General features: G+C 39.4%; 1 protein-coding gene across 11 annotated transcripts; it reads left to right on the forward strand.

Moving 5' to 3' along the window:
• The first annotated feature begins 83,898 nt into the window (after positions 1–83,898).
• On the forward strand, positions 83,899–659,793 carry adgrb1a (adhesion G protein-coupled receptor B1a). Of its 11 annotated transcripts, none has more exons than XM_073048135.1 (36): positions 83,900–84,325; positions 88,002–89,061; positions 286,387–286,545; positions 302,444–302,551; positions 352,131–352,295; positions 360,114–360,278; positions 363,921–364,085; positions 367,382–367,546; positions 381,495–381,596; positions 383,895–384,001; positions 395,959–396,153; positions 397,143–397,211; positions 409,183–409,291; positions 412,557–412,703; positions 421,499–421,574; positions 426,767–426,869; positions 429,041–429,084; positions 525,708–525,834; positions 544,099–544,202; positions 550,549–550,651; positions 562,095–562,245; positions 572,250–572,319; positions 592,525–592,591; positions 592,728–592,813; positions 601,839–601,937; positions 617,953–618,124; positions 624,202–624,297; positions 627,959–627,998; positions 628,915–628,998; positions 629,958–630,601; positions 636,427–636,480; positions 637,118–637,189; positions 644,316–644,351; positions 644,448–644,552; positions 655,060–655,113; positions 658,865–659,793. In XM_073048135.1, the coding sequence occupies exons 2-36, from the start codon at positions 88,329–88,331 to the stop codon at positions 659,060–659,062; spliced, it is 4,974 nt and encodes a 1,657-aa protein (XP_072904236.1). In that variant the 5' UTR covers positions 83,900–84,325; positions 88,002–88,328; the 3' UTR covers positions 659,063–659,793. The 11 variants fall into 11 exon arrangements, with proteins under 11 accessions (XP_072904260.1, XP_072904306.1, XP_072904236.1 ...); XM_073048145.1 differs by having other exon boundaries at positions 658,868–659,793; XM_073048159.1 differs by lacking the exon at positions 628,915–628,998 and having other exon boundaries at positions 83,899–84,325.
• Positions 659,794–1,153,433: the final 493,640 nt, after the last annotated feature.

Consider the following 1,153,433-nt stretch of genomic DNA (forward strand, 5'->3'; position numbering starts at 1 on the left):
AAGATCTGAGAAATGAATATTGATTCACAAACTGAGAAGGGGCCCCAAGGTTTCAACAAATAGGACACGGGTCTTCAATAATATAGAACAAATAGGGAAAACGAGGCAATGATATGTGGGAAAATGGGGAAATTTGGACCTGCATCAAACTGTGATTAGTGTCTGAGTGAAATGGTCACTTGGCTTGAAATAAAGCTTTGAACTTATTAGTTGGTAGGAAGGCTTCAGATGAAAAAAAATTAAGAAAGTTAAACTGAGAAGTATGGGGCAGAATGAGGTACCAAATTCAACAGTAAATACCAGAGTGTGTCAGGAAGAGATATAGTATATTGAAAGGAGGAGAAAATGCTAATAAAGCCAATATTGATGGCTCAACATCTGACTTTGTAGAATTTGCAGCAAGATAGATAAACAGTACACAAATGGAAAAAAAAAACAAATATAATCAAATAGTCATTTTAGACATGGTTGGAAAGTGACAAATCTGGAAATTAAATGCTCCAAAATGTAAATAGACAAGCAAATTGGAAAAGGAGATGCAATAACCTGACAATTATGCATGGATAATAGCAGAATGAGAAATTATCTTACCTTGAAAAATCAAAAATTTTGAATTATCTTAACTGGATATAAGAAACAGCACAGGGCAGAAAGTATTGATGGGAGCTGTATATCGGTCCCAAACAGTCATAGTAATGAAGGGCATAATTAATACTTAAGATACTGTGCATAATTTTGGTTCCCTTATTACTGGAAGTGCTGTGGGAACAGTTCTGGATCCTTTATTAAAAAAAATTTATTAGTATTGGGATTCTGATTTCTTGGTGTCTTAAAATCCCTCAATGTCAATTTTGGATGTGTGTAACTTCTGTGCATCTGTAGCCTTCTGGATGAGAAAACTCTGAAAATATAGAGTTCTCCATGAGAGAAAATTCTCTCTCTTCAGTCATTCATGGTTGACATGATACCATGAGACTAATAGACCATAAGACCATAACATATAGGACAGAATTAGGCCATTTGGCCCATTGAGTCTGCTTTGCCATTTCTTTCCTCTCAGCCCCAATCTCCTGCCTTCTCCCCTAATCCCTTCATGTCCTGACCAATTAAGAATCTATCAACCAGTGCCTTAAATATACAGACAGACTTGGCCTTCACGGCTGCCTGTGGCAATGAATTCCATAAATTCACCACTCTCTGGCTAAAGAAATTCTTCCTAATCCCCGTTGTAAAAGGATGCCTCTCTATTCTGAGGCTGTGTCATCTGGTCTTAGACTCTCTCACCATAGGAATCATCCTCTTAATAACCAATCTATCAAGCCATTCCACCATTTGATAGATTTCAATGAGGTAACTACTCATTCTTCTGAATTCCAGTGAATAGAGTCCTAAAGTCATCAAATGCTCTTCATATGACAAGCTGTTCAAACCTGGAATCATTTTCGCGAACCTCCTTTGAGCCCTCTCAGGTTTTGACACATCCTTTGTAAGATAAGGCCCCAAACCTGCTCACAATACTCCAAGTGAGTCCTCACTAGTACTTTATGAAGTCTCAATGTTACTTTCTTGCTTATATATTCTAGTTGTCTTGAAATTAATATTAACATCATAATTATCTTCCTCATTGCAAACTCAGCCTAAAAATTAACCTTTAGCAAATCCTGCACAAGGACTCCCAAGTCCCTTTGCACCTCATTTTTTGTACTTTCCCTCCATTTAGAAAATAGTCAACTTTTTCATTTCTTCAAAGTGCATGACCATACATTTCCTGACACTGTATTCCATCTGCTACTTCTTTGCCCATTCTCATTTGTCGAACTCCTTCTGTAGCCTCTTTACTTCCTCAAAACTAACTGACCCTCCACCTATCTTCATATCATCTGCAAACTATGCAACAGTGCCATCAATTTCATCATCCAAAACATTAACATATAATGTAAAAAGAATTTGTCCCAATACTGACCCCTGTGGAACACCACTGGCCACCGGCAGCTAACCAGAAAAGGCTCCCTTTATTCCCCCTCTTTGTCTCCTTCCAATCAACCACTGATTAATCCATGCTAGAACATTTCCTGTAATGCCATGGTCTGTAGCTTGTTAAGAAGCTTCATGTGAGGCACCTTATCAAAGGCCTTCTGAATATACATACATCAACCAATTTTCTTTTGTCGGTCCTGCTTGTCATTTCTCCAAGGAAAGCCAACAGATTTGTCAGGCAAGATTTTCCCTTGAGGAAACCATGCTGACTGTGGCCTACTTTATCATGTGCCTCCTTGTACCCTGAGACCTCATCCTTGAAAACCAACTCCAACATCATCCCTACCACTGAGGTCAGACTAACTGGCCTATAATTTCCTTGCTTCTGCCTCTCTCCCTTCTTGAGGAGTTAAGTGACATTTGCAATTTTCCATTCTTCTGTAACTATTCCAGAATCTAGCAATTCTTGAAAGATCCTTACTCATCCCTCCACAATCTCTTCAACCACCTCCTTCAGAACCCAAGGGTGTATACCACCTGATTCAGGTGACTTATCTACCTTCAGACCTTTCAGTTTCCCGGAACTTTCACACTAGTAATGGTAACTTCACACACTTTATGACCCCTAACACCATACAGCTAGAATCTTCCACAGTGAAGAATGATGCAAAATACTTATTCAGTTCATCAGCCATTTCTTTGTCCTCCATTACTGCCTCTCCAGCATCATTTTCCAGTGGTCCGATATCCACTCTTACCTCTCTTCTACACTTCATGTATCTGAGGAAACTTTCGGTATTTTCTTTAATATGATTGGCTAGCACGCTTTTGTAACCAATCTTTACCATTTTAATGACATTTTCAGTTGCCTTCTGTTGGGATTCAAAAGCTTCCAAATCCTCAAACTTTCCACTAATTTTTGCCCTACTATAAGCCCTCTCTTTGGCTTTTATGCTGCTTTCACTTCTCTTGTTAGCCATGGTTGTGTCACCTTGCCTTTAGAACAAGTCTTCCTCTTTGGGAAGTATATGTCCTGTGCCAAAAATTCCAGCCTTTGCTGCTCCGCTGTCATCCCTGCCAGTGTTCTTTTCTGATCGATTCTTGCCAGCTCCTCTCTCATGCCTCTGTAATTCCCTTTACTCCACTGTAATACTGATACATCTGACGTTAGCTTCTCCTTCTCAAAATCCAGGGTGAATTCGATCATACTATGATCACTTTTCCCTTAAGGTTCTTTTATCTTAAGCTCTCTAATCAATTCTGGTCCATCGCACAACACCCAATCCAGAACAGGCAATCTCCTAGTGGGATCAACCATAGCTGCTCTAAAAAGCCATCTTGTAAGCATTCTAGAAATATCACTTCTTGGAATCCAGCACCAACCTACTTTTCCCAATCTACCTGCATATTGAAGTCCCCCATTAATCCCCTATGCCCCTTTGACATACATTTTCTATATTGTGTTGAAATTTGTAGATCACATCCTTATTACAGTTTGAGAGGCTGTATGTAATTCCCAACAGGGTTTTTTCACCCTTGCATTTCCTTAGTTTTATCCACAATGGTTCATATTCTTCTGATCCCATGTCGTCTCTTTCTAAATATATGACTTCAATTTTTACCAACAGAGAAATGCTGTCCTTCTGCCTGTCCTTTTGATACAATGTATATCCTTGGATATTAAGCTCCCAGGTATAATCTTCTTTCAGCCATGATTCAGTGATGCCTACCTGCCAATCTGCAACTGTGCTATAAATTCATCTACTTTTTGCCATATAATGCACACATTTAAATATAACAGCTTCAGTCCTGAATTCACCCTTTTCAGTTTTGTCCACTTTTTATGTTGCAGCTTATCCTGTTGACTGCAATTTTGCCCTAACATCAGCCTCACCTTACTAGGAGTCTCACTATACATTACCTCTGTTTATAAAACAACTACCTCATCTTCAGCTCTATTACTCTGGTTCCCACCCCCTTAACAAGTTAGTTCAACCCCACCTGAACAACTCTAGCCAAACTGCTGCAAGGATATTGGACCCCCTTAGGTTCAGATATAACCTGTCCCTTCTGTACAGGTCATATTTTCCCTAGAAGAGATCCCACTGATTCATAAATCTGTACCCCTGCCCACTGCACCAGTTCCTCAGCCACGTATTCACCTGCCAAACCATTCTATTCTTACCCTCACAGGAGACAATTGATCGAAACATTTGGAATGGGGTAGACATTTAGATGGTAGAGGAGAAAGTGTGGAGAGGATAAAATAGCATGAAGGTGATGATAATTACAAACTAAAAACAGAAAATCACATTGTCAGCTCATATTCTACCATGTATTGCATAACTCCAGAATGACTTTCCTACCAAGAAAGACTTCAGTGTAACCTGCTGCTATTCATATCACAAGAGTAATTTGTTTGTCACTATAAAATGTAGACATGGTTGAAGAAAGCCAGCGTCTTCATCTATAATGCCAGCAGTTACAATTCACCTGTAATAGCAAATGCTTTTCTCTTGGAGGATTTAAGTGTCCTGTCATCCACTGCTTTCCTTGCCAACACATTATAATTGTGCCCTGCTCCTTGAAAAACACACCCGATCTAAACAGTGGCATCTCATTAACAATGTCATCGTTCGAGCTAGGAACCACCGTGAGGTGACTATCACAAAGACCAAGATTGGGACAGCTGACTGCTGGGATAGATCATCACCTGATCCACTCCACCATGTCCATAAAACTCGTGAAAAGAGGAGAGTTCATATGAAGAAGACCAGGTTAAGACTAAAACTCAAGAGGCTGTTTGACACTGTCACCCTTTGGTGCCTGGTAGAATGACATCAGCAACAAAATGAAACTTACTGAAGAGCCAAGGCTAATGTCCAGTACAGGTTGAGGGAGCTAAAGGATCCCTGGTGGACTGAGAAAGCCATGGAAATCCAGAGACTAGCAAATTTTCATGACACGAGAAGCTTCTTCAGTGCCACTAAAACAGTATATGGTCCAAGTTATTTCAGATTAAAACTCAAAGGATAGGAAGAAATTGCTAAAGGATCAGAAGGATATCAATGATTGATAGAGAGATCACTTTCAAGAACCAAGAAATTCTTAACTATGACAGTACTACTGAACCACAGATTACTACTAAATCCCCCAGAGACCTGTGAATGAAGACATAGGGGAGCCTCCCAATATGAAAGAGGTCCAAGATGCCATCAGGAGCATTAGAAGCAATAAAGCCACAGGTCCTGATGGGATGCCAGCAGATATCCTTAAGGAAGGTGGTCCAGCACACTGCACCAAATACATGCCTTGCTGCTGAATGTCTGGGAAAAGGGACAACTGCCCTCAGAACTCAGGGATGCTCTAATAGTTACCATTTTTAAGAAAGGAGACAAAGCAGATTATGGTAATTATAGAGGTATCTCCCTTCAGTCAACAAGCAAAGTGCTCGCATGTACCTTTGTCAATGGACTCCTTCCACTATCTGAAGAAGTACTCCCTGAAACATAGCGTGATTTCTACCTGTCCACAGGTATTGCCGATATCATCTTCAAGGCTCATCAATTAAACTGCGACAACTAGACTCATCCTGGCCATTCATTGTCGAGGTGGATGCATCAGATATTGGTGCAGGAGCTGTACTCTCTCAGCACTCTTCTGCAAATAGCTAGCTGCACCCTTGTGCCTTTCTTTCCCATCACTTGACTCTGGCCGAAAGTAACTATTATGTTGGGAATCGAGAACTGACTCTCAAGAAGGCCCTGGAAAAATGGAGACACTGGCTGGAGGGAACAGAGCATCCCTTTTTGTTTTGGACAGATGACAAGAACTTCTCTTACATTCAGGACATTAAGAATCTCAACTCCTGTCAGTCCATTGGGCTTTCTTCATAACCTCGTTTAATTTCATCTTTTACTATCATCCTGGCAGCAAGAACACCAAGGCTGATGCTCTCCGCTGCCAGTTTGATGTATCTGAGCATAATGCCAATCCAGAGCCCATCCTTCCTCGCTTGTGCATTGCTGCTCCAGTGATTTGGAAAATCAGAATCAGGTTTATTATCACCGGCATGTGACGTGAAATTTGTTAACTTAGCAGCAGCAGTTCAATGCAATACATAATATAGAAGAACATAATATAACATAAAATATGTAATATAGAAGAAAAACAAAATAAAATAATAATAATGTCAAATAAATAACTAAATCAATTACAGTATACATATATTGAATAGATTAAATATTGTGCAAAATACGGAAATACTATACATTAAAAAAGTGAGCTAGTGTCCGAGGGTTCAATGTCCATTTAGGAATCAGATGGCAGAGGGGAAGAAGCTGTTCCTGAATCACTGAGTGTGTGCCTTTAGGCTTCTGTATCTCTTACTCGACGGCAACAGTGAGAAAAGGGCATGCCCTGGGTGCTGGAGATCCTTAATAATGGACACTGCCTTTCTGAGACACCACTCCCTGGGTACTTCGTAGGCTTTGTATCAACTGACTTTGTATCAGGCTGACTTTGTATCCAAGATTGCTCCAACTAAATTTACAATCCTCTGCAGCTTCTTTAGGTCCTGAGCAGTAGCCTAACCCCCCCACCACCCCCACATACCAAACAGTAATGCGGCCTGTCAGAATGCTCTCCACAGTACATCTATAGAAGTTTTTGAGTGTATTTGTTGACATACCAAATCTCTTCAAACTCGTAATGAAGTATAGTCGCTGTCTTGCCTTCTTTATAACTGCATCAATATGTTGGGACCACATTAGATCCCAACATGAAAGACCTCGACACCCAAGAACTTGAAGCTGCTCACTCTCTCCACTTCTGATCCCTCTATGAGGACTGGTATGTTTTCCTTCTTCTTACCCTTCCAGAAGTCCACAATCAGCTCTTTCATCCTACTGACGTTGAGTGCCAGGTTGTTGCTGCGATACCACTCCACTAGTTGGTCTATCTCGCTCCTGTACGCCCTCTTGTCACCACCTGAGATTCTACCAACAATGGTTGTATTGTCATCAAATCTATAGATGGTATTTGAGCTATGCCTAGCCACACAGTCATGGATACATAGAGAGTAAAGCAATGGGCTAAGCATATATCCCTGAGGTGCGCCAGTGTTGATCACCAGCGAGGAGGAGATGTTATTACCAATCTGCACAGATTGTGGTCTTCTGGTTAGGAAGTCGAGGATTGAATTGCAGAAGGAGGTACAGAGGCCCAGGTTCTGCAACTTTTCAATCAGGATTGTGGGAACGATGGTATTAAATGCTGAGCTATAGTTGATTAACAGCATCCTGACATAGGTGTTTGTATTGTCCAGGTGGTCTAAAGCTGTGTGAAGAGCCATTTAGATTGTGTCTGCTGTTGACCTATTGTGGTGATAGGCAATTTGCAATGGGTCCAGGTCCTTGCTGAGGCAGGAGTTCATTCTAGTCATGACCAACTTCTCAAAGCATTTCATCACTATAGATATGAGTACTACCGGGTGATAGTCATTAAGGCCGCTCACATTATTCTTCTTAGGCACTGGTATAATTGTTGCCTTTTTGAAGCAAGCGGAAACTTCTGCCTGTAGAAGTAAGAGGTTGAAACCAGTTAGTTGCACAGGTTTTCAGAGCCTTACCAGGTACTCCATTGGTACCTACCACCTTGTGAGGTTTAACTCTCTTTAAAGACAGCCTAACATCAGCGCTGGAATGTGGTCTCGGGTGAGGTCTCTCAATCTAGGAGATTGCTGGCATCGAGGAAATTTCCTTTGAAAGTTGAGAACTGCAAGTTAACCCCATGCTACTTGGGACCATTTGTAGTGGAAAAGGCTATCAAAAGGTCTCATGTAGATTACATCTACTATCATCAGCGAAGATCCACCCAGTGTTCCTTGCTTCTCAGCTCCAGCCGATTATTACCTCCCTGGCTCCAGTTACCCCACCTCCTCCTTCTCACTGCTTGGTGGATGGCTCCCTGGTCTATACTGTGCAGTTCCTCCTGGTGTATCACCAGGTATAGAGCAAGGTCCAGTACCTCATGGATTGGGAGGGGTATGGTCCTGAGGAATGTTCTTGGATTCTAGCTGATGACATCCTGGACAAATCGCTCTTCCAGGTCTTCCAGTAGGCACAGATCTGTGGGTGCTGTGCCTATGGAGGGGGGCCCTGTGACAACCATGGACTCTGCTGCAGGGTCTATGCACATGCGCAGATGGGATGCGGAATAGGTTTGACATGTCCACTTGTGAATATGCACATTCCAGGCAGTTACTGTTCATTATGATGGTATTTAATTCCCTTCTTTTCATTCTAGACTTGTCGAGACCTGACCAAAAGCACAACAACATTTATGTTCCCTACTTACCCTTGTCCTCAACTGAGAAAGGGGACTACTATTTCAACAGACACTGTAAAGGAGCAGTATTAATTTAGTATGTAGTTATTGCTTCCAGCCGCAGTGTTGGCATTAACTTTCAGTTTGGGAATTTTAGTTAATGGCCCTGTTGGCCTAGCATTTATTGTTCTTCTTTTCCTTTAAACTCTGCAACAGTTCTCATTAAAGTCAGTGAACTGTTGACCCTGAATCCTTCCCTCCACACTTGGGCCATATCCAAATGCTGTGTCAATCTGGCCCTTCATAAAAGTTGATGATATTGCCCTTGAAAATTTAGACCACTTTACTTACCCTGGCAGCATTCTCTCATCAAAAGCAGATATCAACTCAGAGATTAACCACTGGCTGACTCGTGCTAGCAGAACTTGTGCAAGATTAAGAAAAAGTGTCTTTGAAGAACATGACTTACGGGTCCAAACAAAGCTTTCGATCTATAGAGCAGTCACCCTTCCTACATTACTGTATGGAGTTGAAGCATGGACCACCTGCAGAAGATACCTGAAACCCCTGGAAAAATACCACTAAAGGACCTTACAAAAGATCTTGAGGATCAGTTGGAAGGACAGACACATTTACATCAGTGTACTGGAGGAGGCCAACGTAAGCAGCATCTACACTATGATAAAGCAACAGCAACTCCAATGGTTGGTCATGTCATTCAAATATCTAACTTACATCTCTCCCAAACACATCCCATAAACCCAGCATTTTATCTTCAGGTCAAGATGGCACCAGCGTACAATGCTTTTTTGGTCAACATCTTCCAGGTAGCTCATGAAAATGTCTATTTTACTTATTTTAAATCTGTTTTTCACCTTAACCATGCTTCTGGGACTGTTAGAGCCTGCAATTTATGATCCGAAGATTGATTGAGTGATCCAGACTTCACTGTCTTCAAGAAGATTCTGGGAAGCAAGTGCATTCTCGAACAGCTTTGAGGTGTGAAGACTTCGAAATAGGGTGCAAGATAATGTTCAATTGCACTTCGCCGGTTAAAGCATCTATTGAACATTGATTAAAGTGTCGAGGAAGATTGAGACATTAAGGTGAACGTGGAAGGTGAGTGAGAGTTCAGCACTGACAGCCTGCCATTTGACCGCTGATGGGGAAGGAATCCACAAGTGGCCTGTCACTATGTGGCTCACTGAGGCGGCAGGTAGGCCTCAGCTCTCACGTCGTCTCTCTTTCGATGATGAAAGAGGATGTTACTGTGGTTCTGCAACATGGGTTTGACTATTATGTTTATCGACTGTGATCTTTTTTTCAGACTTATGGTTTCTATATTCTGTGCTTTTCACCCGTTCCTCTCTGTTTTGTTGTGTGAGGGAAGTGGGTTTGGGGATTGATGTTCTTGTTGCATTTTGTGCAGGGGGAGGGGGTTAAGAACATAAGAACATAAGAAATAGGAACAGGAGTAGGCTATCCGGCCCATTGACCCTGCCCTGCCATTCAATAAGATCATGGCTGATCTGTCCGTAAACTCACCTCCATCTACCTGCCTTTTCCCCATAACCCTTAACTCCCCTACAATGTAAAAATCTAACTAACTCTATCTTAAATATGTTTTAGTGAAGAAGCCTCAACTGCTTCCCTGGGCAGAGAATTCCACAGATTCACCCCTCTCTGGGAAAAACAGTTTCTCCTCATCTCCATCCTAAATCTTCTCCCGTGAATCTTGAGGCAATGTCCCCTAGTTCTAGTCTCACCTACCAATGGTAATAACTTTCCTACTTCTATCTTATCTATCCGTTTCAAAATTTTGTATGCTTCTATAAGATCCCCTCTCATTCTTCTGAACTCCAGAGAGCATAGTCCCAGGCGACTCAATCTCTCCTCATAGGTTAACCCCTTCATCTCTGGAATCAACCTGGTTAACCTCCTCTGCACTGCCTCCAAAGCCAGTATATCCTTCCTCAAGTATGGAGACCAGAACTGCACACAATACTCCAGGTGAGGCCTCACCAGTATCCTGTGTAATTGCAGCGTGACCTCCCTGCTCTTGAATTCAATCCCTCTAGCAATGAAAGCCAACATTCCGTTTGCCTTCTTAATAACCTGTTGTACCTGAAGCCAACTTTTTGTGATTCATGAACCAGTACTCCCAAGTCCTTCTGCACAACAGCATGCTGCAATCTTTCACCATTTAAATAATAATCTGCTCTTCTATTTTCCTTCCAAGGTGAATGATCTCACATTTATCGACGTTGTATTCCATATGCCAGTCCTTGGCCCATTCACTTAACCTATTTATATCCCTCTGCAGATTCTCCACATCCTCTGTACAATTTGCTTTTCCACTCAATTTAGTGTCATCAGCAAATTTTGCTGCGCTACACACAGTCCCCTCTTCCAGATCATCAATGTAAGTGGTAAACAGCTGCGGGCCCAGAACCGACCCCTATGGCACCCCACTCACCACTGACTGCCAACCAGAGAAACAGCCATTTATACCAACTCTCTGCCTTCTATCAGTTAACCGATCCACTATCGATGCCATACACTTCCTCTGACTCCATGCATCCGTATCTTATTTATAAGTCCCTTGTGCGGTACCTTATCGAATGCCTTCTGGAAATCCAAGTATATGACATCCACCTGTTCCCTCTATCCACTGCACTCATTATGGCCTCAAAGAACTCCAGCAAGTTTGTCAAACAGGACCTGCCCTTTCTGAATCCATGCTGCGTCTGTCTAATGGAACCACTCCTTTTTAATTTTTTGGTTGGTTAATGTCCTTGTTGCATTTTGTGCAGAGGAGGAGGTCTGGGGACTGACATTCTTGTTTCATTTTGTGTAAGGGAGAGGGGTTTGGGGGGGGGGTTGATGATTGGAATGCCATTCTCTTTAGTACGGGGAGTGGGTATGATTCTCTCTGAATGACTTTCATATTCTTCCTTTTTCTTCTGGGCATATTCAACACATTTATAGATTAGTAACTATAACAGGATCAATGAAAGATCAACCCAGAGCGCAGAAGACAACAAACTGTGCAAATACAGATATAAATAAATAGCAACAAATAATGAGAACATGAGATGAAGAGTCCTTGAAAGTGAGTTCATTGGTTGAGGAACATTTCAAAGATGATGCGAGTGAAATTGAATGTAGTTATCTCCTTTTCTTCAAGAGCCTGATGGTTGAGGGCTAGGAATTGTTCTTGATGCCTGGTGGTGTGATTCTGGAGGCTCTTGTACCTTCTACCTGATGGCAGCAGTGAGAAGTATGATCTGGTTGGTGAGGATCCCTGACAATGGATGCTACTTTCCTGTGACAGCACTTCATGCAGATGTCCTTAATGGTGGAGAGAGGGCATTGCCCATGATGTACTGGGCCAAGTCCGGGACTTTCTGAAGCAATGTTTCCATACCAGGCTGTGATGCAGCCAGTCAATATACTCTCCACTACACATCCACAGACGTTCATCCAAAGTTCAGCATTAAATCTAAAAACTGGGAAAACCTTGCACTCAATAGATGCACCTGAAGGAAACCTGTTCAAGAGAGAGCGATACTACATAAGAGCCATCTCCACTGTGCCACAGCGAATAAGCGGCAGCTGCAAAAGTTGAGACTGAAGAACCAAAAGACCCAACCGCTAAACACAGCCACCACATACTCGTGTCCACACCGCACCAGAATATGTGGATAACAGATTGGCCTCTATGGCCACCTGAGGACCCAATGAGATTCAACCTCTTAAGAGAATATCTTACTGGACTCAAGTGATCACACTGCTACTACTACTGTGTGTTCATCTATCACGCCAGCACTTACATTTCTCCTGCAATAGCAACAGCTTTTGCTTAGAGGAGTGAGAAGTTCTGTCATTCACTACTTTCCTTGCCAGCACATTACAATTGCAGGTTGCCCATTTTCAGAATGTTTGTTGACTCCAAGACTAAGCTTGATCTTTGGAACCTGAAACTATATGATATGCTGTGCAATGTTTTATTTTAGTGACTGGGTTATTTGTTTCTCTATTACACATAAAAAAAACAGCTGCTTTTCAAAATTGAAATTGTTTTGCTGTTCCAGCGTTGGGCACCCTGACTTCTCAGATATATGCATCTTTGCATAAGGACCCTGTATTGAAACAATCAACAGGAGAGGTTTTAATCTTTGTAGTTTTGCGAGCTGACCACAAAAAGTCACATGTATTTCAGCGCCATTTTGTAACAAACAAGATGAAACTGGAGGTCCATGAGCCAGTTCTCATTAGGAGATTAGAGGTTGAGAGGGACAGTAACTTAAAAATTTCTTGGCGTTATAATTTCAGAGGATCTGTTCTGGAACCAGAACTTAAGTGCCATTACAAAGAAGGCACAACAGTACCTCTACTTCCTTAAAAGTCTGTGCAGATTTGGCATGTCTTCTAAAACTTTGACAAACTTCTGTTGATGTACAATGGAGAATATCCTGATTGTTTGCATCATGGTCTGGTATGGAAACACCAATGCTCAAGAATGGAGAAGTCTTAAAAAGTAGTGGATACAGCCCACTTCATTAAAGGAAAAGCCCTCCGCACTATCAAGCAAGTCTACGAGGAGCACTGCCAGAAGAAAACAGCGTCTATTATCAAGGATCCTGAAACCCCTGGAACAATACCACCAAAGAACCTTACAAAAGATTTTGAAGATCAGCTGGATCAGACACATTAACATCAGTGTACTGGAGGAGGCCAATATATTACAGCATCTGCACCATGACAAAGCAACACCAACTCCGATGGTTGGCCATGTCATTCAAATGTCTAACTGGCATCTCTTCCAAACAGATCCCATAATTCCAGTTTTCCATCTTCCGGTCAAAATGGTGGTGTACAATGTTCTCTTAGTCACTGCGTCATTGGGGAGTCGGTTCAGGAATCTTAGGTCCCATGACACCAGGTTTAGGAACTTTAACCATCAGGCTCCTGAACCAGTGTGGATAATGTCACTCATCTCAGTAGTGAACAAATCTAAACTGATCGCACAACCTACAGACACACGTTCAAGGTCTACAACTCATATTCTCAGTATGTGCGGATGCTTTATTTATTTATTTATTTATTTATTCATTCATTCTGTATTTGCACAGTTGGTCTTCTTTGCACATTGGTTGCTTGTAACTCTTTGTGTGTAGATTTTCATTGACCCTACTGTATTTTTTGTTTCACTGAGACTGCAAGGAAATGAACCCAGGGTAGTATATGGTGACATATACCAACTTTGATACTAAATTTACTTTGAACTTTCATCTCTGCATTATGTGGAAATGCAAAGAACAGTACTATTGCTTTCCTTCAATTTCTAAGATTGACAAGATAGTCAAAGGTTATTAAAATGAATATATGTAATTATAGAAAATAGAAAAGTAAAGCACAGGAAGGGGACCTTCCGCCTACAATGTGGTGCCGAGCCAATTAAACTAGTAATCAAGTGGCTAGCTAAACTAATGTCTTCTGCCTACACCGTGTACAGATCCTCCCATTTTTTCTCACATTTCTGTGCCCATCTAAACGTCTCTTAAAAAGTTTCTAACGTGCCTTTAGTGTCGCCACGGGCAGCGCGTTCCAGGTACCTCACATCTCTGAAATGACCCCGCCTCACCTTAAATGCATGTCCTCTGGTACAGTATTAAACATTTCACACTTCGAAAAAGATATTTTCTATTTTTCCGTACCTCTCGTGTTCAGCAGTTGCAACTTAAAAGATGGTAAAGCCAGACTTAACTGCTCAAACTCATTGGACAGTTTTGCATATTGCAGTAACTGCTCATACGATCGCCGTGGAGTATTTTAACAAGGGGAACTAATGTCGAGTCGATAATATATCCATAATTATGACTCAACGAAAACAACACCGTGGGTTTGCCATGGATTAGTAATTACGGGAAACAGATGTGTTTGCTTCACAACTCTCAGGCTGTAATGACCTTTACCGCTGAAATTCCACTCAACTCTTCTAATTATTCATTCCAAACCGTTACAATTCGTTTTTAAGACGAAGCAATCAATTGTACAAATTAAATGTGCAAGAGTCAATGTATACTGCAAAAAGCTATACTGTGCAGATTCAGCGACTGATCAGCACCTTAATTTAATAAAATATATCTTAAGTGTTCGTGTGTTTGGATCGGGTTGAAGACGGCGCAGCGCCTCCTACTGGTGAGATCTATCTCAGTTTAGCCAACATTTGCCGTTCGTTTCGTGAATGGTTCAAAATCCTCAATCTGCAGTGAACAATATATTTTAACCCATTTTTCCACTTTTCTCCCGAAATTAGGTCACACCATTCTACTTTGTAAATGTATAAACGTGCGCGCGTGTGTGTGTGTATGTCTGGATGTATGTGTATACGTCAAAATTCAAAATACATTTATTATCAAAGTATATATACAGTATTGAACCTTCAGATTCCTCTTCTTGCTAGCAGCCACAAAACCAAAGAAACACAATAGAATCTAGCGGGAAAAAAAAATTCAACAAGACCATCAAACACCCAATGTACTATATATACTTACAGCGCCTATAAAAAGTATTCACCCTCCTTGGAAGTGTTCATGTTATATTGTTTCACAACATTGAATCACAGCGGATTTAAATTGTTCTTTTTGACATTGATCAGCTGAAAAAGTGAGAACAGATCTCTACAAAGTGATCTAAATTAATTACAAATATAAAACACTGAATCGTTGATTGCAAAGATATTCCTCCCCCCCTTAAAATGGCACACCAAATCATCACTCTCTCTCTCTCTCTCTCTCTCTCACTCTCTCTCTCTCTCTCCTTCTTGTTTTACGGCGGTTGGCACCCAGCTTAATGGTGTATTACCGCCACCCAAATCATCACTGGTGCAGCTATGTCATTTTAGAAGTCACATGATCAGTTAAATGGTGATCACCTGTGTGCAGTCCAAGTGTTTCAATTGATTGTAGTACAAATGCACCTGTGTCTGGAAGGTCCCACTGCTGGTGATTGGGTATCCTCCTTGCAAAACTACACTATGAAGACAAAAGAACACTCCAAGCAACTCCATGAAAAGGTTATTGAGAAGTACAAGTCAGGAGATGGACACTAGAAAATGTTCAAGTCACTAAATATCTACTGGAGTACAGTCAAGTCAGTCATGAAGAAATGGAAAGAATATGGCACAGCTGTATATCTGCCTAGAGGAGGTCATCCTCAAAAACTGAGTGACTGTGTAAGACTGGTCTAATGGGGGGGGGGGGGCAGCAAGAGACCTATGACAACTCTGTAGGAGTTACAAACCTCAGTGGCTGAGTTGGGAGAGACTGTGCATACAGCAACTATTGCCTGGGAGCTACACCAGTCACAGCCTTATGGGACAGTGTCAAAGAGCCACGTTGGGGAAAAAAAATCTTGAATGAGTTAGAGTTTGCCAGAAGGCCTGTGGGAGACTCTGAAGTCAGCTGGAAAGTGGTTCTATGGTCTGATGAAACAAAAATTGAGATTTTTGGCCATCAGACTAAATTCTATATCTGTTGTAAGCCAAACACCACACATCATCAAAAACACACCATCCCTACCATGAAGCATGGTGGTGGCTGCATCATGCTGTGGGGGTGCTTCACTGCGCAGGTCCTGGAAGGCTTGTGAAGGTAGAGGGTAAAACGAATGCAGCAAAATACAGGGAAATCCTGGAAGAAAACCTGCTGCAGTCTGCAAGAGAACTGTGACTCTGGAGAAGATATGCTTTCCAACAAGATAATTACTCCAAGCGTAAGCTAAAGGTACATAGGACTGACAAAAATAACAAAGTTGATATTCTTGAGTGGCCAACATGGAGTTCAGATCTTAATCCATTAAGAATTTGTGGCTGGACTTGAAAAGGGCTGTTCACTTATGCTCCCCATGCAATCTGACAAAGCCTGAGCAGTTTTGTAAAGGAGAATGGGAATAATTGCTGTAAAGCTGATAAAGACCTATCTACAGAGATTCAAGGCTGTAATTGCTGCCAGATACTGACTTGAAGGGGGTGAGTACTTATGCAAGCAATTATTTTGTGTTATATATTTGTAATTAATTTTGATCACTTTACAGAGATCTGTTTTCATTTTGATATGGAAGAGTCTTTTGCTGTTGGTCAGTGTAAAAAAAAAAAAAAAAAAAAAAAAAAAAAAAGCCAAATTAAATCCACTGCAATTCAATATTGTAAAACAATAATACATGAAAACTTTTGGGGCAAATACTTTTTATAAGATATATATCCCTCTCTCCATGTAGCTAATCTAACGAAATGTCAGAGACCAATAGAGTTAGGCACAACAACGTCACAGGAATTGTTAGTCAGCATTGTGGCAGTGCCATAGGGACTAAACTCTGGATTTTTTTTCTCTCCGGATTTACTCCTGAAGCCTTCCGTATGAGTGGGTAGGAGTTTGAAATGAGTAATTTCCTTCTCCCAAATGAGCTTCCAACCACAGCTGACGAGCCCTATCTGCCTAAAGCAACCAGTTTGAATGCACCAGTAATCCACCTCTGTCCCTTCTCCTGTCAGTAGGAATGGTTCCGCTGGGCTTAATAGCTGTGTGTGTGCTGATAATATGACCATTATTGGCAGGTTCTCAAATGGAAAAAAGAGTGAGATATATCAGCTAGTTGAGTGGTGTTGCAGCAACAACCTTGCACTCAATGTCAGTAAGACCACAGAGCTGATTGTGGACTTCAGCAAGGATAAGACGAGGGAAAATGAAGCAATCTGCTTAGGGGAATCAAGTGGTGAGAGTGAGCAATTTCAAGTTCCTGAGGACCTAACCAGGTCCCAACATACTTTTTGCAGCTATAAATGAGGCAAGATATATTTCATTAGGAGTCCAAGGAGATTTGCTTTGTCACCTAAAACACTCAAAAGCTTCTACAGCTGAACCCTTGAGAGCATTCTGACAGGCTAAATGAATGTCTGATATGGGAGGGGGAGGGGGCTACTGCACAGGATTGAAATAAACTACAGAAAGTTATAAAATTAATCAGCTCCAACTTGAGTACAACCTCTGTAGTATCAAAGACCTCTTCAAGGAATGGTGCCTCAGAACAGTGATGTCCATTATTGAGGACCCCCATCACCCAGGACATCCCCTCTTCTCATTGTTACCTTCGGGTAGGAGGTACACAGTCAGTGATTCACGGATAGCTTCTTCCCCTCTGCCATCCAATTTCTAAATAGACATTGAACCCAAGAACGCTACCACACATTTTTATTATGTTTTTGTACTATTTTTAATTAAACTATTGAATATACATACTGTAATACATCTTTTCTATATCATTGTACTGCCACTGCTATATTAACAAATATACTGCTGTTATTAAACCAGATTCTGATTCTATATGTATATGTATGCCCAGGCAATTCATTTACTGTTGGAGCCATTGACCATTAATGTCTGCTGAAAACTGCTCTGCCTGGTCCTGCAATTAATTGTGTGTTTTTTTTTCCAGCTTTACTCAAATTACCCACTAAAGGTCTCAGATATATAACAAGGCCACCATAGTTTCAGACCCGCAGTAACCACTAATCCTTTGGGAAGTGAACTTTATTTTTTCTCTATGTATTATTCTCATTGTTAATTTAAATGAAGTCTTAACCTTCACTTTGTTAGAATTCAGGAGATCTTTTGGCTCAATTTGATTACATTCATTTAAAAATGTAACTTCACTTGCCTTTATATGCTACTGCATCATGAAGCTGACATCTTGGAGTTGATTTCAACTTTTGCCATCAGTCATGTTCACCATTGCACACCCTATCTGACTTTTCCTTTGAAGCAGGCAAACTTGTGGAAAGTTGTCCTCTGTAATCACTACAGTTCTTATGCTGATAATAATCCTGCTTGGATCTGCTGTGTCTCTCCTAATATCCAGACTGACTTAACTTGGGAACATGTTCTTTAACCAAATGGCATGACACAATTTTTTTTTTTGTGCTTTTTGCCCACTGTGGGGATTAACTTGCTCCACGGTCTTCACGGTTTCCAATATCCAAAACAGCATGATTCACTCTGCACTGTATGATTAGCGGATGTAAGGATCTTCCATCATGATTTTGGAAAAAAATCTGTTGCAAGAAGTAATTTACAAAAACATACAAAAGAAACCTAATTACATTTATTACATATTTATTTTCAATGCTTTTGATCATAATGTGAACTATTTAAATTTTTATGCAGCACCACTCTAGTTACAGAATAGATAAGTTATTGAACTTGAATCTAGATTTATGAACTTGATTCCTACTTAATTAAATTTGGTATAAAATCAGAATTGGTCAAAGAGTGGTGAATCTATGGAACTTGTTGCCATATGCAGCTGTGGAGGCCGGGTCATTGGGTGTATTTAAGATGGAGATTGATTCTTGATGTCGGGGCATGAAAAATTATGGGGAGTAGGTAGGAGAATTGGTCTGAGAAGGAAATGAATCAGCCAGGGTCAAATGGTGGAGCAGACTCGATGGGCCAAATGGCCTAACTTGCTCCTATGTCTTATGGCCTCATGGTTTCAAAAGCTAAAATCAGGTAGGATAGTTATGAAACAAACTGATGTAAAAAAAACTTTTTCAACAGTGTCATTTGGAGAAGGAAATCTATATCTTTAAGGTACACCAAATCAGTTGACAGGCAACTGCCTCCAAAAAATCCAAAGCTAACATCTTATGTAGAGGCTATTTTATTCAATTAATTGTTTAGAGAATTGTAGGTTTATTTTGCCATGGTGTAACAAATAGGTGACATTAATTGTTGGTGTCCATTCATGTTACTAATAGAAAAAGCTCTAAATGGGAAGTCAATTCATTAAAATATTCAGGTTTTGAATTAAGCTTTTTACTTGTTTCCACTTTTTCATTGCATGCACAAATTGTACACAGATTTATTTTTGTATTGTCATATTCCACCTTGGTGAGAGTGACTACCATTGATATTGTGACCTTTCCCGAGGCTCCTCATGCATTGATTCACTTTGAGGTAGGAAGATTTCTTAGGTGATTATTCTGAAAAGGCCTCCTTCACCATTTACTTGACAATCACACTGGGGCTTTGCTCCTTCTTCAGCTGTGCCTGTCTCAATTAAAATCCAGGTAATGTTCCCTTTTCTTCAGTTAAATAAAACTTGCCAATGTGAATTCTCTGAGCTTTTCATATTCAAACATTTCTTGAATCTAGTCAAAGCAAGCAAAATATGAGCACTCGGATTACCTCAATAGAACTGGGGATCCAATTAAACTTCACAATTGGAGTCTGATAAACATTTGCATTTTGCAAGAAAAATGCAATAAAAAAACAATTGAAAGCTTCCATGTACTAGTTTGCCAAAAGGGTTCTAACATGGATATGGAGAGCTGAGAGCTTAAACTAACATCATCATTTTTCCTTTCAGGTGGTTCCAAGCACTCTACTATGAGTGGAACGTAAGTGTTTTTACCCCCAGAAAGTGGGCTGACTGCTAGAAAGAAGCAGTTAATTCTTTGGAAAATAATGCTATGTTTGATGTATGGAACAATGTTTGACTCAAATTCTCAGACACTGACAGTGGGTCTTCTGAGATGAGACATTTGATATTGGCAACTTCAGTAAAATACATGTGATTATTTATTCTCCACCAGATTCTCAGACAAACTTCAACATTTCACCAATGATATCTGTGCCAAACACACTGCAAAATTAAACTTAATTTCTTCTGCCTGTACATGATCTATGTTCTTTCATCTGTTGCTATTCATGTGTCTACCTAAAATCCACTTCAATCCCTCTATCATTCCCGCTTCCAAAAAGCTCTTTAAAGAAGGCAGACAATCAGAAAAAAGTGTTAAAGCTAAAAGAAAATGAGAGCTAGGTTTTGGTTTGATCTGAGGATGCTAATTAAAGGAAGATATGTTATCTCAAATGGAACCAAGTGAATGTATGCAAACATTCCCAGAATCATTCCTGTTGAAAATAATATAAGTACACAAGATGGTCCCATTGTTAGCTTTTCCAAAACAGAATAAAATTCTTTGTCAGAGAAGTCACAATGTCAGCTGATATGGCTAATGAAAATGTTATGTTGCATGAGGAGCTATTCTGGAGCTGACAGATTGTACATTGTTGAAGAATATAAATCTGACTCTCTACTTAGCTCTGTTATTTCTGCCTGGGGCAAATATGAAGCAAAGACTATGTGCAAACAAAAGGAAGTGTTTTATTCTGAAGTATTAAACTTCCTTACCTAAAGTATAAAATTCCTGCCTGTTGACTTCTCTGTCAACTAGTGAACTGCGCTGTGATAATCAGTGAGCTGGAGATGGAACATGACTTGCAATGAACAATATTTTACATTAAAAGAACTTTATTGTTCAGTAATAGTGACAAAGCAGTACGGCAAGCAGTCTGTTGAGATTTAAGATAAAAATTGACTGAAATTGAACCAACGTTTGGCTGTAAGGTTAGATCTCATCAAGATGCAATTCGTGCTGTGTGGTTATATAATGCATATTGATTAATCTTCTGGCAGGCTGCAATGAGGGCAGGACAGTTACATAATATCTATTGATCTTTCTCCTTAAAGTTACAATGAGTGCTAGATCGTTGCATGAAAATTACATGCAAAAATCCACCCTAGTAATTTCCAGCATAGTGGGTATCAGCTGTGATTGACAGATGTATTATTTATTCATTTAGAGATACAACATGGTAAGAGGTGCTTCGCGCCAAATGAGCCTGCGCCACCCAATTACATCCATGTAACCAATTAACCTACTAATCCAAATTTCAAAGTAAGATTTATTATCAGAATACATACATGTCACCACATACAACCCCGAGATTCTTTTTCTGCGGGCATACTTAGCAAATCTATGGAACAGTAACTAGACTAGAAACATCATGAAATGTCAACTGTAAACAAATTGTGCAAAAGCAGATATAAATAAATTGCAATAAATAGCGAGCATGAAATAACAATATAACTATCCTTAAATGAGTGTAGCTATCCCCTTTTTTTTGTTCAAGAGCCTGATGGTTGAGGGGTAGTAACATTTCTTGAACTTGGTGGTACGAGTCCTGAGGCACCTGTACTTTCTACCTGATGACAGCAGTGAGAAAAGAGTACGATCTGGGTGGTGAGGATCTTTGATGGATGCTGCTTGCCTATGGCAATGTTTCATGTAGATGTACTCAAAGGTTGGGAGGGTTTTACCTGTGATGTACTGGGCTGAATCCACTACCTTTAGTAGGAATTTCTGCTCAAAGGTATTGGTGTTCTGATACCAGGCCATAATGCAGCCAGTCTGCACACTTTCTCCACATATCTATAGACGTTTGCCAAGGTCTTTGAAGATGAGCCGAACATCCGCAGACTCCTAAGGATGCAGAGGCACTGTTCTGCTTCCTTCACAATAACATTTATATGATGGGTCCAGGACAGGTCCTCTGAGATATAGATTCCCAGGAATTTAAAGTAACTGACCCTCTCCACCTTCGATTTCCCCCCCCCCCCCCCCGTGATTACTGGCTCATGGACTTCTGGTTTCCTACTCCTGAAGTCTACAGTCAGTTCCTTGTAGTTATTGCCATTGAGAGGTTGTTGTTATTACACCACTCAGCCAAGCTTTCAATCTTCCTCTTGTATACTGATTCATCACCCTCTTTAATACGGCCCATAACAGTGATATCATCAGCAAATTTGCATATGGTGTTGGAGCTGTACTTCGCCACACGGTCAGAGGTGTAAAGCGAGTAGAGCAGGGGTCTAAGTACACATCCCTGCAGTGCTCTTGTGCTGATAGACATTATGGAGGAGATGTTTTTGTCAATCTAAACTGTCTGGGATCTACAAGTGAGGAAACCCAGGATCCAATTGCACAAAGGGGTATTGAGGCCCAGGTCTTAGTGTTTACTGATTAGTTTGAGGGGATGATGGTGTTAAATGCTGAGCTGTAATCAATAAAGAACATCCTGATGTATGCATCTTTGTTGCTCAGAGGTTCCAGGGTTGTGTGAAGAGCCAACGAGATGCATCTGCTGTATACCTGTTGCTTTCATTGGCAAATTAGAGCTGAATGAAGCCAATTTGAGCTTATCTGCTTCAACACCAGCCTCTCAAAACACTTCATCACTGTGGATGTAAGTGCCACTAGGTAATAGTCATTGACACAGGTTACCTTTGAAGCCTGCTTGAAGCAGGTGGGTACCACACTCTGCAGAAGTGAGAGGTTGAAGATATCTGTGAATACACTAGCTATTTGGTCAGCACAGGTCGTCATTACTCGGCCAGGTAATCCATCTGGACCGGATCCTTTCCTTGGGTTCACTCTCTTGAAGGCAGCACACGTCATCCTCCGATACTGAGACCAAAGGATCATTGGGAGATATAGGGGTTTGAGGTGGTTCCTCCCTGTTCTGGTGGTAAAATTGAGCATAGAAGGCATTGAGCTCATCTGGAAGCGAACCTCTGTTGTCCCTATGTCACACAATTTAAATTTGTAGGAGGTTATGGCATTCAAGCCCTGCCACAATGGTTGAGCATCCCTTGTTGATTCCAGTCTAGAGAGGAATCTCCACTTCGCTTGAAAGATGGCTTTCTGGAGATCATGCCTGCACCTCTTGTGGCATTCTTGATCTCCAGAGTTGAACCCTCTGATCTGACTCAGCAGATTCTGGATTTAATTGACCACCCAAGGCTTTTGACGGGGGGTGGGGGGGGGGGGACCTGAATGATTTTGTGGGGGACACACTCATCCACAGCTATTTTAATAAAGTTGGTAATGACCCTGGTGTAGTCATTCAGGTCCTCAGATGAGTTCTTGAACACGGCCCAGTCCACCGAATCAAGGCAATCCTGTAACTATTCCTCAGCCTCCTGTGACCACCTCTTGGTTGACTTGATCTCTGGAGCCTTGCTGTATACAGGTAGCAGGAATACAACCAAATGATCTGACTTGCCAACAATGTGGTCTCTGGAAGGAGAGATAGGCATTCCTTATCATGGTCTAATGGGCTGGGACTTCAGGTGCAACAGGTTATGTGCTGGTGATAACTGGGCAGGGTTTTCTTCAGACAGGCCTGGTTAAAGTCGCTGACTATAACTTGAAAAGTTTTGGGATGGGCCGTTTCTTGTTTACAAACAGCATAGTGTGGTTTTGCGAGTGCTTGCTTATAACCAGCCACTGGTTTATTAAACTGCAGTCAAAATCATGGATGAGAACTCTTGAGGCAAGTAGAACATTTAACCATTAGTTGTTCTAAGTCAGGGGAACAAGGTCGATATAACCCCACTGTCCATGCAATAATGAGAATTGACTAAAAAGCATATGCTGCCACCTTTTTCCTTGCCAGAATTCAAGGTTCGATCTATTCTGAAAATTGTAAAACCTTCTGGTCGGGAAGATGCATTTGGCATGTTTGCTGTTAATGCAACTAAAAATTGAGATTGGCCTCATCTGTTTCTGATACAGCGGCCTAGCCCTGAGGTCGTCAATCTTATTTTCAAGTGATTGTACACTCGCTAATGTTATGACCTCAGCCCCCTCCTTTGTGAGAATCACAAGAGCCCTAGTAAAGGGGGGGGGGGTCAATGACCCAAGAGAGAGAGTGACGTGCTGAAATTGGACTCAGGAAAATAAGAGAGAAGCCTTAAGGTTTGGAATGTGGTCTGGCCTCTCAGCCAGACAAAAGCCACGGAAATGGCCATTGTCTCTTGGAGACACCTTTGTGCAATGGGGACTGGACTACGTGCAAACCCTCAGGGCAACGTGGGCTGGGAGATGAGGAGAGATTGCCTCACCCCACCCTGATTGAAAGCTACAACCCTGCAAGTCCCAATAAAAGGTGGGCTGCCGAGGCGGCCCCTCAGACGCACCATGGAGACACACTAAGAAGACACGATAGCGCTTCCAGTCGGAGCGGGAAGCCATTTTGAAGGAAGCCACGTGTGTTAGATTCCGGATCGGGAGTCTGTGGCTGAAACCAAAGGAAAAACCGTTTTTAACTAACAACAGGGATTTGCTTCGCAAAGACAACGGGCAAGTGTTCCTTTCTCTCACCAATCCCTCTCTCCAACACGTGAAATGCCAGCAGTTTCCAAACGGAAAAGCCTGCAGACTTCTGAGAGACTTTTATATTTTCCATTGGACTCAGTATTATCCCCTAGACAACGATAGAGCTTATTTCTGATTGATTATTACTATACCTGTGCTTTAGATTGAGTATTGATGACGTATATGATCTGAATGTTTTGTATTAACCATACGTTTGTGCCCCTTTATAAATAAAAAACGTTTGAAAATAGTACCATCAGACTTCAGCGGACCTCTCTATCTTTGCTGGTAAGTCACCCAGTTACGGGGAACGTAACACTAACAAGATGGTAAGCAGAAGAGGCCTCATTCCCCTGCACTTCAGCCTGGTTTGAATCCCAACTCTCGCTACGTTTTTGGCCTTGACCCTGGCACTGGCTCTTAAAGGCACTGCACTTAACTGCTCCACATTTAACAGTTGAACACGAGATCTGAAGATCATTGAATTAATTTTGTAGTCTGTTGTTAAGAGGAAATTTACATGCAGGAAAAGAAATTCAAAGGGAGTATGTTGAAAGGAAAGCTGGTACAAATTTCTGCAGCCCAATGTACACAGGTGCAATCTTGACCTCTGCCTTTGGAATAAGGGAGCAAACTTTAGTACCCAGAGGTAACCCTCATGGTCACGGGAGAAAATGTACAAAGTTCTTACAGACAGCAGCAGACTTGATCCTGGGTAGCTGGCACTGTAATCGTGATATCTTAATCACTACGCTACCAAACCATCCCATCATATCTAACAATCTCTTTTCTGTTTGGAAAAATGATTGTGCAATGTGTAGCCATTATCCTCTAAACACCTCAAGGCTAAACCTCACTTGTATGATATAACATGGTTTTTCAGACTGTAAGGAAATGTTCACTGGTATCCAATGAGTTGTTGTGAGAACACTTCTCTCATGTATATTAATGGCCCTAGATAAATAGAGAATAATTTTATAGCCTATAAATTGTATGAAATTCAAAAAAGCAGTGAATGGTACTTGAAGACAAGAATCAGGATATTGTGTGTATATGTGGTGGGTGAAATACAGTGCAGAGGCACCTTGGGTCAAACCAGTCTGCTAGCTGTCCTTTGGTAATAGACAAATGTCAGTCCACTCAGAAGCAGGGAACGCTCTGTCTCTGGACAACACTGAGTCCAAGTGTGATTTCAAATCTTCCTGATCTCAGCAGCAGGATACACTTCATATCTGGCCCCTCAGCTGTGTCATTAAATTCAGTGGGGAGCAATGATTTTCATTAAAATATTAAGTTAACTGTTTTTATTTCATTTTATATAATGTTTTCAAATAACCTACACAACTTGATTTAGAATACATTCTCAATGTTCTCGCTGATTATTCAGATGCACTTTCTTTGTTCCGTATGCCTCTGGTCATTAGACACTTGCAGACAATGGAAATGGCCTCTGACAGCCAAGCCATCAAAAGCTCACCAGATTTGTCTATGGAGAGGGCCTCAAGTGGTGTTATCTCAGGCCATCCCTCTACCTATGGACATCTCTACCTCACAGTGACTATGAATTAGGTGTTCTTTCTGAGCATGATAATATTTGAGATCCCTTCACCATCACTCCAGCCAGCCTGAACTGCAGTCATTAAATATAAGAAATTGCAATGAGAACCTGGACGTCTGATTTCATTCAGACTTCCATCTTCAGCCACTATGACATGCAGAAGGCAGGAGGTAAGAGTTGCAATGTGTAATTAGTTAATCATTGATTGTCTTGCATTAATTTATAGTTACATTTAGTAGATATACTTGTTTTGGCATTGTGGCCAAGCTGATGCTGTTGACTATCACTGCAAAGGGAAGGTAAAGTCAAGTTTGTTAGTGAAGCAATTATTAGCAGAACACTTGGCTGCAGTGGACACAGTTGGTCCAATTGGAATGGAGTTTTCAGGGTTGCCTGCACAATTCCGTTTCTTCTGCCTGCAGCCACTCCTGCTCAGCAGTTGTTTCGTGTACAGATGGTGTATTGAACGGAGCCCTCCTGATGATGGAGTGCATTTTCAGAATATTGTCAAGAACCTTGAGGCCAGTTCTACAAAATAAGTGCAGGGTTCTCCCAGAAAGGTCCGGGTCATGAAATCCTATGTGAAAGCAACAATGGTTCTGTTGATACACAAAATACATCGGATGCTGGAATATGGAGCAGCAAATAATCTGCAGGAGGAGCTCAGCAGGTCAAATAGTATCTGTGAGAAGAAAGGGATAACCATTGCTTGTGTTGAAACCCTGCATCAGGATTGAGAGTGGAAAGGGGAGATGGTCAGTATAAAGAGGAGGGGGTGCATGGTGAGACAGAAGCATAAGGTGATTAGTGGACAGTGGGGTAAAAGATGATGAGCTGGAGAGATGGTGGGGGGAGGGGGTTGGGGCTGGAAGATGGTAGCAGGAGGACAATAGATGGAGTGAGACAAACAATGAAAATCAGGGGCAGATGGAGTGATCGGGGGGAGGAGAGTGTAAAGACTGGATCAGAATCATAGCAGGAACACAGATCTACCAGTGCAGGAATATGGTAAATAAAGTAGGTGAGAATGGGAACCTTTCAGGGAGAGGTGAATAGCAGGTGGAATTGGAACCAGATAGAGAATGGAGGGAGGGGGGATATCTGTGGGTGAACTGTGTGTAGAGGGTGGAGGGAATTAGGAAAGAAAGAGGGACGAAAATGGGCAATGGGTGTCAAAGGGAGTGTTGGTAAAAATTGATTTAAAAAGTGAGGACTAGAAGGGGTTCAATATGAAAGGGGTGGTGGGAGGGGGGGAGAAAGGGGGCGAGAACTCACCAGAGGGGAGGGTTATATCCTAAAAGTGGAAAATTCAATGTTCATGCCATTGTTGGGTGGAGGAGAGGGTGGTTGCAGGCAGCCCTGGAGAAATATAAGGTGTTGTTCCTCCATTTTGTGTAGGATCTCACCCTGAAATGGTTTTGTTGACTATTTTTAGTATGCCATAATTTTTATTGGGAGTGACAATGGTATAGCTGTTAGAGCTGGGGCTCCACAGTCCCAGTGAGCTGCATTCAATTATGACCTTGCACATACTCCCTGTGACTGAATGGGTCTCTCTGGCTTTATCCCATATGCTGAAGAAAGGCAAATTGATAGGTTAATTGAGGGGCTCTTAACCTTTTTTACGCCATGGACCCCTTTAGCAGTCCAGTGAAGCCCATTTTTTAAGAAGCTAATTTGCAGTATGGTAATATATTTGCTTCTTTATTAACACATTAAAAAATAAGAGTATATATTTAAAATATAGGTGAGTTAAAACTAAATTTTAGTTTTAAAGACATATCAGTATGAAGGCTGTTGTTGCTTAGCTTGGTTAAGAACTTTACACCGTGGGGTAGCTTTATGACAAAGCAACATGCATGTCATATTGGACATCCGACTTAATTGGAGGAAATGCTAAATTTCACTTGGAGGTTAGTGAAAATAAAAATGTGAATTTTTTTCCCATCCAAGTTCACGGACCCCCTGGAATCTATCGGCAGAGCCTTGAGTGGTCTATGGACCTCAGGTTAAGAATGGCAGAGTATTTACAGAGATCACTGTAAATTAGAGTAGGATGGTGATGGAAGTGATGGAAATGTCAGGGGAATAAATCACAAGAAAAAATAGCGGGGCAATGGGTTTGTTCTATGAACAGCATATACTCTGGGCTGAATGTCCTCCTATGTCAGAAAGAAATATGGAAATTGAGCCCTTCATGTGGTTAGTGGATACTTTTGTCATCCTCAGCTTTGTTGATACCAATGCAAATTGCAAAGTGAGCTGGCATTGAAGAACTGCATCATGACTTCTGCCAGAATATTCAGCATGATTCCCAGTGCTGTCATTCTAGTCAGCTCCAGCAAACGGAATCCCATCAGATGGAGGCACATCTCTGTGATACAAGGCAGCACTGACAAAGCAATGTTTCTGAGTGCCACCTCGTATTTCTGGCATCAGAGGGAAACCTTCAGTCTTCATGAAGCAATGTGTTATCTCTTTTGCTGCTCTTTGGCAAGAGAGAATGTAATGAACTCTCTTGGAACAGAGAGTGCTTGTTTCTTTCATTCTGCTATAGGGGATGGTAACCTCCAGGATGTCTAATTCCAGTTTTGAAGGATTCCAGAGCAATGGGGTGGCACAGGAGCATTGTAGTTGCCATCACATTTTACAGTGCCAGCAATATCAGCGTTCAATTCCCGCTGATGTCTGTAAGGAGATTGTGCATTTCCCTGTGACTGTAGGATTCCTTGGGGTGCTGCAGTTTCCTCTCCTGTTTCAAATATGTATCGGTTAGGATTAGTAAGTTGTGCATAAGTGCTGGAAGTTGGTGACACTTTTAGGCTGCTCCCAGCACATCCTAACACTGTTGGTCATTGATGCAAATGATCATTTGTTTTGATGTACATCTGACAAATAAACTAATCTTGTATATTTAAAAAAATCATTGGCACAGTGACCTTGACAGCCATCAGAGAAGAGATCCAGACCCTGCTCTGATTGGACTTGTGTAGAAGCACCGAGACGTACCTCCTGAGACCACAATTCTAGCCCTTCTTTCTGCTCTCCTGACAACTTGTTCTGGGCAGTGGGGCTTCTGCAGTTTCCTATCATGGTAACCTCTGGGACAAACTATTTATTATTGAAGTCAAGACCCCTTCCACCTGCAACTGGCTCCTTGTTCAGCAGAGGCTTTATCTGGAAACAATCCAGATGAGATGTGAAACAGGAATTGTTCTGTATGTCATTAATGATTGGTTTCAACAGTGTTTAGTGGGGTTCCTTTTCAGCTGCTGAACAAGTGTCTGAGTGCCCGAGGTTAGAGAGGGCATTTGCTCTTGTCAGTTTCAATGTGATTATGTGATATGAAGTCAATTTTGCATACTGTCTGTTGTCCTTGCTTCTTAGAATTGTATGTGTTAAGGGTCTTCCTATCATGGCACGCCACTTCTCTCTCATAGGCAGTATGCATGCTCACATCAAGCCTATGTATTACAACCAGTAGAGCTGTCATGAAGTCCAGCAGCAGGCATCACTCAGCATAAATCTGTGCTCATATAGTGCAGAGTTAAGGAAATTATGTCAAACCTTCATAAATTACTGTCTTGGCCTGAGATGGAATATTATGTTCAGTTAATGGCAGTAAGATTTGGAGAGGGTACTGGAGAGATGTGCCAGAATGACACTGGGCATGAGGATCAAAGAAGCAAGACTGTACTACTTAGAACAGAGAAAACTAAGGTGAAGTTTGATGGATGTGTTCATGAAAATTATTAATAGAAAAAAGGCATTATTTCTCAAATGGTATGGTTGTAAGGTCATTGGAAGAACAAGGATCATTATGAGGACATCCTGCATTGAGTTGTAAAGGTGTTGAATGCAAATTTGTTCATAACGTCAAAAAGAATATTCTATCTATACCTGGAGGGAAAGCAATTACAGGAATATTGGGAAAGTGTAGAGGAGTGGTTTTAGAAAGATCATCCTACTAAAGAGCAGCATTGGCACAATAAGCTGAATTGCTTCTTCCCGTGTAATGCTATTACTTCCTATTGCTTCCTATTATTCTTTGATTTGTGTGTAATGATAATATTGTATGTATTTTTATAATGTATGTATTTTTATTTTTCACCTGCTTTAATATGCACCCCATTGAGAAAGGCAGTATAGTCACATTGTTACATTTTCTACTAAAATGAGATGAGAGAAGCTTCTGCAGACTATACAAGCTGTATATTCATTCTTTGGCTGCCGTTGTTAAGATTCTGAAATTACTGCCGGAAACAGTGAGTATCCTGTGTCTGACAAGGCACATGAACTACCAGGTACTTTCAAAAACAGCAAGAATTAATGAATGTGAATGGGTATACTGTATAACCTATCATCGTCAGAGTCCAGCTATTGGACGAGATCTTAAATAGAAAATGAAAATCAAGAAGGTGTATTTTCAGGATATCTTGGAATAAAATTTTTAAAAATATAACACTGCAGGCATTTAGCAGGTTGAATCAAGGAGTGAGAGAAGTAAAGTCAACATTTCAGGTTAAAGACCTTTCATCATTGCTTTTCAAAGGACAGCTCCATGAGTGACTTTCCTTGGCCAGTCACCAGACTCTCTTTAAACTCTCTTTTTATAGAATGACTATTGGAAAAGTAACATTGATTTTGTGATATGAGAGTTACCTTGTGAAGGGGAGTGTTGCAACATGGAAAGCACAACAGCTACAACAAACTCCCATGAACAGCAATATGATAATGATCAAATAATGTTGAGGGAGGCATAGTAATTAAATAAAAGTCCTGGTCTTCAGTGAAGAAGTGCTTTTGGTTTCTTTCATCAATATGAGAGAGTGATGGATCTCAGTTTAAGATTTCACTAAAATGGCAGAGCTTAGACATTGCAACCATAAGCACAAAAGATTTGGCAGATACTTGAAATCTTGAGCAAAACAAAATGCTGGAGGGACTCAGCAAGTCGGGGACCATGTATAGAAGGGTTATTTGTCAATATTTATTTATTGTGAATGACTTATAGACAATAGACAATAGGTGCAGAAGTAGACCATTCGGCCCTTCGAGCCTGCGAAGTCACGAGCACTTCAGCCCATTTTGAGATCATGGCTGATCAACTACTATCAATACCCGGTTCCTGCCTTGTCCCCATATGCCTTGATTCCCCTATCCATAAAATACCAATTGGGCTAAGACCTTTCACCAGCAATTGAAAGTAAAGGGGACATTGCTATATTGCTCTAGAATGCTAACCTATACTTTTTTGTCTTATTCCTGAATGAAACAAACTTGTAACCTTGGGACTGAGAGGTAAGAATGCTAACAAGTTCAAATGGATGCGATAGCCTTGTACCAATGGTACATTTGTGCTGGAGAAGGCATCCTATCAGGATACATCAGAGCTAACTATGGCAGCTGCTCTGCCAAACGCCGCAAGAAATGCAGAGTTGTGAATGTCCCCCGTGTCATGAACCCTTTGGACGAGTGAGGGGCGCCGGGTAGCAGGAGGTCTCGGCGCACTTGAATGACATTTATTTGAGTTTATTAGAATTGATTAATAACTAATTTGATCATTAAGCTGTGTCTGTGTTTTTGTGCCGCTCGTTACGTGAATATCGTTCCTTACGCTTGTTCTTAAGAGACAAACATGAGGAAAATCGGCAGAAGCTGGAAATCCAAGCCAAAACCCACAAAATGCTGAAGGAACTCAGCAGGTCAGGCAGCATCTGTGGAAATGAATAAACAGTTAACATTTTGGGCCAGGACCTAGTGCAGGTCTCACCCTGAAACGTCAACTGTTTATTCATTTCCATAGATGCTGCCTAACCTGCTGAGTTGCTCCAGCATTTTGCGTGTTTTGCCCTGTTCTTAAGTGATTAGTTTTTGATTTTGGCCTGCATGGGTTTCCTGTGTCTTGTGTTCTATTTAAGGTTATTCTGGAGCAGTGCTCATCATGGATTCCTGGATTCGAGTTCTGTGTGAACTACCGTTCTGTGCGCTCAAATACAGAGCAAGTTTGATTATTCCATGTATTATTCTCAAAATGGTTATTGTGATGCTCCTAGCATGGTCGTGTAGTTGGTAGCGCTTGTCACTCTCACTTTCAGCTTCCACCGCTGCCTAGCAGTCTTGCAAAAAGCAGAGCTAAATGGAGTGGCATTGTACTGGCGGGGAGAAACTTGCACATTGCTGGTGACACACAGAAACTGAACTCCTTTCAGACTCAGGCTGAACTACAGAGGATGGAAAGGAGGTCTGGCCACTCATGCGTATCTCACAGGCCCACTGGTGTGTGTACTCGCCCTGGTGCTGGTGAAGCAGATCCTCAGCTATGCTTAAATAGCCTCACTGCCTTGCAGGCACCCTTGTCTGCCTTTGCAGACAGCAAATCCAAAGTGGAGCCGCTAAGGCAGCTGGACGTCATGGAACATCCTTCCGGCAGCTCCTGCAGCCAAGCTGGTGGCAAGTGTATTGCTTCCTTTGGACTACACAGGTGAGGCTGAGAGGGGGTCTTGACAACAGGGAATCTCAGGATTTCCATACCTTTCACCCAGGCTTGTGATGAAGATGGTCATCACCTATTGTCCTTCGAGACAGATGAATGCCAACCATTCTCTGAATAAATCTTCATCATTAGTTTCTACTGAGTCTTGAGTTTACTCAGCACCTGGCTCCACTCGTCTGAAGGTCATTACACCTAGACCATCACACAAATCAGCTTCTCTTCATTGTCTCTGTTTGCACTTCCTGCTGCTTTGGGAAAGAGACCACATAATCAAGGTCTTCTCCATCCCGGTCATTCTCTCTTCTCCCTCTCTCATCAGCCAGAAAATACAAAAGCTTGAAAACACGTACCACCAGACTCGAGAATAGTTGCTGATTCACTGTTATCAATCGACTTCTCATATGCTAAACGATGAACTCTTAAGCTCTGATCTCCTAATCTACCTTATCATGTCCCTTGTTGACCTGTTTTGTTCACACTTGCTCTGTTACTGCAAATACTCTGTTCCATATTCAGTCTTTTTTAGCAATAGCAATTTATTTATGTATGGCATGATCTGTCTCAATAGCATGCAGACCAAAAGCTTTTCATTGTATCTTTGCGCTTGAGACGATAATAAATGAATACCAACATCTATACCATCATTCCATGTTAACACTGAGAAATGTGGATTCTGTGACCAGCTACATAGGGAAGTGTACTGAGGATGTTACCAATATGGAACACATACATGTAAGGGCAAATCAGAATGGCTTTTACTGCAGAGTGTACAGCTGAGGAGTCATGATGCTGCTTTTAGATTGGGGGAGATGACAGCTCTCAGGGAAGCAAGAGATGTGCTTGCCTGCTCCATCAGGAAGTCAAATCGGGAGCTTTCTCAGAGAACATACAACTACTTCTGCGATACCAGAGACATGACGTACAGGTGGCAGGGAATTCAGAGGATTACAGACTACACATCTACCCTGTGTGTCTGTGAGCAGGCACCTCACTCTCGGACAGGCTGAATCTTGTTTATGCTCGTTTGATGTACAGAACAAAGTGCTGACGAGGAAGGCACCCCTCCCCCGGGGGAGCAAACACTCAGTCTGGCTGAAGCTGAGGTGAGGAAGACCCTGGCCAGGATCAACACATGCAAAGCTGTGGGGCCCGATAACTTACCAGGTCGGTTCCGAAAGACTGTGCAGCCCAGCTAACTGAGGTGCTGATAGATATATCCAACATTGCTGTCTGGTGCAGTCCATTGACACCTTGGTTTTCAAGGTGGCACCCATTATTCCAGTGCCAAAGAAGGTCATAATAAGCTGCCTAATTTACTACCATCCGGTGGCATCAACATTGACCATTATGAAATGTTTTAAGTAGCATTAAAGCCTTTCTCCCAGCTACATTGGACCCTTTCCAGTTTGTTTATCGTTTGAATCGATCCACTGATGATGCCATAGCCTCCACCCTCCTCTCTGTCCAGTCCCACCTGAAAAATGGGGTCTCGTATGCCAGGCTGCTCTTTATAGACTTCAGTTTGGCATTTACAACCATCATACCCCAGAAATTGGTGGGGAAACTGATCTTGCTGGATCTCAAAGCCTACCTCTATAACTGGATCCTGGACTTCTTAACAGAAAGGCCACAATCAGTTGGTGTGGCCAGTAATGTCTCTAGTCCCCCAACACTGAGCACTGGCACTCCCCACTGCTGTGTGCTCAGCCCGCTGCTGATGCATGATTGTGTTCGTGATTCAGCTTAAATAGAGTCATCAGGTTTGTGGATGACTTAACAGTGGTTGGCCTCATCAACAGCAATGATGAGTTGGAGTACAAAGAGGAAGTGGAGTGGCTGCTGGACTGGTGTGAGAACACCCACCTAAGCCTGAATGTGGTGAAGACCAAGGAAATTACTGTGGGGTTTAGGAAGGTGCAGATGAACCACCCCCTTCTGCGTATACATGGCTCCTCCGAAAGCCAAGTGCACCGTTCCTGGGAATTCGTATCAGAGATGACCTCAATATCACCTCCCTGAATAAGAAGGCACAGCAGCACCTCCACTTCCCGAAGAGATTGAAGCAAGTGAGGCTCCCCAGCCACCATTTTAACTGAATTTTACAGGAGCACCATTGAGAGCATCCTGACGAGCTGCATTTCCATCTGGTATGGGAGCAGCTGAGCATTGGACCGGAAATCCTTACTTAAGGACTGAGAACAGCTGAGAGGATTATAAGGTTCTCCTTCCCTACATAGCGCCATGAGTATTATCAAGGATTCCATCCATCCATCCATCCTCTTTGCCTTCCTACGATGCATAAAGATAATAGTCTAGATGGGAAAAGCTTTTTCCATCAGGCAATTAGGCTTCTGAACTCCCCTGCTCCATCACCTTCGAAGTGTCACCAGATAATTTGTATTGTACCCTATAATTAATTTATGCACTTGTGTGTAATTCATTTGTAGATTTAATTCTTACTTTCCTAATTCATTGTGTGTCATATGTGTGTAACGCGTTCTTCTGTGCTTTACACCTTGGTCCAAAGAAACATTGTCACGTTTAGTGGTCTACATGTATATAATTAAATGACTTGACGTGATTCCCATTTTGTCCTGCAGTTATGAATTACCCATACTTGTATTAACCAACTGCTTTTTAATTTAAATCACATTATTGTGCTTATATTCAATATTAGTAATGTCATTACTTGGCTGATTTGAGAGAGATCTGGGTGTAGCTTTCAAATGTGTGCATTGGGACTTTTCTATTATCACACTTGCATCTGTTTCTAACCTCACACTTCCTGTACACTGGGTGATTGTCGATCTTTTTTTTAAGGGTTCTTTTTGGTTTCTTGTTTTATGGCTGTCTGAAAGAAGATGAATCTCAAGGTTGTATAATGTATACGTACTTTGATAATGTACTTTGAACTTTGCTAAAATTATGACAAATTAATAGATATTTAGAGAGTTCTTGATGATCAGATTTGAAGAATACCTCTACTTTAAAAACATATGATTCCATGAACCATGTGCAATCTGCAAACAAGAAACCAAATGTGGCTCTTTTGCCAATGAGTTTTGAAATATTTGGAGTCAGATCCCATTCTAAGGATGTGAGCTTTGAAACATTACCTAATATTCCAGTACAGTACCGAGAGAGTGCAGCTTTGTTAAAGCAGAATCAGAATTAAAATCAGGTTTATTACCACTGACAAAAGTGGTGATATTTCTTGTTTTGTGGTAAGAGTACAGTGCAAAACATTAAAAAACTATGAGTAAAAGAAAATAAATGAACTGCACAAAAGATGAATAGAGAGGTTGTGTTCATGACTTCATAGACTGTTCAGAAATCTGATGACAGATCTGAAATTATGGATTTTCTAAAGAGATGGTAAGTCAGCTCGATGTAAAATATTCTAGGGCACTATTTCAAGGAAGAGGTGGGAGTTAACCCAGTGTCCAATACTTTCAACTGACATTGTTAAATGAGCTAACCTGGTTATTATCACGTCTATATGTGGAAGCTAATTGTGTCTAATGTAGTTGCTACATTTCCTAAATTACAATCAATAAAGTACTTTTGAAGTGTGATCTCTGGTGTAAAGTGCTTTAGGACATCCACAGGTTGAGGAACAAGAGTATGGCTAGAAGTGTTTATCCTTTCATCACTGTAGTTGTTGTTTTTAGTGATAACTGGAATCTGAATCTGGAAATGTTGTTCATTTAGATTAGCTGCCAAAATATTGACGTGTAAATCTAATTTAACTTTTAACTACTGATGCTGTCCAATACAAATTAGCATGGACCTTTGTACTCCATATTAATTTGAAGGGCAACCACTGTGCTTCAGGATCAATGACTTTTGTAAGTCTTGTGTAGAATCATTAACAGGAAGCTTGTCATCTCTGCACAGCAGTCCATTCACACATTGCTGCAGGTTGAGCCTTTCCCATTGAGAGTATCTTGGTTGCAGTGGATCTCAAATAGTTTCTAGTTTAGTTCCACAAGTAAGTTAGTTACTTGGTTAGTTAGAGTGTTATTGTTACTGCTGAGGGCAGTGAAATTGGAGTGCTACTCTATTCAGTGCAAAACAGCATACTGGCAATTCAATTACTACAAACACAATGACTAAATTTAAAATGGCTGAGTTATTTGGAACGACATCTAAGTTACAAATGAATTAAAAGCAAACACCTCTAAAATGAAGAGGAACAGTTGCTGCCCTGTTCAAGTGATGCACTTGGCCATGTTATAAAATGCAATGATTAGATATAAAGTAGCATCAAAAAATTTGCCTGTCCATTACACTTAGAGATTGTTCATCATGTCTATGGACAATGGGTGGTGAGGACATTGCTCAGTTGCCTGACAGCCCTGGGTCAGTCTGGATATCCATGCAGAGAATAAGAAGGATGATAATGTGTTCAAAAGACACTCCAGAAATGGCCAAGAAATAGTTAGGCTGATACTCCAGTGCAGTACTGAGGGTGCACTGAATTGTTGAATTCAATAAGATTATAAATTGACTATTGGTTATTCAGTCATCTACTTCTATTGAGAGACCAATAGATTTTATGTAAGTTCAACACAATCTGATTGAATTAATGTTTATTTAATTTTAATAGTGATCCAAAGATTCAGTTTGTTTTGGTACAACCAGATACAATGGTGGGACAGTAGTTAAAGGCAAAGTACTTAAGGGGAACCTTGCGGGGGGAGGGGTACTTTACCAGAGTTTTGTGTGAATGTGGAATGGGCTGCCAGCAGAAGTGGTGGAAGTGGGTTTGGTTGCAAAATGCTGAAGATGTTCTATAGGTCAGTTGTGGAGAGCGCCCTCTTCTTTGTGGTGGCGTGTTGGGGAGGCAGCATTAAGAAGAGGGACGTCTCACATCTTAATAAGCTGGTAAGGAAGGCGGGCTCAGTCGTGGGCAAAGTACTGGAGCGTATAACATCGGTAGCAGAGCGAAGGGCGCTGAGTAGGCTACGGTCAATTATGGAAAACCCTGAACATCCTCTACATAGCACCATCCAGAGACAGAGAAGCCGTTTCAGTGACAGGTTGCTGTCGATGCAATGCTCCTCAGACAGGATGAAGAGATCAATACTCCCCAATGCCATTTGGCTTTACAATTCAACCGCCAGGAGTAAGATATGTTAAAGTGCCGGGGTTAGGACTCAATGTATTTAAGTAAACTACTTAAGAACTTTTTAAAAGCTATTATTAATGCTTTTTGAGAGGGTGATTTTAGATGCATATCATATTTTTACTGAGTTAAGTATTGTATGTAATTAGTTTTGCTACAATAAGTGTATGGGACATTGGAAAAAATGTTGAATTTCCCCATGCGGATGAATAAAGTATCTATCTATCTATCTACATGGGAGAGGTGTGGAGAGCTATAATCCATATGTGGGTCAATAGGGCTTGGCAGAATTGACTAGATGGGCCCAAGTGTGTGTTTCTGTGCTGTCGTGATCTATGACTCTGTCATGCTGAGTAAAATAAAGATTTAGGCTAACAATGCAGAGATTCAAATTCAAATCCCACCATGGCTGTTGTGAAATATAAATTCAATTAATAATCTAACATTTAAAGAAAGCTAGTCTTTAGTAATGATGACCATTGGATTGTTTTTAAAAAATAATTCAAAAATTATTCCCATGGAAGGAACTGTGCCAGTTTTACACAGTACACTATCCCAACACCACCAATGTGGTTGATTCTTATTTTGCCAAACAAGTTATTCAGTTGAAGGATGATATTGATGTGTACATTTGTTTTCAGCATCTAATGCAAGTTAGCATGGATCTTTTCTTGCTTCTCCTAAGTTAGGTCAAGCAATAAATCCCGGCCTTCTGGATAGCAAAGAAAAGTGAAGGTTTAAGTTTAAAAAGTTGAAAGACTTACGGTATTCAATGCTACAATGATAATTGTCAGGTCCACAGCTGAAAATTGCTGCAAAACTTCAATCATTTTATAAAACAGCTCTGGATGTCAGATTGAAGTAGAAACTTTGCCCATGAGGACTTTCAGTAGAGAGGTTGGTCTTTGTAGAGGTATGAAGGCCATTGAAGGAATCTTGTATATAGAACCATTTAAATTAAATGGGTTAGATACAAGAGTTCACAGCATGATTTTGTCAGTGTTTGTATAGAAAGCCACATTTACTTGCCACTTGAGAATTCTCCAATGCTCTAAGGTGGGATGATCAAACAAAAGTTGATGCCAAGCCAAAATATGAGAAAGGTATCTCCAAAGCTTACACTTACAGTGGAAAATTAATTTAAAGTAAGGGCTTATTTAAGAAAGGGAAAGTACAGGGGTGATCTCAAAACATATTATAAAATAGAAAGGAGAGATTTTATGCTTTATTTGAAAATAAGAATCAGAGTATGGGACTTAAATGTCAATAAGCATGCTACCAATAGTGGGATTGAGAATCAAATTTATTATCATTGACTTGTATGACATGAAATTTGTTGTTTCATGGAAGTAGTAAAATGCAAAATTATAAAATTACTATAAATTACAAAATCAGTAAATAGTGCAAAGGAGGAATAACTAGTTAGTATTCATGGGTTCATGGACTTTTGAGAAATCTGAGGGAGAGGAAGAAGCTGTTTTGGTATCATTGAGTTTGGGCCTTTGGGCTCCTGTACCTCCTTCCTGATGGTAGCAATAAGAGGAGGGCATGTCTTGGATGATGAGGGTCTTTGGGATGGTTGCTGGTTTCTTGATGCACAATATCTTGAAAATGCCCTCAGTGGTTGGAAGGGTTGTGCCCATGATGGAGATAACTGAGTCTACAATCCTCTGCTGCCTATTGAGGTCCTGTGTATTGGAGCCTCCAAACTAGGCAATGGCACAACCAGTCAAAGTGCTCTGCATGGCACATCTATAGAAATTAGAAAGATTCCTTGACATTCTTTCTGGAGATTCAATATGAATATCCTCAAACACCGAATGAAGTAGGTTGGCCTTTGTGATACATCTATCTATTGGGCCCAAGTTAGAAATGTTGATGCCCAGGAACCTGTAGGAACAGATTATGAGAGGGTGCAGCTGAAGGGGTGGAAATTAATGGTTGGGATAGACAGTAAATGATTCAGGGGGTACATGAGTACAAAGTGTATAATGAAGCTATACCCAGATCTTAGCAAGATTATGTGAAGCAAGATGAGTTCTTTGAATAATCCGGTGTCATGGATATACTAGATTAGTAAAGAGAATATTGGACTATCTTCTGTGAGATTAAAAAAAAAAAGTAAAAATAGTTTGCTGTGTGGGCTGGTGCAGTGCAAAAAGTGAAAGGTGCTATATAAGAATTTATTTTCTACTATCGAGGAGTTAGGATCCAGATCTGAGCCAAGGACTAGGAGCACACAGAAATTTAGTTATGTCTGAATGAATGGTGCAAAACCTGACAAATGGATCCATGCCTTCATGTTTGGTGATGGAAAACAGGGAAAATGAGTGAAGACAATGGCTTCAATGATTCTGCATAGTCATACAAACGTGTGACTTTAAGTTGCACTGCTTGCCCAACATCCAGCAAATGATGTGGCAGAGGTAGGACTGGGTTGTTGTACCATTCCATTGAAAGCTAATTTGATGACTGTGGATGTTGTCACCAAGGAAGAGGCATGTAGATAAGGATGTGCAGGAGCTCCATTGTTGTATATCATAGATGGGGGAAAGGCATTGTAGGATATTTTGCGGTACATTAGGGAAGCCAGGTGTGAAGTGCAAAGAAATGATTCCAGTGTTGAACAACAAAGTACAATAATTGGAAGAGAATATGGTAGTCTAAGAGAGGAAATACGTTGCAGTCAGAAGTTAAATTAATCAGGGCTTTGCAATTGGGGTATTGCTCTACTGAAAAACATAAGACCACAGATATAAGAGCAGAATTAGTCCACTTGGCCCATCCAGACTGCCTGCCATTCTGTCATGGCTGATTTGTTACTCCTTTCAACCCCATTCTTTGTCTTCTCCTTGTATCTTCTAAGATATAGGAGCAGAATTTATCCTTTTTATCTTTCATCCGCCTCTCACCCTTTGAATCATTAACCACTGGCCCTCTACTAAATACAAATATTCGAACAAAGAGACCTAGGATCTTAGATATGACTTTGGGGGGGAAATGAGTGTGAAGTACTTCAAAGAGACTTTGAATATGGAATAGTAGTTTGCAAGGACAGAGGAATTTCATTTATACACACACTGAAGGTGATAAAGACAGATTGTAAAGAAAATGGGACAAAGTGAAAGCATGTAGCTGCTTGGACATGAAACATGGGCATTGAAGGATGCAGCACCAAAACACAATGCCAGTGCCAAACATGATGCCAATTTAAATAATCCCACATGCTTGAACATGGACTATATCCCGCCAATCCTTGTCTGTTCATATGCCTTTTAAAGATTGCCATCTTATCTGCTTCCACCACCTCCCTTGGCAGCAATCTACCACTCTGTTTTTTTAAAAAAAATCATGAATTTCCTTTACTCTTTCTCCCTTTCGATCTAAATATATGTGCTCAAGCACTTATCACTCCTACTATAGGGAAAAGTCTTTGACTACCTACTCTGCCTATCCCTCTCATAGTTTTACATACCATATCAAAATGACCATTTGCTTCTGACACTTCAGAGAAAGTAATCCTCATTTGTCCAAACTTCCCTAATCACTGAAACTCTCTAAATCAGTCAACATTCTGCTGAATCTCTTCTGCATCCTCACTAATGTACTTGCTATTTCTATTGTTAATATTCAATGTTAGTAGTAAATTTGTCCATTTTAGTATTTCACATTTCAAGTGATTCATTCAAAAAGTTTGTACAAAAAAATAAGTAGTTACCAAATTATGATTAATTTTGCTCACCCACCATCTCCACCACAGCCAGACAATGGCTGCCTTTTTAATTGACAGTTAGTTATAAAAGCCACCAACTGGCATGATGAGCACATTTTGAAAGATGGGAGCTTGCCTGCTTTTATTAGATTGTAGAACATTTGTGAGTCATTTGGTCACAAAATGTTAGTGTTAGAATTTTGCTTTGTCTATGATTTCCTACCATGTCTTCCTGTGCACTCCTCACTATACCAGTAGCCACTCAAACCTAGGATGTTGGTAATGTCGAGATGCCAATCTTAATACACTGTGACTCTAACTAGTGAAGGATAATATTGTTCTGCAATTCTTCAAACCTTTCAGAGATTTATGTAATTTAAAGTTAATTGAGCCAGATAAAATGTGTGGGGGAAAAGGAACACAATGAAAATGAATTTTCTACAGATAAGTTTATTTCAGTTAACAAAGTTAGTTTGCTTCAAAAAAGAAAAATGCCTTGCATTGCTCTCTTGCAAACTATATAGACCATTAATCCGTATTTTTTAAAAGAACAAAAGTTCAATGCTCATCTGCAGATGATGCTGATGTTGTAATATATAGTGATAAGTTGACTCATCACATTAGTTCCTTAGTTTAATGGAATCCCAGCCAGGTAGCTGTATATGAAGAATATTTTCATATTTATCATGAATCACACTGTATTTATGTTTTTGATGGCAACATTCACCAAAGATATCCAATATAAGTGAATGTTATTATATGACATTAGTCGGGGCTCTGGATAACATTTGTCCGTACTGAGGAAAGGGTGAAAAATATGAATGACTTGATTTCCAGCATCATTCCTTAAACAGAAGATCCATTATTGAAATAAAATATATTACAACATCGGCATTATTTCTAGTTCAAATTCTTTTTTTGATTTTATGATCTGTGAGTTGTCAAAAAGAGAATAGAAAACTTTCCTTTAACTCTTCCATTTTCCAACTTTTTATGAGACAATGCACATAAAATACCAGAGGAACTCTGCAGGCTAGGCAGCATCTACAGAAAGGAGCAAACTGTCGGTGTTTTAGGCCAAGACCTTTCATCAGGACTGGAAAGGAAGAGGAGCGAGTCAGATCAAGACAGTGGGGAGGAAGAAGTACAAGGTGGCAGGTGATTGCTGAAATTGGGAGGGGGAGGGGGTAAAGTAGAGAGCTGTGAAGTTGATTGGTGAGAGGGAGAAGGTGGAATCTGATAGGAGAGGACAGAAGACCATGCAAGAAATGGAAGAGGAGGAGCACCAAAGGGAGGTGATAGGCAGGTAAGGAGATAAGGTGAGGGAGGGAAACAGGAATGGGGAATAATGAAGGGCGGGGGCAATTACTGAAAGTTCGAGAAATCGATGTTCATCCTATTAGGTTGGCGGCAACCCAGATGGAATACAAGATGTTATTCCTCCAACCTGTGTATGGCCTCGTCATGGCAGTAGAGGAGAACATGGACTGACATGTCGGAATGGGAAGTAGAATTGAAATGGATGGGAACTGAGAAATGCCACTTTTTGTGGTGGACAGAGTGAAGGTGCCTCAACGGAACAGTCTCCCAATCTGCATCAGGTCTCACCGATTATACAGGAGGCCACACCAGGAGCAGTGGCTACAGTAGATGACCACTACAGGCTTGCAGGTGACGTGTTGCCTCACTCGGAAGGACTGTTTGGGGCCCTGTGTGGTAGTGAGGGAGGAGGTGTAGGGGCAAGTATGGCACTTGTCTGTTTGTAAGGATAGGTACCAGGAGGGAGATATGTGGGGACAGAAGAGTGGATGAGGGAGTACTGCAGGAAGTGATCCCTGTGGAAAGTGGGGAGGGACAGATGTGCTTAGCAATGTGATCCCATTGGAGATGGCAGAAGTTACAGAGAACTTTTTAATTTTACATCTGAGTATTGAGGTAATAGTTTAGAATTCCTGGCCGATTTCTTCATGAGGACACTATGACACATTTTATTGCATCAGTAGAAAGAGAAAACAGGATTAACATTTCAGACTAAGACCCTGTTTCACTTTCCACCGATGCTGCCTGACTGCTGAGTATTTACAACATATTCTGTCTTGATTTCAGATTTACTGCATTGGCAATCTTTTGCATTGCATGTGTGGTGCCCTGGTTAGTCAGAATGTAGAACAGTACTGAATACTCACAGGCAGTTCAGACCACACCAATCATGTGGGAATAAGCATTTGAGAGATATTTGGAGAGGTACATGAAGAGGAAAATCTGAAAAGGATATGGGCCAAATGCAGGAAAACAGGACTAGTGCAGGTAGGCATCTTGTTCAGCATGGTTGAATAGGGTCAAGGAGCCTGTATGTGCTGTATGACCATGACTCTCTTGTACTCTGGACACAGACTTCTAGTCAGAATGACACCAACCACACCTATGACTATCTTCTATGACTAATCCAATTTTGAATTCAACCTACCAACTTTCTGTGGATTTCATATGACTTGATCTTTAGGATTTGCTTAGCAAAATATAGAATACAAGAGCAGGAATGTGATAGTGAGGTTTTGTAAGGCACTGGTGAGGCCTCACCTTGAGTATTGTGAACAGTTTTGGGCCCCTCATCTAAGAAAAGATGTGCTGGCATTGGAGAGGGTGATGCAGAGTAATTTCTTTAGCCAGAGGGTGGTGAATTTGTGGAATTTGTTACCACAGGCAGCTGTGGAAGCCAAGTCCTTGTGTGTATTTAAGTCAGAGCTTGAAAGGTTATTGATCGGACACGGCATCAAAGGTTACGGGGTGAAGGCTGGGGAGTGGGTCTTAAGAGCAGAAAAAAGGATCAGCTATGATTGAATGGCCTGTTTCCGCTCCTATGTCTTATGGTCTTATGATGGGCCTTGTCAAATATTTTATGCAAATTCAGCTGACAAGTGAGAACTGACCAAGAATCAATGAAGGGACATTTTCTAGCCTGTGAACCTCAGTGCCACAGAAGGAAAGAGATTGCGCTAAGTCTATGCTGGCACTTCATTTAATGTTTGTGTTTAGTTAGAGGTGTATGTCTGAATACAAGTATCACTGGAAACATAGAAACATAGAAAATAGGTGTAGGAGTAGGCCATTCGGCCCTTTGAGCCTGCACCGCCATTCAGTATGATCATGGCTGATCATCCAACTCAGAACCTTGTACCTGCTTTCTCTTCATACCCCCGATCCCTTTAGCCACAAGGGCCATATCTAACTTCCTCTTAAATATAGCCAATAAACCGGCCTCAACTGTTTCCTGTGGCAGAGAATTCCACAGATTCACCACTCACTGTGTGAAGAAGTTTTTCCTCATCTTGGTCCTAAAAGGCTTCCCCTTTATCCTTAAACTGTGACCTCTCGTTCTGGACTTCCCCAACGTCGGAAACAATCTTCTTGCATCTAGCCTGTCCAATCCCTTTAGAATTATATATGTTTCAATAAGATCCCCCCTCAATCTTCTGAATTCCAGCGAATATAAGCCTAGTCGATCCAGTCTTTCTTCATATGAAAGTCCTGCCAACACAGGAATCAATCTGGTGAACCTTCTTTGTTCACCTTCTATGGCAAGAATGTCTTTTTTCAGATTAGGGGACCAAAACTGCACACAATACTCCAGCTGTGGTATCACGAAGGCCAAAGAGGGCATCTGATTGCTAAGGGTTTAGCAGAAGTACCTGAAACTTTATATTTTGGCATGTAAGTTATGGTGAAAATTTAAAAAAAGAAAAAACAGTTTTTTGTCCTTGTCGAAGAAAAGAGATGGAACAAGGTAACCTCAAATTGTTTTCAAGGTTAGAAAAGAAATTGTCAAAGCTGATTGAAACGAATCTACATTGATGCTGAAATACTCAGTAACTAACAAATGAAAGATAAAAATCAGGATATCCATGAATAAAGATGAAAATCAGTTGGAAACACACAGGATATTGGTAACAAAGGTCATTGGAGCAAACATGACAGAAGTACTCAGGAAAGAATTTGATGCACCATAAGAGTAAAGGGATGAAAGAAAGAAATATTGTACCTTTTACCATCAAGATAACTCACAGTATTTCACTGTGAATAAAAGTGGCGTCTGAAGTTGTACAGCCAATTTGTATAGCAATGATCATGAGGAGAGGATTTGGGCTTTATGTTGCTAAAGGGTTATCAGTCATTGTGCCATGGTATGCTTGCTGCTCTTTAAATTTTGCCTGGCCACCTTTGCCCATTCAGTTGAAAAGAAGAACTACAGCTTAGCTGAACTTCTTATCTGAAATAGCATCTGAAACCCAGTCACCTCATCAATATTGTATCCTGTTTGACATTCAAGTCTCTGGAAAGAGGCTTGTGCCAGCATCCTTCTGACTGTGAAGTGAAAAAGTGGGTATGTCAGGTTATGAATAACCAAAAAAAGAGGGTAACTTTTTGTTTGAATATTTCCTTCAAGGTTCCTTTATGGGGAAAGAAAATAAATAAATAAATAAATAAATCTTCCATTCACATAAACTGGTGACAGCACATCTACCCCACTGAGTTAAAAGTTTATGCTTGAACTTTAATCACCATTCATCATGTCACTGAAAAGGGGTTCTGCAGAAAGTCTCCTCACCCTTGGCTGTATCTTTCCAGCAGTTCATTAAATACAGTGATAAAGCAAAGCTGAGTGAATTATGTGCACCTCTTTGTAACAAAGCACAGTATGCAACAATAATGAATGCAAGTATAACCATTGTGTGAATCAGCTTTGCAAATAAATTGAAACAGTGTTCATTTTAATTGGAGCACATTGTGTGATGGTTTTAATACTATATTTCTCTGGATCCAGAATTGATCACTTTTGTTATGAGTAATGATAGAGAAACTTCTGATAGAAGCCAAAAAAGTGCTGTCCAAGTTTCTTCATGTTCCCAGAACTATATCATAGAACTGCCTTGTCACACCACTGTGTAAACCTGGCTACCTCTCACTAATTCCAAGCCCTTCCATGTGGAGTATTTGCCAGTGTGGGATAGGTTGGTTGTGCTTTAGCTGCTGAGTCAGAAAATGTTGCTGGCTGCAGAACTTGAGCAAATGATGCAACTTTCCCTTTCAGTGCAAACTAAAATAGCAATGTTGAGGGTGCTATTCTTCAAATGAGAAGTTAAATCAATACTCTGTTGACTAATCAACACTGAAACACTTAGAAAGTTAAGTAGAATTTACAAGTCGATTTGCTCCATTCAACACAATAGGTCTTTTGAAACATTTATAATCCACTTTGAGTTTCTTCCTATTCTTCTCCTTTTGAAATCTGATTATCCTTTAAATATATCAGAAAAACTTAGGACATGATACTGACTAATTTAGAGAGTTACCTGATGTGGAAAGACCAAGCTTCACTGGAGGTTAGGAGGGTGAGTTGCAAACTCTTTGAAAAGGATGATATTAATAGAAGTTTTATTAGGTTGGATGTTGGAAGCTCTTGTTTAGGGCTGCGAAGTGTAGGCCTATGGGACATAATCTCAGGATAATGCCTTTATGGCAGGAATGAGGAGTTTTATTTCCAAGGGTTGTGAATCTTCAGAATTTTTGCCTCCTAACACTTTGACCACTGTAGTCAAAATTGAGAACAAGTAAGTGTTTCAGTATTGAGGAAGTTGGGATAAAAACAGTAAATCCTGAAGTACTCAGCAGGTCAAGCATCTATTAGTTTTACTTTGGATTTCCACTATCAGCGGTTGAATTATTTTCTTTTGATGAAGATGACAGGGAATTTGGAGGAGTAATGGAGGTGTTATGGAAAATGAAGGAGGTTAAAAATCAACAATGACCTCAATGAATTGCACAAAAAATTTGATGTACTTTATGATCCTCTCCTTCTTCTACAGCTTTAAATGTGAGTGAATTTTTAACAAGATGTGAAGTTTTAAATGATTGCCAACTAACTCCCTTGATGCTAAAAGTTTCCAACATCTTCAGAATCTCTTGTACCTAAGAAAAATCTAAATGTTTTATTTCTGTATTTTAATTAATACAAAACTTACTTTCTTTTTGTGTTATATTCTACATATACTTTAACATTGACATTAACAGTGTTCACTTTCTAAGTTAGATCTGTGGTGTGGAGAGGGAGAAATTTGTTTCAGTCACAAACACTGGTAGCAGGTATGGGTTTAAATTATACTTGCCTCAGCAGAACTGATTCCATTGACTTCATTTGATTCGAAGGTGCCTGATATTCTCAAACACATGTTTTATGACAATAAGCAAGGACAGGTTTCTTCACTCGTGTAAGATTGATTAGTCAGATTTTTCCCTAATTTTCCATGTTGCTTTCTGTGATCATGGGTGTGCTATCCACTAAGCCAGCCCTGTCCTGTTTCCTCTCACTTCTATTAATGTCTAGTTGCACTTTAATAAACCCACATTAAACAGAGTCAAATCTAAGTATAATGTATATTTGGAGTTGTCTTTTAGCTCCTGACAGCAAAATCCTAATCATTGCACAATCTTCCAGATGACATTTTCCAAATCGGAACCTGCAGAAAAGAAAGAGGATTTAACTTGCTCTTCTCCCCAGTTTCATTACATTATTTCTGCATAATATCTTATAAAATTATATACAACACAGGAAGAGGTAATTTGCTCTGTCATGCATATCCTAGCTTTGTTAGAAATCTTTCCAGTTAGCTTGACTTCACTGCTCTCTTCTCACAGCCTTAAAAGTGTTTCCTTTTTAAATAGATCAAATTCTCTTTCAAAATTTAAGACTGAATTTGACTCCACTAGCCTTTAAGACAATGCATTTCAGATCGTAATAACTTGCTGAAATAAAAAGTATACTTATATCCCCCATGGTTTTTTTGCCAATTATTTTAAAGCAATGATTCTCTAGTTATTGACCCTCCTGCCAGTCAAAACAGCTTCTCCCCATCAACTCTATCAGAATCCTTACTCTATCATACGGTAATTGAGCATGCTATCTGACAGGAGTGTTAACCCTTTTTCTCATATTTCAGCCTGGTGTCTTGATTTTACCTGTTATTTCTCTTTATTTTTATTTCATTCATGACAATTATTTCCATAAAAACATGTTGTGAGCATGACTCCAAATAGTTCAGGTTTATGTAGTCACTAAAATTACTAGATCACAAAATATCTGTCTCATTACAAATTATTGTTGCAGAAGCTTTGTTTGTGAAATGCAAACTGAGAAAGTTATCATGGGGTGAAACAGAGTAACAGTTCAACTGGTCTGAAGCACTGTAAAATAATTAGATTTTCCCTTATAGAATAGCTGTTAGTTTTCTTCAGCAATATGTATTCAACAGTCATTCATGACTATTAAATATTGGTTGATGAATCCTAGCTGGCACTGTGGGAGCTAACACCTTGTTCACCTTAAGTTGTATCCTATTCCTTTCTCCATGTTTTTTATTATTGTTTTCAATTTTCTTGTGATTAAATTCCTGCTGAAAGTAATTTTGCAAATGTAATCGGGGATACCCTCATTAAGCCATTTCTAACTACAATTCCAGACAGAAAGTACTTTCCCCCTTTGCTTCTCTTTTGGCCTCTTCCTCTCTCAGTTTTGGTCTAATTCTTTTTTCCCCACACCTTCATTAGTCTGTCTGCCATTTATTTATTTATGCCACTTTCAAGCTCTCCCATGTGCTGCGTTGACCAGTGCGGCTCAGATTGTGTCCCAGCTGTTGAGTTGGAGAGTGATGCCCGACTTCAGCTGCAGTACCAGCCAATTTCTGCTTCTCAGTGCTGTTCTGTTGACCCAGTGTTTTTTTTGTTCAACTATCACTAAGACATGTACTTAGTTCCAAGCTATTTACGATGTGGTAATAGGCCCTTCAGCTGAATAGACCCATCTATTGCTGCACTGGAATCTATATGAGATTCTTCCTATTCTTCTTCGTTGAACTCCCATTCAATCTATCCTTGTCTCTATTTACTTTCTCTCATTGAATGTTTATCTAGCTTCCACTTATTTGTGTCTGTGATATCCCGTTTGTGATACGATGTTTTACAATGCTCTCTGAATTGGATACAGTTCCCATTGATACTGTACTGATTAAAGACAACACCATAGTTATGTGCTTTCATTGTAGTCCTTTCCATTGAAAGAAACAAGCAAAAATGTTTAGTTTGCAAATCTTTCCATAATATTAAAGACTGTGTTTGTTTTCCAAAGAAAAGGCATTTAACTTGAGAGCCTTGACTTTTAGATTTTACTTCTCAGTTTTGGTATTGGTCCAGTAAATCTTTTCTGCAGTTACTTAAGGGACAATGCAGACCAAAACCATCAATAATTTGTCATTAATTTTATTGTGTGTTGTCCAGCAATACTTTGTGCACAACAGATATTGAATTTGTCTGCTTAACTGCAGACATTGTTCTTTAAATTAATTTATGGCATCTGAAGCACTTTCAAATATTATCTTTTAGATGATCTATTTTCTGTTTACTCTATTTTTAGTCTACGTTTTGGGCCATTGCTTTTGATTCCAGCAGCCTTCCTTTGCCTACTTCTATCTACCTGACCATTTTTATCCCTTTCAACTTTTTAAATTTTCTTCTGTCTGCAGTTTGCTTGTGTTCTTTCTTCCTTTTTTTTAACCCTGATCTATCATAATGAAAAGATGAACACAGGGGGGTGAAACTCCCAAAACAAATAGTTATAGAGTTGAACTGCACAGAAGCAGGCCCTTCAGCCCATAACATGCATGTTGACCTGTTGTCCCATCCACACCAATCACACGTCGGTCTGCCTAAGATGCCTCACTTTCTTATGTCTTATTTCTTATGACATAGAAGGAGACCATTCGGTTCATTAGGTCTATGCCAAAGATCTTCTGTAAAACTACTGGTCACAATACACCATAAGATATAGGAATAGAATTGGGCTATTTGAGGCAACAATGACTGCTATGCCATTTGATCATAGATGATTTATTTTCTCTGTTAATACCATTCTACTGCCTTTTCCCTATAACATATAATGTCCTTTCTAATTGAGAACCTATCAACCTGCTTTTAAATATACCCTATGACTTGGCCTCCACAGCTATCTCGGTCAATGAATTCCACAGATTCACCAGATTCATCTGTGCTAAAGGGAAGTCCTTCTATTTTGAAGCTGTTCCATCTGGTCCTAAACTCTCCCACTGTTGGAAATATCATCTCTGTAGCGGCCAAATGAAACCAAAACAACTGCTGCTGCAGTCGACCCTACGGATTTATTATACTTACATGATGCACCCCCTAGCTCCAATAATGATTGGCTCAAAAGTCAAATCCTTTATCCAATCCTTTATTGGTAATTAGCAAACATACAATCTTGAAATGATGAAAGTTGAGTGTACCCTAGTATAAGCTAAATATAATTAAGCATTACTGAGTATTCAGAAAAGGATACAGCCTCTGTCGGCCCCCATCTACAAACTGCCTAGAACACAGAATGAAGACATAAATTATTTCCTTTGCTTTTACCATGCCCCCACTCATGTGGCTAGTTACCATATTAAACCTAATAAATACGCAACACAAAATACAATGCGGGTAGAGAAAAGATGCATGGCTCCAACACTTTCCATGTCTGTTCTGTTTAGGTCTTTCAATAGGTTTCAAAGAGATTTGCCCTTCAGAAAGGATAAGGTGAAGGAATGCACATCAGTCCAGATCGAAGGATGAGAAGTGTAAAGAGTGAGAAATTTCAAGTTCCTGGTGTCAATGTTGGGTGTTTTGTAATGAACCAGAGGCGATTAGGGAGCTTAAGGTAAAGGGACCCTTAGGAGACAGTGATCACAATATGATTGAGCACAACTTGAACTTTGATGGGGAGAAAGTAAAGTCTGACATAGCAGTATTTCAGTGGAGTTAAACAAAATTACAGTGGTATCAGAAAGGAGTTGGCCCAAAGTAAAGTGGAAGGAGATGCTGGCAGGGATGATAGCACAGCAGTAATGGCTTGAGTTTCTGTGAAAAATGAGGAAAGTGCAGGAAAAATGTATTTCAGAAACAGAAATACTCAAAAGGCAAATTAGTAGAATTACTATTACAAGTGAGAAGGTTCTCAAAAAGCTGAAAAATCTAAAGGTACGTAATTGACCAGGACCAGATGAACTGCACCCTAGGGTTCTGAAAGAGGTAGAGTTAGAGATTGGTGAGGCATAAGCAATGAACTTTCAAGATTCATTGGACTCTGGCATGGTTCTGGAGGACTGGAAAATTGCAAATGTCACTCCATTCTTTAAGAAAGGAAGGAGGCAGCAGAAAGGAAATTATAGTTAGCCTGACCTCAGTGGTTGGGAAGATATTGGAGTCAATTGTTACAGATGAAGTTATTGAATACTTGATGACACAGGGCAAGATAAGACAAAGTCAGTGTGGTTTCCTTAAGGGAAAATCTTGCCTGATGAACCTGTTGTGAGTTCCTTGAAGAGATTACAAGTAGGATAGATAAAGGGGGTGTAGTTGATATTGCATATTTGGAATTTCAGAAGACCTTTGACAAAGTACCACTTGAGGCTGCTCACCAAGTTAAGAGCCCATGGTATTACAGGAAAGTTACTAACATGGTTAGGGCATTGGCTGATCAGTAGAAGGCAGTGAGTAGGAATAAAAGGATCCTTTTCTGGTTGGCTGCTGGTGACCAGTGGTGTTCCACAGGTGTCAGCATTCGAACTGCTTTTTATGTTGTGTATAAATGATTGAGGTGATGGAATAGATGGCTTTGTTATCAAGTTTTCAGATGATGCAAAGATTACTGGATGGGCAGGTAGTGTTGAGAAGACAAAGGTTGCAGAAGGACTTAGACAGATATGGGGAATGGGCAAGTATGTGACAAGTAAAATACAATGTTGGAAAATGCATGGTCATGCACTTTGGTAGAAGAAATAAATGTGCAGACAATTTTCTAAACAGGAAGAAAATCCAAATATCTGAGATGCAAAGGGACTTGGGAGTACTTGTGCAGAACATTCTACAGGTTAACTTTCAGGATTAGTCAGTGGTGAGGAAGGCAAATGCAATGTTAGCATTCATTTCAAGAGGTCCAGAAGATAAGTGCAGGGATGTGATGCTAAGGCTTTATAAGGCACTGGCGAGGCCTCACTTTGAGTATTGTGAACCGTTTTGGGCTCCCTATCTAAACAAAGTTGTGCTGGTATTGGAGAGGGTTTAGAGGAGGTTCACAAGGATGATTTTGGGAATGAAAGGGTTATCATATGAGGAATATTTGATGGCTCTGGGTCTGTACTCTCTGGGATTTAGGATGAGAGAGGATCTCATTGAAACCTTTCAAATGTTGAAAGGCCTAGACACAGTAGATTTGGAAAGGATATTTCCCATGGTAGGGGAATCCAGGACAAGAGGGCACAGCCTCAGGATAGAGGAACATCCATTTAAAGCAGAGATAAAGGAGAAATATCTTAAACCAGAGGGTGATAAATTTGTGGTATTTATTAACAAAGGCAGCTGTGGAGGCCAGGTCTTTGGAGGTATTTAAGGCGGAGATTGATAGGTTTTTGATTGGCTAAGGAATCAAAGGTTATCGGGAGAAGGCAGGGGAGCAGGGCTGAGGAGGGAAAAAAAAGGAGCAGCCATGATTGAATGATGGAGCAGGCTTGATAAACCAAATGTTTTAATTCTGCTCCTATGTCTTATGGTCTTAATACCTCTAAGGATCTATCCTGTGCTCAACATATCAATGCAGCAGCAAAGAAGATATGACTGCAGCTCTATTTCATTAGGAGTTTGAGGAGATTTGGTATGTCACTGAAGACATTCACAAATTTAGACAGATGTACCAGGAAGAGCATTGTAACTGGGTGTATCACCACCTGGTTATATAAGCTGCAGAATGTTGTAAATTTAGTCAGCTCCATCATGAGCTTTGTACAAGGACCCCCATCACCCAGGTCATGCCTTGTTTTCATTGCTACCTTCAGGAATGAAATACAGAAGCCAGAAGGCACACGTTCAATGATTCAGCCTCTTCTCCTCTTCTATCCGATTTCTGAATGGACATTAAATTTATGAACACTACCTCACTAATTATTAATTTTCTTTGCACTATTTATTTAATTTAACTATTTAATATATATACTTAACTGTAATTCACATTTTTTCTATGAATATGTATTACATTGTACTGATGCGGCAAAGACAACAAATTTCACGACACATACTGCTGATCTTAAAACTGATTCTGATCCCTTCTTCTAAACTCCAGTGAGTACAAGCCCAGACCAAAGAAATGTTCCTCATATGCTAATCCTTTAATTCCCTGGATCATCCTATGTACCTCCTCTGGACCCACTGCAATGGTAGCACAACCTTTCTTAGACACAGGCCCAAAGCTGATCACAATACTCCAAATGCAGTCTGACTGATGTGTAATAAAATCTTCAGCAATACTTCATTGCTCTTATATTCTAGTCCTCTTGAAATGAATGCAAACATTACATTTGTCTTCCTCACCTGCAAACTAACCTTCAGGAAATCCTGCTTGAGGACTCGCAAATCCTTTTGCACTTGAATTTTTGAATTTTCTCTCCATTTAGAAAATAGTACAACCTTTAACTTCTACTGTCTGCAATATTGTTCCTTTAACCAAAATGCATTATCATACATTTCCCAACACTATATTCCATCTGCCACTTCTTTGCCCATTCTCCTTACCTGCCTAATTTCTTCCGCTTCTCCCTGCTTCCTCTACACTACTTGCCTCTCCTCCCATATTTGTTTTGTCTGAAAGCTTGGCCAAACACCATCAATTCTGTCATCCAGTTCATTAACATATAGTGTGAAAGGTAGCAGACACAACGCCAACCCTTACGGGCACCACTGGTCACCAGCAGCCAAGAGAACAAGTCCCCTTTCTTTGCCTTTTGCCAGTCAGCTAATCTTTTTTGTCCATGCTACTATCTTTCCTGTAATACCATGGGCTCTTATCTTGTTTAGCAGCCGCATGTGTGGCACCTTGTCAAAGGCCTTCTGAAAATCCAAGTAAACAACATCCAGTGACTCTGCTTTGTTGATCCTGCCTGTTATTTCCTCAAAAAATTCCAACAAATTTGTTAGACAAGATACCCCCCTGAGAAAAGCATGCTGACTTTGGCCTATTTTTTGTGCCTGCAAGTTCTACGAAACCTCATCCTTAATAATGGATTAATTAGGTAAACCAGCATAAACTGAGCTCTCTTAACTATCTCTCTTCATTTATGGATAACATTACATTGTAATTATATGGCTGTAAAAATGCTGGTCCCAAACTGGAGATTGGAAGTCTGGCATAGAATTACATATTATTCTATGTCCAGTGATAGACAACTTTGTCGTGAGAGTTTTGAGAAGATTATTGGCTTCCAAACACTTAGTACCAAATATGGAATTTTCTTTTGCCATTTTATTGGTAGTCTGGGATATAGTTCCCTGACATTTTGTTTGCATAAAAAACATAAGAAACAGGAGATGGAGTACACTGCATGAGTCCTGTTGCTCCTCTGCCTCTCAGGCTGGGCCTCAGTGCCACTTTTGTTTATAATCCCAACATTCTTTGAGTACTCTAAACTCTAAAAACCTTCCTTAGTCAGTTTTCAATATAACTAGTTAATATACAGTATTGGTGATCATTTTGCATGAGTATGCTTTACATAATGGAAAATGACTGGTGACTATTTGAATACATATAATGTATACATATAATTCATCTGCACTACAAACATGAGAAATTCCATCCTCTTCTCTAGCCATAGCCCCTGATTCTTTTCATTATCAGTGCCATAAATCACCCTGAACTAAGCCTCTGACTCTATATTCTCTCCATCACAATCTTCCTACCATCAGCTCTTCATTATTGTATAATTTTCCTGCTTCAGCTTTTCTAATGCTGAAAGCCTTGTCCATGTTTGAAGTCCTGCCAGATTTTACCATTCCTGTTCTCTCCTGTTCAGCTCTTTGCCTTCCAATTTCCATAAAGTTGAGTTGATCCAACACTTCTTTATTACTTCTGCATTCGCCGTCCAATGATGGCTCATAGTCCAACCAAATAAAACTACTCCAATTTCTCCACTGCCCTTCTCTATTAATGTAATTTTCTCCTTTTCTAGAATCTTCTTAAGGCATTGCTTCGTTTAATTTTCAACATGGTAAGTTGGTTTAATATTGTCGTATGCAATGAGGAACAGTCTAAAACCTTGCTTTGTATGCCATTCATGCAGATCATTTCATCACATCAGAGCATGGAGATAGTACAAGGGAAATGCTGAATGAAGTGTAACTGTTACAGAGAGCAGAGCAAGTGCAGTGCAGGCAGACAATGAGGTAGATTGTGAGGTCAAGAGTCTATCTGATCATACTAGAAAACTATTCAATAGCCTTCTAGCAGCAGGATAGAACCTGTCCTTCAGCCAAGTGGTATTTACTTTCAGGGTTTTGTATGTTCTACCTGATTTGAGGGAAGAGAAGAGGGAGTCCAGGGTGGGCGGGGGGGGGGGGGGTAGCTGTCTTTGATAATGTTGGCTGCTCTACCAAGGTAGTGAGAAGTGTAAACAGAGTGCATGGTAGGGAGGCGGGTTTCTGTGACATGCTGATCTGCATCCACAACTCTCAGCAGTTTTGAGAGTTGACACTGTGATATTGCCCTGCCTACATTTGTGTTTCTCTGTTTCCTTTCCTTTCCTGTCCCTGTAGGCGTATGATACAGATAGAGTCCCGTCTCTCAACACCAGAGCTGCCCAAGAATACCACTTAAAATTTGCACCCAAACATTGAATTGGTATTGGAATGCACAATTCTCTGACACAAGGCAAGAATTCTACCTGTAAGTCATAGCTTATGCAAATCTGGAAAAGATCAGTGGGTGAAGTTACCATGGGGCAGCATGTAAGACCATAAGACATAGGAGCAGAATTAGGCCATTCAGCGCATCGAGTCTGCTTTGCCATTCTATCATGGGTGATCCCCGATCCCACTCAACCCCATACACCTGTCTTCTTGCCATATCCTTTGATGTCCTGACTGATCAGGAAACTACAAATTCCCCTTAAATATACCCATGGACTTGGCCTCCACCACAGTCTTTGGCAGAGCATTTCACAGATTCACTACACTCTGGCCTATAAAAAATACTATTTACCTCTGTTCTAAAAGGTCATCTTTCAATTCTGAGTCTGTGCCCTCTAGTTCTGGATACCCTCACCATAGGAAACATTCTCTCCACATCCACCCTGTCTAGTCCTTTCAACATTTGGTCAGTTTCAATGAGACCCCCCCTGCATTCTTCTAAATTCCAGTGAGTATAGGGCCAAACTGTCAATTGCTCCTCATATGTTAACCCCTTCATTCCTGGAATCATCTTCATGCACCTCTCTCCAAAGAGAACACATCCTTTCTGAGATATAGATAAGGATAGCAGCAAGGTTGGGTTCTTGGATGATAGACAGGAAGATGGAGAAGCCATTGATAACCGGAAAAGATAATATGGACGTTAGAGGTTGCTATTTCCCATGACATTAATTAGGTCAATATAAATCTTGTGGCAGGAGGGGAAGCCTGGGACTGGCAAACAAACCAATATTTTAATGCTGATGTTAAAGTGTGGCAAAACAGACCAGACAGCTACATTTTAATGAAAAGCTGAACATGAAGATTTTTTACACCACCTGGATATTTTCGTCACTTTGGGGTCATACAACCTTCTGTTATATGGTGGTTTATTCTGAGTAATTCTATTATTTTTGTGGCTATCTTGCATTTAATATTATTGCAAAGAATCAGCAAATCAGTTGTGCATTGACTTTCATCATTCACATCCAAGGAATAAATATCCTTTCTTGTCGCACCAGATAGTGTAAACAAGCTACTTCTGTAACCATGGAAACATGAACTGAAAGTAAATCTGCTTGTTAAGTGAATAAGGTTGCAAAAGAAGGTTTGTATTACAAGTCAATTATACATTCACAGGTTAGAAAGTGCATGCTGAAGATTTTGAATAATCCAGGGCTATTGGAAAAGTACATGTATTTCAGTTCAGAGACAAACTATTATATAAAAATCAAGAGCTTCAATTTTATCCCCATGACTCTTATAATATTAGTCCTTTGTGGTTTTCCACTCCAGGTTTATATAATGCTGCTGTAATTTATATTTCATTTTGTGCAATAAATTATGTTTGATTTTGTGGTTTGGTGATATGTCATGGAAGGCTGGAGAGATGGGTGAATATAGATTTCAGATTAGAAAACAGCTGCATCACCATAGTTGAGAGGGACAAATATTCCCACACAGTTGTACATATTTGTCCTAATATGGCAGCCATGTGGGATGGTGACCTTTCATTTTTGTTATGATTCATTTTCTGAGTTGATAATTATACTGAATTAGTGCAAAACCTCCTTATATTTATAATTCCTAAATATTAACCTGCAGCTAATTTCCTGATAAGGATGAGTTGATTGTATTAGGACGTTAATTGCACGTTCCTGTACCACGTCACACATCATCCTGAGTTGGAAATATGCTTTAATTGTTGTTCAACAGGGCCACGTACTACAATCATGCTGCAGCATTTTTTTCAACATCTCAAGGGCAATTAGGGACGAGCATTAAGTGCTGACTTTAGCAGGAATGTCCGCATTTCATGAATGAATAAAAGGAGGAGGAATATTGAAGGATCATGTTGTGTGTTACAACAGTGAGGTCTAGATGGAGGAGTGAATAATGATTTGATCAGTGATGTGACAACTTCACTATATTGTTCTGTTTACCCTCATTCATTCTGAAGTCAGCAGGAAAGTTAGGAGAAAGCAAAATATATCACACAAGTTTCAACTGTTTTTAATGCCCCGAATTCTACATAAATTATCCAATTGAAGTGACAATGTCCCTTCAAAAATGATATTAAAATAAACAATTTTTATGTTAAACCTGTCCAAACTTATCAATTAAAAATATAAATGGTAAAACCTTCCTACTTCCGTCATCCATTAACCTCAGGGGAAAAGTGTGCATCAATCAAATTGTTTCCTCTCATGGTACAAATGACCCCAGTTAGAAGAGACAATATCTTGACTTGAATCATTTAAAAGCAGTTTTAATTTTCAGCATTGCTTTATTTTTATTTTACTTTATTTCCAAATGCTGTGTGGCCCATCTGGTGAAGTCCGACAGCTTTTTTTTTCCATGGAGCTGCTTGTGCTCCAATAATTACAGGAATTCAGGAGACAGAGAGGAAGAAGTACCAATAAAATGCATGCCATGAATTTGACACAGTCCGATTTGCACTGAAACTACATTTGAACTTTGTGAAATGTTTGATCTTACAGCCTCGTTGATGTGCCAGTACATGCAAGGTTGCTCTTCACCACATGTCCCCTCAAGTTAATCTTGTAGCAACTCTCCACAGAAGGTAACATCTCTCCTTAACCCTGACATCCAGTCTCCTCTGAGATCTCAATTCCCAAGACTGTCCCAAGTATATCCTGGAAAACCATTTAGGAAAAATTCCTGGGTGTCGTGGGCAATATTTGTCTCTTAACAAAAATAGGTTACCTGGATTTAAATCAGTTACCACTGTAGAACTTTGTGTTATTAGGCAGCTGCCGTTGTTTATGAAACAATGAATACTTTGAAATCATTTGTAAAATAACTTGGAGGATCCTATGCTTAAGATGAGCTGCAGGTTCATTTTTTCTTAGGCGTTGGTAGTACTAAAACATTTTTGGACAAGTCAACCAGTCTGCATGGACCTCAGTTTTATCAAGGACAGATGATAAAATGTGAACTTGGGTGAGCAGTATCAGTGAGCTAATTGAGATAAAATTGTGAGTTCTAGTGAGCTACTGGCATGTTTGAGATAGTTAAGTAAGTTACATCTCTGATACATCCACAGATTTATTTATCAGAAACAGGCCTTTCCACCACTGTGTCTTCACTGACCATCAAAATCCCATTATACTTCCACTGTATGGTGCATGATGATATTTGAATAGCAAGGCACAGTTCCTGTCTTCAAAGCATTGTAGGACTGTTGTCACCTCCAGCCCATTTCCTTTTACATCGCATTGGTAATTCAATTACCATGGACTGTGATTTGTCCTGAGTAATGATTTTTAATAAGTGACAAAAACATTCATCATGTATTTACTTGAGTATGAGAAGGTACAATGATTTGCTGTAAGTACAACCATCCTGGGGGTTAATACAGTGAGATGTGCACTGTTGTCTTACCTCACTGCAGTCCCTGTCTCACTAGCCAACTTGTCAACATCTGCTAATGAAAGACCAATCCACCCTTCTTGACTGTAGAGGTTTTATTTTTAAGAAAAATCCTACTTTTCACAATGGAGTACATTCCCTATAAAGAAACAAAAGTTTTAAAAAGAGTTCTCAGGCCTTGCTCTCTGTTCATACACAGAAGTTCAACATATTCATTTTGTATGTTCATCTAATTAAAGTGATTTATTGTCATTTTATTAAGGTATTTTGAATATTATGGTAGATGATCAAAATCACTGGCAATGGCGGATGGGGTGCAAAGGGGTTAGTGTCAGATACATGGCTCTGTCTCTTTCCCTTTCACTCTGTTACTTTCTGCCAAAGTTTGTACAAATCAGAGTCTTTGATTCTCTTACAACTAAATGGGCTATTATATTTTGGTCAGTTTCTGGTTTTGTGGAATGCCAACCACCTGTGCTGCAAGCAGCCTTCACAACCCTGTCAATTCAAAAACAGCTAGCTATTCTTCCTGTGGGATTTGCAATAGCATTTGTTATTTTAGCCTAGCACTATCTATGATCTTCCATTAGTCTGTCCTGAGAGATCTTGCATCTTCCGCCACATTTTATTTCTGCAATCTGTCCCTCATTCTGTACTCTTTTCTTAGTCTTTCTCGGACTATTCTTATCTGATGATAGAAATATTATCTGTTTATTTTCAAACTTTTATAACAGCTGACTTCACAGTTATGTTTCTTCCTTTTCTTATCATTTGTCACTCAGTTTTTTTTCTCTTGTTTATAAGCATCCCTGATTCCTTGTGCTCACTTTTCAAGCATTCATTATGAAGCCGTAACATATGCAATTCTTGTTGTAAACCACATGCACAATGTTTAATTGGCACAGCATTTAAATCTACCCTGTAATGTCTGCACACACTTTTAGTCAAACATAACACAATGATTCACAATATACAAGTATAAATAATGATATACATTCGGAGGAGAGTGAGGGACAGCTGTCGTTGCTGATTAACAGGACTCTGACAACTTGCACGTATTGCTCAATCATGCTTTATTTACTTGTGCAGAGGAAGAAACAGCTTGGTCCCAACAGCAAACGGTTCTGAAGACTGAACAAAGAAATTACATTTTTAAACCGAAATGGACTGGTTGGATATATTGTAGATATTGATCTATTAGAAACTTTGTGCACTTCTGAACCCTATCATTTGCATATTTAAGTACCAATCACAATATATATTTCAGGTGTCTATAATGAATTAACTGTGTGCCAAAGGCCAATAATACTGGAAAATAGTAAAATAAATGTCCATAGTATATATTGCACTGGAATCTTTTGTTTGTACCTTTGTCTTGTCTTGGTATCCCAAGCTTGAATGGAAAGTCTGTACAAAAGAGAGTTAGTCTTTCAATGGCTGTGTTCAGCCCGGATGTCTGAACAGTGTCTCTGTCAGCTTATCATCTTGACTCTTACCTTATTGAACTTCCACACTTGGAGAAGGATGGACAGCAGAAAGTCCAGCTATAAAAGATTTGATTCAGTTTGAGACTGTACAGCGTCTGCAGTTTGTTCTGTCAGGACGCTATTTTAATATTTGCCTTGCTGCAACTTCCACACAGCAATCACCTTCGGGTCACCATCTCCAGCAGGGCAGGAAGACAGTGCACGTGGGGTTCATTTCCCAGTTCTTTCTATGTGTACTATAGGTACATATTATAACTTGCTACTGAATAAAATGAGGGAAATCTAAGTTTTTTTTATACAATATTTTTGAGGTCTTTTTTAATTTATCGCGCTGTTCTTGCTTTCCTTGCATTAAAAATAATCGCAACTCTGCGTCACACAGCAGAGTGGCACAGCTAATAGAAATGCTGCCTCATAGAACCAGAGATTTGTGTTTAATTCTGACCTTGTTTGCTGCCTGAATGGACTTCGCACATACTCAGTTTCCTCTCTACATCCCAAAGACATATCGGCTGGTAGGTTAATTGGCTGCTATCAATTATCTCTAGTGCGTAGATGAGGGATAGAAGCTAGGAGATTTCATGAGAATCTGGGGAGAATTTTTTAAAAATGTGACTGGCTGATGGTCAGTGCAGATTTGATGACCCAAATGTATCATTCTATGACAATATCTATAACTCAGTTCTCACTGCAAACAAGAGAAAATCTGCAGATGCTGGAAATCTAAGTGGTGGAGGAACTCAGCAGGCCAGGCAGCATCTATGGAAAAAACCCTTCAGCAGGACTTGTTCTTGAAAGGTTTCAGCCCAAAATGTCGTCTGTACTTTTTTCCATAGATACCGTCTGGCATGCTGAGTACCTCCAGTATTTTGTATGTGTTGCTAGTTCTCACTAGCTACTTAATTCTTTGCAATGTTATCATGTTTCTGCCTTTAAACATGAATTAACAAATAGTTTTTTTTAACAGTTTGAATTTGACTTTTTTGCCATAATATGATGGTTTAAAGCTTGTTATTTTCATTTGTTCTGCTTCTTGACGACATGTCTTAGTTTAGACAATCTTAATATAGTACGAGTGATTTTCATCTTCATTGAACAAATACACTCAAAAACTTCTATAGCTGTACCATGGAGAGCATTCTGACAGGCTGCATCACTGTCTGGTATGGAGGGGCTGCTGCACAGAACTGAAAGAAGCTGTAGAAGGTTGTAAATCTAGTCAGCTCCATCTTGGGTACTAGTCTACAAAGTATCCAGGACATCTTCAGGGAGTGGTGTCTCAGAAAGGCGGAGTCCATTATTAAGGACTTCCAGTACCCAGGACATCCCCTTTCCTCATTGTTGCCATCAGGTAGGAGATACAGAAGCCTGAAGGAACACACTCAGCGATTCAGGAACAGCTTCTTCCCCTCTACCATCCGATTCCTAAATGGACATTGAATCTTTGGACACTACCTCACTTTTTTAAAATATACAGCATTACTGTTTTTGCACTTTTTAAAAAATCTATTCAATATAAGTAATTGCTTTACTCGTTTACTTATTTATTATTTTTTCGCACTGCTAGATTATGTATTGCATTGAATTGCTGCTGCTGCTAAGTTAACAAATTTCATGTCACGTGTCGATGATAATAAACCTCATTCTGACTTCTGTTCTCTATTTGCTTATTGTGGTTTTTATGCAGTTCACGTGTGTAAGCCACACTGATAAGACCAACAGGGAAGAGGCTATGCAGCATCCGCATCAGAACCACTAGACTCAAAAACAGTTACTTTCCCCAAGATGATCAGCGCCTCTACCCATGAACCCACCCCCCATGCCACACCACCATTTCATCCACATCAAACACTCCTCTCCTCAGCCCCTTAGCACCCTTCATCATCGCATGCATTGTCATTTTACATTCACACTCCACACATCATACCTGCACTGACATAATCACTTTCCTACTGTGTTTTCATATGCCCAGCTACTACTTACAGTTGTCTTGCCAAGGGTCATTTTGTCACTTAAACTTTTACTGTCAGAGTCACTTTACAGATACACCTGCACCTAATGAAGGTGGGAGAGTTTGTCACCAAAACGTCAGTTAAAATCAATACTTGCACCCCGGCTGGAAGCAAGAGAAAAGTTTATTCGTCATGTATGCTGGGAAAGCAGTATATTATTTTTCTCTTACACCTAGCTTCACTTTGTGTACACACAATCAGTTCATGTAGATAAGCTAATCTCATGTATATATGGCCACATTTATCAGTTAATTGAACATAGTGTTTTCTAGGAATGTTTTTATATTTATGTTGTAGGCTTGCACAAGTAAAATGGCTGCAGAGGCAGCAGGGGAGATCATGGACTGACTTGTCAGAATTGGAAGTAGAATTGAAGTAGGTGGCCACCAGGAGATACCGCTTTTTCTGGTGGACTGAGCACAGATGCTTGGCAAAGTGATTTCCTGATCCATGTTGGCTCTCACCGATATACAGGAGTCCACACCGGGAGCACCGGATACAGTAGATGACTTCAACAGGCTCACAAGTGAAGAGTTGCCTCACTTGGAAGGACTGTTTGGGGTCCTGAATGGTAGTGAGAGAGGAGGCATAGGGGCAGGTATGGCACATGTTCTGCTTGCAGGAAGGAGATCAGTGGGGAGTGATGAATGGACAAGGGTGTTACATAGGGAGAGATCCCTGCGGAAAGTGGGGGTGGGGGGGGGAAGAGAAATGTGTGCTTGGTTGTGGGAACCCGTTGGGAATGGCGGAAGTTACAGAAAAATATGTGCTGAACATGGAAGCTACTGGGGTGGTAGGTGAGGACAAGAGGAACCCAATCCCTGGTGGGGTGGTGAGAGGATGAGGTGAGGGCAGATGTTATGAAATGCAAGAGATGCAAACGAGGGCAATGTTGATGACAAAGGAAAGAAAGCCCCTTTCTTTGAAGAAGGAGGGCATCTCATTGGTTCTGGAATGAAAAGCCTCATCCTGAGAGCAGATGTGGTGAAGATGGAGAAACGGAGAAGGGGATGGCATTTTTACAAATAACAGGATGGGAAGAAGTACAGTCCAGGTAACTGCAAGAATCAGTGGGTGTATAAATGGTATTAGTCGATAAACTGTCTCTAGAGACAGTTCCTAAATTGGAATATTATGTATTCTGAAAGGAAACCCATCTCTCAGTATTTATACATGTTTATTAAATCATGATATGATAATGGTGGGATGGATTGCTCCATCTATGAGTTTCAGGTAAATGTTGTTCCCACACTTAGTCTGTTTGGTGTGGCTTCTTTAGTTTGTCTTTTTGAGGAAAATGTAGTCTAGCTTACAAAATCATCTGCTTTTATGTGGAGATTTCATTGGAAAAGATATCCCAAAGTACTTTACTGCTGCACACTATGAATATTATAAATCTTCAGTGAACAACAGAAGTGAATATGAGAATAGAGAGTACTATATCAAGCTCACAGAAAATTGTCAATTGCAAAACAGACCCCAAGCACTGAGAAGGATATAACAGAAGAGGTGATTATAGGTCTGAGGTAATTGTTGACTTTTAGGAAGATAATGTCAAAGATAAATAACGTGTATATTGAGGAAGGGGAAGGAAAGTGGGATGAGGCATAAGAAAGACAGTGCCAATTGTACTCATTTAAAAGAGGTTGTGTGCAAATGGTGGGGAATAGGTTGGAGAGATTGGAAAATATTTTTTCTACAAATGGAGAGGCAAGGGAAGAATGTTGAACCAGAGGAGCTTGAAGAGGTAGGGCAGAGTGAAACCATGAGGAGAATGAGAGACAGCAATAAGAATTGAGTCAATGTAGAACAGTTGGACAAGAGTCAAGGCTGAATATGAGGTAATGTAGAGCAGAGGTATCGCAAAATTAGGTTTTATAGAGATGGGCAATGGAAACTCAGCAAGCTTTGATGTAATTTCAGATTTCATCATTTTAGTGGCAGGGAGGCAGTTCAGGGAGCTAACCAATCTTCTGGATGGAGAAACAAGTCATCCGCCAAAAAGATAGGGTTCTGAATGGAATTTCAAGGTGGTAAGTAATTTTAGAGAGGTGCCAGGCAAAATATTGTATTCCTTTTTAGAAATTGGCACTATGAATTGGCTGCAAGTCAATTTTTGCTTTTCAAATTCATTATGTTTTATTTTGTTTTGTTCATGTAAAGCTGTTGCTGTCCTCCGTAGATTACTTGGGAGCATAGTTAAATATCCTTTGAGGGCAGAATCTTTCCCTGAATGATTCAAATGTTTCACCACTGATGCCATTGAAATAGCTCATGAACTGCTTGAGAAGTAGCACTATAATTATAGATGGGTTAGGATTGGCTCATTTTCTTTCACTGCTGTTCAGGAAATTAAGCTGCACATGATAGCCCATGGCAAAATAATTCCACTGTTTTGAATGCAAGTTATAAATAACAAATTCAGCCTTTTTGAAATAAATAAGGGATATACAATCCAAACACTATAGAGAATTACTGATGGTAGTACTAATGCATGCTATATCACAAAAGCAGCACAAAATTTTAAAAAACTTAGTGATATAACAACAAAACAAACCATATCCTTTGGCTGGGAGTGAACAGTTAAAAATATTAGAGAAACGAGGAAATGTCAAAATTTCAAGAGTTAGTATCCAATGATAAGACTGTTTTTACGTTAGTGTCAAAAGGAAGGCTGAAGAATTTGTAATAATCTTCAGCCAGAGTTGCAGAAATCCGACCCACCTTCAGTCTGAGATTCCCACCATCACTGAAGCCAGTTTCTGTTTCACTCCCTGTAATATCAGGAATCAAAAGTGAAAGCACCACACATAATAAAGGGACTGAACAGTGTCTTAGCTCTAGAGTTTAAAGGCTTGCTCTCCAGAAGTAGCTGCTCTAGAACAAGTATGACATTAACATTTACCTGACAGTCTTAGTCATTGTCAAAATGATGGAGAGTGTTGTTGACAGTGTTTTCAAGCAGCAATTACTCAGCAATATCCTGCTAACCAAGTCATTGTGTGTTTTGCTGGACTTCTCAGCTCCGAGTTGCCTCAGTATGGGTCAAAGAACTGGATTCATCTGGTGAGGTGAGATTGGTTGCCCTTGATGCCAAGATCAATCTGATCTTGTAAAGAATATTAGTGACCCCAAGGAAAACAAATCAAAAGGTCCTGAGGTAAAATACAGTCAAGGGCTAGTCACAGGGTCAACGTAATACAGAATAGAAATGGTTCCTTCCACCCAACGAGTCTGCGCTGACCAGCAAACAGCCATTTACACTAATTCTACTTTATTCTTCCCACATTTCCATCATCCCGTGTAGATTCTGATTTTTCTTTTTACAAGCTAAGAGTAATTTACATGGGCTAATTAACCTACAGGCTTGCTGAACCATGGGATGTGGAAGGAAACCAACACATCTGGAGGAAACCCACACAGACGCAGATGCAATTCCACAAGGACAGCACTGGAGGTCGGAATTTAACGAAGATTGGTGGAGCGTGAGGCAGCACCTCTACCAGCTGTGCCATGCTGCCACCCTATTCTTTTACAAAGTGGATTCTGATTAACTGGGACGCATTGGGACCAGTACATTTTGGCCTAATTAAACGGCTACATTAATTAGCTTAAGTTTCATGGATATAGTTAAAAAGGTATGAAAAAGACTAACTGATGTTTAACTTAGTAACAAATTATGTATTAAATGAAATACAGAACAAATTATAACACTGCCAATTCTACTACAATACTGTAAACTATGTATTATTTCCTAATAGTTATCGATGGATGTATTTATTCAGTTTTTCCTGCAGCGTTCTTTTGATTGACTGTAAATGAACAAAATCAATGCAGACACCTCATGCAGGTACCTTCATCCTGCCTTCATACAATGCTTTCGACAATTGCATCCTCCAAATATTCACTATCATTTTGACATTCAAGATGATTGCCATTGCCTTCAAATTCTTCGTAGTTTTTAACTTGTTGAAGTCATGAAATTGTTTCGTTTTCATTCCCAGCCATTTCTGGCATCCCTAAGCCCCTAAGCTTGAAACTTTACTGAGTAAAACTGTTTTGAATTGTCCTCCTGTGTATTTCTTGCCAACGATCAGTGACAAAAATCATTGTGTTTTGAACAGAAATACACACAACTGATGCTATTTAAAAACTGTTCACTCAAGGTGCACACAACTGACTCTAGTTAGAAACTGTTCGGCAGCAGTCTCTTGTCCCAAGGAAATTCTGGTTATTTTATCAATTAGGTTTTGTTCTTTAAGGTTTGTCCCAAATAAGCGGCTGCCCCGATTAACCAATGGGCCAATTAACCAGAATCCACTGTATCACAGAAAAGGCTTGTGAAGATTAATTATGTTGGCGGCAGGACATCGCTGGATGACTTCCTCTGTGCAATCTCTTAAGCTCAGTTTTATTCAGCAGATTTACTGATGACCTTCCTTCCAACATAAGGTCAGAAGTGAAGATGTTTATTGATGCACAATGTTCAGTTCTATATGCAGAACCTTTGAAAATGCCTGCATGCAGCAAGACCTGAATAAGTTCCGACATGGGGTGATAAATAGAAAGTAATGTTTAAGTTGCATGTGAAAGGTATTGATCATCTTCCACAAAAGAGAAATAGAGCTTTGTACCACTGACTTTCAGCAGCATTGGCATTGTTGAGTTGCCCCATCCAATCAACATTCCGATTGGATATCCCTCGCGAGTTCCCCTCTGAGTCATACGACGTCTTCATATTTTTAAACATATTGCCAATTATTCATTGCCAAATCCACAATTTAATAACATTGTGGGATCGCCTTCATCAAAACTGCAGGAGTTCAAGTAGACAGGTCACACCACCTCTCTTAAAGTCTTGCAGTACTTTACAATGATACCCACATTCTTTAAATGAAGAAAAAAAAAATCAAAAGCATTTAACATTTATTTTATTTATGTGATCCATGGCCAATTTGTATCAAATTTTCCTTCAAAAGTTGATAACATGCAGACATAAACATTGTTTTAAAATATTAAGCTGTCTCCATTTTTGTATCCACTGAAGACACAGACATATTGAGGTACACTTCCACTGGCACCAGGAATTCTCTAATACTTTACATGAGCATTTTATTGCACCAAGCTAATTTTTCATATTCCATACAGCTGAAGGGAGGTTGCTTACCTTAAGCCATTATGTTCTTTATGAATGGCCATCTATCATCTTGAAAATGAACACATCAGAGTAAGTTTTGAAGTAAACTTGCATGTTCTGATCCATAAATATAGATCAAGATCCCAAGGTTGGTAATTCCAGACATCAGCGGTCCAGAGGCAGGTTGTCTGGTGTTGGGGGCTCTTCCATGTGTATGGGTGGGTAAGAAGGAAGTAAAAGGGATTTGCTTTGTTCTTGTAGTTTGTTATATGATGGCTGCGTGTTGTTCTGCAGTATATTTTTCGGCAGGTTGAGATCAGCATGAGAGGTCATTCATTGGTGAAGCAGCACTAAGTTTTAAAAGAACTTGGGGAGCTTTCAGCTTCTTTCTGGTGGGGAACAATCAGTGCGGGCCAATAAAAAAGGAGTAAGTAGAGCAGTATTGCTGGAGTGGCTATTTTGTGAGTGGGGCCTTGTGAGTGAGTCACCAGGCTTGGGCAAGAACAGGTGGAGTTTCTAAGTAAGAATGTTTCCAGTGAGTTGGTTTTCTCTGCTAGTACATAGCTAGTGTGCTGAGAATGGATCTGGAGGTAGTGCTATGCTCCTTATGTGGAATGTGGGAAATCTGAGAGACCTCCAGTCTCCCTGATAACTACGTTCATCTGCACGAAGTGCATTAAGTTGCAGCTCCTTAAGACCATGTTAAGGAACTGGAGCTGCAGCTTGGTGACCATTGGCTCATATGGGAGAATGAGGGGGTGATAGAAACTACAGGAAGGTAGTCACCCCTGAGTTGCAGGACACAGGTACCTAGGTGACTATCTGAAGAGGGAAAGGGAATAGGCAGACTGTGCAGATCACCCCTGTGGCCATTCCCCTCAATAATAAGTACACTGCTTTGGATACTGTTGAAGGGGATGACGTGCCGGGGAGAAGCCACAGTGAGTGGATCTCTGGCATGGAGTCTGGCTCTATGGCCGAGAAGGGAAGTGGGGAGAAGAGGAGTACAGTAGCGATAAAGGATTCAATCATCAGAGGAGCAAAAAGCAGATTCTGTGGATGTGAAAGAGACACCCAGATGGTATATTGCCTCCCATGTGCCAGGGTCAAGGATGTCTTGGATTGGGTTCAGACAGAATATAGGGAGTTAGGCAGAAAGCTGAAAAGCAGGACCTCCAGGGTAGTAATACCTGAATTGCTGTCTGTGCCATGTGCCAGTGAGGGTAAGAATAGGATTATTTGGTAGATGAATGCGTGGTTGAGGAATTGATGCAGGAGGCAGAGTTTCAGATTTCTGGATCATTGGGATCTTCATGGATTACACCTGAACCCGTGGGTGACCAATAATCTTGTGGGCAGGTTTTCTAAAGCTGTTAGGGAAGGCTTTTAACTAACTTGGCAGGGGTTAGGAAGATGGGGCAGTGAGTATACCCAGTAGATGCACTGTGAAGTGAGATTCTGAGGAAGGACAGGCAAATAGTTGAGAAAATTTGCAGTCAGTGGGATGAGTTAAAGTGTAGCTGGAGCCAAAATCAAAAAGAGTGATGAATGCAGGATAGAAGGTATTTGAACGTACACAGTATAAGGAATAAGGTAAAATATCTTGTAGCGCAGTTAGAGATTGGCAGGGAGGATATTGTGGGCATCACTTAATCGTAGCTGAAAGAAAATTAAAGTTGGGACCTCAACATCAAAGGAGGCACATTGTATTGAGAGGAAGGACAGGTAGGCAGAAGGAGTGAGGTGGCACTATTGGTTAAAAAAAACCAATCAGACAATGGGATACAGGTCTCTGAACAGTAGCCAGGATGTGGGCTACAAGTTACAACGAAAGATAGAAAAGAGCAACGCTGCAATAATCATGGCGGATTTCAATATGCAGGTAGTTTGGGAAATTCCAGTCGGTGCCGGATCCCAAGAAAATGATTTTGTAGAATGCCTAAGCAATAGTTTGAAGCAGTTTCTGGTTGAGTCCACTAGGGTAAAGGCAATTCTGGATTGGGTGTTAATAATGACTGAGATTTGATAAGGAACTCCTAGGAGGCAGTGATCATAGTATGGTAAAGATAAAATTAGATGTATCACTATTATATTGAGGCATAAGAGAGGAGCTGGCCAAAGTTGATTGGAAGGAGACACTAGCAAGGATGATTGCAGAACAACAGTGGATGGAGTTTCTGGGGACACTTTAGAAGGTGCAGGATAGATACCTCCGAAAGATGAAGAATTATTCTAAATGGAAGATAAGGCAGTTGTGGGGAATCAAATACACCATAAACTAAAGGAGAGGGCATATAATATAGCAAAAAATTAGTGGGAAGTCAGAGTTTTGGGAAGCTTTTAAAAACCAGCAGAAGATAACTAAAAAAGCCATAAGGAGAGAAAATATGAAATATGAAGGTAATAATATCACTGAGGATACAACAGTTTTTTCAGATATATAAAGAGTAAAAAAGAGACAAGAGAAGATATCAGATCACTGGAAAACAATGCTGGAGAAATTGTAATGGGGGACAAAGAAATGGCAGACAAACTTAATAAATATTTTGCAACAGTCTTCACTGTGGAAGACACTGGCAGAATGCCAGAAATGCAAGAGTGTCAGAGGGCAGAAGTAAGTGTCGTTGCCATTTCTATCGAGAATGTGCTTGGAAGCTGAGTGGTCTGAAGGTAGACGAGTCACCTAGACCAGATGGACTACACCCCAGTGTTCTGAAAGACATAGCCAAAAAGATTGTGGAAGCAGTACTAATGATTTTTCAGGTATCAATAGATTCTGGAACGGTTCTGAAGGACTAGAAAATTTCAATTTTCACTTCCCTCTTTAAAAAGGGAGAAAGGCAGAAGAAAGGATGTTATAGTCCAGTCAGTCTGATTTCAGTGGTTAGAAATGTTGAAATCTATTTTTAAAGATGAGATTTCGAAGTACTTGAAGGAAAATGATAAAATAGGCCAGTCAGCGTGGTTTCATAAAGGGGAAATCTTGCCTGACAAATCTGTTGAAATTCTTTGAAGAATTAACAAGGAGGATAGATGAAGAAGAGTCAGTGGATGTTGTTCATTTGAATTTTCAGAAGGCCTTTGATAAGGTGACACACATGAGGCTGCTTAACAAATAAAGTCTATTGTATTACAGGAAATGTACTAGCATGGATAGAAGATTGGCTGACTGGCAGGAGGAAAAGAATGGGTAAAAGGCAGCCTTTTCTGGTTGGCTGCAGGAGTTGGTGTTGGGATTGGTTTTTTTCACATTTTATGTCGATGATTTGGTGACAGAATTAATGGCTTTGTGACCAAGTTTGCAGATGATACAAAGGTAGGTGGAGGGACAGCTAGTGTTTGCAGAAGGACTTAGATTAGGGAAATGGGCAAAGAAGTGGCAAATGGAATATAGTGTAGGGAAGTGCACTTTGGCACAAGGAATAAAAGTAGTGACTATTTTCTAAATGGGGAAAAATTCAAAAATCAGAGTTTCAGAGGGACTTGGGAGTCCTTGTGCAGGATTCCCTAAAGATTAATTTGCAGCTGGAGCCGCTAGTAAGGAAGGCAAATGCAATGTTAGCATTCATTTCAAGAGGACTAGAATATTTAAACAAGGGTATAATGCTGAGGGTTTAGAAGGCATTGGTCAGACTGCACTTGGAATATTGTGAGCAGTTTTAGCCTCTTATCTAAGAAAAGATGTGTTGGCATTGGAGAGGGTCCAGAGGAGATTTTTCCAAAAATGATTCTGGGAATGAAAGAGTTAATGTATGAGGAGCGCATGATGGCTCTGGGCTTGTACTCGCTAGAGTCTAAAAGAACGAAGGGTATCTCATTGAAACCTATTGAATATTGAAAGATCTGGATAGAGTGGATGTGGAGAGGATGTTTCCTGTGGTGGGGAACTCTAGGACCAGAAGGCACAGCCTCAAAATAGAGGGACATCCACTTAGATCAGAGATGATGGAAAATTTCTTTAGCCAGAGAGTGGTGAATCTGTGGAATTCATTTGCACAGACATCTGTGCAGGCAAAATCATTGGGTATATTTAAGGTGGAGGTTACTAAGTTCTTGATTAATCAGGGTGTCAAAAGTTACAGGGAGAAGGCTGAAGAATAGTGGAGCAGACTCAATGGGTTGACTGGCCTAATTCTGCTCCTATGACTTATTATGGATATGCTGTGTTGTTGCCAGAATATATGGCAATAGATATGGGCTGCCCTAGCACATCTTCAGGTTATTTTGATTGTTAATGCAAGAGATATATGTCACTGGGTATTTTAATAGGCACGTGATTAATGAATTAATCCATTCTAATCTAGACAAAAGGAGGAAAAAAAGCTAAATTTAAAAAAACTTTAACTTTTCAATGAAGTTTGGAATTGCACTTTTGGTGAAAGAAACACAGGGTGGCAATGAAATATTATTTTTTAAATAATATATGAAGAATCCTTTCTAATTAAGTAGCACGCAGCAACATTAACCTATATCCATTTCAAAAGCAGAAAAAATGCTCTGCTGATGTAGGTTAGGTCTATTATTAGACCTCTGAAAATTTTTCAGTTGCCAAATGGCAATTAGTATACCTATCTGATATTATAGACTTAACTAAATTCATTCATACTGGAGACCATGAATAAAAGTTTGGTGCAGTTACTTACAATTCAACACTCTGCTTTCAAGAAATTGTATATTATTGCTTATTTCCAAAACACTAAAAATGTCAGAGTTAGTTCCCTACTATAATAAACTCCCAAAACTGGGCACAGAAATCTTTATGAACACTTAGGGCTTGAAATTACTATAATACACTGCTTGAATACTTCACAAGATTAGTTGGGTTTCCATAGCTAATTTAACATACAATGAAAACTTTGTTTTTTTTAAGTGGGATATTGGAAGGTAATTTCACATGTAAATTTTAAATATCTGCAGACTGCGAATTCATAGTGCAGTTTTAAGAGCATAAGAGTGCTAATGGCATTCTTGGCATTTACTATCCCATTGGCCCTTGTAAGTAATGAGACATTTACTTAAGCAGTCCACATCCAAATACAGCAATAAGATTCTACAATGCCTTCAGGTAGAGAGTTCCAAGACTTTGACTTGTGAGGATGGGAATTTGGTGATATAATTCTAAGACAGGGTGATATACCTTTAATGTTGAACTTGCCAGAGTGATGTTCCCTTACACATACTATCTTTCAAGATAGTAGCCAATGCAGTTTACAATATATTCATAAGCAAGCCTTGGTGCATTATTCCAATGCATTTTGCAGATGGTAGAATGTCAGTGACAGAGTAAGAAAGATTTTTTAAGGAGAATGAGGTATCTGTCATACAGTTGCTTTGACTTCGTTGATCTTCTTTAACACACACAAAATGCTGGTGGAACACAGCAGGCCAGGCAGCATCTATAGGGAGAATAGGTCCCCTTCATCAGGTCTCGGCCTGAAACGTCGACAGTGCTTCTCCCTATAGATGCCACCTGGCCTGCTGCGTTCCACCAGCATTTTGTGTGTGTTGCTTGAATTTCCAGCATCTGCAGATTTCCTCATGTTTGATCTTCTTTAATGTTGTTGGTGCTCTGTCATCTAAGCATGTGTGGATTAGTTCCTCCCACTCTTAATGTGGAAAAGCTTTGGGAATCAAATGATTCAGTGAGCAAATAATACACAGCCTCTGAGCTCTTCCTGTAGACACAGTGCTTATGCGTCTGGCCCACCCCAGCTTTGTGCCAAGCAATGACCCTGGAACGGTGAGAGATTCAGTACTTGCAATACCTTGGAAAGCTAAACTGGCATCGTTAGACTGTTGCAAAAGAAACCTATTGGCTTGGCATTTCTGTAAAGTAAATGTTATGTAGAATCCACCAAAATAAGTCTTAATGAAGTGTATACAAGCACGAACTGTGGAAATTAAAGAACTGAAATTGGAATTCAAGTAGGTTTATTATTGTCACATGTACAGAGATACTGTAAAAAGCTTGCATACTGTTCATATAGATCAAATTATTATATAGTGTAATGAAGTTGAACAAGGTAAAACATTAACAATGCAGTATAAAGTGTGTAACAGCTACAGAGAAAGTGCAGTGCGGGTAGACAATAAAGTATAAGATCTTAACACCTTATTATTAGAGTCCTGATGAATGGTCTTGGCCCGAAGTGTTGACTGTACTCTTTTCTATAAATGCTACCTAGCCTGCTGAGTTCTGCCAGCTTTGTGTGCGTATGCGTTGCTTGGCTTTCCAGCGTCTGCAGATTTTTTCTGGTTTAAGATCTTAACAAGGTAGACTGTGAGGTCAAGAGTCCATTTTATCATACTAGGAAACCATTTAATAATCATATAATGGTGGAGTAAAACCTATCCTTGAGCCTGGTGATACATGCTTTAAGGTTGTTGTATCTTCTCCCCAATGGAAGAAGAGTGAATTTGTTCCAGCCAGTGAAGGGTGGTACTTACAGTTACTTCAGTTTATGAGAGCAACTTCATGCTAAAGTTGGTCAAATTCTACTTCAGTGAAAAGTCCATTCCCTCTCAGCAAAATTCCTCTGGAATTCGGTTCTTTTGTCATGTTTGGACCAAGGCTATAAAGGGGACTAGAGCTGAGTAGCCCAGAAGAAATGTAGATAATTGTTATTTATTTTAGATTTGTTGTACTTTTAATGGCTATACTTTCTGAACTATAGGGCAGACGACAGTGCCATAACTCCTGGAACAGCTGGGCTTAAGGTCCTAGCTAGTTCAGCACCATAACTAGGAAGCTGTTGGGGCCCACAACCATTACAGCATCCATTACACTCAGTCTTGTAAGCACAGAGTTGGACAACATAGAAGGAAGTAATTAGGTTCATTGTGTGTCAATACTGTCCAGGAATATATAATTTATGTTGGTCTCCCTCCTCAGTTCTTGGTCTGTAGAGTTGGGGGTCATGTAGACTTGATTACCAATGGAGTGAATTGAATTGCCTTCTCACATTAAGTGAGCTACGTTGGCTGAATTCTGTGGATGGGTCCCTATCTTTGCATTTCTGGCTCAAAATGGTTCTATATTTGCCCTGTTCCGGTTAATTGAATTACACACGAGCATTACTGACAGGATATGAGAAAAACTGCAGAGCTCTGGTCTGATCCTTTACTAATGAGATTGCTTCACCAGGTTGCTGGCACCTGATGTTGGTATTTAGCATGCATGTAATTATATCTTCAACACTGGTGAGGCCTCACCTTGAGTATTGTGAACAGTTTTAGGCTCCTTATCTAAGAAGATTTGTGCTGACATTGGAGATGGTTCAGAGGAGGTTCACAAGGATGATTCCGGGAATGAAAGGGTTATCATACAAGGAATGTTTGATGACTCTGGGTCCATACTCGGTGGAATTTAGAAGGGGATCTCATTGAAACCTTTCAAATGTTGAAAGGCCTAGACAGAATAGATGTGGAAAGGATGTTTCCCATGATGGGGGAGTCTAGGACAAGGGCACCACTGTGATCATTCTACCTGTAGTATGATAGTCGCATCTCTGGTGTATGCATACTGGTGTGGACAAAAACAAGTAGGTTTTTTGTGTTTTGGATCTCTCAAAATCAGTTATTGCTCTAGTTTGGTAGTCATGGTTTTCAGAATTAAGCCATCTTGATGATTGCTCATGCTACTGACCCTCTCCAGGTGGTGATCTCAAAAACTGACAACCCAAGTGCATTCTATGCCCACAGTTCTCCCATTACTCCTTCCAACTGATGTTCAACATAGAGGAAAAATGATCAATTGCATGAGGGAAAACAATAGGTAGTAAACAGCAAAGATCTTTTTGTCCATACTTGATATCATTCCCAAGTCAATGCTGCGGATTTTCAGGGGCACTCCATCCTCGATATATAAATCCTCTGAGACTTATGTTGCCAATGGGGCAGTACGTGCCCAGGTTATTACAAAGACTGAGTTGTGGGCAAAATGTCATGATTTCATATGATTATATCAGCCTCTTGCTCGACTGTATGTTGGGATAACTCTCCCAATTATGGAATTCGTTCTCAGATAATAATGAGGGGGACTTTATGGATTTGACTGGACTTTGTGGTGTTCAGTATGAAAGTTTACAACAGGGTGGGATTCTCTTAATTGATTGTTTTTAGTCCAGTTGAATAGTTTGCTGAGCCCATTCAGAGGCAGTGAAAAAGTGAGGCAATCTGTTGGGTCTGGAGTCACATCATTAAGAGTGCAATCCATGAAGCAGTAGCAAACCACACGCGTTTTGTATGATAAATAGATAATGCACTAATCCAAAAGCCAAATACTGGAGATGCTGAACATAAGAAGTAAAAATAAGTGGAAATATTTTGTAGGTCAGTCAGTATCTGTGGAGCAGTGAACATGTTTAATATCTCAGGTCAATTCTGAAATGTTAACTTAGTTTGTTTATCTCTGCACAGATTTGGCTTATGGCTGATTGTTTCCAGCTTTTCATTTCCAGTGACACATTGAATGCCTGGAACCAAGATGTGTGTTGTGAAAATTGCGACTGGCAAGTCCTGTGCTGCATTGCCTACAAGGAGTTTACCGTAGAGAAAGGCAATGTATTTGTGTAGAATGTGCAAAGAAAATGTGCTTCTTAAAAGTAAATTCCTGAAATTTTGGATTGAAGATGACAAGATCCACTCCTTCAGAACATTAATAAAACCCTGCAGGAAATTTAAAAGCATGAAATCCAACACAGAGCTTAATTTTTGTTTCCAAACCTAGCTTCCATTCAGCTAAGCCAAACAGTATGAGGCCAGGTAGCGTGCGATAGGCCTCTAGTGAAGTGGATCACACGGCTACTTTCTAGCAAGAGATGATGAGTTTTGTTGTCATTTTCACAGCAAATGTAGTCAGGAGTCTCATGCATCAGTACTTTTTAAGAATGTCTCAATAACAAGGGCCTTTGATTCCGCATAAATTAGCAACCAAAGCTAGATAAATGGGGGGAAAAAGCTGCAAAGCTTTAGAAAATGAAAAAAAAAACAAAAACAAACTTGGCAAGTCAGTGGGTTTGAATTTTAAAATAGTTTCCATTTATACAGAACTTTTCACAATACTTCCACTATACCAGTACTAACCTAATGTCATCACGGTTGCAATGTAGGAAACCCAGCAGTCATATTGCGCACAGTATGCTCCCACAAATAGCAATGTGATAATGATTAGATAATTTCTTTTTAAGTGATGTTGATTTAAGAATAAATATTGCCCAGGATACCAGGGATAACACCCCTGTGAAATATCATCCTGGAATTTAATTGCCTGGATGTTTTAAGAAAATGTCAGCAGTTCTTTGAGCAACTGCTAACATAACTAGAAGCAATTTTGGATTACCTCGTGAACAGATTTCAAATTTATCGTGAGCTGTTTGCAGTATTTTTCACAGAAGTGTTCTCTATGATGGACTCTAAAAAGTTTTGTAAGAGAGCTTGAAGATGCAGCACTTACTCATTACTTACCCTAAGTTCATTCAAAGAACTTGCACCAGTCTGGATTGGATGCAGGGATCACTTCTATATCAATTTCAATAAAAGGAGTGTTGCAGATTATGTATAAATTAACTTAGTTTTTACAGTTGTTTGAAAGATATTTTATTTGTATTATTTAAAATTTTGTTTTTAATATTTCTAATATTCACAAATATTAAAGTTTTTTGCCAATTGGTCTGACATAGGAAGAAAAGATGAGAAAAGTGAACAACTTTAAACATTAACAATGAAAGAATAAAAATCAAAAAATAAGATGAATCAGAAAGGAAGAAGAACAGTTAACAGAAGATACACCATTCATCTGAGAATTTCAATAGGCAGAATTTTACCTTTGTGACTCAATATTCTAAGAGTATTCAAATCTGAAATGTTGACTCTATTGCTTTCTGCAAAGGTTTTGCTTGGATAGCTGAATATTTCCAGCATGTTTTGCTTGTACTCAGATTTCCAGTATGAGCTTCGCTTTGTGTATTAGGAAAATCTTAGCCAAGGAGAAATGGGCAACGAAGTAGGGGAGTCCTAGTGTAGGGTTTTGACCTGAAACACTAACAGTTCCTTTCCTCCCACAGATACTGCTTGACCCAACAAGTTCCTGCAGCAGATGGCTTGTTGCTCCAGATTTCAAGATCTTCAGTCACTTGAGTCATCAAGGATGGGAGGTGGTTGGATTGCTGTTTGGGAGAAGATATAATAAAGGATGGAGGATACAGATGGAGAGTGAAAACATAGAATTGTCAAGGTGTTAGATGGCCTCAGGTGAGGGAAACAGAGACTGAATAAATGGAAAGAGCAAACCCAAATGAGGAGATCAATTTGTTACTAGAACATGCTAATGTGAGCCAAACCTATTTATATATTCTGGGAAGAAGATAGACTCATTAAATAGGGATGACAAACTGACAAGTTAGAAGCAGTTGGGACTGCTTTCTACAGGATATGTAAAGTAGAATGGCCTGTGGAGGGGTGTGGGAAAGCTACAATTATGACTAGAACAGCCTGCAGTTAGCATCTTAAATCCATGGTACTTTGCTTTAGATCTATAAATAAATACATAGCTTTGAATGCATGGTATATTTTAAATACCATGCATTCAAAGAACACCTGATGTCATAATTGATATAAACATGTCTTTTTGGATCAATTATGACATAACTGACCCAGTTACCACCTCTTGCAGAAGCTCTGGGTGGAGCTGAAAATAAATATAATGGATTCTGGTTAATTGGGCAGCCATTTATTTGGGACATTATGCTGCTTAATTGGTGCAGGGGACTGTTGCCAGATAGATTCCTACCAGTGTCAATTGTGAGCACTTGTGTGGCTGTTAAACACTACTCCATACCTAGAGCAATCAGTTTTCAGTGTGTTTCTGTTCAAATAGCAGTGATCTTTGTCACTGATAGTTGTCGAGAAATAAGCAGTAAGACAATTCAGAACTGCTTCACTATTGCCGTTTCAAGCATTCAGGCTTGGAGATGCCAGAAACAGCAGTGAGTGAAAGTAAAATAATTTCACTACATGAACAAGTTAGTAATTACGAAGGTATCGACAATCATGAATGTTACAATGAAAATGAAAATTTGGAGGATGCATTCGTTTAAAATATTATATGAAGGCAGCCCATTATTGGTACTAGGTGTCTGTGCTGATTTTGTTCATTTACAGTCAATCAAGAAAACACAGCAGATGAATTCCTCTGACAATAACTATTAGGAACTAATACACCGTTTTATAGTACGACAGAGGTATTGGTAGTGTTCTAATTTGTTCTGTATTTCATTGAAATACAAATATTGTATTTCAGTTAAACAGTAATGTCTTTTTTTCCCTTTTAATTAATTCCATGAAGCTACAGCTAATTGGGACAGCCACCTAATAGGGCCAAAATATACTGGTCCAGATTTGCCCCAATTAACTGAAATCCATTGTATTCTGATAATCCCTTCCATTGTCCTCTCTGTCTTTCTCCATGAGGAGTAAATGAGTCACAAACCAGAAAGATTCAGTGCTATTCATTTACAAGGTTAAATGCTTGATACCTGAAGCGATAGAAAAAAGCAGAGAAACCATATCGAAGAGAGCTAATAGAAACACGAGATGGCAGAAACCATTCACTGTTTCTTTTTATATCTACAAGGGTGAAAACTACATAATATTGAAGCAAGTGTCTATAGGTGCTTTCCGGAGTGACCTACAGAAGGATTTCAATTTCAGGTCCTTTGCCGGTAATAACTTCTGCAGAAAGTATTGATTCAACAACCCAATAGACATAAGACCTTGTCTAGGAAAAGTTCAGAACATTCACTACATTTTTAAAGATATATACTTTAATAGACAGAAGTCTATTATAGACCAGATTCTTGATTTAAATTTAATATTCAGCTCCACAAAGTTTCTCCATCTATACTGGAAGCTCTGAGTGCTTGGAAAGATAATTTTTGAATAGCTATCTGAAATAGGCATATAGCAAATTTGAAATATGGTAGAGGAAGCGTGAGTGAATTCATCCAGTCCTCAGACAAGGAAGTCTTATTGGAGAGGGTGACTCATGTCCATAGGACTCTGCATAGGTCATAGTTGGTGCTGCCTGTAAATGGCTTTGCTTTTCACAGTTGAATAAAATAGAGCAGAGATCTTTTTATCAGGTAGGTGAAACTGCAGAATCTACATTAGAATGGAAACTAGAAACATGTAATTGTTAAGGAATAAACATGACATTTGTGTGGATATTCTATAACACTGGTGTACCATTTTGGAGTATGGTAATAGTAGATAGTATATCATGTCATTACCGCTTAAGTTAGCTTCTTCAAAATATGCCCTCTTCTTGGTGTCTTAGCTGCAGAAGAGATGCCAGGACAATGTGAATACCATGGTCCAGGTAATCTCAGAGTGGATGCAGGAAATATTTGTGTGGGGAGGGATGAATAGCTAGAGGTCATTGTACATGTTGATGCAAAGAATGTAGGCAGAACAGGGGATGACATCCAACAGAATGACTACAGGGAGTTAGATAAGATATTAAAGTATAGGACCTTGAGACTAGTGATCTTCAGATTATTCTTGTGCCATTTCTAGTGAGTCCAGGAAAAGAAAAATAGACTAGATGAATGTGTGGCTGAAGAGCTGATGCAGGGGGCAGGAATTCAGGTTCTTGGATCATTGGGATCATTTCTGGAGTAGAGGTGACCTGTACAAGAGGGACAGGTTGTACTTCAACCAGAGGGGGACCAATATCCTGGTGGTGAAATTTATTTTTTTCACCAGGATGAGTTTAGACTAGATTGGCAAGTGTACGGGAATCAAGAGAGAGTGATATCAGTGAAAAGATGGGAGTATCTGCTGGGGCACCCAGAATGCAACAGCCCTGGATGGGACAGAATTTGTATAGTGCCTGCAAGAGTTTCCTTGCACATTATTTAGAGGCATCTACTCAGGACGGAGCAACACTGGATTTCTTCTTCGGGAATGAGGCAGGCCTAGTAACTGAGGTGGCATTTGGAAAGCACTTTGGGTCCAGTGACCACGATTCTATTAGCTTTAAAATAGATATGGGAAAAGATAGAACAGGTCCACAGATTAATGTCCTGAACTGGAGCAGGGCAAAATCAGAAGTCATTAGGTAGGATCTAGCTGGGGTTGTTGTTGCAGTTATATAAGTCATTGGTGAGGCTGCACGTAGGATATTATGTACAGTTTTGGTTGTCCTGTTATAGGAAAGACATTGTGGGTGCAGAAGAGATTTATAAGGACGCTAACTGGACCAGAGGTCCAAGTTATAGGAAGAGGTTGGCCACACTGGATCTTAAATCCTTGGAGGCAGGAGAGTGAAGGATAACCTCACAGAAGTTTATAAAATCATGAGAGGTTTGAATAAGGTGGATAGTCATTGTCTTTTCCCAGGGTTCGGAGTCCAGGACTAGAGAGTAGTGAATATCTGCAATGAGGTGCCAGAGGAAGTCATTGAGGCAGGAACAATGGTGATATTGAAGTGACATTTCGAAAGGTACTTAGAGGGTTATGAGCCAAACTTGGACAACTAGAACTAGTAAGGAGGATGCCATTTGTGCTGAAAGACCAGTTTCCATGCTCTATTACTCTACGGTACTATGACTCTATTCATTCCTAAATATAACTAAAGCAGGTCATGATATCAATATTATTGTAGGGATGTACTATGTGGAAACAGGCTACAAACATCATTATGTTAGCTGCCACTCTTTAAAATGCACAAACAAAAAATAAACTGGTTGCTGGGAATTCAAAATAAACATTATCATTCCTGGAGATACTTAAACAGCTGGCATCTCTGGAAAGGAAGAGGCAAGTTAATATTTCTGATTGACAAACTTTGTCAATTCACAGAGTTTTTTGTTTTGTTCATTATATTGTAGTACTCAAAATTATCCTTGGTGATACAGGTAGAGGGTAACCCTGGAAGGATGCTTTAAAGATTAGAAATCTGTGACTGGTGGTGTGCGGGATATATATATTAATGAATTGAATGTTAATGTAGGTAGCATCATTTGTAAGTTTGCCAATGACACAAAAATCAGGGGTGTTATGGATAGTAAGGCAGCTTGGCAGATGGAATTTAATCCCGACAAGTGTGAGGTGGAGAATTTTGGGAAGTCAGAAGGGGGAGGACAGCCACAATATGCTAGTAAAGTACAGATACTTAGTTGTTTGACAAAGGAACCTTGGGATTCAAGTCCATAGCTCCCTAGAAGTATCAACACAATAAGGTAGTGAAGAAGGAACGTGGCATGCTTGCTTTTATTGTTTGGGTCATCAAGTAGAAATGTTGGAGCATTATGTTGCAACTTTACAAAACACAGGTAAGACAGGGCATGAGCACTGTGCGCAGTTTTTGTTGCCACATTTTGCGTTGGAGAGAGAAAAGGAAATTCATTCAGATGTTGTCTGAATTGGAGGGTATCAGATTCTTTCTTCTCCAGCCTTCTACCTTTCCCACCCACCTGGCTTCACCTATCAAACACCTTCTAGCTAATCCTCCTTCTCCTCCACCCGCCTCGCATCTTTTTATTCTGGCCTCTTCCCCTTCCTTTCCAGTCGTGAAGAGTGGTCTCTGCTGACTGTTTCACAGATGCTACCCTACCTGCTGAGTTCCTCCAGTATGTTGTTCCTGTTGCTCTGGAATTCCAGCACCTGCAGAATCTTTGTCTTTAAGATAAATCGGGTCGCGATGAGTCCGGACTCATTCAGTTTCAGGCAGTAACCTGGTCACTGGCGCACTTGCGTACTCCAAAACGATACTTAGACTAATAAAATAACAGATCCTGCCTGGTTTGTCCCACTCGAGACGAGCTGGTGCGGCTATAACTTCCCTTATAAGAGTGGATGGGGGACTTGCGCGCTCAGGATTGCTTTGCTGCGGGAGTTTCAGCGCCGGTAATCCGAGGGGCCAGTTTCACTGTGGAAATTCCACGCGACACTTGAGTGTTTCAATAGCGGTCGCCATTGGAATAGTTCCCCGGTTGGCAGGAGCAGGGGAGACTTGGAAGAGGAAAAATGGATGGGGTAGTTTAGGGATGAAGACCTTCCTTGACTGGGTGAACGCAACCAATTACTGTTGCCCTGAAAATGGATGATGTGCCCACAAACTGCAGGGTGCTTTGAGACATTAGATAACAAAACAATTCTGGAGGCCCCCACTTTGGAAATTCCGGCTGCGGTGATTTTTTTTATTAATAAAGGTGTTTGGATCAGCATTGGAACGTGGTTTTAAATGACCGTGGCATGAGTCTCCCTTTGCGTATCAATCTCAGACTGTAAATTCATTAAACACTAGAACCAGATGGAGAGCTGTAGAATCCAGATTCTAGTCCGGTAATGGAAAGCGAATCAGACATGTGTCTAAAGCAAATAGACTGCACAATATTCAGTTTGCATGCACTCGCTTATATTTTTAATGATAAACACGCTGGGTGAACAGCGATAATTGTCCTGTACTGCGCTGGAAATGGAGTCTCAGAATCTTGTTCGCATTTCCATTCCGCAAAATAGCAAAGATATATAGAGACGACGAAAGGAAAACAGACAGTTTAAAAGAAATCCCGGGTGGCGGTGTGCGGTTAACAAATGACGGGGGGTGGGTGGGGGGAGGTGGGCTTCCTCGGCTCTCGGCGGCTCAGGTCGGCTCCGCTTCCTAGTCGACCCAGTCGATTCCGCTGTTTTTTAATATATTGCCTTGGTAGAGTTTTCCTCCTCCAACGCGCGATTGGGAAAGCTGTGGGTGCCTGACGTAACTATTGCGCTCTTAGCTACAACGCTCTGCTTTCAGTAGGTGGGAAATCAGAAGGAGACCAGGACGCTTTGTCAGATCTTTTGCAACCTCACCGCCACTTCCACTTCCTACCCCAGCCGTCCCTTCCAACACCACTTTCCCACAAGGATACATCGATAGTCGCGGATCTTGGATCTAAACTCCGAGGCACTTGGGCTGTTGCATCTTTCGGATTAATCAAAGGAACGGTCCTTCCCCCATTCCTTTCTGTCTCCAGATACTACCCCCCCCCCCCACTCCCCGTTTCTTTTTTTTTCCTGAAACAAAATCTTCCTTTTACTCCAGCCTGTGTGTGGCTGTGTGCGTGTGGGGATCCCAGCCGCAAACCATGGTGGTCATCATCCTACTGTTTACGCGGAGCTTGCTGGTGAATGCACCAGGAGAGAAGGTGTAAATATTTGCTCAGAAACTTTGAGGTAAGGATGACACGGAAATACCTACAGGTTATGTATATTATTTTTAAAACGGGTCTTATGTACATCCACTTTATACAGCGTGCAGGGGTTTTCTGAGGGCGAGGGAGAAGCTCTGTCACCATTTAAGCAGACACCTTTAAAGGGGATTGTGCAGGTGACAATGTCTGGTAGAATCGGTGCAGCAAAACCATACAGCGTGTTCGTTTGAAAGTGGATATTAGACCGCCCTCGTTCCAGATCGTTACAGGATAACGGACTGATGTTTTTGGAGAGCGCGCATACATGTGAACGACGCCCCTATTATGGTCAGTGTATTTTAAGAACAGAACACTTCTCGAGTCCGAGCGGTCTAAGGATGTCTTGGGAATGTCACCTAAAGAATCTCTCGACTCTGCAAGTCTTTGCTGAATTAGCGTATCCCTCTAGCAATGGGCGACGCGGAGAGGTTCATGGTCAGCGCAACGTTCATTGGGGACTATTAGAATCAAACAGTAATCGTTAAAAGTGTGGACTATCAAACAGCTCAGCGAGCCGAACCGTTTTCTGAAATCTATCCAATTAGTAAACTGCAAAACTCGGGACGGCGGGATTGAACGGCGTCTTTACGTTATGCACTCTGGATGCTCATTAATCCCAGTTATTAAACATCCATGCCCCCCTCTAATTCCCTACCTGGGCCTATTTGATGGTCGTGTCACTTTGCACAATTTGGGTCGTCAGCCTGTTAAAAGACTGTTCCAAGATGAATTCAACAGAGTCAGGGGTTAATCACATATAGCTGATAGCAAGATCTAGTCTGCTTCACTTCTACCAGCTCCAGCGACACAGTGAGTAAAATGCGTCCCCCTTGTATAAAAAAAAAACACATTTATACTACACCATTTCAATAATCCCTAACCCACTGACAGCCAATTAATCTGACGCATTATCGTGTCATTGGATCAAAAAGCAGACTTTGTGATTCTTACTACTGGGATAAAACTGTGGTTCAGGGTGTAAACCTGTTAGACATTAGTTGTGATGCAGCAGGCGAGAGGGATCCCCAACTACATGTAACAACGCAGTCGTTTCTTAGTAACAGATAGGACCAACTAAGTTGGTCTGTATTGGAATAAAATAATTGGGGATAATTACACAGTAATTAGCAGCCACCAAGGCAGAACGTGACGCTAAGAATCCTTCACCGAGTTTGAGTCACTTCGGTTCTGTTAACTCCTTCGCCATGTATTGGATGTCACTTAATGGGAGCGAGCGGTAGCACCTTGGTACCAGAAGATATCGGGGGCGGATGCAGGGGCGATGTGCCCCGTCGGACCACAGCTTCATAATGGACTTCGCTTCTCATCGACGACACGCCGTCGTTCAGGAGCGAAGCCGCGCAGCTAATGGAATAAATTAAATCTAGCAAGCTCCTGATCATTAGGTTTCGCCGAAGCGAAACTGGCTGCTTGCATCCAACGCACCTCCTCAGCAAACAGCTCTCACCAAATCCGAGCAACGATCTGTATTCAGTCATTGCCCTGATGGCCACAATTAGTCCATTCTCCGCTAACACCTGCGTGCTATTAGTTTGAATCATCAAGAACAAAATAAAATGCCGGTTGCTATCTTCAATAAACGCAATGTTCTGCTTAAAATACGGGCAAACGGAAGAACGTGTTCTTCAGGAAACCACTCTACAGTCTTAATAATGCGCCCATCAAACACTCCAATGCTATGATTGCCGCCTCACACTGCCTCCTCTCTTCCAGTTCGTACAGATGGCTTTGTTATAACACAGTAACTTTTAACAATATGTTGATGCATTATGAGTCAGGATGCGATCTGTTTCCACACCTCGCTGTATACGTTGCAGATTTCACACCCTCCCTTGTGTTTTGCGTTTTTCAGCTCTAACGACCGTCAATCTCCCTCCCAGAAGCTCCAAATATCCCATCATGGACACCACTGGTCCTGTGTCCAGTAACCTCAATCACCAAAGCCCCCGTCCCATACACCCCCCCCCCCTAAACTACCGCTGCCCCACCGCGCGCAGATGGACGGAGATCGGCATAGGTATTGCTCAGGCACGTGTCGGGATTACGAGAGATGAAATGCAATCAGTCGTTAGAATGCTGAACGCCTGATAGACTCGTAGCGAACAATTCCCAGAGGGGGGAGAGCGTCTTGCTCTGAGCCCGGCAGCGATAAGAACAATGTGCTGTCAATGCATAGGTTAAACTGAGCAAATCGTAGACCACTCTCTCTCACGCAGGTACCAGTCACGATGTTTTATCCCTATTAGAAGGTTAAGGGACTACCTTGCTTTTCACGGGTTAATGTTTCCCTGATGCTCGTTTCGTTTTAAATCAGGGAATGACACAGCCACATGCGGGGGTGGTTAGAAGCGAAAGGGGGCACAGGTTTCTGTATCTGCCACAGTCCAGCAGGTTATTAGAGGAACAAAGTCAGTGCACGCAATCCAGAATGAGTCCAGATGAAACAAGAAGATAGCTTCTTTTCTGTGAAAGATACAATGTGGAAGTAATTCTAAGATCGAGCACTGTTAGTTGACACGACTCTTGTCCATCACAAGCATTAAAAAAAAAATCTGCGTGATTTTAAATTGGGCAAAATCTCGAAAGACTGTCTGATTTTAAAATTTACATATATCCACGAGACAAGACGGCAGTGGCAAAACAATTAATCTAAGCGAAATTCCAATTTTTGAATTCAAAAGATCAATGCGCTCAGTCAGCATGCAAGCCACAGAAGGCCGAGTCTGTGACTACTGACGGTATAGTACATATACCGTCAGTACTAGGCGCATACAAAATGCACCGTGTTGTCTATCATATTGCGAATGCTGCATTGTGGATTTTATAGTATAAAGCCCATTGGATAGAACTTTGTATTATTTCTAATTCAGTTGGTGAAGACACTGAATCAACTGCGGCTCACATAGCACCGGGGAGGGGTATTCCTTTTGGGACTAGGGGCTTTTCCTTAAAAGAAAATATATACGATTTCAGGGGATTTACCACAAGGGGGAGACTGAGGACAAAACTACAAAGATTGCATTTATCTCAGAATATTAAGAAATAATTGCAATCTGATCTTTAAAAAAATGCGTTTTGCTTAAACTGTTGGTTTTATCTATAAACTAGAATAACTATGGTGGCCTTGATAAATTAAATAGTTACATTTGAAAATGCTCTATTTATTGGAATGCTTTACGAGGGTTACTAAATGCCTTTTTTTAATAGTTTATAACTGCAGAGTGTAAGTCACTAAACGGCATTTAGTTTTTTTGGCTCTTTATCCGATAATAAGGAGAAAATAGCTGTACTTTGGTGTTATTATCAAACGTTTGAAAATATGCGAGGACGTATTTCAAGTGCAGTTCAACCTGGCCAGGGCATATGGTGCAGACTAATCTGTACCGAGACCAAGTTTATTGTAGGATGCATATTCTGAAGTGGCCACCACTAGACAGGGGCTAATCATCGGGAGAGGTTTCAGCTGATGGAACGCTCTGGTAGCATTCCCCCCCCCCCCACCCACGCGAAAAATGTTATGAGAAATAGTCAAAATCTGCTAACAAACCTCGTAAAGAACGACTCCAAATGATATTGCAAGAATTCGTAAAACCGAGAGCGTTAAAAGAAAGTGATACCTGTCTTTTTTATCATTTCAGATTCATTTCTGACTTTTGCACGGGCTGTCTGAAGTGTCGACGTCTGCAGAATTTTGTGTTTAATTTGTAAATTAGTTGGCGAATAAACTGTGGCCTCACACATCGCCGGGGAGGGGTATTCCTTTTGGGACTAGGGTTTTTTTTAAAAGAAAAGAAAATATATACGATTTCAAGGAATTTACCACAAGGGGGAGACCGAGGACAAAACTACAAAGATTGCAATGAAATCATCTGCTGGTGTCTTTCTGTAAAAGTCGGTCCTGTTATGTCCATGATCTGGGCTGTTGCTGCTATTTCTTTGGCGTTTCTTGGGATAACCGACCTAGGATGAGGATCACTGATTCCGCGGTGATTGTGATTTTAGCCGCCGCGCTGTGGACTGTCAGCGGGTTTGACGCCGGCCAAGCCCCTTGTACCACTCTGGTCCAGGGGAAACTATTCGGCTACTTCTCCTCTTCAATGGTCTTTGCTTCCAACAACTCTGCCTGCTCCTGGATTATCCAGAACCCCGACCCGAGGAGATACACGCTGTACATGAAGGTAGCCAAGACCAGTAACATATGTGAGAGACACCAGATACGCACCTACCAGTACGATTCTTTTCTGACAAGCACCCGCACCTATTTGGGCATGGAGAGCTTCGACGAAGTGCTGAGGCTCTGCGACTCCACGGTCCGTTATGCCTTCCTCCAGTCCAGCAAGCAGTACCTGCAAATGAAGCAGGTCGCAGGGGGTGTCATTGGCCGAGCAAAGGGGAGAGGCGGCAGGATCAAAGACAAGGAGTTCACGGCCGAATATTTAGTGGTAGGCAACAGAAACCCCAGCAAGGGGGCTTGTCAGATGCTGTGCAAGTGGCTGGAGACCTGTCTGGCCATCAGTACCAGCGCCCGACCCTGCGGCATCATGCAAACCCCCTGTCAGTGCTCTAGGGCCGACAGCATGGGTCAGTCCACTGAAATGCTGGGCTTGAATAAGAAGGGAGACAGCTGCTTGAAAGACGGCGTCTACTTGGAGCATTGCATCAAGACCCCTAAAGGCGGCATCGATGCAGATTCTCCCGGTAAGTGAACGTAACCGCCGCACTTTCCCCGAGGCTCGAATAGTAGTAAAAACAACAAGGACTCGCTTAGATTGATGTTTTTAGCTCGAAATGTCGGGATTTGTTTTAAAAATTTCCTGATGCAGTTTTTTTTACGCGTATTAACAAAGGAGCTTATCAATTGCCTTGAATTGCAGTGATTATTTCAATAAGCGGGATATTTATTGGCCCTGATTCTGAATTCTGAGCTGTATAGAGACCGAATGGTCAATTAGTTTGGAGGTGAAGACATTGAGGTGTTATTGATCAGCTGGGAAACCAGTTAGAGGCGGGCATACAAGCTTTAATTGAGCGTTATCAGCGGATCGCTCGCTGATTTATCCATTCAGTATGCAAGTTAAAGGTGCTATTTCAAACAATTAAATCAATCCGTTTCGGTTTTATTCTCACTGGACCCATAAATCCACCTGATTTCAATTAGAGTGATTCTATCATTCGAGTTTGGTATTTCTGTCAACTAGTTTGAAGTTAAACTTTACGACCGTTAGAATTGACCTGTTGATTCTTTTGCAGATGCGCCTTTCTCTTCCTGTAATAATTATTACTTGTTCTTTGGCTGGGGCTGTTGTAATCGTTTGAAATCAACTCAGATTTGCGGGGAAATCACGTATTTTGGTTTATCTTCTGCCTACTTCTCAACTAGTGTAAATGCTTAAAGGTCACTGGATTCAGAAAATAACGATACCTGTACACCTTTTTTTGTTTGGTATGTAAAACCTGATTTAGGAATGACGATTGTTGGCATTCAGCTCCTACCCAAGGGTGGCGTACAGACACAGTGCAGAACAGCATTCAGTGCGACTAAATATTACTGCCTGGCGTCACTCCCTTAATTAAGTCAACTTCCCTAAGTTATAAAATACAGTCATTAAGAATGCTGCAACTTTCTCATGATTAGCTCCTTCAAGTCGCTGCTTCTCTTCTACCGAAGCCCCTCGGATGTGTCTGTCTGTCACCACATTCCCGTGATGTTGTAGACGCAAAATGCCAAACTGCGTGACAAATGCACAACAAAGCTAGGTAGAATCTGACGGTGTCGGACACCTAGCTTAAATCACGCAGCGCACCGGGTTTCCCCTGTGGATAGCATAGGCAAAATTAACGAGGTAAACTTGGATCTTACCGCAGATCGGGAGGAAGGTGCAATAAATATATGTACGGAGAAGAAATATTAACAGACACAGAAGCAATTGAACGACTCAGTTTAGTGTTTTAAATAAATGTCGGTGTTGGATGGTAAACGTTAAAATAAGCCTCGAAGTCAATATTATAACAAAAATCTCGTGATATATGCATTTAACTTTTATTTTGAAGTGTGCTGTAATCTTAGATTATATCCTTCCGGTTTATTTGTTTAGTGCACCTGCAAAGGATTTCCATTACTTTAACAATACCTGCGGGAAAAAGACCAGGGCAGGTGGTACATTATATTACATTTGTTATAACGCCAACATGTCTTTTACTGTTTGTATTGTGGTGCAATAAAACGGTGACGTTTTAGGATTATATGAGAAGGATAATTATGAATTCGCGCTACATTTCAGCTTCGGTGTTAGCTTCCACCACATGTACACGATGTTGTCGAGAGAAACATCAGGATGTATAGCATATAAACTGTAGTAGATTAGGAATGCTTTAGATATCTCATAATATTGGTGTGGATAACAATATGGAAACAAGAGGTGTGAAAATTATTGAAAGTGCATGTCTACTACTTTGGATTCGTTCGTAATGTGCCGTGTTGTCTGACGTGGGCCTTGATGACCATAATTGTTCTTGGCAAATTTTTCTACAGAAGTGGTTTGCCATTGCCTTCATCTGGGCAGAGTCTTTACAAGACGGGTGACCCCAGCCATTATCAATACTCTTCAGAGGCTGTACGCCTGGAGTCAGCGGTCCAATAAAGAGGACTTGTGATGAGCACCAGCGCTCCCATGGCATCACATCAATCTGATGGGGGAGGGGTGCTAACCAGCTGTACACCTTGCCCAAGGGTGAACTACAGGCTAGCGGAGAAAAGGAGGGCCTTTCACCTCCTTTGGTGGAGACTTTACCTCCACTGCTTTGGATTGGCATCAGTAAATTGTGTTATTTGGCTTGTGTTGTTAGTGGCTGTTATTGGTCACCAAATTCTCCGGTAGCTTCAGGGCTGCGATTTGTGTTCTAGAGCAAAGGAGGAGGAGGCTCTTTGCACTTTTTCAAGCCCTCTTGTTAAATGATTGTTTTCCGTTGTCATCTTGCAACTAACGGTAGATTAAATCAAATCTGTACCTTGGCTGTGTGAAATTATTGCCACCTGAATTACCACAAGTGGAGATGAAGGGTCTAGACCTGAAACACTGACTCTCCATTTCCCTCCACAGATTTGCCTGGCCTATTGTCTTCCTCCAGCAGCTCTTCTTTCACAGCCCAATGATCAATTGGATGCTTTGTTCTTGGGTAATAAGTACTTCCAGCTGCAGCTAGATACTTTCATAAACATGCTTATTATAAAATGGAAGGAAATCATTTGACAAAAAGCTAAAAGATTGTGGACTTAGGACATCATGGAAGAGTGAGTGCAACATTACAATAAATGACTCTGAGATCCCTTGGGCTTTGTGAGCCCATCACCTGGTAAATGCTGAACTATGGCAGCTAGTGAGGAAGGTTTGACACTAAACAAAGTTATCAGTAGCACATAAATTAATTGTCCAATCAAATATTATTATAAATTACCCTTCGTGTTATGTTTGGATAATTGTAGAAAAATAATGCTGAAACTTGCATAGTCCCTTTTATCATGGAGATAATGCAATGTAGTCCTTGGCTCAGACAGGTGAGCACGATTCTAGGCAGGTCTTCATCTCATCATTCCCTCAGAGAGGCCACGTAGGGAACAAGTTGAATGATGCTGTCTTCCTTTCACTTGGAATTATTGCACACAGGATTGTTGGTATGAAACCAGAGTGAGAGAAAGAAAGATCAAGGAAGTGTTCTCATTCTGTTCTGCTCAAGCAGTTGCTGAATGTTATAGCTTCCGTCCATTTTAGTTTATAGGAATGTAGTCTCTGAAGTTGGCACCAGTCAGGATTGAATCGTGCACATTGCAGTTACATCTTTCATTCAATTGCTTTTGTAAGTTCACATGTCTGTATTCTCTTGTGGCCTTATCAAAAACAAAATTCTGGCATGTCAATCAATTATGAATTAACTGTTTTTTGATTAAAATAAGTAGTCACAGCTGACTGAACAGTTTCAGCTCTTTATGTAAAAGTAATTTGGTGGACAATATGAATTTTAATGTGGTAGGGTGGGGTGCCAAGTGAAATATTTAAATCCATCTGTATGATAGTCAATTATCTACTGCAACAAGTCAGCAGTCTTATGTATGACTTGCTAACTCTTTATAGGTGATGACGTCTAGGATTGAGTCACCTGGCAGGGAAAATATTATACAATGTGTTAAATGTGTTGGTAGACTGGCAGAAAATAGCATGTAAGGTGGGTCTTTGTATAAAGGCTGCAGTACAATTTACGCAGTTGTTCTGTGGAATAAATACGCAGTAAATGTTCAATTACATGAAACTTCTGCCATGAGATTTTGGTTCAGAGTTGATTTCATGTAATGCAAGGGTTCCAAAGGAGAAAGAAGCCATTCAAAGTAAATATATTATTGAAGTACATACAATCCTGAGATTCATTTTCTTGTGGACAATCACAGCAACTGATGAACACAACAAAATTCTGAAGATGCTGGAAATCCAAAGCAAAATGCTGGAGGAACTCAGCAGATCAGGCAGCCTCCATGGCAACGAATAAACAGTTGACATTTCAGGCAGAGACCCTTCTTCGAGACTGGAAAGGAAGGGGGCGATGCCAGAATAAAAAAGGCGGGGGAGGTGAAGCCAGGTGGGTGGAAAAGGTAAAGGGCTGAAGTAGGAGGAATCTGATTGGAGAGGAGAAAGGACCATAGGAGAAGGGGAAAGAGAAGGGGACCCAGGCAGGTGAGAAGAGGGGAATAGAAGAGAAATCGATATTCATGCCATTAGGTTGGAGGCTATTCAGATGGATATCAGATGTTGCTCTTCACCCTGAGGATGGCCTCACCTTGGCACGAGAGAAAGCCATGGACTGAGATGTTGGAATGGCAATTAAAATGTTTGTCAACTGGCAAATTACGCTTCTGGAGAATGGAGTGGAGGTCCTCGACAAAGTGGACTCTCAATTTATGACCTGCCTTACCAATATAGAGAAGGCTGCATCGGGAACACCAGACACAATAGATGACCCCAGCAGAGTCATAGGTGAATTTTTGCCTCACCTGGACTGTTGGGGCCCTGAATGGAGGTGAGGGAGGAGGTGAGTGGACAGGTGTAGCATTTTGGCCACTTGCAGGGTTAAGTGCTGGGAGTTGGGTTCAAATGGACAAGAGAATCACAGAGGGAGTGATCCCTGCAGAAAGCGGAGGTGTGGGAGGTAGATATGATTGGTGGTAGGATCCTTTTGGAGATAGTGGAATTTGTGGAGGATGATGCATGGATGCAGAATCTCATGAGTTGGTAGGCAAGGACAAGAGGAACTCCATCACTGTTAAGGCATCAAGAGGTTGTGGTGAGGGCGGATCTTTGGGGAAACAGAGGAGATACGGGTGAGGGCAGCATTAAAGTTGAAGGAAGGGAAATCCCGGCAGTATCAATGGTCGAGGAGGGGAATGCAAGAAATACAATAAATACACAGTAATTTCAAGAAACACAATAGAATCAATAGAACCCAACAGGATGGACAACCAATGTGCAATAAAAAAACACAAGATCTCATACAAAAAAAACCCAAATCATGCAAATTTAATGAATAGAAACTTTCTTTCCATGCATTATTGCAATTTTTTTTAAGAATGTGGAACTCATAATCATTCTTTTAGATATTAACAGTATCACCGGAAATGAAGATAAGGAAAAGAGAATGGAATTATTGTGTAAGATCAGCTATGAGCAGCTCAAATGCCCTTTTCCTCTGCTGCCTTTTAAATTCTAATTTTTTATGCTGCAGGAATGCAACAGTACTGATAACATGTTTGGTTTCATCACTGGTATTTCCAATTTGTGTGAAAATTGCCTCTTAGTTCTGGAATGCCCTTCTTAAATTCCTTTATCTCCCTTTCTTCCTTTTACAGTATTTCTTAAATTCTACCTTGTTCATAAGTTTGTGATCATCCATATTTGATTAATATTAATTTTGTTTGTCTTTCTTAGAAGACTTTGGGATATTTTCATTATGTCCTTAATGGGAAACTCTAACGCTAATGTAGCTAAATCAATTGATTATAATTTATTGAGATGACTTTATTGAAAAAACTATGATATAACAAATAATTGATAGTTAATATTGCCAGAAGATTTGTTTGGGATAATTGAATATTAAACCACTTCTGTACTGTCCTTCCCATTGTTCAGGATTTTTTTTTAACAGCAGTGAAACTCCCAGCTTTTTCCATCTGTCTGCAACTTCTGTCTTCCACACTCACATTTAAATGGGGAAAATCAGAAGTTGTTGTTGATACTTAGTTTGTATTGCACTGAGAAATATGTCACACATTCACCAACTTATTGTGAACAGCAAATTTTTTTTGCATTTGTCACACTATTAGTTAATTGAAAACTTTATGCATTGCTAAATGAGATGCAAATGAGATTCCAAATGCTTACTGAGCCACAAATAAACCCCACTGTTTCTGATACTCGGGTTGTGCATTTATTGAGCTGCATGCCTTCATAAACTATTATTTCAAAATCACAGATTTGAAAGTAATTAAAATGTTTTTTTAATTTTTGTTTTATTTAAGGTATATTTTATTACAAGTAATGCGCTAATTTTTGTTTTGCTCCCTAAATGCTTAAGAAGTTGTAAAAATTAGATTTTTCAAGTCAAGTCAAATTTCTTGTCATGTGCACAACTATGCTGAGGTCCAGGTACAATTAAAGAATTGCAGCAGCATCAAAGGCATGTAGGTACAGACAATTTCTTTTTAATTTTGCTTCCTGGTTTGCTGTCTCTTTGGAGTCTTCACTTTGACAGCTGCTTGGCCAGCAGTGATGTCATTAGTGCCGCTGCTATATACAAAGAATTCCCAACAGAAGATGGCAGATGACACCATTCTAACATTGGAAAAGGGCAATTCCACATCAAAGTCAAAGTAAATTTATTATCAAAGTATGTATAGGCTACCATATACTACACTAAGGTTCATTTTCTTGCAGGCTTTTATAGAAAAATAAATACAGTGGAATTTATGAAAAGTACACATAAAGATTAACAAACAACCAATGTGCCAAAGAAAACAAATTTTGCAAGTAAAAATTAGAAATATTGAGAACATGAGTTGTAGAGTCCTTGAATGTGAGTCTGTAGGCTGCGAATCAGTTCAGAGTTCTGATGAGTGAAGTTATCCTCACTGATTCAGTGGCCTAATGTAGGGTAGTAATGTTTTCTGAACTTGGCAGTGTGGGACCTCAGGCTTCTGTACCTCTGCCTAATCATAGCAATGAGAAGAGGGCATAGCCTGGATGGTGGAGTCCTTGATGGTAGATGTTGCCTTCTTGGTGCAGCACTCCATGTAAATGTGCTCAATGTTATGGAGAGCTTTTCTGTGATAGACAGGACTGTATCTACCACTTTCAATAGACTTTTCAATTCCTGGGCATTGGTATTTCCACACCAGGCTGTAATGCAACATTTTAGGATACTATTTACTGTGCATAGACAGAATTTTGTTAAGGTTTCGGTGCCATGCTGAATATATACAAACTTTTATGAAAGTACAGGCGTTGTTTCAAAGATACAATTTAATGTCAGAGAAATGTATACAGTATGCATCCTGAAAAGCTTTAACTTCACAACCATCCACGAAAACAGAGGAGTGCCCCAAAGAATGAATGACAGTTAGAACCGTAAAATCCCCGCCCCCCAGCTCCCCCCTCTGCACGTAAGCAGCAGCAAGCAATACCCTCCTCTCCCCTCCCCCCACCGGTAAGAAAAGGTGCGTCGGCACCCGCCACCGAGCACTCAAGTGTGAGCAAAGCAACAGTAAAGACACAGACTTGCAGTTATCCCAAAGGCTACATTGTTCACCCAGCATTCGATATACTGCAGGTACTCTCTCTCCCTAATAAAGGAGAAAGAGGTGTCTCCATTTTCACAGTGAGTGGGGAGACATACAAAGAATTTGGTGATTTACAACATTAAAAGTCCGCCATGTGGCTTTTTTCGAGCTCTGTGCCCAAGGGTCATGAGTCTCTGGGTACACAGCCGCAGATATTCCGAATCCCCCGACAACGCATGGGTCTCCTGTCGTGACACTGACCCTTGATCCGCCCACCTCCAGAGCCCCGAGATCCTAGGCTTCCAAAGACGAGCTGAATAGTTAGGCTGAGCCCTTGGCGTGCCAAACAACGACCAGTCCTGAAACTCGAAGAGCGAGTCCCATTCCCGCAAAGTACCATAGTCAGCGTGTAATTCCCGGTCAGGGTCTTCAAAAGAACCCTGAAAGGGAAAAATAAAGATATTAAAGATGGAAATAGAGCTGTTGCCAAAGAAGGAAGCAAAGGAGTAGCTGTTTAGCGCTATCATCACTCCACTCTGTCTTCAATCTTGCAAACCTTCTTTGTGATTGCCCCATGTGCCAGTTCTAGAACAGATTGTCTGATATGATAATGCCAAGGAATTTAAAGTTACTGACCCTCTCCACCTCCGAAGCCCTAATGAGGACTGGCTCATGGACCTTGGGCTTCTTCCTCCTGTAATCAATAATCAGCTCAGAAGCTGCAGAAGGTTGTAGACTAATCCAGCTCCATCATGGGCACCAACCTCCCTACCAGTGAGGACATCTTCTAAAAATGGTGCCTCAAGAATTTGGCATCCATCTTTAAGGACCATCAATATCCAAACTATGCCCCCTTCTCATAACTACCATCATGGAAGAGGTGCAGGAGACTGAGGACCATACTCTGATTCAGGGACAGCTTCTACCCCTCCGTCATCAGAGTGCTGAATAGATATTACCTAATTATTTCTGTTTTTTGCACTATTATGGTAATATATGTCAATTTTATGTGTCTGTACAGCTTCTGAAAAACAAGAGATTTCACATTGTATCTCAGTGATAATAAAACTGATTTGGGCTGAGACCCTTCATCAGTCCTGAAGAATGGTTGCAGCCCAAAACGCCAACTATTTACTCTTTTCTGAAGATGCTGCCTGGATTGCTGAGTTCCTCCAGCATTTTGTGTGTGTTTCTTATCTCCTCATGTGCCATTTCACTATTGACCTCAATTCTCCAATCTTTCAGAAATGTTTCCAGATTTTTTTTTTGAATATCTGCGAGTACCACAGAGTGGAGAATTCAAAGATTCGCCACTCCCTGAGAAGAAATTTCTCTGTAACTTATTTTTAAATGGCTAACAATTTATTTTGTAGTGATGCCCTAAATGGAAACAGCTCAACCCTGTCATGCTTTTTGGGATCTTGTATGTTTCAGTAAGGTCACCTCTCATTCTTCAAAATTCTAAAGAATATAGATCAAAGTTTGGCCTCCCATGATATGACAAAGCTTTCATCCCAGGAATTAGCCTAGTGAATTCTTTTGGACGAATGTGAATACTATTTAAAGAAGACTAAAAGTCTGCCCAGGACTCCAGATGGGTCTCTCCAATAGCATGCAAGGGTGTGACAATACTTCCCTCTGTCTAAGACTCCTTGTAATAAAAGCCTGTGTACCAACAACACACACAAAATGCTGGTAGAGCACAGCAGGTTCCTGTGTACCACTTGTTTTCTCAAGTACCTGCTACTCCTACCTGGTAAATTTTTGTGAACGCAGGTCAAGATCAAGTTTATTTTCATTTAACTGTATGCATATATACCAAAAGAAGCAAAGCTCCTCCGGGACAAGGTGAAAAGCACATTACGTATTACTCGCATCTAACACAAAGTAATATTACCATAAATAAGTTAACAAATAATATTACTGTAAGGTGCACTTTTGACACAATTTTAGAAAGTAAACCGTATTACGGTAGTAGTGCTTCATATGTAATGAGCACTAGGTGGTGGCAGGGAGTTCAGTAGTGTCGTAGCCCAGGGAAAGAAGCTGTTTTTCTTCCTTACAGTTCTTATCCTAATGCTATGGTATCTCCTGCCTGATGGGAGGGGTTCAAAGAGATTGTGGGATGGATAGAAGGTATCATTGACAATACTAAGGGCTCTGTGTATGTGGCGCTCCTGATAAATAGGAATTCTGTTGGTATTTCCTGTCAACATTATGAAATATATATAATAATTCTCAGATATATATATCTTAAATAAGTAGTGCAAAAACAGGAAATTTTAAAGAAGTAGTGAGGTAGTGTTCATGGGTTCAACGTCCATTCAGAAATCAGATGGCAGATGGAAGGAAACTGTTCCCGACTTGCTGAGTGTGTGTCTTCGGGCTTCTGTACCTCCTTCCTGACAGCAACAATGAGAAGAGGGCTTGTCCTGGGTGGTGGAGGTCCTTAATGATGGACGCCACCTTTCTGAGGCACCGCTCCTTGAAGATTACCTGGATACTACGGAGGCTAGTGCCCATGATGGAGCTGGCTAATTTTACAACTCTCTGCAGCTTGCTTTGATCCTGTGCAGTAGCCTCCAATCCCCATACCAGACGATGATGATGTCATTGTTCTCTACAGTACATCTGTAGAAATTTGCGAGTGTTTTTGGTGACTTACCAAATCTCCTCAACCTCCTAATGAGATATACGGTCGCTACTGTATTGCCTTCTTTATAGCTGCATTGATGTGTGGGTACAAATTAGGCTTAATACATGACTCACCTGGAAAACCACCAAAACAATTCTGCTGAATACTTTCAACTTTGCTGAAAGAGATGTATCTCCTTCACCTTCACATTTGAAATGTCTGACTTTTTGAATACACAGACAACCATCATCAATGTCATGTTGAATGAAAAGCTTAACTAGTGCCAGTCACTAAAAATGTAGTGTAGGAAGGGACAATCTCGACTTCTTTTGTCTCCTCTGATGCTAGCTTCAGGTCAGAGCCACCAATTCTAATCCTATTTGCATTGGCGTGCTTGGAATGCAGTGACTGACTCAGCTTTGGTACTTTAATGAAAGAAAATAACCCAGAATTGCATGATTCATTTCTTAACCGAAATAAGGAAGAGCTAAGGCTGCAAGAGAGACAGCAAATACTGGAAATCTAGAGCAACATATAAAATACTGGAGCAACTCAGTGAATCAGACAGCCTCTATGATGGGAAATGGACATTTGCTATATTAAGATGAAACCCCTAATTAGGGATTGGAAAGAAGGATGATTGTCAGTATAAAAGTGTGGGGGAGGGTGTGGAGCAAGTGCTGGGGGGTGATAACTGAATCCAGGTGAGAGGAGGAAGATCAGCAAGTGGGGGAGGCTGAGAGTTTTTTTGAAAAAAGGGAGATGGTAGGTGGAAATGAAGGATTGAAGAAGATGTATCTAAGAGTAGAGAACAGTGTACCATGGAATAAAGGGAAGGAGGTTGTGGTGAACTAGATATACTTGTCTGACTGCTCCTGTGGCTCCTCCCACAGACCCTGCTGACTGCTCCTGTGGCTCCTCCCACAGACCCCTGTATAAAGGCGACTGTGGTCTGCTGCTCTCCCTCATTTTCCCAGGATGTAGTGTTGTTCTTCAGTCAATAAAAGCCGATATCTCACTTCCTAAGTCTCAGCGTGAGTTATTGATGGTGCATCAGAGGTTGAGGAGGAGAACCAGAGGGAGAAAAACATGGCTGATGGCAGACCAAGAAGGCAGGGAAGGGAAAAGAAAGGATGATGGGGTCGATGGGATAAGGGAAAACAAAACCGGGGTGGGGTGAGGGCACAGAATGGAGTGGTTGCTGGAAGTTAAAAAAATTGATGTTTATGCTCTGAACGTTGCAGACTACCAAGGTGGAATATGAGGTGTAAGAGAAGAGACAATAAAATAAAATATTTTTTAAAAAACAGTAATACAGTTTATGATGCGGTATCCATTTAGCACATGGAGATTCCCACCCTGTGACAATGTCCATCAGCTGAACTCTTTTGGGGATGAGTACTAGCTAAGAACACCATAGATTAAGTAAAATCCCAAACATGAAGAGATCTGCAGATGCTGGAAATCGTGTTGCTATAGATAGTGTCATTTTTATTCCTATTCACATGAGAAAGCGGGTAGAGCTTTGCTTTAACATGTCGTCTGAAAGATGTATCCCTGCTGCAGTACTCTGTCACTACTCTACTGGAGCTTCAGCATAAGTTTAGTGTTTGAGAGGGTACTAAGTTGACATTTATTAGAGAGCAAGTGCAAACAATGTTTACTAGACTGATTCCTGAGGAGGAGGATCAGTTGTATGAGGAGATGTTGGGTTGATGAGACCTGGCTCACTAGAGTTTAGTGTAATTATAGGAGATCTCTCAAAAATGTATAAACTTCTGACACAGACTGTGGTACGATGCCTCCTGGCGAGAGTGGGGGTAGGGTGCGGTGCATGGGCAGAGCAGTGCTAGCTGGGAAAGTTGCAGCCTCAGGATATGGGTTAAGGCATTTTGAACTGAGCTGGGAAGAATTTTCTTCACTCTGAGAACCTGTGGAATTCTCTTCTACAGAAAGCTGTGGAGGCCACATCTTTGAGTATATTTAAGGAAATAAGTTTATTTCTGGATACAAAAGCTATCAAGCGAGGGGGGTAGGGGAGAATGGGAAAATGTTACAGAGATTAAGGATCAGCTGAGATCCAATTGAAAGGTGAATGGCTGACTCGCTCTGTTTTGAATTTTCAATAATTTTTACCTCTAAGGAGACAGTGCTGTCAACTGCATGATGGCAAAGTGGAACCACGAGATGTTGAAAAGTGCTACGTAAATTGAAGCAATTCTATTGATTCATCATTTTTGCAAAATATTCCAAATTTTAACCATCCCTTGCATGAACAATTTTTTCCAGTATCTGTTTTTATGTTTCATAACTTAATTCACTCCATGACCCCATAATTAATGCTATATTTTCTGTTCAAGTCAATACTGTCATGTTTTTCAAGAACATATCATTTCGTTTTAATACTATTGACATTTTAGACAATTGCTTATCATTGCCATGCTATTGATAAAAGCCTGAGTTGACAGCCATGAATTTCTATCACTTGCAACTGTTAAAACCAGCAGAGGCAGGAAGAGAAGACTTTAATTTTGTACCAAATACTGTAACTCTGCCAAGACAAAAGCTTTTAAATTCCCTGTGGTTCTTGAGTTATTTATAAAATAAACCCAGACATTAAAGTGAGTGAGAGTAGAGGAAAACACTTACACAATTGCAGAACTAAATTGAAAACACATACCAAAAAAAATTACTTTGAGTGTGCTAATCAGAGAGAATAATCTTTCAGATACTAAGCATGTTTAAAATGCAATCAGATATCAGAGTGAAAGAGAAAGGATATTATGCTTCCTTGAGGTAGACTATTTCCTTTCAATAGTCTACTAATTAGTGTGAAAGAAAATTACTTTGCTTTCATATTTTTTCTGATTTAAACAAAATGCTGATCTTGTATCCAGCTATCCAATACTCTAACACCAGTACTTTATATTTTCAGCACCAGTATATACTAATTTTCGATAGATGATCTTAATTTGCCAAGACTTATTCACTTTGATTTTGCAGTGGGATTTGCTGAATTGTATTTGCAGTTGTCTTCTGCTCATCATGGGAACTTCTTCCACTTGATATTGTGTTCTTAAATATTTGGAGTTAAACTCATGTTCTTTTCCTTGGGTCTCTCAGTCTTTAAATTAGTTCCCTGGAGACTCTGGTACAACATGAAGTGTAGTGTAGCATTCAGCAGAACTCCCAGTCACTGCTTAGTATCATCTTCCTGGGTTTAAAAGCATTAACCCTCTATAATAATGATCAGTTAGGCAAAGAAAGAATCGGTATTTGCTGACAAGTACCCTTATTGGCTCAGTTCACAAGCACACAAATTTACACTACTTGAATACCTGTGTGCACACTAATGAGGTTTCCCTGACCCTCAGTGAACAGTCAAAGAAGAGGGGGGAAAAAGGTAATGTTCATGAAAAGGAGTCTGTGCTGGCCAGATATTCTTCTTGATCACAGTGTCTTCACATTTCTGATGTGGTGTCATCCACTTCTGCAAATGTTGGTCTCCATAGAGTTGTTGCTGCCTGCTGTCAAAATTCTCTGTTCTTATCCCTTATCAGATCAACTTATGATGTCTCTGTTTCAATGGGTGAAGATTTGACCTGGGTTGGCTAGTTATTGGAAGTAGCCCAGGGCTACAAGTAGTATTGCTCTATGGCTCTTCCTTTAACCTTGTGTCATCAATGCAGCTTCCAATGACCCTGGACACCATCAAAGTGCCTAGTGCACAACCTCAAACTCTGACTCCAGCCTGGATCTTGACTGACAGCACCTCCAGGCCCTGACTTTATGTGTTGCACTGTAAACCCCCCCCCCCCCCACCCCTCCACCACCACTCTGCAATCCTGCGTCTCTCAGGTCCTCGGAGACTCCATCTTCCTCCCACTCCACCTTCTCTGAAAACCCTAACCCCCCTCTCTCTTCAGATGCTACCAACTCTCTTCCATGTCTGATCGATCCAGCTTTCATCTGTGCCGGGACTTCACTATTCCCTTTGACCTTCCCTCTCTGAGGTGAAGTATTTTGTCCTCAGTAACAGCCTCCTCACCTTTGTCCCACTGCGCCTGCACTTCAGTGAGTCCTGTGCCTGCCATGATGCTGAGATCTTTTTCTACCGCCTCTGTCTCCATGCCTATTTCTTTGGTAGGGACTGTCCAGCTCACACTGATGACCCCTTCTCCCATCCTCAACCCTCCTCCTATTCCTCGACACCCCGTTCTGGTTTTCTGCCTGCTCTGGATCTTTTCCTTACTAACTGTCTATGAGACATCAACCATCTTGATTTTACCAGTCCTCTCTCCAATACTAACCTCACCCCCTCCGAACATGCTGTCCTCCACTCTCTCCACACTAATCCTGACCTCACTCAAACCTGTAGATAAGGGAGGTGCTGTAATAGTTTGGCAGACTAACCTCCACCTTGCTGAGGTCAGGTGACAATTCTTAGACACTTCCCATTACTTACCCCTTGAACAGGACCCCACTAAGGAGCACCAAGCAATTGTCATCTGCACCATCACTGACCTTATTAGCTCTGGGGATCTCCGATCCATTGCCACCAACCTTGTAGTTCCCTTACCCAGCGCCTTCCGTTTCTACCTCCTACCGAAGATCCACAAACCTTCCTTTCCAGGTAGACCCATTGTTTCTGCTTGTTCCTGCCCCATTCAACTCAGTTTTATCCACCTGGTTTAGTCCCTTCCTACCTATATCCATGACATGCTCTGGATCTTTTCAATGACTTCAAGTTCTCTGGCTCCAGTCATCTCATTATTAACATGGATATGCTATCCCTATACACCTCCATCCCCCATCAGGAGGGCATTAAAGCTCTGCTTTTTAGGCAACAAATCCAATCAGTTCCTCTCCATAACCACTCTACTCTGTCTGACAGAACTGGTCCTCATTCTCAATAATTTCTCCTTCGGCTCCTCCCACTTATTTCAAACCAAAGGTGTGGCCATGGGCACTCACATGGGTCCCAGCTATGCTTTCCTTTTTGTCGATTATGTGGAACAGTCTATGTTCCAAACCTAGACCGGTATCGCTCGCCAACTTTTCCTGCACTACATGGATGACTGCATTGGTGCTGCTTCCTGCACCCATGCAGAGTTTGTCGACTTCATCAGATTTATCTCCAGCTTCCACCCTGCCCTCAAAGTTACCTGGTCTATTTCCCATTTCCGACATCTTTCTTCCCTTTCTTGATTTCCCTGTCTCCATCTCTGGAGACAGTTTATCTGCTGATATCTTTTAAAAACCACTGATCTTTCCAACTTGTTATTTGTAAAAATGCCATCCCCTTCTCTCAGTTCTTCCGTTTCCACTGCATCTGCTCTCAGGATGAGGCTTTTCATTCGAGAACTAATGAGATGTCCTCCTCCTCCAAAGAAATGTGGTTTTCTTCTTCCACTATCAATACTGCCCTCACCTGCCTCTTTCATTTCATGCATGTCTATCCTCACCCCATCTTTCTGCCACCCCACCAGGGAGAGGGTTCCTCTTGTCCTCAGCTACCACCCCACTAGTCTCCACATCCAGCACATAATTCTCTGTACTTTCTGCCATCTCCAACAGGATCCCACCACCAAGTATATCATTCCCCCCCTTCATTTTCCGCTTTCATATGTGACTCCCTTATCCATTTGTCCCTCCTCACTGATCTCCCTCCTGGTACTTTTCCTTGCAAGAGGAACAAATGCTACACCTGCCCCTACATCTCTGACCTCACTGCCATTTGTGGCCTCAAACAGTTCTTCCAGGAAAGGTGACACTTCACCTGTGAGTCTGTTGGGGTCATTTACTGTATCCGGTGCTCCCGGTGTGAGTCCCAATGTAGTTTGGGAAACTGCTTCGCTGAGCACCTACATGTTGTCTGCCAGAAAAAGTGAGATCTCCCAGAGGCTACATATTTCAATTCCACTTCCCATTCCCATTCCGACATATCAGTCCAGGGCCTCCCCTACTACCATGATGAGGCCACACTCAGGTTGGAAGAGCAACATGGCATGAACATAGATTTCTTGAATGTCTAGTAATTGTACCCCCCCCCCTTCACCATTCCCCTTCCTGTTTCCCTCTCTCACATTGTCTCCTTACCTGTCCACCACCTACCTCTGGTGCTCCACCCCCTTCCCTCTCTTCCATGGTCTTTGTCTTTCTCCTGTCAGATTTCCCCTTCTCTAACCCTTTATCTCCTTCACCATCAACTTCCCAGCTCTCTTCTTCACCCATCCCCTCTCCTGGTTTCACCTACCACCTTGTACTACTTCCTCTCCTCCCCCACCTGCTTGCTCTTTTTTCAGTCCTGATGAAGGGTCTCAGCCTGAAAGGTCGATTGTTCACTCTTTCTGCCTGGCCTGCTGAGTTCCTGTCCTCCAGCATTTTTTTGTGTGTTGCTTTTACCTTAGGTAATTTCTTTTGTTCTTTCCAATGCAGACTGTTTCAAACTGGTCTAACCAGGGCAGCCAAACGGTGGGCAGAGATGACCAGACAATAAGCTGTTCCTTCTGCAAGCCTGAATTTTGCATAATAAAGAGCTTCTTATTTGAAAATAGTCTCAGCAGAAAATTTATTGTGCTCATGTTCTTGCTGTGGGATTTAGTTTTCCAGGAGCAAGAATCAGTTCACCATACTAGTCACAAAATGGCGGCTACAAGGAAAGTCTTATAAAATGGCAGCCTCCATTCCTGCAACCATATGGCCAGAACAGGAGCTTTTGCTTTGTCTGTTTCCACTCACCCTGCCTCATTACTGATATGTAGATTGTAGTTCTTTCTGGCCAACATTGGAAATTAGATTCACATTGGTAAGGGGAACATGCAGTATTCTTACTCACATGGCTGCAAGTGGAAAATAATTCAAAGAATAACTTTAGCTGCTATTTTACCAAAGCTTTTCTATTTTGGATAATGCACATACATTTTCTAACAGAGCCAAACAAAGAAAGGAAAAGGAACAACTGAACTGTACTGCTTTTCAGGCAACCAGAAAACATTCAAAAACCATTTGTCTTCAATGATCTGCCTTTTGTAATTTTTGCGTGTTATTAGCTTCTGTGATGATTTAATAGAGAAAACCACTGTCTGCTGTTGTCCTGAATCTCACAAATCAGCTGATCCCAGCACCAGTTATTGCAGTATAATGATTTCCGGGTTATCAATCAATGTGCCTTTGATCTTTTTATTCTTGGGGAGAAGGATACATCTGACCATTCTGAAGTGTGTCACTGAATTGGAGGATGTCAGAATACTATATATTAGTTTATGTTTTAATGCTCTGCGTAGTTGCAAGTTGCCAAAGTTGTTAGGCCAAGCATTTGAAGAGTAGCTTCTTAAGTAAGCTGCTGAGATGTTCCTAATATGTAAAAGAAAAGTGGAGAAAGGGTGCCAGTACTATAGAGAAACCAATAAAAATGGTGTGTGAGAATATTTGTTTGCTCAGGCGTCAACTGCCTTTTGGGAGAGTACCTAGTTTCTCCAGGTCAAAAGTCCGTGCCTGGGTGTATACCTAAGGCAGACTGGCTCAAGTGAAAAAGAAAACTCGGCAGTGATCAGAAGCAGCGTGCATAATGGTCCAGCTCCTACTTTCATCCCAAGCATGATTGCTGGAGTCACACCAATCTTTTGCTGCTCCTTGCCTCTAATTAAACTTGAAACCTTGCTGCTGTGATTGTCACCTTAATTCAGAGTTGTCCACAAGAGCTAACCAGGTCCAGAGCTAGTACCATACTGCTCTGCTAGAGTCACAAAGAGATTCAGCACTGAAATGGGTCTTTTGGCACACCAAATACATGCTGGCCATCTGATGTTACACTGATCCACTTTATTCCCATAATTTTTCTATCAACTCCTTCCTACCTTCCACCGCCACCTAGGCCAACTAACCCACCAACCTGCTCGTTATTGGGATGGGAGAGGAAAATGGAATTTCAGGAGGAGATGCGCATGGTTTCTAATTTAATCCTAAAATTAAGATGATCAGGAAAGAGACACTGATTTTCTTGGGGATGGGAAATAACTGGTCAATGTTTGATCATATGAAGAAGGAGGAAAAAGAACAGCCAGGGCTAAAACAAAAAAAAAATCTAATCAGTCAGCAGCTTTGATGATCCGATAACACTTTTAGCAGCATTAGACAGAGATGCAAAGAATTGCACGCTATTTAGTGGTCAAAATTGATTTTGAGCTAATTAGATCAGAATATGAAAGGCAAGGAGCTTGAACTACTGTGGCTCATAGAGGTAAGTAGAATATTATCAGCATTGTCTAAGATAAAATATTTAGTGTTGTTTTATTTTTAAAATTTTGAAACCCTCACTTATTGCAGTAAAACTTATTAATTGTGTGCATTATTGGTGCGCAGACATTTTCAAGGAATATTTGCCAAAAATGTATGCACAGAAGTATAGCACAAGCAATTTAACCACATCTGTTAGGGATCATTCTGGAATTACATTATCATGGATAGCATAATTATGGATTAATGATAATTAGAGCCCGTGTTCAGGAAATAAAATGTGCAGAATTTAGGTTCCAACTGATGCTTTGTAGTTCATGAAAGCAATCATTCTGATTCTGTTCCACTGTAACGATATTGGGAAAGACAATGGGTGAATGTTTCTATTATTAGCATATTGTTAAAGGTGCATCACTGCCATTTACAGCATGGTTTAGCACAGATCCATCTTGTCACTTTTTGGTTAGTTGTCCATTCATGGCACCATTCTTCCAAAAAAGGGGTATATTTTGGGTGTCTGGCTTTTGGAACAGATGAAAGCATTGAATACTCAGTGGTTGGAATGTGCTGCTAATTAAATAGGTAATTCTATAAATTTACCCGATTATATTCCAAAAAGTAAGCAATCATAGCAATTGAAGCTGTAGTTAATTATTTATTGTTACCTTTGTATTGAAGGAGTAAAAAACATTGAGTCAGAAGAGTGAAATTCTATTGGATTACTGTCTCTGTCCCTTCTGGAGGTTCACTGTGTGAATTAAAACTTCTGTGTTTCCCAACTCCAACTTCAGGTTTAGTCAGTCACATCGACCTCTATGAAGTGGCTCCTGCTCTCGATTCGACTGTATGGATGTGTTGCTGCCTGCTTCAGAAAGGCATTGGGGTTAGTGGACAAAGGTGGTGTGCTGTCTAACAGCCAGTGATTGCCTTGGATACTTGTGATCACAAGGCCCTGTTGGAGATACTGCAGGATCGGTTCACTGATTTACCAGGGGAGCTGCATGGTCTCGGTTGTAGCGAGGACAAGGCCTCGTGCTGTGGGCTTGCCTATTGCAGCAGTCCAGTTAGGGGAGGTGGTGTGGCACGGCTTCCATGCTGGATTGGGGCTAGGTCTCCCATTGGTGCTGCTTTCCAGTGTTTGCTCAGTGGAAGACTAGCTGGATTGTGTGTGTATGTTTATTTGCATATTGCTGAGAACTGCTTGTTCTTGCCAACAACATCCATGCCCCAACAATATACAGGACATATCACTGGGACTTGGGCCAAATACACTTTTGACTGTGACTGTATCTTTACTGCTGTTGTATACATGCCTTGTGCTGTACAAATGAGGGTTGGTACTATGTTTTGCACCTTGGCTTAGAGGAACACTCTTTCATTTGCCTGTATTCATGGGTGTTCATATATGGTTGAATGATAATTCAACTTGCACTTGTACTTGAAATGAGTGAATGATAATATAGAACAGTATGGTGTAATAGTAGCCCAATGGCATCCAGCTTTCCAGGCTCCAAAACATCTTTTTTATTATTTTCATTTGGTTTTTTTTGAGTCTATTTTGAATCTAACTTTGGTTCACTTTTCCAATCAGAACCACTACGTGGGACATTTGAAACACTTATTCTCTATCAAACACATTCTATGTATCAATCCTCTGTTATCACCACCAAGAAAAATCAAGTTAGTCTTTCCCCTAACCTCTGACCTCCTAAATGATGAATATATTTTTGCATTGTATGAATCAAATTATGTAGTGTTTTAGACAGTATTGTTATTAAGTGAATCCAGGCAATGTCTTTGGAAATATTAACTCTTGTATCCCTAATTGATAATTATTTGGGCTTTGATTTACACTGATATTTTTGCACTATTTGCAAATGATACCTAAGGCTCATTCACTGGCTAGTCTCTGCTTCTGGCAGCTACAATCAGTGTTATAAATCCAAACAAAGCTATGGACAACCTTTATTACATTCCTCCATTCAGTGCTGTAAGTGGTGCAGTGTGTAGTCAGAAGCTTATCTGGTATTGTCCCTTTCAGCTTACTGTTTCCACAGTACAGATCGGAGGTCATTTTAGCCTAACCCTTAGTCAGGAGTTATTGTGATCTGGAATGTATTCTCTGAAAGGACGGTGGAAGCAAACTCAATGGTTCCTTTCAAAAGGGAATTGGAGAAATACATGAAAAGGAAACATGTAGAAGGCTATAGAGAAAGAGCAGAGGATTTTGTGAGCTTTTTCATAGGAACAGCAAAAGCATTCTGTAGAGTTAGGTTAAAATTACCATGTGTTTCAAGTAACTTATTGTTTCTGATACTAGCAGACAGGGAAACGCTGAAGGAAACAGTTTCCCGAATTAGATTGAATTGTATTGCGCTACCGCAAATAGGTTTGCTAATTAATAAACTGTAAGAAAAAAGCTGAACATTTCAGTACATGTTTTACAGAGCTTGGTAACTGAGGAATTATGTTGTATTTATGGTTTGCGTGACATTTGGAAATGTGTGGAAGGAGTGTTCTTTAATGAAGAGAAATCTCTGGATGCATTCTCAGTAGTTGTTTATTCAAGTACTTGTTCTATCCATGGCTAATGAAACAAAGAGATTCTGTACTATTGGCAAGGCTTTTTTTTGCTCTGGCTCAGGTTTCTACTGTGTGCTTTGTGTATTCTGAAAAACCTAAATTTCAACAACTCCCAAGGGCCTGTGCATTATAACCCCCATCATATGTAGGTACCTCAGCATATTACAAGACCCTGGAACCCAGTCAGTTGAATGAGGCAGTAGAAATACTCTGTGCTGTTCTTGTTGAGCAACCAAATAGCAGCTTTAAAAATGAGAGAACGCAAAATGAAAATATCAGGGACTATTAAAGGGACAGTGCATAAATTGGCCTGTTACACAGATGACATTTTGATCTATCTAGGGCAACCAACATACTCTTTACCTAAATTGATGCAATCCTTTGAACAATATGGTCAATTATCAGGATACAAGATCAACATAGATAGAACCCAATTATTTTCATATTACTATAGCCCACCAAGAGAAATTGAAAGTAGATATCCTTGGGGATGGCAAACAGAGTCTTTCAAATATTTAGGCATCATTATGCCAAAATATTTGGCAAAATTATCAGAATGCAATTATCAGCCTATATATAAAAATTAAGGAGGATATAACAAGATGGAACCTAATTCCTTTTTCTAGTTTCAGTTCAAGGATTGAATCTACTAAAATGAATATACTGCCCAGACTATAATATCTCTTTCAGACCCTACCAATAGAGATTAATCAAAATCAATTCAATGAATGGAACAAATTGTTCCATGTAATGACCATAATATGATATGTTTTAACCTACAATTTGAGAAGGAGAAGGGAAAATCGGATGTGTCAGTATTACAGTTGAACAAAGGGAACTATGGAGCTATGAGGGAGGAGCTGGCCAAAGTTCAATGGAACAATACCCTAGCAGGGAAGACAGTGGAACAAAAATGGCAGGTATTTCTGGGAATAATACAGAAGGTGCAGGATCAGTTCATTCTAAAGAGGACGAAAGATCCTAAGTGGAGTAAGGGGCAGCCGTGGCTGATGAGGGAAGTAAAGGGCAGTATAAAAATAAAAGAGAAAAATAAAAAATAAAATAGCAAAGATGAGCGGGAAACCAGAGGACTGGGTAGCTTTTAAAGAGCAACAGAAGATAACAAAAAAGGCAATAAGCCAAGAAAAAATGAGGTACGAAGGTAAACTAGCCAAGAATATAAAGGAGAATAGTAAAAGCTTCTTTAGGTATGTGAATAGCAAAAAAATAGTTACGACCAAAATTGGGCCATTGAAGACAGAAACGGGTGAATTAATTATGGGGAACAAGGAAATGGCAGATGAGTTGAACAGGTACTTTGGATCTGTCTTCACTAGGGAAGACACAAACAATCTCCCAGGTGTAATAGTGGCCAAAGGAACTAGGGTAAAGGATGAACTGAAGGAAATTTATATTAGGCAAAATAAACGGTGTTGGATAGACTGTTGAGTCTGAAGGCTGATAAGTCCCTGGGACCTGATGGTCTGCATCCCAGGGTACTTAAAGAGGTAGCTCTAGAAATTGTGGACGCATTGGTAATCATTTTCCAATGTTCTATAGATTCAGGAACAGTTCCTGCTGATTGGAGGGTGGCTAATGTTGTCCCACTTTTCAAGAAAGGAGGGAGAGAGAAAACAGGGAATTATAGACCGGTTAGCCTGATGTCAGTGGTGGGAAAGATCCTGGAGTCAATTATAAAGGAGGAAATTACGACACATTTGGATAGCAATAGAAGGATCAGTCCGAGTCAGCATGGATTTATGAAGGAAAATCATGCTTGACTAATCTTATGGAGTTTTTTGAGGATGTAACTATGAAAATGGACAAGGGAGAGCCAGTGGATGTAGTGTACCTGGACTTCCAGAAAGCTTTTGATAAAGTCCCACATAGGAGATTAGTGGGCACAATTAGGACACATGGTATTGGGGGCAGAGTACTGACATGGATTGAAAATTGGCTGGCTGACAGGAAACAAAGAGTAGTGATTAACGGGTCCCTTTCGAAATGGCAGACTGTGACCAGTGGGGTACTGCAAGGTTCGGTGCTGGGACCGCAGCTGTTTACAATATACATTAATGATTTAGATGAAGGGATTAAAAGTAACATTAGCAAATTTGCTGATGACACAATGCTGGGTGGCAGTGTGAAATGTCAGGAGGATGTTATGAGAATGCAGGGTGACTTGGACAGGTTGGGTGAGTGGGCAAATGTATGGCAGATGCAGTTTAATGTGGATAAATGTGATGTTATCCACTTTGGCAAGAACAGGAAGGCAGATTACTATCTAAATGGAGTCAAATTAGGAAAAGGGGAAGTACAACGAGATCTAGGTGTTCTTGTACATCAGTCAATGAAAGCAAGCATGCAGGTACAGCAGGCAGTGAAGAAAGCTATTGGCATGCTGGCTTTTATAACAAGAGGAATTGAGTATAGGAGTAAAGAGGTCCTTCTGCAGCTGTACAGGGCCCTGGTGAGACCCCACCTGGAGTATTGTGTGCAGTTTTGGTCTCCAAATTTGAGGAAGGACATTCTTGCTATTGAGGGAGTGCAGCGTAGGTTCACAAGGTTAATTCTTGGAATGGTGGGACTGTCATATGTTGAAAGATTGGAGCGACTGGGCTTGTATACACTGGAATTTAGAAGAATGAGAGGGGATCTGATTGAAACATGTAAGATTATTAAGGGATTGGACACACTGGAGGCAGGAAGCATGTTCCCGCTGATGGGTGAGTCCAGAACTAGAGGCCACAGTTTAAGAATAAAGGGTAGGCCATTTAAAAGAGATGCGGAAAAACTTTTTCACTCAGAGAGCGGTGGATATGTGGAATGCTCTGCCCCAGAAGGCAGTGGAGGCCAAGTCTCTGGATGCATTCAAGAGAGAGTTAGATAGAGCTCTTATAGATAGCGGGGTCAAGGGATATGGGGAGAGGGCAGGAACGGGGTACTGATTGTGTATGATCAGCCATGATCACAGTGAATGGCGGTGCTGGCTAGAAGGGCCAAATGGCCTACTCCTGCACCTACTGTCTATTGTTATCAAGATGTATTTGGCAAGGTAAAAGGCCTAGAGTTCATCTCAAAACTTTGCAATTAGTCAAGGAAAGGGGGGGGGGGTGGGGCCTACCTTTTAGAGATTATTATTTTGCAGCACAGTTGAGAGCTGTGATACGCTGGTGCAACCCATCATATGACGCTCAATGGAAAAACATTGAGGAGAGGATACTTCCCATCACCATACAGGCAATTTTGGCTGATAACAACCTGCAAAGTTACATAAATACTATTGATAACCCATGGGTGAAATGGACTCTTAAAATATGGAAAACTATTATAAAATAATATAATCTAGAGGGAGGTATTGCAATTTTTAAAATGGTGTGCATATGACTTGGATTTTACGCCAAATAAACTGGATGCTAGATTTAAGGACTGGACAGCTAAAGGTATAACAGTTCTTTGCAATATAATGAAAGAAGGAACACTGTTCAGTTTTGAAATGCTTAAAGAGAAACACTTATTAGAAAAACAAGACTTTTATTGGTATTTACAGATGCGACAATATGTTAATAGGATGGTTAAAAATATAACCAAGGCAAGTACATGTTTGATAGAGGTATTTAGAAAAGCATATAATTCAGATAACGGCAGTAGAATCATTTCAAGTGTGTATAAGGGTTTGTCAAATCTTAAAACACATTTGTCTTCATATATTGAAACAAAATGGGAGAAGGAAGGAGGGATAATTATATCTGAGGAAGAATGGACAATAATATGGAGGTATCAATGGAAGTGTACCAGTTCACAGAAATGGAGGGAGTTTGGATGGAAAAACTTGATAAGATATTTTATTACACCCTCTCAGAAATTCCATTATGATAGTAACCTCCCTGTTTGCTGGAGAATTTGCAGAAATCAAAATGAAAAACATTATTATATTTTCTGGGAATGCCCTGTTATCAAAGACTATTGGAGTGGGATACACAATACCCTACAAGATATCTTTAAATGTGAAATACCCTTAGAAAGTAAGACCATATATTTTGGGTATATACCTCAAGAATGGTTGAAAAGAGATAAATATTTAATGAATATATTGTTGGTGGCTGGTGAAAACACTCTTACTTAGGAAATGGTTATCACAGGAGAGCCCAACCTTAAATGCATAGATGGAAATTACAATGGAAATTTACAAAATGGAGAAGATAACAGCATCTGTTAATCATAAGTTGGAACAATTTGATTCATACTGTGGGGAAATGGTTTAACTGCATAACACCTCATAGGCCTGATTTTATTCTCACAAATTAATGAAAATGTTGTATAAAAATCATTCCCTACTTGTACATAGTTTTTTCCTTTCGCTTGTTCTTTCTTTCCTCTTTTTTTCTATAAGTGTATACCTCAGATAAATTTTATGTAGAGATTTGTGGCATATATGACTATATGATATATATGTACAATATCTGAAATACATCTTATGGAAATGCTTGTTTGATGATGAATTTCAATAAAAAATAAATTACAAAAAAAAAGAAAACGAGAGAACGCATATAGCATTCCCATCCATATAAATAGCCATTTCCTCTTGTAAACTAAAATACCCATATACACATCCCTTTCTGTAAGAAGTGACAGGTGACACTCTGACATAATTGCTGAAAGCATATCTGACAGGATGTCAACACCCTTTTTAATTTGACAGTTATATTATCATACCATCTCCAAAATGAGCCAATGGAAATCATTAGGATAACAGGTATTGATGTTGCTAATTGGAGAATGCTACAAGTAAGTTAACATATCACAAATGGAATTGACCTGGAACTTTTTTCCCAAGTCACTGAAGCCAAGATTCCCATGTGTGCAATTGTAAGTTAATAGAAATGAAATTTGATTAGATTCAACTGAAATTAATGTTCTTTTAATCTTATTTGGCTTTCCTGGTTTTATCAGATCATGAATAGACAAAGAATTTGTACTTATCAGTATTTATTTGCATTGATTCTGAATTTGGCTCTTTTTAAGTTATCTGGCCCAGGGGTATAATTGGAAGATGGGAATATATGGTAATAGGTAACACAATCAAGAGGAAAAATGTCACTCTTATCTGTGATTTCTTCCCATATCTTTGTCCTTGAAAATTATCAACACTAACTTTCAATTAATTCAAACAGGAATGACTTGGGAAAGGTGTAGTAAGATGGACATGAGGAGATGGACAATATTGTAAGAGAAAATAAAGATTTGAACTCTGAAAGTACACTGCCACTCTCAACTAATGTTTTATAGGCAACACATACAAAATGCTGGAGGTACTCAGCAGGTCAGGCAGCATCTATAGAGAGGGATGAAGAGCTGATGTTTCGGGCTAAGACCCTTCATTAGAACTGGAAATGAAGAAAGAGGAAGCCAGAATAAGCTTTGGTTGGGGAGGAGGATTGAAAATAGAAGGAGTGCAAGCTAGAAGGTGATATTAACTATGAATCATTTTCATTGGCTTTCCCTTCATGAAATTCCTTTGAGGTAAAAGGTTTTCTGAAAATCTGAGTAAAAGTTTCATGATTATTATTTCTTTTCTCTTGGACACAATTAATAAAATATCCTTAATTCTGCAGTAATTTGATGATTGAAAATGATATCCAAAGTGACTGGCAGTGTAAATCTGGCAAAAAGCCCAAATGTTGAAATACAAAAAGTATTTATCATTTTTTTTTTGTAAAATGAATGTTCTTGGGATAGTTCATGATAGGCAAGGCTGGTACTATGACTCAGATGGTGTTGGTTTTGGATTGCTATTTTGTTATGACAAAATGGCTGACTAGGCCACTTCAGAGTGTGGTTATTAGTCAATTGATGCATGAGCCATATCAAGTGAATGTCAGACTGGATGCTACTTTTAGTAGGCCTCTAAGGAATTTTTGGGTTTACCTTTGTAAGGCAGGTACTTCTAACATTACAAAAAGATGGCATTAATTGGATTAGGTTTTATCTGATGGCATATAAACATATAAAACATATGTTTTATCTGATGGCAAGTCAATTGAAAAAGATGGCGTGCAAGAATCAAAGGTTATAATATGACTTGCGGTTCTTTAACTGTCAATCTAATCCAAAGAAAAAGAGAGGTCTTTTTTTAGCAAGGGATTGATGAGCATTTGCCAAAACTTCCTCAACCACTCTTATCATAAATTTGAGCTTCCTGTTCAAATCACATACCAGCTTATCTTGGACAGATGGTAGGATAAGGAAATGGCAGAGAAATGAGACAAATATTTGTGTCTGTCCTTGTGGAAGAAGAAGAAGAAGCCAGAATTAACAGGTAAAGTTGAAAGGATGAACTTGAGGAAGTTAGTATAATGTGCTTTTTTTAAAGCACAAGCGATGTCGGGGGAAGAAACAGAATACAGGCTGGTATGGACTAGATGGACCCAAGGGCCAGTTTCTCTGCTGTATGCTTTATGACTAAATTGTGAGATGACAGTCAATAAATCCAAAGGATCTGATAATCTCTATACCGCAGTTTTGAAAAAGTTGGTTTTAGAGACTGTGGATGCATTGATTATCATCTTTTAGAACGACTTTCTGGAATGGTTCCCTCAGTTTGGAGAATAGTAAATGAGATCCCATGATTTATGGAAGGAAGGAGTGAAAACCGGGAACTGATCTATTGGCTTAATATCATGAATGGGGTTAAAGTCTGCAATAAGTTTGAAAAGAGTATGCATGTATTCAGAGAATGGAAGAATGAGAGATGATATTAGACATGCTCAGAGGATTTTGAGATTACGTTTCCCTGAAGTGAGATATCTAGAACACTGATCATAAGAACACAATTATAATAATGGTGCATCAATCCCATTTTATTCTTTAAACATTTCCATTAGATCCTCTTAGATTTTTGTATCTACCTACAGCCTTGGATGTTGGAGGAAACTGGAGGATATGGAGGAAATCCATGTGCTACCAGGGAGAACGTGCAAACTCCACACAGAGAACACTGGAGATCAGAATTGAATCAGGTTGTTGAGATGCGAGGGAGTAGTTTTGGCAGCTACATCATAGTGCCAGCTTAAAGTAGAGGGTATAATATGAGAATAAGGATCTGTGCTCAGATGGAGATGGAGAAAATACAGAATAAGTGATGGGCTGGTTAGGATTGAGATGAATCTTTGGCATTTTCTGCCTCAGTGTGTTAAGATTCGATCCCATTCTTAAGAGATATCTGTGGTTTTCAGTGATTCTGTGGATATATGAGTTGGATTTTAGGTGCCGGCAGAAGATTCCTGAATGAATTAAAGTTGGTTGGGTAACATCCAGGCGACAATTTAGAAGTGTGAATACTGGATGGAGTTTTGGTGTTTTTCTTCCTTGCAGAAATGTTGAGTTGTTCAGGAGCCTTAATGAAGGGCTGAAGGTGGGATAATTAACAAGCAAACCTGCAGGATATTTTTAGTTGTCCAGTCACTTTTGTTGTGCTCTACTTGTGGCTTCATCAAATTATGTTTGCAGGAGAAAAAAGAAATGCATTAGCTGTGCTGATGTTAAGTTGCAAGGAATTTTCACCAAAGTTGTTGCAAGAACATGAAACACATGATTAAGTGAGGGAAATGCTGATTGTATGCCTCTCTTTAAATAGCACTGTTAACTTTAAAGTTCCATTTTTTAATAGCTTTCTATGACTATATTTGAACAAACTGCCCGCAGGTCAGAATTAACCTATATTTAAGTTTGCTTTGCCATATTTTATTTTTCTGAACCGTTGATAAAATGTCACTGCTGTGCAGCAATCTAAGAACATCAGGTGGTCTGCAGAAAATTCCTTTCAGCAAAGGATATTAATATATGCAGTCAATTGTTGAGGAAAAGAGAACTGCACATGTGGTGTGGGAATATAAATATTGGTACTTGATAATGGTGTCAAATCCCGAGATGCCAAGCTCTCAAATCTGTTGGTTGCAGGCAGAGTATGTTTTGCAACCGAATAATAAATGGAGCATCAGTGATAGAGAATAAAAATTCATTTAATCTTAATTGCTGTTACTTAAAAGCCCCAAATGGTATTTTGAGCTTAAAATCCCATTGTGCTTCAATGGGTGAGTAAGTGGTTCAGTCTGGCACTGAAATGTATTGCAAGGGAAAGTGTCATAGTTAGCTCTGAATTTATTTGATTGGAACATAAATAATAGAAGGCGAATCAACCCCTCAAGCTTCCCCTGCCTTTCAGAATGTAAGATCGTGGCTAATTCAACTTTAGCTTAAACATTACTTTTCTGTGTGTTCCTCATGTCCATTGAATCCCTTGTCATTCAAATATCAATGAATTTCCATCTTGAATAGGTTGAATGATACAACTCCCAGAGCTGTCTGTGGTAGAGAATTTCAAAAAATCACAATTATCTGTGAGAAGAAATTCCTCCTTATTTCCATCACCATAACTCTGAGCTTAACTCTGTGAGCTACCAGTATATATCATTCCTTAAACATTGAAATCATAATTGTATGAAGTACTCTCGATATGGACAGATTAGCGTTCTGTAGAACTTCCCTACTTTTGTATTTCATATCCATTGCATGAGTGCTAACTATCTACTCTCCTTCCTAATTCCTATTACCTATAAACAATTTGTTTTGTTTCATATTCTGGGACTCCCAGATCCCTCTATACCATATTACCATATCAATTGGTGATTGTTAAATGCGTTTTTGAGTACACAAGTGTAAAGGAGAACAAAAGAACAAATTGTTACTCTGGATCCAATGCAGCACAAAAAAAACATAAGATCAAGAACACAATAATAAAAGACGTAATAAATATAAATGCTTAAGACAGCTTAAATACATTGATTATGTGTCCATACAATCCATAGCTGTCCATAGAATTTATTTTTTTATTGTATTTAGATAATGATTTGGCTTTTCATTCTTCTTCCAAAGTTGTCATCTCACATTTCCCTACACTATACTCCATTCTGGGCTATTCAGTTCACTTGTCAGTACCCCTCTGCAGGCTCTTTGTGCTTTTCTCCTAATAGGCTAATCTACCTACCTGAATATCATTATCAAATCTGGCTACAATACACTCAGTCCCTTCATCCAAGTCACTTACTTGGTTATAAATAGTTGAGATTCCAGCACAGCCCTCTATTACTGAAAGCCAAAATGACCGTTTTTCTTTTCCTGACTGTTCGTCTATCCACACCATTATGTTACTTCTAACCCTGTGCATCCTTATCCTGTGCAGTAATCTATTACATAGCATCTTATCAAAATACTCTGTAAGAATAGCAGTAGACTCCATCTATTGCTTCTCCTTTATCCACTTTGTTACATCTTTAAATGACTGGGAGCGCAGGGCAAATATAAAGCTTGAGTGTAGGTTTGGTGTAATTAGGTGCTTGATGTTTGTCATGGAATTGGTAGGTTCAAGGGCCCATTTCTATGCTACATGACTCTATGACTAACTCAAGCAAATTTGTCAAGCACTCCTGCTACGTAGGCGACTAGACCATTAAGCCTTCTCCACTATCTGTAAGCTCATGGTTGATTTGATGAGAACCTCAACTCAGCGTTCCCATTCAGTGCTGTGAAGTTTCACCCCCTTGCTTTAAAATGATTCAAGCACCCTGCTTCCAGCCATTCTTTGAAGAAGAGGGCTCCAAAGAGAACCCCATGAGAGAGAAAAGAAAATCATTTATCTTAAATTGACAGTCCTGGAATTAAATAGTGACTTCCAGTTCCCTGTTACCCTACCTGTTCCTTTTTCCCTCTTTCTTCCTTCCGCATGTTTTTGTCAGTTTTCCCTGTCACTACTGTACTCCATGTGCCCTTCGCTCTCTGACTCATTGCTATTCTCCCTCTCCCTCAGTGCAAATTCCTGTCTCTGTCATTGCTGCTCCGTTTCTTTCTTCGTGCCAAATACTGAAATATAATTTAGAAGGAGTTTGTGCTACTAAAGGGATCAAGGGACATGGAGGAAATAAAGGATCAGGAATATAGGGAGAAATCACAAACAGGATTCAGCCATAATCATATTGAATGGTGGACCAGACTTGAGGATTTGAATAGTCTTACTCCTGTTACTATTTTCAATCTTTCTATGACCTAATCCTGCTCCTTTGATCCTTCTCCCAGTTATATTCTACCTCCAACACATTCACCACAGCTCATCCACTCATTGACTCATCAGCCCACTTTCTCTGACATTTCATTAATCCCCCTACATATACTCTTGTACATTTTTTCCCGTAACTATTTCATACAATCATCTAAGAACGTATTTCCCACTCAGTAAACATTTGGGACTGTTTTCTATTGCAAAGGTTGCTAAGAACAGGCAGATGATGTTTCAGAGTGAAGGGGGCAACCTCAGAACAGTAACAACATGCACAAAATGCTGGAGGAACTCAGCAAATCAGGCAACACTTGTTGAGGGGAATAAACAGTTGACTCTTCATCAGGAGGTTGAATCTTTTGAAGTGCTAGTTCTGATAGACGCTGGTAGAGTTGAGCCGGCGGCCCCAGGAGAAGGGGAGCTTGTCTGAGATCAGCCAGATGTGGTTTCTCTACATCTAAGCACAGCCTTATTCATCAGAACAGATGTCTTAACCTGAAGTTCAGTGAAGGCGTACACTTTTGACCATTCTCAATTAATGGACTTTTCATATATCAGGAGGACATTAAACTAGGACAATAGTCAGGTGCTGTAAGTGGTCTGTAGCACACACTTTACTGAAGTCTGTTGTAGTCTTCTGGGATATCAACTTGCCAAAGTTTATGGATTGGAAAATATAGCCTTCATAAAGCAGCAGACCATATCAAGGTGACACTGCCACATTCCTGGCTCTTCGCCTGTCTCACATATTTGCAAGCATATAATACAAGCATTTGTTAACTGTATGAAGACACCAGTACTGCCCATTCCCAGACATTTCAGAGAACAAATATGAAGAGGTGTTGTAGTATGTAGCAATACACTACTCCGGCAGCAGAAGGTTTCTGAATTCTGAGTACACCTACCACTGCAACGTCATAGATCTGTGATCAGGACTCAATCTTAGTAGTCAGAGGTCAGGTAAGGCTTCATTAAAAATTCTTGCTGCTTGCAAACATGTTAGTAAATGACAGTTTATCTTGAGTTCCGTCTTCGGCATGAATTTGGCAATCTCATACACGTGCAAGATTATACCCTGAAACATATCCAGGAATGAATATTTGCCAAAAGGTGGAGGCTGCCATGCATGACAAGAGCTTGCATTATAGTTATGATGCATGCTTAGTGATGAAATGTAACATTTACACCTTAATGCTGCTGTGGGACCACCTAATATATCTTCATTTTCTCTTCCTTCTGATAATTGCACTCCCTCCATCTAAATGAATATTTGTGTGTTGACAATGGGAACTATAACTGCCATAAGCTTAGCTTCAGTTAGTGGCTGCACTTTAGAAAAGCCTGAAAAGGCAGCAAATATCTATAGATGTTCTTCCTTTTCCTCTGGGCTGAAGGTGAAGTATCTGGTTTGTGTAGCAGAGAGCGCTAATGACCTCCCTAATACAGTAGGGAGCAGCAACCCATGATGATGTGACTTTGCAGCTGCTGAGCAAAGTGAGCCTGAGGATATGAAACAAAGAGGGAGGGGGGCTACCTTGAGGTTAGTTGTGACTGCAATGCAGGCACCTGTATGAAGTTGTACTTGAAGTACACTATGGTCAGATGCAAGTGGGACCATCTTGTGGAAATATGGTCCATGTATATGTTGCTGCCCTGATAATGAGGTAAGGGAGTGGCTCCCAGAGAAGCCCAAGAAGATCAGATGTTGGGTTAATTACACTGTATTCACCTTGTGTTCTGACCCTCCCTCACGGGTGCCTCAGGTGTTTCAGAGGCATCTACTTTGCATACCTATGTCATCCATGAAAAGGAAATTAAGTATGAGGAAAATGGCACTGCTTTAGTTCTACTGAACTGCTTGAGATCATTGGAAGTGGTCAGATTTCAATGTGCACTGAACACAGCATAAGCTTTATGTGGTCAGAGCAGTGTACAGCAGCATGACTAAAAGTGAAAATTCAAAATGATAAGCTTTTGACTGCTCAGTGATGGTAAAACTTGGTCTGAGCAACTGTTATCTTTCAGTGCAACGTGGTTGAAGATCCTGTAGATGACAAACTTCAAATGCTGCATTACTTTTGACATCCATGTCAGTTTGACAATGGTAAAATTGTGCTACAGAATATAGAAATAATCAGACAATATTTGGAGCAAACACGAGGAAATCTGCAGATGCTGGAAATTCAAACAACACATACAAAATGCTGGTGGAACACAACAGGCCAGGCAGCATCTATAAGAAGAAGCACTGTCGACGTTTTGGGCCAAGACCCTTCGTCAGGACTAACTGAAAGAAGAGATACTAAGAGATTTGAAAGTAGTCGGGGGAGGGGGAAATGCGAAATGATAGGAGAAGACCGGAGGGGGTGGGATGTAGCTGAGAGCTGGAAAGGTGATTGGCAAAAGTGATACAGAGCTGGAGAAGGGAAAGGATCATGGGACGGGAGGCCTCGGGAGAAAGAAAGGTGGGGGGGGGGGAGAAGCACCAGAGGGAGATGGAGAACAGGCAGATTGATGGGCAGAGAGAGAGGGGAAAAAAAAACAACTAAATATGTCATGGATGGGGTAAGAAGGGGAGGAGGGACAATATCTGGAACCAGTATTAAAGATTAGTTTTATTTGCCATATGCCCATTGAACATCAAAACATAGAGTGAAATGCGTCATTTGCATTAGTGTTCAAGACATTCTGAAGATGTGCTGTGGACATAAGTGTCACCATGCTTGCAGTGCCAACGTAATACTAACCACACTTTATTAACCCTAACCTTAAAGATATCCAGAAAACTATATAAACTCGATAACTATTTTTATAATTTTGAATGTTTCAGTGATTTTGTATGTTGTCATTAGACAAATTTCTTGCAAAAAATATGCCATAGTCACATTTGATATTTCAGAAGTATGTGTCTCTTGGATTGGCTGTGATATTCCCTCCTTCAAATAATGTGATTTTTATTATTAACTCTGCTTCTGCTAGTATGTAGGAAATCGTCATCTGGTGAGGGATTGCTCTGTATTAGTGCACTCTGATGAAAAGAGATTGACATGAAGTTTTATCTCTCTACATTGTTGTTGCCTGAATGCTGAATACTTACAGAAATTTCCGCATTTATTTCAAGTTTCCAACATCTACAGTTTAAAAAAAAATCTTACATTGCCTGGATGTACACTCACTGGGCATTGTATTAGGTATAGAAGTACAACCTGGTGTGGTCTTCTGCTGCATTTCAAGGTTCAATGTGTTGTGCATTCAGAGATGTTCTTCTGTTCACCACTGTTGTAATGCATGGTTCTTTGAGTTACAGTTGCTTTCCTATCAGCTTGAGCCAGTCTAGCCATTCTCCTCTAATCTCTCTCATAAACATTTTCACCCGCAGAACTGCTTGCTGCTTACTGGATGACTTCTGTTTCTAGCACCATCTCTGTAAACTCTAAAGACTGTAGTGCATGAAAATTGCAGGAGACCAGTAGTTTTAAAAAATACTCAAAGCACATTGTCTGGCACCAACAATCATTCTACTGTCAAAGTCACTTGGATCACATCTCTTCCTCATTCGGATGTTTGGTTTGAACACCAACTGAACCTCTGAACCATGTCTTCATGCTTTTATGCATTGGATTGTTGCCATGTGATTGATTAGATATTTGGATTAATGAGCAGGTGTACCTACTAAAGTGGCCACTGAGTGCATGTTGGAATGAGTAAGGAACAAGATAAGAATTAGGGGAGAAGGGCAAGGGGAAGAATTGACAACAAATAGTGAGATCAAACAGCCAGAACTAAGTCACTAGGATCTGTATTGCAGCACCTTTGTTAAGATTGCACCTGTGGAGAGAGAAACAGAGTTAACATTTCATTAAGGCATTCATTCACTAAGTCTTCACAGGGAGTCTTGGCCATATTTCCCCCGATCAAAGAAACAACATCTACCAGGAAACTCAGTCATTAATTGTAGACTCTTGCTTCCACTCACCACTTCACACTTCGGATCCAAATTCGTCATATATGTCAATTATGAAGTTGAATAAATCTATCAGGTTCTCAACTCTTCCAAGTCTCTCTGCAGCAGAGTCAAACTTGCAGTTGTCAAAAAAAGTGGATTGACATGAGCTGTAGATTGTTTGAGATATTTATATAATATCCTGTTTTCATTGTTGAATCTGTCTGTGGTGTAATTTCTTCATTGATAATCAAACTAAATGTTCTTGTTTTTGTGGTGACACCATTTTATAGGAGTACAGGAGTTCTCTTTGCAGCCCTGGCCAAAAATTACTCCTGTAATTTGTCAATTCATGAGTATATTGCTGTTTCTGATAGTGAACTGTAGTAGGCAGCAGTTGTAGAAAGTGACTTTTGGTTGCATTGTGCTTATTCAAGTCAAGTGAAGTTTATTGTCATTTAACTACAAACACGTATATAATGTATATAGAAATGAGACAAGGTTTCTTCAAACCAGGGTGTACATAACACACGATAACTTCTGAAGGTAAGGGTAAAATCCACAGATGAATCACCCATAAATAACAAACTAAAGTGCATTAATATTAAATATTGTAAGGTATGAAAGAGATTAACCAGTGACACTTTGAATACGATGCGGCAGAGAGTTCAGGAGCTTAATGGCCTGGGGGAAGAAACTGCTTCTTATCCTGACCATTCTTGTTTTTATGCATCGTAGTCTCCTGCCTGATGGTAGAAAGTCAAAGAGGATGCTGGATGGATGGGTGGGATCCTTAATAATACTAAGGGCCTTGTGTATGCAAAGCTTCTGATTAATGTCCCCAGTGGATGGTAGGGAGACCACTATGATCCTCTCAGCTGTTCTCACAGACTTTTGTCGGGACCTTTAGCTCTATTGCTCCCATACCAGATGGAGATGCAACTTGTTACAATGTGCCCAGTGGTGCTCCTGTAAAATGCAGTTAAGATGGGAGGGGGGAGCTTTGCTTGCCCTGATCTTCTTCGGAAGTGGAGGCACTGCTGTGCCTTCTTGGTCAGGGAGGTGATATTAAGGGAACAGGTGAGATCATCCATGATGTGAACTCTCAGGAAGTTGATGCACTTAACTCTCTGTGTGGAGGAGTCGTGTATTTGCAGAGGGGGATGGTTTGTCTGCACCTGCCTGATGTCCACGATGAGTTTGTTTGTCTGCTCCATGTTCAGCCTTGGGCTGTTTAATTGGAATCCAAAATTCTTGGCTGTTGATCATAAAATCTAATCTCATTTCAGCAGCAGGTGGAAATTAAATTCAATTAATTAATTATGCCTGAAATTGAAAACTTAGTTTTTGTAAGGATGACTATGAAATTGCTGTGAGTATACAAAAAGCATTCTGTCCCTAAGGGAAGTAGATCTGCTGACCATTTACAATTTGAACCTTACATTCCCCCACCTGTTCAGCAAGGTGGTTGATTCTTAACTGTCCTGAAAAAGATGCTCAGTCGTGGGGCAATTTGGACTGGGCAATATCTAATGGCCTGACAATGTTCTGTGAAAGAATACTTTGGGTGTTGGTCAGGACGAGAGCTGATTTCACTCGCTCTCCGTGATGGTCACTCCTCTGTCCACGACACTGAGGCTATGAAGACTGCCCCGGCCACTGTGCTCCATGGCCACTAATATGATGAACTGATAAATGAGACTTTGGGTCGTCTCTGATCTGCACTGGGGTTCAGATCTGAGGACTCCGTTTTGGTTTGGAATGCTTTTGTTATTTGCTTCAATTGTTTGCATGATTTTTAGTCTTCTCTTGTGCATTGAGTGTTTTTTTTATTTTGATTCTTTGTTTTCTTTAATTGGGTTTTTTCAAGTTTCTTGCTTTGTGACTACCTGTGAGCAAGCAAATCTCAAGGTGTAATTTATACATACTTCGATAATAAATAAAAAAAGCAAATGCACTGATCAATATACTTGCAGCCATTGTAATCGATCAAAGATTTATTTGTGAGTAAACAAAACATCTAAAAGGAACCAGAAGTAATTTTTAATGTGCATAGTTTAAGATAGAAACTTTGTGCTAAAAGACATTGGGATACTATGTTGATGTAGAATTATAGATATTTTTGACTTGCATCAGGGGAATATTTGGCTGTGGATTCAGACCTGTAGCTTTAATACGTCTGTATCTATTATTACTTCTCTACTTTCTGTTGAAAGGGACAAGGAAAAATAAGATGAATAAAAAATGAAATTGCATATGAAAATGGAAATTTCTTGTGAATTAGAATTTAATGGTATATGCTCAGAGTTTTTCATTTAACTGATGCTCCAGCTAAAAGATTAATGGTATCTCCAACAAAAAAAAACTTGACCTCATAAATTAGAGAAGAAATCACAAAGGACTTTCAAAGTCCAAGACAAAGTAGAGAAAAATATTCACACTTTGTTAATATCCTTAACAGTTTGTACATAGCACCAACTGAAGATGAACTTAATTTCAATGGAGACTCGTGTGAAACAATTTAATTTTGCAGTGCTGGATATATTCCAATTGTAGCTTGATGATACAATGTCCTAGAAAAGACTTTTCATAAGTTTGCAAATCATTTGTGGTTTTGCCTATTAATTTACATTCTTTTTAGTGTCCCTGTGACACTATTTCAGCTAAAAGCATTTAATGTAAAAATGCCCAAGTAACGTTAGTAAAGCCCAGATTCTATCGTGATGTGGAACCAATTTGTCCCTCATCATGTTGCATCTCCGCCTGAAAAGATAATATATGCCATTGCCCCAATCCCCAATCAATCAATCAATAATGCCAGAGGATTGGAGGGTGGCAAATGTTACTCTTTAGAGCAACAAAAGTAATAGGGATAATGCTAGGAATTGTAGACAAGTGGCTCTTGCATCACTTGTAATCAGAAATGATTGAGAGACAGAACTTGCAAGTGTTTGGAGAAACATAGTCAGATTCAGGATAGTCAACATTGCTTTGTGAGGGGCAGGATGTGCCTCAAGAGCCTGATTGAATTAGTTAAGGAAGTTACAAAGCATATTGATGAAGGCAAAGCAGTGGATGTAATGTATATGGATTTTAATAAAGCATTTGATTAGAATCCCCACGGTGGACTCATTGAGAAAGTCACAAGGCATTGGATTTATGGAAACTTGGCTGTGTGGACTCAGAATTGGCTTGCCCACACAAGGCAGAGGGTGGTAGTAGATGGAGCGTATTCTGCCTGGAAGACAGTAACTAATGGTATTCCACAGGTATCTGTTCTGAGACCTCTGCTCTTCGTGACTTTTTAAAGAAATGACTTGGATGAGGAAGTGACACACGCACAAAATGCTGGGGGAACTCAGCAGTCCAGGCAGCATTTTGTGTGTGTTGCTCAGATTTCCAGCATCTGTGGATTTTCTCTTGTTTGTAGATGATGAAGTGGAAGGGTGGGCTGGTAAATTTGCAAATGATGTAGGTGTTGTGAATAGTGTAAAAGGTTGACGTTTAGTTACAATGGGATGCAGAGCTGGGCTGAGAAGTGGCGGATGAAGATTAATCGGAAAAATATGAAGAGATTCTGTTTGAAAGGCTGAACTTGAAGGCAGATTACAGGGTTAATGGCAGGATTTCTAATAGTGTGGAGGAACAAACGGATCATGGGTTCCACGTCCCGAGATCCTTCGAAGTTGCAGCAAAATTTGACAGGGTGGTGAAGAAGATGTATGGTGAGTTGGCCGTCATTAGTCCGAGGATTACCTCTCAAGTGCTGTGAGGTTATGTTGCAGCTCTACAAAACACTGGTTAGGCCATACTTGGGAAAATTGTTTTCATTATAGGAAGGATGTGCAAGTTTTAAAGGATGCAGAGGAGATTTACCAGGATGATGCCTGGATTAGAAAGCATGAAGAAAGTCTTATGATGGTAGGTTAAGCAAGTTCGGGCTTTTCTCTTTGGAGAGGAGGAGGGTGAGAGGTGACTTGACAGAGGTGTACATAGAGGCATAGATCAAGTGGACAGTCAGAAACCTTTTCCCAGGGTGGAAATGGCTAACACAAAAGGGGCATAACTTTAAGGTGCTGGGAAAGTATAGTGGGTTGTCAGAGGTAGGTTTTTTCCACAGAGAATGGTAGGTGCGTGGAATGCTCTGCTGGGGGGTGGGGGGGTGATAGAGGCAGTTGTATTTGGGACATTTAAGACGGTCTTAGGCACATGGATGAAAGAAAAATAGAGGGCTATATTGGAGGGAAGGGGTAGATTGATCTTGGCGTAGGTTAAAGGATTGGAACAATGTCATGGGCAAAAGGGCCTGTACTCTTCTATGTTTTTAAAAAAAAAATGTGGAAAAATGGAGTAAGTTTTCAACAGTAGTCAGATCGATTAAGTGGAACGTTACTGTTCCTGTGCTGACCATACATCCAGTTGAGGAGAGAAAATTTAAATACATTTGCCTAAATTCTGCTTTCTAAAGGGCAGTGTTTCTTTGGAAGGAAATGATGACCTTTCTCATTGCTTCTCCATTTCATTTTCTAGCTTATCATGATCCCTGGCCCTCCTTCTGCCTCATGGCCTTCAACAGTATCCATGATAATAATAATTACGATGAGAAAAGGATACATTTGATTTTTCAACGTAATCGCGAACACCACCACCAATATGAAAATTAACTGTCATGTATAATCAAAAACCTTTTATTTGGTTAAAAAACAAAAGTTCTTCTCCATTTTCCATCCAGAATTTGATTCTCACTGCTCCTTTGTTGCCCACAGCTTTTCAATAAATATAGACAGGAGCCAATCAATATAAAGGAGGAGGCAGAGGTAGACCTAGGAATTGACTATGGGATGTTGAAACCCATCAGTGCTTTCCAAGGAAGAATGACTGAAGGATCTTACATACTGACAGAGTTTGGGAACTGAAAAGAATAAAAGAGTTATGTATGAATTGACGGTGGTAGACATTGGATCTAATTTGTATGATACTTCAAAACATGACAAGTTGGAGCAGACAAGTGGACCCAATGTAAGAAATAGAGCGTATAGAATATCTAACATGTGCACAACATTCATAGGTCTTCATAATCTGTTTGTCTTTATGTCAGAAAGTGATGAAAGTAGCTCGTTAAAACCTACATGGAAGTCACGGTGCTATCACCTTTCAATTCATTGGCTTTCTCTCTTAGTAGGTAAAATGTGTCAATGAAAGCACTGCACTGGAAATGGAAGAATCCTATCCTAAAGCAAAAAAATTTAAACTGAAACAGGTCACTCATGAAACACAGTAAATAGGCTCATTAACAGTAATATATTCAAGGTTTTAAGACAGGAGAGTGTAACATGCTACATAAATGCAAGTCTTTGCTTATAACAATCAATTTAATTTTTATTCTACATTTTCTAATGTTGAAGGCAGAAATAAAATCAACTACAGCCTAATGATATAAAAATATACTTCTCTTGAAATGCAATTAATTAATTTGGGATGAGGACATAATGTATAATTGTCATGATTTGACAGCCATTGGCATAAAAATGGTATATTTCACCAATGTGGCTTGAGAGGGAAAACACTGATGCTTAAGAATAGATTGTGTACATTTGAGGTTGGGGTTAAGAAAGAGTATTCAAGGGTAGCATACAAGGATATTTATTCTGCAGCTAATGGCATGCCATTTTGTAATGTTGTAGTGCAGGCATAGGAGGACCAAAATACTGTATATAGATATTCTAGTCAGTGGTGAAATATTTCTCGTTAAAAAAACTGTCACCTCAAACATTTTCTAAAAGAGCTCATTGCTTTGACTGTCTGATTTCCCCCTAATTAGGTTGGAATGAAACAATTATTTCCCAGCCGTTAGGCTGCCTATCAGATGTGTGCTGCTGCTCACTGACCTAATTTGGATGTCAAATGCACAGTTGACAACTTTGATTTATATCCAAGGGAAGTAATGATTTTTCTAGGAACATTGAGATTGTACCAAGATGCATTTGATGTGTTCTGAGATGAGAAATATATCTTAAATCAATGAGTGGTTGAGCATTTGAATCCCATCTTAAATAGAATTACCTTTTCACCATGAAAATAATGTCTGATAGAAATCAATGAGAAGTCATTGAAGTAGGAATTCTTTGTTCATTTCTGTTTTACTTCCTCTTCTCCTTACCTCACACTAAGCTGTCGACTGTCATTCTGCAGGCGATGATAATTCTACAATGTTCAGTATTAGAAAAACAATTTGAAAAAGCTGACTTAATTTATCTATTTATTGAAACTAATTTAAATGCCTTAAGAGTGATGGTCAAACTCTTGATTATATTGGTGGCTCAGTTGAAAGAGATGAGATTTCCACTGAAACAGAAGCAGAATTCAGCCAATCTGACAGGCCAACTTCTTCCAGCATGTCTCTTTTTGCTTCAGATTCCAGCAACTGCAGTTTTATTTGCTTTTCATTGCCACTGACCTTGAATGGAACTTGCTACAATTGCTTACCTATCACTTTGTTCTGGATTTCTCAATTTCCAGTGTTAATACTGCCAGGTTTCAGCTCCAGAGTTTCTACCTATCTAACAGCACTGATATTATCAAACAGGTTGAGTAGACAATCACACTGGAAACATGGCTAACCAAGGACTGTATTTCTGAAGATTTTAAAATACATGGAATGAAGTTTGCATCATACCCATGACATTGAGGGAATATCATACACTTTTAATACTCAAGTAAAGTATTTTCATTGTGATATTTTGAAAAGAAAATAACTGAGGGATTGATAGGCCAAACATGATAATGTTTATAAGGCTGACTTTTTTATCGGCAATATTAATATATCTGCATTTATTTAAAATCTGGCTCCTATTTTATACAAGTAAAGCTTTTGAGGTTCTTACAACTGCAAAAATAATTAGTTTTTTTGGGGGTTTGTTGATGACACTTTTCCAGTTTATTGATGATATTTTTCCAGATGACTCTGCAGGAGGCGGCAAAACAGCAAAGCCTAAGGAGATCAGAACAGAAAATGCTGGAAATATTGAATAGAAATGCAACCTAGCCAATGGCTCAGTCTGACAGCCCTTTGTCAGAATAGGGAGAGTGGGGAAATCAGTTAGTTCTTGGGTGCAAGGAGGCGAAATGAGGAAATAGGTTGGACAACAAGAATATCTCTGATAGGCAAGGCCAGGGTTTCTGCAGAATATGGAGTATATGCAGTATAATAGATTAATGAGGCCTGTTAGTGGGAGAGAAAACAAAGAAACATGTTAAAGCTGTGAAGTGCAGGTCATTACTGCTGTAGAAAACCGCAACCAAAATGGGAACAGTATAAGTACCCTGCATATCCGACAGTGTCCAAGCACAATATATCATTGAGTTAATATTTCAGATGAGTAAGCAGCATCGGCCAGTTCTAATGCCATTGTTAAGGAATCATTTTCAACTTCTTTGGGAGAGGCAAAATACTTGACTGCAGCTTCCAAATTTCTGCACATCTCCATGTTTCAGAAACTGCTGTTATCATTTAAGCAGAGCTCCCATTACTCTCACTATTCACTACTCTTTCTGCAAAATATTAGTCCATTTACTCTTGCTGTGCATGGGTGATCTGAATACTGGGAGGTGCTTGCTCATGCTCCCTTCATACAGAGTTCAATGGAATAGATTTTTGCCTCAAAGTCAATCTCTGGTTGTTATTAATTTGTTTTTTTTGTAGTCATTTGCACATTGGCTGTTTGTCAATCTTTATTTGAGTGTTTGTTTTCATTGATTTTGTTGTATTTTTTTGTTTTACTTTGAATGCCTGCAGGAAAATAAGTATCAGAGTAGTTAGAATATGGTGACGTGTATGTACTTTGATAAAGTACATACATGTTACCATATAAATTATTGATAGCTTTGAACTTTGGTAACAACTGTTCAATATGCTACCAGAAATAGCAACATGAGTTTGATTGACTCTGTTTTGCACTTGATAAGAATCAGGGAGTAACTGCAGGACTTGCCTTTGTTTCTGGCTGGAATGTGTCTTGACTGGCATGGTGATTTGCTGATCATCTGGCTGGCCAACTTTGATGTGCACATCATACTGCTTGAGCTTAAATATTCTGGTCTTTTCTATCTGGTCTTTTCATTCAGTGATTCATCTCTGCTGGCATCTTTTGCAGCAAGTGAAAAGCTGAGTGGTGGACCATCACTGCTTGAAGAAGATCTCAGGCACTCCCAATGTCTCTGACTCATTTTGTAACATGGCATGTGGTGTGGGGTTGGTTGTGATAAGTGAATTCTGTAAAAGTGGTATGAATATGAAATTACTTGCTTAATACACCAGGCAATGTGATGGAGGTATATTGGCTAAAAGATTAAAGGAAGAGATAATTTGGCCCTAATGATTTATTAAATATTTACAATTTTGAATTCATCCAGTATTTTTCCCCCTGTGATGTAGAAGTACCAGGGATGTTTCTCAGCTGTCTGGGAGCAGGGCAAGTGGACCACTCTCCATTCTGAAAATGCAAACAGCTGAGAGACATTGCCAATGGTTCCTATAAACGTCATGGAAATAAAGGAAGCAATGGCATCAATGACTATAAAGGTTGGTTAGGCAACTTTTCCCCATGTGCTGATGAGCTAGACGATTCCCAGGTAGCAAATATTATGGCTGTAACTGTCAGGTTAGTGATGGGAAAACATTAGATCAGATGGTCAGAATTGAATTCAGCCAGAAAAGAAATGGCTAAAACTTGCAATGTTTACATCTTAATCTCAAGTAATAAATCAGGAGGCTGAACGTTTCTCTTCATGAATTGGTACAACCTCCTCTCAGGCTTGATTTAATGTTTATCCAATTTATTCAAATTGATGCATCTACCTCGTATATCATTCCATCATGATCTTTTACCAGAGTAGTCAGTTCCCTCTTTATTTGTAGCTTTTGTCTGTTAACATCTTATTGATTAAGCTAGTCTCTGGATCCTTCACTGTTAAACACTTCACCTCATCGATGCATATAAACATCAGATGTCCAGTAGTCACTAAATTGTGGAAATGCAATGTTGTTGCTGGAAGTGCGGAGACAATTGCAAGCTGCTCTGGGCACATTTTCAGACAGCTTTGGTCTTTGACACAAATGATGCATTTCACTGTTTTGATGCCTGTGTGACAAATAAAACTAATCTTTAATCTTTTGTAATCAGAGCAGGATATTTCTTTATGTATAGTCAGGCACAAATGAACTAGCTAAGATTAGAACTGATGTCAGAAGGACACCTTCATATGAGAGATCTAAATGTCAGTACAATATTTTGGTTAGAATGGGGCAAGCAAATTCCGATTGAAGATAATCAAAAAGGCGATTTATAATCATGTATTAAATCAGACTGTTCCTGGTTGTCTCAGCTTCTTGGAATTAAGATGCAAAGCCCCATTAATGAAATTCATTAACAGTTAGCTTCATTTTACAGAATTTTATCCTGATAACTGTCACTTTCCGGATAAACTTGTAATGAGAGAAGATGTACTGAAGGTTATAATGAGATTGTGAAGCTGGTCCAATGGGACAAACTGAATATAAGAGGCCAGTATTTTTGAGCTGTCTGCATTTGAAGTTCAACAATATGAAGCTGCCACTGGCTTTCATTGATTAGACTGGGGTCTGGTGAAATGGCAGATTCACCTTCTTTTGAAATGATATTTAGTGTGTACCCTGAGAACATCAGAGCTCACTTTATAGTCCCTGAACTTAGACATAATTGTTTCTATAAGCTGGCTTTGATTTTGAGTGTGGAAACTCACGTTGATGCATCAAGAGGTTATGCTGCAAAGTTGAATAAATCTAAATCAACTACAATCTGGTATATTTTACAAATATCTCTCTGATATGTTCCTCTCAGGCATCAGATCGGTCATGTGGGAGCCCATAGCATCTTAGAGCAGAGACACAGACCATTTTATAGCTGTGCTGTTTTTTTTTAATGAGCCATTAAATCGTGCTCTCTTCCCTACTTTCTGCAATTGTTATAGTAGATTCCCTTTAAGTATTTATCCATTCTTTAATTATTGTTGACCTTATTTCTGCTATCCTTCCAGGCAGTGGATTCTGGATGGTACCACTCATTATTAAATATATAATACTCTTGACTCTTTTGCCAATTAGATTTTTGTCCCTTCTAGTGGAAGCCATGAATTTTCATCAATCTGTTCTATGAAAAAAAGTTTAGCAGTCCTCCATCTTTAATGTTAAATGTAGTACAACAATTAATTTAATTGTAATTGTAAGAATATGCTGCCATTCCCAGCCAACAACCAGTTACACTGTAATGAGATGAGATTAGATTCTAATGAAGTGCCAGACTACGTAATAGAAATGGTGGTGCAGTGGTTCTCCATTAACACAACTTTGTCATTCCACTTAATCACTGAGTGCTAGACTGTTCTGAAAATAAATCCGGGATAACCCCAGCAGAGACTGTAATTAAGATCCATATAGCAAGCCACTGGGGAAATAAAAATGTTAATTTGATAAAACATGAAGTCTTGTGGTTAACAAACATCATGGAGACTGTGTACTAAGTATTTTCATGTCAGTTCCCCTACTGCTTCCTCTGTTGATACATAGACACTATATTTTGTGAGGTCTTGCTAGAGAATTTCTTAATAGTTAGTCTGTAACAAGAAGTTAGATGACCTGTTGCCTCATAGCACCAAAAAACCCAGATTTAATCTTGACCTCAGGTAGAGTCTGTGTGGAGTTTCCTGTCCATCTGTTTACTTCAGGTTCTCTGGATTTTTCACACATCCCAAAGACATGTAGTTGATTGTCTATAGAAAATTGTTACCAGTATGTCAGTCAGTGGTGGAAGTTGATGGGAATGTGGGGAGAATTTTTTTTAAAAAAAGTAAGATTAATGGAGGGTTACTGTGAGAAGGTGGTTGATAATTGGTGCAGCGATTCTGTAGGTTGCTAGGCTTGGCTAGTTCACCTGCTGTCTTTCTGTATGCTTGCTTTAGCAATGGGCAGTCTTGTGGTTGAGGATGCCTTTTTCCCGCTCCTTTTCAGTGTCTTCTGAGGTGGCTGCTGAGGTCAATGTAGTGCCTGCAGACCCTGTTACAGATGGGACAAGAGGTGCTTTGTGGGACTTTCAGGCAGTATGCTATTTTTGCTGATGTGCCTACGCTACTTAAGAAACTCGGGGTTAGAAGTATTTTCCTGATGCTGCTTCTCCATTTTAAGTTAGTCGACATAGTGAACATATTTCTTTTTGTTTTTACAAAATGCTTGGAAAACATCTTTGTTTTCTTTGTTAATCTCATGTGATGAAATTCAGAGTAGAGGAGTTCTTTGTCAAGTGTGCAAACTTTCTGGCCTGCCCTTTAGAGACAACTGAGAGCTTGACACCGGGAAAGCAGACCTCAGAGGCGATGCTGGTATCAGCTTGCTCCTTCCTGCAGCGGATTTGGAAGATTGTGCTAAGACTACGTTGGACGTGCTTATCCAATAAATCTCTATAAGGAAACATAAGTAGCCAGTGGGAGAGCTGACATTTCAAAAAAAAAGTATAAACACTAACTTCAGAGGCAGTAATTTCTGTAAAACATTAACTTTCTTTTTTTGTCCATCCAACCATGGGAGGTTGGTACAATTCTGCAGTGTTGGTACTGGCCACATGTTTATATTTCTGTTTCTGATACTATTTTCCACTAAAGAGAAAATGAAATTCACAGATTAAAGTAAATATAACTGTGTTCCCACTGCTGCTGGTATAAAGTAAATCAACTCCTTTATGTGGTTCCAATCACAGCCAATGTCATATAACCATACTTGGACTCAAACAAATTGCTGTAACATGAAGAACTTATCGTACATTGAACTTCCTAGAATTAATTACTGTTCATTAAAGTTAATCTTGTTTCTTCACACCATTGCTAGAACTCAGTGGTTGAACAGGAATGCTTATTCATTTGTGCCTTGCAATCAAAGATATGCATTTATTACTTTTTCATAATTCTGTTTGAATGAATGGCTACAAGGTCATTTCAGAAGGCAGATAAGTATGTCAGTTGGTCTGGAGTCACATATAAAAGAACTAAGGACTGCAAATTTCCTTCCAGTCAACCAGATAATTTCTATGACATTTCAGCAGTTTCATGTTTACTTATTTACATATAGCAAGGATTAGGCCCTTCTGGCCCTCTGAGCCATGCCACCCATTAATTCTCCGATTTAATCCTGGGATAATTCACAATGACCAATTAACCTACCAACCGGTACATCTTTGGAATGTGGGAGGATACCGGAGCACCCGGAGGAAACCCACGTGGTCACGGGGAGAATGTACAAACTTCTTACAGGCAGTGACAGGAATTGAACCTGGGTCACCTATACTGCAAAGCATTGTGCCAACCACTACGCTACCATGCCACCTAATCACCATTGGTCAGTCAAGTATTTATTTCAGAATTTACCAGTCAGGACTGTGATATGAGGACCGTGATATGCGGACACAGAAGCTACTCAACTTACTAAGTTTTCCAAACAGTTTGTTTTTGCTCCAGATTACAACATCTGCTATCTCTTGTATCTCAAATTTGAGCTCACCACCTGCCACATAGTTTTTGAAAACATGTCACTGTATCGTAAGTGGAGTCCATTGGATTTTAGTTTAATAATTTGGCCAAAATGCCATATTAGCCTTGGGGCATCAGAAATAGCTATGTTACAAATCTTCTGTAAGGATCAAGCAATGCAGTAGCATTTTTATAAATCAGTTTGATGCAGATTGTTCCATTGTGTCAACATTTGACAGAGGTTTAAATTTACTTGCAAAACCATTCCTGTAAATTTAGTGCCCCTTTTTGTGAAATGTCAGCTCATCACGCTATGCTCCATATGATGTGTAACTGAGGGCTCAGCAGCCTCAAGTATAATTGGATTTCCTTTGATTTAAGCTGCCCTACATGCACCACTGACACTCACTTTCTTCTTAACATGGACCTAGGTTCCCTCTTGATTTCACTCCTATCAGGTTTGTTGGCTGTGTGTGTGTTTCCACTGGCCACTACTTGGAGCCAGCAACTCACTGAGAGGACAGACTTGGTTTCTTCCTTCCTGTGTTTAATTTGTAAATTTTATGAGAAATAGTGCAACTGGAATAAAGCCGTCCATTTTAGTGCAGTTTGATCAAAGTCGTCATAGTTTGCTAAACTGACATGGTTAGAGTACTGACATTGGTTCGAGACCCGAATGGGCAAAGGGAAGTCATTGTTCTTGGCAAGGGCACATTTATTTCCCATTTCTAGCTTCCTTGAAGGATGGATATCAACCACTGACATCATTTATGGTCAATTCCTGGTGATAGACTATAACCTACTTTAAAATACATTGAAGTCTGCTTTATTCACCTGGGATTAAATTCAAAAAATTACCTTAAAGCCACTAGAGTTACAAATAGGCCCCTCATTTTTGGTTTTCATTCGGGAACTCAAAAGTACTGACTCTGTGGAAAAGAATAATAAAGTTCAAATTAAGTAGGTAATGGCTTGGAAATGATGCACCCACAGCTTTGGTTATGTCAAAGGTTGAGGTTATAAGAAAGGGTACTTCTGCAGTATTAAAAGGATGTGGAGACCGTTCACCTCATTAAGTGACCTGTTCTGTCCTCTGTTGCTGAGCTTCTTGCATCATCTTCACTGCACTCATTAATCTTGTTCACTGCACAGGATTAATCAGTCGTAGGTATTCTGTCCGAATTGAGAGTGACTTGGTTCCATTTCAGTTCAACTGCTTCTTAATGAATGACAATGCTCAAAGTTCAAATTAAGTTTATTATTTAAAAAAAATATATAAAATCCTGAGATTTATTTTCTAATGGGCATACTCAATAAATTTATAATAGAATTATAACCATAACAGAATCAATGAAAGACCATACCAACCGGGTGTTCAACCAGTGTGCAAAAGACAACAAGCTGTGCAAGTACAAAAAGAAAGAAATAATAATAAATAAATAAACTTTAAATATTGAGAACATGAGATGAAGAGTCCTTGAAAGTGAGCCCATAAAGAGTGGGAACATTTCAGTGAAGGGGCAAGTGAATTTATCCCCTTTGGTTCAAGAGCCTGATCATTGAAGGATGATCACTGTTCCTGAATGTGATGGTGTGAGTCCTGAAGCCCCTCTACCTTCTTCCTGATGGCAGCAGTGAAAAGAGAGCTTGACCTGGGTGGTGGGGGTCCCTGATGATGCTTTCATGCGATAGCACTCCGTGTAAATGTGCTCAATAGTGTGGAAGGCTTTACTCATGATGGACTGGGCCATATCCAGAACCTTTTGTAGGATTTCCCATTCAAAGACATTAGTGTTTCCATATCAGGCTGTGATGCAACCAGTCAATATACTCTCCACTACATATCTATAGAAGTTGGTCAAAGTTTTAGATGCCATGTCAAATATCTGCAAAATCCTAAGGATGTAGAGGCACTGTCATACTTCCTCGTAATTGCACTTGTCTGCTGAGTTGTTGACAGATCCTCTGAAATGATAACACCGAGAAATTTAAAGTTGTTGATCCTCTTCATCTTTGATCCTCTGATAAAGTCTGGGTCACTGTTTCCTTCTCCTTGGTTTTGCTGACATTGAGTAAGAGGTTGTTGTTGTGACAACACTCAGTCAGTCACATTTTCAATTGCCCTGATTCATCACTACCCTACCACAGTGGTGTTATCAGCAAACTCGAATATGGCATTGGAGTTCCTAGCCATACTGTCGTAAGTGTAAAGTGAGTAGGGCAGGGGTAAAGCACACAGCCTTGTGGTGTACCTGTGCTGATGGAAATTATAGAGGAGATGTTGCCAATTTAAACTGACTGAAGTCTTCAAGTGAGGGAATTGAGGATTGAATTGCACAAGGTCGTATTGAGGCCAATGTCCTGAAGCTTATTGATTTGATTTGAGGGGATTTATAGTGTTGAATGCTGAGCTGTAGTTGACAAAGAGCATCAAGATGTATGCATCTTTGCTGTTCAGATGATCCAGGGCTGAGTGAAGAGCCAAAGAGATGGCATCTGCTGTGGACCTGTTGCTCCGGTAGGCAAATTGGAAAAGATCCAAATCTCTTCTGAGGCAGGAGTTGACATGTTTAATCACCAACCGCTCAAAACATTTAATCATTATGGATGTAAGTGCATTGTGGATGATAGGCATTGAGGCAAGTTACCACGTTCTTCTAAGGCACTGGTATAATTAAAGCCTGTGTGAAGCAAGTGTGTACCTTATACTGCTGAAGTGAGGGGTTAAAGATCTCAGTGAACACTGGCCAGTTGATCAGCATAGAACAACCTACAGACTCCTTTGCAGTTGGCAAATGAAATGTCAGATGGGAATGATGGGTAGGTGGTTTGCAAGGTGGGCTTGGGATGCATGGACTTGAGATTTGAATGCCCTGAGAAATTCTCCTTCTTAACTTTCTGGATTTGTGTGCTAGGAATTCCCTGTATTTAACGTGAATATTCCATTTCTTTCAAGGGGACTTTGAGGACATTATTGAATTTTTCCCTTTGTCCATTTTCTAATCCTGTTATGTGGTCGATCTTGAAAATAGAAGACAGAACAGTACAACTCAGTACAGACCATTCAGCCCACGATGTTCTGCTGACTGGGAGAAATTCTGAAGGCGCAGTTTAGGTCAGTTAGTCTGACTTCAGTAGTTGAGTAGGTGTTTGTGGTGAACTATGTATACCTGTCTGGACACGCCCCCTGATGACTGCTCCTGTGGCTCCTCCCACAGACCCCTGTATAAAGATGATGGAGGTCTGAGCCCGGCCTTTCAGTCTCCAGGATGTAGTATGGTGGTCACTCACTGCTTGTTCCTTCTTCCAGTCAATAAAAGCCGATACCTCGTTTTTACGTCTCAGAGTGAGTTATTGATGGTGCATCAGTGTTGGATTCTATTATTAAGGATGAGATTTCAGGGTACTTGGAGGCACATGATAAAATAGGTCAAAGTCAGCCTGGTTTCCTTAAGTGGAAATCTTATCTGACAAATCTGTTGGAATTCTTTTCGTAATTAACGGTTAGCACAGACAAAGGAGAGATGCTGTTTACTTGGATTTTCAGAAGACCTTTCACAAGGTGCTACGCATGAGGCTGCGAAGCAAGGTAGGAGTCCATGGTATTGAGGCAAAGAGTGGGAATAAAGGGAGCCTTTTCCGGTTAGCAGCCGGTGACTAGTAGTGTTCCACATTAGTCGGTATTTGAACTGCTTCTTTTCAAATCATATGTCGATGATTTGGATGACAGAACTAATGGTTTTTGGTTTTTTGTGGATGATATAAATATAGGTGGAGGGGTAGTTAATGTTGAGGAAGCAGGAATTCTGCAGGAGACAGATTAGGAGAATGGGCAAAGAAATAGTAGATTGAATACAGTGTAGGGAAGTGTAGTCATGCACTTTGGTAGAAGGAAAAATGGTGTAGACTGCTTTCTAAACCAGAAGAAAATTCAGAAATCAGATGTGCCATGGATCTTGGATTCCTGAAAGGTTAATTTTCAGCGGTAAGGAAGGCAATTACAATGTTAGCGTTCATTTTGAGAGGACCAGAATATAAAAGCAAGAATGAAATCCTGAGACTTTATAGGGCATTTGTCAGACCGCTTTTGACTTTTTTTGAGAAGTTTTGGGCCCAGTATCTGAGGAAGGATGTGTTGATATTGTGCAGAGTCTATCCAGAGAATATATATGAGGATGATTCTGGGATGCGAGGGTTAATGTATGTGTAGTATTTGATGCAATTTAGAAAGTTGTGGTGTTGGGGTGGGGTAGAGTGGAGAATTTCATGGTGGAGGAGACTTGATGGGCCAAATGGCCTAATTCTACTCCTAGGTCATATGACCTTTAAAACTACTCTTAAAATCAATATAACCCTTCCCTTCTACATAGCCCTCCATTTTTCTTTCATCCACATGCTTATTTCTTAAATGTCCCTAAGGTATCTGCCTTTACCATCTCTACTGGCAGTGCATTCCATGCACCTGGCACACTATATGTACCCTTTTCTGACATCTCCTTCCCCACACTTTCCTCCAATCACCTTAAAATTAGCCATTTTAACCATTATCACTGGGGAAAAACTCTGGCTGTCCACTAGATTTATTCCTCTTTTTTATCTTGTACTCCTCTATCAAGCCATCTCTCATCCTCCTCTGCTCTACAGAAAGTCTGCAGTTCACTCACTGCGACAGTCCTGTCCAGAATCCCGTGCAAATGCTCCCTAAAGAACCTCCATGTTGCTGTTGTGCTTTTCCCTGAGAACATCTGTTTACAATTTACGCTCCCAAGTTTCTGCCTAATAGCACCATAAATGTTCCTCCCTCAGTTAAATGCTTTCTCATACCGTCTGCCCCTATCCCTCTGGAAGCCTATGGTAAAGTCAGGGAGTTGTGGTCACTGTCTCCAGCCTGAGCAGGCTCACTGCTTAGTGCAGATCCAGTACAGCCTCTCCTCTAGTCAGCCTGTTTACATAATTGTGTCAAGAATCCCTCCTGACATCTAACAAATTCTGTTCTATCTAAACTTTTTGTACTCAGGAGGTGTCAATCAATATTAGGGAGGTTGAAGTTACCCATGATGACATCACTGTTAGTTTTGTGTCTTTCCAAAGTCTGCCTCCTGATCTCCTGATCTACATCTCAATGTCTCTATTGCAGTGGGGGGGGGGGGTGTCTTATAGAATACCTCCGTTGGTGATTACTCCCTTCCTGTTTTTGACTTCCTCCTACGCTTACTCAGTAGATGATCCCTCCATGGTGTTTCCCCTTTCTGCAGCTATGATGCAATCCTTGATTAGCAATGGCACTCTTCCCCCCCCCCCCCATCTTCTTTACCTGCCTCTCTCTGCCTTGTGAAACATCTAAACCTGGAGATGCAGCAACTATTCCTGCAATTGTGAAAGCCAAGTCTCTGTAATGGCCTCAACATCGTAGCTTCATCTGATTCTAATATTGTAGCTTAGCATAGAGTATATGTTTTGAGTGTTTTGGTGTTGAGTATAAGAATGACCTGGCCTGCTCAATGTAGTTGATTAAGTGTAGCCAAGACCCCAATGCTGGAGTTATCCTTCGTGTGGATTTGGAGGCTATTGAGAGACAGTGTTGGCCATATTTTTCCAATGGTTTAAGATGGAGGTATGTCCAAGTCTCCCTGGTGTTCAGAAAAATGCAGGGTATTGTACTGATGCTTAACACAAGCTTATGGAGATGGAAATTTGAACTGTCAGCAGTTATGACTTCTATAATAAGAACACTCATTTTATGGTGTGAAGGGATGTCCAATGGCAGGTTGATGAAGGTGAGATCAACTAGATTCACTTGCCATCAAAAGCATATGTAGCCTGGTTAGTTTGTGCTTAAGAATTCAGGCAGTTCAGAAAATGCTGGTATCATTGAACTATTCTTCTGTGCTCTGCACTGGAATCCCTCAGACAACTAAGTGTCTGTGTTTCCCTCAGAGCCATTTTTGGACAATTTGATTAGTATGAAAAAGCACTGATTTCTGAATTAGATTGTGGACGGGATGGATTTGCATCTGTTGATAATGATTAGATTGCTTACTTGACATTATTTAATGTATTCCATGATGCTTCAGGAAGCTGATGTGGAAAACTCCAATAAAAGCTGATGGTATATAACTTTGCCCAGTCTTTGATGGATCCATCTTGTCATTAAGATGGCCAGTATGTACATTACGGAGAACGTATCACTCTGTGAATTGAGCAGTGCTGATTTACAATTTGTGGTAAAGTTTGTCTCGCTCATGTTGATGAGAAATGTGGAGGCTTCAGTATGCTGACATTATCGACCTATCACTAAACTGAGATTAAATATTCAGATTTATCCTAAAGTAGTAAACTGGAAGCAACACAATTTTATGAGTGGTATGATAAAAGTTACATTGGTACTGTGGACATTTCTCTTTCTAGAAGATTCAAACATATTGCCGGTGCATTTATTAATTGTTCTCAGTTTTCATGTATTTTGCTACACATGATTCATGCTTTAAATAGGAATTCATCTGCTTCAGCCTTATTCTTTGGTTTACGGCAAACCACCGTAAACGCTCTCCTACAGACATTACCAAGAAATATCCACATTACACAATTTGTACTAGCAGGCCAACCTCCAGAGCACCAAGTAACATCAAAGGATATACATTCTGCATGTTGCTCGGGATTGGAAAATGGACGTGGACTTGGAGGAAAAGTTGTGTTTCCCCCAGACATTGCAGCTACAACACTCCAGCCAGACATGGTCCTGTTGTCCACAACAGCCAAGCTGGCATATGTTGTGGAATTGACAGTACCATGGGAAGATGGTGTTGAAGAGGCTTATGAGAGAAAAAACACCAAGTACTCTGAACTGGCAACTGAAGCTGCTCAGAACAGCTGGAAGACTAAGATTTTCCCTGTAGAAGTGGGATGCAGGGGATTCGTTGCTACATCTACGACCAGACCATTAAAGAAGGTGGGGGTGAGGGGTGTCTCCCTCCAACAAGCAATCAAGTCCTTGTCAAAAGCAGCAGAGGAAAGCAGCAATTGGATTTGGATTAAAAAGAAAGACACAAACTGGGCTGCAAGATGAAGACAGGAGGGAACGGAACTGAGGGGGGTGTATATGGGACACCAGGTAGCACCGTTGAGCCCTCTGGAGACGTTGTGGGCTTATCAACGAAACGTCAAAGAAGGGTGCCCACCTGATGACCCTGATGATGTAGCTACCCTCCTCGTCACCACTCCAAGCTTACTGCCAACATCGAGAGTGCCGACTTTTATCATTGGGATTGAAACATCAAGTCCTAGTAGCTCTACTCTACTACTTTGAGATAATAAAGAAATCCTAGATTTTAAATGCAAAACATATAAAAACAATATTCATCTTGCCTTTCAAAGTATGGTCAGCAAAAACTAAACATTTGTGAAAATCGGTAGAGTATTACTTTGGCATTGAGTTATCTTGTGTTAGATTTGGGTGTGTAAACAATGACAGATGGAGAGTAAACAGTATATAATTCCCAACCATCTATTCTACAAAACTTCCAGAACTCGGATCATAATTTATTCATTAGTTTATCCTGTTTAATTCCGTGACTCCAAAGCCTTGGAAGTGGTTGCTCTTTGCTCATTAGATACAGTATAGGCCTCATTAGAAGATGAAGCTTAAATCAGAACACTAAGTTCTGTGGCTCCGCAGCACGAAATTCTGCAAGTCAATCACAATGTGGAGTCAAGCTTTGCATATGGCTGTGAGATATAATTATGCACATCTAAGCATTCCAGAGAAACAAAAAAAAACCTTGCATTGTCCTGCATTAGTGTATCAAGATTCAAGAAATTCTCTAATGTAATTCTGAAACCTGGCTCTTCACTATGCTAATTGCCAAATTTGTAGCAAATATAAAGGCAAATCACAGCAGGGACCACTTACCAGCGCCAGACTGATAATTTAGTTAAGTGAGGGAAGGGTAGTTCTGATATGTTTCATTGTCATTTTCCTCATTGTTATCACATAAAGCTTATTATTTATGAATGAATAAATACATATTACTGCTGATGTGTATCAAAATTTTATAGCACAACAGCAAGCCATTGGTCCCATTATGTCCTCACAAGTTTGTTGAAATAATTATTCATTTGATCCCTATTCCCTGCTCATTTCTCATACCTCAATAAATTTCATTTTCAGAAAATATGTCCAGGGGTTTTTGAAGGTAGCTTTCATCATGGTTTTTGCTAAGGAAACATGCACTAAATAATCCCAACATTTCACCAGCAGTCCACCCCACTGTCTTTGCTCTTTGGTCCTTATGTAATTCATACCCTCACACTTTCAACTAATAATAAATATCCACTATTTAGTTAATTGGTGTTTAAACAACTTGAACATTTGTGTCAGTTCTCCACTCAATCTGTCAGGAAATTTAGGAAATGCATTATAAAATCAACAGAAAAATTGAAATGGGGTAGTATCATGAAAAAAGTATGACCAGATAGCCATTATATTGCTAGGATCTAACTTGTTTGCTGATGGCAAACAGGGAGGAGATTTAATGCCTTTATTTAGACTTGTCCCTCATTTAATTCTTGAGCTTCAAATGGGTGGTTGACTATCAAGACCTCAAACCTGCATAATACTCATGGTCATTTGTCTTCCTGCATTCTTCCAAGACTTGAATTACTGACAACAGTCACATAAGAACACCTAAAAGGTGTGTGTCTCTATAAAATCCTCCTAATTCATTGTCAGGGTAAGTAAAACAATATTGTTTCCTAGGCCAAAATCTCTACGGATGAGATTCCAATCACAGTTTTTATGTTAAACATGGGACTTCTGGAACAGGCATTCTATTCCAAATTTTTCACAGGACCAGATAGATGGAAGAAATATTTTTTAAATGTTCTTAAAAGTCTCATTAGAAAACATTTAAGATCTGCACTGAGTACTGGAAATTCCTGTCTTGTAGCTGGTGAAAGCACAGGAGCTTGCAGGACAAAGGTAGGAACTGTAAGTGCATATGTTGCTACCACACAGAAGCCCAGCCTACTCTATAGAAAAAGAACACATCACTGCATTAAATACTTGCTTATTATCATGCTGGGTGTCTCTTGTTCTGTCTGTGGCAGAGTTTATGGATCTCACATTGGTTTCATGAACCATGTTAGAGCCCATTTCTGATGGAGAGATCTTGCCTGGCAAATCTTCTGAAATTCTTTGATTAACAAGCAAGTTAAGGGTGAGTGGATGTAATTTATTTGGATTTTCCGAAGCCCTTTGATAAGGTACTGCACATGAAACTGCGAAGCAAGGTAGGAACTCATGGTATTAGAGGAAATGTACCATTATAGGTAGAGGATAAGCTGATGGGCAGAGGACAGAAAGTGAGAATAAAGGTGGCCTTTTCTGGTTGCTACTTGTGATTCCTAGTGTTCCCCCAGGGGTCAGTGTTGGGTCAGCTGCTTTATGGACTACTTGTTACTAATCTGGATGTTGGAATTGATGGCTTTGTGGCCAGGTTTGTGTTGATACAAAGATAGTGGAGGGGCAGGTGGGATTGACGAAGCAGGACTTCTGCCGAAGTCATTCACTGAGCTGAATAGACTCACTGTTCCTCATCATTTAACCTTGGGCAAGTTCTGCAGTGTAGGGTTTAGGGAATTGCAGTCAGCTTAAGCTCTGTAACTGGATTCCATAAGGAGCAGAGAACAGATGGTGAAATTCCAGCAAAGAGCTGTCACTAAATTCAGAACGTCCACATTCTCCTAACAACACTACAGGTATGTTTTACTGTAGTAAATAAGTAGTTCCTGAGACTGTATTGTAAATTCTCCCTTCCCTTTTCCTAACTCTGTTTTTGATCACATTTACTTATTATTCAGGATTTCTAACTGTGATTAAAAGTATATGGGTACTTTGTACTGTAGACCAAATTGAAGATTTTTTTTCAAATTTTATTGAAATCTACAATTGGTTACCTGTGGCATACCCTGCCTACCTAACTTTGCAAGGGCTCAGTAATTGATTTAGTTGCTAGAAATCCTGACTTAGATATTTAGTAAATGCCACAATAAATCTTTATCCTTATTCTGAGGTGAAAAGCTTCTGAATATGATTGTGAATTTATAGTATCTGTAATGTGATAATAGACTCCAGGAAATCCTTTCTGTTTTTTCTGCCCACTCTGCCACAGCCTGAATTGTGCATCCACTCACTATTGTCCTTATGATCGATCTGCTGGTTTATTGAGGCACTATTTCCGGTGACTTCCCTATTGCAGTAGCTTTGAGACTTCCTACTTTGAATGTAAAATCCATGGCCATCAATAATTATTACCTTCCCTGCTGACCTAACACAGTTTATCACTCCTTCCTCTCCTTCTGGCCTGAGTGAACAAGGCTTCAGTTCTTTGCCCCTTCCTGTCTATTATCTGTGTCAGCTAGTTGCATGTTTTTAATATGTTATTAAGTCATAGAATTCTATCTCACATGGTCAGTCGCAATTTCAATAGGTATACAACAGAATACTTCAATATGATTCATGTAAGACAGTAGTTTCAATGGAGCTACACATCTGCAATAGGATTACATGTTAAATTGTGAAAAAAATTTCCAACATCTGCCGAGTCTTCAAGCTAAGCTATCTGTCTGTTGATTTTAAGTGCCACATGTAAACAATCAAATCATTCAGCCCACTTTGAAACTGGTATAAATATTTGTTGATTATTAGCATTTCTAAAGTTCCTGAACAGAATTCCAGAAAAGGACCATCCATTTGATGATACTGAAGTAAATATTTTTGCTCAACAGACAGTCAGGAACTATAGGAAGTGAAAAGAAATTCAATGGTTAAACTAGAAATATATTCTGTCCCCTCCCCCTCTTTCCACCTTTCTCTGTTATCCCTCCCCTATTCCCGCACTCCCAGCCTCCAGCACTCCCCTGCCGAAGTTCAAAGTAAATATATTTTCAATGTAGATGAAGAGTCCTTGAAAGTGAGTCCACAGGTTGTGTGAGTGTGAATTTGAGTGCCAAGATCCTGATGGTTCAGGAGTAATCATTGTTCCTGTACTCCTGTACTGTACTGGTGGTATGAGCCCTGGGTTCCTATATCTTCCTCCTGATGGCAGCAGCGAGAAGAGAGCTTGGCCTGTTCCACTGTCCATCCTCCTCATCCTCCCACTCCTCTGTCCTCCCCCCCCACCCGCCCGGTGTTCTCGCTGCCCCTCTCTCTTGCCTCACCGCTCGTTCCTCCCTGCTGTCCCTCTATCCCCTCCCCTCATCCTGCTTTTACCTTCAGAAGAATGGTACTCTGAATGATGTTGGCCAATTCCCGTTATATAACAAGCATTGTCTTATTGTATAACCATGTCCCTGGAATAGCTGGCTACTCTGTTTTTATGTAGTGTATGACTGCAAACTTAACAGGGTCACAGTATCTGGAGTAGTGAAGAGGAAGGAGCATTTTGTTTGTTGAGGCTGATAAACTCATCGAGTTCTGGCGTTGAAATAGGCTTTTTATTCCACTGCACTTTTCATTGATCATTCAGCGAGTCTCTTGTTGATGGGAGCTGATTCATTTAATTTCTGCAGGGGTAGCTGGCAGATTAGAATGGAGCAATTCCACTGGGATCTGAATACATGAAATGGAAAGAAAAGTCTGTCATTCAGACTTCACGAATGCAGGTTTTGACCTGAACTGGGAATTCAGATCCAGGAAGTATATAAGTTCTGCTGCTTGAGAAAGTGTGACATGTTTTGTGTAATTACATGAGGATTTTTGTAGAGCTTTGGAATAGTCCTTGTATTCTGACAATGAAACTAAGTTCTCCATTTGTCATTCAGCTGGTTATTCATTTCTGTTCTCTGCTAATATTTAGTATAAAGGTTCCTTGAATTCTTGAACAAGAATTGTTCCTTGAACAAGTGTTCCTTGAATTACAATCGACTTGTGGAAAACCCAAAGACTATTTAAAGCATTTTTCAAATTAGTAATAATATGTTTTATGGTATTTATTAATGACTGGATACAGTGTATATTCCATTAGTTTAATTATAGGTATTGTTGCCGTGACAATACAATGAAATGAAAAAATTATAGCAAGTGATTATAATGCGGGTTACTGCAGAAAGTAGACATTTCTGACCTCTCTCAAGAACAGAGCCCTTAAGCAACACAAGGGGTGCCTGTATTTGACAATGTTAAATAACTCATTAGTGCAAGAGACATGAAGCCTATACATGGAATAAATCTATCAGCTAATATCTGGAAGACAGACTTAAATATGTTTCAGATTTTCATTTATGGAACCTTGCACTCTTCCTGTTATAAATTGCATGCATGTTTGTGGAAAATTATCGACAATATTTTCTTAAATATGTGGAGAATATTGTGAGAGCAGGGAGCAAATATTTCTCTTAATTACATTTCACTCTGAAGATTTGTCTTAAATAGAGGTTTAATTAAAAGTGTTCCCAATTGAAAATTAAAGCCAAGTAACCTAAATTTTAAATGGAAGAACATACATTTGAGAATAGCAAAGAGATAGTATCAACAGTGATTTCAAAATAATAATTATTGACTGCCACACATATTTCACTATGGTTATTTGCAATAGTGAAATCAAGTTAACATTGAGGGTTTGGGAGATGTCCCAGAGGATTTTGATGCTTGTGTTTCCTGCTATTCTCAGCCAGTAATTTATATTGCTTGTTCTTCATAGGGCATTTGCCTTTCATGGTTATGATCTACCATGATTGAATGCATGCTCAGTATATTCACCTCCTGTACCTAATAAAGGGGCCACTGAGTGTATGTTCATGGTCTTCTGCTGCAGTGGCCCATCTCCTTCAAGGTTTGATGTCTTGTGCATTAAGAATTGTGCAACTATTTCAACATGTGGTTATTTGAGTTACTCTCATCTTGTCTACTTGAATCAGTTTAGCCAGTCTCCTCTGACCTCTCTCATTAACAAGGTATTTCCCCCAACGGAACTGCCGCTCACTCGGTGTTTTCTATTTTGCTCACCAATCTCTGTAAATTCTAGCAACTATAGTGCAATCTCAGTCCATTCTTTTCTGCCTTAGAGCTTAAGAGATCCCAGCAGATGAGCAGTTTCTGAGATACTCAAACCATCCTGTCTGGCACCAACAATTATTCCGTGGCCAAAGTCACTTAAATCACATTTCTTCCCCATTCTTTTGTTTGGTCGGAACAGCAATTGAACCTCTTGACCATGTCTGCATGCTTTCATGCATTGAGTTGCTGCCACGTGACTGCCTGATTAGATATTTACAGTAATGAGCAGGGTGCTGGATGAAGTGGGTATTGAGTGTATGGGCTGCACAAAGTTGAGCTTGTAGTACTAATTGACCTTTAAATTCACCCCAGAGAATGTTTCCAGGCAGTTTCTGATTCCGGTCCATTTATGTTCATATACCCTCCACACTTTGTGTGGACATTCATTGTGGTATATTTTGATAAATCATTTGATGAGGCTGTGGTGGTAGAGTATGAGTAACACCAAAGAAAAGTCTGGTGTTATTCTTTTCCCTGTTATGCATGAGAAGCTACATCAAGTATAATTTCCAAAATATTCATTAAAAGTTAAGAAATTATTTTTTAAAACTATAGGCCACTCCAAGTTACATTACAACTAGTTAAGTACTAGTTCAGAACATGCTCAGAAAGCCTTCTTCTGTGAACGTTAGTTAGGGAATAAAAATATTAGTCAGGGCTCTCAAACATATCCTTCACTCTTAGAAATTGTGTCATGGGATCTTTAACTCCACCTGTAGAGGGCAGGCTGAGTCTCTGCTCAATATCTCATCCAAATATTTTCTGTCATCTGGCTTTGCCAATTACCTTTGCCTGATTAGATTTGTGAAGAAATGAAAGTAGATGCCTTCAGAGGATGAACAAAATGTCAGTTTGACATGAAGTAGTTTCTACAATTCCAGGATGTACTGAGTGTTTTGTAGCCAATAAGTTATTTCTGAAATGTAGTCACTGTTTTAACATTGTATTTAATATTATGGCAAGAAGCCATAGTTGCATAGGAACAAGATCGCCAATGCAAAGGCTATCACAAGTTCTAAAATTAAAGCAAGTTTTCTGAAAACAGTTAAAGTCTTAAGGTTTTGTTAATTCTTCCAAATTAATTTCACTGATGTACTTAACACGGCCTGGCACATGCAGTACACATTGTTGCATGAAATCTGTATCTCCCTTCAGTTTCTACACAGAATCCTGAGTTACAGCCTCAAATGAAATATAGGGAGTTTCCAATAGTCAGGAAGGATGAAAGATCAAGTGGATGAATATTTCCTGTTGGCAAAACTCATGTGCAATTACTGATCATCTGGTTTGGATGGAAAATAGCATTTGGTACATGGAGATTTCTAGAACAAGATGGGAAATTGTATGTTAGAGTCTTACAAAAAAAAATTGACAATAGTCTTGGGATAAATTGCTGGCCATTAAGACTGAAGTGAGATGAAACTTCTTTATTCATCAGTTTAATCATCTGTGGCATACTACATACTAGAACATGAATGCTCAGTGTGTGCATGTATGAAGCGATTCATGGTTACTGACAATGAAAAGATTTGGGAATAAGCTGGTATAATGAGTGAGGAAAAAGTAATGGCTGTCGGCTGGTGGCGTAGTGGCATTAGTGCTAGACTTCGGGGCGAGAGGTCCCAAGTTCGAATCTGGCCAGCTCCCTTGCATGCTCTCCATCCGTGCCTGGGTTGAGTGTTGAGCTGGCAACTCGACCTCGTAAAAAAAACCTGGAGAGGGACGGGCTCCGCCAGGTTTCAGATGCCCAAGACACGCCGTATGATGAGCAATCACCAAAAAGATTGATTCAAAAAGCTTGTCATGACGGCGTCCCGACGACTCCACCAGGAGTTAAGGGCACACACACATAGCAATGGCCATAATATTCTCAAAGGCTTCTTATCCTTTCTGCTTCTCTTCCGTAATTGGTATTGCTTTGAAAGGATAAGTCATACACAGGAGTATTATTAAACTCAAAACTTTAATGATTTAGATTGTGTGCCAAAGTAGAGATCAACGTAAGACTTTCAGTCGCAATTGTCATTCCATTATGAAATAAGTTGTCATCTTAGAGTACATTGTGATCATAAGAGCACATCCATCACTTCATCACTAGATCATTATTCATACTTCCCATTCTTTTCTGCCTTAAGAGCTTAAGAAACTTTGTTCATGAAATTTGAAAAATGACCTTCAATCCAAAAAGAAAAGACCTGTATATTTTGGAAATGTGAAATTGAAAAGGAAAGTGCTGGGTACAGTCAATAGTCAGGCAGCATACAGTATATGAAAAGAGAAATAGAATTAAAGTTTCAAGTCAAGATTAAGTCCTGCATTTTTTTGCATTTCTTTGGGAGTATATCTGGTTCCAGCTTAGAACCTTTCCTCCTACTTCACCTTAAATCTATTATTACAATTTAATCACACATTCACTAATATGTTTCTAGTCTCAATTTACTTAGTCCCAGCCTTTCAAACTAAACATAAGTTTGGTTCCCATTTTCCTCATCATTGCATGAACTTGAATCTATTGAAAAATGGCTCCACCTTTTCTGGATCAATAGTATTTTCTCTAAATCAGGGATAAAGCCACAAGGGGAATGAAATACAGATCTCACTTTATAATTAACTTTGTTGTAGGTTATCCTGATGTATTAAATCCTGGAATTACATCAAACATTCCCTAGGTGTTACATATCCTTGTATCTCTGTACAAGCACTTCAGCTGATATTTTGCTGAAATCAAAGGACATCTAATCCTGGCTGTTTCTGTATTAATTGTAGTTAACAACATTTTAATATTATACGTTTATAAATTGTCTTGTCATAATTTCATTTTAATTATAAATTCCATAATTTTCCTTACCTAGGGAAAGTCAAAAGGCCAAAACTGAGGTTATGAAAGTTGCACTATCATTGGGTATCATAAATTGCAGAGTATTTGGTGTATAAGAACAAAATATTAACAATAAATTCTTTGAGCAAATTGAAGAACTTTGAATATTGGCACTCATTTGGAGATGCTAGTAGATTAGATTAATTGATATGTATGAGAGAAGGGGAAATAAAAGCTTGCATTTAAGAACATAAGAAACAGGAGCAGGAGAAGGCCATCAGGCCCTTCAAGCCTGTTCTGCCATTCATACAGATCCTGGCTGCCTTAATTTCTCTGCTATGGAAAAATCTATTAACTCTGTCTTAAATATATTTAATGAGCTAGCCTTTACTGCTTCACTGGGCAGAAGAATTCTGGAAAAAAGATTCTCATCTTTGTCCTAAATCTAGTCTCTGAATCTTGAGGCTATGTCTTCTAGTTCTAGTTTCACCTACCAATGGAAATAACTTTCCTGCCTCAGTCTTAAGTATCCCTTTCCTAATTGTGTTTGTTTCTATAAGATCCTCTCTCATTCTTTTGAATTCCCACAGGTATAGTCCCAAGCAACGCAGTCTCTAGGATTAGAATATCTATTTTGATAGATAATCTGCAGATGCTGGAAATCCAAGCAACACACATAAAATACTGGAGGAACTCAGCAGGCCAGGTAGCATCTATGGAAAAATGTACAGTTGACGTTTGGGCTGAGACGCTTCAGCAGGACTACTGAAGTGATCTGTTTGTATTAAAAATATTTAAGATATCAGTCAGGATATATAAGGAAATTGCCTATGAGTTGACAAGTGCCTAGGGAGCATGTATAGACTTTAAGCAAGATCTCATCTAAACAACTTTTTCAACTGTGTTCCCACATTATTCTATATGAATGCCAGCCTTTTGAATTCAAGACTCTAGAGTGGAACATGTACCCTTAGTGTTCTAATCCAAGAAGTGTATAACACATTGGCCTGGACCAAGAATCAAATAATGGAGAGGAAGCAGAGAATAGAAAAAAGCCAAGAGGTAGGTTAGGAGGCTGTGATTGGTGGAATACATTATGGATTGGTGCTTGAGTTTCAGCTTTTCACCATTTGATTGAGGTGAAAGAATTAATTGTGATGGATACAAGTCTGTTGATGGTACAAATTCAGGGGCCAGTGTAGACTGTCTAGGGTAACCGGGAATGTTCAAGGGAATATATAATTTAAGTGAATGGGCAAGGACATGGCAGATTGAATACAATTTTAAAAATTGTGTGATTAGCCGTTTTGGTACAAAACATGGCAAGGCAGCCTGTCTTTTAGATTGGTGTGTGGCTGTGTGTCTTCCTTCAGAAGGACCTGGATATCATTGCACACAGTTCACTTGATACAGCTTCCTCCACTCCACCATCAGATTTCTAAATGATCCATGAACACTCATTTATTATTCCTTCTTTAAGTCATAATAATAAATCTGATTCTGACTCACAGGTATATGACTTTGGCTAGACCTCATCTGGTCTTCCTAACTGAGGAAGGTTATAGGTTAAATCTCTAATGTAGGGATTGCAGCAAATGTTCACCAGACTGAGTTCTCAAATGGTGGGTTTGTTGTATGAGGAGAAAGTAATCAAATGAAGCTCTTCTCTCCAGTTTTAGGAAGGTTAATGTGATCTAATTCAAACATGGAATTCCAATAGGGCTTGACAATATAGATTCATGGTCAGTGTTTCCTTTGGTGGTTAAAACCAAGAGTCATTGTCCCAAATGAAGAGGATCAGTCATTGAGGGCAGAATAGAGGAGCATTTTTTTTTACCCAGAGGCTGAAGAAAGTAAGGAATAGAAACTCATTTCCCGAATAAATAGAAGATGCATATTGATAAAGTTTTGATACTAATAGAAATCAGTTAATGTGGGGCGTGTCTCAGAATGTTGTATTGAGGTAGAAGCCAGTTATTGCATAACAGAACAGGCACATGGCTACTTCTGCCTCTGTTCCTGATGTTCATATTATGTTGTGCATGTCTGCTGGCCTTCCAAGCTACTATCATATATTATAAACAGCACAGGTGTAATTGTCAGATCCTCAAGCAGATTACTTCCAACTTATGTTGAAGCATTTTGGTAATGCTCAACACTGTGCTGGTGTAGGAAACAATTGTGTGTCTTCTGCTGTGCATTTCAGCTTATTCTACGAGCTTTATCTTGGATACTCTACCTGTTTCATATTTTAGGCAGGAGCAATTATTTGTAAATTCTTTAATTCAGATGAAGTTTAGGACTTTATTGTGATTTTTGTGTCAGGGTTATGCATGCTAGAATTAATAAATGAAAAATTTTGAACAATGTGCTTGCCATCCTCTGATATGAACAGTTTTCAGGAGGTTTTCAACGAGGCTGCATATAAAATATTAATGTGCAAAATTAAAATGTGTGATTGGGGGTAATGTTCTCTCATGGATAAAGTGCCGGCTGTTCGTCAGGGAACAACAAATAAAATGGTCCTTTTTCCAAGTGGTTTAATGATTTAGCTGAGGGAATTAAATACAATTGCTCCAAACTGCCAGCTGGAAGAATGCTGATTGGAAATGTGATGATTCAGATAGGTTCTGGAGTGTCTTTGACTGTCAGAAAGGGGAATGTAGGCAGATTTTGTGGATAAATGTGTGATCTTGTGATAAATGTGAGATCATCTACTCTGGCAATAAAATCAGAAAGGCAGATTATTATGGTGAAAGATTTGAAGGGAGGGAGCTGCAGCGAAATCTGGATGCCATTGTGGAGCATCAATGAAATTAAGTATACAGGTGCAGTGGATATTTAAGAAGATGAATAGTATATTGGTCTTTATAGTGAGGGGAATTGAGCAAGGCTTTATTGCTGCTGTTATTATAGGGCCACACTGAGATCACACCTTGAGTATTGTGTGTAGATTTAGCTCCTGTGTGTGAGGGAGGATGTTCTTACTATGATGGGAGTATAGCAGAGGTTCACTGGGAGGACTTGTATAAAGAGAGTTTGGGGATGATTGAGTTCACATTGATTGGGATTTAGAAGAATGACAGGGGACTTCGTTGAAGCTTATGAATTCCTGACACAACTGGATAGACTAGATACAGGGAAAACGTATCAAAGTGCAAAATAATTTTATTATTGAAGATTGTATATGTTACCAGATACTAGTGTGGGATTAATTTTCCTGCAGGGATTTGCAGTAAAAATAAATATAATGGAAATTCACGAAAAGCTATGCATAAACATACAGTGACTTGACAAATCCAATATGCAAAAGAAGAAAAACTGTACAAATAAAAAAAACTGGAAAACAAGTGTTGTGAAGAATGCTTGAAAGTGAGTCTGAAGGCTGAAGAATCAGTTCAGAATAGTGGTGATTGTAGTTATTATTATGCTTTGTAACTCCAGAATCTAATTGAAAGAAAGACACAGGAGCCCGGGATAATGTGTTTACCAAGTTTTACTTGTCCTTTCTTTAGTGAGATGCTCACACATGATGTGTTGGCATAATGATGTATGCCATTTAAGTACTTTTACATATAACCCATAATGAATTATGTAAACTACAGAAATCAAACAATATTGCTTAATCAAGCAATAAATTTTCTAAGCAACACATACAAATTGCTGGAGGAATTCAGCAGGTCAGGCGGCATCTACAGAAATGAACAGACAGTTGGTGTAACACTCACAAAATGCTGGTGGAACGCAGCAGGCCAGGCAGCATCTATACAGTTGATGTTTCAGCCTGAGACCCTTCTTCAGGACTAGGAAGGAAGGGGGAAGATTCCAGAATAAAAAGATGGGTGGAAGGGAAGGAGACCAGCTGGAAGGTGATAGTTGAAGCCAGGGGGTGGGAAAAGACTAGGGCTGGAGAAGGAGGAATCTGATCGGAGAGAAGAGTCAACTACAGGAGGAAGGGACCTGGAGGAAGTAATAAGCAGCCAAGAAAAGGTAAAATTCCGAGTGCAGAATGGAGGAAGAGTAGGGGGGTGGGGATGGGAATTTGTTTACCGGAAAGAGAAATCGATATTCATGTTTGAGGGTGGAGGTCACCCAGATGTTATATAAGTTGTTGCTCCTCCACCGTGAGAGTGTCCTCATCTTGGCACAAGTGGAGGCCATTTACAGACACATCAGAACAGAAAAAGGAATTGGAATTAAAATGTTTGGCTACCAGGAAGTCCCGCTTCTGGCGGATGGAGCAGAGCTGCTCGATGAAACGGTCCCCCAATTTACAATGGGTCTCATCAATGTGGAGGAGGCCGCATCGGGAACACCAGACGCAATAGATGACCCCAGCGTGATTTGCAGGTGAAGTACTGCCTCACCTGGAAGGACTGCCAGGAGCTGTGAATGAAGGTGAGGGAGGAGGTGAATGGGCTACTTGCAGGGATAAGTAGTGGGAGGGGCGAACGGATAAAAGGGAGTCACGGAGGGAGCGATCCCTGCAGAAAGGGGGAGGGGTGTGAGGTAAAACGATGGTAAATATATTTACAATATATTATGGACAATCACTCTCACCCCCTCCCTGACATACTGAACAAACTGAGGAGCACCTTCAGTAACAGACTGATTCCACTGAGGTGCACCACTGACCACCACAGGAGATCCTGTCTCCCTGCAGCTATAAGACTCTACAACTCTTCCTCCTTAAGTATATAAGTATATGGGTTCATTGCACATCTGTATTTTGCACTATTACTTTTTAATGCACATTTTGTTTTTTTTTGTACCTTAATGCTTACATTTTGTATTTTAAAGTATATATTTTTAACTGGGCAACCTTGCAACAGTGATTTCCTTCAGGATAAATAAATTTTGTATCTTACCTTAATATTTATGATATTTCTGAAATATTATTGAAATATTAGATACACTACACTCCCAATTCCAACTCTATATAGAAAGCAAATATGTAATGCATTTCTCTCCAGTCATCTTACACAATATAACTAAACAGTTTATTATATAATTCAACCACTATATAGATATCCATAGCCTAGAAAACTTTAAATTGTCCATTCAGACCAAAAGATTTAATAACTGCAGAGGATTTCTTACTCTTGTGGGATAAAGTCTTTCCTGACAAGAGTGGGGGAGGTGTTCACTCTCTTTGGCAGATGAGATGTCTGGCTGTGAAACAATCTCAGGTTCAGGGGCTTCCTCCATAACGGTTGTAATAGTTGACTCTGGGACTGTAGGAAGTCAGTCTGACAAATCTGGCCACCTTTCCTCTCTAACAATTGACTATGCTCTCTTCAATTGATTAATGTACCATTTCCAGATGACATCAAGCACAATCTCCAATGTGTAGGAGAATGGTCTAGTTCTTTCCTTAATATCTCCAAGTACCCAATTTTGATCAGCTCTAGTCTTTCACGAGTGCTGCTTGTACAGGAGTGAAACATCAGACCTCCTTGTTGAAGGAGCCCTCAGTTTGTCTCAGCTGTTTGTTCTGCATCCTCCTCTTGGTACTGGATTTGAGGAGATATAAGCATAAGCACAAGAGATGACCAAGGAACAGCATAGTTGATGAGTTGTTGGTTGTGGACTGTGCTGCATTATTATATCAAGAAGGAAATTGGCCAGCTTCTGATTCAGTGTCAGGGTAGTGTGTTCGGCTGACAATGTTCGATATGCATTCTTTAGACTCTGGGATAAACCTTTCTGCTAAGCCATTTCTAGCTGGGTAGTACGAAGCAGGTGTAATGTCTTATTCCACTCATTTTCAGGAATGACTAAAACTGTTTCACAACAAATTGTCATCCATTGTTACTAAGTGTTCTAGAACACCAGTCCTTAAAAAGAGGCTTCTAAACACAACAACAGTGTGCAAGGCTATAGAGGAGGCTATTGGGAACTCTTCTGGGCACTTTGTAGTTGCATCCACTGCTACAAAGAAATTAGTGCCAATGAGTAGTCTGGCAAAATCCACATGAATCCTCTGCCAGAGCAAAGCAGGCCTTTCCTAGGGATGGAGAGGCACTGTTCTTGGAAGCTTCTGGGCATTATGGCATCACAAACAGTGCGTGGCAAGCTGCTCAATCTGCTTACCTATCCCAGGGCAGCAAACAAATCTTGGAGCCAACATTTTCATTTTGACCATGCCTAGATGATCGGCATATAGCTCTTCCAACATCTTAGCACTCAGTTTGGATGGTACAGCAACTCTCAACCCTCACATGACAAATTCTGTCAGGACAAGTTGATCCTGATGCTGGTAAAAATAAGGGAACTAGAATTTCTAGTGCACATTCCAGCTATTTTGGGTTGCCATGTTTACCTGAGACAGTGTTGGATCTTTTGTGGTTTCCCTTTGGATCATCTCTGATACAGTAGGGACACTTCCCATTTGTGTTAAGGAAAATGCATAAAGAGACGTGTCCTCTTTTGTAAGTTTCTTTTTCCAAGGGTAAATGGGGCAATTCATCAGCATTTCCATAATTAGTTATCCTCTTGAATTTGATCTTGTAATTGTGTCCTTCAAGAAACAGAGCCCATCTCTCATTCAAGCTATTGCAGTTAGTTGAACACCATTCTGTGGATTGAAAATGGACACTGGTTGCTGATGATCAATATTAAGAGTAAACTCTCTCCTATACTGGTACTAGCTGAATCCTTTTACACCTCAAACCAGATTCAAGGCCTCCCTATCATTCTGCATAAGTTTTCTCTACAGCGGTAAGAGAACATAATGCAAAGGACATGTGGCGTTAATTTCCATCACTCATAAATGTGACTTGACGGCCCCTGTAACATAAGGCAGCGCATCATAGGCAAGCTTCATTGGGTGATGTAGATCATAACGTGTGAGTATAGCTCTGATATCACCATTTCCTTTGAGTTTAGGAAAGCCACAGTACACTGCTTTGTCCAATGCCGATTCTTCCCAATCTGTAGTCAGGAGCTCAAGTGCTGGAGCAGGGTAGCTAGGTTTGGCAAGAACCTTTTATCATAATTGATAAATCCTTAAAAAAAGAACCACAATTATGACATGTCCTTTGCCCTTGGGGCATCTACCACTGGTTGAATTTTCTTAGCACAGTTGTGTTAGCTTTGTGCGTCAGTGGTACAACCACATAAGTGTTGCCTGGCTTGAAGAGTTCACTCTTACTCTATCATGCTCTGAGCCCATAATCTTATAATCTTTTTTAACACTGTCTTGATATTTTGGAGATGTTCTTTGTCATTCTCACCAGTAACAATTATGCTATCCAGGTAACACTGAGTACCTGGGCAGTCTTACAGCACCCAGTCCATAGCTTTCTGCCAAAGTACAGGTGCAGATGCTACACCAAAGTAAGCCTAATACTGCGATAAAACCCTTTGTGAACGTTTATGGTGAGAAACTTTCCTTCTATCACCATCTGTAGGTAAACTTCAGCTATGTCTACTTAAGTGTTTCCCAAACCTTAACTGAAAGGTTTGCAAAGACGTCCTCTATCCTGGGCAGAAGGTATTGATCTACTTTCAGTTTCCTTAAAATCACCACAAATCCTGATGAAATCTCCCTTTTTGGCTACTGGGACCACTGGTGTGGCCCATGGGCTTCAAACAACCTTGGAAAGAATTTCTTCAGTCTCCATGCTATCTAGCTCACTGGCTACTTTATCACAGATGGCATAAGGAACCAGATGGACTTTGTAAAATTTGCATGTGGCATTTTCATTTAACACTAGTTTACCCTTGATATGTTTGAGATTTCCAATGCCATCCTTGTACACTGCTGTGGTATCATCCAGTACTTTTCTTAATTTGTTTTCAGTTGACTGTAATGCGGGGATGTGACATGTAAATGGTGGATGTAACTCCAATTAAGTTGTAGTTGTACAAATGTCATTCCCACAAGAGTTGTATTTTCTCCAGAATAAATTCTTAACTAGATATTTGCATCCTTCAGTTCAGTATCTTTGAAATGTTGTTCTAACTCATTTTGTGGAATGACTGAAACAGCCAAGTGAGTGTCAATTCCATTTAAATTAGTTTGCTGTTCACTACTGGTGTAAGCCATATTGCATGTCTCCTTTTAGTTTTCACATTGGAAGTGTCAAGGCTACTCAGTCTTGTGTCACTCTCATCATTATCAGCTTTTTCAACAACAGTGTCAGATTCTTTTTGAAAACTGCAATTTGACTTTATATCTTTTCCTCTTTCCTGAGCAGTCCATTTGTTTTTGTGTGCCTGACATTCTGTTTGTGTGTGTCCCATTTTGTTTGATTTTCTGCAAGTTTTGCCTTTAAATTTGCATTGGTCTGGTGGATGTGAGCCCATGCCATAATGGTCACACAATTTGTTTGGCCAGGCAGATTCCTATTTAGACATTGCAATTTTGTTCATGTACACTTTTATTCCAGACTGCAACTCCATTGTTTCTCAGGCTACTGTTTCCAGTGATGCAGTGATTTGAACTGCTCTTTTAAGTGTGAGTTGTGCCTCAGCTGGGAGTCATTTTTGAATGCATTCTTGTAAGATTCCATAAACTAAACATTCTCTCAGTGTGTCATTAAGCTCATCACTGAATTGACAATGTTCAGACAATTTCTTCAGTTGATTATGTAAGTTGAAATCGACTCCCCATACTTCTGATTCAACTTATGAAAATTAAAGCATTTTGCAATCAACAATGGTTTTGTTTCTAAATATTCCTGTATTGCGTTCACAAAACCAGCAAAGCTCATTTCAGCTGGTTTGGTTGGAGCAGTTAAACTTCTTGGCAAATTGTAGGGTTTTTCCACATATTGTACTCAGCAAAACTGACACTCTTCTCTCATTGGCTACTTTATTTGCTTCGAAGCACTGCTTAAATAATTCAGTATACATTGCCCAGATATCTGTTTTGCATTTGAATATGTTTCTGTTTCTGATGTACACAGTAATTTCTACTTTTTAAAAATTTTATTATTATTACCAGTCACTGTTTAAGAACCTGTGAATTTTGTATTTTTTCTGCCTTTTTCTTTTAAGTTGACCGTCCCTCTCCTCTTGTGAGGAAAAAATGTGCTGTGCTTCATCAGGTAGGTAGTCATCTTGGGGTTGTTCCAAAATTTCCTTCTCATCACTGTTTTTGTTTGTAACTCCAGAAACGAATCAAAATGAAATTGCCTGAGCCTGGGTCTACTCAGTTTTACTTTCATTTCTTTAGTGAGTTGATCACATCTGATGTGGTGTTGTAATGATTTATGCCATTCATGTGCTTTTACATAATTCATGAATTTTCTAAGCAACAAAATATGCTTCATCAGGCAATAGATTTAACATATTACTCAACTATTACTGAAATATTAAATACACTACAGTTATCCACACTGCTTTAGGAGCCTGATGGCTATAGGGTAATAATTATTCCTGAACCTGATAGTGTAGGACCTCCTGCCCAGTAGTAGTGGGGAGAAGAGCGCATAGATAGATGATGGGGGTCTTTGATAGAACCAGGGAGCTCAAGAACCAAGGGTCACAGCTGAAGGAGATGAGAAAAACCATTTCATACAGAGACATGGAGAAATTTCTTCATTCAATAAGTGGTGGTGAACCTGTAGAATTCTTTACTACAGATGCAGTTAAAGCTAAATCTTTAAATATATTCAAGACAGATTTGGATGATTAGCCATAATCATGTTGAATGTGATGTGGACTTGAAAGGCTGAATGACTTATCCTTGCTTTGTGTTTCTACATTTATAAAGCCTGCTGGTCATTTGCATCATGATTTTTTTTAAATTTTCTATCTCTAACCAGAGATAAATATAAAAAGGAGCAGAAAATATAATATTCAGATTGCAAGCAGATTCCTAATGCCACAAGCCCTGGGATAGTCATTCTGTTCTGGGGTCTCCTTCAGCCAGATGCTTCTGTGGATTTATGACCCAGCTGTGCCAAGATTATGCGGGGCCTTGATTGTAGATGGTAGAGGATACTTGCCCAAGGAAAGGGAGGTTATAAGGAATGAAGTCAAATCAAAGTCCCAGTTGTATTATTATCTACTATAGCTACAAAGTACAGCTTTGAAAAAAAATGTGTGGGAGTTGTGCACTTGCAGCAGCTTGACAAGAGATTGGCTTCACAAGCATGTAATGATTAGAAGGTTGGTTGGTTGGTATTCCAGGGGCAACACTGCAGGGTCAACTACCTTCTGACTGAAAACAAAGGTAAGTACTCTGAGGGGTTACAGCAATAAGAGCTGCATGACAGATGTGGTGTTCCAGTCCAGTAACTTCTGTGTTGTGAGCTCAGTGCTTCAGTAAGCACTCTAGATTTGAGCTAAACATAAGCAAATAATAAAAAAAAGTGGGAGATCACTTGGGTCTTTGGAGCCTGCTTCACCATTCAAATGAATGAGGTTTGATTCTATGTCTCAATTCCCTTTTCCTATATGAATATCTGTAGATTATAATGTGCATTCCAGAATATATAGGGATCAGTTGTAGCTGTAGTGTTGCAAAACAGAGCAAACTAGAATGATATACGTCTGAGATGTTGTCACATTCTGTTTCCCTGGGAAACACAGCAAAATCCCATTTCATTACTGTCTTCTTTGCTGAAGTGCTAATGCTGAAATTCATTTGAAAATAAATCTGGGGCATTCCACAGGGACAAGTGAACTGTGGTGCTTTAAGATGAGTCAAACAGACCTCAATTCATATAGACAATACTAGATGTGCTGTCCCATTTAAAAAAAAAATACACTGGAGTCGCAATATGTCTTGGTGTTCTTGATTTTTGGACAGTAGAGTGCCTCTTAAAATGTATTCACCCTTCCCCCCCCCCCCAGAAATTTTCATGATTTATTGTTTTACAACATTGAATCACAGTGGATTTAATTTGGCTTTTTAACACTAATCAACAGAAAAAAAGACACTTTCATGTCAAAGTGAAAACAAACATCTACGAAGTGATCTTAAATTAATTACAGACATAAAGGACAAAATAATTGATTACATAAGTATTCACCCCCTTTAAGTCAGAATTTAGTAGGATCAATTGATTCACTAACGAAGAAAGAAGATTTTTCATTGACTACCAGAAAGCGGAGAAATTTGTGCAAGTATTACTTGAAGTCCACGAAGAGAAGTAAAGAATTATAGAAATGAAATGGACTAATGATGAAGACTGAAATAAGGTTGGACTTGATGGACATTTATAAAATAAAAAATAGTTGAGGTGTATTAATTGGGAGTAGAGATATCAATTATTTTCTTTTTTTTCTTCACTAACATATTTTCTTTTTTTCTTTTTGCGGGGAGCTGGAGGAGCTCCTGATCGATGGCTGCGAGTTTCACATGTACAATCATGGCGATTGCCATGACCCATAAAATGGGGGGGGGGGTAATGTTGTGTTCTTTTTATTCGCAACATTAGTGGGAGGGTACTTTGTTTTTTTTTTCTTATATATTAGTTATCTTTCTTCTATTTTTCCTCTTTTTTGCCTGGATGGTTGGGGAGAAACTATAGCAACATGGAGAATTTTAAAGAGTTCCCAAGGTATTATGAATGATTATTTTACTTAATTTTTTAAGTTTTAATGTTAATTGAATTAATGGACCTGTGAAAAGAGAGAGTTTTAACATATATTAAGAAAATGAAAGGAGATATAGCTTTTTTACAAGAAACACATTTAACAGAAACAGAACATACGAAATTAAGAGGGATTGGGTTGGAAATGTCATTGCAGCTTTATTTAATTCAAAATCGAGAGGAGTTGCAAGGAGCATATGGGGATCCTCCGATATCCAGGCAATCTTTCTTTCTTTTTTTTCTTTCTTTAGATAAGGGTTGGGGGGGAGGGTTAATATTATTTTTCTCACTATTTTATCATCACATTTATTCTTTGTAATTTTCTAAAATTTAATAAATAAATTTAAACCAGAATTTAGTAGGTGTACCTTCATCAGTAATTACAACCTTGAGTCTGTTTGGATAGGTTTCTATCAATTTTGCACATCTAGAAACCACAATTTTTCTCCATTCTTTACAAAACTGCTCAAGTTCTGTCAGATTGCATGGGATTCATGAGTGAACAACCATTTTTAAGTCCAGTGATAAATTCTCAGTTGGATTGAGGTCTGCACTCTGACTTGGCCACTCTAGGATATTAACTTTGTTGTTTTTAAGCCATTCCTGTGTAGCTTTGGCTTTATGCTTGGGGTCATTGTCTTGCTGGAAAACAAGTATTCTCCCAAGTCGCAGTTCTCTTGCAGACTGCACCAGGTTTTCCTCCAGGATTTCCATGTATTTTGCTGCATTAATTTTATCCTCTACCTTCACAAGCCTTCCAAGGCCCGCTGCAATGAAACATCCCCACAGCATGATGCAGCCACCAAGGAGCTTTGTGGTAGGGATGGTGTGTTTTTGATGATGTGTGGTGTTTGGCTTACACAAAACATAGCGTTTAGTCTGGTGGCCAGAAAGCTCAATTTTAGCTTCATCAGACCATTGAACATTCTTCCAGCTGACTTCAGAGTCTCCCACATGCCTTCTGGCAAACTCTAGCTGAGATTTCATGTGAGCTTTTTTTTCCCAATAGTGGCTTTCTCTTTGCCACTCTCCCATAAAGCTATGACTGGTGAAGCACCTGGGCAACAGTTGTTGTATGCACAGTCTCTCCCATCTCAGTTACTGAAACTTGTAACTCTTCAAGAGTTGTCATAGGTCTCCTGGTGGCCTCTTTCACTAGTATCCGTATTGTACGTCACTCCATTTTTGAGGACTGCCTGTTTGAGGCAGGCTTACAGCTGTGCCATATTCTTTCCATTTCTTGATGATTGACTTAACTATACTCCAAGAGATATTCAGTGATATGGAAATTTCCCTGTATCCATCTTCTGACTTGTGATTTTCAATAACTTTTTTTTGGAGTTGCTTGGAGTGCTCTTTTGTCTTCATGTAGTTTTTACCAGGATACTGACTCACCAGCAGTTGGACCTTCCAGATACAGGTGCATTTTTACTACAATTAATTGAAACATCTTGACTGCACACAGGTTTGTATATAGCTAGGACACCTTAACTGATTATGTGATTTCTAAAATCAATTGGCTGCACCAGTGATGATTTGTTGTGTCATATTAAAGGGGGTGAATATTTATGCAATCGATTATTTTGTGTTTTATATTTGTAATTGATTTAGATCACTTTGTACAAGAAAGTGTCTTTTTATGTTGATCAGTGTCAAAAAAGCCAAATTAAATCCATTATAATTCAATAAATAAAACATGGAAACTTCCAAGGGGGCTGAATCATTTTTATAGGCACTGTAAGAAAACAATGATCAAATCTGCATTGGGTCTCTCCATTGGAGGGGATTCCACATTATAACACTGAAAGCAGTATGCTGAATTGGAAGAAGGGTAAGTGATTCAACTAGAAAGAGTATTTATGTCCTTGAATGGTAGCAAGGGAAACAGCATGCAGTGTGATTTAACAAAGAGCTGTGGAAATTCAATGTCCATCTGAAGAAACTAAATTCATATCAGTTAAATAATTCAACAGTCTGAAAAACAGTATCTCCTCCCACTGGCAAATTGAAAATATATATCTGGTATTAATAACACTGGCAACTTACCAAGATGATTAAATATTTAGTTATGATTAACTTAAGCTTAAAAATATTGCCTCTGGTTTACATCTTAAATTTGCTCATTTGAATATTTGACTAGGAATTTGAAGCTTCAGTTTTGCTTCTGTTTATATTTGCCATCTCTATTGTGCATGGAAACGGTCACAAAACACCAAATTCATACATTGAAGGCAGTAAGATTAACAAATGGCCTGAATGATAAACACAAATTTACAACTCTCATATTGCTCAATCTAAACGGGTTTAATTTCCTTTACCGTGTCTTTTGTTCAGTATGCTTTCTTTAGTACAGCATTTGCCATCTGCACTGCTTACCATTTAAAAAAATATTTTTGGATGCTAGCTCATTTGAGACTGTTCTGCCATTTTCCTGATTGCATTATCCTGTTCCTTTCTCATTACCGGTCTTTGTGGCTCACTGTACAGCAGTGCTATGATGTTCAAGACTCAAATGAGAAAGTTCTGGATACTTAAAGCAATCAAGGAATGATGGGATTGAGCAGGACTAATCAAGGAATATTTGGATTAGGTATAACCTTAGTGAACAAAGGAACATGCTTGAGGGACCCTGCTCTTATTTATAGAGTCACAGAGTTACGCAGCATTGGAAAAGGCACTTGGGCTAGAATTGTCCATGCTGATGAAGATGAATACCTCAATTTCCCAGCATTACTCATATCCCTCTACACTCTTGTCATCCATATACTGTTACGTACCCCGTAACTGGGTCACTTACCAGCAAAGATAGAGAGGTCCGTTGGAGTCTGATGGTACTATTTTTAAAAGTATTTATTGATAAAGGGGCACAAAAATAAGATTAATGCAAACATACAGATAATGTACGTCATCAATACTAAATCTGAAAGTGCGGGTATAATAATAATCAATAAGAAATAGCTCTATCGTTGTCTAGGGGATAATGTATTGTCCGATGGAAATATAACAGTCACTGTTAGTTTGTTCAAGCTGCAGCGTTTTGGGTTTTAAGAGAGAGACGGTTTAAACTTGCCCAGGTCTTTTATGATGCCAATCCTTTGAGTCAGGGGAGTTGGTTTCCTCGTTGTTAGCTGAAAGCCGTTTTCCGTGGTACCAGCCACCAGTTCCAGGCAACGGAACTAAACGCACGTGGCCTCCTTCAAATAGCTTCCCGCTATTACGGGATCGCTAGTGTTTCTTCTGGTGCGTCTGAGGGGCTGTTCCTACAAACCCTCTTTTATCTTGACTTGCAGGGTCGTAGATGTCAATCAGGTTGGGGTGGTGCAATCTCTCCCTCAACCAGCCCACTTTGCCTGAGGGCGTTCAGGTAGCATAGTATCTCAATTCACAAATTTGTCTCCAAGAGACAATGGCCATGTCCCCGTAGCTTTACATCGCCGGGGATCAAGACATTCCGCATGTCTCTCTCTCATTTCCTGGGTCCCCTGACCCAACCCAATAGTGATCTTGCGATTCTCACAAAGGAGGGGGCTGCAGGCATAACAATACTTAACACTATCTAATGCACCTGCCTCAACCACTTACTTTGGCATTTTTTCTGATAGCAAGGAATATGTTTATGCATGATCACTTTAATTGAGTTAATGGAATACAACTAATAGAAGTGGAATCATTTTCTTTCAGCAATATCTATCTTTTGTTTGGCATCTCACTGTCTCAAATTCAACCCTGTAAGATAGATCAGTATGTTACAGATGCTCTGCAGGCCTCTGATGTCAAGATGGAAACACTTACAGTGAAGTTACTGCAGTAACTGAAATAGAAGGATTGTTTCCTGATTGATTCTGGCTTCTTACCCTTCCTTTCCAGTCTTGAAAAAGGGTCTCAGCCCAAAACATTGACTATTTATTCATTTCCATAGATGCTGCCTGACCTGCTGAGTTCCTCCAGCATTTTGTGTGTGTTTGTGGATTGAATTGGGCAGACAGCGTGTAGATGCAGCATCGTGAATCTACAAGATGTTCATTGAATTCTGGAAAGAAAGAGCAGCTATCATTTCCTGTAATATGATAGTGCAGGCAGATAGGAGAGAATTTTGTTGTGAACACAAAAGGGTGCTGATTTACAGTCATCTTGGTACAAGAGAAAGGAAGGCTTGGTCAGCAATTTGACAGCATTCTTTCTGAATTTTCATATGGCACTCAAGCTCAACTTACTTATGCTTTTCCTTTTGTGCTCACTGACAGCCTATCTGGGCTGCTGCTGGCAGGTAGAAAATAAATAAATCTGCTCACGTCTTAAATCAGATTTGTACAAACAATGCACTGAGTTTCAACACAATGATTGAAGAGGTTCATGTTCTCATTGTTTGTCTAATTATGGTGTGTCAGCACTGACTCATTTGATAGCATTCTCAGAGATTTATCGTTCAACTTCCACCAAAGAGGTTTAAGCACATGCCCATACAGAGTGCCACAGAATTGAATGTGCCTCCATTTGAGTAAAACTGAGGCCTTAACTGGTTTCTCAAGTGGATGTAAAACATTCCCTAGATACCTCAGCAGACAGAGGAACTGCTTTGGTGGGAAAAGTGATGACTGATGTTTTGATGTGTGATGCTCTTCAACCTAATGAGGTACTCCAGCAATTTGCTTTTTTTTGCTTCAGATTCCAGCATCTACAAACTCTGTTTCCAATCATTTTCAATATCTTGTCTGATATAAATTTCACTGAAATATACAGATAATCTAGTCAGTATTATTCTTTTCTCATTGGGGATTTTCTGTGTAAATTTGTTATCATGTTTCTTATGATAGATCTTTCATTTAGTGCACAAAATTGGAGCAGGTGAAGGCTACTTAGTCATTTGAGCTGCTCTGCCATTCTCTAAGAACACATCTGGTATTCTACCTCAATGTCATTTTCTTGTATATCCCCAAATCTTTTGATTCTCTCGATACATGGAAATGTATCAACCTCCATTCTGAGTGAATTCAATGACTGAACCTCCACAGTCTGCCGTGTACCTACTCTCTGAAGAGATTTTTCTTCATCTCAGACCTAAGTGGCCTACCTCTTATTCTGTGGAAGTGACCATTGGTTCTTGGTTCCTCAGCCAGGATAAAAATCCACCCTGCAGTTCTTGAAGGCTTTGTAAGTTTCAATTAGATCTCCTCTCTTCTAAGTATTGGACAGTATAGGCCTAGACTATTCACTCTGTGCTCAAAGTGCAGCCAGAATCTAGTGAAATTTTGTTTTCTAGGGAAAACAAATCATAAGGTGACCATAATTACACACAATACTCTAGGTACAGTCTCACCATGGCCCTCTATCATTACAGTAAGTTTCCAACATCTGCAGTCTTTTTTGTCTTCTATTTTCTCTTCCCTCCTTTTTAAATAATGGAAACAGTAATTATGGTCTCATATTTCTTATCCTCAATCCACAGAAACTTTCCCAGGATCTATAGAAATATAGAAGATGATAATCGGAGCATTCACATCTCTAGAGCAAGCACTTTCAACCATCTAATGTAGAGATAAGGGATATAGAACTTTGGGCCTCTTGGATTTATTAGCCTCGTGCCTCACCAACTTCTCTTGTAATTTTCTTTTGCTGGTACCTATGTCCTTACAGTTGCTAGACTCTTTATTTTCTAGTATTTCCAGCAGAATTTCTGTGTCATCTTCTTTGAGGTCAAAAGTCAACATAGTTGTTAAATTTCATAGCTATTTTCTTATTCCACATTATAACCTCTCCCTTTTCATTGAATGTGAACTGTTTAGGGGTATTTTGAATTTGTGAAAGACATTTTAAAATGTAATATTTTGTGAGGGAAGGAAGATTAGCAGTGAATTTAACAATGACCATATCAAGCCATGGTCCATGAATGAATACTCCTGAAACTATTTGTTGAGAAGCCAAACAAATTCAAAATAACTGTAGTTCCTTTATAAACCCTGAGGTATTCTGCTCAAAAGTTCCTTACATAATGACATGACCCCTTTGATGACAGTTTACTGTTTTCTACATTTCAACTGGGTTCATATTAATTTTCAAATTTTACTTGTTTCACTTATAGTCTTTAATGTGGAACTTTGTCAAAAGCTTATTGTGAGTGTAAGAAGGGCCAGTTGTGGGTCTTTTCATTGGTTCACTTTGGAAAAATCAAAAGAAATTGGCAAGGCAAGGTGCATTCATGCTCTTTGCTATTAATTAGTTTATTGTATAACTAATCAAGTTTATTCCTCAAAATGGATCACACTTTTTGACTTGAAGTAGTATTGAGATTAATTAGTTTGTTGTTGTCCATGTTTTTTTTACACTTTCTGAATGCTTTTCAGTGGCTACACAATGGGGTCTGATTGTCCCTTTTCAAGTTTTTAATAATTTGTTGGTTTTCTTGACCCTGTTCATGACTTTTGACTTATTAATATAGAAACATTGTGTTTGTTGTTGAGCAACCAAAATCATTTGTTAACTTAGTGTTTTAGTGTAATTGGCAGTAGCTAAACATTGACCTAATGCACATAGCTGTGAATCTATTGTGCTCCATTGTATTTTGTGAATGCCCACAAGAAAGGGAATCTCAGGGTAGCATATGATATATATGTACTTTAATTATTAATTCCCTTTGAACTTTGTACCTGCCAATCCAATTTGAGTTATTCCCATGTTTTTTTTATTTGGGAACTTCCCATGGACCACAACAGACAATTGATCTGGTTTCCCACCACCTATCCTAGAAGCTGACTAGCTTCTACTTAGGGAAGGAAACTCAATAATAGCTCAACTGAAATCAGAAATCGATGCTGAATGGGAAATTAAGGACATCATTTTTCCATTCGCCACTCATTAGTATCCAATTTAAAGGATTCTTTTTACACCAACTCATGTATTCAATTTTAATTAATCTCACTAATTCTTATTATTTCCCTTTCCATGCAATTCTTGATCCATGTCCAATCATTAAATATAAAGGTGTAACCAAGCATGAAATTTCCCAATTATTGGGGCTTATTGTCAGCCACAGTTACGATAGTCAGACTATTCAATTTTATCCAAAGGTAGCAGCTAAACATTTGATGTCTAATCAGTTGGGAGGAAAGCATCACATTTTGTTGAGTATTTTCTTTGAGATGTTCTAATTGATTGATTAGAGTTGCTGCTGTTCTGAAGATTTTCAAATTGGATGCGCTTCATTAGAACTCTGAGAGAAATCTTTACCCAAATACGAGATCATTCAGCAAGGAAGTCATCAGTTAACAGGAGGAAGAAAAGAACTATCAGTGAATTCTTTGATATTTGTTTTTTTATTTGCAATTTCAATTTTATTTCTACCAGTGTTACATTGAACATATAGAACATGGACATCTACAGCACATTACAGGCCCTTTGACCCACAATGTTCTGCCTACTCTACAATGTAACCTACTCTAGAAATTGCCTAGAACTTTCCTACCGTATAGCCCTCTATTTTTCTAAGCTCTATGTACCTATTTAAGAGTCTCTTAAAAGACCCTATTGTATCCACCTCTCCCACTGTCACTGGCAGTGCATTCCACACATTCATCACTCTCTGTGTGGAAAAACTTACCTCTGACATCCCCCTTATACCTACTGCTAAGCATTTTAAAACTATGCTCCCTCATGTTTGCTATTTCAGCCCTGGGAAAAAGCCTCTGGCGATCCACACGATCAATGCCTCTCATCATCTTGTACACCTCTATCAGGTCACCTCTCTGTCGCTCCAAGGAGAAGAGACCAAATTCACTTATCTATTCTCATAAGGCATGCTCTCTAATCTATGCAACATCCTTGTAAATCTCCTTTGCACTCTCTCTAAGGTATCCACATCCTTCCTGTAGGGAGGTGACCAGAAATGAACACGGTACTCCAAGTGGGGTCTAACTCAGGTCTTATATAGCTGTAACATTACCTCATGCCTCTTGAGCTCTATCCCACAGTTGATGAAGGCCAAGACACCATGTGCCTTCTTAATAACACTGTCAACCTGCACAGCAGCTTTGAATATCCTATGGACACGAACCCCAAGACCTTGCGGATCCTCCACACTGCCAAGAGTCTTACCATTAATATTATATTCTGTATTCAAATTTGAACTACTGAAATTAACCACCACACTTATCTGGGTTGAACTCCATCTGCAACTTCTCAGTCCAGTTCTGCATCCGGTCTCTTGTCCTACTGTAACCTTTTACAACCCTTCAGATTATCCACAACACCCTCAACTTTTGTGTCATCACCAAACTTGCTAACCCACCCTTCTACTTACTCATCCAGGTCATTTATAAAAATCACAAAGCGGAGGGGTCCCAGAACAGATCCCTGTGGAACATCACTGGTCACCGTCTTCCATGCAGAATACAAACCATGTACAGCCACCCTTTGCTTTCTATGGGCAAGCCGATTCTGGATCCACAAAGCAAGGTCTCCTTGGATCCCAATGCCTCATTACTTTCTGAATGAGCCTTACATGGGGAACCTTATCAAATGCCTTACAGAAATCCATATACAGTGCATCCACTGCCATACCTTCATTAATGCATTGTTACATCCTCAAAGAATTCAATCAGATTTGTAAGGCATGACCTGCCCCAGGCTGACTATCCCTAATCACATTATGTCTCTTCAAATGCTCATAAATCCTGCCTCTCAGGATCTTCTCCGACAACTCTCCCACCACTGAAGTAACACTCACTGGTCTGTAATTCCCTGGGTTATCTCTACATCCTTTCTTTAACAAGGGTACAACATTTGCAACCTTCCAATTCTCTGGTACTTCTTCCATCCCTATTGATGATGCAAAGATCATTGGCAGAAGCTCAGCAATCTCCTTCCTCACTTCCTACAGTAGCCTGGTGTATACCTTGTCCAGTCCTGGTGACTTATCTAACTTAATGCCTTTATCAAGGTATTAATAAATACATCCTCCAGCACATCCTCTTTCTCAATGTCTAAACACTCAAGCATTTCAGTCTGTGGTAAGTCATTCCCACAATTGCCAACATCCTTTTCAGTGGTGAATACTGAAGCAAAGTATTCATTAAGTATCTCTGGTACTTCCTCCGGCTCCATGCACAGGTTTCCATTTTTGCTCCTGATTAGTCTTATTCTCACACAGCTCATCCTCTTGCTCTTCACATACTATAGAATGACTTTGGGTTTTCCTTCATCCTGCTCGCCAAGGCCGCCTTATGGCCTCTTCTAGCTTCCCTAATTTATTCTTAAGCTCTTTCCTTGTAATTTTCTCGAGCTTTAACAGTACCTAATTTCCTGAACCTTTCGTAAGCTTTTCTTTCCTTCTTAACTGGATTTTCTACGTCCTTTGTACCCCGTGGTTCATTTTATCCTACCATTCTTTCGTTGTCTCAATGTTTTCAAGTTTTCTTAGTATTTCTCTTTCTACTTGAACCTTTTGGGTTGGTATATCTATCTGGAGAAAGTCCTATTTCTTTATAAATTTGTTCATGTAGTGACTTTTTTTTTGCTGTCAGTTTTCCACACATTCCAATCTATTTTAAAATACATTGCTAGTTTTCTAGTATCTTTGTTACTATCCTCTGACATTGTGTTTCTTCATAGATCCAGATTTTTGGTTAGAACCTCAATTATAAAACAAATTCTGTAAATAGCTGATACAATGTTATGTGTAATTATTCCTGCCTATACCATGAAGCTTTCTTGATTTACCATTGCTTCAAATATGTTATACATTCAGTTAATTACCATATCTGGCTTGGACTTACACACCACAAGATGTCACCATTGTGCTCTCTATAAACTAGCCCCTTCATTTTCTGATCACTAAAATATTCCATTAACTTTTGGCAATGCCCATTATTTCCTCCTTCAAAGTTAATTTCATGATTTAAGTCTTGATTGGCCATGTAGTCCTTTTGTAGCCAGGATCTCTGCCTTCACTCTCAGCCACTTATCACATGCTCTTTGCCCACCACATTCTTTGCATCATAAGATATCTCAAACACATCGAACATTGTTGTTGCTTATTTAACATTTCTTCATAATTATCACAGAATAAAACTTAAAATATTTTCACCATGGTCAGTTCCTCAGAAAAGGCAGAGTACCAATGAGAGAGCAGTGGTGTACATTTATTATGTCCCTTCAATGTCCAAGGTGGTGCTTTACAAAGAAAACCAAGAGTCTGAGCAATGGAAGGTGTAAGAGAAGTCATTGAAGATCTGATTTGAATAAAATCTTTGAGGAGGACTTTGAAAGTGGGGATAAATGTAGAGAGACAGAGAATTTAGGGCATTAAATAGCCAATGTCTGGGCTTCCAATGTTGCCTCGAATGAGAAAATATGTATTGGAGGAAGGATTTGAAAAACAAATCATGAAGCTGTGATGGGGGACGTTGGGGAGGCTGCAATTTTTTCCTGATGTAAAGTAACAAAAACAATTTATAGAAAGGCAAGCAAAGAGAAGGCCGTAAGTGGGGTTCATTTCGAAATGAGCTTATTCAAAGTGTTATATTTTTAGTGAGTGATGCCTGTAACCACAATAAGCTCCAAATATTCTTACTGCATTTGTTTGCATAAAAATCTTTTCACTCATCTACTTTCCAGCCTATGAAATTGGCCATGGTCCCAAAATTTAGAGAGCCATGTGTCCAGCAAATACACACCCTTGGAGGTTTCTTTAAAATTATAGCCAGATTTTCAGATGCAACAGAAAACAAATGTTCTTGTTATTATTGCTATCACCTTTGATTTTATTAACATCCTTAATGAGACAAGCCAGGTACTTTTTGTTTTTTTAAAAAAAAATTTGTTTGGAGCTTCCTGTCTGGATGCAGTTCCAAAGTTCACAATGAACTAAGAAATGAATGAAGGATCACAAATCCATTGAAGGAACATTATGAAAATTACATTAATGAATGAGGTAAAACTCAATGTGTAATTGGAAGTTAACATTAATAATGAATTAACACAATGGCTAATGATGGGGTGTTCATTTGGTAATGAGCTAAGAGGGAGGATGTAACGATGCGGTGACGATCATTAAGACAAAGGATAATGACAGAGAATCCAGGGATGAATTCATAATTACGTCAACGAGAGGGTGTAACCCAAATTTGTCCTTTAGCACTGATCTTCAACAGAAAGTAATTAATATGTGAGGTAATACAGTGAATAATTGTGTGTATGGAAGAGCGTGGGACTTGTGCTTTATAATGAACTAAGATAAATACTATTGATAGAATACCAAGTCATATGATTGAAGCCATTTTGAAATAATCAAAAAAAAAGTGCAACATGAGAGATCATCAGGTAGTCATAATGAGGGAGAAGGTCAAACAGTGATCATTTCAAAGTAAACTGAGGTGGAGGCCTAGAAATTGTGTGAACTTATAGATGTGCTATGTGCTTGGAGGGCAGAACACTACTGGGCATTTGAGATGAGGGCTTGTCCAAAAAGAAATTCAGTCATGCCTGACTCCGGAATGTTTACTTCATATGCTGTAGGCTCAATGAGGAATAATAAAGTGGATCTGGATTAGGAAGAAGTCCTTCTTGGGGTTTGGTGGAGGGAGAAGAGTGGGGAGAATGGGTAGTGAGTTGCGATTCCAGCTGGGCTGTGTGGAATCAAGTGTGGTGCCTAGCTAGATGTCGGTGCTGTATTATGGAGCGGAAGGTTGTGTTCAGTAGTTGCAGTGTCAAGCTGCTGAGGTCTAGGTGTTTGTAAGAGGTAGGAGCTCAAGTGTTTAGCAATTATGTTCTAGGGTAATCTTTTGGACCAGAAGATTGTTCAGGCTCAGAGGATTAGACTGGATATGTTGAGGGGACAGAGGTCAGGGGTTCACAGATAAGATTAGTTCAAGTGTTGAGGTGGGGTAGGGAGCAACTACGTGAAATGTGTAAGGATGAGAGTAGGCTTGTAATGAGAGATAAACCCAGAATGCTGCTGTTAAAAATCAGTTATACTATAACTGTCATGGGACAACATGTACTGTGTCCTCGGCTAAAGCTATATTAAGATATTTCGTAGATATTGACATGAATTAATGGACTTGTTTTACAGAAATTGTTTTTAACATGCAAGGGTCATTCTCAGCTTTGTTCAGTTTCTGGAATGGGACAAGTTGGCATGAAACAGGTTGCAACCACATTCCAATTTCAGAAAAAGGTCTGATATATAGTGCTGAATAAGATTAGCACAATGTATCTGAATGTCTGGACAAGGGAGGATAACTAAGGTGGCATTATTTAGAGTAGCTGAGAACTCAAGTGTAACGCAGGAAATATTTAGGTCCACTAATGGAACAGCTTTCAATGGTGTGGCCGTCACTTAGCAGTGAGCTAAATTACATGATTCAATTTAGGATTTATTTTGTAATTATCTCCAATAAGAATAACTTGCAGTGGGGCATTGTTCAGTTATGAACTAAGACAGTAGTTAGCCAAGTGGGATAGTAATGATGTAGGGAGAAAATGTTACTGTGGAATTAAGATATCAAAAAGGCTAAAACTATTCAATGGGGTTTTGAAATGCAGGAGATTAATTACAATAAAATTATCATCTAACAACAATAGATTTGTTTCAATTATTTTAAACGTGCGTAATAAATATTTAACAGAGGCAATGACTGTTGGAGCATTTAAATATTTTAGCCTGGTTTGTGAAGCACTCAGAAAAATAATTGCATGGTTTATAAACTACTAAATAATGTTTTCAGGTGATGAACATTGCTGAAATAGGACAACAGTCTTATCAACTTCTCTGTCCAATAATGAAGTTTGTCTTTGTAATTCACACCTTTTACAAACACCACTAATACTTTTATCACTATTACAAATTGATTAAGGTATTCTATTAAGAACTACTCAACTACTATATAATTTTGCATCATTCCACAAATGATCAGATTGGAGTCATTTAATGTCTTAAGTTTGACTTTCCAATCAGCTACCTGCTTCTGGGTGTTCATTCCTTCTGCTGTTTATTTTCATTGTGCACTGATTTGGGCACAAAATCTTCCACATAATTAAACCTTGATTATTCTCCTGACTGGTTACCTATCCCTGTTTTAATTATTGACAGCATATATATCATAGTTTCTTGTCATGTGGGTTCAGTTGCCAGCTTCCAATGTGTCTGAGATAGACAATCAACTATTCCCTTGCAAAATGTAAATTGCCCTTCAATTGTCACAATAAAGTACAGAGTAGTCCAAAGTGTTGTCTATAGTGCTACTTTTTACTTTATTACCAGTTTAACTATTAGTGGGTCCCCAGGATAATATCACAGTGGAAACCAAGGCACTAGTCCATTAATACTGGCGATATTTACATTGGAATTGAACCTAGTCATGGTAGAATTTTTAATTTCTAACACTATCTCATGAATATGTTTCCGGTGTAATGGTCCAGGCGCTCCACTGACCTCAGGTTTTGGAAATGAGAACAATAGACAGCCGATATGAAAGCAATTGTTTGGAGCCAACAACCAAGAACACATTCCAACCCCAAAGGTTCAACAGAACTACAGCAGTGAATAAAAAGGATGGATAACATTTCCTGTTCCACATTTTCTTATACTTAACGTTGTGGTGTAAATGTCAACACAGGTTTGATCAGGAATTTGTCCTTAATTCATGTACCTATTACTGAGAAGATCAGAATATCTGATCTGTATGTTCTACAACTCAATCCAAGAAACTTTCTGTATGCTCCCAAGTGCAAGATTTAGCATATATTCAATTTTTATCTTAATATAGTTCATATTTCTGTGAGGTTTCCTAACATACCAAATTTTAACTTCTAAAATTATATCATCACTAGCTTCTCAAAGATATTTCTGCTTACCAATCACATTTTTTCTCAAGCTAATAAGATAATTGATAATAAACAATCTTCAACTGAGAGATGAGAACATTTCAAGATGGTAATCTTAAAAACAAGAGATTCTTCACATGCTGGAAATCTAGAGCAACGCACACAAAATGCTGAAGAAACTCAGCAGGTCAGGCAGCAACTGAATAAGCATCAACATTTCAGGCTGAGACTGGAAGGGAAGGGGGATTAAAAGATGGGGGGAGGGGGAAGGAGGACTAGCTGGAAGGTGATAGGTAAAGCATGTTGGGTGGGAAAGGTAAAGGGCTAGAGAAGAAGGAATCTGGTAGAAGAGGACAATGGGCTATGAGAGAACGGGAAGAAGGAAGGGTACTAGGAAGAGGTGATAGGTGGGTGAGGAGAAAGAGATAAGAGGCCAGATAGGGGAGAAGAAAAAGAAGAATCATGGAGGGGAGTGATCACTGCAGAAAGCGAAGAGTGGGGGAGGTAAAGATGTGGGTGTTTGGTGTAGGATCCTGTTGAAGATGGAGGAAGTTGTAGAGACTCATGAGTTAGATGCAGAGGCTTGTGGGGTGGTAGGTGAGGACAAGGAAAACTCTATCCCTGTTAAGGAGGTGAAAAGATGGGGTGAGCATGGATGAAGGAGATGTAGGTGAGGGCAGTATCAATGGTGGAGGAAGGGAAATTCTGTTCATTGAAGAACTGGAAAGGAACTGAGAAAAGGGAAGAACATTTTTACAAAAGTCAGAGTGGGAAGAGATGTAGTCAAGCTAAGTGTGGGAATCAGTAGGTTTATAAATGCTGTCAGTAGACAGTTTGTCTCCAGAGATGAAGACAGAGAGATCGAGAATGGGGAGAGAGGTGCTTGAAATGAACCAAGTGAATTTAGGGGCAGGGAGGAAGTTGGAGGCAAAGATGATATTGAAGAAATCAGCATGGATGCATGAAGCTGCACCAATGCAGTCATCAATGTAGTGCAGAAAGAGCTGGGGAGCGTTACTGGAGAAGGCTTCGAAAATGAACTGTTCCACATCTCCATCAAAAAGGCAGGCATAGCAAGGGTTCATGTTGGTGCTGTGGCTACCCTTTATTTTAAGCCAGAACTGCTCTGTTTTAATATTAAATGGGTGAATTGATGTCTTCACTTATATGACTAGCCGAGTAATGTACTGTAACACAATTTGGGATCAATCAATCAACACAATGAATATGAAACTTCAGTTAAGATAAAACATTTCCATTAGCACTGATATCAAATGTCAAAGATTGTGATCTACTCTGAACTCATATCCTATGTATCATTATTTCTGAATGATGTAACCTCAGGTCCTGAGCCTTCTGCAATGCCAAGAATCTCTTACTGACAAAGGTTTTATATGCAAGGTGCAGAGAGGTGCAGTTCCATGCAGAGAATATAAAAGAAGGACTAGTATAACAGATCAAATTAAACAAGAATGAATTAGGCAGCTATTATGCTCAGGTCTTTGTGTAGCTCCTCTCCTTGAATCTTTTAAATGCAGAGTACAGTACAGGTGTAATATGTCAAGTGCACAGTCGAGGTGGAACATGACAAGAGAACAGTAGATGTGGAACACGTTTCAAAATGCTTCAATGGATGATGTGATAAAGCAAACTGAAGCTGTGAAGCATATCAATAGTTATTTGTTTTTGGCTTTAAGCTGTCAGCTTGTTGCCTCACCTCTCGTACTGGATCAGTTGGAATTTCTTCTGAAAGTATTAGAAAAAGTCAAAATCATTGCCATTGATCCTTGCAATAATCTCGATTATCATACCACTGGCTCTTTATTTCTTTGTGACATTGGTGAAGGGTGAACAACACACATTGCATCTTTGATGAAATGTTTTAACCCCAAGACAATTTAATTACAGATGCCCACCAGTCTTAGTGTTTGTCTCTCCATGTTGTCTCTGATTCACCTACTAAGCTAATATATCAATGTCCATGCTTCTGCTATGATTACATATGTTTATTTCATTACTGATCTAAGCTATCTCCATCTCTGCACCCTCCAGATTGTTGTTAACCGAAGCTCTGCTGCCTAACTGAACTTGCAGCAAGTTGCTTTCACCTGTCACCCAAATGCTAATTGACCTATACTGTAGTGGCTATTGCTTAAACAACATCTTGACATTTAAGTCTAGTAGGTAGCTGTCGATCCCAGGGAATCATGGGTTTTCACCTCTGACGGATTGTGTCCTTTCCAGGGCGCAAGCCTGGGTGGGAAGATTTGAAGAACTGGCTGTTGCCCATGCAGTGTGTTTTCCCCTCTGCAGGTCACTGGTGTAGGCCAAGGGAAAGGCAAGTGTCGATACAGCTTGGCATCAGTGTCGTTGCAGAGGTTGCCAGAGTGAAGTTGTAAACAACATCAAACTGCCTTCGAGATCCCAGCCCTGGATTTCTTCCTCGGGGTTTACTCTCGAAGTCTTTCCCAAGAGTGGGTATGGCCACAAGGAAGTGGAGGTTTAAAATCAGAGTTTTCCTTCTCCAAGGTGGGTTGTCATCCAAGGCTGATGAGCCCTACCTGCCCGAGGCAGTTGGTTTTGAGGCGGCTGTGGTTTGCCTCTGCCCCCTTCTCTTGTCAATAGAAACAGTACCGCTGGGCCTAGTAGCTAAGCCACACGTGAAAGCCAAGAGTTGGACTTGGTTGTCAGAGGCTGTTAGTGACTCTTGCCATTTGGAGCACTACCACCCCCACCTTTGAGAACCTTAGGAACCACATTAAATCACATTTAATTTCAAATGCATCATGCCTTTGTTGCCCTAGTCTGTTAATCATCTCCTGTGGTCATATATTTCTATAACCTTCCTATTCTGACTCTTCAACATCCGTGACTTCAGTCACTCCAGCTGTGATTTCAGCTTTGACACTAATCTGTTCAACTCCTTCCCTCGAACTTTTCTGCTTTCTATTTTGACTTTCTCTTTCAAGACTCTCCTTAGAGCCTATTCCCTAGACAATGCCTTGGTAAGCTGCACAATTATTTCATGTGTGGTTACGTGCATTTTGGTAATTTTTCTGTGAAGCATTGGGCATTTTTTTTTGACATTTTAGGAGAAAAATAATATTTTATTATCACAATTTTAGTTGTTAATGTTAATATGAAAACTACCAAATGTATGCATGGAGATTTGGGCATTAGCAATGGAATATTAAGGGAATGTTACATAATTTTTTCAGTTGCAATTTTAAACAACACCTCATCTATTCTCTCAGACTCGGTAGTGATCATAATGTTATTTGAATATATTCATGGATTATTTTTTTTCTCTTTGTCCTGTTCAATATCAACTTCAGAATCAATGCCTAAAACAGATAGCATGATCATTAAAACTGGGGGGAAAAGTCATTGCAGATACTGACGGCTTGAAATAAAAACAGAAATACTGAAGATTTTCAACAAGTAGGTAGTAGCATTTGTGGAAAGGCAACCAGAACAAATGTTTCAGATCAGAGACCCTTCATCAGAATCCTGGTCATTATAGGGTCAGAATGTAAGCTGGTGTAATTAGAGTCTTGGTCATTTAATATTTTTGTTGATTCTGCTGTTTTGCTCTGCATAAATCGGATGCCATGTTACTTATTTCGAACATCATTGATTGAAAAGTGTTTTGAAATGTAGTCAGATTATAAATGGAGCTAAATAAGTATAAGGCTTTGTCGTTTCAGTAGCGAGGAATTACTGTTGTTTGGAATCATGGAACGTTTCTGTGTGCTTGAGGAAACAATTAAACATGAGATAACGGATAATTTGATTACTTCGATGTGAAAATGACATTTCTCAAAACAGCAAAATCAATTTCAATGATTTTTATTTCAATTCTTTCATTTTTATAGCAATACAAGCTATAAAATAGGAAGATGAAATGAAAAAGTATGGGAAATGTATTGCTTCAGATTAGTAAAAAAAATTACTAGGGTTATATGAGATCTGAAAATGCAAAGGAAAATAAATTTTGAAGATGGAAAAACAATGCTCGAATATTGCTGAAGCAAAAAGAAAAGTCTGGAAATGCCTTATTAGTTGTCTTTTTGGCTCAATTTTGCTCACAAATTAATGAACATTATAAAATAAATCACTATCAGAACATGTTTCGACTGATCACATGCTAACTACTTTGTAAGCAGCTGTTCCCAATTAATTTTATTGTCACACTTATACAGATTTTTTTTTACTCTTTCTTATGTAACCTTTATAAAACACTGCTTCAGCCACTACCAGTGTTTTACAGGTAGCTATGGTCAGCACATAGTGAGAAGATCTGGAGTCATAGACATACTAGAGGCATTCTAAAAATTCGATGCTGGGGAGGAAAAACTGGGGTTGTTCTCCTTGAGCAAACACGAGGAAATCTGCAGATGCTGGAAATTCAAACAACACACACAAAATGCTGGTGGAACACAGCAGGCCAGGCAGCATCTATAAGGAGAAGCACTGTCGATGTTTTGGGCCGAGACCCTTCATCAGGACTAACTGAAAGGAAAGATACTAAGAGATTTGAAAGTAGTGGGGGGAAGGGGAAATGCGAAATGATAGGAGAAGACTGGAGGGGGTGGGATGACCTAAGAGGTGGAAAGGTAATTGGCGAAAGTGATACAGAGCTGGAGAAGGGAAAGGATCATGGGATGGGAGGCCTCGGGAGAAAGAAAGGGGGAGGGGAGCACCAGAGAGAGATGGAGAACAGGCAGAGTGATGGGCAGAGAGAGAGAAAAAAAACCTAAATATTGTCAGGGATGGGGTAAGAAGGGGAGTAGGGGCATTAACAGAGGTTAGAGAAGTCAATGTTCATGCCATCAGGTTGAAGGCTACCCAGCCGGTATATAAGGTGTTGTTCCTCCAACCTGAGTGTGGCTTCATCTTGACAGTAGAGGAGGCCATGGATAGACATATCAGAATGGGAATGGGATGTGGAATTAAAATGTGTGGCCACCGAGAGATCCTGCTTTCTCTGGCAGACCGAGCGTAGGTGTTTAGCGAAAAGGTCTTCCAGTCTGCGTCGGGTCTCACCAATATATAAAAGGCTACACCAGGAGCACCGGACGCAGTATACCACACCAGCCAAATCACAGGTGAAGTGTCACCTCACCTGGAACGACTGTCTGGGGCCCTGAATGGTGGTGAGGGAGGAAGTGTAAGGGTAGGTGTACTACGTGTTCCGCTTACAAGGATAAGTGCCAGGAGGGAGATCGGTAGGAAGGGATGGGGGTGGGGGACGAGTGGACAAGGGAGTCGCATAGGGAGCGATCCCTGCAGAAAGCAGAAAGGGGGGGGGAAGGGAAAGATGTGCTTGGTAGTGGGATAGGGTTTGTTCTCCTTGAGACAGAGGAAGCTGGTTAGGATCTAATAGAGGTATGAGAATCCAGAGGGGGGGAAGAACAAGAGGTAATAAAATGAAACTGATTAGCAATGGAACCCATTATGCTATGAGGGTAAAAATGTTTAATTCTGTGAATGGTGAGAATTGAGAATGTGCTTTCATAGATAACAGATTCAATTGTGGTGTTCAGGGTCACCAGGAGACGTTCATGGAGTGAGCACTAGTTTAGATTCGCTCCATAACCTTTACTTTTTTAACCTATGATCACCCTTATTTAACTTATTTTTACCTACACCAGAAGATTCTTGTTACTTTCTTGGACTTAACTTTAAGAGTGTACTGTGAATTTTGAAGAAATGAGTACAGAAATGGCTTTAAGATCTAAAGGGCGAGACCCTGGCAAAGATTCTAACGGCAATGGAAAGAAAAAAAAGACTGATCCTAAACATACTGAATTGACTTGTGATACGTTATTGGAGCTCTTAAATGAAAAATTTGAAGAACAATGACAAACTTTCAAAGAAGATTTAAAGGCTTTCCAAGATTCTCTGGATAAGATTGGTCATGAAGTTAAACAGCATCAAACTTCAATCGCAACTCTGCAAGAGGACGCTCGGAAGCGAGACTTGAAAATCGAGAATCTGGAGCAGAAATTATCTTTGACGATTAAACAGTTGGAAATACTTAAAGCCAAGAGTGTCGATTTTGAAAATCGATCTAGAAGACAGAACTTACGCATACTTGGTGTCTCGGAAGGTATCGAACAAGGAGACCCCTCAAAGTATTTCGCTCAACTTTTAAAGGATGCATTCCCTTCTGTTTTCCCAGATAGTCCTCCGTTACTTGATCGTGCCCATAGAATTATGCGCCAATCACCAAGTTCTTCATCTAAACCACCTGTTGTAATTGTTCGATTTCACTATGTGCATGTTAAAGAGCACCTTATTCGTTTGGCTCGGCGTTTAGGGATGGTTAAATTGCGAGAGTTCCAGTTCCGGCTTGTGGAGGATTTTAGCCCAGAAGTGATGAAGGCGCGACTCGCTTTTAAACCTTTGATGTCTGAATGTTACGAGAAAAACCTAAAACCAGCACTTTTATACCCTGCGAAACTTAGAATCTCGCCTTCGAATGCACCATGACATGTTTTTCTCTCCACATCTGATGCTCGAAGCTTTCTGGATGAGAATTACCCTACTGCTTCGGTTCCTCGTCTCTAATAAATGTTTGGTTTTGATCGTTACAAGATAATTTTTGTTTCCAAAACCAGATTTTGTTTCTGGTTATTGGTGTAGGTTTATTTTACATTTTATATTCCTATTAAAACTTTTCTTTATTGATGTACTAATTTTTAAAATTTACTTACTTTAACCATTGTATTATTTTTGGTCATTATTATTAATTCTCTGAAGGTGAATTTTTTTAACGTTTTGATATATTTTCATTTTTTGTGTAACTAAGATGGCGGTTTCTCTTTTAAAAATACTTCTTTTTTTTTATTTTGCCATTTTTTTTTGTCTTCTTCCTATAATGCCTTTCTTATCACATCCTAACTTTAATTTGTTTGGGTTTTAACCTGATTTATAAGTTACCAGTGTTCATATTCTTTTTGTTTTCTTTTTACTAGCAATTGTATTAAGAAGTCTGTTTTAGTATAGTGTTAATTACGTTTTAGGATTTTGGGTGGATTTTTTTTTCTCCTTTATATATTTGGAGTCGCCTTCTGGAGATATGGGGGTAGATTTAGTGTCATGCTTTTTTTCCCGGCCTCCTTTAGGCTCAGGAGGGTCTCTTTTTGGTGGGTGGGGGGTTTCTTTCTAATTCTATTGGTCTTTTTATTAGTTTTTCTAGTTTTTTCATTTGGGCTGATTTCAAACTACTAAAATGTCGGATGTGTTGTCATTTCCGGTTCCTCCACTTATTTTTGTTCCTCTTCCGGGTGCATAAGTTCATACTTTGGTTAACTCTTTATATACCAAAGGGTTGATTTTAGAAATATGGCTCAGACCATTAATTTTGTCTCTTGGAATACTAATGGCTTAAACCATCCAATTAAATGGAAAAAGATTTTTAAAGTATTCCGAAGACTGAAAGTGCATATTATTTTTGCACAAGAAACTCATGTGAGGAAAGAGGACAATCAATGTTTTTCTAGGTTTTGGAGGGGTCAACAGTACCATTCGAATTTGAATGCCAAAGTAAAAGGAGTTTCAATTTTTATTGACTTCTCTATTACATTTGTTCAACACAATATTATTTCAGATCCGAATGGTAGATTTTTGTTAATTATTAGGTTACTTTTTAATAAGAAGGTTGCTATGGTTGATGTTTACGCTCCAAACATGGATTATCCTGATTTCTTTAAGTCTTTATTTACTTCTCTACCTAATCTAAATGAATATATTTTAATAATGGGTGGTGACTTCAATTGTTGCTTAAATCCTTTGCTGGATAGATCTATATGCATTCAGACTTTACCAAATAAGTCGGCCACTTATATCAATTCTTTTTTGACTGATACTGGAATTTCCGATATTTGGAGATTTCTACATCCTAAGGACAAAGAGTTTTCATTTTTCTCACCTGTCTATCATTCTTACTCGAGAATTGACTACTTTTTCATTGACTCTCATTTTATTCCATCTGTAATTGGTTGTAATTATGATGTTATAGCCATCTCTGATCATGCTCCAATGAAACTTTCTATTAAATTAATGGACACAGCTCCTAGAACTAAGCAATGGCGATTTGATTCTACCTTACTACAAGATCCGGATTTCATTAAATTTATGAAGGAACAGATTGATTTCTTCTTTTCAACTAATTCCATGGATGAAATCTCCTGCGGAACACTTTGGGACACTTTTAAAGCATATATATGTGGACAGATTATCTCTTATTCTGTTGGTTTGAGAAAATGTATTAAGAAGAAAACTCTTTTATTGGTTGATAAGATTAAAGAAATTGACAAGAAATATTCGATTGCTCCTAGTTAAGGAGCTTTACAAACAAAGGGTTGAGCTTCAAATGGAACACAGTTTGTTACTTACATCTTCGATTGAAAATCAATTAATGAAAACCAGAAGTGATTTTTATATACATAGTGATAAATCGGGTAAACTGTTAGCTAACCAATTGAAGAATGCTTTGGTTAAACGTCAAATTATTAAGATTCGCCAACAGAATGGTGAACTGACAGTTAATCATGATGAGATAAATAAATCTTTTCAAGATTTTTATACCTCCCTGTATCATTCTGAATTTCCTCATAATCATAATACCATGCATGATTTTTTAGGGAAATTGAATTTTCCAAAATTATCATCTGAAGAACTTTTAATATTAGAAACTCCTATTACGGATGCAGAAATTAAAGGTGTTATTTCCTCTATGAATTCCGGGAAAGCACCAGGTCCAGATGGGTATACAGTGGAATTTTTAAAGTTTTTTTTCCTCTACTCTTTCTCCTTGGTTACGCAGGGTTTTTGAAGAAGCAATTAGACTAGGTAAACTACCACAATCTTTTTATAGAGCTTCCATTTCTTTAATATTGAAAAAAGATAAAGATCCTACTGACTGTGCATCCTATAGACCAATATCTCTATTGAATGTAGATTCCAAGATCTTTTCCAAGTTATTGGCGACCAGGCTGGAGAAGGTATTACCTCAAATTATCTCGGAGGATCAAACTTGTTTTATTAAAAATCATTATTTTTTCAATATTAGGAGATTATTGAATATTGTTTATACTCCTTCACGCAGTACCTCAGAATGTGTCATTTCATTAGATGCAGAGAAAGCATTTGATAGAGTTGAATGGCCATATTTATTTACTGTGCTTGAGAAGTTTAATTTTAGTCCGACATTTATATCCTGGATTAAATTGATATATCATAATCCAGTAGCCTCGGTTTTTACTAATAATCAAAGATCTCCCTTTTTCGTTTATTTCGGGGTACCAGGCAAGGCTGTCCTCTTAGTCCATTATTATTTGATATTGCTGTGGAACCTTTGGCAATTGCTATTAGAGAATCACCTAACATTTTTGGCATTACTCGAGGGATAGATATACATAAGTTATCATTATATGCAGATGATCTGTTGTTATACATTTCTGATCTTGAGAAATCCATTCCTGCAGTTATATCATTATTGGCTCAGTTTAGTAATTTTTCTGGGTATAAATTGAATCTAAATAAGAGTGAATTGTTCCCCTTAAATAGACAGGTTCCAATTTATGGAAATTTACCTTTTAAATTAGTTAATGACTTTTTTATATACTTGGGGATTAAAATTACAAAAAATCATAAGGAGTTATTCAAGGTTAATTCTTTACCCTTAATTGATCAGATTAAATGTTTGTTCACTAAATGGTCACCATTGTCTTTATCTCTGATAGGTCGGATTAATGCTATTAAGATGATTATTTTACCCAAGTTCTTATATATATTTCAGGCGGTACGAATTTTTTTTTCCAAAATCCTTTTTTGACAATGTTGATTCAAAAATTTCCTCATATATATGGCAGAATAAAAATCCTAGATTGGGTAAAAGATATTTACAGAAGTCAAAGAAGGAAGGTGGATTGGCATTGCCTAATTTTAGATTTTATTATTGGGCAATTAATATTTGATATTTGAATTATTGGTTAAGGGATCTGGATTTATCTCCTAGCCCTCACTGGGTAAATCTGGAAACTAAATCTGTACAAGGATTTTCTTTGAGTCTATTTTAGGGACTTCTCTTCCCTTTGCTTTTTCTATATTGCATAAACAAATTGACAATCTGATAGTTAAGTACACTTTATGTATATGGTTTCAATTTCGGAAATTTTTTGGGTTGAATCAGTTTGAGCAATTCCTATTGTATCCAATTTCTTTTTTCATCCCTCTATTATGGACCAAGCTTATTCAGCTTGGAAGACTAAAGGTATACTACAATTTTATGATTTATTTTTGGATAATTGTTTTATGTCTTTTGAACAATTATCCAATAAATATAATTTGCCTAGATCTCTTTTTTTAGATATTTACAGATTAGGGGAATTTTTTAAACACTGTCCTTCCTACCTTTCCAAATCTTGTTTCTTTGGGTATTTTGGAGAAATTGTTAGAACTAAATCCTTTTCAGAAAGGTGTAATATCAAATATTTACAATATAATTATGAAAATACGTTCAAAGGCCTTTTATGAGATTAAAAATGATTGGGAAAGAGAACTTAACCTTACTATCCCTATTGAGAATTGGGATAAAATTCTTCAATTAGTTAATTTATCCTCTATATGTGCTAAACATTCATTGATACAGTTTAAAGTAGTGCACAGGGCTCATGTGTCCAAGGATAAATTGACTCGTTTTTATTCCCATATAAATCCTATATGTGACAGATGTCATTCTGAGATAACTTCTTTAACTCATATGTTTTGGTCATGTCCGCTTTTGAAAAAATATTGGAAAGACATTTTCAATATTATTTCCATGGTATTGAACATTGATTTACAACCTCATCCTATTACTGCAATCTTTGGTTTACCAATGATAGAGTCAATTCATTTATCATCTTCTGCTTGTCGGATGATTGCATTCCTTACATTAATGGCTAGAAGATCTATTTTGTTGAATTGGAAAGAAATTAATCCCCATACCATATTTCATTGGTTTTCTCAAACTATGTTATGTCTAAATTTGGGAAAAATTAGAAATGTCATATTTGACCCTTCTATTAAATTTGAAAAGACTTGGAGGCCATTTATTCAATATTTTCACATGATGTAATTCGACCCTGTTCCAATCCTATTTGTTTTTCCGGTTTTGATTATATGTATGTTGAGAGGATCGGAGTTGGGGACACTGATGATTCTTTGTCTTTTTATAGATACTATAAACAGCCCATTTTTTTTCTTCCCTTTTTTCCTTTTTTCCTCTGTATTAGTTAGTGGTTAGTTTGTTAGATTAGTTCTTCTTAGGGCAATATTTTTTTTCTCTTTTTCTCTTTTTTCTCAACATGATATACCTAGTTTTTGTTTCGTTTATATGATAGTTGTATCATTCATGATTTGGGAAGACGTAACTATATTGTACTTATTGCTTGTGTATCCTTTTATGTTCATTTTAATTTTGTAATCCTAATAACTCTATTAATCTTATCATGTTGATATTAATTAAAAGATTGAAAAAGAAAGAATTGTGGTATTCAAAATAGAATTGAACAGCATATTGAAAATAAATGTTAAAATACAGAACTATTGAGGGGAGAGTGTAGAAGTTGAGGGGTCACTTAGTTCACATGTAGCTCAATGGGTCAAAAGGCTTATTTCCGTGCTGTTGCAATTCTGAAGAAACAGCGTGGGAGTGGACTATTCAGCCTTTTCCCCCATTCACCTATTCAATATGATTGGAGCTGATCTTTTAGCTCAGACACTTCCTTGCACTGACTCTCTATTTTTGATTCCTTTGCTATACAAAATCCAATCTCTGCCTTGAATGTATTAAATGAAAGGTGGTGTAGAAGGTATTTAACAGTCTAGCCTTCTTAAGTCAAGGTATTGGGATGGGCATTCTGTTGCAGTTGTATAAGCCACTGGTGAGGCCACACGGACTGTGTGTGTACAGTCTTAATCACCCTATTATATGTACAGTAGACATGGTTAAACTGGGAAGAGTGCGGAGAAGTCTTAGGAGGGATGCCAAGACTAGAGAGTTGATCAGATGAGGTCTTTTTTTATCGGAATGTAGGACTATAAGGGGCAACTTTATAAAAGTGTTTGAAATTATGAGAGGCTTTGGTAAGGTGGGTAGGGCTGTCTACAACTAGGGGGCCTGGTTTGTGGTGAGGGAGAGAGTTTTGAAAGGGACCTGAGGGCCAACATCTCCCACACAAAAAAGGTGGTGAATACATGAGCTGAGAGGGGAAGTGGCTGAAGCAGGTTTAGGAAGCCCTTGGGTAGGCAGAAGGAGGGGTGGAGCTGGGAAGGGTTAGGGGTCAATTGCGGATGATTGGGTTAGCTGGATGCACTGAAGGTCCTGTATCCCTACCATATTGATCTGTGAGCCTAGGCTTCACAGCAACTCAGCCACTACAGGGCTCTTGAGGAGAGAGTTCCAAAGATTTGCCATACTCTGAGTATAGAAATGTGTTCTCACTGCTGTGCTTGAATGTAGGACACGTTGAATGTCAGACTGTGACCCCCTCCTCTCCCCTCATACATTAGGTCAGTATCTATTCTCAAGGTGCACAGGAATTTTGCATGTTTCCATCCAACTTATGTGAATCAGTAATGCAAAGCAAGCAAATCTCTGTTACCACACCTTTCGCCTGGATGGTGTCATTTCATTTTTCAATCTTTTTATTGATTTTCAAATAAACAATATACAAATCAGAGGAGGAGTTTAGCAAACAGATAATATGAAAGACATATAAACAGCAATAAAAAAAAAAACAAAGTGTGTAATCTCAAAATCAGATAGGTAAAATGTTACGCTGTTATATATACAATGGTCGGAAAAAAATAACTACAACTCCTTATAGCAATCATAAAAAAAGATTGGAAATTTTATTAGATAAAGGAGAAAAAACCACTAACTAAACTGAAACAAAAAAAGAGAAAGAAAAAAGAAAGAAGAAGAAAGATTGGGCAGTCCAATTGAGGATAAAATTTTAGAAAAGAGAGGGAAAAAAAGCATCCTTCCAGTCATCTCCGAACCTTCATGCATAAAGATTTTCCCAAAAGAGAATAAAGAAAAATAAATAAATAAAAAATAAATTAAATCATGTGAAAATATTGAATAAAGGGTTGCCAGACTTGTTCAAAATTAAAGGATATATCAAATGTCTGGCTTCTAATTTTCTCCAAGCTTAGACATGACATAATGGAGGAGAGCCAATAAAAAAACAGTAGGTGGATTAGATTCTTTCCAGTGTAGCAAAATAGCTCTCCTAGCCAGTAAAGTTGAAAAGGCTATCACTTGTTGAGCGGAAGCAGACACTTTGCTTGCTTCCTCTGGAATAATCCCAAAAATTGCTGTAAGTGAATGAGGTTGAACATCCCTCCAAAAATTGTTTAAGCTTACACATGACCAAAACATATGAGTTAGAGTAGCCACTTCTGTGTTACATGTGTCACAAATAGGGATTATATTGGGAAAAATATGCGCCAATTTATCTTTGGACATATAGGCCCTGTGTACTATCTTAAACTGAATTAAGGTATGGTGTGCGCAGATAGATGAATTATTGACTAGATAATAAATTTTGCTCCATTGATTGTCTGAAAGTGAAAGTTGAAGTTCTACTTCCCAGATGCATTGAACCCTATCATTAGGTGACATGCGAGCATTCATTAACTGTTTATAAATGATAGCTATTAATCATTTTTGAAAAGGCTTAAGCTGAAAAATAGCATAAGCCAAATTTAAAGAGAAGGGAAGCTCCTAATAAAGAAGCTAACAAAAACCCCATTACTGAATTTTCCTCCAGCTGTAACCATGAAGAGCGATCTTGGTCATCTGTATCATAAATCCAAAAAGTAATATAATGAATATTAATTGCCCAATAATAAAATCTAAAGTTTGGTAAGGCCAGTCCTCCATCTTTTTTTGGTTTTTGTAATAAAAGTTTATTCATTCTAGAGCTTTTATTATTCCAAACATAAGACAAAATCAGAGAATCTATTTTATCAAAAATTGTTTTTGGAACAAAAGAGGGAACTGCTTGAAATATATATACAAATTTCAGTAGAATAACCATTTTTGTAGCATTTATTTGACCTATCAATGGATGTTGTCAAAATGATGTCAGGTGGAGTGACTCTGGATCCATCTCTCCCCACATCATATTTGATTCACACTGGCTCAGATAAAGTTGGACAATAAGGTTCAATCCAACAATCCTGCCATTGCCAATTTAAAACAAAGTTCAGTATTAGGGCAAGAGAGAAAAATGCCATTTACTTCAATGTGTTGGTTGCTTTGTGCTACTTTGCAATCAAGCTAGGCAAAAAATTGCGCCTTATTTATTGAGATTAAAGGTATGTTATGAAATTGGTGGTTGATGTCATTAAGCAAATTAATACTCCTCTTGTCACTTCAAACTGGTAATTTAAATCAGAAGGACTCTGACATGATTTAATTTCAACCCTGAAATTAGAGAGTGAGAAAAGCAATAAGGAAATGGGGGAAGCACACTGCCACTGGGAGTAAATACTTTCTGGAGGTCATGTTTACATCTTTTCATCTACTTTGGCAGACTTTTGATATCATTCTTGTTATACACACTGCATTACTGTCAGAAGAAAGACTTTTAATGATGCAGAACTGTTTCAATGTTCAGTGTTGCAAATTAGATTTATTTTAGAGTGTAATGGATGCAGGGAAATTTATTTGTTTATTAGTGAAACAGCGCAGAGTAGGCCTTTTGGGCCACGCCACACCTGCAATCTTTAAACCAAACCTAATCATATGACAATTTACAATGACTGATTAACCTTCCCGGTACATACTTGGACTATGGGAGGAAACCAGAAGATCTGGAGGAAACCCTCACGTACCGAGACTCCTCACAGAACAGCACTGGAATTGAACTCCAAACTCAGGAGCCCTGAGCTGTAATAGAGTTGCACGAACCAGGATCAGAAGATTCAGAATCTGAATCAGGTTTGTTATCACCGGCATATGACGTGAAATTTGTTAACTTAACAGCAGCAGTTCAATGCAAAACATAATATAGCAGAGAGAAAAAAATAGTAATAATAAATAAACAAGTAAATCAATTACTTATATTGAATAGATAAAGAGAGTGCAAAAACAGAAACACTGTATATTTTTTTTTTAAATGAGGTAGCATCCAAGGATTCAATGTCCATTTAGGAATCGGATGGCAGAGGGGAAGGAGCTTTTCGTGAATCACTGAGTGTGTGCCTTCAGGCTTCTGTACCTCCTTCCTGATGGTAACAGTGAGAAAAGGGCATGCCCTGGGTGCTGCAGGTCCTTAATAATGGATGCTGCCTTTCTGAGACACCACTCCCCAAAGATGTCCTGGGTACTTTGTAGGCTAGTGTCCAAGATGGAGCTGACCAGATTTACAACCTTCTGCAGCTTCTTTCAGTCCTGTGCAGTAGCCCCTCCATACCAGGCAGTGATACAGCCTGTTGGAATGCTCTCCACGGTACAACTATAGAAGTTTTTGATTGTATTTGTTGACATGCCAAATCTCTTCAAACTCCTAATAAAATATAGCCGCTGTCTTGCCTTCTTTATGACTACGTTGATATTTTGGGACCAGGTTAGTTCCTCAGAGATCTTGACACCCAGGAACTTGAAGCTGCTCATTCTCTCCACTCCTGATCCCCCTATGAGAATTGGTATGTGTTCCTTCATCTTACCCTTCCTGAAGTCCACAGTCTGCTCTTTTGTCTTACTGACATTGAATGCCACGTTGTTGCTACGACACCACTCCACTAATTGGCATATCTCACTCCCGTATGCACTCTTGTCACCACCTGAGATTCTACCAACAATGGTTGTATCATCAACAAATTTATAGATGGTATTTGAGCTATGCCTAGTCACACAGTCATGTGTATATAGGGAGTTAGAGCAGTGGGCTAAGCACACACCCTGAGGTGCGCCAGTCAGTGAGGAGGATATGTTATTACCAATCCGTACAGATTATGGTCTTCTGGTCAGGAAGTCAATGATCCAATTGCAGAGGGAGGTACAGAGGCACAGATTCTGAAACTTCTCACCCAGGATTGTGGAAATGATGTATTAAATGCTGAGCTATAGTCAATGAACAGCAGCCTGCCTTATGTGTTTATGTTGTCCAGGTGGTCTAAAGCTGCGTGGAGAACCATTGAGATTGTGTCTACTGTTGACCTATTGTGGTGATAGGCAAATTGCAATAGGTCCAGGTCCTTACTGAGGTAAGAGTTCATTCTATTCATGACCAACCTCTCAAAGCATTTCACCACTGTCAATGTGACTGCTACTAGGCGATAGTTATTAAGTCAGCCCACATTATTCTTCTTAGGCACTGGTATAATTGTTGACTTTTTGAAGCATGTGGGAACTTCCGTCCGTAGCAGTGAGAGGTTGGAAATGGCCTTAAATATTCCCGCTAGTTGGTTGGCACAGGTTTTCAGAGCCTTACCAGGTACTCCATCGAGACCTTCCGCTACTACTACTGCTACCACTACTCTACATTGGAGCCCAAGATGTTTCCTTCAGCTTGGTGGTTTAGAACAGGTGAAGACATGAGATTACAGTAGATAGATAATTTTCTGAATTAAGGGTAGGCTTTTTAGGATTACTTAGAAATTTAGGGTGAGTTGGTCAAAAACTGGAGCTGATCATGGGTTGGCTCTCTGCTATTAGGTACATTCCATTCTCAACCATTCCAGATTCTCTTGGAGACAGCAAAAGTCTTTTTCAGCCCAAAGACACATTATCAAAATGTCAATAACAGGCTTCAATTGCACACAAATTAGTAGCAGATGTATATTTGAAAGAAGGAGAAGTAGTAGTTTCGTGAACTGTCTGCAGGATGTTGATGTTAGTAGCATTGGTCACTGGTGCCATCTTGCTGGGTTTGAATCTTCAGGATTTTCTATCTTAGAGATCTTGGATCTTCAACTAGAGAATTGCAACTTTGAAACAGGCATACAAGCAAATCAATGGGCCACCATCTGTATTAATTCCGTAACCTATACTCGTAGATGATTCAAGTGCTCGTGTACATACTACTCAACTGCCGGCGGCGAACTGCTTTCAACCACACTTTCAGGCAGTTCATTTTGAGTACCTGCCACTATCTGGGAAATTTTCCTCCTCGGATCCATTCTAAGTCTCCTAGTTTCTTCCCATAAACCAATACCCTCTAGTTTCATCAATGTCATATATGGGGAAATGTTTCTTACAATCTATCTTACCTGTACCTTTGATAATTTTATACCACCAATCATGTCCCCCTTCAACCACCTCCACTCCAGAGAAAACAGAACTGTCTTTTCCAGTCCCCTAACAGAACTGCTCCATCTTTAGTAACAATCTGGTGAGTCTTGTCTCCAGCAGTATCCCATCTTTCCTACAATATAGTAACCAGAACTGTTTCCAGCTGAGCTCTGACCAATGTTTATCAGGTTGAAGCATAACCTCCATCTTCTTGCATTCATCACCCTGGCTCACAAAGGCCAGTTTCCCAAATACCTTCTGAACCACAGTATCTACCTATATTGCCACCTTGAAAGAACTTGTACAGCAAGGTCCCTCTGTTCTTCAATACTACCTAAGGCCTATAGTGTATGTCGTAACCTCAAAAGTATTCTCAAAGCCCTAATCTCCCATTTATCTGGATTAAACAACATTTGCTATTTCATGAACACATTGACATCATCCTGTAACCTGAAACTTCTAACTATCAGCAGTCTGTGTCATCTGCAAACATTGTGTTGATCAGTGCAATCAAACTGAGATTTTATTTATTTTTAATAAATTAATGAATGTGAAGGTTGGGTAAGAATGTCGAAGAGTTTAAGGGTCAATCGTATAGAGCAGTGAAACTGATTTGAAGGACCTCATGAAGGGTTGGCAGGGGCAAGCATCGTGGGTAATATTTTTTGAGACCAGAATTGGTAAATGTACCACACAGAGAGGAGAAATGTGAAACTGGGTGTTCAAAAAAAATTCTCTCTCTGTATTATTTCTTCACCATTCTTGCGTTCCACTTCTATGCTGTGACTAAGCTTTTGGTTGCCGGTCTTAATATTTCTACATATAGCTCAGTGTCAAATTTCATTTGGTAATCACTCCTGTGAAGAGCTTGGGGACACTACATAAATGCAAGCTGTTGTTTTCCATCTTTCAATTCATATATTTATATGAGAGCAGTTCCAGTGTGTCTGAACATGATGAGCATGCTGCTTCTGCACTTAAGGGTTTACGACTGTTTGTACATTCTGTGGAGCCACAGGGCCATTCACTTATGCTTCTGAGGACTAATACTGATGCAATAAATCACAGACGCAAGGTTATACTGTCCTTTACTTCTATCTGATAGTTTTTTCATTTGCCTTTCGTTTCTCTTTCTGTGCCATCTTCTTTATTCTTTAAGCTTTATTCCTCTTTCCCTTTCTATTTTGACTCTAACTTGCTGTATTCCCATTTCAAATGTGTCCCATATTTGTTTTCTGTTGGGTTCTTTCATTGAATAGGGAACTAGAACAATTGCACTTGACATTCCTGAGAATAGAGAAAAGACTCGGAATACTTGTACTGCTGATAAGGCTCATTGACTGCTATGAGTTTCTGGAGAAATATGTACAATTCAGACACATTAATATAGGGAGGATGTTCCTAGTGAATGCAGAGTCCAGAGCCAGGTGTCACAGTGTCAAGATACAGGATATGCCACTTAATTCTGAGATCAGGAGAAGTTCCTTTACCTGGGGTTAAGTGAAACTGTGGAATCCTCTACAATAGAAGATAGTTAAGGCCAAGTCAGAAAGTATATTTATGAAGGAAATTAATATACTCTATTTCTTAATGCCAAAGGATCAATGGATATAGCGAGTTGGGGGATAGACAAGGTGGATGATCACAGTCTCTTTTCTTGTGTAGGAAAATCTGAAAGTAGAGGGCGTAGGTTTAAGAAGAGGAGGAAAGATATAAAGGGGATCTGAGGGGCAAGTTTTCAAGGTCCAAGAGTTTATCCTCATGGTCACCCCTGCTTAACTCTATCATAGACATCTTCCATCCTCTAAATCACCCTCTCCTCAGTTTACCAAGCTCCTCTTATCTCTTTCCCATTTCTGATAAAGGGTCTTCAACCTGAAATGTTAACTCCGTTTCTTTCTCATGGATGCAGCCCAACCCACTTGTTTCCAGTATTTTCTGTTTTCAGTTACTTTTGACTGGAATAAGGTTTCACTTTGATGTCTTCATCCAAAGTGATGGCAGCATTGTTTGTTATGAATGTCAGCCTATGCTACTTACATCAAGGACAGGGTCACATTCAAGAAAGTTTTTGACAGCGTGAAATGATATGTGTTTCAGCCAATGAAACTCGCTGGGTCAAAAATCAAGATATTGACTAATAGAGGCTTTGCATTTAAGGTAAAGGTGAAGGGTGGGAAGTGGTTTAAAAACAAAGGGGAAGTGTGGAACAAGCTGTTTTTACACAGAATATGCCCGGAATGCACTGCAAAGGGTGGTAATGGAAGCAAATGTGATAGAAGTCTTTAAGAGGCTCTGAGAAAGGTACATGAATCTACAGAAAATGGAGGAATATAAGATCAAAGTAAAATGTATTGTCAGAGCAGGTACATGTCACCACATACAACACTGAGATTCTTTTTCTGCAGACATACTTAGCAAGCTATATACACTGTGTAGCAGAAGACTAGTTTAGTTATGTAATAACACAGCAGTTTACTTAGTTCTGCTTAGCATTGTGCTCCATAGGGCTGTTCCTTTGCTGTGCTACTCTGTTGTACTGTAAATTTGTTGAAATTAGATAATGAATATGAATCTTTGGTTGTCCATCGGAATTTGATGACGACGTCCACTCCTTTAATGGTGAGATCTTTGATGACTATACAGTCCTATCCTGGACCCACAAGCTCTATTGCAGGTGGGACATGTATATGTGGTAGTGGTGGTAGTGATGGCAACCATGGCTGCATTTCTCCTTGCTCTCTTCTGCTATCTTCTGGTTGTTCTTTCCATCTCCAGAATACGAACCCCGTCCCTACGCAGCTGTCGCCAAGTGTTACGGTCAGCAGCAACATCCTCCAGGTTCTCGGGTCTGATCTTGCACTTCCTTAAAGCATTCTTCATCTGATCCTTATAGCGCTTCTTTGGCCCTCCAGCTGAGCATCGACCATGACGTAGCCGACCATATAACACTCTGCGGGGTAGCCAACATGGGGGCATCCTTATCACGTGCACCAGCCACTGCAGCTGATGCTGGGTGATCATAGCCTCAATACTTTTGCAGTTGGTCTTTACAAGTATTTCAGTGTGAGGCACCCATTCATGCTAGGTAATTTCCAGGGTACGCTTACACACTGGGTAACACATACAAAATGCCGGAGGAACTCAGCAAGTCAGGATGAAGGGACTCTCTTCGTAGATGCTGCCTGATCTGCTGTGTTCCTTCAGCATTTTCTGTCTGCTTTCAACATCTGCATAATCTCTTGTATGCACACACTGAGGGAAACATGCACACTTGTAAGATCCTTTCAGTCAATTTTCGTGATAGGAATTTGTTCCTGGATGTCAGCACTGAATGGAGTTTTATATTCATTTTGTTATTTTGCTTATGAAGTTGAACTCTATCAAATTTAATGCAACCAAATTTCATAAACAAAGCTAAAAGCACATGCATTACTGCTTCTGAGTTCTCAAGTAATTTTCAGACTGAAACATTTAACTTTTTCACACATGCTGAGTATTTCCAGCATTCTCTTTCCTTTCATTGCTGTATATTTCCTGTATCTGTTTTTATTTTTGATTTTCATTGAGGTATCAAATCTAAATCTAAGATTACTTTAGTGAAGGATTGGATCATTTCAGTGAACTTCACATCAGAGTATATGGCATTTACCAGATGCACAACTGCAATTTATTTAGGTTTCTTTGCTATCTCCTATCTGCTCTGTGTCCTAATAGACAATAGAAGAGACGTTGTCACAACAGAACTATTCATTTGTTCCTCTCCAATGCACCTCCCCCTCTTCCCCAAACTCTAAATCCACATTGGTACAAGTGGCATCAGAAATGGGATTGTTTTGGCTGTATGTGGAATTGTACATCATGGAAACAAGTTCTTCAATTAAACTCACTCATGCCAACTAAGAACTGACAAATTTGCCTGTATTTGGTCCATTTCCCTGTAAACCTTTCCTAATTATAAACCTGTTCAAATGCCTTTAAAGGTAACTTGTCTCTACTTCTTCCTCCAGCACTTCGTTCTATATACCTGCCATACTCTGTGTGTGTAAAATCCCCTTTAATTTTTTCCTCTGGAAGGGCTAACCATCTTCCCTGTAGGGGAAACTAAGAATGAGCAATAAATACAATTTTGCACACTAAAGACATTTTTTGAAAATGAACCATATTCCATTTAAAATCAGTGTCTTCAATTAACAAAATAAGAAATTATCAAAAGACTTGTGTGCTGCTCCTGATGACCGTAAGCTGCTGTGTGGTAGTGGCTGGTAGTGGGATGGGAGGATATGTGTGGTAAGGGAGACAGAAGAGATATTTGAGTGCATTTTGAGTTTAAATTCAGTCAACTGTGCAATGAAGAAGTGGATATTTGGATATTGGGCTATTTGATATTCTACACCACTTTCTCTGTGACTTTGCTTGTGAAGTTTCAGATTAATTGTCTGTTCCCTTAGCTGTTACCAAATCTGTTTCTGTACTAATCAGGTATCAGTGATCACTCAGCTAGCAAGTTCTTCAAGAGCGATTTAAAATTTTCCATTAGCAGTCCAACTGCCAAGTCACTTTCAATTTTCCACTCTGGTTTCAAGCTGGATTATGCAATGCCATTTAAACCGTACATTTTCTGTTCCACATGAAATAAAAATGGAAAGAAAATAAAGACTCCTATTTACGAAGCACCTTTCTTGACCTTAGGACAGTTTTGTAGCCAATGGAATACTGTATCTTTGAAGTAATTTGCTTTGTAATATACAAAGATGCGGCACATCTATATGCACAGCAAGATTCCACAAACAGTATTGTAATAATGTATGGTTAATCCATTTATTTTAGGGTGAAAATGTAGATAAAATTGTGTGTTAGTTATTTCTGACCTTCCAGTCAGAGGATACATGATCATAATTTGTGTCAGAATGTATTTTTTTGTGTAGCTGTCACTCACACAACTCAGATCAGCAAAGTATCTCTGTTCCTTTCTTAAAGATGTCAACTGACATTACAACTGATTGCAATGGGTCCCTGAGTTTGAATCACAATGCTTTTCCATTTCTTTGCAGAAATTGTTCAATGTAATTTGTCATGTAATGTAGTTAGCATTAAACTCTGTGTGTGTGTGTGTGTGTGTGTGTGTGTGTGTGTGTGTGTGTGTGTGTGTGTGTGTGTGTGTGTGTGTGTGTGTGTGTGTGTGTGTGTGTATGTATCTGTGTGTGTATGTATACACACACTCTTTTATTTTGTGTGTGTATAAATAAATAAGGCATACTAAAATTCAATAACCAAGTCAAAATTGCCTTGGGGTAAGTAATCTTTTATTTAGAATCTTTTAAAGATAGTAGCACTGAGAGCAAATGTTTTTGCTTTAATTTCATACCCCAATTTTGATAATATGTTTTGTAGCTTTACATGTCAAAAATTTTCATGCACATTTAAATCTTGTATTGTAATGTTACCAGATAGCTCTCGGTCTGTCCAGTTTCAAAAATGAATGTTTCTTTATTTTACTCTGAATGAATTTAAATTCTAATCTGAATGGCCGCAACAATTGCATTAATGAAAGAACTTTTAAGGTTGTAAAATACTTCAAATGAGCTTCATATTTAGAGTTAAGGTCATTACCAAATCCTGAGATACAGACAGAGGTAATAAAATTGCTGATCAAAAACTTGGTCAAAATATTAGTTACATTCAAGGAAGAAAGAGGGTTATAGAGGTTTTGAGGGGAAAAGACTTTGGAAATGATTTTAGAATATTGGGATTATGTAAAGATGAGAGGAAATGGGGTGCCTATAGACAAAAGGAAGTGTACTCTCAATGGGGCAAATGGATTTTCTGTCAATGTGAATGGTTTAGTAGTTTTTGAAATTAATACAAGGATTTTATTTATCTTTCTTTTCATCAGTGAAGCTCAGGAGGGATATTTTTTGAGACCTGTGCTCTTTATGATTTTTGGATGTGGCTCAGATGGGTAAATTTGCAAATTATATGAAGATGCGTGGAGTTGTAGATGGTATAGAACAGGACATTGACAGGATGCAGAGCTAAACTTCATGACCTCTGACACCTGGAACTTCCACCATACTGCCAGTGTCTTCCACAGTGAAGACTGATGCAAAATACTTTTTCAGTTTGTCTGTCATTTCCTTGTCCCCCATTACTACCTCTCCAGCAGTCTGACATCTACTCTCGCCTCTGTTTTGCACTTTATGTATCTGAAGAAACTTTTGGTATCCTCTTTAATATTATTGGCTAACTTAATTTTGTATTCCATGTTAACCTTCATAGACTTCTGTTGTTTTCTGTTTGTGTTTAAAAGCTTCCCAATCCTCTCATGTCTGACTAGTTTTTGCTCTATTATGTGCCCTCTCATTGGCTTTGACTTTTCTTGTTAGCCATGTTGCCATCTTTTCTTTAGAATACTTCTTCCTCTTTGCGATGTATATTTCCTGTGTCTTCCAAATTGCTTCCAGAAATCCCAGCCATTGCTGGTCTGTCACCATCCCTGTCAATGTTCTTTTCCAATCAGTTCTGGCCAACTCCTCCCTCATGCATCTCTAATTCCTTCTACTCTACTATAGTACTGATGCATTTGACTAGATCCTTTCTCAAATTTCAGGGTGAATTCAATCATATGATCATTTACCCCTAAGTGTCCTTTTACCTTATGCTCTTTAATCAATTCTGATTCATTGCACACCACTCAATCCCAAATAGCTGATCCCCTAGTGTCCTCAAGCATGAACTGCCCTAAAAAGCCATCTCGTAGACACTCTAGAAATAACCCCTCCTAAAATACAGCACAAACCTGATTTTCTCAATCTACCTGTATAATCTGCATTTTGAAATCCCCCATGACAATTGTAATATTGCCCTTTTGGTATGTATTTTCTTTCTCCCGCTGTGATTAGTTGACCACATCCTTACTACTGTGTGGGGGTCTGTATTCAACTCCTATCAGGGTTTTTTTTAAATCCTTGCAATTCATTAACTCTATCCACAATGATTCAACACCTTCCAAGCCTATGTTGCCTCTTTCTAATGATTTGATTACACTTTTAACCAACAGAGCAATGCCGCCCCTCTGCCTTCCTATCTGTCATTTTGATACAGTGTGTATCCTTGGACATTAAGCTCCAAGTTATAATGTTTCAGCCATGATTCAGTGATGCCTACAACATCATACCTGCCAATGTGCTGCAAGTTCATCTATCTTATTCTGTATATTCTACACATTAACCTTCAGGCTTCAGTCCTGTATGCACCCTTTTTAAAAAATAAAAAAAAAAAATTCTGATTTTTATGTTGCAACTTGTTCTGCAATTTTGCCCCATCACCAGCCTATCCTCACTACAAATTTCCTCTGTTTGTAAACCAGCTACCTCATTTTCAGCACTATTATCCGTCTTTCCTATGACCCATCTTGCATTGAAATATATGAAGCTCAGGACACTAGTCACACCACAATCAACCTTTTGATTCCTGACTTTGTCTGAGGCCTTACCAACATCTGTCTCCACAACTGCTCCACTAACTGTTCTGTACTCTGGTTCCCATCCTCTAGTAACTCTAGTTTAAAGTCCACCGTGCAGCATTAACAAACCTTCCTGCCAGGATATTGGTCCCCCTCCAATTCAGGTGCAAACCGTCCCTTCTGTACAGGTCCAACCTTCTCTGGTAGAGATCCCAATGATCCAAAAACCTTGTGCCCTCCCTTCAACACCAACTCCTTAGCCATATATTAAACAGTATAATCTACCTAGTTCTGACCTTAATACATGTGGCACAGGTAGCAATCCTGAGATCACAACCCTGGAGGTCCTGCCCTTTAAATTAGCACCTAACTCCCTGAACTCCCCATGCAGAACCTTGTCACTGGGCCTACCCATGTCTTTGCTGCCTACATGGACCACAACTTCTGGCTTTTCACCCTTCTGTTTATGAACGCTGGCGACTCAATCCAAGATACCCTGGACCCTGCCACCTGGGAGGCAACATACCGTCCAGGAATCTCGTTCTCGCCTGGAGAATCTCCTGTCCATTGCCCAAACTAATGAATACCCTATCACCACAGCATGCCTCTTCTTTCCCCCACCCCTTCCCTTCTGAGTCACAGAGGCTGACTCAGTATCTGAGACCCGACCAACGTCCAGTGGAACAGGAACATATGGATCAGCCAATATGTTGTGGTTTAGATCAGATAATGCCTTTTAGTTTCCCAATGCCATTTAATGTCTAAGAGGATGGGTACTGTGAGAGTTAAAATGAAAGCTCCAATTTTTTAGATGTATAGCCATATTGGAAACTTTAAGATTTTTGATTTTCTAACTTATAGATTACATTCAGTTGTTCAAATCAAACCACTGAACTTCAATACAGGAAAAAATCACAGATTTTCTGTTTCGGCATAGATTCAGTGATTTTTTTTTTTTGGCCCTTCCTTTTGGTCCTTACAGCTTGGAGTGCTGTATCTCAGTAATGCAATTGGAGGAACCAAAACAAAAATTGTATATGTATGGGTAACTTTTACCCAGAAACTGGAATGCATAATACCTGATTGTTGTGTATTACATAATTCACAGTCAGTAATTATTATGTTTTGTGACTTCAAAACATTGAAATAATTCAAAGAAAGTCATAGGAGTTTTGGAATACAGTTCTAGTTAAGGTTACTTTAAGTGAGCTGTGCATGTATCATGATGATGTATGCAATTAACATATTTTATATATAAGCCATAATTAATTATTTAAACATAGGGATGCTTAATCAAACTACGTATATACAAGATTATTCAAATATTATTGAACTACCAAATACACAACACTCCTCCTTGCTTGGCTGTAAACTCCATCTCCATATAAATTGCATCACTACATAGACAGAAAACTATATAATACAACTACAATATACGGACATCTACAGCATGGTAAATTTTAGATTGTTCTATTCAGACCTAAAGATTTAATCACTGTGGAGGACTTCTTAGTCTAGTGGGATAACATTTTGCTTGACAAGGGATCATTCTGTTTGGCGGGTGAGATTTATGGCTGTGAAAGCAATCTCAAGTTCTGGGGTGGTTGTAGGAGTTGACTCTGAGAAGTGGTTCTGACAGCTGTAGACACATTTCTTTGCCTTCCTGTTTTCTCCTCTAATTTGTGCATCTTGATCTTTGAGCGGTTCATTCAGCTCACTGGAGTATTCTCTTATTAATCCTTTTATTGCTCGCTTTTACAATCTGATCTCTCCTCTTGGTTTCCACATCCACAACATCATATGATGAATCCACTGTTTTTGTATCTTATTGACTCCTTTCTTTTTGGCCTTCATTCATCTATCTGGGCTTTGGCCTTTGCATCTACTTTTACAAGCAGCTTTTTGTCTCCACTTGAAGTTCAGGCAATAACCTTAATGGATGCAGAGCAGATAATTTTTTCTATACTCACGAAAGCCAAATGTTTGCAACTTCCTGGAAGCACCTTGAACTCTCTTCCAGCCTAAAACCAAGCCATATTTCGCAACTTACTGCCTGATTAACATATCGGAAGCTTTCTGAGATGCATTTGATGCACCATCAATAACTCTCTCTGAGACGTAAAGGTGAGATATCGGCTTTTATTGACTGGAAGAAGGAACAAGCAGTGGTTGACCACCATACTACATCCTGGAGACAGAGAGGCTGGGCTCAGACCTCAATCGCCTTTATACTGGGGTCTGTGGGAGGAGCCACAGGAGCAGTCAGCAGAGGGTGTGTCCAGACAGGTATATGTAGTTCACCATAGTATTACATACGAAAATTGTTGTAGTTGGGCCACTGCATTTGTCATTCTCACACTTCCTCTGACCAACATGGTCCATCCTTGGTCAAATATGCTTTTCAGCCAGAGCACAGAGGTTACCACCAACACCTGTTTGTTCTCTGTTGGGCAACAGGTCATGGTGTTCGGCATGGAGACTGTTGTAATGTGAGTATTAATAAAAGTAAGTTAATAAAATCCGGCTCAACTGGCATGAGTTTAAATATGCACACATGATGGAAGAGCATGAGGTGCAGCGGGCAGATGAAGTCGCCGATGGCAATGTGAGTGACAGACATAGTCTGGACACATTTGAGAGTGAGCTCGCAGCGCAGCTTGCGGCTCTTCAGCCTATTACAGGAGCAATTGAAGTTACCCCCTTGGCAATGAAAGCCAGCACGCCACTTCTAGTACGGCGAAGCAGTGACCCAGCTCTTGTACCACCTGCCCAGTTACAGCAAGGTGCATCTCAGCCTGATGATCCCGCTAACAGGAACCTGCATGTGAAGCCAGTCGTAACAGTAGCAAACGGGGCACCCGCAGACTATGTAAGAACCAGACAAGCATTCAGAAATCACTCTAAGTGATTTGACAAAGAAAGTAGAATTTTCTGGAGGCAGTGGCCCCCTGAGAATCCATGTGGTTCCTTTTAACTCTACGCTGAGTGGAAGATTCCTTGGCCTGAGTATTCATGATATTGAAGAGAACAGCTGTTCAAGAAAAGAGAATCTGCTCCAGGAGAATGAATGTATCATCAAAATCAATTTAACAGACAAGACCTTTGTTCAAGCACAAGAGGTTTTCCGAAATGCATTGCGATTTCCTGCTGTTGAACTCCATATAGTTCCAAGTTATAACAAGGAACTCTATTAAAAAAAAATTGCAATTGGGTCTATTCTGAGCCACGGTCGTGACGATGTTTCAAAAACCAAAGTTCCTTCTTCAGTGCGTTCCAAGCCAGGTGGCAAACCTGCAGATGCCATTTATCCCAATAATGCTGAGAATAGCTTGCCACCGATTTCAAAGAAGCTCAGTAGTCCAAAACAGTTAAGGAGCAATGACCACTTAATGCGTACCAGGAAAGCATGTCCACCAGTACACTGGCAAAGGGGGCAGAGTCCCCTGAAGAGGATGAACATTCTCATACGGACACACAGACCCCTCTCGTGTCCCCAACACTAGATCCACCCAAAACATCCTCGCCAGCGGTGTCTGCTGGGTCACCAGGGGTAGTGTGTAGATCGCAGCGCCCTTGCGAACCACCTGACAGACTGAATCTTTGATTGGATAGTTTCTTTTGTTGTTAGATTGAATGTTGAATTTGCCATATTTTTAGGTGTTTTTGTATTGGTAACCTGTTGCTAATGATACCACTGTTTTTATTTCCCAGTTCTTCTATATTTGGGGAATGTTGGATTTTAAAGGGGGAGAAGTGTTGTAATGTGAGTATTATTAAAAGTAAGTTAATACTAATCGGGGAGCTGTTGGTAGGAAGAGGTGGGATCCAGGGTTGGCGGGGTTTTTACTTCTCTTTTACTCCCAGTATGCATTGTATATAGTTCCTCCACCCATGCCGCACGAGGTACCTGGAAGCCTCTGTATTGCAAATATCATTTGCCATCCCAGATAAAGATGCTCTTTTGGCCATCAAGTGGTCTTTTTGTAAAGTAGAAGTTACCACAGAGACAGTTGTGGCATCATCCAATACCTTTCTTAATTCACTTTCAGTTGGTTTCACAGCAGGGAATGTGGCATGCAGATAGTGGATGGATTTCCAATCAAGTTCTAATTTCTCAGCCAATCACACCCCCACAATTCTTGTCCTTCAAGATACAAGATCAATGTGGCTTGCTGGTTGTTGTATTTCACTGTCACAAATGTCATTTCCACAGGAGTTATCTTTTCTCCTTTATAAGTTCTTAGTTGAGTATCTGCAAGCTTCAGTTTGGTATCTTTGAATTGCCTCTCAAACTCAATTATTTGGAATGACAGAAGCAGCTAAACCATTGTCCAAATCCATTTTAATTAATTGCCGTTCACTCCTTGTATAAGCCGTATTGCTTGTCTCCTGTTAGTTTCCAAATTATAAGTATCAAGGGTACCCAGTCCTGGTTCACTCTCATCATTATCGGATTTTTCATCAATAGCATGAAGATTAGTGCTTTTCCTTTTGAAAAATGCTAATTGACATTTTAGCTTTTTCTCTTTCTGGAGCAATCCATTTACTTTTTGTCTGCCTAACATGCTTTTTGTTTAAGACCTGTTTTTTTTGCATTTTCTGCCAGAGTTGCCTTTAAATTGAATTTTTTTGATGTACGTGAGCACCTGCCACAATAATAACACAATTTTTTCAGCCAGGCTGGTTTCTGCTTAGAAAATGCAATTCTGTTCACACTCACTTTCATTCTTGACTGTGACTCAATTACATCTCTGTTTGAGGTTTCCATTGAAACAGCAATTTCAATTGTTTACTTGAATGTAAGCTGTGCTACTGATAGGAACTATTTTTCCAATGCTTTCTTTTAAGATTCCAGTGAATCATTTCGTCCTTTATCAAACTGACAATGCTCAATCTCTTCAATTCAGCCAAGTACACTGAAATGAACTCACCTTCTTTTTGATTCTGCTGATGAAACCTAAAGCATTCTGCTGCTAACAATGGTTTTAGTACGAAATGTTCCTGTATTATCTCAGGAAAGCTAATTTCTGCAGGTTTGGTTGAAGCAGTCAAACTTCAAAGCAAACTGTATGCTTTTAAACTTAATGCACTTAGTAAAATTGACACTCGTTTCTCATTTGCTTCAAAATACTGTTCCAAAATTTCAGTATACATGAGGCATTACCTGTTGTATAATCAAATTCTTCAATCTTTCTGATGTAGCCAGGCATTTCTGATTTTAAAAATTTATTGTTATCACCTTCATGAACCTATGAACTTTTCTATTTCCTGGCTTTTGAAAAAACAAAACTTGATCATGATCCCTTCTGAAGACTATCCCTCCACCTGCTGGGCTGTGATGATCTGTTTTATTTAGTTTGTAAATTTCACTCCGCTTTAACGTGTTGGTTGCTGTTTTGGGTTCATTTTAAAAATACCTCATCATCAATGTTGTATTTTGTAACTTAATTCAAAGAAAGACACAGGAGTCTGGGAATATGGGTCAAGTTCAAGTTTACTTTGAGCGAGGCATGTATCAAATAGTAGCGTGATGACGTATGCATTTTACATATAAACCATAATTATTTAAACAAGTGGGAATGATTAATCAAAGCATTTATACAAGAGTACTCAAATATTTTTGACATATCAAATATACGACAGTAGTAATCAAATACAATTTCAAATTGAGGACTATGTGAACCGCAAGATGTGTGAATTTCAATTGGATTCCATTTGTATTAAGCATGCTCAAACACAGAGGATCCCAGACACGTGCAGTGGTGACAAGTGGTGTGCGATAACTTGTTATTTTCATTTACACATGTTTTACACATTAAGTTCATAAGTTACTCGTGACGAAGTGGACTTCCACAGCACAGCTTTTAACCCGAGCAGATAAAAGCACAAGAACCTTACTCAGCCACTACTTACTCTCCACACACTGATTTGCCAATGCAACCAACTAAACGGCTGCCTTTTTGGCCCGATTTTGCACTCACACCAAAGATGACCAGAACCCCAGAGGGGTATTTCCATTTCCAAATTTACCCTTTATCTGCTAGCCACACCTTCCAATTCCAATTCTGCTCACTTGATCTTACTTGTCCTATCCTCTCCCATCACTGCTGCATGATTCCTGCAGCCTACTCCCACACTGTTCCCTCTGCCATTGATTGACTTCAAATCCCCCCACCTCCAGTCCCAACTTGTGTACAGTTCTAACCTCTGAATGACCCTCTGTCCAATGCATTCTTTGTATTCGTAGACTGAAAGAAAGAATGGCCTTGAGTGTATGACTTCATACACTGCTGAATCTCTCAGAAGTGGGCTCTCGGACAAGAGGAGCTTTGGGTCTTCATAAACAGATTTCTTATTATGTCTTTATATGTACCTATAAATTTCTAGACATGTTCATTTTTATAAGCATAGTAATATAATAGTTAAAAGTAATTCCATTTGTCCCAAACCTTTCTGAAATATTATAAAAATAGAAAATGCTAAAGACACTCAGCAGTTTAAGCAATATCTAGAGAAAGAGAAGTAAACTGAGGTCATTTCAACAGATACTATCAGTCCTCATGAAGGGTCTAAGCCCGAAACATGAACTGTTTATTTCCATCGTGGCCTGCTGAGCTCCTCCAGCACATTGTGTGTATTGCACTAGATTTCCAGCATCTGCAGTACCTCTTGTGTTTATGCTACCACACCTGCTGGGCATTTCCAGTACTTTATCTCTTTATTTCCAATTTCCAGCATTTGCATTTCTTGTTTGATTTTCATTCTTGCCGAGTGAGAAGGTTTGAGGTAAGGTGTCAAGATGAAAGTAAAGACCCTTGGATCTACTGACAACAGGATCGCTAACACAGATGGACGTTTGTCAATGTGTTATTGATAGGCAGAAGGAAATCTAATAAATACATTATTGACCAGCACAATTTGTTCATGCTGTTTTTCAATCCTTTTTAAAAAAGCACTTAAAACAAAAACACAAGACTGACGCAAATCATGTGTCACTAACGTGTGACATTTCATTGTGACTTAAAATCACAGCCTTCTATGCTTTCTTCTCTTCCTGATAAACAGAAGTTGGCAAGCTACATTTTCTTGAAGACAATGTGTCTTTGAGAGAAAATAATTGGCAGAGCTCAAAGCGTAATTGTTCCAGGACTCCCATCACAGATGACCTGCAACACGACACTTGGTCATTATAGATCTTCTTCTGGTCTTTGCCTCATGGCCGATGTGTATTTGATGAAGTCAGATTGTTCTTGGGGGATGTCAATATTTCCACTCAGATGAAGATTAATGAGAAAACCATCTGAATTCTCAAAAGTAAAAAGTGGATTATGGAAATGTTTGTTTGATGATGAACTTCAATAAAAAAATAAATTACAAAAAAAAGTGCTGGAAATGTTACAAATCAGACAGCATAAGTAGAGTAAAAAAAGTGTTTAAACTGATGAAAAATAATTGACCTGACAAATGTTTTCTGACCAGTCAGATTTTTTTTTTGGAATTTTGTTTTTTTATTTTATGATTGGTATGTGCTGACTAAAGGGCATTTCTCTGAAAGTTAGATTTTAGACGATAAGACATAGTGTCACAATGTGGGGGCAAGGGTGCTGGGGGAGGACCCAAATGCAGGACACAAACACGTTTAGTAGGGTTAAACAAATAGAGTTTATTACTAGTTACAAGGAGAGCCGTGATGCAAAGCAGAACAGAGAGAAATCAAGGAGAACAAAGTGGAAGTGGGAATAGGTGTAATAGACAAGGATTCAGGCCCTGGACTAGGCTGGGACTCGGGGTCTGGGCTAGGACTTGGAGCTCGGGGATCGGAGCCAGGACTCGGAACATGGACCTCAGAGCTTGGACTTGATACTGGAACCCCGGAGCCTGGACTTGATACTTGAACACAGGATGTAGAACACTGAGCCAGGACTCCTCCTTAGATGCAGGGCATGGAGCCGGGACTCTTCTTATTCATGGGACAGACTCAGACACAGGGCATAAACCACTGAGCCGGGAATCCTCCTTAGACACAGGACAGAGTCGGAACTCTTCTTGTCCCATGGTCAGGACCCTTTTAGGGTACAGGGCCGGGACCCCTTTTAAACACAGGACATGGATACGGAGACCACACAATGATAGACGATACTATAACTGGGCACATGTTTGCTCCAAGGAGCGGTGAGCTCCTGACTCACCCTGGCAGTTAACCTTGCTGGACCCGCTCTGGCAAGGGAAGGCGGCTTGCTGGCACTTGCTTCAGGAGGAGACTTGGCTTGCTCCAGCAAGAAACTTAGTTGGCTCTGGCTAGATGACTTTGGCTTGCACTAGCTTCGGTGACTTCGTTAATGCTCCATAACGCTCTTGCCTGAACAGCTGAAGCCGGAGACTTATAAATTGCCGGTTCTGTCGAGAGTAAATTGCCTTTAATCACCAAGCCAGAGTGACACGGGAAAACAGGGAATTAAAAGGAAACAAGGAGTCAACGGTCCAGCTCATAAACCAACATCCCTCTGCTCGGAGGCTGTGCCTTCTGGTCCTAGATCTCACCACCATAGGAAATATCTTCTCACATCCACTGATTGAGACCTTTCAACATTCAATAGGTTTCCATGAGATCCTAATCGTACTTCTAAATTCCAGTGAGGAAAGGCCCAGAGCCATCAATCACTCCTCATGTAATAAGCCTTTCATTCCCAGAATCATTCTCGTGAACCTCCTCTGAAGTCTCTCCAATGCCAGCACATCCTTTCTTAAATTGGGGCCTAACACTGCTCACAATACTCCCGGTGAGGCCTCACCAGCACCTCATAAAGCATCAGTGGTACATCCTTGCTTTTATATTCTAGTCCTTGCAAAATGAATGCTAACATTGCATTTGCCTTCCTCACCACAGGCTCAACTTGCAATTAACCTTTAGGTGATCCTGCTTGAGGACTTACAAGTCCCTTTTCACCCTGGATTTTTGAATTTTCTCCCCGTTTAGAAACTAGTCTATGCTTTTATTCCTTCTACAAAAGTGCATTACCTTGCACTTCTGATACTGTCTTCAATTAGCCATTACTTTGTCCATGCTCTGAAACTGTCAAAATCCTCCTTCAGCCTCTCTGCTTCCTCAACACTACCCATGCCTTCACCTATCTTTGTATCTCCTGAAATCTAGGCCACTAAACTGTCAATTCCATCATCTAAATCATTGACATACAACTTAAACAGAAGTGGTCCCAACACTGACCCCTGCAGATTACCACTAGTTACAGGCAGCCAATCAGAAAAGGCTCCCTTTATTCCCACTCTTTGCCTCCTGCCTATCAGCCAATGCGCTATCCATTCTTGTATCTTTCCTGTAATGCCATGGGCTCTTATCTTGTTAAGCAGCCTTATGTGCAGCACCTTGTCAAACACCTTCTGAAAATTTAAGTACATAGACTAATTCTCCTTTGTCTATCCTGCTTGTTCCTTCTTCAAAGAATTCTTACAGATTTATCAGACCAGATTTTCCCATAAGGAAATTGATGCACCATCAATAACTCTCTCTGAGACATGAAGGCGAGATATCGGCTTTTATTGACTGGAAGAAAGAACAAGCAGTAGTTGACCACCATACTACATCCTGGAGACTGAGGGCCAGGCTCAGGCCTCAATCGCCTTTATACCGGGGTCTGTGGGAGGAGCCACAGGAGCAGTCAGCAGAGGGCGTGTCCAGACAGGTATATGTAGTTCACCACAGAAACCATGCTGACTTTGGTCTATTTTACCATGTGCCTCCACGTACCCTGAAACCACATCCTTAACATCTGATTTCAATCTTTCCAGCTATGGAGGTCAGGCTGGCTGGCCTATAATTTCCTTTCTTCTACATCTCTCTCTTCTTGAAGAATGTAGTGACTCTTGCAATTTTCCAGTCCTCTGGAACTATTCTAGAATCAAATGATAATTGAAAGATAATTTCTGATGCCTCCACAATTTGTTCAGCTACCTCTTTGATAATCCTGGAGTGTAGTCTGTCGGGTCCAGGCGAATTGGCTACCTTCAGACCTTTTTGCTTCCCAAACACCTTCTTCCTGGTGAAACAACTGCACTCATTTTTGCTCCCTGACCTCAGCATACTGCTTCCCTTCAAGACTGAAGGCTGCATTTTTAGCACACGTTAAGTTATGCTCTCCTTTACAATATTAAAGAAAGTGATTATATTTTATTCCAAGTGATGTGCAGTTGCTCTGGTTTTACTGTGAACTCCATAAACATTTCCAATTTAGTTCTGTTAAACTGATGTTAATTGGTTGACTATAGTCTTATTTGATGAGTGAAATTAAACAGAATTTGCCCTCTGTTATGATGTAGATTGCAAGGTCATCAGTAATGACATAATGATGTTAAAACTCGTGTCTCTTTTATTGACTTCAATTTGGCCCAGCATAACTGTTTGTAACAGTTCAACTACTTAGAATGCCAGGCAGGATCATTAACATTTATTAATGGGAATTTGGGATCAAGACAATCATCTTCCCCTTTTGTTTGTCTTTGCAGAGAAAATCTTATAAAAAAAAAAAATCAAATTCCTGTTCCATGCACGACTTGAATCATAGCAGACACAGTTCTGTAACAACTTTTGAGATATAATGCTAAAATGAGAAAAATGAAATGAAGATTTTAGAAATTGCAAGGAGACATGAGACTGCAAGTGTTGGAACTTGGAGCTATAAGTGAGCTACTGGATGAACCTACCAGATCAGGCAGCATCTGCAGAGGGAAACGAACACTTGATATTCTTGATCATGGCTGTTCATCGGGATTCTATTTCCCTCCACAGATGCTGCCTGACCTGCTAAGTTTCAACAGCAGTTTTTTTGTGTTAAAATTTGTGAATTGAGGCCACTTAGAGGCATAAAATTGATACAGCACAGAAACAGTCCCCTTGTCTAACTGATATTTCCTCGTCTCCTTGTTTGACACTGACTGCAACACACCCGTTTACATCAACCTGATGTGAAACCCCTTTTATTCTCTTGCGTTTCCCTCAACACCACAGAATCTACGATTCACCAAAACAACTGGTGGCAATTTATGCTAGATCATTAACTTAATAGCTCACTAGGAGAATGTGCAAAGTGCCCAGGCCACACCAGGATTGAACCCACATTGCTAGTATTTTTTCACTGAAATAAATGATGAGTAATTCAATTGCTTCATGGTCAATAAACTTAAAATATTCCTTTTGGTTAGGGAAAAGAAAATAAATAGGGATCATATGTTACCCAGTGCAAATATGTTTACAATTTTGTGATGAAAAGAGTGTAATCAGCATGTTAAGTGTCTCATAAAAATACCTTGAAAACACATCAGAATTCATAAAAGAAAAATTACTACTTGCTCTGGCTATAGTAGACTGCTTTTTATTACAGACCTGTAGAACAGGCATTGTACTGCTGGACCATTTCTGCATTGATCAAAATGTGAAATTACCTTTTCTGATGTCACCTCTTCCAGGGTGAGGGCCAGTGAATTCAGGGGATATCTCCAGCTATACTGATTTTATATAGTTATTTTTTTAAAGCTAGGCCAGTTCTCACAAATATTTATGTGTACAACATGACTGTGGCTATTTTTACGCCTTTTGCATTTCATCAATTTACAGAGTTTACAAAGAATTAATTTGATCTTACCAGTTTCTGTAGTAATTCCCTCTCCACACTATGAACTTCATTAAACCTTAACCACAAAGGTTGTTATTTTGTATCCCTAATCCACTTTTCTCTTTCTTGTGAGAAATATCACTGCTAATCATAACTACTCTTTTTGATACAATGTTCCACATTATCACTATTCTCTGTGTAGAAAGCTTAATTTCTCCAATCAATTGTCAATACAATGAAATAATGATCAAAGTATATTCTCTATATCCATCTATTCAAATTATTATATAAGTCAGTGGTCACTTTTTGATGGTCCTCAGCCTTGTTAGTGTAATTTTCTGCTTTCCCTACGCTCATACTTTCTATTCCTTAACTCCAGATACATTAATTCCATTTGTCATTGTGTGTGTGTGTGAAAAAAAAAAAATATATATATATTGACATGGATCTGGGAAGTTGGACTGGTCTCTTATCAGTACAAATACTGTTGCTCAAGGTGAGTAGATATTAAGGAAAGAATGACTTTAACCTATGAAGCAAATGTAGAAAATTTTTCTGGTGTGTTGCTTGAAAATAATGGAAGCCTTGTTATAAATATACCTTAGTTTGATATGTTATATGCAGTTTGGTGTCTCTGCTTAAGAAGAGATAGACACTGCGTAATGAAGAATCTGGATTGTCCAATGAGGAGACTTTGAGAAGGATGCCTCTAAACTTAGGTTATTATCAACGTGCTCTAGATTCTGAGTGGAAATGGAAAGGTAGATTCTAAGATAGTGTGTGTGTAGGCCTCCGTTAGTCTCGATAGACCATGGATTTGTGCCTTGGAAAGTTTCCAGGGTTGTATGGAAGACTGGCAGTTGCCCATGCTGCAAGTCTCACCTCACCTTGCCACCAATGTTGTCCAAGGGAACGGCATTAGGACCCTTACAGCTTGGCACTGGTGTTATCACAGAGCGATGTGTGGTTAAGTGCCTTGCTCAAGGACACACATGCAGCCTCAGCCAAGGCTCGAACTAGTGACCTTCAGATCACTAGACAAATGCCTTAACCACTTGCCCACACGCCAACACTAAGAGTGTAGTTTCTGGCTGGAGAAGTTGGGATCAGAAGGCATAGTCTTGGGGTGAACAGAAATTTCTTTATTGGGGATTGGGTTAGGGTTACAATTCTAAAAGTCTGTGGATACTCAGTTTGTGAGTAAATTTCATAGAACAGTAGGTTTCTGGACTCTAAAGGAATTAGGAAATTTGAGGATTGGGCAGCAAAGTGCAGATGAAATCATGGTGCAGTTATGATCTTAGTGGAAAGCAAATTTGACTGGTTGCATAGTCTACATTTGCTTTTATATCTTAAGTGTTAATGTAAATTCAGTGGAAAGTACTTGGTATTCATATTCCATTTACTGGATGGATTTAATTTTGATATTGGCAATTTTTTAACATCACATTTGTTGCTCTGCTAAACATGCTAACAATCCAATTTGCCTTCGTCGAATGCACATCTTCTAAAATTTCTGGAGGCAATCACATTTAATCTTGTGGTTGACTGGCAAGTGTGACAAGATTTCCTGATCTGACAGATGCATTTGTGCATGATTACTGAAGTGAGCTGGCAAGGTGAAGCTGGTAATAGATAAGTACATGTAATGTGATGGTACATACATTGAAAATGAAAACAAATAAGAAGTGTAAAACAATTATTTACATACAACATTTAAAATCAAACCTTTATTTAGAATGGTACATTTGACACTGTGGTCTGCTTATTCCAGCAACGTCTGGAGACCAGATTCTCAAAATAAAGTAGAACATTGAACAGTACAGCATGGCACAGTACAGTTCCTTAGGCCTCCATCATTGTGCTGACCATTTAACCCAAGATTTATCGAACCCTCCCTCCCACAGCCATTCATTATTCTTTATCCATGTGCCTGTCTTCAAGTCTCTTCAATATCCCTAATATATCAGACTCTACCACCACCCTCAGAAAAGTGATCCATGCACTTTTTTTTAAGAAAAAGCTATTCCTGACATCCCTTTTTTACTTTTTTCCGATCACCTTAAAAGTATGTTCTCTTGTGTTAGCTACTGCAATCCTTGGGAAAAGGTACTGACTGTCCACTCTATCTATGCCTCTTATCATCTACGCAGCTCTATGAAGTCTCTTCTCACTATCCTTCGCTCCAAGGGTCACTCAACATAAGACATGTTCTCTAATCGAGGCTGCATCCTGGAAAATCTCCTCTGCACTCTCTAAAGTTTGTACATCCTACCTATAATTAAGGGGTCAGAAAATCCATTACTTTTAAGTAAATATTGTGATTGATTGATGTGGAGCAGATTTTTATCCCAGATTATTTGCAATTCTTTGATATTCTCTGTTTTCACTCCTATAACATTGCCCTTCCTCTTGAAGTATTAAATTATCCTGGTAGCATCTTATAATACCTCAATAAAATAGGTGAATAATAGAAATAAATCTTAGTATCATTCACAGAAGAACAAAATGTTGTAAAAACTGACCCATTTTCAGGTAGATAGCAATTGGAAGTATATTTTGATAGATGTTGACAATCCCTTATTCAAAGGGCTTGAAGTCAATTGTAATGCACAGCAAAAAAAAAGCTACGTTCATGTTACAGTATTTTTCTAATCAAAGTGAATGGTAACTGGGAGAGAACATAGTCCTTCAGCCCATGATTGTGTGCTAAAGTAATTAAACTAGTAGTTAAACACCTAGCTAAATGAGTGCTTACATTCTCTGCACACTTATGTGCTTATTTAAGAGCCTCTTAAATGGCTTTCACGTATTTGCCTCCACTATCACACCTGGCCTCACATTACAGGTACCCACTACCCTCGGTATGGAGAAATCTGTCTGCGTATCTCCTTTGAACTGCCCCCCCACCGTAAATACATTCCCTCTCGTCTTACTATCTTATTGATCTGAATGTCTTAGTTTCCCACTAAAAAATGCCCAGTATAGGAAGTAAACTGGAAAACAGAAAACAAATTCTGAAAGCAATGGTGGGTATTAAAACTTTGACCACTCCATTGCTAATGGGCTGAAATGAAGTAAAATTTCATACAAGCTAGTTAAGCTGGAATAAAATTTCAAAGTACCAGGGCCTGAAAAGTTGTCATTGGATGCTGATGGAGATTTTCCAGTGAATATTTTGAGTCTTTCTGAATAACATTACAAGTCACAGAGATTGAGAAGAATAATATATATAGCCTACCTTGAATTCAAGGAAAAATTTCTGCCTGTTAAACCTCAACATTTTTTTGCTGACTTGGCTAATGGAGGAAATATTATACATGGATCTCACAAAAGGCCTTGATCAGGTTTGACAGCTTCACTAGAGCATAGAAATAAGGAGTATTGAAGTAGAGGGACAAGACCAATCTAGATTTTAAATAAGTAAAGGAGTAAATGGGAGTCCTCCCCCTTCCATCTTCATCAATTCTCTACTCTTCCCCCATCTCTTCTCTTTTCACATGCCTATCACCTCCTACTGGTGCCCCTCCTCTGTCTCCTTCTCCCATGGTCCACTCTGCTCTCCTATCAAATTCCTTCTTCTCCAGCCCTTTACCTTTTCCATCTTTCACCGTTCCAGCTTCTTTCTTCATACCCCTCCCCTTATCCATCCTGATAGCCTGTACGTCTTCCCCTCCCCCCCCCCCCATGATAAAGGGTCTCAGTCTGAAACATGACGGTTTATTCATTTCATTAGGTGCTGCCTGACTTGCTGAGTTTCTCTAGAATTTTGTGTGTGTTGCAGACGGGAGTCCTATGTGTTTATAAATTTGTAAGCTTTTGGATTCCATATGAAGGGACTAGGCAGTTTTGTTACACGTGGACATCTCCTATAGTTCAGATCTGCAGCCACATTTGTTCATTCTGTTTACTGGCGATGGAGAAGGTGAAGAAAAATTGAAACACTCCCTTTTGCTTGTTTGTATGACACCAAGCCTTGACCATTCCAAGCCACACTTTTCTCAGCTTCCAATCTGCAAACAGAAGATCAAGTGTATATTAATTGTTTAGTTGCATAACCCTCAGGCCTCAAGGGCAGCCTAAACTTTATAGATTGGGACTCTACTGCCCTCACAGTGCATTGTGTATAAAGCTAGACAGGGAGTTCAACACCTTATCCAAAATCACTCGATCTTGAAGCTTTCTTCAGGATTTTTAATGAGAAAAATTTGTGAAACAGCAGAAAGTTAAGTAACAGATTTATTGGATTAAAGACAGAGTTATTGCATGCCTGAATATAATAATATTATCAATTATTCTCATGATCAGTGTTAACTAAGGTAATATACACATGCAACATTCCATAACTATGCCATATAGACCGGAGTGAACTTGTGGCATGATGATAGCTTAATAGTGATGAGCGATAAACATAGAGTTTCTTTCAAAGTACATCTACTAAACAGTGCCTCTAGAGGCAGAACAGGTATTGACCTAATTTTCAAAAGCAGGGCAACATGTCTTCCACTAATTAATCTTCCGCCTTTTCCACAATAAATACAAATATGGTATCTTGTCTCTAATGCTGCTTGAAGTTGTGCTGTAAGGCTTCTTTTAAGAGAAAAAAGGTCCATATTATTATCGAGTTACATAAAAATGAATGTCTGAACATTTCCTCAACTAAATAATCTTTTTAAACAAGGATAGAACTGATACTCCTATGTGCATAATCATTAAATTGTTCTAGATAGATTGATTAGTTGTAATGAAAACACTTTTGGAGATCCTTCAATAATCTTTTACTTATTGAATTTCCACAGGTGTTCTGATTTTCCTGTTTTAAAGTTTTACTTGATCTTTTCCCTATCTTTCTGCTATGAACAGTTCTGATAAAAGCTACAAGGAAGACATGGCATATGCTGCCAAATGTGATGTGTTAATTTATCTTTTTTTAAAAATTATTTCAGATTTCCAACATCTGTTGCATTTTGCTTATACTTTATTTTATTGAATCAACAAAGTTTTATGTTTGTCTAAAATGGGAAAAGCGTGAAAGATAATGCTGAGGCCTCCGTTGGCCAGAGTTGGCCATGGATATTGTCTAGATGAGCAAGCCTGGGCAGTAAAATATGGAGAGTGAGCTGTTGCCCATGTAGCAAGCTCCGCTTCATCATGCATCTGATGAACCCAAAGGAACAACAGAGACAGATACAGTTGGGTGCCAGTAGCATTGCAGGAGTTGCCAGTCTGGACTCCAGCTCTGAATTTTTCACTTGCGGTTTACTTCCAAAGACTTTCCCATGTGTAGAAATGGGCGTAAGGCAGCAGAGGTTTGAGATCAGAGTTTTTTTTCTCCTCGATCCGCTGCCAACCATGGCTGATGAGCATTGTCTGCCCAAAGCGACTGGTTTTAAGGCACCAGTAACATACCATTGCCCCTTCTCCTGTCAGTAGAAACGGTTTCATCGGGCTTAGTAGCTAAGCCACATGTGAAGGCTGGGAGCTGGAGTTGGTTGTCGGAGGCTGTTTGAGGCACATGCCACTGGGGGCATTTAATAGGTAGTGGGAGCTTGTCCCCATTACCAACCATAGAACCATAGAACATTACAGCACAGAAACAGGCCTTTTGGCCCTTCTTGGATGCGCCAAACCAGTTTCTGCCTAGTCCCACTGACCTGCACCCAGGCCATATCCCTCCAAACCCCTCTCATCCATATACCTGTCCAAGTTTTTCTTAAATGTCAAAAGTGAGCCCACATTTACCTCTTCATCTGGCAGCTCGTTCCACACACCTACCACTCTCTGCATGAAGAAGCCTCCCCTAGTGTTCCCTTTAAACTTTTCCCCTTCACCCTTAACCCATGACCTCTTTTTTTTCTCCCCTAGCCTCAGTGGAAAAAGCCTGCTTGCGTTCACTCTGTCTATATCCATCATAATTTTATACACCTCTATCAAATCTCCCTTCATTCTCCTACGCTCCAGGGAATAAAGTCCTAACCTATTCAACCTTTCCCTGTAACTCAGTTTCTCAAGTCCCGGTAACATCCTTGTAAATCTTCTCTGCACTTTTTCAACCTTATTAATATCCTTCCTGTAATTAGGTGACCAAAACTGCACACAATACTCCAAATTCAATCTCACCAATGTCTTATACAACCTCACCATTACATTCCAACTCTTATACTCAATACTTTGATTTATAAAGGCCAATGTACCAAAAGCTCTCTTTACGACCCTATCCACCTGTGACGCCACTTTTAGGGAATTATGTATCTGTACTCCCAGATCCCTCTGTTCTACTGCACTCCTCAGTGTCCTACCATTTACCTTGTATGTTCTCACTTGGTCTGACCTTCCGAAGTGCAATACCTCACACTTGTTCGCATTAAACTCCATCTGCCATGTTTCAGCCTATTCCTCCAACTGGTCCAAATCCCTCTGCAAAATTTGAAAACCTTCCTCACTGTCCACTACACCTCCAATCTTTGTATCATCAGCAAATTTGCTGATCCAATTTGCCACATTATCATCCAGATCATTGATATAGATGACAAATAACAATGGACCCAGCACTGATCCCTGTGGCACACCACTAGTCACAGGCCTCCACTCAGAATAGCAATCCTCCACTACCACTCTCTGGCTTCTTCCATTGAGCCAATGTCTAATCCAATTCACTACCTCTCCATGTATACCTAGTGACTGAATCTTTCTAACTAACTTCCCATGCGGGACCTTGTCAAAGGCCTTACTAAAGTCCATGTATACAACATCCACTGCATTCCCTTCATCCACTTTCCTGGTAACTTCCTCGAAAAACTCTAATAGATTGGTTAAACATGACCTACCACGCACAAAGCCATGCTGACTTTTTCTAATAAGTCCCTGTCTATCCAAATACTTGTAGATCTTATCTCTTAGTATTCTTTCCAATAATTTACCTACTACCGATGTCAAACTTACCGGCCTATAATTTCCTGGCTTAATTTTTGAGCTTTTTTTAAACAATGGAACTACATGTGCTATCCTCCAATCCTCTGGCACCTGACCCGTGGATATTGACATTTTAAATATTTCTGCCAGGGCCCCTGCAATTTCAACACTAGTCTCCTTCAAGGTCCAAGGATTTATCTACTCTGATTTGTCTCAAGACAGCAAGCACGTCCTCCTCTTTAATCTGTATAAGTTCCATGACCTCCCTACTTGTTTGACTTGTTTCCATAGACTCCATTCCAGTTTCCTTAGTAAATACAGATGCAAAAGACCCATTTAATATCTCTCCCATTTCTTTTGGCTCCATACATAGCCAACCACTCTGATCTTCAAGAGGACCAATTTTATCCCTTACCATCCTTTTACTCTTAACATACCTGTAGAAGCTCTTAGGATTATCCTTCACACTTACTGCCAAAGCAACCTCATGTCTTTTAGCCCTCCTGATTTCTTAAGTATTTTCTTACTCTTTTTATACTCAAGCATCTTATTTCCTCCCTGTTGCCTATACATGTTATACATCTCTCTTGTTCTTTATCAGAGTTCCAATATCCCTTGAGAACCAAGGTTCCTTATTCTTGTTCATTTTGCCTTTAATCCTGACAGGAACATACAAACTCTGTGTACTCTCAAAATTTCTCCTTTGAAGGCCTCCCATTTACCAATCACATCCTTGCCAGAGAACAACCTGTCCCAATCTACATTTTTTTTCGATCCTTTCTCATTTCTTCAAATTTGGCCTTTTTCCAGTTTAGTACTTCAACCTGAGGACCAGATCTATCCTTATCCATGATCAAGTTGAAACTAATGACGTTATGATCACTGGAACCAAAGTGTTTCCCTACACACACTTCCGTCATTGCCCTAACTCATTTCCTAATAGGAGATCTAATATTGCATCTTCCCTAGTTGGTACATCTATATATTGATTTAGAAAACTTTCCTGAACACATTTCACAAACTCTAACCCATCTAGACCTTTAACAGTATGGGAGTTCCAATCAATGTGTGGAAAATTAAAATCCCCTCCAATCACAACTTTCTGTCTCCTGCATCTGTCTGTTATCTCTCTGCAGATTTGCTCCACCAATTCTCGCTGACTATTGGGTGGTCTATAATACAACCCTATTAATGTGGTCATACCTTTCCTGCTTCTCTGCTCCACCCATATGGCCTCAGTAGGCAAGCCCTCTAATCTGTCCTGTTGAAGCACTGCTGTAATATTTTCCCTGACTAGCAAAGCCACCCCACCCCCCTTCATCCCTCTGCCTCTATCATGTCTGAAACATCGGAACCCTGGAACATTGAGCTGCCAGTCCTGCCCCTCCTGTAGCCAAGTTTCAGTAATGGATATGATGTCATAATTCCATGTGTCAATCCAGGTCCTCAGCTCGTCTGCCTTTCCCACAATACTCCTCGCATTGAAATATACACACCTCAGAAGAGTATTACCACCACACACAACCTTACTATTTGTGACTTTGCATGAATTACTAACATCATTTATTTTTACCCCCATTCCACTATCTAATCTGGCACTCTGGTTCTCAACCCCCTGCATATCTAGTTTAAACCCTCCCCAATAACACTAGCAAACCTCCCTGCAAGTATATTGGTCTCCCTGTAGTTCAGGTGCAACCCATAGCTCTTGTACAGGTCCCACCTGCCCCAGAAGAGGTCCCAATGATCTAGAAATCTGAAACTCTGCCCCCTACACCAGTTTCTCAGCCACGTGTTCATCTGCCAGAGCGTCCTACTCTTACCCTCACTGGCACATGGCACAGGCAGCAATCTGGAGATTACTACCCTCGAGGTCCTGTTTTTCAACTTCCTACCAAGCTCTCTGTACTCACTCTTCAGGACCTCCTGACTCTTTCTACCTATGTCATTGGTACCGATGTGTACCACCCTTGCTATTACAACCTTAAGGAACTAAGATAATGAAAGATAATATTCCATGTAATTATTCCTGGGGAAAAAACATCAATTACACAAGTTATTTCTTTGTTCTGAATCAACAGATAATTTGTTTCCTATCTCTTCTGTTCCATTCCACACCTTAATCCCTTCCCACCCATAAAACAGATTTATGTCTGCCAGGAAAAGAACCCAGGGGATTCCCTGTTGATCATTGTGCTTTGTCAAAACTGCTGAAAAAACTGTGGAATTTGTTTAAGGCTAAAATTACTCATCAAGAAATCTTTAGGGAAGTAACTAGCCATCAATAGAATGGATTGAAGCAGTCACTAGAAAATAAAGGAATTCTTTTGCACCTAAAGAAACATATATGCTTGTTTCAGTTTTGGTACAGCTGCATGAACAAATACGTATCTGAAATTCCAGGGCTAAACTCAGGGAGCTTCATTTGTTGACAACTGGGTTTCAAGCATGGAGCAATAACAGAAAATACTGATAGCACATAAAAGTTTTCTTTCATGAGGATATTCCAATACTAATCATCATTTCATTTTGTTTCTCAGTCAGAACACAATTTCTCCATTCCTTCTAGTCAAGTGAATATCTTTGGGGAAATTCAGGAGGTATCTTGGAACCTTGACATAAAATGGCCGTTCACATGTAAAGCTGGATATTCATGTTTTTCTGAGGCCCCAGCTGTGGGTGTAGAACTAGCTTAGCTTTCGGGGATTTCAAATGGTATGCTTTTAGGTTGCTCCACTTTATAATGATTGTTTGTGGTGGAGGTCAATAAGGTTTTGTTCCATTGGATGGTGTATCCATACAATGTGGAGATTCCACCTTCCTAATATGTATCAAATATGATCAGGAGGATGGTCATCTTTACCCCTTACAATTAAACATGACAAACTAATGAGCCACAGAACTTACTGAAGCTCATATATTCCACAAGAAAAAATAAACAAGCCTTCCTCCTTTGAATTAGAATCAAAGAAGCAGCTGAAAACCTCTGGTCCATCCTAATTCTGATGTGAATTTACTTTAGGAAAGTGACAATACAAATTATGCAATGAATTAAGTTACTGATATTTCTTTCCACACTGGTTGAAGTGTAACTTTGTTATTGAGAAAGGTGAGGAAGGAGAGCACATTAATTAAGAATCAGGTGAACCTGAAATTTCAAACCATGCAGATGGGCTGGGTTATCCATGACATAGTATCTAAAAATTCCTGCTGGACGTCTTATTGGGGGGAGGGGGTGAGAAACTTATACACGGCCTGAAAACTGCACAGCACTTTTTTTTTTTGTAGTATGCATACTATGAATATCTAGAATGAAATTTTTAAAAATCACGTTTGATTCTATTTATTAATTTAAGGATATAATGAAATACAGTACATCAAAGAAAATCTTTCATGATTTGTAACGTTTTGTCATCAGTCTTTAGTACAAACACAGTCTATAAATACTGTCCAGATTAATTTTATGTCCAGACGAAAGATGCATCTTAATCCTCATTCGTTTGTTTGTTTGTTTTGAGCCATGTTGTATGACGTGATCATGGCCCTGCTCATTCTTGGCAAATTTTTTCTAAAGAAGTAGTTTGCCATTGCCTTCTGGGCAGTGTCTTCACAAGCCATTACCAATACTCTTCAGCGAATGTCTCCCTGGCAACAGTGGTCGCATCACCAGGACTTGTGATATGCACCAGCTGCTCATGAGACCATCCACCACCTGCTCGCATGGTTTCAAGTGACCCTGATCGAGGGGGGTGGTTAAGCAGGTGCTACATCTTGCCCGAGGGTGACCTGCAGGCTGGTGGAGGGAAGGTGCACCTCCTTTGGTAGAGAGTCATCCCTACCCTGCCAGCCTAAAATACTCATTAGATCATCCAAATGTTCCACTTCTAGTCTGTTTCTGGATTTACATTTGATTGAATTCATAAGACTGAATCTACGTTCACAGTCAGCACTAGGAGCTTGAAGTGTTCCAATGATGCTGACAAGAATTGACAGTTTTCAAATTCTTTGTTTCCAAGCATGTAGTTCAACATATCAGTGAATGTCTTAATTGAAACAGTTTCAACTTTCTCAGCAATGAGATAATGCTTTCATTGTAATTTGTAATAATAACTGAGTATATTTTTGTCAGTAATACAACACTCTGTTTTGCAAATTCAAAATTGGTTGCGTTTGCAATAGCAGCAGGGTCAAAAGCTTACCGCTGTCTTAACTCCTCATCAGGAAATCTATTACTGAAGTGATTACACACACATTGAATGCATCAAATAATAGGCACTGTATTGACATCAGAACTTGTAGATGCAAGCAGATCTTTCACTTTCTCAGTTCAATAAACGATATTATAAAGGTATAGTGACCGTAACTTGTTAATTTTTGCTTTTGCATACTGCGCTATTCAATCAGCTTTTCTGAAGGAATTTAGAAAGATAGTTAAGGACAGTTAATGCTATTCAATATTGTGGGTTGGTCAAAATCTTCAGTAATTGATGATTGGATTGTTACATTTATTAACTTGCTCTTTGTGATACTGGATCGAAGCTTAGTAAGTCCTCTTAAAGCAATAACGGCAAATGTCTTGACAGCTGTCTTACTTTGTTTAGTGATCTAAATGACACATCACTTCTCTGATGTTAGCTAATTCTTGTAGTTTTTCTTTTGTAACCGATGACCTGCTGAACATTGTTAACACTATTTGTAGCTGCGTCTCCATGTCCTGTGTAATTAATACTTTTTTTCCCATGTGTTGTCTAATCCCAAATCTTCTCTATGTGCAACACAGTGTTGCTCAGATGCTTTATTTCTCATTCAAGAATTGCTGCCACACCATTATTCTTTCCAAGCACAATATTTGCCCCATCTGATGTAAACATTACCATCTTTTGAATATCAAGGTTGTTGTTGATATCATTTCTTTTTCATTGCTTCAACAATAGTGATACTGTCACATGCAGTTAGTTTCAAAATACCCACAAACAGTTATATAGGAAGTTTCATTTTCTGGTTGAAACTTAAAATACAAAATTAGCATTTTCTGTACCGAAATGTCTGTACTTTCATCAGCAATTAGTATATGGAAAACAGATTTCCACAGTTCTTCTGTTCTCTGTTTCTGAAGCACAAGGCTGATGCATTCAGCAAATTCAAATGCATAGTTTTTGTTGTGCTAACTCTCTGGAATATTTACATATTAGGCCACATGGATGAATTGCTTTTGCAGGGAATGCATTTATGGCATCAATTTTAATTCTAAAGATATTATCAATTACCATTTAACACATATCAATGTTAGACTTCTTTCGCACATCTTGTTTCACTCTTGCTTCATGCTCTTCTGGAGTTTTGGTTTGCACAAAATTCCACCTTTCTCCTGAAATTACATAATTTGGTAACTGATCTATATGAATTCTCTGGTTAAGATATAGTTTTAAGCAATCTACTTTAACTTCCATTCTTCCCATTTTTTTCACTACCAAACTCACCCTAACTTTTACTTCTGCACAAATCGTGCATACAATATTACTAATATCTTGATTAGTAAAAATATTTCTGCTTTTTAATTTTTGTTTTTGATATAACCATATAACAATTACAACATGGAAACAGGCCATCTTGGCCCTTCTAGTCCGTGCCGAACGCTTACTCTCACCTAGTCCCACCGACCTGCACTCAGCCCATAACCCCCCATTCCTTTCCTGTCCATATACCTATCCAATTTTACTTTAAATGACAATACCGAACCTGCCTCTATCACTTCTACTGGAAGTTTGTTCCACACAGCTACCACTCTCTGAGTAAAGAAATTCCCCCTCGTGTTACTCCTAAACTTTTGCCCCCCTAACTCTCAAGTCATGTCCTCTTGTTTGAATCTCCCCTACTCACAATGGAAAAAGCTTATCAATGTCAAATCTATCTATCCCCCCATAATTTTAAATACCTCTATCAAGCCCCCCCCAACCTTCTACGCTACAAAGAATACAGACAGACAGACAGACATATTTTATTGATCCCGAGGGAAATTGGGTTTCGTTACAGCTGTACCAACCAAGAATAGTGAAGAAATATAGCAATATAAAACCATAAATAATTAAATAATAATAAGTTAATCATGCCAAGTGGAATTAAGTCCAGGACCAGCCTATTGGCTCAGGGTGTCTGACACTCCGAGGGAGGAGTTGTAAAGTTTGATGGCCACAGGTAGGAATGACTTCCTATGGCACTCAGTGTTACATCTTGGTGGAATGAGTGTCTGGCTGAATGTACTCCTGTGCCTAACCAGTACATTATGGAGTGGATGGGAGTCGTTGTCCATAAAGACCTAACTTGTTCAACCTTTCTCTGTAACTTAGGTGCTGAAACCCAGGTAACATTCTAGTAAATCTTCTCTGTACTCTATTTTGTTGACATCTTTCCTATAATTCAGTGACCAGAACTGTACACAATACTCCAAATTTGGCCTCACCAGTGCCTTGTACAATGGCATTGTGATCACTGGACCCGAAGTGCTCCCCAACACATACCTCCGTCACCTGACCTATCTCATTCCCTAACAGGAGATCCAACACTGCCCCTTCTCTAGTTGGTACCTCTATGTATTGTTGCAAAAAACTATCCTGCACACATTTTACAAACTCCAAACCATCCAGCCCCTTTACAGAATGGGCTTCCCAGTCTATGTGTGGAAAATTAAAATCTCCCACAATTACAACCCTGTGCTTACTACAAATATCTGCTATCTCCTTACAAGTTTGCTCCTCCAATTTTCGCTCCCCATTAGGTGGTCTATAATACACCCCTATAAGTGTTACTACACCTTTCCCATTCCTCAATTCCATCCAAATAGCCTCCCTAGACGAGCCCTCTAATCTATCCTGCCAGAGCACCACTGTAATATTTTCTCTGACAAGCAATGCAACACCTCCCTCTCTTGTCCCTCCGATTCTATCACACCTGAAGCAACAAAATCCAGGAATACTTAGTTGCCAATCACACCCCTTCTGCAATCATGTTTCACTAATAGCTACAACATTATATTTCCAGGTATCAATCCATGCTCTCAGCTCATCCACCTTTCTTACAATGCTCCTAGCATTAAAATAAATGCATCTAAGAAATTCTCTACCTTTTCCTCTCTGTTTATCTAACAGTACAAACAACTTTACTGTCTTCTTTTTCTTCCTTCTCCCATACATCTGTTCCTATGCTCTGGTTCCCCTCCCCCCACCTTGTATCTAGTTTAAATCCACTGGATCCTCTCTAGCAAACCTACCTGCAAGAATATTTGTCCCCCTCCAGTTCAGATGTAAACTGTCCCACCGGAGCAGGTCCCACCTTCCCTGGAAAACTACCCAATTATCTATAAATCTGAAACCCTCCCTCCTGCACCATGTCTTCAGCCACGTGTTGATCTGCGCTATCTTATTATTTCTAAACCCACCTGCACGTGGCACTGGTAGCAATCCTGAGATTGCTATCCTGGAGATCCTGTCCCTTAACTTGGCGCCTAACTCCCTAAACTCACTTTTCAGGACCTCCTCACTCTTCCTACCCACGTCATTGGTCCCTACATGAACCACGACATCCGGCTGCTCACCCTCCATTTTGAGAATACTGAGAACTCGATCCGAGATATCGCGGACCCTGGCACCAGGGAGGCAACAGACCATCTGGGATTCTCGATCTCTTCCATAGAACCTCCTATCTGTCCCCCTAACTATTGAATCCCCTATCACTACTGCTCTCCTCTTTTCCCTCCTTCCCTTCTAAGCTGAGGGTCCAGTGTCGGTGCCAGAGACACAACCACTTCAATCTGTCCCTGATAGGTCGTCCTCACCAACAGTATCCAAAGCGGTATACTTATTATTGAAGTTGGTAATCCAGTATCTACGAGTTGCAAAAGCTATTCTACCTTAAATGTTGTACAAGCTTTGTCTTCAAAGCATTTAACTCCTCTGCTTTTCATTTAAACATCCTTAGGATACTAAAATAATAATTATCATTTGAGAATACTAAAAATAATTAATATTATTATTTGAAAAATTTAACGAGGTAAGCTGAAAAAATTGTTTAATAAATTAACTACAGTCATGCAAACAATCATTATAGAAACATTTTTTTAACTTGTTCTTACAATTCTTAAGTACAAATTTTCATATTAAATTGTTATTTTTGTAAGAATATTTACCAAAAAAGTTAGATTATAGATTTTTTTTCACATCAAACAAACACAAACCTCAACTCACAACACAAGTAAACTATGTCAGGCAGTGAAAACAACTGGCAGGCAGAATGGCAAAAATAAACTGTTTTGACTAGACAGCTTCAGCGTTCAATGGGCTGTCAGTTTATCATCAATGAACTACCAATTTCCATTTTATGGCTATCATTACAATTTTTAATTGTGGTAACTTGAAACATTGACAATGTAAGTATGTTGAAGCTCTAAAATTTTTCAAAGTAAAAGCTATGGAATATTTATTATTTAGTAAGTTTGTGGATTATATTCATTAACACAATTAATTACAGTATATTTCACAATTATATTAACATAGATTTCAAAATTATCTTAGCATAATTTTAAAATTATATTAACAGTATATAAACAATATATAAAAGAAATTTCCAGCTGCATGACAACAAAGGCTATGTGCATGGGAGCATTTTAATTACTGCACGGCCATGCACTCCCATTCTTCAGACTCTTGTGTCTACGCCTATCACCTGCGAGCCTCCACCTCACCCTTTTTGCTCATCTCTTTATATCAGCTGTTTACCCTCTATATTCTCTATCCTGATGCACAGGCTCAACCTGAAATATTGCCCTCCCTCTGTCTCCACAGATGCATCCTCAACTGTTGAGTTCCTCCAGTAGTTTCTTATTTGTGCCTGATTATAACATTTGCTGTCTCTTGTGTCTCCATCTGAAATATTAATGTTGCTTCTCTGTTTATGGATCCAGCCCGACCAGTTGTTTGGCTGTATTCATGAGTATTCATATATGGTTAAATGACAATTAAACTTGAATTGAAAAAGGGCAGTGCTGTTCACGATCTCAGCTCCCGAAGTATTTTATGTACTTGGGTTCAAAGTTTCTTTAATGAATGTGAACAATTCTAAGGCCTTATTTTGAAAGTAAGAGCAGTGGGGGTGGGGGGGGGGGGGGTGAAATCCACCCGTCAATAAGCTTTACTAAAAACAGATTGTTTGATCAATGCCATCTTGCTGTTCATCAGAACTCAGTGTGAATAACTTTTAATTCCATTTTTCTTACACTTCAACAATGACTGTGTTGAGAAAGGACTTTGTGTTTGCTTTATCTAGAGGGATGTGACAAGTGCAATGTAAGTAACAGTTCTCAATTTTCACTGGCTGGAAATGTAGCACAGATCATAACTGGAATCATAATACAGATTCTGCAAACATAAATAACAATACCTCCAGTAACTCCAAAGGACTATAGTTATGGGAAGAGTCTAGGGAGGCTAGGCTTGTTTTCCTTGGAGCAAAGTAAGCTGTGGGGTAACTTGACAGAAGTACATAAGATCATGAGAGGCATAAAGAAGGTAGATAATAAAAAGCTTATTCTCATGCAAGGAGGGTGGGGGGGGGGATCAGAAACAAGAAGGACATCGGCTCAAGGTGAGATGAAGGCATTTTAAAGGGGATCAGATGAATAGCTTTTTGAGATGTTCGATATCGGAAATGCCTAACAGAGGAGGTGGTGGAATCAAAAGTATTCAAAGTACATTCATTATCAAAGAATGTATAAATTATACAACCTTAAGATTTGTTTGCTTACAGACAGTGGCAAAGCAAGGAACAGAAAGAACCCAATTTTTTAAAAAATGAAGACCAACCCCCATTGCATACAGAGAAAGAGAGAGGACAAAAACAAATCATGTAAACAATAGAATGAACAATAACAATCAGAAACAATCAAGATCAGAAAAAAAATCTACATTTAAGAGATATATAGTCACTTAAAATAGGCAAAGCTTTGAAGAATATGGACCTAATGTGGACAAATGGGATTATTGCAGATGGACAAAATGGTAGGCATAGATGCGATGGGTAGAAGAGTCTTTCTATGTAGTTTAATAGTAATTCTGAACTTTTTGTCATGGTGCTGCTTGAAGGAAAATTGTTGGTTAACAGTCTATGTACTTTTAAAGTGTGGTCACATGTCCATCAAACACCCTTACAAATATTGGCAACATTGGCTCTGCATAGCAACTGCAGTGATTTGTATTCATCCAGGCAATGTTAATTCTTTCTATTGAATTCATTGAATCAAATTGCTGCAGAAGAACCACTTTACCATATCCAGTGCTACTTCCAAGGAAAAGTGATCAAAATTAGCTGTGTTCTTTCCTTATCAACTTTACTGCAGGTGCCTCTTTGATTCCCTATTAAATATTGTGCTTTACTGTGACCTAACCTCTAATAATCTGCCAGTTAGCAAATCTGAGGGAAGAATAATAACTTGTTGCTCTTTACTCTGAAACTTCCGATCTCTTTCAATTTACTGTTAAGCAATAGTAAGAGAAAAATGCTAATACTTAGAACATTCAGCAGAGTCTAATGTATTAAGTTAATTAACAATGGGAAGTTTATATCTTTTTCAGATTTTTTAAAGATCATTATGTTTGAGCTAATGGTGTCCAGAGTTATTGGCCATAACAATGTTTCCATCTAATAATTGTAGAAGTGGGATGTGAGGAGCAATGATTTCTTGTCATGTGTCTTAAACTAACCATATATCTTATGATAATCTGCTTTGCATGAGAGACTAGACTGTAGCAGATTTAAATTAAAAATAGATTTTAGGATTTACTAAACTGACATTTATTACAGATGTTTATTATCATACCAATTTTAAACATGGTCATAGCAAATTCTCTATATTATTTTGAAGAGGCATGAATTAATTTATTTTAGTCAGATTAATCTCTGTTAAAAATGCTGGGGAGGAAATGATACGGATGTTAGACTTTTATGCAATAACTGCAGTGACAGTAATTTTTCAGACACTTCAAAAAAAATTTCAATACATTTTTGTGGATTGCAGAACCAATTCTACATGAAAATGATTGTTTGCTTCATACTAATTTTGTTGAAGATTGGCATGAATTAAAGGCATGAAAAGAAAAATTGAAAATGCAAGCAATTTGAAATAAACTAAAAACTTATGAAAAATTAGAGTTACCTACGCTGTAAGTGATTTTATTGGATTGAAATAGAATAAATTGCTTTGATGGTTCTTGTGTTGTTGCATATGACTGCTTGTCATTTGAATTCTCTATTCTGCTCCCATCTAGACCTCTGTACTTGGCCATCTTCATTAGTCCAGTGACAATATAATGGACTAGCTGATTTGTTTGAGTTCAAGGTATTGTTGTTCCCATTGAATGGACTGGTGGTCTGATATACTCTTAAGTAGCTATTGAAGGGAAATAAAATGCAAATAATGTGGAGCTCATATGTCTTTACATATGTAATACCCTGGCTTAAGACCATTAATTATTTTATGAATACGGTTATGCTTTTGAGTATTATTTTCTGCAGATTTTCTCAGATGCAATAAGTGTTCCTTTAATTACATTATAGAATTGGGTATTTGGAGAGTGTGTGAGAAAAGATTGGGGGAGCCATTTTCTAGAGAGCACGGGACTGAAGGAGGAAGAAGGAGAAAAGAAATGGACACAAATGTTGGAGAAAATCATGCTGAAATGCTCACTGATCCTATTTGGAAGATCAGATACTGATGTTGGCAAATCCTCACATGGACAATGGTCCCATGGAGACTGTGCAAATACCTTTTAGCTAGCTGGTTAGAAATGACTTTGAAAAAAGTTTGATGCTTTGTCCTTGGAAGTTGTATGAATATTTGTTTCCTGGGACAGGTCCTTCAATGCAAAACCATTTCATGTTGAAAGTAAATGCAGTGAAGTAAACCGGATCGATTATGCAGCAATGAACTCCAACGATTATGTGCATGATAGATTATTTTTATATATATATAATGGGCCTTTATTTTATATTCTATAGTATTAGTGTGTTTGCTATAGTTTTAAACATTTCCAATACTTTTTTGATCTAACTATATACCAGTATGAGTTAAATTATTGTTTCCTGGTGAATGGTAACTTGCAGGGTGTGTTAGCATTCATACAAGTAATTGTCTTTGTCTTTCTTTGGAAGGAACATTTAAACTTGTATCTTTGTATCTTCATGGATCATATTTAACCTAAACATGTTTTTCTTTTACTTTTTCATTATTATTCCCATGCATTGTCGAGTTATGTTGCTGTTAGCTTGAATTCACAGTAATACGTAACTCATTACAGCCTGTGGTGAGGGGTTACACATGTGATGGAACAGAAGATAAAGCACCAACTTATCTTTTCTTTTGGTACAAATATTTGCTGGGCAGAAAGCAGATAGAAGGCTGAGAGGAAAGTATCATACAGCTCCCAACACAGCTTGGGATGGGGGGGCGGGGTTTGTGGGTAAAGGATTCTTGGCATTTTCATTTATTGAATGAGAACCTTGAAGACACTGTTGTCTGTTTCTTCCTTCCTGTCCTATTTTTCAAACTTATTATAAAGCACATTGCTTTCTACTCAGAATGTGGGAATGTAAATCATTAATTTACACGATGATTGGAAAATGTGTTAAATGATCAGAATTGTTGATAAGATTCAGGGACGTTTTTACTTGTTCAATAGGCTGGGTTGGGTTGCAATTGGAAAGGGCAAGCATTATTGCCTGTCAGAGAATGTTTTGGCAAGCTTGGCGTATTTCAGTTTGCTAGGATATTTCAGAGGGCAGATGTCAACCATATTGCAGTGCTCTAGAGTCATATATAGGTCATACCAGCAGATGGATATTGGTAAACAGATGGGTTGGCTTCATTGTCACCATTACTGAAAATGACATTTTATGCCAGTTTAGTTTCCCATATGTACAATTCCCTACTATACTGGAAAAACCTGAACATATGTCCAGATTACTAGTTTAAATTCCTGGATAATCTATCTGTTATCAAAGCTACTAAATTCCATATCTTAATCACATACAGAAATACTTGAGTACCTAATTGATGGAAAAAAGTATGCACATCACTGGCAAATGTTTTATACCACTTGATGCATTGAATACAATTCTTGTCCTCAGTCTTCTAATTAATTGTCTCGAAGAAGTCATAACTACATTTCTCTGAAGAGTAAAATGAATTAAAGAAAATTCATTCTTTGGATTTGCTCACATGGCAGAATTATACCTATCAAGTATAACTTTTGTCTCAAAGGTTTTGGGTTATTTGCTGAGCAAACAGGACATACTTACCTTAATGTCAATCATTATTGCTTTGAAATGTAATCATATCTGACCACATGCTGTGCACAGTCCCACCTTTAGCAGAAGGTAATCTATCAGTTGTATTGCTGCAGAACAATTAACCGTCAAGTTTTAACTGGCTTCTCATTAACATTCATTTGTCTTGCCATCACATTTCCAATGCTTCCTGGAAACAATTTCACAATTGCATGAGCAACTATTTTGTCCTTAAAATGTAAAATCTGACAGTACCCAGTGGAAAAGCTGACTAGCATATATAGTTTCACAATTGCTGAAAGAGGAAGTTAAATTTCTTCAACTCTAAATTGATAATCCTTCATCACTCAAACACACCAACAATACTACTTTGAATTTTTAAGTGGTCCCTAATAAAACATTTTAAGTTCAATTTAATAAGTTTGGAAGAACTAATGAGTATTGACAGCCATGCATCTAGGATAGAGAATTACATTCAGTGGTTCTCATATGAAGAGTTTGATGTGCTGAAATGCCTTTATGTACATTTCTGTCAACTCTTTGACATGATAGAATTGCCACTAAAAATCTCCCATTTCCTTTAGGTAATGACCAATAGTTTCTCTTCCTAATCAGGTTAGTGAAGACTCTGAAGGATGTTGTTTGTGGCAGAGCATTCTGTTATGAGTAGAGTAACAGAATTCTACACAAGCAAATTCCAAGGTTCATTTGCTTGGAACAGGACATCCTAGATGTGCTGTAGCAACATAGAAGTCTGTGGGTATATTTACACTGTACATTGGAATGTGACAGAATAGTTTGAGAAAATGGTTAAAAGCGCAAATGTGATCCAGCGCATTGTAAAATAAGTACTGAGTAAAAATGCAAGGGAATCATGAGGAAAATTTGGAAAAATATGAAGGCTTTTGTAAGGCTGCAGGAAAGATTTAGTTGAAAGGAGGTCTGACAGAGATAATAAAATCATACAGGACTTTGAGAACAAGAAACTGTTCCTACTCAAAAAGAGAGTCCAGAACTTTCTAAAGGTTGCTAGATCTTCTTCTTATCATGTCCACGGACAGTCTAAACATGACCCAGCCAGAACTGGACACATTTTTGTGCCTTGTTGTTGAATTAGGCAAGATCTGCAACAGTACAGGGTTCCTCTAACGATGGGCATTGCAGGAGATGTTGCATAGTCTGTGGCTCAGTTCTACATTCACAAGTTGTTGGGCTAGGTTGCTAGATGACTATGTGAAAGAGGATACATTAGCTGGATTACCTCTACATAGGGGTTGATGTGGACTGAGTGGCCAAATGACTTCCTTTTATTCAGTAAACCGTTATGTGATTAAAAGCAAACTGCCGGAAGCTGGTAGCAATTATGAAGGATGATACGTTGAAAGTGGATACCGGTAGGGTAAAACCAAAGGACCGAAGGAATTTTCTGTCTCCATTCCCATGAAGGGGCTGAGAGAAGAAGTCTGAGGAATGGAGGAAATGCAAGGGAGGCTTTCACCAGCCAAGACAGAGGAGAAGTCCCACAGTTCCTGAAAAGCCTCACCTTGAGAACAGATAGAGAAACAGAGAGATATCACACTGTCATACCAGGGATGGGGTTTCCCATCCTTAACTATCACCATCGAACCTCCAGATCCAGCACATCATTCTCCAGAACTTCCATCATCTACAATGGGATCCTGCCACTAAGCTCATCTTTCCCTCATCCTCTCTCCGCTTTCCATGGGGATCAATGTTCTCATGACTCCCTTGTCCACTCATCTCTCTCCACTGATTTTCCTCCGGACAATTATCCCTACAAGTATGACAAATGCTACACTTGCCCCCTACACCTCCTCCCTCACCACTATTCAGGGCCCCTAAACAGTCCTTCCAAGAGTGGTGACACTTTGCCTGCAAGTGCGTTAATATCATCCGTTGTACCCTCCTCTACATCCAACATGGAAAGGTGTACTGTTTCGTTGAGCACCTTCACTCTGTCCGCTGCAAATGGCAGGATCTCCAGTATGTACCCATTTCAATTCAACCCATTTCCATTCTGATGTGTCTGTCCATGGCCTCCTCTGCTGCCACGTTGAGGCCAAATTCAGTCTGGAGGAGCAACACCTCATTCTGCCTGCAACTTGATGGCATGAACATTGATTTTTGTAATTCCTGGTGATTTCTTCCTCCCTACCCCCTTCTCTCTTTTTACATTCCCAATTCTGGTTATCCTCTCTCCCTTTCTCCCTTTCTGTACTCCTCACCTGTCCATTTGCCTCCCTCAGATTCCCCTCTTTCTTCTTTCCTGTCCTACCAGATTTCATTGTCTTTTTCTATCAGATTTCATTTTCTAGAGTCCTTTAGCTCTTTCATCTATTCCCTCCCCACCCACCTGACACTTCTCTCACCTGGTCTCATATCTCACATGGCAGCTTATACTAGTTCTCCTTCTTCCCCCCCCCCCCCATTCTTATTCTGGATTTTACCCCTTTCTTTTCCAGTCTTGATGAAGGGTCTTGGCCCAAAATGTTGACTGATTATGTCCTTCATTAGATGCTGCCTGACTTGCTGAGTTCTTCCAGCATCCAGTGAGTGCTGACCAGAACAAAAAGGATGGAACTCTTATGAGAGACTGGGTAGAAGCTGCTGCAACCAAGGCAGTTGCTGGAGCTGTGGATTATGGCCTAAATTGTTTCTAATTCTTATTTTTTCCGTAGCTTAGCATTTTATGCCTGATCCAACAAGTCAATAGGTTTATAATAATTGTTAGTAGATAGGTTGTCTTCTGGGATGGATACAGACAGATCTGGGAAGAGTTCCACAATTCTGTGATGCTGTCATAATCCAGATCCCTGAAGAACAGAGCATTATCACATTCCAATGATTCAGTTACATTTCTATGGGCCAATAATGAGTGATGAATAGTGCAGACTACAGCAGAAAGCAGTGGAAGGTGACCTTCAATCTGTGAGGCAAGCTGCAGCTGAAAACTTAGACGAAAATGTCTGTGCAGAAGAAATCTTACACTCAGCTAATGCTCAACAAATGTTCTTAGGAAAAGAAAGGAGTTAGATAATTCCCGAAGTACAGAGACAAATTGCATTTTGAATAGGCTTTGCTGGGAACAACACATCAACTGGCAAGAATTTACATTTTGAAGCATGAAACTTCACAGCACAGATGGAGAACATTGGCTTATTGTATTTGGGACACTGCTCTGAAAGCACTATTCAGTTAGTCCTATCACACTATCATTACTCATAAGTCCTTTCCTATCCAATACCCACATCCATTGATTTTCAAAGCTGTTAAGGATTTCGTTTCTACCACTATTTCTGATGAAGTATGGAAAATCTTAATGACTTTCTCTTGAATTTATCCCATTGGGTACTGATGCAGTGGCTGGTGGAAGTAATGTCTTCCTATTGTGTCTGCAAAACTTCTTGTGAATTTGAATCCCTTTGCTCCATTGAACAGGATTGTGTTTACTTATGTGCTTAATTACCAAATTTCTGACAAATTAGTTTTCCCACTACTTATTATCTTTCAAATCCATTTGAGTGACTGCCTGCTTACAAGGCATCCAGATTATACTGTAGTTTGCTTTCTTTTGCTTCCCCTCTGTAGAGGGGTGTTGCCTTTGCCATCATTGCATTTAAGTAGCACCTTAATCGTCACTTTGGGACTTTTTCCAAGAGGAATATATGGAAGAGATCTCTGTCTGTAAGTGAATCTTACACCTGTAAGATTTTGCCCTTTGGAATGCTAAACAAGAGTTTAATTTATTGGCAATCCTATCAGGGTAATTTTATTGTATTAAAATAGAGACAGCAATTTGTTTTTAACTGTTCAAGGGGAAGATAATTACACCTTTAAAACATTTTGAGGTTATCATTTAAGAAGGCTTTTTCAGCTTGTAAGTCATGAGTCTCTGACTAATTGTTTTTATTCTTCTCCTCACTACTCTTGGATTACAATTCCTTGGTTTAATATATTTTCTTGTTTGTATCCTAACATGCTGTACTGCATGTATTTACATTGGCATCTACTCTCCCAGTACTTGGGTTTTCTCGGCCTTCTTGCTGTTTGATTGTCTTTGTGTGGTTTTAGCTGTTTGTGTGTGTCTGAAATACACTGTTCCTAAACAAACTCCACTGGATGTATTAATAAAGCATAAGGTGAGGTATCACATAAGGATATCTAAAACTATCTTCTGTTATGAACTGTAACTTTAAGTTAGCCCATTTTCAAATTGTAAAATGTTCACGTCCTGATATTCTGGCCTTCACTTATAGGTAAAGACTTGCAAGCATGTGCGTTCCAAACTTGTCAAGCAACCACAGCAAAGAGCAGAAGCAATAAAAATAATTTAGTTGAATTAGCCTTATTCATAGCGTGTTTCTTGAAGCTCCAACTAGACAGGAAAGGACAGACCTTCACAGTGAAGCAAAAATGAAGAAAGAGTGAAGCAAGAAAATGGGGGGGTGGGGGAATGGAATATTTTTTCCATTTTTAATGTCCGGCACCGTCATTAAATCTATCATTCTAGCAGTTACCATTCAGTTTATTTGGTGTTGATAATGTCCAAAGATCTGTCTTAAAAAATACTCCACTAGTGTGGAGTATTTCATTCACGGTCACCTGAGAATGTTAACTCTCAGGTGCCAGAGGATGCCCAGAGATGGAAGTGTGGAGGAGTGTGTATTCAAAAATTGGAGCATGGTATGGTGTGCTGAACAAAGTGTTAAGTGTTTGGGCCCTTGGGAGGGGTGAGTGGAAATTGGGGATTGCAGGTATTTTTAGGAGACTGAAACCTTTGATACTCTTGAAGATTTGGGGCTGATGTGAAGTGTGCACAGTGAATAGGGTGTCAGGGTGGGGAAGCTGTGACTTGTCCTGGGATTGAGGAAGTTGGCAGATGTTGGAGCATGGATATGGTGTAGTGAGGGGTTTGGTTCAGAAGAGAGGAACATGTTGTTTGTTCGTTCAGAGATAGGCATCTGACCAGCAAAGTGCCACACATTTTTCTGTGAGAACTGAAATTTAACATATAGCCTAATATTTAAATAGCTCCATTTGTAGTCTGGCTTTCCCAAAAGCCCTGCCAATACTGGATTGCAGCAACCAATCACATACCAGTGTAGTCATTCAAAAACCATGGGAGAGTAACCTGAAATATTTCCTTTTGGTGTTTGGTGGCATTCAGCAGATTTCTGAGGACCATTTGCCCTGATTTTGAATAAATATCGCACCCTTCCACTTAAAAGGGCAAATGATGTGAAAGACTAAAGGACGTGTCTAAATAAAAGCAACATTTCCACAGTACTGATGTGGAATGTCAGACTGGAATATGCAATAGCAAAGAGTAGCAAACACATTATATCTGAAATAAAATATAGATAAGACTCAGTATTGTAGACCCCATTAGAAAAAAGGAAAACAATACTGATGTTTCAACTTGAGGATTGTTTGTTAAATTGAATGAACAAGTCTTTGAATGGGATTATGATCCTGCAGCCTTCTGAGGGATGAAATAACCACTGATGACCAATATCTCAAATCACATCAATGATCAATGAGCCTGATGGCTTGAGGCAAAATATAAAAATCCTGATGGACTTAACTGAAAGATAAAGACAATGTTTCATCCGTCTGGCTTGTGCTGCCATTCAAGAGACAACAGTTGTTCTGTGACCTTACTCTGTTTATCCGGATTTTCCCCACACGCGGCCATACCTTTGATGAACAAAACTCTTTTCAAACTCAGATTTGAAGGTAGTTCCAATGCCACTTTTAGAAGTGGGTTCTGAGGTGCTGCCTGTTGACCATAGCAGTAGCACAGTCTAAGATCTGGGAGATAGGATGGCACAGTGGCGGAACTAATAGATTTGCTGACTCAGAGCACCAGTGACCTGAGTTTAACCCTCACCTACAGCTCTGTCTGTGCAGAGTTTTCACATTTTCCCTGTGACTGTGGGGTGTGAGTAGGTAGGTTAATTGGCAAATGTAAAATTGCCCCTCAGGTACATGGGTGGTAGAATTGATGGGTACTTGGGGGATACATTACAGGGGAAATTAGTGAGGGGATGATGCAGAACAGACTTGATGTGGCTAAAATAGGAAAAAAAACCTATGATGTGAGGAAATATGGAAATTCACATGTTCACCCAATATCTTCTATCCCTTCCCCAATTCTCAACTTGGTATCAATGCTAAATTGTTGACTATATTCAAATATTATCAACCTTATATTTTACTGGAACGAATTCTTGCCAGTGTGTTTTGAAATCAAGGAGAATGCTGGAAATCTTCAGCAGATGAAGCAGCTTCTATGCATAGTGAAAAGCAAAGCTAAAATTACAACATTCTGACCTTAAATCAGAACTGGCCAGTTCTCATTCGATCTGGAAAAGTTTGTTTCTGAATGCAGTGTTGAGCCCTAATGGGAGATTCATACCCTGTTGGGAGGCAAGAGGCTACAACTTATACTAACATTTGTGTAAAGGACCAAGCAATCAGAATGGACATATGGCTGGGAATTGAGGTGACAGACAACTGAAGCATAAGGGACATCCAAGCCAACTCAATGAGGTATTCTACCATCACTAATCTATGTTTGGTGTTTCCAGTATAGAAGAGACCTCATTGCAAACATTGTAATGTACTAGAATGCAGGAAGTAACATTAATCAGTGTTTCGCCTAAACAGCTTGTTAGATTCCCTGGATAGTGGAAGTGAAAGAGGTAAGGGGGCCATTGTGTCATGAAAGATAAGGTCAGTGAGTGCTAGTGGAAATGCGGGAGAGATCAATGGAGTTGTCAAGAGAATCGATCTTTCAGGATGTCAACAAGAGCAGAGAGGAGGAGATATGTTTATCGGTAAAATCCTGTTGAAAATGGTAAATTGGGGAAGCTGGTGAAAAGGAAGGTAGAGACAAAGGAAATCCTGTATTTTCTCTGGTAGAACTATGGGAAATGGAATAGATATAGTTGAAGATAAGGAAGTTATATGAAGAAACTGGTGTAGAAGTATTGTCACCAGGACAGGTAACGTGTTTGGACAGGAGATGACATACCAGAGAAATTCTGGGCATGAAACATAATCTTTAGAAGAAATAGCATTGGAGGAGGTATTGAGGAAATGGTCATGGTGCATATTTTTACTAACTTATCCGCTGAGGTAGGGATAGAGAAGTCAGGAAAATGCAGCGGTGGCCGATGTGAAAGTGAGTGAACGGTGAAAATTGGTGAAAAGACAGCAAGACTTTCAAGTTTTGTGATAGAGCAGGAAGCAACACTAACACTGGAAAACATGGTATATTAAGTAGATACAGCTGAAACAAAGAACTATTCCACATATCCTGTGAAAAGATCCCATGGGGCTATATGTAAGACTAGTAATTTCTAAGGTAGGGACATGTTTGGCACAACTTTGTGGGCTGAAGGGCCTGTATTGTATTGTAGGTTTTTTATGTTTCTATGTTTTCATTCTCATTTATTTCAAATTTCCTTCAACTACAGAGTTTTGTGTTTTGTGTTTCAAATTTCCAGCATTTTTTTTGCTCTCGTTTATCCTCATTCATTTCCTTCTATTTACATCCCCTCCAGACAGATCACCACTATTTCTCAGTAGTCCATACCGTCTTATGAGACATTTGGCCTCCCTTTGTTGAGCCTCTTATGACAAAGTTTCATTCTCACTTTGCCTTGTCATTTCCTGTAACCTACCATGTTTCTGATTCTGATGAAATTCTTCCTGGTTCTGATGAAAGGTCAAGAACCTGAAATATTTAACCATGCTGCACTCTCCACTGTTGATTTCTGCTGTGTATTTCCAACATTTTTTGTTTCTAATGATGTGGTTGCTGAAATGCAAACATTGCTGGGACTAAAAGTAATTTCTTAGACTTTAAACAAATTTCACCATGATTTGTGTTATATTTTTCATAGCCTGTTCTAGATGATACATTCTTGGATGCTTCAAAATTGATTTTTTTCTTTGGTAACTCATATGAAAATTCAAGATTGCAAATGGTCTTTAGCCAACTAAATGATCTGCTCCTGATGTTCATTGCTGACTGCCAGAAGGTCTCGGGAAGAGCAGATTATTTAATCAGCTTGACTGATTTGGAAATGCTCTGCTCTCTGAATCAGAAGGTTATGGAATCAAGCCTCACTAAGTTGTTTGCGCTCATAATCAGAAATCACACTGCAATGCAGAACTGACTGAAATATGCGTGCATAGCTTTTCAAGTGCCAAACCACCTATGCAAATGGATGATGATTTTATAGTTTGTTTTCCAATATTTATAATGTTTAACCACAGTCATTTTTATAATTGATTCTCAGAAGGTGATCATTGCTAGTCATGCCAGCAATTTTCCTCATGCTTGCTGCTAAAAGAGTAATGAACCCTCTTCGGCTTGAACTGCTGGAGCCAATTTAGTGAAAGTATTCTGTAGGGGATCAATACATATTTCCAGGTACAGTGACATGTTTCTAAGCCTGTGAGCCTGATTGCAGGAGGAAATTACAAACTGTATGCTCTCCTATACCTGGAATATCTTCTTACTCTTCCTTAACAATCACGAAGCTTATCAATAGTAACAGATGTGAACCTGTGGATAGGCTTACATCACCAGCACAAGCGACAATGAGGCCGAGACTGTGCCCTCACTGCAACAAAGCTATGCAGCTCCCCTGCTGTCTGCCCCTGCTGCCACATTTACAATGTCCAACAGGATCTTGCGATTAATGTTCCCTCTAGTTTGTAATGACCAGTGTGTGCAAATATCTTGTGCCATGCAATTTTTTGCCCAGTGACAACATAACATGCACAATGAATTTTTAAGTGGAATATACCCAAAGCTATTATAAGGATATTAAACTACCAAGTCTGGTGTGTTGTTCATTGTTTAAAGAAAAAAAAAACATCAATAAGAACTTCAATCTCCTCTGCATTTGATCATTTTCTCTCTGGTTCATCTGCACTCTCACAAAACATACATAACAGGCCTGTCACGGGTAATGAAGGACGTTCCTGCTGGAACTGTTGTACGGCATCCACCTGTGATTTGCTTGCTAAATGGTGCTTCAAAAAGCCAGGGTTCTAAATATCACCGAACTTCTTCCCACTTACAAATTCTCCAGCAACTTTTGCACCAGAACAATACAGGCAGGTAACACTGGCCTCTGTATTATACACAAACATTTCTCATAGCTGCACGTTCCTGACCTCATGAGCTTTCGGCGTCACAGTTTCTACTGTTTCATTAAGCTTTGTATGAACTAGCAGTTCTTTTGTGCTTCATGCTCTTTGCTTCTTTGGGATCACCATAGTGAATCAATAATTACTTCAATAAAAACAATTTAAACAAACCAGTTCTAAAATCTGCCGACAAGTCTGAAAAAGGAAATAGGATTGTGTCCAATTGTGAAATATTCTTAACGGGCCGACGATGTGGAGTGTGACAATCTTTTGTGTGCAGTTTAAATGCCTTTGTGCGCTGGTAACAAACGTGTGTGAGCGTGCACACCTTAGAGGGAACATTGCTTAGATCACAAGAAAAGCAACTAAGATAATCACAAGCTGTTAGACTGCACACTGCCTTCGTACACCAATTCTTCTGACACCTCTCTGATGTGGGTGGCAGTGCAATCTGCTCCAAGTCCAGCTCCTCCAATTTCTCCGCCAATGAGCTGACGGGGTAGACCTGCAGTACTTGAAGTTCTTAATGTAAAGCAGGATTTTGCAATTGTAACATGTATATTTAAACCACCTTTGGATGTCGGCTCCATAGAAGCCGCTGCATCCAGGTCAGGCATCTTTTTGTGACTACGTAGTTTATGCCATGTTTCCTCCCACATCCCAGAAAGGAGCCAGTTGTTAGGTTATGCAGCCATTGTAAATTTCCCCTAAGTTGTCATGGATGTGAGTGTGAAGATAATAGGTTGTGGGAAAAGTTAGTGGGAGAATGAAATTGTTCTGTAAGCCATCATAGACTTGATGGACCAACTGGCCTCCTCCTGTGTCATAGGGTAATAATACATATAAAAAAAATAGTTGCCAGTTCATTTTAAGGCAAGTGATTTCTTTGAAGAGGAGAAATATAGAATTCCTTGAATAAATTTCATCCATTTCATAGAAATAAAACAAAGGAGGTTGGCTGAGAGAATCCAATGTAGTTGTGTGAGTTTTCTAAATGTCATTCAATTTTAATCTTCAACCTGGGTGGGAAAATTGCTGAGGCAGGAAAGCAAGTGTTTGCTGGAGGAGATCTTCCTGCTTGTCAGTACTTATCTGTAAGTGTTAACAAAATATTTAATTTAGAAAAACCTTATCTGCATAATTAATGGTGTATAGGGGAAGGTTAGTTTGTATCACACTTGGGTTTAAGCATACATATATAAATAGGCTTTATTTCTTTAATCATCAAATACTGTTATCTGTTCATGTATATTTTGACCCTGACAGGTTGCTGTCAAGCTTCCCTGTGTGTAACGTACTGAACATAATGTGAGAGGGCATTCTGGGTAGATGATTTACAAATAAAATAAACGTCAGCATGCTTGTTCCTCACCTCTCCGTCTCTCATGCGCATTATTCATAGACACTTTGCTTCCCAGTACCACAAATGTAACCACTGGTAACAAGGTGACAATATTGTTTCATTCCCTTGGGCAAAAAAAAGTCAGTGTCTGCAAAGTTGGTGATGTACCGCTGTGTAATGTGGGTGAGCAACAAGAAAATGGCTGCAGGAAGGGTGGTGAGTGAGGAATCCAACAGGAGAGGATGAGAATGAAATGTGTAAATAAAACAAGTTAGAGAAGAAGAAATAGAGGGATAAGACTGGTTAACTGTTCTAGAGCATGATTGCCTTTGGAAATGGTGACAATGTTTGGAATTATGATGGAACAGAAGAGCAATGGAATTCATATCCTGAAAGATTTGAATATTTTGCACTGGCAAATCAAATTTCAGATGATATCCGTGTTCCAACTATTCTGACTGTGGGTGCAAAAATGTATAATTTATTAACACAACTAGTGTAAATTTCTAAACTGGACGATAAGCCTTATGAGGATATAGTTAAAGTCTTAAAGGACCATTATACACTTAAACCGTTGATTATCACTGAGAAGTTTAGATTTCATAAAAGGAATAAAGAGGAAGGTGGTCTGTTTCACAGTTTGTGGTGGTGTGGAAGCAATTGTCTGAACACTGATTTTGGGCAGTCACTGAATGACACGTTACATGATAGACTCGTATGTGGTCTGAGTAGTGGGGCAATTCAGAAATGTTTACTTACAAAAGACAAACTAACATTACAGCAGTCAATGGAGATGGCAGCTAAAGAAGCATACATGTTTAGCATATCTTCCAAGTTCATAACGTCTCTACTGGCTTTAAGAATTGACCTCAATGTTACCATTGTGGCAAAACTGGGCATTCAGAAAAAAGAATGCTGGTATAAGGATTTATATTGCTGAAGTTGTGGCAACAAGGGTCGTATTGAACGCGCCTGTAAAAGTAAAAAGACACTAACACTGTAATAAAGAAAAGTGACTTTTGGAAAAACAAAGAGAAGTGTGAACAAGATGGAGCATACTGAAGATGGACTGACTCCCACTCTGTGGATGAAGAAGCTTTGCATGTTTTATCTGTTTTAGGATATAGTAATTACTATTGTGTGACCCTGCAGTTGGATGGGGCCACAGCGAGGATGCAGGTGGACATGGGTGCTGCAGTATTGCTGGTGTCAGAGACAGTTTACAAGGAGAAGTTACAGCATCTCACCCTAGAAGGACCAAGGTCAATTTTAAAGACTTGCATCGGTGAAGTTGTTCTAGTAGGGGAAATAGTACATGTTACAGTGGAGATTAATGAACAGAGAAAGAGACTTCCACTCTACACTGTTATAGGTTGTTATCCAGTGCTTCTGGGCTGCTCGTGGTTGGAACACCTCACAATCAACTCGCACAAAGTGCACTTGACTGGTGAGGGCACAGGTCTAGAAGAGGTATTGAAGAAACATGCAGAAGTATTCAACGGAGATCTGGGCAGTACAAAAGGAATCACTGTTAACCTGACACTGTACCTAAATGCCTAAAGGCAAGGCCTGTTCTATCCACCCTCAATCTAAAGGGAGAGGCTGAACTGGAAAGACTGGTCCAGTGTAAAGTGTTGGGACCAGAGTGTGTAAGTAAATAGGCAGCTCCAGTGGTTCCTGTCCTAAAAAAAGGATGGGTCTTTACAGCTTTGTGGAGACTTCAAGGTAACCATTAAGCCAGTACTGACAGCTGAACACCCTCTGCCCCTCATTGATGACCTTTATGCAGGATTGGCCAGAGGGCAGACATTTAGCAAGATTTACTTGTGTCACATGTACTTCCAGATGCATGTGGAACCAGAGTCACAGGAACTGCTGACTCACAAAGGAATGTTCAGGTACCAAAGGCTTCCACTTAGCATCAGCTCAGCTCCCGTACTTCTACAGAGAGCAATGGACCAGATCCTGAGCAGTTTAACAGGGTGCAATTCCGTTTGGATGACTTACTCATCCCTGGGAAAAATGAGCGTGAGCACCTGCAAAACTTGGATACATCACTATGAAGACCCAAGGAATATTGGCTAAATGTCCAGAAGGAGAAGTGTGAGTTCTTTCAAACTTCAATTGAGTATTTGGGCCATGTGATTGACAACTCGGGTGCCATCAAAGGTGATGGCAATCATTCAGGTTTCAGCACCACACCCTTACTGGTTGATGTCAAGCTTCCCTGTGTGTTGTGCACTGAATGGCATTCTGGGTAGATGACACGCAAGTAAAATAAAACAGCAGCACATTCATTACTCACTTCTCCATCTCTCCTGTATGTAATTCACGGCCACCCAGCTTCCTGTACCACAAACATGACAGATAACATTTTTTTAAAAATCATGCTTTTACTACCAACTTAAATTTATTTACAATCATCAGTTCTTCTTTCTTGCTTTATGTCTTTTCTCCAGCTGTGTTGCAAAGCATTCTAAACCTTTGTTCAGCTATACATTTGGGATTATAATGCTACCAAATTGTGTTAAGGAGAAGTAATATGAAACTTTGAGTACAAAAATGCAATGTCCTACGTTAGACTTTTCTACAACATGACACCATGTGTTCTGCATTCTTGGATCTTGACTTTGTTTTACTGAATAAACTGTTGATTTCGGAAAGGAAACTGTATGGCAAAGTTCCATCTTAGACACTTGCAGAGTGGCCATTTATTCAAATCCAATCCCCATTTGCAGTTTATTCAGATAAGAGAGTGTAATCTGCATCGGATACATTTGGTAACATTCATGAGGCAGGTGGTTCAGTTTAGATTAGATTTAAAGAGATGAGAAGAGCACATTCAGTCTCTCTAGACAGCACTGCCAATAAAAGTCCCTTAGAACCCGTATTGTGTATTTCTCATATCCCTCTTTGTCACTTGCCAAGCCAATACCTTCTAAAAATGCATTCACACTGTTTTCACAAAAGAAGACTGTGGACAAATTTTGGATCTGGTTATTTTGGCTCTGAAATCAATGACATACGTAGAGGTCAATAAAGCATCTGTTATAGAAAAACTGAATGAATTGAATGTTTAAAGGGCAAAGCACAATTTCTGACAAGTGCTTCAATGGATTGTGAGGCTCGCTTTCTAGAATTTATTTTCTTTTGACCTTGTTCTTCCCATGTTGTTTTTGGCCCTGTAATCAGGAGTGTACAACAACAGCTCAGGTTTATTTGGTTCCTATTGATGCCACGGTCAACATCCAGACATTTCAAAGAAGGCCAAGAAAACTAGGAATGGAAAGCAAAAACAGCTGCCATCCATTAGAGTGAGAGAGAGAGTAGAAAGGGCTACTGATGGCTTAATGGTGGAAACAAACTTCCGAATGTGAAGGAAAAAAGCAGAGCCTGAGGCAGTGAGGTTGATGCCACCATTGCTGGACTAAAGAAGGACGAAATGCAAAAAAGGCAAGAATTGAAGTTCCAAATGTTGTGTTCAAGATCTGAAGATCCAACGAGGCAAGGCAGTGGAGGAATTTGAGCTTGAGGAACTTTTAAATTTAATATACCAATAAGATGCCTTAATCATTGCCTTAGTGATGCAAATCTAACTATATTTTTGTTGCATTTCCAATCCATTTTCACCAATCCTCTTGAATTAGAGTGAGCTATCCGGTTCCTCAGGCTTGCTCCTTCCTCACAGCTTCGGTCTCGTGATTAATTCAATTTCAGGTATTTAGAATCCCAAAGGGAAATCGTGAATAACTTGTGTGTTCCTCTGGAAGAGATGAGTGAACACACAAGAGTAAAAATCTTTGAGCCTGTCTCCATTATTAAACTGACATAATACCCAATGGAGGCCCTTCAGTCTGAGCAAGATCACTGAAGTACTGTGACTTGAAACTGGGATCTGCGTACAGTACATTTTTTTTGTAGAACTGATCAATAAATCAATGATGTGTGAGATCGAAGCTCCAGACTCTTGGCAGTGAAAACAACATTGGCACCGAGACTGCAGAATCTATGGGGAAAGAATGGCTCTATGGATTTTGTCTCATAGTGTTGCTGATGAAAACAATCCTATGAGTATTGAATTTAGTTTGTTTTCATATGACCTTGTGCATTTTATATAATGCTTCAGAAGTGTTTTTCTGCAGATATTTAACACTCTGTATGAGAATTAACAATTTTATAGTCACCGAAAAAAAAAAAAAAATATATATATATATATATATATATATATATATATATATATATATATATTTATGTAGTCAAGTAACATTTTTGCATAGGTGTTTCTTTTTATCCAATCTTGCTGTTTTTCTCAGACACTTTCCAAGATCTTCTGTAGCAGTGTATTGTTCTCCAAACTAAATCGATGGCTGTACCAAATTAGGTTAATCCCAGGGCTCAGTAGGCCATAATTTAACTTTCTCCTTCCTTTTAAAGTATTCTTCTGTAGAAATGGATACAACAAAATTGAAGATAAACCACTCAAATTACTGGATCACTTTGCAATCATTACTTTCTACAGAGTATGTTCAAATTAGATGATTTTCTAGGTTGAGGACATGCAAGAAGTGGGCTGATTTGCAAACATTACCCTTGACTGGGCAACGTGTTTAGGGTCAAACAGAACTGATTGTCAGCAGTGATCTCCTTCTCTTCAATGTAATCTTTTGTGTATAATTTGAATACGCCTCTGTAAAAAAAAACTAAGCCATGCAATTTAAAAATCCAAGTCAACAAGCATACACTAGAAATCTTACTTTAAATAAATATTTCTGTTCCTGTTACTTGCAAAACTAATTATCCCTAGGCATTAAATACTTAACTTGAAAACAAAAAGATTTACTGGAAGCTTCCCTTTGGTTTGCAAGAACCAAATTGGAGCAATGGTAGAAATATATAAACATTTACATTTTTTTAAACATACTTAAAATAGGATTAATTTAGAATTAGTATCAATGGTGCAGACTTCATAGACTGAAGGTTGTGTGACCTAATCTAACACTTCCCTCCCACAAAGCCCTCCACTTTTCTTTCATCAATGTGCCGATCTAAGACCATCTTAAGTATCCCTAATCTATCTGCCTTTACCAATATCCCCAGCAGTGAATTCCACACACTTACTTCTCTGTGTGAAAAAAAACTTACCTTGACATCCTCCCTTTACTTTCCTGAAATCACCTTAAAAGTATGTCCTCTCATATTAGCCATTACCACCCTGTGAAAAAAGGCACTGTCAGTCCACTCTACCTATGACTCTTATCATCTTTACATCTCTAATGTCTTCTCTCATCCTCCTGTGCTTCAAAGATAAAAGCTTGAGTTTGCTCAACCTTTCTTCAGAAAACATTTTCGTTAATCCAGGAAGCATGCTGGTGAATCTCCTGGACAACCTCTCTAAAGCTTCCACATGCTTCCTATAACCAGAACTGAACCCATTACTACAAATGTAGTCAAGCCAGGGTTTTAGAGAGCTGCAACATTACCTCAAGGCTCTTGAACTCAATCCCCTGACTGATGAGGGCCAACACACTGTACATCTTCTTAACCACATTATCAACTTGTGTGATGACTTTGAGGGATCTGTGGATTATGGACTCCATATCTATGGACTCCACGGTCCCTCTGTTCCTCCACTCTTCTAAGGATCCTGCTATTAACTTTGTACTCTGCCATCAAGTTCAACCTTCCAAAATGTATCACATCACACTTTTTTTTGCCTTGAACAGCATCTCTCCCTTCACAGTCCAGCTCTGCATCCTGTTAGTGTTTCATTGTAACCTATGACAATCTTCAACACTATCCGTATCACCACTAACATTCATGTCATCTGCAAAATTACAAACCTACTCTTCCATTTCCTCATCCAAGTAATTTATAAATATTGCTAAGTGTAGAGGTCCCAGATGAGATCCCTGCCGAACGCCACATGTCAGAATCAGTCCTGACCAAGGGTCTCGGCCCGAAACTTCGACAGTGGTTCTTCTTATAGATACAGCCTGGCCTGCTGTGTTCCACCAGCATTTTGTGTGTGTTGTTGTTTGAATTTCCAGCATCTGCAGATTTCCTCATGTTTGCTATCAGAATCAGAATCAGGTTTATTATCACTAGCATGTGGCGTGAAATTTGTAAACTTAGCAGCAGCAGCAGTTCAATGCAATACCTAATCTAACAGAGAAAAAAATAAATGAAATAAAAATAATAATAACTAAACAAGTAAATCAATTACATTATATGTATATTGAATAGATTTTAAAAAACATGCAAAAACAGAAATATTGTATATTTTTTTAAAAAGCGAGATAGTGTCCAAAGCTTCAAAGTCCATTAAGGAATCGGATGGCAGAGGGGACGAAGCTGTTCGTGAATCACTGTGTGTATGTTTTCAGGCTTCTATACCTCCTACCTGAGGGTAGCAGTGAGACAAGGGCATGGCCTAGGTCCTGGAGGTCCTTAATAATGGATGCTGCCTTTCTGAGACACTGCTCCTTAAAGATGTCCAGAGTACTTTGTAGGCTAGTGCCTAAGATGGAGCTGACTAGATTTACAACTTTCTGCAGCTTCTTTTGGTCCTGTGCAGTAGCCCCTCCATTCCAAACAGTGATGCAGCCTGTCAGAATGCTCTCCATGGTACAACTATAGAAGTTTTTGAGTGTATTTGTTGATATGCCAAATCTCTTCAAACTCCTAATAAAGTATAGCCGTTGTCTTGCCTTCCTTATAACTAAATTGATATGCTGGGACCAGGTTAGATCCTCATGGATCTTGACACCCAGGAATTTGAAGCTTGTCATTCTCCCCACTTCTGATGCCTCTATGAGGATTGGTATGTGTTCCTTCATCTTACCCTTTCTGAAGTCCATAATTAGCTCTTTTGTCTTACTGATATTAAGTGCCATGTTATTGCTGTGGCACCACTCCACTAGTTGACATATCTCACTCTTGTATGCCCTCTCGTCACCATCTGAGATTCTACCAACAATGGTTGTATCATCAGCAAATTTACAGATGGAATTTGAGCTGTGCCTAGCCACACAGTCATGTGTATAGAGAGAGTAGAGCAGTGGGCTAAGCACACACCCCTGAGGAGCATCAGTGTTGATCATCTGCGAGGAGGAGATGTTATCGCCAATCTGCACAGATTATGATCTTCCAGTTAGGAAGTCCAGGATCCAATTGCAGTGGGAGGTACAGTGGCTCAGGTTTTGCAACTTGTCAATCAGGATTGTGGGAATCGTGGTATTAAATGCTGAGCTATTGTCGATGAACAACATCCTGATATAGGTTTTTGTGTTGTCCAGGTGGTCTAAAGCCATGTGGAGAACCATTGTGATTGTGTCTGCCGTTGACCTATTGTGGCGATAGGCAAATTGCAATGGGTCTAGGTCCTTGCTGACTTTGAGGTAGAAGATGCTCCATATCCTGTGACTTTGTTGCAACCAGATTGGTGAGGTCCAGGTGAATTCTGTAGTAAGATGGACACACATTTAGGTGATAACACAATGTTCAGGACCCTTGTAAAGGAATTAGAAGGCTGCTGGTGAGCCAACAGTTTTCAGGAACAGGTGGTCAAGGTTGGTGTTTTTGATGATGGCACATTTATGGTGGAGAGGCACAATAAATGAGAAGTAAGACCAACTGTAGTTTCAGCTAAACCAGTAAAGAGGAAACAAGATTTATTGGTAAGGATGTTGTGAGAACATGAGTTGAATCTTACGGATGGCATCAGAGTACCAAAAGAGAATTTAAAGAAAGATGCAAATTTGGAGCTAGGGCAGGAGAGAGCCTTGTTGGAAATTCATTCCCTTGGGTAGGGGAAAGAAAATAAACAGCAGAGGAGTTAATTGGATAGTCTCAGACTTAATAATACAAAGAATGAAAAATGCTGTTGGTTTTAAAGGTTAAGCTTGAAAGGATGAATATCTGCAGAAGGAAAAGAAAACCCACGATTATACCTTCGGTAGTCTGAATATTGACTACTTTTGGTAGAAGAGCCAAAGGTCTATTGGTACTCTATAATGTCAGCCAGATCTGGCAGTTACCCAGCACATTTCTATTCAAGTTCATACTACTTGTACTTGAGGAAATGAAAATGTAAAAGGAAGGGCAAATGGTCTCAAGACAAAAGAGAGTGTCGCTTTCTCTGAGGTCCAGAGCACCAAAGGTGGAAGAGAATGTTTTGGTGAGAAATGTTTCTCCAAAGATATTTCAAATACTTGAGCTGGTCAGGAATGCAAACTGTTTTGCTTTTCTCCACCTTCATCTCACTTCTAATATCCGAGATCCTAATAAACATCATCCCACTATAAATCTATTGTGACCTTAAAAGAGAAAATTTGAATTTGGAACTTTAAATATAATGGGCAAAACATGTCTAGCACAAACAAAAATACAAAGAACTGGTGGATGAAGCTAGCTCAAAAGACATTGAGTGCTTATATCTTTTTATACAACAATAATAGCAGATTTCATTTTTTTTTATTGTTCTTCAAGCCATACAGCAAAGGAACAGGCCCTTCAGCCCATAATGTCTCTACCAGCCATGATGCTAATTTAAATAAATCCCATCTGCTTGTGTCAGTGGTTTATATCCTTCTATCCCCCTCATTGTCATGTATGTGTCTAAATACGCGTTAAGTGGTGCCATCATATCTGCTTCCAACATCTCCTCTGGCAGGTGTTCCATGCATTTTTAGTTTGGCTAAAAAAAAGCAAATGCGTGTCACAAGTCTCCTTTAAACTTTCCACCGTCACCTAAATTCTATGCCCTCAAGGATTTGATATTTCCACCATAGGAGAAAGATTATCTACCCTATCTATACATCTTATTATTTTATATTCTTCTATCAAATCTGCTGTCAGCATCTGATGCTCTAGAGTGAACAATTCACCCAAACTTCCCTTTATAGCACACATTCTAATAGAACATGGAACATAGAACAGTACAGCACATTACAGGCCCTTCGGCCCACAATGTTGTGCTGACCCTCAAACCCTGCAAATCCGGCAAACATCCTGTTGGAAAAAATTCTACACCCTCTCCAAAGTTAGAGTTGCACTCAGTACTCCAGGTATGGCCTATGCAAAGTTTTATATACTGCATCTATAATATGACTTCCTAATTTTTATGCTGAATGCCCTACCAAGTGATAAAGAAGGCAAGTATATGATATGTCTTCTTTACCTCCCTAGTCCCATGGACTTGCACCCCAAGATCCCTCTGTATATCATAGCTCTTAAATGTACTGTCATTTTTTTACATGTCATTCTTCTTCCACAATTCTGAAGGGAAAGTTCTACCATTGCTGTCAGGTCCTGATTAAGAGTAGTCAGCATGGTTTTGTGAATTGGAAGTCATATCCGACAAACCTTTTGGAGTTTATTAAAGAGGTAACTAAACAGATAGATTAAGTTAATGGGGAGCCCAGACGACAATATAACCATCTTTTATTCATTATTTATATAAATGATTTGAATGTGAATGTACTTGGCATGATTAGCAAGTTTACTGATAGTACTAAGTTGGGGGAGGGTCTTGCTGATTGTGATCCAGGTTACAATGAGTTGCAAAGAGTTTTGATCAGTTAGGAAAATGTGCTGAGTAATGGTAAATGGGTTTTAGTTTAGATAAGTGTGAGCTGTTGCAATTTGGACATTCAGATTGCATGCTCAATATGTAGAACTTGTACATTGAATGATACAGTACTGAGGAGGGTTGTGGAACAGAGGGACCTGGGAGTTTAAGTGCACGGTTCATTGAAAGCACCCATGCAATTAGGCAGAGTGGTGAAGAAGGCATTTAGAATGTTTGCCTTCATCAGTCAAGGCATCGAGTTTTAGGAATAGCATCATTATATTGCAGTTATTATGTAAGCTATTGGTGAGGCGGCACTTAGAGTATTGTGTACAGTTTCGGTTACCCTGTTTTAGGAAAGACATTGTTAAGCTGGAGAGGGTGCAGAAGTCATTTAAAAGGATGCTGCTTTGACTAGAGTGACTGAGTTATAGGAAATGATTGGCTACACTGGATCTTTATTCCTTGGAGTATAGAAGAAGTTCCTTCAAGAAGTTTATAAAATCACGGGATATGGATGAGGTGGATGGTCATAGTCTTTTCCCTAAAGTTGGGGAGTCCAAAACAAAAAGGTACAAGATAAGAGGGAAAATATTTAAATGAAACCTGAGAGGTAACTTTGTTACACCGATGGTAGTGCTTTTGTGCTGAAAATGACCTGTCCATCACAAACTCACTCTTCAGGCAAATCGATAAATACGAAATAACAAGGGTGCACCCCAGGTCAAAACAGTGGCATTTGATCGACTTCATCTTCAGTCATGGCAGAACATTCATGATTTAAAGATCACTAGGGCTATACGTGCTGAGTGCTGGAGTGATCATTGACTGGATAGATCTATTCTCATACTACACATTCCTCCATTACATCGCAAGAAACCAAAAGTCATTAGACAATCTTTTAACATTGGGAAGCTGAAGCAAATTAAACACAATGAGCAATTCACAGCCAGCCTTGATGACAAGCTGATGTCCCATGGGCCCTTCATTGGAAACGCAACACAAAAGTGGGACTTATTTAAAACTGTGGTGATGGAATCAGCAATATTGGTTCTCAGATTGAAAAAGAGGCATCACCAAGACTGGTTCAATGAAAATGATGAGAACGTTGCCAAGGCACTGGCAGCCTATATTGTGTGGAAGTCCGACATACCCTCCAAATTAAAACTTGGTCACTTTAAACACCTCCAGAGCCAGGCAGAGGCCGCCCTGCATAGGATGCAGGATGTGAATGCGAGGAGGTCCAGCGCTACACCAACACCAAGAACTTCAAGTTGTTTTATTTATTCATCGGTACCATGCAGTGTAGGCCCTTCCAGCCTTTTGAACCACGCTGCCTCAGCAACGCTTGACAAACCCAATTAACCCTAACTTAATCTCGAGATTATTTACAATTACCAATTAACCATTCTTTAGTGCTATTACGGCAATACATCCAGTGTACATGGAGCGCCACGTCTCTCATGTCTTCAGACGGCACAGATTGGTCAGGGAGAAGAGCAGTATCAATGCTAGGTGGAGGGAACACTTCGGTAACCTGTTCATCAGGTGCTCTGCTGTAGAACAGGCTGCACTTCACCCGATCCTGCAGAAACCTTTTGTTGACATCCTTGAACTTCCTCCTCTGTTGGATGAGGTCAAGGAAGCCCAAAGAAGCTTGGGAAAATTTCCCAAGCAGGATTGGATCCCCACCAAGTTCTTCAAGTCAGAAGGTCCAGTTGTAATCTGGACCAAAGACTTCAAGGATGGCATGATCATCCTTCTCTTCAAAAGCAAGAGAAGCAAAGCTGACTAACTGCCAAGGCATCTCCCTCTTGTTCACTGCCGGGAAGGTTCTGGCCTTTATCCGTTATGAACCACCTAATCACCAGCATAGCAGAGGAGAACATCCCTGAAAGACAGTGCAGTTTTCGCTGGGGTCACTGTGAAAAAGCAGGTCTGCTACAGGTATGTATCCTCTCACCCCTCCCTCCCTCCCTCCCTCTTTACCTCCTTTCATTCATCCATCCATCCTTCAACACACAACTCCCTTGTGCCTCCCTCACCTCCAAACCCAACCTTTAAGTAAGGATCTCCATACCCAAGGAGAAAAGGGATAGTCCATTCTTTGGAATGCAGGGGAGTTGTTATCATGAGCCTGAACAACTACACAAAAAATAAACACAGAAATTCATATCCTTCTTCACATTCACAAATGTTCACAAATACATTGATCACAATAAAATCAAAATGACACTGTACTACAAAATCAATCAAGAATGAACCATTTTCCAGGAGCCAGCATGCACTCCATCCCCCAAACTGAACTCTTCGATTCGGCCAGCACAGAGCATGTGCCACAGACAGGCACCTCTTTTAAGACAACACTTGCAAAATGATGGAGGAACTCAGCAGGCCAGGCACCATCTAAAGAAAAGAGTAAACTGTTAACGTTTTGGGCCAAGACTCTTCTTCAGGACTGGAAAGGAAGGGGAGACAGCAGTATAAGAAGATGGGGGGAGGGGAGAAAGAAGGACAAGGTGGCAGGTGATAGATGAAATTGGGAGGGGAGAGGTGAAGTGAAGAGCTGGGAAGTCGATTGGTGAAAAAGATAAAGAGATATCAGGGAAATCTGATAGGAAAGTATTGAAGACCGTGGAATAATGTGAAGTGGGTGGAGCACCCGAGGGAGGTGATGGGCAGGTAAGGAGATTGGGTGAGAGAGGGAAACAGGAATGGGGAATGGTGAAAGAGAGGGTGGGGCAGTTACAAGAAGTTCGAGAAATCTGTGTTTATGCCATCAGGTTGAAGGCTATTCAGATGGAATATAAGGTGTTCTTCCTCCAACCAGAGTGTGGCCTCAACACGGCAGTAGAAGAGGCCATGTACTTATTTGTCGGACAGAGCGTAGGTGCTCTGTGAAGTGGTCTCCCAATCTGTGTTGGGTTCACCAATTTACAGGAGGCCACACTGGAAACACTTAATATAGTAGATGACCACAACAGACTCAAATGTGAAGTGGCACCTCACCTGGAAGGACTGTTTTGGGCCCTGAATGGTAGTAAGGGAGGAGGTGTAGGGGTAAGTGTGGCACTTGTTCCAGTTGTAAGGGTAAGTACCAGGAGAGAAATCAGTGGAGAGGGACAAGTAGACAAGGGAGTCATGTGGGAAGTGCTCCCTACGGGAAGTGGGGTAAGGGGGGGTAGGGAAAGATGAGTTGGTGGTGGGGCCAGAAAAAGTGAGATCTCCCTGTAGCCACCCATTTCAATTCAATTCCACTTCCCATTCTGACACATCAGTCCATGGCCTGCTCTACTGCCATGGTGGGGCCACACTCAGGTTGGAGGAGAAACACCTTATGTTAAGTCTGGGTAGTCTCCAACCTGATGGCATGAACATCAATTTTTTGAACTTCCATTAATTGCCCCGCCCCTTTCACCAATCCCTATTCCTGTTTTCCCCTCTCACCTATCTCCAAATCTGCCCACCTCCCTCTGGGGCTCCTCCCTCTTCCCTTTCTTCCATGGTCTTCATCCCTCTCCTATCAGACTCCCCCTCCTCCAGCCTTTTATCTCTTTCACCAATTATCTTCCCAGCTCTTTACTTCACACCCTCCCCCTCACCCGGTTTCACCTATGTATCACCTGCCGCCTTGCAGTACTTCCTGTCCTCCCCTTCTTTTCCAGTCCTGATGAAGGGTCTCATTCTGAAACGTCAACTGTTTACTCTTTTCCCTAAATGCTGCCTGCCCTGCTGAGCTCCTCCAGCATTTTGAGGTGTTGCTTTGAATTTCCGGCATCTGCAGATTTTCTCATGTTTGTGACCCATTTTTAAGACGCCATTCTCCCCTGGATTTTCGAGGCCCTGTGCAAGTTCACCGGATATCACCAGAACCACCACGCTTCCTAGTGCACGGATCCCACTTTCGGGACAAAACCATTGCAAGGTGCTCTGCCCTTCAGAAACAAAACAGAAGTCTGGTTTCTCTGGGATTGCTTACTTTACCACTCTGGATGCTGTGAGACGCCGCTCTCTGCCACTCCGGATTCAGGGATCTGAATCTGATTTCCTTTTGATCAGCCCAGGACAGTAGAGGCCATCGGGCATCCCTTTGGAACGGCGTTTGCCCATCTTTTAGGACAGACTGACCCATGTTCAACTGCTGTTCACATGGAATCCTTCTCCACATGCCAGAGGCCGTTCACCTTGGAGATCTGTGTATATGGGTACAGTCCAGTGAGAGACTTGTACTGTCTCCCCTGGATTTTCAAGGGCCGCCAGAACCACGCCAGCTTTCCAGTGCACTGACCCCTTTCTCAGGATACTCAGCCCCGCCCTTCACAAAGAAAAGAGAACTTGTGCGGGAGCTTCCTCTAGCCTCTCCAGGATTGTTTATGTTACTACACTGGACGCTGCAAGGCGCCCATCTCCACCGCTCCGGATTCAGGGATCTGAAACCGATTCCCTTTGGATTGGCCCAGGGCATGGAAGCTATTGCCCTTCCCCTCGGAGCGGCACTCCTGGTGTCAGAAGCTGGGCTGCACCCATATCCACGATGGGATATATATTTGTGGAAGACCTGTTCTGGCACACACAACACTATCGACATGGCTTACGCTGTTCATCAGGTCCAGGATAAGTGCATAGAACAAAATTTAAACTTTTATGTGGTTTTAATAAATCTAACTGATGTTTTCGACACGGTCAGCAGAGAAGTTCTGCAGACAGTATTGTTGAAACTGAGATGCCCCTGCAGGTTTGTTGATGTCATTTGCGTCTTTCATGCCAATATGACAGACCTCATCTAGTCAGACAGTCAGGGTTCAGAGCCATTCAGTGCTTCAAACGGTGTGAAACAAGTGAGAATTGGCCTTGTGCTTTTCAACCAATTTTCCACGTACGTTGAACCATGCCATCGGAAGAAGAAGTGTATCTGAAATACAGGCTTGATGGATCACACTTCCACCTTCGTCGTCTGGACACCAAGTTAGAGACATTTGAGAAGCTCATTCTTAGCGTGCTTTATGCTGATGATTGTGCTTTGGTAGCCCACATAGAGACCCATCTCCCAATTCATTGTCAACAGCTTTGCAGCAGCTTTTTGGCCTCACCGTCAGCCTGGTAAAGACAGAATCCTATTTCACTTTGCTCCTGCATCGGCTGTTGCCCCTCCTTCCATCACCATCAAGGGAATAGAACTGAATACGGTTGATGAGTTCAGCTACCTCCGCAGCATCATTTCCTGGACAGGGAAATCAATGCCAGCATTTGCAAAGCTAACCAGAACCTTAGCAGCCTGTGTCCATGCATCTTGGACCAGCACAACACTCGACTGTCCAGAAAGCTCAAGGTGTACGCCACTGTTGTCAATAGCAGTCTCCTTTATGGCTGTGAAGTGGACTGTTTACATACGACATCTCAGATAGCTAGAGCGCTTTCACATCTGTAGCCTAAGGTCGAACCTAGGCATCTTCTAGCAGGACTGAGTCACAAACCTAGAAGTCCTCAACAGAGTGGAGACCACGAGCATCAAGGCTATGATCCTGAAGGCCCAGGTTCAGTAGACAGGATATGTCATGTGCTCGGAGAACGCCAGAATCCCCAAACAGCTCCTCGATAGCAAGCAATCTGGGCAAAAGAAACCCCAGAAGAGGTTCCAAGATTGTGTGAAACCTAACATCACATAGGCTAGACTTACTCCAAAGCAGCTGGAACAGTCATGGTGTGCCTTGAGAAGACTTGCCCATGACAACTTTGAGGAGAGATGTTGTCCAGTCCGTTTGGCTGCCTGAGAACAATGGAACGCTGCAGCGGCAATTCCTCTGGCTCCCTCAGGTCAGTTCCCCTGCATTCACTGCAAATGAGTTTGCTGCTGTAGCCTTGGACTCCACAGCCACCTTCAGGTCCATGACAAACGAACTGCACAAGAATGACCATCATCATCGGACACAATGGAAGACCATCACTCTGTAGCTGGAATGAACTGCCAGATGAAGTGGTTGGTTTGGGTAGAATTACAATACTTAAGAAGCATTTTGATAAGTATATGGAGGGAAGTGCTTGGAGATTTATGGGCATCTGGGAAAAGAAGGGATGACACATGGAACCATTGGGCCATAGGTCCTGATTCCTTGCTATATTATTCTACGGCTCTCTGAATTTCCTCTTATTTTCTCTATTTTCATGTTCCAATTCCTCTTCACTGGCATCAGTTTTCTCTTCCGTTCACCTCTGAGCAGATTATTACTGACCATAACCCTAACAGTCAACATAAAATATGGTTGACTGGCATTTTTTTTTTTGAAAGCATGTGAATTCCAACAAGCAAACAATAAAAGAACATATATCCTAATTGTTTTCTTTATCTTTAACAAAGGCACATGTTTATGATATTTAGTCTCATCTCGACTTTGTTTCTGTTCAGTTTAGACCTTCAGCCTGCATGTTTAACTTATTGATCCTTTGCATTCCTGACAGGAGCTAGACAAATGATTCAGTGCATCACATTCTACAAGCAAGCATTATGTTGCATTCAGATGTAATTATGTGATATACAATCTTAAATGCTACAGGGCTAGCTTATGTTACTTGTTTGTTGATAGATGATATTTTCAGGAATAATTATTGTCAAAAAACTTTTCAGTGGGAGGATTATTTCAGCAACTGGCCTGCTCTTTGCTTTTAGTATTAATTATTTGTAAAATGTATCTATTTTGAGTTGTTCTGCAGTACTTGCCTCTGAAATTTGAATGTATTCAACTGCAACGTTTTGCAGAGGACAGATTTACAGGGCATTACTCTGAGCTTATCTCCTTAGGCACAATGGTTGAATGACTATGGATGTGATTTGCAAATGCTTTGCCTTTTCTGATATAATGTAAATGCTAAGTCCTATTTAGTTCAATTAAGTTTTCTATCTGGGTTATTCCTTTGGAATAATCAAAATAAATATTAAGGTAAAGTTCATCTTCTACATTTACAATTTTAATAATACCACATTGATAATTGTATTTTTCACCTTCAATAATTTTCAATTCCTTAATGAAAATGGACATTGAAGGAAGCCTGCATCTAAACTTCAGCAATGGTTATAAATTGCATCTTCAATAATGCCAGGAGCTTCAGGGATATAATGAACTTACCAGCTATCAACATTCCAGCTAAAGGGACCATGCCTTTAGTAGGATCAGGTACTCTGGTAATTAAAATGTCATACCATTATGGAATGGACATGTCATGCCCTGGTTAAGCTTTTACTACTATGCTGTGAGATATTTTAGTAGAAACGAGTGCCGATGTTTATGTGCACAATGGACTGGTTTAACTGTAATGGGCCCTTCTATTTTTTTTCTGTAACTGTAAATTTGGTAAATATACTGCCTTTATAATTTTATGCTGGTGTATGATCCATCATTTCTGAGCTACTGATAACTGTGGATGGGCAGTACTTATACAGCATTCCCTTAAATTGAGGTTCCTTTAATCGGAGCATCCCGACGTTCCTGTTTGATTGAACTCCCAAATCATACCGACCCTGGATGTATATTACTTATGAAAGGTGGCCTTTTCGCTGCTGAGTTGCATGGCTGTCAGCAGAGTTAGCTAATAAGCCAAGTTGGTGTACGAGTCCCAGTGAGAGGGTTACAGACATAATATCCAATCAGAGATGCAGGCATTGCAGATAAACCAGCATTGGTAAACCTGCTATAACCACCCTTGAGAATTGAATCTGACATCTGTTAGGTGATTGCACAGCAAGGAGGCCCAAGATTTTGATGATTAGGTAGCTATGAAACTTTCTTAAGTTAAGGCTGTGTCCTCATTGGTGATAGGTGTCATGTGCTTTGGAAACAGTTGTCTTAGCAGCCTCAGTGAGTAACCATACTGCTGTTGGTAGAGATTACACACTGTAGCCAGAGGCCATGACAGTGAAAACCAAAGTCAAGTTTATTGTGATATGCGCAAATACATACATTCATAGATACAACAAACAACTTACAGCTGCAGCATCACATATAAGCAGCATTCACAATACAAACATAAATTATACACATTTTATTACAACAAAACCCATTTTTAATACAAAATGGTCTTGCTGTTTCTAAACTGTAGTGATTAGGATTGTATGGATTGGTTCAAGAACAAAATGGTTCAAGGGAAGTAGCTGTTCTTCAACCTAGTGGTGTGTGTCACCAGGCTTGTGTCCTAGCTGCCTGATGGTAAGAATGATATTTGTGGCAGATGATGTGGGTGGTATGGTATAATCAAGTGGATTGCTTTTGCCTGAGATAGAGTTACATTTCTTGAGTGTTGTCGGTACTGTCATAGAATGGACAGGAGAGATTGAGATGAGGTAACAAAAAGAGTGAGAGGGGTTCTCACTGAAACCTATCGCCTATTGAAAGGCCTTGATAGAGTGGATGTGGAAAGGATGTTTTCTATAGCGGGGGAGTCTAGAAACCGAGTAGAGAGCCTCAGAATAGATGGGCATCCATTTTGAATAGAGATGAGGAGGAATTTCTTTAGCCAGATGGTAGTGACTCTGTGGAATTGAGTCTATGGAGGCCAAGTCATTGGGCATATTTAAAGCAGTGGTTGACGTGTTCTTGATTATTCAGGACATCAAAGGTTACAGGAAGAAGGCAGGAGAATGGGTTTGAGAGGGATAATAAATCAACCATGATGGAATGCAGAGCAGACTTGATGGGCTGAGTGGCCTAATTCTGCTTCAATGTCTTACGATCTTATAAAAAGATGGACGTGCATGGCAAAAGGGGGAATAAAAAAGACAAATAAATTGGTTTAGAATAAAAAAAATGTGGATGCTGAAAATCTGAAAACAAATAGAAAACACTGCACATGCTCATCAGGTCAGACAATATATGCTTCTCCTTTCACAATTTATCACTTGGTGCAGGTTGTAAAAAAATCAACGCTGTTTATTTGAACAATGGGGGGGTGGGGTTACATTTAAAGTCACACATTGGCACAGACAGAAAGTCCTGCAAGTAATCTGCAGACCAGGAAAGAAAATGGAGAGAAAATCAAATTAACATTTTGAGGTAATGACCCTTCTTAAGAATTTAGTTTTATGTTACTTTAGTTGAAGTGTAAACTGGAAAATGTGGAATTATGGAAGGAAAAGGAAACCAGAAATAGATGAAGCTGTTGAATTCATTGTTGACTTCAGAAGGCAGTAATTTGCTTAATCAGAAGATAGGTATTGTGCCCACAATTAAGACTAAGCCGTTTTGGAACTGTAAGTGATCAAGGACAGAATGATCAAAATAGGACTGGAACACACAATTATAAAATAATGGATGACTGGTACCTAAGGGTTACTCTTGTGAAGTGAATCTAAGTATTCTACAAAGCCCTCACCCAATCTGCAGTTGACCCTCACAATGTAGAGGAAACCGCATTGTAAGCAGTGAAAACGAGGTGCTAGATTGAATGGAATGCAAATACAGCATCAAATACAAGTCCAGATGAAGGCTCTCAACCTGAAATGTCAGCTGTCCTTTTCCCTCCGTGGTTGCCCTGTGATCAGCTGAGTTCCTCTGTGTTGCTCTGGGTTCCAGTCTCTTGTGTCTCCACAAGTACAATGTTGTTCACTTGGAAGAATATTTTGGGTTCTGTGGGAAGCAAACTTGCAAGTGTTGCATAAACTAAGAGTTGCTGTGTGAAATACATAAATAGAAGGTGTGTATTAGGAGTATGGGCTATTTGGTCCTTTATATGCTCTCCATCATTCAGTAAAGTCATGCTGGACCTTCTAGCTCACTGCCATTTTTATGCATTAATTCTGAACGCCCAATCAGCAGCAGGAGCAGAGCACAGTAAATTAAATAAAAGAACAGAAGGGAGAAGCAGGGCAGCCATTGTTGGGAGTAGGCTAATAGTAACAGTAGGACTGTCAGGCTTTGGCTCAAAGGGGGCTTCAGCTCGAAAGAGGTGTTGGCTCTGGATAAGTTTCTGTTAAGGTGCCCTTTTTCTCTCTCTTGTTGACTTAGTGTAGTAAATAGCCATTGTGTGTTCTGCATATCAGTGTTTCCCAGAGAACTATATCTACATCTGCATGAAGTGCATCTAGCTGCAGCTCCTTGAAGACACTATTAGGGATCTTGGATTATGTTCACAGCATTTTATAGCGGGAAGGAGAGCAGCCCGATGTCTTGGTACCAATGACATAGGAAGGAAGGTAATGAGGTCCTGAAGAGAGAATTTAAAGAGCTAGGCAGAAAGCCGAGAACCTCCAGGACATCAATTTCTGGATTGCAACCTGTGCCACATGCTTGTCAGGGTAGAATCAGGATGATTTGGCAGATAAAAATCTGGTAGCTGAGAAGCTGGTGCATGGGCAGGGCTTCAGGTTCTTGGATCATTAGAATCTCTTCTGGGGGAGGTATATCCTGTACAAAAGTGATGGGTTGCACCTGAACCTGAGGGGGCCAATATTCTCACAGGCAAGTTTGTTAGAGCTGTTGGGGAGGGGTTAAACTAATATGGCGGGGGGGGGGGGTGTGTGGTGGGAACCAGAATGAAGGGACTCTGGATAGGACAGATGGTAAAAAAGCAAAGATAGCATGCAGTCAAACAGTCAGGAAGGGCAGGCAGTTGATAGGGCAAAATTGCAGGCAGCAAGGGGAGTATCAGTGAATTAGGGATGTAAAATCAAAAAGGATAGCAAATACAGCACTCAAAGTGTCATATCTCAATGCACGGAATATAAGAAATGAGGTGAATGAACTTGTTGCACTATTACAGATTGTCAGGTATGATGTTGTGGCCATCACTGAATCATGGCTGAAGGATGGTTGTAGTTGGGAGCTGAATGTCCAAGGTTTCACGTTATATCAGAGGGATAGGAAGGTAGGCAGAGAGGGTGGTATGGCCCTGCTGGTAAAGAAAGGCATCAAATCAGAAGAATGATATGACATAGGATCGGAAGATGTTGAATCCTTGTGGGTTAAGAAACTGCAAGGGTAAAAGTACCCTGATGGTAGTTATATACAGGCCTCCAAACAGTAGCTGGGATGTGGACCACAGGTTACAACAGGAAACAGAAAAGGTGTGTTAAAAGGGCAATGTTATGATAGTCATGGGAGATTTTAACATGTAGGTTGATTGGGAAAATCAAGTTGGTCAAGGATCTCAAAAGAGCTTGTTGAGTGCCTACAAGATGGCTTTTTAGAGCAGTTTGTCATTGAGCTTACTAGGGGATCAGCTATACTGGATTGGGTGTTATGTAATGAACTAGAGCCGATTAGGGAGCTTAAGGTAAAAGAGCCCATAGGAGCCAGTGACCACAACATGATTGTATTCACATGAAATTTGATAGGGTGAAGGTAAAGTCTGATGTAGCAGTATTTCAGTGGAGTAAAGGAAATTACAGTGGTATGAGAGAGGAGTTGGCCAAAAGTAAATCGGAATAAGTTGCTGGCAGGGATTACAGCAGAGCAGCAATGGCATGAGTTTCCGGGAAAAATGAGGAAGGTGCAGGATAGATGTATTCCAAAACTGAAGAAATTCTCAAATGGCAAAATAGTACAACCATGGCTGACAAGGAAGTCAAAGCTTATTGTAAAAGCAGAAGAAAAGGCATACAACAAAGCAAAAATTAATGGGAAGGTAGAGGATTGGGAAGCTTTTAAAAATGTATAGAGAGCAACTAAAAAAATCATTAGAGGGGAAAAGATGAAATATGAAAGCAAACTAGCAAACAATATCAAAGTGGATAGTAAAAGTATGTTAAAAGAGAAATGAGAGTGGATATAGGATCGCTAGAAAATGAGGCAGGAGAAATGATAATGGGGGACAAGGAGATGCTGATGAACTAAATGAGTATTGTGCATCAGTCTTCACTGTGCAAGACTTTAGCAGTATGCCTGATGTTGTAGTGTGTGAAGGAAGAGAGGTGGTGCAGTTACTGTTACAAGGGAGAAGGTGCTCAAAAAGCTGAAAGACCTAAAGGTACATAAGTCACCTGGACCAGATGAACTGCACCCTAGGGTTTGGAAAAAGGGAGTGTTAGAGATCTTTTAAAAATCTTTGGACTCTGGCATGGTGCCAGAGGACTGGAAAATTGCAAATATTACTCCACTCTTTAAGAAAGGAGGAAGGCAGCCGAAAGTAAATTAAAGACAAGTGAGCCTGACCTTAGTGTTTGGGAAGTACTTGGAGTCAACTGTTAAGGATGTGGTTCTGGAGTACTTGGTAACACAGGACAAGATGGGACAAAGTAACCATGGTTTCCTTCAGGGAAAGTCTTGCCTGATGAGCCTATTAGAATTCTTTGAGGAGATTACAAGTTGGATAGGTAAAGGGGATGCAGTGGATGTTGTATGTTTGGACTTTCAGAACGCCCTTGATAAGGTGCTACACATGAAGCTGCTTACCAGGCCATGGTATTACAGGAGAGTTACTGACATGGTTAGAGCATTGGCTAATTGGTAGGAGGCAATGAGTAGGAATAAAAGGATCCTTGTCTGGTTGATCAGAGGTGTTCTGCAGGGGTCAGGGTTGGGACTGCTTCTTTTTATGCTGTATTTCAGTGATTTAGATGATGGAATAGATGGCTTTGTTGCCAAGTTTGCAAATGATACGAAGAAGGATGGAGGGACAGGTGGTGTTGAGAAAACAGGTAGGCTGCAGAAGGACTTAGACTGATTTGAAGATTGGGCAACAAAGTGGCAAATGAAATATAATGCTAGAAAATGCATGGTCATGTGCTTTAGCAATAAAAATAAATGTGCAGACAATTTTCTAAATGGGAAGATAATCCAAAAATCTGAGATGCAAAGGGACTTGGGAGTCCTTCTGCAGAACACCCTTAAGGTTAACTTGCGGGTTGAGTCGTTGGTGAGGAAGGGGAATGCTATGTTGGCATTCATTTCAAGAGGTCTGTAATACAAGAGCAGAGACGTGATGCTGAGGTTTTATAAGGCACTGGTGAGGCCTCCTGTTGAGTATTGTGAACAGTTTTGTGTTCCACATTGAAGAAAAGATGAGCTGGCACTGGAGAGGATCCAGAGATAGTTCACAAGGGATGATTCCAGGAATGAAAGGGTGATCATACGAGGAATGTTTGATGGCTCTGGGTCTGTACTCACTGAAATTTAGAGAGTTGAGGGGGATCTCACTGAAACCTTTTGGATGTTGAAAAGCCTAGGCAGAGTAGATATGGAAAGGATATTTCCCATGGTGGGGGAATCTAGGACAAGAGGGCAAAGCCTCAGGATAATTGTCCATTTAAAACAGAAATGCAGTGAAATTTCTTTAGCCAGAGGGTGGTGAATTTGTGGACTTTGTTACCACAGGTAGCTGTGGAGGCCAGTTCATTGGGTGAATTTAAGGCAGAGATTGATAGCTTCTTATTTGGACACAGCATCAAAGGTTATGGGTACAAGGCTGGGAACTGGGATTGAGGAGGGGAAAAATGATCAGCAATGATTGAATAGTGGAACAGACTGGATGGGCCATATGGCCTAATTCTGTTCTTATGTCTTACGGTCCTATGGTCTAACTCCATAGCCCTTGATTGCCTTTATAGCTACAAATCTATTCACCCGTTTTCTCTCAGCTGTTATCCTTAGCAACCATCTAGGATAGAGAATTCCAAAGATTTAATACACTTTGAGCAAAAAAAGATCTTCCTCAACTCAGTCCTGTATGGCCAGCTGCATATTGGGTCTGTGAGCCCTGGTAAGTAGCAATAGGGTAAGCTCGTATAATAACCCTGTCTTCCCAGGAATTAATCTTCTGAAACCTTTGCTACAGTCCCTGTATCCCACGTATACAATACATTAGGTACAAAGGTGAAAATGGTGCACAGTTTGTCATCATTACCATTTACTCCTATACTCCTCTTAAAGTACAATCTAGCCGGACTGTTATTGAGAATCAATGGACTTGGCAAAGAAAAGAATGAGGGAAAATATCTTGTCCATTTTAAACATACATTTGACTGTTTCCTTCAGAAAGGAGGACATAAAATTGCCTCTTACAAATGTGGCTTAGCATTTTCAAGCTATACTTGAAGGCAGTCATTATAATTTTACAAGCTCCTCTTGATTTGAAATCCCTACAGACTGAAAGTGGTAAGTTTCCCCATGAGAGTGATTTTTATTTTTCCAAATTAGGAGACAAAAGTAAGATGTCAGAGTGCGGGTGTTGCAGGAAACCAAAATAGAAATGCAGATGCTGGAATCTGAAGCAGAACCAGAAATTTTTTAGAATTACTCAGCAGATCAGGCAGCAACTGTAAAAAGAGAAACAAGTCAGAGAACTTTGACAGAAGTGTTATGGTGAAAAGCTTCTGACCTGAAATGTTAAGTCTGTTATTCATTCCACAGATACTGCTGAAGTGCTACATGTTTTCAACATTTCTGTTATTACAAGTAATGTAGGGTCATCAGTGACATAGTGAAGCAAAAGCTAATTGGTGATCATGCACACTGTGGTTATTTAATAGACTTTACAATGATTGCTTCAGATGAACTTGCAATTTTATTTCGGGCACTGTGTGACTGGAGCAATGCACAAGGAGTGCATCTGTTAGTTTTGTGGCTACTGTCAGTCAAAGGAAGAACTAAGGACAGAAGCTAAAGAGGATTATCACTGGTTTTTCAATTAGCTATTATAGACATCTCTTGCCAGCACTAGCTTCTGAAGAAAGAAAAATCATTCTTCATTAAATAGACTTTTTATTGACTCACAGGACCCTCTCACAATGAAGGAGTTTAATTCCTTTCACCTTATACAGCACTGATGATGATGTACTACCCTGCCACAATTTTAATATATGCTTAAAGATTTATGTTAAGAAGGTTCTGCATACAATTTTGCACTGTCAAAAGCTTGCTACAATTTTTTTATAGACTTTTTAATGAAATTTCATATCCTTGATCAGTACACTTTAAAACGTTACTTCCCCCCAGTTGGAACTGCTGGTTATAATGTTCGGTTTAATGAACCTAATATAGGACTGACAGTAAAATTAACCCAAATTTTAACAAACTTCAAATTTTTATAGAAATTTCTGTTAGTTTAAAAAATCAGGCCAATGGAATGGAACCTGAAGAGCAATTACAGTGATTTGCTGTTTGTACAAAGAGAGGAGGAACATAATACTGTTTTAATTAAACTCAGAGGAAATGATAAGATAAATGTAATGAGGCATTTTGACAAAGGCTAAACATCGGAAGCAGATGAACTACCTTAAAATAAATCATAAGGATGTGTGTCTACTTGGTCAAAAAAAATTGATTGCAAGTTACTAATTGTCTTTTGAAAGTGAGTGGTGGACTTGTTGAGCTGTGTGACAAAGAAACTCCCACAGTGCCTTTGGAAGCAGAGTTCTCGGCTTTTGATCAAGCAATGGTGAACATACTGTACAGTGTATTCTCGTCTGAATGTTAGCCTTTTTTAGCATCTGCTGCCATTGATTATTCGGGTGATTTTGGAAGCATTATTGAACCCAAGGAACACTCACGTTCCACATCATTGTTCTTCATTAGTAATGTTTAGTTGAAAATCTACTGCCACCTATAGAAAGGCTGCTGGCTCCGTTGCTTCATTCAAAAAGAAATTCAAAATCAATTAAATCAAGAATGCAAGAACATAAGTTTGTGGGTTTAAAGAATAGTTAAATGGATTTCCAAAATGGGAAGCAGTAGGACTGACATGTAGGCAATCTAATTTATTTTTCTTTTCCTACACTTAAAGTTTCATTGTCTTATTAAGCACCAATGTTGATTGACTTCTTTGATTAGTAGCATGATTTCAATTGGATATTTGTGATTTCTCACTGTTGGGCCAGGGACATAATGGGGCATACCTATATTCTTAATATATTTCTATCAGTCTTCAACCTCCATCCCCAATTCCCATCCTGCAACCAGTGAATTTTCCATTTTTATATAGTAGAGTCCCAACATACTCACAAAAAGCCAAAAAGTTCAGATGCTGGAAATCCGATATAACAGAACAGAAAATGAAGGAAACACTCAGCAGGTTAGGCAACATCTATGGAAAGAATGAACATTTCAGGTCAGAATCAGATTAATTGTCATATGTTGTAAAATTTGGTGTTTTGTGGCAGCAGAACAGTACAGGTATAATAAATTACTATAAGTTGTAATAAAAATAATTAAATTGTGCAATAGGGAAATTGCAAAGGACGGTTCATAAATCTGATGGCAGAGTGAAGAAGCTCTTCCTAAAACATTGAATGTGGGTCTTCAGGATCTTGTACCACCCCTGAAGGTACTAATGAGAAGAGCTCATGTCCCTGACGGTGAGCATCCTTAATGATGGATGCTGCCTTCTTGAGACACTGCCTTTGGAAGATGTCCATGACAGTCGAGCGGTTTGTGTTTATGACAGAGCTGGCTGAGTCTACAGCACTCTGAAGTCTTTTACTATCCTTTGTACCAGAAGTAATGTAACCAATCAGAACACTTTCTGAGGATCATCTGTAAAAAATTACTGTAGTCTTTTCTGACATATAAAATCTCCTCAAACTCTTAATGAAGTGGTGAGCGTTTATCTTGATTGCATCGATATTTTGGACCCAGAATGGATCCTCTGAAATGCTGATGGCCAGGAACCTGAAATGCTCACCCTTTCTATCACTGACTCATCAATGAGGAATGGCATTTGTTACCCTACTTCCCCTTCCCTAAGTTTATAATCAGTTCCTTTGTCTTGCTAAGTGTGAGATTGTTGTTGTGACATCACTCAACCAGCTGATCTATTTCACTCTTGTATGCCTTCTCTTTGCCATCTGAGATCCTGCCAATGACAGTAGTGCCATTGGCTAATTTATAGATGGTGTTTATCCATGTGGTTGTGAATGTAGAGAGAGTAGAACAGTGGGCTAAGCATGCATCCTTGAGCTGTGCCTGCATTGATGGTCAGTAAGGAGGAGATGATATCACCAATCCTCACTGACTGTGGTCTCCTAATGAGAAAATCAAGGATCCAGTGCAGAGTGAGGTAGAGAAGCCTGGGTTTTGAAGCTTGTTTATTAGCAGCACGGGCATGATGGCGTTGAATGCTGTGCTGTAACTGATAAACAGCAGGCTGACAAAGGTATTGGTTTTTCCAGGTCGCCCAAAGCTGAGTAATGAGTCAGAGAGAATGTGTTTGCTGTAGATCAGCAGTGCCTTTTTAATAACCTTTATAACCTTTTATGGGATTTGGGGATTGTTCATTTTAGCATCTTGTGGCGCATTGGGCAGCACTTTTGCTGTTTCTGTACAATTTCGACTGTTGATTTTGCAAGAATGAGTTGCTAGCTTGACACTCAACACAATGTGGATGGAAAGTGTGCAAGGGGCTGGCCAAATTCCAACTCGGGACCATTCGCCTCAAAGTTGGTGCCACTACGCCAACGGCTGGCACAACTGTTTATGAAAAGTTTAAAATCAAATATATTTTGAGTTATGGAGTAGGGAAACTGCTGAAAATACCAATTGGACTACCTGCATAAAGGTGGAGAACAAAAGAGATTGAATGATATAAATGGTGGTTGTCCTAGATTGGTGAAAGGGTGAGGGTTTGGTAATTATATCTGATCTGGCTGCAGATTTAACCAGATAGCAGTGAGTGAAACAGGAGAACAATAACAAAACAATACTAGAACTGTGAAGTAAATTGCAATTCCTGCAAATCTGAAGTAAAATGGGGAATGCTTAAATATCTACAGGAGGTGCTACCTCGAGAAGACTGCAACTGTCATCAAAGTTCCCTGTCATTCCCTGGGCCATACCATCTTCTCACAGCCACCACTGAGCAGGAGGTACAAAAATCTGAAGCCCCACACTGCCAGGTTCAAGAATATTTACTTCCCTTCAGCCATTCTTTGAGTGGAAACCAGTGGGCACAACCCTAATCACTAAAATATAGTAACATTTTGACTACTTTGCACGCCAGTGGACTATGTTCTTTTCATTCTATTTATGTTCTTTTTGTAAAAAAAAGTGTGCAATTCATGTTTAATTTGTTTTACATATGAATATTGCTTATATGCCTGTGATGCTTCTGCTAAATTAGTTTTTCATTGCACCTGTTATGCACAAGACAGAAATTCAGCTTTGACAGATCTTTAGTAGATTTACCCACATCTGTGGAGGGGGAAAATCAAAATCAATATTGCAAGTTGATGATCCTCCATCAGAATGAGGAAGGGGGCAGGGGGCAAATCAAACTTAAGCATAAGTCATCAAATCACAACTATTAATCATAGAGTCACAGTGTAATACAGCACAGAAACACCTTCTAGTGCAACTCATCCATGCTGATCAAGTTGCCCCTCCAAGCTTGTCCCATTTGCCCACATCCCTCTACCTTTCCTTTAAATGTTACTATTGCCTCAGCCATTTCCTCTGCAGGTCTTTCCGGTCAAGTACCTAATTCTGCATGAAGAGTTGCCTCTTGGTTTCCTTTTAAATCTTTACCCTCTCACTTTATACCTATACCCACCAATTTGTGATTTCCTTTCCCTTGGAGGAAAAAGAAGCTATGTGCATTCACCCTATCTATGCAAATCATATACACTTACATAAAAGTGTACACTTGCAGTCTCCACTGCTCCAAGGAATGAAGCCTCTGACTGCCAACCTCTCTCTGTAACCCAGGCAACATTCCCATAAATATTCTTTGCATTCTTTCCAGCTTAGTGACGTCTTTCCTATACCAGGGTAGCCAAAATTGCCTCACCAATATCTTGTACAACTGCAACCTAACATCCCAACTCCCATAGTCAATGCTCTAACTGATGAAGGACAGCATGAAAATTCTTTCTTCACCATGCTGTCTAATAGTGATTGCACTTTCAGGGAACTATACACTTGTGAACACGAGATTCAGGAAATCCACACAAAAATGCTGGAGGAACTCAGCAGGTCATGCTGCATCTATGGAAATGAATAAATGATGTTTCGGATGAGACCCTTCTTCAGGACTGGAAAGGAAGGGGGAAGAAGCCAGGATAAAAAGCTAGAAGGTGGTTGTCACAATCTCTGGTGGAAAGTTCTGATGGCCCTTGAGTTGCTTTTTGGTTTTTTTTTGTATTCTTGACATTTTATTATAATGTGTTGTGCTTTGGTTCTGTTTATGTGTCATAGTGAGGTCTTTAGTTTACATTTAAGTTGCAATTGTCCTTGGATACCTCCCAATTAATTCTCTTTGAGACTTTGCTTGTGTCCAATTAAGTATCCTTAGACTTTTGTCTCTTATCCGAATGGTTACTTGTAAGCTGGTCAGGAGTCTCGTGTTTTAATTAGCTGGGCACAGATTCCTCCATGCCTTGGAGTGTATTTAAAGGGACAGTGCTAACACCTTGGGGCTTGGTGACCCTGGCCCTTGCCTAGTGAAGTTGTGGTTGAGTTATCCTAACCTTTGCAAGTTCATCTGTTTTGTTTTGTCTCTTTTGTAAATAAAATTCCTGGTTTTGTGTCATCTTTCCGAGTCTCTGTGTGATCATGCACTCAGGTCCGAAAATGCAACTTGACAATGATAAGTGAAGCCAGGTTGGTGGAAAAAGTAAAGGGCTAGAGAAGAAGGAATCTAATAGGAAAGGAGAGTAGACCATAAGTCTAAGGGAAGAAGGAATGACACCAGGGGGAGCTGATATGCAGGTGAGATGAAGCAGAAGGCCAAAGTAGGGAATAGAAAAAGAGAAGAGGGGGAAGGAAAAAATTACTGGAAGGAGAAATTGATGTTCATGCCATCTGGTCGGAAGATACCTGGATAGTATATAAAAGGTGCTGCTCCTCCACCCTGAGAGTGGCAAAGTCATGACAGATAGGAATGAATAGGCCACAGTTGTCACCAACTTCATCAGGACCCATGGGGATCAGGGAATGCCTTCAAGAATATACCAGCCATTCCTAATCCAAATATTGTGGATGAACTAGGAGATTCATAATCTGCTGAGGGCTAGATCTGTCACATTCAAAAATGGTGATCCATGACTATACAATAAGTCCAAGTACAAACTATGGAAGGTTACTTTAAGGGCAAAAAAATAATTCCGATTCAAGTTAGAGATGAAGTTGGATGCATGTTAGCTCTGGCAGGGTTTTCAGGCCATTACTTCTTGTACAGCAAAACCTAACATCATGAATGGCTGTGATGCTTAATTCCAAGATGAGCTCAATGCCTCTTGTACCAGCTTTGAAAGGGAGAATAACACTACACCTGTGCAAATCCTTGCAGCATCTCATAACCCTGTGATCTCCATGTTGGAGGCTGATGTCAGAACATCTTTCTAGAGGATGAATCTTGCAAATGGCCCTGTTAAATATTTAGTTACTGTGGTCGGAGGTACCCTCCTGCTTCAAAAGGGCAACAATCATGCCAGTGCCTAAGAAGAGCAGGGTGAGCTGCCTCAACGGCTGTCACCCAGCTGCCATCCCATCTGTTATGGCTGGAATTATCTCTTACAAGGATCTGGACCCACTGTAATTTGCCTATTGCCACAGCAGCTCTACAGCAAATGCAATCTCAGTAGCTCTCTACCGGGCTTTGGATCACCTGCACAATATTAATACCTATATCACGCTGCAGTTTAATGACAACAGTTTAGGATTCAACACAGTTATAGTCAACAAGCTTTAAAACGTGGTCCTTTGGACTGTCCTTGCAAGTGGATCCTTTTCTTACTCACTGGGAGACCATAGACAGTGCAGATCAGAAAAGACATATCCTCCCCACTGGCATTCAATATTGGTGCATGTCAAGGATGCACCAATGCCCTACTCTCTCTACATGCATGACTATGTGAGTAGGTACATCTCAAATGACACCTGTAAATTTGCCAATGACACAAGTATTGTTGGCAGAATTTCAGATGCCGATGAGGAAGCATACTGGACTGAGATTGGCCAGCTTGTAGAGCGGTGTTGCAGCAACAACCTTGCACACAATGTCAGTAGAACAAAGGAATAGATTGAGGACTTCTGGAAGGGTAAGTCAAGAGAACGCACACCAGTCCTCATTGACGGATCAGCAGTGGAAAGGGTAAGCAGTTTTAAGTTCCTGGTGTCAACATTTCTGAGGATCTATCCTGGGCCCAACATATTGATGCAATTACAAAGAAAGCACAACAGTGGCTATATTTCATTTAGAGTTTGAGGAAAATTGGTAAGTCTCCAAAGGTGCTGTCAGATTTCTGTAGACGTACTGTGGGGAGAATTCTATCTGGTTGCATCACCATCTGGTATGGAGAAGTTACTGCACAGGATTAGAAAAAGCTTCAGGATGTTGTTAACTCAGCCAGTTCCACCATGGGCACTAACCTCCCCAGTGGCCAGCATGTCTTCAAGGAGTGATGCTTCAAAAAGGCAGCATCGATCATTAAGGAGCCCGACCACCCAGAGCATACACTCTTCTTAGTGTTATCATCAAGGAGGAGGTCCAGGAGCCTGAAGGCACACACTCAAACATTTCAGGAACAGCTTCTAGCCCCCTCTTCCTATCCTCAGGCTTCTGAATGGATGATGAACTCTGCCTTATTATTTTCTCCTGTCTTTTTACACTGCTTATTAAGAAATATATATGTACTTCCTACTGTAATTTATTTTATTATTATGTATTGCAATGTACTGCTGCCAAAAAACAACACATTTTACTACATATGCCATTGATATTAAACATGATTTTGATTCTGAACGAACAAGAGATTGGTCAGTATAATGGAGGATCATAGGGAAAAGGCTGGCTATCTGAAACTGTTAAATTTAATGTTACGTCCCAAGTCCCATTCATATCAGTCTGAGTGATCAGAAACATTATTGTGCTGATCTGCTGTGACAACTGGTGATATGAATACCAGGATCCAGTTATATTGTTTCTTGAGCTCATTTCTAGCATGTATTTGGAAATCTTTGTTCATTTGTTTCCATCTCTGTAAAGGCAGAATGTCACACACTGTGTGCTTTCTCACATCAATAGTCAATGGTATTTCATTGCCGGGCTTCAGGAACCTAGTGAAATAGAATTACTGGTAAAACAAATCGATTTTATTTATTCTGTCCCTGGAAAAGGGCATTTTGAATCTGAAAACAACTTATAGTAGTTGCTTAGAATTTGACACAATGAAACTGTCAAGGCAATACAGGTCAGAGAGCCAACAAACTAGAGCCAATCCTCTATTCTTTCTCCATTCACTTTCTTTGTTAAAACAATCTATTACCATCGCTGCTTGCATATCCAATTAATCCTTTTGTAAAGATCTTTTTTTAAATTTTGCAGTTTAACAATGTTTTAATGGAAATGGGATAAAAAGACAAATGAAATCTGCTTCAAAAATTATCTGGCATTGCCACACATATTACTCTTTAAATGTCTCATTACATCACCTGGTCTCACTCTATTGAACACATTTTCTTAGTTTTACATAGCAGAAAAGGTTATGGTGGCTGAATAGAACAAAATATTTTTTTCTTTTTTATAAGGGTCCTAGACTTGAAATATTTTCTACTTCTCTTTGCACATACAGTATGTTGCCTGACCTGCTGGGTGTTTCCAGCATTTTCTGCTTTTATTTCAGCTGTCCAGTCTATTTCACAACACTCATTGAAACTGGCCAATAGTGATGGAATCACTAGACTAAATAAATTAAATGCTTGAGAGTGCAGACAACAAAGTTCATTTTTAAAGCGTAAAGATGGAGACGAGAAACTGCAGACTTATTTTTGCAGCTTTCATAATAATTCAATTGATAATACCCATACCCTTCATTACATCTAACATCTATTACGTGATTGCCTCCCACAGCTGTCTCGTTCACTCTTTGTCCCACCCTGCTTCATAGGAAGACTTTTTTTCTCCTAGTTCCTCCTCCTATGTTGTATTAGCCTAGATGAGAGACTTTCCATGTAGGTGCCTTTGAAATGTATTTCTTCTTCCTGAACTGTGGCTTCTCTTTTTCCATAGTTAACAAAGATTGGGTTCCCTTGGCTGGTGCTCACCTTACATGCCATTGGTCTCTATATTCAAGAGATCATTCTCTACAATTACTACCAACTTCAAAAAGATTTCACAAAGAGACACTATGACATTTCCCCTTTCTTCCCCTTTTGACACTTTCCTGGGTTTTTCCCTTTCTGATACTTTGGTATATTGCATTTCCTCCAGCATTTTCACATGTCCTTTCATCTCAGCCTTTTCCTTCATCCAGACAACTATACTGTATTTGAGAAACCAAACCCAGGTTGTATGATCACTTTGAGACACAACTGCATTTATTCTACAAGACCAACCTTGAGCTTCCCACTGCCTTTTACTTTAATTCCCTATGCAACTCCTTCTCTGACACATCAGTTTTCTATATTCTTCCAGTGAGGCCCAAATGCAAGCTTGAGAAACAGCACCTTATCTTCGTTCTAGTCTCACTGTAGCCTTCTGACTGCAGTTTTGATTTCTTGGTCTGTACCAGTCATCCACCTGTAATATTAAAGTTCAAAGTAAATGTATTATGAAAGTACATGTATGTCACCACATACAATGCTGAGATTAATTTTCCTGTGAGCATACTCAATAAATCCAATAACTGTAATTGAATCAATGATAGTGTGCAACAACAGGGCAGGCAACAAACTGCAAAAATACAAAAAGTATGAAAATAAGAAATAATAATAATAAATAGATAACCTATCAATAACAGACGATGAAACGTCCTTGAAAGTGAGTGCATAAGTTGTGGGAACAGTTCAGTGAGGGGGCAGGGAGTTTGATGGTTGAGGGGTAATAACCGTTCCTGAACCTAGCGGTGTGAGTCATGAGGCTCCTGTACCTTTTCTCGGAGGGCAGCAGTAAGAAGAAGGCATGATTTGTGCATTGGGGGTCCCAGATGATGATGCTGCTTTCCTGTGACACGATGTGCTCAGTGTAGGGGAGAGCTTTACATGATGGACAGGGCCGTGTCCACTGCTTTTTGCAGGATTTTCCATTCTAGGCGTTTCCATACCAGGCTGTGATGTAGCCAGTCAATATATTCTCCACAACACATCTTATAGAAGTACTGAATTCAATAAGGTAGAAAATTAAATGAATTTTGAAATATTTAACTATCAATTTTTACTGAGTTGCTTAATTATAAAAGAGCACTGCCCTGTACTCCTTGCCTGACAGCAGCAACAAGGAAAGGACGTGATCATAACGGTGGGGAAAGATGTGTTGAAAGATCATACTAAAAAATAAGCAAAGCATTCAAAGAAAAAGGCTAACAATAGGCAGCAATAGATTTGTCCCCTGGAATCCCAGTGCACAAGAAGAATTTACCACATGTAGTTTAAAGACTTGTGCATTAAATACCCATAAAGGTGAAACTAACCTGCACCTTGGAACATGGAGAATGATAATGGGTGAACACCCTAATTCTGTTCCTATGTCTTATGGTATTATTTATGGGGAGAAAGCAGGAGAATGTGGTTGAAAGGAATAATAAATCAGCCATGATGCAATGGTGAGTAGATTTAATGGCCTAAATGGCCTAATTCTGTCCTCATGTCTTGTGGTCTTATAAATATTAAATAGCATTTGTGCCATGAAGTGACTAGTTAGTAACTATCTCCACCAGGAGTGGGAATTTACCAGTAAATGCCTGTCCTTGCATTTAATGGCATTACCCTTACTTTGTCCCCTGCCATCAATGTGGTGGGATCATGATTTATCATACTCATTTGCATGGTCGCCATAAGAGTAGGTCAGAGGTTGGATAGTATGTGGTTAGTCATTCACTTCTCTCAGCACAAATTGTTTTACCGTCTGCAATGCACCAGTAACGAATGTGACAGATCAGTCTCACGGCCCTGAATGAATGCAGCTCCAACAACACTCAAAACCTGCCCTATTCCATGATAAGTTAGACCATTTAATTGATAGATATGCCACCATCCACCACATTGTGCAATGTGTACCATCTATAAAGTACACTATATTTACATGCCTGGGATATTTCAAAAACACTTCCCAAAATGCAGCCTCTACCACAAAGAAGAGCAAGGTCTTCAGACGCATTGAAACACTATCCCCTACAAGTTTCACACTGTCCAGACTTGGAAAAATCCAGCAATTCTTTAACTGGTTTTCACTCTGAGTCCTGGAAGCCTCTAAAATGAGTACCTTCACCTTGATAATGGATGTTGCTTTCTTACATCACACTGTGTAGACGTGCTCAAAGGTGGGAAGAAGGCTTTACCCATGATGGACTGGGCCATATCTGTTACTTTCTGTAGGATCTTCCATTCCGGACGTTGGTGTCTCTTTACCACACCATGATGCAAGCAGGCAACATACTCTCTAACATGCATCTGTAGGAGTTTGTCAAAGTTTTAGATGTCATGCTGAATCTTCACAGACATACCTAAGGAAGTGGAGGTGCTACTGTGCTTTTTCATAATGTCACTTACATAATGGCCCAGGATAGATCCTCTGAAATGATAACACCGAGAATTTTAGCGTTGCTGACCCTCTCCATCTGTGATTCCCCCGATGGTGACAGGATTATGGTCCTCCATTTTCTCCTTCTAAAAGACAACAATCAGCTCCTTGGTCTTGCTGACATGTAGTGAGAGGTTGTTGTTGAGAAAACTATCAATGGAGCACAGAAAAATCTACCTCTTCAGGGAGGTTTCTTTATTTAAACAGATATAGCAGGAGTAAACTGATTTGACATGCAAAGTAGCAGCTAAGGAGATGGAATACTTATTTCACAAAATATTGGTTGATACTTTTGGCTGTTAAACTTCTTCCCTATTTCCACTTGTTTGACTCTGAAATTCATCTTTTTAAGAAAATGCAGACAGAAAAAGCTAGGAAAGTTTAGATTTATTCATTTATATTAAATTATCCATCAATATTTGAAACATGTTTCATAATTGAAACACTGAACCTCAGTGGTTGTTATTTTATCCGAAGAACTAATCACCAATGTTTGAAATTGAGTACCTGCTAAGAAAAGGTGCAGTTGGGACAAATGTCCATGACATACATAAAGGGAATGTATGTATGTTATGAAGGAAAAATAATTGGCTGTTGATGAAGGATATTCACTTTGAAATATAAATTCTGGTATAGACCAGTGGGGCTGAATGGCCTATTTTAGTGCTGCTCTTTCTATGCAATAAATTCTAAGGTCTTGTGTTTAATAGCTAAAAGGCTTATTTCATTCCCATAAGATGCTGACAGAGATATTATGTAATGAGTGAAATGACTATTCTTGATATCTATAGCCAGCAGGTATTGTTCTGGTTAGAAGAAATACGGATAATTGTAAATCCTTGTTTTGTGATTAATGTAACATCAAGATCAGGCAGCAGGGGGTGCTCACAAACCATTAGGTGAGCATAAAATTATTGGCGTGGTTGCAGGGCTGCAACAATGAGATCTCTCCTACTTTTCATGCTAGTTCAGTCAAAGAGTGCTGAATAGTTTCATCCATTGTGCAGCCTGCATTTCCATGCCTCTCCTACATTAGCACAATGTTTGAACAAGCATTTTTCCATTCTGAACCTCATGACTGACAATGTCTATTGGTGGCATGTTGTTGACATAAATTTGTAGGTGCAGTGAGAAGTTCCTAATGATTTATGGGTGTAACAAACTCAGAATTGAGAAATTCGTTCAAACACTATATTGGGAAGAAGGCCAGTCTGTGCCTTTGCTGATGGTGTGACATAATCTCCTGATTAGCTGGTGCTGTTGGCTTTTTCCACTGCCATCTTTTACAGTCACCAAGCAACAGCAGTCTCTCAGGCATACAGATGCTTGATAAAAAGAGGAGAGAGTGTAAATCTTCGAAAGTACTGTACATAAAAATCTTAGAATGGTTGAAACACATAGCAAAGCACTTGATTTGTCATAATACAAACAACTAGCACTTTTATCACACCTTTAACGTAGCCAAGCATTTCAAGGCTCTTCATTGGAAAAAACAAAACCCAACACTGTGCCTTTTGGGAGTAGAAAACAGACCTGAGTCAATGATGTGGTTTTAAGGAGTATATTAAAGGTAAAAAGAAAATTAGGATTCATTGAAGTATAAAGAGGGAATTTGAGATTGCAGGACCACAACAGCTGAAGGAGCGGTTACACATTTGGACTAGTAACCACACTTCTAGACCATTGTGGCCCAAGCATGAATTCAGATTCCAATACAGCTGGAATTCAAGTAGTTAAATAAATCTAGAGTTTTAAACAAAGCTAGCTCTGCAAAAGTAGCTATCAGAATGTTATAAAAATCCATCTGATTCATCAATGAATTTCAGAGGAAGAAATCTGCTGTCACGAACCAGTCTGACCTCATTGCAAATCTAGACTCGATGTATTTGCCTCCTCAATTCAGGTGCAATTAAAGATGGACAATAAATATTGGCATCTCATAGGTGATCCCAATCCAGTCAACAAATCAGCAAGGGTATCAGTGATAACTACAACATTAGAAAAGGTGGAGTACATGTCTCAGAAGGTTATAGAATCAGAAGAAATCACAGAGATTGGTAGGGTTGAAGTCAAAGGAGGGCTTGCAAACAAGGCCAGAATTTTAAATTTGAACATGGTGAAAATGAAGATAAAGAAGTAGAGGGTTGGCAGGTGAATACGAGTCAGGACAGGTAGCTGAGTGTGAGATGATAACTTAATGAGAAAGGCAATCTGGCATCATGTCCAGTGATATCTAAGATGTGAATGGCTCTTTTAGCAAAAGATAAACTAAGGCAGAGTTGACCAATATTATGGAGATGAAAGAGTAGTTTTATTGATGGCCCATATCTTATTTCACGATCAAATGTGGCATCAAAGTTCTGCAGGGTTAGTTTATTTTTTGACACTTCGCAATCAGTGCTCGGGAGTAAAGTTTGTATTTAACATTGTTACATTTGATGTTACCCAATAGTTTATCTATAGTCTAATTCCATTTATTGTGCGAGTTGTGTTTATATCAATTTGGATAAATAAGAGCCAACATGATCACAGCAGTACTGCTGATATTTATAACCATATAACCATATAACAATCACAGCACGGAAACAGGCCATTCCGGCCCTCCTAGTCCGTGCCGAACTCTTAATCTCACCTAGTCCCACCTACCCGCACTCAGCCCGTAACCCTCCACTCCTTTCCTGTCCATATACCTATCCAATTTTACCTTAAATGACACAACTGAACTGGCCTCTACTACTTCTACAGGAAGCTCATTCCACACAGCTATCACTCTCTGAGTAAAGAAATACCCCCTCGTGTTTCCCTTAAACTTTTGCCCCCTAACTCTCAAATCATGTCCTCTCATTTGAATCTCCCCTACTCTCAATGGAAACAGCCTATTCACGTCAACTCTAACTATCCCTCTCAAAATTTTAAATACCTCGATCAAATCCCCCCTCAACCTTCTACGCTCCAATGAATAGAGACCTAACTTGTTCAACCTTTCTCTGTAACTTAAGTGCTGAAACCCAGGTAACATCCTAGTAAATCGTCTCTGCACCCTCTCTAATTTATTGATATCTTTCCTATAATTCGGTGACCAGAATTTGAAAGGGATAAATGTAAATGTGTAAATGTGGTGGCTTGAGGAGGAACCTTTATCTAAGCCCTGTGGCAGGAAACTGTAGAATGGGGGAAAATAGTAAGTAAAATCATAGCAGAGTTTAAACCTCCAATTTAATAATTTTGAACATCAACTCTAGGGATCTTAGGTTATAGTGATGCACTTTTACATTGGAAATCTTAGTGGTTTTCTTCATGAGTTGGTAAAATGGGAGCAGTATGCAATATAGTAATTAAAGCTTGGATTGGCATCCCACCTTTGGATTGGGCAGTTTATTCTGTGAATTGGGTCTGGGTATTTCTACAATATGAGTAGGCACTTAATTTATTCATTCTAAAATTCTATGTTTTATGATGTTTACGTTAAATGTTTTAAACCTCGTGAAGGTTGCGATAGAATTCCATCCACATCATGGTAACTTTTTTTTAATTAATGCTTTTATAAATTAAATTCTAGAACAGTCAGGGATAAAGTTGGCCACTGGTAAAAGTGAGAAATCAGCACTGCAAGTATGTACCACAGGTTTAGCTTTAAGTGTGGGTTTCGGGTGGAGAAAACTGTTGTTAATTCATTAATGTTCTTTTTGTACTTTCTTCAAAGACTTAAATTAATAAAGATGTATTAAATGATGTACATGTTTACTTTGATGCATGACAGAATTTAGAACATTTGAATCTTTTGCACACTAGGTTTACTGTGAGATGCAGCTAAGTTAAAAGCAACAAATCCAGACATTCCACCTCTCCCGAAAGTTATGGGAGTCTCCCGCATATTGATAGTGGCTCCCTAACATTCGCAAATTATACACAATATCCCGGAAATCGATTTTTTTGCGAGCGAGAGGGAGAGAGAGAGACAGAGAGAGCAAGTGACAGACGTAGCGGGAGAGTGACAGAGAGAGCATCCTGATTGGTCTCACTTTGTGCTATGTAGACCTATCAGTTTTCTCTGTGGGCGGGCTTTACAGTCGACTTCTCTCTCTCTTTCATTGTCCATCAGTTCAGTTTAGTGTCCTGCAGCGCCATGGCAGAGTGTTCCAAAAAAAGAAAATACAAAAGGTACTTCACCCCAGACTACACTAAAGTGTACCCCTGCCTAATAGAGGTAAAAAATAATGACAATGTTGCTCGTTGCACTGTTTGCAACAGTGACTTTTCTATTGCCCATGGTGGGTTAAATGACTGTAAAAGACATGTTGAGGTGAGTTTAACAGGAGTCATTAGTGCATTAGCATAGCTAACATTATTCAAACTAGCCAAGCAAGCCACATCACAGTACAGGGAAAGTTTGCAAAAGAAATAGAAAAACTATTTGCATTAGCATTGAGGCCGCCAACAAAATACTCAACAAGGAATATATATATATATGCGTGTGTGTGTGTGTGTGTATAAATAGTTTCAATATGTGATCAAATAAATTGTGTTCTTTCATAATCAAATGTCCTGTATACATACACCCTTGGAGGTTGATCCGGGAATGGGGTGGTGGTGCGCCCTCGTTAAATAAGTTTTTGCAGGGTGGGATGTCTGCAAATGTATTTTAGTAAGATATAAGCATTAATACATGCACTTGCAAGCTTATTGTTCTGGATTTGTTGGACTAATACTTGAAATTCAAAGCCATATCTGTGCGGTGTCCATTATATTTGATTTCAAATTGTTCACATATTGTCGATTGGTTTTAAATTACAACCATTGTACTAATCTTGTATTCACTACGTACTTGCAGCATTCAATTCTTTTTTTTTCGCTTTGTTGATTGAAGCTGTTATATAAAAACAGGTAAACGGCATTTAATTTGCAGGACTGCATTTGAGCTATGTCTGAGTAATGTCAAATACCACAAAAGCTGCTTGCAAATGGTGATATCCTAAAAGGAAACCATATATTTTATAAATGCTAATTGTTATTTTTATTAATGGTATTGGGGCCCTGCTAACTGAACATGCTATTATTACTGCTTTACCTTTACCTGCTTCTGGGTTTTTGCTCTTAAAATCTATCCTTGCCACTTGCCTTTCCTACCATTCACTCTGACAGTTTGCTTTTCCTTTTGTATTGCTCTGAGCCTCAATCTGAGCAGCCTGCTGATTTTCCTGACTGATAAAGCAATCTTGCTATTGTGCTTGTTCTTCCCTTTGTTGTTCTTGATGCCTTACCTTGCTGCCTTATGGTTTTCTACAGTGTTGAATTTTCTGTCTCTTGTGCCCTAGTTTACAACTTTTTATTACTTCTGCTTTCTGATTCTTTTGGCTCTCAATCTTCTGCTCTTCGTCCTCACTTGTCCATTTCTCTTACTTGTTTCTTTCTTTTTCTGTACCTCTTCTTCCTTCCACACTGGGCTTAAATCCCTCCCCTAGCTAATTTGTCTCTTGAATACACTTCATTTTAAAATTTGTTTCTTGTCCTCTATTTCTTTCACCTTCCCTTCATAGCTTCCTCTTGTCTATATGCTTTCCCCTCTTCATCCCCGTTTTTCTAGAGGTTAAATTATTTCAGAACTGAGACAGGCTTGGGTCTGTCTAAATTGCAGTATTTACTGATTTCCCGGCAATCAAGCATTTGACTGAAATGAAACTAAATATGTATCACAATTTTTAAATCTTTCTGGGCTTGAAGATTCCTATTAACTCTGCAGCAAATATGCAGCAGTAGAAATCGACAGAATTTTTTTGAAAGAAAGTACAAACTCCTAATTACTGTTCTGCGGGTTATCTGGTCCAAAGATTTGCTGCTTATTTTTCCTTTGCTGTAATCTCTCTATTGAGTAGCAATCTACTCAATAGAGAGATTAAGGCAAAGGGAAAATAAACAGCTGAGTAGCTGACGGTGATTTACTTGACTGTAAGCAAAGTTCCAACAAAGCAGTGAAACATGATGGAATTATTCTGCATTGTTCATTTAATGTGCTTGTTTATACATTTGTCAGCTAGTCAAAACCATTCTTTCAAAAAGGTACATGATGTAAGTGATGTTGCTGTGTACTGTGATGACACACTGATTGGCTAAGCAATTAAAGTATCAAACCCCAAGTTCAGCTGTTGTTATTTTATATATATTTAGCTGCATAGACAGTACACAAAACTCATCATTGCCTTCAGAAAACACGGTAAAGAACTTTTATTTTTGCATTCCCATATTTATTTTTCTTGATTAGATTTTGTTTTGAATCAACCTTTTCATTTTTTTTTGTCTTTCGCCCAACCTTGTGGTTCAGTGAAACATGGCAGCACGAGGTGCCTTCAATCGAGTACAACTATTTCCAGTCAGTGCCGACGGCAACCCTTCTCAGTTGCTGGAGTTCAAAGGATGGTTGAATGACTGGAGGTTGTGGCATGATATCTCTTATATTGATGCCAAACTGATATGAATTGCCACAGAGGTGTCCTTCTTCCATATGTGCCTTGATCTCAGCCAGCAGGTCCTCCTCCTCAGGAATACCACTGACTGCAGGCTCAGGAGGAGAGGAAAGGAAAAAGGAAAGGGAGGGCTGCATTGACACTGTTGGCACAGCTCAATGCATGGTGCATTCATTTTTGTTTCTAATGGGCTTAACTATAGTTAGTGAATGCAGCTTAGAAGCGCCGGGATATTAAAAAAAAGACCTTTATCTCATACTGCTCTGGTTCTTGACTAGGTGGCTGGAAAGCCTGGTCGTCTTGGGGTGACTGTACCAAGTCGTGTGGGGGTGGATTGCAGACCCGAAGCAGAACCTGCCATTCCCAGTTAGAGGAAGGGTTTGTTTGTGAAGGAATTTCAGAAGAAGGAAGATTATGCAATAAGCAGCCTTGTAATAGTAAGTTTCAACTCTTTTATAGGAAAATGAACATGTACAGTTTCACCTCTTGATTAGCTGTTTTCCCAGATTCTCCTTCTAGCTCTCCTTTCCAATCTTTGCTTTCTACCCACACACTTTCACACATCCCACACCCCAGATAAAATCAAAATTTCCTTTCCTGTTTTCACATCATTTGCATGAAGCACACTCTGTCTCGCTTAACACTAACTATCCTTCCTACCCAGTAACCCAAACCAATATAAATCTGCTCAGTGCAATATAACCCAGGATTTTATTTTATTTGAGATTCAACACTCTCTCTTGCTCCCAGTCCGCAGTCTGTTTTGAAGTCTGATGCACGAATGAAACAGACCTACAGTTGACACAAGTTCCTAGGACAATGGCCATCTTCCAATAGGCTGTCTGAAAATCTGTTCAAAAAGCCCCACTGATATCTGAGAGAATAGTTCTAGTTGACCTTGTGTTAACCTTCCTTGCAGCTGTATAATAGTCTTCTGAAAGATCTTTCCACTAGGGTGTAAACTCAGTCCTTGCTTGGTTTGTCTGGTCTGTTCACTGTACAGATCTGACCTCAAGGTATGGAACTGTCCTCATTCTATCATTTACTCACTTTCTGTTGAGATTTGTCACTGTTTCTCATTCGTTCTTCACCCTCATGGGTCACTCTCTTTATTCCACTCTGATACTCATGCCATAAACTCATTCTTCTAAATATACTGTTCTCATCTTACTTTTTCTTGTACTCTTGAAAGATTTTTTGAATTGTACTAATTGTAATGTGTGTTATATTACTGTTTGATTTTCATGATGTTTGTAATATGTTTAATAATGTTGATTTAAAGAGTTGTCATGCCATCAATATCTGGGCTAATAATCTGCCAAATGCAGTTATGAGTATCTGGTGAAAGGTTTTCCACAGTAACTTTATAATGACTTTGCCTTGGATTGTTTCTTTAAAAACATATCGATAGAAAAACTGATATTTTCAATTATTTCATGAGTTTATTCAGTTACTGTTCCATATGATGAAGAGACTGGAGGTTTAATTCCTTTACATGCTAAGATATCAGATCTTCTCTGAAATAATCACACCTGGTTTAGAGAGGGTTGAACACTAAGTATCTAATGAGCCATTTCAGAAGTGCTTGTGGTGCATATTGGATTAACATTGGCTTATAAGTCACATTATGGGAAAAAAAGGCCTTATAACACTTGATGATGCTCTCTCATGAACAGCTACCATACGCCAGTAAACCAGAGAATGTAAATTTTATGGAAACTTCCCAAAGAATTAATAAATGCCATCAGGAGAAATATAGAAGAGGCCAAAGGGGAATATTGATGAAGAAACTGTTATCATGAACAAAATAAATCTCTAGTGGCATTCCTCCATTTTTTGCAAAACTGTGAATGCATTCACTATTTGATTATTGTGTCATTTGCATATGGTGAAGCTGGTGAAACCCCTTTTTACTGGGTGCCTCCAGAAACATGGCTGGTTAGCTCCTCGCTAACAAGCCAATGGACTCAGCAGTGAGAAAACCCCCTTTCTCGAACTCCCTATGTCTAGGGTCGATATGACTTGGGTCCCACCAGACCGGGACAGCCGGGATATTTTGACCACCTGCACCCCAGTCTGAGTGAATATTGTGTAAATGCTGCTCACTTGCAATGACCCGCCAGCAATACGTAATACGTACAATTATAAAGGAAGTGTATTTACAGATTTCAGCTTAATTGATCAATTAGTAGGAAAAAGAAAATAAAAAAAATATAGGAAGGGCCAATTACAGTTAACCCAGTCCAACTGTGCACACAAGTTAGAGCTCATCTTTAACTCAAGTGCTGGACCCTCGGTCTGCATTTAAGCACACACCACCTTCCGAATGTCACTGGAAATGTATCTCAAACAAGTGGGCTCCCCCATGGGAGTACTGGTCCTTTCTCCTTGAAGCCATTCATCTCTCCTGTCTTCTTCCAGCGCCCGCAAAAAGGACCTTGAACTCGACCCACACCTGTGTCCGTCACAAAAACCTCTCTGCCCAGTATTCTCGAGAATCTTTTGCCAATTCCACCATCCTGATTGGCTGACACAACATTCCTAAGTTGAACAACATTGCCTCTTATCTTTAGGTTACACCCAAACATGCTACAAGCAGAACCGACTGCTCTTACAGAACTGCTAACATGAACTGCCTACAGCATAGCAATAAAAATCTTAACCAGGGCATTACACTAATTTTGCTCTTTTCAGAGACATTTTGTTTCCAATTTGAGGAAAGATCTCAAGGAGTGAAATTCTCTCATATTTTAAAATAATTTTCCAGAATGGAAAGGTTAGAGAGAAAAGTATTCAGGACAGTTCCAGTGAATCTCTCAGTGCACTGCATTTAAAGTAGTTGTGCAGTGATTGAATTTTATTTCTCTCAATTTGTATTGGAGGATGGCCATAGAAATGTTTTGCCTGATGCAATAAGAAAGAGAATTTCATTCTTGACAATATCAATAATCGTATAACTAAGAGCATTTTAATAAAAAAAAGAGACCTCAAGGAATTTTCCCAAATTGAGTGGAACTGATAGGAAGAATACTGCATGGCAAGCTGTGAGTTATCACATTTTTAAGTATAGGATATATTTAAAAGTAATGAGAGAAGTCTTTTATGATGAGGCCTTTATGCAGTTTAATCACTTGCTAAGCATTTCTGATGTTTATTGAATTTAGAAATTTGTTGAAATGATAAGTGTTTATGACATGTTCATCCAATTGTCTGGATAGTTTGTCTCACAATGACTCTATGGAACTAAATTAACAAAATACTGTGAAATCTTCCGTATGCTTAAAAGGCTGAAGTGAGTGCAGGAGTCGATTTCCCTCACAAAATCAAGCAGAGTGGATGTTAATGATTCAATCAAAAGAAGCTAAGTTCAGTTTCATACTCACTTAAAATGCTATTTCTTTCTTTTGACATCAAGGAGTTTGAAGAGTAATTATCAAGAGTGAAAAAATAATGAGGTTGTTCTTGAATCTCTTCCTTTGGTAAAGGTTAACCTACAAGCATTCACCTGTGTGCACCTCTATCTTTTCTGTGCTTCTCACTTTGAGTCCAGTTGTAGGATACATCCTTCTTCAGCGATAGCCTTTTCCCTCAACACAAATACTTTCTCATATCAGTAGGAAGAAAAAGGAATAGATGGAATGATCTAAGTTAATAATTTTAAGATATTTTAAGAAGTGATCTTGATGGTGCGACTTTTAAATTGAAATTACTCGATGAAATAATGGTGTTGAATCTGACACATATGAATTTTCATTATCTCCTCTCTTAACAAGTGTTAACCTACTTTTACAAACCAATGCTACCATCAAAAAAGCAGTCTGCAGAGTGTAGTATAGGAGCAGTAGCTATTAACACACAGCATGATTTTAATCCCTGCTTTATACTGTTCAACTGTGAATATATTATGCTACAATAGTAGGGGCAGATCTATAATTGCAGGTTAGGGAAGTTTATAAAATCACATGAGACAAAAGAATGGGCTTTACGATATTATGCCAATCAAATATGAATACCCTGTAGTGAAATTTTGCCCCAAGCCCCTAATCTATAAAATCCTGTGTGAACTGAAATGACAGGAGAAGGAAGCATTTCCAGCCCATCCAAGGAATTTTTCTGCTCATAGTTAGGAGGGTGAATAACCCCTCATAATTTTGTATACATTACTTTTATCAAGTCTCCTCTCATTCTTATTCATCCTCGGGAATGAAGTTCTAAGCTATTCAACTTTTCCGTATAATTCAGGTATTGAAGTCATGGCAACATCCTTGAAAATTTTCTCTGTACTCTTTCAATCTCATTGACATCTTTCTTGTAGATAGGTGACCAAAACTTCACACAATAATTAAGTTAGGCCTTATCAGCATCTTTACAACTTCAACATAACATCTGAAATCCTTTACTCAGTACTTTGATTTATGAAGCCCAATGTGCCAAAATATTTCTTTTGGAACCTATTTACTTTTGATGGCACTTTCAAGAAATTATGGATCTGTATTCCCAGATCCTTCTGTCCTACTGCACTCCTCAGTGCCCTTCCCTGCACCATGTAATTCCTACTCTGGTTGGTCCTCCCAAAGTACAACACCTGACACTTGACTGCATTAACTTCCATCTGCCTTTTTCAGCCCATTATTCTAGCTGGTCCACATCCCACTGTCTGCTACACCCCGAATCTTGGTGCCATCCACAAATTCGCTGATCCAGTTAATCACATTATCATCCAGATCGTTGATATAGATGGTAATCATCGATGGACCAAGCACACCACTAATCACAGGCCTCCAGTCAGAGGGGCAAACATCTATTACCACTCTCTGGGTTCACCCACAAAGCCAATGTCCAATCCAATTTACTACCTCATCTTCAATGCCAAGTGACTGAATCTTCTTGTCCAACCTCCCATGAAGGACCTTGTCAAAAGTCTTACTAAATTCCATGTAGACTACATCCACTATGGCGCTTTCATCAATTTTTGTGGTAACTTCCTCAAAAAACTCTTTAAGATTGGATAGATACTGCCTACCATGTACAGTATAAAGCCATGCTGACTATCCTTAATCAGTCCCTGTCTTTCCAAATACTGATATATCTACTCCCTTAGAATACCTTCCAATAACCTACCCAATACTGATGTCAAGCTTTCTGGCCTATATTTCCAGGTTTATTCTAAAAGCCTTTTTTAAACAATGGAATAATATTAGTTGTCCTCTAATCCTCTGACACCTTAACTGTTGCTAAGAATGTTTTAAAGATCTCCACTAGAGCTCCTACGATTTGTGCATTAGCCTCCCACAGGGTCCGAGGGAACACCTTATCAGGCCCTGAGGATTTATCTACCCTAATTTACCTCAAGATAGCGAACACCTCCTCCTCTGTAACCTGTATCTGTCCATGACCTCACTGTTGCTTTGCTTTACTTCTTTAGGCTCTGTGTCCATCTTCTGAGTAAATAAGGATGGAAAAAATCAACTTAAGATCTCTATAATCTGTTTTGGCTCCAAGCATACATGACTATTCTGATCATCAAGTAGGCCAATTCTGTCCCTTGCTATCCTTTTGTTCTTAATGTATCTGTTGAAGCTCTTGGGATTCTTCTTCCCCTTGTCTGCTAGAGTAACCTCATGCCTTCTTTTAGCCCTCCTAATTTCTTTCTGAAGTGTTCCTTTGCATTTCTTATACTCCTTAAGAACCTCATTTGCTCCTTTCTTCTCAGGATCTCAATATCTCGTGAAAACCAAGTTTTCCTAAACTTGTTACACTTGCCCTTTATTCTGACAGGAACATACAAACTCTACTCTCAAAATTCCGCTTTTGAAGGCTTGCTATTTACCGAATACACTTTTGCCAGAGAACAACCTATACCAATTCGCTTTTGCTAGAATCCTTTCTGATACCATCAAAATTGGCCTTCCTTTAATTTAGGATCTCAACTCGAGGACTTGACCTATTCTTATCCATAATTATCTTGAAAATAATGGCATTATGACCGCTAAATGCAAAGTGTTCCCCTACACAATATTCTGTTTCATTCCTAAATAGGATATCTGTTATTGCACTCTCTCTAGTTGGGTTTTCTGTGTACTGATCAGGGAAGCTTTCCTGAAGGTATCTGGCAAACTTTATCCCATTCAGCCCTTTTACAGTATGGGAGTCCCAGTCAATACGTGGTAAGTTAAAATCATCAACTATCACAAACTAATATTTCTTGCAACAGTCTGTGGTCTGTCAGTAAATTTACTCTCCTAAACTCCAGTGACAATTTGGTGGTCTATAATATAATCCCTTTAATCCCTTTCTTATTCCCCTGTTCCACCCATATAACCTCATTAGATGAACTCTCCAGTCTGTTCTTTCTGATCACTGCCATGACATTTTCCCTGACTAGTAATGCTACCCTTCCCCCTTTAATCCCTCCCACTCTATCATGTCTAAAACAAAAGAACCCCAGAACACTGAGCTGCCAGTTCTGCCCCTCCTGCAACCAAGTTTCACTAATGGCTATCATGTCATAATTCCACATGGTGATCCATGCCCTTCCTACAATGCTCCTTGCATTGAAGTATACACAACTCAGAACATTAGTCCCACCATGCTCAACTTTTCCATTCCTGACTTTGTGTGTAGGCTTAACACCATCTTTCTACACAATCGCTCCACTATCTGCTTTGGCACTGTGGTTCCCATTCCCCTGCAACATGCAAACACTAGAAAACCTTCTTGCAAGGATATTAGACACCTCCAGATCAGGTACAAACTGTCTGTTCTGTACAGGTCCCACCTTCCCTGGAAGAGAGCCCAATGATCCAAAAATCTGATGTCCTCCCTCCTACACCAAATCTTTAGCCACATGTTGAAATGTATAATCTTCCTATTTCTGACCTCATTAGCACATGCCATGGGTAGTAATTCTGAGATCTTAATCTTAGAGGTCCTCTCCTTTAGTTTATCAGTTAAATCCCTGAACTCACTTTGCAGGACTGTGTGACCATTCCTATCCATGTCATTGGTCCTGATATGGACCACAATCTCTGGCTGTTCATTCTCCTACTTAAGACTCCTGTGGACTCAATCTGACATATCCTTGATCCTGGAACCTGACAGACAATATACTATATGAGAATCTCATTCTCGTCCTCAAAGCCTCCTGTCTGTTCCCCTAACACCACACTTCACTTCTTTTCCCCTCTGCTCCACTTCTTTTCTGAGTCTAAGAGTCAGACTCAGTGCCAGAGACCTGTTAGCTTTGGCTTTCCTCTGCTAGGTCATCCCTCCCATCAAATGGTATACCTGTTGTTGAGGGGTATGGCCACAGTGACTGGACTGGCTGCCTCTTTACCCCTCCTGATGGTCACCCAATTAGTTGTGTCCTGCACTGTGACATTGGAGGTCTCCCTACCTTCCTACATCCCACAAGGAGAACATTCCACTGACATGCCTAGCATCCCTTCTGCTCTAACAAAGAGAAAGAAAGAAAGAAAGAAAAATTTAATGAAAAAGATCTATCTACCGACAGTCTTTGTCTCTCATCAAAGCCTCTATGAGCCGAAACCTAACCTTCCCACTCTAACACTGGCCCACTTCAACAAAGTCTGCTCTGCTTAAACCTAATTTCTTTTTATTGGCCCTTGCCAAGTGCTTAATTATGCACAATCCCATGGCTCCTATGGAACTGTGGCATGCAGAATGTCTTGATTGCCCCTGCTCGCTCTGTTTGAACGCTTTCTCTCACTATGTCTCCTCAGGAACTGTGGCAGGCAGAAACCTCATTGGCACATCTGATACAAGGTTGCATCAATATGATGTTTACTTGGGATGAAATAAATAAACCTGCTAAACAAGATGATCATTGATGTTATTCCACAATTTTATTAGTTAATAGTTAAAGGCTTCCCCCTCACTGCACTGAGATCCTATCCACTACCTCAGCATCCATCTGCGCCACAGTCTCCATCAGAGCCTACCTGTGTTCAGACTTTGATAGGTCTTTACTCTCTATCTTCTACCGAAGTTATCCTACCACAACCTCATTCACAGTGAAAGTAATCACATGCCAGCATCAAAAGGAGAGTAAATTCTCAATCTGAGACGATTTCATTTCACCCACTTGTACATACCTGGAGAGAGTTAAATACTTGGCTGTTGTGCAAAGCACGCAGACTGCCATGAGGTTTAATTTCCTTGGATCCTGAGTAAACGCTGTTTTGCTGCTTTGTATAATTACTTTAGTTAAGCTGAATTTTCCCTTTTTAAAGATGTCTTGAAGATCAAAATGTAATTAAATTCGCAGTAGTCTTCTTTTTCTGGAGCTGGATTCATATGAAAAGTGATTGCAGCACCATTAGAACATATGAGAAAAATTCATTGCTTATGATAATATAACATTAAACTTACCTTTGAAGTTCATTATAATGTATTTTCCCATAATATTTAAAATTTGGACAATTATTAATAGTAATATAACCTGTCAATTACTTAATATTTTTGTACAAAATTCTTTTACAAATGTAGTACTGGGATCTGCCTTTAGTTTCATGCAAGTGGAAGAAGTTTTTGTGCTTGGTAGCACTCCAATTCATTCAGTTGGAAGTTCGTAGGTACAAACTGCAGATTTAGATACGTGGCAACATAATCTGTACAGGACTGAACACAGAGCAGTACAGCACAGGAACAGGTCCTTCAGCCCACAAAAACTAAAATTAACCTTAAAACGAATCCCTCCCACCTACACAATGTCCATATCCCTCCATCGTCCTCAAATTTTTGTGCCTTTCTAAAAGTCTGTTAAAAGCCTCTAATGTACTTACCTCTACCACCATACCAGGTAGTGCACTCCAGGCATCCACTACTCTCTGAGCGAAAAACTTAACCCTCACATCCCATTTGAACCTACATGCTCTCTCTCTCAATGCATGCCCTCTGGTATTAGGCATTTCTACCCTGGAAAAAAGATTCTCCATGTCTACTCTACCTATGCCTCTCATTATTTTATAAACCTCTATCAGATCTTCCCTCAGCCTCTACCATTCCAAAGAAAATAGCCCAAGTTTGTCTGGCCTTTCATGATAGCACATGCTGTCTAAACCAGACAACATCCTGGTAAACCTCTTCTGCACCCTCTCCAAAGCCTCAACATCCTTCCTATAATGGCGTGACCAGACTGCATGCAATACTCCAGATGTGGCCTAACCAGAGTTTTATAAAGTTTCAACATAGCCTCCTGACTTTTAAACTCAAGGCCTTGACTAATAAAAGCAAACATTCTGTGAGCTTTCTTAACCACAGTATCAACCTGCGTAGCCACTTTAGTGGAGCTACGAACTTGGACCCCAAGATCTCTCTGCTTAGCAACACTGTTAAGGGTCTTGCCCTTAATAGTGTGCTGTCTCCCTGCATTTGTCCTACCAAAGTGCAACACCTCTTATTTATCACAGGTGCATCTGCCATTTCTCTATCCAGATTTGCAACTGATCTATATCACACTATTATTTGCTAGTCCTTTCCACTATCCACAGCTCCAGCAGTCTTGTTATCATCCACAAACTTACCAACCGCCCATTTCCATTTTCATCCAGGTCATTTATATACATCACAATCATCAGAGGGCACAGCACAGATCCATGTGGAACGCCACTAGTTACAGACATCCAGCTCAAATAAGTCCCTTCAACCACTACCCTTTGTCTTCGATGTGCAAACCAGTTCTGATTCTAAACAGCTAATTCACCATAGACCCCATGTAACTTATCTACTGGATTAGCCTCCCATGATGGACTTTGTCAAATTGGAGCACTGTTGCAGGAGCCAACTTATTGATAAGGCAGAGAGCCAAGTTCTAGTTTGCCTTCCCAAGAGAATGAACAGAGAAATTGCCTGGTCAACATTTACCCACTCACCCAGTATCATTAAGGTTGGGGCAGATCAAGCTAGTGGTATATTGGAGCTTGTAGGAGAATGGGACTGTCCTGGATTGCCATATCATCAGAAAATATATCCACTTCGGGACTCGCCAGTGGAGTAGGAATTTCTGGCTAGATTCATTCAGAGCATCGTACGGGTATAAGAAGGAGTCGGTGGGCAGGGTAAGGACAATTAAGTATTTTTGCACGATGGAATACCGCACTATGTGTGAAGTCTCAGTTTGGAAACTAATGAGGATTTACTAATGAGGACAGGTTCAGCTGCATTCATCATCAAGAATCCTCAAGAATAATGGGATACAACAGGGTCTTTTAAGAGACTCTTAAATAGGTACATGGAGCTCAGAAAAAATAGAATGCTATGTGGTAGGGAAATTCTAGGCAGTTTCTAGAGTAAGTTACATGGTCAGCACAACATTGTGGGTCAAAGGGCCTGTAATGTGCTGTAGAGTTCTATGTTTCTAATAAGTTTCTGCTGGTAACTGTTCATTTGTCACATTTGGAAAGGAAGTTGAAAAGAAAGGGTACCATTCATTTGTTATGGTTGACATTGAGACGAGGAAGAAAAACAGAAGAAGACATATTAAAAGACAATTAGCCAGCAAAGAACAAAATTGAAAAGAAGAAGCTTGATACTGTTGCTTCTTTGATGTTTTGAGAGACCATCACTGGAACAGAATTGAGTTGAACCTTATTGGATTGGCTGCACCTGACAGGGTCCTAACGGAAAGCATTAACTATCTCAGTAAGGAACAATGGTAAAAATAATTGTCTGGAGATTAAAATTAAAATATAATCAGAATTCAGCTCACAAGCAATAGGTGCAGATGATAATAAAATAACCAAGGAAGATACAGCAGCAATCACAAATTTTTAAAAAAACTATTAAATTCAACAACATGAGGAAGATAATGTAAAGGCAGAATGATAGGTCAGGGCTTCATCCTAAACTACAGAGCAAAGAAATAAACAGTGAGGCAGAGGCTCAAATATCTCCGAGAGGTTATAACTTCATGATTATTAGAAAACAGGACTGGAGGTCATAATTGGGATGTAAATATGCTGCATCAATAGCAAACATAGGGCAACTTAAAGAAATAAATGTGATAGTTTTACTGTTGAAGAATATTCTTACTGATGATGGGAAGGAGGGAGATAGGAAGGAGGTAAGGGAAAATATTAGCAACTATTATGGTTTGAATTGCAGAGATTTGACATTGTAGTAAAGACAGAAAACTGGAAATTCTGCAAGTTCAGACAGCATCATTGGCGAAAAATAGTTAATATCTCAGGTCAATGAAATTTCAATTTAGAAAATGTTATGGATGTTATTGAATTTGAGGGTGAGGGGAGCAAATCATATTGATAAACAAAGTTATACAACACAGAAATATGACCTTCATCCCAACTCATCCCTGCTGGCCAAGTTGTTCACATCATCTAGACCCATTTGCCTGTGTTTTGCCCAAAATCCTCTAAACCTTTTCTATCCATATACCTGTACAAATATCTTTAACTATTTTAATTATACCTGCCTCTACTACTTCATCTGGCAGCTTGTTCATACTTCATACTGGCCACCCTCTGTGTGAAAAAGTTACCCCTCAGATCCTCTTTTTATCTTTCCCATCACACCTAACTCTTTGCCTCCTAGTTTTAGACTCCACTACCTTTGGGGAAAAAGACTGTCACTGTTCACTTTCACTATATATTTCCGTAAGATCACCCTTCAGCCTCCTATGCTCCAGGGGAAATCATCAAGTCTCTGCAGATTCTCCTTCTAAGCCAAGCCCTTCAGAACTAGTAACATCATTCTGTATATTTTCTGCTCCCTTTCCAATATGGCTCTGTGACAGTATGCAAGGCAAACCTTTAAATGAAAAGGGATGATTATGCGAGGCAAACAAGTGCAAACAAATTTGTCCCAGTTGTGCACGATGTAGTCACCCAGTCTGCATTAGTCTCCTCATGATGAAGAAATTGTAAACTGTGAATGCAGAAGTCTAATTGAAAGATATAGATAGAAACACATTGTGGCCTGACTTGGAAGAATGTTCCGGACTTAAAACCAGAATGATGGTTGTCCGAAAGCTTGGTGACAGATTAAACAAAGTGGCAGTCAGTATCCATGAGTAGGTAAAACTAAAATGAACATAAAACGCAGAACAGGCCCTTTAGTGCATAATGTTTGTGCTGACCATGAAGGAAATCCAAACTAATCCATTTGCCTGCATGTGGTCTGTATCCCTCCATTCCTCACCTGTTGTGCCTCTTAAATATTTTTTACTGCAAATGCTTCCCATGTCTCTTGGCCACCTGTTCCAACCTACCTCTCTCTGAGTAAAGAAAACTTACTATGAAAATCTCTTTGAAACTTTTTTCCCTTTTATCTTAAAGATCTGCTCTCTATAGTTGACATGTATGCCCTGTGAAAAACACTACATCTTCCCTAAATATGGTCTGTCGTGATTTTGTCTACTACTATCAGGTTTGTCTCTCAGCCTTTGATGTTCCAGAGAGAGAACAATCCAACTTTGTCTAACCTCTCATTGTAGGTAATACTCTCTAATCCTGCTCTGCCTTTTCTGCACCCTCTCGAAAGCCTGCTCATATTTCCTCTCATGCAGTCCAAAATGTCACATAATGCTCCAAATCTTCCCAAACCAACATGTTATACAGCTATTAAGGTGATTTACTAATGTTCATATTCAACACCCCAACAGTTGAAGGTAAGAATATTATGTGCCGTCATTACAATCTCTACTTTCAGGGACTTCCAGAATTACGCCAAGATTCTGCTACACATCAATACTTCTACAGGTCCTGATTTTTACTGTGTAATTCCCCCTTGCAGTTAACACAAAGTACACTGCAGATATTGGGGGCAAATCAACATGTACAAACAAGCTGGAGGAACTCAGCAGGTCGGGCATCCTCCGTGGAAACGAGCAGTCAGCGTTTCATGCCGAGACCCTTCGTCAGGACTGAAGAAGGAGGGGGCAGGGGCCCTATAAAGAAGGTGGGGGGAGGGTGGGAAGGAGAAGGCTGGTAGGTGCCAGGTGAAAAACCAGTATGGGGAAAGATCAAGGGTGGGGAAGGGGAAACAGGGAGGGGATAGGCAGGAAAGGTGAAGAAGGAATGTAAGGGGAAAGCACTGTGAGTAGTAGAAGAAGACAGAATCATGAGAGCAGTGATAGGCAGCTGGAGGAGGAGGAAGAGTGAAAGTGGAATGGGGGAAGGGAGAGGGAGGGAATTATCGGAAGTTGGAGAATTCAGTGTTCATACCAAGGGGCTGGAGACTACCCAAACAGTATATGAGGGAAATGGAGGAGATGCCACACACTTCAACTCTGCTTCACATTCCCATTCGAATATGTCCATACAAGGCCTCTTCTACTGCCATGATGAGGCCAAACTCAGGTTGGAGGAGCAACACCTCATATACCATTGACTGATCGTTTCCACGGATGCTGCCCGACCTGCTGAGTTCCTCCAGCTTGTTTGTACGTGTTGATCCCTCTTGCAGTTGATCTCCCGGTGTCAAATTGCACATGTATCATTTTTCAACCCACGTTTCCAAGTGGTTTGTAGTCTGCTGAATCCTTTGACAACCTTTCTCACCCCATCTACAACTCTACAAATTTTTGAGCTATCTTATTTATAAACTTGCCTACATTTTCCTCCAGCAATCATGGACCTCCAATCAGATTAACAGCCCTCTATCACTGTCCTTAGCCATTTATGGCAAGACTATTTTGAATCCTGTCTGCCAAATCTCTAAGTTCCTTTGTGGCTTAGAGAAATCCTTGCATCAGAGAGTTTAATTTTCTGATAAATTGATAAGGCCAGGAAGCCCAAAAAAGTGAGATAACAAGATAATGAGTTTCTTGAATAGATTCAAGAAAATTTACTGCATATTATTTTTGATAACTAGCGTGATGCTGAGTCATACTTAATTTGATAATGAGTAATGAACCAAGCATTAATTAACAGTGATCACAGGGAGTTGAAATTCATAATTAACTTCAAAGAGAGACTCAAGACATTTAATAATATTCAAGGTTCTGGCATTGTGAGTTTTATTGGCATTGAGATAGATTAATGACAGCAAGCCGGTCAAAATTGATATCTGCTAAAAGAATATCCAAAGATGTTTGGAAAGAATTTGGTTTACATCAGGACAATGAGGTGTAGAAGCTCCATTACTGACTGAAAATGTTGTGATTGGCAGGTGACAGAATGTAAAGGAATTAATTATAAAAGTGGAAAAGAGAGTGTGTGTCCAGGGTATTGGGATAGTCATAAAGAACAGTGAAGGGAAACCAAAAGCATTGGATAGTCAGAAAATGAGGACTGTGAGAAATCTCCTAGCAATATCAAGATTAAAATAATATAGTTATTAAAATGATTTAATAAGTGAAATAGTAGCCCAGGATAATATGGACATTTTAAAAAAGATGCAGGTAATATTGCCAATGATAATAAAGAAATGAGATGCTTGTTTGATGATTACTAGTGTCAGTTTTCACAATGGATGAAGGTCTAATATATCAGACACCCCAGAGAAATTAAAAATGAAGTTAAAAATGGCAGTCAATAAAATTAAAAAGGGAACAGTATTAGAAAAATGATGATGTAATACACTGGAGAATCCTTGAGACATTATGGTTTCTATTTCTGTTTTTTTTTTTAAGTCAATAGTTACAGAAATTGCTGATGGTAGCCACAATCTTCTAAATCGCTCAGTTCAGAAACTTACCTTATTCACTTAGAGAAATACCAATGTATATTAATTATTTAGGGGATTGAGAGTGACTTAAAAACAGAAAACTATTCAACACGTCTGACATTTGTGTAGGGTACTTCTGATCTATCTATTCAATCGAAGTTTAAAGAGATTTAGAGGTTTGTATACACTGATCAGCAATGATTTTGAGTCATGAGCAAAAATAAAAACAAAAAGGCTAATGAAATGTCATCATTTACAATTTCAGGCTTAAAATATTAAGATCTTCCTGGAGCAAAATAAAACTTTTGGTTAGGCCAGATGTGGAATATTGTCCCTAGTTTTGGGCATTTCATCTTATATTACAACCTTGTGTAGAAGGTTACAAGGTGGCTTGACTGATTCCTGTAGGATCTTAAATGACCTTGATAGGGTGGAAAAGGAGGACAATTTTGACTAGTTTGCGAATCAAGAACAATGAGACAGAGTATTAAAATCAGGGCCAAGCTATTCAGGAGAGGAATATGGAAGCATATCTTCATGGAAGAAGTCAATATAAGGATCATTCTCCCATAGTCAATAATTTTAAAAGTGACTTTTGCTAATCCTAATGAAAAATATGATGCCAAGGTGATTGGATTGCTCATGATCTAATTGAAAGCCAGGAAAGGTTTGAAGGGCTGAATTGTCTGTGCCTGCAAAAATTGGTGTTCTATTAGAGAAAGTTCCATTCATTACATGCACACCCTATCCCCATCCCTTCTACTGTATACTGCTCCTTTATCCCATATTGGCCATCTTCATGGTAGTTCCATTTTCCTAAGATCCTTGAGTCTCTACACACTGAGTTGTATCCAATCCACCCACCTTTGTCCTTAGTTCTTTGTGCCAATCACCAGTACTGATGCTGCTGAAATCTGATGCCCTATTGTACTTGAAGCAATATAAACAGTTTAAAGCATTTCTGTGACTTTGTAATTATTAAAAATGGGAGATTAATTGAAAGTAACTCTAACCTCTGATTTTATATACTTAAAAGTTTCTTTACACCAAACTGATACATATATATTCATCTTAGAAGAAGGAGGAGAACAATTTTGAGAATAATATTGGTGAAACGGGTGAGAATAACATTGGTGAAATCAAAAGGGACATCAGATTGGAGTCATGTGAGGCATCTTCCCATTGTGCACTGTGTCTGATTTTCAAAAGCTAAGAAAACAGAAAAAATCCTCTTTCTTTGGATGGCCCAACCATTTCTACTAGGCCTGACTATTTTTGCAGCTTTCAGAAATTTAAACTAAACTATATTAGTGGATGCCAAACAACTGATTTGACAAAAAGTGTAACTGGACTTTACTATATTTTAAGCATTTCTGGAAGGAACTTCACTTGCTACTTTAAGAAACAAATTTTAGCTGTCGGTAAAAAATAATGAGGATCTATTTGAGCATACTAAGGGGAGGGGAAGTACTCAAGTTGAAAAAAAGTTAAATTATTCCATGTGCAACTTTAGACTGATTTATCTTAGGGTAAGCTGTTTTTATTTTAAATGCTGTGGCCTTAAATTGGTGGAAAACCTACCCTGATCGATCAACACTTCTCTATGTGATTTGCATTGTAAAACTGTAATCCTTGATATGCTTAAAGTGAAAGCAAAGGTTATTTACTCAAGCCATTGCCTTGCCATAGCATATGGACGCTATAGTTCCAGAAGCCAATCACTGAGGTCAATAGACTACAGGAAACATGAAGATGTTGACGGTTTCCATCGCTATGGATACTCCTTATCTCAGACTGGTAAGTGTTTTTGAAATGCAAACCTGCTGTACAGTACTAACCTTTCGCCAGCGCACTGTGTGTCTGCTGCCAAAGCTATCACTATGAAACTGTGCTTACATTTTCATGAAATTATGTTTATCACCTCTGCACTGCATGTGCTTTGCTTTGTCTTTCATTCTTCAAAGAAGCTTAGTTGCAGTAAGTGTGGTACTGTTTATCCTGTTGGTTTTCTGGAGTGGATTTGTTTTCTCACACATACCTTCAGATTCAGATACAAGGAATTCAACACATGAATTTAGAGAAACTAAAGTGTTAGTAATTAATTTGTAAAGTTATTGGTCAAACAGTAGGTTAAACTACCGGTATTTGGGGTAATTAGCAAATTGGATTTTCAACAGAAATTGAACCTAGTTAAAATTTGCACTGATAAATTAAGAACTTTACCTTAAAAATAATGATGACAGGATTTCTTCTTTGAATATATTTAGAACTGCATTTCACTCTATATGAATGAATGAATGAAATTTTATTTCGGTCAGTACAAACATTAACAAAAAGCATCATTTTCAATGATGATTTCATAAGACAAAATTAAATAATAAAAAAGCCAACTCATGTACAACTAATGTGATTCAGAAAATTAAATTTTAAAAAAACTAGATGATCATAGTAAACAAGAACAAAAGTGCAAAGTATTTCATATTAATCAGAATAAAGCAATGAACTCAAGCTGTGAGTTCATAAACCAGTACAAAATTCTGTGTTTGGATATTTCATCTGTTCAAAATTCAGAATCCATTTACATAGTCTGTGTTCCAGAGGGTTTCAGAAATATAGCACACACTGAATACCAATAGTCAGGGGTACCACTGTCAATCCTGTCAAGGTCATGTGAGCTAATGTCCTATTTCATTGCTGAGGGGTTGTGGCAGTACAGGGAATATTTTTTGCTTATTCAAGGTCAAATTCAAGTTCATCTTATCATCAGTCTGTACAGATATACACACAAAACAACGTTTCTCCAGACCGCAGTGCATCCACAAATCATATATCACACACAGCACATAAAACAAAATATTACCATAAATAAGTTAATAAAATATAATTCAAAATCCATATAGTGTGCACTTGGGAAGGTGACTAGGTGCTTAGATCATCCAAAATATGGTATCACAACAAGACCGTAAACTCAATAGAATTTCATGTGATTAATAAAATAATGGCAGTGTGGATGTGAAATTGATCATGATATAGAATGTACTGTACATAGGTTGCATTTATTGATACTCAGGACAAAAGTGTTGCATTTATTTTCCCACCCTGTGTGGAACTGAATAGTTTGTCAGGTCAGTTTAAAGGTAGCAAGTAGTCAACATATGGCAGGCTAGTTGGGATAAAGGTGGAAGATGTCCTTCCCTAGGGGATGTTATTGAACCAAATGGATTTGTCCAAATGAAAATTTCAAAATAACTCATATTAAAACTACAATATTTTGTTTTGATTAGCTAATTAACTAGAGTCTATTTTTGCTTTATATTTACAGATCTTTAGGGCAAATCTTTGGGTTAAGATTCTATTATCTGAAACTTGATGAGGTGGGTTTATTTGATTTGGGGTGAGGGAACTGACAGAGATAAACAAAGAGATGGGGGGCACAGACATGGCAGGTAGTGGGAAACATTTGCCCACTGTAGCAGTGTTGGAATCCAGGGGGGCATAGCTTTAGGATAAAGGGAAGAGGTTGAAGTAAACTGTGTGAAAGAATTTTCTTCACCCAGTGGCTGATTGGAATATGAAATGCACTTCCTAAGGGGATAGATGGTTGGGCATTTAAGAAGTATTTACACGAGCACTTGAATTGCCAAGGCATTGAAAGCTACAGGCTGTACTCAGGTAATGAATGAGTTTGGTTTTTTTTAACAGATGTTCATAAGTTAATTGTATTTATAAGTCCAAATAAATATAAAAGTACACAGCATGGTAGCCATACTTCCATAGTTTAGTAATGAACGTCATCAAAACCACATAAGATTGATAAGAAGGAACACTTACTTAAAGCAGAAATAGAAAAGAAACTAATTATGCAGCTTGTAGGAACAAATGTATATTCATTTGACTTTTGAAGTTAATATTATGGGAACTGGCTTTTATGGATGGGTGTTCATAATCTGGGGATGGCCTGTTTTAAGACCTGGGGTCTTGATGATGAACACTCGTACACACACACACACACACACACACACACACACACACACACAGTTGTGGGTCAACACCTTTCATTAGAACTGGAAAGGAAGGGGCCAGAAGCTCAATTAAAGAGGTTGGGGGAGGATACATTGTACAAGCTGATAAATGATAGGTGAGACCAGGTGATTGGGTGGGTGGATATTAATTATCTTGATGATCAGCACAGGGAGCAAAAAAGTCTGTTTCTAAGGTGCTATGAGTAAAATAACTAATATATAATAACCATAACCTATGTCCAAATTGTCCCTAGTTGTGACTTCCAACTCCAACAGCTGGCTAGTCTGATATTTTCATTGTTCAATATGAGACCATTATCCTTCCCTGGCTCTTCACAGTAACTGGACAGAAACTAGGAAGTCATGCTCAATATGCTAACCTCAGAACTGTGCCCGAAATGTTAGGCAGATTGTGAAGATTTACTGGAATAGTACAGTATAAGTTTTGTGGTTTTTAGGGGTCTTGAAGTGAACAGCGAAAATTGTAGTTCTCAAAGAGTTGCAGTTAGAGCTGATAGCAAGGCTTAAACGCATAAAGTATTTGGAAAGCAAAAATAAGAAATATCTATTTCTAACAAGAAAAGGATGTGAACTTGAGTGCACAGATTTAAGGTATTTGGTAAAGGAGACAGAGGCAAGGTGAGGAGAATTTATTTATGCAACTAGTTGTGATCTGGAAGACCCAGTCTAAAAGGAGTGTAGAAACAGATTCAATATAACAAACAAAAGGAATTTGGACAAATGTTTGATGTCCCCAATTTATTTTGGAAAATGATCACTGAAGGATGTTTGCATGGACATGGAAAAAAGGAACATAGGGTAGGATGAAGTCAAAGAACCAACACAAGCATGGTTGACAGAAGACTTCCTTATGTGTTGTATCCTTAGGCCTTGAGATGGGAGTATAGTTGGGGAGGTGAGCATTGAGGAGGTTAATTGGAAGTTGGGTGCAACAGTTGACATATATCTCTTCCCTTACTAGCCTCCCAGTTCAACAATCAGTCATTATTGTGTTCCAATCAGTGGATACTACTTTGTTAAAAACTCTGTGCTAAAATAAACAACAGAGTGCAGTCTAATTTTTAGAGATGTTCTCATCTGATTTAGATTAGTTAACTTTGATTCAGCTGATCCCAGAAAAACCTGTATTGTATTGTTGGATGAACTATGCATTTCAATTTTGCTGGGAATCTAATTGTTGCTGGATTTCATGTGGAATATCTTCAGAATGATGATCCAATACCATTTCCTTTCAAAATATTAATATTCAATATGAGAAAGCAAGAGACAAAGATCTATTAACGTACTCATAGGATGTGAAAAATATGTAATACTATTGATCTTTACCAACTCCTTTATTGTCTCTCCAGTCACCTTGATCAAAATATTATTCTTTTCCCTACATCAACTCAGGAATTCAAATTATTTAAAACTAAAAGTTATAAAGTAGGAAACTGCAGGTCCAAACTGAGATCTCATAATTACACAGTGCAGCAGGTTAGAAAGTTCTTCTGAATGGCATCCAGGTACAGGACTCACTTTACACCCAAAGATCTCATAGAATAATTGTCTCAACTTAAATGGAAATGGATGTCAGAGATTTTTCTAATGATGGACACAAGCTCAGAGTAATCACAGAACATTTTGCTAAAAATCCCTTTATTCCCATTTCACAAAGCAAGAACAAATTGCAGCAAACTTCGAGTATATTGGCAAACGAATAAAGGAGGAGTTGACACAGGGTCTAGTTTCAACAGTGCAAAACTGGATACTCAGCTCTGGGGAGATCATGCTCTGAGCCTTGTTTCACTGGATTAATTGTCCAATAACAGGTGCTGCAATGTACCCAGTGTCTTTGAATTTGAAGGGAACAAGTCTGCATGTTTTTCTCACTGAGGATGAAAAAGTTATGCCTAAACATGCTGAGGCTTTTTTTTTGCCTTGAAGCAAAAGTTGAGGAGCAGCTTTCTTCAGGCTGATGAAAGGATTCAAAAAAAGAATGGATAGAGATTTATTCCTGACAACTTTACACCAAAGACAGTATGTAAAAAGATAGTAATGCTTTCTGGATCTCACAGTTGCCAGTCATTTCAATTCTCCCCATTGTCACACTGACATGTATGTCCCCCTCGACTGCCTAAGTGTGGTTAAGTGCTAATTTGGGAAACAGCACCTTATGTTCTGCCTGCATAGTTCACTACTTTTACAGAAGTTTAATGCTCAATTTTTTTGTATACTCTGGCTTGGTGCTCAAATCAGCTTAATATGATTTCATTTTCTGCTCTTGGGCTGGACCCTGTTGCCTCAGTCTGGCCCAAAGTTTCAATCTGGCCTAGTGGCCACTGTGCAGTGGTACCTGTATGCTCAAGAGTCCATTTCATTGAATTCTTCAGGATACTGCAAAAATGCCAGGCTATACAAATGGTTTAAAAGCACCAATCCCAAAGGGAAATTATAGGCTGTGGAATGCAGTGATTGTAGTCCAGAAGGCGTAAAGTTAATAGAATAGTTAGTAGTTTTGTTTGCTACCCACAAAACATTGCTGTGTTTCGCCAGTGCCATCTTGAAACCATTGTGGTATTCAGCTCACTGCTCCAGGAGGACTTACTCGCCTCAGTGCTGGACTGACTCTACAGCTGTGGCCTGCAGCCACCGGCGCTCAACTCAGTGCTGAACTGTCTCCATAGCTATGGACTCACTTTAAGGGACTCTGCGGTCCATTTTTTGTGTATTGTTTGTTTACTTTTTTATTGTTTACACGGTTTGTTCTTCATTTACACATTGTATGTTTGATGGTCTTTGTTGTGTGGGTTTGTTTTCATGGATTCTATTGTGTTTTTTTTGTGACTGCCTACAAGAAGATGAATCTCAAGGTTGTATATTGTATACATACTTAGGTAATAAATGTACCTTGAAATTTGAACTTTAATCTCTCCCAGAACTGTTTGTCCAGTTTAAGGCCCTGTGGTGACTCCTCCTGCAAGGCCTTTGACAAAGTTCCACATGGAAGGTTAGTTAAGAAGGTTCAGTCGTTAGGTATTAATGCTGGAGTAATAAAATGGATTCAACAGTGGCTAGATGGGAGATGCCAGAGAGTAGTGGTGGATAATTGTTTATCGGGATGGAGGCCGGTGACTAGCGGGGTGCCTCAGGGATCTGTTTTGGGCCCAATGTTGTTTGTAATATACATAAATGATCTGGATGATGGGGTGGTAAATTGGATTAGTAAGTATGCTGATGATACTAAGGTAGGAGGTGTTGTGGATAATGAGGTGGGTTTTCAAAGCTTGCAGGGAGATTTATGCCGGTTAGAAGAATGGGCTGAACGTTGGCAGATGGAGTTTAATGCTGAGAAGTGTGAGGTTCTACATTTTGGCAGGAATAATCCAAATAGAACATACAGGGTAAATGGTAGGGCATTGAGGAATGCAGTGGAACAGAGAGATCTAGGAATAACAGTGCATAGTTCCCTGAAGGTGGAGTCTCATGTAGATAGGGTGGTGAAGAAGGCTTTTGGAACGCTGGCCTTTATAAATCAGAGCATTGAGTACAGAAGTTGGGATGTAATGTTAAAATTGTACAAGGCATTGGTAAGGCCAAATTTGGAATATTGTGTACAGTTCTGGTCACCGAATTATAGGAAAGATATCAATAAATTAGAGAGAGTGCAGAGACGATTTACTAGGATGTTACCTGGGTTTCAGCACTTAAGTTACAGAGAAAGGTTGAACAAGTTAGGTCTCTATTCATTGGAGCGTAGAAGGTTGAGGGGGGATTTGATCGAGGTATTTAAAATTTTGAGAGGGATAGTTAGAGTTGACGTGAATAGGCTGTTTCCATTGAGAGTAGGGGAGATTCAAACGAGAGGACATGATTTGAGAGTTAGGGGGCAAAAGTTTAAGGGAAACACGAGGGGGTATTTCTTTACTCAGAGAGTGATAGCTGTGTGGAATGAGCTTCCTGTAGAAGTAGTAGAGGCCAGTTCAGTTGTGTCATTTAAGGTAAAATTGGATAGGTATATGGATAGGAAAGGAGTGGAGGGTTATGGGCTGAGTGCGGGTAGGTGGGACTAGGTGAGATTAAGAGTTCGGCACGGACTAGGAGGGCCGGAATGGCCTGTTTCCGTGCTGTGATTGTTATATGGTTATATGGTTATATGGTTATAATTCAGATATTTAATATTCAGTTGCCAATATACTGTAAGTTTCTAGTAATTTTGTTCCTGTATCATGAAATGCAAAAAAAGGAACCTTTAGTAAAATGATTTATGGTTATGGCAACTACCGGTAACTCTTACATCTATCTCAGGTCTTCAAATACATCTACTTGGGTTGAGTCATTATATCAATTATATCAATGGTTATAAAATCCATTAAAATCTACAAAGGCTATAGATGGCCTGAATGCCATTCAGAAGAAGCCTCTCTCATTTCTTCCCAGCCCCAATCCCCCTGTCTCTTTTCCCTCTTTCATCCTCTCTATCTATCCATCCTCCTCCACTACACCAGCTGCACTCCCTTGATTCGATGCTCTGTCTTTCTTTCCTATCAAATTCTATAACTTTCAGCGTCTTCTCACTTCCACTTATCCCTTATCCCACTTCCCCCCCAACCCACCACCTGCCTATCTTCTCTTCTCACCTGAATCCACCTATCACCTACTGTCTTTTATTCCACACCTTCACTCCACCTTTTTATACTGGCTATCTCCCTTTCAGCTTTCAGTTCAGATGAAAAGTCTCAACCCAAAATGTTCACTGTCCAAATTCCTTCATAGATGCACACAAAATGCTGGAGGAATTTAACAGGTCAGGCAGCATCTGAGTCTTGAAGAAGAGTCTTGGCCTAAAATGTTGACTGTTTATTCATTTCCATCAATGCTGCTTGACCTGCTGAGTTCCTCCAGGACTTTGTGTGTGGGCGTAGAAATGGCAGCTTGTTCTATGCCACTTTCAAATGAGTTACAGAGAATTAGAAGAGGAGAAGTTTCTATACTATAATTCATTTTGTGGCTCTGATTCCAGATGGGTTCCTGAACAATATTTCCTGCAATTAAATGTGAGGGGTGATTGATAAGTTCGTGCCCTAAGATAGCACATTTATTTTTCAACATAGTCCCCTCCTACATTTACACACTTAGTCCAGCGGTCATGGAGCATATGGATCCTGGATCTCCAGAAAGTGTCCACAAATGGGTGATTGATAAGTTTGTGGTCTAAGGTAGAAGGAGATGAGTTGTACAGCTCTCGTTACATGCACAAGCAGTTCAACTCTTTGAGTGATTATGCAGAAAGTTTGAAGTTAATAACTCATCTCCTTCTACCTTAGGCCACAAACTTATCAATCACCCCTGATAACTCACCAAAGAATCACTAATTTTGAGAGATAAATAAAGAACCAAGTTGTCTCTTGTTATGAAAGGGAAAAGAAAGAACACATTGCCAACTCCATTTAAAAATAATTCAAAACTCAAAGTCAAAAAGCAAAAGCTGAAAACATAATCAATATAAAACCAGACCCTTGCATGACATGTTGCCAAGTGATTCTTTGATTAGAAGGCAGCTAGCAACAATAATAAATATAGTTCAATAATAGAAATTGTTAAAACAGTTGAGGTTAAAGACAGAAATTGCAATATATCCTTCATATAAAATTACTTCATGGATGGCAGACTATGATGGAAAATAGGGAGAGAACATGCTTAAGTAATGTGTTTCTAATCATAAATGTGTTTACCCCTGTTGTATTGGAAAGTTTCAAGATGCATTTTGTGCTAGAAAGTAAATCATTGGTTCTTCTCATAATTGGGAAAAATCCTATAAACTATTTTCATTGGCAACTTCTTTAAATCCCTGTCTCACTGTACAATTTCTTTATAATTTATTTTACATGTGATGGATTTTATTTTGTGATGTGCTACACTCAGAGTTTCCGGTATCAAAGGGTAGTTTTTTTTCCTTCCAGATGGGGTTACATGTAAATATCACCCAAAGATCTACCTGGTATTACTGAGAATGACTATTATTGGTGTGAAATTGGTATGTTGGCTAGCAAGAAAAGTCCCTCTCTCAGTAGCTATTTTGAGAAATCTTGATATCTTGGGCAGCACCACAGTTGTTCTTTTCACTGAGAATGGAATGGAACAATAGCAGAGTGATCTGCTAAGATGAAAAACTGATAAGTACCTCCAAGATAAAGCTTTGGAAGCACCATCCAGCTTTTAATGAGTTCATGTCACTTCCAACTTTTCCAGCGGTGAGACAAGAAGCTGAAGCGAAGTAACACAGCTGCATTAAGCTGCATGTTATTTTTCCCTCTGAAAATGTAGAACTTTGTGAGTTTGTTCATTGAGTCTGTGGTGTTCGTACGAGTAATTAAATTGCTTTCTGATTAAAATGGCATGTGGCTGAAATGTTCTGACAGCAAGGATCTTCTGTCCTTCCAGCTCAGTCACCTGAAACGAGAAATGGACTGGTACAACCTGTCTGTTGTCAAAATGCAGCCTGAAGTAAATGGAGTGAATTTCCTGTTAGCTAATGTAAAGTTTGGATGAAGAAACACATTCAAAACTTTCATCTTTAAATAAAGCCCTCAGCAGCAGTAGGATTCCCATTTAGTGAAAACATGCAAAAGCTGTTGCAAACACTAGAGATAAATATCTAGAAGGTGGATCTAATTGCGTGTATATGCAAATAAAAGCTATTAGTTATCACTTAGGATGAATAGTGAAGTAAGTTGGTCTGGCCACTTTTAAAAGTGTCTGAAGTTTGACAGCTGTTAGACACACATCAATGATATCATCCAGTATGTAACATCCACTTCTGTCATTTATGATGTGTTTTCATATTGGGCAAGAAGCAAACCACGGAACGTGTCAGATTGGGGACACAGGACATGAATCAAAGGATCCCCTGTGGAATATTAATGTTTTGCCTTCAGACTCAACCAGGCATATTGTTTTAATGCTCCCCTGTTGTACATGGGACCACTGTTAATAGTCATAATATCTCAGTGCAAGATGCAGCATGTTGAATATCCTACATCTCATCCAGGTTTAGCACACTTGTAATGGCATGAAGGTCCGTCAGATCAAACCATTGTGTGGAGGACTCCATACACATACCATATTGTGCCCTGTCAAACGTTCCCCCTTACCCAACTACTCCTTCAGCTACATGATAGCTCGAAGTGCCACTGTACTGCGGTTGCCTGGGCGATTACTTGTCGCCGGTGTAGTATCTGTCTCTTCTGCAGGTGGATGCCCTTCAAGAAATGCACAGGTGAAGTTTTTCCAAATGTTTCCAGATGATAGCTGTGCTATTGACCTTTACTTGGGTCTTCCATCAAATTCCCAATATTTTGCAGCGTGCTTGATTGGTTGCCAGTGCTGCATACAGTCCCTGCTTGGAGTACTGAGATGGGTGAAATCCAATCTCGATGCAATTAACGTTCCAACTTAGAAATCTGAGGGAAGAATGCTTCTTTTTCAGACTGTTTTCCTCCAATGAAGCAGACCGAAAGCACCCTTGTTACAAACAAAAACAAATCAAATAAACACACAAGGAATGGGAGCAAAAGTATGTCATGCTATTCTGGAGTAGGTCTTGAACTTTTTATAACAATCAATAAAATCATGGATGGTCTAATCATAAAAACATCATTTTCTTGTCCATAGACATTGATTCTCGTATATTTCAAGTTCATCTCAGCCTTGAGTATTCTTAAGAATTTAAGGTATGCAGCTCTCAGGAAAAGGGCATTCTAATCATTCCCAAATACTGGGGAGAGATATTTTCCCTCAATTCAGTTTTACATGGGCAACCAAGGTTATGTTTGCATGCTAGTTGAGCATTCTAGATTTGGTATGAGGTGTTTAATGCCATGCGATGACCTCTCTTAAAACTTATTTTGCACTGCGGCAGTCAGCATATGCTAAGCCAACACGCTCAGCTCTTGGATTAAAAACACAAGAAAATCTACAGACACTAGAAATCCAAAGCAACACACACAAAATGCTGGAGGAACTTAGCAGACCAGGCTTCTGTATCTGAGAGGTTGCCTTCAAAGCAATGCATATTTTAAAAATACTTACCCAGTGTAGGAAATGAAAGGAAGAGGGACTCTCCTTCTGGGCTCACTTTAAAACCACAGGCCAATATCAGCTTTAAGTTCACTTTCTTTCCAATTGGAACTTCAATCCTCCTACTACTAACTTAATGAGGCACTGAAAGCCAAGCCATCAGTTCTGTCACTTTATTGGACAGTATCACCTGATCTCCTTTTCCAGTTGTCTTTGTGGACTCTTCAGAGGGTTGATGTTTTCCATATGATGACATATAAATAAGTAGAATTGACTTAAGAGTTTAAAAGAGTGAGAACCAATCCAATTGAAGCAGAAAAGCTTAGAAATTGAATAGATTAGCATCCATCATTCATTTGTGAATTATGCATAAAAGTGCTTTAAGTTGGGCTAAATAGTATTAGCAGTCTCTGGGTGAAATCATGTCCATGGCGAAATTGGCTTAAGCATTTTTCCAGCTTCAGTCATGTATCTAGTGAGGTCAGTAGCCATACACCACAAAATTCCTTCATTATGGACATACATTGTATGTTTTTGGGTATAATTATCACCTTCATTGAACACCCACAAATAAAAACAGGAGCATATTAAACTGAGAATATTACTGGTTTGAGATTCATAGGATCTGCATTCTAACATCAGTGTCTTGCACACAGTACCTGCAAGCTTTATAGCTTTCAAGGGCAGATGCTTACTTGGCATTATCCACACTCTCATGATTACCATCACCTCTCCCCCTACATTTTCCATGTCTCCATGGCAGCATTGTATGCAGCTGCTCTGTAGTTGCTATGGAGAAAATTCATTTAAGGTCTAAAATCCTTTCCAGTGAACAATATGGAAAGTGCACAGCATTTGTGGTCTATTTATGCAATTCATGTGTCTTCAGGCAACATGCCATCTTTAACATAAGAGCACATTGATTGTCAGAGCTGTGAACTGCAATTTTTTGGATACTAAACTAAGACAATATCTAATTTCTATGTAATTACATTCCTGAAGGGCTTGACAGAGGTTACTGAGAAGTTATTTCTCCATTTATAGTGACTAGTTTTAGGAGTGCTGGTCTCAAGATAAGATAGTGACTGGAGCTGAGAAGAGGGACACTTCTTCGCACAGGTGGCTGTGATCCATGGAATTCTGTTCTCATGAGGGTGTAGGTGTATAGCTGACAATTACGCTCAACACAGACATTGATAAACTTCTGGAAATTAAATGAATCAAGGCATTTAAGATAAAGGAAGAAGATTGACTTGAGGTAGAAAGTTTGTATATATGTTTTTAGAGCAGACTGAGTGATTCAGCTCCTCTTGTGTTCTGCTAGTCCCAGAAGCATCTAGCAGTCAGCCTTGAAAATTTCATTTGACCAAGATGAGAAGACCAAATTAGACTATGGAATACCTATTCATTTGGTACTTGGTGAAAACATTATGGATAAGAAGTGTTTAAGAATGCAAGAGCCTTTTTTTTTATTCTATGCCTGACCCAAATATTGATGCTTATGCAGAAGCAAATAAGGTACTTAACATATGCTTTTCACAGAGCAGATCTGCAGATGCTGGAAATCTGAGCAACATGCAGAAAATATTGAAGGAACTCAGCAGGCCAGGCAGCATCTGTGGGAAAAAAAGTATAGTCAACATTTCAGGCCAAAGCACTTTGATAGGACTTCGGAAGGGGTTTGCCTCGAAACGCTGACTCTACTTTTTTTCCATAGATGCTGCCTGGCCTGCTGAGTTCCTCCGTTATTTTGTGTGTGTAAAATATGCTTCTGGTTTCTTCTGTAACTTTGATATGCCCTGGGGCTTTGGGGAAGGAAAGTTTTTCTAATTAGTGGTAATACATCTAACTGTGAAGAAAGAACAGCAGTGCTTTCAGTTCCTTGGAAGTTTGTGCAGATGTGGCATGGCATTAAAACTTTGATAAAGTTCAAAAGAAGTGTTGTGAAGAGTATATTGACTGCCTTTACCACAACCTGGTATGGAAGCACCAATGCCCTTGAGCAGAAAATCCTACAAAGGGTAGTGGATACAGCTCAGTCCATTATGGATGAAGTCCTCCCCACCATTGAGTACACCTATACAGAGAGTTGTTACAGGCAAACAGCGTCCATCATCAGGGATTCCCACTGCCCAGATAATGCTCCCTTCTCACCGCTGCAAGTAGAGGAGCCTCAGGACTCACACCATCAGGTTCAGAAACATTGATTACCTTTCAACCATCTGGTTCTTGAAACACAGGATAACATCACTCAACTTAACTTGCCCCATAACTAAACTGTTCCCACAACCAATGGACTCGCTTTCAATGACTCTTTATCTCATATTTTCTCTCTCTCATATATATATCTTGTGTTTTCTTTTTGTTGGGTGCAGTCTTTAATTGATTCTGTTATGGTTATTGGATTTGCTCAGTATGCCCACAAGAAAATGAATCTCAGGGTTGTAGCTGGTGACTTTATGTACTTTGATAATTAACTTGCTTTGACCTTTGAACTTATTTGTGATTCTGAGAGGTCTGACACCCTTTTCAGGTGGACCTCTACACCTGGCCTGCCTGAAGTCCAAACTTTCAAATTTCATGAATAACCTTCTCACTTTCCCCTTTGCACTTTCTTAGACTGAACTCCGTCTGCCACAGTTTTGCTCACTTACCTTTCAACGTCCAGTGAAAATCTTTGCAAAAGAGCCAGGAAGCCTATATTTGAAACGTTGATTTTAAATATATGATACCCTAGCTCCTTTCCAAGTGAAGTGCCGAAGAGTTACTGTTTACTTCCTAATCATTTCTTTAACCACATTAACTGGTTTATTTCAAATCTTCTTGTATTTGCAGTATTTTCAATGAAACCAATCCACATAAATAACATGCCTTACCTACTCAGACTCCACCTGTCCACAAACTGAAGTGAGTTTGGTTCAGTGGTACTTGTCCATGTGAGCTTACTCCGAGCAGTTCATAATTGACTGAGCGAGCCTTCACGCTTTCAAGTGTAAAGTGATCCTATATCTATATATAACCATATAACAATTACAGCACGGAAACAGGCCATCTCGGCCCTTCTAGTCCGTGCCAAATGCTTGCTCTCACCTAGTCCCACTGACCAGTACTCAGCCCATAACCCTCCATTCCTTTCCTGTCAATATACCTATCCAATTTTGCTTTAAATGACAATACCAAACCTGCCTCTACCACTTCTACTGGAAGCTCATTCCACACAGCTACCACTCTCTGAGTAAAGAAAGTCCCCCTCATGTTACCCTTAAACTTTTGCCGCCTAAGTCTCAACTCATGTCCTCTTGTTTGAATCTCCCCTACTCTCAATGGAAAAAAGCAACTCTATCTATCCCCGTCATAATTTTAAATACCTCTATCAAGTCCCCCCTCAACCTTCTACACTCCAAAGAATAAAGACCTAACTTGTTCAATCTTTCCCTGTAACTTAGGTGCTGAAACCCTGGTAACATTCCAGTAAATCTCCTCTGTACTCTCTCTATTTTGTTGACATCTTTCCTATAATTCGGTGACCAGAACTGTACACAATATTCCAAATTCGGCCTTACCAAAGCCTTGTACAATTTTAACATTACATCCCGACTCCTATACTCAATGGTCTGATTTATAAAGGCCAACATACCAAAAGCTTTCTTCACCACCCTATCTACATGAGATTCCACTTTCAAGGAGCTATGCACCATTATTCCTAGATCACTCAGTTCTACTGCATTCCTCAATGCCCTACCACTTACCATGTATGTCCTATTTGGATTATTTCTACCAAAATGTAGCACCTCACACTTATCAGCATTAAACTCCATCTGCCATCACTCAGCCCACTCTTCTAACTGGCCTAAATCTCTCTGCAAACTTTGAAAACCTACTTCATGATCCACAATGCCACCTTACCCTTAGTATTATCTGCATACTTACTAATCCAATTTACCACCCCATCATCCAGATCATTAATTGTTTAATTAATCCTGTTTAATTCATGATCAAACGTTGACTGTAAAAGCAGCAATGAGGACTACTAAATGATTCAAAATGATCAGGAATTAGGTAAAAGGAAATTCAGAAGTGATCATGTTGAGCATGATGTTCTAGTGGTTATATCTCCAATAAAAAGAAATTACTTATGTAAAATTGTAGTGAAATTTGAATTGTTATGACTAAGCATAAATAGTAATGAAGTCTAGTCATAACTGTACATTGAACAGGCATTTGAAGAAATTTGGTGGTAAGCCAGGATATGGCCCAAGAGGCTGCAGATGCGACAACGTGGAGCAACAAAAGATCTGCTAGAAGAACTCAGTGCTAGAAGAGCAACATCTGTGTGAAGAAAGGAATTGTTAACATTTCAGGTCAAAATACCACATCAGGACTCCAGATATAAATCCTAGTGCAGTGTTTTGATATGAACCATTGACAATTCCTTTCTTCCCACAGATGCTGCTTGACCCACTCAGTTCTTGTATTGGATCAGTTATTGCTCTTGATAAGGTTCTTTCTCAAGCACAAAATTGCAAGTTACTCCTGGAGGAGAGTGTCACAAGCTAATTTGTCAGTGGGATGGGAACCGGATTGATAGGGCTGAGGATGGTGCAGTTGGTTGGCAAACAAAGGCGGTGTACAGTGAGACTGCTAGGAAGGACAGGCTGATGATAGGGCAAAATTGTAGTCAATGGGATGAGTTGAAATGTAAAAGGGGGACAAAATCGAAAAGGGTGATGAAATCAGCGCAGAAGGTGTTATATTTGAATGGATGCAGTATATGGAATGAGGTAGATGAACTTGTAGTACAGCTACAGATTGGCATGTGGGATGTTGTAGGCATCATTGAATTGAAGAATTTTATGCAGAATTAAAAGGGATACATCCTAACTAACTTATTTGCAGCTTGGCTAATAATGTTACACAATAACTAATCTGCTAACTGTGAAAATAATGTAAGAACAAAGGAGTGCTTGTTGCATGGGAAAGCTGCTTTGTGTAGCCAAGGATGCCTAACAACAATCAGAGTATGTATGTGATAATGAATGTTTAACAAGCAGCCCCAGACAGCACTTGGGGCTCACTTGATTGCAGATTTTGCCAGCCTCTATGAGCGAGGGCTCTGTTGTTTCAACTGAGACACAAGCTTGCTAATAAACGGTATGTAATTCAAAGTAATCCGTGGTTGACAATTGTTGCCTGGGTCTGAACCTAACAGCCTCTGGAAGAGAGGCAGATCAACAGAGTCATGGCTGAAAGAAGGTTATAGCTGGGAGTGTAACATCCAAGGATGCACATTGTATCAAAAGGACAGCCAGGTAGGGAGAGGGGTTGGCGTGGCTCTGTTGGTATAAAACTAAATCAAATCCTTGGGAAAAGGTAACAAGGTGTAGAATTTTTGTGAGTTGAGCTAAGAAAGTGCAAGGGTGAAAAAACCCCGATGGGAGTTGTATACAGACCTCCAATCAGTAGCAAAAATGTGGGATACAAATTGCAATGGGAGATAGAAAATGCATGTCAAAAGGGTAATGTTACGTTAGTCATGGGGGATTTCAATATGCAGGTAGATTGAGAAAATCAGGTAGGTGCTGGATCCCAAGAGGGGGAATTTGTAGAATGCCTACAAATTGGCTTTTTAGAGCAGTTTGTGGTTGAGCCCACTAGGGGATCAACTATTCTGGATTAGGTGTTGTGCAATGAACCGGAATTGATTAGAGTCCCTAAGATGAAGGAACCCTTGTTGGGGGGGGGGGGGGGGGGCAACACACACAAAATGCCCGAGAAACTCAGCAGGCCACGGAGCATCTATGGAAAGGAGTAAACAGTTGATGTTTCAGGCCAAGACCCTTCAGGCCCGAAATATCGACTGTTTGCACTCTTCCATAGATGCTGCTTGGCCTGCAGAGTTCCTCTGGCATTTTGTGAGTGTTGCTTTGGATTTCCAGGGTCTGGTGATTTTCTTATGTTTGGGAACCCTTAGAGGAGCAATGATCATAATACGATAAAATTCACCCTGCAATTTGAGGTGGGGAAGCTAAAGTCAGATGTATCAGTGTTATAGTGGAGTAAAGGGAATTACAGAGACATGAGAGAGTAGTTGGCCAAAATTCATTGCAAGGGGACACTAACAGGGATGTCGGCAGAGCAGCAATGGCTGGAGTTTTTGGGAGCAATTTGGAAGTCACAGGATAGATGTATCCCAAAGAAGAAGTAGCAGTCTAAAGGCAAGATGACACAACTGTGCCTGACAAAGGAAGTCAAAGCCAACAGAGAGGGCATATAATCGAGCAAAAATTAGTAGAAAGTTAGATGATAGGGAAGCTTTTTAAAACCAACAGAAGGCAACTAAAATGTCCTAGAGAAGGAAAAAATAGAATACGAAGGAAAGCTAGCCGATGATATTAAGGGGGATGCCAAAGGTTTCTTCAGCTTATAGCAAATGAGGGGCGATAGTAGATCTCAGACTGCTGGAAAGTGATGCTGGAGAGGTAGTAATGGGGATATGGAAATGGCAGATGTACTGAATAAGTATTTTGTATCAGTCTTCACTCTAGAAGACACTAGCAGAATGGCAGAAGTTTGAGAGTGTCAGGAGGCAGAAGTGAATAAAGTTGCAGGAGGATTGGAAAATTGCAAATTTTACTGCTCTCTTGAAAATGGGAGAGTGGTAAAAGAAAGGAAATTATAGGTAGTTAGTCTGCCCTTTGATTGCGAAGCTGTTTGAATCGATTGTTAAGGATGTGATTTTGGGCTACTTGGAGGTACACGATAAAATAGGCTGAAGTCAGCATGGTTTCCTTGAGGGTAAATCTTGCCTGACAAGTCTGTTGGATTTTTTTAAGGAATTAACAAGCAGGATAGATAAAGGAGAATTGGTGGATATTGTCTACTTGGATTTTCTGAAGGCCTTTGGCAATGTGCCACACATGAGGCTGCTTTACAAGTTAAGAGCCCGTGATATTACAGAAAGATATGAGTATGGATAGACCATTAGCTGATTGCCAGGAGACAAAAAGTGAAAACAATTGGAGCCCTTTCTGGTTTGCTACCAGTGACTACTGGTGATCCACAGGGATCTGTGTTGGGACCACTTCTTTTTACATTATATGTCAGTGATTTGGATGATGGAATTGATGGCTTTGTGGCCAAATTTGCAGATGATACAAAGATAGGTGGAGTGGCAGGTAATTTTCAGGAAACCAAGAGGCTACAGAAGGACTTAGACAGGTTAGGAGAATGAGCAAAGAAATGGCAGATGCAATACATTGCTAGTAGTATATGGTCATACACTTCGATAAAAGGGTAGACTATTTTCTGAATGGAGACAAAATTCAAAAATCTGATGTGCAATGGGACTTGGGAGACCTCATGCAGGATTCTCTAAAGGTTAATTTGCAGGTTGTGTCAGTAGTGAGGGAGGAAAATGTGATGTTTGCATTTATTTCAAGAAGAATACAATATAAAAGCAATGGTGAAATGTTCAGGCTTTATAAGTCACTGATGAGGCTTCACTTGGAGTATTATAAACCGTTTTGGGTTCTTCATTGAAGAAAGAATGTGCTAACATTGGAGAGGGTTCAAAGGAGGTTCACTAAAACAACCTCGGGATTGAAAGGCATATGATGCGCATTCGAAGGCTCTGAATCTGTACTCACTGCAATTCAGAAGGATGGTGGGGTATCTGATTAAAACCCCCGAATGTTGAAAGGCCTTGAAAGAGTGGACGTGAAGAGGACGTTTCCTATGGTGGGGGAGTCTAAGAACAGCGGATGTAGTTTCAGAATAGAGAGACATCAATGTAGAATAGAGATGAGGAGAACTTCCTTTTAGCGGGAGAGTAGTGAATCTGTGGAATTCATTGGCACAGGCTGTTGTGGAGGCCAAATCGTTGGGTGTATTTAAGGCAGAGGTTGATAGGTTCTTGATGAGTGAGGGCATGAAGGGTTACAGGGAGAAGGCAGGAGACTGGGGCTTAGAGGGAATTGGATCAGCCATGATGAAATGGCAGAACAAACTCAATGGGCCAAATGGCCTAATTCTGCTCCAAAATCTTATGCTCTTATGGTCTAAAGTGGTCTTAAATCTTAGTTACAAACAAAAGAAAATCTGCAGATGCTGGAAATCCAAGCAACACACACAAAATGCTGGAGGAACTCAGCAGGCTTGCTGAGTTTCTCCAGCATTTTGTCTGTGTTGCTTAAATCTTACTTACACTTTTGGGTAAGTGTAGAATGCTTCTTACACACATCAACATATGAAATAGGAGCAGGAATGCTAATCAAGCCTGCTCTGCCACAATCAGAGTAGAAAATATCCTCTCCACATCCATTCTTTCAAGATTCCTCAGGGTGTTTCAGTCAAGTCCCTTCACATTCATCAAAGTACCTGTAGATTCAAGCCTTCACCTGTACCAGTAATTTAAGGTTTTTACCTCATTATATATAACAACCTTAAGGGTAAGCTACTCAGAAGAGCGACTGTTAGAGAAAAATGTTCCATGTGCATGGGGGCTCCATGGCAGTAATTTTTGTTTGCAGATCATAATTATGAATATTGTTTATTGTTTGTATGACTGTGACTGATGAAGAATCTCAACCTGAGCAGGCCCTGCCTCTGAGGTACACAGTTCAGCAGTGGAAAAGAGATAATTTTAGCCCATTTTGATGATGGCCTGAATTTCCTGAAAATTAACTCAAAGAAACATTGGTTTGAATGTCTTTAAGGCATTCTTTTTGTTATAAAGTACTTTTGTTGCACCTGTGATGTCAGTTCCATAATTTTCAAACACACTGTTTTGTAGTTGCTCAAGTTAAGTGTCTCAAATTTTTAGATGTATCGGAACTATCTTAAACCAGTGCTAAGAAATATTGATTACAATTTAAGGAAATTACAGCAATTTCCCTCTTCAAGTCTCCCCAAGCACCTATTACCATTAGAGGGAGAATAGAAAAGGTGATCTATAATTATGGGTTGAGGTGATTATTTCTCCAGTTCTAATGCATTTATAACACTGACCTTTCTGAGTAGCAGAAATGTAACGTTAAAAGATAAATTGGTAATGTGTGTGCAATAAAAACACCTTGCATTTGGACAGACTAAGTGACATTAATTCAGTATTTGTGTTCCTTTCCTGCAGCACTTCAATTTTACTCGGACAATTTTTGAAAATTAGTGATCTTCCCTTGGTATTATATAGAAATAGAAAGCAGATGAAATAGGTTCATATAAAAATATTACTCTTTTAGCTAAGATGATGCTGGGTTGGAGTGGAGCAAAGGAGGTGACTGAGGAAAAATAACAAGAGGAGAGGGGTGCATGAAATGAAAAGGGTTAAACAGGAAGAGAGGGGTGCATGAAATGAAAGGGGGGTAAATTCAGGACAGGAGAGAAGATGGGGTGATAGCAGGAATTAAAAAGAAAAAAAGATAATCAATGGAAAGGAGATATGAGTAGAGAGGATGCTTGAGTAAAGGCCAGAGGAACCTAAAGTAAAAACCTGCTGCTGTGGGAGAGATTTATGGCGAAGGGTGAACAAGGGTGTGTGAGAGCTTTGATATTAATAGCAGTGAGAAGCAATTAGTTATGATACAGATTTCAGGTCACAGAGAAGCTATCAGGCTGTCTTTCACCAGCTGCTCAAAACTGGTCAGGCAATGTCTATGGAAGAAAAATGGGCATTTCACATTTTGGGTCGACAGCAGTTGAGTCGTTTCAAATGAAAACATTGACCCTCCATTTCCCTCCGTAATTGCTGCCTGACCCAGTGAATTCCTCCAACATTTTGTGTATTGCTACTGTCAGTGAGAGTGTGCTAGGGAGCAGGTGGGGACTAGACAATGAGGAAATGTGGCCCAGTGGAAGACATCCAGATTGAAGTTGTAAAGTTAGTCAGCTCCATCATGGGTACTAGCCTTTGTAGTGTTCAAGGCATCCTCAAGGAGCAGTGCCTCACAAAGGACTCCCATCAGCCAGGACATGCCCTCTTCTCATTGTTACCATCAGAAAGGAGGTACAGAAGCCTGCAGGCACACACTCAGCAATTCAGGAACAGCTTCTTCCCCTCTGCCATCCGATTTCCAGGTGGATATTGAACCCATGAACACTAACTCACTTTTCTTATTATTTCTGATTCTGCACTACCATTTTTAAATTTAAGTATTTAATATAAATATATATACTTAGTGTAATTCATTTTTTGATTTTTTTTCTATATTTATCGTGTATTGCTTTCTGTTGGCACGTGGTCTAGTGGATAAGGCATTGGTCTAGTGATCTGAAGGTCACTGGTTCAAGCCTCAGCTCAGGCAGCATGTTGTGTCCTTGAGCAAGGCACTTAACAACACATTGCTCTGTGACGACAGCGGTGCCAAGCTGCTTGGGACCTAGTGTCCGTCCCTTGGACAACATCGGTGGCATGGAGAGAGGAAGGCTTGCAGTTTGGGCAACTGCCGGTCTCGCATACAACCCTGTCCAGGCCTGCGCCCTGGAAACCTTCCAAGGTGCAAATCCACGGTCTCACGAGACTAACGGATGCCTATATTGCTTTGTACTGCTAAGTTAGCACATTTCACAACATATGCCGGCGATATTATACCCTATTCTGATTCTGTTTGGAAATTGGCAGTGACAATGGCACTGATCGTGTTAGGAGATTGGCTTGTCACTGGTAGTGATTCCAGTAAGTGCTCGCAGCTGGCGAAAGTGAAGTAGAGCGATACAAAGTGGAAAAATGCATCCAAGTCACCGCACTAAATCAAACAAGTGAGAACTTATTTCAGGCGTATGTTTGTGCTTTAAACTTATTCAAAATAAAACAATGGTCTATGTTGCGTTTGTTATTTTGGTCGGAGCTAAATTCAGATTGCAAGTTCTGTATACAGCTGACGAGCTTAAGGAGCAGTGGATTCATACCATGTTCGGGATATATGGAAGTTTTATGAGGCTATGTAATAGGTGCCATACAGAAAGACTATTCTGTAAAAACCAATGTTGCCTCCATTATGTGGATTTATTGTGGAATTCAACAATTATTCGCATGCTGGCTTCAAATCTAAAACTGTATTTCCACCATTGAGTTTGTAGCTGGAGTTGCACTGCAGGACTTGCGACACGTGTGCCAAGTCAGGATTATCTGCTGAGTACATCATGGACACCAGGCCCTCCTCCATCGACTCTGTGTACACTTCTTGCTGTTTCGATAATCAAAGACTCCACCCACCATGTACATTCTTTCTACTGCCCCCTCCCATTTGGCAAATAATACTAAAGGCTGAAAGCACATACCAGTAAGCTCAAGGACAACTTCAGTCCTGCAGTTATAAGTCTATTGTATCTTCCCTGGCATAATAAACTGGACTCGACCTTACGATCAACCTCATCATGATCTTGTACCTTATTTTCTACCCACACTCCACATTCTCTGTAATTGTAACACTTTATCCTACACTCTGTTATTGTTTTGCCTTTTATTACCTTATTGGTAATAAAAATGTCTACATGGCTACAAATGTCATAAAATCTTGACATTCTTGTAATGAATTGGTCCGAATGAACTGTATGCAAGGCAAGTTTTTCACTGTTTCTTGGTATATGTGACAATAATACACCAATTTATGAATTTTCCTATTTAATAAATACTGCTGAGATACACCCATGTGTTTAAAGTGTCATTTCCTAATAACCCAAGTTTGGCAAAGGGCAATGTTTACACTTGTTCATACTATAAGCATTTTCCCAGCCTTGTCAGAATAGATCAGACTAACACAAACATTGGAGATGAATGCACAGGCTTTTACTTCAGCCTGGAACAGAACTCTTAAAGTTGTTCTCAATTTCTTCACCACAGAGGCATTAGAATGCTTTTCATATAAAATAATGAAATCATTTGATTTCTCAGTTTGGTTTCTAAGACATTTTCACTACTTTTATAGCAGGTCACCGAGAGGTGAAGGACAATACAGCCTTGTTAAGCATGACTACTCAGAGCAATTTTCACATGTTTTAATCAATCTTCACCAATTTGCCACTCTTCATATCAGAAGATAAATAATAATAATAACTTTATATAGCACCTTCCATACATTAAGATGCAGGCTCAAAATGTCTTACACAGATTATAATGGTAAATCAATATAGTCATTAAAATACAAGACAGAATTAAAAATCTAAGCAAAGACAAATATTATATGGAATAAAATGTAATCAAATATACCAAATTATATAACTATAATCAACATCAACAGACAGGTAGTAATCCAGATTTTTGGTGCATAGGAGCAAAAGGCCGCATCACCAGTTCTTTGCTGTTTGGCTCTAGGAACACAAAGCAAGCCATTATTCACAGATCAAAGATTATGATTCAGAATGTAAGGGGATAGATACTTCAAAATATACAGAGATAGTAGATTATTCAGAGCCTTATATACAATTAAGAGTATTTTAACATTGCTCCTAAAGGGCACAGGCAGCCAGTGTAATAATGTCAAAACAAGTGAAATGTGCTCAGATTTTCTTTTTTTGGTTAAGATTCTTGCTGCTGCTTTGTGAGCAAGCTGCAGTCAGCAAGCTACAAGACTAAAAGCTAAAGGTTAGCTTTATTTGTCACATTTACATTGAAATAAGGTGAAATGCATCACTTGTGTCAAAGAGTGTTGCTGTGTGTCTGACAACATCGTATGGCCACAACTTGCTCATCCTTAACCTGTGTACCTTTGGTATGTAGGAGGAAACCAGAGTGGCCATGAGAAGAATGTACAAACTCTATACAGATGGTGGTGGGGATTGAACTCGGCTCGTTGGCGCTGTAAAGCGTTGCACTAACCACTATGTTACCATGCCGTGTTCCATCAGGGAAGACTTCCTAATAAAAGAATTTGAATGATAATACTCTCTCCAAGTAGTTTGTACAAATACTTGCAACTTTGATTCTTCTAGTTTTGTTTAACATAATATAAACTATTAATAAATGCATTTATAGGTATAATTATCTGGATTCACTGAAAAAGGAAACTCAGTGTTTTATTTTACCAGTTGGATCAGACAGTTATTCAAAAATATCCCATGCTCTTCATGAATTCGTGAAGAGTAGCTGAAAGCTATGGATGAAATAGTTCAGGAAAATGTAGATATTTTTAAAGCAATCTGCTTCCACTGGAGAAAAAAAGCCATATCATATCATGCCAGAGAAGGACACAGAGAAGCCATTTGACTAGTTAGAGCTGTGACTAAGTGTCTGGAAGTGACATAGTTCACGTTGATGCATGTTATGGAATACTGGGATACATATTCTGTACAACTTTCTGCATGTCATTGGTCATGTAAACTTTTGATTTCAAACACTAGGACAGTAGAAATAAACAGCAGATCAGCCAAGTGAGGGAAGAGCAACAGTTTAGTTAAATAGTCATGAGATGTAGCCGGGGAAAGGTTGTCTTTGTCTTGTAACTGTTATTTGGTGAAGTTCCTGTGCAAGCATTTGAAGTGTTTGCTAAGTATTCTTGTGTTTTAGGCAAACATTAACCCAAAGTGTAAATGTAATGCTTTCAGTGATGTGGAATGAGCATGCTGTTAGTTTGCATGTGAATGCCTGCCTTTAAGTGGTATTTTGTATTTGTTTTGAGTGTTGAGTCCTGTGCACATGGTGTTGCTAAAGTTTAATTTTGGTCTCCTTGCAAATTTTGCCTTGCAGTTCATAAAGGGAGATCCTCCAGTTTTGCAAGTATAGAAGATTTAGGCAGGCTTTATGGAATGCAATTATTGTAAATTACGGAGTCAGACTGAAGGTTTGTCCTACTGGGGTTTCAATGTTTATTATGTGTGTTACAGAACTTCTGCACTAAGAAACATATTCGAGCAAGATCCCCTTGGTTTTGAAGAATACCTTTAAGAAAGCTAGTCTGGCATATATAAAGAGCTCAGGAGGATGAAAGGAATTGTTTTTGGTTTCATTGGACTCCGGACTTTAATAGGAGAAGTCCAAAGGTGGCCAGCAAGTGAAATGCATGGAGTCTGAACGTAGATCCACAAGCAATCACCTGCTGAAAGCTAATTTAATTTATTAGCAATAGAACCTGAGCAGGCAAAAGGAGTTATTTGCTTGGCAGCACTGATAAGATAAGCATAACCATTAGATGAGTAAGTAATGAGAAATCACTATCAGTTTGACACACAACTTCAAACTTTGGGAAGTTAAGACTCCCAGCATAGATTTTCCTTTAACTTTGTGGTAATCCTGCTCGTATTTGACTGGTGTCCACTCTTAGCTCCTGGGTGCTAGCTGCAGATGTGTTTTTTTTTTAGTTAATTGTTGATTGAGGATGGTTTCTGATGGGAAACTTGTTCCCTGCTTCTGTAATATTTTATTCTGAAGAACATAAAAAAGAAAATTATTTTCTGAAGCTGTTTGTTTTTACTCTTTAATAGTCATCTTTAATAGTCATTTCCAGGAGCAATCCTTGAAAGTGGTAGTGGCTGGTTGCGGGAAAAAACACTAATCCATTTCCTATTTTTTATTACACTAGTTTCATTGAAAATGGGCATTTTGGACAACAAAAGAAAACAAGCTTGTTGTGCTTTTATGGCAGGTGCAGTCAATGAGATTTTATCTTAATATATTTTATGTATCTAAAATGATTGGTGAAACTCTGATGCATATTTTTAAAGTAATTAAATGCCATATTATAATGCAAATTATAATGAAACAATTTGGCTAGAAAAGGGGGACAGAAAAAAAGCTTATGAAAATTGTTTGTATTACGATAAATATGAGCATTGTTTCATTATAGAGGGTCAGTTTTACAGATTTACTTAACCTATCAGAGAGTCTTATTTTTGAAATGCCATGCAATTTGTTAGTGTAAGCTAAAATGTTGTTAAAATTGATTGAGCCAGGAAGACTAGAACATTCTAGGAGTACTGCATGCTGAGGTCCAGTGATGCTCCATTTGCAACTTTCCTGTGATTGATTGAGTACAAAGTGTGAACTTGCATTCTTTAATCCAATTCTTTAACTTGAAGTTCATGAAACTAGTAGCACATTTTTGAATTTTACATTTCTATCAGGTTAGAACATAACCTTAGTTTTCATCTTGCACAGCTGTGGAGTGAGCAAGCAAACCTTGTTGCAAAGGAAATAAAAAATATGATGGAACTCTGGATGCTTGTGTCTCTATGATTTGTAGCTTAAGTTATGTGGACAATGAGGAAAGAAACAGCAAAGTTCTTTAAAATCTGAGGTATATTCTCATTAAATATTCATAACTACCAAACGTTGAAATGTTTGAAAGTCTGACTGGTAGTCAAAGAGATAAGGGATATTAGCGGGGATTAGAAGAAACAGTCATGCTGCTTTGTTGGGTCACTGCACTGAACTGTGAAGTGGCTGGATGTTGGTAATCTCAGTTATCAGATATACACTCCTCATACATACTCTTCAAAAGTCTCTGCTCCAAAATGACCTATTGATTATGAAGTGCACTGGCACTCTAGTAATGATACTGTCACATGTCCTGAGGCATACCTGTGTCGTCACACTAAGGAAAAGTTACCGTGGATAAAAACAAGACTGAATGACTTGTGCCATTGACTATATACAGTATGTCACTCAAAGAAAAGAGGTGGAATTTTGAAACAAATATCGAATTCACTTGTTTCAATATATTAATTGGTCAGAGGAATGCTTGAAATAAAACATCATGTACAATATACAAACATTTGTACATTGATTAGATGAAACACCCTGACAAAGGATTCTGTGAATGCAATTTAGAGACAGGACAATACATTACACACTGACGTATGGCTTTGTTCTTGCTAGATCAGTTTTGCAAAGGTCTCCTATTAGGTGACAAACATCTCTAAAACACCTGTGCAGTCAATGGATTTAGTTCAGCTACCTAAATCTGTTAATTTGAACAGAAAGGTTGTTGGAAGCTCCATCAAATTCCATTTGCAACTCCTAATTGACCCTTCTGCCAGGGCTAAGCTAGGCCATCCCACAGTGGCAGTTTGTGGAGAGGAAGAACTTGACTGGTTGATATATACTTGATGTTCACTGTAGGTGCAGTAAGTGGAAAAGGAAACAATCGTTCCATGATGACCTTGTCATTCCAAAGGAAAGAAGAGCAAGATTCAAAATTGTTTGGTTGTATTGTATGGAAAATGGTTTGTAACTTAAATAATGTGGACATTGACAAGTATCCATCTAACCTTAGTAGCAATCAGCACCCTATTAAAGGAGGGAAGTATTAATTCCCATATGTGGTAGTTCAGTAATTTAACCCAACAAAGTCATAACATTATTATTTATTTACTGCATAGAGTAAACCCTTATGACCCTTTGAGCCATGCTGCCCAGCAACCCCCAATGAACCCGATTAACCCAAATCTATCATGGGACAATTTGCAATGACAAATTAACCTACCTGGTATGCCTTTGGACTGTGGGTGGAAACCGGACAACCTGGAGAAAGCCCATGAATTCCACAGGGACGATGTACAGAGACGCCTTACAGAACAGCACTGGAATTGAACTCTGAACTTTGGAACGCCCCGAGCTGTAATAGTGTCATGCTAACCGCTATGCTATGATGGCACCAGCCAAAAATACACAAAATTATTATTTTTAATGTTTATTCAGTACTTCCAAAATCACCTGTTGGTGATGTTTGATTCCAAACACTAATTTTTCTTTAAAAATTTTAGAATGCTTAACAAAATGAAAATAAATTGACAGAAATTCATAATACTTTAGTTCAATTGGAAAACAGCTACCTTGTCCCGCATGTTAGTATAGACTTGAAATAAGAACCAGTAGGAAAGCATGGTTTCCTAGTTCTAGAAAGATTGCATACAAAGCTGTCATCTGTGATCCCGTGTTTTTCTCTCATTCTATTGAATAGAACTAGAGTTTTCTATTGAAACTTCACACCGCTATTTTGTTTATTTGGAAGCTATCATGTGATGTAAAAAGGATTACATAAAAGACATTTAATACAACCTACTGTTCTGTTCAGTGTGTTGGCAGACTAGTATGTCCTAACCCATTCAGATCAGTAGCTGGCTGCATACTAATGGGAATGCTGGGGATTTCAGTCTCTCAGGCTCTGCTGGTAATAGTTCATTATGTGCACAGTGTTCTAACCTTAAGGAGGGTCCCATCAGCTATGTTGACTGCATCTATTTCAGAGATCTGAATGGGTTGATCAATCATAACTTATACCTACTAAGGCATTTCTACTCATTTATTCTTCCTTTAAAGTAAAACATTTAAGTGTTAGAAAATTTTGAAGGGATAATGGTTTGATAAAATCGATTGTTCGATGCCTGTATTCATTGCCCACTGACATACTTGTCACAGAGAAGTAGAAATTTCCTGCTGACGTCCTGCTGCACACCACTGCTTGATACCACTTTTCATGCAGAGTTACTCCAAATATTTATAGCCATGTCATTCCAGAGAAAACTGTTCTGATGTTTTTCCACAATATCAATATTATGCAAGAGACACAGGACTGAAAAACTGTATGCGTACAGTCACGGAATGAATCATTTGGTCTACATTGATCTGGGAATGAACCCTGACCTACTGTTTATGTGACTGGATGCCATAATACTTGCAGTTATTCACTAACCTGCCTGGAAGCTATAAAATTTCCACAAATCAGAAAGAAAGATAAGCTGGAATAATGTTGAGAAGCAATGTAGATGGAACTCTCATAAATCTATAATGCAACCAACTTTTTAACTGAGAAGTTTTAAAAAAACTATATATAAGACCTGATTAACTCAAGCTATAATGGATTTAATGACCAAATGGCCCCTCTTTAGTCATAATGATTCTGCTTCACAATTTTCCATTCAGAATTTGAATGCTGTGTTCCATCCTGGCAATCTGTTACTTGTGATTTGAAATGTAAACCTACACCATGTAGTCAATGTGTAATCTTAGGCTTCATTTATTTCCAATGTTAAAACTAACATCATTGAAAGGAGAGTATCTGGCCATTTGAGCCATTGCGTTTTGTCAGATCATTGTTCATAGATGTAACATCTTGATATATCTTTCCATCGGATATATCAGTGATTTATGCTCCATTAGCTGTGACACACTTTGAACATAAGTAATAGGAACAGGAGGAAGTCATGCAGAGTCTCAAACCTGTTCGGTAAGTTAATGACAGATCTGATCTCGGTCTCCGCTTCACTTCCTGTCTGATCCCTATTTCTCCGTCCCGCTGGACCAAAAATCTACCTTGTCCTTGAATATATTCAATAATTCACTTTCCACAATCCTCTGAGCACAAAATTCCAAAGAGACAGGACCCCTGAGAGAAGAGATATTTCCTCATCTTCATCTTAAATTACTGACCCGTATATTGAAATGATGCCTCTTTGTTCTAGCTTACCCTCGGGGCGGAGGTGTAGGGGAAGACATTCCCGCAACATCTACCATGTCAAGACTCTTCAGAATTTAATGTTTTAATCAGATTGACTCTCATTATTCAAAACCCTAATGAATATACAACACCCACCCACCAAACCTTTCTGTATGTCTCAACCCCATCAACCAAGTGAACCTCACACACAAAATGCTGGTGGAACACAGCAGGCCAGGCAGCATCTATAAGGAGAAGCACTGTCGACGTCTTGGCCCGAAACGTCGACAGTGTTTCTCCCTATAGATGCTGCTTGGCCTGCTGTGTTCCACCAGCATTTTGTGTGTGTTGTTTGAATTTCCAGCATCTGCAGATTTCCTCGTGTTTAACCAAGTGAACCTTCTTTGATTTGCCTCCAATATAAGCATATCCATCTTTAAATAAGACGATCACAACTGTGGCAAAAATACAGGCATTATCTGACTAATACCCTATACTGATGACATGTCATTCCCTACTTTTGTGCTTGATCCTCCTTGCACTGAAGGCCCCCAGTCCATTTGCCTCTCAAAATTACTTTTATAGCTGATTTGCTGATATATATTATGTTCCAGACATAAGAATAGTCAGATCCTTCTGTACATTGGTACTCTCTAGTCCCTTAACATTTAAATGTTGTACTTTCTTTATTTTCCACTAAATTACATTACCTAATTTCTTCATATTTTATCCAACACATTTTTCTCCCTCACTTATAGCCTTTTCCCTTGCTTTGCACTGTTTGCTTTCCCACGTTGCTACCAAATACAGCTACAATATACTCAGTCCTTCATTTAACGCAAACTATATGTTTGAGATCCCACTACTGATCCTTGTGGCATCTACTATTTGCAGCATAGAATGAAGAAGACCCATGCATCCCAACTTCCTGCTTTCAGTTCTTTATCCCTGCTGATATACTATCTCACCATAGCAACAGGGGAATTTAAATTTAATTAAATAAATCAGAAATTCGAATGCTTGTCTCAGTGATGGTAATCATGAGTCTGCCATATTGTTGTAAAGAATAATATGATTCACTAATATTCTTTGGAGACAGAATAACCTGTGCTTCACTATTATCAAAGTGGATCAACCTCTGGCAACAAAATGGAAGCAGAACCTTGTATCAAGATAATGATGAAAAGTTCATTCAAAGTATTAATTTATCTTGCAGATACTGACTGATTACCTACTGTGCACTTCAAAGTGCATTTATTATCAAAGTATGTATACTATATATAACCTTGAGATTTGTCTCCTTACAGGCAGCCACTATAAACCAAGAAACCCAATAGATCCCATTAAAAAAAGACTGTCACCAATCAGCAAAAAAACTGAACAAATCATGCAAACAATAAAAAGTAAGCAAATAACATTCAGAACTGAAGTACTTTCACAGCCACGAAGCCGGACATCACTGCAGCCGGCGTTGGAGCCTGTTAGTTGCAGACTACAGCCTTAGTTCAGTGCAAAAATGAGTAAACCTCACTGAGCAGCAAGCTGAACACCAGCCCTGACACCCTGACCTTTTTATCTGGGCCTTGCGCTTAAATCGGTCAAACATTAGCTTGTTCTTCAGTCTTGGACCCGGGCCCTGCCTCTTTGATACACTCTCTGCTCTGAGTCTTGTCGCTTCAATTCAGCCCATACCTGAACATTCCAATCTGGCCTGGCACTTAAATCAGTCAAATATCAGCTCGCTCCTCGCTCTCGGGACTGAGCCCCACTGCCTGGACTCTGTCACACTTCGGCTCCAGAGAATGTGATTAACTTCTAATGACCTCCTCCATTCAAATGCAATTAGTGATTTGAAGGCTGTAGTTTTGCAGAAGACATTCCCATGGTATGAGTAAATAAGAACGTTTTGAGTTTAAATTTCCTAGCCATCATTAACTGATCTCTTGGACTAACATCTCAGTCCTTTAGATGCTATTTCAGTTACTTGAGCACTCTGCTCTTGTAACCCCAGTTGGTGACTTAGTCAGATTCCTTCTCCAGTTAATTCAAATATATCTTCATATTTCAAACACTTAAAAGCTGAGAAACTTGATTGGTACTTATATACAATCGGCCCTCCTTATCAGCGGGTTCTGCATCCGCGGATTCGACCAACCGCGGATCAGGAAAACACGGAAGTTCTTTCTCCAGCACTCGTTGTTTGAGCATGAACAGACTATTTTTCCTTGTCATTTTTCCCTAAACAATACAGTATAACAACTATTTACATAGCATTTACATTGTATTAGGTATTATAAGTAATCTAGAGCTGATTTAAAAGTACAGGCAGTCCCCAGGTTATGAATGAGTTCCATTCCTGAGTCCGTCTTTAAGTCGGATTTGAAGTCGGGACAGGTACATCCAGTATTATGTAGCATCAGTTAGCAAAACATTTGTCTTAGTATATAGTATATATTTTACCTTTCTATGCATATAAAACACTTAAGAAACATACGTATTTCAATAATTAAACCTCTGTGTTGCTTAGTAATAATTGTAGCTTTCATCGGGACAAGCCTTTCAAATGTTCCATTAAAATTGTTCCGATCGTTGACCAACTGTAGTCTAACGCTTTTCCAATGACCGATGGTGTTTCACCTCTTTCTGATCGCTTTATTACTTCCACATTATTTTCAATCGTGATCGTGATTATTCTCATGAACAGAAACCCTGCGGATTCAGAGTTTCACCAGGTCCTAAAGTCCACCGCACTGAGACAGGTTAAATATGGTCTGGGGTTCTGCTGGGTCCTAAAGACCACCGCACTGAGACAGGTTAAATAATGGACTTGAGCATCCGCGTTTTTTGGTATCCGCGGGGGTCTCAGAACCAATCCCCCGCAGATAAGGAGGGCCGACTGTACTGTAATAGAAGGAACCACCATCTCAGCTCTTAAGTGTTTGAATATGGGTAGTATATGTGACTTGCATTATTTTTACAATGAATAGCAAGGATGTGCAGATCTTGGTTTTGCCATCAGTTCCAAAATAAACTTCTTTAAGTACCAGACTTCCCCATATGCTATCAAACGTGAAAGCCTGCAGCACGTTATTAGGTTTGGAAGGCTGAGTGCATCAATTCCCTTTGCTGATGGGCCCCACACAGATCAATGGTGGAGTTGAGACTTGCTGAGTTTTTGCATGAGAAATTTGCCTATCCAGTCCTTCAACAGGTTAGACCTGCTCAGGATCTGAGACAGCATCAATATAAAAAATATGAATTAGGAGCAGCATTCTGACACTCAGTTCTTTCGGTCTGTTCATTCATTTAATAAGAGCTTGGTTGTTCTGATCATAATGTCAATAGTTCACTATTTAATTCCTTCATCTCTTCTGTACCTCCATTTTGGACATTTACATTATCTGTGATAAACCGAGGCCACAGCACCTGATTCTGTGACATACCATCTTTTCATGCCTTTAATACTGGTACACACCTACTGCATTTACATGATTGATAAAATTAACAGTAATGATCCAACAAGGGCATTTTGGGAGCAGTTTTTAACTCTGCTTCTTTTATCAAAGACCACCATAGTTACTGGCAGGTCTATAGTATGTGCCTTATGGAAACCGTGCTGTTCTTGGGCATAGATTACTCTTTGTAATTCCCAAGTAAATTTTCTGCAACCTCCTTCTTATCATCAAAAAGCAAGTTGATAAAGGAAAGTCCCTTTGCAATGTTAGTATTAAGCAGGACACCAGAAATCTAGAAATAAATTTTTGCAGAAGTTGTCGTGCTTTGGTTGTCTGTCAGTCTTACTTATTCTGTGGACGAGCCCGGAAATGTTCATCAGTTTGTTGTGTGGATGGATGTTGACAATTTTCCCCCTCAGACTATTACACCTTTCAACTCTAGCCTAAAAACTATATCCTCCAGTTTTTGATTTTCCCACCCCGGAAAAAGACGATTAAAATTGCAGATGAGTGTCTAAAATGAAGAGGTGTTCAACGATGTCTGCCTGCATTTGGCTGGTCTTCCTCTCTTCTCGTTGCACCATTGAGTGGGAGGTGCAGGGGTCTAGGGTCCCACGCCACCAGGCCTTTAGGCTCTTGGACAAGCATCACTTGCCTCAGCACCGAATGGACTCCACAGCTGTGAACTCACTTTTGGGGACTCCATGTGGTTTTGTTTACTTTTTTAAAAATTATTTGCATGATTTGTCTTCTTTTGTAAATGGGATATATGGCAGCTTTGTGTGTGTGTGTGTGTGAATGAATTTTAATATGTTTCTTTGTTTTGAGTGCCGGCAAGAAGTTGGATCTGAAGGTTGTATATGATATACTTATTTTGATAATAAATTTGATTTTTGAAAAGACGGCTCACCCTATCTATGCCCTTCACAATTTTACTTACCTCTATGTCATTACCCCACAGCTCCCAATGCCCCACGGAGTGAAATCCCAGCCTGTCGAAAGTCTCCATGTAACTCAGTTCTTCAGGTCTTGGCAACATCGATTGTAAAGTTTTTTACACTCTTTCCAGTGCTATAACAGGGTGACCCAAACTAAACAAAATATCAAATCTGAGTTCATCGGACATTACAAGGTTGTTGCATCCGTACAACATCGTTGCATCCTTCCCTTATAGAACTCCATTAATACATCCGTGACTGATCATTTTCAGAATTTTTATGTGCAGATATGTTAAGGAAATAAGACCTGCCAGGTGAAGGAACCTTGAGAAATGGAGTATCTAGCCAAGAGAAAGGAAGAAGAATCCTTAAGATTTAGGAAGCAAAGATCTGATAGGGCTCTTGAGAAATATAAGGTAGCCATAAGGTATAAGATAAGGAGAGCTAGAAGGGGACATGAGAGGGTCTTGGTAACTAGAAATAATATACAGTATATACACACACATACATATGTTGTTCAAAAAGAGTTCAGAATAGTGTGGTTGTGTTCATTGAGCATTCAGAAATGTGAAATCCAATAGCAGAGGGGAAGAAGCTGTTCTTAAAATGCTGTGAGTGTGCCTTCAGTCTCCTGTACCTCCACTCTGAGGGCAGCAATCACACACACATGTCCTGTGTGATGGTGGTCCTTTCTGAGGCATCATTTTTCAAGATGTCCTCAGTGCTGGGGAGGCTGGTGCCAATGACAGAGCTGGCTGAATTTACTATCCTTTGCAGCGTTTTCTGATACTCTGCCGTCTCCCCTCTATACCAGGTGGTGATGCGACCAGTTAGAATGCTCTCCACTGTACATCTGAAGAGATTAGCGAGTATTTGGTGACATAATGAATCTCCTAAAACTCCTCATGAAATATGACTGCTTTATAAATGCGTCAACATGTTGGGCCCAGGATAGACCTTCAGAGATGTTGATGACCAGGAACTTGAGGTTGCTCACCCTTTGCTCTGCTGACCCCTTGATGAGGACTTGTGTGTTCCCTTTGCTTCCTGTTCCTGAAGCCACAATCAATTCCCTGCTCCTTCTGACACTGAGTGCGGGGAGTTGTTTGAACATCACCCAATCAGCCGATATATCTCACTCCTGTGTACCTCCTCGCCACCATTTGTCACAGACATGGCAGATGGAGTTCAATCAGAAGTGATCTACTTTGAGAGGCTGAACTTGAAGGCAGAATACAGGAGCACTCTTTCCTCTTAGCTGCACAGTAACTAAAATGCTCCCTTGCACATAGTCTTTCTTTCTGCGCAGCTAGAATTTTCTTTTATATAATGTGTCACACAGTCTTCAGGCTGGTAAAAATTTCCTGCTCAGAGCAATGGTTGGTCTGCACAGCTGTAAAACAAAATTAGAATGAGAGGATTCTTAGTTTTGTGGAGGAACAAAGGGATCTTGGGATCCATTTCCATTTGTCCCTCAAAGTTGCCGCTCTAGTTGACGGGGTGGTTAAGAAGAAGTATGGTGTGTTTGCCTTTGTTAATCAGGGAACTGAGCTTAAGAGGCACGTGCAGTTATGTATTTAAAACTCTGGTCAGACCACGCTTGCTGTCTTTTGTCTAGTTCTGGTCGCCTCATTCTAGGAATGATGTGGAAGCTTTCAAGAGGATGCAGAGGAGAGCATGTCTTATGAGGAAAGGTTGAGCGAACTAGGGATTTTCTCTTTGGAGTGAAGGAGGATGAGAGGTGATGTGATAGATGTGTATAGGATAACAGACTTCATTAGAGTGAACAGCCAGTGCCTTTTCCCCAGCATAGAAATGGCTTATACTAGAGGACATCATTTTAAGATGATTGGAGGAAAGTTTAGGGGGATGTCAGAGCTAGGATTTTTTACACAAAAGGTTGTGGGTGCATGGAATGTGCTGCCAGGGGATGGTGATGGAGGAAGATACATTAGGGACATTTAAAAGACTCTTAGATGGGCACATGGATGGAAGAAAAATGGAGATTCATGTGGGATTTGTCTTGGAGTAGTTTTAAGGATTGGCACAACATCGTGGGCCAAAAGGCTTGTACTGGTCTATATTGTATGCTTTGATAATCACCATGGAAACATCTAGCAATCATGAACTGATGAAAAAAAAATCAGATACATTGCAAGTATTATTCATCAGGATCATTGATAACTGAAAAGTCCTATTTGCAAAAAATGTAACAGCAATCACTTTTAGTGATGTATTTCAGGATGGTGCATCAGTAATAGATAGATTTTACTACATTATAAACACAAGATTCTGCCAATGCTGGAGATCTAGAGGAACACACACAATGTGCTGGAGGACATCAGCAGGTCAGGTTGCATTGATGAATTGAAAGCAACTATTTGGTGGTAGGATCCCATTGAAAATGGTAGAAGTTTCAGAGAATGATGAGCTGGGTGGGGAAGCTTATAAGATGGTAGGTGAGGTCAAGAGGAATTCTATCCCTGTTAAGTTGGCAGGAAGATAGAGTGAGGGTGGATGTTCAGAAAGTGGAGGAACACAGGTGAGGGCAGCAGTAATGGTGGAGGAAGGGATATACCCTTCTTTGAAGAAGGACACTTCTGATGTTCTGGAAAGGAAAGCCCTACCCTGGGAACAGATGTGGCGGAGACAAAGGAAATGAGGAAAGGAAATGGCATTTTACAGGAGACAGGGTGGGAAGAGATATAGTCAAGACAGCTGTTGGAGTCAGTAGGTTTATAAAAGTTATTGGTTGACAGTTTGTCTCCAGAGAAGGATAGAGAGAGATTGAGAAAGGGGAGAGAGGTGTCAGAAATGGAGCAAATGAATTTACAAGCAGGCTAGAAGCTGGAGACAGAATTGACCAGCACAGCATGGTTGTGTGAAGCAACAACAATGCAGCCACCAATGTAGTGCAGAAGAGTTGGGGACTGTTACCAGGGAAGGGTTGGATTAATTAGCTACATTGATTTGACTTCCATATAGGCTGTTTGGAACACAGCAAAAATATTCTGAACATTCATTTTCTGGGTATTGTATTAGTAGGTATTGTCTTTAAGTTGCACTGTCCTAAATTACTGGCACACTCCTTGGATTGTTAATACAATAATGAATGAAAAAAGTCCTTGCATTTGGATTATTTAAGTGTTACAGCTACAATAGCTCCAAGGGAGTGTATGTTTCTGTGATCTCTCTTTCCTTGGCTTCCATGGTACCATTGCAAATGTGGGCAGGAAATATAGGTATTGTGGCCCAATAAATTCGAAGTCAAGAACTACTTTAATGTACACACCACAGTTTTATACATATGTAACTTTCATTAAATGATTAGGTGAAAGGACTTACCTTGGGGGTGGCAAGGAATGATGATCACTGCTGTGCAAACACTTATGTAAATTCTGCTGGAGTCATTGCAGGAAATGCCTTCAGAGTGTCAGGATGGGGTCAAGTCATTGTAGATTTAGCAGAAACGTCGTTGAACTTTTTGAGAAACTATGAAAGATTTACTGGTTCTCTGGCAAAGTTACAGAAGTAGGAGAGTGAGCATCTCCAAACATTTCTCTCCTTGTCCCTTGACTCAGCTGCTTAAGGAATGGAATGCTGTTAAAATCTTTTATTTCAGTTATTTACCTTGGGAATTATTTCCCTGAAACTCTTATTTGTAATATCCAAAGAGCAATTCACAAAAGGCTTACTCAGGAAATAGAATGTAATTGACTATTTACCATCTTGTATTTGCTAACACCCAATTTAGGAAATATAATTTACAAGGCAATGATTAAGGCCATTTGTGTTTTTATTTATAAGCTTATTTAGCAGTCTTAAATCAGGGAGCTGTGAAATATTGGAAACAAAAGTGCCAGGCTAACCACAGGCCCATTTCCAGCAACAGCCTGTGCAGAAACTGGCCCAACATCCTCACTGTATTGACTACCGAAGGACTTCTGCGCCACCACAAGAGTCTGCTCAGATGTTTGTGGGAATGAATCTCAAATAGTTTATCAATGTACTAAAGACCTACAGACTGTAACTCATCTCTGTGTGTTTATCATTTTTCTATCATCTGTAAGATGTAAACTGGTAAGATGGAGGCACATTCAGATGCAGTGCTTTATATGGGGCCAACCAAAGGTGTTATTGTCTTTTTCAAACATATTTCTTATGATTACAAGACCCTACTGGACATTAAGAACTTAAGGTACTGCAGGTTCCCTATCAGTGAGTTGCTTGCTGGCAGAGAAGCTGAAGGAGCTGGATTTGGTGCAGATTCTGCTACTGCCTCCCATAGGGAGGCATCGGTGCACGAAGGCGGTGTGCAGTCTTACAGTGAATAGTTTTCTTAGTCACCTTTATTGTGATCGCAAAGCCCTGGTGGACACTGGTAATGTGGAATACTGCAAGTCCAATGCTCTGATTTATTGGTGACTGGCGGGGGAGCTGTGAGGCCTCAAGGACTAGGCCTCAGAAAATGCGATGTCACCTGTTTGCAGCCATCCAGAAGAGAGGCATCAGAGTCGGTGTGCTCCATTGGAGGCAGGGTGGCACAGTGTCTATGCTGGAGTCCATGCTTCTCTGCAGTGCTTGCTTGGCCAAAGACGATATATATTGATGAAGGGTCTCAGCCTGAAACGTCGACTGTACTCTTTTCCATAGATGCTGCCTGGCCTGCTGAATTCCTTCAGCATTCTGTGTGTGTTGGTTGGATTTCCAGCAGCTGCAGATTTTCTTTTGTTTGGGACAAATTATACTGTGTTCAGCTGCAGATTGCTGCAACATTCATGGACTCAGGGACTTGAGGAGGTCTCAAGATGGCGCTTATGGAGTGAGACTGTTTTAGGCTTTGCTCCAATCCTTTTACTTTTTTTTACCTACAATCACCCCCTAATTGACCTGTTTATACCTATTCTAAAGGGGTTGATACTTATGAAATTTTTTTCAACTGTTGGAATTATTTTTCAACTCGTTAAAATGTCTAAACAACGAGAACCTAAGGAATCGAAACAAGTGAAAGAACCGTTAACTTTGGAAGCAATTGCGAAACTTATGGACGAGAGACTTGAAAAACTGGAGAATAAACTAACCCCAAAGCTTTCTATGCTTGATGAAATTTTAAAGACAGTCAATGTAAAACTTCAATCACTTACAACGGATTCTCAACAACAAGAAGCAGGAATTTTAGCTCTCGAAGATGCCGCTCGCCAGAGAGATCGCAAAATTGAAACTTTGGAACAACAGCAATCTTTGACTTCTCAACTGCTGGATCGTTATAAATCTAAAATTACTGATCTTGAAAACCGGTCTCGAAGACAAAATCTTCGGCTAATTGGGATTCCGGAAAATTTTGAGAACGGTGATCTGACTGTATTTTTCTCTAAATTTTTAATGGACGTATTCGGCTCAGAAGTTCTGGATACCCCTCCAATAATCGACCGTGCACATCGCATTTCTCGTTTTCAACCAGCTCCAGGTATGAAACCACGACCAGCGGTTCTCCGGATTCATTATCCTCATACTAAAGAACGTCTGATTCGGGCTTCCCGGAAAAAGGGTATGATCAGCTTTCAAAATTTCCAATTTCGTATTCTGGAAGACTACTGTCCCGAAGTTTTGAGGGCAAGAATCGCTTTAAATCGGTTATGTCGGAAATTCATCAGAAAGGCTGCAAACAAGTGCTGCTATTTCCCGCACAATTGAGAGTTACTCTCAAAGATGAGACTTGTCGGTTGTTCAAATCTACAGTGGATGCTCAAAGATTCCTTGAAGAATAGTACTTTTTTCATTACGAGTTGACTAATGTATTGTATTTTTACTATTTGTATTAACTTTTTTCTTTATGCTAATAATTAGTCTATAGATTCGGACTTTTTATAATTTGATGATTCTTATGTGATGGTTGATAGTGTATTTTTTACACACTTAAGTAAAGGTCTGTTTTTTTTGGTTTATTCTGAGTTTGCTCTTTTTATATTATTATTCTGTTCATTTTAAAAATAACTTAATAGATTTTTTTTAAGTTTATATACACTTTTTTATATCTCTAACATTTAAATATTAAGGTTTTTTAAAAAAACTTTTTCCTAAGATGTTTCTTTTTCCCAAAAGACCTTGGTGCTTGGATACGTCACATCCATTTGGATGTGTCTGAACAAGATTAAGGACTTCCTTTTAAAATACTAATACAATATTATCCATTCCTGGGTTTTAACATTTTAGTTTTTTTCTTTTAATCCTTTTGTTTTATATATATAACACTAATTTTATAGTTCAATCATTTTTATACTAACCCCTTTTTAAAAAATATGGGTGGTTTGTGTCTTTTTATTTTTTCGTTTGAGTTGCCGTCTTGAGACATGGGGGTAAAGTTAGTATTAGTTTGCCTGCTTGCCTCTTTTTGGCTTTTTTTCTGGGGTTTCGAGGGTGGGGGTGGGGAATTCTCTTTTTTTGCTTGCTTCACGCTTAGTTCTACTTCATGGGCTGACTCGAAACTACAAAAATGGTTGGAGTGTCATAACTTCCAGTTCCTCCTTGAACTTACTTCCCTCTTCTGGATTCGTGAGTTCATCTTTTTTTTAAACCTTATCTGTTAACTGCGATAAATAGTGGCAATATGGATAAGATTATTAATTTTGTTTCTTGGAATACTAATGGTTTAAATCATCCAATCAAATGGAAAAAAATATTCAAAGTATTCCACAGAATGAATGCTAATATTATCTTTGTACAAGAGACTCATGTGAGGAAGGTGGATAGTCAATGTTTTTTTAGGTTTTAGAAAGGACAACAGTATCACTTGAATTCCCAAGCCAAAGTAAGAGGCGTTTCCATTTTTATAGACTCTTCAACCTCTTTTATACACTATGAAACAATTTCGGACCCACAAGGTAGATTTTTGCTTGTCACTGGTTCACTTTTCAATCAAAAAGTTGTTTTAGTTAATGTTTATGCTCCAAATACTGACTGTCCTGAATTTTTTAAATGTCTATTTACATCCTTTCCTAATTTAAATGAATACATGTTGATAATGGGTGGGGATTTTAACTGTTGCTTAGATCCTTCAATGGATAGATCTAAGCGCACCCAGGTTTTTCTGAATAAATGGGCCTATCTTATTAATTCCTTTATGGTTGAATCTAAAATTTCTGAAATTTGGCAATTTTTACACCCTAATGATAAAGAATTTTCATACTTTTCTCATGTTTATCATAATTACTCAAGAATTGACTACTTCTTTATTGATCATCGTTTACTCACAGATGTTATCGATTGTAAATATAATTCCATTACCATTTCTGACCATGCACCTTTGAAGTTATCTATTAAGACAATGGATTCATCTTCTAATGCTAAATCTTGGAGGTTCAACTCTATTTTACTGCAGGACTCAGACTTTCTTAACTTTATTAAACAACAAATTGATTTTTTTTTCAACAAATTCTACAGAAGAGATCTCTACTGGAACATTATGGGACACTTTTAAAGCATTTATTCACAGACAGATTATTTCATACTCTGCTGGAGTTAGGAAACAAACTAATTCTGAAATATTAATATTGGTCGATAAAATTAAAGAAATTGATAAGATTTATTCAGTGACCCCCAGTAAAGAACTTTATAAAAAAAAGAGTTGAACTTCAAATGGAACATAGTTTGTTATTATCCTCTTCGATTGAAAATCAGTTAATTAAATCTGGAACCTAGTTTTATGTACATGGAGATAAATCTGGCAAATTATTGGCTAATCAATTGAAAATTGCTTCGGTTAAACGACAAATCACCGATTCGTAAACAAGATGGCACTTTGACGATTGATCATAAAGAGATAAATAAAGCCTTTCAAGATTTTTATAATTCTTTATATCAATCAGAATTTGTTGAGGATTCTTCCATAATGGATGAATTTTAAAGAAAATTGAATATCCCGAAATTAACAACAGAAGACAGTGTATTTCTAGACGCACCTATTACAGAAACCGAAATAAAAGAGGCTATTTTTTCAATGAATTCAGGTAAAGCCCCTGGTCTGGATGGTTATACTACGGAATTTTTGAAATCCTTTTCTTCTATACTCTCTCCTTGGCTTTGTAAAATTTTTAAAGATGCGTTAACTGTAGGTAAATTTCCACAATCTTTTTATGATGCCTCCATTTCTCTAATTCTTAAAAAAGATAAAGACCCCACTGAATGTGCATCCTATCAGCCTATATCCTTGCTGAATATGGATTCTAAGATTTTTACCAAAATTTTGGCCACTAGATTAGAAAATATATTACCTTAAATTATCTCTGAAGATCAGACTGGATTTATTAAAAACTGTTATTCATCTTTTAACATCAGAAAATTAATTAATATAATTTATACTCCTTCATCTAAAATACCAGAATGTGTTATTTTCTAAGATTCTGAAAAAGCGTTCGATAGAGTTGAATGGCCATATTTATTTAATACGTTGCAGAATTTTAATTTTAGTTTAAAATTTATATCATGGATTAAATTAATATATTATAAACCTTTGGCTTTGGTTCTTACCAATAATCAGAGATCTCCTTTTTTTCAGTTATCCCGTGGTACGAAGCAAGGCTGTCCTTTAAGTCCTTTATTATTTGACATTGTTTTGGAACCTTTAGCCATTGCCATTCGTGAATCACCTAATATTTTTGGTATTACTCGTGGGAAAGGGACTTATAAGTTATCATTATATGCTGATGATTTGTTACTATACATATCTGACCCTGAGAGATCTATTCCTGCTATTTCGTCCTTGCTTACTCAGTTTAGTAGCTTTTCTGGTTACAAACTGAATTTTAATAAGAGTGAATTATTTCCATTAAATATGCAAGTTCCAATTTATAAACACTTACCATTTAAACTTGTTACAGATCATTTTACTTATTTTGGTATTAAAATTACCAAGAAACATAAGCATTTATTTAAAGTTAATTTTTTTACCTTTAATTGACCAAATCAAGCAACTTGTTACCAGGTGGTCCCCATTATCTTTGTCATTGGTTGGCCAAATTAATGCTATTAAGATGATAGTATTACCCAAATTTTTATAATTATTCCAAGCATTACCAATTTTTGTTCCTAAATCTTTTTTTGATATTATTGACTCCAAAATATCCTCGTATGTGTGGCAGAATAAAAATCCTAGATTAAGTAAAAAATATTTACAGAAGCCTAAGAAGGAGGGTGGTTTGGCTTTGCCAAGCCTGAGATTTTACTATTGGGCAATTAATATTCGATATTTAATATTTTGGACACAAGAATCGATTATAGTATCTTGCCCACAATGGGTAAATTTGGAATGTAAATCTGTACAAGACTTCTCATTGTTTTCTATTTTAGGATCTTCACTTCCTTTTGCTTTATTTAAATTGAATAAACAAATAACCAATCCTATAGTTAAACATACATTACGAATATGGTTTCAATTTCGTAAATTCTTTGGCTTGAATAAGTTTATCTTATCAAGCCCTATTATATCTAACTTTTTTTTGGCCCTCTTTTATGGATCACGCCTTTGTATTATGGAAAACAAAAGGTATAACATGTTTTCGTGATTTTTTTAGACAATAGTTTTATGTCCTTTGAGCAGCTATCTAATAAATATAATTTGCCTAAAACTCATTTTTTTTAGATACTTGCAAGTTAGAAATTTCTTGAATAACATGTTACAGTTTTTTTCTGAAATTATGTCCAATGGACATTATGGAAAACATTTTAGCTCTAAATCCTTGCCAGAAGGGTTTAGTAGCCATCATTTATATGATCATGAAAATACAGCCAGAAATATCAGGAAAAATTAAGAAGGAATGGGAAAAAGAACTTCATTGTCTTATACCCACTGAGCAGTGGGAGAAAATTTTACAATTAGTCAATTCTTCTTCTATTTGTGCTGGACATGCCTTAATACAATTTAAGGTTGTACATAGGGCTCATATGTCTAAGGATAAACTTGCTCGATTTTATTCTTATGTTAATCCAACCTGTGACAGATGTCATTCTGAAGTTGCTTCATTGACCCACATGTTTTGGTCTTGCCCCTGCTTGCAATATTATTGGAAAGATATTTTCGGTATTATTTCAAAAGTTCTGAATATTAAATTGCAACCGCATCCTATTACTGCAATTTTTGGTTTACCAATGGTGGATAATAGTTGTTTATCCCTCTCAGCTCGGTAGATGATTGCATTTGTTACATTAATGACTAGAAAATCTATCCTATTGAACTGGAAAGAAATTAATCCTCCAACCATATTTCAGTGGTTTTCTCAAACTATTTCTTATTTGAGTTTAGAAAGAATTAGAGGTGTTGCTTTTGACCCTTCAATTAAATTTGAAGAAGCTTGGAAACCATTTATTCAACATTTTCATATGAGCTAAACTGACTTTTCCTAAACCTTACTTTTATTATCCTTAATTATTTGGATGGAGGTACGGTGTTATTGACGCTGCTGTCTATATTTGACATAATGCAATGGCCCATGTTGGTTAGGTTTTTTTTGGAGGGTTTTTTTTTCTTATTTACTCCTTTTTTCATAATCACTATGAGTTTGGGAGGTTATTATATATGGATTATCATCTATTTGTATTTATACTTTAACCTATTAATTATGTATTCTCAAACTCTCTGTATCTATGTATCTTGTGTTCGTTTAAAATTAATAAAAAGATATAAAAAGAAAAAAGACTCAGGGACGTACTAAATTTTGTGTGTGTGTGATTGTATTTTACTGCTGTCTTATATATACTATGTGTGCCTTGTGCTGTGAATGACTTTTGGTATGTGTTTTGCATTTTGGCCCCGGGGTAACCTGTATTCATGGGTGTTCATGTATGGCTGATGGACAATTAAACTTGAACTTGATCTACATTTACCTCATGTGTGAAACTCAGATAGCTGACTTAAACCTTGAGGCTTCTTCATAAATCAGAACTAGATTTAATATAACCGGCAAATGTTGTGAAATTAGTTAATTTTATGGCAGCTGTACAATGAAATACATGATAAATAAATAGAGAAAAAACTGAGTTACTTTATGTGTGTGTGTGTGTGTGTGTGTGTGTGTGTGTGTGTGTGTGTGTGTGTATGTATTAAATAATTAAGTTAAAATAAGTAGTGCAAAAAAAACAGAAATAAAAGGGCGGTGATGTAATGTTCATCGGTACAATGTCCATTTAGATGTCTGATTAATGATAGGAATCGGTAGAGAGGTCACTAAATGCCTTGGAATGATATTGTTGAGTTTCAGAGTGAATCAACTTCAGTGAAAACGGTTTGCCATAGGTTTGCCATAAACAGGAAGAATAGGTGCATCACGTTCCTGGACGAAATCCATAATCAAATATTTCCAAATCTATTCTCTAGAGTGGAGCGTAGGAGAGTGAGGGGTGATTTGATAGAGATGTATAAAATTATGATGGGTATAGATAGAGTGAATGCAAGCAGGCTTTTTCCACTGAGGCCAGGGGAGAAAAAAACAGAGGTCATGGGTTAAGGGTGAAGGGGGAAACATTGGGGGGGGCTTCTTCACTCAGAGAATGGTGTGAGTGTGGTATGAGCTGCCAGATAAAGTGGTGAATGTGGGCTCACTTTTGACATTTAAGAAAAACTTGGACAGGTATATGGATGAGGGGGGTTTGGAGGGATATGGCCCAGGTGCAGGTCAGTGGGAATAGGCAGAAAAATGGTTCAGCACAGCCAAGAAGGGCCAAAAGGCCTGTTTCTGTGCTGTAATGTTCTATGGAGTCACTTTCTTAATGATTTGATTAATGTTAACAAAGCTTGTTTATTAGTCACAGACATTGGTTAATTCACTATAACCTTTCTGAGCTAACAATTGACCCAGCCAACTATTGACAGCACAAAAACAGCATTAGTAAATTTAAAATGCAGAATATATATCCCAGTAAAAGTTAATCACATGCTTCAGTGAAACTACTTTCTGTCCTTCCTTTTACCTATCTCTGTAATACGTTTTTCTTCTTGTCATGTTGATTTAAATTAATCTGAAAAACCTTTGTGGATATAATGACTTTGGCTACAGTAAGAAAAAGAAGATTGGCTGTGTGTACGGAATCTGAGCTCAAGAAGATACACTCACTAATTTAGAAAAATGATGCTCGACCTCGCGTACTATAAAACAATGAGACAAAATAAAAGTTCAGCTACTTAGGAGAGAAGAAGAGAAATTCATTTTTTCCGAAAATAGTTGAATTTGTTATACAAAATTGCCTGTATCTTCTGTGCTCATCCACATCAAAAATTGCCAAAATAATCATCGTAAAAAGATGGCATATTTGCTTTAAGATATTAACTCTGTTTACTCCTGTTAAAATCCAACCTATACCCTTCATAAACACTGCCACCTACTGGACTGGAAGTGGCAATGAGATTTACACACCAACCTATAGAAATACTGTATGTAGTAGGTCAGTGTCGTTATAATATTTCCTTCCTTCATGCCATTGGATAAGAAAAGTCAACACACAGGGAAGGAAGCAATGCTGCATGAATCTCTGGGGAGATATCAGCATCTACCAAGCACAATGTACAGGTGGCCCCAGAACCCCATGAACAGCAGGAGCATTGTGTTACAAAAATCATGGGATCTAAGAGTTGTAAGTAACAGTTCAAGGAAGTTTCTCTCTGTGAAATGAGTTTCCAGCAATGAGGTTTATATGATTGTAAATGACATTTTAACATTTAAAATCAGTATCTGAGGGGCCCCTTTGAATTATTTTGGCTTCACTACTCTTAGCTTGATTTACTGCTTGGTTGCAATGTGAATGTATCCTGAAGTGCATATGTCATGTCTCTTTAAAGCAATTCCCTTTGGCAAGTAATTAATTCATCAATCTCACAATCTACCTAATTATGAGCTTGCACCTTATTGTCTATCTGCACTACATTTTCTCTGTAGCTGTTGCACTTTTATCTGCATTCTTTTATTGTTTTATCTTGTGCTACCTCAATGCACTTTGTAATGATATGATCTGTATCGACAGTATCCGAGCTAAGTTTTTCACTGTACCACAGTACATGTGACACTAATACAACAATTCAAATTCCAGTTCCAACATTCAAAGAACACAATAGGGAAGTGGCATCAGCATTGGGGTGAATTTCAACAGGAAGTACCTGGTCCAAGGCTGTGAAAGACTAACAGGGCATGGATGTCAGATTGGAATATGGTGCACAGTATCGATCAGCTGTGACTTTTTTGAATAGGAAAACAAACTTAAGGGGGAATATTAATTAATCTTGCTCCTGCTTTCTAAGTTCTTGTATTCTTCATGGGTATCATTAGAACCACAAGACTTCAAGTATATCTTATCCTTGGGTATCAATGGAAAAAATAGATACTGAAAACCAGAAACTAATGGTTTGCTCTCCGCTGGAGCCTCTGCATAAATGTGACAGAGCTTCAGGTGATAATGGTTTGTCTGATAGGGTCTCAAAACAAACTGGTATTTGACTCTTGCTTGCTTCAAGTTTTTTTGTGTAATTCTTGGAGCTGAGTAAATGTTAAGAGGATAGGAGAGAAGTTCATGTGTCCATAGCATAAAATATTAAAGTATTGATACCATGCTAGGTACTTGTCATGGTCCTCAGTTCTTGTCCAGTCCAGTAATGTCCTTATGTGTCTTCATAACAACTCAACTAGAAATTTGAGAATACACTGGAATTCTAAAAAACATGGATCCAAGCACAAATATATGATTTGAATTCTGCAGTTCATAATGCAGGGAAAAGCTATTCATCCTAAGTTGGAAGCACAAGAGATCCTGCAGGTGCTGTCAATCCAGAGTAACACACACAAAATGCTGGAGTAACTCAGCAGGTCAGGTACCATCTCTGGAGAGGAAGAAAGAGTCAGTGTTTCAGGTCAAGACCCTTCATCAGATTGCTGAGTTTGTCCAACAGTTTGTATGTGTTAACAAGATCAGATTACCCCTTGGTTCAGCCTAGGATGCGGCTTTGTGTTTTAATGAAGGGTGCAAAGATCAGCCCAGGATCCACTCATCATGCAAGTTGTAATAGTGAATATAACATTCTATTTTTCATTCTTTTCTCTCCTTGGACCAGATCACGTCTACAAATAAAGTCTTTATATACAAAGACAGTTCCTCCAGCCTTCTGTTGCTTCAATAAAATAATTCAATAAAATGAGTTCTGCATTTCCTACAGTCAATTAACAAATTATCAAATTTTGCTGGATAAAATATAACGGATACTAAGCAATGTTTGCATACCAACAATTTGTTTGAAGTCCCATAAATCAATCCCTAGAAATATTTTTATAGATGCTCATCTATAGTTATTATTGTGGCTATGACTTGACATTTGAAAATAGATTCTTTCTGAAAAAGTGGTGAAATCCATTTTCCTTAATAGGCATGAGGTTAAAACTCAAATATCATGATGGACCTACTTACTAACTACAACAGTGAAGGATGCCATTCACCAGGCTGGCTCCATGCTGGTGCCCAGCAGAGCCATATTGCCCTTTCTTTCATTCTGTACCTACTTCTCTCCCATCAGACGATCAATTCCATTTTGATTCCATGCCCCCACAGTAAAGACCATAAAATATAGGAGAAAAATTAGGCTTTTTGGCCCATTGAGTCTGTTCCACCATTCCATCATGGCTGACTTACTTTCCCTCTCAAACACATCCTCCTGCCTTCTCCTTGTAACCTTTGATGCCCTGACTAATCAAGAATCTATCAACCACTCCTTTAAATATATCTAATGACTTGGCCATCACAGACAAAGGACAATTTTTAGTAGTCGTCCTTACCAGAACAGCTTCTGAATGTGGTAAAAAATACACATTGGTTGAAATCCATACTGTCACAGGGAGAAAATGCAAGCTCCCTGCTAACATCAAAAAAGACTTCATTTGTACCAAAGCCTATTTCAGTCATGAAACCGTTCAGAATGTTTCAAAAGTACCAGAGATATTCATAAAAATCTGGGCTAAGTTACTCAATGCAGGAGACTAAATGGACAAGGAGTAAAGAACAAGGGCAAGTTTTAACTCCTTGGAAATGAACATAAGTATTCTCTTCAGTGGAAGCGAGGTATTGCAGAAGCTAGAAATCTGAAATTAGCTGAGACTGTTGAAATGCAGCTGGATGAGTGTGGAGAACACTGGTTCAAGTTCATTTGGAAAAAAGACGGAAAGTATTTTGCCACCAGTCTGGAATAGGCGAGGATACGTTCAACAGGCCAGAAGACAGTAATAAAAATAAATATTTAAAATACGAAATAGATCACAATTGCTCTTGACTTTGCTTTTTATCATGACAGTTTAATCAAACACATTTATTCTCATGGGTTCCATGTCTTGCACAAAATGAGCCCACTTTCTGTTATTTCCATAGAATCAATAATCCTTTATTGAAATAAAAACAGACCTTATTTGAATTCACGTGATTTATATGTCAAGATGAACATTTTAAATGAACTGGAATTTAGCTCCACATAAAGGAGCATCTGCTCTCTACACGATACATCAAATCACATGATTCAATGGTTAGGCCACAAAAGGGATGCTGCTGCTAGTTTACTGTTCTGGATGCTTCAGCCCCCTAATGCATCGCCTCCGTTCCTGTCGTTATTCATTGGTTCGATGGCATTTGTCATCCTGCTGAATGTCTCAAACCTTCCTTGAACCCAAGATGCTATTTCATAGGATGCAAATACCATGTCTTATTTAAGGCAGCCTCTCAGAAAAAAAACATTGATTTTCACTCTGCAGCTAATTTACAACCAAGTTGAGCTGCCAGCACCAGAATGCATTTAAATGTCTGAGTTGTACTTTAATACTTTAATAGAATGAACCTGAATCGTCTGCATTGGACATCTTGCCACTGTTATAATAGTTAGAGAGGGATTAGGGCATTAATAGCATTCTGCCATCAAGTATCATTGTACATCAGGCATTGAGAGGACAATAAGATAACCATTGCACCAATTCATTTTTTTCTACTTTGAAACATTAGACATTTGGAAAGTGATTGTAAAAAAAAACTTCCACTTCAGAATCATGCCTATAATAGTTATGTCAAACTAAGGCAAAGTTTGCACGATATGAAAGCACGTATTTTAGAGGTATTCTTATTTTTAGCAAACAGGTCACTTTCTTTCAACTGGAATTCCTATTGACCCACAGCATTGTCTAAATAATTTTCACACCTGCACTGTATACGATTGTACTTCCACACACTCTTACTAGCATGTGGCCAGCAACGCATTTCATTTTGCCTATTCTTACCCGTTTGCAGCAATCCTGCAGTCCTCTTACTTTGCTTTCCCCCATTCTCATGCAATTCCCCATAATCCTCACCTGCTTTGCCTTTTCACCTTGCATACAGTTCTTTTAAAACTATTTTACTGACATTTTTGTCATAATCTGTTTAACATCATTCATCGTGATCGGCAATAACAAGAAGGCCGCACAGCAACAAAGCCACAACTGAGTAACAATCAAATGAATCTTCTTTTTCAGGCGACCCTGCAGCAGAGGAATGGTCCGCCTGGACTGTCTGTTCTTCGACTTGTGGGCAGGGTACACAGACCCGGATGAGATCCTGTGTATCATCTCCATATGGCACCTCGTGCAGTGGACCTCTGCGAGAAATGAGACTATGCAACAATTCAGCAGTGTGTCCAGGTTTGCTTAAACTAATGGAAACACTTGTTGTTGCTGTGCATTGCCTTCACCAATTACCTTCTTAATTTTATCCTGTACTTGTGACTTACCAAGGTTTTTGACCTTGACCATGCTGGGAAATTGTACTGTATTGCATCCAAGTCCCAAAGTCAAGAATGACATTGGTTTGATGCAATGCTTCTGTCCTTTATAATTGTCCCAGCAATGTGCACCAGTCCCAAGATCAACAACATGTTATCAGAGCGACATATCCATGCCCCACGTCAACAATTCTAAGTGCTTAGTTTTCTGAACTCTGTAGATTTCTACCATGAATGCAGGATTAAAACATGACTCACTTGCTTTGTTTAAAACTTTTAACAGATCTGAGAAGAGGAGATTTTCATCTGGTTAGTGCTGGACTTCACTTCGGATCCAGAGTTCAAAGAATAGCATTCTCATAAATTCTCAAACATTACCTAATTTAGCAAAGTCATAGTTCCTGATCTTCAGCCTTCATTGCACGTATTTCATTTTGTTCTGATGCAAGGTCACCATTATTTTGGGAAGGACTTGCCTTACTTATATATGCACTGTTCTTCAAAGGTAATATGATATCTTCTGAGCAGCTCAAATTAGAAATAGTAAAAGAAAAGTAAATATTCTCTCAAGATTCGTTGTCAATATTAGAAATATGTAATATCCACTTACTTTACATTAATGTAATGATAAAGATTGTTTATTGTCAACAAAAAGCAGCACGTAGATTATTATAAGCTTATTTGGAGTACTACTTAATGTTGTGACTGGACATGTTATAACACACTTTAGAGGCAAAATGGCCTATCCATGACACAAATAACATTTGACTCACTGTGTGTGGTGCACGGTCAAGTGGTTAGGGAGTTCGACTAGTGACCTGAAGGTCGTGAGTTTGAGCCCCAGCTGAGGCAGTGTGTGTATCCTTTAGCAAGGCACTTAACCACACAATGCTCCAGTCTACCCAGCTGAAAAATGGGTACTGGCAAAAAAAGATGCTGGGGGTCAACCTGGTATCCTATGCGGGGGAGGGGGGAGAGTCTCGTACCCTTAGTCGCTTCACGCCACAGCCCTCGGCATTTGGGATTTGATATTGTTTGATACGGACAATGTGGGAAGAGGCTAAAGGATGCAGGCTAAGAAGTAACATGAGATGAGGCAATTGAAGACATTTACTGTGTCTTACAAAGCAGCAACAAAACACTCATTAAAACACTGAGATTCATTTTCTTGTGGGCATACTCAATTAATCCAGTAACCACAATAGAATCAATGAAAGAACCAATGTGCAAAAGACACCAAACTGTGCAAATACAAAATGAAAGAGAAAAAAATAATTACTAAATAAGCAATAAGTATCAAGAACGTAAGATAAAGAGTTCTTGAAAGAGAGTCCATTGGTTGTAGGAACAGTTCAGTGACTGGGTAAGTAAAGTTGAGTGGTCATTGCTACTGTTTCAGGAGCCTGATGCTTGAGGAGTTATTGCTGTTCCTGAACCTGGTAGTGTGAGTCCTGAGGCTTCTCCACCTTTTTCTGATGACAGCAGGGAGAAGAGAGCATGACTTGGATGATGGATACTGCTTTCCTGCGACAATGGCCCAAGTAGATGTGCTCAGTGGTGGGGAAAGCTTTATCTATGATGGGTTGGGCCATATCCACTAGGATATGTAGGATTTTTAAGGGCATTGATGTTTCCATATCAGACTGTGATGCAGCCAGTCAATATACTCTCCACCATACATCTACAGAAGCTTGTCAATGTTTTCTTCAGTATTGCACTTACGTGCTGAGCCCAGGATAGATCCTGTGAAATGACAGCACATAAACATTTCAAGTTGCTAACCCTCTCCACCTCTGATCCCCCGATGAGCAGTGGCTGATGGACTTCTGGTTTCCTCCTCTTGAAGTCAATAATCAGCTCCTTGGTCTTGCTGTCATTGAGTGAGGGGCTGTTGTTGTGGCACCACTCAGCCAGATTTTCAATTTCCCTCCGTAAAGTTGATTTGTCACCACCTTTGACAATGACAGATGGTGTCATCAGCAAACTTAAATCTGGCATTGGGAGTGTGCTTAGCCACACATTCATAAGTATACTGCGAGTAGAGCAGGGTGCTAAGCACACAGCCTTCTGGTGCACACATGGAGCTTGTGGAGGGAATGTTGTTGCCAATCCAAACTGACGGTGATATGCAAGTGAAGAAACCAAAGATCCATTTGCACAAAGAGGTACAGTACTGAGGTTAAGGTCATGAAGCTTATTGATAAGATTTGAAGGGATGATAGGATTGAAAGCTGAGCTATACTCAATAAAGAACATCCTGATGTATTCATCTTTGCTGTTTAGGTGTTCTAGTGTTAAGTGAAGATCCAATGAAATGGCATTTGCTGTGGATCTGTTGTGCCAATAGGCAAATTGGAGTTACTTCTCAGGAAGGAGTTGATATGTTTCATCACCAATCTCTCGAAGCACTTCATCCTTGTGGATGTTACTGCTACTGGATGATAGTCATAGAGGCAGATTACCACATTCTTCTTAGGCACCAATACAATTGAAGCCTGCTTGAAGCAGGTGGGTAAATCAGATTCCCAAAGTGAGAGAGTAAACTTCTCAATGAACACGCCCCCTTTTCTTTTTTTCAAGGCCTTCTGTCCTTTCTCCAGCTATATATCTCCTTCACCAATCAATTTCCCAGTACTTTACTTCATCCCTCCCCCTCCCAGTTTCACCTATCACCTTGTGTTTCTCTCTCCACTTCCCCCACCTTTTAAACTTACTCCGTTTGTTCTTTTCTCCAGACCTGCCAAAGGGTTTCGGCCCGAAGTGTCGACTGTACATTTTTCCATAGATGCTGCCTGGCCTGCTGAGTTCCTCCAGCATTTTGTGTGTGTTGCTCGGATTTCCAGCATCTGCAGATTTTCTCTTGTCAGTGAGCACTCCATCCAGTTCATCAACACAGGTCTTTACTACCTGACCAAGCACCCCATCTGGGCCAATTGCTTTCCATGGGTTCACCCTCCTGAAAGATGCTCTCATTTTGTTTCAGAGACTGAAGTCAGCAGATCATCGGGGGCTGTGGATTCCTCTATGTTTTAATGGTGAAACTGAGCATGAAAGTATTTGAGCTCATCTGGAAGTGAAGCCTTATTTTCATTTAATTTCACTTTGTAAGAGGTGATTGTATTCAAGCCCTGCCACAGCTGTCAAACATCCTTCATTGATTTGTTTAGTCCGGAATTGCCAGCTTACCTGTGAGATTGCTTCTGTAGATTATACTTGGACCTCTTGTAACTTTCTTGGTCACTGGACTTGAATGCGTCTGATCTGGCCCTCAGCAGATTGCAGATCTCATGGTTCATCCAGGGCTTCTGGTTGGGGAAGACTCTGAACGATTTTGTGGGGATACACTCATCTATGACTGATTTTATAAAGTCGGTGACAACCGTGGTGTATTCATTCAGATCCTCGAGTCCTTGAATATGGCCCAGTCTGCTGAGTCAAGGCAATCCCATAGCCACTCCTCTGCCTCCTGCGACCACGTCTTTGTTGCCCTAATCTCTGGAGCCTTGCTCTTTAGCCTCTGCAGGTAGGAGAAGGACAGTTAATTGATCAGATTTCCCGAAATGTGGGCTGGGCATTGAACTGTTTAGCAGTGTCCTGGTGTGTTCAGACCTCCGGTGCTATAGGCTTCAAGCAAGCCTGACTGTAATGCCTGACTACGATATGAGATATGCCAAGGTGGACTGTTTCATGTTTGGTGATGGCATCGTACAGTATCTCAAGTGCTTGATTATAGTCAGCCAGTGTGGTCAGGATCACAAAGGGGAATTCTTTTGGTAAATAGAATAGTCCATATTAGATTGTTATGTGTTCAAGGTTGGGGAACATGAGCAAGACAAAACTGCCACATTCGAGCACCACCAAGAGTTCATCATGAAACACACACCTCCATCTTTTGCCTTTTCTGAATAAGCAGTTCAGTCGATCCTGTGTATCGAAAAGCCTTTCGGTCTGATCACCACATCAGGTGTACTCTAAGTAAGCCAAGTCTTGTAAAACACAGAACACAAAAATGTTTTATTTCCCTTTGATGCAGCAGTCTTGCCCTCAGGTTCTTGATCTTGTTCTGCAGTAACTGCATATTTGCTAACAAGATGCTGGGTAGAGGAGACCTGATCCCTCTGAGTTTCAGTCTAGCTTGGAGTCCCCCCGCCTGCCTCGATCCCGCCATGATGATGAGCCTTCATCTGCTTAAAGGAGCCATACTTGCCTTCTTGAGTGTTAAATCCAAGTCCCTCAGAAGACTGTGAAATCTGTAGATCATACAGTTAATTTAAAAGTACATTGCTTAGAGGGAAATTGCATGCTGCAGATTGCAGTGAAAGTAATCCAAAAGAGATATACTTAAAAATATTGTATATAGCCGACAGAACATCACTGTGATTCACCGACTCCCATCTTGCAATCGATTCTTCCAGCTTGTTAACAGTGGTACTTTACATCAGCATCCGGAATCACCATCAACTCATCAACTGTCTCTCCCAATTGATATGTGGATTTAAGAAGAAGCAAATACTGTTTGCTGTGCATGGATGAACTTTTTGATGTGATAGTGAAAGCACAAATTGAAGCTGCAAAGTTATCCCTGTTGGAAAAAGATTGATAGTTACTGGAATGAGTGTAGACTGAAATGAGCACAATGGGGTATGATGGCTCCTTTGTTTAAGTTTCTGGAAGAATGGCCAGTTAGCCCAAGGAGATAAGTAAAATTTACATTGTTAATAAAATGTGTTAATGGGGTGTCAAGAATGTTTGAATATTTTAGGGGAATCACAGCATATTTATCAAAGGTTTCTTTTCGCCAGAGTAAGTTGCATATGGACCACTTTAGGAACAGATTGTTAGGCTGAATATCTTCTAGATATAATTATTTTACTTGCATTCTGTGTAGCCTAGTCAATTATTCAAGAAAGAACTCCTCAGTGGAATCAGACGTGATCAATATATAAAGCACAGTCTTTCACACCTCCTATATTAAAATGAAAACAGGGTCTCAAATGACAGCTAACGGTAGCAGGCATCAGGTAATCTTAGAACAGGAAACATCTAGGATCAGTGATCATGATTGAAGACTTGATAAAAGACTTAATAATCTGGGTTTTAGTCAGAAAACTGCAATTCATAGTTGTCAGGATAAAGATGTTGTGTCCAATATGGTTTGCACGGATATGGTATTTGATTTGATAATAATGGCAACTATCTGGTGCTGGCCAAGCAGTTGTCATTTGATAAGGGAAAAAATACTTTTCTTTCGATAATCCCAAAGGAAATGACTGAATTGTAAAAGAGCAAACCAAGCATAAAAAGGGGACAAGTGGAGAGGTAACTGGGAACTATTGTTTGCTCTTGCTTTGAGTTCATTTGAGTACTGTCATTGGACTTGGCTATTTTGTCTTTTTATGTTAAATTAGCTCCAAAAGATGTGTCCTTCCAATGCAAGACCAAAGTTCTCACTTCCTGTAGGGGAATAAAAATGAACAAATAAATTGTTATTTTGTAGTAGTTGAACAAAACACCTTAGGCCTTGGTCCAAGTACTTTGCCCAAATCCATTGAACCAAGAGTCAGTCTGAAAGGATTGAAATTATGCATTCAAATCACAAGGACACAAAGGATCTCCATTAGTACTTGTTTGGTTTTGGTTTTGTGTGTACTGAACAGTGCGCTGAATACAAAAGGAGTCTAGCCAAGCAAAATTAGGCTAAACTGAACTCAGAAGATTTGGATTAACTTGTGTTTGAACTAAGCCTGCCAACATTTAAGAATGGAACTGCTTCCCACTTCTCAAAGCCATAAAGCTAGTGAATGTTTATTCACAGATTATGCTTTACATTTTTAAGCAATATGATACCATGCAGCACAGAATAAATGTTGTTCTTCAGAGAGCAAACCACTGGAAAATGTGGGTTGAGAATTATCATTAGATTAGGTTGGTGCTTGGAAACCAATACAAGTATATTATTTTTTCCTGATTATTTATAACCTATAAACTGCATATATTGTACCTATTGCATTGTGTTAATCTTCTGAGTGTATTCAAGAAACTGCTTGAGAAGTTCACCCACAAAAAGTATGGTTGAATTCCCATGAACATTTAGTAGAACTCCAGATATTTTGAAATATGAATAGTCTTTGCATGGAGTAGAGAAAATAGATTCAGGAATAAAAATGAACTAAAAAAACCCAACAGAATTTCTATCCTGAAGCAATGCTTTGAGACTTGAAGCTATCAGTGTTTAACTCCCAATAAGAAGAAGTGGTGCAATCTGCCGTGGTTCCAGTAAACACATATTGATCAGTACCTGCAACACTGCAAAAAGGGATTGGAATCTATCATGAGACCAGGGATGAAAGTTACAAATATGATCCCTTTATTGCAGTGTTTGGTGTTCATCCAGCAGCTGAGATAGCCTTGCATTAGGTGTGCACAAACCTACAAGTTCTCAGCACTATGTTTTGATAGAATGGCCAGTCAGACATGGGCTGGTTGAATGTTACTATTACAATCAAAGGTTAGCTGGATGGTGATAGGCTTTCTTTCAGACCTTACCACGTAATAGATTGCCATGCTACTGAGGATCCTTACAATATTTAGAATGGTCGAGCCTTTCCAAATATTAGTTATTCCATTGGCTGTGTTGTCCAAATCCAAACCTTAGGAATTGGAACTTTACACTACTCTTCCAGTGCAGGAGGTATGTATACCCTTTGTTCTGATGTGTAGTCAGGCTGCGAGCATCCCTAATGCAGCTTATTACTATTGGTGAATTGATTTAGAATCTGTGTACCAGTTTGTTCAATCTCAGTTGTATTCATAAATTTTCTGTCTGAAAATGTTGTTATTTCACACATTTATCAGCCTTGGCTCAATAATAGAAGGTTTCCCCCCTTGCCAGTGGAGGAAGGTCACAGTAGACCAAGCCGAGAGCAAAGTAGACTCGAGGAAGTAGGACGGTGTTGACTGTGCAGTCTTTTGGGTGAAATATTAAATTATATCAGCCCTGCTTGACAAATTGAAAGCCACCACTTAATCCTCCCTTCTTACACTCCATTCCATGGTAGGTTCTTCTTGTCTCTTAGTCATTATTTGTCTGGAAATGTATTTCATAAAAAGATAAATAGTTTGCCTGTTTGTGGAAGCTTTCAGGTTTCCTCACCTATGACAATGCTTTCCCTCTAGAGAAAATCAGAAGCCATGGAATACTTTACAATGTCATGAGCTATTCAGATGAAAATTTTTGATGAAAAGTTGAAAACATTTTCCATTCTCCTGTGTGAGGCCAAATGAAGATTGTTATTGGCTTCTTTGACCAAGTATGTATTTAGGGGTCGAAGTTTGTACTTTAGCTTACCGATTGGTGGTTGATGATCAGGAGAACAGACCTTTTGATATTTACTTCAACTTACTCAGGAACTCGAATGAACTTAATTCAGGTTATGGTTCAGATGGACATTTATGACTTAGTTGCATATAACAGAATACATGCTATTGGGAGACTATGCAAATTTTTATTTTTGTTTGTTTTGCAGCTGAGGTAGGACAATCAGGATAAAACTCCCTTAGGACTATTCCCTTTTGTCAGTTTTTTGTGAAGCATTGCTGTTGCCAATTGTTGTGTTGCCAGTTTACATTTTTATCAAATTTTCAGGTTGATTCAATTTGCCTTGATGAACTTTCTTCCACACATTCACAGACTTATCAAACCTTACAAGAGATCAAGATCTTGTTGTTCTGTTTTCAGTCCACGGTGTCTGGGAGGAATGGTCACCATGGAGCTTGTGCTCTTCCACATGTGGTAGGGGTCACCGAGATCGCACCCGTTCCTGTATACAGCCCCAGTTTGGAGGGAATCCTTGTGAAGGTCCCGAGAAGCAAACAAAGTTCTGCAACATTGCACTCTGTCCTGGTAAGTGTCTTCTCTTTGATACCATTTCAGACTTCAAAGTCATCTCTCACCAAGCAGCTTGTTGTGAATCTGATCAGGAAGAATTTAATGTTGCCTTTTATGCCTGTTCTGAGTTGACTCTCCCCTGAAGACATTGAATATATTGTAGGGCTAAGGGTAGAAGAGGAGGAAATCAGAATTAGGTTTATTATCACTGGCATATGTCATGAAATTTGTTGTTTTTCAGCATCAGTACAGTGCCATACATAGAAAGTACTCTAATTAGAGTAAGAAATATAAATAAATAAATAAATAATGCAAAGAGAGAGCAAAATAGTGAGGTACTACTCATTGGTTCATGGATCACTGATCAATCTGATGGTGGAGAGGAAGGAGTTGTTCTTAAAACATTGAGTGTGCTTCTAAAGGCTGCTGAATACCTCCTCCCCGATGCCAGTAATGAGAAGTGGGTATGTCCTGGATGGTGACAGTCCTTAATGATGGATACCGCCATCTTGAGACACAAGTTTTTACAGATGGCCTTGATGGTAGCTGGCTAGTGCCCAAGATGGCAGAGTCTACAACTCCCTGTAGCTTTTTACCATCTTATGACTTGGAGCCTTCATACCAGGCAATGATGCAAGTACCAGATGCAATTGTATTTTCCACCTTATCTTTTAACTTTTGTCTACATTAACATATTTTGTTTATATTATGCTGTCCTCTAACAGACTCAAAACTGTTGCACAGTTGATACTTTTCAAAGAGACCTGGGGGAAGCTTCCTCATAATATTCTGTGTTCAGCTCATTAACGTAGTTTAAAGATTTCCTAAGCTGCCAGTTGCTGTGAAAATGCTCTAAAAAAAAGTATTATAATTTCAACAGAAAATAATTACTAGGATGAATCTTCTGAATGTCACCAGCACTTAGCAGAGAGAAATCTCTCTATTACTCCTGGGCAGAAATATTGAATACAAGAGGGGCATGACTGTAAGGTGTTGGGAGGAAAGTATAGGGGAAATATCAGAGGCAAGACTTTTACAGAGAGTGATAGGTGCATGGAATGCACTGCCACATACCTATAGGTGGTAGAGGCAAACACATTAGGGACATTTAGGATACTCTTAGGCACATGGGTGAATGGAAAATGCAGAGCTTTGTGGGAGAGAAGGGTTAGATTGATGTTGGAATAGGTTAAAGAGTCAGCAGAATATTGTGGCCAGAAGGTTCTGTACTGAGCTCAATTTTTCTATGCTCTATGTTCTACACTCAGAACATTGTCTTGGAATCATATTCTGACTAAATAATTATTATTGCACATGAAATTTATCTTTCATATGTCATAGTAATTTGATCTCTTCAAATATACTTTGAATGACACATCTCGTTTCAGTCCTCGTCTAACAATTTTGCAGAGAAAACTGCTTTGCTGCATTGACACTAAATACAAAAAAAGGAAATTGGTGAAAAAAAAGCGTTTAAAAAAAATCCCAAAGCATAACATAAAAATCTAATTTGTGCAGTTGCCAGTGGCAGCTGCCTGTCTTGTTCTATTGCCCACTGGGAAGAAAGTCAAACAAGGTAACATCTCCATGGTACCCAAAATGCTGCAATGAAATAGGCTTCCATGGAGGTGAGGAAAATGAACGTGTTCTCTCCCACTTACCCACACAACCGCCTGAACCAATGGGCTCTCATGGCATAATGGGGTCCAGGTCACAGTCAGTTTCAGGCATGCCAACGGACCAGTTACATTACACCATTAACAGCCTGCTTCTGTCAGAACTGAGAATGGCTGCAGTGCACCAGACATTATCATTATACCTATAGCAAACCCCAGATATGCTAGGGTGAATCCTATTTAATAGTGTCCAACCCAATTTCCCAGTGCTGTTAATTGACTCAGAAATCTTTGCTGGTGAAATGTAATGATCCAAAAGCAGCTTTTAAGTCTAATTCAAGGTGAAAGAACATGCACAAATTCCAGACCATACAATCTTTCCCTAAAACAACTTCCCTTCCTTCCTTGAAGCCTCTAACTCATTAATCTTGTCTTTCTGCTTATCCCTCCTACCAGTAATGGCCTTATCATCAGTACCGAGATCTTTGATTTATAATTCCATTCTTAATCATGCAGCTTCTGCCTCACGATTATTTGAAGACCTTTTAAAAAAATATATCTACAGGTCACTGATTATAATTTCTGATCTCTTCATTAAGTTTTTAGTGGTGAAGCAGGTGGGATTTTTTTCCAATATATTATATAAGTTCAACAATACAATCTGTGACAGAGTCACAGAATCATACAATACATTAACAGCATTTCAGTCCACTGCTCCCTCAAATATCATCAACCAGCAATTTACATTAATCCTGAGTTTATTTTACTTTCTCCACATGCACCTCCATAACTCTAGCACTCACATGTACATCAGGGACTATTTGTACCAGGTTAACCTATCAACCTGCTTGTCTTTAGGACATGGGATAAAGCCAAAACACACAAAGAAACTCACTTGACCACAGACAGAAGATGAAAATTCCTCATAGAGAGTACTAAAGGTCAGGAATGAACAAGGGGCACTGGAGCGATGAGGCAGCAGGTCTTCTGGAAGCATCTCTGTGTCATCCAAGTAATAGTCAAGAAAATTCTGGATTCTAAATTGTGTTCATTATTTGGATTAAATAACTCTAAGGACATTCTATCAATTCTGGTAACACTATATTAATATAGTGGCACACTCTATTAAATAGGTAGGTATGGAATTGATGGACTTGTCCTATAATGTTAAGTTGAAAAATATGGACATTACCCCTTCCTGGAACACAAAAAACCTATTCCAACATGTCTCGTGGGTTTCTTTTATTTCCTTACAGTGCACATCCAATGCAGATAATAAAAACTGTGTGAAATCAGTACTAGGTATTACTTTGTTTAGATATTTGTAAAATAAATGTGCGTTTGACAAATGTATTTACTAATTTAAAACAAGATTCAAGAATTCCTACTGATTAAACATTGCACCTGTGTGGTAATTTCTAATCAGGCGTGCAGTTAGGATTCTCTCCCTTAATTGAGGTTATCTGCTTTTGACAAGGATGACAATGGAGAAATGCAATCTGTTGATTGGAAGGGAGGGAGTTTCCCTTTGTAGGTAATTTCAACACAATACAGAAATAACCAAACGAAGAACTAGCATTCAACGTTGCATCCTTAACAAAACTGAACTTTACAGGGACATAATCAGGGACAAATGGGCCCAGACGTCAAATACAATAACAGAATAGATGATTTATAGCTGAGTAAAAGGTAAAGATATGTATGATTCACAACAAACAACATTGTTCACTGGGAGGCAAGTACAGACAAAATGCAATAAACAACAAAACATGACGTATTTTAAGAAGAGAGAAATGCCATTAGAACTAATGAGCAATCTGCTTTTGTTGAAGTATTGTGTATACCCTACTGCTTTATCACATCTCTGTGCTGAATGTCACCAATGATTACTTTCATATTCCCAGCACTATAATTTTACCTGTGTTTTCAGTTATTTCAGTTCTTCACTGTAATCCAAAACTAGCCTGGGCTATCTTTACTGATTCCCATCATAGCCTTAAAAATGTAATGTTGAGATGCCCCTTTGTTTTTTTCCAATAAGTGGATGGGAATTGGAACGACTGGTCGAGCTGGAGTCAATGTTCCACCACCTGTTCGAATGGGACTCAGCAGAGGACAAGGGAATGCAATGGTCCTTCCTTTGGAGGAGCTGAATGCCAGGGCTACTGGTCTGAAAACAGGCCATGCTTTCCAAGGCAGTGTCCAGGTGAGTTTGTGTATTTGTTTTTAAATAGTTAAGATGAGGACTGTACAGTGTGAGAAGGGCAAATAAAAACATGCTGGAAACAATCAGTAGACTGGAAAACACCTGTGGAAAGTGATACAGTTAAAATTTCAGATCTGGGATCCTTCAGAGCTCAGTAGGATCTGAACTGCCAATTGGTCCCAAATCATTCATTGTTCCTCTTTCCACAGATGGCGCCTGACCCACTAGAATTTTTTTTTAGCATTCTCCTTTTTTATTTCAGATTCTCAGCACCTGCAGCCTTAAAATTTCCATTACAGCAATATAGGGTGGTGTAGTGGATTTATTTTATTTTATTTACTGATGCAGTGCAGAGTAGGCCCTTGTGGCCCTTTGAGCCATGCCACCCCACAATCCCTGACAAACCTGTTTAACCATGGCCTAATCATGGAACAATTTACAATAACCAATTCACCTATCCAGTATGTCTTTGGACAGTGGGGGGAAACTGGAGGACTTGGGGAAAACCCAACACATTTCATGGATGGGACCCACAGAAACTCCTTACAGATAGTGCTGGAATTGAACTCCAAAACCCCAAGCTGTAATAGTATTGCACTAACCACTATGCTACCATGGCACCCACCACAAGACCAGTCATTCAACCATCTTGTCTAACAAATACAAATATTAAAAACAGAGAAGGCTCTGGCTGAACCTGTGGAGTGCAAAACAGTTCTCTTTGTAAGTTGATGAACTTTCGTCAGATGCTGCCTGAACTGTGAGTACACTGACCTGCCAGTAACTGCAGTTTTCTTTTTCCTCAATAGCAATCCAAGGAACAGTGTTCAAATCCCACCATGGCAGCTGCTAAATTGAAATTCTGAATTATTATTATTAGAATTTAACTTTGTTAGTAAGCTGTCATTAGTAATATTGACTAGAAATCCATTGGTTTGTTGTAAAGCTCCATCTGATGGTCTTCAAAGGAAAAAAATCTGCCATTTTTGCACAACCTATATGTATTTGACATTTAATATGAGTGAATCTTTAAATCTTTAAAATGACTGACTATGCCATTCAGATCAAGGAAAATTAGGTATGCACAATAAATGTTGACCTTTCAGCATCTAGAAGTTTCCTGCGAGTCACCTATTATCTGAGCATAAAAATATATTACCAGCACTGCCCATATCATAAAAAAAGGGAAAGGAATTAAATTTACTATCTTAGATGGCAGCTTTAGAAATTTACTTTCAGATGGAACTTAGATCTAAATCTAAATATTTCTTGCATTCGTTTGTAAGGGAGTGTTGCATAAGGATATGTGAGTTAGAATAAGGAGTATCCAGTGTCCTTCAAGTCCACTTTGGCACTCATAAGATCAGGGATGATTTGATTATAACCTCAACTCCATATTCCTGTTCAACTATGGTAATCTTTCATCACTTTGCTCATCAAGAATCCATCTATCTTTGCATTAAAAAATACTAAGACTGCTTTCCTAATCCTTTGAGGAAGAGACTTTTAAAGCTTACAGGTTAGAGAAAAATAAAACTTCATCTCTTTCTGAGGATAAAGGAGTGAGTTCCAAGTAAGTCTCAAAGGGCATTGAAGTCCCCTTATTTTTAAACAATGATCTCTAGTTCTAGGTTTTTCCACTTGAATTGTTGATGATTCAGGACTGATGGAGGGTTTCAATGTGAATCAGGATCAATTCCTTTTCTCCACACAGCTGCTGCCCAACACACAGAGTTCCTCCAGTGGATTATTAGTTGTTCCATTAAGTCAATGTCCCTTCCAGGCATTAAGAATTAGTGGTCCTATATTTGGGCCCAATGGAGATCACTCTGCAAACAAGTCTTTCTGGAAACCCACAACCACTTGATACATCCTGGTCCGGAAATATAATTACTGTCGGCAGATTTTAAGATTTTTTTTCACTTGAGTGATGCTTGGTTCTTTTTTGTATAAGTACGCTCAATGTCTGTCAATTAATATAGAGAAATCATGGACTAGTGGTATGGAGAGTCTGACTAAATGTCCCATGCTTTGACAAGTAGAATAAGGTTAATAATAAGAAGCTGGTAATGTTGCATAATAGTTGTTGACTGGTAAAATAATAATGCTTGGCCAGGATTTTTTCCAATCATTGGTTTATTGTGAGGATTGCTGAAATGAGGAACCCTTATGGTGCACGTTGTAATAGGATTGTATTCCTTCACTGCTTGGAAAGGATTTTATTATTTATAATACTCTGTTTTATGAGGACAAAGGAACATCTTAGCAGTGAAGAAATATCTCTGACAGTCAATTTTGCCTCCTGTGTTAAAGTGAAATTGAATGCGCTGAAAGGTACTTTCATGAGACTTTCATTCCTGGTAGTCTAAAGTCAAAGTGGTGGTTCGATATTACATTAAGCTCAACCGCAGAATATCTAATATGTTAAATTGTGTCCATTCTCTTTCTGTGTAGTTTTTTTTTCAAGGTCTGAATTAAGGTCAACACCACATTTGTGGTTTCTTTTGTAGTGATGCCTGATAAGAAGTAGCATTAAAAGCAGAGAAGCAGAAGTATTTGTTTCTTAAGCACTTTGCCATTGTCATTCAATATATTGGCATTGTTATTATTTAGATCTCAATATCTTGGTATCTCAAATACCTTCAGAGGTGCAGATACTGGAATCTGAAGCAACAATAATCTGCTGGAGAAACGCAGTGGGTTGAGTGCTGTCAAGGAAGAAGGGTGGTGGGGAGGAGGAACTGTTGACATTTAAGGTCCTGATGCAGGAGCTTAAACCTCATGTTTCATTCAGCAGGTCGAGCAGCTCTCTCTTGGGGGTGGGGGTGGGTGTGGGATGTGGGGAGAGGGTGTGGTGGAAGAAACTGTCAACATTTCAGGACCTGATTTAGGAGCTGAAATTTCAGGTGTCCTTCAACCCTGATGCAGAGTTTTAACCTGAAACGTCTGTGATTACTTCACCCCCGCCACACCCCCACAGATGCTGCTCGGCCCACTGAATTCCTCTTCCAGCAGTTTGTTCGTTTCTATCGAAATGTGTTGCTTTCCTAATTAATACCAAATTTGGTTTTCAGAAAAGCTGGAATTCTAAACCGTCACTGTGGGTACTCCTTATGTCAAACTGTAAACTGCTTCTTGTTGTTCTTGTAGAATATAACTATATTATCACAGGTTACATTTTGTAAATGGTGATTGGTACAGGAATGTTCTATACCTCATACACTCCTGGTAACCAGTGCATTAGATGTACCAGGTTAACTGGAGACCATTTTCTGCATTAGTGTCTTGTTTTGTAGTGGATGGAAAGTGGCAAAAGTGGACCAATTGGGAACCTTGCACCAAAAGTTGTGATGGCGGAACACAGCTTCGAGTGAGGGCCTGCTATGGGCCATTTTATGGAGGACTACAGTGTGAAGGACCTCAAGAGGAATATCGACTGTGCAATGACAGAAAATGTCCAGGTAACTATTGTCTTTGTCTCAATACAAAACAGATTATCCAAAACAGAAATAATGAATGGGTGGTATGTGGGAATGTGCGACAAAACGATAATGGGGAAACCGAAAGAATGCAGCAGATGACACGTGTAAAAATAGGATCGTTAGAAACATGAGGTCTAGTACTACTTTCTTGATCAAACAAAATAGAAGGTTTAGCAAGGATGTTATTTAAGATCTTAAGCAAAAGATAATTAACACTCTGGAGAACAAGCTGGATTTTCTTCAGAAATGAGAATGTAGAGTGGTTGTTTCATTCAACTGTCATTAAGTAAAGAAAACTGAAATAACTGATTACTTCATATAGAAAACATCTTTGCATAACTTTTAAATGTTTATTTGATATAGGGTTTGTGTGACTGGTGCATGATGTCAGAGCTGACTTAAAGGGTTGTAAGGCACTTCCTGTCTTCTGTGTTCTTATGACCATTGTGGACAGTATGGCTCCACAATGCTACGACTAGGAGCTGACTTCAAAGAAGATCTTGAATATTTTGCAAGGGTTTAAAGAGTTCATGGATACATACAGCAAATTTGTTTTCTTCCCTAGAAGACCAAAGCTAGAGCAAATAAATACATATGTAGGCAAAGATATAGTCACTAAAAAGCAGTGAGAAACTTGGAAAAGTGTACTCACTCGGATAATGATGGGAATTGCGGAACATGCTAAAGTAATATCAAATAGGCACCTGAGGGAGAAAACAACAAATGAAAATATGGCAGCATGAGATGAAATAGGATGGGAAAGATTCTCCTGGAGTACATGCACCAGCTCGGATTTAAGAGTGAATGGCCTATTTTTGCACTGATGAATCCATGTAGCATTCTTTGGGATGAGTGTAGGGTTAGCTGTTAAAATATTTTGCCGCATGGATTGATTTAAGTGAAAACTATTGCATTAAACATGTTGTTTAAGTGATGCAGAGGAAATAGACAGTAGTCTGAGATCACAAGAGGGCAGGAGGATTAGTTGTGAATTTTTTTGCCAAGAGCTGACAGATATACAAGTTTGTGTGACTTTCAGTGTTGTATTTGTCCTGTGACTCTGTATCTATTCTGTATTTTTTTTTTAAAAAAAGGAAGCAATGAAGGAAAAGGCATGAAAGTTGGCATGGATTGTCTGAGCAGTTATTTTAAAATTGAAACTGCTAGGAGAGAAGACTTGGGGCAGTTTACTGTAAATGCCTTTCATTTAGGAGGTTTGTTTTTGAAGGAGACAGAGAATGAATGAAGCTGAATAACTTGTATCATTAATAGAGAGCAGTGAATGGGCATGTTTGTGGTGCTGGAAAGCCGGGTGCCCATTAATTACACATACAAGAGATTGAGAAGTGCGGAACAAACGTGCAGCTGTTTAGTTTACTTATAAGTCAACTACCCAGCTTACGTTCAGTACGTAACACACAGGGAAGCTTGACAGCAACCCGTAAGGGTCAAAGTATACATGAATACATAACACAGTTCGTTTTTGAAGGAGGCAGAGCTTGAATAAAGCTGAATAACTAGTATCATTAATAGAGAGCTCTGAATAGAACACAATATTGAGACATTCAATGCACTGATGACTTACAGCTCACCATGTTCTTCTAATAGTTGCTGACGGTTGCTGCTGGGAGATTCAATTATCAAGTTGCTGACACTTGCACCCAAATTAACCACAGGCCATGTTACCAAGCAACAAGCAGACAGTGCCTCTGTGACCACTGCAGCAGTAAATGGTTGTCAAGCAATTTGATTTTATAAATGAAAGCCATGGAAAGCAGAATTTGGGATAACTATATCAAAAAAACAATATAAAAGTCTTGAAGGGAGAATGATATTTTCCAATTAAATAAATTAACCCTTGCAAGGTTAGAAAACTGTGAATTCTGAGCATCTTCAGCTGCTCAGTGTATGTGTCCTAACCCTTAAGTACATTAGGATTTTCAAGGTAACATCCTGTGTGTAGCAAGAATGCCTGTTTTGCCTCTAACAGCAGTCACAGCCAGAGCAGACACAAATATTCTCTGGTTCAAAGTGTAGGTCATAGACAGTGTTTTTTTTTGCAGTAAGTAACTCACCTTTCGATTTCCCAAAAAAAACACAGCCACTTATGTCTAGAGTGTGATGGAATCCTTCCCACTTTCCTATTCATAAATGAATGGAATGAAATGCCACCGCTCTCTGTTCAATACTTACAGATTAATTTCTTTAAATGTCATACCATCTCTCAATTTAGAATGCAGTATCATATTGTTCCCTCAATGACCTAAAATCGACAGTGAGTGTGTTTAAGCATGCTCTGTAAATTTCCCTAAGTGCACAGAGAAAATAACGGATGTAATGTATACTTCTTGGAGATGTCAATTCCTTGGTGCTTTGTGGAATGAATCTGCCATTTTTTTTCTGAGTCTGATTAAGTATGTTAGTTTGAGTTGCACCTGGATCTTCTCTAATTCAGGCATAATCCTACTTCATAACTTTTCATTAATTTACTTTGGTGAATTTCAGTGAATTCACAGAATTGATTTGCTGCTTTTGATACAATTCCTCTGCCAGTGTTGCTATTTCTTAACAACACCTATGCATGGAATTAGTCGAATGTACTTTAGAAATAAAGTTTACTCTTCAGCAAAATGAGTCATTCGAACTGGACATACTACAATGTATACATAAACAGGCTATCAGAAAATAGACACTCTCCAGAAGTAAAGGTAATCTATTTTACAGTTCCTAATATTACTTGTACACATTTAAGGAAGCAAAAGAAAAAACATCCTGACAAGTTTAGTGCAAGTTATAGAACATTCAGGCAAGATATTTAACAATGCCTTGCCAGGCTGATGAGTGGAATTTTATTGTGTGAAATACTAGAACAAAGATACACGTACACAGCTTTCATAAAATTCCTTTTGATTGTAAAAAGTCATTGTCTCAATCTAGTGTAACTACAAGGTTCTGGCTAATCCTTGTTACGTATCCCGTAACTGGATCACTTACCAGCAAAGATAGAGAGGTCCGCTGAAGTCTGATGGTACCATTTTTAAACGTTTTTATTTATAAAGGGGCACAAAAGTAAGGTTAATACAAACATTCAGATAACATACGTCATCAATACTCAATCTAAAGCGCAGGTATCGTACTAATCAATAAGAAATAAGCTCTATCATTGTCTAGGGGTAATGTATATATTGTCTGCTGTATATCTAAAAGTCTTTGGCGTTCACTGCAGTTCCACCAGCTGCTGTCTTTTGGGGGGTCGCAGTGGTGCCCTTTTGTTAGAGAGAGAGAGATAGAGCTTGAATGAAACAGTTACCCGGCGGGTTTTTTCCAACCTTTAGGAGTTCGATCCGTCGGAGTCTCGTTGGGGGGTGGCTGTTCACTCGTGGCCTCTCCTGTAGCTAAAGCCGTTATTTCGTGGTGAGGTCGCCAATCCCAGGCAAGGAAAAGACGCACACGAACCTCCTCACCGGCTGTCGCTATTAAACGCTGTCACAGGATTTCTAGCGTGTCTTCTGGTGCGTCTGGGGGGCCGTCTTTACAACCACTCTTTTATCTGAGCTCACGGGGTCTCAGATGTCAATCAGGTTGGGATGATGCAATCTCTCTCCATCTCTCCACCCACGTTGCCCCGAGGGTATACACATAGTACAGTTCCCAATTCACAAAGGTGTCTCCACAAGACAATGACCACAGTCGCCAGCTTTTGCCTTGCCGTGAAACGAGGGACACCGCACGTATCTCTCTCTTCTCTTGGGTCATTGACCCCCCCTTCACTAGGGCTCTTGCGATTCTCACAAAGGAGGGGGCTGGGATCATAACATCCTCAACCAGATAGTAACTTAATCCAGGTATAACCAAGCCAAATATTAATTATGAATGAATTCTGACAGGCATAACATGGCCAAAAGTGTGCTATCTTTTAGTCTATTTGTTAAACCATTCATCCATATGGGTCCTTGCCTATGAAATTGCTCATGCCTTCAGGGGAAAATAAATATTATACAAAATTAATGAACATTATAGTACTGTTACGTATTCGGGCAACAATAATATAGATGAGTTAGGCAAGGGGTTTTATAACGAATAACATGTTTATTAAACACTGATAACAAACCCCCTTCAAAAGTAAACAAACCCAAACAATGATCCGAGCTCAGCTGCTGACAGCTGGTCAGACAGTTCTTAATAGCTTTGCAGTCTCAAACAGTCTTTAAAGTAGTATTGAAAAAAACAGTTCTCCAAAGCGAATTGCCGAATGAAAACAGTTCAAAGAACGATATGCCGACAGTTCAAAAGCTCACGGTACTTTTAAAAGGAGAGACTTTTTAAAGCGATGTAAATTCTCTTCCACGTCGATGTCCTTCGATTCCCAGCGTCGAACTCCCACGTCGAATTTTATTAAATATAACAGCTTAAAGTGACTGACCTTCCTTCCACAATATTCTCAATCTCCCGCTTTTTCCAGCGGAGACTATCATGAGAATAGTAAACGAAATCCTTCCGAATGAGGATCACACAAGGTCGAAGTCAATCCATCGAAAATCGATATTTCTTGATCTCCATTTTTCCAAACTTCACTCTCCTTTAGCAAAGAAACCGTTGGCTCTGACCTTTTAAACTTTAGGCATTATATAAAACTTCATTTTCAACTAAACTGCGTCATCACATTAAATCACACAGTAACATGAAGTCATCTTGGCAAATCCTGCCACGAACTGCCCCACCTGACAGGGTGGGTCTCCCTTTTATACCCTGTAGAAAAAAACCGGTCACATGACCTCTACTGGCGGGAAAATGACATCACTCCACCATTACCTCATGTCCAGTATAACTTCAACCCCAGTCACGTGACAAGGGTACCACTGTCACGTGTCACGGGTACGTAACACCTCCCTCCAAAAAAAACATTTTTGGTCTGACAAGAACAAAAATTTTAACAATTACTTACAAGAAAAACAAATGTATAAATTATATAACATACACAATATACAATACAGTAGGAGTGTTACAATAAAAAAAAACCACTCCAAAAAAAAAACATTGTACATTCAATATCGAGATAGACAATCAGCAACCACATTATCTTTACCTTTAATATGAGTTATCACAATATTGTACTCTTGTAACATCAAACTCCAATTTAACAATCTTCTGTTTTTGTTTTTCATCTTACTCAGAAAAACTAACGGATTATGAGCAGTGTAAACAATAAGTGGTTTTTGAGTTGTACCAACATATACCTCAAAATATTCCAAAGCTAAAACAAGAGATAACAATTCTTTCTCTATTGTTGAATAGTTTCTTTGATGCTTATTAAATTTCTTAGAAAAGTATGCTACCGGATGATCAACCTCATCACCCTCATTCCTTTGCATCAATACTGCTCCCGCAGCTTCATCACTAGCATCCACAGCTAATGAAAAAGGTTTTTCAAAGTCAGGTGCCTTAAGCACAGGTTGTTCACATATCATTGTTTTCAATTTTTCAAATGCTTCCTGACAAAACACCGTCCACACAAACTTCACATTCTTCTGCAGAAGGTTAGTTAATGGAAGGGCAACATTAGCAAAATTCTTACAAAATTTTCGATAATATCCTACCATTCCCAAAAACCTTCTGAGAGTTTTTTTCCCCGTTGGAGTGGGAATTTCCAAAATTGCCTGAACTTTTGCCTGAACAGGAGCTACCTTACCTTGACCTACAACATAACCAAGGTACGTCACAGTGGCATGTCCAAATTCACTCTTGGCTAAATTAATAGTCAAGTTAGCTTTTGAAAGCTTTTCAAACAATTTCTCCACCGCAATAATGTGTGCTTCCCAAGTATCATTTCCTGTCACTAAATCATCAATATAAGCATCAGTATCTTTCAATCCCTGAATCACAGAATTAATCATCCTCTGAAAAGTACCTGGGGCATTCTTCATCCCAAATGGAAGAACATTATACTCATATAACCCAGATGGAGTCACAAATGCAGAAATCTCTCTACCTCTGTCCGTTAATGGAACACACCAATACCCTTTCAATAAATCAATCTTTGTAAGGAACTTTGCTTTTCCAACCTATCTACACAATCATCTACTCTAGGAATTGGATATGCATCTGTCTTCGTTACAGCATTCACCTTCCTATAGTCCGTACAAAACCTAATACTACCATCAGGTTTTGGCACCATAACACATGGCGAACTCCAATTCGAGTTAGAATGTCTAATAATATCATTCTCTAACATGTATTCAATTTCCTTCTCAGCAAGTTCACATTTTTCCATGTTCATCCTATATGGATGTTGTTTAATAGGTTTGGCATCTCCAACATCTACATCATGTGAAGCTATAGTAGTCCTTCTCGGAACATCTGGAAACAAATCCTTATACTTAAAAATCAATTCCTTCATCTGTTGTTTCTGCTCTAGCTGTAAATGTGCTAATTTCTCATCCATATTTTCCAAAATAGTCGAATTAGGTAACCTAACAGAAACAATGTTAGATTTAGAATGAAAGTCAGATGAATCATCTATCATGTTCCCAGTTAAATCCAACTCATTCTCACTAACCACAACAGTCACAGTATCAGATTGTTTCTCAAAATATGGTTTAATCATATTTATGTGGCAAAGTTGTGTTGACCTTCTACGATCTGGAGTTTTTATTACATAATCCACATCATTAACTCTAGACACAATTTCATAAGGTCCATGAAATCTAGCTTGTAAAGGATTTGTCTGCACTGGGAAAAGAACCAACACCTTATCTCCAGGCTTAAACATCCTCATCCTAGCTTCCTTATCATACCAAGTCTTCATTTTCTCCTGAGCCAACTTCAAATTTTCCTTGGCTAAGCTACAAGCTTTATGTAACCTGTCCTTAAATTTCAAAACATAGTCCAACAAATTAGTATGCACTTCCTTACTAATCCACTGTTCCTTCAATAAAGCTAAAGGTCCTCTAACTCTATGCCCAAACACAAGTTCAAATGGACTAAAACCTAAAGATTCCTGTACCGATTCCCTTACTGCAAATAAAAGTAAGTTTATACTCTCATCCCAGTCACTTTCATTCTCCACACAATATGTCCTAATTATATTCTTGAGAGTAGAATGAAACCTCTCCAAGGCACCTTGCGATTCTGGATGGTATGCAGACGAAGTAATTTGCTTAGCTCCCAATTTATAAACTATCTGTTGAAACAATCCAGACATAAAATTACTACCTTGATCAGTTTGTATTTCCTTAGGCAATCCAAAATAAGTAAAAAATTTTATAAGAGCCTTCGTCACAGTTTTAGCTTTTATATTCCTAAGTGGTACTGCCTCTGGAAACCTAGACGAAGTACACATGATAGTCAACAAATACTGATAACCAGTTTTTGTCTTTGGTAATGGACCAACACAATCTACAATAACTTTAGAAAACGGTTCACCAAATGCTGGAATAGGTTGTAATGGAGCTACTGGTGTAACCTGATTTGGTTTACCCACAATTTGACAAGTATGGCACGTCTTACAAAACATCGCCACATCTTTTCTTAGACCAGGCCAGTAAAAATGTTTTAAAATCTTGTCCACAGTTTTCCTTACCCCTTGATGTCCACCTAAAGGCACACTATGAGCTAAAGTCAAAATCTCATTCCGATAAACTTTAGGAACAACTACCTGATAAACAACATTCCATTCCTCACTTGCAGGAATTGTAGGCGACCTCCACTTCCTCATCAACACTCCTTTTTCCAAGTAATATCCTACTGACACCTTCTCAATTTCACTACCTAGTAAAGCTTGTTCCCTTAATTTTATAATCTCAGGATCTCTATTCTGCTCTGCTATCATCTCCTTCCGAGACAGAGATAAATCTTCATAGTCAAACTTACTCCCAGAACCTTGTTCAAACAACGAAGGTAAGAAAGTTTCTGACACATCCTCAAAACTCAAATCCTGAGTTGAACAGTCATGAGTAACAACCTCATTCTGCACATCAATCTTTTTAGCCATCGCTCTAGTCACAACACAAGAAAAATCTGTGTTAGAATTCACCTCAAGTACCTCTGACTCCATTGTCAAATGCACTTCAGGAAAAACTTGTCCACCTGCCAAGTCATTACCTAACAATAAAGAAATACCCTTCACAGGTAAGCTATGCTGTAGTCCTACTTTAACAAATCCTGTAACTAACCCTGACTTTAAATTTACTTCATGTAAATGTACAGGCATAAAATCACTTCCAACACCTCTTATGTAATTTACCTCACCAGTATCACTCTCTTCATTAAACTTCAACACACTATCTAACATCAGTGATTGAGAAGCTCCAGTATCCCTAAGAATCTTTATTGGCACCAGAGTAGATCCTTCTTTCAAGGATACAAACCCTTCAGTTATAAAATGATCATATCCCTTTCTAACTTTGTCAGACTCTAACAAATCCTCATTTGTGTTTACCAAACCCTGTAACTTTACAGGTGCTTTAGTATGTTGCACACAAGCATCCGGAACTGCTTCCTTCTCTTTCTTTTTCAATTTGAAACAGTTAGCTATTACATGGCCAGGCTTCTTACAATAGTTACAAATAAGACCAAACTGTCTTTCCTTCACAGGTTTTCCTTCCTCCTTACCTCTCTCATTAACCTCTAATTTAATTTCTGATTTACCTTGAGTCTCCATATTATTTTTCCTCTTAAAAATTCTACCCTGAGGAAATTTATTCTTATGGATTAAAACATACTCATCAGCTAATCTAGCACAGTCCTGCAATTTATCAGTATCCCTCTCATTTAAGTAGGTCCTTACTTCAACAGGAATGCTTCTTTTAAATTCCTCCATTAAAATCAGCTCTCTCAATGTCTCATAGTCCCCATTTACATTTTTAGAAGAAACCCATCTCTCAAAACACATAGCTTTATCATAGGCAAATTCCACATAAGTCTTTTCCACAGACTTTTTCAAACTCCTGAATCTTTCCCTGTACGCTTCTGGGACCAATTCATACGATTTGAGAATATTTTCTTTCACAATATCATAATCTAATGCTTGCGCAGCAGTTAAAGCTGTGTAAACCTGTTGTGCCTTGCCTTTGATTACACTCTGTAATAACACTGACCATTTATCTTTCGGCCACTCTGACATCCGAGCAATAGTTTCAAAATGTTGAAAATATCTCTCCACTTCTGTTTCACTAAATGGAGGGACCAATTTAATTTCTTGGCTAGCAACAAACGGTTTTCTAGAATCAGAAGACTGATTCTCAGACCTTAAATTCACCATTGCATATTCAAAATCTCTTTCCTTTTGTTCAATTTCCAATTTACACCTTTCTAACTCTGCTTTACTTTGTTCCAACCTCATTTGTTCAATTTGCAACTGCATCTCCAGATTACTTATTGGAAACGATTCTAAAATCGATTCTTCAAAATGACCCGAAGCCACAAAATGTGATGCGATCTTTCTCTGTATTACAGCTTTTGATGTAGTTGGCAAAATCCCTTTAAGATGCAACCGATTAGCAAGTTCAGAGACTTCAGTTTTTTTCGCCTTCGCTAACAAATCCGCGACTGGCGAATCCAGAAACTCATCAATATTCATCGTTGCCGAATACCACTCACAAGCCAATCAAACAAAAAAAAATTGAGCAATCCCCGTTACCAAAACACCGACTCAAAATTCAAAAAACTTTTTAAACTCAAATAATTCAATTCCGAACGTAGCCCCCATAATTATGTTACGTATTCGGGCAACAATAATATAGATGAGTTAGGCAAGGGGTTTTATAACGAATAACATGTTTATTAAACACTGATAACAAACCCCCTTCAAAAGTAAACAAACCCAAACAATGATCCGAGCTCAGCTGCTGACAGCTGGTCAGACAGTTCTTAATAGCTTTGCAGTCTCAAACAGTCTTTAAAGTAGTATTGAAAAAAACAGTTCTCCAAAGCGAATTGCCGAATGAAAACAGTTCAAAGAACGATATGCCGACAGTTCAAAAGCTCACGGTACTTTTAAAAGGAGAGACTTTTTAAAGCGATGTAAATTCTCTTCCACGTCGATGTCCTTCGATTCCCAGCGTCGAACTCCCACGTCGAATTTTATTAAATATAACAGCTTAAAGTGACTGACCTTCCTTCCACAATATTCTCAATCTCCCGCTTTTTCCAGCGGAGACTATCATGAGAATAGTAAACGAAATCCTTCCGAATGAGGATCACACAAGGTCGAAGTCAATCCATCGAAAATCGATATTTCTTGATCTCCATTTTTCCAAACTTCACTCTCCTTTAGCAAAGAAACCGTTGGCTCTGACCTTTTAAACTTTAGGCATTATATAAAACTTCATTTTCAACTAAACTGCGTCATCACATTAAATCACACAGTAACATGAAGTCATCTTGGCAAATCCTGCCACGAACTGCCCCACCTGACAGGGTGGGTCTCCCTTTTATACCCTGTAGAAAAAAACCTGTCACATGACCTCTACTGGCGGGAAAATGACATCACTCCACCATTACCTCATGTCCAGTATAACTTCAACCCCAGTCACGTGACAAGGGTACCACTGTCACGTGTCACGGGTACGTAACAGTACATTCAGAGCAAGATATTTTATTCGCTCTGAGCCGGGCTGGTGATGGACTGATGTTATAAAGAAAAAAAGAATTGTATGTAACTTAATCAGACTTCAGCATCTTTTCCAACTGTGCTTATTCCAGAGGTTTATTATATCGCACCTGGATCCATAAACTTAAAGGCATTTATGTTCAAATTAAGCTGCTGCACAGCAATTGCAAGCTAAAGCCTTAGGTTTGTCTTCCTACCGTGGTAATCACAGATCTTTGGAAACAGCTGACAAATGGACGATTTTCTTGGTATCCTTTTTGGAAGGCAAAAGCTAAAAGTGCAACTTATTGTATCAATGTGGATGATAGTGTGGTAAACTGGATCAGCAAATTCGTGGATGACACCGAGATTGGGGGTGTAGTGGACTGCGAGGAAAACCATCAAAGCTTGCAGTAGAATCTGGACCAGCTGGAAAAAAAAGGTTGAGCAATGACAGATTGAATTTAATGCAGACAAGTGTGAGGTGTTGCATTTTGGGAGAACCAACTAGAGTAGGTCTTACATGATGAGCAGTAGAACGGTAGTAGTGAGTGTGATAGGATGGAGGGATCTAGGAATACAGATCCACAATTCCTTGAAAGTGGCATACAGGTAGATAGCATAGTACAGAAAGCTTTGGGCACATTGGCCTTCATAAATCAATGTCCTGAGTACAGTATTTGGGACATTATGTTGAAATTGTATAAGACGTTGGTGAGGCCTAATTTGGAGCATTGTGACTGAAATAGCACACCTACCCGCAGGAATGATATAAATAAGATTGAAAAAGTGCAGAGAAAATTTACAAGGATGCTGCTGAGATTTGTGGACCTGAGTAGAGGGAAGGTTGAATAGGCTAGGTCTTTATTCCCTAAAACGTTGAAGATTGAGGGGAGATTTGATAGAGGTATTCAAAGCTATGAGGGTTTTGGATAGGGTAAAGTTCAAGCAGGCTTTTTGCACTGAGACTACAACTAGAGGTCATAGGTTAAGGTTGCTAGATGAAATATTTAAGGGAAACTTGAGGGGGAGCTTATTCACTCAGAGGGTGGTGAGAGTGTCGAACAAATTGCCAGCACAAGTAGTGGATATGAGGCCAATTTCAACAATTAAGAAAAATTTGGACAGGTACGTGGATGAGAGGAGTATGGAGGGCTATGGTCCAGGTCTGGGACTAGGCAGATTAATGGTTCAGCACAGACTAGATGGGCCTATTTCTGTGCTGTAGTGTTCAATGACTCTATATTCTGTACAGAGTAACTTTAATTACTGTAACAGTGTGCTGGGTAGAGGGTTAAGTGTTGTTTTCCTTGTGATATTTGCTCTAAAGGGTTTCTCACTCTCATCTTAAAACATACTTCACCCTTGTGCAGTAAGCTTTTCTGGTATTGATCTTATTGCACTGGTTGCCTGCACCAGTTTGAGGGAAATATTCTGGCTGACATTAGGTTGCACAGAAATGCACACTCAGCTTCACCAAAGCAAAATGGGCAGTGTTGGGTGCAATATTTTTGATTGCATTAAGGTCAGACCCTCGAGGACCATGTTTTTTGTAAACACCATGACTGCCACGTCTACATCTCCCTTCATTCCTCAATACCCAGAGAATATTTAATGTTCTGATACACTCTCTCGTGAATACAGATCTGAGAAGAGTTTCTATTGTAAATTAGCATACTGATCATGTTGCAGAATTAGTATGCAGATAATCTGCAGATGCATTGTTCTTATTTAAAGTCATTTCTAAAATTTGTTCTATTGCAAGCCTGTATTTGCCGTGAATTTTGATGTGTTGACATCTACTTTTCCAAGCCAGTGTGTCACAGAAGTTTCTGATTACTTCTATGGCACTGACATTCTGCTGGGAAGTTCAACAAGGCACAAAGATTGATTGGCGTGATTGTCTGTTGTTCTTCAATTGTGCTGTGTTAATTCCAAGCGTCTTAATGAGTACAAATAAGAGCCTATCTGTCATAGTCTCAAATTAAATTCAAGCTATTTCCTTAGGTATGGTTCTAAACAAGACAGGTAGTTTTTCATAATCGACCTCTGATTCTATAAATTTCACTTTCTGGGTTAATATTGTTATTCACTGTCACCTGATCCTGCAAACATGATACAGTAAAATACTCTGGGGTAGTTGGCCACATGGAACAGACTTGTGACCACACCCACAATGAACATTTCACTGAAAAATGCACGTCAGGGAAACCAAAAGCAGATTCAGCAATCGTTTTGTGGAATATTATTCCACAGAAATGGCCTCAAGTTTCCACGATCATGCTGTTTCATCTGATCTCGCTTGGATTATTCTATATTTTACTAGCAAACCTATCCCACCAGGTTGTGAGGAATAACACCTTGTCTTATGATTATGTACGTTGCAGCCTTATAGACTCAACATTCTCAGAATCAGGTTTAGAATCACTGGCATATGTTGTGAAATTTGTTGTTTGGTGCAGCAGTACATTGCAATACATAATAACAAAAACTATAAATTTTAATAAGAAGTGCATGTTAAAAAGAAAATTAAATAAGTACTGCAAAAAGAAAGGGAAAATATGGAGGTAGTGTTCATGGGTTCATTATCCATTCAGACGTTTGATGGTAGAAGGGAAGAAGCTGTTCATGAAATATTGAATGTGTGTCTTCAGGCTCCTGTACTTCCTCCTTGATGGTAGCAATAAGAAGAGGGCATGTTCTGGGTGATGGAGGTCTTTAATGATGGATGCCACCTTTTTGAGGCATCACCTTTTGAAGGTGTCCTGGATGCAGGGGAGGTCCTAATGAAATATAGCTTTCATATATTTAAGGTGAGGCATCACCTTTTGAAGGGTCCTAATGAAAACTCATAATGAAATATAGCTTTGCAATTTCATATAATGATCCTGTTGTTCTTATGTATGCTTCACATTACTATTGTTGGTTTATTCTCAGTGAAATTTGCAGAGACCATATTTCATTATTCATTTTCCTGCAATCACATTGTACTTTTTGTTTATCCTCCCCTTTCCCCCCTTGTTCTGCATCTTAAATCTAGCTCATCTCCAACATTTCCAAGTATTAACTGATTACTACTTCACCCTTTGTCCTCTGACCTATGGAGTATTTTCAGCATTTTCTCTTTTTATTTCAGATTTACAGTATCTGGAACATTCAGTTGATATGATGTTCAGCAATATTCTGATCAAACTTAAATTCATTAGGGTTTGAGATCAAGAGATTCTTCTTAAATAACAATCAAATCTTTCTGTTTTCCTTTTGCTGTATGGTACATCTTAATATTGGAGCTTATCAAAATGAATTCACATTAACCATGACACAATCTTTTTGATTCAGAACCTCATGAATACTGTCAGGAAGAAAATTACAACTCAATGGTGTGGACAAAGACAGCAGCAGGCGAATCTGCAGTGGTTAACTGCCCTCCAAGTGCTGCAGGTAATTATTGCTGGCAGGAATTAGCTGGGAAGAAGCTTCAAAGTTCAAAGTAAAATTTACTATCAGAGTACATACATGTCACCACATACAACTCTGAGATTATTTTTCCCGTGGGGATACTTAGCAAATTATATAACAGTAACTGTAAACAGGATCAAAGAACAACAAGCAGTACAAGTACAAATATAAATAAATAGCAATAAATAACAAGAGCATGAAATAGCAAGATAAAGAGTCCTTAAAGTGAGGCCATTGGTTGTGGGAACATCAGAAATAGAATGAGTGTAGTTATTCCTTTTTGTTCAAGAGCCTGATGGTTGAGGGGTAGTAACTGTTCTTAAACCCGGTGGTGTGAATCCTGAGGCACTTGTACCTTCCACCTGATGGCAGCAGTGAGAAAAGAGCATGGCCTGGGTGGTGAAGATCTTTGATAATGGATGCTCCTTTTCTATGGCAAAGTTTCATGTAGATGTAAACAATGCTTGGGGGGCTTTACCCATGGCGAACTGGGCCAAATCCACTATCTTTTATAGGATATTTTGCTCAAAGGCATTGGTGTTCCTATACCAGGCCATAGTGCAGCCAGTCAGTACACTTTCCAACATACATCTATAAAAGTCTGTTAAGGTTTTTTGATGACATACCGAATCTCCGCAGACTCCTGAGAAAGTGGAGGCACTGGTGTGCTTTCTTTGCAATGATATTTATATGATGGGTCCAGGACCTGTCCTCTGAGATGGTGACATCCAAGAAGGAATGTAAAATTACTGACCCTCTCCACCTCTGATCTTCCAATGAGTACTGGCTCACGGACCTCTGGTTTCCCTCTCCTGAAGTCTACAATCAGTTTCTTGGTCTTGTTGACATTGACTGATGTTATTGTTATAACACCACTCAGCTGAGTTTTCAGTCTCCCTTCTGTATATTGATTCATCACCACCTTTGATACGGTCCACTACAGTAGTGTCATCAGTAAACTTGTATATGGTGTTGGAGCTGTACTTAGTCACATAGTCGTAAGTGTCAAGCAAGTAGAGCAGGGGGCTAAGCACTCACCTCTGTGCTTCATTCCCTCCTAATGGCCACTGAGAGATTTTACCTCCTACTGAACATTAAAAGTATGTTTGAATAATTCAGAAAATGTGTAGCTCAGGTGGTTGATGGTTGGGCTGAGGTGTTCTCCAGCCTTGGCAATTTTCTTGCAAACATTTCATCACTATACTAGGAGATATTATCAGTGTACTATTAATTGTGGTGTGTCCTCTGAATGCTTGGCCTTTATATACTTACCAATCAGCTTATTAATCAGCCCTGCAGAAGGGCCTCGGCCCGAAACGTCGACTGTATCTTTTCCATAGATGTTGCTAGCCTGCTGAGTTCCTCCAGCATTTTGTGTTGCTTGGATTTCCAGCATCTGCAGATTTTCTTCTGTTTGATAAACATCTGTGTTTTTGAATACCACATATCAATACTAAATTTCAATATGTTTAATGTGCTTGTACATTACGAGGGGATTAAAATGTTAATCACGCTCATAGAAAGCCACCACTGGTGACATACCTCATGGGTGTGTGTTGCATCTGGAAATGAGAAAAGATTTTAAATTGTTGGAGAGAATTATTGACATTTCAGGTAAAAAAAATCTGTAAACTTTTCATAAATCTGACAGTGTAATAAAACAGAATGCCATTTACTAAATATATCATGAGACAATCAAATTATCCCACCCGAATCATATGTAAACCAAAAGGGCACAAAATAATTTATTCAGAAAAAAATTAAATGAAGAAACATTGGAGCAAAGGGCAACAAAAAGATCAAGGTCATTTAGTTTTGAGTAGAAAACGGAAAGGAGAAGAAGAACAGAATGTATAAACCACTTGATCTTTAGATCTCAATGTAAGAACTAAGCTGCAGTATATCATGATTTTTTCCTAGTTGTTTATGTTGCTTCACAACTGAAGAAACCTGCTATTCATTTCAATTTCCCTTGAATCATTACTTAGTTTGGAGAAAGAATGGATCTCAGATTAGTAATTAAGAGTCTATTACTTGGACAATGTAAGATAAAATTAACAACCCGGATCCGGTGCACGGTACAGACCTTTGACACATTCTTGCCAAGTTTCATCTTCTCGGCTGGTTCAGCCTATTAATGAATGGACTAAATCCTGCATGTAAACAGGAAGGACTTTGAATATTTGTTAATAGAATTGTTCATTATCAATGCTACTTGTAGTTTTTTTGCCAAATGCTGTTATAGAAAAATACCACAACTAAATATCTTGATGTTCTCAGGAATAATCCTGAGAAATTGTCTCCTAGATGATGACGGAATCGCCTTTTGGGAACCTCCAAGCTTTACCAAATGTGTTTCTAATGACTACCAGATGTTGCAAACTGAGGTATGTGCATTGTCTTATACTATGAGGTGAGGTATGTTTTAATCTATTGTCTAACCAGTAAAGGAATTTCCTGACAAAGGGTCTCGGCCCGAAACGTCGACTGTACTTCTTCCTATAAATGCTACCTGGCCTGCTGCGTTCCACTAGCATTTTGTGTGTGTTAAAGGAATTTCTGTTCTATATCTCTGTGGCAGGTTTCTTCTTTTCTACCTGTTCTGCAGACCTGTGCTTCAATGAGATTTTTATTTTCCCATTTTTCTTTCTGTCATGTTGTTTTACTATCCTCATTCATAAGAGCTTCAATAAAATAATAGAGTCAAGGTAGCTCAGAGTTTGAGATTTTGCAATGCTAGGTAAACAGCACTGACTTTAAATTAGGCCAGAGAAAGGCCTATCACCAAGGCAACTAAGGATGGGCAATCAATGCCAAGAAAGTCAACATCAATCACAACAGATAATGAAGAATAAAGACAAACTGTGAATCCATGAAGAATTTATTTTACAGTGTGCTAAAATTTAAAAAGAAAATCATGTACTGATGTATTATCAAATTAAAACTTCTTATACTTACAAAATGCCAATTTTTAAATGGGTAATTTTAATCAGAGAATATTAATAAACCTGAAGGGTAAGCACTCAAATTTATTTTATTCCTGTCTCAGTTTGATACTAACACCTGGTGGCCTCAATTTTGTTTAACCATTAAGTGTGTTTAACCATTTCAGATCATAACCTTTTTTTGCATAACATCTACTGGTTCTGATGCTGTTGTCATCAAAAAAGTTGGTTGTTTTTGACAGTTGTGCTTTTGTCTTGTTTATAAAAGTTTGTCATTTAGTGACTTAAAATACCAAATCTAACTAAGAGATTTCCTTTTATTCTTTGCTTGCCTTAGCTGCTTTCCCTTGCCCTGTCATTATTTTAAACCTATTATATCAGGTCAATGAACTGAGGAGTTAGCTTTGAATTTCTATCTTCACCTTTGCTGACTGACGTGTTGAACATTTCCAGCATTCTCTGCTTTTATTTTCGATTTAGAGCAGGGGTAGGCAACCTTAAGCACAAATGATCTTCTAGCATGCGTTATTCATTAATTTGAGGCAAAACATAACTAGATGCATTTAAATGGATAATTCCCATATTTCAAAATTTTTATGGCATTTATCTGGCCCACTGTCCGCTCATTAATACACGGTCCGGCCCACAGAGGCAAAAAGTTTGCCCACCCCTGATCTAGAGTGTCTGCAGTACTTTGCTTTTATCTTATGTCAATTTTATGTGATCAGTTTGCTTGATGAGTGAAGTTGCAGATAAATGAGAATATTGAAAGGATGATTTGTATATAGACTATGAAAGGGTTTTTGATAAAGCTGTGCACAAAAATAATTGGATGGGATGAAAAAACTGATACATGATTAAATAGCAGAAAGTAGTATAGAAGAGCAATTTATCAGAGTGGACAAAATGTAATGTCAACTAAATGTACTTTCTTGATAAACTGTTTATTTATGACTTAGATGAGTATGGAAGGCATAATTTCAAAGTTTGTAGATGACGTGGAGATGACATAAAATGCAATAAACTTTGAAGAGGGTGGCGATGTAGCCGGAGGAATAGACTCGTGCTGATGAAATCTGCAGTGTGATGATTTATTGGATAACAAGAATATAGGAAAGCAGTGTCAATTGAATGGCACAAAATTGAATAGCAGAGACCCTTTTAAAAATGGCAGAGTGTTATTTTTAAAGATATCCTTGCTTTTATAAATATAGGGATGATGTGTAGAAGCATTCTTTATAAAATACTGATTAGATTCCAGATGAGTCTGTGGCACTCCTGGGATTCACACCGTAGAAAACACAAAGTACACTGCAGATGCTGTGGTCAAATCAACATGTACAAACAAGCTAGATGAACTCAGCAGGTCGGGCAGCATCCGTTGAAATGAGTCAGGACAAAGGGTCTCGGCTCGAAATGTTGACTGCTCATTTCAACGGATGCTGCCCGACCTGCTGAGTTCATCCAGCTTGTTTGTACATGTTGATCACACTGTAGAAAGGATGTCAAAGCTTTGGCGAGTGTGTAGAAGGATGTTCCAAAAGGATACTAGGGATAGAGGACACCAACTCCACCAAAAGACTAGAGAAATTAAAGCTGTTTTCCTTTGTGTAAAAGAGAAAAGCAGATTTGATCAATATGCTGGGAAACATGGAAGGTTTCAATTAAGAAAATATAATCTCTTTACAGTAGTGCAAGGTAATTTATTGGAGGATGCACATTTAACTTAAATAGCAATTTAAGCTGATCTGGAGCATCTTGCTTAAAGACTGGTCAGTACTAGTAGTGAGAAAATTTCAGGGCTAAGTGGAGAGGGAAGAGAAGTGGGACTAATTGGATAACTTCAGCATTAAGTAACGCAGGCCTGAAGGGTTTAATATCCTCAATAAGTTCCAAAACATTCTGAGTCATTGAAGAAAGCTCATGAATAGTGGTATATTTTCTGATTTCATGTTGAAAGTTACAGTTTCATATTTGGACATCAGGGATGAGAATAGCAATATGACACAGCATTCAGCAGAATTAATTACACAAATAGATATGAAGTTGCTAGGTGGTGGTGCTAGCTATAATCTTGCATACAGCGAAAGGCCGAACACTGGAGAAATGCAGATACTGTAGATGCTACACTGCTGTTCAATGAATAAACTTGACACCACAGGCCAAATAGTTTAACCACGATAGTGGAGAATCCTTTAGAAACGGGAACAAAAGAAAACAGTTTGAAAGTCAGCATGAATATCTTAAATACAAAACAATCTTAATGAAAATTTGATGAAAATTTTTGATGACTTATGGGCGTATGTTGATGCCCAAGAATGTTTCATATCACACTAAAAATAGGTTTGTCAGTAATTTTAGAGTCCGTGAAGTAAAAGTACAGTTGGAAGAATTGCCAAAAAAAAATAAATGTGACAGAGCTGTATGGTTATGAACCATTGTTTATTGTACTGCAGAGGAGTTTATGGTGTTTTTATAAACAGAGGCATAAAGAAGTCATTCAATGTCTGCAGTACTACGCTGCAGATGCTCTACAACTCAGTGGTGGCCAGCGTTCTGTTCTATGCTGTAGTCTGCCGGGTGTCAGGGTGAGGGCAGCTGACACCAAGAAGATCGATAAGCTCGTCAGGAAGGCCGGTTCTGTTCTGGGGGTTGGAACTGTATTCCCTGGTGGTTGTGTCTGAGGGGAGGATGCTGCAGAAGCTACGGAGCATTATGGACAATCCCTCTCACCCCCTCCGTGACGCACAGGACAAACAGAGGAACACCTTCAGTAACAGACTGATTCCACCGAGGTGCACCACTGATCACCACAGGAGATCCTTTTTCCCTGTGGCTATTAGACTCTACAACTCCTCCTCCTCAAGTATATGAGTACATGGTTTCATTGCACAGCTGTATTTTGAACTATTACTTTTTAATGCACATATTGTATTCTCTTTCATGCCTCAATACTCACGTTTTGTATTTTAAAGTATATATTTCTGACTGAGCAACTTTGCAACAATGATTTCCTTTGGGATGAATAAAGTTTTATCTTATCTTAAAGTACAAGAGCAAGGTAATCATGATGAACCTGTTTGGTCACAATTGAAAGATTATGTCCAGTTCAGGGTATTAAGGCTTTTGAAGATGTAAGGGTATGAGTGAGGGTGAAGAAGGGGTTTACAAAAATAACTCTAGGGAAACTAGACTAGTTACTCTGATAGACTGGAGAAGCTGGTGGTGTTCCTGGATTAGGGGAAGTTGTAAGGAAATTCGTTCAAGATATTTAAAATCATGAATAAGCTATACAGAGCAGATGGTAAGTGATTAAAATCAATCACGCAAGCAAACCTGATCAGACCAGACCAGACCATGTCTATTAAGTTGGGTATACATGGTCCTGAACCATTCCTTTGGGGTTGGTTTGGGCTGATCATGCCCCTTGCATGTAAAAAATGAGAGACAGAGGCTTGATGTGTGTGTGTGTGTGTGTGTGTGTATATCAGTTTCCAGAGCCATGGGGAGAAGGCGGAGGAGCGGGGTAAGATAAATTGCTTTTGAATAGAATCAGCATGAACGATGGGCCAAATGCACTCTCCTCTGCTGCTACCTTTCTGTGATTCTCTTTCACAGTAATATATTCATTCACAACCTAGTTGACTAATTTTCTGAACTAGATAGTGTGAAGGTACAGTTGTAACTGATGCATTTGTTAAATCAGGTCAAAAGCTTGAAAGAAATTAGATAATATTGCTGTAATTTATCGGTGAAGTAGCAAATAGAAAATTGCTTATATTGCCTTCCATACTTATTGTCCCAGAAATGGATCATGGTGTTCATTTAATTGAAATAAAGCAAAGAAAACCTTTCTGGCTTCTGCCTGTGGTAGAATTCATAAATAATTTCTTGGGAGCCCAAAATATGCACTTAAAATTCATCCATTTGGAAATACTCTATGAAATTGAAATCTTCCTGAGTTTATTAATGACCTTATATTTCTTGTTAATTTCTGTATATCAATTAATCAATTATTGTCATAGCTTTTTGAATGACTCATATTTTAATATGCTTATATTTTGATTTAAATTAAACATAGTATTGTTAAAGTGCCTAAGGCATTAACGGAATTTGTAATGCCTTAAGGGGTTTCTTTGAAGAAAGAAACATAATACTAAAATCAGACATTAAATGCTTTTGTACAGTAAATAAGTGCCTAATTTAATTGCAAACCTTAAAATTTATTTCAGAAATTAATTTTACTTTGCATTCATTCTTTTTGAAAAATCGTGTTTTATTTTCAGTTGCTAGACTGCAGCCAGAGAGGGATTAAAATATTATCTAAACACTCACATAAATAAGTGCTGCTGTCCAGGGTATAACTATATTAAGAAGTAATCTGTATCTTTTACAAAAACTCATGCTGCCAACATTACCGACCTTAATTTAATTTTGTGTTATGTGGGAGAAAAGCCACAGGATGCCTGTGATGTGAGAGCTGCTGGCCTTAATGAGTCTCTGCCTAAGGTTTCTTTTCTCCCCTTGATCTCACTGGCCCTTCTCTCCCCAAGGCCCCCATCTCTTTCTTTCTTGCTGTTTTTCCTTTCATGTCATCACCATTACTTTTTGACCATCTTTGCCTTCATCTGTAATTCCCATCTTTCACTTAATTCTGGGGTTAATATCACTACTTTTTATGCAATTCCTTCATCCTTTCCCAATTTTTCTTCGATTTCTCTTGTGCTCTCTCTTGATCTCTGTCCCCTAAGTTTCCCCGGTTTTCCTAACTACATGTTATTTCTGCCTTGGTTCCCTCAGCCTCTCTATCAGCTCCTTTACTTTTCTTTCATCTCTTTCCCTTTTCCACATCCCACCTTTTAATACCTTTGAACTGTTCTGTTACCCTAAGATGGCAGTGTCAGATCATCTGAAAATTCAGTAACATCTCACTTAATGCTTGGACAACGGGTAATTGGCAATTGGAATATTATTGTCACATGTACTGAGACACAGTCAGAAGTTCCTCTTTGCATGCTATCCATTACATAGATAAGTACATCGAGACAATACAAAAGACAAAAAAACTAAATAATAGATTGCAGATTATAGTGTTCCAGTGCAGTGCAGGCAGACTAATAAGGTGCAAGAGTTTTGACAAGGTAGACTAAGAAATCAAAATTTCATCCTCATCATAATACAGGTTCAGTAGTCTTAAGGCTGATTTACACTTGTGCATTGCATCTAACCTACGCCGTACCTACGCTATACCCTATGACGTAGGATGACGTGCACCTCTCCAGAAAAGTTACTCACCTGTCATGGCGACGCAGACTGCAACAACTGTGACTGGTCCACTTGGTAGCATTGCATTTCCTCCTACACATTTTCAGTTGCTTCTTCTCCGCCATGTTTGTAGGCTGTTGCGTACACCAATAAGAAACAGATTAACCAAATTGTCAAATCTACCTGCTGACATGTGAAAATGTTTGAAATGCATTTCCTCGTCCATGTCTCTCATGAAGAAACTGAACACAATGGCATAGAAAGCCCACCGCCAACTAGCGTTTTGGCACACACCAATGCACGCTCGCTACGATGTAGAGCGACACAGAAGTGAAAATCAGGGCTATGGCATAGGCTGCAGCGTAGCCCGTATGCGCAAGTATAAATCAGTCTTTAGAATACCAAGAAGGAGGTAATTCTTGATCCTGGTGATACTATTCTCAAGCTATTGTAACTTTTGCTCTATGAAAGAGGGAGAAGAGAGAATGAATGGGCTGAGAAGGGTTTTGGAGTATTTTTGTTGAGTCACCGAAGCAGTGGGAGGTATAAATAGAATCAACAGTGGGGAGACTGGGCTGTTTTCACAACTCTTCAATTTCTCATTGTTTTGGAGATGATCAGTTGCCCTCCTGAGCTATGATGTTTCCGGATAGAGATCAGGCTGGTGGAAATGACAGACAGACATACTTTATTGATCCTGAGGGAAATTGGGTTTGGTTACAGCTGCACCAACCAAGAATAGTGTAGAAATATAGCAATATAAAACTATAAATAATTAAATTAAAATAAGTTAATCGTGCCAAGTGGAAATAAGTCCAGGACCAGCCTATTGGCTCAGGGTGTCTGACACTCCGAGGGAGGAGTTGTAAAGTTTGATGGCCACAGGTAGGAATGACTTCCTATGATGCTCAGTGCTACATCTCGGTGGAATGAGTTTCTGGCTGAATGTACTCCTGTGCCTAACCAGTACATTATGGAGTGGTTAATAATTAATAGGTTGGTCTACTGAAGAAAAAGGAAGGTTAGGAGCTAGGTCAGGGTGAGAGAAGCATCAGTGTGAAGCAGCATTGAGGGGATTTAGTGAATGCTTCAAATCTTGTGTTTGACCATGTGCTAAGGAATAGGACAAAGTGAGGATAAAGGAGCTGGGAATAACAGGCATTAGCAAGAGAGGAAAGCAACCAATGAAGAACCAGAAAGTGATGCAGAAAAGACTGTGGATGATTCAATGTGTGTCGTTTTAGATAGGAGCTATAAGGTGTACATGTATCATTGACTATGTTGAGCCCAACAGCCACTATGTTTGTGGCTGATAATATTGAGATTCCATAATATTTGGAGCCAAGAATTCCTGAGTTAGTCTTATTGTAGGAAATGCATTTTGTACATATACTTCACTAGTACATGGTGTTCCAAGAAAAAGAAAGATATCACTGATCAGACTCTACTTGATCTGAGTATACAGAGCTAAGCTGGAATATTTTCATGGAAACACGCGTGATTTATGCTGCTCTGGAATAAATATATAGATCCATGCAACAAAAAAAAAGCAAGACCTTTTGGCCCATCTCAACCATTTGCTTTCATAGGCTTGTATCCATCTACTTTTCCTACTTAAATAGCTGTCCAAATGCCTTTTCAATGTTGTAATTATATCTGCCTCTTACCTCCTGGTCTGGCAGCTCATTCCAGATAGCCATTAGCACCTATGTGAAATGAAGTGCTATAAAAGCCTTATTGGTTGCTGCTGCACAATTCCCATAAGTATTGATCAAAACAAAAGATAATCTGGAAATAAGCATGGCCAACACTATAAATGACTGAAAAATGAAAATATATAGTGGTATGCAAAAGTTTGGGCACCCCGGTCAACATTTCTGTTACTGTCAATAGTTAAGTGAGTAGAAGATGAACTGATCTCCAAAAGTCATAAAGTGAAAGATGAAACATTCTTTTCAACATTTTAAGCAAGATTAGTGTATTATTTTTGCCTTGTACAATTTTAGAATGAAAAGAAGGAAAGGAGCACCATGCAAAAGTTTGGGCACCCCAAGAGATTTGAGCTCTCAGGTAACTTTTACCAAGGTGTCAGACCTTAATTAGCTTGTTAGGGCTATGGCTTGTTCACAGTCATCATTAGAAAAGGCCAGGTGATGCAAATTTCAAAGCTTTATAAATACTCTGACTCCTCAAACCTTTTCCCAACAATCAGCCGCCATGGGCACCTCTAAGCAGCTGCCTAGCACTCTGAAAATTAAAATAAATGATGCCCACAAAGCAGGAGAAGGCTATAAGAAGATAGCAAAGTGTTTTCAGATAGCTGTTTCCTCAGTTCATAATGTAATTAAGAAATGGCAGTTAACAGGAACGGTGGAGGTCAAGTTGAGGTCTGGAAGACCAAGAAAACTTTCCAAGAGAACTGCTCATAGGATCGCTAGAAAGGCAAATCAAAACCCCCGTTTGACTGCAAAAGACCTTCAGGACCTTGGGGTGAAGGAAGGTGAGAGGTGACCTGATAGAGGTGTATAAGATGATGAGAGGCATTGATCGTGCGGATAGTCAGAGGCTTTTTCCCAGGGCTGAAATGGTTGCCACAAGAGGACACAAGTTTAAGATGCTTGGGAGTAGGGACAGAGGAGATGTCAATGATAAGTTTTTTACTAAGAGAGTGGTGAGTGCGTGGAATGGGCTGCCAGCAACTGTGGTGGAGGGAGATATGATAGAGTCTTTTAAGAGGCTTTTAGATAGGTACATAGAACTTAGTACAACAGAGGGCTATAGGTAAGCCTAGTAATTTCTAAGGTAGGGACATGTTCGGCACAACTTTGTGGGTTGAAGGGCCTGTGTTGTACTGCAGGTTTTCTATGTTTCTAAGATTTAGCAGACTCTGCAGTGGTCTACTGTGTTCTACTGTGCAGTGACACCTGCACAAATATGACCTTCATGGAAGAGTCATCAGAAGAAAACCTTTCCTGCATCCTCACCAGAAAGTTCAGCGTCAGAAGGAACATTTAAACAAGCCTGAACATTTGCAAAGGAACATTTAAACAAGCCTGATGCATTTTGGAAACCAGTCCTGTGGACTAATGAAGTTAAAATAGAACTTTGGCCGCAATGAGCAAAGGTATGTTTAGAGAGAAAGGGGTGCAGAATTTCATGAAAAGAACTCCTCTCCAACTATGAAGCATGGGGGTGGAGCGATCATGCTTTGGGCTTGTGTTGCAGCCAGTGGCACGGGGAACATTTCACTGGTAGAGGGAAGAATGAATTCAATTAAATACCAGCAAATTCTGGAAGCAAACATCACACCGTCTGTAAAAAAAAGAGCTGAAGATGAAAAGAGGATGGCTTCTACAACAGGATAATGATCCTAAACACACCTCAAAATCCACAATGAACTACCTCAAGAGGTGCTAGCTGAAGGTTTTGCCATGCCCCTCACGGTCCCCTGTCCTAAACTTTATTGAAAATCTGTGGATAGACCTCAAGAGCAGTGCATGCAAGATGGCCCAAGAATCTCACAGAACTAGAAGCCTTTTGCAAGGAAGAATAGGTGAAAATCCCCCAAACAAGTATTGAAATACTCTTAGCTGGCTACAGAAAGCATTTACAAGCTGTGATACTCACCAAAGGGGGTGTTACTAAGTACTGATCATGCAGGGTACCCAAACTTTTGCTTCGGGCTTGTTTCCTTTTTTGTTATTTTGAAACTGTAAAAGATGGAAATAAAAAGTAATCTTGCTTAAAATGTTAAAGAAATGTGTCATCTTTATCTTTATGCCTTTTGGAAATCAAGTCATCTTTTACCGGCTTAGCTATTCACAGTAACAGAAATTTTGACCGGGGTGCCCAAACTTTTGCATGCCACTGTATATGCAAGCTCCAGAGTAATCATGTTCCACTCTAGGGGGTGTGAATTCTGATGAGTACAGTGTTGAAAATGTTTGTTAAAAGCTGATCACCACAGCCCCAGGAGTTCCTAAGGGCAGAGACCGAAGTCCAAGTTGCTTCAACTACTTCATTAATGACCCTCCTTGCATAATAAAGTCAGAAGGGGGAATGTTTACTCATGATTGGATAATGATCACTTCAATTCACAAATCCTCAGCAAAGGCAGCAGCCCATCCCCGAATGCTACAAAGCCCAGGCAGTGTTTAGGCACTGGCAGGCAAGAGGCAACATCTGTGCCACAAAACTATCCGCTCAAACAAGAAAGAGTTGAGCTAATCCCTCTTGGCATCTGTTGTCTCTATCATTCTGAATCCATCACCATCAACATCCTATTGACCAGAAATGCAACTAAGCCCAGTCACATAAATATATAACTATAACAGCTGTTCAGAAGCTGGGTATTCTATGAGATTGGTACACTTTATCACATCCCAGATTCTTTCTAGCTTCAAGCTATGAACCAGGAAAGTGTGGAACACACTCCACATGACTGAAATTGTACAGCTCCAACATCATTCAAGTAGCTCAACACCACTTAGGGTTGAGCAGTCGACTTGCTTTGGTAACCTATCAACTACCTTTAGCATTAATTTTGTCCACCGCTGGTACAAAATGGAAACTATAAGAGCCAGTTCCAAACATACTGCAGTTATTTACTATCGTAAAATACATGAGCATCAGACATACACCGTTCCAACATGGAAAAATAACAGTGTTTCTTCATTGTTGCTGGATATTAATCCTGGAGCTCTCTAGCAAACAGCATCATGTGGGTATCCCTTTTTAAGAAGATGGCCCTCCTCCATTAGCCACTGCCATCTCCTCAAGTGAAATTAGGGATGGGCAATAATACCTGCCTTGTCAGTGACAGCCAGTTGCACCAAAAAATGATAAGAAAATGATGGTTCTAGTTGTTCCCTGATGCATTTTGTTCAAGATCTGAGGCATGATCACAGGTTTTCCCAGTCCTGATAGAAGTGGAGCACAGTAATTCAACTTATTCCTGCCATCACAACTTTGTGGGAAGGACAGATACTGTTGTAAAATATAAGAGGGTTGCTCCATCAGTATGGATTTGGCACACTGGTGGTATTGTGGAAGGGTCTACACAAATGTATTTGGTGTGCTGAATTACCATAGTTGGAAGCAAAGGATTTGCACTACAAGCAAAGCAATTTGCTGTCAAGGTTACCAAGGTGATGATGGTGAATTATAAAAAACAAAGTACTGCAGGCACTGTTCAGAAATAGAGCCAGAATATGCTCTAGACACTTCTGCCTGTTTGAATATCTGAAACAAATTGCCTTAGAAATCAACCTTGTCCAAAGAACCTTTTTGCTGCACATTAGTTTTGTAGAGTTACTTTCATGAGGTTCCTCTCCAAACCTGACCCCAACAAATCACAGTAACTTGCAATTAAATAGTTCACTTATGCAAGGAATCTTCACAGTACATCTTACAAAAGAAGAGGCAGCTATCCAGTAAAATGCTAAGACATCTTGGAAAGATTTTACTGAACACACAGTGAAAGTAGAAAGGGAAAGGGAGAAAGCCAAAAGGTTCTGCACAAGAATTCCAGAGAGTAGGAAAATAACGAGGAACACTTTTTATGCAATGTTGTTGGTGACAATTAAATTAAAAACTACATTCTATTTTTCTATATAAATATTTTCTTTAAATAAAATGGCTGATTAAAGTGTATTGTTGCTAATAAACAGAGTGAGGCTTGGAGCCTCATTGTGAGATAATTTGAATAGTGTGAGGTGTTTGTTTAATAAATGCTTCTAAAGCAAGGGCAGTCTAGAAAGTCATTAATGAATTTCATACACAGCCCACTGATATTTTATTTTTATAACACAGGAAAAATATTTGCTGTTGAAAGAATTGAAAAGGGTTATTTGGTGAGCGCATGGTCCATTTAAGTACTTTAAAATAGAAGTCTAAATATGAAAAATACCCATATCATTTAAGTACAACTGAACGCAAGTATTTTTTGTTATTGTGATTAGATTGCTCAATAATCCTTCTGGTTATTATCATGGATATTACCAGCATAGTTTATGAATGAACTTAAGAGCAAAAAAAGTATTGGTGTTGGGCATAAAAATAGTTTATATGCCAAATTAATCGGCTCGTATTTTCACAGTCTTGTGCATTATGCAACATGTTTGTTTAATCTGCAGACAAGAGAACACCTAACGAAGGCCCAGCGGGGGCTAATCGGTGATGGGGTATCAGCAATTATAAGAAAGCTGGCAGACACTTCCGAGGGAGGAACAAGCTACAGTGGAGACATTCTAGCTTTACTTGACATTTTGAAGAACGTGACAGAAATCTTCCGTAGGGCTTATTACACTCCTGTCTCTGGAGATATCCAGGTTGGTAAAATGTGACAAATTATTGATGGAAAAGATATGAAATAAAAGTCTTTTCACTTGCTCTGATCTGTATGCAATCTAATACTGAATCCAGCTCTGTATCTTTATGCTGAGAATGATAAATCTGCTACCTCAGAGGAGGTAGTATGGTGTCCTGGTAGGTAAATGGGCATTAGACATGGATCAGTCATGATTGGATTAAATAGCAGTTAGGCTTGAAATCTATTCACATAAAACTTTTCAACTGTTTATTCTTTCAATTTTCTTATATTTGGATTATATGTTTTTCAAATCATTCTTATGCCAAAAATGTCACTTTCATACTTCCAGCAAAAGTTACGGAGTTGTAAGTAGAAGAAACCAAGGAGAGTTAGGGTATTCCATCATTTTTACTATTTAGTTCAACAGCCAGTTGTCTGATGCTATCTTTGTTGTGAGAATTGAGTTGACAACATTCAGCAGTTCAGACAAAATCCATAGAAATGAACAAACATCGAACATTTCAGGCCAAGACCCTTTTTCCAAACAATGTATCTCTTACTCTGTTGTGTTTCAGGGATATTGTTGGAGAATTATTGAAAATTACAGCATTCACAAGAAAAAAGTTAAACCAAAATTATACACAACTTTTACAAGAAAGAACACAATTAAAATTAGATAGAAAAACAAAGTCCAAGAAGTGCAAAGCAATTGAAGTGATTATGGTGTCCCTATATTGAGGTGGTGATTAGGGTTATGCAGATTGGTTCAAGAAGTAAGTGGTTGAAGGTAAGTAGCCTTTCGTGAACCTGGTGGTGTGGGACTTTGTGCTTCTGTAACTTCTGCCTGATGATAGCCCTGAGAAGATGACATGGATGCTGGGAACCTTGCGGCGGCGCCTCATGTACATATTACTGAACTGACTACACATATAATCTAATATCTATTCTGCTTTTGAAGTGCTCATTTTATCATTAATGTTGCAATATACATTTTTTTTTGTTTTGCAGAATTTTGTTCAAATAGTAAGCAATTTGTTATCAGAAGAAAATAAGCCAAGATGGAAAGAAGCTCAGCTGGTAAGAGTTAAAGAGAAAGTCAAATTTTAAATAATAAAAAAAGTTCTATTGAAGCAATCATTGATTATTTACTGAATTAAATGCATATGGTCAATCCTCTACAACTCCTTTTGACAGCAAACCATGCTGTGATTGGACTGTTTAATTGGAGTTAAAGTTGAAATGAGAAATTGATTTTCCTAGTTCATATATAATTGGATATACATATAGATACCTGTACACCCAGAAAATTAAGTTGCTTTTTGAGTCTGCATTTGACCTTTCCTTCAGCAATGTTTTGCCTCATTTGAAAGCTGTTTGATGGATGTAAAGATGCAAAATCAGAGTACAGAAACTGTATTTCTTAAAGTAGTTAATGACTTGGGTCTTAATGCCGATGCAGGTAACATATCAGTTCTTGTTATCTTTGATTTGAGTGCAGCATTTGATACTATAGATCACAGCATTCTCATAAACAGCCTTAGACAATGGGTAGGACTTTTTGTACTTCCTTAGCCTGATTTCAGTTTTATAAAACGGAAATAAAATTCTTTGTTAGTTGTGGTGATTGTGCGTCCAAAATCCATGACATTGTGTTTGGTGTGCTGCAAGGATCAATTCTTTGCCCATTGTTGTTTTCACTCTACATGCTCCTGTTAGATCAGAATATTTCAAAACAGAAGGTGAATTACCACAAATATGTACAAGACACACAACTGTATTTGTCTAGACCCTGAGGCTCTGAACCCTCTGCTCCAATGTCTTACTAGCATTATGGAATGAATAAATATAAATTTCCTTAAATAAGAAAAAAACTGATTTTTTTTGTTATTGTTAGCAATAAAAAGTGTGAATCTTAGAAATAAACTTGACCTTCTGGCCTTACAAATCAAGCTAGAAGTAAAGAATTTAGGTGTTATTATTGATTCTGAGCTAAATTTCAAATCACATATTAACGATATTATTAAGACCACATTCTTTCATTTAAAGAACATTGCAAGATGCAGAAAAATTGATATGCGCTTTTGTTTTTAGCCAAGTAGACTACTGTAATGCACTCTTGTCAGGGCTGCCTAACAAGTACTGCAGCTTGTTCAAAATACTGCAACAAGAATCTTAAACAAAAAGAAGAAAGTCTGAGCACATTTCACCGGTTTTGGCATTATTACACTGGCTGCCTGTGTCCGTTTTACTCTATCGATTACTCTACCGACTGAGATATGCCAGGCTAGTACAGAGGAATGCTTCAAAATACTTCTTTAAAAAAAAACTTTTTAATTTGGCCTACTTATAGGATTACTATAAGTGTAAATGGTACCGCAGCATTCAAGCCAGGACCAACGGGCTCTGGGACAGGCCTTCAGACTGATTAATTCATGCTGACACAATTGTATTTCTAAGCTATGTGACTGTTCTGTTGTATACCTTACTTACATACTACTTACAGTTGGCCCTCCTTATCCGCGAATTCCGCATGCGCGAATTCAACCAACCATGAATCGCGAAAACCTGGAAGTGCTCTTCCAGCACTTGTTGTTCAAGCATGTTCAGACTTTTTTTTCTTGTTATTATTCCCTAAACAATGCAGTATAACAACCATTTTACATAGCATTTACATTGTATTAGGTATTTGTAAGTAATCTGGAGATGATTTAAAGTATATGGGAGGATGTGCGTAGGTTATCATGGATCGGGTTAGAAAAAGATCCGAAGTTCTTTTACTAAGTAAGTCAGAACAGGTATATCCGGTGTTACTTAGCATCAGTTAGTCAAATGTTTGTCTTATTATATAGTATATAATTTACCTTTCTATGCATATAAAACACTTAAGGACGTATGTTTCAGCACCGGGCTCTAGTTCGATCCAGTAACAGATCGCTTTTGCGTGCGCTCTCCACAGTGCCTGGTTCATGTGGAGGATCAAAAACCCAAAACCACAAACCCCAATAATTAAACTACTGCGTTGCTTAGTAATAATTGTAGCTTTCATCGGGGCAGAGCTTTTCTCACTTTATCCTTTAAAATTGTTCCAATCGTTGGCCGACATAGCCTAACGCTTTTCCAATGACCCATGGCGTTTCACCTCTTTCCGATCGCTTTATTATTTCCACATTATTTTCAATCGCGATCGTGATTACTTTCATGAACAGAAACATTGCAGATTCAGAGCTCTGACGTCGGGTCCTAATATCCAGTGCACTGAGACAGGTTATATAAGGTCTGGGGTTCTCCTGGGTCCAAAGGCTTACCGCACTGAGACAGGTTGAATAAGGGACTTGAGCATCCGTGAATTTTGGTATCCGCGAGGGGTCCCGGAACCAATCCCTCACGGATAAGGAGGGCCAACTGTATTACAAGCTACTGTAATTTGCACATTGTATATTGAGATCGAGATGTAATGAAGAGAATTTTACTGCTCATGTATGTGAAGGATGCAATAAATAAAGTCAATTCGATTCAATTACTGCCTCTTCATGTTGATTGCATTTATAAATTTGGTATATTTGATTACATTTTATTCTATATAACGTTTGTCTTTACTTATGATTCTTAATGTTTGCTTCGTAATTTTATGACTATATTGATTTATCTTTACAATCAATGTAAAGCACTCTGAGCCTACATCTTAATGTATGAAATGGGGGTGCTATATAAATAAAGTTATATTATTTATTCTTTCTCAGTTCAAGCTGGTAAAATGTGTGGTTTGGCATTGCTAAGCACATTCATTTCTCAATTACTAAGAACTTTTGGAATATTCTCATGGTGTTTAGTATTGTGGCTTTCAGGAGATTTACATAAATGTTGCTGTTTAGGCCTAATTGTTTAATGCCATTGTGTAGTGACTTTAGGGTGGTACCAGTTGTAGATATTACTATTGGGACAATGTATACCCTGTTCATGTTCCATACTCTTTCAGTTTCATCTTTCAATTCAGCATATTTCTGATGTTTCTTGCGTATTGATTTCTGTATGTTATGCGTGTTTGGAGTGGCTACATCTATTAAGTAAGTTGGTCCTGTATTGCTATATCTGGATGGTTATTATGGATTGTCCCACCTGTGATAATGGATTAGTTGAAATATAATTTATGGGACTCTGATGCTAAAACTAGACCAGGCTTGTACTTATAATAACATACGGTTTCTTTTATGAGTTTGTATTTTAAAATAAGATTTTGGCAGATAATGTTTGCCACTTGATTGTGTCTGTGCAAGTAATCAGATTGAGTTAAACTGCTGCAGGATCCTGTAATGAGTTGGATTGTTTCCGGTTTCTCTTGGCATTTTCTGCATTTATCATCTTGAATTTTCTGATCTTTTATTATGTATTTTTGATAATTTTTTTGCTAACCACCCAGTCTTGTATTATTATTTTTATTATTAATATTGTTGTTGTTACCATTTATCAGTTCAGGTTTATCTATCATATCAAGCTTGGTATGGGGAAAGTAACATCTGTGTCACAATACTGCTGGGTAATGGCCATATCCAATAAATCACTTCACCTGAAGAAGTTAGTCTTTTTTGTTGGATATCAGATGCTCCACCATTAACAGTTTTGCAGTCATTATAGATCAGAAATGCAAATATTGTAGCTGCAAATTCCATTGGAACAATTTTCCATAATATTTTTAAATCATTTGCAAACCTATGCTTTTATTTAAAGATCATGAAGCTAGAAAATACATGGTCATGAAGGACTTGAAACTGGGAGATTCAGGTTGGCACCGGATTCTAAGAGAAAGAATTTATAGAATGCCTATAAGATTGCCTTTTAGAACAGCTTATAGTCAAGCCCACTGGGGAAAAGGCAATTTTAAATTTGGTGTTGTACAATTAATTAGATTTATTTAGGCAGCTTATTGTAAAGGATATCTGAAGAGGCAGTCGTCATAATGTGATAGAATTCATTCTGCAAATTTAGAGGGAGAAGCTGAAGTCAGATGTATTGATATTACAGTTGAGTTGTGGTAACTACAAGGGCACCAGAGAGGAGCTGGTAAAAGATGATTGGAAGGGGATCCTCACAATGATGACAGCAGAGCAGCAATGGCAGGTGTTACTGGGAGAAATTTGGAAGATGCAGGATTATTTTATCCCAAAGAAGAAGTCACCCCTTCCCCCTGCCATTTTATTCTGTTGTCTCCCCTCTTCCTTTCCAGTCCTGATGAAGGGGCTCACCCCAAAACGTCGACTGTTTATTCATTTCCATAGATGCTGCCTGGCCTGTTGAGTTGCTCCAGCATTGTGTGTGTATGTTGCACTGTATCCTATGGCCGCATATCATCTTAGTGAGTAGTGTGTCAATGTTTTACCTGTGTGGTTAAGTTGATGCAAAATTTACATAGCTTGTTTAAGGTTTTTGTAACAAGGTTGATGAATGCTAAAGTGTTTCCAAATCAGATTGACATGTGACTTGAGTACTGTTTCCCTGCACCACCACACTTTTGCCCTTTAGGTGGCTTGCTGCTGAGGAAGCCTTGTAACTTTGATAAGTTAGTTGCCGCAATGCACTAGGCAGAAAAGTCCACTGATGCAGAGCAAGAAAATTAGGGTTGTGGATAAGATGCCAATTTTTTTCAAACATGTTTAGACCGTGGTTATAAGAAGGACTGGAGCTGAAGGCTCTTATCATCCGATTCAATTTGTCCTTATTTCCACGGGAGTCCTGGCTACAATATGCCAAAGGGATGGTACCGCGCTGTTCCCAGATATCTTGTGGAATGTTTTTTGGGGTAGGAAGCATTTTAAACTGCATGTTCAGAGATAAGTAGATTCTGAAGATATAATGGAGTCTAAATAAAAATGATATAAATTCTGGCTGGGGTTTTGCCAAAGTGATAATTATTTTTGAAAGAGTCTGACATTTTGAGTGAAACATGGCTGATAATGTTTCAGCATTGGCAAAAGAAAAAAAAACACCAGTTTATTTTTGGTGGCAGTTAAATGGTTAATATGCTTACACTCATCACATCACTCTCCATTGAATATAAAAAGCAGAAAACATTTGTTACTAGTTCTCACAGATTTGAATGTATCCAGCCACATCTTCTGCTGCCATGGCAACTATCGAGGAAGAGGTGGCTCAGAGTGAGAATGGATGGCAATAAGATTTTCTGCTATATATGTTCTTTAGTCACTGTTCAACGTGTATTGCCTTGATAACGAATCAAGTTAGCACGGAGGACAATCAAACTAGTTTTATCAAAAGTGTCTGCTGACAAGACTGAGTAGATTGTATGAGCCACATTGGTCATTTCACACGAGTGCAGAATGACACAGTAATTCTCAATTTAGGGCCCTTCGTTCATTTCTTCATTAGATACAAATGATATTTAATTTCAAATAATGTCCTGGCAAAGCTCTCGGCCTGAAACATCGACTGTACTTTTTACCGTAGATGCTGCCTGGCCTGCTTAGTTCCTCCAGCACTTTGTGTGTGTTGCTTTAGTTTATACATTCATCTTTACATGCAGTTTCTTACCAGAGATTTGGGTCTGTTATTCCTGAGTTTATAACTGTTGGATTCATCAACAATCCTTGCAAGTCACCATCTTTCACTCGGCAGTGTCTCTGAGCTAATAAGTTCCGAGGTGCTATGCAAACAAACACTTCCTGGTTTCTTTTGGAATCTCAATTCACAAAAAAAATGTACCTTTATGGCAAGATCACATCTACCTTAATGAAGCACTTCGAGAGGTTGAATAGGACAACTATGAACTCCTGCCTGATCAAGGGTCTGCTCTCACTGCAATTATTTTGCCACCATGACAGGTTTACAGTGGATGCAAACTCACTGGCTCTCTTACCTGCATTGGAGCATCTAATCAGCAACAAAACATACACCAGGCTGCTGTGATGGCAGCTCAGATTTCAACACCATCATCCCCAGTATTAATCAACAAGCTTCAAAACATGGGCTCTCTACCTCCATCTGCAAGGGGATCTTTGACTTCCTTCTCAGGAAGAATGGATCAGTCATACCACCTCTACACTGACAAACAACACAGGTGCATCTCAAGGATGAGTGCTTAGCCTAATACCCTACTCTCTCTGCACTCAAACGCTATCTATAAATTTGCACTTGAAAACACTGTTATTGGTAAAATCACAGATGTTGGTGAGGACACATCCAGGAGTTAGATAGATCAGGTGGTTGATTGGTGTCACAACAACAACTTCCCACTCAAAATTAGCAAGACCGAGGAAGCAAATGTGCACATCAGGAAATGGAAGTTGGGAGAATACACTTCATTCCTCATTGAGAGGTCATCGGTGGAAAAAGTGAGGAGTTTCTGGTGTCAACAGCTTGGAAAATCTATTCTGAGCCCAACATATTGATACAGTCGTGAAGAAGGCACAGCAGTGGCTCTATTTCTCTGGAAACTTGACAAGATTTTGTATGTCAACAAAGTTGCTGCAATGGTTGTCTTTCTGGCACTGAGGCTTTGGAGGCAGCCCTGGCTGCTGTGCTCATGCCCACTAATATTATAAACTGATAAGCAAGGCTTTGGGCCTAATCTGGTCTGCTCTGGGGTTTGGATCTGAGGACTCAATTTTGTTTCGGAATGCTGTTGTTCGCTTCAATTGTTTGCATGAGTTGTATTTTTTTCTTTCTGTTGCGCATCAAGTGGTTGGTCTTTTATTTTTAAAATTGGGTTCTTTAAGGTTTCTTGCTTCGTGGCTCCCTGTGAGCAAGCAAATCTCAAGGTTGTACAATGTATACGTTCTTTGATGATAAATATACTTGAATCATATAACAATTACAGCACAGAAACAGGCCATCTTGGCCCTTCTAGTCTGTGCCGAATGCTTACTCTCACCTAGTCCCACCGATCTGCACTCAGTCCATAACCCTCCATTCCTTTCCTGTCCATATACCTATCCAATTTTTTAAAAAATGACAATATTGAACCTGCCTCTACCACTTCTACTGGAAGCTCGTTCCACACAGCTACCACTCTCTGAATAAAGAAGTTCTCCCCCGTGTTACCCCTAAACTTTTGCCCCTTAACTCTCAACTCATGTCCTCTTGTTTGAATCTCCCCTACTCTCAATGGAAAAAGCCTATCCACATCAACTCTATCTATCCCCCTCATAATTTTAAATACCTCTGTCAAGTCCCCCCCTCAACCTTCTACACTAAAAAGAATAAAGACCTAACTTGTTCAACCGAATCTTGAATCTTGAATTTCTACAGATGTACGATGATGGAGAACATTCTGACTGGTTGCATCACAGCCCAGTATGGAGCCTCCAATGCAAAGGATTGCAAGAAGCTGCAGAGGGTTGTAGATTCTGGCCAGCTCAATTGTGGGCACACCCCTTCCCCCTACTGTGCGTGTGCCTCAAGACTGCAGCCACTATCAGAATGCACCCTCACCATCATGGACTTCTACTCGTTACTGCCATCAGGAAGGAGGCTCAGGAGCCTCGAGGCTCATGCTCAATGATTTGGGAACTGCTTGTTCCCCTCCACCATCAGTCTGGTCACATTATTTCTTTTGTTGACAGTTTTTATTTCTTTTGTAATTTATGATAATTTTTATGTCTTTTTAAGGTACTGCTGCCCACAGAACAACAAATTTCATGTCATAGAAGCTGATGATAATTCTGATTCTGAGAAAGGAACATTAGGTTTAGTTCTTGTTTGATTACTGTTCTTCTTTAGGAGAAAGAAGGATAAAGCAGTGAGGGTAAGGAGGAGTGTGTATGTGTGTGTGTGCGTGCACGCACGCGCTGATCATCTAGACTCCAGGTCTCAAAACAGGCCATCCCCAGATTATGAACACCCAACCTAAAGACACCCATCCATAAAAGCCAGTTCCAATAATATTATGGGTGTGTGTGGTAAGATGGGGGTGGAGGGGAGGCTGACAGGCTGTTGGTAGTGATTTTTAAAAATTAGTTTTATTTGTCACATGTACACGAGAACATACAGGAAAATGCATTGTTTACGTCAAATCGTATCAGTAAGGTTTGTGCTGGAAGCAGCCTGCAAGAGTTGCCATGCTTCCAGAACAAACATAGCATGCCCACAACTCACTAACCCTAACAGTATGTGTTGTGCATTTAATGTATCTATGATATTTGAGTAACATTGTAAATATTCATTTGATTAAGCATTCTTGTTCAACTAATTCATCATAATATTTGTATGAAATATGTGAATTGCATACATCATGAAGCTAACACACCTCATATTTTCGTGCCTCACTTAAAGTAAAACTGAAATTATGACCCATTCTCCTGGGCTCCTGTCTTTTCCCTTTCATCCAGTGATGACTACCTAGCTGTTGAAGCACAGTGAGATACTCAAATTTAGAAAAGCACAGCGAGAATTGGTCGACTTAAAAAGCACAGCACAATTTTTTTCTTTCAGAGCAGCACATTTTCTTCTCAAAAGGAAATGTGATCGAGTTTAAAAAAAGGCAGAAAATGGAAGAATTCACGGGTTCATAAAGAGTGAGTTATCAGGTGATAATAATCATTAAAAAAAGAGCAGAAAATGCTGGCTACTTCAGAAAGATTGGCGTGTTTGATTACATATTAGATAACTGTATAAGGAATGGTATGAGCAGTATTTTAAAGCAAATGGAGTAGCCAATGAGAAACAAGTACTAATTTTGCTGAGTGCATTGGATTTAAAGGCATACAGTTTGCTTCAGTGTTTGACTGCTCCAACCAAACCAAATGAGCTTGGCTGATAATATGAAAGTAATGCTGGAATACGTAGAACCAAAATCGTTGTTGGTTGCAGAACATTTTAGATTTCATCAGTGGAATCAAAAGGAATGAGAGTCCATTTCATCATACTGAATTGAAGAAGTTGTCTGAGAATTGTCAGTTTGGTAATGGGTTTAATGATTCACTGAGAAATCATTTATTTTCTGGAATCTGACAAGAAAGCATTAAAAATGGCTCCTAATTGAAGCACAGCTTATATTTAGAGCAGTTGAAAATAGCTGTTATCAATAGAAACAATTGACAGAGATAAAATTGAGTTGCAGTCAGGAACGAAAGGGAGCATGAACAAAATTGCACCTTCTAAATGTAAACTGCCCTGGCCAAATAAATTATGTTAATATTGGACCAGGGGCATTACAAAACCAGACCAATGCAGATTTAAATGCATAATAAAGTAGAGTGTATACAAAGAGCATGTCAGCCAGACAAAAAGAAATGGACTGCACAGGGAAGAGAAAATGGTAAAAAAGTCAAGTTCTAGTTTCGAAAAGAGCACTACTCTGCGCTATTAGTAGAAAATCTGATAATGAAGAGAATGACACAGGACTGAGTTACCTTGAGATTTACAGTGCGAAAATTAACAATAGACAAACAATATGACTTACACTAGAAGTGAGTGACAAATTAATTAAGATGGAATTGGCACTAGCTTGGCTCTTTAAGTTTTTTCATTAAATGGGTTTGAATGACATTTCAATGACATTGAACTGAAGCCTGCAGATGTCCAACTAAGAACTTACAATGGAAAAAGTTAACTCTTGTGGGAATAATATTCGTAACAATGAAATACAACAACCAACAAGCCACATTGGGCTTGAATATGGTAAAAACAGGAAGGCCACCATTGTGCGGGCATGATTGGCTGAGACAACTACAATTTGATTGGAGATCCATCCACTATTTGCATGCCACATCCTCTGTAAGAGAGTAAACAAAGTGAATTAAGAAGGGTACTGGATAATGGCACAACTGTCTCCATGCTGAATACCATGAACCATTACCCACCAGAGGGCAAATAGATGCCAACCTCCGTGCCTCTGGTTGGAAAGCATATTGGATCAAAAAGGACCATGTTGGTCAGAGGAAGTGTGAAAGTGACAAAAAACAGTGGTCTGACTACAACAGTTTTTGTAGGCAACATAACTGAGGAAGCTTCTGATATGTTAATCAGGCAGTTACTTGTGAAATGTGGCATGGCTTTAAGGTGGAAGACAGCTCCAAGACTTTCAAGAAGTTGCAAACAGCGTTTGTGAGTATGAAGAACCAGAATCTACTCTGTGTGCATGAAGGTTATTGCATGAACTTCAAACGTAGACAAAAAAAAAAGCTTGTAAAAGTAGATGCAATGACCAAAGCCCAACTGGATGAATGGAAGGAAAAAAAGAGAGGAATCAATGGAGATATGAAAACAGGATTCATAAGATGATATTGTGGATGTGGAATCCAAAAAGGAGCAATGGAAGCATAAATAAGAGACACTACAGTTAACTAAATTGACCTTTCCAAGATCAAGATGCACAAACTAGAAGGAAAAAAAAAGGAAGGAGAAGGCAGGCATCCAGAGCTGTTAGAATCATTTCCTGGCACCCTGGTTCAGCTGTCAAAAATATGTGAATCTCAGAATCATCTACTATAACCACCATGAAGTAGATCCCAGAACCTGAGATTGTTTGCTACAGATCTCACCTGCCAAGCAGAGTGACCTCACTTGTCAGGAAAGACATTATCCCACAAGAGCAAGAAATCCTCCACATCAATGAAATCTTTTGGCCTGAATGGGACAATTTAAAATGTACTATGCTCTGTATGTCTATATAGCAGTTGTATTAGATAGTATGTGTATGAATTGAGATGCATTCTATAGAGTTGAAGTTTATAGCTAAGCAGGGAGAAGTGTTGTATATTTAATATTTCAGCAATATTTGAGTAATATTGTAAATATATTGTTTGATTAAGCATTCTTTGTTTAAATATAGTTGGTCATGGTATATATATGAAATATGTGAATTACAATGTTTTGGCACTACCAGGTCATATATTCACACTTTGCTTAAAGTAAAAACTGTTAGACTCATATTTCTCAGCTCCCTTGTCTTTTTCCTTTGGATTATTTTTTATGTTTTGGAGTTACAAAACATAACAGTACGTCTTTGGAATATGAGAGGAAACCAAAACACCCAGAGTCAACCCACACGGTCACGGCAAGAAAGTACATACTCCTTACAGAACGCGGTGAAAATCAAACCCTGGTGACTGATTGCTGGCACTGTAAAGCAATTATGTCAACTGATACGCTACTTTGCTATCTATATTTAGCTATGATGCCCAGTAGTTCAATAATATTTTTCGCATCTTTGAGAGGGCTCCTTTGTTAACATATTTGATAATATTTTGAGCATTTGATGGCTATTAAGTAATGCCCCACATTAATAATCAGTTTCCTGTGCAAAAGGAGAGAAATATTGGGAATAAAATGGCCAGAAGAAATAGAAAGAGACAGGTCCAGATGGATTATCTCAACCCTAAATGTGAAATTCCATTTTCCTTACCTGCTTGACCTCTTCAGGTCTTCCACCATTTTGTTTGTTTGTTGACTTGATGGCCTTGATTAGCTGCATTCTTCTAGCAACTCTCTATTCCTTCACTTTTCAGCCTCTTATTTGTACTGCATCTTTATATATTCATTCTTACACTATTATTCATTTCTGCACTTCCCCCTTTTTCATCTCTGTCCCTCTTTATAGGATTATGTTCTTTATATTATAGAATCATGACAGAGCAATTGGAGACAACTGGCCACTCAAGTAGAGTACCCAGTCTGTCACATTCTGCATGAGCTATGGGACAGATTATGGTAATACACTACTAAAATACTGTGACCTGAGGTAAGGATAAAAGATTATGGGGACCAGCGAAAGGCCAGTTGCTCTGCCTGACTGATCATTGTAGATGAGATATTGTATTTTTTTTCTGAAATGGATGCTGGTTGTCATATAATTGAACTAATTGTAATGGAATACTGTCTCTTGAAATACTTGCCCAGAAATCCATCTCAAGTAGGAGGCAGTGTGCCAAATCACAAAGCCATCTATGTGCTCCATTGGAAGTGAATTTTGCAAGCATATTACATAAGCTGTCATTGTTACATGGTGTGATTTTCCAGGGATGATGGCACTCTAGACAATTTTCTGTTGAGTTTGTGATTGCTACAATTCAAATGGTGTTTTGTTTTCATTTTACAGACTGGGCCAAACTCAAAGGAAGTGATGCAGACTGTTGAGAATTTTATTGATGTCATTGGTTTTCGACTGAATGACTTCAGAGACTCCTATCTTGTCACTGAAAATCTAGGTATGCTGATTTTTTATAACTTCTAGAACGTTCACTAAACATGATGTGGGATTGATTTTAGTTTCTGATGTTTTTGAAAATTAACTAACAAATAACAATATTAAACTAAAGCAAAATAAACTTAGGGTAACAAATAACTGTGTACAGCCTAGCTCATACCATATCAATCGAGAGAGAACTGGAGGTCAGAAAGGGTGGGGAGGGCTGGAGTTTGAAAAGACTGGGAGAAAAAGTAAATCTGCCATGACTGAAAAGCTGTTGAAGCCTTAAAATAATTTTAAAAATGTTTTCCTGTGATCAAATAGAGAAAATGGGAAGAGTTGTGTCAATCTCTGCACATCCGTTCCTTTTCCAAAGAGAGCAAAATCCAGCATTTCCAGTTTATCCACATTATTCATTCCTGGAAGAACACTCTTTAAGACCTTTGCATCTTACCTGGAGTGTGGTGTCATGAACTGGCTATAGTAGTATAGTGGTGGCCAAAGTGGGTTTTTATTATGATTCATTATTGCCTCATTGCTCATGTATGCTGCCTTTGTTTACCAAGCCAGAGATCATGTTTTTCTTCAGTGTTTTCTCAACTGACCCTGCCACGTTCAATGATTTATGTACATAAATTGTTCTTCAGATCCCTTTATTCCTTTTGACAATTGCAAGTTTTTATTGTCACCCCTCATTCCTCCTACTATAATGTAAAACTTAATATTTCTTAGTGTTAAAATCTATCTGCCATATGTCCACCAGCCTGTTGTATTTTCTATTTTCCTCTATAAAAATGTATGACACTAATCTCTTCATTCAGATGATTTCTGTTGTCTTGCTGAGTACAGCTGTGGAACTGCTTGAATACAAACATTACCATATTTAAGTGGTCCACAATTGAATTTTAGGCACACTCATTAAGGCAAGTGTCACCAGGGGAAATGAAACCCTCAACAATTCAAATGCTTGCATACAAATCCAAGGATAGTACCAATAGTCTTAATATATGCTGAATTTCTGCCTGATTTTCCAAATCTTATGTTCACAATCTGATGCTTCTTATCCTTTGAATTTTATGCAGTAAGATGTTTGTGTAAGAACTGGATTATTTTTGAACATATATTTATGAGGCTGTGATTCAACCAAACCTCAAATGATTTTATTGAAAATATTATGGGATTTATAAGGATTGTGAGACATAATGGAAAATAAGAGTGGTACAACAGATAAAGCAGTTCAAAATAATCTGCCTTAATAGTATAATTATTTATGTAAATTTATGCTTTTTTCTCCTTTGTTGTTTTCATTTACATAGTTCAGCCATACTTGTCACTGAAAAGTGAATTGTGTTCAGTGTGTTTGTATGATCCCTTTAAGGTATGAGAATGGAGAGCTTCCAAAGAACAATAAAGTCTAGAGCAGAATAAATGAAAAATAGCTTTGAAATAGAGTCTACATAAATTAAAAGTCATATTTTTATCATAAGAATGCATGCAACAAGTACATCTTCAAAAATTGAGTTCTGCAGAGGACATTTGCTTGAGGGTATTATTCTTTCCCTCATTCTTAATATGTCAAACATATTCTGAGCTTTCATGGCTCAAAACTTTTACTCTAACATATCCATACTAGGCACTGAATTAATTGAAAAAATTCAAGGCCCCTGAAGGACCTTACTTTTCTCAGTTAGAAATCAAGTAGATTAATTGTTATAGTTCTGCAGGGGCTGCCTGCATTGTGTTCTTCACAAATGACCCTCATTGGATATGGCATGTTACTTTTCACAGAAATTATTTTGATGTGTGGCTCCAATATGAAATAAAATTGTCTGCCTATCCTAAACCAGTGGCCATCATTGATGCATAAGAACATGATATTAAGGATTCTTGTTCTCCCCTGATATGCTGGGACACTGTACACTGATTGCTATAAGCCCTCCTTTAGATTAAAGGAAAATCACCATTTAGGGGGAACTGATAGGAAACTGAAGCTGATGGCAAAATAATTTCAACCATTACTTTATTGAATGGCAAAGTGAGCTCGAAGAACCATATGAGCATAATCCTGCTCCTAATTTGTATTTTCTCATCTTGTATCTCAGTCTTAGGAATTCATAAGTAGACCTTTCAGTTTCACAAGCTTGACTCACCTTTCAGTTTGATCACAGTAAATATGTACTTCAGTCCAGTGCAATGATCTTAGCTTCCCTGATAATCCAAAAATTCTTACCTAACAATATACCGACCTCTTTTGAACAAATATCTGCTTGTTCTCACCTATACAAGCAATCTGAATCCATAGACTTGGTCTACTGGAGAAGAAGAATCCTTCTTACCCCTGGATTTTGATGGAAAACCTGTGTCCTGATTGTTCATCAAAAGTGACCATATTTTATACCTCTTAACTCCTTGAGGAAATGGCTAAACTATATTGAACATTGTTAACATTACATTAGGCATTGGATGACCACTCAGTCTTCATAATTCTTCTGGACTGATGCATACATTGACAGTGGGAACTCTATTGAGTTGAGTTTGATTTTTCCTCAACTAATGGATCAACTTGCTCACTTCACTGCAAATTGAATTATTATTGTCAAGTGTATGCTTAGTGTAAAGCACATGAAACCTTACTGAAATATATTTTTACATTTCTCAGTGTTATGTACCAAGAAGTATTATCTACAGAGGCATGATATGGTTCTGAAATTGGCTTTACTTAATTATTTTTAGTTCTGGAACTGATATTCAATGTTTTTTCCATCATGGTCTGCCCAAGGACAGATTGTGAAACAAATCCCTACCATGAAGTTCTTCAGCAAAATTTGGGAAAAGGAACCTGGATTTAATTTAATATCTTATATCTCCAATTTACCTTGCCCTTGGTGTGCTCCAAGCAGATCAATACTTTCATCTAGGCACATATTTTCCAATTTGAGATCTAACTAGTAGTGAGAACTAGCATATTAATTCCTAATTCTTGGGCTGTCCATTTAGGTAGCTGAGCAGTACGTTGTTGACAAAGTACCTGAGAGAAGTGAGACTATGCAGTTTTGCTGAAAAATGGAAGTAGTTTGCCATGGCAAAAAGTCAGAAAGCAGATTGGAAGTTTGTGTTGATAGGAGAGATAAGTTTGGAGCTGCTCTGTCAATTCATTTCTGTTTTGCTGTCAAATGATTTTTGAAAAGGGGCTAAATTTGTCCAATATACTTGTGTGATAGTAAATAGAATTCACTGGTATTTGTTATTAAGTAAGTCGTTTGGTATATTTGTTTTCTTTTCAGTGATATGTATTTATAAACGCCCAGCCAATGGGGCTACAGATATCAATTTCCCCATGAAAGGATGGAGAGGTATGGTTGGCTGGGCAAGGAATTCTGAAGATAAAGTCACTATTTCGAAGAGAGTCTTTTCCAAGGGGGGATCAACAGGTATGATATTTTTCTCATTTCACTTCATTGTTAGAACTTTACAGATTCCACATGGGGATCACCAGATCAAAAATTGAATAAAATGCTTGTATCAGGAGAGCAAATCAATAAGCTTTGGAATTCAGAAATGAAAACAAAAATTATAATGAAAACTCAACAGGCCTGGCAGCAATTGTGATGAGAGAAACAGAGTTAACATTTCATTAATGACCTTTCACTATCAGTTTGAAAGACTTAGAATTTCTCAGTTGAAAGATACTCCTTGACATGCTGAACATATCCACTGTATTCTGCATTTATTGTGGACTGATGAGAAACTTTCAGATAGAAAATGCAAACCAAAAGGGCAATATTACAATAGTCATCGGGGCCTTCAATTTGCAAGTAGACTGGGAAAATCAGGTTGATGCTGGAATACAGGAGGGTGAATTTCTAGAGTGCCTATGAGATGGCTTGTTAGAGCAGCTCATGGTTGAGCCCTTGAGAGGATGAGCTGTTCTGTATTGGGCGTTGTACAATGAACTAGAATTGATTAGAGAGGCTATGGTAAAAGAACCTTTAGGGGTGTGATCATGATAAGAATGATTTCACCCTGAAATTTGAAAAGGAGAAGCTAAAGTCAGCTGTATCAGTGTTATGGGGAGTAAGGGGAATTATAGATGCTTGAGAGAGGAGTTGTGCAGAACTGATTGGAAAAGAACACTGGATGACAGCAGAGCAGATATGGCTGAAATTTCTGGAAGCAATTAAGAAGGCACAGGATATATACATCCCAAAGAGGAAGAAGTATTCTACGGGAAAGATGACACAACCATGGCTAAAAAGAAAAGTTGAAGCCAATATAAAAGCCAAAGAGAGGGCATGTAATAAAGAAAAGATTACTAGGAAGTTAGAGGATTGGGAAGCTTTTAAAAACCAACAGAAGGCAACTAAAATGTCATTAAGGAGGTAAAGATGGAATACGAAAGTAAACTCATCAATTATGTTAAAGAGGATATCAAAAGTTTCTTCAAACACATAAGGTGTAAAAAAAAAAAGGTGAGAATGAGTAGCAGACCCCTGGAAGGATGATGTTGGAGAGGTAATAATGGGGACAATGAAATGTTAGATGAACTGAGTAAGTATCTTGCATCAGTCTTCATTGCGGAAGTCAATGGCAGTATGGTGGATGTTCTGGGTATCGGAGGCATGAAGTGCATGAAGTTACTGTAACTAGAGAGAAGTTTTTTGGGAAACTGAAAGTTCTGAAGGAAGATAAATCAGCTGGACCAGATGGTGTAGACCCCAGAGTAGCAAAAGTGGTGGCTGAAAAGATCATGGAGGCATTAGTACTGATCTTTCAAGAATCACTACACTCTGGAATGGTTCCAAATTGCAAATGTCACTCCACTCTTCAAGAGGGAGAGAGGCAGAAGAAAGGAAACTCTAGGCCAGTTAGTTTGACCACAGTGGTTGGGAAGATGTTGGAGTCGATTATTAAGGATGAGGTCTTAGGGTAGCTGGAGGCACATGATAAAATAGGTTGTAGTCAGCATGGCTTCCTCAAGGGAAAATCTTGCCTAACAAATCTGTTGGAATTCTTAGAAGAAGTTCAAGCAGAATAGAAAAAGGACAAATGGTTGATGTTGTGTACTTGGATTTTCAGAGGGCCTTTGACAAGGTACCACATATGAGGGTGCTTAACAAACTACAAGCCCATGGTATGACAGGAAAGATTCTAGCATGGACAAAGCAGTGGCTGATTGGCGAGAGGCAAAAAGTGGGAATAAAGGGAGCCTTCTCTGGCTGGCTGCCAGTGACTAGTGGTGTTCCACAGGGGTCTGTGTTGGGACCAATTATTTTTATGTTATGTATTAATGATTTGGATGATGGAATTGATGGCTTTGTTGCAAAGTTTGCAGACGATATAAAGGACAGATGGAGGGACATGCAGTTTTGAGGAATAGAGAGGGTACAAAATGACTTAGACAGATTTGGGCTATGAAATAGCAGATGGAATACAATTTGGGGAAGGGTATGGTCATGCACTTTGGTAGAAGAAATGAAAGGGTTGACTGTTTTCTAAATAAAGAGAAAATATAAAAAAACTAAAATGCAAAGGGACTTGGGAGTCTTTGTGCAGCATTCCTTAAAGGTTAATTTATAAGTTGAATCTGTGGTGAGGAAGGCAAATGCAGTGTTAGCATTCATTTCAAGAGGACTAGAATATAAAAGCAAGGATGTAATGCTGAAACTTTATAAAGCACTAGTGAGGCCTCACTTGAAGTATTATGAACAGGTTTGGGCCCCTTGTCTTAGAAAGGACATGCTGAAACTGTAGAGTGTTCAAACGAACCGACTGAATGGTGAAAGACCTTGATAGAGTGAATGTGGAGAGGAAGTTTTCTATGGTGATAGAGTCAAAGACCAGAGGACACAGCCTCAGAATAGAGTGGTATCCTTTTAGAATGGAGATGAAAAGGAATTTCTCTAGCAAAGAGTGGTGAATCTGTGGAATTCATTGTCACAGGCAGCTGTGGAGGCTAGATCTTTAAGTATATTTAAGACAGAAGTTGATAGATCCTTGGTTGGTTCAGCATGAAGGGATATGGTGAGAAGGTAGGAGACTGGGGCTGAGAGGAAAATTGGAATAGCCATGATGAAGTGGCAGAGAAGACTCGATGGGCCGAATGGCCTAATTCTGCTCCTATATTGTATGGTCTTAAGGGCTTTATTGAGATGCATAAACTCATGAGTGACCTGGAGAGTGCAGATAAAATTGGTGGAAAGATTATAGGGGAAATGAGGATAAGTTCTCATAAGGAGGGTTTAAGAAACAGAGCGTCTGGAACTCTCTCTGAGCTTTTTAATATTTAGATAATACTATCTGACTTGTTGTCCTACATTCACATACCTTTCCTGTCTTCTGTCACTATTGCACCCCACCCCATTTCCTTCTGGACAACCCCAACATCATTAATGCAACATTGTCAAACACATCACTGAAGCATTCTGTCAATAAGTCTGCCACAAATTTTTTTGCTTTTTAAGAGAAATAATGTGGACATGATTTGTTCCCTGTGGATCTTGGTACATACCTTGCAACAATATATAGGATGCAGGTAGATGCTTCAGAAAAATTTAAAACAGTGGATGAATAAAAATTCTGTTCCCAAAAGAAACTCTGCTGCTGGAAATGTAATAGTGGTGGTTCTCCATGCCACTCATTGATTGGTCTCTGGTGTTTCCCTGTGGAAAGGATTGCCTAGTCAAGTGTCAGAATCATCTCTATTATCACAGACATATGTTGTTTTGTAGCAGCAGTCAGTGCAAAACATAAAATAATATAAATACAGTAAGAAATTTATATGTGAAAAATAAATAAGTAGTACAAAGAGAGCAAAAATAGTGCGGTGGAGTTCATGGGTTCATGGCTCTTTCAGATATCTGATAGTGGAGGGAAAGAAGCTGTTCCTAAAGCATTGAGTGTGTCTTCAGCTCCTGTACCTTCTCCCTGATGGTAATAATGAGAAGAGGACATGCCCTAGGTGGTGGGAGTCCTTAATGATGGATGCCACCTTTTTGAAGCATCACCTTTTGAGGATGTCCTCAATGCAGAGGAGGCTAGTTCCCATGATGGAGTTGGCTGAGTTTACATCCCTCTGCAGCTCTTTCTATTCCTGTGCAGTGGCCGCTCCATACTAGACAATGATTTAACCAGTTTGAATGCTCTCCATGGTACATCTGTAGAAAGTTGCTAGAGTCCTTAGTAACATACCAAATCTGCTCAAACTCTTAATGAAGTGTAGCCACTTGTATGCCTTTGTAGTAATTGTATCAATATGTTGGGCCCAGGATAGATCTTAAGAGATGTTGACCCCAGGTACTTGAAAATGCTAACCCCTCGATGAGGACTTGTGTGTGTTCCCTCAACTTCTGTTTCCTGAAGACAACAATCAATTCCTTGGATTTACTGATATTAAGTAAGACACCACTCAACCAGCTGATCTATCTCACAGCAGCAGGCCTGCTTGTCACCATCTGAGATTCTGGACAAAAATTGTGTCATCAGCAAATTTAGATGTGCTTGCGCTGTGCCTTGCCATACAGACGTGGGTATAGAGAGAGTCAAGCAGTGGGCTAAGCACATATCCTTGAGATGTGCCTATATTGATTGTCAGTATGAGGAGATGTTATTGATTAGGTAATTTAAATTTCAGTTTTCAATAACATTGGAATATTATCAGTTTTGGTGACCATTGAAGCAGTTTTTAAAAAAATAAATACCTATCTGATTCAATGTTTTTCTTCATTTAAGTAGTTCTGCTAACCTTGTCCAGCCAAGGCAAATATGATCCAATGTCCAGCTTCATGAGTCTAAAGTCGTAATGTAGTTGGCATAAATACACTGAATAATTGCACATTTAGGTGGAGTATGTGGATTAAAAACAGTTTTAACAATCAAAATTTAATCATGTCCAAATTGAATATGCATGTGGTACCTGATTTAAATTAGAGAAAGCCAAGTGGATGTTGACATTGAATCTGTGTCTGAAAGGATTATTTCTTCATTTCTTAAAATTTTCTGGTGTGGTTGCATGTTATGTACAGTTATGATCTTTACACACAGGGAGTTCATTAAAATATCTACAGAAGTAGTTATGTCTTCTGGTATCTCCTTTGTTAGTTAGGACTTGCTTTACATCACTAGTTGAGAGCCAAGGTGATTGAATGCTAATAGCTTTACAAGGCACCCTTTCAAGAATCTTCTTGTTTCACTTATTTTTTGTCTGTGATAGTGGTATCTGGATTGGTTCCAAAGATCTTGCTGACTATGCAGTTTCCACTTTATGATCCAGTTACGGAGTTCTTCTGCAGATGTATTGCTTTCCTTTATTAAATTTGCTTTAAAGCCTCATGTCTGATGCTGACATGAATGCTGTGCTTCTGTAACACAAATTGGAGGGGCCTGTTAACCATTTAAAATCTGCACATCTGACCTGAAATTCAGCTGTTTGTCAAGGTTTCTAGATCCATTTATGATGAGGTTTCCATGGTCAATTACAATGTTCTTGTTATTTTCAATTTGAATTCACTTTTGAAAAGCTAAACACCTTTGGATGTTTTTGATGTGTTCACCTTTTTAAAAAATATTTCCATTTAAGCCCCAGTTTTTAGGAATAGGACAGATTTAATTCAGGTAACAGTGATACAGCAGGAAATGCGTAAGTTCTTAAGTTCCAGTACTATTCTGACCTCTGTTGCTCTCTGCATGGAGTCTACCTGGGCTCCTATTGGGGTGTTTCAGTTTCCTAATACATTGCAAAGATATGCTGTTATTTTATTCCAGATTGTTTACAGGAGAGTGGGATATTAAAGAACATGTGAAAAAATAGTCTGCAGAGAAATAACTTGGGAATGGCATTGGCAGGGTTGGTCTGAGAGCTAACATAGACTTAATGGTCTCCTAGTATGTCATTAGGGTATATAGATATATACCCTATATATTATTTGCCATTGAAGCAAATGCAATGTAAACATGGGTAGTGTGGACATCAGTATCTACTAGCTGTCATATTCTTGTATTGCTTAGGTTAACATTTTGGAGTGTATGACAGGATTGAGTGCTACTGGCTCTTCCCTAAGTCTTGTTTTCATTCTGAACATCATTTTAGTAAAGTGGTTTGCATTTAGATTATCATTGAATGATTGTTAATATTCAAACCAAGTTATGCCAAGTTGGAGGAATTCTGCCGTGCAAACCAATATAAAGTAGAATCATTGAGTCATAGAAAAGTACAGCACAGAACCAGGCCCTTCGGCCCATCTAATCAGTGCTAAACCATTTAATCTGCATACTCCCATCGACCTGCACCAGGGTCATACCCCTACCATTGTGTACCTATCAAAACATAAACATTGAAATCGAACTCACATGTACTCTTTGCGCAGGCAGCTCACTCCATGCCCTAGCGACTCTCTGAGTGAAGAAGTTTTACTTCGTGTTCCTCTTAATCCTCTTAAACTTTTCACCTTTCACCCTTAACCCATGACCTCTAGTTGAAGTCCCAACCTCAGTGGAAAAAGCTTGCTTGCATTTACCCTCTTTATACGCCTCGTTCTTTTTTGTACCTCTATCAAATTTCCTCTCAGTCTTGTATGTTCCAAGGAATAAAGTCCTAACCTTATAATTCAGGTTCTTCAGTCCCAGCAATATCCTTGTAAAATTTCCTCTATATTACTTGAACCTTATTTACACATTCCTGTAGGTAGGTGATTAAAAATGCACACAATGCACCAAATTTGGCCTCACTAATGTCTTGTACAACTTCAACATAACAACCCATCTCCTGAACTCAGTTCCTGGATTTATGAAGGCCAATGTGCCAAAAGCTTTCTTTACAATCCTACCTACCTGTGCCACCACTTTCAGTGAATTATAGATCTCTGTTCCCAGATCCCTACAGTAGTCCTTGATGTCCTATCTTCACCGTGCGAGACCTACCCTGGTTGGTCCTACCTAAGTGCAACACCTCCCATTTGTTTGCATTGAAATCCATCTGCCATTTTTTCAGCAATCTGCAAGCTCTGATAGTCTTCCTCACTGTCTACCATACCTGCAATCAGAAACAGCTTTAATATCACTGGCAAAAGTCGTGGAATTTGTTAACTAAATAGCAGCAGTACAATGCAATTCATGTTAAACATAGAAAAATAAATGAATTACAGTAAGTATATACATTAACTAGTTAAATTTAAGAACTTACACTTTTTGCTTAAGTGCAAAAACAGAAATAATAAAAAAAGTGAGGTAGTGTTCATGGGCTTAATGTCCATTTAGAAGTTGGGTGGCAAGGGGGAAGAAGCTGTTCCTGAATCACTTCAGGACCTGAATGATGGACCTGATTAATTTTATAACTTTCTGTGGCTTCTTTCGATTTTTGGTTATCATCCACAAATTTGCTGATCCAGTTAACAACATTATCATCCAAACCATTGATATAGAACAACATTTCCTGATTACATATATTTTATGGATTGTTTACCAATTTTACAATGTGTGGACTTTCATCCTATCATTATAGAATATGTTGCATTCTTGGTATAAGAAGGACAGTCTGCCCTTCGATTCCTGCTAATTATTTGTTATGGAATTTCACTTTCGCCAGTGAGTAGTAATTTAAGCCACTGACAATAAACACTTAAAGAGTGAAAACACCAAGAAAATAATAGGCTGTATTTGTAGTACAAATTAGAGGATCTCATGCTAGTATTGTGAATTATTCCCATCAGATAACATCATAAGTAATGATTCAAAAAGTTGAAATCCTGAAGAGCATGCAGAAAGTATTTTCAAACTGCACATACTTCAAAGTTCAAAGTAAAGTTATTTTCAAAAAATATATATATCACCATATACAACCCTGCAATTCATTTTCTTGTGGGCATATTCAATAAATCCATAATTAAATAATAACCATAATAGAATCAATGAAAAACTGAACCAATTTGGGCGTTCAACCAGTGTGCAAAAGAACAAACTGTGCAAATGCAAAAAGAAAGAAATAATAATAATAATAATTAAGCAAGAAATAAATATGAAGAACATGAGATGAAAGGTCCTTGAAAGTGAGTCCATATGTTGCGGGAACATTTCAGTGATGCGGCAACTGAAGTTCAGTGAAGCTATCCCCTTTGGTTCAAGAGCCTGATGGTTGAGGGGTAATAACTGTTTATGAACCTGGTGTGAAGTCCTGAGGCTATTTAGTTTGGAAAGATATAGCAAGGTAGGATCTTTGCAGAAGCCAAAGCAAATGATATAAATTACAAATTCAGTTCAAACCTGTTAAGTGCCTACGTTGTTACACTGACACAAGTGGAGGCTACTCTGCTGTTAGTTTTCTGACAACTCGCTGCAGAACAATTTCATCAGTCCCATTCCCCCTGTACCCGTTTCACTGTTGTTCTGCAATTTATTCTGTATTCTATTCCATTGGATTGTCTTTGCCACTTATCAACATTAAAGGATAACTTACCTAATGGCATTTCCTTGGATGGAAGAGGAAACTGAAAGCACTTAGCAGAAGAGCACATGATTGCACAGGGACGACACCTTAGTTCAGCATCAAACCTGGATTCTTCAGCTATAAGGCAGAACACTTAACTACCACCCAAATTACCATCAAATGATTTTTCATCATAGTAGTGATCAATGTGTTGAATTAACTTCTGGGTGGAAACAGTGGAGATTGTGAAAAGTAATGTATAAAAACAATTACTTCTTTATTTCAAGATCTAAAATTGTGTGAAATTAGATACTTTGATGAAATCACTATTCCTAATACTTTGTTCAATGGATTTCAAATGGTGCACAAAACATGCAAAGTAATCCATGCCACCCAGTTCATATAGTAATGAAGCACAGACAAAGAAATAGCTGATCAAATTTCTCCTAATTCACAGCATCTATTTTGCAATCATTTGTACGCTTTGCTTGAACTGATCAGCTGCAGACGAGGGGAACTTCATAATACTATTTAAAATCATAATTTAAAGGTAAGACTAAGCTAACAATTGCCAGAGAGGGTAAGGATAATCAAGAATGGAGTATGTTCATTGAGGTAGAGAAGATAAGGCAATGCAGTAGCAATATTAATATGTTGACATCAATTTAAACATAAAATTAATTATGGTTCAGTTAACTCATCTCTATTTTCAAGGATATACTTAAACATTGTTCCATAACCTTTTGTTGAGAGTTTGCCAATGCTTTCCAACAATCTTATATGACTGATAATCTGTACTTTTATTTACAGAGCCAAATGATTCTTCAGTCTTCGTCATAGGAACTGTCCTCTATAGAAACTTGGGGGCATTCCTGGATCTTCAAAGGTAAACGATTCTATTGATAATTGAGTTTTACTTAATTGGGTTAAATTAGTAGCTTCTAGAGTAAAGCTTAAGGAAATTAAAGCATTCTAATGGGGTAGCTTAGAAAACGAGAGTTTAGGTATAACACTAAGTCTTTAACTCTTGATGATTCTATATCTGTTCTTTGGTTATGATTAGTAATTCATGCATTCAATTCTATCAGGAATGCATTGTAAACAAATTTGCGTGACATTTACCTTCAGGGAATATTCTCATTCTGCAGATGCCGATATTACAGGTGACAACACCTTCAGGCATTTGGATTATAGGAATTCACCCTTACAAAATTCAAAGTTGAATGCATACAAATTAAAGTTTGAAGTAAACTACCAAAGACAATATTGATACACATTAAATAATTTGTTCTCATAGTAATTATGCCTTAACTCATTTGCCCTAGTTTTGATGCAGATCCTATTTGTCTTGTATCCAGGTTTTACTGAAGACACAGGCCTAAAAATCCCCAATCAGAAGAGAATTTGTTATATATCATGCTCTAAACCCCTTCACATAACTTGCTTCTTTGAGCTAACTTATTTTACTAAATGCCTTGAAAATCTACAGAGCTCACAGACTGGGCCAGAGTGACTATTCTTAATACTTCACACCCATTCTTCACATCTGTCCTTATGTGACACATAAAAATGAGCATTTTTCAGATGGGATCACTAGGTGGTGACCCTGAGCAGGAGGCATGGTGATTTTTTTCCCCCTCGCCGCAGATGCTAACTCCAGATGTAGCATCAGCAAAGTTGAGGCAGTGTGGTAAAGGCTAAGGATCTAAGCTGAGGTCCTTTTTGTTGGAGCTGCATATCATATAATCATTGTCCAGAATCTTGAGAGAGCATTTTTAAAAAAACACAAACAAATGGCTTGGAGAGATTTATCCCTGAAATGACCTTCATCTCACCCTTTTAAAGACCGTCACTTAAATGCCAATATATAATAGGTATACTCAGCAAAGAGGTAACAATGGCAAAGAAAACCTCACTGTCAGTACCACTGTTATTTAACTGGGAAGCTTGAAGATTATGTTTGGCCTATTACATGTCTGTCACTATGGAGAAACAGGCATCAGCAAAGAAAGTAATTTAGAAGAAATGGATTTTAGGGTGAAAAGATGACAACTCTCAAAAAGAAACCAAGAAGAAACATTTAATTTAATTTTAGCATTTGAATCGCAGCCTGTAAAGCATTTCTCTTCAATATGAAGTAATTCCTTTTAGAAAGTGTTCTAGTTTAGATATTTTTCATTGACCTTTAGCTTCCGATGACTTGTAAAAGCTATTGTGTTAGTTCTTCAGTCTAAGCATTTTTTTATTGATGAGGCAGCCAGTTTAAAAGATTTATACTTATATTTCTATTGTTGTGATTCTCAAGGATTATTGATGCAAATTTTGAAGGTGATGGGTAAAAGAACCAAATATGGGAAAAGTTAAACATTTTTCTTTCAGTCAGTGGCTAAATTTAGAGGAAGTATATTCAATTGCAACTTTCAGAAAGGAGACGGATAAGTCTCTGAAATGAAAAAAGATTCAGGAGCATCAGGATGGAGTGGAGAGATTAGCTGGAATATCCCTGCATCAAACTGGTGCAGAGTTGCTGTACTGAATAGTCTTCTGTGCATTTTGTGATACTTAATTTCTGAAGTGGAGTATATGAAGGGGCAATTGGTGACTTTCTCCAGATCAATTATATTGGTGTGATACTTCCACATATACTTCCACATATCCAAAGTACCACGTAAGTAGTTAGGGTGGTAAAGAAAGTGGATAGTACATTTCTTTTCATTGGCTGGAGAATTGAGTAGAAGAGTAAGGAAGTCATATTGCAGCTATATAAAACTTTGGTGGGGCTGCACCCAGAGTATTATGTTCATATCTGATGACCGCATTACAGAAATGATGTGGAGGCTTTGAAAAGGGTGCAGAAGAGGTAATTAGGATGCTACCTGGATTAGAGGATATGAGCTATAAGAGGAAATTGTACGAATGAAGGTTGTTTTCTCTGTGGTATGTGATGCTGAGATAGACGTTTCTAAAATTATGAGATGGAAATTTCATAATCTATTATCTATCCAGCTAGGCAATTATGATACAAAAGTGGTTCCTCATTATTGCCTGTTAGATTAGTTTACAGCAGCTGATCCAATAGTCTTGACAGATTGGACAGAAGTCTTTTCTCAGCGTAGATATATCAAACACTGGGGGACATGTATTTAAGGTAGGAGGAGAAAGTTTAAAGGAGATGTGTGGGTAAGTTTTTTTTAACACAGAATGATGGGTGCCTGAAATAGGCTGCCAGTGGTAATGGTGGAAGCACGGCATAATTGTGGTTTTAAAGAGGTATTTAGCAAGAAATGTAGTAGAGAATGGAGGTTTATGGATCATGCGCCGACAGAAATGAAATAGTTTTATTTCGCATTGTATTCAGCACAGACATTATGATCTAAAGTGACTTTTCCTGTGCTGTATGGTTCTTTGTTCTGCATAGTCAAGAATGCCATTGAATTTTCTTTTGATGACATTATTCTTCAGGGGCGTTGAGAGAGAGATTTCAACCTTTGCGACACAAAGTCATACAGCAGAATATGTCATCGTGAAAAACTTAATATGGCCATTTTGACAATTGTTATAAAATATTTACATTTTCCTGCTGTTCTTCAGAAGTTAGGGTTCTTCAGAAGACATTAACTAAAATAAAGGCCATATGACATGCAGTCCTAATGATTATATGTATGATATTTTCTTCAAATGTTGCTGATCACACATCACTAACGTGTAAACAGATTGCTTATTAATGGCGTGCCAAATTAAATGCGAGGGTATATGGGTAAGAAAATCAGAGTGGCATTATTTTAGACTCCTAAAGACATTGCTAAAATATTCCAGGTAAAGCAGTACATCGCCAAGCAATATAATGCCATAAAAGCTTTGAATTAAGGGTCAAAACCAATATATTTAGTTTGGCTTCTTTGTAACCCTTCTGATAAATTAACCTTTCTATCAAGGTTTGATAAGAGGTCATGTTTGCTCAGTAGAACTGAGGCACCAGTGTGTTAAGGTTCCACCTGCATCAATACCATCATTCCAACAGGGCAGTCACATTGCAACAATCACTCAGTCTCTTTCAAATGCCATCCACCATTACTCTTGCAGAAAGGCTGTTCCACCCAACTTAGCAGTTACTAACGTCTTCTTAATGCCTGACATCTGTCATGGAAAGCAGTTTCTGTGACTTGTCTTTATACTATAAAAATATCACCTGTAGATTGTAGTTTACAAACGAAAAAGAAATAATACGAATGGTGAAAGTTAATCAGCCACATGTCAGCACTGAAATTGTTAACATTTGTGGCAGTTCCCCACAATTCCCTGCAATAGCAGCATATGGCTTCTAGCAGTTAGTCATGTTTACTCATTTTCAGAAGCATAGAGTTGCAGAGGGGTTGTCCTTGCTTTTAAACTGTGCATTGCTGCCTGCAATCGATGGTGCCTCTTTGATAATATAAATGATGATGTAATATTGGACTGCATTTATCCACAAAGAACTAAGGAAAAATATGAAAACACTGTGGTGATTAGGAAGAACAGCAGAGGAAAAATAGAGTTTTTGAGCATGTTATTTTTTTTCAGTACCAGACAGTGTGCTGATAATTCTCAACTTCATTTTCCCTGGATTATTCCTTGAGACAAGTGTTGAGATAATTAGCTTGTGAAAGGTAAATACTGAAAAACCATTGCTGTTAGGTAAAACAGTAATATGTTCGGACATAATACAGAAGTAGAAACATACTATATATTCTCCCTAATATGGAGGGATCTCAAACACATTTTTCTAAACAACAGAATTTCTCAATAAAATCTTTCTGTGAACTGATCCAGTTTTGTGAGTATTTTCATAATGCTGCATATGTATCCTCATCCTATCATAATGTTGCTGTAACTGTAGATGTTTCAATGTTTTTCAGAAATATTTATGAGTTTAATAATTGATTTATAAAATGTGAAATTAAAAAGCCACTTGATGTTAAACTGAAGGTTACCATAGAAACTGGAAATGGTAATTCAACGTTATTGGGAAGGTTTAACTGGGAATCATTTGCATTCCAAAGCATGATGACAGAAAAAATCCCTCATTAAGAATGCAAAACTTTAACATTTTCCCAAAATGAAGTGAGGCTTGGGGAGGGGGGAGGATGAGTTAATTGTTAAAATCTCAGCTTCAAAGCATTTTTGAAGCCTACTGCATACATTGTGATGATATAGGTGTTTGCAAAATGAAAATTATAAGACTATGGATGATAAACAAAAGAATATGATTGATTTTGGTGACTTGAATCAAATGTTTTACAAGGATCTCACACATATGACTGGGTTCATGTCTGAGGCTTGTGATCTCTCTGATGGCTCCTCGAAGCACCCATCTCAAAGAAAAAGACAAAGGAAATGTAACTCTGATGGGCAAAGATGCACTGTACAAGAAAATTGACATACAAAACACATAGAAACAGGGCATTCAGCTCATGATGCCTATGCTGACCATGATGCCAATCCAAACTAATCCTAACTGTCTCCATATGGTCTGTATCCCTCCTTTTGTTGCCTGTTCATATGCCTGTCTAAATGACCCCTTAATGTTGCTATCGTATCTGCTTCCTCTGCCAACATGTTCCAGGCTCCTACTGTTCTCTATGTAAATAATAACTTGGCTTGTAAGTCTCCTTTAAACCTTTCCCCTCTCACCTTAACTGGTATGCCCTCTGGTATATGTCACTTTAGATAACAGTGATGAAATCTCTCTGTTAAAATTGTAACTATTTTTAGTTTTGCGGACTAAAAATAACTTGGTTAGGATGCATTTTGACTATTGCTTTACATTGATATGTTTTGGAATGGCTGAGTCTTTGTTTATTGAGCAAATTATCCAACATTAATGTAACAAACAATGAAAGCAACATCAGTTGCAGTTAGCCATGTAACTGTTCAAAATAGGCAACCAGTAACACCAGCACAATTAATTTAAGGCAGCATCTGACAAAGGAGCTGTCAGTAGCACAGGCTATGGAGTGAGTCTTAATTATGTTATTCTTTTATTTAAAAATACATTTTTAAATCTCTAACATATTACCTGTCATTTGATTTCATTTTCAGAAATGCCACAGTGTTGAATTCAAAGATAATCTCAGTTATTGTAAAGCCTTCTCCAAAATCTATATCCAGCCCTTTGGAAATTGAATTTTCTCATCTATACAATGTAAGTTGTGCATTCAGATTATGTATTCTGCAATGGAATGATATTATCCACCACATTTCAGATTAGGTTTATTCAATTCTGTCATTTAAGTGCATATTTTATTCACAGTTAAAACCAATTGAACTGATATGACAATGACAATATTGTTATTTAATCAATTAAATAATTATTGAAAAACAGCCCTTGGGCAGTTGTTAGGAACTGGAGCTGACTTCAGGAGGATTTTCTGTGCAGAAGTAGCTACAAATTATTTGAGCCTTAACTAAGAAACTCTAGAATCTGTAATGTCCAGTGCTGTAAAACAAATATTTAGCTCTCTTCATTTTAATAATAATTACTAATTAGATTAGAGGTGGCATGCTAATGTAGTGGTTGGCATAACAGTATTACAATGGCAGAAACCATGAATCAATTCCACCACTGTCTGTAAGAGGTTTCTCCCTGTGACCTTGTGGGGGTTTTCCAGGTGCTCCAGTTTCCTCCACCTTCTAAAGATGTATGGATTAGTGGGTTAATTGGTCATATGGTTGTAATTGGGTGGCATGTGCTCATTGTGCCAGAAGGACCTGTACTGTATTGTATCTCCAAGTAAATAAAATAAAGATTTTCCTATTTCACAAGGGTTGAATATGCATGTAAACATGGCAATGGTGTTCACAAGCTCATCTTTCTTTATTATACCGCAGTGAAATCTTCTAGAAATGATGAGTGTGCAAGTGTTTTGCTTTCAATAATTAATATATATATATATATATATATATATATATATATATGTGTTTATTGTGAATCGTGTAAATATCCCAGGATGATCCTCCTTCAGTTTAACAGATTGCATTCAGCATTTTTTCTCACTATTTGGACTGAATGTTATGCATGAAAGAGCTCTTAGTGGAGACAGCTTTTAAAATGTTATAAAACATTTATCTAGTATATTTTTTTCAATTATGTTTCTGTTTCACAACAGCAACTGCTCCTCCCTGTCCCTATCCACAACTTAGAGACGAGTGAATTGGTAGTGTTATTACCATTATAACATGTTGGAAATTTCTTTAAAGTTAAATGGGGATAGTAACAATATAGTTATGCTCCTGCACCAATAATTGAGGAAACCAGAAATATGAGATTGCAGTTTTATAAACCCAACCTAATAAATTAAGAATCGATTGTTGATAGCAGTCGAAGTGAGTTTGGAGCCCTTGCTCTCTGATGAAAACTCAACTAGTGCACTAATATTTCCAAGGAAAATAAAATCTGATGCCCTACATGTGATTCTAATCTATGATAATATGTTTCTCTTGCATTTGGCATCTCTAGCAAAGAAGAGACCTTTTCAATTGTTAAAAACTGTTGAAATACCATAGCTGGAAATACATTATTTATCTATCCATAGTAAACTTTACTGTAATTAATTCCTAATATCTACAGATTGCTCAGTTTTGTTGGCGGCAGTTCAGATTCAGATTCAGTTTATTGTCATTTATAAACCACAAATACAATGCAGTTAAAAAATGAGACAACGTTCTCTAGAATGATATCACGAAAAAGCACAAAACAGTCCACACAAGAAAACCACATAACATTTGGTAATCCCCAAATGTTTGGTAATTTGGTAATTTGGTAATCCAGAGAGGCTGCTGTGTATTGATATCACGCTACTGCCTTAGCAAGTTCCCTGGAAAGGAACTACAAACCCAACAGACAAACCTAAAGCTACAAGACCTACACAAAACCATATAGTTACATATAGTTATAGTTAACATATAGTTTCAACAGTGCAGACAATACCATAATTGATAAAAGACTAACTGTCAAAGACCACATAATTATAACACATAGTTTCAACAGTGCAAAGCAATACTGTAATCTGATAACCACCCAGAAGTGTTTAAAGTGAGGGGCAATGTGGGGCTTTCTTAGTTTCTTGCTGATTGACATGCATAATTGGAGGATCTGACCATGTTAGATGGCCTGTACCTTCATTCTCCCATTTATATTCCTGTAGAGCAGGACAGTTATATCCAGAATGGAACTATACACAACTTAATATGGTGTTGCCTGTGGACTATACTGACAGGGGATTATATTACAGGAAGAAAAGCATTGTTGTATAGCTTTCACTTTGCACTATGAGTAAAATCAGCTATATTTTAAGTGTTTATTTTGTTTGACAGGGCACCACAAACCAGTCATGCATTGCATGGGATGAGACCGACACGTAAGTTTTAAAATTCAGTCCCTAATTTAAAAACAGCCTTACAGAGTGAAGTGTTGTGTAAATTCTACTTGTGTTGATGGTTGAAGACCAATATTGATGTGCAGTAGAATTGGGACACATCAGGACCCATACATTTTGGCACATTTAAGTGACTGCCCAATTAGCCAAAGTTTCATGGAAATAATTTAAAAGGTCTAAAAAAGACAAACAGAGCAACAAATTATGTATTTAAATGAAATACAGAACAAATTAGAACATACAATACTAGAAATATGTGTATTAGTTCCTAATAGTAACTGACGGAGGAATTCATCCAGTGTATGCAATGAACAAAATTAGTGCAGACACCTAGTACAGAAAATGGACTGTCTACATACTATTGCATTCTCTAAAATCCTCATTTTCAGTATAACTTTCAAGATGAGTGTTGTTGCCTTCAAATTTTTCATAGTTCCTAACTTGTTAAAGTAATGAAATAGTTTCATTTTCACCTGTGGGCATTTCGGGCATCTCCAAGCCTGAATGCTTGAAATCGCAGTGAGCAAAACAGTTCAGAATTGTCTTACTATTTATTTATCACCATCTATCAGATATTAAAAAATCACTGCTTTATGAGCACAAATGCACGTAACTGATGCTATTTAAAAACAATTTTTTGTAAGTGTGGTATAGTGTCTAACAGCCACACAACTGCATGCGACTGTCACTTGTTAGAACCAGCTCAGCAAAGCTCAGCTCAACTGCCCCAATTAAGTGGCATAGTGTCCCAAATAAATAAATGAAGGAAATCCTGGCAATTTTTTGAATTAGTTTTTGTTCTTTAAGAATTATCCCAAGTAAGTGGCTATCCCAATTAACTGATGTCCCAGTTAACTGGAATCCAACATATAGTGCAATTTATTTTCTTACTTCACTGTCAGACAAGATATTCTATAAAATGTTATGAAATTTATTAAATGGATAGTATGGACCAGTTGGATCAATGGGCCTGTTGTCTAAGAAAATCAATGCCAGAATTTCTGTTCTGTTTTAGCCATTTGCTGCCCCTCTTCTCTTATGGCAGTAATTGGTACATTGGGAAAGATATGACTGTTATGGAGTGGTTGTAGATGGTGGACATCTTGGTAGCGCAGTCATTCATGCAACTTTATCACAGCTCATGGTGTTGGAGTTTGGAGTTCAATCCAACCATCCTCTTTGAGGAGTTTGTACGGCCTGCCCTTTGAGTGCATGGGTTTCCTCCGGGTGCTCTGGTTTTCTCCCAGAGTCCAAGAATGTACTGGTTAGTAGGTTAATTGGGCATTATAAATTGTCCCATGATTAGGCTAGGTTGAATCGGGGGTGGGGGGGGGGGGCTCGAAGGGCCAGAGGGCTTATTCCGCACTGTATTTCTAAATAGAAAACTATATGCTTTTGAATCATTGTAGTCCTTCTGGTGAGGGCACTTTGCCTGCTGGGTTGGGAGTTCCAGAGAAAGGACTGACATATATTTCCAAGCCAGGTTGGTGTGTGACTAGGAAGCAACATGCAGATGGTGTTATACTCATGCATCTGCAACCCTTCTTGGTGCTTGAGGTTGGAAGTTCAGGACTTTCTATTGGATAGCCCAGGATAGTAACTGCAGTGTAGGTTTTAAATGGTGCTCAGTGAAGTCACATTAATGTTGGTGGGAATTAATTCTCTATGGTCATGAATGGGGTTCCAGATAAGTTAGTTTCCTTGTCTCGAAGGTGTAGAGCTTCTGGGTGTTCCTGAAATTCTGAGACTGTCAAGAGTTGATTCAATCATCACAAGATAACTTGTTTCAGACTTGCTCTTGTAGCCACAGTATTTGTGAGGCTGTTCCAGTTGAATTTCAGATCAGTGAGGAATCCCAGGATCAATGGTAGGGTATATGTTGATGGGAACATTAATCTGTGTCACTGTTAGATGGCTTGCCTCTATCATGTTGGTGAAGGTCATTGCTCAACCAACGTTTCAGTGGTGTGAATGCTGTATGCCAACTTGGGACACCACAGTAGCATAGTGGTTAGCACAATGCCTTACAGCTATCAGCAACTGAGGTTCAATTCCTGCTGCTGTCTGTAAGGAGTTTGTATGTTCTCCCCATGTGTGTTTTCTCTGAGTGGTCCAGATTCCTCCCACAGTCAAAAGATGTACCGGTTGGTAGGTTAATTAACCATTGTAAATTTTCCTGTAATTAGACTAGAATCAGAGGATTGCTGGGCTCGAAGGTCTGAAAGGGCCTATTCCACACTGCACATCTATCAATCAATCAATAAATATTTTTTTTTCCCATTTGATGCCTGATAGTTGCCTTGTTGCATGAAGGCATGGATTGCTTCATTTATTTATTGAGGAGGTTTAAACAGAACTGTTAGGGTTGGACCCAGGGCATTGTGCTGAGAAAATCTCTGTAATGGGATATGTGATCTCCGTCAACCAGATCCACCTACCTGAATGTCAGGTAGGACTCCAGCAATTGGAGTGTTATTCCCTTTCATGCTCATTGATCTCAGTTTCACCAGGGGTACTGGATCCCCACACTCATTCAAATGCTGCCTTGAGATCAAGAATCACACATAAAATGCTAGAGGAACTAAGCAGGCCAGTCAACATCTGTGGAAAAATGTATAGTCAATGTTTTGGGCCAAGAATCTTCATCAGGACCTGCTGAAGTGTCTTGGCCTGAAATGTTGACTGGACTCTTTTCCCTAGTTCCTGCCTGGCCTGCTAAGTTCCTACAGCATTTTGTGTGCGTTGCCTGGATTTCCAGCCTCTGCAGATTTTCTTTTGCTTGATATCAAGGAGAGTACTCTTCCCTCATCTGTTGAATTCCACTGTTTAAAGTTTACTTGGGCCCAGCTTTAATGAGGTTTGGACTAGAACGGCTCAGGTAATATCCAAGCAGGTCATTAGTGTGAAGTTCATTGGTGAGTAAATATTGCTCTACACCACTTTTGATGATGGCTTCCATTGGCCTGCTGATACTCGAGAGCAGATTGAATGAGCAGTAATTAGCCATGTTGGATTTGTCCAAATTTTAATACAGATCTTACCTGGACAATGTCCCATATTGATGCATAGAAGCCAGTATTGTAACATGCTGGAACATGTCTCCAGAGCACATGATGTAGTGCAGTTCCATTGCATTTGCTTTATCTGGTATTCCTCGACTTTTCTTGATGTTACATAGAATGAATGAAATTGATTAAAAACATTCTTCTGTAATATTAGGGCTCTCAAGAGGAAGCTGGGATGGATCATCCAGCCAATATTTCTGACTATGCATGGCTGAAAATGCTTCAGGCATTTGTTTTATTACCTATATGTTGGCTTCAAGCATTATTGAGAATTGGAGTGCTCTTGGAGTCTCTTCTCATTAACTGTTTAATTGTATACAAGAGAAATATTGGAATATTCACTCTTCCCTTGGATGGATGACAATTCATTGCAGAGGACAAAAGCAAGCATGGTTATATGTTTGGTCACATTGTCAGACATGTGAATTCCAGTCAGGCATGCAATGCTGGGTCTTATTATAACCCCAGCTGTTCCCTGCTGAGATATTGAACCTGAAATGCTTCTGATATGAATAGTTTGGTCCCACATAAGGTAGGTGGTACACTTGTTCACATTAAGCATTTTTCTCATTTCACTGCACTGTGGTTTTATGTTGCACTTAAATATGTGTAATAGTGCGGAAATTTCTCACAATATGGAAATTGTGAGAAATTAACGTGGACAATGTGTTTTAACTGAAGCTCCTTCTCCATTGCGATGCGCATTGATAGTTTTCAGGTCATGTTTATACACATCAGTTTTGGGAACCATTGCTTACATATGCTACTTAAATGAAGAAGCACAGATACCAGGGGATTGTGAATGCCAAGGCTCATTAATCTCCATGCTCACTCATTGTAGCCTTTATCATCTTCACTATTGACGGGTGAGCTGTTCTGAGTTCAGCTGTATGACTCAGCCAATGGCTCTATCTATCTTAGAAAAGGAAATGTAAAATCCCCAGCAAATGTGAGTGTAGATAGATAAAGCTATAAAGCTGAGATTAGACAAACCAATATCTATCAATTTAAGGGAAATTAATTGAACCACAACTGACTTTGCTTTGGCTAAAGCACTGCAAAAAAAAAAAAAAAAATACTCTGTAGTTATGTCCATTAGAAACATTAATGGATTTGGGTTAATGAACTCTGAAGTCCTGACAGTAAATATTCGATTTGCTTTCAAATCCAATTCATGTGACAAAAGGAAAAAGACTGTTGCTGTTCATCACCTTTCTACGTTGTATACTTTAGCATATGTCTTTCCTGACTGCATCTGTTATCTTATTCCCTTTTATTTTTCTCTCTTTCCAAGGCCAAGTACATGAGCTGCCAACTCTCCTGTGCTACTTCATCCTGGCAGTTTTTATTCATGGACGAGCTCTCCTATTTGATCCTGAACAGTGCTGTTCTCTGATAACACAATACCCTTCATGGGAGAGATACGGGCATTTTATTTCAGATTATTTTAGCTAATTTGAAACAACTGCAAAGCTATTTAAAAAGAAAACTCAAAGTAAGAATAGATTTCAGAGGCAACACATTATCTGCTGGAAGAACTCAGTGGGTTAAGTGGCAGCTGTTAAAAGTGGGGTTCCACAGGAATCAGTTTTGGAGCTGCTGCTGTTTTTAATTTGCATTAATGATTTGGAAAAGCTCATAACAAATAAACTAGTAAAGTTTGCAGATGATACAAAATTAGCGGGATGGGCTGATAATGTTCAGGCAGCAAAATCAATATGGTTAGATCTAAACAAAATTCAGATGTGGCCAGATAAATGGCAGATGAAATTGAATGTAAGTAAATGTAAAATATTACATTTAGGAAGTAGAAATATTAGATATACTTCAAATATACACTGGGGGGGGGGTCCTTAGTTAGAAAGTGCTCTGAATGAGAAGGATTTGGGTGTCCTGGTAGACTTATCACTATCAACAACTAGACAATGCACAGAAGTTATTAGGAAGGCTAATAGAATGTTATAATGCACTTAGTGGAGTTCAAGTCTGGAGACTTTCTCCTTAAATTGTATAATGCACTTGAGTACTGTGTACAATTTTGGTCTCCATATTTTGTGAGGGATGTGAAGGCACTGGAGAGAATTCAGAGAGGGGCAACAAGACTCATTCCAGGTGTGCAAGATCTGAGCTATGATGAAAAATTGAAAGAATTAAATCTTTTAGCCTACGTAGACCTAGAATGCGAGGAGACATGATAGAGGTGTTCAGAACCATTAAGGATACTAGTAAAGCGCATGCCAGCTGCTACTTCAAAATTAATCCATCAACAGTGGCATGGACAATAGGTAGAGACTGGTTAAAGGGAGATTTCAGGCTAACATCAGGAAGCACTTCTTAACACAGTGGTTGTGGATACATGGAGCAAACTACCTAGATGTGTAGTTGAGAGTAGTACATTAGAAACGTTCCAATCTAAACTCAATAGTTATTTCAACACACTATGTGAATAGGAATTTGGCAAGCTTTGTTGTGCCGAATGGCTTGCTCTTGTCAAAAACTTTCTAATGTTCTATGTTCTAATGTGGAAGGAAAGGACTTGTCAATATTTTGGGTCAATACCTCTCATCAGGACCTGAAACATTAACAGTTCCTATCCCCTCAAAGGTGATGCTTAAACTGCTAAGTTCCTCCAACAGATTGCTTGTGGCTCTATATTCCTGTAACAGCCTCTGAAGGTTTGTCAATACTCACTTCAACTAACTCTTCTTCATCAACAGTCAAGCTATGTAAAGTTTTGTGGGCCAAAGCTGTGCCTGTCCTTTTGTTGGATACGTGGAACAGTAAGGCAAGACCCTATTCCCCAACTCCTCACCATACATTGATTATTGGATCATGCATTCATAAAGAACACATGCGTTTCATTACCTTTGCTGTTAATTTCCATCCATGATCCACCCTCGATTTTTCCCTTCCTGTTTATTTTCATCAGAAGGGATAGGTTAGCTGTCAATACTTACCATAAGATCACAGACTCTCACAACTATCTCAGCTATATTCTTCCTCTCACGCTGTCTCATTAAGGTCCCCATTCTATTTTTCTGTTTCCTTCATTTTCACAAAATTTGTGATGGTAAGACAGTCCACACACATGTTTCTGAGATGCTTTCCTTTTCCCTAATCCATGACCTCATCTCTTTTGTAGTTGACAGAACCATTGATTGCATCATGTCTATTTCCTGAGCCTCTGCTCACACTTCTCTTCCAAGCCAGAGTAAGGATAGTGTTTACCTGGTCTTCGTTTTATACCCCACAAGCTTATGCATTACAATGTGGACCAGAAGACCTAGGAGCAGAATTCATCATGGCTGATCATGACTTCCCACCAATTTCAATGAGGTTCCACCAGCAGACTTATTTTTGCTTTCCCTTTCAGCATTCTGAAAGGACTTATCACTTTCAAACTTCCAGATCTGTTCATAAACTTCCACCAATTTGTCCACTTCACACAACACTGAGCATCTGAAGCTGCGATTGGATTCATACTGGAGCATCCGCGATGCTGAGAAAGTCGTGAATAGCACGTTCAGTGAGTTGGCCACACAGCAGGTAAAGGCTACATAGGCAGAAAGGGGAGGGGTGGCCACTAGACAGCGTAGCAGTAGGCAGGTAGTGCAGGAGTCCCCTGGGGTCATCTCTCTCCTAAACAGATATACTGTTTTGGATACTGTTGGGGGAGATGTCTCATCAGGGGAAGGCAGCAGCAGCCGAGTTCATTGCACCATGGGTGGCTCTGCAGCACAGGAGGGAAGGAGAAGGAGTGGGAGAGCTATAGTGATAGGGGATTCGATTGTAAGGGGAATAGATAGGCGTTTCTGCGGCCGCAAAAGAGACTCCAGGATGGTATGTTGCCTCCCTGGTGCAAGGGTCAAGGATGTCTCTGAGCGGCTGTAGGACATTCTGGAATGGGAGGGTGAACAGCCAGTGGTCGTGGTGCACATAGGTACCAATGATATAGGTAAGAAACAGGATGAGGTCCTACAAGGTGAATTTAGGAAGTTAGGAGATAAACTAAAAAGTAGGACAACAAAGGTAATAACCTCTGGATTGCTACCAGTGCCACGTGCTAGTCAGAGTAGAAATAGAAGGATATTTCAGATGAATACGTGACTTGAAAAATGGTGCAAGAGGGAGGGATTCAAATTTCTGGGGCATTGGAACCAGTTCTGGGGGAGGTGGGACCGATATAAACAGGACGGTCTGCACCTGGACTGGACTGGAACCAATGTCCTAGGGGGAGCGTTTGCTACTGCTGTTCAGGAGGATTTAAGCTAATGTGGCAGGGGGATGGGAACTAGTGCAGAGAGACAGAGGGGTGTAAAATGAGGGTAGAAGCAAAAAGTAGTAAGGTGAAAAGTAAAAGTGGCAGGCAGGCAAATCCAGGGCAAAAAGCAAAAAGAGCTACTTTTCAACATAATTGGATAAGGGCTAAGAGAGTTGTAAAAACAAGCCTGAAGGCTTTGTGTGTCAATGCGAGGAACATTCGTAACAAGGTGGATGAATTGAATGTGCAGATAGTTATTAATGAATATGATATAGTTGGGATCACAGAGACATGGCTCCAGGGTGACCAAGGATGGGAGCTCAACATCCAGGGATATTCAATATTCAGGAGGGATAGACAGGAAAGGAAAGGAGGTGGGGTAGCATTGCTGATTAGAGAGGAGATTAACGCAATAGAAAGGAAGGATATTAGCCTGGAGGATGTGGAATCGATATGGGTAGAGCTGCATAACACTAAGGGGCAGAAAACGCTGGTGGGAGTTGTGTACAGGCCACTTAACTGTAGTAGTGAGGTTGGGGATGGCATTAAACAGGAAATTAGAAATGCGTGCAATAACAGTAGTTATAATGGGTGACTTCAATCTACGTATAGATTTGGTGAACCAAATTGGTAAGGGTGCTGAGGAAGAGGATTTCTTGGAATGTATGTGGGATGGTTTTCTGAACCAACATGTCGAGGAACCCACTAGAGAGCAGGCCATTCTAGATTGGGTATTGAGCAATGAGGAAGGGTTAGTTAGCAATCTTGTCGAGCGAGGCCCCTTGGGTAAAAGTGACCATAATATGGTGGAATTCTTCATTAAGATGGAGAGTGACATAGTTAATTCAGAAACAAAGGTTCTGAACTTAAAGAAGGGTAACTTTGAAGGTATGAGACGTGAATTAGCTAAGATAGACTGGCAAATGATACTTAAAGGGTTGACGGTGGATATGCAATGGCAAGCATTTAAAGATCACATGGATGAACTACAACAATTGTTCATCCCAGTTTGGCAAAAGAATAAACCAGGGAAGGTAGTGCACCCATGGCTGACAAGGGAAATTAGGGATAGTATCAAGTCCAAAGAAGAAAGATATAAATTAGCAAAAAAAAAAAGCGGCACACCTGAGGACTGGGAGAAATTCAGAGACCAGCAGAGGAGGACAAAGGGCTTAATTAGGAAAGGGAAAAAAGATTATGAGAGAAAGCTTGGCAGGGAACATAAAAACTGACTGGAAAAGCTTTTATAGATATGTGAAAAGAAAAAGATTGGTCAAGACAAATGTAGGTCCTTTACAGTCAGAAACAGGTGAATTGATCATAGGGAACAAAGACATGGCAGACCAATTGAATAACTACTTTGGTTCTGTCTTCACTAAGGAGGACATAAATAATCTTCCGGAAATAGTAAGGGACCGAGGGTCTAGTGAGATGGAGGAACTGAGGGAAATACATGTTAGTAGGGAAGTGGTGTTAGGTAAATTGAAGGGATTAAAGGCAGATAAATCCCCAGGGCCAGATGGTCTGCATCCCAGAGTGCTTAAGGAAGTAGCCCAAGAAATAGTGGATGCATTAGTGATAATTTTTCAAAACTCCTTAGATTCTGGATTAGTTCCTGAGGATTGGAGGGTGGCTAATGTAACCCCACTTTTTAAAAAAGGAGGGAGAGAGAAACTGGGGAATTATAGACCGGTTAGTCTGACATCGGTGGTGGGGAAAATGCCAGAGTTGGTTATCAAAGATGTGATAACAGCACATTTGGAAAGAGGTGAAATCATCGGACAAAGTCAGCATGGATTTGTGAAAGGAAAATCATGTCTGACTAATCTTATAGAATTTTTTGAAGATGTAACTAGTAGAGTGGATAGGGGAGAGCCAGTAGATGTGGTATATTTAGATTTTCAAAAGGCTTTTGACAAGGTCCGATATAGGAGATTAGTGTGCAAACTGAAAGCACACGGTATTGGGGGTGTGGTATTGATGTGGATAGAGAATTGGTTGGCAGACAGGAAGCAAAGAGTGGGAGTAAACGGGACCTTTTCAGAATGGCAGGCAGTGACTAGTGGGGTACCGCAAGGCTCAGTGCTGGGAACCCAGTTGTTTACAATATATATTAATAATTTAGACAAGTGAATTAAAGCAGCATCTCCAAGTTTGCGGATGACACGAAGCTGGGCGGTGGTGTTAGCTGTGAGGAGGATGCTAAGAGGATGCAGGGTGACTTGGATAGGTTAGGTTAGTGGGCAAATTCATGGCAGATGCAATTTAATGTGGATAAATGTGAGGTTATCCACTTTGGTTGCAAGAACAGGAAAATAGATTATTATCTGAACGGTGGCCAATTAGGAAAAGGGGAGATGCAACGAGACCTGGGTGTCATTGTACATCAGTCATTGAAGGTGGGCATTCAGGTACAGCAGGCGGTGAAAAAGGTAGATGGTATGTTGGCATTCATAGCAAAAGGATTTGAGTACAGGAGCAGGGAGGTTCTACTGCAGTTGTACAAAGCCTTGGTGAGCATCTGAGGAAAGACATTCTTGCCATAGAGGGAGTACAGAAAAGGTTCACCAAATTGATTCCTGGGATGGCAGGACTTTCATATGAAGAAAGACTGGATCGACTAGGCTTATACTCACTGGAATTTAGAAGATTGAGGGGAGATCTTATTGAAATGTATAAAATTCTAAAGGGATTGGACAGGCTAGATGCAGGAAGATTGTTTCCGATGTTGGGGAAGTCCAGAACGAGGGGTCACAGTTTAAGGATAAAGGGGAAGCCTTTTAGGACCGAGATGAGGAAAAACTTCTTCACACAGAGAGTGGTGAATCTGTGGAATTCTCTGCCACAGGAAACAGTTGAGGCCATTTCATTGGCTATATTTAAGAGGAAGTTAGATATGGCCCTTGTGGCTAAAGGGATCAGTGGGTATGGAGAGAAAGCGGGTACAGGGTTCTGAGTTGGATGATCAGACATGATCATACTGAATGGCGGTGCAGGCTCGAAGGGCTGAATGGCCTACTCCTGCACCTATTTTCTATGTAACATTTTTCCATGCAATGGCAGAGGAGGCAATTTTTACTTTGTTATTTACCACCATCTAGGGACCCAAACAGACCTTTCAAGTGAAACTGCAATTCACCAGAACCTCTTGGAATCTACTGTATTGCATTTGCTGCACATAATGTGTTCTCCTTTACAATGGGGAATCTCACACAGATTGGATGACTGCTTTGCAGAGCACCTTCCTTCGTCCCTCAGAGGTGACCCTATTCACCTGTCACTCTAATTCTCCATCCAATCACCACACTGGCCTGTCAATTTGGTATATGGAATACAACTACTCTGCACTGATTCTACAAGCTACAGGCTCATTTTCAAGGACTCTTTACAACCCATGTTCTCAGTATTACTTTTATTTACACAGTTTATTTTTTGCCAGTCTTTGGTTATGTATAGTTTCTGTAAATTCTATTGTATTGCTTTCTTTACTGTAAATGCCTGCAAGAAAGTGAATCGCACATGAACTTGGCAACATATAATCCTTTGGTAAATTTACTTTGAATTTTACAAAGTAGAGGATTCTGGTGACAAGCAATATATCCTTGTGGATTATCCATTGTCACTAATGACCATCTTTCCATGTTGTATTTATTCCCAATCCTTATTATCTGGATGCAACATTGTTTTACTTTGATACTTAAGAGGGCAGATCAATCATATTGATGTGGGTTTAGAGATACATATTGACCATATCAGGCAATGATAGCATATGTACAACCCTAAACCATTTTGTGAACCCTTTTGGGAGTTATGGCACTGAAATTCCTACATGATCACTGTATTCAATTCTAAACTTCAGATTGTTTTTAATCCAATGCAAATTTGCAGACTAAAATGATGAGAAAGGAAGCTGAGATCTCTTGGCTCCTAATCTAGGTTTTAAATCACTTGTCAAGTACAAATTCTCTAATGAACTAAAGTTATAGGAACCAAGGAAATCCCCTTCATTGTCTGGTATATTTAGGATTATTATTATTCACTGCTAAGATTATGGTTTTGAAGCATTATATGGTTCCTATGGTAAAAGTGAAAATCAAACAGCATTGAGAAATGGCAATTATTTGTGTAAGAAAGTGAATTATCAGAAATAAACTGTAAATTATTGTAGAACACAAAGAAATGCCTGAGATTCTATACTCATCCAGAAAAGCAATATTGATAATTTACAATCCTATCTATAATAAATGGCCAAGATGATTTACAGCATTATTGCCAATTCTTTATTGCTGACAATATTCTGAAATTATGTAACTTATCTATTTTTAAATAGCTGGCCCAGTTCTGACTTTTATTCTTTACTGTGCAACGCCATTGTTGCAGGTAGATTGGGTGTAAACAGGAAGCTCAACAATTGGATTGTGTGTGAAAACTGTTGCCCAATCCCTCACTTTAAAATAACTTGTGATGTTAATTTCAGTTGCCATAGTACTAATCATTGAGTCTATGAAGTAGTTTTGAATTAGTGGAAGAGATTTTTCATTAGTAACATTCTGCATGAAATCACCTTTGGAAGAAACACTTAGCTAATCTACTCAAAACTCTATGATTAGATAATCAAGTAATAATTGGAAACATTGATTTTTTAACCCTGATAATGGAGGCTCATCAATATATGGAGGTAAATATTTTTTAAATTATTGTCACATGTACCAAGTTACAGTGAAATACCGTCTCTACAGAGCAATTATCCACGGAGTGTGGAGCAGAGTTAATTTTTTGAGTTTGTGATCTTTCCTCAGAACAATTTGATCTAGTTGATACAAATATGATGATATGGGAGGCTGTTGGGTACAGAATTGCAGCACCATGTTACTCCAGTTGGTATAAATTACTGATGTTATGGGGGTGAGCAAGATGGTCGAGGTGGTAAGCACATAAGAATTAAGAACAGTAAAATTGTTGAATTGTTTTTTTTAATGTCCCATGCAGCGAGGTCAGTCCTGCCATTTCTTCACATCAGTGAACTGAGATAGTACAAGGGCAAACAAAATCAGAATGAAGAATAAAGTCTAACGGTTACAGAGGTAGTGTAGTGTAGGCTGACAAAGTGCATGGCCATAACAAGGTAGAATGTAAGGTCAATATTCTCCCTTATCATACTAAGGAATCATTCAGTAGTCACCTCACTGCGTGGTAGAAAATGCCTATTAGCGTGGTAGTGCGTGCTTTCAGGATTTTATATATTCTGCCTGAAGAGAGAATGTCCTGGGATGTACAACAAAAAAATGTACAGCTTCCGTTTAGTTAATGTACTGTTAGTACCCTATCTATAGGGTATTTTTCACTGAGCTTACACACTGAAACTGAGAAGTCAGAGATAAGTTGTAGGTCAGATGCCAGTGTATCTAAACTCCTACTTCATCATTGCAATCAGCACTGAATCAACTAGAGTGGAACGGAGTTAATAAGGAATTTAGCTCCCTATCTTAAGCCAGACCTGAGCTGGCATAAGAAATATAGATGTATTCACCTGAATGACATCATTAAACCAGAGCAAAAGGTAAGTGTGGGTAAGTTTTTAACTTACTTTACTCTCCTTTCATGTTTTTAATTGATTTCTATAACTTCAAAGTGTTTTAATTTCAGTTTCTAAATTTTTTGAATGTCTTTTTTATTTATCTACAAACAGATCAGTTTTTCTTTGCTCAGTAGTGTGCTATCAAAAGACTATCCAAGTGGTTCCAGAGTGAATGTCGTTGCTAGCCATTGCCAACCCTGTGTATTTAACATGGCAACCTGGCACATGGGCAACCTGGGGTAGTCATGTCAGGCAATTGCAAGTTCCAGCAGTTCTCAACAGATGCAGGAAATGCAGGAAATTCTTCTCTTCCAGTAACACTGATGAACAAGCAAAGTGTCACATGCAGTAAAAGCCAGGTGTTGCCCTATGAAACTGACTAATTCTCAATGCATTGCCTGACTGTTGGATTTTATTTACTAATCATTCAATCATATGATGTTTCTTTGTTGGAGCAAATGATTTGGTGCTAGTCTTCTGATATAAATTTCAAACACTTGAAAAAGTTCAAGGGCACATTGCACAATCAACCTGGAATTTTTTATAGCTTATCTAGAGGCCTTTTGACCTTTCAAGCCCATTCTAACACACGTTTTAGATGATGAGTTCACAGGATTGTTTTATTTATTCATTGCCCTGAGCTAACTACACTGATGAGTCTGTCCAGACCAAATAAGGTTTGCAAATCTTCTTCACTTAAGAGCATCAGTGAACCAGATGATTTTATATAATAAAAATCATTTTAGTAAATTCATTCATGGTTGTCATTACTGATACTATTCAGTAAACTACTTGAGTTTAAATTTTCCTAGCATACATGGATCTATCGACTAGTCCAACTACGCACACAAAGTGCTGGAGGAGCTCGGCAACACAGCTGGTCCTCCGGCATCTTGTGTGTGTTGCTCATGATTTCCAGCATCTACAGAATCTCTTGGTTTAATGATCTAGTCCAGTACCTTAACCATAATGTTGCTGGATATCTGTGATGCTGGTATTTCTTGAGATACATATAACATGATCAATCCTTGAGCTGAGAGCAGTATGAATATAATGCACCAATGGAGTTGTTTATCTCAGTGTTAAGTGCTGTCCAGTATTGCAGATTTTTGTTTCTGCCCTTTCAAAGCATTTGAGCAGGTTTCTCAAAGTGATTGCTATGGAAACGTTTTGAGATATTCTACCTGAAATAGAATAAAGAACTAGCCATCAATATCTGAATCAGGTTTAATACCACCGGTATATGTCGTGAAATTCGTTGTGTTTGCAGCAGCAGTACTGTGCAATACATAATAATAGAGAAAAAGCTGTGAATTACAGTAAACGTATATTAAATAGTTAAATTAAATAAGTAGTGCTAAAATAGAAATAAAATAAGTAGAGAGGTAGTGTTCATAGGTTCAATGTCCATGAATACAGTATGATTTTGAGTATCCGACAGATAGCAGGAAGTGTCATGTTATATTTGTAAGCACTTCAGCTAAAAGTACATTTTTAGTTTCTCTGTAAAACAGAGTTACCTTTGGAATTGTCTGTGAGCTTGTGGGTTAAAATGCAGAGGGAACAGCACAGATACTGATGAATTATAATTGAGGATTTAAATGAGATTCTGAATTGAAACAATACAACCTCAATATGATGAAGGGTTTCGCAGGCTGTGAATCGCACTGTATTTAATTCAAGCTTTGAGCAGGTAGTTGCCCAGCAATCTAATCCACTAATCCTCCTTTCAACTGGCATACTGTAAAAAGAAAATGACATGTATATGAAATTGCTATTCAGTGCAGTGCATTATTTTACTGCATTAGTGAAAGCCTCGACAATACCTTTGTTCACTCTCCCATCGCTCTTCTGGACAAATGCTGATCTTTCATTCCTGAAGAATAATGAAAACCAAAATAACTGCAGATGCTAGAAATCTAAACTCTAAAATGGAAAATGTAGGATATACTCAGCAAGGCATTGTGCTGCCTGTTACTGACATCAAATCCAATTCACTTATCACTCCTTGTATTTTGACCTACACTGGTTCTCAGTTTGACACTGGAGCCTCAGATTCTTATCAAAGTACTGGGGTTTTGGTGACCTTGGGCAAGTATCAAGTGACTGCAGGCTAAATGATCCCCAGACCTTTACCACCTCCAAGCAGCCTGTGTGAATCTGATATTATGGCTGAGCAGACACAATGGGATTCAGGCTTACCAGTAAAAGACCATTGCAATAATTCCAGTGATGTGCCAGAAGATGTACTGGTGGACAGTTGTGATACCTGATAGGGCTTGCTAAAAATTTGTATCCCAGGGTATGCTGAGCTCTGTCTGACTTCCATGTAAACATTGGATTTTGCTACTTGTGTGAAATTCATGCTGAGATACTCTCCAGGACATGCTGTATCAAGAATGAGTCAGACACATGCAGCACAACTTATCCATGCCAATGAAGATGCCTATCCAAGCTAACCAAGCCTGTGTTTGCCTGTCCTTCTAATTCCTCTCCTTTCATGTAATGAATTTTAGTTGTAGTAATTGTACTTGCCTATACTATGTATTGTTGCAACTCATTATATATACCCACCACCTTCTGTGTGGGTGAGAAAGAATGTACTCTTCAGATACCTTTTAAATCTCTCCCCTCTCACCCTAAACCCATGCCCTGTAGTCTTAGATGCCCCAACCTTGGGAAAAAAGACTGTGCCTATGTACTCTATCTATGCGACTCATGAATTTGTAAACCTTTATGAGGTCAATCTCAGCCTTTTTCACTCTAGGGAAAACAGTCCAAGCCTATCTCATCTCTCTTTTCATCTCAAGCTTTCCACTCCTGGCAACGTTCTTGTGAATCTTTACTGTATTCTACCTTAATCACTTCTTTCCTACAGCACAAGAACCAAAACTGCACACAGTGCTCCAATTGCTGTCAAACGTGCATGTTATACAACTGTGAAATGAAATTCAACTCCTGTAGATACAGCATATGAGGGCAAATGTGCCATATGCCTTCCTCACCATGCTGTCTTCCTGTGTTGTCACTTTCCCGGAACTGTGTCTGTGCAAAGCCTTACGTGGCTTTTGTGCTAGACTTGTCCATGGTCTTTGAAATCAAGCTCAGACTTTCCATTGAACCCCGTTCCATTAAAGTCTATCTACTGAAGCAGAAAGTGATTTAACCTTACCCTCAGACAAGTTGGCACCTGGGCCATCTTTGCCCTCAGACTCTTTTGCATAGTATCTCATCATAAGTAGTTGCTGCCTCTGTGTCATTCTTTACGTGAATGTGCATTGCTTTAAGTGTGAAAGCAGAGAATGTATGTCTTTGTCATTACTGTCCTCCGCTGCCTAGGCACATTACAGTTCTTAAGTATTTGAATGCAGAAAGGGCATAAGAGTAAAGAAGAAAAATATGGAACAGGAGATGTACGTGATTATGCCGCCTTCCACAGTTTGAAAGTTAATAGTGATTGGCTTAATAGAGATGTCTCATTGAGCATTAGATCTGAAGGTGCTTTCACTTTTAACGGATTCAGATCTGTTGGGTGATGCCTTAACAATGGCTTTTCTGTAATGACTTGATCTATTTCTTCAATGAGAATTAGAATATGCCATCCAAACTTCTCTGGTTGTGCCACCTTTTTCTCTAAGAGAGATGTTGGTTGTAGAGCAGCATGTACATTTTTAAAAAGTGATATGACTGTAACAGTCTATTTTTAGGTGTGTTATAAGATGGGGTGCGTGAGTTTTACAGCTGCATAAAGCACGTAGTTGAGAAGTGTCAGAATGAATACTGTGATTCCTAATGGAAGAAGGTTATGGATAGGCGACTGATCTGACCATAGTGACTCTGAATATTGTCAAAGGCTGGCGATAAGTTTGGTAGGATACATGGATGTTTACTGATCTCAATTATGAGTGTGAAGTTGTTGCAGTACAGTACTGAGAAACCTTAGATTGATCTATCTCTCTCTCTCTTTCTCACCTTCTCTCTATCTCTTGCTGTCTGTCAAACTTGTACTGATAAATTCTATCATCTAAGATGGTCCTGCCCATTGAAAAGTGCAACCAGCTTTGTATAGAAACAATATTGGTCCTCCTTTGATGTATAGAAGGATTAAACATTATAGATCAAACTGCTGCACGGCTGTTCATGGCAATTGTTATAAACACAGTCTGTTCTCCCTGTAGCATACTAACCAGGCAGAGAATAATTAAGTATCATTGTCCCTGTGCTCATTTTCAGATGCCATCCACTTTAACCTTTTGAAATTTAAATGAATAGCCATTTCTAAAAAAAAGTGTCTACAGTTTATTGAAGATTTGTCAGCAAAAATGATGCAGTATTTCAGTATTCTTGTTAACATCATGCACGTAATTTTATCCTCATTCTCATTTCCAGTCCTGAACAGCCTCTTTCATGAGATACCTCTCTGCTATATGTGTCCAACAGGTTTCTACTTAGTAGAGCTCATGCATCTTCCACTTGGTGAAATTTTTTTCTGAGTGGAAGCGACTTCAGTAGGTTGCTTTTTAAATAGCATCAACACATACAGTAACATTTATAAATACTGACTCATAACCAAAAAAGCCAATAATAATGTATGCTTTCTGTAATCATCATCTTGTTTTTTTTTGCTTAATATTTTTGTAATTATTCATTTAAATTTCAAAAGTTATTTAAGCAAGGAAGAGATTGACTGAGTGACAGCCTACATTTCTGTGGCTTAAATCTCTGGATATAAATCTGTACTGTTGTTACTCAGAGATGAGAGTGCCACAGCTAAAGCACAACTAACGCCAATATATGAAAGACAGACCGACATGTAATAATTTTGATCCTTCAGATTAATACTAATGTTCAAGACTTTGACATTGATTGTATATTTCAGCAAGCAACACTGCAAAGTGTCAAGTAGGCTAAAAAGATATTTAAGCTTCATTTTATATAAGTCCAATGAACCATGATTGATAGAGATGTCAGGGTGCTTTAAAATACATTGCTATATATTAAAGGTTAGTATATTGCCATCGCCCAATGTGCATCAACATTTAGTTGAAATACTAAGTCATGTTTCTTACATTGAAATGTGTATAATTTAACTTGAAGGTCATTTCTGCATTGCCACCGATGAACAGTACATTTTAGCATTATCAGCAATGAAGATAATGTCAAAACTAGTACTTCCTAGTGTGAACACACTCCTTCTGTCAGCTTGCCTTTTTTGAAAAAAAGAAATAATTCCTAGAATCTAGCCCTGGGACATGAGGATATTTTAGAATTGGAATGGTGGAAGGGAAATGCTGAAAATAATTTTCTTGATATTTTTGAAGTGTACCTAGAAACAGGATGGGAAAAAGATAGTTCTCTGCACTCGCTGTACTTACATTAAAATAGATAGTATCATCATCTCATCTGTAATCATAAAGCTATATTAAAATGAATGCTTGCATTTCTGTTAACTTTAGGATGCCTCAAATTGCTTGATAACCAAGAAAGAAAAGCTTAATTATTATTGGATTATATAAGTGCAGCTATCATCTTGGACAAAGCAAACTCTTGAAAGTATCAGCCATGTTACAATGACTACTGAGTCTGAAAGTTAGTGAGTTTGCTTGAGGAATAAATATTGGCCAGAACCCAGGGCTCAATTCTCCAGATGCTCTTTGAAATTGACTATAGAGTCTTTAAGATCAACCTTATTGAGAAGAAAAGGCTTTGGTTTATTGTCCAATGCAGTCTACTTATGACAAACGTGTAGCTTTATTACAACCGGGTCACTATTTGAATTTTATCATGAGCTGTAAGGCTTTTTTTTTGGAAACCTATTGGCCTAAAGCAGCAGGACTATCAATCTACTTTGAGTAGGAATTCTCAAGTATGTTAATTATCTGTGCATTCCAGAAAGTTTTAAGGCTGTACTCTGCATTTGTGGTTGATAATTGGCACTTTAGTTAGATGATCCAGTGACGTCATCATCAGATGCTTACGTTCAGAAACAGTACACCAATGTGAGATGAACTACAATATTCTGAAGTAGAAGATAAGAAGACAGCTTCTCCGCAAACACGAGGAAATCTGCAGATGCTGGAAATTCAAGCAACACGCACAAAATTTTGTGTGTGTTGCAAGACAGCTTCTCCATTAGGAATGCATGGTTAATAAATAAGACCTGCCACGACTGTCACTAGGCCAAGCACAGATAGTACTTACAAACTTTCCTCCCAACTTCACAACTTTTGCAAACAAAAAATGTAAAAAAGTGTAAGCTTGTTTTGCAGTACAGCTTTTTATTCACCGCTGCTGTAAAAAATTAACACAACTCTTAAGGGAATCAGCAAAGGCGGGTGCTTGTAATTGGAGTTATTAGATAGGGCATGACAAGGTGTCAGAAGGCAAAAAATATTAGCATCAGAGTGAGAATTGCTAGAGGAAGTTCACAGCAGTTGTGCTTCACACCGTCAGTCTCCAACCACTGTTGTTAGACAACTAAGTAACCATGTGGGTGGAACCTCTACAGAAGAAATGAAGGCAAGGTTCTGCATAATTGGTGTTTGCTGACAGTTTGGCATTGGATTCATTTCAGGTGATGCAATCTAAGCCTACTCTTTTTCCCTATAATGGACTCAGGACAGAGAAACATTCTTGCCAAGTTAGGGTTGACGTGTATGTGATTATTATCTTTATTTGCTCTGGATCAAATCCTCCTTCATGCTTGGGTGTAATCAGCTCCATTGAATCCAGTATTGTTGAATTTTACTCTTTAAGTATGAACTTCTGGATCCTGCATTTTATTGCTAGTGGGTAGTCAACGCCAAACATGGGCTTCTGCTGTCAAAGTCAATGAAGCCTTGTGATTAAAGAAAGTGAAGGATGGTAGGATAATTGGATCAAGAATGCAGACATAATTCATTACTATTTTAGAGCCTTACATTCCATCTCTCTTATTACATTTCTGCTGTAAATAACGTTGCTTGTGTTTATAGGCAAACTCCTCATGAAAAATTTGAAATAACATAGAAGCTCATCTGAACCATGAAATCAGCAATCATTAAGTTGAAAGCAAATTAAGAGCTAGTAAAATTCAACACTGTGCATTTGAGACGAATGGCAAGAAATGTTTCTGTCACAATTGTCTACTATTCTTTTGCTGCTTGAGGGCATTCCAGAGTATAATCACACTGGCTATTTCTCTCCATGCACCATGTACCTTTTTCAGCTTCAGATATTTATCCAGATTCCATTTAATTGTTGCAACTGTCTGCCTTCACCTTTATCTTTGAGAAAGATTTTATTGATCTATGGATTCTCTGCCTAAATACATTGTTACTAACCAGTCTTTATCCATATTAATTTTTTTAATTTAGTTTATCTGACCAATTATACCCATCAGTTCTTATTAAGTGTCCTCTCAAAATATATTATCTCATGCTTCTCCAGATTGTATAAGAGATATTATTTATTTGCCTATTTCAAAAATACTCTTTGTATGCTGTTCTGGTCACCTAGCCATATAAGAAAGTACCATTTAGCTGAAAAGAATACAGAAAAGATTCACAGGGCTCTTTCCGAGACAGGATAGGTTTGGGTTTTCCTCTGGAGCATGGGAGGCTGAGGGGTGACTTTATTCACAGATATAAAATCATGAAGGGGGTAGACAAGGTGAATAAGGTCAAATTAGATAAGATCACAATCTTTATGTCAAGGTAGGAGAACTGAAAACTAGAGGGCATGGATTTAAAGTGAGTGGGTAAAGATTTAAACTTTTTTTCCACACAGGGCATGATGGGTATCTGGAATGAGCTGCCAGAGGAAGGAGGCTTGCTAAAATTGATGCAATTAAAAAACATTTGGAAAGGAAATGTTTTGCAAGATAAAAGCCAAAGATAGAAAAATAGGTCTAGCTCATGTAGGGAATTTGCTCAGCATAGACAGGTTAGACCAAAAGACTTGTTTCTTCACTGTCTGACTCTATCCCTTTCCTCTTGAAATCCATCAGAGTCCTCCTTCCTACTTACCAATTTATTTGAGTTCTTTTAGCATGTTTTGTGTGTTTTCTTTAATTGTTAATCAGCTGAGAAAAGTAAGACTTTGGCACTAGGTTTTATGGTAAAACTAACATTTACCGAATCAGAATTAATATCACTGACGTATGTTGTCAAATTTGTTGTTTTGTGGCAGCAATACAGTACAAGACATAAAAATGACTATAAATCATCAAATTGAATAAGTAGTGGAAAAGGTGAAAAAAGAGGTGACACTTCACCTGTGAGTCGGCTCGTGTGGTATACTGCGTCTGGTGCTGCCGGTGTGGTCTTTTATATATTGGTGAGACCCGACGCAGACTGGGAGATCGTTTCGCTGAACACCTGCGCTCGGTCCACTAGAGAAAGCAGGATCTCCCAGTGGCCACACATTTTAATTCCACATCCCATTCCCATTCTGATATGTCAATCCATGGCCTCCTCTACTGTCAAGATGAAGCCACACTCAGGTTGGAGGAACAACACCTTATATTCCATCTGGGTAGCCTCCAACCTGATGGCATGAACATTGATTTCTCTAACTTCTGTTAATGCCTCTCCTCCCCTTCTTACCCCATCCCTGATTTATTCCCCCCTTTTTTTCTCTTTCTGCCCATCACATTTTGCCTGCTCTCCATCTCCCTCTGGTGCTCCCCTCCTCCTTTCTTTCTCCCTAGGTCTCCCATCTCATGATCCTTTCCCTTCTGCAGCTCTGTATCCCTTTTGCCAATCACCTTTCCAGCTCTTAGCTTCACCCCACCTCCTCCTGTCTTCTCCTATCATTTTGGATTTCCCCCTCCCACTCCTACTTTCAAATCTCTTACTATCTTTTCTTTCAGTTAGTCCTGACGAAGGGTCTTGGCCCGAAACGTCGACAGCGCTTCTCCCTATAGATGCTGCCTGGCCTGGTGCGTTCCACCAGCATTTTGTGTCTGTTGCTTGAATTTCCAGCATCTGCAGATTTCCTTGTGTTTGTGAGAAAAAAGAGGTATTGGTTGTTCATAAATCTGATGGTGGAGGGAAAGAAACTATTCCTAAAACTTTGTGAGTGTATATTTAAGTTCCTGCACCACCTCCAGGTCATAGAAACATCAAGAGGGTAGGTCCCAGATGTTGAGGGTCCTTAACAATAGATGCCACCTTCTTGAGCAACCAAGTCGTTAAGATGTCCTCTATAGGGGAGGGTGTGTTGTGCCTGTATTGAGCTTAAAATTCATGTGATCCTGAGCATTGCCGGCTCCACACCAGGCTGTGATGCATCCAGTCAGAATGCTCTCCACCGCAGAAGCCACTTGTGTGACAAAAAGGTGAAGAAGAACACTTTGGCAGATGACCTGTTGCAGAACAGGTCCTGGGATATGATAGTGTTGGAACAGAAAAGATGTAGAGCCAGAACCTTAGCTGATTATATGGAAGAATAAAGATTTCTATTTTTAAAAATGTAAGAATATAAGTACTTTGTAAATAGGACCACAAATAGGTCACTCAGCTCCTCAAGCCTATCCTGCCAATGTCATAGTAGATCAACCTCAAGTCTTACCTCCTCTTCCCCATTATCCTCAATTCACTTATCATTCAGAAATTTGCCCACCTCCTTTCAAAATACCTCTAATTAGCTAGTTGCTACATGACCCTGTAATGGAAAATTCCTGAGAATCACCACTTTCTATAAGATGGCTCCATTCTTTTCAGTTTTAAATGACTGCCTCCTATGTTCTTCATTTACAATTCTTCCACTTGTGGAAATATCTCACAATCTACACTGTCATGTCCCTCAAGGGTCTTACATGTGAGATCACAACTCATTAGAACATAGAACATAGAAACTTACAGACAGCACATTCTTCCGAACTTAAAAGTATACTGTATATATTTATTTTCTTTTGCTGTTGTTGATAGGGTAACCTTTTCATCCCAACAATTAGCATTGTACGTTTTCCTAAATAATGGGATCAAAATAGTGCACAAAACTCTTAAGTATGTCTTCAGAAGTACCTTCTACAATGGTAGCATCATCAAAGACCCCTACCATCCAGACCATGCGCCCTTCTCGCTCATTCCATAAGGCAGGAGATACAAAAGTCATAGGTCCCATGCTACCAAGTTCAGGGACAGTTATTAAACAACATAGAAAAATAGAACAATACATCACAGTACAGCCACTGTGGCCCATGATGTTGTGCCAAGTTTTTAACCTACTTGAAGATCAATATTCCCTCTCCCATATCCCTCAATTTTTCTTTCATCTGCGTGCCAATCAAGGAGTCTATTGAATGTCCCTAATGTGTCCACCTCTACGAACACCCCCAGCAGTGTGTTCAATGCAGACACCAATCTATGTAGAAAACCTAACTCTGACAATTCCTCTATATTTTCCTTCATTCAAAGTTCAAAGTAAATTTAATATCATAGTACATATATGCCACTGTACACCACCCTGAGATTTGTTTTCTTGTGGGCATACTTAGTAAATTCATAATAGAATCAATGAAATGCTGCATCAACTTGAGGGTTCAACCAGTGTGCAAAAGACACCAAACTGTGCAAACATAAAAAGAAAGATGGAAAAATAATAAATAAATCAGCAATAAATATTGAGAACATGAGATGAAGAGTCCCTGAAAGTAAATGCATTGGATGTGGGAACAGTTGCAAGTGAAGTTATCCTCTTTGGTTCAAGAGCCTGATGGTTGAGGGGTAATAATTGTTCCTCAATCTAGTGGAGTGACTCCTGAGGCTCATGTACTGCATTCCTGATGCAGCAGCAGCAAGGAGAGAACATGATGTGGATGGTAGGGAAACCCTGATGATGGCTATTGCTTTCTTGTGACAATGCTTCACATAAATGTGTCCCATGGTTGGGAAGTCTTTACCCATGATGGACTTGGCCTTATCCACAACTTTTTGACGGATTTTCTGTTCAAGGGCATTGGTGTTTCCATAACAGGCTGTGATGCGACCAGTGAATATATTCTCCACTACTTATATATAGAAATTTGTCAAAGTTTTAGATATGCCAAATCTTCACAAACTCCTAAGGAAGTAGAGATATTGCCATGCTTTCTTCATAACTGCACTTATGTGCTGGCCCCAGGACATATCATCTGAAATGACACTGAAGAACTTAAAGTTGCCGACCCTGTCCATCTCTGATCCTCCAATGAGGACTGGCTCATTGACCTCTGGTATCTTCCTCTTGAAGTCAAAAATCAGCTCCTTGGTCTTGCTGATATTGAGTAGGAAATTGTTGTTATGGTACCACTCAGCCAGATTTTCACTCTCCCTCCTAAATGCTGATTCGTCACCACCTGTGACAGCAGTGCCATCAGCGAACTTGAATATGGCTTTGGAGCTGTGCTTAGCAACACAGTCATAAGTGTTAACTGAGTAGACCAGGAGGATAAACACACAACCTTGTGGTGCACCTGTGCTGATGAAGATTGTGGAAGAGATGTTGTTGCCAATCCAAACTGTCTAGGGTTTGCAAGTGAGGAAATTGAGAATACAATTATGCAAGAATGTATTGAGATCCAGGTCTTGAAGCCGATTGATTAGTTATAAGGGGATTATAGTATTGAGTGCCAAGCTTTACTCAATAAAGAGCATCCTGATGTATGCATCTTTGCTGTCCAGGTGTTCCAGGGTTGAGTGAAGAGTCAATGAGATGGCATCTGCTGTGGACTTGTTGCCCTGGTAGACATTTGGAGAGGATCAAAGTTGTTTCTCAGGGAGGAGTTGAAATGTTTCATAACCAGCCTCTCGAAACACATCATCACTGTGGTTGTAAGTGCTACCAGATCTGCACAATAAAGCAGGTTACAATGTTCTTCTTGGGCAGTGCTATAAGTTAAGTCTGCTTGAAGCACATGGGTACCTCAGACTGTTGAAACAAGAGTTTAAAGATCTCAGTGAACACTTCAGCCAATTGATCAGCATGGGCCTTTACTACTTGGCCAGGTATCCCATCTGGGCTGCATGCATTTATGTTAACCCTCCTGAAAGCTGCTCACATGTTGGCCTCAGAGAATCACAGGATTATAGGGGACTGTGGGAGTTTGTGATTGTTCCTCCATGTTATGATGGTCAAAGCAAGCAGAGAAGACATTGAGCTCACCTGGAAGTGAAGTCCTGTTGTCGCTGATGTCACTTGATTTAACTTTATAAGCGATGATAGCACTTAGGCTCTGCCACAACTGTCGAGTGCTCTTTGTTGATTCAAGTTTAGACCAGAATTTCCACTTTGCCCATGAGTTCGACTTGTGACTTACTTGGTCACCAGATGAATGCCTCTGACCTGGCCTCAGCAGACCGGGAGTCTTATGGTTCATCCAGGGCTTCTTGTTGGGGTAGATTGAATGATTTTGTGGGGACACACTCATCTACAACTGTTCTAATGGAGTCTGTGACAACCATAGTGTATTCATTCAGATCACCTTAAAATTATGCCCTCTCATATTAGCTATTTTCACCCTGGGAAAAAGGTCTCTGACTATCTACTCTATCTATGCCTCTTATCATCTTGTACACCTCTACAAAGTAACCTTTCACACTCTTGCTCCAAAGAGAAAAGCCTTAGCTTTCTCAGCCTATCCTCATCAGACAATCCAGGCAGCATTCTGGTAAATCTCCTCTGCACATCCTTTCTACTATGAGGCAACCTGAACTGAACACAATATTGCATGGGTTGTCTAAGCAGAGTTTTATAGAGCTGCAGGATTACCTCAGGGCTCTTGACCTTATTCTCCTGACTAATGATGGCCAGCACTCCATACAACGTTTTAGTCACCCTGTCAATTTGCATGGCAACTTTAAGGGATCTATGGATGTGTACCCCAAGATCCCTGTTCCCCCACACTGCTAAGAATGCTACCATTATCTGTCAAGTTTGACATTCCAAAGTGTATCACTTCACGCTTTTCAAGGTTGAACTCCATCTGCCACTCTTCAGCCCAGTTCTCCATCCTTTCAATGTCCTATCTATCACTTCATGCCATCTGCAAGCTTAGTAACTGGCACATTCACTTCTTCATCCAAGTCATTTATAATAATCACAAAGAGCATAGTTCCCAGAATAGATACCCGAGGGATGCCAATGATCACCAATCTCCAGGCGGAATATAATCCATCTACTATCATCCTCTGTCTTCTGTGGGCAAGGCAACTCTGAAACCATGTGCAGTCAACTTTCCTAGGATCTTATGCTTCCAAATTTTCTGAATCAGTGTACCGTGCGAACCTTTTCAAGCACCCAAAAATCTATATAAAACCATCCACTGCTCTACCTTCATTAACTTGTTTTGTCTCTTCCTCACAAAGCCATACTGACTATCCCTAATCAAACTAGGCTTCTCCAAATGCTCGTATATCCTGTCCCTGCCCACCACTGATGTAGGACTCATTGGTCTTTAATTCCCATTACTTTCCTTGAAACTGATCTAATCTCTGAAAGTTAATGATGGGTCAGATTTACTGCCCTGGTCCTCACTGCCTATAAGTTCTGCCCGCAGTAAAACTCTCCCTCTGAATCATAACCTTCTCACACCCATAGCTCCCATATCTGCGGTTATCTAGTCCAAGGCAGAGGGCCACTTTTACCAGTTTTTTGTATGAAGGAGTCTAGTATCTTAGTATGGGCAGTGAACGGATCTCTGTTATTCCAATTAAGACATGAGGAAGAATTTCTTCTCTCAGAGCATCATGAAATTTTGAAATTTATGAGCACAGGGAGCTGTGCTGGATTAGTTTTGAACTATTTGTGGCAGAAATGGATAGTCATTTGACAGAGAATCAAGAAAAAGGATTATATCTGCACCTCACACATTAAAGATTCAAGATCAATCCTGGCATGTACTGCCATTTGTGTAGAGACTGGAGACTGCACCTTCTCCCTGTGACCAGGTGGGATTCCTCCTCCATTCCAAAGACTTATCTGGTTGGTAAATTAATTAGTCACTGCATATACCCTTTACGTAGGTGGGTAGTAGTATGGCATAGTCAATGGGCATGTGAGAAGGAATAGTCACTGCAGTAAGTGGAAGATGAAACTGATGAGAAAGCACTGGTCAGCTGACATGGACTCGATGGGCCAAATGGTCTTCTCTTCTGTTATGAGTAATATAAATATAATATAATCCTATGAATGATATAGGAGATGCAAGGGCTGAATTACCTACTCATGCTTTTGTTTCTCATTTTGTTATATGTGTTCACCAAATTTCATATCTAAATTCTTCCCTTAACTCTTATAGTTGGGCTTATGAAATTTGAAGAACTTTTGTTTGTCTGGTTATCAACATTGCAGATTCAATATTAACTTCTTAACAAAGCCATTCAGGTTGATAAAATGTGCTCTAATCACAAACAAGAGAAAATCTGCAGATGCTGGAAATCCAAGCAACACACACACAATGCTGGAGGAACTCAGCAGGCCAGGCAGCATCTACTGAAAGAGTAAACATTTGATGTTTTGGACCGAGACCTGTCATCAGGACTGGAAAAAGAAAACTGAGGAGTAGATTTAAACAATGTAGGGAGGGGAGAGAGAAACACAAGGTGATAGGTGAAAGCTGAAGGGGGAGGGATGAAGTAAAGATCTTAGCAAGTTCATTAGTGAAAGAGAAACAGGGCTGGAGAAGGGGCAATCTGATAGAAGAGGACAGAGGGCCATGGAAGAAAGAAAGGAGGGAGGAGCACCAGAGGGAGGCAATGGGTGGGCAAGGAGATAAGGTAAGAGAGGGAAAAGGGGATGGGGAATGGTGAGGTGGGGGGGGGGGCATTACCAGAAGTTCGAGTAATCGATGTTCATGCCATCGGGTTGGAGGCTACCTAGATGGAATATAAGGTATTAGAATATAAGAAATAGGAGCAGGAGTAGGGCATCTGACTGTCAAGACTGCTCTGCTATTCAATAAGATCATGGCTGATTTGGCCATGGACTCATCTCCACCTACCTGCCTTTTCCCCACAATCTTTAATTCCCCTACTATGCAAAAATTTATCCAACCTTGTCTTAAATATATTTACTGAGGTAGCCTCCACTGCTTCATTGGGCAGAGAATTCCACAGATTCACCACCTCCTCATCTCCATCCTAAATCTATTTCCCCGAATCTTGAGGCTATGTCGCCTAGTTCTAGTCTCACCTACCAGTGGAAACAACTTTCCTGCCTTTATCTTATCTATCCCTTTCAAAATTTTATATGTTTCTATAAGATCTCCTTCATTCTTCTTAATTCCAGTGAGTGCAGTCACAGGCAACTCAATCTCTGCTCATAGTCTAACCCCCTTATCTTTAGAATCAGCATGCAGTACTCCAGGTGCGGCCTCACCAGCATCCTGTACAATGTAACCTCCTTGCACTTAAGTTCAATCCTTCTAGCAGTGAGGGCCAACATTCCATTTGCCTTCTTGATAGCCTGCTGCATCTGTAAACTCACCTATTGTGATTCATGCACAAGCACTCCCAAGTCCCTCTGCACAGCAGCGTGCTGCAATTTTTTACCATTTAAAGAATAATCTGTTCCATATTTCCTTCCAAAGTGGAAGACCTCACATTTACCAACATAGTACTCAATCTGCCAGACCCTTGTCCATTGACTTAACCTATTTATATCTGTCTGCAGACTCTCCATATCTTCTGCACAATTTGCTTTTCCACTCAATTTAGTGTCATCAGCAAACTTAGATACATTACACTCGCTCCCCTCTTCCAGATCATTAATGTATATCATGAACAGTTGTGGGCCCAGCACTGACCACTGATTGCCAACCAGAGTAACACCCATGTATCCCACTGTCTACTTTGTATTAGTTAACCAATCCTCTACCCATCACCCCCAACTCTATGCATCCTTATCTTATGGATTAGTCTTTAATGCGGCACTTTATTGAACGCCTTCTGGAAATCCAAGTAAATAATGTCCATCTGTTCTCCTCTATCCACTGCGCTCATTATATCCTCAAAAAACTCCAGTAAGTTTGTCAAACGGGACCTGCCTTTGCTGAATCTATGCTGTGTCTGCCTGATTGATCCATTTCTTTCCAGATGCCTTGCTATGTCTTTAATGTTGTTCCTTCAATCTGAGTGAGGGTGGCTTCACCACGACAGTGGAGGAGGCCATGCATAGACATATCAGAATGGGAAAGGGAAGTGGAATTTAAATGGATGGCCACTGCGAGATCCCATTTTTTCTTGCGGACAGAGCATAGTTGCTTGGTGAAGCGATGTCCAAATCTACATCAGGTCTCGCTGATATACAGGCCACACCAGGAGCACCAGACACAGCACATGACCCCAACAGACAGATGAAGTGTCGCCTCACCTGTAAGGACTGTTTGGGGCCCTAAATGGTAGAGAGGGAGGAGGTGTAGGGGCAGCTGTAGCACTTGTTCTGCTTGCAAAGGTAAGAGCCAGGAGAGAGATCAGTGGGGAGGGACAAATGGACAAGGGAGTCGGGTAGGGCGAGATCCCTTCAGAAAGCAGAAAGTAGGGGAAGGGAAAGATATGTTTGGTGGTGGGATCCCGTTGGAAATGGTGGAAGTTGCGGAGGGTTATGTGTTGGACGTGGAGGCTGGTGGGGTGGTAGGTGAGGACAAGAGGAACCTTGTCCCTGGTAGGATGGCGGGGGAATGGGGTGAAAGCAGGTGTGCATTGAATAAAAGAGATGTGGTTGAGGCCAGCATTAATGGTGGAGAAAGGTAAGCACCTTTCTTTGAAGAAGGGTGACATCTCCTTCGTTCTAGAATGAAAAGCCTCATCCTGAGAGCAGATGCGGCAGAGATGAAGGAATTGAGAGAAGAGGATGGCATTTTTACAAGTAACAGGGTGGGAGGAGGTATAGTCCAGGTAGCTGTGAGAGTGGGTTTGTCATAGACATCAGTAAATAAGATGTCTCCGGAGATGGAGACAGAGAGATAAATAAAGGGGAAGGTGGTGTCGGAAATGGACCAGGTAAACTTGAAGGCAGTGTGGAAAAAGGAGGCAAAGTGAATGAAGTTGAGGAGTTCCCCATGGGTGCCAGAAGCAGCACCAATTCAGTCATCGTCACATAGGAAAAGAGTGCGATGGTCACCAGGGTAGGCTTGGAACATAGACTGTTCCATGTAGCCAAAAGACAGGCAGGCGTAACTGGAACCCATGCGAGTTCCTTCTTCTGTACTTTCAACATGAATGCTTGAAGTTTCAGCAATTTATTTTATAATCCAGCACCTTCTTGACTTTGCTACTGTCAGGTTCACAATTTTCTAAACTGTTGAAAATTACACCTGTTTATAGCACTTCAGCTTCACATTTTTATAGTGAGAAAATGTTTTTTTTCAGTGACTTTAAAGGAGCTAGTAGGAAAAAATGACCTGGTAGGTTTTAATTTGTACTTTTCAGCTAGACAAAAAGCTTAGCTTCAGCTGCACATCCTGTTCACATTCCAGACCCCAACCCTTGCTCAGAACTAACAAATTAACCAAATGCCAAATGATCAGCATTTCTGGCCAACAGCATACCAGATTATCAAAGTTTTAGTGAAAGTGGTTCTTTTTGCTGGGTTGGGGACAGAATTTAGCATTTTTAACCTCTGCTGTTTCCCAAAATCCAACAACGCTCTAAGAGGAATAATCACTGTTCCACAAAGTCACCTTTCTGGTCTTTGTCACTTATTAACTTTCTCAAATCTTTTTTCCAGGTACATTAATTTTGTCTGAATTTAGGAAAGTTTTGTTTTTCTGGTCTTCCCTTGTGATTGGGGGAATCACAAGTGTTCAGTATGCTTTGCTTCAAGCCTTGAACTTTTAATATTCTTGTCCATTATCTGATCTTTCATAATAAGCCAAGAACTTTTTTTCTTGGACCCAGTATATTCTAACTTTTTTGATATGTTCATATAATGTTAATTATTTGTGGCTTGGGAGGATTGAAATTCACCAAGTTGAAAGTAATATTCAAATTGTTCTACAGTACACTGAGGTACTCCATCCTGATCAAATAAAAAATAACTTTGATTTTCTTTCTTTCTTACTTATATTAAGATTCAAGTCACCTTTGCAGTACTTGCTTGTTTATAGAAGCTGTAGGCCAATATGCAGGTCTCATACTTTGATGGAGTTCCTGGCACTAATGTTCAGTGGCTATTCATTTTCTGAATTTGCTCGCATTACCAATTGATTGGCTCTCACCATTAGTTTACTCAGCATAATTATTTCTTGCTTGGTAATTCAGTAGCTCTCTTTCACAAAATAAATACTCATCATAAACTGTCCAGAGGATGTAAACAATTACTGTGTCATTTCTTTCATTCTAAATGCAAAAAAAAATGCGTGTGAACAAAATTTGTCAGAGTCAGTTACACTCCCAAGTGATAAATATTAAGCAAGTGCAACATTGGTCTTTAAAACACCATGAAGTGAACATACTCAGGAAAGGCAGAGCTTATGGTCTCAGTTCAAGAAGACAGAATCTCAAGTCCATGCACAGGTTAATGAGGTGATTGATTAACTGCACAGTTTTGTTAAGTAGTTTTTCTTTAATTGAAATCCTATCTTCATACACTTATAATTACTTTACCTATTTTTAACAGTTCCAGGAATGTGGTTTTAGCTTGTGCTAAAATTTAGACTGGCTTGTTGCTGGTATTCCTTACCTGACAATACACTCTTCAGATTGGTATTTCAATATTCATTTCAATATAATTATTTTTATTTTGTGCAAAGTTTCAAGATAATCAGCAGGTCAGACAGCATCTATGGAGGGAAATAATGAAGAGCCTCAGTTTAAAAAGTTGACAACTATTTATTTCCCTCCATAGATTCCCTCTAATTTGCTGAGTTCCTTCAGATCTCTGTGTTTTGCTCCACTTTTCCAGCATCTGTAGAATCTCTTGTGCCTAATATGATAAGATAAGTTGGATACAATTATGTCAAGAACTGACATAAACAGCACATTTAGGGCACATCCTCTTTGGTTAGATGTTGCACTTTGTTGACCTGTTCTGTTTTTACAAACAATCTTTGGATGAGAAGTACTTATGGGGGATTTTATTAGCTGTATACTCACTGTTGCCTTTTTATTCATTTGGACTTTTTGGCATTTGGTTGGCCTTATGCCATTCTGGGTCTTAAACTAGTTAAGTTTATGTGATGAAATACATGGCCATATGAAATAAAGCACAATTGTATAATTTATAGATCACTGATATAGGGGACAAAAACAAAATATGCTGGAAATGCCTACAGATCATTGAGTATCTGTGAAGACAAGCTAGGTAACTGGTTTTTAAGTTTCATCACCTTTTGTCATTGTTTGAAAAATTAAAAATAAAAGAAAGCGATGGGAAAGGATAACCACCCAGAAAGAATAATTAGATCAAATCATACAGGATCTGGCCCACTGATTGGACTCACTATCAGTTTCACTCCTCCATCTGTACTATCCTGTTGGCTCTCGATCTGTGCTTCTGGATTCTGAAGGCACAAGGGCATAAGGCGTAGGAGCAGAATTAGGCCACCTGGCCCATCAAGTCTGCTCTGCCACTCCATGATGGCTGATTTTTTAAAATCTCCTCCTCAACCCCGGTTCCAGGCCTTCTCCCCATAACTTTTGATGCCATGTCCAATCAAGAACCTATCAGTCTCTGCCTTAAATATACCAAATGACCTGGCCTCCACAGCTGCATGTGGCAACAAATTTCACAAATTCACCACCCTTTGGCTAAAGAAATTTCTCCGCATCTCTGTTTTGAAAGGGCACACTTCTATCCTGAGACTGTGCCCTCTTGTCCTAGAATCTCCCACGATGGGAAATACTCTTTCCACATCTACTGTGTCTAGACTTTTTGACATTTGAAAGGTTTCAATGAGATTCCCCCCTCGTCCTTCTGAATTCCAGCAAGTACAGACCAAGAGCCATCCTCATATGATAACCCTTTCATTCCTGGAACCATCCTTGTGAATCTCCTCTGGACCCTCTCCAATACCAACACATCTATTCTAAGTTGAGGGGCCCAAAACTGTTCACAGTACTCAAGGTGAGGCCTCACCAGTGCCTTATAAAGCCTCAGCATCACATCCTTGCTATATCCATAAGAGTAGCAAGACCGTAGCAGTGAGGAAACCTTGTGGTAATTTCTATGTCGTAAGGATAATAGATATCTAAGGTGCACTAATTGAGATGGGAACCCATTCTCAACTAATTAAAAATATCCTTTTGTGGTTTCTGATGAGATCAAAACCTTCCTGGATTACATCTTGGTGTTTTTCTTTCTTGGATCCAGTGAGGCAAGTTGGAATAGTATTGCTCCTGATTTGGACAATAAACAAATTTCCTATTCACAGATTGAACTGATGCTGTGAATGGGCAAAGAGATGTAGAAAACACTTGTGCATATTATCTGTAACAGATTCATGTTTGGGAAGTGTAGGAAAGTTTGGCTTTCAGTATTGAAATGCCCAAGAATTAGACTTCATTCTGTTTAGAGTTCTTTAACTAGATTTTAAGGTGGTAGAGAAAGGATTGTCTTGAATGAACCATTGGATCATATTGTGTTGGATGAATGCAACAGGGAATCACTGTTGTTGGACTCCCCAGTGAGTGAGTGAATTCGGCACTTGCTAACAATTTTATTTTAGTATGCAGCTGGGCAGTGTAGCAATGCAAAAGCACAACCTTTCAGGGACTTTTCAACAGATCAAGCAGCCTGTGTGAAGAAAGACATCTCAGGCTGATAGGATTTCCAGCAGCTTCTCTTTATTTTCCAGATTTCCAGTGTCCACTACATTTTGCTCTCCTTCTAGTGTGGCAACACACATTGATAAAGAGAAATAATACCTAATAAATATATAGAAGTTTTAACACAAAGGCATGCTGAACTGTGTGCTAAGTTCCCTACACTATGTCCTGAATTCAAAATTAATCTACTTCCATACCATGTGATCAGATTGGTTGATATGTGTCAAAGGGATTTTTCATCCCTTTTGGCTGTCAATCAGTCCAGTAATTGTCGTATGGTTTTTGTAGCCTGGGGAAAAATACACACTCAGGACAACAGATTTTTAATTCTTTTATCTGCTTTAGATGTTTTAATGCAGAAAAAAAACAACAAAATGATTTTTTTTTAAAACAGTTCCCGCTGTTACAATTTCAGCTTAATTTCAGTCCACACCTTTGTTAAATATGCAGTATGAAAATAAATAAAACAAAATATATAAAACCAATACGGTAGTGGCAATTCTTTAAAAAAAAATGCAAACATCATTAGAATCTCACCAGCCCTGTACCTTATACACAACATCAAAAATATTAATAAATACATCTCAACTTACATCTCACTTTGGCGCACACATTCTTAACTTCCAAACACGTATAGGCCAGACCCTGAAACAACCTCCTCTCTAAACAGAGATTAACACATTTAAATTGCTCCGTTACATTCACATTCAGTCATGAAAAAATAAAGTCAGACAAAATAAACTTCTACCAGAACTTTTACAATATATTGTGTTGTAAAACTGAAGAACTAACTACTAGTTAGATAAGGAACTTTGCACAACGATGCTATCTGCTGATACCTTACGAAAATCTAAAGCATCCACATGTAAAACGTCAAATTATTGATATTCCAGATTTACAAACAAGCATAAATGAATTTGCATGGATATTATCAAATATTATTCACCTTTCCTCACCATATGAGTAGTAGATGACATTCGTTATAGAACCTTGTAACTCCACACGTGCATAATGATATCACCGATTTCTCTTAAGGACACAGGCATTATATTTTAGCATTACCAGGGTGAATACATAAGTGCACTTTAACAATAATAAATGATATTTAACCATCACCTGGCTACATAGTCTTATGGATTTTGCACAAGATAAACTTGCCAACACATCTAGAAAAGAACAGGATAGAAAGAAAATATTTTGGAAGTTGAAAAGCCTAGACAGTGTAGAGGTGGAAAGGATGTTTCCCATGGTGGGGAAATCTAGGACAAGAGGGCATAGTCTTAGGATAGAGGACCATTCATTTAAAACAGAGATGTGAAGAAATTTCTTTCACCAGAAGGTGGTGAATTTGTGGAATTTGTTACCAAAGGCAATTGTTTAAGGCAGGTTAATAGCTGTATTTAAGGCAGAGATTGATAGGTTCTTGAATGGCCACAGCGTCAAAGGTTATGGGGAGGAGGTCAGTGAATGGGGCTGAGGAAGGAAAAAAGGATCAGCCATGATTGAATGGTGCAGCAGATTTGATGGGCTAAATGGCCTAATTCTGCTCCTCTGTCTTATGGTCTTATGATAATTATGCAAAATATTCAATTTAATAGTTAGCTTCATTGCATTGAGTCAGAAGATATAGTTTCAGATTGCAGTCAAGTGACCTTAGCATAAGATCTGTGCTGACAATTCAGGCTGATTACTGTAATCAGTGTCTGTTCTGTGCAAAATTTCAAAATGAAGTTCTATCTATCCTTGTGGGTATACTTTAAACTTTAAATATCCTATCACATTATTTAAAAATGTGCAGATGAGCTTTGTTTGGTGACATGACCAACATTTATTCCTTGTTCGACATCACTACATAACAAAGCTTATTATATGGTTATTATCATATTACTGTTTATGGGACCTTTCTGACTGATGATCCTACGGAGATCAGTTAACTCAGCATAGATTGAGAATGAACCTAGTGACATGTTACAATGGGCAAGTTGATGATTTTTCAGCACAGGAACTGTTTATTATTACTTACTTACTTCCAAGACAAAGTAATTAAACTGAAATAATAGACGTGCTTCTGTTATAAAGTAATCTGTAAACTGACTATTAAACATCATTTTTAATTAAAAGGACATTTTTCTGAGTAGATACATTTAGTAGAGAGTCCACCCACTGGCAACACATATAATCATTTTGGTGGGCGTATTTTCCACTGGCAAACCAGGTTCTCTCCACCTACGTGTACTTAGAATAATTTGGGTTTATATAACTTGAAGTTGTGAAATGCTGGCATGCTGTTATATCTAACACATTGCCTTTAAAATGAAGATCAGAAAGAACGGAATTTAAGTGGTTGAGAAAAAGGATAGAACTCATGTGATTTAACTGTTCATATCATATAGCATTAGCTTTCTTCAATCTCATTATTTATCTTTATTTATTCAGTTAATAATATAAGTTGTCTTCCACAGAAAACAATTGAAGGAAAATTATTAAGTATTTTCAAGAATGAATTGGATATAATTCTTAAGGTTGGAAGGATCAGGGAATATGGGAAGAAAATGGAAGCAGGGTGTACACTTGAATGTCATGACCATGGTTACATTGATTCATTCAGAATGATATTGAATGTCAGAATAGACTCAAGTGGTCAAATGGCCTGCTTGGCTCCTATTTTAATGCCTATGTGTCTATGTAGTGAATCTGAAAAATACAGATGAGCTCAGGGCATGGATCAACAGCTGGAATTATAATATTGTAGACATTAGCGAGACTTAGTTGCTGGAGGGGCAGAATTGACAGCTCAAAGTTCCAGGGTTCCATTGTTTTTGACAGAGTGAGACAGATTAAAGGAGGAGGGGTCACAGCAGTATTCAGCGAGGACAGACTACAGAACATGTCTAGTGAAGTATAATGGGTGTAATTGCGTAACAAGATAGGTATGACCATGTTAATGGGGCTATATTAAAGACCACTCAACACTCCAAGGGATTTGGTGGAACAAATTTGTAGAGAAATAGCAGACTGTTGCAAGAAACATAAGGTTGTTATTGTAGGTGATTTTAATTTTCCACATATTGACTGGGACTCCCATACTGTAGAAGAACTAGATGGGATAGAGTTTGTCATTCAGGAAACTTTTCTTAATTGGTATTTAGAAGTCCCAGTAAGAGAGTATGTGATACTTGATCTGCTATTATGGAATGAGACTGGGCAGGTGATAGAAGGTTGTGCAGGGGAACACTTTGTATTACAGTGCCATCAGTTTCAAAGTAAATGTGCAAAAAGATAGATCTGTTCTGCAGGTTGAGATTCTGAATTGGAGAAAGACCAGTATTGGTGGTATCAGAAGTGATCTGCAAGTGTGGATTGTGACTGGCTATATTTTGGCAAAGGTGTACTTGGTGATAGGGAGGCCTTCAAAAGTGAAATTTTGGGAGTACAAAGCTTATATGTGCCAGTCAGGACAAAAGGTAAAGCTAACAGGTATAGGGAAACTTGGCTTTTAAGAGATATTAAGGTCCTGGTTAAGAAAATAAAAGAGGTGTAAGAAATGCAAGCGAACATTTAAGGAAGAAATCAGAAAGGCTAAAAGAAGGCATGAGTTTGCCTTTGCAGACAAGGTGAAGGAGAGTTAAAAGGGATTCTATAGATGTGTTAAAAGCAAAGGATTGCAAGGGATAAAATTAGTCTTCTGGAAGATCAGAATGGTAATTGATTCATGGAACCAAAAGAGATGAGGGAGATCTTAAGTGCAATTTTTGCATCTATATTTACTCAAGAGATGGACACAAAGTCTATAGAAATAAAGAAAGCGGCATCGACTTCATGGACCCTATACAGATTACAGAAGGGGAGGTGTTTGCTGCCTTTGTGCAAGTTAGGGTGGATAAATCCCCAGGGCCTGACAAGGTGTTCCCTCGGACCCTGCAGAAGGCAAATGTAGACATTGCAGGGGCCCTAGCAGAGGTATTTAAATAAGACCATAAGACTGTAAGATATAGGAGCAGAAGTAGGCCATTTGGCTCATTGAGTGTGCTCCCCCGTTCAATCATGGGCTAATCCAATTCTTCCAGTTAGCCACACTACCCTGCTTTCTCCCCATTGCCTTTAATGCTCTGGCTAATCAAGAACCTATCTATCTCTGCCTTAAATGCACCCAATGACTTAGTCTCCACATTTGCTCATGGCAACAGATTCCACAGACTTACTACCTGCTGATCAAAGTAATTTCCCCGTATCTCCATTCCAAATGGATGTCTTTCAATCCTGAAGTCATGCCCTCTCGTCCTAGACTCCTCTACCATGGGAAATAACTTTGCCATATCTAATCTGATCAGGCCTTTTAACATTCTGAATCTTTCTATGAGATCCCCCCCCCCCCCCCATTCTTCTGAACTCCAGGGAATACAGCCCAAGAGCTGCCAGACGTTCCTCATACGGTAACCCTTTCATTCCTGGAATCATTCTCATGAATCTTCTCTGAACCCTTTCCAATGTCAGTATATCTTTTCTAAAATAAGGAGCCCCAAACTGCACACAATACTCCAAGTGTGGTCTCACGAGTGCCTAATAGAGCCTCATCATCACATCCCTGCTCTTATATTCTATACCTGTAGAAATGAATGCCAACATTGCATTCGCCTTCTTCACAACTGACTCAGCCTGGATGATAACCTTTACGGTATCCTGCACAGGGGGTCCCAAGTCCCTTTGCATCTCTGCATTTTGAATTCCCTCCCCATCTAAATAATAGTCTGCCCATTTATTCCTTCCACCAAAGTGCATGACCATACACTTTACAACATTGTATTTCATTTGCCACTTCTTTGCCCATTTCCCTAAACTATCTAAGTCTCTCTGCAGGCTCTCTGTTTCCTCAACATTATCAACTCCTCCACCTATCTCTGTATCGTCGGCAAATTTAGCCACAAATCCATTAATCCCACAGTCCAAATTATTGACATACATTGTAAAAAGCAGCAGTCCCATCACTCACCCCTGTGCAACTCCAGTGGTAACCGGCAGCCAGCTAGAATAGGATCCCTTTATTCCCACTCTTTGTTTTCTGCTGATCAGCCAATGCTCCACCCATGCTAATAACTTCCTTGTAATTCCATGGGTTCTTATCTTGCTAAGCAGCTTCATGTGCAGCACCTTGTCAAAGGCCTTCTGAAAATCGAAGTACACCACATCTACTGCATCTCCCTTGTCTACCCTGCTTGTAATTTCCTCAAAAAATTACAGTAGGTTAGTCAGGCAGGATTTTCCTTTCAGGAAACCATGCAGGCTTTGGCCTATCTTGTCATGTGCCTACAGGTACTCTGTAATCTCATCCCTAACAATCAATTCCTACCTCCAGCTACGCTGTAATCTGATCCCTAACAATCGATTCCAAAATCACCCTTAGCGACTGGTGAGATACCAGAGGATTGGAAGATAACAAATTTTGTTCTGCTGTTTAAGAAAGGCTCTAAAATTTAACAAAGAAATTATAGGCCGGTGAGTCTGACGTTAGTAGTGGGAAAGTTATTGGAAGGTACTCTAAAAGACTGGATATATGTGTGTGGTAGGTCATGTCTAATCAATCTTACAAAGCTTTTCGAGGAAATTACCAGGGGAGGTGATGAAGATGGGGCAGTGGATGTTGTCCACATGGACTTTAGCAAGGCATTTGACAAGGTCCTGCATGGGAGGTTGATTAAGAAGTTTCAGTCACTGGCATTCCAGATGAGGTAGTAAATTCAATTAGAGTCTGTAGTGAGATGCTGAAGATGTTCTATAGGTCAGTTGTGGAGAGCACCCTCTTCTTTGTGGTGGCGTGTTGGGGAGGAAGCATTAAGAAGAGGGACGCCTCACGTCTTAATAAGCTGGTAAGGAAGGCGGGCTCTGTCGTGGGCAAAGTACTGGAGAGTTTAACATCGGTAGCTGAGCGAAGGGCGCTGAGTAGGCTACGGTCAATTATGGATAACTCTGAACATCCTCTACATAGCACCATCCAGAGACAGAGAAGCAGTTTCAGCGACAGGTTACTATCGATGCAATGCTCCTCAGACAGGATGAAGAGGTCAATACTCCCCAATGCCATTAGGCTTTACAATTCTACCGCCAGGACTTAAGAACTTTTTTTAAAGCTATTATTAATGCTTTTTGAGATAGTGATTTAGATGCATATCATATTTTTTACTGAGTTAAGTATTGTATGTTATTAGTTTTGCTACAACAAGTGTATGGGACATTGGAAAAAAGTTGAATTTCCCCATGGGGATGAATAAAGTATCTATCTATCTATCTAGAGATTGGCTTTGTGAGAGAAGCCAGAGAGTGGTAGTGGATGGTTGCCTCTCTGGTTGGAGGCATGTGACTAGTCGAGTCCTGTAGGAATCAGTGCTGGGGCCATTGTTGTTTGTCATCTGTATCAACAATCTGGATAACAATGTCGTTAACTGGATCAGCAAATTTACAGATGACACGAAGATTGGGTGTGTACTGGACAGCAAGGAAGACTTGCATGGCTTACACTGGGATTTGGACCAGCTGGAAAACCCAGCTGAAAAATGGCAGATAGAACTAAATGCAGATAGGGGCAAGATGTAGCGCTTCGATAGGACCAACCAGGGTAGGTCTTACACAGTGAACAGTAGGGCACTGAGGAATGCGGTAGAGCAAAGCGATCAGCGAAGATGGGTCCATAATTCATTAATTCACAGGTAGATTGCATTGTAAAGAAAGGTTTTGGCACCTTGGCCTACATAAATCAAAGTGTTGAGTCCAGGTGACTGGATGTTATGTTGAAATTGTCTAAGACATTGGTGAGGCCCAATTTGGAGTATTGAGTGCAGTTTTGTTCATCTACCTACAGAAAATATGTAAATAAGGTTGAAAAGGAAAAGAGGAATTTGCAAGGACATTGCTGAATCTGGAGGACCTGAGTTTTAAGAAAGATTGAATAGGATAGGACTTTATTCCTAGGAAGACTGAGAGGAGGTTTGATAGAAATGTACAAAATTATGAGGAGTATTGATATGGTAAAGGCAAGCAGGCTTTTTCCACTAAGGTTGTGTGAGACTACAAGAGGTCATTGGTTAAGGGTGAAAGGTGAAAAGTTTAAGGGGAACATGAGGGGAAACTTCTTCACTCAGAGGGTCTTGAGAGCGTGGAATGAGTTGCCAGTACAAGTGGTGCATGTAAGCTTGACTTCAACATTTATGAGAAGTTTGGATAGGTACCCGCATTGTAGGGTTATGCATGGCAATGGTCTCGGTGCAGTTTGATGGGAGTAGGCAGTTTAAATGGCTCAGCATGGATTACCTGGGCTGAAGGACCTGTTACTGTGCTGTACTTTTCTATGATTCTAGTATAATTTATATGTTTAATTACCAAAGTCTGGAGCAAAGGCCTTTAACGTATAACATTGAATCTATAACATGAATCGGCAAAACCATTTATTCATTTCATATATGAAGTATATGAATTGATTGGATTGTTTCTGTAACCAAGATCTTTAACCACTTTTGAAGCAACTAACAAGGCAGTTTAAATCTCCCAAGACTTATCAAAGCACGTGTGGAGACCACAGGGATTACATAAAACATTTGAACAGTAGCAGAGAGAAACAGAAAAAAAAAACAGTTGAATTTTTGTTATGGAAGTTGCAGTGAAATATAGCAGTGACACATCGGTGGGCGAGGAGCAGTCTCAAATAAGCAGATAATGAGCCATGCGTGGGAGTATATCACCCAGGTGGTGCGCATGCTATCCAAGATGAAAGGAAGCTCAGAAGAAAGAGAAAAATAATCTACATGATTTAGAGAAGCATCAAATTAAAAACAGAACGCAACCGAAACATTTCAGCACAAAAACATGTGCACTATATAATTTTTAATGTGAGTGTGCAAATAAACAAATGATATACTGACACAAATATTAAGAATCTTCCTCTGAAAACATATTCAAACAACAAATAGCAGAACTATGCAAATAGATCTTCATTATAATGGAGAGGGACTGTTGAAAAAATGAATAGTCCTGTCTGAATCTTCACAAGCCTTAGATTTCAAGTTAAAAATGGCATTCAGTGGGAGTACAGCAAGAGCTTCACAGAATAAATCATATAGACTGTGCAGCATTCCCAGCAAAATAAATGATCAGGTCAGAGGAAAGATTTTGATAGATAAAGTGTTTTTAGTGTTTGTTTGTACTACGTCCGTGGGTTATGACCAAAGGGAAAATAGGCTAGAGTCACTTAGCACTTCAGTTCAAGTATGCTTATTAGATGCATCAAAAATCAGACTTACAAAAATTAGTTAAAATAGTGAAAAGAAAACTGTCAATATTTACAAAAAGACATCTACCAGAAAACATAATTATAGCTCCCTACTGTTCTTGTCCCATGTGAAATCCTGGCAGCCCCCATCTCTCTCTCACTGAGGGAGATGATCTTTTTTATTCTGCACTGGGGCATTCTGTCTTTAATTACCAACAAAGTTAACTTATGACTACACATGAAATAGAATATGATGCAGTTACATTCATAATACAAAATAAACAGAAGTATCCACCTTAAATACAGTATACAAACAGCATATACACACTTACACATCCCCATTACTGAAGAAATGCTGTGTTTAGCAGGAAAAGGCACCATAAAGCCAACATGAACACATCAGCTTGGTTTAGGAGCAATTTTGAGAATATACCAAGGAAGACATTGAAGTCTGTACACCCAGTGCAAGACATCAGAATGACAAGGCAATGTTTCTGTGGGTGTGGAAGGAGTGCATATACTGAGTGCTCCACCTCACAGTTGGATCTTGTGAACAGCTGTGGTGTACTACTGATTGCCCTGAAGTGCTGTAATTTGCACTGGCTGGACCTTCACTATGTCCATGCACAATGATCATGTACAAGTTCATTTATGTAAAGGGGAATAATATTCATGAATGATTACAAGCTAACATGTTCTTGTAGCTTGTTGACTTTATATAAAAGACCAAAATCAACTTATCTCACAATTAGAAAAAATTGTCATATTTTTTACAAATCATTGCATATGTTGAAAGATAGCTGCAAATAGATCCAAGGTGATGATGCTAGTTGATTTTGAGAATGCAGAATTAAGAAAAATTAGATTTGGGATAAAATAAACTGCGTTTTCAATATTGGTCCTTTATTTTCTCATATTTCGAGACTGAAAGTTGAGAATAAAGTATGTTCTTTAAAATATACCATCATGAAGTAGCAAAGATTCAACTTTATACATCACCTTTCTTGACTTTGGAACGTCCTGTGAAGAACCTTTGAAGTGTGACATTGTTGTGATGTTCCTGTATCAAAGTATGATCAAATATAGTGATTTACTTTTGCAACTATCTCCTGGATGTCCATGTTATTTTTAAGCATAAGTGCATTTAACTAATAACATAACCTATGTGATTTTGGTTATTTTTGTGATCTTTGCCTTTTAACAACATTTTAACAAGCACAGACTAAACTTTTCCATGCCAGTTCACAAATCTTTTTATTTTATTTTTTGTTGTCAGTGCAGCAATTTATCAAGGAGAGAATCTGTATGACAAAATGGTCATAAACTGTTCTCTCTTGTTACTTCGATTTTCTTACATGTCAATAATTATTTTTTGCAAGTTTCTTAGCATGAGGAGTTTCAGTTCCCTGTTATCATGTTCTGCCTCTGATACTCTACAGGGAGCTGTAAGCAATATTATATTATATTCTATTAAAGGTCAAACTGTAGAGAGTTATGCAGAATGACATTTGAGCTATATTGAATATTACAATGCACGGAAATCTTGCCATGTATTTTACCATAAATGTGATACTGTTTCTTTAAATTAATGGAGGCAAGGATGAAATCATTGATTGTCTTTAACACAGTCATGTGACCTCTTCCTGTCGCTGCACAGCATGAAGAGGCTTTCAATTTTCGCAGTCGATGATTGCTTTATAAAGCACAAGGCAGAGTTAATGTGAAATTTCTTATTAGCCAAATCAGAGGATTGCACATCAAAGATCAGAACCATACCAAAAAAGGTCAGCAAGTCATTATTTTTGTGATCTGCAAAATACTAGCTTTGAAATACCTTTCAAATCTGCTTCATTTAAATTTATCACAGATGAATTTTCTAGGTCATGTTACTTTATTGATTTGTTTGAAATAATAGTATGTTATTGCTGATCTTTGGGGTACACTATATGTAATAATCTTGTCTTGTGTTATATTTATTATCTGTCAGTTATTTTATAATTGCAGTGTGTTTATTATTTGAAGTCATGTTCTGTAACCTTCACTTTCCTTACCTCTAACATATTATTATCATTGCTGTTTTTCTCTTAAAATATGATTGAGCAAAAAATCCTATTTAAATTGCATTCATTGTAGTCTTATTACTTTAAGCCTGTATCTCAGAACACCTGTATTTGCCAATAAAATTTATAGTGAATTTGTTGTGTGATACAACACTTTGCAGTTGACTGGAACAAAAATCAACTGGTCAAAGAGGTCATGCGTTGTGCAGTATGGTCAATTGTTGATGGTGCTCCATGTGACAGACTGCTTTATGTAAGAAATTTACTGGGTATATGGCAGAAATCAGAGATCGCGTCATCATTACAGCATTTTAGAGTGAATGTATCCTTCAGAAATGGCTTGGCTTCACAAGCAGGAGCTGGCTATTACTGTACTGTAAGGTCTGGATGCAGCCCAACTTCAATGGTGCACCCATACTTGAATTGCTGCTGCCATTGAAACCAACCTGACATCTTGATGTCTGCCATTTCACTGGCAGATATTTCTACTTCTGCTTTTGGTGGATGGGTGGTCACAAGCACAGTGATCATTGACCTAGGTAACCATCAGTCCTTGGAGCACATTGTGCCATTACTCAAAATCAGAGCTGCACAGATTTCCACAAAATCACTGTGATCATACCAATCCTTGCAGAAGATTGCCTTTCAAAATTCCGGCTTCTCATACATCTTTATGTATGGCGTGCCTCAGGGATCTGTACTGGGTCCAACGTTGTTTGTCGTATACATTAATGATCTGGATGATGGGATGGTAAATTGGATTAGTAAGTATGCAGATGATACTAAGATAGGTGGTATTGTGGGTAATGCAGTAGGTTTTCAAAGCTTCCAGAGAGATTTAGGCCAGTTAGAAGAGTGGGCTGAAAGATGGCAGATGGAGTTTAATGCTGATAAGTGTGAGGTGCTACATTTTCGTAGGACTAATCAAAATAGGACATACATGGTAAATGGCACTGAGGAATGCAGTAGAACAGAGTGATCTATGAATAATGGTGCATAGTTCCCTGAAGGCGGAATCTCATGTGGATAGGGTGGTGAAGAAAGCTTTTGGTATGCTGGCCTTTATAAATCAGAGCATTGAGTATAGGAGTTGGGATGTAATGTTAAAACTGTACAAGGCATTGGTGAGGCCAAATTTGGAGTATTGTGTACAGTTCTGGTCACTGAATTATAGGAAGGATGTCAACAAAATAGAGAGAGTACAGAGGAGATTTACTAGAATGTTACCTGGGTTTCAGCACCTAAGTTACAGAGAAAGGTTGAACAAGTTAGGTCTTTATTCTTTGGAACATAGAAGGTTGAGGGGGGACTTGATAGAGGTATTTAAAATTATGAGGGGATAGATAGAGTTGACATTGATGGGCTTTTTCCATTGGGAGTAGGGGAGATTCAAACAAGAGGACATGAGTTGAGAGTTAGGGGGGCAGAAGTTTAGGGGTAACACGAGGGGGAACTTCTTTACTCAGAGAATGGTAGCTGTGTGGAACGAGCTTCCAGTAAAAGTGGTAGAGGCAGGTTTGATATTGTCATTTAAAAAAAATTGGATAGGTATATGGACAGGAAAGGAATGGAGGGTTATGGGCTGAGTGCAGGTAGGTGGGATTAGGTGAGAGTAAGCTTTCGGCACGGACTGGAAGGGCTGAGATGGCCTGTTTCCATGCTGTAATTGTTATATGGTTATTTGTTTTATCGTTAATGGTCAGTCTCTGCATTAAAAGTACCATATCGCCATGTAATAATGTTATTATAAGAGAGAAATAGGCCATTTGGTCCATTAAATTCTTGCCAGCTCTCAGCAGAACAATCCGGAGGGTGCCATTCTCCCACCCTATCCCTATAGAAACTAATCTTAAGAGCTATCACAAAGAAACAAAAGTTTTAGGATTGGATAGAGTCAAGAGAAAGGATCATTGCTCAGAAAATTAAGAAGTAGAATCTGTTAGCTGTATCCAGGAAACAACATAAGGGGAAAAACATTGCTGTCAGTTGTTCATCGATTCCGAACATTAATGCTAGTATAGAGGTGATGGACTGTACATCAAGAAATTAGAGGCATAGGGAACGAGAGCAATACAGTGATTATGGGGAATTTTATCTTCATAGAGGCCAGTCAAGCTAATTGGTGCTTAATAAGCTAAAAGGATTTTTTTAGATAAGTATGTTGAAAACACAAAAAAGAAGCAGGCTATTTCAGAATTCAGAATTTGCAATGAGAAAGGAGAACTATTATTTGGCAGTCATTGGGTGTTTAGGAATGATTGATCACAAAACAATAGAGTTTTATTTCAAAACTGAAATTGATTAAAAATTCAATATAAAACTAAGCTCTTAACTCTAAGCATACTGAACTATAGAATTTTGATAGATTGTGAAACCACATTAAAAATCTTAATCGTAAACAAGCAGTGTCTAAAACTTGTAAAAATACTGTACAATTTACAATCTATTTTTCTTTAAGGTATTAAAACAGAAGAGGAGAAATAGTTTAATTGTAGGTATCAAGAGAAGGTAAAGATAGTATTAGACCAAAGAAAAGGATGTAAGCATTACTGAATATGAAAGTTGCAAGAATCAGCAAAGAAGGACCAAGGTATTGATAAGGGAAGCAAAAGTCAAATCTGAGAGTAGAAGCAGACTCTATGATTTTCTAAACAGATGAAAAATGTAGTTAACTTGAATGCTGGTCACTTACAGACTAGAGTGGGGAATAAGGAGATGGCAGATATACTTTTGTGCATGTCTTCTTGGAAGAACACTCTGAAAAAGTGGAGAACTACAGGTCTGGAATTAAAATTCAAAGTACATTTATTATCAAAGTATGTATACCATATGCAGCCTTGAGATTCATCGTCTTGCAGCTATATAGGACTCTGGTCAGACCCCACTTGTAGTACTGTGCTCAGTTCTGGCCACCTCAGTACAGGAAGGATGTGGAAACCATAGAAAGGGTGCAGAGGAGATTTACGAGGATGTTACCTGGATTGGGGAGCATGCCTTTTGAAAACAGGTTGAGTGAACTCGGCCTTTTCTCCTTGGAGTGACGGAGGATGAGAGGTGACCTGATAGAGGTGTATAAGATGGTAAGAGGCATTGATCATGTGGATAGTCAGAGGCTTTTTACCAGGGCAGAAATGGTTGCCACAAGAGGACACAGGTTTAAGGTGCTGAGGAGTAGGTACAGAGGAGATATCAGAGGTAAGTTTTTTACGCAGAGAGTGGTGAGTGCATGCAATGGGCTGCTGGCAACAGTGGTGGAGGTGGATACAATAGGATTTTTTAAGAGACCTTTGGATAGGTACATGGAGCTTAGAGAAATAGAGGGCTATGGGTAAGCTTAGTAATTTCTAAAGTAGGGACATGTTTGGCCCAATGTTTTGGGCCGAAGGGCCTGTATTGTGCTGTAGGTTTTCTGTGTTTCTATGTTTCATCCACAAAACAAAGAAACACAATAGAATTCATAAAAATTCCCACTCCACAATGGCCCAAAGTGCGAAAAGAAGGAACAGATTATTCAAACAATAAAAAAAAGCAAGCAAATCATTGACAGAACATGAACCACAGAGCCCCTGAAAGTAAGTCCACAGCCAAGGAGCCAGTTCAATTCTGTGCCCGTTCCTGGGGCCTGACAGCCATGGAGCCAGTTTAGCACTGAGGCAATCACCGATCGCTGCAGGCCACAGCTGCAATCAGTTTAGCGCTGAGATGAGTAAAGTCTCACAGATTTGTGAGCCAATGTGAAAGTAGTAAGTCATAAACATTAGAGATCATAAGAGTCAGTAAATCACCCACACTTGAGAGTTGGCCTCCCAAGGTTCTACAAGAAGCAGTTATGGACGCACAGATTGTCACCTTTCAAACTTATATGGGTGTAGTATAATGTGGGAAAATGTGAGGTGTTCATTGTGAAGGATATAGAGGTGTTAAGTAAATTAGATAGTGATGGTAGACCAAGTACAATATGGAAAAATGTGAAGTTATTATTTTGGTAGAAAAATGGAAAAGCAGGTTTTTAAAGTGGTGTAGCATTGAAATGTGGGTGGCATTATATGCAAGCCACTGAAAGTTAAGAAACAGATACGGCAAGCAATTAGAAAGACAAAATAGTTTGTTTTTTTTATTTGTAGGACTTAAGTCCAGAGTAAAGATGATGAATTGTATTTGTACAACAACTTGGTCTCCAGATGCTAAGAGATTCTATAGATGCTGGAAATCCAGAGCATCACACACAAAGTGCTGGAGGAACTCAACAGTCAATGTTTCAGGGTGAGGCCTTTACTCTGATCCTTGATCCTGAGATTGATGATGAGTCTCAGTCTGAAATATTGACTGTTCATTCATTTCCATGGATGTTGCCTAACTGGCTGAGTTGCTCCGGCATGTTGAGTATGTTGCACTAGAAATATTGCACAGAAATGTAATAAAATGCTGGAAACACTCAGTAGGTTGGACAGCAATTACAGAAAAAGAAACAGAACTTAATATTTTAGGTCAAAGGAAAATCATTCTGATCCTTCCAGGAAAGATCTTCCACATGAGGAATTAACTATGTTTTTCTTTTTCTTTCCACAGATGCTATCTGACCTGTTGAGTGTTTCCAGCACTTTTTGTTTCCATTTTAGAGTTCCAGCATTTGCAGTTTTAATTGGACTTTCGATATTGTGTGCAGATCTGATCTCCTTACCAAAGGAAAAACACAATTGAGGGCGTTCAAATGACGATCACCAGATTGATTCCTGAAATGGTGGTGTGAAGGCAGGGAATGGAAGTGAGGTTTTTGTTTAAGGATGTATCACACAAAATTGGATTATATTCTAGAATTTAGAAGAAAGAAAGTTGAAACTATTGAAATATAAAAACTATTATGCAACATTATGCAGATAGAGATGATATTTTGTCTGGTAAAGGAGTTTAGAACTTGGTTAACAGTTTCAAACTCAAGGAGTAAGCATTCAGCACTGAGGTGCATAGAAGATTCTTCATCTAGTGTTCGAATCTTTGAAACGGTCTACTCAAATGAACTGTGGGGTCTCAGAATCTGAATATTTTCTTAAATGTTTATATAGTCCTGTAAGCTTATTTCCCTCAATAACCTTCCTATTTTATACTTCCATGACCTTCACAGGTAGTGAGTTCCAGATTACTCCAGCATCTGCAGAATCTCTTGTGTCCAGGTCATTACTCACATTCTTAGGTATCTCTTGCCCAAAACCCTAGATGTATGTCTGAAGATCTTTATACCGTCATCTAATAGAAACAGCATTTTTGTCAATCTTATTTAGACATAACATACAGTAACCTTGATTTACTATTAAAGCTCCCTCCAGTCCCCTTTCTGCCATGGACACCAATTCCATCTTCCTTTAACTAATCATCTACTTGGATTTTCTCATCCTTGAGTTAAGTCCTCCCTGAACTTCTTCAAGAATCTTCAAATCTTTCCAAAATACAATGACTATATCTGAACAATACCCTAATTGTGACAGCTATGATTTCCTTATTTTTGATTTCAATATTTCTATTTATGAATCCTAAGATACCGGAAGCTTTGATAACTACTCTCTTATTGTATCCTGCCACTTTCAAAGATCTATGTACATTAACCCCCAGCTCTCTATATCGCTGCACACTCTCTCAGAACTATGGAGTGTCTTTATTAGCTCTCCCCAATACTTCTACCCGAATACATTGCCTCACATTTGTTTATATAATATTTGTCACTCCACCAGTCTTTGTTTTCAATTTCATTGTTTGCCACAACTTACTTAGCATTGTTGTCAAATTTTAAAGTTTTACTCAATTTCAATATCTCTGTCTTTTGTGTATTTTGAAATATATGGTGGCCCTGGCACTGACCCTTGGTGAACAGTACAATCTACCATCCTCCAACCTCAGAGAGGTACAGGGTTGTTCGGCATGGAAACAGGGCCTTCAGCTCTATTAAGCACTTATTTGCATTTCTCTACATGAATCCCATTTTATTCTCCCCATAATTCACATTAAGTTGTCTAAGATAGGGTGGCAAGGTAGCGTAGTGGTTAGCACAGTGCGTTACAGTATCAGCAACACAAGTTCAATTCCCGCCACTGTCTGTTAAGAGTTTGTATGTTTTCCCTGTGACCATATGGGTTTTCTCCAGGTGCTCCAGTTCCTTCCCACGGTCCAGATCCTCTTACCAGTTGGTAGGTTAATTGGTCATTTTAAATTGTCCTGATCTGAGGCTAGGGTTAAATCAGATGTTGCTGGGTGGCGTGGCTCAAAGGGCCGGAAGGGCCTAGTCTTTGCTAAATCTCAAAAGTAAATAAGTAAAGATTCTATTTGATAAGTAGCAGTTAACATGATGCTATTACAGCTCGTGGCATTCTGGAGGTCAGAGTTCAACTCTGGTCTGTAAGGAGTCTCTGTACATCCTCCCCATGGAATGCTTGGGTTTTCCATAGGTCCTTCTGTTTCCTCCCAAAGATGTACCGGGTAAGTTAATTGGTCACTGGTCATTGTCCCGTGATTAGGTTAGGGTTAATTAGGCTTGTCAGGGGTTGCGGGGGTGGCATCACTCAAAGGGCTAACTCCACGCTGTATCGCTAAATAAAATGAAAATAAATATGTAATTTGCTTCCAGTTTTTAATCCAAGCTGATACTGATCTTCCCATTCCCAGTCCATTAGCTGAATGCCAGTGATGATCAGCATGATTCAGCCTACTAAGCCTTTTATATGCCACTTTCTCAAATGTTTCCATAAAACGTATATTGGTAGCACCCAGTGCATTCCCTTAATCAATGATCTTTGATACGTAAATCATGGAAAAAGACAATCAGGAGAGTCAAACATTCTTTGCTTTTACAGATTCTTACTGGCTTTCCCTAAACAAATTGAAACTGCTTCATCAACACAAGAGATCCTACAGATGCTGGAAGTCCAGAACAACATACACAAAAAGCTTGAGGAACTCAGTAGGTCAGATAACAGCTACAAAGGGGAACAAACAATCACCATTTTGGGCTGAAATCCTTCATCAGGCCATTCTGGATGTGCTTAGTTGCCCCATCATTTTATGTTTGATGCTCTGAAATTGCTCCGTATCTGTTCAATTCTATCCTGCTGTTGTTTCTCAAACCTCATCCACCACTGTTGTTAAAATAATCAGTTGTAATCATTTCAGTGCCATTAGAGTATTTCTTAAGTAAGAGTGTCACATTTTTCAATTATTAGCCTCCTGCTCTATCTTATTTGAAGGTCTATGGGAAATGTTTCATTATACAGTTTTGTGCTTTACTTAGTTCACTGGGAGTCAAGTCATCCAGATCATGCAACTTTCAAAGCATTGTCGGCCCTCCTACTACATCCTACTTATCATTTTTCATCATATCTATTATCTCCATCGTTCTTGTTTTTAATAATTTGTCAGCATCTTCTCAAAGTGTCATGACAACAACCTTACCCTCAGTGGCAGCAAAACAATATAACTAGTCATTGGCTTCTGGGGGACCATGTGTGGATTCAGGGCAGAAAGTAGCAAAGGCTTATTAAGTATGGTTTGGCGACTTCAGTGACCACCACAGAGAAAAGGTTCACTGACTGAGCTGGCCAAGCCATAAAGGCTCTGCAGCAGGTGGGAAATGAACCAGCATAAGGTATACACCTATGTGATCTTGTCGTCAATTTATCTACACGGATGCATCTGAACCCATCACTGTATAATACTTTTGGAGACAACATCCTTTAAAAGCCTTCTTTCTTGTTGTTAAGCACTATAGTTGTATTAATTGGGATAGATTTTGAGCATATCTGTCATCTGAAAACAAGGTGTCAGTGGCACGATGGAGCATCAACAGGCCTTTATAGTCAAGCTAGGTGATCACCAGTAGTTTACTGAATGCAGAATGGTATACCAGGAGAGCTGCAGCTTTACCCAAAACTAAGGTGCCAATCTGCAGACAGTGCTGAACAGCGAGAACAGCATGCGATGAACACAGCTAAGCATTCTCACAATGAACAAATTGATCGAACGACTATGTTTGTATCAGATCTTGGAAAATTAAAGAGGCAATGAAATGAGGAAGCTCAAAAAAACATTCTGATTCTTAACAATGGTGCGATCTAACGTGAAAGTTAGAAATGCCAATTGGATGGTCCTGACATCACTACCATTGAGCAAGACAGGTTTAAGGTAATTTGATTCAGTGTACATGATATCAAGAAGTGTTAGAGAATATTGAATACAGTAGAGCCTATGGACCACTATGACAGCACCTGCAAAACAGATGAAGTCTTTCAGCAAGGAGGACAAAGGCAGCAGGCACCACCCTCTGCAGTTTATTCTCCAAGTCATGTACTATATTTAATTGAGAATACATCACCAATCCTTCATCAGAACTGGTTCTAAATCCTAGAACGCTCTCTCTATCAGCACGATGGAAGTTCTACCACCAGATGGACTGACGTTACTCAAAGCAACAATACACCAGGTTCTCAGAGGCTTTTATGACTGGGAAATCAAAGGAATTCCCAGGTCCTAATAAACAAATTTAAAATAGTATCTCTCCTTCCCTCACCCAAAGCCATCATGGTAGGAGTTCATCAGATAATTGTACTAGACCCAACCAACCTTGGCTGCTTTGTCAATTACCTACTCTTCATCATAAGATCAGAAGTGGAGATGTTCATTGAGGAATGTACAATGTTCAATTTGCGATTCCTCAGCCAGTGTACTTATCCAATATAACAATGCCTAGGGCATTGGTCTACTGAATCTGCCATTCAGGAATGTGCAGTTAAGTTACATTTGGTTACAAAAGAACTAGACAAAGACTCTCTCTAAAAAGAGAGAGTGTGACCACTTGTCATTAAGTGGCGTTAGTGTTGCTGATTTCCTCTCCATGAACATTCTGACGACCAACATCAATCAGAAACTCAACTGAATCAGAGACTCAGCTGAATCAGAAACGATGACTGTGGGAGATCAGAAGTTGGATATCATTTGGTGAGTCACCCAACATCATCAAATTCTTTAAACCATCTAGCTGGTACAAGTCAGAAGTTTGAAAGAATATTTTTCATTTGTTTGGTTGAGTAAAGATCCAGGGATACACAAGAAATCCAACACCAACAATCCTGAAACAATCCATCAATTGGCACCCCAACCATCACCCTAAACCCACATTCCCTTCAATGACTACAGTCTACATCATCTACAATATGCACTGGAGTTAATTAGGTGACTCCGACATGGCCTCCCAAAACCATAGCCTCCAACATCAGGAAAAGCTCAGGCTACAGCTCCACCTGTATTTTAACTTAAATTGCATATGATCAAACTTCGTGCATTATCTTCACTAGAAACACTGCAAGGGTTAAATAATATGCCTCACTGTCTTAATTTTAAGGATATTTAGGGAGGTGAACAAATGTTTTACCTGATAACAACACCCATTTTTTGAAAAGATGGACAATGATGTCCATAATTGGGTGTGGGAGTGTTTTCATCATAAATAATCTTAATAATGGTAATTTTGGCTGAGGTACCACAATCTATGTATATAATAAAGCAAATGCAAAATTATCAAAATAAGCTACAAGGAAAGGACAGAAAATTAGACGTGAATTGTTCACAGAAGCAGAATTGGCCTGAAGATAGAATGGTGTCCTCTATTCTATACGTCAGTGCAGCATGAGTAGAGGAAGAAGAAAATTAGCAGAAAGAAAAGCAGTTCTGATGCCTTGCGGTTAGATAATAATTTTACTGTGCTTTGTCTTTACTCATGAAGAGTGACAAGCTTTAAACTACTTGCAGCATAGCAATAAAAATTTTATATGTTTATAGATTTTTATAATTGTGGCAGTGCCATTATATTGAAAGAGAACACAGGCCTTTAGGTATTTACTGTTTCAAAGATATTAGTTGTGAATTATTGGACAATAATCTAATTAGCTGTCATAAATAACATCACAAATCATAGCAGAGAATTTTTAGATGTCCATAGGTCTGTCACCTGAATACTGAACTTTGGATATTGATTTAAATGTGATGATGCATTGGTAACATTTGTAATGATTTTTCATAAACAATCCTAGCTGCTGCTACTGTGATAGTCATTTTGGAATAGCAACCCAGGTATAATGAAAGTTGTGGGATAGTTATGAAACCCCAGGTGATTATAAGTGTCCTTCAGGAAAGAGAGCCTGCTATCTTTATTCAGTGACTGCAGGAGTGTATTACTCACTCAATATTTAATCTCCTTGATAACATTTCAAATGACCTTAAATCCTGTCCTACTGCTATTTATGTCCAAAAAAAAACATTTAGAGGTGGAGAAAAAAGAGATGAAAATGAGAGTAGGACAATGTTTTGCCCTGGTTCCCATACTTGTGCAAGTATTTTTGAGTGAACTAAGAAATAGATCAACTTTGAATTTGAACTTTGAATGTCTTGCTTTGCAGTTTTGCTTTGTGTACTTTATATCATCAGGTGTGCTAATAACATCAATGCAAAATAGTTACTCTTCAGAGGATAGAGTTGTTGTTTATTCTTACACATGAACTGAGATTGAACGCCAAAGATAGAAAATATTCTATTTGTCAGTGCTAATCTTAAAGACCTAACCGGTGCAAAACTTATGATTTTATGAACAAATAATCTTAGTGAATTTAGCCAGCATGTACGTGTTAAAGTTATTTGATGAGACCCGCTCTATATTGAAAGTTGCGCATTTCTGATGTTTCATTATATTCCCATACTGGTTAAAAGTAAATTCTGATTTTCCAATTCTAATAATCATTGAAATACTTTTATTGACTTGTATTTGTGCTATAAATAATGAAAGTTGAGAGCAGTGCCATTTGCTTTTTTTCCTTAGAAGTGCATTTAAGTACATGCGCTTTCACAGATTCAGTAAGTGGATTTAGTCGATCACAGTATAAGATATTATATTAGTATTGACTGAACTCATTTGTTTTCTTCCTTAGTAATATCATTCAATTTATTTTGTTTCATGAATTATGTCTAATTGTGTCCTGAAACTACTTGTGGTATTTGTTTTGGTGTCTTTTAGTAATGTATTCACAAAATGTATGTTGCTTGTACACAACAATTTCAACCTGTTCATAACTTCCTGTTTTTAAACATAACTTTGTTGCCTCAACTTTTCCTTGTAAAAAAAATCACATATGCAAGACACTGTTTCAATCACTTATAAATTTCTTACCCATCAATAAGCCACAACTTCTTTAATCTCTTTTCAAAACCTTTACTCTTGATATATAAATAATCTCCAATACATCAGATTTTATTATGCCTTGGAAAGACCACATTGTGCTCCTGATATGGCTTTAGTGCTTTTTAAATTTAGCTTGGTAAATAGGATTGTGAGTTCTTCCATTTCTTTGTATCTTATACCCCTTCAGCCTCTTTAACCCGAAGGAGTTAGGATGCAAAATCTAAGAACATACTTCCTGTAGCATTGTTGTATGTGTTTATACCTTTAGGAAGGTCTATTAGAGAGGCTAGAGAAATTCTCCCCATTTCCTTCTCAGAAGATCACCACAAAATCCTCAAAAGTTTTGAAAACCGTATATTAGGTCTCCTTTTCCTATTTTCTATTCTTTGTTTAAGACAATTAAAGTTTCCTTGCTCATACGAAACACTCTGAGAGGAAAATTGGTCTGGTAGTTTGCTAAAAATCAAATACTTGATATTTTTAAATGATTTCTAATCCCATAATAAATATACGACATCGCAACATCTTCATATTGCTCAAGATTGTATTGAAATTTACATCTAAGTTTTCTCTGATCTTACAGATAGGTTCATTAATTATCTTTTATAGGAACATAGATGCATATCATCACTCCCCTCTTCATTTCTGTGTCATATATTACTTCCGAGATGTAGGCTGAAGAATTATTGTATTATGTTCATTGGATTACTTTTTCCCAGAAAAAGTGCTGAGAGCTGTATGTATGAATTTTCTGGAGACTGACAGTTACAGCAATTACAAGCTAAGTGTGGAGGTGATAATGATTTGTATGCACGTCCCAGTACAAAGTGGCAGGCTGTTCTCAGCTACTGTGAATTCTTCTAATTTGGGTCTGTTAATGTTCCTATTTTTTGATCTCTTATTGTTATTTTGGTCACTTGTTTAAAAAAAAATCTCTGAAACTCTTTTGACGCCTCTGAGTTTTAAGAACAGCCCATAATGTAATTTTACTTATTTATGAGATTGAATTCTAATCTCTATTTATGGTGTTCATTCTCTATAATCTTCTATTGTAATATTACATTCTGACACCACTTTCATCTTGAAGTTATGGAATTTGACAATTCCAATGGAATGCCCAGCTGAATCTAATGAACATAAAACAGAAGATTTATGAGTCTGCAATTCTATCTTGATAAGTTGAATTAAGTATTAGTTGTGTGCTTTGTGTCCTTTTGCTTTTCAGGATCCTTGTGTTTTAATAACTTGTGAGTTGATACTGGAAACAGTTCATCAAACTCCTGGGATTTTGCAAAAATCCAACTGGCTCATTGGTATCTTTCAGTGAATGAGCCAACCATGCATACTTGCTCTGGTCCCCAATTCTGTATTATCTGGTTAACTCCAAATTATGAAATAGCAATTATGGAAAGGCAACAAATACTGCACATCACACCCACGTAATTGGAATTAATTCTTTCTTTTGCATAGGCATTGGCTCATTTAAGATAAACAGAGTTATGTAAAACTATTGTACCAAGGTTGCTGTTGTTAATACTTCCGATATAATTTTAAGGCTACTGTTCTTTTCTCTTCACTCTTTTGCATAACTTAATCTGAATATAAATAAAAAGCCAATGACTGCAGATATGGAAATTTTGAAATGTGTGCAGAAAGTGGATTCAAAATTGCCTCTGAAGTAAAAGGCAGAGGGTGGTGGGTGAAGGCTGTTTCTTGGAATCTAGGTAGGTAACCAGTGGTGTACTACAGGACTTGGTGTTGCAACGCTTGTTAATAATTATTTATATAAATAATTTCAATGTGAACGCACAAGATTTGATCAGTATTTTCGCAGAAGACAAAATACAGAGATGTTGATAGTGAAGAAGGTTATCATAGATGAGAAGAGGATCTTTTTCAGTTTGGTAAGTGGACTGAGAACTGGCAAATGGAGTTCAATACAGTTAAGTGCAAGGCGTTGCAGTTTGGATAGTCAAACCAGTGTAAGCCCATGAATAGTACAGCACTAAGGAGTATAATGAACAGAATGATGTAGAAGTCAGTGCAAAGTGCATTGAAAGCAGCATCACAGGTAGAGAGATAGTGGAAAAGATGTTTCACACACTGGTCTTAATTAGTCAAGACATTAAGTTTAGGAGTTTGGACATTTTGTTGCAGTTGTATAAGTTATTTGTGAGGCCTTGGCTTACTGTGTACAGTTTTGATTGCAATATTATAGGAAAGATGTGTTTAATTTGGGAAGAGTGCAGGAAAGGTTTCAAAGATGTTGACAGGACTAGAGGCCTGAGTTATAGGAAAAGGTTGGCCAGGCTTAGTCTTCAATGTTCAGAATGTAGGAGAATGGGGGCAACCTTAGTGAACTTTAAAAAATTGTGAGAGGCACTCTAAGGGTAAGGGAGTCAAAACTAGGGAGCATAAATTTAGGGTGCGAGGGGAAAGATTCAGAAGAAACCTGAGGAGTAACCATTTCATCCTAAGGTGGTGAGTGTATGAAATAAACTTCCAGGTGAAGTATTTGAGGCAGGTACAATTGTATCATTCAAGAAACACTTGGATAGGGACATGGAGGGGCAGAGCTTAGAAGGATATGGGCTGAATGCAGGAAATTGGCATAGACTCAATGAGCTGAAAGCCTTTTGTCTGTACAGATATTGTTCTATGATTCTAAGGCTCTTAAGTGCTAGATGCAATCAACTTATCAGACAATGGGATTTGTTACCCAGATATGTTCCTAAGCATTATTGCTTGGGGTAGCAGTTTTTCAATTTGATGAATTGGCTACTGATGTTATTATCTAATTAGCCAAATAGTACTTTATTGGCCAACAATTAAATAAAACAAAAATACTGTTTGATCACTAAAAATCAAGAACTATTGTCAGCAATAACAAAGGTCATTTGGTTAAGAAATTATACTTCTTGCTGCACTATTTTGTCAAAGTGTTCTAATATGTCCATGAAAAGAAATAATCAAATGAACTATGAATAATTGAATTGTTAATTCACAACTACTCACAAGCACTAACATTCATCCTAAGATATATTTCCCTCTGACGGCAGCATTGAAATATTTAAGCTTTGGTCTCATCATCATGGTATCTTGAATTGTTAATTTTTTTTGTGTCTTAAGTTTCTAAGTAGCTCTTTAAGAGAGGAACTTTGGTACCATCAATGGATAAGCATGTAATACATCTGTATGACAGTTCTCAATCTTCTAAATTCCTATGAATGCTATTCATATTAAATTTGACTACACCAAAACTAACTGCAAGTGATAACTTCCAAAACCAGTAATTTCTTTTTGACATTTGGTTGAGTGGAAGATGCAGTAATTTATTACATGAGACTTGTTTATACTTTCCAGTCTGAACTACTTCTGGATTTCTGGTGGGGTAAAAAACAATATGTCCTTCCACTTTCTTTAACCAAAGCAAGTAATATTTTAGTTCAAAGCAAATAGTATCCAACATGTCTGTCTGTGCCCCCCCCACCCCCCCACTGCTGCGATGTAGCCACACTCAGGTTGGAGGAGCAACACCTTATATTCCATCTGTGTACCTCCAAGCTGATAGCATGAACATTGATTTCTTGAACTTCCAGTAACCACCCCCCCCCCCCCAATTTGTTCCTCTTCACTATTCTTCATTCACATTTCTCTCTCGCACCTTATCTACCTACCTGCCCATCAGCCCTCTCTGGTGCTCTTCTCCCTTCCCATTCTTCCATGGCCCTCTGTCCTCTCCTTCTCCAGCTCTTTATCTCTTTCACCAATCAACTTCCCAGCTTGTTCCTTCACTCCTGCACCCCCTCCTGGTTTCACCTATCACTCACGGACTTGTACTTCTTCCTCTCCTAATCTTCCAGCTTCTTACTTTGACTTCTCATATCTCTTTTCCAGTCCTGATGAAGGGTCTTGGCCCAAAACATCGACTGTTTACTCTTTTCCATAGATGTCACTGGCCTGCTGAGTTCCTCCAGCCTTTTGTTTGCATTACTTTGATTTCCAGCATCTGCAGATTTTGAACTGCTAAATTGAGGCTACACATATCCATATATTTTTAAAATGAATATGTCATTTACTCAATTTGCTGATGCTTAAATATGGAGCACAAACAAGTTATTCAGGTTCTTGAGTCTATTCAATATAAAACAAACCCGTAGATTCCGGATTTTAAGCCGCTACTTTTTTCCCACATTTTGAACAGCTTTGAACTCTGCGGCCTTTAATACGGAGCGGCTAATACATGTTTTTTTTTCATGCCGCCAAAAACATTTTGCCTCGTAACAGTAGACCAATAAAATTGATGAGTAGTTCACAGAGGTCCAATGAAATTGTACGATAAATCAAGCGCACTTTCACAATTAAATTATTGTAAATCAGTCATTTGTACTCACCCTCATCAACATGGAAAACACTCGAAGAAAAGCATTGTGCTGCCTTTATGGCAGTTATTTAGTTTATAATATTTTCGCTTAGTAATTCATTTGTTAGTTAAAGTTAGAACTGTTTTAACTATATTTGTTTTCTGTACTACATCGCGGGATGCTATGACGTCACACCCGGTTTCGCCGCGTCTTGTGGGAAAAATGCCAGTTTGCGATAAACGGGAAGGAGGGGGGCGAGCGGCGGAGCGAAAACGCTGCTTTTAAGTTAAAGGCGATCAATAACTTTTCCTGGTAGGCTGCAGTATATATATTTTTTACCAGTCGTTTGGAGATATTGGAATGTTGTTCAGTAAAGAAGTATACGCAACGTATATTTAAAAGTAGCCGCGTTACAGGCACGGTTCGAAAAAAAGCATTTGCAATATGTATTTGTTTATGTTACCTGTTACGAAAACCCCGTAACCAGGTAACTTACCAGCAAAGATAGATGGATCAGCTGAGTCGGATGCTACTATTTTCAACCGTTTTATTCAAAAAGGGCACAAACGTATGGTTAATACAAAACATTCAGATCATCAAAACTCAATCTAAAACACCGGTGTAATAATAATCATTCAAAACACAAGCTCGATCGTCGTCTAGGGGTAATGTAGATTTTATATCGTTCACTGGATAGCTAAAAGTCTTTTAGATCACGGCAGTTTCACTTAGTTGTCGGCGGAAGTGTCGCGTTGGTGCACGTTTAGTTAGAAAGACAGAGAACATGAAGCATTTACCCGACAGGTTTTTCCAACCTGTAGGAGGTAGTCGGAAGTCTCGTTGGGGGAATGGACTCTCATCTGTGGCTTCCCCTGTAGCTAGGCCGTCTTCCGTGGTGAAGTCGCCAATCCCAGGCAAGGGAAGGACGCACACGAACCCCACCACCGGCTGTAGCTATTAAAACGCTGTCGCAGGATTTCTAGCGTTTCTCCTTCGTGTGTTTCCTTGGTGCATCTGAGGGTCCTCCCCTCAGACCCGCCTTTATACTTCTTCACGAGATCGCAGGTGTCAATCAAGTTGCAGGTAATGCGATCTCTCTCTCAACCAGCCCACTTTGCCCGAGGGCTTTTCAGGTGGTCTCCATGAGACAATAGTCAAAGTCACTTTTATTCCGCTTCTTGGAAGAACGTGGTCTTTCGCACGTCTCTCTCTCTTGGGTCAGTTGACCCCCCTTAACTAGAGTTCTTGCGATTTTCACAAAGGAGGGGGCCAACGGCCCATATGGATTTAATTAAAAGTTAAAAAATCCTCACGTGTAATATCTTTCTGTGTAAATATCTCATATTACAACGTGGGACACCTGCGGCCGAAAATCCGGTGCGGCCTGTACAAGTAAAAAATTGATTTTATTTCTAAAATTAGAGCCAGCGGCTTTTAATCAGGTGCGCTCTGTAGTCCGGAATCTACGGTAGTTAGAGGGAATGAAGTCCATATGCACAGGCAAGCCACGGTAACTATCTACCATGGTCCACACATGAACTGAAGAACAATATCTGATTAACATTGTTCATGAATAAAAAATAGTAAGCATTTAATAAATACTTCTGAATGTAGCTTCAAGAGTTGATGCATTTACTTAAAATTATTTTTCATACCATAGAAGATGACCAGCTGGTCCATGCCATCTCCCAGGAGAACATTCCATTGCTGCCATTCTCTCTTTATTTCACTGTAGCCATATATCTTACTTTTATTGCTTGGTGTGACTGAGGTTGAATTTGTGATTTAATTTTTTGCTGTGCTACTTCAACTATAAGTTGGATGAATTTACTTCCAATCTTTGTCAGCAGTGGTGGCTGACCTTGGATTTGCTCAAAGGTTCTTTTGAAATCTGCTTTTCCCTGCATTCTTAAGCTTTATTTACTTATTGTTATATAAATGTATCCAAGTATATCCTTGTATTGACTTAATTTATTCCAAGGGACTTGGTAAAAATGCATAAACAAATTCATTTTCTAAAAAACTATTATTCTCCCTCTTTGAAAAGTTATACAGTTGGTAATTCTTTCTCCAATTGTATAATTTCTTTAGATGTACAAGTTCTCCCCGAAATATTTCTAAACAGCCACAGTCAGACTCCACACTCCTCATTGCTACAATTTTTAAGTTCTGATAACATGCTCATAAGGCTCTTCCAGTTCTCCCTGCTGCATCAGGAACAAGGTACAGGAGCCTCAGGAATAACACTATCAGGTTCAGGAACAGTTATTAACCCTGAACCACCAGGTTCTTGAACCAAAGGGGATAACTTCATTCAACTTCACTTGCCCAATCATTGAAATGTTCCCACAAGCAATGGACTCACTTGCAAAGAATCTTCATCTTATGTCCAGGATATTTATTGCTTATTTACTTATTACTTGATGCACCATCAATAACTCTCGGAGACGGGAGGTGAACAATAGGCTTTTATTAGCTGCAAGAAACCACAGTTAGTAGCAAGAGACCACCACACAACATCCTGGAGACTGAGGGAGGAGCAGTGCCTCTAACCGCCTTTATACAGGGGTCTGTGGGAGGAGCCACAGGAGCAGTCAGCAGAGTGGCGTGTCCAGACAGGTATATGTAGTTCACCACATTACTATTATTTTTCTCTTTTTTGTGTTTGTTGTCTTTTGCACACTGGTTAATGCCCACGTTGGTGCAGTCTTTCATTGATTCTGTTATGGTTATTACTTTGATATGGATTTATTGAAATGTATTGAATTTATTTCTTGCATCCTTCACATACATGAGGAGTAAAAATCTTTACGTTACATCGCCATTTAAATGTGTAATATGCAATCATAGTAATTTATAATAATTTATAATAAATAGAACAGTCAATGTAATATAGAGTATACTCAAATCAGTGTGCGTTCATCAGTCTGAAGGCCAGGTGGAAGAAGCTGTTGGTCCTGGCTTTTATGCTGCAGTACTGCTTCCTGGATGGTAGCAGCTGGAATAGATTGTGGTTGGGGTGACTCGGGTCCCCGATGATCCTTCGGGCCCTTTTTGCACACCTGTCCTTTTAAATGCCCTGAATCATGGGAAGTTCACAACTACAGATGCACTGGGCTCCCCGTCCCACTCTCTGCAGAGTCCTGAGATTAAGGGAGGTACAGTTCCCGTACCAGGCAGAGATGCAGCCAGTTAGGATCCTCTCAATTGTGCCTCTGTAGAAAGTTCTTAGGATTTGGGGGCCCATGCTAAACTTCCTCAACTGCTCACAAGAAAATAAATTTCAGGTTGCATATGGTGACATATATGTACTTTGCTAATAAAGTTATTGTGAACTTTTTTGAACTTTTCTAATGCAATCCAATCCTTCCTGTAATTCTTGAAGCTTGAAATGAACATAATACTGAAGCATTGGCCTAAGTACATTAGAAGTAAGACTTAGTGCTCCTGCTCTTATTTGTCCCAACTAATATAAGAAAGTGCCATATATGCCACTTTTTAACAACTTTATTAAACTAAGCTAATACCTTCAAGGACCTGTGAATATTTACACCAAGGTTCCTCAGCTCTTTAACATCATTGTTTTGTTATTTAATTATTTTCTTGTTACGTCTTCTTAAATTAAATTGCATTTGATATTTTTCTACCAAACTGACCAGATCATCTCATTCTTTTGCAATCTAAAGCTGTTGTCTTCCCTATAAAGTACACTGTAATTATAGTATCATTTTGCCTCTTGTTTCCATGCATTTAGATCTAAATCAAAAGTATTTATTACAAAAAGGAAGAGCCCAAGTACTGATTCTTGTTGACCATTATTACACTCCAACTTTAGAATCCCGTATAAATCTTGATATAAATAAAGTAAAATTCTTACTCCATCTCAGTCTCCTTTTGGATGAAGTATTCAATTGGTTAGAAAATCTACATGGATCTCTAAAATTTAAGAAAGGTCCAAGATTTGAAAGTCTTTTGCCACATTCCCATTGCGATACTTAGGTCTGAATTGCCAATTGATGGAGTCTCCTTGCAACTGGATAACAAAATTTAGCATAATACCTTTAAGAATCTGTAGGTGTAACTGCAAGGTTTATCAGCTCCTCAGAATTGCTTATTTAAAGAAAATTTCTATTTATTTGACTCAGTAGTTCAAAACATGCCCTACAGTACATCCATAATAGAAATTACAGTTTGTAAATCTTCACTTGTCCGTGCATGTATGAACATGAGACAAATTGACTATACTCTTTATATAGTCTGTTTGTTCTAAAACTATGGGAGCTGGAGCCAACAAGATAAAATTGCCACATGAATTGGTCCTTTCAAGCTACTTACTGTTTTCTATTTAACCAAACTGGAATCCTAATCTAATTCTGTGAAGTGCTTCAAGAACATTATTCAGCTTGAAACATTTTTTTTAATTTTAACTATCTTATTACTTTTCAAAGTTTTTATTTTGAGCAGTTTTTATTGTGGAAGAAATAAGGACATTAAACATTCTGTGTATAAATGCTGAGCTTTCTCCATTTTCTGCCTATAATGCCATTCATCACTTTCTCAAGTCCTTAACTAGTCCACTTTGTGCTTTGCCCTAAATTATAGGTTTATGCCATATTATAGCTTGTGCTAATTTCAAATAGGTTGAATACTGTGGTGCCACATTTAGTGTTAGAATTTCAAAACAGCAGTCAGAAAGTGAAATTTAACCTATCAGCCTCTGGTGATGTACATTAAATGGTCTAGGCTAAAACATGAAATATCCTCATGGATGCAGAAAGGAAGTGCCTGGCATTAACTTTTGTTTCTAAGAAGGTCCACTTGGAAAAGTAGCAACTTAATGGAGAGAAAGACGTTCAATTCTTGATTTATATTTGCCAACTTAAGAACCTCAACATTCAAAGTACATTTATTAGCAAAGTAGCACTACCTTGAAATTTGTCTTCTTGCAGGCTGCCACAAAAATAAAAAAGCTTATTAGAACCCATTAAAAAAGACTGTCAAACACTCAGTGTGCAAAACCCATGCAAACAATAAAAAGTAAACAAATAACACTCAGAACTAAAGTTCATGAAAGTGAGTCCACTGCCACGAAGACAGTTCATTGCTGCAGGCGATCCAGGAGCCCATTAGTTGCTGGCCACAGCCTCATTTCCGTGCAGAGACGAGCAAGCCTTGTGGAGCAGTGAGCTGAACACTGGTCCATCTTTTGCCTTCGGCCCCAACACCCTACCTTTTCAATCTGGCCCTGTGCTTAAATCGGCCAAACATTAGCCCATTACTTGCTCTTAGGCTTGGGCCCTATCACTTCAATTCAGCCCCAGGCCTGCTCCAGAAATGGTGAAATGTCAGATAATTTCTTGTCCTTGGGCCTAGACCCCACAGCCTTGTTTCAGCCTGCATCCGACTTTTTCAATCTGGTCTGGTGCTTAAATTGCTAAATATCATCTCATTCCTCACTCTCAGGCCTAGGCCCTGTCACCTCATTTCAGCCTGTACCTGTCATCCCACCACAACTATACTGTACATTAAAGATTCCAATTCACCAAATCCCCAGAACATTGCAAAAATGTCAGGTCATACAGGAAGTCAAAAGCTGAACTCCAGAAGTGTAGGTAGTGGCTGTTGATTGCATTGTTTGTTGTGTAGAAAAAGGGTGATTAATAGGGTAGTTAGTAGCTTTGTTTGCTACCAGTAAAACATTGCTGTGGCTCACCAGAAGGGAAAAATTAAAGGACAAGAAGTAGACCATTTTTAAGAATTAGCTTTTTTGTTAGAATCACTCTAAATAAGAGTCACTTAGTTGTAAGTTGATCTTCTTCAGGTTTTTCAACGTATTCTATTTTCCTCCAAATTCAGTGTCTTGTGCTTCCTCCAATTAAGCTGCCAAGGCTCTAATGTTCTCCACAAAATTGTACAACATTTAGATCTTTCACAATACCTTATTCTACCCTCTTTAATCCCTTTGTACTAGTTTCCTGTCTTTTAATGGTGATACATGGATGGCAAATTCAAAATTAAAGCATACAAGCAGTATTTCCAGGGGAAAGCTTTAAATCTATAGAATCGGCACTCCAGAGGGAAACAATGCTGATAATATTGATGCATTCAAATGCAAATAAAACATTTCAGACATATTTCATGAATAATTTCAGGCATGATGTAGTAATTGTTGTGCTCTTGAGAGGAAATAGTTGATTTGGACTTGGGGTTTCCAAAACTGTCCATTACTTGAATTTTAATTGCTTTATTGTGTGTTGTAGATTAATTGATAGATGTTGATTGCTATGATTAGTCAACACCTCTAATTTCACTGCATTGTGTAACCAGGAAGACAATCAGAGTTGAATTAGATGAACCTTGATCTTTTTTTTCTGGTCCAGAAATTGCACGGATGATGACCTCAATTGACAGTTTTACTGAAATACACTCAGAAGCAGAAAAAACCTTCAGGCTGTGAGTCAAAAGATCCCAGAAGAGTTTTTGCTCTTTGTTGAAAACAGGAAGCCAATTCCTTTTATATAAATGTGAAGGTTATTTTCTGGTTAAATGATAGAAAGCTGAATCTTTCAAAAGTATGGGGAGGGGGAATACATTAAGTCATAAAAGTATGCATTGAGTTATATGCTCTTCTGTTTACATTTTATGCATTAACCTATTAGCATTAAATTTGCATTATACTGAAATGTTTGATTACTTCTGGTGTTATTTAAATGGCATTGGATTATATAGTTGGCGATTCCAGAGAATGTGATAATAATTCTTTAGTGACAGCAAAACATTTACATTTAAAACACTTAAAACATTTATATACTAGATAATCTGTTTTATTACCAATTCAATGGAGAGAAAATCATGGTAAAGGCAAAATTCACTTGAATAGTTAAAATATTATGTAATTTTGCACCATGTATTGTAATTCAGTCCATTATTGATGTTCCACATAATGGGTTGGTGGGTGAGTGGGAGAGAGGAAAAGGTCTTGTTTTGCTGTTTCGTTTTGTTGTGTTCTGTGTTGTTCAGCAAAGCATTGTGGGCATGCTATGTTGGAGCTGGAATGTGTGGCAATAGTTGCGGGCTGCCCCACGTGTTGTGTTGATTGTTAACGCTAATGGCACAATTCACTGCATGTTTTGATGTACATGTGATAAAGAAATGAATCTGAAACTGAGTCTGAAAAGCTTGACCTACAACGATCTCACTCTCCTCCCTTTCATAGAGAATTCATCTATTTTTCATAAATTAATTCACCCCTTTCTTCAAACTTACTTTACATTCCAGAGACACAAGGAACTTCAGATCCTGGAATTTACAATAAAAATAAACTGTGGAAGAACTCAACATGTCAACTAGAATTTTGGAATTAAGGGGATTCTGAACCTTTTGCCTCCATAGAAGCAGCTGGACCTGTTGAATTCTTCCAGTAGTTTATTTTTTTTATTTTTCATTCATTAGGTGTTCCATGTCCTACCTATGATTAGCTAAAAGGAGTCTCTAAAGGAATATTTTCCATTCTACTCTTGTGACCATTCCTTTTGCTCTTATACCCTTATATTTCTTATGTACAAGAAGTAGGTTGATAATTGATGAGATTTACTCTATTTTTTAGTTTTGAAGAATTCCTTTATTTTCAGTTTTGAGATGATTGATGTCTCAAATGCCTTTAAGTCTAACTCCTCTGCTGCCTTGCCATGATTGTGATATTTTCTCAAAGTAATTCATCCATAACCTGACCATTTTCTACTTGTGGACTTGCAAATTATTTGTCTGCTTTTATGCTTAATGTGTCTATTTATAATACATTGGATTCATGTTCCCTTCCTTAGAGTGTTAATTAAATTGTCCTCCCACCTTAAAGTATATTCCTAAACCTTCTATTTGTTCTACATGAACAGTTTGATATATGACATGTGAGAAGTGTAGTCTGCTTGGGAGAAAATTGTTGCTTTGGATCTATAGTTCTCCTAGCTCTCTGGCACAGGTGTTTTCACCATATTATTACTGGGTTTTCAGGGGACTAATCAATGAAGATTAATTAATGCAATGACTAGTTGACAAATCATTTATTGTATGACTATCAGGGAGACAATAATTCCTGTCCTGTCTCTGCAGTTGAATCTTAACTGACTCCTCAGTTCAGGGGCAATTGGGAACAGACAACAAGTTATGATATTTTGGCAACTTCTACATTGAATAAATCTATAACCAAAAGGGACAAAGCCTAAAACAGAGAATGCAGGAAAATCTCAGCAGGTTAGGTAATATTTGTGAAATGGGAAGCTTCATTGCAGGCTTCTGATGGTATTTGGGTGCCCCCCAGGAGAAGTGAGTGGAAAGCAGACAGTGCAGTGATTCCCTGTGGCTATTCCCCTCAGCAACAAGTATACCCTTTTGAATACTGCTGTGGGCGAGCTGGTGCGGGTGGGTGGGGTGGAAGTTGACCTATCAGGGCACAGCAGCAGCAGCAAGGCTCTGAGGCTCCGCAGAGAAGGGCAAAGTCAGGCAGAGCAATAGGAGACTTGATAGTTAGGGGGAATGGACAGGAGATTCTGCAGCTAGCATGGTGCTAGAGTCCAGGATATCTCAGAATGGCTGCAGAATACTCTCAGGAGGGGTGAGTGGGCAGCCAGATGTCCTGCACAGAGAGCGTATGGAGTTGGGAAAGAGATTGAAGAACGGGACGTCCAAGGAAGTTACCTCTGGATTACACCCGGTATCATGTGCTAGTCACGGCAGGAATAGGATGACAGTACAGATGAATGATTGGCTGAGGAATTGGTGTTAGGAACAGGATTCAGATTCTTGGATCATTGAAACCTCTTCTGGTACTTGAGAGATGGGTTGCACGTGAACTGAACGGGAACCAATATTCTGGCTGGCAGGTTCACCAGTGCTACTTTGGAAGGTTTAAGCAAATTTGGCAGGGGAATGGAAATCAGAGCACTTGGTCGGAAATTGGAGGGAGAAGGATGGAGAGGGAGGTAGGTGTCAGGGCCAGGAAAAACAGGCAGGAGAAAAGTAATAGATGCAATGAGATGATAGTTTGAAGTTTGTGTATTTTAATGCTAGGAGTATTATGGGTACCATGTTGGTGCGTGGCCTAGTGGGCAAGGCATCAGAGTAGCAACCTGAAGGTCATTGGTTCGAGCCTCAGCTCGAGCAAGGCACTTAACAACACATTGCTCCACAACGTCACCGGTGCCAAGCTGCATGGGTCCTAGTGCCCTTCCCTTGGACAACATCGGTGGCGTGGAGAGGGGAAGGCCTGCAGCTTGGGCAACTGCTGGTCTCCCATACAACCCTGCCCAGGCCTGCACCCTGGAAACTCCAGGCACAGATCCATGGTCTCTCAAGACCGACGGATGCCACCACCATTATGGGTACAAGTGATGAACTTAGAGCATGGATCAGTACATAGAACTATAATGTTATGGCCATTAAAGAGACTTGGTTGAGAGAGGGATAAGAATGGGTGCTTAATGTGCCAGGGGTTTGATGTCTAAGAAAAGATAAAGAGGAACGTAAAAGTCATGGGGAGAGTTGCACTACTAATCAGGAATAATATTACAGATGTACTTAGAGGGGAGATAATGGAGGGTGCAATCATTCTGTGATTGTACTGCAGACCCATCAATAGCCACTAGGTATTGAAGAAGAGATACGCAGGCAGATGAAGGAAAGTTGTAGAAATGAAAAGGTTGTTATCATGGAGTCTTTAACTTTTCTAATATCAATTTCTGTGACCTTCTGAGTGCAAGAGGTTTAGATTTGTTAGGAGCATCTAGGAGCATTTCTTAAATCAATATGTGAATGGTCCGACAAGAGGAGGGAGCTGTACTGGACCTGGTGTTCAGTAATGAATTGGGCCAGGTGACCAACCTTTCAGTGGGTGAGAAGTTAGGGAAAGATGACCACAACTCCTTGAGTTTGAAGATAGCTAAAGATGAGGATAAGGATGGATCTTGTGAGACAGTATTAAACTTGAGCAAGGCAAATTATGAGACTATTAGGCAGGAACTAAGGAGAGTTAATTGAAAACAACTGATTTTGAACAAGTCTGCATCTGACATGAGGAAAGGATAGCAAGGTAAGAGAACCTTTGATGGCAGGAGATATGATCAATTTATTCAAAACAAAAAAGGTGAAGTATGCAAAGCTCAGGAAACTAGAATCAAACAAAGCCCCTGAGGATTATAAGGAAGCCATAAAAGAACTAAAAGGAATTAGGAAAGTTTGGAGGGGCCATGAAAAGTCTTTGGTATTTAGGCCTAAAGAAAATCCGCACGATATTCTATACATACATCGGGAGCAAGAGGATAACTGGGGAGAGGGTGGAACCACTCAAGGATAAAGGGCGGAGCATTTGCTTGGGTTTGAAGGATGTGGGTGAGGTCTTTAATGAGTTCTTTGGTCTATTAAAGAGCATTAATCTTGCCCTTGTTTGCAAAATTATTGGAAAGATATTTTTGGTATTATTTCAACAGTTCTGAATATCAAATTGCAACCACATCCTATTACTGCAATTTTCAGTTTACCAATGGTGGATAATAGTTGTTTATTCCCCTCAGCTCGACAGATAATTGCATTTGTTACATTAATGACTAGAAAATCTATCCTATTGAACTTGAAAGAAATTAATCCTCCAACTATATTTCAGTGGTTTTCTCAAACTATCTCTTGTTTGAGTTTAGAAAAAATTAGAAGTGTTGTCTTTGATCCTTCAGTTAAATTTGAAGAAACTTGGAGACCATTTATTCAACATTTTCATGTGAGTTAAACTGACTTTTCCTAAACCCTGCTTCTATTATCCTTAATTATTTGGATGGAGGTACGGAGTTATTGACGCTACTGTGTGTATTTGACATAATGCATTGGCCCATGTTGGTTAGGTTTTTTTCTTTTTTGGGGATTTTTTTCCTTAATTACTCCTTTTTTTGTAATTACTATGAGTTTGGGAGGTTATTATATATGGATTATCATCTATTTGAATGTATAGTTAACCTATTAATTATGTACGCTCAAACTCTCTATATTCATGTTTCATTTTTGTTTGTTTAAAATTAATAAAAAGATTTAAAAAAACTAAAAAAGAGCATTAAGATGGATAAGTCTCCAGGGCCTGACAGGATATACTCCAAGTTATTGAGAGAGGCAAGAGAAGAGATTTGAGAGATTGCTGGCCTCTTAACCAATATTTTTGTGTCCTTTCTAACCTCAGGCAAGATTCCGGAAATCTAGCAAGTAGCTAATGTTGTTCCGTTATTCAAGAAAGAAACCAAGGATAATCCTTGAAACTGTAGACTGGTGAATCTCAAATCAGTGGTAGGGAGGTTAATGGAGAGAATTTTTTGGGATAGGATTTCTGAGGATTTGTAAAACAATTGCCTAATTAGGGAGAGACAGCATTGCTCTGTGTGGGGCAAATCACATCTTACTCACTTACAACACGAGTGAATCTGCAGATGCTGGAAATAAATAAAAACACAAAATGCTGGCAGAACTCATCAGGCCAGACAGCATCTATGGGAGGAGGTAGTGACGATGTTTCGGACCGAAACCCTTCATCAGGAGTCACTACCTCACATAGATGCTGTCTGGCCTGCTGAGTTCTGCCAGCATTTTGTGTTTTTATCTTACTCACTTAATTGAGTTTTTTGACAAGGTGATGAGGGTGATTGATGAAGGTAGAACTGTGGATGTTGTCTACATGAATTTTAATCAGGTGTTTAACAGGACCCATGGTGAATTGGCCATTTGGATTCAGAACTGGCTTGCCCATGGAAGACAGAGAGTAATGGCTGAAGCTCTGTGTTCTGCAGAGATCTGTTCTCCGACCTCTGTGTATAAACGACCTGGATAAACATGTATTTAGTTGAGTCAGTAAGTTTGCAGGTGATATGAATATTGGTGGTACTGTGTATTGCATAGCAAACTGGCAAAGAATACAGCAGAAAATAAATCAGTTGCAGATATGGACAAGAAAGTAGCTGATGAAGTTTAACCCGGTCCACTATGAAGTCTTGCACCTTGGTAGGTCAAAAGTAAAAAGACAGAACACAAGACCCTTAACAGTGTTGATAAGCAGAGGGATCTTGTGGTCCAAATTCATAGCTCCCTGAATGTGGCTTCACAGGTTGATAGAGTGTTAAGAAGACATATGGCATGCTTTCCTTTATTAGTCGAGCTACTGAATTCAACAGAGAGATGTTGCAGCTTTATAAAACTTTAGTTCAGCCATATCTGGGGTACTGCATACAGTTCTGGCTGTTCCATAACAGAAAGGGTGTCAAGGCTTCGGAAAGGGTGCAAAAGAGGACTACCAGCATGCTGCCTAGATTAAAGGGCGTGTGCTATAACGAGAGTTTGAATAAACTTGCTTGTTTTCACCTGCACAGTGGAGGCTGAGGGGAGATCTGATAGAGGTTCATAATATTATGAGTGGCATAAGTAGAGTAGACAGACAGTATCCTTTTCCTGGGATTGAAATGTCTAATACCATTTAAGGTAAGAAGGGGTAACTTCAGAGGAGCTATGAGGAGCAGTGTTATGAAGACTGGCGAGTACCTAGAATGCACTGTCTGGGATGGTGGTAGAGGCGGATATATTACAGACTTTGAAGAGGCATTTAGGTGGGCACATGAAAGTGAGGAAAATGGGAAGGATATGAGCTTTGTGTAGGCACAAGAGATTAGTTTAGTTCACCATTTGATTACTGGTTTGATTGGTTCATCGTGATCAATCTGATTTTTATATTCTTTCCAGAAGCCAGATGTACCCAAAAATTGAAACACTGGAGCCACAGAGCCATATTCTCTCACGGGTGAGAATAACTTTGGCAAGGGTAGCATTTATTCTCCTCTTCAAATTACTTCCTGAACTATATAGCTTGCAGGGTGATTTCAATAGATAGTCAAGTGTCAGCTCACTGGTAGGTCTGAAATTACACAGAGAGAAAGGATAACAGATTTCCTTCCCTAATGGACACAAGTGAATCAAATGTTTTTTTAAAAATCAACAGTCTAGTAGTTTCAATATTATTGTTGCTTATGCCAGCTTTTTAAAGTCCAGATTTTAATTATTTGAATTTAAAGTCCAACTGCCTCTGGTGGGGCTTGAACTCACGTCAACAGATCAACAGCCTAGGCTGCTGGATCCTGTTCCAGTATCTTCACCACATTCCAGTAACTTCACCATATTCTCAAGATCAAGTGACACTTCAACCTTCTCTTTATATACTTTGTAGAATGACTTCTTGTGTGGAGGGTTAGGGGAACCATCCCACCACCCCTAGAAAAAATGTTAGTCAACCACTCATATTTTCTAATCATTTTCTAATCCACTCTACCACTTTACCGGTATTCATGTAGGGCTTAATTTAACTAACACACCTCTTCTTATCAAGCTTCTTTTGAAATTCCATTTTAGAATATTTACTTTCTTTTCATTCTCTTAATAATCTCAAATGCTGTCTACCTTTGGGGACTGTCTTTAGTTCACCATTTTGAACAGAATTTACACTGATAACAAAGTACGATTTTATTTCTTAGCACATTCTCCAAGCCTATTAAATGAAAAAGATATTTTTAGAATGTATTATTGGCATTGATTATCAACAGAGCTTCCAGTGTTACTGGTAATGCAGATACAGAACTGTAGTGGCTTCTAATTATTCAATCATGTCTATTCTGGCTCTTACCCGAGACAAGTACAGCTCACTCCCAATTGTTGTCCAGATATTTGTTTAAGGTAGGGCTTCATGAGTGAGTGAAAGGTACACTGGTCATAGTTCTTGTCCTAATTTGAAGTACAGAATTAAAGCAAGGGTTTCTCAATGGGCAGCTGAACAGCAATTGTATGTAGTAAATAATTCCTCTGTCTCCCAGTTTAATCTGTGAATCATATTTTTGATCTGCTCGTATGATTAACATTTGATGCACATGGGTTAATAAAACAATAGTTATCAAAACAACTAGTCCTGATGAAGGGTCTCAGACCAAAACATCGACTATTTACTCTTTTCCAATGATGCTGCCTGGCCTGCTGAGTTCCTCCAGCATTTTGTGTGTGTTACTTTGATTTCTGGCATGTGCAGATTTTCTTTTGTTTGTGATTCAACAGTTATTATCATTGTTTCAGAATTTGTGCAAAGGGCGGGGTTTCAGATTTCTGAATCATTGGGATCTCTTCTCGGGAAGGTATGACCTGTACAAAAGGGACAGGTTACACCTGGTCCTGAAAGGGACCAATGTTCTTGCGGACAGCTTTGCTAGGGCTGTTGGGGAGAATTTAAACTTGGCAGGGGGAAGGGAACCAGAGTGTTAGGGCTGAGGGTAGGGCAGTTGGTATACAAGTAAATGCAGTGTGCAGTGAGACTGTGAGGAAGAACAGACAAATGATAGAGCAAAATTGCACTGTGGGATGAAATGAGGTGTAATGGGAGCCAAATCAAAAAGGTTGATACAGGATTGAAGGCGTTATACTGAATAATGTGGATGATCTTGTAGCAAGGTTAGAGATTGGCAGGTATGATGGTGGTGCTCATGGAGGCAACTGTCACTCTGGCTCCAACCAATGGTGAAATTTCTTGTCTTGTTCATCTTTTCTATGACCGAAAAACACAGCTGAACATTGAGAATACTAAACTCTGCCAGTGTACCTCGCTAGAGAGCAGAATGATGAAGGTGCTGTGCAGTTATGAACTAACACAGAGAGCAGGCTCTTGCTCTGTTCCACTGTCTACTACAGCTACTCAGGGAAGCGGCCACTGGATGCAGTGCGCTTGAATACAGGAGTGCAGTAAGCATGCCGGTATTAAAGGAAGACTTAAAGCAGATCCTGACAGGTCTATGTTTCAGTCAATTGTACTCGTTAACATCCAATCATGAGAAAATAAACTGGATTACTTGCATCTGCGACCAGATCAGCAGGAGATGTGGGACTGTTGCACACTTGTCCTTATAGAAACGTGGCTTCAAGACCCTGTTCCAGACCTGGCCATCCAACCAGGAAGTCTAATCTGCTTTCTGGCGGACAGAATGCTGTGTCTTCTGGCCAGACCGAGGAAGAGGCCTTGTGTCTACATCAATATGAACTGGTGTGTGAATGGCCCACTGCTCATCACAGATAGAGTTTTTAATGGTGAAGTGCAGGGCTTTCTACTTACCAAGGGAGTAAACTACCATTAAGATTATTACTGCTTACGTGGCCCTCATCCCCATGCTAGTGCTGGGGAAACAGTGTGGGATCTCAGTGGTGTAATCTGCAACCTCAAAGCTACTCACCCCAATCATCCCAGCATGAAAACAGTCTGGCCAAAGTTATAACAGCATGTCAACTCTGCAACCAGAGGAGAGAATATATTCGACCTGGTTTATACCAATGTTCAGGGAGCCCATGAGGCTATCCTCTGCCTTCACCTCACATACTTAGACTACATATCCGTTTTGAAAATCCCTAGTTAACTGAGTCAAGCAGGGAGATCGGGACCTGGCCAAAACGTGCCGTCTCAGTGCTGCAGGACTGCTTCGAAAGCATGGAGCAGATTCAGGGAGCCGTCTACCTGATGTTGGTATTGATGAATATGCGGGATCGGTGAATGGCTGCACAGGAAAGTGCATTGAGGATGTTACCATGATTCAACACTACACTGACAGGGTAAACTAGAAACCGTGGCTGGCTGCAGAGGTTTGTGCACTGTTTGCAGATCAGGACGCTGCCTTCAGATCAGGGGATAGTGTGACTCTAAGGTCAGCAAGAGTCATGTTCTCCTGTGCCTTAAGAAAGGCAGAACCAGAGTATGCACAGAAAATCCACAGACCCTTCTGTGACACCGGCAACATGTAGCAAGGGATACAACCCATAACACATTACAAGTCCATCCTGTGCATCAACAACAGCAACACCTCTCTTCCTGATAGGCTGAATGCATTTCATGCATGATTTGACCAATTGAACGGCATGACATTGAGGAAAGCCCTTTCTCTTCCTGAGGAACAGGGACCCCTGTCTGGCCACAGCTGAAGTGAAGAGGACCCTAGCCAGGATAAAACTAAGCAAATTGGCAGGTCCAGACAATGTACCTGGTCAGGTGCTGAGGGACTGTCCAGCCCATCTAACAGAGGTTTAAACAAACATTTTTAATATCTGTCTGAAACAGTCCTCTGTCTCTGCAGGCTTCAAGGCAACCATCATTCCATTGCCCAAGAGAGCAACAGTAACTGGCCTAAATGATTAATGTCCAGTGGCACTGACTTCAACAATCAATAAGGGCTTTGAGAGGCTGATAATAGATTGTGTTAAATCCCACCTTCCAGCTACATTGGACCTTATCCAGTTTGCTTACCACTCAAACTGATCCACTGATGATGCCATTGCCTGGGCCTGCATTTCCTCCTGGCCCACCAGGAAAATGATGCCTCGTACAAAAGGATATTGTTAGTCAACTTCAGCTTGGCATTTAACAAGCTGGTGGGTAAACTGTCCTCATTAGGATTCAACAGACCTCTGTAACTGGATTTTGGACGTACTGATGGGAAGATTCCAGTCAGTCCAAGTTGGCAGCGATATCTCAAGCTGCATCACACTGAACACTGGTGCCTCCCAGATCTGTGCACTCAGCCTGCTGTTGGCTCATGACTGTACTACCAAATCCAGCTCAAACCACATCATCAAGTTCACTGATGATACTATGGTAACTGCTACTTTACAAAAGGACCACTCGACAATTTCATGGCAAAAAGAACATCTTTATCTGGGATGGCAAATGATATTTACAATACAAAGGCTTTCAGGTACTTCATGTGGCATGGGTGGTGGAACTACAAAGCATACCGGAAGTAAAACCCCGCTAACCATGGACCCAGCCTCTTGTTACCAACAGCTTCCTGATAAGTACTAACTTACTTTTAATAGTATTCACAGTAGATCAGATAGCACAGTGGTTAGCCTTATCAGCAACAATGGTAAGTTGGCATACAGTGAGGAGGTAGAGAGGCTTGTCAAGTGGTGTGAGAAGAACAACCTGAGTTTAACATGGACAAGATAAAAGACAGGATTGTGAACTTCAGGGAGGCACAGGTTGATCACTCTCCATTGCACATCAATGGTTCTGCTGCAGAGAGAGTGAAGAGCACAAAGCTCTTGGTGTGCCATCTAGCGTGGGCCCACAACACCTCCTCACTAGTGAAGAAAGCACAGCAGCGTTTTCACTTTCTGAGGAGATTGAGGAGGGCAAGGCTCCCCGGCCCCATTCTAACAACTTTCTATAGGAGATCCATCAAGAGTTTCTGTCTGGCTGCAACGTCGTACGGTACGCAAATTGCAAGGCATAGGACCACAAGATTCTACAGAGGACAGAAGAAACACTGCTTTGAGAATCATTGGGATTATTGACATCTACTGGGCGCATTGCAGGTGAAGGGCCTGATGCATTGTTGAGTGTTCCTTTCACCTATGCACAATCTCTTTGGCCCACGACCAACAGGAAGAAAGTACAGAAACATCAGGACTAGGACTGCCAGTCTGGGGAACTGTTTCTTCCCTCAAGCTGTGAGACTAATGAATACCCTGCCACTACCGAGGTCTCGAAACTAAGACAGCGAGCTGTTTACTGCTTAGCTGTGCTGCATTTTACTACATGTATTTTGAATTATCTTTTATTAACTTATTTATAGAATAATATTATGGGTTATTTGTTATGTGTGATATATGTTGTGTGGGTGCATCATGGTCCAGAAGAACAATGTTTCGTTTGGTTACATATATGTACAGTGAGATGACAATAAGCTTGAACTTGAACTTGATGTTCAAGTATCGCTGCACCATGGCTGACAAAAGGTCATAATTGGGAGCTTAACCTCGAGGCTGTGAGATAACACTGTTGATTTAAAAAAAACAAATCAAATCCCTAGAAAGAGGTGACATAGGATTAGAAGATGTAGAATCCTTGTGGGTAATAACAAACTGCATGGGTAAAAAGACCCAGATGGGGGTTAAGTAAAGGCCTCTGATCAGTAGTGTGGATGTGGGCTACAAATTACAATGGGAGGTAGAAAAGGCATGTTAAAAAATGCAATATTGTGTAAGTGGTGTGGGATTTCAGTATGCAGGTAAGTTGGGATCCCAAGAGAATTTGTAAATGCTTCAAAATGGCTACTTAGAGCATTTTGTAATTGAGTCCACCAGGTGAATGGCAATTCTGGATTGAGTATTATGATTTGATTTGGGAGTGTAAGGTAAAGGAACCCTTAGGATGCAGTGATCATAATATGATAGAATTCAACCTGCAGTTTGAGAAGGAGAAACTAAAATCAGATTACAGTGGAGTAAAGGAAATTACAGAGGTATGAGAGAGGAGCTGGCCAAAGTTGTTTGCAAGGGGGAACTGGCAGGGAAGGTGGCTGATGTTTTTGGGAGCAATTCGTAAGGCGCAGGAAAGGTACATCCCAAAGATGAACAAGTCTTGTATAGGATGGATGAGACAACTTGGCTGACAGGGGAAGTCAAAGACAAAAATGTATAAACAAAAGAGAGAGAATATAATAGATCAAAAATTAGTGGGAAGGTAAAGGATTGGGAAGTTTTTAAAAAAAAATCATGTGGCAAGTAAAATTGGCATGAAGATAGAAAAGATGAAATATGAAGGTTAGCTAGCCAATAATATAAAAGTGGATACAGAAAGTTTTTACAGAAATAGAAAGAGTAAAAAGAGAGACGAGAGTGGATATCAGACTGGAAAATACACTATAATGGTAGTAATGGGGAGAAAGAAATGGCAGACAAATTTATTACGTACTTTGCATCTGTCTCCACTGTGGAAAGCACTAGCAGAATGCCAGAAATGCAACGTTGTTGTTGCTATTATTAAGAAGGCGGCACTTGAGAAGCTGAAAAGTTTGGAAGTAGCTAAGTTGCCTGGTCCAGCTGAACTACAATCCAGGGTTTTGAAAGAGGTAGCTGAAGAGATTGTGGAAGCATTAGTAATGATCCTTATAGAATCATTAGATTCTGGAATAGTTCCAGAGGACTAGAAAATTGTCACTCCACTCTTTAGGAAGGGAGGAAGGCGGTCAAAAGGAAATTACAGGCCGGTTACCCTGATTTCAGTGGTTGGGAAGATATTGGAGTCTATTATTAAGGATGAGGTTTCAGGGTACTTGGAAACACATGATAAAATAGAAAATCGGCCAAAGTCAGCATGGTTTGCTAAAGGGGAACCCTTGCCTGACAAATCTGTTGAAATTCTTTGAGGAAAAACAGACAGGATAGACAAAGGAGAGTCAGTGGACATTGTTTATTTGGATTTTCAGAAGACCTTTGACAAGATGCCACACAGGAGGCTGCTTAACAAAATAAGTGTCAATGGAAATATGGAAAAGGTATTAGATTGGATAGAAAATTGGCTGATTGGCAGGAGGCAGGGTTGGAATAAAGCGGACCTTATCTGTTTGGCTGCCGGTGACTTAGTAGTGTGCCTTAGGGGTCAGTGTTGGGACCACTTCTTTTCTTGTTTTATGTCAATGATTTGGATGAAGGAATTGATGAATTTGTGGTGAAGATTGCACGTGATATGAAGATAAATTAAGGAGCAGATAGTATTGAGGAAGCAGGGTATCTACAGAAGGACTTAAACAGATTGAGAGAATGGGCAAAGAAGTGGCAGATGGGATATAGTGTAGGGAAGTGTATGGTCATGCACTTTGGTAAAAGGAATAAAGGTGTGGAGTATTTTCTAAGTGAGGCAAAAACTCAGAAATCAGTGGTGCAAAGGGACTTGGGAGTCCTCATGCAGCATTCCTTAAAGGTTAACTTGCAGGCTGTGTTGGTGGTAAGAAAGACAACTGCATTCATTTTCAGAAGACTGGAATACAAAAATAAGGATGTAATGCTGAGGCTTTATGAGGCATTGGTCAGACCACACTTGAAGCAATGTGAGCAGTTTTGGATCCCTTATCTAAGAAAAGATATGCTGGCTTTGGGGAGGATCCAGAAGAGGCACACGAGAATGATCCAAAGTATGAAAGTGTTAACTTATGAAGAGTGTTTGATGGTTCTGAGCTTGTACTCACTTGAGTTTAGAAGAATGAAGGATACCTCACTGAGACTAATTGAATATTGAAACTAATTGAATATAGAGTGGATATTCCTATATGTTGACTCTCGGACCAGAATAGAGGTACATCCATTTAGAACAGAAATTAAGAAACATGTCTTTAGCCAGAGGCTGGTATATCTGTGGAGCTCATTACCTCAGACAGCTATACAGACAAACTCATTGGGTAAATTTCAGACAGACGTTGATAGGCTCATAATTGGTCAGGGAATCAATGGTTATGGGGAGAAGGCAGGAGAATTGGGTTGAGAGAGATAATAAATCAGCCATGATGGAATGGCAGAGCAGACTCAATGGGCCAAATGGCCTGATTCTGCTGCTATGTCTTATGGTCTTATGGTTTAAATAAATTTTGTTTGAAAAGTCAATATCAGTTGAGTTCCATTATTAATCTCTAATATTATTATAAAAACTTTAAAAAAGGCTGTAACAAGAATTAATTATTTGATCTATAAACACTGCCTCTGACTTATACTGGGAGAGATAATGAAGGGGAACCATATTTCTAGCTATTGAAACAAAAAATGATTGTGCTGCAATGTTAGAACTTAAAACTGAAAATTACCATCAAGTACTTGAAAGCTCTGAATATTATTTCCAGTGATCAGCTGAACCACACAATATATCTGTCTCCTATTATTTGTTACTTTCTTCTCATTTCCGGTCTTAATTTAGTACCGTATTATTATTTTTTTGAAGATTATTCCCATCTTCCAATGAAGGGAATTTTTTGGGATGGGTAAATTTGGAAACATGAAAGAGAGTTACACCAAAGTTTATTTCTTTCTTTGATTATTTATTCCTTCTAGCCATAATAAAAATGTAACAGATAGAAATCGAAATGGATCACATGGATCCTCAATCTTCTTTCAGATCCTTACTGAGCCCATTCCTTATATACCTTTCTGCCTGATCCCAATATCCTCTGGCCCCACAAGGTCTAAAACTCTATGAATCCCAATACCATTTGACTCTGATACTGTCTTAAAATTTATGGATTGCAGCCTTTGGTCAAGTAATTTCAGCACAAGAAACACACACAAAATGCTGGAGGATCTCAGCAGGTCAGGCAGTTTCTACAGAAAGGATTATGGTCGATATTTTGGGCCACAACCCTTCCTCAGGACTGGAGAATCTAGTTATATTAAAGATACTGAACTGGCAATAATAATTTTTTTTATTTGGTCAAGATAGTCTTTTTGCTTCTACTTGGTTGCAGTTTGCTCTAATATTTTGCACCTTTGTTCCTTTAATTTATTTAGCGATACAGCGTGGTGTAGGCTCTAATAGGCCCTTTGAGTCACACCACCCCAGCAACCCCCGAAAAACCCAATTAACCCCCAACCAAATGATGGGATGATTTGCAATGACTAACTAACCAATCCAGTACGTCTTTGGACTGTGGGAAGAAACTGGAGTACCCAGGAAAACCCATGCGTTCCACAGGGAGGACATACAGATGGCACTGGCATTGAACTCTGAGCTCCAGCCGCCTGGAGCTGCAATAGTGTCACTATAACCTGTATGTTACAGTGGCTTTATTGTTGCTTCTTTTAAAAACCCTTCATTCTGCTGATAGTAACAGAGGAGATAGAAAAAGAAATAGATCACATACATTAATTTTATTTTGTTGTGGTGATGTGGCAGTAAGCATGCAACATCATACTGTTATTACCATGATTTGATGTCCTGGTTTATGTTTTTGTTCCCCTGTTTTACACTGCAATACATCTTCAGTAGGATGGTGTCATTGAGTGTGCTGTTGTCCAGGGGCAAATACAGATTTAAGCTAATATGGTCATCCAGGTTCTAGAGAACAGTGATCAGGCTTTTAATGAGTGAAAACACATTGTTGCAGCTTCAGGCTGGTAGCCTTGAACTAGTTTAAATGTAAGTGATTATCTTTTAAATAGTTTTGTTGGCTCAGTTGGCAATGCCTTATTTTGTGTAATAGTCATGTGTTCAAGCCATAGGCTTAAGTTTGAGTTGCCCAATTAAATTACTTGCTGTTATTGGGCTTTATTAAGGATCTTGCAATTGACCACAGGTAGGAGACAAATCAGACTGTCAGCTGCATTGAATTGTAATAGATAAGAAGATAAAATAAAGAATAAAATCATAGCTAATTCTCTCAACTCCTCTTCCTGCCTGGTTTCAATATACTGTCATTCCTTTAGTGTTCCAAACCTTGAATCACTTGTAACTGTTCAGATGCTGGAAATCTACAGCATTCCAATGTATAGAATTCTGGATAGAGATTTTTTTCCTATTTCAGTCCCAAATGACCAAACCCTTTGCCACATAATTGCACATTTTGCAGTTAAAAGAAACAACTTCTCAACATATTGTCTGTTCACATCCCAGGAATCAACTAGTGAACCTTCCCTGTACTATTGAGGATATATCCTTCTTTAGCTGCAGAGGCAAATTTGTTAACTATACCTCAATGAAACTTATTAAAACATAACAAGGTTCTCCAGGCAAGTACATTTGTAGAAGAAAACTAGGGAAAATTACACATTTCAAAAGTTTAGTTGATGGAAAGAACAATGGATAACTGGGAATAATTTAAAGGCAGCTGACTCATATAATGGTAAATCTGCAATAATTTACAGTTTTCCTTGAATTACATATATTTATTATTTTGTCAGTACCATAAATCTCCAGGAGGATGTGTTATGTGGGTAATTTTCTTGACAATCAAGCCATGAATAATTACTGCCTGAGAATGCTTTTACTTTTAATGATTTTAAAAGAACTGCTGGAAGATGATCAGGTAATAAAATTAATGATTTAGTTTAGAAGATAGCACAAATCAATAAATAGTGTATGGAGTTTTCTGGTAAAGTAGCTGTGGATTATGATACTCTAATCCAATCCACAGATTTAGATATATCATAGATTGCAGCAGATTTGTTCACCAATTACTGTGAGATTGGATTAACTTAATCATTTGAAAGTCTTTACTTATATTGTATGGAGATTTAGTTTTATAGATAATATTTGCTTATTTGATACTCAGTCAGAAATAGAGTAATCATTGGTGTATTGATGTCAAATTCAAATACTTCACTCATTTACCAACTTGACCTTGGCAACTTAATTCTTTTTGCACAGTTGCATTATCATATGAATCTACAAAAACAGTGCACTGTATCATGTTAGAATCTTTTTGGTATCAATAATGCTATTTAAAAGCAAGCTATAAATATATTTGCCTTAAAATGGATTAAATATTTTTTGTTAAATTTAATATTGCTGTTGGCAGAGGTAATCTTAAATACAATCTTCTGAATAATATGTGCACAAAACTGTTACGTATTAGTTTCCCATGGGGTGAACTTGAGTAGAAGATTGGCATCACTCTCATAAGCTGTTGGAAGCGAGAGTCTGGGTAGTACAACTTGGAAGGACCTGCATTAAATGCACAAAATAGGTTTCCATGCTAAAAATGAGCTCTAGTTCAAATATAATAAAATGAACTGGAAGAGAAAAACGTTCCAAGCTGTCAGCTCCATTGATGCTTATGAGACATGGCCACAAAAATAGAAGCAGGAATGAGTTAATGCTTTTACCATCTAATTCCACATTTTACAGTTGATAGGAACAATCCCTCAGCATATGGCCTCAAGATTCATCTCAAGATTTTATGTTTTAATGTGTTCTGGTTCAGTCTTTTCAATTCCAATGAAATTAGACATAGATCACTTGGATAGTTGAGTGGACTGGTGTAAATAGGATTTAATCCAGATAAGTGAGAGGAAATGCATTTAAAAGAGATTGAATAGGCTGGACTTATCCTCTCTGGAATGTAGGAGGCTGAATGGTGACCATAATTATGGAAGTCTATAAAACTGTGATCAGCATAGTTAGAGTGGATAGAGTGTTTTTCCTAGGATGGGGGAGTCCAAAACTAGATGGCATATATTGAAGGTGAGAAGAGAGATAATTAAATGAGATCTGAGCGTACGTTTCTCACACAGAGAGTAGTGGTCACATTGAACAATAATTCAATAGTTCCATGTAATATCAGAGAATGTATATAATATACAACCTGAAATTCTTGTTCTTTGCAGACATCCACTAAAACAGAACGCCCCAAAGAATGAGTGACAGTAAAAATGTTAGATACCCAAAGCTCCCCTATTCCCCTCTCCCCCACACAAGCAGCAGGAAAGCAATGGCCCTCCACTCCCCTGTTTAGTTCAGCAAAAAAGAACACCAGCACTCTCCACCCACCAAGCAATCAATAGCAAAGCCCCCAAGAAAGACCACGATCTGCAGTAAAACAAAAACTAATCATCCACCCAACGATTCAATATACCACAGGCTCTCTCTCCCCTAATAAAGGGGCAGAGAGGTACCCCCCTTTTACAGAAAGCAGGGAGACCAGCAAAGACAAATTACTCACTGATTATGATGTAAAAGTCTGCTGCATCACTTTTTTCCCCCGAGTTCTCTGACTCGAGAATCAGCAACAAACTCTCCCCCACCGATGAGAGAAAGAGAGACACACAATTCGCAGAATACAAAGCCCCCAAAGCTGCATCGCTGTTCCCAATGTTTCGTTTTCTCCCACAACACTTCAGTTGGCAACACCAACATAGAGTTGCTTGTCCCCAGTGCCGCAAAACCTCGAAACTCTGGAGGCGTGCTCGCCTACTAGACCGTATCTTTGGGATATTGAAAAATGGCCACTCTTGAGCCCTCAGGAGTGGATCCCTCCACCGCAGAAAAAACAAAGTCTGTGTAGCTCTAGGTTAGGGTCCTTGACAGAACACCATCCACCTTGTAAAGGAAAAAGAGAGACATTAAAGGTAGAAGTTAAGCTGCTTCCGCAGATGAGATCAAAGGAGTTGCTGTCGAGCACCATCATAGTTCCACCCACAAGCTGCCAGTGGAAATGACTGAGGCAGATACGATTCCAGCATTGAAAGGCAGTTAACCAGTTTATGGGATAGGAAAGGATTAGGGTGAAATGGGTCTAATGCTGGCAAATGGGATTAGTATACATAGGCTTAATGGTTGGCATGTTAAGCATGTTGTATTCTATGTTGTATAACTTCATGACTCTATGAAATCTTGCCTATATTTTTCAGGATACAAAAGCCATGTCCTCTCCAAATGGTTTACGATTAATTTCTCTATTTGTTTGGGAACATGGCCATCTTGTTTAGAAGCTCTCAGATCAGATTGGCTTAACAAAAACATGTGCTTTTCCTTGATCTGTTTGCTCTGAGAATGTGGCAAATATTTACTGCCATTCATAATTGATTCTTAATTGAGTGGTTTCTTGGCCATTTCTGATTGTAGCTAAAAATCAAACACAGTGGTCAGCAGGTATAAGATCACATTTGGGCTGAAGCAGAATAACAGATAACCTGAAGGACTATAGTGAGCTAATGGGTTTTTACTACAATCCAATCAATTTCTGCCATTTTTACTGACATTGGATTGTTAAAATTTAAATTAAAACTCCCCAGCTCCCACAGTGTAATTTGAAGATATTTCATGATCAATAGTCTCAGGTTTTGAATGTCATTCTCATAATCTGACCACTATGCTTCCGCAGTCTGAAGTACCTGGGTGGACAACACGTAATCACAAGGTGTTCTGCAGATGATGGAAATCCAACACAAAATGCAGGAGGAACTCAGTGTTCAGGCAGGAATGAATAAACTGTCAACATTTCAGGCCAAGACCATTCTTCAGGACTAGAAAGGAAAGGGAAAGATGCCAGAATAAAAAGGTGGGGGGAGGGGAAGGAGGAAGGAATTGTGTAAGAGAGAAGAGTGGACCATAGAAAAAAGGAAAGGAGGATGGGTGCCAGGGGGGAAGTGATAGGCAGGTGAAAAGAGATAAGAGGTCAGAGTGGGGAATAGAAGAAAAGGGAAGGGGGAGGAAATTCTTTTTACCAGAAGGAGAAATTGATATTCATGCCATGAGTTTGGAGGCTACACAGACTGAATGTAAGATGTTTTCCCTCCACCCTGAGGGTGGCCTCAGGATGGCACAAAAGTAGGCCATGGACCGACATGTCAGAACAGGAATGGGAAAAAGAATGAAAAGGTTTGGCCACTGGGAAGTTCCACTTTTGGCAGGTGGAGCAGAGGTGCTTGATGAAGTGGTCTTCCAATTTATGATGGGTCTCACCAATGAAGAAGAGGCCACATTGGGAGCACCGGATATAATAGATGACCCCAGCAGATTTGCAGGTGAAGTGTTGCCACACTCAGAAGGACAGTTTGGGGCCCTCAGTGTAGGTGAGGGAGGAGGTGAATGATCAGGGTTAACACTTTGGCCACTCGCAGGGATAAGTACTGGGAGGGACAAATGGACAAGGAATCATGGAGGGAGTGATCCCAGTGAAAAGTGGAAGTGAGAGAGAGCTAAATATGTGTTTGGTGTTAGGATCCCTTTGGAGGTTGCAGAAATTGAGGAGAATGATGTGCTGGTGTGGAGGCCCATAAGACAAGGCTAACTCTATTATTGCTAAGGCAGTGGTAAGATTGTGTGGGCACGTACGTCCAGGAAATGGGGGAGATGCGGGTGAGGGCAGCATCAATGGTGGAGGAAAGGAAGCCCTATTTGTCGAAGAAGGAGGACATCTCTGGTGTCCTGGAAAGGAAAGCCTCATCTTGGGAGCAGATGCAGCAGAGTGGAAGGAACTGAGAAAAGGGAACAGCATTCTTACAGGAGACAGGGTAGGAAGAGATATAATCAAGAAAGTTGTGGGATTGGTAAGTTAATGAAAGGTGTTAATAGACAGTTTGCCTCCAGAGATGGAGACAGAGAGGTGAAGAAAGGATAGAGAGGTATCAGAAATGGGCCAGGTGATTTTAAGGGCAGGGTGGAAGTTGAAGGCAAAGTTGATGAATTTGATGAGCACTTGTGCCATGATGAGGTCACCCCCAGGGTGGGGGAGCAACACCTTATATTCCATTTGGGTAGTATCCGAATATTGATCACTCCTTCACATTTAAAAAAAAAGTTCCCTCCCCCTCCCCTCTTCTCACCTGCCTATCACATCTCCCTGGTGCTCCTCATCTTTCCCTTTCCCCTATTGTCCATTCTCCTCTCCTATCAGATTCCTTCCTCTCAGCCATTTACCTTTCTCACCTGGGTAGCTTCATCTATCACCTCATTTTACCTCCCCCCCCCCCACCTTTTTATCCTGGCATCTTCTGCCTTCCTTTCAGTCCTGAAGAATGATCTCAGCCCAAAATGTTGACTGTTTGTTCATTTCCATGTATGCTGCTTGACCTGCTGAGTTCCTCCAGTATTGGTATGGTTAACGATTAAGCTTGCCAATACTTGCTTGAAGAGGGAGAAATATAGCCAGGGCACTTGTTCCAGGTCACTATGTAATGATGCCAGACTGAGCATGTGCAAACATCAATGCCTGGCAATATCAGAATTGAGTACGGTACATCAATAGCAATTCTTCTCGCTTTTCTAGCTCAGCAGGGAAAAGGAATGAAAACTAATTGGTGTTTGAAGAAGCACGCTTGATTGTAAATTGATACCATCAGGGGAGGCCTGGGGAAAAGGAGAAGAACAAAAGAAAGTGTAACATGCTGACTGGAATTTGCAGGCTGTAAATAAACATTTCTCAAACATCCAAGGCAAAAGTTACATTCATATACTCCTCAACAAATTAATGTTCAGATGATGTATTTAATGAGGACAAAGGAAACAACTTTCACACTTGCACCGTGATTTGCTTTACTTAACACTGCAAAGTGAATGCTATATGCCACCATCATTTTGTTTGTGTAAGGTGCACTCCTGGTTTTGCTGGCAACAATTATCACAGATTAAAGTCTCTCTGGCTTTGTGTCTGAAGCTCTAGCCATTAGCTGCTGTGCTGTTACGGATTGGAAGGCAAATACCTATTTTTTAAAAATCACGTCAAGAAACAGTGATTTATTTCAAAATTGCCCTTTCTTTTATTGACCATGATTACCAACTAATAGAAACTATTTCTGCTCTTTGTAGCAAAGTGGCAAATATAGCTGAATGAAGGTGAATTTATGTGTTTATAATGTAATACTTAATCCTTTCTAATTGTAGATAAACTGGGATTAGTAATGCAATTTAGAAACTTTCATCAGAGTAACTGGTCAAATCATTGGTTTGTTTGGCTAGTACTATTTTGAAATTCTTTCATGGGACAAAGATTAAATGGCACATTTTATATTTATTGTTAATCCCCAAATGTCCTTGGCGTTGGTGGAAAGCTGCCAACTCAATCCACTGTAGTATGCAAGGTAAAAGTACATAATGGTGTCATTGACGACGGTATTGCAGGATTTAGAGCCAATGATGATGAGGGAACAGGAATATGTTTCAAATTTGCAATGTACTGAGTTTTGTTAGGTAATACCTACTGGAGCCTGCTTGTCCTGGTGATGGAGGCAGTAACTTCAAGGCAGTGAAGTGGTGTCCAACTTATTTTCCTGATATGCTTCTTAAGTGTTGTCAAATGCAAAGTGCACTTCAGTGTATTTTATTCCTCATTACATTTGCAGTTCCTGTTTCATGCTGTAGCAGAAAATGAAGTCATGTCGTGGTTCTCTTTAACTACTCTTTATCACGTTTTTTCATGCTCGTTTATTGCTATTTATCTATATTTGCATTTGCGCAGTTTGTTGTCCATTGATCCTGTTTACAGTTACTGTTCTATAGATTTGCTAAGCATCCCCATAGAAAAAGAATTTCAGTTTGTATGTGGTGATATGTATGTACTCTAATAATAAATTTTACTTTGAACTTTGAAATGAACCATTCAAGCTTTCTAATAATAGTGTACATTTATAGTGGGATAGATTTTATATTGCATTGTAGGAACTTGTGCTTTTTTGATTATATGTGGAAGAATGTGTGACTATAAATCAGTAAATAATTTTCATTTGGAATAAAATGAGAGTGTAGCAGCAAATTGCCAAAATTATCATGGCAATTTTGCTTTTAGAATTGTAATTGACATTTCATTAATTTATTATTTACTTGTGTAATTTTTCTCTTTGATTGGGGCGGCACGGTGGTGTGGTGGTTAGCACAACACTTTACCATGACAACGACTTGGATTCCATTCCCAGCGCTGTCCGTAAAGAGTTTGTATGTTTTCCCTGTGACCATATGGGTTTTCTCCGGGTACTGTGGTTTCCTCCCACAGTCTAAAGCTGTACGGGTTGTTCAGTTAATTGGTCATTGTGAATTGTTCCATGATTAGGCTTGGGTTAAATCAGGGCTTGCTGGGCAGCATTCCATGGTGTATCTCAATAAATAAACAAATAGATTGATAGTGCACTAAATGAATGACAGGCAGGGCAGTGGAGCGGGAGAAGCTTCATTGCTATTTCACAGTTTTGCATCATTGGCTGCAGGATCATTTGAAGTGGTATTTCTTCATTTGTAAAGTCACATTGCATTAGCTGTCCAATCATGTCTTTTCCCCATCACTTGAACATGCTACATTACTAGTTCTTGCTCAAGTGACTACTTCTACTCTTTCAACTCAGACAGCTCTGCCAGAAGTCCATTAATGTGTAGGTTAACCTTTATCCTGTCTTCTCCAAGCAACCATAAATCCTACAATTTTCATCAAAATTTATTTAAATACAATCAAGGTAATTGTGTTCTTTAGTCTGCATTGTAAGCATGACCATGACGCTGTATCCTTCTGCACTGACACATAATCCCTGGACCAGGAATCTACAATCAAAAATGGGTTAAACAAGCATCATGTCCCTAAACATATGACACGTTTTCCTTATGCAAGAGAAAGCAAGATAATACAGCTCGGGATAATTTAATCTTAGCAACTATGTTTCATCTCATCACATGTAAAACTGTATTGAGTGAATGATAGCTGGATATTGCAGGACTGGAGAGGGCCAATGAAGGTTGGAATTAATCTTCATCCTGAGTACACAACCGTATTCTACAGCAGTCTAAAAGTTGCATGGATTTTCCTGAAACACTTGGCAACAGCAGAAGATATTCTATAAATTACTGCTGTCAATGTACAGGAACTATCAGAACTGCACAAAAGAAGTTTTTATTTCATGAGTCTCACCGTGTAAGTATTAAAATTTAATCTGTTATTGTAATCTTTTGCAGTAAAATGTGAAATGGGATGCATACTAAAATTGCTCTGAGTTTGGTATGTAAGTAGTAATACTATAATGTTCCCACCAACAATTTATCAATTAGAAATGCCAAGATTTTACTTAAAAAAAAAGGATTTAGAGCTCGGCCCCACCAGCTTCTCCATTTTGAACGTGGCTGTTCTGATGGACTCCAGTTGTACACTCCCTCCCACCACTGTTTCTGACACAGCCTAGCATGGAGTGGAAGATATATGATTTGTCACTGTGGCTGATCTGGGGAGAGTAGGGGAAGTATGATCTGTTTGATCCATAGCATGGTAATGAATGAACTCAGGAAGTATACACAGCAGTAGAATTTACATAGTAAGTAAGTTTACTGGTACTTTTCTAATTTAATGTTTGGTACTTTACCAAGATCAGAATCAGACTTATTATAAGACATGCAGTTCATTGTTTTATAGCAGTAGTGCAGAGCCAAGGGATAAAATTACTATCATTTACAAAACAAATAAATAGTGCAAAAAAAGGAAAAACAAAGTGGTGTTCATGGACTGACTGAGTCATTGAGTGTGGATCTTCAGACTCCCGTACATCCTCCCTGATGGTACTCACAAAAAGAGGGCATACCCTAGCTGGTGAAAGCTGCCTTCTTGTGACACTGCCTCCTGAAGTTCTCCTTGATGGTGGGAAGGGTTGTGCATGTTCACGTGACTGAGTCTACCAACCTTTTGCATCCTCTTGAGATCCTGTGCATCGGAGTCTTCATACAGGCACCATTCCAGTCAGAATGCTCTCCACCGTACATGTATAGAAATTCATAGGAGTCTTTCCTGACATCCCAAATCTTCTTAAGGTTCTGAAACAGTGGAGCCACTGGTATGTCTGCTTTCAACAATGTGTTGAGCCCAGGATAGATCCTCCATGGTGTTAACACCCATGAATTTAAAGCTGCTCGACCTTTCCAACATGGACCCCTCAATGAGGACTGCTGAGTCCTCCTTCTCCTTCCTGAAGTCCATAGTCAATTCCTTTGTCTTGCATTGATTATAAAGTTACTGTTATGACTCAACCAGCAGAACTATCTTACTCCAGTGGGCCTCTGCGTCACCATCAGAGATGTTACCAATAACAGTGATGTCATCTGTGAATATCAATAGAGAAATATAAATGCTGCACAAATTCCTTAGTGCATAGCTTAAAAATGTAGAATTATTTTGGAAGCAAATAGTGATTATTGAAAAAAAGTGTCAAGAAATACTTTAGATGGCAAAAAAGTTACTAAATCTTCACATTTAAATTGAAGACTTCTACACTATAAAAGTCACCCGTCACAGCTGATTGCCATTTATAAACACGAGAAATTCTGCAGTGCAGAACATCCAAAGCAGCCCTCAGAAAATACTAAAGGAGCTCAACAGGTCAGGCAGCATCTGTGGAAATGCATAAACAATTGACAATCTGGGCCGAGGCCTTTCTTCAGGATTGGAGAGGAAGGGGGAAGATACCAGAATAAAAAGGTGGGAGGAGGGGAAGGAGGATAGCTAGAAGGTGATAGGTGAAGCCAGATGAGTGAGAAAGGCTGAGTGCTGGAGAGGAAGGAATCTGATAGGAGAGGAGAGTGGACCATAGGAGAAAGGGAAGGAGGAGGGGCACCAGGGCAGGTGAGAAGAAGTAAGAAGCCAGAGTGAGGAATAGAAGAAGGGGGAAGTGAGAGGTAATTTTTTTTTAACCGGAAGGGGAAATCAATATTCATGCCATCAGATTGGAGGCTATCCAGACAGAATATAAGGTGTTGCTCCTCCACCCTGAGGGTTGCTTTTTATTCCCTTCATATTGTAGCTAAGGGATTGATGTGATTAATGCAGTAACACAAGGAATGTGTACTGCATCACATGAAACAATTCCCCAGAGATATTCTCAGCAGTACTCACTCAGTATTCCTACTATGCACCACATACAGTATATCATACAACAAAATTTGTAGCAATGAATGTTATAGAAATCAGTATTTTGTGACCACAGAATGATTGCAGTAAAGAAAACAAGCAGTAACTCATTTAATAATACAGCAATGCTGTCATGCTACTTATTGTGTCAGCTACAGAATATATTTTAATGTTATAAGCTGCTTGTTCCAGATAGAACTGAGCAAAAATTGGGTGGTAATATTGTCAGTCAAACACTTAGACCATAAGACCATAAGATCCAGGAGCTGAATTAGGCTAATTGGCCTGTTGAGTCTGCTCCACCATTTCATCATAGCTGATCCATTTCCCTCTCAGCCCCAATCTTCTACCCTCTGCCCATATCTCTTTATGCCTTGACTGATCAAGAATCTTTCAACCTCTGCCATAAATATACCCAATTACTTAGCTCCACAGCTGCCTGTGGCACTGAACTCTATAGATTCCCAACTCTCTAGCTAAAGAAATTTCTCCTTATCACATTGTAAATGGATGTCCCCTGATTCTGAAGCTGTGTCCTCTGGTCTTGGACTTCCCCACCAAAGGAAACATTCTCTCCACACCCACTCTATTGAAGCATTTCAACATTTGGTAGGTTTCAATGAGATCCCCTTCCCCCCCACCCCCAACTCATTCTTCTGACTTCCACTGAGTACAGTCCAAGAGCCTTCAAACACTCCTCAAATGATAAGCCTTTCGATTCTGGAATCATTTTTGTGAGCCTCCTTTGAACCCTCTCCAATGTTAACACATCTTTTCTTAGATAAGAAGCCTAAAACTGCTTACAATACTCCAAGTGAGTCTTCACCAGTGTCTTATAAAGCCTCAGCATTACATGCTAGCTTTATATTCTCATCCAGTGTATGCCATTTTTGAGGTAAAGTTTCCACAAGAGACTAGTTTGTCAACTAGCATACATCATCATAAGAAGACAAGTTTTTTTTCTGCTTATTATTCAAGTATGCCAGTCTGTCCTGAGATCACTAATGCCGTCCATAAAACATAACTGGATGAAAATTTGTCTTTGATTGACACCCAAGTGTGCATTAGTGTTGCCTATCCATTGTATTCTCTTAAAGGTATTCCATCAGCATAACCAATAGCTACTGGTAAGCACCAAGCAATTAAAGATCCATTTTTATCCTAACCTTTGTACTATTAATGCACAGAGATAAATCTTTGGGATTTTGTTTTATAGCTTTTGCTCTGTGGTTGTCAGTTTTTCATTTGGAAACTGCTATGTTTGCAATCAATCCATAAACCGTAATAGCATAAACTAGGCATTAGCTGAAACATTCATTCCTGCGACCAGAAACTAGTTTTCCATCAATTGGTGTTTATAATTAATTTCTAACTTTTCAATTGTATTTAATAAATCTTAATAAATGATTGCTTATTTATGCTTTATTAATTATCTATTTACTCGTCTGTTTTTGACAGTTTTGTCTAATTTTCAGAGATATCTAAAAGCAGTTGTTAATGTGTTTTGACAGCTCTGAGCTGTCTGAAGCCCATTGGAACATTTATGGTGACCTGCCAGCTTCCACCTCCTGAGGCCTGGTTACCACTCACTGTCCCGCTGGATGGTTCTGGGAGCTGGGCCTTGTGCCGTAGATTGGCGAATAAAAAGCAGGGCTGGGGAAAAGTCTAGACTGTTGTCTTAAGGCATGGGGGCTACCACACATGAAGACAAACAATGTTTCAATGAATATGTATTCTTCACAAAACAAGCAACAGAACTATGTTCCCTTTGGTCCTCTTTCTATCATGCAATTATCTTAGGACCTTACCAATTCACATCACAGAAAGAGGCAATTCAGCCCTACTTTTCTATGCTGGTAAAAATAGAACATTTTGGAATGATGCAAGTTGCTCAGTGCACACAGTTTTGGATGGCACTAGAGGAAGGATGTGACTGTGATGGAAGAATTGTAGAGGAGATTCACTAATATGTTACTTGGATTGGGTATAGGGCGATATTGGACAGGCTGGTTTGTTTTCCCTCACTAATGGAAGCTGAGGATTGATATGAGATTATAAACGTATACCAAATTATGAGCAGCTTAAATATGGCAGATACTCTTTTTCTAGTGGTAGGGACATCAAAAACAAGAAGACATAGGTTGAAAGTGGAAGGAAAGAATCAGAATCAGGTTTAATATTGTTGGCATATGTAATAAAATTTGTTGTTTTGCAGCAGTATGCTGCAACACACAATAAAAGAAACTATAAATTACAATAAGGACTGTGTGTGTGTGTGTTTATATATATGTATGTGTGTGTGTATATGTGTATGTATGTATATATATAGTGCTAAAAGAGAGGTAGATTCATTGTCCATTCAGAAATCTGATGGCAGAGGGGATGAAGCTGTTCCTGAAACTTTGAATGTGTATCTTCAGGTTCCTGTATCTCCTCTTCGATGGTAGCAATGAGAAGAGGGCATGTCAGGTGATGGGGGTATGTACTTAATGATGGATGCCATCTTTTTGAGTCATCACCTTTTGAAGAGGGGAGGCTAGTACCCATGATGGAGCTGACTGAGTTCACAATTTTCGACAGCTTTTTCTGATCCTGTATAGTAGCCTTTCCATTCTAGACAGTGATGCAACCAGTTAGAATGCTCTTCGCGGTTCATCTGTAGAAAATTGCAAATGTCTTTTTTGACTTACCAAGTCTCCTCAAGGTCCCAAAGAAACATAGCCACTGCCATGCAACAGTATGTTGGACCCAGGATAGATCTTCAGACATGTTGACACCCATGAACCTGAAACTGCTCACCCTTTCCACAGCTGATCCCTTGATGAGGATTGGTGTGCGTTCCCTCAACTTCCCTTTCCTGAAGATCGCAATTAATTCCTTGATCTCACTTAAGTTGAGTGCAAGGTGTTGCTTCAGCACCAGTCAACCAGCTTGTCTATCTTGCTCCTGTACATGTCCTCGTTACCATCTAAACTTCTGCCAACAATAGTTGCGTTATCGGCAAAGTTATAGATGGTGTTTGAGCTGTGCCTCCCACACAATTGTAGGTGTAGAGAGTGTAGAGCAGTGGGCTAAGCACACATCCTTGAGGTGTACCATTGCTGATTGTCAACGAAGAAGAGATGTTATTTCTCAACTGCAGTGGTTTCTTAGTGAGGAAATCAAGGATTCGGTTACAGAGGAAGGTACAGAGGCCCAAGTTTTGGAGCTTGGTTTACATAGAAAATCATTACTATCTGGAACTCAATGCCATAGGAGGTGGTAGAGTCAGAGAAATAGCAATTTAAATAGAAACAGTATAAAATGATACAGATGAAATGCAGGCAAATAAAATTAGTGTAGATGAACAAAATAGTTAGCATGGACATGATGATCTGAAGGCAGCCCACTTGTGTTATGCACAACTCTATGTCTCTCTCTGTATAGATATTATTGAAGGTTGACATTGTAAATAAATCTTTTGAAGAATATGCAGAAGACACACGCAGAACCTAGTAAGGTGGCTTTTAAATTCTTCCATGTGACTTACAAAAATCATACATGTGCTTCAATGATCAGATATGCATGTGCACAATTATTCAGATTAAAATTTCCCAACTACTTAACTTTTGAAAGCGAGTATTTGTTAAAATACAACTTTATTAAAGAGCTATCTTTGTAGATATGGGCTCAGGCGCATTCAATATGATAATTGCATCTGGCACAGAGGAACAATGTGTCTCAAGGAATATTCGCACATCTATTTCAGGAGAGACAGGTGCCATTAAGCATAAAAGTTGTTCTAGCAGGAACAATTTGAATCTGAAAAACTGTGGCAGTATTAATTTATCAATGATCTTCCCTCAAGTGTAATGTGACGTTTGAAAAAATATTTAGTTTTGCACTGTTACTGTGGTTTGATACTTAAAAGCTGTTCCTTAAGTTGATCCCTTGTAGAAAGAAACCACGGTTACTGGATAAAGTTATGCTCAGAAGCTCCTTTGCCATGGGTTGTTGCCAAATCTACCACCAGCTCTTTGAATCATCAATTTAATGGTGGGAGACTTGCTTTTTTTCCCCAGTGCATTTTCTGTCCCCCTCCTTTCAATGCTTCGGATTTACTTCTAAATCATTTCAGCACTTGTTTCAGTGTGTGAGTGCGTTTCTGCTTTAAGTCTGTGCTACTTGGAATGGACCCGTAGTTTTCTTGTTTTGGAAAAAGGTTTGGTGCAGACTTATTTCTGCTAATTATTTGTTTGTTGCACCGATGACTTAAATTGTTTGGCATGCTTTCAGGAGAGCGTTTTTGAAAAGAAATTGTAAATTGTTATTGCGATGATGCGAAGAGATGTTTAATAATCTCCCAAAGGACAAATATCTTAGTATTGCCTAGACAACCTGTGAGGGGCAAAGTAAACTGAAAGCTCGCCTCTCAGGTACCAAGCTGCTGCTGCTGCTGCGTTTCATTTTATCCCGGGCTATTTTCCGTTCGTTGAGGATGGATCATGCACTCTTTGGATAATCTATTTTTTTGTGTGTCGTGTTATGGAGGGAGTAATGATTCTGGTGTTGCTCGCAGTGTTACATCAGTGTAATTTATTTCCGTGAATAGCCGGTTCTGAGAGATTTACAGTACCGTCAATATTTTGGTATATAGCGGTACTTTCCTCTTATTGTGTGTGGAATGTGGGAATTTTATATTGACTTTTAATTTTGTCTGTTATGTCGCTATGGGGGGGGGTTGAAATGTCATCTAAGTAGTTGCAATAATTCAATACGTCGCGAAAAATAATAGTGGTTAAATCTTTGCGATGCATTGACGTGCGTGCTTTTTATCATCGTGCGTGGATCGGATTTGTTGCTTATTTTATTATTTGCCTCGTACTTAGAGCTATGTGTGTGTGTTTTGCTTTCCTCTCTTTTGGGAATCGCTAGTCTTGGTGTACATGGGGTCTGGTCGAGCCGGGGCTGCAAGACGTTCCCTATCGACTCGTCACGTACAAAATGCAAGTGTGACCGACTCTCCAGGTTCGCCATTTTGGCTCAGCTCTCTCCAGATTCGGTAAGTCCTTTCTATTTTTTTAAAGAAACAATTTTCTATTAGTCTCCGTGAAAACAATGTAAAATATCCATGTACCTTCCTTGCAACTGGATGCAACAAAAGAAGAACATTCCAGCTGCAACTGGAGGCTGACGTTTCATTTTTAAAAAAAATTACATGTACATTTTATTGACGCATTTATTTGGAAGCCAGAATTTACCTCGGTCCCTAGCAGTGGAATAAATTGCAATCGGAATTCATTAAAATATTCTGTCCGGATGTTGCCCCCATGATGTCTAGGCTGTATTAATATTCTATATGATTAGTTGATAAAAATGAAATGGCCAAGCACAATTTCTGTTAAGTACATATATATTTTCTACATGCTTTAAAAATGTAGGAACAATTTGTGATCCCAGCCTTTCAGAATTTTACAGTTCTTGTGTCAGCACACGTAAATTACACAAGACAACAGTACAATTCTGTGCTGGATATAAACTGAATGTCAAAATGAACTTATTTTACTTCACTGTATTCTATGCTGAATGTTCTTTAATGTTATAATGACTATTAATATTCTATGTAATTTGGTCTGTTTCAAATCAGCGTTAAATGCTTACCTATAGTCGGTATCAATTGACCATAATGCAATTTGTCTTCCTGATGTAAAAATATATTATACCAGCACAATAACTAAGTGTGTAGTTATAAGCATTCATTGATGTTGAACCATATGCATTATTTTCTCTACTGAGTTTAAATGCAGAAAGAGAGTTTGGCACCATGTGATAATCCATTTTTCAAGCAGTATACATCAGATTAGCTGGGAAGTTAAACTTTTGTAGTCAGCTGTGTATGTTAAAAGCATAGGCGGATTCTAAATTAAATGTGTAAATATAAGCATATGATATAAAACAATTGTATTTTTCTTTGGTGCTTACTGCTAATGCATTTAATCTTTTGTTTCAATGGATGTGATGTTTATCCAGAACAAGAATGCATGTTGATCATGCTATTAAGTTATTGTTTTTACAGTAATCAAAATACAAGTTAAAAAGGGATGAATATTTATTAGTGATAACTCATGAGCAAATTATCATTAAATTGGTTTTGTAAGCAAGCAAATTTCACACTCAATGTAATGTTGGTATTTAGGTTATCAGCTACCAATTTAGTATAAGTATATTTAGATACATTCTTGTGTAATTAATCCTCTATTGGTGCTTTCATATAGTTTTAATTTCTATTAGTTCTTTAAATAGTTACTATGTAGAGAGTTGTAGGTTGCTTATACAGGTAGTTAATGAGGGTTTTATGGATATAGTTTTAAATAGAAAAAAGCATTTCAACTTTGTCATTCACTGGATAAGGAAGTATATTGAATCTGCTATAAAGATTTTCTAATATGGATGCTCTAATTTAATACCTGTGATTTTGAATGCAGAATTTTGTGATTCTGCTTTTAAAGGCAACTTTTCAATTTGACCATATTGCTGTATGAAATATGTGGAACAGTGCAGATAATTACTGGAAATGTAGCTCAAGTCAGAGGAAAAAAAAGGCTAATGATAATTTCGGGAATGACTTTACATTCTATTTACAGGTCATTTTGCTCAGATTAATGGATACATTTCTGCTGCAAACCAATGTGTTGAGTATTTCCAGACTTCGAGCCTCTGAAGTATTCCTTTTTACATGTGGCAGTGTAATAGGCAGTAGTGGGTGTTCATTTTTATAGTATGTTTGAATCAAATAATTATTTCTTTCCCAAGTGGGCCATAACTGTGGACAGATTTTGATTTCAAAGAACTTGGCTTTTGGCAGTTATTGATTGTGAAAGGAAAGCTTTCAATTAATGTTTGTGCATTAACAATATTGCAGCCGTATACTCAGCTGGGCCGCAAGCATCTGTGGAGAGAGGGACAAAGATAATTATTTGGATTTGTGATCTTTCATTCCCCAGGATAAGATTTAATTCAATCCTGTAAGTGAGCAATTCAATATTGTTGATATAGAATTAATGATGAAGGTGGCCATAGTGGACAGAGTAACACCATGTTATTATAATTTGGAAAGATTTCTGATGGTATGGAGTTGAGCCAAGAAGGTGCATTTGGTTCATTTTTGTCACATGTACTGAGGTAGAGTGAAAAAACTTTGCAAGCTCTTTCTGCAGATCAGTTCTTAATTTCAGTGGAGGTGCAAGGGCAAACAATAATAGAATGCAGATAAAGTGTTACAGTTACAGAGGAAATGCAGTGTAGGCAGACAATAAGATACAGGGCTATAACAAGGCAGATTGTGATGACAAGAGTCCATCTTTTTGTCCTTGGGAACCATTCAATAGCCTTGTAACAGTGGGATGGAAGCTGTCCTTCAACCTGGTGGTACACACTTTCAAGCTTTTGCTCAGTTGGAGGTGGGAGAAGAGACAATGTCCAGGGTGGGTGGGACCTCTGATTATGTTGCCTGCTTAGTGATATTACAGTAATGATATTTAAGCCACCAGTCGACAATATCAGGGCTGATTTTCCAAAACAACATGTTCTTGCCCTACCTCCATATGTCTTGATTCCTGTAATATTCAGAAATCCATTATATACTCTTTTTAATGCAGTCAGTGACTAAGCCTACCTGGCCTCCAGGACAAGGCTTAATTCAATTCTATGAGTGAATAGAAACATATTGTCCTCTTATTCCTAAATTGTCTACTCTTTATTTTGAGATCATAATTTCTAGACCTAGACTCCACAGAGAATAATTTTCCTTGTAGGAGTCTTGTAAGAATTTTAGTCACGACACTAAACTACATCTGTATGTTGTATTCCTCCTGCCAGTTGTAGGAGTAACATTTTTTTTTGGATGCTACATCAACCTTCATGCCCTTCATTTCCTAGAATAATTTATTACTACAAAATCTGCAAATTATATTTTCCTCCCCTCACACTTCATAGTTGCTCCAGGAGACAAACACTTTATTTTGTTATCTTGGTTGGATACTAAGGAATGATGACAGGGTATCAACTCCAGCAAAATTGAATAAGGTATTTAGCATTATTTTAAAATTACGTGTTCAAAGGACTTAATATTATTTTCAGTTATTACCTAGAATCCTTTCCTCAGCATTTCTTATTTTGCAGCCTTCTCATTTCGAAAGGCTGTTTGAACACCTCAACCTGGATGTACTTATGTGCATGATTTAAAAAGGAAGTGCTGTAGTTGCTCTAGCTATTGTCTCGCTGCTTTATCAACCCAGGTTAAGTCCTGGCCTCTGGTACTGTCTTTGTGGAGCGCACATGTTCTCCTGGAGGTCACATGGGTTTCATCTGGGTTCTTTGGTTTCTTACCACGTCCCAAAGACGCATGGGTTGGTAGATTAATGGGCCACTGTAGATTGCCCCTAATGTGTAGGTGAGCAGTACAGTCTTGGGGGAGTTGAGGGGAACATGAAGAGAATTAAATGGGATTAGTGGAGATGCTTGATGGCCATCGTAGACTCGATAGGCTGAAGGGCTTTTTCAGTGCTGCTTGACTCTATGCCTTACTGCGACTAAAATAGTTCATTTATTTACCTGCATTGTTTAATCATGCTCTGTCAGTCCACTCAAGTGAAAGGGGTTGTGCTGTGCACTCTAGCCAGGGTATATAGCAAGGGTCCAGATCCAGTTCATTGTGCTCCCCAGCTCAGGATGTTAGTGTTCTGTGCCTGATCTCAGTTGCAAGTTAAATGAAGGAGGAGGTCAAATATGCCAACATCTGTCCTCAAGCACATTCTTAACTTTTTAATTGGAATGTATGTGTATGGCTGTCTGATGAGATGATCCTCAAAGAGGATATCAGAAGTAGATACCAACAGAAAAACCAACATAAGAGAAGTATGATTGGTGCCAATGTCCTGCAAGGGTTTTCTTTCTATGATAATAGCCATTCCGTTTAAGAAACATTCATGATGTCATGATCTTGACAGTTTATTTCTTGTTCACTGTAAGTCCTCTGTCTGACAACTTGGAAGTGAGGTGAAATTCTACATCTTTTCATCATTTTCATCTGCAAGTCGCTGTTTTCCAACTGCAGAGAGTTTTGTACTGTTCATGGTCCCAGTGTATCCAGAACTGATGCACAGCCAAATAATTATTCTTTGGTCAGTTCTATGGAATTAGTCAGAATAACTTTCAGCATAATTGGAGAGAGAAATAGTGTGTGATGTTGCAAATGCAGAGACTGGATTTTAAAGTTTAGATGGATCAAGGTTATTGACTTGAAACACTAATTCTGCTTTTCTGGGCACTGATGCTTTCCAACCTCTGCATTTGCAGGATTTTCTAATTATGATTTCTGTTTTATACATTGCAAAGTATTCCTTTTCCAAACATTGCTATTTTCCCATTCTTCACAATAGCCAAACTGCTCTGAAGAAAGTCTGAAAAACATCAGGGAAGATAAATGATCAATTTATTATGTTAAAGTGCTTTTCATTGAACAATAAATTCTGTGCTGGGCACCAGGAGTACTTCAGAACCTTGGAATCCCTAATGTACACCTGACAAGGGAAAAGCTGCTTATGTTTCATCCAGAACTCATCCCTTCCGACCATCCAGCACTTCCTTGGTATCCTGTTGAATTGTTTTCAAGGTTCTATACTTAAAACCTACCCTGATGAGAAATTGAGGGGAGTACTTTTGAGCCACTTGAGTGTTAACTATATATGTATATGGTCTGGTTCATTCCTACATTTGCTTCTGCACAAAATTTAAAAATCGATAGGTCAGTAGTGAAGACATATCAAAAATATTAATGTTTCTTCACAACATGCTGAGGTAGGAAAACAGGCCCAGAGATGCTAATTGGTGAATCTATTTGGAATGAATGCTGGCTCTTTGTAGCAGGCAGATTCCTTGCTGCCTTCAGCTAGATTTTGTTCACTCCTCTCAAATCCCACTAAATAGTCAAATTGATAAATGTTTTTGTTCAAGGAATTGTTACTGGTAACATTAGTTACTCTCGAGAAGTTGATTGGCTGAGCTGAAAATCTAACATTTTCATTGTTTAACGACAGCAGCCTTTTCAAAGAGAGGTCAAAAATTAAAACACACCATTCACTTTGGGTGGCACAGGAATACAGCTTGTAGAGTTGGTACCTCACCAGACACCTAGGCTTATTTCCAATTTTCAATGCTGTCTTTATGGAGTCAGCAAGTCCTTCCAGTGACAATATTCCAACAGGGGCACAGATTTCCTCTCACATTCCAAAGACATTCAGATTGGAAGGTTAATAGGCTGCTGTACATTGTACATTGTGGGGTGCTAGAGTCTGAGGGAAGTTTAATGTGAAGGGTGTTTGATGGTTCTGTGGATAGTGGAGGGGGGCTGTTTCCATGTGGTCTATTTATATTTTCAGTAGCGATCACACACAAAGTCATAGCCATTATGCTCCTCATATGAAACCTGCATAGTGCTTTGACTGTATGTGTTTAATGCCTCTTCTATTTTTTCAGTCAGTGCCACTGAATTAAAATTTAAAATAAGACCCACTCATTATTTATATTGTAAGGAATTAGCTCTTATCTACATTTCCCTACATTTCTTTGTCAGGAGTTGTGAGGAGTTCAGATTGATGACAAATGGAATTGAATGTGGAAGGTGTGAAGTGATCTTTTGGTTGAAAGAACTTTCAGCATGTTGTAGAATCTAAATGGCACAATATCAGTGGAACAGAGAGATCCATGTAATATGTGAATGAAAATGGTGGCAAATTAAGAAGTTTGCTATTAAATTGCACAAGATTTGTGGCATCTTAAGCTAAAAAAAACGATTTGATGAAGTTTGATCAATGATGAGCTGGCCCCACTCTTAAGGGTATATGCTGAGAAGTTTACTGGAATGGGAGTTGAGATGTGGAACTTCATTTACTTATGGTTGTAGCAGAAAAAAAAGTTGAAGGTGGAATTAATAATAATATTCAGAATCATGAAGGGTTTTTATTTCAGAAGGGTTGAGAAGCAGATGAAACAATTTTAAAGTAACTGGCAAAGAAACCAGAGACAAGATAAAGAGATTTAGTTTTATTTTTCCAGAACATGTTATATAATATAGAATACCTTGCCTAAAAGATAATTTAATGATAACTTTCATATACCAATTGTGTAATTTCTAAGTGGGGACAAGTTCTAGACAATTGGGAATGTGCAGGAGATCGGGACTAATTTAATCGCTGTTTCAAAGATTTGGCAGGGGTATGAAGGGCTAAATGTATCATTCTGTCATGAACCATTCTGTATTTGTACAATACCAGCTGGCGCTGCTAATCAAGTCATTTTTGTCAACTGACTTGGCCTGGTATCAAAGAAAGCCTACACTGATGTGAAGGCTTCTGCCTACTGGTATTGCAGAAACATGATCAGGCTTTCAGAATGACTGGTATTAGATTAGCAAGTACATACAGTGAGACTATAAAATGGCAGCTGTAGGAAATGGGAAAAATAATCCTAGATTAGGGCTATTTTCCCTGTGATGGAGGAAGGCTAATTGTTAAGGTAGCATAGGAGAAGCCTCACTTTGCATTTCACCATAGATATTCGGACAATGCTTTATGCTGACATGCTGCAATTGGTATTCCATTTTTGTGTGTTAATATCTCACTCTGAAGAGTGCAAAAAGAGAGATTTTAGTTACCTTTGTAAAAGGATTTGTACAGTGATGATATTGAAGTGGCACCACTAACTTCATAGAGCATTAGGTTGCCTCTAAGGTTGGCCTCATTTTTATGTCACAGTAATTCATACTGTGGCACATCAGGTATTTGCTGTGGCATAAACATGCCCAGCAGCAAACATGAACAAGAATTTTTTGTAGCATTTTCATTAACTATTCAATACTGAACAGGTCTGAAAATTCATAAAAATGAGATCTACCTTTTTAAAATATCCAGTAAGACAATCTGTATTCTCAGATAGCCTGAGACATCATGCGCTTGAAATACCTGTAGTTAATGGAACACTTAGCATGATATTCTGTTGACAATTATTTTAATATTTGTGCTAAGTGATTTAATTTAAGTGGGTCAATGCTCTTTCAACATTGCGCTCACATAAAATCATAGGCAAACATAGTGTGTCTATGTTACCAATAGCACAAACATTGATTTTTAGCATCTTGCAATTTCATCATTTGTTTAATTACATTGAAACCTGACCTATCTGCTCAAAACTTGTAATCTAAGTAATTAAGCTTCTGTCCTTTTTTTTGAGACTGATTTTGTTTTTGAAGATAATTATTGCTGGCGTATTTTATTGTTAACAAACAAGAGTTGACTAGCCATTTAAATTTCCTTTGAATTAGAATATAATTTGAGTCTGTCAGAATTGGTGCATCAGTAATGGTGTAATGAACATGCATAAATTAATAAAATATGGCCTGTAATGTGGTGATTCCAATTAAATATTGTGGAGACAAGGGGAATTTGTTTTTGTGAACTGGACTATTATTGAATTACATTTGCAAGATTCAACACCAAAGGAAGACATATGACATCTAGATGTGAGACTGAGGAGCATGTGATCAAGGGAGGTAGAAAATAACTGATGATAATAAGGTAGAAAAATGTAGCGGCAAACAAAGATTGTAAGAACAGACCATGAGAATAGATACTCCCACTTTCCCACCCTCCCCCATCAGCGAAACCCCTGAACGTGTCAATGGGTGAGCATGGAGAGCAATATTAAAATAATTAAATTTGAAGTTGATTATCGTGTTCACAGGCACAAATATACACAGATGCAAAGAGAAACATTGTTGCAGCAACATCACAGGCACATAGCTTCATAGAAGCAGCATTCACCAGGGGGAAAAAGAATTAAAATAACTTGTGCACAATATTTACAAGAAAGAATACAATTAGAGCAAACAAATGTCCATTTTAGTGTGAACTGATCAAAGTGCTTATAATGTTGCTAAACTGTAATGATTATGGTTTAACTGGTTTATTCAGGAAAGAAATAGTTGAAAGAAAGTAGCTGATCTTTAACCTGACAATATGGGACTTGAGGTTTCTGTTCTTACTGCCTGATGGTATCTGCAGAGATGGCATGTCCCAGATTATGGAGATCTTTGATGATAGATGATTTATTTTGGTAATTGGGTAGAATTGCCCTATATTAGGTAGAATTGCTATAAAGTGTTCATTGTTTTTTTTCTGCTGATAATCAGCCTAAATCAAGGTCAGTGAAAAGAAGAGCATTTCAAAACACTCAATTCTATCCTCAAAGCATTAGAGTTACAATGACATATTGGTGTGCTTTGGGCTTTACAGTATGTAGTTGTTCCAGATTGAGCAGTACATACATTTATCTGCCAGGCATAAATGTTTAATACCATGTTCTCTTGCTCATATAGTCTAATTAGAACTTAATCTTGAACTTAAGCAATAATTAAGTTCTCTTTCAATTGTTATAAGGGCAGTAAACACGTACTCAACATCATCACTTACTAAATAGGAATCTGACCAAGAATTGTTAGGAACTCCAATATGAAAAGTTTTTGTCATTTAGAGTCATGGAGAAAGTTATAGTTATACTGCATTAAAACATATCCTTTGACTGAGCTTGTCCATGCCCACCAATTGGCTCACCTGAATTAATCCTATTTGCTGTATTCAGCCCATATCCCTCTAAACCTTTCCTATCCATGTACCTGATAGAGTTGTTGTCGATGTTTCTTCCTTTTGGATCCTGTCAACAGATTAAGTCCCCAAACTGCAGAGGACGATTGAGTCAAATGTAAGCTGTGCAGAATTTTGAGCATTCTTTGTCATTGAACTAGCTTATGCCCAACTGATAGCACCTCTGTTTACCTGTCTCCGTGGCCCTGTAAATAAGACAATACAAATCATGAAAACCTCGACGTCCATGTTATAACCATTACTTGAACATGAGAAGGCTGATTCACTTATTAAAATGATGTCCTAATTTTAAGATTCCTCAAGGACAGCTTCAATCCTGCTGTTGAAGACTTGAATGTTTCCTTAGCACAATAACATGGAACCTTGACATCACAACCTACTTTGTTTTGACATTGAATCTTACTGTTTACCTGCACTACCCCTTCTCTATATTGTAACACTTTATTCTGCACTCTGTTATAGTCTTACCTTATGCTACCACAATGCACTGTTGGAGTCAGAACAGCACAGTACAGGAACAGGCCCTTTGGCCTATCAGCTCCATGCCAAACTATTAATCTGTCTAGTCTCATTGGCCTGCACATTGACCATAGCCGTTCATATCCTCCCATCCATGTACCTATCTAAATTTCTCCTAAATGTTGAAATCGACCCCTTATCCATTACATCCACTGCCAGCTTACTCAACACTCTCACCGCCCTTTGAGTGAAGAAGTTACCCTTCATGTTACCCTTAAATATTTCACCTTTCAAATCTCAACCCATGACCTCTAGTTCTTGTGTCGTGCAGCCTCAGTGGAAAAAGCCTGCTTGCATTTAACCTATCTATACCCTTCATAATTTTATATACCTGTATCAAATCTCTCCTCATTTTCTTATGCCTCGGGGAATAAATTACTAACTGATTCAACTTTTCCTAATAACTCAGGTCCTCAAAGATCTTTGTAAATTGTAAATCTTTGTAAATCCAAAGATCCTTGTAAATCCTGGGTTGATCCTTGTAAATGTTCTCTGCACTCTTTCAGTCTTTTTGATACCTTTACTGTAGGTAGGTGACCAGAACAGCACACAATATTCCAAATTAGATCTCTCCAATGTCTTATATAACTTCAACATAACATTATAAAGGTCAATGTGCCAAAAGCTCTCTTTACAACCCTTTCTATCTGAGATGCCACTTTCAAAGAACTATGGATCTGTATCACAGATTCTTCTGTTCTATCGCAATCCTCAGTGTGTAATGTTAATGCTCAAACAACAAAGACAAGATTTTCTTTCATTTAAAGAACTTTACATTTTCAGTACATGAGGGCCCCCATCTTATTACCCACAATACTCCTCTCAACCCCCCCCCCCCCCACCCCACCCGGCAGGTATGTCCATAACAGGGAAAGTATGGATCCCAACTGAATACTTACAGAACTCAGCAATATTCCATCCTTTTTTATGTATATTAAAAAAAATCAAAAGTTAACATTAATTCAAATGTCCATTAGGATATAGGAATTGGTTCTAACCCTTGATGTTGATATGTTCTTAAGGTACCAAATGCCTTTTCTAAGTACATTCAGCAGCACAAGAACTGGTGCTCCCTCCTTTGAGAGAGTCAGTGAGCTGTTTCTTTGTTGTTGACCATAGCACACGATGAATTTTCTGTACCTGGGCAATTTCCTTGATGCTGTTTATCTCTAGGCAAAGCCTCTTTTCTGTAACTAACTTGATGGATTTGAGGGCATCAATCAGAGCAAAGTTTTCTGTAACACAACTTATTGGTAGAGTGTTCTTCTTTGGGTCAGCATGGACAATCTCAGAAGAGAGTGTGGCCGGATAAACAGTGTTGCCAATGCCATCAGAGATTGCAAGGGTTTCTCTTGCCGGCATACTACATACAATTCTTGGGATCCTTTTTGATTGCCAACAGAAAGGTGAAAATCTACCCTCTTCTCTAATCAGTACAATAAAATGTCCCCTTGAGTACCTGCCTCAGTAAGATTTCCAGGTGAGGCATTACTGGAGACAATGAGCCTCAGTGAATGCTTTTTCAGTTTGAGTTTTGCACTGTCTTGTTTGCCTCATGTGAAGTTTGTACTGTGGCATCTTTTTTGCTGGATGCCAAGTTGCAGGCATCCAACAAAAAAGATGCCAGGTCTGTTCTGCCTTGCCACCCATAGAATCTGGCATATCTTTGACCTAAGTTGCTTAGCTTCAGCTTCAATAAGGGTGAATCCCACTGTATGGCACATGGGGATTCCATGTGGATTGTCTGAAGATTCCTTATGTAGCTTTCTTGGTGCAGTTGTACTGTTCCTTCAACAGCAAGGATTTCTATCCCTACGTGGTAGAATCTGTCACATTCCTTACGTCCAACCTGAAAGGCTGACTTTAGCTGAGAGGTAACTGTTGTGGCAAAGATTTGTGAGCCTCCCCATGTGAAGTCATCTACATAACAGGCAAGTATTCCAATCACATGACATTCTGGATCTTGCCAGTTTAAAAAAAGTGATATCCTTCCACATGTTTTCAAAATTATTTCTTTGACCTTTTTATACCAATAGAATGATGCATCTGCTGGACCATACACACATGTTGTAAGGTTCCACTGTGTTCCTTCATTTCTGGCTCCAGGCAGGGGTTTAATGTAAATGTCACATGACAGTTCCATTCCCTGTAAGAATATGGATTTTATGTCCGTGGAATGGAATTGCTAATGCTTTTGACATATCATTGAAAGAAGTAGCTGGAGAGAGGCTGATGCACATTTAGTAAGCCGTTTTGAAGTTCTTTTAAGTTCAGTTCCTCAAATCCTCCAGCCACCAGGTATGCTTTTGTTGTAATCCCTTTTGGGGGGTTTCTTTCAGGATGCACACCCATTTTATAGACACAGCCTTTTGGGCATTGTCTGACTTCCTCAAACACTCCATTATTTCTCCGACTACTGATTTTATCCTGTTTTTCAGATTGAAATGATACCTCCTTAGTTACTAGGACATCTTCCACTTGACATTTCTCGGTGGTCCAGCCTGATCTTTACTTGGTTCAGTATGAAGTCTTTCTACACGTGGCATGTTGAATGACCCTGCAGTGCCAGTGACTGTGGCTGGTTCTAGGTAATTCAAGTTGTACCAACTTTTTTTTCTCTCAGTGGCTTTGCCTGCTCGCCTAAGACTTCAGCTTTGTATGAGATACCAGTGTCTTGGTCTACAAATTTCACAGTTTGTCCTGTTTTAAGACTGAAACGTCCATGTTGTCTTTGCACTTGTGATGATTTCTGTTCAAGCAAGTCTTGTGACCCCAACTGCACTCTCTTCAGCACTGTCTGTGCTACTGTTGAACAAAGCTGTTGGGTCCTCAGCTACACCCTCTTCAGCACTGTCTGTGCAATGTGACACTGTAACTGGTAAATACTTTTCATTTCTTGTGCCACTCTCCTTGGAGTTCTGATCATCTTCAAGTTGTGCTTTACGTAGTCTGGAATGCTGCACTCTCATGTGTTCACAGTGCCACATTCATCTCTCGCACAACTCCATCCTGACTAATGACAGCTTCAGGACCTTTCCATTCTGTAATGTCTGCTCTTTTGTAATACACTTTGTCCCTTCTCATATTTCTCATCTGTAAGATGGACCTGTGCCTTTATCAAATTCTCTCTGAAAGCTCTGCTACAAAGAAAGTCTTCCTTGATGCATGCGGTGCTGAAATATGTTTTCCAACCCACTCACTCCTTGTAGTGCCCTCTAGAGCAAATGGCTTGTCAACCAGCACAGAGTGAAGGTTTGCATTCTGGCTAAACACCATTTGATATAGGCTATAGCCATATACATTGTGCATGGTACTCTTTGCCTTAAGGGCCCAGTCCAGTACTGTGTTCCAATCACAGTTATTGCTTTCCTTTAACCACATTATTTCCATAAGCATTTGATTGCATTGCTCCAGAAGTCCATTACCCCAAGGACCATATGCCACCATTGTCTTTGTTTCCATGTTAAAGTTCTCCACCATATCTCTGAATTAACAATTATTAAATTCACCACGCTATGCACACTTATCCAGGAATGAATGAAGTTTTTCTTCTACAACCTCTGAGAGTCTCTTTGTTCCTACAGTGTTATCAGCACTGAAACGTGTGAACTCATCAATGATGTGGAGATACCACTCTCCTTGCTCCAGTTCATGTAGGTCTATGGCTACTGTTTCATTGTACTCAGATGCTAATGGCAGACCAACTGCAGGCTTGGGTTTGAGCTTAGCAAACTTTTGGTGTGTCTCACAGCTATCAACTATCTGCTTTAGAATGGAAAAATAATCTGCATCTTTGTTTCCTGAACTCCTGAGCAGTTTCTGAAGTGTATCAGTCAAAGCACGTCCAAATTGCTTGTGAAGCTTGAGCAATGTTTTGTGTTTCTCATCTGTGGTCATGACAGTTGGTACTTCATTCTCATTGATTCTCTGCAAGTCTTTATCTAGAATGTTCACACACTAATATCTAGACTTGGTGATCTCAACAGACACTGGCTGTTGAAATATTGTTGCTTGGTTATTCTCTATATCCAATACAGCCTCTGCTTTCTTTAGGGAGGTTTTACTCAAAAGTAATGGAATGTTCACTGGTACCACATCCGTTTCAATCTAACATTTTGTCTGCCCTATTTTTGCGGGAATTTTCACTCTTTTCGTTGAATTTACAGTCTTCCTATCTTCAAATTTGAATGCTTTGTAACTGGGTGTGTCCATGTTCACCAGTTTATACACTTCATTCCGGTTTAGTTCACTTACGTAGCTTCCAAGACGTTTTTCTCCACATGCTATGCATGTGTATGCTGTATCAATAACTGCAGATCCCAGAGATTCTATCATCAAAATCTCTGCATTAGTAAACGATTCCTTTGCAAACAATGTGATATGGCACTCTTCTTCACCTTCAGATTTGTTATTTTCTTCAGTTAGCCTAACATGCCAATTTTTGAGTGGACACTTTCTTGCCCAGTGGTAAGTATTTTGACAAATTGCACATTTCGATCTCTGCCATACTTGTTTAATGGATTTTTGCCAGGTAGTGGTACCCTTGTCTGGTCACCCTGGGACCTATGCTTGCTGTACTCTCATTTCTGTTCAGTGAAGTATGCATTTCTGGGCTCAAACTAATTCCGACTGTTGTCTTGGCAAGCCTTTTCTCCAAAAAATCCTCTCAGTGCCAATTTCATAGTATTCATACAAATGTAAGTTCTGTACATGAAGATTGTGCTAGCTGTCTTTCCTTTCTTAAACAACAGAACAATATTTGCTCTGTTCCATTCCTTTGGCACCTCACCCATTGTTAAGGACATCTCACCTAGGTTTCCTGCATTTTCTGCACTAGCCTGCACAAGAACTAATGAAACACCTTGTCAGGTCCTGGGGATTTATCTACCCTAATTTGCAGAAGAACAGCAAAGGCCTTCTCCTCTGTAATCTGTATATAGTCCATGACCTCACTGTTGTTTCCCTCATCTCTATAGACTATATCCATCTCCTGAGTAATAAACCAATTTACCAATATATCGTTGTGAGGTTCTATACTCTTACTTTATATATTTACATAAGAATTACTACTTGTTTCTAGAATTACCCTATCAAACTGCTTTATTATGTTTGAAATACTGAGTGGATCTACCACCCAACCATTTAAGCTGTATAGAACACATACAGTGACTGATTTCAGCACTGCAGAGATGTAACTCTCTCTCTGCTCAGCGTAGATGCAATGAGTACTCTGAGATCCAATACTGATGTTTGTTAAATTAGGCTATTAAACCACAGTAAGATATATCATCTAACAGTGTGGGCCTTTGAATTCATTTCTCTTACAAAATTTTCTCATTATTTTGCTGGGAGTTAAAGGCCAAAGTCAGAGTATTCACATTGAATCAAAAATATAGTATTCTGAAGTTTGATATTGAAAGGATGTTTCTTCTTGTGAGAGCGTCTTGAACTAAGTCACTGGTTAGGGACTGGTTAGTAAAGGGGCTACCTATTTAAGAGGGATGAGGGGACCTTTTTTCTCTCTGATGATCATGAGTATTTTGAATTCTCTTCCTCAAAAGATAGTGAAAACAGTGTTTGATTATTTTTAAGACAGGTGCATCAATTCTTAATAAGCAAGGGAGTGAAATATCTCTGTAGGTCAAATGCTGAGTTGAGTTTAAAGTTGGATTGCCTATTTTATGAGTGAATGATGGCATTAGCTTGATGTTACAAGCAACTTGGATCTGCTCCGAAGTTGATGGTCTCAACAGAGTGGATGTGGAGAGGATGTTTCTTGTGGTGGGTGAGTTAAGACCAGAGTACACAGCCTCAAAATAGGACATCCTTTTAGAACAGAGATGAGGAGGAATTTCTTTAGCCACAGAGTGGTGAATCTGTAGGCCAAGTCATTAGGTATACTTAATACAGAATTTGTTAGATTCTTGATTAATCAGGGCATGAAGGTATACCAGGAGAAGGCAGGAGATTGGGGTTGAGAGGGAAAGTGATGATGAAATGATGGAGCAGACTTCATGGCAAATGGCCTAATTTGGCTCCTGTATCTTATGATCTTATTTATATAAGAAAAATGGAGAATAATAGGCTGTGTAGAAGGGAATGATGGTGGAGTAGGATTACATTGGTTAGCATGGTATTGTAGGCCAAAGGTCCCATGCTGTGCTGTACTGTTCTATGTGAGATATTATTGATCCCTGGTTGCCCCCATCATTCTTTTGACCCTTTTCATATTTTTACAACATATGTTTGGGCTTCCTTTTGTGTTAGTCTCCAAACTAATATGATACCCATTTCCTTTGTTACCACACCTAAATAGGCAAAGCAATACAGACCTAATATAATGTAGGTAAATGTGAACTGTGCAGATGGGGACAATGGTCAGGACGAATGTGTTGGACTGTGGACCTGATTTCTGTGCTGTACAACTCCAGCACTTGGTTGCCTTCTTTGGATCTTCTCTTTAATCTTTATGTTAGGCATGGTTCTCAGTTTTATTATGCATCCTACATTGTAAGGTGATTTTCACATGTAGTATAATCAACACCAGGGCATCAATAAAATGCTTACTGTGGAGCAGCTTGCATTATTTGTCAGATGGAATTGTGTTCATTTTACTCATTATTTATGCAAATAAGAATCCAAAGAATTTAATCTTCACTAGGGGGATCAGATTTATTTGCTTTTAGAATAATTAGATGCAATTTGGCAAATACTAGCTTTGAAACTATTACTGCATATCTTTCCCTTTGAATTGATATAGAATTATATTTGTGCAGTATTGTACAATGCAGAATGATAATCACAAAAAGTTTATGACATATATTACTTCTGTTGCAATTGTGATGTTAATCATCAAGTGGGCTTTTGCTCTCAAAGATGTAGTGAATGGAAAATGTGAAGCAGAAATTATCTTTAGAAAATTGGTTGAAAACATGCCATTTATCTAGCTACTTCTTTTTATTAGACTGCAAAAGTGCATATTGGGGACTGACAGGCACTTTTATCAACCTAATCAAAGCAAGAAATTTAGGAAAAATGAGCAGTGAGATTTCAAATCATCTTTCAACTTACACACAGGAGCCATAGTCTCCATTTTCAATATGGTGACTGATCTTAGAAGCAAAGATTGAAAGAAGTTTATCCAAATTAGAGATATAAAGAAAAAACACAACATCCCATGAAAACAATAAATACTTATACCTAGACGAGTCATTCTCCATTGGTAGCACTAAAGATGCTATATTGTAGCAGTGGTACACTGTAATCCTCCTCAAACATTCATTTCCAGTGCAAGCTACAACTTGTTGACCAGGAATGGCATTCCAATCATCGGCCCATTAGTTATTAATTAACCTATGTCTTCCTTCTCCTATTTTATTGTTTAAAATCCAGGCTTAAAAAGATAGAATGGTTTTTGATGAGTGTCATATAGCTAATAAGTTCCTATGGGTAACGTACAGTCTGAAGTGTGGTGTGAGGTTTAGCTATCAATTTGCCTGTACCTTTAAAAATCTAGGAAATTGCAAGTGCATAGAACCCTGCTTATGTCACTCAGTTGCCTTTAAATCTTAGGGTTTAGGTTATAACTATCTTGCCCTCTTAACATAATTTTCATTGTAACAGTGTGTGAAATATCAAAATTGTGATGAGTATTTTAACATGAGTTTATTTTTATGTTACTTAATGAAATAGATGGAAATTAGACCCAGAACAGCCTCTAGCTGAAGCGTGTTGGGAAACAGTTGCATTGGGGTGCATAGACAAAGCAATCAGTATTATGCACTTATTTTTATATCTCAGTTATAGTTTTCTCTGCCAAATTTATCATTGTCACACTATAATTATACAGCCCTTATAATGTTGGCACTGTAGCACCCACACTAAAGGCGGAGGTGCAGATGGGATGAAGACACAAATGCAGTTCAATGTGTCAAGTGAATGTGTATTTAAGAACTTATAATTTAAAACTGACTAGAAGAGTCTAGAGATGCAAGTTTCTTATTATGTTGCTAATGGATGTAGATTTATAGCACATTGATCAGGCAGTTATATGGTCATTTCAGCTGCTATCAGATTATCAATTCTATTTTTGATAAAACATTATTTAGCACAACTCCAAACTTGTCCAATGATATTCAGAATAGGCCAACAAGAATATTAAATTTCCTGTGGGATTTTCCCTTTCTTCTGATATAGTATTAATTTAGGGTTAGTATTTCCAATTGATCACAGTGTATGATTGGGAATTTAGGCATGTCAGGAACTTGTAAGTAGAGAGTTGAATGCCTCTACTCTGAGTAGTCTTTGCTTTAAATTTAAAAGACACGGCATGTAGCTGATTAGGCTTCAAGCTGAATTGAGGGGAAACAAAGAGCTTGGTTTGATTCCTGGCTTGGTGTTGAATAAGTTTGACCTCAGTTGCAGAAGTATTCGACAGCACCCTATCTAAAAGTCAGCAGAGGTCCATGTGTCTAATTCAGCTGATGATGGAAAATGCACTTGCATGAATTATTGGAAGCGAGCACATCAGACCTTGTAGTGACACATTTGACAGTTGAATACGCTGGAGACATAAACTAGACTAAAAGGCAATGTCATTGTGAGGTGACAGGCATGAGTCACTGCCTTGAGGCAAAACCATTAAACTGCACCGAAGGGCAGAATTTGGTTTGTTGTTACTTCTATCAAGAGCATCAATCATCAGCAAATATCAGTGCTTTCTTTGTATTTTAGAAACCAAACATTTCTGAAGACTACATAGTCCAACATCTTATCTTTAAGGGAACCTTTAAGAATGTGATTGTATTGGAGAGATGGCAGAGGAGGTGAATCAAGAACATGCCTGGATTCGAGGACTTCAGTTCCAGGGAGGGATTGAATAGGCTGGGCTTGTCTTTCCTGGATGGACAAGTTGTGACATTGAGTATAAAATATTCAAGAGAAATTATTGTTTCCAATAAGTCATGAAAATTAGTATGGAAAAAATAAGTCTGCCTTAATTTAAAATATATTACTGCCAAATCCTGGCCTGAACTGTTTCACTGATAACCATAATATCTAACCATCTGCTTTCTCTGACTTTCTTCTAGAACATGGACAAAGTGATTCTACCTTCAGTCACTCTGATCGTTGGTTGTGGAGTTTCCTCATTGACTCTCCTGTTGTTAATAATAATTTATGTATCTGTCTGGAGGTAATAATAAACAACTTTGCTATTTTAATTATTTGGGTTGCAGCTTGTAAACTACATATTGGCTGATGTGCAGTCACAGGTCCTGTGATAATTTCCAGTTTTTGATTCAGTCCTTAAGTGTTCTATTGATGTAGCATAGATTTTGACGGAATATGTTACTAAAAAGAAATTAATTAAGCTTTTTGAGAATTTTTCTAAGTCACTTTATTTAGTTTTTGAAATTGCTTTGAACATTTCTGAAGGAACTGTGTACTGTATGATGAAAATTGTTTTGTTTGGAGATGTATAACTAGGAAACATTAATCTTGGGATGATTTGGACATTTGCGATGGAGATCTGGTGGATTCAGTTCGTGAATCAGTGGAATTTTCATTTTCAAAGGAAGATTTTTGGAATCCAGGGAAGTTGATGATTTTGGGATGGAAAGCTGTTAAGGTAGATTTGCCATGATTTTATTAAACGATGAAGCTTAGGAGTCTGCTGGCTCTCCTCTTTTATATTGTTAGGGCTTATTAGTCTGCTTGAAGTTAGATGTAGTTTTTCTACTTGGTTCAGTTTTTTTTCATTGTTTTAATCTATAACATCTGTGTTCTAAGTGTGCTCTATTGGACATGCAGAAGACAAATTGAGCAATTTCTAATTGGGCCTTATTGTGGTAAAATAGTGTTTCATTTGGATGCATATCTGTGTCACAGTGACAAGTGGTTTAATAGAAATTTAAATTTAGCTTTAAATCTCCTTAATGCATTTTCTGATTGTTCTCACCTAAAAACTCTGAATTAGGAAAAATCAGTTTTGTAAAAAAAAAAATACTGGCTTCTCAGGACTGAACCAATATGAAATACAACCCTGAAGTGTAAAATGTTAATAGTATTCTTTTGGTGGACAGGATTGGGCACTGAAAAAAATGTACTTGACATTAATTTGACTTTTGCAGCAAATTATATCAGGAAGTCTTAGTGATTTTCAGGGCTTTGGCATTTACAGATACAGACCAATAAGTAAATCTTAAATAAAGAATGGCAGAATTGTATAGAACTTGATACCTAGGCTGCTGACTAGACAGTTGATATAATGGGAAGGATGGGAGAGGCAAATGTATCAAGGGATCAGAGATAACGAGGGAGGAGACAGGATATAAAAATGGACAAAATGACAGAGCGATTTGAACCCATGGGTGAGAAAATTAACTGTGCCTCTTCGGTGGAGTAGGGGTGGGTGGTATCAAATTACTAATTCTTGCAATAGCCAAAACAATAGTAAGGGAAAGGGTTTCAAGAGCAGAATTTTAGTAAGCAGAGTTTTGGATTTGCTTCATACCAGTTATAAAAAAGATGCTAGGTAAGCATTGGATTAAGTTCAAAGTAAATTGATTATCAAAGTACATGTACGTCACCATATACAACACTGAGATTCATTTTCTTTTGGGCATACTCAATAAATCTATAGACTAATAACAGTAATAAAATCGATGAAAGACCACCCAACTTGGGTGTTCAACCAGAGTGCAGTAGACACAAACTGTGCAAGTACAAAAATAAATAATAATCATTTAATAAATAAATAAGCAATAATTATTGAAAACATGAGATGAGATGAAGGATTTTTGAAAGTGAGTCCATTGTTTGTGGGAGCATTTCAGTGATGGGACAAGTGATGTTGAGTAAAGTTATCCCCTTTTGGTTCAAGAGCCTGATGGTTGAGGGGTAATAACTGTTCCTGCACCTTCTTCCTGATGGCAGCAGCGAGAAGAGAGCATGTCCTGGGTGGTGGGAGCCCTTAATGATGAATGCTGTTTTCCTGCGACAGTATTTCATATAGATAATGAATTAAGATATTGAATTCTGTAACTTTTTATAACACATTGTGGAATACTTCATAAAATCATTCAACTACTAACTAGTCTGCCTAATTTTGAACACACACAATTGCTTCTATTTCCAATGGCAAATGCACACAGCCTGTGGTGCATGCTTTTAACTTGAAGGGCGAGCAACGAGCTGAAGAGATTGTGCTCTAGTCTAGACTTCATTGGAGGGATGAAGAGCTAGAAGGAACATTTCATCTTATCTTATCACAAATCACAAGATAGTTATATTTCAAGTTTCAAATTTAGCCCTGGCACAGCAGTCGCATGTTTTGATAGACAACATCTTTTTATTCTAGATGATTCACAGATAGCCCAGCAGGTGGGAAGATGATTGATCAGTAAGTGTAGCTTTGGGAGGCTCCAAGACTAATTGGTATTGATAATAATATTTGTACAGCTTGAATCGATCCAGGCAGTCATATAGGAATGAGATCATGAGAATCTAGGATTAAGCCAGAAATTGAGAAAATGTATTTGGAATTAGATAAAGTGGACAACAAAGGTATATCCTTGAGTTTCAAAATTGGACTACTGGTTTCAGTTATGTATTTTGAGTAAAAAAGATAAGGCAGAGATAATATAATGATAAGTTATATTCTGAGAAGTGGTGCAAACTAGAAAACAGTTCTGATGATAAGTAACATGAATTCTGTAGAAAGGACGTTTTGCAATATAGAAAATCCTACTGCACAGTGTTAACTTTTTGTACCAGAAATCAGGAACTTAAACTGATTATAGAAGAAATATGAATTCAAAATCAAATCTGGAGTAAATATTCATTTATTTAGTATTGACCATAAACTGCTGGATTGTCATAAAAAACTGGTTTAATAACACTCTTGAGGAAGGGAATTTACTGTGTCCACCTACTGTCATATTTTGATTGCATAATCAGCTCAACGTTCAAAGTTCAAATGTTTGAAGTAAATTTATTATCACAGTACATATATGTCACGATATATAACTCTGAGATTAATTTCCTTGTGGGTGTACACAGTAAATCCATGAAACACGATGGAATCAATAAATGACTGCACCCAACAGGAACAACCTATATGCAAAGGATAACAAATGGTGCAAATACAAAATAAAAATAAAATAATAATAATAAATAAGCAATAAATATCAAGATCATGAGATGAAAAGTCCTTGAAAGTGAGTCAGTAGGTTGTGGGAACAACTTATTGATGGGGCAAGTGAACTAGAAATTATTCATTACGGTTCAAGAGCCTGATGGTTGAGGGAATTTGGTTTGTTCTTTACTGACACTAAAGAATCAGAAGTCAGATTCAGAATCAGATTTATTGTCTCTAAATTGCAAGAAGTTTCTGTTTTGGCAACAGTAGTACAGTCCCAAGACACAAAATGATGACAATAACTCATAGAAAATAAATAAATAAAGGAAAAATATGGTAGAGTTTATGAACTGTTCAAAAATCTAATGACAGAGGGGTAGAAGCTATTTTTTGAAGATCAGTTCAATTCAAGTAGGATTAGGCATTAGAAACTGACTTGCACATATCATCCATTGAGTAAGTAAATTATTGTGCATTTGTGAGTCTTGTGACTATTATTAAATTAACAGTTTAGACAGCATCTGTGGAGAGGAATAAATGGTCAATGATTCAGGCCGAGGCCCTTTATCAGAACTGAAAAGAAAGGGAGATGATGTCAGGATAAAAAGGTAGGTGGTGCTGAGGGGATGGAGAACAAGCTAGAAAGTGATAGGTGAAGCCAGGTGAGTGGAGGAAGGGGTGAAGTGATAAGCTGGGAGGTAATAGGTGGAAAAGGTAAACTGCAAAGGAAAAAGCACCAGGGGAAGTACTAGGCAGGTGAGAAGACGGGGTAGGTGGCCAGAGTAGAGAATAAAAGAAGAGAGAAAAAAATTACTAGAAGGAGAAACTGATGTTCATGCCATCAGGGTGAAAGCTACCTAGATGAAATATGAGGTGTTACATCTCCACACTGGGAGTGGTCTCATGACGGAATGAAGACCATGGACTGACATGTTGGAATAAGAAAGGGGATAGGAATTAAAATGGATGGACATTGGGAAATTTCACTTTTTGGGGACGGAGACAAGGTGTTTGACAAAGCAGACCCCAATTTACGTTGGGTCTCACGTGTTATAGAGTTGGCCGTGTAGAGAGCAATGGATACAGTAGATGACCCCAACAGATTTGAAAGTTGTGTTGCCACACCTGGAAAGACTGTTTGAGATCATGAACGTAGGTGAGGGAGGAGGCAAATGGATAGGTGTAGCATTTCCGTCACTTGCAGGGATATGTGCCTCGAGGGAGAATTGACGAGGGAATCATGGAGGGAGGAACCCCTGTGCAAACCAGAGAGTGGGGGAGAGGTAAAGGTCTGCTTGGTGGTACAATATCATTGAAGATGGCAGAAGCGGTGGAGAATGATGTGTTGGATGTGGAGGATTGGTAGTTGAAAATTGTTCCCAGTGTCTGTATGTGTGGTGGAATTGGGTTTGGAGCAGGTAGTGGTGGCAGTTGGGATATTGATGGAAATCTGGGAAGGATAAAATGACATTAGTATATTTAAGTGCTTGAACGTCTGAGTGGACAGTGTGCCGAAGGGCTTGTTTCAACTATTTATGGACGATGAAGGGCCATCTACTCCTGGATTAAAATTATATGATTCTTGAGTATTTTGATTTCAAGATCGGTTTTGGTGTTCTATATAATCACCAGTCTATCATGTAACTGATAGTCAAATCGCTCACCAATGAAATCATTAATTGGTGAGATTAGCTTGAGGTTGGCAAACCTCTTTCTTACTCACTGGAGTTGAATTAAAATGAGAAGGTTTCAGCCTGATTTTGGAAACTTTTATGTCTTGAAATTCTCAACCAACTAAACTGGTGATAGTTGTGGTAAAAGAGTTTGTGTTGATGATGATGTTCATAGACACAAGAGGAAGAAAAAAAACTGCACTGACAGAAAAATTTCTAGGGCATGTGAACACGTCTTAATCTCTACTTTATTTTAAAGACTTTGTGTTAATGTTTTCCCTGTTACATCTGCTAATTCATTCTCTGTTCTTCCTGAAAGCTCAGGCAACTTATTTGAAAATTATTTCATGGACACCAAAGGTGGTTGAAAAGGACAGTTTTCACAAATAAGCATGCTGATTGTTAACAAGGTGTTTGAATGCCACTAGCTTTACAACTAACTTGCTTCTATTGATACCACTCGTTCACACATGCATATAGTACTGCGTAATTTGACCAGCTGTTTATCTCTCTGAAACACTGAGGTCAATTCATAAATCCTGTCATCACTATCTCAGGTCAGAAAGCTGAGCACAAACTCAGAATTATACTTGGGATCTTCATTCTATATCTGGCTGGGTCTTGAGGGACTTATAGCCATGCAGTTGAACTTGACAGGCTTTCTATCCGATATGGTAGAATGGTAGGGCACTGAGGAATGCAGTAGAACAGAGTGACCTAGGAATAATGGTGCATAGTTCCTTGAAGGTGGAATCTCATGTGGACAGACAGGGTGGTGAAGAAAGCTTTTGGTATGCTGGCCTTTATAAATCAGAGCATTGAGTATAGGAGTTGGGATGTAATGTTAAAATTGTATAAGGCATTGGTGAGACCAAATTTGGAGTATTGTGTACAGTTCTGGTCACCAAATTAGATGAAAGATGGCAACAAAATAGAGAGAGTACAGAGGAGATTTACTGGAATGTTACCAGGGTTTCAGCACCTAAGTTACAGAGAAAGGTTCAACAAGTCTTTATTCTTTGGAGCGTAGAAGGTTGAGGGGGACTTGATAGAGGTATTTAAAATTATGAGGGGGATAGATAGAGTGGACATGGATAGGCTTTTTCCATTGAGAGTAGGGGAGTTTCAAACAAGAGGACATGAGTTGAGAGTTAAGGGGCAAAAGTTTAGGGGTAACGCGAGGGGGAACTACTTTACTCAGAGAGTGGTAGCTGTATGGAACAAGCTTCCAGTAGAAGTGGTAGAGGCAGGTTTGATTTTGTCATTTAAAAAAAAATGGATAGGTATATGGACAGGAAAGGAATGGAAGGTTATGGGCTGAGTGCAGGTAGGTGGGATTAGGTGTGAGTAAGCGTTCGGCACTGACTGGAAGGGCCGAGATGGCCTGTTTCCGTGCTGTAATTGTTATATGGTTATATCCCATAGGGTTGAGACAGAGGGCAATTTGTCCACATTTGTATAAAAACCATTAACTTTGATTGTCAAATATGACCTTCTCAGTAGAATTTTAAGTTGACATGTTCCTTGTGCTTTGGGGTCTGCAATTTTAGCTAAGGTGTCAGAACATCTTTCAATTTTCCTCAACCATTTTTATTGGACTTTATTCTGAAGAGGATGTCTGTTGGCAAAACTTACTCAGACATATGACTAACTATTGGTTGCATGTCCAGTTACCTTTCATTTGTAATGCCTTAGATTGTAACTTATGTTTTTAATGTACATTGCAGGTATATTCGATCAGAGCGATCAGTAATATTAATAAACTTCTGCCTGTCAATCGTTTCATCAAATGCTCTCATCCTGATAGGACAAACTCAGACAAGAAATAAAGTAAGTGTTGTATTTTTAACAGAAAACCACATGTGTATGTTAATGTGATGATTTTGGACATTTAACCAAATTACTCTCATCCTGTTATTTTCAGATATTCAAAATAAAAATAAAAATATTCAGTTACAGGAATGTGGACAAATAGTTGTGATTTATTAATATTTGAAAGTGTTAGCCTTAGCTTGGGAGATTATGAGTTCGACTCCCTTTCAGAAATTTATGGAGAATGTAATCCTGTGGGAAGACGACAACCTGGGAATGTTTGCTTTCCCATTGAGATGTTAATCTGAGAGCCTGCTTCGTGGATGAGTGTAAGAGGCAGGATTTATGAACATCTGGAGAGGTATAGTATGATTAAGAATAGTCAGCATGGCTTTGTCAAGGGCAGGTTGTGCCTTGTGAGCCTGATTGAATTTTTTGAGGATGTGACTAAACACATTGATGAAGGTAGAGCAGTACATGTAGTGCATATGGATTTCAGCAAGGTATTTGATAAGTTACCCCAAGCAAGGCTTATTGAGAAATTAATGAGGCATGGGATCCAAGGGAACATTGCTTTGTGGATCCAGAACTGGCTTGCCCACAGAAGGCAAAGAGTGGTTGTAGACAGGTTATATTCTGCATGGAGGTCGGTCACCAGTGGGGTGCCCCAGGGATTTGTTCTGGGACCCTTACTCTTTGTGATTTTTATAAATTACTTGGATGAGGAAGTGGAGGGATCGGTTATTAAGTTTGCTGATGACACAAAGGTTGGAGGTGTTGTGGATAGTGTGGAGGGCTGTCAGAGGTTACAGCGGGATATTGATAGGATGTAAAACTGGGCTGAGAAGTGGCGGATGGAGTTCAACCCAGATAAGTGTGAGGTGGTTCATTTTGGTAGGTCAGAAATGATGGCAGAATATAATATTAATGGTAAGACTCTTGGCAGTGTGGAGGATCAGAGGGATCTTGGGGTCCGAGTCCATAGGATGTTCAAAGCAGCTGTGCAGGTTGACTCTGTGGTTAAGAAGGCATATGGTATATTGGCCTTCATTAATCATGGAATTGAATTTAGGAACCGAGAGGTAATGTTGCAGCTATATAGGACCCTGGTCAGACCCCACTTGGAGTACTGTGCTCAATTCTGGTCACCTCACTACAGGAAGGATATGGAAGCCGTAGAAAGGGTGCAGAGGAGATTTACAAGGATGTTGCCTGGATTGGGGAGCAAGCCTTATGAGAATAGGTTGAGTGAACTCTGCCTTTCCTCCTTGGAGCCACGGAGGATGAAAGGTGACCTGATAGAGGTATATAAGATGATGTGAGGCATTAATTGTGTGGATAGTCAGAGGTTTTTTCCCAGGGCTAGAATGGTTGCCACAAGAGGACACAGGTTTAAGGTGCTGGGGTGTAGGTACAGGGGAGATGTCAGGGGTAAGTTGTTTACTCAGAGAGTGGTGAGTGTGTGGAATGGGCTGCCGGCAAAGGTGGTGGAGGTGGATATGATAGGGTCTTTTAAGAGACTTTTGAATAGGTACATGGAACTTAGAAAAATAGAGGGCTATAGGTAAGCCTAGTAATTTCTAGGGTAGGGACATGTTTGGCACAACCTTGTGGGCCGATGGGCCTGTATTGTGCTGTAGGTTTTCTATGTAAGAGAACCAGAGAAGAAAAGCAGAAAAATTTCCATGTGCTGCCCAACAAATATTGCTCAGACAGCATCAGGAAGAGACAATTTCTTCACTTATTTCCATGTTTTAATGCAAATTGACTACTGCATTTCTTTAATTAGAACATTGTGCCTAAAGGGAAGAACTGATTACAATGAATTTTGGGACAATCCTAAAGTCATGAAATGCATGTACAAATATAACTTGTTTCTTCAGTGTCATCTGAATGGGAAACCTAAATTTACAAAGTTTTAGAAAAGGACTCCAAAGGAGCTTCAGGTACTTCACTCATGCTGGATTATTTTCATGTAGCATGAGCAGCTTTTATAATGACACATAGAGAACACAATTTGCACATCGCCCAATTTCATTGGAGCTATCAGAAACAATGTTGGTTTCCACTGTCACAGACATTTGCTCTGTTGTCTCCATGACCACCTATTCTATGCAACTTAAAATATGACACAGTTTTCTTACTTTTCGTGAAATGATCATCAATCTGAAATGAAGAGTAACATGGTTGCTTGCTGCATGCACTTAGTGGCCATTTTATTAGGTACAGGAGTGGACCCCAATGTGATCTTCTGCTGCTGCAGTGCATCCACTTCAAGAATTGACTTGTTGTGCATTCAGAGATGCTCTTTGGCACACTGCTGTTGTAATGCGTGGCTATTTGCGCTACTATCACCTTCCTGTCAGCTTGAACCAGTCTAGCCATTTGACTCTGACCTCTCTCATTAACAAGGCATTTTTGCATACATAATTGTTGCTCACTGGAATATTTTTGTTTTTGCACCATTTTTGGAAACTGTAGAGGTTGTATGTGAAAACCCCAGGAGATCAGCAGTTTCTGCGATACTCAAAATTATTCCATGGTCAAAGTCACTCAGGTCACATTTCTTCCCCATTCTGATGTCTAACCTGAACAACAAACATCCCTTGACCACATCTGCAGGCTTTTCTGCATTGAGTCACTGCCACATGATTGGCTGATTAGATATTTCAAAGTTCAAAGTATATTTATTAACAATGTATGTATACTATAAATAACTTTGAAATTCATCATCATACAGGCAGTCAGAAAAAGGAAGAAACCCAATAGAACCCATTAACAAAAAAAGGCCGTCAAACACCCATTGTTCAAAAAAAAGAATAAAGTGTGTAAACAATAAGAAGTAAGTAAGTAACACTCAGAACTAAATTTCACAAAAGTGAGTCCATAACCCATTGTTCATCACTGAAGCCGTTCCGAGAGTGCTTTAGTTGCAGGCCACGGCCTAATTTCAGCGCAGAGATGAGTAAAGAACAGCAGCCCAACCCTCGCCTTTGGCCCTGACCTTTTCAGTTTGCCTTTGCACTAAAATCAGTCAAATATTGGCTTGCTCCTCACTCGAGTCCAGGCCTTGCAGTCTCAATTTAGCCTGTACCCGACCTTTTCAATCTGGCCTAGTGCTTAAATCAGCCAAACATTGCGTGCTCTCAGGCCCAGGCCCCGTGGTGCCACTGCAATCACACTGCACCTTCGAGACTCCAGCTCACCGAATCCCCCAGAAAACAAAAATGCCCTGACGAAACGTCGACAGTGCTGCCCCCTATAGATGCTGCCTGGCCTGCTGTGTTCCACCAGCATTTTGTGTGTGTGTTGACAGGCAGTTTAGAAGCACAGCTTGAAATTGAAGTTACAAGCTATTGTTTGCAGTGGTTGTTGTCCAATGATCCCTTGCATTAATGAGATGTGTAGGTGTACCTAATAAAGTGGCCACTGAGTGTATGTTGCCTGAATAATGACTAGTATTTTCTATTTTCAGTGCATTTAGTCCTTAACCTTTGCCTTATCCAGGTAGAATCTAACTTCATGACTTCATTTTCAGAGGACAGTGCATTTGATAATAATGGCAGACCTCCAGACTAGCTCCGGAGCATTGGTTTTGTTTGTGTGTTCCATTTCTAGTCCACACCCCTATTGCTCATAATGAGCTGATCTGGGCATCCTTCACTTCCTTTGTTATTTAAGTTAAACCTGATCCATAAAAAGTGTATCACTCCCTCAGTGTCAAGATTCACCATGAGCCAGATCCTGAGAAGGTGCATTTATAAATTTGGAGAGAGAAGATTAGAATTGAGAGCAGATGACTACTCTGCCCCCCCCCCCAAAATAAAAAAGAATTAAAAAAATCAAACAAGTTAAACTCAAGGTTAAAGAAAGTTTTCTATTTTTATTTCAAATTGTCAATAGTTGCTACATCTATTTCTACATGCTCTTATGTAAAGAGAGAATAATTTTGAAATAATTGTTTGCTGATTGTCCACAGTTTGAAAACCTATGCATTTTAATTGAAATCCCATGGTTGTGTCCGTTCATCTTCACCCAGCATAGTCCAGCATTGAGGTAGATCTGTTGTGCAGAACTTCGCCACTTTTCACGGAAGGAATTCACTGGAGCAATCCACCAGATTGGGCAGGGACAGATACTCTGATCATTTCATTGGGGAAAAATGAGAGTTATTTCTGAGTTTACTTTTTTAAAATTTTAATAATACAAACTGTAAAAACATTACTAATTATTTTAACAGTACTTGAGTGTTTCTGAATGCCAGAAATATTCAGAATTTTGGCTGCTGACTAAGCACCAATCAAAGGTTTATTTCAGGTGTTTTTGGAAAAGTTCTCATCCCACATCCCCACATCTTCCCATAAGTATCCAAGACTTTTATCATACTGCTGATTCTCACCACGAAGGTAAATCCAAACTATTTAATGAGGTGAATAGTAAGTACAGGTAGTGAACTGCCGATTGCAAATACTGGATTTGAATTCAACATTGTAAAAGGTAAAATCCTGATGTTATTTAAAGTCAGAACTAAAAGCAGAAAATTCTGAGAACATTCAACTGGTCCAGAACATATATGGAAAAAAAAATTAAAACTATTGAATCAAGTTAATGACCCCTCAAAACATTTTCAGTGTGTAAATGAATTTCCAGGGCTATGAGATGTAATTAAAATTAAAGAAGATGGGCTTTGATTGTCCAAACTATCATCTCTGGAGCTCACTTTGTTATCTGATTTGCCTAGATATCTATCCCAGACCAATAGTATTAAATGTGGCAGCCATTGAACCAGAACATTATACTCTGCCTGTGACATTATGAATTTTGGAAGCATAAACCAATCCTGTTATGGTGTAGTTAGTGTCCAGGGAAGTGCTTTAAAATTAAAGTTGCCTACAACACTTACAGCATACTCTCACTGTTGCATCGGCAGCACAATGCCAGTTATTATACGCTTGTGGCCCTGTAGGTCAAAAGTGTCTGTAAGTAGAAGTGATTCCTTACTCTCAATGTCAGGCTTGAAATTTTATTTCCACCCATCTACAGTACAACATTAACTTGTTTATTGTTCAACATTTTAACTGATTTCTCAGCAAAGTGGCCTCCAACCTTGTAGCTCCATTTGTCCTTGAGGAATGCAATTTCGGATGCCACATTTCAAATTTTCTTCACTCACAAAGCTGCTGACAATGCTGATAGTCATCCATTTTACATCCAGTTGGTCATTACACAGATATAAGCAAAGATGATGAATGTTGGCACTTTGGTTGGCTGTTAAAATCATCAGAAAACTTGCAATCCATTTTGTAACCATTATTTTTGAAATTGTGCTTTTCTGCAGAGGCCCTTTAATTGAAAGGGAGAAAGAATTTCCAATGAAAGCATCGTTGATACCCTGATGTTCAAACTGCTTTAAGGCCATTTTGAAATACATTTTGTCACTGTTACCTTTTAGGTAAACTGCAAATACAGAGCATAACAACTCCCCCGATACTCAACTGGACCGACTGAATTGTTCAGTTGTTTAAATGATTTGCTTTTGACTAGAACACCAGGAGAACATCCCAGTTTCTCTTTGAACATGCATATTCTCAGTGAGAGGGTAGGTAGTTGTTCGTTTAAATTTCATCCGAAAGGCCAGAATGTCCAACCATGCTGCATTTCCAACGTGCTGCATTTCCAACGTGCAGCATGTCTGGCCGTGCTGCATTTCCAACGTGCTGCATTTCCAACGTGCAGCATGTCTGGCCGTGCTGCATTTCCAACGTGCAGCATCTCCGGGGTTGCACTGATCATCAACCTTAATTTTGTGCTTCATGGCTTTGGACATGGCAGTGTGGAGGATCAGAGGGATCTTGGGGTCCAAGTCCATAGGACACTCAAAGCTGCTACGCAGGTTGACTGTGGTTAAGAAGGCATACGGTGCATTGGCCTTCATCAACCGTGAGATTAAGTTTAAGAGCTGAGAGGTAATGTTGCAACTATATGGGACTCTGGTCAGACCACACTTGGAGTACTGTGCTCAGTTCTGGTCACCTCACTACAGGAAGGACGTGGAAGCTATAGAAAGGGTGCAGAGGAGATTTACAAGGATGTTGCCTGGATTGGGGAGCATGCCTTATGAGAATGGGTTGAGTGAACTTGGCCTTTTCTACTTGGGCGACAGAGGACGAGCGGTGACCTGATAGAGGTGTATAAGATTATGAGAGGCATTGATCGTGTGGATAGTCAGAGGCTTTTTCACAGGACTGAAGTGGCTAACATGAGAGGGCACAGTTTTAAGATGCTTGGAAGTAGGTACAGAGGAGATGTCAGGGATACAGTAAGTTTTTTTATGCAGAGTGGTGAGTGCATGGAATGGGCTGCCAGTGATGGTGGTGGAGGTGGATATGATAGGATCTTTTAAGAGACTCCTTGATAGGTACATGGAGCTTAGAAACATTGAGGGCTGTGGGTAACCCTAGGTAATTTCTAAAGTAAGTACATGTTTGGCACAGCATTGTGGGCCGAAGGGCCTGTATTGTACTGTAGGTTTTCTATGTTTCTATGTTCTATGTTTGAACACATAATTTGATTCAAAGGGTTTTATTGAACCAAGGCTGATACCTGCAAATATAACCAACTAACACGAGATAAGAATGTCAATTGTAGCCAATCTACTGGTCTACATGACTGAAAATTACTTTAAACAGCATGTTTATCTGCTGTGCTATTTTGGAGAATTTTTAAAATCTAAAAATCCAACAACTGTGATTACATATGACCACCAATTTCCAAAGTTTTGGAAGATAAAACCAATTGTACACACATTTCTGCTAACTCAACCACAGTAATTGAGACATCAGTCAGGTAGGGACAATACAGTGCCTTGAAAAAGTATTCAGCCCACACCATTATTTTCACATTTTACTTGGCTTATTTTCTAATTTAAAATATGTTGAAGGAGCTCATCTGCGAAACATTGTACACCATTTCAAATCAAAAGAAAGATTCCAAAAATGTCAACAACTTAATAAAAATTAAAAACCAAAATTGTGGGGTGGAATTAAGATGCTAACTTTCCTCAGGTGCAGAACTGTATATTACCTTACCAACTCACCCAATCTGTTGATGTAGAACATTGTAGGATCATCTATTTTCAATGAATTCATAAGAATACTGTAAGTACTTACTCTCTTTGTAAGGTCCAACAATATAAAAGATTTTCAACAGATCAAACCAAAATGAAGACAAAAAAGCATTCAAGACAAGTCAGGGAAATGATAATAGAGAAGAACAAATCTGGGGAAGGGTACAAGACCATTACAAAGGCATTGAGCATACCTCAGAGCTTGGTGCAGTCCATTTTGAAACCATAACCGCACTGCCTAGGTCTGGCCACTCCTCTAAACTTGGTAGGTGGAGAAGAATGGCACTTGTAAGAAAGGCTGCTTTGACACCATCTGTCACTCTCAGTGAGCTGCAGAAATCAGTGGCTGCAACTGGAAATGAAGTTCATAGCTCCACAAGCTCCAAGACCATGCATAAAAAGGAAGAGTGGCAAGGAGGAAGCTCTGTTTTTTAAAAATAAAATTCATATGCTTTCCCATAAAGAATTTGTGAAGTATCACTTAAAAGATACTGTAAGGTGTGGAAGAAGGTCTTGTGTCTAGATGAGGCTAAAGTGGGACTTTTTGGCCTCAACACTGAGTGGTATATGTGGCGTAAATCTAATACTGCGCATCATTCAGGTAACATCATCCCTACTGTAAAGTATGGTAGAGGTAGCATCATGCCATGGGGATGATTTTCAGCAGCATTAGCTGGAAATTTGGTCAGGATTGATGGGAAGATGAGTTTTGTTAAATATAGAAAGATCCTGGATAAAGATCTACTAGTCTCTGCCATAAAATTTAAACTGGGGAGGAAGTGCATCTTCAGCAGGACGACATTCAAAGCACACTGTTGGAGCAAGCATGGAGTGGCTTCATACGAAGAAAATTGATGGCCTTGAGTGGCACAGTCAGAGTCCAGAACTTAGCCTAATTGAACATATCTGTCAAGACCTCAAGATTTCTGTCCACCATCACTCCCCAACTGACTTGACACAGCATGAGGAATTTTGCAGGGAGGATTGGGCAAATCTTGCTCCATCACATTGTGCAAAGCTAATAGATACTTAACCAAAAAGACTGCTAACAGTAATAGCTGTGAGAGGTTGTTCAACCAACTACTCAGCAAAGAAGGATGAATACTTTTGAACTGCTGACATTTTAGTTTTTGAATTTTTAAGTTTTTGTGCTTTACAATTTTCCCTGTTTTGGACACTACTGTGAAAAAGAGGAGCATGTGATTCACAAAGACAAATGCTCAGTTAAATTGATTCAAATTCCTGGTTGTAATACTCATGTATGTAAACAAAGGGTTGGGGCTGAATACTTTTTCACGGCACTGTATAGTATTTCTTGAAAGAGGTCATTCAAATTGGTTAGTGTTGCAATTTTTTTGAGATTTTAGTTGCTGTTTTAAGGTGCGTGAAGGAGGGGGAACTCCATGTATAGTCAACTTGTGCAAGGAATAATTAACTTATTCATATTATACCATATAATCTTATCATTTCTGAATCTTCTCTCCATTTCTCTCCAATTATGCCAATATCCAATGCTTAATGATATGAATAGCTAAATCCACTCTGAGAGGTGGCTATATTTTGTGATCATGATCTAATTTGGCTGTGCTTCAAAGCCAACTGGACGATTTTGTCTCATTCAGAAGGCCTCATTCAAGCATTATATTGCCAATTTATTAAGGTATTTGCCAGGATTAAGCAGTAAACATTTTAGAACGTTCTGATATTTATTTCTAACTTAATGCTGGTAACATACCTGCTGACAAATGACCCTCTGGTTTAAAGCAGAAACATGTACAGTAGCAATTCTGCAAGTCATTTTGTATTCACTTCTTCCAATTACCTCTTTCCTCCTGTGCCATCAGACAGATTTCAGATTTAAATATCTTGATTTCCATGTTTTATATCATTTAAAAAAAAAATACTTTTCCTGATATTTTGTACTGTTTTCTAAAGAAAGGACCTTTGAACCTTGGCATTTTAAACAAAATAATTGAGTTTAAGAAAACAAATCAGAATGAAAGATGATGCACATTCCCCCCCCCCCCCCCCCAAGACAGTAAATAGTAGGCAATTTGTTAGTCTGCCTTAATAACCAATGACCATCTCACTCCTACTGCGTTCAATTGCTTCTTGTCTTGGGAGATTACCAGATTTTGCTGGAACAGCATCTCCTCTTTGATTATCAACATTAAGAAATGGATAGCAGAAGTCATGATATTCATCAGCCTTTAAACAAAAAAAAATATTTAAGGCTTAGAATCAGAGAACCTGTAGTTTGTCAAATGGACAATATTTTTGTTCCATTTTTTAGCTTGCCTTTAAAAAGATCAGAGAAAATTTTATGGAAGAGATATTATTCAATTAAATCACAAATAAATATTGTCCTTAAATCTTAAGATTAATCTAATAAGTTATTTGATACTGAGATTTTATCACAGTAATCCCAAATGTAATGTATGCAAGTCACTTTGAGGATATTCCTTACAAGTGAAAAAATATCTGAAACAGAGCTTAATCACACTCTAGTCAAAATGACATGAATTCAGAGGCCTGCACGGTATTGAGTACTGGGTAGCACTTGGTTGCAACTTGTGGGGATAAGGACATCCCTTCCCACACCAGGAACTTAATGGATCATGGAAACTGACAAGGTGTGAAGATTCTCTGTCCTCCACAGGAGTCTTGCGGAGCTCCATCAGTTCCCTGTGATGATAGGCTGATTCTTGTGGTTGCATTTTCAAAGTGATTTACAAGCTGCATTACTTAAAATAGATTATGTTTTGATGAACTAAATTTGATTATTTTAAGGAAAAATAAGAACTGGTAGCATTTTAATTTTCCTTATTCACATTAGTCATTTATAATCAAAGACCTTTTGCATAGCACACATAAAGCTACTCCATTAAAACTCCAGTGAACTAATTTACACTTTAGCACGCTTACTCTTCAGATAAACAATTTCTAACTGTTTCTGGACTTTTTTAGATGCTTCCATTTTGAGTGCCCTTGGATTCAGCACCTGCTAAGAACAGAGATTGCTGTACACAGTGTTTAATTGAAGAGAATTCTTATTATCACACAGCTGCACAATGACTTTGATCTGAGTGTGTGTAGTTCTTATGCATTGGCTCTTTCACTTTCATTTAAACCACTAATTCACTGCGTTAGTTGATGTGCTAACAAACAATGTGACAATTCTTGTCAGGACCCCAAAGTCTCTGCAGAGCTGTGTGATGCTATATCAGTCTCTCATGTCAGCTGGTTAATTCCTGTGAAGTGTTGAAAGCTAATATCAATTTAAAATGATGTGTTCATATTAGATTGCAAGCAAAATAATTCTCTCAAAATTCTTAAGGTTTGGCTCTCAGGGGTGTGAAAATAATGAGGTTTCAAAATATCTGTACAGGTGCTTTAATGCTCGTACTTGGTATATTATTGATGTATGCCAAAATGAAAATTGTCCTTAATACCCTTTCTGGGAATTGGGATTGCTGTGGCTCGAGAGAACTCAGGACAATTTAGCAATGGTGGATGTATGCCTTAGCTTTTTATGGGCAATAAGCAGTGAGCAGCTAGTACCCACCAAAGAGCAGGTGCTTAAAATTAGGCTTAAGGATGAACTGTTGAAAATGATCCTGAATAATGTTTCTGGTTGAAATTACACAATGGGATATCTATCTTCCTGGAAGACTTTAGTCAGAACAAAGGAAGATTAAATCCTACTTATTGTGGGACTAGAACAGGGGCTGCACATTACCTGTGTTGGGAAATAGTCAGATAATCTCACTGCAAGGAGTCATGTGTATTCATGTGGCCAAGAGAAGACTTTCTCTGTGGTATTTTCCACAGAGAGTGCAAAGTGACAGCAGGCTTCTAAAAGGAGGATTTAATGAGAGTCTAACTGCTGTTAATTCTCCCCCCAAATAGATTCCAGTAGAGGTTAAAACTGGGATATGTGCTTTTTGTTAAGGACTGAATAATGTGACAACAATTTTGCATAAAAACAGGAATGCTTGGGAATATTCAGTAGTTTGGCAAATGTGGAAGTGAAACCAAGTTAATACTTCAGGTCAATGGCCTCTTATCAGAACAGATGAAATATAACTGTTTATTTTTCCGCGGATAGTTTTGGAACTGAGGGCTATTTTCAGTATTTTTCTGTTTTGATATTTGGAAAGAGCATGGCGATTAGTCCTCATTTCTTAAATTTATAAAATGTCCAGGAAGGTAGGAATGCCCTGCAAATTAATTGACGTCCAAAATACAAAGCTGGAGTTGCAGTGATTAGAAGAATGATTTTACTGATTTGGTTAAGTGGTTTACTAGTTGCTGTTTCTTTGCTTTACTTGACAGGTAATCTGTACCCTTGTGGCAGCATTTCTGCATTTCTTCTTCCTGTCATCATTCTGCTGGGTTCTGACTGAGGCCTGGCAGTCATACATGGCCGTCACAGGAAGATTACGAAACCGAATAATTCGGAAGCGTTTCCTTTGTCTTGGATGGGGTCAGTAGCATATCTTTACACTATATATTTCAACTTTTCACTTCATTTACTATTTTATATTGTGGCCCTACCTCTTTCATTCTCCTTGAGTCTGAGGTGCCTCGAGAAGATTTGCTGTTGTCGGGTAGTGAGGTCAATGCGTTCATCTGCACTGATTCTGTATCAGGAGCTTTTTACAGTTTTATTTTAGTTAACCTTTTGAGAAGAAGCTACATTCCTGAGCAGTATTAAAGTAATTCAGACAGCTTTGGCTTCTGGAGTCAGTTTTGTTACGGAAAAGTGCTTATGTGTACATGAAAGTTCAGTATATTTTTGGCTATGAGCACCTCCCAGATGTTGACAAGTTATATTTGCAAGTATTATTTTGAGATAAATCTAGAATAATTACATCTCAGAATGTCATTTGTCTCATTAATTCTTTATTGGCTTTAATGAGGACTTTTTTCAGAAAGCCCAGTTCTCCATTTCTTCTGTAGCACTGATTTTTTTTTTAAGTTCTTATCCCACTGATTTTTGAGAACTTTCTTCTACTGCAAGAGCATCCCCCGTTTCCTTAGTATATATTTCACAAGATATATTGTCAGAATGAAAATACCATTGTATGCTGATATTGTACATTGTAGAGCATCTTGTTGGGATGCTATTTCATGCCTGTTGATTTAAAACTGAGTTTTAAAGCAATTTTTTGATTCATGTATTTTTTAAAACGTCTGTTGTGAGTACGGGTCATCCCTAGGTAATAAACAGGTTCTGTTTTTATAGAGCTTCATAAGTCAGTTTTGTTTGTGAGTCAGAAAATAACCAGGAATCATTTGTTAGAGTAGCCATACTTTCACATGATGATCACGAGATCCAAAGTGTTCACCTACATAAACTTCTGTCACCTGCCCTATCTCTTTCCATAATAGGAGATCCAGTATCACACTCTCTCTAGTTGGGAACTCTAGATGTTGATTAAGGAAACTCTCCTGAACACACTTGACAAATTCTATTCCATCCAGCCCTTTTACAGTATGGGAATTCCAGTCAATATGTGCCAGGAGGGAGATTAGTGGGGAGGGCCAAACGGACAAGAGAATCACGGAGGGAGCGATCTCTGCAGAAAGCGGAGGGAGGGTGGGGAGGTAAAGATATTTAGTGGTGGTATCCCTTTGAAGATGGCAGAAGTTGCAGAGGATGATGTGTTGGATGCTGAGGCTGATGGGGTGGTAGGTAAGGACTGGAAGAACATTATGTTCCTTGGAACTACCTGCTGTCTCACTAAATCTTGCTGATTATTGGGTTGGCCCATAATATAATTCCATTAATATAGTCATCTGTTTCTAATTCCTTAGTTCCTGCTATACTGCATAGCCTTAGCAAATGAGCTCTCCAGTCTGCCCTGTCTGAGCACTACCATGACGTTTTCCCTGACAAGTAATGCCATCCCTCATGCTCTATTATGTCTTAAACCTTGGAACCTCAGAACACTGAGCTGCCATTCCTGTCCCTCCTCAACCATCTCACTAGTGGCTACAATCTCATAATTCCACATGCTAATCCATGCACTAAGCTTATCTACCTTGCCTGCAGTACTCCTTGCATTGAAATAGGCACAGTTCAGAACATTATTACCACATGCCCAGTCTTTCGATTCCTATCTTTGTCTGTAGGCTTAACAACATCATCACTCCTCTATCTGTCCTGGCTCTCCGACTCCCATCCCTCTGCAACTCTAATTTTAAGCCCTGGAGTAGCACTAGCAAACCTTCCAGCAAGGATATTGGTGACCCTTCAGTTCAGGTGCACACACTCCCGTAATAGGCACAACACTTAAACCTAACTTCTTTTGTTTGGCCCTTGCCAAATGTCTAATTACCCCATGACCTCTGGTGCATAGAATGTCCCGTCCGGCCCTGTTCACATTTTTATATATCTTTCCCATAATGTCTGATGGCTTCTTATGATTTGAAGTGTGAAGAAAGTCCCAACTGGCCCCTCTTGCTTTTCAAATCTCGCTCCCACAATGTACCTGAAGTCCAAAGACATCTTGAACTCTGCAATACATCCAGTGTAATAGCACAGATTTAGCAATCCAAATTGCTTTCCTGCTGAGCTGAGCTTTCAGGTTCTCTTGGGATCTTGAGGTTTCTTGCATTGTAACCTGCTTTCTAAATATGGAACATAATAAATGTGTATGTTTCCCTTGAGAAAAAATAGTAGTAAACCACCACAGCAACATAGAAGCAATAAACAAGAGAGTACATAAAATGGTTTTAGTTTAATAGTGAGTTGTATTGTGTTAAACTTATTTTTCAGTATGTTCAGATTTGCTTCAATTTAAAAATGAGTAATTAGAGTTTACAGATTTGTTTCACAACTGGCAATCAAAAATATTTAGGTACTTAAGAAACATTGTTTTTGCCAGTTTTATGCTGAAGAATAACTGAATGTGTGGACTGTGTTTCTTTCTTTCTTTATCAGTCTTTGTATTGATTTTAAAAAGAGCATATATACAAGCAAGAGAATTATTTCAAATATATCAATAACAATACATACAGGAGGTGAACTGAACATTATCAGAATCATACATAGTATTAATCTGTTACAGAATGTATAGTAGGGAAAAAGATAATTAATCCCCCCCTTATCAATTGATAAAAAGAAAAAAAGACTTTTTGATTTTTTTTATAAAGAAAAAACCCCACTATTCTCTATGACAAAAACAAAAAGGAAAAATAAGGACTGGGCAGTCTATCCTGAGAGTAAAACCAAGAAAAGAAAGACTTTCTGATCAAATCCAAAACTTCAAAAAAATAACTGGAAGAAAGTCAGTACAAAAATCAGTAAATCAAATCATATGAAAATATTGAATGAAAGGTCGCCAGATTTCTTCAAATTTAAAGGATGTGTCAAACGTCCGACTTCTTATTTTCTCTAAAGTTAAACAGGATATGAAGGAGGAAAGCCAATAAAAAAAAGTAGGTGTCCAGTGATCATAACACCATTAGTTTCAACTTGATCATGGATAAAGATAGATCTGGTCTTTGGGTTGAGGTTCTAAACTGGAAAAAGGCCAAATTTGAAGAAATGAGAAAGGATCTAAAAAGTGTGGATTGGGATAGGTTGTTCTCTGGCAAGGGTGTCGTTGGTAAGTGGGAGGCCTTCAAAGGAGAAATTTTGAGAGTGTAGAGTTTGTATGTTCCTGTCAGGATTAAAGGCAAAGTGAATAAGAATAAGGAACCTTGGTTCTCTAGGGATATTGGAACTCTGATAAAGAAGAAGAGAGAGATGTATGATGTAAAGCAAACGGGGAGCAAATAGGGCACTTGAGGTGTATAAAGAGTGCAAAAAAACACTTAAGAAAGAAATCAGGAGGGCTAAAAGAAGACATGAGGTAGCTTTGGCAGTCAAGGTGAAGGATAATCAAAAAAGCTTCTACAGGTATATTAAGAGCAAAAGGATAGTAAGGGATAAAATTGGTCCTCTTGAAGATTAGAGTGGTTGGCTATGTATGGAACCAAAAGAAATGGGGGAGATCTTAAATGGGTTTTTTGTGTCTGTATTCACTAAGGAAACTGGCATGGAGTCAATGGAAATGAGGCAAACAAGTGGTGAAGTAACAGAAACTATATAGATTGAAGAGGAGGAGATGCTTGCTATCATGAGGCAAATCAGAGTAGATAAATCCCCAGGACCTGACAGGATATTCCCTCGGACCTTGAAGGAGACTAGTGTTGAAATTGCAGGGGCCCTGGCAGATATATTTAAAATGTTGGCATCTACGGGTGAGGTGCCGGAGGATTGGAGGATAGCTCATGTTGTTCCATTCATTAAAAACGGCTGAAAAAGTAATCGGGGAAATTATAGGCCGGTAAGTTTGACATTGGTAGTCGGTAAATTATTGGAAGGATCTACAAGTATTTGGATGGACAGGGACTTATTAGGGAGAATCAACATGGCTTTGTGTGTGTTAGGTCATGTTTAACAAATCTATTAGAGTTTTTTGAGGAGGTTACCAGGAAAGTGGATGAAGGGAAGGCAGTGGATGTTGTCTACATGGACTTCAGTAAGGCCTTTGATGAGGTCCCACATGGGAGGTTAGTTAGGAAGATTCATTCGCTAGGTATACATGGTGAGGTAGTAAATTGGATTAGACATTGGCTCACTGGGAGAAGTCAGAGAGTGGTAGTGGAGGATTGTTTCTGGAGGATCGTTTCTGTAGTGCTGGGTCCATTGTTAATTGTAATCTATATCAATGATCTGGATGATCAAGTGGTAAATTGGATCAGCAAATTTGCTGATGATACAAAAATTGGAGGTGTACAGTGAGGAAGGTTTTCAAAGCTTGCAGAGGGATCTGGACCAGCTAGAAAAATGGGCTGAAAAATGGCAGATGGAGTTTAATACAGACAAGTGTGAGGTATTGCACTTTGGAATGGCAAACCGAGGTAGAACATACAAGGTAAATGGTGGGACACTGAGGAGTGCAGTAGAACAGAGGGATCTAGGAATACAGATACACAATTCCCTAAAAGTGATGTCACAGGTAGATAGGGTAGTAAAGAAAGCTTTTGGTACATTGGCCTTTATAAATCAAAGTATTGAGTATAAGAGTATAAGAGGAATGTTATGGTGAGGTTGTATAAGGCATTGGTGAGGGCGAATTTGGAGTATTGTGTACAGTTTTGGTCGCTGAATTACAGGAAGGATATTAATAAGGTTGAAAGAGTGCAGGGAAGGTTTACAAGGATGTTGCCAGGACTTGAGAAACTGAGTTACAGAGAAAGGTTGAATAGGGTTAGGTCTTTATTCCTTGGAGCGTAGGAAAATGAGGGGAGACCTGATAGAGGAATATAAAAATTATGATGGGTATAGATAGAGTGAACGCAAGCAGGCTTTTTCCTCTGAGGCTAGGGGAGAAAGAAACCAGAGGATGTGGGTTAAGGGTGAAGGGGGAAAAGTTTAAAGGGAACATTAGGGGGGGATTCTTCACACAGAGAGTGGTGGGAGTGTGGAATGAGCTGCCAGATGAAGTTGTAAATGCGGGCTCACTTTTAATATTTAAGAAAAACTTGGACAGGTACATGGATGAGAGGTGTATGGAGGGATATGGTCCAGGTGCAGGTCAGTGGGACTAGGCTGAAAAACAGTTTGACACAGCCAAGAAGGGCCAAAAGGCCTGTTTCTGTGCTGTAATGTTCTATGGTTCTATGGATTAGGATCCTTCCATTTAAGTAAAATGGCTCTCCTAGCCAATAAAGTTGAAAAGGTTAACATCCGCTGAGCAGAAACAGGAATATATCCTGCTTCCAATGGAAGAAACTCCAAAATTGCTGTAAGTAAATTTGGTTATAGGTCCAGATCCAAGACTTTTGATAAAGTTTAAAGACATCATTCCAAAAATTGTCCACCTGTATGCAAGACTAAAACATGTGAGTTAAAGTGGCCACCTCAATATTACATCTATCACAAATAGGATTGATATTGGGAAAAATACGGGCAAATTTATCCTTTGACATATGTGCCCGAAGTACTACCTTGAACTGTATCAAGGAATGACAGGCACAAATAGATGAAGTATTTACCAAATGAAAAAATTTACTCCATTGATTATCTGAAAGTAACTCTTGAAATTCCAATTCCCAAGCACCTTTAATTTTATCATTAGATATCATTCATAAATTCAATAACCATTTATAAGTTGTAGCTATCAGTCCTTTTTGTTTCAACCAGCATAATTACTAATTTCACCCAGACTTTATTAAATAACCTACATAAACTTGAGTTCTTGTCTTCAGTGTGTAAAGTTTAGCAATTCTTAATTATGTAAGTCTCGCAAACATGAACATCTGCATTTGGAGGGGTTGGCTACTCAGTGCCTTGATCCTGTTTCACCAGTCAATAAGATACATTGCTACCCTTTCACTCCCTTGTTCATCTGGAAACTGTCTGCTTCTGTCATATATATAAGGACACTTTTTCCATGACTTCTTGTTGAAATGAACTCCAAGGACTCATGTTTTTCAGAAAGAAAAAAAAATCACCAGACACTTTTCTTAAATGAGCTAAGTTTATTTGGTTGCTGGTAGATTTTTCCATTAAGAGACCTTCTTTTAACATCTATCCTTTCAAAGCCTTTGCTTAATTGCTTGCTGCATATTAAATTCTTGCCTTAAGTAATGAGACCAGTTTTGTACACTTTACTCTCAACTTGGCAGCATCAGATATCTTCAAGCTGAAGCATAACCTCTCTTTTGAATTTGATTTCCCTCATTAGTTTTCTTTACCTTCAGAATAGCCATTTGTCTATTATGCAATTAGCCATCCAGATGCCCTGCATCACAGCTCTTCAGGCTCTCGCCTATTAGATAATGAGCTTCTACTTAATTTATTTCCTGACGAAGATTGCAGATGCACGTTTCTCATTGTACTACGTAGGCTAGATGTTTGCGACTTATTTCTGCTGTATATCCCCCGTTTCACTTTTCTCAGCATGTTGGAAGTAACTTTATCATCAACGTACATTTATGTCACCATACGGAACCCTGAGATTCATTTTCTTAGGTGCAGAGTCAGTAAATCCATAACAGAATATTAATCATAATAGAATCAATGAAAGACCATTTGCATTTTTAAATATGCAAATAAACCCTTATAAACTTTTTAAAAAATTTCTAGCTAACTCTAATTTATCCTTTCTTATTAAACTATTAATTATTCATTGCTGCTATGTATATTCCAACTAATCTTATGACCATCTGCTTGTCTTTGCACAATTATATGCTGATTTCTTGAAGTGTGAACCAATTTTTAACTCTTAGATAACAACAGATGATCTCCTCAATGTTGAATTTTAGTTTCTTATTGGATGTATTGATTCCATCCATTCTTAATAATCCCCTTAAATATCTACCTCTGCATCTTGATTGACTGGCCCCCTTGTGAATGTGCCTTTTTACTTTAGACAGCTCTGCTTTCATGGCCTCATAATTGCACTCCTTTAATTTTCTATGCTTATTCAACTCTCCAGAAACATGTTTTATACCCATAAAACTGTAGCCCAACACGGATCTGGAAAGTATGAGATATTAATCGATCTGCCTAATTTTGTTTTGGAAGTGGGAGGCCATTTGGCTTATCAAGTTTCTGCCACATCTCCAAGCTTTCCCATGAATTCTGCTCCCCCTCACATGCCTATCAAATCCATCCCGATTCTCTGGCCACAGTTGAGATAGCTTACATTGGCCAATTAACCTGGCACAATTGGGAGGAAACTGAAAGATTTGGAGGAAATGCAAGTAGTCAGAGGAAGAACTTTCCAACTCCACGTGGACAGCGCTAGAGGTCAGGATTGAACCTAGGTTGCAGGAGACACCAACATGGCCTGCTGCATCAGTGCTGTCCATTTTACAAATCGAAATGCAATAAAAGATTGTGCATTGGATTAGAAATCACTATTGTATGTTATCCTCAGGATAAAGGACACATGCATAGAAAACATGGTGCAATAAAAGACTGTTTATCTCATTGAGTGTGTTCCATTTTCAGTCCAGTTCATTGGTTCCCAACCGGGGACCCACAGGCTCCTTGTTTAATGGTATTGGTCCCTGGCATAAAGAAGTTTGGGAACCCCTGGTCTAGAAGAATCAGAATCATGTTGATTATCACTGTCTTAAATGTGAAATTTGTTGTTTTGCAGCAACAATACGGTGCAAAGACAAAATTACAAAAAAGTCATAAATTACAAAATAAATAGTGCGAAATATAAGGAATGATGAGGTGGTGTTGGACTGCTAGAAATCTGATGAGGGAAGGCAATAAGCTGTTCTTGAGTCATTGAGTATAGGCCTTCAAGGTCCTCTATTTCCCCCCTAATAGTAGTATTAAGGTGCTGAGGTCTTAACGATGAATGATACCTTCTTGAGGCACTACTTCTTGAAGATGTCATCAATGATGGGAGAGTTGTGCCTATGATGTCCACGGCATCCATTCCTTGACCCATTAATCTCTGAAGAAATGCTTTCTTACAATATTGTTCTACCTTTCTCTTTGTTGTCTTTTCCCTACCATTGTCCCACCCCCTCTCCCCGGAAACAAGGACCTCAATGATATTATTATCACTCTTTCCTCCAATAATGTTCACAGCTCAACAAAAAATTCTGTTACAAACCAACTTCCTTATGAACTGAATTGGTTTGCATCATAAATTGATCTCAGAATTAAGCATTTTTAATCGAAGCTTATTACTCACTGGGAGTGCCTGGCAAGAGTAAGATTTTATACCCCACATCCATATAAAGGAAATTACAACCTTGAGATCAATAGATACAGTGAAATGTACTTGGTTTTAGAAAAAGCCAAACACTGAAAATTGGTTAAGACTTAAAAATAATGAAAGCTTAGAATATTCCATAGCAGCAGTCAGCTATTCAACTTGTATTATCTCCCCTCCCTTTCGTTGCCATTACCAGTTACTCAGTCTTTCATTCAGCTTCCCCATATCCCTGTGATTATTTTCTCTCAGTATTTATTCCAATCCCTTTCCATATTCACTTCTGAATCTGTGTTATCCACGGTTTTTAGCTAATACCCTCTAAATCTAGACCACTTAAAACATTATTTTTGTAGTTTTCTCTGTTTCTTTTGCCAGTTTACTTGAATCTATATTCTCTGGTTTTCAACCCAGCAGCCATTGAATAAATTTATCCAGGGCAGTGGCTGTGTAATAGCTTAGTTCGGCAAGTAGTCCTGGACCATTTAGGGACAATAGATCAAATTCCACCATGGTAGGTATGAACTCAAATTCAAGTCATAGCTATGGATTTAATTTAAAGCCAATCTCAGTAATTGAAAGTAGGAAACTACTAAGCTCATGAAAGTCAACTAATGTTCTTCACAGAAACGTCTTTCCTACCTCGTTTGGTCAATATCTAACTCCAGATCCATGCATGTGTTTGATTGCTCTTAATTGCCTTATCAATTCAGTGGAAATTGTGAAGGGACGGGAACTGCCAGCTTCACCAGTAGCATTCACATCCTGTGAACAATGAAATAAAAATTGTTTGGTTTAAACCCAAAATGATTTTCAAACTATTTGCTTATAATTTGTGAGCTAAGGAGATGAATAACACTTTATCCTGTTATCCATAACTGCATTGTCTCCACACTATCAATTGTTTTAAATCTCCTCTCTACATGGCTTTAGCATCCTTCTTAAAGTGCAGCAGGGTCAGGCTTCCAGCGTGAACTGGTAGTGATTAAGAGAGACATTAACTTCTTGCCATAGTTTGAGAGTGGGCGTAAAAGCCAGAATGTTGTGTATTTTGGTGGATTTATGGATGAGATACAGAGCTGTAATTGGTGATCTGATAATTTAGTAAACAATCTGAAACCATTGCTGTTGATTCTAATAACCCCGAACAAAATGGAATGAGTTGATGAAGCAGGTGCCTGAGCTTGTTGTAACTTATGCTGTGGTCATGGGAAGCCTGAAATATCTTGCTCACTGAAGCAATCAGTATAATATTGTCATCAGGCTCGTTCAGTCATGCTCAGAAATGGCATGTTACAAAATGCTGGTAATGCTCTGAAGCTGGACAACAGTTATAGAAGGATGATTTAAGCTTGCTGTCTCAGCTGCTGAGGTTTTTACAGTATTTTCTATTTTTCCAGATTTCCAGCATATTTATATTCTTTGTGATCTTCAATTTGAAGTCTTAATGCATTTGATGAAATACTCCTGAAATTTAGTAGATTGTGACTGAGCATTTAAGCCTGGGTGGCTTTTTCCTGTAAATAGTATTTATGTTATTGAACCAAATAACCTCCTTCCAGTTTTATTTTCATTCTATCAATTAGTTGTGAAACATTCAACTTTAAAACTCTTCACTGTATCTTGCATTTAGATATCTGAGTAAAATCACAAGAAATAGTCTGAATTATTCTGGACACACAAGTGATTTATTCTTTGAAAAACACCTTATGCTCCTATCAGTTTCTAAATTGCCTTGATTTTATTTTAGGACTTCCAGCTCTTGTTGTGGCAACATCTGTTGGATTCACCAAATCAAAGGGATATGGAACAGTAAATTAGTAAGTAGACCACAAGACTGAAATAGACTAGTTCATTAATAAGTGTGTGAACTTCTTCAGCAATGTTTAAGAAGGACACAGTGGCATACAGTTGAAGCCACTTCTTCACAGCTCCAGCGATGCAGGTTCTATGCTGTGTGGAGTTTGCATTTCTCCCTGTGACAATATCGATTTCCTCCGGGTGCCATAGAGTTGTTTGGCACAGAAACAGGCCTATGTCAACCTTATTGTCCTTCTACATTGATCCCACTTTCTTGCATTAGGTCTGTATCCTTTTATGCTTTCAGTATTTAAATGCCTGTTTAAATATCTCTGATTTCTTCCTGCATTGCAAAGGTGTTCAAAGTTTAAATTAAATTTATTATTGAAGTACATATATGTCACCACATTCAAACCTGAGTTCCATTTTCTTGTGGGCAATCCATGTTGCAGGTTGGTTGGTTAATTGTTCCTGCTGTGCTGATGAGCGGTAGGCTTTAGAGGGGTTGATGGGAATGTAGGGAAAATAAAATGGGATGAGTGTAAGATGAATGCAAAAGGATGCTTGATGGTCAAGCTGGGTGGCTGTTTCTCCATACTGTATACTTCCCTGATTCTGTGTCCACTTATTTATTTGTTCTTGTCATTTTAGTTCTCTATTAGTCTTACCTTGTGTAAATAGTTGATGCTGCCTCTTCCTACATCTTGCGGTTAGTCAGCCATTGCTGTTGGGTGATCAGCTAGTTATCTGGTTGCATTTCATTTGCTTTCTGTGGCTTTTTAAAGTGACTTTTCATGCAGTATTAAATTTGCAATTTCTACATGTGCCTTTTCCTTTATAAATGCTTTATTCAAATATAATTCTGAATATTAACAGAACATTTATAGTACTACCTGTCAGAATAATCTATTTGGGAAAAAAGTATATACTTTACTGGTCTCTGACATTATTCACAGCAGCTTATTGACTGATGCGGAAATACGCCACGCTTTCACATAAATATGTTAGTAATAACTTAAATGATGAGAATGATATTTGAACAGTTTCCACAGTTTGTCAGCATGTTTTTTTTAAAATTATCACCTATTATTTATTATATTGTATATCTTAAAAAAATAGTGAGCACTTTTATTTCAAAATAGCTTACTGATATCTGGCAGGTATTCTGAATAGAGGAGGTACATGCAGTAAAGAGATTTACTATAAATAAGTTTATATTTCAGTGCACACTTTTAACACATGGCTCAAAGTTAAAATGCTAACTTTTCCTATTTCAGTAAATGATGAACTCCTGGAATTGTTTTCTATTCCAAAATGGTCTGAATGCTTCTTTAAGTGGCATTTCTAGGAGGAAATGGAGCTTATTGCTTGAAAGGTTTTATTTTAGCCTCTCGATTGGAAAGTTTGTTTAATTGACAGACAGGTTGTTGGTATATTAAGGGAATAGTTTGTATGAGATGGTGTGTGTATGAGATGGCAGTGGAACTTTAGGAAAAGATCACAATATAGGGGGAAAATTGGTTGCAGATGTTATGATTTATATCTAGGATTACAGACAACAGTACAGGGACTTAGCTGGTAATAATATAAAATGATGTCCGATCACATTCTGATAACATTGTTTGGGTTGGAACTAGCCACCCCTGCATCTCCTGGCCATTTGTTTTCTTCAGTGGTGCAGTCCACACCTCTCTTTTGCTGTCGTCCTCAACTTAGAATGGAGATTACATCTGAAGGAGAAAGCCCCAGTGATGTAGAGGAAATGTATAAGCCCTATGTCTCTTGAAAATAAAAACTGGTTACGTTTCAATAGCAGGTACAGGTGTTTCATTAAGTGCTCTGAACTTCCATACTGAGGCTCAAATATATGTAGTGAGGGAAAAAAACAAAAAAAAACTATACAATATACACGAGTGAATCTGCAGATGCTGGAAATAAATTTAAAAAAAACGAAATGCTGGCAGAACTCAGCAGGCCAGACAGCATCTATGGGAGGAGGTAATAACGACTTTTCGGGCTGAAACCCATCATCAGGAGTGAAGTAACATGGGATGGTAGAGGGGGGATAAGAAGTGGGGGGAGGGATAAAGTAGAGAGCTGGGAAGTGATAGGCTGGAGGGAAATGGGCTAGGGGAAGGTGGAGAATTATGGGAAATAAAAGAGAAAGAAAGGTAGGGCTGGGGGGAGAAATTATAGTGAGGGGGGAAGAAGAGAGAGAAAGAGCACCAGACTAAAATAATAGATAGGGATGGGGGTAAGGGTGGGGGGCAGGTGTATCAACAGAGGTCAGTGAGTTGGATGTTCATGCCAGCAGGAAGGAGGCTACCTCGACGGGAGATAAGGTATTGCTCTATCAACCTGCGTGTGGCCTCATCTTGACGGTAGAGGAGGCCATGGACAGACATGTCGGAGTGGGAGTGGTCTGTGGAATTGAAGTGTGTGGCCACGGAGATCCCGCCACTGTTGGAGGACCGAGCGCCGGTGTTCGGCGAAACGGTCTCCCAGTCTGCGGCGGGTCTCCCCAGTGTATAAATGGCCACATCGGGAGCACCGGATACAGTATATCACCCCAGCTGACTCGCAGGTGAAGTGGTGCCTCACCTGAAAGGACTGTCTGGGGCCTAGGATGGTGGTGAGGGAAGAAGTGTGGGAGCAGGTGTAGCACTTCTTCCATTTGCAGGGATGAGTGCCCGGAGGGAGGTCCGTGGGGAGGGATGGGGGGGGGGATGAATGGACAAGGGAGTCGCGTAGGGAGCGATCCCTGCGGAAAGCCGAGAGTGGGGGGGAGGGGAAGATGTGGTTGGTGGTGGGATCACGTAGGAGGTGGCTGAAGTTACAGAGGATTATGTGTTGGATCTGTAGGCTGGTAGGGTGATAGGTGAGGACCAGGGGGAGTCTATCCCTGGTGGGCTGGCGGGGGGGATGGGGTGAGGGCAGAGGTGTGTGAAATACGGGAGACGCGATGGAGGGCAGAGTTGATAGTGGACGAAGGGAAGCCCCTTTCTTTAAAAAAGGAAGACATCTCCTTTGTCCTAGAATGAAAGGCCTCATCCTGAGAGCAGATGCGGTGGAGGCGGAGGAATTGAGAGAAAGGGATTACCTTATCTCCCGCCTAGGTAGCCTCCTTCCTGCCGGCATGAACATCCAACTCTCTGACCTCTGTTGATACCCTTACCCCCATCCCTATCTATTATTTTAGTCTGGTTCTCTTTCTCTCTCTTTTCCCCCCTCACTATAATCTCTCCCCCCAGCCCTACCTTTCTTTCTCTTTTATTTCCCATAATTCTCCACCTTCCCCCTAGCCCATTTCCCTCCAGCCTATCACTTCCCAGCTCTCTACTTCATCCCTCCCCTCACTTCTTATCCCCCCTCGACCATCCCATGTTACTTCACTCCTGATGAAGGGTTTCAGCCCAAAACATCGTTATTACCTCCTCCCATAGATGCTATCCGGCCTGCTGTGTTCTGCCAGCATTTTGTGTTTTTTTATACAATATACATAATGTATAATGGGGGACAAAGAAATGACCGACTAACTGAATGAGTATTCTGTATCAGTCTTCACTGTGGAAGACACTAGTAGTATGCTGGAAATTCGAGCATGTTAGAAGGAAGAAGTGAGTGAAGTTGCAATTACTAGGGAGAAGATGCTTCAGAAACTGAAAGGTCTGAAGATAGATAAATCACTTGGACCAGATGGTCCACGCTCCAGGGTTCTGAAAGAGGAGGATGGAGAGATTGTTGAGTCATCTAGACATTGGGAGAATGGGCAAATAAGTAGCAGATGGAATGCAGTGTATGGTCATGCACTTTGGTAGAGAAAATAAAAGCATGGATTACTTTTTAAATGGCAAAAAATTTAAAAATTGGAGTTGCAAAGGAATTTGGGAGTCCTCGTGCAGGATTCCCTAAAGATTACTTTGAAAGTTGAGTTGGTGGTGAGAGGGCAAATGTGAGAGGACTAGAATACAAGAGCAGGGATGTGATGCTGAGGCTTTATAAGGCACTGGTGAGGCCTTGCCTTGAGTGTTGTATACAGTTTTGGGCTCCTCATCTTAGAGGAGATGCACTGGCATTGGGGAGGGTCCAGAGGAGGTTCACAAGGATGATTCCAGGAATGTATGGATTATCATATGAGGACCGTCTGATGGCTCTGGGTCTGTACTTGCTGGAATTCTGAAGGATGAGGAGGGATCTCATTGAAACCTATCAAATGTTGAAAAGTCTAGACTCAGTAGATGTGGAAAGGATGTTTCCCATGGTGGGAGAGTCTAGGATAAGATGGCACAGCCTCAGGATAGAGGTGTGCCCTTCCAAAACAGTGATACGGAGAAACTTGTTTAGCCAGAAGGTGGTGAATTTATGAAATTTGTTGCCACATGCAGCTGCAGCTGGGTGTATTTAAGGTAGAAATTGATAGGTTCTTGATTGGACATGGCATCAAAGGTTACAGGGAGAGGGCCGGGAAATGGGGTTGAGGAGGAGAGAAAAAGGATCAGTCATGATTGAATGGTGGTGCAGACTTGATGGGCCAAATGGCCTAATTCTGCTCCTATGTCTTATGGTCTAATATAAAAACGAGGATGTAATGTTGAAGCTTTATAAGGCACTGGTGGGGCTTTACTTGGAGTATCGTGAGCAGTTTTGGGCCCCTTATCTAAGAGACAATGTTCTGACTTTGGAGAAGGTTCAAAGGTGGTGCATGGAAATGATTCTGGAATTGAAAGGCTTATCATATGAGGAGCGATTGATAGCTCTGTTCCTGTACTTACTGGAATTCACAAAAATGAGGGGTGACCGCATTGAAATGTATTGAATCTTGAAAGGTTGAATAGAATGGATGTGACGAGGATGTTTCCTATGGTGGGAGAGTCTAAGACCAGAGGGCATAGCTGGAGAATGGAGGCACGTCATTTTAAAATGGGGCTGAGGAGGAATTTTTTTTTACCTAGTGAATGGTGAATCTGCAGAAATTGTTGCCAAGGCAACTGTAGAGGCCAAGTCATTGGGTATTCTTAAGGTAAGGTTTGATAGATTCTTGATTAGTCAGGGCATGAAGGGTTTTGGGATTGGGGCTTATAGTGAAACTGATCAGCCATGAGGAAATTGTGGAACAACAATCTATAGGCCAAATGACCTAGTTCTGCTCCTTTATCATATGTTCTAATGCACAGTATAATACTTACACTGATCAACAGATATTCAGCTCCTTCAAAGCACCCATCACATTCAGGGTTTATTTCCAGCCATCTGAGGGAATACACTTGGGCCCATTTTTCCATTTTATACCTTTACCACCCCCACCCCCCTATTGTCCACAGTATGTTTTTTTCTGCACACTGCACTTGTGCCGTTTCTCTTGAATAATATTGGTGTGGAAGCTATGCTTCAGTTTTGCTGAAACTTACCCAGAGCCACCAAACCACAAACAAATCGTATTATATGTAATATAATGTAATATTATATGTGTTTTAAGGCCAGTGACTCAATCTTTAGATGTCACATTATTATAAATGCATTTATAATAATTTATGTGAAATACTTTAATAAAGTATAATGTTTTCCAGACAATAAAGAAACTTCTTTAGCAGGAGAAAAGTTTTGATTGACTTTGCTATTTTTGAATGATTGCATGTCCTGAAACATTGACTGCCTATTCATTTCCATGGATGCTGCCTGGCCTGCTGAGTTCCTCCAGCTTTTTATGTGTGTTGCTTTGGATTTGTTGCGTCTGCAGATTTTCTCTTGTTTATGTATACATATCAATTAGTCTGTAAATGTCTGCAGGATCTTACAACAATATGACCTGGGATCCATAAATGGAGAATCTTAAAATTAACAGTATGGATTGCTGGAAGGTAATTGTGCAGAAGCGAGACATTCTGCTTGTTAGATTGATGTTGAATGATTTTTGCTTGCAACATTGAATGTCAAGAGGAATTGGTTACACTTCTTTTGGAGATGATCATTGAGGAAGGATGAGTGGACAAGGAAGTCAGATGGAGACCAATCCTAACGGGAAAATGAAGAAATGGCAAGGGAGAGGGGTAAGATGTGCTTTCTGGTAGGATCCCATTGGAGATGGTGGAATTTATGGAGAATGATATGTTGGACACATGGTATGTAAAGACAATGAGGATCATGGTATGTAAAGAATCATGGTATGTAAAGACAATGAGGATTCTATCCCTGGTATTATGGCGGGAGGATGGTACAGATCGATGGGAGTAGGCAGTTCAAATGGTTTGGCGCAGACTAGATGGGCCGAGGGGCCTGCTTCTGTGCTGTACTTTTCTATGATTCTGTGACTCTAGGATGGAGTTAGGGCAGATGTATGGGAAATGTATTACATGCAGAAAAACATCGTTCTTTGAAAAAAGAGGGTATCTAGAATGGAAAACCTCATCCTGAGAACAGATGCAGTGGAGAGGAACTGTGAGAAGGGAATAGCATTTTTACAAGTGACAAGATGGGGAAAGGCAGTCAAGATAATTGTGAGAGTCAGTAGGCCTGTAAATGTTGACAGTGAATAGTCTGTCTCCAGAGCTGGAGCCAGACAGATTGAGAAAAAGGAGATCGCCCAAGTAATTTTGTTGGCAGGAAGGAAGTTGGAGGCATAGTTGTTGAAATTGATGAGTCCAGAGTGGGTGTATGAAGCAGCACTAATGCAGTTCTCCATGTAATAACTCTAGAGGAACTGAGGGTCTCCTACTAGTCCTGGATCTGAGCTGCTTGGCTTCCAGCAATCACAGTCATGTTCTATTGTGCTAGGTGTAACTAACTATAGGCCAGTATAGTTACTCCTTGTGTCCTTTATTTTTAGTGCTTCTGTAATAAATTACCTAAACCTGCTCACAGTTGCCTAGTAAATGTTTGATAAGTTAATTACTTTTTACTTCTCAGTTTTGTGCACTTGCTCATGACTCCACAAATTTCTGTTGGCTATTTTGTTTGATTAATCCATGTATTTGTGTCTTCAAGTGAATGTATACTTAATCCTCAAGTTTCTCCTGTAATCTAAGAATTAAGGATGAGAAGATGAAGTTCCAAGCCCTTGGTGCTAAAGCTTATATAGGAACCAATCAGAAGCAGATGAACTAACCCTAAGTGTCAGGTAGAGTTGGGATGTTATGTACTCCTATTAATTAAGTTCCATCGATGCCTTTGTTCACATGGTGACATTTGCAGAATTTGTTTGGTTACTTTCTGCAAAACAAAAGACATCTCATTGGTGAAAATGGGAAATCGGATTTGTTTATTTAATTTGGAATATGAGCTCCACTCTTGGCACAGAAATGTAGCCACCCTGAAGAAAGACAGTTTCAAAGCTAACTCAGTGTTCTGTGGCTTAAAAAACACAGTACTGCAAATTTGGAATGAGCAGATTGGGATACCTTCTAAAGCATCCTGATAAAATATTGGTGTCACTCAGAGAGTCCTTGTTTTGATAATGGTCTTTAAATTAGCCACTATTTTGTGTGGATTGAATGGAGATTTGCTTGGCACCATGAGGTTTAAATCAGGACGTCTTCACTGGCATTTTGGATCCATCAGTAATTTGGACGAGAACTGTCTTCATAGAGAAGAAAGGATTTGCAAAGTTAATGGGCTTTCTGCTGTCTTCTCTTTAAGACCACTTGGAGGTGGTAAATTATTATTAGATTCCCTCTTATCACAATTGTCTGTGGTGTTTAAAATTAACAAGTGCCCCTGGCAATGGAGGCTTGTTTTCTGTCTTCAACATTCATGTTTTTTTTGTACTGTGCTAGGCTGCTGGACATTCTGTTGTAACAGTCTGTTTTAGCTGCATTTTCCATCAAGCTGTCTGGTATTTATTTACTGGCCATTATATTAAATTTCTCAACTTAGTCTTGAAAACAATTGGACTGCTGTCAAACAGTAACAAGGAGTTTACAACATGGGCTAAGTCAACTATATATATTCATTAAATCAAAATGCTGGAAACACTCAGCAGGTCAGACAGCATCTGCAAAGTGAGTAAAGTAATCAAGTGTGTTTACCTGTGGCAAATTTATAAAGGACTGTTGCTTCTATCTTGTTTACTGGTCAGTGCTGCACGAACATGATGGACTGCTTGTTCAAGGAGGCCGGTGGACAGTTGACATCTATGTATGTAGTTATGGAGTTTCCCGCCCTATGGTTCTTTCCAGCTCTTCTCTCCTTCTATCCCTCCCTAGTCCTCTGGTGTTCTCTTGGCTTTTTTACATTTTGCGCTACTTAGTCCTCCTGATCTGTACATCTCTGAACTTCTGTTGTCCTCCCAACTTCTAGTCTGCTCCCAGTTGCACCTAATCTCTAGCCTGTTGCCAATCACCTCCATTTCCATTTTTCTCCCAATCCCTCCCAGTCTTCTGTCCTACCCTAGCACTCCTGATTGAAGAGGTCTCACCACCCTAGACAGGTTTGAGTCTGGCAGCTAAGAGCTGAGTAAGCCAAGTTGCAATATGAACATTAACACTATAGCAGGGAAAATAAGATCAAAAGTTTGCAGTCATGGAGACACACCCAAGCTGATAGAATGTAATACAAATAACAACGGTAATAAAGGAGTTCTTCCATTGATGTTCTGTAGCCACAATCTTGCTCCTTCAATGTTTGGCCGAGAGCTTCTGATTAGTAGGACATTGCTTTGGAATGAGCAGGAAGGTCCCTGCCTGTCTTCAGCCTTTCTATTGGACATACAGAACAATTGGCATCCCACAACATAATTACACAGAACAGCCAAGGCATTGGAGTTTTTTTTTGGCAATTGTGAATTACTTTGCACAATTACCAGGCAGCTGTCCTACCCCAGGTGGTGTTTGACTCTTGCCTCAGATAATTGTGGCTATTGACGGCCTGGGGCAAGGTGTCAGCCAGCTATTTACCACTGAGTTGGATCCTGGCAGCCAGCCATCCCCCTCATCTGCTCTCTCCATATTCTGCACAGCAATGACAGTGCTAGACTTGGATTTGTTGGTAGGAGTGTGGAAGGGTGGAGGAAAGTCTTCAATCAAAGGAAATCTGCCCTAAGAAAGCAACATTCCTGGCATACTGCAGGTTTGCTATTAATGAGGTTTTAATTTTTTGTGATTATTCTTATAGTGTCTTTGCTTGGACATTTTAGACGTTCAGAGATTAGAAAGTTCTGAGATTTGTTTGTCTTTTCATTCATTTATTCTCCCTGTGGTAGTTGTGTTGCAAGCCAGCTATATTTCAGAGCTGGCTAACAAGTGGCAAGGTCTATCTGGATCTGGTGAAAACTGAATTAAAAAATTAAATGTTAAATAAATATGCTTTGTTGCTCATTATACTGTGTGACTTCAAGCATTTTTCTGTTTTACTTGAGCCAAGCTTTTATTTGGCTTCTGTCTCCTGAAATATTTCAGTGGTAGACTATAGTAGACTAAACAGTAGTCGACAATCTGATTTGCTTTGAGCCTTCCTTGCATGCTTATTCTTGTAAAACCTTGCATACAAGAATATTGTTTGCTTTAGTTCATTTATTTAATAATTTGAAGAACTGCTATACTTATTTTTCTTTGGTACCCAAAGGCATAATTAAAAAGAATGAAGCCCTGTGCACTGCTACACTGCCAATAATTACAAATAATTACATGGCACCTAAAAAAAAAAACAGGTGACTGATGTGATAAATTCAGTGAGGTACAGTTGGCTATTGGAAGTATGTAGGTGTACCTGAGATTTCACTCTGCTGCAGGCTGTGGAGAGAGCTGAAAAGGCTGATGCACTGTGCATCTATCCCTTCAACTTCATATTGCTCATTAATTTCAATTGTATAGCTTCCATCTTCAAATGGAACCACTGACCTGAATGAAAAGATAAGTGCTGATAAATATATTATTGATTTTCGGTTTATCTTGTTTCTCTTAAAGGACTATGGAATTTTTTTTATCAGTTAATTACATCTGACTGAATTGTTCGAAACATCTCTGAAAGCACTGTCCAGGGTGGTTCAGGATATGACCTTGGTTCCTGCCACAGAAGGCCTAACCGACAGTTGTGACCTTCACAGCACCAAGTCCAAGGCTACCATGGTTCCTAACCTGGGATCCATGGATCCCTTGCTCAATTGTATTGGTCCATGGCATAAACAAGGTTGGGAACAGGAACCCTTGAACTGTACCATGGATCCTCCCATGGCAGCGATGGAGTGTCGTGTGTTTTTTGGCCCAATTTATGGCAATACTGGAAGAAATCAATCCACTTATCATCATTCTTGTTTATAGTTCTTATGTAGTTGTACAAAGGATGTATGTATTTCACGTCAGAGATTATGTGTAATCTTATAATTTGAATTAGAATGGCTATGAACACAGTATGGTGTTACTCCTTATGTATTGAATGAGCTTTGCTGCTGCTTTTCTAATCCAAGTTACATTGTATAGAGAAAAGAAAATTGGGTCGAGAGTTATCCACCAAATAACCAGATGTCTTCCAGGTAGCTGGTCAAAATAGAATGATGGAGCATTTAATCTACGTAGACACTGATGATGACAGATATCCAGGGAGTTTGTTTCTTGCCTAAAGAAAGTTCCAACATTGTCTTAAATGAGAGCAATAAGGATAATTTTCAGAGGTTTCTTATAGAAAAAGACTTAAGTTATTTTAATGTCTTTCGGTGTATTTTGGACTTCAGATAACAAGCTTCCGAGTGGATGGTTTCCACTGCTGGAAAATTGCAGCTAGCAGCACATAAATGTGGCATCACTGCATCATGTTTAGGTTTACAAGGTAGCCATGGAAACCATTTTAGTGCAGCAGAAATTGTTGAGCTGCAAAATTGAAACAGGTGCACAAGGGTAGACTCTCAGTGGCCAATGTCACCGCTTCAGAACACGCTAGAACAAATAGACAGTGAATAGCTACAGGAGGAAACACAGGAAGTCCTGGGGAGCTAACAGCATGTAGAGTTCATCACAACAATTTCAATGCTGGAATTTCCTTTCCAGTAAACCATAAGTGGATGCAACTGTGAATGGAAATTTCTCCCGCCAGTTATTTGACAACAGTGTTTTAGAACACAAGTAGATCATTGAGAAAATAGCAGCAAACAGATTTTATTGAAATTGAGGGAGTATCATCATCCCCCCATTTTCATCAATTTTCTATTAGGCTGAGGCCCATTGCTGGAAATTCCATGAGACCTCTGGGCCACGAAAGGTTGCTCCATTGCCTTTAAACACTTCCCTTCACGTCTTGGCCAGGATTGGAATAGGGGGAGGAGAATGAGGGTGGGAGAGTGTTGTGGTCAGGGAGTGCTGTTGGAGCCTAGCTGGTGGAATGGATGGAGGGGGAAGGGTGCATTGGTGGCTTGGATTTGAACTTTATAGCAGGAAGGGAGTTTGGTGTCTTAGTCAAGAATCAAATGAGGAGCAGAGTCCCTTTCCAGCTGGAGGTGACAGTCAGTGAATGCAGTGGTTCATACTTGTACAGTCATGGAGTCTACATGTTTGGGCTCTGGGTGTGAACTGCAATGATAAAGAATCATTTTGGGTTGTGGGAGTTGAGGTCGGTGGTGTGAGTTGGTATTATAGTGGGATGGATGGTGTGTGGGAGTATGACATGAGAAAAGTAGGTGAAGTCTGAATAGGACCTTACTCTGCAGCAGTATTAAGACAGGTTGCTTGTTCTTGTTCTTGCTGCACCACACATAACCAAGACATTCCACTGACCTCAACAATACATAATGAACATTGCACAAAACTATTCAAAGTAGAGAAATAGAGTTTTCCCATTATTCAAGCCATATTGTTCCCTCAACAAACAGAGCTGGAATAAATGCTCTGGTCATTTGTCCCTTTGCTAATCATATGGTTATTTCCTTCCTTTTCTATAGCACTTAAAGATATATAATTAATTACAAGACATTTTGAGGCATGAAGTAATGGCAGTAGAAGTATTTTTAATGAAATGTTTTTGACTTAAGAAAGAAGGTGGCTATGTTTCAGTGACAAATTGAATGAGACATACTATGACAAGAGTAGCTTCAGAGAATCAGACACTACAAAAGTAAAACATGTACTGTACATGGGACACCATAGTGAATTTCACTTTCCAACGAAATGGCTTTTTGGGGCTGATAAATGGGAGGAAAGAAAACCAAATCTTACCTTGTACCACATTGAATTATTGTATCGTACAGAACAGAAATGGTCCTTTATGACCTACCTCATCCGTGCCGACTATAATATCTGTCAGCGTTAATCTTGTTGGCCCACATTAGGCCATTATCCCTCCACTTCTTTCCTGTCTAAGTACTTGTGCAAATGCCTTTTAGGTACTGTAATCTCCTCTTGCAGCTCATTCCAAATATTCACCATCCCCTGTGAGGAAGAACTTACCCATCAGATCTCCTTGTAAACTTCTCTTGTCTTACCTTAAACCTGTGTCTTATACTTCTACATTCACCTGACATGAGAAGAAGTATTTGACTCTCTAATGAGCATCAACAAGTTTTTGAAAAATCTGATTGCTTGTTCTTCTAGCAAAGGCCGGTTTTGAAAGTTCTCTGATTTCAGCTAGTCCATATTGTAAATTTTAACTCATTATTCCTTTGCAAGTTCAAAAGATAAGCGTTTACCAGGAATGAGATATGTGTAAGATATTTCGGTATGTTTATTCAGAAATCACTTTTTGTAGGTCTGACTTCAAGGTTTTTACTATTCCTGTTGTTAAACTGATGTGTTGTGCTGCATTTGATCTCAGGATTTCTTTACAAAATAGATTTATTAGTTCCGTTGTTATTAATATGCCCCTAGAAAAATTTAACATTGGCCATCAGAGGCCAACTATTTCCACAGGGTTTTTATCTTCTCCTTTCCACCTGATAGTAACAGGTATTGACAGCTGTTATATGATGAGAATCGTTTATTGCTTTAAGCCTGTTGGTTTGAGCCCATTCTAGTCTCAATTTTTGTTTGACAGTCGATTTTCCCAGGTTTGCTTCTGCATCACTGCAGTATCCTTGCCAGAAATCCTTGTAGAAATGGGAAGTTACTGTTCTACCAGTTTCTTATCAGATTTTATCTCTATTTTCAGCCATTTATAAGGATATTTGTTAATCATTTTTCAGAAGCTGAAGTGCACAAGGATGTAGAGTTTTTTCTCATTCCACTTGCTTTGTCACCTTCATCTTAAAAAGAGCTTTGACCAGCGGCCAATCTGGGCCTCCTTTTGAGAGGAGGGGACTTCATTCAGGTGCACTGCCCAAGGATAAAAGGCAGCAACTGGTTAGTACAGCAAAAAAGAGCTTTGACCAGCCGCCAATCGGTGTTTGGGATTGATTAGCAAGAGCAAATTAAAGGAAGGCAGGGGTAAGTGCAGTGGCCGTCGTCTGAGTGGACATAGAGTGGTGATCTTGAGGCCTTAGCTCTTCGAGGCTTCACTCAGAAAAAGCAAAGCAAAGATTTTTTTCCTTTTCTTTATATCTGCTCAGCAAGGGCAGTAGGGATGACAGGTAGGATAGTGAAATGCTTCTCTTGTGGAATGTGGGAAGGCAGGGAGACCTCCAGTGTTCCTGATGACAGCTGCAGCTTCTAACAAACCACATTAAGGAGTTGGAGTTGGAACTGAATGAACTCTAAATGGTTCAGGAGGCTGAGGGAGTGATAGATAGGACATACAGAGAGGTAGTTACACCCAAGGTGGAGGACACAGGAAACTAGGTGACAGTCAGGAAGGTTAAGGAGTCAGTGCAGAGTAGCCCTGTGGCCATTCCCCTCAATATATAACAATTTGGATACTGTTGGGGGGGAGGGGGGGAAATGACCTAACAGGAAAGTTGCAGTGGGTGAGCCTCTGTGATTCAGCAGGGATAGAGGGAAGAAGAGGCATGCTGTTGTGATAGGGGATTCATTCGTTAGGGGAACGGACAGGAGGTTTTGTGGGTGAGAATGAGATTCCCAGATGGTATGTTGCTTCCCAGGTGCCAGGGTCTGGGATATCTCGGATTGAATCCACAAAGTTTTTAAGTGGGAGATTGAGAAGTCGTGGTCCACCTAGGCACAAATGACATGGGTAGGATGAGTGATGAGGTTCTGCATAGGGAAATTTTGTTAAAGCTGCATGGTGGGGTTTAAAATCGAGCTGCAGAGGGATGGGAATCAGTGTGCCAGAACAGTTAGTGGAGAGGTCTTGGAAGCAGATGTTCGTAAGACCTTAGACAGACTTAGGAATCAGAAGGTTGCGCATGGTGCAAGTAGTGTCCTGAGCTGCATATATTTCAATGCAAGAAGTATCGTAGGAAAAGCAGATGATAGTGCTGAAGATGAGGTAATTGGTTTACAAACAGAGCAATGTTTAGTGAAGAGAGGCTGTTGATAGGGCAAAATTGCAGTCAACTGGATGAGCTGCAATGTAAAAGGGAGACAAAATCATACAGGGTGAATACAGGACTGAAGATGTCATGTTTGAATGCGCGCAGTATACCGAAAGATGTAGAGAAACTTGCAGAACACTTGCAGATTGGGAGGTATGATGTTGTAGGCATCATGGAATCACTGCTGAAAGATTATGGCTGGTAGTGTAATGTCCCAGGATACACATTGTATCAAAAGGACAGGCAGAAAGGCAGAGGGGGTGGCATTGCTATGCTGGTAAAAAATGAAATCAAACGATTGGAAAGAAGTGACGAAGGGTCATAAGGTGTTGAATCATTGTGGATAGAGCTAGGGAACTACCAGGGTAAAAAGAGCCTATGGGAATTGTGTACAGATCCCCAAACAGTAGTAAGGATGTGGCCTATAAATTACAACAGGAGATAGAAAGTGCATGCCAAAGGGCAATGTTACAATGCTCTTGGGGGACTTCAATATGCAGGTTGATTGGGTAAATCAGGTTGTTGCTAGATACCAGGAGGGGGAATTTCTAGAGTGCAAATGAGATGGCGTTTTAGAGCAGCTCATGGTTGAGCCCACTAGAGGATCGCTATTTTGGATTAGCTGTTGTGCAATGAACCAGAATTGATTAGAGACCTGAAAGTAAATGAACCCTTAAGGGCAAGTTATCATAATATGATCAAATTAACCCTGAAATTTGAGAAGGCGAATCTAAAGTCAGATGTATATCACCTAGACCAGATGGTGTACACTCCAGAGTTCTGAAAGAGGTGCCTAAAGAGATCGTGGAGGCATTAGTAATAATCTTTCAAGAATCACTAGATTCTGAAATGGTTCTGGAAGGCTGGAAAACTGCAAATATCACTCCACACTTCAAGAAGGGAGAGAGGCAGAAGAAAGGAAACTATAGGCCAGTTAGCCTGACCTCAGTAGTTGGGAAGATGTTGGAGTCAATTATTAAGGAGGCGGTCTCAGGGTACATGGAGGCACATGATAAGATAGGCCATAGTCAGCATGGTTTCCTCAAAAGAAGATCTTGCTTTGCTAAATCTGCTGGAATTCTTTGAAGAAATATGGGTAACCCTAGGTAATTTCTCAGGTAAGGACATGTTCGGCACAGCTTTGTGGGCTGAAGAGCCTGTATTGTACTGTAGGTTTTCTGTGTCCTATGTTCTAAATAATATGCAGGATAGACAAAGGAGAATCAGTTGATGATGTGTACATGTATTTTCAGAAGGCTTTTGACAAGGTGGCACTCATGAGGCTGCTTAACAAGTTATGAGCCCATGGCATTACAGGAAAGATTCTAGCATGGATAAAGCAGTGGCTGATTGGCAGAAGGCAAAGAATGGGAATAAAGAGAGCCTTTACTGCCTGGCTGCCAGTGACTATTGGTGTTCTACAGGGGTCTGTGTTGGGACTGATTCTTTTTACGTTATATGTCAGTGATGTGGATGGTGGAATTGATGGCTTTGTTGCAAAGTTTGCAGATGATATGAAGATAGGTGGAGGAAAAGGTAGTTTTGAGGAAGTAGAGAGGCTACAGATGGATTTAGATTAGGAGATTGAGCATAGAAATGGCAGATGGATTCCAGTATTGGAAAGTGTATGGTCATGTACTTTGGTAGAAGAAATGAAAGGGCTGACTATTTTCTTAATGGAGAGGAAATACAAAAAAACTGAGGTGCAAAGAGACTTGGGAGTAATTGTGCAGGATTGAAGGTTGTACTGAAGGTTAATTTGCTGGTTGATTCTGTGGTGAAGAAGGCAAATGCAATGTAAGCATTCATTTCAAGAGGACTAAAATATAAAAGCAAGGATATAATGTTGAGACTTTATAAAGCACCAGTGAGGCCTCACTTGGAGTATTGTGAGTAGTTCTGGGCCCTTTTCTGAGAAAGGATGTGCTAAACCTGGAGAGGGTTCAAAGGAGGTTCACAAAAATGATTCCAGGATTGAATGGCTTGTCTTATGAAGAGTGTTTGATGGCTCTGGGCCTGTATTCACTGGAATCCAGAAGAATGAGGGGTGACCTCAATGAAACCTATTGAATGGTGAAAGGCCTTGACAGAGTGGATGTTGAGGGTATGTTGATAGATTGATAGATAGATTGGTCGATAGATTGTTGATTGCTCAGGGCATGAAGGGATATGGGAAGAAGGCAAGTGATTGTGGCTGAGAGGAAAATTGGATCAGCTAGGATGAAATGGTAGAGCAGACTTGAAGGGCCAAATGGCCTAGTTCTGCTCCTATATCTTATGGTCTTAATGAGATAAGTCAGGCTTGATCTAACTCCATCAAATTCTATTTTGCTGCTCATTTGTAGTTGATTTCTATTGGCTGTCAAGGTTGTTCCTACATAGTTCATGACACTGATTGCTCAGCAGTTCGAATAAGTCTTTTTGAAACTGGACAAAATGTTATCTGTAACATTGCATGACCATCATTATCTCACAACTCTCCTTTGACTCTCAGGAGTAGGTTCTTTTTGCCTTTGAGGTATTTTTGTTTTTATCAAGAATCTTAAACTGTTTTCAATTCCATTTTGATTATTTTTGGTGTCCTCATGAATAACACTTAAATTAAAATCTCTTTCAATTGCTTTTTGCCAAAGGGGGTTTAAATGGATTGCTTAAGTCAATTTATTTAATTGCAATTATTGGAACTTGAGTTTTTAAGTTGTTTTAGTCTGATTAAAATATGTTAAATATGCTTGTCAGTCTAAAATAGCATAAAATGTACATTTGATTTCATTAGTATTACTGACTGAAAGCGATTTTCTAGGCTTACATATTCAGCAGAAGAGGGAACTAAGTCTGATTTGAAATTAGTTATGAATATATTTTCTTAGCATATAAAATGGTGGAAACTGAGTTTCATCTTTTGGGAAGTTTATTTATTTTGTTTAAGCCTGCTGAGTGCACATGTATTCAAACATTGCCCTTCCCGAAATCGGACAAAATGATGTTTGCCAAAGCCAGAACAGTGACACAAGATAAAGTCCGCAAAAGGATCATGACCTCTGCTGGCTTGGAGGTGAATAACTGTTAACCTTTATACTACATCAGTTATATACATCACTACCATGTTGAACTGTTACCTTTGATAGAAGGTTGTGTTGTAAAGCTAAAGCACTGATCGAAAATAATGTATATCATCAGAAAGATCATAATAGCGTTCCCTATTATCTTCCAGAATGCCTTCAGGTATACCGATAACAAATTTCTTTTAATTTTTTTTATTCATATAAATTGAATTGGCTGTAGATAACCTTTCAAAGCAGAGCTGGATCACTTTTCAACTCCATTAATGTAGCAGAATTTCATTTAGTTTCATCTATATCATTAGTTCTAAATGTGATCTAGAAGCATTTACGCAGTCTTATTGTGCAACTCCACATCTGGTATGCATAAATAATCTTCAATTCAAGTGTTCCTCTGTAATATTAATGAGAAATGCCCCATGTGCTTAATTTTGAATTGTTTGAATACATTGACTTCTTGCATACAGGTTACTATCATTTAGTGCTTTAATCTCACAGATCCTTGTTTAGTGAAGAGACGCCATTGAAAATTTAAATAAAAAGGATAATTTAATGAATTAAACTTTTGCATCACAATGGACTTAGCAGTTCTTTATATTTTGCCAGAAACTGGTCTGTACTCTCAATGTGGTGTAATTTATTTATTCAAGGCTGGTTGAAATCCCTGAGCTTCATTGACAAAGAGGGTTTAATGCATCATTCTTCTCACAGGCTACAACTCCTGACGTTGAGTAATGAGTTTCCTGATCATACTTGGCATCAGTAACTTCACCAACCTTTGCGTAATTAATAAACAAACATTATTCATGAAACGTGCTTTCCATTAATCTTCATTAAAATATCAAACTGCTGCAGTGAGTGTATTCAGTTACCAGAGTGAAGGAGATCATATTCTGACATAACCATGAAATGTACTGCATTTAAAGAACATCATGTTAATTGATTAGAATTAATAATTAGATATTGTGGCTACCTCAGGTTGTAAAACAATGTTATCTTTTTAATTGTTTTGCTTCTAATTGTCACTGTTCCTTTTTAACATTTGGATTCAATTCCTTCAACACTGGCAAACGTCCATTTCTATGCCTTGTCAGGGACACTCTTCATGTGAGTTTAAAAAATGAAGTTGGGAGTTTTAGCTGTTGATCAGCTATTGCAGCAGCATTAAACAGGGAGCCAGTGAAACGGTGGGGTGGTGCTACTCCATGGGCATTTGTGCTGCCACCATTTGCAGACTTTGGGCTGGAGAGACAGTTCTGTTTATGTGGAGATTGTGGATGAATCTGTATCTTTCAATTCATTGAATATGATGATATTTTCTCTCCTACACATTTCCTTCCAATAGAAGTTATTATTACTTTTGCATTCTTGCAATAAAACATTCCCAACAGACACAGCTTGAGTAGGATTGGTCTTTAGTTTTGGAAAGAAGTGACAGAGAGAATGAGGAAATGACTAAGCCAAAAGGGGAAGAAGGAAATAGAAAGCAGAGTGGTGAATTTAATCGAGAAGGGAAGGAAACACTAGAGAGGAAATGGAGGCTGAAGTAAGTGGAGAAGACAACAGGGAAGGGGGGTATAAACAAAATAAGCAAAGGAGGCAGTTTAAGATGGGAACAATCTAGAGACAGTGCATGCATAAAAAGGAATATTAGATTCACAGAGGATGAGCCAAAGAAAGCATGATGATTTACTGAAATGAAAAGTTTCTGACATGATTGTTGTGAAAGTGGAGTAGGGCAGTTCCAGCATTAGAGGAAATGATCAGGAAAAGGACTTTACCAACAAGAACAGAAAAGAAAGAGGAAAGGAAGAAAAAAACAATTAATACGGTGTGAGGTTGGGAAGATCGTTTTTCTGGAACAAGATCATGGGCAAGGACAATCCCAGGTCAAAATATGTGGAGTTAGGTTAACATTAAAGGAAAAGGGAAGAAATGTCAATCTAAATTGGAGGATAATTAAAAGACAAGAAGAATATCAACATTTGATAAGTAAGATTGAAATAGAGTGATAATTGAGGTACCAGATGGGATATTTCAGTGATTTCTGAAAGTCCTATGTTTAGTCATGGTGAAGAGTTTAACAAATTGTAAATGAATTAAAATGTATCTAGCTGGCTGTTAATGGACTGGAAATTTGCTTTATCATGCAGCAGGAACTAATTACCCTTTTTTTTTGAAACTGTAAGTTGCTGCATCTTTTCTCCTATTGGACTTGTACCTCCAGAAAGTGCCAAAACTTTGCTTTCTGACAAGTTGCCATTGTATGCTGAACTTACAATTTGACTGCTTAAGATAGCCAGGGTTGGGAAATTGGCTCGAGATGTAATGCTTTCTTTAGAAGTAAATTGGAGAAGATGATAATGAATGCATATATCTTACAAATTGTTCTAGTCAATAGAGATTATATGATGAAAGATGCTCTCCAAAGAAACAGCTTTAATAACATTTATTTATTTAGAGCTGCAGCACAGTAACAGGCCGATCTGGCCCAACAAACCTGTGCCGCCTACCTTACCTGCATGTGACCAATTAATTTACTAACCTGTACATCTTTGGAATTGGGGGAAACCGGAGCACCCGGAGTAAACCCAAGTGATCGCAGGGAGAACATGCAAACTCCTTACAGACAGCAGTGGAATTGAACCTGGGTCACTGATGCTGCTGTAGCGTTTTGCTTACTGCTACTCTACTGTGCTGCCCCAATGTTGGGTTACCTCACTTCTGATTAATCAGTTTCACCACAACACAACCTATGTTCTTCAGTGGACACCATGTGCTATGTCTAACTCTGTACCTTGCATTGTTTTCTTATATTGCAGTTGCTGGCTTTCCTTGGAAGGTGGTCTCCTCTATGCCTTTGTTGGACCTGCAGCCGTTGTTGTTTTGGTATCATATTTTGAGTCTCATTTACCATTGATTGCTATCTTGGTAGTAAAATAATGAAAGACAAAGTTACATTTTGGAGCTTTGATTATTGCCTTTAAAAAGATATTTTATATTTATACCATTTTTATTTCAACAGGTGAACATGGTTATTGGCATTCTGGTATTTAACAAACTTGTTTCGAAAGATGGAATAACAGATAAGAAACTGAAGGAACGGGCAGGGTATGATTATAAATACATCATCTAGCATTATATTACCTTTGAAAGATGCTCACCATATTTTCTTGATTAGAAATAATCAATATGATCTATTATTCCTCCATTGTTTACTAACCAAATATAGTTGCTTGCAAATAGTAACCTTAATGTAAATTATGATTGATTACCAAATGTAGTGAGCCATCAACCATTGGCATACTCTAAAGCCATTTTTTTTGGCTTGTGTTGAAATTCACTTCTGATTTCTCTACCACTATTGTGTTCAAGAGAATACTTGTTTAATGAAACAACATCCTTTTTGCTGGTCAGCAGACAGTTGTGTTATTTAGCTAATGGGTTGCATAGATGTCAGCACCTGAAATGTTTGGCTAGGGGCTAGAAATAAAATTCCATAAATACATGCATTTAAAGATGAAATTTATAATTGAGACTTTTCTAGCAAGAGAATGAATAGCAATGTTCATAATTGGACGATCTGAACAGTTTATTTTAAATGTAGCTTAGTAGCAATTAAATTAATAGAGGAAAAAAATCCTAGTTTTTCTTTCTTTTCCAAAGGCTTCACTCATAAGGTCATAGTCTAACCATTGTTCTGTAACATTGCAACATAACATCAGAGCTTTCATATTTCATGTTCTTACTAATGAAGGCAAGTGTGCCATTGCTGCCTTTAACGTCCTATCTATCTGTGTTGTCACATTCAGGGAACATTGGACTTGAACCATAAGGCGCGTCTGATCATCAACGTTCCTTTGCACCCCACTATTTACTGTACATATCGCAGCTCTATTTACCGTCTGACAGTGCATCACAGGGAATAAATTCTGCCTTGCATAACCTTCCATCTGCTTTGTACCCTGTTGTAATCTTGGATAAGTTCCCTTGCTATCTGCAATACTGCTAACTTTCACGTTAGCTACATACTTAATACTCACAGCTCCTGCTTTCACATCCAAGCCATTAATGAATATCACAAACAACAAGGGCTGTAGTGGTGAACCCTGTGGTACAAGAACTTCCAATCAGAAATGTACTGCCACCCTCTATCTCCCATCACCAAGCCAATTTTGGATGCAATTATCCAGCTTGCCATCTGTCTTAATCTTCTGGATCAGCCTATTAATTAGGACCTTCACAGGTGGTTTACTAAAGACCTTATAGACAATATCTATCACCCTGCCTTCATCAGTCTTACTTACCTCCTCAAAAAAGCTCTGATAAGTCAGTAAAGCAGGTTTTCCGCTGCACAAAGTTAAACTAATCAGCCCTGTCTTTCCAAAAGTATGTAAGACTCGCTTGTTGTAGTTAGCTGGCTTTCTTACATAAAAGAGCAATGTAAGCTATCCTTTAATCTTCTTGCCACTCACCTGCTAGAATCTGCATCAGGACCCCAGCTACCTCCTCACTTGCTTCCCATAGAAACATGTAATGGAATTCATCTGACCCTGGGGATTTTTTAATACCCGTATATCTGATAGCTCTTCCTTCTTAATACTGACATGCTCCAGAATATCTGTGTACCCCTCCCTGAACATTCCATGTCCTTGGACCTTGCCCACATCACGTGGCTCCACACACTGATCATTCCTGAGAGGATGCACTCTTTCCCTGACTACGCTTTTCTCCTGATGTACTAATATAATGTCTTGAGGATCTCCTTAATGTTACTTGCTCAGGTTACTTTCTGATCCTTCAGTGCCCTCTTAGTTACTTTCTTAAATTCTCACCTATATTCCATTACTGTCATTGCATCTGCTTTTACTTGCTATATGTGTCTGTTATTTTTCCTTCAATGTCCTTCAAACTGTCAATGTCCTTTGTCATCCATGATTCGCTAATCTTGCCATATGCACCCTTACAAAGCACACCGGCCCTCAATTCTTACCAATTCTTTTATAAAAGGACTCCCAATTTATTGGCTGTTATTTTATCTGCAAGCATCTGCTGCCAATCTAGTTTCATCATATGCCTTTGAAATCAGCCTTCTCTCAATTCAAGACCTCAATTTGAGGGCCATTCATTCATAATTCCTTTCCATAACTATTTGGAAATTTACAGATCTATGGCCACTAATTCAAAGTGTGGCCTCATGGACATATTCACCACAGTCCAGTTTTATTTCCTAAGATAAGGTCAAGTACTGCTCTCTGTCTAATAGGACTGTAAACATACTGTCTCAAAAAGTTAATACTCTCTACTGCTACAACCCTATTGCTCTTGCAGCTTTCTACAATTCCTTTAATTCCCACTGACTGTTGGGTGGCCGATAGTATAGCCCCAGCAAGGTGATTGTCTCTCTCTTATTCTTAAGCTCTACCCAAATGAACTCATTGGGCAATTGCTTATTTGCTAAGTACTGCTATCATGTTCTCCCAAATGAGCAGTGACATGCCCCTACCTCACTTGCATTCTGATCTGTCACAACTGAAACTTCTACACTTGGAAAATTAAGCTGCCAGTCCTGCTCTTCCCTCAACTATGTTTATAGCATCGTAATTCCAAGTGCTGATCTATGCTCAAAATGCATTGGGCTCACCGGTGACTTTCCATTCATTAAAATAAATGTGGCTAAGCCTGCCAATCTTCCCAGACTCCCTAACCTGTCTCTGTTTTCTCTGCCCATTGAACTTATTTGATTACCCTCTACATTTTTCTCCCCATGTGCTGCACTGCCAATATGCTTGTCAAATTAGTTTTAACCTTCCTGAGTCGTCTGAGAAAACCTTCCTGCAATGAAATGGTTGGCCTTCTTGTTCCCACCTAAGCAAGAGGTGATCCCAGTGATCCACGTACCTAAGATCCTCCCCACTGCACCACATGAGAGCCAAAAGTTTATTTGTTGTGTAATGTCTGTTGGTATTTGGTCACATAACCTGTGGTTATCATTCAGTACCTCTCCATTAGGTGAAATAGAGTGGCTCCCTAACAGCTCTGATGACCCTGGTTCAGTCCTGGCCTCTGTCTTGAGTTTGTAAGTTTTCTCTCTGACTGCGTGGGTTTTCTCGTGATGTTTCACTGTTCAATCATACACCAAAGGCACACTAATTTGTTGGTCAATTGGCCATTGCGAACTGCTCCAACTTTTTTTACAAGTGGCAGAATCTGGGAATATGGAGAGAATAATTTGGGGTTGCTATAGGATTAGTATAGGTGAGTGCTTAATCATTGGCAATGACTCAATGGACCAAACTGGCTTGTTCTTGTGATGTTTTGGCCCCTCACAGTATATATTACAAAGTTACTTGACTTTGTTGAGCATGATAGGCATACATTTCACTGTCCTTATTTGACATCTGTTAATTACATTATCTGTGATTAGTATATGATCTGCATTTATTTGTTAGCTTTTTGGGACTGATGTGGACCAATTGGATTTGCACCTTCAGAAATAATCTCAACATTACTGTGTTCCTAAGGTTGTCATAGCCAGGGTGGTAGTGTGGATAAGCTCCCTAACAGCCTCTGACAGCCGAGTCCAACTCTTGGCCTTCATGTGTGGCTTAGCTACTAGGCCCGACAGAATTGTTTCTACTGGTACGGCAGCCTGCCTAGGAGAATGAAAATTCTGATTTTAAACCTCCGCTGCCTTGTGGCCATACCCACCCATGGGAAAGGCTTCGGGAGTAAACCCTGAGAAAGATATCTGGACCGGGGTCCCTAAGGCGGTGTGATGTTGTTTACAGGTTCACTCTGGCAACCTCTGCGGTGACACCGATGCTGAGCTGTAATGGCGCTTGCCCTTCCCTTGGACTATATTAGTGACATGGAGAGGGGGAACCGGCTGCATGGGCAACAGCCAGTTCTTCAAACCTTCCTGCCCAGGCTTGCACCCTGGAGAGGACACAGTCCAGCAGAGGCACAAACCCCCAATCCCCAGGGGTTGACGGCTGCCTACTAACTGTGTTCAAAAGGTTATCACTATTCACTGAATTCAAAATTTCATGAGTTTTAAAATAGCCAAAAGGATTTAAGATTAACCATAATTTCATCATAATTTCATTGACTGGTGGGGGAGGTTTGAGGAGCCATTAGTCTGTTAGACATTGGCTAGTTCAGCATGGACTAGGACCCTAGTCTGTATGACACTCAGTCATCTTGATGCTGGAGGTATAGGATCCTGGACTTTCATGGATAACAAAAATTGTGGATGTTATTAAGATTCCCCAGCAAACATCAATTTGCCTGCAATAATTCTTAGAGTATAAGCACTTCATTAAATGCATCAAAATTCTTAAATACCTAAATAAAAATGATTGCAGCTAACTAATTCCATTGAATGTATTGATACTTGCAAGCAGTGATTGGTTTCGATGTTACATGATGATATTGCCTCAAGATAGACAGTTTTCTATTCAAAAGGTACATAGCAGAGAGTGCCTTACACAGAGGGTTGGGAAACTGATCACCTTATTGATAAAGAGAGTAATTAGTTCCTCAATATGTACACCTGTGTAGATATATTGTTAGAAAAGACATTAAGATGGGTCCAGGGTTGTGGACAGCAAACAGCAGACGACCAGAGCTGAGTGCACTAACTGAACAACTGGAATACAAAAATATATATCTATTTAGACTTGCATTTTATATATTCTGGAACTAACAATAATTTAGTATTTTTACCATATAATATGGTGACTCATTTAGAAGCACAGCAATCAACACACACTAAATGCTGGAGGAACTCAGCAGGCCAGGCAGCATCTATGAAGAGGAGTACAGTCGCCGTTTCAGGCAGAGACCCTTCGGCAGGACTTGTTCTCTTATTTGTGATTAGAAGCACAGCAATCTGCATCAGGAGTGATTGCCTAGAATCTTGTCCTGTTGCACTGATTTCTCCTCCCAATTTCAGTTCCATTTGGCAAATAGAGATGAGATTCCAGACAGATTCTTATTCTCAGTCTGCATAGTTACTTTACAATTGTTGAAAGACTGCAGCATGTGCCTGGCCTTCTATACTTGATTTCCATAGTGATAGCAAAACAGTGTTAAGTAATTGTAAACTAATGGTGTTCATTCCATTAAACTGTAGAAGCTGAAGTTAGTTATATAATGTGACGGCTATTTGTGATGAGAGTTGTGACCTTGAAACTTCCAAACCTTGTATTTGAATTCAAGGTCTTCACAGTAAAGGATTGGGCTTCCTTCCTAACAACAATAAGCACACTGTTGCTTAGTAACCTGTTTTCTCACAGGAGTGAAATGGAAACCCAACTTTGAGACAGTAAAAATTTATTAGTAAAATATATATTTTTTGTTTTCTTTTAGTAAAGCAAGATAGACCAATGTTTTAGAGGGGAAATTTGTACTAGGTGATTCCAAACCAGAGATAGTAAGTGATTAATGAAAATGTACAACATTATCTAAGTAGCTTTCTGATAAAACTGAGTATTTTCACATTTTGTCTTCATAGCCGGTTGTGACTTTTTGCTTCCTTAAAATTATAGGCTTTCTTGATACTGTTGTAGCAGCCAGTGCTGTAAAGTTGTAAATTGGTATTTTGAGTGCATATTCACAGAAATTTGCAGAGGATTTTTTTTGGTGCATATGGTTCATAAAACACACTGACTGTTCCAGAAATTCATCTTCAGACTGATGCGGTAAATATGTGCATTGGCTGAACCTAGGGCTTGGCTGGAACCATGAATGTCTCCAAACTCTTAAGGCAAAGTAAACAGGATGACTGAGCTCTAATCCTTTTAGAAACAAGGGGATAAGAAAATAAGTTACTCCCATTTTCTTTTCTTGTTGAAACAGAGGAAGAAACACCTCTAGATCGGGGGCACCCAACCTTTTTTATGCCATGGACCCCCACCATTATCCAAGGGGTCTGTGGACCCCAGCTTGGGAACCCCTGCTCGAGATGCTGGAAATCTGAAATGAGAAAATAATGTTGGAAATACCTAGAAGATCAGTTGGTATCTCTGGGAAGAAAATAATCACATTCTCTCTCTCTCTTAATAGGTGCTGCCAGACCTTCTGAGTATCACCAGCATTTTCTTTCTGATTTTGCTCTTCACTTTGCTACTTCTTTAGTGTTAGTGTCAGTAATATGTGGAACCATGTGTTTGATTGATTCCTTTTTAATTTGATAGTCTTCCATTTTTAATCCAAAATGGCAGGAATACACTGGCATTGTGATGGAGCCCCATCCCTAACATTTGGTTCCTGCCTACTCTTGGGCAGACAATGTTGAAAGTTCCTCACATGGTCAATGATGCTTCCAATTTCGCTCCGGAGGTGGTTCATCACTCAGCATTGTATTTTTTGTTTCATTCCCCTTTTTAAAAAACCTCTCAGTATCTGTTGCATCTTACTGAATTGTGATTGAAAACTGTGCTTTTGAGGTCGTGCACCCTAGTGGATCTCTGTATCAGCCTGCTGTTCCATTTTCTTATGACAAAATCTGCAGCTTCTTGCTCCAGCTGAAGGGAATTCAAAGCTAAATTACAAAGGATCATATCTTAAGCTGAAGTATGTTATCCAGCAGGTGATTATGCTAATAAATTAATTGATGCGAAAACGATAACTAAATATCATTTCAGGTAAAGTCATACTTTTGAATGAAATCTTTTATCATGTTCACGAATCAGTTCAACTTTCACAGTCTCAATTTGTGAAATTGCTGTAGCATTGAGACTGAACCTTAGAATAGACTGCACAAGTGAATACACTTTCCTTTTCTCCCAAAGCCTGAGAAATCTGCTGAAAGTTAGCGTACAATCAGTTTGGGCAGCCCCAGTGGATGGCATTGTGCAGCTCTGAATCTTTCACTCACTGGAACTAATTTGGCAATCTCACTGGAGACAGCAATGGATGTGAAAGAGTTCCATTCAGCTTCTGCAACAAATTTGTGCATTAGCTCTAAACCATGGTATTTCTCAGCTGGTTTCGAGAAAATTAGAAAACTCTATTTGGAAAGGTTTTTATTTTGCTTTATGTTATGATTTCCTTTTAAAAAAAATTAAACTGACTTTCGGTTCTAGGTCAATGATTGTAGATTTTTATAGCACATGCTTCAATTGATTTATTAAAACCCCTACTCTTCATGTTTTTTTAAATGAAAGTTTCATTAATTTAGGAAATTGGGTAAGTGAAAGACATCTTTATGGACACTGTCATCTATTAGATTACAAATGTATTCTTTTAATTCCTGCTCAACAAATCTCCAGACCACAATGGTGAAATTAGCCCAGTAGGGAACTGTGTATGCATATATTAAAAGCTATATTATATAACAGTATAGTGCACTCATTTCACACATTGAGTCCCCGTCAGCTCCCACTCTCCCTCCATTCTCCTGTATCTTTCAAAGATTTAACCAATTTATTTTAGGATATTAATATTCTGTTTTCAGACATGGCATTCCAATTCCAAACAGCTATCCACACTTTGCTTCTGATTATTTTGCCAATCCATTTAACAGTGTGCCAGCTGATTACACAGTTTTTGACCATGGAAATGGTTTCCTTACATTATTTTATACTGTTATAAAATTCTATCCTAACTTTCACTGCTGTAAATTGAATAAACCTGATTTTTGTATAAACTAACTTCTCACTCTCAGGAATCTTATTTCCTGCATTTTCAAAAACTTTGACATCCTTTCTAAAGAGTGGTGCCCAGAATTGTACAACAGTGTATGCTGGAGTTGAATAAGTACTCTGTACAAGTTCAACAAATCCTTATCAATCTTTGAGCTCTTTCTCTATTAATAAAGTTTTAAATCCCATATTTTCTTTGTAGTTTGCGTTGATAATCTGCAACTTTTATGAGATTTGTGTACAACTCCACAGCTCTCTCTGTTCTGCTAATTATATTCAAAATAGCAGCTTTTATCATGTTTTCTGTTGCCTGATTCTTTCTGTTAAAGTATGTCACATGTCTTATTGTGTTGAAATTCAATTGTCATGTTGCTGATGCTCTCTCAGTATATTACTACCTTCCTCAATGTTTACTCCACTTCCAAATATTGTGTTACTTGAAACTTTTTAAATAAGTGTTATGCATCCACAGTGTGGCCTTTAACTGAGATATTAGGCTGAGATCCTGTCAACTGTCTTGAGTGAATGTAAAAGATTCAATAGCACTTCATCATAATTTAGAGTTATCCCATTGTCTTGGCCAATACTTATTCCTCAACGAACATTTTAAAACAGATGCCCTAATCATTAAAACCTTAATATTTGTAGAAGCTTGCTCTCTGCATCCTTGTTGCCATATATCAAGTGACAACTATAAACAGTTTTGACACATACTACATTGGTTATGATGTACTTTTATGAGGTCCCTTTCACAAGTTCATGTTGATTTTTCTTTGTTGGTCTATGGTTATCCAGATGCCTATCAAATGTTACCTAAATCATGGAGAACTGCATGATTCTTAACATAAGAACAAGAACATGAAATGCAGCGACATATTGGGCATTATTCAGACCAACAAATTATGGCAAAAATAGGAAGATCATAATAGTATTTTTTATAATTTGTAAGAAGTTTGAAATCTTCCATTGTAACAATGTAGTATTAAGTATCATAGTTTAAAACCTAAATATATGCACATTAGTGTACATCACATGTTACTGAGGGAAAATAACATGATTTATAAGCATAATTGGAATTAAGGCATGACAGATAAAAAGGATGTTGTCTTACAAAAATTTTAAAAGTCAAATTTCAAAGGAACATTCATATAATTACATGGGAATATACTTATGACAAAAGTGCTAAGTAAAAATTTGGAGGGAAAATATCTCCATTATATCTGAAATATCTAAAATTTAAGTTTTTGAATGCTTTAACTTTGGAACTTCATTGCCTTCCAATGAAGCTTTGCTTCCATCAAGGAAATATGGAATGTTGCTTGTCATTTTAAGTAGATTTTTGGACTTGTCTGTATGTGTAAATATGTTCTAAGTTACTGACAAAATGAAGAATCTTATGAAGTTTTATTTTCTGGATGCGTATTATTTGTCTCTGATTTTTGTGTTAAAGTTCAATTTTTGTTTCAGTCTTTTAATTTTAATTCCAGTCAGATGACAGTTCCCCTTTACGGTATGGCGCTCAAATGTTCCAAGTGTGGAGTTATATCTTCAGCTGAAGTATCGGCTACAGTCACCAGTAATGCCATGTTAGTTCTTGTAATTTCAATACTTGATTTTAATTCTGTCTTCTGAAGGACATACCAATAGTTAATTATTGGTTTACTGAGCACATTGCATGCATGGGTTGTTAATTTTTTGAAAGTTTAAAAAAAGTCATCTTGTGCAGAAAATGAAATTGTGTGATACTTTAACAGTAGTATGACCTCAGATTTGCTGACATCACTCATTATCACTTAATGAAAGCTTTGAGCTGCCATACATATCATCAATCCAGTTGGCTATTTGTCCCCTTCCACTATGGAGGTGGTCACTAATTTCCAAACTGAGTTTAAACCTAACTACCATGCAGTGATGAAACTTCTCTTACATTTGAACATGAAGTAAATGTAGTCATTACAGTTTTTTTAAGAGGCAATAATTCTTCATTCTAATCCAAGCATTGCAGTTCTATCAACTTGTATTAATCCAAATGGCTTCATTGCCTTGTATATTTTCATATTACAATGTATTACGCTATTATTGTGCCAGTTAATCATCATCTTCCACCCAGGTTATTTATACCCCTACAGCTAAAACCGCTGGATTTGGTTAGGGTGTTAATTTGCCTCAGGCTACTAATTGGAAAACAAAAGGCATTTCCACCACTGAAGGCTTAAATTGGGTAATCACAGTTTTCATTTATGTTGTTCCTGTAACTTAGGAAGATGTCAAGATGCTAAATGAGTGTATTCAGACAAACATTGGACAGCAACCTGACGAATATTAAGGAAAACCTTAAAGTGGAAATAGAGGCAAAGAGAAAAAAAAACTTAAAGGGAATTTCAACAATTAGTGCCTGGACAGTGATACATAAATGGAAGTGGGCAATGTAAAGGACTAGAATCAGGGCCAGGATCAGGTTTATCATCTCTGAAATATGTTACAAAATTTGTTATTTTGCAGTATAGTGAAATATTTCAAAAATTACTATAAGTTACAATAAGAAATATATAAAAAATAAATAGTGCATAAAAAGACCAAAATAGTGAGGTAGTGGTTATGGGTTCATAAGTCACTAGCTTATTTCTTTGTGATTGCATCAATATGTTGTGCCCAGGACAGGTTCTCTGACGTGTGTGTGTGTGTGTATACACACACAGACATACACACTGTGAATATGGTATACTGTAAAATATAAATACAAAGAATAGACATCTACAGTGTAGAGAATTTTAAATTGTACCAATCAAGCTGAAAAATATAATTGCTGTGTAGGTGTTCTTACTCTTGTGGGATAACGTCTCTCCTGAAAAGAGGGATCCTCTGCTTGGCAGGTGAGATGTTTGGCTGTGAAACAATCTCACGTTCTGCGGCCTTCTCCGTGATAGTTGTGGGAGTTGACTCTGAGACTGCAGGAAATGGTGCTGACAGCTCTGGCAACCTTTCTTTTCTGACAATTAACTCTGTTTTCTTTAACTGATCAATATGTCATTTCCAGATGATATCAGACACAATCTCCACAATGCAAGAGAGTGGTCCAGTTCTGACTTTAATCTTTCCAAGTACTTACTTTTGACCACCTCTGTGGTTCCTCACCAGGACTGCTTGTCCAAGAGTGAAACATTGAACCTTTTTTTTTTGAGGAGTCTCCAGTTTATCTCAGCCATTTGTCCTGCACACTCCATCTGAGATAGGGTGTGACAGGATCCAACTGTGAATGAAGGGACAGCCCACGAGTAGCATGGCTGGTGATATGTTGGTTGTGGGGTGTGCTGCATTGCAAAAGGGAAGGAGAAAATTGGGGAGCTTCTGATTCAGTGTGTGTATGTATGTTTTTGACATTGCTTGCAGTCATTCTTTAGACTCTGGGCAAACCTTTCGACCAAGACATTTGTAGCTGGGTGGTATGGTCATTCATCTTCAGAAATGATTGAAACTGTTCCACAACAAACTGTAACCCATTGCCACTGACTACGTGTTCTCAAACACCAGTCTTTGATAAGAGGCTTCTCAACATGTCAACAGTGTGTAAGGCTGCAGTGAACGCTACTGGAAACACTTCTGGGCATTTCGTAGATACTACCACCAAAAAATTTGTGCCTATGAATAGTCTGGCAAAACCAACCTGAAACCTCTGCGAGGGCAATGCAGGTGATTCCCAGGGATGAAGAGGCGCAGTTCTTGACATCTTCTGGACATGTTGGCATCCTGGCCAGTTCATGGCAAGTTGCTCGATCTGCTGATCTACCTCAGGCCTCCATATAATGCTTAGAGCTAACACTTTCATTTTGAGCACACCTAGATGACCCTCATGTAGCTCCTCAAATATTTTAGCTCTGCTGGAGGTACAACTCTGAATGGCCACATAAGGCAACCATCGTCAAGGGCAGGTTCATTCCCGTGCTGGAAACTGTGGAAACATGTGAAAATGTGGAAACTGTCATATCTGCCACACATTAAAAACATTTTGGGTGGCGATGAAGACCTGAGACAGTGTGGGGTCTTTTCTGGTTTCTCTTTGGTTCATCTCTGCTGTAATAGACTTTCGATTTGCATAAGTGAAGGGAGAATATGTCAAGAGGAGTATTCTCTTTGTAAATTTTTCAGGTATTTCCTTTCCAAGAGTAAATTGGAGAATCCATCTGCATTTCCATGATTAGTTGCCCTCTTGAATGCGATCGTATAATTGTGGCCTCAAGGTAACAGAGCCCATCTCTGCATTCCTTATGTGGCTGTTGGTGTTGCACTCTTCTGTGGATTGAAAAAGGACACTGGTGGTAGGTGATCAGTCATGAGGGGAACCCTCTCCCATACAAATACTGCTTGAAACATTTTACACCTCAAACCAGACTTGAAGCCTCTCTGTCAATCTGTGCATAGTTTTTCTCTGCAGTGGTAAGGGAAAGTGATGCAAAGCCTTCACTTCCATCACTCCTAACATGTGACATGATTGCACTCTTAGCATAAGGCGAGGCATCACAAGCAAGCTTCACTGGATGATGTGGATCATCGTATATGTGTACAGTGTCTGATGTCAACATTTCCTTTACCTTTTTAAAAGCCATCTCTCACTGTCCATTGCCATTCCTTCCCCATCTTTAGTAGTGAGTTCAAGGGGCGGAAACAGTAGCGAGGTTTGGCAGGAACCTATTATAGTAATTGACAAATCTTAAAAATGACCACAACTGTGACATGTCCTTTGGTCTTGGGGCATCCACCACTGCTTGAATTTTCTCAGTGCACTTGTGTAATACTTGCGCATTGATGGTGTGATCACAATAAGTGATACTTGGTTTAAAGAATTCACACTTGTTGCGCCATGCTCTGAGCCCATAATCATCAAATCTTCTTTATGCTGTCTTGAGATTTTGGTAATGTTCCTTGTCATTCTTACCGGTAAGAATGATATCATGCAGATACCACTGAGTGCTGGGGCTACAGCTTTCTGCCAAAGTGCAAGTGCAGATACTACTCCAAAATAAGCTTTTTAAAACAATAAAGCCCTTTGTGAGTGTTTGTCATGAGAAACACTTAGGACTCTTCCGACTCTATGTGTAGGTAGGCCTCAGCTAAGTCCACTTTGCTGAAGTGTTATCTTCCAGATAGGATGGCAAAGATATCCTCTATCCTGGGCAGAGGGGATTAATCTACTTTCACTACTGGGTTGATGGTGACCTTAAAATCATCACAGATGCTGTCAGATCCATCCTTGTCTTCTGGGACCACTGGCATTGCCCATGGTCTCCGCTTAATCTTCGAAAGAACTCCTTCAGCCTCTGTGATTTGGCTCACTGGCTACTTTACCGTAGATGATATAAGGAACCAGACGGGCTTTGCAAAACTTGGGTGTGGCATTTTTATTTACACTATTTTACCCTTGATATGTATGAGTTTTCCAATGCCATCTTGAATAGCGCTGTGACATCACCCAGTACTTTTCAGTTGACTCTGTTGCAGGGGATGTGGCATGCAAATAGTGGGTGGATCTCCAAGCCAGCTGTAGTTGTCTCAGCCACGTATGCCCGCACAATGCTGGCCCTCTTGTTTTTACCACATACAAGTGCAGTGTGGCTTGTTGGTTGTTGTATTTCACTGCTACAAATATCATTCTCAGAGTAATCCTTTTTCTGGGTAATTTATTAGTTGAATGTCTGCAGGCTTCAGTTCAGTATCTTTGAAATGCCATTCAAACTCACTTTGTGGAATAACTGGAACAGCCAAGCCAGTGTCCAATCCATTTTAATTAACTTGCCATTCACTTCTGATGTAACCATATTCCTTGCCAGTTATTAGTTTTCATACTGTAGATCTCAAGTTTACTTCATTCTGTATCACTCTCATCACTATCAAATTTTTCATCAACAGCAAGCAAATTAATGCTTTTTTTGAAACTCCTGCTTGACATTTATCTTTTTCTTTTCCCTATGCAGTTCATTTACTTTTGTCGCCTGACATGCTCATTGTTTTCACCTTTAAATCTGCATATGTTTGGTGTATGTGAGCCCCTGCCACAATGATAACACTATTTGTTAGACAGTTAGTTTTCTGTTTGGACATTGCAATTTTGTTCACGTTGACTGCAACTCGATTGCATCTCTGTCTGCTGTTTCCGTTGATACAGCTGTTTGATCTGCTCTTTTAAATGTAAGTTGTGCTTCCGTTAGGAGCTATTTTTGAATGCTTTCTTGTAACATTCCACAACAAAATAATCTCTCAGTGCACTATTAAGACCATCACTGAACTGCCAGTGTTCTGATAATGTCTTCTATTCAGCTGAAATAGATCCCCCTTCCTTTTGATTCCGCTTATAAAACCTAAAGCATTCTGCAATCAACATTAGTTTTGGTTCTAAATGTTCCTGCATTACTTTCACAATATTAACAAAGCTCATTTCAGATGGTTTGGTTGGGACACTCAAACTTCTAAGCAATCTGTGTGCTTTCCAACCTATCACACTCAGCAAAACTCGTACTCGCTTCTCATTGGCTATTCTATTTGCTTCAAAATACTACTCAAATCATTCAGAATACATAATCCATTTATCTCTTGTGCAATCAAACGAGTCTATCTTTCTGAAGTAGCCAGACATTTCTACTTGTGTTTATTCATTATTATTATTGCCCAAGCTCACTTTTTATGAACCTGTGAATTCTGTCTATTTCTTTTTTAAAACTCGAATGTCTTCTCCTCTTGTGAAGGAAGCATGCATGGTTCTTTGAAACTTGAATGTTATCGCTGCACTTTTTTTTTAACACTGATGTCTTAGTTGGCTTCAACAGGTGTGTAGTCATTCACATACTTTGTACATACAACCATAATTAATTATATAAACAACTAAGAATGCTTAATCCACTAATGTTATTACAATATTACTCAAATAGTACTGAAATATTAAATACACAATATTGCTGACCTTTTACACCATGAGACCAAAAGATATAGGAGCAGAATTAGGCCATTTGGTCCATTGTGTCTGCTCCACCATTTTCCTCTCAGCTGCAATCTCCTGCTTTCTCCCTGTGTCCTAGCATGCCCTGACCAATCAAGAATTAATCATCCTCTGCCTTAAATATACATAAAATCTTGGCCTCCATAGCTGCCTGTGGCAAAGATTTCCACAGATTTGCCACTCTCTGGCTAAAGAAATTCTTCCTCATCTCCATTCTAGAAGGACGCCCCTCTAATTTGAGGATACGTCCTCTGGTCTTAGACTCTCCCACCATAGGAACAATCCTCTCCACATCCACTCTATCAAGGTCTTTCAACATTCAATAGGTTTTGATGAGATAACCTCTCATTCTTCTGAATTCTAGTGAATACAGGCTCAGAGCCATCAACACTCTTCATATGACAAACCATTCTATCTTGGAATCATTTTTGTAAACCTGCTTTGAACCCTCTCCAGTCAGCACATCCTTTCTCAGACAAGGGGCCCAAACCTGCTCACAATACTCCAAGTGAGGCCTCGCCAGTGCCTTATAAAATTTTGATTTCTTCCAACAACAATCTAACCTTTCTCTCCTACATAGCCCTCCATTTTCCTTTCATCCATTTGCCTAGAAAACAGTCTCCTAAGTGTCACTAATGTATCTGCTTCTACTCCCACCCTTGGCAGTGTGTTCCATGCACTTGCCACTCACTATACTAAGAAAAAGACCTACATCTGACATCTCTGCCTATATTTTCCTTCATTCACCTTAAAAGTTTGCCCTCCTGTATTAGCCATCACAACATTGGGAAAAAGACAATGGCTGTCAATCTATCTATGCCTTTTATCATGTTATGTAATTCTCTCAAGTCTCTCCTCATCATCCTTTGATCCAAAAGAAAAGCCCCAGCTTTCTCAACCATTACTAATAAGAAATATTTCCTAATCCAGGTAGCATCCTGGTAAATCTCCTTTGCACTCTCCCTAAAACTTCCACATCTTCTTATAAGGAGGTAATCAGGAACTAATACAGTACTTCAACTGTATTCTAACCGGAGCTGCAACATTTCCTTGTGGCTCTTAAACCATATCCCCCTGATAAATGAAGACCAGCATACCATACACCTTCTTATCCACTTGTGCAGCAACTATGAATGTGGACCCCAAAATCCCTCTTTTCCTCCACACTGCTAAGAATCCTGCAATTAACTTTGAACTCAGCCATCAAATTTGATCTTCTAAAGTGTTTCACTTCACCCTTTTCTGGATTGAACTCTATCTGTCACTTCTTAGTCCAGTTCAGCATCCTGTCTTGCTCTGCTAAGACCCTTCTTAAGTTTCCTGGCTACCTTATAACTCTCAAAATCCCCGTCTGATCGTTGCCTTCCAATCCTTAAATATGCTTCCTCTTTCCCTTTGACTAAATGTCCATCTTTCATCTTGTCCGTGGTTCCTTACCTTTCATGCCTCATGGGTCAAATATGTCCAGAACCCTTGCATTGCTCCCTAAACAACCTTCAGACCATCACTATATATTTCCCTGAGAATATCTATTCCCAATTTATGCTCCCAAGTTCATGCTCCTAGCATCATATTTAGCCCTCCCAGAACTAAGTACTGACTCACACAGTCTGGTCCTATCATTGTCCAGAACTATGCTAAAGGTCAGGGAGTTGTGGTCACTGTCTTAAATTCATTGCTTTCTAAGAGATCTACCATCTGACCAGGTTGATTGCCGAAGTGCTAGATTCAGGATAGCCTCTTCCCCCCTCCCACACAGTATCAGAAATGGTATACTTATTAATGAAGGGAACAGCCACTGTGGTACACCTCACAGTCTGCGTATTTACTTTCCTTCTCCTGACAGTCATCCAGCTACCTGTCACAGCTCCTTAGGTGCGACTGCCTCCCTATTTATCAACTCCCCTTTCTTTTGAATGATACGTATGTAGGTCATCCAGCTGTAGTTCTCTACACAGTCTGCAAGGAACTGCGGTCTGATGCACTTCTCAAAGGTTAATCATCAGGGAGGTTACCCCGACTTTCCACATATGCAATAGGAGCACACCGCTGCTCTGGATTCCAGTCTCACTGCTCTCTGTGTGATAGTGAAGGAAGAAAGAGAAACTTATCCAAAGAATTTCAAGGTCAGGAATACATCAGTTGGTCCTCAGTTGCGCTCTGCTATTTGTAAGATCAGGGCTGATCGATGGTGAAGTCAACTACATACTCACTCTTAATTGCTGCCGATAAATTATATCCCTTGTTAATCAGGAACCTATCTACATCTGTTTTTACATTATTTTCAGACTCTCACCTACCTTTGAGAAGGACAATTCACAACACAATATATTTTTGTCTCATTTAATTCTTAAATGGGCTTTATTTTTAAATAATGACCTTTAGTTCTAAGTTCTATGTTCTCCCATGAGAGGAAGCATATTTATTACCCCTGTCTTATCTCGATCCCTCTGCATCTGATATACTTCAATCAAGATACCTCTCATTCTTCTAACCACCAGTAGGTACAAGCATAGCCTAGACAACTATAATAACCAGGTAAAGGTCTGGTAAATAATTTTCTTAATTGTTTTCAACTCATTAACATCCTTCCTTTAAAAAGGAGCCCAAAGCTGCAACAATGCTCATCATCACTGAAAATATATTCCCTGATTTGTATTCAATTCCCCTTACAATCAAGAAATCATTTTGTTGGCTCTACTTGCTTTACCTGTTTTGCTTTGTGAAGATTTGTCTGCATCTCAAAGTTCTGCATCATTTATATAACATATTTAATTTTTACTTCCAAAATGCATAAGGTCACATTTTCTTTCAGTGCACTCCATCTAGCCACATTTACCCATTCAGTTGACCTACTTAACACCATCTCTGTTGTCTTCATCAATGTAATTTAAATCAATCATATAAAGATGAGCCCTTCAGCGTCGATAACTGTGACACATCACTCATTGTCAAGCGGAAAAAGGCTATTTATGCCTATTCTTTGTTTCCTGTTATTCAGTTTATCATTTATTCCTCCAAAGTAGATATGCTGACCTACTGCATGTATGATGTTCCAATGTGGATGGTATCTCCTCACCCTGCCCACAGTTTATGTTGTATACCAGGTGAAGCAGTAATGAATTTAACTCCAGATTTTTATTTGGGGAAGAGTTTTGACAAATGATAAGCATTTGGAAGCATAATAATCCATTGTTATAATTGAAAAATCCATATATGCACAATTACTACGCAGAGGAAGTACAGTGGCTGAGAAATTCCTGTCAACTCCATTATGCCCATAGTCGTCACTGACCTGAGAAAAAATTCTTAATCTTAGTGATTCTTCAGGTGAGAATCTGGCTCCAGCCGTCTTTGCATGCAGCCTCATTAACAGCTGTATTATGAACGGCATCCCTCATGTGATACTGAAGTTGGGAAATAATCAAAAGTAGATTTAACCACCAAATGACTTAAAATGTGACACTTGGGTAGTTGTGCCTGCAGCCTTTTTATGTCTGATATTATATAAAAATAATGAAAAAATTCCAAAAAAAGATAGAAATGGCTTAAAACACTTGATCATCCAGTTTGTTAAGATTTTTGTGTCTGGTGAAAGTTCTGGAATGCCCTTGTGGAAATTCAAGACCACTTTTCACTGTTTTCTATTGAAATTTGTCCTTTAAACAAATACAAGTAGAAATGTAATTATTTGCATTACAGGAAATTCAATCATTTTCTTCACTTGGCTCATTTAAACATTTCATAAGTTGGGTTTCCTGACATATCTCATATATTGTTCAGCTTAACTAGGCAGTGTCATTTTTGGAGTTATCTGACAGCTGAGGTAGTTCCTTGAATAGGTCCTGTCAGAGTTGTCCTTCCCTGTGGATAGAAGGTTTTGTTTATAGCAGCTCATTAACATTGAAGCTATGTGACCCCTGAGCACATTTTTGAAGCTGAGTAGTTGGAAGGCAAAAAAATATAAGCAGGAGTCTCAGTAATAAGATGCGTAATTTATTTTTCTTTCAATATCATAGACTTTAGTGGCGAAGTAAAGTGGGAGCATCTTCATTTGTTTTCTGCCATTAACGTTTCTGAATTTGCAAGTGATTCTATCATATATTTTTGCTACAGATAAAGTTAATCCATCACACAGAAAAGTAATATGGTCTTGATATTCTTTTGAGTTACATGCAGCAGAATTCCAAGGAAGAGAATTTTTTTTTGTCATATGGATGTTTATCATTAGGATTCTCTCACTTAAGACAACTGTAATGCTCACCTATTGCCAATAGCATTAATAAAGTCTGTTGAGGGTGTTATGTCCATGGCTGAAATATTGTATCTTCAATTCAAGTTTCTTCATGAGACATGCCTGAATTAGGGAGTATTCCCCTTGGAGTGCACTGTGACTGGAAGAATGAACAAATGGCACAGATTACTCTGATAGAGAGAGGGAGGAGAGGGGCTGTTAAGATGAAATCCACCGTGATTCTTTAGGGACCTTTAATACTGCCTTATAAACAGCTGCTCTACAGAAAAGACTCACTCGTTGAAATGGCTACTTGTTACAAGCTTTATTCGATCCTCTTTAGCTTTATCTTTGGATGGCAAAGTCACTGTGGCTGAGAGTGTGTCAGTGTACTTCCGCTATAGTTTTACAGTGTGCATTTTATGTTGAGTTGAAACATATGGCTGCACTTGGATTACGAGATTTAGCCTGGCGCAGCAAGCCACTGCCTATATTTTTGCTAGTTTTTGTGCTTCGCTAGCCATCTCAAAGATGTGCACAAGAAAGAACTGTGCTCCTCCAACATCATCTTGGTTGGCATGACACAGTTCACTCTGCAGGCTAAGTTCAGTATCCCTATAGCAACAGTCATGACAATATCAGTTTGTGTAGTTCCTTGTGCTTTTTTTTTTGCAGCTTGAGCAACCTGAGAACATACTGGTGTGGTATTACCAGGATGCAAACCCTTAGAGTATTGCCATCCCCAGTTTTGATGTGAACTTTCAAGAGAAATTCTGGGCTTGCACCACATTAGCATGGTGTTGGTTGAATCCTTCAGTGGCAGCTTAGTTGAGGCCAGCCAACACTTGTATATCTTAGGTTCCTTTCATTCAGGCTTCCATTGTACCAAACCCAGCAGCTGCATTGAATTTTGGAATTGGAACTGGCTTGTTATTGTCATATGTACTGAAATACAGTAAAAAGTTTGCCTTGCATACTGTTCATACAGATCAAATCATTACACAGTCCATTGAGGGAGAACAAGGTATAGTAGGAGCAGAATGCAGAATCAAGTGCAACAGCTGCAGAGGAAGTGCAGTGCAGGTAAACAATAAGGTGCAAGATCAATGTGCTCTGCAGTATGTAGCCTCACCCAGTGGTAAATTCCTACCAACATTGTCCTCTTCCTCCTGCAAGCCAGGTGTACCCAATGACTCACATTGTATCAAAACGATCCTCTTAAGTCAGGGGTTCCCAAACTGTGGACCAATACCATTAAGCAAGGGGGTCTGTGGACCCCAGCTTGGGAACCCCTGTTAGTTTCTGTAGCTAAAGATGTGTCATCTGTATGAACTGTTTAAATAGAGTTCTTGACATGATCTGCATGTCTTCAGCTTCACCCTTCTACTACCATCTATCCAGGTAATAAATTATGGCTCTCTAAAGTGTGAAGGAGGACAGTGTGAGGTTGTTTTAAATGGATGATGGAAGGAGAGTTGCATGCCCATGTTGTTTTCTGCTTATAAAACAGATTACTGTGGGATGAGAGGTGTAGAGGGTGTGAAAAAGATGGAAATGAGGATACCAGCTTGTCATCTGGTTACCATCATCTTCCAGTAACAAGCTATACACTGCCTGCTCCAGTGATGGTCATTACTGTATGTTCCTCTCACCTAGCATTGCTGCCTCCAGTTATGTACCATTTTAAGCAGCAAAAGAGCGAAACCTGTCAGGGAGTGTTGAGCAAGGGTAACATGACAGGCAAAGCTGCATATTTGATAATATATGCAAGCTGTAAAATATGGTTCTGAGACTAACAGCTGTGTTGAGACAGCAGATGTTATGGAGAACACAGAGGCTAGTGATATATATTAATTCATGGTGATTATTAGTGAGCATTTTGTCAGGGTGTGATGCATTGAGATGGTGTTGGTTCGGAAGACGGGTTCAATTTTCAAGTGATATATCCAATGAGTCCTCAGGCTTGGGCCCTTCACACCTGTTTCCTCCCACTGTTTTCTGTTGAAGTCTTTTCATGTCCTGTCCCAGCAAATTAATCTTTAATGTTTTCCACCTTCTGGCTAATGCTGTAAACCTGTGAAGTTATAATGCCATTCGTCAGGGTACTCCCAGCTCAGTTACGAGCGCCAGGTCATCTGCCTGTACCTACTGCAGCCACACTGCATTTCTCTACTCAGTCCTTTAAGATGTGATATGGTGCTAGTCATCCTTGAAAATGCGCCATTGTTGTGGTGAAAAAATTGAACAGAATGGTGATCTCTGGCTGCACATTAATGTCTTTAAGAGTAGGAAGCAAAACAATTTATTGTTTGACCACAAAGGTGTCTCATTTCATCACACCATCATTTTGAATGTACAACCAAAGAATGTTCATTACTCATTACAAACAGCTCTTGCAAATCACAGTTGGCTAAATTCAAATATGATAGTGAGAACATCATGAATAAACATTTGATTTCAGTGTACAGCAAATGTTGGATTCAGCTAGAGTACAAAAAAAAATCAGATGGACTTGGGTAAAATTTCTTTGAAAGTGAATGCAACAACCAGCATAATTTAACAATCATTAAGGCCCTGTTAGATAGACTCCAGTATTCTTTTCCAAGCTTGTGCATTGCCAAGTCTAAGCATTTCCAGTTTATTCATTCAGAAGTGCTATATAACATTTCATTACTAGTATCATATTGAGTTTTTTTTTAAACAAAGAGTAATGATACTTAAAGTGCATATGTACTGATAATGTTCTACCTATGACTTCATTTTACTAGGGTTTAGTCTCAGGATGGATTTTCCTGAGGTTTTTCTTCACTTGGTGTTTAAACTTCTCCATCTAGATGAGGCTTTTGGCCCAGAGGTAAATGAATGTGAGAGCAAAAATTGCAAGATGAAATGCAAAGGAACCCAGTCAATGAATAAGTCCTAATACAGTGAAGTCTTCTCTGAAGAATAGCCAGGAACCACCTCTCCCAGGCTCGGCAATGAGTCTCAATTAGCAGCCAAGAGAAAAGGACAAGTGTCCTTGTGGCATGGATGTCTCAACCTGCTGTTAAAATGAAATGGAATGCTTTTGATCCTGCGTACTTTGACGAGCTTTAAGAATAAAAATCCTGGACACGTGAAGTTTGACAGGCATCTTGCCAATCCTGGCTATTTGATTTTTACATCCCTTCAGCAATCTTCAGAAATGTGCAATTGGGGCTGGGCAAAAAATTGCACACAGTCACAGATGTCCAAATTGGTCTTTAAATTGTGAGGAGGAGAATCTATCTCAGGGATTGTGAAATTTTCTGTAGCTTGCAAATTCTGAAAATAGCATATCACCTTCCACTTTCCTGTAATATTCATAATGTTGCTGAATTAATTGTCTGTTACACTTGCCAACAACAGATCAGTTTAGTAATTAACTGCACAAGTACCCTTTTATCTATGTAATCGTTATTAATGATTACCAATTAACCTTTCTTATATAGGTAGTTAACATTTAAATGTATGAGCAATTTGTTTTCAGGTCTTTTATTGGAAATTTTAAATAGATACATATTTTCCTTGATGCTATTTTTCTTTTTTAAGTCTTTTCTTGCTTCCTTCTTCTGTACCTGACATTTAAAAGACTCAGTGTATTTCGATTCATTTCTTAGCCTGTTTCTCACCCTCCTGAATTCTTGTTCATTCAGACCTTTGATACTTGATGCCCTGAGCTATTTTAAGTTTGCATTTTCAAGAAAGTTGTTAGTTAATAATTACAAAATGAGAAGGTGTAAGGACTAGCCTGAACAGAAGCACACATGCTGTGAGAGGCTTCCCATGACCCAAATCATAACCATTCTGTTGTTTGAGATTATTAACCATCTTAATATGTTGAATGCATGCATTTTCTTTCTCCTGTTTTTAACCATATTTGTTGATGGCATTGAAGGACAAAAATGCATTTTAGAAATATTGCGAATATGCGGAAAAGATTAATGACTTTCTTGTGTTTTACCTGATAGTTTTTAAATAATTGGTGATTGCTTGTTACAAGGTGATTTTTCTTGCAGGGAAAAAATATTTATGGTACAATCCTTAATTAGTTATTATTTGTATTCTTCCAGAAGAAAGAAAAATCTGCATTTGCAGGGTTTCCATAAGACATAGGAGCAGAATTAGGCCATTTGACCCATCAAGTCTGTTCTGCCACTTGGATTTATTTTCTCACTTGACCCCATTCTCCTGCCTTTCCCCACAACCTTTGACACCATTAGTGTTCAAGAAACACCCTTACTAATCAAAATGAAATCGATACCTTTTACCCACATTTTTCAAAGTGTGTTGTAGGCTGTAGAGAACCATTTGCAGTGCATTCACTCTTACAGGGAGAAGTAAAAAAGGAAATGTGCAGAAACTATCATGAACAGGATGTCACAAATTGATGATTTGTATAGTAATTTTGACAGAGAGTTAAACATAACCACCTTCACTTGATACCTTTTTTCATATCCATGTAAAGAAGGTAACAAGACCCTGAATTAACACATCATCTAAGAGCAGACACCTCCAACATTGCATTGCAATTCTAAACCAACATATTGGTCGGCTTTATTTGCTAAAGGTTTGAACTTGCAACCATCTGTCTCAACATTTTGATAGTTTCCCTGAGATAGCAAGAAACTTAAAAAATGTTCAGGTGAAGTGATGAACGTAAGAGAATTCTGCAGATGCTGGAAATCTTGAGCAACAAGACAAAATGCTGAAGGAACTCAGCAAGACAGGAAGTATCTATGCAGGGGAATAAACAGTCGACGTTTCAGGACCTGACGAAGGGTCTTTCCCTGATCTGTTCATTATTTATTCTCCATTATGGATGCTGCCTGAATTGCTAAGTAACTCAAGCATTCTGAGTGTGTTGCAGGTAAACCCATGGAACCCTCACCTCAATGATAAAAGATTGCAGATTGAAGTCTCACTCTGGAAATTTATTCAGGCTTTCAGCTTAGTACCATATTTACAGAGTGCAGCATTTCCTGGTGCTGTCTTTCATATGTGATATTAAACTGAAAAAAAAATCTCCATTTATTCGGAAATAAAATACAGAACAGAAGAAATAAATATAAGGGCCTGCATGTTGCAGCGACCTTATGTAAATCAGGTTAACTTTATTATCACATTTCTCTTTATCAAGGTTTGCTTTATGTATTTTGGCTGCATGTTTTCAATGCCATACTGGAATAATATTTCCATGGCCGTAAGTGGCCATCTGCAAGTTATAAAAGACTGTACATCATATAAATGAAAATCATTTTGATATTGTGTTCCATATCCCAGAATGGTTGATCACACAGCTGTTTCCCACAACTCTGCCTCTCCCCATGCGTCGTGTCAGTGGGAACTATGTGTATCAAATGTTAAGTTTACATTTTAGGCAGACATTTTAAGTACTCAAACTAAAAAAGACTTGCCTTGATGGCAGCCCAACTAACTTCAGGCTAGCTGGGTTCATAAAATCTCTCCACCAGATTCAACAAAGTTGAGCACTACAAATCTGCTACTTTGTTGCCAATCATCTAAATTCTTATTAATTTTATATTTGGATGTGCCAATCAAAACATGTGATTCCTTAAATCAAAAGTTGCAGTTTTATTTATTTGCATTTGAATTGTACATGTTTAAACCACTTAAAGCCTGTTTTTTTGTTCTTTTATTTTGAACTTGCAGTTAAGATAGCAGAATTCAACTTTTCTGCAGTGAAACAGAATGAGAATCATACTTTTTAGGATTAAGGAAGGTGTAAAGAAAATAATCAGTTACTATTTTTTCAGGAGGTATAATAAGATTGCAGCTGAGCTTGTTGCATTTGCAGGATGTAGATTTGATAGATCACATCTTCTCCCACGTCCTTTCATTATATGCATCTCACTGCTGGTAATGACAGATTGTTATTTTCTTCTCAATGTTTTCAACTGTATTGTATGCAAAATAATTACACAGTTTTATGAAACTCTAGGTGGCATTGGACCAATTAGTTTAATGAAGCAATTAAAAGGCATTTGAAATGTGTAATATTGCAAGTGAGGAATGGCCATTCTCATAGAGCAAGTTATTGTGTAAATTAAGTATCTCGACCAAGCTGAACTGTTTATTGTTAATGTCAATGGAATAAATGTAAACCTTTCACCAAACAACCAAGATTGGCTTTTTCATTCTGTTTACACATTGAAATTTGCATGATCGTTGGTAATAGTTCACAACATTGGGGATTTTTATTTGAATTGTAATAATTTTTCTTAGCATTCCCCTTTATTTGAATTTCACTATAAACCATACCCTTTGTGAATAAAGGTGATCTAATACTTAGAGCTTAGTTCACATTTTCTACCTGACATTTTGCTTTCTCTCTTAACAGGGCATCTTTGTGGAGCTCTTGTGTTGTTCTCCCACTCTTAGCTCTGACCTGGATGTCTGCTGTCTTAGCTATCACAGATCGAAGATCAGCTCTATTTCAAATCCTCTTTGCTGTCTTTGACTCTTTGGAAGGCTTTGTCATTGTAATGGTCCACTGCATTTTGAGAAGAGAGGTATGTCACATGGAAATACATGTGAAATTAAGGGGTCGGGGATAATGGATTGGAGGATTGAAGTTTACATGAGGGAAATGTTGCAGAGATCTGTTTACATATATGTATTTGGAAAGCAAATAGAAATGGGGAAAAACGATTAATGTCAAAACTGTGTTCAGTTTGCATGTATTTCCTTTTTAATTCTAGTTGTGATATCTATTATGTGCTTCAGAAATATAGAAACAGATAAGAAATCCTGCTAGTGTTTATCATGGCAATCTTGGATTTTGATGTTATGATTCTCATAATTAGGAGGTTTATAACATTTAAACTGAATAATTTGAGGGAAGTTGGTTACTTGATTCCAAACAAAAAGCTACTCGACACAGAAAAGGTTATTTCGTTCCAGTGTGTGGGGTACTGATAATATTGTTCTTGTGGGAATACTCGGTTGAATAACTTTAAGTCATGCTTGTTCAAATCTGCCACGTGGCTTTGATAGTCTGTATTATTCTAAAGCACTTTCTAGAAATTCCCATTGATGAGAGCTTAAACATACTATATAGTAGCATCAGTAGTTTGTACTCTTCCTCCAAATTCTTTCCATTGAGCATGTAGAATATAGATGTAGCTATACCATGATTATGAAGTTTGTTTGGTGCTACCATCTAAGAGTGAATTTCTAGGGACTTTTTAAATTTATCAGCTCCACTTCTTGATAAGTACTGATACTGAAGCTGAGCAACAATATTTGAAGCTAGAAAGTAGGAAATTAATCATAATGCTCTTGAGTTCTGTTAAATTTAAAGTGTTAAAAATAAACTACAGGTGACAACAAATGGAGATGAGAAAATGGTGGTGAATGGGAAAGTTCTGGAGAAGTGAAATGTTTGAAATATTTGTATTTTTTAAATCTTTTTTTAATTTCACTTACATTAATTTAATATTACTGTAATAATGTGATATTACAATAGCTTAGTTAATGCCTGTGGAAGGACAGCATTTTTATAATATTTCTATATATAGCTGAGTTTGTGTGTGTGTGTGATTACATGGTTACATTTATCTATGTGTGTGTCTGTGTGTGTCTGAATTGAGTATGTTTCAAAAAAGCATATTAATTCAGGGTGTTGGCAGTCTGTTAATTCATACCTCCTTTGAGTGCATCAGAATAATATATATAAATTTGGGCCAAAATCACAAGAGAATCACTAATATATGCAATCAGTATTTGAGGAGCAACTTGGTTTACTTTTTTAGTAGTAAGAATTTAGACCTGCCAACCACATGCATTAATTGGAACGATGAGCGTAGACACATTTAAGGAGAACTAATTAAGTACCTGAGAAGTTAAAGTAAAGAGGGATATACTAATAATCTGGAATGAAGTAGGAGAGTTGTGTGGAACATAAATTTTATAAATTTTATCTGTGGGCTAAATGGCATGTACGTATTCTATGTACAACATATTGGTATCATGCACCAATAAATGTGATGTGACAGCTATAAATTTAGTGTAAGTGCTCTTGTAACTGGGAAGGTGAGCTGGTGTCAATGTACATTTGTGAAAGTTAGAAAACCAACTGTTTTATTGTGAGACTTGTTAAGTGATTGCACTTCCTTCCTTATTAGTGTTTCTTAGTACAAACTAGATCTCATACTGAACATAATAGCTGGTAGTATGATGGTATAAATAATGTTTGGGTCTAATAGTGGACAAACTATTGATATTTCTGACTAAAGATGATTTCAGTTTTGTATTTATAGGTATGTTGCGAAAATTAAGCTGTAGTATTTCCAATACAAAATCCTTTACAGGGGGAAAATATGTTGCATAAATTATGTTCCTTATTTGTTTGAAATTAAAAGCAGGGAATTAAAATAAATTATTTTAAAGGGTTTGATTACATGTTGATCTAGTGTTATTTGAATAACAACTTGAATGCCAGTGAATCCAATTGCCGGTAGCAAAACTGAAGTAAGGAAAAATGGTGTTCATGTAAGGAAGGGAATTTATAAAGTTTTGAAGTAGAAATATTTTCTTGAACCTTTTGGATACTAAGAGTCCTATGTGGATTTTGATGCATGTTTCTTTCCGTCACGTAGCATTTATAGATTGATGCTCTGTACATTTCTTATTCTGGATATTACATAATAGTAAGAACAATACGAATTTGCTTATTTCTATGAATAAACAGATTACTTGAAAACTAATAGTAACTATTGTTTTATTTTGAACACAGTTGATATCTTTGATATGTACTGTAGAAAGTTAGTACATTGTGTATTCTCCTGAAGGAAAGGCATGTGATGCGCTCAAGTTGTTTTGTACTTAAGACTGGGAAGACTGTACCCAGTAGGTTCAGTTCCCCTTATAAATTCTTTACCCTTCGTACAGTGTGTTTTCAACCTACTTATCCCATTCAGCCACAGCCACCATTCTCCAAATCTGTAATTTTGTCCAAAATTGTACTCTGAATCTTTGTCCCTGTGGCCTTGTGTATAAACTGCATAAAGAGGAAAAGCTTACAGACTGATGTGAACTTACAGACTCACATCATTTGAGGTGATGGATGCATCTTACAATGATGAAATATAACTTTATGCTGGACATTTGAACTTAGAGGAGAAGAACAGAGTGATGAGGAATAGAAGAGAAAGTGTGGACTCTTATTCATTGGCAAATCTGAAGTTTTTTCTTTAGTTCAAACATCATATTTTGGAATGCACTCTTCTCAAATCTTACATGGCTCAACCTCCATTTCTTTCTTAAAATCTACCTTAAATCTACGTCCAGCTTCAACTAGCCTTTTCAAGTGCCTTCCTCTTTGATTTGGTATCTGTTGGGAAGTAGCATACATCAATCTTCCTTTGTTAGCATTGTGTAGTCTGTAAAGTCGATTACACAGAACAATATTTTAGTGGAGTAGCATTTACGTGAAGGGGTTGAGATGCTCTCAAGCACTACTTTGGGATAAATTGGTGCCATTTTTTCACATTGATTGAAATATTTCTGACAACTCACATGAATTTGAATTGAAATAAGCAAACCAGACATTTTGAAGCCATTCTGTTTCAGTTCTAAATGATGAGTTATATGCTTTTCTCACCAATTTTGAACTCTGTCTGTCAAAATGTTGGCATAATGGAAATAATGTGTGCATTTTGTAAGTGACTCATAGCAGCACTATACAGTGAAATCAATTTTTGAAGTTTGATTTCACGATGTTTAAATCCAAGTTTATCAAATAATCAGTCTATATCTTTTGAAATTAATAAATTCCCTTGATAATTACATTGAGTTAGCTTAAATTATGTGGAACTATTGGCCTCAGAACCATGGAGAAATAAAAAAACAATGTCAGCTTTGCTTCCTTTTCCTGATTTGATCCATTAATTCCTGCTGATCTTTATGCATGTGAAAGTTGTTCTTGCTATCTTCCCTATGGATGAATAATCTGTCTATTGACAGCCAATGCTTAAAGTTTAGTCTGTTGACAGAGAATGGCACTTCTATACATCAGCCAAGTTGTCCAAGTGAAGCAAAAAGCACGGCAGGAAATCACACCATGTAGTATTTAAGGACCACTTATTTTCACAGCCTTTGACATGTTAAATGTTAACTCTTCAGTTCCTTGTTTGATGCGTTGAGCATTTTGATTTTTTAAGAATTTCTAACACTTTTCCCAATTTTTATTTTAGTGTTACTTTTACAAAATATGTGACAGTTACATAGTTATTTAAAGATTGTATATCAACCTCTGCCTTTCCTTCTGCCTAAGTTGGGTTTGGGAGAGGAGAGTGCTGGTGTGGGAGAGAATTGATGAAATTCCATACAATTTTTGTCAACATTTTTGTTTCCATCTTTGCAAAAATGTTCAATGAACTTACATATACTATTTAACAAGCAACTATTCTCAAAAGCTGTCTGTGCACGAACCAATATCTTCACAGTTTGGCTCAGATTCAACACGTTTGCCCCTAAATCAGAACAAAGTGGTTCGAAGAAAGCATTCATTTCTTTCAAAATACACTCTTGCTTGGATCATGCTTGATGGGAATGTTGCTCTTTCAGTGGAGCTGTGACCCATTTTGCTTCAGTAAAATACTGACCTATTTTCTTTCTCAGTAGATACAGGAGGCTGTGGGCAATAGACTGTCTAAGGAGATAATTAAGACATAATGTGGAAATATTTAAGGTGGAATTAGATCAACGTGTAAGGATGCAGTTCTTTGAGGGGCATTCATGATTTAATATTTGAAAATGTAGTTTGTATTTTCTGGGCAATCTTCTGTCCTCAACTAACATCTCTTTCACTAACTGGGACTTTGCTCTGGTTAGCAATTCCGGAAACATTGATGATAGTCCCAGGATTCAGCCATATTGGAATGATTTGAGGAGAAATTGTCTCAGTTTGCAACATGTTCACCTCTGAATCTGAAGGATGTGTTTTGAGAATAAAATAAATGTCTTTATTTAGAAGGGGACTGTGGATGCTGAGCCACTAAATACATGCAAGGCAGACAGTTAGATTCTTGGAGACTAAGGTAATCAAGGGAGATGGAGATTGGCAGAAGATGAGTTTTGACAGCCTATATAGCCTTCTCCTGTTCCTGTCTTGTCATACTGTTACCATGCACAGTCTGTTGTGTTTACCTGCTCATGACATTCGCCAAATAACCATGTGCGTGACACAGTGAGACATATTGAGAGATGGAATTGTGTAAATATTCTTCCTTTTAGCGACCCTCACAGAGACGTGCACTCCTTTAAACTCACCTTCCCTTGATAGGAAGAATTAGTGAAACCTGTGTTCATTGCCATAAACAGGCATTATTTAAGTGCATTCATTTGATGGTTTTCATTGCTTCCCATTTAAGATGAATGTCAAGTTATCTCTACTCGTTATTTCAAATAAGATTTCAGGAACATATCAGAAGATGGAAGGAGAGAAGGACTCCCGCTGAGTAGCACTATTGTATGCATTTCTGAAATTCAATTTTATGGAAGTCAATTGAATGGAACTTGAGAAAAACGTCACTTGTAATGTCATTAATACCGTCAACAATGGACCGATTTCTAATGGTGTGCTGCCTTACACTTTGAAGTTTTCAGCTTTCATCTCAGTGAATTTAGAAGTGTCGAGTTTGGTGTCTAGAGAAGTTATGTTGTATTCTGCCACTTTCACTTCTATCCTGAATTCAACTGCAGTTGAGTGAAGATGTAGGAAAGGTTCTGGATTGCTAAATTGAAAGCATTGCAATGATAAGTTCACGTCAGAACTGTATCAATTTGAGTAGGCCATTTAGCTCAGGAAAAACGATTTCACTATTCAGTTAGAAAATGGGTTAGCTGTTGCTCAATTGTGTCTACCTTCCTTTCGTGTAAAGCCCTTCATTCCTTGACTAACAGCAGTCTTTCCATCTCAGCCTTGAAAATTTCAGTTCAAACAATATCCATAACATCTTGGAGAGTGAATTCCAGATTTTATTCTTCATATGCAAGGTCACAAAATTCAACTTGTCTTTCTTGGAGGCTTCCTTATCATGTTGCAGTTCCTTTACAATGGGACTTGGGCTGTTATATTAAAACCTGATTTCAGTTACATGATCTATTTCTAACACTCACAGCAAGGTGACACTTTTCTTCCTACTCCTAGTTCAGATGGCAAAGTGACTGAATCACACTGAACTAAAATCTGAATATCGAAAATAATTCACATTGCTGGTCACAATAACTCCTTCAGGTAGTATTCTATAGTGCTTGTTATTTAAATAAAAAGATAGTCATAGAAATTAGCAGAAAGGAGGCTATTTTGTTAGATAGCCAGCATGAATTGGGACTCCTGGAATCCTTCAATAAAAATATTCAGGCAGCATTGAAGAAGTAGGTATTGTCAGTGAGACTTGAAACCTTGAAATTATTGAAGTATTTCAGTCAAGCTATGTTGAGGAACAACTTTTCTCCTTTCTTCACCAGGAATCTTTGCTAAGAAAGTAATGAATAAACTTTAAAGTTTTCCTATTTGATTCTATTTTTCTTTCTTCTTTTATTAATATTTAATGTAACCAGAAGTTTTCATTTCCCTTCACAGGTTCAAGATGCAGTGAAATGTAGAGTTGTAGATCGTCAAGAAGAAGGAAATGGAGACTCTGGGGGTTCATTTCAGAATGGACATGCACAATTAATGGTATGGATTTCTTTGCTTAAAATAACATACTTTGATTACCTGCCTCCTTTGAGTAATTGATGGTTAGACATATAACACACGCTGGCTGGTTTGGTGAGGAATTTTGATACTCTTTATTGTTTTAGAAGATGATCTGACTAATGTTGGGTGGAAAGGGTAGGTGATTTGGTAAATGCAATAGACTGATGCATCCTGGAGGTTCTGTTTGTTCCTGTTTGTGTATATTCACATGCAGAATTTAACATTATACAGTAGTAATTTGCAAAAGGGATCTATTGCTGAAACTGTTTCTTTGAGCAAAATATGAAAAGATTGGCAGAAGTGTATTATGAATATATTGGTACAATGCTTCTCTGTGGGGAATCTATATGTCATTATAGTACTGTGCAGAGTTAACAGTGCAGAATGAAGCAAAGGCTTTCAAAATAACTAAGGATCAAACAAAATGATGAACTTGTATATTATGTGCAAAGTAACAATTACTGTGGTTTGCATCTCCAGCTGATTGTAGCACACCTAGGCCGAGTATTCATTGTAACACACAAAATGCTGGAGGAACTTGGCAGTCAGGTAGTATCTCTGGAGGGAAATAGACAATTGATGTTTCGGGTTGAGACCTTTCATCTGGATTTATGCTATGAATCGATTGGGATGGAGACCAAAAATAATTTTCTCTAAAGTACAGTGCAAACAAGCTAAAACATCACAAGGCACAATAGAACAACAAAATGGAACAGAAATTTGTGCCAGTTTTGTCAATTTTGCAATTGATCTTGCTTCAATTGTTGCTTGAAGTTTGGATTTTTCTCCCAAGATGCTAGGTAGGATGGAACTCAACTTGGGGAAACAGAAGAGCAGAGGAAGTGTCAACCTGACAGTATCCTCTTGCACCAAACAATCCATTACTCTGCTTTAAACTTAGTGTGGTGTCAACCTTATTGGAAGTTTAAAATAAGTGATGTTAAGAATAAGAAGCAAATCCACACATTTGATTATTGGTTTCTGTCAGCTGCAATATATCTTCAGTAATCATGTCAGATAAATGCAATAGCATTGGCATCCACTTTGCACCAGTTTGCAATGCTGTAATACATTATACGAAGAGTTTATCTAACTGGGTTAATCGGGTAAGTAAGTTCTGTGACATTGGAATTTACTGATATTTCATTGAGAATTTGGCTGGCATTGCAATTACTCTTTTAATGCCCTGTAAAATGTTAATGGTTGGCTTTGGATGCTGTCCAGGAAATTGCTACAACATAGAAGATTTGAGGTTGTATACAAAATCAATCATTCCTTGTTTATGTGAGAGAAAGTTTATGGAAAAATATTTCATTAAGTGACATTGTATAAATCAAGAAGATGGGGTGCAATGCTCTGAGTATTCCTGTGCTGCAGAGTTAGACACGATTCATTAAAACAAAACATGGCATTGTAAGCTGAAGGAATGGACTCCAAGGTGCCAGTGTTACAAGTGAAAATTTGCAAATTGAATGTCTATAGATTGATGAACAGCTGTATCAGATGATTTCTTCCCTAAAGGATTCCCCAAGTTTGCATGTGCACAACATAAGATGGATATTAGATAGCTTACATTCAATACCTTTCTCACATTCATACCAAATAGTATCCTTAATTACAATATTCTTCATGAAGAAAAGATTACACTGATGTAGTGAATTTGCCTTCCCTTCATAATTTGTTAATTTTCTCATGAAATATGGATGTCACTGGTAATGTCAGAACTTCTTGCCCACCAATTCAAAGGACAAATAATCAACCACATAACTATGGCTCCAGAGCCACAGAAACACAATTTATAATATACTATTGTTGATGCTGCTTTTGTTCTAAATTCTATTAAATAAATTGAAATTCAGATTCCATTGTGATTTGGTCTTGTATCTCTGGATGACAGTTCCAGATAGCTGGGATGCTAATCCAGTGATTTGATCGTCACTCTCTCATACTTCACCCATGCGATGAGTGAATCACGAGCACTTTGTACATTCTCCTTGTGACCCTGTGGTTTTCCTCTGGGTACTGTGGTTTCTACCCACATTTCTAAGTTGTATGAGATGTTGTATGAGTTGTATGTTGATTAACTGGTCGAATGGGTGTAATTGAGTAGCGTAGGCTTGCTGGGCTGGAAGGACCTGTTACCCTGCTGTATCTCTAAATCTAAATCTAATCCCCCCACCAGTGTCTTTCAATCTCAAAGTGAAAAATATTCCATTTTATCACAAGAGGAGAGGTGTGCATCTGATGTGAATGTAGTATCTGTGCCTGCCAAGGCTGGAAAGCTCATAATTTTAAAGGGCCTTTCACAAACTTTGGGTGTACTTCATGTTCTAGTCAATGAGTTACTTCAGAAGTGCCATCACTGCTGTAATACAGGATATAAAATATAAAACATAGGTATGTGTGTAGACCATTTATCCCCTTGAGTGTGCTCCACCATTCAACAAGATCAAAATTGATTTTAGTCCCTCAATACCATTTTTCTTTTGTATTCCCCCATTTCCCTAAGAACCTAAAATCTATTTATCTTAATTTTAAAAGACTAAGCTGCCACAACCTTTCCAGGTAGGGAATTCCCAAGAATCAGTGTAAGATTGGAGACATTCTTGCCCATTTCAGTGGTGACTTATTTTAAGACTCTGACCCCTTGTTCGAGAATCCTTAGCCAGGTGAAGCACCCTGTGGCAACTTTTGTTTCAGTGAGGTCACCCTGCACTCCTCTAAAGAATAGATAACAATCCTACTCATTCTCTCTTCTTATATGACAGACCTCCTATCCCATGAGCTGGTCTGGTAAACACTAAATAATGTTAATGATAGACTACTTGTTTTTGGAACTAGTGCAACTGAAATTTACTGCTTTGACCAAGCATTAAAGATGCCAACAGTCCCAATATGAAGTTGAGAACCTCTAAATACTGAAAATATGGCTCTTGCATTACTTGCTGTGCAAATTATCCATCTGTTTAAAGCATCTTTGAATGTAGAAATCTGATTCCATTAGATCAGGGGTTCCTAACTTTTTTATGCCATGGACCGAAATCATTAGCAAGAGGTCTGTGGATCCCAGGTTAGGAACATATGTGTTGGATATCTATGTGCCCTTGATTGCTATTTTAAGTCAGAATTGGAAAACTGCAGGGTACACCCTCTAGCCAAAGTTTCTTGAATGGTGGAACTGAATGGAGCCAGCAGAGGTATGAGTCATATTGTTGTGGGCTCTAGAAAGGAAGGGGTGGGGGGTGTCTCTGTTGAGCCCACAAAAATTAAGGATGGTAAACAGTGGAATGGAGAATTGGGAACAGCACTCAGTATACTCAAATGACATTGCTTCCACTTATCCAGTGATTAAAATCACTTCCAATTCACCAATCAATGTTTCTTTTTGATGAGGCTTTCAAATGGGGACTGGTCTTACAATGTGCACTGTGTGGTGTCCTTTTCAGTGGAATTAGCAGCTGAGCCTTTTAGTCATGAGAAGCATCAATTTCAAGCAGTGTTGAGATCCAAGAGTGATTCAGCATACTATCACCCAAACAGTTATTGCTGAAGCAAGAAAGGAGCGTGAAATGTCAGGAAAAAGACACTCAGTAACAATATGTGTCATTTCTTCTAAACTATTTTTCCCTAACTTTTATAGACTGACTTTGAAAAGGATGTAGATATGGCATGTAGATCAGGTAAGTGGTAAAATAATGCTTGTTTTAATTTTCCCCTCTCATAATTCTTGCTGTGGAATTACTCTGCAGGTATCATCTTCTACTTTGACCAAATAACCCATGCTTTTGTGAAGGGATTCACAGCACTGCTTGTTAACAGGCTGTTTAGCCAAAGGTGGCATCAGCCACTGAACCCATTCACATTCTCATTGATTCCCTTGTGAATTATCCATTGATGGCTTCTGGAGGCCATTAGGAGACTGAGCTGATTTTCCTTAATGTACCTCCCTTCATAACCAATAGCTCGTGTACTTCAAGCATTGCTGCATATCCTGAATGGAATTAATATTTGTGGCCATTTTCTTCTATTTATTTTAAGAACTTAAAAGGTCAATAAGATGATTTTGTGTTTGAGTTTCCTTGGAGTTTTCTTTCATTCAGCAGTATTCCTGTACAAGAAACTGTTTACCCAATTTTCAGAGGTTTCCAGCCATCTTTCAATAATTGACAGAAAAAGCTCAAAGGAAACTCATCCACTTCATTGTCTATACTATATCACAGCATTTTTTTTTTTGGTTGTTAGTATGGAGGACTTGTTAAAGCTTATGCTCCAAATTGACACCCTAATTGGAGTTCTGCTCAAGCATTCAAATATAGCTAATAAAAGAAATATTATGTGATGTATATTTGTTTGTCATGGTAAATAATTAATTTTCAAGATCCTCTGAGGAGTGTTTATAAATTATTTGATTAGTTGTCTCTGAAACAGCTATAATTAAAACATTCAGCTGGCATTTTACATGCTGTTCTTATGGAAAATATGTATTTATAAACTGCATATTTGAGTTGTTTTTTTCTCGGCAAGAGTGGATTGTATTGCAACACTATTTGAGACTCAGTTTTAGTTATTCTTTCTTTAAATTCGTATTCTTTTTAGTTTATCAAGCTGAAGGATGTCAGCGCTGGGGAGTGGATCACTTTTCTACTTTGAGAAAGCAGTGTCAGGATCAAGCACTCCCAGGTTAGGAATAGCATGGGCTAGAAACGGAATAAAGCTCCCTCTGCACCACCAAATTGTCTTTAATCCCAGTCACAGTAGAGCATCCCCCCTAACTATACTAACGTGAACTTTCACTAATGACACCAGCCTCTGTGAGAAAATGCCATTTAAATGCTGACGTGTATGATAGGATCATCACAAAAACACAAGTTGAGAATGGTTACATATTAATTAAACAAAATAACATCAGAATCAGAGACTATTTGCTTTGGAATAGTGGAAGAAAAAAAGGAAAACATAAGAAGAAAATTATCTCAAAACACAAAGCTAATTGGAAGGGGAATAGTGTTTTTATAATTAATGTAGAGGATATTCTGGGTTTGATGCAAAAATCCACACCATTCAATTATTGCAGACTTAAAATTACATGGTTTGTTTAGATGTTATTTCTGTAGCAAGATAAACCTTTCATGTACTTATAGATTAATTGCATACTTAAGTCCTTTCAATTTAAGGAGTTAGAGATTCACTTTAAACTAATGAGAATGGGAGATACATGACAAAGAGTTAAATAGATTGAGACCAAATTTATTTTATGTTTTATACAAAACAATTTTGTTTAAATATATACTTTACTGATTTTTTTGTTTAATTCTATAGCAATAAAATTATTTCTTAGTATGAATATCTTTATTGCTATGATATTATTGCTTTATATACAAATTTTAAAAACCCAGTCATTCAGGGAAACCATAGAATGCAATCATATTTATGTAATTAGAGCCCTTTAAGAGGTTCAATAAAACAGCTGTGAACATCTGGCGGTTCTGTTGGTGGTTTCCTGTTCATGTAGCGCTTTGCCACATGTTACTTGCCATTAAACAGAAACAGAACCATCCAGAAACATGTGTTGAATGATATGCAGCATTTTCCAATTGCATTGATGAAATATAAATCAATTATTATTCTCCACATTGCAGTTTTAAATAAGGATATCAACGCAGTCAGAACAGGAACGCTCACAGGAACACTGAAGCGCTCGATGGCCCATGAAGACGAGATGAAAATAAAATTTAACCATCAGAAGTTATCTGGCTTCTCAAGTCTTCCAGCAAATGTGTCAAAAATGCACCTCCAGGGATCGCTGAACTATCCAGGATCATTAAACGTGAACGAGTTTAGTGACCACACCTTGAAATTAAATAAGAGTGAACAACCAAAATCAATGTATATATGTGACGGTGACATTTTCAAACAGTTAGACTCAGAGCTAGCACGAGCACAGGAACCAGTGATGGATACTAACTATGTCATTCTGCCCACCAATACCTCAACCCTGAGGGCCAAACCAAAAGACGAAAGTAAATATAACATTAACATTAGTCAATTGCCCCAGACTAGACTTATTCATCTCAATGCAGACAGTGGGTTTTGTGCTAAAAACACCCCAATGGATCGCATCAACATTTCTTGCAATGAAAGGGCTTCTCCTGGCCACCAGACACAGAGTGCTACAAACGAAGCCCAACCTCCCAATAACCTGTGTGATGCAGGTGATTCAGGGAACTCGGGGATGGTGTCCAAAAGTGAGACAGTTTCTACATTATCCACAAGCTCTTTAGAGGTAAGGAAACCAAACGGGGTGTCTTTCACTGAGCAAGTTTCAGATTTTATTTTTATCTTTTCTGTTCCTAATTTGGCAGAAGCAGTCAAAGGTGTAATGACAAGCTGCAAATAATTATCTGCAACCCTTTTTTGAAATATTTTAGTTGCCTGTGTTAAATATTGTCACAGCTTCAGTGAAACAAGACTTGCAGTTTCAGAGCCTTGTGTTAATGTTCAGCTCTTTTGTAGCTGATAAGATGTCAAAATGTCTGTGGCCTTGTGCAGCAAGACATGAGCAGCATCCAGGCTTGGACCAGACTCTGTTTGTTCAGTAGGTTTTTGCTCCCTCCTGAAGTCTATTTTAGAGTGTTCAGATATATATAATGCATGAGAATATTTGATACCATACATACTTATATAAAAATGGTTAAAAAGTTTAACACAAAATAAATGGTATGTTTTTTTTCAGGTTAAAAAGAAGTTTTCATGAGATACTTTTTAGATGTCCCATTAAGGAGATTAGTTGTTTATGTTTGTAGTTCATTCAAGGTTCTTCATAGTCTGACTAGAATGTTCCATGTACATGGAGTAGTTAATCAGGTAACTGTTTAATAAGTTGGGGCCTTTGAAACACTATGTTTATAACTAGTATATATGCTGTAGCATTATTGATCTTTATTTACAATGTGGAAGGAGGTAAATTGCCCCATTGTGTGCATGTTACCTCAAAAGAAGGATCTGATCAATACCATTTCCACTGGTTTTCATGTGAGCTACTCTGCCTCAATGCCCATTAACTCTACACCCTTTCTACCACCCAACTACACCAAAGGTAATTTAAGTCAGCCAGTGAATCTACCAACTAGCACATCCTTAAGATGTGCAAGGAAACTGGAAGTTTCCAGGGAAGTGCCCACAAACATTTAGCGAACCTCCAAACTTCACAGAAGACTGAAGTCCAGACTGGAGGCATGAACCAGCAGCACTATTCACCATGCCAGTCTGCCAACCATTGCCCACTTCCAAAAGGCGAGTATTGACTACTGCCCTCTTTATTCACTGCTATCATTAACCACCTGTGACCGGCTGGTGGCGTAGTGGCATCAGCACTGAACTTCGGGGCGAGAGGTCCCAAGTTCGAATCCGGCTAGCCCCCTTGCACGCTCTCCATCCGTGCCTGGGTTGAGTGTCGAGCTAGCAACTCGTAAAAAAAAAAACTTGAAGAGGGATGGGTTCCGCCAGGTTTTTAGATGCCCAAGACATGCCATACCATGAGCAATCACTAAAAAGATCAGTGCAAAAAGCTTATCATGACGACTCCACCAGGAGTTAAGGGTGCACACACACATACACACCATCAACTTTCCTGTCACTATTATCTTCGAGCATGTTTCACTGAATCAGCCACAGGAGCATGTCAGGTGTTAGGTATTCTGTGTGCACCTTCACTGTGCATGTGTGGAGCAGACTCGATGGGCCAAATGGCCTAATTCTGCTCCTATCATCCAAGACAGGAGTACAGTGAAGCAATGTACTAGCTTAGGTGAGCCCAACTCCAAAGATCATTGAAAAGGATCAACACTGTCCATGGCAGCCTATCCTGTCAATCATCTTGACCATTTACTTTCAATCATCTACAGTATGTACCATGGCTGAACTGCATACTATCTGTTAATACTACTACCCAATCATGAAGAGGCTTCTTCAAATAGCCTCTCAAGCATGGCAACAGTAGAAGGTATATGCAGTCAACGTCTATTAAGATTACCTTCCAATTTGCATGTTATCAAAATTTGCTGAAAATACAGCAAACAATATATACAACTCAAGCAGGTGGTACCCATCACCCTGAATAAAAGAAACACATCTTTGTTTATGTAATTTCTCAACACTCAGTTCTAACTTTTACCTTTGTGAGAGAAGGGCTCTGATTCTTTGCAGGAAGGAAGGAAGAATGCAAGTCACCCCAGGCTGAGATCACAGGCTCCTCAAGTCGTCTCAAGTAGTGCCAAATGAAAGCATTGTGAATGACAATCTGTTCACTTGGCTTACCCATGTTTAGGGGAATGTGGCAGATGGTTATGGTGGAAGTGGGTGAGGGTGAGTGATACGGGGAAGGTGTTGGATGTTGACTGCTAGAAAGTGAACGCAAAAATCACAGTGAAAAGAAATAGCTTCTAAGCACAGAACAGAGCTGTGTTTGTTTAATTCAGGTACACCCTAAATTAGGGTCATAGCAGACCCATTTTTTTAATCTAATGATTTTGCCAATCACTTCAGGAGGAATGTTATTTTAACAACATTTTTACCCCATTTTCTTTCCCTGTGAATACAGATTGTGTTTTGAAAATGAAACTAGAATGAAATGTACATGAAACCATCTCAAGACTATTGAATTATGCATTTCAACCATGCCCTGTTGATACTTGTAAGCCAATTGTTGCCTGTTGGAAATTTATCTTGACTTTTTCTAAAGCAAATACGATAATATAGATTTCCTCCAACTTGCTGTGACTGGCTATGGAGAGTTTTACATCAATTCTGGATCTTTTTCCACCCTCGAAGCCTTTAACAGTTGGCCAAAATAGGGATTAACCAGTTGATTTTATGGAGATTAATGATTCCTCTTATACGCAGGTGAAGGGATTTTCCAAAATATTTAAGGTATTGGTACTCTTAATTTAAAAATCACTGAGAGAAGAATAAGTTAAGATCTATAGCATATTGTCAAGGTTGTTCTTTTTAGGGGGATGTAATGTAAAATTTAGGAGGGGATTTTCAATGGCCAGCTGCCTCATTCTTACCACTATAATCAGCAGGAAGGAGTTGAAAGTGATAGTGTGTGGCTTGTTTTAGATTCTTTTTGGACACTGAATGGGAAAGGAGCCTGCACATCAGAAACTAGTGAAAGGGTGCTTCAAACCATAAAGTACAGCAAGCACGTGCTGCTGCTGGTTTCTGCTATTGGCCTTCATCTGGCTAATTGTTTAGACATTACCTACATTGTTGGTCATGCCTCTCTGAGCCAGACTTTGTTAAAGCTATCAGGCTAAAGTTGTCCTGCTTGATGTACTTCACTGACAACACATTAGTGACATCTTGGTGTCCAGTGTGTTGAGCTAGAGAGTGCTCTGAGATCTCAAGAGGGAGTTTTCAAACTTAATCACCGAAAATTGCTGTAGCTGGTTACATAATGCTTCCATCCACGGTACTTTCCTCTATATTGCAGTGTATATTTTTCATTCTCATAAATTTCCTCAATGAAATTATTATGATCCTATGTTCTCTAAGGCCGTTTTTTACTTACGGGCATGGTTTGCAGTCTCCAGGCTTGTTGCTGGCTTCACTGCCTTGCAAGCTCTGATCAGCATGAAGATCTAAGCTTTCCAAGGTTTTATCCAAGCAATATCTTCCAAAGCAATACTAAACCACTGAGTCAGTTAAAACACATGGTAAAGATTGCAATTTATGGTTATGATTTAAAGTTTTTCCAAAAGATACAGTGAGAAAACACAAATCTGAACTTTATATAACCATATAACAATTACAGCACGGAAACAGGCCATCTTGGCCCTTCTAGTCCGTGCCGAACACTTACTCTCACCTAGTCCCACTGACCCGCACTCAGCCCATAACCCTCCATTCCTTTCCTGTCCATATACCTATCCAATTTTTTTTTTTAAATGACAAAATCAAACCTTGCCTCTACCACTTCTACTGGAAGCTCATACCACACAGCTACTACTCTCTGAGTAAAGAAGTTCCCCCTCGGGTTACCCCTAAATGTTTGCCCCCTAACTCTCAACTCGTCCTCTTGTTTGTATCTCCCCTACTCTCAATGGAAAAAGCCTATCCACATCAACTCTATCTATCCCCCTCATAATTTTAAATACCTCTATCAAGTCCCCCTCAACCTTCTATGCTCCAAAGAATAAAGACCTAACTTGTTCAACCTTTCTCTGTAACTTAGGTGCTGAAACCCTGGTAACATTCTAGTAAATCTCCTCTGTACTCTCTCTATTTTGTTGACATCCTTCCTATAATTCGGTGACCAGAACTGTACACAATACTCCAAATTTGGCCTCACCAATGCCTTATACAATTTTAACATTACATCCCAACTCCTATACTCAATGCTCTGATTTATAAAGGCCAGCATACCAAAAGCTTTCTTCACCACCCTATCCACATGAGATTCCACCTTCAGGGAGCTATGCACCATTATTCCTAGATCACTCTGTTCTACTGCATTCCTCAATGCCCTACCATTTACCATATATGTCCTATTTTGATTATTCCTACCAAAATGTAGCACCTCACACTTATCAGCATTAAACTCCCATCTGCCATCTTTCAGCCCACTCTTCTAACTGGCCTAAATCTCTCTGCAAGCTTTGAAAACCTATTTCACTATCCACAACGCCACCTATCTTAGTATCATCTGCATACTTACTAATCCAATTTACCATCCCATCATTCCAGATCATTAATATATATAACAAACAACACTGGACCCAGTACAGATCCCTGAGGCACACCACTGGTCACCGGAAATCGGTGACTAGCTTTCGTATATCTAGCTTATCTAGCTTTCGTATGCACTGTGACTTTCAACATACCGTTATCAATGCTGTTTGGTTTGGGAGATTGTAGTGGTATCTGAAAGGGAGTCAACCATTCCATTGGTTGTTAGAAGTTGTGTCCGTATAGCCCAGACCAACACTTGGTGGGCTTTTCTCATTCCAAAGCATATAGCAAAGGATCCGCTGACTAAATGATATATTTGGGTAACATTATGCACTGAGAGGGTACGAAGCTGGTTAAGTTGGAATCAGGAGTTTGAAACATTCAAGCAGAGGCTGAATATCACTGACTGGGTTTTATCTCATGCACTGTTAAATTGCTGTTCACATTCTAAGCAATATCAGAAAATCCAACAGTACTGAAATTCTGAAAATTTGATATAAAATCATCCATGCTAGAAATCCTCACCAGGTTCAGTGGGAAGAGAAGTGTTCTACTGATTAACTTTTATTCAGGTTCTGATGATAGGTCATTTACCTGACTTTCTCCACAGAGCTATGTCCTGCTGCTTAATCCCAGCATTCTCTACTTCACTTCAAAAAGTGAGTTTTGCATGTAAAAGGGAAAGAGGAATGCTTCAGAATTTCAAATGTAGTAATGGAAAATTTATAGAGTATTTGAAACATCTGGTACAGAAGTAAGCCATTCAGCCCAATGCATATATACTTGTTAATGGTGTCTGAAGAAAGCAGCTGATTCCTGTTATACTTAGAGATGCTTGCCTCAACAGGAGCTCAATGTCAACAGGAACCAGCAGAATATTCCACTTTGTAATATAGGATACATTTATCTGAAGGAAGTGAGCAAAACAGCCCTGAATAGAATTTCTGTGAGACTTTGACCTTAACGTTGGCTGAAGATTAGTTGAAAAACCAGAAAAATTCATAGAATTGAGCACACTTACTGCTTTGAACAATTGTGGGTTATTAAATTTTATTTCTATACCATGTATTTTATTGTTAAAAGTTAATGTGAACATGTTTTTATTGCATTGTGAAATCTGAAATTGTTGATTTTTAATCGTGTGGAATTTGGAACACTCCATAGTTCCCCCTAACATGGGGACGGAAATATGAACCAAGGCTGCACAGTTTTAACTGTGTCTCCATGGAGTAAAAAAAATGCTCATTGGGCCAACAGTGCAGTGGAATTGGTTATGTTTCCAATGCAACTTAATTTCCTGGCAATTTGTTTTCTGGATTGGCACATGAAGATTTGCTTGAGTTAGGAGTTAACTGAAGAATAACTTTTTTTTTGCAGTTGTGGAAAAGGACACAAATGCAAACCTTGCAAACTTATAGTGAGCTGCCCAAGGTATAACATTTCTAACAGATTAAATATATTGTCTTCTTATCCTAAAAATAAACAAATAGTAAAACAGTTCTGTATAGATTTTTCTGAGGTCTTGCCATAGGCATGGTCTTCAATACAGGTGGCTGATTTATTTAGCATAACTGGGGCGAAGTTTTCCAGGAAGTTATATACATTGTACCGATATTAAAAGTGCCTATGGGGAACTGCTGCCTGCAGATTTAGAATAGACCATTTTTACTTTAGTAGAATTTATGTTGTTTCAGAAACTGCAGCGTGTTAGAATCCTATCGTATTAAATCTCACTTTTCCTCTGCACCAATTGAATAAACAAAAGGCAGTTTGCATTTCTGATAAATTGTTAATATTTCTTGATCTTAATTTCCACAACATAGAATATAGAAAGTTATTTTTGCATAGTTCCTCCCCAGATCCTATAGGTTCTGCCTAACCCAATTAATGTCTCAGTGGGGATTTTATAATCTCCACTCATGTGGGGTGCTAGATAAATTTGTTTTTATGTTTGCTGGTTCTATGATTGAAATCAAAATTGAATACTGTGTCTGTCTGTATGTCCCTTAATTGACAATTCTTCAGTGGAAGTAAGATCAGATCTTGCTGTCTTCTTTTCAATCTATAGAGCCCTAAATCCCAGAATAATCCTAGTCGCTCATCTCTGAATTCTCTCCAATGTGTCAGTGTACCGTTGAAGGTAGGATAATGAAAATTGTACATGGAAGTCTAAAGGGCTGATTTTATGACCTTGTGCTCCTGGTTTGATTTTGCTGAAAGTTCACATTGGAAATTTTTGTTTTTCTACCCACTAAAATTGATACAAAGGACAGAATACTTTGGAGAGTGTGTATGTAGATCGCTGATGCACATTCCCAGTAGGCAAAACTTCATACTGGGAGCAGAATTAAGAAAATTACCCTTAAATGTGGTGTTTAATCATGAGCTTTACAAGTCCTGTGAGCATAGTATTCCCACTGTGTATGTCTTATTTCATATTTATGTATAATTTCATATTCATTACCTCATCCACTTAATTCATTCAAATGTCTCGAAGGCTACAAATCATTCTGATGATCTACATGTAGAGTTTGGTGTCATTAGCAAACTTTATATTCCAGTTGTTTCCCTTGCTACTCACTTATGGATATTCAGAACATTAAGAAACAAAGAACACATGCCATGAAATGGTACAAGTTACTATCCTCAGTCAGGGCTTATGGCTTTCAGTACATTCTGTTTTCTATTCCCATAAAATTGTTGAGCATAATTGGTTGATTTCTGAAGACCTTTCTGATATTGGACTTTATAAAACAACATCTAAATGTGCAATTGAATTATGTCAACAAAACAGCTCGTGTTTTAATTAAGTTACCTCCTTAAAGAATATTTGTAGATATACGAAGCATAACCTATTGACATTAATACGTAATAGACTAGTTTATAGGTGTCCCAATCCAGCATATAATACTTAAGCATGACTGACAACAGCTTACATTACAGACAGCTTTGTCTGGGTTATCCTATACAGTGCTCCCAAATAGTTCTGCAGGGAAAGCATATCATCCAATGTACGACTGAAGGGAAAATTGTGCTAGATGTGCAAAAGTGACTCATGCCAAAAGGCCTTATCTGGTGTGATGTGAAATCACTCAGAAGTTGAAGGTAGGAAAAATCAATTTTCAATCACATAACACTGATAAATATTGTTAAGGGAATGGATTTCTGAAAAATACTTTAACTTTTCTTTTAATTCTTTTGAGACTATTCAAAATGCATGCACCACCTGTGCTGATTTGTTAAGCAGTGGAAATAATATTTAATGACATCTATCAAATTTTCTTAATTTTGACTGCTTTATGTCCTTCCTTAACACCCTCTGCTCTACTGCAAAATGCATCTGGTTTTTGAGCCCTTCATTAGACTATGTAATCATACTCTATAATGAGACAGTTTCAGAAAATCTCAGCTTTGCATGGTCTTTTGTTTAATGCTCCCTGTAATGGGGATCCAGGGATTCGCCGCAATATTATAACGATAGTTTAACAATGTGTTGTACAAATTCCGTTCCACTCTCTTTGATTTTTATATTCAGTGTACCAGCTATTAAAATTCAGCATTTTATCTGTATAAATCCTTCCCCTCCATATGTCTGCACCGTATCTATTTCTCCTTTACTAATGTCCAGTTTTAATATTCCAAGGCATGTAAGCATAGAAATTATTTAGATAGTGCAAGAAGAAAGGAATCTAATTAAGCCTCACTGTGAACTGCAGAAATTCAGCTTTTGTGATTTGTCAGTGTAGTTTGCAGTACTCGTATGATACAGTTATACTGCAATGTAGCTTTAAACAATGCCGGACACATATTTTGAGGTTCATCTTTTCAAAATTCAAGTATACATGCATGATCTGTGAGTGGGACAACAGGTCTGCATAAGACACATGGCATCTACTTGCATTATGGTCTGGAGCATTAGCCTGACAATCTCAGAGCTCAGATTCCCTGCAGCTCAGCATTCTTTGGCTCCTTACTTGCACAGTAGTCCTACCATTCATTACCCCCATCAATTCAGGTCTCCATTATGTATTCTCCCTTCTTCCCCGCCTATAAAACACTACACCAACCTCGAGCACCAATTAAGGGAGGAGGAGGATTTACAGATATACCAGCCTTCAACGAAATTCTTCACCTTACTGTATAAAGCAGGAAACAATTCTTGGAATTTGAGAGGTCCAGTATAAGTTCACAGTTTGCAAGACCATTCTATGTGAAATTAATCAAGTTTTGATTCCTCTTTTGATTACGTACACATCCTTTAGACAACTAGAAAGCAGGTGCACCGTATTTAAGATAACCATATCCTTTCAGCTTTCTATACTTTTTGAATTCCACATGGACTATTACCACATGCCACAAATTTTAATAGGAAGGTGCTTTATTAAATATCTTCTGAAAGTACTGCTCCTAATCAACAGATTTTGAATATCTTAATAATCTGAACTCTCACAGAGTTCACTTCATTAAATTATCACCAATAGCCCAAGCCTTTGGGATTCTGTGCTTATTCTAATTTTTGAACTACAGAACATGAGATGTGTCTGGCCAGTGTTTTCCCAGCTTCACTACATTGCTCTCTACTTCTTTGGGGGAAATATCCTGAAGTATTTATGGTGCTTCTACAAAGAACCCAACAAATGAATGTGTAATTGCTTTGAGGATGCAACCCATCAGCTCTGGATACTTTGTGGATCGTTAAATCTGAAAGTTAGGTTGCACAATTACTTCAAAAAATAATTTAACAACAACTATAGTTTATTTTGAACTTTTTAGTAGCTTTGCTGTAATTGTAATTTGTGGTCACAAATTGTTTACATTATTCATTGGATTTCAACTTTAAAACTTAATTTCTTTAAATTCTTCATTTGAAGAATACCTGATTGATTTCAACATACATGTAAACTCATTGATCAAAATCACCAAATCTATAATTTATTTATAATGTTCATTTTCGAAACAATTAATTTATTTAACAATTCATTGATTCTTGATATTTGACTAACATTTGCCCCAAATATTTTTACATACACTATACATTGGTTAAATTATGTGTAATGGTTTTACTTGGATGTTGAAACAAAAATCATCCTGCCGAGTCAATGATCACACATATGACAAAGAAAAAGACTTGACTGAGTAGGTATACAGAAACAAGCAAGCAAAAATCTGCAGATGTTGGAAATTGTGTGTGTTGTTTAGTTGTACAGAAACTTTTTTTCAGTTGATCCTTTGTGCTCATGAGGTGCAGCCTTTCACTGAAACATTTCTGTCTGCCTAAGAATCCACTTGCCTTTTGAGTGCTCCTGAAAATTGCCCTGTACTACTATCCATTGCTGTTTGGGGCCTTCAGTTCCTCTGGAGAAACAATCCTGACACAAGTTCTGAACTTGCATTTTTACTACTTTGTACCTGGATTCCTTCAGGATTTAACTTGGAATAGTAACCTTTTCTATTCCACTTAGTGTCCCAAATGCCTCTCTGATATGCCTTTTCAGTTGCTCTTTTGATGTTGCATATTAAATCACCGGCAAGGACAGCATTTATTCTCTATTCCTTTACGAACTTGTAATAGAAAGTTAGGTTTGTTGGGGCATTTCAGAGATCAGCCAAAAGTTATGTTGCAGTGGATCAAATGTTACTTAATTGGCTGAATTTAGGTTCCCCAATTGATATGGTGGTATTTGAGCACATTTCTGTTTTACTAGTGCTGTTTTTTTCTGATTATTAGTTCAGTAACTTGACTGGTATGTTACAATACCCCATATAAGCAATGAAAAATTAAAAGACATGGTTTAAAAAAATGAATTATGTATGAGTCATTATCTAACTCCTGAGAGTAGAAATTTTCCTCGATCTCCGGAGAAACGGTAAATTGGTGCAGCGCTTTATTGTTGTATCCAAATGGCTTGTTTGGTGAATTTGTTTGGCTGGTACCTTCAGCCACACAGATAGTATATTCCCAAGAAAGCAGTTTTGGCAAAACTGGAAGCGTATTCTGAAAGAGGAGCTCAGTGATGATTAATGTCATCACTGCATGAATATATATTCTCCTTCCATGAATCTAATGTAAACAGCATCCTTTTTTTGTTTTAAGTATTGAAGACAGCTCTCCCTCTGATCTACTTGCCATTGTCACCACACTTTTTTTAATAAATGGTTTCATTATGATTAAGTGTTGAATTCACTGTTAATGCTAAGCCTCCTCCCACCCATTCTGTGAATAATAACAAACACTGTTGGAAGTGCACAGTAGGTAATCAGTCATTATCTGAAAGATATGTTAATATTTTGGATGAACTTTTCATCATCATCATCTTGCTACACAGTTCTGCTTTGCTTGCAGTCGTTTTCAGAGACTGATCTACAGTACTTTACAGTTTTGGAAATAAAAGCAGTACAAGTGATGTTACTCTAAAATGTGATTAATTTGAATGGATCTTTGATAACCTCACTCTAAAATTTAAAAAAACCCAGATCATTCCTAAGTAAATAAGCATGGATTCTAATGCTACAACTTTCACTAATATTGCACTTTTATCCTAGGCATATATCCCAATACATTTCGCAGGACAGAAACTGGACAACAGATGATTGTAATTGATTAATGGATAATTCTGATAATTGCAAATAAGCTTGTTCAGCTTTGAACAGTAGCCAGAGAGGTAAATGGAATCAAGTGAAGGGAAACAGAGTTAATTGGGGGGGGGGGGGGGGGGTTGAAGGCAGCTCTAATCTTCCCAAACGTAGTATTGCAGGGCATCTAGATCCTTGATTTCCTTCAAGAGACAATGCCTCAGAAAGGCAACATCCATCATTAAGGACTCAAACTGCCCAAGACATGCCCTCTTTTCATTGCTGCCATTGAGGAAGACTTAGGAACAAAGTTTTAGGAACAACTTCCCCTCTGCCATCAGATTTCTGAATGGACCCATGAACACTACCATAGTATATTTCCCTCTCTTTTTGAATTAGTTTTTAAGTTTTTTTTTAAATGTACTACTTGTAATTTATAGTCTTTTTTTATTATTGCAATGTACTGTTGCCATAAAACAACAAATTTCATGGCATAGGCCAGCAATATTAAACCTGATTCTTAGTCAGGTTAGTGGACGTTGGAAGGAATGACTGTGCCTTTCCTGACGTGGAGTTAGATGTTAGTGAAACATAATGCTGGATTTTTGTGTAATGTTACTGACTTTTGAAGGGGTTTGGAGGCAACAGTGAAAGCAAGAATAGAAGCCATTGGAAGAGATGACCTAGTTTTAATAAAAACATTGAAGATTATGAAATTGGTTAACCAATGGACATACTATTTTAGAAGAAGGCGGATATAATCAAATATGCTAAGAGTTGGAGATTGGTTGAGGAGGGATCACACATCATTGGTATGGTCATAAAATGTGTCTTATGGCTTTTAAGCCTTCAATTTCAATGCTAAGATGATGCAAAAATTATTTTTTAAAAAGGCATTGAAGAAAGGAGTGGCCATGAATTACATAAATCTTATAAGAATTAAGAAACACATTCCAAGAAGAATGTGAGTATTATTTGTAGACCAAAATTTAAGCCTATTTCTGGCACCCCCCTAGTGGTCACTAGATTTGGAGTCCATATTGTCTCACTAGCATTGTCAGTTACAATAGTACCAAAGCTTGGCTTGCAACTTGAGTACTGAAAAGCAAAGAACATCAATTGCAGGTACTGGCAGTCTGAAATAAAACAAAGTGCTTGAAATATTCATCAGGTTAGGCAGCAGATGTTTAAAGAGAAGCAAAGTTAAGTGTTTCACATTCATGGTGCTTTATTAGAATTAATGGTGGTGGGTGCATGGAATGGAATGCACTGTCAGTGATGGTGATGGAGGTAGATACAATAGGGTCTTTTAAGAGACTCTTAGATAGGTACACGGAGCTTAGAAAAATAGAGGGCTATGCTGTAGGGAAATTCTAGGCAGTTTCTAGAGTAGGTTACATGGTCAGCATAACATTGTGGGCTGAAGGGCCTGTAATGTGCTGTAGATTTTCTGTGTTCTATGTTCTAGAATTATTCAGTAACTTTGGTCCTCGGTTGAAAGATTAGTGTACCAGTGGTTGTAAATTTGATAAGTCAGTGCCAAATAAGAGCACATCATTATTATTTAACCAGAGTTTTCACTTAAAGCTAACAAAGTACATTACTGACAGTAGTAAATTATTAAGAAGAATTTGAGCTGTTTAAACCTGATCACCTTGAACCTGAAAAACCTTTGACTATCTGTAGACATGATTAAATATACTTGAGTTATCGCTTGCAGAGTAGAAGAGGAAACAAAGGAGCAGTGTTGGAAAGGATTCTGATCCATCTACCTCAGTGTCACTTTGAAGCAGCTACTTTAAAGAGCTCATTCCTCCCTAGTCCAAACCCTGATCTGCTTTATATATAATCCCTTTACAACTATCATTGTGCTTTGACCCAAAATGACTTCAGACCACTACCTCCCTGAGTAAGTGTTTTGTAAAATGTTTTTGTATGGAGTACCATTATATTGAAAGTGACATCTGCTTGAAGTGATGTGGTCAGCATTTCAGAATGATTTATGTCTTTGTGTTATGTGTCTGGAGAAATGAAGTGTTCGTAGTGTTTTCTCATTTTACAGAGAGTTATTTCAGTAACCTTTTACATCCGAGTTCTTTTAATTTTTTTTGTTGCTGTGTTTGTCAAGAAAGTTAAGTCAACACTTTCTTTCAGAAAATCGGTGTCGGTATTCTCGGGTCACGTTTTACACAATTAGATGCAAAGTGAAGTTCTGTGCCAACAAAACATCTCTGATTAAGCTCCAAATGTCTCTTGCAGTAGCAGAATAATATCCAATTTCACTCATCAGCTATCCTGTAGCAGATCTGAATGAGATTGCCAAGACAAAGTGTGCTACGACCACTTCCTCAAGGAATTGACTTGAGATTGCCTAAATTGATTAAGCATAGTGCCATACCAATTACCCAGTGAAAAATAAGTTCTTTTTGTCAACCTGAGCAATATGTCTTTGGATTTTCATGATTAGAGAATGTCATCGAATGCTTGGCATTATCCAAATCTCCCCTGGCTCCTCACAACGTGGTGAAACGTGATGAAGTTGAAGTCTTCTCCAAAAACATTATGATGACAACAGTGAAGTGGGGTTGTGATTGTTAAAATAGATTTAAGTGAAATATTAGCCACCCCATCTGGATCGTAGTTTGCTATTTATTTCTAAAAAGATGCTACTAATTGTCCAATTTGTTTTCCAGCGAAGAAAATCTAGATATGCCGAATTAGACTTTGAGGTAAGCCTTTTCTGTTAAGTTCACTGCTTTAAGTGTTGATTCTGTACCAGGTGCACTCAGCTGCATTTTAACTGATGTCTTGCTTTCAATCTCTAGAAAATAATGCACACAAGGAAACGGCATCAGGACATGTTTCAGGATCTAAACAGGAAACTTCAGCATGCTGAGAAAGATAGAGAATCTCCAACAGTAGACAACAAAGTAAGAATGGGTATCTGTAATCCAAGAGGGCTCATAAATTCAAAACCCTTTCTACATTATCGGTGTAGTCCTTATGGCTATGAATTATTGTCACAGCTTCACTGCAAATTATACATGCTATCTCGTCATAATAATGATTTGGTTTGCAGCCACATGAGTGACATTCTCGTTCTCCAGTGGTTCACTTACTTCCTCCATCACAAAAATTAGTCTGGTGAACTTTTCATTGCATTCCCTCTGTGACAAGTACAGGCTTTTAAAAAAGGATTCCAGAACTACATATAATTCTTCAGGTGTGTGCTATAAGCCTTGTATAACTGTTGTAAGATAATTGTGCTTCTGTACTCAGAATCTCTTGCAATATGGGCCAATATACCATTTGTTTTCTTAACAGCAGGTTTGTTTTTAGTGGCTGGTATACACATTCCTTTGTGCATCAACATTTCCCAGTCCCTCACTAATCAACATACAGTACTATCTTTCAATTTTTTTAGTGCATAACTTCACATTCATACCTTTTCCCCTGGATAATTTAGATACATTGGATACATTGTATCCAATCTGTACAATACATTGGATAAATTATACTGATACATTGGCTTCATTGTATTCCATAGATTCAACATGTCAAATGTACCATATACATTAGACTTGTATATATCCGATACATATCCTTTGTAACCATGACCATTGGAGAGTTGAATACAAGGGCCATTGTAGCTAAGTATGAGCCCATTCACTCAATTTGCCCAAATCTCCTTGAACCTGTTTGTATCCTCCTCAAAGCTCAAAATCTTCAGTGTTGTGCCATTTGCAGACATAGAAATACATTCAATCTCCTCCTCCATATATGTATTCTGACTTGCTGGTACCTGAACACTTATGTCTACATTACACCACGAGTCAACATTTAATGCCTTGAGAGACCTCACAAGAAGATTTTGATTGATTCAACAAAGTTTTTCTTTGAAATGTAGGTTATTTGAAAAAGCACTTCAGCCAAATCAGATGACCAATATGAATCTTTTTAAACTTATTTCCCTGATTAATGAAAGACAATTCAAAAAAATTCCAAAACTTGTCAAAATCACATCCCTGAACTTTGCTTTTACTATGTTAGTTGCCTATCTCAATATTTCAATAGTAACATTGTCATTAATTTAGTTCAATCAGAGAATTGCGGATGTTAAACAGTGAAAGGAGTTGACCTCGGTGATGACCCTTGTTATGTAGCCAGGAAGTAGACTCATAGGGATGTTGTCAAGACGTATGTTTTTTGGAGAAAAATAAGATAGTCAACTGTGGAAATTATCAGACCACTTTCCAGGGGAAAATTCAAACTTGCCAAAACCATTGTCTTTTGTGTACTTCAATTAAAGCCTCACCAGTGATGCATTTACTTCAATATACATTTTTATAATAATAGATCTTTGTTACAAAAACTAATTAATTGCCTGCTGAGCATGTTCTGAGTGTGAAATTAGGTATGCTAGCCTTGGCTTTACAGCAGTACGCCTACTTCTGAATTAAAAGGTCATGAATTGAAGGCCCACTGCAGAGACCTCAACACATAGCCTAAGCTAACATTTCAGTGCAACACACACAATATGCTGCAGGAACTTAGCAGGTCATGCAGCATCTATGGAAATGAGTAATCAGTTGACGTTTCAGCCTGGACTGTTCTTGAGGACTGGAAAGGAAGGAGCAAGCCACCAGAATAAAAGGATGGAGAATGAGAAGGAAGATAGCAAGAAGGTGAAAGGTGAAGCCAGGTGGGCAGGAAAGATAAAGAGCTGGAGAGGAACGAACATGATAGGAGAGGAGAGTGGACCATTGGAGAAAGGGAAGGAGGAGGGGACCCAGGGGGAGGTGAGAAGAGATAAGAAGCCAGAGTGGGGAATAGAAGAGGGGTGTGGGTGGGGGGGGGGAGATTATTTACTGGAAGAAGAAGTCGATATTCATGCCATCAGGTTAGAGGCTACCCAGATGGAATATAAGGTGTTGCTATTCTATCCTGACGGTGGCCTCACTTGACACAAGAGGAGGCCATGGCCTGACATGTCAGAATAGGAATGGGAATTGGAATTAAAATGTTGGCCACCGGGAAGTTCCGCTCTTGGCGGATGGAGCAAAAGTGCTCAACAAAGCAGCCCTCTGATTTACGATGGTCTCACCAGTACAGAGGAGGCTGCATTGGGATCACCAGATACAATGGATGACCCCCAGCAGATTTGCAGGTGAAATGTTGCCTCGCTTGGAAGGACTGTTTGGGGCGCTGAATGGAAGTGAGGGAGGACGTGAACGGGCCAGAAGGGAGATTAGTGAGGAGGCCTGTAATGGTGAAATGTTGTATCTTCAGAGATTCTCTATAATGATGTATTTATCTGTCTGCCATCTTGAGTACGTGTGAAAGTGTAACTTTTAACACTAATGGACAATGTCACCAGCTGTGACTGTAATAACCATAGGGAGGTAAAGGACAACCCAGTCTGTTCCACTTAGTGAAAAACCAAATTTGTTGAAGAATCCTGTCTTAATCCAGCATTTATTCCGTAACAGAATGGATCAAAACAGACTATTTTGAGTCAGAGAGTTTGAAAACAGGCTCAACTAGTCCATGTCAACCAAGATTCCCATCTAAGCTAGTCCCATTTGCCCATATTTGGCCCATATCCATCTAAATTGTTCCTGCTCATGTCCAGTACCTGTTCAAGTATCCATTACATGTTGTTGATATACCTGCCTCAACCACTAATGCTGGCAGCTCGTTCCATATACTGACCATGTTCTGGGTGAAAAATGTTGCTCCTCAAATTCTTACTGAATCTCTCCACTCTCACTTCAAACCTAAGATGGCTGGTTTTAATTCTACAACCCTGGGCATTATTTCTTCAGTTCCTGGTCTTTACTGCATACAAAATAGCTTCTACATTTTTAAAAAAAATCACATTACAACATTTTGAAACAGAAGAGTACAGCACAGGAACAGGCCCTTCAACTGGTTTCATTAGTTGTGAGTATATATTTTATTAAGTGTGAATTATTGAGGGAAAACCTTAAAAGCATATAAGACACAGAATGAATGCAAGTTCTGTTTTTAAATTAAAGTCATTTGCAGTTTTGTCCCCTTGTCCATTCGGAATATGCAGAGAATGGATTTGGACCATGTGCGAGCAGAGGGGATTAGTGTAATTAGGTGTCATTAGCTTGATTAGTTCTGTCCAACATCAATGGCCAAAAGACCTGTTCTTGTGTTTTACTGTTCTATATTTTATTATCTCATGCTCTGAGTTACCTGAGCCTCCCTGACACTGTCTTATTTTATATTGAAAATTATGCTGTCTGGGCATCCCTGTCAAAGATGTTATCAATTATCCAATCTTGAGAAGGTGCTGGTGTTTTTGGTTGGTTCAAGGAGCACAGCTATTGTTGGCAAGGCAAGATTTTATTGTCTGTCCTCAGTTGAACTAAGAGGGCAGGGAAAGCTCAGACATATCAGTGGATCTAAGTCATATACAGAACAGACCAGGCAAGGATGGGAGGTTTCTACTCATCTCTGAAGGGAACTCATGACAGGTATTTAAATAAATGGTTTTTAAATAAGAAAGCTGTGATTCTGCTGTCCCACTCTGATGGGATTACTCTACAGACCTGCCAGTAGTCACTGGTACAATGAAGAATACATATGCAGGTAGATTAGGGAAAGGTATAAAAATAACAGGATTGTTGTAGTGGATGACTTGAACTTCCCTAATATAGACAGGGACCTCCTTAGTACAAGAGGTTTAAAGGAGGCAAAGTTTATTTCAGGCATCCAAGAGGGATTTGTAAATCAATCTGTAGAGAGTTCAAGAAGAGGGGGAGCCATACGGGCTTGATGTTGAGGGATGAGCCCGGCCTGGTGACTGATCATTCTGTGGGAAAAGACTTGGGTAGCAACAATCACGATCATCCTCAAGTTTTAAGATAGCTACAGATTTAAAAAAAGTATGGATCTTGCAAAAGAATATTAAATTGGAGAGGGGAGAATTACTAGTGTATTAGTCATGAAACTGGAGAGTTATTGGGGCAAGTCCACATTTGACATTTAGATATTTCAGCCATTTGTAAAGAGCAACTTGCACAGAGTACAGGACAGATAGGTTCCAGTAAGAAAGAAGGACAAGGATGACAAGGTCAGCAAACCTGAGATGTCAAGGGAAGTAGGTTTAGGAAGCTAAAACTTTCAGGAATATAAAGAAGCCAGAAAAGAACTCAAGAAGGGAATTAGGCAAGCCATGAATGGCCCTGAAGAGTCCTTTGCAAGTAGGATTAAAGTGAATCCCACGGCATTCTGTGCATTCTGTGCATACCTCAAGAGCAAGAGCATAATTGCAGAACGTATAGGACCAATCAAAGATAAAGCAGGGAATTTGTGTTTGTAGCCAGAAGATGTGGATGGGGTCCTAAAGGAGTACTTTAATTCTGTATTTACAAAATACGAGAACGTGTTTGCGAATAGTGAGTAGTGTGCTAATTTGTTAGGGCCTTTCAAGATAAAATAAGGTAGTATTGGGTCCCTTAAAGAAAATTTAAGGTAATTCAGTCCTCCAGACTAATTAAGTATACACCAAGTTATTGAGAAAGGCAAGAGATGAGATTGCTGAGGTCTGGAACAATTACTGGAACAACTAAGTTACTGGAGGTGATTCTTTGGGATAGGATTTATGAGCATTTGGCAAACCACGGCATAATTACAGACAGCATTACTTTGTGCAGAACAAGTTATGTTTTATTAACTGATTGAGTTTTGCAAGTAGTTGATTGATGAAGGTACATATATAAACATAGAAAACCTACAGCACAATACAGGCCCTTCGGCCCACAAAGTTATGCCGAACATGTCCCTACCTTAGAAATTACCTAGTGTTACCCATAGCCCTTTATTTTTCCATGTACCTATCCAAAAGTCTCTTAAAAGACCCTATCATATCCGCCTCCACCACTGTTGCCGGCAGCCCATTTCACGCACTCACCACATTCTGCATTAAAAAAAAACTTGCCCCTGACATTTCTTTTGTGCCTACTCCCAAGCACCTTAAACCTATGTCCACTTGTGGCAGCTATTTAAGCCCTGGGGAAAAAGCCTCTGACTATCCACACAATCGATGTCTCTCATCATCTTATGCACCTCTATCAGGTCACCTCTCATCCTCCTTCACTTCAAGGAGAAAAGGCCAAGTTCACTCAACCTGTTTTCATAAGGCATGCTCCCCAATCCAGACAACATCCTTGTAAATCTCCTCTGCACCCTTTCTATGGTTCCCACATCCTTCCTGTACTGAGGTGACCAGAACTGCACACAGTACTCCAAGTGGGGTCTGACCAGGGTTCCATATAGCTGCAACATTACCTCTCGGCTCCTAAGTTCAATTCCACAATTGATGAAGGCCAGTACAGCATATGCCTTCTTAACCACAGAGTCAACCTGCACAGCTGCTTTGAGTGTCCTATGGACTCAGACGCCAAGATCCCTCTGATCCTTCACACTGCCAAGAGTCTTACCATTAATGCTATATTCTGCCATCATATTTGGCCTACCAAAATGAACCACTTCACACTTACCTGGGTTGAACTCCATCTGTCACTGCTCAGCCCAGTTCTGTATCCTATCAATGTCCCGCTTTAACCTCTGACAGCCCTCCACACTATCCACAACACCTCCAACCTTTGTGTCATCAGCAAACTTACTAACCCATCTCTCCATTTCCTCATCCTACTCATTTATAAAAATCATGAACAGGCACACCACTGGTCACTGGCCTCCATGCAGAATATGACCTGTCTACAACAACTCTTTTGCCTTCTGTGGGCAAGCCAGTTCTGGATCCACAAAGCAATGTCCTCTTAGATCCTATGTCTCCTTTCTCAATAAGCCTTGCATGGGGTACCTTATTAAATGCCTTGCTGAAATCCATATACACTACATCTACTACTCTTCCTTCATCAATGATGACGGTACCCCTTCTATGGGCAGAGAAATGGCAGATGGAGTTTTCAGGCCAAATATGAAGTGTTTTACTCTGGAAGATCAACTGTAAATGGACTGTATTTGGTAACAGCAAGACTTTTAACGGTGCTGATGTGCAAAGGGATATTGGGGTCAGTAACCATGAAAGTGGCTCCACAGGTTGATAAGATGTTAAAGAAGCTTATGGTATGCTTGCCTTCATTAGTCGGGGGACTGAGTTCAAGAGTCAGAGACATGTTGCAGCTTTACAAAAGTCAGGTTAAGCTGCATCTGGAGTATTGCATGCATTTCTGGTTGTCCTATCATAGGAAGGATATGGAAGCTTTGGAAAGGGTGCTGAAGAGGTTTACCAGGATGCTGGCTGGATTAGAGGGCATGGGCTATCAGGAGATTTTGGCTAAACTTGTATTGTTGTACTTGTTTTCTTTGGAGTATTATGGTGGCATGGTAGTTAGCATAATGCTCTACAGTACCAGAAACCTGGGTTCAATTCCTCCTGCTGTCTGTAAGGAGTTTGTATGTCCTTCCTGTGACCATATGGGTCTCCTCTTGGTCCTCTGGTTTCTTCCCACAATCCAAAGAGGTACTGATTTGTGGATTATTGGCTCATTGTAAATTGTCCCATAATTAGGCTAGGGTTAAATTGGGGGTTGCTGTGCAGTGAGGCTTGAAGGGCTAGAAAGGCCTATTTTACAAGTATCTCAATAACTTTTCAAATAAGTATTGGAAGCTGAGGGGAAATCTGATAGAGGGTTTTAAGATTTTGAGAGGCATAGATAGAGTATACAGTAGTATCTTTACCTCAGGGTTGGGATGTCTAATTCCAGAGGGCATGCATTTAAGATGAGAGGTAAATTCAAAGGAGATGTGTTGTGCAGGTTTTTTTTTACAGAGTGATGGTGCTTGGAATGCTCTGTATGGGGTGATTGTGAAGAGAAATACAATAGCGGTGTTCAAGAGGCCTATGGCTAAGCACATGAATGTGCAGGAAATGGAAGATACAGACATTGTGTAGGCAGAAAAGATTAGTTTTATTGGGAATTGTGATTACCAGTCTCGTTAGTTTGGCACAATCTTGTGGGCTGGAAGGCCTGTTTCTATGCTGCACTTTTCTATGTTCTTGTCAAGGTTATTGATAAAGATCTTAGGAAGGGAAATTAAGATGGATAGGAAGAGAAAAGGAAGGGAGATGGAGTTGCTGGCCCACATTTGTTTTGGATCTCCTTGCCATTTGGTCAAGACCACCCTCTGTAAAGGCCAGTTGTTAGCTGGTGTGTAACAGCTTCCCCACATGGAAAGCAGTCACACATGGAACTGGAGTGGAAACAAGTTACTTTCATTCCAAGGGAACCTCTTGGTGGACGGGCTAGCATATTACCAGCTGATTGTTCCTGACTGGTACTGTGCTTTATGAATGTTGTTGGAGCAGCACTTGTGCAGAAAAGTGAAGCGGTTTCATGCCATGTCTGCCATCCCCACTGAAATGTTTTGTGCCATCGCTTTTAATTGTTGGTCCTTATTTGTGCCCATTTCCTTTGAGGTTCTTTACTCCTTCACCCCTTTTAGAACAATATGCTATATTACCTCTCCTCATTTTCCAACCAAAATACATCACCACACAAATCTCTGCTTTAAATACCATCTCCTATGTGTTACATTCCACCAGCATGTTAATACCCTGTTTTCATTTATTTAACACTATCTGCTTTGCAGTTCTTGGCAGTGGCAAGTTTTGAGTCATCCTCAGATTTACAAATATTTGCTATCATCCCCAATTAGAGCTCACTCCTATAGATCTAAAATACAATGGCATTCATCAACATCTTTGAACATTCAGATTTTTGACCTCATAGTGGAAGGGAAGTCACTAATCATCAGTTAGCCTCGGGCACAACACTGAGGTGATAATCTGTGGCAAGCAAAACCTTTATGTTAGACGTGGCTCTATATATACACAAGGGTTTTGTCCAGATCCACATTGATTTCAGTTTTTCTAAAGCTACTTGATGCCATAAAGTAAAGTAAATGGTCATTGTTTTACATTAGTTGCTGCTGCCTCTCAGCTCACCTCTAAATTTAAGCTGCTCTCCATGCTTGGATCAAAGAATTAATAACTATTACAATTTCAAAGATTGAAAGTGCATTTATTATCAAAGTGGGTATGCAGTATGTAACTATGAGGTTCATCTTCCCCATAGACAGCATGAAACAAAGAAAACCATGGAATCCGTTCAAAGAAAAGTATGCAAAACATCACACCGCCCCACACGCACAAAAAAGAACAAGTTGCACAAATGTCAACAAAAAAAAGCAAAACACATAGAATATAAAACATATAATCAGTTAAATTTAACACATTTAATGTAATAAATAGAAATTATGAACATCCCCTTTATTGTAGAGTCACCGAATCATATGACACGGAAAAAGCCCTTTGGCCCAATCCATCCATATCAAGAAGCCCATCTAAACTACTTCCATTTGCCTCTAAGTCTTTCCTCTCCATGCAGTTGTCCGAATTTTGCATAAGAGTACCAAAGCCAGCACTCTCATTGCAGTATCAAGCCTTGTAATTTTGGCACCTAAGTTCCCTCTAAAAATACCAGTTAATGTTGGCCAGTGTTAGCAGTGTCAATTTAAATTAATTTGTAATCATTTTACCCATTTTGTCTTTTCCATTTTAATTGTAAATCGTGGAAAATGGTAAAAAAAATCCAGAAGGTGGTAAAATTGTACAGTGGTATCATGATGCATTGACTGACTTGCATTTATTGTGTCTTTCACAATCTCCCAACATACAAAGGGCTTTGCAACCATTGAAGTCATTGTTGTAGACCCTATCTGCACTAGAAGCCCACACAAATATCAATGCAATAATGGGTAGGCCAATAAGTTTTAGTTATATTGATTGAAAGTTAAATCCCATATTCTTCAGAATAATCCAAATGGACCTTCTTTATATTCATGGAAAGGGGAGGCATGGGCTCAGATTAACATTTAGATTTTTGAGTGTAACTTTGTTTCTGCTGCATAGGAATTGAAATATGAAATGAGATGATTGTGCTCTGATCTCCAGAACGGGGCTTGAATCCACAACCTTCTGACGTTGAGTCTAGAACTAGATGGGTGGCACTAGAACTATGGGACAGAGTCTCAAGATTCGGGGGAGTAGATTTAGGACAGAATTGAGGAGGAACTGCTTTTCCCAGAGAATAGTGAATCTGTGGATTTCTCTGCCCAATAAAGCAGTGGAGGCTGCCTCAGTAAATATATTTAAGACAAAGCTGGATAGATTTTTGCATTGTAGGGGAAGTAAAGGTTAAATGGAAAAGGCAAGTGAGTGGAGATGAGTCCATGGCCAAGATCAGCCATGGTCTTTTTGAATGGCGACGCAGGCTCCACAAGCCAGCTGGCCTACTCCTACTCCTATTTCTTATGTTCATATGGGTCAAGATATGATATATATCTGAGAATATATCACAATATTTATGACAACAATTATTACACCAAAGGATGTTACGCCAAGTTATTGTTCATGTTAAATTTAACTTCTGACTCTAGTCCAATCCAAGCAATGCAAAGTTAATTTCAAAATATTGACAATACTTCTTATAGAAAGACATTATTATTCAGATCAAAATAAATGGATGCATGAAATAATAGTTGGAATAGACCACTTAGCCCTTCAAGTTTGTTCTACCATACATTATAATCTTGCCTGATCCTCTAACTCAATGCTATGTTTATGTTCAATGATAAATTTTGTGTACAGAAATCTTCTTAAATATATACAACAAATTGGATTTCAAACTTTCTTTGGTAGAAAAGTTTTTCCTTATCTCAGTCCTACGTAGTTAATCCAGTATTGCTAGACATTGACACATGGTTCTAGATTCCTTCCAGCCAGGAAAAACATTCTCCCTTGTGAGTTCTGTCAGAATCAAGTACATTTTAATAAGTGTAATGTTTGAATTCTATTTACTATAAAAATCATTTTGTCATAATGCTGACAAACCCCAACATTTATTTAGCTTATCAGCATCTCCATATTGGCTAGTGTTTTGAGTTTCTGTACTGGAACAGCACGGAAGCATAGTGGTTAGCACAACTCCTTACAGGCAGTGGCAGGAATTGAACCTGGGTCGCTGGTACTGTAAAGAGTCTGTATATTCTCCCCATGGCCATGTGGATTTTCTCCAGGTGCTTAGGTTTCCTCCCACTGTCCAAATAAGTACCGGTTGGTAAGTTAATTGGCTATTATAAATTGGCCTGTGATTAGGCTTGGGTTAAAATGGGTTGCTGGGCAGTGCGGCTTGTAGAGCAAGAAGGACCTGTTTTGTATTGTATCTCAGTAAGTAAAAACAAATAAATGAAATGAGTATTGTTACTACACTTTCAGCAGGTATTTGTAATGCAGATTATCCAGTATTGTAGTACCGGCCCTTATTAATGCTGTTCTGTACTTTTAGTTTTTAAAGTTGTTTTCTTTGTTAATAGGCTGCGAAACGATGGAGTGTTTCATCAGCAGGAAGTGATAAAGCCAGTCTCAATGTAAGTGCGACGTTTTTATTAACTGACTTCTTAACAGTTTACTGTTTTCAGCATGTCTCTGGCACTGTGCTCAGTTGAATGGCCTAGTAATTAAGAATTCTCAAAGAGAGTCTCAAACCCAACATTTTACAGCAGCTCAGTTTGTGTGCCAAGAAATAAATGTAGGGAAAATAGCTTGTCTGGAAAGATACATTTGACAGAGGCAATGATAGAGAGTTAGGCTGAATATAAAATTATCATGGGACCCCATTTGTGATCGACACCTAGCTTTTGAGACCACTCAGGTGTTATGCTCTCCTCTACCACTTCTCCTTGCTTTGTAAGTTGCACAAAAGCAAGTCGGCTGAGAAAAGTTTCTTAGAACTATTTCCTAACCTACTAAGATAATTAAGTGAAATTCTTTTAAAAGGTGCTAACCTCACGGATTATATTATTTCACAATGACTGGCTGCTTTTCACCCATTAAACTGCATAATACCAAGGAATATCAAAGGTTGTAGTACAAATTACATAGGGAGCTAATTGAGTTTTAAGCGACTTTTTCCATAAGTTTGCATTAAATCAGAAGAGCCATATAAGACTTATAATAATTAGACAAACTGCAGTAAATCATAAAATGTATTGATGGCTGTTTCTAAGTTAGCAGAACAACACAAGAAAATAGGAGCAGGAATGGTCATTTGGTCTTTCAATCCTGCCCTATCATTTAATTTAACCACGACTGATTCACTCCAGGCTTCAACTCCTCTGTGTGCTGGCTCCTTTGACTCTGAACTCCATCCCTCCCCACCCCCCCCCACCCATCTACTAAAAAGAAATGGCTCTTTAAGCACCTCCAGTGAAAGGCCCCAACATCCACCTTAATGTGTCCTTTTAGGAACTTGCATGTCTTAGTAAGATCACTGTTCATTCTTCTAAGCACCAAAGAATACAGCCTTCATGTTGGCACAGCCTTCTTAACATAGTGACTATTTCACATTATGACAGCTATCAGGAAGTGTGCAGAAACAGCTACACTAAGATATTAAAGTGAACAAACACCATTAGGATTTATTCTTTACGACCCCATCAAGTCATCCCCGGAGAGATTTTAGTAATGGTAGCCTAAAGTTCTATTTATGTCCACTGTCAAGTGTGAACGTATTCTCTGTGCAAACCAATTATATGGCTTAAATGACTGAAGAATTTTATGTGCAAGTGAGGTCACAACTACAATGCTCCCAATTTTCCATAGTCTTTTCTTTATGGTCGTCCAATAAACCTTCTGTCCAAATGATTGTGTTGCACTGACCCCACTTCTATCTCTCAGCTGGGAGGTAATTACGTAGTCATGACCACACAGCAACCATTATGCTCTGAGGAAAGTTTGATTATTTCTCTTTACCCAATTCAGGAACTGACACGACAAGCACATTCTCATGCAACTTGAGAAAGAAAGATAGCATTCAGTTTTAATGCAACACACACAAAATGCTGGACAAACTCGGCAGATCAGGCAGCTTCTATGGAAATGAACAAACAGTTGACAATTCAGGCCGAGACCCTTCATCCGGACTGGAAAGGAATAAAAAGGTTGGGGGAGGGGAAGGAGGATAGATAGAAGGTGATAGCTGGAGCCAGATAGGTAACAAAAGAGCTGAAGAAGGAAACTGAGAGGAGAGGAAAGTGGAACCTGGGTGTAAAGGAAGAAGGAGGGGCACCAGCTGATATGCAGTTGAGTAAAAGGGGTAAGAGGCCAGAATGGGGAATAGAGGAGCAGGGGAGGGGGTGAATTTGTTTACCAGAAGGAGAAATCAATATTCATGCCATCAGGCTGTTGTCTATCCAGACGGAATATGAGGTGTTGCTCCTCCAACCTAATGGTGGCCTCATCATGACACAAGAGAAAACTATTGACGGACATATCGGAATGGGAATCAGAATTAGACTATTTAGCCACCGGGAAGTTCCTGCTCAATGAAGCAGTCCCCAATTTACGAAAGCCCTCACCAATGTAGATCACATCAGGAGAACCAGACACATAGGCAACCCCAGCAGATTTGCAGGTGAAGCACTACCTCACCTAGAAGGACTGTTTGGGACCCTAAATGAAGGTGAGCGAGGAAGACTAGGGTCACAGAGGGAGTGATCCATGTGAAAAATGAAGAGGGGGAGGTAAAGATGTGTTTGGTGGTAGGATCCCTTTGGAGATGGTGGAAGTTGTAGAGAATTGATATGTTGGATGCAGAGGCTCATGGGCTGGTAGGTAAGAACAGGAGGAACTCTATAACTGTTAAGATGGCGGAAGGATGGGGTGAGCGTGGTTGTTCAGGAAATGGAGGATATGCAGGTGAGGGCAGCATCAATGGTGGAGGAAGGAAATCCCATTCGTTGAAGGAGGACACCTATGGTGCCCTGGAAAGGAAAGCCACATCCTGAGAACAGAAGCAGCAGATGAAGGAACTGAGAAAATGGAATAGCATTTTTACAGGAGACAGGGTGGAAGAGGTAATCAAGACAGCTGTGGGTATTGGTAGGCTTATAAAAGATACTGCTCAACAGTTTGTTTCCAGAGATAGAGACAGAGAGATCGAGATAGGGGAGGGATGTGTCAGAAATAGACTAAGTGAATACAAGGGCAGGGTGGAAGTTGGAGGTAAAGTTGAGGAAAATGATGAGCTGAGCATGGGCCATCTCTGAGGCAACACCTCACTTGTGAATCTGCCAGAGACATCTATTGTGTCCAGTGCTCCCAATGAGGCTTCCTCTACATTGCTGAGATCCATTCTAAATTGGGGGACCACTTAGCCAGAGGGTGGTGAATCTATGGAATTTGTTGTCACGGGCAGCAGTGGAGGCTAAATCATTGGGTGTATTTAAGGCAGAGATTGATAGGTATCTGAGTAGTCAGGGCATCAAAGGTTATGGTGAGAAGGCAGGAGAATGGGACTAAAGGGGAGATTGGATCAGCTCCTGATGAAATGGTGGAGTAGACTCAATGGGCCGAATGGCTGACTTCTGCTCCTTTGTCTTATGGTCTCTTCATCAAGGCCCTCTGCTCTGTTAAAAGCAGAATTTCCAGGACACTCTTGGTGGTGGAGCAACACCTTATATTCCGTCTGGATAGCCTCGAATCTGATGGCATGAATATTGATTTCTCCTTCCAGTTTAAAAGAAAATCACTCCCCTTCCTCTCTTCTTCTATTCCTCATTCTGCTCTCTTATCTCTTCCTGTCTGCCTATCACCTCCTCCTTCCCTTCCTTCTGTGATTCACTCTACTCTCCTTCCTCTCCAGCTGTTTACCTTTCCCACCCACCTGGCTTCACTTATCACCTTCTAGCTATCCTCCTCCTCCCCAAACTTTATTGATTCTGGCATCTTCCGCCTTCCTTTCATAAGAAATAGGAGCAGGAGTGGGCTATCTGCCTGCTCCGCCATTCAATAAGATCATAGCTGATCTGGCCATGGACTCATCTCCACCTACCTGTCTTTTCTAGTCCTGAAGAAGGGTCTTGGCCTGAAGCATTGACTGTTCACTTACTTGGGTGCTGCCTGACCTGTTGAGTTTCTCCAGAATTTTGTATTTGTTGCTTTGGATTTCCAGCATTGACAGAATTTCTTGTGTTTTTTATATACAAGTGAAAGTATAGTCTTTTTCTTTCGCATGTATTTAGTTTATAAAATTCAAGTAAATGGAAAGCCCTTTATTTCTAATTCTGGAGCTTAGTTCCTTGGTCTTAATTGTAATTAATAAGCTTCTCATCCCGTTAGCAGCAGGAGAAGCAGACTCCAATCAAGCGGCCTTGGGAAGGGATCCGAAAAATACAATCTCCACCCACATGGCTGAAAAAGGAACTGGATCCCACTCAGCATTCTCCCTTAGAAATGAGAACAGTAGAATGGGAGAAAACAGGAGCCACAATACCACTTGGTGGACAGGACATCATTGACCTTCAGACTGAAGTCTGATCTGAGGAGCGACCTTTTTTTTAAATTTTAAAACAGATTGGTTTCTTTTGAAACCTTATACAGTACAGATATCTTGTTCTCAGAGAGATATTGTTTTAAACCTTGTGATGCAGTCAGCGTCGTGTTGTCTCACTGCAGTGAGAAAACACGCTAGCGAACTCAATACTCGTAGTCCAGAAGCTCTTATCAAAGACAATAATGGGCAAATTATATATATATATAAATATATATATAAATATATACAAAAAAAACAAGTAACCAGTTTAGTGTTGATTGCTTGATATGCAAGCATTTTTTGCATCAAAATTTAATGGCATTTTCTTGTCATATTGTGTATTATATAAAAAAGAAATTTCAAATAGTAAATACAATGAACATACTTAAAAACTGTGATGTACCTGTCAAGATTTTAGATATATAAATTGAAAGCACAAGGCCTTGGCTACCCTGCTGTATAATATGTAATTATTACACCTATTGACTTTTAGCTTAAATATCTTTCTACTGTGTTTAATTTTCCTGTTAAGTTAACAAACTTTAACAGTGTTCTGTACAACAACAGAGTAAAGCTAATGTTATGCCACGTGTTTAATAATTGTTGACCTACAAGATTCTACTTTTATGGTTGGTTAAACTGGTTCTGGTTTCCTATATCCATGTTTGTCAGTTTTTCTGTACAGTTTTCAGAGCACAAATGAATGTGTCCTTTCTAATAAAAATGTAAACTATAAGTAGTGTACTTACTAAAACTCATTATGAAGGACCAGGAAAAATTACAGCTGATCTAACAATGAGAACTAGAAGAGCATAAACTTACTTGGTGACTATTATCAGAAATAATCGTTTGAAGAAAGGCTTGAAAAAATGGATCCTCACATTTTCACACAGGATGGGACATTAACTTTCTGCCAGTTCTCTGAAACAGAGATTCACTTAGCCATATTTACCCATCATTATTTGATGTGTGAGAGTAATGAGTACTCCTGAAAATTTAGTTTAATTCTATATTGCCATAGTTTCTGCTGGACCATATCTCCAGCTACTTAGTGAATAATAGCTCCAACAACCCAAGATCAATTCTGACCTCCGGTGCCATTTTTAGAGATTCTCCCTATTTTCTCTGGTACTCTGGCTTCCTGTCACATCTTAAATGTGTGCAGATTGTTACGTTAATTGGCCACTGTAAATAGCCTTCATTGTAAGCAAGGGGTAGAGTCTGAGTGGAGTTGATAGGAATGTATGGTGAATCAGCTGTAAGGAAAATTACTGGGGAATAAGATTGCTCTGTGGGCTACATAAACTTGATGGACCAAAGTGGACTCTTTTGTGTCATATAAAATATATTTGAGCTTAACTTGCTTCTGTGTGCTGACTTAACTATTCTCCACAGAAGAATGCAATCTTGTGATTTCCCCCAAGGAGGAAACAAATGAAATAGTCAAAGATCATTGTTTCTTGACTCGTCCTGTGATTGTAAGGAAGGGGTGGATTTAACTGGTTTCCTGTCCTCAACAGAAGGTCCATCAGTAATCACACACTTCTGTTAGTCCTTCAGGTTTCTTTTTAAAAACCAGAGATCCAAGTGTGCATTTCATTTCTCCAGTTCTGAAAACTGATTTCAAAATGGAATTTACTCTAGAATTTCAACTGGATGTTTTCAGTGATAATTCACCTTTTTGGAACTAATGAAATTTCCATCCACACCATTCATGAGGATGATACTGTCATTCACCTTGAAAGCAGGGTGGTGGACTTAGTAAACTGGATATGATTATCGTTAGCTTTCTTGAGGGTAATGACATGCCTCTCCCCAGACTCATGTCCAATATACTGAACATCTCCAATCTCCCACTCAACCCAGCAATCTCTTGCCCTCCCTAACCTGTTAATATCCCCCACAGCCCAACAATGGCTTCACATAACTCACCATGTTTTGTCAAGACATAAAAGACAAACAATTCAGCCCACATAGTCTATGCCAGCTCACTGAGCAAATCCATTCTTCCTTAATTTTCTCTGCCTTTACATATCCCTTCTGTTCCTCCCAGATTCTACCAATTTGGAACAATCTGCAGTGGACAGTGAAACTACCAACCTGGGAGCCTTTGGGATGTGGGAGGAAACTGGAACACCTGAAGAACACGGTCACTAGGAGAGCAGATAGTAGCCAAGTTTAGGATTGAACCAGGGTGACTAAAACTGAGGTAGCAACACTGTTAGTTTTGCAATTGTTCCACAAATCTTCCCCTTTAATGCAATGATCAACCTCACAATTCTCTGATGCCCACCACCACACCTCCTGACACATGGGAATCCCCCTTGACCCACCAAGCAACCACAATGCAACAAATTTTCTGCCCAAACTTACCCATCTCCCCGACCACAACATATCTCCCACCAAACCCACTGATCTCTTTACCAAAGCATAAATTGTCAAACTTAACTTGTCTCCTTCAATTGCTGTTCCAGCCTCATAACTATCACCTACCGATTCTCACCACAAATCCATTGATGTCGTTGAATATAGATCGTCTCTTCCTGACCCATCAATTACCCTGTCTCCCAACCCAATGACCCCCTATCTACTGCTGTCTCTGGCCCCAATTAATCCACCCAAACTCACCAATTCCAAACCACTGCCACACTTCTGCCCCCACCCCCAACCCCCCAGTCTGACTGATCACTCTTCTTACTGGCCTCAGCGTTATTTTCTGCACACGCATCCATCCAGCTCAGATCCATGATCTTTGATCCACAACCAACCCACTGTCAGGAAAGATTGGTATGAGTCCTCAATTCTTTTTTTCCACCCAGAAGTGAACAAAGTAAAACTGCAAGTTGATGGTTCCATAAGCAGAGATTTAATTTAATTGGCATCAGAACCTAAGAGATCATAAAGGTAATTTTCTATTCAGCTGATGGTTAGGGATTTGGAATGCCTTGATAAGATTATATTAATTCTGTCATAGTCTACAAAATTGTATAACCAGCTTTTTCATTATGGAGGTGTCATCTTTCTTGAAAATCAGCCTTATTCCAACTTTCCATAATACAAAACCACATCTGTTGCATGCGTCTCAAAATACAAGTTGAAAGAAAAAGTTTGAGGTATTTTTTTCACATAAATTCTGAGAGTACATTTTATTTCATATTTCAAATTTTAAGTAGTGATTTGAAAGGATGAATTTCCCTAATGCAGGTGCATCAATACTGGATCAATTTTCAAAAGAAAAGCAGGTATGAGTCTTATCAACAGATTAATTACAAATCATTTAAATTACTGGGGTATTCAACAAGGCTTAGCTCATTACTGTTTAAAAACACATGTTTTCTGATCCCTTTATTCAAAACAAAATATTGTTGTATACTTTTGATATGTAAAGAAAACACTTCCTTACAAAAAAAAGGCCAAGCATTAAAAATCTGAAAAAGTCTTGAAAAGTTAGAAGTACAGCAAACTGGATTATGCTGATTGAAAGAATGAGCCAGTTATTTGGATGGATTTTCTTTTAAACAGTGATGAACCTAAGTCAATGCCAGAATCACCAAGTGGCCTGTTCACTCCAGAGGTGTGTTTTGCTTGAGTGCTTCCTGCTCTAAGTACATTGAGTTTTTCTACAAGTCCTTTTGGCAAAAGAAACAGTGAACCGTGAAATGTAATAGAAGGTTGAGATTTAGCGTTTTCTACTTAAAATCTACAATATCTCACAGTGAAGTAATTATCAAAGGTGTATACCTGTGCCATTGTTGTTAAATTCATTGTAAATGCCTTCATAATTCTCAATCAATTCTTCATGGAAGTGCCACCTTTGAAAATTGTGGAGAAATGCTCCAGTCACTGTTTTATGTTCAGTTCTTGTTTCTAATATTGTCTTTAAATTTTCTTTATCATTGTCTCAGACTCCCGCCTTCCTCTCTTATGGGTGCTGTAAGGATGATGATGATCAGCCAGATCTTCATGTCCTTTGTCTATACATAACCTTTCCAAGAGCAGTCTTTGGATAGTAATTATGAGAAGAGCCTTTGTAGAGACTTTTTGAATCCATTTATTTGAAAAAGGTATCAGTGGTCAAGCTGGAATTTATTGTCTATTCTCTTTTGCACTTTGGACGATAGCAGCAAGCTGCTTCTTGAATCATTGATGCCTTTCTCTATGTTGCAATGGGAATTCCAGGATTTAGACCCGGCGATGATGATGAAATCAGGACACATTTGTAAGGGGTCTCTGCAGGCAGTGATTTGTGCATGGACCAGCTGACCATGGTTGAGTCTGAGGGTTGGAAGAAGCTCCTGAAGAAGCCTAGATAAGTAACTATTTTGTAGGAGTCACACACTGCAGTCACACTGGTGGAAGATGAATATCATGCCAGTCAAATGATCCAGCCTGGTGCAAGTTCAACATGAAGATCTCCCCGGTGACAGAGAATGCAACAATTTCCTGCTCTATCACTGGACTTCCTGTGTTGGAGTACAGCTGTGAACCTAGCCTGGTGGGGGAGGTCCAAACCTAATGAAGCAAGGTGGAAGCTAAATACAGTACCAGCAGAACAATGTAGAACTGCTGATGTTTTTAAATGGACTATTTAAATTGATCAAGACTGTGTACTATTCCTCAAACAGGTTAGCCTGTGTCGGGTGCTTACAAAATTGTTTAACGAATCACAAGATTGCTAAATTGGGGTTTAAAGCTCACATTCTTCACTGGCTTCAAAAACCAACAAGTACCTAAAGAGGAACTTTGTGTGCATTTTCAAAAGCTTTTCAGTACATTGTTTCCATCATCTCCTGTTTGCATAATCACAAATGTTTTCTGTGCTGCAGGTGTGTTTTGTCAATTCAAAAGCTATTGCTCTTCTCAATATTGGGAATTGTGCAGTCATGTGAAATAACTACTGAACGCCTCTGTTTGATTATATAAATAAGCTGGCTATAAATAGCACGGTGATGCCAGACTAGACATGGCAGTTGCACTATTTTCCAAAACAAAAAGCTAAATAAGTTACAACCATCAGCTAAGGATTAGCCTTCTCCCTGAGGTGTCATGACCTTTTGGATCATAGCCTTTAACTGGCAGTAATAATCAAGCATAATTTGCTGTTGGTTGACTGAGCCATATGCCTTCATTTTCTAAAGTCTCATACAATAAACCAGTATGAAACCTTTCACCGTTGCCATAAATTTTCTCAGTTTGCATGACATGGGGCAGTTATTGTCATAGTAGAAAATGGGTATGTATTCTTTGAAATATGTCGGCTTAAATTTCCTTCGTCTTTTAGTTACTGTAGTATTGATTTGTCTACAAGAAATCCAGACGGCTGATTTTTATTACATGAAATGAAAAAGATCCCTTGTCTTAAATCTGCAACAAATTTTATGTGCTTCAACATATGGCGATACTATTAGTCCTGCATTTTTTGCCACTCTGGGGTAGGTTTTTTGCAACATGCATGGATATAGACAAGAACATTTCAGTGCTCATTAAACACACAGCCAGCCTTGAATCTCCCAGAGCCATCCTGATTAGACATTCAGTACAAGCTTCTACTATGAAATTGGCTAATCGCTGTAAGGTCACACATTTAGAGAGAAAATTCGATATTGCTGCAACTCTTTGAAAGGAAGCAGTATGTAAATAAGTCTCAGGATGTATGCGATAGAAAAATATGTTGTTAATGATTGTACTTAAGGTTCCCATGGTTATTGATGCAGTATTTAAGAACCTACAGGAATATGAGGACATGATTATTTGCCTTACAGTCATCTAAATTGCATTGCTCACAATCAAATGTCCCTGGCTTAAACTGATTCAACAAATTTATGGTGGTTCATCCACACAGCAATGAGGACATAAATTAGAAAAATGGTTTCAGACTGGAATGAGAAGGTTAATGATGGGTATAGCTATAGTCTAAGTAAGCTGGTCATTAATGGACCAAATTAAATCCCTAGTCCTCAAAAAGAGCAGAGCACTTGTTGGGTTAAAGCAGCGGAATGTGAATACTTCTGAATCTGCACTGACTGCACTATTCAGTAGATGCTTTGAGCCAGCATGACTAACCCTTTGTCCAAGGCAAGTGAAGATCTAATTAAAATGTAACAGTGATGCCTGATGACTCATTTGAATCCTCCACACAATTTAATCAGGTTTTCAGCAAGGTTGGCAGTTCACCAGAAGCAAAATACACTGAGGCTTAGAAGAATCCAGAAGAAAGCCACATAATGCTTCCTGGCTTTAGTTCCAAATCACGTGTGTAGATTTTTAATGGAACATTAGAATAGCATTAACATTAGTGACATTTTATAATTGGCAATAATATTTTGATAACAAATTAGAAATGATGATAAAGATTGGAACATTTTTAACTCGGATAACTTGTTTATTCTCTGATCAATTACACTACCCCAAAAAGAAATTATCTTTGTGTACAAATAAACATTTGGATTTTCTTCAAGGAATTTGATCTGGTGCTCATAGATTAGTCAGCTCCCTTAACATAGTTGGGAATGAATATAAAGAGTTGTTATGATCAATTGGATCAGATTTTACTTTTCACTTTGCCAGCTGCTTCAGTAAGAAATTATTTTGTTCTTTCTATTCTAATTTTGTCTCAGATTGCAATTTGACTTTCCCTTGTGTGTGGGTGTCAAAAGGTGACATTAATGCCCTGTCTACTGTTTCTCTTTAAAATTATACACTAAAGATAGTTTTGCAAAGCTGCTTTAATTATCCTAATTGCATTTCTGTGAAAGCTATGACAACCTGAGTTCCGCCCCCTCTTCCATGTAAGGGTTGTCTTGATTCTTATGAAATGTGACAATTCCATTGACTAAATAATAGCTGCAAAGTGTTTGTAAGAATGAAGCAAGAATGTGAATTTATTAAGAATTCAAAGTGCAAGTATCAGGAATTAATTTTATATCTCTTTCCACAGTTCAGATCAATGAGAAGTTAGAAGTGAAACCATGGTGCAATCATTTAATTGAACAGAGAATGCTGGAAATAGTGAGGTCATCAGGCATCATTTGTGGAGAGAGAAATAGAGTTAATCTTTCAAGTTGAACTTTAATCAGGTTCTATGAGAAAGGGACACTTGTTCTAATAAAATACTGTCAACCTGATCTGTGATATTTTTTCTGTCTTTGTAATGCTGCCTTAAATGGGGCATATATCATGTATTTTCTGTTTCAGGTTTCCTGCATTTGCATGTATTTTTCACATTTCCATTATTTTCCTTGAACTGTCAATCTACACTGCTTTTCTTAAAAGTCACTATCTTTCTCTAGTATTTATATAAAGTGCACTATTGCCAACTAATAAAGGTGGTGAATGACTGAGGTTCACTGGGTGAAGCTCAGCTGTCCGCTACCCTATCTGCTACTGGGACAGTCTGATGCAGCTAACTCAGTGGGTGGGCACATTGATAGCCCTGTTGCACATCCATCTCTCAGCCCTGTCAAATTAATCTCCTCTGTCTGTCTACATCCTTCCTGTTGTGTGATAACCAGAAGTGCACACAATACTACTATTGCATTCCAACCAATATTTTATGCATTTACAATATGATGTCCCAATTATTATACTCAATTTTTAGCCTATGAAGGCAAGCATACTAAATGTTTTCTTCACTGCCTTATCCACCTGTGTCTCCATTTTCAGAGAACTATATGCTTTCACTTCAAGGTTCCATTGTATATCAATTATCCTGGCATTTCTGTCATTAACTCTGTATATCCAACTAGGATTGGATTTCCCAAAGATTTTCTAAAATCTCACATTTCTCTGGACTAAATTCCATCTGCCATTACTCTGCCCAGCTCTCCCACTAACCTATGTCTTGGTATAGACAGCTTTTATTGCAATCTAGGACTCCACCAATTTTCATGTCTGCAAACATATGAATTGAACCACCTACATTCTTATCCAATCTATATACAGCATATCACAAGCAACAAAGATCCCAGCTCAAAAGCCTGTGGTACACTACTTACTCCAGTCTGATAAACACCCACTCATGAACAACTATTTACTTTCTGTCACCAAGCTCAGTTTGGTTTCAGTTTACTAATACATTTCAGATCCCTGACCTTCTGAACAAGGCTACTTATGCTGGATCTTATCAATAGTCTCCCTGAAGTCGATTGAAACCATGTTTATTGCATTGCCCATGTCAATTTTTCAGTTACCTCCTCAAAAGATTCAGTCAATTTTGATAGACATGATCTCTTCTATGCAAAAAATGTACTGACTACTTATTAGTTTCGGCCTGTCCAAGTGAACATAAGTCATCTTCCTCAGAATTTTCTCCATCACTGATGTAAGGTTAACTGACCTGTAGTTTCCAGGCCTCTCACTACTGTACTTTAGAATAAAGGACAAACTATCATCTAGTCTTCTGGTATTTCACCCATAGCTAATGAAAATGCAAAAATCCCTCTTACAGCTCCAGTTTTCTCATTCTTTCCTCCCCTTAGCATCCTATCAGTTCCTGGGAATTTATTTACCTTAATGTGAGACAATATTTTTAAAAACTTCTTCCTTTCTGATACAGAAATGCTGCAGAATATCAACATAGCTTTCTCTTAATTAGCTTCCACATTCTTCTCCCCAGTTAAGGGAGAAGTCTTCAAGTTCTAACTGGAACTGTTGTGTTACAGTGAATTGAATTGTTAGACTATGTGCCAATGCTAAAGCAAGAAAGGCTCACATTTAATGTGTGCTCTGCTGTTTGGGTGTTATGTAAATAGTTTGAATGAAATGAGGATGAGTTAGTAGATTTGCAGATGACACTAAGACTGGTGGCATTGTGAAGAGTGTAGACGATTGCCAAAAGATACAGCAGGGTATAGATCAGTTGTAGATATGGGTGGAGAAATGGCAGATGGAGTTTAATCCTGAAAAGTGTGAGATATTCACATTGAGAGATCAAATGTTAAGGGAAAGTACACAGTTAATGACAGGGCAATTAACTGTATTGATCTACAGAGGAATCTTGGGAAAATTATGAGAGATAAATGTAGATAGAGTAGACAGCTAGTATCTTCTTCCCAGGATTAAATCATCTCATACTAGAAGGAAAGCATTTAAGGTGAGAGGTGAATGTGCTTTGTGCACAGGTGCATGTCTGAAATGGACTGTCAGGGTTGGTGATAAAGGCAGATATTACACATGTCTGAGAGTCAATCTGCACATAATATGAAGAGAATGGCAGGATATGAACCACATGCAGGGAGAAGGGATTAGTCTAATTAAGTTCAAAGTACATTCATTATAGAAGTATGTATAAATTATACAATCTTGAGATTCATATCCTAACAGGCAGCCACAAAACAGACGTGTGTGTGTGTGTGTGTGTGTGTGTGTGTGTGTGTGTGTGTGTGTGTGTGTGTGTGTGTGTGTGTGTGTGTGTGTGTGTGTGTGTGTGTGTGTGTGTGTGTGTGTGTGTATAGAGATTAAAAATAAACAAACCATGCTCACAAAAAAAAATCACCCAATGACCATTTAAGAAAAATCATGCAAAGAGTAACTTCAAGCAAAGAGCATTTCAGAACTGAAGTCCACAAAGAGAGTCCCATAGTTCAGCGCAGAGCTGAGTGACTGTCATGGAGCAGCAATCTCAATGTATGTTACCCCAGCGTGACTCCCTGCCCTTTTCAGTCTTAATCTGGCCCGGCGCTTAACTCTCCATCCGAATATCAGGTTCTGCTATTTAGAGCAGTGATCTGAAGCGGCCCCTCCCTGACCTTTTAAATTAACTACCATTAGCTTAAATTTGGTATTGTGCACCAAAAGGCGGTTCCTTTACACTATTTTCCATGACCTATGTTCTATACTTATGTTATATAAAGCACTTCTTACAAACTCATGATGCCACTAAATACAATACAACGTTGCTAGAACATAGAAAGCATACAGCACAATACAGGCCCTTTGGCCCACAAGGCTGTGCCGAAAATGTCTCTACCTTAGAAATTACCTAGAGTTACCCCATTGCCCTCTATTTTTCTAAGCTCCATGCACCTATCCAGGAGTCTCTCAAAAGACCCTATCATATCTGCCTCCACCACCGTTGCCAGGTGCCAATTCCACACACTCACCACTCTACACAAAAAACTTACCTGTCATCTCCTCTGTACCTGATTCCAAGCACCTTAAAACTATGCCCTCTCATGTTAGCCACTTCAGCCCTGGGAAAAAGCCTTCATCTATCCACACGATATATGCCTCTCATCCTCTTATACACCTCTATCAGGTCACCTCTCATCTCCGTCGCTCCAAGGAGAAAAGGCCAAGTTCACTCAAACTATTCTCATAAGGCATGCTCCCCAATCCAGGCAAAATCCTTGTAAATCTCAGCTGTACCCTTTCAATGGTTTCCACATCCTTCCTGTAGTGAGGTGACCAGAACTGAGAACAGTACTCAAAGTGGGGTCTGACCAGGGTCCTATATAGCCCCAACTTGGCCCTCATGGCTCCTAAACTCAATCCCACAAATGATGAAAGCCAATGCATCGTACACCTTCTGAACCTCGGAGGCAACCTGCGTAGCAGCTTTCAGTATCCTATGGACTCGGACCCCAACATCCCTCTGATCCTCCACACTGCCAGAAGTCTTACCATTCTGCCTACCAAAGTGAACCACCTCACACTTAACTGGGTTGAACTCCATCTGCCACTTTTCGACCCAGTTTTGCATCCTATCGATGTCCCACTGTAACCTCTGACAACCCTCCACACTATACAACACCCCCAATCTTTGTGTCATCAGCAAATTTACCAAAACCATCCCTCCACTTCCCCATTCAGGACATTTATAAAAATCACAAAGATTAAGGGTCCCAGAACAGATCCCTGAGGCACACCACTGGTCACTGACGTCCATGCAGAATATGACCTGTCTACAACCACTCTTTGCCTTCTGTGGGCTAGCCAATTCTGGATCCACAAAGCAATGTCCCCTTTGATCCTATGCCACCTTACTTTCCTCAATAAGCCTTGCATGGGGTACCTTATCAAATGCCTTGCTAAAATCCATATACACTACATCTACTGCTCTTCCTTCATCAATGTGTTGAGTCACATCCTCAAAAAATTCAATCAGGCTCGTAAGGCACGACCTGCCTTTGACAAAGCCATACTGACTATTCCTAATCATATTATGCCTCTCCAAATGCTCATAACTCCTGCTTCTCAGGATCTTCTCCATCAATCAATAACCACCAAAGTAAGACTCACTGGTCTATAATTTCCTGGGCTATCTCTACTCCCTTTCTTGAATAAGGGAAAATATCCAAAACCCTCCAGTCCTCCAGAACTTCTCCCATCCCTGTTGATGATGCAAAGATCATCACCAGAGGCTCAGCAATCTCCTCCCTCACCTCCCACAGTAGCCTGGGGTACATCTTGTCTGGTCCCAGTGACTTATCCAACTTGATGCTTTCCAAAAGCTCCAGCACATCCTCTTTCTTAATATCTAAATGCTCAAACTTTTCAGTCTGCTGCAAGTCATCCCTACAATTGCCAAGATCCTTTTTTATAGTGAATACTGAACCAAAGTATTCATTAAGTACCTCTGTTATCTCATTTCATTCTTAATCTCCTTCCTGCTAGCCTTATAATCTTCCAGATCTCTATCAGTACCTAGATTTTTGAACTTTTCTTAAGCTTTTCTTTTCTTCTTGACTAGATTTACCACAGCCTTTGTACACCACGGTTCCTGTACCCCACCATCCTTTCCCTATATCATTGGACCGTACCTATGCAGAAATCCATGCAAATATCCCCTGAACATTTGACACATTTCTGCTGTACATTTCCCTGAGAACATCTGTTCCCAATTTATGCTTCCAAGTTCCTGCCTGATAGTCTCATATTTCCCCTTACTCCAATTAAACACTTTCCTACCTTGTCTGTTCCTATCCCTCCCTAATAACATAAGAAATAGGAGCAGGAGTAGGCTATCCGGCCCATTGAGCCTGCCCCGCCATTTAATAAGATCATGGCTGATCTGTCCCTAAACTCAACTCCAATTACCTGCCTTTTCCCCCATAACCCTTAATTCCCTTATTATGTAAAAACCTATCTAACTCTTTCTTAAATATATTTAGTGAGGAAGCCTCAACTACTTCCCTGGGCAGAGAATTCCACAGATTCACCCCTCTCTGGGAAAAACAGTTTCTCCTCATCTCCATCCTAAATCTTCTCCCCTGAATCTTGAGGCAATGTCCCCTAGTTCTAGTTTCATCTACCAATGGAAACAACTTTCCTCCTATCTTATCTATCCCTTTCAAAATTTTGTATGTTTCTATAAAATGCCTCTCATTCTTCTGGATTCCAGAGACAATAGAGTGTCCCCTTTCAGAATGTCCTGCAGCCCCTCCGAGACATCTCTGACCCTTGCACCCGGGAGGCAATACACCATACGGGAGTCCCGTTTGCAGCCACATTAGCTCCTCTCTATTCCCCTTACCATGGAATTCCCTACCACAACAGCTCTGCCACTGTTTTTTTTGACGTCATGCGCAGCAGAGCCACCCACGGGGCCACGATCCTGGCTATTGCTGCCTTCACCTGATGAGCCACCTCCCCCAACAGACTTCAAACCGGTATATCTGTTTTGGAGGAAGATGACCTCAGGAGACTCCTGTACTACCTTCCTGCTACTACTCTTCCTGTTGGTCAAGAAACCTTCCCGAACATACCTAACTAACTTCATGCCATCTAAACCCCTTGCTGTAAGGAGATGCCAATCAATATTTGGGAAATTAAAATCTCCCACCATGACAACCCTGTTATTATTACACCTTTCCAAAATCTGTCTCCCTATCTGCTCCTCGATGTCCCTGTTACTATTGGGTGGTCTTATAAAAAACACCCAGTCTAGTTATTAACCCCTTCCTGTTCCTGACTTACACCCACAGAGACTCCATAGACAATCCCTCCATGAATTCCTCCTTTTCTGCAGCTGTGACACTATCTCTGATCAGCAGTGCCACATCCCCAACTCTTTTGCCTCTCCCCGTCCTTTCTGAAACATCTAAAGCCTGGCACTCTAAGTAATCATTCCTTCCCCTGAGCCATCCAAGTCTCTGTAATGGCCACAACATCATAACTTCAAGAACTGATCCACACTCTGAACTCATCATCTTTGTCCATACTACTCCTTGCATTAAAATAGACACATTTGAAACCATCGGACTGAGCGCATCCCTTCTCTATCATTGCCTATCCTCCCTCTCGCACTGTCTCCAAGCTTTCTCTATTTGTGAGCCAACAGCCTCTTCAATTCGGTTCCCACCCCCCAGCAATTCTAGTTTAAATTCTCCCCAATAGCCTTAACAAACCTCTCTGCCAGGAAATTGGTCCCCCTTGGATTCAAGTACATCCCGTCCTTTTTGTACCAGTCACACCTGCCCCAAAAGAGGTCTCAATAATCCAGAAATCTGAATCCCTGCCCCCAACCTCTGGCTGTTTTCCTTCCCACTTCAGGATATCCCAGACCCTGGCACCTTGGAGGCAAACTACGATCAATGTTTCTTTCCTGCGTCCATAGAATTGCCTGTCTGACCCCTAACTATAGAGTCCCGTTACTGCTGCCATCCTCTTCCTTTCCCTTCCCTTCTGAGCCACAGGGCCAGACTCTGTGCCAGAGGTGCAGCCACTGTTGCTTCCCCCAGGTAGGCTGTCCCCCTCCCCAACAGTATTCATACAGGAGTACTTATTGTTAAGGGGGACAGCCACAGGGATACTCTCTAGCATCTGACTCTTGCCCTTCCCTCTTTTGACTGTTACCCACTTACCTGTCTCCTGAGGCCCCGGTGTGACTAATTGCCTATAGCTCCTCTCTATCACCTCCTCACTCTCCCTAACCAGACGAAGGTCATCGAGCTGCAGCTCCAGTTCCCTAACCCGGTCCCTAATGAGCTGCAGCTCGATGCACCTGGTACAGATGAGGCCGTCCGGGAGGCTGGGAGTCTCCTGTACTTTCCATATCTGACACCGAGCACAGAACACCGGCCTCACACACAAACTTTCTGTATGTATTCTACACAAGTAACCTACCTTGCATCGATTTATTATCACCGGTCTGTTGACCCAAAGCCCTCCTACTCTGTCTCCCTCTACTTCGTTGCCCGCTCCTCTGGTACCCGCTCAATAAAGCTATCACCTTTAAACTCTTCTCACTGTTTTAAATGGCTGACTGTCCACGTGCTTGCACAGTCGTGCCTCGATCAAAACCAAAGGAAAAATAACTTGTTCCAACAGTACAATGAAGAGCATTAATTCTTCATGAAATATATCTCTAAAATTCTTAATAGCCAGTTATCATAGAACACATCCTGCTACAAAAACACATGGCAAAGTTTAGCTGCCTAATGGATACTTAGGTACTCAAAGTGCAGGACTGGCTGTAGGATAGATAATTGTTTGTTACGTATTTTGATCTACTCATAGTGAATGTATCAGATTTACTATTAGAGACTAGGCTATAGGATGGTTGAGAACTTCAAGATCCAAAAGTGTAAATATCACTAATATTGTAGCTTGTCCTGGTTCAACCACATTGATGTTATGGCTAAGCAAGTGCATTAGTCCCTCAACTTCATAGGAAATTCAGCATGTCCCCAATGACTAACAGAAACTTTTATAAATACACCATACAAAGTAAGATATTTGGATATGTTATAACTTAGTATGGCAACAGACTTGCCCAACACTGCATGAATTTTCAGAGATTTGAGGACATGGCTTTGTGCATCATAAAAACGAGCCCCTGCTCCACTGATTCTGTTTACACTTCCTGCTACCTAAGGAAACTGAACACTATAATCAAAGACCCCTGTTACCATGATCATTCTCTCTTCTCCCCTCTTCTACTGCACAATATCCAAATGTTTGAAAATACGCACCATCTGACTAAGGACAGCTTCAGTGGCACTGTTACATGTCTCCTGCATGGATGTCTTGCACAATAGAACCTTGATCTTTCTATCTACTTTATCATGGTCCTTAGACCTTATTTGTAGATCTGCACAGCACATTTAATGTGATGGTAATTGCAATACTATATTCTGCATTGAATAATTGCTTTGTACTCCCTCAATGTCCTTTGTATGCAAAACAAAGTTTTTCACTGTACCTCAGTACATGTGCCAATAATAAAACAACAATTCAAAATGAATATTACTTGATCAATATTGCAGGTAATTTCTGTAGTAGTGGGAAGGACCTATTAGTAATTCATAAACCTACAATGTGACCTCATCACAATGCTTCACTGAAACTTCATTAAGCTGAAAATCTTGATAACCCTCGAAAGAGAGTTATTGAAATTCTCCAAAGTCTACTCAAAGGCAATAAATCTAGAGATATTTTCATATTTTGATCATTTTTTGGCTTGATGTCTATTTGTGAATTTAATGAGTTGCAATTGTGAAGCCAGTTCCTTCTGTACCTGAGAGGATCTTCAACTATTTTGTAGGTGAATGTGTATCACTAAGTTAGATCAGGGACTTAAGAGTTGATACAGAATTGTTGTTACAAACATCAGTAACCAGTCCCAGTCAATCAAAGAGACAGTTCCTTTACTTTGTCAGGGGGTTCACAGCCTGCAGAATGGGTAGTTAGTGGAATTTTGGGTTACTAAGTCACAGCTAATGAATTTCACCGTGAAAGCCTGTGTTGCGAAAGCTGTGAGCAAGAATATCTAAAGCTCAGTCATTGTGATTCATATAGAGACAACTTCATCACTGCCTCAAGGACAGATGTTAAGCCATGAAAGCTGTTGTTTGTTGACAGTACCAGGTATTACTGCAAACATGACTCAATTCACAAAAGCAGGTGCAGACAGATTGCCACTCAGTGAACCACAATTACACTAAAGTGCCTTGCCACTTTGCTGTCACTTTCAAATCTTTTATTTTGGGGAAAAGTACTGGATCAAATCACATACTATGTTCTTCAATCTAGCCAATTTATCTTTCAGTTTAAAGTCCAGCAAAGTGTAAAAGCTTTCAAAGATTTAATGGTGAATAAAGGGCACAGTAGTCAATAGCACATTGCTAAGATATCAAGCACATTTCTTGTAATTTTAGCTAGATGTGAGTAGGAGACACACAGAAATATTTTCATTGATATGGTTCTTTTGGCTTTACAAAACTTTATTTTAAAAGTGGAATTGAATGTGCATCCAATACACTATGACATATTATGCACTGTCAAGCAATAATTTGATGTATTCCTTGTCTTAACATGCTCTAAGTCAATGACGTGCATCATTTTTTTTTGTTTACTGACCCTTCCAATGCCTGGGTTGGTCAATTACAAATTTTTAATCGGTGTTTTCAAATCTCTCTGCGTACTTGTCCTCTCAAAGTCCGGTAAACTGTTTCAGCCATTTAACTATCTGAGATCCCCAAACCCCTCCATTTCAGGTATATTATTGGTGGGGGTGGGTCTGCTGCAGCTGCCATGACTGTGAAATCTGGATTCCTTTCCTGAAAATTACAAGCTTTAAAATCCTTGTTAAAATCACTTTGATCAAGCTTTTGATCATCTGCCAGATTATCACTTCATGCAAATGATCACAGATGCTGGCAATCTAAAATAAATAAAAAAACTCTCGAAACTGCTTAGCAGAACAAATAGCTTTTTGCTGAGAAATATGGAGTTAATATTTCAGATTGATTTTTTTTTCACATCATCACCATCCACTTCATTGAATCTCACAAATCCAGAACAATTTTAAATCTCTTCTGCTAATTTAAAATTCTATTTGCCTTCATCTATTTAAATCTCCATCATTATTCTCTCTCTCCTGCCCTTTGCCTTCAGAGAACTTTTTCTCTCTACTCTACCTTTCACTGCATCTCAAAATTTGCCCTATCTCTATATTTTCCCCTTTCTGATGAAAGATCAGTGAAATAACATTGTCACTGTTTTTTTCTCCACAAAAACTGACTCACCCATGAATATTTATTTGCTTTATTTCATGGTATCTCAAATGGCTTTGTGTCAAATTTTGATTTTTAACTTTCCTTTTAAATTGCTTGAGATAATTTACTATGTAAAGTTATTTCACTTTGTGGATGTCATCAAATGTCACCAATTAAATGTGGGGAAGCAGAAGGAATTCTTTCAAAGCTGGCAGTTCTCTGGTCAATAATTGACTACAATCAAACTAGAGAGATCAGTCATGCACTTCAGCAAAGTTGGCTCTTTCACTTTACAGTCTTGGTTTATTAAACCAATGTACAGTGGAAAGCTTGTCTTGCTTAGCATTCAAAAAAGTTAAATCATTACAGTGTATTGAGGTAAAACAAGATAGAAAAACAATGCAGAATGAAGTATAAAAGCTCCAGAGGAAGTGCTGTGAACGTAAGCAATAAAATGCAACAATCACAACATGGTGCAGTTGACCGTGAGGTCAAGAGTCCATCTTATTGTATGAGGTCCTTTCAAGAGTCTGATGACGGCTGGATAGAAACTATCCTTGAGTTTGTTGGTATTTGCATTTAGGCCTTTATATGTTCTGCTCAATGTAAGAGGGGAGAACAGATAGTGTCCAAATATGTGGAGTCTTTGGTTATGCTGGCTGCTTTACAGAGGCAGCGAGAAGTATGGAAAGAATCCGTGGCAGAGAGACTGGTTTCCATGATGTGCTGGGACTGCATCAAAGCTCTTTTGTTGACATTGAGCAAAAGGTTGTTGTCATACCACCTTGTCACTAAACTCCGTATATCCTTCCTATACTCTGATTCATCATTACAGTCTGTATGATCCAAGTTTTGGTCTTTTGTGCTTACCTAAGATTGTTTTCTACTATCAGTTTTTATTCTTCTTTTAAACTGTTTTGTGTGTGCATTATTTTACAGTATGTGCTGAATTTTTTTGAAGAATAGTTACATCTTCAGGCTAATAAGTGCATATGTTATTCAAATTATTCTGATTCAGTATGTCATTTGGTGTTTGTGAGCCTCCAGTCCAATATACTGCTCTTGAACAAAAAATTACTGAGCAATATCACCTAAACCCTCATAGATTGTCCCCAAGTTTTAAATACTGTAAATGCAAATCCAAATGGTTTCAATTTGAACACATTTTATTTGGACTGTTTTAAAGCATTTGCATTTCATTTAAATTTTGGCTAAGATCACCTACTTTTATTGAGAAAATAGTGCAAAAAAACTCTCAGATTAAATAGGATTAATATAATTTTTAATTTATTATGCTATATTCCCTAAGAAAATATAATTAAAAACCTTTAATTATTTCTCATGAATTTTTTTAATAAGATTAACTTAGTTGACTCTCCCTCTATAATCTCTTGAGTATTATAAAATTAGGAATAATTAAGGTGAAATATTTTTCACAATAAAATGATTTTGATTAGGTTGATAAAAGGAAACCATTTATGTTTGGATAATTTAAAGACTGAAATCAGGAATCACTTCAGAGTCAATGTCGAGTTTATTGTTGGATGCACAAATATATATATATGCATAGGTACAATGAAAATCTTGTTTAAAACAGTATCTCAGGCACATAGCATTAGAGGCACAACATTCACAAGAAAAAAAAGACAACTAAAAGGAATTTATACAAAATTATACAAAAGACATGATTAGAACAAAAAAGTTTAAAGTAATGCAAAGTGTTCATACTGTTGCTGCACTGAGTAAGTGATTAGGGTTGTGCAGGTTAGTTCAAGAAGGGAAAGAGGAATAGTTGTTCTTGAACCTGATGGTGTGGGAATTCAGGCTTCTTTCTATGTTGCATGCACTGTGGTAGCTATTAGAGGATGACATGGTCGAAATCATTGGGTATATTTAAAGTGGAGGTTAATTGGCTCTTGATTAGTAAGGGCATCTAAGGTTACGGGGACAAGGCTGGAGAATCGGGTTGAAAGAGGTAATAAATCAGCCATGATGGAATGGCAGAGAAGATTCGATTGACCAAATGGCCTAGTATGGCTCCAACGCCTTATGGACTATGGATGGTGAAACTATTTGATTTCTTCACGGAACATGCTTGCTGTTGCCAGCTCAAATTAAACTTTAGAGAATAGAATTGATAGATTTATTTGTGTAAGGGTTTAAAGGGATATGGAGGAAATATGAATGTCTGGACACAAGGAACAGGTCTCCCATGAACTAATTAATTGGCTGAACTTGCTGAGGTACAGAATGAAAACAAATATTCCTCAGCGTTGTCAAAGGAACAGTGTGTTCTGTTTGTCGAAGTTATTTCATGCAGGCATGATAAATATAAATATAACTGAGTAGATATTTTCTTCTTGCATCTCTCAGAATCCAAATAATGTGCTTACAATCTTCATCATACACATTCAGTTATATTTGATGCATCTTGTATTCTATACTGTGGTGGACTGAGTGCATGTGCAAATTTTCAGGATGATGTGGAGTAGCCATTTAGCAATTATACACTCAGTGGCCACTTTAATGGGTACATGTGTACACCTGCTAGTTAATGCAAATATCTATTCAGCCAATCATGTGGCAGTGACACAATAAATAAAAGAATGCAGACACTGGTCAAGAGGTTGTTATTTTTAGACCAAATATCAGAATGGGGAAGAAATGGGATTTAAGTGACTTTGATGGTGAAATGTTTGTTGGTGCCAAATAAGGTAGCTTGAGTATTTCAGAAACTGCTAATCTCCTGGGATTTTCACACACAACCGTCTTTAGAGTTTACAGGGCATAGCACAAAAAACAGAAAACATCCAGTGAGTTGCAGTTCTGTGAGTGAAACGCCTTGTTAATGAGAGAGGTCAGAGGAGAATGCCAGATTGAATCAAGCTGACAGGAACGTAACATTAACTGAAATAACCACACATTATAACAGAATGTGCAGAAGAGAATCTTTGTGCAAACAACATGTTGAACATTGAAGTGGATGAGCAATGCGGTAGAAGACAACAAACATACTTTCAGTGGCCATTTTATTAGGTACAGGAGGTATATTTGGGAAAATGCCTTCTTCATTGCGACAGTGCTTCATTGACGATAGAGCTCTTTGGGATGCTTGAAAGAGATGTGAAATGTATTTAAAAATCTTTTGTTTTCATTAATGATTTCTTGTGTTTTAGAAACTAGATATTAATTGAAGCCATTGATGAATGAACATTGTTTACAGCTATTCATGGCTTTTAAAGGCTCTGGCTGCTATAGGAGTCTCAGATCTCCTTATGCAAAGAAAACCACAAGGGAAGAAAAATATCCACTTAAATTTGGCACCTGACTTTATTGTCTTCTCCCATATTTGCATCTTTTAACCTACTCATAAAAACAATACTTCATTGATCATTTTATCTTCTTACTTCTGTCTTGCAGAACAAAGGTGGCTGTCTATTTAACATGAAATTGTTGACAAAGGGTTACACATCAAAAACAATAAATCACAGAATATTGCTACAATTCATTCCTTCAAATGTTCAATTTATTGTAGAAAGAAAGCAACAAATTCAGCCTCCTTGCACTGTTATTTTGTCATAGTACTTCAGATTATTTTTTAACACTAACAGCATGTCAATCTTCACTTGAACTACTCAAGATTGAGTTTCCAATTGCAAAAGTGCCCACAGATGCATTTGACATTTTCTCCTAGGATGAGGATTTAGCAGATGAATGTGTGGCTCAGGATTCATGCAGGAGTCAGGGTTTCAGAATTCTAGATCATTGGGATCTCTTCTGGGGAAGGTATAACCTGTACAAAAGGCATGGGTTACACCTGAACCTGAGGGAGGCCAATATCCTTGCGGGCAGGTTTGCTACAGTTATTGGGGAAGGTTTAAACTAATTTGGCAGGAAGATTAGAACCAGAATGATAGGGCAGCTGGTATACAAGTAGATGCAGTGTTTAATGAGACTGTGAGGAAGGACATGCAGATGATTGGGCAAAATTGCATTTAATGGATGAGTTGAGGTGCAACATGGGGGCAAAATTAAAAAGAGTGACGAATACAGGACTGAAGGTTTTATATTTGAATACACGCAGAATATTGAATAAAGTAGATGATCTTGTAACGTGGTTAGAGATTGGCTTGTATGATGTTGGAGCAGGGGGCAGGGATTCAGATTTTGGATTATTGGGACCTCTTCTAGGTCAGGTTTGCTACAGCTGTTTGGAAAGGTTTAAACTAATATGGTAGGGGGATGGGAAACAGTATGAAAGAGCTGAGGATGATACAGAGGTTTACAAGTAGATGATGAGTACAATATGAATATAAGGAAGGACAAGCCAATGACTGGGTCCAAATGCAGACAGAGCACTGAGTAAGTTGCAGCACAGAGGCAAAATTCAAAAAGTTGAAGAATGCAGGACTGAAGGTGCTGTATTTAAATTCACATAATATTTAGAATAAGGTGGATGAACTCATGCAATTACAGATTGGTTGGTATGATGTTGTGGGCATCATCGAGTCATGGCTGAAAGAAGGCCCTGGTCAGGAGCTTAATATCAAAGGATATACTTTGTATTGAAAGGACAGGCAAGGCAGCATAGGCTCTGTCGGTAAGAGATAGAATTGCATCTTTAGAAAGAGGTGACATAGGGTCAGAGAGTGTCAAATCTTTGTGGGTGGAGTTAAGAAAATGTAAAGGTAAAAAATCCATTCATATTAAGGCCTCCAAATAGTATGCAAGATGTGAAGTTGAAATTGCAGAGGAAGCTGGAAAGGGCACGTAATAAAAGTAATTTCGCAATTGTAATGAGGGACTTCAATATGCAACGGGATTGGGAAAATCAGCTTGGTGTTGGATCACAAGAGAATGAATTTGTTGAATGCCTACAAAATGTTTTTTTTAGAACAGCCTGTGCATGAGCCTACTTGAGGAAAGGCCATCTTAGATTGGGTGTTGTGTAATAATCCAGATTTTAATAGGGAGCTTAAGGTAGAGGAATCCTTAAGAAGCAGTGATCGTAATATTATTGAATTCATACTGCAACTTGTGAGGGAGAAGCACAAGTCAGATATATATATTAGTATCAAAATGGAATAAAGGGAATTAGAGAGGCATGAGAGAGGAGCTTGCCCTGGTAGATTTCAGGAGGATACTGGCAGGGATGATAGCAGAGTAGGGGAGGTTCAAGTTTCTGGGAATAGTTCACAAGGCATAGGATAGATATGTCCCTCAGAAGTTGTTCAAATCGCAGGGGTAGGCAACCGTGGCTGACAAGTTAAGGACTGCATAAAAGCCAAGGAAAGGACATACAAGGTAGCAAAAGTTGGATGATTGGGAAGTTTTTGAAATCCAACAAAAGGCAACTAAAAAAGCCATAAGAAGGGAAAAGATGAAATACGAGGGCAACTTAGCTAATAATAAAAAGCAGGATATTAAAAGTTTTTTTTAAGTTACATAAAGAATAAAAGAGGTGAGAGTTGATATTGGACCACTGGAAAATAATGCTGGTGACGTAGTAATGGATGACAAAGAAATGGCAGATAAACTTAATGGGTGCTTTGCATCAGTCTTTACTGTGGAAGACATGAGTAGTGTGCCAGAGTCCATGAGCGTCAGGGAGCAGGAGTAAGTGCCATTGCTATAACAAAGGAAAAAGTGCTAGGCAGACTCAAAGGTCACCTGGGTCAGATGGACTATGTCCAAGGGTATGGAAAATGGTTGCTGAAGGGTTAGCCAATAGATTAGTTATGATCTTTCAAAAATCACTTGATTCTGGACTGGTCTCAGAGGACTGAAAGATTGCAAATGTCACTCTACTCTTTAAGGGAGGAAGGGTAAAGAAAAGAAATTATAGGCCAGTTAGCCTAACTTCATTGATTGGGCAAGTGTTGGAGTCCATTATTAAGGATTAGGTCTTGGGGTACTTGGAGACTGACGATAAAATAAGTCAAAATCAGCATTGTTTCTGTAAAGGGAAATCATGCCTGACAAATCTGCTAGAGTGTTTTGAGGAAATGAAAAGCAGGGTGGACAAAGGAGAGGCAGTGGATGTCATTTACTTGGATTTTCAGAAGGCATTTGATAAGGTGCTACACATGAGGCTGCTTAGCAAGGTAAAATCCTGTGTTACAGGAAAGATACTGGCATGGACAGACAGTGGAATGGCTGACTGGGAGGAGGCGGCGAGTAGGAATAAAGGGGACCATTTAGATTCAGATTCCATTTAGATAATGGAATTGAAGGTTTTGCTGAAAAGTTTGCAGCTGATACAGAGATGAGTGGAGGGGTAAGTAGTGCTGAGGAAGCAATGTGATTGCAGCAGGACTCAGACAAATTGGGCAAATGATCAAAAAGGTGGCAGATGGAATATAGTGTTGGAAAATGTATGATAAAGCATTTTAGTAGAGGGAACAACAGTGCAGTCTATTATCTAAATGGGGGGAGAAAAATCAAACATCAGAAGTGCAGAGGGACTTAGGAGTCCTCATGCAAGAGTCCGAGAAGGTTAAATTACAGGTTGAGTCTGTTGTAAAGAAGGCAAATGCAATGTTGTCATTCATTTCAAGGGGAATAGAAAATAAAAGCAAGGAGATAATGCTGATGATTTATAAGATACTAGTCAGGCTGCAATTGGAGTATTGCCACCAGTTTTGGGCCCCATATCTCAGAAAGGATGTGTTGTCATTGGAGGGAGTCCAGAAGAGGTTCATGAGGATGATTCCAGGAATGGAAGGGTTAACATATGAGGAGCATTTGGCAGCTGTGGTCTGTACTCACTGGAATTCAGAATAACATGGGGGAGATCTCATTGAAACTTACCTAATGTTGAAAGGACTAGATAAGGTGGATGTGGAAAGGATGTTTCTTCTGGTGGGGGTGTCCAGAACTAAAAGGCAACCCTTTAGAACAGAGTTAAGAGGAATTGTTTTAGTTAGAGAGTACGGAATCTGTGGAATGTTCTGTCACAGCCAATTGTAGAGGCCAAGACCTCAAGTATATTTAAAGTGAAAATTGATAGTTTCCTGATTGGTCAGGGCATCAAAGATTTTGGTGAGAAGACAGGTGTATGGGGTTGTGAGAGATCCGGGATTAGCCCTGATGGAATGGCAGAGAAGGCTCGATGGGCTGAATGGCCTAATTCTGCTTCTATCTTATGTTGTGGGCATCACTGTGCTGTGGCTAAAAGATCATAGTTGAGAGCTTAACATCCCAAAAGGACAAAGAGGTAGTGAAAGTGGGTGGGGTGCCATTGTTGGTAAAAATTCGAATCAAATCATTAGAATGAGGTGACATAGGATCAGCAGATGTAGAATCCTTGTGGGTAGAGTTAAGAAACTTCAAGGGTAAAAAGATCCTGATGGGAGTTATATACAGGCCTCCAAACAGTATCCAGGATGAGGGTTATAAATTTCATAGAGAAATATAAAAGTCTGGATTGGGTGCTGTGCAATGAATTTGATTAAGGAGCACAAGTTAAAGGAACACTTAGGAGACAATGATTGCAATATGATAGAATTCACTCTACAGTTTGAGGGGGAAAAAATAAAGTTAGATGTATCAGTATTGCAGCGGATAAAGGGAATTACAGAGGCATGAGAGAGGAGATGGCCAAAATTGATTGGAAGGGGCACGAGCTGGGGTGTGCGGAAGAGCAATAGCTGGAGATTTAAAATGGACAATTTGGCACAGGATAGATATATTCAGAAGATGAAGAATGAGATAACTGTGGCTGACAAGGGAAGTCAAAGATAGCATAGAAATAAAAGATAGGACATACAATACAGAACAGCCTAAATTAATGGGAAGTTAGAGGATTGGGAAGCTTTTTAAAAAACAGAAGGCAACTAAATAGCCATAAGGAGAGAAAAGATTAAATATGAAGGATTGCTAGTCAATAATATAAAAGGGGATTTTTTCAGCTATATAAAGAGTAAAAGATAGGAAAGAATGGATATTGAACCCCTGGAAAATGATAATAGAGAGGTTGTAATCGGAGACAAAGAAATGGCAGATGAACTTAAGTATTTTGCATCAATCTTCACTTTGAAAGACACCAGCTGTGTGCCAGAAATTCAAAGTGTCAGGTGGCAGAAGTGAGTGTCGTTGCTATTACTCTGAATAAAATGCTTGGGAAGCAAAAAGGTCTAATCGTAGCTAAGTGCCCTGACCAGATGGACTACACAATCTCTTCAGAACCCTGTGGTGTAATGGTATTTTAAGAATCACTGGATTCTGGAACAGTCCTGGACTAGAAAATTGGCAATATCACTCTACTGTTTAAGAAGGGAAGGGAGCAGAAGAAAGGAAATTATAGGCCATTTAGCATGATATCAATGGTTGGGAAGATATTGGAGTCCAGTATTAACTATGGGGTTTCAGGGTTCTTGGAGGTGCATGGTAAAATAGGCCAAAGTCAGCTTGGTTTCCTTGAGGGGATATCTTGCCTGACAAATTTGTTGGAATTTTTTGAGAAACTAACCGTCAGGATAGACAAAGGAGAGTCAGTGAATGTTGTTTACTTGGATTTTCAGAAGGCCTTTGACAAATGCTGCACATGAGGTTACTTAACAAGACAGGAGCCTACAGTATTCAGCAAAAGATACAAGTATGATTAGAAGATTGACTGAATGGCAGGAGGGAAAGAGGCAGAATAAAGGAGGCTTTTTCAGGTTGACTGCAAATGACTAGTGGTGTTCTGCAGGGGTCAGTATTGGGACCACTTCTTTCCATGTTATATGTCAACAATTTGGATGATGGAATTGATGGTTTTGTGGCCAAATTTGCTGATGATACAAAGATGGATGAGGGGCAAGTATTATTAAGGAGGCAGGGAGTCTGCAGGACTTGGACTGATTGGGAGAAGGGCAAAGAAGTCACAGATGGAGTATGCTCTATGAATGTGTATGGTCATGCAATTTAGTAGAAGGAACAAAGGTGTACACTATTTTCTAAATGGGGAGAGTTCAAAGGGAATTGGAGTCCTTCTGCAGGTTGAGTTGGTGGCAAGGAAGGCAAATGCAATGTTAGCTTTTTTTTTGAGAGGATGAGAATATAAGAGCAAGCATGTGATGCTGAAGCCACCCTTGGAATATTGTGAGCAGCTTTGGGCTGCTCATCTAAGAAGAGTTGTGCTGGCATTGGAAAGCGTCCAAAGGAGGTTCACGAGAATGACTCTGGGAATGAAAAGGTTAATGTACAAGGAGCTTTTGATAGTTCTAGGCTTGTACTCATTGGAGTTTGGAAGAATGAGATGGGATCTCAATGAAACCTATTGAATATTCGAAGGCTTATATGGACTGAATTTGGAGAGGATGTTTCCAATAGTGGGTGAGTCTAGGACCAGAGGGCACAGCTTCAGAATAGAGCAGAGATGAGGAGGAATTTCTTCAGCCAGTGGGTGGTGAACTTGTGGAATTCATTGTTATGAATTGCTGTGGAGGCCAAGTCACTGAGTATTTTTTAAGTGGATATTGATAGGTTCTTGGTTAGTCAGAACGTCAAAGGTTTCAGGATGAAGGCAGGAGAATGGGGATGAGAGGGATAATAAATCAGCCGTGATGGAATGGTGGAGCAGACCCGATGGGCCAAATGGCCTAATTCTACTCTATGTCTCATGGTCTAATGAAGAGGTCACTGAGTTTATATCCTCCTGCAGTTCTGAATTGCTGCCAACCTAGTGCATTCTCTTGTAATTATCAATTAGCTGTGTTCAAATTACACATGAATCAGCTGTCCAGCACAGAAAGAGGACCACTACTTCATCATATAACAGGGCACATTCAACCGTTCTTTCTAGTCTACTTTATTATTGCCTGCCTCTGAGTCCAATGCGACAGAACCCATGTGAAACCACCTCATTGGTCATTGGAATCTGCAATTTCTTTATGCCTGGCTGTGCTGCAGTCAACTCAAGACCAACAACTCATCATCTGGAGTTTCTATTTATATTCAATCTCTCTACCTGAGCTGATGGCTGTGTGCAACCGCTGAGTTGGTCACTGTTTGCCAGGTCAGAATTTGAGGAAGAAAAGCACACACATTTGGCCATGATGAGGGAGAAGGAATCAAGAGGCACATGCATATGCATGTGTAATTTGCAAATCAAAGTTGTTGTAGGAGGTAAAAGTGGAATATGAACTATAGATTAAGTCATAAACATCCATCATTTTCCAAAGCAAAACAGGAAGGGAAATCTGATGACGAGTGTTGGACCTGAAACATTATTTCTGTTTCTCATCCCACAGGTGCAGTCTGATCTCTTGGTATGATACAGTGTCTTTTTTGTTGTGCTGCTATTCCAGTTCCAATGACTGCATCATCCAGAATACAAAGCCAATGACTCATTTAATCTTGATCGACACACACCGAATGTTGAAGCAACACCACGTGTCAGGCAGCATCTATGGAGAAAAATAACTAGTGGACGTTTCTGGATGAGACCTAGCTGAGATCACTTGATATTTCTTGCCTTGCTCTCTGACTAGCGAGATAGAGAGAAATATGCTAGTGAGTTAATTTGGGATGATATACCCTTCACACCTGAATAGCTGGAAGTGTGTGGAAGTTGTGAGATATGGGTGCTATTGTTGGAGAAATAGTAAGTGTATAAAAAAGTGCATTGGAACATGTTAATGTCATTTCTGCCCTCTACCTGATGGAACTGCAGCATTGGTGAGTTCAGGGCATATTGTCTCAAGCATTATGTGGGGGCAGTGATGCAATTATTCATTTAGATTCCATGGATGAGGTCACTAAGCTTTTTCCTATACAGGGTATACTCTAAATTGACTCGAAGAATTAACTCTGTCTGTCTCTTCACATGTGCTGACAGAGTTCTGAATATTACTTGCATTTTCTGTTTTTATTTTTGCAAGTAACTGAATTGTCAGTTGAGGTATTCACATCTAAATATTGAGCAGTGTAAGTACCCAAAATCTTATTGATCCAGTACCTGTTAGCAGTTGGCTTTGCCTTATCTTTGGAAAAGTAAAGGAAGTGGGTGCAGGCCTTGATGAATGGATGTATTCTAATAGGGAGAATATTTAATGTGTGTCATGATACTGCAATTCAAACTTCTGCCTTTGCAGAATCCACCAATTAGTACAACAAATATCTGCATAGTTACTGCATTCTGTTTCAGCACTAATCTGCTGTTTTTATCTAGTTTTCAGTAAATACTTCACAGAACATTTGGCAATGAAGTTGCTCTACCTAAATTTAGCTTCATTGTTGTTACATAGTCTGTTCCCTGTCACATCATTCATTTCTACACATATCGGTATTCCCAATCATTATTTGCATCTTTTGGATTTAAGTGAAGGAATATTCCTAGAAACGTACTGTATAGAAAGAAGCCTTTTGAAAGAGCCCTCTAGCTAGACCATTTTGCAACTCTATACTCCTTTGGGGTGTTTAATTTTCCAATTCCAACTTAGTCCACAGTTTAAAGTTTCTGCCATTTATTACATTCTCTCTCACATTCATATCATATTTTCATTACAACATGGCCATGCTGCCCATCAAGTTAAAGTTCAAAGTAAACTTATTATCAAAGTATATATATATGTCACCATATACAACCCTGAGATTCATTTTCTTGTGGGCAAACACAGTAAATGCAAGAAAGACAACAGAATCAATGAAAGACCACACCCAATAGGATGGACAACAACCAATGTGCAAAAAAAAAACCCACCAAACTGTCCAAATAGAAAAGGAAAGAGAAAGTAAGGAATAAATAAACAAACAGCTAATAGAGAAATAAACAGATAAGTAAATAGATAGATAGATAGATAAATAAATGACAAATATTGTGAACATGAGATGAAAAGTCCTTGAAAGTGAATCCATAGGTTCTGGGAACAATTCAGTGATTAGACAAATGAAGTTGAGTTTACACAATCATGTTTCACAGAGAAATTCTACCACCCGCATTCCCCCACCATTTCCCTACAGCCCAATCTTTCTCAGATGCCTGTCAACTCCAATCTGATCTTCCTACCACCCACTTACATTCAGGATAGTTTACAGAAGCCAATTAATCTAACAACATGAGTATCTTTGGGATGTTGCAAAAGACATGAGGAACCATATAAATCTATGTAGTTGCATGCAGGATGTGCAACTCCACAACAACAGCACTAAAAGACCAGAATTAATATTGGGTCATTAGAGATGTGAGGTAACAGCTCTGCATCTCATATTGAGATGTCTGTGGAAAAAAAGACACAAGGTAATTTATCCATCACTGATGCATATGCATTTACCAGATTAAGCAGCTCACAGAGGTGAAACTGAAGCACATTGTGGATTTTATTCCTATATAACATCAGTCTGTAGGTGGGTTATTAAAACTAATTTTATTCACTGTTCTCATCATCCTATCTGTGACATCTCTTACTCATTTTATTCAACTGCTGCTCTTTTATGCAAAGTACAGACAGAATCTTCATTGTTGGAAGATGTTAACAGTTTCAATATCATCACCACCATGAGTATTGCATAATATATCATGTATAATGCAAGGAATCATCCAATTGAGGTGGTATAGATCAATCAGAATACTTTAGATCTGTCAAGGATAATCTTCACTTCTTTAACCAGCAGAAATTCCATATACACTTATATTGGTTGAGTCAGATATTTTCCAGTGCTAATGTTCCCTACTATATTTGCACAGTATTTCTATCTTTCTCTTTCTGTACTCTGAATCACATTAGAAAATAATACAACTTTCAGGCATTTATGAATCACCTGATGAGACATTCTTTATGAGATGTTATGGAAATTCAGGACAGTCAATAGGCCATTGGTCTCACTTTAAACTCTCCTTGTATGACAAAACCAGGCAGTGGAGCATCAAACATACAAACTTACTATATTAGGAGCAGGAGCAGACCATGTTTTCTCATGCATTTAATAAGATCATGATTGATCTGACTGCAACCTTAACTGTGCAATCCTGCTGGCCCACAAGTAACACAAAATGCTGGAGGAGCTCAGCAGGCCAGGCAGCATCTATGGAAAAGAGTAAACCCGATGAAGTCCTGGCGAAGAGTCTCAGCTCGAAACGTCGACTGTTTACTCTTTTCCACAGATGCTGCCTGCCTTGCTGAGTTCCTCCGGCATTCTGTGTGTGGTACTTTGATTTCCAGCATCTGCAGATCTTCTCATTTGTGAAGCGTTCAGTCCTTTACTTATCTTGCAACAACTACACTAGCCTCGTAGCTTGCGGTGACTTCAGGATCTTACCAGCACAGCCATTCGGTGTAGTGGAGTGGGTTGCTAGTGGTGATTGGGACCCAGGCAGTGCAAGCTAAGACCTTGTCCATGGTTCCCATGTGTTATGGCACAATCTGAATTTGAATTGTTGGAACAAGGACAGAAGGCCCAAAGTTTGTGTGGTCCATCTTCAAAATGCAGACTAGACTGCAGCAGCATTCCCAGAGACTAGAATATCATTTTAATCTGGGCACAAACTGATGAAGCTCTAGTGGCTTGACTATGGCTAGAATAAGTATTATTTTTTCTTATTACACTTTTCCTCCTGGACATCTTGGGCCTAAGTTACCTTGGGTTGCCACCTTTCCCTAACAATATCCAGCAGACCACAAGTGAACAGACTGCGTCCAGCCATCAAAAATATGCTGCCCCTTTGCTGGGTGTTGATACCTGCCCAGTTCAGGCTGGAGAAAATAGTCAAAGGTGCTTTATGGACCTTGGCATGAGAGCTTGGTCCTGACCTTAACTTCTACTCATGCCTTTGGTTAACATTGAATCTGGGTTTATCATAAAACTAAAGGAAAGTTGGCTACCCTGTGTTTAAATATTTTCGTTTTATAAGCAAACAATGTATCAACACATTTTACAGCCAGTTTGAATGTAGCAGTCTCTGCACCTGGGATAAATAATTAGATTTTTGTTTTAATGATGCAGTTTGAAAGTAAATACTGGCTAGGATCAATCCTTCTCACAGGTGAGAATATTGTGAAGGTAGACACGAAACTGTGATCTCTTTGACTTAAATTCCATGAGCAATCAAGCCTTACACTGACTATACTTGCTCTCAGCTGTATTGCAAAGCCTGCAGTTCCTCTTCAATAATGCTGAAAATATAAACTGAGGGTTTATTTTCGGGGTTATAAAAGCTGCTTGGTTTAAGAGGGATGTCGGCAGAAGGTGGGTGAACTGTAGGCCAGTTAGCTTAACACCTGTGGCCAGGAAAACACTTGAAGCTGTCATTAAATAGCGAGATATCTGAATGTAAGTGGTTCCATCAGGAAGATGCACCATGGATTCATGAAGGGCAGGTCCTGTTTGACAAATGAGTTCTTTGAGGTTAGAATAAGTGCAGTGGATAGAGGAACACAGGTGAATATTGTATACTTGGGTTTCCAGAAGGCATTTGATAAGGTGCCATATAGCAAACCTATCCACTCACTCATGCATCGCTGTTCCAATGATATGGGAATAGAAACAGAGGTGAGGGCTGCCTAACATTTGGATCCAGATCCAGAGGTGGACTTCCCAACTGGCTGTTAGTTCCTGCTGCTGTGTACCTCAGAGTGAAGTGGGGTCTCTCCTCCTGTCTGGTTGACCATCTGAGGATTCAGCGGATCCTGGAGTTCATAAGGAGATGATTTTGCTGGTCATCTACGCATGTCCTAAGATGTCTACTATTTTGACTCTCTCCGTTCCATTTCTGCCTAGAACAAAGAGTCATGTCAGCGCCTGCTGCTTGTGCTCCACCATCCCTAGTCACACGTTTCAGTGAATTTCATCACTGGTCTTCTTCCATCAGATGGGAACAGTACCATTCTAGTAGCTGTGGACCAGTTCTCCCAAAACAGCCCATTTCATTGCTATCCCCAAGCTCCTGTCAGCTTGTCACACTGCCAATCTCATGGATCAGCATGAGCTAAGCCTGCATGGCTTCCCTCAGGACACAGTGTCCGATCAAGGACTACAGTTAATGTCCCATTCTTAGAAGGCTTTCTGTTCTCTGTTGGGAGCCACAGCTAGCCTCTCATCAGGATTCCACTCCTAATCGAATGGCCCGACAGAGTATTAACAAAGTACATTTATGTCACCATATACAACCCTGTGATTCATTTTCTTATGGGTATTACAGTAAATGCAAGAGGCACAATAGAAGCAATGAAAGACTGCATCCAACAGGATTGACAATGTCCAAATATAATAATTCAGAAAATAATAAAAATACAAATATCTTAACTTTCTATAAATACAAGTCTGTTCCATTTTTAGAGTCAGTCTTACAAATAATATTATGACCGATCCATTATTACAGATAAGATAACCATTATACCAATCTAGAAATAACATTACTGGATTAACAAGAATTTATAGTACATAATAGATACAGCCATTCCAAACACACATACCATACAGAAATGGTGCCATACAGATAAATTCCCAGGGCCAGATGGTCTGCATCCCAGAGTGCTTAAGGAAGCAGCCCAAGAAATAGTGGATGCATTAGTGATAATTTTTCAAAACTCCTTAGATTCTGGATTAGTTCCTTAGGATTGGAGGGTGGCTAATGTAACCCCACTTTTTAAAAAAGGAGGGAGAGAGAAACCGGGGAATTATAGACCGGTTAGTCTGACATTGGTGGTGGGGAAAATGCTAGAGTCGGTTATCAAAGATGAGATAACAGCACATTTGGAAAGAGGTGAAATCATCAGACAAAGTCAGCATGGATTTGTGAAAGGAAAATCATGTCTGACGAATCTTATGGAATTTTTTGAGGATGTAACTAGTAGAGTGGATAGGGGAGAGCCAGTGGATGTGGTATATTTAGATTTTCAAAAGGCTTTTGACAAGGTCCACACAGGAGATTAGTGTGCAAACTGAAAGCACACAGTATTGGGGGTATGGTATTGATGTGGATAGAGAATTGGTTGGCAGACAGGAAGCAAAGAGTGGGAATAAATGGGACCTTTTCAGAATGACAGGCGGTGACTAGTGGGGTACCGCAAGGCTCAGTGCTGGGACCTCAATTGTTTACAATATATATTAATGATTTAGACAAGGGAATTAAATGCAGCATCTCCAAGTTTGTGGATGACACGAAGCTGGGCGGCGGTGTTAGCTGTGAGGAGGATGCTAAGATAGATAGATAGATAGATAGATACTTTATTCATCCCCATGGGGAAATTCAACTTTTTTTCCAATGTCCCATACACTTGTTGTAGCAAAACTAATTACATACAATACTTAACTCAGTAAAAACTATGATATGCATCTAAATCACTATCTCAAAAAGCATTAATAATAGCTTTTAAAAAGTTCTTAAGTCCTGGCGGTAGAATTGTAAAGCCTAATGGCATTGGGGAGTATTGACCTCTTCATCCTGTCTGAGGAGCATTGCATCGATAGTAACCTGTCGCTGAAACTGCTTCTCTGTCTCTGGATGGTGCTATGCAGAGGATGTTCAGAGTTTTCCATAATTGACCGTAGCCTACTCAGCGCCCTTCGCTCAGCTACCGATGTTAAACTCTCCAGTACTTTGCCCACGACAGAGCCCGCCTTCCTTACCAGCTTTTTAAGACGTGAGGCGTCCCTCTTCTTAATGCTTCCTCCCCAACACGCCACCACAAAGAAGAGGGCGCTCTCCACAACTGACCTATAGAACACCTTCAGCATCTCACTACAGACATTGAATGACGCCAACCTTCTAAGGAAGTACAGTCGACTCTGTGCCTTCCTGCACAAGGCATCTGTGTTGGCAGTCCAGTCTAGCTTCTCGTCTAACTGTACTCCCAGATACTTGTAGGTCTTAACCTGCTCCACACATTCTCCATTAATGATCACTGGCTCCATATGAGGCCTAGATCTCCTAAAGTCCACCACCATCTCCTTGGTCTTGGTGATATTGAGGATGCAGGGTGACTTGGATAGGTTAGGTGAGTGGGCAAATTCATGGCAGATGCAATTTAATGTGGATAAATGTGAGGTTATCCACTTTGGTTGCAAGAACAGGAAAACATTATTATCTAAATGGTGGCTGATTAGGAAAAGGGGAGGTGCAACGAGACCTGGGTGTCATTGTACACCAGTCGTTGAAAGTGGGCATGCAGATACAGCAGGCGTGGAAAAAGGCAAATGGTATGTTGGCATTCATAGCAAGAGGATTCGAGTACAGGAGCAGGGAGGTTCTACTGCAGTTGTACAAGGCCTTGGTGTGACCGCACCTAGAATATTGTGTGCAGTTTTGGTCCCCTAATCTGAGGAAAGACATTCTTGCCATAGAGTGAGTACAAAGAACGTTCACCAGATTGATTCCTGGGATGGCAGGACTTTCATATGAAGAAAGTCCTGGAATTTAGAAGATTGAGGGGGGATCTTATTGAAACGTATAAAATTCTAAAGGGATTGGACAGGCTAGATGCAGGAAGATTGTTTCCAATGTTGGGGGAGTTCAGAATGAGGGGTCACAGTTTAAGGATAAAGGGGAAGCGTTTTAGGACCGAGATGAGGAAAACCTTCTTCACACAGAGAGAGGTGAATCTGTGGAATTCGCTGCCACAGGAAACAGTTGAGGCCAGTTCATTGGCTATATTTAAGAGGGAGTTAGATATGGCCCCTATGGCTAAAGGGATTGGGGGGTATGGAGAGAAAGCAGGTACAGGGTTCTGAGTTGGATGATCAGCCATGATAATACTGAATGGCGGTGCAGGCTCGAAGGGCCAAATGGCCTACTCCTGCACCTATTTTCAATGTTTCTATGTTTCTAAATCAATGTGAAAAACACCAGAAATATGCTGAATTAAAAGAGGAAATTGCAAGACTATGGAATAGGAATAGGGCATACATTGTCCCCATCGTAATATCTACAAATGGTATCACCCCAAAGTCATGACGCAATACATTAAACGATTAGGCCTACACAGCAATATTTATGTAAATCACCAGAAAGCCACAATAGACCGAAAGATCCTAGAATTGCGAAATGAATGTGATTGTCTATGTCTGTACTTCAGGTTTTACCAGTTTGAGTTGAAAAACTTAAAAAATAATAACTTCATGTGTTCCTATTAATACATATAAACAATTTTCTTAAAATACCTGAAAAAGTGCCCGAATTTTTGATAGAAGGTAAAACATATCTTTTACCCAAAGGGGAAATCACAAATGACCAACACAATATTGTGCTATTACTTCTTTACAAACTATATATCAAATTGTAACATCATGCATCTCAAACTAATTAGCACTCATTTAGATAACTACAATATACTTACAGAAGAGCAGGAAGGATTGTGTAAGGGAATGAAAGGATGCAAAGAACAACTGATAATAGATTCTGTAACTTGAAATCAAGCCTGGCAGAAAAGCAGAAAACTTTCATGTTGTTATATTGGCTAACAAAAAGCATTTGATTCAGTCCCACACTCATGGTTAATAGAAGTTCTTAATATATGTAAACTACACTCAATGCTTATTGAATTCCTACACCAGATGAAGCCTTGGTGTACTATAAGCACCCTACCTATTAACAATAAAAAAAAATAACACAACCACATTTATGAAAACAAACTGAGGCATTTTCCAGGGCAGTTCTCTAAGTCCCCTGTGGTTTTGTCTAGCTTTAAACACACTCTCTAATTTACTGAATCGGATAAAAATTGGGTAACACGTCAGAAACAACCAAACAAATTATATCTTGGCATGCCTTCTATACATGGACAATTTGAAATTATGTGCTCCTTCCCTGGTAAAGCTATATCAATTACATTCAAATAGTAGAATTATTTTTTAAAGATATGAACATGAACTTTGGACTAGATGAGTGCAGAATGTTAAACATAAAGTAAGGTGCAATAGAGCTTGTAGAATGTAAAACAGAGCAGCAGGATACAATACAACCGATGGATGAAAATGAAACATATAATTATCTGGGATATCAACAGGGAAAGGAAATAGATCACAGTGTGATAAAGGGAAAACTTCTGACAGAATTTACTTCAAGGTTTAAGAAAATCTGCCAAACAGAGCTCAACAGTAAAATTATAACAAAAGCAATAAACACTTCCACTATGTCCAAAATAATGTATTCTTTTGACATAATATTTTGGTCTGAACCTATCTGGAAAATTTACAAATAAAAGTAAAAACTGAAATGACAAATTTCAGAAAACATTATGCACTTAGATTAACACTGCCTATGACAGAAAGGGAAGAGGACTAACAGACATTAAAAATCTGCACAACTATCAGATAAAACTTCTAAGGACATACTTTCATCAACAGAAACAGGAATCACTCCACCTAACTATCTGCAATTCTGATAAGAAGTGTATAGCACTAAACTTAAATGAGAGCACAGCCCAGAAAAATGAAGAAATTATCACTGTTGAAGAAAAAGTTAACCAATGAAAGAGCATGATCCTCCATGAAAGACAGCCCCACGATCTGAGCAGGCTGGATTTTGACAAGGAAGTGTTATACACCTCGTTTAGGGTTGGAGACCTCTTCCCAGATACAGAGGGTTCCTTGTGGACATACAGGACCAGGTGATTAACACAAAAATATCAAAAATGCATAATAAGAGGCCAATAAAATTCAAGATGATAAATGTAGAAAATGCCAAGGAAAACTACAAACAATTCAACAAATTACAGGATCCTGTAGCAGTATAACACAATCTGATTACTTACAGAGACACAATCAAGTGGCAAACATCACTCACCAAAATCTTGCTTTAAAATACAAACTTATAAAACATATCATACCTTATCATACATATATAGATGACCCAGTTTTAGAATCAGAATATCACAAATTATATTACAACCAATCCATTATTACAGACAAGACAATCCATAATAACTGTCCGGATATAATAGTACAGGATACAGAAGGAAAAACAACTCACTTAATAGATATAGCCATTCCAAACACATATAACTTACAGAAATCAATGTGAAAAATACCAGAAATATGCTGAATTAAAATAGGAAATTGAAAGACTTTGGAACATGAACAAGGTGTGCATTGTCTCGATAGTAATATCTACAACTGGTGTCATCCCAAAGGCACTACACAATAGCATTAAACAATTAGGGCTACACAATAATATGTAAATCTTCAGAAAGCCACAATATTAAACACCAATAGAATAGTCGGAAATTTCCTAGCAATTGTGAAATGAGAGTGCTGGGCTATGCCCATACCTCAGGTTTGACCAGCTTGAGCTGAGAAAAAAAAACAATATATGGATGATCTGAAGTTATACACTCCTTCATCAGTAAAACTAAAACAATCATTCAAATTTTAGAACTATTTTAAAAAGATACATGAACTTTGGACTGGATAAGTGCAGAACATTAAAAATAAAGTAAGGTGCAACAGAGTTAGTAGAATATAAACAGAGCAGCAGGATCCAATATAATCGATGGATGAAAATGAAACGTGTAAGTATCTGGGATATCAACAAGCACTGAAAAAAGATCATATTATGTACTGCACAGTTCTGATCTCCTTACTAGAAGGAAAATATACTGTTTTTGGAGGAGTCAGATGAACATCACGCAGTTGATTCCAGAGATGAGGTGGTTAGTCCATGAGGAGAGAATGAGTTATCCAGGACTATACTTGCTGCATTTCGGAAGAATGAGAGAGGATCTTATAGACATTTATAAAATTATGAAAGGGACAGGTAAGATGAAGGCTGGAAAGTGGTTTCCACTGGCAAATGAATCTAGACTAGAGAACATAGCCTCAAGATACAGTATAAAGAAGAGGAGAAACTACTTTTACCAGAAAGTAGTGAATCTGTGTAATTCTCTGCCCAGGGAAATAGGTGCAACTACTTCACTAAATACATGTACAACACAGTTAAATGGATTTTTGGCATAGCAGAGGAATTAATGGTTTGGGGAAAAGTCAAGTAGATGGAACCACGTCCGCCATGAACGAGGAGTAGGCTCGGCGGGCCAGATGGCCTACACCTGCTTCTGTTTCTTATATTGTTATATTCCTAAGTGCCGCTAAATGAAGCTTACTTGGTAATTTGCTTCCTGCACACCAGTTTGGTCTTGTTTGCTGTCTTGAGGTTACCTTGAGATGATAAACCAAAGATGCATAGTGAAGTACTGTGTATAGTTTCTATCGCAGTGAAATACTGATTAAAGGCTCGCTTGGTCCCAGACTTGATACTTGATGCACTTGCCTCTTACCCACAATATCCTCTGGCAACCAATAGAGCCTTGCTGTCACAGCCACTGTGTGAAGTGGCATGGGCTGCAAGTAATGAGTAGACTTCAAGCAGTGCAGCATGAGACCTTGACTTTCTGAAACTTTTTTAATCTTTCCAACTGGTTGGATATACAAGCTATAACTGGAAATTGAACGGTCAAACTTCAACGCAGAAGTCAGAAATAGAGCTCCTGACTTCTAAGTTGAAGTACACAAATAGGTGTACTTGCCCATTCCAGCTGTCATTTTTTAATAGAATTGCTATCCAGCTGTCAGCATCTTCCAGTCCAGTAACTGTGGAGAAATACTTGTGGTCTCCACAGTGAGAATTCTGCTGAAACAGTGCCATGGCAGGTCTCCAGATGCATCACAGACCTTGCTGGATGGTTTATACTATAGATCCCAGACTTGTGATGGTAATCCTGTTGGAGATGGTCTACAGGAGGAGGCTTGTGGAGTTCATGACCCCTGCTCATCTTCCCCATGTGGTTCCTGCATGTGACCATCTGCCTCCTTTGCTTTATGATCTGCAGATTATAGCCCACATACTAGGTCAATGCAAGTATCAAACATTCCTCACTCCTAGGTCCCATTCTCCTCCAGAAACTACTCTGCCACCTTTAGCTTCACATCAATCTCCCACTCCTTTCCAACAGTAATGGAAGCTCCTAGCTCTCTCCTAGTTCTCTTCCCACTAAAGTATTCAGAGATATAGACTTACTCCTTGTTGATTGAATTTCAGAGAAAATTCAGAAAGCAGCCATGGCTACTTCAGTAAGCAACATTGTTTTAAAATGCTTAAAAAAAGTTTATTGATCCTCAAATTGACAGACCTTAGATGGCAGACTCAGGTCGTGAGTGCAGTTTCCCTTTAACAAAATGGAAGTGCTGTGCTACAGATATGATGGAAACACAGAGGCATTAGCCCCTGCTCCAGACTATCATGCTGGCAAGTGTATTGTCTCTGGAAAATAAAACTGAAGACCTCAGAGCAAGATTGCAATACCAGAGGGACATCATGGATTACTGTGTGCTGAGCTTCACCGAAATAAGGTTAACTTCTGCCATTTTGGATGCAGCACTGCGTCCAGATGGCTTCACCATTCACTGCAAGGACAGGTCACTCAAGTCTTTTAAAGCTGGAGGAGAGGGAGTATGCTTCATGATCATCTCATTTTGGTGCACAAATGTGATGGTTGTGTCTCAGTCCTGCTCACCTGACTTGGACCATCTAGCAAGTAAGTGTCGTCTATTTTATCTACCAAGTGAGTTTTCTGCCACCACCTTGGTAGTGGCCTATATTCCACCTCAGGCCAACATCAGGCATGCACTGAAGGAGCTGAGCATAGTGACCAGCAATCACTAAAAGGCTCACCCTGATGCCTTCTCTATCATTGCAGGGGATCTCGACCAGACCGGCTTGAAGAAGTTTCTGAACAACTACCAACAACGTATCGCCCATGGAACCAGAGGAGCCAACACACTTAACTACTGTTATACCACCATTAAGAATGCTTACCATGCCATCCCACAACTGCACTTTGGGAACTCCAATCACCTGGGTCTACTTCTACTCCCAGCATATAGGCAGAGACTAAAGCTGCAGCACAATTAGTTAAATTAAAGTCTGTCCAGAGCCTTATAGGCTCATCAGGCCAGTGCTTATGCAGGTTTCCATGGCCTGAAGCGACTGAGAGTATGAGACACCCCCAACCCCCCACACCCGGATAGGCTGCTAGCCTATAGCGAGGTCAGGATTAAAACGGTATGATCAAGGGATGTGAAGTGCTTACAGGACTGCTTTCGAGTTTGTAGACTGGATGATATTCAGGGGTTCATCTTCAAATCTGAGTGAATATGCCTCACTTGACATCGGCTTTATCAAGACATGTGTGGGTGAATGTGTGCCTTCGAGAAAATGCCGGGCATACCAAACCAAAAGCCATGGATGATCCAGGATATTCATAGGCTCCTAAGGGCTAGATCTGTGGCATTCAAGACCTATGATACAGAACTATACATGAAGTCCAGGTATGATACACGGAAGGCCAGGTTAAGAACAATAAAACAATTCTGATTGAAGTTAAAGACAGAATCAGATGCACGTATCCTCTGGCAGCATTTGCAGGCCATTACTTCCTACAAGGTGAAACCTAACATCATGAATGGCTGGTGAATGAGCACTTTACACTCATCACCAGGAAAGGCCAGCATAGATTGTTCTTCCCATGCCACCTTAGGAAACTTAAAATCTCAGGGCATATCCTGATGAATATTTGGTCAACCATCATTAAGACCACCACTATCACAGGTTGGTTTTCCTCCACCTCCTCCCTCTTAAGGTCCAGGATTCAGTCCAGAAGAAGAAAAGCATCTTGTAGTTTTGTGATATTTCTGCAACCTATCATCTTTGTCACTGGTGCCATCTTGCCTAAGGGGTGAACAGTTTCAAGTTGCTGGATATCAGCTTCTCTGAGGATCTACCAGGGTGCAACATATTGATGCAATTACAAAGTAGGCATGACAGAGGCTATCTTTCATTAGGAGTTTGAGGAGACTGTTTGTCATCAAGAATGCTCACAAATTTCTACAAATGTACTGTGGTAAGCATTCCAACTGGTTGCATCTCCATCTGATATGTTAGAGCCACTGCACAGGATTGGAAAAAGCTGCAGAAAATTTTAAACTCAGTCAGCTCCATCACGGACACTAGCCTCCTCAGCATTGAGGACATCTTCAAAAGGAGATGGCATTCATCATTAAGGGCCAGCATCACCTAGGACATGCCCTCTTCTCATACCTTCCATCAAAGTGGTGGTACAGGAGCTGAAAGACACATACTCAATGTTTAGGAACAGTTTCCTCTCTTTATGCACTACTTATGTACTGCTTTTTAAGATATATACCTCACTGTAATTTATAGGCTTTTTAATGTATTGCAAAGTATCGCTGCCCCAAAGCAACAAATTTCATGACATATGCCAATGATATTAAACCTGATTCTGATTCTAATTCTGATGTTGAATTTGCAGTAGAAATATTGACAGAGTGTCCCAATAAGTCTTCCACTGTTTCATACATCTTCAAATCTTCAACTGTAAATCAATAGTAAAGACTGATAGATAATTGAAAATAAAAATAAACAGGATGTTGCAGAATTTATCCAACTGTTTGCTAAGAGAGAATGTTGATTCACCTAAATATTAAATATTGTGTTAACTCCTTGATGTGCCATGGAGTTTTGTTCTAGTTGTAATCTTGCTGAGCACACAGTTGAGTGGCCACAGATCAGAGTAATATCTGGACTGGAGCTCATCCAAGATTGTTTAACTGCTAACTGGAGAAACAGATGAACCAGCTGCAGATTGGATCCATATCTCATGGAGATAAGATTGAAAGACCTTAACACACAAGAGCAGAATTAGGTCACTTACCCATTGAGTCTGCTCTGCCAGTCTAAAATCAAGAATGCTTACTGTGCTTGTCCTTCCTTGCTATCTCACTACACAATGTATTGACTTGTATACCAATTGCCCCATCATTCCATTTCCCATCCCCCTGTCAAATTTGTTTAAACCCTCTCCAAAAGCTGTAGCAAGCCTGCCTACAAGGACATTGGTCTCCCTTAAACAGATGAAGGGTCATGGCCTAAAATGTAAACTGTTTATTCACTTCCAAAGATGCTTCCTGACATGCTGAGAACCCTCAGCATTTTGTGTGTGTTGCTTTGGATTTCCAGCACCTGCAAATCTCTTGTTTTTATGGTTTCTTTGTTAATCTGGTAACTTTATCTGAATATAACCTAAATATGAGACTCTATTGGATTGTACCACTTGTTAGAATTGTAAGATTAGTATTTGGTCTGTAATAATAAAAAGTTAGAGACAGGGCTTTGTATTCATGTGGGCAGGGAGAGGGAGTGGCTTTAGATTAAAACTGTCCGTGTTATGTCATTTTTATTAGTTCACAAAATTAAATTTTATTATATATTCATTTGGTTTACTGGCGTAACATGCCATTAACATTGCATTTTCATGTTTCAGATGGTGATTCGCTAGAGAGTTAAAGGCTCCCTATTAGTTCACAGTACTTCAATGTTTAGAGTTACCCTAAAGAAGGTTAAATCTCAATAGTTCGATTCAATAAAGTGTAATATTGCTTTCTTCAAAAGTGTTTGAAAGTGAGCTTGTAATCCAATGAACTGAATTTTACTGTATTGAAAAATAACTTTTGTCAAAATCAAACTAAAAGGAGAAATGCAAAGGACAGCTTAGGCGTCAGCTTATAAAACACATTGGTAAGTTCTCGTTTGGGGATCTACACAAGGGAATTTGAGCATTGATATCTGGACTACAGATGATAAGTTTTGCCACAATGCACACTACCTCAAGCTCAAAAACAAAACAGTTTTTTTTTGTAAAACTGAGACAATTATGTCCAATGCTACAGAGATACATTGTCACCTGTAAAAGGACGATGATGACAGATCTTAACCAACTTATTTAAAATGAGAATAGAGTCCCTTGGTGGGAATGACGTGTTTTTTTATTAAACTGCATAAACCATAGTTGACACTGAGTTGAATGCTTCTATTCTTATGGCTAATTTAAAGCTAATTACATGGTAGGTCTGACATAAAAAGATGGGAGTTGGAACAGGCATAAGGCCCCTTGAGCCTGCTATTCTGTTTCATAAATTTAGCTGATTTTATCTTGACTTTGGCTCCACTTTTTAATGTTTGTTACTCTTAACCCTTGACTCCCCAAAAGGCCAACATTTTTCTTTGATCAGTCACAATTACCCAACTTTTGCAACCCTCTGGAGTAGAGAATTTTAAACACTTGTGATTCACTGAAAAATGTAATTCCTCCTCCTCTCCATCTTAAATCAGGGTAAATATTATTCAAAGACTATGCCTAAATTTCTCCAGCAAAGGGAGAAGACCTCTAACCATTTATCTTGTTAAGTTCCTTCAGAATATTTTACGTTCACCTCTCATTCTTCTGAACTCTCAGTAATTTGGTCCCACTCTACTTAATAAGACAAGCCTTAGTCATAGGAGTAAACCTCTTTTGAACTTTTTCCAAGTATGTTACTCCTTACATAGTGGGATATTGTGAATGAGACTCACAAATTGGCAGCACAGTCCTGATGATGAATGTTTGATCAGACAAGGATTTGCAAGGGAATAAAGTAGCAGCAATATAATAGGTACTTTGTTAGATTCAATAGATGCCACTCCTTATATTTATCAACTTGTCTCAGGTAATGACAGAGCTGTTTACAGAAACTGAGAGGATGTAGAAGAAACCTGGGATAAAGAGCTCCTAATAGCACAATGGGAACTTACCAGCTTCACTGTTCACCATCACAGAGTAAAAATAGAACAGTACAGCACAGTATTAGCCCTTTAGCCTACAATATTTCACTGACATATTCCAAGATTAGTCTAATCCTTTCCTCACACATAGCCCTTCATTTTTCATTCCTCTATGTACCTAAGAGTATCTTAAATGCCTCTTGTGTATCTGCCTCTACCACCACCTCTGGCAGCATGTTTCACACATCTACCACACTTGGTGTAAAAGAATTACCTCTGACATCCCCCATCCTTCCCTCTTAATACCTTAAAGCTCTGCTCCCCCCATTTTTGCCCTGGGAAAAGCTCTCCGGCTGCCCACTCAGTCTATCCCTCTCATCATCTCTACACACCTGACAACTCCCCTCTCATCCTCCTCCTTTCCAAAGAGAAAAACCTCAGCTCGTTTAACCTATTCTCATAAGACATGCTTTCAAATCCAGGCATTATCCTGGTAAATCTCCTCTTCATCCTCCTTCACATCTTTTCTATAATGAGGCAATGTGAACTGAACACAATACTGTGGTCAAAAGGTGTGGCCATCAGGTTGCAGCTGATAAGTAATGGACTTGATTAATCAGTGAGAGTTTAATCACCTACAGCAAAATGATGGAAAGGTGGGCAGCAAGAGTGAAGATTGACCATGGTGACAGGCACTGTAAAAAGGATTGGAGGTTTAGCTCCCGAGTAAATTCAAATGCAAGTGCCATCTGCATGCTTCAATTCATTGACTGATATTAGGGAGAATGCAATCAGTGGCTACTTCATTATGTAGCTCCTGAACCTAAAAAAGTGGCCACTGAGTGTACGATTGTGGGCTTCTGCTGTTGTAGCCCACCCACTTCAAGATTCTACATGTTGTGTGTTCAGAAATGTTCTTACACTCACCACTGTTGTAACGCGAGTTTGAGTTACTGTTGCCTTCCTGTCAGTTTGAACCAGTCTGGTCATTCTCCTCTGACCTCTCTCATTAATAAGGCATTTTTGTCCACAAAACATCTGCTCACTGGATGTTTTGGTTTTTTTTGTTACACTACACTCTGTAAATTCTAGAGTTGTGCGTGAAACTCCCAGGAGGTCAGTAGTTTTGGAGATGCTGAAACCACCCGTCCAACACCAACAATTGCTTCATGGTCAAAATCACTTAGATCACATTCCTTCCTCATTATAATATTTGGTGTGACCAACAATTGAACATCTCGACCATGTCTGCATGTACCTTTTTGCACTGAGTTGCCGCCACATGATTAAATATTTGCATTAACAAGTATAGAGGGATACCCAATAAAGTGACCAATTAGTGTATTTGCTGCATGTCTAAAGTCATTCATTAAGACTGAAGGATATCCTTGTGGGAAAGACGTTGGAGCTGAGGAGCAAATACATGAAATAAGGCAGAGATATGTAACTGATTTCTCCCTTGCAAATCCCCCCACTTTGCTGGAAGAGTAAGTGAACCAAATGCCAAGTTAACTTCCCCGGCATCAAAACCCTAATCACATTAAGTCAGCCCCATTGGGCATTCAATGACACCTACATGCCAATGGGGGAAACATCTCAATATAGGAGAGATTTCCTGACAGTGAGAGAGGACAAGATTCAAAGATGTACTCAGAAACTCCCTGAAAGAATGCAGCATCACCAGTGACTCCATGGCCCATGACTGCTCAGCATGGAGAAGGAGCTGAAGCAGAACCTGAGGGGCAATATTTTCCCCACACAGACAGTGGCGAGTATATGGAAGGAGCTGCCAGAGAGGCAGGAACAATTACAATGTTTAAAATACTACTGGACATGTTCAAGGATAAGAAACAGTTAAGAGGATATGGAACAAATGCAGGCAAATGGGGCTATAACAGAGAGGCACTTTGGTTGGCATGGATAAATTGGGCTGAAGGTCTGTACCTATGCTGTATAATTCAAAGAGTCTTATCTGAGTATTAGGAGTATACAGAGCTTTGCATAAATGGAGGGGCACAAACTGCCCATTCACCTGTCTGATTAGTCATCTCCTCACCCATCTGATGATGAGTCTGTGGTTTCTGCACTGGTCTCATCAGAGCCCACAAAACTAAACTGGAAGCAAATTATCCTCAAACCTGAGACAATGCCCCAGGAGAAAGGTAAAAAGTGACCAAAGGAAGAGAGGAAGTATCATGCCAAGGACTATCATCAGCTATCCTGAGTTATTGCTGGAACTGGGAGCAGAGTGGTCATGGAGCAAGATGAGGAAGTATCAAGGCTGGAAGGAGAAAGAGGATGTAGCTAAGAGAAGGTGGACAAAGGTTCCTATGATGTATCATTATTGCCTCAACTTCTTATGACAAACCAGCGTATTGCTTTCTCTAACTGGCCCATCCTTGTGCCCGCTGGACTTTCTACCCTGAGATTAAAACATCAGTAAAAATGACATCAGGTTACCATTTTTGCAATTTAGTACTGCTTGTTCAATAGAACTGTGCTAATGAAGATCACACCTTGTCATGGTTGTGGCCAGATATTTGTAGCTGCTACAAAGGCAGTGGATAAATGTCACTATTTTGGCTTAAGTAACTCTCCAATATTCTCCCTATGGCTCCCATCAATCCTCTAAGCTCTTCAGTTTAGACAGTAGGGCAATTAATATTGAGTACAGTGTTGGCCTTCTTTCCATTGATGGGACATCCGGATCATTTTAACACAACACCACCGAAGTTCTGCAACCATCATCTATGATTATCAAAGGCAACAGATCTTCAATGGGTGTTGGAGATATGAAGAAGCAGGAAGTACAGTAAATCAAAGCAGCATTTGTTGGCAAAGAAACAAAACTAATGATTTATCATTCTCAGAAATGGAACACCATCAACCTGGACAGTTAACATTAGCTCCACACTCCACAGATGGTGCCCGATCTGCTGATCATCTACGTTTTACTTAATCCTACGACATTGGCTGGGAGTGAATGGACATTTTATTTAATACTGTTCTGGATTAAAAATCATGAATAAGTATATTTTCAAAAGACAAGCTATGGAGCCTTTTCCAACCTTGTCTCTACTGATACCCAGAGGTTTGATGGCTTCATGCTCACATTGATGGTCAGCGTACACAAATGTTTGCCATCACACCTTCAGTGAAAAGTCACTTCAGTTCATGGGGTAATTAGTGATGCAGGCCTCAACTTTCATGAGGTTATAGAAATAAGAAACAAACTGATTTGAAACTTAAATTTCTGAAAAGATTTGATAAAGTAGATTCTGGGGAGCTGTTACCTACTTGTTGCAGAATGAAGAACTTGGGGACTCACTTCTCAATATGGTTTTGACTCTTCAGAATTGAGAAGTTTCTCCTTTCATATGGTTGTGAATCAATAGAGTTATCTACTCTTGGGGCTTGTGGATGCTCAACAGACATTTTGACAAGAAGGCGGGGCATGATAGAGCATCAATTCATGCTGCTTTGAAGCTCCAGCAAGCAAACTTTGATGCCTCAGAGATGGTAAGTGTGGAGTTTATTCATCCCCTTTATGGCTACTTGAATATTCTCTAGGTGTTCTGGTTACATTTTACAGATGTTCTGGTAGGTCAATAGCCTTATGTAAGTTGCTATAGAGTAATGGCAAAAAAAAGTGTAGGAATTGGTGGAATAAATGAGAATGTTGCAGGGTGCAAGGAAATAAAGAGATGGGACATAGGTTTATGAGGTGAGCCAGAATGGACCTGGTGGGTTAAATGCATCCTCTGTGTTATGGGTATAAGCTGGAATCAAGTGGGATGGAGATTGAACTGGAAAGTGGTCACAGGATAAGATCATCAATCATCATACTGAAGTAAAGAGCAAACTTGACCTTCTCCTGTTCTCTTCTTTTATATCAGGATGATTGCTTTCCTTTATGCAAATATCCTTTAGAATTATTGACGATCAGGACAGCCACATAACCTCTTTATAAAAAAAATGAGATTTGATGATTGTCAATTAAGTCTTGTTTGTCCCTTGTTAGGGAGCACGTAACAATAAGTTAAAAAAGAATGATCATTTATAGCACATCTCTCAAGACTAATTTATTCAATAATGCCTTACAGCTGATTGTCATTACGAAGAGGTGGAAAGGCAATGGCAACTATCAGAGAGTAAGCTCATTCTAGTGGCAATCTGCTAATTGTTTTATTCAGGTGTGGACTAAAAATATTGATCAAGACATCGAGGATAACTTTGCAATAATGGCTTGCAGTTGTTTATATCTGTGCAAGAACATAATGGACCTTGATTTGATGATTCATTCAAAAGATTGCACTTCTCATAGTGATACACACTTTCAGTATGTTTGTGCTCATTGATGTCATTAATTTTAGGAAGAAAAGTGTTTTCAGTGTTAATAAATGGTACTAGAAGTGGAGAAAGACATCTTACTCATTGAAGCTCATAATTATAATGTGATGAGTCGCTGATTTAATACTATTTTGAATAACATGAATTTTTACCACATCATTTCCATATCTGACAAATTATTGAAACAGTTTCCTATTCTGGGAGTAAAATACTCCAGTGATATTCACTTCTGCTTTACTTTTGATTGATTTTAGTCCATTGCTACTTGATTGACTTTTCAGTTAATGATCTTTAAAATCCAATTTAAGTTACTTTGCTAAATATTCAATCCGCCCTCCTGCACGTCAATATTTTGTGCCCATTGAATGCAAGCAAAAGGATTATTGTAGGGTTTGTGATGGAGGTTATTCCACCAAAAAATGAATGAGTCAATCATTGAAATATGTTACATCATCCATAATGTGCAAACCATGATATTCCTAATCTAATATCCAGCTATCAAAAGAGATCTCACTACTGGTAATAATTTCACTAAAGTTCACAAATTGAACTGGGTTAATTTAAATATTCTTTGCAAGAACATGAATATTTTATGTGCAATTGCCTTTCACACTCAACTTATATATTTATTTCAGACTTCATTCTTTTTAATTACATAGAAATTATACACTTTTACAAATCAAGGTGGCTACAGTAGTTCCTGTCTAAGAGAACGGGCAAGCGACTTCATCACCTCTTTGTACTGCTGTGCATGTAATGAATAGGAGTGCAAAAAATATGAACTGGCATAAGCATCCTGCCAATTAACCCCCACTTCTGCCTGGAAGGACAGTTTGGGGCCCTGAATGGAGGTGAGGTAGGTGGTGACTGGGCAAGTGTATCATATTTGTCACGTTTAATTCCCATTTCTGCTTCATGTAAGTCCACAGCTTCCTATTCAGCCATGATGACACCACACTCAGGATGGAGAAACAACTTCTCATATTATGTCAAGTTAGCCTTCAAGCTGATGGGTGAACATTGATTTCTCCTTCCGGTATTTGTTTCTTTTTTTCCTTTTCTCCTCTCCCTTCCCTTTTCTTTTATTCCCCACTTTGGCCTCTTACCTCTTCTCCCCATCTGCCTATCACTTCCCCCTGCTGCCCCTCTTCCTCCCCTTTTTCCATGGACCACTCTCCTCCATCAGATTCCTTCTTCACCTTTCCCACACAACTGGTTTCACCTTTCACCTTGTAGATTGTCCTTCTTCCCCTCCCCACACTTTTTTTATACTGGCGTCTCCCCCTTCCTTTCCAGTCCTGATGAAGAGTCTCAACCCTAAATGTCATGTTTATTCATTTTCATAGATGCTGACTGACGTGCTGAGTTCATCCAGCATTTTGTATTTGTTGCTCTATTCTTGGCTTGCTTTTTTTCCTGTTTATAGTGGTGCAGCTGGGGCAGCTAGTACAAGGGTTCATTCCTGATCTCTGATACTGTCTGTGTGAAACCCACATGTTCGCCCTATGACCTTGAAAATTAACCCAGGTGCTGCAGATACCTCCAACATCACAAAGATATTTGAGTTAGGAAGTTAATTAGCCATTGTGAATCTGGTGGATGGGAGGGATGTTGATGGGACTTTACAGAGTGAAAAATGGGTTAGGGTGTGACTACAGTAAATTCTGTGCTTGATGGTCAGCACATGTTAGACTGGAAAAGCCTTTCTCAATACTGTATCTCTCTAGGACTAGTAAGATACATTTTTTTCAGTGCTGGTGTGGTCTATAGAATCTCCTGACTACATTTAGTTCAGTCTTCACAGCCATGCTCAATTGTAGTATCAGATTTCTTCTTCAACACCTTGCCCAAAACACTCTCCAAGTTCCCATTTGAAATATGACCATTTGCACCATTTCTTAGACATCTCACCTTGGCCAATAAAACCAGAGTCATCTACTCACTCCTGCTAGCCCTGATAGTGAGCAAGCTTTGTATTTGATCCTCTTCTTCTCATTGAACCCTTGCAGACTTCTTTAGTATTCTATTAGTAGAGAGAACAATTATCTGCTGTGTTGTGTATTGCCATCTTGCATAATTTCATGACCTGATCTTATCTAAAGTGCTCAGAATTCTATTCTTAACCACATTTAAACTCATCCAGCTATTTAAAGATTAGTGTCCTATCAGTATAAAATATTTTGATTCAAATATTCTTTAAAGATAATTTTTTTTGACAGTTAACATTGCAGTAATATGTATAAAGATACCAATGGGAATAAAAGTTAAGACAATAAAGCAATCATTCAAAGTACAAAGCATGCATAAATTATATAACCTTGAGATAAGTCTGCTTACAGGCAACCATAATGCAAGAAACCTAAAAGAACCCAATTGAAAAAAATGAAAGACCAACACTCAATGGACAGCGAAAGAGGAAAAGAAACAAATCATGCAGACAATAAAGCAAGCAACTGCTTTCAGAACCAAATTGAGTCCACAAATGCAAATCCACAGAGCAGCTGGACTAGGTCTCAAGTTCTTCATGTAGTGGAGCAAGTTGCCATGAAGCTCACAGACACAAAGTGCATAGCAGTGGGAACAGACTCATCTTGGGAAAGTCAGCGAAATCGGCCCGAACCTCACCTCTGGTCCTGGCACCCTGCCTTTCCAGCATACCTAGGCTAGCGTATAAATTGTCTATACACTGGGTCTTGCCCCACTGGGCCCTGGCATTAAATAGTTACTGATTTTAAATTCCTCATTTTTATTCAAATATGCAACTTTAGATCAATTGCCCAGGACTAATTCAAGAAGCACTGCATTCAATTACTACACTTCTTAATTGTAAAAATAGATTTGATTAATACCCCCATAGCAGCCTTTCAATACCAATAGTATCTATCACTCGTGTAAATCATTTGGCCCCAAATATTTGACACTGTTTCCTGCACAATATTTTCATATGTCCTACTGTATAGCACAAGTATTAGCTGAATGAATTAACCACTAGGAAATTAAAATGTATTCTTTTAAACTTCTTAGAGGCTTTGCAGCATTATCAGCTCACTGGTGATCACTCAATTCAAGTAAAACCCGGAGAAATCCAGACTGCAGATCGGCAAATTCAGTCCATGATATGTTTTTTTGATATTTTGGCATGAAATATCTGTATGCTTTTCAATCTGTAATTGAGCTGAAAGTCTGGATTTGCAAACATCCATAAAATTTACACTTACTACCACTCACAGAGAAACTCATAGGCTGAATCACCAACCCTATGTTCCAGGAATGTACTTGGCTATTGACACCCCAAGCCAAACTTATGAAAGTGCAATCTTTGTTAAAGATAAATCTATAGTAATGAGCACAGCAAACATCCAAGCTGGCTCAATGGAACTTTTGAAATTTGAAACAAAACACATAAATATTATCTCGGTCTACAAACCCCCTAATGAACCATTCATGTGGCCACCTAACCTAGATCGCCAGGACAAAATGTACCTCATTATTGGTGACTTTAATAGCCATAGCACCAACTGGGGATACAAAGATGACGATGCAAATGGAGAAGTTGTATCATGGGCTCTAAACAACAGCCTTGAGCTACTATATGAGTCAAAGGACACCCCTACTGATGAAGGGAAAGGTAAACCTAGGTAGAGGGATAGGTAGATAGGGCAAGTGGATTAAGTGGTATGATTAGCTTATGATCAGCTGCCTTACAGATACCTTATGTTGGTTGCTGTACAGCCAAAAAGGGAGCCTCACCCAACAACAAGTGATGCACCAGACATTGTACCCTAATAGCGTTAGACATAGGTCTAAATAAAGAATTATCTGGTCGCACAAAGCATTTTTGAGGTATAACATAACTAAATAGGGGAAGGACAGCGTAGGGGGGTGTGGTAGAACGTTGGAGAGTAGGGGCAGGTGTCAACATAAGGAACTCAGATTGTATCCATGCTGGCCTTGGCAGAAATATTTATAACTAACCAATAATGATTTTACATCTAATTGTATCTTAGCATGTGATCCAAACTATTCTAAAACTGTATTAACGTACATAATTATAATATTTCCTGTAATGATCAATGTTATAAATTTTGTGGAATTGTGTTCCGGCGGGGGGGTGGGGGGGGGAGGGCAGTGTCCAGACTGTTTCTATGGGACATCAGTCTGTAACTTCCCCCATAGCATGCTATGAATAAAAAGACAAGTTTGACGAAGTATTGCTCGTTTTATGGCTTTATTGAATTCATGGTACCTTGTGCTATTGCATCAGGTCGATCCACCTTTGACACTACCTTCACAAGTGCCAGATGGAGAAAATGATACAACCCAGACCTTGCCTTTGTTACCTCGGCAAGTTCCAACCTCTTCACACGAACAGTCCTCCAACATGTACCCAAATCCCAACACTGTCCAGTCCAGGTAGAATCCCTTCCAGTTCTGAGACTTGTACCATCAAAGTACCTACCAAGATTGAACCTGAGAAAAGCGAGTTGGACATCTTTCACAGAATCCCTTGATTCTGATATTATTATTGATACCATAACACCAGCACCTGATCGTTATGATGACTTTGTCCGACTAATCTGGAAATTAGCACAGCAGAACATACCTAAAGGCTGCAGAATCAAATATATTCAGGGATTGACTAGTGATATCAAGCAAAGTTATGATGAGTATGCCAACTTATATGACCAAGACCCATTTGGTCAAGATACAATTGAAATGGGGAAGTCACTTCTGTCCCTACTGAGAAAAGAGAGACAATAGCATTGGCAGGAACTGATAGAAAGCACAGACATGACCAAGAACAGTAAGAAAGCAAGGGCAACTGTCCAGAAACTCAATTCAGGCAATAGACCACCACAGAGAATTGCTGCCATAACACCCAATCAGGTTGCCCACCAACTAATACTAAATGGTCAACCAAATAACAAGGAACGGCAGCAAAAGAAAAAGCAACATCAGGAGATGGAGTCAGCTCTCTCAAATGGAAATAACAGCTTCCCACCTCTTACCCTAGAAGAATTAAAGGATGAAGTATCACAGCTGAAATCCAACAAAGCTGCTGCCATAGATGGGATTCTTAATGAATTCCTTAAACATCTTGGATCTAAAGCAAGAACACAAAATGCTGGCAGAACTCAGCAGGCCAGACAGCATCTATGGGAGGAGGTAGTGACGACGTTTCGGCCGAAACCCTTCCTCAGGAGGGTTCATTTATTTCCAGCATCTACAGATTCACTCCTGTGCCTTTGGATCTAAAGCACTCCACTGGCTTCTGTCCCTTTTTAACTGTTCCCTAAGACCATTAAAAATACCTGAAAAGTGGAGAAGAGCCAAAAACCAGTAAAGACCCCAACTTTCCTAAAAACTACAGACCGATTTCCTTGCTCTGCACGCTCTATGAACTCTAGGAGAGACCCATACTGTAAAGAATATCCCCCGTAGTCCAAGATCTTCTAACACCAGACCAAGCCAGTTTCAGGCCAGGCCGCTCTTGTTGCGGTCAAGTCCTGAACTTAACCCAGTATACTGAGGATATCTTTGAAATGCAACAAATTACAGGGGCGGTATTCGTTGACTTAACAGCAGCATACGACACTGTGAATCACAGAGGCCTTCTACAGAAATTACCCAAAATGTTAAAAGACGAAACCACAAATTAATAAGCGGTCTCCTAGAAAATCAGAGATTTTATGTAGAAATGAATGAAATTAAGAGTTGGTGGCGTCCACAAAAGAACGGACTACCACAGGGATCAGTCCTGGCACCTCTACTATTTAATGTTTACACAAACGACCAACCGACCTTTCCTAATACACGCAGGTTTATCTATGCATAGCAACACAAGCTAACTCCTTTCAAGAGTTGAAGTACGACTCAACCTCGTACTCGAAGCAATGAAGCAGTATTATGAAAAAATGATCTCTGAACCCAAATCCATGAAAACTCACGTGTGCGCATTCCACCTGAGGAATCGAGAAGCAGTGCGGAAACTCAAGATCTTCTGGTGTCGGAAGGAGCTCAAACACCATCCGACTCCAGTTTACCTGGGCGTGACACTGAATAGGACGCTCTCATTTGCCACCCACATCCAAAAACTCCGAGGGAAAGTTGGCTCTCGCAATTCTCTCTTGAAAAAGTTAACAGGCATGAAATGGGGAGCTAATGCTCACACACTTAGGTCAGCTGCCCTGGCACTCTGCTAAACACCTGCATAATACTGTGCACCTGTGTGGGGCAGATCAGCCTATGCGAAGAAAATAGACCCGTTGCTTAACGAAGCCAGCCGAATAATCACGGGCACACTGCGCCCCACACCCACTAACATCATTTACAGGCATCGCTCCCCCAGAGATCCGAAGACAGACTACAACAAAAATTGAAAAAAGGTAACCAGAACTCGGATCCACGGCACCCACTACATCATCATACGTCAGCTTCCAGCCGCCTAAAATCGAGGAACATTTTGCTAGTGGAGGAACTACCTCACGGAACATCCCCCCCCCCCCAAACATACAGGATTGACCTCTGGCAACAAACAGAAGCCAGAACCCCACCAAATAAAACAGCGCAAGACTCCACAGAAATGTTGCTTGGCAGACGGAGGTGGTGCCCTCTCAGTAGAGAGTGTGTTGGGAATTTGTGGGACGGGAGACAATATGGTGAAGTGGGGTTTAAAGACCAGCGAATCCTGTGAGAGTGGCAAAACGGTACAGAACATTGAACACGTTCTGCGCAGCTGCCCACTCTCACCTGATTTAGCTGACACTGACCTGCTCAACATCAACCAAGCAACACTGGAGTGGCTGGCTGTCTGGTGTGGCAAGCTATGAATGAATTCACATTTAGGCTTGAGAGGGAAAGGTAACTGTAAGGGATCATCTTTGATTTTATTTTAAGGTGTTAGTATCACTGACAAGGTTAACATTCATCACCTGTCCATGGTTAGGACAAACAGTCAAACTGAGCTTATGGTCATCTGTACAGGTTCATGTATGCACAGGTGCAATGAAAAATTTACTTAGCAGCATGACAAGCAGCTGGCATTTGATTACAACATTCACAAGAAAGAAAACATAAATTATATAAATTATCCAAAGAAAAATTACAATTAGACCAAATATGTTACAAAGTGGTCATAGTGTTGCTATACTGTGGTAGTGATTAGGATTGGGCTGAATAGTTCAAGAACCAAACAGCTGAAGGGGAGTAGCCATTCTTGAAGCTTCCTGCCTGATGGTAGAAGCAAGGATATGGCATGGTCCGGATGGTCAGCAATTTTTATGATACGTGTTGTTTTTTGAGGCAGCACCTCATGTAAATACCACTGATTGTGGGGAGGCGAGTGCCCGTAACGCATTAGACTGAATTACCTAATCTTCGCAGCTTCTTACATTCCTGCACTTTAAAGTTGCCACTCATGAAAGAAAGGGACTTTAAAGGCATCCTGATAGGCAAGGTTCGAGTGTAGGTGTTTCACCGTTCAGCTGTAGACTTGGGCTACTATGATTTCATTTAACTTGACCTATTTTGACCATATGAAATTCATCAATATTATCACATGTGAGAATCATGTAATCTGAATTTGCATATTCAGAAGTGGTGCCTATGAAGAGACAAGTCGTGAGCAGTATATTATACAGATGGAGGCAACAAGAAAGATGAGTAAAGGGCTCAAATCATGAAGATAAAATAGAATTATATTGTCATATAGCGCAGAAACAGGCCCTTCGGCCCACTATTTCCATGCTGACTATTGTACCCACTTATACTATTTGCATTCAAAAATAATGAAATGAAACAAACCTAAATATCAAATATTTACCATAAAGAGCAGTAAATGGTAAAAAAAACTAAATTAAATCAATATTTGATGTGACTACCCTTTGCATTTCAAACTTTATCAGTTCTGTCCTACATGCTGTTGTGGAGTTTTATACAAAACAAAATCCATGGGTAGGATGATTAAAGCATCTTGGAGAAATTACGACAGTTCTTCTGCAGATTTTAGCAGTTTCACTTGCTTTAGTTTCTCCAGGTAATTGCAAGCAGCCTCAATGAGGTTGAATTTTTTGAGGATGTGACTAAGCAAGTTGATGAAGGCAGGGCAGTAGATGTAGCATATATGGGTTTCAGCAAGGCATTTGATAAGGTACCCCATGCAAGGCTTATTGAGAAAGTAAGGAGGCATGGGATCCAAGGGGACATTGCCTTGTGGATCCAGAACTGGCTTGCCCACAGAAGGCAAAGAGCGGTTGTAGATGGGTCATATTCTACATGGAAGCTGGTGACCAGTGGTGTACCTCAGGGATCTGTTCTGGGACCCCTACTCTTTGTGATTTTTATAAATGACCTGGATGTGGAAGTGAATGAATGGGTTAGTAAGTTTGCTGATGACACAAAGGTTGGAGGTGTTGTGGATGATGTGGAGGGCTGTCAGAGGTTACAGTGGGTCATTGATAGGATGCAAAACATGGCTGAAAAATGACAGATGGACTTCAACCCAGAAAAGTGTGAGGTGGTTCATTTTGGTAGGTGGAATTTTGGTGAGCAGAATATAGTATTAATGGTAAGACTTTTGGCAGTGTGGAGGATCAGAGGGATCTTGGGGTTCGAGTCCATAAGACACTCAAAGCAGCTGCACAGGTTAACTCTGTGGTTAAGAAGATGTACTGTGCATTGGCCTTCATCGATAGTGGGATTGAGTGTAGGAGCCGAAAGGTAATGTTGCAGCTATATAGGACCCTAGTTAGACCCCACTTGGAGTACTGTGGGGTACTCCGGTACTGGTCGTCTCACTACAGGAAGGATGTGGAAGCCATAGAAAGGTGCAGAGGAGATTTACAAAGATTTTTCCTGGATTGGGGAGCATGCCTTATGAGAATAGGTTGAGTGAACTTGACCTTTTCTCCTTGGAGCGACAGAGGATGAGAGGTGATCTGATAGAGGTGTGTAAGATGATGAGAGGCATTGATCGTGTGGATAGTCAGGGGCTTTTTCCCAGGGCTGAAATGTATAACACAAGAGGGCACAGTTTTAAGGTGCTTGGAAGTAGGTACAGAGGAGATGTCAGGGTTAAGTGTTTTACGTAGAGAGTGGTGAATGTGTGGAATGGACTGCTGGCAACGGTGGTGAAGGCGGATATGATCAAGTCGTTTAAGAGACTTCTGGATAGGGTATAATAAGCTTAGAAAAATAGAGGGCTATGAGTAACCCTAGGTAAATTCTAAGGTAAGGACATGTGCGGTACATCTTTGTGGGCCAAAGGGCCTGTATTGTGCTGTAGGCGTTCTATGTTTCTATATCATGGCTCTTTTGAGTCTATACCATCTGTTGCAGAACTCTTTGTTCTTCTTTACACTGAAGATAGTTTTTTATGACCTTGGCCATGTGTTTGGGGTCATTGTCTTGTTGCAGAATGAAATTGGGACCAATCAGACACCTCCCTGATACAACTGTGTGATGCATTGGACTCTGCTTGTACTTCTCAGCACTGAGGATTCCATTCATACTGACCAGATCACCAACTCCATTTGCAGCCTCAAACTTGCAGGGAACCTCCGCCATACTTCATTGTTGGCTGCAGACTCTCATCAATGTTGCACTCTCCAGATCTTCTACAGGCAGACTGCGTCCTACTTGAACCAGAATTTCAAATATTGACTTGTCAGTCCAGAGCAATTGCTGCCATTGTCCAGCACATTTGTCCTTGTGTTTTTGTGCATAGGTGACTCTCTTAGCTTCATTTCCACTCTGGAGGAACAGCTTTTTGTTAACAACTCTTCCACGAAGACCATTTCTAACAAGACTTCTCTAGACTGTAGTGGAGTGTACTTATGTTCCAGAGGTTTCTGTGAGTTCAGAGCTGGTGGCAGTGCTGGACTTCTTCCAATTTTGTAAGTGCAACAGTTTGATGTATCTCTTATCAGCTGCACTCAGTTTCCGAGACTGGCCACTGCATTTCTGTTCCTGACTTAGCCCATTTCTTAAGACCTTGGATAGTTCATTAGAGCATCAGAAGGTTTTTGACAAGAACAGGCCATTCGGCCCAATAAAAATTACCAAACTCCTGTTCACATAGTGTGTTGAAGTACATCTTGAAACTCCTGTGTACTACAAAATTTCTTGGGAGAGACCTTGCTGATGCAGGATGACCACCTTCTATCTGGTTGCTATGCTCACTGTTGCAATGGTGCAAGAATGAGGATTTGAAGGTTAAACTGTCACATCTGCCACACCCTCACCTTTTAGTTTGGTTGTTTTTCACCCAGTTTGATTTCTTCTACACCCATTTCCATTTCGATTCATCAGTTTGCTTCATTCAGCTTGTTATATCATTGATCACTAGCACCTGTTTGTTATCTTTGTTTAACCTTGCACTGGGCAGTAGACAGTACCAAATCAAGTTTTTGTTCAAAAAGTGGCCCTATATTACTTTCTTTAACAAAATACACGAATCTTTCTGTAATATATAATTTTTCCGAAAAATAAATGATTGTAAGTTTAAAATTTGCTCTTTTCTACAGATACACAAATGCAGAAGACAAAAAACAAATAAAAATCTAAATAAAATTTATATTAAAATCTACAGTGCCTAGGACTTTTGCACAGTATGGTAATTGACAATTCATATAAAGGACTGCAACTGTGACACATCCTTTGGCCTTGGAGCATCCTCCACTGCCTGAATTTTCTCAGTGCACTTGTGTAAATCTTGTGCATCAATGGTGCAATCACGGTAAGAGATGCTTCGTTTTAAGATTTCATCCTTGTTGTGTTATGCTCTGAATCTATCATCTTCTAATCTTTTTTTTTAACACTATCTTGAGATGTTGAAAATGTTTCTTGTCTTTCTTACAAGTACCAATGATGTCATCCAGGTAACACTGAGTGCCTGGGCAGCCTTGCAGCACCTCGTCCATAGCTTTCTGCCAGAGTACAGGTGCAAATGCTACTCCAAAAATAAACCTATTATAGTGATAAAGCCCTTAATGAGTGCTTATGGTGAGAAACACTTTGGACTCTTCTTGCACCTCCATTTGTAGGTAGGCCTCAGCTAAGTCCACTTTGCTGAAATGTTTTCCTCCAAAAAGGTTTGCAATGATATCCTCTATTCTGGGCTGAGGATATTGATCTACTTTCAATATAGGATTGATGGTACTGATAGATCCCTGCAGATTCATCCCTGTTGGCTACTGGGACCACTGGTGTTGCTAAAGTCAACCTTGGAAAGAATTCCTTTGGCCTCCATGTGATCTTGCTCACTGGCTACTTTATCACAGACAGTATATTGTCAGTAACCAGACCAGTTTTGTAAAACTTGGGTGTGGCATTTTCATTTAACACTAGTTTGCTCTTGATATTTTTGAGTTTTCCAATTCTATCCTTGAACACTGCTGTTGCTTCATCCAGTACCTTTCTTAATTTGCTTTTAAGTTGACTCTGTTGCAGGGGATATGGCATGCAAATTGTGAATGCATCTCTAATAAAGTTGTATTTGTCTCAGCCAATCACATCTCCATAATGCTGACCCTCCTGTTTATACCACATACAAAACCCAAAGTAGCTTGTTGGTTGTTGTAGTTTACTATTACAAATGTCATTCCCACAGGAGTTATCTTTTCTCCAGTATAACTTCTTAGTTGGATAGTAGCAGGATTCAGTTCAGTATCTTTGAAGTACCATTCAAACTCATTTTGTGGAATGACTAAACAGCTGAGCCAGAATTCAATTCCCTTTTAATTAGTTTGCTGTTCACCTCTGGTGTGAGCCACATAACTTATCTGTCCTACACCTCCTCCCTTACTACTATTCAAGGCCCCAAATAGTCTTTCCAGGTGAGACGACACTTCACCTATGAGACTGTTGAGGTCATATTCTGTGTCTGAAACTCCTGGTTTGGTTCCGCTGTATATCAGTGAGACCCGATGTAGATTGGGAGACTGCTTCGCTAAGCACCTATGCTCCATCTGCCAGAAGAAGCGGGTCTCCCAGTGGCCACCCATTTTAATTCAACTTCCCATTCCCATATGTCCATCCACGGCCTCCTCTACTGTCACGATGAGGTCGCACTCAGGTTGGAGGAATAACACCTTATATTCCATCTGGATGGCCTCCAACCTGATGGCTTAAGCATCAATTTCTCATACTTCCAGTAATGCCAGGCCCCCATTCAGTCCCCATCCCCTTTTCCCTCTCTCGCCTTATCTTCTTGCCTGCCCATCACCTCCCTCTATTGCTCCTCCTCCCTTTTCTTTCTTCCACAGGCCTTCTGTCCTCTCCTCATAGATTCCCCCTTCTCCAGTCCTGTATCTCTTTCATAAATCAACTTCCCAGCTCTTTACCCCTCCTCCTTCCGGTTTCACCTGTCACCTCATGTTACTCCCTTCCCTCCCCCCACCTCTTAAATCTACTTCTCAATTTTTTTTCTCCAGCCCTGCTGAAGGGTGTTGGCCCGAAACGTTGACTGTTTACTCTTTTCCAGAGATGCTGCCTGGCCTGCTGAGTTCCTCCGACATTTTGTGTGTCAATTATTAGTTTTGACAATGTAAATCTCAAAGCCTGTATCACTCTCAACATTATCAGCTTTTTCATAAACAGCATGGAGATTAGTGCTCTTTTTGAAACTGCGACTTGAGTTTTTATCTTTTTCTCTTCCCTGTACAGTTCACTTAATTTTTCTTTGCTCAACATGCACTTTGTATATGTCCTACTTTTCTGCATTTTTGCAAGTTTCATCTCTAAATCTGGGTTTTTTGTTGTTTATGTGAGCCCTGCCACAATGGGAACATTATTTGTTTGGCCAGGCTGGCCTCAGTCTAGAAGCTGCAATTTTGTTTATACTCACTGCCATTCTTGACTACAACTCAATTGCATTTCTGGCTGCTGTTGCTATTGATAGTGATTTCAAGAGCTCTTTTAAATGTGAGTTTTGCTTCAGTTAGGCGTCATTTTTGAATGCTTGCTTGTAAGATTTCACAAAGTAAACAATCTGTCAGAGCATTATTAAACCCATCACTGAACTGACAATGCTGAGATAATTTCTTCAATTCAGCCATGTAAACCGAAATGGATGTGCTTTCCTTTTCATTACCCTTATGCAACCTAAAGTATTCTGCAATCAACAATGGTTTTGGTTCTAAATTTTCATGCATTACTTTCACAATGTCAGCTGGTTTGCTTGGAGCAGTTAAACTTCTAAACACGCTGTATACTTTTCCACCTATTACAATCTGTAACACTGGCACTCACTTTTCATTGGCTATTTCAATTCCTTCAAAATTTGTTCAGTATACATGATACAGCTATCTCTTGTGAATTGAACGTGTCTCTCTTCCTGATATTGACAGCCAATTTTGCATTTCTAAATTTTATCATTATCTCCCAATTCTCATGAATTTTGTTTATTTTCTGCATTTTTTAATTCAAACATGCTGTGCTTCAACAGGTAGGTAGTCAGCTCGGGTTCATTTTAAAACTACCTCATCACTACTCTTGTGTTTTGTAACTCGAAAAACTACTCAAAAGAAAAACACGGGAGTTGGGAAATGGGTCGACTTAATTTTTACTTTCCCTTTCTTTGGTGAGGTGCACATATGACATGATGGTGCAACGACATATGCCATTCATGTAGTTTTTGCATATGACCTGTAATGAATTAATTAAACAAATAAAGAGTGCTTAATCAAACAATATATTTACAATATCACTCAAATATTAAATGCACTACAGTTTCTTCTCTTAAAGCGCCCATGTAACAATTGTCTATCACAAAAGAATTTGATGTTTTCATTCACCAAGGAGGTGTTGCCATGATAACAGATAACAGAGAACAGGGAGACATATTACACTGCACCTGAACAATGAAGGAAACAGTTAAAACTTGGCTGAAAACTGATTGATGACTGTGAAACTTCCATAACATAGTTTTGTGTTGACATCTTAAGTTACATTGCTTGTTTAGCTTAAATTTAATTCAGAAAATCCAGCCCCAAAAGGCACATATTTTGTTCTGGAGCTTGTTATTTTTGTACATTTCTATTTTGTGTTTATGCATTCCATTCATCATTGTGTCATGAAATGTAAGCTTGGTTCTCTCTCCTTCAGTGTAGATTCTTTGTTTTTATCAACAAGATGAGAGGTATCAGTGCTGGGGAATAGAATACTTATATTTCAGTCACTTAGTGACACAGTAAGTGTTTCCAAGGCTGGCGTCATACAATTATACTCAGACTAATGCTCTGTTTACTCTCTCTCAGTGGTGTACCTCAGAACCAGCATCTGAACAGTGCTCATTATTGTACCAGAATGATATCTTACATCTTTACTGCAAGTTAACCTTTGATCTCTCCGAATGAGATTGCCAATTATTGTTGAATTAGAAACAGTTTTGTGTTATGAGCCTATTCTTCACTTGCGCATTGTGACTGCGCTGCACAATGAAACACATTCCCTTAAGATAACTCAAACCAAGGGATAATTGGGCTGATGCCCAAATTTTGCTCACTCACATGTCATACTGCAGCACTTAGGAAAGAAGATCAGTAAAGAAAGTTAAAACAAAAAGAACTGAAGTGACCATCTGTAAGTTTATTCACTGAGGGGAAAAATGAAATTATACTTCAACAGAAGCTTGGAGAGGCACTTATAGTTTACATGAGTTTTGTCCAGGAAAAGTTCCTGTTAGATCATAATGTTTTTAGGTAACAGATGAACAAATAATTGAATTTCCACCCTAATTTGAAAACTAAATACTCTGCTTAACACAAAGCTAAACTCCACACTGACATTTGTTCAATCACCAAAAAGCCATCAAAATTTTACAAGTCTCAGACCCTCCATTTATGAAAGCTTAAGCTTAGACTTATTAGACATTATCTGTCAATAATATCCTCTTCATTGATTTACCATTCTTTATTGTTTACTCCTGACAGTTCATACCTCCTGATATTGAATTTGGCTGGCAACTTACACACACACACACACACACACACACACACACACACACACACACACACACACACACACACACACACACACACACACACACACACACACACACACACACACACACACACACACACACACACACACACACACACACACACACCCCAATTAAAAATGGAATGTAAAATATCAAATTGCCTCTAACTACCCAAAAACTAACCTTGTGGAATCCTTTTGGCTGGAGACTACAGAGAAGAACTTTGAAGTCTGTTTATGATTTGCAATTTGAATATGCAAACACTCAATTTTGGTGGAATTTTTAATCCATATAAATTGCAGTCTGTCATACACAGTCCTGCTTGTCAGTGTGCAAAGATTCAGTCCAATCACCTGCCTTCCTTACCATTCAATAAGGACTGTTTGAGGGAGTTCCAAGACTTTGTGGGTAATTGTGTCAGTTGTCCAATTAAATCACCATTATAATAGGGTCAATTTGACAGTTCTCAGCAGTCTTGAATCATATACTGTTACTTACCTTAATTCATAATATTTCTACTGCTATATGAAGCTGACTGAAAACATTACTTTCAATGCAGGGTGAATAAGACTATAAAAATTACCTTGGCATTTGGTCCCAATCCAGGATTAACTGGTTTTGTACATTGAAAAAAGAGATTGTCTCCCTTTGAGTGTGGATACTAAATCCACTTCAGGACTATGTCATACTGACTAATGTCTAGCTTTCTTCTACTTTTCACTTCAAACCATTCTTTCAGTTATCTTGACTTGATATCAATATCAGTCTTCTCAAGGGCTATGCAATTTTTATTTGGAATTAATTCAAATTCTATGTATTAGTATTAAAGTAGAACTATGTATAATAGATTACAATTAATATGGATCATATACAATCATTGACTGATGATAGGAAACAGAGATTTTGATTGGCAGTTATCAATTTTCCTAATGATTGCAACTCACTGATAAATTGATTGCTCCTTCATAACTAACATCAATATATTAATTGCATTAAGCCAGAATGATTATGGAAGTTCAATAATACATTGCAAACTCCAAAACAGAAAATTCTAATAAAAATGTTACAATTTTTCCACAATGGGAGATGTGTACCAAAACAATATTTCAATGATTTATCATTTTAAAGAAAAAATGTAAAACTTTACTTTGTCTCAATTTTTCATGGTATTGATTCATGCTTTAAGTCTACTGGCAAGGCTGTCCTTGATGCATATGCTTTGAAATCAGTCCTTACTTTTTCAAAGTTTTGCTCTTGTTACCATAATGAAAAGTCAAATAAGGGTAAGACCATGTAAGGTAAGTGATGTGACACTAAGGAAGTCTTGAAAGAGGCAACACAGGAAGACAGTGTCAAAAGAGGCTTATGGCTTGCACGTCTTCATAGATTATGGCATAGCGTATAAAAATTGGGATATAATATTGAAACTTTACAAAACATTGGTTAGATTGTATTTAGAGTATTCTGTGGAGTTCCAGTTGCCACATTACAAGTTACAGGACTAATATCTTGTGCTGGAGAGAGTACAAAGGAGATTCAGAAGGATGTTGCCCAGACTGGAGGACTTCCATTTTAGGGAGAGATTGCTTATGCAGGGTTTGCTTTTCTTTGAGTGATGAAGGCTGAGTGGTGACCCAAATGAGATCAATAAAATTATAACAGGCATACATAAGGTATTTAGAATTTTTTTTCCTGTAGTGGGGCATCAAAGAGGAAAAAAATGAAGGCATAGATTTAAGTTAGGAGGAGGAGTTTTATAGTGGATTTGAAAGGAAATGGTTTGACATGGAGAATGGCTAATATCGCGTGGTTTAGCATGGAACAAATTTGATGATCAGATTGCCTCTGGTCTCCATGGACAATCCACTTTAAGAATGCTATATGAATGTGTCATGACCTCAGCCCCCTCCTTCAAGAGAATCGCAAGATCGCTATTAATTCAGGTCTTGGACCCAGGAAATGAGAGACAATGCCCCGGAGTTGACCATTGTTCTTAGAGGCACCTGTGTGAATTGCAACTCTATAGTACGTGCCAGCTATCAGGGACATGGACACCCTCGGGCAATGTGGTGTGGGGATGGCCTCACCCTACCTTGATTGACATTTACAAATCTGCCAGCCATGATAAAAAGGAGACTGCTGGAGGCAGTACTCCAGCGACGCACTAGACGGACACCATCGCTCATTCCTCTCGTAATAACGGGAAGCTGCTCGGAAGCCACGTGTGATTCGGATCCCCTAGCTAGGGAATCGAGTGGCTAATAACCCCGAAAAGGAGTTCGGACTGACAACGAGGAACTCCCGTTCTCGATCTCACGCTTTGAGTCCAGAAGGCTGGCAAGTCTATTTTCTCTCTCCAACCCGTGAACAAGCAGCGGTCCCTCAAGCGGCAAAAAGCCTCCATGAACTGGCGAGACTTTTATATTTCAATTGGACAATTCGTTTAACCCCTAGACAACGATAGAGCTTATTTTTGATTGATTATTACTACACCTGTGCTTTAGATTGAGTTTTGACGATGTATATGATCTGAATGTTTTGTATTAACCATACGTTTGTGCCCCTTTATAAATAAAACGTTTGAAAATAGTAGCACCAGGCTTCAGGGACCTATCTATCTTTGCTGGTAAGTCACCCGGTTACTGGGGAACATAACAAATGATAGTCACTTTGGCGGCTTAGAACTCTCTGAGTGGTCCTCAGTAGTGACTTGGTTTGTAGCTCAGGTCCCAACACAAAGAGAAAGTTTAAAGAAAGTTTGATAAGTTTATCAGCCTCGTCAACCCTTTCCAATCTACTTGATGTCCTGAACATTCCTGGGCATTTATTCAGCTGTGTGGAAAAGGAAATCATCATTGTGTAGGGCATAATCACTGATATCACTACTGATTGAAAGATGGAAGTTCGAGATAGGAATGAAACAGAACTGAACAGGAGCTACAGGCAGCCTTAGATTTATATGTGGAAGAAATCCAAAAAGGAAGTGTGTGTCACCTAATAAAGCAGAAGACAATTGTTGAAAATAAATTATTTTTTTGTGAGATAACGTGTTATAATTTCTTGTTTTTTTGCTGTATTGGAAATCAGTATTGCCATGAATGATTGTGGGCAGAGCTTAACACATTTGTACACAGCTTTTCTGCAATGTTATTAATAGATTAGATATTTCGATTCTAATCTTTGGGCAGCTTGATTTCAAGTACTGTATCCTTATCTTACCTGTGTTTTGCTCAGGTACAGAGGCAAGATAGATATGACCTCCAGAAAAGAAAAAAATCTTTCATTGAAATGTACTTGATCTGAAACATTAACTTTGTTTCTTTCTTAGCTGGGCTGAGTTTTACCAGCATTTTCTGATTTAAATTTATAAGATCCTTGTTCTTCTTGCACTGAAAAGGCAAATTTTCCCTTTAACTCCTATTTGAACATAGAACCAAGTACAGCAAAGTACAGGCCATTTAGCTCTCAATGTTGATACTAAATGACAATTTATACGAAATGATATGAAGGTTAGTAGTGTTGTAGATAAGGTAAAAGGTGGGGACATAGATGGTTTGCAGAGCTGGATGGAGAAGTGGCAAATGGAGTTCAATCTGGAAAAGCGTGAATGTTGAACTTGAAGGCAGAGTAAAGCTTAATGGCAGGAGTTTTAGCAGTGTGGAAGAACAGGAGGAATTTTGGGCCCGTGTCCACACATCCTTCGAAGTTGCCTTGCTTGTTGATAATGTGTTTAACAAGCCATATTATTTGTTAGCCTTTATTAGGTGGGAGAATGAGTCCAAGAGCTGTGAGCTAATGTTGCAGCTCTATCAAACTCTGGTTAGACCATACTTGGAGCTGTGTTCAGAACTAGTTGCCTCATTAGGGGAAGGATGTGGCAGCTTTAGAGAGGATGTTGGATTAGAGGAACAAATCTTTTGAGGAAAGATTGACTAAGGCTTTTTTCTTTGCAGTGATGAGGATGAGAGAAAACTTGATAGAGGTGTGTAAGAGTATGAGAGGCACAGATAGAGCGGACAGTCAGCACCTTTTTCCCCAGGGTGGCAGTAGTCTATATCAGATTAGATTTGTTTAGGGGAGTTAACAAATCTTCCCTAAACAAAAGGAAAAAGTTTAGGGGAGGTGTCAGAGGTAAGATTTTTATACAGAGAATGGTAGGTGTCTGGAATGCACTGTCTGGGGTAGTGGTAGAGGCCAATACAATAGGGGTGTTTAAGTGACTTTTAAATGGATGGAAGAATATTTGAGAGTTATACGTTGTGTAGGAGGGATGGTTTAGATTGACAGTGACATAGGCTTATATAGCTTGGCAAAATATCATGGGCCAGAGGGCCTATACTGTTCTATATTCATTTCATTTAAGTCTTTATTTAAGATAAAATAACCACTTGTTCCAATTAGACCTTTTATATTGTTAGGGTCGCCAAACTAGTTTTGACTTCAGAATTTGAATTGCCAGTAGTATTCCTAATTTATTGAAAAAAAGTGGTGCAGTAGGCCAAAGCTTCCTTACCTTAGGGGGAAAAGTGCCGGAGGAACTCAGTGGGTAAGGCAGAATCATGTAGATATTCTAGTCCAGAATATACTTTGGTCCAGATGAAGGATCTTCACCAGAAATGTCAACTGTCGATTTCTTTTCACAACTTCTGTCTGGCAGACTGAGCTCCTCCAAATGGCTACTCATTTCAATTCAGCTTCCCATTCCCATTCTGACACGTTGGTTCATATTCCATCTTGGTCCCTCCAACCTAATTACATGATCATCAATTTCTCAAACTTTCAGTAATGTATCCATGATCTTCTTTCTCTCATTTTCTATTCCCCTTTCTGGTTCCCCACTCATCATTCTCTCCTCCTCACCTGCCCATCACCTCCTTCTAGTGTGCCTCTTCCTTCCTTTTCTCACAAGGTTCACTACTCACTCCTATCAGATTCCTTCTTCTTCAGCCCTCCACCTCTTCCACCTATCATCTCCCAGATTCTTAATTCATTGCCCTCCCTAAACCATCCATGTTCCTTTTTACCTTGTTTCACCTATCAACTGCTAGCTTGTACACCTTCTTCTCCCCCACGTTCTCATTCTGGCTTCTTCCTCCTTTTCCAGACCTGATAAACTGTCTTGGCCCAAGGTGTCAACTATTCATTTCCCTCCATAGTGCTTTCTGACTTGCTGATTTCGTGTGTGTGTGTGTGTGTGTGTGTGTGTGTGTGTGTGTGTGTGTGTGTGTGTGTGTGTGTGTGTGTGTGTGTGTGTGTGTGTGTGTGTGTGTGTGTGTGTGTGTGTGTGTGTGTGTGTGTGTGTGTGTGTGTGAGAGAGACTCAAGGTTTCTGCAGAATCTCTTGTGTTTTTGCTCCAGATTCCCATATCTGCAGTCTCTTGTGTCTCCATCTTCCTTATGGTAAAATGTTTAGTAATTGAATAAAGTATTTTTTGCTTTTTGAACACAGCTGGAGCCTATGGGATTGAGGGCAACAAATCAGCATGAATTGAGGGTTGTTTGATATAAAAGGAAGAATACAAATAAATAAGTAATTTGTTGGTTGAGAATTGTTACCATAGTATGCTGCTGGGATTACCTGGTGTCACATTCTTTACTAGTAATGAGACAAACATGGGATATGTAGCCAAGTTTGTTTTTGATGCTAAGGCGAGTAGAAATATGAGTATTGTGAGGAAGATCCAGAGAGGTTGAGAAGGTATATAGGCAGGCTAAGTGAAAGGGGAAGGACATAAAAATAGATATTAATTTGGGAACGTATGAAGTCATCTACTTAGTTGAAAAAAGTAGAAAGACAGAGGATTTTTTAAAGTGATGAGAGTCTGCAGGGCAGTATTTAAAGGGAGTTGAATTCTCTTGGTTCTCTGACAGTTAACATAAAGTGCAGCAAGCAGTTAAGAAGGCAAGCAGATTGTTGGCCTATTTGCAAAAGATAGAGTACAAAGATAACAATAACCTCTTACATTTTCAAGGGGGAGGTTGTGACCTAGAATGGCATATATGGAGACCAAAGCTCGAGATGCATAGGTCATTTTTCAGCAGAAGCAGACACAAAATTGGAAACCTTGTGTGAGAAATTTTTGGTAGAATCTCCTGAGAGGATCTCCCTGAACTCAAAATACATAGACTTTTTATACTCCTTAAGCAGACATATATCACCAGGGTGGTAAAGCACAGCATCAAATTTACAATTGCACCGATTACTTCAATACTTTGGAGTGTCGGTAAGTCATTTCATTGCATTACATATTTATAACAGAAAAGTATCTTCACTGAAAAGAAGTAATTACAAATAATTAAACATTAAAAAAAATCTAGAAATACAGTGCAGAATAGACCGTTCCATCTCTCTAAGCCTTGCTGTCCAGGAATCAGCCCCGATTTGACCCTAGCCTAATTATTGAACATCATTTGCCAATACTCAGCCCAGATACCTGGTTGATCCCGATTCCTCTGTAATTTTTCTATACTACCCCATCTATTTTATACCATACCATCCATTTTAGTATCATCCACAAATCTACGAAAAATGCCTTGCACATTCACATCTAAATCATTTATATAAATTACAAACAACAAAGGTTCCAGCATTGACCCCCGTGCCTTACCACTGGAACATAAAACATAGAACACAGAAATCTACAGCACATTATGGGCCCTTCGGCCACAATGTCGTGCCGACCATGTAACCTACTTGAGGAACAGCCAAGGATTACCCAACCACATAGTCCTCTTTTTCTAAGCTCCACATACCTATCTAAGAGTCTCTTAAAAGACCCTAATGTATCTGTCTCCACCACCGTAACCAGCAGTGCATTCCACGCCCCCACCACACACTGTGTGAAAAACTTAACACTGACATCCCCCCAGTACCAGCCTCCAAGCACCTTAAAACTATATCCCCTTGTGTTAGCCATTTCAGCCCTGGGAAAAAGCCTCTGACTATGCACACGATCAATGCCTCTCATCATATTATACACCTCTATCAGGTCACCTCTCATCCTTTGTCACTCTAAGGAGAAAACACAAGTTCACTCAACCTATTCTCATAAGCCACACTCTCCAATCCAGGCAACATCCTTGTATGTCTCCTCTGCTCTCTATAGTATCCACATCCTTCCTATGGTGAGCTGACCAGAACTGAACACAGTACTCTAAGTGGGGTCTGACTAATATCTTGTATAGTTGTAACATTACTTCACGGCGCTTGAACTCAATCCTATGGTTGATGAATGCCAACACACCATATGTCTTCTTATCAACACTGTCAACCTGCGCAGCAGCTTTGGGTGTCCTATGGACATGGACCCCAAGATTTCTCTGATCCTCCACACTGCCAAGACTCTTACCATTATTATTATATTCGGTCTTCAGATTTGACCTACCAAAATGAACCACTTCACACTTATCCGGGTTGAAGTCTATCTTCCACTTTTCAGCCCGGTTCTGTATTGTATCGATGACCCACTGTAACTTCTGTCAATCATTCAGACTATTCACAACACACCCAACCTTTATGTCATCAGCAAACTTACTACCCACCCTTCTACTTCCTCATCCAGGTCACCTACGAAAATCACAAAGAGGAGGGATCCGAGAACAGATCTCTGTGGAACACCACCAGTCACCGACCTCCATGCAAACACCCATTGCCTTCTGTAGGCAAGCCAATTCTGGATCCACAAAGCAAGATCTCCTTGGAGCCCAGACCTCCTTATTTTCTGAAGGAGCCTTGCATGGGGAACCTTATCAAATTCCTTACTGAAATCCATATACACTACATCCACTGCTCTATCTTCATCAGTGTGTTTTGTTACCTCCTCATAGAATTCAATTAAGCTTATAAGATATGACCTTCCCTTGACAAAGCCATGCAAACTATCCTTCATCAGATTATGTCCCTCCAAATGCTCATAAATCCTGCCTCTCAGGATCTTCTCCAACAACTTGCCCACCACTGAAGTAAGACTCACTGGTCTATAATATCCTGGGTTATCTCTGCTCCCTTTCTTGAACAAGGGAACAACATTTGCAACCCTCCAATCCTCTGGTACTTCTGCTGTCCCTATTGATGATGCAAAGATCATCACCAGAGGCTCAGCAATATCCTCCCTCACTTCCCACAGTATCCTAGGGTATATCTCATCCAATCCTGGTGACTTATCTAACTTAGTGCTTTTCAAAAGCTCCAGCACATTGTCTTTCTTAATGTCTATATGCTTAATTGCCAAGGTCCTTTTCCCTGGTGAATAGTGAAACACACAGCCTCTAGTCTCAGAAACAATCTTTGACCATTATCTGCAACTTCTATCAGTGAACAAATTATGAATCCAATCTGCTATCTCTCCCTGGATCCCATGTGGTGGTCTATCCTTCTAGACCAGTTTGCCATGAGCAACCTTGTCAGGGCCTTATAAGACCATAAGACATAGGAGCAGAATTAGGCCATATGGCCCATTGAGTCTGCTCTGCCATTTCCTCATAGCTGATCTAGTTTTCCTCTTAGCCCTTTTGGCACTCTATGTGTGTTGGGAACCCAGAGACCGAGCTCAGCTTTCGTTTACCTTTGTATTAAGGTATAGATCTCTGAATGCACACGCATCCCACATATAGGTTAACTGAATAAGTCTGCTTATTCTAGATGGCAAAAAAATAGTCGGCAACCCCCTTGATCTTAGTTGCAGTAGAACAAAATATCTGAACTGAAGATGGCTGATGTTTGGTTTGATGTATACCAATTAGCATAGCTCTTTTCTCTGCACATATGGCCAATGCATCGGAGAATGTCTCAAGGTCATCAGTTTCCAAACTCTTAAATGGTCACCCACTGTGAACTGGTAGTCTGTTTTCTACATGGACAGTGATGTTTATTCATGCTGCTCTCTATGTAATTTCAAATCTGATTACTGCTTGTAGGAGTTGCAGTGGAAATTGTTTGAAGACAAGTTCTCATTTATATTGATGGTTGTCACCCTTTAACTTTTGATAATAGTTGCTTTATCCCTAACAAGGGCTTGATGAGATTGCACCTATATTATAGTGCAGCGGCATGAGTCTCCTGCCCTCCGTTGTATAAGTGATTGAGGGAGTCTGTGATGTTTAACAGATTGATTCCTGGCAGTCTTTTGTGCTCTGATAATCACAGTTAGAGGGCAAGACTTATGTCAATGTTTACAGCAGATGGTACAGCAAATCTATTAACTTAAGAAATAGCAGAGTTTACTTTAACAGTCTGTTCACAGACAGTGCCTATACTCCAAAAACCCATCCATATTGACATCTATGGAAAGCTAATTATGTGCTGTGATCTACTTGGATTACATAATATGGAAGGTTATAGCACTTTATATTGCAATGAAGGACACATATGAATGTGTCAGTGCCGTTGATAGTACCAGCTTTTTGCTGAAGCATTCGAAAAGCAATACCACTACTCCTCGCTTTCTGCACACTGTAAAGTTCTCTAAACATAAACACAAGAAGTTCCATAAATACTGGAAATCCAGTCAACACACATACAATGTTGCAAGAACTCAGCAGGTCATTCAGCATCTACAGAGAGGAATAAACAGTTGACATTTTGGGCTGAGCTCCTTCAACAGGACTGGAAAGGACGAGGGAAGCTGCCAGAATAAAGTGGTGGGGATAGAGGAAGAGGACAAGTTAGAAGGTGATAGGTCAAACTATGGAGGTGAGATAAGGAAGAAACTGGGAGATGATAGGTGGAAAAAGTAAAGGGCTGGAGAAAAATGAATCTGATAGGAGAGGAGAGTGGACCATGGGAGAAAGGGAAGGAGGAAGGGAACCAGTGGGGTGTAATAGGAAGGTGAAAAGCAGAGAAGAAGTAAGAGGGGTCCAGATTAGGTAAATACTGAAAAGGAAAGGGGGGATGGTAAAAAATTCTCCAGAGCCCAGCATTCTTGGACCTTCTCTTTCTTGGTCATGTTTCGCAGCCTGTACATTGTGCTTCTTTTAAAACTAGAGTTGCACTCACTTGCAAGAATTCACTTTTGCACCTAAATAGGCTGATAGCATTCAATACCAAGTGAGGAGAAACTCCATGCTGAGAAACTTAATGTAACATTTCATATGTACCACAAAATCTCATTTTCCTATTTCCTGCAACTCCCAAATGATTCACCTGTTGTAGCTTGAGCAGAGGTAGAAATTGAATGCTCAGGTCCATACCCTGATGACTTGGTTTTGAAGCCTCTGAGTATGTCACTTGTTCGAGATGAAAGAGGAGATTGGTAGCTCAGTTTGGTGGCTTGTTTGTTCAGTTGTTCACTGACCGGGGAGGTTATGTAGCAAACATTTCATCACCAGTTAAAACTGGACTGAGTAGAACATGAGTACTCAGCAGAACCAACACCCAATTGTGGACGATGACGTCTACTCAACTGGTGATGAAACGTTTGCAACCTGATCTCCAAGCTTGGTGAACAATTCTACAAACATGTGTCACTTATACTTGTGCAGTGTCTGGTACAGTAATGACAGATGGGACAGTGTATTACTTGACTGAAGGGACCGATTATAGATGTAAAGTAAAAAGGTTTCAAGTTAATTCCTTGCTTCCATATCCTCTTTTACCTTTATTGTTTTATTTCATTGATATTTCAATGCTGGACAGCAAGACGATTACAAATGAATGAGCTCTTGCAACATAAAGATTAAATTATCCATCATCCTGTTTCAGGTGGATGACGTCTTAACATCCACATTCTGTACATAATTGATAGAGACAGGCATTTTATTCAAGCATCTGGCAGTCCATAGTTCAGACCCCTACCATGGATAGTGCCTCATCTTGCAAAATTGCAATATTACCTCACACATGCCACAGCTGGACTTAATACTCACTTAGCAGTCCCGGGGTACAGGATTTGTGCCAAGCTGAACACAGCTTGGGAATAGCTGCACAGTCTAATGCTGATTCTCTACTGTTGGTCTCCATTTGCTCTTGATGATTTGTGAAGCATGAATCACCAGGTGAAAACCTAATTATCTGTCCTGCTGCCCTTTAGCTATCTGATGACTGGAAGACAGCACACAGTTCTCTCGGTCTCCCTTTATTCCAGAAAAATGACCAGATTCAACATGTGCAATGCTGTGTGTTTAACTAAAATAAATAAGGTCTTGTATTGTGAGCTGCTTTGAGCCCCATATCAATGAAAAGATATGCTGCCATTGGAGAATCCAGAAATGAAAAGTTTGACATATGAACAACATTTGATAGCTCTAGGCCTTGAATCACTGGTGTTTAGAATAATGAGGGGAAAATATTATTGAAACCTATTATATGTTAAGAGGCCTAGATAGCGTAGATCAGTGGTTCCCAACCTTTTTTTGGCCATGCCCCACCTAATCACCTCTAAAATCCTGATGCCCCCTGTGGTGATATATAATTCTTATTATTCAAAAAGTGAACTCCTATTCACCTGGAGGAAGCCTAAAAGACCATTAACTTGGTTTAAACAAGCTTCCAAAGAACATGGCATTCATGAAAGAGAAAAATAAAATAACCAAAGGACTGTTAAAGTTCTGAGGAAGAAATTACTAAGAAATTGTAAAAAAAAAAGAACATTAAGTGATATTAAAATAATAATAATAATAAATAAATAAAACAATGCCGATTCGTTTCTACATCATACAAAGACAGATACACCGTTTAAAAGAGATGACGCAATGTACACACCTTCACACCACCAAGAACCGAAAGCTACTGCAAAAAGCAGCATTGGCGTGACCTCGTACGAGTTTCTTACGCGTTTGGACTTGTTCATTCGTTCCTTCCTACATCAGTCAATTTATTAATTTAATTATGAAAGCCATTTGATGGTTGTAATGATGGTGATACACTATATATACAGTACATACGCAATTACACATGTACATACACACAAGTATTTTTATGTATGCATACTGTATATACACATATGTATTAACTCGCGCACACACACTCATACTCACACAGACTTACTAGAAAAAATTCACTGTTAATAACTCATTCTTGAATTGCCCCCCCTTAAAAATCAAATTACCCCCCTGTGGGGCATACACCCCACGTTGGGAACCACTGGCGTAGATGTAAAAAGGATGTTTCCAATACTGAGAGACCTGCAAACACATCCTCAGAATAGAAGGACATCTCTTTAGAACAGGGATGAGGAGGAATTTCTATAGCCCGAGAGTAATGAGTCTGTGGAATTCATTGACATCGATGGCTGTGGGTATATTTAAAGCAGAGGTTCATAGGTTCTTTATCAGTAAGGGCATCAAATTTTATGTGAAGAATGCAAGAGAATGGGGTTGAGTGGGAAAATCAGCCATGATCAAATGTCAGAAAAGACTTGCTGAGGCAAGTAGCTTACCGTAATTCTTAATAGCTTAGTAGTCTTTTGGTTTATCTGGTGAGGTTGAATATTGAAGTGGGCCATGAAATTCCATGGGTATGGAGGTGAGTGTGAAAGGTGGATTCATGCAATGGAATATAAGGGACTACATAAACAGAGAAGGTAAGAAAGTGAAATGAAGAAGGCAGAATATCAAGACCCTTTTCCCGCTTATTTATAAATCAATATGTTGCTTATAGCCATTATATCTTGATCAACCACCTCTGAAATTATGCTAAGGTGAAATTGTGGGTCTCAATATTTTTACAATTCCTTTAAAACTGTCACATAGTATGGAGAATTGAAAATCACAATGGTGTCATTCCCACATATCATAGTAACTCAACTCCAAAATTTAACACTTGAGTGATAGCACTTCTACTATGGTCAAGTCTAGAATGTTCTCCTACAGGATTGTCTATTACTGGGCTGTCAGGTGGCTGTAGAGGCCGATCTGGTTTCTACACATTTTGGTGGGTGTCGGCAAGTGAAAGTGTTGGCTGTGGTTCGTGGTTGAGTCCTTTGGTTGTTCAGTCTCTCCTTTCACTGCTGTCGTTTGTTCTTTGTGACACAGTGGACGTTGCTCTCATGTAGTGCAGCTTCCTCTTGAACAGATTTCCTTCAGGTGAATCTATTGAGTAAAATATCTTCCCAGATTTTAGATGTAATGTTTTTCAGGCTGCTTTTGAATATTTGAAAAATTTCCTTTGCTCACCAGACATTAAGAGCCAAAAAAACACTGCTTGAAGATTTACAATGTGACAGGCAACATCTATGAAAGAAAATGGACAGCCTTCCCAAAATATCGCTGCCTAATTCTCTCTACTGATTCTGCCCAGTACATTTTTGTTTTCTCCAAATATCAGCATCTGCCATTTCTTGTGCCTCTACTTGACATTAATAGTTCTTTTAACGTTGTTTTTGTCTCAGCTTCCAAGGCTGAATTATGGTAAAGCTTTGAGTACTTTAGTATTCAACAGAAAAGGGACAGGGTTGCAGGTATGTGAAAATTACGTGTTTCCATTCATTCATTACCTTATAAAATTATGTGCCTGAATAATTGAAAGTGGCAGTAGAGTTGAGAGAATGATGATCAAAGCGTGTCATATCTTGGGTTTCATAAATGTTCTACAAAATCATGGTCAGGGCAAATATGATGGGCTACAGGGCCTTTCTCTTTGCCGTACTGCACTGTGTTCCATCTTCTAAAAAGAGGGAGGTTGTGATGAGTTTGGTTAGGCAACACATTTAGTATTGTACCTAGTCCTGGTTAATACAGTTTAGAAAGCATCTGAATGCCCGAGAAAAGGTGGCAAAAAGATTTAGCAGGATGCTTTCGTGTTTAAGGATTTCAGCTGTTGAACCCTCCAGTCTAACATTTAAAGTTACACTAGAGAAGGTCGAATAGTTTCCTTGGGGCATAAAACGCTGAAAGAAAGCTCAGACAACATTACACAAAATCATGTTACATTACAATTCAAAGCATTTAAAGTACATTAATTATCAAAATATGTATAAGTTACAGAATCTTGAGATTTGTCTGCTTACAGGCAGCCACAAAGCAAGAAACCCGAAAGAACTCAATTTTTAAAAAACACAACACTCAATGCACAGAGAAAGAGGGAGAAAACATGAATCATGCAAACAATAAGATCAAGCAACAGTATTCCGAACCAGATTGAGTCCATAGTCCTGAATCTCCGAATAGGCCCATAGCCTTGGTCTCAGTTTATCATATAGCAGGGCAAATCATTGCAAAGCTTGCAAACACTAAGTGCACGCATAGCAGCTGGAGCATCCTCACAGTCTCAGTGCTGCAGAGAGAGGAGTCAACATCATGGAAGAGCGAGCAGAATTGGCCCAACCCTCGCCTCTGGTCCCGACATCTTGCCTTTCCAGCCTATTGTTACAATATGATATGTGGAGGAAAGCTGATCGTTCAAGAAAACAATCAAAGAAAAACAGTAATGTTAAAATGATGGACCAATGAAATAGTGTGGTGAAGGAATGCTTCCTGAGGTAGAGAGTACTTGTGATGTAGTTTTCAGACTGAAAGGATGATCGATAAAAGTACTGAAAATCAGTCAGGGTTTTCTGAAGTGAATTAGATGTGTATATGAGGGAAATAATTTGTAAAGTTACATTCTAAGAGTTGGGGAATGGAGTGCAAAGAGCTGCTAGACCAAATAAATACCTGCTTCCCGTGTTGCATAGATTCCATAATACCAGATGTACGGAACTCCCAGTCTGAGCCAAGTGTTATCCACATGATCCATGAATGAACATGTTGTGTTCCTTGTACAGAAATCTTATTAGAGTTAGACTGGTGACAGAATTGAACAAAGAAAAACACAATGACTGAGGTGAAAAATGAATTCTTTTACAAATGCGTTAAACACGATTAAACATAAAAATAAACAGCAGAGCTGTTTGTTGTCACCATAATGGTAGCTATAATTGAGGATAGGAGAATCATTTCAGGGCACTCTATTGTTAAAAGTATATCCAGTTAAAGAACTCGATGAGGTTTCAGAATGTAGCAGGTTTCCTTAATATGAGTCATCTTCCATCAAAATTAGTGTTTACAATGAATAAATAGTGCCACTGAATAGTAATCAAGTATTGTTGCTGTAGGAATGAATATCTTCAGCAGTTACATGCAGTATTCAACAATAATGCTGATTATCCACATTATCTTCTTGAAATGCAACAGAGAATAGAGTGACCCTGTTACTGTATTCAGAGGACCGAATGGCATGCAGTTTTGGAACACAGTTTAAGATGGTAGGAAGGGGAAGGAAGCACAGATAGTTCAACAGATAAGTAAGTTAGAAAGTTAAAAAGTAAAGGCCAGTTGTAAAGTGTGGTGACATTGGTAAACAGAAGCAGATGTTGAACAGGGAAGGGACAGGTCATGGTGTAGAAGTAAAACAATACAGAACCAAAGAAGCAATTGGTGGCAAGGTTGTATGGGAGACCAGCAGTTGCCCAAGCTGCAGGCCTTCCCCTCTCCACGCCACCGATGTTGTCCAAGGGAAGGGCACTAGGACCCATGCAGCTTGGCACCGGTGACGTCGCAGAGCAATGTGTTGTTAAGTGCCTTGCTCAAGGACACAAACACGCTGCCTCAGCTGAGGCTCGATCCAGTGACCTTCAGGTTACTAGTCTGATGCCTTGCCCACTAGGCCACGCGCCAACACTAACATTGTGATGTCAAAATGAAATACTTGCTTTATGATTGCAATATGTATTCACAACAAGATATACACAACCAGAGATAAAAAGTTATGATTACAGAAATATGGCTGCAAGCTGAACAAGGCTGGATGGAAGAAAGTTAAAATTCCGTGAGAATAATTTCAAGGGAATATTCCAAAAGGGACACAATCTTTGATTAATGTCCAAATTGCATGGATGAAAGAAAACTGGAGGACTAAGAGAGAGGTAAGTGTTGGATTGATCTTGATGTATGTTAAAAGGCTGGTACAATATCACAGGCACTATGCTATACTGGTTTATGTTTCATATTCTAGTGTAAAGGATGAGGAAGAATTTCTTTTCTCAGCAGTCTGTGAATCTTTGGGAATTCGCTCTGCCAGAGATTTGTGAACACAGAGCTGTTAAGTATATTCAAGGGTTAGATAAATAGATTTATTGGACCAGGGGAATCAAAAAACCAAGATTTTAGGCAGGAAGGTGTTGAGACTGAGAATTAAACCAACTATCACAGGTAAAATTCTGAAGGAACTCAGCAGTCCAGGCAGCATCCATGGAAAAGCATAACCAGTTGATGTTTCAGCCCGAGACACTTTGTCAGGATGATGAAGGCTCTTGACCAGAAACGCTGAATGTTTACTCTTTTCCAATGATGCTGCCTGACCTGCTAAGTTCCTCCAGCATTTTGTGTGTATTTCTCGGATTTCCAGCATCTCCAGATTTCCTCTTGTTCGTGACTAAACCAACCATGATCAGATTCTAAAGGCTGTTTGGCACATTTGTACTCTTAATTCTTAAATTCTTATATTATCTCTGAAGAACTTCTGCAATGATGTGCTGAGGCTTAAATAATTGGAAATGAAACTGGAATTTGTTTATTATTTCCACATGTACTGAAAGAAACTGAAAAGCTTTTCTTGTACAAGGGGTGATTGATAAGTTTGTGGCCTATGGTAGAAGGAGTTAATTTTAGAAAACCTAGCACATTTATTTTTCAACATAGTCCCCTCCCTCATGTACACACTTAGTCCAGTGGTCGTGGAGCATACGGATCCCTTCTTTGTAGAAATGGTCCACAGCAGGGGTGATTGATAAGTTCGTGGCCTAAGGTAGAAGGAGATGAGTTATACCACTCTTGTTACATGCACATGCAGTTCAACTCTTTGAATGAAAATGGAGAAAGTTTGAAGTTAATAACTCATCTCCTTCTACCTTAGGCCACAAACTTATCTATCACCCCCTGCTGTGGACCATTTCTGGAGGTCCAAGATGCCGACTTCTACAAAGAAGGGATCCGTATGCTCCAGGACCGCTGAACTAAGTGTGTAAATGTAGGAAAAATAAATGTGCTAGGTTTTCTAAAAATCTCCCTTAGGCCACAAACATATCAATCACTCTTTGTATACAGTTTATACAAATCAGATTATTACACAGTGCATTAACATAGGAAAAGGTAAAAGAATAACAGGACAGAATAAAATATAACAGCCACAGAGAAAATGCAGTGCAAGAAATCAACAAGGTGCAAAATTATTGTGAGGCCAAGAGTCCAACTTATCATTCCAAGGAATTACGTAGTAGTATTATCACAGCAGGGTAGAAACTGCTTTTGAGCTTGGTGATATGTGTATTATGCTTTTGTAATTTCTGCCTTATGGAAGAGAACTCAGAACTCTTAGCATCATGCCCTTGCCCTTCTACCTTAATCCCTGCACTCACATTCTGATTCCCACCACCCTGCCAAACTAGTTTAAACCCTCCCCAACAGCTCTTTCAAATCTGCCCACCAGGATATTGGTCCCCTTGGGATTCAAGTGCAATCGGTCCTTTTTGTACAGGTCACACCCACCCCAAAAGAGGTTCCAATGATCCAGAAATCTGAATCCCTGCCCCCGCTCCAATCCCTCAGCCACGCATTTATCCTCCACCTCATTCTATTCCTATTCTCACTGTCGCGTGGCACAGGCAGTAATGCTGAGATTACTACCTTTGAGGTCCTGCTTTTCAACTTCCTTCCTAACTCCCTGTAGTCTTCTTTCAGGACCTCTTCCCTTTTCCTACCTATGTCATTGGTACCAATATGTACCACGACCTCTGGCTGTTCTCCCTCCCACCGCAGGATATCTTGGACATGATCAGAAACAACCCAGACCCTGGCACCTGGGAGGCAAACTACCATCCGAGTTTCTCTCCTGCGTCCACAGAATCGCCTGTCTGAACCCTTGACTATAGAGCCCCCTATCACTACTGCCTTCCTCTTCCTTTCGCTACCCTTCTGAGCCGCAGGGCCAAACTCTATGCCAGAGGCACGGCCACTGTCGCTTCCCACAGGTAGGCTGTCTCCCCCAACAGTACTCAAACAGGAGTACTTATTGTCAAGGTGTACAGCCACAGGGGTACTCTCTAGTACCTGACTTCCTCTTCCCTCTCTTGACTGTGATGCATTTCTCTGTTCCCCGTGGCCCCGGAGTGACCACCTGTCTAATTCCTCTCTATCACCTCCTCACTCTCCCTGACCAGACGAAGGTCATCGAGCTGCAGCTCTAGTTCCCTAACACTGTCCCTTAGGAGTTGCATCTCGATGCACCGGGTGCAGATGTGGCCGTCCGGGATGCCAGGAGACTCCAGGACCTCCCACATCTGACACCGACCGCAGAAAACTGGCCTCACACACATACTACCTCCTTTTGCAATCAACAACTGCCTCACCTTGTCCTGTTACCGCCAAAGCCTGTGGAGCCAAAGCCCTTTCACTCTGATGCCCGCATCCAACGCTGCCCGCTGGATATGGCTGCCTTCTTTTTAAACTGTTCGCACTCAACCGGCTGACGTCACGCGCCTGCGCAATCTGGCCTCTCTCTTCCCCCGAGAACACAAAATGCCTTCCCGCTGGAAATCCTTAGGTGCTCTCCTGCTGCCTTCTTGTTCCGAATGCCTTCTTATGCTTCATTCTTTTATGTCGCAGTAGCCATCAAAGGTGGCAGAAAGAAAAAGTGTTATAAATTGACAAAACGCAGGCAAAGCAAAATATAGCAAAGAGATTGAGATCATAGCTTCTGCTGAGAGGTTGCAGATTTAATATTTGACAGAGATACAGTCGGATCAACTGAGTTACAACAGCTTTTTCTAGTTTTGTTCCCACAGTGCTGTTGGTTAGTGAGCTCCAGAATTAAGATCCAGCAACATTGAAGCAACATAGAAATATAGAAAATAGGTGCAGGAGTAGGCCATTCAGCCCTTTGAGCCTGCACCGCCATTCAGTATGATCAAGGCTGATCATCCAACTCAAAACCCTGTACCTGCTTTCTCTCCATACCCCCGATCCCTTTAGCCACAAGGGCCATATCTAACTTCCTTTTAAATATAGCCAATGAACCGGCCTCAACTGTTTCCTGTGGCAGAGAGTTCCACAGATTCACCACTCTCTGTGTGAAGAAGTTTTGCCTCATCTCGGTCCTAAACGGCTTCCCCTTTATCCTTAAACTGTGACCCCTCATTCTGGACTTCCCCAACATCGGAAACAATCTTCCTGCATCTAGCCTGTCCAATCCCTTTAGAATTTTATATGTTTCAATAAGATCCCTCCTCAATCTTCAAAATTCCAGTGAGTATAAGCCTGGTTGATCCAGTCTTTCTTCATATGAAAGTCCTGCCATCCCAGGAATCAATCTGGTGAACCTTCTCTGTACTCCCTCTACGGCAAGAATGTCTTTCCTCAGATTAGGGGACCAAAACTGCACACAATATTCTAGGTGCGGTCTCACCAAGGCCTTGTACAACTGCAGTAGAACCTCCCTGCTCCTGTACTCAAATCCTTTTGCTATGAATGCCAACATACCATTTGCCTTTTTCACCGCCTGCTGTACCTGCATGCCCACCTTCAATGACTGTTGTACAATGACACCCAGGTCTCGTTGCATCTCCCCTTTTCCTAATTGGCCACCATTCAGATAATAATCTGTTTTCCTGTTCTTGCAACCAAAGTGGATAACCTCACATTTATCCACATTAAATTGCATCTGCCATGAATTTGCCCACTCACCTAACCTATCCAAGTCACCCTGCATCCTCTTAGCATCCTCCTCACAGCTAACACCGCCACCCAGCTTCGTGTCATCCACAAACTTGGAGATGCTGCATTTAATTCCCTCATCTAAATCATTAGTATGTATAGTAAACAACTGGGGTCCCAGCACTGAGCCTTGTGGTACCCCACTAGTCACTGCCTGCCATTCTGAAAAGGTCCCGTTTACTCCCACTCTTTGCTTCCTGTCTGCCAACCAATTCTCTATCCACATCAATACCATACCCCCAATATCGTGTGCTTTAAGTTTGCACACTAATCTCCTGTATGGGACCTTGTCAAAAGCCTTTTGAAAATCTAAATATACCACATCCACTGGCTCTCCTCTATCCACTCTACTAGTTACATCTTCAAAAAATTCTATAAGATTCGTCAGACATGATTTTCCTTTCACAAATCCATGCTGACTTTGTCTGATGATTTCACCTCTTTCCAAATGTGCTGTTATCACATCTTTGATAACTGACTCTAGCATTTTCCCCACCACCGATGTCAGACTAACCGGTCTATAATTCCCCAGTTTCTCTCTCCCTCCTTTTTTAAAAAGTGGGGTTACATTAGCCACCCTCCAATCCTCAGGAACTAATCCAGAATCTAAAGAGTTTTGAAAAAATATCACTAATGCATCCACTATTTCTTGGGCTACTTCCTTAAGCACTCTGGGATGCAGACCATCTGGCCCTGGGGATTTATCTGCCTTTAATCCCTTCAATTTACCTAACACCACTTCCCTACTAACATGTATTTCCCTCAGTTCTTCCATCTCACTAGACCCTTGGTCCCTTACTATTTCCGGAAGATTATTTATGTCCTCCTTAGTGAAGACAGAACCAAAGTAGTTATTCAATTGCTCTGCCATGTCTTTGTTCCCTATGATCAATTCACCTGTTTCTCACTGTAAAGGACCTACATTTGTCTTGACCAGTCTTTTTCTTTTCACGTATCTATAAAAGCTTTTACAGTCAGTTTTTATGTTCCCTGCCAGCTTTCTCTCATAATCTTTTTTCCCTTTCCTAATTAAGCCCTTTGTCCTCCTCTGCTGGTCTCTGAATTTCTCCCAGTCCTCAGGTGTGCTGCTTTTTTTTGCTAATTTATATGTTTCTTCTTTGTACTTGATACTATCCCTAATTTCCCTTGTCAGCCACGGGTGCACTACCTTCCCTGGTTTATTCTTTTGTCAAACTGGGATGAACAATTGTTGTAGTTCATCCATGCGATCTTTAAATGCTTGCCATTGCATATCCACTGTCAACCCTTTAAGTATCATTTGCCAGTCTATCTTAGTTAAGTCACGTCTTATACCTTCAAAGTTACCCTTCTTTAAGTTCAGAACCTTTGTTTCTGAATTAACTATGTCACTCTCCATCTTATTGAAGAATTCCACCATATTATGGTCACTCTTACCCAAAGGACCTCGCATGACAAGATTGCTAACTAACCCTTCCTCATTGCTCAATACCCAATCTAGAATGGCCTGCTCTCTAGTTGGTTCCTGACATGTTGGTTCAGAAAACCATCCTGCATACATTCCAAAAAATCCTCTTCCTCAGCACCCTTACCAATTTGGTTTACCCAATCTATATGTAGATTGAAGTCACCCATTATAACTACTGTTCCTTTTTTGCACGCATTTCTAATTTCCCGTTTAATGCCATCCCCAACCTCAGGACTACTGTTAGGTGGCCTGTACACAGCTCCCACCAGCGTTTTCTGCCCCTTAGTGTTATGCAGTTCTACCCATATCGATTCCACATCCTCCAGGCTAATATCCTTCCTTTCTATTGCGTTAATCTCTTCTCTAACCAGCAATGCTACCCCACCTCCTTTTCTTTCCTGTCTATCCCTCCTGAATATTGAATATCCCTGGATGTTGAGCTCCCATCCTTGGTCACCCTGGAGCCATGTCTCTGTGATCCCAACTATATCATATTCATTAATAACTATCTGTACATTCAATTCATCCACCTTGTTACAAATGCTCCTCGCATTGAACATTGACGTGCTTTTAGTTCTGAATAGTATGTGTCTTGATGGGAAACATTGATGAGCATGAAGCCTTGCCCTTGATTGATGATAAAGGTTACAAGTTTGAGAGATGCTTCTGGTGTAGCCTAGGCAAGTAACTGCATTATAAATTGTGGATGGTGGCTACTGCAGCCATTATATGCTGGTGGTTTATGGAATGAATTTCTTAGGATGGTGGATGGGGAGCTAATCAATGTTAGCTGTCTTGGTCCAGAATGGTGCCAAGCATCTTGAATAATTGGAGCAGAACCAATAAATAGAAGTGGATTGCCAAACTCCGGACTGGTGTGTTGTAAATGGCAGAGAGGCTCTGGGATGTCACTCATCGTAGGATATCTAGTCTCTGAGTTGTTTTCATCGTAACAATATTTAGAAAACTGATCAAGGTGAATTTCTTGTCCATGGCGGCCCTCAGTATATTATTGGTGGGGGAATATAGTGATGATGTTATTGGGTATCGATGGTCAGGGATTAGACTCTTTCTTGGTGGAGCTGGTTATTGCCTGGCACTTTCATGGAACAAATATCACTTTCTACTTGTCAATCTGGGCCTGAATGTTGATGGTGTTTTCTTGCAGACAGGCATGGATTGTGCTATTTTCTGAGGAGCTTTAAATTAAATTGGACAATCAATAGTAATATGCACAATGTCTGACCATATAATTGAAGAAGGTCTTTGAGGCAACTGAAGGTGCTTGGGTCTAGCACACTATTTTGAGGAACTCGTGCGCTAATGTTCTAAAGCTGAGAGGACTGAATTCAGCATCCACTACCGCTTTCCTTTGTGCAATGTACAATTGCAGTGAATGGAATGCTATTGTATGTACGTATGCATATAACTTCAATTTTACCTGGGCCTAGTGACGTAAAACTCACTCAAATGCTAATTTGATGCCAAGGAGTCAAATCCTCACCTTGATAACTCTCCTTGACATCAAGTTAGCATATGAATTCTTTAGACCATATTTAAACAAAGGCTTGATGATGTCAGGGCTGATTGGTCCTAGGGAGAGCAAACTGAACTTACGAGATAAGACATTATCTGTGGAAAGAGAAACAGAATTAACATTACATTACAAGGGTCTTTGATGTGAAATGTTAACTATATTTCTCCTTTCCTAACCTACTAAGCTTTGTAAGCTTAGTTTTTTTTTCCTTTAGAATTCCACAATCAATAGACTTTGATTTGAATTAGAAACCAGACTATTGGAGAATTAGTGGTTCCTGATAGCACTGTTGTAACATCTTTTGTCAATTTGCTGATTATTGAGAGTAGATTAATTTTGCGTGGGTCAACCAGCTTGTATTTACTGTTTTTTAGTGAGCAAGACATACCTGGTCATTTTTCCCTATTATCATATATTTTGCCCAATGCTCATTGTCATCATCATCATCATCATTATGACATGGGCAATCATCTTGACAAACTTTTCTTCTGAAGTGGTTTGCCAATGCCTTCTTTTGGGCAGTGCCCTTACGAGACGGGTGACTATTATCAATACTCTTCAGAGATTGTCTGTCTGGTGTCAGTGGTCGCATAACCAGGTCTTGTGATACGCACCAGCTGCCCATATGACCATCTGCCACCTGCTCCCATGGTTTCATGGGACCCTGATTGTGAGGCTAAGCAGGTGCTAAACCTTGCCCAAGGGTGACCTGCAGGCTAGCGGAGCGAAGAAGTGCACTACAGCTCCTTTGGCAGAGACACATCCCCACTCTGCCACCCATTGTAAAAGTACAGGAACAAATTGGTCGGTGAAGCCACTAGATCTGGAGATCATTTCAGTACAGCAGCTAAACTGGTCTCCAGTACTCTCAGCTGTTTGTTGGTAACACATCAACTGAATTCACTTGGCTGAAACCTGGATTCTGTAGTAGTGCTGGTCTCAGGAGGAAGTTGAGATCCCCACCATCACTTCTCAGTACTTTTAGCTGAACATTATTATCTAATCCATTGACTGAAAAATTAAATTTCTCTGTCTTTTACGTGCACTTTTTACTTGCTTTGGCATGCATCATTTAGCACAGCTCTTTTCCCCATGTTAAAAACACAAGTGATTGTGCAGCTCCTCAAATTCTAGAGCAACACACAAAATGCTGGAGGAAGTCAGCGAGTCAGGCATCATCTATGGAAAGGAATAAAGAACTGATGTTTCAGGCTGAGACCATGTTGCAGTATCACTAGTACAACATCACATTTTTAACTACGATCCTGGTTCTGCTCTCAGCATGCCCTTCTGCACTCGTCAACCAATTAGGTCTGACTCTCAACTTAAGTAGTTGAAATCTAATGGCAACAAGGTTCCAAATACAATTGTCTACAGAAGCTGTTGCCAGAAACTCTTCCAATTAAGACAGCACTTTCCAAATATTTCTGAGAAAGACTTTGAAATATCACATGGTCCAAGGATGGTTTTACTATCTCCTAATTTGTGTTTATGTTTGGAGGCCTGAGTCCAATGCCAGAGGGGGTCAGGATGACAGGAAAACACCTTACAAAGACATTAGTCAAACAGATGTTTTTTTTTAATATATAGCATAATCCACTAGTTTGTTAGCATTTTTAGGACTAATTCTGTTTCTTAAATTATAAAATTATTTATCTGAGTTTCAGTTCTGCTCTGTAAACAAGGGACTCAAACTCCTTGCTGAATTGTTAGGACAGGCTTTCCAGTTTGGCTACTTAACCACTGTGTCACCAACATTTACAGAATATACCCTGTGAAGCACTAATTTTTTGTCACAGTGCCAAATCCTTGATTGCTAATTGTTCCATGAAAAATCTTGATGTATTTTATATTGGTAAAGGTGCTACATAAATGTGGCTTGTTGTTATGGTTGTGGTCAGTATCGATGTCCAGAATGCCATTGGTGGAGAATTTTACAATGGAATTGCTGGTAAAAACATTGGATGGAGATTTCTGGGCTATATTCTCATTGTAGATAGCCACTGCTCACTGCAGAACACTGTCACAGGCCCACCAAATTCATCCTGGTTCTGACTTAACTGAAATTAGTTACTTCATAATATAACTTACAGTATTTCATTTGTGAATGGCTAAAACTAACAAAAAAAGTTTTAAATTGAAAATGCATGAACACAATTATACAGGATAATGGGAATAGAAGAAGTAATGAATAACAGGAAAAGGTTTCTCAGATATTTTAAGAGGAAAAAATATAAAAGGGTGCTGTGAGGACCACTTGGAAGTGTGATTGGATGACTATATGTTGATGACTGCTGCACAGGTTACTAAAGTGATAAGTAACTTTTTCACCTTGGTATTTTCCAATGAGGAAGCACTTAATTCATATGATCTGCACTGGAAATCTGCAACAGTACAACCTGTGCCATGCATCTAATCACATGGAAAAAGTCTGAGGATTGAAGGTCCAAAGACTCAAGAATACTTGTAGGAGATGGAGATACTTCACTGATATGGTGTAAATATTTAGGATTGGAGAATTTCAGGTAGTAGTTGAGTCATATAGTTAAGCACAGTTGTGCTATGTATGTTCTAGGAAAAAAAAATTGATACCCCGATTGATACTTAAAATACAAGCTTTTCTTGAATGTTGGAATTCCTCAGCTTAATGAGCATTAAGTCTGAAAATATGAGGCCACTTTGGCCCTTTGTGCAAGGTTCACTTGTGGTTTCATCACATTAAAGTTATTAAAACTCAAAATTTATTGGTTATAACAATATTCTGTTTGATTTATATTAGCATATGCTGCTGAACTCTGCTGAAACAAGTCAATTATAATTTAAGAAATAGGAGAGGAGGTCCTTCAAGGTGGAAGCAGCAACAATGCAAAAGTGAACCAGTGTTAATAATTCACAAGAGGTACCAGACCGTATGGTACAATGATACTCAACAGACTTGTTACCAGCTGCGACTCTACTGAAATAAAACCTTGAATAAAGCTGTAAGTGCATACATGCTAAGAATTCTAATAGCATTACTTCAGTAATGGTGGAGTGTGCAGAGTCCCATAAAATTGAAAGTATTCTGCCAAAGTTTTTAATAAAGTTAAATTTTGAGGGTGGCATAATAGCATATTGGTTAGGACATTGCTTTACGGTGCCAATAATTACCAGCTGGGGTTCAACTCACCTGGATGCCTGGAAGAAGTTTGTATATTCATCCTGTTACTGCGTGGGTTTGTTCTGAGATCTCTGGTTTCCTTTCACATTCCAAAGACTTGCAGCTTAGGGCTAGTGAGTTCTGGGCAGTCTATGTTGGGGCCAAAAGTGACACTTGAGAGCTACCCTGAGCACAATCCTCGGACTGAGTTGATTGTTGACGCAAGTAATGCATTTTACTGTATGTTTCGATACACAGCTGACAAACAAAAGCTAATCTTTATCTTTACTGAAGAGTGAAATAGAAAATGGTAATTGAATCATATGGAATTAATTTGCTGCTTTTTATAGGAGGAGAAGTGTGGTTTCATGTGCTGTCTCTCATTTGCTTTAATAAGCTTCTGTAGTCATTGTCATCTATTTTGTTGGGAATGCAGGATAATACAACATTTAGTAGGATTCCACAGTCCATTAAGTAATTCCCAAGATTAATATCTCAATACACAATCTGATGCTAACGGTCTGATTCCAGTCCTAATATAAGTCTGATCCAAAACTGGCTTGGTAATGAACACAGAGAGTGAAGATAGAGAGTTGCTTTTGAGATTGGAAATCTGAATCTGAATCGGGTAGGGGCAAAGAAACGAAAGAACATGAAAGGATGAAGGATTAAACCTTTATAATTGATGAGTTGCTTAGATGAAAGACAAAGTAAATATTTATTCATAGGTGTAACTCTGTGACAGTTAGGATGTGTGCACATGAAGTCTGGATTATAAAGCTACAGCAAATCAAAAAAACAGGTGGCCAGCCAGGAGTCAATTCTACTTTGTAGAAACAACAAAGATATGGATAATGATTTTAGCAACACTAATACAGGGGTTGGGGCAGACTCAGCTAATGTGATGGGCATACAACCCTACTTACTAATGATCAAATATGAGATCTGAAGTTTAATTTAGTCTCAGATGTTACATCAGATTTGCAAATAGTCTAGTTCAGTTTTGGATAGGTGCCAAGGGTGGCTGGAAGATGCATTTTGTATTAGGACCAAAGCAATAAAGCATATGACACAAAACATTAGAAGTGCCTATTGAGACAGCGAATAGAAACAGAAATAGTGGAAACACTCATGCGATTGGGCAGCATCTATGCAGAATTGATTAGAAGTAACTGCTCGGTTGATGACCCATCATCCGAACCAGGCAGAGGTAGAATCAAACGTGTTTTAGCTGCAAATAAAGAGACACTGAAGTGAAAAAATAGAATCTCTGTAATGGGTTGGCGACCAAGACAAACCAATGAGAGAGGGTGGTACAGATTTGTAATCGCCATAAATAATTCTGGAGGTGATTGTGGAAGTGAAAGAAAATTATTATCTAAAAGGAGATAGAAGGTGCAGAAAAATTTGGCTAGTTGTGTGCAACAGTTGTTGAAAGCAAGTATTAATGTGCAGCAATAGTATGGAAAGCAAGTTGCACTTTGGCTTTAATTGCAAGAAGACTTGGCAACAGGACTAACAACATCTTACTTCATCTGAAGGGCCTAGAAGAGACCTCCCTCCTGAGATCTGTTCTCCTTATTTAAGGAGGAATATTTTTGTCATGACTCGGGATGACATGATTATTGTATGATGAGAGTTCTAGTTGGTTAGGCATATATTCACCAGAATATAGAACAATGATAAAGGATGTCATACACAATTCTAACAGAATTAGACCGACTTGATAAAGGAAGGAAGTTCCAGTAGCTGGAGAGTCCAAAATCAGGCAAAACACCCTCAGGGAGAAGGGAACGACATTTCGAACTGAAGTGAAGAGAAAAGATTTTGGGACACTCGGAGGCCAAGTTATTAAATATATTCAAGTAAGTTAAGGGGATCAAGGATTTATGGGGAGAAGGTGAGAACAGAGTACAGAAGAGGATGGTTAGCCATGATTGCCTCTTTCTGCTCCTATTTCTGTTTCAGAATGATAGAACATCCAAAACATAAAATGGCACCAAGCAAGAACATTGTGAGCTCATGGCCAAGTAAACATTTTAAAGGTTTACTTTGCTCTAGGTAGGGCTACTCTGTCATGGACTGCTTGCTTGTGATAACCTCCAAAGCCACCTGATGTTTCACCTTGTGCAGATCTTCTCTGAAGCAACATAAACAAAGTGTTGGAGGAACTCAGCAGCCCAGGCAGCATCTATGGAAAAGAGTGAACAGTCGATATTTTGGGCCAAAAATGTTGACTGTTTACTCTTTTCCATAGATGCTGCCTGGCATGTTGAGTTCTTCCAGCACTTTGTGTGTCCTGCTTGGATTTCCAGCATCTGCAGATTTACTCATTTGCGGATCTTCTTTCGATCTTTTCCCTTGAAATTTCATTTTTAGTGCATTTTTTTTCTTTTTAGTGTGAGCAAGAGGCATGGAATTGGGTTGGAACTGTTATGGTTGAAATCAAAATTCAAGTGAAGCTAAATGAATGTCGCAAAATACATCTTGTTTTAAGGTTTCCTTTAATGGAATTTCAGCATTACATTGCCGAGAAACTGATTTTTATAGCCTGACTTAAATAGAAAACTAGACTGCAAGTTGTTGATGGAGAAATTAGATTTGATGCAGGTTGACCCAGACTCCTTGCGCTAATGATCTTTTTACATATATAATTGGCTATATACTTTATTGCTATTTACCTTAGTAAGGAACACTTATGACATATCTGGAAAGGCTGGATTGAGAGTCACTCATGCACAAGCACATTTTGTAGGTTGACATTTTATGGGAATACTCTATTTTCTAGGTGCTATCCTTTGAATGATATAATAAATCAAATGCCGAACAATATTGCTTCCTCACACAGCACCATAAATAGATTAACTGCTCATTCTTACCAAAACAGTCTTTCCGATGAAACAGCAATTCATGTATGCTGCTTTCATTTAATGTATTACATTCTGGGCTCACGATCCAGTCTCCTGGAAACTGGAGAAACCAAATGCAGATTGGGCGGTCACTTTGCAGAGCACCTTCAATCAGTCTGCAAAGTTGAATGTGAGTTTCCTGTCACTGTCACTTTAACTTGTCATCCCATTCTTATTCTGATCCCTCTGTCTTTGAACTCTCACGTTGTTCCCATGAAATCTAGAAGCTCAAAGAGCAGAAACTCGCCTTCTGTCTGAGAACTTTGTAGTCTTTGGAAGAATAAAGTCAACAACTCCAGATCATAAGCCTTTCCTGCTTATGATAGGATTAGTCAGTTCTTACAAAAGGTTGCCCACCTCTGACATTAATTCAGTTTTTTTCACTCTGCAGTGTTTTCAATATTCTCTTTTATTTCAGATTTCCAACAATAGTTGTATCTTGCATCTCACAGTTGCCCGCACTGCTTTTATTTTCTCCTCTTTATTGTCCTCATTCATCTCATTCCAATTATTGTTCTTCAGATGAATTAACAAGTTACTTTTTGTTACTTTTTGATCATCTTTCTCCACTGGTGAGTGTCTTTTGGAAAGAAGATAAAACAGCAACAGTCCACAAGTCATGCCATGTCACTGCAGAGAGAAAAGTAGTCAATGTTTTAAGTCAATGAACTTCCATCTGAACTGGTTTTAATTTGACACAATACCAAGGAAATGAAAGAGAGGAGAGATTAGATGATGAAATGGATGATGCAAGGTAAAATAAGTCAGGATTGAACAAATTATTGAAGGGGTACAAACGGGAATAGTGGAATCAATATTGTTGAATTCAGGCTGTAATGAGTTCAGCTGGACACATTATAACCTTGATAATGTGTCAGGTTGAAAGATGACCTACTATTCCTCAGGTACACATTGATTTTCATTCAAATTGTGCAAGAGGTTAAACGGATAGAAAGATTAGACTGTTTTATATCAGCACGATCCCCCTCTCAGCAGACACTGTCTAAAGTGTAGCATATTTAAAGCATAATTTATTTTTAACTCAGAATTCCAGTATCCACAAAATATTGCTTTTGAACTCAATAAAATAATTTCATCCATTAATTTATAAACATTGGATGTGTGTATTGTATGAATTGCATACAGGAACTTTTAAAATGATTTCCAGAGTCCAGTATTAAAAAAAGTGTTTTTGGTTATTGTCAGAAACGAGCCACGCTCCCGAATAATGTCTTCAAGACAAATTCAAGGAAACAAAGTTTATTAACAGTTCTGCAGAGCTGGGTGCCTTCAGAGAAGGGAGCCCTGAACCTTACAGGGCAGCAGGTTTTATCCTTCTTCCTTACCCCTCCCCTCCCTGCCTCGGGAGGTACACAGTCTTAGATTCAGTGTTTTCCCATTCCATATTTGGAGTTGTTTTTTACACATTTCTGTAAAACAATAGTCCATATCTCAGGACTTCAATGATTACAATCTTTGCATATCTGCTTATCAGACATAATTAAATCACATTTGTTTACTGACTTTAACCCAGACATAACTAAATCACATTTGTTTTCTGCACTGACTTTTAACCTCGCACATCTTAATTTACTTCAACTCTCACAGTTATTTAATAAAAGCATAAAACATTTTCTGCCATGCTCTCACTAACATTCCCTCTTTCACTGTAACATAAAACTTTTTAAAAAAACTTTTCCCTGTACTGATGAAAGGTTGTTGACCTGAAATGTTAATTCTTTTTCTCTCTCAGCCGGTATTTGGTGACCTGCTGAGTATCTCCTGCATTGCCTTTTCACTTTATATTTCTAGCATCTGCAATATCTTGCCTTTGGAAGCATCTACTCTTGATGTTCTGCTGACAACCTAGTTTGATTATAGAACTGAGTTTGAGTGCTTACAGTGTGAGGAACTGTAGGCACCCGCAGAAAATCTGCTAAGGAATGACTTGTAGTACAATTGGTATTTATAGAAATGGTGGCACTGACTATATGCATTGTAGGTAGCAAGTGCGATGTATAAGATTCGGTGAGATGTGAATTGGTTTAATTTGTATCACAATACAAACAATTCTGTAAAGATATTTAGAACATATCTCTGTGCATCTTGCTTTCAGGTTCCCACACTTCCGACTTGATGTCTCAAGCAGGTTTCACATTCCAGCAGTTCACTATTTAGCCTCTTTCATAGTTTTAATTCCGACCCCCACTCTAGTCTGCACAACAGTCTCTAGTGCAGAAAAGGCATGTAGAGAGGGGGAGAGCACGGGATATTTTTGGTAATACTTGAACCATGTTTTTTTTTATAACACTTTTGTATCTTCACAAGCAACACCGTAGGAGATTTACTTGGTATGCATTTTCGATCTGCTGAGCGCAGTCAACCCAGGAAGATTAGACCACTAAAAATGAGCACATGTGAAAGCACAGCCACTCAGAGTGAATTTGGATAGCTCCAGCCAAAACTTGAATTAGCAGACCTGCAGATTTTCCCATGATTTAAGAGTCTAGTTACTATTTCATTTTCATGTCTTTAATATACAGTATTTCCAGCCAAATGTCTCAATGTCCTCTCAAAGATAATGACTAAAAATAAGTTAGACAATTAAAATCAGTGTAATTCAACTAAATGTAGAGAGGGGATATACATGGGGATTACACACAAAATGGGGGCAGCACTAATAAGAAATGCCTGCCTGAAAGCCCACATGAAGCACATAATTTTGGTATGGGTTGTTCATTCTCACCATTTGAAACTGCACAAAGATGGGAAAGAGATGACCTTGCAAGGTTAGAAGTCCAATGGAAATGAGGCATAGCTTTTCAGGAGCAGAAGAGTGTGGCTGGTATGGAGTGGCAGGATGCAGGAAAACTTAAAACTGAATGAAAACCCAGACTGGACTTAGGAAGTGGAGGTCCAGCGGAGATGTGATGCTGTCTACTCATGTTGATGGAGAATGGGACATTGTCATAATTATTCATGTATTCCTTGCTCCTCCAATTTAAAAACATAAAATGTATGAGCAGAGTTGGTCACCTGGCCTGCTGAGCCTGCTCCGCCATTTAATAAGATCAGGACTGATCTGGTCATTGGCTCAGCTTCACCTACTTGCCTTTTCCCTATAACCTTGAATTCTCCTACTATGCAAAAATCTATCTATGTCTTCTAGAAATGTCCCCTATTTCTAGCCTTTTATGTAACATCATATTGAATGCCTTCTGGTCATCTGTCTGTTCCCTTGCCCATTGTGCTTGTTATGTCCTCAAAGAACTCTACTAAGTTTGCTAAAAAGCATCAGGTCTTAATCTACATGGCAAATATTCTAATTCTGTTTATGATCAGAATGAAACTGGATGCCCAAAGCCAAGTGTATAATTACTGTTTTCTGGTGTCCAGCCAGGTAGACTGGCACAGCAATTACTCATAACAGTCAAGTTTTCAAAGAACTTCTGTACCAAATGCTGCTCAGTTTTGGTGTAGCTTTGGTGAATAATCACCAAAATTTCACTGATCAACATGTACCCTTAAAAGTCAACCCTATACTAATCTCATTTTATTCTTCCCACCAGCCCTGCTCAGATTTTACCACTCATCAACACACCTGAGGCAATTTATTATGGCCAATTAACATGCGAATGTATTTCTGAAACCGTCTTTGCATCTGAAGAAGCAATGAATATGAAAGAGTGCAATTCCTAGTACTTGAAATTGGTATCAAAGCATGTTTTCTCCTGAACAGCTGCTATTTGCTAAGAGAAGTTATCAGCTGCTGCACCAGGCGTCAAAATGATATGTAGATCTTTAAGCAACAATCAGTATTTAGCAAGTCTCCAAGGAGCCATTTCATGCATTGACTTCTATTCCTTTATCAGGTGGCATCTTGCTCTAACGATGGGCTAGAACAGCAATTTTGATTGAGGCCCAAATTTTCATCTTCATATCACATAAATATTAAATGAAATTCAGCCCCAAGAAACTAATTATATGAAACTTTTCATATGAATCTGTTGCTGATTAGCTTTAGCTATCTGAATTTATTCCTTCTTGTTACGAGTTTTTATTGCTGTTTGACATGTAGCAAGTCCAATTGTCAAAGTCAAAGTCAGAGTTTATTGTCATTTGTACAGGCACAGGTGCAATGACGTTCTTATTTGCAGCCGTATCATAGGCACATAACGTCATATGAGCAGCATTTACAAGAAGAAAAACATAAATGATACTCATATTTTTTCAAGAAAGAACATTTAGAATGAAAAAAAACCCCAGAAAGTCCATTTTAGTGCAAAGTGATCAAAGTGGTCATAGAGTTGCTAAACTGTAGTGATTAAGGTTGTGCCTGTTGATTCAAGAACCAAATGGTTGAAGTATAGTTATTGTTCTTGAACCTGGTGGTCTGTTTTTTTTAGCCTCCTGCCTGACTGCAATTGTGAGAAGATAGCAGGAAATAGCCCAAAGTACCTTTTAATTTAACGTCACTGGAAGACAATGGTCCAAAAACATAAGCCCTCCTTTAGTATGACACTATCTCAATGTAGAATGGTTACTTGAAGTCAGAAAGTAAGAAAACATGGAAACAATCCCTTCAGTCCAACTTATCCATGTGACTAAAGTGCCCATTTAATTCAGTTCCATTTAGCTGTGTTTGACCATATGCCTGTCAACTTTCCCTATCCATGTATCAGTTGTAATGTCAACTCCTCCAAAGACAGTTGTAAAAGGAGGAGAGTTGGGCATGGGGCTAGCAGCCCATCCCATAAAAACCCAGTGCTGCAGTAAGACCAATAGAAACTCCAAAGACCGTATCCCTCGAAGAAGTTGGATCTTCGAGATGGGCAAAGCCTAGGGACAACTTTAAAGACTGGCCCAGGGTTGAGGATTCTGGGAGCTTCTATCAGTGGCCAATGCTTCAGAAGGGGTGATGGGCCGAAGTAAATAAATTTAACCACTTCCTCAGGGCAGTTTGTTCAATATACACATCACACACTGTGTAAAAAGGATGCCTCTCATGTCCTTTTTAAATTTTACCCCTCTCACCTAAAGCCTATACCCTCTATCTTTTGATTCCCTTTCTTTGCAAAAAAAGGCTCATGCATTCACTCTAAGTCCTTGTGATTTTATATAGCTCTATAATGCACCCTCAGTTCTAAGGAACAAAATTCTATCTGTCAATATTTCCCTTGAGTCCTGTCAACATTCTCATCAATCCTTATTGCACTCTTTCAATTTAACTTGTCTTTCCTATAATAGGGTAACGAGACTGGAAGATGTAATCAGTCAGAATGTTACACTCAATTAAAAAGAATGAAAAAAATTCAGATAGTGGAAACCCAAACATAAAATCTGAATAAAGCTCATAATTTCATGGTCTGACTTACCCAGCTGTGGAAATTAATGTACAAATTGGAAGGCTGACTTCAATATCAACAACTCCACCACAATCTGTCTGACTTCTCTAAAAAATTGAAGGCTAAATCCTACTCCAAGACATATGGATATAAGATAATACTGTATGGTGTTTCAGTATATGACAGAGGATGATAAAATACCTTGCATTATTTGGGAATAATAAGGATTTTTATCACCACAACCAAACATAAATGAATAAATACAAAAGTTAAATAATATAGATGATGACAACTTGAAATATTAACAGAAAACTCTGAAACTATTCAGCAGTAACATATGTGGAAAGAGGGAAGAGTTAACGTTCCAGTCGATGACTGTATAATTAGTGGTTTTTAACATAGCACTTTGTGAAATCCGGCTGCACATGAAGTGATTGCTGAACATGGTCAACTAGTTTGTCACAATTATCCACTGCATATGCAACATTTCAGGAAAAGAAAACCACAAAGAAATGCTGTAGAGTGCCTTTTCATGTACAGGAGCAAAAATACTTGCTAATGAAGTATATTAACAAGATTCTGTTGATTAATGAATACCTTAATCACTTCTAATAAAGAGCTGGATGACCTTAAGAGTACGATAAAGCATTTGAATATAATCCAACTGCATCAAAGTCGTATTTTTCTTCAGTTGTTTGCGTCATTGATGATATTGAAGGGGTTCCTCAATGAACTCATCGAGTTGACAGTTTATAATTTAAGGGAAATGAATAGGTATCCACGGCACATTTGATAATGTGATGTTACATGGAAATCAAGCTCATTAATTTGAAGCAATTACTTTACAGCATATGTTAGGTACATTGAGATTATGTATCTCATTGTTAGAAATATGGAGAATAATTGAAAATGGGCCTAGTGACAACATATTACTTAGCTGCTTCTTTTTTTGCTATATTAATAATCTAATTTCCATTCAGAGATATAAGTAATTAGCATGCCATAGAACACCTGTGTCTCCAAATTACAGTGGGAGAGAGTTGCAGAGGCTTTAGTCATACTTGTCTTTCTCTTGCCATATGCAACTGAGTCATAACACCATGACATCTCATCTATATTCCTCTATCTTCATAATTCTCTTTTCTTACTCATTGCTGTATACAAATTTAATTACCATTTGGATTGTTTAATCTGTTAAACAGAACTTTTTTGGGATAGCAGGAGGTAATAAAGCAGGGTTACATAGGGAACAGCATCTGAATTCTACCTAATCAGAATACACATCGATGATTTGGAAGAGTGAACTGAATTAATTATTTCTAAGTTTGCTGAAGCAATGAAACTGGATCTGATGGTGTGCTGTGAAGAAGATGCAAAGAAGCTTCAAGACAATATAGACAAATCAAACAAGTGGGCAAATGCATGGCAGATGCAACATAACCTTGAGTTATCTGCTTTGGTAGTGAAACAGAAAGGCAGTGTATTTTTTTTTAAATAGCGATAGACCGGGAGATACTGATGTACAAAAAGGATTTAGTCCTAGCAGTCCAGTCACTGAAAACTAACGTGCAGGTGTAACAAGCAGCTAAAAAAAGCAATTGGCACTGTGGCCCTTGAGGCAAGAGATTTTGATAACAGGGGCACTGAGTGTATGTTCATGGTGTGCTGCTGCTGTAGCCCATCCATTTCAAAGCTGAACGGGTTGTATGTTCTGACATGCTCTGTTGTAACACGTGGCTACTTGATTTACTGTCACTCTTCTGTCAGCTTGAACCAGTCTGGCCATTCTCCCTAGACTTCTCCCATTAACAAGCTGTACTCAAGCACAGAGCTACTGCTCACTGGATGGTTTTTGTTTGTTTGTTTGTTTATCACACCATTCTTTGAAAACTCTAGAAACAATTGTCCATGAGAATCCCAGGCAGCTTCTGAGATACTCAAGACATCCTGACAGGATCCACGGTCAAAGTCACTTTGATCTCATTTTTTCCTCATTCTGATGTTTGGTCTGAACAACAACTGAACTATTTAATCACGTTTCATGCTTTTATGCATTGTTGCTGTCACCTGATTGGCTGATTAGATATTTGTATTAATGAGGAGGTGTACATAACAAAGTGGCTGCTTACTGTATGTTTATAAGGAAATATATGGCATTTCAGAAACAGAAGAGATTAAGGTTATAGCGAGAGAATAGTAACATGCTGTTAAAATAGAGCATCACCCATGATATTACTGAAAGGCTCTAATGCCAGAATAGGCTACTCTTGATTTAAGTTTTCATGTTCTGTGCTTCTATACAACAATGGCCTTCAATATGGAAGATTACGTATTGAAGCACTTCATTATTTTTAATTAATGAGTTATACTGTTGCTATGTTTTGAATTTATTTAAAATCTAATAAAACTGTAATCTCAAAGTGAAGTTGATGAATTGGACAATCTGGAATTAGCTTCTTGTTTTTCCTCCTTTCAACCTGAAGTGCGGTAAGTGATCCAGTACAGCTGAAATTTTGTCAAGGCTTGCTTTGAGAGCAAGCCCTGGATGTGGAATTTCTACCTAGGCAAATGCAGGAAGCTAAGCACATTTCCTGAGCTGGTACCAAGCAAGGTCTAGCAATGCAAGACTTCAGTCTGTTGGAGATTTCTACTGCCTGCCATCATAGTTCAACATTCTCTGCCCACTCTGATCTTTCCATCTGGGGCCTTCTGCCCTTCTGCACTGTTAGTTTGACACAGTGTAAATATGAGCAACAACACCTCTTCCTCTACCTGGGCATGATGCAGTCTTCTGGACTTGTTATTGAACTCTCCAGTTTTAGCTTTCTCACTCTTTCTTTATGTGTGTATCAGAAGTGGTTATTTCTGTCTATCATCATTTTGGTTCAGTGCATCTTTTTCTTTAACATCAGCTTGCAAGAACATACTATGCTGCAATATATTTCTCAGGCAAAGAAGGATAATCTGATCCTCACTGCTACTTACCTTAACTGGGTTCACCCTATTGAGATAGTCCCTTTTTTCTATCCATTCCCTTCTCTGAGGATAGTCACCTTTTCATGCTGGAGATGCTTGTGAATTCCTGAGATCCTAAGAGTGATGCCGTCTGGAGTTCAGCCATCAGGTACTTAGCTCCTGGTAAGGTCACCCAGTGCGGTAAGGTCTAGGAGGAAGTTCCAGTCAAAGAGTGATCTAACCAAGACCCCAGCAATGGAGCTGATGGAACTGATGAGACATCACAACAGCAGTGAAGGTGGAGGAAGGCTGCAGAAATGAAGGGTCCCCAGCTGCCTTGCACTCCATGCCACTAGACCCTGACCCTGATCCCGATCTATCAATGGTGGTGTGGTGGCTGCCCGTGCATCAACCTACCCATTTTAAACAATGTCACACACAGGCATTCTCCAGTAAGGAAATGGACCTTAACATCCCAGTTCAATGTCTACAGCCACCTGAGGACTCACCAATAGACAACCCCTTTGGAGGACATTATACGCAACATGAAGATTGAGGCAAGCAAGGCTCCCACTTCCCAGCTTAACTGCATTTTACAGGAACACCATTAAAACATCCTGACAAGTTGCATCTCCATCCGGTATGGGGGCAGTTGAGCATCGGACCTGAAGTCCCTACAAAGGATTGTGAGAACTGCTGAGAGGATCATAGAGATCTCCTTACCACCCATCGGGGACATTTATCAGGAGTGCTGCCTATGCAAGCCCCTTTGTATTATTAAGGACCTCACCCATCCTCTTTGACTTTCTACCATCAGGCAGGAAACTACGATGCATAAAAACAAGAATGGTCAGGATGAGAAACAGTTTCTTCCTCCAGACCATTGGGCATCTGAAGTCCTGACTGCATTGTCTTCGAAGTGTCACTGGTTAATCTGTTCTGTACTTTATAATATTTAATATTAATGCAATTTAGTTTATTATTTATATGTGATTTATCTGTAGATTTTATCTTTGCCTTCCTACGTTATCGTCTATTATGTGCTTCACACCCTGATTCGAAGAAACATTTCATTTCTATGAACATTAAATATGTGTATATAGTTAAATGACAGTAAACTTCACTTGACTTGAATTGACCTCCTTTGACAGAAACGCATCTCACCCTTCCACACAAGTATAGATTGACAAATGAGACCAGGATTATGAGTTTTTTTTGGAATTACATTTTAAGTTAACTTTTATATATATATACATATATATTTAATATAATTCAATTTTTCCTATATATTTATTTATCATGTATTTCATTGTACTGCTGCCATAAAGTTAACATATTTCATGATATATGCTAACACTATTACAACTGATTCTGATTTATTGTGTTCCTCTACCTAGTGGTGTAAAGATTATGATGTCACTTGCCTAAAGGCTATTCCGGTGCTCTGTACAATCTACTGTATTGATTGATGTCAGTTTTTTCAAGGTATCTTTATACAGGTAACTGTTAAGAGGTTTTCTTTTTATTTTCCAAAGTGCTTATATTTAGTGGTCTTCTGCAGTGAGAGGTAGGCTGCACTTTTCATCAGTGTGGTATTTGTTTATGTAGCTGTCTTTGTAATTTTAAGACCAATTACTGTTTGTACATTACATTTGAAAACAGTTTGAATACTGACTCTTCTTTGTATGAAATATCTACTACACCATAACTCTTAATTATAGCTCTTACTTCCTAACAATAACAATGAACAGAATCTCCAAAAGCATCTACTATTGAGGACTGAGTCCCACATAAAGTCAATGTTGGCTGTGAATCATAGAATCATTAAAATTTACAGCACAAAAGGAAGTAATTTGGCCTACCATTACTCTGTCAGTCACAAATAGACTTCAGGCTAATCTCATTTCCTTGCTCTGTTGCCCAAATTGGTGTGGGGCTTCAAGTGCTCAGCCAGGCACTTATTTTAAATGAGATGAGAACTTCTAACCCCATCATTCTTCCACACAGTGACTTCAAGTCCCCTACCTCTTCATCAGATTCCCCTCCTGCTCTTCACAAAATAATTCAAATTTAATGCATCTGGACCTACAGTCACAACTGCAGATGCAAGATCAGTCTTCCAGAGAATGAACTTGTGATGAGTTTTTGGATCTGGATGATATCCCTCGTGTATCCTCGGACCCTGCTCAGATCCAGCTAGTGGGGGTATTTGCAGACATTCTTCACCTCTTCCTGCTTGAATCTGAGTTTTCCATCTGCTATCAAAGTTCAAAGTTCAAACCAAGTTTATTATCAAGGTACAAATACGTCACCATTCTGAGATTTACTTTCTTACGAGTGTTCACAGTAGGTACAGGGAAACACCATAAAGTCTATAAAACACACACACGCACAATAAGAAGGACAAACAACCCCATGTGTATAAGAGAACAAATTGTGCAAATACAAAAATAATAATAATAAATAAGTAACCAATCAATATCAAGAACATGAGATGAAGAGTCCTTGAAAATGAGTCCATAGGTTGTGGGAACAATTTAGTGTTGGGGTGAGTGACATAGAGTGAAGTTATCCCCTCTGGTTCAAAATCCTGATGGTTAAGGGGTAATAACAGTTCCTGAGGCTGGTGGTGTGGGTCCTAAGGCTCCTTTACCACCTTCCTAGTTGCAGCAGTGAAAAGAGAACATGGCACAGGTAGTGGGTGTCTTTGATGAAGGAAATTACTTTCCTGTGACACCGCTCCTTGTCAATGTGCTCAATGACGGGGAGGGCTTTACCCATTAGTTTTTGTAGGCTTCTCTATTCAAGGTCATTGATGTTTCCATACCAGGCTGTGAGGCAACCTATCAGTATACTCTCCACTGTACGTCTTTTGAAGTTTTAGATAACATACTAATTTTCACAAACTTCTAACAAAGTAGAGATGCTGATGTGCTTTCTTTGTAATGGCACCTGCGTACTGGTCCCAGGGCAGATTCTCTGAAATGATAACACCAAGGAATTTAAAGTTGCAGTCCCTCTCCATCTCTGATCCTCTGATGACGACTGGCTCATGGACATCCAGTTTTCTTATCCTGAAGTCAAAAATCAGCCCCTTGCTAACACTAAGTGAGAAATTGTTGTGGCACCACTCAGCCAGATTTTCAATCTCCCTCCTATTTGCTGATTTGTCACCACTTTTGATTTGGCCAATGACAGTGGTGTTCTCAACAAACTGAAATATGGCATGGGAGATGTGTTTAGCCTCAGAGTCATAAGTATAAAGTGAGTAAACACAAAGGGCTAAACACACAACGTTGTGGTGCACCTGTGCTGATGGTGATTGTGGAGACTCAGGTCTGCAAGTGAGGAAGTTGGTGATCCATTTGCACAATGATGTACTGAGACCTAGGTCTTGAAGCTTGTAGATTAGTTTTGAGGGGATAATGATACTAAATGCATATCTGCAGTCAATGAAGAGCATCCTGATGTAGGCACCTTCACTGTCCAGATGTTCCAGAGCTGAGTGAAGAGCAAATGAAATGGAATCTGCTGTTGACCCATTGTGGCAACCCAGTATGTAAGAAAAACAAGGTAAGACACCTTAATGACAACTGCTGGGTGGCTCTGATATCCAACATCTTGAATTGCTTCAAGATGCTGGTCATGATATGTATTAACTCCAAATTGATTTGTTGGATAGAAGCTGTCCATCTGACAACCTTGGTTCCCCACAATTCACCTACTTCAGAAATAGATATACAATGGATGCCATTACTCTGGCCTTACACTTGCTGTATGTATCTCTGGAGCATCTGGACAGTAAAGCCATCTATGGTAGACTGTTGCTTATTGGCTACGGCTTTACCTTCAATAGTACATCTCCAAGCAAATTACCTCCAAACTTGTATATCTGGGACTTAACACTTCCCTTTGCAATTGGATCCTTGATGAGTAGACCACAATCAGTAAGGATAGTCTGAAACACTTTCATGACCAGAGTCTGCTTTGACTCCGTCTACAAGCTTGCTAATTATATTACCAAAGTGGACTGTATTTTAAATAATGAAGAGTCTGACTACAGGAAGGAGAGAGTGCAAGTCTTGTGACATGATGTCATGACAATAATTTTTCCCTTACTGTCTGCAAACCTGAAGAGTTGGTCTTTGATTTCGGAAAGTGGGGTGGGGGAGAACTGTGCACATACTTCTGTCTATATCAATGGTATCGATATTAAGAGGTTTGAGAGCTTTAAGTTCCATCAGTAGCTTGGTACAACATTGATGATACCATGGCCAAGAAAGTTCACCAATGACTTTGCTTGCTCAAGTGTCTATAGAAATTCAGTGTGTCCATCTTGATCCTCACCCACTTTTATTAATGCATCATTCTGTCTGGATGCATATTGGCTTGACATGGCACCTTCTCTGCATATGACAGCAAGAAGATGCCTTGTGCAGGAAGGCACAGAGTCGACTGTACTTCCTAAGAAGGTTGGCGTCATTCAATGTCTGTAGTGAGATGCTGAAGATGTTCTATAGGTCAGTTGTGGAGAGCGCCCTCTTCTTTGTGGTGGCGTGTTGGGGAGGAAGCATTAAGAAGAGGGACGCCTCACGTCTTAATAAGCTGGTAAGGAAGGCGGGCTCTGTCGTGGGCAAAGTACTGGAGGGTTTAACATCGGTAGCTGAGGAAAGGGCGCTGAGTAGGCTACGGTCAATTATGGATAACTCTGAACATCCTCTACATAGCACCATCCAGAGACAGAGAAGCAGTTTCAGCGACAGGTTGCTATCGATGCAATGCTCCTCAGACAGGATGAAGAGGTCAATACTCCCCAATGCCATTAGGCTTTACAATTCTACCGCCAGGACTTAAGAACTTTTTAAAAGCTATTATTAATGCTTTTTGAGATAGTGATTTAGATGCATATCATATTTTTTACTGAGTTAAGTATTGTATGTAATTAGTTTTGCTACAACAAGTGTATGGGACATTGGAAAAAAAAGTTGAATTTCCCCATGGGGATGAATAAAGTATCTATCTATCTATCTAAGAAATTGCTGAGAGTTGTGGATGCAGCTCAGTGCATCATGGAAGCTATGGACTCTGCCTACATTTCTGCCTTGGTGAAACAACCAGCATAATTGAACACCCTACCCATCTCGGATGTTCTCTCACCTACTCTCTGCCATTGGGCATAAGATATAAAAACCTGAAAGCACGTACCACTAGCCTCAAGGCCAGCATCTATCACACAGTTGTGAGACTATTGAACGGCACCTAGTATATGATGACCTCACAATCTCCTCATAATGACATTTCACCTTATTGCCAATGAACACTGCACATTCTTTGTAATTACAACGCATTGCATTTTGTTGCTGGGTTACCTTGTAATAACTCAATGCACTGTTGTAATGAATTGATCTGTATGAACAGCATGCAAGGCCAGTTTTTCTCTGTACCTTGATGCGTGTGAAAATAAAAAGCTTATTTACCAATTATGCATCCCATCCTCCACCTCTTTCAGTTATTGAACTCTCCTTGAAAGCAAATGGGTCACTTTTGTTTACCATGACTTTCCCTCTCCTTATTTATATATTTCAATTAAAACTCCTCTGAGTCTTCTTTGTTCAAAGCAAACAGGCACCCTAAGAAATTGTTCATTCTATTAAATCCTTTCTGTAATGTGTTCTCCAGCCTGTAGCTGCACTGTAAGGACATTTCTGGAATGACCGTCTCCCTGGTAAATTTTCACCTCTTGTTCCTTTAAGAGCTTGGGATACATTTTCTTCATTTCTCCTTGATGGTAGCCATTTAATGATAGATTGAGAAAAGAAATGCAATATTAGCTCTTGTCTTTTCTGCCTCATAGGAAGATACATTTTACCATCTCATCTGTCAGATCAATATCCTGCTTACCTTCTTCGCTCTGTTTTTGATGTGTTCAACTTTCTTCAGGATTTGTTAGAAGTATTCATTTATACTTTAGGATATTCTACTGTTAATTCTGTTATTTTTTTGGTGATGTTTGTCCTCCCAAAATACAGTATTGCACACATTTCCTCTTGTAAACCCATTTGCCCAGCCAACAAGTTCAATAATATCATCCTCCATCAACCAAACTGCCAATTTTGGTATCATTGAGAAGTCTCTTACTTCTGGCCTCAGCTTTGAAGTTGAAGTCATTAATTTGTCCTACGACATAAAGTCCTCGTTTCATTAACATCATTGCCCTTTGTTTTCTGCCAGCTTTTAATCCATCATGCCACTTTCCTCTGGATTCCATGGGCTTTTACTTTCTTGGTCAATGAAGGAATTTGTCAAATGTTTAGATGGAATCTGCATGAACTACACCAAGAGCTCTAATCTAATGGACATATACTACCTCCTCAAATTAGATAAGACCTTTCCAAAACCTTTCTTATTAACTGTGTCCCTCTAAATGCTGATTTATGCCATGCTCAGTAATTTTTCCCAGTCATGTCCACATCACTAAGTTTAGAATCTTACTGTTTCCACTAGTTACTACTTGACTGTACTTACTTGTCTATCCCCTTCTCCTGTTTTAAACAATGGTTAAATATTAACAAATCTTCCCTTCCTTTGGCATCATGCCTATCACCAAAGAACATTGAAATGATAGTAAGAGCTTTCATTATTTCCTCTCTTGTTCCTTTAAGAGCTTGGGATACATTTTCTTCATTTCTCCTTGACGGTAGCCATTTAATGATAGATTGAGAAAAGAAATGCAATATTAGCACTTGTCTTTTCTGCCTCATAGGAAGATACATTTTAGCATCTCATCTGTCAGATCAGCAGTGATTATTTTTAAATCTGTACTAATATTAAACCAGTTCTAAAAGCCAGCTATGATGAAATATGCAAATATGCCATAAGGATTGATCTGGTCAAAAGTCAGCATAAAAATGGACGTAATCATAGACAATTAGACTGATTACATTTACATTGATAATAATGTTTTATATTCTAAGGGCACTGAAAGAATGAAGCCTTAGTTCATATATCTATGATAAAATGATAATTTTTAATTACTCTGAAATGGATTATTGCTTTGCTTGCATATGAACTGTCATAATAAAAAATGCCATAATTTCTGTCTTATAGCTAAGGTTAGTGAAACAGTACTCAGTAGTCAAGCCTGTTTTTAGAAGCAATGCAACTTTGCAACACCAGGGCCCTCTGCTGGAAAGGTTTCACATTTTTGGTTTTAACATTAAACGGCAAACAAGTTTTCCATTGTAAATTTTGAATCAGGTTGCCTTGTGTGTTGTAGTCCAAGAGCATACTATGCAGAGGAGGAAGGCCATTTATCTCTTGAACCTATTGCACCATTGAATATGTTTGTAGCTGCTCTGGACCTGTGCCTCACTTTCCTGTTTCTGCCTAATAGGCTTTCAGGCCAAAAATCATCTCAGCTTTGCATTTGTTCAATTATTTCTACCACTCTCTGGGAGTGGAGAATTTTAAAGATTCATGATTCTTGACAAAGAATTCTCAAAAAGTCATAAAAGCATGACCCCTGTTTTCTGAAACAATAGTTCATTGTTCTAGACACCCCCATTAGATGAAACACTTCCTCGGAAACTTGTATGCTTCAACAGATTCCCATCCATTCCAATGTCCAATGAGCATTGGCCCAACTGCACAACTTTTCATCATAAGACATCGCCTTTAAAAAAAGATCAAAACAGCAAGGAGGGCTTTGTGTACAGTCTTGTCAGTATTTGTGCAGCAGTTCTTCTCTACTTTTATACACCATTGTATTTCTAATGAAATTCATGTATGAGAGCACCATATTCTTCTGAGCCGCTGTTTCTGAAATCTTTCTCCATTTCAACAGTATTCGTCTTTTTCATTCTTCCTTCCTCACTGATAATCAAAGAAAGTAGAATTAGAATTTGTTTATTATTGTCACATACACCAAGAAACACTGAAAAGCTTGTCTTGCATACTGCCCAGGCAGATCAAATCATTACTCAGTGCACTGAGATAGTACAAGGTAAAACAATAATATACTCAGCAACCACCTTATTGTGTACTCCTGTATATCTGCACATTAATGCAAATATCTAATCAGCCAATCATGTGGCAGCAACTTAATGCATAAAAGCAAGCAGACATGTTTAAGAGGATCAGTTAAAACATCAGAATGGGTGAAGAAATGTGATCTAAGTGACAGATTGTGGAATGACTGCTGGTGACAGAAGGCAGTAGTTCAGTATCTCAGAGACTGCTGATATCCTGGGATTTTCATGCATTACAGTCTCTAGAGTTTACAGAGAATGCTGCAAAAAAAAAAACCAAGAGAAAACATCCTCTACGCAGCAGTTCTATGGGTGAAAACGTCTTGTTAATGAAAAGTCAGAGGAGAAATGACCAGGCTGGTTCAAGCTGATAGGAAGGTGAAGGTAACTCACACAAAATGCTGGAGGAACTCAGCAGATCAGGCAGCATCTATGGAAAAGAGCACAGTCAACGTTTCTGGCTGAGACCCTTCAGCTCAAATAACCACATGTTACAACAATGGTGTGCAGAAGAGCATTTCTGAGCATGTGACACATTGAATCTTGAAGCAGATGGGCTACCGCAGCAGAAGACTGTGAACATACACTCAGTGGCCATTTTATCAGGTACTGGAGGCACCTGATACTCAGTGTAATGAAGAATAAAGTGTAACAGCTGCAGAGAGCAGTGCAAGTAAACAATATGGTACAAGATTATAATGAAGTAGATTGTGAAGACAAGAGTCTATCTTATTGTACTAGGAAAGTATTCAGTAGTCTTATAACAGTGGGATAGAATTTGTGCTTGAGGCTATGTGCTTTCAGGGTTTTGTATCTTCTACTCAATAGATGAGGAGAGAAGATAAAATGTCCAGGTGGGTAGGGTCATTTGATTATATTATTGATACAGTGAGAAGTATGGACGAATTTAGAGAGAAAGCTGCTTTCCACAATGTGTGGAACTTTGTCCATATGCCATTTCTTGCAGCGACCTGCAGAGCAGTTGTCAAACCAAGCCATTATGCATCCTATGGTGCATCAATAAAACTTGGTAAGGGTTGATAGGAACATGCAAATTTACCTTAGCCTCCTGAGGAAGTAGAGGCATTGGTGAACTTTCTTGGCTGTTAGAGCAAGGCAGGCTATTGATGATGTTCACTCCCAGGAACTTGAAGCTTTCAACACTCTGAGCCACAGTATTGTTGACGTAGAGGAGCATGTGCACCATCCCTCCCTTCAGAAGTCAATAACCAGCTCTACTTTTTTTGCTGACGTTGAGGGGAAGGTCATAATCATGGCACCATGTTGTTAAGCTCTGTAACTCCCTGTGCTCTGACTATTCATTATTTGAGATGCATTTCTGTACTGTGGTGTCAGCTGCGAATTTATAGGTGGAGTTAGAGCAGAATCTGGCCACGCAGTCATGGGTGTACAAGCATTTCACACCTCACATTTCCCATATGTTTGCCCACTTGTTTAATTTGCCTATAATCCCAAAGGATCTTTATGTCCTCCAAAGTAGTTTTCCCCCTTTCTCTGTATCATCTGTAAATTTGATTACAGTTTTTTAAAATTTGTCTTGAAAATAGATCATAACAAAATTGAGGCTCTAGCATTGATTCTACTAAGTAAGCCACATTGAGAATGTCCCACTTATCCCAACTTTTTGTTCTTGGTTAGTTAACCAATCATCCATCCATGCTATATATTATCTCATGGCCATAAATACTTAAATTGCTTGTTAACATTTATAATGTATATCATCAAATGTACCTCTTATTCATTTTTATGAATCACTTTTATTCATCCTGCTCTTTACATCTTCAAACATTTCTAAAGCAAATGATCAAACACAGTTTCCTATTCATATATAGTGGATTAGTTCTGTTTGATTGTATTAGGATTTTTTGAATACTCGTCTATGGCTTTCTTAATAATGGATTTGATCTTTTTTCCCCAATTACAGATCCTAGGCTAACCATCTTAACGATTCTTCCCCTCTGTCATATGATTCTGAAATTGACATTGAACCTATGAACACAACCTCACGTTTTTAACACTTTTTTTTAACCGTTATTTATTTATTTCTCCCTTCTATATTATCATGTATTGCATTGAACTGCTGCTGCTAAGTTAACAAATTTCATGACATGTGCTGGTGATAATAAATTTGATTCTGATTATAGTTTCCTATTTTTTTTCTTCATTGAACAGAAATATAACAATTGCAACAATGTTTGATTGAATTCCCTCCCACTTAGTTACTTTGGCTGCAGTTATATTAGTTTGGGAATGAGAATGCAAAACAAGGTGAATCCTATACCACTAGAGCAACACACACAAAGTGCTGGAGGAACTCAGCAGGCCAGAGAGCAACTATGGAAACGAGTAAACAGCCAATGTTTTGGGCCAAGGCCACTCATCAGGTCTGGAAAGAAAGTTCTTTTGTGTGTTGCTTTGATCTCCAGCATCTGCGGATTTTCTCATATTTGTGATCATACAACTAAAGATGACTCTGTTTCACAAGGAAATTTTGTATCTGCAAGATTTTTTGTGTGTATAGTATATTTTGAACTTCATCCTGAAGATTTACATTCATTTTCATTTATTTATCACATGTACATTGAAACATGCAGTGAGCTGCATTGTTTAATAAACAACACAAACTAACAATGTGATGGGGGCAGCCCGCAAATGTCACCACTCATTCCAGTGCCAACATAGCATGCCCACAATGCTCAGCAGAACATAACAAATTAACAGAAGATCAACAAGCAACAAAGCAACAAAAGACAAGTCAGGTCACTTTTATTGTCATTTCGACCATAACTACTATGTACAGTACATAGTAAAAATGAGACAATGTTTTTCAGGACCATGGTGTTACATGACACAGTACAAAAGCTAGACTGAGCTACGTAAAAAACAACACAGAGAAAAAAAAAACAGCTACACTAGACTACAGACCTACCCAGGACTGCATAAAGTGCACAAAACAGTGCAGGCATTACAATAAATAATAAACAGGACAATAGGGCAGTAAGGTGTCAGTCCAGGCTCTGGGTATTGAGGAGTCTGATAGCTTGGGGGAAGAAATTGTTACATAGTCTGGTTGTGAGAGCCCGAAACAAGCTCTGTTCCTGGTTTCCACCCACCCACACATAGTCCTCAAAGCCGAAGACATGATTTTAATTAAGCACTCATATTCTATTGAAAAAAGAATTCTATGTTTCCACTTTTCTTCAAAAAATTCTTCCTGATGTTTTTCTATTTGAGGAAAACTCAGCAACAAATCATTTTTTTTTTAAAATGCCTCAGTTATATCAGCAAACTATCTTTTGCACTGAAGAAAGCAGTTGACATTCTGATGAATTTGTTTTGCACCTTTTGAAGAAAAATGTTTCCTTGTTAAAACTGAAAGTACAAAGCTGCAGGGGGATCTGACCAAACTATTGTAAGACTCGGTAATCATGTTTCATTCAGGTCTCGTTCAGGGCTAATTGATAATGCATGATACCTCATACCCACTAGTCGAATTCCTCAGAGGTGTATGTTCACCCATTATTACTCTGGTATATCAACTTCAAAATTTTTGTTCTGACCTTACATCCATCTGCATCCCCTCCTTGGCCAGCCAACTCTTTTCTATTGTCATATATTGTATTCTTCCTTCTACCATGTATTTTATTCCTATTCTCTATATTTCGCACTAGACAAACTGGAGCGGACTCACCTTGTCACTTTGCATAGCAAGCGCCGTTTGTTCTTATGAAACAGGGGGACTGCCATAGTAGTAAAACTAAGATAAATAAAGTAATCATTTATCCATTGCTAAAACTCTAAAGTTACCCGCTGTATTCAATCCTGATGAAGGGTCTCGGCCCGAAACGTCGACAGTGCTTCTCCCTATAGATGCTGCCTGGCCTGCTGTGTTCCACCAGCATTTTGTGTGTGTCGCTGTATTCAATCTCTCTTTTATGCAGTGAAAGAGAACAATGGAAAGAGAAGGAAACAAGAATTAATGCCATTGTTATTTTTATTTAATGGTGTTAATAGTGCACATTAAGTCATTTGTTATTTGTGAAGTGCAATTTTAGTTTAATTGCTTTTACCAGTAAGCCTGCTAGCCTGAAATTCCATTGCACTAATAATTAATAACAACATATACAATTACTGATATTAATATAGCAAAAACTTTCTGAGAGTAATCAAGACGAAACAATGTTAATTTCTTATTCCACCTGCTCCATTAATCAACAAGAAGTGATTTTTATTTGCTTTCCCATTTTTTGTTCTGAAATATGTTTCTACTAGTAGGACATGATTTGTTGCTGGTCTCTTTCAAGCAATATATCTCCCAGGCACATGGGCACTGGTTCTTTGCATCTCCTCTTTCAGAACATTCTCTATAATTTATAATATGGAACCATATTCATTTTAAATTACCTCTCTCCATTCACCGCAGACCAAATTAATTGCAGCAAAGCACTTCAAAACACACTGAAGTACTTTGAGAAGATTCAGTATAACAAAACACTGTAAATTAACCTATCATTTTATTTATTGGCAATACATAATTATTTTTATTAATTTATGTCGATCTTCTAATTGTTTGCTGATTCAAGATTCTTTAGTTGATATCTTTATTTCTAGTTAGTACTGATGTCATTTTCTGTCATTTTTTTCTTGCATACACAAGATATTTCTGCCAAATTTGAAAGAATGATGTATTTTCATCGTACCCATTTAAATTAGTGAAAGAATGAGCACTGGTAAATGATTTGAAACCACTAACACCTCTTGGAAGTTAGCTTATTATTAGCCATTGTCAGTAAAAATATATTTATCGGTTCGAATATAATAGCGTTACAAGGCCACACTGAGAAATAGTGAACATTCATTGTAGTGCAGGCTTCCCAGTGTTTGTATACTGCTGGGGACTGATCCTGTGTTGCAGCCAATGGCCCGTGTTCAGAATCTATTTTCTTTCTCCTAAACAGCTCATTCATCAGAAAATCCTCATGATGGTGCCTTATAGACCTACTAGTTCTCAATTCTTCCATGTCCTGAGAGTTCTCTTAAATAAATCTGTTCATTGTTACTTCATATTATCACTCTAACTCAATTACATTAAACCTCTGTCAGAATATTAACGTGTCCACATAGATCTGTTCTTTGATTGTTTCCTTTCAAATCCTACATCATCAAAATATTTTCTTTTTCATATTTGTTTATGTTCAAACCTTTCACTGAATCTATGCAGCATTGTATTTACATTTAACCATTTGAACCCTCAGTTACAGAATATACTCTTTTAAATGTCTGCAGATTGACTGACAATGAAGACTGATAATACTTTGAATGTGATGGATAATAGATTCAATTGTCATTGGCCTAACAACTCCATTTATTTATCTTTTTCCATGCTTCTAAAAGCTGAAGTACTTAGTCACCATACAGAGCTGGAGCTGTGTGCATCTAAAATAATTAACCTAAATTTTGCAAGAGTGCTGTTACATTTACATTCATTTTAAAATATTCTAGGCAAAGGCTCTGCAAAAATATGTTTGCAGTGAATTTAACTTCTATTATTTTGTGTATTATTACCATAGAGTTAGAGAGGAAATTTCAACTTGTCTTCATGGTAAAACTGAAGCGGTAGCAGAATCAAAATGACCTTAGTGGCCTCTTCCTGTTCACTTGGATCTTCTCTGAGGCAGTGATCTCTTTAATCCATACAAGTTTGGGAAGCTGTGATGCAGATAAGATGCTAATGCAATTCAGAATTTCTACTGTGCTCAACATGCACTATGGGAATGTTCCTCAGTAAAACCTATACCAAAACAGCAAAAAAAACCTAAAAAAATATATTTTTGTTGCTCGGGAAAACCAAGAATATTTTGTTGGCATCAGTGAAAATAAAATAAGTCCATTACAGTTATTGTGCCATAGGAGAGCTGGCAGGTAGCAGTAATGAGCCCATCTGATGCTTTTAACTTGTTGGCATCATGGTAATGAGCTCCTGTTTCCAGAGCATTTATGAGACATGGTTGGCCAATCCTCCAATATGTTCTGCTAAACAACTGTCCAATAAACAAAATGACTCAAAACAATTAGAGGTGGCAGGCCGATGAATAAACTTTAAAGAAAATTTGCAGGTGCTGGAAGTCTGAAGTTAAAAGAGAAAATGCTAAAAATATTCAACAATTCAAAGGCCATCTGTGGAGTGACAATTACTACTTCAAGTCTATGTTTCTATTAAACTTCTAAATCCAAAGACTTTTTAAGCTTGCTGATATGTTCTGAATTTCTTTCACTGATTTTGTATCCTTCCTCTCCCAAAAGTTCTGATAGATATGCGAGCGGTTGTCTTTTCTTAATGAATAGATACAATTTAAAATTTCTGATTTTTAAGAAACGGGAATGTGTGACGTAACGTAAAAAAAATACAGAAGTAAAAAAAAACAATCAAAAAGGTATAGAACCGCAAAAGTTTGCAAAAGATTGACTCTAGGTGAAACAGCAGAGTTGCTGAATGGTTAATTTGGTTCAGCTCTTACCAGAGAAACCAGCAAGACAGCAGGGCATCAGAGATCAAATATATAAGATTTTAAAATAAAAATGTGAATGAAAATTCATTAATCAATCAGCACTAAAGATGGTAAATATCAAGTCTGTGTCCATAGAAAAAGCTCATTAGACAAATATGAATTGTGTCCATGTGTGAGTAGGTCAGTGGGTTGTGCATCTGTATGTGTAAGAATGTGTGTTCGTGTGTGCGCACATTTGTGTGCTAGCATGTCTGTGTGCATACATGCAGATATGCATATGTCTAACTGCATTTGAAAAGTATGTCAATCGCCTACAAATTCAGCCCCAGCTTGCAATGGTAGATACACTATTTATTCATGTCAATGCATTGAATATTGCCTTGGTACATATTTCATTCCTTCAGAAAGGCAACTAATCATTCAGAATGAGGCTCTTTGGTCCAATGTGTTCATTCCAATGCTTATGTGCCACCTATGCAAATCCCATTTAACAGCTCTTGTTCCATATCCTTGTATGCCTCAACAGTTCAATTGCACAGAATCAGAATTGGGTTAAATAGCACTGACATATGTCATAATATTGTTGTTTTGTGGCAAAATTGCAGTTCAAAATATAAAAAATACCATAAGTAGAATATAGCATGGCAGAATATAGCATTAATAGCATTAATGACAGGACTCTTGGCAGAGTGGAGGATCAGAGAGATCTTGGGGTCCGAGTCCATAGGAGTCTCAAAGCTGCTACGCAGGTTAACTCTGTGGTTAAGAAGGCATAAGGTGCATTGGCCTTCATCAATCATTGGATTGAGTTTAAGAGCCAAGAAGTAATGTTGCAGTCATATAGGACCCTGGTCAGACCACACTTGGAATACTGTGCTCAATTCTGGTCGCCTCTCTACAGGAAGGACGAGGAAACCATAGAAAGTGTGCAGAGGAAATTTACAAGGATGTTGCCTGGATTGGGGAGCATGTCTTATGAGAATAGGTTGAGTGAACTCGGCCTCTTCTCCTTGGAGAGATGGAGGATGAGAGGTGACCTGATAGAGGTGTATAAAATAATGAGAGGCATTGATTGGGTGAATAGTCAGAGGCTTTTTCCCGGGGCTGAAATGGCTAGCACGAGAGGGCATAGTTTTAAGGTGTGTGGAAGTAGGTACAGAGGAGATGTCAGGAGTAAGTTTTTTTATGCAGAGAGTGGTGAGTGCGTGGAATGGGCTGCCGGCAGCAGTGGTAGAGGCAAGAATGATAGGGTCTTTTAAGAAACTCCTGGATGGATACATGGAGCTTAGAAGAATAGAGGGCTTTGGGTAAGCCTAGGTAGTTCTAAGGTAAGGACATATTCCACACAGCATTATGGGCTGAAGGGCCTGTATTGTGCTGTAGCCTTTCTATGTTTCTAAGTTACAATTTAAATAAAATAAATAAATAATTCAAAGCAGGAATAGTGAGGTAGTGTTCATGGATTCATGGTCCGTTAAGAAATCCGATGGCAGAGGGGAAGAAGTTGTTCCTAAGACATTGAATTTATGTCTTCAGCCTCTTGTACCTCTTCCCTGATGGTATTAATGAGAAGAAGTCATGTCCCTAATGGTGAAAGTCCTTCATGATAGATACTGCCTTCCTGAGGCACATGTGAAGATGCCCTTGATTGTGGGGAACTTGTGCCCATGAAAGTGCTAACTGAGAAAACAAGTTTCTGCAACCTCTTTGCTCTTGTGTTTGGAGCTTCCATACCAGGAGTTAATGCCACCAGTCAGAATGCTCTCCATGGTACATCTGTAGAAATTTGCTAGAATCTTTGGATGCATCCTAAATCTCCTCAAACAAATGAAGTATAGCCAATGACATGCCTTCTTTGGGATTGCATCAATATGCTGGGCCCAGTTTAGATCCTCTGAGTTATTGACACATTGAATTTGATCAATAGTCACTAGGCAGAACACCCTGATGCTTTCCTAATCATTGCAGGGGCCTTCAACTGGGTCAGCTTGAAAAATTCTCTCATTAAATACCACCATTTTGTGACACTTAGAACCAGAGGAACCAATACATTTGATGACTGTTATGCCACCATAACAGTATGCTTACTGTGCCATTATTTTGGCAAGTCTGATCACATGGCTGTACTTCCATACAGGCAGAGACTGAGGACCATAGCACCGATGATGAGGACTATGAAGGTATGGTCAAGGGAGATACAAGGGTGCTTACGAGACAGCTTTGTATCAATGGACTGAACTATATTCATCTTACATTCTCTATATTCATTTTATATTCACTATATTCAATAGGGATTCATCTTTGCATCAGAATGGATATGCCACGATCCTTACTGATTTCATCAAGACCTGTGTGAATGAGTGTATGCCTTCATGAACAAACCAGATATACCCAAATCAGAAGCTGTGGATGAGCCAGGAGATTTGCAATCTATTGAGAATTAGGCCAGAACTAATCAACAGGGTTCAAAACCTGGGTCTCTGTATCTCCCTCTGCAATTGGATCCTTGACTTCCTCATAGAGAGACCACAGTCAGTGTGGTTTGGTAAAAGTTTCTCCTCCTCGCTGACAATCAACACAGAAACACCAAGGACTTGTGCTTAGTCCACTGTTCTACATTCTCTACCCTCACGACTATCAGGCTAGGCACAGCTTAAGTACCATCTATAAATTCGCTGATCACACCACTGTTGGCAGAATCCCAGAATAACAAATTGGAGATGTACAGGAGTGAGATAGATTGACTGGTTGGGTGGATAGATATCCCTGAACTAATGGCTCTTGGGCAGTATGTTCCAAGCTTCAACCACTCTCTCGGTTAAAAAAAGAGAATCCTCCTTAAAGCTGCTTTAAAATCTGACCCCAAAGCTATGGTTGAAGACACCTCTGTTCTTGGGAAAAGATTCCTAAAAGATTCCACCATATCTATGCTCTCTTAACTTTGTATGCCTCTATTAGATCCACCTTCAGCTTCTCCTATGATATTAATTTGAAAGCTGTAGCAAAATGTACCAATGTACAACATAAGAAGATCTAGTACGACTGACCAGGAATGAATTTCTAGGCATAAATGTATTGAAATAATCTGAATATTCAGCATAATAAATTATCAAATGTAGTGACACAGGTTAATAAAGGCATCAAATTGCAAAAGGAGTGCACTGAGGTTCACTTCCAATAGAACAACATTCAGTTGTAGGGAAGTTAATTTAAATTTACCATGATTAGCCTGCTTTTAGATTGTAACACACATGTCTAGACTTCATGTCATAAAAAGGATATAGAACACTGCAAAATAAATTTAAAGGGATGATATTAGAATGAAAATGTGCAATTATCATGGAAGACTGAACAGGCTTGAGCCTTTTCTTCAGAGAATGGATGACCTGAGAGGTTTTTCAAATGATAAATGTGCCTGAATTAGTAGAATTTGAGAATCATTTCATAGTATGTAGAACATAGAATACTGCTGTACAGTACAGAAGCTTCAGCCCATGATGGGGTGCTGACCTTATAACCTATTCTAAGATCAATCTAACCTTTCCCTTCCACATAGTCCTCCAATATGTACAAAGCCAGATGTCTTGGTACATATTGGTACCAATGACATAGGAAGCAAAAGCAAAGAGGTCCTGAAGAGAGAATTTAGGGAGCCAGGAGGAAAGCTGAGAAGCAGGACTTCTGGGGTAGTAATTTCTGGAATGCTACCTGAGCCACACACTGGTGAGGGTAGAAATGAGATGATTTGGTATATAAATGGATGGCTGAGGAGCTGGTGCAGGGTGCAGGGCTTCAGGTTCTTGGATCAATGGAATCTCTATGGGGGTGGGGGGAGATGTGACCTGTACGAAAGGGATGGGTTGCACCTGAGCCCAAGGGAGAACCAATAGTCTAATGGTCAGGTTTATTAGAGGTGCTGGGGAAGGTTTAAAATAATTAGGCAGGGGGATGAGAATCAGAGTGAAGGGACTCAGGATTGGGTGGATGGTAAAAAAGCAATGATAATATGCAGTCAGATAGTCAGGAAGGGCAGGCAAATGATAGGGCAAAATTGCAGCCACAAGGGTGATTATAAGTGCATTGGGAATGCAGAATCAAAAAAGGTAGTAAATACAGTACACAAAGTGTTATATCTCAGTGCATGGAGTATAAGAAATAAGGAGGACGATCTTATTGCACTTTTAAGGTGGTCAGGTATGATTTCAAGGCCAAAACGGAATCATGGCTGAAAGATGGTTGTAGATGGGAGCTGAATGATAGAGGAGCGTCCATTTAAAACAGAGATTTAGAGAAATTTATTTAGCTAGGTGGTGAATTTGTGGAGTTTGTTACCACAGGCAGCTGTGGAGGCCAGGTTGTTGGGTGTATTTAAGGTAGAGATTGATAGGATCTTGATTGGCCATGGCATGAAAGGTTATGGGGAGTGAGCTGATGAGGGGAATAAAGGATCGGCCATAAATGAATGGCAGAGCAGACTCAATCGGCTAAATTGCCTAATTCTGCTCCTATGTCTTATGGTCTTCAGTTCTTATGATTCCATTTTTCTATCATCTATTTGCCAATCTATGAGTTTTTTTTCCAATGAACCTGGTTTATCTGCCTCTGCCACTATCATTGGTAGATTTCCTACATCCATCACTTTCTGGGTAAGAACCTTACTTCCAACATCCTCCCCTAAATGTTCTTCTAATCACTTTAAAATTATTCCCCTTGGTAATAGCCATTTCTACCATGGGAAACAGTTTTTGGCTATCCTCTCGATTTATGCCTTATCATCTTGCACTCCTCTGTCAAGTCACTTCACATCTTTCTTTGCCCCAAAGAGAAAAACCATAAGACCATATGATGTAGGAGCCATTTGTCCCATCACATCTGCTCTAACATATCATCATGGCTGATCCAGTATTCCCCTCAGCTCCAATCTCCTGCCTTCTGCTCATATCCCTTCATGCCCTGACCAATCAAGAACCTATCAACCTCTGGTTAAATATACATAAAGAATGGGTCTCCACAGCTGCCTGTGGCAAAGAGTTCCACAGATTCACCACTCTCTGGCTAAAGAAATTCTTTCTCATTTTTGTTCTAAAGGAGTGCCCCTCTATTCTGAGGCTATGTCCTCTGGTCTTCAGCTCTCCCACCATATGAAACATCCTTTCTACATCCACTCTATCAAGGTGTTTCATCATTCAGCATTTTTTAATGAGGTCACCCCTCATTCTTCTGAATTCTTGTGAATACAGGCTCAGAGCCATCAAACACTTTTCATATGACAGGCTGTTCAAGCCTGGAATCATTTCCGTGAACCTCCTTTGAACCTTCTCCAGTTCAGCACATCCTTTCTAGCATAAGGGGTCCAAACCCGCCCACAATGCTCCAAGTGAGGCCTCACCAGTGCTTTATAAAATCTTCGCGTTACATCCTTGTTTTTATATTCTTGTCCTCTTGAAATGAATACTAACATCACAATTTCCTGCCTCATCGTAAACTCAACCTAAAAATTATTCTTTAGGGAATATGGCATAAGGACTCTCAAGTCCCTTTGCACCTCAGTATATTTTTTTGCATTTTCTCTCCATTTAGAAAATAGTCAACCCTTTGATTTCTTCTACCGAAGTGCATGACCATGCACTTCCTGGCACTGTGTTACATCTGCTATTTATTTGCCCTTTCTCCTAATCTGTCTCAGTCCTTCTGTAGCCTCTCTACTTCCTCAAAACTACCTGCCCTTCCACCTATCTTCATGTTGTCTACAAACTTTGCCACAAAGCCATCAATTCCATCATCCCAATCATTGACATATAATGTAAAAATAATTGGTCCCAACACAGATCCCTGTAGAACACTAGTCATGGGCAGTCAGCTGGAAAAACCTCCCCTGATTCCCACTCTTTGCCTCTTGATAATCTGCCACTGCTTTATCCTTACTAGACTCTTTCCTGTAACAGCATGGGCTCATATTTTGTTCAGCAGTCTTATATGCAGCACCTTGTCAAATGCCTTCTGAAAGCTCTAGTCCCCTTGAAAAGAATACTAACATGACAATTGCCTTCCTCATCACAAACTTAACCTAAAAATTAACCTTTAGGGAATTCTGCATAACATCAATGGATTCTCCTTTGTCTATCCTACTTGTTATTTCTTCAAAGAATTCCAACAGATTAGTCAGACAAGATTTTTCCTTGAGAAAATTATGCTGACTATGACCTAATTTATCATGTACCTCTAAGTACCCTGAGACCTGAACTGAATCCAACATTTTTCCAACAACTCAGGTCAGACTAACTGGCTTATAGTTTCCCTTCCCTCTCTCCCTTCTTGAAGAGAGGAATGGCATTTGCAATTTTCCAGTCTTCCAGAACCATTCCAAAATCTAGTGATTTTTGAAAGATCATTACTAATGTCTCTACGTTATCTTCAGGCAACTCTGCAGTGTAAGCTCTGGTCCAGGTGACTTACTATCTTTAGACCTTTCAGCTTCCCAAAAACCTTCTTTCTAGTTATGGTAACTTCACACACTTCATGCCCCCTGACACCTGGAACTTCCACCATACTGATAGTGTTTCCCACGGTGAGGGCTGATGCAAAATACTTATTCAGTTCATCTGACACCGTTGTCTCCTATTGCTACTTCTCCAGCATTGTTTTCCAGCGGTGTGATATCCACACTCACCTTTCTTTTCCACTTTGTGTATCTGAAGGAAATTTTGGTACCTTCTTTACTATTATTGGCTAGCTTGCTTTTGTATTCCATCTTTATCTTCTTAAAGACATTTTTGGTCGCCTTCTGTTGGCTTTTAAAAACTTCCCAGTAATTTTTGCTCAATCGTAAGTCCTCTCTTTGACTTTCATGTTGGCATTGACTTCTCTTGATATTTGTGTCATCTTTTCTCTAGAATACTACTTCCTCTTTGGGATGTATATAGCCTGTGCCTTCTGAATTACTTCCAGAAATTCCAGCCATTGCTGCTCTGCCATCATCCCTGCCAGTGTTCATTTCCAGTCAATTCTGGCCAACTACTCTCTCATACCTCTGTAATTCCCTTTACTCAACTGTAATATAGACACATCTGACTTTAGCTTCTTCTCAAATTTCAGGGTAAACTCAATCTTTTTTTGATCCCTTGCCCCTAAGAGATCTTTTATCTTAAGGTCACTAATAAATCCTGGTTCAGTGTACAACACCCTATCGAATAGCTGATCCTCTAATAGGCTCAACCACAAGCTGCTCTAAAAAGCCATCATGTAGGTAATCTAGAAAGCCCCACTCCTGTAATCCAGTGCCAACCTGATTTTCCCCAATCTACCTGCATATCTGGGAGTACAGTTAGACGAGAAGCTAGACTGGACTGCCAACACAGATGCCTTGTGCAGGAAGGCACAGAGTCGACTGTACTTCCTAAGAAGGTTGGCGTCATTCAATGTCTGTAGTGAGATGCTGAAGATGTTCTATAGGTCAGTTGTGGAGAGTGCCCCCTTCTTTGTGGTGGCGTGTTGGGGAGGAAGCATTAAGAAGAGGGACGCCTCACGTCTTAATAAGCTGGTAAGGAAGGCGGGCTCTGTCGTGGGCAAAGTACTGGAGGGTTTAACATCGGTAGCTGAGCGAAGGGCGCTGAGTAGGCTACGGTCAATTATGGATAACTCTGAACATCCTCTACATAGCACCATCCAGAGACAGAGAAGCAGTTTCAGCGACAGGTTACTATCGATGCAATGCTCCTCAGACAGGATGAAGAGGTCAATACTCCCCAATGCCATTAGGCTTTACAATTCTACCGCCAGGACTTAAGAACTTTTTAAAAGCTATTATTAATGCTTTTTGAGATAGTGATTTAGATGTATATCATATTTTTTACTGAGTTAAGTATTGTATGTAATTAGTTTTGCTACAGCGAGTGTATGGGACATTGGAAAAAAGTTGAATTTCCCCATGGGGATGAATAAAGTATCTATCTATCTATCTATCTATCTATTGAAGTCCCCCATGACTATTGTAACACCTCCTGTTTGGCATACATTTTCTTTCTCCCATTGTTATTTGTAGGCAACATCCTTACTACTATGTGGGGGTCTGTATACAACTCCCATCAAGGTCTTTTTACCCTAACAGTTCCTTCGCTCTATCCAAAATGATACCACATCTTCTCACCCTATGTCAACTCTTTCTAATGATTTGATTTCATTTTTTACCAGCAGAGCAACACCACCCCCTCTGCCTTCCTGCTGTCCTTTCAATACACTGTATACCCTTGGACATTAAGCTCCCTGCTATAACCTTCTTTCAGCCATGATTCACTGATGCCTGCAACATCATACCTGCCAATCGCAACTGAGCTGCACGTACATCTACCTTATTCTGAATACTGCTCACATGCAGATACAACACCTTCAGTCCTGTAGTCACCTTTTTCGGTTTTGAAGCACTATGCTCAACCTTTTGATTGCAAACTTGTCGGAGGTCTTACCAACATCAGCCTCCACAATCTCTCCACTAACTATTCTGGTATTCTGGGTCCCATCCCTCGGCAGCTCTAGTTGAAATCCTACCATGCAGCAATAACAAACCTTTCTGTGAGGATATTAGTCCCCCTCCATTTCAGGTGCAAACTGTCTCCCTATGTGGGTCCCAGCTTCCCTGGAAGAGAGCCCAATGAACCAAAAATCTTACGTCCTCCCTCCAACTCCTTAGCCACATATTAAACTGTATAATCTTCCTAGTTCTAGCCTCACTAGCATGTGGCATGGATAGCAATCCTGAGATCACAACCCTGGAGGTCCTGCCCTTTAACTTAGAATCAAACTCCCTGAACTCCCTATGCAGAACTTTGTCACAGGTACCTACCTGGTCCATGACTCTGGTTGTTCACCCTCCCACTTAAGAATGCTGGGGACCCGATCCGAGATATTGGGGATTTTGGCACCCGGGAGGCAATATACCTTCTGGGAATCTCGTTCTTGCCCACAGAACCTCCTGTTCATTCCGCTAACTGACAAATCCCCTGTACCCACCGTGCCTCTTGTTTCTCCTTCCCTTCTGAGTCACAGAGGCAGACTCAGTGCCAGAGTCCCGACCATTGTGCCTTTCCTCTGTTAGGTCACCCCCTCTGATAGTATCCAAAGAAATATAGCTGTTGTTGAGGGGGATGGCCACAGGAGTACTCTGCACTGGCTCCTAAACCCCTTTCCCTTTCTTGACTGTTACCCAGTTTCCTGTGTCCTGCACCTTGGGTGTAATTACCTCTCTCTATGTCCTACCTATCACCTCTTCAGCCTCCTGAATGATTCAGAGTTCATCCAGTTGCAGCTCCAACTCCTAACATGGTTTGTAAGAAGCTGCAGCTAGATGCACTTCATGCAGGTGTAGTGGCCAAGGATATTGGAGGTCTCCTTGCCTTCCCACATCCCGCAAAATGAACATTGGCATCCCTATCCTGCCTGGCACCTCTAATGTCCCTGAGCAAATATAAAGAAGAGAAGGAAAAAACAAGCTTTTCTTTCCTTTGCTTTCTCTGAATAAAGGCTCTCTTCACTGAAGCCTCGGAGCAAAATCCTTTAGATCACCACGCTGACTATGTCCACTCAGATGATGGCTGCTGTGCTTGCTCCTGCCTTCCTTTAATTTGCTCTGTCTAATCAATCCCAAACACCGACTGGCTGCTGGTCAAAGCTCTATTATGCTGCCATGTGCCACTCCTACCTTTTATCCTCCGGCTGTGGATCTGATTGAAGTTCCCTCCTCTCCAAACTTCTGATATCAGGATTGGCTGTTGGTCAAAGCTGTAGCTTGCTCAACCTTTCCTCATAAGCCACACTCTCTAGTTCAGATAGAATGCTGGTCTCTCAGCACCCATCTTTAAAGCTTTCACATCATTTCTATAATAAGGCAACCAAAACTGAACACACTATTTGAATTGTGGTCCAGCCATGGCATTATAGAGCTGCAACATTACCTCACGGCTCTTGAACTTAATCCCTTAACCAATGAAGGCTAATGCACCCTACACCTGTTTAACAACCCTAGCAAATTGCGCAGCAACTTTGAGAGATCTACGGACATGTGCCCCAAGATTCCTCTGTTCCTTCTCATTGCTAAGAATCCTGCCATTAACCCTATTCTGCTTTCAAATTTGACCTTCCAATGTGAATCACTTAACTTTTCTGGATTGAGTTCCATCTGCCCAGCTCACCCCAGTGCTGCATCTTTTCAATGTCCTATTGTAACTTATGACAATCTTCAACACTTTAGATAACTCCACCAACTTTTCTGTCATCTGAAAATTTTCTAACTCACCCTTCCAATTCTTCATCCAAGTCATTTATAAAAATGAGAAAGAGCGGGGAGCCCAGAACAGATCCCCGGGAAACACCACTGGTCATTGACTTCCAGGCAGAATATGTTCCATACACAACCACCCTCTGCCTTCTACAAGCAAGTAAATTCTGAATCCACATAACCAGGTTTCTCTCGATTCCATGCTTCCTCATTTTCTGAATCAACCTACCATGAAGAACCTTATCAAATGTCTTACTAAAACCCATATACACCACCTTATCTGCTCTATCTTTATCAATGTGCTTTGTTACATCCTCAAAAAAGTTCAGTCAGGTCCGTGAGGCTGCCCTGTCCTTTACAAAATAATCCTGACTATCCCTGATCAGTCTATGCTTCGCTAAATGTTCGTAAATCTTGTCTCTAAGAATTCTCACAAATAATTTGCCCAGCTCTAAATTAAGACTCACTGGTTTATAATTCCCAGAGCTATCCTTTTCTTGTATAAAGGAATAACATTTGCCATTGTCCAGTTATCTGATACTACCCCTGTAGCCAGTGAGGATGCACAGTTCATCACCAAAGGCGCAGCAATCTCCTCCTTTGCTTGCGTGGTAAACTGGGGTATATCTCATCCAGTCCCATTTCAACAGCTCTCAGAAACAGAATTTTTAGTCCACCACATCCATGTCAAATTGCTCCTCAGAGCTCTCTAGACCTTTTATCCTTTACCTTCAACCTATTTTTGTTTTACTTGCACCTTACCAAAAATCTGCATCTGACAGTAGAGTTGACTTGTCTTGATATTCATAAAATTTGGACTCCGCAGCTACAGTGAACATTTTCTGATTATCTAACCTACCTCTGTCTCTGCCCCTGCCCAGGTTATGAATGTTGAATTTATGGACACGTATAGGTATATGTGAATGAGCACTGGAAATACCGAAGGGACGGATATGCCGGCTGCTCTGGGGCTGCAGGCGTTTTCAGTCAGCTGAACAACTTGGTGCATGGCAGCACTTCCAACTCGTGAACTGTCCAGATTACAAGCAATTCACTGGAATGTAATGCTGCCATGACCTGCAGAGTACTTGCACTGCTGTCAGGTCCAACTCAGCCTCCAATGGAAACAAACACAGCCTATCCATTCTCTCCTCATTAACAAAACACTTAATTCCAGGCAACATTCTGTGAACCTTCTCTGTAAAATTTCCAGAGCCACCGTGTCTTTCCTATAGTGTTGTCATGAGAGTTGAACACAATATTTCAGCTGTGGTTTCACTTAATGTTTCCTCAAGTTGTACCATAATCTTCTTGGTCTTATATTCCACATCTGGACCAATGAAAACAAATATCTCACATACCTTCTTCATTACTTGTCTACTTATGATTTCACCTTCATGAATACTTGGACTTCAGCGGCAACATATCTGTTTTCCAATACTCCCAGGTATCCTCATTTCTGCATTCTCCACTCATGGTGTATATCCTTACCCTGACAAGACTTTCAAAAATTCATTGCCTCGCACACTTATCAGGAATAAATTCCACCTTTTCAATGGATGTACAGTACTAAGCACAGTACAGTATTTATCAACATGGAGCAGAGAGCAAGTATCTAAATCTGGAGGGAGCAAAGGATGTTGGAAATGATGAGGGTGTAATGCTGAGGGAGGGGTGTAGGACACATGGCAGAGAAGAGTACCGGGGCCGTCAGTGGCAAGGGTGCTGACATACCTGACCCTAAGACACCAGGCAAGGTTATTTGATTCCGGACAATTGGGATATTGATCATTACAGAATGTCTCTTTGGTGCTTCCTGCTCCCACCCTTCCCCTTTTCCGAACCAGGATTTCCCTCTCTCTGACCCCTTCTAAATCTCAGTCCACAATGGAGACAAGTATAGAATCAGGATTATCATCACTCACATGTCATGAACTATGTTTTTTTTGTGTGGCAGCAGTAAATTGCAATACGTAAATACCCTAATTATATATATATGTGCCTAAGACTTTTCACTGTACTCTATATCATCCGTCAAAAGTATCACCAGCTTTCATGCTACTTGCAAATTTACTCATCATGCCTTCTCCATTCGTATATAGAATTTATATAAGATAATCTAGTATGGATACTTATAGTATTACTCAGTTCCAGAAGATGAAAGGATTACACACTTTAGTCATATGCCAAGAAAGCTAAAATGACCTTGTTAGTGGTCTCATTGCTTCTTATAACATTTCCAAAAATGATGGAGAAGTGTGGAAAATCTCATACAACTGGTGAAAGATTAATAATGCATGCTATATCAGAAGAGCTCACCACTGTTCTCAAAATGGGTAACAGTATTTTAAAATCAATTCCCCTGAGTAATAACTTTGTAGTTCATCATATTAATGAAATGTGTGAAGATAGTGAGCATTAATTATGCACAGAACTACTGAAAAAATTGGGACACAAAACAAGTAGCGAAAATCCTTATGATTAATAAACTCTCCATTTCCAAAGATTCTGCTTTAAAAGATTTTGCACAGCAGGTTGCATGAAGCCATCCCCTCAAAGTTATCCAAGAACTTACCCTCAATTGCATTGCAGAATATTTCTGAAGCACACTTTTCATCCTATCTTTAAGATAACAAGATCTACAATATCAATTGACCTTACAGTGGGTGGGGGGGGGGGGGGGGTGTGATGTGTGTGCGTCTCTCTCTCTCTCTCTCTCTCTCTCCCTCTATATATATATGGAGTAAAGTAACAGGTTGACTTTTATGGTGGATAATATTTATTCTCTTACTTTGTTTTGAGGAGAGTCAATCAACTATTTCCTTGAAAGCACTTTCTTCATATTAGCTCAGTTACTTATACATTGTATTCTACAAGGGTATCCAATGACAAAAAAAGAGAAATGTTTGTAATCTAAAGCTACCTAAAGTGTTAACATGATTTGCAATGGTGATGAAAGCAGTAAATTTATGGTTGAGTTATGGAAGGGAAAATAAGAGTGCACTGTAAGTTCAGCATTGTGACTTCTGTCTAGAGTGTGACTATGCATGATTTTGAGTACAGTGCCATTTAAATCCACAAATAAAATCTGTGCCAATATTCGATCCTTAAACTCTGCAGGTTGGAAAGGTCAGTAGGAAGGGGTACCAGACCATAGCTATCCTCAAGAATATATGATAGAAGAGAAGACAAATATATGGAAAAAGTCATATTTGCATGAAAGAAGCAAGATGGATGAAAAGCAACTATATAATTAAACGGCATTTGGCAATTCTCCACACTGCAGTGAAATTATTTTTGATACGTTAGCTTTCCCAGACCTGTCAACATCTGTAAAGTTGCTTAGAACAGAAGTTTAATTTTCATTTTAACATGGGGAGCAGGCTGCAATTTTCTATTTAAACTCTTGACTATAAGTACATTTTTCCCTCTGTTGATTATTGCTTTAATCTCTTTGCTTTGATTTTATGCTTATCAATGGGTAGTTTGCAAGGACTAATGAGGGTTAATTTCAAATCAGTGAAAGGATTTCCATTGAAGAATATAATAGCTGGTTGTGGGGTAAACCTACTCTGCCTTACCCTGAAAATGCATTGAGCCCCTAACTTAGAAAGATAACACACTGCTGCAGCACTATGACATCTTTTCACTTCCCACGCTGGCTCTCTTGAGTGAAGTCCCAATTAACAGTTATTTGCTGCTGTCTCTGTGGTGAGCTCAGATTTGAGATGACTGAAGCTTATTTCTTGTATAACCCTTATCTCCAGGAGGCTTTAATCTTGTTAGTCTGAGTTTAATTCAAACTGAGATCCCAGAGGTGGAAGATCAATGTCCAACACTTTACGCTCAGTTTTCAGTTGTCTCTGTAATTGGAGAATTAGTGAACAAACTGGAGAAGCTAGCTTATCTTTTAGAAATGTTTTGGTGACTTTCTTGTATGCATCAATGATCTTTTGTTTTTGAGAAGTCAGTGTTGTTATAGTGCCCATCCTTTTTAAGTTCAAAGAAAATTTATTATCAAAGTACGTACATGTCAACTCTGAGATACATTTTCTTGTGGGCATACTCAATAAATCCATAATAGAATAATACCCATAACAGAATTAATGAAAGTGCACCAACATAAGTATTCATCTAGTGTGCAAAATACAATGACTGTGCAAGTACAAAAAAAAAGAAATGGTGATAATAAATAAATAAGCAATAAATATTAAGAACATGTGATGAAGAGCCCAGAAAATGAGTCAATATGTTATGGGAATATCTCAATGATGGGCGTGAAGTTTTCACTTTAGGTTCAAGAGCCTGATGGCTGAGGGGTAATAACTGTTCCTGAACCTGATGGTGTGAGCCCTAGGGCTCCTGTACCTCCTCCCTGATGGCAGCAATGAGAAGGGAACATGTCCTGGGTAGTAGGGGGCCCTGATGATATGATGGATGCTGCTTTCCTGTGACAATGCTTCATGATGATGTGCTCATTGTTGGGGAGGACTTTACCCCTGATGGACTGTGCCATCTCCACCACATTTTGTAGGGTTTTCCATTCGCTCTCAGTTGACTCTATTACAGGGAATGTGACATGCAAAGACTGGATGGATTTCTAATCAAATAATAGTTGTCTCAGCCCCTCGCATCCCCACAATGCTGGCCCTCCTGCTTTTACCACATACAAGCCCATTGTGGCTTTTTGGTTGTTGCATTTCACTGATATGACTGTACCCCCTCCCAGGAGATATCTCTTCTCCAGTATAAGTTCTTCATTGGATATCTGCAGGCTTTAGTGCTGTACCATTGAAATGAGGTTCAAACTAATTTTGTGAAATGACTGACACAACTAAAGCAATGTCAATTTTAATTAATCTGACATTCACTTTTGGTGTAAGCCATGTATGCCTGCCTCTTGTTAGTTTTCACATTGTAAATATCAAGGCTTCTCTGTCCTGTGTCACTCTCATCATTATCGGTTCTTAGCTGGATGTCTGTAAGCTTCAGTTGAAATGCTGTTCAAACTCATTTTGTGCAATGACTGAAACAGCAGAGTCAACAACCAATCAAATTTTAATGAATTTGCTGCTCACTTCTGTGTAAGCCATATTGCACATCTCTTCACACACAAGAGAAAATCTGCAGTTACTGGAAATCCAAGCAACATGTGCAAAATGCTGGAGGAGCTCAACAGTTGACCTGATGAGTTCCTTTAGCATTTTATGTGTGTTGCATGTCTCTTTTTAGTTTTCACATTGTAAATCTCAAAGCTATCAAGTCCTGTTTCACTCTCCTCATTACTAGATCATTCATCAACAGCATGAGATGAGAGCTCTTTTTGAAATTGCGACTTGATTTAAAAAAAAATCTTTTTGTCTTCCTTCTGAAATTGTACTTTAGTTATGAGCCAGTTTTGAAAGCTTTCTTGTAAAATTCCTCAAACTAAATGATCTGCCAGTGCATGATTAAGAATATTATTGAACTGACAAATGCTCAATCTCTAATTCAGCCACATAGGCTGAAGTGGACTCACCTTGTTTTTGATTTGTTTATGAAACCTAAAAGTGCTCTACAATCAGCCATGGGTTCAGTTCTAAATGCTGCTGCATTATTTTCACAGTATCAGTCATGCTTATTTCAGGTTATTTCATCAAATTTCTAAACAAATTCTATGCCTTTAATCCCAATACACAGCAAAACTGGTAGTCACTTCTCAATGGCTATTTCAGTGATTCAAAATACTGCTCAATAAGCTCAGTATACATGAACCAGTTATCTGTTGAACAATCAAACATTTCTGTGCACATTTGAATAATATTGTAATTATGTTGTTGATTAAGCATTCTTTGTTTGTTTAACTAATTCATTATGGGTTATATGTAAAAGTATGTAAATGACATTCATCATCACACCACTACATCATATGCACACAGCTTACTTAGAAGTAAATACAAACTTACACAGTTACGCTCAGCTCTGTGCTTTTATTTTCAATTAGTTTTTTTTAATGCTGTGCAGTTACAAAACATAAAAACTATCTATCTGATGTAGCCAGAAATTTCTGCTCTTTTTTTTGGATTGTGATCACCCAATAGTCACTATTTATGAACCAGTGAATTGTTCCATTTTCTGCCTTTTTTAAAACTCAATTATCTTTCCTTTGGTGAAGATGTGCTGTGCTTTTTTAAAAACTCAACCATTATTTGCTGCACTTCAACAATTAGTTTTTATGGTTTGTAACTGCACAGCATAAAAAGAACTAACTGAAAATAAAAGCATGGAGCTGAGAGTAACTGTGTAAGTTTGTATTTATGTCTAAGTAAGCTGTGTGCATATGATGTAGTGGTGTGATGATGAATGCCATTTACATACTTTTACATATAACGCATAATGAAATAGTTAAACAAACAAAGAATGCTTAATCAACAACATAATTACAATATTATTCAAATGTGCACAGAAATTCCAAAGATATGCATGTTGCTATAAGTTGGCTGTGGTAAAAAGGGGAACAATGGAATCTGTAGCAGAATTATTGGAAACTGGGGAGAATGAAATACATTTAGTGTGAGTGGATTTAGTGAGCCAGATGTCTGCGATAATTTAGGAACTGACTATCTGACAGTAAGAACAATAAGTTTGACAAGCTAATATTTGAATTTCTAATGTGTACTTTTCATGGGTCAGGACTGCATCCTTCCTACAACAGCTGGGATCTATGAAATCTTGGGGAAGACCATAGGGTTATAATCTCAGGAGATATCAGAGCAAATCTCGGTTGAAGATGAAAACAAGCTCTCTTATCAGTGGGGCTGTGGAGCAGCCTGGTAGCTCTGAAATGAGCACTGATTTGATGAATTCTATTGAGTTTCGGAGTTTATGGCTTGGATTGAAAAATCAGCTTGTACATGAACTGGGTGGTGTTTATCAGTGACAAGATCTCTGATTTGGTTTGGAGATGAATGTCTTGGATTATGTCCTTCCTAAATAACTTGGGGTTTATCTGTTTCTCCCCTATTCTGTGAGACTGGGTTACTGCCAGGAAGGTTGTAGAGTTGGGTTTCCCAACCTTTTTTATGCCATGGAATATTAGCATTAATCAAGGAGTTTATGGACCCCAGGTAGGGAGCCCCTGCTGAAGAGTATAAATTGTGTGGGAGAGGGTTATTTGATCCGCAAGTCCTTTCTAAGCTAATTCAAATGCTGCCATGCTTGAGTGTTTAAATATTTGACCACTTGTATGTCCACATGTTCATATATTCATAGCCATATGTTCAGATATTCAAATTGTGCTTCCATGGATAGCTGTGTTTCTATGTTTATTTGCTGGAATACCAGTCAGTTCTTATGCTAAATCTCTATTTCTATGCTGAGCCCCAGAACTTGTTTGGTTGTTAAGCATATTTGGATGTCATTTCATTTCTAGTCAACAAGCACAGACCTATAAACCAAAAAAAATAGTTTATTATAGGGATGTACATCATAACAATTTATCTTATTTCCCTCAATTAATGAGCAAAAAAAAAACCTTCCTCTTACAGCTGGACTTATTTATCTTGGATATTATCCTAACATCCTATTTCTATTTAGCCAGACATGCATATGACAATAAACTATGTGGATGGCTAAGCCAATTGATATGCAGTGTTCTTTTGAAACATAACTATAGTCATTTAGTTTTGATGCAAAATATGATTGTGATGTATGTCTTATTAAAGTGCCAAGGCCACTCTTGGGATAGTAAACATTTCATTGGGCTTTAGGAATCTTAGCTTTGAACTAAGGTTATGGAAATCCCTGTTTAGTTAATTATAAAATAGGATGTTAATGATATACAGAGTGCATCATTAATTGAAGTTAAATTTTCTTTTCCGGGAGGGATGGGGATTACCTTCTCTTAGAGATTATTATTTTGCAGCACAGTTGAGAACTGTGATATGTTGGTGTACCCCATCATATGATGCTCAATGGAAAAACATTGAGGAGCGGGTACTTCCCATCCCCATACAAGCAATTTTGACTGATAACAACCTGCAAAGGTACATAAATACTATTGTTAACCCATGGGTGAAATTGACTCTTAAAATATGGAAAACTACTATAAAAGAATATAATCTAGAGGGAGATATTGCAATTCTTAAAAGGTGTGCATATGACTCGGATTTTACACCAAATAAATTGGATGCTAGATTTAAGGATTGGACAGCTAAAGGAATAACAGTTTACAGATGCGACAATATGTTAATAAGATGCTTAAAAATGTAACCAAGACAAATACATGCTTGATAGAGCTCTTTAGAAAAGCATATAATTCAGATAATGGTAGTAGAATCATTTCAAGCATGTATAAGGGGTTGTCAAATCTTAAAACACATTCAACTTCATACATTAAAACAAAATGGGAGAAGGAAGGAGGGATAATTATATCTGAGGAAGAATGGACAACAATATGGAGATATCAATGGAAGTGTACCAGTTCACAGAAATGGAGGGAGTTTGGATAGAAAAACTTGATAAGATATTTTATTACACCCTCTCAGAAATCCCATTATGATAGTAACCTCACTGTTTGCTGGAGAAATTGTGGAAATCAAAATGCAAATCATTATCATAATTTTTGGGACTGCCCTGTTATCAAAAATTATTGGAGGGGGATACACAATGCCCTACAAGACATCTTTAAATGTGAAATACCCTTGGACAGTAAGACCATATATTTTGGATATATACCTCAAGGATGGTTGAAAAGAGATAAACATTTAATGAATATACCGTTGAGCTACTTACATAGCTCAAAGCTGGAACAATTTGATTCATACTGGGAAAAATGGTTTAACTACATAATGCCTCATAGGCCTGATTTTATTCTCACAAATCAATGAATCTGTTGTAAAAAAAAATCACTCCCTACTTGTACATAGTTCTTTCCTTTTGCTTGTTTTTTCTTTCCACTCTTTTCTATAAGTGTATACCTCAGATAAATAATTTGTGGAGATTTGTGATATATATGATATATATGTACAATGTCTGAAATACATCTTATGGAAATGTTTGTTTGATGAAGTTCAATAAAAAAAATAAATTACAAAAAAAAAATTTTTCCAAAGACTTAAGGGGGATAGATTCCACAATTGTGTGTGTTTTAAAAAATAATGCAAATGCAGAATTTTTTTTGGGGATTCTGGCTTTCTTTCTAGTGCTGTTGAAGGGTCTTGGCCCAAAATTTTGACTGTTCATTTCCCTCCATAGATGTTGCCTGACTCACAAAGTTCCTCCAGCATTTTATGTGTGTTGTTGGGAAATCCTTTGTTTCTAACCAATGTTTCTTTCTTTTCCTTACCATTGGAATAGGGTGACCCTAGACTGTTTTATATTTATTTCTATTATGTACTCTGAGACTCTAGTACTTAAAGAGTATTTTTATCTCCTTTTTCAGAAATTGATTTCTATGTCGTTACTGTCAAATGAAGTTTCCCAGTCCTATTCCATCAACCTACACAGATCGTCTCATTAAACAGTGACAAATAACTGCAATTTTGCTTTAATATGTTACATACTGTAGTTTCAAAATCCTGCAGTATGCTCTTACCCATTATAAAGCAGTCTAATTTTGTAATTTTAATTGAATTAAGACTGACTGATTGTGCAATAATGATTCTTCTTTTTCCTCTGGATTTCATTCTGAATAGGTTCCAAAAGTCAGCAGTCAGAATTTAAATATCACATCTCATGTTCACACAACCTGCTCCATCTCTTACATAGCTCAGTGCAAAATTCATACGCTACTGACAAAAGGAATTGGAAGTTTAGATGTTGTTGCCATGGTATTTTTCTTCAAAAATGCAATTGCATTTAACTTTCTTTGCAGAATCAGGTTAATACAATTATTGCGTGCAATTCAAACAATTACACTTTGAAGATATTGCATTGCATGGATAGATCTGTGCATTACTGATGATACAGTGGACTGAATCTTGCAGGACTGATTTTGACAGTTTTGATTGGTTTTCATCCATTGAAACAGATAGGCTGCTCAACAAGGCTGAGCCTTACAGAGATAGGTGGTTTCGCATTTGTGACTGCACTCTTTTGCTGGACTTCTCTGGTGAAGTCCAAACTTACAGGGATTTCCCAGTGAACTGTTGAAGAAATGTCCTTTTGAGTCTTTTTAAAAATATAGTAGGGAACTAGGCCACTAGTTCCATGCTGACATTCATGTTCCCATTTACACCTATTTCATTTTATTTTCCTTGGATACTTTCATCAACTCTTCTGGTACCTTATATGATATTTAAATGGGTTTCTTCTAAGTGGTCTGGTTTCCCACAACTCCAAAATAAGCAGGTTGGTAGGTTGTTGTAAATTGCTGCTATTATTCATGTGATTGCGGGCATATGAAATTGGACTGGATTAAATTAGATTAATCTATTAATTGAATTTACATGTAAAATACATCATTCATGTTAACAACCAACACAATCTGAAGATACATTGGGTGCAGCCCACAAGTTTTGCCTCACATTTCAGTACCTACATACCATGTCCACAATGCTCAGCAGAACAATACACAGAATTGGAGACTAATTAAATGAGATTAGTGTAGGTTGATCTGTGGACTCAGCAGGCTAAAGACCCTTTTTTTCCTGAGCTGAATGACTCATTAGAACTGATGTTCATCTGCATATGAAGGGTCTTGGTCTGAAACATAGACTGTTCATTTCCCTCCGTAGATGCTGGCAAAATCCTGTTGAGTTCCTTGAGCATTTTGTGTGTGTTGCTCAAGATATCTAGCATCTGTAGACTCTCTTATGTCTTAGGAGTAAGTAAGCCATTTTCTTTTTATTGTATTCAGTTTTTTAAAATAATTTCTAAATGATTTGTATGCTTCTATTTAACTTCTTACTACTTAATTTTAATTAGTTTAAAATGATTTACTGAATATTTTCATAACTAGACACCATTAAATGTTGTTGGATTCTGACAGAAGGCCAACCCCATGTGCCAAAGGCTTCCAGTGGCATTCTGGGTGCAGGATGAGTGGATGCTGGGCTCTTGCAGCCAGTGCAGAGTGCTGCTGTGATCTCCCCTTCACACATGGGGCAGGCGAGTATAGAAATCTGGGAACCTAACATAATCCAGCTGCAAGTCAAAGAGAAATAAAGTTAACAGTTTTGCAATGAAAAAGGAAATGCTGCTCTGGAATAAGGCCAGGATGCACATAATTAAAAACAGCTCATTACAGTCATAGGGGCTGCTGAACATTTCAGAAGGTCTAAAGATTGAGCAAGCAGCTTATGGGTCTGAAGACTGAGGAAACAGTTTGTGGTATTTGTTGGTCTTTTACTTATTTGCAACATAATCTAATCACAATTGTGTTCCTACACTGAAGGGAGTCAATGAAAAATCTACTCAAGCCAGAGTCATAAAAGACTTTGTTGCAAGACTAACAGCCATTTGTTCTTTCAATGATTCTAGAGGGAATTCCATTAACATGCCTTATTATTTACATTTATAGTTTAGTCCTTCTCAGATAAGCATTGCTTTTCTCTCTTCAAAACAAATTAAGAAATAAACATAATCCAGCACGTTTGGGTCAACCTCTTGTTTTACTTCCTGGTTGATGGAGGGGGAACAGACTGGAATCTCAGGAAATAAGCTCTAGTATGGTCAATTGATATTGTAGTTCTTGCTATCTTAAAGATAGGGTGAAAAGTGTGCATCAGAAATTTTCTTCAACACAATTGAGGGCAAGTTGTTAGATAACTTTGAGGGGATGGCTTCTTGAAACCTGCTGTGCAAGATCTTTTAAAGCAGAATCTTTGGAGATGGAGAGTTTGTTAATCATAAGGATTTTCCATACTCATTTGACTCTCTGAATGATTGCTGTTGTATCCCCTGTGCCAAAGGGTTTTTACTCACTAAAACATATCTAATCAAACAACTTTACAATTAGATGGCAAATTCAGAACCAAAACGGGTTTTTCACCCGTGTTTAAACTCCACACAGACTCGTCATCAATCTCCATCGAACACCACAAACATATCCTCCAGTTTCCTAACTCCATACATTCTCACTTTCCTTTATGTGAAACTACAGTATGTTATTTAGTCCAAATCCCTTTTGTGGGGCTCTTTATAACAAATATATCAGCAAAGAAGTTTTTCCTATATCTCTGTTGAAGTTGCTGGTGATATAATTGTATATTTTTACTTATTGTTCTGATCTTGCCTGCAATTGGAAGCATCCTCTATGCATGTCCTTTATTAAAACATTATCTTAAATATTTTTCCAAAGAATTGAGTTCCAACCCATTTAATTAGTTCAATTTCTGTATTATTATATGCATATAAATTTTGTAAAACTCAAACTTCTTATGATAAAATGATATAACTCAATGTATTACTTTTTCTAAGTTCAAAGTAATTTATTATCAAAGTACATATGTGACACCTGAAAATCATTTATTCATGCAGGTATTTACAGCAGAACAAAGAAACACAAGGGATCAATGGACGACTATAGCACTATCATAGCCTGATAAACAACCAATGTGCAAAAGACAAAACAGAAAATAGAAAAAAGCAAATAATAATAATAAATAAGCAAATAAACAAATACTGAGAATGTAAGTTGTAAAGTTCTTGAAAGTGAGTCAATAGGTTGTGGAATCAGTTTAGTGTTGAAGTGAGTGAAGTTACCCACTCTGGTTCAGTAGTCTGAGGACAGGAGTTCAGTGGTGGCCCCAGTGCAGAGAGAGAGACACAGACATGGAATGAACAGTTTACTCAGTTTTACTAAGACCTGTACAGTACAAAGGAAAATAATAAACACTAGGCCAATAGGGCTACTAACTATAAGAACTCTCAAACTAAATAGAAACTAATGCCGTCACTGTGGCTCAAAAGCAGGAAACTGGACCTAAATTAATACTGCTCCATTAACAGTGTCTATATAAATCACTGATCCTCTTTCCAGGAACGTGGACTGAGGTAAGTAGGGAGTGTTGCCATCACTGTGTTTAGGTCAAGACTTGACATGACTGAAACAAAAAACCAGACATTTGAATACATTACAAATAAATCCAATTCCAAACTAAAGAACATCTGTAGATGTTGGAAATCGAGACAAAACACACAAAATGCTGGAGGAACTCAGCCTGTCAAGCAGCAACTGTGGAGAGAAAAGGTTGATGTTTTGTTATCCCTACCCAAAATGCATTCAAATCCTTTTTCTCCCCAGGTATTGATTAGCATGCTGAGTTTCTGAACTTGGTGATATGGAACTTCAAAATTTTTTTAAACCTTCTGATTAATGGTATCTGCAAGAAGATTTTGTGGGCAGGATGGTAGGGTTCTTTGATGATCGATATCACCTTCTTAAGTCAATGTCACCTGTAGATACTACTGACGATGGGAAGGGATGTGCTATGATGTACTCAGCTGAGTCTACTATTCTCCACAATATCTTATGTTCCTGCACATTTGAATTACCATATCAGGCCATGTAACTAGTCAGGATACTTTCAACAGTAAAAATATGATTAATTATTTTGAAATACTGGAATATTCCTTAAAAATTATTAACTGTTTTAGTAGGAAATAAGGGTTTTGTGAGAAATGAACCAATGCTGGATAATTGTAATGCAGGCAGGAGTAGATTTATATTATATGGCAATGTGATTAATCCCTGTGATGCATGGTTATTCCATGTGGCAGAGCATACCCTCTACCAAGCTGGGTAATTCCAATTTTAGAGGCTATAAAGACTGCAAATGATCAAAATTAATGTGCAGTGCCTCAGTTTTACTGCTCACAAACCACCATGCAATTCCAATTAGACGCAAGTCTCCAACATTGCATGGTAAGGAAATTGAATGCAGAAACTCAATACCTTCACCCAGGCATGTTATTTAATGAGGAACATGACTAAGTTCAACTAAATATGTTAATGAGGAAGAAGTGATTATTAGACAGATTTAATAAGAGTTCACATTTTTCATATTCATTTATGGAATATGGGCAGTGCTTTCAAAACAAGCATTTATTACACACTCCTTGTTGTCCTTATAGCCAGGGTTCACTATCATGAACTAGTGTAGTTTTTGTGAAGAATATACTGCTACAATGTTGTTAGGAAGAGATAGAAAACATAGAAAACCTACAGCACAATACGGGCCCTTCGGCCCACAAAGTTGTGCCGAACATGTCCCTACCTTAGAAATTGCTAGGCTTACCTATAGCCCTCTATTTTACTAAGCTCCTTGTACCTATATAAAAGCCTCTTAAAAGACCCCATCATATCCGCCTCCAGCACTGTTGCTGGCATTTGCAAGGTTTTAATAGATTGAGAATGAAGGATCACCAAAATACTGTAATTCCAACCTGGAATAATGTGCCACGTGGAGGTAAACCTGCAGATGGTGAGTTACCCAGCCACATGCCACCTTTTCTCTTCCAGATGGTAGAAGTGAGGCATTTGGAGTTGCTGCAGAAGAAACCTGACATACAGAACACTCAGCAGATACTCTGCACCTGTACTCTTTTACTCACCAGACTAGTTGTTTCTGATGTGTGATGGCATACAGGGTGTTTATGGCAGAGGAGCTCACAATGAGTGCTGTTGAATTTTTAGAGGAGGAGGTTTGGCTGTCAATTGGTGTAGATAATCATTGCCTGCAACTCGGAGATTAAAAGGGACTGAAGATTCTAGAAGCAGGAGCAACAAACAAACTGCTGGAAGAACCGTGTGAGGAATCTGGAGCAGCAGCTGGATGACCTTTGACTCATAAGGGAGAATGAGGCAGTCATAGATGAGAGCTACAGGGAGGTAGTCACACCTAGGCCGCTGGAAGCAGGTCGTTGGATGACAGTCCGAGGGGGGAAGGCGAAGGAGAGTAGATAGGTAGTGCAGAGCACCCCTGTAGCCATTTCCCTGAATAATAAGTTCACCGTCCTGGATGCTGTTGGCGAGGACGACCGACCAGGTGTGAGCCACGGTGGCAGGGCCTCTGGCACTGAGTCTGACCCTGTGGTGCAGAAGGATGGGATGGAGAAGAGGAGAGCTGTCGTCATTGGAGACTCTATAGTCAGGGGAGCAGACAGGAGATTTTGTGGACGTGAGAAGGAAACCCGTATGGTTTGTTGCCTCCCGGGTGCCAGGGTCCGGGATGTCTCTGACCGGGTGCATGACATCCTGGTACGAGAGGGAAAGCAACCAGAAGTCGTGATACATGTTGGGACCAACGACATAGGCAGGAAGAGGAATGAGTTTGAAGTGTGAGTTTCGGGAACTAGGCAGAAGGCTGAAGAACAGGACCTCAAGGGTGGCGTTCTCACGATTGCTGCCAGTACTTCGTGATAGTGATGGTAAGAATTGGAGGAGATGGCAGTTGAATACGTGGCTGAGGAGTTGGTGCAGGGGGCAGGGTTTTAGATTTTTGGACCATTGGGATCTCTTCTGGGGAAGGTTGGACCTGTATGGATTGGATGGGTTGCACCTGAACTCGAGGGGGAGCAATATCCTTGCTGGTAGGTTTGCTAGCATGGTTCGGGAGGGTTTAAACTAATTTGCAAGGGGGATGGGACCTGGAATGATAGAGCAGTGAAAGAAGTGCATGGAGTAAAGCCAGATCTAACATATAGAGAGGCTTTGAGGAAAGAGAAGCAGAATAAAGGGTGTAAAGGTAGTAAGGTAGAAGGGCTAAAGTGTGTGTACTTCAATGCAAGAAGCATCAGGAACAAAGGTGATGAACTGAAAGCTTGGATACATACAAGGAATTATGATGTTGTGGCCATTACAGAGACTTGGCTGGCACCAGGGCAGGAATGGATTCTCAATATTCCTGGATTTCAGTGCTTTAAGAGGGATAGAGAAGGGGGAAAAGGGGAGGTGGGGTGGCATTACTGGTCAGGGATACTATTACTGCTGCAGAAAGGGTGGGTAATGTAGCAAGATCCTCTTTTGAGTCAGTATGGGTGGAAGTCAGGAACAGGAAAGGAGCAGTTACTCTACTGGGGGTATTCTATAGGCCCCCTGGTAGCAGCAGAGATACCGAGGAGCAGATTGGGAGGCAGATTTTGGAAAGGTGCAAAAATAACAGGTTTGTTATCATGGGTGACTTTAACTTCCCTAATATTGATTGGCACTTGATTAGTTCCAAGGGTTTAGATGGGGCAGAGTTTGTTAAGTGTGTCCAGGATGGATTCCTGTCACAGTATGTTGACAGGCCGACTAGGAGGAATGCCATACTAGATCTAGTATTAGGTAACAAACTGGGTCAGGTCACAGATTTGTCAGTGGGTGAGTATCTGGGGGACAGTGATCACCGCTCCCTGACCTTTAGCATTATCATGGAAAAGGATAGAATCAGAGATGACAGGAAAATTTTTAATTGGGGAAGGGCAAATTATGAGGCTATAAGGCTCGAACTTGCGGATGTGAATTGGGATGATTTTTGCAGGGAAATGTACTATGGGCATGTGGTCGATGTTTAGGAATATCTTGCAGGATGTTAGGGATAAATTTGTGAAGGTAGGACCGATTAGAGATAAAAGTGGGAAGATGTGCCTGGAGGCTGTGGAAGTGAGAGAGGTCCTCAATGAATACTTCTCTTCGGTATTCACCACTGAGAGGGAACTTGATGATGGTGAGGACAATATGAGTGAGGTTGATGTTCTGGAGCATGTTGATATTAAGGAAGAGGAGGTGTTGGAATTGTTAAAATACATATGGATGGATAAATCCCCGGGGCCTGACAGAATATTCCCCAGGCTGCTCTATGAGGTGAGGGAAGAGATTGCTGAACCTCTGGCTAGGATCTTTATGTCCTTGTCCACGGGAATGGTACCGGAGGATTGGAGGGAGGCGAATGTTGTCCCCTTGTTCAAAAAAGGTTGTAGGGATAGTCCAGGTAATTATAGACCAGTGAGCCTTACGTCTGTGGCTGGGAAAGCTGTTGGAAAAGGTTCTTAGAGATAGGATCTATGGGCATTTAGAGAATCATGGTCTGATCAGGGACAGTCAGCATGGCTTTGTGAAGGGTAGATTGTGCCTAACAAGCCTGATAGAGTTCTTTGAGGAGGTGACCAGGCATATAGATGAGGGTAATAAAGTGGATGTGATCTACATGGATTTTAGTAAGGCATTTGACAAGGTTTCACACGGTAGGCTTATTCAGAAAGTCAGAAGGCATGGGATCCAGGGAAGTTTGGCCAGGTGGATTCAGAATTGGCTTGCCTGCAGATGGTGGAGGGAGTACATTCAGATTGGAGGGTTCTGACTAGTGGTGTCCCACAAGGATCTGTTCTGGAACCTCTACTTTTTGTGATTTTTATTAACAACCTGGATGTGGGGGTAGAAGGGTGGGTTGGCAAGTTTGCAGACGGCACAAAGGTTGGTGGTGTTGTAGATAGTGTAGAGGATTGTCGAAGATTGCAGAGAGACATTGATAGGATGCAGAAGTGGGCTGAGAAGTGGCAGATGGAATTCAATCCGGAGAAGTGTGAGGTGGTACACTTTAGAAGACAAACTCCAAGGCAGAGTACAAAGTAAATGGCAGGATACTTGGTAGTGTGGAGGAGCAGAGGGATGAGTGGGTACATGTCCACAGATTCCTGAAAGTTGCCTCACAGTTAGATAGGGTAGTTAAGAAAGCTTATGGGGTGTTAGCTTTCATAAGTTGAGGGATAGAGTTTAAGAGACGCGATGTAATGATGCAGCTGTATAAAACTCTAGTTAGTCCACACTTGGAGTGCTGTGTCCAGTTCTGGTCGCCTCAGTATAGGAAGGATGTGGAAGCATTGGAAAGGGTACAGAGGAGATATACCAGGATGCTGCCTGGTTTGGAGAGAATGGATTATGATCAGAGATTAAGGGAGCTAGGGCTTTACTCTCTGGAGAGAAGGAGGATGAAAGGAGACATCATAGAGGTGTACAAGATATTAAGAGGAATAGACAGAGTGGACAGCCAGCACCTCTTCCCCAGGGCACCTCTGCTCAGTACAAGAGGATATGGCTTTAAGGTAAGGGAAGGGAAGTTCAAGGGGGATATTAGAGGAAGGTTTTTTACTCAGAGAGTGGTTGGTGCGTGGAATGCACTGCCTGAGTCAGTGGTGGAGGCAGATATACTAGTGAAGTTTAAGAGACTACTAGACAGGTATAAGGAGGAATTTAAGGTGGGGGGTTATATGGGAGGCAGGGTTTGAGGGTCGGCACAACATTGTGGGCCGAAGGGCCTGTAATGTGCTGTACTATTCTATGTTCTATGGAACTCAGCCTATTGAGCAGCAACTATGGAGAGAAAAGGTCGGTTGACATTGAGATCCCTAGTCAAAACGTAGGCAAATCTTCTCCCTCCACAGGTGTTGATTGACAAACTGAGTTGACCCAGCAGTTTGCTTATTACCCGGAGCTTGCTGCAGCACAAGTTTTACTTGTCACTTATGATCCCCTATGGACACCCTCACTTCTAATCTTATGAAGAATTGAAGCTATTGAAACTGTTGAAGAAGCATCAAGGATTTTTGAACCTAGAACACTTCCCTGAAGAGCTTCAGGTGATATTGTGATGTTTTTCAACACAGCTTTATCCGCATGAAAGTGACATGTTAGCAGAATGATTAGCATGATGTTGTTATAGCACCAGTGACCCAGGTTCAATTCTCATCACTGCCTGTAAGGAGTTTGTACATAATCCCCTTGACTACGTAAGTTTTCTGTGGGTACTCCAGTTTGCTTTAAGATTCCAGAGACATGTGGGTTAGTATGTTAATTGGTCACATGGGTGCAACTGGGCAGTGCAGGCTTGTTGAACTAGAAAGGCCGGTAACCATGCTGCAAGTCCAAAAAAATAGGAGGGCTTTTTAAGGCCATCTCTATCATTCAGTCCCTCCTCTTTTAAAGTGTCTGAACAGGGACTAAACCAAGATTGTGGAAGAATTAGCAATCACCACAAACTAGAAAACTCCCAGTGCAGTGCTTAACAGTTTTATATCTTAAGTAGTTCAATCAGTGAGACTATTCCTTTGGAATGCCAATAGTCTGCTGACTATTTTATCCGTTTGCAAGAACACTTCCTGTGTTGGCTTGGATTGGTGTCTGGAGCCAGGTTTAACAAGGATACCCTTTTTCTCGAGCAGCAATCCATTGGTCCAGTGTAGGAACCAAAGGCTAAAGAGCTTGGTGGAAGGTTAAAGTTTTAAGTTAACTTTCCACACTACCTCTCATGCCCATGATTACCATTAGGATTATAATACTGTGGTTTGGGATCTCCTGTGGGTGGGTGCTAATACCAAATTTTGGCATGGCAAGGCAAATTGGGTTCAGTCAATTAAAATTGCTCCCCTGGCAAGCCCACAAAGTTAGCAAGACTCTCCATAGCCATATTTTGCTGCTCCACCACTGCACTACCACTACCCACCAAATAAAGTGTATTGTCTTTGAATAGCCTAGAAATAGAAGGCTACAGATTCGTGCTGGTATAGGATATCAGCATGGGCATGGTAGGCCGAAGGGCTGTTTCAGTGCTGTACCTCTGTTTCAGGTGAAGCTACACCTGGATGTAAGAGACAGTAAGGGTTTAACAGTCAGACCCACCATCACAGCTCAGACAATATGTTCCTTGCACAGAGTAGTCATGCCCATCCTAAACATTCACCAAAGGATTACGAGTGTTACCTTTTTACTCAGAGCTATTACTACAGTTTTCCCCAATAATATCAACAACAAGCAAACATATGTGATGCTTAGGATCCCCTTTGTGGGCATTATGTTGAGTGGAGATGATTATGGAGTTTCCCTGCTGTTACATGCTAGCTTCCTCTTGCTTCGTTAATCCTTACTGGATTGTCACATGCAAAACTGGCAGCATTGGCATCAATGGCTGTTGCAACGAAATTGATGACATCAATAGCCTACTGTGCATACTTCTGGTGTGCTTGGATAATCCACGTGTTACCAACTGACCAACCTGCCAATTAACATAAATAGCACTAATAACATTCTTTTGGAATTTATGAATAAAAATTAAATTGGTACCCACAGCCTATTCTGAGTCTGTTATTTCCATACAGAGTTAATTAAGGACTAGCATGTGTTTTAGTCTCCATTTATGGTTACATGAAATTTCTGTACCAATTCTAAATAACCATAATTCTAAACTTCTAGCCTACCATTGTTTCTGAGGAGATCAACCAACACCACTGGCTTTTCAAGCAAATGAAGAGGGAAGCAAAACTAAGGGGGAATTGTTTTATTTCAGATGTACTTTGTTCTTTGTAGAAAGCTCCAAGAGTGGTCATTCAACTCCTTGTACTGTTGGATATGGAAGCTTGAAGTCTATGTGTTGCCTAAATTGCTCAGCAGAATGCATACATTCAGTGCACTAGTCCCATGAGAATCATGGCTCTTCTGTGAAGAAAGGAGCTCAAATACAAAAATCTAAGTTGATAATGTATACTGAGAGAATACTGTACCACAGAACATGCCATCTTTTGATTCTGGTATGAAACTGAAATCCTGTTGGCTCACGGTCATGACAGGTAAGGCATTCATTTAAAGATTTTGGGAAAATATGAACTCAATTCCGACGTGATATTAAATTTACTGGCATTGCACTAACCAAGTCCATATAAATAAGTTCTTACTAAGGAGACTGATAAGCCAGGTCTTCAGAGTGTGGCAGCCCACAGCTAAGTATAAGAGAATGTTATCTGTAATTCACACTATTATCAATGAAATTGTTTGAAAATGTTAAATTCCAGACGCATTTAAGAACTACTTAGAGAAGCACATGCCTTCTGGCTTTGTGTGTGTATAATTTTGCTCTGTTTGATGGTTTCCAATAAATGAAATCCTTTTAACTGCTTAATAAGCTTATTGTAGATTGTTACCATGCAGCCTCTATTTATTACTTTTGCAATAATATTATAATTAATCATTTATAATAGCCTCAAGTTTTATTAACTCATATAACTGGAATGCAATATTTTCACTCTGAACTATTAATGAGCAATGTATGGCACTTTTTTGAAGACAGACCACCTCAAGAAATACTCAGCTTGATTCTTGTCCTAGGTGGAGGACTGGAATATTGGCTCACATTTGTAATACAAGTCCATTTCAAATCAATTACAGACTGTAGCACAGAGTCACTGTGCACTCCATTGACAGAGATAGCAAATTAATTTTTGGCATCAAAAGGGAATTAGACAGGTGCTTGAAAAAAAATACTTGGCATTTCAATGGGATAAAGCAGTGATATGGAATATCTAGATTGCTCTGCAAAGAACCAATGTGGATAATAGGTTAAATAGCCTCTATTTGAGTATTTGAGGGTCATAATAAGGGGTCATAATTAGCCTGATGGAATAAATGTTTGGTAGTAAATAAAAAATGACCCATAAAATTGTTCCTCTGATGGTAGGATCCTTAAGGGATCGTACCTATATACTTCAGGGCCCCAAACAGTCCTTTCAGGTGAGTCAACACTTCAGCTGTGAACCTGCTGGGGCCATCTATTGTGTTCAATGCTCCTGATGCAGCATCTTCTACAATGATGAGATGGTGCTAAATTGGGGGGACCACTTCATAGAGCGCCTACGTCTCCATCTGCCAAAAGTGAAACTTTTCCAGTGGCCAAACATTTTAATTTGGTTTAATTTCACCATGCTTGTTCATGGCCTCTTCTTTTGTCACAAGAAGACTATCCTCAAGGTGGAAAAGCAATACCTTATATTCATTCTAGGTAACCTCCAACCTGATGGCATGAGTATTGATATTTCCTACCAGTAAAAAAAATTATTCTCTCCCCCTTCCCTCTTTTTCTCTTCTCTCTTCTGCGTATTACCTTCCCTGGGTCATCCCCTCCTTCCCCTTCTCCTATGGTGAACTCCCTCTCCTGTCAGATTTCTTCCTGAAAAGCCCTTTGCTTTTCCTGCACATCTGGCTTCACCTATCACCTTCCAGCTATTCTCATTCCCCTTCCCCCACCTTTTTATGCTGGTGTCTTCCCCCGAAATATCGACTGTTTTTTCATTTCCATAGATGCTCCCGGACCTGTTGAGTTCCTCCAGCATTTTGTGTGTGTTCCTTATGATTGTGGTAGCTGGGGATGGTAGGCAGGAATAAGCCCTAGCTACCTATTAAATGCTCCCAATGGCATGCATCTCAAAAAGCCACTGACAATCGAGTCCAGCTTGTGGCTTTCAGGTGAGGCTTAACTATTAATCCTGGGAGAACCTTTTCTACTGACAGAAGGGGCACCGACAAAACAGTTGCTGTGGGCAGATGGGGCTCATCAGTCATGGTTAGCAGCTCATTTAGAAGGGTAACTCTGATCACAAACCTCTGCCGCCTTGTAGCTATACCCACTCATGGGAAAAGCTTTAGGAGTAAACCTAGCGGGAAAAATACGGAGCTGGAGTCCCTAAGACAGTCCCTAAGTCAGTTGAGTTCAATGCTGACCAGCAACTCATTGACACTGCTGGAACCAAGCTGTATCAGTACCTGCCATTCCTTTGAATTCCTCATCAGTGAGGAGAAGGGGAGCCTGCTATATGGGCAACAGCTTACTCTCCATATCATACTGTCCTGTCTTACATATCATGTGGACAGCAAGAATGCAACATCCATGGTCGACTGTGACCAACAGAAGGCCTCAAGTAAAGAAAATTCTAAATTTAATGTTGAGCAATGCAAAGTGACAGGAAGTATGAAAAGAAGCAAAATAAACTGCAGAGCATAGTTCTAAAACAAGTGTAGGAACAGAGAGATCTGGGGTAGATGTTCATATTTAATTGAAGAAATGGTTAAAGAAGTGGAAAAGATCATAGGTCTGATAAGTAGGGAAACAGAGGGAAAAAAAATGAACATTTGTGAAATGGTGACGTGACCACCCTTGATGTACTGTGTTAATTTCTGCACACTACCTATTAGGAAAAATGTAAAGGCTTCAGAAAGGATATGAAAGAGATCCTATGAGCAGATCACAGAGATAATATGCCTTTGTTATGTGGACACCCCATGGTCATTCTCCTAGGAATAGAGTTGATTTCAAAGGGATCTGATGTAATGCAGGATACACAGAGCAAATAGGAAGTGTTCCCATTGGTAAAGGGGACCAGGAATTGAAGAACACGGTAAAGGTGATTGGCAAAAGGGTTATGGAAACAAGAGGTGCTTGAATCCAGAGCAATGGGTGAGTTGCAGAATCTATAGAAGGAAATGAACAATTAACATTTCAGGTTGTAACCTTGCATCAGGACTGGCAATAGAACCAAATGCAACATGAGGGAGAAGAACTTAATAGCCTATTGTTAGATTCTGAAATGCACTGGTAGACACAACAGGGATGAGAGGTTCATTTGTTCTGTTCTGAAAGGAGCTGGACAAGTATCTGAAGTAAAAGAAATCTTATAGATGTAGGAAAAGCTAGATTATTCATACGTATAACTGGTACAGACTTGACAGGCCAAATGGCAGTCTACTATCAATAACTGTGATTCAACACTATGATTTTACAATGAAACATTAGAGTATGCACATGGCAAAGAGCACAGAAAGTTGAGCCATTCTTGCCAACGTGATTTTCCCAATCAACTCCTTTAAAAACAATCTATTCTTTGAATCATTGTCCATTTGGTACAGTGCATATAAATTGACTGTTTGTATTTGCTTACACGTCAAACACTTTCCTGAGGAAAAGTTCAAAGGATTTCAATGTACTCCATAAGCAGTGTACAAAAGCAAGATACAACCATGATTATATTGTACAAGTATGTCATCAATAACTGAAGTGTTGGGGATTTGGAGAAGTTGAATCTCAGATATGAAAGGACAATCTGCAAATATGCTAGACTGTGTGTTGCACCCATAAAGCTGGAACGAATGTAATAAAAATTGGTGCAAACTTCATTGCATTTTAATAGCTGATATTCCGAAAGAAAATGGAATGGATATGAATCAAATAAAGCCATCAGCAGCGAGAAATACAGACACCAAACCAATTTAATTAAGCACAAATAATTTGGAATTATTTGGCAGCATATAAAGCCTGTGGGACTAGCATAAAATGATACTGAAGGTAAAGCTCTAGAAAAGATAATGAAGTAAGGCTCAGATGGAATATATTAATAAGAATGTGAAACCATCTGGGCTTTGTGGATGCCAAGAAAATGCCAGATATCCTGACCTACCAGATTATTATAGTGTACGGAAACATGTCCAACAATTTCAGTAACTGTCATTTTTCGTTGAAGTATGTCTTCAAATAAATCTATTATTCTCAATATTTTGGACAATTTCTTTAAACCTTTTTAATAGGATGAAACAGATAATTGATTTGGAATTGCATACAGTATATTAATGAAATCTTATATGAAATTTCTTATCTATTTTAATGGAAGGGTTAACCCATATATCAATCTTTGCAGAGTGCAATTTCAAAGTCTTTATGGTAGATATTCATCTTAGGCTATGAATGAGAAGACAGTGAATCAACAGTTTGATTTGTATTCTGGTTGATTTCATTTTCAATGGATGGAAAAACTGAACAATGAGCAAAGTGGGAATAACATGAGCAGTTAGCTAGGTTGAATTTCTACCCCTATATCTTTGCTTCCTGTTAGCGCATATTGTAATTCCACTACATTATACAGCGGTCTGATCGCAATATCATGTTTTAATTTCCAACTCTAAATTTGGTGTAAAATGTAATGTATTAACTATATTTATGAGAGGAATTATGTCACTATTACACACTTGTAATGTAACATTCACAATTAAAAAATAAACAGTGATCACTGGAACAAATTTTTAATTGTTTCTTTTCCTTATAACTGTGAATTTCATGGGAATCAAAGCTTTTTTAATATTTATGCTGAGATATACCTTGAATCACATGTGAAACTACCATTGTGGTCATAATCGCACCTTGGGAGTAGTTCCATTCTCTAAGTTTAGCAAAAGCAATCCCAGCGGAAGACTGTGGTTTAATTTTTGAAACAATATATTCCCCTTCAAATTAGTTGTAATTTTATAGAAATATTCTGTTTATCATAAGTATTGTTCTTAGTTTGTAAAACAATATTATATTCCAACTGCAAAAGCAGTGTTTGTATTTTATGAGCATACTCCAGGTTATAAATCATATTTTCCTATTATGATCAATGTTACTCACTTTATAACCAGCACTTACTGATTTATGAGACTCGTTGACTGAAGCTCACTTGTTGATTTGAAGGAAGGCTCCATCCCCAGCATTACAATTTATATTCCTGTGAAGCTCAATAAACACACCATTGTATACAAACTTTTCATTTCAACTTGTTAACTTTACACTTTCTTTTTTAACTTTTTAGCCCAGAAGCTCCAACACATAACAAACACTGAAGATCTGGCCACTTATGTGTACAATAATATGCATGTATAGATATACTGTATACTCATTTGTTATACTTAATGGTGTTTCTTGCCATAATTTAGATGCCACACATACCCAGTTAATATAATTTTTGCAATGTTTTTGAAATATCAACTTGGATATTCCCACAAGGATTCTCTCAGTCTGTGACCACCATCTCTAAAAAACAGTGATACCATCGTACTGCTGGTATTTACGGCAGCAATGAAGGTCCTTCATCTCTGTCTGTGCTTAGCCGCCTTCTCTATTGTGTTCCAGGTGCGGTTCAGGGCCCTCATTTATGCCTCTGTGATACACCACCAAGTAGTCTTTGGTCTCCTATACCATCGTACACAGATGCAGAAGGACTCTGTTGCTCTTTCCATAATAGTTTTGTTTTGACTAGTCAGGGTTGTTAGCCCTGAGCTGAACTCTTGAACCTGGAGGACTGGTGGACCACTCTTGGTCTGGCCTCTACCTTTTTATCTGCTTGGCATGGGTGACCTCACCAAGAACCAAAGCATAAGGCTTGGACTCCAGCCAGCATAGCTCTCCGGGTCACTGAGGCAAGCAAGCCTCCAAACAACAACAAAGTTGTAGTCCTCTTGTATTTCTCTTATCTGTAAATATATTTTTCAGGCACTATGATGAGGATTCGACTAATATCGATAAAGATTTAGGATTTCTAATTTGGTTATATGACCATCTCAGCACTGGATTTTTCTTCTCTTTAGATAGTCCTCAAGGATGGAGAATGAATTGTCTCCATTGTGGTCTTATGGGTTCAGAAGGGACTGCTAAGGGCAGTATGGACTTCAACCTCAAGATTCCTCTGTACTTCACAGTTGTTAAGGATGCTAACAATAACAGTGTATCTTCTTCTTTAATTTCATGTCCCAAAATACAAATGCTCATGTTTGCCCAGATTAAGCTCCACCAGGTTTTCCTCTACGTATATCTGTAACTGATCTATATCCCACAGTATTCATTGATGGTGCTTTACAATCTTGCCAATTAAAGCGGCGACTGTGGAAGGCCATCAACAGCCCCTTGCTCGCAGCTACCACAGGAATGTGTCTACGTGTGACAGTCTCTCACTCGCTGCTTCCAAAGGAAGCTTCCCATGTTTGAATGGTCTCTCCCTTCCTTGATCCAAACAGTGGTTTCAGAAACAGGATTTAGCTTGCTATCCTACACCCTCTTCATTTGTTTGAAAAGGAAATTAATAGATGACAATTTCATTATGTAAATTGTATTTTGGGTGGTCAAAAAATTCCAGTAGTTATAATTTGTTACACTTTTTATTTAAATTGAATTTCAGGTGTGAAAACTGTTTCTGTACCCAAAATGATAGGTGGGAAAAGTAACAAGTCCTAAAATCTTCTCCACCTGTATATCTCTACTGATTCTAGCTAATTACATATTGATATGAAATACCATGTATAAATGCAATTAATCCTTGACATTTACAGCAAGATTTCCTATTGCAGACTCTTGGATAACTGGGGCAATTTTTGTAATGGATTATATATTTCAGTAGTCCATCCCAATGTTAATATTTCTGAAGGCTGAGGATAAACAGAAACAAGATAAAATCTGCAGATGCTGGAAATACAATCAACATACACAAAATGCTGGAAGAACTCAGCAGGTTGGGCGGCATCTATCAAAAAGAGTACAGTTGACGTTTTGGGCTAAGACCCTTCATCAGGACCAATCCAGTTCTCACAGCTAGTAGGTTCTTCAAGTATATTGTTCTCTTAAAATGAAATGCCCTCACTGTCCAACCATCTAGCCCCATTAAAAATGCACTTGACAATCTTTTTGTGGAAATGGCCAGATGTTCAATTATATCAGTCCCACCTCAAAATCCTGTAAATCACTACTAACTACAAGACCGCTAGTTATCCAGTCACAATTGACTCGCTTTCTGGCTTTCCATGGTTTTCACTATCTACAAGGCGCAAGATGATGAATGCCCTCTACAGGAATGTGACCGCTAATGCATCCAAAGAACTAAGCATCAAATAGTACTGTCTACAACTTTCCACTCAATTCACATTCCTTTAATCATCCAAGCATTCATACTTTTCAACCTACTTTGGAGGAACTCAAAAAATGTTTTTGATAGTAGCCTCCATCTACCATCAGGAAAGATGAGAATGGAAGAAACATGTGAACACCAGCACTTGCAAGATTCCCTGCAAGTTACAAACCATCCCAACCTAGAACCTTTTCACTGTTTCATCATTATCACTGAGCTAAAATCCTAGAACTCCCTTTCGCATACTAGTATCATACTTTCTATGTCAATTGTCCTCATGGAAATACTAATCAAAGAGTTTTAGAATAACTTTGTATAAAATTCGTTCTTTACAATTTTAAATCCAAATCCAGGCTCAGGTACATTCTATAAATATAAAAATCAATGCTTCTCTATCTGATTTTTTTGCATTTGTAACATTATGAAGTTTAGGACAATAGAAAAATAGATGGTCATTCAGTACAGGATGCAAATAAGGGAAGAATTAACTGGAATAGGACAATCATGGCTGAGAACCATTTCATCCCACCTATCCCTAACCCTAAGATTCTCAACAAATAAATCATTATCAACTGAAATGTTACAATTTTCAAATCACCCAGCTGGTAGAACTAGAAAGAGAATTTAAGTATTCAATCACCATTTGTCTGAGATTCCCTAAATGCCCTGGTTTTGTTTTTATTTTATTCCATCTTTCCTGGCTACCCCAAAAGAGGAATTATGGAGTCATTGAATTATAGAGTACTACAATTATAGAGTACTAGAAAAGATCATTTGGCCCATCCCAGTTGTTGTCAAACTGTTAATCTGCCTAGTCCCATTGACCTGCACCTGGTTCATAGCCCTCCATACCAATCTTATCCATGTACTTAGACAAACTTCTCTTAAATGTTTATTTAAAACCTATATCCACCACTTCCACTGGCAGCTCATTCCAGACTTGCACCACCCTCTGAGTAATGAGATTTTCCTTCAGATACTCCTTAAATATTTCATCTAGACCCCATGACCTCTTATTCCAGTCTCATCCAACCTCAGTGGTACAGTAAATGCATGCTTACATTTAACTTGTCTATATGCCTCATAATTTTGTATACCCATCAAATCTCTCCCCCATTCTCCTAAACTCCAGGGAATTAAGGCTTAACCTACTCAACCTTTCCCTATAGCTCAGGTCCTCAAGTCCTGGCAACATCCTTGTGATTTTGCCCTGTGCTCTTTCCTGCATGTAGGTGCCCAGAAGAGAAACCAAAGAATACAATACTTCAAATTTCACCTCATCAAATTAGTTTTTCTTCGGCCACCCTACCAAATATTTTAACAACTTAGGCATTGTTGTTACTTAACTTCTTATTGTTCTGTAGTCAGAGGAACATATTTGAGCAAACCACCATTATACATTAACTCTTTTAATCCTTGCTTCCTTCCAACAAATGTGTGTTTTGTGTTCTGAGGTCAACATATTCTTCTGGCAGAAGAAGACTAAGGTGATGTCAAGTAACTGAGGCAAATATACAGAAATTTCTGCTCTTCCTGGAAATAGAAGTCATGCAGTACAAAATTAGTTGAAGTCGTTTGGTCAGTACCGTCACACTGTGAATCTTTTGCTTTGCAGAGCAAACCGTCTTTCCAAAAAAAGTGCTATGTATTGTGGGTATAAAACACTACAGATCAGCAAGGTTGCCTTACATGCCCTCTGCAGATTGAGAAAATTAAGTATAAAATCATTAAAAGCTGGACTTTTGCTTATATAGCAGCTTTCAGAACATTGCTTTAGTATTTCATTACCAGTAGGGCACTTGTACAATATTGTCACAGCTGTAATGAAGGGAACACTGTAAGCTGATACTGACCAGTTATTCTTTTCTCATTACCTCAAGGTTAATTGAATAACAGATATTGTCCAGCAAATTTTCCCTGTTTTGCTTCAACATAATACCATTTAATAGAGCATGTTATCTAAGAGAGAGCCCCATTAACTGTGTAAGCCTTCCTCACCTCTGTGCTGAAATGGCAACACACACAAAATGCTGGAGGAATTCAGCAGGTCAGGCAGTACCTATGGAGAGGAATAAACAGCTGATGTTTTGGGATAAGACTGTTCATTGAGTGTTGGCCCAAAATGTCAGCTGGTTATTCTTCTCCATAGATGATGCCTTAGCAGGGGTGTCAAACTCATTTTAGGTCACGGGCCGGATTGAGCAAAATGCAGCTTCATGCGGGCCGGATCAGTCGGACACATGCGAACGCAGCTTTCGTTGCCTCCGTTTTTTCAGCCTGCTCTCATGTGTCTCAGTCTCTGCTATAACTACAAAGTGTTTCACTTTACAAATTCCGTTTCTTATGAAGAAGACTGCCGAGCAAGACTGCCGAATAAACCCTAAAAACCCTGAAAACCTGGTACCTGAATAAACTCAGCATTAGCCATATCATACGCCATAGGCGCTTCGATTACTGGGGCCAGCTTTAATAGTAATTAGATATTATCTCGCGGGCCAAAGATAATTCCACCGTGGGCCGGATTTGGCCCGCGGGCCTTGAGTTTGACATATATGTCCTACAGCATTATGTGTGTGTTGCTCTGGATTTTCAGTGATGCAGAATCACTGCTGATTCTGTAATTGTTCTTCCTATGCCAGTTTAGGAAACTTAACATCTCAGGGCATATCCTGATGACATTTTACAGGATACCATGATCATCTCTATCACCGTTTGGTTTCCTGCCGCCTTCTCCCTCTCCGAGTCTAGGTTGCAGCGAGTGGACCACTCAGCAGAGAAGATCATTGGCCGTCAGCTACCAACATTAATAAACATGCAAGTTGCCAGACTGAAGAAAAGAGCTGAAAATATTACTGCTTACTCCAGCTACCCTAGCGGTTACCTATTCACCAAATTGCCATCAGGTAGACACTACAAGTCCATCACCACCAGGAATACATATCAACTCTGAAGTTTATTTTCTGTAGCTATCCAGCATCTTAACAAAACTCTCTCAGGAGTAATACTCTAACTATCCCTGCACAACATATGCTAAACGGTCTTTCCTGCTCTTCTTGTTTTGTTGATAATTATTGAGTCTGTTCATATGTTCACATTTATTTCAGTTTGATTACTGATGTTTGTGCATAGGACCATCCTGCTTATTGTTACTTGCTCATGGCTGTTTGCACTACTGTCTTGTAAATTGTTAGTTGCTATTATGTTGTCTATTATGGCATTGTCCTACTTGTTACAGTGGTGCTTGAAAGTTTGTGAATGCTTTAGAATTTTCTCTATTTCTGCATAAATATGAACTAAAATATGATCAGATCTTCATGTAAGTCCTAAAACTAGATAAAGAGAACCCAATTAAATAACATAAAACAGTATACTTATTCATTTATTTATTGTGAAAAATTATCCAATATTACATGTATTTTGTTGGAAAAGCATGTCACCCTCTGGGGCAATGTCTTCTACAAAAGCTATTTGGAGTCCTTCAATCAATGAGATGACATTGGAGGTGTGGGTTGTAGAGGTGCCCTGTCCTATAAAAAAGGTTTGTTTAGTGTGCCATGCCACAATCAAAACAGCTTTCAGAGGACACAGAAGAAGAATTGTAGAGATGCATGAAGCTGGAAAAGACTACAAAAGCATTTCTAAAGACCTGAGTGTTCATCAGTTCACAGTAAGAGAAACTGGAGAAAACTCAGTACTGTTGCTACTCTTCCTAGGGGTAGTTACCCTGCAAAGATCACACAAACAGCACAACGTGCAATGCTGAAAGAGGTGAAAAAGAACCCAAGGATAACAGCAGTAATCACTAGAACTCTGTATATGCGTCCACTATAAGAAAAACACTGAACAAGAATGGTGTTCATGGAAGGACATCATGGAGGAAACAACTTCTCTCCAAAAAAAAAACTAACGTTACTGTACATCTCAAGTTTGCAAAAGACCACCTGGATGTTCTACATATAACTGGAACAGTGTTCTGTGGACAGAAGTTGAATTTTTTGGCAGAAATGCACATTGCTATGTTTGGAGGAAAAAGGACACTGCAACACCAACACCAAAACCCCAACTGAAGCATGGTGGAAGGAGCATCATAGTTTGGGGCTGTTTTGCTTCCTCAGGGCCTGGACAGTTTGCAGTCATTGAGGGAACAATGAATTTAGAATTGTATCAGGATATTTAATAGGAGAATGTCAGGGTAACAGTCCATCACCTGAAGCTTAATAGAAGTTGGATAATGCAACAAGACAATGATCCACAAGACAAGAGTAAATCAACAACAGAATTGAAAATGTGCTTTGGAATGGCCAAATCAAAGTCCTTACCTTACTCCTGTTGAAATGTTGTGGAAGGACCTGAAGCAAGCAGTTCATGCAAGGAAGCCCACCAACATCCTAGAGTTGAAGCAGTTTTGTAAGGAGGAACGGACTAAAATTCCTCCAAGTTGATGTGCAGGACTGATCAACAGTTACCAGAAGCATTTAGTTGAAGTTATTGCTGAACAAGGGGGTCACACCAGTTACTGAAATCAAGGTTCATATACTTTTTCCAACAAATACATGTAATATTGGATGATTTTTTTCAATAAATAAATGAATGAAAATAACAAGTATATTTTTTGTGTTATTTATTTAATTGGGTTCTCTATCTAGTTTTAGGACTTACGTGAAGATCCGTTCACATTTTAGTTCATATTTATGCAGAAATAGAGAAAATTCTACTAGGTTCACAAACTTTCTAGCATCACTGTATGCTTGGCACTGAACCACAATTAATTCTGGTATGTTTCAGAAACTGGAAATAAAGTGACTGTAATTCTGAAGTGACCGGTTTTAAGTGAAAGGCTTTGAAGTCAACCTTGAACCACAATGTTAAAGTATTAATAGCTGGACCTGAAGCAGCAAACACAGCATATACATTAATGTTAAATAGAAGCATAATGTCTGAACTCTTCAACGTCAGAATAGTAGGACATCTCTTTAGAACTGAGAGGAGGAAGAGGAATTTCTTTAGTCAGATGGTGGTGAATCGGTGAAATGCATTGCCACAGGCAGCTATGGAGTTCAAGTCATTGGGTATATTTAAAGCAGAGGTTGATAGATTTTTGAGTAGTAAGGGGGTCAAAGATTATGGGGAGAATGCAGGAGAATAAGGTTGATAAGGATAATATATCAGTCAAGACGCAATGGCAGAACAGACAATGGGCCAAATGGCCTAATTCTGCTCCTCTGTCCTATGGTGTTTTGGTCCCATGGTCCAGAGCATTTGTGCAGCAGAGAGATGAAACAGACATGTAAACACTATAGTTAGTAATATGCTCTGTAACACTCAATATGTTTACTACGTGTTAGGCATGTTCCATTAGTGCATGGTGGGACCTGAGATTGCCTCAGTTTCTAAAGATGTGGGTCTGGTATACCTCTTAGGCTTTTCCCTGCACTAATGGATGCCATTAGTGTGTAATGTATTTTCAAATGAGACAAAGATGAAATTATATCATTATTTTCTTTACTTATGACAGTGTGCCTTTTTCTTACTGTGAATGTTAATGAAGTGAATATGAATTGCAGTTGAAAACATGGTCTTAAAGTGTCCGGATTGTAGTGTCATTAAGTATCTGTGTGGAAGCACAAACATTATGCAAAACGTTCTTCCAAATTTACATTTAAATGTTCATTTATGCTTGGCTGGTTCAGTGATTCTGGTGGTTGACTAGCGTGCACTTCATCCCGGACAGTTGTCCTTTCACGTGATCTCAAATTTTATTAGTTGTTTCGAAGAACGCTTTATATTCTTTCTTGGCAAAATGTCCTCTGACTGGAATAGTTTTAATCAGACAGAATGTTGATGTTTAGCTCAATCTACTAAAAGAACAGAAAGAAATGGAGAATGCAGGAAACTGGTCAGCCTAGAATGATTGGGCTGAAGTTCCCGTATCTGTGCTGTGTTGCTTTATGACTTTGTAATTGGCCATGATTTCTGCACCTTGCCTAACTTCTCAAATAATAGTTACAGCTTTTGTAAAACTTCTTTATTAGTCCATAGAAATTCAGATTCCAGCCAAAGCAGGAAACACACTGTGTGTTAGTGCATTTGCCCTCTACAACTCCCTCCATTGAATAGTGTTATGGGAAGCACAATACATTTCTAGCAAAGGCTTTTCATTTTTCATGGTGATTGAGCTTCAAGTCCTCAATTTCCCATGCAAATTAAATATACACAGACATCTATTTTTTAAAAAAATGGCACACATCCTCCTCTACCTCTAACACCATGGGACATTGTCTGTTATGCAGTGATACAAAATTTATTTATATTTATTCTGATATACACTCAATGGCTACTTTATTAGATCCTGCTCATTAATGCAAAGATCTAATCAGATGATCAGGTGACAGCCAACTCAATGCATAAAAGCATGCAGACATGGTCAAGGTTCAGTTGCAGTTCAGAGCAAACATTAGAATGGGGGAAAAAGTGACTGACTGTGGAAAGGTAGTTGGTGCTTGATGGGGTGGTTTGAGTATCTGAAAAAATGCTGATTTCCTGGGATTTTTGTGCACAAGAGCCTCTAGAGTTTACAGAGAATGGTGCAAAACGCAACAAAACAACGTCAAGTGAGTGGCAGTTCTGTGGATGAAAGTATCTTGCTAATGAGAGCAGTCAGAGGAGAATGGCCAGAATGGTTCAAGCTGACGGGAGGGCGACAGCAACTCAAATAACCATGTATTACAACTGTGATGTGTCGTTCATCTCTGAACGCACAATGAATTGAACCTTGGAGTAGATGGACTACCGTTGTACAAGACCATGAATGTAGTACACTCAATGACAGATTTATTAGGTGGCCACTGAGTGAATGTAAATGAAACCCACCTGAGAACAGGGGCAATCCAGCTGCCAGTTTGCATCTTTCTGTTGGTGCAAACTTATTACTAGAACAAGGAGCCTCACCATCCAGCTGTATATTTAATAGTGAGGTGTTTACATTTTCTCGGTAATACATTGTTCCTCATTGTGATCCTATGGCTCTATTGTGGCTTCTCTAAGCTTATCTTTAAAACTTGCTTAAATCTAAAGTGAAAGTAAATATTAGATGAGCATTCCTGGTACTGCGGATGTCCTTCATTTGACCATGAATGCATTCAACAGGTCCATTTGCATTGAACAGTTACTCCAATTGCTTTCTTGTGCTTTTAACTACCTGGTGAAGTAACAATGTTATTTTTTTGGTGAGTGTCCTGTTTTAAAAAAAAACTGCCATGAAGCCAGTTACAATTTGCAGAAGATATTTGATTTAGCAAATTGCTTCTGGTATGAAAAAGCAATTGTTTATTCACACATATTAAAATGTAATCGCTGCGGTTCATCATCAAACATCAGACATCAGAAACAATAATTAGCTTGTCACCTTTTGGCTTAATGTAGGTATCAGGATGGAGTTATCAAGGAGCTAATGAAATATTTATGCTGCAAGCTGTATTTTTATAAGTCCTCCTCAAAAACCCTGCCCGAGGGTACGATGCTTATTTATAGTTAACATAAACACCATGTTCAGATTGGTATACAATTAATCTTGACATTGATATTTTCCTACCTGTAAATATGCATTAACTTCAGTCCCAGTCTGGAGACAGTCGAAGGGAATTTCTCTTTAGAGTCCCGTGAGTCAAACACAGATTGATAGGAAACATCTACAATTCTGCAGGCAATGTTTAATAGATATTAATCTGGTTATTTTTAGGAAATGTAGAGAGTCATCTATGTGACTGTACATATTTAATTCATGTAGAGATATTCAATTATTTTTACTGCATGAGCACATTTAAAACTACTTATTTCAATGGAAAGGACAGGAGATTGGTATTAGCTTATTTACTGCAGTGAACATATAACATATTATAATGGATGTCTCATATGGAATGCAACTTTAATTATTATTAAAATACATGGCAATCCAAATGAAAGTAATTCTAAGGTTTCTGAGCACGTTAGCTGAAAAATATTCTTCTGTGCATTGTACCATAAAAGTTTTTCCTTTCCTAAGTGCAATTGGAACTGATATGTTAATAGACATGTATTTAATTCTTTTAAATTTAACTAATGAGCTGATAATTTATTCCTGATGCCTGACATTGAATCCATGGAATTTGACAATAGTCTGTTTCTATGGTGCCTCTGGGCTGACCTTTGAAAAACTCATCAATAAAGAGCCTGCACTTAATTGGTAATTAGATTATTATTGTCACATGTATCAAGATACATTGAGTAACTTTGTTTTACATGCCATTCATACAAAGTATTTCAAAATAGAAGTGCTTCCAGGGAGAACAAAGAGGAAAAATAATAAATGAGTTTAGAACATGTCACTCAACTCATTTGTACTGAAGCTCTTTGCTCTAACTCAGCAAGGAGCTCACTTGGTCAGCAGTAACTTCCAGAACTTGGGTGATGGATGTCCAGCACAAATGGCAATCTAGGAAGGGCCATATTAGTATTGAATTAAAGGAGATAGGGTGGAGAGGGGGGAGGAGGTGAAGCATATCCTAAACCTTTAAGGTCCAAGCTCCGTGTTAAAATCTCTCTTGCCTTCCTGATCCCCCTAATCCTCCCCTTGCCAGTCTCTCATTTGCTCTCCTGATATCCTGTCTCTGCTCTCAGACTTCTCCCCCAGGTGCTTCTTGCTGAGCACTTTAGATCAGCAAGAACTTGTCTACTTCAAATGGCATTGGAATGGTCAGCTCAGGAAGTTCAAAAGTCACTACAAGATCCACCCCTGTGGACAACTGTTACTTGTGTGCAGTGGAAGTTGTGATGCTGGATTAAACTGGGACAAAAGTATGCCTTTGATGGTGGACACCATCAAAAGAAAATCTGCAGATGCTGAAAATCCAAGCAACACACACAAAATGCTGAAGGAACTCAGTAGGCCAGGCAGCATCTAAGAGAAGAGGGCAGTCGACATTTCAGTCCAAAACCCTTTGGCAGGACTGAAGAAAAAAAGCTGAGGAGTAGATGGGTGATGGGGCTGAGGAGAGAGAGACAAGGTGATAGGTGAATCCTGAAAGAGGAGGGGATGAAGTAAAGAGCTGTGAAGCTAATTGGTGTAAGAGACAGAAGACTATGGAAAAAGGGAAAAGCAGGAGGAGCACCAGAAGGAGGCGATACACGAGCAAGGAGATAAAGTGAGAGATGGAAAAGGGGTTGGGGAATGTTGAAGGAGAGAGGGTGTGGGGGGCATTACTGGAAGGTTGGGAAATTGATAATCATGTCATCAGGCTGGAGGCTACCCAAACGGATATAAGGCCAATCTAAGTGTGGCCTCATCCCAACAGTGGAGGAGGAGATGGATGGATATGTTGCAATAGGAATATGAAGTGGAATTAAAATGGGTGGCCATCAAGAGATCCCACTTGTTCTGGAACATGGAGCATAGGTGCTCCATTCCATGCTCAGACAGGATGGGTTCCACTATCAAGAGCCATCCATCTATAAGATTGTTTGTAGAGGTGCCTATGCTTCTTGACATTACAAGCAAGCTGACTGGTAGAGTTCCTAATAAACCAAACATTCACTCATATTAGAGTGAATCAAACAAGGCTCTAGGATGGTATGTTGCCTCCCTGGTGCAAGGGTCAAGGATGTCTCTGAGTGGCTGCAGGACATTCTGGAATGGGAGGGTGAACAGTCAGTGGTCGTGGTGCACATAGGTACCAACGATATACATAAAAAAAGGGATGAGGACCTACAAGGTGAATTTAGGGAGTTAGGAGATAAACTAAAAAGTAGGACCACAAAGGTAATAATCTCTGGATTACTACCAGTGCCACGTGCTAGTCAGAGTAGAAATAGGAGGATATTTCAGATGAATACGTGGCTTGAAAAATGGTGCAAGGGGGAGGGATTCAAATTTCTGGGGCATTGGAACCAGTTCTGGGGGAGGTGGGACTGGTATAAACAGGATGGTCTGCACCTGGGCTGGACCGGAACCAATGTCCTAGGGGGAGCCTTTGCTACTGCTGTTCAGGAAGCTTTAAACTAATGTGGCAGGGGGATGGGAACAAGTGCAGAGAGACAGAGGGGTGTAAAATGAGGGTAGAAGCAAAAAGTAGTAAGGTGAAAAGTAAAATTGGCAGGCAGGCAAATCCAGGGCAAAAAGCAAAAAGAGCCACTTTTCAACATAATTGTATAAGGGCTAAGAGTGTTGTAAAAACAAGCCTGAAGGCTTTGTGTGTCAATTCGTAACAAGGTGGATGAATTGAATGTGCAGATAGCTGTTAATGAATATGATATAGTTGGGATCACAGAGACATGGCTCCAGGGTGACCAAGGATGGGAGCTCAACATCCAGGGATATTCAATATTCAGGAGGGATAGACAGGAAAGAGAAGGAGGTGGGGTAGCATTGCTGGTTAGAGAGGAGATTAACGCAATAAAAAGGACATTAGCCTGGAGGATGTGGAATCAATATGGGTAGAGCTGCATAACACTAAGGAGCAGAAAACGCTGGTGGGAGTTGTGTACAGGCCACCTAACAGTAGTCGTGAGGTTGGGGATGGCATTAAACAGGAAATTAGAAATGCGTGCAAAAAAGGAACAGTAGTTATAATGGGTGACTTCAATCTACATATAGATTGGGTAAACCAAATTGGTAAGGGTGCTGAGGAAGAGGATTTCTTGGAATGTATGTGGGATGGTTTTCTGAACCAACATGTCAAGGAACCAACTAGAGAGCAGGCCATTCTAGATTGGGTATTGAGCAATGAGAAAGGGTTAGTTAGCAATCTTGTCGTGTGAGGCCCCTTGGGTAAGAGTGACCATAATATGGTGGAATTCTTCATTAAGATGGAGAGTGACATAGTTAATTCAGAAACAAAGGTTCTGAACTTAAAGAAGGGTAACTTTGAAGGTATGAGACGTGAATTAGCTAAGATAGACTGGCAAATGATACTTAAAGGGTTGACGGTGGATATGCAATGGCAAGCATTTAAAGATCACATGGATGAACTACAACAATTGTTCATCCCAGTTTGGCAAAAGAATAAACCAGGGAAGGTAGTGCACCCATGGCTGACAAGGGAAATTAGGGATAGTATCAAGTACAAAGAAGAAACATATAAATTAGCAAAAAAAAGCGGCACACCTGAGGACTGGGAGAAATTCAGAGACCAGCAGAGGAGGACAAAGGGCTTAATTAGGAAAGGGAAAAAAGATTATGAGAGAAAGCTGGCAGGGAACATAAAAACTGACTGTAAAAGCTTTTATAGATATGTGAAAAGAAAAAGATTGGTCAAGACAAATGTAGGTCCTTTACAGTCAGAAACAGGTGAATTGATCATAGGGAACAAAGACATGGCAGAGCAATTGAATAACTACTTTGGTTCTGTCTTCACTAAGGAGGACATAAATAATCTTCCGGAAATAGTAAGGGACTGATGGTCTAGTGAGATGGAGGAACTGAGGGAAATACATGTTAGTAGGGAAGTGGTGTTAGGTAAATTGAAGGGATTAAAGGCAGATAAATCCCCAGGGCCAGATGGTCTGCATCCCAGAGTGCTTAAGGAAGTAGCCCAATAAATAGTGGATGCATTAGTGATAATTTTTCAAAACTCCTTAGATTCTGGATTAGTTCCTGAGGATTGGAGGGTGGCTAACGTAACCCCACTTTTTAAAAAAGGAGGGAGAGAGAAACTGGGGAATTATGGACCGGTTAGCCTGACATCGGTGGTGGGGAAAATTCTAGAGTTGGTTATCAAAGATGTGATAACAGCACAGTTGGAAAGAGGTGAAATCATCGGACAAAGTCAGCATGGATTTGTGAAAGGAAAATCATGTCTGACGAATCTTATAGAATTTTTTGAAGATGTAACTAGTAGAGTGGATAGAGGAGAGCCAGTGGATGTGGTATATTTAGATTTTCAAAAGGCTTTTGACAAGGTCAGATATAGGAGATTAGTGTGCAAACTTAAAGCACACGGTATTGGGGGTATGGTATTGATGTAGATAGAGAATTGGTTGGCAGACAGGAAGCAAAGAGTGGGAGTAAACAGGACCTTTTCAGAGTGGCAGGCAGTGACTAGTGGGGTACCGCAAGGCTCAGTGCTGGAACCCCAGTTGTTTACAATATATATTAATGATTTAGACAAGGGAATTAAATGCAGCATCTCCAAGTTTGCGGATGACACGAAGCTGGGCGGCGGTGTTAGCTGTGAGGAGGATGCTAAGAGGATGCAGGGTGACTTGGATAGGTTAGGTGAGTGGGCAAATTCATGGCAGATGCAATTTAATGTGGATAAATGTGAGGTTATCCACTTTGGTTGCAAGAACAGGAAAACAGATTATTATCTGAACGGTGGCCGATTAGGAAAAGGGGAGATGCAACGAGACTTGGGTGTCATTGTACACCAGTCATTGAAGGTGGGCATGCAGGTACAGCAGGCGGTGAAAAAGGCAAATGGTATGTTGGCATTCATAGCAAAAGGATTTGAGTACAGGAGCAGGGAGGTTCTACTGCAGTTGTACAAGGCCTTGGTGAGACCACACCTAGAATATTGTGTGCAGTTTTGGTCCCCTAATCTGAGGAAAGACATTCTTGCCATAGAGTGAGTACAGAGAAGGTTCACCAGATTGATTCCTGGAATGGCAGGACTTTCATATGAAGAAAGACTGGATCAACTAGGCTTATACTCACTGGAATTTAGAAGATTGAGGGGGGATCTTATTGAAACGTATAAAATTCTAAAGGGATTGGACAGGCTAGATGCAGGAAGATTGTTTCCGATGTTGGGGAAGTCCAGAATGAGGGGTCACAGTTTAAGGATAAAGGGGAAGCCTTTTAGGACCGAGATGAGGAAAAACTTCTTCACACAGAGAGTGGTGAATCTGTGGAATTCTCTGCCACAGGAAACAGTTGAGGCCGGTTCGTTGGCTATATTTAAGAGGAAGTTAGATATGGCCCTTGTGGCTAAAGAGATCAGGGGTTATGGAGAGAAAGTAGATACAGGGTTCTGAGTTGGATGATCAGCCATGATCATACTGAATGGTGGTGCAGGCTTGTAGGACCGAATGGCCTACTCCTGCACCTATTTTCTATGTTTCTATGTTTCTATGAGCTTTCTTTTGTAAATGGATCTCTAAAAGATACTGCAGAACTTCCTGAGACATTGCCTGCAAGTTTGCTGGCATTGGGCTATCCAATGACTCTCAAAAACTGAGACTGTTGGCGATGTTTCACAGGCTAGACAGACAAAGAGACAGAGAGAGACAGGTGACCTTTCATAAAATTAAATAAAGCAGAAATCAACCAAAAAAAGTCAGAATGATGCAAGAGGTGATAGTGTTGGCTGAGAGACAGCGATGTACTGTGAGCACACAACAATGAATTTTTCAACATATGCCAGTGACACTAAACCTAATTCTGATTCTGAATTCTTGTTCATTGTAGGTAATCTGGCCAGAGCAGATGCTAGAAGAAACAGATGAATAAAAATATAGTAGTGGAGGGAAGGAATAAAGAGGAGAGCGCTGAAATTATGAGTTACAAAACTTTTCAAAAGCAAAACACCCAGGTGGCGGAAACTGGAAATAAAAAGAGAATGCTAGAAAAAACTCAGGTCAGCCAACAGCTGTAGAATGAAAAACAGAGCAAACTTTAAGTTTTTTCAACACGCTGTTTTTATTTTAGTTTATCAATTAGCTCCTAATATATTGCTGATGTATTTCAGCAAACTCCTTATTAGCAACACACTTTGGGATCGGGCATTTGAGGCCTGCTGAACAGAATGCAGTTTTACATCTCCACAGCTGTCATCACTTGTAAAGCATGAATCCATTTGTGGAAACTCAGCTAAATGACAAAGTAGTTCCCTCAAAGTGTGAACATTTGCAACTGATGCATTGTTTGTCCTGTGATAGTGAGGCTTCAGAAAGATCAGCTTCTCCAGTGAATCATCCATATGTGTCTTTAAGACACCTGTGGTATGTGAGAAACTCTTAGAAGACAAAAAAATGAATTTTGTCAAAGCAAATATATACAGTACCCAATTTAGACAATCACTACGTCAAGCCTTTTCATCATTTAGTGACTGATAAAATAAAAGTTGCATTCATTCACTGGAGAGATTTGTCATTCTGTCATGAGCCAAAAATTAATCCACTTCATCTATAATCAGAGTCTACTGGTTGCAGGCTGGACTTCTTAGCTTTCCTGACACAATTCCACCATCCTATCCCAATGACTCAGAAGATGGCCTCAGGTTAATATTGAGGACTATAGTTTTAAATGCATTATTGTTTTCCATCCTTCCTATTATCAATCATGAAAAGCAACATGCATTGAATGACTGCTGGAGATAAGAAAAGGTAGGTTATTGATATTGTTTTTCCAGTCCCTCTCTTTCATTAACTGTATTTATGAAGTTTCATGCTTCAAGTTCAGAGTAATCATTGTTTCTATCAACAAAACCAAATAATATGGTGGTTCCATCAAACAGTAGAAAAAGATTGAATTAACTTCATTCAGTCTAAAGCACAATTACTTTCACGCCAGTCTTGGCATTGATATCTTTATGAAATTCACACACTGAGTCATATGCTTAATTATCGACATTACTTTTCAAGACCTTAAGAAAAAATCCAGTTAAAGGTCAAGATTTATAGGCGTAGTTTCTTGCTTTCAGTGTGTAATTTGAAGTACTTGTGATGATTTGCTTTCTTTATTCTGCTCTTCATCTGAACAATTTCTCATCAGTCAATATCCTTGATGTAACATCAATCAGAAATTCATTATGATTTCTAAGGTTTGGATATTAATCTATGAAGTGCTGCTGATGATTTTAGGTGGGAGAGAATTCATGCATTAAAAAAATGAAAGAAGATAAAATAAGAATAATAGGACAATGACAACAATAACAATTTGGTCAAGAACTAAATTATCTCAAGGTGCTTTGAAGGACAATGATCAAACAAAGGCTGACTTACAACCACATTCTGTGATATTCAGTAGGTACACACATTTCAAATGTGGCATTAGCATGTATTTTTAAAGGAGAAAAGAGCAATTATAGTCATACAAATTAATTGATTTGACTGCAAATAAGCATCTAAATTATGTCCAAAGGGTTGTCAGATATATTTTCATCGTTCCTCATACTTCGTTGTAACAGAAGGAAGACATTCAGCCCATTGAAACCTTGCACCACTTAGGATCATCTAATTATTTCCCACTTAGTTCCCTATATTATGTTCTCTCTTGTATAGCCAGTGAATCCTCTTTCCATTTCTGATTCTCTAAGTAACTACACCAAGGTAATTTACAGTCACTAATTAAATAGTTCATCTTTGGGATTGAGGAGAAACAAGAGGCTCTATGGAAAGCCCACATGATCATAGGATGAGCATGCAGCCTCTACAAAGTCAGTGCTGAAAAGATGGATCAAACTTGGGCCCACCTACCGCACAATTTTATCTTCATAGTTCTTCCTTTCGTGCAACATTACAGAATAGAAACATTGCTCTCAAAGTGCTATGGAATTAGGCATTTAAAATTATTCTGATTTTCACAATTATCTTGTACTTGCGAAAATATTTTACCTACTTTAGAACATAACTCAAAAATCGGGATGGACAATAAATGTTGGCTACAGTCTCAACATTTCACCAGGGCAATACCACTCAAAGATCCGAAAATTTTCACATATGTGAAAACAATACATTTTCATTTTCAGAATCAGAACCAGCTTCTAATTTGCCTGTATTTGTTGTGAAACTTTTCTGTTTTTGTAGTAGCAGAAGTACAATGCAATACATAATTAAAAAAATTGTAAATTATATATATGTTAAATTACGTAAGTATTGCAAAAAAGTGGTGAGGTAGTGTTCATGGGTTCAAGGTCCATTCAGAAATCAATGACAAAGGGGAAGAAGCTGTTCCTGAATTGTGGAGTGTGTGCCTTCAGGCTACTGAGCTTCCATTTATGAAATTACTTTCATGTATATTTTAAAAGTAAAGAAAGTTGGCACAGTCTGCAACATTTGTATAGCATTTAAAATAATCTGAAGTTTTTCAGTACCTCACCAGAAAGACAAGGAAACATTCACAAGGGTTTTCAGGGCATGTGTCCTTGTAGAACCCAAGCATATCTGCCAGTGATTTTGGATAATGGGCTGCAGACCCAAGAAATAGAACTGTGTAGCATGTGCCAAGACCATTTGGCCCATGATGTTGGGCTTTACTAATTACATTGGTAATGAAATGTCCAAGTAAACTATTCCCTTCTATCTGCACAATGTACATATCCTTCCAATTTGTATGCCTGTCTAAGAGTCTTTTAAATAACTGTCATATTTGCCTCCACCAGCACTCATACAACACATTTCAGGCACCCAACACTCTATGTTTAAAACAAAACTTATCCTGTACATCTCTCTTAAACTTACCTCTTCTCATCTTAAATGCATACAATATCCAATATCCTGAAGTGGGAAGGTGAACAGCCAGAGATCTGGTACATATTGGTACCAATGACATAGGTATGAAAAGGGAGGAGGTCCTGAAAGCAGACTACAGGGAGTTAGGAAAGAAGTTGAGAAGCAGGACCTCAAAGGTAGTAATCTTGGGATTACTGCCTGTGCCATGCAACAGTGAGTATAGGAATAGAGTGAGCAGGAGGATAAATGCATGTCTGATTGATTGGAACAGGAGGCAGGGATTCAGATTTCTGGATTATTGGGATCTCTTTTGGGACAGGCATGACCTGTACAAAAAGGACAAGTTGTACTTGAATCTGAGGGTGACCAATTTCCTGGCAGGGAGGTTTTTTAAGGCTATGGGGGAGAGTTTAAACTAGAATTGCTAGGGGGTGGGAACCAAACTGAAGAGATGAAGGAAGGGGCGGTTGGCTCACAAATAGAGAAAGCTTGTAGACAGTGCAAGAGGGAGGATAGGCAGGTGATAGAGAGGGGATATGCTCAGACTGATGGTTTGAGATGTGTCAATTTAAATGCAAGAAGCATCATTTGCAAAGCGGATGAGCTTAGAGCCTGGATCAGTACTTGGAGCTATGATGTGGCCATTACAGAGACTTGGATGGCTCAGGGGCAGGAATGGTTACTTTGAGTGCCAGGCTTTAGATGTTTCAGAAAGGACAGGTAGGGAGGCCAAAGAGGTGGGGGCATGGCACTGCTGATCAGAGATAGTGTCAGGGCTGCAGAAAAGGAGGAAGACATGGAGGGATTGTCTATGGAGACTCTGTGGGTGGAAGTTAGAAACAGGGAAGGGGTCAATAACTCTGCTGGGTGTTTTTTTTTATAGACCACCCAATAGTAACAGGGACATCGAGAAGCAGATAGGGAAACAGATTCTGGAAAGGTGTAATAATAACAGTTTTGTCATAGTGGGAGATTTTAATTTCCCAAATATTGATCGGCATCTCCTTAGAACAAGGGGTTTAAAATGGGGTGGAGTTTGTTAGGTGTGTTCAGGAAGGTGATAAACCTACAACAGGAGAGGCTGCACTTGATCTGGTATTGGGAAATGAACCTGGTCAGGTGTCAGGTCTCTCAGTGGGAGAGCATTTTCGAGATAGTGATCACAATTCTATCTCCTTTACCATAGAATTGGAGAGGAACAGGTAAGGAAAGCGTTTAATTGGAGTGAGGGGAAATATGAAGCTATCAGGCAGGAACTTGAAACCATAAATTGGGAACAGATGTTCTAAGAGAAATGTATGGCAGAAATAGATAGATAGATAGATACTTTATTCATCCCCATGGGGAAATTCAACTTTTTTCCAATGTCCCATACACTTGTTGTAGCAAAACTAATTACATACAATACTTAACTCAGTAAAAAAAATATGATATGCATCTAAATCACTATCTCAAAAAGCATTAATAATAGCTTTAAAAAGTTCTTAAGTCCTGGCGGTAGAATTGTAAAGCCTAATGGCATTGGGGAGTATTGACCTCTTCATCCTGTCTGAGGAGCATTGCATCGATAGTAACCTGTCGCTGAAACTGCTTCTCTGTCTCTGGATGGTGCTATGTAGAGGATGTTCAGAGTTATCCATAATTGACCGTAGCCTACTCAGCACAAATGTGGCAAATGTCCAGGTATATTAGCGTGGCGTTCTGCATAGGTACGTTCCAATGAGTTATGGAAAGGATGGTAGGGTACAGGAGCTGTGGTGTAGGAAGGCTGTTGAAAATCTAGTCAAGAAGAAAAGCTTATGAAAGGTTCAAAAAGCTAGGAAATGATGGAGATCTAGTAGATTATAAGGCTATAAGGAAGGAGTTTAAGAATGAAGTTAGGAGAGCCAGAAGAGGCCATGAGAGGGCCTTGGCAAGTAGGATTAAAGAAAACCCCAAGGCATTCTGCAAGTGTGTGAAAAGCAAGAGGATAAGACGTAAGAGAATAGGGCCAATCAAGTGTGACAGTGGAAAAGTGTATATGGAACTGGAGGAGATAGCAGAGGTACTTAATGAATACTTTGCTTCAGTATTCACCACAGTAAAGGATCTTGACGATTGTAGGGATGACTTAGAACCGATTGAAAAGCTTGAGCGTATATACATTAAAAAAGAGGATGTGCTGGAGCTTTTGGATATCATCAAGTTGGATAAGTTGCCAGGACCAGATGAGATATACCCCAGCCTACTCTGGGAGGCAAGGGAGGAGATTGCTGAGCCTTTGACAATGATCTTTGCATCATTAATGGGAACAGAAGAGGTTCCAGAGGATTGGAGGATTGCAGATGTTGTTCCCTTATTCAAGAAAGGGAATTGAGATAGCCCAGGAAGTTATAGACCTGTGAGTCTTACTTCAGTGGTTGGTAAGTTGATGGAGAAGATCCTGAGAGGCAGGAGTTATGAGCATTTGGAGAGGTTTAATATGATTAGGAATAGTCAGCATGGCTTTGTCAAAGGCAGGTCGTGCCTTACGAGCCTGATTGAATTTTTTGAGGATGTGACTAAACACATTGATGAAGGTAGAGCCGTAGATGTAGTGTATATGGATTTCAGCAAAGCATTTGATAAGGTACCCCATGCACGACTTATTAAGAAAGTAAGGAGGCATGGGATCCAAGGGGACCTTACCTTGTGGATCCAGAATTGGCTTGCCCACAGAGGCAAAGAGTGGTTGTAGATGGACCATATGCTGCATGGAGATTAGTGACCAGTGGTGTGCCCAGAGATATGTTCTGGGACACCTTCTCTTTGTGATTTTTATAAATAACTTGGATGAGGAAGTGGAGGGATGGGTTAGTCAATTTGCTGATGACACAAAGGTTGGGGGTGTTGTAGATAGTGTGAAGTGCTGTCAGATGTTACATCGGGATGCCGATGGGATGCAAAACTGGGCTGAGAAATGGCAGGTGGAGTTCAACCCAGATAAGTGTGAGGTGGCTCATTTTGGTTGGTCAAATAAGATGGCAGAATATAGTATCAATGGTAAGACTCTTGGCAGCATGGAGGATCAGAGGGCTCTTGGGGTCTGAGCCCATAGGACACTCAAAGCTGCAGCGCAGGTTGACTGTGGTGTAGAAGGCATATGGTGGATTGGCCTCCATCAACCATGGGATTGATTTTAAGAGCTGAGAAGTAATGTTACAGCTGTATAGGACCTGGTTAGACCACACTTGGAGTACTGTAGAAACTATATAAAGTGCGCAGAGGAGATTTACAAGGATGTTGCCTGGATTGGGGAGCATACCTTATGAGAATAGGTTGAGTGAACTTGGCTTTTTCTCCTTGGAGTGGCAGAGTATGATAGGTGACCTGATAGAGGTTTATAAGATGATGAAAGGCATTGATCGTGGGTATAGTCAGAGGCTTTTTCCCAGGGCTAAAATGGCTAGCACGAGGGGGCACAGTTTTAAGGTACTTGGAAGTAGTTACAGAGGAGAAGTCAGGGTAAGTTGTTTTTTTTATATAAATGCAGAGAGCGGTGAGTGCGTGGTGGGCTTCCAGCAACGGTGGTGGAAGCAGATACGATAGGGTCTTTTAAGATACTCCTGGATAGATACATGGAGCTTAGAAAAATAGAGGTCTATGAGTAACCCTAGGTAATTTCTAAAGTAAGTACATGTTCAACACAGCATTGTGGGCTGAAGAGCCTTTATTTTGCTCTAGGTTTTCTAAGTTTCTATGCATACCTGCTGGTATTAGACAGTTCCACCTTGTGGGGGGGGGGGGTGAAATTATACTAGTTTGCTACTCTATCAATGCCTGTCATAATCCTATAAATCCCTATCAGATCTCCCCTCAGCCTTCCACATTTCCAGAGTAAATAGCCCAAGTCTGTCCAACCTCCTCTGATAGCACATGCCCACTAATCCAGGTAGCATCCTGGTAAACCTCTTATGCATTCTCTCCAAATCCTTCATTAATAGGATAACCAGAAGTGAATGCAATACCCCAGACATGGCCTAATTAAAGTTCTATAAATCTACAATATGACTTCCTGTTCCTTGACAAATGAGTGCCAGTACCTCACATGCCTTCTTTATCATCCTATCAACCTTTGTAGCCACTTTCAGGGAGCCATGCATTTGGACCCCAAGATCATTCTACACATCAACACTGTTGACATCTTGACATTAGCTGTGTACTGTCACTTTACAGGTGGCCTCTCAAGTGCAACACCTCACACTTGGCTGGGTTAACTTTCACCACTCTTAGCAGCAACAGATCTCCATCTTGCTGTATATTTTACCTGTCTTCTCTACTATTCATAACATCACCCATCTTCGTGTTGTCCACAAACTTATTAACACACTCATCTACCTTTTTTATCCAGGTTATTTATATATAACAATATAAGAAGCCCAGGTACGGCCTACAGAAGGCTATTTTATGAGTGAGAAAACAATTCTGATTTGAGTTAGAGACAGAGTCAGGTGCTTGTGAGCTCTGGTAGTGTTTGCAGGTCATTACTTCCTCCAAGGCGAAACCTAACATTATGCCTGACTGTGGTATTTCACATCCAGCTGAACGCAATGCCTTTTATGCAAGCTTTGAAAGGAAGAATAACAGTCAGCATGTGCAAACCTCTGCAGCAATTGGTGACCATGTGATTTCTATCTCAGGGGCTAATGTCAGTACATCTTTCTAGAGGGTGAATATTCACAAGGTATCAGGCCCTGATGGTGTATCTGGTAGGGCAATGAAAATCTATGCCAGCCAAATGGCGGGGGTATTCAAGAACATCTTCAATCTCACTGCTGCAGTCCAAGGTTCCCACCTGCTTCAAAAAGGCAAAAATTGTACTAGTGCCCAAGAAGATCATTAGTGTCCATTTGCATTCACATCTACTGCAATGAAGTGTTTTGAGAAGTTGGTGATGGCCAAAATTAACTCTTTCCTAAGGATCTGGACCCACTGCAATTTGCCTATTGTAATAGGTCTACAACAGATGCAATCTCACTGGTTCTCCACTCGACCTTGGATCATTTGGACAATAGGAATACCTATTTTAGGCTTCTGTTCATTGATTACAGATCAGTGTTCAACGCAATCATAGTTCTAGTCAACAAGCTCCAAAACTTGGGCCTCTGTATCTGCCTCTGCAACTAGATCCTCACCTTCCTCACTGGGTGAGTGCAGTTAACGTGGATCAAAAGTAACGTCTCCTCCTCAGTGACAAATAACACTGGTACACCCCAAGGATGCATGCTTAGCCCACTGATCTCTCTTTATACTCATGAATGTATAACTAGGTACAGCTCAAACACTATCTATAAATTTGCTGATGACACAACTATTGTTAGCAGAATATTAGATGGTGATGAGAAAGGAGCAAGGTACGTTAGCCAGTTGTGTGGTGTAGCAACAGCAGCCTTGCACACTAAGACCAAGGAATTGATTTGGACTTCAGGAAGGGGAAGTAGAGGGAACACCTATCAGTCCTCATTGAAGGATTAGCAGTGAAAAAGGTGAGCAGTTTCAAATTCCAGTGTACACTACCTCACTATTTTTTCTCTTTTTGCACAACTTATTTAATACATACAGTATATAATTCTCAATGTAATTTATAGTTTTTATGTACTGAAGTGTACTGCTGCTGCAAAGCAGTAAATTTCACCACATATGCTAGGGATATTAAATCTGAAGCTGATTATCTCACAAACAGTAAAAGTCCTAGTGTGGATCACTCCAGAACACCACTAGTCACAGACCTGACTTCTAGGGAAAGAAAAAAATTAAAAGACGACATCAAAGCAAAGCAAATTAATTGGCAGATATCAGAGGAAGAAGATGGACAACGTTTGCTTGAGTTGTACACCACTAGGGGTTGTGAGAGCCTTTCCTGCTTCTTCTCTTTCATTTTCTTCTTAGGCAACCATCAGGATCTAGGATTATTTGCTTCCACATGATTTGTGTGTTTTGGTGGTTAATGAAGCTAATATGGGATTTGCATCTCTTCCGCAGGTGAGACAGGATGTGATTGCCAGGGCAGTGGGTTAACTTTGTGAGGTGGTACACTCTTCCTGCCTCTCACGTGGAGCTTCTGTCTGTTGAACTCCCTCTGTATGTATGAGCTTAGGGTTCTCAATACCATCCCAAATGTTCCTTCTTTACTTTGAACTGTCATGGTACATTGATTCCCAGTAGTCAGTGGAGATGCTCTGTTTTTTTCAAGCAGGCTTTGAACCTCTTCCTGTGTGTATAACCTATTGACTGACAACAGTCAGACAGAAACTAGAAGGCAAAATGGCAAGTCAACAAAAACGCCCCGCATCATGGGTATACTTACAAGCTAATCAAAAACTTGTATCGCTCAATTTGCTTACCACTGGAAACAAAAGGTTTAAGGTGAGATTCTCAGATGGGTCACAGCATTACAAACTGAGTGAAGATGTAGCACATTATTACAAACTATTTCCTTTTCCATAGATCAACATAATCATTGAACTAGGATGGAGTTCCAAGGAGTTTGTACATTGCAATGAAGGAATAAAAAGATTTAAAATCTGATGGATTTAACATTCACCATTTAATATAGATGGAATAATTACTCTATTCTCTGAGACATGGGTGATAGTTATCTCTCATTGTATACCTTCATTCCATGATGTGTGTAAGTCACAGATCACTTTCTATTTGGAGCCAGTAAAAATAGGCATGACCATTGTAATGACTGACATCAGCCTCACACTGAAATCAACATCACATTACTGAAGCGTTGCTTTCTCTCACTATTTAACTTGATTTATGAGTGACATACATACCAGTCAATATGCAGAGGGCAGTAAGATTTAAGGTACTCTGTTGGATCAGGCTTCAATCATTATTACAAACTACTTTTTCCCTTACTCTATTTTCTAAATGTCAAGGAACTAAGAAACATTATGGTTACCGTTATCCCAGCAATGGAATCATCTTCTGTATCTCTGTTGTGGAGAAATTCATCTAGGAGCCAATTCTGGTCCAGCAATAGGACGGGTCAAATGGCTCACACCCAGTCATGTATGTACAATTAAGACTGGGCTACCAATTATTGTTAACAAGATTGCCACTGTTTATTATAAAGAAAAGAGCCATCGTGTGCAGTCATAGTTTTGATTTATTTAACGACAGTGAGGATTACGTTATCACTAATTAAAGGAAATCTGAAAAGGTAGGTGTATTTGGCTGGTGACTTTGTTCAGGATAGCTGAGTGTAAAAAAAAACCACAGGAGTTTCCTCAGTATTCTAAGGTGTTACATTAAATGCATTGTTGATGACATCAGTAGCAGGAAGAATCCACCCACAAAGTAACACCTCTTCCAGAAATGTTTCAGATAATCTACTGAGCTGCTTTGGCTGAAGTTGTCAGAGTAGCTCAGAAGTTAATTCACTGACAATAAAGCAATTTAAGAGATTCTGAGGCCATTGGCAGAAGGTAATAGAAAAATAAAGTATTGCAGTTCATATAAGCTAGTCCACTCAGAATTATTTGCAGGCCTGGAGCCGAATCGCTCTCTAATTTATTTACACCAACAGCTCTATGCTTGTTCATTGCTATCAATGATCCATGAATATTTAAAGCATACAATAAGTAGCACTGAAAGGCACAACATAAATTCTAATTAAAATTTTTGATTGTTATCTGAAATGGATCATTGAAGTTCAATCTGCCTCATTCAAATTGGAGCGTTCATGAACAATTCTTGAGCATGAGAGGTGTAAAGCTGGGCAAGGACCAAGTTCACATTACAATTTTTTTTCTATTATTACTCAGCTTTTGTTTAATGTATGTTATTCATGTCCTTTTGCTTGTATACTTTAAAGATTAGCAAGTGACAATTAGGAAATGGAATTATTTCTGCACAAATATCAGATGTAATAAATCTAATGAACCTAGACAATCAGTAGAAAGCAAATTTACTTGGGAGTGATATACTGTATATGAAAGAATGGGTTGGGTTTAGTGGGCAAATATTTTGTCTTGGAAATTCAATTAGCATTTTAAATATTTTAATGGAAAATTAGTGAGCCTGACTTACAAGTACATAAGGTGAATGACTGAAAGAGTTGCAGTAACACATAATTAGAGAAGAAAGATATCATTGTCTTCCAGCCTCAAAAACCTTGCACACACAGCTTTCTTATAGGCTTTTAGAGTTATACAACAGAAATTGACGTTTTAGTCCAATATATCCATGTTGGCCAAGTTGTCCAGCTGAACTAGTACTATTTGCCTGCATTTGGCCCAAATTCCTTTAAACTAGAGGATCCCAACCTTTTTTTATGCCTTGGACCACCACCATTAACTGAGGGCTCTATTAACCCCAGGTTGCTAAGCCCTGCTCTAAAGCTTTCCTATTCCTATTCCGATCCAAATGTATTTTTGACATTTTAATTGTATCTGTCTCTATCACTTCCTCTGGCAACTAAAACTTTTGGTTTTAGATGGCACTGCTGAGGATGAGTGTTAACTTACTGGCAGTTTTCAAAGCAAGAAATACAACTAACTACTTCGTTAGTAACACTTCTCCGTTTTAAAACTTATGTTAAATGATCACTGCAAACAATGAAGATATGAGCGAAGGTAAGGCTGAGTTGAGGGTTGAAGAATGCGGGTGGGAGTGAGTGGAGCAGAGGTGATTCAAAGCATGTCCACCTAAACTGAGAGCAAGGCTTGATCAATCTAAGCACAGGGCTGATTTGGAAAGGTCGGGTACAAGCTGAAACGTGGCAGCAGGGTCTGGGCCCAGAGCGTATTGATGCGACAGGGCCTGCGTCTTGAGGAACGACCCAATGTTTGGATGATTTACATGCTGGGCTAGATGGTTTGAAAAGACACAGTGTTGGGTCTAGAGGCAAGGCTTGGACTGGTTCTGCTCACTGATTGCTGACATTTACTCCACTCTTCACTGAACTAAGGCTGAGGCTGAGGGCCTGCTCTGTGCTCTGTGTCCGCAAGCTCCACAAAGTTTACTGGACTATGTGATGAACTCAGGCTGAGGCTGTGAGCCTGCGCTGGCTGCTCTGGCCTCCGTGAGTGAGGACTCAATTCGTTCTAAATGCGATTTGCTTACTCTTATTGTTTGCACAATTTTTTTAATCTATCTACACATTTGGTGTTTGATGTTTTTTGATAATGGTTTCTTTTTTTGTGGCTGCCTGTAAGGAGATGAATCTCAAGGTTGTATAACATATGCATACTTCAATTTGTGTTGGCGTGTGGCCTAGTGGATAAGGCATCAGTCTCATGATCTGAAGGTCACTGATTCGAGCCTCAGCTGAGGCAACATGTTGTGTCCTTGCCTTGAGCAAGGCACTTAACAACACATTGCTCTGTGACGACACCAGTGCCAAGCTGCATGGGTCCTAGTGTCCTTCCCTTGGACAACATCTGTGGGGTGGAGAGGGGAAGGCTTGCAGCTTGGGCAACTGCTGGTCTCCCATACAACCCTGCCCAGGCCTGCACCCTGAAAACCTTCCAACGCGCAACTCCATGGTCTCATGAGACTAATGGATTCCTATTATTATTACCTCAATAAAGTACTTTGCATCTTGAACTTGTTCCTTCATACCAACCTTGCTCTGTGGAAATAGTTGACTCTCAGACTCCTCTGAAATCATTCCCATCTCAATTTAAATCTATGTCCAAAAGATTTAGATTTCTCTACCTTAGAAAAAAGTCTGAACATTCACTTTATCTGCCTCTATAATGTAATCCCTAGTCTTCTGTATTCAATATTTCAGTAATATTTGAGTAATATTGTGTATATATTGTTTGATTAAGCATTGTTGTTCATTTAAATAATTCATTGTGGGTTATATGTATAAATACGTGAAATGCGTTTGTCATCACGCAACCATATGACATGTGCACACAAAGTTAGACTCACATTTTGGACTCCTGTGTCTTCTTTTGAATTAGTTTAATGTTTTGAAATTACAAAACATAACAGCCTCCTTCACTTCTAGTCTACCCAGTCTCCCCTTATTTCAAGCCCTGAATACCTGGTAATGTCTTTGCAAATATTTTCTGCAGCTTTTCCAGCTTTGTAACATCTTTCCTTTGGTTATGCAACAAGAACTACACACACTTGTCTTCCTTTTATGTGTTTGTCATCGTTTTAATTCACGTCATCAATGTGGCAAGAGGTAATTGTCATATTTATCACTTTTTAATTATAACATCCTGTCAATGTTGACTGGTTCTGTAACTCCTCCAGATCTGTATTGCTCAATTCTTTCACCTAAAACTCAACCAACAATGCAGGAGAAAATCGATGTCCACTACTTCAGTGTAATATTAAAGAAAACTTCTGTAATATTTCTATCAATTGTAATTAAGGAAAATACTGCTAACTCCTCTTTCTATTTGTAATTATTGAATGGACAATCTAATAAGAAACTCAAAAGTTGAAATTAAATTTAATGCTGCATTCAATTGAAGGAAATGTTTTCTATTGACTTGATTGAATATCTTGGGTGATAACTTATATTCTGTCTGCCAACAACATTTTTCACACATATGAATCAAATATGTCAAAGGATAAACCAAATGAGCCAAAAAATCTAACCTAACCATGAGTCATATTTTAACGATGAACAGAAAGGTAATTTTTCAATCTGATTGATGAGAATCAGGTCAAGATTCAAGCATTTTGATGAATTATATTGGACCCACAATATAACCATTTAGACTTAGCATTTTTTGTTCTGCAAAATCCAAAGTACAATCATACATATTGTATGATAATGCTCACCAATGTATCAATTCTGTCAGCAAACAGATATGGATAAAAGTACAACACCAAAAACCAATTAATGTCCACTTGTACAATTTAAGTGCTCGTGTAGTACTAACTTTTTATCTCTAATAATTGCAGTTTTCAATAATGACCTCTGCTCCAAATCTATCACCAATTTCCCCAAGTATAATTGAAGATCCACTTGTAGAGCCCATGTGGTGCTGCCAAATAGTCTGCCTTGATAAGAAGACACCAAATCAAGCACTAAGACACAGCTAGATGTCTTGACAAAAGGTCTCAGCCTGAATCATTGAATATTTCCTGACATATTTAGTTGTTTGTTTGTGTTTTTTTTCCTCTCTCTCTGCCCATCACCTTGCCTGTTCTCCATCTCCCGCTGGTGCTCCCACCCCCCCCCCCCCCGCCTTTGTTTCTCCCGAGGCCTCCCGTCCCATGATCCTTTCCCTTCTCCAGCTCTGTATCAGTTTTGCCAATCACCTTTCCAGCTCTTAGCTTCATCCCACCCCCTCCGGTCTTCTCCTATCATTTTGCATTTCCCCCTCCCCCCACTACTTTCAAATCTCTTAGTATTTCTCCTTTCAGTTAGTCCTGACGAAGGGTCTCGGCCTGAAACGTTAATAGTGCTTCTCCCTATAGATGCTGCCTGGCCTGCTGTTTGCCACCAGCATTTTGTGTGTGTTGTTTGAATTACCAGCATCTGCAGATTTCCTCGTGTTTGCACATTGATTATTTGTTCATATCCATGGATGCCGCCTGATCTGTTGTTCCTCCAGTATTTTATGTGTTTTGCTTTGGATTTCCAACATCTGCAGAATTTCTTGTGCTAGATGTTCAATGTTCAAAATGTGAAACAATCAAGATTAACCCTTCTAACAAAATCTGTAGCCAAGGAAAATGGAGCAAAGCCAGGTAAATCCTCCTTCATGTCATGGAAAACTATAACAGTGGCCTGAATGGTTTAAGCTTGATCTTGTGGTGAATAGGAAAATGGCAAAATGGTTTTCCATCTTCTGCTGTTGTCTAAATTTGTCAATAAAGTGCTTAAATTTGCCAGAGATTTTCACAGCAGATGCTGTGTTTGGCATTTCATTTTTTAGCAAAAATGTGTTCAGATGGTTAATTGTTCAATGACATATTCAGTCAAAGGGAACAGAGCAAAATTAACATACAGCATTAGCTGGACTGTTGTGACCCAATTTGATAAGGTAAGCAGTGAAGCTATATTTCAGAAGGACTTAGGTTACCATTTGCATACTCCACATATTCCTGTGAGTGCATGCACTACTGATCTATCCATATTTTTGTGCAGCCTGAGTAATTTATGAATTAAACTGCAAGGAATTTAAGGTTATTTATATCCAAATAAATGATGCTTAAACTTATTTCTCTGTACTCAGTCATCTCTCTGACATTTTGATACTCATACTTATGCAATTAATAAATGCTCTGTTTTCGGGCATGGAGTAATGTTCGACTAATTGTAAGAACCTATCTCCAATAAAGGAGGCACACCAGAAAACACACCATTCTGAAATAAAATATTTGTACACCTTATAGCAATTATCTTCTACTCCCTTGGTCCTGTGAATTAGTAACCGGCTTGTTCAGATAGCTAATTGTCTGGGAAGATAGCGCGGTGGTGCAACAGTTTGTGCTTCACCTTACAATTCCAGGGACCTCTCAAAGAACATGCAGATTTCCATGGGTGATCTGGTTTCCTGTTATACTCTGAAGATGCTGGTAGGTTAATTGATAATGGTAAATAAAAAGGCAGTGTTAAACAATAAAATAAATATGAATAACCAATGTGCATCAAAGTGTCACCATCGCTCACTGAATGTGGTTGTGCAGGTGGATATGGTGGTAGAGATGGTGTATGGCATGCTTGACTTCATTGGTAGGGGTGTTGAGTATAAAAATAAGGAAGTTTTACTGATGTTTTTTCAACCCTATTCATCTGCTGCCTTCTTACTGACCAAGAACCTATCAAAATTTGTCTTAAATAAACCCACAGATTCCACAAATTCCACAGTTTCACTACCCTCTGGCAAAGGAAATTCCTCCTCTTCTCAGTTCTAGAGGGATATCTGTCTATTCTGAGGCTGTGTCCTCAGATCCTCGACTCTCCAGCAAATGGCAACATCTAGGCCTTACAGTATCTGGTATGTTTCAATGGCAACCCTCTCATTCTTCTGAACTTGGTTGAGTACAGGTCAAAAGACATCCATAGCTCCTTACATGTTAAGTATTGTGGACTCTGGTTAATTGGGACACATCGCGATAAGTACGTTTTGGCCAAGTTAAGTAGCTGCCCAATTAGTCAAAGTTTCATGAAAATAGTTAATAAGGTATAATAAAACAAATCAGTTTAACTGAGTAACAAATTATGTATTTAAATTAAATATGGATCAAATTAGAACATTACCAAAAGTACTACAGTACTATAAAACTGAGTATTAATTCCTAGTAGTTATCGATGGAGGAATTCATCCAGTGTTTGCTGCCATTTTCTTTTGATTGACTGTAAATGAACAAAATCAGCACAGGTACCCAGTGCAGATAATGGACTGCCTTCATATAATCTTCCGATAGTTGTATCCTCCAAAATCTTCATTTTCATTGTAACATTCAAGATAATTGGCAACACCTCCAAATTCCTTGTAGTTCCTAATTTGTTGAAGTAGTGAAATAATTTTATTTGTACTTCTGGCCATTTCTGGCATCTCCAAATCTGAATTCTTAAAAAGGCAATGAGCAAAACAATTTTGAATGATCTTACTGTTTACTCTTACCAAGTGGCAGAGATAACAATCATTGTTTTTAAAAAAAAAGACACATGCACCTGACACTATTTAAAAACTGTTCACTCTAAGCATGGTGCAGTGTCTAATGGCCAAACAGGCGCATATTAATGACACTGGTTAGAAACTGTTTGGCAACAGTCTCTCGTATGAATTAAGTGGCATAATGTTCCAAGTAAATGAAGGGAAGACTAGCTATTTTCCCAATTCATTTTTGTTCTTTGAGATTTGTCCCAAATAAGTGGCTGCCCTAATTTACCAATGGCTCAGTTAATCAGAATCTACTGCATTTCATTCTTGTGAACATCCATTGGACCCTCTATGGTACCAGCACATCTTTCCTTAGATAAAGGGCTCAAAATTGCTCACGATATTTTGACTAGTGCCTTATAAAGTCTCAGCAATACATCTTTGCTTTAGTTGAAATTCAAATTCAAAATCAAGTTTAATTATTTTAATTTTATTTTATTGAGATACAGCGTGGAATAGGGCCTTCGAGTAACTCTACCCAGCAATCCTCCAATTTTACCCTAATCTAATCACAGGACAATTTACAGTGACTAATTAACCTACCAACCTGTATGTCTTTGGACTGTGTGCGGAAACGAGAGCACCTGGAGGAAACTCATGTGGTAATGGGGAGAATGTACAAACTCCTTATAGGCAGCGGTTGAAATTGAACTCAGGTTGCTTGTACTGTAAAGTGTCATGTTTACCACTACGCTACTGTGCCATTCATCCATAAATGAAGATAGCCAAATGAAACATTGTTTGTCTAGGGCCAAGGTGCAACATGCAATACCAACAGCACATAGCACAAATAGCACAAAAACAGACACAAAGAAAAAAAAGACAAAAATAATATAGTCCACATCCCTGAATGGCATGACTGCAGATTTGCCTGGTCCAGCTTGTTCTTCCACTTAACAAACACTAGAGGGCAGCATTGACGAGAGGGGCCAGGACCCAACCTAGTAAAGATTTCAGTGCACCCTGCATAGGCTTTTCCACACCACTTCAGTGTCTCTTCTTCTGGGAGGCTGCAACAGGAGAGACCATGGCTTTGGCTTAGTCCTTGCCATAAATGAGGCAATGCAACTCTACCACCACCAGTCTTTCAAATGAACTAATGAACTGGACTTGCAGTATACTGCATTACCAATGTCCACAATGGTCTTGCAATCCCAATAAAAATGTCCAAGACAATCACTTGCTCTGTCACAGCACAACAGTATGGAACAAGTCCAGGCAACAACACAACGATGATATGCAATATGTCCAGCTCCATTGCTATTAGGTTAGTCCTGCAGTACCTGATGTTCTTAGTACTCAGTAGTTACTTGTGATTGTAAAAAAAGACATACAGGATGAATAAAAATGCCTTTGAATGGTCCCAGAGTAACTGCCACATCCGAGAGTGCCACCAACTTACATCTAAAAATGAATGCTTTCATTTCATTAGTCTTCTTTACTACTGACAAAAACTGTAAGCTAGCTTAAAGGAAAGCCTGAAGTAGGACTCCCAATTTCCTTGCATATTTGATTTCTGAATTTTCTGCTTATTTAGAAAATAATCTACACTGCTATCTTCCTACCAAAGTTCATTAACCCTCATTTCCCTACACTATATTCCATTAGCCCAATTTTGATAACTTCATGCTCCAGAGTAGCTATCCAGACTGTTCAACTTTAGAAGCAATCGAGACACAAAAGAGTAGATACAAAAGTCTGGATTATAAAACAAACTACTGGAGGGACTTTACATGTCAGGCAGAATCTGCTCAGACATTCAACATTTTGGGTCAAGGCCCTACATGAGGACAGAGAGTGAAGAGGGGGAATAGTATTATAAGAGATAAGAGAGGAAGTGTGAGACTGGGCCTGCCAAGCTATGGATGAAACCAGTGAGAAGGAAGTTGATGGGCATTTGGAGTCTGGTATGGGAGGGGTGGGCTTGGAACATGGCTATGGGTTAGGGATAGGAGGAGAGGAGGAGGAAATAAAGGAGCAAGGGAAGAGAAGAAAAAGGAGAGAAAATAAAGGGGGCAGGTGGAGCCAGTGTGAGGCACAGAGGAGGTGGAAGTTGAGACAAAAGGTGAGAAATAGAGACACAAATGTTTGTAGGTTTTGGAATCTGATGAGCCAAGGAGGCAATAGGTAGAACTAAATAAGGAAGAGATGATGCACAGATGAAACCATCTGGACTGTGACAGGACTGTGTAGATGGAAGTCTGGTAGAACAAGAAGAAGAATAAAACATGGGAGGTGGAGGGATTGTTGGAAAGGAAAGAAACTAGATAATGGGGGCAGTGAGGTAGAAGAGCTGTTGAGAGGACCTGGGTAAATCAGGAGAGAGAAAGGATCACAAGGGAAGTGAATTGTCTGAAGATGGACATCTTGTATAAAATTCCAGCAGAGCTCGATAGGCTGGAGAAAAGGAAGGGGTGGCCTAGAACTTTTAAAACTGAAATGGGGAAACACTTCTGCACTTAAAAGTGAAGTTGTTATGCAATTTATTGCCAGGGAAATGTTGGAGCCAGGACACTGAATACACTTAAGGAGGAAATAGAGCTCTTGGCACCAAAGGTTGCTAATGACACAAAGGTTGGAGGTGTTGTGAATAGTGTGGAGGGTTGTCAGAGGTTACAGTGTGACATTGATAGGATGCAAAAATGGGCTGAGAAGTGACAGATGGAGTTCAGCTCAGATAAATGTGAGGTGGTTTATTTTGGTAGGTCAAATTTGATGAAAGAATATAGTATTAATGGCAAGCCTCTCGGCGGTGTGGAGGATCTGAGGGATCTTGGGGTCCGAGTCCATAGGACACTCAAAGCAGCTGTGCAGGTTGACTCTGTAGTTAAGAAAGCATACGGTGCATTGGCCTTCATCAATCGTGGGACTGAGTTTAGGAGCCGAGAGGTAATATTACAGCTATATAGGAACCTGGTCAGACCCCACTGTGCTCAGTTCTGTTCGCCTCACTACAGGAAGGATGTGGAAACCATAGAAAGGGTGCAAGGAGATTTATAAGGATGTTTCCTGGATTGGGGAGAATGCCTTATAAGAATAGGCTGAGTGAACTGGGCCTTTATTCCTTGGAGTGATGGAGGATGAGAAGTGACCTGATAGAGGTGTACAAGATGATGAGAGGCATTGTGGATAGTCAGAGGCTTTTTCCCCAGGGCTGAAATGGCTAGCACAAGAGGGCACAGTTTTAAGGTGCTTGAAAGTAGGCACAGAGGAGATAACGGGTATGTCTTTATGCAGAGAGTGGTGAGTACATGGAATGGGCTGCCGGAGGTGGTGGTGGAGGCGGATACGATAGAGTCTTTTAAGAGACTCCTGGACAGGTATATGGAGCTTAGAAAAATAGAGGGCTTTAGGTAACCCTAGGTAATTTCTTAGGTAAGGACACGTTCAGCACAGCTCTGTGGGCCGAAGAGCCTGTATTGTGCTGTAGGATTTCTATGTTTCTAAAATGTATCAAAATCAGAGAATGGGAATATGATATTGAGAAAGAGGACCAGCTATGATTATATTGAATGACTAAGCAGTCATGGAAAGCTTCCTTCCTACTTCTATATTTCTACATTCTCAAAAGAGCATTGCAAGCGTGAAGAAATAAGTTTGACAAAAAGTTCCCTTTCCCCATAATTTCAGTTTTTCCATACTCAGCTAAATTAGATTGGGTTCCCAGGTAGCTTGTGTAGGCTGCTTCTATTGTGTTAGTTCGGATCATGTTTCTTGACGCTGCTGTTAGGTGTTTGAAGGAGACAGTACTGATGTGGAATTGCTTTTGTAGAGGCTGGGGAGGGCCCTTCCGTTCAGCTTCTGCAATGACTGCAGGTACATCATTAGCACTGCAAAAAAAAACTGTAGGCGTTCAAAATCTGAAGCAAAAATTAGAAAACGCTAGGGGAAATCAGCAGGACAGATAGTGTTTGTGAAAAGAAAAATAGTTACATTTCAAGTCTGAGAACTTTCATTAGTTTTAAGGATCCCAGACCTGAAACTTTAACCGTTCCTCCCTATTGCTGCTGCCTGACCTGATGTGCTTTTCTCCCACAATTTATTCTTGTATTAACAGCATTATACACTTCACCTGGAGAGGATGCATGAGCAAATTCCAGTGAATCAAGCTCCTTCATTCTCCAATGTAAAGTCTCTTATTTGCTCTTTGGATTCGAGGCTTACTAGTACCATTTGGGCAGGAATTCTAGTTTTGTTATTTCAACTCCAGTTCTGGTCTTGGAGCCCTGAATACTTGATAGTCTTTATTGTTATGCATTTAAGGCGGGCTCTGTCGTGGGCAAAGTACTGGAGAGTTTAACATCGGTAGCTGAGTGAAGGGCGCTGAGTAGGCTACGGTCAATTATGGAAAACTCTGAACATCCTCTACATAGCACCATCCAGAGACAGAGAAGCAGTTTCAGTGACAGGTTACTATCGATGCAATGCTCCTCAGACAGGATGAAGAGGTCAATACTCCCCAATGCCATTAGGCTTTACAATTCAACCGCCAGGACTTAAGAACTTTTTAAAAGCTATTATTAATGCTTTTTGAGATAGTGATTTAGTTGCATATCATATTTTTTTTACTGAGTTAAGTATTGTATGTAATTAGTTTTGCTACAACGAGTGTATGGGACATTGGAAAAAAGTTGAATTTCCCCATGGGGATGAATAAAGTATCTATCTATCTATCTATCTATCTATCTATCTTTAATATTTCAGTCATATTTGAGTAATCCTGTAAATATGTGTTGATTAAGCATTCTTTGTTTGGTTAAATAATTCATGTAAATGTAAGGGAATTGCATACATTATGATGTTACCACATGATATTGTGTGCCTTGCTTTAAAGTAAACATTAAGTTAGACTCTCATCTCCTGGCTCTATTGTTTTCCTTTCAAACTTTTTAATGTTTTGGAGGTACTAAACATAACGCTTATGAATTCTGATAATGTATTTGCAGAATAGATTCATGAGGTTTGAAAATATACCCTGTAAACTGATGGGATCAAAGATTATGCAAAAAAGTTTGAGGTGGAGGAACACCAAAAACAGTGTTGACAATGGTCTGCATATCCTTTTAAAGTTATCAAAAAGAATGCATATAGCAAATTAGACAAGCAGAGGTTCGGAATGTGAAGGTATCTCAGTAGATTGATTTGAAAATTCTTAAAAATTATTTAGCTCAGGAAGTTATGTGGTTCTAAAAACACCAAAACAAATTAACAGAGTTCCCTCTACCTTTTTTATTCTGGGTTCTGTACTCTTCCTTTCTAGTCCTAATGAAGAGGCTTGGCCCAAAAATTTTGATTGTTAATTTCTCTCCTTAGATGTCGCCTGATCTCCAGCTTTTTGTTTGTGTTGCTTAAGATTTCCACCATCTGTGGAATCTCATGTGTAACCAAATTGATAAGGTCAGGGATAGATAAAAATGTGTTGATGTAAAAATGAATGTTTGATATAATTTGCAAAAAAATCTGTATTTTTTTAAATTAATGAAGCAATCCAGACTTAATTAAACCTTCAGCTCTGAAGTGAAAAATGATTTCAAACAAATCATTCTTTCAACAAAGCAGCACATCATAATTTGCTGAATTTTAATTTAGATGGAATTATTGTCTGAGAATGATAGAGGTCCCTGGCTCCACGTGACTCAGGATGTCTGGATAGAGTGGATAGTGTTAACTTTGCCACCATATCTGGCATATTAAATTAAATGATAAGAAAAATAACAATAAAATGCCAGCTCTTGAAAATCAATGTGAAAAATTGAATAAACCAGGCATTCCTTTCTTTACCAAGTCACTTCCCAAGACAAAGGCAAAAGATATGAGGTTCTTTAAATTATAGATTAAGTTCTCCAACCCAAAACAGCAAGAGCAGGAGTAATGAATCCTTCAGATAAAATCCACAGAATCTGAGATTTTTTTTTCCTGTCGGTGTATCCATAACAAGTTGATGAACATTTTATTTACTTGGGAAAGCAGAGATGGTGGGAGGTTGATTGAAAAAAATGTTCACTGGAGATGAGGAGGCTGCAGAAAGGAGTGCAGTAGAGTTAGTTAGATAAGTGATCAAGGCAATATATGGGGATCAGCCAGATCAATAGGAACGAGGGCTGGGCATGTAATGGATGGTCAGAGTTGGCCCTTCTTTGGTTGAGTGGGAGCCGCTGAAAAACTGAGTTCTCTGGCTCTTTATGAGATACTGGTGGCAGAGGACTGGTGAAATAATATATAATATTTATAATGGTCAATAAGTTAATGATTTACAAAATAGTGAAAGATATGAAAGAAGTCTACATACTCAAAACTGGACTCCAACAACTTATTTTCTGTCTGATTTTTGTGATATATTTGATGCATGCAGTTGAATTATGTAATTGTGGGACAGAGATCAATCTTTGCTCCAGGTGTCTCTGCCCCATGCTGACTAATCTTTTAACCATAGACAATTGTCACACAAAATACTGATGCTGAAATGAACAAATGTGGTTTTACCAGTTGAAAGCATTTGTTCTCTTTCTGTCTCCTATCACAGTCGAGTTGGTTCTGTTTATTGAATTACTCATGGATTAAAAATCTCAGACTGTTTAAAAAAGGAATTGCCCATTTAAACCAAGATGAATGATTGTTCTTATTTCTTCCCTCTCACCAAGGGTGGTGAGCGCTTGGAATTATGTTTTAAAAAGGACAATGGAACCAGAGTCTATGAATATTAATAAGGCAGAGGTGGGCAGATAAACAAAAAGGTGAATGTTTTCTAGAGGTAAACAGCAATGTAGATTTGTGTTTATAGTCAAATCAACCATGATTGGCTTGAATGTTAGATCAACTTGAAGAGGATGAATCGTCTATTACTGCTTCTACTTAATATGTTCATATGACCAAATGATATACAATATTAAATTTCAAAAAGGCATTTGGAAAGGTGCAGTATTTAAAATTTATTGTATAACATTAAAGCTCTTGATGTAGAAATAATATGTTGGCATGGATGCCTGATTTGCTAGTTAACAGGAAAGAGTGAATAAGAAAATCTGTGATGATAATTATTAAAAACATAATTAGCTTTGGACTTCAAGCTTTTTTTTTACAAATGGCTAAACAATGAGAGATTGTTGAGCTCTGAGATACAGAAAGGATTTGCTTGTTGTGCGTGATTCACAAGTGGGTTGGATTTAGGAACTGCAAAATATATGGGGTTGTCCACTTAAGACAGAGATGAGGTGTCTCCCCCACCCCCCAAGAGGATAGCAAGTCTTTCTCAAAGTGTAGTGGAAACTGAGTCAGCAGATACATTCTTGTTGTATTGATCGGTGTGAACTTGATGGACAGAAGAACCTATGATTTATTTCCCTCCATTGATGCTGTTTGACTTGCTGAGTTCCTCCAATATTTTGTTTGTGTTGCAGAGGAACCCATTTCGTTGCTGTATTATACCATGACTCCAAGGAAGTTTCAGCTCATTTTCTTTCTCCTTAACACTGTTTTATATTTTTATGAGCTATTGATTAAATATGAACCAAGTTACTGAATTTCTTTTCAAATTTATGAGGAGATTCAGGATAGCTTTCACCACATCAAGGCCAAATAATAACAATAGTTCCCATATAATATTTGAATACTGTAATTTCATTTCGATTCATTTAGGTCCACTTACTATCAGAGAATGTATACACTATACAACCTGAAATTCGTACTCTTCGCAGACATCCACAAAACAAGTGATCGAATAGAATGAACTTTAGAATAATGAAACCACCCCACATCCCACCCTTCACAAAAGCATCAAACCCCCCATGCTAGTAGAAGCACCGATTCCCCCACCCACAATGAAAGCAACAGCAAAAGCCCCCCCAGAGAAGCCTTGATCCAGAATCCATCAAAACTACAGTGCATAACCCAGCACTTCAGAATCTCAAACGGGTTCTCTCTCTCCAACAGGAGAGCGAGAGGTTGCTCCTGCAACAACGAGAGCAGAGACCAGCAGCTTGCTGTTCTGATGTTACAATTTTCCATATTCTCCAAGCCCCCTTTCTCAAGGGCCAACAGGTTCTCTCTCTGTCTCTCCATCAAAAAGGAGAAAGAGAAGGATCACTTGAGTAGAGGGGCCTGATAGTTTAGTTCCCATTCTTTATTGTACCTGTGACTTTTTACAGCAGGTAGTTAATAGTTAACCAAGTTGCTGTGAGTCTGAAATAATATTATAAAATCATGCAGATAAAAATTACATAAAGTGAAAGTGATCTAGATGTGATTTTATAATAATCCAATAGTTTCATTGTCATCAATATTGATATTAGCTTTGAAGACCAAATTTATGTAATTAATAATTATAAATTTATTTTATTAAGTGGAATGGTGGGATTTGAACTCATGTTTCAGGATTATTATAATAAGTCAGAATTGCAGAGCCAAATAGCACAGAAACACACCCTTCAGCCAACCATGCCTGTACCTATCTTTATGCCCATCTACACTAATCCTGTTTGCTGGCATTAGGAATGTATTCTTCCAAGCCTTGCCTATTTAAATAGCTCTTAAGAGTAGTAATTGTATCTGATTCCACCACTGCCTCTAGCAGCATGTTCCAGATATCAGCCAGTGTGCAAAAAAAACTTGTCTCTTAGATTTCTCGGGATATGATCCAGAAAGCATAAGACAATGACAACAATTTTTAAAGAAATCTCAATTGGCTAAGCAGGAGAGTAGGTCAGCATCTTAGATCAATAGGTCAGAGAGACACACCAAATAAATGAAGCTGCCACAATTAAAACACTCAGTAGTTCTTACTGGGATTTGAAATATAATCATTTATCTCTTTTTGCGTCCTGCTCAGCACATGGATAATGTTGGAGTGATTTCGGTCTGTAATATACTTATTGGCACTATAAGCAGTAAGTAACAATTTACTTCACAGCACTTTGGAATTTTAGCTTATATTTTGGGTCATGGTTTGAATGAAGCAAGGTGAAGGGTACTCCCAGAGAAAGAGCTCCTCTGTCTAAAGGTCAAAGTTCAAATTAAAATTTATTATCAGGGTACGTACATGTTACCACGGAGAAACCCTGAGCTTTTCTTGCTGGCATTCTCAGCAAATATGTAAAATAGTAATGTAAACAGGATCAATGAAAGAACAGTATAGTAGACAATGACTGAGCAAATGCAAATATAAATAAATAACAATAACTAATGAGAGCATGTAATAACAAATGAGTCTTTAATGTGAGATAATTTGTTGTGGGAACATCTCAATAGATGTGTGTCGTTATCCTCTTTTGCTCAAAGGGTTGATGACTGAGGAGTGGTAACTGTTCTTGAACGGAGGTACTTGTGACTACTACTCGATGGTAGCAGTGAGAAAGGAATTTGGCCTGGGTAGTGAGGACCTTTGAGGATGGATGCTGCTTTTCTATGAAAGCATTTCATGCATATGTGCTCAATGGTTAGGAGGATTTTACCCATGATGTGCTGGTCTGAATCTACTAACTTTTGTAGGATTTTCTGCTCAAAGGCATTGGTGTTCCCATACCCTGCTATAATGCAGCCAGTCAATACACTTTCCACCACACACCTGTAGAAGTTTGTCAAGGTTTTTGATGCCATGCTGAATCTCTGTAGACCCCTAAGGAAGTTCCTTACATAGCTTTCAATTGTCATTTGCAAGCAGCAAGTTCTTCTTAATGGTGCAAGGACAAAGGAATCTTGTTTCTGCTCTCTCTTATTCACGTCTGTGGAACTAGACACAAGTGAAATGCCAACTATAAATTTGCGAATGCAACCACTGTTGCTGGCAGAATTTCAGATTGTGGAGAGGAGGGGTACTGTCCTGAGACAAATTGACCTGTTTAGTGTTGTTGCAAAAATAATCTTGCACTCAGCATCAGTAAGAGAAAGGAATTTATTGTGGATTTCAGAAAGGAGAAATCAAGAAAACACACAGCAGTCCTCATTGAGGGGTCAATAGTGGAAAGGTAAGTAACTCCAAGTTCCTGGGTGTCAACATCTCTCAGAAGATCTACCCTGTGCCCAACATACTGAGGGAATGACAAAAAGGCATGGCAGCAATTGTATTGGAATTTGAGGAGATTGGGTATACCACCAAAGACTCTAGAAAATTTCTACACATGCATTGTGGAGAGCTTTCTGAGCAGTTCCATTGCCGTCTGGTGTGGAGGCATCAGAACATGGGATCAGAAAATGCTGCAGAGAGTTGCAGACAGCCAGCTGCATCATGGGCTCTAGCCTCTCCACCAGAGGACTTGAATTCTGAATTGACTTTACTTTATTGTCACCAAACAATTGATACTAGAGCATACAATCATCACAGCGATATTTGATTCTGCGCTTCCTGAAGTACAAATCAAAGTAAATATAATTTTTAAAAATTAAATTATAAATCATAATTAGAAAATAGAAAAGGGAAAGTAAGGTAGTGCAAGTCAGATCCGGATATTTGGAAGGTACGGCCCAGATCCGGGTCAGGATCCGTTCAGCAGTCTTATCACAGTTGGAAAGAAGCTGTTCCCAAATCTGGCCGTACGAATCTTCATGCTCCTGAACCTTCTCCCGGAGGGAAGAGGGACAAAAAGTGTGTTGGCTGGGTGGGTCGTGTCCTTGATTATCCTGGCAGCACTGGTCCGACAGCGTGCAGTGTAAAGTGAGTCCAAGCATGGAAGATTGGTTTGTGTGATGTGCTGGGCTATGTTCACGATCTTCTGCAGCTTCTTCCAGTCTTGGACAGGACAACTTCCATACCAGGTTGTGATGCACCCTAGAAGAATGCTTTCTACAGTGCATCTATAAAAATTAGTGAGGGTTTTAGGGGTCAGGCCAAATTTCTTCAGCTTTCTCAGGAAGTAAAGGCACTGGTGGGCCTTCTTGGCAGTGGACTCTGCTTGGTTAGACCAAGTCAGGTCATTTGTGATATTCACCCTGAGGAACTTAAAGCTTTTGACCTGTTCCACCTGCGCACCACCGATGCAGATGGGGTCGTGCGGTCCGTTACTCCTTCTGAAGTCAACAACCAATTCCTTCATCTTGTTGACATTGAGGGATAGGTTATTGTCTTCGCATCATGCCACTTGGTTCTTAATTTCCTCTCTGTACTCAGACTCATCATTACCCAAGATAAGGCCTACAATTGTGGTGTCATCAGCAAACTTATATATTGAGTTCGATGGAAACTTGGCTACACGATCATGGGTGTACAGTGAGTACATCAGGGGGCTGTGTACACAGCCTTGTGGGGCACCGGTGCTCAGAGTGATTGTAGAGGAGAGCTTGTCCCCTATTTTTACAGCCTGGGTCCTGTCTGTGAGGAAGGTGAAGATCCAGCTGCAGATCTGAGTGCTGAGACCCAGGTTCCGGAGCTTAGGAATCAGTTTATTTGGAATGATGGTATTAAAGTCAGAGCTGTAGTCAATGAAAAGGAGCCTTACATATGTGTCTTTATTCTCCAGATGTTCTAAGGAGGAATGCGTTGAGGTTGACCGGTAGGTTATGGTTGATGTGTGCCATAACCACCCAATCGCTCGAAACACTTCATAGCAATTGATGTTAGAGCCACAGGTCGGTAGTCATTCAGGCATGCTACCTTGCTTTTCTTCGGCACTGAGATTATCGTTGCCTTCTTAAAACACGAGGGGATCTTAGACTGAAGGAGGGAGCAGTTGAAGATGTCAGCAAACACTCCAGCTAGCTCGCTTGCACAGGCCTGGAGAACCTGTCCCAGGACGCCATCTGGGCCCGTCGCCTTCCTCAGATTTATCTTCAGGAAGGCTCTTCTAACATCTTCCTCTTTCTTACATCCTTCACATACATGAGGAGTAAAATTCTTTTTACCTCTCTGTCTAAATATGCAATGTGCAATTATAGTAATTTATGATAATTTATACTAAATAGAACAATATAACATAGAATACACTCAAATCAGTGTGAGTTAATCGGTCTGATGGCCTGTTGGAAGAAGCTGTCCCAGAGCCTGTTGGTCCTGGCATTTATGCTGTGGTACCATTTCCCAGATGGTAGCAGCTGGAATAGATTGTGGTCGGAGTGACTCGAGTCCCCAGTGATCCTTTGGGCCCTTTTATCACACCTGTCATTGTAAATGTCCTGAATCATGGGAAGTTCACAACTACAGATGTGCTGGGCCGTCTGCACCACTCTCTGCAGTATCCTGCGATTAAGGGAGGTGCAGTTCCCATACCAGGCAGTGACGCAGCCAGTCAGGATGCTCTCAATTGTGCCCCTGTAGAAAGTTCTTAGGATTTGGTGGCCCATAGCAAATTTCGTCAACCGCCTGAGTTGAAAGAGGCGCCATTGTGCCTTTTTCACCACGCAGCTGGTGTGTACAGACCACGAGGTCCTCGGTGTTGTGGATGCCGAGGAACTTAAAGCTGTTTACCCTCTCAACCCCAGAGCCATTGATGTCAATAGGGGTTAGCCCTCTCCATCCTTCCTGTAGTCCACAACCAGCTCCTTTGTATTTGAGACATTGAGGGAGAGGTTGTTTTCTTGACACCACCGTGTCAGAGTGATGACTTCTTTCCTATAGCCACTTCGTTATTGAAGAATCCACTATGCCATCAGATTCAAAATGAGCCAATGAACACTACCTTGCTACTTTGTTCTCTTTGTATCATTACTTCCTTTTTCTATACACTCAATGGCCACTTTATTAGGTACCCCCTGTACATAATAATGTGGACACTGAGTGAACGTTTCTGGTCTTCTGCTGCTGTAGCCCATCCACTTCAAGGTTTGATGTATTGTGCATTCAGAGATGCTCTTCTGCACACAATAGTCTTTTAAGTCACTGCTGCCTTCCTGTTAGCTTGAACTAATCTGGTTATTCTTCTTTGACCTCTTTCATTAAAAAGGTGTTTTCATCCACAGAACTGAACTGGATTTTTTTTTGTTTTCCCACACCATTCTCTGTAAACTCTAGAAACTGTTGTGCATGAAAAAAGGCACAGGAGATAAGCAGTTTCTGAGATACTAAACTACCGACAATCATTTGACAGTCAAAGTCACTTAGATGACATTTCTTCCTCATTCTGAACAACAGCTGAACCTCTTGACCATGTCTGCATGCTATTTTGCATTGAGTTGTGCCACTTGATTGACTGATTAGATATTTGCATTAATTAGCAAGTGTACAGATGTACCTAATAAAGTTGTCACTGAGTGTATATTCTTAATATAACTTTGTAATTATTGTGGTTTTTATGTATTGAACTGTTCTGCTGCCACAAAACACATTTCATGAAATATGTCAGTGATGTTAATCCTGATAAAATGTTTCAAATGTTGTAAAGTGAACTCAATACAGGCTTTAGGTTGTTGGTTAAAAAGAGATATGGAAATATATTGTGTCATTGAGTGAAAAAAACCTCATCTTCAGCCTAGCTAGGTACTGCAGCTCTATTCAGCAATTAGACAGCTAACATCTGATGTACATATTCTGAAACTTACTATAGTAACTGATGAACACCCACATGCGTTCTCATTGACAATGTCATGGACAACATTGAAAAGAGGCTTTTCAGTCTGACAACTGTGAGAAATCAATTAATTTTTTTTACTGTTAATTGCTGAAAAGACAGGTCATATAATGAAGTTATTATTTATAAAAAAATCCTAAATCAGTCTATGTTATTTACCTCTTGCTCATAAATTCTCTATTTTCTTCTTTTTTAAAAAAAAACAGCAATTGATTTGATTACTACAGGTCACCGCTCTATTATGGAAAAGTTGTATTCCTGGAAAGCTGTAACTATCACAACTTCCTGTAACATGAAACCTATTCCCATTGAGTCCCATGTTGTCAGCAGAAACACATTCCTAGGGGATATTTTTCTCTCAACAGTAATAATGAATATCACAGCTGCTGGTTCACACTGAGGAGGCACTTAGGAGATTTGCTTTGGAAACGAACAATGCAATCTCCCAGGAGTCTAGCAGCAGTATTTGGAGTGATAAGGTACTGCAGCTGCTTATTACCTTATAGTCTTCAGTTTGAACACAACATGCATTTTCAAACACATCTCAAATATACATGAGATAATTTAACAAATAAAACTCAAAAAATAGTCATGGTTGCGTAAGTTTACAACAAAAAGACATTGGCTCTGTTTCAAACATCTCAGGGATAAATAATATAGAAAACTTGAAGAAGAACTTGCTGGACAGCATAATGAATGTATCACAATAAAAGCAAACTTGTCATATGACCCTGCTTGTGTCAAGAGAGGTAAACTGAAAAAAGATTATAAAAGAGAAATGTATTTATTTATCAAAATTTCTGATATTAATTTTACTTTACAAGAGTAAATATTATCCTGTATCTTGGATTTTTGTGTATTGATTAGTGAATTATTGAATTAGGTAGGTTAGCTCAAAGCATAGAACCTACAAGTCATTTGGTCCATTAAACCTATTCATTAAACCTAAAATACTGGACTGGCGATGATCCTTGCATCATCAACAGGGATGGGAGAGGTCCAGAGGATTGGAGGGTTGTGAATGTTGTTCCTTTATTCAATAAAGGGAGTAGAGATAGACCAGGAAATTATAGACCAGTGAGTCTTACCTCAGTGGTTGGTAAGTTGATGGAGAAGATCCTGAGAGGCAGGATTTATGAACATTTGGAGAGGCATAATATGATTAGGAATAGTCAGCATGGCTTTGTCCAGGGCAGGTCATGCATTACGAGCCTGATTGATTTTTTTGAGGATGTGACTAAACACATTGATGAAGGAAGAGCAGTAGATGTAGTGTATATGGATTTCAGCAAGGCATTTGATAAGCTACCCCATGCAAGGCTTATTGAGATAGTAAGGAGGCATGGGATCCAAGGGGACATTGCTTTGTGGATCCAGAACTGGCTTGCCCACAGAAGGCAAAGAGTGGTTGTAGACAGGTCATATTCTGCATGGAGGTCGGTGACTAGTGGTTTGCCTCAGGGATCTGTTCTGGGACCCTTACTCTTTGTGATTTTTTATAAATCACCTGGATGAGGATGTGGAGGGACGGATTAGTAAGTTTGCTGATGACACGAAGGTTGGAGGTGTTGTGGATAGTATGGAGGGCTGTCAGAGGTTACAGCAGGACATTGATAGGGAGCAAAACTGGGTTGAGAAGTGGCGGATGGAGTTCAACCCAGATAAGTGTGAAAAGGTTCATTTTGGTAGGTCAAATATGATGGCAGAATGTAGTATTAATGGTAAGACTCTTGGCAGTGTGGAGGATCAGAGGGATCTTGGGGTCCGAGTCCATAGGACGTTCAAAGCAGCTGCGCAGGTTGACTCTGTGTTTAAGAAGGCATACAGTGTATTGGCCTTCATCAATCGTGGAATTGAATATAGGACCCTGGTCAGACTCCACTTGGAGTATTGTGCTCAGTTTTGGTCGCCTCACTACAGGAAGGATGTGGAAGCCATAGAAAGAGTGCAGAGGAAATTTACAAGGATGTTGCCTGGATTTGGGAGCATGTCTTATGAGGATATGTTGAGTGAACTCGGCCTTTTCTCCTTGGAGCAACGGAGGATGAGAAGTGACTTGATAGAGGTGTATAAGATGTTGAGAGGCATTGATTGTATGGATAGTCAGAGGCTTTTTTCCCCCAGGGCTGAAGTGGTTGCCACAAGAGGACACAGGTTTAAGGTGCTGGGGAGTAGGTACAGAGGAGATGTCAGGGGTAAATTGTTTACTCAGAGAGTGGTGAGTGCGTGGAATGGGCTGCCGGCAAAGGTGGTGGAGGTGGATGTGATAGGGTCTTTTAAGAAACTATTGGATAGGTACATGGTACTTAGAAAATATAGAGGGCTATAGATAAGCCTAGTAATTTCTAGGGTAGGGACATGTTTGGCACAATCTTGTGGGCCAAAGGGCCTGTATTGTGCTGTAGGTTTTCTATGTTTCCATGTTATCCATTCCCCAGTCTAAGAGTGTCTAAAGCAGCCTGCTGATGTCTCAGATAAATTTAACCCTGTTTCTCCTTCCACAAATGCTGCCTAGCCTGTTGAGTATTTTCAGCATTTTCTGTTTCAATTCCAATTTCCAGCATCTACAGCATTTTACTGCTGCTTTAGTGTCAGACTGGCTCAGAGGATGTACTTAATTCTCTGCCAATAAATTTTCAATTCATGTTCCACCCAGTAAATAATGGGTTGAGCTCTTCAGCTAATCTGACAACTTAGTTGATTCAAATAAGTGTTGACAGAATACTGCATTGGTGAAGATGCTTTCTGTTAAAACAGGTATTTTACTTGGTGAGTTTAAAAAATAGCTAACAATATCACAAATATGGAGAAGATAGACCAAAATGGAAAGGCATTTTCTTACATTATCTACCCCTAACTGCCTAGAAGAGATGAACCTGTTCTCATAAGGCACGCTCCCCAATCCAGGCAACATCCTTGTAAATCTCCTCTGCACCCTTTCTATGGCTCCACATCCCTCCTATAGTGAGGAGACCAGAACAGAGCACAGTACTCCAAGTGGGGTCTGACCAGGGTCCTATATAGCTGCAACATTACCTCTCGGCTCCTAAATTCAATTCCATGATTGATGAAGGCCAATACACTGTATGCCTCCTTAAACACAGAGTCAATCTGCGCAGCTGCTTTGAGCGTCCTTTGGACTCAGACCCCAAGATCCCTCTGATCCTCCACACTGCTAAGAGTCTTATCATTAATATTATATTCTGCCATCATATTTGACCTACCAAAATGAACCACCTCACACTTACCTGGGTTGAACTCCATCTGCCACTTCTCAGCCCAGTTTTGCATCCTATCAATGTCCCGCTGTAACCTTTGATAGCCCTCCACACTATCCACAAACCTCCAACCTTAGTGTCATCAGCAAACTTACTAACCCATCCCTCCACTTCCTTGTCCAGGTCATTTATAAAACTCACGAAGAGTAAGGGTTCCAGAACAGATTGTTATGGTTCTTTTTGACTGTGCCCTTGAGAATTGCCTTTGGAAAAACATTGGTTGGTTTTGGAATGCACTTTAAAGATAGCACACATTGCATTAGTGTGAATGGATAGTGTAATGGATCAAGGGCTATCAATTTTCCTGCTTTGCCTTGGTCGGTGTCAACTTTCTTATCTGTGGTGAAACTTCACAAATCCAGACCTAGTACATATTGCATCATACTGCTGATTTGCCTTGCAGATGGTTGGTACAATACTGAGGATCAGGAGGCAATTTTCTCCCCCATTAGATATACATCGTCCACTCTGTTCTTGCAGCCATGGCTTAGCAAGTCATCAGAGGTGATGTTCGAGATATTCATGATGTGGGGCGGCGGGGCTCAGTAATTAAACTGATTATTAATTGGATGTGACTAAGCCCATTCTTGGTTTAGAAAGTCATTGTCTGACACAGTGTGATACAAATGTTCTATGATGATGGGAGATTTAGGAAATCTTGACAGATCCAGGACTCAGTACCTTTCCTGAAAGATGGTTGCAGTCCATTTCCTTCATGAAGTTAAAGTGGAAAAAAGAAAGGGCAACACACACAAAATGCTAGAGGAACCTATGCATTTAATATTTCAGTAATATTTGTGTAATTTTATATATATATAGATAAAACATTCTTGCTAATTTAATTCCTTCATTATGGCTTCTATGTATATATGTGAATTGCATATGTCATTACACTACTACATGATAGATGTGTACCTTGCATAAAGTAAACTGGAAGTTAGACCTGTATTTCCCACATCTGTGCCTTCCTATGAATTAATTTAATGTTTTGAAGTTACAAAACATAACAGAACCAATATTGACTAATTTGCTGAGATGCCCAGCATTTTGTGCATGTTGCTGAAAATTTCCAGTAACTGCACAATTCCTTATGTTGCTGAAAAAAAAAGAAAGTTTAATCTATAAAATACTGGGCTATTTCAATATTCACTTTGACACTTGGTAGCAATTTGCATAATTTAGGGATTTGATGGACTGGAATTGAAAATAGTCTGCCAAATTTCAGATCTGATTATTGTTGAAAAGAGTATTGTATGGAAATGATATGATGCTGCATTAGAATTGCTAACTGTATGGATAAGATTATGCATTTGATGTGTAGAAGTATAATATATTGAAAGTAAAATTTCAGAGCATACTGATATTTATCATTTAAAGTAGATCATATTCTAGGAAGGATAACCCCCTGATGGTGGATGAAGACAAAGCCAAACTTTGCTGGAAGTTCATGAGAGTTTGCTAATATAAATCTAAAAAACAAGTAGAAACAAAGTAAAAGCACTCAGGCTGCTCCTGTCTGAGTGAACGTCTGGAAACACCTTAACTACATAAAGAAACAATTGTGATGCTGTTAGACATTTATGTAATAGTGGGACAAGGTAAGCAATTTTTTTACTGAAAAGGAAGTGGAAAATTTATTGTAAAGGTTGTGAAACCATTTGTCACAGGGTATTGTCAATGTATACCTTAAATATACCTTCAATAGAAGGTTTTGCAGTAAAATTACCTTCATTGCAATTGTTTCTTCTCTTGATGCCTACATACTGCATAATGCTCATAAATTGTCAGTGGGTAAATTTAACCTCCCACTGACAATTATGGAAAATTTCTGATTTTACACCTTCCTGATTACACTCTCCATTAAAGTAAACCCAATTCCACTCATCCAATGAGCTTCCCTTCCCACAATGAGTTTCTCAGCTGTATAAGACATGGATTAGTCTTTTTATCTGCTCCAATGCAGTTAAGATCAGGTAAAGTTCAAAAGAGATTTTTTCCCCTAATTACAATAATTAAGCTCAATTATTAATCACAGGGAACCACCTGAACGTATTCCAATCACAGAAGAAATCTGCAAGCTGTTTTAAAGATGCTTTACTAAAGAGAGATTATAGAAATGATCAAACACTTTGGAGCTTCTAAAGACACGCTGAGGAAATTTAGTTCCCTTTCCTTTAATAAGGAGAAACCAATGACTGGAAAGGGCATTTCCCTCCTGGTTGAGACTCTACCCAGGGGACCAGTAGATTCTGGTTCAACTCTTCATCAATTTCAAAATCTATTAACTTACACTTGAAGTTTAAATGTAAATTATATAAAGGAACTTAACCAAGTTACATGGTCAAATTCTTCATCATGATGTGTTTAAACACAAAGGGAATCAATAATAGACTGGGTAACAGAATAAAACAGATGATGAAAGGAATAACTTTGATATGAGTTATCTATTTTATGTCAGTAGACATTGAAATACAAATCTAGAATGCTTGATGACAAGGACATTTTCCATGAGAAAAGAATAAGATAATTTGTTTTACATAAAACATAGAACTGTACAACACATTACAGGCCCTTTTCTTGAACCTGAAAGTTCTTATACACTTATGACGTGGTATAAATATACATTAAATATTTTCCAAATCAAAGTTAATTCCTCACCATTTCTCAAAACTTGATAGATCTGGAAATATAGGTACAGTTGAAGTATACAGTACATTTTATCACCTGAGGTGAAAATTTGCACATCTTGATGAATTTGGAATGAGATTATAGGCTCAAGAAAGGTCATTCTTGGAGATGGATTTTAACCTCACTTGGCAATGTTAATAAGAAACTGCCTTGTTGTTCTAAAATGGGCAGATAATCCAACCACAGGATATCGACCTTTCAGTCATATAGTTTATAAGCTTTCTATTGCACCCACTTGCTCACAAGATTATCAGTGGTGCATAGCTACTGTGTATTGGGAAGTATTTGTCAGGTGAACTTTAGTGAAAGTTCTGCCAATCATCTGTCATCAATGCTATTTTACTATGGCTCTTCTACGGAACTTCACAGAAACTGACCCCATCAAGATTCAATCTTTGCTTTTTATTATTCAATCATAAAGAGGCAGCATTACTGGCAACCCAGCACCTATTAAGCAAATGTGAGTGGCGGTGACTTGCTCTTCCATTTTACTTCTGCAGTCCTTCAACTGCACCTGCTCTACGATGGTCCCGAGCAGGAAATCCCAGACTGCGATCCAACAATGATAAACTATGATATTTCGAAGTCAGGATGTGGTGTGTCTTGGAGAACAATGTTTAGGAGGTGCAAGTAACACATCCTGTATTCTTCTTACTAGAGGAATCTATGGATTTGAGGTTCAAAGTTCAAAATAAATTTATTATCAAGGTGCATACGTGACATATACAACCTCAGCTTAGTTTTCTTGCTAGCATACAGTAAATTCAATAGAATCAATGAAAGACCACATTCAGCAGAGTGGAAAACCAGTGCGTAAAAGATATCAAACTGTGCATTCTGCCAAAACAGCCCTCATGCACAATTAAAGGTTATTTTGTAGCTGATATATGCAGCAGCTGTGGTGGAGGGAATACGTGTTTAGAGTGTGTTTGCTCTGTTAATCACATAGCTTGTTCATCTCAGAACTTTTGAAATTCTTAAGTGGTTTCTGAATATTGTAAATTCAAGTATTTTTGGAACTGTATTCTTTCAGACAAAAAAACCCTTTCCATTATGGACTATTTCACATTACAAAGGACTTAAGAAAGCAGGGTGTGAGCTCCTCATTTCAGTCTCCTCACATCAGCTCTTACACTGTGGATGGTTGAGATGTTTTTGGCCGATGGTAATCCCCCAGTCTAGATTGAGTTCATGCCTTTCTGTGTATACTACAACACTGACAATTCCCAGTGGTTTAGCATCTGATTCGCCTTTGTTGTGCTCCTTTCCAACTCATTGGGGTCCCAGTTTCTGTGCTCCCCAGTGGCTCACAAGAAACCCTGTTCCAGCACTCCTATCCACTCACCCACCTAATTCTTGCTCTCCCATCTACCAGACAAACCTGTCCATTTCAAAGTAATGAAACAATGGAGCAACTTATCTATCAATGTCCAAGAACTGACAAAAATGCATGTGAAATCTTTCTTAAGTCTCGGACCTGCCTAATAGGTTTCTCTCACTTCTATAAGTTCAAATTTAAATTAAATTTATTATCAAAGTGTGTATTCTATAGACAACCTTGAAATTTGTTTTCTTTCAGGCACCCACAGGAAACTAAAGAACTATAATAAAATCCATGAAAAGAACACACATAACCAAGACTGATGAACATCTAAAGTAACAAAAGAGGATAAATCATGCAAATACTAAAGTAAACAGATAATACTGAAAATGAGCTGTAATATCCTCGATACTGAGCCCACAGGCTGTAAAACCCTCAATAACATGTCCATAGGCTGTAAAATCCTCGACACCGAGTCCGTAGGCTGTAAATTCCTTGACACCGAGTCCGTAGGCTGTAAAATCCTTGATACTGAGTCTGGTCTGTTAAGGTAAGTGTTATAAGTGGAGTTCCAATGTGTTAATGGAAGTGTTGGAATCAGCACCCCCTGAATCAGTTGTTGAATTGTAGGGTAACTTAATGAATGACAGATGACACATATTGTTCGTAACAGAAACTGTTCTATGTTATTCAGAAACACAGTCATTGAGTGAAGTTCGCTTTAAGAGACTGTGTCTGACATGATTACATCAGTGTAAGGCAACTGCTTCTGTTTTATTCAGAAGGGAAGAAAAGGACTGAGGCTTCTGTTAAGCACATAAAATGACTCTTGCACATAAAAGGTCCCTATGGTCCTATTACACACTGACTCCTAGTTCCTCTGGTCCCATTAATGTACCAGAACCCTAGTTCTTCTGGTCCCATTAACACACCAGACCTCTGGTTCCTATGGTCCCATTAATGCAAAATATGCCTGGTTCCAGACATACCATTAACTTACTAGACCCCTTGCATCTGTGATTCCATTATCTCAACAGTCTCCTGGTTCATTTAAAAACACCAGATCACTGGTTCCAGTGCTTCTTTAACACACATGCAGGTTTCTGTGGTCCCATGAACAGGGCAGGCCCTTGCTTTCCACTCATCTACTAATACACCATGTTCTCTGTTTTCATACTTGTCTGAATTTCTCTCTTCCTTGAAATTTACCGGGGTCCATTTTCTGTATTCTCTTAAAGCTTACCAGTTTCACTGGAGTATTTATTAAACTACCGTATAAAATCTATAAGTCACTTTTATTGTCATTTCGACCATAACTGCTGGTACAGTACATAGTAAAAATGAGACAACGTTTTTCAGAACCATGGTGTTACATGACGCAGTACAAAAACTAGACTGAACTATGTTAAAAAAAACAACATAGAGAAAGCTACACTAGACTACAGACCTTCACAGGCCTACATAAAGTGCACAAAAACAGTGCTGACATTACAATAAATAATAAACAGGACAGTAGGGCAACGTGTTGGTCCAGGCTTTGGGTATTGAGGAGTCTGATAGCTTGGGGGAAAAGAATAACTAAAATTTGATTAATTAGAGCAACACCCAAAAGTCCGGATACCCTACTCATTACAACATTATTGACATCCCAAGCATGTTTCGTTACTAGAGTTATACACTATATATTTGAACTTGAAACCGGTGACAGGTGATGTCCTGTAATGATCTGTATTGCTGTTTCAACTGTTCATTATATTTATTGATGACTTAGGCAACGCAGTAGAAAGCCATAAATTCAAGTTTGCCAATGACACAAAGATTGGTGGCATAGTAAATAATGAAGACAGGAGCATGAAATTAAACAGGAAATTGATACATTAGCTGTATAAGCAAACATTTTGCAGGTGTTAAGTCTGGAAGTATTCTTAAAAAGGATAGCCTGGAGTGTCATTGAATTGTGAGAGGTGAAGAACAATGGCACACAGTGGATATTTAAAAGTTCACATACAGAATGCAGAGGAAATACACAAAAAAAATCCCTGCAAATGGAACTTTAATCTCTTTAACTTCAGGGCTACATGTCAACATGTGGAAGCTTTTTTCCTATTTAATTTCATGGTTGGACTATATCTGGACAAATGCATATGCCTGGAAAAGTGCAGCACTGGCAACACGCAAGAGCTCCAGGCCATCAATGATTATCACTACAAATGCCAGCCAACCCTCTGTACTAATATCCTGGTACCCTCCTCTACTTATGCAGTGCAGCTGTAGGGAAGATCATCTACAAAATGCACTGCACTTACTCAGCTGACAACATCTCTCAAATCTGTAACTTCTACCATCAAGAAATGCAAAACAGAAAATAAAGGGGAAAATACTACTAACTGTAGGTTTCTCTCCAAGTTGCTAGGGAATTTTTTCTATTCATGCATTACTGCCATTTCTGTTTTGGAGCCCCTACCTAAAATCACCATAGTTGAGCTGTGATTGTCTTTGTCATAAAGGCACTTCCACCATTCAGAAGAGTGATTAACCACAGCTTCTCAGGTACAATCAAGAATGAGCAATGAATATGGGCCAGCATCAACAAACAATGAATACATATCAATATTGTACCTTAGGGAGTCCCAGACCTGATCTGTTCTATTGTCTACAATATTTAGTTGAGATATATCTCCCTCTTCTCACCTGGAGGAGAGGGATGCTTATGTTACAATGCCATTCTTGGGCTACAATTTAGCATTCAACACCAATTCCCCCCAGGCTTGACAAGAAGCTCTGAGATCTTGGCCTGTGCAGCTGGATCCTGGACTTCCTGTTGGATCACTGGTAGGTAGGAAGGATAGGCTCCCTCACCTCTGCCCCTCAACACAGGAGCAGTCCTGTGCTGTGTCCTGAGCCCCCCTTCTACTCCCTGCACAACCACAACTGTGCTGCCATACACAGCTCCAATCTGCTGATCTAATCTGCAGATGACACAACATTGATAGGCCATATTTCCAACAACAATGACACGGCCTATAGAGAAGAAGTCAACACCCTGACATAGTGTTGCCAAGGAAACCACCTTTCCCTCAATATCGAAAAACAAAGAAGTTGATTGTGGATTGCAGGAGGAATGGAGCCAGGCTAGCCCCTATTGACATCAATGGGGGTGTTGTTGAAAAGGTGAATAGTTTCAAGTTCCTCAGTAGACACATTACTGAGGATCTCACCTGGACTGTACATACTGGCTGTGTGGTGAAAATGCACAACAGCCCTTGCACATCAGACCACTGAAGAAGTTTGGCATAATTCCCCAAATCCTCAGGACATTCTACAGAGACACCATCGAGAGCATCCTGGCTGACTGTGTCACCCTCTGGTATGGGAACTGTACTACACTTAATCACAGTGGACAGCCCAGTGCATCAGTGAATATGAATTTCCCTCTGATCAGGGCATTTCAAGCAGCAGGTACGTAAAAGTGGCCCGAAGGATCATCAGTGACTCCAGCCACCCCAATCACAAACTGTTTCAGCTGCCACCATCTAGTAATCAGTACCGCAGCATTAAGGCCAGGACCAATAGGTTCATGGACAGCTTCCTTCACCAGGCCATCAGACTGATCAATACACATCGATCTGATTGCATATCTGACTGTACATTGATCTGATTGTTTATCTGACTGTACATACAAACCAATTATGTATATAATTTTAGAGTTTGGGTAATATTTTCCTACATTTCCCTTCTTATTGCTTGTACATAGCAACAGAGACGCAATGTAGACTTTTACTCCCTCATTTTATGAGATAGATGTAAGAAATAATATAAATCTTAATATATTTCTGGAATAGAGCAGTGCAAATTCATTATGTCACCACCTCTGCGAGGGTTGCATGAAGAATTGGTATGAAATTTTATATAAATGGGGCACATTCTCTGTGAAATATAACAGGTGACATGACTGATCTTATTAAAATTTGGAAAATAATTGATAGGAAGTGAACATATAAAAAAATGATAGAAAGGAACTATTTTGGCTGGTGAATGGTATTTCATTGAGTGACATACCAGTCAAGTCAATATCGGGCTATATAGGAAGGATATTATAGTAATTTTCTTTAGGTAGAAAATCATTGACACATGGAGAACATACACAAGGTGTTGGAGAAACTCAGCAGATCAGGCAGCATCTGTGGAGAGGAATGAACAGCTGACATTTCAAGCTGAGACCCTATCTGAATAACTGTCAAGGAAGAGGGAAGAAGACACAATTAGAAGGTGGTGGGGGAGGGGAAGGAGTACACGCTTGCAGGTGATAAGTGAAACCATGTGAGGGGTGAAGTGAGTGGGTAGGGTAGGAAGAATGTTGAGAAGATAGGAGGTAATAGGAGGAAAAGGTAAAGGCTAAAAAATGAATCTGATAAGAAAGGGCAGAGGACCATGGGGGAAAAGGGAAGGAGGAGGGCACCAGAGGGAGGTAATGGACAGATGAATAGCATAGAAGGGGTAAGTGGGGAGCCAGAGTGGAGACTGGAAAAAGGGGGAAGGAGGGATAAGGAAGAAATTACTGTAAGATAGCTAAATCAATATTCATGTCATCAGGTTGGTGGCTGCACAGACAGAATACGAGGCAGTAGAGGAGGCCAGGAACCTACATATCAGAATGGGATTAAGAAGATCAATGAGTAACCAATAGAAAATCTTGCCTTTTGTGGTGCACAGTGCAAAAGTAGTCAACAAAGCAGTCCTTTGATCTCCCTCACCACCGTAGAGGAGGCTGCATTAGGAGCACCAGATACAGTAGATGACCCTGACAGACTTATTTTGCCCTCACCTGGAAGCACTATTTCTGGCCTTGAATTAGGGTTATCTGCTTTATCTGGTGCTGCAGTGCCTCTGGTACCTGGATAAATACGAAAGATCTGTGCAGTTGGTGTATTTATGGACATATTTAAACTCATGCAACTGCAGTCTGAGGTTTTCACCATCTTCAAATATGTATCTATTATACTGGTGACAAAAAGTACGTGGAGACCCACCTCAATGACTACCATCCAGTAGCGGTTGCATCATCTGTAATGAGGTGCTTCAAGATGATAGTTATGGCGCAAGTGAACTCCTGTCTCAGGAATAACCCGGATCCATTCCAATTTGCCTACTGCCACAACAGGTCAATAGGATTTGCTGTTTCTCTGGCTCTGGACTACCTGGAAATCAGGCTGCTCTACATTGACTGCAGCACGACATTCAACCCAATGTTCCCATCCAAACTCATTATCACGCTTCAAAACTTGGGCCTCTACTTCCATCTTCAAATAGATACTCAGCTTTCAAATCAGTAGATCTCAGTCAGAGAGGATTGGTAAAAATATCCCCTCCTCGTGATCACCAATACAGATGCTTCTCAAGGTTGCATAATTAGACACCTGTTCTACTGTCTGTACACACATGCAGCTAGATGTGACTCTAATGTCTTCAAATCTGCCAATAACAAATTGCTGTTTGATTAATCACAGGTGGCTTTACAGTCAGCTTACTGAAATGAGATAGGACACATGGTTGAGTGGGGCTTCAACAATAACTTCTCACAGCATTGGTAAAAGTGAAAGATTCTTGACTTTAGGCAGGGGAAGGAGGACAAACATGTGCCAATTACATTAGTGGATCAGCATTGGAGAAAGTCAGCAGATTTAAATAGATGGTTGTTAACATTTTGGATGACTTGTTCTGGGTCTAGCACATAGATGTAATCAGAAGGAAAGCAAAAGGTATGATGTAGTGGTCATTACAGAGACTTGGCTGGCACCAGGGCAGGAATGGATTCTCAATATTACTGGATTTCAGTGCTTTGAAAGGGATAGAAATGATGGGGGGGAAGGGGAGGAGGGGTGGCATTACTGGTCAGGGATACTATTACAGCTACAGAAAAGGTGGCTAATGTAGCAGGATCCTATTTTGAGTCAGTATGGGTAGAAATCAGGAACAGGAAGGGAGCAGATACTCTATTGGGGGTATTCTATAGGCCCCCTGGTAGCAGCAGAGATACTGAGGAGCAGATTTGGAGGCAGATTTTGGAAAGGTGCGAAAATAACAGGGTTGTTATCATGGGTGACTTTAACTTCCCTAATATTGATTGGCACCTGATTAGTTCCAATGGTTTAGATGGGGCAGAGTTTGTTAAGTGTATCCAGGATGGGTTCCAGTCACAGTATGTTGACAGGTCAACTAGGAATTCCATACTAGATCTAGTATTAGGTAATGAACCAGGTCATTATCTCTCAGTGGGTGAGCATCTGGGGGACAGTGACCACCGCACCCTGGCCTTTAACATTATCATGGAAAAGGATAGAATCAGAGAGGACAGGCAAATTTCTAAATGGGGAAAGGTAGATTTGAGGCTATAAGGCTAGAGCTCGTGGGTGTGAATTGGGATGATGTTTTTGCAGGGAAATGTACTATGGACATGTGGTCAATGTTTAGGCATCTTTTGCAGGATGTTAGGGATAAATTTGTCCCAGTGAGGAAGATAAAGAATAGTAGGGTGAAGGAACCATGGGTAAAAAGTGAGGTGGAGAATCTAGTCAGGTGGAAGAAGGCAGCGTATGTGAGGTTTAGGAAGCAAGGATCAGATGAGTCTATTGAGGAATATAGGGTAGCAAGAAAGGAGCTTAAGAAGGAGCTGTGGAGAGCAAGAAAGGGGCATGAGAAGGCCTTGGCGAGTAGGGTAAAGGAAAACCCCAAGGCATTCTTCAATTATGTGAAGAACAAAAGGTTGACAGGAGTGAAGATAGAACTGATTAGAGATAAAGGTGGGAAGTTGTGCCTGGAGGCTGTGGAAGTGAGCGAGGTCCTCAATGAATACTTCTCTTCGGTATTCACCAATGAGAGGGAACTTGATGATGGTGAGGACAATATTAGTGAGGTTGATGTTCTGGAGCATGTTGATATTAAGGGAGAAGAGGTTTTGGAGTTGTTAAAGTACATCAGGATGGATAAGTTCCCAGGGCCTCACAGAATATTCCCCAGGCTGCTCCACAAGGCGAGGGAAGAGATTGCTGAGCCTCTGACTAGGATCTTTATGTCCTTGTTGTCCATGGGAATGATACCGGAGGATTAGAGGGAGGCAAATGTTGTCTCTTTGTTCAAAAGAAAAGTATTAGGGATAGTCCAGGTAATTATTGACCGGTGAACCTTACCTCTGTGGTGGGAAAGCTGTTGGGAAAGATTCTTAGAGATAGAATCTATGGGCATTTAGAGAATCATGGTCTGATCAGGAACAGTCAGCATGGCTTTGTGAAGGGCAGATCGTGCCTAACAAGCCTGATAGAGTTCTTTGAGGAGGTGACCAGGCATATAGATGAGGGTAGTGCAGTGGATGTGATCTACATGGATTTTAGTAAGGCATTTGACAAGGTACCACATGGTAGGCTTATTCAGAAAGTCAGAAGGCATGGGTTCCAGGGAAGTTTGGCCAGGTGGATTCAGAATTGGCTTGCCTGCAGAAAGCAGAGGGTTGTGGTGGAGGGAGTACATTCGGATTGGAGGGTTGTGATTAGTGGTGTCCCACAAGGATCTGTTCTGCAACCTCTACTTTTCATGATTTTTATTAAAGACCTGGACTTGGGGGTAGAAGGGTGGGTTGGCAAGTTTGCAGACAACACAAAGGTTGGTGGTGTTGTGGATACTGTTGAGGATTGTTGAAGACTGAAGACAGACATTAATAGGGTGCAGAAGTGGGCTGAGAAATGGCAAATGGTGTTCAACCCAGAGAAGTGTGAAGTGGTACACTTTGGAAGGACAAACTCCAAGGCAGAGTACAAAATAAATGGCAGGATACTTGGTAGTGTGGAGGAGCAGAGGGATGAGTGGGTAAATGTCCACTGATTCCTGAAAGTTGCCTCACAGGTAGATAGGGTAGTTAAGAAAGCTTATGTAGTGTTAGCTTTCATAAATCAAGGGATAGAGTTTAAGAGTCGCGGGGTAATGATGCAGCTCTATAAAACTCTGGTTAGGCCACACTGGGAGTACTGTGTCCAGTTCTGGTCGCCTCACTATAGGAAGGATGTGGAAGCATTGGAAAGGGTATAGAGGAGATTTACCAGGATGCTGCCTGGTTCAGAGAGAATGCATTATGATCAGAGATTAAGGGAGCTAGGGCTTTACTCTCTGGAGAGAAGGATGAGAGGAGACATGATAGAGGTATACAAGATATTGAGCAGAATACAGTGGACAGCTAGTGCCTCTTCCCCAGGGCACCACTGCTCAATACAAGAGGACATGGCTTTAAGGTAAGGGGTGGAAAGTTCAAGGGGGATATTAGAGGAAGGTTTTTTACTCAGAGAGTGGTTGGTGTGTGGAATGCACTGCCTGAGTCAGTGGTGGAGGCAGATACACTAGTGAAATTTAAGAGACAACTAGACAGGTTGTGGTAAACTATGTATACCTGTCTGGACACGCCCCTCTGCTGACTGCTCCTGTGGCTCCTCCCACAGACCCCTGTATAAAGGCGATTGGGGCACTGCTCCTCCCTCAGTCTCCGAGATGTCGTGTTCCCTTTATGCTGCTAATAAAAGCATATCGTTCACTTCCTGTCTCCGAGAGTTATTGATGGTGCATCACAGGTATATGGAGGAATTTAAGGTGGGGGTTATATGGGAGGCAGGGTTTAAGGGTCAGCAGAACATTGTGGGCCAAAGGGTTGTACTGTGCTGTATTGTTCTATGTTCTATAAAACAGTGTCTTTACTTTGTTTGGTCATTAAAGGGGTTTGGCTTGTCACCAAATGGCTTAACAAATTTCTACAGATGTACTGTTGAAAGTATCCGGAAAGGTTGCATCATGTTTGAAAGAACGGGAATATAAGAAGGCATCAAGAGTAACTGATTCTGTCTGATACATCCCAGGCACATTGCTCCCCACTAGGGGTAGTACCTTCAGGAGGCATTATGTCAAGAGGGCAACTTCTACCAACAAAGTCACTATCATGCCATTTTCTTGCAAGTACCAGTGGGCAGGAGGAATTTCCTGCATTAAAGCATGGTGAGAAACACTTTGGACTCTTCTTCTATCTCTATCTGCAGGTTGGCCTCAACTAAACCCACTTTGCTGATGTGTTTCCCTCCACAGAGGCTTGCAAAGATATCCTCTATTCTGGGGAGAGGATATTGATCTACTTTCACTACTGAGTTGATGTAACATGAAGGCTTAATTTTGCCAGTCAAAAGTTGTTTTTGCCATTCCAGTCATTGATTGACTGTTCAAATGATGCTGCAGTTCTTTCCCACTTAAAATGGTCTGAATTAAGACATTGACCAGAATGGATAAGGATAAGATGGCAAACTTACTCCTAAAGGGTATGAGTGAAGAAAATAAGTTTCTTATGACAATCTAGTAGAATGTCCTCATCATAACAAAGATCACCTGCTGATTTTAGGTTTATTAACTGAATTTTCATTGCAATGGTGCATTTAAACAAAATATTCTGGATTGTTAATTTAAATTTGTGGATACTTTCAACTTTGTGCCATCACTGAACCAGTGCAATTTGAGAATGTGTTTGATTTATCAGAATATCCTGCATTCACCATGACATGGATTTCATACTTCATTCACCCCAGATTGACCTTGTATCATAATAGACTTAACAACATAGCAATAAGCTGTTCAGCCCATCAAATTTTTGTCAGTATTTGTGGGCTAAATAATAAATATGGGATGAAATATGGTTGAAGGCCTCTCCTTTCCTACACCTTGCTTCTTTTCACACATGTAGGGTGCATTGGCACAGCTACTAGTTTTACTATCTCATGTCTCCAAAGAGTTTGCACATTCTCTCTGGGACTTTCTCCAAGTGCTTTGGTTTCTTCCCATATCCCAAAGACATCCAAGTTGGTAGATTGAGTGGTCTCTGCAAATTGACCCTGTCGTGTAGGTAAGGGGTAGAATTTGAGTGGAATTGATGAGAAAGTGGAGGCCAAAAAGTAGGATCAGTGTGAATATGTCTTTCATAGTCACATGGATGGATGGATTCAGTAGGTCAAAGAGATTATTTCTGTTCTGTGTGACCCTCTGATATATTCTCACTAACTTGTTCCACATGTGTCTAGCTTCTCCACTTGACTCTGACCTCCACTTTTAATCTGAGTAAAGATGTATCTCTAAATTTTATACTATTATATATTTGAAACCAGTAGATTTGAATTTATACACAAATTGAAACATGTTCCATGTATATCCTTTCAATCCTCTTCATAATTGTAATGAAAATTACAGAAAACGACAGGCTGTGCAGACTTTGCTACACTTGCAGATCCTTTATACAATTCTCCAATAATTACAGCCTTTTCATATGAAGACAAGACCATACAAAATAATCTAGAATGGCTCAAAAAGTTTGAAGTAGCGATCTGTTTTATAGATCTGATTTTATAAATACTACTAACCTGACCAACACACTTGGATTGCATTGGTTTCATGTAAATCTGAAACAAGGTTAGTGATTCTGGAATGGCTTTGCCTTTAATGAAGTCACTTGCAGTCATTCAGGTACAATGCCCTAAATAGGCTACTTCAAACAGGAGTCAACATTAAGCTTACTTTTTCATGCTTGTGGTTCAATAATGCTGATATATTTTTTAAATTCTCCAGAGTGGATATATTCTACATGCATCCAAAAGAGGAGTAGCCATATTCTATTTGGAATGAGCTATCAAATTGAATTCAGTATGATTCAGACATACCTTTTTAATCAAAAAAGACTCCACACTGGGGGAATATATTGCAATATTCTTTCTCTAGTCTAGGTCCTTGCTCATTGGAAGCAGAATTAGAGAATCAGCTGCAAAGACCAGCACGTTGATTCATAGTGCTCTCAATTACCTGATGATTAATTGTAATTAGAATCTGGATGCCAAGACCCCAGCATGCTGATCATTGTGTCCTATCATGATCTGCATGCTAATCAAATGAGGTTTTACACTTGCCAGGTAAAATTGCTGCTGTTTTTACTAAGGCATTAACATATTACTAATTGTTTATTCCATTTGGGACCAATGAAATAAAAAAAATGTGCAGTTATGCATTGTGATGGTTTGGACTTAAGAAGCAAAATGGTCAAATGCCAGAAATTACATACTCTGCATAATTAACTGTATTTTTTAAACTAACAGTTGCATTGGCTTTGCTGGGTGATTTTAGGGTGGATTTGCTTAAAGAGCAATCTGAGATAATAAGGCTTTACATTGAGCATTTCCCTGATAATTGTTGCAGTATACAATTTATGCTGTTGGAAGTGCAACTCAAATGCAATCACACACTGTATCATAGAATCCTTGCAACATTCTCCCTTAAGTTAGAAACTTGCTAAATTTTGAAACAATCTGAATTAGTCTGAAAGATTCCTCAATGTCGTTCAAGATCTTTCCAATGAAATTGCTCAGCAGGTATAAGCAAATCTGCATTTAGACTGGGAATGACATTTAGTGATTTCTTGTGTTGCATTGGCTAGTTCTGAGCAGAAAAGATAAAGTGAAAAGTGAAAACTGAAAACTGCCAAGCACATCCCACAAATAATTGCTAGTTGATGTGAATACGCATCCCATTGGAAAGATAAGTGAGCTTAGTTATTTTTCTGCTGGCCTCAAGATGCAGTCAAAGGGTAGTGTAGAACTTCTACTCATCCTGAGGACATTCCCAATACATCACAAAGTCCTGGGAGAAAGCTAACTAGTTAGGTGTCACTCCTGTTACTTTCAGCCATTCTCTCCTGTCATTAGAGTGAAGTTTCAAAGGTCTCATTCCATGCTGGTTGTTTCATGTCTATCACAGAGTTAAAGATCTGCTGCTTCTGACTAGTCTCTCTCTCCCCCTGTCACTTGCTGCTGTCAGAGGAAAGTGTCTGTGTGTGTCTGGTCTCTCTCTTGCTGCTCCTGGAGGAAGATGCCTGTGTTTTGACATGTCCCTCTCTCCTTCTTGGTCAATGCAGCCGGGGTCTTGGGCCTTGGGCAAGGTTTAATTGATGCAGTCTGTGGATTAGACTTGGTAGTGCATGTTATGATGTGCTTTGGTTACTACTTTCTTTTGTTGCTATTTTATGCGACTTTGGTTGGGGTGGACTGAAGGTTAGCAAATATGACTTTGTCATTTAAAGTGAGGAAGAGGGAGAAGTTGCTTTGGAGGGAGTACAGCAAAGATTCGTAAGATTGGTTACAGGATGGCATGCTTGCACAATGAGGAGAGATTGATTAAAATGAGTTTGCATTTTGAAGCTACAGTTTAGAAAGCCAGAAGATCTAATCAAACTTACACAGTTGACTTGCCAGCTTAGATACAAAGAAAATGTTTCCCCTAGACGAAGTGTCTCGGATCAGGGCACAGTTTCAGAATAAGCGATAGTTTATTTAAGACTGAGGCAAAGGGAAATTTCCACACTCAGAGGGACATTACTCTGTCTTGGATGGTTGTGAAGGTTCAGTTGCTGTGTTCATTCAAAGCAGAGATCAATAGATTTCTGGAAGTAAAAGGAATCAGGGAATATTGGGATAGTGTTCAAAAACGATACTGAGATGCAAAATTTATACTGGGGAACAAGTCAACCAATAAAAATTCAAGTCATATTATGATCAAATATCTCTCAAAAACCAAATTCAGCTTTTACATAAATCATAACATTTACATAGAAATAATCTAATGGGAATATGTCCCAATATTGATGGATTAGCTTACTTGGGTACTTATTCAGATTTAAACTAAAGAACTAAATTTACTATAATTTGCCACAGCTCAGAAGGGAGATAGATCTTGGAGAGAGTTTAAAGTACATTTATTATCAAAGTATGTATATCATATACAACCCAGTGGTTTGTCTTCTTGCAGGCAACCACAAAACAAAGAAAGAATACAACCCACAAAAAAACCCACTCAACAAAGACTGTCAAACACCCAATGTACAAAATAACAGATCATGCAAACAATAGAAAAGTAAGCAAATAACGCAGAACATGAACTGCTGAGTCCCTAAGGTTGAGCCCACAGCCACAGAGACAGTTCAGCACTGAGGTGGGTAAAGCCTCTTGAAACATTGAGCTGAAGACTGGTTTGTCCGTTTCTCTCGGCCCTGATGCCTTGATCTTTTTCAACAGGCTCCACATCTAAATCGGCTAAACTTCTATTTATTTTCTGCTCTTGGGTCTGGGCTCTGTGGGCAACATTTCAATTTGCCCCAAGTCCACTCCAGCAATGGCCACCATGGCCATACCTGCATTTTCAAGAGTCCAGATTATTGAATTATCTTTGTTGTTGGGATCAGGCGGGATTTGAACTCAGGACCATCTGCCTTGAAGTCGAGTGCTGATGCCACTACATCACCAGTCGGCCCTAGGATACCGCAACAATGTCAGGTTGTATAGATGGTTCAAAACACAACTCCCAAAGGAAAATTATAGGCTGTGTTTTGCAATGATCATAGTCCAGAAAAAGTATATTTAATAGAATATCTAGTAGTTTTGTTTGTTGCCCACAAAATGTTGTTGTGCCTCACCGGCGCCATCTTGCCATCTCAAAAATTCATCAAAATAATGGGACTCTGAGGACTGAATTGAAAGAACTGATTGCACAAAGCTGGATCTTATTCCTTGAAATATTTATGACTGGGGGCTGATTTGAACAAAGTACTTAAAACGTTAAAAAGAGTTAACATCATCAATAGGGAAAAATTACTTTCCCTGGTGGCTCAAAATGAGATATCATCATCCTAAAACCTTAGCCAAGCCATTCGGGATTAAAAACTGAAAGAATTTCAAGCAGTGTTCAAAAAGTGGAAATATGTTACCTCAACAGTCATCTTTGAAGTAGTGTTCTGGGATCCATTACATTAACCTGAGAATGTTTAACATCTGAAAGCTGACATTGTTAATGCAGCACTTCTTGGTAATGCACTCTGAGGTCAAACTTGAGTTTTGCTCTGGGCTTAGATGTAGAGGTTGGCATGTAATTGGTGCAAAATGTGCTAATCATGATTTTAAAATAAATATCTTGATCAAATGTCCTAATATTTTCTGCAATTTGTTATACTAAATTAAAAAATGTGGAGTGATAGAATTATAAAGCATGTCTGCATTGATATTTTTTTTAAAAAGAACTCTTATCAGTTTCATCTTCTAGTCTTTCTTGCTATGTCTCTTTGTACATTCCTTTCTAAGTTTCTATTGATTTTGCATGCATTCCCTCTTCAGACAATGCATTTTGATTTGTAGCTCATTGTTTCCATCAAATTGTTTTTGTCAGTTGTCTAAAATCTGTTTCTTATGGGTTTCAGCCTTCTGGCTGTGGTACCAGAGAAGGTTCAAAGATTTCAAAGGTACAATTTAATGTCAGGGAAATGTATACAATATACACCTTGAAATGCCTTTTTTCGCAACCATCCACGGAAACAGAGGAGTGCCCCAAAGAATGAATGACAGTTAAATGTTAGAACCCCAAAGTACCCCCCAGCTCCCCCCTCCCAAATGTAAACAGCAGCAAGCAACAATTCCCCCTCCCCCCACTGGCAAAAGAAAAAGCATCACCGAGCACTCAAGTGTGAGCAAAGCAATAGCAAATACAGAGACTTGCAGGTACCCCAAGCACTTCGTGCTTCACCCAGTATTCCACATACCGCAGGTTCTCTCTCTCCCTAATAAGGGAGAAAGAGGAGTCTCCATTTTCCCAGCGAGTGGGGAGACATAACAAACAGCTTGCTGGTTTATGATATTAAAAGTACATTACGTCACTTTTTTTGAGCTCTGTGCCTGAAGATCGCAAATATCCTGGGTCTCCAGGCAGACAGCAGATATCTGACTCCCCCGATGACACACGGGTCTCCTGTCATGACACCGACCCTTGATCTGCCCGTCTCCAGTGCCCTGAGATCATAGGCTTCTGAATTCGAGCTGGACTCTTAGGCTGAGCCTTTGGCATGCCGAACAATGGCCAGTTATGGAGCCCCAAGAGCGGGTCCCATTCTCACAAAGAACTGTAGTCAGCGTGTATCTCCAGGTCAGGGTCTTCAAAAGAACCCTGAAAGGGAAAAATAGAGATATTAAAGATGGAAATAGAGCTGTTTCCGAAGATACAAGCAAAGGAGTCACCATTAGGCGCCATTAACCCTCCTAAGATCCACCTTCGATCTTCTGGTAGATTGTTCGAGAAGCAGAAATTATATTGTATAGCACAATATTTTTAAGTATTGTATGATTAAAAAGATACTGTATGAAAAATCTGAAAGCTGGGTGCTATCTGTTGGAAAATTGTATGGCATCCTCCACGAGTATGGAGCACAGAAGATTGTAAGACCTTACATGTAAGTTGATAGCACTACATTGAAGCCATTTTTGCAACATGAACATGGGCTTCTTAAAAAAATAATGTGGGCCTTAAATGTAGGTGTAGAGAGTAAAGGACCCGTTAAATATTTGTAAAAGGGTACATTCTCCAAGAATGTTGTAAGTGCTTAAGGAAATTTTCTTGCCAATGTACACTCAATGGCAATTTTATTAGACCCTCCTATACCTAATAAAATAGCCACTGAGTGTATGTTCATCACCTTCTACTGCTATAGCCCTTCCCATCAATGTGCTGTGCATTCAGAGATACTCTTCTGCTCATCACTGTTGGTAATTTGAGTTCTGTTGCCTTTCTGTCAGCTTGAGCAAGTCTAGCCATTCTCATCTGACCTCTTTCATGAACAAGTAACACACACAAATTGCTAGAAGTACTCAGCAGGCCAGGCAGTCTCTACGGAAAAATGTACAGATGATGTTTTGGGATGAAATGTTGATGGTACTCTTTTCCATAGATACTGCCCGGCCTGCTGAGTGGTCCTACTGAAGGGTTTCAGCAGCAACAAAAACCATTCCATGGCCAAACTCACTTAGATCATACTTCCTCCCCATTGTGGTGATCGGTCCAAATAACAACTGAACCTCTTGACCATGTCTGTATGCTTTTATGCATTGAGTTGCTGCCGCATGATTGGTGATTATATATTTGCATTAATGAGCATGTATACAAGTATGCCTAATAAATTGGCCCCTGAGTCTATTTTAAATTATTTTTGAAGTAAGTTGTATTTCCTGCTTTTAAACTGGCTTATCATTGACACCTATACATCAAAGACTTTTTTTTATGAACACAGGAGCTCTTGTTCCAGTATCACCATTGAAATTACATCAGTATGTTTAGCATCTACTTAAGTTTATTTTCAATGCGCAATATTTTGCATTATTACATCTGTTTTTATCTACCTACTTTTTCAGTTGGTTCATGAACTTGTAGAACAGTTACAGATTGGCAAGTATGATGTTGTAGGCATCCCTGAATCATGGCTGAAAGAAGATTAAGGCTCAGAGCTTAATGTCCATGTATAAACATTTATCAAATGATTGGCAGGAAGGCAGAGGTGGTAGTGTGGCTGTGTTGGTAGAAGTGCAATTAAATCATTAGAAGGAGGTGACATAGGGTCAGAAGGTGTTGAATCATTGTGGATAGAGCTAAGGAACTGAAAGGGTAAAAAGATGCTGATGAGAGTTGTATACAGACCTCCAAATGGTAGTAAGGATGTAAACACAAAGTACACTGCAGATGCTGTGGTCAAATCAAGACGTACAAAAAAGCTGGATGAACTCAGCAGGTTGGGCTGCCTGTAAGGATGTGATCTATAAGTTACAATAGGAGATAGAAAATGCATGCCAAAAGGGTAATGTTACAATATTCATGGAGGATTTCAATATGCAGGTAGCTTGGGAAAATCAGGTTGGTGTGGGATTCTAAGAAGGGGAGTTTCTGGAGTGCCTACAAGATGGCTTTTCAGAGAAGCTTGTGGTTGAGCCCACTAGAGGATCAGCTATTCTGGATTGGGTGTTGTGCAATGAACCAGAATTGTTTAGAAACCTTAGATAAAGTAACCCCTGAGGGCAAGTGAGCATAAAGTAATCAATTTCACTCTGAAATTTGAGAAGGATGCTGAAGTCAGATGTATCAGTATTACAGTGGAGTAAAGGAAATTACAGAGGCATGAGAGAGGAACTGGCCAGAATTGATTGGAAAAGAACACTGGCAAGGATGATGCCAGAGCAGCAATGGCTGGAATTTCTGGAAGCAATTTAGAAGGCACGGGATATATACATCTCAAAGAGGAAGAAGTATTCTAAAGGAAAGATGACATAACCATAGTTATCAAAATAAATCAAAGCCAACAGAAAGGACAAAGAGAGGGCATATAATAGAGCAAAAATTAGCAGAAGTTTGACGATTGGGAAGATTTTATATACCAACAGAAGGCAACTAACAAAGTCATTAAGTAGGTAAATATGGAATATGATAGTAAGCTAACCAATAATATTAAAGAGAAAATCCAATCACAAACAAGAGAAGATCTGCAGATGCTGGAAATCCAAGCAACATGCACAAAATGCCAGAGGAACTCACCAGGCCAGGCGGAATCTAGGACGAGAGTACAGTAGACATTTCGGGCTGCTCACCCTTTTGGTCCTGCCTAATTGTACTCTTTTCCTAGATGCCGCATGGACTGCTGGGTTCCTCTAGCTTTTTGTGTGTTGCAGTATTAAAGAGGATACCAAATGTTTCTTTAGATACATAAAGTGTGAAAGAGAGACGAGAGTGGATATCAGACCACTGAAAAACAATACTGTAGATGTACCTCCTCCCACCTTTTCTTTCTTGCATAGCCTTCTGTCCTCTCTGATTAGAGTTCCACTTCTCCACCACTGTATCTCTTCCACTAATCAACTTCCCAACTCTTTACTTCAGCCCTCCCCGTCCAGGTTTCACCTATCACCTTGTGTTTCTTCCTCCACTCCCCCCAACTTTTAAATCTACTCCTCATTTTTTTTAATCTCTAGTCCTGCTGAAGCCTGAAACATCGACTGTCCCCCTTTCCATAGATGCTGCCTGGTCTGTTAAGTCCCTCCAGCATTTTGTCTGTGTTGCTTGGATTTGCAGCAGATTGCTCTTGTTTGTGGCTAGAGAGTTAACAATGGAGAAGGAAATGGTGGACACACTGAATAAGCATTTTGCATCAGTGTTCACTGTGGAAGACATTAGCAGTATGGTGAAAGTTCCGGGTGTCAGGGGTCATGAAGTGTGCGAAGTTACCATTGGTAGGGAGAAGGCTCTTTGGAAACTGAAAGGTCTGAAGGTAGGCAAGTCACCTGGACTAGATGGTGTACACCCCGGGATTCTGAAAGAAGTGGCTGAAAAGATTGTGGTGGCATTAAATTGTGGCGATCTTTCAAGAAACACTAGATACTGGAATGGTTCTGGAAGACTGGAAATTTGCAAATATCACTCCACTCTTCAAGAATGGAGAGAGGCAGAAGAAAGAAAACTATAGGCCAGTTAATCTGACCTCAGTGGTTGAGAAGATGTTCGATTTAATTGTGGATGGGGGTACTTGGAGGTACATGATAAAATAGGCTGTAGTCAGCATTTTCCTCAAGGGAAAACTTTGCTTGACAAATCTGTTGGAATTCTTTGAAGAAATAATAAGCAGGATCGACAAAGGAGGATTGGTTGATGTTGTGTACTTGGATTTTCAGAAGGCCCTTAACAAGGTGCCACATGAGGCTGCTCAACCAGTTATGAGCCCATGGCATTACAGGAAAGATTCTAGCATGGATAAAACTGTGGCTGATTGGCAGGAGGCAAAGGGTGGGAATAAAGGGAGCTTTTTCTGGTTGATTGGTCATGACTACAGTTATTCCACAGGGGTATGTGTTGGATCGATTCTTTTTACATTATGTGTCAATGATTTGGATGTTGGAATTGATGGCTTTGTTGCAAAGTTTGCGGATGATGTGAAAATGGATGGAGGGGCAGATAGTTCTGAGGAAATAAACTACTGAGGGACTTAGACAGATTAGGAGAATGGGCAAAGAAGTGGCAGATGGAATACAATGTTGGGAAGTTTATGGTCATGCACTTTGGTAGAAGAAATGATAGGGTTGACTATTTTCTAAAGGAGAGAAAATACAAAAATCTGAAGTGCAAAGGGACTTGGGAGTCCTTTTGCAGGATTCTCTAAAAGTTAATTTGCTGGTGAGTTTGTGGTGAGGAAGACAAACTCAATGTTACCATTCATTTCAAGAGGTCAAGAATATAAAAGCAAGGGTGTAATGTTGAGTCTTTATGAAGCACTTGTGAAGCCTCAGCTGGAGTATTGAGAGTTGTTTTGGGCCCCTTATCTTAGAAAGAATGTGCTGAAACTGGAGGTTCACGTAAATTATTCCAGGATTAAAAAGCTTGGTATATGACGAGCGTTTGATGACTCTGGGCCTGTATTGACTGGAATTCAGAAGAATGAGGTGTGACCTAACTGAAACCTATCGACTGGTGAGATGCCATGATAGAGTGGATGTGGAGAGAATGTTTCCTGTAGTGGGAATGTCTAAGAACAGAGGACACAGCCTCAGAATAGAGGGCCATCCTTTTAGAACGGAGATGAGGAGCAATTTCTTTAGCCAAAGTATGGTGAATCTGTGGAATTCTTTGCCACAGGTAGCTGTAGAGGCAAAGTCTTTATGTATATTTATGGCAGAGGTTCATAGATTCGTGATTAGTCAGGACATGAAGGAATATTGGGCGGGGGGGGAGGCAGGAGATTGGGGCTGAGAGGAAAATTGGATCAGCCTTGATTAAATGGTGGAGCAGACTCAATGGGCCAAATGGCCTAATTCTGATTCTATTTCTTAAGGTCTCATAGCCTTATGACTCCCTGATATATGCAATTTTATTTTGTTTGTATTTCATTATATATTTAGATGTCCCATAAAAACACATTTCTTAATACTAAAGAGATGGAATAATACTTCTCTTTCTAAGCACAGAAAAGCATCCCATGCATCTTACATGGCTGGGAAATGAAAAAAAAAGGAAAGAACAAAGGCAAAACTGAAGTGTGAGGAGGTGGGATAAGAGTTTATTTTGGATGAAAAAATAACAACATTTTTGGGGAAAGATGTTGTTAAGCTTACTTACAAAGTCAGGAATTGAAAGACTGAGCATGGTGGTACAAAAGTTTTGAGTAGTGTATATTACAGTGCAAACAGTATTGCAGAAAAGCAGATGAGCTTGAAGTATAGATCAATATATGGAATTATGACATTGTAGCCATTAGCAAGACTTGGCTGCAGGAGGGGCAGGACTGGCAGCTCAGTGTTCAAGGTTTCCAATGTTATATACATGATAGAGCAGGAGAGATTGAAGAGGGAGGGGTGGTATTACCAGTCGGGGAAAATGTCAGACAGGACACAGTGGAGAGCTTGTCTACTGAGGCTGTATGGGTGGAATTGAAGAATAAGAAATGGATGACCATGTTAATGGGATTATATTATAGACAACTCAACGGTTTCTAGACATGTTCCAAGATACATAAGATTGTGATACTAGGTGATGTTAGCTTTCCACCTATTGACTGGGATTCACATGCTGTAAAAAGACTGGATGGGATAGAATTTGTCAAAGGTGTTCAGGAAAGTTTCCTTAATCAGTGCATAGAATTCCTAACTAGAGAGAGTGCAATAGTAGATCTCCTATTAGAGAATTAGACAAAGGAGATGACAGAAGTCTGTGAAGGGAAACATTTGGCATCTAGTGATCATAATGCCATTAGTTTTAAGATGATTATGGAGAAGGATAGTTCTGATCTTCGGGTTGAGACTATAAATTGTAGAAAGGCCAATTTTGATGGTGTCAGAAAGGATCTGGCAGGTGTGGATTGGGACAGGTTGTAAAGTTGATGAAGGCACGGCAGTGAATATTGTGTTTATCGACTTATGCATGGTCTTCTCAAATAGAAAGTTGGCATTTAAAATGAGGTAGTAAACTTGATTAGACACTGGCTTTGTAGGAGTAACCATGGTTGCTTCTCTGACCGGAGGCCTGTAGCTAGTGGTGTGGCATGGGGATTGGTGCTGCGTCCATTGTTGTTTGTCATCTACATCAATGATTGGGATGATAATCTGGTAAAGCGGATCAGCAAATTTGTGGATGACACCAAGACTGGGAGTATAGTGGACAATGAAGAAGACTGTCAAAGTTGGCGCGGGGTGCAGGGGGTTGACCAGCTGGAGAAGTGGGCTGAATAATGGTAGATAAAAATTAATGCAGCAAAGTGTGAGGTATTGCATGTAGGAAGAACAAACCAGGTTATTACTAACACGCAGTAGGACAGTGAGAAATGTGGGAGAACATTGGAAAGTGGGAACACAGATCTACGAGCAGTGATTGGCAAGTTTGTGGCCTAAGATAGAAGGAGTCTATTTTAGAAAACCTAGCACATTTATTTTTCACCCTCCCCTAGTGTTGCCACCTCGTTCTTGTGGACCTCCTTGGATGATAAGCCCTTGAGACCGAGGAGGCGGATGACTGCACGAGGCCGATGTTGTCCATTTTCTCAGATAGGGCTTACTTGCAATTTTACAATTATCTGAAACAGAAATACCTCAAAAGTTATTAACTTCAAACTTTCTGCATAATCACTTAGAGTTGAACTGCACGTGCACGTAACGAGAGCTGTCGAACTAATCTCCTTCTACCTTAGGCCACAAACTTATCAATCACCCCTGCTGTGGACCACTTTCTGGAGGTCCAAGACGCCGACTTCTACAAAGAAGAGATCCGTATGCTCCATGACTGCTGGGCTAATTGTGTAAATGTAGGAGGGAAATATATTGAAAAATAAATGTGCTAGGTTTTCTAAAATTGACTCCTTCCACCTTTGGCCATGAATTTATCAATCACCCCTCATATTATTACTTGAAAGTGGTGTCACAGGGAGATAGGTTTATAAAGAAATTTTTTGGAATGTTTGCTTTCATAGATCAAAGTATTGACTACAGGGAGATCTGGACCAGCTGGGAAAATGGGCTGACTGGGCTGAATTTTGGACCACTGAGGATCCAGGAACTTACATTCAATTTACTACATCCAATGAGGCTTCTCTCTCCAAATTCCTAGTCCTTGTGACAGCTCCAGACCCCTCTCCTCTGCCTTCCATGGACCTCTCCAGCATTTCATCCTCTGCGGGATCCATGCCTTCAATGGCCAGTTCATCACCTTCCTTACATCCAGGAAGGACCAGAAGATTGCCCATTCCCAGACTGCAGATCCCACCTTCTCCAACACCATCTCTAATGACCTCGAGTGGCTCACACAACATATCCTACCCCCTCCAACTCCAGTTCTGACAGCCCTGAACACATTCAGACCACAGATCTCACTACCAACTCCTGTTCCAATGACCCTGGACATCTTCAGACCATGAATTATGCAGCCTCTATCTCTGGCTTCAGTTTGGACCTCTGTCACCATCACCTCTAGACAAGACCTTCCTCGCTGTTGCTGGCCCCAGGCCACCTTGCCCCACAACCACTGTCCAACCCTAGGTCTCACAGGCTACCCTGACACCTCTTGTGTTCTTAGAGTCTCCATCTTTCTTTTACCCTACCTTCCCTGTACACTCCAACCTTCCCTCCTCCTCTGGCACCACCAACTCTCTTGCTCCGCTCTGATCCCACCATCATGTCTTCACTATTCCTTTTGACCATCCCCTGTCTGGTGGAACATTGTCCTCAGCAAGGGCCTTAACTTTGTCCCCCTTCACTGCAGCTCAGTGAATTCCACCATGATGCTGAGCTCTTCTTCTGTCTTCGAGACCGCTTCTTTGGCAAGAATTCCCCACCCCGCACTAATGACCTCTTTCCCAGACTCCAACCTTCTTTCTCTTCTTGTACATCCTACTCTGGTTCTCTGCCTGCTCTGGAGCTTTTCATCTCTTATTGCCAACAAGACATGAATCAGCTTGACTTAAACACTCCTCTTAGCCTCCTCAAACCTTACCCTCACTGGATACACTGCCCTCCTCTCTCTCTCTGCACCAGTCTCAACTTTACCATCAAATCTACAGATAAATGGGGTGCTTTTGTGGTGTGGCACATTGACGTTTACCTTGTTGAGGCCAGGCGGCAACTCTCAAACACCTCCTCTTACTTAAAAAAAAGACTCCAATCTGGATGTTTAGAAAATTGTCTTTGACACCATCACTGACCTCATCAACTCTGGAGAACTCCCATCCACTGCCACCAAACTCATTATTCCTTTACCCCTAACTGATTGTTTCTACCTTCTACCCAAGATCTACATACCTGACTGTCCAGGTAGGCCCATTGTCTCTGCCTGCTCCTGTCCCTTTGAGCTCATATCTGCATACCTCGGCTCCATTCTATTAGTCCTGATGAAGGGTCTCTACCCAAAACATTGCCTGTTTATTCCCATCCGTAGATGCTGCCTGACCTGATCAGAAATGTCCTCCTTCTTCAAAGAATGAGATTTCCCTTCCTCTACCATTGATGCTGCCCTCACCTGCATCTCCTTTATTTTCCAGACATCCATGCTCATCCCATCTTCCTGTCGCCTTAACAGGGATAGAGTTCCTCTTGTTCTCACTAACCAAAACATGTACCTCTTCATCCAACACAGCATTCTCTGTAACTTCTGCCATCTTCAACGGGCTCCTACTACCAAACACATGTTTAATCCCCCCCACCCCCCAGCTCTCTGCTTTCCACAGGGATCATTCTTTCCATGCTCCCCTTGTCCATTTGTCCTTCTTCACTCATCTTCCTCCTGCACATATCCCTGCAAGTGACAGAAATGCTACAGCTGGCTATTCACCTCCTCTCTCCCCTATATTCAATGCCCCAAACAGTTCTTCCAGGGAAGGAAGCATCTCACCTGCAAATCTGTCGGTGTTGTCTATTGTATCTGACTCTCCCAGTGTTAGCATCCTCTACATTGAGATTTAATATAAAGTTGTGGAGTGCTTTTTCAAGCACCTCTGCTCCATCCACCTAAAGTGGAATTTCATAGTGGCAAACCATTTTAATTCCTATCCCCAGTCCCATTCCGACATGTTGATCCATGGCCTTTTCTTTTGCCAATTCGAGGCCACTATCAAAATGGAGAAGCAACACCTCATATTCCGTTTTGATAGCCTCCAATCTAGTGGCATGAACATTGATTTCTTCTTCCATCTTGAAGAAGGGTCTTGGTCTGAAAAATTGACTATTTATTCTTTTGAATAGGCGTTGCCTGACCTGCTGAGATTTTCCACATTTTTTATGTTGCTCTGGTTTTCCAGCATCTTCATAATCTGTTGTGTTATTGAGTACATGAGTTGGGATATAATGTTGAAGTTGTATAAGACATTGGGGAGTCCAAATTTGGAGTGTTGGTAAGCAGGTGCAATGTAGGTATCCTACTAACAAGAAAGGTATCAATAAGATTGAAAGCTGCAGAGAAAATTTAAAAGGATGCTCCCTGGATTTGACAACCTGAGCTATAAGGTGGGGTTGAATAAGTTAGAATTTTATACTCTAGAGTGTAGAAGAATGAGGGGAGATTTGATAGCAGTATATAAAATTATGAGTGGTAAATGCGGGGTAAATGCAAGCAGGCTTTTTCCACTGAGGTTGGGTGAGATTAGAACTAAACTCATGGGTTAAGGGTGAAAATAAGGGACATCCTCTTCACTGAGGGTGGTGAGAGTGTTGAACGAGCTGCCAGCTGAAGTGGTGGGTGCGAGTTTGATTTCAATATATAAGAGGGGTTTGGATAGGTACATGATGGGAAGGATTTGGGGGTGGGGGGGTGCTGTTCTCCAGGTTCAGGTGACAGGATGATGCAGATTAATAGTTTGGTATGAACTAGATGGGCCAAATAGCCAGTTCCCATGTTGCATTGTTCTATGACTATGAATCTATGGGTCTATGACTCTATATTAAGTGTTTTACTATCAGGAACAAGAGTAGACAAGAGTACTCTGACAGTACATTGTCCAAAAGAATGATAGGATAGAGTGAGTGGAGAGCTAGCTAGAGTTTGATTCAAATGTGTGTGTTTAATTTAATACCTGCCTGAGCCCTCCCGTGACAATAGATCGCAAGAAGACATGGATGAAGAAAGGCATCCTACCATGATAATCAAAAAGAACCGTTTCTGTGGATTAAATAGTTTGTTTAGTCTTCGTGCATTGTGGGTTCCCTCACTGTCTGAATTATACTTTAAGAGTGAAAGTAATAAGTATTATGAGTAAAAGTAACACAGGCAATGAAATTTAATCTTTTCCCCAAGTTATAATTATGCTAGGATAAGCATGAAGTACATGTTTGAAATTTACTAACTCAGCAGTTCTTTATTGCACAATTAAGGCTATATTGAAGGGTGACTCATGTCATCAATGTCACTGGAAATAGACTTTCCCTGCCTGCCCATTGAAGTATACAATCTTGCACAAAACTTCTTGCAAAGAAGACAGATGGTTCTCAGTGTCTTAACCAATTTTCATCCTTCAGTCAACTGCACTGAGAAAGGATTAATGATTGTGCTTGGGACATCATTGTGAATGCTAATTGTTTTTTCACATTTCTTTTTAACTGTAATCCACTTCTAAAATAATTCAGTGGCTGGATGATATTTTTGGATGTCCTCATTTTCTTTTAAATGGCAAGTATCTTATCACTTTGATTTTATGCTCAACCAGTTATATGACTTGTAGCTACTGAATTGATTAGCAATGTAGTTCATATTTTCTGTTAAATGTTCATTATTTCTCCGAGGATCTACATGTCTGCTCAAATTGCACCCAATCTCTAACTGTACACTCACCAACCTCACCAAGTTATAGAATCATAGTATCATAGGACATTACTGCACAGAAATAGGCCATTTATCTCATCTACCTTGTGCTGAATCATTATACTGCAGTCTCATCGACCTTCACCTAGACCATAGCCCTACATACGCTCCCATACATATACCTATCCAAATTTCTCTTAAATGTTATAATCAAACTTGCATCCATTTCTGCTAGTAGCTTGTTCTGTGCTCTCACTACCCTCTGAGTAAAGAAGACCCCCTCATGTACCCTTCAAATATTTCACCTTCCTCCCTTAAATCATGACCTCTACTTCTAGATTCACCCAAACTCAATGGAAAAAGCTTACTTGCAATAACCCTCTCTATAGCCCTTTTAATTTTGTATAGCTTTATTAAATCTGCCCATATTCTCCTATGCTTCTGGAAATAAAGTTCTAACCTGTTCAAGCTTTCACTATAACTCGGATCCTCCAGTTCTGGCAACATGATTGCAAATTTTCTCTGTGCTCATTCAATCTTGTTGATAACATTCTTGTAGAAGGTAACCAAAACTACACACAATACTCCAAGCAACACACACAAAATGCTGGTGGAACGCAGCAGGCCTGGCAGAATCTATAGGAAGAAGTACAGTCAAAGTTTCAGGTTGAAACCCTTCGTCAGGACTAATGGAAAAAAGAGATAGTAAGAGATTTGAAAGTGGGATGGGGAGAGGGATGAAGCTAAGAGCTGGGAAGTTGATTGTCAAAAGGGATACAAGACTAGAGAAGGGGGAATATCATAGGATGGAAGGCCTTGGAAGAAAGAAAAGGGGAAGGGGAGCACCAGAGGAAGATGGAGAATAGGCAATGAATTATTGTGAGAGAGAATGAGAGAGGAAAAAAAGGAAGAAGAAAAAATACATAAAATTAATAAATTAAATAAAGAGGGATGGGTTAAGAAAGGGAGGAGGGACATTCACCAAAGTTAGAGAAGTCAGTGTTCATGCCATCAGGTTGGAGGCTACCCAGCCGGAATATAAGGTGTTGTTCCTCCAACCTGAGTGTGGCTTCCAGGTGAGGTGACACTTCACCTGTGAGTCTGCTGTGGTGAGGGATAAATTGACAAGGGAATCCAGAGAGAGCAATCTTTGCAGAAACTGGAGGGGGGGGGGGTAGTAAAATGTGTTTGGTGGTAGGATCCTGTTGATGTTGACAGAAGTTGCAGAGAATGATGTGTGGGCTCATCCAGTGGTGGTGAGGACAAGAGGAAATCTATCCCTGTTAAGGTGCAGGGAAGGTTGGGTGAACAGGGATGATTCTTTTGTGTTTCTTGTATTTACTATGTATGCCTGCAAGAGATTGAATCTTGGGATTGTATATGATGACATACATATACTCTGATAATTAATTTACCCTGAAAGTTGAACTTTGAAGCATTTCAGGCTGTGGGACCCTCATCAGCAATGCCTCCAGAATCCACGCTCCCCAAGAGCATGAGCATCGGTGGAGACACAACTTGGGTGCTTACTGTGGAGCCACTGATCACCCACACAACAAATGCCCACTGCACCTGGGAAACAAAGGGCTTTCTATATGCTAAGCTCTCTCCCGGACCCCCGTTCCAGCACCATAGCCGAACAAACTCACTCTGTCTTCCTCCACACCCCGACAGCTCTTCGTGCAAAGGAGACTCTGGGGCTCTTTGGCAAAGCAGGCAACCTTCTGCACTTGACTCTGTGTTTATGCATTTTGGACTTCTTACTGAGCCCATCTCTCACCCCTTCTGTTTCACTGCCATTGATGAATGCCCCTTAGGGTCTGGGATAGTGTGCACACAGCTGTATGCTTGAGCATCAGAAAGCACTGCAAATTAATCCAATTCTTCCTGAGCAACTCACCCAATACTCCTCAAATTTGGTTACACTGGCTCTACACTCACAACCCTCACTTTGCTTAGTCATCCATTTCACTGCTGAGTTGGGGACGCATGTGCTGGACCATCTGCCTGCAACCCCAGTTGTCTTCACTCCATAGGTCAATGGAAATGGAGGAAACTTTCAACCTCATCTAACTCCCACAGGAATACCACAACTTATCCACCATCTTCAGTAAAATAGAAGTCAGCATCCTGTTGCCTCACTGACCATAAAACTGTGAGATTGACCTCCTACCAGGCACCAACCCTCCTTGAGGTCTGTTCTCTCGTTCCCCTCCTGAGAGCCAAGCTATCAATGACTACATCACTGAAATGCTACTTCATTCATCTATCCCAGCAGGATCCTTCTTTGACAAAAAGAAAGATGGGGTGTTTATCCCTGCATTGACAACCATAGAATCAACAAAATCACTATTAACAAACTTCACCCTCTCCCCTGATGGATAGCACCATCAAAACACTTCATGTGGCCTAGATCTTCACCAAACTGGATCTATGGAGCACAGATAACCTGATCCACATCTGCCAGAAGAATGAATGGAAGATTATGTTTACAAAACGACCACTGGCCATTATGATGCCATTCTGACTTTCCAACAGTCTAGCTGTTTTCCAAATTTTCTTTAATGAAACCCTCCAATACATGCTACACAAGTATGTGTTCATCTACCTCGACGACATCCTCATCTTCTCCAAGGACCACCCAGACCATGCCAGTCACGTCTGATCAGCCATTCAGTGTCTTCATAAAAAACAACTGTAATGCAAGTTTAAAAAATGCCAGTTCCACATCCCAGTCATTTCCTTCCTGGGTTACATCCTTTCACCCCAACGCAGAACCGTGGACCCAGAGAAAGTGTGTGCTGTCGTTAATTGGCTCCAGCTACCAATGTTCCCACTATTTTTTCTTTACAACTGCATGGACCAAACATTACTCTGAGTAGGAAAATTTTACTTAGGCTGAAAACTGGGCAGCACATTTGTTTTGTTTTGTAGTATGAAAATTGAAAACTCACCTACTTTTGATGTTTTTCATTAATTGAAAAGTACAATGAAATACAGTACAACAAAGAAAATCTTTCATGCTTTGTAAACATTTTCTAGCTGCACAGAACGAAGAGCATTCCAATTACTGCGCAGCCACACACCAATGCAGCTTAAGGGAACAGTGGTCCCTCAAACAATTATAGTGTTTCTTGGGCTTCTCCGACTCCTACCACCATTCATCTAAAACTGCCAAATTGATGCTCCTCTCTCCTCCTTTACTAAGTTACCTACCTCACAGATAACCTGGACTGCTGTTACAGACCATGTTTTTGAAGAGCTCAGGAGTTGCTTCATCACCACTCCTATTCTCCAACATTTAAACCCCTGCAGAACTTTTGTGTTAGATGTACTGAAGACACATCTTGTGTGGGCGTGAGGTCCATCCACTCCCAGTGAGGACTGAATAGGAAGATACACGCTTGCACCTTCTTCTCATGTAATTTCAACTCTACACAGTGTCATTATGGAGCATAAGACAGGAAGCTACTTGCCATTAAATGGGCCTTGGAGGAATGGAAACATTGGCTGATGGAAACACCAAGCCATTCCTGATCTGGACTGACCACAAGAACCTCATATCCATACAGTAGACCCACCAACTCAACCCATGTCATGTTTGCCAGGCCCTCTTCAAGGAACTCAACTTCAGCATCTCCTACAGACCAGAATCCAAGAACACAAAGGCAGACATTTCAACCCAGATGAAATGGAGATCAAACCTCAGTCCATCATCCCATTGTCTCCGATCCTTATTTCTATTGTCTGCTACCTTGAAAACCATATCCAACAGGTCCTACAGCACAAGCCTGCTCTGAGTGACACACCTGACAACTGCATGAGTGTGCCAACAGTCATGAACTCTGATGCAATCCATTAGTCCCACTCCTCAATCCTCTCCAACCATCCAGGTGCATGACAGATTTTCTGCATCCAGATCTGGTGGCTTACCATGATCACAGATCATTGTTGCCTGCCCTTCGTGTACCCAGTTCAATTCCTCCAACCAATGGCCCCATGGGCTCCTGCTGGTCCTTCAACACCCATTGTCCCACATTGCCATGGATTTCATCATGGATTTGCCATCTTCCGATGGGACCATGGTGATCATGACTATGGTAGACAGATTTTCCAATGTGGCTCACTTCATTGACTTCCCTAAACTTCATCAGCAAATGAGCTGACAGATATGGTTCTCCAACAGGTAGTTCACCTCCATGGTTTCTCCCAGGACATTGTGTCTGACAGAGGCCCACAATTCGTCTTCCTCTTCTGGTTAAGCCTTCTGCTCCCTCCTCAGCACCTTGGTAAGTTTGTCCTCTGGCTATTATCTGCAGATGATTGGTCAGTCAGAAAGAGCAAATCAGTAAGTGGAGATATTTCTGCAATGTTTTGCCATCTCTAGCCCTTTCACAGGGAAGAAGTATCTGCTCTGGGCTAAGCACACGTCTTTTGCCACAGTAATGTCAACCTTTTAAGTGCTTCATGTCTACCACCCTTCGTTGTTCCCTACTGAGTAGCCAGCAATGGCGGTACCATCTAGCAAGATCCTGGTTTGCTATGGCTGGAATGCTTGGAAGATCGCACAGAGGGCCATCCTAGTTGCCAACCATACCTACTGCTGCCAGGCCAGCTGCCAGAGGTTCCCAGCTGGACTATTCAGGCCTGGAGCCCATGTCTGACTGTCCATCTGAGATCTGTTCCTGCACGTTGACTCCAGTCGTATCACTCCAGTCACTTACCATCTCCAGTTGCTACCATCCCTCAGGATAACACCTGCCTTCCACATGTCCTACCTCTAGCCTGTTGTCAATGGACAATTGAATCCACCTGAATCTGCACCTCCAGCACCTGGGATGTTGGAACATGGTCCAGTGTACACAGTTTGCTGGCTCATGGATTCACGTCATCATGGATGGGGTGTGCAATATTTGGTCTACTGGGAAGTGTACAAGCTGGAGGAGAAGTCTTGGGTGCCATCCAGTTTCATGTTGGATCTATCACCAATCAAGGAGCTCTACTGACCCATCTGGATCATCTGCCCTGCCCAACCATAGCAGGGCAGGTCCTGTCAGACTTGCATAGGTAGGCATCTCCAATCTCCACTCAGTTAACAACAGTCACCTGCCACTGATTTCCAATTCATAACCTGCAGCCTATTTTAATCCCAGCCCTCATCGACTGTTCTTGTTCACTCATTGAACCAGCCAGCTTCAACAATTTGCTCCTAGCTTTCAGGTATATTACTGCCTTGGTGTGTTTAGTATTAGTTCTCTCTTGTTTTGTGGCCTCTTGTGGCTTGTTATTTTGCAGTTTATTATTAAAAGTATTGCTCACCACTAAAGCGAGTCCACTGCTGTGCTTTTGGGTCAAGCCTCATCTACATTTCCTGACAAAGGACTGCTATATCTAATTATAATTCTGTGGAAAGTGACATCAGAATAATAGCATTTTAAAGAAATTATTGAATGTCTCTTTTATGAAAGACTATTTAAGAAATTTGAATTGAATTTGTTGTGAAAAATGCCTTTTGCTTTTTATTGAAGTCATAGTTCCCCACACAAGTCCAAACCTGTATTTAAAATTAGACTAGACTTGATCATTGTTTTGGTGACTGTGAGATCTAATTATTTCATCTCATTCTGTATTAAAGAATTTGCATTTTTTTTTGTCTGAGGGATATTTTGTGTTTATCAATTTGGACTTCATCAATGGTGGATGGATGAATTATCCACCAATTATCTAGCAGAACTATCAGTTCATTACTACTTGAGTAGAAGATTAAGACCTTAGAGATATTTCTATAGTTAAACATTCCATCTGCCATTAACTCTGAAATGTCTAACTCAGAACTGGAAATTCTTCTGGTTAAATGGCAGCAATGGAAAACTCTTGGTCAGGAGGCACTTGGAGTATTGTGGTACATTTGCCCAAATACACATGGAGTTTTTGAAAAGGGTATACAGAGGTTTACCAGGATATTACCTGTATTAGAGGGAATGAGCTCTAAAATGAGGGCAGAAAAACAGGTTGTTTTCTCTAAAGCATTAGAGGCTGAGGGAAGTTATCAAAATTATGAAAGCCATACAGATAGAATCTTTTTCCCAGGGTAAAAGTGTCAAATACTGGAGGTCTTGCATCTAAGATAACAAGGGGACAGCTTCAATGAAATGAGTGAGGCAAGATTTTTACATGCTCAGTGCATGCAAGAGGCAACCTGGGATAGCGTTGGAAACAAATATCATGGTGTCACTTAAGCGGTTTCTTTAGATTGGCACATGAATATGCAGGGAATGGAGTGATATTGATCATGGACAGGCAGAAGAGATTTAGTTTAATTTGGCATTAGGTTTGGCATAAACATCATGGGCCAAAGAGCCTGTTCCTGTTCTCCACCATTCTATTTTCTATATTCTATCCACCCTTCGAAGATCCTACATGACTGATGCAAGGCTGATGATAGGCAGGTGGAATCAGGTGTGGGAGGGTCAGGAAAAGGAGAACAAGGGGAATAGAAAATGGGTTATGAAGTGACTTACGATATCCAACAAAAATGGTACTGCATAAATGCTAATTGTTTTCCTGTTTTTAGTTACTAAAACAGAAATAGCAAAAAAATAGCTAAAGTAATAACACAGTCTCAATGGTTCCCATGACATTGGCCTTGGACTACTTCTACAACTTCTCTCATAAAGTAAGGCTTGCTGATATACTTGTCATTGGTGTTCCTTTAGTAATCTCCTTCATTATCTCTCATGTAGATCTTTGAGTTAAGTACTAACCTTTCTTGCTATCTAATGTCACTCTTGATGATGACATTACCGCCTTGAATTGTACCTCACAATACCTCACTGCCACCATCTCATATTACCACTATGAATTAAAATACATTAATTTAGTTTAGTTGAAGGGCAAGCTCTTATAGATAGCGGGGTCAAGGGATATGGGGAGAGGGCAGGAACGGGGTACTGATTGTGTATGATCAGCCATGATCACAGGGAATGGCGGTGCTGGCTAGAAGGGCCAAATGGCCTACTCCTGCACTTACTGTCTATTGTCTAAAATTCCACTTATGACTCTGTTAATGCTACTGTACAAAATTACTTCACCTTACATAATTGCATTTCATAGGAGCACTTTAGTTCATCCTTTCATTAAGTTATTTTGTTAATGAATATTTTAAATGTTCTTTCTACATTCCAACTTATCACCAAAGGATTTAAATCCAGTATTTTTTAACATTTGATTAACTGTTTAATGAAAATAAATAAGAGGTAAAACTCAGCTCTTTGAAATTAATTAGGGTTTAACTTGAAAACATGACATTAGCTTGTATGCTTTACGTTATTGGAATTCACCTCTATGAGAAGATAATAATTTCACCAAGAAACAATACTCTGCAAGTGGAAAGATTAATAAGCTGAAGCTATAGTGGGCAGTAAAATAATAAATATTTTCATATAAAATCTTTCTCGCTATTATTTAAATAAAATTCTTCTGAGAGAATATGGACTTCTAGGATGGACTGCTCATCCTAACTTAAAGTAAGTGTTGGATCTCTAGCTGGCAAAGAAACTCTTTTGATCAAAAGGTAGATGCTTCATAAAATTCTCATGGCCAGAATGGTCATCTGGATTTGTTTCAGGATTGGAGTGAATTTATTTTATAAAATACCACATTCTTTGAACAGAGTGGGAAGTGTTTGTATTGCAACATATTTATCAAGGACAGACTGGATGAATCATTGTTTTTTTTCATTCTGGCACTGTTGATGCTTCCATATGCAGTCACTTTATAAACAACTCACAAGTATGTTCCTGAATTTGTTCAGAACAGTCGAAACCACAATTCTACAGATAGGAACATAATCTTTGCATTGCAAATTGATTTAGAGCTACAGAGTAAAATTTGTATCTCCCCAAATATGATCAATTGCACAATTCATTGAAGATAACAGTATCAAAAAGTACCAAATTATTGATAGACTGTTATGTTTTAACACAGATACTAGAAAAGTTATGAAGCAAACTGAATGTGATATTGTGACACTGAGCTTATCTTCTTCCAGACTTGTGGAGTTTTCTGACAATGTAATAAATGCTGTTGTATTAATAATAAATGCAGCTGCTGCCATCTTTATTAATGGACTCATAAGGGATGCAATATTGGATCATAATATCAACACATCCAGAATTTCAAATCTATTCAGCCAAACCATATCCTGTCAGCTGGAGTTCTTTTAATAAGCTGTGATAAACTGCAGGAGACTAAAGGGCAGCAGTAGACGACCGTCTGATGATAATATTAGTGCAATTGAAATGTAGTTGCTGGGAACTTTCTTTTTCTGCCAGGTCTATTCACGCTCTCCTGAACAGGCCACAACAGAGTCCTTGTATATAAGGGCTGAACTAAGGAGTGATTATAGTGTCACAGCTTCATGACGAAAGGCATTTAAAAGCTGGCAGGGGAATCTGACCCTGCCATTCTTGTGTGGGTGTCTATGTGCATGTGGGTGTGAATATATTTTTTCTTTGTTTTTTAATGACCCATAAGACAAATGATAGAAAAGTAGTCTTTCAGAGAAATCTATTGACAAGAGTCAGTTTTACCTTTCCACATCCAAATCAGCTTTCTCCCTAAGTGCTCTGATATGTTGCAAAGGGAACGTATTATTTTAAGCTTTCTAGAATTTGTTCAATGGTTCAAATGGTAAAAGAACTCATGCAATAGTAATAAGTATAACAGCATCTCCTCAAAAAGATAGCTTAAGCAGCAATGAATAATACTTACACTGCATAAAATTTACAGGGTTGATAAAAGCCACTCACCTCACTGATCTATTCCAATATTTATTCCCTTCACTAGTAGCTTCCACCCTACTTTATCTTGTCCCATCTTCTTTATGTTTCTCCCATAATCAACTCCATCTCATATCTCAATGAAGAAAATTCCCTGATATTTTGTAAAAGAGCTATTGAATAAATCTGACACCTAGCCTCTTAAACGTTTACTGATGGTGACAAAGGAGTATGTCTTAAGAAGGTCTGAAAGGATAACAAACTGGTACAATGGTGAACAACTAAAAAGCAGAAAATGACAGAAACACATGACAGGTCAGGCCACATCTGTAGAAAGAGAAACAGAATTAATGCATCAAGTTGAAGATCTCCACCAAACAGAAATCTCAACTCAACTCTTTCTCCAACCTCTGCTTCCAGTATATTGCGTTGTGATGAAGAGTCCTCAATCTGACATATTAGCCCAATTTCTCAGAGACTGGGTTCTGCAGTAGAGTAAGCCCAAGGGTGAGAGAAACAATACCTGGGCCGCAGGGATGTTGGCTGCAAGGGATCAGAGCCCAGACAGCTGCTGAAGTTTGATAGTTGAAGCATGAGAGAAGAGAAAGTGCAGCATCAAGTATGTGATAGGGTTTTAGTAGTCAGGAATCAGTAGTGGGGAGTCAACAGCTGGGTTGAGTATTATTGCTTGGTGAATGTAGGGACTGGAAGGTAGGCAGATTAGCAGTGGAGGAGAATTATCATGGTCTGCAGTTGATTGATGGCCAAGAGAACAGAATATTAGGTGCTGGACTCCGGGATCTTTTCATTCATAATTCTTTTTAAGTATTCCTGACCCACCAATGAAGTTAATTATGAAGCACTTCCTACATTTTGTGCCAATCAGGGATAAGCACTAAGAACAAAGAACAAAGAATAGTACAGCACAGTACAGGCCCTTGGGCCCACAATGTTGTGCTGACCCTTAAACCCTGCCTCCCATATAGCCCCCCACCTTAAATTCCTCCGTATGCCTGTCTAAGTACTGCCATTTCCAGCAACAGCTACATCACCTGAACAAAAACTATTCTGTAGACCATTTGCATGAGATTTCTTCATTACCCAGATGAAAATCCTGCCAGTGGAGTCTAGGCATTATTTTGCATATTGTTGGAAGGCATTACACACAGAGTCTCCATGCAGTCATAAATCAGACCGAGATTTTAAAAATATCATTAAGTTCATAAGCCTGCCAGTAATTCTCCAAATGTTCTCACCAAATGATTGAAAATGAAAACTGTTTTTAGGCAGTTATGATTGTGTGTGTCAGAACTTAAAACTGGGAGCCTTTTTATCTTTACTATATTCCAAAAAGATCACGACTTAGAAACTTGGGATACAGTACTGAGATTAGCTGATGACTCCTTTTACATCACGAAACATCATTACAGCCCAGGATCCCAATATTCTTACACTGATACCCTTACACTGCAGGATTAGTTTCATCCTTGTGTATCCTCAAATACATTTTCCTATCTTTTTGATTAAAAGATCTTTTCACAGGCAATTAAATTGATAACATTTAGTAGTTTTGGCTGCTTCTCACATTTTGATCAATTCTTTGAGGACTGAATTCTAATGTTTTATACAAACAGAGGCCGATGTATTTATGCAGCACTATCTATGTCCCTGTCAGAACAATTCAAAGTATGTTATAGCCAGTATAATACTTTTGGAGTTTAGGCACGTGTTGCCGTGAAATTGTACAGACTCCCACCTCACAGCCATGTGGTACCAACCAGATAATTTGTTTTAGAAATATCAATTGAAGTTAAATACTGAGAAGAAACCAGGACTTAAAACCCAAGGACTTCTTTGAAATTACACATTGTGATCTTCTTCATCCACCTGAGAGAGCAGTCTTGTCACTTCTAGGTTGCAAGATTTCAGCAACAACAACTGAGCTTTTCTAGCTCAGGGGTTCCCAACCTTTGTTATGCCATGGACTCCTATCATTAACTGAGAGGTCTGTAGACCCAGGTTGGGAAATCTTGGTTGAGCCAGAGACAGGACTGCCTGATACTTAGTGTAAATTTGTTTAGTTTGTATTGTCAGACAGTATCATAATTTAACTCCTTTACATGGGTGAGACGATGCAGAATGAGGGCCTCTGCTTTGTGGTGCTTCTTTGCTCCGTCAGGTGCAAGAAGCAAGATCTCCCAGTGGCTACCCATTTCAGTTCAGCTTTCCATCACAATTTGGACATGTCTGTCCATGACCTTCACTACTGTCATGCCAAGACAGAACTCAGGGTGGAGGAGCAACATCTCATATTTTGTCTGGGTAGCCTTAAACTTCATGACCTAAATATTAATTTCTCTGAATTCTGGTGATATCTCCTCCCTTCCTCCTGACTCCTTCTGCTCTCCCCACCTTCTGCTTTTGACTTTTGCTCTTTTCCTTTTAAGTCCTAATGAAGAGTCTTGACCGGAAATGTCCACTGATTATTCTCCTCCATAGATGCTGCCTGACTTGCTACCCTGCTATAATAAGATTATTGAATGGATACTTAATATGGTAAGGTGGACCCTTGACTTCCCAATCTTCCTCATAATGATCTTGCACCTTGTCTGCCTGCACTACACTTTCTCTAAAGCTGTTACATTTTATTCTTTATTACGTCATTGTTTTACCTTGTGCTACCCCAATAAACTGTGTAATGAATCAATCTGCATGAACATTATCAAAGACAATGTTTTTTACTGTATCTTGGTACATGCGACAATAACAAGCAAATTCCAATTCCGATTGTGTTATCTCCTTTGAATTTGTGAGACCAAATGCTGATTAATTGACCACAACTTTGTATTTTCCTTAGTCCATGTGATTGCCATTCTGCTGGTCTGATAGTTTGCATCTGGATTTGCAACATCATTAGGTAAATGCATAAAAAAGATTAGTATCTGCCCATTCTACTGCAAAACAATATTCTTTGATTGAATCAGCTGCACTGATGCCCAAAACTCAAGAACGAATGCAAATAAATAAGGGGACATGAGAAGCCAAGGAAAGTCAAAATGACAAGTCTGCTACTTTCACATGAAAATGATGGCAGCTATCTCCCCTTGTGATTTCTGATCTTTGTCTAATTTTTCTTCCTAATTCTGCATGGAATATGAACCAGCTAAATAAACTGTCAAATTAAAAATGATAAGTATACTGTGCAAAAAGAAAATAAAAGATTGTGATACATCTTCAAAATTCCTTTTAAGTGCTTCATATTCATGGCAGTTGCACAGCTAGTTATCACCTTAAGCCAATAATGGGTATAAAACTCCATCATTGTGGTGCTGCTGTGGTTGTGCTTCATAATAAATATAGTGCAGTTCTGTAATGTGTACCTGCCACAAATGTATCAAGAAATGAAGCTTCTATCTAAAGAGTTTTCCAAGAACTTCAATTGTAGGTGCATGTGCTGTAATCTGTGAGTCTATGGATCTGTGACTCAATGGACATTTAACGTTCCTCCATAGTTTATCATGCTCCTTTATTAGGAGGAGAGTTAAACATGCAGACTGTAAACCACACAAGATATATTTGGAAACCCTTGATAGACCATAAAACAAATCAAAGTTGGCACCAGTATAGTTTGATAATAAAAAAGTGCAAGGATCAAGTAGAGAATACAAACAAGAGAAAATCTACAGATGCTGGAAATCCAAGCAACACACACAAAATGCTTGAGGAACTCAGCAGGTCAGGCAGCATCTATGGAAAAAAGTACAGTCAACGTTTTGGGTGAAAACCATTCCTTAAGTAGAGAATGCACGTTTATTTTGGCTCTGAATAATGCAGGCTAAAAAATGTTTGGCTTCATCCTAGAATATGAAGACATAATTCAGATTTGCAATGGATGGCAGTTGACTAGACTGAATTGGCCACAACACCCTTTGAGCTAGAGAAGAAGTTAAAGAATGCAGGACCCAGAACAGTTAAAACAAACATTAATAGATAGTAAAACAAAATGATCTTTTCAATAATGCTTCTCTTAAAGAACAGATGAAAATAATGTCAAGTAACTGCCTAAACAAAGTAATATAGAACACAGAACAGTACAACACAGGAATAGGCCCTTTGGCCTAAAAGGTTGTTTTAGTTTAATTAAATTAGTAATCAAATGACAAATTAAACTAATCTCTTCTGTCTACACAATGTCCAAATTCTTCCATTTTCCTTACATTCATGTGCCTATCCTAACATCTCTTAACGTTCCCGAATGTATCTGCCTCTACCACCATCCTAGGCAGTGCACTCCAGGCACCCAACGCTCTCTGTGTAAAAAAGATCTTGCTGCTTACAGCTCCTTTGAACTTACCTCCTCTCACTTTAAACGCATGCCCTCTGGTGCTACAGATTTCAACCTTGGGAAAAGATACTGCTATTCACTCTACCTATGCCTCTCAATCTTATAAACTCTATCAGATCTCCCCTCAGCCTCTGCCACTACAGAAAAAAATAACCCAAGTTTGTTCAAACTCTTGTATATAGCTCATGCCTCTAATCCAGAAAGCATCCTGGTAAACCTCTTCATTGCCTCGGCATCCTTTCTATAATATGGGGCCAGAACTGTATGCAATACTTCAAATGCAGCCTAACTAGAATTTTATAAACACAACTTTATGATTTTTGAACAGTGCTTCAATTAATAAAAGCAAGCCTATAATGTGCTTTCTAAACCACCTAACAACCTGTGTCGCTATTTTCAGGGAACTATGAATTTGGACCCCAAGGTCCCTCTGTTCATACTGTCTCTTTATGTTTGACCTGCCAAGGTCCAACACTTCACATTTGGTGGGGTTAAACTCCATCTGTCATTCCTCTGCCTATATATGTCACTGATCTATATTCTGCTCTGTTATTTGCCAGTCATCTACACTCTCCACAACACCAGCAATCTTGGTATCATCTGCAAACTTATGATCCCACCCATCTATATTTTTATTCAGACCATTATATACATCACAAACAGCAAAGGTCCCAGTACAGATCCCTGCAGAACACTATTAATCACTGACCTCCAGCTGGAATAAGTTCTTTCAACCACTACCTTCTGTCTTCTTCGCACAAACCAATTCTGATCCAAATGACCAATTTACCATAGATCACCTGCATCTTAATTTTCTGGATGGGACTCTCATGAGGATCCTGATCAAATGCCTTACTAAAATCCACATAAACAACATTGACAGTTCTCCCTTTATCAGTCAACTTTGTCAATTTATCAAAAAACTCAGTCAAGCTAGTAAGATGCAATTTGCCCCGCACAAAGCGATGCTGGCTCTCCCTAATTAGACTGTGGTTTTCCAAATGCTCATTAAACCTATCCTGTCTGTAAGGAGTTTGAATGTTCCCCTGGTGACTGCATGGGATCCCTCAGCTGCTCTGGTGTCCTCCCACATTTCAAACCGATGGAACAGGTCAGAGTTAGTAAGTTGTGGGCGAGCTAGTTTGCACTGGAAGCATGGCAACATTTATGTTCTGCGCCCAGTACATCTTCAGTCTGTGTTGTCTTTGACACAAATGACACATTTCACAGTAAGTTTTTATGTTTTGATGTATATGTGAAAAAAAATAAAAGAGAATCTATTCCAATATAATCTTATTTAATGATTATTCTCTATCTAAGGCTTTGATAGAATGGATGTATTGAGGATGTTTCCTATGGTAAGGTGAGTCTAACACCAGAAGACACAGCTTCAGAATAGAGGGGCATCCTTTTAGAATGGAGATGAAGAGTTTCTTTAGCCAGAGAGTGGTGAATCTGTGGAATGTGTTGTCACAGGCAGCTGTGGAGGCCGGGTCATTGGGTATCATTAAGGCAGAGGTTGATAGATTCTTCATTAGTCAGGACATGAAGGGATATTGGGAGAAGGCAGGAGAATGGGGCTGAGAGGGAAAATGGATCAGCCATGATGAAATGGTGGAGCAGACTTGATGGGCCAAATGGCCTAATTCTGCTCTTATATCTTGTGGCCTTATTCTAAACACTGGTGCTCCATATGGTTGTGTCCGCAGCTCCCTACTCTTCTCCACCCTTTGTACACCCATGGCAGTGTGGTCAGCTTCTACTCTAACTTCTTTTACAAGTTTGCAGATGACACAGGCCATGGGTCAGAGTGCAGAAAGGAGATCGAGAGCTTAGTAACATGGTGTCATGACAGATTACTCCCTAATCTTATCGAACAAGTATCTTTCAGTCATCGTTAATTTCATTATTCATTTTGAGATAGTTGCACCTCAAAAATAATCTCTGAAACACTTCCCAGGGTCATGAAAGATGATCTACCAATGCAATCTCTTTCTTTCAGTCAAATAGCTTGACAATATTCAAGTGTTGCCAAGTGTTTGACGAACAATCTCTGCAATCAGACATTTGAAGGCATACAAGAAACTGGGGCTTACTTTGGGTAACTATCTTCAGCAGAGCAGATAAAATGGATGCAGTGAATAATAAGCACAAGAAATTGAAAGAAGCCAGTAAAGCTATGTAGAAAATGAAGATAACAGAGTAAAATAAAGAGAATGATTATAAAATTTATTGTTACTGATGATATAATTAAATTACTAATGTTGATGTAGTTTCATCCATGTTTTATGAATTTGTATGAAATTATTTCTTGCTATTAGGTTAGCAGAGACATGAGTTTTAATATAATTTATGTATTAATAAATGAAAGCATTCTTAACAATAACAGAAAATAAGGCATGCTAGGATATTTGTCTTGAAGACTGCAGCACTCAAAATGCAATTACAATGTTTACTTACTGATTTTTTATTGTTTTGTTTAAAGCAGTGGAGATTTTCTAGCTTAGGGAAAATTGGTTTGAAGCTTAAGTGATAGAAATATAAAGAATTTTCTGAATATTATTGGCAACCATTGCAGTGTTGTGCAGTATATCTATGAGGACTTGCTAACAATGACAAGATAATACCAGACTTAAAATATTGGAATAATCCCTCTCAGCCAGATCATTAAGGTTAAAAGGTTAGATGCTGTGTTAAATAATGGGTTTATTCAATGTAATGCATTAAAGCTAAATGGCCTAGAAATTCTATCACGTGTTGTTTGCTGTTTAGGTACAATGTGCTTGGAAACCACTGTTTATATATGCAATGCACTAACCTGGCAAAGCAGTGTGGCGTAAGTAGTTTGAAGTACCACAAAGGTCAGCATACAGATGCCGGCACAGATAAAGACACTAGCGAAATTCTGGCTGGAGAACTGAACATCAGAGGTGGGAAAATTAATTCAGGGAATTCTGAGGGGCAGGATCTAACAGCATTTGGAAAGGCAAAGATCAATGAAAGACAATCAACATTGCTTTGAGCATGGGGAATTATGTCTCCAAATTTGATTGAATATTGTTAATATAACCAAGAGGAATATAACCAAGAGGTTATACACCAGGAGGAATGACAAGGGTAAGAGAGTAGATGTCATCTACGTATGTTAGCAAATCCTCTGAGAAGATCCTGCAAGCTTGTGTTGTTCAAAATGTTAGATAATATGGGTTCCAGGGTGAGCTAGCCAATTGCATACAAATTTGGCTTGGTGATAGATGTCAGAGTGAAGGTAGTGGATGCTTTTCAGACTGGTGGTCTCTTGTCAAATGTTGTGCTGCAGGGACTGATATTGGGTTAGTTGTTGTTCATCACCTGTAGTAATAATTTGGATGAGAATATAGTTGGCATGGTCTGTAAGTCAAAATGGTTCCCTAAGAAGCTAGAATAACTGTGAAAGTTGTTAAGGAAGGGCAGGCTTTACACAGTTAACAGCTGGGTTCTAGAGGATATTGTGGAATGGAGAGACCCAGAATACAATTATATAATTCCCTGTAAGTGGCCACACTGATAGACAAGGAGGTGATGGTGTTTTGTATGCTTGCCTTCATTAGTCAAGACACTGAGTACAGGAATTGGGACATCACTCTGCAACCACACAGGGCGTTTGAGGAGCCTCACTTGGAATTCTGATTGCTGAATTATAGGAAGGATCTCATTATATTGGAGAGGGTATTGAAAAGATCCACAAAAATGCTTCCAGAACTGGAGCATGTAAGTTATGAGGAGGGATTGAATGGGTTAGGGTTTGGTTTCCTGGAGCATAGAAGTTTGAGGGATGATCTTATAGAGGTGTATAAAATAGTGAGTGGCACAGATAAGATAGCAGGTCACAGTCTACCTGTCGCTACTTTCAGGGAATTATATACTTGTATGAAGATGAGAAAATCAGTAGGCCAGGCAGCATCTATGGAAAAGAGTAAACTGAAAGCATTGACTGTTTATTCTTTTCCATAAATGCTGCCTGGCCTGCTGAGTTTCTCCAGCATCTTCTGTGTGTTGCTTATATACTTGTATCCTGGTTTATTCCATTCTACAATACCTTCCAGAGCTCTGCTATTAACCATGTAAGTCCTGCCCTTTCTTACCCAGTTTCTCAGTTCCATCTTCTATTGTAACCTTAGACAACCAAGTTTTTCCCTTGGTAGAAAGCTTTAGAAAAGATACAAGTGTAAAGTAAAGAGAAAGAGAAGGATTTTTTAATCATAGTGTGAAATCCACTGCCTGCAGATGTGGTGGAGGCTGTTTCTATTGTGGGCTTAAGGGAAATTAGATAAATAAAATGATAGAAAAATTGTGAGGCTTCAAAAAAACTGCCAAGCAGAGTAGCTCTGGGAGAGAGCTGGCACAGGCATGCTGTGCTGAATGGATATTTCTATGCTGCAATCATTTTGAAATTCTGCCTTTCTGCAAAGCACTTGCATTAAAAGCATTATATAAATGCACATTTATTGCATCTATGATATGTGGAGTGAAGTATAAATGGAAATTGTTTTAAGCTGTTCATAAAACACACCAATCTATGTGGTCAGAATGAACCTGATGACATTAGCAAAGAGTTACACGTGGATTTTACATTCAGTTAAATTCTGCCTCACAACAAAAGGATGTTAATAAAACTGATAGCAAATCTGCAAAGGCTGAATATCCAACAATGTTATTAGTTTTTATAGACTTGAAGCACAGGACATGACAGAAAGGGCATGGAAAAACTTCCAATGTTTGCATATTCTGCCTGTCTGCAGATCACTAGTGCTATCAGATACACAGGACTTCATCTACTTATTGAGATTCTGTCATGCTAAACCCTTACAAATCTGATTATGGAAGCTATCAATTGTAGTGCAAGAAAATAAAATAGTTTATTGACAAAAGAATGGGAGGAAGGAAGTGATATTTTATATAATGTCTAGATACAATTTCCTGAGGAAGTCACAGAGATGTATAGGATAGAAACAGGATCTTCAGTCCACTGCATATACGTTGAAAATCCTGCCTACCCATTTAATGCCACTCGCCTGCATAAATTCTTTATCCCTCTATGGCTTTTTCAAGTACTTGTCCAGATGCCTCTTAAATGTAGTTACTTCTCTGTCTCCACCATATGTTATGGCAGCTCATTGCAGATACCAATGACATTGATTGCAAGAGGAGCAGGACTGATACCTCAGTATTCCAAGGATCAGTTGTTTTAAACCAGATGGAGTGGGAGGGATTAAAGGGGCAGAGGTTATGTTACTAGTCAGGGAAATTGTCATGGCAGTGCTCAGTCAGGACAGACTGGAGAATTTGTCTAGTGAGACATTATTGATGGAACTGAGGAATAAGAAAGATATGAGCAGGCTAATGGGCTATATTATTACCACTCAACAGTCTGCGGGATTTAGAGGTACAAATTTATAGAGAGATCACAAACTGTTGCAAGAAACAATGTTATGATACTAGGTGATTTTAATTTCCACATATTGACTGGGATTCCCATACTTGAAAAGGATTAAATAGAGTTTGTCAAATGTGTTCAGGAAAGTTTCTTTCATCAGTACATAGAAGTCACAATGACAGAGTGTACAATACTTGATCTCCTATTAAGGACTGAGACAAGGCAGGTGACAAAAGTTTGTGTAGGGGAACACTTTGCATCTAGTGATCATATTGCCATTAGTTTCAAGGTAATTATGGAAAAGAATAGGTCTGGTCTTCGGGTTGAGATTCTAAATTGAAGAAAGACCAATTTTAATGGTATCAGAAAGGATCCAGCAAGTATAAATTGGGACAGGCTGTTTTCAGGCAAAGGCGTACTTGGCAAGTGGGAGGCCTTCAAAGGCGAAATTTTAAGAGTACCTGTACAAAGCTTGTATGTGCTGGTCAGAATAAAGGGCAATGTTAACAGGTTTAGGGAACCCTTCTTTTTGAGGTATAATGAGGCTTTGGTTAAGAAAAGAAAAGGAGGTGCCTAGCAGGTATAGGTAGGTAGAAACAAATGAGGTACTTGAAGTGTATCAGAATGCACGAGAACTCTTAAGATAGAAATCATCTGGACTAAAAGAAGACATAGAACATAGAACAGTACAGCACATTACAGGCCCTTCGGCCCACAATGTTGTGCTGACCCTCAAACCCTGCCTCCCTTATAACCCCCCACCTTAAATTCCTCCATATACCTGTCTAGTAGTCTCTTAAACGTCACTAGTGTATCTGCCTCCACCACTGACTCAGGCAGTGCATTCCAAGCACCAACCACTCTCTGAGTGAGAAACCTTCCTCTAATATCCCCCTTGAACTTCCCTCCCCTTACCTTAAAGCCATGTCCTCTTGTACTGAGCAGTGGTGCCCTGGGGAAGAGGCACTGGCTGTCCACTCTGTCTATTCCTCTTAATATCTTGTACACCTCTATCATGTCTCCTCTCATCCTCCTTCTCTCCAAAGAGTAAAGCCCTAGCTCCCTTAATCTCTGATCATAATGCATACTCTCTAAACCTGGTAGCATCCTGGTAAATCTCCTCTGTACCCTTTCCAATGCTTCTACATCCTTCCTATACTGAGGCGACCAGAACTGGACACAGTACTCCAAGTGTGGCCTAACTAGAGTTTTATAGAGCTGCATCATTACATCACGTCTCTTAAACTCTATCCCTTGACTTTATGAAAGCTAACACCCCATAAGCTTTCTTAACTACCCTACCTACCTGTGAGGCAACTTTCAGGGATCTGTGGACATGTACCCCCAGATCCCTCTGCTCCTCCACACTACCAAGTATCCTGCCATTTACTTTGTACTCTGCCTTGGAGTTTGTCCTTCCAAAGTGTACCACCTCACACTTCTTCAGGGTGAACTCCATCTGCCACTTCTCAGCCCACTTCTGCATCCTATCAAGGTCTCTCTGCAATCTTCGACAATCCTCTACACTATCTACAACACCACCAACCTTTGTGTCGTCTGCAAACTTGCCAACCAACCTTCTATCCCCACATCCAGTTCATTAATAACAATCACAAAAAGTAGAGGTCCCAGAACAGATCCTTGTGGGACACCACTAGTCAGAACCCTCCAATTTGCATGTACTCCCTCCACCACGACCCTCTGCCTTCTGCAGGCAAGCCAATTCTGAATCCACCTGGCCAAACTTCCCTGGATCCCATGCCTTCTGACTTTCTGAATAAGCCTACCATGTGGAACCTTGTCAAATGCCTTACTAAAATCCATGTAGATCACATCCACTACACTACCCTCATCTATATGCCTGGTCACCTCCTCAAAGAACTCTATCAGGCTTGTTAGGCACGATCTGCCCTTCACAAAGCCATGCTGACTGTCCCTGATCAGACCATGATTCTCTAAATGCCCATAGATCCTATCTCTAAGAATCTTTTCCAACAGCTTTCCCACCACAGACGTAAGGCTCACTGGTCTATAATTATCTGGACTATCCCTACTACCTTTTTTGAACAAGGGGACAACACTCACCTCCCTCCAATCCTCCAGTACCATTCCCGTAAAGAACGAGGACATAAAAATCCTAGCCAGAGGTTCAGCAATCTCTTCCCTTGCCTCGTGGAGCAGCCTGGGGAATATTCCGTCAGGCCCCGGGGACTTATCCATCCTAATGTATTTTAACAACTCCAACACCTCCTCTCCCTTAATATTAACATGCTCCAGAACATCAACCTCACTCATATTGTCCTCACCGTCATTAAGTTCCCTCTCAGTGGTGAATACCGAAGAGAAGTATTCATTGAGGACCTCTCTCACTTCCACAGCCTCCAGGCACATCTTCCCACTTTTATCTCTAATCGGTCCTACCTTCACTCCTGTCATCCTTTTGTTCTTCACATAATTGAAGAATGCCTTGGGGTTTTCCTTTATCCCACTCACCAAGGCCTTCTCATGCCGCCTTTCTGCTCTTCTCAGCCCCTTCTTAAGCTCCTCTCTTGCTACCCTATATTCCTCAATAGACCCATCTGATCCTTGCTTCCTAAACCTCATGTATGCTGCCTTCTTCCACCTGACTAGATTTTCCACTTCACTTTTCACCCATGGTTCCTTCACCCTACTATTCTATATCTTCCTCACCATGACAAATTTATCCCTAACATCTTTGAAGAGATCCTTAAACATCGATCACATGTCCTTAGTACATTTCCCTGCAAAAACATCATCCCAATTCACACCCGCAAGTTCTAGACATGAGGTTGCTCCAGCAGACAAGGTGAAGGAAAACACTAAGGGCTTCTGCAGATATGTTAAGAGCAAAAAGATTGCAATGGGTGTGTGTGGAGCCAAAAGAGATGTGGGAGGTCTTAAATGGATTTTTGCATCTGTATTTACTTGGGAGATGGAAACAGAGTCTATAGAAGTGAGACAAAGCAGCAATGAGGTCATGAACCCTATCCAGATTAAAGAGGAGGAGGTGCTTGCTGTCTTGAGGCAAATTAGGGTGGACAAACTTCCAGGACCTGACGTGTTTTCTTGGACCCTGCAAGAAGCAAGTGCATAAATTGCCAGGGCCCTAGCAGAGATACTTTAATTATCCGTAGTGATTGGTGGGTACTGGAGAATTTGAGGATAGCTCAAATTCAAAATAGCTCAAAACATTGTTTCGCTGTTTAAGAAAGCCTCTAAAATTAAACCAGGAAGTTATAGGTCGGTAAGCCTGACATCAGTAGAGGGAAGTAGTGGGAAAATAATTGAAAGGTATTCTAAGGGACTAGATATATGAATATTTGGATAAACAAGGACTGGTAAAGGATAGTCAGCGTGGCTCTGTGCTTGGCTTGTCATCTCCAAACAATCTTATAGAATTTTTTGAGGAAGTTACTAGGAAAGTTAATGAAGAAAAAGCACTGGATATTGTCTACATGGACTTCAGCAAGGCATTTGACAAGGTTCCGCATGTGAGGTTAGTTAAGAAGGTTCAAGTGTTCGGCATTCAAGATGAGGTAGTAAATTGGATTAGACTTTGGTTTTGTGGGAGAAGCCAGCGGGTGGTAGTCAATGGTTGCCTCTCTGACTAGAGGCCTGTGACTAATGGAATGTTGCAGGAATTGGAGCTGAGTCCTTTGCTGTTTGTCATTTATATCAATGATCTGGATGATAATATAGTTAATTGGACCAGCAAATGTGCAGATGACACTGTAAATTTGGGGTGTAGTGGACAGGAAGACTAACAAAGCTTGCAGAGGGATATGTAACAGCTGGAAAAATGGGCTGAACAATGGTAGATGGAATTTAATGCAGACCTTGAGCGAGGTTTTGCACATTGTGAGGATCAACCAGGTTAGGTGTTATACAGTGAGTGGTAGGGCATTGAGGAATGTGGTAGAACAAAAAAGTTGTGGGAGTGCATAATTCACTGAACCTTCTTCACTCAGAGGGTTGTGAGAGCTCTCCAGCACAGGTGGTGCATACAAGCTCGATTTCAATGTTTAAAATTTTTTTGGATAGGTACATGTATGTAAGGGTATGGAAGGTTATGGTCTCAGTGCAGATTGACAGGAATAGAAAGTTTACGTGGTTCAGTATGGACTAGATGGGCCAACAGGTCTGTTTCTGTGCTTTACCTTTCTATACTTCTATGACTCTATGAAAGTAGTGTCATAGGTAGATGGGGCCATAAGGAAAGCTATTGACACATTGGCCTTCTTAGATCAAAGTTTTGAGCAAAGGAGTTGGATGTTATGTTGAAGTTATACAAGATGTTGTTGAGGCCTAATTTAGAGTATTGTGTGCAGTTTTAGTCACCTTCCTACAGGAAAGGTGTAAATAAGATTGAAAGAGAACAGAATAAATTTACAATGATGTTGCCAAAACTGGAGGATTGAGTTATAAGGAAAGATTAAATAAGTTAGAACTTTATTCCCAAGAGCTTAGAATATTGAGGGCAGTTTTGATAGAGATATAGAAAATTATGAGTATAGAGCTGGTAAATTCAAGCAGGCATTTCCACTGAGGTTGGGTGAGACTACAACTAGAGGTCATGAGTTAAGGGTGAAAGGTGAAATGTTTGAGGGGACCATGAGAGGAAACTTCTTCACTCAGAGGGTGGTGAAAGTGTGGAATGAGCTACCAGCTCAAGTGATAGGTACAATTCTGATTTCAACATTTAAGAGAAGTTTGGATAGGTAAATGGATGGGAGCGGTATTGAGCGCTATGGTGCGGGTGCAGGTCAATGGGACTAAGCAGATTAAATGGTTTGGCATAGGTTAGATGAGCCAAAGGCCCTGTTTCTCAGCTGTAGTTTCCTATTGCATGAACATTTTTCTCCTCAATTTCTCTTTAAATCTCCACCCTCTCACCCTAAACCTACACTCCATCACATTAGATATGCTTACTATAGGAAACAGATACTGGCTATATACCTGATAATGCCTCTCAAAACTTAAACCCTTCTGTCCTGTCACTTCACGGCTTCCTTCTCTCCAGAGAAAACAGACTGAACCTTTACAGTCTAATGTTATTAGTCAACTTTTCCAATTCCGGGCAACATCCCTGTAAATCATGTTTACATTGTCTCTAGCCAGATCACATATTTCTTTTAGTATGGTAACCAGAATACCACACAAGACTCCAATTGCAGCCTAACTAACATTTATACATCTGCATCATGATGTTCCAACTCTTATACTCCTAACCTCAGCAGAGGTAAAGATGGCATAAGTCTTCCTCACCACCTGCTTCCGTGTGTTATCACTTTAAAGAAATTTGTACCCAAGGTCTCACCTTTCTACAACATCCCACAGGCCCTGCCATGGTGTTTGTCTTGCCCAGGCTTAACTTCCCAATATGCATCACTTCACACTTGTCAGAGTTAAAGTCCATCTTCCAGTGGAGATGAGGAGTAACTGATTTTCCCCGAGAGTGGTAAATCTGTGCAATTCTCTGCCCAATGAAGCAGTAGAGGCTACCTTAGTAAATGTTCCTAAGACAAGGTTGGATAGATTTTTGCATAGTAGGGGAATTAAAGCTCATGGGGAAAAGGCAGGTAGGTGGAGATGAGTGTATGGCCAGATCAGCCATGATCTTATTGAATGGTGGAGCAGGCTCAAGTGGCCTGATGGCCTACTCGCGCTCCTATTTCTTATATTCTTATGTTCCATACCCTTGATCATATTCACAGTTGATCTTTATACTGATGTAACCTTAGACAACCTTCTTCACTGCACCAAATTTGTACAATTTGCACCTAATTGTACTGAGTTATGTCTGAAACTGGTGGTAATTCTGTGAAAGTGGAATTTGGCTTGTTTATAATGTATGGCTATGATTGAAATCCTGTTAACCTTTATTGTTTTGTTCCATACATAAAGAATCCTAATAGAGAGGGTATCTGAACAAGTCTGAAAACTATGACATATGTGATGTCAGCAAAAAAGGGATAAAAATTATTCATATCCAAAAGTCTTGAGAGAATCAGTTAAACTCAAACATTATGTTGAAATAACACATTTTCTGTCTGCTAACAATAATTCAGCAGTCTTAAAAAAGTATTAATGGATGAAGTAATCCATTTCTTCTCCAAAGATTTTTTTGTTAAGTCGACATAATGTGCAGAGACTCAAATAGAAAGAAGAATTGATCCATGTAGTGGATAATTTAGAGCAAGTTCGAGCCAGAAGAATAATTAGCCTCACAACCCATTTAGCTGCATTCCTATTACAAGTTCCTGATTCAATACTTAAGAAGGATAGGTGAGGTTAACAACTAAACATGACAACTCTGCGTCAGATCTCAGGCTGCCTGTGAGCAGAATTCCAACACAAAAGCTTGCTGCATCTTGAAGGCACATTGTTCAGGTCATATAGCATCAGATGCAGTCTGTGTGGAGTTTGTATTTGCTCCCTGTAATTACAGTGAGTTCCTCTGCATGTTCCATTTTCTTTCCACCAATGATGTATTAGTAGGTTAATCAGCCATTGTAAATTGCCGCTAATGTAGGTGGATGACAGGATAATCAGATGGGAGAGTTAATGGACACATGAGAGAGTATGGGTTACAGAGGAAAGCTTCGCGGGAACTCGGCTATAACTGGAGCACCATTCGTGAGTGGGAGAGGAGGGAAGGTTCAGGCATAAAAGGGAGACACTACCTAGCGGACCAGTCATCGACAGAGTGGTCTGAGTCAGAGTGGTCGGGCTTTGGCTCATTCTCTCATAAGGCGAAGGCAGTGGACCCAAAATCAAGGGACAGACACTGAACTACCAGGAACAGGACTAGGCATGAGAAGGAGGCAAGGGAAGTGAGGAAGAAAGGACGCTGGACATGACAAAGGCCCCGGACGAGACAAGGACTCCGGGCCTGGGCTAGGACTTGACAAGGATAGTGGAATCAGGACATGGAACTGGGAACTAGGAACCCAGGCTTGGACTCCGAGCCAGAGACTGGACAAGGACCCAGAACCTGGGTCTTGACTCGGGCTCAGACCCCAGAACCAGGTGAGGACAAGGCGTGGCTACAGAACGAGGAGAGGCACAGGACTGGACATGAGACTCCCAGACAAAACAAGGGAACCCCAGCACAGGACGAGGGAATCCCAGCACCGGGCTGGGCAAGGTACTCCTGGGCTGGACAAGGCACACAGACATGACAAGAACACAGACCCTTGGTCCAGGGAGAACAGGAATGCAGAATGCAGAGCCTGGGTCGAGGAAGAGACAGGAACATGGAACACCGAGCCTTGGGTACAGTACGTAGGGCCAGGACTCATTACACAGAACAGAACATAACGAGACGGTTCCCAACACTAGGAAGCAGCAAAACGGCTGGACCTACCTAGCGAAGGCATGGACATGGAGAGGCAGTTCCCAACATTAGGTAGTGGCAAAACGGCTGGACCTACCTAGCAAAGGCCTAGACACAGACAGGCAGCTCCAAACCGGGCGAGGCTCCAGACACAGGCAAGGCGAGGCAAGGCTCCAGGCAGAGGCGAGGCGAGGCAATACGAGGTTCCAGGCAGGGGCGAGGCGAGGCAAGGCGAGGTTCCAGGCAGGGGCGAGGCGAGGCAAGGCGAGGTTCCAGGCAGGGGCGAGGCGAGGCAAGGCGAGGTTCCAGGCAGGGGCGAGGCGAGGCAAGGCGAGGTTCCAGGCAGGGGCGAGGCGAGGCAAGGCAAGGCGAGGTTCCAGGCAGGGGCGAGGCGAGGCAAGGCGAGGTTCCAGGCAGGGGCGAGGCGAGGCTCCAGGCAGAGGCGAGGCGAGGCAAGACGAGGTTCCAGGCAGGGGCGAGGCGAGGCTCCAGGCAGGAAGGTGAAGAGAAGGGATACAGACAAAAAGTTTGGACAGGAACAATCCAGCTGCCAGAGGCGGAATCCTGAAGCTATTTACAAAGCCAGTCCAAACAAGAATCAGCTGCCTCAACAGAAACTGGGGAAACCCAGAAAACCTGGAATAAGGAACAGGACCGAACCATGAACCGGAATGCGGATTTCACGGACCGGGCCATGACACTTTCGAACTTCAGTGAAGTAAGTAGGTAAGTGGACTTCATTTTTCCTTGCATTTTTGAGGAATAGAGAGCATGTCTGTAGGGTTAGTACTTTGCTCTGGGTGTCAGATGTGGGAATCCTGGGAATCTTCCAGTCTCCCAGATGGCCACATCTGCACCAGGTGCACAGAGATGCTGCGCCTGAGAGACCGTGATAGGGATCTGGAGATGGGGCTTGATGACCTACAGCTTATTAGGGAAAGTGAGCAGGAGATAGATGGGAGCTACAGGGGGTTAGTCACCCCAAGGCTGCAGGAGTTAGATAAGTAGGTGACTGCCAGGGAAGGGAAGATAGAGCTCAGAGAGTGACCAAATCCCCTCAGTAATTACTATCTCTTTTTGGATGCTGTTGGGGGGGGGGGTGACCTGACAGATGACGGCCATGGCAATCGGGTCTCTGCCGCTGAGCCTGGTTCTGTGGTGCAAAAGGGAGAGAAGAAGATGAGGAATGTGTTCATCATAGGGGATTCCATAGTGAGGGAAACTGACAGGAGGTTCTGTCAGCCTGATAGAGATGCCTGCATGGTTTGTAGCCTCCCACGTGCCAGGGTACGGGATGTCTCGGATCGGGTGTAGAGTATTCTGAAAGGAGAGGGTGAAAAGCCAGAAGTCTTGGTACAGGTTGGTACCAATGATGTAAGTAGAAAAAGGGAAGAGGTCCTGAAGAGTAATTCAGGGAGTTGGGTAGGAAGCTGGAAAGCAGGACCTCCAGGGTAGTAATCTCAGGATTCCTGCCTGTGCCACGTGCTAACGAGTGCAAGAATGGCATGATCAGCCATATTAATGAGTGGCTGAGAGACTGGTATGGGGGCAGGTCTTCAGGTTCCTGAATCAGTGGGGCCTCTTCTAGGGGAGGTACGACCTGTACAGAAAAGATGCGTTATACCTGAACCCAAAGGGGTCCAATATCCCAGCAGGCATGTGTATTAGAGCTGTTAAGGAGGGTTTAAACTAACTTGGCAGGGGGATGGGAACCAGAATGACAGGGCTGAGGAAAGGGAGCACAGAAATAAATCAAAGATAGCATGCAACAGAGATGGTAGAAAGGACAGGCAGGAGATGAAACTTAATCACAGCCAGTGGGCTGATTTACAGGGCAACAGAGGTGTGGTGTAGTTAAAACAGGAAACAACAAATACTGGACTGAAATTGTTATATTTGAATGCCTTCCGCATAAGAAATAAAATGGATGATCTTGAAATTCAGCTACAGATTGGCAAGTATGACATTGTGGCCATCTCTGAAAATTGGCTAAAGGATAGTTGCCACTGGGAGTTGAACATCTAAAGAAAAATGGTATATCGGAAAGTTAGGTTGGTAGGCAGAGGATGGGGTGGCTTTGTGTATAAGAAATAATATTAAACTATTGGAAAGAGATGACATAGGATTGTAAGGTGTAGAGCATCTATGGGTTGAGTTAAGAAATGGCAAGGGTAAAAAAAACCCTAATGGCAGTTGTATACAGGCCTCTAAACAGCAGCTGGGATGTGCATTACAAATTACAGCAGGAGATAGAAAAGGCATGTCAGAAGGGTAATGTCATGATAATCGTTGGGGATTTTAACATGAAACTGGATTGGGAAAACTAGGCCAGTACTGGACCTCAAGAAAGAGAATTTGTAGAATGTCCAAGGGATGAGTTTTTAGAACAGCTTGTTGTTGAGCCCACTAGGGGATAGGCTGTGCTACATTGGGTGTTGTGCAATGATACGGAGGTGATAAGAGAGCTTAAGGTTAAGGAACACTTAGGAAACAGTGATCACAGCATGATTGAGTTCACTTTGAATTTTGAGGAGAAACTAAATTCCAATGTGTCAGTATTTCAGTGGAATAAATGAAATTACAATGGCATGAGAGGGGAACTGGCCAAGGTTGACTGGAAAGGGACACTAGTAATAAGGACAGCAGAGCAGCAATGGCTGGAGTTAATGCAAAAAATGAGGGAAGTGCAAGACAGATATATTCAAAACGAGAAGAATTTTTCAAATGGAAGAACACTACCATGGCTGACAAGTGAAGTCAGAGCCAAAGTAAAAGCAAAGGAGAGGGCATACAAGGAAGCCAAAGATAGTGGGAAGATAAAAGATTGGGACGCTTTTAAAAACGTGCAACAGAAAACTAAGGAGGTCATTAGGAAGGAAAAGATAAATGATGAAAGGAAGCTGGCGACTAATATCAAAGAAGATACTAAAAGCTTTTTTAAATATTTAAAGAGTAAAAGAGAGTTGAGGGCAGATATAGAACCAACAGAAAATAATGCTGGAGATATTGTAATGAGAGATGCAGAGATGGCAAAGGAACAGAATGCGTATTTTGCATCAGTCTTCACAGTGGAGAACATCTACAGAATACCGGACATTCAAGAGTGACAGGGAAGTGCAATATGTACAGTAAAAATTATCATTGAGAAGGTGCTCAGGAAGTTAAATGGTCTGAGGGTGGATAAATCTCCTGGATCTGATGGAATGCATCCTTGGGTTCTGAATGAAGTAGCTGGAGAGACTGCAGAGGCATTAACAATGAACTTTCAAGAATCAATAGGTTCTGGCATTGTACAATACAACTGGAAACTGCAATTCTTACTCTATTTAAGAAGGGTGGGAGACAGCAAAAAGGAAACTATGGACCTGTTAGCTTGATATCAGTGGTTGGGAAATTGTTGGAATTGATTATTAGAGATGAGATTACGGAGTACCCGGAGGCACATGACAAGATAGGCCAAAGCCAGCATGGTTTCCTGAAAGGAAAGTCCTGCCTGACTAACCTACTGCAATTTTTGGAGGAAATAACAAGCAGGGTAGACAAAGGAGATGCAGTAGATGTTGTGTATTTGGATTTTCAGAAGGCCTTTGACAAGGTGCTGCACATGAGGCTGCTTAGCAAGAGCCCATGGAATTACAAGGAAGTTACTAGCATGGATGGAGCACTGGCTAATCGGCAGAAAACAGGGAGTGGGAATAAAAGGATCCTAATCTGGCTGGCTGCCGGTTACCATTGGAATTCCACAGGGGCAGGTGTCGGGACCACTGCTTTTTACGATGTATGTCAATGATTTGGACTTGGGATTAATGGGTTTATGGCTAATTTTGTTGATGATACAAAGATAGGTGGAGGAGCAGGTAGTGTTGAGGAAACGGAGAGCCTGCAAGGAGACTTAGATAGTTTAGGGGAAAGGGCAAAGAAGTGGCAAATGGAATACAATGTTGGAAAGTGTATGGGTCATGCACTTCGGTGGAAGAAATAAACTTGCAGACTATTATTTAGAGGGGGAGAGAATTCAAAATGCAGAAATGCAAAGGGACTTGGGAGTCCTTGTGCAGGATACCCTGAAAGTTAGCCTCCAGCTGAATCAGTGGTGAAGAAAGCAAATGCAATGTTGGCATTCATTTCTAGAGGTATAGAATATAAGAGCAGGGGTATGATGTTCATGAATAAGGTACTCATGACACCACACTTGGAGTAATGTGTAAGTTTTGCACTCCTTATTCTAGAAAGGATATACTGACATTTTAGAGGGTTCAGAGAAAATTCATGAGAATGACTCCAAGAATGAAAGGGTTACCATATGAGGAACATTTGGCAGCTCTTAGGCTGTATTCCCTGGAGTTCAGGAGAATGAGGGGGGATCTCATAGAAAAATTCCAAATGTTAAAAGGTCTGAACAGATTAGATATAGCAAAGTTATTTCCCATGGTAGGGGAATCTAGGACAAGAGGGCGCGACTTCAGGATTGAAGGATGTCCATTTAGAACAGAGATGCAGAGAAATTACTTTAGTCAGAGGTGGTAAATCTGTGGAATTTGTTGCCACAAATGGCTTTGGAGGCCAAGTCATTGAGTCCATTTAAGGCAGTGATAGATAGGTTCTTGATTAGCCAGGGCATGAAAGGGTATAGGGAGAAGGAAGGGGAGTGGGGAAGAATTGGATCAGCCCATGTTTGAGTAGTGGAGAAGACTTGATGAGCCAAATGACCTAGTTCTGCTCCTATATCTTATGGTCTTATAGGTGAGTTGAGTTCATGGCCAGATCAACTATGATCTTAATGAATGGCAGTGTAGGCTCGATGGGCCAGATGGCCTACTCCTGCTCCTATTTCTTATGTTCTTAAACTCTATTCCTTAATAACCTTTTTCCCTGGAATGTAGGAGATTGAGGGGTGACCTGATAGAGAAATATAAGATCATGAGTGGCATAAACAGGGTGAAAGCACATGATCATTTTCCCAGAGGGAAGATGGTAACAACTCGTAAGCATAGCTATAAGATCAGAGATGAAAGATTTATAAGGAACATCAGGGATAGATTCTTCACACAAAGTGTGATGCCTATTTGGAATGAGCTTCCAGAAATGGTAGTTGATGTGGGTACATTAATAATATTTAAAAGTCATCTTACTTATGTACATATATAAAAAATGTTTAGAGGGCTATGGGCTAAATATGGGCAGATGGGACCAGCTTGGCATGGATGAGTTGGGCCAAACAAGTGGATACTTTATGTGTCAAGTTATACAGCAACTTAACTAGACAATCAACATCGTTGGGAATTGAATCTGCCTGTTGGGTGATGCCAGGTCAATCAAGCAATTAAAAAAGGGAATAAATTAGTTCCCTATTCTATTTCCTCCAATATTCTCTCAAACCACAAACCATTCAGTAAGTCAAGCAGTATTCATGGAAGGAAAAATAAGAGTTACCACTTCCAATTGAATAAACTTGTTTGGTAGAAAGTGGGTGATACTCCCTGACTTAATGAATTTAGTATCATAGCTTGGAAACAGGCCATTTTGTCCAAATAACCCATGATAACCATTTGATATCCTTCCATATCAATTCCATTGCCCAGCCCTTAGCCCATAAACACCAATGTTTAAGTCACTGTCATTTCATCTAGAAATTGGCTTAAATGCTGTCAATAACCCACCTTCAATCTACTCTCTCAGGCACTGCATTCTAGGTATTTATACATGTCTAGTGAGGAAGGTTCTCTTCCTATTCCCTTTGAATCTCTTATTCTTCTAGTTTCATCTACCTCTGATATGAGGAAGGGCTTCCAACAGTTCACCGACTGAGGTTGGGCCAAGGTTTTATAAAATTGGTTCAAAACCTCCCTCTTTCTGTATTTATGGCTCAGCTGATGAAGATCAGCATTTAGATTGCCTTCCTAGACTTTTCATCTTGATTGCTACCTTCAAAGTCTATGGATTTGTACTCTGAGGTCCCTCTCTTCTTAAATGCCCTAAGACTCTACCATTCAGTTTGTAAGTCCTAACCTCATTACAGCATCATCTCAAGTTTGGATTAAACTCCACTTGCCTTCTTTTTCAGTCCAGTTAATTATATCATTGTTAACTTTCTGCAGTGAAGACATTCATGCACACCATCAGTAATTCCTCCAATATTGGTGTAACCTATGAGTTTATTGATTCTGTCTCTACATCCAAGCCAATGACATATAATATAAAGGTTTCCAGTAACTATCCTTTGGGACATGCTAGTCACAGGCAGCCAGTCACAAAATGAACCCTATGTCACATCTTCTACTCCTATTGTCAAACTAATTTTTGATCCAATTTGCCACTAGCCCAAGATGTTACGGGTTTTCACCTTTTGAATGAGTCTCCTACGTGTGATCCTGTTAAAGACTTCACCAAAGATCATGAAAATCATGTCTACTGCACTAAATTTATCAATACACTTTGTTATTCCAGAGAATTCAATTAATTTGGTAAAATAGGATCATTAGACCTCAATAGAGAAAGCCATGTTATTTGTCACAGTCCTTGCTTTCCCATTTTAGGTCATTTTACCTATTTCCTCAAATGTTTTTCCATTATCTTCCCTATCACTGATGGTAAGTTCAAAGACCTTATAGTTACCAGGCTTTTCCCCGTTGTCCTTCTTGAAAAGGAGAAAAAGTTTCTTGTCCTTCCAGCAATTAAAAATACTATATAACTCTAATTCCTTTTCCTTTTCCATCAATATCCTCTGGGAGAACATAATTGATGAAGTAGCATCCATGTGGATAGGGACATTTTGAATTTGACAAGAGTATCATGGATAGATGTTAATTGGGGCCATAAAATGTTATTATTCCTTGCGAGTATGCAAGCTGTTTTCTTGTGTGGTTTTCTCTCAGGCTGAAGGAAATCAGTAGATGGTGCAAGGGATGATGTGAGGAAGGATGGGTTCAATAAAAAAAGGCAAGTTATCCTTGGCAACCTTCCTTCCTATAAAGGCAACCATAAAACCATATTTCCTCGGCTCATCGAGAAGATTAAGGTGCATGGGACCCATGATGAATTTGCCATTTGGATTGAGAAATAGCTTGTCCATATAAGACAGAAGGTGGTGGTTGAATGAACTTAGTCTAGCTGATGGTCTGTGATTAGTGGTGTTCCACAGGGATCTGTAGTGGGACCTCTGCTGTTTGTGATGCATATAAATGGCTAAAAAATTGATTAAAATGTAGATGGGTATGTTAGTGAGTTTGCGGATGATACAAAGATTGGTGGTGTCGAAGACTGGTCAAGAATACAGCAGGATATAGATCAGCTGCAGATATACACAGAGAAATGGCAGACGGGGTTTAACCTGGCCAAATATGAAATGTGGCATCATGGTAGGTCAAAGTTAAAGAGACAATACACTGTTAAGGGCAAGACCCTTAACAGTGTTGTTGAGGACAGGGATCTTGGGGTCCAAGTTCATAGCTCCCTGAAAGAGGCTACACAGGTTGAAAGGTGGTTTAGGAGGCATAAACTAATTTCATCAGTCGAGGCATAAAGTTACGTTGCAACTTTATGAACTCTAGTTAGGCTGCATCTGGAATGTTACATACCGTACTGGACCTCCCACCACCCCTCCCCCATTATTGGAAGGATGTTGAGGTTTTGGAGAGGGTGCAGAATCGGTTTACAAGGATGTTGCCTGGATTAGATGGTGTGTGTTATAACATGTTGTTGGATAAACTTGAGTAGTTTCCTCTGGAGCAGCGGAGGGTGAGGGGAGATTTGGTAGTTGTTTATAAGATTATGAGAGGCATAGATAGAGTAGACAGACAGATTATTTTTCTTCCCTCCTTTATATCTACTCAGCTAGGACAGTAGAGATCCTAAGCAGGATAGTTGAATGCTCCCCTTGCAGGATGTGGGAAGACAGGGAGACCTCCAGTGTCCCTGACAACTACAACAGAGAGAAGTGCATCCAGTTGCAGCTTCTAACAATCTATGTTATGGAGTTGGAGCTGGAACTGGATGAACTCCAGATCATTCAGGAGGCTGAATGGGTGATAGGTAGGACATATAGAAAGATAGTTACGCCCGAAGTCCAGGATACAGGAAACTGGGTGACAGTCAGGAAGGGAAAAGGAGTTAAGTAGCTAGAGCAGAGTACCCATGTGACCATCCCTTTCAACAACATCACTTTGGATACGGTCAAGGGTGTGGGGGGGGGGGGGGGCGTCGTGCGGTATGACCTAACAGAGGAAAGTCACAATGATCAGATCTCTGGCACTGAGTCTGCCTCTGTGACTCAGAAGGGAAAGAGGGAGAAGAGGCATGCTGTGGTGATAGAGGATTTGTTAGGGGAATGGACAGGAGGTTCTGTGGGCAAGTACGAGATTCCCAGATGACATGTTGCCTCTCGGGTGCCAGGGTCTGGGATATCTTGGATCGAGTCCTCAACATTCTTAAGTGGGTAGGCGAACAGCCAGAAGTTGTGGTCCATGTAGGTACCAATGACATGAGTAAGATGAGTAATAAGGTTCTGCACAGGGAGTTCAGGGAACTAAGTGCTTAGTTAAAGTGCAAGATTTCCAGGGGAGTGATCTCAGGAGTACTAGCAGTGCCATGTGCTAGTGAGGCCAGAACTAGGAAGATTATACAGTTTAATATGTGGCTAAGGAGTTGGTGTAGGAGGGAGGGCATAAGAGTTTTGGATCATTGGGCTCTCTTCCAGTGAAGGTGGAACCTGTACAAATCAAACAGTTTGCACCTGAACTGGAGGAGGACCAATATCTTAGCATTTTTATTTATGCATAGTGGGGTTTAAACTAGGGTTGCAGGTTTGCAAGACAATGAGAACTAGAGTGCCAGAACAGTTAGTGGAGAGGTTATGGAGGCTGATGTTGGTAAAACCTCAGGAAATGTTAGGAATCAAAAGGTTGAGCATGGTATGATTAGTGTCCTGAGCTGTGTATATTTTAATGCAAAAAGTATCATTGGAAAGGTGGATGATAGTGCTGAAGATGAAATAGTTGATTTACAAATGGAGGCAATGCATAGTGAGGAGAGTCTGTTGAAAAGAACACTGGCAGGGATGATGCCAGAGCAGCGATGGCTGGAATTTCTGGAAGCAACTCAGAAAGAACAAGACATCAATCTCAAAGAGGAAGAAGTATTCTGAAGGGAAGATGGCACAATCATGGCTAATAAGTGGAGACAAAACCAACATTAAAGCCAAAGAGAGGGCATATATTAAAGCAAAGATTAGTGGAGTGTTAGAGGATTGGAAAATTTAAAAAACCAACAGAATGCAACTAGAAAATTCATTAAGGTAAAGATGCAGTACAAAAGTAAGCTATCAAATAATATTGAAGAAGATGCCAAAGGTTTCTTCAGATACATAAGTGTAAAAGAGAGGTGAGAGTGGATATTAGCCCTCTGGAAAATAGTGCTGGAGAGGTAGTAATGGGGAACAAGGAAATGGTGGATGAATTGAATAAGTATTTTGCATCATTTTTCACTGTGGAATTCACTAGCAGTGCTGTAGAAGTACCAGGTGTCAGGGGTTATGAAGCATGTGAAGTTACCATAACTAGAGAGAAGGTTCTTGGGAAACTGAAAGGTCTGAAGATAGATGGTCACCTGGAACAGATGGGGTACAGCCCAGAGTTCTGAAAGAGGTGACTGAAGAGATTGTGAAAGCATTAGTAATGATCTTTCAAGAATCACTAGATTCTGGAATGGTTCTAGAGGACTGGAAAATTCAAAACGTCACTCTACAAGACAAAGGAGAATCGGATGGTATTGTGTACTTGGATTTTCATAAGGTCTTTGACAAGATGCCACATGTGAGACTGCTTAATAAACTACAAGCTGTGGTATTACAGGAAAGATTCTAGCACGGATAAAGCAATGACTGATTGGAGGGAGACAAAGAGTAGGAATAAAGGATGTCTTTTCTGGTTGGCTGCTGGTGATTAGTGATGTTTCACAGGGGTCTGTGATAGTGCTGATACTTCTTACATTATATATCAGTAACTTGGATGATGGAATCGATGGCTTTGTTGCAAAGTTTGTAGAAGATATGAAGATTGCTGGAGGGGCATGTTTTTTGTGGAAGTAGAGAGGCTACAAGAGGGACGTGGATTAGGAGAATGGGCAAAGGAATGGCAGATACAAAACAGTATGGCCATGCACTTTGTTAGAAGAAATGAAAGGGCTGACTATTTTTTAAATAGAGAGAAAATACAAAATACTGAAACGCAAAGGGACTTGGGAATCCTTGTGCAGGATTCCCTAAAGGTTAACTTGCAGGTTGAATCTGTGGTGAGCAAGGCAAATGTGATGTTAACATTCATTCCAAGAGGACTAGAATATAAACGCAAGGATATAATGTTGAGACTTCATTAAGTACTAGCGAGGCCTCACTTGGAGTATTGTGAGCAGTTTTGGGCCCCCTGTCTTAGAAAGGATGTGCTGAATGTAGAAAGTGTTCAAAGGAAGTTCACAAAAATGATTCAAAAATTGAACGGCTTGTCATATGAAGAGCTTTGATGGCTCTGGGCTTGTATTCACTTGAATTCAGAAGAATGAGGGGCAACCTAATTGAAATCTATCAAATGGTGAAAAGCCTTGATAGAGTGGATGTGAAGAGGATATTTTCTATGTTAGGAGAGTCTAGGGTCAGAGGACAGCCTCAGAATAGAGGGACGTCCTTTTAGAATGGAGATGGGGAGGTATTTCTTTAGCCGGAGAGTGGTGAATCTGTGGCATTCTTTGCCACTGGTAGCTGTGGAGGCCAAGTCTTTATCTACATTTAAGGCAGAGGTTGACTGATTCCTGATTTGTCAGAGCATGAAGAGATAAGAGGGGAAGGCAGGAGATTGGAGCTGAGAAGAAAATTGGTTCAGCCATGATGAAATGGTGGGACAGACTCAATGGGCCAAATGGCCTACCTCTGCTCCTATATTTTATGGCCTTATGGCCTTATCTCTTTTTCAACATTGAATTGTCTAAAATCAGAGGGAATGCATTTAATGAGAAAGAAGATGTGAGGGGCTTTTTTTTTACACAGTGGTGTTTGGTGTCTGGAATGGGCATCTTGGGGTAGTAGTAGAGGCAGATCTACTAAGGAATTTTAAGAGACATTTTGATATATAGATGAATGTGAGGAGTAATATGGATATTGTGTAGGTAACGGGGATTAGCTTAGTTGGCCATTTGATTACTACTTTAATTGGTTTGCAAAGCATGGTTCTATTCCTGTGTTGTACTGCACTATGTTCTATGTACACTTAGATGACAGCTGACAAATGCCCAAGAATAGCGAGCTCTTCATCTATTCTCACTTTAATCTAGGCTGTGCAGAACATGTAGATCTGTAACACTCAATGAGAGAAAATAGATTGCAGAGAAAAACTGAAAATAGTGGAAATACTCAGAAGCTCAGGCAGAATTTGTGGAAAGAGAATCAGTTAACATTTTGATTTGACGATCTTTCATATAAACAAGGGGAAAAAACAGAAAGTAAGTTCTGAAGGTCATTTGTAAGAACTGAAAACTAAAAAATGGACAATAAGATTTTTTTCATAATGAAAAAAATTATGAAAATTATGAAATTTTTACATAGGGGATGAAAGGATAGACTAGACAAAGGGATGTATTGGACAAAGAGAACGACTCTAATTGGGCAATAATGTGTATTGTCCAGGTAATGGAACCATCTGGTTCATTGTATATCAAGGACATTTTGAGAGAGAGCGAAAACAAAGGGATGCTGTAAAGCAATGAGTACTTCTGCCTGGAATCACAAGGAGAATATTGGAAATGTCCAGCCTTTCTGCCAATATCTGTGAGAGAAAGAATCTGGGTTATTATAGTTGCAGACAAATGGTTATTTCTAACATAAATAGGAAAAGGAAGTTATCTGAATTTAATACTGAGTCTTTCAGGCTGGAAATTGCTGAGACAGAAGAGAAGTTGTAGTTCCTCATTTTCACATCGAGTTTCGGTTGAACAACAAAAAGTCAGAATGGAAATGGGATAAAGAATTAAAGTGAATTTTAAGTATTACCGTAGTCCTTTTTTCCAAATGTATTTAATTACTTTGAATTCTCCAGCTGCCATTCACTGGAATAAGAGTTCATACAGCCAGATCTGTATTCAGCAATTTAACCATTATGCTTTCCAGCCACCTATAAGCTCAGATACTTCTGTCTTTCCCTCATCTACCATAAAATAGTGAGTTAGATTAGATAGCTATCTTGAACAACATCTGTACAGTTATATCTGTTAAATCCAGCACTGCTTTCCCAATTCCTTACCTTGTATAAAGCTTATATAAATTTACCTTGTATAAAACATATAAATCAAACTCAGAATATTAAACACACAAAATGCTAGAGGAAATCATCAAGTCAAGCAGCATCTACGAAGAGGAATAATGAGTCAACGTTTCAGACCGAGCCCCCTCAACAGGGTTTCGGCCTTAAAGCATAGGTGCAAAACCTAAAGTTTCAGTAAACAATGGAAGCTGATTAAGTTCCCAGTGCCCATGCTCTTACAAACTTATAATTAATTTTACATACAAAGAAGTCTAATAATTACCTTAAGCATTAAAATACAGAGTTGTTATCACTGACAATGCTGGCATTTATTGTACATATGTAATTGTTGCTGAACAAATGGTGTTACAGGTAGAGGGGATGGTGGTGAAAGCTTTTGGCAAGATGGCCTTCATCAGTCAAGACAATGAGTATAGAAAGCGGAATATTATGTTGCAGTTAAACAAGATGTTGCTGAGGCTACACTTGGAGTATTGTGTTCAGTCTCAGTCACCCTGCTGTAGCAAAGATGTCATTACACTATTATGCAGAAAAAAAAACATAAGGGTGTTTCCAGGAAATGAGAGACATTATGGATACATAAGACTTTATTCCCTGGGGATGGGAAATTGTATTCAAACAAGTGTGGTACATTCATGGAACTAGTCAGAGAATGTGGCTGAGTCAGATACAGTAATGACTTTTAAAATACATTTAGACAGAGACATGGATAGGAAAAGCTTAGAGGGTCAAGCGCTGACAAATGGCACTAGTTTAAATGGGCATTTTAATTGACATTGATAAGTAGGGCTGTATGACTCTGGAATCTAAGAGCCAACTGACTGAGCACATTTGGACACACAACAGCACCAACTGGTAGTATGGGTACTTCACAGTATCAGAAACCTGGCTAAAATATTGTCATCTAATGCTATTTGTGTAGACCATAGATCCTCTCTGAGATCTTATGGGTACATCTCCCTGCTTCATGTTTCTTCCCACATTCCAAAGATGCGCTGGTTCATAGGTCAATTGGCTTTTGAAAATTACCACTAGTATATTTTAGTGGTAAGAGGAGTCAGAACAATGCTGAGAGATGTGTGAAAGAGAATGGATTGCAAAGAGATAAGTGAGACAAGGAGATGGGAGTGATAGGATCGTTCTGGCAGTCAGCAAAGATGTAATGCACGAAATAACCTTATATGGAACAAAACTATGTACTGTGTTATTGGCCAGAATTAACAATAAGTTGGATTTTTTTCCTTATAGAATTGTACAAGTTCAAGTTTAGTTTATTGTCATTCAACTGCACACAGGTATACTGCCAAATGAAGCAATGTTCCTCAGACCAAGGTACACAATATAGTACATATAACTCACACACATATCTCATAAAGTTATATTACCACTAGTAAATTAACAAATAGTAAGGTGCATTTATGACTCAAGTTTAAAAAGTAAACAGTATAATACTACTGGCACTTCATACTGAAATGTTGTTCAGTAGCTTTGTGGTTATTGTTAATGGCACTGGTGCTTCAAGTGTACAAACTACCGTCAATTCCCACCCACTACAATATGCCAGAAGTGGCCCATGACTTCTGGCTGCTTTTAGCTTATGAGCAACACAGTAGCACTGTGACGATGCGGCTGTCTCACAGATCCAGTGACTCCAGTTCAGTCCTGAGATTAGGTACTGCATATGTAGAGTGTGCTTATGTTTCCTGTGACTGCGTGGGTATCCCTTAGGTGCTTTCATTCCTTCCTGCCTCTTAAAGGTGAGCAATCAGTTGCTATGATTACCAAAAGCAATAGGTGGATGAATTGCTGTGACATTAAAGGGCTTGTGTGAGAGAGAGAATAAGTTGCTGGGAAATACATAGGGAAATGGGATAGATAAAAGCTGGCATGGAATTGATGAGCTGTATCTGTATATAGGCACATTTTATAATATAATAGGAAATATACTATAATTTTGTAATATAATATACAGTAAACATACATAATTTTTTAGGTTGAAGCTATTAACTTTACCATCCATAATTTACCCATTTATTTCACAAGTTATAGTTGCTATAAAATGTAAGAACAATTGTTTGTTAATGCACTTAGTTCATCACATTATATGGTTAATTATGATTTCTCAGATCATTCTGTTGTACAATAGTAGGAAAGGAAATGTGCACAGCTGATTATTTAAGCCACAAAGATAAAATTATGTCACCAAAGTACAGATTTCTATTGTCCCATTTGCTATTATTTTGAAAATTGCCCTTAGAGTGTATGAAGGGGAATGAACAACCAACCAGAAAGAATCAAATTACATTGCATTCACAATGGTTATAGTTCAGTCTTTGTACATTGAGAAATTAGGCATTAGTCCAGTTGGCTATCAGATTCTGATGTGATTTTACAAAGTAGAGAGGTCAACCATCTTCCTTAAACTGTGCTGGCTGAAGCTGTCTGAGAAAAGCACTTCATAGCTCATCTTTGATGTAACATATTGACAGCAGCAGACTGCAGTATTTTGTTGATGTGATATTTGTCAAAATAGTTAGCTTTTTTCATCACTACTTAAGAATAGATATCAGAATATCTCTTTATACTGATCATTATTGAAACCCTTATGATTAGGTATGATTGCTTGAAACCCTGCAAAAATTTTTAGTTTTTCCTCAGATCATTTGAAAAACACAGTGACTAGTAAAGAACTGATGATTGGATTAAATCCTCCAGATTTGAATGCAAGGAGAACAATGTTAACACTATGCACTCAGTAGCAAATTGATTATACCTAACGAAAAACTGGTTTAACTCCAGAAACAATGTTTATTGCTTTGAAAAATAATTGGACAATTTCAGGTGTATAAAATCCTGATCCAGTAGGATTCCCACTGGCGAGGTACCTGAAAATGACTGTCTTTCTTTGTCACTTACCCACAATTCATATCCTCAGCTGGAGTGATGTGTTCTGCATTAGTATTTGCCTTCCTGTGCTGCAAAGATGAACAAGCTGAGAAGAAAATTTATAAGACACTTATCTCCGCTGTCTTTCCTTTTCCAAGTTTTTATAAAGAAATAAAGCTACAAGGTTTTTCATGTGTGTTGCTTTTTATCTAAAATAGTGGAAATCAATTGTTGTCATGGAAGAACATGATTTATTTTCCTTTTACGTGAGTTATCTTGGAGAGAGGCTTGATTTATCAAGATGAGCTGACAAGAGCCCTCCCCTTCCTGGCTCACAGAAGTAGTTCTCTCTTTTTTTGTAAATGTTATCTTTGTAGTTCCAGGGATTTATAAATGAATCCATGGCCGTGTCTTTTTCAAGTGAGAATGTGAATGGAGATCTGTAAAAAAAAGCCTTGACTGATGTAATTATGTTTTATTAAAGAAACACAATACAGAATGGCTGAACTGTATCCTGAACAAGGCTTTGCTTTCACACCACCTGTTTACGATTCTAGTCAGGGAGGACCACCTAAAGACTGAACTTGACCTGATCCAATACAAAATCAGAAATCGTGAATTTGTTTCCTGTGCTTTGCTCACTTTGATACACTACTTTAAACACTCTTTTGTTCCTAATCAAAGAACATCATTGGAGCTCATCCAGTGACCAGCTTACTGAAAATGTTGGCGCCAGGTTCAGTTATGTCACTTTGCTACTGAATGTGTGAGAATTCTCTTGAAGTTTTCATCAGACTACACAACAAAACCAAGAAGTTTTTTGAAGGGAATGCTGCTAGTAACTCTTATCGGTTGTCATTGTCCAAGCTGCCTCACTTCCCAAAACATGGATTATGTACTTCAGGACATCAATGGCTTCCTGAAAATATATATTTTGGGGAAGCTATATAATTAAAACATAAAGAAATGTGTTAGACATCATTGTAGAACAGTTAAATTGATGTTAGATGTGCACATAATTGAAAATTAAATTGTAGAATGAATAGTGACCATAATTCCATTAATTTTAAGATGGTAAAAGAAAAGGCAGGTCCACAAGTTAGTATCGTTAATTGGAGAGCACTAATTTTGGGGAAGGTATAGCAGAATCCAAACTGGGTGATCCTATTTGAAGGAAAAAGAACAAATGGCAAATGGGAGACTTCTGATTTTACACTCTCAAATGAGACAGTGATATCAAAAACCCAGAAGCAGCATGTTACTCTTAGGGTGAGGGTAAACCTGGCAAGTGTAAGGAAACTTAACTGAGGAAATATTCAGGCTCGGGTCAAGTAAAAGAAAGACACAAACGTTGGGTTTAGGAATTTGAGGACAAGTGAATCCATTGATGACTATAAACAATATTAAGAACACACCTAAGAAGGCAATTAGAAGGATGAAGAAAATGTATGAGATAGATTTGGCATGTGAGATTAAGGAAATTTGCAAGAGCTTTTATGGTTATATTAAGAGTAAAAGGTTGTCCATGGAGAGAGTAAGTCTCCTTAGAGATCAACAGAGCCACCTAAGTCTTGAGCTAGAGAAGGTACGATGGATTTATAGGGAAAATTTCTCCTTGGTGTTTACTGAAGAGAAAATCATGGTTGCTCAAGAGAAAAGGAAAATAAGTGGCTATGATCTGAAAAACATTCACATTACTAGGGAGGTGGTATCATAGTTGGGCTGAAAAGTCTGTTTCCATGTGGTATGATTTTTGACTCTATATTATATGGCGGAGGAGAACACAGAGACTGGAAGCTGAACTGTATTGCCGGCATCAGAGACCTCCATTCCATTAATGGAAGGAGGGTACAATTCGGTCAGATTTGCTCAGGGCTGTGATAATCATTTATTGAACCTAATGATCAACTCTTTTTTCCCACATAGTATCTTAATTTTGATGCTTACAATTACATTCAAAATTCAAAGTACATTTATTATCAAAGTATAATACATATAACTTTGACATTTGTCTTCTTACAGGCAACCACAAAACAAGTTACCCAAATGAACCCATGAATAAAGACCGTCAAACATCCAGTATGTAGAAAACAAAACAAATTGTGCAAACAATAAAAGTAAACAAATAACAATGATAATTGAACTTCATGAAAGTGTGTCCATGGTCACAAAGATAGTCATCACTGCAGGAGCCCATTGGTTGTAGGCCACAGCCTCAGTTCAGCACAGAGAGAAGTAAGCCTCATGGGGCAGTGAGCTGAATATGGGCCCATACTTCACCTCCAGCCCAGACACCCTGACTTTTCAATTTAGTCCAGGAACCTCAGGCAGTTCCTCACTCTTTAACTTAGGCTCTGCTGTTTTGATACGCTCTTGGGCCTGGGCCCTGCCACCTTGGATTGGTCCAAACCTGACCTTCCCAATTCGGCCAGCGGTTAAATCCTTCAAACCTTGGGTCTTTCCTCGCTCATGGGCCTAGGCCTGGACACTGCTGCCTTGATCTCCTCGTCTCCAGTTCTGCCATATTGAATTGCCTCTGTCCGCTCTAGCAATGGCCAAACATTGGCTCATTTCCCACTTTTAGGCCCAGGCCCAAGATTCAGCATGCACTCAGCAGGCCGCAACTGTCCTGTACCTTCGAAACTTCAGTGCACACTGCAAGAAAGCTGGGTCATACAGGCAGTTCAAAAGCTCAACTCCAAACTGGAAGTTACAGGCTAATGATTTTAGTGATCATATCTGAGAAAAAGTGTGATTAATACAGTAATTTATAGTTTAGTTTGTTTTGTTTGCTACCAGTAAGTTGTCAGTGTGTTTCACCAGCACCATCTTAAACCAGAACCAAACACAAAGTTCTAAACCTTCCTTTTGTTTTCTTACAACATGCAGCAGAAAGATGATAGAACTTGCTGCCAGTAATGCACTGCCCACATTCATCATTGACCCATGTGGTATGCATTATCCCTTGCAGATCAATCACGGTCAGCTTACTGCAAAGTATTAGCCTGATCCTGACTGATGAGGTCCAAAACAGTTGTGCATTAATGTTCCATTGATTCGAGGGGATGTTAAACTTGCCATGTTATGGGTTCATTATATCAGCAACATAGCCATTCCTACGCTGCTTTAAAGAAAAGAGCATATGAGCTCAATTAACAATATAGCAGTGGGGAAAATTAATTCTGATTAAGAATGTGTTTGGAATAAACAACATACAAGAATCAATAGAAGTGAAAGTAATACTATCATATTTTGTAAGAAATCCAGATGTTTTTCTACTATTCTCCAGAGAAGTGAAACTTCATTCATTACTCAAACTGTTTTATATGTGTTCCCATCTCAGGCCACAGTAGCTGACTTTTAATTGCCCTTATTGGAAGCCTGGCAAGCCGCTTTGTTGTTTCAAAGTGCTACGAAGAATATTATTTGTGCTGTATAAAGTTGGCAGATTGAATTAAAGAACATTCTAGCTACACCTCCAAATCTCCTTTCCAAGACTGTCTTTCCTCAGGAGCCTGCTAATGTTCTATTCCCTTCAGATTGTGAGGTGCCTGTAATCCAGGTTTGGCACTTGTGTCTCAGAGTACTGGCTTGCCAAATGTATCTGCTGGTTACATACAAGTGAGGCCATGCCCTCTAAATATTGTTGTTTTTAGTAAAAGCAAACAGGAAGCAGACCTCTCTACACAGAGGCCACCTGTTGTGTGTTTAATATTGAGGTCGGCCCCACATTCTCACTAATAATTGTAATGTTTGCTGGGAATTTGGTCTGAATTAATAATTATGTGTTCCATTGAACAGTAACAACATAATGAACCATAGGACATTTTTGTTTTACAATATTCTTTGAAAGGATGACAGACTATTCTGATCATATTATACTTCTCTCTTTAATGTCTCTCAAATAAAGAATTTTGACTCAGAAATTATACTGAAGCTCTACTTGTTATAACAACTATTCCTGCAGTCCAAAAAATTCATCATGTCAAGATCTGTGATTGTTATATGCTGTGATTGTTATATGGTTATTATTATATCTTTGAGATGTTTTGGCAATATGAGGAAGTGTTGCATAAATCCAAGTTACTTTTTTCTTTTGGTCTTTGGAAAGTATTATAAGGACAGTGTGTTTTCTGTTCACTGCGTAAGTGGACAATTACAATTTTCATGCACATTGATTAGATGTAAGACAATGAGAATTTTAAAACTTCCCACTTGTTTGGTTTAGGACCACATGATATTGAGTTGTATGGATCAGAAAAGACTGAGGTTCTTTCCATATCCTGCAATGGTAGAATAATTCTCAAATACTTTGGAATATTAATAGCTGGGAAAGTAAGTTTATGTTTAATTGGTATGTATCTTTATAAGTGAGTTTAAAATGTTCTGCATTTTTAGAATATAAACATGAATGCCAAGCTCAGCTTTCAGTTTCCAGCTTGTTGGTAAGCCACCTACCTGAAGAAATTATGGTCCGTTTGGAAATGATACTCCCATAATAATATTAAGGAGGAAGTTCTAGGATTTAGACTCAACAATGTTGAAGGAAAAGTGATATACTTCCAGAGCAGGATGGTGTGCATTTTGGTACAGAATCTGCAGCTCGTGAGGTTCCTTTGCATCTGCTGGCTTTGCCCTACTTATTTGTAAGGATTATAGTTTGGGAGCTGCTGTGGGAGTAACAGTGATATGTCAGGTCTCTTTAAGGCATAGGAGCAATCTCGATAAAGAAACTTGTCTTTGTTTCAGTCCTAAATAGACTACCTCTTATTTTCAAGTACTGCCTGCTGGTTCTTATTTTCTCTGCCGGGAAATGCATACTGTCTACATTTAGATTACAAAACCCCTTAAAATGTTATGTTTGATACAATTTACTTTCAATCATCTGAACTCTAAGGAATATGATTCCTTTCTTAACAGTGTCTCCTTATATGGCAAGCCTTTCATCCTGAAACCATCCATTCAATACTCACTGTGGAATGTGCATTCTTTCTTGGATAAGGAGATCAAAAGTGCGCAATTGTATTGACACAAATCAATATTTGGTACAGAATGTCATAGTAACCTGGATTGAGCACTGGAAACTTCTAGACCCTGGTCTCTTCTCTCTTCAATATTCCTCAGATAAAGTATTCCTCCTTGGTTATTGAGAAAGGAAATAACAAACAAAAACAATCAAATTGCTTTCAATAATCCTACGAAACAAATAAAGGAAAACATAGGGCATGGCAGATGGAATACATTTTAATGTCACTTATTTCCTCTGACAACATTGAGCAGATAAACAAATATGTGGGCCTTATTTTTTTGTCAGGTTTGACCAAGATCCATTACTGCAATCACCTACAGCCTGAATGTATATCAAAATGTGAATGCTCACTGGTTAATATATCATACTTGTGAATGTTGATTATGAGTGGGAAGCAAAATCATACTGACAAAAAAAAACATGTTATACCAACACAATTAAGGTATGACCATTAGAATCTATTTCTGTAATAATGTTTTAACTAACTTAATATCCAGGGGTACATTAAATGGGGGGAAAAACATTTTGTTTAAATTATGTTTGTTACTTGCTTACATTGATGCAATGTGTCAAGTTCTTATCACCTTGGAAACAGCCAAAGCGTCACTTAAAAATACCAGGTTTTTAGTTGTATTGGAGGAAAGATAAAGTAACTCCTTGATCATTTAGCAATAAATGCAGCCTTCAGTGAGTTGTTGACCTCATCTAAGAAAGAAAGGGAGGCAAAATTAACTATACAGTCTATTGGATAGAATGGGAGAGATACTCACGTCTAATTGCCATGTCAGTAACTTCTGAAGACAGATTGACGCTCGAGAATTTTAAGTGATATTAAGTTCAGATAAAGCAGAGAAGCCTTACACAATCAAATACCCAGTCCTGACTGAAGTATTGGAATTCACTGACAACTGTACATAATGCCAATATGATTCATTGCAGTTAGGAGTAAAGAGAAAGAACAGAAAGAAAGAAGCTCATAATGTCAAAGTGTAAAATGACAAAACTTTTGACATGTCTGCTAAGGCTAGCAGTGAATCAGTGATTGACCATAACAATAAAGCTGGTTAAAGTGCATCCCAAGGATGTCTTAGCTTTGTTTTATTAAGCTTAATCATACTATGTGGAAAACATTGTAGATAAATCATTAACTTTAGAATTAGTCATTGAGTTGCATAACACAGAAGTAGGACATTTGGCCCATCATATCTATGCTGACCGTATTGCTCCTCTACATTAATCCCATTGCCTGACTTGGTCTGTATCATTCAGTCTTACCTATTTAAGTGACTGTCTAAATTTGTTTTTAATGTAGTAGTTGCATTTGCTTCTTGCATTTCATCAGGCACCATGTCTCCCAGATATCAAACCCTCTCTCTAAAAAAATCCTCACCCTCAGATTCCTTTTAAAATACCTTCCTCACACTATCTAAATCCTTCCCATATTTGACTTCCTAAATTACACAACTGGTTTAAATTTTATTTGACAACACTTTGCCCACCCCAAGTTCATTTTGACTTAAGCAACACACACAAAATGCTGGTGGAACGCAGGAGGCCAGGCAGCATCTATAGGGAGAAGCACTGTCAACTCTGCCTGTTCTCCATCTCCCTCTGGTGCTCCCCTCCCCCTTTTTTTCTCCGTAGGCCTCCTGTCCCATGATCCTTTCCCTTTTGCCAATCATCTGTCTGGCTCTCAGCTTCACCCCACCCCCTCAGGTCTTCTCTTATCATTTTACATTTTCCCCTCCCCCTCCTACTTTCAAATCTCTTATTATCTTTCCTTTCGGTTAGTCCTGACGAAGGGTCTCGGCCCGAAACGTCGACAGCGCTTCTCCCTATAGATGCTGCCTGGCCTGCTGCGTTCCACCAGCATTTTGTGTGTGTTGCTTGAATTTCCAGCAACTGCAGATTTCCTCGTGTTTGTCATTTTGACTTAATTTCATTCTACCAACAGTGATGAATTAACATACAGGAGGGAGATTGAAAATTCGGCTGAGTGGTGTAATAACACCAAGCATTCACTCAATGTCAATAAGGTTGTAGTCTTCAGGAGAGGGAAACCAGCCATCCATGAGCCAGTACTCATCGGAGGATGAAAGGAGGTGAGGGTCAGTCACTTTAAATTCCTGGCTGTCACTATCTCTGAAGAGCTGTCCAGGACCCATCATATAAATATAATTGCAAAGAAAGCACAACATCGCCTCTACTTTCTCATGAGTTTGCAGAGATTCAACACATCATCAGAAATATTGGCAAACTTCTACAGATGTGTGGTGGAAAGTGTGTTGACTGGTTCCATTATGGCCTGGTATGGAACAACAATATGCTTGATCGGTAAATCCTACAAAACGTAGTGGACTCAACCCAGTTTATAATGGATAAAGCCCTTCCCACACTATTTCCCACATGAAATATTGCCATAGGAAGGCAGCATCCATCATCAAATATCCTCACCACCCACGCCATGCTCTTTTCTCACTGCTGCCATCAGGTAGAAGGTAGGAGGTACAGATGCCTCAGGACTGGCACCACCAGGTTCAAGAACAGTTACTAACCCTCAGCCAGCAGGCTCTTGAACAAAAGGGGATAAAACACTCATTCTATTTCTGATGTTCCCACAACCGTTGGTCTCAATTTAAGGACTCTTTATCTTGTTATTTCATGCTCTTGTTATTTATTGCTATTTACTTATATTCACATAGTTTGTCGTTCATCGATTCTGTTTAAAGTTACTGTCCTATAGATTTGATAAGTATGCCCACAGGAAAAAGAATCTCAGGGTTGTATGTGGTGGCATGTATGTAATCTGATTTTAAAAAATTACTCTGTACTTTTGAATCAAAGGATTTTATTGTGACATAATAGAAGCTTTAATAATTATGAAGGTATGTGGTAAATTTAGATACCAGGGTTGCGTCTTAGGAATATTCTTTGGATGACCCACCAGTACAAGCAGTGTAGGTGAGTTTAAAAAAAGTCTTAGTAATCGTCGTGCATATAAGATTGGTAAGTGTGATAGATTTGATGGTATTTTATGTTTTTTGTATTCTTCATTGTCCTAACATACCTCTGCAATAATGAGTAAAGTTGAGTATTTAGGTGCTTTATCTTATAAACCATCCAAATTTATAGTGACTGTTCATTAATGATACACTCTAAGTTTTTGTCACTCTGACCCAGTGTCAAATGGTAGCTCAAGACAAGAAAACAATATTGCCTTTAATCAATGCAATGCACAGATCAATGTGACTTTTCTGTTGCCCAGTCACCCAGAAACATAATGCACATTTAAAAATGAAAACAAAAATGCTATAAAAAATCTTAAGGCTGATTGATGGAAATTAATCAAAAAGATCAGGGGTAAATGAGATTTAAAAGATATCTGTAATGTCTCCTCTAACTTAGATCAACACCTAGTTCAGAACAATGGGGCTCTGTGACATGTGCCCTCCATTCAGGTACAGCAACGAAAGGACAAATCCAAAGTACTTCCGGCCATTCAACTCCGCACATCTGAGTTCCACCCTCAACTCTAACAAAATAGATTCTCAACTTAACTAAATTGTTCAGACTCCCAAGTTGAGTCTCTCTGCTCTGACTAGTTATAGTCTGTCCTTGTCACACTTGGCTATAACTAGTTAAGAGTTATTTAACATTACAATAAGTTTCCTAATCACAATAACAGTATACATATTTTAACTCCTGAATATTTTTGTAGGTGTGAATGTTATGTGCCCAGACCTTTCTACTAATAATCATATTTTTATTATTGCCACTTCATTATAGAGTTATAAGTCATAACCCCTGCGATCCTCAATATAAAAGAGAAAGCATCCTATCTCTGTGTATCATGCTTGGTATAGCAACTCCCTTATCCAAGATCAAACAAAACTGCAGAATGTTATGGATGCAGCTCAGTACAACACAGAAACTAGCATGATGACAATGGAGCTAAACTTAAGAAGCAGACTGCATTGTATATGTGCACTTCTACAAACGTTTGTAGTACACATTAAGCATATGTTACCAAGGACAGGTATTTATCCTATATTCACTGTATCTACTGAACTGTGCAGAAGTCTTAAACTATATGTATACTGTATACCTAGGGAGCCTAACACCAATGCACAGTACTGTATTTGTCAATGTGGAGCAGACAGCGAGTTTCTAAGTAGATAGATAGATGGACAGATACTTTATTGATCTGAAAGGAAATTACAGTGTCACAGCAGCATTACAAGTGCACAGATATACTGTAAATATTAAAAGAGAAGTAGAAAGAATTAAAAAAACAATAAGTTACCACAAGTAGTCTAACAGGAGGGGGTCATCACTTCCCCAGCTATAGGTTGACTCATTATAGAGCCTAATGGCTGAGGGTAATGAATGACCTCATATAGTGCTCTTTGAATCAGCACAGTTGTCTTAATCTATTACTAAAAATGCTCCTCTGTTCAGCCAAGGTGGCATGCAGAGGGTGAGAAACATTGTCCAGAATTGCCAGGATTTTCCGAAGGGTCCTTTGTTCTACCACAGTCTCCAGTGTGCCCGGTTTGACTCCTATAACAGATACAGTTTTTCAAATCATTTTATTAAGCCTGTTGGCATCACCTGTATTGATGTCATTGCTCCAGCATACCACCACATGTAAGATTGTACTAGCAACAACAGATTGGTAGAGCATGTGAAGAAGAGGCCTACATACTCCAAAGGATTTCAGTCTCCTCAGGAAGTGGAGTCGGCTCTGTCCTTCTTGTGCACAGCCTCGGTCTTAGTGCTCCACTCAAGTCTGTCATCGAGGTGCACCTCAGGTACTTGTAGGTCCTCACCACATCCACATCGTCACCATCAGTAGTAACAGGGAGCAGTGCAAGCTTGGTCTTCCTAAAGTCCATAACCATCTCCTTTGTCTTACTGATGCTGAGTTGCAGATGATTCATCTTGTACCATTCGACAAAGTCCTCCACCAGGGCCCTGTATTCATCCTCCTGTCCTCCATTTATACACCCAACTATTGCTGAGTATTCAGATAATTTCTGCAGATGACATGACTCAATGTTGCATCTAAAGTCCAAGGTATGCAGGGTAAATATGAATGGAGCCAATACAGTCCCCTGTGGGACCCCAGTGCTACTTATAGCCATGTCTGACACACAGCTCTGAAGCCGCACAAACTGTGGTCTGCCAGTCAGGCATCCAGGATACAAGGGAAGTGCCAATCTGCATTGAGCAGAACTTTTCCCCCACCAATGAGGGCTTTATACTATTGAAGGCACTTGACAAATCAAAAAACACACAGTCCTCACAGTGCTGCCTTGCTTATCCAAGTGGGTGTAGGCTCTGTTCAGCCCGTAGATGACAGAATTGTCGACTGAAGTGTGCCCCTGGTGGGCAAACTGCAGGGGATTGAGGGCTGATCTGACCAGGGATTGGAGATGAGCCACAACCAGCCTCTCTCGGGTCTTCATGATGTGTGAGGTCAAGGTCACTAGATGGTAGTCATTCAAGACTTTCAGTTGGCCCCTCTTGGTTATTGGGACCACACATGATGTTTGCCACACAGCTAGGACTCTTTCCAGACTGAGACTCAGATTGAAAATGTACTGGAGAACTCCACACAGCTGCTCAGCACACTCCTTTAGGACCCTGGGGTTCACACCATCTGGTCCTAATGTTTTGCCGTTTCGGAGTTTCCTCAGAGCCCTTCTCACATGCTCAGTAGTGAAGGTGAGTCCATGATGACTGGGGAGTTGGTGGAAGTTGGGGACTGGGGGGAGATGAAGATTGGGGTGATAGCAGTTGCGATGTAGAGGTATGAATGGCAGATGCAGGTCAAGGAAGGGATGTGGACAATTGTAACCTGATTTGTTCATCCACATGTCGAATTGGAGGGGGGAGGAGGGAGGAGAGGAGACTTTGGTGCTGAGAGAGCATTGGGTGCTTTTGCACCAGAACTGGTCTGCTGAGGGGGGGGTGTGAACAGGAGTACAATTGTCAAACCTATTAAAGTATTAGTTTAATTCACTAGCTCTTTCATGGCTGCATTCTGAGGCTCAACAGTGGGCTGATGGAAGCCATTGATGTTCTTCAAGCCTCTCTACACCTCCCGTGTACTACTCTGTCCGAGCTTGTTCTCCAGCTCTCTCCTGTATTACTCTTTAGCCACATGTTTCAATTCCTCTCTGGCTCCTGATCTATAGGCTCTTTTTTTGTGGTGGGAGCAAAGGATGTTGGGCCTGGAGAAAGTGGAGCACTATGAGAGGGATATGGGTCAGGTGGCAGACAGTGAGTGCAATGGGCAGGGGGTGGTGCAGGTGCAGCCCTGAGACACCAGACAATGTCATTTGATTCAAAAAGATTAGTTCATTGTTTGTTACAGAATGTCTCTCTGGTGTTTCCTGCTCCCTCCCCTCTCCCTTCCCCTTTCCCCAAAGGTAATTCTCCTCTCCCTGCTCCCTTTGCACTTTCAGTCCACAATAGAGACTCATATCAGAATCAGGATTATCATGCCTCACATATGATATGAAATTAGTTTTTTTGTGGCAGCAGCACAGTAAATCATAAAACTAATACAGTATTGTGCAAAAGTGTATATATATAGCTTTTGTACAGTACCATATATATATATATATATATATATATATATATATAGTAAAGTTAATAAGTAGTGCAAAAAAGAGAAGTATACTGAGGTAGTGTCATGTGTCCATTGTCCAAACTATTTAATTATTTTATATGTTTTTATTTGATTATTCCTTCATTTTTCTTAAAAACATAGCATAATGCTCCCTTACTGTTCACACTAGTTTCTTGATTGCATAGTTGATTTTAAATATAATCATCCAAGACAGCTCCTTGTCTTTAGTTTTCCTTTGGAGCCTGTTATAATAGTCCAGCATTTTACTTGCATCTCATTATGAACATCTTTAAACAATCGGGAACTGTAAAGCTGTCATGCAATTAAGAAGCTTTTACTCGGAAGTTTGCGGCAAATTGGAAAGCTCCAGGCATCACATTACTTTTCTGTCATAACAAGTCTCTAGCAGCACTTGGCTTGCTGCATGGGGAATACATCTCCCAGTGAGAAGCATCATTCTACAACTATCTGTGCTTGCCTCTGCTTGTGGCAATTTGTCTCCATTTAAGGTGAGAGGGAAAAGATCTAAGAAGGACCTCTGAGCGGCAAGAGGTGGGTGTGTATTTGGAATAAGCTGCCAGAGGAGATGGGAGAGGTGAAAAACATTTGGGATGATTCATGGAAAGGAAAGTTTCAAAGGAATATGAGCCAAATCCAGGCCAATGGGAATAGCTCAGGAAGGAACCTTGGGCTGTCATAGAAGACCTTGGCCATAGGCCTTGTTTTCATGCTGTTTAATTCTTTGGCTCTATACACCGAAGTGATAATCCTGACTATGACTGTCAGCTGCAACCAATAATCTGCTGGAGCAATTCAGTGTGCCAAGAAACACTGTGGGCAGAAATGAGTTGTTGAACTTTTGGGCTGAAACCCTGCATCAGGTCTCAACCTGAAACATGAACAACTCATTCCCTCTGACAGAGTTCCTTCCGCTGACTCTTGCTCCAGGTTCTAGCAACAACAGTCTCCTCTATATTCTATGATTAACAGCTGCCTCTTAAATGATTTTATTTTTTACCCTGAGGCCACTATCTCTTTCTATTCCTAAACACAATTAAATCTGGAGCAATGCACACAAAATGCTGGAGGAGCTCAGCATCTAGGGAGAGAAATAAACAGTCAATGTTTTGGGCCAAGGTCCTTCATCAGGACTGAAAAAGAGGGGTGGAAGCCAGAATAAGAAGGTGTGGACATTGGGATGAGTACGAGCTGGCAGGTGATAGGTGAGGGGGAAAGTGGGTGGGCAAGGGAAGGGTTTGAAGTAAGAAGCTGTAAAATAATATGTGGAAGATGAATGAATCTGATAGAGGACATTAGGCCATAGAAGAAAGGGAAGGAGGCAGTGAACTAGAAGGAGATGAGGAGAAGGGGTGAGAGGGTGACCAGAATTGGGGATGGAAAAAGAGAGAAGGAGGGAGAGAAATTACTGCAAGTTGTACCAAATTGTTGTTCATGCCATTCGGCTGGAGGCTACCCAGATGGAGTATGAATAGTTGCTTCTCATGGCAGTAGAAGAGGCCATGGACAGACATGTCAGAATGTGAATGGGAAGTTGAATTGAATGGGTAGCAACTCGGAGATCCTGCCTTTTGCACTGGATAGAGCAATGATTCTCAACAAAGCAGTTCTCGGTAATGTAGAGGAGGCTGCACCAGGAGCACCGGATTGATAGATGACTGCAACAGACTCACAGGTGAAATGTTTCCTTACCTGGAAGGACTTTTTGGGGCCCTGAATGTTAGTGAGGGAAGAGGTGTAGCACTTGACACACTTGCAGGGGATTAGTTCCAGGAGGTAGATCAGTTGGGAGGGATGAGTGGACAAAGGTGTCACATGGAAACTGATCCCTACAGAAAGCAGAGTGAGGGGGAAGGGAAGTATATACTAAATGGTAGGATCCCATTCCTATTCCTCTGCTCCATACAGTGTTACAGTTTAAAAAAAATTATCATATAATCCATCAGGTCTTCATAGCAAGAATGATGAATGTCCATAGTTTAAAATGTTTTGAAATAACTAAAAACAAAATAATTTCTCATCTTAACAATGTTATTATTCGAACAATTGGCTGCAAATGAAAACCAACTCATATTGCACAACTGACTGTGACCATTAAAATACTATCAAAATATACAAATGTTTGTACATTTCAACATATTTCTTTAGAAGCAAGGATGTAAATATTTATAGGGTTATGGTTTCAATCCCTAGATTCACTGCAACAATGTCAATAAAGGCACATGCACAGAATTGGGGGGGGGGGGACTCAGTTTGTACCAGAGTTTCCCAAACGTTTTTAGCCCAATGCCACCCCAAAGCACTCTCATACTTGCCAACACCCCATAGTGTAAAACATTATGCTAACATTAGAAACATGATACTACTTTACATTTTTATTTGTCTTTAAGCCTAGCTTACTCAGTACCTGTGTGCTATATAACAGCTTTGATATCAATGTGATCTTTGAGCTTGATGGTTTTTAGCAAGAGTTGAAATGTTTGGTTCAAGTTGTGACAGCAAAAACCTTGTCCCCACCACGAAACAATGTCCAAGTTGTTTCTTTATTTTTGTGAATATGTGGTTCACTGCATTGAATCCTCTTTTAACAAGGTAGGAGGATGGAAATGCAATGAAGAGCAGTTTAGCTCTTCTCCAAAGACCAGGAAACTTCATGTGACTGTGTAGCCACATACCATAAAAGCCGATATTTTGAAAAGTATTTTTGTTTCTTCATCATTCTAAATTTTGATAATTTTTTTCTGGCAAGCTCTCTTCTATTCTTCCATCTTGCCAAGAAATGGACTAAATACCCCAGTCTGGAATTTCCAGATCATTCAAATTCTTGAATCAATTCTGAAGATCCTTCTTCAGTGGCTGGAGGTATAAGCAGTACCCTTGTAAATCACCATCTGTGAAAGCAAATGCCATACTTTCCATGCAGGGAAACTGTGAGAGTATTCTTCTCTCAATATTATGCTTATATTTTTCCAATTTTCCGATAAAAGTGGACACCACACTTTTTGCCTGGATTAAATTGAAATTCTCACTCTGCATTTTCATATTTAGTGTTCATTTTGCCATACAGATTGGCGGGGTATGCCATATCTCCACTTAGAAGTTCAATCTTGTTTCCAAAGTTCTTGTTAACTTTGAGGTAAAGTTCAAAAAGAGTGTCAAAAAGATCAAAGAAATGTTTTAAACAGCAGCCTTTGACAGCCAATACACTTCAGTGTGAAGAAGCAAGCATTCAAACTCTTCATTGTTAAATTGGCATAACTGGTAAAATATTCTACTGTTTAATGGATGTGTTTTAATTTTGTTGATAGCAGATATCATAAGAATCAAGCTTGAAAAAAATCACTGGCTGAGATTTTTGGCTGCGAGATATTGATTACCCAATAGATTGTAAACAGACGTGGAATTTCTTTTTTCATAAATACCACTAAATCAGCATGGGGACCTGTCATATATGGTGCTTCATCTATTGCACAAGAAATCATGTTCCTCATTGGAATACATTTATCGCCAATATACATTTTGAACTTGCCGTAGATTGATTCTCCATTGTTATTTGTTTTAACTATTACAAAAGAGAATCTCTTCATAAACTTATCCGTTTTTGATCTGCTGTATATACGCCATTAGCAGTGCCTCATTGTCTTGCACAGTTGAATCATCCAGTTGTAAACTACCTTCTGTTTTTTTTGTAGCTCTGTGCATAGTTGATGCTCAATGTCTTCACTCATTTTGTCAATATGATGAGCTCCAGAGTTACTGCCCAGAGGAAATAATTTTAAAATATTGGCATCCATTTTGAGAATAGTGATGAACATCTCCTATATTAATCTTTATTATTAAAGGCATTATTAATCTTCCACCAATTGTACGAGATTTTCCACACTTTTCTATCATTTTGGAAATGGTCTAACAAGCAATGAGACTACTATCAAGGTCACTTTTAACTTTTTTGGCAAATGACTCAAGTGAGCAACACTTTTCAACTGCTTCTTTCATCTTTTCAGGGTGTCTTTTACAGAAGTGTTCCTGCAATCTTGATGGTTTTATGACTTCATTAGATAGTACAGTATAACAAATAAGACACATGGGGCATCACTAATCTGATGGGAACGGAATAAAACCATTCTGTTCATAACACAGTGTTGATGCACTTTCTGTAGTTTCTCTTTCTTGGCAGGATTAGGATTCAAGACTTCTCCACCTTCAGACTCATAGAGATTGTGTCATATGTACTTATCCATCATTAATGGGCCTAAATTAAAATTTCAAAATTAACACAAACTGAGAATGCCTTTTGACCACCCCTTGATAATTTCTATTTCCTTTAACACCCCCTTAGGACTCATAACTGACCCTTTGGGGGCTGTACTGTCCCTGCTGAGATCCAGAATTACTGTTTTTCACTTTTCTATATAATGTATTTAGGCCTATGCCTTGGTTCAGTTTTTTTTGTTAAAATTTGTTAAATTACACACTTGTCTTTATCCTTAGAAATCTTCAGGAAACATGAGCTGATGCTGATCAGCTAGATGAATAGCTGTGAACAGTTTGATGAATTATAGTAACTCTTCAAATAGAAAGCTCAAGGCCTTGAGGGAATTTTATTTTTTGGCTTTAGGTTGAATACTTTGTCTTTGATGCCTTGGCAACCAATGGTAAGGAATAGATTAAAAGGAAAGCCAGCAATGATTGCAAACTACCCTGCTGTAAAGTGAACATGTTTTAATCCAATTTAACAACTGCTATCAAATGGTTATCTCAGTAGTTGCTACCCCATTTACAACTCCCATGTTGATACAATTCACTGATACATCATTTTAATCAAATATCTTTCCCATCCAAAAGATTTATTTTCATAAAATGATTTATATATGACGTGTCTAATTAAATAATATATAATATAACAATTTTTAATATCTTCTTCTAGATGTGTGGTGAAGAGTATATGACTGGCTGCATCATAGTGTGGTATAGAAATACAAATGCCCTTGAATGGAGAATCCTACAACAATGGGATGGTCCATCACCATTGAGCACATCTACACAGAGTGTTGTTGCAGGGAAGCAGCATCCATCATCAAGGACCATCATCACCCAGGTCATGCTCTCTTCTTGCTGCTGCCCTCAGGAAGAAGATAGAGGAACTTAAAGATTCACACCATCAGGTTCAGGGACAATAATTACATCTAATCCATCAGGCTCCTGAACTTGAGTGAATAACTTCACTTGACCCATCACTGAATTGCTCCCACAACCTCTGGACTCACTTTCAAGGACTCTGCATCTCATGTTCTCAGTATTTATTGCTTATTTATTATTAATATCATTATTATTTATTAAATTTCTTTCTTTTTGCACTGCGTGTTGTCTTTTGCACACTGGCTGTCACCCTGTTGGTACTGTCTTCCATTGATTCTATTACAGTTTTTGGGTTTATTGAGAAAATAAATCTCAGAGTTGTATATGGTGACATTCTGTATATGTACTTTGATAATAAATTTACTGGGACATTTGAACTTTGATTTATTGATACCCTTTGCCTTATTCATTTCAAGTTAAATTATTACTCCTCATTTGGTAGGTTTCTTCCCTCCACTGAGATCTCCAACAAACACAACTCTTCCTAAAAAAGGGCAGGTCATGAGGATGAGGGAAGCAGAAAGACAAAGTGTAATGGGGCCACAGGAATAAGGAAAAACTGGAGGGTCTAGTTACTGATACTAGAGAAACTGAAGTTCATGCTGACAGGACTACCAAGACAGAATATAAGGTACTGTTGCTCCCATCTGCATCTGGCTTCCATGTGGCAGTGGAGAAGATTGTGGACAGACATGTCTGTGTGAGAAGGGCATGTGGAAATAAAATGGCTGGCCTCGAGAAGATCCTGGCTTTTGTGATAGACAGAACCAAGGTGCTTGAAGTGATCTCCCATTCTGTCTCAGATCTCTTTTCCTTCCCTCCTTCACAACGCAGACCCAATAATACTGTATTGATACCCAGAGTTAATACAGACCCCCTGGCGTGGGATGTGCAAAAGCAGAATGACAGAATGATCATAAGTGTCTTAACATAGTCCAGGCATACAGATACTATAGGCAAAAATGAAGCTCTTCTTTGTCAGAAGGGTAAGGATGTTCAGCATGCCCCCAATTTTTACACACACCACTGAACGCATCCTATCCAGATATCTCACAACTTTGTATTAGAACTGCTCTGGTCAAGATTGCAAGAAATTATAGAGAGTTGTGAACACAGCCAGTCTGTCATAAAAATCAGCCTCCCCTCTGGTAACTCCATCTACGCTTCCTACTGTCTCAGGAAAGTATCCAAAAGATCAAAGATCTCTCCCATTCCAGTTTTCACCTCGCTTTCATCTTGTAGAACATGCAAAAGATTGAGACCACATATCACATACCACCCAGAACAAGGAAAGCTTCTGTCTCACAGTTGTAAGGATAAAGATGAATTTTCGATTTCTCAAATCATGGCCTTGTCATGGCCCTTTCTACTTGCACTGCACCTCCCCTGTAATGGTAACACTATCTGCTGCATCCTGTTGTTGTTCTTTGTATCACACTACTTCAATGCACCATGGAATGATCTGTTTGGGTGGCTTGTAAAAAATGCTTTTCACTATACATATGACCATGATAAACCAATTACCAATTATCATTGGAGGTAGCAAGGAATATTGACATGATCTGTATATAGTTGATAGCAAATCAAGCAGGATTTCTTCTTCCATGAATAGAAGGGTACTGAGATTTTCTGAGCATTCTTCAAGCTCGGGTTAGACCAAAAGTACAACAGTGGGTGCAGTTCTGATCACCACACTTTTGGAATGATCTAGATATCATTTATTTGTTTATTTTTAATTTATTTATTGTGACACAGCATGGAGTAGGCCCTTCTGGTCCTTCAAACCTTGTTGACCAGCAATCCCCAACTTAACCGTAGTCTAATCATGGGGGGACAACTTACAATGATCAATTAACCTACAGCCGCTACGCCTTTGGACTGAGGAGGAAACCAGAGCAGTCTGAGGAAATGCACATGCTCATGGGGAGAACGTACAAAATCCTTACAGGCAGTGGTGGGAATGGAGAGTGGGTTGCTGATACTGTAAAGTGTTGTGCTAACCACTACACTATCATGCCGCCCATTTTATCTGTACATTTAGCATGTACTGATAAGATTTACCAGAATGATTTCAGGGATTGTGTTCTTTTTAGCTTCTAGGTTAGATTGGAGAAGCTAGGGTTGTTTCCTGGAAGAAGGGAGGTTGAGTGGAGATTTGATAAAGGTGTACAGGATTATGACAGATTTAGAGAAATTATTTCCATTAATTGATGGTATAAGGGCTAGAGGAAAAGATGTAGGGTTTTGGCCAAGACATGAGACAATATGAGAAAGAACGACTTTTATGCCTGCAGTTCTAATGACTCATAACTCACAAGGGTAATGAAAGAGATGATCAACTACTTCACAAAGAAATTCAATAAGCACTTGAGTAAAAAGAAATCTCATGGCTCTGAGGACAGAAGAGGGAAATAGAGCAAGTTCAACAGACAGGTGACAAGAACTATGTCCTCATGTTCTTGATGTTGGTCCATCAACATTTATGGTGCATGTCACTAGTTTATTAGCAAGACAATCATTCAATAAGAATGTGCCATTTATCCCTCTGATTCTATCTCAGTATTCATAAGATTGTCACATGTCTGTGACCTTTTACTCCCTTTGTCTTTTCTTCCTTCATATATTGGTTAATAAAAATCAGCCAGTTTCAAATTGAATTCTCATTGACAGAGGGCAGATTTAAATTTCTACCCCACCTGTGTAAAGTTTTCTTAAAGCCCAAATCTAGCTTTAGACCAATAAATCCAGAACACTGCATCCAATTGTGACCACAACAGAGTAGTTCTAGAAGAAACCACCTAACATAAACTGGAAATCTTAACAGGTCTTATAATTAATTTCTGCAGTTAATAGTTACAGGCATGAGTCTTTCTACTTGGACAGATTTGAAGAAGTTTTCTACTGTTCAAATTAAGTAGTGGATAGTGTGCCTCAGAAAATGAAACTGTCAGCTAATTGCAGTTAATGGGGCATTTTACTATCTAGATGATATTACTCCCTAATATATGCACTGCAAAAATAGTATGCAAACATTTCTCTTCGAATTGCAACAGATGTACTAAACTCAGTTTCAAACACAAGGACCTGATCAAGATCAGGATTCAGGATTCAGGTTTATTTTAGGAAAACACAAAATAAAAAAAAATGTTCTGAGATGTGGCTGCAGTCTTTGGAGAAAGAGAAAGAAACTGGAGAAGAAAAGAAATGTTCTCATTTGTCAGAGTAATTACCTGGATATTTGAACAATGATTCTGGGCTCCAGCTAAGAAGTTAATTTGAATAAATAGGAGTCCTCTAAAAATATCCATACACTGTGAGTGTTCATCCCACAGTCAATGAAGGTAGTCCACCAATAAAGTAAGTGGCATAGATAATTAAAATGTATCAGATAGATAATGGGAAAAGTACTCTATATTGAATATAACAATTGACAGGATAGTAATTCATTTCACAAATGGAAAACAGCATTCAATATATCAATTGCACAGTTGCCAAACCAAGAAACAGAGTGAGAAATATCATATGCACTCATTCATGACTTAAAGGAAATCATTGAAAATCAACCAGCTACAAAGAACAAAAGTGTGTTGCATCAGTTCTTATTATGGGAGACAGTTCATTAGCAAAAATCAAGGCATTGAGAAAGAATAACAAATTCTCTTTCCAAACCTAATGGGGAACAGATCACTAACTATAAAAGATAACCATTGCTCTTTCTGCAATCTTTGCTTGATAAAAATCAAGATACAGTATAAAAAGATCAATGTGCACGTGGCTTGCAAGAGAAAGCATCTAATTAGAAAATCTGCAGTTATGAAACTGAATATATTATCATTGGTCCACATATTAATAAATTGGTGAGAAATGTAAGAGATTATTCAATATAAAAGCAAGAGAGGTCATTTGACCCAATATACTTCTGTCAGTACTAATTTCAGATTTAGCTGTAGTCTGAATTTAGCCCTGTATAATAACAGGTTCTATGTTAAAGAAAATATATGTTGATTGGATAACTTATATTCAGCCTCCAGTGGCAGACTATACCTTTGAATTTGCCTGTCAATTTAATTTTCTACTCCTTTCAATCTTTGACCTCTCTTTTTATTGCCTCACATGCAGTTCCATTGAAGCCCAACAACTGATAGGTTAGGCTTGCTTTCCTTAGAATGGAGGAGGGTGTTGATAGAGGAATACAAGATTGTGGGGGCAGTGAAAAAATGGATAGTGAGAAAATTCTCTCCATTGCTAGTTAGTACAACTTTATTGTTGTCATGAGCATTAATACAGGGTATAAGTTCAATTGAATTTAACTTTTTGGAGCAGAAGCGCAGCACGTTACAAGACTAGCAACTCCCTACCATTGCAAAGGTACCTCCTATACCCAATAAATCAGACACTGAATGAATATTCGTGTTCTTTTGTTATGGTAGCCCATGCACTTGAAGGTTCGACATGTTGTGCATGCTCTCCTGCACTCCACTATTGTAATATGGTGAGATACTGACTTCTTCCTGTCAGCTTGAACCAGTATGGCCATTTTCCTCTGACCTTCCTCGAAGTAACAAGGCATTTTAGCCAACAGAACTGCTGCTCACTGGATGCTTTTTGCTTTTCACGTCACTCTCTGAGAAAATCCCAGGAGATCAACATTTCCTGAGCTACTCAAAATTATCCGCCTGACACCAACGATCATTCCACAGTCAAAGTCACTTCTATCACATTCCTTCTGCATTCTGATGTTTGGTCTGAAGAACAACTGAACCTCTTGATCAGATCTGTATGTTTTTATGCACTGAGTTGCCAAGACTCAAGACACTGAGTAATGGAGAGACACTGAGCAGGTTGGAACTTTTCTCATTGGACCATGTGGAGTAATCTTCTGGAACTGATTATTGACTTCAGGAGGGGGAAACCAGAGGTCCATGAGCCAGTGTTCATTGGGAGATCAGAGGTGCACAGTGTCAGCAATTTTAAGTTCCATGGTGTAATAATTTCAGAGGATCTGTCCTGGGGACAACATGTAACGGCTATTACAAAGAAAGCACAGCAATGCTTCTACTTGCTTAGAGGTTTGTGGAGATCTGGAAACTTTGTCAAGCTTCTGTAGATGTGTGGTGGAAAGTATATTGACTGGTTGCATCACAGCCTGCTATGAAAATGCCAAGGCCCTTGAATGGAATTCTACACACGTAATGGATGCAGCCCAGTCCAACCCAGGTAAAGCTCTTCTCTTCATTGAGCACATCTACATGGAGCACTGTCGAGAAAAGCAGCATTCATCATCAGGGACCACCACCACTCAGCCCATGTCCTCTTCTCACCGATGTCATCTGGAAAAAGGTATAGGAATCTTAGGGGATAACCACTCAACTTCACTTGCTCCATCACTGAACTGTTCCCACAACCTATGAACTCACTTTCAAGGACTCTTCATCTCATGCTCTTGATATTTATAGCTGATCTATTTATTTTCTTTTTTCTTTTTTATTTGACCAGTTTGTTGTCTTTTGCACATTGGTTGTTTTCCTGTCCAGCTGGCTGTGGTCTTTCATTGATTCTATTGTATTTCTCGGATTTACTGTGTATGCCCACAAGAAAACAAACCACAAGGTTGTATAGGTTGACATATATGTACTTTGATAATATATTTACTTTGTACTTTGTAACTAAGTAAAAAAGAAATCACTGAAGTGCACACTTATTTTATCTAGGGTTTTGACAGAAAATCACTGTTTCAATCAGGAAGGAGGCACAGAAGCCTGAAGGTACGCATTCAATGATTCAGGATCAGCTTCTTCCCCTCTGCCATCTGATTTCTGAATGAATATTGAACCCATGAACACTACTTCGCTACTTTTTAAAGTTTTTATTTTTGCACTACTTTTTTAATTTAACTATTTAATAGCTATATATTTTCTGCAATTCAGTTTTTTTTCTATTAATATGTATTGCTTTGTACTGTGGCTGCAAAGTCAACAATTTTCACAACATATGGCGGCAATATTAAACCTGATTCTGGTTCTGAAATCCACTTCTTAATTTAAGATAAGTTTGGATAGATGGAGTACATGGATTATAAAGGTATATAGAGGGATATGGTCTGAATGCTGGTAGACAGGACTACATAGTAATCCAACACGCACAACACGCTGGAGGAACTCAGCAGGTCGGGCAGCATCCGTGGAAACGAACAGTCAGCGTTTCAGGCCGACCTGATGAGTTCCTCCAGTGTGTTGTGCATGTTGCTTTGACCCTCGCATCTGCAGAGTATTTTGTGTTTACACAGAAATCCAAGCTGGCACAGACTAGATGGGTTGAAGGGCTTGTTTCTGTGCTGTATTACTGTATGAATTCACGACCCTAACCACACACTGCCATTGAATGTTTTGTTGATGAAATTTGGATGGTTTGGGCCTCTTCATCAATCTTCCAGGTACCACAAATGAAGACCAGTTGCATCCATCTCAGTCCATTTCGCCAGGTCTCCCCAGTCATATGCTCGTTTTATGATAAAATAGATTATGATATTACCCACAGGGTTCTGATATACTGTAGCAGAAGTAATATTAGTGGAGTAAGAGTGTAATAGAAAACATATACCGGTAAGTTGAAAGTGAAGACTGTCAAAAGAAAAACAAAACAAATAACTACTGTTGTAAGGTGAGTATTATTAACAGTAAGTTAATACTAATCGGGAAGCTGTTGGTAACAAGATGCTGGGTCCGGGGTTGGCGGGGTTTTATTTCCGTTCTTTTTCACTCCCGGTATGCATTGTATATAGTTCCATCACCCATGCCGCATGAGGTACCTGAAAACCTCGGTATTGTAAATTTCATTTGCCGTCCCAGATAAAGATGTTCTTTGACCATGAAATTGTTGAGTGGTCCTTTTTCAAAGTAGAAGTTACCATAACTACAAAATTAAAATGACTGTCTAATATCATACAAGATAATTACAATTAATTTTGAGTCTGCTGTCAAATATATAATCATAAAAGGAAACTCACGTTTAGACTTGTTTTTACGTCTTTCATGCCCTGTAAAATTTCAGGAACTGGGTAGATATCTAGGGATTTTCAATGGGCGTCTGGGATCTTCCAAAGTGGCAAGTCCAGCAAAATACTTTGCAAAGAACTGCAATTTACGGACTGGGAAACAAACAGAGGCACTGAGAGGGAGAGAAAATAAATATAAACCATTACAGTAATTGGGAAATAGCAAACTAATATAAAACCAACTATGACTGATCAATATATTTGACTAAATCTAATTCAGTCAGAAATATACTGCTTCATTTTACATTTAGGAAGCTTCAAAGCAATACATTACATTTTTCATTCATTTGCAATAGATCAACAATCTTAATTCATTCTCATATCTGCTTTATAATTTGAATATCCTTGAGCACAAACATTCAATAACATTAAGGTAATTAAATATGGCACTATAGAGTGAAATGATAAATGACCACTGAGATAAAATGTAATGGAAAGCAAAATAAAACCTATCAATAAATATTTTGTCAGATCCAATAAGAAAGAAAGCAGTTGTTGTAAATGTGAAAAAGTTGAGTAAGTCTCACAATATGGGAACAGTGAAACTCCACTACTGTTTCACTTGGACAATTGAACCTACATAAAGACAGAATACCATTTAGTACCTTGAGTATGATGCTGCTAGGTGGAGAACATGAACAGACCTCTATCCATGCTGGTTCAGGCTTCAGGGAATCTTCATCACCCTTATTTCATTTTGTGCTATGAGGACAAGCTTCAGTTCTTGATTTCACTTTTTACTTAGCTTCCTCATTCACTCTAACAGTTTGTGTTTTGCTCCATGGTCCAGCATTACCATTCCTCCATGTCACCCAAAGCTTGCAACCTCATTTGGAAGCTCTCTGAGCTTTGATATATTTTCATCCCTCCACTTACTTCGGTAGTTTCGAGTCTTCCAGTGCTCCGTTGGAGGGTCTGTAGACCAACAGCTCTCAAAGATCAACATTTTTGAATTTTTTTGTGTGATTTCCTAAGCAACGGAGCCAGTTCATTCTGCATGGGCAGGAAAATTGAATTTAACCATCAGAATCAATCCAGATATACAATGATACTAAAGTTTCCTTTTCTCCATCTGCCTCTTGTGCTTTTCCTAGACATATATAGCCATTATACTGCAAACTGATGTCAGCAAATATATCAGACACATTAAGCATTGACTCAATGGACCTCTGTGGCATTGAAGATTTTGCAAGGGTCCTGTGCAATATTTTCTGATTAAAATTTGGCAGCAATTTAAATAATTCAGAAGCAGGATATGAATGACATTCTTCACTGGAACACTAAAAAATAAACTGCTTACTTTAACTTCCAGACAATAACTGTTTTTAATTAATGGTTTATAATTAAAATGAATACAGTTAAAAATAAACCATGCTGTAAAATGCAGCAAATCCATGCATGCAAGTATATGGGCTAAGTAAAATAACACAATGAAACCAACTCTACAACTAAATGAGTCTAGTTTATTGGAATATTAATATTTTGCAGACAAGGAACCAAAGATATGATATTAGTGCAGGAAAATGACATGGAGGTAACAATGGAGCAAGACAGAGAGGCCAAATGATCTATTTAAATATATACTACCTACCGTGTAGCTCCTGTTCTGATTTTGCATTCCTTGCTCCAAAATAGTTCTTCATGGAGCTACACATGAATGACAGGAATTGAATGGTGCAGGAAAGCCTGGCAGAAGACAAAAAAACATTTGGGACATGGAGAATTGGCCAGTTTTATTATTGATTAGCTCTTGGCATTGGGAAGCAGCTGGAAGCAAGATTCCTTCTCTTTGTGTCTCCAGATGCAGATACACAGGATACAAAATATATTTGTCTTGAAGAGAGATTTTTAAACTGCTTTTTGTACCCATTCCAAATAGTCATTCGAAATCTTGCCTGAAGTACCATGGTCAGGAGTTTCCAAGGATTTTATGCTAGTAATCAAATCCTTTCCAACCAGCTTCCAGTCTGTGTTATATGTAGGATTACACACGCATAGCCACTTTATTAGGTACAATCATACATCTGCTCGTTAATACAAATATCTAATCGACTAATCAGGTGGCAATAATTCACTTCATAAAGGTATGTAGACATGATCAAAAGGCTCATTTGTTGTTCAGAGGTAGCATCAGATTGAGGAAAAAGTGTGATCTAAGTGACTTTAACTGTGGACTGTGAAACTGCTGATCTTCTGGGATTTTCACACACAACCTTCTCTAGAATTTACAGAAAGTGGTGCAAAAGACAAAAAAAACATCCAGTACTGTGAGCAAAAATGCCTTGTTAATGAGAGAGGTCAGAGGAGTTTGGCCAGATGGGTTCAAGTTGATGGAAGGTGACAGTAATTCAAATAACCATGTGTTACAGCAGTGATGTGCAAAGGAGCATACCCAAATGCACAATATGTCGAATCTTGCAGTGGATGGGCTACACAGCAGAAGACCATGGACATGCACTCAGTGGCTGCTTTATTAGGTAAAGGAGATACCTAATAAATTGGCCCCTGAGTGTATATTAGAACTAATAGCAGGTTATCCAAAGGCCATTGAAGTCAGTATTATGTCATTTATCACACTGTATTTGGTTTCATTAGAAATTCTTTGGGTATAGTGTGATATTTTTGTGCACTATATGACTGACGTCACATATCAATTGATCTTTTATTAGTAATGTTATGTTTCCACAAGTTTTATCCATAAAACTGCCAAATATGTACTGTGACATTAATTAGCATTGAATCATGCTTGCACATTTTTAAAAATGTTTTTGTTACTTAAGAACGAGATGAGCAATAGGGAGTCAAAGCCTGATTTGGCAGTATTAAAGAGGCCTATGGTAATCTATTTCATTGTTACAGTTTTAGAGCATCTTCCTTCAGAAGTTCTTTGGTTGCTCAAATCCTCCTACTGCTGTTCTTCTGAGTAAGACCTCTAAATCTTAACCCAATTATGAGTCTGAATACCCTCCCCCCATACACAAAACACACCTTATTTAGCCCCTTCTCCTCAACCATCCAATCAGATGAACCAGAGGAAGACAGAGAATCAAGCAAGTATAGTTATATACATTGACAGGAAATATCACAGAAGCACAGAAGAGACTTCCTCAGCAGAGAATGTTGTTTACAGACACATAGCTACATGTTAAATTTAGCTTGCTACAAGTCTTCAGCCGCTTAAGGCAAGATTGCCTCACTTCTGCCATTGCACAATATTCCACCTCCTGAGATGCAAACTAGTCTGGAGGTGATCAGGCTACTTGAAAGATGAATATATGTTAAAATATCTCCAGTATATTATAGATCTTCAGGACTGCAGAGGTTCATGTAGATGACAATTATTTGAAAAGTTTTGATGATTGGCATCTTAAACTAAATAGCAATCGTTTCTTTTCATATCAAATGATTGCCACACAATTCTAACACTTGAATTGTGTCTCCCTTGCTCAATATTGAAAACAAAATGGTGATCAGACAGAGAAAAACCAGAAGTATGGTATTAAATGGAGAAAAGAGCCAGGAATGGCACAGTTGGTTGAATAGTGTGCAGCTTATTTCAGTCTGTGATTCAATGCATTAGAACAGTGAAGGAACATCTATCTTCAATTTTTATCACAAAATTAAAGTGCAAATAGCTGAAACCAGCTCAGAAGACATATAATGCATATGGACACCAGATAAATGAACACTAGGTGAGATAACAATAATTTCTAGATATCATTTAGTGCTCAAGCTTTGAGTGACACAATCGGTCCCCTTTGAGGTTCTGTATTTAGTTTCCATGACAACCTGACACCACCAACTGTTTCATCTATGATCAGAACATTTGAATAGTTTTTTACATGGAATGCTACAGAGATATCAGGTGCCTGCCATTGACCTAGCTTTCAAGTTGTCCCAAATAATAATACTGTGAATTCTGAAAAACAAAAATAAAACAAGCAAACTGTTGAATGACACGGATGAAATAAAGCAATACTTCAGATGGGATATTTTGTTCTGGAAAAATATTTGTATTGCTATAGTGCACGTTTCTTTTCTCAAAAGTACAACAAATTACTTACTAAATGAGTTGCTCCTATTGTATATGCAAAGGCAGGAAATATTAACCACATAGAGAACAGCAAACTGATTGGTTTGCTGTTATCAGGTCCTTTATCGGGTACATGGAAATGCAATTGACAGTTCCCTGTTTTTCTGATGGTTGTGTTCAACTAAAAAGCTGTATTCATCCAAAGGCTGACACCTCTGACAATGCATCACTTACAGAGCATGGAATGAAAGAACTTCTATTTATACAGTTATTGCTGAATTGTTGCTGTCCTCCAGTGCTTCAGTGCTTGCTCAGTGCTGCCCTCTGGTGTTAATTCGGTGGAAGAACAAACAGGACAGTCAGGGACTTGGGCTATATATTCTTTTCTGCGTGATTGTATGTTTTTCTAAAATATAACCATATGTGCTTTTTGTGCTATGTGCCATATGCAGTGTGCTATGTGCTGTATGTATTGTGTTTTGCACCTTGGCCTTGGAGAAACGCTGTTTGATTTGGCTATATTCATGCATGGTTGAATGATAATTAGACTTGAACTTGATAATATCTAGGACATCCCAAAGTGCTTCAGTATTAATTAGCCTATTTTAAAAGTGTTAACTCTTTTATAATATACACAAATAACACTAACATTGAAACAGAATTTAATCACCAAAGATAAATCTATTATACACTAAGGCAATCTAGTTTCACTTTGAATAGTAGCTCAACATTCCTTCCACCACCATCTTGGACACTTATATCAAAACTCATCTATCACCTTAACACGAGGGTTCCCAACCTGGAGTCCATGAACCCCTTGCTTAATGGTACTGGCCCTTGTCAGTTGGGAACCCTTGACTTAACACCATACTGAACAGTTTTGCTTCCTCTTGCCACTTGACGTTCTCTGTGGGGTGCTCTATTGGAGATTTAATACGAGAAATCATTTTTCTGCGGTTCGCTGTGCTGACGTACAGGTACACATTCCTCTCCTGTGCTTTGTTAATACGACATCCGTGAGACTGTGCAATTATGAATGTTCAGATTTTGCACTCAACTGTGAAGTGAAAAGCTTGTCAATTTGGACCATTATAGAGGATTTATGTGGCAGATAGATCAGTGCAGCACAGGAACAGGCTTGTTGGCCCATAATATCTATACCAAACACAATGCTAAATTAAACTAAATCCTCTACTGCCTATACATGATCCACATCCCTCCATCCCTACATGGTCATTTGTCTGCCTGAGAGCCTTTTAAAAACCATCATCATCATATCTGCTTCCACTGTTGCCCCCGGCAGTCTACATTTCAGGCACCATGATTCTGTGTGAAAAACTACTTGCCACATACATCTCCTTTAAACTTTGCTCCACGTTGTCCAGATTTGGGAGTACCTTGTTCAGAGGACGCACACTGTGGGGCACGCACAGGATGATTTGTTTTCAACCTTGCAGAGCCAATGTGGGAAATATAAATGATAAGAAAACACTTATCTCATCAGCCTGTTAAGCACTAAATCATCAACCCATTCTCCCTTGAAGCTACTGACAAAAGCCTAGTGATTACTGTGGTGTGGATTTCTCTCCTCTCCAATTTAGGCACTAGATCTAAAGCTTCACTAATGTCAAGAAACAGAAATATCATCAATCAGGCTGAGAGCAAATCGTGCTGAAGAAATTTCAGAGTCAGCACACCAGGAAGGAAACAAAATTAAGTGCTTAATATTTTGCAGAAAGTGGAATAAAGATTGCTACCACAAAACAAAACAAATTCATGTAATTTAAATCAGCTATATTAAATCTGGTTCTAATTCTAAATCTGAGAGAGGATTTAAGCAGAAATTTAAATATCCTACGATCAAAGCAAACATCTAATTGTCAACTACTTTAAAAAAAAGTAGTAATTGAAATTCTGTTTTTTTTGCAACACTATGCCTGCAAACATTGATCAAATCAGCCATTCGGAATGTTCACCTGGATGATTTGGACAAGGAGTCAACTTTGAGCCACCAAAGCAGTCCACACGTGAGGAAGCACATTTTGGACCATTGTAGAGGAAGTGCAATGATAAGAAAACACGCTCTTGAGCTGCCCATTACAGTAAGACCATAACATAGGAATAGAATTAGCCCTTTGAGTCTGCTCAACCATTCAATCATGTCTGATTTATCTTCTCTCTCAACCCCATTCTTCTGCATTTCCCCATAACTTCTGACATGCTTACTAATTAAGAAACTATCAACATCTGTTTAAATATACCCAATGATTTGGCCACCACAGCTGTCTGTGATAATGAATTCCACAGCTGCATCACCTTCTGGCTAAAGAAATTCCTCCTTATCTTTATTCTAAAGGAAAGTCCTTTTATCCTGAGTCTGCCCTATAGTCTTAGACTCCATCACTAAGAGAAACATCCTCTCTGTGCCCACTCTATTTAGGCCTTTCAATATTCGACAGGTTTCAATGAAGTACTCCCCCATTTTTATAAATTTCAGTACGTACAGGCCCTTTCATTCTTGAGATCATTCTTGTAAATCTCCTCTGAACTCTCTCCAATGCCAGCAGATCTGGAACCCAAAGCTGCTGAAATATTCCATATATGGTCTGATTAATGGCTTATAAAACCTCAACATCACATCCTTGCTTTTTCAGTCATCTAATTACACAATAAATCATTCTTCCCACACTTCATGCCTGGATTTCCAGCCCTTCCTTCAAAACAACTTCTCCTGCCTGTTCCTTGCCATTCCCTTCCCTGGAACCATTTCTGAGTCATTCTTTGGGATGATATGCTCTGTGGTCTTTAACCACAAATGCTTCCTTGTTGAGTCCTCCTACATTTTTCATAACAAAATGAATTTCAAATCACTGACCCATGCATTATGTTCTGAACCTCTTTCATTCCCCTTTTCCTAATCATTCATCTGTGGCTGACTCCTGACCAGACTCTGGGAAAGACTACCAGGTCGGATAATTACACGCCGGAAAATGTACAATTCCTGCTAACTAGTGGTTGAGACCTCAGCTTTTGGTTGCATGTGAATTTTGATGGATCAGGAGAGCTACCCAAATAAGATGGCCCAAAACATTATGTCAAGATCAAAGTCGAACTTATTGTGATATGCATTAGTACATGTATGCAATGACTAACTTACAAGCACAGAGCGTCATATAAGATGTATTCACAAGAAAAAAAACATATTAACCATAAATTATTGACATTTTTATAAAGAACAAAAAACATTTTATTTTAGTAAAATGTGATCCAAGTGATCATAGTATGCTAACCTGCAGTGATTCATACAGCTAGTTCTAAAGGTAATGACGACTATAGTTTTTGTTTTATGTTCTACTGTGAAAATAGTTAATTAAAAAAACTTAAAACAGTAAAGAACTTGCATAAACATAACACCATTCATAACTCAAAATGTGACAAAATTCTTTACTGTAGCAAAATATTTAGCATGCAGAAAGAGTGATAATAAACAGATAATTGATGAGTTACTGTTTAAAATAATTCTCTGCCACCTGTAATGAATTACTTCTCAATCTGCAATGCATTTTGAGACTGTAGAGTCTCCAAAACTTAAACATACCACTCGAATTTATAAACAATCAATTAAATTGATTTTGGTGTAGTTGACTTACACCAGGTGGCCACCTTATTAGTTGCACCTGTACAACTGCTCCTTAATGTAAATATCTAATCAGCCAATCAAGGAACAGCAACTCAATGCATGAAGATATGCAGACATGATCAAGAGGTTCAGTTGTTGTTCAGATGGAACATCAGAATGAAGAAGAAATCAAATCAAGTTTAATTGTCATTCAAACCATACATGGATACAGCTGAATGAGAGTGTTCCTCTGGGGCCAAGGTTCAAAAACATACACATGCATTCAAAAAAAAATGAGAAAGGGGAAAAAAGAACATAATCACGTAAGAAAACATATGTTTGGTCCAAGACTGTGAGTGGCGAGTCCCACAAATTGATGGTTCCCAGCCTGTAATTTCACTGATCCAACTCTGGAGGGGAGCACCAAAGGGAGAGGCCACCCCCCAACCGAGCCTGGATGCCACACTACAATGCAAGCCCAATGACTGAGGCCTAGTTCTAGCTACAACCTAGGCAATACTGCTGCTTTGCTGCCTATCTCACCACCAAACAAGAGGAGCAGGCCTGTGGCAATCAATGTCCAACAGGATTGTGAGATTGCAAAAGAAACATCCAAGACAATTACTCATGGTTTGACTGCATGCTGCCTTCATGCCAACTTAAAGGCACCAAATCCAGTGCCTCTGAGTAGCAGGTAGCAGCATAGTCTATGTCCAGGACGGCACTTCCGAACCCATTCGAGCTTCTCCTGCAGCCAAGAGCCCAGCTCGAATCCCCAGACCCAACGATCTAGTTCGAATCCCCAGACCCAACGGTCCGGTTCGAATCCCCAGGCCCAACGGTCCAGCTCGAATCCCCAGGCCCAACGGTCCGGCTCGAATCCCCAGGCCCAACGGTCTGGCTCGAATCCCCAGACCCAACGGTCCAGTTCGAATCCACAGGCCCAACAGCCCAGCTCAGATCTCTTGGCCTGATTGCACATCTCAAATCCATCAGCACCTCCGAGGTGATCTAATTAATTTGATCTAAGTGACTTTGAATGAGGAATCGTTGTTGGTGCCAGGTGGGGTGGTTTGAATATTTCAGAAACCACTGATCTCTTGGGATTTTCACACACAACTGTCTCTAAAGTTTACAGAGAGTGGTGCAAAGAACAAAATAAAAGAAAATAATGAGTGGCAGTTATATTGGCAAAAATATCTTGTTAATGAAAAGGGTCAGTGGAGAATGGTCAGACTGGTTCAAGCTGATAGGAAAGTAACAGTAACTAAAATAACTACACATTACAAAAGCAGTGTGCAGAAGAGCACCTCTGAATATACAATACTTTGAAACTTGGAGTGGTGGGCTACAGCAGCAGAAGACCACAACGTATACTCAGTGGCCTCTTTATTGATATAAGAGGTACCTACTCCACTGTAATACTGATACATCCAATTTTAGCTTCCCATTCTCGAACTGCTGGGCGAATTCTATCATATTCTGATCACTGTCTCCAAAAGATTCCTTTACCTTAATCTCCCTAATGAAATATGTACCTTTACATAGTACTTAATCCAGAATTGCCTTTCCCCTAGTGTGCTTAACCACAACTCTGAAATGCCATCTCATAGGCATTCTACAAATTCCCTCTCTTGGGTTCCAGCACCAACCTGATTCTCCCAATCTTTCCGCATACTGTAATCCCCCATGACTATCACAACATTGCCCTTTTTACATACCTTTTCTATCTCCTGTTCTAATTTGCAGCCCACATCCTGGAATCTTTTTGGAGGTCTGTATGCAACTCCCATTTGTGTCTTTTTATCTTAACAGTTTCTTAACTCTACCTATAATGATTCTACATCTTCTGATCCTATGATACCTCTTTGCAAAGATTTGATTTCACTTTTTACCAACAGAGCCACCTGCCCCCTCTGCCTACCTGCCTGTCCTTTAGATACAATATATACCCTTGGATGTTAAGCTCACACTATGATCTTCTTTCAGCCCTAAAATAGCGATGCCCATAGCTTTATGCCTGCCTATCTCTAACTGCACTACACGATCATCTACTTCATTCCTTATAGTATCTGTATTCAACTATAACACTTTCAGTACTGTATTCATCACCCTTTTTTTACTTTGGCCCCCTGTTACACTTTAGCTCACCCCTCTGACCGCAATTTTGCCTTATCATCTGCCTGTCCTTCCTCACAGTCTCACTACATCTATTTATATGTCAACTGCCCCATCACTGGCCCTATCACTCTGATTCCTAGCTCCCTGCTGAATTAGTTTCTCTAGCAAACCTTCCTGCAAGGATATTGGTACCCCTCGTGTTTTTGTACAGGTCATTCCTTCCTCAGAAGAGATCCCGATGATCCAGAAATCTGAAGCACTGTCCCCTGTCCCCTGCCTCTTGCACCAATTCTTCAACCATGCATTAATCCGCCAAATCACTCTCACTGGCATTGGCATAGGTGGCAATCCAGATATGACTACCTTGGAGGTCTCTACTTAACACCCTATGCTATCTCTTCAGGACCTCCTCCCTTTCCCTACCTATCATGTTGGTACCAATATGTACCATGACATCTGCCTGTTCATCCTCCCCGTTTAGAATACTATGGATCCAATCCGAGATGTCTCTGAACATGGAACCTGAGAGGCAATGTACCATACGGGCATCTTTTTCACTCCCATGGAACGTCCTGTTTGTTCCTCAAATTATGAAATCACCTATCACTTCTACTCTTGTCTTCTCCCTTCACTTCACTTCCCTTCTGAGTCACAGAATTAGACTCAGTGCCAGACCTCAAGTAGCTGTGGTTTCCCCCCAACAGTATCCAAAGTGGTATATTATTAATGAGGTCACCTTTTTCTAAGCACAACTTGTTCTCAGATATCTGGTCCATAATACTCAGATTTCAGGAGTAATATGACTGCAAAGAAATGCTTTTAATTTGTTTAATTTAACTGGTAGAATGCTTGAGTTGTCCTTGGTGGTTGTAAAAAACTGTTCTACATCAGAACAGTAGCTTTCACTTTAGTTTGCTCGGCAAACTTTATTCATCAACCAAAGTCACTAAAGCCAATGATCTGATTTTTTATCTCATTGCTGTTAGTGGAAGCTTGCTGTGCAGAAATTGTGATGCTGTTATTTCTACATGACAACAATACGTGCACATCTTTGACTGTGTGCTCTTAGAAGCCATTCAGTCTTTCAATGTTTTCTATTAAGAAGTGTAATAGCTGGTTGCTTGAAAGGGCCAGAATACATATAGAGTTTAAATGGGGTCTTTTCATGTATGTTGATAGTAATCCAAGCATCTTGCTGTTGCAAATAGTGGGAAAGGTACTTAAAGCACAAGAAGAAAGTTAGCAAGTTAGAACAAAATGTTAGACTGGGAAAGTAAAATAGTGCAAAATACTACATGAGCTGTTGTGTGAAATAAACACAATTATAGTAAGGTTCAGATGGGTAAAATTTAAAGAGATAAAAGAGAAATAACAAGAACATTAGCTGGGAATTGATAGGATTAATAGAAAATGTACTTCTATTTTAATTTAGAAAATGGTATACTTTCAAGTCCATTCTTTTTGGCAACCCTTATCATCGAGAAAGTTAACGCTAATAAACAATTTGTTTTGCAATATCTGCCACATGTGACAATTGTAAGAGATCAGCTGGGATGTACCGAAGAATACTATAGAAAGTGAGGCTAAAATAATGCTTTGGAAATGGAAAGAGAAATACGTTATTGCTCAATTAGTTCACAGCTCATTGAATACTAGATTGGTACCTGAAGACCAAAAATATCTGGTGTTTGAATTCAAAGCAGAAAAGATGAGAAGTATGACACTGGGAATTATTGCCTTGTTAGTTTAGCATCTGTAGAAGTAAAAGCACTAAAATCTATAATGCAGAAAGCAATTTGAGTATCGCTACAACAAAAGCAACTCAAGACTTTCATAACACCATGTTATTAACACTGAAAAAATACTAAGAACACTTGTATGAACATAAAGGGAAATAACAGTAGTTCCAAAATATAAAATGGTTTAACGAAGGGGCAGGATTCTCCACAGACTGCCACACATTACTGACATTTACAGCACAAAAGAAATTTGTTTTAGGTAGGCATTGTACATCCAAGGGGTGTCTAAGCTAATTATGGCAAATTTTCATTTTCAGGTAAAATGCAATCAGGTACCAGATGAAAATTGCTAAAGTTCTCTGCATGGAACCAGCCAATACTTAATAAGATCGATATTTTACTTCCTTTAGTGATAGATGATCCCTCCATTTAAACTAAATCTTGGCTTACTGTATGAATGTATCTATCTCTTCTGTTCCAAATGTTAGTATTCTAACTCCAATCTGAATGTTCCTCTTTCAGTTTCTTGACATTGTCCTTACACTTGACCACATTAAAGTGTAAATATTTCAGAATCAGAATTAGATTTAATATCACTGACATATGTCATGAAATTTGCTAACTTTACGGCAGCAATACAATGAAATATATGAAAAATACAGAGAAAAAACTGACTTGCATTAAGTAATATATGTCTACTAAATTAGTTAAGCTAAGTAAGTTGTGCAACCAAAACAGAAATAAAGACGTAGTGAGATAGTGTTCATATGTTCAATATTCAGTTAAAAATCAGATGGCAGAGAGGACGAAGCTGTTCCTGAATTGCTGAATGTGTGTCTTCAGGCTTCTGTACCTCCGTCCTAATGAGGAGGGCTTATCCTGATTGGTGATGGACGCCACTTTCCTAAAGAACTGCTCCTTGAAGATGTCTTGAATACAATGGAGGCTATTACCCATGATAGAGGTGGCTAATTCTGCAACTTAATTCAATCTTGTGCAGTAGCACCCCCCCCCCCCACCCCCACCGCCATACCAGATGGTGATGCAGCCAGTCAAAAAGATCTCCACTGTACATTTGAAAAAATGTTTGCTGTTTTAGTTGACAAACCAAATCTCCTCAAAGTCCTAATGAAATAATTATTTAAATAAATATAGACAAAGAGTTAGAAGCACCCAATAGTTCAGGAATCAACTACAGAGAGAGAAATAAAGTTTCAGGTTAAAGATCTTAGATAAATCATTCATTCTGATATAGTGTCTTCAATGTGTTTTTTTTCTATTTCCATGGATGCTGTCTGATTTAATGATTGCTTAGATCATTTCCTTTTATTGCAGCAGTCCATTCTCATAAATATTTCCTAAATCATTCTAGTTCCTCCTATACACTTTTCATTGTATTAATTATACCTGTTAATATGATCTCTATATATACTTTAAGAAAGTGAACTGACGAAAGATGGCTGCTGCAGACAATGTACCTAGATGAACAGTAAAGATCTGTGCAGACCAACTGGCTGAAATATTTATGGACACATTCAGCCTCTTGCTTCTGTGGTACTGGTTTCCCAAATGCTTCAAAAAAAAAGTATATATTGAACAATGTTCAAGACAAGCATAGTGACCTGCCACAATAAAGGTTAGTCATGGTGTGGATCGATTCCTACCTCAGAGATGAGCTGAAACCACTTCAGTTTGCCTCCCGTCACAACAGGTTAATAGCAAATGTAATTTCTCTGGCTCTAGATTCAGCTCTGGAGCATTTGGACAGCAGGAACAACTATGAAAGACTGGAGCTCTTTGACTATCAGTTGCCATTCAGCATAATCATCCCCATCAAACTTATTATCAAGTTTCAAGACCTGTGCCTTTGTATTTTCTCCATCACTGAATACTTAGCTTACTCTTTGACAGACCTAACTTAATGGGAATTGGTAACAATTTCTGCTCCTCACAGACTATTAACACAAGAACATCCAAGGCTGTCTGCTTGGTCTCTTGTTTATTCTCTATACACACTTGACTATATGGCTAAGCACAGCTTAAATGCCATATACAAATTCACTGATGGCACTATGGTTGTTGGATGATTCACTGTAGAGGAGTGCAGTGGAATACTCGGTTGAATAATGCTGCAACAGCAACCTCCTGTCTCTCAATGTCAATAAAAATAACGGAGCAATTGTTGAAATCCATCTACATTGATGGATCAATGATGGGAAAGGTCAGTAGCTTTAAGTTCCTGGGTATTAACATATCATAAGACCTGTCCTGGGTCCAGCACATATAGTAGATGCAGTCACAATGAAGATGCACCAGTTTCTCTACTTTCTAAGAAGGTTAAGGAGATTTGGTATGTCACCAAATAGTTTAACAAACCTTTACAAATGTACTCTTGAAAGTCTCCTGACTGACTGCACCATTATCTCGTATTGCTCTTCAAATGATTGGGAATGCAAGGAGCTGTAGAGGATGGTAGACTCAGCCCAGAACATCATGATCAAATCCCTTGCCGTTGTCAATAGTATCTTTATGAGATGCTGCCTCAAGAATGCAGCATCTATCATCAAAGACCCCCACATCTGCTCCATGACATCTTGTCACTGATACCTCTGGGCAGTGGGTACAGAAGTCTGAAGTAGTACACAATCTAGTTCAACAGCAGTTACTTTCCTTTAACTATTTGGTTCTTGAATTAAGCTGCACAACTCTAATTGCTACCTCATTACAGCAACACTCTAACCACTTTGGGCTTCTTTTGCTTTAATGGAATTCTTTCTTGCATAATTTTTGTAATTTATGCTTTTCTTGTGTATGTCTCTAATACAGTGTGCTTCTGATACTGCTGCTACTAGGTTTTGCATTGCACTTGCGCATATGATAAAAAAAACTTGACTTGGACTTCATTAACCAATATGAAGCTTGCATTATCAATGGAAAATATCAATACACTTCTAATATGTAAAGATAATCAGTAAAATAGAAGATACCATTATACACATTGCCCAAATACACTAATGGAATTACTTAACCTATCAATCAGTCCTATACCCAACCCAATTATGAATCAGAATTCTCCAAGTCACAGTCAAAAAATTGGGTTTACAAATACATATAAATAATATGAACTTATTTATGTTTATACCAAAAGTAAATGTGCTTTCCAGGTGAATGCTTTTATATGGTGTATTGTGTATTGTTTTATTTCACTGATGGAATTTCTGATCATATTTTACTGTTAATCTTGCAGTTCAGTCCATTTCCCCTTACTAGCAATTCATGGTTTCAAATAATTAGTTCTAGATTACTTTCAGTATTTGCTCCATTGAGTGCAAAGGAAGCAATAACATTATTTATTGAGATACAGTATGGAACAGGCCCTTCTGGCCCTTGGCAACCCTTGATTTTAAACCCATCCTAACAATGGGAGAATTTACAATGACCAATTTACCTACTAAACGGTACACCTTTGGATTTTGGAAAGAAACCGGAGCACCTGAAGAAAAACCACACATTCTACACGGAGGATTTACAGACTCCTTACAGATGACATTGGAATTGAACTCTGAACTCCGATGTCCCGAACTGTAATAGCATCATGGTGGTTGTGCTATTGTGGTGATATTCTTTGCTTGTACTCACTAATAAACAAAACATCTGAGAGTACTGAAGCAGTAAGGTGGGAGCTTCAATAGCCCAGCTGTAATGAACTAGGAAAGCAATGCTTTCAGCTAACTTGTTCCAATACAGTTTTTTAATCATGGTAAATACCAATGTAAGGCACTCAATTGGTCTTCTGATCCCCATTAACAATTCATTATTTTGTTCTCTAATTGTACATACTGCTCTATTGATAATCCTTTTACTGATAATATATTCAAAATAGAGAATCATTTTGATTCATTTGGCTAGACTCCAATTATAAACATTCTCATAGAAAAATGTCTTTCAGCCCATTATGTCCATAGCAGCCAAAAATGAAATGGAGATAATGCCCGCTTCCTAGCTCACAGTTCAATGACCTGCATGTTATGGGGTTTTAAGTGATCATGCAGATACTCCTTTAAAATGAAATCCAAACCCCATCAGTCATTGATGTTCATTGTATTCATTGTCAGCTTATTTACAAACGTATACTAAAACTGTCTCCTTTGAAGTTATTTGCTTTATTACCTTCCTCAGTTGATTCTACATTTTAATGCCAAGTTGACCTGAATTTTTCATCTACCTGATCCTGCTATTTACTTCATTGTCCAGTGAGCTCTGGCTTTAGCAGTTCTCCCTTTCCCCTTGTAAGAATGCACTGAGATTGTATACTTTTTAGAAGCCAAAAATAATGACCAATGCTACAAATGTGCTGATGGAAAAGCTGCAGTAATTCAAAGCCTGTGGTGGTAGAAGTGACAAGAAAGAAAATGTCAGGAGTTTAATAACCAATAACACCTGCTTAAGGCAAAGGAGGGCTTGAATCAGTTGTACTGTCCCATGCCACAGACATTAATAGTCAATGGTCTTCATAAAGTGTAAGCAGTCTACTAACCAGATCAACACCTTCAAGAATTCAAAGTTCAAAGCAAACCTGAGAGTCATTTTCCTTTGAGCTTACTCAGCAAATCTATAATAGTAACTATAACAGGATCAAAGAAAGATCAACCAACGTGCAGAAGACAACAAACTGCGCAAATGCAGAATTAAATAAATAATAATAAATAATGAGAGCATTGAGATAATGAGATAATGAGAGAACATTAGTTGTGGGAACATTTCCATGATAGAACAAGTGAGTGTAGTTATCCTCTTTTACTCAAGAACCTGATGACTGAGGAGTAGAAACTGTTACTGAACCTGCTGGTGTGAATCCTGAGGCTCCTGCAGCGGTAGGAAAAGAGCATGACATGAGTGGTGGGAATCTCTAATGATGAATGTTGCTTTCCTACAACAGTGTATCATGTAGATGTGCTCAGTGGCTGGGAGGGCATTACCCATGATATACTGGGCCAACTCTACTACATTTTGTAGGAATTCCTGTTCAAAAGCACTGGTGTTCCCATACCAGGCCAGGATGCAGCCCGCCAATACACTTTCCACTACTCATCTATAGACACTGTCAAAGTTTTAGATGTCTCTGCTGACTCCTGAAGAAGTAGAGATACTGCAGTGCTTTCTTTTCAATCGCACTTAACTGCTGGCTCCAGGACAGGTCCTCTGAAATAGTAACACCCTGGAACTTAAAGTTGCTATCCCTCTCCACCTCTGATCCTCAGATGGAGACTGGCTCATGGACCTCTGCTTTTTCTCTCCTGAAGTCTACAATCAATTCCTTGGTCTTGCTGACATTGAAGGAGAGTTTGTTGCTATGACACCACTTCGCCAAATTTTCAAATCTCCCTCCTGTATGATGATTCGTCATCACCTCTGATTCGGTCCACAACAGTGGTGTCATCAGCAAAGTTGAATATGCATTTGGAGCTGTGCTTAGTTCCAATGGGGTTGGAATTGGAATTGGTATTGGTTTATTATTGTCTATGTACCACTTGTCTTGCATTCTGTTCATACAGATCAAATCATTACACAATGCATTGAGGCAGAACAAGGTAAAATAAAAACATAATACAGAATATCTACAGGGAAAGTACAGTGCAGGTAAGCAATAAGGTGCAAGGTGCAAGCTCATAGTGTGATAGATTATGGGGTCAAGAATGCAACCTATTGTACTAGAGAACAATTAATAGTCTTAAAATAGCAGGGTAGTAGCTGTCCATTAGCATGGAGATACGTGCTGTCAGTGTATTATATCTTTTACCCAGTGGAAGAGAATATCCAGAGTGAGTGAGAACTTTGATTAGGCTAGCTGCTTTACTGAGGCAGCATACAGTTATGATAGAATTCATAAACCCAAGAGATTCGGCAGATGCTGGAGATCTAAAGCAACATAAAAAAAAGCTGGTCAAGCAGTATTTATGGAAAGGAATTAACAGTTGATGTTTCAGGTCGAATCCATTCTTCAACACTTGAAAGGAAGGGGGAAGATACCAGAGTGAAAAGGTAAAGGAAGGGAAGGAGGACTACCTGGAAGGTGATAGATGAAGCCAGGCAAGTGAGAAAGGTAAAGGGCTGGAGAAGAAAGAATCTGATAGAAAGGAGAGTGGACTGTGGGGACAAGGGAAGAAGGAGGAGCACCGGGGGAGCTGAAGAAGTAAGAAGCCTGAGTGGGGAGTAGAAGAAGAGGGAAGTTGGAGGGAAAACTACATGAAGAAGAAATTGATGTTCATGCCATTAGGTTGGAGGCTACCCAGACAGAATGAGGTATTTCTACTCCACCCTCATCATGGCAAAGGAAGAGCCCATGGTTGGCCACTGGAAAATTCTGCTTTTGGAGGATGGAGTGCAGGTGCTTAACAAGCCCGTGCTCCAATTTTCATCAAGCTTCACCAGTATAGACCAGGCACAATGGATGACACCAACAGAAATGTTGCTTCAGCTGGAAGAACTGCTTGGGGCACTGAATGGAGGTCAGAGAGGAGGTAAATGGGCTTGTGTATTATTTCTGTTGCTCACAGGGATACATGCCAGGAGGGAGATTGTTGGGGAGGGTCAAATAGACAAGGGAATCATGCAGCGTGATCCCTGTGGAAAGCAGAGAGTGTGGGGGTGGGCAGTTGGTGATGGGGGTGGGAGAGAAATAAAGATGTGTTTGGTGGTAGGTTCCCTTGAAAATGGTGGAAGTTTTAAAGAATGATGTGTTGAATGCGGAGGCTCATGGGGTGGTAGGTGAAGTCAAGAGGAACTCTATCCCTGTTAAAGTGGCGGGAAGATGGGGTGAGTGAGGATGTCTGGGAAATGAAGGAGGTGCGGGTGAGGGCAGCAATAATGGTGCAGAAAGGGAAACACCATTCTTTGAAGGAGGAGGACTTCTCTGATATCCTGGAAAGGAAAACCTCATCCTGGCAACAGATGTGCCAGAGATGAAGGAAATGAGAAAAGGGAATAGCATTTTTACTGGAGACAGGGTGGGAAGAGATATAGTCAAGATTGCTATGGGAATCGGTAAAAGATGTCAGTAGACAGTTTGTCTCCAGAAATGGAGGCAGAGATATCAAGAAAGGGCAGGGAGGTATCAGAAATGGACCAAGTGAATTTAAGGGCAGGGTGGAAGTTGAAAGCAAAGTTGATGAAATTGGTGAGCTCAGCATGGGTGCAGGAAGCAGCACATGTGTCATGCAGGAAGAGCTGGGGAGCATTAGAGACATAAAAACATAGAAAATCTACAGCACAATCCAGGCCCTTCAGCCCACAATGCTGTACCAAACATGTACTTACTTCAGAAATTAACTAGGGTTACACATAGCCATCAATTTTTCTAAGCTCCATTTACCTATCCAAGAACCTCTTAAAAGACCCTATTGAATCCACCTCCACCACAGTCACCTGCAGCCCATTCCATTGAATCATCACTCTCTGGGGTCCTTTTCCATAGTGAATATTGAAGCAAAGTATTCATTAAGCATCTCCGCTATCTCTTCCAGTTCCATACACACTTTTCCACTGTCACACTTGATTGGTCCTATTCTCTCACGTCTTATCCTCTTACTCTTGACATACTTGTAGAGTGCTACTAGGGAAGGCTTTGAAAATGGACTGTTCTATGTAGCCAACAAAAAGGCAAGTGTTGCTGGGGCCCATGTGGGAGGGCTCTGGTTATGCCTGCCTTTAGGCAGAATCCATAAAGCTGGTTTCTTAAAGTCGCATGCAGACCATTTTCCATATTAAGCAGTTATGCATCCAGATTGGATGCTTTCTTTGGTGCATTGACAAATAAAAAGGGTTGATGGAAAAATGTTAAATTGGGCACTGAGGTAGCATAGTGGTTAGTGCAATGTTATTACAGCTCAGGTGTTGGAGTTCAGAGTTCAATTCCAGTGTCCTGTATAAGGAACCTCTGTATGTCCTCCATGTGGGTTTTCCACCAGTTCTCCAGTTTCCTCCAACAGTCAAACAGACAGATAGACAGACATATTTTATTGATCCCGAGGGAAATTGGGTTTCACTACAGTTGCACCAACCAAGAATAGTGTAGAAATATAGCAATATAAAACCATAAATAATTAAATAATAATAGGTAAATTTTGCCAAGCCGAAATAAGTCCAGGACCAGCCTATTGGCTCAGGGTGTCTGACATTCCAAGGGAGGAGTTGTAAAGTTTGATAGCTACAGGTAGGAATGACTTCCTATGATGCTCAGTGTTACATCTCAACAGTTCAAAGAAATAATGGGTAGGTTAATTGGTATTTATAAATCATCCTGTGGTTAGGTTAGGGTTCAATCGGGGTTTAACCTTATCCCGTTTTTTAAGTATACAGTCATCCCTCCTTATCCGTGGGGGATTGGTTCTGGGATCCCTCACGGATACAAAAATTCACGAATGTTCAAGTCCCTTATTCAACTTTTCTCTATGCAGTGGATCTTAGGACCCAGCGGAATCCCAGACCTTATTTAACCTGTCACAGTGCAGTGGACATTAGGACCCGGCGGCGGTGCTCTGAATCCGCAGTGTTTCCGTTCACGAAAATAATCATGATCACGATTGAAAATAAAGTGGAAATAATAAAGCGATCGGAAAGAGGTGAAATGCCATCAGTCATTGGACAAGCGTTAGGCTACGTCGGTCAACGATCGGAACAATTTTAATGGATAAAGTGAGAAAGGCTCTGCCCCAATGAAAGCTACAATTATTACTAAGCAAAGCAGTGGTTTAATTATTGAGCTTTGGGGTTTTGGGTTTTTGATCCTCCACATCAACCTGGCATGGTGGAGGGTGCACTCGACAGCGGTCTGTCACTCGATCGAACTCGGGAAATTCCATTCCCGAGCACGGCGCTGAAACATACGTTCTTAAGTGATTTATATGCATAGAAGGGTAAAATATATACTATATACTAAGACAAACGTTTGACTAACTGACGCTAAATAATACCGGATGTACCTGTTCCGACTTACTTAGTAAGAGAACTTACAATTTTTTTTTATCCCGATCCACGATAACCCACGCACATCCTCCCGTATACTTTAAATCATCTCTAGATTACTTATAATACCTAATACAATGTAAATGCTATGTAAAATGGTTGTTATACTGCATTGTTTAGGGAATAATGACAAGAAAAAAAGTCTGTACATGCTTGAACAACAAGTGCTGGAAGAGCACTTCCGGGTTTTCGCGATTCACGGTTGGTTGAATTGGCGCATGCGGAATTCGCGGATAAGGAGGGCCGACTGTACTCCTGGCAGCCAGTGAGAGGCCTAAAGGCACACACCCAGTAAGTACCATTAACAGGATCCTGACAAGGATGTGTGGTTATGGCCCAAGTGCCAAAAGAGAGACACTAAAAAGATCAACAGTTCACTGACTTTCAATGTGATCTGTGCAGAAATAAAGGAAGACCAATAAGTGCAAGGCCAGCAGGGCCATTAACTAAAATTTTCAAACCAAAGCTAATGCCAATGCAGTGGCTTGGCAGTAGTAGCTTAATACTAAGTAAATAGTTCTCCTTAACAGTGTGAGTCTAAATGGTAGTTTTCTTTCCTGGAACCAAAATATAGCTAGCATGGAGTGTTGATATTGCACTGCTTTTGCTCAATTCCTGACAAGACTGAAACAAGAGGAAGGAAGTTATGTACTACCGCAATGTAACACTAATTGACTGGAAGGTGCACACTCATGAGCATGATTGCTGAACCCATTCCGCAGCACGGCTGTGATGCCATAACAGAGTGTGTCGTTGTGAAAGATCATCCCTCCCTAAACGAAACTCCTGAGGCACCAGAGACCTGGGTGGGAGACTTATCCAGCATGCTGTGGACCGGAACCCAAGAATATTCCTCAAGTCTTTCCCACCTCCCCCAATCCACAACACACTGGACTCTGCCTTGTACCCTGTGATACGCCAGGAGTCGTCACACAGAATAAACCAGAAACCCATCCACGAAGTGGGGAAGAGGGGTGGGGGAAGATAGTCACTGACTTGAGCTTGTAAAAATAGAACACTGGGTGAATCTTCATTAATGATGGTAGATGCAGTGTATATTTGTCCACTATGAATGGTCCCACATGGCAGGGGGCCAGCCTAGAGCACTTGACTTTCAAGGGAAGACCCCTAGATGACAGCCAGACTTTCTCCCCTGGTTTGAGAAGCCTTGCATGTCAGCAGAACCAATCAGCCTGCCAGGCACGTTGCTACTAAGCGTGAACAGAGAAGCCTTGCCCATCTGCAATTGCACTTGTAGCATTGGACAAAACTGTTGAGCAGCATGAATTCCTACATCACTCCCTTGGTCAGGGAAGAGCAGTGACTGGAGTCACTTTTGCTATTCAGAGAGGGACATGTCCACGGAGGATGACGAGAGGTTTTGTCCAATCTCTGCCCAAACTAATTCAGAGTTCCAGAAGGTGGAATAGGAAAAGACAAGTCAGTGCAGGGTTGTCTCTAACTCCCGATTCACTCTCTCAATCTCGCCGTTAGACTGGGGGTGAAAAATGAGATGTTATCTTGCAAAAATGGGGCATGAACTGTGATCCTCGATCAGACACTATGTCCTGATGGAGGACATGTAATCTAAACCTGTACTGAACTATAAGGGTGGCAGTCTCGGGAGCCAACAGGAGCTTAGTAAGTGCAGCTTTGGAGAATCAGTTCTCAGCCACCAGACCGGTAGTGTTTTTATCTGATGGGTGCAGACCAGTGATAAAATCCACCAAGAGTGGCACCGGGTGTGTCGAGGTATAGGCGGTGGCCATAGCAGACCCAAAGGGTATAGGCATGAGGTTTTGTTCTTGGCACAAGTAGGACAGACAGCGACAAAGTCATGGATGTCTTGGGACATAGATGGTCTCCAAAATTGTCTCTTGATAAATTCCAGAGTCTGTTGTTAAATTCCTGGATGTCCAACCAGATGGGAGGAGTGACCCCCATTTCAACACTATGGGTCACACCATGGCAGGGGCAACAGTTGATTGGGATGTCCGATTGCTGGGCGCTGCTCACCTCCGCCGCTATTCCCCAAATTACCAGAGCAGCAATGCACGAATGAGGAAGGATGGACTCTGGATCGATATTGGCCTCAGGCACATCAAACTGCTGGGAGACAGCATCAGCCTCAGTCTTCTTGCTGCCAGGATGATAGGTGAGGGTGAAATTAAACCGGGTGAAGAAAGGACCCTAACAAGCTTGATGGGAGGTGAATCTCTAGGCATTCCAAATGAAGGAGTGGTTCTTGTGATCTGGCCATACTGAAAAGGGTTGTTCTGCCCCCCCCATTCAGAGTCACCGTACTTCCAAAGCCTCTTTTACAGGCAGAAGTTCTCAGCTCCCAGCATTGTAGTTACACTCGGCGGGAGTCAAGCAACGGGAAAGAAAAGCACAAGAGAGTTGCCGGTTATCTGCAGAAGAGTGCTAGGAGAGTACAAGGCCAATATTTGATGTATCCACCTCAATATTGAATCCACCTCGATGGGATGGATCAGGGTGTTGCAGCACCGGTACAGTGCTGAAGTGTTGCTTTATTTCCAAGTATGCTTGGCCTGTTTCATTTGTCCAGTGGAATCCTGCAGAGGTCTTCTTGGGAGTGTATTTATAGTGGCCGTGATGGAACTGAAGTTTCTGATGAAGTAACTATAAAAGTTTACAAACCTCATACATCACCATTCCTGGTTCTGTAGATGGTCTGGGCCTTTCTGTTACTGTGTGAACTTTACTCGGGACCATTGGAACACTGGAAGGGTGAGGATATCACCCAAAAAGAACATGTGCTCTTTGTGGAACCCACCTTTCTGGCTTGACAAAAAGTTTATTTTTGATCAACTGTCTGAGAACCCTCCAGACATGTTGGACCTGTTCCTGACGAGAGAGTGAATAGTCAAAAATTATGTTCAAATACACAAGAACAAACTGATTCAACATGTTACGGAATGTATTGGTTACCAGGATCTGAAAAACATGAAAAACAGTGGGGGGGGGGGGGGGTGGGAGAATGGCCAAACCAAAGAGCATTACGAGGTACTCATGGTGGCCAGTGAAGGTTTGAATGCTGTCTTCCACTCATTCCCTTCTTGGATATGAACTTGATTGTAAGCATTGTGCAGATCTATTTTGGAAAATGTGGTTGCTCTTTGGAGATATTCGAATGCAGAGACAAGCAGGGGAAGAGGGAGGAAGTTCTTCAGTGTTGTTGAGAGGCCGATAATCAATGCAAGGACGGAGTTTGCCATCGTTTGGCTCACTATAAAGAAGCCTGGCCCTTCTGACAATGTAGATGCGTGGATAAACCCTAAGGCCAATGCCTCCTTCATGTACATTTTCCATGGCCAATGTTCAGGATGAGAGAGGGAGAAGAGCCAGCCCTGGGGAGAACTGGATAACAGGTCAATGGCATGGTCGTATAGCTGGTGTGGAGGCAGGAGGATAGCCTCCCTTTTACTGAAGCCTCAAAAAGCTCAGCATATTCAGCCAGAATGTCAGCTTTTGGCATAGGAGGAGATACGCTGACAAGGGCTTGAGCTGGACGTGGACAGATAGACAGGCATGCTGATTCCCACTCTTGGAGTGTCTTTAGGAACCAATCAATCTGTGGTTTGTGCCAAGATAACCAGGGAAGGTCAAGCATCAGAGGCAGTTCAGGCATATCAACCAGAAAGAAGGAGAGCTTTTCCCCACGGCTGACTTCTAACACAAATTAGAGGGGTTTTGTGGAAAGGTGGATCTTGCTAGTCCCCAGAGAACAAACATCCAGGGCCTTGACCTCTAAGTTCTCTATCAGTTGCTGAGTTGTAACACTCCATCGTGGAGCCAGAGGGATATCAAAGAGATTCCCAGCTGCCCCAGAGTCAATAAATGTCTAAAGTTCACGGGTCTGAGACCCACGTGACAAGCCATATGGAAACATTACATAATTAGGGAAAAAGCCTGCAGGGAGAACTGACCCTTCCTGCTGACAGGGGCACTTAGCAAATGAAGCCCAGAAGTGTCCTGGATCATGACAATAGAGGCAGGAAACTATCCTGCGTTGATCTCATTCCTCATTAGATAGCTGAATGTATACCATCTGCATAGGCTGCTCTGTGAACTGTGTACTGAGTGATATGGGAGAGGGTAGAGGTGTTATTAGGAGTATGAATCTCAGGGCATTCTTTCTTTATGCCCAGTTGTTATTCGAATGGCCAGATCATTCAGACTATCCAGGCTGTTCTGATCATCGTGCACTGAGATCTCTGCCATACCCCCTTGCTCAGTCCCCACTGGAAAGCAATGATGAGGGAACTCTTGTTCCACCCTGTCTCCACTGCAAGCGTGCAGAACGTCACTGCATAGTGTACCTCACTGTTGCTCTGCTGTGGTGCAGGTCCAGAAGTTGGACCTTAATCAAAAACTCTTTGGAACTCTCCTGTGTATTTAATATTTCAGTAATATTTGAGTAATAGTGCAAGTATATTGTTTCATTAAGCATTTCTGTTGTTTGCATAATGCATTGAGGGTTATAGATAAAAGTATGTAAAAAGCATACATCATTACATTGCCATTGTCATACGTGCACGTCTTGCTTAAAGTAAAAGTGAAGTAAGACTCACATTCCTGGTTCCCTTATTTATCTTTCAATTAGCTGGAGTTACAAAACGTAACGTATGTCATGGTCCAGTCTGTTGCCTCCTCATTTCTGTTCATTTCCTTTTCCCCGTGTTCTACTGGGCTCCTTGATTAGGGCACCTGATTCTAATCTGAACCGGCAGCTTAAAAACTCCGGCTTACATCCACTCGCGGCTGGACTGTCACCTCAGCCAGAGCGGCAATGTACGTTCTGGGCCGCCGAGAATTGTCTGTCCTTGTTGGGTTCTATCGTCTCGTGTCCAGTTGAGGATTGCTGGCCGTTTGCCTCTCTTCCAAGCCAAGACACGAATCATCTGTTGTTGTTGAGTTTTTTCATCTCATGTCCAGCTGAGGGTTGCTAACCGTTTGCCGCTCCTCGTTCAACCTTACTCAACGTTTACTGCAACAGAACGGACCAGCCAAATATAGACCCAGCGGACACAGACTCTCACTAACCAGACTCCCATCCTGCCAAACTGCACCCCCCTAACTCGCCTGGGTCATTGATAATCCAGGCAAGCCTGTTGGCTCCCATTGAGGGGGGTAAATCTGTCACGGTCCAGTCCGTTGCCTCCTCATTTCTGTTAATTTCCTTTTCCCCATATTCTAACAGGCTCCTTGATTAGGGCACCTGATTCTCATCCGAACCTGCAGCATAAAGACTCCGGCTTACAACTACTCGCTGCTGGTTTGTCACCTCAGCCAAAGCGGCAATGGTCATCCCAGGCCACCGAGAACAGGGGCCATCTTCCAAGTCAAGACACAGATTGTCTGTTGTTGTTGGGTTTTGTCACCAGCTGAGGATTGCTGGCCGTTTGCCACCTCTCCGAGCCAAGATACAAATCGTCTGTCTTTGTATGGTGTTATTGTCTCTGTGTCCAAGTTCAAGTCCAAGCTCTGTGTCCATGTCCAAGGTTCGAGTTCCAGCTCCATGACCAAGGTTCAAGTCCTGGCTCCAAGACCAAGATTCGAGTCCCGGCTCCATGCCTGATTCCTGGCTCGGTGTTCAAGTCAAGTCCAAGTCCAGGCTCCGAGTCCTAGTCAAGTCCAAGTCCAGGCTCCGAGTCCTAGTCAAGTCCAAGTCCAGTCCAAGTCCAGGCTCCGAGTCATAGTCAAGTCCAAGTCCAGTCCAAGTCCAGGCTCTGAGTCCAAGTCGTCCAAATCAACCGCTCTCCGTGCCTGTGTCCTACACTTGCGTCCGTTCCAGCTGCTCATTGCAACACAGCAGTGATAAGAAGTTTTAAATGAATCCAAGATGATTACCTGCCTGTTGAAATGCAGTGAGACATCAGAGCTAAGAAAAAGTGCAGCAAGATGTTTAAGTTAAAAAATGGCAGCACAGCACAAAAGATAACTGGATTTTGTCTACTGAGTGAGTGAGCAGTATTTTTAATCAAATGAAATAGCCAATGCAAAATGAGTACCTGTTTTGAAATACAGTTAGAAATACAGTTCAGTAGTTTGACTACTTCAATCAAACCAGTTGAAATGAGCTTTGCTGCTTTCATGAAAGTAATGCAGGAACACTTACAACCAAAACCATTGTTGATTGGAGAATGCTTTAGCTTTCATAAGTGGAATCAAAGGCAAAAAGAATCCATTTGATCGTATGTGGCTGAAATGATCAAGTTGCCTGAGCAATGTCAGTTCAATGATGGGCTAAATGATGTATCGAGAGACCATTTAGTTTGCGGAATCAAACAAGAAAGCATTAAAAAATGGCTCCTAACTGAAGCACAGCTTGTAGGACATTTAACGGACCAGTTGAAATTGCATTATCAATGGAAACAGGAGACAGGAACCCAATTGACTTGCAGTTAGGAATGAAAGCAATCATGAACAAAATTGTAACATCTAAACAGAAACAACCCTGGCCAAACAGATTGTGTTACCTTTGTGGCAGGGGCTCACATATACCGTTCAATGCAGATTTAAGGGTCGAACTGGCAGAAAATGGAACAAAGTAGAACATATATGAAGAGCATGTTAGGCAAACAAAAATGAAAGGAGTGCACAGGGAAGGAATAGAGATTAAAAGTCAAGTTGCAGTTTCAAAAAGAGCACTAATCTGCATGCTGTTGTTGAAAAATCTGATAATAATGAGTGACGCAAGACTGGGTAACCTTGAGATTCACGTAAAAGCTAACAAGAGACAAACAATATGGCTCACACCAGAAGTGAATAGCAAATTATTTAAAATGGAATTGGACACTGGCTTGGCTATTCCAGCCATTCCCCAAAATGAGTTTGAAGAGCTTTTCACAGATGTTGAACTGAAGTCTGCAGTTATCCAATGAAGAGCTTATATTGGAGAAAAAAATAACTCCTGTAGGAGTGACATTCATAACAGTGAAATACACCAACCAACAAGCCACATCATATTTCTATGTGGTTAAAAAGAGAAGGCCAGCATTGCGGAGATGTGAGTGGCTGAGACAACTGCAACCTGATTGGTGACCCAGCCTCCATTTGCATGCCACATCCTTTACAATAAGTTTGACTGAAAGTGAATTAAAGAAGGTACTGGATGATGCCACAACTGTCTTCAGGAATGGCATTGGAAACCTCTAACATATCAAGGGTAAAATAGCGTTAACTGAAAATGCCAGACACAAGGCTTGCAAAGCCTGTCCACTTCCTTCTACAATCTGTGATAAAGTAGCCAGTGAGCTAAATCACATAAAGGCTGAAGGAATTCTTTCCAAGGTTGAGTGAACCCCATGGGCAATGCCAGTGGCCACAGTAGCCAAGAAGAATGGGTCTGTCAGGATCTGTGGTGGTTTTAAGAACAGCATCAACCCAGTGCTAATATTAGATCAATATAATACCCTCTGCCTAGGATAGAGGAAATCTTTTCAAACATTTCTGGAGGGAAACATTTCAGCAAAGTGGACTTAGCTGAGGTCTACCTGCAGCTAGAGGTGGAAGAAGAGTCCAAAGTATTTCTCACTATAAACATTCACAATGGGATATATTACCATAATAGGCTTATTTTAGGAGTAGCATCTGACAGAAAATTATGGACCAGGTCCTGCAAGGCTACCCAAGGATGCAGTGTTACTTGGATAACATCATTGTTACCGATAAGGATGGCAAGGAACACCTCCAAAATCTCAAGACAGTGTTAAAAAGATTAGAAGATTCAGGGCTCAGAGCATAAGTGAGAATTATTTAAACAAAACATCACTTACTCTGATCAAACTACTGTCACACAAGGATCGCACAAATGCTTGGAAAATTCAAACAATAATGGATGCCTGAAGATAAAAGCTATAGTTGTGGTCCTTTTTAGAAATCACTGTAATACGTTCCCGCCAAACTAAGTTATGGTGCTCTATGCCTGGAACTCATTACTACAGATAGGGAAAAAATGGCAAAGTAGTGTGAAGTGGCTTTCAAAAAAATAAAGGAAATGGTGATATCAGACACTGTACTCATTCATTATGATCCAGATCATCCCGTGAAGCTTGCTTATGAAACCTGCCTTATGATATACTGTAAGTGCAATCATGTCACATGTTATGAGTGATGGAAGTAAACACCCATAGCATTTGCATCACAATCCCTTACCGCTGCAGAGAAAAAATTGTGTACAGATTGATGGAATGAACCAAGGGTGTAGCCATGGGCACCCGTGTGGGTCCCAGTTATGCCTGCCTTTTTGTTGGCTTTGTGGAACAGTCCATGTTCCAGGTCTATATGGGTATCCGTCCCCCTCTTTTTCTTCATTACATCGACGAATGCATTGGCGCTGCCTCCTGCACGCATGCTGAGCTCATTGACTTCATAAACTTTGCCTCCAACTTTCACCCAGCCCTCAAATTTACCTGGTCCATTTCTGACACCTCCCTCCCCTTTCTTGATCTTTCTGTCTCCATCTCTGGAGACGGCTTATCTACTGATATCTTCTATAAGCCTACAGACTCTCACAGCTACCTGGACTATTCCTCTTCCCACCCTGTCTCTTGCAAAAATGCTATCCCCTTCTCACAATTCCTCCCTCTCCGCTGCATCTGCTCTCAGGATGAGGCTTTTCATTCCAGGACGAAGAAGATGTCTTCCATTTTTAAACAAAGGGGTTTCCCTTCTTCCACCATCAACTCTGCTCTCAAATGCATCTCTCCCATTTCCCGCACATCTGCCCTCACCCCATCCGCCCACCACCCCACTTGGGATAGGGTTCCCCTTGTCTTCACCTACCACCCCACCAGCTTCCAGGTCCAACGTATAATTCTCCGTAACTTCCGCCACCTCCAACGGGATCCCACTACCAAGCACATTTTTCCCTCCCCCTCTCTATGTGCTTTCCGCAGGGATTGCTCCCTACGCGACTCCCTTGTCCACTCGTCCCCCCATCCCTTCCCACCGATCTCCCTCCTGGCACTTATACTTGTAAGCGGAACAAGTGCTACATCTGCCCTTACACTTCCTCCCTCACCACCATTCAGGGCCCCAGACAGTCCTTCCAGGTGAGGCGACACTTCACCTGTGAGTCGGCTGGTATGGTATACTGCCTCCGGTTCTCCCGGTGTGGCCTTTTATATATTAGTGAGACCCGGCGCAGACTGGGAGATCATTTCGCTGAACACCTATGCTCGGTCCGCCAGAGAAAGTAGGATCTCCCAGTGGCCACACATTTAAATTCCACGTCCTATTCCCATTCTGATATGTCTATCCATGGCCTCCTCTACTGTCAAAATGAATCCAAACTCAGGTTGGAGGAACAGCACCTTATATACCAGCTGGGTAGCCTCCAACCTGATGGCATGAACATTGACTTCTCTAACTTCTGTTAATGCCCCTCCTCCCCTTCTTACCCCATCCCTGACATATTTAGTTGTTTGCCTGTTCTCCATCTCCCTCTGGTGCGTCCCCTCCCCCTTTCTTTCTCCTGAGGCCTCCCGTCCCAGGATCCTTTCCCTTCTCCAGCTCTGTATCACTTTCGCCAATCACCTTTCGAGTTCTTAGTTTCATCCCATCCCCTCCGGTCTTCTTCTATCATTTTGCATTTCCCCCTCCCCCCACTACTTTCAAATCTCTTACTATCTCTCCTTTCCGTTAGTCCTGACGAAGGGTCTCGGTCTGAAACGTCGACAGTGCTTCTCCTTATAGATGCTGCCTGGCCTGCTGTGTTCCACCAGCATTTTGTGTGTGTTATAGAGTGAACCTGAGTCTGGTTTGGAGTGTAAAATGTTTCAACCAGTACTTGTCTGGGAGAGAATTTACCCTCATACTGATCATCAACCACTTGTATCCATTTACAATCCACAGAAGGTTGCTTCTCTAACAGCAGCAGCATAAATGCAGAAATGTGCTGTTTCTTGGAGGACACAATTATTTGATCAAATTCAAGAGGACTACTAATTATGGAAATACTGATGGATTGTTCTGTTTTCCCTTGGAAAAGGAAATAACTGAAAAACTTACTAAAGAGTATTCTCCTCTTGACGTATTCTCCTTTATGCAAATCAAAGGTCTCCTTATTATGACAGAGATGAACCAAAGAGAAACCAGAAAGTACCTTACTGTCTCACGTCTACCTGGTCATCAAAATGGCTGAATGTGCAGCAGAAATTTGTTCCCCCATTTTTATCTGCCCTTGCCCTTGCTGGAGCTTGCCTTATATGGGATTGAGAATTGTTATACCATCCAAGCTGCGTGCTAAAGTACTAGAGGAGCTTCATACCTGTCATCTAGGAGTGGTCAAAATGAAAGCGTTAGCTCAAAACGTTGTCTAGTGGCCTGAGATAGATCAGCATATCGAGCAGCTCATCATGTACTGTTTGAGATGCCAACACATCCAGAAAATGCCAAGAGCAGTGCCTCTCTATCTCTGGGAATGGCCTGCATTGCCCTGACAGAGAATTCATGTAGGTTTTGCTGGATCATTCATGGGCATAAATTCCTTGGTGGTAGTGGATGCAGCTACAATGTGGCCAGAAGTGTTCCCAGTAACCTCCATGACAGCTTGACACACAGTTCAATGTGTTGAGAAGCCTCTTCTCAAGGACCGATGTTCCAGAACACTTAGTCTGTGACAATGGACCACAGTTGGTTGTAGAACAGTTTCAGTTATTTCTGAAAATGAATGGAATAAGACATTATATCTGCGCCATACCACCCAGCTACAAATGGCATAGCAGAATGGTTTGTCCAAAGTCTAAAGAGTGCACTGCCAGTAATGTCAGCAGAGCACATTACACTGACACGGAATCAAAAGCTTGCCTAGTTCTTCCTTGCATATCGCAATGCAGCACATTCAACAGCCAAAAACTGACCAGCTATGCTGATCCTCGCTTACATCTCCTCAAATCTATCTCAGAGGGAGCATGCAGGGGAAACAGTTGAGACAAACTGAAGACTCCTCAAGCAAGGAAGTTCAATGTTTCACTCCTGAACAAGCAGTCCTGGCAAGGGACTACAGAGGTGATCAAAAGTGACCACTCAGAAAGATTAAGGATAGAACTGGACCACTCTCTGGAGGTGACACACCGGCCAGTTGAGGAGAGCAGAGTCATTTGCTACAGAAGGGATGTGTCCAGAGCTGTCAGATGCACGTCCTGCGGTCCCAGAGTCAACTCCTACAACCACCATGAAGGAAGCCGCAGTACTTGAGATTGTTTCACTGCCACAAGTCTGACCTGCCAAGCAGAGTGATCCCCCTTGTCAGGAAAGACATTATCTCACAAGAATAAGAAATCCTCCAAAGCGATTAAACCTTTAGGGCTGAATGGGACAATTTAAAATTTACTATACTAGGTTTGTGCATGTGGTACTTTAATATATACATACATAAATACTTATTTATATGGATACAAGTTGTGATGTATTCTATATTGAGCAGTGAGGAATGTTGTGTATTTAATATTACTGTAATATTTGAGTAATCTTGTAAAGATATTGATTTTTTAAGCATTCGTTGTTGTTTACACAATGTACTGCAGCCTATGTGTACAAGCACTTAAAAGGCATACGTCATGATGCCACCACGCCATGCATGCATGCCTTGCCTAAAGTAAAAACGAAGTTAGGTTTGCATTGCCAGCTCCCTTGTTTTGCTTTCAATCAGTTTTTATGTTCTGGAGTTACAAATCATAACAAACTCAACAACAAATTGCCAAAGTACTGTGGGGTAATCTTTATCCCATAGGGTGGGGTCTGTCTAAGAGATTCACCATGTACGCTAGTTTACATGCACCATCACTTTGGAGCTTGGCAATCCAGTTCACACTGGCTAATACAATTCTTGCAGCTCTCAGGGTCTTTGCAGAATCTGCTTGGTAGAGGAATACTTGGTTCTTGTCCGGACACAGTTATGTGTGTGTTGGTACCCTGTGCCCACATCAGACCTCTACCACAAAATGTCCAGAGGAGTTCCAATGGTAGAGAGTGGGAGCAGTAGAGAAGGGCTACTTCAGCTCCTTAAAAGCATGGTGTGCAGCAACAGATCAGGCTATCTGTGTGGTGGGTGAGAGGAGGAGCAATTTAGCTGTAGGTAGTAATGAAACGGCGGTAGAAATTGGCAAAGCCACGAAGCACTGTAGCTGTTATGTGCAAAGTATCTCTGTGACTATCTCCCTCAATATCAGATATATCACCTAGGATCCTGTTGGGGGGATTGACCTAGCAGAGGAAAGTCACAGTGATCAAGTCCCTGGAACCACGTCTGACTCTGTGACTCAGAATGGAAAAGGGGAGAAGAGGTGAGTTGTGGTCATGGGAGATTTGTTAGAATAACAGAAAAGAGGTTCTGTGGATGAGAACGAGATTCCCAGATGGTACGTTGCCTTCCAGGTGCCAGGGTCTGGGACATCTCAGTTTGATTCCTCAGCGTTCTTAAATAGGAGGGTGAGCAGGAAGAGGTTGTGGTCCATGTAGGTACCAATAATATAGGTAGGAAGATTAGCAAGGTTCTGCAAAGTGACCTCAAGGAGTTAAGTACTAAGTTAAAGGGCAGGACCTCCAGGGTTGTGATCTCAGGATTGTTACATGCGTCAAGTGCTAGTGAGGCCAGAAATGAACTGGAAGAGGACTAACATCTTAGTGGGAAGGTTTACTAGTGCTGCATGAGGAGGAAGGGTTTCATCTAAAGTTACAGGGGAATGTGATCCTGAATTCTAGAACAGATAGAAGACAGGTTGTGGAGACAGATGCTGTTGAGACCTTGGACAAAGCCAGGAATCAAAAGATTGAGCATGGTGCAGTTAATGACCTGAGCTGCAAATATTTCAATGCAGTAAGAATCATAGAGAGCTCAGGACATGATTCAGCACATGGAATAATGATATTAAAGCCATTAGTGAGTCTTGGTTGCAGGAGAGGTAGGACTGGCAGCTCAGTATTCCATTGTTTAAGGCACAACAGAGCTGGAGGGATTAAGGGAGGAGGGGTGGTGAAACTAATCAGGGAAAAATTCACAAGAGTGCTTAGGCAGGACAGACTGCAGAACTCATCTAGTGAGGTGTTATGGGTGGAAATGAGGAATAAGAGCGATATGACCACATTAGTGGAGTATATCAGTCCATGGGATTTAGAGGAACAAATTTGTGGAGAAATAGCAGACTGTTGCACGAAACATAAGGTTGTTGCAGTATGTGGTTTTATCTTACATTGACTCATACTGTAAAATGAGTAGATGGGATAGAGTTTGTCAAATGTGTTCAGGAAAAATTTCTTTCATCAGTATCTCAAAGTCCCAACAAGAGAGTGTGTGATTAAGAAACATAGAAACATAGAAATCTACAGCACGTTACAGGCCTTTCAGCCCACAATGTTGTGCCAACCATGTAACCTACTCTAGAAATTGCCTAGAATTACCCTACCGCATAGCTCTCTAATTTTCTAAGCTCCACGTACCTATCAAGGAGTCTCTTAAAAGACCGTATTGTATCCACCTCCACCACCATCACTGGCAGTGCAATCCTCTGACATCCGCCTTGTACCTACATCCAAACACCTTAAAACCATACCCCTCGTGTTAGCCATTTCAGCCCTGGGAAGAAGCCTCTGGCTCTCCACACGATCAATGCCTCTCATCATCTTATACATCATCTGGATACTTGATCTGCTATTAGGCAATGAGACAGGCCATGTGACAGAAGTCTATCTTCTGCCTATCCACCCTGCCTATGCCTCTCATAATCTTCTACAAGATTATGAGAGGCATAGATAGGGTGGATAGTCAGTACCTGTTTCCCAGGGCACAAATAGCAAACACCAGAGGGCATAGCTACAAAATTAAGGGAGAGAAGTTTAGGGGAGACATCAGGGGTAAATTTTTTACATAGAGGGTTATGAGTGCCTGGAATGACTTGCCAGGGATGATTGTGGAGGCTAAAACATTAGGGGTATTAAAGAGCCTCTTGGACAGGCACATGGATGAAAGAAAAATGGAGGGTTATGGGGTAGTGTGGGTTTAGTACTTTTTTTAAAGGATTATATGGGTCAGCACAACATGGAGGGCTGAAGGGCCTGTACTGTGCTGTAGTGTTCTATGGTTCTATGGTTAAGGGAACACTTTGATTCTAGTGATCATAATGCCATTAGTTTCAAAGTAAATATGGAAAAAAGATAGGTCTGGTCTGTGGGATGAGATTCTATACTGCTGAAAGGACAATTTTGATGGTATCAGAAAGACCATAAGACCATAAAACCATAAGATACAGGAGGAGGATTAAGCCATTTGGCCGATCGAGTCTGCTTTGCCATTTCATCATGATTGATCTAATTTTCCTCTCAGCCCCAATCTCCTGCCTTCTCATTATATCCCTTCATGCCCTGATCAATCAAGAATCTATCAAACTCTGCCTTAAATATATATATATATAAAGGATCTGTAAAGTGTGGATTGGGACAGGCTGTTTTCTGGCAAAGATGTACTTGGTAAGTGGGAGGCTTTCAAAAGTGAAATTTTGAGAGTACAAAGCTTGTATGCACCTGTGAGAATAAAAGTTAAAGATAACAGGTTTAGTGAACCTTGGTTTTCAAGAAATATTGAGGCCCTGGTTGTGTGTAACACAAGGATGTGTGTAGCACATATATGCAGGTAGGAACAAATGAGTTACTGATGGAGTATATGAAATGCAAGAGAACATTTAAATCAGGAGGACTAAAAGATGGCATGAAGTTGCCCAAGCAGACAAGGTAAAGGAAAATTCTGAGAGATTCAACAGATATGTTAGGAGCAAAAGGATTGTAAGGGACAAAATTGGTCCTTTGGAAGATCAGAATGGTAATCCATGCGTGGAGCCAAAAGAGATGGGGGGGGGGGGGGGCGATCTTAAATGGATTTGTTTGCATTTGTATTTACTCAGGAGACGGACACAGAGTCTTTAGAAATGAGACAAAGTAGCATTGATTTCAGAGGTCCTGTACAGATTACTGAGGAGGAGATGTTTGTTGTCTTGAGGCAAGTTAAGGTGGATAAATGCCCAGGTCCTGATGAAGTGTTCCCTCGAACCCTGTGGCAGGCAAGTGCAGAAATTTCAGCAGCCCTGGCAGAGATATTTTAATCATCCTCAGTGATAGGTGAGGTACCGAAGGATTCAAGGATAGCTAATGTTGTTTTGCTGTTTATAAATGGCTCTAAAAATAAACCATGAAATTATAGGCTAGTGAGCCTGAAATCAGTAGTGGGAAAGTTATTGGAAGATATTTTAAGGGACCAAATATAGGAGAATTTGGGAAAGTATCGACTTATTAGGAACCACAAACATGAGAAAATCTGCAGGTACTGAAAATGCAAGCAACACACACAAAACGCTGGAGGAGCAGTGGATGTTTTGGGCCGAGACCCAGGACTGCTGAAGTCTGAAAGGCATCTCCAAGCATTTGTAGTGGCCAATGGGTGTTATGAACAGCAATTCCACTCACCTCCTTGCTGGATGTAGATCAAGTAGTATGCACTCCATTAATCCATTTTGGTGAATTGTGTACCCCATGGAGTGTTTCCAATGCACTATCCATCAAGAGGAGGGGAGTAGCGGCTCTTAATGTTAATTTTGTTGAGTCCAAGGTAGTTAATGAAGGGACAAAGATCCCCATCTTTCTTTTTGGCAAAGAAGAATCCTGCACTAGCTGGGGAATGGAACAGATGAATGAAGCAGTGCTGTAGAGGTTCGATGATATAGTCATTCATGTCTTGGAACTCAGGAAGGGAAAGGGACAACAAATGATCTCTGGGAGTGGTGGTACCTGGGTGGAGATCGACTGCATAGTCGTGGGTCTGTAAGGCAGAAGGATGCTACATTCCTTTTTACTGAAGATGATGGCTAAGTCGTGGTATTCCTCTGGGAGTTTAGTGAATTTGTGTGTTTTCTCCATCACCACGGATTTATGGGGTGAAGTCAGATGATTGCAGGCAGGTAGGTCCCTGACTCAGGAGGGAACTGGATGACCAGGTGAATTGGGGGTTGAGAGTGGAGAGCCATGGGTAACTAAAGATGAGGTGAATGTTGTGTGAGTCAATGCGGATGAATTGGATGGACTCTTGGCCCTCTCCAATGCTCATGTGCAGAGTCTGTGTGCATGTTTGGATCATCCCAGACCCCAGGGGATGTCTGTCAATGGTCATGATGCAGAAGGAGTGAGAGACTGGCTTGGTATGGAGTCCAAGCTTCACGCACAGATTCCGGTCCTGAATGTTGCCTGCTCTGCCAAACTCTACCAGAGCCTTCTGTGTGAGCAGGGCTATCGCTAGTGCATTGAAGAATAGAGAGAGTGTGTCGGGCTCTGGTGCTGAAAAGAGAGGCTGGCGAGAAGGCTCTTTGTCTTTGCCTGGTGGTGCAGTTTCCTGGCTGCAGTGGGCATTTGGTATGTTAGTGATCAGCCGCTCTGCATTAAGTGCACAAGTTGTTTCTCCACTGACGTTCACACTTAAGGAACTTAAGGGAACTCTCCCTAACTGCATGGGTTCTGGAGGAATTGATGTTGAGGGTCCTGCAGCCTGACATGGTTCTGGCTGATTGGGAACTGGGGGGGTCTGGTTGATGATCTGGGGGTCAGACAATAAGACACTTGCCAATACAGAGGGCCAGAGTGACGAGGCTTTTGTGGTCAGTGGGCATCTCCTGGGTAGACAGCTTGTCTCTGAAGCACTGCAAAAGGCGGTGACAGCAATGGGCTGGCAGCACTCAGCCAAGTATAATGAAGTCAAGCCAAAGGAAAATCTGCAGATGCTGAAAATCTGAGCAACACACACGAAATGCTGGAGGAACTCAGCAGGCCAGGCAGCATCTATGGAAAAAAAGTATAGTCAATGTTTCGGGCAAAGACCCTTTGGTTGACTGGAGAAAAAAAGCTGAGGAATAGACTTAAAATGGTGGGTGGAAGGGAGAGAGAAACAGCAAGTGACAGGTGAAACCTGGAGGAGGAGGGTTGAAGTAAAGAGCTGGTAAGTTGATTGGTGAAAAAGACAGAAGGTCATGGAAGAAAGAAAATGGGGTGGAGCACCAGAGGGAGGCGATGGGTGTGCAAGGAGATAAGGTGAGAGAGGGAAAAGGGAATGGGAAATGGGGAAGGGAGGGGGTTGGGGGGGGGGGGCATTACCGGAAGTTTGAGAAATCGAAGTTCATGCAATCAGGTCAAGGGTTAGTCATCTCTTTGGAAATTCTAAGTAACTGCTGACATCAATAATAAAATAATTAGACCCAGATCACATGCACCCATTTGACTCAGTCACACTTCATTTTATTTGTGCATAAGGAAAGCAATGTGGCCTCTGTCATACTATTCTGAATTCTGAACAACGAAATGCTATTTTTATACAGTATTTTCTAGCAGTTACGGTATTGACCATTTGGTAAACTGGTAAACTAGGTATGCTTGAATTCCATATTTGTAAGAATAATCACCATTCACAACACAGGTGTTACAAGTCAATAGAAACTACCAGCTGACAACTGAAGATACTTTGAAGCTAATAAAGCAATTGCCTCTTAGTTTGTGTGTGTGCCTTGAATTGCTCAACTCATTTCAAGACTACTGCCGTGGAAAGACCATTCTTGCCTCAGCTCTCTGCACCCTATCCTTGCCTGGATATTATGTTAAACCTTCCCTTTCTGCAACTTCCACACCTGCTTTACATGGAGATTGCTCTCTATGTGACTCCCTTGTTTACTATCTCTTCCCACAGATCTTTCTCCTTGCTCTTATCCTTGTAAATAAGAAAAATGCTATACCTACACCCTTACACCTCCTGCCTCAACACAATGAGGCCCCAAACAGTCCTTCCAGGTGACGCAACACTTTACTAGCAGGTCTGTCAGGGTTGCCTATTGTATGCAGTCGCTCAGTGTAGACTCTTCTACTTTGGAGAGACCAGACATAGATTGGACGACTGCTTTGACAAGCATCTTTCTCTGCCTACTGCAAAAGGCTAGATTTCCCATTGTCCACCCTTTTCAATTCAATTTCAATTCAACTGTCCATTCTTATTCTGATATATCAGAATCAGAATCAGAATCAGAATCAGACTTTAATCGCCAAGTACCTATGCACATACAAGGAATTTACTTCCGGCAGATGTTGTCTCTCTGCTCATAACAATAATAATGATAAATATAAATGAAAATATAGATTATACATACAGGTAGTGCAATCCAAGTAATAGTTAGCCGAAAGTTAACCAGCAGTTAACTGTTCAGCAAAGTGACCACAGTAGGGAAAAAACTTCTCCAGTGCCTATTAGTCTTAGTCTGGAGGGATCTGAAGCGCCTACCAGATGGAAGCAGATCAAACAGCAGGATATATTGGCCTACTGTGACGACGAGGCTACAATCAAGTTGGAGGACCAACACCTCAGGTTCCCTCTAGGTCGCCTCCAACCTGATGGTGTGAACAGCAACCTCTCTAATTTATGGTAATTTCTCCACCCTCCATCATTCTCTCATTTTCCATTCCCCATTCTGGTTCTTCTCTCACCCCTTCTCTTCTCCCTTCCTCCTTCCTTTACTTCCATGTTCCACTGTCATCTCCTATAGCATCTTTTCTTCTTCAGCCCTCTACCTCTTCCACCTATTACCCTGAAATTTCTCACTTCATCTCCCCTCCCTCCTCCTTCCCACCTTCCTCCTCACCTGGTTTCATCTATCACCTGCCAATTTGTACTGTTTACCATCCCCCTATCTGTTTATACTGGCTTCTGCCCCCTTGCCTTCCAATCCTGATGAAGGCTCTCCATCTGAAAATGGCACTTGTTTATTCCCCTCCATGGATGTTGCCTGATGTTCTGAGTTCATTACACATTTTGTATGTGTTGTCCTTGGCTAAAAACTCAACTCCAAGTTAAAACACAAAATCCTGTGGCATGTCAAATTGTTGGGTGAATGATTAGTTTTTGTTGCACTGCAGACCATTGTCTTTATTGGGGGCTTTGCTATTGCATGTTTGGTGGATGGATGGGGTAGGGGGGGTCGTTTTTCTGCTTCTGTGTGGGAAAGGGAGTAGGGAGGGGTTTGGGGTTCTAATGTTTTAACTGTCACTCATTCTTTGGGGCACTTCTGTTTTCATGGATATCTGTGAAGAACAAGAATTTCATAATGTATACTGCATACATTTCTCTGATATTAAAGGAACAATTGATTTTTTAAACTATTATTTATTTTAGCTAAAGGTAATAAAGCAGATGTATTTCAGAGGTAGAGTACAAATAGCTATTATGTGTGTTGTATGTATTTAACTCATTCAACTGGGGTGAATTCCTCGGCATCTGTATTTGATTCCTAGGTGCTGAGTTCCGAATTGGAAATGATCTCAAGCTAGGGTTCAAAGATCAAAGCAAATTTATTATCAAGGTACATATATATTATGATATGCTATCTTGAAATTCAAAGCTTTTGGTAACATGCTGAATCTATACAAATTTCTAAAAAATTATAGAGCCTAATATGCCTTCTTTTATGTGACATATAAGTGCTGGTCGCAGGACAGATCTTCTAATATGATAACACCAAGGAATTTAAAGGTTCTGACCATCTCCACTTCTGTTCCTCTACTGAACGCTTGCTGGCTGTCGGACCTCCAGCCTCTACCTCTATAATCAGCTCCTGGTTTTGCTGATTGGGAGGCTGTTGTGGTGACACCACTCAACTAGATTTCCAGTCACCCTCCTGATTTGTCACCATATTTGATTTGGACAACAAAGGCAGTGTCATCATCAAACCTAATTGTGGTACTGGAGCTGAACTTTGCACAATCATAATTACTTATCAAAGAGACCTCTGCTGAAATTAATGCAGAAAATTCTGGAAATGCACAATGCCAGTAACAGGATTGAATGACATTTTGTGAAAAATTTAATGAAAGGTCAGATTGCATTCTTGATTTTTTATTGATGATGCTCGAGAACCCTAGTACTTTGAAAGTGAAACAAAATGGCTGCATTTCATGATCTTGAGTTATTTTGTTGTGGTTCACAGCCAAATATATTATTGTTCATAAACCGCATGTGACCACTAAGGGAGCTTGCACGTTCAATAGAGGGTATGTGACACCTACACAACAGATCAGCTTAGGACAGTAGATGTTGGTATTCTCCACTGAAGAGCTGTGGTAGCTTATTAACTGGATGAAGTATATTGAAAGCAGATGAATAATTATTTGGATATTAAGGAACTTACAGGATACGCATTAAAGAGGCACTGATCTTTAAGTTTATTGTCATTGGAATATACATATATAAGAACATATGACCTACTGTGGGAGCAGAATTAGTACATTCGGCCCATCAAATCTGCTCCACAGCACACATATAACCAAATGAAACAACATTCCTCTGGACCACAGTGCATCCAAAAAACATACAGTATATCGCACACAGCACATAACACAAAATTTGTAATCTTGTAAATTCACCTTGATCTCATTGAATGACAGAGCAGGTACATGGAACCAAATAACAATATTTATTACATTCTTATGAAATGTAATAACTGAAGTTGTGTTAGAAACATGACAGCCAATTTCTATGCAGCAGGTTCCTAACTTTGTCCTAGTATTGTTGAATGATTAATAAATATTATCCCATACACAGGGATTGCTCTTTTGGTGTACTTTGATGATGTGTTATAGAATGTGTTAATCTTCCAGAGGGCAGCTGGGATTTAAGCTCAATTTCTTATTCAAAAGTCAAAGCATCAGCATTGTGCAGCAGTTTCAGACTTATTCCAGTACTCAAATGCATTCGAGGGGCTTAAACCCAGTGATGAAAAAAATGAACTATAGCTTCCACTTACTATTTTCAGTACTCTGAATTGTTTCAGCATTTTAATAGTTTTCCCCTCACATTCTGCATTTATTCAAAATGTGTGCCTGAGAATACAATCTTTAGTTTTATAGCCTGCCAGCTTTCTCAGATTTTGCTCACTAATGAAAAACAAAACTTCAGCAAGATACCAGACGGAAATGCATCTGGCTGGAGCACAAAAATGATCTTCAGGAGCTGAGCACATAAATTACATTTTTAATTCCCAAAGTCTTTTTTTTTTCATTCATTTTGCATCAATGTATTGGTTCTGTGCAATATTTAATTTTTATTTTCCATACTTTCAAGGTGACAGTGAAATAATTTTTTTTTTACATTTAACTACACTGAATGGTTTTCCCAGACATACTCCCTAGAAGACTTAATACCTTTGAATATGCACAAAAAATAAGAGCCCGAAGTTGAAAGAGAAATGTGTATTAGCATACTGTGTCATTTCAAGAACAAATGAAATCTATAATCATATAACATTCCTGCTGCTGTCTATAAGGATTAGTACCTTCTCCCCATTACCATGTTGATTTCCTCTGGGTGCTCTGGTTTCCTCCCACATTTCAAACTTGTTTGGGTTAGTAGGTTAATTGGTCATATGGGTATAATTGGGTGGTGTGTACTTGTTGGGCCGGGAGGGCCTGTTACCATACAGAATGGTAAAAGACCCTTTGGCCCATTAAATCAATGCTGATCATCAGATATCAATTTTGCATTAATCCCACACTAACCCCTTTTTACTTGCCCCAAATTTACATCAATGGATCCCTGAATCTACCACTCACACACTAAAAGTAACTTACAGTGGATATTTAAACCACCAACCCATGTCTTTGGGATCAGGGAGTAAACTGGAACACACAAAAGCAAACCACACAGTCAAAGAGGTTGTGTAACTTCCACAAAGAGAATATCAAAGATTCACTGGAGATGTGACGGTTTTTTTAGCTTGCAGGCCCCGATATTTCAATATATTTTAATGTAGTAAAGTATTCCAGTGTAACACATGATTTTCATCTATGAAATATGGAGCAAGTTCACAAGAGATATCATGGGGGATGATGACCAAAATCTTGTTCAAAAAATTATGTTTTCAGGAGTCTTCTTCTTCTTCTTGCACCCTAACGCCTGGTGGAGTCGTCGGGGAGCCATCATGACCAGCTTTGCACCAGTCTGTTCCATCTGTCATGGTTGTGTGCCAGGGCCCGGGTCACCGCAAATGTTTTCCCTGTCCATTCTTTGATGTTGTCCATCCATCTTTTCCTCTGTCTGCCTCTCCTTCTTTTCCCCTCCACAGTTCATTGTTGAACGGTCTTTGCAAGGCCACTGGATCTTGTTATGTGGCCGTACCATCTCAGCTTTCTTTTCTTCACCGTTGTGAGAAGGTCTTCATGGGGGCCAATGTGGTGCTGGATGGTCTTGTGGACCGGCTCACTTGTGATGTGGTCCAAGTGTGAGATGCCCAAGATGTTGCAATAGCATCTCATTTCCAATGCCTGTATCTTCCTCTGTAGCTCTGCTGTGAGGGTCCATGTCTCACATGCGTACAGGAAGATGGAGAATACCAATGCACGCAGGAGTCTGATCTTGTACTTCATGGTGATGTTGCTGTCCCTCCATATCGTTTTGAGTTTAGATAGTGCAGTCATTGTCTGTGCGGTTCTTGCCAGGACTTCTGGTCTTGATCCTTCATCACTGATGATTGCACCCCAGGTATTTGAACTGTTGCACTGTCTCAAGCTTCTGATGATGGTCTGAGATGTCTGTTGTGATGGCACCGTAGGCATTTGCTATGAGCTTGGTTTTCTCAGCACTTATTTCCATTCCAAACTTTGTGGAGGCTCTGGCGAGATGGCTGACCAGGCTGGCCAGTTTGTCCTCTTCTCCTGAAAATCTATCAATGTCGTCAGCAAATCTTAGATGTTCCTCCCTCCAATGCTGACTGTGCCCACATGATCTTCAAGGGTAACACTCATGATCCGTTCCAGGAAGATGTTGAAGAGCGTGGGGGAGAGGAGACAGCTCTGATGGACTCCTACAGAGGTATGGAACCACTCCCCGATGGTGCCTTGAGCGAGTACTGCACTGGTTGCCTTGGCATAAAGCTGATGGATTGTATGAATCAGCCTCTGCCCCATGTTGAATTTCTTCATGGTGGCCCATAAGGCATCATGCCAGACTCTGTCAATTGCCTTCTTGAAGTCTATGACAAATTGATGATTTTTTCAGGAGTAAAGGGAGGTAAAAGCCAGGAGAGGAATTCCAGAGCTCAGAATCTCAATATGTATGGACGTTAATGCTAATGTAAATTTAAATAAGAGGAATGGAGTGAGCTTGTAGAATTTCAAAGCTGGAACTGATTCCAGAGGCAGGTAAGTGCTAGGACATAGAAGAATGAAGATGAGAATGAATACATTCAATTGGAAGTGCTGGGTAATTTGAAGCCAAAGTAAATCAGTGAATACACAAATTATGGGTGAATAGGCCTTTCTGAATGTTGGAATGACCATGGATGAGTTTTGTAAAGCCTCATATTCATGGAAAGTGGTAGGCATCCTTTGGAATTGCCACAACTAAAAAGTATCAAAGACATGATTGAAGGTTCCAGCAACAGGTGAACTGAGGCAGAGCAGTCAAATACCATTATGGTGTAAATCAATGGAATTAGTGTCATTGTGGAGAGTTGGTCAGAGCTCTTCTTGAAAAAAAAGTATGTTACCAAGATAACAAAACTCTAGTTCAGCTTCAAATACATGGTAAGGAGATAAAAGAAAGATTAGAGAATCAAGTTTGTATTAATGATCAAAGATAATTTTGTTGTCTTTCCATTACTGTTTGGAAGAAACTTCTGTTCACTATTTTGAATGTCAGACAAGTGAGGAAATTTAAAGCCAACAAAGAGGCCAGAAGGGGTGGAATGCGATCGACCTGTACACTGTCAGTACACCTGTGAAAGCTGGCTTTGTGTTTATGGATGATGTTGCTGAAGAATGATCTTATATGAAAAGGTGAAATGAAAGCTTGGAGCCTTGGTGAGACTTGAAGGAAGGGCATAGGAATCCGAGGAGATTCTGTTGCAAGCGACGTGCTAGTTATAATTAAAATAATTGTCTGGTTCAGGTTGGAGATAAATGAGTGCAAAACCACTGAGTGGAGAAACTTTGTGATATAAGTGGTTGCAAACAGGTTGAAAAAGACAGCGGGGTATGATCTTTCATTGTAAGGGTAATGTGAGACATCATTTGTGACATTTATTATCTACATCAGACATTTTGCCTATATAAGAACACTTCCAACAACATCTACGTAAATCAGCATTATCCTGCGCTAAACAAAACAGCAATGATTTTAAAAAAGTCTGCTCTTTTCATTCACTTTCCTTATCTCTTCTGCCCAATATTCATTCTGCTTTGTTGAATTTTGAAGTGTCTTTTCAACACAAAGAGCTCAAGAGAAATATTATTGTTTCTAAAATTGACTCAGAAGACACCTCTGGAGAGGTATTCAAGACTTACAAGAAAACTCTCGTTGTCCAGGCAACAGCTATAAAATATTTCATGCTGAAATACAATCTTTAAAAAGGACCCATAATTTCCTGTCAAAGTCTTGGTGAGGCTAATGCTGCTCGGCATTATTTATGTACAAAATTTAACAGTAACATCAGGTAAGTGGTTAAATGTTGAAATCCGAAAGTCAATGAAAGGATATATTGTTCTGACATTAACTGCATAAAATGACATCTTGAGGCTTGACTCACTGTTGAAAGGCATTGACCGAGTATAAAGCTGATGTATTTGAATAGACAATGCAAATTATGCATGTCACAGGCTTAGGGTTTGTCACTTACAACAAATTGATGTGCTATGGCAAATTGACTTCTGTAGCACAGAGAATTAATACAATTGTAGAGATTCCATTTCTTGCAGATTTTAATATTTAATAAAAAATGATGGTACTATGAGACTGAAAAAAAGCCTTATTTCTCAATCTCTTCTATCCTTCTCTCTTTCTTTTATTTCTCTGCACCTAATTTGATGTCAAAATCTTTCAAACTGACTCAAATTAATGTCACAATTGTTTGATCTAATTTAGTTCAGAAGATACTCAGATTCTGGGACACAGTGCTCAAGTTCCCTAACATTTCTATTCCTTCCACTGTGTTGACATCTGCATGAACTTTAATGACTATTCCACCATAATTATTAGCCTGAACACAGAAGGCAATTGACAGATTCCATTGGACCTTCTGCCACAGCACAGATCCCAACATATTATTGTCCAATTACAATAGGGAAATGTGTATTATTTGTCCAGTGGTACAGTCTGAAAATGGTATTAACATTTATCTGTACTGAAAACTAGCCATTGAAGGGGATGTTGTGTCCTTGCTTCAAAGTAAACAAGCCATGAGCAACACACATAAAATGCAGAAAGGACTCAGCTAATCAGGCAACATCTCTGGAAGGGAGTTTGGGGCTGAAATCCTTCAGCTAGACTGGAAAGGAATGGGGCAGAACACAGGATAAGGCAGTGGGGGTGGGGATTGAGTACAAGCTACCAGGTGATAGGTGAGACCACGAGATGGGAAAGGTGGGTGGACTGAGAAGGGGATGTTGTGTACTTAATATTTCAGTAATATTGTAAAGATATTGTTTGATAATCCAGATAGTTCATTATGGATTATATATTCAAAGTACGGAAATGGCATACATCATTATGTCAATATGTTAAAAGTGTGTGCCTCACTAAAGTATAAGAACCAAGGTTACATGCTCTCCGTATTTTTATTTTGATTAGTTTTTTAATGTTTTGCAGTTCCAAAACTGGAGGTATTTTATGGACAGGTGAGGAGAAGGGCTGAGTACATAACCAAAATGAGGAAATGAAAAAAGAAAAGGGGGGAAGGGGAAGAGATTACCGAAAATTGGAGACATCGATTTTCAAACTATTGGGTTGGTAGCTACCCAGACAAAATATGATCCTCCAGCTGGAGTATGTCCTCAACATAGGCAGTAGAGAAGGCCATGGGCAGTCATGTCAAAATGGAAATATGAAGACAAACTGAAATGGGTAGCCACTAGGAGAACCTGCTCTTTAAAGTGGACAAAGTGAACATGCTAGTGGTCTCCTAATCTACATCTGAATATACTTCAAAGTAATGTAGAAAGAATTGGGGAGCTTTGCCAGTGAATAGAATAGAATATAACTTTATTGTTATTGCTTAAGACAAGGAGATTGCAGTGATACTGCAGTCTGTGCAAAACAAATATTTACAATGCATGCAGTATGGATTAATTATAAATAACCTTGGAACATGGATTGTTCCACTGTAACTAATGAAAAGGCAGACATAGCTAGGGAACATGTGACTGTTGATTGCTACTCCTTAGCTTTGGCGAAATTTGGAGAAGCTGAAAGAGAAATTGTTGAGCTATGTTTTTCTTTATGTTGGGTTTTGGGTAGTGCTTATTCCCTGTGGTAGTCTTTATAGCAAGATTCTAAAAGGCATTTTGATGCTAAAAGGGCTTGTTAATAGTTTCATGCAATCTTTAAACATATTAAAGATTATATTGCAGAAACTAACATAATTACTTCCCATATATGGAGCAGGAGGAGTAACATTGTCAGGTCAAATTTTTAAGCTATATAATTAGTTTTTGATTGATTGGCTGTTTTAATCTCTTCAAAATCATGGATGAACAAGCACTGTAATGTACCAATGATTTAATGTCAGATGCCTGACCAAATTTTTTGGAATTCTGATCAGCTAATCTTTGTCTAGTGGAACATAATTTCTATGAATGTTCAAGATAACAGGGTTTTTTAATCGGCTTAAACCTCAAAACTCCCACCACCATCATTAAGTTATATTTTATAAATTCTTTAATAATAACTGAATCACATAGTAATAATGAAAATTGTCATTTTGGTAGAGGATCAATGGAAGTTTCAGAATAAGTTAAGAAGATGCACTGGGTAATTATTTACTTAGGATGCTAATTGATTAAGCTCATTTGTTCAGTTAATAAGAAAGTTAAATGTTGTGAAATAATTTGATTTTTATTCTGTTGATTTTTTATACTAATCTTTCATTTTCCCTACTTAATGTTTTAACTCCAGTTACACTGTGTGTGGCAGGGCTTGAATGCTATCACCTCCTTATAAAGTGAAACCAAGTGATACAATGTTGGTGACAAAAAGTCTTCACTCCCAGATGAGCTCAATGGCTTTTAAGCTCATTTTGACTATCAAAACATAGAGGCACCTTCATGAACTCCCACAGCCTAGATGACCCTGTCATGTCAATTTCTAAGGCTGACATGAAACCATGCTTCAGGATGGTGAACCCAAGAAAAGCATTTGGCCTTTATGGAGTACCTGGCCAAGCACTAAATGCCTTTGCAGAACAACAGGCTGGAGTGTTCACTGATTTTTTAAACTTTCACCTTGGCTGTCTGAGGTGCCAACCTGCTTCAATTATACCAGTGTCTAAAAAGAACGTGATAACCTGCCTCAATGACTATCAACCAGTGATAAAGTGCTTTGAGAGGTTGGTGTTGAAACATATCAACTCCTGCCTGAGAAGCGACTTGGATCTGCTTCAGTTTGTCTTTTGTCACAACAGGTCACTAGCTGATGCCACTTCATTAGCTTTTCACTTAACCATGGAACAATTGGATAGTGAAGGTGCATACATCCGGATGCTCTTCGTGCTTGGCATTCAATACTATTGTTGCCTCAACACTAATCAGTAAGCTCTAAGTCTTAGACCTCAAGACCTCCTTGTGCAACTGGATCTTTGATTTCCTCACTTGCAGATCCCAGACATTTTGGATTGGCAACAATCTCCTCCACGTTCTTCATCAGCACAGGTGCACCACATGACTGTGTGCTTAGCCCCCTGCTCTATTCACTTTATATTTATGACTGTGAGGCTAAGCATAGCACCAAGTCCATATTGAAAGTTTGCTGTTGATGGCCAAATCAAAGATGGTGAGGATTCAGCATATAGGAGGGAGATTGTAAATCTGGCTGAGTGGTTCCACAACAGCAACCTCTCACTCAATATCAGTAAGACCAATGAGTTGATTATTGACCACAGGAGGTGGAAACCAGAGGGCCATGAGTCAGTCATCATCAGGAGATCAGAGATGGAGAGTGTCAGCAACTTTTAATTCCTCAGTGTTATTATTTCAGTGAATATGTCCTGGTCCAGTACATAAATACCATTACAAAGAAAGCACGGCAGTACCTCTACTTTCTTAGAAGTTTGTGCAGATAGGTCATGTCATCCAAAACTTTGACAAACGTCTAATGGTGTGTGGTGTTAGGATATTGACGGTTGCATCATGGCTTGGCATCGAAATACCAATGCCCTTCAGTGGAAAAGCCTACAAAAAGTAATGGATACAGCCCAATTCATCACTGGTAAAGCCCTTCCCACCATTGAGCACATCACCATGGAGTGCTGTTGCAGGAAAGTCCATGCTTTCTTCTCACTGCTCCCATCAGACAGGAGGTATAGGAACCTTAGGAACAATATTACCACTCAATCATCAGAATGTTGAACCTGATGGGATAATGTCACTCAACTTCATTCACCTCAAAACTGACTGTTCTTACAACCTACAGACTCACTTTCAAGGACTCTTCAACTCATGTTCTTGATATTTTTGCGTATTTATTATTACTAATTTATTTTTTCTCAGCTCAAGCTGGTAAAACCTGAGGTGCAGTCATAGCCAAGCATGGTCATTTCCGAATTGCTAGGAACTTTCAAACTATTCTAGTGTAGTTTAGTATTGTGGCTTTCTGGAGATTTACATAGCCCTTACTGTGTAGCCCTAATTGTTTAATGCTATTATGTAATGACCTTGGGATGATACCAGTTGTAGATATTACTTTTGGGACAATGTAGACTCTGCTCATGATCCATAGTCTTTCAATTCCCTCTTTTAATTCAGTATATTTCTGGAGTTTTTCACTTATTCATTTCTGTATGTTATGTGCATTTGAAATGACTGTATCAAATAAGTAAGTTCTTGCTTGTTTATCCTGTGATATTATATCTGGATGTTTATTATGGATTCCAATAATGGATCAGTCGTTAATATAAATTGTAGTACTCTGACTCTAAAGCTGGACTAGGTTTGTATTTATATGGACTAGGTATGGTGATTTATGAGATAATATATTTTAAAGCACGATTTTGTTGAATGATATTTGTCATTTAATTGTGCCTGCATACGTAATCAGGTTGAGTTAAACTGCTGCAGAATCCTGTAATGTGTTGAATTGTTTTTGGCTTCAATTAGCATTTTCTATATTTATCATCTTGATCTTGTTGATTATTTCTTATATATTTTTGATAGTTTTATTTGTTAACTGCCTGGTCTTGCATTGCCACAAGAAAGCCCTCTGTTTCTGGGAAGAGGTGTCCACATCTGAATCAAGTGTTTGAGAATTCCTTGTCAACATCTAGTCTGCTCAGATCGTGGGTCATCTTCCATGGAGAGTCATGCTCTTCCACTGGTTAACCTTTCCTTCTGCAGTAATAATTTCTTCATTTTCTGGGTTATGTTTCATTTAAGTTAAGTTCATTTACAAGCTCTATTGCATCTTTCTTTATTATTTAATGTTCTGCACTCATTTAGTCCAAACCTCAACGTTGTATCTTTAAAAAAATATAGTTTTACTATTTGAATTAGTTGCTTTAGCTTTACTGTTGAAGGTGCACATAATTTCAAATTGTCCATGTCCAGGTGTGTCAAGGTATAACTCATTTGATTGTCTCAGATAGGGTACCCTACTTTTGTTTGATTCAATAAATTATTTAGTTGTTGTTGTTGTTATTATTGTTATATTTTTATTTTTTTCCTCAGCACAAGCTGGTAAAGCCTCTAGTATGGGCATAGCCAAGCACAATCATTCCTCAATTGCAAGTAACTTTCTGACTTTTCTAGTGGTGTTTAGTATTGTGGCTTTCTGGAGATTTACATAGATATTGCTGTGTCATCCTAACTGTTTAATACTATTGTGTAGTGATTTTGGGATGACACCAGTTGAAGATATTACTTTTGGGACAATATGTACTCTGTTCATGTTCCATAGTCTTTCAATTTCCTCTTTGAATTCAGCGTATTTCTGCTGTTTCCTACTAATTGATTTCTGTATGTTATGTGTGTTTGGAATGGCTGTATCTATTAATTAAATTGTTCTTGCTTGCTTATCCTGCGTTATTACATCCAGATGGTTATTATGGATTGTCCTATCTGTAATAATGATCACTCGTAATATAATTTGTGAGACTCTAACTCTAAAACAGGACTAGACTTGTATTTATAGTAAGGTACGGTTTCTTTCATGAGTTTGTATTTTAAAACAATATTTTGGTGAGTGATGTTTGCCACTTGATTGTGTCTGTGCAAGTATTCAGATTAAGTTAAACTGCTACAGGATCCTGCAATGTGTTGTATTGTTTCTGGCATCACTTGGCATTTTCTGCATTTATCGTCTTGAATTTGTTGCTTTTTTATGCTATGCAGTATTTTTGTTTTTATTTCCTTAACTACCTGGTCCTGTATTGCCACAAGGAATCCCTCTGTTTCTGGGAAGAGGCCTCCAACTCTGAGCCTGGCATTTGATGCTTCCTTGTGGACATCTAGTCTGCTAAGTTTGTCTTCCATGGAGGGTCATACATTCCATGATCACTGCAGAAGAAAGTTTTTCTGGGTTGTGTTTCATTTAAGTTTAGTGGTGTATCAGAATTATCAGAATTGCATATGCTCACGTAAAGGGTGGAATCGTGTTTTCACTGATGAAAATACATCCTTAGAAGTTTTATCTGACTGTTGCGTAATTTTTTTTTTTGTGTCTGTTATTCCTCTTCCTCCTTTTGTCCTAGGTAGTGCTAATCTATGGTTGAGTGTACATAATGTTTTCTAAAATTTGTCATTTCAGTTCTTATTTTTCTTTGTAAATTTTACAGATCAGTTTTGGATCAAGTTATAAAAGAATACATTAATATGTTTATAGGGAAAGTGCTTATTGCCTTTGTTATAGTTTTACTATTCAGCTCTGTTTGGCAGATTTTCTGAAGTCTTGAAGTAAATTCTGTTGTAAGTTTTCCCTTTATCATACTATGATCTATTTTGTTTGTTTGTTGATATCCCAGATACTTATATGTTTCATATTCATCCATTGGTTGTATTGTATCCTGCTGCTCAGTTTCATATTCTACAAGCTCCATTGCACCTTTCTTTATGTTTAATGTTCTGCATTCATCTAGTCTATTGTTCATATTTATACCTTTCAAAAATAGTTCTAACTACTTGCATTAATTGTTTTAGCTTTACTGATGAAGGAGCATATAATTTCAAATTATCCATGTGTCAAGGTATAATTTTGTTTCATTTTTTCTGATTTGATACCCACTTTTCATTTGATTCAGTAAATAATAATAATAATAATTATTATTATTCTTTTCTTTTGTGTTTGCTTTTTGCTTTGTCTTTTTCACATTGGTGTTTGTTGATCTCGTGTGGGGTCTTACCTTGATTCTATTACGTTTCTTTGTATTTATTGTGAATGCCCACAAAGAAATGAACCTTGGGTTTGTATATGATGACATACAGGTACTTTAATAATAATTTTACTTTGAATTTTGATGTTTCTTATTCTTTCCTCCATTTCTTAAATATCATTAATTATGAATCCAGACTTTGGATTTGAGGTGCCCCATAACCCTTGCTGTAAGAGAAAGACCTGCATTTATACTATATATCACATTAATCTAAATGATCTTTGGATATTAAGGGAAAATAGGAAAATTGGTTTGGTCCAAGAAAATGGCACTGAGGTAAAAGATCATCCATGTTCTTAATGAATGTTGGAACAGGCATGAGGAGCCAAGTGTCCTATTCCAAAGTTTTAATATTTCTTAGACAATGAAACAATTCTCACTATTTACTCTACTAGCTTTCACGTCCAAAATGTTATCATTTGCTATTTCCCATCAGCTGCAACAACATCACATCTCAAGCCGCACCTTCTCCTCCCTTTGCTCCTTCCACAGGGACCACTCCCTTGTCTTTTCATTCCTTCCCACCTACCTCTTGTTGACCACTGGCACTTTCCCATGGAATCTCAAGAGATGTGACACTTGTTCTTCTACCTCATCTCTCATCACATCCAGGGATCTAAACACCTTTTCCAGTTGAGACAAATGTTCACATACCCCTCCTCCACTTCATTAACTGCATTTGGTGCCTCAACATAGCATCCCCTGCATTGGTAAATCAAAGGTGATCTACTGCTCCTTGCACACAATAGCCTCTTGAGCTCCTGGTTGCAACTTCCCTTCCCGACCCCTCACTGAACTCTCCACTCTCAAGGTCAGGCCTAACACAAGCTAGAGGATCACCCTCTCATAATTTGCCTGGGTAGCCTACAACTCAATGGTATGAACACAGTTTTCCAATTTCTGGTAACTTTCACCTTTTGTGTTACTCATCCTGCCCCCTTCAATCCACATCCACATCTGTTTTTAATCCCCTTTCTCATAACCCACCCCTCCATGCTCCCAGCCCTCATTTCCACCCCCTTCTGCTTTCTAGTTCTTTACACTTCTGTATACCCCTTGTCTTCACTGCTCTCCTAATAATTCACATTATTACCTTCCATGCTTATCACGTTCCAGATCTGGTAGCCTTTGTGTTCCCACTTATCACCCTCCTCGCTGTCTCCATCCTCACTTTCTCCTCCCCCCCACTGTCTTCACCTGTCCTTCTTTATTGTTTGCCTCCATTAACCTATCATTCACCTGCCCACCACCCCATTCCCTCACAGACTCCCCATCTCTCCATTATCATTTACTCTTTCTCAGTCCACCGATGGGTTTCTGTCTCACCATACTCCTTCAATTCCATATCCTCTTTGCTCTTAATCCTGCTGTGGATTTGACCCAAAATGTCAATTGGAAAATCATGGCCTCATTAAGAACAATCTGGATGTTGTGCACATGGATTTTAGTAGGTGTTTGTCAAAGTCCCTCATGGAAGGCTCATTAAGATGCATGGGATCCATGGTGAATTTGTCTTTTGGATTCAGAATTAGCTTGTCCATAGAAGAAAGAGGATATCAGCAGAAGATGCCTATTCTGGCTGGAAATCTGTGACTAGTGGTATTCTGCAGGGATCACTACTTCAACCTCTGCTGTTTGTGATATATATATATGTAAATGACCTGGATGAAAATGTAAATGGGTGGGTTGGTAAGTTTGCAGAAAATACAGTGATTGATGGTGTTATGCAAAGCATGGAAGACTTGTGAAGAATATTGTGGGAAATAAATCAGCTGGTAATATGGGCGGAGAAATGGTAGATGGAGTTTAACCCAGCCAAAGGTGAAGTGTTGCACTTTGGGAGATCAAGTCTGAAGAGACACTGCACTGTTAATGGCAAGACTCTTAAAGGTGTTGATGTGCAGAGTGACCTTGGGGTTCATGACTATATTCCCTGAAAGTGGCTATGCAAGTTGATAGGATGGTAGAGAAGACAGGCACTTAGCAAATTACAAGTAGCATTCCTAAGGCTAATGAGAATAAATGTGTGTGTGTGTTTTAGCTTCTCCTTTGTAATATCTCAGCTGAAATTTTTCACGTCTGGAAGCCCTGCAGTAAATCTTTTCTACACCATAATTAGATTTATCACATTGTCCTTAAATGTGGTGACCTGAATTGGACTATTATAGATTAACCAGTGTTTTGTACAATTTGAATACAACTGTATGCTTTTGTCTTCTATGCACTCCTTCATGGACCCTATTGTCCTATTAATCTTTCTCTTGGCATAGCCTTATACTTACAAAGATTTTGCATGTGAATCCAGGTTCCTAAATATCATTTAGAACTGTGCATTTAGTCTAGACAGTTCTGCAACATTCTTTCTGCAAAAGTGTACCACTTCACTCCTATTTTTAGTAAATTTGATTTTGCATTTGGCTACCATTTCTGATAGCTTAAGACCCAGATTTATTTTTCTTTTCTGTTTAATGCATTTCCTAGCCTTGTATCATCCACAAATTTGGAAATGGTATTCTAAACATCCCTCTCCAACAATTTTGTCCCTTAACAAGCATAAAAAAGTCTGTGAAGAAAACCGAAAAAGGATGTATTAAATATAAGTGGTAAATATTAGAAACAGAAAATCTTCCATCCCACTGCCACCTTGATCAGTTTGTGGTCTCCTGCATATTTTCATGACATCCAGTGCAAGATTGAGGAACAGCACATCATCTGGGCAAGTTGTGGACTTCCCAGCTTAATATTGCATTCTCCTAGTTCAGGTAATTCACATTCTCTGCCTATACACTGCCCAATTCAGTAAGAAGCAATCCATCTTTGGCATTTGGATCAGTTTTCCCTCTCTTCATTATTACAGCTTGACCTGCTGGGCATGTTTCAAATCACAGCTATTTGCAACACATTATTCTTCTTTGTCTGTATTATCATTCTCTAATTGCTTCCATTAATCTATTAGACTGGAGAACCTCTACAATATATTCTTCCTGAAATCTTTGCCTCATCATATCATACATTCTCTTTTTTTTCCATCCATCTCTTCCCTCAACTTCTCAGTAACTTAAAACTAACTTTTTTTTTCTTTCTGAGTTCTGACAAAGGGTCTTCATGCAGAACTATCAATTGTCTCCTTACACAGGTGCTGATGAATTACTGAGTATTTCCAGCACTTTCAGAAAAAAAACAATGGTCCAGCACTGACCCTACTCCATTACTATTCTGTGTTCTGCCTCTATACTAATGTTATATTAATAATCATACTGTTGTAACATTTTAATTCAGTAGCTCTCATGTTTATTTTCTGCATCTCATGAACCTGCATACCAAAATCTTCTCTTACACCAACATTTGTGTTCCTTGCCATTTAAATATGTTACATTTTTTCTCTCTTTTCTTCAAATTAAGGTGAATAACTACATGTTTACCAATTTGTAATGACAACTTTAATAAGAATTTAACTTTAGTGATAATTTTAATAGGAATTAATAAGGAACAACTATATGTACATTATAAAGAAGCCAAGAATGAGATCGCATTTTTCTTTACCTAAAGTCATTCAGAAACTTTTGTACATTTGCATTTCAAAGGTTGTCTCTATCTCAGAGTCAAAGTCAAAGTTGTGTTTATTGTCATATGCACAAATGCAATGAAAAACATACTTGCAGCAGCATGGCTGGTACTTAACAATATATATGTAGCATTCCTAAGGCTAATCAGAATAAATGACTGTGTTTTTACTCTTATCTTTGCAATTAGAAAACCAGTCCAGATGTTTTATGTTACAAAAATGAAGGGTGTTTTACTCTATACATAGCAGACTAAGATTATTTAGACTGTTTATAGAAATAGATTACAAAACAACTCCAATATTCTGTCAGATCTGACACATTCTTTGACCAAAGAAATAAGTCTCCATATATATGCAAGCTTTTAAAAGTAGTGACCTTCACTCATTGATTATATAATACTTATTACATTATTAATGCTCCTCCCAGAACGCCAATAGGTCGCTTGATCTGTTTATAAATAGCTGCAGTTAAACATTTCCTGAAATACGTGTTTTGCCTATCTTCCTCAAATTAACTCCAAATTATATTAATTTATGAAAAATCCCATGAAATGATCCACTTACCCATTTTCAGCCAACTGGAAAAAGTGAAAATTTGTTTCTGAGCTTTAACAGATTAAATACCATTGACCTTCAGCTATGCAAAATAAGTAGCTTAACTACTTCAAATGTTATTGAAGAAGAATTCATCACAATAAAATTATGTGTTTGGGATGACCATTGAAATTCATTGCTTTTAGATTTTTGTCATATATTTAGTTTACCAGGCAAGCTTAAAAATATCCATATTTTTAGAATGTAGTTCACCATTCTGCATGATAGATGTTTGAGGAAGCTCCTTCCACATTCTACTTCCAGTCATTCAAATTCTTCAGGTCCTTTCTGTGGTAACTTCTACTTTACAAAAAGACCACTCGATAACTTGATGGCCAAAAGAGCATCTTTATCTGGGACGGCAAATGATATTTACAATACAGAGGCTTCCGGGTACCTCGTGCGGCATGGGTGGAGGAACTATATACAATGTATACTGGGAGTAGAAAGAGCGGAACTAAAGACCCCGCCAACCCTGGATCCCACCTCTTGCTACCAACAGCTCCCCGACTAGTATTAACTTACTTTTAATAATACTCACATTACAACACTTTCCTTGTATATTTTCAGAGTACTCAGACTGCAAGCATGCAAAATTTTGTAGTATAAAGTCTTTTACCATATTTTGCCTGTACCAAACAACAGATATAAATTAAAATGAAAAGAACTGCAGTTAGTTCAAAGTTCAAAGTAAATTTATTATCAAAGTACATATATGTCACTATATACAATCTGAGAGTCATTCTCTTGCAGACATATGCAATAAATCCAAGAAGCACAGTGGAATCAATGAAGGTCTGCACCCATCTGGATGAACAGACAACCAATGTGCAAAAGACAAATGTGGTAATCTGAAATCAAACAGAATATGCTTGAACCATTCGACAAGTCAGACAGAATCTATGGATAAAGAAACTATCCATAGATAGTTTCAGGTCTGGTAACTTTTGTCAGAGCTACAAATTAGTCTATACACTTCTTTTAAAGCTGGCACACATATGCAAACTCGTTTTCTTTATACTGACTGGAGGTTCCCCAACCTCACACAACATTGGATTACTTGCAATGAATTTCTATTAGCAGCCGCATCTACCAGATATCTCAAAGTGAAAGCCCAAGGCAAAGTCAAAGTAAATTTATTATTGAAGTACATATATGTCACCATATATGAACTTCATTTTCTTTATTTGCACGCATTTACAGGAAAATAAAAAAATACAATGGAATTTATGATAATCTATACATAAATAAAGACTGACAAACAACTGATGTTCAAGGGAAGACCAACTGTGCAAACTAAAATACAAAAATAAGTAAATAATAATGAGAACATGAATTTGTAGCATCCTTGAAAGTGACTGTAAGTTGTGGAATCAGTTCAGGGTTCAGGTGCTGGGGTTCAGTAGTCTGATAGGTCTAGGGTAATAACTGTTCCTCAATCTGGTGGTGCAGGACCTCCTTCTCAAAAGTAACAGTGAAAATAGAGCATGGCCTGGATGGTGGGAGTCCTTGATGATAGATGCTGCTTTCTTGAGGCAGTGCTCCTTTAAGTGTGCTCTTACGCCTGTGATAAACTGGGCTGTGTCCACCACTTTCTGCAGATCTTTCCATTCCTGGGCATTGATGGTTCCATAGTAGGCTGTGATGCAACCATATACCTAACTTATTTCTCATCAGTTTTGTTCCTGAGCTAAGTTTTACCGGCAAGTCAATTCATGAACTGCCCAAAAATCCTGAAATATATATTTCCCTTTTGTCTGACAATCTATTCATTAATAGTCTCTTCTTTTTGCCAGCAAATTTAATATCTATTCTGCTACAGTGTTTTTAATCTCATGGGTTTCAATTTTACTATCTATTTATTTTGTGGTATTTTATCAATTGCCTTCTGAGAGCCCCTGTGAATACAACACAAATTCTCACTGCTGTTTCATTCAAAAGCCTCAATTAAGTTAGGCAGATCTGTTTTTCATTTAACAATCCCCTATTGTCTATTATTTATTAATCCATTATTGTGTCCCAATTTTTTAGTGCATGTCCCTCCAAATGCCAGTTTCTTTTCCTGAAATTATTTGGCCAAGACCTTGTTATCAGTGACAACGATTTTCCATGGAAAAGGATAGAATCAGAGAGGACAGGAAAATTTTTAATTGGGGAAGGGCAAATTATGAGGCTATAAGGCTAGAACTTGTGGGTGTGAATTGGGATGAAGTTTTTGCAGGGAAATGTACTATGGGCATGTGGTCAATGTTTAGGGATCTCTTGCAGGATGTTAGGGATAAACTTGTCCTGGTGAGGAAGATTAAGAATGGTAGGGTGATGGAACCATTGGGTGGTAAGTGAGATGGAGAATCTAGTCAGATGGAAGAAGCCAACATACGTAAGGTTTAGGAAGCAAGGATCAGATGAGTCTATTGAGAAATATAGGTTAGCAAGAAAGGAGCTTAAGAAGGGGCTGAAGAGAGCAAGAAGGGGGCAAGAGAAGGCCTTGGTGAGTAGGGTAAAGGAAAACCCCAAGGCATTCTTCAATTATGTGAAGAACAAAAAGTTGACAGGAGTGAAGATAGGACCGATTAGAGATAAAGGTGGGAAGATGTGCCTGGAGGCTGTGGAAGTGAGTGAGGTGTTCAATGAATACTTCTCTTCGGTATTCACCACTGAGAGGGAACTTGATGACGGTGAGGACAATGTGACTGAGGTTGATGTTCTGGAGCATGTTGATATTAAGGAAGAGGAGGTGCTGGAGTTGTTAAAATACATTAGGATGGATAAGTCCCCGGGGCCTGACAGAATATTCCCCAGGCTGCTCCATGAGGTGAGGGAAGAGATTGCTGAACCTCTGGCTAGGATCTTTATGTCCTCATTGTCCACAGGAATGGTACCAGAGGATTGGAGGGAGGCAAATGTTGTCCCCTTGTTCAAAAAAGGTGGTAGGGATAATCCGGGTAATTATAGACCAGTTAGCCTTACGTCTGTGGTGGGAAAGCTGTCAGAAAAGATTCTTAGTGATAGAATCTATGGGCATTTAGAGAATCATGGTCTGATCAGGGACAGTCAGCATGGTTTTGTGAAGGACAGATCATGTCTAACAAGCCTGATAGAGTTCTTTGAGGAGGTGACCAGGCATGTAGATGAGGGTAGTGCAGTGGATGTGATCTACATGGATTTTAGTAAGGTATTTGACAAGGTACCACACGGTAGGCTTATTCAGAAAGTCAGAAGGCATGGGATCCAGGGAGGTTTGGCTAGGTGGATTCAGAATTGGCTTGCCTGCAGAAAGCAGAGGGTCATGGTGGAGGGAGTACATTTGGATTGGAGGGTTGTGACTAGTGGTGTCCCACAAAGATCGGTTCTGGGACCTCTACTTCTTGTGATTTTTATTAACTACCTGGATGTGGGGGTAGAAGGGTGGGTTGGCAAGTTTGCAGATGACACAAAGGTTGGTGGTGTTGTGGATAGTGTTGAGGATTGTCGAAGATTGCAGAGAGACATTGATAGGATGCAGAAGTGGGCTGAGAAGTGGCAGATGGAGTTCACCCTGAAGAAGTGTGAGGTGGTACACTTTGGAAGGACAAACTCCAAGGCAGAGTACAAAGTAGATGGCAGGATACTTGGGAGTGTGGAGGAGCAGAGGGATCTGGGGGTACATGTCCACAGATACCTGAAAGTTGCCTCACAGATAGATAGGGTAGTTAAGAAAGCTTATGGAGTGTTAACTTCCATAATTTGAGAGATAGAGTTTAAGAGTCACGGGGTAATGATGCAGCTCTATAAAACTCTGGTTAGGCGATGCTTGGAGTACTGTGTCCAGTTCTGGTCGCCTCACTATAGGAAGGATGTGGAAGCATTGGGAAGGGTACAGAGGAGATATACCAGGATGCTGCCTGGTTTAGAGAGTATGCATTATGATCAGAGATTAAGGGAGCTAAGGTTTTACTCTTTGGAGAGAAGGAGGATGAGATGAGACATGATAGAGGTATACAAGATATTGAGAGGAATAGATAGAGTGGACAGCCAGTGCCTCTTCCCCAGCGGACCACTGCTCAATACAAGAAGACATGGCTTTAAGATAATGGGTGGGAAGTTCAAGGGGGATATTAGAAGAAGATTTTTTACTCAGAGAGTGTTCGGTGTGTGGAATAACCTGCCTGAGTCAGTGTGGAGGCAGATACACTATAGAGAAATTTAAGACACTACTAGACAGGTGTATGGAGGAATTTAAGGTGGGGAGTTATATGGGAGGCAGGGTTTAAGGGTTGGCACAACATTGTGGCCCAAAGGGCCTGTACTGTGGTGTATTGTTCTATGTTCTGCTTGTAGCCAAAATATATATAAAAATACTGATGTAGCTATTGTAGTATCCTCAAAATTAACTTGCAGATAATCAAGATCCAATCCTTGCATTATAATCCTTGGATAGGACACAACACTTAACCATAAAGTGGCTGAACAACTTTGATGCTTGGCAAAGCAGGATCCCTGCTTGACCTACTGTCAAAATGTTTAAGGATATTGAATACACAACATTTCTAAATATTAAAATCATTTCAATGTTAAAAAATATCAAAATATTAATTTTAAAACATGAATATTCAAAAATTAAAGTAAAATTAATTTGTTTAAAACATGTAAACAGCTTTTTTTTGTAGCTGGAGATACCTGAGTCTGGGGATGCTGGAACTAAAGCAACACACAGAAAGCTGAAGGAACTCAGCAGGTCAGGCAGCATAGAACACAGAACAGTACAACACAATATTAGCTTATCAGCTTACAATGTTGTGCCGAACTTTTAACCTACTCTAAGATCAATCTAACTCTTCCCTCCCACAGAGCCTTCCATTTTTCTTGCATCTGTGTGCCTGTTTTCAAAATGTCCCTGTATCCAGAGATACCGGCCACGTGACAGATGCACTGCCACCTGGCTGGTCGGAGGACACACCACATGCCAATCAACATTTGGTCCCTCCCAACTAATCAATGCACACCTAAGTTATTGGTCACCTTAACTGGATTATCGCGCCCATCCCCATGCTATAAAAGGTGAGACATGTGCCTGTCTTGCTCTCTCTTACAGACCACCTCATTGAAGGTAAGTGTTTGGGAAGGTTTATCGTTGGTCCTGGTAAGGGAGCCACCGCTATCCAAGGTCAAAGGGGATAGCTATCATAGTGCTTTTCCCTTTTTCTTTGTATGTGTAACTGTACCCTGTCCCCACACCTCTTTCTGTGTATCGTACAGCTGACCCGACCTTCCCCACACGTGTTAACCTTAAATGTTTTTTTGTTAGAATATTGTAGTTGCTTCTGTTGATCCGACTTGCCCTTGTAAATAAATTCCTTATTATTAAAACTGTGTGTGTCCAGGCCTCTACTGTTGAGACTCAAAGAACCAGTTATTTTCCATCACAACAGTCCCTAATGTTTCTGCCTCTACCACTGCTCCTGGCAGAGCATTCCATACACCCACCCACCCCTGGAAAGAAATGGACAGCCTAGATTTGGGGTTGAGACTCTTCAGCTGGGCTTCATCTTTGAGTCCAGATGAAGAGTCTTATTTCAAATATCAACTGTCCATTTCCATGCCTGACCTGTTGAGTTGTTTGAGCTGTGTTACTCCTTTCAGCTGATCTATATTCAGGTGAAATAAAGGCACTGTTCTTTACCTTATCAAATCAGGTTTAGTAAGCAGGTCCTGAGCATAAGCTTTTGGATGACTAGTCTTCACTGTTGTACTCTTATATGGAATCCTATATCAGAATGCAATCAATGAGTTGCTGATAAGGTTTCTTCACTGACTTTGGAACCCTAACTTTTTGAACAGGGTTGTAGGAATCTTGAAATTTGCGGTGGTGGAGGCTTTGGCTGAAGCAAGAAGTAGTTGGTAAGTGTGAAGGTTGGTGGGTGAGTTTGCCAATAACAGCAGTGTGGTGAAGGACTGCCAACATTTACCAACGTGTTCCAAACCATTCTTCTCTGGAAGTTTCCCAAGGACAATGGTTGACTGACTGACACAGAAAAACAAAATGCTGGAAGCACTCAGTAGGCCTGGCACGAGAAAAAGAGTTAATGTTTCTTTCAGGTCAAAGATTATTCTTTAGGACTCTTTCCCTCTCCATATGTTTCCAGATCTGCTGAGTGCTTCCAACATTTTCTACTTTTATTTCAGTTCTCCATCATCTGTAGATTCTATTTTGATTATTTAGTCACTGTTGAGCTGACAAGTCATGAGTTATCTTCATTTTTACTGAAAAGAGACATTTCCCATCTTCTGTTCCTCCAGCACCATTCTCATATGCAAAGATTGTTTCATGAGCAAACTCATATGGTTTCCATTCAGGATAATTGATGATTCTATTGGTAATTACTTTACTACAACACAGGAAACCCCATGTGAAAGAGCCACATAACTCTCCAACCTATTCTCTTTGCATATCACTATCAAGGATGGAATTAAATACACAACAAAAGAAAGAATTCTTGGATTTTTGTCCCCTTGCTCCAGAGGCTTAAGTAAAAATATAAGATATAAATTTGATTTAGCGGTTCACAGCTTTTAGCATGAACCACTTAAATTCTCCTGATAACTTTCTTTCTCCTTCAGCAGAATCGGAGTAGACGGAGAGAACTTTTTTTGACTTTCTGACATAAATTTATGGCAAAAAAATTTGGATATTCTGTCCAATGCCTTCTGGGAAGAATCCTTTGCTACATTACTCTTATAATGAGGGACCCGATCATCAATATCCTTAGAGAGTCATCATTTAAGGATTGAGAGAAAACATTTTTGAAAAGTGTGGCAAAATAGCACAGCAAGTAGCCCTTCTACCTCATAGCACCAGAAACCCAGGTTCAATCCTGCCTGCCAGTGCTATCACTATAGAGTTTATATATTGTCCCTGTGACCATGTGTGTTTTCTCCAGGAACTTTGCCTTCCACCCACATCTCAAAAATGTGCAGATTATTTAGTCACTGTAAATTTCCTTTAGTTTGTAGGTGAGCGACAGAATCGCGGGAGTGTGGTCTGGGGCATTGACGAGAGCATGGATAGTGAAAAGATTAATATGCACTTAGCATCAAGAGGTGGTTGATGGTCGTTGCGCGTTTGATGTGTCAAGAGGCTTATTTCCATGCTGCATCTCTTTATAATGCTATTACTCTATTACTAGAAACTTAAATGGACCTGTCTTAGAAACACTATGATTACACATAGGGTACCCAGCCATCCAAAGTCTTTCCACCAAATATGTTTCAATTTAGTATTAGCATGAAATATTCCCCAGTCACCTAGAAGAGTCCAACTTCAACCATATTTAAGAAGCTTAGCAACAGCTATGACAGTGCTGTTTGATTTGCTGACTCCTTGTCTACCACTCAAAGTATTCACTTGCTCTATTATTGTGACACAATGGTGCAGTATGTATTATCTACAAAATGCAATGCAGTTACATAGGCTACACTAATATCACTGGTTAAGTCCATACACTGTTCCAGTAAGGTGAATGTTTGTAGACACACGGAAACACCAACACCTGCAGTATTATGCAAATACAGATTTGGAGGTGTATTGTTGTTCCTTTATTAAACTCTGGTGTAAAACATGAACACCCTACCCAGTAACATGGTGGTAATTCCTTCATCAGAAGGCCTCTAGAGTTTGTAGAAACAGTTTATCACCACATTCTGAAGGGCAAGTTGAGAATGGTAATAACTACTGCCATGCCAATAATTCATGTAAAAATGAAAAAAAAAGTAGTTCTTGAAATTTCAACTGACACTCGTAGATCATGAACATTTTGTGCCTCAATTCTGTTAATCCTGGAGGAGAATGTTAGTTACCTATCCTTTTTTATCTTCACTAAACATGGAGGCTCCAACAGAACCATCTTCTGCAATGCCTTGCTGAAAAAAATCAAATTTCTTTATATAATGAATAGCTTATTGATTTCCCACTTTATTGTCCTGCAAGTAGTTTTAAAATTACCCCTAAGGAAAAAGATATTGTGTTCCCTAATTACCCCAATAAATCTTTTAAACCAATTAAGATTCTTGATTGTATCAATGTTTTATGCTCAAACCATCTTAATACAGTCTTAATTCATTTATGTATGAAGAAGAATCAAAGTGAGTTTTGCACTATTCAATTTTCATTAAGTGGACCTCACTTAAATGGTCAGCTTTCTATGTCCATTTAATACGAACAATCAAATTTTCCTTGGAAAATTGTGGTGAGTTAAGTGATGGTGTCTATTTAGAAGTAAATCGTTGTTAGTTCTTTATTGTTCCCTCATGGGCCGTGACAAGCACCAATGAGAAGAGCCCCTGGGAAAATAATCAGCATTATATCTTGTGGAATGTTAACTTAAATAGTGCTACTGTCTAAGTAATAAATGGGTATAAGTGAATCTTTGAGGAACCTATGAAAAAAAAATGGATAAGCTCTGCTGAAAGATTCTGAAGAGTTCATTTGACACTGCTATCTCCAAGAATTTGTCTATGCTAAAATAAGAAATAATTACTGTAGATGTTAATTGTTGCTCTAGATATCTAATTAACAGTCCAATGAGAGACAAGATAAGGCAAAATTCTAAATGATGGTTAATTAAAGTTGAATCTTTGCCAATCCTCCTTGAAAATGCTTCCAGATATCTGATGATGTTAAAGGTAGTGTAGTTATATGTACAGTAGTCATTGTGGTTATTAAATTGTAGCAATGATGCATGAGCAATTGTTATTAAAAGAATGCTTCTAAACCAAAAGGCTAATTCATTAGGAAACATCTTCTTCCTGTATCTCATTTTATATGTAAACTGCTACAGTTAATTATCATTTATCAATGTTTCATGTAAAATTACAACATTACTTCATCAAAAATTAAGTTATGCATATCTCAGTATTATGACTGTATTCTGTTCCAGAGTGAGACATTGTTGGCACCCATCTAAACCAGGAGGATGCTAATGATCAGTTTTCACTGCTTCTCTTTCTCAAAGAGAAAACCGATAGTATGAAATAGTAAAGGTAAAAAATTGCTAATAGCAGCAATAGATCCTGTTACAGTAGTGTAACAGCTAGCACAGCTCAGGGTGTTAGTTTGGAGTTCAAGGTAAGGAGTCTGTACTTCCCTCCCCAGGAATGCATGTGTTTCCTCCCACGTTCCAAACATATACTATAGTTGATCAGGTCAATTGGTCTCATTGTCCTGTGATTAGGCTATGGTTAAATAGGTGAGTTGCTGGGCAGTGCAATTCATTCAGCCAGAAGGTCTGGTTCTCTAAATAAATAAATAAACAATGCTGAATCATTGTATGTAGATTTGTGCACAAGAACGATCAGAGAAAGAAAAACTAGAAGCAAGAAACCCCTGGGATCTTTACAATACCTGCAGCTCTAATTCTGTTCTCATCTCAATTACATAGTTTCTTTGAAGAACTTTGGGATATTTTAGGCTACGTCCACACTAGACTGGATAAGTCTGTTTTGACCCTCCTTCCACACTGAAACGGCATTTTCCTCCCCCGAAAACAGCTTTTCTAAAACGCCCTCCAGAGTTTATAAATTTGAAAATGCCAGATTGGGCAGAGTAATGTGGACGGGGTAATCAGATACTTTTAAAAACGCTGTCATGACGTGCTGGAACAGATGGCGGCATTCATTGTTTTCTTGAACGCAACCCTCACACAACCTAACAATTTCAGAACAGACAGCAACGAGACTGAAGCCAGAAGAGTTAGAAATGTACTCACTAAATACCTTGACCCATAACTTACTGAATAAATAAGTATACTCACTTTGCCCTGTTTTCTGTCCTTGCTTGTATGAAGATGGTTTACCTATTTATGCAAGTACTTCTCTGACAATAGATGTGTAGCAGCCTAATGTAACATTGTATGGAAATGCAAGATAACACTGATGCAGACATGTTTTATACATTTAACAAGGTGGTTTATTAATGCAACAAAGTTAGTCAGTTTTTCAATGTCTGTCATCAGCTGGGTCATACTACCCGTGACCTCCCTGTTGGTTGCCTTCATATGCTCGAGTATTTGATTTTTTTAGTTTTAAATCCTCCTGTGCGAGGGCCAACAGCTGTCCGTCGTTTGGCAATTTCCTTTTAAGTTTTTCTAGTCTGTAACTGCACAAACGTGCACTTTCACAGTGAGGTTCGACACCAAACATATCGCTTGTTTTCTGTAGATGTGTCCTACGCGTGCCCAGCAGGAGGAGATTCAACCAAGTAACCATTTTAATGTGGATGGAGGTATTTTCAAAAACATTTGGTGTGGACGCCTATTGTTTTTATGCAAAACCGACGTTTTCAAAATTATCTGGTCTAGTGCGGACGTAGCCTTACTAACTATCCGATTGCTGATGCAAGTGGCCATTTTCAATTTTACAAGCATGCTCCATAGGGCATTGTTTACATTGAAAGCAACCTGAATGCCTCAGCTCTGGAATGATTGCCTTATGAAATAAAATGAAATGTCAGTGTTCAATTGACTTAAGTAAGTTAAGTGCTCTGACTGCTGAAGTTGGGTTCATGCAAAGTGTGCCTGCCCTAATCAACAGGCCTCTTTCTTGAGTAGTAATTGGGGGATATAAAGTTGGAATAGGACATACACACTCAGGGACCATTTTATTAAGTGCCCCCTGTACCTAATAAAGTGGTCACTGAGTGTATATTGTGGTGTCCTGCTGCCGAGGCCCATCCATTTCAAGATTTAAAGGCTGATTTATACTTGTGCGTCACATCTACGCCGTAAGGTGACGCAAACCTCCCCAAAAAAGTAACTCGCGTGTTGCGGCGACGCAGACCACAACAACTGTGATTGGTCCACTTGGTAGCATCGCATTTCCTCTTACGCATTTCTGGTTGCTTCTTCTCCGCCATGTCTGTACACGGATGTGAAATAGCTGAACGAAATCATCAAATCTACCAGCCGACATGCAAAAATGTTTGAAATGCATTTCCTCGTCCATGTCTCGCATGAGAAACTCAACACAGTGGCATAGAAACCCCACCGCCAGCTAGCGTTTTGGAGCACACCAACGCATGCTCGCTACAGCGTAGAGCGTCGCAGAAGTGAAAATCGTGCAGAAGTGAAGTACGCACAACTATATATCAGCCTTAACAAGTTATACATTCAGAGATGCTCTTCCGCATACCACTGTTGTAACACATGGTTATTTAAATTATTCTCACCTTCCCGTCAGTTAAACCAGTCAGGTTATTGTCCTCTGACCGCTCTCATTAACAAGGAATTTTCTCTCACGGAACAGCCACTCACTGAATGTATTTTTGTTTTTCACACCATTCTATGTAAACTCTAGAGATTGTTGTGTGTGAAAATCCCAAGAGATCAGCATTTTCTGAGATATTCAAACCACCTCGTCTGGCACTAATAATCATTCCACAGTCAATGTCCCTTAGATCACATTTCTTCCCCACTCTGATGTTTAGTCTGAGCAACTGAACCTCTTGACTATGTCTGCATGCTTTTATGCATTGAGTTGCTGCCACGTGATTGTCTGATTAGATATTTGCATTAATGAGCAGGTGTACAGGTGTATATAGTAAAATGGCCACTGAGTGTAATTGTATGTAGTTATATACAAATGGCGTTTACAAACAAATCCCACCATAGTTGAATTTGAAGAGGTTTGCTGTGTCATGCGAAAACAACAAAAAATGAAGGGGGTATCCAGCATTAAAAACCCTAACCATCTAGGTTAAACCCTTTGTGCGTTACACTGTCTGAGTTACAGGAGCCTGAATGTCCAGGTGTTTTTGAAACAGCTTCTCCCCTCAGTTGTCAGATTTCTGAATGGTCTTTGAAACCATGAGCACTCTCACGTTGTTCGTCTTTTGCACTATTGAGTTATTTTTGTACCTTACAGTAATTTTAATATCTTGCACTGCTGCTGCCACAATTAGACAAATGTCATAACCTATGTCAGTGATAATAATCCTGATTCTGATTCTGACTCTGATGCCTGGACTTTGGGCAGATTGAGAACATGTTCAAATTCCAGAACACCGTCCTGTGCACTTTACTGACAAGTAGGGAAAGTGATTGAAACTATTTGCTTTTGAAAATATACTGTGCCATTTGCAGTCACTGTAACTTATATCTGATAAGTCCCTTTATAAAATTAAATATGTAAAGTCAATGTTGTGTGCATAACTATTTGGCAAGGAAGGCCACTGTGACAATAAAAAACATTTCTAAGGCCACTCCCAAGAAACACCATTAATCTTAAATGCATTATTATAAACATGAGAGGCTGAGGGGAGACTGACAGACTTTGGACTGAACAGCACCATGTGCAGGAATAGAGGAGTCTCATGCAATACATACATACAGCTTTGGAAGATGCTTTTGACAGCCTGATTATTGTGTTCAGACCTGAGAGAAAAATATATTCAACACTAAAAAAAACTTACATTAAAGAGTTAGGCAGAGGTACTTAAAAAACTATTATGTGGCTTTCACCCATAAAAAAAACCTGATGAAGTTCTTATTCTAGCATCCTCCAAGGAATCAAAGGGGTTTTAAATGAACTTTGAAAGTTGACTTCAAAGAGAGCTGAAGAAAATATTCAATAAACTGTTCATGTGGGGACATTAAACAATGGATTTTGCAAGTTATTTATTTATTCCAAGGGAATAAATAGATAAGCAAACCATACAATGACAGCTGCTTGTTTAAATCTGTCAGTCTGTCTTCTCTAAACCTCTGAGGCCCAGCTATTCAGAATACTACAGAGAAATAACAAGCATAATTCTACTAAATCTGGATTTGTCTTAAAAATCATTAGAATCATTAATTTTGAATGCATTACCTGATTGAAACCCATTTGTCATTTTTATTATTATGCTGATTAATCCAGAACTTTTTCCATTAAAACACCTTTGTGTAATAATGATCAATACATCAAACAGGATGTCACACTCTTGAGAGAACAGGAGATTAATTCAGTGATCCAGGAGTAAGAAGGAATCATTTCATTGACTTGTGGCAATCAGACAAGAGGTAGATAAAGCTGATACAACTGAAGGGTGTGTTGAGTTGAGGGCATTATATCAATCAAATTGTTATTGTTAAAGAAAGTAAGGTTTTGTCATTTGCAAGGTACCTTACATCAGTATTCTGGATGAACAACAGAGTCAAAATCAGAATCAGGTTTATTATCACCGGCATGTATTGTGAAGGTTGTTAACTTAGCAGCAGCAGTACAATGCAATGCCTGATAATATAGAAAGAAAAATAAATAATTCAGTAAATCTTATAGAATAGATTAAAAATAGTGCAAAAACAGAAATAATACATATTTTTAAAAAGTGAGGTGTTCATGGGTTCAATGTCCATTTAGGAATTGTACGGCAGAAGGGAAGACGCTGTTCCTGAATCACTGAGTGTGTGGCTTCAGGCTTCTGTACCTCCTTCCTGATGGCAACAATGGAAAGAGTGACATTATGGGCATCACTGAATCATGGCATAGGAGCGAACTTAATATCACAGGACAGGCAGGAAGGCATAGGTGGTGGTGTGGCTCTGTTAGTAATAAAGAAGTGACATGGGGTCAGAGAGTGTTGAATTTTGTGGGTGGAGTTAAGAAACTGCAAGGGTAAAATAACCATTATGGAAATCCTATATAGGCCTCCAAATAGCAGCCAAGATGTGGGGTTGAGATTGCAAAGGAGTTGGAAACGGCATGTAATAAAGGTAATGGCACAATTGTAATGGAGGACTTCAATATTCAAGGGGTTTGGGAATATTAGGTTAGTGGAGTAAGTTGAATGCCTATGGGATGGCTTTTTAGAGCAGCTTGTGTTTGAGCCTACTTAGGGAAAGTCTAACTTAGATTGGGTGTTGTGTAATAACCCAGATCTTATTGGGAAGCTTGATGTAAAGGAGACAGTGATCATAATATTTTTAATTGACACTGCAACTTACATGACTAAATTAGTCATGCAATTTACATGACTCAGAAGACTAAGTCACATGTGTTATGCCCTCAGCCCCCTCCTTTGTGAGAATCGCAAGAGCCCTAGTCGAGGGGGGGTCAACTGACCCAAGAGAGAAAGAGACGTGCTGAATAGACACAGGAAAATGGGAGAGAGAGAGGGAGACGTGCGGAAGACCACGTTCTCCCAAGAAGCAGAATAAAGGCGACATTGACTATTGTCTCATGGAGACCACGTGAAAAGCCCTCGGGAAAAGGGGGCTGGTTGAGAGAGAGATCGCATTACCTGCAACCTTGATTGACACCTGCAATCCCATGAAGAAGTATAAAGGAGGGTCTGAGGGGGGGAACCCTCAGACGCACAAAGGAGACACCAAGGAAGCACGGTACCGATTCCCGTGGGAGCGCGAAGCCATTTTGAAGGAAGCCACGTGCGTTAGATTCCAAATGTTGAATCTGTGGCTAGAACCAACGGAAGACTGCTTTTAAATAACAACGGGGAAGTCTACTCCCCTGATTCCAAGGATTTGCTCTGTAAAGACAACGGGCAAGTGTCTATCTTTTCTAAATCATCTCTCTCTCTCTCTCCAATGTGAAAACCCCAGCGGTTCCCAAAAGGGAAAAGCCTGCAAACTTCTGAGTGACTCTTTATATTTCATTTGGACTCAGTATTACCCCTAGACAACTATAGAGCTTATTTCTGATTGATTATTGTTACACCGGTGTTTTAGATTGAGCTTTGACGATGTATATGATCTGAATGTTTTGTATTAACCATACGTTTGTGCCCTTTTTGAATAAAACGTTTGAAAATAGTAGCATCCGACTCAGCTGATCCCGCTATCTTTGCTGGTAAGTTACCTGGTTATGAGGTTACGTAACACATGTATCAGAATTGCAATGGAATAATGGGAATTAGAGGGATGAGAGAGGAGCTTGCCCGGTGGATTGGAGAAGGATGCTAGCGGGGATGACAGCAGATGTGGCTGAAGTTTCTGGGAATAGTTCGCAAGACGGGGGATAGGTATGTTGCACAGAAGTTAGCCTTGATAGACCATGCACCTTGGAAAGTTTTTTTTTATGCCTGGGCAAGGTTTTTTTTTATGGAAGGCCGGCAGTTGCCCAAGCTGCAAGTCTCCCCTCTCCACGCCACCAATGTTGTCCAAGGGAGGGGCATTAGGACCCATACAGTTTGGGACAGGTGTCATTGCAGAACAATGTGTGGCTAAGTGCCTTGCTCAAGGACACACTCACAGCCTCAGCCAAGGCTCGAACTAGCGACCTTCAGATAACTAGACGAACGCCTTAACCACTTGGCCATGCGCCAACACTGCACTGTAGTTGTTCTCAAATGGCAAGGGTAGGCAAATATGTCTGACAAGGGAAGTTAGGGACTGAATAAAAGCCAAGGAAAGGGCATATAAGGTAGCAAAAGTGAGAAGGAAGTTAGATGACTGAGGAGCTTTAAAATACAACAAAAGGCAACCAAAAAAAACAGAAGGGAAAAGATGAAATATGAGGGCACAATAACCAATAATATAAAGCAGGATAATAGTTTTTTCAAATATAAAGACTAAAAGGGAGGTGAGAGTTGATAATGGACCATTAGAATATGATGCAGGTGAGGTAGTAATGGTGGACAAAGAAATGGCAGAAGAACTTAATAAGTACTTTGCATTAGTCTTCACTGTGGAAGACACTAGCAATGTGCCAGTGGTCCGTGAATGTCAGGGAGCAGGAGTAAGTGCCAAGGCAATAACAAAGGAAAAAGTGTTAGGCAGACTCAAAGATCTTAATGTGATAAGTCAACTGGACCAGAAGGTCTTCATCCCAGAGTACTGACAGAGGTTGCTGAAAAGATAACACATACATTGGTCATGATCTTTCAAAAATCACTTGACTCTGGCATGGTCCCGGAGGACTGCAAGATAACAAATGTCAATCCACTCTTTAAAAAGGGAGGAAGGGAGTTTGCCTAACCTCAGTAGTTCGAAAAATGTTGGAGTCTATTATTAAGGATGAGGTTTCATGATACTTGGAGACTAATGATAAAATAAATCAAAGTCAGCATGGTTTCTGTCAATGGACATCTTGCCTGATAAATCTGTTAGAATTTTTTGAGGAAGTAATAAGCAGGATGGACAAAGGAGAGGTAGTTGATGTCATTTACTAGGAATTTCAGAAGGCATTTAATATGGTGCCACACATGAGGCTACTTAACAAGATAAAATCTTATGGCGTTACATGAAAGTTACTGGCATGGATAAGGGAAAAGCTGACAGCCAATAGGCAGCGAGTGAGAATAAAGGGGGCGTTTTCTGGTTGGCTGCCAGTGATTAGTGGTGCTCCTTGGGTCAGTATTGGGACTGCTATTTTTCACATTGTTTGTCAGTGATTTGGATAATGGGATTGATGGCTTTGTGGCAAAAGAATTAGACAGATTGGAAGAATGGGGGCAAAAAGTGGGATATGGAATATAGTATTTTGGTAAAAGGAACGATAATGCGGACTATTATCTAAATGGGGAAAGGTTCAAACATCAGAGGTGCAGAGGGACTTGGAATCCTCATGCAAGACTCCCAGAAGGGTAATTTACAGGTTGAGTCTGTGGTAAAGAAGGCAAGTGCAAGGTTGGCATTTATTTCAAGGTAAGTAGAACATAAAAGCAAGGAGATAATGCTGAGGCTTTATAAGACAGGCTGCACTTGAAGTATCATCAACAGTTTTGGGCCCCATATCTCAAAAAGGATGTGTTGTCATTGGGAAGAGCCCGGAAGAGGTTTGAGGATGTGTTCGGGAATGATGGGGTTAACATACAAGGAGCATTTGGCAGCTTTGGGCCTGTATGCAATGGAATTTAGAAGAATGCGGTGGGGAGGTTGTGTGGGAATTTCATTGAAACATCCGAACATTGAGAGGACTAGGGTGGATTTGGAGAGGATGTTTCCTATGGACAGGGTAGCCAGAACTAGACAGCACAGCCTCAAAATTGAGGGGAGACTTTTTAGAATAGAGTTAAGGAGTAATACTTTAAGCCAGAGAGTTGTGAATGTGTGGAATGCTCTTCCACAGTCTATGGTGGAGTCCAAGTCCATGGGTATATTAAAGGCGGAAGTCGATAGCTTTCTGATCAGTCAGGGAACTAAAGGATTTATTGAGAAGGCAGGTATATGGGGTTGAGTGAGATCTGGGATTGGCCATGATGGAAGGGCAGAGCAGACTCCATGGACTAAATAGACTAATTCTGCTCCTATGTCTTATGGTTTTAAGGGTTTATGGTCAATAGGGCATGTCCTAGGAGGTTGAGGTCCTTAATAATGGACATTGCCTTTCTAACACACTGCTCCTTGAAGATGTCTTGGATACTATGGAGGTAAGTACATAAGATGGAGCTGACTGATTTTACAATTTTATGTAACTTCTTTCGGTCCTGTGGAATAGCACCCCCCCCCCCCCACACCCACCATATCAGATAGTGATGCAGCCTGTCAGAATGCTCGAAGTTTTTGTTGACAAACCAAATCTATTCAAATTCCTAATGAAATATAGCTGCTGCCTTGCTTAGTTTTATAGCTGCATTGATATGTTGGGACCAGGTTAGATCCTCAGATCTTGACACCCAGAAACTAGAAATCACTCACACTCCTTCCACTTCTGATCCCTCTATGAGGACTGGTTCGTGTTTCCTTGTCTTACCTCTCTTGAAGTCCACAATCAGCTCTTTTGTCTTACTGACATTGAGTGCAACACCTCTCGTGTATTCGTGACATTAGTTTCATTGTTAGAGAGATGGATATTAGGTTTGAAACTAATAGAATTACCTTCACATTGGCAATCATCCAGATGGTGAAGGATCAGTGTTTCATGGCTACTGCACTGGATTGAAGTAAGCAGCAGAGAATTGTAAACTTAGTCAGCTCTATCATGAGCACTAGCCTTTGTAGTGTCCAGGACATCTTCAAGGAGTGATGTCCAACAAAGGTGGCATCCATCATTAAAAACCCCCATCACCCAGGTCATGTCTTGTTCTATTTCTACCATCAGGAAGAAGGTACATAAGTATAAAGGTGCACACTCAATGATTCAGGAACAACTACTTCCCCTCTGCCGTCTGATTTCTGAATGGATATTGAACTAATCAGATTCAGATTTAGATTCAGTTTATTGTCATTTAGAAACCACAAATGCAATGCAGTTTAAAAAATGAGACAATGTTCCCCCAGAATGATATCACAAAAGCATATGACAAAACAGATTACACCAGAAAATCCATGTAATGTCTGGCAATCCCCAATCCAGAGTCCGGAGAGGCTGCTGCGTATTAATATTGTGCTACCGTCTAGCGCGTTCCCCGGAAAGGAGCTCCAAATCCACCAGACGAAAACAAGACCAAACACTAAAGCTACAAGACCTGCACAAAACCACATAATTACAACATATAGTAACAACAGTGCAAACAATAGCATAATTGATTAAAAAAAAACTATGGGCACAGTAAAAATAGTCCAAGATGTTAAAGGACTGTAAGTTCAAAAGAAATCACCACAGTTTCCCCAAGTCCCCAGGGTTACCTTACTACTTATTTATTTCTATTTTTTGCATTGCTTACTCAATTTAACTATATATATTTACTGTAATTCATAGATTTTTTTCTCTATTATTATGTATTCTGATTCTGATACTGATAAAGCACTATGACAGAAAATGGCAGTCCTGGTTCTTCATTTGTCTGCCCTCAGTTCTATATTTTAAATGGAGGTTAACAATTTTCATTGAAGACTCTATGAAACACCTTCTATCGAGGACATATTGTAGAATTTGCAAAGTTCAAGAACATCAGTATGGATTTGAAAAATTAATTGTTTGGAAATTATCAGGTTTTCTTAATGCTTTAACCCTGGATTGAGAATGACTTACTTGCCCTCAGATAGTTTGTGTTCTCTTTGACTGATAAGGCCAATTTTGGGCCAGTAGATTCTGCCACAGGGGGGCAGGAAAGTCATTACTGAAGCAAGCAGGCTGGTAATGTGAATGGTACAGAGCTCTTCCCATCATTGTTGCTGGGTTCCCTTCTGTACCCACTCCCAAATGCAGTATCTCCATTTGATCAGTCATTAGCCCACCACTAAAAACAATGTTGGGTCCTATTCACCATTCTCCCTTTAAACCCTTTGGTTTCTACTTCTGTAATCTGGTAGTAAATGTATAAAACCTTATTTAAATTGAAATAGACTACATCAAGTACACTGGTAGATTAATTCTCTTAGGTAACCTCCTCAGAAATAATCAGAAACAACTTTCCCTTAATGAATCCATGCCAAATGCCCTAGTGAATATCTACGTTACTATGAAGGTTTATATAAACAATTAGAATTGATTTTAATAATTTGGTCATCACTGAAGTTAACCTGATTGGCCTACAATGATTTAGTTTATCCTTTTTCTCTCTCTTCACAATGTTAGCAGTCTTTTACTGTTCCTAAAGCCACTGAGAACTGCAAACAGAAAGGGTACAAAAACGTCTGTAGGTACTGGAAATAAGAAATAAAAACATTGAGTGTTCAAAACACTCAGTAGATACAGCAGCATCTGTAGAAATCAAATCTCCTTTCATCAGTTATCTCTCCCACTTTCTTTTGAATCTGCCTTCCCTGCAAACAGTACTTTCCACAACATAATCATTTGCTGCTTACAAATTAATAACTATGTTCCATTTGTGGTCAAATAAAATGTTTCATCAAGTTCCTTTAGAACTGCCATGCTTCTATTCCTTACATTCTTATCTTCTACCAAAAATTCTACCAATCTCAAAAGTCAAAATCAGAGTTGACTTTAATGTCATATGCACAAGTACATGTATACACAGGTGTAATGAAAAACTTACTTCCAGCAGCATCACAGGCAAGCAGTGTATATAAGCAGCAATCAAAAGAAAATATAAATGAGATATAAGTTAAACATAATTTTTACAAGAAAGAACACAATTAGAATGGAGAAAAGTCTATTTTAAAGTAAAAGGATCAAAATGGTCAGTATTGCTAAACCATAATGGTTACTATAGGTTAAGGTATCCTTTTTCTTCTTTAGCCCATCACCCCTACTGGGTCATACAGTAGACCTTCGACAGCAGGTCACCAGAGTCCTCTGTCCTGACTGGTCTTTCTGGATGATAGGAAGTTGATTGTCTCTGTGGCTTCCACAGACTTGTAGCTTTCACTGCACAACGTCATGTGTTTTCCAGGCCAGGGATCACCAACCTTTTTTGCACTGCGGACCGGTTTAATATTGACAATATTCTTGTGGACTGGCCAATGGAATATAGGTGATAAGTCAACTATAAGTCACTTACAAGTGGCTAATACCTTCAATTTCATTTCTGAAAGGGTTTATGTAATGAATTTACTATTAAACACACAGCACATATTTTCCTTGCATGAATATAGTGATAAGTCAATTATAACTCACTTAAGTCAATAGCATCATAACATTTTAAGTAACGTTTGGATAATAAACACACAGCGCATATTTTCCTCGTATGAACATATAAAATCATTGCAACACACCAATATCGCTGTATCAGTGGGAGCCCTGGGCTTGTTTCCCTGCAACAAGACGGTCCCATCGAGGGGTGATGGGAGACAGTGATGCTCGAAGTGGGCTCCTTATGTCTAGATTATTCCACAATTTAGTTTTTGTTGCATCCATTGCAGAAAACCCCGCGTTGCAGAGATATGGAATGCAATTGGAAATGGAAACAATGTTTTCAGTGCTTTCGTGGCTATCTCAGGATATTCAGCCTTGACTTTGATCCAGAATGCTGGCAGTGATGTTATGACAAACATACTTTTCAACCCACTGTCATTTGCAAGTTTGTGGAGTTGATATTCATCCCGCGCTGACATGGATGATTCACCGGGGACATCCACAAATGGGTCACGGACCCATTCCTTTGCATGCCTTGGGTCATTTGTGGCTGGGAAGTAACACTTGAGTTCTGTCAACAGTGAAGATAGGTGATTGCGCACCAGCTGTGAGAAGGATGGTGCAGCCTCAGTCTCTCCCAAAATCCCAGTTAATGTTGGGAACATGTCAAATACGCCCCTGTCCACTTGCTGTCCCCATTGTTACAGTTTGGCTTTGAAAGCAGACACTTTATCTGCCAACTTGAAGACGGTTGTCTTTCTCCCCTGAAGTGAGAAATTGAGTTCGTTGAGCAGGTTGAAGATGTCACACAGATAAGCGAGTTTTGCTGTCCACTCCTCGTCACTGAAGTGTACTGCCAGTGGTGACATTTTTCCTGAAAGAAATCTCTGTAGCAGCTCTCTTAACTCAAAAACCCTGGCCAGGGCTCTCCCCCTTGAATTCAGTGTGTAAGAGAAGGTGTTAGTGCTCTGCATCCATTTCTTCACAAAGCTGCTCAAACAGACGTGAGTTAAGGGCTTTTGCTTTGATGTGATTGATAACTTCAACAATGTCACTCAATATGCTATTAAGATCAGGTGACACTTTTCAGCTAACCAGCATTTCTCTGTGTATGACGCAATGTGTAGACTAGATTCCAGGAGCAACCTCTTTGACTCGGGTAGTGAAACCAGACAGCCGTCCAGTCATAGCTGCAGCCCCGTCCGTGCACATTCCAACACAGAATGACCAGTCCGGTTTGCCTGACATGTAGTCATTCAAAGACTTGAATAGTTCTGCCCCAGTTGTGTTAGCTGGCAGCGGCAGTGCACACAACATATCCTCGTGCACATCATCTTGAAATATATATGGCACATAAACCAGCAGTATTGCCTTGTTGTCGACATCGGTAGAATCGTCGACCTGGATGGCATACCATGGTGACTCGTTAAGCCATTCTAACAGCTGTGCTTTGATGTCCTCCGCTATGTCATCAATTCTCCTTGAAACTGTGGTAGCTGAAAGAGAAACCTGTGCCATCTTGTTAGCTGCAGCTTCTCCTAACAGTTCATGGCACATGTCCTTGGCAGCAGGCAGAATTAATTCTTCACCAACACTGAAAGGCTTCTTAGCCTTAGCAATACGGCTAGCCACTAAGTACGACGTTCTCAGAGCAGCAGCATTTGTGGAGGTGGTGGCTCTCAGCACTTGCTTCTGTCCCGCTTGCTCACGTTTTTTCCGCTCAAAAAACTCAACGGGTTTGTCTTTCAGTGCAGGGTGCTTGGACTCAAGATGCTGAAGCAGTTTTGAGGGCTTCATTGCCTCATTAGACAGTTTGTCTCCACATATCACACACGGGGTTTGGAGCGTGTGAGTCACCGGTCACATTAAAGCCATATTTTATGTACGACTTGTCGTTTTTTCGGTTGAAGGAAGCTTTCTTTTTTTTTTGCAGTCTCTGCTTCAGCTGTCCAGACCAGAGCGGGGTGTCCATGAAGAGGAGGAGAGTTGAAGATGGGAGAAAGGGTCATCGGTGGGGTTAGGAGAGTCCTTGTCAAAGAAGTAAGCTCGGAGACGGAGCTGGCGGAAGAAGAGTTCAGCGTCATAGCATACGCGGAACTCGCTGAGGTGCTGAGGTCTTCTGCCTGCTCTGGATCTCTTTATTGCTAATTGCCGACGGGACATCAACCGTCTTGACTTCACCACACCCTGTTCCAATTCCAACCTCACTCCTTCCGAACACTCTGCTCTCCGCTCCCTCCGCACCAATCCCAACCTCACTATAAAACCTGCTGATAAGGTGGGAGCTGTTGTTATCTGGCGTACTGACCTCTACCTGGCTGAGGCACAGCGACAACTCTCTGATGCCTCCTCTTATTTACCCCTTGATCATGACCCCACTAAGGAGCAACAGGCCATTGTCTCCTATACCATCACCAAACTTATCAGCTCTGGGGATCTCCCATCCACTGCCACCAACCTCATAGTTCCCACACCCCGTACTTCCCGTTTCTACCTCCTACCCAAGATCCACAAACCTGCCTGTACAGGTAGACCTATTGTCTCAGTTTGCTCCTGCCCCACTGAACTAATTTCTGCATACCTTGACACTGTCTTATCCCCCCCTTGTTCAATCTCTTCCCACCTATGTTCGTGACACTTCTCATGCTTTGAATTTTTTCAATGATTTTAAGTTCCCTGGCCCCCACCATCTTCTTTTCACCATGGACGTCCAGTCCCCATATACCTCCATCCCCCATCGAGATGGTCTCGAAGCTCTTCGCTTTTTTTTTGGATTCCAGACCTAACCAATTCTCCTCTACCAAGACTCTCCTCCATCTAGCGGAATTAGTTCTTACTCTCAATAATTTCTCCTTTGGCTCCTCCCACTTCCTTCAAACCAAGGGTGTAGCCATGGGCACCCATATGGATCCCAGTTATGCCTGCCTTTTTGTTGTCTTTGTGGAACAGTCCATGTTCCAAGTCTATATGGGTATCCATCCCCCTCTTTTCCTTCGCTACATCGACGACTGCATTGGCGCTGCCTCCTGCACGCATGCTGAGCTCGTTGACTTCATTAACTTTGCCTCCAACTTTCACCCTGCCCTCCCCTTTCTTGATCTTTGTCTCCATCTCTGGAGATGGCCTATCTACTGATATCTAATATCAGCCTAGAGACTCTCACAGCTACCTGGACTATTTCGCTTCCCACCCTGTCTCTTGCAAAAATGCTATCCCCTTCTCACAATTCCTCCGTCTCTGCCGCATCTGCTCTCAGGATGAGGCTTTACATTCCAGGACGAAGGAGATGTCTTCCTTTTTTAAACAAAGGGGTTTCCCTTCTTCCACCATCAACTCTGCTCTCAATCTCATCTCTCCCATTTCCCGCTCATCTGCCCTCACCCCTTCCACCGGCCAACCCCCTCGGGATAGGGTTCCCCTTGTCCTCACCTACCACCCCACCAGCCTCCAGGTCCAATGTATAATTCTCCGTAACTTCCGCCACCTCCAATGGGATCCCACTACCAAGCACATTTTTCCCTCCCCCCCCACTTTCTGCTTTTCGCAGGGATCGCTCCCTATGCGACTCCCTTGTGCACTCATCACCCCCCCCCATCCTTTCCCACCGATCTCCCTCCTGGCACTTATCCTTGTAAACGGAACAAGTGCTACACCTGTCCTTACACTTCCTCCCTCACCACCATTCAGGGCCCCAGACAGTCCTTCCAGGTGAGGCGACACTTCACCTGTGAGTTGGCTGGTGTGGTATACTGCATCCAGTGCTCCCGGTGTGGCCTTTTATATATTGGTGAGACCCGACGCAGACTGGGAGACCGTTTCGCTGAACACCTACGCTTGGTCCGCCAGAGAAAGCAGGATCTCCCAGTGGCCACACATTTTAATTCCACATCCCATTCCCATTCTGATATGTCTATCCATGGCCTCCTCTATTGTCAAAATGAATCCAAACTCAGGTTGGAGGAACATCACATTATATACCGGCTGGGTAGCCTCCAACCTGATGGCATGAACATTGACTTCTCTAACTTCCGTTAATGCCCCTCCTCCCCTTCTTACCCCATCCCTGACATATTTAGTTTTTTGCCTGTTCTCCATCTCCCTCTGGTGCTCCCCCCCCCCCTTCTTTCTCCCGAGGCCTCCCGTCCCATGATCCTTTCCCTTCTCCAGCTCTGTATCACTTTCGCCAATCATCTTTCCAGCTCTTAGCTTCATCCCACCCCCTCCAGTCATTTTGCATTTCCTCTTCCCCCCACTAATTTCAAATCTTTTACTATCTTTCCTTTCGGTTAGTCCTGACGAAGGGTCTCGGCCCGAAATGTCGACAGCTCTTCTCCCTATAGATGCTGCCTGGCCTGCTGTGTTTCACCAGCATTTTGTGTGTGTTGTTGTTAACTGCAAATAGTGATCAATGCACAACTGATATATTGTTTTGCGTTCCAAATTGATATTTAATCACCTGTTTAGACCTCCTGTAGGATGAATAGTATCACATGTGTCTGGTATCCCTCAATGAGTCTTAAAATTTCCAGCAGTAAAGAAATTGAAAACTGTCATCATGTTTGGCTGCCACTTATTATTGAAGAAGTTGGTACACACCTGCCGGAACAAGATCAAACATGTCTGCTCTGTTCCAGGGAGTCAGATGCCACTTAGTACGTGTATCAGCAGCACCTTCCAGGGTTGGTGGTCCCATTCTGTACCTGTTGAGGAGCAAGATTGAAGAATAGTCTCAATAAATTATGAAATTGATGGATTCAAAATAAGAAATATTCACCTGAAGTATAAATCAATGCAACGATCCCCATACCTACTTTATGAAAGTCATTCACTGTTAATACCAGGAGGAGATTTATCAACATTTGGGTATAGAAGGTACTTTCATACAAGCGTTCCTTGGTCTATCTCTGCTACTGATTTGTCCAACTCAATTAGGTTTATGGAAAAGATAAATATCACCATGACTGTAAGTTCTCTGGCCTCTTAGGTTTGGATGAACCTCCTTGAAGCAGAATAAAAGGAGATCAGTGCACTTTGGTGTGTTGATATTGTTGGAGGCTAGTTATTTCCAAACCAAGTTCAGGATTAATGTACAATTGTTTAATATTCATTCAAAGGATGCCAGCCTCATTGAAAAATCTTGTATTTATTGCTCCGTCTTAATTGTCCTGAAATTGAAGAACTAGCTGGGCTCTTTCAGCAACCATTCAAGAGTTAACTCTGTATTGTTAGCATGGATGCTAAATTGCTGAAGTGGTATTCAAAACCTGGTTTATTGATCTAGAAGCATTGACTTTTCCCATGGTATGTTTAGTTTTACAACACCAATCAACACTCATCAGTAATAATGGACAACAGGATTGCTTTGGAATCATAGAAGCAGCGTTAGCAGCATGGAGATAAAGTCTTGCTCATCAAGTCCATAACTATCAAGCTCATCAAGCCCTCCACACTATCCACAACACCCCCAACCTTTGTGTCATCAGCAAATTTACTAAACCATCCCTCCACTTCCTCATCCAGGTCATTTATAAGAATCACAAAGAGTAGGGGTCCTAGAACAGATCCCTGAGGCACAACACTGGTGACTGACCTCCATGCAGAATATGACCTGTCTACAACCACTCTTTGCCTTCTGTGGGCAAGCCAGTTCTGGATCCGCAAAACAATGTTCCCCTTGGATCTCATGCTGCCTTGCATGAGGTGCCTTATCCAATGCCTTGCTGAAATCCATATACACTACATCTACAGCTCTACCTTCATTAATGTGTTTAGTCACATCCTCAAAAAATTCAATCAGGCTTGTAAGGTACAACCTGCCCTTGGCAAAGCCATGTTGACTATTCCTAATCATATTATACCTCTCCAAATGTTCATAAATCCTGCCTCTCAGGATCTTCTCCATCAACTTACCATCCACTGAATTAAGACTCACTGGTCTATAATGTCCAGGGCTATCTCTAGTCCCTTTCTTGAATAAGGGAACAACATCTGTAGCCTTCCAATCCTCTGGAATCTCTCCCATCCTCATTGATGATGTAAAGATCATTGCTAGAGGCTCAGCAATCTCCTCCCTCGCTTCCCACAGTAGCCTTGGGTACATCCCGTCCAGTCCCAGTGACTTATCCTTGATGCTTTCCAAAAGCTCCAGGACATCCTCTTCCTTAATAGCTACATGCTCAAGCTTTTCAGTCCACTGTAAGTTATCCCTACAATCACCAAGGTCCTTTTCTGTAGTGAATACTGAAGCAAAGTATTCATTAAGTACCTCCTCTATCTCTTCCGGTTCCATACACACTTTTCGACTGTCACACTTGATTGGTCCTATTCTCTCATGTCTTATCCTTTTGCTCTTCACATACTTGTAGAATGCCTTGGGGTTTTCCTTAATCCAGTCCACCAAGGCCATCTCATGGCCCCTTCTGTCTCTCCAAATTTCATTCTTTAGCTCCCTTCTGCTAGCCTTATAATCTTCTAGATCTCTATCATCCTAGTTTTTTGAACCTTTCGTAAGCTCTTCTTCTTGACTAGATTTATTACAGCCTTTGTACACCATGGTTCCTGTACCCCATCATCCTTTCCCTGCCTCATTAGAATATCTCTATGCAGAATGCCACACAAATATCCCCTGAACATTTGCCACATTCCTTCCTTAAGTTTTCCTGTGAACATCCGTTTCCAATTTGTTTCCAAGTTCCTGCCTGATAACCTCACATTTTCATTGTCTGTTCCTATCCCTCTCCAATGCTATGGTAAAGGAGAAAGAATTGTGATCACTGTCTCCAAAATACTCTCCCGCAGAGAGACTTGACACCTGACCAGGTTCATTTCCCAATACCAGATTAAGTACAGCCTCTCCTCTTGTAGGCTTATCTACATTTTGTGTCAAGAAACCTCCCTGAACGCACCTAACAAACTTCACCCCATCTAAACCCCTCACTCCAGGGAGATGCCATTCAATATTCAGGAAATTAAACTCTCCCACCACAACAACCCTGTTGTATTAAACCTTTGCAGAATCTGTCTCCCTATCTGCTCCTCAATGTCCCTGTTATTGGGTAGTCTATAAAAAAAGAGCACCCAGTAGAGATATTGATCCCTTCCTATTCCTAACTTCCACCCTCAGAGACTCCATTAACAACCCCTCCATGACATCCACCTTTTCTGCAGCCCTGACACCATACCTGATCAACAGTGCCACACCCCCACCTCTTTTGCCTCTCTCCCTGTCCTTTCTGAAAAATCTAAAGCCTTGCCCTTGAAGTAGCTATTCCTGCCCCTGCACCATCCAAGTCTCTGTAATGGCCACAACATCACAGCTCCAAGTACTGATCCACGCTCTAAGCTCATCCGCTTTGTTCATAATACTCCTTTAATACGAGGTTTAGAGAGTTATGATAGAGGTTTATAAGATTATCAAGGGCATAAACAGTGAGCATCTTTTGCCCAGGATCAAAATGTCTAATAATAGAGGGCACGTATTTAATGTTAGAGGGGCTAAATTCAAACGAGGAGTCCATGCAAGTTTTTTTACACAGAGAATGGTGGATGACTGAAATGCGCTGTCAGGGGTGGTAATGTAGGCAAATATGATAGAGACATTTAAGAGGTTCTTAGGTAAACAAACATGTAGAGAATCAAATGATATGGATTTGTGTAGGTGGGAGGTACTAATTTAGAATTCTTGTACTTATTAGTTTAATTAGTTCATCACTACATCATAGCTGAGTGGCCTATTCCTGTGTTGTACTTTTCTATGCTTCATATTCTAATATGAATACTATACACAGATAGCACCAATGGTCGGAATTGGACCCTGTCACTGGAGTTTTGAGGCAGCAGGTCTACCAGCTGTACCACTGTAAGACCCACATTGTAGTGAAAACACATATTGCTTATTACTGCTCTTAATGGAATCTGCACAATTATGTGACTCCAAACCCACCTGTGAAAGCAACTATTAGCATCCTTGTAAAATGGCCTGGCACGTCATTAAATTCAGAATGGAATTAGGGATGAGCAATAAATGCTAGTCTTCTCTAAAACTGTGCAGCATAGGATCAGGTCCTTTGGCCCACAGTGTCTGTGCAGTGCATGATGCCAAATTAAACTGGCATGTGACCCATATCCTTCTATTTTCAGCATATTCATGTGCACGCCTAAAAGCCTCTTAACCACCACTATTGTGTCTGCTTGCACTACCACCCCTGGCAGCACATTCCACGCACTGACCACTCTTACGTAAAACAAAATTTGCCCTGCACATTCCCTTTAAACTTTCTGCCTCTTACCTCAAAGCTATGCTTTCTAGTAATACTGGTAGATTTAACTAAATTTTATAATGAATCTTGTTGCTATAGTTTCATAACAACTATTACCTTTTTAATCCACATTATTTAATGGACAAAAATCACATTAACCAGGCATAATGTTATGATTTGTACTGCAAAGTTTAGAAGAATAAATGAAGATCTGTTGGAAACCTCTCCAAGACTTTGATTCCATGATTCAACAGGGTGGATGCAGGAAGGATGTGTCTGGTTGCTGACAAGTCTAGAATCTGAGATCATAGTCTCAGAATAAAGAGTAGGCTCTTTAGGAATAAGATGAGGGGAAATGATGAGCAGGATTATTACACCAACAAAATGCAGTGTACAAAGGTTAATTACATTGCACAAATTAAGTCTGCAAAATTAATCGCAATTGTCACAATTTACAAAGGACTAACCCAGTATCTTAATTTGAGTTTGGACTTGTACGTTTCGTAAATGCAACTTTCTTTACGGGCTTCGCTAGCTAGTCAGTAGGCAAAGCCTCAGAACTGTTGCCACTGGCTAATCACAAATAGATCTTATAGGTCAGTATATTGTAGGATCATATGTCTTTGTGGTAGATAACACAGGAAATGGGGCTCTATTTGCTTCAGTACTGCAAGAAGCCACCATCACATTAATAGCTCTGTTGTGTATTAAAAATGGAAATATATTTTATGTCTCATCACTTCAGTCTGATAAACACAAAAATTAAACCATTCTCTTGAGGACAATGCTCCAATTACATGAGAACAATATCCATTTCCCTGTACATAGTTCATGAAGCAACTGTTAAAATATATTGTGTTGCCGAAGAAGAAAGGGTGTAATCACTGGAACCTACAGAAACCACTTGAACTGCAAGAGGCTTACAATATCATCTACATTACATCTTTTTTATCACTTTTTATACAACAATGAACTTAAAGTTCTATTTAAGTCTGAAAGCAAATAGCTGTGTTTGCTGGAATCTGAATTTAGAATACATCGGAAATATTTATTAGGCAAGACTTCATCTGTGATGAGAGACTTGGGGCAATGATATTTCATCGGAACCATGAGATAATTTACTGGAAATCACAATGCATTTAAAATCTAGAATATATTTGTTAATTATGTGCCACTATTGTTGGTGTTCAGAAGGTCGTGGGAAATGTTTAAAGAAAATTGAAATAGTAAACATCCAGGGACAGTAATTAATTAGCAGGGCAAATGTCATTATCAGAAAGAGATGGGAGCTTTTGAGAAAGGACCCTGGGTTAAAATGCTGCATTTAAGTGGAAGATGTTCTGATATAACAGCAGCAGTTGGATATATCCTACATGTTCAGGCAAGTCAGTGATGTTTGCTAGCATGTGGCAAACAGAAATGAAGGGTGAGATGGTAATGAAAGCATGATGGCGAGTACCTTTCTAATCATTAGACCTTCCTTTTACTTTGGGGTCTGTTCCGCACAGACTGTGTAACTTTAGCACTTCTTTGGAGTATAAGAGAAGGTGAGTCTTGCTGCAGAGCTTTGATAAGGCACAAGAATAATATAAGCTGATTTTATACTAGATGGTGAAGAGCACAATGTCACAGGGATAATGGCTCATTGGATTAATTCCTGGAATGGGGGTCTTGTACAATGAGACATTATTGAATGGCATGTCTTTATACACTTTGGACATCATAAGAATGAGATATCTCAGTGAAACGTTTAAGGTTCTGGGGTACTTTAAAAGAAAGCTGACAAGAAACTCTATTTTCTCTGACTAAAGTGACCAGCTGAAGGAATTGCCATTCAGAAAAATTCTTCATTTACCAAGAATTAAATCTCAAGATTCTTTTACGTAAGAGACCTGTGAATATTTACAACTGAGATTGATAGGTTTTTTTCACCCTTAGGGCATCAAGGGATAAAGAAAATGCAGGAACGTGGCACTGAAATTGAAGATCATCCATCACCTTCCTGAATAATGAAATAGGTACAAAAACCATATCATCTCCTTCTGCTCTTTTTCTTATATTCTTATGTTATCAATGTCTGTAGTTCTAAGGGATCCAACAATGGTTATTTCATGGTGAATGGAGTAAAAATGCCCAAAAATACCCCTCTCTAAGACAGAATTGCTTAGAACCACTAATTCTGTCAGAATTAATTAATATTGATGCCTAGAACAAGGCAAACAGCTTTGCAGGTTCAAGCTGAGCTGATTTCCCATTGTTTGTTTGTTCTCTTCACTGGGAAGAAGAGTAGAATGCAGCTGAGCCAAAAGACAATAGAGCAATTGGGCGTGAGTGTGTAAGCAAATAAAAATCCTGGAGTGCTATATTTAGAAAACAACTTAACTTAAAAATGAATGCAATTAATAAACAAGGGATTGCAGCAAATTAATTGATTCCATTTATTTAAAAAACAATGTATATCTGATCATTTATTTTCCCGAAGAGAGCTGGGGCATTTCAATTAATATTTTGTCACCAACTTTTAAGATTGATTGTATTACATCATATACATGGTGATCTATTTCGATACTGCAAGAATATGTACCAGGGAATCCCAGAGACTCCTACAAGTTCTAAGAACTTTCCACAAGGGCACAATTGAGAGCATCCTGACTGGCTGCATCACTGCCTGGTATGGGAACTGTACCTCCCTTAGTCGCAGGACTCTGCAGAGAATGGTGCGAACATCCCAGCACATCTGCAGTTGTGAACTTCCCATGATTCCGGACATTTACAAAGACAGGTGTGCAAAAAGGGCCCGAAGGATCATTGGGGACCCAAGTCACACCCAATAACAATCTATTCCAGCTGCTATCATCCGGGAAACAGTACCATATCATAAAAGCCAGAACCGACAGGCCCTGGGACAACTTTTTCTACCAGGCCATCAGACTGATTAACTCACGCTGATCTGAGTGTATTCTATGTTACATCCACTGTTCTATTTATTATAAATTCCTATCATCGCACATTGTACATTTAGACGGAGATGTGACGTAAAGATTTTTACTCCTCATGTATGTGAAGGATGCAAGAAATAAAGTCAATTTAATTCAGTACAGACTGCCTGGAGAGGAAATTGGTACTAAGAAGAATAAATGCACTCACTATATTAGAACCTAAGAAATAGAAGCAGGAATAGGTGACCCAGCCCTTTAAATTTACCTCATCATTCCTCAAGATCATGACTGATCTTTTATCTCAGCACCATTTCCTGCACCATCCCCACATTCTTTGATAAAACTTTTATCAAAGATTTTTAGGTCTATTGATTTCTGTTTTGAATGCATTTAGTGACTCAGCTTTCAAATTCTTCTAGGTTAGAGAATATCAAAGAATCATCAAAGTGAAAATATTTCTTTTCTACTCAGTCTGTCCCTTATTCTGTGACGATGAACCCTTGTTTTAAACCCCTGAAGCAAAGGAAGCACCTTCCCTGCATTCAGTGTGCCAAAGAGTTTTGGAAGTTCCAATGAGATCTGCTTCCATTCTTCTGAACTCTAAAGGTGAATCCTGAGTTATTAGACATTATCCATCGTCACAATGCATTGAAGAAAAAATGAATTCTGAAGAGTTAGCATCACTAATAAACTGTGAAGGCTGTCCAATCCCACTTTAATTAATTTATTACCTCCTCAAGGCACACCTAACATTAAACATGTTCTCAGAAGCTGCAGACAAAACCATTTATAATGCAGACATTCTGCAAATTAATAATATGCAAGTGTTAGTTTTTGTATCTGCCTTTCATAACCACAGTATGTTTGAAAGCATTTTGTGGTCAATAGCTTACTTTCAAAATGTTTTTACAGTTGCAACTTTGGAAATGCAGGATGTTTCCAGGTATGACAGCTCCACAGTGACCAGCTATTCTATTGGCTTTGGTTAATTCTTGTCGAGGGATAAATGCTGACCAGGGAACCTTGACATTCTCTTTTGAATTAGTGCCATTGGGTCTCTTACATCAACATGAGAGAACTGGAGAGCTAATAATCTGAAAGACATTAACTTTCCTACCTAAGGCACTTAGTGTTGTCTGGATCTTACAAACAACTACCTGGAGAGGAACTTTCAGAAATAAAATGCTGACTCAAAAGTGAGAATTTGACCACTGGAACATAGATGAGTGTTCTTTGTTGGAGAATTTTCCAACTAACCTCCAGTATATACTTCATACCATGTTTAAAATCATCAATAAATTCCATTTCTTTGTTTAGTTAGGATTGTGACAGGGATGTGTGGTATGGTTCAAGTGCAGAGAGAGAGAGAGACACTGAAGTGCATGAAGATAACATTTGAATTTTAAAAAGAATAGTGTAGAACAAAAGGAAAAAAAAAAGGCTTGGCTAACTGGGCTGTTAACTAAAGTTATCAAACTGAAAGCTACATCGCTACACCAACACTACGGCTTGGAAGCAGTACTAAATGCTAACTAACTACCGCTCCTTTACTACTTCCTTGGAACAAGAACAAAGGTAAACAGGGAGCATTGACATCATTGTGCTTTTGGTCAAGACTCAACAAGACTGAAATGAGAAGGGAGTTAAATACCACCACAATGAAACACTAATTGTCTGGAGCATGTATTCTCACAGGCGTGATTCAAAAGCCCACCTGTAAGGGTGCCCTGATTTTGCATCAGAATCCATGGTTGTGACAGGGCCTGCCTCCCTAGGTGCAGCTCCAAAGGCACCAGAGACCTGTGTCCACTGGAAGTCCCAGATGACAGACTTGTCCAGGATGTCTTGGTTGGGACCTGAGAATTTCTTCAGGTCTATACCACTCCCAATTCATGAAATACTGGACCCTGACCTGCACCTGGTAAGATATCAGGAGAAGCCACACAGAACGGACCAGGAACATATCTACTAAGCAGGGAGAAGGAGAAGTGGGAGTGACTGGAGCCAGGGGAGAGGACGTCACTGGCTTGAGCTGGTAAACATGAAACAGTAGGTGAATCTTCATTGATGATGGTAGGCATAATCTATAGGAGACTTTGTTGACATCCTTCTCCACTACAAATGGTCCTAAATAGCTCTCAACTTTCAAAGGAAGATCTTTATATGCCAGCTAGATGTTTTCCCCTGGCTTGAGAGGATTCACCTATTGGCAGAGATATTCAGCCTGTCGGGCATATTATTTCTGAGTGCACAGCAGAGAAGCCCTGGCCTGTTTCCACATGTGCTTGTAGCATTGGAGCAACTGTTCAGCAGCAGGAATTTCCACATCAATCTCTTGATCAGGGAAGAGTGGTGGATAGAATCCCTTTTCACATTCAAAGGGAGACATGCCAGTGGAGCTGGTTGTCTTCAGCTCCTGATGAATTCTCTCAGACTGGCCGTTCGATTGGGAGTGCAGAACAGATGAGAAGCTAGCTATAGTTACCAAAAGAGAGCAGAGAGTCTTTCAAAAGTAGGATATGAACTGTGGTCTTCAATCAGACACTATGTCCTGAAGGAAGCTGTGCAACCTAAACACGTGATGGACCATGAGGGTGGCAGTCTCACGAGGGGAGCAATAAAGTAGGCAGCTTTGGAGAACTGCACCACCATTACCAGAATAGTAGTATTTCCATTTGATGTGGGCAGACCAATGATAAAATCCATCGAGAGGTGAGACCAGGAGTAGTGAGGCACAGGCTGTGGGCAGAGCAGACCTGCAGGGCACAGAGCAGGGACCCATCTACTGAGTAGGGAGGAGGGGGAGAGGTGGGACCCATCTATTATTGATGACAGTAGGCACAATCTGTATGCGACTGAAGTGATGTTTTGTTCTGGTCACAAGTGGGACAGCCAGTTACTAAGTTGTGGACATCCCGGGACATTGATGACCACCAAAATCATCTCCACATAAATTCCAGGGTCCACTGAATTTCTGGATGGCCAAACAGACAAGAAGAGCAAGCCTTATCCAACATTCTGGGCTGCAGAGTGGCAGGGTCAAACAGCCAGTTCAGAAGTCCCCCACCTGGGCCTGGAACTGACTATTGGGCAGCTCACACCTTCGCCCCTATTCTACAAATTGCTGGAGCAGCAACGCATGAGTGAGGAGGGGTGGGCTCTGGATTAGCGTTGTCCTCATAGATGTGAAACTGCCGGGAGAGAGCATCAGTCTTAGTACTTTTGCTGCCAAGATGGTAGGTGAGAGTGATATTAAACTGGGTGAAGAAGAGAGCCTGACAGTCCTGATGGGAGTTGAGCCTTTTGGCGTCCAAATATAGGAGAGGGTCTTGTGATCAGTCCATACTAGAAAGGGGTGCTTTGCCCCTCCAGTTAGTGTCACCATGCTTCCAGGGCCTCCTTGATAGCAAAAGACATTCTCAGTTCCTGACATTGTAGTTACACTCAGTGGGAGTTAAATCACAGGAAAGAAAAGCACAGAAGAGTGATGTGAATGTACAGCTCAAAAACCAATATCTGATTCATTAATCTCGATGATGAATGCAGGGGATAGGTCTGGATATTGCAGCACTGGGACTGTGGTGAAGTGTCACATCAGGTCTGAGAATGCTTGGTCTGCTTCATGTGTCCATAGGAATCTTGCAGAGGTTCTCCTAGTGAGAGCATTTATGTAAGCCATGATTGAAGTGAAGTTTCTGATGAAGCAGCAATGAAAGTTTGCAAACCCCATGAATTGGCTCTCTTGTTTGACTGTAGATGGTTTGAGCCACTCTGATTGTCTGAAATTTACACGGGTCCATTTGAACACTGGAAAGGGTGAGGATGTAGCACAAGAATGACAATTGTTCTTTGTGGTCAAAGAACTTGACATAAAGGTTGTCTTGAGGAGTTGTTTGAGAACCCTCCAGTCATGTTTGACATATTCTTGATGAGAGAGGGAGTAGATAAGAAATTGTCCAAATACATGAAAACAAATTGATTCAACACGTCCCAAGGTACATTGTTGACCAGGGCCTGAAAAGCAGTGTGGCATTGGCCAGATCAAAATGCATCACTATGTAGTCAGAGTTGCCAGTGGAGATATTGAAAACTGTCTTCCTGTCACCCCTTCGCCAATACAAATCAGGTCATAAGCATTGTGCAGATTTACAGTACTGTGCAAAAGTCTTTGGCACATATATATAGCTAGAGTGGCTAAGACATTGCACAGTACTATATTTATCAACATGGAATGGAGAGTGTGTTTGTAAATATGGAGGGAGCAAAGGATGTTGGAAATGGTCAGAATGGAGTGCCATTGGAGGGGTGTGTGACATGTGGCAGCGAAGGAGTGCCAGAGGTGGGTGCCGGCATGGATGAGTTACCAGGCAAGATCGCTTGATTCCAAACAATCAGTTTATTGATAAGTACAGAATGTCTCCGTGGTGCTTCCTGCTTCCTCCTCTCTCCCTTCCCCATTGCCCAACCATGAATCCCACTCTCAATCTTCAATGGAAACCAAAAATCAAAATGAAGTTTATCATCACTCACATATGTCAGCATTTTTTTTACAGCAACAGATCAGTGTAATACATGCAGCTGTCCTGCTTGGCGCACACTGCACTCTCATGTCAAGCCCTGCACTCCACCCATGCTGGAAGCAAGTGATGAGGGATCTCTCATTCCACCCCATCTCAACCACATGCATGTGGATCTTTTCTGCATCATCCCTCACTAATCTTTTTCCTTGGGGCAGGTCCAGGAGTTGCTGGACAGCTTCCTGACCCCATACTAGAAGATCAAGAACTTGACTACGAATTTGTGAAAATATTGGGTTTGAGGGGAACCTTGTTTTCATTAAGCATTGTGCAGACGGAGTGGGGATCTGTCTAAGAGATTCACCTTGTAAGCTTGTCGGGGTCACCTCTTGTCATGCGTTCCTCCATGGATGTGCATATCATATTAGCGTGAAGAAACAATCACTTTGATGAAAGTTCTGCTTTTCAAAAGTACACTAGAGGTTCAAAAAAGCACCATGAAGCTTGTTTGATCATTTAGTATTTGATTACTTTTATATTTAGAAGATAATTCAGGAAATATTTTTAAATAATTGTCATAGGACCAAATAAAAGCAACAAAAAAGTAATTTATATAGACCTTGCATGTTCCCTTTATGACATTTCAATGTGCTTTACTGGCAATGAAGTATTTTTGAGGTATAGTCAGCACTGAAATGTGTGGCACCTTGCACTGAAATCTCAACCTGCTGTTTGATGTGTGGGTGTGTGCATGTGTGACATGCAAATAAGACAGGGAGCCAATCTGCAGGCAACAATCTCTCACAAACAGGAATTTAATAATGGCCTCATCATCTGTTTTAGTAATATTGAGAGAAGAATAAATGTTATCCAGGACATGCAGGATGCCTCTTTGTCAAAACACTGCCATGAGATTTGTTAGACCCTTCTGAGTCTACAATCAGGGCCTTGATTTAACAAGGCAGGTGTAAACCAAATTGTCCCCACAGCCTGATCCAAAATTTAGTGAAGTTAGTCATCTCTCACAGTCTGAGTCCAAGATCCCTCGTGACCACTGAATGCATGTAGGTACACTCTTGGTTTGGAACATAACCATAAGAGATTTTGCAGATGCTGGAAATCCAGCTCAATACACAACAAAAGCTGGAGGAACTCAGCAGATCAGGCAGCATCTATGAAAAAGAATAAAAAATCAAGATTTTGGACTGAGACCCTTCATCAGGATAGGTCAAACTTCTCTTAACCAGTACATAGAAGTTTCAATACGAGAGTGTGTAATACTTGATCTCCTATAAGGGAATGAGACAGGGCAAGTGACAGACGTTTGTACAGGAAAACATTTTGCATCTAGTGATCATAATGCCATTAGTTTCAAAGTAAATATGGAAAAAGATCTGGCTGGTCCCTGGGTTGAGATTTTAAATTGGAGAAAAGACAATTTTGATGGTGTCAGAAAGGATCTGGCAATTTTTTTGTGTGTTTTTTAGCACTTCTGCTGATTTAGTGTTGTGGAATTTCCACACTACAGAATTTCTTCCTATTTTGCCTTTGGCTTGTCTGCAAGTTTCTGAAGTGAACTTGTTGGACTGCAATTGTGCATTCATTTCTTTTTAGTGTAGAATGTTTATTCAGAGTTTTTTTTAAGTTCAAATCTAATAAACATGAGTACGAAACTGGAGACACGACTTGCAATATCCTTGCACCTTTAGCTTCACAACAATCCTTGTTATGTGTCCATGATACTGCTACAGTTAAGCTTTTCATTACTGTAGTACATGCATGGACTTACCATTGCAACTATAAAATCAACTTTGGCTTAGGCACAAGATGATGCAGCAAAAAATTAAATGCCAGAGGAACTCAGTGCCAGAGGGTCAGGTGGCACCTGGGAAGGGAAAAAGAGTCTTGACATTTTTAGTTCAAGACCCTTCATATTTATAAGTGTGGAAGTCGATGGGTTGGAAGTAGAACTGCTGACTTTTTGGAACAAGAGAACTGGCTTGGATCCTGGCCTCAGTTGAGTTTGCAGATTTTCCCTGTGACTCCTGTGTGCTCTGGTTTCCAACCACAATGCAAAGATATTCATGCTGGTAGTTTAATCAGCACAGTAAATTACCCCTATTTTCATAGGCAAATGATAGAATCGTGGGCTGGGGGAGGAATTGCGGAGAATGTTGAGAGATTTTTTTTTAAAGTGGCATTTATGCAGGAATAATGCAAATGGGTGGTTGATTGTCAGTGAGGAGTCTGGGAACTGAAGATCCTTCTTCCTTCAGTATCTCTGTGTGATTCTATGGCTAAATCCTGAAGCAACTAAAGAAGCATCTGGATCTTGTTTGCAGATGCTGATCCCTAGCTACCGCTTGTATTGCCTGTTTCTTGAGCTAAATCACCAATATTTTGGTGGGAACATGAATAATGGTATTCTGATGGGTGAACAACATGTACAAATCTCCCCATATTACTTACACGCCACACACACATCTACCCATACTCATCCACACACCAAGCAGGAGGTCCACATGGATGATCATAACATTGAGGTTGACTGCTAACTTTATACATACGTCTGCATGTCAGTGATTTAACTTGGTGTAAGCTTAGTTCCAGAGTCAAGGTGACATAATCATTGGCTCATCAAGTCATACAGGCAGATGTACACTCTTTGGTTCACCATGTCCTTTACAACAATCAAGTACCTAACAATATTGATCAGTTTACTGGCATTTGGTCCATGGCCTTCGTTCTCTTAGTGATCAACGTGTTATTTGAAATACTCCTCAAATGTAGTAAGAGTAGCTGCCACCATCACCCACTCAGTACTTTCCAGATCTTAACTACTCTCTGGGTGATTTCTTGTTCCTCAGATCCCCTCTCACCCTTTACCTCTTACCCTAAACTTATACATTCCAGTTTCTCTGCCTCAGAGAAATGTTTTCTCCTATCCATATCGCTCATTATTTGTACATGAGGCCTGAACTCCATGGAAAACAGACCTAACCTATCCAGTCTGTCCTCTAATTGAAACACTCTTTCCCAGATAATATCCTGATGAATCTCATTCGCACTCTCTTGTGCGATTATTACTTTCCATTTCTTTCCATGTCAACAAGAACTGCATGTTCTACTCCAACTGTGGCCTAAAGATTGTTTCATGTATTTGTGCCACGACTTCTCTTTTTATATTCTTTCTTTCTTTTTCAATCTTTTTATTAGTATTAATAATATTATGAACAAAATACAATTAATATATTAATAAAGGGATTACAAACATACAAATTCCCATTACACATGAAAGAATACATAAGCAATGAATACAGTATAAACAAGTTTTCCCGAAACATGAACCATATAGTATATATATGAACAAGGTAAATCTAGATATTTCATAATATATAATATAAAAAAAAGAAAAAAAATATATATGCAAAGTTGACTAAACTACTAATCTAGTATCTAAGGAAAAAAAAAAGAAGCAAAAAAAAAAAAAAAGAAAAACTAAAAAAAAGAGAGAAAAAAAGGGCTGTTTATAGTATCTCACAAGAATACATAAACATCAATGTCGTCAACTCCGATCCTCTCAACATAAATACGATTAAAGCTGAAAAAACCAATAAGCTTGGCACAGGGTCGTATTACATCATATGAAAATATTGAATAAATGGTCTCCATATCTTTTCAAATTTAATAGAAGTATTGAATACACCACTTCTAATTTTTTCTAAATTTAAACATAACATAGTTTGAGAAAGCCAATGAAATACCGTGGGAGGATTAATTTCCTTCCAATTCAACAAAATAGATCTTCTAGCCATCAAAGTGAGAAAAGCAATCATTCAACAGGCGGAAGGAGATAAATGGAGTGAGTCCATCATCGGTAAACCAAAAATTGCAGAAATAGGATGGGGTTGTAAATTGATGTTCAGTACCGCAGAGATAATATCAAAAATATCTTTCCAATATTTTTTCAAAAGCGGACATGACCAAAACATATGAGTTAAAGACGCGATTTCCAATTGACATCTGTCACAAATAGGGTTTATATAAGAATAAAAATGAGCTAATTTATCCTTGGACATATGGGCCCTATGTACAACCTTAAATTGTATTAATGAATGTTTGGCACATATAGATGATGTATTAACTAATTGAAGAATTCTATCCCAATTCTCAATAGGAATAATAAGATTGAGCTCTCTTTCCCAATCATTTTTGGTCTTATCAAGGGGCACTGAATGTATCTTCATAATTATATTATAAAGTTTTGATATAAGCCCTTTTTGAAAAGGGTTTAATTCAAACAAACTCTCCAAAATATCTGAAGACACAAAATTTGGAAACGTAGGAAGTACCATACTTAAAAAATGCCTAACCTGTAAGTATCTAAAAAAATGAAATCTAGGCAAATTATATTTATTAGATAATTGCTCAAAAGACATAAAACAGTTGTCCGAAAATAAATCAGAAAATCTTAATAAACCCTTAGCTTTCCAAGCCAAAAAAGCTTGATCTAGCTCTTTTTATATTCTAATGCCCCATTCTAAGCCCATCTATCTTCTTCACAAAAGTGTTGCCAATTTTGGGGATTCTTGCACTTGTACACAAGCATTCCTTTGTTTCTCAATGAACCCTACATTCCAAACTCACCAGTCCTTCCAAAATGCATCAGGATTAAATTCCATTTGTCCTTGCTCTGCTGATAATACCAATTCATTAATATCATTCCATAGCTTTTGACTACTTCCTCATTAACACCACCAGTTTTCATTTCATGTAGAACTTTAATAATACTTCCTACATTCTTATCCATGTTTTATATAAAAATAACAAACTGTGTGTGTTCCAGCTTTGATCCCTGTGGTGCACAGGTTTCTAAGCATGGCAACAAAGCTTAACCATCATTCTGTATCTTTTGTTACCAAGCCAATTTTGGATCCATTATGCCAACTTGTCCTCCAACCTTTTAGACAAGACATCCATATGCCACTTTGTCAGAAGACTTACTGAAGTCCATATCAGCTGATCAATCACACTGCACTCATCCATGCATTTTATTAACACATTGGGAAAAAATCAAATTGATAGACAGGATCTCTCCCTAACAAAACCATGCTATCTTTGATTAATCCTTGTCTTTTTGAATGCAGATTAACTCTGTCACTCAAGAAATTTTCCAATAACTTTCCTATCACTGCCGTTAGAATCAAAGGCCTTTAATTACCCAGCTTATCCCTGCTGCTCTTCTCAAATAACGTTGGATATTTTTAAAAAATACTCATTTTTCAGGATCTGGAAGACATTTTGATCCAGATTATTGTTGAGATGTGGAAGTATATGTTTTGTGCATGTTATGCAGTAGAAGCCGCATTAAACACATTAAATGTCATTGTATTGCTCAGCATTAAATTCTGTCCTCTAACAGAATGTATTCTGAAGCTGTTCAGTAATCACTATTTGTTTTCCTATTTTGTTAAATGAGCCAGTCTCTGCATCTCAGCCACATCTGATTTGTCCTGAATCATTGTTAGCAAGTGAAGCAGCAGTGATCAGGAGGGAAAAAAATGGACAAATTATCCAGGATTATAATATTCAAATACATTAGCCATTTTAAATAATATCCATCCTTGTGCTACCCCAGATGAATGATCTAACTTGAAGTTTGTATCATTATACTGGTAAGGTTGTTAGGTTGTGAGAACTAAGTTTACTTTCAGGTTGAGGTTTCTTCAGTTTAAAATTGAATCCTTGGTTCTATTTATTGTTTTAAATGGAAATAAAAGTTTTCATAAGATGAACTGATAATATGCTAACTGCAATCAAGAATGGTTTGTTTGGTGCCACATTATACCCACAGTAAAGAAATCTAGGTCTATTGATAGAAAAAAACAGATTTTAGGTGAGTGAAATACACAAAATGCTGGTGGAACTCAGCAGGCCAAACAGCATAAGACATAGGAGCAGAATTAGGCCATTCAGCCCATCATGTCTGCTCCACCATTCCATCATGGCTGATCCCAGATCACACTCAACTCCATACTTCTGCTTTCTTGCTATATCCTTTGATGTCCTGACCAATCAGGAAACGATCAACTTCCATCTTAAATATACCCAGAGATGTGGCCTCTTTCGCAGTGTGTGGCAGAACATTCCACAGATTCACTACACCCTGGCTCCTCTATACCTCTGTTCTAAAAGGTTGCCCCTCAATTTTGAGGCTGTGCCCTCTAGTTCTGGATACCCCCACCATAGGAAACATTTTCTCCACATCCACCTTGTTAATTCCTTTCAACATTTGATAGGTTTCCATGAGATCTCTCCTCATTCTTCCAAATTCCAGTAAGTACAGGCCCAAAGCTGCCAAACGCTCCTCATATATTAATCCTTTCATTCCCGGAATCATTCTTATGAATCTCTTCTGGACTCTCTCCAATCCTTTCTGAGATATGGGGCCCAAAACTGTTGACAATACTCCAAGTGCAGTCTGACTAGTGTTTTATAAAAGCTCAGCATTATCTCCTTGCCTTTATATTCTATTCCCCTTGAAATCAATGCCAACATTCTATTTGCCTTCTTTACCATAGATTCAACATGTAAATTAACCTTCTGGGAGTCTTGAACAAGGACTCCAAAGTCCCTCTGCACCTCTGTTGTTTGAACCTTCTCCCATTTAGATAATAGTCCAGATTATTGTTCCTTTTACCAAAATACATACCATATATTTCCCAACACTGTATTCCATCTGCCACTTCAAAGGTTCAAAGATCAAATTTATTGTCAGGGAAATGTATACAATATACATCCTGAAATGCATTTTCTTCACAACCATCCACAAAAACAGAGCAATGCCCCAAAAAATGAATGACAGTTAAACGTGAGAACCCCAAAGGCCCCCCCTAGCTCCCCTCTCCTGCACATAAGTGGCAGCGAGCAACGATTCCCTCTCCCCACCAGCAAAAAAAGTGCACCTGCTTTTTTGCCCATTCTTCCAATCTATGGAAAAGAGCTCCTGAAGAAGGGTCTCAGCCCAAAAAAAACGATTGTTTACTCTTTTCCATAGATGCTGCCGGGCCTGCTGAGTTCCTCCAGCATTTTGTATGTGTTGTTTTGGATTTCCTGTATCTGCAGATTTTCTCAAGCTATGTGAATTATTTAATTTTAAGCTACAACAATAGCTAATAACCATAATTGTGTAGCCAAGTTTCCATCGAACTCAATATATAAGTTTGCTGATGACACCACGATTGTAGGCCGTATCTTGGGTAATGATGAGTCTGAGTACAGAGAGGAAATTACGAACCAAGTGGCATGATGCGAAGACAATAACCTATCCCTCAATGTCAACAAGATGAAGGAATTGGTTGTTGACTTCAGAAGGAGTAGCGGACCGCACGACCCCATCTGCATCGGTGATGCGCAGGTGGAACAGGTCAAAAGCTTTAAGTTCCTCGGGGTGAATATCACAAATGACCTGACTTGGTCTAACCAAGCAGAGTCCACTGCCAAGAAGGCCCATCAGTGCCTTTACTTCCTGAGAAAGCTGAAGAAATTTGGCCTGTCCCCTAAAACCCTCACTAATTTTTATAGATGCACCGTAGAAAGCATTCTTCTAGGGTGCATCACAACCTGGTATGGAAGTTTTCCTGTCCAAGACCAGAAGAAGCTGCAGAAGATCGTGAACATAGCCCAGCACATCACACAAACCAATCTTCCATCCTTGGACTCACTTTACACCGCATGCTGTCGGAGTAGTGCGGCCAGGATAATCAAGGACACGACCCACCCAGCCAACACATTTTTTGTCCCTCTTCCCTCTGGGAGAAGGTTCAGGAGCTTGAAGATTCGTACGGGCAGATTTGGGAACATCTTTTTTCCAACTGTGATAAGACTGCTAAATGGATCCTGACCCAGATCTGGGCCATACATTCAAAAAATCTCGGACCTGACTTCCACTACCTTACTTTCCCTTTTCTATTTTCTAATTATGATTTATAGTTTAATTTTTATTATATTTACTTCGATTTGTACTCCAGGAAGCATGAAGCACAGAATCAAATATCGCTGTGATGATTGTACGCTTTAGTATCAAATGTTTGGTGACAATAAAGTAAAGTAAAGTAATATCTGTGAGTGTATTTGGCATCTATAATAAGACAAAATATCACATAGAACTTCACAGAAACTAAACTAGGTAAAATTTTACACTCAAAGATGAACCAAATGGATTGGTGATTACAAGCTTGATCACAGAAAGGTATTCAAAGTACTGTTATGGAGCTAGGTGGAGGCAATTTCAAAGCTGTTTGCCAGAGAGGTGAAATTACAGCCACTGATATTGGCTGATAAAAGAAATGGCAGTTTAACAAGAGACCAGAACTGGAAGAAACAGAGTTATGAAAGTAAAACTGAATATAAGTCAGTCAGATTTATACGTACAGTAAAGACAGAAAACGATGCTGGAGAGACAATAATAGGGGACAAGGAAATGGCTAATGATGAACTGAATAAGTACTTTGTGTCTCTGTGGAGTGTCAACGGGTGGAAATGAGTGCAGTTACTATCACTTAGGAGATGGTGCTTGGGAAACTGAAAGGTCTGCAGGTCAACTGAAAAGTCCCACCCCCGAGCACATCTTTCCCTCACCCCACCTTCTGCTTTCCGCAGAGATCAGTCCCTACATGACTCCCTTGTCCATTCATCCCTCCCTACTGATCTCACTCCTGTTACATATCCTTCCAAGCAGAACAAGTGCTACACCTGCCCATACACCTCTCCCCTCACTACCATTCAGAGCCCCAAACAGTCTTTCCAGGTGAGGCGACACTTCACCTGTGATTCTGTTGGGGTCATCTACTGTATCCAGTGCTCCCAGTGTGGTCTCCTGTATATTAGTGAGACCCGACGCAGATTGGGATACAGCTTCGCTGAGCACCTATGCTCCATCGTCCAGAAAAGTGGGATCTTTCAGTGGCCACCCATTTTAATTCCACTTCCCATTCCAATTCCATGGCCTCCTTTACTGTCATTACATGCCTGTTGTCTGACCTCGGTGGTCCAGAAGATGTTGGAATCAATTGTAAAGGATGTGGTTTTGGGTGCTTGAAGGCACTTGAGAAAATAACCAAAGTCAGCGTAGTTTCCCTGAAGGAAAAACGTGCCTGACAGATCTGCTAGAAAGCTTTGCAGAAATAACTAGCAGATTAGACAAAGGAGAATTGGTGGATGTTACGTACCCAGATTTTCAGAAGCCCTTTGACAAGGTGCCACACATGAGGCTGCTGAACAAGATAAGAACCCAGGGCATTGCAAGAAAGATACTAGCCTGGATAGAGTATTGTCTAATTGGCAGGAGGCAAAGAGAGGGAACAAAAGAATCCTTGTTAGATTGTCTGCTGCTGACTAGTGGTATTCCACAGGAGTTTGCATTAGGACTACTTCTTTTTAAAATTCAAGATTTGTTGTATTTCAGTGATTTGGATGATGAAGCTAATGGACTTGTGACCAAGTCTGCGAATGATACAAAAGTAGATAGAGGGGCAGATAGTTGATGAGCAGAGAGGCTGCCAAAGAACCTAGACAGATTAGAAGAATGGGCAAAGAGGTGGCAGATGGAATACGGCATTGGCAATTGAATTATCTTGCACTTTGATTCATGAGCAAGGATGTTATGCTGAGGGTGTATAAGGTTCAGGTGAGGCCTCACATGGAATACTGTGAGCAGCTTTGGTCCTCTTATTTAAGAAAGGATGTGATGACATTAGAGAGGATTCCGAGGAGGTTCACAAAAATGATTCTGGGAATGAAAGGGTTATCATATGAGCAGTGATTGAAGGCTCAGGGCCTGTATTCCCCAGAATTTAGAATGGGGGGGGGGGAGGTCTCATTGAAACCTATTGAATGTTAAAAGACTTTGACAGAGTAGATGTGAAGAGAATATTTCCTTAGGTCGGGGAATCTAAGATCAGAAATAGAAAATAAAAGGACATTAATTTTGAACAGAGATGAGGAAGAATCTCTTTAGCTAGACGGTGGTGAATTTGTCAAATTTGTTGCCACAGACAGCTGTGGCGGCCAGATTACTGGCATTTAAGGCTGAGGGTGTTATGTTCTTGATTAATTGAAAGTTATGGGAAGAATGTAAGAGATCGGGTTGAGAGGGAAATGGATCAGCCACGATGAAGTTGAGGAGCAGATTCGATAGGTCAAATGGCCTAATTGCACTCCTATGTCTTATGGCTTTATGGTCTTATGCCCATGCTGACATTTTTGTTCAACTACACTAATCCAATTTGCCAACATTTGGTTTTGTGTCCTGTTTTGCCTTGTCTATTCTAAATGTCTCTCAAGGACATAAAGATTTGTCAATGAGCACATGATAACTGATGAATAGGGCTCGCTGCTTGTTCTCTATTGTAGAAAGTTGTAACAGGATCGAGATCAACTCGGAAATGGGCAAAGAAGGCAGGTGAACTTTAAATCAGATAAGTGTAAAGTCATTCATTTTAGGAAGGTAAACCAGGGAATGGCTTACACATTAAAAGACAGTTCTCGAGGAGTGTCGCAGAAAAGATAAATTTTGGAATTTGGTTAAAAGTACACAGTTCCTGAAAATGGTGACACAGGTAGACAAAGTGGTGAATAATGCATATGGCATGTTTGCCTTCATTGGACTAGGCATAAAATTCAAAAGTTGGGAGATTATGTTCCAAATGTATAGAACTTTGGTGAGATGCACCTAGAAAATTGTGTACATTTCTGGTCACCATATTAAAAGAAGGCTGTAAATAAGCTAAAGAGGGTACTGAAAAAAATTTACAATGATATTTCTGGGACTGCAGTGAATGTGTGCAAAGAGATAGTGGGTAGGAAGTGACCTTATAATCATTTAAAAAATTATGAGGGACATAGAAAAGTTTGATAATCAGTCTTTTGCCCAGGATGTAGGAGTATAAAACAGGAGGGAATAAGTTTGACATTTGAGGGAAACATTTTAAAGGGGATCTGAGGGCAAGTTCTTCACACAAAGGGTGGTGGGAATGTTGAACAAGCTACCTCAGGAAGTGGTAGGTCAGGTAAAATGACAAGGTTTAAATGTCGTTTGAAGATCTCCATGAACAGGAACCCTTTAGAGGGAGATTACCCAGAATCAGTCAAATGGGACTGCCTCAGTTTGGGTTGCAAGTCCTGTTTCTGTGCTGCATAACTCTAAGGGTTCCATGAATCTGTTTTCAGGAACAGCAGCTGAGTTTCAAACTGCTCATGCTCATTACGGATGTAAGATGGGGATGTAGCAAGGGGAATATTATAATAGTTGATTCAGGAGAGACAGAAAGTATGGATAAACCTTTCAGCAACAGTAAACCCTGAAGTAGAGAATGTTATTAGATGGTGGGACATAAGTGTAATTGAGAAGATATGAGGTCATAAATTAAGATTGGGGTCAATTCAAACATTGAAGTTTCAGATAGTCTGACTCTAGACATATGAGAGTGTTCAAATAGAGCTTAGAAGTAATTGCTAGATAACAGAATTTGTGGCAGGGCTAAAAATTATGTCTTCTTAAGCCATCCTTTATCCAGAAGTACTTCTAAATTGCTCATCATACCATTTGCTTTGCTGCTTCAATGACCATTCATTGTAATTTACAGTCTTTTGGGTGATTAAGTCTGCCTGGGTTTTTTTCATATTGTTATATTCCCAGTATTTAATATGTGTCCTTGTTATTTTGACTCTTGAGCAAAGAAACCCTGTCAATAAGAAAACAATTAGCTTCAGTACAAATCATTAATATTTATAAAGCTTTGTTCTGATTTATCAAGTTAGGGTTACAAGTGAAAGATACAAGAAGCACATTCAAAGACAGTAGCTCATTATCAAAACAATTTTGAGACCCAGTGGACACAGATTCGGATCCAGGCAAAGCTCATATGCAACCATATGGATTAAAGCTTTGCCTCCCTGTTCAGCTAACTCATAGTGAGTCATTCCTGACTGGTGTTAAAAATAATTGTCTTATCCTCGAACCTGAGCTTACACTGCTTGCCTGACAGGATGACAGTGCCCCCTACTGATAGCCTCTTTCTCCAGATGATGCTCTATCAGGGTCTGCATTGCTGTTGTGTCCAGTTATAGACAAGGCAAGGCTGAGAATACCACTGTGTTTTTGTTAATTGTTGAGTAAATGATATTTAATTTAAAATCTTTCCAGAACATCTTGTGGCTTACGTATTTAAACCTTATTTCAAACCAAACCTGACAAAGGATTTTGCAAACACTAGAAAATCTGCAGATGCTGGAAATCCAGTGTCTGGTGTGCTCCTGATGATGCCTCCTCTGCACTGGTGAGACCTGTCGTAAATCGGGCCAGTGCTTCATTGAGCACCTCTGCACCATCCACCACAAGCAGGACTTCCCTATGACCAAGCATTTTAATTCCAATTCTCTTTCCTTTGCCGACATGTTGATCCATGGGTTCCTCTTGTGCCAAGATGAGGTCATCCTCAGGGTGGAGGAGCAACTTCTTATATTCCTTCTGGGTACCTTCTAGCCTGTATTAACCACCCACCACCTTCTATTCCCCACTCTGTTCTTCTCACCTGCCTAATGCTTTCCCAAGGTCCCCTCCCCTTCCCTTTCTCCTATTGTCCACTCTCCCCTCCTATCAGATTCTTTCCTTGCCCTTGACCTTTCCCACCCTTCTGGCTTCACTTATCACCTTCCAGCTAGCTTCTTTCCTTTCCCCCCACCTTCTAACTCAGGTATCTTGCCCCCTTCCCTCTCAGTCCTGAAGAAGGGTTTCAGCCCAAAACATCACCTGTTTACTCTTTTCCATAGATGCTGCCTGACCTGCTAAGTTCCTCCAGCATTTTGTGACAAATGATTTCCTGATTTTGTATTTACTCGTTTTAGCAGACATCTGTAATTGCCCCTCAAAGTTGTTCAGTAGCAGAATAATTACACGTTAGTTAAACAAAATATAATATTAGCTGAAGATTAGGATATTAAAGCATAGATAATCTACAGTTAGTTTTCTATTTTCCACTCTTATTTACTTATTTTGTAGATAGGAAAATATTTACATTAAAACACAATTTTTCATGCTCTCAGTACATCTCAAAGTACATTGTATGTAATGTAATACTAGTTGAAAGCAAAGAAACTTAAAAAGGAAATATAACATCTCAGCAATTAATTTGCATACAGTATGGTGTTACAAACAATATGCTATTAAACAAACAATCCTTTTTTTGTTGCTTAAAGGACAAATATTCAAATGGACATCTAGGATATACTCTTCATTCTTTCATGACAATGAGACATTCTACTTCCAGTTGATAAGGTAAAGGAAGCTCAATTTAATATTTCAGCTGAGAAACAACAGTTTTGACAGTATAGGATTTCTTCTGTATTGTGGGGGTGCTTCAATGTAGTCCTCTGAAGTGGGTTTGAAGTAACATCTTTTGGAGACAGAGAGATGTTACCAAATGGACTATGGCTGACCAAATAGAGGCTGCTGTGTCAGGAAGTAAGCCAAGGTGCTTGCAGGAGCGTATTCCAAAGGAAGTTTGCTGAGCCGAAGAGGGAAATATAGTAGAGTTTAAGCTATCACAAAGAAGCACATGATACTAGAGTGGATCAAAGATATGGGGAGGGAATATACGAGACTGAGGTTGAAAACTTATTCTCCAGTATTGTGAGGAGCAAGGAACCATAAGAAGCCAGACTAAACAGAATGCTTTTGGTGAGGGTTTGGTGGGGAATACACAGATGTAAATTGTATCACTGTCGAAGATTACCAGACAATGGATTGGTGAAGCTGTTTGATGAACACAGTGCTGCACAGTGTGGTGGTTAGTGCAACACATTGATCACTGATCAGGGTTCAATGCCTGTCACTGTCTGTATGAAGTTTGTGCGTTCTCTCTGTGACTTCATGGGTTTCCTCCAGGTGCTCCGGTTTCCCGTCATATTCCAAAGATGCACAGATTGGGGTTAGTAAGCTATGGGCATTATATGTGGGCGCTAAAGGCATGGTGACATTTGCGGGATGCCCTCATATCTCCAGTCTGTGTTGGTTATTGAGGAACTTCACCGTACTTAGCTAATTTTAATTAGATGTAAATTGTAAATATGGGGAATTATGAGACTGCTGAAGTGTGATTCAGTTAAGAGTGGACAGTGAATGAGTCATAGTTGAGCCTGAAATTGGCAATTGTACAAATTAAAGTATTTGGGAGTTTTGGATGGTGAACAAATATTGACTATATTTAGTCCTATACCCATTATATTCTCCATTTAATTCTATTTGTTAATTATAATTTGTTCAATAAACTTACTGATTATTGCTGCTCTTGCTCTCAAGTCAGAGGTAATAGTGTTAACTTAAAACCCAGTAGGGAGACTCAGTATTAATGTATTTATCACAATCCATCCAGCATGTATTTTGTAATCTGAGATATAAAACAATAGACTTGAAGTCACTAAATAGATGGTACAAATGTTAGCAATATCTTAAGCTAAGATGTGCTGTAAAAATGTTAAATGACAGTGTTATTCAAGCCTGATTACAGCAGCCACACCGAATGAGTGACAGTGTGAGAATATGGAGGCTTAAATTGCTTCTGCGGCTGAGGGTGAGAGCCAGGAACTAAACGCAAAGCAAACAAAAAGAGTGATCCCTCCCATCCATCACTGCTTTAATTACTATGGTTCCTGGCACACAATGTTTTACTGAATACAGCATTAATAGCAAATTTTAAAAAAAGACCCCAATTAATAATGAACAACTTAATTATTTGTATCTTATTGACCTCAGTGACAGGTGTATTTTTTCTTCCCTCAATACATGCAAATACAGTTTTCAAAATTAATGCTTTAAGGAAGTCATTTTGTTTTAAGATCGTGTATGTGTGTGACAAGGAAACAAATGACCCCTACCAGCTCCTATAATCCCCCATCTATGTGGTTTAAAATCACTAAAAGAGAGCAGTGAGTTGCAGCTTTATAGTGAATGATTACCATAACACTCCTGGCTAATGTTTTGCAATTTCCAATCCATTCCTTTGTGTGTTCTGTTGAGTAGCAGTTGAGAAACAGAGCAGGCATTGCAAAACACATCGAGCGAAACAATGAGAGTGGAGTTTAGTGCTTGAATGGCAGTAAATGAAAGAACAGGAGAATTGCCAATAGTGGAACACTAAGGCTTTGTACAAAGGTAGAGAGCCTTGAGGTCTTCATTAACACAGTCGCCATCTAGAGCAACTGTACATTGCATTCATTTGTATTCTTACCGTCAGACAGAAGCATTCAAATCTTCCGCAAAAATTTCAAGAATCATTGCAAAAATCTCTTGAAATTCAGTTCTTTTTAAAGTCAAATATATTAATATTTATAGAACTGGTGTGATTAGATTCATTTGGAACATGTTAGAGCCACATTCATTTTTTATTTTCTGGAGAGTTCCCTAAGAGAAAGATAGAGAAGAGATTATAAAGGGAATAAAGATTTTGCTCAATCATGCTATAAACAGCATAAAGTTTGTAGGATTAGGATGAGAAAAATTAAATAGATGTCTTGTTGAACCATCATCACACTGAAATTACAGAGTAATTTCATGCAGCTATTTCATTTATTCCATCTCTGGCTTGCTATGTTTGAATATATATAAAGAAAATGTTTAGGAGCTTGATATTGGAATCCTGCAATTAAAATAACTTAAAGGACAGAAATATCAGACAATCAATGTACAATTCTCAAAGTTGGTGTATTATACTAAATTCACAAATCAAATTACAATATAGTAGTCAAAAAAATTAGACGACTCCTTGGGTGGCACTCAGCTGAACAAAAACCTAACCCTAACCCTGAGCTGTGACCCAATTGAGAAACGGGATTGCAATGAAGATGATGCCTTTCCATTATGCTGAGTGTTCTGGAGGAGTCCTACGGTTCTCAGTAGAGCAGGATAGCCATAAGGCCATGCTGTTAACTGGTGCTGTCTGGGCTATAGGAGCACATGCTGAGGGACACACCAAAATTTATGCACTCTTTTATGCATGTGTTGAAAGGGAGAATAAAACTATACCTGTGTGAATCCCTGCAGCATCTGGTGGCCTTGGGATCTCTGGCTTGGAGGCTAATGTCAGAACATTCAAGAGAGTGAACTTCGCAAGGTGTCGTGCCCTGATGTACCTGATAGGACTCTGAAATCTGTGCAGTCAACTGGTGGTAATGTTCAAAGACATCTTCAATCTCTCACTGCTGCAGTCAGAGATTCCCACCAATGCTGAAGAAGAACAGGGTGAAGTGCATCAATGAGCATTGTCCAGTGACACTCACATCTACTGTGATGAAGTGCTTTGATCGGTTGGTCATGGCTGAGATCAACTTCTGCCTAAGCAAGGACCTGCGCCCTTTGCAATATGCCTATTGGCACAATATGCCTACAGTGGAAGCAATCTCTCTGGCTCTCCACTTGGCCTTGGATTGCCTAGGCAAAAAGCAGCACCTGCATCAGGCCACTCTTTATTGCTTACATCTCTGCATTCAACACAATTATATCTTCAGTTCTAATCTACAAACTCCTAAAACCTGGGCCTCTGTACCAACTTCTGCAACTGGATTCTTAACTCCCTCAATGGGAGACCACTGTCTGTACAGATCAGAAATAACATCTCCTCCTCACTGACAATCAACATTTGTATACCCCGAGGATGCATGCTTAGCTCACTGGTCTACTCTCTCTACACTCATGACTTTATGGCTAAGCACAGCTCCAAGACCATTTATAAATTTGCAGATGACAACACTATTGTTGGCAGAATTTCTGATGGTGATGAGGAAGCATACAGGAGGAAGATAGATCAGCTGATTGAGTGTTGTTGCACCAACAACCTTGCACTCAACGTTAGTAAGACCAAGAAATTGATTATGGACTTCAGGAAGGGGAAGTTGAGGGATCACACTGCAATTCTCATTGAGGGATTAGAAGCGGAAAGGGTGAACAGTTTCAAGTTTCTTGGAGTCAACATCTCTGAGGATCTATACTGGGCCCAATATATTGATGCAATTCAACGGTACAACAGTGGCTATATTTCATTAGGAGTTTGAGGAGAAGTGGTGTGTCACTCAAGACGTACGCAGATTTCTACAGATGTACCATGGAGAGCATTCTAACTGGTTGCATTGAAATCTGGTACAGAAGGGCCACTGCACAGGATCGGAAAAAGCTAGCAGTTCCATCATGGGCACTAGCCTCCTCAGTCTCCAGAACATCTTTAAAAAGCGATGCCTCAAAAAGGCGGCGTTCATCATTAAGGGCCCCAGTCACCCAGGACATGCCCTCTTTTCCTTGCTACCATCAAGGAAGAAATAGAGGAGCCAGAAAATACACATTCAACATTTCAGGAACATCTTCTACCCCTCTGCCATCAGATTTCTAATGGAAAATGATCCAATGAACACTACCTCCATATTTACAAACGTTTGTAGTTTTCCTCTCTTTTTACACTACTTAATTTCATTTTCTTTTTTTTATATAGTGTATGTACTTTAATTTATAGTTTTTATGTATTGCACTGTACTGCTGCTGCAAAACAACAAATTTCACAACATATGCCAATGATATTAAACCTTATTCTGATTCTGAAATTCACTTCAGACAGTGCTAAGACTCTGTGTTTCAGGCTCCTTCTGGTACTGCACATGAGGGTTACGATTTTGGGTGGGGAAACCCCTTGAGCACTGTAAAGGGCATAGCAACCCAGTGGGGTATGTCATGACTGGCATGGGCTGGTGTTTGTTTGCCTTTTTTTTTAGAAATACTTACATTACTGAATGTAATAGCCACAAACTTAAAAGTTTTCTGCATAGTTTTATTAATTTGTGTTTTTTATATTGAGTAAGATCTATTTTTGAAATAAAAAAGTTATCAGCAGAGCAGGGTAACTAAGTACTCTATGACCATATCAAGAGAGTTTAACCCCTGCCACAACTGTATGTGGAAGGATTAAAAAGAAGGAAAAGAGTGTGAGGAGGAATTTGAGATGAATATAAAACTGCAAACCCCGTGTGACAGCAATTCTACTAGCTGCACAATGCAGCCAGTGGAACGAGTTCCAATCATAGCCTTCAGTTCTATTTTGTAGAATTTTGCTTATTCACTCTGCAAACACATGGATTTTTCCCAGGTGCTCCAGTTTCCTGCCACTTGGGTCACATGTATGGGTCAGTAGGTTAATTAGCCACTATAAATAGCCCATAGTGTATAGGTGAGTGGAAGAACTGGTTGGGGGAGGGGATGGGGGTGCAGATGAGCTGACAGGAAATGTAGGGAGAACAAAATGCAAGATTGATACATTTGTGCTGGTGTCGACTTAGTGGGCCAAAGGATCTCTTTCTGTGCTGAATCATTCTAAAAGTGTAAGTCAGAAATAAAAACAATGTTGGGAAAACCAAGCAGATATCAGGGAGACAAGAAACAAAGTAAACATTTCAGCTCAAAGATCTTTTACCAGAATACCAAAAATTTTTTAAAAATTACTTTTAATTTTTAAAGAGGCTGAGGGAGGATAGAAATAATGGGGATCTATGATAGAGCACATTTGTAATAGTTGATTTAAAAAATTCAGTTAAAGACAGGAGAGAAAGAACAATTTGAAATAGAAGACAGCAAGTACATCTGTGGAAAGAGTGAAGAAGGATATCTATCCAAAAGTGTTAGGTTCAATTTTAAGATCAGCAGGTTGCAATGTGCCCAAGAGGAACATCAGATGTTTTTTTTCTGAAATACTATTGGCTATCACTGGAGTAATACAAGTAAAGTAGACAGAGGGGTCAAGAGGTCAGAATAACAGTGGAAGGGAGAATTGGAGGAACAACTGCTCGAGAGCTCAGGTTTGCTCCTGGTGACTGAATGGGAATAGTCTGCAAATCAGTCACCCAGTCTGCATTTTGTTCAAATGTAAAGAAGATCAAAAGAGCCAAAAGAGATTAAGGAGATCTTAAATGGACTTTTTGCAGCTGTATTTACTCAGGAGATGGACACAGAGACTTTAGATATGAGAAAATTCATCTATAAACTGGCAGATGAGACATCTATTGTTGGCAGAATTTCAGATGGTGCCGACAATGTGGAGCACTCTAACTGGTTGCATCATCGTCTGGCAAGGAGGGGCCACTGCACAGGATTGGAAAAAGCTTCAGAAAGTTATAAACTCAGCCACCTCCATCATGGGCACTAGCCGCCCCCGCATTGAGGACACCTTCAAAAGGCAATACCTCAAAAGGGTGGCATCCATCATTAAGGACCCACATTCCCAGGACAATCCTTCTTTTCATTGTTACCTTCTAGGAGGAGCCTGAAGCCACACACTCAACATTTCAGCAACAGCTACTTCCCCTTCAGCATCAGATTTCTAAATGAACATTCAATTCATGTACACTACCTCAATACTTTTAATCTCTTTTTGTACTAATTTAATTCAATATTTATATATCTTACTGTAATATGTAGTATTTTTTATTATTATGCATCCTGCCTTCTGGAATTGAAATGGTTGAATTTGCTAAAAGATTGACATCTTCTGTGACATGGAATCATTAAAGGAAAATAAAAAAAGTATGCGTAAAATTATGATTACAAGGGATTAACATGAAACAAATTCCACCAAAGGAAACCAATCAGCCTGTTTATGCTGGACAGCTCTTTATTCTCAGGAAGCTACCTCAACAAAACTTATAATTAAATTTGAGCAGCTGCAGCAAAAAATTGGCATGCTCTGTTGCTGGTGCTTTCCTCCAGCTCCTCTCTCCTTGTTACAGAACCACCCTCCTCCTTCCTTCAGCTGGTAGGGTGACTGAAAGGGCTCCAGATTCTGCTTAAATTCCCACATCAGTAACACTCTGTTGCCTAGCAGTGAATGGACGTGTATCCATGGGGTAAGTCAAGCACAGTGTCAGTTTCCTTCTGAGGATGAATGTGAGTCACAAACCACACAGGGAAGGAATGCAACTTGCTATATAATCAATTTTTGAGGGTTAAATTGTAATCTTAATTATTAATGTCAATCCCTGCCATGCCACACCACCACTGACTGAGGCCTTTTTTTCAATCATTATGCAATCAGCCACTTGACTTTAAAGGTCCTTCCACTAATTATCACTCCCTCTTAAAAAGGCATGGTCTATTTCATTAGCCACCAACCTTTTAACAAATTGAACTAATTAAATTCTATATTATTCAACACTAAAATGGCTATCAAGGTGTCAGTGATTTTAATCACTGTTTTACCTGGACATTTGAAAGTCTTCTGACCAACACATCATAGTATCCATTTTAATTAATTAGCATCGTCTGACAGGAAATGATCTGGCGAATTGTCTTTGGGGGAATGGGGGAAATATATGCGAAGAACACTTGGAGATGAGATTAATCTAAAATAACAGTTCACTTTGAGATGGATAATTTCAATTAGTACTATGTATATTTAACTCTGTATTGAAACCAGATGTACATTTTTTTTGTGTTTTGTGACTTCAGAGAAATATTTAAATAATTTAATACTGTGCTATGGTTGGAAGTCTAACTGAAGTATTAAGATTCAGCCCTAGCTTTTCTGGATTTTCTGTCATCACTGATTCAAAATTTTTAGATTCATACAGTATGGTAACAGGTCCTTCAGTCTAACTCATTCAGATCACCGTGTTTGCACGTTTCCATATTCATGACGTACTGCTCCACATTACCTTTGAATTCTAATCTTCTTTTTCTAGTGCTAATATTGCATTTTGAGAATATATTGAAATATTATGATAGTAAACAACCTGCATTTTTTTACATATTGCTTGATTAATCAGTTGTAGCAGGTAAAATACAGGACTTGACTTTAAACATAATTCTCCAGAGAGAGTGGTGCATTGGAATAAGTAAAACTGCCTGAAAGTTCATGATTCCCAACTGATGATATTTTATCTCTAGGCCAGTGGACATCTAAATTATACCCAGAGTTGACATTAGCAGTTTTAGGATCTGCATTGAAGGCTCTTGTGGAGCTAATGGTGGCAATGTAAGCATGCTGGGATTTATAGGGTCACGGACAAGCCCTGTGGCCCAACTCATCCTTCCAGCCATGGTGCCCACTTTTTAAAAAATGTCCCTCAGAACTCCTATCTATGTACGGTACTTACCATTTTATCAGTCACTCCAAGGATGAGTCAGAATCGATTCAAGGACATGTGATCCTTTCTGAACAAAAACATTGGGCTAGAAAATGAATGATGTGAATCAGGCCAACAGTTCCAAACTGATGTTAGGGAGTGCAGCTGCCCAGCCTACTCTAGCTTTCCAGCACTAAGTCAACGTTTCTCTAGATTATGCATGTGATATGAACTTTAGCCCCTACCACTCTTTTAAGTAATGAATTGCATTTTCCCACAACCTTCTGATTGAGAAAATTACATTGCTGTATCTTTTGGCATCCACCTATTGATTGTTTTATATCTAAGCTGCTCATTATCGACTCCTATACTATATGAAAGGTCAGCCTAGACTCCTTAAGCCTGCTGCAGCCTCCATTGCTGTAAATAGAACACCACTATACAGCTCTCCTTGTATGTGAAGTAGGAAGTACATAATTTCACTCAGTTGAACACGGGAATCAGAATATGGCATCCAGCTTTACAATTGAGTAAAAGTAAAAAGATAATTATTTTGATGGCTCAAATGAAAGGGAAGTCAACACAGAATTGTGTAAATATGTTTCAGTCTGACAGAAAACACTGCCAAAACAAAATGTCTTGAAGGAGAGGGTTAGCAATTTTAAATTCCTTTACATTATCTTTTCAGAGGATTTGTTATGGGTCTAGCACATAAGTGCCATCATGAAGAAAGCACAGCAGCACCTCAACTTCCTTAGGAGTTTGCAAAAATTCTGCAAGTCATCTAAAACTTTGACAAACTTCCATAGATGTGTAGTGAAGAGTATATTTACTGGTTGCATCACAGAAAGGCCTATAAAAAGTATTGTATCCAGCCCAATTCATTACAGATAAAGCCCTCACCTCCACTGAGCACACTGAATTAAATGATCTTTATTGTCATTATACATAGGTACAATGAAACTCTGTTTGGCTTCCTCTCAGGCAATCAAGCAAAGCAGTAGATAAAAACAGGACAGTAATAGTAAAACAGTATTAAATAGATAAGTAGCAGAAAATAAGTTGCAGTAGCACCAGAAAATCACAGTAATGCACAAAGTGCCGTTAGTGCAAGTATTTGAGTCCTTGTGTGTGCTCACAGTTACAGTCATTGTTCTGTGGGAGTGGTGTGATGGAGGCCACAGCTCTGGGGTAGAAGCTGTTCCTCAGTCTATTTGTTCTGGCTTTTAGTGTCCTGAGCCATTTGCTGGACAGCAGCGGGTCAAACAGGGAGTGGCCGGGGTGTGTGGTGTCTCTGGTTATGCTGATTGCTTTCCTCCTGAGTCTGCTGGAATAGATGGTGTCCAGTCCTGGGAGCTCCATCTTGGGCCGCCTTCACCACGTGATGCAGGACTTGTCGCTTAGTGGCTGTGCAGCTGGCATACCACACTGTGGCGCTGTTGGTCAGGATGCTTTCAATTGTGCTTCTGCAGAAGTTAAGTAACAGCTTTTGTGGGGGGGTTGGCCTGTTTCAGCTTTCTGAGGAAGAAGGGTCTTTGTTGTGCCTTTTTTACAAGCAGCAAGGTGTTGGTGGTCTATGTCAGCTGTTTTGACAACGTAACTCCAAGAAACTTTAGGTTTTCCACACTTTCCACTACCTCTCCATGTATTTGGAGGGGGTTGTGTACTCTGTCCTTTGATCTCCTGAAATCAATGATCATCTTCATAGATGGTGTGCAGGAAGGCAGTATCCATCATCAAGGAACCCACATCCAGGCCATGTTTTCTTCTCGCTGCTACCATCAGGAAGAAAGTACAGGAGCCACAGGACCCACAGCACCAGGTTCAGGAACTCTCAGCTGTCAAGCTCTTGAACCAGAGGTGATTACTTCACTCAGCTACCCTCACCCCATCACTGAACTGTATCCACTCATTTTCAAGGACACTCCATCTCATGTTTTATTATTATTATTTATTTATTATTATTGTTTCTTTATTTTTCTCTTCTTGTATTTCCATAGTCTGTTTACTTTTTTTGCACATTTGTTGTTGTCCAACCTATTGGGTTTGGTCTTGCATTGATTCTATAGTGTTTCTTTTATTTACCATGATTGCCCGCAAGAAAATGAATCTCAGGCTTGTTTATGGTGACATATATGTACTTTGATAATAAATTTAATTTGAATTTTGAACTTTGAAGGGCCTCAGCCCAAAACATCCACAGATGCTGCCTGACTTGCTGAGTTCTTCCAGCATTTTGTGTGTGTTGCCCAAAATTAAATGGCTGCCCTCCTCATGTGGGCCAAATGAATATCATATTTAAAGTTGGCAGTGCAATAAGAATAAAATTTGGCAGGGCTATATTTCAAAATAGAAGTCTGAACACCCAAGCTGTCCAATCTTTCTTTACAGCAAAATTCTTCAGTCATATAAAGATCATATTTAATTTCCTGCATCCTTTCTACTGTAGTTTCATCCTTCCTGTAATTGTGTGATCAGAACTGTAATCTAACTTGTTTGTTCAAGCAAAATTTCCTTCCTGCCAGGGTCCTTGCCTTTCCTAATAAATGAAAACAATCCAGTCTTCTTTTTCACCATCTGTTGCCTTTAAGGATCTGTAAATATGTGTTCCAAGGTCCCTTTATTTTTCATTTGTAGTTGGATTCCTTGATGTACCTCCCTAAATATATTACCTTTTCTATATTAAACTCTATTTGATATTTTTAAAGAGATCAAAGTTAACGTTATTTGTTACATGTACATTGAAGCATATAGCGAAATGCATCATTTGTATCAATGACCACCACAGTCGAAGGATTGTGCTCGGACAAGTGTTGCAATGCTTCCAGCACCAATACAGCATGTGTATACTTCACTAACCTTGATCGTACAGCTTTGTAGGAGGAACACAGGAGGAAATCAGAACACCCAGAGGAAACTCATGAGGTCACAGGGAGAGTGTACAAATTCCTTACAGACAGCAAACAGAATCAAACCCTGATCAATGATCACTGACACTGTGCTAACCACCAGGCTACCGTGCCTCCCTAAGTTTTCTGCCCAGGCAGTTAAACTGTCTTCCTCTTAAAACAAACTTTCAAACTTCAATGTGAATTTATTATTAAAGTATATATATGTCACTAAATTCAATCTTGAGATTCATTTTCTTGCAGGCATACTCAATGAATCCATAATAGAATAATAACCATAGCAGAATCAACGAAAGATGGCACCAACCTAGGAGTTTAACTGGTGTGCAAATACAAAAGGAAATAAATACTAATAATAATAAATAAACCAGCATTAAATATCGAGATCATGAGATGAAGAGTCCTTGAAAATGAATTCATAGGTTGTGGGAACATTTCATTGTTGGGGAAAATGACATTGAGTGAAGTTATCCCCTTTGGTAGAGAGGTAATAACTGTTCCTGAACCTGGTGGTGTGAGTCCTGAGGCTCCTGTACTTTCTTCCTGATGGCAGCGGTGAGAAGAGAGCAATTCCTGGGTGGTGGGGGTTACCAATGATGGATGCTGCTTTCCTGTGACAATGCTTTGTGTAGATGTGCTCAGCAGTGGAGACAGCTTTACCCATGATGGACTAGGCTATATCCAATATTTTTTTGTAGGATTTTCCATTCAAAAGCATTGGTGTTTCCACATCAGGCTGTGATACAGCCAGTTAATATAGTCTCCACCACACATCTATAGAAGTTTATCAAAGTTTTAGGTGTCATGCTGAATCTTTACCAACTCCTGAAGAATTAGAGGTGCTTCAAAGGTTAATTTTATTGTCAAAGTATGCATGTACAATACAACTCTGGTATTTGCCTACTCCAGACAGCTATTAAGTATAGAAAGGCCATTGGTGTTGATGAAAGAAAAGACTTCAATTTCCTGCCTCCCGCACGATAAAGAAAAGAAACAAAACTCGCAGGACCCAAAATTCTCCCCTCCCCTGCAGCAAAAAACAGCCACAATAACAATCACCAACCCCCTACACAGAACAATCCTGATCCCTGACACCCTCACTCATAGAAAAAAACAGCAGCAGTAGCAGCAACCCCAACACCCCCTCTTACCCTGTCGTCAATCGGCCACAAGAAAGAAAACACCAAAAAACTGAAGGAAGTCAATATAAAGTACAGGCCAATAATCACATACAGTAAAGCTCAGGATATGGGAAAAGTCTTTTCGTCTGCATACAGGAGAGCAGCCGCATGAACTCAGTCCTTCCATAGAGAGTGATGTTGACCCGTATCTGATCCACGGCTGAATACGCTGACCCAGATCTGAATACTGTTGATCCAGGCCAAACACGCCGACCTGGGTTTGAATACTGCTGATCCTGGTCGAACGTGCCAATCGGCTGCTGACCACCCCTGTCCCTTTATAATCGCAATTATGTGCCAGGCCCAGGACTGGTCTTCAGAAATGATAATATCAAGGAATTTTAAATTGTTGACCCTCTCCATCTCTTATCTACCATTGAGGACCTCTGGTTTCCTCCTCCTGAAATCAATAATCAGCTCCATGGTCTTGCAAAAATTGAGTAAGAGGTTGTTCCTGTGGCACCACTTAGGCAGATTTTCAATCTCCCTCCTATATGCTGATTTGTCATCACTTTTGATTTGGACAATGACAGTGGTGTCATCAGTAAACTTGAATATGGCATTGGAGCTGTGGTTCACCATAGAGTTACAAGTGTAAATCAAGTAGAGCAGAGGCTAAGCACGCAGTCTTTACTTCAAGTTCAAGGGCAACTTTTGTATCATTCACAGACACTTTTTATCATGCTCCTGACATTTGGTCAAAATCATTCATACAGTAAATCCTACAAATCACAAGGGGTAGTGTACTAAAATCTGTGGCACCCACACAAAAGCTCCCTGTCAATGATACTTTCCCCCTTCCCCCATTAACACTTCTTGTTATATCCAAAAAATACAGGTTAGTCGAACAAGACTTTCCATTAACATTAACCTATGCCTTTCTAAATGAATAATTGCTGTGTTCCAATCACCTTACATACTGTATCCCTGTAACAATGCTACAACTGGAGCTCTGTAATTTTGTACCTTGCATCTTTCAACAACCTACTGGAGCCTAGTGATGCTTCTATTTTCAAAGATGCTAGATCATTCAATATGTCCTCTTTCCTTAAGTTTATCCCATTCAATGTTTCACAAGGCTGACTCAGTTGCATAGCTAGCAATGCTACTACCTGACAGCTCCATTGACCCAGCTTGAATCCTGACCTTCGGTGCTGCTGGTATTAAGCTGGCACATCTCTCTTCTTACCATGTTGATTTCCCCCGTACACCTACAGGCATACAGACTCATCAGTTAATTGCCCAATATAAACTGCCCCAATGTGTGAATAGATAGCAGGACCTGGAAGGAGAATAATTAGTATTAATAATTGTTTGATGACTGGTACGGATTTGGTTGGCCAAAGATCCTGTTTCCATGCAGTTTGGTTCCATGATTAAATGATCTGTCCCCCTTAACTGCAATATTGGCAACATCCCCTCTCCTGTGAAGACAGTTATAAAGTATACATTAAGATATTATTCTCCATATATAGTTTGCCATTTGAAGCAATGTTTTGGCTTGACATAATGACAATTCCTTTCCTCCCACACATGCTACTCAACCTACTGATTTCCTCCAGTAGATTGTGTCTTGCTCCGGATTCCAGCACCTGCAGTCTTCTGCGACTCTCTGTCTTAACATTTTGGTCCTCAGTAGGTCTAATTAGGGGTTTCTTTGATTTTATACCTTCTCCTTCCCCTTCTAATTCAATTTCACTTTTGCACTCTTTCTTTTCTTCTAGGCTCTTGTAATATTAAGCTCTCTGAGCACAAAAAGCATCTTGTGATTTGTTTCACCTTATTTTACCTTATCCTCACCTTATTATACAGGAAGATTTGGAGTCCTACCATTTTATTGTGAGCACATGTTTACCCAAACTCCCTTCAAATTTCAGAATGAATAATTTATCTTACTCTGAAGCAGATTTCTTTTCAGGAACTTTCAAGACTGTTCTTGGCTAAGCTACTTATCAGTAGAACCTTCCTGAGAACTAGTCTGAATTACAAATGAATTTAAACCCTGTGTTATGCATCACTTTCCAGTCCTCTCTTCACCTCTACTCTCCTATGTCTATACTCATGGCCTTGTGGTACTGAGAATAATCCAAAGTATTTGTGGTTCTGCTTCTTAATCTATTTCCCATTAGTTCATAATCTGCCTTCAGAATCACAACTCTTTTGCAACTTCTTCAATTCCCATGAACCATAACCATGGTTTTTTTTACTTTCACTCTAAAGTTCTGAAGCTGTTAAGTAATATTATTGACCCCAGCGGCAACAAGGCAACAAATCATCCTGGAATCATGTCTACAATTGCAGACATATCATCTGCCACTCTAACTATAGAATTCCCAATAATTACTAGCCCTTTGACATTTTCCTCCCTTCAAATTACTAACTCATCAATGGTTCTCTGGTCTTGTCTCCTCCTGCACTTCACAGGGAACCCTCTCCTCCATCCACCATTGACTGTTAGCTTAGAGTCATCTCACTCATTAGAAAGGGAGACATCACCCGGGGTCTCCTGAACTCCCTACCTTTATTTGCTTCTCTGGCTGTTAAAGAGATTCTTTCTGAGTCTCTTTAACTGCGAAGTGACTACTTTCTAAAGTGTGCTAACCACAAAAAACTCTATTCTGTGAATGGACATGGTGATATCGGTCATTGCACAACAAAGAATATAGAGTGTACAGAATGGGCCACGTCATTTGGTCCAAAATGTTATGCTAACCTTCATGTTAATTTATACAAAAGGTTGTCCAAATCATCCATATCTCTCCATTCCTTTGATATTCATATGCCTATCCAAAAGCCTCCTAAACTCCACCCAACCTCCTACTTTCACTATGCCCCCTGTAACCCATTCAGGCACCTACCACTGTCTGTGTAAAAAAAACTTGACCCTCCCATTGCCTTTAAACATGCCCACCCCCAAAGTTAAAAGCATGTTCTCTAATGTTTGATATTTGTACCCTCGGGAAAATATTCTGATTGTCTACCCTACCTGTGTTTCCTATAATTAAAAAAAAACCTCTACCAGGTCTTCTCTCAGCTGCTGATGCTCCAGGGATAACAACTCAGGTTTTTCCAATAACCTTTCCTTAATGCTCATGCCCTCTGATCCAGGCAGCACCTTGGCAAACCTTGCTCAAAATTGGTAGCAGAAATGCTATTTAAACTAATATAGGAGATAACTTGTCCATTTAGACAGCAGGAAGAATTTAAATGTACTTTTGTCAGGGTAGCAAAATGGCATACATTAAATTTGATAATAGATTTATTTTAAACTTTGAATTTTCATAATCTAAAACCCATCTTAATTGGTTGGAATAATGGAGACTTTCTGAGCTCTGATAATATGTTCTTTACAAGTTAATTCTGTCTTCACTATATCGAAGTTCAAAGTAAATTTATTATCAAAAGTACATACTGTAAGTCACCATGTATGACCCAAAGATTTACTTTCTTGCAGGCATTCACAGTAAAAATAAAATGAAATAATAATTATAATAATAATAATAATTATAAGAAAGAAACTTTAAATACTGAGAACATGAAATGAAGAGTCCTTCAAAGTGAGTCCATGGATTTTGGGAACAGTTCAGTGTTAGGGGAGTGATGCTGAGTGAAGTGAAGTGACCAAACAAAAGTGACCATGACTAAACAAAAATAATTCTTTCTTTAAAGCAACATCCCAAGGTGTAGTACAATGAAAAACATGTTAGAGGAAGGCAGTGCTCTGAATGCTAAGGATTAATCAAACAGCTGGATGAACAGATAGGTTTTGAGAAAGGCTTTTAATACGGAGAAGCAAGTAGATCAGAGACCATGATGGGGCAGGGGAGGAGACGGGTACCAATATGTGTAAATCTCTGCTTTAATTATGAGGAGTAGTGGGAAGTGCTAATTTAGTTATCTTACTTTAGGGAGGTTGTGAGAGTCCTGCAGCGGCTACAGGAAAGATCTACTGGAATGTATTTCAGAAGGGGGGATTTCAACATCAAGTTCAAACTGGAGAAGCTGAAGTTTTTTTTCCTTAGAGTAAAGCAAGTGGAAAGGAGGCATGATAGAGGTGTACAGATCAAGGGTAATATATCTCATCTAAAAAGAGGGGGATTTGTACCCTTTAGCAAATGATTAGAGGGATAGGTAGTTTTGATTTAATGCTTTGGGCAAAGAATAAGGGGATAAGAAGAAAAATATTATTTACCCAGAGTACAGCTATCTGAAATACAGAGCTTATAGAGTATGACAACAAAGTTAAGGACATTTTTTTAATGTATTATTTTTGTTTTTGTACTATTTTTAATTTTAACTATTTAATATACATAAATATACTTAATGTTATTGATTTTTTTCTATATTTATCATGTATTGCATTGTACTGCTGCCGCTAAGTTAACAAATTTCATGACATATGCTGGTGATAGTAAACCTGATTCTGATTTACAAAAACGTAAATTGATTTGTAAGGTTCCTTCAAATTGTGGAGAACAGAGGCATGTGGGATGCCCCCACTCAGAATTTGCAGACTCAGTAGATTGAAATGCCTCCATCTGTGTCATAATAATTCTACAAGTCTATAGGTGTTAGAAGAAATTACTATGTTTAAGAGACGTTTAAATGAAAAGTTCAATAAGCAAAACAATCCTAATGTGGGCAAATGAGACAGATTTACAAAGGCTAAAATATAGGCATAGACATGGTGGGCTTAAGATTTGTGTTGTACATCTCCATGGTTCAAACAAGAGTCTGTGATAATAACTGGAGCTTTGTGAAAACAGGCTAGCAGTTCAGGAAGCCATGTGCTCTTTTTTGAGCAAGTAATCTTTGAGCTGCTTGCTTTGCTTTGCTTGGAACAATTTGATTGGTTTGACCGGACTATGTCAAATAACAGCACAACCAGGCTAGTGTTAAAGTGATGGAAAAATCATAATACAGTCAAACTATATGGAGATATTTTAAAGCTGAATGTCGTGATACTTGATTCACCTGAAAGTTGAACCTTATGAAAAAAGAGCCCGATTGATTTGGTAATTTTACCGTGATCATCCATTGCAAGATGGTCAAAGGAATTGTAGATACTCATCAAAAGAATTTGCATCAGGAATCTCCCATTCCTTAATCAAATCACCAAATTAAATTTTAATTTTATAAATAATTTACTTCTCAACTTCACAGTCTCATTACCCTATGTGAGGCCTTCTGTGAAAGAAGCTGATCTTCCCTTGAGGTTGGGTATCTTTTGTTTATCCTGAGTAAACACATGTAAGAGAACATATTTGCCTTCATTAGCCAGGGGACTGAATTCAAGAACAGCAAGGTAATGTTGCAGCTCTGTAAAACTCTTGTTAGACCACAATTGGTGTATTGCATTCAGGTCTGGTTATTTTATTATAGGAAGGATGTGCAAGCTTTAGAGAAGGTGCAGAGGAGATTTCCCAGGGTGCTGCCTGGATTAGAGAGCATCTCTTACAAGGATCAGTCGAGCGAGCTAGGGCTTTTCTCTTTGGAGCGAAGGAGGATGAGAGGTGACTTGATCGAGGTGCATAAGATTATAAGAGGGATAGGTAGAATGGACAGCCAATACCTTTTTCAAAGGGCAGAAAAGGTTAATATGAGAGAGAATAACTTTAAGATGATTGAAGGAAACTATAGAGAGGGTGATGGCAGAAGTAAGTATTTTACGCCAAATGTGGTGGGTGCATGGAATGTGTTGCCAGAGCAGGTGGCAGAAGTAGATACATTAGGGACAAATAAAAGACTCATAAAGAGGATGAAAGAAAAATGGAGGGCTATGTATGAGGGAAGGGTTATAATGATCATGGAGTAGATTAAAAAGGTTGGCACAACATCTTGCACCAAAGGGCCTGTGCTGTGTTGTACTGTTCTATTCTATGTAATGTAGGTCTGAGTTCTTGATCTTCAAGACACCACTTTTCCTCAATCAATCAAAGGATATACTCAGAGATTGGAAGAAATGGTAAATTTTATCATCAATATCTGCCTTCATTAAGCTGTGGAAGTAGTCTGTGTTTTCCACAAACATACTGTGAACTTTTATTGTCAGAGAACAGTGTTGTGCTGTGGGGCACATTCAGTAGAGGCACTTTTCTTTAGAGATGTTGAACAAGTTGGTGATGGTATGGAGTGCACCCTCCAAATGTGTACTGTTAATGCGGTGATTGATATTTGAGTGATGAGTGTAGTCGCCATTTCCTATTAGTTTTTTTAGAGTGGTTTTTCACTAGAAAAAGTACCTTTCTTGCTTTTGTCACAGCACAAGCCCATATATTACTCTTTCAATAATAACTATTGGACAATGAAGTAAAATTCCTAATAGCAAAGATTAGGATTGAGATTGTTGGTGATCATGTTGGTGATTGAAAATTTGCAACCAATTTACACTTTCGAAGTCTTTTGGCCCGAGTGGTCTATGCTGACCACAGTATCCTCCCTACTAGTCCTAGTTGTCCATGTTTAACCCATAACCCTCTAATTCTTCTCCCCCACATACTTATCCAAATACCTCTTAAATGTTGCATTTCTACCCAACTGAACACCTTCATGTTAATGAGTTGAAATGCATGCTACCTATCACAGTTTTTCTGGAGTACAATATGTACTGGGTGCAGAGAAGTACAATATTCCTCTGGCAAATATTGCAAGTGTTAAATCAAGCTTACTTTCATTACTTCAAGATGGTGATGTTGGTTTTATAGAAGATATTTTGACAGATTTCCTATATGATCCTAGATTATCCCGCAATTGCAGTACAACAATGAAATGAATAATATATCAGTAAGTATATTTCACACTGGATAATAGATCATTCTGGCATGAGTTAAAATGCTGATACAAAATGCAAACAGGGCACTGGCATACGTTTATAGAGGATATGTTCTTATATTATTAATAAATACACATCTTGTTACTCAGATGTGGTTGCTTGATCTGGGCCTTACCCTAGCTTCTGCAAATGCTTCATGACATAGATATTACTCTTAATAGGATAAGAAGCAATTTTCTTTAAGAAAAGAATGGACAGCTGTAGGCCTGTATTCCTTGAAATTTAGAAGAATAAAAGATTAACTTACAGTACTGTGCAAAAGTCTTAGGCACATATATTACACAATACTGTATTTGTCAATGTGGTGCGGAGAGCGAGTTAGTAAACGTAGCAGGAGCAAAGGATGTTGGGAATGGTGAAGGAGCAGTGCCACAGGAAGAGTGTGAGACAGGTGGAAAGGAGTTTGAGACAAAGGAGGAGTGCTGGGGGTGGGGGTGGTGCAGGTGAAGGCACACCCAGCCCCGAGACACCAGGCAAGGTTACTTGATTCCAAATAACTGGTTTATTGATCATTACAGAACGTTTCTCTGGTCCTTCCCGCTTGTTCCCCTCTCCCCTTCTCCCAACCACGATTCCCCTCTCTGTGCCCCCTTCCCACTCTTAGCCACAATAGAGACCCATAACAGACTCAGGTTTGTTATCACTCACATGTCATAAAATTCTTTTTTTGCAGCAGTAGCAGTACCATGCAATACGTTAAATTACTACAGTACCGTGCAAAAGGCACCTCTAGCTATATACAGGTGCCCAACACTTCTGCACAGTACTGAATATAAACTATCAGATCTCAAAGGTGCTTGACAGGGTAAATTTTGAGATTTTTTACCAGTTTGAAAATTACAAAGAAAGGACAACAGTTACAATATAAAGAGTCAGTAGCTGAGATGTGTAAAAACCTTCTCTCAGAGGATAGTGGGTCTCCGGAATTCTTAACCCAGTGCTCTACTCTCTCTGCACTCATCACAATGTGTTTAGGCACAGATCAAATGCCTATCCAAAAAACTGATGATGTCATCACCTTTGTTGCAGAATCTCAGATGACAACAAGGAGGCATACAGGAGTGAGATAGGTAGGGGGTTGAGTGATGTTGAAACAACAAGATTGCACTCAATGTCAGCTGGACAAGAGATTGATTGTGGACTTTTAGAAGGGAATTCAGGAAAACACATACCAATTCTCACGGAAGGGGTGGAAAGGGTGAGCAGCTTCAAGATTCTGGGCTTCATCATTTTCGAAGGCTCAACATACTGGCGCAATCACAAAAAAGAAGCATGCCAGCAGTTGTATTTCAATAGGAGCTTGAGAAGATTAGGTATGCCACCAAAGGCTCTGGAAAATTTCTACAGATATACTTTTGAGTGCATTCTGACTGTTGCATCACAGCCTGGTAAGCAGGCTCCAGTGCACAGGATCGAAAGAGGCTGCAGAGGTTTGTAGACCTAGCCAGCTTCATCACGGGCAAAGACCTCCCCACCATTGATGACATCTTCAAAAGGTGGTGCCTCGAGAATAGGGCATCCTACATCTGAGACATGCCCTCTTTTCATTTCTACCACCAGGGAGGAGGTACAGAAGCCTGAAGGTGCACACTGTATGATTTAGGAACAGCTTCTTCCTGTCCGTCATCAGATTTTTGAGTGGTCCATGAAAACTACCTCACTATTTATTTATTTTCTATTGTAAATGATAGAATTCTTTGTCTTGCACTGTCCTGCTGCCACAAAAAATTATTTTAGAATTATGTCAATGATAATAAACCTGATTCTGATTCCTTCATACCTGAAGCAATCCTTAAGTTTAAAGAATTGTAAAATAAATTACTATACAAAAATGTAATGTGTTCCTATTAGTAAATAAATAAACTTATATTGAAAGTAAATCTAATCAATATTTACCTGAATATTGTTTGAAAGCAGTTAATGATGCAGTCTTACCTCTGATATATGCTCCTTTGAAGTTTGTTTCTAATTGTATGTTTGACCCATTGTTCATGTTCCTCCTGTACCATCCATCTACCTTCACCATCAACTGGTTTAACCTATCACCTTCTAGCTTGTAATGCTTCCCCACCTCCCACCTTTAATTCTGGGTTCTTCCTCCTTCCTTTCCAGTCCTGGCAAAGGGTGTTGGCCCAAAAATAATTGACTGCTTATTCCTTTTCATACATACTGCCTTACCTGCTGAATTCCTGCAGCATTTTGAATTTCCAGCCTCGGCAGAAACTCTTGTTTATGAATAAACTCTTCTCAGGCTTCCAGCCAGGTACATGTGTCAATTTTAACCGCCGTTTTGATGACAAACTCTGCTAACCTCATCAGGAAGATGCCTGGGCATGTCTAGTCTGATTGTAGTTATGACCACGTCATCTATTGCACTTGATTGGTTAGTCTTCATCCAATCAGGTTTCTGCTGTCCCACCATGTTTTCAGTTCTTATTTGGAACGAAACCTTCATCCTTGTTAAAATTCTTCTCCTCTAATTCATTTCAATGGCTTCCTTTACTGGGGGCCCCTAAAGTCACTGGTGTAACACAGTAGTTTTTTACCATCAGCGTCGATCCTCTGGCCATTGAGAGTGCAATGTTCTGTACCACCGATTTCTCCAGCTAACCCAAATGGATATACCTCCTATACTCCTTGATGTGGGTTTCCACTATTACCCTGTCTGACTGAAATATGCTGCTTCAACTTCCCAGGAAATCCTATAAACACCAGCCATCCTGAGTCCCAGGTCATCTTTGACCCTCATAAGCTGTGATTTGAGCTTCCTACGGGTTTGAGGATGGTATTAATCCAAAATTTATTCAGGATCCTGGCAATTCTTCCAAAAACCATGGAAATATACAGTGGTGCTAGAAAGTTTGTGAATGTTGTAGAATTTTCTCTACTTTTGCATAAATATGACCTAAAATGTGATCAGATTTTCATGTAAAACCTAAAACTAGATAAAGAGAACCCAACTGGGATGAGGTTTTGGTGTCGATGTGCAGATCCCTTTGTCCTCCAAACATGGCAATGTGTATTTCTGCCAAAATGTTCAACTTTTCTTTCATCTATTCACAGAACATTATCTCAGAAGCATTCTGAAACATCCAGATGGTCTTTGGCAAACTTAAGACATGCAGCAGAGCTTTCTTTGGAGATCAATGGTTTCCTCCGTGGAGTCCTTCCATGAACACCATTCTTGTTCAGTGTTTTTCTTATAGTGGACACATGAACAGAGACTTTAGCAAGTTTTAGAGATTTCTGCAGGTCTTTTGCTGTTACCCTTAGTTTCTATTTCACCTCCTTCACCTTTGCACATTGTGCTCTTGGTGTGATCTTTGCAGGATGCCCACTCCTTGGGAGAGTAGCAACAGTACTGAGTTTGTTCCATTTCTAGACAAAAACCTTTAGAAATGCTTCTGTAGTCTTTTCCAGCTTGATGCATCTCTACAGTTCCTCTAAGGTCCTTGGAAAGTTGTTTTGATTGAGGCATAGTGCACAAAGAGAGATTTTTCTTGTGAAAAGCAGTCTCTGTCAGTAACCTGACTTTGTGCATTCTTTTTTATAGGGCAGGGCATCTCTACCACCCACATCACCAATCTCATTTAATTGATTGGTAAACCAGACTCCAAGTAGCTTTTGTAGAAGGCATTGCCTTAAAGGTTCACATATTTTTGAACAGATACCTGTAATATTGAATCATCTTTCTCAATAAATAAATTAACAAGTATGTTTCTTTTGTTACTTATTTAATTGGGTTCTTTTTATCCGGTTTTAGGACTTATGTGAAGATCTGATCACATTTTAGGTGATATTTATGCAAAAATAGAGAAAATTCTATAGGGTGCACATACTTGTTAGCACCACTGTAGGGAAGATAAACAGTAGCGACAGGTTCTTCTTCATTGTTAGGTTCACTGTTTTTTTCATCGGCCCTTTTAAGGGCCCAAATGATTTTCTTCACTTTATGGCCATTCCGTAGGAATGTTGTGCATAATCGTCTTTTTTTCTTGTGGAGACTTTCAGTGTCTGAAATAGTTTTCACACAAGTTAGAAAGAACCACTCTACATTGGGAGGCATAATGGTGGCTGTTATTGTTGTACAAGTCTGCTTGAGTGGGTTTCCTACAGGCGCCATGTCTCAGGCTACCAACCGATTTTCATTGTATTAGCATGTCCAGGAATGGGAGGCAACCATTCTTCTCCATCTCCATGTTAAATTGAATATTAAAATATATACTGTACAGATGGTCGTGAAACAGTTGGAGTGTCTGGAGTCCATGAAACCACATTACAATGGTCAAAGGTGAAGGTTTTGCTCTAAGTAAGAGTTGGATTTCAATTGTAAACAAGGTAGGTGAGCAGAAACCCAGAAGGGATGGATGACAGGGGTATAAATACTACCAGACTAGAAATGCCCAGGCACCATCACTGAGGAAGATGGCAAAGCTTCTTATCGAAATGTTGGTTATAGAAACATAGAAAACCTACAGCACAATACAGGCCTTTCAGCCCACAAAGCTATGCCAAACATGTCCTTACCTGAGAAATTACCAAGGGTTACCCATAAACCTCTATTTTTCTGAGCTTCATATACCTGTCCAGAAGTCTCTTAAAAGAGACCAGCAGCCCATTCCACACACTCACCACTCTCTGCGTAAAAAAACTTACCCCTGATATCTGCTCTGTACCTACTTCCAAGCACCTTAAAACTGTTCCCTCTTGTGCTATCTATTTCAGCATTTGGAAAAAGACTCTATCAACACGATCAATGCCTCTCATTATCTTATACACTTCTATCAGGTCACCTCTCATCCTCTGTCGCTCCAAGGAGAAACGGCTGAGTTCACTCAACCTATTATCATAAGGCATGCTCCCCAATCCAGGCATCATCCTTGTAAATCTCCTCTGCACCCTTTCTATGGTTTCTATATCCTTCCTATAGGGAGGCGACCAGAACTGAGCACAGTATTCTCTCATGTCTTATCCTGTTGCTCTTCACATACTTGTAGAATGCCTTGGTGTCTTCCTTAATCCTGCTCACCAAGGTCTTCTCATGGCCCCTTCTGGCTCTCCTAATTTCTTTCTTAAGCTCCTTCCTGCTAGCCTTATAATCTTCTAGCTCTCTATCATTATAAGCTTTTTGAACATTTCATAAGCACTCCTTTTCTTCTTGACTAGATTTACAACAGCCTTTGTACACCTTGTTTCCTGTACCTTATCATCCTTTCCCTGTCTCATTGGAATGTACCTATGCAGAACTCCATGCAAATATCACCTGAATATTTGCCATATTTCTGCTGTACATTTCCCCAAGAATATCTGTTTCCAATTTATGCTTCCAAGTTCCTACCTGATAGCCTCATATTTCCTCTTACTCCAATTAAATGCTTTTCTAACTTGTCTGTTCCTATCCCTCTCCAATGCTATAGTATATAGAATTGTGATCACCATCTCCAAAATACTCTCCCAATGAGTGATCTGACACCTGACCAGGTTCATTTCCCAATACCAGATTAAGTACATCCTCTCCTCTTGTAGGTTTATCTACATATTGTGTCAAGAAACCTTCTTGAACACACCTAACGAACTCCACCGCATCTAAACCCCTCACTCTAGGGACATGCAAATTGATATTTGGGAAATTACTATCTCTCACCACAACAACCCTGTTATTATTTCACCTTTCCAGAATCTGTCTCCCTATCTCCCCCTCGATGTCCCTGTTACTATTGGGTGGTCTATAAAAAACACCCAGTCGTTATTGATCCCTTTCCTGTTTCTAACTTCCACCCACAGAGACTCAGTAGACAATCCCTCCATGACTTCCTCCTTTTCTGCAGCTGTGACATTATCCCTGATCAACAATGCCATGTCCCCACCTCTTTTGCCTCCCTCCCTGTTTTTCTGAAACATCTAAAGCCTGACACTCAAAGTAACCATTCCTGCCCCTGAGCCATCCATGTCTCTGTAATGGCCACAGCATCATAGCTCCAAGTATTGATCCACGCTCTAAGTTCATCCACTTCGTTTATAATACTCCTTGCATTATAATAGACACATCTCAAACCGTTGGTCTGAGTGCATCCCTTCTCGATCACCTGCCTATCCTCCCTCTCGCACTGTCTCTAAGCTTTCTCTACTTGTGAGCCAACCACCTCTTCCTGCATCTCTTCAGTTTGGTTCCCACCCCCCAGCAATCCTAGTTTAAACTCTCCCCAATAGCCTTAGCAAACCACCCCGCCAGGATATTGGTCCCCCTGGGATTCAAGAGCAACCTGTCATTTTTGTACAGGTCACACTTGCCCCAACAGAGGTCCCAATGATCTGTAAATCTGAATCCTTGCCCCCTGCTCCAATCCCTCAGCAATGTATTTATCCTCCACCTCATTCTATTCCTATACTGACTGTCGCATGGCACAGTCAGTAATCCCGAGATGACTACCTTTGTGGTCCTGCTTCACAACTTCCTTCCTATGTAGTCTGCTTTCAGGACCTCTTCCCTTTTCCTGCCTATGTTATTGGTACTGATATGTACCACAAACTCTGGCTGTTCTCCTTCCCACTTCAGGATATTTTCGACGTGATCAGAAACATCCCGGACCCTGGCACCTGGGAGGCAAACTACCATCCGTGCTTCCTGTCTGTATTCTACTCAGGCAACCTAACTCGCCTCAACCCATTAACGCTGAAGCCCTGTTGAACCAAAGCCTTCCTACTCTGTCACCCGCTCTATAAGACTGTCTCCTTTTAAACTCCTCTGGCTGTTTTCACTGGCTGACGTCCACGCAATTGCGCAGTCATGCCCCAATCAAACTGCTGAAGAAATAACTCTCAAACCGCTGAAGAAATTATATTCAATATATTGAAATTGTATTCAATACCTATTCCCATTAGGAAGCCCAAGAGGAGTTTATCTGAGAAGAGGTTATTTTTCATATAGGCCGGGGAAGCAATGGATTCTTTTTCTCTTATTTACTGACCAGCATTTTCTGTTCTCATTTTAGAAGTTATTACTCTGGTCAGCATAAACTAGAAAATAAATATTGGGCTTGCATAAGTGACTAGAAAGCATTTAGTTTACAAATGCTTTAAATGAAAGAAATATAGATCTTAGTACTCAAAGTTTGGGGAGCAAATTATATACTACTTTTCAAGATGATGAAGCCCTGTTTTATTGTGGAAAAATATTATACTGTTTGCTGACAGCTAAGTAAAAGAAAGGTAAGGTCTGTATATGGAAAAATGTGAAGCGAACTCTGTGGAAGCAGGAGTTTCTACATGGGTGATTGGTTTCCCAATGTCAGAGAAAGGTCCCAGATATAATCAGGAAGCAAATGGATATTGGAGTTGGAACTGTTTGTGGAATTAGTAAAGAAACATAATTTTATCAGAAACTGCAGATTGCATTAGGGAAATAGTTGTAGTCATTTTTAGAGCTTTGATTTCACAATCCAAGTGTGTTCTAAGATTGTTTTTCTTACAATTCTTACAATTTAAGAAAATTACAATTTTAGCACACTATATGTGGATTTATATGAAAAAAATACTTGAAAGAATGCCATAAATACTACGGCACTAAGTAATATACCGTCATAGCTCAGAAATTAGATCTGTCTTTATTCATGATAGATGCACGTGATCTTCCTTCGCCATTACTTTATCACAAGCTATAATAGATGTTTTTGAATGATAATTTCTCCAATCAAATAATGTCCGAATCATAAGGTAGCATATTACAGAAGGAAACCATTGAACCATATATCTACAGTGGGTCTCTTCAAGACCAAACCAGACAGCTCACCTCATGTGTTCCTCATCTCAACCTAACAGTTATTTTCACCTTTCTTGTCTTCATTCAATTCCCTTTTGTAAGAAACTATTGAATTTATTTCCCCTTACTGTTAGGTAGCACATCTTAAATCCAAACCAAGTTTTTACAGAAAATATTTTTTTTTTTAAATTTTCCCCTCTGGTTCTTTCACCAGTCAATATATATCTGTTTGATCTCATGTCCGTCAAGCAAATGATGAATGTTGTATCATCCAGATATATTTAGTCTTATTTGTTAATATTGCATTAATTAATCAGAATAGGTTACCATCTGTGGAAGGCAAATAAATATCTGGATTTAAATGTGCAATAAAGTTTGTGCTCTGTAGTTACCTGAAGTTAAAAAAAAATACTGGAAAGGTGAAATGATTGACCCATCTGTAAAATGTAGCTGGTAGGACTGTTGCCTCACAGATCCAATGACCAGAGTTAAATCCTGACTGTGTGAGTTTCAATGTTCTCTCTGTGGCCCTGTAGTTTGTTCCAGGCAATATGGTTTTGCCCCACATTTCAAAGATGTGCAGATTGGTAGGCTAACTGACCACTGTAACTTGCTTCCAGTGCATTCGAGGAGGGAAAAGAACATTTGGAAAATTAATGGAGAATGGGTTTGCACTTTATACCAGCATAGACTCAAAAGGTCATAATTGCCTTTAACTGGGATGTATGATATATATGTATGTGTGTATATATATATTTGAGGGTTAAAATAGGAATATCTCAGCAACTCTCATTTAACAAACAGCTGTTTACATTTCACTTTCAAATATGTTAAACTGTGATTGAACAAAATAGTCGAAAGGCATTGGTAAACAAAGCATCTAGCATATCTGTATCCTTCCTGGGTAGGCTGATATCACTAAAGTTAGAGGTATAATATATATTAGAGAATTTAATGCCTCCAAATATCACTGTTAATCTTGACTTCTTTGAAAATATTATATGCCCTTACCTTACCTTACTGATTGTGGATTTTGTGTGGGCCAGTTGCTGAACAGGTTGTCCTGGTTGCTTCAAGGTTAGCATATATTCTATCTAGATTTTGTTATGCCCGCAGCCCCCTCCTTTGTGAGAATCGCAAGGGTACTAGTGGGTTGGGTCAGTGGACCCAGGAAATGGGAGAGAGACGTGCCGAATGCCTCGTTCCCCGGCGATGCAAAATAACGCAACATTGGCCATTGTCTCTTGGAGACACATTTGTGGATTAGGGACTATGCTACGTGCAAGCCTTCGGGCAAAGTGGGCTGGTTGAGAGAGAGATTGCATCACCCCCACCCTGATTGACATCTACTACCCTGCGAGTCAAGATAAAAGAGGGGCTGTAGAGACGGCCCCTCAGACGCACCAGAAGAAACGCTAGCGATCCCGTAATAGCGGGAAGCCATTTGAAGGAAGCCACGTGCGTTCGGTTTCCTTGCCTGGGAGCTGGTGGCTGGTACCACGGACAACGATTTTTGAACTAATAATGGGGAACCAACTCCCCCGACTCAACGGATTGGTCTCATAAAAGACATGGGCAAGTTTAAGACTGTCTCTCTCTACAACCCAAAAGAGCTGCATCTTTAATGACAATTGACTTTTATTTCTTCATCGGACAATACAGTAACCCCTAGACAAACGATAGAGTTATTTCTTATTGATGATTATGATTATACCCGCACTTTTAGATTGAGTATGGACGACATGTATTATCTGAATGTTTGTATTAATCTTATTTTTGTGCCCCTTTATAAATAAAGACTTTTAAAAATGGTACCATCAGACTTCAACGGACCTCTCTATCTTTGCTGGTAAGTGACCCAGTTACGGGGTACGTAACAATTTCAAGCAGGATCTAGGTCCTTTCTTTTCAAATGAAAAGTCTAATACTTGGTTCAAAAATGGGCACCAAATGAACATAGCAATTAACATATTTGCGGCATCAATTGCATTTACGATATTAGAGACTTTTTAGAAGCTGTTGTTTTGTAACCAACAGACTGATGTTCCCTGGCTACATTTTTAGGTCTTAGAGTATAAAAATTTACAATACTAAACAAAGTTGTTCTATATTGACAAACACACAGAAATATACTTAAACCTATTAAGTTGCTATTTTTCTTACTAAACAAAACAACTTCAAGACACTCATAAATCAAAACCTAAACAATGATTTTAAAGGGATGGAATAAGGAACTTTTGTGCCCCTTATTTACAAGGGTGTTCTAAAATGTTAGTAATGCAACACTTAAAAAGTATTTTGAAAAAAATGATAGTGAAATGATTGATGAGGTGATGGATATTCACTGTACAGGGCAGGGGTACTTTTTGCCAAGCTCAGCTTTTTAATACAGCCACTGTGAGCTTCTGGAGATTAAAGGTTTTTTTTGAGTAAGGCTTCGTCTACACTATATCGGATAAATCTGTAACCAAAACTTTTTCTCTTCGTTTTTACCCTCCGTCCACACTAAAACATTTTCATCCCCCAAAACCAGAGCTTTTCAGAAATACTTTCCAGGGTGTGTATTTTTGAAAACGCTGCTTGGGCAGATAAATGTGGACGGGGTAACCGGAGAAATCTGAAAACGCTGTCAGACGGCAGCGTGCCATTCCATTGTTTTCCTGAACGCAACCCCCGACACAGTCTAACAATTTCAGAACAGACGGCAATGAGACTGAAGCCAGAAGGGTTAGAAATGTACCCACCAAATACTTTGACCCATAACTTACTGAATAAATAATTATATTCACTTTGCCCTGTTTTCTGTCCTTGCTCGTATGAAGGTGGTTTACCTATTTATGCAAGTACTTCTTTGACAATAGATGTGTAACAGCCTAATGTAACATTGTATGGAAATACAAGATAATACTGATGCAGACATGTTTTACACATTTAACAAGGTGCTATATTAATGCAACAGTGTTAATCAGTTTTTCAATATTCGTCGTCAGCCGGGTCATAAAGTCCGTGAACTCCCTGTCGGTTGCGTCCATATGCTTCAGTATTTGTTTTTTTTTAATTTTGAGTCCTCTTGTGCAAAAGCCAACAGCTGCCTATTGTTTAAGTTTTTCCAGTCTGTAACTGAACAAACACGCACCGTCTTTCACAGCAAGATTCAAAACCAAACACATCGCTTGTGTCTTGCGCATGCGCAGTAGGAGGAGATTCGCCAAAATATCCATTTCAATGTGGATAGAGATATTTTTAAAAACGCATAGTGTGCACGCCTATCGTTTTTACATGAAACCGGCATTTTCAAAATTATTTGGTCTAGTGTGGATGTAGCCTAAGTTAAACCTTGAACCAATATTCTTTGTTCAACTTCTTGTTGTAAATGAGAGGTAATCTTTGGTTCTTAATGTAAATGACAGGCAATAATCAGTCTGAATTAAAAGGACAGTTTTGCAAACAAACAGCGCTGTTTATAGAACACAGACTGCTGGCCCAAAGCACAAGGCTGTTTGCTCAAGAGATGGAGTGAAAGACAATGGGGTTATGTTAATTAGCCTGTACTAAAGCAGACAATGCTGGCTAAGTTATTCATTACAGTTGGCCCTCCTTATCCGTGAGTCCTGCATGTGCAAATTCAACCAAACGCTAATCAAAAAAACCCAGAAGTGCTCTTTCAGCACTTATTGTTCGAGCATGTACAGACTTTTTTTTCTTGTCATTATTCCCTAAACAATGCAGTATAACAACTATTTTACATAGAATTTACATTGTATTAGGTATTATAAGTAATCTAGAGACGATTTAAAGTATACGGGTGTATGTGCATAGGTTATTGTGGATCGGGAACGAAAAAAAACTGGAAGTTCTCTTACTAAGTAAGTCGGAATAGGTACATACAATATTATTTAGCGTCAGTTAGTCAAGTGTTTGTCTTAGTATATAGTATATATTTTACCTTTCTATGCATATAAAACACTTAAGAAACGTATGTTTCAGCGCCGGGTGATCCAGTGACAAATCACTCCTGAGCACGCTGTCCATCTGTGCTGGGTTGATGTGGAGGATCAAAAGCCCAAAATGCCAAAGCCCAATAATTAAACCACTGCATTGCTTAGTAATAATTGTAGCTTTCATCAGGGCAGAGCCTTTCTCACTTTATCCTTTAAAATGGTTCCAATCATTGACTGACTGTAGCCTATGCTTTTCCAATGACTGATGGCATTTCACCTCTTTCCGATCGCTTTATTATTTCCACTTTATTTTCAATCGTGATCATGATTATTTTCGTGAACAGAAACACTGCTGATTCAGAGCTCCGCCGCCAGGTCCTAAGGTCCACCGGAATGAGACAGGTTAAATAAGGTCCAGGGTTCCGCTGGGTCCCAAGATCCACCGCATTGAGACAGGTTGAATAAGAGACTTAAGCATCCGCGTTGTTTGGTATCTGTGAGGGGTCCCAGATAAGGAGGGCTAACTGTACAAGTAAGCTTACAGACTAGATTGCTTAGCACATCAAATAGAAGATCTGTTCATAGTTGGAAGGTTTGTATACTCAGACAGTCAGTATTCACAGCATTAACTGTGAGTATCGGGGAACTCTGTCTCCAGAAGCTTTTAGGCCATTTGTGGGTCAAGGTATCATATGTGTATGAAGTTACCCAAGTGGCAAAAAAACAGTATAAATGTCAGAGAGCAGCCAGGATTATTAGGAGTGGTCAAAGAACAATATGAAGAATGATAAAAAAAAAAGAGGTGATTTAGAATGCATTCCTCTGCTTCAATTTCTCCACTGGCAGCTCCATTCCACACCCTCACCACCCTCTAAGTGAAGAAGTTTCCCTTGATGTTCCTACTAAACATTTCACCTTTCACTCTTTACCCATAATCTCTAGTTCTAGTCTCACCCAACCTTACTTGAAAAAATGTTGCATTTACTCTATCTATATCCCTCATAATTTTGTATACCTTTATCAAATCTTCCCTCATTCTCCTATGCTCGAGAGAATAAAATCCTAACATATTCAAATTTTTCTTCTAAGTCAGGTCTTCAAATTTTGATAATATTCTTGTAAATTTTCTTTGCACTCTTTCAATCTCATTGACATCTTTCTTGTAGGTGGGTGGCCAAAGCTGCACAAAATACTCCAAATTAAGATTTAACAACATCTCGTTCAAATTCAACATAACATCCCAACTCCTGAAATCAACAAGGTCAATGTGCCAAAAGTTTTCTTTACAACCCTATCGACCTGTGACAACACTTTCAAGGAATTATGAATCTGTATTCCCAGATCACTCTGTTCCACTGCACTACTCAGTGCCTGACCGTTCACTATGTAAATCCCACCCTAGCTTATCCTCCCTACATGCGATACCTTACATTTCTCTGCATTAAGTTCTATCTGCCATTTTGAACCCATCACTCCAGATGGTCTAGATCCCTCTGCAATTTGTGATAGTCTTCTTCACAGTCCACTACTCTCCCCAATCTTGGTCATCCACAAATTTGCCACTCCAGTTTCCACATTATCATCCAGGTCATTAATATAGATGACAAACAATGCACCTATCCTTCCAGCACACCACCAAGCATTTGCTACGAATCTCTGGCTTCTTCTACAAAGCTAATGTCTAATTCATTTTACGACCTCATCTGGAATGCCAAGCAATTGAACTATCTTGGCCTACCTCCACGTGGGACCTTGTCAAAGGCCTTACTAGAATCCACATAGAAAACATCAACTACGTTGCCTTCATCATCTTTCCTAATAACTTCTTCAAAAAGCTCTGTAAAAAGCTCTGTTTTTTTTAGATCTAACCTACCATGCACAATGTCTTGTTGACTATTCCTAACCAGTCCCTGTCGATCCATATACTTATATATCCATAGAATATTTTGTGATAACTTAACCACCCATGATGTCCGGCTCACTGTCCTAGAATTTAGAGCCTTTCTTAAACAATGGAAGAACATTAACTCTCAGCAATGCTGCAGCACATCACCTGTAGCTATCTTGGTAGGTTCCAACTTTATTTCTTCTCGCTGAGTGTTAAAACAATCCTCAAAGATGACCCTGCATATGTCTAGAATTAAAAAGAAACTCCCTAGAAGTACCTTTCTCATGAGCAAACCCTCCTGATATGCCATATGTCCATGGTCTTATTTTTTGAAATTGTAGTCACTGTTGTAATTTAAACAAATATGACAGGTACATTATGCACTGTAAGGTCCCAATATAACAATAAGCAAACTGTTAAACTATTACTTTGCATAGTGATAATTGCTTTGGAGAAAACACTTTGAAATGTGCCGTGGTACATGTATTAGATTTAATATTTTTCAATAACTATCATCTACAACTCACTGAAGTGAACACTGTCACTGAGAAAGATACATATATGCCTAAAAATGATTCTTGTTAAAGAAATGATTTAGCGAAATTGACAGAAATTAAAGCATTTAGGAAAGATTGAGATGAAAATGGATAAAATATCTATAAGTTTAAGTAGCCTTCTAGTCAATTTTAAACAGGTTATTTTATGGGCAATTTAAGGAATAATCTCCATACAATCAATGATCAATGCTAAGAAAGATCACCTGAGTACAGTGGAGTCAAACGACAGATTTAAGATGATGGAATGACTTAAGAGTTTTTGCTTTAAAATAATAAGCTAAATGAGGCCTCATCTGTATCAATGGTGTGACCTTCTGAAAGTAAGTGAATGTGTTTGAATTGCAAATGTACTGTATTTCCAAGCAATATATCACACTAATCCCTACAAATTGGACTGAACCCAAATCAGGGTGTGAAACAATGGAGTGTGCTTGCAGGGCCTAATGAAACCTTCTCCATGATCATGACTTATAAGTGTGCTAGCCTCATAAATATTGTCCTAACCATTTGCAAGAGAAGCAAAATCAACCAATGGAGAGATCAAATGAGTCACAAAACCATAAAAGAGATATAGTAGAGAAACAGAACCTTTGGCCCATCAAGACTGTGCTAAGCATCAAGAATCCATTTAAAATATTAATCGATAATAATATAATTAATCTACACACACACACACACACACACACACACACACACACACACACACACACACACACACACACACACACACACACACACACACACACACACACACACACACACACACACACACACACACACACACACACACACACACACACACACACACACACACACACACATTTATGGCCTAAGGTAGAAGGAGATAAGTTAAACAGCTCTTGTAACATGCATGTGCAGTTCAACTCTTTGAGTGATTATGCAGAAAGTTTGAAGTTAATAACTCATCTCCTTCTACCATAGGCCACAGACTTATCAATCACCCCTGATGAGTTATTATCTGATGAGTTGTTAACTTCAAACTTTCTGCATAATCACTCAAAGAATTGAACTGCATGTGCATGCAACGGGAGCTGCATAACTCATCTCCTTCTACCATAGGCCACGAACTTATCAATCACTCCTGCTGTGGACACTTTCTGGAGGTCCAAGATCCATGTGCTTTACGACCGCTGGACGAAGTGTGTAAATGTAGGCGGGGACTATGTTGAAAAATAAATGTGCTAGGTTTTCTAAAATTGAATCCTTCTACCTTAGGCCACAAACTTATCAATCACCCCTTGTATATCTGAACTATTTAATTTCCCTTCAGTTTTCCCAGATTCCACTATTTATCTGCACAATAGTGTCACTTTGCCTCTACTTTGGAGTTAGGAATGTTTCCTGCTCCTGAATTATTTACAGCAGACTTTGTAGGAAGAGTATCATAAAAAGACAAGACGATTCCACTGTGGTAGCACTTGGATAGTTACATTCCATTTTCACTGCCCAGTTTGAATCATGAAGGTTATTGATGCAACAGAGCAGTCAAGAAAATGGTAAGGGAGAACACGTCTAAAAGGCTTATACAAGGAACATGGTTGAAAGATTGAGCAGAGGCCCCCATCTGTCCAGAAAACATTGCTCGAGCTCCATTCAAGAAAAGAGGCAAAATTACTTAAGTATTTACCTTTATAATTCCAATGGAAAAAAATGATATTTTGATTAGAATTGTTTTGTTTAATCCATTTGCTCAATGTGGTTAGTACATAAAGCCCATCCTTATCTGTGTTGACAATGGAACAGCTTGTTTGGCTGCTTCAAAAGGCACTTACAAATAAATCACTTTGATATAGGGAAAAAAGACACATGTAGGTGACACTAAGCAAGGATGTCAAGTTTCTTTCTCCAAAGAACGTTGGTAATCAAAAGCATTTTCACAATGAATAGACTCATGGTGACCAGTACTGATGCTATACTTATTAAAATTAAACAAGTTCTCAAACTACCTGAGTATGATGCAAAATCTGAATTCCCTCCTTTGGACTTAATGCAAATAATATAACTGCTGTGGAGCCATGCTCCTTGATGCCAAGGAGTATGAATCTGAATATCTGTGCATGCGGAGCTGACACACTAAGTTGTAAACAGAGTAGGTGGAATCACGAAGGATTCCTGTATGTCAGTGCAAGTGCTGGATACTGAATTACCATGATAGAAATTAGATTCTTTGGAACACTCAAGAATAATTCTTAACCATATATTTAACAATAGCCTAAATATTATACACAATTTATACCCGTTGAAGCATTGTAACATCTTGTGATTTCTGGTGAACTTGAAAATGTTATGTTTTTAACTAAATTTGTATCTATAGTTTGCCACTCTATTCCCCTTTTAAATTTTTCCTGGGGATCTCACTTTACAATCCATTCCTGGATTCTGTCATGCTATCTAAGTTTCAGTGTGAAACAGTTGCCATCTCTGGTGCTAAAAATCATCCTTTTATCCTGTGGCATCTTTTCTGCAGTAGCTGCAAAATGAAGTTATTCATAATTGCTGCAAGATCACAATCACATTCAAAACAAAACTGTGAACAAAACTAGGGCCATTACAACTGAGTCACAGTGATAGAGAATGATTATAGACATCTTTTTTTTGCTTATTCCATTGAAGTGTTATTTACACAGAGAGATGATGTTTGGGCTAGCATGTAGGGTCTGAAGCAGAGGAAACCAGAGAAATCAGAGAAATCAGGAAGTACTTGATAAAGTGGAAAAAAGGCTTGGGCAAGTAAGAGCTGCTTCAACACCAAGGCAGGAGGTTAGTTCTGTAGAAAGGTTCACTGCCTGAAATATTGCATTAATTTTGGAGCTACACTTGGCAGTGGGGACTATTTACAATTGAGCTGATTACAGAGAAACTGGCTCTTGGAAACTGCAGCTTATGAATAAATTCAACATTCCCCTCCTGTGATCTGTTTTCATAGAACATAAAACAAGGAACAGTATATGATGTTGTGCCGATTCTTCAACCTACTCCAAGATTAATTTAACTCATCCATCCCTCCCACATAGCCCTCCATTTTCCTTTCATCCAAGGCTCTCTTAACTGCCCCTAATGCTCCACAAACCTACCATTCTCTGATATCCCCTTTATACTTCCCTCCATGCCCCTTCATATTAGCCAGTTCCACCCTCGGAAAAAGGCACAAATTGTCCACTTGTTCCAAGCTTCTTATCATCTATACATTCCTATTGAGTCACATACTTTTCTTGAACCAAGGAATTACATTTGCCACCCTCCAATCCTCTGGCACTACTGTGGCCAGTGAAGGTAAGACCAGAAGATATAGGGGTAGAATTAGGCCACTTGGCCCATCGAGTCTGCTCTACTATTTCATCATGGTTGATTCAATCTTCTTCTCAGCCTCAATCTCCTGCCTTCTCCCCATATTCCTTCGTGCCCTGACCAATTAGTGATTACCCCTTCCTGTTAGACTGTTTGAGGTAACTTTTTAAATATTTTTTCTTACTTCTCTTCTAGTATTTGTATATCTGTGCACTTGTAATGCTACTGTGACCTTGTAATTTCCTTTGGGATCAGTAAAGTATCTATCTATTTATCTATCGATCAAGAATCTATCAACCTCTACCTTAAATATACATAAAGACTTAGTCTCCACAGCTGCCTGTGGCAACAAATTCTACAGATTCACCAGTCTCTGGCTAAAGAAATTCCGCTGCATCTCCATTCTAAAAGGATGCCCCTCTATTTTGAGGTTGTGTGCTCTGGTCTTAGACTCTCCCACCACAGGAAGCATCCTCTCCATAGTCACTCTATCAAGGCCTTTCACCAGTCAATAGCCACCAAACACTCTTGTATGACAAGCCATTCAATCCTGGAATCATTTCTGTGAACCTTTTTAGAACCCTCTCCAGTTTCAGTACATCCTTTCTAACGAAAGAGGCCCAAAACTGCTCAAAATACTCCAATATTCCAATGCCTCACCAGTGTTTCATGAAGTCTCAACATTGCATCCTTGCTTTTATATTTTAATTCTCTTGAAATGAATGCTAACGTTGCATATGCCTTCCTTATCTCAGACTCAACCTGCAAATTAACCTTTGGGGAATCCTGCACAAGGACTCCCAGGATGCTAAGGTCTTTGCTAAAGGCACAACAATCTTTTCCCTTGCTTCCCACAGAAACCTGGAGTATATCCCATTGGCTCCAGGTACTAACCTATCCTCGTGTTTTTTAAAAGTTCCAGCACAATCTTTTTCTAGCTTCAACATGTTTCACCACATTCACTTGCTCTATGCTGACCTCACATTTGTCAAGGTCCCTCTCACTGGTGATAGGGTAGTAAAGTATTCATTAAGGACCTACCCTTCTTCCTCTGACTTGAGGTACATGTTTCCTCTTTTAGCTCTGATTGGTTCTACCTCCATTTGAATCATCCTCAAAATCACATGCAAGTGCTCCTGAAACTGATTCTGTTAGTTTTAGAGTCATAGAACAATACAGCATAAAAGCAGGCCCTTTGGCTCACTAGACTGTGCTGAACTATTAATCTGGCCTAGTCCCATCGAACTGCACCCAGACCATAACCTTTCATACTACACCCATCCATGTACTAATCCAAATTTCTCTTAAATGTTGAAATTGAACCTGCATCCACCATTTCCATTGGCAGCTTGTTCCACACTTCCAACGCCCTCTAAGTGAAGAAGATTTCTCTCAAGTCCCCCTTAAATATTTCACCTTTCACCCTTGACCGATGACCTCTAGTTCTTGGATGAAACTAACTTATCCAGGCAAAACGTCACAATTTGTACCCTTTTATAAATATGTATGGCTAGATCAGGATACCATTAACCACTTTAATTTTATCTTTAACTCTCCCCCATGCTGCTCCCATTACCCCATCAACTAAACTTTGCTCCAAAACCATCATGTTATAATGGGACAGTCACAGATCTTTTTCAGCACAGAGCTATTGGCTTCAAATTATTCAAAGGCAAAAATCAATGTGAAGACTGTACAACTGACTTGAAACTGGCATCTGATGGAAAATGTTGATACTGTTAGTTTTTAGAAGAAAGTGGCACAAGTGCTTGAAGGGAAAAATGAAGAACTGTTGCCATGGTAAAAAAAGAACCTTTGGAGTTGTTAATTCATGCTGCCAAGGATGCTATCTGCTACACTGACAATGAAGCCAGCATTGCCAACATATGATAGGCTAAGTTATAACCACACCACTTTAATGTTATTTTAGGCTATTTTTTGGATGTATCTATCAGCACTATAATATCTGGCTGGGACAAAACATTGTTCTCTGTAACTAAATCAGAACACTAGGTCATGTGTCAATTGTCGCTTAGTTGGAAATTTTTGGTGCCTTGGTTAGCAGGTGGTGGTTTTCATTCATATCTAATTACTCAAGGTCAGTGTAATAGTAAAGGAGTGAACACAGTTGGAAGTGTGATTTTTTGATGAGACATGAACACGAGTTCCTGTTCATCTGCTAAATTTCTTTGGGCAATGCCTTTAAAGAAAGTAAGGGAATATCACCAATTTCAATGTTTAACCCCTAAACAGTCTCATAAAACCATGTTATCCTGGCCACTAGTGAGAATTTACAAACAACAATGTTATAATGACTGACTATTGTTAATGTGCATTCAACACTGAAACAATACTTTATAAATTTTTTTTAGTTCTAAGTTGTTTTAAAAGCCACTTCAATTCTTTAATGCAAACATATTTCTTCCAGTGCATTTAGGAAACTCTCTTCTGCCCTCTGTGCTGATAGTTTATTTTCTGTGTATAACCATTTACTTGTGTAAACTAACTACATAAATATGATTATAAGATTTAACATCAGCAAGGGAGCTGCAAAAGCCAAATGTGGGTTGGCTACTTACTTAGTGAACCATTAAACTTCGGTCCACATTAGCTTCGCAGGAAATATCCAATAAACAGGTGCAAAGAAATAACCTGCAGGAGGAACTCAGCAGGCCAAGTAGCACCTATAGAGATGGAGGGATAGCTGAATTTCAGGTTATCAGGCTATTGCTCTGTCTCTACAGAATTCCAGTAGCAGTTTGTTTTTTGCTCCAAATTCCAGCATCGGCAGTCACGTGTGTCTATTAATGATCAGATATTCTGCCCATGATATTTTGCATCCCCCTGCAATAAATATTATCCTAATAGTATTAGGTAACAAGCATTAATTTTTGAGCACTTAAAATTGATATAAGCAAGTTTTCAGTGACCTTATCTTTCTTGTCCATTTTTTTTCTGCCCATATCCCAGTGTCTTGTTGCACCTTTAATTGGTGCCACTAGAAAAGAAAAGCTGAGCAAGCTGTTGTTCTGTTGCTGCCTCTGGGACCTTAATATTGGGTAACCGTCTGCAGTGTTCCTCTGCATAACACTAGTCTTGTAGAATGGATTCCCAGTTCATTGCAGAAGAATGTCTCGGGAACAAAATACTCCATTTCTTCTTTCTGCTTTGTTTTTATTTTTCAAAATGTTCACCCATTTAGTGTGAATTGGTTAAAATAGTAAGGAGAGATTTTCAAATGAAGATGTTATGATTTTATATGTATAATGCCATTGCATAATTCCAATGCAGGCTGTTTCTATAATCCCAATATACTTCTATATTTACTGCTTAATATATATGAATCTGATGCGCTTTATGTAGAATGACAGATGCAAAAAGCATCGCTAAAATTAAAGAATGATAATATAAAATGGTTTACATGGATATTGCAGAAATAATCTCACAAGGTCTTAAAATATTCTTAGAATTGCACAATATAATTTGCATTCTGCACAGATACTATAAAAATCTTCTCAATAAATGATTTCAATCTTGTCGTAATGAGACTGTCCTGAGAAGAATTGAGTGTAATGTGATCAGAGCAAGCACTGCATTCAAAATGTCTTCAGCTTGTCTTTAGTTCCATAGGAAAATTAAAACCTTCTCCATTCAGGACCAGTCAGGGTATAGCCAAATAGCTCCTTATCCAAACTCTATGGCCAATTTATCATCAATTTATTACATCCCATTTCCAGTGTCAAGGGTCAGTAGCAGTCACCACATAACTAACTTCAAGACTTTGGGTATGTTATGCAAGTGTTTAATGAAGGTTCACTGTGGAACCAGAAAGATACTTACCTGGAATCCATAGTTTTGCCTTGTCCATCAGATCATTACAGTGTTTTGTTGGATTGATTTTGAATTAATTGCCACTCTCAAATTAATGAAGTAGAATGCATGTTTTTTTTTCAGGACCACTTACTGATGTGACACATAATTGATATTGTTTCACAGAGTCTTTTACATTTGAATAACACGACATTATTTCAGCTCCTGTGAATTAAAACATGGCTTGAAAGGTTGTCATCTCTGCCTCTATTTTGTTTGCATGATCTGGAATTCATTGTATAAAAGGATGAATGCAACAGATTCAATAACAATCTTCAAATAGGAATTACATTAATACTTGAAAGCATTACGAGGTGATGGAAAAATAGGAGTTAGCAGTGCAACTAATTGGCTATCACTTTCAAAGAACTGGCACAGGGTTTATGGTCTGAGTAGTTTTCTCAACAACATAATTATATGACTTTAACCATTCCATTTCCATTGTCCCATTCTTTTGTTGAATTGTGGACAACTTCTTAGGCATAAGTAGCTTTCTGTTCGCTCTTCATACTGTCATGGTTTATAAGAGTGTGCAAATATTTAATGTTCCAAACCAATACATTATGGAGCAATATTTGCAACAAAGTCGAGGATGGATTTCTGTGATTGACCTGCAATCTGCTTCAGAGTAGAAGGAATCCCCTCTTGATGGAAATTTCCATGGCAAATCGTTAAGTGCACGAGTGTTAAGGGGCAATCTTGCTTCAGCTATTAATACACAGAAAACTATCACAAAGGCCTGAAGCAGTGAAGCAGGCTGATTCTCCTGTTTCACTGGTTTAACAGGTCCTTATAATGTCCATGGGTTTTATCAGCTATAATTAAAAAGGAATTGCATTTACAAAATGAATATCAAAATGCTAGAGCATCACACACAAAATGCTGGAAGAACACAGCAAGTCAGGCAACATTGATGGTGGGAATAAACAAATGAGGTTTTGGGCTGAAACTCCTAGAACATCCTAACATACTTTAGATAAATGAAGTATTTTTGAACTGTCATATTTGATGAAATGTGGAAGTCAATTACACACAGCATGTACAAACAACAATAGAGAAATGACTATCAAAGCAACGGCAAATACTTGACATCTGAAATATTAGCAAAATTCTGGAAATACTCAGTAGATTAAACTGAGTAGACTTTGCGCTGATTTCTCAGTAGATTAACCTTTTTTATGTGGTAAAAGAAATGGTTACTGTTTCAGGTCAAAGGTCATGTCTCTGAACTGGGAAAGAGAGAACAATGGGGTGATGGCAAATAACCTGTTTTAGTCATGTTAGTTGAGGGATAAATATTGGCAAAGAAGAGAGCAAAAACCTCCAGGCTTTTCTTCAAAGTAATGTCACGAGGGAGGGAAGGGAAAGGAGAATCAGCTGGAAGGTGATATGTGAAGACAAGTTCCCAGGAGGGATTCGTGGCCGTGACTGAGTACATGGTCAAAATGTCAGAGGGTAGCACACTCCCTCTCTGTGATCTTTGCTGCCCTCCCACTCTTTGACCATGTACTCACCAAGACTCACTACCTCAGCCACGTATCCTACCTGGGAAATTGTCTTCACCTATCACCTTCCAGCTGCTCCTTCCTCCCCTCCTCCAGACTTTTTATTCTGGTGTCTTCTCCCTTCATTGCCAGTCCTGAGGAAGGGTCTCTGCCCAAAATGTCAACTGTTCATTCATTTCCATAGATGCTACCTGACCTGCTGAGTCCCTCCAGCATTCTGTGTGTGTTGCATGGTATATTTCAATGTATATGAGACAAATAAAGCTAATCCTATATAATAGAAACAAGATAAAATCTACTGATGCTGGAAATCCAAGCAACACACACAAAATGCTGGTGGAAATCAGCAGGTCAGACAGCATCAGTAGAAAAAAAGTACAGTCAATGTTTTGGGCCGAAACCCTTCCTTAAGGACTGGAGAAAAAAAAATGAGGAGTAGATTTAAAATGTGGAGGGAAGGGAGAGAGAAACACAAGGTGATAGGTGAAATCTGAAGGAGGAGGGATGAAGTAAAGAGCTGGGAAGCTGATTGGTTAAAGAAGCAGAAGGCCATGGAAGAAAGAAAGGGGGAGGAGCACGAGTTGGGGGCAATGGGTGGGCAAGGGGATAAGGTGAGAGAGGGAAAAGGCGATGGAAAATGGTGAGGGGTTATTACCGGAATAAGAGATCGAAGTTCATGCCATCAGGTTGGAGGCTACATAACCTGATTCCTCCAACCTAAGTGTGGTCTCATCGTGGCAGTGGAGGAGGACATGGCTAAACATATTGGACTGGGAGTGGGAAGTGGAATTAAAATGGGTGGCCCCCAGGAGATCTTGCCATTTCTGGTGGACAGAGCGTAGGTGCTTGGCAAATCAGTCTCCCAATCTACGTTGAAAATCATTGATATACAGGAGACCACACTGGAAGCACCAGACACAGTAAATGACTCCAACAGACTCACAGGTGAAGTGCTGCCTCACCTGGAAGGACTGTTTGTGGCCCTGAATGGTAGTGAGAGAGGAGGTGTAGAGGCAGGTGCAGCACTTGTCCGCTTGCAAGGGTAAGTGCCAGGAGGGACTTAATAGAGTAGGGCAAGATGTAAGCAAGAGATTTAGCACATTAGGCAGGTAGTAAAGAATGGTCATTCTACACCCCCAACATAATTCTTGCTCCAGAATTTCTGGAATAAAATAGGATCAAAGAAGATGCATGGATGTTGCTTAAACTTGCTGTGAACTGACTGTTGTTATCTTACGCAGTCTATTCAGGATTTCGGATTTTAACTTTTCACAGCTTTCTTTTTGAATGTCCTAAGAGGAGACAGATTGTTCTTAAAATAACTTATTTTGGAATTCATTTGAGCCATTGAAGAGAATGTCTATTTCTTAATGAAAGGGTGAAAACAACTTTTGTAAGTCAATTCCTATCATAGATATAAAATCCTGATGTTGTTGTGGTAACAGTATAATAAAGACTTCAATAACATCTTGTCATTCTAATCATGCTGTTCATAAATCTATTACATGCTTTGTTAAAGCTCAGTAGTTAAGCCTTAATGATTGAATCTGGTTTGCTCTTTCTTTATGTGGTACCTTCTACATTTAGACAAAGGAACCTTGTTCAATAGGTAAATCCACCCACAATTTTATCACAAAGATCCATGGGAGCAGCAGAATTGTGATTTGGGTGCCAAATAGCAGAAGTTTTGGTGGAAGAAAAGATGATATATTGGTATTTTGAAGGGAGGTAAGAAGAAAGGTAAGAAGAAGGAGGTAAGGGAGGCTAGAACAAAAGCTGCAGAAAAAAAGCATGAAGGAGGTGTGGGATGGGATGAAGATCATCACCAGATGCGGTGCAAAGCGGGGGGCAAACATAAGTGGAGATGTGGAGAAAGCGAACCAGCTGAACAACTTCTTCAACAGGTTCGACAGCACAATCTCATCCTCACCGCAGAAATCCACACCAGGCTTACTTCCCTCACAGGAAAATAGCCACTCACAGGAGACCTTGCCCACGCCCAGGATTACGGCTGCACAGGTGGAAGGTCAACTGAGGAAGATCTGTACCAGCAAGGCGGCTGGACCGGATGGGTTTCCCCACGATTACTGAGGGCCTGTGCGACTGAGCTGGGAGAACCACTACAGCGCATCTTCAACATGAGCCTGGAGCAGAGAAGAGTACCCAGACAGTGGAAAACATCCTGTATTGTCCCGGTACCGAAGAAACCACAACCAAAGGAGTTGAATGACTTCAGACCTGTTGCCTTGACGTCGCACGTGATGAAGACCATGGAGCGGCTGATAATACAGAATCTGAGGCCACAAACCAGGCACGCCCAGGATCCTCTTCAGTTTGCGTATAAGGAGAAGGTGGGAGTGGAGGATGCTATCACGTATTTGCTGCACAAATCACTCTCTCACCTAGATGGGGTCAGTTGTGCTGTGAGGATTACATTCCTTGACTTCTCTAGTGCCTTTAACACCATCCAGCCCAAGATCTTAAGGCACAAACTAACGGAGATGGGAGTAGACTCTCACATGGTGGATTGGATAGTGGACTACTTGACAGATAAACCTCAGTATGTGCGGTTGGGAGACTGTAGGTCTGACACGGTGGTCAGCAGCACAGGAGCGCCGCAGGGAACCGTACTCTCTCCGGTCCTGTTCACCCTGTACACATCAGACTTCCAATATAACTCAGAGTCCTGCCATGTGCAGAAGTTCGCTGATGACACGGCCATAGTGGGGTGTGTCAGGAATGGACAGGAGGAGGAGTATAGGAAACTGATACAGGACTTTGTGATATGGTGCAACTCAAACTACCTGCGTCTCAATATCACCAAGACCAAGGAGATGGTGGTGGACTTTAGGAGATCTAGGCCTCATATGGAGCCAGTGATCATTAATGGAGAATGTGTGGAGCAGGTTAAGACCTACAAATATCTGGGTGTACAGTTAGATGAGAAGCTAGACTGGACTGCCAACACAGATGCCTTGTGCAGGAAGGCACAGAGTCGACTGTACTTCCTTAGAAGGTTGGCGTCATTCAATGTCTGTAGTGAGATGCTGAAGATGTTCTATAGGTCAGTTGTGGAGAGCGCCCTCTTCTTTGTGGTGGCGTGTTGGGGAGGAAGCATTAAGAAGAGGGACGCCTCACGTCTTAATAAGCTGGTAAGGAAGGCAGGCTCTGTCGTGGGCAAAGTACTGGAGAGTTTAACATCGGTAGCTGAGCGAAGGGCGCTGAGTAGGCTACAGTCAATTATGGAAAACTCTGAACATCCTCTACATAGCACCATCCAGAGACAGAGAAGCAGTTTCAGCGACAGGTTACTATCGATGCAATGCTCCTCAGACAGGATGAAGAGGTCAATACTCCCCAATGCCATTAGGCTTTACAATTCAACCGTCAGGACTTAAGAACTTTTTAAAAGCTATTATTAATGCTTTTTGAGATAGTGATTTAGATGCATATCATATTTTTACTGAGTTAAGTATTGTATGTAATTAGTTTTGCTACAACAAGTGTATGGGACATTGGAAAAAAAGTTGAATTTCCCCATGGGGATGAATAAAGTATCTATCTATCTATCTATCTATCTATCTATCTAAATGGCTCATGTAATCTGACTGTCTCCTATAACAAGCCAGCTGTTTCTGCACTGGATATGATTGAGTTTTTCTAAGTAGAAAATATATGACAAAGCTGATGTCATAGACATTGACTTCAAAAAGGCTTTGACAAAAAAAGTTGGTTAGTTATTTCCAGCATTGATAATTAGTAATATGTATTGGAGAGTGCTGGTGGAGGGTTGATTTTATGATTAGAAGACTGACCAGTGCTTTGCCACATAATGCTTTGATCTGGCTACTTGTTGTACATACATTAACAACATGGTTGTGAATGCATGAGGTACAGTACCTATAAAAAGTATTCACACACCGCCTTGGAAGTTTTCATGTTTTATTTTTTTTACAACATTGAATCATAGTGGATTTAACTTAGCTCTTTTTGACACTGATCAACAGAAAAAGGCTCTTCTATGTCAAAATGGAAGCAAATGTCTACAAAGTGATCTAAATTCTTCTTCGTTGCTGCTGCTGCTGTGAGGTCTGGGACTCTGCTGGGAAGAACAGGCCCCCAGTCCTCGGGGTCGCATTGCCGATGGCCGTTGGCGGGGCCGTCTTAATACGCTCGGCAGAGGATGGTGCTTGGAGAAGCTGAGCCGGAGGGGATGGTTGTCGGCTCAGAGGTTCGACGGACTCGGAGTCCTTTCGACGGACTCAGATCGCTTTCGGTGTGTGCTGCATCTGCGCCGCTGGTTTCAATGGAGCTTCCATTGTGTGCTGCGTCTGCGAGGCTGAGTCGGGCGGCGCCTCAGAAGTCCATAGCAGGGGTACTCTCTTCTGCCGCCAGCATGGGATGGCGAGTCTGTCGGGACCCTGGGGACTTGTGGAAACTGTGGTGATTTCTTTTGAACTTACAGTCCTTTAACATCTTGGGCTATTTTTACTGTGCCCATAGTCTGTTTTTTAAAATCAATTATGCTATTGTTTGCACTGTTGTAACTATATGTTGTAACTATGTGGTTTTGTGCAGGTCTTGTAGCTTTAGTTTTTGGTCTTGTTTTGTCTGGTGGGATTGGAGCTCCTTTCCGGGGAATGCGCTAGATGGTAGCGCGATATTAATACGCAGCAGCCTCTCCGGACTTTGGATTGGGGATTGCCAAACATTACATGGATTTTCTGGTCTAGTCTGTTTTGTCATATGCTTTTGTGATATCATTCTGGGGGAACATTGTCTCATTTTTTAACTGCATTGTATTTGTGGTTTCTAAATGACAATAAACTCAATCTGAAATTAATTACAAATATAAAGCAAAAAATTAATGATTGCATAAGTATTCTCCTCTTTTGTATGGCACACCAATTCTTCACTGGTGCAGCCAACTGGTTTTAGAAGTCACATAATTAGTTAAATGGAAACATCTGTGTGCAGTCAAGGTGTTTCAATTGATTGTAGTAAAAGTACACCTGTATTGGGAAGGCCTGACTGATGGTGAGTCAGTTCCCTGGCAAAAGCCATACCATGAAGACAAAAGAACACTCCAAGAAACTCCACAAAAAGGTTACTGTATTGAAAAGCACAAGCCAAGAGATGGATATAAGAAAATTTCCAAGTCACTGAATATCCCTTGGAATGCAGTTAAGTCAATCATCAAGAAATAGAATGAATATGGCACAGCTGTAAATCTGCCTTGAGCAGGCTGTCCTCAAAAACTGAGTGACCATGCAAGAAGGGGATTAGTGAGGGAGGCCAGCAAGAGACCTATGGCAACTCTGGAGGAGTTACAAGGTTCAGTGGCTGAAATGGGACGGATTGCACAGACAACAACTGTCCCCCAGGTGCTGCACCAGTTGCAGCTTCATGGAAGAGTGGCAAAGTGAAAGCCACTGTTGAAAACAACTTAATGACATTTTGGCTAGAGTTTGTCAGAAGGCATGTGGGAAACTCTGAAGTCAGCTGGAAGATGGTCTGATGAAACTAAAAGTGAGTTTTTAGCCATCAGAATAAATGCTATTTTTGGCCTAAACCAAACACAGCAAATCAGCAGAAACACACCATCCCTACCGTGAGGCACATTGGTGGCTGCATCATGCTGTTTTAGTGTTTCACTGCAGCAGACAGTAGAAGGAATGTGAAGGTAGAGAGTAAAGTGACTGCAGCAAATACAGGGAAATCCTGGAGGAAAACCTGATGCAGTCTGCAAGAGAACTGCGATTTGGGAGAAGATTTGTTTTCCTGCAATAAAATTACCCCAAGCATAAAGCTAAAGCTACACAGGAATGGCATAAAAACAGCAAAGTTAATATCCTGGAGTAGCCAAGTTAGATTCCAGACCTCAGTCCAATTAAGAATTTGTGACTGGACTGGAAAAGGGCTGTTCACTTACGATCGCCATCAGTCTGATCAGACTTGAGCAGTTTTGTAAAGAAGAATGGGGAGGAATTGCGGTCTAGATGTGCAAAGCTGATAGAGACCTAGCCACACAGCCTTGAGGCTGTAATTGCTGCCAAAGGTACATCTACTGAATACTTAAAAGGGGGTGAATACTTGTGCAATTAATTATTTTGTGTTTTATATTTGCAATTAATTTGGATCACTTTGTTGAGATCTTTCACTTTGACACAGAGTCACAAAATTCCCAGGGGGTTGAATACTTTTTGTAGACAGTGTATGGTTAGCAACTCGCATCTGATAAGAAAGTGGTCAGTATTGTGATAATAGAAAAGGTAGTCTGAGGCAATAAAATGAATTTGATGAATTGGTGAAGAGCAATGACAAATATGATTTAACCTTGACTCGTGGAAGACTTTGTGTTTGGAGGGATTAATATAGGAATTTTGTACTCGGTGAACCTTGAGGCCTTATTGAGAAACAGGGAGTTTCCAACATCTGGATCTCTGTTAAGCTGGCAGCTTGCTCAGATGCAGCGACTTCTCCAAGTCCAGTCAAAGGTGCATTTGTTCATCTTGTAAGTCTATTTTTATGTTTGAAAGCCACTACTGTATACTAAGAACATCAAATACTGCAGGACTATCCCATCAGCGATTTGCTTGATAGTGATGGAGCTGAGCTTGTTGTATATCATTGTTATGTTGTTGCCCGGAGTTGTTACATACCATTGTGCCAAGAGGAGAGTGGTGCGAGTGATTCCTGGACATTTTATTTGGCATTACAAGATGCTGTTGGCCATTGGTAATGTAGAATGCTGGAAATCCAGTTCACTGGTTCATTGCTGAGATCGACTTGGGGGAGCAGCGTTGCCTCGGTTGTGGTGAGGACTAGGCCTTGGTCACGGGGTAACTTTGGACAAATAGCCTGTTGCAGTCTCCCCAAGGGAGAAAAGAAGATCTTCTGTTGGAAAATCTGGAAATCTGTTCTGTGTTGGTGCTGGACCCTCCCTTCAGTGCTGTATTGCTGTGTGTGCTAAGTGCTGCCCTCTAGAGGAAGGACAAGCTGGACCTGGACAATCTACAGTCATGGTACTCGGGGATATGGGTTATATTACTTATTTCTTTGTGACTGTATGGTTTTCTGAAATCTACTGTAACTATTTGTGCTATGTGCAGTATGCTGTTTGTTGTTGGTAATGTCTTTTGCATCTTGGCCCCAGAGGAAAAATGTTTCTTTAGGCTATATCCATGTATATTTGAATGAATCGAACTTTTCATAATCTTTATAAATGACTGGGAGAAAATGAAATAGCTATATTTGTTGATGTTAGAGAAGAATTAGGAAAGCAAGCTGAGAAGAAGGCATAAGAAGGTACAAAAACATATTGATAAATTGGTAAATGATTTAGCAACCTGAGTATCATGTGGAAATATATAAAATGACCCATTTTAGCAGGGAAAATAAAAAAATAAACTGCAAAAGTAAGAAGTAAAATGACCAGGAAGAGATGGCAGGTTTCTGAGATTCAGAATCTTCCATTTATTGCTGAGAATTGAATAAAACGGGGGGGTTAAGCTTCATTGTAACTGGCATTGGTGAGACCACATCTGGACTACTGAAGGCGATATTAGCTTTAATTAAGGAAGGATGTAAATTCATTGGAAGCCGTTTAGAAAGGGTTTATGAGACTAATACCTGGAAAGGGCAGGCTGTCTTATGAGGAAGAATTTCACAGGCTAGGCTTGACCTGCTGAACTTTAGAAGAATAAGATTGGACCTGACTAAAATATATCAGGTCCAGTGGGGTCTTGACAGACTGTAGGTGGAGAGACTGTTCTCCTTTGAGGAAGAATTTATGGATCACAGTTTAAAAATAAGGGGTCATCCTTTTGTAAGATTTATTTTCTGTCAGAAGTTGTGAGATTTTGGAACTCTCTTTTCCCAAGGTAATATTAAATATTTTTAAATTTGAATATTTTTGAGAAGGCAAATAGAATTTTGATTCTATGGGGTGGAAGATTACTAGGGCTGGATGGATATCTGTATTTGAGACAACATTCAGATCAGCCATGATCTTATTAAATGAAAATAAGACTTGAAGATCCAAATTATCTCTAATATCAAACATAAAACATAAAGCAGTACAGCACACAACGGCTCTTTGGCTAATGATGTTGTACTGACCTATATGAACTCACAGCACAGTCGGTCTAAACCTTTCCTCCTACATATCTAATAATCCTCCATTTTTATTACATCTATGTGCCTATCTAAGTCTTTTCAAAGTCCTTATGGTATCAGCCTCTATCGTCACTCTGGCAGTGCTTTCTAGGCACGTACTTCACTTTGTGTGTTTTTTTTAAAAAAAGAAACATTCTGACATCTCCCCTAAACTTTCCTCCACTCACTTTAACTAGGTGTCCACTGGTATTGTCACATGTGCTGCAGCTGAAAATGTCTAAGGCCAATGATGTGGTTTGGTGGCCTTTCTTACAGCTTTGGCATCTACTGTGGAGCTGTTGAAACCATTTATTCATCATGGTGCTACATCCTTCCCCACAGCCAATGACATCATTTTCCCTTCATCATCAACTATACAGAGCCATGTGGAGCAGAAAAAGGCCCTTTGACCCAACACATCAGTGTTGACCATTCTGCCAATCTATACTAGTTGCATTTGCCTATATTGTCCATATGCTTCTACACCTTTGCCTATTTAAATGTCACTTAAACATGATGATTCTCTGATTCCACCCTCTCCTCTTTCAGTGCATTCCAGATATCATCTAATTGTGTTTTTTAAAACAAATCTCCCTCCCCCCTCAAAAATCCCCCTAAATCTCTTCCCCTCTCCTTAACACTCTGCCCACTCTCCTTAACACTTTTTTTTACACCCACTGCCATGGGAAACATATTTTGATTATCAACTCTGTCTTTCATAATTTTATTTGCCTCCATCAGCTAACCCTCAACCAACAATTTCCTTGTCAAAAGCAAAGTTGAAAACTTTAATATGCTTGTTTTTAATATGCTTAAGGTAGAACTTGAGGTGCCTAATAGGACTTTTGGACATTGCCATCAACCCATACAGAATCCTCTGTGAATGCATTATCTATTATCCTGTGTAACATTTCTGAAGCAGCAAAGTCTTCATGAAGCATCTCTGCTTTAGAAAGGACTGTTACATTGGCAGCATTTTCCATCCATTAAATACCTGGTATCAAAGATGAGAGTCCTTGAGGTTGCCTTTATGACAGTTGTTTACAGTTTTTGTTTCAGGGTTATTTCAGTAAAATATTAATCTCCAACCACATCCTTTTACCGCAATTTTTGGTCTACCAATGATAGATAATAAGTGTTTATCCGCTTCATCCCAACGAATGATTGCATTTGTTACACTAATGGCTAGAAGATCTATTTTACTGAATTGGAAAGAAATTAATCCTCCAACTGTATTTCAGTGGTTCTCTCAAACTATTTCCTGTTTGAGTTTAGAAAAAATTAGAAGTGCGGTTTTTAATTCTTCAATTAAATTTGAGGAAACTTGGAGACCATTTATTCAATATTTTCATATGAATTAAATGGTCTGATCCTGAACCTTATTATTACTATCCTGAATTGTATGGATGGAGGTTCGGAGTCATCGGCACTACTGTATATATTTAACATTATGCAATTGCCCATGTTGGTTAGTTTTTTTTTTATTAGTTGTTTTTTTTTATTCTTTTAGTTTTTTTTGGGGGGGGGGTTCTTTTTCTCCTTTTTCTTTTTTTTCTTAAATCCTTTACATTAATACTATGAGTTTGGGAGACTTTATATATTGATTAATACATATCTGATTGTTAATTAATCTATTAATTGTGTACTCTCAAATGTTTTGTACTTATATTTTACTTATGTTTTTCTTAAAAATTAATAAAAAGATTTAAAAAGAAAGGGTTATTTCAGTAGTACACTAATAATGAAGATCTCATAGATCTTGTGTCTGGCTTGAATAGATCTAGGTGAAACATTCCTCCAAGATTATCTTCCCAGTCCTGCATCAAAGTAGTACTAGATGCATGTCTATGGAAACTGATTTTAAATGAGCATCTGAGGGCCCTGAGATGTAATTCTGTGTCTTATTGAACCCATGTATTAGCTGTTTAAACAAAGGTAATCTCTGTAAAAGATGGTGTTTTTCTTCAGACAAGATGCATTCAGATGAAAATCTCCTATGTGGAAGGTGTGAAAAGTCACAAATGATGCTTACAAAATTAATGGTTATGATTACTTTCAAATATAGGATTTTGATGGTCAAAATGGCTCACTATCATATTAGGCATTTCTTCCTTGCAAATACATCACCATAACCCTCTTCTGTATTTTGGATACAATTCTATGTCATAGCTAGCAGTTGTCAGATCTTTGCAAAAGAATTACCATTGATATATTAGATTGGGAATTTATTTTGAAGACTAATTTGGGTCCCGGGTGAGATAAATTTCAGCCATTTATTGAAGCTGACACTTATATGATGAGCCTGTAGAATAGAGTAATACATTTGACAAGTTGATTTAAATGTCACTTCTCTGTCAGGAGGATGAAGGAGCAGTTTGCAAACGATAAATTACACTATTCTCTTTGAAGCAGCACTCTCCACACTTCAACTGTTCTTTCATTACTATGGCAATGAAGAAGGCCAGCCTTTGGAAATTAGGTGTACACAACTCTAAAGAGGTTAGTAAAAATTAATGTTTATTTTCAACCCTAAATCTATTTCTTACTAATCTATGCAGTTACCAAAACAGTTGCCTAGGGCAACTGTAGATATGTGGGGTATTTTTAGAAGTCATGAGCACCTGATGGCCAGAGAAACTTAGAACCAAGAAAATATTGTCATTTCCATTCAGTTTGAACAAATTGTTGACTTTCTAATTAAAATCAGAAAAAGCTGGAAATATTGCACATCTGAGACAGTATCTGTGGACAAGACAGAGCTAATGTTTCAACTCGAATACCTTCCAAAAGAAATACAAGAAGTTGGAAATGAAACCTGTTTTAATGGTGGTGGGCATAGAGAAATCAGCAGGAATACCCTTGATGAAGAAAAGACATAAGTGATGATGCAGCCATCGGAGAGAACCATGAATGCTTAATCTGTCTCAGGGCTTTGTAAATATATTAAAGATTTGATCAGGAGAAAAGGAAACAAGTCTAGAACTGAGGAGATACAAGAGACTGCAGCTGCTGGAACAGCAGATGAACAACAGACAATCTGCACAAGAAACTCGGTGGGTCAAGCAGCATTACACTGATACAGAGTTTTCAACCCAAGATGTCAACTCCTTTCCACCCACAGATGCTGTTTGAACTGCTGTTCCTCCAGTACATTGTGACTAAGATTTAAAAAGTAACTTCAATTGCTGGAAATCCAAAATTACTTAAACATCACTTCCTCCAGTGCAGTGTACTGCATTCATTGTCCAATGTGGTCTCCACTACATTGAAGAAACCATATACAGATTGGATTTCTGAAGTTGTTTTCTGACATCACCATTACTCACATTCTTCACTTTGCCCTCCCGTCCCCTCACTTAGCTCTCCCGTCCCCTCTCTTACTCCGCCCACTTCACTTCTTCCTCAACTGGTCTATCGTTTATCAGCAATTGCCAATTCACCTTTATGCAGATTTACTGATAATTGATCAATGAAGATATGTTGATAATGCTGAAATTTATTCATGTCAGACTATGTTTTGCACTTGTTCCAGAGGTGGTTTGGGACTTGTTGATCTGTACATAAGGTGCAAAATGGACTCCCAGCTATGAATTAATGTGGTTATGCCTCCATTGTGAATGTCCTCCTTCATGTAGCATTGCCTTTGTTTTAAAGCCTCCTGCATAGGGAGTACAGGAGCTATAATGTTAAAGGTGATGATGTGGAGGTGATGGCAAGTGAACATCTGGGCTAGAATGGTAACGAGGCTTTTTTTTGTTCTTCTTTGCATAACATCTTGTGAAGTTGAAAAATCAAAAGAACTACAGATACTGTAAATCTAAAACAAAAACAGTTCAGGTAGAACAAAAAATGTTAACATTTTCAAGTTAAGTAATACAATTTATCTCAAGAACCAAAAGACTCTATTTCATTTCACAGATGCTGATTGATCTGTGCATGTTTCCATTATTTTTGTTTTCAGATTTCCAGCATCTGCTATCTTTAAAAAATATATTTCTTGTTGCATTCACTGCCAGTTCTTTCTCAAGACTGCTGACCTTTAATTTCTTTCTTTGTGAGTTAATGAATTCAGTGTTTGCTGCTGTAAGTTTTTTTTTTCAGCTGCACTAAATTGGCTAAGATTCCACCTGGTTTTAGTACATTATTTTGAATGCAAGCCAGAGTACTGGTGCTTCTAATGTACCTTTGTCTAATTTTGTGAATTTATTTTTTTAAATTTTGGTTCCAGAGAACTAATTGGGCACGAGCATTTTTTTTTTTTGCACTAGCACTAACATTAGTACCAAAAAAGGTGAAATTCAACATCCATCATACTTTTGAACTTTAGCATTTTGGTGAGATATCATTATCTGGGCAATGGATTTAGAACCCCAAAATGTCCAGAAAACTGTGAGAATCAGAATCATAACCAGAACTGACTTTTTAACAGTGACATATGTCATGAACTTTGCTTTGTGGCAGCAGTAAAGTGTTCGTTTATTATGCTTTGTGTCGTATGACTTCAGTGATTATGGTCTTGACAGATTATCCTTGGCAAATTTTTCTACGGAAATAGTTTGTCATTGCCACCTTCTTCATAAGACAGATAACTCCAACCAATATCAATACTTTTCAGAGATTGCCTGCTTAGTGTCAGTGGTTGTATAACCAGGACTAACAATATCCACCAACTGCTCATTCAACCATCCAACACCTTGTCCAAGAATGACCTGCAGGCTAGCAGAGAGAAGGAGAATCTTACACCTCCTTTGATGTATTTTCACTCTGCCACCATCGCAGTTAAATGTATGACATAAAATTAGTAAAGTTACAAAATAAAATTTCAACAGCAGCGAATCAGAGATTGGGAATGAGGGAAGGAGTAATTTACTTGGGTCAGTGAGCATGCATTAAAAAGCAGGGCCTAGTGGGAGTTTTGACATTTGAATAGTGGTGAATCGGAGAGCGAGAACAATAATTTCCGCGGATCAGCAAGAGTACATTAAATGGCAGCGTTTCACGGGAGTTTCAGTGTTTTAAGCGGACAATCAGACCAGGATTCATTAGTAAGTGCAAATTAAAATAAAGCAATTGGTGTGGTTTTTGTAGGAGTGGACAGTGTTAGTGTGGGGATTTGAGTGAAAACCCCTTTCTCTCCAGGTGTCTTGGGAAACATCTCATTGGGCCTCACTGGCAGTCTCCCAACTCAGCACCTAAGAAACACATCTATTTTTTGGCGTCGTATGGCTAGGGGATAAATACTCCACCCCCTCCAAAACCCTGAGATCGGGATGTCTCTACCACCCATGCCCAGGTTTGTGTGAGTACCGTGTGATTTGCTGCTCTATTACAGCTCGTCAGCAGGAAGTAACAGATCACACACTGCATACAATTAAAGGAAGTAAGTGAATATTAACCTAAGAGTTAGTAAAGAACAAAATCAAAAAGGTCCCATTGTAAAAAGAGCCCAAATCTTCCAAAAGTCATAATCATTGATTCTCTCTAGGCTCCCTCTTCTTGCTCCATCAAATCACACTTCCCCATGACCGGTTCTCTCCAGCATTTTCCCTCTTCATCTCCCACCAAACAAAGACAAAGGCTACGTCCACACTAGTCCGGATAACTTTGAAAACACCAGTTTCGCATAAAAACGATAGGCATCCACACCAAGCGTTTTTGAAAATACCTCTGTCCACATTAAAACTGGTGTTTGGGCAAATATCCTCCTACTGGGCATGTGCAGGACACATCTACAGAAAACAAGTGACATGTTTGGTGCTGAATCTCGCTGTGAAAGTGTGTGTTTGTGTAGTTACAGACTAGAAAAACTTAAAAATATATTTGCAAACAACGGACAGCTGTTGGCTCTCATGCAGGAGAACTTAAAACTAAAAAAAAACAAATACTGAAAGTGTATGGAGGAAATCGACAGGGAGTTCACGGACAGCATGACCTGGCTGACTACAAACATTGAAAAACTGACTAACTCTGTTGCATTAATAAAGCACCTTGTTAAATGTATAAAACATGTCTGCATCAGTATTATCTTGTATTTCCATACAATGTTACATTAGGCTGTTACACATCTATTGTCAGAGAAGTACTTGCATAAATAGGTAAGCCACCTTCATACAAGGAAGGACAGAAAACAGGGCAAAGTGAGTATACTTATTTATTCAGTAAGTTATGGGCCAAAGTATTTGGTGAGTATGTTTCTAACTCTTCTGGCTTCAGTCTCATTGCTGTCTGTTCTGAAATTGTTAGGTTGTGTGTGTGGGGGGGGCGGGGGGTTGCGTTCAAGAAAACAATGAAATGCCACGCTGCTGCCATCATCTGTTCTGGCATGTTGTGACAGCGTCTTTAAAACTCTCTGGTTACCCCGTCCACACTACTCTTGCCCAATCGGTATTTTCAAATTTACACACTCTGGAGGGCATTTTAGAAAAGCTCAGTTTTCCAGGGAGAAAAATGCCATTTCAGTGTGGACAGAAGGTCAAAATGAAGAGAAAAAGCTTCGGTTACGGATTTATCCAGTCTAGTGTGGACGTAACCAAAGGCTCACAGTGGTGTTAGGGACAAAAAAAGCTGCTCCTTTGCCTTCTATCCTGATTGGATGGCTCACATTCCTAAGCACCCCTTATCTCTAACAATAACCCAAACACTGCATCTACAAGAAAGACCATTACATGAGACACCCTACACCATTAGCAGTGAAACCTTTATCAGGGCGTTACGTGTGGATTTAACTCTTCAAGGCTTCAGTGAGGAAAGGCTTGAGTGAGAGAGGGTGAAAAGCTGTAGGTATTTTTTCAGTTTTTTTTTGTTTCCTTCTTTATAATTACTCAGAGCAAAGCAGTAGGGATCCTTGGCAAGATAAGAATACTCCTCTTGAGGAGGCTGGGAAGGCAGCAAGACTTCTAGTGTCCCTGATTACTGCACCTGCAAGAAGTGCAACCAGCTGCAGCTTCTGACACTCAGTGTTAAGGAGTTGGAACTGGAAGTGGATGAACTCCAGATCATTCAGGAAGCTGAGGGACTGATACATAATACATATAGAGAGGTAGTTACACCCAAGGTGCAGGATACTTGAAAATGGGTGACAGTCAGGCTGAAAGGGTTAAACAGCCAGTGCAGAGAACCCCTCTGACCATCCCCCTCAACAACAGCTATTCACTTTGTATACCTAGCAGAGGCAATTCGCAGTGGTCAGGTCTCTGGTACTGAGTCTGGTTCTGTGGCTCAGAAAGGAAGGAGGGAGAAGATGTGTGCTGCGGTGATAGGGATGTGTTAGTCAGGGGAACAGAAAGGAGATTCTCAATCCAAGTTTAATTGTCATTCAACCATACATGAATGCTCATGAATCCAGACAAATGAAATAGTGTTATTCTGGGTCAAAGGTGCAAAACACAGTTCTAACAGTCACACACAGCACAAAGCACACACAACAAACCCAAATGGTATCATGATCATGCAATAAGAGTCCAAAACTCATGCCAGCAATCTACAAACCTCCGATAGAGATTGTCTTCTGTGGAGCAAACACTGGGGTGCAGGAGGGTAGGGGAGAAGAGCACCCAACTGACCCCAGTGGAGCCATTGGCTCCGAAGCCTCTCACAGGTGACACCACAGATTATGCAAGATAGCAAGCACATATAGGATATCATTTAAATTGAATCATTCAAAGTACATATGTATATAGTCCAGACCCTTCCATCCACTGAAATATTTAGTTGACCACAATTCTGTGGATGAGAATGAGATTCCCAGATGGTATGTTGCCTCCCGGCTGCCAGGGTCCTGGACATCTCAGATCAAGTCTTCAGAATTCTTAAGCAGGAGGGTGAGCTTCCCAAGGTCGTGGTCCATGTAGGTACCGACGACATAAGTAGGAAAAGTGATGAGGTGAGTTCAGGGATTTAAGTGTTAAATTATTAAGGACAGATCTGCCAGGATTGTGAACCTAGGATCGCTACCTGTGTCACATGCTAGTGAGACCAGAAACAGGAAGATCATATATTCTAATATGCAGATAACAATTTAGCGTAGGAGGATGGGTACCTTCAGATTATTGGTTCATTACACTCTCTTCCAGGGAAGGTATGACCTGTACAGAAAAGATGGTTTGCACCTAAGCTGGAAAAGGGATCAATTTCCTAAAGGAATCTTTGCTAGTACTGCATGCAGGAGGGTCTGTTAAAATAGGGCTTCAGATGGATGGGGACCAGAGTGCCAGAGCAGATAGTAGACTGGTTGTGAAGACAGATGTTGGAAAGACTTCAGACAAAGTCAGGAAGCAAAAGGCTGAGTATGGTGAGACTAATGTTCTAACTTGCATATATTTCAATGCAAGAAATATAGTAGGAAAGGCAGATGAGCTCAGAGCATGAATCACCATGTTGAATTGTTATATTGTAGCCATTAGTGAGACTTGGTTGCAGGTGGGACAGGATTGACAGCTCAATATTCTGGGATTCCATTGTTATAGATATAATAGAGTGGGAGGGATTAAAGGGGGAGGGGTGGTGCTACTTGTCAGTGAAAATGTCAAGCAGTGCTCAGTCAGTACAAACTGAAGAGCTCGTCTTGAGATGCTTTAAGGGTAGAACTATGGAATGAGAAAGGTGTGACCATGTTAATAAATCTATATTATAGACCACCAAATGGGATTTAGAGGAACAGATTTGCAGAGAGATCACAGACTGTTGCAAGAAATATAAGGTTGTTATAGTAGGTGATTTTAACTTTCCACATATTGACTGTGACTCCCATACTGTAAAAGACTAGATGGGAAAGAGTTTGTCATATGCTTTCAGGAAAGTTTTCTTAATCAGTACATAGAAGTCCCAATGAGAGGTGTGCAGTACTTGATCACCAGTTACAGAATGTGACAGAGCAAGTGACAGAAGTTTGTGTAGACTGGAACACTGCATCCAGTGATCATAATCCCATTAGTTTCAAGGGAATTATGGAAAAGGTAGATTTGGTCCTTGGGTTGAGATTCTAAATCGGAGAAAATCCAATTTTGATGGTATCAGAAAGGATCTGGAAAGTGTGGATTTGGACAGGTTGTTCCCTGTGCACCTTTGTGTAGAGTCACCTCCCTACAGGAAAGACATAAATAACATTGAAAGAGTCCAGAGAACATTTACAAGGATGATGCTGGAACTGGAGGCCCTCAATTATAGGAAATATTAAATAGGTTAGAACTTTATTCCCTAGAATGTAGAAGATTGATGGGAGATTTGAAAGAGGTATACAAAATTTTGAGGGGTATAGGTAGGGTAAATGCAAGCAGGCCTTTTCCACTGAGTTTGGTTGAGACTACAACTAGATAGAAGTCATGGGTTAAGGATAAAAGGTGAACTGTTTAAAGGGAACATGAGGGGGAGCTTCACTTGGATGAAGGTGAAAATGTGGCAGTGGAAGTGGTGGATGCCATTTCAATTTTACTGTTTAAGAGAAGTTTGGAGGGGTACATGGATGGGAGAGGAGTAGGTTGATGGGACTAGGCAGTTTAAATGGTTTGGCACGGACTAGATGGCATAGACAGAAGGGCCTGTCTCTGTGCTGTTGTTTTCAATGAATCTATGGATTCTAAATTAATTAATTAATGTTACAAAATGAGGTAACATTCGTGTATTTATGGACACATGTTCCTAAAATATTGAGTATTCTGGCTCCTGTACTCATCTTTGGTGGTAACAATGAGCAGAGGGGATGTTCTGGATGCTAAGGGCTCTTAAAGATTGATATTGACTTCCTGAAACACCACATTGCAGATGTCCTTAATAATGTACTGAGTTGAGCACATGGTAGAGCTAGGCGGGTATACAACACTCTGCTGCCTCTTTTGATCCTGCGCATTGGAGCCTCCATATCAGGGAGTGATACCATCTGTCGGAATGCTCCCCTTTGTACATCTGTAGGTATTTTTTAGTATCTTTGGTGCATAGTAAATCTCATTAAACTCTTAATGAAGTATACCTGCTGGTGTGCCTTCCTCATGGTTGCATCAAATTGTTGGGCCCAAGATAGATGTTGATGCCTAGGAACTTGGAACTGCTAATCCTTTACTCTGACATCTCAGTTGGTGGGTATTCCCCTCCCTGAAGTCCACAATCAATTTCTTGGTCTTACTGATATTGAATGCGAAGTTGTGGTTGCAACACCATTCGACTATCCAATCTTTCTGTCTCATGTATACCTCTTCATTGCTATCTGAGATTCTGCCAAAATCAGTGGTGTTATCAGCAAATTTATAGATTGCATTTCAGCTGCACCTAGCTGCATAGTAATGGGTATAGAGAAAATAGAGCAGTGAGTTTGGCACACATCCTGGGGGAGCAGTTGTGTTGATTAATTGTGAGTGAGGAAGAGATGCACTGACTGTGGTCTCCCAATGAGGAAGACAAGGATCCATTTGCAGAAGGTGGTACAGAAGTCCAGGTTTTGAAACTTGTTGATCGGTAGAGAGGGATGATGATGTTGAAGGCCTAGTTCTAAGCAACAAACAGCAGCCTGATGTAGGTATTGCTGTTGGTGGTCCAATCCGAGTGGAGAAATAATGTAGAAGTTAAGGTTAGGTGTTAATGCAGGATGGGATAGGACAGGGCTATATTAATACTACAGCATCATTAATGATGATGGTCTGATACAGTTTCTTTGCTGAAAATGAAACTGATGTGTACAGAACATTTATATCATCAGTTTATTAATTAAATATAAACAAGGCCTCGGAATGCTGTCTGGTACTTTGAGTGGAAGCTTACTTTCAATCTTCCAACAAAGTTGAGCAGAACTGAGCATTGCATGAACATGAAAAAGTTTGCAGATGCTGGAAATCCACACAACAGACATAAAATGCTTTAAGAACTCAGCAGGCCTGGCAGCATCTATGGAAAAGAGTAAACTGTTAATGTTTTGGGCTGAGATCATTTATCTGGCAACTGGAGATGGCAAGTCAGAGTAAGAAGGTGGGGGGAGGGGAGGAAGAAGCGTAAGGTGGTAGTTGATAGGTGAAACCTGGAGAGGGGGAGTTGTGAAGTAAAGAACTGTGAAGTTGATTGGTGAGAGAGATAAAGGGCAGAAGAAGTGGGAATCAGTAGGAGAGGGTAGTAGACCATGGAAGAAAGGGAAGGAAGTGGAGCATGAGAGGGAGATACTGAGCAGGAAAGGAGATAAGGTGGGAGAGGGAAATGGGTATAGGGAATAGTGGGTTGGGGCAATTATGATCACGTTGAAGGCTACCTAGATGGGAGAAAAAGGTGTTGTTCTTCCAACCTGAGTGTGGCCTCATTGCAACAGTAGAGCAGACCATGGACTGACATGTCGGAATGGGGAGCAGTACTGATTGAAGTTTGAATGTGCATTGGTAGATTAGTTGGATTAAATCTCAATCTAATATTATAGGGTCTTGAGTATAGTGTAAATAGTTGCAAATATGTAGGGATATCAAATGCATTTTTTTTCACCTAATGTAAGAAACGGAAAAATGGGCCATAAAGCTGATGAATAAACTTCCTGAAGGAGAAGAGATGGGCACATCCTGGTGTGTAAACAATGCTTGGCTACTTTTTTCTCTTGATGCTCTAGGTATCAGGATCTTTTATGGTATCAGTTACATTTCAGTGGTAACAAATACATCTGGGTTTGGAGGATAAGAATGTAATCATCACTCCAGTGACAAAAGGCAGTCTAATTATTATCAAATAATCTTCTTTCTTTGATGCTGGGTGAAAGCTATATGGTTTGAAAGCAAGAACACTAAAGAGAGCATGTTCTACTTTTTCATATCACATCATGAAGCTTTATAATCTTGGAAAATTTGGTGCTTTAATAGATCATTGACATAAATGGATTTTATTAGTTCTGGAGGGGATCATCAAAGGAAATGAGTATTGCTGCTGAACTGTCTGACACCTAAATAGCCATTCATTTTTCTCCAAAGATTCTTGTCTTGTCTACAGCCTATATGCTATCAATATATGCCATTATTTCTGCAATAAATTCTTTATGTGACTATAGGACCATAAGCTATAGGAGTAGAATGGCTCTGCCATTCCATCATAGCTATTTAGTATCCCTCTCACCCCCATTCTCTGACCTTCTCCCTGTAACCTTTGACACACTGACTAATCAAGAAACTTTCAACCTCTGCTTTAAATGTACTCAATGACCTAGTTTCCACAGCCTTCTGTGGCAATGAATTTCACAGATTCACCACTCTCTGACTAAAGAAATTCCTCTTCACCTTTGTTCTAAATGGATAGCCCTCTATTTGGAGGCTGTGCGCTCTGGTCCTAGACTCATCCACGATAGGTAACATCCTTCCTACATCCATTCTGTCTGGTTATTTAATATTTAATAGATTTCAAAAGAGATTCTCCTCATTCTTCTTAACTCCAGTGAGCAAGGGCTTAGAGCCATCAAATGCTCCGCCTACATTAACCCTTTCATTCATGGAATCATTCTCATGAATTGCCTCTGGACCCTCTCTAATGGCGGCACATCCTTTCTTAGATAAGGGGCCCAAAATAGCTCGCAATACTTTCAAGTGTGGTCTGACCAATGTCTTATAAAGCTTCAGCACTGGCATACCTCAAGGATGTGTGCTTAGCCCACTGCACTACATTGATGACTGTATGGCTAGTCACAACTCAAATGACATATAAATTTTCTGATTACACAACTATTGTTGGCAGAATTTCAGATGGAGACGAGAAGGCGTACAGGAGCAAGATATATCAGCTAGTTGAGTGGTGTTGCAGCAACAACCTTGCTCTCAATGTTAGTAAGACCAAAGAATTAATTATGGAATTCACAAAGGGTAAGACAAGGGAACATGCACCAGTCCTCATAGAGGGATTAGAACTGAAATGGGTGAGCAATTTCAAGTTCCTCGGTGTCAACATCTTTTTTTTTTAACTTTTTTTATTGTGTTTTCAAATAGTTACAGAATAAAAGTGTATGAAAAAGAAAATGTGTTACCCATCCCCCCTCCCCTTAACCCCTCCCCCCTAACATCCCTATAGAAAAAAAAGAAGAAAGAAAGAAAGAAAAAAAAAGGAATGCCTGGATATTGGAAGATCCCCACATGCTCCGTGGAGTTCGTAATAACTTTAGTATATATATTTATTTATTTCCCCAAGTAACCAATTATTTCATCTTCGGAGTGTCAACATCTCTGAAGATCTATCCTGGGCCCAACACATTGATACAGTTACAAATAAGGCATGATAGTGGCTATATTTCATTTGGAGCTTGAGCAGTTTTGAGTGTCACTAAAGACACAAGTTTTTACCGATGCACCGTGGAGAGCATTCTAACTGGCTACAACACCATCCGATGTGGAGGGGTGGATGGTTGGCACTACACAAGATGAAATAAGCTGTAGTAAGTTGTAAACTCAGTCTGCTGCATCATAGATACTAGTCTCCCCAGCATCCAGGATGTCTTGGGACCTCAATTATCAAGGATAATTGGGACCACTTCTGGGGAAGGTGTGACTTGTACAAAAGAGATGGGTTGCACTTGAATCTGAGGTGGAACAATAGTATTGCAGCAGGTTTACTAGAGCTTTACTAGAGGACATTTACAAAGCTAGGTGTGAAAAAAAGAGCCCAAAGGCTCATTAGGGACTTGAGCCACCCCAACCACAATCTATTCCAGCAGCTACCATCATACCCGGACCAACAGGCTCCAGAACAGCTTCTTCCACCAGGTCATCAGACTGATTAACTCACGCTGATTTGAGTGTATTTCTATGTTACATTGGCTGTTCTATGTATTATTAATTATTATAAATTACTATGATTGCACATTTAGCCAGAGGCATAATGTAAAGATTTTTAATCTTCATGTATGTGAAGGATGTAAGAAATAAAGTTAAATCAATTCAATTCAGTTTAATTCAATTCAATTCAACAAGCCAATGATTGGGTACAAATACAGAAAAAGCAAAGAGTTAGTTTTAAAGAATGAAGAATGCAGGACTGAAGGTGTTGTACTTAAATGCGTGTAACATTTGGAATAATGTGAACAAACTCCTGGCACAATTACAGATTGGTCAATATGATGTTGTTGGTATGATGTATCACTGATTCGTGGCTGAAAGAAGGCCATAGTTAGGAGTTTAAGATCAAAGGATATACTTTGTAGAAAAAGGACAGGCAGGAAGGGATAGGTGGTGGTGTGTCTCTGTTCTTAAGAGATGGAATTACACTTTTAGAAAGAGATGACGTAGGGTCAGAGAATGTTGAATTTTTGTGGGTGGAATTAAGAAACAGCAAGAGTGAAAAAAACCTTTTTAGGGATCATGTATATGCCTCCAAATAGTAGCTAAGATATGGGGTTGAGAGTGCAAAGGGAGTGGAAAATGCATGTAATAAGGGTAATGTCATAGTTGTAATGGGGGACTTCAATATGCAGGGAGATTGGGAAAATTAGTTTGATGTTGGATTGCAAGAGAGGGAATTTGTTGAATGCCTATGAGATAGCTTTTTTAGAGAAGCTTGTGCTTCAGCCTACTAGGAGCAAGGCTATATTAGATTGGGTGTTGTGTATTAATCCAGATCTTATTAGGAAGCAAATAAGATCTAATAAGCTAATAAGGAGCCCTTAGGAGACAGTGATCATAATATGATTGAATTCATACTGCAAATTGAGAGGGAGAAGCATAAGTTACATGCATCAGTATCGCAATGGAATAAAAGGAAGTTCAGAGGCATGAGACAGCAGCTCACTCTGGTGGATTGGAGGAGGTTACTGATAGGGATGATGGCAGAACAGAGATGGCTGAAGTTTCTGGGAATAATTCACATGTTCCAGGATAAGTATGTCCCACTGAAGAAGCTGTAGGCATCCATGGTTGACAAGGGAAGTTAAGGACTGCATAAAAGCCAAGGAAAGGACACATAATTCATTTCAAGGTATCTAGAATACAAGAGCAGTGATGTGATGCTGAAGTTTTATAAGACACCAGTGAGGCCTCACGTTGAGTATTGTGAACTGTTTTGGGCTCCTCATCTAAGAAAAGATGTGCTGCCATTGGAGAGGGTTCAGAGGAGGTTTGCAAGGATGATTCTGGAAACAAAAGGGTTATCATACAAGGAACATTTGAAAGCTCTAGGTCTGTACTCGCTGGAATTTAGAAGGATGAAGGGCTATCTCATTGAAACATTTCAAATGTTGAAAGGCCTAGACAGAGTTGATGAGGAAAGGATGTTTCCCACGATGGGGGAGTGCAGGACAAGAGGGCACAGGCAAAGATTTATTACCACAGGCAGCTGTGGAAGCCAGGTTGTTAGGTGTATTTAAGGCAGAGATTGATAGGCTCTTGATTGGACACAGCATCAAAGGTTATGTGGAGAAGTCCGGGGAGTGGGGCTGAGGGGGGATAAAAAGATCAGCTATGATTGAATGGTGAAGCATACTTGATGGGCCAAATAGCTGAATTCTGCTCCTATGTCTGATGGTTTTATATCCTTATACAAGGTAGCAAAAGTGAGTGGGAAGTTGGATGACTGGAAAGCTTATAAAATACAACAAAAGGCAATAAAAAGCTGTAAGAAGGGAAAAGATGAAATATGAGGACAAACTAATCAATAATATACAGCAGGATATTAGAATAGAGAATAAAAGTTAGGTGAGAGTTGATATTGAACCACTGGAAAATGATGCAGGTGAGGTAGTAATGGTGGACAAAGAAATGGCAGAAGAACTTAATAAGTACTTTGCATTAGTCTTCACTGTGGAAGACACTGGCACTGTGCCAGAGGTCTGTAAGTGTCATGGAGCTGGAGTTAGTGCCATAGCTATTACAAGGATAAAGTGTTAGGCAAACTGAAAGGTCTTAAGATGGATAAATCATCTGGACCAGATGGACTGCATCTGAGAGTCCTGAGGGAGGTTGTTGAAGAGATAACAGATGCATTGGTTGTGATCTTTAAGGAATCACTTAATTCTGGGATGGTCCATTAGAAGCACCTTATCAAATGCCTTCTGAAAATCCAAGTAAACAACATCCATTAACTCTCCTTTGTCTATCCTGCCTGTTATTTCCTCAAAGAATTCCAGCAATTTTGTCAGGAAAGATTTCCCCTGAAGGAAACCATTCTGACTTTGGCCTATTTTAGTATGTGCCAAAACTTTAACCCTTACAATGTACTTCTACTTATTTCTGACTATTGAGGTCAGGTGAAGTGGCCTATAATTTCATTTCCTCTGCCTCTCTCTCTTCTAAAAGAGTGGAGTGACATTTGCAATTTTCCAGATGTCTAGAAATCTACTGTAATTAGTGTTTGGCATTTGTGCATTGTTGGAAAATTTTAATTGCATTTTCCATCTAATATCTATGGATAGAACAAAAATCTATGGAAAAAATCTACTACGTAATTTTGGATATGTCAGGTGGCCAACATTGTTTTCCATCTCAATGCAAGCTAGGGGAATGTAACATGCTTCTCCTGACAGTTTTATTGAAGGTTCATTACAGTTCAATAGACCTTAAAACAGTAAACCAGAATGTTGTTTTATCTGTGCTTAATAGAAACAGTCATGTTAAAATGTTTCCAGAAATCAATTGTAAAGTGAAATACCGTGAGTCTCTGAAAGAAGCATCTTTTTCACGTGTGTGTGTGTGTGTGTGTGTGTGTGTGTGTGTGTGTGTGTGTGTGTGTGTGTGTGTGTGTGTGTGTGTGTGTGTGTGTGTGTGTGTGTGTGTGTGTGTGTGTGTGTGTGACTGTGACTTTCACTATTCTACTTCATCTTGGGCAGTTTTTTGGAAGCATGAATGACTTGTGTCCACCCTGGTAATGTGAGTTCAAAGTTCAAATTAAATTAATTATCAAGGTACAAATATGTTATTATCTACTACAATGAGATTCATTTTCTTGCAGGCATGCACAGTAGAACAGAGAAATACAATAGAATCATTGAAAAACTACACACAAAGACTGACAAACAATTTTCAAAAGAAGATGAACTGTGGAAATAAACAAAACAATAACAATAAATGAATGAATAAATAAATAGTATTGAGTACATGAGTTGTTAAGTCCATGATAGTGAGTCCTGAGATTGTGGAACCAGTTCAGTGTTGAGGTGAGTAAAGTTATCCACACTGGTTCAGGAACCTGATGGTTGAGGAGTGATAACTTCCTGGTGTGGGACATAAAGCTCCTATACCTTTCTTCCTGATGGCAGCAGCTGGAAGGGAGCATGGCCTGGATGGTGGGGGTACTTGATGATGCATAACTAATTCTGTGGGAGCTAATGGATCGGGCAGAAAGAGGCTGACCGGAAGGTGAATGAGAAGCTGATGAGATCGTGCATTCCTTTGACGCCTAAGCAGGACTCTGCATGCTCACTGAACAATCTCATCCCATGACAAGTTCAGAATAAAATATGTTTCAAAAGTTTACTGCTGACAAGTGATCAGAATGGCCAACTAAGAATAACCCATGAACCGTGAGGGGAAACTGATGTTAGCTGGCTTATCCTTCCAGTTAATTTGGAGGATTTTGCAACAAATGTGTTGGTGATATATTTCCAGTGCCTTGAGGTACCTGCTGTAAGTACCCAGTTCTCAGAAACATATTGCAGACTAAGATCAATGCTGCCCACTAGACCATTAATTCTGTGTTCACACTGTTGCCTTATATGATCAGTTTATTTGCAGTCTCCAGTTTGGCATGAAGGGTGCTGAATGTGAAATTGTGTGCTTTGTGACATTACTCTCTCAAACTGTATAGCCACTTTCAGGGGACTATGGATTTGGGTCCCAAAATCCCTCTGCCAATGATGAAGATCTCGCCAGTAAGAGTTTACTATCCCTTTATATCTGATCTTCACTTCAAGTACTACACTTCATATTTGGCCAGGTTAAACTTTTTTTTCTATTTCTCCACCCGTATTTGCATCTGATTTATACTCTGCTGAATACTTTGCCAGTCTTCTATATTTTCCATAATGCTAGCAAATCTTCATGTCACCTGCAAACTTATTAACTCTCACATCTACGTTTTCTTCTAAGTCATTTACATATATCACAAACAGCAGAGGTCCCAGTTTAGATCCTTGTGGAACAGCTGTAGTTAGAAACTTCCAGCCAAAATACAGTAAGTCACAGCTACCATTACACTCTGTCTCCTATTGGCCAATTCATAGATCCAATGCTTTGTAATCTTCTGGATGAGTATCAAATGAGGAACCTTGTCAAACACCTTACTAAAATCGATGTAGGCAACATGTACTTCCACTAATTGCTTTTGTCACCTTGAAAACTTGAAAAACTTGATCAAGACAAAACTTGCCCCACATGCTGACTATCCCTGATTAGCTTTTCCAAATGCTCATAAAACCTAACCACATTATCAATTAAAATGTGATATCAAACATACAAGTATCTCTGACTAGTGACCAGAAGGTCAGTTAAGGAAGTGGCTTCTGTAAAAGGTTTTTGGGGATTCAAGAGGTTAGTGTAAAGGAGAGAATTTCAAGAGGCCACCCTGATGCCAACTTCAAACATATTGTTTCCCTTCTCTTGCAACTTTTGTAAAATGGTAGTTTAACATGTTGTTTAAGACGTTGCTTATTTCTTACTCCAAAATGCACTCTTTAAACTTATCTGTATTAAAGCTTGTCTACCAGAACTTCAAAACTTGCAGAAACCAGCTGAAAGAGCTCAAGAAGGCTGCACCAACATTAGACTTTGCTGAATCTCCTCTCATATAAGCATAATCATTAGTTTCCCTTTTTCTTATACACCTTGTCCATCCTTCTTATAAAGGAATCTTTCATCTTTACTGATCACTTCGGCAAATCCCAAAATCTCACTTTAAACAGGTAAAGAAATGTCTTCAGAATTCCCTGTTTAGCATCTTGGTCTTGATCTTCTGTTTTTCTCCATGATGTACTCTCATCCTGCCTTAGCTCTCAAAACTATGTCATACTTTTAAAGACTTTTGATTGGTTGCCCTCAGCATCCTTGTTTGGAGAGAAGTGACCCACTTAGCCATTCTTTCCTGAAATCAGGAGGTGAGGATGAATGGTGAGGTGGAGTCAGAAAGTATTGACTCTGGTTAAGTGAAGCTGGTAATTTGGTTTATTATTGTCAAATGTACTGATGTACAGTAAAAGCATTCCATCCACACAGATTATTTAATTACCTTGAGGTAGTACAAAGAAAAGCAATAACAGATTCCAGGATAAAGTGTTATAGTTAGAGAGCAAGTGCAGTGCAGGCAGACAATAAATAGCAAGGCCACAGCTGGGTGGAGTATGAGTCTGTCCTGTCATACTAGGGGACTTTTCAATAGTCTTATAACAGTGGGATAGAAGCAATCCATGGTTTCAGACTTTGGTATCTTCTGTCTGATGGGGCTGAGTGAGGTAGAAGAGAGAATGTCCAGAATAGGAGGGCTCGTTGATTATTTTAGGTTGCTTTAATAAAGCAGCAAGAATTACAGACAGGCATTCATTTCAATAATGTGTTGAGCTATGCCCACAACTTTCTACAGTCTTGGGCAAAACAGTTGCCCTACCAAGCTGTGATGGACAGATTGCTTTCTATCGTGCATCAATGAGGGTCAAAGGGAACATGCCAAATCTCTTAAGCCTCCTGAGGAAATAAAGGCACTGGTTGTCCTAGCCATGGCATGCAACACAAATGCAAATTACTTATTATTGACAGAAAATGTAATTTAAGTGTATTGTCATACAGTGGCTGGATTCCTTGCATTACAATATGGCCATCTAATTTAGATAATTTGTCATGGTCAATTGATTACATTTGCTGTCCTAGAATCTGTAAGGTTTAGCTGACACTTCATCATCATAGAGACATAGAGTAATACAGCCTTCTGCTCAACTCAACATGTCTACCAAGATGTCCATCTAAGCTAATCCCATTTGTCCATATTTAGCCCAAATCTCTCTTAATCTTTCCTATCTTATTAAGATCATTTCACAGACTCCTACACAATTACAGATATCTCACACATAATGGTGGAGTTTCACTGGTGATTTCCAAACTGAGCTCTGATGGTGGCTGAATTCCTCCAGTAGTGGAGCTGGATCTAACTGCCTTTTCCCACTATTAGACATGGCCATTTGGAAAATCAGAGGCATGTACAGTCACAAAGAACAACGTGGTACAATTAGTGTTTTACTTTGCCAAAATTTAAAAACAATTTTATTGATTCTAAATAATTAAAACAGCTTATTATTTCCCAAATATTCAATTTTAATTGTTTTTACATGTTTTAATGTTAGAGCAATGGATGTCACTGGTGTCAATCTCTTAATGATTTTGGAGTACTAAACTTACTGTGGATACTTGAGCTCAAAGGCTGACACCGAGACTATGTGAAGCTATATACTACATTGTTAGACTCTCTGTCTTCAAAATCAGACATTAAATGGAGGGCGGGTCATCACCTGGAAGTGGTTGTAACAAAGTGCAAGAGACAATTCGTCAGTCATTGCTGATTACCTATGCATTTTTGTCAGTGGAAATTTGGTAAGCCCTAATTTGTTTGTTGCTTTTTCAAATTTACAACAGAATAGAAAACAGCAATCCTACATAACATTTCAAAATTACTTTATAATATATGTACCTTGATAATAAATATACTTAGAAATTTTGAACTTTTGTAACAACCAGAGGTGATGGCATCATTATACAATACAGATCATTAGTTCTGTTCTGCCACTTTCCCATGAGACTTCATCAAAACTATAATGGTGTACTAGATATATACAAAAGATCCTTCCCTCTCTATGTTGGCCATCTTGCTTCTCCACTATTTATCTTGATGGAGGGTTTCAACCTGAAATGTCCACAATTTATTTCCTCTCACCAACGCTACTCAGCCTGCTGGTTTCCTCCAGCAGTATCTGTGATGCTCCCATTGTACATTTCAGTGAAAAGCAGGGACAGTCTGCCAGTCTGCCTTGGTCCCAATGTGTTGGAGTTGGTGGTCTCCAAGAGTGGCATGACATCCAAGCTGAAGTTGGTGCTGCCCCTCAGTGTTTGCTTGGCAGAAGTTGGATTGTGATCAACTGCAGTCATGGACTCAATGTCTTAGACTATATATTTTTTTGTGTGACTGTATTTTACTGATATATAGGCCTGTTATCATACAGAATCATAAGATACAGGAGCAGAATTAGGCCATTTGACTCATTGAGTCTGCTCTGTCATTTCATCATGGCTGATCCATTTTTCCATTCAGCCCCAATCTCCTGTTTTCTCTTCATGCCCAGACCAATCAATAATCTATCAATCTCTGCCTAATATATAAATATAAATACTTGACCTCCACAGCTGTCCGTGGCAACAAATTCCACAGATTCACCACTCCTTGGCTAAAGAAATTCATCTTCATCTCCATTCTAAAAGTTAGCCCCTCTATTCTGAGGCTGTATCCTCTGGTCCACTCCACATCTACTCTACCTAGACTTTTCACCATTTGATAGGTTTCAATGATATCTTCCTCTCCTTTTTTCTAAATTCCATGAGTACGGGCCAAGAACCACCAAACACTTCTCAATAGATAAGCCTTTCAGTCCCAAAATTATTTCCGTGAACCCTCTCCAATGTCATCACATCCTTTCTTAGATACGGGTCCCAAAGCTGCTCAGAATACTCCAAGTGAGGCCTCATCAATGTCTTATAAAGCCTCAACATTACATCTTTGTTTATCTTCTAGCCATTTCAAAATAAATGCTAACGTTGCATTGGCCTTCCTCACCACCAACTCAACCTGAAAATTACCTTGCAGATTCTGCACAAGAACTCCCAAGTTCCTTTGCACCTCAAATTTTTAAAATTTTCTCCCCACTTATAAAATAGTCTACACTTTTATTTCTTCTACCAAAGTGCATGATCATACAATTCCCAACACTGACACTGTATTTCATATGCCACATTTTTGACCTTTCTGCTAATCTGTTTAGGTCCTTCTGCAACCTCAAACAATTCCAAAAGATTTGTCAGGCAAGATTTTCCCTTAAGGGAACCATACTGATTTTGGCCCGTTTTATCATGTGCTTCCAAGTACCCTGAAAGCTCATGCTTAACTATCAACTCCAACGCCTTTCTAACCTCTGAGATTAAGTTTACTGGCCTATAATTTCCTTTCTTCTGCTTCTCTCCCTTCTTGAAGAATGCAGAGGCATTTGAATTTTCCAGTTCTGTGGAACCATGCCAGAGTCTAGTGATTCATGAAAGATCATTACTAATCCATCCACAATGTCTTCATCCACCTCTTTCAGAACCATTGGGTGTAGTCCACCTGGTCCAGGTAACTTAGCTACCTTCAGACCTTTCTGTTCCATGACACTCTCGAACATCTGGCATACTGCTAGTGTCTTCCACAGTGAAGAATGATGCAAAATACTTATTCAGTACATCCGCTATTTCCTTATCCCACTGTGATTCTATGCCAGCTCAGAGTCAATGTACAATACTAATGGCAATTCAAGGTCTTCAAGGTAAATGAGCAGGTAAGTCCAAAGGAAAAAAGAGTGCATATAACAGGTCAAAAATTAGTGGGATATTGGAGGATTGGGAAGCTTTTTGAAAACAACAGCAGGCAACTTAAAAAAAAAACTGAGGAGCAAACAGATGAAATATGAAGGTAGGGTAGCCAATATTATCAAAGAGGATACCAAAAGTTGTTTCAAGGATGTTGCCAGGTCTGGAGGACCTGAGTTATAAGGAAGGATTGAAAAGGTTAGGACTTTAATCCTTAGAACGTAGGAGATTGAGGGGAGATTTAAGAGAGGTATACAAATTTATGAGGGTGTTGATAGGATAAATACAAACAGACTTTTTCCACTGAGGTTGGCTGGATCTACAACCACAGGTCATGGGTTGAAGGTAAAATATGAAAAGTGTAAGGGGATCATGAGTGGAAACTTCTTCATTCAGAGGCTTGTACAAGTGTGGATTGAACTGCCAGCGCAAGCGTTGCATGCGAGCTTGAGTTCAAAGTTTAAGTAAAGTGTGGATAAGTACATCAGCAGTAGGGAAATGGATGGCTATGGTCCTGGTGCAAGAGGGTGGGAATAGGCAGTTTACGTACATTGTTTTGGTATGAACTAAAGGGCCTGTTTCTGTGCTGTACTTTTCTATGACTATGAATCTAGATGTTTACAACAAACTACAAAACTTAAATCACTATTGATATAATGAAATTAATAATAAAATGCTATGAACAACATTGCGCACCCCAAACTTGGGCAAATTATTAATATTCTGAGGAACTTTATCATTTTTGCTGCTGTAGGTTTGCAAATACTACAAATCGTATTATACAGTTCTTATTGTCAGTTTAAGATTGGACAGCAAATCTTAGCAGTTGATGTTCTTTTCTGATACATTAACTTCATTAAAATGATGAATTCAAAGAATAATCAAAAGAACAATTGAAATTTACAGCAGAAAGGAGACCATTGTGTTTTTCAGAGCTGAGTCTACAGTCAATAACACACGTGTTTAAGTAGAAACTTTCTGGCTGAATAATATCTCAAGAAAATTTCCAAATAAAATTTAACATTCATCCACATAGAAGGATTTTAGCAGAGAACTTGATTTTGAAGTACAACGTAAGAGAGAATTGTGATTTCAAGTGATGAAGATATGTGGAAAGAATTTCTCTGCTTTGCTAGATGAAGGCATAGCTGCTGCCAATGGTAGAATGCTTTAAATCAGAGAATGGTTGCAGCATAGACGAGGCATTCCAGTTTATTATATTAGCCCTGAGCTTCTACTGGGATAATTTACTTGTCTCATCACTCGATAAACTCCCCTTGTAGACTCTGCCCAGACTCTTCATCATTTGAATATTCCCTTGTGCCATAAACCATTCTTTTTAATCTTTTGTTGACTATCTCTAATGCCGTCACATCATTTTGTTTATGGAATTCAACATAAACACTCCATTTATGTTAACTTACAGGTTGAGTTGGTGATAAGGAAGGCAAATACAATGTTAGAATTCATTTCAAATGGATTAGAATAGAAAAGCAAGGATGTAAATCTGAGGCTTTAAAATGCATTGGTCATTTTATTGTATTGTGAGCAATTTTAAACCATATAAGATATAAGTGCAGAATTAGTCCATTTGGCCTATTAAATCTGCTCTGCCATTTCATCATGGATGATCCAATTTTCCTCTCAGCCTCAGTCTCCTGCCTACTCACTATCTCTCCATGCCCTGACCATTAAGATCCTATCAATCTCTGCCTTAAATATACTTAAAGACTTTGCTTCCACAGCTGCCTGTGGCAAAGAATTCCACAGATTCACCCCTATCTGCCTTAAGAAATTCCTCCTCATTACCATTCTAAAATGATGCCCCTGTATTCTGTGGCAGTGTCCTCTGGTCTTAAACTCTCCCATGATAGAAAACGTCCTCTCTACATCCACTCTATCAAGGCCTTTCACCATTCAATAGGTTTCAATGAGATCACCTCTTATTCTTTTGAATTCAAGTGAATACAGGCCCATAGCTTTCAAATGCTCTTCATATGACAAGCCATTCAATCCTGGAATCATTTTTATGAACTTCTTTTGAACCTAGTCCAGTTTTAGCACATTTTTCCTAAGATAATGCGCTAAGAACTTCCAACTATTCTCCGAGCGAAGCCTCACCAGTGCTTTATAAAATCTCAACATTACATCCATTATTTAATATTTTCATCCTCTTGAAAAGAATACTAACATTGCATTTGCCTTATTTACCTCCACTCAACCTGCAAATTATCCTTAAGGGAATCCTGCACAAAGGCTCCCAAGTCCCTTTGCACCTCAGTTGTTATGTATTTTCTCTGCATTTAGAAAATAGTCAACACTTTTATTTCTTCCACCATAGTGCATGACCATACACTGCCCAATACTGTATTTCATCTGCCATATCTTCGCATTCTCCTAATCCACCTAAATCCTTCTATGGCCTCTCTACTTACTCCAAACTACCTGCTCCTCTGCCTATCTTCATTTCATCTGCAAACTCTGCAATAAAGCCATCAATTTCATCATCCAAATTATTGAGATATAATGTAAAAATAATTGGTCCCATCACAGACCCCTGTGGAAAACCAATAGTCACCAGCAGTCAACCAGAAAAGGCTCTATTTATTCTCACTTTTTGCCTCCTGCCAATCAGCTACTGCTTTATCCATGCTAAAATCTTTCCTGTAATACTGTGTGCTCATAGCTTGTTAAGCAAGTTCAAGTGTGGGTTCTTGTCAAAGACCTTCTGAAAATCCATGTATACAACATCAACCAAAACTCCTTTGTCTTTTGGGACACTTATCTACAAAAAAAGATGTGTGAGCATTGGTGACGGTCTGGAGGAGGTTCACGAGAATTATCCCAGGAATGAAAGGGTTAATATATGAGGAGCACTTGATGGCTCTGGGCCTGTATTTGCTGGAGTTTAGAAGAAGACGGCGTGATCTAATTGAAACCGATTAAATATTGAAAGGCCTAGATAAAGTGGACGTGGTGAGGAGGTTTCCTATGGTGGGTGAGTCTTCGGCCAGAGAACACATCTTTAGAATAGAGGGACATCCATTTAGAACAGAAAGGAGGAAAAAAAATCTTTAGCCAGAGGGTGGTGAATCTGTGGAATTCCTTACCACAGATATCTGTGGAGGCCAAGTCGTTGGTTACATTTAAGGTGGAGTTTGATAGGTTCTAGCTTAATCAGGGCAGCAAAGATTATGGGGAAAAGGCAGGAAAATAGAGTTGAGAGGGATAATAAATGGGGAATGTTGGAATGGGGGAGCAAACCCAGTGGATCAAATGGCCTAATTCTGCTCCTTTTCTTAAGGTCTTATGGTATTTGCCTCCACCCTCTTTGCCTCTTCTTTGTGGTAGCGTGTTGGGGAGGCAGCATTAAGAAGAGGGACGCCTCACGTCTTAATAAGCTGGTAAGGAAGGCGGGCTCTGTCGTGGGCAAAGTACTGGAGAGTATAACCTCGGTAGCAGAGCGAAGGACGCTGAGTAGGCTACGGTCAATTATGGAAAACCCTGAACATCCTCTACATAGCACCATCCAGAGACAGAGAAGCAGTTTCAGCGACAGGTTGCTATCGATGCAATGCTCCTCAGACAGGATGAAGAGATCAATACTCCCCAATGCCATTCGGCTTTACAATTCAACCGCCAGGAGTAAGATATGTTAAAGTGCCGGGGTTAGGACTCAATGTATTTAAGTAAACTACTTAAGAACTTTTTAGAAGCTATTTATTAATGCTTTTTGACAGGGTGATTTTAGAAGCATATCATATTTTTACTGAGTTAAGTATTGTATGTAATTAGTTTTGCTACAATAAGTGTATGGGACATTGGAAAAAATTTTGAATTTCCCCATGGGGATGAATAAAGTATCTATCTATCTATCTATCTATCCACCATGACCTTTGGTGTCATTTCAGGCACCCAGCATCTCGATGTAAAAAGCCTGCCCTGCATATCTCCTTGAAATTCCATCCATCCATTCCCCATCTTTAATGTATTAGACATTTCAACCCTGGGAAAAAGATACCAGTTGTCTAATCTATTGATCTATTTTATAAACTTCTAGTAGGTATCTCGACTATTACAGAGAAAGCAACTCCACTTTTCCTTATAAAACATGCCCTCTAATCCACTCAGCTTTAGTAAACCTTTTCTGCACGCTCTCCAAAGCCATGCCCTTGTAATGGGATGATCAGAACTGGATACAGCGACAGCATAAACTCCTGACACTTGATTTTAGTGCTCCACAAATAAATGCAAACATGCCACATACTGTATGTTTTTCATTACCCTGTCAATTTGTGTGGCCCACTTTTAGAAAGCTATGGATTTGGATGCCAAGATCCCTCTGTATATCAATGCTGCCAAGGGTCTTGCCATTAACTTTATGCTTTTCCTTTGGATTTTCTTGCGAAATGCTACTTACATGATGCTATGTGCTGATGATGCTGCTCAATTAAGTTTTTGCTTGCATCTGGGCGTACATGGAATTAAATATATGAAAATAAACTCAACTTTTGACTTTTATTCACATTTTCATCCAACTCATTTATATATCACAGAGAGGTCCTAGTATAAATACATGTCATCAAACTCCAGCCAGAATAAGACCCCCTCAGCCATTGCTATCTGGCTTCCAGAGGCTAAGAAGCTTTGACCAAAAACATTCACGATCCTTGGATACTTGCATCTTAATTTTCTGGATGAATCTACCTTGAGGGTCCTTCTTGAATGCCTTACTATACTGTTCTGCCTTCATCAATCCCATTCATTATCTACTTGAGAAGCTCAGTCAAGTTAGTAAGACATGATCTACCCACACAAATTTTAGTATGGTATTTGATGATTAGTATGACCAAATGACCTATTCCTGTAATATATGACTCTCTTACCTATTTAGATTCAACTGACTTAACTGTGGTTGTGGTGATTCTCCTTCATTCTCTTTTGGGGAAAAGGGAGTAAAATTCACTATTCTTTAATCTTCTGCCATTCCTTATTTCCAAAGAGCATTGAAAGATTATTGTCAATATCTTCATGCCTCTCACACATCCCTCAGTTTTCTGGGAAGTTTCCCATCTGGTCCTGATGATTTAACTTCAGCTGACTTTTTTGCTATTTCTATTCTGTCAATGTTTAACATAATTAGTCTCTAAACTATCTCTGCTTTAATTATTACTTCAGAAGATCCTGCTGAAAATTATGAAGATATGAAGTATCAATTTAGTACTACTACTCTGTAGCCATTTGAAAATTCCTTTTTTTTTTGTTCACTCACTCTTGTTCTCTCTAATTCAACAATTTGCAGTATCTCTTCAAAGACTCTGAAACTCATGTTTTCAGTGTTTATTTTTATGTGCACAATTTGTCTTCTTTGGCACATTGGTTTTTTGTCAGTCTTTGTTTATATATAGTTTTCATAAATTCTATTGTATTTCCTGATTTCCTTGTAAATGCCTGAAAGAAAATGAATTTCAGATAGTATATGTTGACATATATATACTTTGGCAATAAATTTATATTGACTTTGTCACATGACTTTGATGTGCCACCCTTTCGCGATTTGTGTCTTACTTATTTTAACAACCAACCTTTTCTTGAACACACTCCTTGATCCTTCTTATTGAATTTTTCACTTTTCTTCTGACTATTTTCAATTCAATTTGAGACTTGCTGGTATTTACAGCCAAGATTCCTCATAAGCAGCAGTCTTCTTTGCTTTATCTTCCTGTATATCTCCTTTCTTATCCAGGGAGATCTGTGTTTGACTGTTCTTCCTTTGTTCCTGATGAGATTGCGTCTTAGCTATACCTGAATTTTTCTTTCATCGAAAGCAGATCATATTTTGCTACAGTTTTGTGGGTCAATACTTCAATTCAATTAATGCAAGCCAGATACACTTGCATTTTACTGAAACTGGCTTTCCCCTAGTTACTTGACTATGTGTACTCTCAGTTGTTCTTTATCAATTTCTATGTCTCCCTGAATCCTGCCTGGAGAACTTCAATGTGTGTCATTGTAATCTATGTGAGAATCTATTTCTGGCTCTTCATCCTCCACCAGAAGGCTTTACAGTCTTTAAAGCTATCATAAGAGGGGTAACAGATGATCTTGGAATGCAAAAATGTCCATCTGTCCCACTAACTACCAAATTCTTTATCATGATTGTCATCTCATGGTTTTTCCTCTGCTCTGGTCAGCCAGGACTTCCAGGGAAAGTAAATTAGAAATTGGAAGGCAAAGGCTTAAGGTGAGAGGGGAAAGCTTTAAAAGGTCCTGAGAGGCAACTTCTTAATGCAGATAGTGGTGTGGATTCAAAGTACTTAAGATACGTTTATTATCAAATTATGTATGCACTATACATCTCTGGGATTCATCTTCCCCACAGACAGCCACGAAACAAAGAAGAACTATGGAACCTGGTCAAAGAAAAAAAACATCAAACTCACCCTCACCTAAGAGCAAAAACAATTGCATAAATGGCAACAAAAAAGAGAAAATACAGAATATCAAGCACAAAATCAAAATTATTTTTCAGTTCAGCTCATTTCAGCTCAGTGTTCATTACCTACAGACCAACCCGATTCAAAATCGGCCAAATTAGCAACAAAAGAGGCATGAAGAGAAACCAGGAAACATCATAAATGTGAATCAGTGTCCACATTCCACAAACCGTGTTGATTAAACCTTGTCAACAGCATTGAGGGAAAGAGAGATTATTCGAACACAAGGACCTTCCCTCAAGAGCAGCGACTGAGAAGGAGGGAGAGAGATCATCTCACGCAGATATCCTCCTCCTGTAGCATTGAATGAGAGGCTGGTTGAAGACACTGAATACTCACTCTCCTCCCTCTGCACTTGCCACAATGATTTCAAACTTCCAAGATTGGTGAGAGATGATCATGGGCCTGTGCCCTGTGTCCTGGCCTCCATGCCACATGCTTTTCTCGCAGCCTTATGGCACCCTCTCAGAGACAGCAACGATCACCTGATCGTCCTAAAAAAACTCACCTCCAGAATGTAGATAACAGGCTCCAGCAGTAGCAGAACCACAACCAAAATAAAAAAAGAAGACATAAAAGAAATGAAAACAGTTGCTTTGTGACCTGTCTTGAAGATATCGTCCTTGGTTCTGCTGGAATGAGTTTCCAGAGGAAGTAGTGGGGGCAAGTACAATAACAACATTTAAAAGACATAGATAGGAAATTTTAGGAGGGATAAGGCAAATAAGGCAAATGGAATGAACTTAATGGGCATCTTGTTTGGCATAGACAAACTGGGATAAAGGGCTTGTTTTTGTGCTGCTCTAAATGATATGTTGACAGTAACATTCTAGTAAAATATTTAAAATGATGTACACTATAAGGATCTTAGTCATATTCTTTGTGCCGTTGTTCATGTAGAGATTTCTTATCAAGATTGGTAGTCTACGGATATTTCCACTCTTCAGTGAAAGTCAGAGTTAAACAAGTAATTTCATAAAGAATACAAATCTCCTGAAGGACAATTGCTAGAGGACTTTACAATCACATACCAGACTACTTTTTCATATTTCTCTAATGGTTCAAGCAGCATTGAAATTAGACAGTGAAGCCATCTTTTCTAGTTACATGAGATACATGGCATCTTAATGTATTGTTAGTTAGCTATCATGAAAGAGATTTTCAATCTGATGAGATCCTTTTATAACCATCAATGTGATGTGCCATTTTAATTTTATGTAGCAAATAATTTCAGTAATATCTGTAATTTCTGTGCAAAATAAGAAATAAAATCCTTATTGCCTACAGTAAATTATTAGATATCATTGCAAATTTTCTAATCATGACATTATAACTCTCTTAAAGAATATTCATGAATGTTGTTCGATCTCTTCTTTAAATCGCTCCCTTTAATTGCTAGACTTTGACCTCTAACTCACCCATGTCAATTCTCACTTCCTTGTGCCTATTGCATTCTGGTAAATTCTGTGTACTGCTAACCATCATTCTTTTCTTCCTATGTCTGCCATAGTGACTTAAAACACTATGACAGAAGGGGGGCATTAAACCTGCTCTGTTGATGGCAAAAAATAAACATTGATTGCCAAATGCAACACACACAAAATGTGGAGGCCCTCAGCAGCCCAGACAGCATCCATGGAAATACAACAAACAGTTGATGTTTTGGGCCAAGACCCTTCTTCAGGACTGGAAAGGAGGGGGAAGATGCCAGAATAAGAAGGTGTGAGGAGTGGAAGAAGGGCAGCTAGAAGGTGATAACTGAAGCCAGGTGGGTAGCAAAGGTAAAAGGTGGGAAGGAATCTGACAGGAGGAGAGCGGACCACAGGAGAAATGGAAGGAGAAGGGGCACCAGGGAGCAGTGATAGGCAAGTGAAAAGAGGTAAGAGGCCAGAATAAGGAATAGAGGAAGAGGGATGAAATTTTTATACCAGAGGAGAAACTGATATTCATTCCATCAGCTTAAAAACTACCTATATTGATGACAAGGAGTTGCTCTTCCACAATGAGGGTGGCCTCATTGTGGCATAAGAGGAAGAAACAACAATATCAATTCCCCAACATTGCAAGAACCTGTTTGGTTTAGCCTTGAGTATTACTCAGCACCTGTCTTGCCCAGATACTTCAAAATATTCCCCATCCTCACAGAGAGGAAATTCTTCCACATCTCATTTTAAGTGGTCAATCCCTTATCCTGAGACCATATTCCTAGTTTTGGATCTTCCCATCAGGAATACATACATAGTGCATACACACTATCAAATTCTTTCAGAAGCTAATCCTTATATGAGTGCACAAAAGTTATTACCTTTCAATAGGATCACCAAAATCACAAGATCTTTGATTATGTTTCATCTTCACTGCCTTGTTCAATTTATGTTTAACTTGCATTCTGTGTGTTGACTATACAGTAAGCAAATTTTTCATTCATTGTACCTTGCTATATTCGTTCATTTGACATGAAAAGAATACAAGGTAAAACTTTGTCATGAAAATGTATTTTCTTTATTTGCGATATCATGCCATTTCAACCATTCGAGCCACACCGCCTCAGCAAACCCCAACCACCCTGATTTAACCCTAACCTAACCACGGAATAATTTACAATGACCAATTGACCTATCCGGTGTGTCTTTAGACTCTGGGAGGAAACTGGATGACTCAGAGAAAACCCATGCACTCCAGGGGGAGGTTGTACAATGACCTCTTACAGAACAATGGTAGAATTGAACTCGGAGTGTCCCAAGCTGCAATAATGTTGCACTAACTGCTACGCTACCATGGTACCATAGTTACAATCTTGGATATACTTCCTGGTATGTCAGTGAGAAAAGATTTAATTAGTTCATCATCAAAAAATGATGGGGGATATTGGGAAACAGTCTAGGAATCAAACAAAAAGTCAACACAAACTCAATAGGACAAATAATCCCCTGTTTGATATAATCTATGAACCTGTGAACTGTGTAGTAATCAAATCCCATTACATTATTTTCTAATTTAACATATCTTTCTAAGGGAAATGGTATGACACTGTACCCTCCCACCTTAATCCTTTCCTTCATAATTTTTTTTAGTTTATAAATCCAAGTTAGTCACTATATACTGTTGGCTTCATTATTTATCTTTCCCTTTCTCTGTTCTGTAAAGCTTAGTGGATTTTGTTCTACAGATTTTGTCAATTTCCAGGGATACATTACTGTAGCAGATGTGTCAGAACTCCAGGGGCAAGCACTTCCCAGTCTCCACTCAGTTAACAGGAATCACTTGCTACTCATTTCCAATTCATCACCTGCAGCCTATTTAGACTCAGCTCTCATCCATAACCCTTGTTCACCCATTGAACCAGCTAATCTCAACCACTTTATCCCAGTCCTCAGTTACCTTGTTGCCAGTAGTGGTTAGTACATGTTCTCTCATGTTCTGTGGTCTTTCATGGCATGTTATTTATACAGTCTATTATTAAACATCATTCATCACTGAATGGTTTCTGCTGCTCTGCCTTTGGGCCAAGCTGTCTCTACATTTCCTGCCAGGATAGGTCAACCAGCGAATGACCTAACAAGATTTGCTAGCTTAAAGAAAGTCATCCGCTGTCATGACTACACAATCCAGAAGCGGCAGGAATCCATTTACCATCTGCTTGCCACTCTCAATCAACTCTCCATCTCATTACAGCAGCCCTGTGCTAGTCGCCCTCCTCCCTCGGAGCCCAGGATTCCAGTGCCTGAAAGATTCAATGGATCCCTAGCCCAAAGCTGCAACTTCCTGTCCCAGTGCATCTTCTATGTTGAGCTCTTACCATCTCTGTATTCTATGGACTGAGCCAAGATTACCTTCTTCCTCAGTGCTGAGGTACACCGGGTTTTCGACTATCCAGGAGGTAGAAGGGAGGCAGCAGATCAGATACTGTGCCTGCATCATGGCTTGCATTTGGTGCTGGTTTACAGCATGGAATTCAGATGGAATTCACATGGAGTGCAGATGGAATGTGCAAGTGCTGCTGGCCCTTTACCATCGCAGCCTGTTGAAGTGCTTGATAAACAAGTTGTCTATCCAGCAGACGCCCACCAACCTCAAAATGTCTTGTCACTCTGGCCCTCTACCAGAGGTTCCTGCAAACTAGCAACAGAGGAGCTGAAAGCAGTGAGGACAGGGCCAACGAACTTAACCTGTTCTTCAACAGATTTGACACTGTGGCCCCTGCCCATCTCCCACATGTTTCATCTGTTGTCGGCCCCCAACCAACACATACTCCACTCTCCCCTCCTACCCCTCCTCACAGCCCCCACCCTGCTCTCATGACTACACCCCTCCCCCACCTGAAACCACTTCCCAGAACCACTTCAAGTTGCAGGACCCTAAACAGCAATACCTCCATAACTCAGAGAGGAACAACTTTTGCACTTACTGCAGCACAGCCAGTCACCCATGCTTCATCCGCCCATTGAGTCCAGGAAATGGCACTACCATGTAGAGATGAAGGCCTCCTATCTAGTAGGCTCACTAAGCCCCTCATTCCAGCACCATAGCCCGACTCATGCTCTCTGTCCTCCTCCACACCTCAACGTCTCTAAGCGCACAGAAGGCTGTGGTGGATTCTGATATTACCAGCAATTTTCTGGACCAACAAGCTGGACTACCGAGCCAATCTCTCACCCCCTCTGCATCACAGCCATTGACAGACATCCCTTTAGTGTCTGGGATGGTCAAAGCATGCACATGGCCTATGCAGATGTAACCCTCAGGCTCGGCCAGCACGTGTTTGTCTAAGGGAAGACAATTTCTGGCCTGCCAAACTGAGAAATCTCGTTTGTGTGAATGTTGCGTGATGTGTTGCTTGGTTACAAATCTGCACCGCAAAATATCAGACAGTACTCCATATGCAATTAAGTGACTGACTTTATAAATCTTAATCTGGATATAGGGTTAGTAAAGAAAATGAGAAGAAAAAGGGCCTGTTTTAAAGAAAAAGTCAAAAGTGCATGTTGGAGCTCACTAATACAGCCATTTGTCCAGCATCGACCTGCTCTGAACGTCGTTGACCTTCGGACCCTTGCTCCTGGTACTTTCCATCCTGTGGTCTACCAGCTCTCTCCACGCGCATCTTCCTTCTTCTCTTGCTGACAAAAGACCACAAAAATCTCTTTCCAGACGCACAAGAAAGAACAACATCTCTCATTGGATAACATACATTCCAAAGTCCCATTATCTCTAGGCATAACCCAAACATTGCTGTGACAGAGAAACCATTACATTAGCAGTGAAACATTACAGAGAGGCCATTACATTAGCAGTGAAACCTTACAGCGTGTTGCACAGATGATCATCAGAGAGAACTGCATCCATCCAATTTCTCCTGATCAACTCACCCAACACCCCTCTCATCTTGGATTATCCCTGACTAACCACTCACAACCCTGGTTGTCTAGTTCACTGCTGAGTTGGGAACCCACGACTTCATCTAACTTCACCGTGAATCCATGGAGACATAGAAAATTCTTGATGTCACCAAACTCCTACAGGGAGACCATGACTTAGCCATCAACTTCAGTAAAAAGGAACCTAGCACCCTGTCACCTCATAGACCACACAACTGCATGATCAACCTCCTTCTAGGCACCACCACTCCCCGTGGTCATCTGTTCTCCCTTGCCCCCCCCCCCCCCCATACCTAAGCCATGAATGACTAAAAAGCCAAAGGTCCACAGCATGGCTTTATTCGACCATCCCAGTCCCTAACCGGTGCAGGATTCTTCTTTGTTGAAAAGAAAGATGGGGCTCTGTCCCTGCTTTGACTACTGTGGACTCAACAAAATCACCATTAAGAATCGCTACCCTCATCCCTTGACAGATCGTACATTTTAAACACTCTGCAGGGCCCAGATCTACAGAGCCCGTACAACCATAGGCACATCCACGATGGGGTTGAGTGGAAGATGGTGTTCATAACACCCACTGGCCACTACAAATGCTTGGTGATGCCATTTTGATTTTCCAACAGTCCAGCCATTTTCCAAGCCTTTATTGATGAGATCCTCTAAGACATGCTACACAGGTATGCATTCGTCCACCTTGATGACATCCTCACCTTCTCCATGGACTCCCAGACCTCAATCAGATATATCCATTCAGTCATTCTGACATCTCCTCAAAAACCAACTACATTTCAAGTTATGGAAATGCCAGTTCAACACCCCAATCATTTCTTTCTTGGGTCACATCTATTTACTGCCAGGCATAACTATGGCCGCAGAGAAAGTGTATGCCATCATTGAATGGCCTTGACCTCACTCTTTCAAACAGCTCCAGTGCTTCTTGGTCTTCTCCAACTTCTACTGCCAAACTCAAACTACCTGCGTCTCAATGTCACCAAGACCAAGGAGATGGTGGTGGACTTTAGGAGATCTAGGCCTCATATGGAGCCAGTGATCATTAATGGAGAATGTGTGGAGCAGGTTAAGACCTACAAGTATCTGGGAGTACAGTTGGACGAGAAGCTAGACTGGACTGCCAACACAGATGCCTTGTGCAGGAAGGCACAGAGTCGACTGTACTTCCTTAGAAGGTTGGCGTCATTCAATGTCTGCAGTGAGATGCTGAAGATGTTCTATAGGTCAGTTGTTGAGAGCGCCCTCTTCTTTGTGGTGGCGTGTTGGGGAGGAAGCATTAAGAAGAAGGACGCCTCACGTCTTAATAAGCTGATAAGGAAGGCGGGCTCTGTCGTGGGCAAAGTACTGGAGAGTTTAACATCGGTAGCTGAGCGAAGGGCGCTGAGTAGGCTACGGTCAATTATGGAAAACCCTGAACATCCTCTACATAGCACCATCCAGAGACAGAGAAGCAGTTTCAGCGACAGGTTACTGTCGATGCAATGCTCCTCAGACAGGATGAAGAGGTCAATACTCCCCAATGCCATTAGGCTTTACAATTCAACTGCCAGGACTTAAGAACTTTTTTAAAGCTATTATTAATGCTTTTTGAGTTAGTGATTTAGATGCATATCATATTATTACTGAGTTAAGTATTGTATGTAATGAGTTTTTGCTACAACAAGTGTATGGGACATTGGAAAAAATGTTGAATTTCCCCATGGGGATGAATAAAGTATCTATCTATCTATCTATCTATCTATTTCATCAGAAACCACAGCCTCTCAACTCCCTCATGGACAATGGTGTCGGCTGCTATGGTCCATGTTTTTGAGGAGCTGAAGAGACACTTCACCATCACTCCTATTCTCCTCCATTTGAACCCCCTCGGACCTTTTGCTGTATACATGGACACATCTGACATGGGTGCTGGGGCCAGTCAAGACCAGATGGGAAGAAATACCCTTGTATCTTCTTTTCACACAAGTTCAACTCTACACAGTGTCATTATGCAGTAGGAGGCAGGAAGCTACTCACCGTTGTGGGTCTTGGAAGAATGGAGCCATTGTCTAATGGGGAACACAGAGCCTTTTCTGATCTGGGTAGACCATCAGAACCTCAAGTCCATACAGCAGACACACCAACTCAACCTATGTCAGGCTCTCTGGGCACTCTTCTTCGAGCAATTCAACTTCATCATCTTCTACTCAGCTCCAAGAACACTAAAGTGGTCAACCTGCCATGACAGTTCACACAGCTGAAAGAGAGATTGACCCTCAGCTGATCACTCCATCCTCACAGATCCTCGCCACATTTATCTGAGACTTTGAGAACCAGATGCATCAGGCACTATAGCACAAGCCTACTTCAGCTGGCAACCACATGTACGTGCCGACAGCTGTGTGCCTAAGTACTCCAATGGGCCCACTTCTTACCCATCTTCGGCCATCCTGGAAAGGAGTGGCCTCCTCACTGAATCATTTCTGCTGTTCTGCTTTTGGGCCAAGCATGCTCTATATTTCCTGGCAAGATATCCAGGAGAATCCCTATAGAAATTTAACTTCCATATATTATTGAGGAGATGTTTGATTTTCAGTTTTAGTGTGGAGTGAAGTTTATATATTTGTGAAATGTTTTTTCTGAAATATTTATTAATGGAAACATCAGAAATAATCCAGCAGATTTAGTGACTTCTGCAGCAATCAATTTCATAGAGATGAAAAAGAGCTCAAAGTAAACAAGTTTCTAAGGACAAATATAATTAATTCCAGGTTGCTCTGTTAGTCAGGTTAATGATTGTGAAATATGTATTGAGAGTAACTCAAATTTGTATCACTGGGCAAAAAAATAAAGTTTGAGATTCAATGGACAAACTGCTTTACCCCAGTAGAAATAAATCAAAATAGTTCAAAGTTCAAAGATAGTTCATTATCTAAGTACATGTTATGTTATCATGTACTACCTTGAGATTCATTTTCTTGTAGACATACAGATGAAAAGAAGAAATACAATAGAATTTTATGATAAAATAGATAAATAGACAAAGACCAATAAACAACCAATGTGCAAAAGGAGGAAAACTGCAAATAAAAATATAATTGAGAATATTGTAAAGATCTTTACAAGTGAGTGAACCTGTAGGTCACAGAATTGGCTCAGAATGGAGGTGAATGAAGTTACCTGTGCTGATTCAGAAGTCTGATGGCTGTAGAGTATTAACTGTTCCTGAATCTGGTGGTGTGGAAACTAAAGCTTCTCTACCTCCTGCTCAGGAAGAGGGCATGCCCTGGATTTAAGATGAAGCATAAGCTATTCAACTCTTTGAGCCTCCTTGACCAGTTAATATGATCATACTTCACTCGCAATTGCAATAACATGTTCCTCATAAACTTACTTTAATGTAATGCTTTTGTGTCCAAAAGTCTATCTATTTCTTAAATACATTAATGACTTAGTCTCCACTGTCTTTTATGATAGAGAATTTCACAAGGTCGCAACTTACTGAGTGTAAAAAAAAATCTTAGTTTTAAATATCTTAGCCCATATCAACAAACTAGGCTTAATTTTTCTGATTACTGATGTATTATGGATTAGAATCCTCTCAAGCCCTGATAGGATTTGTGCAGTTATATGATATCTTTTCACATTCTTATAAACTCTCATGAGTACAATCCTAGTCAATGTAAATTCTCATCTGATGCCTTCATTGTCTCAGGAATCAGGCAGGTAAATTTAATTACACTCTTCTTATGGCAAGAGTATCTTGTTTTTTAGATAGGAAGTCTAAATCGATGCACATTTCTCTAGATATAGTCTTCTCCAAGACCTGAATGATTGTAGCATCACATCTTTTTTTCTGTACTCAAAACCCCTTGCAACAGAGGATAATATGCCATTTGGCTTTTACAAAACCTATATCTTCACTTTCAGTTGTCAGGATGCAAGGACAGCTGGAATAATCTACAAACAGGCAACTAGGTTTAGGTCACCTGATGATTAAAGTTACTATTCCTTTCAATGCAAGTTAAAAAGCTGAAGGATCAAGGCTAACAGGTCACTCTCACTCCTCAGTTGTTCATAACTGTAGTGAAAATAGAAGTTACACAAAAACCTTTGAGCTCTTTTTTTTGAGTGAAACATTTGACTTGTATATTAAAAGTAATCAACTGCCTGCAGTATAGTTGCTTATATGGATGGTGGAAATTCAAGGAATATGCTATAGTTAAGACTCTTTAAATGATCAGCTGCTGCTATTTATGTTCACTTATGGGCCTATGTCAGTCAGGGTCAATCATAGATGTTGCTTCCTAGCAGTCTAGATATGCAAGCCTGGACAGTAAAGTATGGAAAGCAAGCAAACACCCCCCCCCCCCCACCCCATGCACCTGATTAATCCAAGGGAACAAAGAGACCTATACAGTTTGGCACCAGTGGCGTCGCAGGAGTTGCCGGTCACTGTTGAGCTCAACGTAGGACTACCTTAGTGACTCCAACACCAGATTTCTCCCTCGAGGTTTACTTCCAAAACCCTCCCCATGAGTGTGTATTGTCGCAAGGCAGAGGAGGCTTGAGATCAGAGCTTTCCTTCTCCTGGATCAGCTGCCAATCACAGCTGAAGAGCCCCATATGCTTGAGGCAACTAGTTTTAAGTCGCCAATAATCCTCCTTTGTCCCTTCTCCTGTCAGTAGAAACAGTTCTGCTGGGCTTAGTAGCTAAGCCACACATGAACACCAGAAGCTGAATTTAATTGTCAAAGGCTATTTGAGGTGCACACCATTGGAAGCATTTAATAGGTAGTGGGAGCTTGTCCCCATTACCACCCCTGGATATAACGACTTTAACGAAAAATAACATGCTGACTATCTTCAGATAATATCAGCCTTCAAGCAGTCTTCATATTTTTTGAAGAAACATAGAGAAAAAATTCAATCTATAAATTTGGTGGAGAGATCAGTCATGGAAATTTAACCATAAGTCAAGGGAGTCCCAGAGGACTGGGTAGGAAATTTGGTGGATGAGTTCTCTGAGTACAGTGAATTCCAGTTAATTGGGACAGCTGCTTATTTGGGACAACTCTTAAAGAGCAAAAACTAATCAAGAAAATAGCCAGCATTATCTTTGTTTATTTGTCACACAATGCTGCTTAATTGGGACAGGAGACTGTTGCTGAACAGTTTCTAACTACCGTCAGCCGTGTGCGCTGGCATGGCCATATGACACCAGACTGTATTCGGAGCAAACAGTTTTTAAATAGCGTCAGTTGTGTGTGTTTGTGTTCAAAAAGCAGTGATTTTTGTCACTGATAGTGATATATAGGCAGTAAGACAATTCAGAACCATTTTTAGAACATAGAACATATGTTCTTCAGCCCACAATGTTGTGCTGACCCTCAAACCCTGCCTCCCATATAACCCCCTACCTTAAATTCCTCCGTGTACCTCCTATTTTTCTCACAGTAATTTCAAGCATTGAGACTAGGAGATGCCATAAACAGACGTGAGTGAAAATAAAACTATTTTATTTTCGGCCTAAAGCAAGGGCCGATACAGTTTGGCACCAGTGTCGTCGCAGAGCAATGTGTGGTTAAGTGCCTTGCTCAAGGACACAACACACTGCCTTAGCTGAGGCTCGAACTAGTGACCTTCAGATCACTAGACCAATGCCTTAACTACTTGGCCACATGCCATTAATAACTATTATGAACTAATACACAGTTTTGTAGTACTGTAGCAATAGAGGTAATATTCTAATATGTTCTGCATTTCATTTAAATACATACATAATTTTTTACTCAATTAGATGGTAGTTTCGCTTTTTTATACCTTTTAAACTATTCTCAGTTAATTGGGGCAGACACTTAAATGAGCCAGAATATCCTGTTCCTGATGTGCCCAAATTAACCAGAATCCATGGTATATTTAAGACAGACACCAATAAACTTTTGGGTTACGGAGAGCCAGATTATGAGGAACAGGCAGAGATGTGGCATTAAACCTTAGATTCATTGTATTCCTGTTGAATGACAGAGCTTCATGGCTCACTACTAAACCTATTTCTTATGTTTTATACTTTTACTCAGTGGCTTTGTAACATTAACCTTTGCCGATGAAACTCATTCCATATATTTCAGGGTGCATCTCAAATTATTTATTTTTCTTTATGGGCGTCGTTATCGGTGATGGGATAGATATTCAGCTTGCCACCTATGGGTATAACTGGCCAAGTGGAACAATGAAACAGTGATTTCAATTTCTTTGACAGGTCACCAATCTGAAATCCCTGTTTTGACCTCAGTGGCAAATTGAAAATCTACTTTGAAAAACTTTAATCCTAGGGCTTGCTAATATTTGAAGACTACTTGTTTTTCTCCGAGACTTTTCAAATTTGATGGCACCCTGTGATTTGTGCATAACCCTTACCAAAGTCCTTCACTGGTTGCTAAACTACTTGGTGTGAACTGGGATTACCTGTGTGGATAAAAACCAAATCATTAGAAGAGCAAAGGTGAGAGATACTCTTTTCTAGTGTTTCTTCTCATAAAAATGAGAGCCTACCGCTGAATAAAGGTTGGAGGTTACAGTGCTTGCAGTTAACTTTTTTGAAATTTGAGCCATCTAGTTGTAGATTTGGATTTTCTGCACAGCAAAATGTTTAATGAAGACTACATGGTATTTGAACAAGAACTAAATAGAGTGAAACAGCAGTTGATGGTTTGTTCCGATTAGATGGTGATTTTTCACCCAGATATTCTTACCTGTTTAGTAACACTAGAGTTTCAAGTTGCAGTGAATATAGATGCTGATTTGCAGTGATATGTGGTGGATTATTGAGATAACACTTCAATGACTAAGTGCTCATTTTTAGACATGATGCCTGTCTGTGCCTGAAAATCCTCTTAGATCAATGTAAAAGAAATCATGGCACCATTTCAAAATTGATGCTTATTCAACCAACATTTAATTGTAATCTAATATCAGTTAATGGACCCCGTTGTTAATTGTGAGACTTTGACATATGACAGATTTTCTGCTCCTGCATCACAGTTTGAGCAGTAGTTTGACATCCATGGAGAAACCTGGGAATGTTTTAATGTGGCTATAATGTGGCAGGTTCATTCTCTCTATGTAATTCTGGTGCTGACAATCCTCAGTTGGTCTGAAGAACATAAAATTACTGGCTAGACAAAGCCAGCAGGAGATGACATTCAGAGAAAAGCTTGCAGTACTGCTCAGAAGATGAGGATTAAAATTTACAGTAATGTGGCATGCTGAAAAAGGCTGTGTTAGCAAGCTGAAGGACAACAGTGTGCAGGCACCATGGTAACAGAGCGGTTAGCATGACACTATTAAAGCTTGGGTTGTTCTGGACTACGGGGATCAATTCCGGCACTCTCTGTAAGGAGTTTCTACGTCCTTCCAGTGGAATGCGTGGGTTTCCTCTGGGTGCTCTGGTTTCTTCCCACATTCCAAAGACATATTGGTTAGTAGGTTAATTTGTAATTGTAAATTGTCTTGTGATTAGGCTAGGATTAAATCGATGGGCTGCTGGGCAGCACAGCTTGAAGGGCCGGAAGGGCCTGTTCTGTGCTGTATCCCTTAATAAAACAAATAAACAGTTGTCTCAGAAGGTACATTGTTATGTAATGTATGTCATGCTGTCCCACTGTATGCCTTTGTAAATACCTGGTACTGCTCTCAGCTGCAATTGCCCAATGATATTTGTGAAGAAACACTCACTTCATAATTCCAAACACGAGGAAATCTGCAGATGCTGGAAATTCAAACAACACACACAAAATGCTGGTGGAACACAGCAGGCCAGGCAACATCTATAAGGAGAAGCCAATGTAAGGAGATGTCCAACATATAATTGTCCGTAACTTCCACCACCTCCAATGGGATCCTACTACCAAGCACATCTTTCCCTCCCTCCTCTTTCTGCTTTCCGCAGGGATCGCTCCCTACGCGACTCCCTTGTCCACTCGTAACCCCCATCCCTTTCCACCGATCTCCCTCCTGGCACTTATCCTTGTAAGCAGAACAAGTGCTATACCTGCCCTTACACTTCCTCCCTCACCACCATTCAGGGCCCCAGACAGTCCTTCCAGGTGAGGCGACACTTCACCTGTGAGTTGGCCAGTGTGGTATACTGCATCCGATGCTCCCGGTGTGGCCTTTTATATACTGGTGAGATCTGACGCAGACTGGGAGACCGTTTTGCTCTACACCTACACTCGGTCTGCCAGAGAAAGCAGGATCTCCCAGTGGCCACACATTTTAATTCCACGTCCCATTCCCATTCTGATATGTCTATCAATGGCCTCGTCTACTGTCAAGATGAAGCCACACTCAGGTTGGAGGAACAACACCCTATATACCGGCTGGGTAGCCTCCAACCTGATGGCATGAACATTGACTTCTCTAACTTCTGTTAATGCCCCTCCTCCCCTTCTTACTCCATCCCCGTAGATTCCGGACTACAGAGCGCACCTGATTAAAAGCTGCTGGCTCTAATTTTAGAAAGAAAATCAATTTTGTACTTGTACAAGCCGCACCGGATTTTAGGCCGCAGGTGTCCCACGTTGTAATATGAGATATTTACACAGAAAGATATTACACGTGAGGATTTTTTAACTTTTAATTAAATCCATATGGTAACATAAACAAATACATATTGCAAATGCTTTTATTCGAACCGTGCCTGTAACACGGCTACTTTTAAATATACATACGTATCGGTAACACACAAATTACGTTGCGTATACATTCCAATATCTCCTAACGACTGGTAAAAAAATATATACTGCAGCCTACCAGGAAAAGTTATTGATCGCCTTTAACTTAAAAGCAGTGTTTCGCGCTGGCCTAATGCCCCCACCTTCCCGTTTATCGCAAACCGGTATTTCTCACAAGACGCGGCAAAACCGGATGTGACGTCATAGTATCCCGGGATGTAGTACTTCTAATTTTAACTAGAAAATACTAACAAATGAATTACTAAGCGAAAATATTATAAACTAAATAACTGCCATAAAGGCAGCACAATGCTTTTCTTCGAGTGTTTTCCATGTTGATGAGGGTGAGTACAAATGACTGATTTACAATAATTTAATTGTGAAAGTGCGCTTGATTTATCGTACAATTTCATTGGACCTCTGTGAACTACTCATCAATTTTATTGGTCTACTGTTACGAGGCAAAATGTTTTTGGCGGCATGAAAAAAAATCATGCATTAGCCACACCGTAGTAAAGGCCGCAGTGTTCAAAGCTGTTCAAAATGTGGGGAAAAAGTAGCAGCTTATAATCCGACATCTACGGTAGTTGTTTGTTTTTTTTCTTTCTCTGCCTATCACTCTGCCTGTTCTCCATCTCCCTCTGGTGCTCCCCCCCCCCCCCACATTTCTTTCTCCCGAGGCCTCCCATCCCATGATCCTTTCCCTTCTCCAGCTCTGTATTACTTTTACTAATCACCTTTCCAGCTCTTAGCTTCATCCCACCCCCTCCGGTCTTCTCCTATCAGTTCGCATTTCCCCCTCCTCCCACTACTTTCAAATCTCTTAGTATCTGTCTCTTCAGTTAGTCCTGACGAAGGGTCTCGGCCTGAAACGTTGACAGTGCTTCTCCTTATAGATGCTGCCTGGCCTGCTGTGTTCCACCAGCATTTTGTGTGTGTTCTTCATAATTTCACCATGCTTAATATCAATGTCATGATCAATAACATCAGTAATTCAAGATCAAGAATGCTTAATCACATTTCAGGTACAAAACTTTAAGGTGAATGTAATAATTGTTACTCCAGATCCAATGGAGTGCAAAAAAAACACTAAGTTAAAGAACACATTAGTAAAAATGACAGCAAAATATAAATATATAAGATAACTTATAAACATTGATAGTATGTACTGTTCATAAAGTGACTCTAGATACAGAAGTGTCTGAAAATAATGTGACTCTGATAGGAAATGATAAAGTTCAAAAACTTCAAAGTTAAAAGTAAATTTATTATCAATGTACAAATATATCACCACATAACATTGAGGTTTGTTTTTTTGCTGGCATTCCCTGTAAATACAAAGACAATGGAATCAATGAAAAACAGGACACAAAGATGGACAAATAACTAATATGCAATAAAAACGAATTGTACAAATGCAAAAGGAAAGTAAAAATAAATAATAACAATAAATAAATAACAATTATTGAGAACATGAGTTGTAAATTCCTTGAAGGTGTTTACATCGGTTGTAAGGGATGAATGTTGTGTGAAGTTATCCACTCTGGTTCAAGAGCCTGATGGTTAAGGGGTAATAGCTGTTACTGAACCTGGTGGTGTTGGACCTTCTTCCTGATGAGAAGAAAGCATGGCCTGGATGGTGGGGTTTTGATGCTGGATGCTGCTTTCCTGACACATCACACCTTGTAGCTATGCTCATTGGTAGGGTGGACTTTACCCTTGATGGATTGTGAAAGTGGTGCTGGTGGGGGTATGGAGGATTGGGTTAGTAGCTGGAGGTGTTAATCAGCTTTACTGCTTGGGGAAAGTCTTTTTTTGAGTTTGGTGGTTCTGGCATGGATGCTGAGTAGCCTCCTCCCTGAAGGGAGTGGGACAAACTGTCCATGAGTGGGATGGGTGGGATCTTTTATAATATTTCTGGCCTTTTTCCAGCATCTTTCTGTATATATGTCCTTGGTAGTTTGTAGGCTGGTGCCAATGACGTATTAGGCAGTTATGACTATCCATTATAGGACCTTTCTGTCCATCACAGAGCAATTTCCATACTATCCAGTGATGTAGCATGTTAGGATGCTCTCTAATGTGCATCTGTAGAAGTTCATGAGTGTTGATGTGCACTAACCAGCTCTCTGCAGCCTCCTCAGGAAGTAGAGGTGTTGGTGGGCTTTCTTGATTGTGTAGGATATGTTGTGGGACCTAGAGAGGTTGTGTAAGATGTACACTCCCAGGAGTCTGAAACTGCTCACAGTTTCCTCTGCTGTGTCACTGATATAAATAGATGTCTGCAGATATGCTGCTGGCTTTGGAAATGATGAAATTTCTTTATTGTTGATAATAATCCAACTGCTTGAATAAGGTCTTGCAAGGGAACGCTCCTATCCTTGACACTTGCTTTATGCTTCCTATTTTAGTTGGGCCCCACTCTGGAAA

This window comes from Hemitrygon akajei, chromosome 1, assembly GCF_048418815.1.
Source record: "Hemitrygon akajei chromosome 1, sHemAka1.3, whole genome shotgun sequence".
NCBI classification, from domain to species: Eukaryota; Metazoa; Chordata; class Chondrichthyes; order Myliobatiformes; family Dasyatidae; genus Hemitrygon; species Hemitrygon akajei.

Coding starts and splice junctions, on each gene's coding strand:
- adgrb1a (XM_073048135.1), top strand. CDS start 88,329: ATGAGGATCACTGATTCCGCGGTGATTGTGATTTTAGCCGCCGCGCTG. Junction 89,062..286,386: donor CATCGATGCAGATTCTCCCG/GTAAGTGAACGT, acceptor GTTCTTGACTAG/GTGGCTGGAAAGCCTGGTCG. Junction 426,870..429,040: donor AATTTTCTCATCTATACAAT/GTAAGTTGTGCA, acceptor TTTGTTTGACAG/GGCACCACAAACCAGTCATG.